At 53.6% G+C, this 1033299-nt stretch overlaps 298 protein-coding genes across 298 annotated transcripts; 152 read left to right on the forward strand and 146 right to left on the reverse strand.

Moving 5' to 3' along the window:
- Positions 1–795: 795 nt before the first annotated feature.
- Positions 796–1958, forward strand: JN550_001499 (uncharacterized protein; the record flags this gene model as incomplete). Its single annotated transcript, XM_049312690.1, has 2 exons — positions 796–1158; positions 1236–1958. The coding sequence occupies 2 exons, from the start codon at positions 796–798 to the stop codon at positions 1956–1958; spliced, it is 1086 nt and encodes a 361-aa protein (XP_049176350.1).
- Positions 1959–7751: 5793 nt separating this feature from the next.
- JN550_001500 (uncharacterized protein) lies at positions 7752–9739 on the forward strand (the record flags this gene model as incomplete). Its single annotated transcript, XM_049312691.1, has 2 exons — positions 7752–7811; positions 7874–9739. The coding sequence occupies 2 exons, from the start codon at positions 7752–7754 to the stop codon at positions 9737–9739; spliced, it is 1926 nt and encodes a 641-aa protein (XP_049176351.1).
- Positions 9740–10691: 952 nt separating this feature from the next.
- Positions 10692–12745, reverse strand: JN550_001501 (uncharacterized protein; the record flags this gene model as incomplete). The annotated part of the gene is made up of 2 exons (XM_049312692.1): positions 10692–12619; positions 12682–12745. The coding sequence occupies 2 exons, from the start codon at positions 12743–12745 to the stop codon at positions 10692–10694; spliced, it is 1992 nt and encodes a 663-aa protein (XP_049176352.1).
- Positions 12746–13190: 445 nt separating this feature from the next.
- JN550_001502 (uncharacterized protein) lies at positions 13191–15033 on the reverse strand (the record flags this gene model as incomplete). The annotated part of the gene is made up of 4 exons (XM_049312694.1): positions 13191–13772; positions 13828–14105; positions 14213–14466; positions 14522–15033. 4 exons carry the CDS (start codon positions 15031–15033, stop codon positions 13191–13193), a joined length of 1626 nt encoding a protein of 541 aa, XP_049176353.1.
- A 3002-nt stretch (positions 15034–18035) lies between these two features.
- Positions 18036–19814, forward strand: JN550_001503 (uncharacterized protein; the record flags this gene model as incomplete). Its single annotated transcript, XM_049312695.1, has 2 exons — positions 18036–18812; positions 18879–19814. 2 exons carry the CDS (start codon positions 18036–18038, stop codon positions 19812–19814), a joined length of 1713 nt encoding a protein of 570 aa, XP_049176354.1.
- A 2249-nt stretch (positions 19815–22063) lies between these two features.
- Positions 22064–23091, forward strand: JN550_001504 (uncharacterized protein; the record flags this gene model as incomplete). The annotated part of the gene is made up of 3 exons (XM_049312696.1): positions 22064–22603; positions 22663–22815; positions 22870–23091. The coding sequence occupies 3 exons, from the start codon at positions 22064–22066 to the stop codon at positions 23089–23091; spliced, it is 915 nt and encodes a 304-aa protein (XP_049176355.1).
- A 2741-nt stretch (positions 23092–25832) lies between these two features.
- On the reverse strand, positions 25833–27354 carry JN550_001505 (uncharacterized protein; the record flags this gene model as incomplete). The annotated part of the gene is made up of 5 exons (XM_049312697.1): positions 25833–26211; positions 26263–26570; positions 26654–27044; positions 27110–27185; positions 27267–27354. The coding sequence occupies 5 exons, from the start codon at positions 27352–27354 to the stop codon at positions 25833–25835; spliced, it is 1242 nt and encodes a 413-aa protein (XP_049176356.1).
- A 2261-nt stretch (positions 27355–29615) lies between these two features.
- JN550_001506 (uncharacterized protein) lies at positions 29616–30173 on the reverse strand (the record flags this gene model as incomplete). The annotated part of the gene is made up of 3 exons (XM_049312698.1): positions 29616–29648; positions 29733–29984; positions 30057–30173. The coding sequence occupies 3 exons, from the start codon at positions 30171–30173 to the stop codon at positions 29616–29618; spliced, it is 402 nt and encodes a 133-aa protein (XP_049176357.1).
- A 441-nt stretch (positions 30174–30614) lies between these two features.
- JN550_001507 (uncharacterized protein) lies at positions 30615–32104 on the reverse strand (the record flags this gene model as incomplete). The annotated part of the gene is made up of 4 exons (XM_049312699.1): positions 30615–30737; positions 30797–30898; positions 30949–31458; positions 31505–32104. The coding sequence occupies 4 exons, from the start codon at positions 32102–32104 to the stop codon at positions 30615–30617; spliced, it is 1335 nt and encodes a 444-aa protein (XP_049176358.1).
- Positions 32105–33048: 944 nt separating this feature from the next.
- JN550_001508 (uncharacterized protein) lies at positions 33049–34446 on the forward strand (the record flags this gene model as incomplete). The annotated part of the gene is made up of 3 exons (XM_049312700.1): positions 33049–33505; positions 33579–33799; positions 33865–34446. 3 exons carry the CDS (start codon positions 33049–33051, stop codon positions 34444–34446), a joined length of 1260 nt encoding a protein of 419 aa, XP_049176359.1.
- A 156-nt stretch (positions 34447–34602) lies between these two features.
- Positions 34603–36591, reverse strand: JN550_001509 (uncharacterized protein; the record flags this gene model as incomplete). The annotated part of the gene is made up of 1 exon (XM_049312701.1): positions 34603–36591. One exon carries the CDS (start codon positions 36589–36591, stop codon positions 34603–34605), a length of 1989 nt encoding a protein of 662 aa, XP_049176360.1.
- A 1162-nt stretch (positions 36592–37753) lies between these two features.
- On the reverse strand, positions 37754–39129 carry JN550_001510 (uncharacterized protein; the record flags this gene model as incomplete). The annotated part of the gene is made up of 2 exons (XM_049312702.1): positions 37754–38837; positions 38891–39129. The coding sequence occupies 2 exons, from the start codon at positions 39127–39129 to the stop codon at positions 37754–37756; spliced, it is 1323 nt and encodes a 440-aa protein (XP_049176361.1).
- Positions 39130–41369: 2240 nt separating this feature from the next.
- On the forward strand, positions 41370–42989 carry JN550_001511 (uncharacterized protein; the record flags this gene model as incomplete). Its single annotated transcript, XM_049312703.1, has 2 exons — positions 41370–41472; positions 41527–42989. The coding sequence occupies 2 exons, from the start codon at positions 41370–41372 to the stop codon at positions 42987–42989; spliced, it is 1566 nt and encodes a 521-aa protein (XP_049176362.1).
- Positions 42990–44038: 1049 nt separating this feature from the next.
- On the forward strand, positions 44039–45247 carry JN550_001512 (uncharacterized protein; the record flags this gene model as incomplete). The annotated part of the gene is made up of 1 exon (XM_049312705.1): positions 44039–45247. The coding sequence occupies one exon, from the start codon at positions 44039–44041 to the stop codon at positions 45245–45247; it is 1209 nt and encodes a 402-aa protein (XP_049176363.1).
- Positions 45248–46039: 792 nt separating this feature from the next.
- On the reverse strand, positions 46040–48603 carry JN550_001513 (uncharacterized protein; the record flags this gene model as incomplete). Its single annotated transcript, XM_049312706.1, has 3 exons — positions 46040–46818; positions 47013–47802; positions 47932–48603. The coding sequence occupies 3 exons, from the start codon at positions 48601–48603 to the stop codon at positions 46040–46042; spliced, it is 2241 nt and encodes a 746-aa protein (XP_049176364.1).
- A 2688-nt stretch (positions 48604–51291) lies between these two features.
- JN550_001514 (uncharacterized protein) lies at positions 51292–52056 on the forward strand (the record flags this gene model as incomplete). The annotated part of the gene is made up of 1 exon (XM_049312707.1): positions 51292–52056. The coding sequence occupies one exon, from the start codon at positions 51292–51294 to the stop codon at positions 52054–52056; it is 765 nt and encodes a 254-aa protein (XP_049176365.1).
- Positions 52057–55726: 3670 nt separating this feature from the next.
- JN550_001515 (uncharacterized protein) lies at positions 55727–58492 on the reverse strand (the record flags this gene model as incomplete). The annotated part of the gene is made up of 4 exons (XM_049312708.1): positions 55727–55875; positions 55933–56628; positions 57062–58165; positions 58240–58492. 4 exons carry the CDS (start codon positions 58490–58492, stop codon positions 55727–55729), a joined length of 2202 nt encoding a protein of 733 aa, XP_049176366.1.
- Positions 58493–73807: 15315 nt separating this feature from the next.
- Positions 73808–74149, reverse strand: JN550_001516 (uncharacterized protein; the record flags this gene model as incomplete). Its single annotated transcript, XM_049312709.1, has 1 exon — positions 73808–74149. One exon carries the CDS (start codon positions 74147–74149, stop codon positions 73808–73810), a length of 342 nt encoding a protein of 113 aa, XP_049176367.1.
- A 1950-nt stretch (positions 74150–76099) lies between these two features.
- On the reverse strand, positions 76100–78865 carry JN550_001517 (uncharacterized protein; the record flags this gene model as incomplete). Its single annotated transcript, XM_049312710.1, has 2 exons — positions 76100–76401; positions 76456–78865. 2 exons carry the CDS (start codon positions 78863–78865, stop codon positions 76100–76102), a joined length of 2712 nt encoding a protein of 903 aa, XP_049176368.1.
- A 9238-nt stretch (positions 78866–88103) lies between these two features.
- Positions 88104–89780, reverse strand: JN550_001518 (uncharacterized protein; the record flags this gene model as incomplete). Its single annotated transcript, XM_049312711.1, has 3 exons — positions 88104–88988; positions 89077–89488; positions 89554–89780. The coding sequence occupies 3 exons, from the start codon at positions 89778–89780 to the stop codon at positions 88104–88106; spliced, it is 1524 nt and encodes a 507-aa protein (XP_049176369.1).
- A 707-nt stretch (positions 89781–90487) lies between these two features.
- JN550_001519 (uncharacterized protein) lies at positions 90488–93969 on the reverse strand (the record flags this gene model as incomplete). The annotated part of the gene is made up of 6 exons (XM_049312712.1): positions 90488–91050; positions 91110–91447; positions 91845–92137; positions 92591–92756; positions 93151–93201; positions 93794–93969. 6 exons carry the CDS (start codon positions 93967–93969, stop codon positions 90488–90490), a joined length of 1587 nt encoding a protein of 528 aa, XP_049176370.1.
- A 1182-nt stretch (positions 93970–95151) lies between these two features.
- Positions 95152–96641, reverse strand: JN550_001520 (uncharacterized protein; the record flags this gene model as incomplete). Its single annotated transcript, XM_049312713.1, has 4 exons — positions 95152–95384; positions 95466–96307; positions 96374–96462; positions 96528–96641. The coding sequence occupies 4 exons, from the start codon at positions 96639–96641 to the stop codon at positions 95152–95154; spliced, it is 1278 nt and encodes a 425-aa protein (XP_049176371.1).
- A 954-nt stretch (positions 96642–97595) lies between these two features.
- Positions 97596–100907, forward strand: JN550_001521 (uncharacterized protein; the record flags this gene model as incomplete). The annotated part of the gene is made up of 2 exons (XM_049312714.1): positions 97596–97628; positions 97704–100907. 2 exons carry the CDS (start codon positions 97596–97598, stop codon positions 100905–100907), a joined length of 3237 nt encoding a protein of 1078 aa, XP_049176372.1.
- A 400-nt stretch (positions 100908–101307) lies between these two features.
- On the forward strand, positions 101308–101526 carry JN550_001522 (uncharacterized protein; the record flags this gene model as incomplete). The annotated part of the gene is made up of 1 exon (XM_049312716.1): positions 101308–101526. The coding sequence occupies one exon, from the start codon at positions 101308–101310 to the stop codon at positions 101524–101526; it is 219 nt and encodes a 72-aa protein (XP_049176373.1).
- Positions 101527–103462: 1936 nt separating this feature from the next.
- JN550_001523 (uncharacterized protein) lies at positions 103463–105648 on the reverse strand (the record flags this gene model as incomplete). The annotated part of the gene is made up of 3 exons (XM_049312717.1): positions 103463–104640; positions 104759–105204; positions 105263–105648. The coding sequence occupies 3 exons, from the start codon at positions 105646–105648 to the stop codon at positions 103463–103465; spliced, it is 2010 nt and encodes a 669-aa protein (XP_049176374.1).
- A 579-nt stretch (positions 105649–106227) lies between these two features.
- Positions 106228–108873, reverse strand: JN550_001524 (uncharacterized protein; the record flags this gene model as incomplete). The annotated part of the gene is made up of 3 exons (XM_049312718.1): positions 106228–108615; positions 108664–108732; positions 108817–108873. 3 exons carry the CDS (start codon positions 108871–108873, stop codon positions 106228–106230), a joined length of 2514 nt encoding a protein of 837 aa, XP_049176375.1.
- A 2127-nt stretch (positions 108874–111000) lies between these two features.
- JN550_001525 (uncharacterized protein) lies at positions 111001–112882 on the reverse strand (the record flags this gene model as incomplete). The annotated part of the gene is made up of 2 exons (XM_049312719.1): positions 111001–112759; positions 112821–112882. The coding sequence occupies 2 exons, from the start codon at positions 112880–112882 to the stop codon at positions 111001–111003; spliced, it is 1821 nt and encodes a 606-aa protein (XP_049176376.1).
- Positions 112883–114150: 1268 nt separating this feature from the next.
- Positions 114151–118996, reverse strand: JN550_001526 (uncharacterized protein; the record flags this gene model as incomplete). The annotated part of the gene is made up of 3 exons (XM_049312720.1): positions 114151–115117; positions 115174–118367; positions 118511–118996. The coding sequence occupies 3 exons, from the start codon at positions 118994–118996 to the stop codon at positions 114151–114153; spliced, it is 4647 nt and encodes a 1548-aa protein (XP_049176377.1).
- A 4255-nt stretch (positions 118997–123251) lies between these two features.
- Positions 123252–125338, forward strand: JN550_001527 (uncharacterized protein; the record flags this gene model as incomplete). Its single annotated transcript, XM_049312721.1, has 2 exons — positions 123252–124520; positions 124571–125338. 2 exons carry the CDS (start codon positions 123252–123254, stop codon positions 125336–125338), a joined length of 2037 nt encoding a protein of 678 aa, XP_049176378.1.
- A 398-nt stretch (positions 125339–125736) lies between these two features.
- JN550_001528 (uncharacterized protein) lies at positions 125737–126603 on the reverse strand (the record flags this gene model as incomplete). The annotated part of the gene is made up of 3 exons (XM_049312722.1): positions 125737–125887; positions 125958–126466; positions 126571–126603. The coding sequence occupies 3 exons, from the start codon at positions 126601–126603 to the stop codon at positions 125737–125739; spliced, it is 693 nt and encodes a 230-aa protein (XP_049176379.1).
- Positions 126604–128165: 1562 nt separating this feature from the next.
- On the forward strand, positions 128166–129931 carry JN550_001529 (uncharacterized protein; the record flags this gene model as incomplete). Its single annotated transcript, XM_049312723.1, has 2 exons — positions 128166–128207; positions 128270–129931. 2 exons carry the CDS (start codon positions 128166–128168, stop codon positions 129929–129931), a joined length of 1704 nt encoding a protein of 567 aa, XP_049176380.1.
- Positions 129932–131034: 1103 nt separating this feature from the next.
- On the reverse strand, positions 131035–132633 carry JN550_001530 (uncharacterized protein; the record flags this gene model as incomplete). The annotated part of the gene is made up of 7 exons (XM_049312724.1): positions 131035–131116; positions 131184–131412; positions 131519–131626; positions 131712–131999; positions 132077–132092; positions 132219–132344; positions 132403–132633. 7 exons carry the CDS (start codon positions 132631–132633, stop codon positions 131035–131037), a joined length of 1080 nt encoding a protein of 359 aa, XP_049176381.1.
- Positions 132634–134540: 1907 nt separating this feature from the next.
- Positions 134541–136246, reverse strand: JN550_001531 (uncharacterized protein; the record flags this gene model as incomplete). The annotated part of the gene is made up of 3 exons (XM_049312725.1): positions 134541–134946; positions 135008–135636; positions 135689–136246. 3 exons carry the CDS (start codon positions 136244–136246, stop codon positions 134541–134543), a joined length of 1593 nt encoding a protein of 530 aa, XP_049176382.1.
- Positions 136247–136928: 682 nt separating this feature from the next.
- On the forward strand, positions 136929–138029 carry JN550_001532 (uncharacterized protein; the record flags this gene model as incomplete). Its single annotated transcript, XM_049312727.1, has 2 exons — positions 136929–137327; positions 137379–138029. 2 exons carry the CDS (start codon positions 136929–136931, stop codon positions 138027–138029), a joined length of 1050 nt encoding a protein of 349 aa, XP_049176383.1.
- Positions 138030–138431: 402 nt separating this feature from the next.
- Positions 138432–139166, forward strand: JN550_001533 (uncharacterized protein; the record flags this gene model as incomplete). Its single annotated transcript, XM_049312728.1, has 1 exon — positions 138432–139166. One exon carries the CDS (start codon positions 138432–138434, stop codon positions 139164–139166), a length of 735 nt encoding a protein of 244 aa, XP_049176384.1.
- A 102-nt stretch (positions 139167–139268) lies between these two features.
- Positions 139269–141362, reverse strand: JN550_001534 (uncharacterized protein; the record flags this gene model as incomplete). Its single annotated transcript, XM_049312729.1, has 3 exons — positions 139269–140178; positions 140322–140672; positions 140719–141362. 3 exons carry the CDS (start codon positions 141360–141362, stop codon positions 139269–139271), a joined length of 1905 nt encoding a protein of 634 aa, XP_049176385.1.
- A 1071-nt stretch (positions 141363–142433) lies between these two features.
- On the reverse strand, positions 142434–145945 carry JN550_001535 (uncharacterized protein; the record flags this gene model as incomplete). The annotated part of the gene is made up of 4 exons (XM_049312730.1): positions 142434–142987; positions 143034–143537; positions 143585–145454; positions 145754–145945. 4 exons carry the CDS (start codon positions 145943–145945, stop codon positions 142434–142436), a joined length of 3120 nt encoding a protein of 1039 aa, XP_049176386.1.
- Positions 145946–148160: 2215 nt separating this feature from the next.
- On the reverse strand, positions 148161–148708 carry JN550_001536 (uncharacterized protein; the record flags this gene model as incomplete). The annotated part of the gene is made up of 3 exons (XM_049312731.1): positions 148161–148265; positions 148325–148633; positions 148691–148708. The coding sequence occupies 3 exons, from the start codon at positions 148706–148708 to the stop codon at positions 148161–148163; spliced, it is 432 nt and encodes a 143-aa protein (XP_049176387.1).
- A 362-nt stretch (positions 148709–149070) lies between these two features.
- Positions 149071–150217, forward strand: JN550_001537 (uncharacterized protein; the record flags this gene model as incomplete). Its single annotated transcript, XM_049312732.1, has 2 exons — positions 149071–149191; positions 149295–150217. The coding sequence occupies 2 exons, from the start codon at positions 149071–149073 to the stop codon at positions 150215–150217; spliced, it is 1044 nt and encodes a 347-aa protein (XP_049176388.1).
- A 2656-nt stretch (positions 150218–152873) lies between these two features.
- On the forward strand, positions 152874–155001 carry JN550_001538 (uncharacterized protein; the record flags this gene model as incomplete). The annotated part of the gene is made up of 5 exons (XM_049312733.1): positions 152874–153256; positions 153308–153501; positions 153563–154003; positions 154054–154545; positions 154595–155001. 5 exons carry the CDS (start codon positions 152874–152876, stop codon positions 154999–155001), a joined length of 1917 nt encoding a protein of 638 aa, XP_049176389.1.
- A 3655-nt stretch (positions 155002–158656) lies between these two features.
- JN550_001539 (uncharacterized protein) lies at positions 158657–160714 on the reverse strand (the record flags this gene model as incomplete). The annotated part of the gene is made up of 2 exons (XM_049312734.1): positions 158657–160257; positions 160315–160714. The coding sequence occupies 2 exons, from the start codon at positions 160712–160714 to the stop codon at positions 158657–158659; spliced, it is 2001 nt and encodes a 666-aa protein (XP_049176390.1).
- A 9515-nt stretch (positions 160715–170229) lies between these two features.
- JN550_001540 (uncharacterized protein) lies at positions 170230–173207 on the reverse strand (the record flags this gene model as incomplete). Its single annotated transcript, XM_049312735.1, has 7 exons — positions 170230–170278; positions 170333–170951; positions 171008–171418; positions 171730–172047; positions 172092–172301; positions 172375–172594; positions 173166–173207. The coding sequence occupies 7 exons, from the start codon at positions 173205–173207 to the stop codon at positions 170230–170232; spliced, it is 1869 nt and encodes a 622-aa protein (XP_049176391.1).
- Positions 173208–173233: 26 nt separating this feature from the next.
- JN550_001541 (uncharacterized protein) lies at positions 173234–173767 on the forward strand (the record flags this gene model as incomplete). Its single annotated transcript, XM_049312736.1, has 1 exon — positions 173234–173767. One exon carries the CDS (start codon positions 173234–173236, stop codon positions 173765–173767), a length of 534 nt encoding a protein of 177 aa, XP_049176392.1.
- A 1335-nt stretch (positions 173768–175102) lies between these two features.
- JN550_001542 (uncharacterized protein) lies at positions 175103–176983 on the forward strand (the record flags this gene model as incomplete). The annotated part of the gene is made up of 3 exons (XM_049312738.1): positions 175103–175334; positions 175455–175618; positions 176030–176983. The coding sequence occupies 3 exons, from the start codon at positions 175103–175105 to the stop codon at positions 176981–176983; spliced, it is 1350 nt and encodes a 449-aa protein (XP_049176393.1).
- A 126-nt stretch (positions 176984–177109) lies between these two features.
- JN550_001543 (uncharacterized protein) lies at positions 177110–177777 on the reverse strand (the record flags this gene model as incomplete). The annotated part of the gene is made up of 2 exons (XM_049312739.1): positions 177110–177240; positions 177363–177777. 2 exons carry the CDS (start codon positions 177775–177777, stop codon positions 177110–177112), a joined length of 546 nt encoding a protein of 181 aa, XP_049176394.1.
- Positions 177778–188937: 11160 nt separating this feature from the next.
- Positions 188938–191826, forward strand: JN550_001544 (uncharacterized protein; the record flags this gene model as incomplete). The annotated part of the gene is made up of 6 exons (XM_049312740.1): positions 188938–188974; positions 189019–189330; positions 189390–189510; positions 189563–189603; positions 189680–190109; positions 190185–191826. 6 exons carry the CDS (start codon positions 188938–188940, stop codon positions 191824–191826), a joined length of 2583 nt encoding a protein of 860 aa, XP_049176395.1.
- A 3082-nt stretch (positions 191827–194908) lies between these two features.
- On the forward strand, positions 194909–195349 carry JN550_001545 (uncharacterized protein; the record flags this gene model as incomplete). The annotated part of the gene is made up of 3 exons (XM_049312741.1): positions 194909–194992; positions 195087–195208; positions 195295–195349. The coding sequence occupies 3 exons, from the start codon at positions 194909–194911 to the stop codon at positions 195347–195349; spliced, it is 261 nt and encodes an 86-aa protein (XP_049176396.1).
- A 620-nt stretch (positions 195350–195969) lies between these two features.
- On the forward strand, positions 195970–196833 carry JN550_001546 (uncharacterized protein; the record flags this gene model as incomplete). Its single annotated transcript, XM_049312742.1, has 1 exon — positions 195970–196833. The coding sequence occupies one exon, from the start codon at positions 195970–195972 to the stop codon at positions 196831–196833; it is 864 nt and encodes a 287-aa protein (XP_049176397.1).
- Positions 196834–197105: 272 nt separating this feature from the next.
- JN550_001547 (uncharacterized protein) lies at positions 197106–198815 on the reverse strand (the record flags this gene model as incomplete). Its single annotated transcript, XM_049312743.1, has 1 exon — positions 197106–198815. The coding sequence occupies one exon, from the start codon at positions 198813–198815 to the stop codon at positions 197106–197108; it is 1710 nt and encodes a 569-aa protein (XP_049176398.1).
- Positions 198816–201691: 2876 nt separating this feature from the next.
- On the forward strand, positions 201692–202384 carry JN550_001548 (uncharacterized protein; the record flags this gene model as incomplete). Its single annotated transcript, XM_049312744.1, has 1 exon — positions 201692–202384. One exon carries the CDS (start codon positions 201692–201694, stop codon positions 202382–202384), a length of 693 nt encoding a protein of 230 aa, XP_049176399.1.
- Positions 202385–202508: 124 nt separating this feature from the next.
- Positions 202509–202804, forward strand: JN550_001549 (uncharacterized protein; the record flags this gene model as incomplete). The annotated part of the gene is made up of 2 exons (XM_049312745.1): positions 202509–202545; positions 202602–202804. 2 exons carry the CDS (start codon positions 202509–202511, stop codon positions 202802–202804), a joined length of 240 nt encoding a protein of 79 aa, XP_049176400.1.
- A 430-nt stretch (positions 202805–203234) lies between these two features.
- Positions 203235–209750, reverse strand: JN550_001550 (uncharacterized protein; the record flags this gene model as incomplete). Its single annotated transcript, XM_049312746.1, has 4 exons — positions 203235–208417; positions 208529–208804; positions 208865–209204; positions 209274–209750. 4 exons carry the CDS (start codon positions 209748–209750, stop codon positions 203235–203237), a joined length of 6276 nt encoding a protein of 2091 aa, XP_049176401.1.
- Positions 209751–211998: 2248 nt separating this feature from the next.
- Positions 211999–212733, forward strand: JN550_001551 (uncharacterized protein; the record flags this gene model as incomplete). Its single annotated transcript, XM_049312747.1, has 1 exon — positions 211999–212733. The coding sequence occupies one exon, from the start codon at positions 211999–212001 to the stop codon at positions 212731–212733; it is 735 nt and encodes a 244-aa protein (XP_049176402.1).
- A 631-nt stretch (positions 212734–213364) lies between these two features.
- On the forward strand, positions 213365–214318 carry JN550_001552 (uncharacterized protein; the record flags this gene model as incomplete). The annotated part of the gene is made up of 1 exon (XM_049312749.1): positions 213365–214318. One exon carries the CDS (start codon positions 213365–213367, stop codon positions 214316–214318), a length of 954 nt encoding a protein of 317 aa, XP_049176403.1.
- A 73-nt stretch (positions 214319–214391) lies between these two features.
- On the reverse strand, positions 214392–216136 carry JN550_001553 (uncharacterized protein; the record flags this gene model as incomplete). The annotated part of the gene is made up of 2 exons (XM_049312750.1): positions 214392–215848; positions 215899–216136. The coding sequence occupies 2 exons, from the start codon at positions 216134–216136 to the stop codon at positions 214392–214394; spliced, it is 1695 nt and encodes a 564-aa protein (XP_049176404.1).
- A 307-nt stretch (positions 216137–216443) lies between these two features.
- JN550_001554 (uncharacterized protein) lies at positions 216444–217385 on the reverse strand (the record flags this gene model as incomplete). The annotated part of the gene is made up of 2 exons (XM_049312751.1): positions 216444–217240; positions 217304–217385. The coding sequence occupies 2 exons, from the start codon at positions 217383–217385 to the stop codon at positions 216444–216446; spliced, it is 879 nt and encodes a 292-aa protein (XP_049176405.1).
- Positions 217386–218510: 1125 nt separating this feature from the next.
- JN550_001555 (uncharacterized protein) lies at positions 218511–220191 on the forward strand (the record flags this gene model as incomplete). The annotated part of the gene is made up of 2 exons (XM_049312752.1): positions 218511–219796; positions 219855–220191. 2 exons carry the CDS (start codon positions 218511–218513, stop codon positions 220189–220191), a joined length of 1623 nt encoding a protein of 540 aa, XP_049176406.1.
- A 2259-nt stretch (positions 220192–222450) lies between these two features.
- Positions 222451–223960, forward strand: JN550_001556 (uncharacterized protein; the record flags this gene model as incomplete). The annotated part of the gene is made up of 2 exons (XM_049312753.1): positions 222451–223134; positions 223205–223960. 2 exons carry the CDS (start codon positions 222451–222453, stop codon positions 223958–223960), a joined length of 1440 nt encoding a protein of 479 aa, XP_049176407.1.
- Positions 223961–224452: 492 nt separating this feature from the next.
- JN550_001557 (uncharacterized protein) lies at positions 224453–225922 on the reverse strand (the record flags this gene model as incomplete). The annotated part of the gene is made up of 2 exons (XM_049312754.1): positions 224453–225360; positions 225415–225922. The coding sequence occupies 2 exons, from the start codon at positions 225920–225922 to the stop codon at positions 224453–224455; spliced, it is 1416 nt and encodes a 471-aa protein (XP_049176408.1).
- Positions 225923–226729: 807 nt separating this feature from the next.
- Positions 226730–227604, reverse strand: JN550_001558 (uncharacterized protein; the record flags this gene model as incomplete). The annotated part of the gene is made up of 2 exons (XM_049312755.1): positions 226730–227478; positions 227532–227604. The coding sequence occupies 2 exons, from the start codon at positions 227602–227604 to the stop codon at positions 226730–226732; spliced, it is 822 nt and encodes a 273-aa protein (XP_049176409.1).
- Positions 227605–228697: 1093 nt separating this feature from the next.
- On the forward strand, positions 228698–230759 carry JN550_001559 (uncharacterized protein; the record flags this gene model as incomplete). Its single annotated transcript, XM_049312756.1, has 2 exons — positions 228698–230355; positions 230405–230759. 2 exons carry the CDS (start codon positions 228698–228700, stop codon positions 230757–230759), a joined length of 2013 nt encoding a protein of 670 aa, XP_049176410.1.
- Positions 230760–232642: 1883 nt separating this feature from the next.
- Positions 232643–233586, forward strand: JN550_001560 (uncharacterized protein; the record flags this gene model as incomplete). The annotated part of the gene is made up of 2 exons (XM_049312757.1): positions 232643–232723; positions 232783–233586. The coding sequence occupies 2 exons, from the start codon at positions 232643–232645 to the stop codon at positions 233584–233586; spliced, it is 885 nt and encodes a 294-aa protein (XP_049176411.1).
- Positions 233587–234991: 1405 nt separating this feature from the next.
- On the forward strand, positions 234992–236197 carry JN550_001561 (uncharacterized protein; the record flags this gene model as incomplete). The annotated part of the gene is made up of 1 exon (XM_049312758.1): positions 234992–236197. One exon carries the CDS (start codon positions 234992–234994, stop codon positions 236195–236197), a length of 1206 nt encoding a protein of 401 aa, XP_049176412.1.
- Positions 236198–237757: 1560 nt separating this feature from the next.
- Positions 237758–238895, reverse strand: JN550_001562 (uncharacterized protein; the record flags this gene model as incomplete). The annotated part of the gene is made up of 3 exons (XM_049312760.1): positions 237758–238131; positions 238457–238707; positions 238795–238895. The coding sequence occupies 3 exons, from the start codon at positions 238893–238895 to the stop codon at positions 237758–237760; spliced, it is 726 nt and encodes a 241-aa protein (XP_049176413.1).
- An 820-nt stretch (positions 238896–239715) lies between these two features.
- On the forward strand, positions 239716–241803 carry JN550_001563 (uncharacterized protein; the record flags this gene model as incomplete). Its single annotated transcript, XM_049312761.1, has 1 exon — positions 239716–241803. The coding sequence occupies one exon, from the start codon at positions 239716–239718 to the stop codon at positions 241801–241803; it is 2088 nt and encodes a 695-aa protein (XP_049176414.1).
- A 918-nt stretch (positions 241804–242721) lies between these two features.
- JN550_001564 (uncharacterized protein) lies at positions 242722–243283 on the forward strand (the record flags this gene model as incomplete). The annotated part of the gene is made up of 2 exons (XM_049312762.1): positions 242722–242833; positions 242922–243283. The coding sequence occupies 2 exons, from the start codon at positions 242722–242724 to the stop codon at positions 243281–243283; spliced, it is 474 nt and encodes a 157-aa protein (XP_049176415.1).
- A 423-nt stretch (positions 243284–243706) lies between these two features.
- JN550_001565 (uncharacterized protein) lies at positions 243707–244347 on the reverse strand (the record flags this gene model as incomplete). The annotated part of the gene is made up of 2 exons (XM_049312763.1): positions 243707–244146; positions 244293–244347. The coding sequence occupies 2 exons, from the start codon at positions 244345–244347 to the stop codon at positions 243707–243709; spliced, it is 495 nt and encodes a 164-aa protein (XP_049176416.1).
- An 853-nt stretch (positions 244348–245200) lies between these two features.
- Positions 245201–247429, forward strand: JN550_001566 (uncharacterized protein; the record flags this gene model as incomplete). The annotated part of the gene is made up of 1 exon (XM_049312764.1): positions 245201–247429. One exon carries the CDS (start codon positions 245201–245203, stop codon positions 247427–247429), a length of 2229 nt encoding a protein of 742 aa, XP_049176417.1.
- A 1082-nt stretch (positions 247430–248511) lies between these two features.
- JN550_001567 (uncharacterized protein) lies at positions 248512–252359 on the reverse strand (the record flags this gene model as incomplete). The annotated part of the gene is made up of 4 exons (XM_049312765.1): positions 248512–248723; positions 248836–249798; positions 249894–251543; positions 251597–252359. The coding sequence occupies 4 exons, from the start codon at positions 252357–252359 to the stop codon at positions 248512–248514; spliced, it is 3588 nt and encodes a 1195-aa protein (XP_049176418.1).
- A 1369-nt stretch (positions 252360–253728) lies between these two features.
- Positions 253729–261205, forward strand: JN550_001568 (uncharacterized protein; the record flags this gene model as incomplete). The annotated part of the gene is made up of 3 exons (XM_049312766.1): positions 253729–254178; positions 254246–260536; positions 260696–261205. 3 exons carry the CDS (start codon positions 253729–253731, stop codon positions 261203–261205), a joined length of 7251 nt encoding a protein of 2416 aa, XP_049176419.1.
- Positions 261206–262265: 1060 nt separating this feature from the next.
- Positions 262266–264392, forward strand: JN550_001569 (uncharacterized protein; the record flags this gene model as incomplete). The annotated part of the gene is made up of 4 exons (XM_049312767.1): positions 262266–262565; positions 262688–263570; positions 263667–263872; positions 263928–264392. 4 exons carry the CDS (start codon positions 262266–262268, stop codon positions 264390–264392), a joined length of 1854 nt encoding a protein of 617 aa, XP_049176420.1.
- An 825-nt stretch (positions 264393–265217) lies between these two features.
- Positions 265218–270304, reverse strand: JN550_001570 (uncharacterized protein; the record flags this gene model as incomplete). Its single annotated transcript, XM_049312768.1, has 2 exons — positions 265218–269963; positions 270260–270304. 2 exons carry the CDS (start codon positions 270302–270304, stop codon positions 265218–265220), a joined length of 4791 nt encoding a protein of 1596 aa, XP_049176421.1.
- A 2234-nt stretch (positions 270305–272538) lies between these two features.
- JN550_001571 (uncharacterized protein) lies at positions 272539–274641 on the reverse strand (the record flags this gene model as incomplete). Its single annotated transcript, XM_049312769.1, has 2 exons — positions 272539–273467; positions 273693–274641. 2 exons carry the CDS (start codon positions 274639–274641, stop codon positions 272539–272541), a joined length of 1878 nt encoding a protein of 625 aa, XP_049176422.1.
- A 2908-nt stretch (positions 274642–277549) lies between these two features.
- Positions 277550–279779, forward strand: JN550_001572 (uncharacterized protein; the record flags this gene model as incomplete). Its single annotated transcript, XM_049312771.1, has 2 exons — positions 277550–278166; positions 278471–279779. 2 exons carry the CDS (start codon positions 277550–277552, stop codon positions 279777–279779), a joined length of 1926 nt encoding a protein of 641 aa, XP_049176423.1.
- Positions 279780–280985: 1206 nt separating this feature from the next.
- On the reverse strand, positions 280986–282185 carry JN550_001573 (uncharacterized protein; the record flags this gene model as incomplete). Its single annotated transcript, XM_049312772.1, has 1 exon — positions 280986–282185. The coding sequence occupies one exon, from the start codon at positions 282183–282185 to the stop codon at positions 280986–280988; it is 1200 nt and encodes a 399-aa protein (XP_049176424.1).
- Positions 282186–283225: 1040 nt separating this feature from the next.
- On the forward strand, positions 283226–284330 carry JN550_001574 (uncharacterized protein; the record flags this gene model as incomplete). Its single annotated transcript, XM_049312773.1, has 3 exons — positions 283226–283280; positions 283367–283896; positions 284052–284330. 3 exons carry the CDS (start codon positions 283226–283228, stop codon positions 284328–284330), a joined length of 864 nt encoding a protein of 287 aa, XP_049176425.1.
- A 572-nt stretch (positions 284331–284902) lies between these two features.
- Positions 284903–287410, reverse strand: JN550_001575 (uncharacterized protein; the record flags this gene model as incomplete). Its single annotated transcript, XM_049312774.1, has 2 exons — positions 284903–286002; positions 286246–287410. The coding sequence occupies 2 exons, from the start codon at positions 287408–287410 to the stop codon at positions 284903–284905; spliced, it is 2265 nt and encodes a 754-aa protein (XP_049176426.1).
- Positions 287411–290261: 2851 nt separating this feature from the next.
- On the forward strand, positions 290262–291905 carry JN550_001576 (uncharacterized protein; the record flags this gene model as incomplete). The annotated part of the gene is made up of 1 exon (XM_049312775.1): positions 290262–291905. The coding sequence occupies one exon, from the start codon at positions 290262–290264 to the stop codon at positions 291903–291905; it is 1644 nt and encodes a 547-aa protein (XP_049176427.1).
- A 1880-nt stretch (positions 291906–293785) lies between these two features.
- On the forward strand, positions 293786–295651 carry JN550_001577 (uncharacterized protein; the record flags this gene model as incomplete). The annotated part of the gene is made up of 5 exons (XM_049312776.1): positions 293786–294146; positions 294222–294799; positions 294853–295010; positions 295065–295307; positions 295363–295651. The coding sequence occupies 5 exons, from the start codon at positions 293786–293788 to the stop codon at positions 295649–295651; spliced, it is 1629 nt and encodes a 542-aa protein (XP_049176428.1).
- Positions 295652–304887: 9236 nt separating this feature from the next.
- JN550_001578 (uncharacterized protein) lies at positions 304888–306245 on the forward strand (the record flags this gene model as incomplete). Its single annotated transcript, XM_049312777.1, has 3 exons — positions 304888–304987; positions 305118–306070; positions 306120–306245. 3 exons carry the CDS (start codon positions 304888–304890, stop codon positions 306243–306245), a joined length of 1179 nt encoding a protein of 392 aa, XP_049176429.1.
- A 7402-nt stretch (positions 306246–313647) lies between these two features.
- Positions 313648–314213, forward strand: JN550_001579 (uncharacterized protein; the record flags this gene model as incomplete). The annotated part of the gene is made up of 2 exons (XM_049312778.1): positions 313648–314045; positions 314105–314213. The coding sequence occupies 2 exons, from the start codon at positions 313648–313650 to the stop codon at positions 314211–314213; spliced, it is 507 nt and encodes a 168-aa protein (XP_049176430.1).
- Positions 314214–318598: 4385 nt separating this feature from the next.
- On the reverse strand, positions 318599–319583 carry JN550_001580 (uncharacterized protein; the record flags this gene model as incomplete). The annotated part of the gene is made up of 3 exons (XM_049312779.1): positions 318599–318877; positions 318953–319087; positions 319335–319583. The coding sequence occupies 3 exons, from the start codon at positions 319581–319583 to the stop codon at positions 318599–318601; spliced, it is 663 nt and encodes a 220-aa protein (XP_049176431.1).
- A 7328-nt stretch (positions 319584–326911) lies between these two features.
- On the forward strand, positions 326912–327711 carry JN550_001581 (uncharacterized protein; the record flags this gene model as incomplete). Its single annotated transcript, XM_049312780.1, has 3 exons — positions 326912–327080; positions 327152–327384; positions 327436–327711. The coding sequence occupies 3 exons, from the start codon at positions 326912–326914 to the stop codon at positions 327709–327711; spliced, it is 678 nt and encodes a 225-aa protein (XP_049176432.1).
- A 791-nt stretch (positions 327712–328502) lies between these two features.
- Positions 328503–329357, reverse strand: JN550_001582 (uncharacterized protein; the record flags this gene model as incomplete). The annotated part of the gene is made up of 1 exon (XM_049312782.1): positions 328503–329357. The coding sequence occupies one exon, from the start codon at positions 329355–329357 to the stop codon at positions 328503–328505; it is 855 nt and encodes a 284-aa protein (XP_049176433.1).
- Positions 329358–330975: 1618 nt separating this feature from the next.
- Positions 330976–332106, forward strand: JN550_001583 (uncharacterized protein; the record flags this gene model as incomplete). The annotated part of the gene is made up of 1 exon (XM_049312783.1): positions 330976–332106. The coding sequence occupies one exon, from the start codon at positions 330976–330978 to the stop codon at positions 332104–332106; it is 1131 nt and encodes a 376-aa protein (XP_049176434.1).
- A 581-nt stretch (positions 332107–332687) lies between these two features.
- Positions 332688–333845, reverse strand: JN550_001584 (uncharacterized protein; the record flags this gene model as incomplete). Its single annotated transcript, XM_049312784.1, has 1 exon — positions 332688–333845. The coding sequence occupies one exon, from the start codon at positions 333843–333845 to the stop codon at positions 332688–332690; it is 1158 nt and encodes a 385-aa protein (XP_049176435.1).
- A 6799-nt stretch (positions 333846–340644) lies between these two features.
- JN550_001585 (uncharacterized protein) lies at positions 340645–342434 on the reverse strand (the record flags this gene model as incomplete). The annotated part of the gene is made up of 3 exons (XM_049312785.1): positions 340645–341760; positions 341925–342086; positions 342252–342434. 3 exons carry the CDS (start codon positions 342432–342434, stop codon positions 340645–340647), a joined length of 1461 nt encoding a protein of 486 aa, XP_049176436.1.
- A 661-nt stretch (positions 342435–343095) lies between these two features.
- JN550_001586 (uncharacterized protein) lies at positions 343096–344907 on the forward strand (the record flags this gene model as incomplete). The annotated part of the gene is made up of 3 exons (XM_049312786.1): positions 343096–343495; positions 343625–344648; positions 344718–344907. 3 exons carry the CDS (start codon positions 343096–343098, stop codon positions 344905–344907), a joined length of 1614 nt encoding a protein of 537 aa, XP_049176437.1.
- Positions 344908–345355: 448 nt separating this feature from the next.
- Positions 345356–346351, reverse strand: JN550_001587 (uncharacterized protein; the record flags this gene model as incomplete). Its single annotated transcript, XM_049312787.1, has 1 exon — positions 345356–346351. The coding sequence occupies one exon, from the start codon at positions 346349–346351 to the stop codon at positions 345356–345358; it is 996 nt and encodes a 331-aa protein (XP_049176438.1).
- A 791-nt stretch (positions 346352–347142) lies between these two features.
- On the forward strand, positions 347143–347942 carry JN550_001588 (uncharacterized protein; the record flags this gene model as incomplete). The annotated part of the gene is made up of 3 exons (XM_049312788.1): positions 347143–347163; positions 347407–347485; positions 347578–347942. The coding sequence occupies 3 exons, from the start codon at positions 347143–347145 to the stop codon at positions 347940–347942; spliced, it is 465 nt and encodes a 154-aa protein (XP_049176439.1).
- A 1019-nt stretch (positions 347943–348961) lies between these two features.
- JN550_001589 (uncharacterized protein) lies at positions 348962–350937 on the reverse strand (the record flags this gene model as incomplete). The annotated part of the gene is made up of 3 exons (XM_049312789.1): positions 348962–348990; positions 349071–350652; positions 350728–350937. 3 exons carry the CDS (start codon positions 350935–350937, stop codon positions 348962–348964), a joined length of 1821 nt encoding a protein of 606 aa, XP_049176440.1.
- Positions 350938–352077: 1140 nt separating this feature from the next.
- Positions 352078–352377, reverse strand: JN550_001590 (uncharacterized protein; the record flags this gene model as incomplete). The annotated part of the gene is made up of 2 exons (XM_049312790.1): positions 352078–352254; positions 352345–352377. The coding sequence occupies 2 exons, from the start codon at positions 352375–352377 to the stop codon at positions 352078–352080; spliced, it is 210 nt and encodes a 69-aa protein (XP_049176441.1).
- A 556-nt stretch (positions 352378–352933) lies between these two features.
- On the forward strand, positions 352934–355792 carry JN550_001591 (uncharacterized protein; the record flags this gene model as incomplete). Its single annotated transcript, XM_049312791.1, has 2 exons — positions 352934–352981; positions 353033–355792. The coding sequence occupies 2 exons, from the start codon at positions 352934–352936 to the stop codon at positions 355790–355792; spliced, it is 2808 nt and encodes a 935-aa protein (XP_049176442.1).
- A 451-nt stretch (positions 355793–356243) lies between these two features.
- Positions 356244–356563, reverse strand: JN550_001592 (uncharacterized protein; the record flags this gene model as incomplete). Its single annotated transcript, XM_049312794.1, has 2 exons — positions 356244–356441; positions 356543–356563. 2 exons carry the CDS (start codon positions 356561–356563, stop codon positions 356244–356246), a joined length of 219 nt encoding a protein of 72 aa, XP_049176443.1.
- A 5313-nt stretch (positions 356564–361876) lies between these two features.
- Positions 361877–362487, reverse strand: JN550_001593 (uncharacterized protein; the record flags this gene model as incomplete). The annotated part of the gene is made up of 2 exons (XM_049312795.1): positions 361877–362176; positions 362239–362487. The coding sequence occupies 2 exons, from the start codon at positions 362485–362487 to the stop codon at positions 361877–361879; spliced, it is 549 nt and encodes a 182-aa protein (XP_049176444.1).
- Positions 362488–363369: 882 nt separating this feature from the next.
- Positions 363370–365223, forward strand: JN550_001594 (uncharacterized protein; the record flags this gene model as incomplete). The annotated part of the gene is made up of 4 exons (XM_049312796.1): positions 363370–363585; positions 363640–364518; positions 364593–364797; positions 364847–365223. 4 exons carry the CDS (start codon positions 363370–363372, stop codon positions 365221–365223), a joined length of 1677 nt encoding a protein of 558 aa, XP_049176445.1.
- A 640-nt stretch (positions 365224–365863) lies between these two features.
- JN550_001595 (uncharacterized protein) lies at positions 365864–367906 on the forward strand (the record flags this gene model as incomplete). The annotated part of the gene is made up of 1 exon (XM_049312797.1): positions 365864–367906. One exon carries the CDS (start codon positions 365864–365866, stop codon positions 367904–367906), a length of 2043 nt encoding a protein of 680 aa, XP_049176446.1.
- A 2-nt stretch (positions 367907–367908) lies between these two features.
- JN550_001596 (uncharacterized protein) lies at positions 367909–372922 on the reverse strand (the record flags this gene model as incomplete). The annotated part of the gene is made up of 4 exons (XM_049312798.1): positions 367909–370397; positions 370811–371045; positions 371100–372602; positions 372689–372922. 4 exons carry the CDS (start codon positions 372920–372922, stop codon positions 367909–367911), a joined length of 4461 nt encoding a protein of 1486 aa, XP_049176447.1.
- Positions 372923–373585: 663 nt separating this feature from the next.
- JN550_001597 (uncharacterized protein) lies at positions 373586–374718 on the forward strand (the record flags this gene model as incomplete). The annotated part of the gene is made up of 4 exons (XM_049312799.1): positions 373586–373864; positions 373919–374120; positions 374177–374502; positions 374563–374718. 4 exons carry the CDS (start codon positions 373586–373588, stop codon positions 374716–374718), a joined length of 963 nt encoding a protein of 320 aa, XP_049176448.1.
- Positions 374719–375513: 795 nt separating this feature from the next.
- JN550_001598 (uncharacterized protein) lies at positions 375514–376332 on the forward strand (the record flags this gene model as incomplete). The annotated part of the gene is made up of 2 exons (XM_049312800.1): positions 375514–375618; positions 375736–376332. 2 exons carry the CDS (start codon positions 375514–375516, stop codon positions 376330–376332), a joined length of 702 nt encoding a protein of 233 aa, XP_049176449.1.
- Positions 376333–376746: 414 nt separating this feature from the next.
- On the reverse strand, positions 376747–378477 carry JN550_001599 (uncharacterized protein; the record flags this gene model as incomplete). Its single annotated transcript, XM_049312801.1, has 2 exons — positions 376747–378316; positions 378368–378477. 2 exons carry the CDS (start codon positions 378475–378477, stop codon positions 376747–376749), a joined length of 1680 nt encoding a protein of 559 aa, XP_049176450.1.
- Positions 378478–383322: 4845 nt separating this feature from the next.
- On the reverse strand, positions 383323–384247 carry JN550_001600 (uncharacterized protein; the record flags this gene model as incomplete). The annotated part of the gene is made up of 3 exons (XM_049312802.1): positions 383323–383656; positions 383708–383874; positions 383936–384247. 3 exons carry the CDS (start codon positions 384245–384247, stop codon positions 383323–383325), a joined length of 813 nt encoding a protein of 270 aa, XP_049176451.1.
- A 1945-nt stretch (positions 384248–386192) lies between these two features.
- JN550_001601 (uncharacterized protein) lies at positions 386193–386797 on the forward strand (the record flags this gene model as incomplete). The annotated part of the gene is made up of 2 exons (XM_049312803.1): positions 386193–386385; positions 386433–386797. The coding sequence occupies 2 exons, from the start codon at positions 386193–386195 to the stop codon at positions 386795–386797; spliced, it is 558 nt and encodes a 185-aa protein (XP_049176452.1).
- A 2555-nt stretch (positions 386798–389352) lies between these two features.
- JN550_001602 (uncharacterized protein) lies at positions 389353–393081 on the forward strand (the record flags this gene model as incomplete). The annotated part of the gene is made up of 9 exons (XM_049312805.1): positions 389353–389537; positions 389603–389676; positions 389733–390004; positions 390063–390845; positions 390899–391314; positions 391373–391721; positions 391768–392363; positions 392417–392734; positions 392781–393081. 9 exons carry the CDS (start codon positions 389353–389355, stop codon positions 393079–393081), a joined length of 3294 nt encoding a protein of 1097 aa, XP_049176453.1.
- A 1086-nt stretch (positions 393082–394167) lies between these two features.
- JN550_001603 (uncharacterized protein) lies at positions 394168–395067 on the reverse strand (the record flags this gene model as incomplete). Its single annotated transcript, XM_049312806.1, has 1 exon — positions 394168–395067. One exon carries the CDS (start codon positions 395065–395067, stop codon positions 394168–394170), a length of 900 nt encoding a protein of 299 aa, XP_049176454.1.
- A 1303-nt stretch (positions 395068–396370) lies between these two features.
- Positions 396371–396968, reverse strand: JN550_001604 (uncharacterized protein; the record flags this gene model as incomplete). Its single annotated transcript, XM_049312807.1, has 3 exons — positions 396371–396509; positions 396604–396691; positions 396785–396968. The coding sequence occupies 3 exons, from the start codon at positions 396966–396968 to the stop codon at positions 396371–396373; spliced, it is 411 nt and encodes a 136-aa protein (XP_049176455.1).
- A 1299-nt stretch (positions 396969–398267) lies between these two features.
- Positions 398268–398911, forward strand: JN550_001605 (uncharacterized protein; the record flags this gene model as incomplete). The annotated part of the gene is made up of 3 exons (XM_049312808.1): positions 398268–398454; positions 398599–398686; positions 398767–398911. 3 exons carry the CDS (start codon positions 398268–398270, stop codon positions 398909–398911), a joined length of 420 nt encoding a protein of 139 aa, XP_049176456.1.
- Positions 398912–400084: 1173 nt separating this feature from the next.
- On the reverse strand, positions 400085–404986 carry JN550_001606 (uncharacterized protein; the record flags this gene model as incomplete). The annotated part of the gene is made up of 3 exons (XM_049312809.1): positions 400085–400310; positions 400370–403986; positions 404393–404986. 3 exons carry the CDS (start codon positions 404984–404986, stop codon positions 400085–400087), a joined length of 4437 nt encoding a protein of 1478 aa, XP_049176457.1.
- A 3877-nt stretch (positions 404987–408863) lies between these two features.
- Positions 408864–413398, forward strand: JN550_001607 (uncharacterized protein; the record flags this gene model as incomplete). Its single annotated transcript, XM_049312810.1, has 4 exons — positions 408864–409112; positions 409183–409582; positions 409651–409933; positions 409984–413398. 4 exons carry the CDS (start codon positions 408864–408866, stop codon positions 413396–413398), a joined length of 4347 nt encoding a protein of 1448 aa, XP_049176458.1.
- Positions 413399–414846: 1448 nt separating this feature from the next.
- On the reverse strand, positions 414847–417138 carry JN550_001608 (uncharacterized protein; the record flags this gene model as incomplete). Its single annotated transcript, XM_049312811.1, has 6 exons — positions 414847–415369; positions 415437–416353; positions 416415–416710; positions 416776–416871; positions 416935–417014; positions 417107–417138. The coding sequence occupies 6 exons, from the start codon at positions 417136–417138 to the stop codon at positions 414847–414849; spliced, it is 1944 nt and encodes a 647-aa protein (XP_049176459.1).
- Positions 417139–418065: 927 nt separating this feature from the next.
- Positions 418066–418558, forward strand: JN550_001609 (uncharacterized protein; the record flags this gene model as incomplete). Its single annotated transcript, XM_049312812.1, has 2 exons — positions 418066–418090; positions 418164–418558. 2 exons carry the CDS (start codon positions 418066–418068, stop codon positions 418556–418558), a joined length of 420 nt encoding a protein of 139 aa, XP_049176460.1.
- Positions 418559–420096: 1538 nt separating this feature from the next.
- Positions 420097–424470, forward strand: JN550_001610 (uncharacterized protein; the record flags this gene model as incomplete). Its single annotated transcript, XM_049312813.1, has 6 exons — positions 420097–421398; positions 421813–421888; positions 422125–422335; positions 422403–423060; positions 423187–424001; positions 424443–424470. The coding sequence occupies 6 exons, from the start codon at positions 420097–420099 to the stop codon at positions 424468–424470; spliced, it is 3090 nt and encodes a 1029-aa protein (XP_049176461.1).
- A 49-nt stretch (positions 424471–424519) lies between these two features.
- JN550_001611 (uncharacterized protein) lies at positions 424520–426525 on the reverse strand (the record flags this gene model as incomplete). Its single annotated transcript, XM_049312814.1, has 2 exons — positions 424520–426217; positions 426265–426525. The coding sequence occupies 2 exons, from the start codon at positions 426523–426525 to the stop codon at positions 424520–424522; spliced, it is 1959 nt and encodes a 652-aa protein (XP_049176462.1).
- A 440-nt stretch (positions 426526–426965) lies between these two features.
- JN550_001612 (uncharacterized protein) lies at positions 426966–427316 on the reverse strand (the record flags this gene model as incomplete). The annotated part of the gene is made up of 1 exon (XM_049312816.1): positions 426966–427316. One exon carries the CDS (start codon positions 427314–427316, stop codon positions 426966–426968), a length of 351 nt encoding a protein of 116 aa, XP_049176463.1.
- Positions 427317–427608: 292 nt separating this feature from the next.
- JN550_001613 (uncharacterized protein) lies at positions 427609–432039 on the forward strand (the record flags this gene model as incomplete). Its single annotated transcript, XM_049312817.1, has 4 exons — positions 427609–427648; positions 427798–428256; positions 428314–429893; positions 431101–432039. The coding sequence occupies 4 exons, from the start codon at positions 427609–427611 to the stop codon at positions 432037–432039; spliced, it is 3018 nt and encodes a 1005-aa protein (XP_049176464.1).
- Positions 432040–432321: 282 nt separating this feature from the next.
- JN550_001614 (uncharacterized protein) lies at positions 432322–434593 on the reverse strand (the record flags this gene model as incomplete). The annotated part of the gene is made up of 2 exons (XM_049312818.1): positions 432322–433771; positions 433875–434593. 2 exons carry the CDS (start codon positions 434591–434593, stop codon positions 432322–432324), a joined length of 2169 nt encoding a protein of 722 aa, XP_049176465.1.
- A 3578-nt stretch (positions 434594–438171) lies between these two features.
- Positions 438172–438713, forward strand: JN550_001615 (uncharacterized protein; the record flags this gene model as incomplete). The annotated part of the gene is made up of 2 exons (XM_049312819.1): positions 438172–438622; positions 438682–438713. The coding sequence occupies 2 exons, from the start codon at positions 438172–438174 to the stop codon at positions 438711–438713; spliced, it is 483 nt and encodes a 160-aa protein (XP_049176466.1).
- Positions 438714–440361: 1648 nt separating this feature from the next.
- Positions 440362–442154, forward strand: JN550_001616 (uncharacterized protein; the record flags this gene model as incomplete). Its single annotated transcript, XM_049312820.1, has 2 exons — positions 440362–440829; positions 441096–442154. 2 exons carry the CDS (start codon positions 440362–440364, stop codon positions 442152–442154), a joined length of 1527 nt encoding a protein of 508 aa, XP_049176467.1.
- A 539-nt stretch (positions 442155–442693) lies between these two features.
- On the reverse strand, positions 442694–444011 carry JN550_001617 (uncharacterized protein; the record flags this gene model as incomplete). The annotated part of the gene is made up of 4 exons (XM_049312821.1): positions 442694–443666; positions 443718–443727; positions 443784–443856; positions 443922–444011. 4 exons carry the CDS (start codon positions 444009–444011, stop codon positions 442694–442696), a joined length of 1146 nt encoding a protein of 381 aa, XP_049176468.1.
- Positions 444012–445005: 994 nt separating this feature from the next.
- Positions 445006–446260, forward strand: JN550_001618 (uncharacterized protein; the record flags this gene model as incomplete). Its single annotated transcript, XM_049312822.1, has 3 exons — positions 445006–445011; positions 445068–445581; positions 445638–446260. 3 exons carry the CDS (start codon positions 445006–445008, stop codon positions 446258–446260), a joined length of 1143 nt encoding a protein of 380 aa, XP_049176469.1.
- A 324-nt stretch (positions 446261–446584) lies between these two features.
- On the reverse strand, positions 446585–447166 carry JN550_001619 (uncharacterized protein; the record flags this gene model as incomplete). Its single annotated transcript, XM_049312823.1, has 2 exons — positions 446585–446929; positions 447041–447166. 2 exons carry the CDS (start codon positions 447164–447166, stop codon positions 446585–446587), a joined length of 471 nt encoding a protein of 156 aa, XP_049176470.1.
- Positions 447167–449168: 2002 nt separating this feature from the next.
- JN550_001620 (uncharacterized protein) lies at positions 449169–451172 on the reverse strand (the record flags this gene model as incomplete). Its single annotated transcript, XM_049312824.1, has 1 exon — positions 449169–451172. The coding sequence occupies one exon, from the start codon at positions 451170–451172 to the stop codon at positions 449169–449171; it is 2004 nt and encodes a 667-aa protein (XP_049176471.1).
- A 2571-nt stretch (positions 451173–453743) lies between these two features.
- Positions 453744–455127, forward strand: JN550_001621 (uncharacterized protein; the record flags this gene model as incomplete). The annotated part of the gene is made up of 2 exons (XM_049312825.1): positions 453744–454079; positions 454138–455127. The coding sequence occupies 2 exons, from the start codon at positions 453744–453746 to the stop codon at positions 455125–455127; spliced, it is 1326 nt and encodes a 441-aa protein (XP_049176472.1).
- Positions 455128–455844: 717 nt separating this feature from the next.
- Positions 455845–457939, forward strand: JN550_001622 (uncharacterized protein; the record flags this gene model as incomplete). Its single annotated transcript, XM_049312827.1, has 3 exons — positions 455845–457561; positions 457634–457835; positions 457891–457939. 3 exons carry the CDS (start codon positions 455845–455847, stop codon positions 457937–457939), a joined length of 1968 nt encoding a protein of 655 aa, XP_049176473.1.
- A 311-nt stretch (positions 457940–458250) lies between these two features.
- Positions 458251–459421, reverse strand: JN550_001623 (uncharacterized protein; the record flags this gene model as incomplete). Its single annotated transcript, XM_049312828.1, has 2 exons — positions 458251–459053; positions 459136–459421. The coding sequence occupies 2 exons, from the start codon at positions 459419–459421 to the stop codon at positions 458251–458253; spliced, it is 1089 nt and encodes a 362-aa protein (XP_049176474.1).
- A 658-nt stretch (positions 459422–460079) lies between these two features.
- Positions 460080–462843, reverse strand: JN550_001624 (uncharacterized protein; the record flags this gene model as incomplete). Its single annotated transcript, XM_049312829.1, has 2 exons — positions 460080–460138; positions 460218–462843. The coding sequence occupies 2 exons, from the start codon at positions 462841–462843 to the stop codon at positions 460080–460082; spliced, it is 2685 nt and encodes an 894-aa protein (XP_049176475.1).
- A 1646-nt stretch (positions 462844–464489) lies between these two features.
- JN550_001625 (uncharacterized protein) lies at positions 464490–465381 on the reverse strand (the record flags this gene model as incomplete). Its single annotated transcript, XM_049312830.1, has 3 exons — positions 464490–464512; positions 464582–464813; positions 465280–465381. The coding sequence occupies 3 exons, from the start codon at positions 465379–465381 to the stop codon at positions 464490–464492; spliced, it is 357 nt and encodes a 118-aa protein (XP_049176476.1).
- Positions 465382–468023: 2642 nt separating this feature from the next.
- On the forward strand, positions 468024–469934 carry JN550_001626 (uncharacterized protein; the record flags this gene model as incomplete). Its single annotated transcript, XM_049312831.1, has 3 exons — positions 468024–468123; positions 468182–468286; positions 468343–469934. The coding sequence occupies 3 exons, from the start codon at positions 468024–468026 to the stop codon at positions 469932–469934; spliced, it is 1797 nt and encodes a 598-aa protein (XP_049176477.1).
- A 521-nt stretch (positions 469935–470455) lies between these two features.
- Positions 470456–472183, reverse strand: JN550_001627 (uncharacterized protein; the record flags this gene model as incomplete). Its single annotated transcript, XM_049312832.1, has 1 exon — positions 470456–472183. One exon carries the CDS (start codon positions 472181–472183, stop codon positions 470456–470458), a length of 1728 nt encoding a protein of 575 aa, XP_049176478.1.
- A 1493-nt stretch (positions 472184–473676) lies between these two features.
- JN550_001628 (uncharacterized protein) lies at positions 473677–475761 on the forward strand (the record flags this gene model as incomplete). Its single annotated transcript, XM_049312833.1, has 6 exons — positions 473677–473943; positions 474001–474059; positions 474114–474696; positions 474751–474757; positions 474809–474841; positions 474893–475761. The coding sequence occupies 6 exons, from the start codon at positions 473677–473679 to the stop codon at positions 475759–475761; spliced, it is 1818 nt and encodes a 605-aa protein (XP_049176479.1).
- A 187-nt stretch (positions 475762–475948) lies between these two features.
- Positions 475949–478159, reverse strand: JN550_001629 (uncharacterized protein; the record flags this gene model as incomplete). The annotated part of the gene is made up of 2 exons (XM_049312834.1): positions 475949–476954; positions 477447–478159. 2 exons carry the CDS (start codon positions 478157–478159, stop codon positions 475949–475951), a joined length of 1719 nt encoding a protein of 572 aa, XP_049176480.1.
- A 736-nt stretch (positions 478160–478895) lies between these two features.
- Positions 478896–484234, forward strand: JN550_001630 (uncharacterized protein; the record flags this gene model as incomplete). The annotated part of the gene is made up of 4 exons (XM_049312835.1): positions 478896–479307; positions 479361–480111; positions 480159–481728; positions 481778–484234. The coding sequence occupies 4 exons, from the start codon at positions 478896–478898 to the stop codon at positions 484232–484234; spliced, it is 5190 nt and encodes a 1729-aa protein (XP_049176481.1).
- Positions 484235–485671: 1437 nt separating this feature from the next.
- On the reverse strand, positions 485672–486115 carry JN550_001631 (uncharacterized protein; the record flags this gene model as incomplete). The annotated part of the gene is made up of 1 exon (XM_049312836.1): positions 485672–486115. One exon carries the CDS (start codon positions 486113–486115, stop codon positions 485672–485674), a length of 444 nt encoding a protein of 147 aa, XP_049176482.1.
- Positions 486116–486711: 596 nt separating this feature from the next.
- JN550_001632 (uncharacterized protein) lies at positions 486712–487804 on the reverse strand (the record flags this gene model as incomplete). Its single annotated transcript, XM_049312838.1, has 6 exons — positions 486712–486803; positions 486876–486993; positions 487074–487127; positions 487183–487221; positions 487281–487467; positions 487743–487804. The coding sequence occupies 6 exons, from the start codon at positions 487802–487804 to the stop codon at positions 486712–486714; spliced, it is 552 nt and encodes a 183-aa protein (XP_049176483.1).
- An 815-nt stretch (positions 487805–488619) lies between these two features.
- On the reverse strand, positions 488620–489456 carry JN550_001633 (uncharacterized protein; the record flags this gene model as incomplete). Its single annotated transcript, XM_049312839.1, has 1 exon — positions 488620–489456. One exon carries the CDS (start codon positions 489454–489456, stop codon positions 488620–488622), a length of 837 nt encoding a protein of 278 aa, XP_049176484.1.
- Positions 489457–494385: 4929 nt separating this feature from the next.
- JN550_001634 (uncharacterized protein) lies at positions 494386–501867 on the forward strand (the record flags this gene model as incomplete). The annotated part of the gene is made up of 1 exon (XM_049312840.1): positions 494386–501867. The coding sequence occupies one exon, from the start codon at positions 494386–494388 to the stop codon at positions 501865–501867; it is 7482 nt and encodes a 2493-aa protein (XP_049176485.1).
- An 867-nt stretch (positions 501868–502734) lies between these two features.
- JN550_001635 (uncharacterized protein) lies at positions 502735–503793 on the forward strand (the record flags this gene model as incomplete). Its single annotated transcript, XM_049312841.1, has 1 exon — positions 502735–503793. The coding sequence occupies one exon, from the start codon at positions 502735–502737 to the stop codon at positions 503791–503793; it is 1059 nt and encodes a 352-aa protein (XP_049176486.1).
- A 1007-nt stretch (positions 503794–504800) lies between these two features.
- Positions 504801–506752, reverse strand: JN550_001636 (uncharacterized protein; the record flags this gene model as incomplete). The annotated part of the gene is made up of 4 exons (XM_049312842.1): positions 504801–505173; positions 505231–505489; positions 505595–506181; positions 506247–506752. 4 exons carry the CDS (start codon positions 506750–506752, stop codon positions 504801–504803), a joined length of 1725 nt encoding a protein of 574 aa, XP_049176487.1.
- A 1274-nt stretch (positions 506753–508026) lies between these two features.
- JN550_001637 (uncharacterized protein) lies at positions 508027–516014 on the reverse strand (the record flags this gene model as incomplete). The annotated part of the gene is made up of 6 exons (XM_049312843.1): positions 508027–514019; positions 514090–514805; positions 514865–515135; positions 515238–515473; positions 515571–515910; positions 515963–516014. The coding sequence occupies 6 exons, from the start codon at positions 516012–516014 to the stop codon at positions 508027–508029; spliced, it is 7608 nt and encodes a 2535-aa protein (XP_049176488.1).
- Positions 516015–518476: 2462 nt separating this feature from the next.
- On the forward strand, positions 518477–521186 carry JN550_001638 (uncharacterized protein; the record flags this gene model as incomplete). The annotated part of the gene is made up of 6 exons (XM_049312844.1): positions 518477–518605; positions 518800–518938; positions 519107–519315; positions 519393–519544; positions 519608–520081; positions 520142–521186. 6 exons carry the CDS (start codon positions 518477–518479, stop codon positions 521184–521186), a joined length of 2148 nt encoding a protein of 715 aa, XP_049176489.1.
- A 760-nt stretch (positions 521187–521946) lies between these two features.
- On the forward strand, positions 521947–523851 carry JN550_001639 (uncharacterized protein; the record flags this gene model as incomplete). Its single annotated transcript, XM_049312845.1, has 2 exons — positions 521947–523068; positions 523159–523851. The coding sequence occupies 2 exons, from the start codon at positions 521947–521949 to the stop codon at positions 523849–523851; spliced, it is 1815 nt and encodes a 604-aa protein (XP_049176490.1).
- A 1594-nt stretch (positions 523852–525445) lies between these two features.
- JN550_001640 (uncharacterized protein) lies at positions 525446–528363 on the forward strand (the record flags this gene model as incomplete). The annotated part of the gene is made up of 3 exons (XM_049312846.1): positions 525446–526048; positions 526102–527564; positions 528126–528363. 3 exons carry the CDS (start codon positions 525446–525448, stop codon positions 528361–528363), a joined length of 2304 nt encoding a protein of 767 aa, XP_049176491.1.
- Positions 528364–529637: 1274 nt separating this feature from the next.
- JN550_001641 (uncharacterized protein) lies at positions 529638–530948 on the forward strand (the record flags this gene model as incomplete). Its single annotated transcript, XM_049312847.1, has 2 exons — positions 529638–529815; positions 529873–530948. 2 exons carry the CDS (start codon positions 529638–529640, stop codon positions 530946–530948), a joined length of 1254 nt encoding a protein of 417 aa, XP_049176492.1.
- Positions 530949–533191: 2243 nt separating this feature from the next.
- JN550_001642 (uncharacterized protein) lies at positions 533192–537732 on the forward strand (the record flags this gene model as incomplete). Its single annotated transcript, XM_049312849.1, has 6 exons — positions 533192–535421; positions 535474–535703; positions 535755–536011; positions 536098–536166; positions 536213–536821; positions 536874–537732. 6 exons carry the CDS (start codon positions 533192–533194, stop codon positions 537730–537732), a joined length of 4254 nt encoding a protein of 1417 aa, XP_049176493.1.
- Positions 537733–538639: 907 nt separating this feature from the next.
- JN550_001643 (uncharacterized protein) lies at positions 538640–540760 on the forward strand (the record flags this gene model as incomplete). Its single annotated transcript, XM_049312850.1, has 2 exons — positions 538640–538941; positions 539002–540760. The coding sequence occupies 2 exons, from the start codon at positions 538640–538642 to the stop codon at positions 540758–540760; spliced, it is 2061 nt and encodes a 686-aa protein (XP_049176494.1).
- A 341-nt stretch (positions 540761–541101) lies between these two features.
- JN550_001644 (uncharacterized protein) lies at positions 541102–541567 on the reverse strand (the record flags this gene model as incomplete). Its single annotated transcript, XM_049312851.1, has 2 exons — positions 541102–541203; positions 541298–541567. The coding sequence occupies 2 exons, from the start codon at positions 541565–541567 to the stop codon at positions 541102–541104; spliced, it is 372 nt and encodes a 123-aa protein (XP_049176495.1).
- A 649-nt stretch (positions 541568–542216) lies between these two features.
- JN550_001645 (uncharacterized protein) lies at positions 542217–543729 on the forward strand (the record flags this gene model as incomplete). The annotated part of the gene is made up of 2 exons (XM_049312852.1): positions 542217–542737; positions 542802–543729. The coding sequence occupies 2 exons, from the start codon at positions 542217–542219 to the stop codon at positions 543727–543729; spliced, it is 1449 nt and encodes a 482-aa protein (XP_049176496.1).
- A 678-nt stretch (positions 543730–544407) lies between these two features.
- JN550_001646 (uncharacterized protein) lies at positions 544408–545574 on the forward strand (the record flags this gene model as incomplete). The annotated part of the gene is made up of 1 exon (XM_049312853.1): positions 544408–545574. The coding sequence occupies one exon, from the start codon at positions 544408–544410 to the stop codon at positions 545572–545574; it is 1167 nt and encodes a 388-aa protein (XP_049176497.1).
- Positions 545575–546014: 440 nt separating this feature from the next.
- Positions 546015–547090, reverse strand: JN550_001647 (uncharacterized protein; the record flags this gene model as incomplete). Its single annotated transcript, XM_049312854.1, has 2 exons — positions 546015–546707; positions 546833–547090. 2 exons carry the CDS (start codon positions 547088–547090, stop codon positions 546015–546017), a joined length of 951 nt encoding a protein of 316 aa, XP_049176498.1.
- Positions 547091–548795: 1705 nt separating this feature from the next.
- On the reverse strand, positions 548796–554323 carry JN550_001648 (uncharacterized protein; the record flags this gene model as incomplete). Its single annotated transcript, XM_049312855.1, has 3 exons — positions 548796–549352; positions 549407–551234; positions 551282–554323. The coding sequence occupies 3 exons, from the start codon at positions 554321–554323 to the stop codon at positions 548796–548798; spliced, it is 5427 nt and encodes a 1808-aa protein (XP_049176499.1).
- Positions 554324–555813: 1490 nt separating this feature from the next.
- JN550_001649 (uncharacterized protein) lies at positions 555814–557538 on the forward strand (the record flags this gene model as incomplete). Its single annotated transcript, XM_049312856.1, has 5 exons — positions 555814–555964; positions 556017–556091; positions 556146–556222; positions 556280–557382; positions 557433–557538. The coding sequence occupies 5 exons, from the start codon at positions 555814–555816 to the stop codon at positions 557536–557538; spliced, it is 1512 nt and encodes a 503-aa protein (XP_049176500.1).
- Positions 557539–558712: 1174 nt separating this feature from the next.
- Positions 558713–560022, forward strand: JN550_001650 (uncharacterized protein; the record flags this gene model as incomplete). The annotated part of the gene is made up of 4 exons (XM_049312857.1): positions 558713–558768; positions 558822–559060; positions 559132–559637; positions 559690–560022. The coding sequence occupies 4 exons, from the start codon at positions 558713–558715 to the stop codon at positions 560020–560022; spliced, it is 1134 nt and encodes a 377-aa protein (XP_049176501.1).
- An 830-nt stretch (positions 560023–560852) lies between these two features.
- On the forward strand, positions 560853–561852 carry JN550_001651 (uncharacterized protein; the record flags this gene model as incomplete). Its single annotated transcript, XM_049312858.1, has 2 exons — positions 560853–561458; positions 561589–561852. The coding sequence occupies 2 exons, from the start codon at positions 560853–560855 to the stop codon at positions 561850–561852; spliced, it is 870 nt and encodes a 289-aa protein (XP_049176502.1).
- A 1707-nt stretch (positions 561853–563559) lies between these two features.
- On the forward strand, positions 563560–565325 carry JN550_001652 (uncharacterized protein; the record flags this gene model as incomplete). Its single annotated transcript, XM_049312860.1, has 2 exons — positions 563560–565142; positions 565199–565325. 2 exons carry the CDS (start codon positions 563560–563562, stop codon positions 565323–565325), a joined length of 1710 nt encoding a protein of 569 aa, XP_049176503.1.
- Positions 565326–566016: 691 nt separating this feature from the next.
- Positions 566017–566977, forward strand: JN550_001653 (uncharacterized protein; the record flags this gene model as incomplete). The annotated part of the gene is made up of 2 exons (XM_049312861.1): positions 566017–566147; positions 566272–566977. 2 exons carry the CDS (start codon positions 566017–566019, stop codon positions 566975–566977), a joined length of 837 nt encoding a protein of 278 aa, XP_049176504.1.
- A 983-nt stretch (positions 566978–567960) lies between these two features.
- JN550_001654 (uncharacterized protein) lies at positions 567961–569073 on the forward strand (the record flags this gene model as incomplete). Its single annotated transcript, XM_049312862.1, has 1 exon — positions 567961–569073. One exon carries the CDS (start codon positions 567961–567963, stop codon positions 569071–569073), a length of 1113 nt encoding a protein of 370 aa, XP_049176505.1.
- A 607-nt stretch (positions 569074–569680) lies between these two features.
- On the forward strand, positions 569681–570085 carry JN550_001655 (uncharacterized protein; the record flags this gene model as incomplete). The annotated part of the gene is made up of 1 exon (XM_049312863.1): positions 569681–570085. The coding sequence occupies one exon, from the start codon at positions 569681–569683 to the stop codon at positions 570083–570085; it is 405 nt and encodes a 134-aa protein (XP_049176506.1).
- A 1882-nt stretch (positions 570086–571967) lies between these two features.
- On the forward strand, positions 571968–572388 carry JN550_001656 (uncharacterized protein; the record flags this gene model as incomplete). The annotated part of the gene is made up of 2 exons (XM_049312864.1): positions 571968–572094; positions 572165–572388. 2 exons carry the CDS (start codon positions 571968–571970, stop codon positions 572386–572388), a joined length of 351 nt encoding a protein of 116 aa, XP_049176507.1.
- Positions 572389–574798: 2410 nt separating this feature from the next.
- JN550_001657 (uncharacterized protein) lies at positions 574799–575922 on the reverse strand (the record flags this gene model as incomplete). Its single annotated transcript, XM_049312865.1, has 3 exons — positions 574799–575211; positions 575263–575745; positions 575802–575922. 3 exons carry the CDS (start codon positions 575920–575922, stop codon positions 574799–574801), a joined length of 1017 nt encoding a protein of 338 aa, XP_049176508.1.
- Positions 575923–577505: 1583 nt separating this feature from the next.
- JN550_001658 (uncharacterized protein) lies at positions 577506–578139 on the forward strand (the record flags this gene model as incomplete). Its single annotated transcript, XM_049312866.1, has 3 exons — positions 577506–577634; positions 577701–577850; positions 577909–578139. 3 exons carry the CDS (start codon positions 577506–577508, stop codon positions 578137–578139), a joined length of 510 nt encoding a protein of 169 aa, XP_049176509.1.
- Positions 578140–580142: 2003 nt separating this feature from the next.
- JN550_001659 (uncharacterized protein) lies at positions 580143–582112 on the forward strand (the record flags this gene model as incomplete). Its single annotated transcript, XM_049312867.1, has 4 exons — positions 580143–580369; positions 580473–580680; positions 580734–581461; positions 581512–582112. 4 exons carry the CDS (start codon positions 580143–580145, stop codon positions 582110–582112), a joined length of 1764 nt encoding a protein of 587 aa, XP_049176510.1.
- A 1644-nt stretch (positions 582113–583756) lies between these two features.
- JN550_001660 (uncharacterized protein) lies at positions 583757–585718 on the forward strand (the record flags this gene model as incomplete). The annotated part of the gene is made up of 1 exon (XM_049312868.1): positions 583757–585718. One exon carries the CDS (start codon positions 583757–583759, stop codon positions 585716–585718), a length of 1962 nt encoding a protein of 653 aa, XP_049176511.1.
- An 876-nt stretch (positions 585719–586594) lies between these two features.
- Positions 586595–588340, reverse strand: JN550_001661 (uncharacterized protein; the record flags this gene model as incomplete). The annotated part of the gene is made up of 2 exons (XM_049312869.1): positions 586595–588073; positions 588131–588340. The coding sequence occupies 2 exons, from the start codon at positions 588338–588340 to the stop codon at positions 586595–586597; spliced, it is 1689 nt and encodes a 562-aa protein (XP_049176512.1).
- A 2429-nt stretch (positions 588341–590769) lies between these two features.
- On the forward strand, positions 590770–594367 carry JN550_001662 (uncharacterized protein; the record flags this gene model as incomplete). The annotated part of the gene is made up of 2 exons (XM_049312871.1): positions 590770–593723; positions 593779–594367. 2 exons carry the CDS (start codon positions 590770–590772, stop codon positions 594365–594367), a joined length of 3543 nt encoding a protein of 1180 aa, XP_049176513.1.
- A 1131-nt stretch (positions 594368–595498) lies between these two features.
- On the forward strand, positions 595499–595786 carry JN550_001663 (uncharacterized protein; the record flags this gene model as incomplete). Its single annotated transcript, XM_049312872.1, has 1 exon — positions 595499–595786. The coding sequence occupies one exon, from the start codon at positions 595499–595501 to the stop codon at positions 595784–595786; it is 288 nt and encodes a 95-aa protein (XP_049176514.1).
- Positions 595787–595821: 35 nt separating this feature from the next.
- Positions 595822–596295, forward strand: JN550_001664 (uncharacterized protein; the record flags this gene model as incomplete). Its single annotated transcript, XM_049312873.1, has 1 exon — positions 595822–596295. The coding sequence occupies one exon, from the start codon at positions 595822–595824 to the stop codon at positions 596293–596295; it is 474 nt and encodes a 157-aa protein (XP_049176515.1).
- A 3947-nt stretch (positions 596296–600242) lies between these two features.
- Positions 600243–602053, forward strand: JN550_001665 (uncharacterized protein; the record flags this gene model as incomplete). Its single annotated transcript, XM_049312874.1, has 4 exons — positions 600243–600293; positions 600349–600607; positions 600673–601886; positions 601940–602053. 4 exons carry the CDS (start codon positions 600243–600245, stop codon positions 602051–602053), a joined length of 1638 nt encoding a protein of 545 aa, XP_049176516.1.
- A 734-nt stretch (positions 602054–602787) lies between these two features.
- Positions 602788–603696, forward strand: JN550_001666 (uncharacterized protein; the record flags this gene model as incomplete). Its single annotated transcript, XM_049312875.1, has 1 exon — positions 602788–603696. One exon carries the CDS (start codon positions 602788–602790, stop codon positions 603694–603696), a length of 909 nt encoding a protein of 302 aa, XP_049176517.1.
- Positions 603697–603947: 251 nt separating this feature from the next.
- Positions 603948–605780, reverse strand: JN550_001667 (uncharacterized protein; the record flags this gene model as incomplete). Its single annotated transcript, XM_049312876.1, has 6 exons — positions 603948–604191; positions 604241–604835; positions 604890–605020; positions 605073–605580; positions 605638–605694; positions 605759–605780. 6 exons carry the CDS (start codon positions 605778–605780, stop codon positions 603948–603950), a joined length of 1557 nt encoding a protein of 518 aa, XP_049176518.1.
- A 1607-nt stretch (positions 605781–607387) lies between these two features.
- On the reverse strand, positions 607388–609201 carry JN550_001668 (uncharacterized protein; the record flags this gene model as incomplete). The annotated part of the gene is made up of 3 exons (XM_049312877.1): positions 607388–608183; positions 608253–609021; positions 609075–609201. 3 exons carry the CDS (start codon positions 609199–609201, stop codon positions 607388–607390), a joined length of 1692 nt encoding a protein of 563 aa, XP_049176519.1.
- Positions 609202–609923: 722 nt separating this feature from the next.
- Positions 609924–611605, reverse strand: JN550_001669 (uncharacterized protein; the record flags this gene model as incomplete). The annotated part of the gene is made up of 3 exons (XM_049312878.1): positions 609924–610569; positions 610682–611187; positions 611255–611605. 3 exons carry the CDS (start codon positions 611603–611605, stop codon positions 609924–609926), a joined length of 1503 nt encoding a protein of 500 aa, XP_049176520.1.
- A 1745-nt stretch (positions 611606–613350) lies between these two features.
- On the forward strand, positions 613351–615491 carry JN550_001670 (uncharacterized protein; the record flags this gene model as incomplete). The annotated part of the gene is made up of 3 exons (XM_049312879.1): positions 613351–613497; positions 613560–615224; positions 615285–615491. 3 exons carry the CDS (start codon positions 613351–613353, stop codon positions 615489–615491), a joined length of 2019 nt encoding a protein of 672 aa, XP_049176521.1.
- Positions 615492–617033: 1542 nt separating this feature from the next.
- JN550_001671 (uncharacterized protein) lies at positions 617034–618562 on the forward strand (the record flags this gene model as incomplete). The annotated part of the gene is made up of 4 exons (XM_049312880.1): positions 617034–617443; positions 617751–618046; positions 618098–618361; positions 618411–618562. 4 exons carry the CDS (start codon positions 617034–617036, stop codon positions 618560–618562), a joined length of 1122 nt encoding a protein of 373 aa, XP_049176522.1.
- A 667-nt stretch (positions 618563–619229) lies between these two features.
- Positions 619230–621490, reverse strand: JN550_001672 (uncharacterized protein; the record flags this gene model as incomplete). Its single annotated transcript, XM_049312882.1, has 5 exons — positions 619230–620156; positions 620296–620414; positions 620476–620501; positions 620553–620612; positions 620829–621490. The coding sequence occupies 5 exons, from the start codon at positions 621488–621490 to the stop codon at positions 619230–619232; spliced, it is 1794 nt and encodes a 597-aa protein (XP_049176523.1).
- A 2543-nt stretch (positions 621491–624033) lies between these two features.
- Positions 624034–624872, reverse strand: JN550_001673 (uncharacterized protein; the record flags this gene model as incomplete). The annotated part of the gene is made up of 3 exons (XM_049312883.1): positions 624034–624305; positions 624374–624719; positions 624792–624872. 3 exons carry the CDS (start codon positions 624870–624872, stop codon positions 624034–624036), a joined length of 699 nt encoding a protein of 232 aa, XP_049176524.1.
- Positions 624873–626082: 1210 nt separating this feature from the next.
- Positions 626083–626962, reverse strand: JN550_001674 (uncharacterized protein; the record flags this gene model as incomplete). Its single annotated transcript, XM_049312884.1, has 2 exons — positions 626083–626850; positions 626909–626962. 2 exons carry the CDS (start codon positions 626960–626962, stop codon positions 626083–626085), a joined length of 822 nt encoding a protein of 273 aa, XP_049176525.1.
- A 1106-nt stretch (positions 626963–628068) lies between these two features.
- On the reverse strand, positions 628069–629142 carry JN550_001675 (uncharacterized protein; the record flags this gene model as incomplete). The annotated part of the gene is made up of 2 exons (XM_049312885.1): positions 628069–628949; positions 629034–629142. 2 exons carry the CDS (start codon positions 629140–629142, stop codon positions 628069–628071), a joined length of 990 nt encoding a protein of 329 aa, XP_049176526.1.
- A 1347-nt stretch (positions 629143–630489) lies between these two features.
- Positions 630490–631515, forward strand: JN550_001676 (uncharacterized protein; the record flags this gene model as incomplete). Its single annotated transcript, XM_049312886.1, has 1 exon — positions 630490–631515. One exon carries the CDS (start codon positions 630490–630492, stop codon positions 631513–631515), a length of 1026 nt encoding a protein of 341 aa, XP_049176527.1.
- Positions 631516–631832: 317 nt separating this feature from the next.
- On the reverse strand, positions 631833–633612 carry JN550_001677 (uncharacterized protein; the record flags this gene model as incomplete). Its single annotated transcript, XM_049312887.1, has 2 exons — positions 631833–633523; positions 633576–633612. The coding sequence occupies 2 exons, from the start codon at positions 633610–633612 to the stop codon at positions 631833–631835; spliced, it is 1728 nt and encodes a 575-aa protein (XP_049176528.1).
- A 938-nt stretch (positions 633613–634550) lies between these two features.
- Positions 634551–636473, reverse strand: JN550_001678 (uncharacterized protein; the record flags this gene model as incomplete). The annotated part of the gene is made up of 3 exons (XM_049312888.1): positions 634551–635406; positions 635458–636384; positions 636451–636473. 3 exons carry the CDS (start codon positions 636471–636473, stop codon positions 634551–634553), a joined length of 1806 nt encoding a protein of 601 aa, XP_049176529.1.
- Positions 636474–637387: 914 nt separating this feature from the next.
- Positions 637388–639471, reverse strand: JN550_001679 (uncharacterized protein; the record flags this gene model as incomplete). Its single annotated transcript, XM_049312889.1, has 2 exons — positions 637388–638912; positions 638966–639471. 2 exons carry the CDS (start codon positions 639469–639471, stop codon positions 637388–637390), a joined length of 2031 nt encoding a protein of 676 aa, XP_049176530.1.
- A 3130-nt stretch (positions 639472–642601) lies between these two features.
- On the reverse strand, positions 642602–643579 carry JN550_001680 (uncharacterized protein; the record flags this gene model as incomplete). The annotated part of the gene is made up of 1 exon (XM_049312890.1): positions 642602–643579. The coding sequence occupies one exon, from the start codon at positions 643577–643579 to the stop codon at positions 642602–642604; it is 978 nt and encodes a 325-aa protein (XP_049176531.1).
- Positions 643580–644792: 1213 nt separating this feature from the next.
- Positions 644793–646778, forward strand: JN550_001681 (uncharacterized protein; the record flags this gene model as incomplete). Its single annotated transcript, XM_049312891.1, has 1 exon — positions 644793–646778. The coding sequence occupies one exon, from the start codon at positions 644793–644795 to the stop codon at positions 646776–646778; it is 1986 nt and encodes a 661-aa protein (XP_049176532.1).
- A 1231-nt stretch (positions 646779–648009) lies between these two features.
- On the forward strand, positions 648010–650141 carry JN550_001682 (uncharacterized protein; the record flags this gene model as incomplete). The annotated part of the gene is made up of 6 exons (XM_049312893.1): positions 648010–648164; positions 648257–648584; positions 648648–648875; positions 648944–649143; positions 649212–649554; positions 649644–650141. 6 exons carry the CDS (start codon positions 648010–648012, stop codon positions 650139–650141), a joined length of 1752 nt encoding a protein of 583 aa, XP_049176533.1.
- Positions 650142–651103: 962 nt separating this feature from the next.
- JN550_001683 (uncharacterized protein) lies at positions 651104–652953 on the forward strand (the record flags this gene model as incomplete). The annotated part of the gene is made up of 2 exons (XM_049312894.1): positions 651104–651400; positions 651562–652953. The coding sequence occupies 2 exons, from the start codon at positions 651104–651106 to the stop codon at positions 652951–652953; spliced, it is 1689 nt and encodes a 562-aa protein (XP_049176534.1).
- A 222-nt stretch (positions 652954–653175) lies between these two features.
- Positions 653176–654266, reverse strand: JN550_001684 (uncharacterized protein; the record flags this gene model as incomplete). Its single annotated transcript, XM_049312895.1, has 2 exons — positions 653176–653983; positions 654052–654266. The coding sequence occupies 2 exons, from the start codon at positions 654264–654266 to the stop codon at positions 653176–653178; spliced, it is 1023 nt and encodes a 340-aa protein (XP_049176535.1).
- Positions 654267–655758: 1492 nt separating this feature from the next.
- JN550_001685 (uncharacterized protein) lies at positions 655759–656628 on the reverse strand (the record flags this gene model as incomplete). The annotated part of the gene is made up of 2 exons (XM_049312896.1): positions 655759–656320; positions 656375–656628. 2 exons carry the CDS (start codon positions 656626–656628, stop codon positions 655759–655761), a joined length of 816 nt encoding a protein of 271 aa, XP_049176536.1.
- Positions 656629–657408: 780 nt separating this feature from the next.
- On the reverse strand, positions 657409–658893 carry JN550_001686 (uncharacterized protein; the record flags this gene model as incomplete). Its single annotated transcript, XM_049312897.1, has 1 exon — positions 657409–658893. One exon carries the CDS (start codon positions 658891–658893, stop codon positions 657409–657411), a length of 1485 nt encoding a protein of 494 aa, XP_049176537.1.
- A 3920-nt stretch (positions 658894–662813) lies between these two features.
- On the forward strand, positions 662814–663631 carry JN550_001687 (uncharacterized protein; the record flags this gene model as incomplete). The annotated part of the gene is made up of 2 exons (XM_049312898.1): positions 662814–663400; positions 663466–663631. 2 exons carry the CDS (start codon positions 662814–662816, stop codon positions 663629–663631), a joined length of 753 nt encoding a protein of 250 aa, XP_049176538.1.
- A 4627-nt stretch (positions 663632–668258) lies between these two features.
- JN550_001688 (uncharacterized protein) lies at positions 668259–670437 on the forward strand (the record flags this gene model as incomplete). The annotated part of the gene is made up of 2 exons (XM_049312899.1): positions 668259–670061; positions 670114–670437. The coding sequence occupies 2 exons, from the start codon at positions 668259–668261 to the stop codon at positions 670435–670437; spliced, it is 2127 nt and encodes a 708-aa protein (XP_049176539.1).
- Positions 670438–671620: 1183 nt separating this feature from the next.
- JN550_001689 (uncharacterized protein) lies at positions 671621–672248 on the forward strand (the record flags this gene model as incomplete). The annotated part of the gene is made up of 2 exons (XM_049312900.1): positions 671621–671700; positions 671768–672248. 2 exons carry the CDS (start codon positions 671621–671623, stop codon positions 672246–672248), a joined length of 561 nt encoding a protein of 186 aa, XP_049176540.1.
- A 58-nt stretch (positions 672249–672306) lies between these two features.
- On the reverse strand, positions 672307–673134 carry JN550_001690 (uncharacterized protein; the record flags this gene model as incomplete). The annotated part of the gene is made up of 1 exon (XM_049312901.1): positions 672307–673134. One exon carries the CDS (start codon positions 673132–673134, stop codon positions 672307–672309), a length of 828 nt encoding a protein of 275 aa, XP_049176541.1.
- A 1554-nt stretch (positions 673135–674688) lies between these two features.
- On the reverse strand, positions 674689–675657 carry JN550_001691 (uncharacterized protein; the record flags this gene model as incomplete). The annotated part of the gene is made up of 1 exon (XM_049312902.1): positions 674689–675657. The coding sequence occupies one exon, from the start codon at positions 675655–675657 to the stop codon at positions 674689–674691; it is 969 nt and encodes a 322-aa protein (XP_049176542.1).
- A 645-nt stretch (positions 675658–676302) lies between these two features.
- Positions 676303–677223, forward strand: JN550_001692 (uncharacterized protein; the record flags this gene model as incomplete). Its single annotated transcript, XM_049312905.1, has 1 exon — positions 676303–677223. The coding sequence occupies one exon, from the start codon at positions 676303–676305 to the stop codon at positions 677221–677223; it is 921 nt and encodes a 306-aa protein (XP_049176543.1).
- A 1152-nt stretch (positions 677224–678375) lies between these two features.
- JN550_001693 (uncharacterized protein) lies at positions 678376–679149 on the forward strand (the record flags this gene model as incomplete). The annotated part of the gene is made up of 2 exons (XM_049312906.1): positions 678376–678450; positions 678610–679149. The coding sequence occupies 2 exons, from the start codon at positions 678376–678378 to the stop codon at positions 679147–679149; spliced, it is 615 nt and encodes a 204-aa protein (XP_049176544.1).
- A 992-nt stretch (positions 679150–680141) lies between these two features.
- JN550_001694 (uncharacterized protein) lies at positions 680142–681747 on the reverse strand (the record flags this gene model as incomplete). The annotated part of the gene is made up of 8 exons (XM_049312907.1): positions 680142–680480; positions 680536–680792; positions 680854–681004; positions 681067–681166; positions 681240–681357; positions 681410–681415; positions 681501–681568; positions 681638–681747. 8 exons carry the CDS (start codon positions 681745–681747, stop codon positions 680142–680144), a joined length of 1149 nt encoding a protein of 382 aa, XP_049176545.1.
- A 909-nt stretch (positions 681748–682656) lies between these two features.
- Positions 682657–683775, forward strand: JN550_001695 (uncharacterized protein; the record flags this gene model as incomplete). Its single annotated transcript, XM_049312908.1, has 3 exons — positions 682657–682729; positions 683179–683405; positions 683503–683775. 3 exons carry the CDS (start codon positions 682657–682659, stop codon positions 683773–683775), a joined length of 573 nt encoding a protein of 190 aa, XP_049176546.1.
- Positions 683776–684319: 544 nt separating this feature from the next.
- JN550_001696 (uncharacterized protein) lies at positions 684320–684835 on the reverse strand (the record flags this gene model as incomplete). Its single annotated transcript, XM_049312909.1, has 3 exons — positions 684320–684355; positions 684436–684725; positions 684826–684835. 3 exons carry the CDS (start codon positions 684833–684835, stop codon positions 684320–684322), a joined length of 336 nt encoding a protein of 111 aa, XP_049176547.1.
- A 745-nt stretch (positions 684836–685580) lies between these two features.
- On the forward strand, positions 685581–686403 carry JN550_001697 (uncharacterized protein; the record flags this gene model as incomplete). The annotated part of the gene is made up of 3 exons (XM_049312910.1): positions 685581–685604; positions 685664–685835; positions 685949–686403. 3 exons carry the CDS (start codon positions 685581–685583, stop codon positions 686401–686403), a joined length of 651 nt encoding a protein of 216 aa, XP_049176548.1.
- Positions 686404–687077: 674 nt separating this feature from the next.
- On the forward strand, positions 687078–688188 carry JN550_001698 (uncharacterized protein; the record flags this gene model as incomplete). Its single annotated transcript, XM_049312911.1, has 3 exons — positions 687078–687524; positions 687573–687998; positions 688060–688188. The coding sequence occupies 3 exons, from the start codon at positions 687078–687080 to the stop codon at positions 688186–688188; spliced, it is 1002 nt and encodes a 333-aa protein (XP_049176549.1).
- A 1704-nt stretch (positions 688189–689892) lies between these two features.
- JN550_001699 (uncharacterized protein) lies at positions 689893–690849 on the reverse strand (the record flags this gene model as incomplete). The annotated part of the gene is made up of 2 exons (XM_049312912.1): positions 689893–690696; positions 690772–690849. The coding sequence occupies 2 exons, from the start codon at positions 690847–690849 to the stop codon at positions 689893–689895; spliced, it is 882 nt and encodes a 293-aa protein (XP_049176550.1).
- A 625-nt stretch (positions 690850–691474) lies between these two features.
- Positions 691475–692785, reverse strand: JN550_001700 (uncharacterized protein; the record flags this gene model as incomplete). Its single annotated transcript, XM_049312913.1, has 2 exons — positions 691475–692266; positions 692321–692785. 2 exons carry the CDS (start codon positions 692783–692785, stop codon positions 691475–691477), a joined length of 1257 nt encoding a protein of 418 aa, XP_049176551.1.
- Positions 692786–694086: 1301 nt separating this feature from the next.
- Positions 694087–695805, reverse strand: JN550_001701 (uncharacterized protein; the record flags this gene model as incomplete). Its single annotated transcript, XM_049312914.1, has 3 exons — positions 694087–694384; positions 694452–695454; positions 695556–695805. 3 exons carry the CDS (start codon positions 695803–695805, stop codon positions 694087–694089), a joined length of 1551 nt encoding a protein of 516 aa, XP_049176552.1.
- A 1809-nt stretch (positions 695806–697614) lies between these two features.
- Positions 697615–698421, reverse strand: JN550_001702 (uncharacterized protein; the record flags this gene model as incomplete). The annotated part of the gene is made up of 1 exon (XM_049312916.1): positions 697615–698421. The coding sequence occupies one exon, from the start codon at positions 698419–698421 to the stop codon at positions 697615–697617; it is 807 nt and encodes a 268-aa protein (XP_049176553.1).
- A 1339-nt stretch (positions 698422–699760) lies between these two features.
- On the reverse strand, positions 699761–700576 carry JN550_001703 (uncharacterized protein; the record flags this gene model as incomplete). Its single annotated transcript, XM_049312917.1, has 1 exon — positions 699761–700576. The coding sequence occupies one exon, from the start codon at positions 700574–700576 to the stop codon at positions 699761–699763; it is 816 nt and encodes a 271-aa protein (XP_049176554.1).
- An 866-nt stretch (positions 700577–701442) lies between these two features.
- Positions 701443–702824, forward strand: JN550_001704 (uncharacterized protein; the record flags this gene model as incomplete). Its single annotated transcript, XM_049312918.1, has 4 exons — positions 701443–701818; positions 701880–702382; positions 702437–702664; positions 702741–702824. 4 exons carry the CDS (start codon positions 701443–701445, stop codon positions 702822–702824), a joined length of 1191 nt encoding a protein of 396 aa, XP_049176555.1.
- A 3647-nt stretch (positions 702825–706471) lies between these two features.
- On the forward strand, positions 706472–706741 carry JN550_001705 (uncharacterized protein; the record flags this gene model as incomplete). Its single annotated transcript, XM_049312919.1, has 1 exon — positions 706472–706741. One exon carries the CDS (start codon positions 706472–706474, stop codon positions 706739–706741), a length of 270 nt encoding a protein of 89 aa, XP_049176556.1.
- Positions 706742–708091: 1350 nt separating this feature from the next.
- On the forward strand, positions 708092–708854 carry JN550_001706 (uncharacterized protein; the record flags this gene model as incomplete). The annotated part of the gene is made up of 2 exons (XM_049312920.1): positions 708092–708196; positions 708267–708854. The coding sequence occupies 2 exons, from the start codon at positions 708092–708094 to the stop codon at positions 708852–708854; spliced, it is 693 nt and encodes a 230-aa protein (XP_049176557.1).
- A 6889-nt stretch (positions 708855–715743) lies between these two features.
- On the forward strand, positions 715744–716865 carry JN550_001707 (uncharacterized protein; the record flags this gene model as incomplete). Its single annotated transcript, XM_049312921.1, has 1 exon — positions 715744–716865. One exon carries the CDS (start codon positions 715744–715746, stop codon positions 716863–716865), a length of 1122 nt encoding a protein of 373 aa, XP_049176558.1.
- A 5224-nt stretch (positions 716866–722089) lies between these two features.
- Positions 722090–726208, forward strand: JN550_001708 (uncharacterized protein; the record flags this gene model as incomplete). Its single annotated transcript, XM_049312922.1, has 2 exons — positions 722090–725105; positions 725160–726208. The coding sequence occupies 2 exons, from the start codon at positions 722090–722092 to the stop codon at positions 726206–726208; spliced, it is 4065 nt and encodes a 1354-aa protein (XP_049176559.1).
- Positions 726209–727107: 899 nt separating this feature from the next.
- On the forward strand, positions 727108–728198 carry JN550_001709 (uncharacterized protein; the record flags this gene model as incomplete). The annotated part of the gene is made up of 2 exons (XM_049312923.1): positions 727108–727991; positions 728081–728198. The coding sequence occupies 2 exons, from the start codon at positions 727108–727110 to the stop codon at positions 728196–728198; spliced, it is 1002 nt and encodes a 333-aa protein (XP_049176560.1).
- Positions 728199–728832: 634 nt separating this feature from the next.
- JN550_001710 (uncharacterized protein) lies at positions 728833–730293 on the forward strand (the record flags this gene model as incomplete). Its single annotated transcript, XM_049312924.1, has 3 exons — positions 728833–729133; positions 729189–729350; positions 729407–730293. 3 exons carry the CDS (start codon positions 728833–728835, stop codon positions 730291–730293), a joined length of 1350 nt encoding a protein of 449 aa, XP_049176561.1.
- Positions 730294–735895: 5602 nt separating this feature from the next.
- On the reverse strand, positions 735896–736540 carry JN550_001711 (uncharacterized protein; the record flags this gene model as incomplete). Its single annotated transcript, XM_049312925.1, has 1 exon — positions 735896–736540. One exon carries the CDS (start codon positions 736538–736540, stop codon positions 735896–735898), a length of 645 nt encoding a protein of 214 aa, XP_049176562.1.
- A 525-nt stretch (positions 736541–737065) lies between these two features.
- JN550_001712 (uncharacterized protein) lies at positions 737066–740912 on the reverse strand (the record flags this gene model as incomplete). Its single annotated transcript, XM_049312927.1, has 3 exons — positions 737066–739458; positions 739566–740437; positions 740491–740912. 3 exons carry the CDS (start codon positions 740910–740912, stop codon positions 737066–737068), a joined length of 3687 nt encoding a protein of 1228 aa, XP_049176563.1.
- A 932-nt stretch (positions 740913–741844) lies between these two features.
- Positions 741845–742627, forward strand: JN550_001713 (uncharacterized protein; the record flags this gene model as incomplete). The annotated part of the gene is made up of 3 exons (XM_049312928.1): positions 741845–741895; positions 741951–742313; positions 742427–742627. 3 exons carry the CDS (start codon positions 741845–741847, stop codon positions 742625–742627), a joined length of 615 nt encoding a protein of 204 aa, XP_049176564.1.
- Positions 742628–743140: 513 nt separating this feature from the next.
- On the reverse strand, positions 743141–744628 carry JN550_001714 (uncharacterized protein; the record flags this gene model as incomplete). Its single annotated transcript, XM_049312929.1, has 3 exons — positions 743141–743239; positions 743299–744241; positions 744312–744628. The coding sequence occupies 3 exons, from the start codon at positions 744626–744628 to the stop codon at positions 743141–743143; spliced, it is 1359 nt and encodes a 452-aa protein (XP_049176565.1).
- Positions 744629–747486: 2858 nt separating this feature from the next.
- JN550_001715 (uncharacterized protein) lies at positions 747487–749706 on the reverse strand (the record flags this gene model as incomplete). Its single annotated transcript, XM_049312930.1, has 2 exons — positions 747487–748981; positions 749054–749706. The coding sequence occupies 2 exons, from the start codon at positions 749704–749706 to the stop codon at positions 747487–747489; spliced, it is 2148 nt and encodes a 715-aa protein (XP_049176566.1).
- A 4315-nt stretch (positions 749707–754021) lies between these two features.
- Positions 754022–756990, forward strand: JN550_001716 (uncharacterized protein; the record flags this gene model as incomplete). The annotated part of the gene is made up of 2 exons (XM_049312931.1): positions 754022–754141; positions 754333–756990. 2 exons carry the CDS (start codon positions 754022–754024, stop codon positions 756988–756990), a joined length of 2778 nt encoding a protein of 925 aa, XP_049176567.1.
- Positions 756991–757607: 617 nt separating this feature from the next.
- Positions 757608–759147, reverse strand: JN550_001717 (uncharacterized protein; the record flags this gene model as incomplete). The annotated part of the gene is made up of 2 exons (XM_049312932.1): positions 757608–757936; positions 758013–759147. 2 exons carry the CDS (start codon positions 759145–759147, stop codon positions 757608–757610), a joined length of 1464 nt encoding a protein of 487 aa, XP_049176568.1.
- A 1911-nt stretch (positions 759148–761058) lies between these two features.
- On the reverse strand, positions 761059–762363 carry JN550_001718 (uncharacterized protein; the record flags this gene model as incomplete). Its single annotated transcript, XM_049312933.1, has 3 exons — positions 761059–761528; positions 761605–762183; positions 762285–762363. 3 exons carry the CDS (start codon positions 762361–762363, stop codon positions 761059–761061), a joined length of 1128 nt encoding a protein of 375 aa, XP_049176569.1.
- Positions 762364–763639: 1276 nt separating this feature from the next.
- JN550_001719 (uncharacterized protein) lies at positions 763640–764781 on the forward strand (the record flags this gene model as incomplete). Its single annotated transcript, XM_049312934.1, has 2 exons — positions 763640–763675; positions 763744–764781. The coding sequence occupies 2 exons, from the start codon at positions 763640–763642 to the stop codon at positions 764779–764781; spliced, it is 1074 nt and encodes a 357-aa protein (XP_049176570.1).
- A 59-nt stretch (positions 764782–764840) lies between these two features.
- Positions 764841–765620, reverse strand: JN550_001720 (uncharacterized protein; the record flags this gene model as incomplete). The annotated part of the gene is made up of 1 exon (XM_049312935.1): positions 764841–765620. One exon carries the CDS (start codon positions 765618–765620, stop codon positions 764841–764843), a length of 780 nt encoding a protein of 259 aa, XP_049176571.1.
- Positions 765621–766650: 1030 nt separating this feature from the next.
- Positions 766651–768906, forward strand: JN550_001721 (uncharacterized protein; the record flags this gene model as incomplete). The annotated part of the gene is made up of 1 exon (XM_049312936.1): positions 766651–768906. One exon carries the CDS (start codon positions 766651–766653, stop codon positions 768904–768906), a length of 2256 nt encoding a protein of 751 aa, XP_049176572.1.
- Positions 768907–769837: 931 nt separating this feature from the next.
- Positions 769838–770799, forward strand: JN550_001722 (uncharacterized protein; the record flags this gene model as incomplete). The annotated part of the gene is made up of 3 exons (XM_049312938.1): positions 769838–769936; positions 769996–770469; positions 770551–770799. The coding sequence occupies 3 exons, from the start codon at positions 769838–769840 to the stop codon at positions 770797–770799; spliced, it is 822 nt and encodes a 273-aa protein (XP_049176573.1).
- Positions 770800–771424: 625 nt separating this feature from the next.
- On the forward strand, positions 771425–773249 carry JN550_001723 (uncharacterized protein; the record flags this gene model as incomplete). The annotated part of the gene is made up of 2 exons (XM_049312939.1): positions 771425–772273; positions 772329–773249. 2 exons carry the CDS (start codon positions 771425–771427, stop codon positions 773247–773249), a joined length of 1770 nt encoding a protein of 589 aa, XP_049176574.1.
- Positions 773250–774155: 906 nt separating this feature from the next.
- Positions 774156–774395, reverse strand: JN550_001724 (uncharacterized protein; the record flags this gene model as incomplete). Its single annotated transcript, XM_049312940.1, has 1 exon — positions 774156–774395. The coding sequence occupies one exon, from the start codon at positions 774393–774395 to the stop codon at positions 774156–774158; it is 240 nt and encodes a 79-aa protein (XP_049176575.1).
- Positions 774396–776362: 1967 nt separating this feature from the next.
- On the forward strand, positions 776363–778087 carry JN550_001725 (uncharacterized protein; the record flags this gene model as incomplete). Its single annotated transcript, XM_049312941.1, has 1 exon — positions 776363–778087. The coding sequence occupies one exon, from the start codon at positions 776363–776365 to the stop codon at positions 778085–778087; it is 1725 nt and encodes a 574-aa protein (XP_049176576.1).
- Positions 778088–778287: 200 nt separating this feature from the next.
- On the reverse strand, positions 778288–778986 carry JN550_001726 (uncharacterized protein; the record flags this gene model as incomplete). The annotated part of the gene is made up of 1 exon (XM_049312942.1): positions 778288–778986. One exon carries the CDS (start codon positions 778984–778986, stop codon positions 778288–778290), a length of 699 nt encoding a protein of 232 aa, XP_049176577.1.
- A 1579-nt stretch (positions 778987–780565) lies between these two features.
- JN550_001727 (uncharacterized protein) lies at positions 780566–781764 on the reverse strand (the record flags this gene model as incomplete). The annotated part of the gene is made up of 2 exons (XM_049312943.1): positions 780566–781332; positions 781413–781764. 2 exons carry the CDS (start codon positions 781762–781764, stop codon positions 780566–780568), a joined length of 1119 nt encoding a protein of 372 aa, XP_049176578.1.
- Positions 781765–783301: 1537 nt separating this feature from the next.
- Positions 783302–787114, reverse strand: JN550_001728 (uncharacterized protein; the record flags this gene model as incomplete). The annotated part of the gene is made up of 1 exon (XM_049312944.1): positions 783302–787114. The coding sequence occupies one exon, from the start codon at positions 787112–787114 to the stop codon at positions 783302–783304; it is 3813 nt and encodes a 1270-aa protein (XP_049176579.1).
- Positions 787115–792968: 5854 nt separating this feature from the next.
- On the reverse strand, positions 792969–794069 carry JN550_001729 (uncharacterized protein; the record flags this gene model as incomplete). Its single annotated transcript, XM_049312945.1, has 1 exon — positions 792969–794069. The coding sequence occupies one exon, from the start codon at positions 794067–794069 to the stop codon at positions 792969–792971; it is 1101 nt and encodes a 366-aa protein (XP_049176580.1).
- A 2690-nt stretch (positions 794070–796759) lies between these two features.
- JN550_001730 (uncharacterized protein) lies at positions 796760–797347 on the forward strand (the record flags this gene model as incomplete). Its single annotated transcript, XM_049312946.1, has 1 exon — positions 796760–797347. One exon carries the CDS (start codon positions 796760–796762, stop codon positions 797345–797347), a length of 588 nt encoding a protein of 195 aa, XP_049176581.1.
- A 546-nt stretch (positions 797348–797893) lies between these two features.
- On the reverse strand, positions 797894–799617 carry JN550_001731 (uncharacterized protein; the record flags this gene model as incomplete). Its single annotated transcript, XM_049312947.1, has 4 exons — positions 797894–798482; positions 798563–798795; positions 798888–799191; positions 799334–799617. 4 exons carry the CDS (start codon positions 799615–799617, stop codon positions 797894–797896), a joined length of 1410 nt encoding a protein of 469 aa, XP_049176582.1.
- A 1121-nt stretch (positions 799618–800738) lies between these two features.
- On the reverse strand, positions 800739–803615 carry JN550_001732 (uncharacterized protein; the record flags this gene model as incomplete). Its single annotated transcript, XM_049312949.1, has 3 exons — positions 800739–801097; positions 801162–803082; positions 803139–803615. The coding sequence occupies 3 exons, from the start codon at positions 803613–803615 to the stop codon at positions 800739–800741; spliced, it is 2757 nt and encodes a 918-aa protein (XP_049176583.1).
- A 5103-nt stretch (positions 803616–808718) lies between these two features.
- JN550_001733 (uncharacterized protein) lies at positions 808719–811135 on the forward strand (the record flags this gene model as incomplete). The annotated part of the gene is made up of 4 exons (XM_049312950.1): positions 808719–808883; positions 808947–809010; positions 809063–810929; positions 810988–811135. 4 exons carry the CDS (start codon positions 808719–808721, stop codon positions 811133–811135), a joined length of 2244 nt encoding a protein of 747 aa, XP_049176584.1.
- A 1528-nt stretch (positions 811136–812663) lies between these two features.
- JN550_001734 (uncharacterized protein) lies at positions 812664–814494 on the forward strand (the record flags this gene model as incomplete). Its single annotated transcript, XM_049312951.1, has 4 exons — positions 812664–812894; positions 812950–813105; positions 813160–814055; positions 814137–814494. The coding sequence occupies 4 exons, from the start codon at positions 812664–812666 to the stop codon at positions 814492–814494; spliced, it is 1641 nt and encodes a 546-aa protein (XP_049176585.1).
- A 1680-nt stretch (positions 814495–816174) lies between these two features.
- On the forward strand, positions 816175–817831 carry JN550_001735 (uncharacterized protein; the record flags this gene model as incomplete). Its single annotated transcript, XM_049312952.1, has 3 exons — positions 816175–816198; positions 816279–816950; positions 817016–817831. The coding sequence occupies 3 exons, from the start codon at positions 816175–816177 to the stop codon at positions 817829–817831; spliced, it is 1512 nt and encodes a 503-aa protein (XP_049176586.1).
- An 848-nt stretch (positions 817832–818679) lies between these two features.
- On the reverse strand, positions 818680–821478 carry JN550_001736 (uncharacterized protein; the record flags this gene model as incomplete). The annotated part of the gene is made up of 1 exon (XM_049312953.1): positions 818680–821478. The coding sequence occupies one exon, from the start codon at positions 821476–821478 to the stop codon at positions 818680–818682; it is 2799 nt and encodes a 932-aa protein (XP_049176587.1).
- A 2154-nt stretch (positions 821479–823632) lies between these two features.
- On the forward strand, positions 823633–824082 carry JN550_001737 (uncharacterized protein; the record flags this gene model as incomplete). The annotated part of the gene is made up of 1 exon (XM_049312954.1): positions 823633–824082. One exon carries the CDS (start codon positions 823633–823635, stop codon positions 824080–824082), a length of 450 nt encoding a protein of 149 aa, XP_049176588.1.
- Positions 824083–827783: 3701 nt separating this feature from the next.
- Positions 827784–829469, forward strand: JN550_001738 (uncharacterized protein; the record flags this gene model as incomplete). The annotated part of the gene is made up of 4 exons (XM_049312955.1): positions 827784–827810; positions 827914–828348; positions 828410–828888; positions 828959–829469. 4 exons carry the CDS (start codon positions 827784–827786, stop codon positions 829467–829469), a joined length of 1452 nt encoding a protein of 483 aa, XP_049176589.1.
- Positions 829470–829677: 208 nt separating this feature from the next.
- Positions 829678–833244, reverse strand: JN550_001739 (uncharacterized protein; the record flags this gene model as incomplete). The annotated part of the gene is made up of 1 exon (XM_049312956.1): positions 829678–833244. The coding sequence occupies one exon, from the start codon at positions 833242–833244 to the stop codon at positions 829678–829680; it is 3567 nt and encodes a 1188-aa protein (XP_049176590.1).
- A 2022-nt stretch (positions 833245–835266) lies between these two features.
- JN550_001740 (uncharacterized protein) lies at positions 835267–836191 on the reverse strand (the record flags this gene model as incomplete). The annotated part of the gene is made up of 5 exons (XM_049312957.1): positions 835267–835323; positions 835404–835522; positions 835599–835709; positions 835776–835793; positions 835870–836191. 5 exons carry the CDS (start codon positions 836189–836191, stop codon positions 835267–835269), a joined length of 627 nt encoding a protein of 208 aa, XP_049176591.1.
- A 66-nt stretch (positions 836192–836257) lies between these two features.
- On the reverse strand, positions 836258–837915 carry JN550_001741 (uncharacterized protein; the record flags this gene model as incomplete). The annotated part of the gene is made up of 4 exons (XM_049312958.1): positions 836258–836431; positions 836502–836565; positions 836927–837646; positions 837701–837915. 4 exons carry the CDS (start codon positions 837913–837915, stop codon positions 836258–836260), a joined length of 1173 nt encoding a protein of 390 aa, XP_049176592.1.
- A 731-nt stretch (positions 837916–838646) lies between these two features.
- JN550_001742 (uncharacterized protein) lies at positions 838647–839702 on the forward strand (the record flags this gene model as incomplete). The annotated part of the gene is made up of 1 exon (XM_049312960.1): positions 838647–839702. One exon carries the CDS (start codon positions 838647–838649, stop codon positions 839700–839702), a length of 1056 nt encoding a protein of 351 aa, XP_049176593.1.
- A 742-nt stretch (positions 839703–840444) lies between these two features.
- On the reverse strand, positions 840445–841163 carry JN550_001743 (uncharacterized protein; the record flags this gene model as incomplete). The annotated part of the gene is made up of 2 exons (XM_049312961.1): positions 840445–840876; positions 841128–841163. 2 exons carry the CDS (start codon positions 841161–841163, stop codon positions 840445–840447), a joined length of 468 nt encoding a protein of 155 aa, XP_049176594.1.
- Positions 841164–844431: 3268 nt separating this feature from the next.
- Positions 844432–844848, forward strand: JN550_001744 (uncharacterized protein; the record flags this gene model as incomplete). The annotated part of the gene is made up of 1 exon (XM_049312962.1): positions 844432–844848. The coding sequence occupies one exon, from the start codon at positions 844432–844434 to the stop codon at positions 844846–844848; it is 417 nt and encodes a 138-aa protein (XP_049176595.1).
- A 2191-nt stretch (positions 844849–847039) lies between these two features.
- On the forward strand, positions 847040–850606 carry JN550_001745 (uncharacterized protein; the record flags this gene model as incomplete). The annotated part of the gene is made up of 2 exons (XM_049312963.1): positions 847040–847324; positions 847382–850606. 2 exons carry the CDS (start codon positions 847040–847042, stop codon positions 850604–850606), a joined length of 3510 nt encoding a protein of 1169 aa, XP_049176596.1.
- A 1671-nt stretch (positions 850607–852277) lies between these two features.
- On the forward strand, positions 852278–852589 carry JN550_001746 (uncharacterized protein; the record flags this gene model as incomplete). The annotated part of the gene is made up of 1 exon (XM_049312964.1): positions 852278–852589. The coding sequence occupies one exon, from the start codon at positions 852278–852280 to the stop codon at positions 852587–852589; it is 312 nt and encodes a 103-aa protein (XP_049176597.1).
- Positions 852590–853255: 666 nt separating this feature from the next.
- Positions 853256–854805, forward strand: JN550_001747 (uncharacterized protein; the record flags this gene model as incomplete). Its single annotated transcript, XM_049312965.1, has 4 exons — positions 853256–853542; positions 853605–854220; positions 854272–854288; positions 854403–854805. 4 exons carry the CDS (start codon positions 853256–853258, stop codon positions 854803–854805), a joined length of 1323 nt encoding a protein of 440 aa, XP_049176598.1.
- A 1164-nt stretch (positions 854806–855969) lies between these two features.
- Positions 855970–856994, forward strand: JN550_001748 (uncharacterized protein; the record flags this gene model as incomplete). The annotated part of the gene is made up of 2 exons (XM_049312966.1): positions 855970–856270; positions 856321–856994. The coding sequence occupies 2 exons, from the start codon at positions 855970–855972 to the stop codon at positions 856992–856994; spliced, it is 975 nt and encodes a 324-aa protein (XP_049176599.1).
- A 3737-nt stretch (positions 856995–860731) lies between these two features.
- On the reverse strand, positions 860732–862378 carry JN550_001749 (uncharacterized protein; the record flags this gene model as incomplete). The annotated part of the gene is made up of 3 exons (XM_049312967.1): positions 860732–861156; positions 861217–861753; positions 861961–862378. The coding sequence occupies 3 exons, from the start codon at positions 862376–862378 to the stop codon at positions 860732–860734; spliced, it is 1380 nt and encodes a 459-aa protein (XP_049176600.1).
- Positions 862379–864768: 2390 nt separating this feature from the next.
- Positions 864769–865719, reverse strand: JN550_001750 (uncharacterized protein; the record flags this gene model as incomplete). The annotated part of the gene is made up of 2 exons (XM_049312968.1): positions 864769–865213; positions 865271–865719. The coding sequence occupies 2 exons, from the start codon at positions 865717–865719 to the stop codon at positions 864769–864771; spliced, it is 894 nt and encodes a 297-aa protein (XP_049176601.1).
- A 3720-nt stretch (positions 865720–869439) lies between these two features.
- On the reverse strand, positions 869440–870164 carry JN550_001751 (uncharacterized protein; the record flags this gene model as incomplete). Its single annotated transcript, XM_049312969.1, has 2 exons — positions 869440–869768; positions 869909–870164. The coding sequence occupies 2 exons, from the start codon at positions 870162–870164 to the stop codon at positions 869440–869442; spliced, it is 585 nt and encodes a 194-aa protein (XP_049176602.1).
- Positions 870165–872136: 1972 nt separating this feature from the next.
- JN550_001752 (uncharacterized protein) lies at positions 872137–872886 on the reverse strand (the record flags this gene model as incomplete). Its single annotated transcript, XM_049312971.1, has 1 exon — positions 872137–872886. One exon carries the CDS (start codon positions 872884–872886, stop codon positions 872137–872139), a length of 750 nt encoding a protein of 249 aa, XP_049176603.1.
- A 1368-nt stretch (positions 872887–874254) lies between these two features.
- JN550_001753 (uncharacterized protein) lies at positions 874255–875469 on the reverse strand (the record flags this gene model as incomplete). The annotated part of the gene is made up of 2 exons (XM_049312972.1): positions 874255–875298; positions 875350–875469. 2 exons carry the CDS (start codon positions 875467–875469, stop codon positions 874255–874257), a joined length of 1164 nt encoding a protein of 387 aa, XP_049176604.1.
- A 659-nt stretch (positions 875470–876128) lies between these two features.
- JN550_001754 (uncharacterized protein) lies at positions 876129–877760 on the forward strand (the record flags this gene model as incomplete). The annotated part of the gene is made up of 1 exon (XM_049312973.1): positions 876129–877760. The coding sequence occupies one exon, from the start codon at positions 876129–876131 to the stop codon at positions 877758–877760; it is 1632 nt and encodes a 543-aa protein (XP_049176605.1).
- Positions 877761–878511: 751 nt separating this feature from the next.
- On the reverse strand, positions 878512–879394 carry JN550_001755 (uncharacterized protein; the record flags this gene model as incomplete). The annotated part of the gene is made up of 3 exons (XM_049312974.1): positions 878512–878719; positions 878792–879244; positions 879291–879394. 3 exons carry the CDS (start codon positions 879392–879394, stop codon positions 878512–878514), a joined length of 765 nt encoding a protein of 254 aa, XP_049176606.1.
- Positions 879395–883252: 3858 nt separating this feature from the next.
- Positions 883253–884086, forward strand: JN550_001756 (uncharacterized protein; the record flags this gene model as incomplete). The annotated part of the gene is made up of 1 exon (XM_049312975.1): positions 883253–884086. The coding sequence occupies one exon, from the start codon at positions 883253–883255 to the stop codon at positions 884084–884086; it is 834 nt and encodes a 277-aa protein (XP_049176607.1).
- A 349-nt stretch (positions 884087–884435) lies between these two features.
- Positions 884436–885196, reverse strand: JN550_001757 (uncharacterized protein; the record flags this gene model as incomplete). Its single annotated transcript, XM_049312976.1, has 5 exons — positions 884436–884489; positions 884545–884738; positions 884796–884838; positions 884926–885104; positions 885190–885196. The coding sequence occupies 5 exons, from the start codon at positions 885194–885196 to the stop codon at positions 884436–884438; spliced, it is 477 nt and encodes a 158-aa protein (XP_049176608.1).
- A 1435-nt stretch (positions 885197–886631) lies between these two features.
- JN550_001758 (uncharacterized protein) lies at positions 886632–888780 on the forward strand (the record flags this gene model as incomplete). The annotated part of the gene is made up of 4 exons (XM_049312977.1): positions 886632–886886; positions 886969–888055; positions 888108–888624; positions 888720–888780. The coding sequence occupies 4 exons, from the start codon at positions 886632–886634 to the stop codon at positions 888778–888780; spliced, it is 1920 nt and encodes a 639-aa protein (XP_049176609.1).
- A 685-nt stretch (positions 888781–889465) lies between these two features.
- Positions 889466–890023, reverse strand: JN550_001759 (uncharacterized protein; the record flags this gene model as incomplete). Its single annotated transcript, XM_049312978.1, has 1 exon — positions 889466–890023. One exon carries the CDS (start codon positions 890021–890023, stop codon positions 889466–889468), a length of 558 nt encoding a protein of 185 aa, XP_049176610.1.
- A 2131-nt stretch (positions 890024–892154) lies between these two features.
- Positions 892155–893684, reverse strand: JN550_001760 (uncharacterized protein; the record flags this gene model as incomplete). Its single annotated transcript, XM_049312979.1, has 1 exon — positions 892155–893684. The coding sequence occupies one exon, from the start codon at positions 893682–893684 to the stop codon at positions 892155–892157; it is 1530 nt and encodes a 509-aa protein (XP_049176611.1).
- A 1174-nt stretch (positions 893685–894858) lies between these two features.
- Positions 894859–899541, forward strand: JN550_001761 (uncharacterized protein; the record flags this gene model as incomplete). Its single annotated transcript, XM_049312980.1, has 10 exons — positions 894859–895477; positions 895540–897641; positions 897693–897707; positions 897761–897934; positions 897987–898365; positions 898428–898678; positions 898740–899030; positions 899086–899217; positions 899267–899354; positions 899408–899541. The coding sequence occupies 10 exons, from the start codon at positions 894859–894861 to the stop codon at positions 899539–899541; spliced, it is 4185 nt and encodes a 1394-aa protein (XP_049176612.1).
- A 266-nt stretch (positions 899542–899807) lies between these two features.
- On the forward strand, positions 899808–901172 carry JN550_001762 (uncharacterized protein; the record flags this gene model as incomplete). The annotated part of the gene is made up of 3 exons (XM_049312982.1): positions 899808–900132; positions 900201–900407; positions 900466–901172. The coding sequence occupies 3 exons, from the start codon at positions 899808–899810 to the stop codon at positions 901170–901172; spliced, it is 1239 nt and encodes a 412-aa protein (XP_049176613.1).
- A 1842-nt stretch (positions 901173–903014) lies between these two features.
- On the forward strand, positions 903015–904466 carry JN550_001763 (uncharacterized protein; the record flags this gene model as incomplete). Its single annotated transcript, XM_049312983.1, has 3 exons — positions 903015–903321; positions 903391–903461; positions 903516–904466. The coding sequence occupies 3 exons, from the start codon at positions 903015–903017 to the stop codon at positions 904464–904466; spliced, it is 1329 nt and encodes a 442-aa protein (XP_049176614.1).
- Positions 904467–904928: 462 nt separating this feature from the next.
- On the reverse strand, positions 904929–905529 carry JN550_001764 (uncharacterized protein; the record flags this gene model as incomplete). Its single annotated transcript, XM_049312984.1, has 3 exons — positions 904929–905175; positions 905299–905438; positions 905494–905529. 3 exons carry the CDS (start codon positions 905527–905529, stop codon positions 904929–904931), a joined length of 423 nt encoding a protein of 140 aa, XP_049176615.1.
- A 2342-nt stretch (positions 905530–907871) lies between these two features.
- JN550_001765 (uncharacterized protein) lies at positions 907872–910562 on the forward strand (the record flags this gene model as incomplete). The annotated part of the gene is made up of 4 exons (XM_049312985.1): positions 907872–908134; positions 908284–908698; positions 909277–910198; positions 910255–910562. The coding sequence occupies 4 exons, from the start codon at positions 907872–907874 to the stop codon at positions 910560–910562; spliced, it is 1908 nt and encodes a 635-aa protein (XP_049176616.1).
- Positions 910563–910814: 252 nt separating this feature from the next.
- Positions 910815–911750, reverse strand: JN550_001766 (uncharacterized protein; the record flags this gene model as incomplete). The annotated part of the gene is made up of 2 exons (XM_049312986.1): positions 910815–911522; positions 911577–911750. 2 exons carry the CDS (start codon positions 911748–911750, stop codon positions 910815–910817), a joined length of 882 nt encoding a protein of 293 aa, XP_049176617.1.
- A 2343-nt stretch (positions 911751–914093) lies between these two features.
- On the reverse strand, positions 914094–915273 carry JN550_001767 (uncharacterized protein; the record flags this gene model as incomplete). Its single annotated transcript, XM_049312987.1, has 3 exons — positions 914094–914527; positions 914578–914752; positions 914809–915273. 3 exons carry the CDS (start codon positions 915271–915273, stop codon positions 914094–914096), a joined length of 1074 nt encoding a protein of 357 aa, XP_049176618.1.
- A 1887-nt stretch (positions 915274–917160) lies between these two features.
- JN550_001768 (uncharacterized protein) lies at positions 917161–918287 on the forward strand (the record flags this gene model as incomplete). Its single annotated transcript, XM_049312988.1, has 3 exons — positions 917161–917362; positions 917416–918160; positions 918227–918287. 3 exons carry the CDS (start codon positions 917161–917163, stop codon positions 918285–918287), a joined length of 1008 nt encoding a protein of 335 aa, XP_049176619.1.
- A 460-nt stretch (positions 918288–918747) lies between these two features.
- Positions 918748–919983, forward strand: JN550_001769 (uncharacterized protein; the record flags this gene model as incomplete). The annotated part of the gene is made up of 1 exon (XM_049312989.1): positions 918748–919983. The coding sequence occupies one exon, from the start codon at positions 918748–918750 to the stop codon at positions 919981–919983; it is 1236 nt and encodes a 411-aa protein (XP_049176620.1).
- A 375-nt stretch (positions 919984–920358) lies between these two features.
- On the forward strand, positions 920359–921942 carry JN550_001770 (uncharacterized protein; the record flags this gene model as incomplete). Its single annotated transcript, XM_049312990.1, has 1 exon — positions 920359–921942. One exon carries the CDS (start codon positions 920359–920361, stop codon positions 921940–921942), a length of 1584 nt encoding a protein of 527 aa, XP_049176621.1.
- Positions 921943–922590: 648 nt separating this feature from the next.
- JN550_001771 (uncharacterized protein) lies at positions 922591–926737 on the reverse strand (the record flags this gene model as incomplete). The annotated part of the gene is made up of 3 exons (XM_049312991.1): positions 922591–925397; positions 925594–926288; positions 926409–926737. 3 exons carry the CDS (start codon positions 926735–926737, stop codon positions 922591–922593), a joined length of 3831 nt encoding a protein of 1276 aa, XP_049176622.1.
- Positions 926738–930879: 4142 nt separating this feature from the next.
- JN550_001772 (uncharacterized protein) lies at positions 930880–934026 on the forward strand (the record flags this gene model as incomplete). Its single annotated transcript, XM_049312993.1, has 3 exons — positions 930880–930937; positions 931142–931285; positions 931361–934026. The coding sequence occupies 3 exons, from the start codon at positions 930880–930882 to the stop codon at positions 934024–934026; spliced, it is 2868 nt and encodes a 955-aa protein (XP_049176623.1).
- A 3896-nt stretch (positions 934027–937922) lies between these two features.
- On the forward strand, positions 937923–938465 carry JN550_001773 (uncharacterized protein; the record flags this gene model as incomplete). Its single annotated transcript, XM_049312994.1, has 1 exon — positions 937923–938465. The coding sequence occupies one exon, from the start codon at positions 937923–937925 to the stop codon at positions 938463–938465; it is 543 nt and encodes a 180-aa protein (XP_049176624.1).
- Positions 938466–940526: 2061 nt separating this feature from the next.
- JN550_001774 (uncharacterized protein) lies at positions 940527–942554 on the forward strand (the record flags this gene model as incomplete). Its single annotated transcript, XM_049312995.1, has 3 exons — positions 940527–940687; positions 940762–941128; positions 941193–942554. The coding sequence occupies 3 exons, from the start codon at positions 940527–940529 to the stop codon at positions 942552–942554; spliced, it is 1890 nt and encodes a 629-aa protein (XP_049176625.1).
- Positions 942555–943142: 588 nt separating this feature from the next.
- JN550_001775 (uncharacterized protein) lies at positions 943143–944633 on the forward strand (the record flags this gene model as incomplete). Its single annotated transcript, XM_049312996.1, has 1 exon — positions 943143–944633. One exon carries the CDS (start codon positions 943143–943145, stop codon positions 944631–944633), a length of 1491 nt encoding a protein of 496 aa, XP_049176626.1.
- Positions 944634–945253: 620 nt separating this feature from the next.
- Positions 945254–947224, forward strand: JN550_001776 (uncharacterized protein; the record flags this gene model as incomplete). The annotated part of the gene is made up of 1 exon (XM_049312997.1): positions 945254–947224. One exon carries the CDS (start codon positions 945254–945256, stop codon positions 947222–947224), a length of 1971 nt encoding a protein of 656 aa, XP_049176627.1.
- A 3284-nt stretch (positions 947225–950508) lies between these two features.
- JN550_001777 (uncharacterized protein) lies at positions 950509–952429 on the forward strand (the record flags this gene model as incomplete). Its single annotated transcript, XM_049312998.1, has 4 exons — positions 950509–950705; positions 950761–950913; positions 950967–951844; positions 951894–952429. The coding sequence occupies 4 exons, from the start codon at positions 950509–950511 to the stop codon at positions 952427–952429; spliced, it is 1764 nt and encodes a 587-aa protein (XP_049176628.1).
- Positions 952430–956685: 4256 nt separating this feature from the next.
- On the reverse strand, positions 956686–959634 carry JN550_001778 (uncharacterized protein; the record flags this gene model as incomplete). Its single annotated transcript, XM_049312999.1, has 5 exons — positions 956686–958514; positions 958572–958750; positions 958802–959261; positions 959369–959435; positions 959536–959634. The coding sequence occupies 5 exons, from the start codon at positions 959632–959634 to the stop codon at positions 956686–956688; spliced, it is 2634 nt and encodes an 877-aa protein (XP_049176629.1).
- Positions 959635–968108: 8474 nt separating this feature from the next.
- JN550_001779 (uncharacterized protein) lies at positions 968109–970379 on the reverse strand (the record flags this gene model as incomplete). Its single annotated transcript, XM_049313000.1, has 1 exon — positions 968109–970379. One exon carries the CDS (start codon positions 970377–970379, stop codon positions 968109–968111), a length of 2271 nt encoding a protein of 756 aa, XP_049176630.1.
- Positions 970380–973363: 2984 nt separating this feature from the next.
- JN550_001780 (uncharacterized protein) lies at positions 973364–974368 on the reverse strand (the record flags this gene model as incomplete). Its single annotated transcript, XM_049313001.1, has 1 exon — positions 973364–974368. The coding sequence occupies one exon, from the start codon at positions 974366–974368 to the stop codon at positions 973364–973366; it is 1005 nt and encodes a 334-aa protein (XP_049176631.1).
- A 502-nt stretch (positions 974369–974870) lies between these two features.
- JN550_001781 (uncharacterized protein) lies at positions 974871–976688 on the forward strand (the record flags this gene model as incomplete). The annotated part of the gene is made up of 1 exon (XM_049313002.1): positions 974871–976688. One exon carries the CDS (start codon positions 974871–974873, stop codon positions 976686–976688), a length of 1818 nt encoding a protein of 605 aa, XP_049176632.1.
- Positions 976689–978448: 1760 nt separating this feature from the next.
- On the reverse strand, positions 978449–980003 carry JN550_001782 (uncharacterized protein; the record flags this gene model as incomplete). The annotated part of the gene is made up of 5 exons (XM_049313004.1): positions 978449–978495; positions 978554–979338; positions 979397–979648; positions 979700–979913; positions 979967–980003. 5 exons carry the CDS (start codon positions 980001–980003, stop codon positions 978449–978451), a joined length of 1335 nt encoding a protein of 444 aa, XP_049176633.1.
- A 2232-nt stretch (positions 980004–982235) lies between these two features.
- Positions 982236–985160, reverse strand: JN550_001783 (uncharacterized protein; the record flags this gene model as incomplete). Its single annotated transcript, XM_049313005.1, has 4 exons — positions 982236–983182; positions 983236–983644; positions 984734–984869; positions 985138–985160. 4 exons carry the CDS (start codon positions 985158–985160, stop codon positions 982236–982238), a joined length of 1515 nt encoding a protein of 504 aa, XP_049176634.1.
- A 2811-nt stretch (positions 985161–987971) lies between these two features.
- JN550_001784 (uncharacterized protein) lies at positions 987972–991384 on the reverse strand (the record flags this gene model as incomplete). The annotated part of the gene is made up of 6 exons (XM_049313006.1): positions 987972–989201; positions 989265–989384; positions 989445–990582; positions 990644–990748; positions 990819–990844; positions 990899–991384. The coding sequence occupies 6 exons, from the start codon at positions 991382–991384 to the stop codon at positions 987972–987974; spliced, it is 3105 nt and encodes a 1034-aa protein (XP_049176635.1).
- Positions 991385–996901: 5517 nt separating this feature from the next.
- JN550_001785 (uncharacterized protein) lies at positions 996902–998407 on the reverse strand (the record flags this gene model as incomplete). The annotated part of the gene is made up of 3 exons (XM_049313007.1): positions 996902–997030; positions 997105–997498; positions 997569–998407. 3 exons carry the CDS (start codon positions 998405–998407, stop codon positions 996902–996904), a joined length of 1362 nt encoding a protein of 453 aa, XP_049176636.1.
- A 1985-nt stretch (positions 998408–1000392) lies between these two features.
- JN550_001786 (uncharacterized protein) lies at positions 1000393–1001355 on the reverse strand (the record flags this gene model as incomplete). Its single annotated transcript, XM_049313008.1, has 1 exon — positions 1000393–1001355. The coding sequence occupies one exon, from the start codon at positions 1001353–1001355 to the stop codon at positions 1000393–1000395; it is 963 nt and encodes a 320-aa protein (XP_049176637.1).
- Positions 1001356–1004489: 3134 nt separating this feature from the next.
- JN550_001787 (uncharacterized protein) lies at positions 1004490–1005546 on the reverse strand (the record flags this gene model as incomplete). Its single annotated transcript, XM_049313009.1, has 4 exons — positions 1004490–1004840; positions 1004949–1005023; positions 1005096–1005291; positions 1005404–1005546. The coding sequence occupies 4 exons, from the start codon at positions 1005544–1005546 to the stop codon at positions 1004490–1004492; spliced, it is 765 nt and encodes a 254-aa protein (XP_049176638.1).
- Positions 1005547–1006537: 991 nt separating this feature from the next.
- On the forward strand, positions 1006538–1007037 carry JN550_001788 (uncharacterized protein; the record flags this gene model as incomplete). Its single annotated transcript, XM_049313010.1, has 2 exons — positions 1006538–1006571; positions 1006676–1007037. The coding sequence occupies 2 exons, from the start codon at positions 1006538–1006540 to the stop codon at positions 1007035–1007037; spliced, it is 396 nt and encodes a 131-aa protein (XP_049176639.1).
- Positions 1007038–1007858: 821 nt separating this feature from the next.
- Positions 1007859–1008623, reverse strand: JN550_001789 (uncharacterized protein; the record flags this gene model as incomplete). The annotated part of the gene is made up of 1 exon (XM_049313011.1): positions 1007859–1008623. The coding sequence occupies one exon, from the start codon at positions 1008621–1008623 to the stop codon at positions 1007859–1007861; it is 765 nt and encodes a 254-aa protein (XP_049176640.1).
- A 1196-nt stretch (positions 1008624–1009819) lies between these two features.
- Positions 1009820–1010225, reverse strand: JN550_001790 (uncharacterized protein; the record flags this gene model as incomplete). The annotated part of the gene is made up of 2 exons (XM_049313012.1): positions 1009820–1009991; positions 1010065–1010225. The coding sequence occupies 2 exons, from the start codon at positions 1010223–1010225 to the stop codon at positions 1009820–1009822; spliced, it is 333 nt and encodes a 110-aa protein (XP_049176641.1).
- Positions 1010226–1012536: 2311 nt separating this feature from the next.
- On the forward strand, positions 1012537–1014489 carry JN550_001791 (uncharacterized protein; the record flags this gene model as incomplete). Its single annotated transcript, XM_049313013.1, has 1 exon — positions 1012537–1014489. The coding sequence occupies one exon, from the start codon at positions 1012537–1012539 to the stop codon at positions 1014487–1014489; it is 1953 nt and encodes a 650-aa protein (XP_049176642.1).
- Positions 1014490–1016210: 1721 nt separating this feature from the next.
- Positions 1016211–1019241, reverse strand: JN550_001792 (uncharacterized protein; the record flags this gene model as incomplete). The annotated part of the gene is made up of 6 exons (XM_049313016.1): positions 1016211–1016310; positions 1016382–1018380; positions 1018450–1018761; positions 1018916–1018954; positions 1019119–1019141; positions 1019207–1019241. The coding sequence occupies 6 exons, from the start codon at positions 1019239–1019241 to the stop codon at positions 1016211–1016213; spliced, it is 2508 nt and encodes an 835-aa protein (XP_049176643.1).
- A 3301-nt stretch (positions 1019242–1022542) lies between these two features.
- JN550_001793 (uncharacterized protein) lies at positions 1022543–1023157 on the reverse strand (the record flags this gene model as incomplete). Its single annotated transcript, XM_049313017.1, has 2 exons — positions 1022543–1022795; positions 1022865–1023157. 2 exons carry the CDS (start codon positions 1023155–1023157, stop codon positions 1022543–1022545), a joined length of 546 nt encoding a protein of 181 aa, XP_049176644.1.
- A 2189-nt stretch (positions 1023158–1025346) lies between these two features.
- JN550_001794 (uncharacterized protein) lies at positions 1025347–1026261 on the forward strand (the record flags this gene model as incomplete). Its single annotated transcript, XM_049313018.1, has 3 exons — positions 1025347–1025371; positions 1025613–1025916; positions 1025976–1026261. 3 exons carry the CDS (start codon positions 1025347–1025349, stop codon positions 1026259–1026261), a joined length of 615 nt encoding a protein of 204 aa, XP_049176645.1.
- A 50-nt stretch (positions 1026262–1026311) lies between these two features.
- Positions 1026312–1030785, reverse strand: JN550_001795 (uncharacterized protein; the record flags this gene model as incomplete). Its single annotated transcript, XM_049313019.1, has 2 exons — positions 1026312–1030659; positions 1030712–1030785. The coding sequence occupies 2 exons, from the start codon at positions 1030783–1030785 to the stop codon at positions 1026312–1026314; spliced, it is 4422 nt and encodes a 1473-aa protein (XP_049176646.1).
- Positions 1030786–1032433: 1648 nt separating this feature from the next.
- Positions 1032434–1033047, forward strand: JN550_001796 (uncharacterized protein; the record flags this gene model as incomplete). Its single annotated transcript, XM_049313020.1, has 2 exons — positions 1032434–1032702; positions 1032774–1033047. The coding sequence occupies 2 exons, from the start codon at positions 1032434–1032436 to the stop codon at positions 1033045–1033047; spliced, it is 543 nt and encodes a 180-aa protein (XP_049176647.1).
- Between the last annotated feature and the right edge of the window lie 252 nt (positions 1033048–1033299).

Genomic DNA, 1033299 nt, shown 5'->3' on the forward strand with positions numbered 1-1033299 from the left:
CTTGTGATGAAGGGCATAATTGTATAAAAAATTTCTTGAGATCCAACGGAACCTGAAAGTGCGATTTAAGAAAGGAGTTCGTGCCTAAAAAGAGAGTGATATAAGATATTAGAGTAATATCAAGATGACAAAGATAGAAAAGTCGTCTGGTTCCAATTTCAATATCGAATGTAATAAATACAGCTGATTGGTCACCTGTTTCCTATGCTCTTCTGCCAATCCAATACTAATCGTATTCAACCCTTTTGCAGGCAACTCCAGGTTCTCACTTAAATCTAATGATAAATGAGGGAGGTTGCGAATTGATATGAATGTGCTTTGCCGGACCCTAGAGCTGTGACTTCTAGCTGCGTCTATGGCGTATTTTACGCATCCATCTTGTACCTTCACAGAGCTGCCAACAAGAGTGGTGGCTGTGACGGCACCATAGTACTCAATCATAATGGAAATATAGGTGGCCAGTAGAAAGCATCGGAAATTGAATGAACCTAGCCTTTGGTTATTTATACCGTTGTCAGCGCTCTGGACTGACGGGACCTCCGACTTCCAGGTTTAGTGGAGCGGTGGACGGGCGTGCATCCGGCGACCCCTCTCCGGGTCCGGCTTATCAACCTTCCAATCTCAGCAAGACCAGCCTCCCGGGACAGGATCGACCAGCAATATGCGGGGTGCTTGGGACTATGAACACTGGCGTTGCAGGGTACTGTTTTCTCTCTTCATTCTTTTTCCGTCATTCTTGAGGGGTCCCCTTGACTGTACGGGACAGAGCTGCTCTTGGTACACGCTTCGGTCAAGATGGCGAGCCGCTATTACATGCTCCTTCAACTGCTCCTCGCGTCCCCGCTCCAGGCTTCTGAAGCGTCAGGACTGCCCTTCGTTATCAACACCTGGGGTGGCGTCTTCACAGCGGCCACAGACGCTGCGTACCTGGCATTGCGGGATCCAGCCACCTCAGCCCTGGACGCTGTCGAAATTGGCTGCGCGACATGTGAAGCCAATCAATGTGACGGCAGCGTGGGCTATGGCGGCTCTCCAGACGAAAACTGCGAGACCACGCTCGATGCAATGATCATGGACGGAGAGACGATGAAGTCTGGAGCAGTGGCGGCTCTGCGCCGTGTGAAGAACGCTATCGGCGTTGCGCGCCACGTGCTTGAAGTGAGTGTCTGACACATTCATAGCATCCCTCCCTATTTGTGCGATTTCGGAAGGACTGACTTTCGATATCAATCCAGTATACGTCACATACTCTGCTGGCAGGCGACCTCGCGACCCAGTTCGCGGTACAAAATGGATTTACCGAGGAAGAAACAAGCACGGAGGACTCGCTAGGTCGATGCGCTGAGTGGAAAGCCGCAAGTTGCCAACCCAACTACAGAATCAACGTCACCCCAAATGCCACTCAAACCTGCGGGCCATATACGCCCGTGCCTCTGAATTCTACAAGCCCATCCTACCCAAGTCTCATTGCACCAGATGCAGTTACTACTTCTCACGATACTATCTCCATGATCGCAATTCACTCTTCAGGGGTGATGGCGGCGGGCACTTCGACCAATGGGGCATCGCATAAAATCCCCGGTCGTGTAGGGGATGGACCGATTACCGGAAGTGGCTCGTATGTGGACAGCGAAGTCGGCGGGTGTGGTGCCACAGGGGACGGCGACATCATGATGAGGTTCTTGCCCTGCTACCAAGCAGTCGAGAGCTTGAGGCGTGGCCTGTCACCCCAGGAGGCAGCTGACGATGCTGTGAGGCGGATGGTGACCAAGTACCCGGCCATCTCCAGCGGCATTGTTGTGGTTAACAACCAGGGCGAGCATGCGGGAGCTGGGTCGGGCTGGACGTTCACTTATGCTTTCAGGGGTGGAAGCATGAATGAAACCACCGTGGTTACTGTGCCGCCCATTGATTCCATACAGTCTACACTTCGATATAGAGAGCAGCTCCAACTTTGAGCGAGACTTTATCTCAATCCTATATTCCAGGAATAATAATACTCAAGCAGATGATAAGTTACGATGACCCGGTGAAGCTTACATCGTACTGTTACCCTTCAGCTCAGAACAAGGCAATGAATGACGAAATCAACACGCACGACGAATTCACCCTCGTAAAGCTAAACGAGAATAACAATTTACTGTAAGCACTCTCAAACAAGCCAGTCATATGACGACAAAACATGGCAAGAGTCATCGTATAGGCTTGTCAGATCTAGCCACCTGTGTGCTGTAGCTGAAAGTTAATCCTAACAGCGAATGTCAAACTTTCTCTGATGAAAACGACTCTGTCACTCTTGTTGTTCTGCAGGAGAATCTGATGTGAGACAACACAGTCAACCCTGAAATAGACGGATCACTGGTACTTATCAAGAGAACTGGATGCTACAGCCAACGATTTACTTATCATCATGAGAGCACTGTGTAATACTTTCAATCTGTAGGCTCGGAGGGCAAGCTGACGAACTCGCGAAATTGGACGACTTCTTTCGAGTCCTCGACGGGCCGTACGTGACTGATCGACATTGCCATCTTCATCAGCAAAAAATATTCTACCCTCTGTGACTCTATGGATAATCAATTCACAGTCTGGAACATCTCCCTTTGCGCATAGTGCGAGAATTGAGATCACGCCATGTGAATGCGAGCGCTTGAGAAGAGGACAGAAACACAGGCTTGGATAGCTTTATAACTTGCAAGCTCTCCAAGATCAGGTCATAACGTACTTCTACACTATCACTCGAAGTGGTTGTACTATTTCAGTGTTTACGAAACGAAAATGAATCGCTCTTTGCGCAAACCCATTTCGAAGCGCCTCGAAAATTTCAAGGTCGTTTATTCTAGGCCCTTTAGAATTTGCCTATAGTCCCTTCTACTCAGCCGTTTCTCTACAGGCAAGGCTGCTTTTGAGCTCTTCCATGATATACTCGACGGATCTTTATCGTTGAACGAGATCGTATTTGCAGGTCATGCTCGGGAGACCTAAAATGTCGCTGTTAAACAGACTTGCAGTTAGTGGACTCGGAGCCTATATTCGTTCTTGGTACATCACGGCGGGGGACAGTGGGCTCCCTTTTTGATGTGTAGCGCCCTCCGGTAGTGGATGATAGACCTGCCGGTGAACCTTGAGGTTATACATATCAGTAGAGCCGGCTTGGTACAGGTACTACATCTGCTGGTTGTGAGCGGCCCCGAAGATGTGAGTCCGAATGCAGGTCTGGCAGCTGTCCACCAGCTGCTAGACTTTATCGCACGGAGAATGCCAGTGTCGGATGGCCACAACGGTTTGCCGATGCGCGATACGGGGGCTTCGGTCAACAATGCTCGCGTGTCTGTCTGTCTGTCGTTCAATTTTTCCGGAATTGGTCTGGGTAAAAGTCCGGAGCTATCGGGCGCCACCGTAGGACCGTCACGTCTCGTCGAAGGCGCTGTTCCTGCAGTAGCCTGGGCAGCTTGTGCAGGTACGCATACCTGAAACGGCACGCTCCTGTGGCCGGGTTACTGTGTACCTCTTGTCCCCAGTGGGCCAAATCTCCTGAAATGCTACCACACCCTGCTGGTCAAGGAAACCCCCCTTCGAACACAACGGGGGATGAGAAGAAAAGAGTTTTTTTTTTTCCTTTTTACTTTGCCACCTCCTGTCACGAATAAATGTGCGCATGCTGGAAAGGGGGGATCCAGTCATACGGGATCGGTGAATGCAGAACATCCGGGGTATGTTTGCTTTGGAAACGACTGCAAGCTGTTTGAATGGTCGGTGAGGAAAACGCATGACTTTATGCAGTGGCTGTGAGCCAGCCACCGGGATGCATAGCAGCCCACCTATGCCGGCACAAGGACAAGGCCCGAAGGATTGAGTTGACAGCTCTTCTGGCAACTTGGCGGGAGTGTCTTGGCTATTATAGCATTGCGATATAGATGTTTCCTTTTGTTTGCAGTTCATTGACTGACGTGTGCTATAGCGAGGCTGAGGGCACATATGCCTTGGGCGATCATAGCATCATCACCTCCGAGCGGACCGCTCCCAACTCAAATTGATGAAAGTTCCAAGCAAGACCAGTAGCGATTAGGCCGGGCTCTCTGTGAGATGAGACGCAAACGGACTGCATAGGTTCACCGGATGCCGGCATCCCGCAAGGAGCCATTCTGCAGTCTTAAATAGGTAATACATAGCACTCGCAAGAACGCACAGATGCCCATAGTTCCGGGTCCGATTCCTACTTGGGACTTCCTTGTAATTATGTATGTGACGATTCACACAAGCTTTCGATAGCAGCAGACTCCAGGGCACTGTCCACGTGTGAACCGGCCGGGCTAGAGCCGACAGCGACGGTGACATCGCTTCCCATACAACTCGACTGACTATTGTGGTTGAAGGCAACAGAGCGTAGCAAAAGATCCTACATGGTCAGTACCGTAGGGCATGGCACCCTCTTCAAGTTGGGGCAGCGGAAAAGGACTATGCGGAGGGTGGTCCATGATACTTGGAAAACCATTAACATTGACTTGGACCCTACACAGTTGTGCTCGCATGAAAACGGTATCATGGGCACTGCTCTGTACTGGATCCCAACGTGGTGTTGTTCGGTTATCGGTGGGTACCGGCGCGATGGGGATGCCGCTAGGAGGGTTCCAGGTGCAACGCACATGATTTGCAGGCCAGAAGCGGTAATACAGGGGTCCTGGTAGTTAGCCAGGAACGGTGAATCGACTACCTGGTTTACCTGACCATCCGGTCTAGACTGGCGTGACTGGTAGCCATCACATCGCCCAGCCCGAGTCCGACTTTCTCAACGCCCTCCAAAGTCAAATGACGCCTCTTTGTGCGCTTGCACTCAATGGTCGCTGACGGCGCCGTGTCAACAATCAGACTGAAATTAACAAACAGGTCGCTCCGGCTGTCACATTACAGGAGGCGTCTGGGGTAATAAAAAGAAATCTGCTATCGTTCTTCTTTTGGTGGATTTTGGTGCCAAAAGTAGAAACATGGCGTTGTTGTTATCAGCAGTGGGCGAATTTCTCTCCAGAGTTCGGTGCCATTCGTATTCTGAAATGGTGCCCAGGTAAATAGGTGAGGAGTCACTTAAAGGGAGAGACACCACATAGTGGGACGTAGCAAACCGTTCGCTTTTATCCTTGCAGGCTTAAACAGTGTGTCTAGCCGAGCTGTGGATCAAGGGTTCAATATCCCCTGAAGATGTTGGATAGTTGGCGACCTACTGTAGATTGGGGGTATGCAATCGGCAGCAATACTGTGTGTCGATAGGCGTTCACAGAGCGGAGCACTGGGCGTCGTGCGGCAGCGCATTCTCATCTCATGTGCGATCGCCACCGGACGCTAGAAGCAGCTGCGAATCACGCCTAATTCAAGCTTCTTGTTGAGCTTATCGCTCGCGAAGACCGCGCCGCGGCCTACTGTGAAGAAATGCACCGCTGGCAGCCGTATCTGCATCCAGCGTGCTTTGGCACCCCGACGGGCAAGAGCTGAAACTGATCTAAGCCGACTTTTGGCTGCCAGCGGTTGAATGGTGAAACAGGCTGAACGCCAAGCTTTGTGGTCTGAACGTCCCGCGGTGCTGTCGCGCTGGAGAGGTGGAAGCAGGCCCAGCGCCGGCGGCAAGGGGCTGCCAGTGCGTCTCAGGTCCAGCAAAAAACCAATTGGCAGCCAATCGCCTATTTTTTGCTGTCCAGCTGCGGATGGATGGCGAGGAAAGGCGTCTGTCCCTCCCTTCCACTCGAGTTGCCGCCGGATTTTCGGTCTTCCGCGCCAGCCCGTCTGCCGCTCCCATAACGAGATACCGATTTCAGGTGGCTTCTGATTACTGAGCGAAATGGCTTTAATTCCACACAAGAGCTGTCGGTGGTGCCAGCATATCCGGTGGTGGAGGCATACCTGAGCTGTCTTGCTTTCGGACTGTAGGCCGGATCGTCTCCAGAAGAGTGGTGCGGACAGCGGGCTTTACCTGGACGGGCAACGCCCGCTGTTGCTCTCACGATGGATCACAGGGGCCTTTCCCTTTTGGGCACCCATGCTCGTCTCCATTGGGGACACCTAGGGGCCCTAGCGGCTACCGCATCGATACGACTGCACCTTGGATCTCGAGGCCCTTCATTTCATCTCAAGTCTAAAGTCGTCCATGTATAAGCGTTGGAACTAGGTATAACCGTGCTCTAGCCGTCCCTAGATCTGGATGATCACAATCTCAGAAAAGAGATCTTGGGTCTCACTGCGGAACCTGCGGCACCCATTGAGAAAGGGCATCCAGTCTGCTGGAAAGAACCCAGGCTGAGGATCGCTAGGGATCTGAGGCTAGGATCTCCCAAAGGATGCACACAGGTTGCATAGGAAGACTAAAAACATTATGATCCTAGCTAGCTCAGCCGAACCAAGATCAGCGGGCGAGGAGGCTGCGCTGTCGGACAATAATACCCTCGTCTCCAACGATTGACCAACGGCATGACTGAATCGCTCTCGGGGTGCCGCTCAAGAGGAAAAGCGCCCCCTGATGGCAAGCCAGGGCCTGCCAGGCTCGCTCTTTTGGGATTGGTTGGCAACGGAGGGAGAGGGAAGATGGTACCTGCATAAGCCCGAAGCACATCACGACCCGTGAGTGGCTATGCTCGTTTCAAAGATGCTGCGGCCCTGCGGGAGGGTTCGGATGGAGGCCCATATCTTTCTTTTCTTTAACGATATGGCTACAGACCAGGTTGCTTGGAGTGGCGGCAGTTGGCTGTTGGCCCTTACGTCCGGTTGTCGGTGTTATTTTTCTCTCTCTCGTTGTGTTGGATTGAATTGCCTCTTCCGTCAGCAATCCTCATCCTCTTCGCTGATGAATGGGTATTTCTGGCACCCAGACACCAACAGTGGCGCCTGCGATGGAACGTTCTTTTTGTCGCAGCCGACCTTCTCACCTGAGGGCCATTAATAGACTGCATCTTGGGAGTCGCTCGAATTAACCCGCGGTGCTGCATAACTACGTACATGGCAGAAGTGGGAACAGAGGCATCTACACCGTAGGCGGGTATCCCATTGGCTCTCTAGCCTGTTTACTGTTGCAGTCGGCCTGTTCAACTGGCCATGAAGAACCCTTCGCTGGAAAGCCAGAAGCCATGCGCTGTGGAGCCGCACGCAGAAACCCCTGCAGGTACCTACCAGCTCCCCAAACCCCCGGCAGCCGCGCGCTCTGGGACCGGGCTTAATTTAGCGGGGCTTGGGTCCGCCCCTTGACGCCTCGTGGAGTCCAAGTCTTGCCCTCCTCAGGTACGACGGTACTTCCATCTCGACGACAACCCCCCGAAACCCACCAGTGGACTGCACTTTGGACGAGAAAGGAAGAGCAGTCATGCTGTCGACATGGGTACCAGGATGAGCGCCAATCCTGAATCCCTGGCCGGCTAGCGCTGTGCTGTGCTGTGCTCGGTTGGTGCAACCTCAGCAAGACTCCTTGCGCCGATGGATGGCCCAGACGTCCCCCATCGTGAGATGCAGCATGTAGGTATATATGTATGGCAGAGCCCTCCCTCCCTCTACACCTATCAGTCTGTTCCAACAACACTTTCGCTTCCTCTTGGGTATAACCAACTCCTCCATTTTTTCTTATTCTCGGAAAGTCAGGGTCATTCGCTTGCCTGCTTCCAACATCTATTCGTTTTCTCTTATTAAACCAACAATCGTTCCACGGAATACCACACAACAACAACTATTCTCTCGCTATACAGCATAAACCCGATTTCGTCGCTACAAGTGTCAAGATGAAGAATTCTTTGGCCCTCCTCACCTTGGCTGCTGGCCTCAGCCAGGTTACGGCTACTGTAAGTCTTGCCTTCACTTACACACGCATACATGAAGGACAGCCCTTGCTAACCTATCCCAGGGCTTCGGCTTCCACAACGCCCCTTCCTTCTCATGCCCAGATAACACCGACAACAAGTGCACAGACAAGCAGTCCAAGGGTTTCGACTTTGGCGATCTGAACCTTGGTGGCTTCTCCAACTATGGTGGCTTCAACTGGGCTGGCTTCAGCTGTGAGAGTGGCTTCGGCAAGCGTGACGGCCTGCAGCGACGCACTGTCAACTCCAAGTGCATTACTGGAAAGGCTTCGAGCTCGAAGCAGTCGTCGCCCTCGTTCGGTTGCGATACCAAGTCTGGTGTTGACAAGACCTCCGTCAAGGAGTTCCACGTCTACCCCGAGTTCGACTGCGACCTCGAGTTCCACTACGACATGCCTGACGGCTCCAGCTGCAAGCACCGATCTCCCTGCTCGTCCAAGGGTACGATTGTGAAGAACTCCCAGTGCGGTGGTGCCAAGAACGTCACCATCGTCTACCCAAGCCAGCCCAGCAAGCCCAAGCCCACTTGCTCGTTCGCTGTTCCCTCCATCTCCTTCGGCTGCAGCACCGCCTCTTCCACCAAGACCGTGAGCACTGTCAGCAGCACTTCCACCGCCAAGGTATCCACCACCTCGAGCAGCGCCGTTCAGACTACCTCGTCGTACCCTGCTGGCTCCCCCTCGACCTTTTCCGCCACCACCAGCGGCAAGGCCTCCACCTCCACCTCTGCCGTTGTCACCTCGTCTGCTCCCAGCAGCACCTACGCCGTCTCGACCAGCAAGGTTGAGTCGTCTAGCAGCAAAGTCGAGTCCTCCAGCACCAAGGTTGAGTCTTCGACCACCAAGGCTGAGTCCACCACCGTCGCTTCCTCCACCAAGGTTGAGTCTACTACTGAGGCTACTACGATCACTTCCGTCACCAGCTACATGACTACCTCGACTATCCTGTCGACCGTTGTCTCCACTATCACCAGCTGCGGTCCTTCCGTCCCCAACTGCCCTGCCAGCTCGACTGCCTTGACCACCCTGACCGTCTCCGTCGGCACCACCGTCTGCCCCGTCACCGAGACCTTCACTACTGTCACCAAGCCCACTGGAGTGCCTACCGAGAAGCCCAGCACTGAGAAGCCTACTGAGCAGCCCAGCACCGTTGTCACCAGCTCTGCTACTGCCCCTGTTGCTTCTTCCAGCACTTCGCCTGCCGGTCCCGTTGAGACTCTCCCCTGCCCCCAGGTCGTCCCCTCTTGCTTGAACACCTGGATGTTCAGCGTTGGCTGCAGCTCCAACACTGACACTGCCTGCTACTGCCCCGACGCCAAGTTCGTCCAGAACGTCTTCACCTGCCTGTACGCCTACGGTGAGACTGACGAGATCATCTCCGAGGCTGTTACCTACTTCCAGGGCATCTGCGGTGGCTTCATCCCCACCAACCCTGGCATTGCCACTGGCGCCGACAGCATCACCAGCGTTCTGACTGCTACTGCCACCACTGCTCCTTCTGCTGTCTACACCACCGTCATTGTCGACGTCACCACTGTTGTCCCTTGCACCACTGAGGGTGGCGCTACCATCCCCAGCTCCAGCAGCACCATCACCATCAGCACTCAGGTCACCGTTCCTCAGGTTGGATTCACCACCATCAGCGGTGGTGCCAGCGCGAGCTCCGTCGCTGTGGTTCCTGGCACTTACAGCGCCGTCATCCCCACTGCCACTGCCACCGGCACTGGCGCTGGTGCTGTTCCCCCTTACCCGACCGGTGCCAGCACTCTGGTCACCGCCAAGCCCAGCGGAACTGGCGCATTGAAGCCTTCCAGCACGACCGGAACCGCCTTTGCCACTGCTGGCGCCGCCCAGGTGGGCGCTGGCCTCGGCTTCTTCGGTTTCGCCGCCATCGCCGTTGCTGCTTTCTAAGCGGGCTGCGCTGCCTTACCCTGAGGGGGTGCTTTGTACCAAACAAAAAAGATTCTTACATTCACGACGATCCTTACGACACCAGCATTTTGAAGAAGAAACAGGTTATAGGCCATTGGAAGAGCGTTCAGGGTTCATATACCCCACACATACAACGAGCACTTGCGAGCTCGACAAAGCAGATCCTGCTTTATTGATTTTTCCTTTTACTTGTTAATCAGCCACATTCCGCGGGAGTGTGGGCAGGGCCACCCAAAAAACGCATATACATAGGCCAGACCATGGAGGAGCTTGTAGTAATATCTAATATACCCAGAGGAACAATTCAAAACAACAGCCTTGGAGCTAGTTTTAAAAACTTAAATCGTATCATCTCCAATTTGATCTGTGTGACTTTGCATGCCACTGGAACATTCATTACTTGACCTGATTTAGATTGCAACTAAACAGTTGGCCCATCACCTCCTCGAAAGTATTACGAAGTTCCGGACACTGTCAAACTGTACGTTCTCCCTCTTTAGCGAGATCGCTACCTGTACGGTCCCGGGCGGCTGCTAATATTATCCCAAGGAAGAGGCTGAGCCCTTACATGGCGTCCAGGCTTGCATGTACCGTCGCAACTGAGGATCAGTCTTGCATATGCAGAACAGCGACGTTTGTAACTTGATTTTTCGTATCTCGAAATAACAGACATTGAGATTAGAACGCTGATCAAGCTTCCTTCTGCTTTAGGTTCCACCAAACGGACTAGATCTGGGGTTCGACACAACCAACTGTCGTGTTGCCATTTGTGGCTCGCCCCCAACTTGGGTGGGCATGACGGAAAGTTATGTTAGCAAATATCCCTGGCGTTAAGACTAATGGTGAGGAGTGTCTCTAGTATCTTAAACGTGGAGTCTTTGCAGATCACCTAGTTTAATTGGTTATAGTTGGATCTCATAGATCTACAATTCTATCCCGACCCGGCCTGCATCCGGCGCAGGCGGTCCTCGGCGGCGCGGGCCCGGCGCTCGCGGTCCAGCTTCATGCGCTGCTCGGGGGTCAGGCCGCGGGCCTCGTCCTCGCGCTTCTCCTGGGCCGTCTTGGGCGGCGCGCCGCCCAGCACGCCCTTGGTCCGGGGCTTGCCGCCCGCCGCGCCGACCTGGGGCCCCTCGCGCTGCAGCCGCGCCTCCTCGGCCCGCCGGCGCTCGGCCTCCTTCTTGTCGCTCTCCTGGCGCTCGCGCTCGTCACGCCGCTCGGCTTCGTCCCGCTTCATGGCCGGCGGCACCCGCGCCGCCTCCCAGTCCCACTTGGCCTCGCCCAGCTCGTCGCGGGCCACCCGGAACGCATCCCGTGTCGCTCGGTCTCCGGCCAGATCGAACGCCGTCTTGCCGTCGCGGTTCTTGATTGTCGGGTCTGCACCCGCCTTCGCTAGTAGTCCAGACACTAGGGGTGCCGAGTTTTGGCTGGCAGAAAGATGGAGGCACGTAGGAGCGTGGTGGTTCTGCTGCGACTCTACGGGGTGGAATAGGAAATCGGCGGGCACGTCGTTGTTCTTGAGGTACGACAGGAGGGCTGGAAGTTTCGATCTTCGGATAAAGGCCTGTAGTTGTGATGTGTGAAGCAGTGCTGTTTCCTCCTCCTCGGACAGCTTTGGCGCGGCAGGTTTGACAGGCTTCGGCGTCGGAACTTTTGCCGGCGTCTCTGCCTGAGCCTTCTCGGCCTCCGGGTCGATCTCGCGGACTTTCAAGCGTGTGAGCTCGATGAAGGACCGCATTAGCTCGTTTTGGGTCGCCCGCCTGGTGCTGAAAGGGAACCCTCGTATCCTGGGGTCGTTAGCCCTGAGGACCTGGTCCTCGTACGGTCCGAAGAGTGTCCTCCGGTTGGTTGACCCTGTCGCTCTGATGAATAGTAGCTCAGATGTATCGAGCAACCCCTTCCACTCGTGTAGCAGCAACCGGACCTCGTCAATCAGGGCCTGCTCATTGTACCGACGGATGCTAGAACCTGCGGAATGTGCGTTCCCCTTTGCGTTGTCGTTCGCCGACTGAGAGCCACCCTGTTTCCTCCTCGTAGTATACCTGTGGAAAGTCTTGTGGGCCAGCACAGTGGCTTCTCTGTTCAGAGGTCCAGTAGATGCATGTTTGGTCTGGCGCGGGGCCAGGGACACCACCATAGCCGCAAAATGACCACCTCCGATCATGCACAGGAATATGTGCGGCCCTTTGTAGGCAGCCGGCGCGGCCTCTCCGTTTGCAGTGGGTTTGGGTGCGGCGATGGGCTCGAGCTGCTTCTTCTTGATAACTTCCACAAGCCCAGCTTCTTGATTTGCCTCCTCAGGTTTGAATATTGCGCGGTAGGCTCCAAAATAGGTGTTTACCGGTAGTACAGGCGAGTTGAACCAGATCAGCGGCGCCTTGCCGCCGCCCCTCTGCCTCCGGTTGGAAAGACCGTCTTGTTCTCCATCGCCCCCTGCGTTTCTGCTGTTCTTCTCTGCGAGCGTGGCCTGCTTCCTCAGTAGCGAGGTGAGCGTGCTGTCCCGCTTCTCGTCTTCGTCATCCTCGGACTCGTCGGAATCAGAGCCGGACAGACTCTCGTCCAGGTCCCCAATAAGCTTCTCAAACTCAACTTCGGAAACCGGCTTGTTCCCGCGTAGCTTCTGCTTGAGGTTGTAATGGTGAAGGTCGGACTTCAGGTGGCCACGCTGGTCGAGAACTGTCGGGAAGGAGAGGCCGCACAGCGAGCAGGCTTGCGACCCACCGGTCAGGTTTTCGGAGGGCGACGCGCGCGATAATGATTCCGAGGGTGCCGAGGAGCCATCTTCTGAGACTACGGGTAGGGAACCTCGGACGGTCGAGGCAAGCGTCAGGGTTTCCAACACTTGGGGAGGCAGATCGTAGACTGCGAGAGGCGCGTTAGTGGGGTTCTCTTGGAAAGGGATAGCGAAATGCGCCAGAACGAACTGTAGAGCGGGCGCCGGAGAGGGTCGTCGGCAGGCTTCTTTGCCTTGTTCTTTTCCTGGTCCATGGCGATAAGACAAAGATTCGCACCGCACTATGGGTATTTGCGCTTTTCTCGAAGTGACCCCGGTGACCTAGCTTTGCCGTTTGCGCGTGGAAACCTATCACAACGTGAGGTCACTGATGGCTGGCGCCAGCCTAACGCAGAAGGTTACATGATGGAGGGGCAGCTGGGAGCCCGGGAGCTCTTTAAAGCCTCCTCTAGTACTGGTCTAGGTCAACTGAAGGACCCGCCAACCTCAGGCCGAACAATGTCATTCACCACGATGACTCAGCCGGGGCTGGCGGTAGTCCACTTACTCAATCTTGAGTAGTCGCTTATAATGATGACTGCGTCAAAGACAACATACTTGCTGTGTTGCTACGCCTCTGAAATTAAAGGATTGATATTTATACTAAGTCATTAATACACGCGTTAGATACCCGTCAGCTCATCATCCGAGAACGAGGTTTCACTCCCACTGCTGTAGCAAGATATCTTCATTCAGTTGGTCCGGTGTCCAAACGTCGGTGGCGTTGGTCCACCTCTTTAGGAAGTCACCCATATCTCCAGCCGCATCTTGTTCCTTCTCGAAGTCGATTATATCAAGGTCTTCCTCCTCCTTCAAATTCGCTTCGGGCTCTCTTTCCCTCGAAGCGCTCCTGTTCGTCGAAGCGCCCAGTTTCCTCGAGCGCTTCGCCTTTGCCTCCAACTCTATATATCGAGGTGCTCTTCTTATATGCGAGACGAGCGCAGCACCTGGTGGTAGCGGCGGGCCCATTCTAGGTCTCGGTGGAGGTCCTTGCGGTCCCCGCCCCCGCCCCATAGGCACTCCCATCGGTGGCCGCCAATGTTCTGGTTGCTCTACACGATCATGATAGATTCGCCATGGGACCACTTTCACAACCCAACCTGGTTGAACAAGTTGGTCCCACGTTGGAGATAGTATCATGTTGCCGCCAGAATCCACCAGATCATAGTGTCCGTGTTCAATCAGAGCACTGAAAGCAGGGCTGTGGCGTCTGAAGGCACCCTTCACGAGACCATGCATTTCCTGGCAACGTCATATCGTGAGCCATGCATCATCTGGGAATTTCAGCCCGACATACCTGCCATGTGCGACATGATTCCAGTGGAAGGACATGCTTGTTTCCAACCTCGTCCATCAGCAATATCGTATTGAGAGAAGTGTCAGGAGTGGCGGCGGGTGCCTGCGTATCGTCTTTGGGTTTCAGCGTTTCGACACCGCCAGTTTCGTTGGGACCGGCTGTCTGGGCTCCAACAATGGGTGTTGTGCACGTTGGCGCGACGTTCATACCAGTCGTCGACAAATCACGAGTCTTCATTTGACTGGATACATTGTCCTCATTCTTGATACCGACTTCTCCTAACGCCGTAGAGGTGTAAGTACGTCACCGGCTGGCAAGTTTTGAAGATGGCGAAGGGAAGGATAACCCATACTTGCCAACAAGCCAACATGAACTGGATCCTTACCATCTGTAATTGACTGATCTGTGTCTAGACCACGGGCTGTTGGGGATGGAAGAGTCTCGGGACTGGATCCAGACGCCTCGCTATCACTCTCTGAGTATATCGAAGAGTTGGCCATAAATGTTGCTAGAGAACGTGGATTCTTCGTCTGCTTTGCTAGTCGTTTGGTAAGTTTCTCTCTCCGGGAGTGCAGGTTCTTGGCCAAGAGCTGCGAAGCCAGTTCCTCCTCGAACATGCCCGGCGATCTAGCGGATGACCTGGCATATCTGTCAGCCAAACACTACGGCTTCCGCGTTGGTAAGTGCTACTGACTGAAGTTGCATTCTGGCGACCTGTGCCAGTTGCAGCTGGAAAAGAAGCGTCACCTTGAGCCATCTGAGCTGATCTTGGCATTTCTTGATCCGAGGCTCCAGCCACGGCCACCTCAGCCTTCGGCACAGCGTTGCAGCTTTGAAGTCTTCCCATTTCGCTGTCACGGCTGGACCTCCTGACTGCCCATCGAACTTGGGGCGGGCCGCCTTGGCAATAAGGCCCATGGTGAGAGTGTAGACCTTCTCGCATTGGGCAGACAGCCGCAACACCTCTTCGACGCCTTTGCTGTTCAAGATGCGCGTCTCATTCCCGGTTGCTGCCTTGTCGGCCTCAATCAGGTCGTGCAGTTGCTTCAGCGCTGATGCCGTAGCGTTGATGTCGAAGGCAATGTCTTGCATACTCTCCTCAGCACCCGCGACTGCCTCGAGGTACGTTTGCAGGCTCGTCGCAAACTGCAAACCGAAGGAGACGATTCCAACGATGGAACCGGCGGCTCCCAGTGCTTCGGCCATGGTGATCGCTGGTAGCAAGTCGGCAGAGGTTTCAAGTATGAGGCTGAAAACCCAGGTTATCGTCAGCTTTTTATGGGACGGCTACCTATGCAACCAATTCCCGGCATCTGTGTAACATGGGTGCTGAGCCCCATTTGAAGCATCCGAAGGAACGCCACAGGTCACTCTGCTTCAACCTTGGCGCTGAAGGAGGATCGAGACGGCGCGAGATTGATTCTCCATGGATGAAACGCTACAAGATCTTCAATATGATGGTGTAATATACATGGCAGGACCACGTCTATGCTACTGCCAAGCATGTCCCCACTAGGTACAATCAGCAACAGCAGTAAACAATCTAGACATAGAGGCCAAACCTCGCACGCCTTGTGCTCCTTGCTGACCATGAGAACAGTCTTGTACTTCGATTGGTTGATGCGACGGCTGTCAGCGTTATTGCCCTTCGTCGAGGTCTCTAGCCCTTGGAAACAGTATGCTCTGCGCTACATGTGTTTCCATCTCACCCACGAGCCGTCAACCGGGAAATACCATGCTATCTTTGCGTAGCCTGAAACAGGCGGTAAGACCAAAAATTATATTCAAATGGTCTTGCTTTAAGAGCTCTGCCTCGCGTGACTAAACGTATATCGAGGCAAATATGTGAATTTGTCACGTGGTACGCCCTCTCCATGAGAATCCCGTCCTTTGGTAAGGCTTACGACATGGGATAAGATTGCGGTAATACTGACGCGTTACCCTCGGTGACACCGAGTACGATCCAGTTTTGGTGATGGCTTGGTCGAACTCCTTCGCTACTCCGGGGTTGCTATTACCAGCACGGTATGATGTCTCCATGTCCCGAGCAATGCAGCCCTCCCAGACGAATCTGAGGATGAGAAATAAGACAGCTTCCCTTTTCTCGGGGCCTCCAACGAACAATAGGGAGAATAAACCGACTTAAACTGCCCTTGAGCTTCAAGTGACAATGGGTCAGGTTCCTTTTATCTCCACACTTGAAGAAAATAATCTAGAAGATCGCTTTGCGGCAATGTAAAAACTTCATTGGTGTGTAGCTCTCCCGGATCACAGCTGGAATAATAGTCCCTGCGGCTGCAGACGTCCACCACCTGTGGAAACAATCTAGGAAGGTCGGTAATCATTGGTATTCAATCGTGTTCTGAACGATAACGACTATAATTATTGACTAAGTCATTGAGCTCCGTAACGACCGACTGAGCTCTAATATTGCTCCGACTCCTCTCCTCTCATAAGAGTCTTAGCTACCCTAAGTGTTCGCAACTGTCACAAGTTAACTTTGTCGCGAATAAAGGCCCAGTTACATTCTCGGTCTAATAAGACCCTAAAAACTATGCTGTTGACGTCTCAAAGTTGCCGCATGCTATCTGTGAGGTACCCGTAGGAAGTTCTTGTAGGATTGTTAGAATGGACGCTCATCATGACATATATTGCAAATGACTGTGGCTTACTCTGACCTGCTCAACGTTTCTACCTTCTATTTTGACTTTATAGACGTCTGCTCGAAGCTAATTCTACCAATAAGTATTGTGAGACTCTTCTCGGGCTCAAGTTGTAGCATACGCGAATCGAATATGAGCCCAGCCTATGATCGCCATCAAGCATTTGCTTGATCTCATGAGCCGACGCAGACGATGCAGGAACCGTGATTTGTGCTGCGCCATCCAGATCCTTCCATTTGATACCTTTGAAATGAGACATGTTATCGGCCACTGCGATGACAGTATCGGTTGAGAATGGTTGGGGTAGATTTGCCTGTACAGGAATTGTTATACCACGATATTCGTCTGGTCTGGATCTCCTTGTGACTCAAAGTGATGTATGACTGGCTTCAGCGGAATGGTGTACCAGCTGATAATATGATATGAACACAGACAATGCTTGATTCACTTGATAACAGAGGTGTAAATCTTTCATGTGGAAGTGGGCTTGGTGAACTGATATTTCTGCTAATTAGGGCTACTATCTGGGCCTCGTAGCTCGTACCAAAAAAAAGTACCTGTCTCCATACACTTCTGTTTTTGTGTTGGTCAAAATGTAAGCCTCGTTCGTTTGAAGAACCCTAATGATGGTACGGAGTACGAGGGGAGTCAAGTGCAAAGAGGACCAAAACCATCATTCGACAGCATCAATCCATTTGATGCAAAGGATCCAATGTAAAATGCGTCTTGGAAATGTAATATTTCACTCTAAGCAAATGATTCCACAGTAGTCGATCGTGTACGGCATTTTCACGCGGCTGCAGGCCGATTTGGGGACAGCCACGCCATCTTGCACTAGAGCTGGTCTGGCATTGCAGCCTGACAAATCATGATAATGTCGGCTGTAAAGTGGCTGATTCGACATGTCTAGTCCCAAGAAGGGAATAATAAGAGTTGAGGCTTCTAAATGCACCCCAAAGTTATAGGCATGGATCAGTTGCATGCGTGCGCTCGGCTAAAAGCTCTCACCCACTGCCAGGTCTTATTGGCAATAATGCAACCCGAGTGCAGCAACTGATGTTGGCATGGCTGCCTCGTTAGACGCCTTGTACGAAGCCTTGTCAGATCTAGCCTCTTGGCTATGCCTCACCAGGAGCCCAACGAACCTCTTTTTCCACTTACTCCCACTCAAGAACCGGTGGACAGCCTGGCGGACCATTTTTTCAAATCAGAACCTGCACCCACATCGCTGATACCCTCAGGATTCTCCAGAGCCTTGCGAAGTGAATGCGCCTGTGTAACCTAGTAATCGTAGAAACCAGTGATATAACTTGATTGTCAATCGCCCCGTGTCAGTCTGGTGTATGCCTTGCTGTTTCCCAAGTCTTTTGAGTGGTTCTGAAAGCTCAATTTTGGTCCTCCGTGCCACTTGCCACGACATTCTTTCCAGTACAGCATTATAGGAGAGACAACAGGGCTACCCACTTTTTTATTCAAGCCCAACAACCACTGCATTTCCTGCCTTTAGTCAACGTGGCACCTCTATCAGCACCAGTGTAAGACAAGATGATGGCGAAGGGCCTGCAGCAATACGGGTTCGTCGAGTGCAAGGACCGGGGCAATAAGGATCTCTGTCGCTTGCTGTGGCCTACCGTCTCGCGAAGTACTCCAGGCGGCAGTGCAACAGCAAAGGGTCTTCGCTGTTTGCTCAAGAAGTCAGAAGTCGACATTCCTTTATCTACAGGCTGCATTGACTACGTGCCACTGGATAAGCTCGGTGAAATCATCAATGAAAGCACAATGTTGGAGCTTTTGGGAAACCTCTGGTCCTGCAGAAATTGGTCACGCCAGGATAAAGTCAACCTAGCAAGGGAAATCTGTGGCAGAGAAGACAGTGATTCCTTTAGCTCGTTCAGAAGAGTTGTAGCCGCCTTGATTCGCATAAGAAAGGCAGAAGATATACCCCTTTTCATACACCAAGAGGTCACAGACGACTGGCTTCCACTGGTCAAGGTCCCCCATTCAGACCGTTACAGCGAGGATCCATATATCCTGAAACATTACGAAACCGGCCATGTATGCACTGCATTCCGCCAGTGGACTTCCGAGGAACGAAGAAAGTTCTTGAAGATCAGTGAGAAATATCTTGCCCCTTTCTTCGTTCAACCGAGACATGGAGTCAATCATTACATTTTGCACAAGGCGACGATCCTGCCCTTCACGTACATCAGGGTTCAGAACAATGAAGGTGACCAGGGGTCGGATGACCCAGATACCTCAGGCGGCTTTGGCGAGGTCCGATGCGTGGAGATCCATCCTAGCCACTACAGGTTTGACAGCATTGTATGAGGCCGCACTATTCTACTAATAAATATCATAGACGGATGAGTTTTTGCTAACTACCCGTAGGATACATCTGGCGAACAGCTCTTCGCCATCAAAAAACTCAACACCAAGGTCAGAAAGGACTTCGAAGACGAAGTTAGCCCGTTGCTTCGTTTTGCACACCGTCCTGAAAAACAACTGGTGAAACTACTAGCTACATTTGAGTTGCGAGAGGGAAACGATGTGACTTACTTCCTCATCTTTCCTTGGGCAGATGGGAGTGTTCGTGCCCATTGGAGAAATAATCCAAGGACCAAAGATCCGGGTTCAATTTTGTGGATCGCTCGGGAAGCTGTTGCCATCGCAGAGTCCTTAGCATTTCTGCATCTCGACTATGCGAGAGAACTGGATTCAACGGAAAGGGAGAAGTTTGGCAGGCACGGTGACCTCAAAGCGGGAAACCTTTTGGTCTACGAGCATTCAGCCCAGAAGCAGATTTTCATCTCGGATTTTGGCCTCTCGAGGTTTCACCGTCAGCATTCTCGTTCGATGGTACAGCCAAGAGCGACGTCCCCTTCGTATCGACCCCCTGAATTTGATCTTCCACAGGCAACTCTAAGTCGAAAGTCTGACATGTGGAGTCTCGGAGCTTTTTTCCTAGAGTTTGCAACGTGGTACTTGGAAGGTTGGGATTCGGTCAAAACTGCATTTCCAGTCGCTCGAGAAGAGGTTGATCACCAAAATATCACCTCCGACATATTCTTCCACCTGGATGGCAACTGTGCAATCGTCAAGCCCCAGGTTTTCAACTGGGTAAGACGGCTCCACCAAAACCAGAAATGTACACAGTACATTCATGAATTGTTGAATTTGGTCATGAATCGAATGATGTTGGCCGACAGGGACCTTCGTCTGGATGCTTCCGAGCTCTGGGATGAATTGTCCGCCATGTACTGGAAATGCCGGCAAAATATGAGGTATTACAATGCACCATGTCCACACCCACGGGATCCGGCTTGACTATTGACCAAAGTCCCCTGCATGAAGATTGTGCGGCGTCGAATAAGAGAGGGGAGGAATAAGTTTGCAAAGAGAGGTAAAGTTGGGAAGACTTTGCAAACGTGGTGGGTACATGCCAGAGGTGAGCCGCTTCTTTATCAGTCAGTTCGCTTTGTACTTTGACTGATCCCATTTGTGCATGAAGAAGCAATCCAAAGCATATTTCAACAAGAACCACTCCCTCCAAGAGTTCTCAGCAATCAGTGGCGTGAACTTACTCGTCGGACAACAGCTGATTGGATGGTGGACAGCACGGATAGATCTACTCTGAGCAGTCGAGTCAACAGCGCACGGTTCGGCGCGCCATCTCCATGATTCGAGCTCTTCGAAGCTCTGTCGAGGCTCGACAACGAGGGATATGTTGAAATTTGGATATGGTGATGCATCCACCTGTTTTCTATGGTTCATTTCGGTGGAGTCTTGTGTGGCAAAAAGTTGTGATACCCCTCTCTCCTTTGCCAATTGCTATTACAAGAGGATATCTGCAGACCAGTTACCGGAGGCGATGCAGTCAATACGAATCGTAATGTCGATACGCACATTCCTCCAGTGCCTCCATTTCAGTCTGTTGTTCAAGTAAGCGGACAGGCTGTTTGGAGCAACGGGGATACACGAACCTTGTCGAGCAGCTTTTGGCCACATATTATATATCGATTATTTCTCAGCTTTATAATATCAGCATTGTGGCCGTCAAAAGGTGCGTTGGGAATCGTGTTGAATAAGAAAAAATTGAAGTAAAATAACACACCTTCAAGCTATAGAGACCCTTTCCTAGAAGTCGATCAAGGCCCTCGCGGAGCTTTACCGGGTCCTTGTATCTCTTGCGCAGTACTTGCTCGGTCCCTGACCTCGAGATCGACGTGTGGGTGCTACTGCAGCTGCGGACTGTAGTGTCAGAACGATTCGATGACCGCCGCGAGATCATTCTTTCAGTCCGTCAAGAGGCCGCCTGATGGACGATGTGTTTTGACTGCACGTGAAATTCAAGATTGGACACCAGGCAAGGTCTTGGAACACATATTTGCTGCTTCCACTTTATGGGAGCAGGTATTACCCAATATCGACTGACTGTGTGCATCGGAGCCCAATACGTCTCCACAATTAGGTGACGGTTATTGCAGCAATCGAAAATTGCCTCGTCAGAACTGCTTCATCACGCACGCAGCTGGGGGGGCAGGGTCAGCTGCGAGCGGGCGATGATACGGTTGGGTGGTTGTTGATGATGCATATAGCGTGCATATTGGGCGAGTACCCGAGTCGGTTAGTTACTTGAGTACATACATGGTGGCTACACGGGAAGGCGAGGGCCCCGCATAATTGTAGTGCTCTTCTGTCTCAGCAACCCTTATCAGGTTCATTGTCTCATTGTCTCAGTACGAATCGTGTCTGGTGTCCATGGAGACGGCGCTTGTGGTTGTTGTGTGGAGAATCTGTTCAGCCTCTTTCCTGGACTCCGAAAATATTTTACTATGGACTGGACTAGCTCTGAATTCACATTCAGTGAGCACGACCTCGATTTATTCCGGTACCAGGAACGGGAAAGCACTGTAATACAGCGTTATTTCGCAGAAGATGTAAATGCTCCTGGATTGTTGCGTTCGCAAAGAGACTGTTCACACAAACTTAGGCATTGACTGTTAATACTTTAACCACTGGAGAGGGCTGGGAAGAATGGACAAATAATGTACTTCAGGGGTTTCCAAGACAAGGCGAATGAATAATTGGCACATGGAGTACTAAAGTTTACCAGAATTCATTTCTGAAGCGTCAGCCTGAAGCAGCCGGCCTATGCGTCATGTCAGTCCTAGGCTTGAACGAAGATAACTAGGAACCTAGTTGATATTTGAAGATAGCCTATGTGACCGAGCAAAGAGCATCTCAGACGATGAAGCATCACCAATCTCATACTTGCCATTCAGCCGTCCAGCATTCGAAGGAATCACCAGAAGACTGCGGCTTCATCGAACGATCTCACGAACGGTTGCTCGAGAGACGGCCTACTTCTCCCTAACGCAACTAATCGAACCGAGCTGCAAAACTCCCAGCATAGGTACATTGATCTTCGTCTTTGTTCATATTAAGTTATTTGGTCACTAGATGGGAAGACTTACAGTGTATTGTAAGTTATTACCTGCCGCATGTCTTCACAATGGCCAGACGATCTCGCGCTATCTACAACCTTCTTTCCTGACAGCGATCTCACCTGCGCCATGGTGTTCGGATGTAGCGTCAGTCAACGACGACAATTTGAGGCTAGGTTGGCCAAAGTATCGTCTGCGAGTCTGGCGCACCCTCTCCTGATCCCCGGCATATTCGCTGAGTTAGAGCGAAAACGCCTCTCAGAGCGCGTAGAAGATACACTCGATCGCTTCACGCTACGGACCAGTTCACTGTCCGACTCGCCGGACCGAGATCTGGTAATGCTGGACATGAACGAGGAGCAGATGAGTGATTATCTACAACTATGCTATGAAAGTCAGAGCCTTGCCAAAGAGTTGAAAACAGTGAAGAGACAACTCGCAAAAATGGTCCAGTTCTGTGACGACTTCAAGCCCTCAAGCTCAGCCAAGCACCAGACTGTCCTACGTTCTGTGGACCAGGAAGATATCCTTGCTAATGGGAACAGTATTGATGTAATTAATGTGAATAAAATGCTCAAGGCGAGGATACTTGAAATCATGGACGAATATGATGACAAGATTGAGGAGTGTAACATGATAATGGATAACATGTCTATCACAATGCAGACCGTGAGTCTATTTTGACCACCCTGCGTCGAGAAAGTTTACTTACTGTGAATGGTATGAAGGTCTGGAGTCACATTGCCAGGCGTGATGCCATCGTCAACACAAACATCGCTAGAGCTAATAATTCTATTGCACTCGATGCGAAGCAGGACAACGGACAGATGAAGTCGATAGCATTTCTTACAATGTTCTATCTGCCTGTCTCAGCTGTTGCCGTAAGTAAGGATACAGAAAAGCTCACACGCAACATGACTGACCAGAGTGACTAGTCTATATTCTCCATGTCCATGTTCGACTGGTCACCAAGTGAAGGGTCGGTTGTATCGGATTCTCTTTGGGTGTTCATTCTGGTAGCTACTGTACTTACTGCTTTGACACTGTTGGTCTGGCAGATCGTAACGTGCCGGCAAAAGAGGAAAGCTTCGTCCAGAGATCGGGATTTGGAAGTGGGATACGCTGCAGATCAGCTTGAGAGCAAGGATTTCATATAATCAGGTCAGAAATCTGTCATCCTAGAAGTTACTCCCTCAAGCTCCCCGTTCACCAAGGTACAGCTCCGGATCAATGAGCAGTGAGCTGCTAGAAATCGGTTGGAAAGCTATCAAGCAACCGAGCGACCCATGGCACCTCTAACAGAAAAGAGAATTTTGTTTCACCGTCCCTGTAGAAAGCTACTACGAGTCTGTTTCTAGGCGCCGTTCGAAAGCAGGCATTTGTTGGAAATGCGCCGCTTTTTATCAGGTCTGGCAATGTGCTATCCCTACCTCCCCTTGCCGTCTGAAGATCCTTTCATTCAATTATCCTCTTTGACAGATCGAAATGTGCCATGTAATATACGAATGACTGGAATGCACCTGGAAGTTTTGCTTGCGACGATACCTCGTTGTAATAACACAATCCTCCCTGTTCGGGTTTGGCTGGCTCGTACATGCTATGTTGCAAAAGTGGACCCGTCTAAACCCACTATAATTTACACGTATATATCTAAATAACTCGGAGATAATTCATCAGCACTAGTGGTTTAGTGGTAAAATCCATCGTTGCCATCGATGGGCCCCGCGTTCGATTCGCGGCTAGTGCAGTTATTCTTTTGCCAACGCTCTTCAAATTTTTGCACTTGTTGGTGTTAACTAATGGCTGGATGAAGTTCGACTTGACACAGAAGAATGAAGGAAGAAAAAAGTTAAAAGTTCTTCCTGTTGGGTCTTATTGTTATCAGCCGCCCTTTGGAGAAGCTCGAAAGGGAGCACAAACTTCTAATCTTAGTAGACAGTTGTGATTTTCATCAGCAATGCATAAGACACCATAGGGATGCTTGTTGGAGAAAGCCTTCGAGTTGGCGCACTACGTGCAGCAGCAATTGGTTGGAGTAGACTTCTCGGCATGAAAGAAAACATCGCACCGATGCAGCCTCTGCGACTTACGGAACTGTCAGTCATCAATCCCAGATTACAGAGCAGGTGACAAACCTGGAAATTCGTTCAGCTATCTCATATAGCCTTTAAATTCCCCCTGAGGGTCTGCAAGAAGCTATCTACATCGTGCTGTCAGCGGGTTCATCCCACGCATGGGTGCCAGGTTTGTGTTCGAGCACTGCAGATAGTCATGCAAGCATTTGCGATGTATATGCCTCAGCAGATACTGGGTTCATCGTCCTCCGATGGCCTCTTTCCTCGGTCCTATGAACACAGCCAAATGGCCGCCATCAGCCCAAAGTGGTGTCCTGACGAAATCCGTGCTGTTTATCCTTCGAAATAATATTCTGATCGAGTGAAGTAGTCATCGTTGTGGAATGGAGTTGCTCCCCAGCGAGACTACGTTCTGGCCACGGCTACTATGTTCAGCAGCAAGTAACATTTTTGGTTGACGTGTGTCTCACCAACAGCTCATAGCTCATGGTTCCCAGCTGGCCTGAAGAATGGCCGCGTTTCAGCGCTTACGCTTATTCCCCATATGACCTTGACCTCAAATCATAGGATCTTGCCCGCCTTAGTAAGGGATACCGGTCCTTCGATGAAGGGCTCGCTACATTTTTGGCGTCTCTTATGGCGGCCCGACCTATAGCAACAGCAGAGGATCCGTGGGAAAAGATAAAAGTGCCCTAGCTGCCAAAGCAAAGCAGCACGGAGCTCTTTGCGGGTCAGAATTCAACCCCTTGTCTCATGTTTACGGACTCTGGTCGGTCATGATAGCCTACCAACTGGTATGGCACTTGAACATAGTGTCATCGCACCACACTGCAGTTTCCCCAATATCAGCTGCGAACGATGTTCCGACCTGGTCCTGGATGAGCATTCCAGATGCGGTTGAATTCAAGTTCCTAGAAAGTTCCACCACTGGTTCGTTCACGTCGCGCATTTGGCAGCGTGCCACCTCTCCTCTGGCCACAGTCACATTTCAGCCGCCCAATCACCAGAGGACTCAACGCGAGATCTTCTGGCACATGGCAGATTACTACCGGCGCGTCCCAAACTCCCATCAGAACCTCGAGGCAGTGATCAACACTACTACACTGAAGTTGGTTCGGTGTGAGAAGTATTTGTGGTGGGAGATCACATCGAGGACTGTCAGGAACCCTACGAAAGTATGGCTTCACAATCCTTCGTGGCAGGGCCAACTTTGTGGTATGCCAAGATAGTTTCACAGAGGACACTAGAGGGTTGCTACTACGGCACAATGGCCAGAAAGGCGAATTTGCCCGGTACGGATGTTTCCAATACTTCGGAAAGGACAAGAAATACACTAAGTCGCCAGCCTTGGTGCAGACGGTGGCAGTGGACGAGTTATCGTTCAGTCGTTTCATTGTAGCGTGGGATACTTGACAAGATTGTATAGCCGGATGGCAAGAACAACGGGTTTAAGTAGGAAGAGAGAGTGTACTCCCCGGGGAATGGCGGACAGTTCAGAGTTGTCATGAAGAGCTTGCATTTAGCGTAATAGGTGGACGATCTTTCCCACCGGTACTGTGAAAGGGTCTCTTCTTGCTGAGTTGAGGTAAGGAGCAGCCTAGAACTTGACTGGTGACTTTATTGGTGATTATGATCTCTGTGGGCATTCCAGAACTGTGGCCCTTGAGTCTTCACCCCACCTCCCTCCTGAGGTTCTGGGTAGCGAGAATGGAGGTACATATGCCCAGGTATGATGTTGAAGAACAGAAGCTTGAGAGAGGGACTCAATGCGGTCTTTCTACATTGAGTATATTATGTTCTACCAAGTCCAAGTTCACCAGACTTCATATGGCTGGAGGAATGCAGTAACCATCAGACCCTGCAGTTGTGTCGGGATAGACGGAAACATCATCGAGAAGTACTTGCAAACCGTTGGCCTGTTGGTTGCAAAACATGTAAATCGCGAGCAGTGGACTATCAGAAGGGGCCGTGAACGAGATCTCGTGGGCGGCCCAAGTGTTAAGCGGGACAGCCGGAATTGGGAAGTCGCTGTAGACCACACCACCCCCTATTATCGTAGTAATGTAGCAGCCACGGTTACCGCTCCCGGCCACACCGGAGTTGATAGCCCACCAATATCGGATGCGATAGGGATTGCCCGATACCAGGTTGATTGTCTGAGTAACACGGTTTCTCTGTGCGAAAGTGGTGATGACGGACAACCTAAAAGCTATGAGCCTCAAATCTGAAGAGAACAACGATATTCTAACTTACGCAGCTTTGCCACCAGAGTGTGCTTTCGATGGATCTTCCAACCGTTGCATTCCAGAATCCACAAACGTCCACGGGGAGACTGTGGCGTCGTCGAAACCAGGGTTTTGGACGATATTAACACAAGTGGACACTGTGGCTGTAGCGGTCGCCACGGTTGTCGTTGTAGCACTGATGTAAGCTATCTGCGTGGTTGTAGTTGTGGCAGTTACCGGGACGGTGTCGATCTCGGTGGTCGAAACACTGATAGAAACGGGGATCGTGCGGGTTTCGGTGCTGAGAACACTTGACGTGACATTGGAATATTTAGTCTGTTACGAAGTGTCAGCTGAGACTGTTGGGGATAATAAACCCTTGTCATGGAACACCTGTGATAACGGAAATGCCGACCTACCTGGGTCTCGGTCACAGTGATGGTGGTAATGGGTGTAGGCGCTGTGATAGTACCCGGCGCGGCCCCGATACACGAGCATGCATCGGCATACTTGGGCCAAGATCCACAGACTGATGCGTATTGCGGGAGACCCAAGGTGTCGTTGGCGGCGCGGCGTGCCTTGACTGGGGTTGCAGTAACTGTTGTCAACACTGTTTGCGTTTCAGTCGATACTATTGTAGTCTCCGTCTGCGTTGCTGTGATAACATCGACGCTCTCCGTCACAGTAAGGCTGGATGTGGATACAATTGTCTCAGTGTAGACTGTGGTCGTGATGTCAGTCGTGTAGGCGGATGACACCACAAACGTCACGTTTTGGGCTTTACCCAAGGTGACAGTCGAAGTAATGGTGCTGACTATCGTCAGCTTTCTATCACGCGCGCAAATGGGCAGTGGACGAATCTCATGTCAACATACCTAGTCGCTGGCGTCACCGTCGTTGCAAGAAGCGACGAACAATCCGCAACGCCAAGTACAGAAGGAGAAACGATGGCTGTTCGGTTTACGAAGAACGACTCATTAGCAATCGAGCATCACCTTTTTGACTCAATCTGGAGATGAAAGAATGGCCTACCCCTTACGCATCGGTTGTTGCAGCAAGCCGAAGCAGCGGCAAGGCTGCCGAACAGGCCTGATACGGCCAGAATTGCAGAATGCTTCATGACGGTTCGATTTCAATTGACGGGCCAATTAATGAATGACTGGCACCAAAGTGCTGAATTGAGCAGGCTGACGACAAGAGAGGAATATCCATCGTCAACAAGCAGACAGAATGTTATATATCATGGTATGAGGAAATGCCCGGACCATCCATTCCTGGTAACGAGTCACGCGGGAGGCTCAAGCCATTCCGCTGGGCTAACCGGGGCCAACTTGAGCTGAGAACTTTTGTGAGACGGCGTGTTGTACCTTGAGCATTTTGGGCTAGAGTATACTACCATTAGCCTGTATAAAGTTAGCGCCTGCAAGGGGCCCTGGCCTCCGGTGCAATAGAACTAGACGTTAAAAAGATGTGGAAATATAAAGTGGAGAGGGATGAACAGCACCTAGCCATAGTCAACGAGATGGCTTACATAGTATCATCTGGGCGTCCCCGCAGTTCATCTGACGGTGCAGTCAGGGGATGGAGGGTCAACCTCGCGCGAGCCCTCAGATCTATCTAAGATCACGTAGTCCTAGCCTCAACTAGAGTCTACCCAAATTGCTTTTAAAGCCCTTTTCAACAGCACATCATGTTCTGATCATGTTTCGAATCATCCATCATCGATATTCCCGAACCCCCGCAGCAGTTTTGTGACCAAGTAATGTCTGCAGAGCTTCCTGTGTGAATTAGTCCATCACATGTCTATCGTCTAGGTGATGATAAAGGCTGAGGAATGGTTCATAGTTCACGTTGCAGTGATAATCGAAGCAGATTGTCAAACTTTGCACCTCTGCAGGCGCTGTTCAGTAAGTCATTGGCCTGAGCCCAGCAGATCTGATAGTAGAGTCGACAAAAGTTGGCGCAACCTCCAGCGTGAGAAGATGAAATCGGTCCTTCATGCCATGGCCAACTGTAGGTATCAGGAAGCTTCCTGACATCAGAGCTTTCCACGTCAAGCTTTGCCCAGTCGGGCGAGAAAAGAACACTCTCCATCTCTCGTCCCCCAGCCAGCATACGCCGATCATGTATAGTTTGAGAATGCATAGGGCGAAAATCATGTCCTGCATCTCCCCATACACTTACGCTGGTTCACCAAGAAGCTCGCGCAAAGTACATCTAGGTTCGACTGCTGGGCCAGAGTCTCTCCTATCATGTCGCCTTCATTCTCATCAAGAGCAATAGCGTCGCTGTCATTCTCCTCCCAATACACATGGTTAGGAACGGCAGAAACTGAAAGGGGTGAGCCAACACGCAAATGGCTGGGTTCGTAGTTTCCTGTATCTTGTTACTCGGATAAGATTCAAATGGCACATCATTCTCTTCTAGCGTTGAGTTCCGTTCATTGATTAAGCATTGCGCTGAATCAGACGTAGAAGCGGATCGAGATCAATCATACTGTGGAGTACGGTTTTTGTTTTTGGCCAAACCTAATGGACTCCGAAGATGTAGAGTCAGAGTTGACGAAATTCAGTCTTGTTACAGCTCATGCACACCTCACCCTACACCTTCGCAGTGTTACATGTATTTCATCGCGGCACAATCCAATTTCCCGCTGCCCCCAGTGCCCACCTGACGGCATCCCACTCAACATTGCTCTACGTGTATGTTGGCAGTGCGACGGCTGCAACAGCCCCAGACTCAATCGTAGCGGGCAGGCAGTATGTAGGTATAGCGGGCATCCTCTGATATTAAAAGTAGTCCATATGAATGATGCAGAAGCCGCTATAGGGCCAATAGTAACAACCACCATCCCCAGCAACTGAGCACCCAAACCCCTGCCAGCCATGGCGGCGCAGATACCCATCTGTACAATGGCATTAGAATGCATAGATCAACTGGAATAAAATGATAGAGTCAAACGTCCATAAGTTCATTGAGACCTCTATAAGGACGGTGAATGTGAAGTCGATTTTGAAGTGTGCAATACAAAGTTTCCAAAGCTATATATAGCCGCAGACAGAGGCGAAACCGACTTTAATGAATGATCACGTTTATTTTGATATTGAACCATCGCCACAAACGTGGTCTTGTTGGAAAAATCACACAACTCATGTGTGTGTCTCAACCTTTGCAGGAAACTTGTTTGAACTACCTGGCGTTTACGAGTTACTTTATTTAGTATTCTCCGATGAAACTAGCAATATTGCACCGGTCCAAATAAGCACAGAAGTGATGAACGCAGAATTGAAGATCAAGGCTATACATAAGGAGTGTACCCATGACAGAGCGATATACTGCATGCAGGCTCTCAGATTATTGGCACACCAACTTCACTGCTCTTTAACCACCTGCCATGCCTACCCACCCACCCATCTGTGATCCCCTTGATTTCGTTCTCGCCAAAGGCATTGTGGCCGGATTCGTTGAGCAGTGCAAAACCGTATTCATCGTTCTTACCCTTTTCCTCAACAAATACTCAGGGTCAACGCATCCAACGGCCAGCTCCAGATCCTCGGATGACTCGTCTTTCCAGTACAGGAAGCTGCCGCAATTCGTGCAGATCTCGCGCTGGTAGCCAGGCATGGCAGCATAGTTCTTAGGGCTTGAGGCAGGTGTCGTGCAGGTTATGATTTTGAGAGGAACTGTGTGAGAGAAGAAGATCACAGAGCCAGTGTTGCGCCGACATTGCGTGCATTGGCAACTGCCGCTCTGTGAGTTCCGTTAGCGATACAATCAGATCTAGTATAGATTTGCTCATCCTTTGGCTTGTACTCCACTTACCCACTTCAAAAAGTCATGGTCCGCAGGAAAATCCACCTTATGCCTGATGGATCCGCAGAGACAGCCACCGATGATGGACTTGGGCTTCGGGAAGTTCTCTGCAGTTGGTGTTGCCATGATCGTTACTCTATCGGTTGCAGTTTGATTGACAAGTGTCCTCAAGTTACGTTCTTGGCTGGTTGAAGCTGACCTCCGAGGTCTTCTGTGCCTTATAAGCAGTTGGAGTGAATCTTGTTACAAGGTATCGCGTCAGAGGAACCCATGTCAAGTGTGCCTTAACGCCAGTTCATTTTCAATGATGGACCCCTAAAACTCAGGTGGCGATTAAGCTGTCCAATAGGATATTACAACTCAATTTCCATATATAATTGGCCCACGAGACACCCTCTTGATTGCATTGTTATCTCCAAGAGGTCTTGTGACTCGTATGTCAGCTCTTGTGATCTTGGCTTGTGCACTGCTCGACCTTTCACAGTATGGCTCATGTGCGATACCCAAAATGAATAGTACTTTTCAGCTAATTGGCTTCATTGAAATGCGCGGTTCTAGGTAAGTTACTTAAGACGAGACACAGTCAAAACCTTCTAAGCCTGAGGTATCGAAACCACTGCAAACCCATTTCGGCGAGGCGCCACTAGGCCCCTTGATGGAAATGTTTCGCGCATTGATGTTTTGGCATTGCTTTTATGCAGTCAGTCCTCTTTTCTTAGATATTCCAAATGACGATGGTTGGGACTTACTTGAGGTGAAGAGCATACAAGTGTTCCGACTTTCGGGTCGTACTTCTTGGATGTTGTCCCCCAGAAATCGAGGAAGTAAATGTCAGAAATCGTCATGTTGGACTGTGCTGAGTTAGCATGAGCCGCCGCCCTATTGCTCCACGTCGACTCACAGGAAATAGCTGGCATAGGGTCTTGTTTGACTGCCCATAACACTGATTGACCTCGATCGCCCAGTCGTTGTTGTGATTATAGTACTTCTCGTATGTGATGTTCTTGACGTACCCAGCACCACCGCCGCCACTGAGGGTCGGCGCCTGGTACGAGTTAATCCCTGGCCAGACCTTGATACGGGCTCCATCGCTGGCATTGGACATGGAGTTGTTATAGACGTATATGTTCTCGACGATGTCGTATTGATCGACATATTGACCCAAAGAGCCTACGGAAATGCCATGGCTCCCGTTGCATTGCAGACCTTGGACGACAATGTTAGTGCTATTCGGTTTGAATGACACGCAGTCATCTCCATTGTTGATCACGGAGTTCTGAATTATAATCCCATCCGATCGATACGTATTCCATCCATCGGTGTTTTTAGCTGTGACCTTGCCGGTGCTGTGGACGTTGATGGTGATGTCACTGATCAAGACATCGGAGCTGTTTGCGATCAGGTTGAACCACTGGAATAGGTAAGCGGTGTGCTTTCAAAGACTCTGGAACTCTTACGTTGGGGGAGTTGATCATGTTGATCCCAGTAATACTGCCACCATGTAGGCCATCAGTCACGAACAGGATCGGCCTAAGCAATGTAGCGTTGACGGCAAACTCCTCCCACCATTTCTGACCAGCGCCATCTATTACTCCTACTCCACCACCATAAATGTTAACATCAGTCCCACCGAGCTTAAAAAATGATGTTGAGTTCTGGAAATCGTAGTGGAACTCGTTGTTGACCCAATACTCGATGTCGTCGGTAAAGGTGATTTTCCCCGTCAGTGCAATGTCCACACTATTCAAGAATGTCAAGTCGAGAACAGTGCCGATGGTGTACTCGGCGTCGAGGATAACCGTGCCGCCATTGTTGCAGTCGTGCAAAGCCTGCAGAATAGCCGCGGCGTCATCCCCTCCACTAGCTGCGACTGTACAATTCTTCGTCCGGACAGGGGATTCGGGCAGTGCGCGGCCCGCGTTGAATGGATACGCCTCAATGTCCGGCCTTCCAATAGAGGTTTGGCCGGTCTCGCTCCTGGTCGCTTTTGGCGACGCTGCCTGTGACGACGCTGCCAGCGCTGCAGAAACGAAAGCGGCAATACTCTTGCGCAACATTGTGGGAGATGCTAGAAATATGTTCATCCACAGCTTCAGGTTTCGGCCATGCTGCTTATATCGGCAACATCAATCAGCTCGCGGTCAACTATCTCGACCCGAGGCCCGTCTTGACCTCTGGCCTGCGAACCTCTTACGCTCCATTGTCGCCTTTGGGACGCGTTGACCGGTAAATTCGTACGGTACCGCACGTGCATATCACAAGGAGGATTTTCCGTCATTCACAAGGCGGTTTGAACGCCAAGCTCTTCGGTAATCAAGCCGACTTGCCTTGACCGGCCGTCGCATCCTGGTAGTGGATCTGTTCAACGCCCCTGCATCCCCAGGATGGTCAAGGGGTGCAGTTTGGAGAAGCTATCTCAGGAAGTTTAAGGGAGATTGGAGAAGCTCCCACATAGTTTCCCCGCAGATCTGCCCACACTTGGCAGATTACTGTGTGGTGTAGCTCTATCGGTTAAATGGGGAGACCTTGGGGAAGTGGGGGACAGGGATTATACTGTCCAGGGCACCAACTTGATCAGTATATTGACCCGTAAATCATTCCCCGAGGCTCCTTGGTGATCTCGGCGGTGCGTTCCTATGTCGGGTAAGGCTGCGGCTATTTGACATGCCCTCATATTACTTCACCTGATGAGAGACTGCCTGTAAGCCCTCTTGCCTTAGCTCAGGTTCCACCCCATGCGTCGGCATTTCTTTCGCGGAGAAATTGCCCAGATTTTCCCTCCACTCACTACGACAATGCTACTCATGCCGGAACACTGACGAGTCTTGGCTTGGAAAGCTTAGCTATGAGCTTATCCCTGCATGACTGGGATCCGCATGCTCGGGTACTTCCTATTATTGAGGCTTGTTATAAGACCCATCGAAGGCTCCTACGTAAGACAGGTGAGTGCTGATCATCAGCTTTCTGAGTGGTACTACTCATGAGGCGTTTTGTGCTCACAATGATCCCTCACCTCAGCCGCTTGGTGCTCCTCGTCGCGCCACTCTTGCCATTGGCAACATCGGCCGGCAAGACTTGTCCCTCTCAGACCTACGCTGCCTGTCAGAGAAAGACGTCTGATCCACTCTCAGGGTGCCCTGAAGGAACTCTCTACGTCAGTCAAAATGACACGCGCGCAGATTTTCAGAGCATTCAAGCAGCCATCTCCTCGATCCCAAACAATACAGACGCCTATACCATCCTGATCGCGCCGGGGATCTATACAGAGCAATTGAATGTGACAAGACAGGGACCTCTAACTCTTTTAGGCCAGTCTAATCGACCAGGACGCAAGGAGGCTTATTCTGATGTTTTCGGGCACAATACTACGGATAGAGCGCATGCCAATGAAGTCCAAGTTTATTGGAATGCCGCAAATCACGACAAAGTCTTTCCAGATAACGTATATACCGGCGTCCGTAGGTAGATCCCTGGCTTTCAGTCCAAGTGCTCGGCGTCTAGGAGCACGATAACTAAATTCTATATGTGCAGTAACGGTTGGACCGACTTTGAACGCGACTCTGACAGGGTCAGGCCCGACGGGCTTCGCAGTCCCTGATGACACCCCATTCGGATGCTCAGATTTCAGGGCGTATAACATTGATTTTCGGAACGAAGAGTTTCCATACTCAAACGGTCCTGCGCACGCGCTTGGCGTAAGCAGGGCAAATGCCGGGTTCTACTCTTGCGGGTTCTATAGTTGGCAGGACACAGTAAGCCTGAGCTTCCTGACTTCGTGAAACTTGGTTCCTCAGATTTCTCGCTGACATTTTGACAGATCTACATTGGGAAACTCGGAAATGCGTATTTCCACGATGCCATTGTGGCCGGACAGACCGACTTCCTCTACGGCTTTGGCACATTCTACATCGCGAACTCAACCTTGTCACTTAGGAGCTGCGGAGGTGGCATCACGGCGTGGAAAGGGACAAACACGACCTTTGTCAACAAATACGGAGTCTATATTGCTGACTCGCAGGTTCTTGCGGCCAACTCAAGCATAGCGCCGCTGATCCAAGACAAGTGCTCATTGGGACGGCCGTGGAATGCTCTGCATCGCAGTGTTTTCATGAACACCTACTTTGACCCGAGCATTCTTCCTGCTGGGTATACACAATGGTCTGGTCAGCCTAATGGTAATATTGGGGTAAATACCACAATGGCGGTGTACGATGTGTACGGACCAGGTTATGACACGGCAGCGGAAGAGGCCAGCAACATCACAATCGTCTTCGATCAGCAGCAGGTCGCACCGTTTCTTCGCCCGGAAGACGTCTTTATGACGGAGAAAGGAGACCAACCAAATACAGCCTGGATCGACCTGGGTCGCTCGTTTAGGTCGAGCATCCACAAGAGTTAGATTTCTTCTTTCACAGAGGGCGGGTCATCTCAAACTCTCTATCAGTTCAGAATTGTCGTCCCTATCTATAGTTTCTATGCCGAAGTCCCAAGCAAAGCAACCGACCCCTTGTGCATGTGCGCACCTTCTTATCTCCCCATATTCACTTTTGTGACCTTACAGGGGATCATCCCCCTCCACCACCATCAAGTCATCGTCATCATCGTTGTCCTCCTCGTCGTCCAGGTCTGCGACGACCTGATCCTCCTCCCGGAGGTGCGCCATTAGGTGCCGGTAAAGGTGCTCTACGGCGGCGCAAGGGAAGGCGTTCCCGATTTGCCGGCTCACATCCACGCGGTTTCCCTCGAAGCGGTGGTTCGAGGGGAACGTCTGCAAGGCGGCTATCTCCCGCAGAGTGAAGGGTCGCAGCCCGCTTGGGTGGTAGATGTATGACCGGTTTGTGTTGGTCAAGATAGTCTCTTTCAAGAGTCCCTCGCCGTTCCAGGCGGGCTTGGGAAAGTTGGGCCTGCCGAGCTCTGAGTTGACATCATGCAGTGTCGCTCGGCGCTTAATGCTCCGCAAAGCCTTATTAACCGACGTGTAGATGCGGGTGTCTGGCATCTTCGGGTGCGCCTCGCCGGGGCAGGAAGCGATGAAGATCACACGCTGTCTCGGCTGCGGGACTCCCCAGGTGTTCAGCCAGACATGGTGCCAAGTGACTGAGTATCCATGCATCGTGAAGCAGTTCAAGAAGTAGTGGAACATGTACTTGTGTTGCTCGCGAAGAATCCCGAAGGTTTGCTCCACTGTGACGATGCGAGGTCGAAACTTGTAAATGACAGCATGGGCGGAAAGGAGAATCGCCATGTTCTTATCATCGTCCTTGCCGGCTGTAGTATGTGCCGGTGAGTAGTACTGGCAAGGCGGGGATAGATGCAAGACATCGATTCGGTTCTCGTGGTTTTGAACCTGAAGTATCAGATCCGAGATGTCTCTCTCATGAAGATCGGCTTCGGGAAAGTTGGCACGGTAGGATTGGCAAGCTTTTGCGTCGAGATCGCACGCAAGTTTCACGTGGAAGCCTGCGTTCTTTGCACCCCGCGATGCTCCACCGCAACCGCTGAAGATGTCGGCGAAGGTATAGGTCTGGTCCTCCGTGAGGGCAATCGGGGAATCACGGACCTCAACGTTCTCGACGTCAACCACACCGCTGTCCTTGCTTCGCGGGTTATGCGATCCACCTCGAACCTTCGTACCGCGCCATGCGTTAAGCTGTGTATGGCTTGAAACTCGCTTGTCGGGATCAGGTATCTCATGTGCGGCCAAAGCCAGCAACGATCTACCAACGGGCTTTGGAGTGGCCTGTAAGCGCTTGGACGCAGTTGTGAAGTAGGTGACCATTCTCCATCGGATAGTGAGCTTGCCTTGCTCTTCAACCAAGTCAGCTGAGCCGCTAAAGTTGCGAATATCACAGCCGAACTCTGGCCAGTAGGTGTTTGTAAACTGGAATGACCGCTTGCAGATGATATCACCCGCAACGACCTCAATAGCGCCCTGGTGCTCGTCGGGGCGCTCGTCATCTAGATCAACATCTAGGACTTCGACCAGTTCGTTGCGCCTTGGATCGATCATTCCGGCAGTGTTGCGGGTTCTGGTGTAGGGGATGCCACGAAAAAAGGTGTTCCCAGAGCACTTGAAGATAAGTTTGATGATCAAGAACTGACAGCGGTGGGCCTGCTTCACTTCAACGATCTCGACCATATCTCCAGGTCGAAGAACCATCCCGTCTTTGTTGTACGAGTTCCGCTGCTCTCGCTGGGGGACAGGTCTATTGCGCGATATCAGTCTTGGACCGTGAACTGCTCTGCGTCTTACAGGTTCGCCACGAGCGATTAAGACCTGTGGCTCGGGAAAGTCTGGGGAGAGCTCGCGCTTGATGTCGAAGTGTTCGTCGACCTCATCTTCTATCTTCTGCATTGCCTCCGAGTCATTCTCATAGTCAAGTGCGTCTTCATCATCAGAATGGTCTTCGTCTTCATGTGGGATGATGATGGCAGCGGTTTCCGAGATACCGATGTTCGCATAGCGCTGAACGAATCGGACATGCTCCCGACTGAAAAGGGCAACTGCCTCATCATCGGAATCACTGATCTCCAAAGATGGCATTTTGAGAGATGCTAATTCAACACTGGTTGGGGTGTGTGTGTGAGAGAGAGAGAGGGATGTCTGTTGTCGAGAGACAAGAGCAGCACTCAACCGGGTCAATGACGCAGTAATTTTCAATGGCAGAGTGAAACAGTAACCGCGACGTATGAACACGACGATTAATAAACTCAACGACGTATAGGTCGACGGCGTTTGTGTCGACGGTGTATCAAGACGATGAACTATAAAGACGACGAATTATTAAGACCGTCGCCTATCAATCGAAATGATGTATGTCGGGCGAATGCTTATTACGATGAAGGCTGGAAGTGCTGCCATGAAAATGGTGAGTCTTTGTGAATCCAGAGCTGCATATATTCGAGTCGCTTGTCGAATGTGAAAACTGGCGTGTTCGAACTCAACTGCTCAGTGTGGTGAAACTTGGACGTGATTTTCACCAACACAAAGTGCCTTCCACTTCGAGACCAAAGCGATACTGACGCCAGATGAACTTTTGTGCGTGCTTGTGCTCTGTGCTCTGCTGAGCAAACGGCGCACCTTCTTCACGAGTTTGTGGTTGAGGAGGTATTTGGATCGAATCGGATCGGCTTAATGGTAACGGGTAAGGTAGGTAGCGAAGGAGCGTTGCGTTTGCTTCTAGCTCTACGAGCTCCTGTGAGGACGGAAAAATCAGAGACGACCAGTGGCTGTTGCCAAGTCGACGGGATTAATGTTGAGGCGAAGGATTGCTCTTGGGGAAGCAGAACGTCCAAAGGCGGGTGTGGTGCCCGTGTGACTGATGAACCGACCCTTACCTGTGACCCTTGGAGGAGCGGGAATATGAAGAAAATCATGAACGGGCTGCTTCATTTGCCTCAGGCGATGGGCGATCCAGGAATGCACACAACAAGGGAGAAGCCTGATGTAGAAGTTGTCTGAGAGGGCTTGTTCGCTTTCCCGTCTTCTGAGGATTACGAACAATGGGTTACAAAACGAATTTTAGGCAAGGGAAGCGGGTACCCTGGACAGAGATCAGCCTCCTCGAGTAGGCTCAGGCGATGGCCAGTTATGGTTGTTTGGCGTAATAGGTTGTGAATTCATCTGTACTTCGGCGACGGCGGAAGTATCTGCACTTGGCAAGTATGGTGAGGTCCGTCACAGGTAAATAGATTTGGTGCAGAGTTTATCTACCCAGGTCCCATGTATGATGGTTTTCGATCATGTTTACAGCAACACCGTTCTCCTTCCAGACTCTTCCATCTTTCATGACGAAACTTATCCTGCGGAGCGCATACTTGTCCATCCTCGGGTCGGACTCGAGGGCAATGATATCCGCGCGGTTGCCTTCCTCGAACCAGCCGAATCGGTAACCGCACTGGTCTTTGCCGCAGCTCTCCCAGCCTCCGATCATACAAGCTTCAAGGACATCTTCCAGAGGTATCCCGGCCTCAATCATCAACTCCATCTCCCTGGCGCCTTGCCCGTGTGGGAACACTCCAGTATCGCCACCTGCAGCGAGTCTCACACCCAAGTCGTGCGCTCGCTTGGTGTGGGCTAGGAGACTCTTGACCCCGGCTTTATTGAACCTTTCTGCGGCGGCCAGAGTAGGGACCCAGATACAGCCGTGCTGCTTCATCGCTTGTATGAATTCCTCAGTGGCCTCGAAGCCGTGTTCGATAGACGTAACCCCAGCTTTGACTGCCATCATCGCTGCCTTGTAGCCACCGGCGTGAGCCGCTACAGGGAGGTCCGCCAGCTTGGCCTCCTCGACTATCATGTTCATCTCTTCTTGACTGAAAAGGGGGACATTCGGATTTGGATCGGCCGGTGGGAACTCTATGCCTAATTTGTACGGATGCTGTTGGCTTGGAGGGAACCTCATAATCTTCCGACGATAGTCGGCGTAGAACTTGATGACATCACATCCCTCGGCAACTCTCCTCCGCAGGGCCTGTCTGACACCGTCTGGTCCATCCGCCGGGTCCGATGCTGGCGGAGCTCTGGTGCCCCCGTGGTAGTTCTCCGTCCTCACCTCAAAGCCACCGGTGCTGCCAAGGGGGTGTGTTGCGACGAAGAGCCGGGGTCCCGGAATGATTCCACGGTTGATACTGTCACGTAGATTCGCATCGAAGCTCTGCATAGCTTCGGAGCCCAGGTCTCGGTATGTCGTGTACCCTGCCAACAGAGCAGTCCGCACATGGTTCGTGGCGCGCACCACACGCTCAACAATGCTTTCGTCTCTGTGCTGCTCTGCAGCAGGGCGCTCGCTATAGGTTGTAAGTATATCGGTCGTCAGAAAAGGGACAGTGTGGTAGCTGACTTGTAATCGTGCAGAAAGATATGCGTGTGGGCGTCGACGAAGCCAGGCATAACGACCTTGCCGCGTAGATCAATATCATCCGGGCCAAACTCGTTGACATCAGGGCCTGATCGCTCCCATACCGAGACAATTGCCCCGGTCCTGGGGTTGACGACTACGGATACATTCTCAACAAAAGCTTTCTTTTTGGGATCGAACAAGGTCGATGTATGAACTGTAAAGTTTGGTCTTGAAATCATGATGAACATGGGTCGAGAAAGTCTTGTGTTGCTCAATTGAAGGAAGTACGATCGGGTCCGCCATCTTCACCTGCTGGGTGGACCCCGCGCGGTGGATGGGGCTGGGAGGTCTGATCGGGTGGCTTACAGGGGAGGTCGCCAGCTAAAGGCGCTAAAGCTTCCAGTCCTTCCTGGTTGGGAGACGAGCATAGCGCGCACGACTATAGATAGACAAGTATAGAGTCGCTGAGTTGCACCTGTAACTGGTAGTTTCGTTGCAACATGACGCCAATTCATTCTACGGCTTCTGCGGGACGAACTTGAACATAAGAGGCGGCAGAGTAGTGGCGAAGATTCCATCGCGCCTGTCAAACTCCTCACGTGTCGAGCCCGGTGCGAAACACACGTACAAAAATTCTGTCCTATTTTGGAGATGGCAATCCGCTGAGACATAATTGCCAGATTCTTGCTGATGCAAGCATGGAGGACTCAGATTATCCATATAGGGAAGGCATGTGCTTTTTTCTAGTCATTCGTACGCTAATTGCCGACTGGTGTGCTGAATCACTGCTCAAGACAGCCCAATCCGCCTCCTTTCATGCCCTCTTCTCTCTGAAGAAAACGGGCTGGGCCTGGTTTGCCACAAGGAACAAATTGCTCGGGAAATTGCGAGGTACATCCTTGCGCTCCTCCGAGTGCTTCGCTCAAGATTGATTGCTGAAGAATGTCAGTCGGTGCAGCCGGCTTGCCAACTAATGACCTAGTTTAATTTTGTTGCTGCTTGCCTTGTCTATGTATCGCCAGAAGCTGGGTTGACTTTCGAGAACCCACTTCTCTTTATCGAGATACTTGAGAGAGAGGATGATCAGTGGGTTCTTCTGATCATTGGGATTGCGTACGCAGAATGAAAAGCCGTTCTTGGTATACTGGAGCCACGTACGGATCCAGTGATTCTTCATACTCCCAACCGAGAATTAGGGTGGCTCGCTGGTTCGTAACCCCTGCTCGGAAGGCTGGAAGATGCCACTCTGTACCTGGCCGGCAAGTTATCACCAACAAACCCGAAGTTTTAGGAACTTCAATATTATCAAAACTGCGCCGCAGTCAAGTATGTACCGATTCCTTCATGCCCTACCAATCGCGTATGCAAATTGTCCGTATCGAAAACCCGACTTTCCTCACAATATACTGCAGGATTCCACCGGTTCCTGCCTCTCGAAAGTGTTCCTTGGTGTCTTCTGAAGCCCTAGCATAGAATGACGGCCCAACCAACAGTTGACTTCGCGAGTGGCCTCGAAATATTCTATAGACTCAAGTATCTGCCTTAAGTGGTGGTACTTTCCGTAGCCTCGAAGGTACGTGGTCCGATGGGAAGGTTCGCAGTATAAGCCTCTTCACTGAGGCTGTCATAGCTGGGGCGGATACGCACTTGGCGGAGCTCGAAGCTTCTGCATCATATCGCTAGTCTTAGCTCGGTAGGGAACTCTCGAAAGCGAGGAAAGGTGGCGAGCGTGACCTCTGTGGTCATTCCACCCGGTATATATGACATCGCAGGTACGAGTCTGACCTGCCACATGGAAGGTGTCAGCAAGATGCAGACGGCGACGAATCCGAGTGACTATAATGAATTGGTGTCTTCGCCAAGTACGCATCTCGGCGTAAGTGGGGTGCAACTGGATGTGGCGACGTCTCTCGCGACGAGAGGAAGAAGATGGTGAGAAAAAGAGTCGGGCTTTGGGTTGCAAGGTGGCTGACCGGGCAGTAAACACGACGGAAAAAATGTAAGTCAAAGTCTCAACAAACGACGACATGCGCATCAATTGTTCTGCCACAGTGGTTAGCCCTCTACTCTCCAGGGCTGTTGCTGATACTTGGCTGAGTGTTTACCCCAGTAGCCCGGAATGTCGAAGCATCAATAATGTGTGAGGTTACTACAGACACACTACTATAGAATGAAAACAGTGCGCCGATTGTCTGCCCTTTCAAAGTACAATCGAAATTTTCATTGAGCCCGTGGTAGGGCTCACAATCGCGTTCAAGCCTCCGCTGTTAAAAGCTTGATCTTCCGTTTGAATGCTGCCGTAGGTGAACTCTTCCTCCACCACAGCGATTCATATCACACACCCAGACCTCGTTCTGTGATTTGAGGTGAATCTCTACTCAACCACTCAGAGCTTCGTTACCAGAGTCTTCTGGAAGGAAATTCGTCACGCGCCTCTCGCGGCTCCGTTCGTCCATCGTTGGAACACAGCATAGCAGCCATGGATTTCTCACAGGCTCAGCCCAACACGCGCGCCGACACCGACGAGGTCAGTCAACGCTTCATCCCTGTCAAAAGATTGAAAATATTTCCGCCCCGTCCATGTGAGTCTCCTCCGCAGCTCTTGAGTGTTCAATATACTGATCAAAGCTACCCAGCCGCCAAGCGGCCATCGGCTCCCCCTGGTTCTCTGTTCGACCAACGTCCTGGCAGTAATGGCCAGTCGGCGACTTTTAGGAAGACTCGGTATAGCTTTCCCGTGCGCGACGTCGATGCCGTGTTCACGGTGATTGCCCCGCCGCCTCCCCGTTGGAAGGATGACTGGAGTGAGACCGTCGAGCGGCTGTCCGGCCCAGGCAAGTTCACCACCGTTCAGCACCTGGCCAGATTCACTCTGTTCAATCAACTGCCGCCTGAGCTTCGGCGACTCATTTGGCGTCAGAGTTGGGAGCACCGCGACGTCATAGTGAAGCGAGAGGTGGCGGATTGGAGCGAGCAGAGAAGCGGACGCACGTCGCGTACATTCGATTATCATCGCGAGCTCCAGCGAATCCGTGTTCAGGACGCCAAGCTCGCGTATGATCGGTGGGTCCGGGATGTCGATGCAGATGCCGACCAGTTCGAGGCAATTACCATAGATGGAATGCACTCTGAGTCCGAGGGCGAAGGCGAGGACGAGGACGAGGACGAGGACGGCTTTCGAGGCGGCTCTAGTTGCATGAAGAACACCGTCGTCACTCGTACCTGGACTGATACTCAGTCACCGCCTTCCATGTATGTCTGTCATGAGTCACGAAGCGAGACCCTGCAGTACTTTGAGGCAGGTGGCCTGAAACTCCGCCAGGGAATTTCCAAAGTCTGGGTCAATCTCAACCTCGACAACATCCGACTGTCCTTGCACACGCCACTTCACCTGGCCTTCACACAGGAGACCTGCGCCAGACTGGTCCGCATCTCAGTCCCAGAGTTGGCGCCCACACTGTCCAGATTCTCACGGTCCATCGGTCATTGGGACCCGGAGAAGCGCAACTCGTGGGCTGTCCCCAAGGTTTACGGAGTGGAGACACATGATGCCGATTTCAGATATGTCTGGTCTTTGCTGCGATGGAAGTTCCCCAACCTGCGAGAGATCAACCTGGAGCGCTTCACGGAATGCAATCGGTACGAGTCGACCAAGACTCTTCGCCAGAACCAGCCGCTCGATCTGGAGAACTTGTCCCACACGAACTTGGCCGCCCGCGAGGCCAACCTCCACTGCCACTCCTGCATGAACATTCAGCATACCATCAAGAACCGCTTCACCAGTATTGGTCAGACAGCTTACTGGGATCACCTAACTTCCGCCGAAGATCTCGAGCGCGTCTACGACGCGCACTGCATCATGCGTCCGATGTACAAGAAAGAGCGCATCGTCATCGGCGCTGTCAAGGCAGCTGGTACACAGAAGAAGGACGAGGAGGTCGTCGTCAACTACTGGGCCACCAGATGCAAAGAGCGCGGTGCTTTGGGTCACCCGGGCTTTATAGAGAAGGAACCACTCCGCCGGGAGATAGTCGCCAGATCACTGGAGATGTACCTCGGTTGTGCTGGTGACTTTGAGTATCTCCCTTACAAGATCTAGAATTCTTGAGTTGCAGATTCGGGGCATTAGAGGGACCACACGCTTTTCGGTCGTACGGAGAAGGGGAAGGAGATGAGGTCTCTCCAGAGAATTTCTACATGCTAGGTATAAGGGGAGTGCGCCCCTTGCTAGTGACCTGTGGGACATAGAGCTCGCTGGCGCCTCTGTCATTAGCGGCAGACTCTTGCAATGGATGTAGGGGCATTGTCTAATAGTCGTAACGGAAGGCGGAAAGGAAAACGTACCGGGAAACATACAGGGAAACGGAAAGGAAAGCTCGCATCTTGCTACACAGATCGTATAGACAAAGTCAATCAAGTCACTTTGCGCAACGTTGGCAACCCTACCGAGATATTTATTCCATGCCAGTGGTCATGGACTGCCACACATTAGACCAGCGCTAACTCTCGCAAGGGGTAATTAAGTAAGTAGCGTGATTTCCCTTTTCGGTTTTCAAACGGCCGCTGAGCCAATCATAAATCGCTTGCTTGTTGCAAAAAGCTTCTGTTCCTCGCGTGGATAGCAGACGCTTGAATAGATGCAAGCCACCCGCACAAACGAGAGTTGGAAGCTTGCGACTTGGTGGACTGAAGGCTCAGAACTCAGAGCCTGAGATTTCAGTGCTTGACAATCAGTGACAGAATCCTTTGCAACTATATACATACAACAGGTGTACTACGCAATCCAGTAGCTTGCTTAGGTTTCAGAAGTTCCATTCCGGGTCTACCATAGAACCATGGCACGTCAAGAATGCAAACCAACTTCCATCGGTAAACTAGCATACAATGTCCATTCCGTTGTCGCCGTCATGTTCGTCAATTGAAAAGACGTCCCTAGCATCGCAACCGGGCTTGGCGGTCAAAAGGGACGGCCGCTGGGAAATGGCCTACGGAGCGAGGTAATGTTAGCGCTATCCATGTCCGCTACGTCATGACCGAGCTCTGGCTAGGTCCGGGGATTTCTCTGGAGCTCCCAGAAACGACCCCTCAGGGCATCCCACTTCGCACAGCGCCGGGCAGAGCGGGAAAGACAGCAGCAGCCAGGCCACGATGGCGCCCAGCAGAGCACCGACGAAGCCCTTCGCGTACTGCGAGGGCGCCCCCAAGTGGGATCCCGAGGCCTACATCGCCGACCGGGACCTGCACGCCCGCGCCGCCGCCCACCTGGCCCGCGACGACTTTGCCTCGGCCGTCGCCGAGTCCTTCGCGCTGCCCGCCCGCGACGCCTACGTCTACCACGCCATCGTCTCCGTCACCCTGGCCCAGGTCCAGCACGTCGTCGGGCTCGGCCCCGCGAACCGCCTGCACGCCTGGTACCAGAGCCCGGCCCCTCCGGCCGACGACGGCGACGGCCAGCAGCCCTCGACGGCCGAGCCGCTCCCGCCCCCGCCCAAGGCCGACATCCAGACCTACCTGCAGATCTTCGACCCCAAGACGGCGACCCCCAACATCCTCAAGACGCTGTCGCTGAACGCCAAGAAGGGCTCGCTGCGGGCCAGCGTCGCCGCCCACCTGCTGTCCAAGCGGTACCTGCACCCGTCGGTGCCGGGCCTGCAGATCCCGCGCTCCAAGAGCGGCGCGCCCGTGCCGAACCCGTACCTGGACTTCCTGGCCTGGGCCTGCCTGAACCTCGAGTACGCGGGGCCCTGCCCGGAGAGCGAGGCCGTGCGCAGCAGCCACCACGTGCTGCCGGTACTGATGCACCACTTCGGGTGCGCGTGCCCGTCGCACGAGGCCCTGACCATCCTGAAGCACGTCGCGGCCGGCCGCGAGGTCTGGGACGTCGGCTCGGGCAACGGCTATTGGACCTTCATGCTGCGGGCGTACGGGGTGGGCGTGCGGGCCGTCGACAGCGCGCAGAGCAGCTGGCGCGCGACCTGGATCCGGGACACGGTGGTGGCGGACGGCGTCGCGTACCTGGGGCGCAACGGCGGCGGCCGCGACGCCGTGCTGCTGCTGGTGTACCCGATCGTCGGGGGCGGGCTGGCGGGCGGCGCCGAGGGCGGCTTCACGCGCGACCTGGTGCGCGCCTACGCCGGCGACACGCTGGCCGTCGTCGGCACCCAGAACCACAACGGCTACACGGGGTTCCGCGGCATGAGCATGGACGAGTACATGGCGCGCGAGCAGCCCGGCTGGACCAAGACGGCCCAGGTCCCGCTGCCGAGCTTCCCCGGCAAGGACGAGGCGCTGTTCGTCTTCCAGAGGGGCGAGAGGGCGCCGAAGCCTGCGCAGGGAGACGGCAGCGCGTCGGCGTGAAGATGAAGAGAGGGAGTCCTTTATTTTCACATAAATATGGCGAGTATAGCAGGCCAGCCCGTATCAAGTGAAGCCAAGAGACGCTCGAGTCCAAGGATCGACGAATGAGCCCTACGTTGCATGCGGCCGGACGACTCGATTCACGAGGGCCGGCTTCCAGATCTGCGAAGTGGCCGAGAGCGCCGAACATATGCAAAATTAGCAGAAGCCCGCCGATGATGATACAAAGCGCGGCCTTGGATTCTCAATCTTGTCTCTACTCACAATTGTATACTTGGCAATTGTGGAGGGTGCAACGTATCACGTCGCGAATCCAATGCCATCAGGTGGTCAGGTAGCATACTGATAAATGAAATCCTCAACTACCAAATAGTCACATCCAAGATTGTGGTAGAATCACTGTTTGCCCCTTTGCCTTCTGGTAAAGTTTGATTACAGTACGTGACGCGAGCTACATGTAGTCTACCTAGACAGGCTCGCTGCTTCTTATGCGAGAATAGCTATCAGGTCGTTTCGTTCCCTTGTGGAAAGTCCTGATCATCTCTAAAACATTCATTATTACCATTATCGTCATCCTGTCACGGTATTCACGATCCTCCCCAGAGTACGTCGACGTGCGGGACCAAATGCATGCAAAGTTCCTGTCCATATGTAACGCCAGCCGGAAACACCTTATGTCATCAACCGTTTGTCAATCCTTTTCACTCCCATTGCGTCAAGTCGTATCTTACACTCGCCCCTCCAGATCAACACCTGTATATATCAGGCTCAGGCTCTGTTGAAAGTCGCCTATCAGCGGTATTTGATGACAGGGGAGCTCTGTGTTGGAGCGCGTCGCAAGTGCGGCGGAAGATTGCGATGCTCCGTAGGAACATGGTGCTCACCTACGCGTGATCTCGGGGTCGATGGCGATTCGGAAACAGGGGCGACTGAGGCCGGTGCCTGTGCTGTGGTCTGATCAACAGTTGCATGAGCATGTCCAGTCCGCTCATGAGGTAAAGGCGAGTGGTTGCGGGCCGGTTCAAGGGCCTTGGGCACCAAGGGGCGAAGATGAGGAGGCACCCACGCCTCAGAGCTGCGATCCTCCACCTGCTTCGACAATTGTGGAACCGGAGCATTTGTGGCATGTTCAGTCTGTGACTGTAACGTCATAGGTACATTCTCCTTGGTTTCATCGGACGATTCGATCGACGTGGCGTGTTTGTTTGATTTCTCAACAGACAATCTGGCAGGACCCGCATGGCCAGCTACTGCATCCGCAAGTCTGTTCTTGTCTGTGGCAGATTCGTTTGGGATGGAGGGATTCGTCGCACTCTCGGTCAGTGGAACAAAGGGCATAGCCTCAGGTGACAGAACGGACTCGGTTGAGCGAATTCTGCTATGGACGGGACTTCCAACCTTATGAGCGGCTCTCTGGTCTGTCTGCTTCGGAGATAGTGTCTGGGTGTGCTTGGTGTTTGCGGTGAACATGCTGGCAATTCCGATGCTTTGAAACCATGCAGCTCCTGGAGCCTGGATATTGGTGTCCTTGAGTAAGAGGCCTGCTTGATGAACTCGGAGGTTCTGAATGACTATTGACGCGGTCAGCGCAAGCGAAAATGTTCGAAGAACAAGACAGGAAACTTGCAGTGCTTGGCTTCGGTGATGGCATATGCCAAGTGAGGATTGCCTTCCGGGTATCGCGATACCAAAGCGTGCGCGATGAATTGAGCCGCTTGATGCATCTGGATGTGAGCTTTGTTCATGTTATTGAGGTTGCGCCCACTGGGCATCTGGGTTGGGGGAAGCGCTTGCTTGATTTCCAGGAATGTCTGGTTGTATAGCGTCTTTTGGGATTTCACCATATCCTTGGACGACTTGGCCTCATCCCCATCTCGGCAGCGGGCACTAGAAGCACTTAAAATGCCAAGATTCTTCGTGACCATGTCTCCCAAGACGTTGAGGGTAAGTCGGTGTTCCATAATATTGAACATTTCATGCCAGTCAACGTTGTCATTGGAATCACGATGCATAAAGAGCTCCAGTCCTTTCCGAAGGTCTTCGCCGAAGGTGGTGGCGTAGTAACCGGGCCAGCATCTGAATGACTCCTTGATCAAATGCTTGATGTGATTCTTCTGAGACTTCTTGCTGCCTCCAAAGGCACCGCCTAAGAAAACCATGGCTTGATCGTGGAGCCCATCCGTTGCCACGTGGTTAGTACTGCGGATATCCTGAGCACTATCAGCACCAGCGGCGGTGCTCTTGCTGACCTTACCCCATTGCTCAGACATCTTGACAAGTTTCATACCTCTGCGGGGCCCAACTAGCATTTGCCATGGGTCGCTGTTATCATCAAAGCAGAAGACATGACTTCCACGATCCGGGAGCAGTCGACTGGCAGCCAAAGCGTGAATTTCGGCGGCGAAGTTATCGCCAGCTTTAGCCTGTCCCTCGTCCAAGCGGACAGGACCTACCCTATCGCTGTATCTCTTTGGGTCCGCCTCCGATTCAGGGATGAAGGGCGACCCGTGGTTGAAGAAATGCATCACAATCTCTCTCGCAAAAATTGCGCCACACTGCAATACGGGAGTTAGTCAATTGCTGGTCCAGTCCGTTTGCGTGCAACGTGTGGCTCTAGGGACACTGGTCCTTGGACCTCTCGACTGGGGGAAAGTCCGCGGGAGAGAGCTCTTGGCTGTACATACCTGTCGGGCTCTGAAGTCATACGCGTTGCCTGCGGCCTGGGTTTGGTCCTTAGATGAGAGGTTGCGCATGAAAGATGGGTTGATCTGCCAACCAGCCGACGTCAACGAGGGAGTGACGAAGATTACACGGATATCAGCATTGATGGCTCGTCGGATCTGAACGCTTGTAATGGCAATCTTGTAGTCACTGTCGCCAAAGTAGACGTCCTGCTCAAGTGAAGTAAGGCCACAGACAATGATGACGAGCGGGTCATCGTTCTCCTGGGCGAGCTTGGCCTTGGCTGCCAGCTGGCTGATGAAATCGATGGAGAGGTTGTCTGCAGAGGACTCGACGTGGATGGCAACATCATCCTTTTCGGCGTCCAAGCCGTCGCTGATGCTGCAGCCGCTGTGCTTATATCCGTGTTGCTCAGCTGCCTTGTTCGCGTCGACCAGCGAAAGCCATGCCTGGCTTCTGGGGTTGACGTACGGCGCGAACAGAGCCTTGAACGCCATGAAATCAGCGACGTGCCAGCCAAGATCATCGTGTCCCTCACGGCCAGGCGCTACGGTGCAGAGACCGACAACGGCAGCGTTTCTCTCGATATCGGGAGGGTGGCGCGAGACGAAGGTGGCGTCAAGAATATCAGACGTCACTACCAAAGGCTGGGGTGATTCCGAGGGGAAAGCCATCTTAACAGGACGCCACCGAGGTCTTGAGACCGAGAAGCGTTGATGATGTACTCAGGTGCTTAATGTACTCGAAGGAGGGACAGTTCCTACCGATAAACAGAGGGGAGGAAAGGAAGGCGCACTCCGAGATCAACTCGTGGTGCTGGGCGATGGGGATGCTACTTTGGGAAGAGTGGCGTTGAGACAACAACAGTCAAAGTTGCTGTGCGATCGTTGGTGTTAACCCCCACGAACACGATCAGAGATTTTTCTGGTGTTTTCACGGTGCTTTGAACAGGGCGGCGTTCGCAGAGCGGGTCTCATTGTGACGGCGACGGTCACTCTCATGTCGACGATGGTTGCCTGGTGCTCACTGTAGACGTACAATCAGCACCGCAGTTGTTGTCTTCAGCTCGCTTGATTGTAACTATATCTACCGGCAACATCGCATGATCCGTCTAAAACGGGGCAGCGGTCTAAGGCGTAGATACTTTGGCTACGATCCTGTTTCTCTGTAAGTTGCTCACCTAGCAACGTTTCACCAAGTACCATTGTCTTGAGAAGTAGATTCGTCGCCTTGCTTAATTTTCAGGATATATGGGTGCTTGAGTCCTTTCCTGGCACTTCCCACGCTGATACCTGCAGATCCGCTTATCAGTACTCCCAAGGTCTTGCTGACCTGGGGATTTTCATCTGAAGAATCCGTAGCTGTGGGTCTAGCCAAGCCGCACCATTTCCTCAATCCTTTACATTCAAACAGAGAAATGTTGGAAAGGAGTAGTGCTGGGCAGGATCCCTCACTCACCTTGTCCGTCGTGTGGACTCCCTTGACAAACCCATTGTGGCTCCAGCACCACCCAAATCATGCCGAATAACTGCCAATTCAGCCGGTCGCTAAATTGCACAATATCTTTGTCAAATGCCGTCCATTCTCACTCAGTCAGCCAGTGTGCATAGCGGCGACGAGAGTGGTCAAACCGAGTCGTACCGAACCCAGATAATCGCGCCCCAGCCGCCACAAAGCTTGTCAAAGTGAAAACAACTCGAGCGATCTCGTTGTTGCGTCTTGGCAACTCACGGATGCGTCGTTCCTTGTATATAGACTTGGCATTGCTGCATCTCGAGTGCCTCCAGAATGATAGAGTTTTATTGCTGCAAGTCCTTGTTCACTCCGAAAGCATAATGAGTCAGGTCAGAATGCTCTATAATTTCCCTCCAGTAATAAGGGGGGATGGGTTTCCTGTTCGAAGTAGAGAGCCAAGGGGCAATACGTAGGATAGTCGAACGCTTCAAGACTGGCGACAGCAGATAGGGGGCGGCTAGATTGCCAACATGCTGGCCAATTGAGTTGCAGACATTTACAGTACAGCGCCAATGGTCTCTGGAGCGGAAGAATTATGATAGAAGAACACGAAAGAACGTCTACCCTTTCCCGGTCCACCCTGGCCAGGCAAAAGTCCCAGGTTACGATGGTGGCTGGTCGTATGGAACAAGGTTTCCTTCTACGAGGCGGTCAGCCCAATCGTTCCACAGCAATCGACGTATATTGAGTAACGGCAATGTACCCCAGCTTTATTTCTACCGCCGCTGCAGCGCGACGGCGTGTCGCCCGGCAATGCAGGCGTCTGTCATCTGCCACTGAGGTGGAGCCCGGCATGGGTATACTCCTCCAGTCGACAAACACGAGTAAGGAGTTCAGATGGATCATGGACGACTCCATCTTTAATCTCTCTCTTTACACATTCAACGGCCTTCTGGCCCACCTTGTGGCCGTGGCCAGAGAAGTCGAATGCACGCAATGTATACTGCTTTGAGCAGTGGCATCGCGCTTGTGAAGGCGCTACCTTGCCTGGGGGCGGAATTAGCTGCGAGCGATGACAACATAGCTTGCATGGTCAACGCTGCGCAGTCGGGAGACGTTGATAATAGACTTAAGATTATGCATAGGCCCCAATCGAGTGAGGCGATCCCAGCAGGCATCTAGGGCCCAGTTCGGATGGTTGTTTCCGCAAGCAGACTGCCAAGCAGAGACCGTTGTCTGATACCAGGCCCGGGCCCCAGCAGGCGGAGAAATAAAACGAGCCAATGGGCACCGGGGCCGCCCCTGTTCCCAGCGTTCTGGAACCAGCCGGCTGAAGGGTTTTAGCACTCCCCAAGGCTCCCCAAGGCTCCCCAAGGCTGCCCGCTCGACTCGGCAGCGCCCGAAACAGCGCTAGCACACAGACGGGCCAGGAAACACCCACAAGGAGCATGGCGATGGGGTTGCCAAGTCCCGAACCTGTTTTCGACAGATGAAAGTTAAAATGAGCAGAGCCTCAGTCGCAGTGGGTTTCCCGGTCCAGCTGAGCCTCTGGCCGGGATCAGTCATGAGAGTGCCCGCAGTTCAACGGGGTATCCAACGGGGTATCCATCCCCTCCTGGCACGGAGATTGTAGTGTAGACAGGCCGTCAAGTCCTGCCAACCATCAGAACATTGCAAGATGCTCCATCGCCAGCAGAGATATAAAGACTCAGACCGCTCGGTTGGATATGCCACTCTCACTTACAACACCAGCTTCTAATCAGCATTCTCTCCTTCCTCGTCCAACTTCCTGACATTCTCTCTTGACCCGGGTGGTTATACATTCGCTTCCGCTTACCATACTCCAAACCTCTTACACAAGCTTCTTCAAGCCAACCTTTCCGGTCTAACACCAACCCTACCTCACAATGAAGTACTCCGTCGTCCTCGCTGCCCTCGGCGCCTCCGCCGTCATGGCCTCCCCGGCCGGCGACGTCACCCCCAACACCATGTTCGCCCTCGACAAGCGTGCCAGCTTCCCCATCCCCTCCTCCAAGGGCTCCGTCACCTACAAGTCGGCCCAGAAGATCTCCGGCACCTTCGACGGTGGCATGAAGACCTACGGCCGTGGCGTCAGCTGCACCGGTCAGGCTGAGGGCGGCGACTCGGACGCCGTCTTCATCCTCGCCAACGGCGCCACCCTCAAGAACGCCATCATCGGCAAGGACCAGATCGAGGGTGTCCACTGCGAGGGCTCCTGCACCGTCGAGAACGTCTGGTGGTCCGACGTCTGCGAGGACGCTCTGTCCCTCAAGGGCGACGGTAACGCCAAGATCGTTGGCGGTGGTGCCAGCGGCGCTGCTGACAAGGTCATCCAGCACAACGGCATGGGTACCGTGACCATCGACGGCTTCACCGCCGTCGACTTCGGCAAGCTGTACCGCAGCTGCGGTAACTGCAAGAAGATGGGCCTCCGCAACGTCGTCGTCAAGAACGTCAAGGCCTACAACGGCAAGTCCCTCGTCGGCATCAACTCCAACTACGGCGACAAGGCCACCATCACCGGCACCTGCGCCACCTCCGTCAAGGAGATCTGCGTCGAGTACCAGGGCACCAGCCCCGGCAACGAGCCCAAGAAGATCAGCTCCGGCCCCAGCGACCACTGCGTCTACAAGACCCTGAGCAGCTGCTAAGCAGTCAAACATCTCTACCGAGACACAACAAGCTTTGGAGGAGAGAAGCAGCGCTCTTGAGTCCAGCACCGAAGCATAGCCAGCCTTTTGGCCTGGTGGATAATTTCCTGTATATAATTCTTTAAGACCACATCGGTACATACAATATCAAGACAGCATTTTTGTCGAAACATCTTTAGTCCTGCATTTCCACCCACATTTGTGAACATGAAACAATGACATGCACTAACCAGGGTTACCAACCTTCTGCGCTGGAGTCGAACGAGACACTAAGGTCTTCAACGAACCAAATGGTTGGTTATAGAAACCCACATAATCACTAGTTGACCGCGATGGGAATGTTGGGGGCACAGAAATCCCGTACATAGATGAAAAGAGCGCGTTCATCTCGCAGCAAGTTGGAAGTACCTGTGTATTATCGTCTACTCAGATTTTTACAGCCAAGGCTAGAGCGAATCCGTCATTGTTTAGATAATTCATGGTCAAGTTCGAGTGTCGTAATCTATAGATGTGGATACGTATTCGGTGCATTTGCAGATATCTGGATGAGAGACTGTTTCACTCGGCATCCATACGCGACCTCCAGTTCAACTGACTTTAGTACCAGCAGGTTCACACTTCGTACATTTAGGGGAATCTGCAATGCAATGGCTTTGGATATTACGGTAGGCAATATTTAGCTGTTAAGTTGGTTTGAACGTCTTCCTAAGTAGCCTTGGCGTACTAAGAGGTGTTTCAGCATCCGTGACTGTACGATAATCGCCTTGGCCCCGAATCTCGATATATTATATTATCCACACAAGAGTTGGCAGCAAAAGTGATTCACTGATATCTTCAAACCCTACAAAATACCAACCCGTAGAAAGAACTTTGTGCTTTGCCGTATCAGGCACTGCTGAACAATTGACCAGCAGGGTGAAGACCTGGTAAAGCAGACTAAGGGTGGCTTGAAGAAATCATGAGCTGTATGATTAGTGATTCACCGTCAGGGGCTCAGCGGGCCCAGGACAACTCGACTTAAATCACTACTGCACTTGACTGCTGAGGGATATATAGTAACCTTAGTCCGAAGAGAAGAAGAACCCAGCTGGTTGTTAAATCTTTCGTACGTCTCCGTGTATGCAACATGCGACCAGAGTTCCAGGTCGAAGTGGTAAGCAATGGATCACCACACTCTCCTAGTAATACTTGATCTCCATGGGGCATCACATCACAGCCACATATTTGATTTCCAACTGCGGTGGTGAAACAGGAACTTATTGACAGGAAACTTGGAAGTATGAGGCTGGGTCTCCTTTTCTGGTGGGTCGATTATTCATCACTCTCTCGTCCCAATATATTGACTTCAGCAACCTCTTCCGTACTCGGACAATAATTTCACATACAACATAACTAATATCGAAGAGCAACAGTAGTGCCAGACATCGCCTCAATGATTCCTGCCACATTCCATCTGTCTCTAGAAGAAGTTGCTGCTCTCGCCCTCCTGCTAGCGTACCAACTGGGTGTCTTTGATCAGTATGGTCAGGAACCTCCCAAGACCAGTCCCCCAGCCTCCATCTCTCATCCGTTCGGCATAGTCCTCACCAAGTCTCTATCAATACCCACCAACCGACATAAGAAGGCGTGTATGCAGGACAACCCGCTGTCAACCCGATATTGCGACCCAGTCCCGCCGACTGAAAGTCCACAGACGCAACTCAACTAGACCGCAGCCCGTTTGCGTCAAGCAAACCTCGTGGACGGACGAACCTATTCGCAGCGATGGTGTCGCCTATAATCACACTCCCTGGGTAAACAAAGCCAAACCAAGGAATCCTTCTAGAGCGCCCGAGAAGCGCAAGAGGATCAATAGGCTCCTCCTGACAGCGCGCGACACGCATCCGAGCGCAGAACGGGGGCCCAAGCACGCGCCTCGCCTCGACAGCAAGCAACGCCGCAGCAACACCGTGACAGAGTCTATTCTCCGACTAGCGGGGCAAGCCTCCCAGGTTGCATGCTCCTATAGGATCAACAGCCTACCACACCCTACTTGGTCCCCTCCCCTTTCGGGCCTAGCACACGCCAACCGAAACCTAGAAACGACGTCCTCCCTCTCTCTGTTTGGTTTCTGCTCCCTTCGCCTGTTTCGCCCCGGGGCGGCTCTTGTCGTATTTGGGGTCGGCTTCCTCCTTCCCCCTTCGTGTCCCCGGCTGTTGACTGCAAGGCAACCCACCCCTCCTTTTCTCACCACCCCCCCGCCCCCGTCAGGGAGTCGGGAGGTTCGCTAAACGCTGCACGCAACCTCAGACACGTTTTCTGTTCGGGGTGTGGTGGGCCGGACGGATTAGACAAGACGATAAGACAAGGAGGAGATTATCGCTTGGGGGGTCGCGAGGCGAATCAGCGGCGCGAGTATGCAGTCCAACCCACGTGCTCCTGGAGGCATGCCGGGGCAGGCGGACAGGGGGCCTGCTGGACGGGCCTGCAGTTCGTTTCGACCGACTCTGCATGGCGCGGCCCGCGTATGGTGAGGCGTAGGGCAGGTATGGCGGGCGGTACCAGCGAATGGGGCCGGTTCAGCCAGCTCCCCAGGCCGGGCCTAGCCCGGGGGGATGGCGTTGGTTCCCGTGCTTGCATGAACGCCAGCATACACACATCCAATGGCGCCGCGCAACAAGAGACACATGGCAGCGCTGCAATTCTGCTGGCCCATGGATAATTGTGCGCTGGCCAGCAACACAGCCCCCGTTGTCTATGTAGGAGTCTGGGTTCTTTTATATTCATATTATATATATATATATTATTACTTGAAGACTGAATATAATTACTGTAGTAATGAACGTGACTTAACTTGCAATAGCTCGTGTCTTCGCCGCTCACATGCCACGGATTTCGGGAACGCAAGACATTTACTTTGACTCACTTGGGAGACTGTCTTAGTCAAACGCATATGTTGTGAAATTAAGTGAACCTAAGGTATAAAAACTCCTTTCCCCAATGATTTGACGCGATGCTATCCTTCTACTCAATCTCCCCTGGACGAAACGCGACCCAACATGAAATTCCCCTCACAAAAACATGGTGGTATCTCTCGGCAAGAGAACGAATCGCCCGTATGCGCAGCCTTGCTGAAGTGAAGAGTAAAACGATGAACACCAAGATCCATCTATGTACCAGTGCCAATTTTACCGCCCTGAGAGAAAATATGCGCGAAGAACAAGCTGGCGAATCGAATGACTTGTCAATGTGTGGAAACGAACAGAAATGATTGCAGTGTAAGCAAGATGCAGGTCAAACGACGCTGGCGTATTTGCCAGACTTGGCGAGAAATGAAGCCCGTTCGTAACCACCATGCTGAGCTGGAAAAAAAAAACATTCGACCCGGCTCGAACTGGACTTGGATCCTTCCGCATTGAAAACAGACGTTGAAAAGTCGCGTAAGTCGTCCAATCATCATATTGACAGTGACAACCAAAGGCTGCTCGTTGGCCGATTGGAGATATTATACATGCGCGCGGGCGCTTGGTCTAAGCCCCTGTACTGCATTGCGGTCCATGAACCGGCGTTGGGTTCACCAAGCCAAGGCCACAGCAATACAACCGCAGGATCGTGGTGAAACAGGTGAAACAGGTGACGTTCACAATAGAGTTTGCAGGGTCAATGACAATAGAAGCAGCAAGTGGCTACTCTACTCGTCATCGCGTTTGTCGGCACCCTGGCGCATACGCTCGCTCCACCTCCGCTTGCCCACTCGTGTTTCGTAATGAGGCGCCGCGGTCTTGACGTCCTGCATGATGGATTCGATGGCATTGCGAGTCTTGTTACGATAACAATCCACTATAAGATACAATTAGCGAACACAGGACTAGACAAGAAGGAATCACAACTACATACGAGCTCTTTGGAGGAAGATAGTCCTGCCCGAAAAGACACGGCTCTGTAGCCAAGCCATGCGATAACCGAGGTCGTTAAGGCGGACTTCTTTGCCGCGAGTGTGTCTACGGGTTCGTGGAATCGCAACTTCGCCTTCGGATCCATCGGACATAGGTACCTTGACCATGACCCGGTCTCGACCGGCGTGGCCTCGCGAGCGGCCGGTGCGCCCGCCGTCTACCTCGACGTCGTCGTCGCTGAGATCGTCCTGGAAGAAGCGACTGCCTGTTGCGCTGGGCGGCGGGCTCTGCATCTCCCGAGGGAAGTGGCTGCGAGGGTAGACCGACGAACTCTTGCGGAACGAGTCCGGAATCTCCTTGGTGTCGACAAGATCGAGAGCGACCCGAACTCGCAGGCGACAGCCGCGCTTGTTGTCGTCGACGAGGATAAACTTGCGCTTCTTAGCATCGGGAATGTCAGGGAACAAACCCTCAGGCTTGTCGTCGTCGTCCTCGTCCTTGGCCTGGTGGCGCGCCGCTATCGCGTTGTGGTGAGACGGGGGTGGGATGCCGGATGCGGAGCCGGCATTGCTGGGGTAGGGCTGGGGGTAGCCGGCAAAGACCTGGGCCTGGCGGACGTCGTCACCATGTCCGGAACCAGGGCCGGACGGGGCTTGGTGGTGGTGGTGGTGACCTTCGTCCATGTACTCTCCGTCCCCTGTAAGAAACAGTGGAGTTAGCTGCAGTCCAAGCGATTCAAGGCAATAGCAATGAGCATGAAGCAACAGAACGGTTTGCGATGGCAAAAAGACGATGTGTGGTGGAATGATATGTGCGCCAAAAAGGTTTTGTGTGTGCAGCGGGATGCGATGCAATGCCATGCAACTTTTGCCAGGAGACAGGCGGTCGAATCCGCCAAGCAAAGGACTAAAAGCGCAAAGCAACTAGGTAATGTACAGAGCAGTGCCAGAATACCCCTCCCAATATTTTACCAGAGACGCCTTCGCGGCGGTGGGCCGCTATATAACAAGACCGAAACAAGAAAGTACCAAACAGGTCCGAGGTATAATGTAAGAGGTATCAAGTAATCGCACAACGGCAACGACGACAACGACAACGACAATGCATCAATCACATCTGGTGAAACATACCGACTTCATCCCCTCCCTGAGAGTTCCCGTCTGAGTGAGCGTGGTGGTGGTGCATCTGCGGACCCATGTTGCTCATGCCAGGCTTCCCCATGGCCGTCCCACCGCCAGGGCCCATGGCGCCAGGGGTGGGCATCCCTGCCGGACCACTGGGGCCGGACATGTGTGCAGGATGGGGGGTCTGAACCGCCTTGCGATTGTTCATCTTGGCCATGCGGCGGACGCGACGGCTGCGCAGGCGCGGGTCCTGGTTGCTGTTTCGCCAGCTGTCGACGGCGCGCTGAATGAGACCGCGCTTCCCACGGAGCGAAGGGTTGAGCTGAGCCAGAGCCCACCCGACCGTGTTGCACTCCGTCTCGTACTGCAGGCGGTTGCCTCGGTACTGGTCCTTGGGGCAGCACGCGCGGGGGTAGACACAGTTCTCCGTCTTGAAATCGCTGGGCAGCTCGTCGGTGTTGACCGACTCCACGTCGCAGCGGATGGTGTACTCCATCTTGACGCGATCGCGCGAGTACTCAAAGGCAATCCACTGGACACCGTTATTATCCTGTCTGACTACCAGCGGGGTTGTGGCTGGGATGGGGCCGGGTGCCGCGTTGGAGTTCACGCCAGGAGAGGAGCCGCCCGGCGTCGACAAAGGTCCAGCTCCGTTCTGGGCGTGCTGCTGCTGCGGCGTGCCCATCGGTCCGGAGGCAGGTCTTTGGAGCTGGGGTGGCACTTGCGGCTCCATCTTGGCGTGGCGCGGGCTGCCCGTCATTCCCTGCTGCGCGTGTTGACTCGCATGCTGCGTCATCTGGTGCTGCGGACCAGCGTGGGACATCATCATGTTAGGCTGAGAGCCCATGGGCTGGTGTGGCTGCTGCGCATGTTGCTGGTAGGGAGAAGGCGCCGTCTGCGCAGGCATCGACGAGTACTGCGGCTGTTGCGCGCTGTAGTACATGGACTGCTGCTGCAGTTGCGAAGGAGCCGGCTGTCCATAGATGCTACGGTGCTGGTCGTGAGCAGACGGGGATGCCACCGAAGCTGGCGAATTCGACTGCGGCGTGTGGTAGGACATCGGCGGGTACGGTCTGGGCATCGGCGCGGCGGCCATCATGTCGGATGTGTCTGTACCACGATCAGTATGCGATTCGACGCGTCGGCCAGGCGCCGTGGGCGACGGGCGACGGGCTGCGACTTACCTGCGGCCGGGTAACCGCTGGTGGTTCCAGGAGTGCTGTACGGGCTGGGATGGGCGTAGTACGGGAGACCGTCCTGCGCGCTGTGGGCGCTCTGAGCCTGGCCTGCCGGCTGGTACGACGAGTAGGCCGAGGGATGCTGGGACTGCGGCGGAGGAGCCTGGTGGTGCTGCTGATGAACAATGCTCGAGGGTCGAGGATGTTGTAGATGTTGAGGAGCCGCCGGACCCTGCGAGTGGTGGGGGTGGTGCTGCATGGAGGAGACAACCATTAGTACGAACTTTGAGGTGTCAAAGCTAAATAATGATAACCGTGGAAAAGTCAAGATGTAGGACGCGTCGGTATTTTTATTTTTTCTGACACTGTCAAGGTCTGGGGAACCTTAAGCATGCTCCTCCCCTGGTGGACGAGGTTCAACGGCTGAGGCGTGCCTGGACGAGGGTGGTGTAGGTTCTGGGATTTGATGACCAGGGGCTTGACATGCATACACCGCGCTTCGGCATGAGATGAAGAGGGAAAGGACTGGAAAATAAGGAAGCGGTACCGGGAAATAAACACTACACACACAGTCACGCCCTCAAGGAGGAGTGGGTAGAAATCGGAAGCTGAACCCGATGATCGAAGGTTCACCAACTAGGTAACTCCTCCAAGCTTAATCGGGACGCGACGAGAGCAGTGCCTCGAGATCACCGGGAAAAGTATGAGGATGGGTCCAGACAGGGGACCTTGAGAAAAAACGCGACAAGAGATTTGGAGATCGGAGCGAGGATTCGAATGCGACAATGAAAGGGGCAGGGTCTGCGATATTTGAGAGAGGTACGGGATCCAAGGTGAAGGACAAGGTACGGGACAAGTCAGGTAGGGATTGTGTAGGGTGTAAAATGGAGCCCAGGTATGGGGTTTGCCGCGTATGATATGTGCTCGCGACCAGCCCTCTTCCCGGAGATATAGCAGGAGCGATATGACTGCTTGTTTGGTCCAGCAAAAGGACGTGCAATGCCTGCGGCAAAGCATAGGCTTGAGGGAATGGGGGAATTTTGGAGAAAAAATTCGTTGGCGAAAGGGGCGTGGCTCGATCAACGACCGACTGTGGGACGGCGCATGGAAGAAACGTGACAGGGGGCAGGGGGGAAGCCGCATTTTAGATGAAGTGGCCAATGGCGCCGGTCCTTGCAGAGCCGAGGAGGATTCCATGCCTAATAGAGTATCGAAGCTCCGGTGCTAGCCAGCAGCGAAGGGGGGGGCAAGGGGGGAGCAGGGCAGCAGGGGGAGCTTCCTCTGCGCGAGCTAGCAAGGACCAAGGCGGTGTGTGTGTGACAGGCGGCATTTAGGTACTTGAAGAACCGGTGCTCCCCGGGGCACTCGGATTAGTACCTCGAGGGCGACTTTTCCTCGAACGGTAAAGCTTCGTGTAGGGGGGAGGGATGGAGGAGAGGAGATTCGGGACCAGGCTGGTTGGCTGCGCTGGCCGACCGGTTTCGATCCGCTGGAAAGCTGACGGGAGGTATTCCCACAGTTCGAGACTCGGGGATGGGTAATTGTGCTCGTTGTACTGTATGAATGTGCGCTGTATGCAGTTGGCATTTTGGCTTTCGTGCGCAGCCACTGGACTGCGAAACGTCACCAGCAACAAGTCGTCTTGGGGGGGTCTCCTCCGTTCTGAATCAAGATGATATGGTGGGCTGACTGACGCGCTTGATTCGAAGCGACCTCACTTCGAGCAAAGTGGACCCGACCAAACGCCCAAGATCAATGCCGCTACTTCTGTCTCTCCACCACCGCACGCTTGTGAACGGACGGAAGCGAGCAGTACGCCGGACAGCTTCGCCTGGGTACATCTGACAGAACAGAATGCGCAAGCGTCAACCACCTGCCACGCTCGAGGTCACGCTCCCGTGGCGATTGATGCGATGATGTTGTACGGCTTGCGAGGCCAATCATCTCGCTTCGGAGATACGGCTGGCCCTCTGTCGCGATTGAGATTGGCAGCATCGCTGCCTTCTCTGCATTCGCTGCTCCATCCCCGGCCAACCGTTTCCATTGCCGGGCGTCTCATTTCCTCGCCGCCACGTCTGTTTCGCACTCGCGCCGTCCAGACTTGGTTCCTCAACTAGAGGGTTCCGAGCCATTGAAGATTACAGTGTGGCTAGTGCACCGGCGCGGGAGCGTTACGAATCACAGCATGCTGCGATGGTCCGCACTGCGCCGGTCCACTTGGGCTCGGACGTTGCAGACCAGGCACGTCAGCACCCAGTAAGGTGGTGGGGTCAAACATTCGCACCGCTGCCCTTGTCAGAGGAGGACCCGGGAAGAACGCTAACGAGCTGGCCCACACAAGCCCTGTTCCAGAAGACCGACCCCGGCAGCTTGTGAAACAAGAGATCGCCCCCCTGGCAGTCCCTTCATCGAGCCTCCCCCCCCCCCCCCCCCCCCCGACCCGGTCAGGCTTGCGACAGCCCCTGCCATCTTCTGGAAGCGTTGGAAACCCACACAGCCCGCTTCAGACCTAGAGACAGAAATGAAGCACAGTTGACCAGCCAGCATGGGTGGCCCTTTCTCCAGACGTCCCACATCACACTTGAGATAAGATGCTTTGGATGTTCGTGATCTTGAACCACGATTCGGAGCCGAAAACGTGGAGGGGGAGCAAATGCGCAACCGTACAGAGCATAATGAAAATCAGAATGACGAGACTGCAGAACCATCACTTACTGGGTCAGTCGGATGGTCATCCTTGACGTACGGGCCAGGAGCCTGTCGGTGCTGGGCCATTTTCAGAAGCATTTGTCCAAAGGACTCGTATGTGAATCGGTTCTCGGTCTATGAGACGCAGGTGTTAGCTGAGAGATCGTAGGTCTTCAACACAGCGATGATCCTAGAGTCCGTAGCTGCTTCTCCACGCGGCTGGCTTCGGTGCAGCCGTTGCCAATGCCACAAGCCCAAGGGGCATAGCTCTCAGTTTGGGGCTTGCCCGTCCAAATTGGCAGTCGTCGGTTCCCCGCAAGCTTAGGAGACCAGGCTGTCCATGTTCACATCGGTAGGCCTCGCGCCCATGCGCCAAGACTCTCAGGTGATAAGTGGAGAGAAACCCGACAACTTACTCACTCTGGCAAAACCCTTGAGATCCTCAGCAGTTTGTCAAGTCAAAAGCGAAAAGAGAATTGGTTGTGTCTTGGAAAGCCGATAGTGGTCTATAGGTCGTTCAGAGAGTAAAGTCTTGTTTGCTTCTGTTCCTTGAATTAGCGTCTGGGTGGACATGTGGAGTTCTATATCTCAATGCGGCCAAGTGTGCAGGCATTAGGCAGCGTTACAAAAATAGCAACATCCCACGGAGGAAATGAGTGATAAAAGCTGTGAAATGGGAATTCATGCAAACTTGCGTTTGGCGTAGGAACGAGGCATTGCCGAATATTGAAACCAGAAATGCGCATATTAACGGTGACTAGTCACCTGGAAATCCAGCGGCCAGTCCGTGGTTCTTTATGTGCGACCTCTCGATTCCAAGCAGGCGTTGGCGTTAAAGCACATGGTGGAATGCAGATGGCTTTGGGAAAATGGATGACGGTGCAAGGTAGGGAAATGCGCATACCTAGTCAATGAGAACAGATTGCCGGCGTATTCGGAAGACTTGGGTGCCTTGCTTGGCGCGTGGGAGCCAGATGGCTTAAGGTAGTGCAAGATCTGGTGTGCGAGGACTAGACGAACCCGATATGCTGGTTCTCTCCTTGTGCAGGCCTCCAGGTTTTGCCGGTGGCGTTCGCTGTCCTTGCGAGGTCGACCCCTTGAGGATCGGATGCGAGGGTTTGAGTCCCTTGCGTATGGCCGTGCGCAGGTCTTTTGGGGACGAAGGCGCAAGCTGTCGCTGTGGCTAGGGTCTGTATCGCGGTATTAGTTCATGCGAACTTGCATATGTCGTCAAGGGCCACTGAAGGGGTTTATGGAGGCGATCTTCAGCGAGGGGACATGATGCACCCCAACTCTACTGACAGGTAGCAGGTGGCCAGGGTACTATAGCACCACCACGTTGATGACGCAAGTATGCAGCGCCTTGGATGTGACCACAAACGAGTATAGTGATAAAGAAGCAAGGGCAATGCCATCAGGGCTTGGGTTGGGGGGCCTAGTCAGATATAGTGCTTGCTGCAGGCATTTGAGCGCAGACTGATTGGGGACGTAAGGGCGACGGGCCGCCCGTACAAAACCCTCGGTAAATCGCCAGGGTGGCTTATTTGGTAATCCACTCAATATGCTTGCTGTTGGAAAGAGGATCGATGGGATTGGGGTGGGCGGTGGGTGGCCAGGATGGAAGGGTGCCATGTCGGGATAAAAGTCCGGCTGAATGCTACCAGACAGGGGGGAGGCGAAGGGCTGGATCGGATGGCCATTGGTGAATGGGTATGAATGGAAACAACAGAGAGTCGCAGCACAAGCAAACCACGAATAGACATCGAACATCAAGATAGGAAGTGGCGGGCAGAAACATGCCGCGCAGGAAGATGAATAAAACTTACCAATCTTGAGCAGCAGAGGCGGAGTATGCGTTTGTACGGCCGTGGCGATCTGAGTATTTGGGCTATTTCTTACTGAAACTGCACGTAGCTTGGTTTGGTCAGTAGGTGCAGTCCATCAGCCGCGCGGAAAGACTCACCTGGATGATCCTACAGCGTTCGTATCGCCTATATCCCTTGAGCTAATGGGCCACCAACGGCTGGAGATGCCACCCTTTGACCAGTTCCAGTCCAGTGTAACGAACGGCACGACAGAGCTGTGACTCAGCGAACAGTCAGAATAATCGTTGCGCAAGAGTTCAGCGGGGTCACGGATAGCGTACCAGCGGCGCTACAGTGAATAGCACTCTAGACAGAGATCGGGTCTGCTGCTAGAGTTGATTGGATGTTGCCGGCGCTGTGCAATCTCGTCTTTCTCAGATATATAAGCATCTACCCGTCATGTGGTAGCGCCAAGGCGTAACTGATAGGAGACCGAGAATGAAGTCTGGCAGAGTATATCCGCCCGGCTGGTGCAGAGATGCAATGACGTCTTGGCTGTGTTACGTAGACCTTGCTCAGAAATATGCGATGGCGGTCTTGTCAGGGCAATTCGTGTTAGTCGATGTGGTCCGTCGCGGGGAAAGGAAAGAACCTCAGGGGTTCATTAACAACGGTGACGGGAAGCCTACAGGGATGACCGTAGTATTGGCGAGGGTCTGGATTTAAAGAACAGAACTGCATAGCACAGCCAATAGTTAGACCCTGGGAGCTTCAAGTGCCTGAGATAGTTCTCGAAGGAATCTAGGAGATAATGACGCGCCGCCTCAGCCTGTTGCTCTCAGGACCATCTTCTTCGCTTAGGAGTTGTGAAGATGGTGAAGCTCGCCATGTCTCAATGGAGCCAACGCTGGGGGAGATTCTTGCTGGGAACAGGGCATGCCCAACCGGGGAGCGGAGGCGACCTTGTGCGAAAAAGGCAAGACTCGAGAAGCCAAAAGCGCGTGGCTGGCGCGTGGCCGGCACGCGCCATGTTTAAGAAAAAGGACAATCCGAAAAGCTAAAACATACCTGCTCAACGCTTGAGTAGACGAGTGCTATAGTATGACGATCTCTCGCCAACACCCGATATAGAATTTGGTTGACGGGCTTGGTGCGAGTAGCAGCTGTTCCAACGCAGAGCCTGAGATCCTATGAGCATTTCATGTCAACATGAGCACACGGGATTCTGTATTTAGTGGTGTGAAAGTAGGGGGAGACGCCAGCAGCGCTAGAGCGAGTCAATAGCAGGGACCTGCTCCCAGCGGCCCCAGGGCACAGGGTCTCGTCGAGATCGCTAAAGATCTGAAAGCTGCCTAGCGATGCAGCAATGCAGCAATGCAGCGACCACGACACCCAGCCCATGTGATAATCAGCCGAGGCGAGGTGGCTGCAGCTGCGGAACGCCAGGGGTATTTCATGACGTTTATCAAGGGTCGCAACTCACAATGCACCTTGATTGACCCCGTTGAGGCGTTCAATTCAACGATGGTCCCTCTGCTTGGAGAAGCGGAATGGCGCTGTGCTGATGGCGTCCAACGTCGTGGCGCAGGGGGGTTTCTGCACTTGTTGCTGTTGAGGGGAGTGCGTGTTGAAATACTAAGACGGTTCTGCGGCTCGCTATGGTCGAGGATCCGGAAGCTCGGGGCCGTCGGCGGGCGGAGGGGCGGGCGGGCACAAAAGTCAGACGTCGGCGCGAGCGTTTGGTTCAGTTGCCATATGGCATAGAACTCGATGCAGAAACAAGTCTCACTCAACGCGGTCGTTTGATTTGTGCTGAAGTCCCCGGTAGCTATGGCCAAAACCCGTCTGTCTGGATATAGACTCTTCTGAAGGTGAAGTCAAAAGTCAACCAGGGTGATGGGAAGAAGGGACAAGGGACCGTGGTCGATGGGGGGCGCACCAACAGCCGTTCAAAAAGAGGAAGAAAAAATGTTCAAGGATGGGGGGCGGTGCGGCAAGCCAGGCTGCCAGGACAGCTTGCAAATGTCAGGGGGTTCCCTCGCTTCCCACGCTGCAAATGATGGGCAGACAGGGGAGAAATAACGGCTCCGTCCGGGTGCAGGAACCCATGCACGCAGGGAAGGCACCAGCTCCAACTTGTTCGCTTTTGACGCGAGTCCAGAGGCTTGGTTGATATGCTTAATACAGTAACTACCGTGCCTGAGTTGCTCGAAGGCCGTCCAGGCCCAAAGTCGCGGGATACTTGGCACAGTCGCATTCAGACGGCAACATGATAGCGCAATCATCCGAGACTCGTCTTAGCTTGAGGGGTTTTTCTGCACCCGGTCCAGAAGGCAACTTTTCCCATCAGGTCACCAGGCACGAATGTTGGCGAACACGCCTCGTCCCCAAAAAGCCGATGACAGTGGAGTCTAGACGGTGTTCGAGCTGACCCATGTCCCCGGGCAGGGGGGTTCTGGTAGTCGGGTCCAGTAGAAACGTCTCCAAGGGCAGCACTAGCTAGGGCAGCTTTGCGCCCACCTGCAGCCCAAATTGAAGCGCGATACGGCAGATACATACTTCGTGCCTAGGTGAGTTGCCCCCCCGGTACGGCGTGTACTATGTTGGCGTGGTCATTGTACGTATGGTAAACAGTGTGATGCATGCTTCGTTTTCGTAAAGCCAGGCCGGCTTGATGGCTCACTGTCCACTTCTCCCGAGAGCTGTGTGCATTGAACAACAAGCGGTCTGAAGCTTCCCCGCACATAGAACTGCTGTTATGCATGCTAGAGTAGCAGACAAGAGACATCCTTTGCCATCTGTAACTGCAGACAGTGTCGCGGGTGCCCGGGACGGAAAGTGGGCACACCGTGGGAGCTTGGGGTGAGAATGGAGGTGGACTAGGCCAAAAGGCGCCAGGAGTTTTATTGGTCTTACTAGCTCCTCCCCACGCTTCGCCGAGACCAAGCCAAACTCCCAGAGTTCCTGGCAGGCCCTGGGTCGCCACTGGATGGTAGTACAAGGCTTTCCCAAGCCTCCTCCGTAGCGTCAGAACGCAGTGCTCTTTGTGTGGCAGTCTCTATACATGTGTCTTCCACCGGATTGCTTTGGACATCCAAGGCCGCAGCTGGCAAATTTCTTGGTTGGAATACGCCCTCAGGGTTACTCAACGTTACAAGCTCCGTGCGGGAAGTCGAGCTGTACAACACTCCCACCCTGGTGGGATGTCTCCTCTCATTGTTACAATTTGGGGGCCAATAGACCATACATGCCACCTCGAGTCTTTTCTTTGGGCAGCGGTTTCTAAGCGTCGACGCAGTAGGCAGTGGCGTCTTGTGGCAACGGCCTCGCTGTAGTACACCGTCCAGACAGTTCCAGTTTCACGGAGAAATTACACGTGAGGATACCAACATCCTATGGTTTGTCTAGTCGTCCTTGGCTAAGACAACTCATCACGGATTGACAACCCGGGGCTTGAACTTTCAGTCACTACAGCAATAGCCTTCACAATTGCAATCTTGTCCAATTCACCACGAGCACATTAGCAGCAGGCAGGTTCACCAATTGCTCGTCTATTGTACGGCCATACGTATGCAGTACGAAGATTCGGCCTGGTTCGGTGGATTAGTTATTTTTAACTTGTTATCTTACACCGTAATAATGACTGCTGAGCTTAACAAGCTTGGCGTAGCCCTTGGCGTGAAGGTCAGTATTGTGGCGTCTCGTCAGTGCTGCAGACTGTTAGGAGCACAGGCGTACCAGTTTTGTCACGACTGAACAGGGTGACATGGCAGAAATTTGAATTGCACATTACTCGTAGTCACCAAAATTCCCGTCAATGATATTGCAGCGTTCGAGGAAACGAGCAGTCATGCAGCTGCGGAGATGAGGCATTCTGTTTTCATACCGGTCTCCGCATCCCTTTTCTGCGATGATGTCAAGTTGCCATCGGATAGATTCATGAACCGACTAGATGCTGTAAGTACATATTCTGATTAGACGGCTCCATGATGACTGAACCGCTTGGTCAGCGGACTGCGTAAGTAGTGATGCGCCATGACCCTCCATGTGTGACGCTCCCAGCACTTCGATGTTGCTTACCTCCGTGCTACATACAGTATGTACATACCTTGGGCGCTTGGCTGCGAGCACGCCGTCGCGTCCATTACTCCGTAGCCACCTTCCCCTTTTAGTTCTATCCTGCCCGTACTCCTCCACCATCCGCCCAGCAAAAGTACTGAATGCCACGAGGCAACTTACCAGATGTGGAGCTGGAACCATACATTTGGGATCTGTGCGGGCGTGAAGTCGCGGTTGCTAATTACGATACATCAGTCCTCTCCTGGGCAGCATTCCTGATGATATTGCTTCGGTAGGATTGCATATGCCGCCGCAAGCCAGGTTCTATGCACCCTTCCGGACACAAATGTCGTTTGATGACCATGATGCTATTAATACATGATTATCAACTTCTCGGTTATGACGCCAAAGGCTTCCCCGGTCTACAGTACATACGTACCTCTTGCACCTCTAGCCTCGATCAGTCTGTCTGCAAGTTTCTTTCATGATCTGATATCGCTCTGCTAATGCCAATACCCCTAGAGCGACACGTGCTTCTGAGACGCAGTCAGTGGGCGTATCCAGAGAGCCACGACACCACACCGTTGAGCTCCAGTCGCGAATACTTGACGTATCTACTCCCGGTACTTCCACAGATTATACTACCCTGGGCTGGCTGCACGCTGTATGGGCTGCATTGACCCTTGGCCGGCAGATCAGTCTCCCTGTCATGCCAGGTAACTAGAACGACAGCATCGTGAACCGTCGATTCACCTTGCCTGGGGCGCGTCACTAGGTCCATGACTGGGTGAATGCTTGACCATGGGCGGCCATTGCCGTCAGCCATAGCTTACCCTGTCGTTTATGGGCCGTGATCCAACAACTCGGAGATTTTGCCGACCTTGTAGGGGTAGCTCAGACGGACAGAAGGCGCAACGATGACGGCGTGCAGCGGTACCCCGTCGTGAGATCGTGGCCTCCACACCCAGAGCTCTGGAAAGCTATCCTCTCGCAGGCACGCCTAGCCCCCGTCACCCTAAAGTTTCCAGAACTTATCCTTACCTGCTTGCCTGCTACCACGTTTGCGCAGGGAGACTTGGGGCCCTAAACCATGTTCTATCGCTATGACGAATCTATTCCAGGCTGGCCCTACCGAGTGCGTCACGAAAAGTGTCGGACGATGGCTAGGCGCAAGCATGCCATCCATCTTGGTGCCAGTTTCTCCGTACATTCCATCACATAATGATAACGTGCATGCGGGCACGCCAGTGAACGGCTTTGCAGGTTTCCACCATTTGATTTTGGCGCCAATGGCAGCGCGGCGAGTCCAGCAGCTCGGTCTGAAATGCATCGAATGACACCACCACTCGTGTCCACCTGCATCATCTGTGCCGGCTCTCTCGCCAATGGCCACTGCCCTGTCTGTCGTTTGCACCCCACTGGCAAGTCGGTCAAGGATCAAGCAGAGTCCTGCATCATCCATGTTGCCACCCTGGCAAAGCTAGCTTGATACCATCAGGGATATTGATGGAGTCACGTCGAAAGGTGTGGTGGGCGCGGGCGGGCGGGCGTGCGGTGTGTTGAGAGGCAGGGCGTGTACGAGTAACGGCCGGCGCGCTACTTTTTTGGCATTGCATGGTCTTCAGGGTTACCATCTCGAAGCCTCATCCTAGGTCGAATTATGTTCCCAAACTCTAGCTTGATCCCTAACGAATTGCTAGCCGCAACCACCAGCTGTTCCAACGGCCGTTGGTAGAAGAGCCGTCTCAGCCCCTGTAACGCCAGCGACTCGGAAATTTCTCCCGCGCTCTCCATGTCCCGGGACTTTCTCAGTCATGCCCCCCTCAAAACGTGAGAAGAAAGACAAGACATGGTTCCATGCTAGCCGGAAGTCAAAAATAGCGCCGCGGGACTTCTAGTCTGAAGCTCCCAACGAGCGCGAAGAGTCTACGATCAGTGATCACGTATAAGTCCCGAACGAGTGATAGAACCGCATGGCCATTAGCCGAAGGGCCTGCACTAAGTTGGCACGAGCTCAAGAACCTCAGAGTTTTGAGGGCTTCGTGGGGATTACGTGTTCATTTCACCACATCGAATACGGTTGATTGCAACGACAGCCTCAGTCAGAGTCTTAATTGGAATAAGGCTTTCCAGGGATAGAAGCTCTTCACTAGACAGCTGGCATATGCTACTAAAGTGAAAACCGTTTAGGCCGCTGCGAAAGTGGTGTCATTGTTCTCGTGCCCAAGCCAATTGGGCCCCACAGCCTCCTACGGAGAGTATTCTCTGGCATGGATATCCCTATGACAGCTGTGCCTCGCTTAGAGACATCAGATGGGATTCTGTGATTTTAAACGACATAGTAAATGGCAGGTCCACTCGATACGGGTATGATCTTCTGCTTCAAGAAAAGCCTCGACTGCTTTGATATCGTACTTACGTCTTCTGCGTGTTCCAAGTCTCGGGCGTATTTCAGAAAGAGGCAATGTCTCCTGTCGTTCCAAGGAAATTCCTGCACCCCGCGGCAGCGTGCCGGTATTAGAGGCTGCCTCTAGCTCCTCTGTCCCTCTCCGACACGACACCACATGAGCCGATGAACCGATTTGGGAATTCGGGCTACAATCAGTCCGCTTTCATTTTTCAAATGTGGAACTGGAAGCCAAAAGCACTGGTCGGCACTGTCTTTCTCATGGCCACCCCACGTAATCTCCCGGCATGTGGACATGGACAATTTCGCGCGCCCTCAAAAATCGTATGCAGCCACGGAGATTTTGAGGCTGGTGGATCTCGTCAGCTTGTTCTAGACTACTGTACACCAACACTGTGGATGCTCGAAAGCCAGCGTACGTACATTGTAGATGTCGGTAATTGCGATCATTTACATTACTACAAACATCCCGCCTCTTCTTTGTTCCACCGATTGGTACCTGTTGTAGGTAGTTGGTCCTTCGTCTCTGTCATGTATTGGCATTATATAACAATTAGGTGCAGGCATCGATCAACATTTTGTTTCTGGATTGACCATTAACCCCTGCTATCGAACGGACCCAGCAGTCTGATTGGAAGAACACATTCCTGAGGCTCTGCAAGATCAACACTCGCGACTGACATTCAAGATCGACATCCGGTGTATAAAATGTGATTTGCGACGATTATCACGCTGTTGATACTGTCCAAAGGAGCACTTTAGTTATATCCTGACGCTTGGGAGATTTGGCTAGGTTGGCTATCCAGATAGATCTTGCAAACAGGGCCTACCCTGTGACAGACTGGGGTTTTGAGCTTAAACAGTCCAGGGATTCCCTATATCCATCTGCACCTCTGCCGTTCCAGCGATTTGGAGATAGACCTCAAGATATGGGTGAGTTGTGCTATGAGAACCGACGGCTCGACTGCGCTTAACGACCACGTCGACGCGCTTCGCGCCGCCAAAGCAAAGCCCCCAAAAGCAATGGGCCAAAAGCGGACGGGTACAACAGCCCTCACAATGCTGTCGTGCATCCAACCACCCCGGCGGATCTGACAGGGAAAAGCAAAGGCCGACTTCCACTCTTCTCGTTGAACATCCTTCACCGCAGGTTCAAGGATGCAATCCGATAAGTCGGGAGCGCCATGGCAGATGCAGTCGCCTAATTCAAGTGAGACTACGCGCAGATCGAGCAAGTTACCTGCATGTCGCTTGGGTAGGCTATCATGCGATTAACGGACACTGCCGTGGACCGGTGTTTTTGCCTACTTCACAGGATTGCAAGTCGTATATGACAATATCGACAGGGGATTGTATCCCCATCCATGACTCTTACCAGCTTAGAGGTCGTTGCTCTGAATCGCTAGACTCGTTAACAAATAAAGAAGAGAAAATATTGTGCTCATTTCCACAGCGCCTTCAACTTTAGGTCTGACAGTTGCAGTATTCTGTTGCACTAAAGTTTAATGCAGATGTCTTGGAAATAGACTTCGCTTGAAACATAGGGTTAGACAAGCAAACAGCCATCCATAACTATAGATTGTACGTTCGTTTTGATGAGTCTCTACTCTCCCTATCTTTCCACTTGGTAGTGACTTGAAGTGACAGAACAGCCGATCAAAGCGTGATCATGCCGGAGATTCGTCCGAAACCTGTTTTCAGATGATTTGAAACATTATCTCCGGTCTCAAGGCTCCGCTATTGAAGACGTGAGTTTTGCGGAAGTGTTCCTATCTCATCTCATGTGGCCATTTGTGATTCTAGACCTCTCTCTCAAAAATACCGTACCACTGAAAATGACACCCTTGCAATACCGTTGCGTGGGTCCCAAGGCTCGTTCTCCAAGAGGGTATGGAAACAAAGACTGGATATCAGAAATAATTCTCCGCCTCGCGTAACAAACTTAATGTCGGTTATCAGTTGGACATTATGCGCACGACACAGATTGGGAGTCTTCGAAACAGATCCACGAAACCACGGTAAGCTTAATGAATGACTCTCTTCGTGCATAGCCATAAAGATTTGGCATACTGCTACACGCCTCTCGTCGATTTATCTGATCATGAACCACCCACCCTGACATCTTGGTAAGAGGAACGAGGATGGTCGCACACGCTCCAGGCCAGGGCCGGGTGGCCCGGCCTCACATCCATAGCTCTGCCCTGACCAGCCCCCCTGCTCACAATCAAGAGCCGGGAGGAGGCGTGCGAAGAAAAGTACCTTGCCTGGGAAATCACACCATGGCAAATCGCAGGGGGGCCTGGCACCACGTCAGCGCGGGGAACCATCCCAGTGTTCCCATGAGAGATCCTCCTGAACCTTGCATCAAGCGAGCAAGGGAATCTTGTTTGCCCAGCAGGACGGGCTCGCCATCGTCAGCACTGCTACCGCGGGTTGCGCTTGCAGCGCTCGCTGCAGCAGCAGTACGACCCAAGCGCAGCAGAGGCGCAATATCCCTCCCTCGGCCGGGCTCCCCCCTGGGTCTTGCAGCTGCTTCTCCATCTATTTCCCAGTGGGGGAGAGGAGCTCCCTTGAATCTGGTGCTCAGCCCTTGCGACTTCTGACAGTCTTTGTTTCCAGTGTCGTTCCATTCGCTCGCGCGTTCTGGTGTGGACCAATCTATTCTCTAACAGGCGCTGCTTGCTTGATGGGGCACTGCCCTCTATTGCCTAGTGCTTCATATATACATCCGGATGCACCATGATACCTACGAAAAGCCAGGTACCTCCAAAGGATGCTAAGCTGTAAAAAGGAACGATACTCGTCGCGATAGCTCGACGCCCCTCCCGGGTCCAGCCTTCCGTGATCCCCTGTGGCACGACGCGTTGAACAATGGCTCTGCGCATGACGCGCTCGACTTGCACGTTTGGGATATAACCACGAGGTTGCATCGGGAGAAGAGCGTTCCTGCAGTAGAAATGAAGTCAGAACCTTGGGGCTGCTCTCAAACTCATGATGTTGCTTTTATCCCATGGAGACAGATGTGTAGTGCGTTGATGGTGCATATTTGTGCATGGATAAGCCCATGTCTGCCACGATGTTTGGATGCACAAGTCTGTGCAAGGCATGTCCACCTCTGGAGAATACCCTTGGCTTGATTATTTCGAACCATGGGGCCGGGCTTGCCAGCTTGTTGGGATCTTGTACTATGGTATGGCGTATGTGCAGGACTCAGGGGTGAGTGAGCTTAGGCCCGCCGTTGAGAAGTATGGGTACCGCATGGCAGGCTGGCAAGGGGCACAAGGGGTAGGGTAAATGACAAGGGCTAGATGCCCACACAGCAAGCAGGCATCTTTCTTCCGTTGTGGGGGTGAGAGGCTAAGTTTGGGCTTCAAGAGGAGCAGACAAAAAGGGTAAGTGATTGTAGTACGGAAGTTGCAAAGTGATGAGATGAAAATGTATCTTGAAATAGACCGCGATGTGAAACATGGCGATCGTGACATCGCAATGGTCCCAGTTCAAGACTGATGATTAATGAGATTGCAGAGTCGGGCGGAATATTACGCCGGCATGAATCGTAAAGAAATGGGGGTTTCTTTGACCGGTCTGCAATTCTAGTAGAGCTTGCATACTTCGGGCATGCCGAAAGTATACGACGAAACTGGACTCACGCCTGGAAACACCAGCCTCACCAACACTGTCACCGGGAACTACGCGGGTTGTAGAAGCAGATGGGTGTGCCCGCCAGCACGCTAGCCATCAAGTAGACAAGGCCAAGGCTCACTTGCATTCGGGAGACAGCCTTCCAAGCTTGATGCGACGGAGAGGAGAGATAGAAAGGTGGCGCAAGACGTATTCGGGATTAGAAATGTGAGTGTCTGGTCAGGCGGGTTCACCGCCCACGTTGCACGATGAGTGGTCTCTGTCTTTAGGGGTACGTAGTCGGCGTTAAAGCCTTGAACTGTGAAATGGGCGGAGACTGTATAAGTCGACTGAGTTACATCATCTGCTGAACTTGCTCATACACCACATCACAACACTCGTGAGCTTTCCTTTTCCCAGCTTATGACACCTGTCCGTAGGAACCAGCATGAACTCGCATATGTAGTTAGTTGCCTGCAATCCCATGTCCTGCCTTGCACGCGAGAGCGGTGTTTTCAAAAACAAATCAACAGGGTACACACACGCGTCAGACGCGGTTTTGGTTGGCAATCGCTAAAGGATAGCCAATTCTTTGAGACAGCCAGCATGAGGCAGGTCTCAGTCGCATCCCGCTTCCCGGAAATTTGGGCACGTTTCCACGAGGCAGAGAGACAGTTTGATCTATGCCATCCAATTTGAGACACTGTCTGGTTCTAGCTCCTGAGGCGTGAAAACCAGAACTCTAAATATTATAGACGCTATTGCCCCTCTCAACGTCGTCGCTCTCCGAGAAACCAAAGCTATCCTGCCATGTTGAAGTCGCCCTTCCCTTGTAAACGCGAAGCTGCCTACAACAATCCAATAGACCATCTTGAGATACAATGTTGTCAACCTGGACATATACGTCCATCTCGGTTCGCTGGGAAGAGTGCGAGTAGAGATAGATAACTTCTCCTTGATGGAGTGTTCCCTCGCCCAATACCCAGCACATCCCTCACAGGGTACCAAGCTCCCACTTCCCTAACCATTTCTGGCCTTTCCAAGCGTGAAGAATCACTGTTGTGTCGTTGACAGAGTTCTGAAATCTGGGCACATGTGCACCAGAAAGTTGTACGTGACGGAGTCCGTCCTCATTGATCACAACATCCCGCGCCGTAAGTCGTTCGGCGAACACTTCGTGCTCGCTATTCATGAACTCGAACTGCAAGGAAGTGGCAACATCGAGCGGCTTCTCTCGCGGTGGCAACTCCGAGGCTACACGGAAGGAGAAGGCTATATCGTTGTTCACAGATGAAGAAAAGGAGACGGGCTCCAGGGATAACGTAGTTGCTACCATTGCTGAAGATTCTTGTGGATAAGCAGTCTTGAGGTCGGTAATCCTGATGTGTGAAGAGCTGAGTAGATGAGTGCAGTGGTATGCACTTGCACATTTTCAAATGCTGTTCGCGGCATACTTATAGCACTTCAGTGTCCTTTGCTGATCCGTGATTACACCTGAGGTCGAAACCGTTGATTAGGCAACCACCGCTTGTCTATGGTCAAACTTGCAACAACCTGCCCCCAAATTGCCCAGGAGTACGTGAATATATCCATTCTGAGCCGCCCTTGACTTAATAAAGCGAAACACCTACCTAAATTGAGAGGGCCAAGTATCGCAAGTGCCCCAATAAGTGATCGCGTAAACACCGAATGGTGTTGTGGTGTGTTGACTTTGACGTATGAGTGCGGCACAGTCTCTGAATGATACACTGTTAGCAGGACAACCAGTTCAAGCGTCAGTTCTTGCCAGTTCCAGCCGGGAAGATAGAGTTTCACGGAGAGTCCCAACTTGACTTTCTATTGGGGAAACAAGTGGTCGTGCTGGTTACTTCCTCGACAGCGATTACCTATTTGGTACGGTTCCGTGCAATACGACCAATCAGGTTGCAGACTTAGCCGTCAGTATAGTGCTGGGGTCGATACAGGACACCTCCACGCCGGCGGCAATCGCGGTAGCAACGAGAAACCGAGAAACCGAGAAACCGAGGAATCTGTTGGGATCAGGTCAAAAGAAAGTAACGAAATATTCTGGAGATTTATGGCTTAGCCTAGCACAGTTCTCATGAGAACGTAGTCCGCCGGTCGCTTATACCAATGCAGCGGCAGATGCACCAAAAAAGCAGGCCTTGTGATGTGAATACTGCAAAAAACATACCCCCAGGTTATAACATTCAAGAGTGTGAACTTATGATAAGTCATGACTTTGTCCTGGCCACATATCAATACGGAAGCATCATCCGCGGAAGGGTGATTGTTCGGCTTGAGTCTGGATCTAGATGTCTCTCAATATCAAGACATCGTGGCAGCCAATATCATCTCAAGGCCAGATCTGCGTACCTCGGGACAATACCCATATCAAGATCATTGTGTAGCCAGAACACGTCCCTATCTCTTCACTACTGCCCTGTAGTCACGTATGGCTGTCAGTACGTCACGCGCTCAACGTCACCTGCTCCTTAGCAGGGTGAGCAATCGCTTGTTCCAGTTTACAAAAGCCTCATGTATCGCTAAATAGAAATGAATGGACAGCCCTGTGCTGGGTGAGCCTACACGTGGTCACCAGGAAACAACCAGAACAAGCCTTGCAACCTGCAAGAGAATGGCAAATGAGGCCGTGGGTCACATGCCAGGTAGCAAACACTCTGCTGCAGGTTGCACCGGCCACATGCAGAGAGCGCCCGCATGTTGAGTTCGTGGGCGAGTTCGTCCAGCCCCGGCTTGACGCGGGCTTGCTCACGGCAGCGGAATGCGCAGTATGGAAACATCAGGCCGGGAGAGCCAGAGGAGACTGCTGAGATGACACGCGCTGCCGCAAGGAAACGCAGTTTGCCCACCTTCGACGCTCGAGGTCAGGCCCTGGCTGGCGGTGTTCTCCAATGCACCAAGCGTCAGACCAGAAACCGACGAAAGGTTTACGATGCCCTGGCATCGTGCTGAAACTCTAATAATATCGATATCTCGACGCAACCAGCCCACCGTATTGAAGTCACAAGTGCACTGTTTCATAGATATAATCGTGTTTGAAAAGATTTTTTTTGCCGATATCATACAGAGACGAAAAACCCCTGTGACATGATTTACATGAAGTCCCGCCGAGCTCGCTCGCTTTCCAATGCTTTGCTATATAAACTCCCTCGTACATGCTTTGGTATCTCGGTCCGATAATTTGCCAACTCCTCTATATCACCGGAAACAACAACCCAAAATTTAAGGCTAAGACAAGAAAGGGTCAAATCAGGCCAACACCTCATCGCCTGTCATCGGTGCTGCTAGCGATTGTCTCCAAGTCCCTGTCGCGGTGCGAGCGATGGGGAAGATGGCGGCTGCCGTCATCGTACTCAATGGCTCGCGGACGGTCATTTTCTTGCGTGTCATCCTGGCGATGCCGACGGTGACGGTCCCGGTCAGCCTCCCGGTCACGGCGTTCCCGCTCCTCCTCATCGCGACGCCGGTGGCGACGACGTCGCTCCTCATCGTCACGGTCGCGCCCACGGTCCTCCTGTTCTCGATCACCACCATGTTCTTGCTCGAACTCCTTTCGCCGCATTTCTGCTGATGAATTAGTGTCCGCTCTCGATAATTATTCATAGCGACTGTGCTTACCTCGCAACTGAGCAGTAGCCGTGGCATATGCCTGAATCTCCTCCTTGCTCAAGACACGAAGGACAATCACGAAGTCATCTCTGACCTCAAATCTTTCTTTGCCAATGGTCAATGCCTCCGGGTTAATGACACGTCGGTTGATCTTGGTCCAGCGAGCACCAGAAGGCACATCCTTCTTGGTCTTGTCGTCCTTGTGAGGAGCAACGCCTTCGCGAACAGGATTCGTATCCTCAGGGAACTGAGAGGTGGGTTGCTTCAGTATACCCTTGATGGGTCTTGAGTCCCCCTTGTCCCGGGGTGGTGATACAACGCGAACCTGTTTTTGCTCAGCCTCGGCAGCCATTTCTCGACCTCTTGATTCGTCTCGCGCCCGGTCGAGGTCCCGCCTTGAAACGGCTTGCTTCTCAGAAGCAGACGACGCCGCAGTGGAAGCGTTGTTGGTAGCTTCTGTGCGATCCTTCGGTGTAGACCTGTCCTTTTCTCTTGGCTTGCCGTTATCATCCATGGCAGCTAGTAGAGCTTTGAGATCCATCAAACCCTTGGTATCATTCGGGTTGAACGCAGTCGAAGCACGACGGCGTCGCCGACTGGTGCCTCCGGCGGAGTCGTCTGAATGGTCAGAGTTATCTTTTCCGCCATCCTTGGGCCTGCTGGACTGAAGGTCTGCGTCTCGCCTATTGCGTTGCCTCTCGCGTTCCCGGTCATGGTCACGGTCTCGCTCCTTTGCCTTCTCCCTTTCTCTTTCACGTTCACGAGAGGTAGACTCGTCTCTTGGGCTGACCTTATCTCTCGGCGCGTCGCGTCGTGACTCTACAACAATTGGTTCCTCGCGTGGTGGTGACTTGCGCTCATTATCTGTCTCGCGTGGTTTGTAGCGTTCAGCAGCACGGGAGCCGAGAGCTTCATGTTCGAGATCAGAGTCTCTATGCCGCCGTGGGGAGATTTTCGCATCTCGATCCTCTTCCTTGTCTTTGGGAGCACCGAGGCCAATGGCGGCAGCCGCAACGCCAAGGCCGGCAACAACCTTGTCGCGCACCTTCTCTCCCTTGCTCTCTTTCCGGTCTCGGCTCTCCTCAACCCGAGCTGGCCGATCTCTAAGCTCAGACGGTCTTCGTTCATGACGGCCGCGAAGCTTATCCAGGTCCTCGTCCGATCTACGCTTTGGTTCGCGAGACTCGTCTCTGCGTGGACGACGATCCTCGAGATCCCGCCGCTCTGGTTCGACAGGCCGCCGGCTTTCTGCGTGGTCCATCAGTTCGGGACGCAGCCCGAAGCCGCGCGATGCAATGGTATCATCACGCGCAAACTCGTCACCGCGATCCCGTCGGTGGTCCCTGTGTATCCTTTCGTCATCCCGAGGACGGAACATATCATCCAATTGGCCCATGCGGGGAGGAGCATCCTGATAAAGTGATACAGGTCGCGGTCGCGAGCTCCGGCGGTCAATAGTTGGACTGGCCGGTACATCAAGAGTGCCTGACCGGCGGGCAGGGTCGATGGGCGGTGGTGGGATAGGCGCTGCAGGCAATGCAGGCATAGCAAGTGCAGGGCGATCATATATACCAGACGCGGCATGCTTGTTGTATCGGTCAAGAGCACCGGATGTTGGAGGGGCCCGTCTTCCATCAGGACGGCCACCAATATCGTTGCTCACAACGACAGATGGGCGGTAGTAATTCGCTCCACGGTCGAAACTATCGCGCCTGCTACGGCTTCGCGGCCGGTCGTGATCCAGATCATACCTTGCCAGATCGCTCGGTTTCGTGTACTCGTAATCGTCGACCGCAAAGTCGGCAATGCTACCCTTTGGAGTATTGACGTACATGGAGCCGCGACTATGCGGTCGGGCTGGTGCGCGGAGACGATCATCGCCTCCTAACCGTTCCCTCGCTCGGTAGAACTCGTCGTTGTCAATGCTCGCACTATGGTGTCTGTTGTGGCTCCGTGCCCGAATGGATGATGCCGGTTGGCTGTAGTATGTCTCCTCACTGGATCGGTAAGGATCTCTGTTTGGACTTTCCGGTCTGCGAGACCTGTGCGATGTCCCGGAATCATGAGGGCGGGAGTGGTTCGTAGTGACGATGATGGGCTTCACGGAGCCTGTATCGATGGTGGATGACCGATGTCGTGTCCGGCTCTGATCACGGGTGCTGGCGTTTCGAGTAAGAGGCTCTTTCGTGACGTTGTATGTCGTGATAGTCGTGGTAGTCGGCGCCCGGTGGTGACCCTCGCCCTGTCGCCGAGGAATAGTCGCATCGTAGCGAGCGGTCGGAACAGCATGGATATCTCCGGTATACGAAGCGCCGTACCCGACGCCGATAGGCAAGGAAGCCCTTGCCGGGTTGAACGTAGGGGAGCGACGCCCTGAGTTATACCGGTACCGAGGGTCAGACATTGGGTGCTCGTACATGTTGTGTGTGTTAACTGTAGAGGGGTCGTTGATGGGATGATACTCGGACGAGACTAGGAGGATTTTCGAGGTGTGACAATAAGCAGAGACTGGCTGGAGATCGGGTAGCTTGCCCGAGAGTGGGATATCCGGGATCTTTCGAGGGCGATAATACAGCCAAGTATGATTATATATGTGCGTAAGATGGAAGATTCTCCCAGTGGGGGCGAAAAGAAGACAGGCCGACCGAGCTTGAAAGCGCCGAGATGTCTACGTTCGCGTGGAGGCCTTGGGCTCGCAACTTGTCGCCGTGATGCAGCTCGGAGAGCTAGTTGTGTAATTGCACCGTAACGCGCTGGTGCCTTTTCCCGAGTTGTCCCAGGTCAAATATTCGGGTTGAGTACGAAATGCCCAATGAGGCGATAAGGGTCCTGGACAATCGTGGGGTAGAGTGGCCGCTTGCACGGCGCCCGCTGCGTATGCCAGCTGGGCCGCAGATCGCGGGATGGGCGAGCAGCTCCAATAGTGGCCACTAACCGGAAGCGCGACCTTGTCCAGAATGCTCAAGTGCAATTGGGAGTGGAGTCGAGATGTGTGCAGCCGCTGCTCCCGCCCGTCTGTTGACGAGAACAATGCAAGTCTCAGATCTCTGGGGGGATTTTCTGGTCAAATGACCCCTCACGACCGAGAGGCAAAGGGGGTGATGAGCGCGGGTGGTAGGCGAAAGACAAATTGATGGTGTTGTCGTGTCGGCCTGATGGCGTGTGCCCCGGGTCCGTGTCAACAAGATCGTCCAGTCAACTTAAATTGTCAACAAGAGGCTTCCAATGTAGTGACAGCGGGATTGGAGAGGCTGCTCTGGACAGCTTTCTGTGTCTCTTGCAGCGCCACGGCGGCGATCACAACGTTTGCTGGTTCTCGAGGTCCTGCCGGCACGGCACCCTGCGTCCCCTCCTCAGCTGCAGCTGTGTGTGTCGGCTCCTGGTCAGCAACGAGGGCCGATAAGAGCAGAAGCTAGCGAATGGCCAGAGAAGAGATGTGAGGGTGTGTTCGCGCTGCTTCCGACGCTGAGGCTCTGCATATAAGACGGGCTAGAAGCAGGCCTCTGGAGAAAAATCGCTGCAAGATACCGGCCGGCTTGGGCTTGGTAGAGATGCAGACGCGGAGCAGGTTAGGTCTCTCGTGCAGCCTGTAGGTATCATGCAAGTCAAAGAAAGTCTGCGAAGAGAGTGGGGGGAAGGGGGGCACGACGGGGTTTGTTTCGCCCAGGTTTACAAGGGCGGATTCACAACGACGATGCCAGACAGCCAGACAGCCAGACAGCCAGACAGGCCAGACAGGCCAGACGGGCACGACACAGGCCAGATGGTCGCACGGACAAGCTACCCGAGCCTCTGGGATGGAGGGGCGCCAGAGAAATTGGCGATGACGTCCGGGTCAGACGAAGTGCAATCCCCTGCCCGTGGAAGGTTGCGTCAGTCCGTTGCGCCGTCGTCCGTCAGGGGTGAGCCTGGGGCCTGGGCTGGAGCAGCGCGCGGCGGACCATCTTAGCGACAACGCCTCTTTCCCCCTTCGGGCTCTGTCGCGCCGCCTGCCAGCGACGATCAGCAGTAGTTAGTCGAAATACGGACTTGCAACTCTGGCTGTTGGCTCTTGCGGGTTGCCCTGCTTGCCCTGTCCAGCTGTCTTGGCCCTCTTGTGTGCCTGTCTGTCTGCGTAATTCCCGTAAAACTACTCGTGGTTCCTCTTCTGGATCATGATCATGCCAGCACCTCAGGCCGCGAGATGTCAATGCGTGCCTCGGGATGACTCTGCGGGTGTGGTTACCCAATTACGTGCAAGAGTGACCAGAGACGAGAGGCAAGGCCGCTGGCGGAGCGCTGGATATCTTTCTGGGACGTTTTCACTTACTACATACATACACACATACAGCCTCCTGACTACAATCCATAGTCAGCTTTCAACCTGGTCATATGAGAGCATCGGCTCTAGTTGATAGCTTGGTGCAATGAACTGCGAATGGTTCGCATTGTACTGTCTCGGACCACGTGGTTGGCTCGGCCCATCCCTTCTCTACTGCTGCTACGGATGGCATTCAACCTATTAATAACTCGCATACACGCAGCGGCCAATCCTCCAGGCACGAAGGGATCCGGTCATTGCCTCTTCTGTGGCATCAATTCCGTCACACCAGGGCGGGCGGTTTGCTGCCGTTTCTTGCGGTTGTGCATGGTGCTGTTATGTGTCCAAGCCCCCCACTCAATCGAAGTCCCCATCTTCCATCTGGTCGCGTGTAAAGAAGTGCAAGGATGAATGGGTTGGGATTGCCGCTGTTGCAAATCTATTCCCCCAGTCGCATTTTGGGCTTCGATGCTAGAGCCCAACCTAATCGCTAGTCGATCCGCTCTACTAACAAGCCAGCAAGCTCAGGGCTTCTTGTTGCTCTGGTAAAAGAACCTGCCCATGAATTGGTTACACAAGGAAAAGTGATGTTGTCAACCCCCATTTGGCAATGATGCTTGTCGTCCAGTTACATCGATCCACAACGAGACCCTGCCGACTCGCCAGCCGAAACTTTACTTCCGCATACTCGCTTTGTTGCCCAATTGATTGGCAATGGCCAAGGCATTGACAGCCTCCTCTATTCCCGCCGATCGACATGCGACATGCGTTCTTTCAGCACCGCCCAGTCAGGACCGCGCCCTGCTCGGCAGATCGCAGCTTCACTGGCGCGGGTTACCGCGGCCCGCGTCCACCGAAACTGCCACAGCAAGATTTCTAGAATTTTGCCTCACCCCACATAGGACATGGCCTGACGGCCTACTGCCGGCCTATTCACAAGCGTTCCTGTACTACGGCGAGACAAAACGTGGAGACTATGTATCAAGTTGCTCGTTGCCTACCGGTTTCGTACAGAACCGTTGAGACTATAATAATTTCCTCATCTGCTACGCTGGCTGCTAGGCTCTTCCCAGCCGGCCATGTGGACTATACTGAGGTGCCCTGCCTAGAAGCGGCAGCCAACCCAGAACGCAATAGTCACAAACAATAGTCTCGGTGGAAAAGGTTTTAGAAGCCTTTGTCGGCTGATTTACGCCCAGACCATGTTGGGTAGACTGGGTTGCCCTGCCTCGTGCCCGACCGGCTACTGTAATTGCCATGAACGTTGATCCCGGCAAACACCTACCAAAGACCAATTGCATTGGTCATCCTCCAAGGTACAGGCCATCCGCGAGATGATACCCAAGCCCAGCGCCATTCGGATTCGCGCGTGTGGCTCCGAGATACGATGGAAGAGAAGATATTTCAGGCCAAGCAAGATGCGGATCCTATGTATCTCAATCCACTCAGAAATCGCGTCTCAACTGTCTTTGACACTAGAAAATGTAGTTTTCTCGTAGTGAGACTTCTCGTTAATGCGGAGTTGTAGAGTCTTCATCATTTAGTTCCGGACCGGGGCGTACTCCCCTATAAACGAGGCGGCGGGTGTTCTGACCATTGGTAGCTGTTTCCCCTATACAGGAAACTTCAAGCTCGACAGGTGCAGTATGATCGACACAGAGAACATATGCGGCTCTGAGTTGTTGCCTTGGGTTCTATTGGGCACGAACATGACCCAAGCTATAAGTGTCTGAAGGTTTCATCAGGAAGACGTCGCCACCGTGGTCTGACCACCTTCTGCAGCACTTCGGTGCCGCGAGACGAGAGGATTCGATGAAGATGCAAGAGTGTTGCCGCCCGAAAGTACGGTGAAGACAAACTCCGTCGGACCTTGAAGATCATGTAGCGTACACAGTAGCCTGCGTCCCTACCTTTTCTGGAAGTTTGAAGATAAAAGACAGGGGCAGGGGCTGTAGACCCCAGCAACGCACCCTCTGACACCTATAGATCGCCGCTGACAGCCAGGACGTTGCCGTGACAGCTCACATGATGAACCAAAACTACGATGCGCCTTCTTCTGCCTGCGTGTGCATTGACGCCTCATGCCTATTCAGGGCGTAAGCACATGCGGCACCATCGTTACACGACTCGACGACTTGCAGCTGAGTCGAACCAACTCCTCACGCTCTACCATCAGAGGCTATGAGCCGTGCGATCTTTCCTCGGCATCTACAACCCTCACACCGCCTCGGACATAAGGCATGGCACCGTAGTGGCCGTCTGTGGCCAGATGGAGAGGAGTGCCAACATTTCGGGATGAGGGGATTTCGATGAAGACGCGCTGCCAAAAGGTCAACTCCCGATGCTGGCCACAAAAACAAAGAGACGCTCTCTCCTAGCCGCTGTTACATCATATGTGATTCAATTGTTGTCCAGAATCATTCTGGTGGCATGGGAAAAGATCACAACGGCGTTGGTTTACCCACCCCCTTTTCTGCTCGCACATTCCTCCTCATCTGACGTTAAGTAAGTGGCTTTATGAGTATGATTATCAGTACTATTATGATTTTATGTATTTTCGCACTTTTGAAGCACTCCCATCATCTATCCCATTCCAAACTAGAGTTGTATTGCCGTATACTCTCCAGTGCTCAACCCACATTGACATAGATACCCCTCCCTGTAATTGACCCTGTAAGCATCAGACACATCTTGACAATCTACACTTACTGCTAGTTTCTTAATAATGTTTGTAGCTGTCTGTACTATTACTCGAACAATGGTTTCTGGGCTTCAACGGTCTATCGGAGAATCCTGATACAATTTGGCCGTAGACCCACCATGTCTCTATGTGGCTATCATTACTATTTTGCCCATATTTCCACTATCAGTTGTTGTTAATAAGAGGAGACGGCTCTGAAGGTAACCATTGGAAGAGTGGTATTAGTTACGGATTGCCAGCGCAGATAAGCGTAATGGCGATGTCAGCGGGCAAATACACTACCATACTTACCATGGTCTCGAACGCGGAACCTATTAAGCGACCCTCTTTTCCGCTCTGCGAGAATTTCTGTGGTCGTACGGTTCCCTTGCAGAGGCTTGATTTCTGAAGTGCGAAGTGTCCTGCAGAATCTAGCTCTGTCGCAGCATTCTTCCCTTATCAATCCTCAAGTCAGCCCGTACACAATGCCAGGACTTGTACCTGACACGATAAGCATCCCTCGTAAATGCTGTTCTTGATCCTTCTTGAGCTAAATCAAGGGAGCGTCGACCACAAGAGGCCAACGGCAAGAACACCGCAAGAACTAGCAGCTCCAGCCTGTCATCACAATGATGTGGCACCTACCGTCCAAGAGCATAGCACAAAGAGCCAAACCAGGGGGGAATGAAGCTAAAAATCACTCTTGGATCGTATATGCTTCGCGCAAATTTTTATTTTTTTCCCCAAAAGTTTAGATGGACGAATTTCTTCTGTGCATCGACATGCCTAGTGAAAAAAGTGATGCGCGACCGGGCATGTAGTCAGCTCAAAGGGAAGTATTGGAAGAAAGAGAGCCTTTTTCCATGAGGTGCAAACTCAAACTAAGTCCGAAAACTCAAAGCTATCTGGCAATTCTCGAATGATATGTGCCAATCACCAAATCTTGACCTTAGAAAATAGGAGGCGTGGTTAATCTACAATGGCGGCTATGTGATCTGTGACGACATATGATTGTATTTGATGCTAAAAACTACTACTTAGCAAACTATTCACCGTTCCGCGGGCTACTTGATTCGATATGTCGACATGTTCCCTTTATTAATCAGCCTTTGCACAGCGTTTCGAAACGGGCTGTCTTTCTCCTTAGGAAAATCTTCTTTTACTACCAAGCAACCCGCGCGTTCAAAATATCCATCTTGAAGATGGCGTACAACCATAAGAGATCCGATTTGCCTTCCAGGTCTAATCTCGGCTCCGAGGAGTAACAGAGAATATCCACCATCTAGAAGGGTCGTCCTATCTACTTCATCAGAGTACCCCTCATGGGCGAGATAGCACTGATATGTGGTAGCTTCCGAAGGTCTGTTGATTTTCCAACGCTGAAACTTTGAACGGCAGTTATTGAGAAAAGGGGCGGTCAAAGGCATAAGATATGCATCGAAAATTAGTATGTTGGGGGGATTCATATTCTGAGTACCCTTTGTGAGCATCGTACTGGCATCTGCTGCATCTTCTGATACTTCCTGCTGGAAATAAACATTTGAAAAAGTCATGGTACAGTCGTAAAACTCTCCAAAACAAAACCAATCCCAATCCCAATCCCAATCCCAATGGTAGGGACGTTTAAAGGTCCATGCTGCCCAAGACCACGATGGTAGTTGATTATATCGTCGGATGCAGGTTATGTTTTTCCACATCAGCCCTTGTATAAGTGATCCGTAATGCAGCTTAGTCGGAGATGGATTTTCCAGTATGAAATATGGAATTCCCTGAGTGAAGCATATTGTCGGCGTGCTTATGCCGTTCAAACCATCCTTTGAAGACAGACAACCACATGACGCTGGGAGTTGAGGGTATGATGGACTGGCCTCACATCTGGTATCATAATTCCGATCTTGTGATGAATGGCCATTGATGAGGGCCCGTTGGAATTCTTCGAGCCGAGGGAATCTTTTCCATGACTTCTTCGATTCCTCGATCACTGCAGCAAACGCATCGAGTGCATCTTGAGGGAATGTAAAATCCCTGCCCAAAAAGTTGCTCACATGCGACCCATAGTCCTGAATTCCATTTAACTCCATTACGGAGGGGATACCGGTATGTTTGCAGTCAGGAGATGGGCCGAATCGATACGCGTATGGTGCCAATATCGGTGTGGGTTGATCTGCCTTCGTGGCCAGCCACGGCCATCTTCCAAGAGACTCAGTGTAGCAAAGCCCACGGCATTGATAAAGAGCCTGGCTGCCATGTAGAAATAGCAATCGGCGGGAGAGGAATGCCTCTTGGTAAGTCCAGCCTCTTTTTGCCCAGGCAGACTTATCAATTGCGTGTCCGATATCCCCTGACTGAAACGTAATTGTCCAGTCACCCAACTTTATGGAGGATTTCGTTAGCCTTGGTCGTGACAGGCCCCCATCAATGCCGTGGGTGGCGTCTGAGCCACCAATTGCGACAAGTGTCAACTCAGCATTGTTATAAACCTGTCCCATATCAAGAATTTGCTGGTGTCGTAGTGCAGAGTTATTCTGTTCAACGCAGTATTGGTCTATCCAAATATATCGGAACCCAAGTTGCTTTGTGATAACAATGGCGTCTCGAATAGTGTGAGGCAATTTGGAAGGCAATCTCCCCTGCGCGTCTGCCGAACAAATTGATACTCCGCCCCAGACATAGCTGAGAGCAAAGTATGATTGGGAAGGCTCTGCATCGCAGACTTTTAATTCTTGGCAATCCACCAATTTTGAAACCGATGACGGTGGTCTAGACTGTGTGCATTCATAGTGAGTTCGCTGACAGTCGTTCAAACACTGCAATATCTCTTCACACTGCAAAGTCGGTGGTACACTCCTGACGACCGTGCGATTAAGAGACTTAGCAGTGTCTAGATGAAAAACCAGATACCCAAGATTTGATAGACTAAGTTGGGCGCCCCAGAGATCGATATCTTTGGCTATAACAGCAACAATGATCATTTTTGAGGCGAGGGAACTCGGGGAAACCTGGCTTTTAGGCCATTCGTCGAAGAAAGGGAATGCCATGAGCTTATTTTCGACCTGTTGCCCCCTGGTTCGGCCATATTGTGGAACTCGGGTTTCGAAGAGCCGGGAGCAAAGCATGCAGCCATTGGTGGGAGGTTGTGTATATCTCATCCCTAAATCGGCCAAAACTACACTTCTTCCTTTTCCGAATTCTGTGTAGTAGAGACTTTCTGGATCGTTTCTTCGAGTCTTACTATTCTCATCAATGGCTTCGAGAGCATGTAATGCAGCATGAAAATCCAAAGCTCTACAGTCGGCGCAGAATCCAGTGTCTTGGTCTGGAGGTTGAGGAGAACTCATGATGACTTGACACTCCGTGTGGCACACTAGAGTGCCTGAGATTAGTATTACATACCCAAATCTCTATGAGCGTGGCTTACCAGTGCCAGTATGCTAGCGATCGAAGACGTGGATGTCATGAGGTATCATGACATTCGACACCAACAAACAAGGGAAGTGAGTTGGGCGAAATAAGGTATTTCTGCCCGTGCTTTCTACAACGATCGTATGAGTTGGCCTTCCCTAGTACTGAATTGATAGTGCCCTCAAACCAGAGAAGGGTTCGATATCTCGTAATTTACGCCCGCATTGTGCTAGCCAGATCTGTATGTTGGTTCTATCGAAATGTCTGCATGCTGCTGAATGATCTGAAGCTATGAAGAGACGCAGAGAGATGGCAGCAGATTATGACGGCGCGGGGTCAAGTAGTGGAATAAGAAAACATGCAATCACAGGTAGAGGACGGACCGAAGACTGGCTGCTGGCGATGCACTGCCACACATTAGATGACAGATCCATCATGTATGGTTGCTATGGTCGCGGCATCTGTAGATTGCTTAATTGTTACGGGGGAGGAGGGTGGCTGTGGCTGGAATTGTTGCTGTTGTGCAACAAGAGCCCGTCTTGTTATTCGCGGGGCCGAAAACCGCAGCAGGCTGCGGACGCCTTCGTTCTATTAGGCAGACATGCCTGAACATCGTGTATTATTGGCTTGGTCTCGGGCAGCTTGCTGCGATCAATGTTGAATGCTCGTGATGTCAGTGGAATTATCTATGACCCGAGCTCGTCGTTTGATTCGAGAAGATGAACGCGCAAAGGTAGCTTTGGCTAGCAAAGCATTGTAGAGTAGGTGCAGTTCTTCTGATGTATATTGACGTGGCTGGGAGCCTGAAATGCCATTGGGTTAATATGGCCGGCTCGAATTGTTTCATTATTTAAAGCTACACAGCCACGGGCTATGCCTCGAATACAGCGATGGGACGATCGTACGTGCGACTATACTGGATTGCTAGTGTTAAACTCTACGTTCGGTTGGCCTATGACAACCTCCTAGCTACACCCGCTAATGATATCTGGAACTTCTGCTTGAAACCTCTTGTGCTATTTCAAATCAAGATCGAGCTTCCTGGGACGAGCCGCGGGTACACGAAGCTGCAATCAAGGAGCCCAACAAGACTCATAGGTTAGGATGGACCAAAAGTGGCATGAACCTATCGAATGATTGCGAGAAAATACAAATTTGCCTACTGTAGGTAGGTCGTCTGTGGGACAGGGTGCTATTATAGTTGCTCATCATGGAATCAATATCATCAGAAATCGCCCCTCATAAGCTCATTCTGCGCCATCCCACATCTCCCCCTCAAGCCAACGAGCCCATCGGGTCCCAAAGGGGCAGGACGATGGGCTCCTTCTTGAGCACGTCGCGGACCTCCTTGAGCAGGAAGCGCGGGTCGACGACGGCCTGGTAGACGAACTCGTCCATCCAGCGGTCGCTCATGACGAACCAGCCCTTGTCGCCGGCGGCCTCGCCCCAGCTGTTCTGGACGCGCCAGCGCAGGGGGGCGCCGTGGGGGTCGACGTGGACGGCGGTGAGCACCATGGCGTGGGTCATGGCGCTCTCGCCGACCTGGAGGCGCTCGGCCTTGCCCAGGCCCAGCATGTCGACGTTGAAGCCCAGCTCGTAGTCGATCAGCGCCAGGTCCATGATGCCGGCCGCCGAGTTGCTGAACTTGCCCACGTCGGACCCGAAGAAGACGGGCACCCCGGCCTTGAGCATCGACACGCACGCCTGCTTGAGCACCGGCATCGCCACGTTGATGTACGTGACCCCGCGCCCGCCAACGATGTTGCCCAGCCGGTCCACCGTCATCAGGCTCAGCGGCGCGTGCCGCGGGTCGTGCACCAGCGACACCATGCCCGCGATGGCCGAGTTCGTGATGCGGAACTCCGGGGAGGAGATGTCGCGGGCGAACTCGAGCGGCGTCAGGGACACGCTGCGGGCCTTGCCGTTCTTGTCGAGGAAGTTCCAGTTGAACCTCTCCGTCGAGCTGGGTGGCGGCCCGAGGGTCAACGTTAGGATGAGGTGGATCTCGCGCATCATCTTCTGCTTCGCTCCCGAGAGGGTGGCCGCCGTGGTGGACGCCGACTTGAGCAGCTTGCGCAGCACGATGGCGTACTCGCGCAGCTTGGCCACTACGATGTAGTTGATTTTGCTGCTGTTCATGGCATTCCAGCTATCTGGGTACTATTATGGATACGTTAGCTACGTACATTGTATTTAACGCAATAATAATAATAATATTAATATAGCATGGGAATGGTATAGGACTTACTAGAGCCTGCGGAACAAGACCGTATTTCTCCACCAGGTTATAGACCATGTCCCACTGCCCGCCGTCGCTCACCGGGTCAGCAAGCACGCGCTGGACCAGCCTGCTGTCCAGATCCTCGTCGGCGGTCTCGATGATGGTCTCCAGGAAGTAGTTCGACTTCTCGAGCTTGTCCCAGAAGAAGAGGTAGGCCTGCGACAGCTCGAACGACGACAGGTTGTACTTGCGCATCAGGGCAACGCGGAAGACGTTGGTCGACGCGAAGAGCCAGCAGCGGCCCGACGAGCGCTGGTTCGTGATGGGCGCGCCCTCGAACGGGATCTGGATGTTGAAGACCTGCTGGTCGGCGATCTGCGTCGCCCGCTGGGACAGGACTTCCTGGGGGTTGGCCGAGCTGAGAGCCGAGAGGGCCAGCCTGGCGGACGAGAGCCGATGTGAGCATCGAATACCGCTTATGATGCGACACCGGGGGAAACCAACCTGTTCTTGGGGTCTTCGAGCAGCCTGCTCTGCCACGAGCTCATGAGCTGCACAGGCAAACCCTCAGCCTCGCGAGACAGACGCACATCGGGCCTCTTCTCGTCTTGGACGTGGACAAAGTCGTCCTCCGGAGACTCGTCGCTCATCTGGAAAGAGCGAAGTCTCTCGAGAACCGCCTTCTCATGCATGGCCGTCTCCGGCGACACAGTGGACTGAGAACCACCCATGGCTATAGTCAGTCGTAGCTTAATCAAGAGCGGAGACTGTTGATAGAGTATAGATAAGATGAAAAAGTCGCTATAGTATAGGGTTTAAGCAGACAGACGCCCAGCGAGCCACTATGTCTGCAGAACTATATGAAGATGCAAGAGCTATATATCAAGCAGTCAACTGGAAGGCCATGAGACTCGTGACTCCCCCCAAGTGTCCCAGTGCAGCAGGTAGATAAGCCCATGCTTCGGACTTATCAGATGCGCGTGAGTGGCGCCATCGACACTGGAGGCGGGGCGTCTTTGTCTTGATTGGCTGGCCATGGTACCAGGACGAGCGTCAAAGGCGGCTGGGTCTCAGCTCTGAGGACCTTGATGGAGCTATGGCCACGCGAGCGACACCGGATCTACGGTACCGGTATCAACCACCTCGGAGCTCTCTTCTCTGCAGCATCAACACACGGCGGCAGTCACAAAGCGAAATACGGAGTGCTAATCGTAAACAACCCAAAATCTCATTACCAGTCATCTACAGAGATACTATCTACTGAAAACCCGACATCGATTTTTCCAAGCTCGAGAGATCGATCGCGACACCCAGTCATGTGCGGCACCAAAGCTCACCCGCCCGGTTCATGTGCAAGATAAATGACCCTATGTGATAATGCAAAGTGATTTGACTCCGTTTATAATCCGTACATCGTAACTATAGGCGTATTGCACATTTAGAGGCTGGAAGCGTGGATGGTCTTGACATCGACGACAAGCTCGCGGCCACCGTCGTTGAGGACGAGGACACGGACGCTGCCGCGGCCAGACTCGAAGGACTTGGACAGGCGGCTCCAGAGGCCAGACTGGTCAGTGACGGGGACGCCGGTCTTGACGTCACCAGTCTCGGTCATGGCGACGACGGAGCCATCCTGGATGTCGAGGACACGGTACTGCTTGAAGACGGGGCCGAGCATGGTCTGGACGACGACGCTGGGGGCAGGGTTGGAGACGAAGGACGACTCCTCATGCAGCTGCTTGGTGAACAGGTCGACACCGAGGTAACGGTGCTGGCCGGTGGCAGCCGAGGTAGAGATGCGGATGACCTGGCAAGGGCGGCCCTGGAGCATCAGGATGTCGCCCATGCGGATGTGGTGGCAGGGGATGGTGACGGTGTTGGGGATAGCCGCCGGCTCCGACGACACAACACGGGGAGCACGAGTCTCGACGTGGTCGTGGTGGTGGTGGAAAACTTTGTCGGCCATCTTGTGAAGACCGTGGCGGAAACTGTGGTAGTGGCCTGGGACACGAGTTAGCTGACATGGGTCTCGGTAGGGGGGTCGCAGGCCATTGACATACCGTCTTCGTCGTAATATCCCATTCTAGACTTTTGAGCGCCGGAGTGGAATGAGCGAGGATACTCAACGGTTTCCTCAACAACCTTGGTCTCCTTGTGGTAGGAAGGCTGGGGCTTGGAGGCGTCGACGGTAGTCTCGGTGATACGGACTTGCTCGTCGTAGACGGGACGAGAAGCGTGCGAGCTGTGGGCGTCGACAGTAGTGCCTACGCGGACGTCCTCTTGGTAAGAGGGCTGGTAGCGGCTGCGGTATTGGCGCTCGATCTGATCAATGGCGCTGTACTGCGGGCGGTGCTGGCGGTCAACCTCGACGAAAGTCTCGGAGTAGGAAGTAGCAGGCCTGAGAAGTGATGTTGTTAGTCAAAGAGGAGTTCGAGAGACGGATTGGTACTGTGTCAACAAAATATTTGCCAATAGAGTCCAAGCTCTGCCCAGGGGGGGCTCGGAATAGGACTAGATTGGTTGCCATGATATACAGGCCTGCGCGGCTCCTGGTTTCCGGGTTGCATCGAGCTCCACTGTGACGCTTTTCCAGACCCAGACAAGCAGAGCCACAAGCTCCGGCTCGAACGAGCCCTTGGCGTAGACGCAATAATTGTACTCCTCCTGGTCTCCGTCTTGCGTGCTCAAAGCGGGCAAGGAAATCTCGTGGCGAGCGCAGCAGAGGGGTAGAAAGGGAATTGGCCGACAGGAGAGAGCCGGGAGAGAGAAAACAAAGAACGTCGGGTTGGACTTACTTGCGTTCCTCGTAGTACTCGCGGTGGACACCGGGACGGTGGTGACGTTCCTCTTCACGTGTGATACGGACCTCTTCTTCGCTGTAGCGTTGCTCTCCGCGAGGAGGGAGGTGGACAGAGGCAGAGGATGAAGAGTATTGACCTTCCCGTCCGGCTTTCTTGGCGGGAAGCTTGATCTCGACCTCTTCGTGGGTCTGGGTGGTGGTCTCGACGGCCTCAGCCTTGTCTTTGTAAGACGAAGGGAAGATGCTGAAGGGCACGGGAACTCGGGCTTCAAAGTCCAGATTGGCGACCTTTGGGGTGCAGGAGTCCTCTCCTCGACAACCTTTCGTAGCGAAAGGAAGACAAGAAGATTTCTCTTGCTCTTCTTTCTGAGTCTGAAAGAGAAGAAGGAGAGAGAAGCAGCGGACGGGGCGCGCTTCTTGACCAGTTTCCTTTCAGTTGGGGGAAGAGCGGAGGGGATGGGGTTGGATGAGGCGGTGATTGGGCTGGGACTGTGCAACGAAGCGGTCGGGCAGGGCGTCTGAGACTATTGGAGAGGAGGAGAAAGGGAGAAGACGCAGAGCCGGGGGAGGGCAGAAGTGGTCCTGCTTTTTCTATGGTTGAGCTGATGCGTGGCAGCGTGATGCAGGGTTCCTGTGGTCCAGCGTTGTTTACTCGCGGTGGAGCTCTGTTTATCCCAGCCCGCAACCGGCCAAGCGGCTGGGGGACTTGCAGCAAGTTTGGGGGGCCCAGAGGGCCCTCACCTGACGGAGGGTCCACTTGGGGTGAAATGAGCCCACTGAGCCCGCTGAGCCCGCTGTGACAGACCCGACAGAGCACACTAGCCCGCTCCCTCCGCGCTCGAGGTCAGCTCTCGCAAGAGCCCAGGTCGCGGATGTGCCCGGATGCGCGGCCTGGCCTGCCTGGGAGCTATGATCCCGTATTCCCAACCATCGCCTTTTTTTTCTGGGGGTGGAGGAGCCAGCAAGGTCAAGATGCACACGGGGCAATGCGTGGCCTCTGTTGCCATCTACAAAGCGTCCAGTGCGTCCGATGTGATGACGATCACTTTTCTGTGTCTGGCGCTGAGCTAGGTACAGCTTGGGTGTCTTGTTCCTGGAGCCAATTGATCCCGCAGCCGTCGCCGTAGCCGCTGGCCACTAAGAGAAAACCAACCTGTCCATCACACTGTACTACGTAGGGGGTGCACTGTAGCTCCTGGCAACTGCAGGTGTGCCTAGGCACCCTAGGCAAGCTGGGGTCGCCCATCGATGGGTCAATCTGTCGGTGACCGCGGAGCCTGGGATAACAGCCCGCCGCTAACTTATCTCGATCCAGCCATTCAGCTGCCTCGGATACCGCCACGAGCGAATAGCTACCATGAACACGAGCATGTCAACAACAAGATTGGCGCTGTCTATCGAACGCTTCGGCTGCACTTGTCGGCGCACTACTCTTCTGCATCAAGACTCTGCTCTTTATTCCGCCATTGCAACAGAGCTGAGGTCTCTACGAAGCCATTGGGGGTTGGGTTTAAGCGGAGCAGATGCTTCTCTTTCTTCTTTGGGAGGTTGGGTCATATATCTTCGGTAGCTCGTACGCTCGTCGGCGGGATGGCTGGGTAGCAGCGCTTGACGACAGCTAGAAATTGCACAAGCCCAATTGCGGCCCTCCAACAACGAAAAAGGTCGCCAATTCGACCGTTGATCACTCCCCAACCTCCACGTCGCGGGCGAGTTGCATGTGGCCAGGAAGCATCTTCCATGGCCGCGGCCAGCGTGGATCACTCCCATTGGGCCCATCTGGGGAACCCGCCCGCGCGACCTATGCAGGCCAGAGTGTACCACAGTAACTACAGGCCGAGAGCTGAGCCCCCAGAACACGACGCGGTTCCACCGATCTTACGTTTGTGCTGCCAGCTTAGCAGCTCGAAAGAAGAAAACGTCCCTACTCGAGTTCATGCGAACCTCCCAATCTCCATTGATGGGCCCATTGCAAGAGCCTGGAGACGCTCTTCAGGAAAGCTTTCCTGCTTTTTCGTTTCAGAGCCAGCCAGATGCCGGTACGTCCAGCGTAGGATCAGAGCCGAGACTCTGGCGGGTCCCGTTTTACCCCTGAAAGCCAAAGGCGACGGCGTTGCCATGGCGACCGGGTACTCTAGCGCGCTAGCGACGTGTCGGGGTCTGGCTTGTCTGTGACTGTGGATGTGCGGAGCGGCGGAGCCTCGGTTCTGTATCAGACTGATCAGTGCTCTGGAAGCCTCCCGACTAGCTAGCTGGACGTCAGAGCCGTTCACATGGCAGACCGCAAGTTCGGAGACATGATCGCCTCTCAAGGTGGATTTGTAGGATCAATGATTGTATGACGGCCACCAAAAAGTAGGTGAGCATGCCCTACGAGGGCGGCAAAGTTATGCGAAATAAGCGGTCGCTGCTTGCGACCAAATACCCTGTTGAACCCAAGTTGAGGACGTATATAATGCAGCTTCCTCCAGGCTCTAATTGTCAACGGTCTTCATCGATGCCTTAGTGCCTAGAGATGCCTCAAGACTGATCACGATTCAGCGTCTTGATCTGGTTCATTCTTGGTGGGAGTTTTCAATCAGAACCACTATGCTCGGGACACTCTGGTATAACTTACAATTAGCCCGCAAAACTCGTTGCTCGCTATCTTGTCGACGACAAGATTGGGCCAAGAGGATTACGGTACGGGGACCGACGAGGTGACTCGCGAGTGTCTGCAATTGCAATATCCCACTTGATCTTTCTGATCTCAAGCTAGACCTACCATTCTCTCTATATAATCCGGAGACACAGTATATGCAGCTGCTACGGCAGAATACTTGCCGTAAGGCTGATTGAATCCTGGGCCGTGTATAGCTATAACAATGAGCAAGCAGGACTGTCCCCGCGACAAGAGCTGCGACACCTGCAGCATATCGCACCCATTTCGAGAGATCAGACAATTGGCATGGATTAAGATGCTAGTGCAGTACACGGGCTTCGGTATTGGCACAGTAGAGTGGTAAGCACAACAGCCTGGCCGTATGATTATGACTCTGGCTGGAGACTCTGTTCCACTCTTAGGCTGGCATAAGAGGTGTATTTCAGTTCCTTCGACGGAACCTCGTTTACGGTAGACACGTTCCCTGGCCTGTGGTTTGCGCTGAGGTAACACGTGACTGCGTTATGGGATATGGCACGACACGTCACGATCCAGAAACCCCCCTTCATCCTTCGCAGTGAACAAAGACAACGGAAATGGCTGTCACACAAATTTTGTGGACTGGGTTGCAAGGTTGCAAGGTTGCCGAGGGCTCCACCTATTATATGGACGAGCATTGCCAGGTGACAGGCTCGCAGCCGGGTTCTACCGTCGACGACAGGTGCAGGAGTGAAAGGTTGTTATTATACGGGCATTTCGTGAATACATTTCGCGTGTTGTTGGTTGACGAGCAGAACATCCTTCCCGATGGAGGATCGTTTTCCAGCACACAGGAGAGCCTGTTGGATTCAGGGGCAGAGTCTCCCCCAATCACAATGCGGTCGTCGCCGTTGCCTTTCCAGAGATTAGTGGGTTAATAAGCGCCCGGGTATACAGCAGTAGAGAGGACGACCAATGAGGTCAATGAGCACTCACCTGGGACGCTGAGATACCCGCCGCCAAAGACACTATAAAGGTATCTATTATCCACCAAGGAGAAGACCGTGTCGAACGGACCTGGCACGTACAGACTAACAGTCCCGTTCACCGGCATATAGGCAACAAGCTGGCTGTTGACGAAGCAGATGAACTCGCGACTGCGCGTTGATGTCGTCGTCGCTTCGACTGTCTGAACCACAGTGGATGGAGGCTCCAAGGACGTTACGGTAGCCATTGTAGTGCTGGTGACAGTAATGGTGATCGTGACAACCGGGTTGAGCTCGAGGCTGCTCTGTACTGTCGTGGTCACCAGGGAAGTCACTGTCGTGGTGGCACGAACGCGAGTTGTCGTTGCGAGGGTGCTGGTGCGGATCAAGGTTTTCGTGGTTGTAGGCGTTGGGAGCGTCGTTGCCTTTCCTACCGCCCCGGCACAGATACACGCACTCGAGTACTGTAGAGGGCCATGGCAGGCAGAAGCATATGGCGGCACAGAGCTAGCCGAAGAGGTAGCTGGACAAGTAACGGGCCGGGAAGCTGCGATGCCTCTTTTGAGACTCAAGGGACTGAGTAATGCACTGGGTGGCGGTCCAGTGGAGGATACATCGCTGGAGAGTGAAACAGTGGCTATCTGGGTCAGTGTCGAAGTGAAGGTTACTGTGGACGCGGACTTAATTGTTGTCGTGACGTCGGATTTGGTAGAAGTATTGAAGACCGTGGATGTCCGTGCAACGGTGTTCACACTGAAATATGTCCGTGTCGAAGTCACGCTGACGGCCTGTACGTCAGTGACTGTTACACCTGGTGCATTCACAACTGTAGTAATGGTCGCGGTAGAAGTGCTAGAGGGTGCGATTAGTATAGTAGCAGGTTGCCGGTACATTGCACTCATTGGTATACAAACTTACGCCGGACATGGAGTCACGGTCCAGGAGAGAAAAGAGGAACAATCAGCCAGCCGTTTGGAAGCACTGGGCTGCTGGGCATTTGGTCGGACCTTGATGCCTGTGCATTAGCAACTGAAAGTCCTTTCGTCTATGAAGTGATTATTTCCTAGCTTACATCACGTAGACATGCATCGGGGTGGCACGCATGATAGTTGCGAATATCGTTGGGTTTTGCCACCGCAGATATAGCCCACAGCCCCACCAGATATAGGTCTCTAGGCAAATGCATGTTCATGTGCTGTGTGTAGGGAAACGAGAGAGGAGAACTGTCGCAAGGAGTGGCTACAAATCATTTTTGATAGCATGGCAGCTCCTCAATCTACGTCTGCTATATATACTTGTATGGTTAACAGCCACCTACATCTATTGCAAGCCACAGACTGCAAACATAACTAGAAACAACTTCGCATGATTTCTAGAGTTGATGACCTGATCTTCTAGGCAGCATTCGGATGTGGTGATAAGTTCAGATGCTCTGCTGGAGCGCCCAGCTGTCTTGGGCGGAGATTAACAGAGCGCCCTTGAATCAAAACTGTTGGAGCTTATTTTGGATCATAGTATAGGGGGCATGTTCTGCTCATCGACTGCAGGGCCAAGTTGTGTAGTAAATGGATGTGACTGGGGTGCGAGTATTGTGAGGAACTCCGTTCACGACTATATTCCGACCTCTTAGAATTGACAACTTTGAAGTTTGGACACCGGAACAAGATCCGCAATTGCAAAAATACGTTCCAATTCATGCTCGCAAGATGGGATATTCAATCCAGCGGCTCAACATAGTTTGCTTTGGAGCACCAGATTGTTTTTCCTTGGCCGCCGGGTAGCACACGTGGTAATATTGCTCCCCGTGTCTCACACGGATTTGAGACGTTGGCTTTCGCATTATTCTCAAGCCTTGACGCCTCGGCACCGACACAAGTCAGTTTGTCACTGTACATAGTGCTGTGTGAATGAGTAACAGGGCCGACTGTCGTCGTTTTGCTAACCTAGTGGCTTACCAAGATGACGTCGTCAGCTTCCGGTGGATGGCGGGGTGCCTCAAATCGCGACACACGGAAATTTGTGGGTAGGCACCGGCCAACCAAACAACCTTTGCGCCCTTGGATACCTCTGGCCTGCCGCTTTGCTGTCTGCTGTTGGAACCCGACCCAAGTCTCCAGCTCGGCAACAGGCGACCGTCAGGATGAAACAACGATTTTCCTCTCTGGATGTCAAGGTCAGTCAGTAGTGGCACATGCAGGAGGCGGGGAACTTTGGCTTGCTCCCGGTCCAAACAGCTGACAGCCACCAGGTCATCGCCCACGAGCTCTCGGCCAGCCTCGTTTCGTTGCGCGTATCCAACATCTACGACCTCTCCTCCAAGATCCTCCTCTTCAAGTTCGCCAAGCCCGACAACAAGAAGCAGCTGCTGATCGACTCCGGCTTCCGCTGCCATCTGACCGACTTTGCTCGAACCACTGCTGCCGCCCCTTCCGTCTTCGTCCAGAAGCTGCGCAAGGTCCTGAAGACGAGGCGCTTGACTGCCGTGTCGCAGATCGGGACCGACCGTATCATCGAGTTCCAGTTCAGCGATGGCCAGTACAGACTATATCTCGAGTTCTTCGCCAGCGGCAACGTCATCTTGACCGACAATGAGCTCAAGATTCTGACTCTGCTCCGCAATGTGCCCGAGGGAGAGGGCCAGGAGCCGCAACGGCCCGGCTTGACTTATTCTCTGGAGAACAGGCAGAACTATGGCGGAGTACCAGACCTCACAAAGGAGAGGGTGCGCGCTGCGCTGAAGACTGTTGTTGAGAGAAGTGCGTCCGCCGCAGCCGCCGGCAAGAAGATCAAGAAGAAGCCGGGCGACGAGCTGAGAAAGGGACTGGCAACCACCATCACCGAGCTACCCCCGATACTCGTCGACCACGCCATGAAGACCACCGGATTCGACTCCACGTCACAGCCCGCAGCCGTGCTAGAGAATGAGGACTCGCTCGATCACCTGTTGCGCGCTCTTGAGGAGGCACGCAAGATTGTTGGAGACGCCACTAGCTCAGAAACATGCAGAGGTTACATTTTCGCCAAGAAGAGGCCCAACGCCTCTGGCGAGAACGCAGAGAAAGAGGAAGGCCAGGGCCAGCATCGCGGAGTGTTGTACGAGGATTTCCACCCCTTCGTACCTCTGCAATTCAAGGAAGATAAGGACTACTCCATCCTGGACTTTGACAATTACAACAAGATGGTGGACGAGTTCTTCTCCTCGATTGAGGGGCAGAAGCTGGAGTCGAAGCTGTCGGAGAGGGAAGCAGCCGCAAAACGGAAACTCGAGGCTGCCAAGGCAGACCAAGCCAAGAGGATAGAAGGCTTGCAAGAAACCCAGCTCCTGAACATGAGGAAGGCAGGTGCCATAGAAGCAAATGTCGAGCGAGTTGAGGAGGCTATGGATGCGGTCAACGGCCTGTTGGCCCAGGGCATGGATTGGGTCGACATCAGCAAGCTCATCGACAGGGAGCGTCGGCGCAACAACCCCGTCGCTGCCATCATTGCATCACCTATGAAGCTGTCAGAGAACACCATCACCCTTCTCTTGGGAGAGGCCGAGGCTGATGAGGATGAGGACGAAGCCTACGAAACCGACGAGTCCGAGTCTGATGACGACGCAGCAGAGTCGGTGCTTTCGAAACAAAACACGACTGACAAGAGATTGAAAGTTGACATAGACCTCGGGATCTCGCCATGGGCCAACGCGAGGCAATATTACGGAGAGAGGAAAACGGCTGCAGTCAAGGAGCAGAAGACGGCAGCACAGGCTGAGGTCGCCTTGAAAAGCGCCGCTGAGAAGATAGCAGTCGAGCTCAAGAAAGGACTAAAACAGGAGAAGCCACTTCTACAACCCGTCAGGAGGCAGATGTGGTTCGAGAAGTTTGTCTGGTTCATCTCGTCAGACGGATACCTCGTACTCGGTGGCAAGGATGCTTCGCAGAACGAAATACTCTACCGGCGATACCTGAAAAAGGGCGACATCTACGTACACGCCGATCTTCATGGGGCACCCAGTGTCATCATCAAGAACAACCCTCAAACACCAGATGCGCCGATTCCACCGTCCACGTTGTCACAAGCAGGTCATCTGTCTGTATGCGCATCGTCCGCCTGGGACTCAAAAGCTGGCATGTCCGCGTACTGGGTAGATGCAGATCAAGTGTCCAAATCAGCACCGACCGGAGAGTTCCTGCCGACAGGAAGTTTCATGATCCGCGGCAAGAAGAATTTCCTTCCCCCAGCGCAGCTCATCCTCGGATTTGGTATCATGTTCAAGATCAGCGAAGAGAGCAAAGCCAAGCACGTGAAGCACAGACTGAATCTGGAGTCAGGAGAACCTGCACCACTGTCAGCCGGCGAATTGGGAGAGGCCACTGAGCGTGCTCATGAGGACGATGGTAGCGATGCTGGCCACGATTCTGACGGGGAAGAAGACATTGCTGATGAGCAAGATAAGGACCATCAACGGAGGGCAAATCCATTGCAATCGGCGTCACAAGACGACCAAGACTTGGATGGTAAGGAGGAGGAGGAAGAAGAAGAAGCAGCTGCTGCAGCAACAGAGAAAGTTGGCAAGCTTTCCGTGGACGACTCCGCTCCAGCTGACACCACTTCGACAAACGAATCCGGCAATGGCAACGACGATGCAGGCCCGGAAGATTCCGACGAAGAAGATGACGAAGAAGCTGCGGCCGGTAAGGCGAAAGCCGATGCATCGTCTTCCTCGGCTGCAGCTTCTGGAAAATCCACTCCCCAGCCCCAAGGCCAGAAGAAACAACAGCCAAAGCGTGGTCAGAGGGGCAAGGCAAAGAAGATAGCTGCCAAATACCGTGACCAGGATGACGATGACCGAGCTGCTATCGAAGCCTTAATCGGTGCAACTGCAGGCCAGAAGAAGGCGGAAGCAGAAGCGAAGGCGAAAGCTGAGCGTGAAGCTGCCCAGGCAGCTGCGAAGGAACGACGCAAAGCCCAGCACCAGAAGCAGCAACGTGAAACAGCCGAGCACGAAGAAGTTCGCAAGATGATGCTCGAGGAAGGTGTCGACATGCTCGATGCCGACGAAGCTGAGAAAACGACGCCGTTGGATAGCCTGGTCGGCACGCCAATGGTTGGGGACGAGATATTGGAGGCCATCGTGGTTTGCGGGCCTTACAGTGCCATAGGCAAACTGAAGTACAAAGTGAAGTTGCAGCCAGGCTCCCAAAAGAAGGGCAAGGCGGTCAAGGAGATTTTGGAGGCGTGGAAGTACGCCTCGACGAAAAAGGGGGTCATGGACGAGCAGAGCCAGCAGAAGGACCGAATGTGGCCGCGAGAGGTGGAGCTGATCAAGGCACTGAAGCCCGAGGAGATCAACAACGTAGTCCCCGTCAAGCAGCTGAGGGTCATGATGGGAGGTGGTGCTGCGGGTGGCAGCGGTGGAGGGAACAAGACCAAAGGAAAGGGGGGCGGTGGCAGGGGCAAGAAGAAGTAGACTAGGACTACAAGAACTCATTGGGTAAATTAAAGGCACCAGTCTCTGGCCACCCTCATCCAGTCTATTATCACAATTGTCTACCGTGCTAGCATGCGCCACAAGCTGCTAAGATGTGGTTTTACCTGTGATTTTGAACCCAGCCTAGAACCACTCCTAAAATATAAGCACTCGAGCTCGGTATGCAGCAACGACGTCCGCATTGTGTAGTACCACTCATCGCTCTTTGTATCCTCGACATGGGGAACTCAAAGAGCCCAACGAGCCTTGTAACAAGGGAGCCACATGATAATGAAAATGCTATTTCGGAAGGATAGCCGCGCCAGGGGTGGGCTGGAAGTCATCATTTCTGCCAAACATGTAGCCTCGCACGACACAAGCCGGACGACCCAGTCGAGCTATGGCAACACCTCAGACCAGCCAGCACTTCCGGCTGACCCAGTGCCAGAACTGCCTCTGCGTGTGTCCCGACGTCGAAGGGCGCCGGCCACTTTGCTCCGACTGCGCCGACGAGTTCCGCCGGCGCAAGGAGCGCGTCGTCGACCGGGTCCGGGGCACCAGCATGGACGCCCAGCGGCCTTCGAATTCTAGGACGTTGAGCTATGAGAGCGGCGTGTAGGTTATCTTTTGGTCATCTCCACTTTGTCGTTGTCCATCTGTTACAGCCTGAAGACAAGTGCAGATCTGTTTTGCTGACCCGTTCTCCCTTACGCCAGAGGCACACCGCGCCGGAAAAGAGCCGGTAGCTACGATATGTATAGGAAGGGCAAGTTGGACTCAGAAGACCATAGAAAGAGCTGGGACGCGAAGGAGGTCGATTACCTTAAGAAGGTTGGAGATAAGTCGAAGAGGTTGAGGGCAGGGTTTCTGGAGAGGTTACTGAGGAAGGCCTGGTGTAAATGAAGTGTTCGCTCAATAACGGGGCGAGTCGCGGAGACTCGAGGCATGTTCAGGCTAGCATATACGAGGGTGGATGCATACGAGGCCGGTTTATAGTTCATTATACATTAAGGTTCGGTCAATCGTTCAATCGCCAAGTTTCTGAGATGCAAGCTATTCCGATCTGACCAAAGCGTATTGATGTAAAAGAGCAAGCAGTAGAAAGTTTACTCATTCGCCCGAAAGCAAAATTTATTCACTCTCTATCATCACCTACTGGTGTACACAATGTGATTCAAAGCACATTTGAGAATGTCTCTGATTGATTCGTCATTCCACTCGGCTCCTTCAGCCCCTTCCAACAGAGGCCACATGTGTTGCTTTCAAGTTGCACATACGGCACAGAAGTAGGCATCTGTTGCACAGCCACAAGCTCAGACGTGCGATCCTTCAATACCTAGATATCGCTGGACCAGATTCCGGGCACATTCCCCTTCCAACTTTCCTTGATGACTATGTGATAAGTCTTGCACAAGATGAAGCCCACGGCAAACAGTTCAACTTGCCTCCTCTTGCTGCTTCTGCAGCTCTGTGTCGCGACGATAATCTTCCCGCCAACTTTCTCGGACGTAGTCTACTCACATGTGGTCCCAGCAGAGAATGCAACGCGCCATTCAATGAGACGCTACTCGGCATTAATGTCCCCTGAGTTCAGCCGCGAGAAAACGATTGAGTGGTACAGACGGTGGTACGCCCTAGACCCGCAGCAGGTGCGTTCGAGGCGTTCCGACGGGCTTACTGGCTTGTGGAATCTCACGAGTGGAACAGGAGCTCGCGCATATACTTCACCTTGTCAATTTCCGCCTATGTGTGTTAGTCAAGGGCCGGGATCCTGGGCAAGACGAAGGGCCGCATGTGAAGGATGACTTTCAGTTTCTAATCAGCATGGATGCGATACTGCACCACGCTGACATCGGGTTGTTGTATTACCAATTCCATGCGGCCACAGAAGTATACAGGCAGACCGTAATACTGGAAATGTTTTGGGACAGCATCGAATATGTGAGAGATTGGAACCCACTTGCATTTCCTCAGGGATTGACAAGCAAACTAGGGCAATCGGCGTTGCGAATTTTCGGCAGCGGATGGGTCAATCTTCCGGGGGTTGCTGCCCTCACGCTTCACACAACAAGCGAGCTACATGGACCTGCTTCATGAAAAGTACGGAAATAAAACAGATAAAGCTATGGAACAGACCGTGGTTCGACTTGGGAAGCGCATCTCTTGGAGACTACGAGGGTTGGTTCGTCGTATGCGCTGCCATCCGCTCAGGCAGCAGACGCTGCCCGATGCGATGGGAGTGTGTACTCGCGACACAACAGCCGTATGTCGAAACAGTGAGGCTTGGCCGGTGTTTTCATCGGTCAAAATGGTGTTCCGGTCTCATGCCAAGCCTCGGAGAATCAAAGAATGGATCGAGTTTGAACACAAGGTGGATCCGTATGACACTTGGGGTGGTGAATGAAAGGGGCGACTATATTCTCAAATGGCTGGCTTGACGCTAGGTCTGAATCCAATATATTCAACTGTAGGATGTTGTCCCCAAATAACTGCCATACTTCTGTGGAATATGAGAAAACGGAGACATTGGCCATGCCCCGTGATATAGTCCAAACCTAGCCGTCATCCTGATCTACATCCATTGTATCATTAGATGCATCACCTTCACCGTGCCCTCCATGACCCCCTCCATGACCCCCTCCATCATCCCCTCCATCATCCTCTCCATCGTCCTCTCCATCGTCCCCTCCGTCGTCGCCTCCATTATCATCTCCATCGTCCCCTTCCATGGGCACATAAGGCCAAGTCTCACGAGGGTCGTCGAAAGGATCGTCTCTTGGTGGGTCTTCGTCAGGGTACAGAGCGTCGACGATTTCTGCTATACTATGCCCGTCATCGGTCGAGTCAAGTGCATTCACAGGATCATCCCTCTTATCATCCGGCAGCTGGTTGTGCTGGCCGCGAGCCATCGCCCTGATGTTTTGCCGTTTCCTGTCGTAGTCGGAAGCAGCCTTGCCGAGTTTAGCGACAGCCATATTGAAGTGCCTTAACAGTCGATGCTTTTCGGTGTTCCTCCTGGGATCATAATTGAGAGGGGGATCCTCAAACCTCCGACCATGATCGGGCCCTTCGTCATCATCAGATGGAGGGTCGTCGCCATTGAGTCGTTGAGCTTCGTGGGCCGACAACCCTTGTAGAACATAGATCAGCTCGGTAGCTTTTCTTTCGAAATCACGTCTTGGGCGGGATGATACATTCAGCTTCCGATAATCAAACGAATCCATGGCTTCCACGGGCGTACCCAGAATGGCTGTTGCAGCTGTCGGGCCCCAGGCATTCAGTTCCGTTACGGCTCCTATCTCGGCCCTCCGGAGTTCATGTTTTGGCCGGAGATGTTCCCAGACGGCGAGACTGGCTAGCGAGTTGAAGTTGTCAATGCCTTCATTCGTCCTATGGTCGCACGTGAAAGGCATCAGAACTTTTGGCTTTGTCCATGACATGTCCAGACTCTCTGCAAGGGTTTCGCCCGGAGTCTCTGGGTTCATGAGCTTCCATCTTGCGACCTCTCGTCGGGCCAAGGGGACCAGTGTGTCGCAAACCCAGTCAATGCTTGGCACTCCATCACGCAGCTCCTGGCTGAAATCGACCCAATCATTTTCCTGGTTTGCATATTCAAAGCGTTGCAGCGTATTGATCAGGAGGTCAGAATAAGGAGTGCCATCCCCCATACCATTCACAGCTGCTAGCCTCAGGTTCTCAGGTTGATCGTGTTCATTATAGGCGTCTCGAGATACTGTTTAGGTAGTTGGAATGTCAGCGCAATCTGTCACGCCACTCTCAGTGGCTAATCGTGCTCTGGTTTGGCACAAAATAACGAAAGGCGCAACATATGTGCCGGTGCGAGAACTCACCATGAGCCATACATAATTTCCGCAGTACTTGGCTGTAGGGATAGACGTCTTCATACGGAGTAGGAACCTCTAGCTCGTCTCTGGCAGCCCAAATGCCATTACGAATTGTCGCAATGTCATCACCCTCTTGCGTCGAATCGCCAAAATCAATGAGCACAATTTGTGGGAAAGCATCAGTCAAACGACCCTTCCACTTGCTAACCCGGGTCTTTGAGTCTGGGTAGTGGACCATAACATTATTCGGGGCAATATCTCTGTGGTATATGCGAGTCCAGTTTGGACGGTTGCCGCGTGCGCCATGAACCCCTTTGCGCCGACCGAAGTACATATAGGCGAGCGCCTCGCCCAATTCGGCAGCTACATGCCATATGAAATGTTCCGGTATGCGAACACCATGGTAAGCATGCTGGTCGATTACGCTTCCCAGGTCGCCACCGTTGCAATGCCTTGAACAGTCAGTTGCAATAACTAAGTCGGATCGGAGCTTGAAAGGAGCAAACGTACTGAAAATACATTGAATAAGTGTCATCGTCCAGTTGCTGCCAGATGTCTAAGTGCACGAAATGTCGCTCGTGCCCAAGATATCCAGCTTGCGATACACCAGCTCTACGATTCCGTGGCCATGTAGAATTCCGGATATCTGGAGGATGGCCCTCGTTGTGGAAGTCCCCACCATTGTGCATCTCGCCCGAGCCACGTTGTACCAGCTTATTCACATAGAGTTGGCCGTCGTACAACGATTGTACTATGTATATACCATATTTGATAATCTTTACGAGCATGAAGCCATAGTCGTAAACCTTCTCGTTGACTGCCCATTGCGTCTCGGTCGAGGCCCACGGGAGGAAAACGCCAATTTGCGAATATGGGTTGTCTATCGGACCTGACATTGTAAGTCCAGTTTCGCGCAAGCGATCAATACTGTTCAATTCTGGTACCAATGCCCTGGATCCAATTCAGATTGACGACTCTGAAAGCCGAATTTGACCTCCCAGCGTCCATATACCCTTGATCAATGGGGGGCCGATGAGACAAAGTATGACCAAATGCGGAACGCGGCCAAAACCCGGCAGTCAGGGACAAAGCTAAGCGTTCCTCTTAACCCTTACTCGGTAGATACGACTTCAACTGTGATTCGTGCGCGGGGCCAGCAATATCATTGAAAGCCCACCAGCTGCCGCATTCATCAGCAAGACAAAGAATGCAACACAAAGGCATTCAGTTGCGCCGCTATCCACACAAATTTTAACATACTAGCGTGATAAATGATTAGCTTGATATCTCTGATAATCTTCTAGCCTGAATATAGGAGTTGTAGTTAATCGTTGGCTTGTCTATTTAATGCTATAGTTTGGAACTCGTCAGCGTCACACAACTAAAGGAACTGCCGTGGTGTGGAGTTTCGGGGTATGGATAGTACAGGGTATTTAATCTCGATTGAAAACTTCTAGTTAAAAATAGTGGTATAATTACGGAGCAAATGTGACTTCTTTATCCACCGTGATTCTCACAGTCTGTAACAAATCCATGGCCGACTTCCCGAGAGAGATATCGTACTGCCCAGCAGGGACAACCCACTGGCCCTTCGCCTCGTCGAAGAACCCAAGATCCCTCGTAGCAAACGAGAGACTCAGGGACTGTTTCTCACTGGGCTGCAGTCTAACCTTCTGGAAGGCGACAAGGCTCTTGACCGGGTGCTCTGGGCTAGTCTCTGACTTGCCGGCATACACTTGTACCAAGGTACCACCGTAAGCGCCTTCAGCATTGGAAACGTCAACGCTGACAGTATAATCAGTCTCTGAGCTCTTCGATACCCGCAGGTTGCCAGTCTCGAAAGAGGAGTACGACAAGCCGTAGCCGAAGGGGAAGTTGACCTTCCCGCGGCCGACTCTGTCGTAATGACGGTAGCCGACGAAGACCCCCTCCTTGTATTCTACCTTGAGCTTTCCGTTTACGTACTCGCCCGGGAAATTGCCATGGGCGGGTGCATCCTCGAGGGCTTTAGGGAAAGTCATTGGTAGACGGCCTTCAGGGTTCACGGCGCCGGTGAGGACATCGGCGATGGAGTTACCACATTCCTGCCCAGCGAAGCCGGCATGCAGCAAGCCTGCGACCTGATCCAGCCAGGGCAGGGCGATAGCCACACCAGTCGAGTTCACGACGATGGTGTTGGGGTTTGCAGCAGCGACGGCACTGACCAGAGCATCTTGGCTGCCCTTTCTCGGTAAGTTGAAAGAGGCCTGGTCTTGGCCTTCCGTCTCCCACTGAGGATCGTTGCCTGTGAAAACAATAGCGTAATCGGCATCCTTGGCGAGCGCAGCAGCCTCACCCTGTAGATCAGCATCATGCTCAGAAGCAAGCTGGAGACCAAGACGGACTCCCGTGTGGCCATTCAGGATCTCCAGACCGGGAATGTTGACAGGCGGCAAGCTGCGGACTTTGATGCGGTAGGTGGTGCCAGCAGTAAACGGATGAGTGAACTCTTCTTCGGAGATGGCTCCGAATAAGAATCCCATGGCATCAGGGGCGGGCTTCTTCTGATCGTAGACGAGCTGGTCATTGATATAAACCTGTGTCATCGAAAGACCAGTGCATCCCATATAGTGAGAGCCGGTCTCGGAGGGGGTGAAATCGCCAATGAACTCGGCAATCTTCATGACTGCTGACTCCATCACAGGCGACAGAGACGAACACGGGTGGCTGTTGATCGTCTCTTTCAGCTCCTTTGTCTCGTTGTCGTACAGATTCAAGGTGAAGCCTGGCTTGCCGTCCAGGCCGACGACAGACCCGGCGTTCTTATCCTCCCCGATAGGCGCCAGTATGCGTTGAGTATGGGCACCCTTAGCATAGACGAGTTCTGCAGAATCGCCTAGAGCCTCCTGCATGGCATCCCATGGTGAAATCTTGTAGTGTGCATTCAGGCTAGCGCTTCCGCCTCCATGCGCGAGGGGCATTTTGGCCAGGCCAACAAGCGCAATCTTTTTTCCCTTGGCCTTGTCTTTGGTCAAAGGAAGGACTTGCTTCTCGTTCTTGAGCAGCACGCAACCCCTGGCGCCAGCCTCACGAATGAGCTTCTGGTGTTCAGGCTTGTTGATAGCCTGCTCAGGGGGGATTGTGGGGTCTTCAAAGGCCTTCAGCTTGTCGATAAACTCAAGCACTGTACGGGCTCTGTCATTGATGGTGCTCTCAGACAGCTTGCCAGCCTTGATAGCAGCCAGAACGTCAGGGACTTTCCTCTTCAGCGTGGGGCCGGGCATTTCCAAGTCTAGTCCTGCGTTCAATGCTTCAGCAGTCGAGTTAGTGCCACCCCAATCACTCATGGCAAGACCCTTCCAGCCCCAGTCTTCCCTCAACACCTTGAATAGAAAAGAGTTGGAATCGCAGTGCTCGCCGTTGATTTGGTTATACGCAGTCATGACAGCCCACGGTTTCGCCTCCTTGATGGCAATCTCGAATGGACGCAGGTAGATTTCACGGAGAGCTCTTTCGCTGATGGTCTCATCGACAGACATTCGCTCCGTCTCCTGCTCATTCCCAGCAAAGTGCTTGATGGTGGCAGCAATACCTTTCGACTGGACACCCTGAATCACCTGAGACGCAAGCTTTCCTGCCAGCAGGGGATCCTCGCTAAAGCTTTCAAAGTTGCGGCCACCCAGTGGGTGGCGGTGGATACAAGTGGTAGGTGCCAACAGACAGCGAGCTCCTTTGGTTTGTGTCTCTTCGGCAAGTGCCTGACCGATGCGGTTGGCAATATCTAAGTCAAAGGTGGCGGCAACATTGCTTGCAGCGGGGAAACAAGCAGCCCTCGTGCCACCGGTGAAGTCAGCGCCTCGTGCACCATTAGGTCCATCCGATGTCTAGGATCCGATTAGCGTTGCGAACTTGACAACGGTATGGAAACATACCTTGATATGGGGTACTTTGCCAGGAATGGGCACAGTCTCCCAGAAGTTCTGACCTGCGAGGAGAGAGATCTGGTCGATGGTTAATTCAAGATCTCGTGCCTCATAATAAGAGGGCCTTGTCTGCGAGCTTCAGACAAAGGAGGTCGGACTCACCTTCTCTTCTAACGTCAAAGACTTGAGCACTGCTTCAATATCCGTCTTCATAGTCATGATTGCGGCTTTGGATTGAAAAAGGAGTGACTCGAGAGGACCGACTTTCCACAGCGAGGAGAACGAGCGATACTTATGCTCATCTTAATCCGAGCGCCCCTGGAGTCGCCAGGCCCGGCCGCATCTTCAAACAACCCCCCATCCGCCCTGTCCGCTGAACCGTGGTGGAGGCCCGACGTAACATGCATGTGGCTAGCGGACTGGGTGATCCACCGTAGCGCATCCTCACATGGCATCTTTACCCAAAACAGCCTTGCCCACCAATCAGAGCTGCCTCCTCGCCCGAGTATAACCCGTTAGCTTGCCGAAGATTTGGCGGTTTCCCCGGAGTTTCTACGACCCCAGGCTTTGGCGGGGCCGGCCGTGTTCACGATGTCCACCTGACCAATTTGTATGTTGAATACGATAGAGTTCATCTCTTCTACAGGATTCTATGTTATAGAATGGCATGACAAGCTGTGGTAACGTCGAACTCTCACACAGGATTTCTGCGCCGTACCATATCGACATATCGTCTTCCCAAATTCGATCGGCGCATGGACAGGCAGGTTCGCCTTTGAGTCTGATGACAGCTGCCTGCTTCTGAGGAGACTTGTGCCACCCGGAGTCTTCAACAGTCCTGGGGAAACGCGTATCTCTCCAAGCAGAGCTTGTGGTACCGTGGGCTCGAACAACAGACCTGCGCTGCCCGATATAACAAGCATGCATGTTACGCAACGTAGGAGGCTTAAGTACAGAACTTTCGGGAAGGAATCCATCCAGACAAAATTTGTGACTACAATCACGGAGTCGATGGTGCAACTCCGTCAGATTGTATGCTTCAATAGGAGTTAGACATCACACTATACCGCCGAATACCGGCGCATGGCTTTATTCGGTTGCTTATATTAGTTCTACAATGCTTACTGGAGGATCGACGACCTTCACATCTTATTGCATGGGAATCATGTCATCGGTATCGATTCAGCAAGAAAGTAACGGGATCTGTCGTCGCACGGAAGCCTTTGCGTGCATTTGCTATATGAAGTTCTTACGCGAATGATCAGCAAAATTCCAATTGAGGTTTCAACATTACATGTCTTGATGTCGTACCTGGCTCCATCGTCTCGCATTTCTTTGGTCAAGATGATGCAATCCAGCCCAGAAGACCAGGAGTGAGAAGCTCTACATACAATTCTCTATCATCCGACTTGTGACAGACATGCTGCCCTTGCAGGATATCGCTGATTGGAAGGTATGAAGCGCAGAATAGAGCGCGAAAAGCCACTTTCCATATTCGGCAGAATTCAGACACCATGATTCGTTCGATCACCTGCACGAAAATGCGTCCCGATGACTGCCCAGATCTGCACACTAATTTCCAACCCCATAAGGACATGTCGGCTCGCATTCCTTCAACACCGCGCCCAGCCTTCACCTAATGTTCGTAAGGCTCTGGGTGACCAACAAACCACGGTCGGGCTGCGCACCTGACATATGTCGCCGTTCACTGCAACTTTAACCCCCGCGGGAGCTGTGGTGTAACCAAATCCGGCCCGTTTTGCAATCTCACTTCCCCGAAGAACGCCGACGATTCGTCATCCAAGCTTCGGCTGCGGATAGCAGTGCTAGAATACATAGTAGACGTGTACCCCAAGAGAGGCTGAGAATCCAGTGGAAAGATTGAGAACAGAAAACGAAGAAAGATGTCAAGGTGAAGAATATGAAGTACTTGCCGTTTTGTCCAGGGTTTGATGTATGGGCGATGAAACCCAATGGGCTGGTTTTAATTCATCAAGCAATGCCTTACGCGGATGACAGCCAGAACGGAGCACACCATGCAGTGCCACCTTTGGCTTAAGTGAGTAAAGACTTCCCGTTAGGAGAGATATATCCCAAGGATCTCTTGGGGGACATGCCAAAGACTACGAGTTAGTGTATGTCAGTATAATCAACCAGATCTAGCGTATGTAACGGCATGATTAAAATCACTTACTTTACTTGCTTGCTCATTGGTAGACATTACATTATGATTTCGGATATACAATACAGCGCAGTCTATCTAGTTTGAGCTCTGCGTGATACATATACAGCTTCCTCTACATTTATTTGCCATGACCACAGCCGTGCTCAAGACCCACCACACATCTAACCATTCCTCACCACATCCACCAGACCCCCCAGCATGCCGCCGAGCCCAAGACTGTACCCGAGCCTGACGACGCCGCGGGCGAAGCGCCAGGCGCCGTCCTGGTCGCGCACGGGGTAGCGAGCGGGGGGCGGGATGGCGGTGCGGATGCCGAGCCAGGCCATGCGGTCCTCGCAGACGCTCTTCAGGTTGCACAGGCCGCGGAGGCCCTCCTCGCCGGCGAAGCGGCCGTAGCCCGAGCCGCCGACGCCGCCGAAGGGCAGCTGCACGGCGTAGAAGACGGCGAAGTCGTTGACGGCCACGCCGCCGGCGCGGATGCCCTTGACCACGGCCCGCAGGACCGGGTCCGCGTCCCGGCCGTACACGCTCGACCCGAGCCCGAACTCGGGCGCGTTGGCGAGCGCGAGCAGGTCCTCGGCGGAGCCCGAGGGCGCGCGCATCACGGTCATGATCGGCCCGAAGCACTCCTCCCGAGCGATGGCCATGTCCGGCGTCACGTCCACAAGCAGAGTCGGCGTGAAGTAGAAGCCCGACGGGTGATTCGGGTGTCGGTATCTCTTGCCACCGGCTAGGAGTCTCGCACCAGAATCGACAGCACTTTGAACCAGTTCCTCGAGGCGTGCAAATGAGTTATCCGAAACCATTGCTCCAACATCCTTGTCCAGCCCCAGTCTCAAAGCCTTGACGCGGGGGGCCAACATGTCAACGAGTTTATCGTACACACCGGGGGCGCAGATGATGCGCTCAATTCCGATACAGTTCTGCCCTGCGGCCTGGAAAGAGCCGCGCATCATGATGTCGGCGATACGCTTCAAGTCGCCCTTGGCAGAATCGCAGATGACGGCAGCGTCCTTTCCACCCAATTCCGCAACAACGGGTGTAAGGCTCTTGGCAGCGCTGGCGGCGACATGGTGGCACACAGGCCGACTGCCAATGAAGGTAACATGGCTGATGCCGGGATGGCTCGTCAGGTGGTTCGCCGTCTGAGGCCAGCAGACGGCGCTCTGGATCAAGGCAGGGTCATGGCCGTGCGCCACGAGAGCGCCGCGGGCTATGCTGGTGTAGTAGGCGGCGCTCCAGCACGTCTGCTCGCTAACCTTGACAATGATACCGTTCCCGGCGAAGATGGCGCTGATGATGGGGCCGATCAGGTTGTGGAAGGGGTAGTTCCAGCTGACGAGGGCCGAGACGACGCCGAGGGGCTCATAGACGACCCTGTTCTTCTTGTAGGTCATCAGCATGTTGGTGGGCCGCCGCTCGGGCCGCAGGGCCTTCTCGCCGTGCTTGAGGGTCCACTGCAGCTTCTCGGTGGTGACGAGGATCTCGCCCAGCTGGGCGTCCAGCATGGTCTTGCCCGAGTCGAGGCTGCTGACGCGGCAGATCTGCTCCTGGTTGTCCAGGACGTGCTGCAGGAGCGTGCGCAGCACGGCGCGGCGCTGGCGGAACGTCGTCTCCCGCCATGCCTGCTGGGCGGCGGCGGCGGACGCGATGGCGCGGTCGAGGCCGGCGGGCGTGGACGGGTTGACCAGCCCCAGCAGCTGGCCCGTCGCCGGCGCGTAGCACTGGATGGCGGTGCTGCCGGGGACCTTGATGGTCGGGTGTTCGAGGATCTGCGGCTCGCCTTCGGGCAGCTTGGGCGCGGGAACCGTGTACCGTCGAGGCGGCTCCTCAGACTGGAACTGCAGGAGGATGTAGAGAGCGAGAACGGCGGCGACGGACCAGATGGCAGGGGTGACGAATTGCCAGAAGTCTTGTAAGCTATCACAAGGTCAGTCTTTCTCTGAACACCTACAGAGCCGAGCTATTCGGTGAAACGTACGGAAAGTCCTGCAAAAGGACCTGGAACTGGCTGAGCCAGCTCTCGAGGTCTTCGAAGGCCATGCTGCGGTATGCGATGGTGGTAGCAGCGGAGGTTACGATTGAGCCGGCCCGCTGGATCTTTCACTCCTGACTGGGCTCTCTCGGATTGATCAGAGCGAACAGCCCGACAACTATATCCGCCACGGAGCTTTACCTGGTCGTGGTAGCACTCAATGGCTCAGCGCATTGCTTCGCCGACGTGAGGTTGTCGTACGTTCCTGTCCCAAAAAGCTGGGCCGGCGGGATGCGCCTTCAGGGTCCTAGGTGAAATTATGTGGGTCGGCCTTGAGCTCCGACATCCCTGCCCGCGTCTCTCAGCAGACCTGACGAATAACCTTGCCCCCTTTTCTGGCCCGACTTCGCAACGCAAAAGGCTTAAAATTGAACAAGACGTTGCCCTGTGCAAGTTTGTACGTCAGTTTATGAGATCCGTTGCTTGAGACAGCTCTGCTTGCACTGGGTCGTAGTATGGTCGGCATCATTGAGAACCAGGTTCGTGATTTCGATTAAGTAATATTGATTCCTTTCTTCTCCCTCCTACTCGTCTATATACAGAGGATAGAGCATGTTTTGCCCTCACTCCAGAGTAACCACCCCGCCCTCAGGCTCTGCTCTTCCTTTCTTTCCCCCCGCGGCATGCTGTTCCAACCGAATCCAGGCCAGAGTTCCCCCATCCTTTTCGCGAAAACGCCAGGAAGATGTCCCATTGCCCGGTTGAGGCAAGGAACGACTCGGAATACATGAATAACACAATGTAACAAGGAAAAGGGAGGGGAAAAAGGGACAAAGATCCGTCTTTGGATCGCATTACTCAATCGTCTCATACAGTGCATCTCCTCGCTGCCTTCCCAATGCTCCTGAACGCCGATTCCAAGGCTGTGCAAAAAAAGGGGGGCGGTGTATGAGTCGTAGGTGTTTATGACGTTTAAAAAAAATCGGGTGTTGCATCAGATGATGCCAGATGGTTGGGCATCCAGATCCAAAAAGGAGGATTCCGACAGTCGGTCTAAGGGAAAATTGGTATCTTACACGAGGCGTATGTAAAGCTGAATGCAAATGAAAATTAGAGGCGGGGGTATAGGTAGAACAGGTCGTATCGATGTTGGAGTTCAACTGGCTCCGTCTGCTGGACTTGTTCGCGGACTTGGTTGCATGGCTTTTAGCTTGGGCTGTGACATGCCTTGCGGTTTGGCTCGCTTTGACATGACAGGTTGGAGAAAGACCACCAAGACGCCGAGACGGTCGACAGGACTCTAGACAACATGGTTGACCGAAGAAGAATATGAATTCTATTCATTCTCGTGGATATGATTGTCCTTGTGGTGGAATGCGAATGGCGACTTGAACGATTTGCCACGCGTCCGTCTCCTGATCCGGCTGACTAGGCCTGCTCCTCCCTCGGTTTCCGCAGGTTCCGCGGGTGGGGGTCCCGACCGCGTCGACTCGTAGCGATTCAACATCGCGGCCGAAGTCAAGTCATTGCTTTGCTCGTAGCTAGGTCGCATCCGGTCCATCGATGCCCGCATACGATCATACGACGGCCGGACGCGGTCCAGGGATGGCCGCACCGTGATCTCCGTCGACGCCTCGTGTCTCGTGTAATTTGTGCCGTCGCTGCCGTTCTGGCTGCGGGCGTTGTGTGTTGTGGTTGAGTGGAGCGTCGGCGGATATATAGGCCGTCGATCCTCATCAACACTCGGGTACTGCTGGTGGCGCTTGACGTTGGACTTGGACGTTGCGGACGATGTTGATGTAGAAGAATCGGTCTTGACCGATTCATCTGCAGTGTCTACCTCATCGAGATGCTTGAATGCGCCCAACGTCACTTGCTCGCGGATGATATCGACGTCGTAAGGGAAATACACCTTCTGAATAGCCTTGATCGCGTAACGGGGGGCTATGCAGATGACGGGGGTGACGACGAAAACGGCCCAGAATGACGCCTGGGAGTAGATCTGGTTGGCGGCACCATAGAAGACGCCTGAGGAGACAATCGATGAGTAGAGGCCAGTCCAGAAGAATATGAACAGATCGCTGAGCACGACCACAAGCAGCATAATCCAATCCCACCGATAGGTGTTGATGAGGATGTACAAGTTGATCGTGAGCACGGCGGGATGTGCGACGTAACAGCCGAGACGGATACGGTCCTCAACGTCGAGTCCATTTCCGGTGACGAAACCCGCATTGATATACGTGAGGTAGGGAATGAAGAAAACCATGACACTTTGGTAAATACCATCCAGCATGTAGAGCCTGAGATATTTGTCAGTTATGTGCGATCACTCGCTGAGGGGTTAGACAAGACTTACCAGAACTTCTTCTGCGTCCACTCCAGACGCTCGATACCGCGACGATACAGCTCCGGTACGGCCAAGGAAACTGCATCCGAAACGTCTTGATCGAGAACGCCCATCAGGATGACAGGGACCGAGGTAAAGAAGAGGTTAAACATTAGAATGTATGTGTACTCCATCAGATAGGTGATATCGAAGTCGCAGAAGCACTGGTACCAGAAGATGGACCACGTCCAGATCATGTTCTTGTAAAAGAAGTTGGAAATGGTCTCGGCCAAACGTCTGTACGACCAGCGTCCATGAACGAGTACCAAGCGTTGCAGGAATCGGAACTGTCCTATGGCGTAATCCGAGGACATGACGGCCTGGCGACCTTCTTCTCCGGCAATACCGACGCCAACGTCGGCCTCTTGGATCATGGCCACGTCGTTGGCACCGTCGCCGATAGAAAGGGTCATGACATCAAGGCCAGTCTTGACCATTGCCACGACGGCAGCTTTCTGGGCCGGGCTGACTCGGCAGCACAGAACTGACTTGCATTGTTTGCAGAGGAGCAGGAACTTTTGCATCAGGCCCTCGTGGAGCACCCATTGGAGCGTAAATCCGTCGATGATGATGGCGTGGGTCGGTGCCGGTGCCTCATGGTTCTTCCTCGCCACCGCCAGATCTTCATCGCTGCCGCTGAGTCCGAAAATGTGCAACTGTTTGTCCAACTCCTTCTCGACGGTTGCCAAAAACTCCTCGTCTGGCGTAGCACCCGACTCATCTTCGTCAACTTTCAAGTGGATCAGCTCCATGTCGTTGTTCAGGAGGTTACAGGAGAATCCGATGTTGATCGCGGTTTCTACCTTGTCACCAGTCAGGACCCAGAGCTTGATACCAGCTTGACCCAGGAGAGCGATAGTGTCCGGAACACCGTCTTGCAGTCGGTCCTCGATGGCAGTACCTCCGAGCAGAGTCAACTCTCGCTCAATCTTGTCGGCCACTTCCTCCAGCTTCTCTTCTCGATCTTGAAGAGCCGTCGCGGCCTTGTCGTGTTCCTTGCGCCACTCGATATACTCTGACTCGGAAAGGATTCGCTCTGCAATACAGAGCGTTCGAAGACCCTCTCGAGCGAACATCTCGAGGTGCTCGGCGGTAGTCTTGCGAAGTTCTTTTTGCTCTCCTCGTTTTAACCGAGAGTAGATGACGCTGTCAGCACCCTTGCAGAGAAGCCTGATGGTACCGTCAGGAAATTTGACGATGGCGCTCATCCTCTTACGGCTCGAGTTGAACTCGATCGTGTTGAGCATAGGGTAATAGACCTCCTTGCCCATGACATTAACTTTGACGCCATCGTTTGTAGTACCGAGCGCAGTGAAGCCCATATCACGGGCCGTGGCGACGAGGGCGGCTTCATCGGGTGATTGTGCCTTAAAGATCATCTTCGGGGGGTCGCCTGGCACGAACTCGGAGATAACAGTGTGGCAGAGGGCGAGAGCAAGCATGAAATGCTCGTTAGCTTTAGCCTGCTCCTCTCCAAACTGGCCTTCGTTTGCCAGATCTTCAACGAAGTCAGGTGCAATGAACGTCAGATCATCCTCATGCAAGAACGGGTTGTCATGCATGCGGCGGAGACCTTCAATGGCGCGGATCTTTCCTTCGGCGATCTCTTTCCTGGCCTTTGCTCCCTCAGCAACCACATCGATGCCCATACGTTTTTGCATACCAGCCTGTGCTTCAGTGTATGCTTCTCCGTATGGCTGTCCGTTGATGGTGGCCTTCTTGAACTCCATGACGTTCTGCGTCAAGGTACCCGTCTTGTCAGAAAAGATGTATTCAATCTGGCCAACATCATCCGAGATGTTCCACGACTTGGGAACGCAAGGGTGGTCGATTCGCTCGTAGTACATCTCTACATCGCTATAGATGAAAATGGCTTGCAGCGTCCGCACAATTTCCAGCGAAATATAGAGGGAGATAGGGACCAAGTTCTGGAAGACAATGACGGCGGCCCAGAAGGTGATGAAACCAGTCAACCCGGCCGTACCGCCGATCGAGCCAAAGTCGAAATAGTATTGAGAGGCATCAGTCTTGCCCCATGCAATTCCGTTGACAATAGCCGAGACAAGACACATGACCAACAGGATACCAAAGTTGCAGATGACGTTGAAGTTCAGTTCCCTGGCAATGCGCGGGCGCTTGCTGGGGGTCACTCCGGCGTTCATCATAATCTTGGTGTCGTGTCCGGTGAAAACCACGATGCCCAGGACCCAGTCAGTGTTGCGCAGGTTGCATCCACGGAGGAGCACGTTGTCAATCGAGATGGGTTCGGACATCTCCCTGTTGGCACCGCCGACGTTTTGGGTCCAGTTAATGGCACCGTTGTACTTGTAGAGATTCGGCTGAGGTGCCTCGCTCTCGATCGAGAACTGGGCCCTCTCGCAGTCTCTGGCGTGCTTCAGAGTTCGGCCACATCGCAGGGCCTGGCGCACCTTCAGGTTGGTTTCACCGTCCAAGTTCTTGGTTTCGACGTAGCATGCTCCGTCATTGTCAGAAGTCGATAGAACAATGATATCGGCGGGCAGCTCGTCATCGTTGTAAAGACGGACAAAGTCCCCGACCTGAACGTTCTTCCAAGCGTCCTTGTGGAAACGGCCTCCGCCATTCGTCGGCGCGTTGTGGTTGATCAGATCTCCCTTAACGCGTTCGAGAGTCTCAGCTTGGTCCGCGCTGTAGGACAGGCGAGTATCCGGTCGCTGTCCAGCACCTCCGGGGACCTGCAGGGACTCCTGGTGGGGAAGGGGAGATGCCAGAGGGGTCATCAGAATCTCTTCCTGGGCGGATACGAAAGATGCCCGATCTGACCGTGGAGAGATGATCGACTCTCGCTGCGTCGCGTGCGTCTCGATGGAAGGGCGCGGGTCGGCGATGCTCTCCATGACGCTCTTATTCGGGTTCTTCTTCCACAGGCTCTCAATAGCGTGCCAGATGGCACCGAAAAACTTGGAACTGCCCTTCTTGATCCTGCGCCAGGTGGAAACGTTGTCTTCTTCGACGTTGACATTATTCCAACCCACCAGGCGATGCACAGGTGCGTTATTCAGCTCGATATCAAGGATTGTTCTCCTGTAATCTTCTATGGCGTCCTTTATGGAGGTGACTGTGATGATAAAGATCAGGGGCACCGCGTTCAACCCCGGGTTCGAACCGCCAAAAATGGGGAAAATCTATACTCGAGTGTTATAAAATGCCTATGAAAAAAAGTGGAATCTGAGCGGGAAAGGGTAGGGAGAGTCGCATGTCGATGCACGACACAAATCGATATGTGAATGCGTGTGCCTGCCAAAGACGGCTTCGAGAGTTTACTCACCACTAGGATAACCAGGAACAAGAAGAAAATGTTGGCAACATTGTGGAATTGGAACCACAAGTTCTTGGGTACGAAGGACAGAGGCGTATATTTGGCCGTTCGGATCTTGTTGCGCGTATACTGTTGTCGCGGATGGCCTTCTTCGTCCTTGAACTCGTCGGGCAAGGGCAGGTTGAAGAACAAGGTCCGGCCCTCGCTGTCGGAGCTCGACGCGGTGCTGTTGGTGTCATCTTGAGCGCCGTCCTGGTTCTGGTTGAAGGAATCGTTGTCGCCGCCCTCGCCCTCGCCATCGCCCTCCTGACGCAGTGAAGTGGACCCGCCCGACTGCCTCTTCTTCTCGGTCGAGTCCGTCCTCTTGTGTATCCTGTCTATTATGGAGACCCTCTTGCGGCCGCTGCTCTTCATGGTCAGCTTGCGCGTGGCCCATCTCGACCGCTTCGGCGGCTTGTCCGTGGCATGGCCGTTGGTGCCGTCGCCCTTGGCCATTCTGCTAGATCCGAGTTACGGGGCAGGGCCCGTTCAACCCGCTGGTTCCGCCAGAGTGGCCCGGATGGCCGCGCGCGATTGCTCGTCGTCCAGCGCTGGCGGTGCGTCCTCCTGTGTCCGATGGCCAATGCTCTCGCTCCCTCGCGGCGGGTGGTGGTGGAAGTGCGAGGCGGGTCGTTGTCGCCGGGCTGCACTGGCGTGCAAAAAGATGGCCGGCCGGGAGGTGACGCGATGTTCTGGATCCCGTCGCTCTGGCTATATGTCTGGCTGCCGTCGGTCCGCGGGGGTTGTCGTCGATGAGACTGGCACTCGGACAGCGTGGGTGGCTACTTTTTCTGCCGTGACGGCGTGGTTGATGACAGCGAGACCGAAAAGGAAAAGGGTCGGCGGGCTGCTTATTGGAAAGTTCGAGGGTTGCTGGATCGCTAATATCGGATGGGCCGGGGATAACGCAGCAAGCGGGACCTAGCGTACCATAGTACTGTATGCACCATTTAGTGAGATGGGAGACGCTGGGCTTGGCCTTGTTGGTCTCGGTGGCCTTCCAAGGTTCTCTTCTTTCTCCCCCCTTGGGGCCCTTGGGCCACCCTCTCCCTACCGAGTTACCCACCTTAGCCTCTCCCCTCCCCCCTACCTGCCTACCACAGTAGTTACCTAGCCTAGGTACCCCCCCCTACAGCACAGTACGTAGCAGGTTGCGTTACGAGACTACGAGACCACAGGTCGCAGCCGCAGGTCTCTCTTTGCTTTGCCCTTTCTTGGCTTTGGCTTCCCATCCACAATCCACATGCTCTCCACGCGCTCCAAGTTGGCGGTGGCCAAGTCTTGTGTGTGTAACTATGTGTGGGTGTGTGTGCGCCTCGGGCTTCGGTTTCTCGTGCACAATCTCTGGTATAAGCCTACATATGTTACCTAACACTGTGCTGGAAACGCTGTCCTGGCCTTCGCGTTTGCAACTCGACCCGTGGCGCCCGTGGACCCGACCGCCCGTCTCCTGCGCGCGCCTCACCCATCTATCCAACTTTATTCCCGTGCGCGGATGCAGCCCCTACGGACCATCCCTCTCCTCCTGACTTGTATCCGACTCTTTGTCACGCTCACTGAATCATTCACTCATGCCTCAGTTCCGCGGCCGGCCGAGCTGGCTTTGTCAGCCTGGTAAACGATCAAAGGCCAGCCCGCCGTTACCGAATGCATTACTGTACTTCGTGGGCCACCCAAGGCACAAGCGTTGTTATTACTGCGGCGCGGCGCGGGTTTCATTGTAAGGATCCTTCCTTCGCCAACCTAGGTACTATGTATTGGCCAGCAGCAGATTGGTAAGCCAACAATGCAGTCCGCAGCCCAACTCCGAAGCCACCTTGGTATGACTGGACCAGAGCTGCGCCTGGGCGCAATCTAACGACAGAAAGGGCTCCGTGTAACAGCCCGCCCACCTGCATTGCTGCTTGGCCTGATCTGGCGGCGGGATGGTAACCTGCCGCTTGGCAAGCACAGAATCCCTCCACCCACTCACTGCACATGCAGTGCCGCACTGTAGTAGTAGTAGTAGTAGTAGTAGTAGTGATCGAAGTCATGTTCCGGGAGGACAGCCTCGATCAAGTCAATTTCGCTCAGGCAACATGTCGACGCCACATTGGAGATGAGATTTCTTGCTCCAAGACACCTGGAATGCCACGAGGGAGCTCCTTGTTCCAGTGATCCACCCCTCCGTCACCACGAGGAGCTACCGAGTAAGGCGTGCGGCAACGGAGGGATGGCGGCCATTGCTTGCCTTTCAGCTTTTTTCTTTGCGGCTAGGGCCGTTACGAGGGCAAATCTCATTCAATCAATGCAGGCCATACAGGCAATGCACGCATTTCGACGAATCCCATGTGCCGGGCTCACAGGCTCATTCGATTGTAGCTGATTACATAGGTAGTACCACCGGAGTAGGGACAGGGCTGACGTTGGATTCAATGGAGTGTCTAGCATTGACCATTCAGGTTAATATACTGCACACATCGTCAGCTGGTGACTTCATCGGCCTGGCTTCTCGCCATTCGCTATTCGCCCTTGTCGTCACGTCCCAGATTGGCCAACCAGCTTGCCAGGAAGCCAGGTCAGGTTACCAGGTAACGAACCAGTCGGTCGGGGTGCCGTCGCTACCGCGATCGTCCGTAGGGCCCCGTCTGCAGACCAGGAAGGTCGGTAGGGGTTGCTCGAGTGGTGCCCGCCGCCTTCCATGTCAGCTTCGGACTCAGGCTTGCGGATCAACTCTATTGTGTCGGCAGTCTCTCTTTACTACGACTTTGACTATGCACCAAGGATTGGGAAACATAAGCCACAGCCTCGTGCACTGCCAACTGTCCTCAGCGCGGCCGGCGGATTTCTATAATTGAGTGCTTACTGAAGATGAGGAAAGAATAGGACTGCGCTTGTCAATCACTTGCCCGTCTTGCAAGGCCCGAGGGGCTGTGGTGATAAGATCTGTTGGAGCCACCTGCAAGTAACACAATCCTCCACCCTGAATCAGCAGCTCGCACGGTGCTCGTCCAGTCGGGGCAAGCTCGTTTCCAGTCGGCCAAGGTGTCAAACCAGTCGGCGTCTTCACAATTTTAGTCGACCGCCTCGAGATATGGAGTCCATGTGGAGGCGCTATGCTGCCCATCTCTCGGGTTCCTATTAAGACCGAGCTGCAGGTTTTGAGTTTAACAGCGCAACGTTGTGACGAGAAGCTCTTCTCGCTCCCCTGAGAGCTGCTGAGTCAAATGAGAAGCCAGATAGACAGGTACACAGGAATCCGCCAGCATATTCCTACAGGATTATCTAGAGTTTCTATATGCATGCCAGCTTGTTTCCACCGCATGACTGACCGTTTTTGGGTTACCAGCTCACGGTTGGACGTGATATCGAGACGTTTTGGATGGCAGTTGGTCCCTTTTTTACGAGTCGCACCTGAAGCAGCTTGGAGCCAGGCGATGGCTTGAGATTAGGCCATGGCTAAGACGCCGATGCCACCAACGTCTAGCGGCCGCTATTCTGGGTCACTAACCTGCTTACGGAGACAGTATTGCAGAGCGGTATCACAAGCTGCACGGATGAAGCGCAAAGAGCGCATCGTGAAAATCTTATGGATAACGCGTTCGCGTGGACATGGCCTTATATGCAGTGATGCTATAATTTTTTATCCCCAAATCCGGAAGCGGCATCTCCCTCTGCTGATCTGGGAAACAGGGGCTCACGGCAGCCAGGAAGCGCACCCAGGCGATCCGTGCTGCGAACCATGCCAGAGTCTCATCCGGGCGAGCCAGATTGGGTTGTTTCATGCATGAATCCGTTCGTCAAAGCTGTGCCCAGCCCATGGAACTGGCAACTGGAACTCTTGGCCAGACCTTCACCGTCTGATTTCCACCCGCGCAGACCAGTCCGATGGGAACCTGGCTCCGGTGTATTGCTATTCATGGAAAGAGGGTTCCATCGAGGGCATTGAGTGCCGCGAGTGCGATATTACGTATACGACGAGACTAGAAGCTGGAGACCCGCGGCGTGCGTGCAGCATGTTGATAGACCCTGTCACGGCTGCTCGATGTGTAAATTGCTGCCCCTTGACTGACGTGTCTGGGCGACGAATATACATCCACCGACTAATCCGCACACACTCATTGATCGGCGCGCGATCTGGAGGGTTGCGATGGGGAACCCCTGATGGGATGAAATGTTCCCCAAAGAGCGAAGAAACGCATTCTGCCATGGCATCCAATTGGACTAAGACATCAAAACTCTCTCCAAAAGGGGGGGACGGAGTGCACACTGCAGCTTCTGAGGTGCATAAAACGGACGGAGACGAGTTCTCTGCAGCCCCTTGACAGAGTACGGAGTATTCATCGATGGATCAGGGCATCCGGGGGATAATGATGAATGGGGGCCCGGAGGGGCTTAGATGGGGGTCTGACCCCGCCAAGCATCACCAAGATGGAGAGCCCCATTGAGATCTTGGAGACGAAAAGTTGGAGGAATGCCAACTTCTAATGCGACTTGGCTGCCAGCCGGGAAAGACCCGCCGTTCAATAGATGCCAGCTGCGCAACTACCAGACTGCACTTTAACTGACTACATGCTGCCTATGAGATGTCATGTGATTTTCGTGACACGAAAAGTCGCGGGTAGACAGTCGCATCGCGTTTGTTCCACATCCTTTGCCAGGACTGGCATACTGTGCTGGTAGCCGTCTTCCACAGAGATGGTGGCACGAGGATCCGGTCACAGCTGCAAAGATGTCTAAAAATGGAGACATCAGAGGGTTCTTCGCCAAGGGAGCGCCGTCCAGGGCTCCTCCCCCGAAGGCATCGTCTGCTAGCAGCGTATTGCCTGCCTCCCCGCCGGCGGCCGAGCGGGCCCATCAGCCAACACCTACACCTTCGTCACAGCTGTCGATAGATCTCCCGTCGTCGCCTTTCACACCACAGAAGCAGCCCGTCAAGACACCTCTGACAAGGGATGACGAGATCAGGGGCTCAGACGACGAAGACGATGACTCGGATAGTTCTCTCGAGTCGCTCGGGGAGCTCCTGGGACGTAGATCTGGCCCGGCCACATACCAGAGGCCTACGGCGTTGACGACTACTCCCAAGGCCAAGAGGATTGCACCCAACAGCTTTCACCGGTCTCCTCTGACGCTGCAGCAGCAGCCTACTCACAAGTTCGACCTCAAGTCTCTCATCAAGCATGCGAGACAGGACGATGCTACCGAGCAGAGTGCTCGACGAGCTGACGAGCTCAGGGTGAAGGCGGACCAAGAGGAGCTCGAAGCTGGGCGTGATATGGCCGACAAAGCCAGGGACGTTTTTGGCGGCGAGGATGGGGAGAAGGGCGACAAGCTGGCCAGGGCTATTGACCGCACAGTAGGCGACGAGTCTAGACCGCGCTGCTATTTCTTCGCTCTGGAGGATGAAGCAGCCGCCGCAGGCGCTGGTCCCAGGCGGCCGTTCCCCAAAAAGGCAGCCAAGGTCAAACCGTGGACCTTGTTGCAGGATAGCAAGACCCGAGACCAGATGTTCATACGCGGGATGGTCAGCGCTGTGGCTGCAAAAGGGAAGGAGCTGCCAGACGAAATCTACCGGTGGATCCTCGACGAGATATGTATCGAGGAGAACCTTCAGCTGCGGAACCAGTATATCAGGTCGGCCGCGCTGTGTTGTGATGACACACGGCGTCTGGTTGACGAGAGGCAGCTCTATAAGATGCTGGAGAAGATAGGGGGCCAGAAGCATGAAACCTCGAAGCAGAAGTTCGAGCTATCGCCTGGGCTGCAGGACCCCTATTCGAGGAGAGACTGGTCTCCTCTTCGTCATTTCTTGCAACTACTGGCGGAGATGGCGCCCAATCTGACATCAAAAAATGCAACGAGCGCAGTGCAACTGCTTTTACGCTTAAGCCTCGACCCTGTGGTCGACAGGGCGCCGGGCGTTCGTGCCGAATACGCCAAAGCCATGGTCGCTCTAGAGTCGGCTCTACCTGCTCCAGAGGACCAGTGGGATACATGTGTAAGCCATTTCCACGTTTCTCATAAACAGCACACGCTAACACCATGCAGTGCAAGAAGATATGCAATTATCTCCATCAAGGTGTAGACCAAGTGACGCAACGCCACATTGCCACCGTGATGCTGCCGACCTCTACGCCTCGACTGGCTGACTTGCAGCGTAGGCTGGCGACAGTAGCCCTCTTCGACGACCCGGGCCTGGGCGCCATACATCCCGACGAGTCCGTCACCATGCAGGACCTCTTCGCCCGCCTCGGGGCCAAGAATTTCCGCGTAAGACACTCGACCGACTTTGACGAGCTCAACGCGCTCCTCTCGCTGTTCGACATGGTGCTGGACCGCGGCTCGCAGTTCGGCCGGGCCTACCTGTCGACGACGCCTCTGCCGGCCCCCACGCCTCAGCCCAGGCTCGCACCGGCGCTGCCAACCCCGGCCTCGTCCACGTCAACCACGACGGCGGCGAGCACGGCCACGACGCCGTCGCCGCGGTCGGAGGCCGAGGCGGCGGCCCTGTTCGACGCCGACGTCGACCGGCTGCGCGCCCACCTCAAGGCGCTGCACGACAAGATCGCCGACAACAGCCTCGTGTCCAGCAAGGTGGCCAAGGCGTCGCTCGACGGCATGATGAAGCGGCTGGCGTTCACGGTGCGCAGCCGGCCGCCGCCCAAGAGCAGCATCTTCGACGAGGCCATCTACGGGAGGGAGAAGGAGGACGCGCATCTGCCGCGGCAGCGGGATTTCATGAAGAAGTGGAGCGCGGCGTCGAAGGGTGGCGGCGTAAAGAAGGATGAAGCTGACGATAACGAGGGCGCCGCCTGAGGATATGTCCTGCCGTGGAGCACACAGGCGATGGGGCAATAATGTCCATAAGTCGGCCTTCAGGTCCATTTAGCAATGGAACTCGCGGCATTGGAAGCAGTTACGATGGGATGATGTACTTGATTTGATGATACCAACCCCTTTCTTCTGCCCGTCATGGAAACGCAAACCCCTCTGTATGATACAGCTTCTTCTATCTAAACTAGCGTGCCCAGGAAAAGTCAGGAGCCCCAGAACCCAACAAATGCTAAACATGAAAACAACCAAATCCAATGTGTCGACTGCGCGGTATCGCGTAGCGTCGAGTCTGCAGCGCTGGCCCGAGGCCAGGTCTCTGAACCGTAGACAGGGCCAAAACGCAACACACGACCGTCTGTCTGTGTATGTCCACCGGTCCCTTAGTCGTGGAACTTGCGGTTGGGGTTCTCTCCGAAGAGGGCCTTCCGCACGGCGGGCAGGGCGGACGACTGTAGCAGGTTGAGGCGCTCCTCGAATGTGTTGTTGATGTCGATCTTGCCCTGGCCTCCGACAATGAAGATACCTCCTGCGCTGTATATAGGCATTAGCACGCCCGTGTTGGCTCTCTGATGGCCAGTCCTCTGGTGCGAAATAAACTCACCTTCCCTCGGGCAGGGCGTTGTCCTCGTCGATGACGACCTTGGTGTCCTTGCCCGTCTTCTCCTTGTACTCCTTCTCGGCGGCCTGGGCGGCCTTGCGCAGGACGCCGTAGTCCTTGGCGCGGGCGCGGGCCTGGACCTCGGGCTCGGCGAGGGCGTAGAGGCCCTCGAGCAGCAGGTTCTTGAGGACGGCCTGGTGCTTCTTGTCGTCGCCGGCGCCGCCGGGCAGCTTCTTGCCGGCGGCCTCGAAGATGTCGTCGAGCAGCTCCTGGCGGGCGCCCAGGACCTTGAGGCGGGTCTTGTTGGCGACGGTGGAGCGCGTGATCTGCTGCGTCATGGAGGCCTGCTTGAACTTCTTGGCGTAGGCGGCGTCGATGGCGTCCGTCTCCTCGCGCACCAGCTTGGACTTCTCGATGCTGAACTCCTCGTTGGCCTTGAGCTCGATCTCGCGCGCCTTCTCCAGCGCCTCCTGCTTGATGAAGGCCGTCATCTTCTTCAGCTCCTGGTCGACCTGTGAACCACCGCCGGGCGGGCGGGTCTCGGTTAGCTTCTCGGCTGCTGCTGGGGGCAGGCGGCTGCGTGTGCAGGCCGTATGCGTATGGCGTGGTCACTCACCTGAGCGTCCGACATGGCGTGGACTTGCGACATGTTGGCGGTGTTGTGATGACGATGGGGAGACACGGGGAGGGATAGAGAGAGGTCGAGCTATTAATCGGGGAGGGAGGAGTGTCGGCGAGCGGGAGGGCGTCTAAGCAGGCAGAGCAGCAGTCGTAGAGCTGGAAAAGGGACAGAGGATGACAGTAGAAGAAGAGGAGGCCAGTATGAAGCTCTCGCGCAGCTCCGGGTTCGATGTGACGAAAGGGTATCTAGGACGTCGGTCGGGTGTATGGTTGTATGGTTGTATGGCTGTATGGTTGTATGGGGTGCTTAGGTCGTCGGCTTGGTGGGTCCCCCTCCGTACGTACTTGGACAGCTCCCGTCCAGCCCAGCATACACGACTGACAACACTGACGACGTTCTGCAGCACTACCTGGGCACCTGAGCAGCCTGGCAGCCCAGTGGCCCCCGACTTTGGGCCCCCGACTTTGAGCCACATCCACAACAACCACCGACCCCCCAGCTGCGCCACGATTTTCCCCTCAAGGTGCATGTGTGCCACTAATGGCTTCAGGCAACTTACCTACAGCACTGTTTCTGTACCTTGAGGTGTAGGTCATAGCGGACGTTCCCTGAGGAACCCACCGCGGAAATCCCAAGGTACCGCTGGAGCGACTGGTCCGCTCTGCCCCCGTCCCACAACGCTGACTGGACAGCGCCCCAGCAGAGCAGCGGGCCGAGGAATGCTACAGGTCCACGGGCATCTCATGCTGCTGGTCCAGGACGACATGAGGGTAGACTAGGAGTAGCCAGTGGTCCCTGCAGCGACCGGCAGTGACTTGTGATGCGTGCTTCAATGCGCGGCCGTGACAGGTTGTTTCAATTTGATGCCCCGGGCCTTGTGGACGGAAATGCGCATCAAGTCCACCTTGCCACTCTTTATTAGCCATGCTCCTCGACGGTGATAAGAGACGATGAATCGCTGGAACGAGTGCTTCATATCTCGGTCCTCTGGCAGCTTTGTTGGGAGGAAACAGACCTACCTAGGTAGCCTCCAGTCATTCTGCAGCGTTTAGTTGACTTTTAGGTACTTGTCCGGCCCCCGTCCACGCCCAGTTCCCCCATCGAGCGCCCACCCAACCCGCCATCGCCTCTTTCGGCCAGACGTCCCAGGACCCCCCGGTCGGCTACAGCGTCATTGAGCGCACACCCCAATCATCCGCCGCCCATCACTTGATGCCTCGACGACACTCTGCACCGCATCTCCTGACTAGTTACGAGACCTGTACATGCGACCGACGACCACGACGACCACGACCGACGACAGAGACGCCTTATACCATCCCGCAGACATCCTCAGCTATATCCCTCGCACCAAACCCGAGGCGCCAAGTACATAGGGAGCTGCTGTAGCACACCGCTCGAGATACACCCGGCGCGAACGACGCCCGTCCAGACCCGGACCTCCAGAGCTACCGAGGACGAGACAGCCACGATATCTCCAAGGCCGTAGACAACCGCATCTGACGAGCGGCCTCGATGCGCAGCCCGTCTTGCACTTCATCGGCGACTCCCTTCGCTGGATGAGCTCCGCCCCATAAGATCCAGTCGCAATGGGATCGCTGGGCGGTCTCTCTCCGGGCGGCAGCATTGCGGTATGCCTCAACCAAACCCTCGCGGCCACAGAGCACCTTCTAACAGACCCCGTCGTGAACAGATCGGTGTCCTCGTCGGCCTGGTATCTACGAGCGTCCAGTCCCTCGGGCTCACCCTGCAGCGCAAATCGCACATCCTCGAGGACGAGAAGGGCCCGCACGATGTCCGCCGCCCACCCCACCGCAGGCGCCGCTGGCAGCTGGGCATGGGCATGTTCGTCATAGCCAACATACTCGGCAGCACCGTGCAGATATCGACCCTGCCCCTGCCCGTCCTGTCGACCCTGCAGGCGGCCGGCCTGGTCTTCAACTCGCTCTGCGCCACCCTGATCCTCAGCGAGCCCTTCACGCGATGGAGCCTCTGGGGCACGCTGCTCGTCAGCGGCGGCGCCGTGCTGATAGGCATCTTTGGCGCCATCCCCTCGCCCGCCCACAGCCTGCGCGAGCTGTTGGACCTCATGGGCCGCTGGCAGTTCATTCTCTGGATGGTCCTGCAGGCCGTGCTTGTCATTGGAGTCGCCATCGTCACGGAACTGGTCAGCCGTTTCAGCAACCTGACGCAGAACGCCCGGTTCCGCTTCATCCGGGGGTTGGCGTACGGATTCATAAGCGGCGTCCTGTCTGCCCACTCCCTGCTGTTCGCCAAGTCGGCCGTGGAGCTGGTCCTGAGGACCATCGCCGACAAGGACAACCAGTTCGTCCACTGGCAGTCGTGGATGATAGTGCTGGGCCTGGTCACTCTGGCTCTCAGCCAGCTGTACTACCTCCACAGGGGTTTAAAGCTTGTATCAACTTCAGTCCTGTATCCCCTTGTTTTCTGCATTTACAACATCATTGCGATCTTGGATGGACTCATATATTTCAACCAAACCAATTTAATATCCGCCTTACACGGCGGTCTCATTGCGCTTGGTACCGTCATCCTGCTCTCGGGCGTTTTGGCCTTGTCGTGGCGCCTGAGTGATGAGCAGCACCCGCCGGCCGTCGGGCAGTCAAGCCTCACGCCGGGACTCGGATTGGTGGAGGACACGGAAGGCGAGGAAGAATCGCTCATCGATTCCGACACCATCTCAGACGACGAGGCCGCCGTGCCACCAACATACAACACTTTTGCTCCCGAATCCCCGGAAACAACGCCCTTGGCTCCTGGCCGAAAGCCTTCGAAACGCTGGCACGAGCGGGCCGAGATATGGGACGAGCTTGAGGACCAGGAGATGCCGAGTCCGACGATGAATCCCCGCCGGTCTCTTACCCTCCCGGCCGGTGCAAGTGAGACGACCGCACTACTGAGCGGGTCTCGGAGGCATCCCTCCAACACCTCGGTCGGCTCCGTCTCCACCGCAGGCCCATCATCCGCGAACGAGACATCCCAGAGGAGATCGTTCCGGCGGAGAAGGAAGTCTACTGGGTTCCCCGGGTTCCAGGCCAGAAAGCAGCCGGGCCGCCGCAGAAGCACTAGCGGTGAAGATGCCACGGGCGGCATCTGGAAGATGAGGTGGTTCAAAGGCCGGGAACGCGGCGATAGTACCAGCGCCATCGAGGGCTCCACACCCAGGGGGACTCGGAATTGGAGCTGGGGCCGCCTCCCAAGGTTCAGGGATGAAGAGGAGGGTGGTGCGCGGCCGGGAGAGAGCGACCGGCAAACGACGGGCAGAGATACGGACCCCGAGTCCCGGGGCGGAGCGCCGGCGGGTGAACCAAGACGAGGCGACGATGCCGTATAGAAGAAGGAATAGTGGAATAAAGAGGGATACCCCGTCTACTATACTGCACTACACGTCCGCAGCTGTCAAGGGATGGCGCCCCAGGCCTATTACTGCCACCACCACCACCACTACCTATGCAGAGCACGGCGTCTGTAATTCGCTTTGTCCCCCTTTCGAGTCTCGAATCTTTCTTTCTGGTTTTGTTTTATTGGTCATTACCATCACCATTTTGTTAGCGATATTGATACCGCATTAGATATACCATCGTGGGCAGGTCCGGCTGGATAGCAAAAACCCTGTCGGGCTCGTCAGGAGTTCATGGAATACATTGGAGGGCTTTTGTGCCACCATATCTTTTGTTCTTTTCTGCGAAACTACATAAGTGATATGTTGCAGAGTTGATGGGTGCTCTGGTCCGGGTGTAATACAGCCTGGGCTGGTGGCTAGACTGGGCTGATGGCTATACTAGCACTTGTGGAGAACCGAATGAGTAGACTGTCCGTCGCGGGCCTTCTTGGTCGCATTCATCGTGTCTCGCGTTATTGAGGAATGGACATGGTCTTTTTGTGCAGACAAATCATACTGTTACGACATTGCCGCAGGCTGGCAAGGCTGGCTCTGGGGACAATGTGTCTCCGGGCCCTTCGGCGTGGGCTAAAATTGCTGTGCAAGAATGTGAAGCAGGAGGCCAAACCCGCGTTGGGGTAGATTGGTGGGGTCCAGAAATGGACTGGACCAACTGCACGCAAGGCGTCGACGATCAGCACATGGAACCCGGCCACCTGTTGTTTCTCACGCATGAGGAGTCGACACTTGCTGGATCTCATACCCTATCGACTGCCTCGAGTTTAGCTTAAGCGTTAAATACTAAAGGTATGATAGGGTGAAGATATCGGAGCCTTGGATGTGACTATATCGGCATCTTGAAACAGGATGAACTCGGCATCACAACCGCTGTCTCCCGCATGTCTATCCCACTGGCAAGATTGCCATCTTTGACCAAGTAAATGAGGAACAATAGGATGATGGGTCCAGGTATTGGAGGAGAGATCATCGTGGCGACTCCTCTTCGAATAGGCCTTCTCATACAGTCCTCCAGGTTGTGCCGCCTTCTGCTTTCCTTAGCTGGGCGTGGAGGCTGAGGAACTGGCAGGGCTCTGCCCAGTCTCGCCCTCCGCAGGTTTTCTTCCGTACACAATGTATCTGGAAACACAAGCATGAGTGACGAGCCGTGAAACCATCTCTCCTATCACCTCGCCTCGGGACTTACACGCCAAAGTACCATGCGTACTTGCGATTCAACAGGTCCTTCTTGCACTCGGCGACCAGGGTCTCGACCTCGTCGGCGCTGAGGCCCGCAGCCCTAAGGAACGCCCAGCTCAGGCCGCGGAACCCGTTCATCAGGCTGCGCAGTAGGAACCAGCCGGCCTTCTTGCGCCGGGCGTCGGCGGGCCAGGGGGCCATGGGCCACTCGATCTTGTGCTCCTTGACGTCGACGACTAAATCGGAAAAGCGAAACGGTGTAAGTAATCTTTTGTTCGAGTCGTACGACGGGGTGCCCTTGACACAAGTCGTGCTGTTCGGAAAGACGGCGGCATGACTTACACCCTGTTTCTTCCAGCCATTCTTTGTACCGGCTCGGCTTCTTGAAGTCTCGATTCAGGGCGGCGCCTCCGCTGTATGCGTACTGATTCCACCTCTCTATCGCAGTTCCTAGATAACCACAGGCCGTCGTTGAGAAATTACCCAATTTCACAGCAAAGCCCCCAGCTCCAACGCCCCCCGCAAAGAAACTCACCTTCCGCTTTACCATTAAAGTCCAGGATGGGCATGATGGAGTCCTGGAACTCGATCCAGCCGCCCGGGTTGAGGTGCTCGAAGGCGTTGGCCATGACGCGGCGGGGCTCGTCGAAGCAGGTGACCATGAAGCGCAGGTGCACGTAGTCGAAGCGGTTCTGGGGCACGGGGAACAGCCAGATCTCCTCCTCGGCGTCGTCCCGCTGGAAGCTGCAGTTGGAGATGGTCAGGCGCGGCTGGATGGCGCTGAGGTCCGTGCCGATGACCTGCGAGTCGAGATGCTCCTCGGCTGGGTACCAAGGAGAGAGGTGTCAGTTTGTCTCAACGTCTTTGTCCCGGAGCGGAATTCGGTTTTCCAATACATACCAAACTGGATTGCCCACTGTAATACTGGCAGTCAGTAGATGTCTCGTTGGCCAGCATGCAGGGCCGGTGCCATCTGAGCGTGTGCTCTTGGCATGTATTCTCCTGCTCAGAGGTGTGGATGAAACGACCTCGATTCACTCACGATGCCAGTGCCCGTTCCCACATCGAGAACGTACCGCGGCGGTTCTTGGAACGGAGCCAGGGCAAGCTTTCCTCCCAGGAGCAGCCGAAAGCTCACGTGCATGATGTCTAAGCGATCTTGTTCTGCCTATATCCTGGTCAGACCAATGGGGCGACTATTGGGGATTTGGTAGGATTCAACGCACTGCATCATTTGGGAGGTAATATTTCCCCGGCTTGTAGCCATGATATGAGATGCCCGACTCGGCCACCACTGAATCCGTATCGTAGACTGACTGGCCTGAAGAAGGGTTAGCCTCGATATCTTCCTCCTCGGGCTTATCGCTATCGTCTAGTTCCGACATATCCAGATCCCATTGGCCGGGAGAATCGCCATCATCTTCGCGTACATCCGATTTGGTGGTCGGGGCACTCATGGTGGCGGTTTGGAAGGGGGGTTATATAACGTTGGGCTATTTGCTATAATCCTCAGTTGCACGAGGGGGTTCCTTGACCAGTATATTCTTTGGTAAGCGCACATCTCCTGTGCCACGTACTAGTGAGGGGCTTGCTTTGATCCGCGTAAGTTGCGTTCTTTTCGGGCATGCATACATGCCTGCATGATATGATCTGGCGCGCCCACGACCCCCCCTGTCGTGGCTTCAGATCCCAGCAAGTCGGCCGTAGTGCCCGCACAAGTGTATACGGAGTTTCGGCAATAAAATGGGTCGGTCCGAGATTCTCATGACGCAAATATGCAATGATCATTTTTTGACCTTGATCGTGCCTCTGGATATGATATGCAATCTTGTCATAGACGTTGTGTAGTTATGCGCGGGATAATCAGGAGATTTATCGTCAAAGAAGACGTAGTCTCGTGGTGAACCGATGATCAAGCTTGATGATATTTCAACATGGTCACTTGAAACCTCTCAAGCCAGAAACTTATTGCTAGCTAATAGCCACCATCAACTTTTCAATTTAGCAGAATCCTGGGACAACAGTCTGAACATGGCGCTTCCAGAGCAAAGATATCTCACTGTCTCCTAACCTCCCTAGACCTCGCGAACCTCTCGGAATGGCTGCTGTATATGCCTAGATGTTGTCGACCATATCTTAACCCATGGCGGACCAAATACAAGCGAATTCTCATAATCAATCTGCTCTCGTCTGTTTAAAGATTAGCCACGTATGGCTTGCAGCGTTCGCTTCAATAATCACCTACAACAGTAATACCCGGCATCCCATCACTATTCGCCCGTTAATCATAAGCAGAGTAGTACTAGGAAGTTACGTACTTCGGCTGCAATATCTCCTGTATTTTTGTGCAGTTATTATTCCTGTTTCATAGAGTTAGCTAAGACCTGGCCGGAGCTGCTGGGCCAAATACCGCGGTGCCGACGATGTGGTTTCTTTTGCGCGTTTCTTACTACCTGTATCTCTAATCTCTACGGTCAGCTTCGAAACTACTGGCGTCGACAAGTAGCTCACTCTGGTAGCAGATGCTTCTGAGGTTTCTCTGAGCTTCCTTTCCTGTTTTATGCGATTGGTAAGTAGGATACCGGATTTGAGAAATTGCTCACCGCCCGGTGCGCTCTCCAGCGCTTTGCACGTTACCCATCGTTCTAGAAATGTTCAATAGAAGGCAAGTCTGGGTTGAGTAATCACAACTACTGAGTAAGAGTGTTGTATGAAACATACTACAATCGACGACGCCCTCTTTATAGTCCAAAAGGATTTTACCAACCACGCCGGAACGTGTTGGACCCCAGTCTTGAACGCCCTCTCAGACCGGCCCCGAGAGTATTTGGGCAGGTGATCATATCAATACGTTGGAATTGGCCGGAATAAGTGCAGATTATTGGATTCACGGTGGAGCGGTGTTACGCAGGACTGTGCTGCTCCTCATTGAATCCCAGAATGTGCCAAAGGTATGTGATCATCTGACGGACTTGAGATTCATGGCACGGAACGAGTGTCATGTTTCCCCAACCAGTTCTTTGTCTTGTGTGCGCTGGGGCTTTTTCAATTCGGAGCAAACAGGAAAGGTGTTGGCTCACGTCTTTGTCCTCAGCATGTTGGCTGTTTTCTGCCATACGCCCCCAATCCAACGACATGCTGGATGTTCACCGCTGGCATTGGATGTCATCTGTGCTCGATTGAGTGAAGTACACGTCTATATGATGGGGTATATTCTGACACAATAACCTACAGAGGAGGTGAGAACAATTCCGACAAACCACCAGAAATCTACAGGGTACACCGCCGTATATCAAAGCGCTCGGGAAAGCCCAAACCAAAACGCCGAGAACCATGCTATTATATTGTCAATGCCCCTCGGCACTCAGGGCCACCACCACCGACTCTTCTTGGGCGCGACCTGGTTCGCCTTCATCATATTGATGCGTCGCAGTTGCTCCCGGTTCCGCGGGTCGAGCAGGCCGGCGTGGCCCTCGTCCTGGAACCAGTGATATCCCGACTCCAGACTGCGGCGGTCAGTGCCCTGCATCTTGACCCGCTGGACTCTGTGCAGCTTCTTCAGGCCGTAGAGGCAGACCCAGATGGACATGATGATTGAAACGCCAGTGACAGCGCCCATGCCCCAGTTCGTCTCCTCGATGAAATTCTCCAAGTTCATTCCGTAAAGACCAGCAATGAATGTCCCCATGGCCAGGCCCAGTGTTCCGACACTAAACTTTAAATCAAGCAGCATAAGCGCGTTTCGATTCGCGTCCAGGATCGCGCGAATGCTAGGACGGGTATTAGTTCGGGATATCCCATGATATACAGGCAGATAGAATGTCAACTTACATTTCCTCGGTACTTCGAATACCGGACAATAAGTTGCCGGCTTCCTCGACGATTTCGTCGCAGAACTTTTGGTAGGATTCCAGGAGCAACTCAACCTCGGTATGGTCGTCCAGGGCACGGTGAAGATCGTGGGTTTTCTCGGTCAGGTACATGGCAGCCAAGTCATCGTCGGCCTCGAGCAGGTCTTCAATGGCATCGCGCACCAGCCTGGCCTTCTGCTCAAAGGTGCTAACTCTCTTGAACAAGACGAGCAGGACTCGCAGCTTGTGCCGGTCGATGTCGTCCTCCAGCTCGCTCAGGATGCGAAGGACTGGTGCGCGGACAGTTTCGAAATCAGCTTCGAGCTCTTGTGTCACCGACTGGAGGACGACTTCAAGGGCACGGAACTCGTAGGGGAGACCCCCGTTTGCCGCAGGAATCTTTTGCTTCAGCTTGTGTTGCAGCTCGTACATGAAGGACGATTGCGCGTGCGAACTCCGCGAGCCGTAGACGTCGAAGAGGAGAACCCGGTGGTGGTTTATGAGGACCCTCAGGTGGAGCAGGTTCAGCAGGATAGCTCTCTCGCGAACGAGGATGTGTGGAAGATTGGACGAATCGATCTTGCGCAAGTCTCGAGGCAACAGTCCAAACTGGGGCAAAGTTAGCTGGCTGTTAGACAATTCTGTGTGTAGTTGCTCTTACCCTGGCAATGAGCTCAGTCTTCTTGAACTCGCCGTCTACCAGGACAGCGTTGCCGCTCTCGTCGACCTCGGTGCAGCGCAGCCGGGGTTCCAGCGCAGCCTGCTGGGCCCGCTGCCTCCTGGTGTTGAACATGGAGTTGTTGTCGTGATCTTCGTCGGACTCGGGAAGATCATCTGGCTTCAGCTCCTTGGGCCCCTTCCTGGGCCGCGCGCCCCAGAGCCTCTCCTGCCACGTAGGCGTGCATGGCGAGTCGGTAGATGCGCATCGAGCGCCGAGGGCCGAGGGAATGGAGGCTAGTTGCTTGCTCCGCAGAGACCTGGCGGAACCCGAGGGGCGTTTCGAAAAGAAGGACCCGAAGTCGATCATGCCAGACTGCAGCTGAGTGCCATGGCCGGGAGTGCGCCTACAAGAGGCGATGGGTAGTTGTCTTTTGGCAGCGCAAAGGGCTCGGCACGGCGGCTGTACGTGGTTTGGGCTGAAGAAGCTCATGTTCTCGGACTGGGAGCGCAGGAAGCGGAGGAGCCCCAGGGAGGGCACGGGCGGGCGTGCGGAGGCCATCTTGATCATGGATCAAAGACTGTTGGGCCACGGCTTCGGTGCATCAGCTAATTCGGTATCGTGGCTTCACATCGGCAACCATGTTGTAGTCGACGGGGAGGACGGAGTAGAGCGCATGTCGTCACACGGTCCCCTGTCTCCAAAAATTTCCAGCTCAGGTGCAGCTAATCTAGCGGTTCGCGCTAAGCTTTTTGGCTGGCAGGCTCGAGGCCTCCCCGGCCTGGACCAATCATGTCTCGCGCGCGACAGGTCATCCTAGCAGCTGCACGGCGGTATACTATGTACTTGCACATCTCACGTAGGCTAATGACACAGTCCTGTGAGGGTCATGAGAGTGCTGTACATGGATGATCAGATGATGAGGGCGCTCTGATGTCCGGCCTTCTTGTCTGTCTGCATCACATACGATACAAACTCCGTACGTGTACGCATGGTGTAAAAGGTCTCTGTTGAATGGTCCGGTGGATTGTGGGTCTGTTCTGCCAATTGCAGATCCACAGAATCTGCGTTCGCTCGATAGTAACCTTGCCTGCTCCCCCTTGGGCGATACTTCAACACGACCGCCATGTAGTGAGCAGGATACCGCCGATGCTCAGTATTGCTGCAGTTCGACTGTTTGCCATGCGCTTGGGATTTTGAAGATGATTCATCCTGGCAGAGGGGTGCGAGGAGGACTATCATCATGGAGCTGACGCCTATCAGAATACCTGGCAAGCGCCGGCGGAAGGGCGAGCCACCGCTGGTCTTCAACGTGGCGCCTCGTAAAGACAAAGTGAAGGAAAAGAAGACCAAAAACCGCAAGGTCGTCAAGCCGAAAGCTTCCTATCTGGAGAAGGAGCTGCCCCTCGAGATCATGGAACGCATCTTCTGGGCGAGCGAGAACGTCAATTTTCCGCGATCAGGTCCTCGTGTAGGCCATCTTCTGTCAGGGGAACCGACTCGGCGCGAAACTTTTCTTCGAGCATTCGCTCCCACGTGGGAAGTCTGGTTCGGTGTCTTCAGGGACAGTCACACTGTTCTTAGGAGCTACCATGGCTGGCAAGACGATGTCGCACGCTTTGGAGGAAATCCAGACTTTCAGGTGAGCACGGTCCGCAATGGTAACAAGAGCGCCTCGCTTACAATCTCTTAGTCGGCACTACTGCAGTATTCCTGGGTCGGCATCTCCTTCATCTTGGACTGTATGGATTCGTGGATCCAGAGATACGCAAGGAGCCGATTCTTTCAGCAACGGAAACTCTGGGGTGATCCAGACACAGAACACAAAATTGAGGACGACAGTGGAGGCGTGGACAATTATAGGTCGGCCAGGGAGTATTTCCAACACGACTATGATGCCTTCTGCTCAAAGATAGGCGCCGAGCTTCCACCTGTGAACGATGAGACAAGCTGGGTTGAGGTTCATCGCGACACGCAAATTCCAGATGGCCTCTTGACGGGCCCGTGGGACGAGGCTGCCGTGCAGAAGCTCTTCTGGCTTGTGCGTGCCGGCGCGCGTTTATCGCCCGACCAAACCTGGGAAACCACGCTTGAGGGGTATCAGAATGCTATGGCCAGCGAGACGGAACCCCCGAGCGGCAACCTTAACCTGCCAGTCATACGCCTACTATTCATGCTGGGCGGCAATCACTGGCCGGAGCATGCTGCCAAGTCAGAGCTTTCACGACTTCACAAGCGAGAGAAGTCTCTGCGGAATGCATGCAGCGCCGATGTCTACCAGAAGTATGCGGTTGTTGCATCAATGATGGTGCAGCGTTACTCAACATCGGACACGAGGGGCTAAGACATTATGATATTTGCGAGAAGAGAGGTAGCCCGCAAAGTCTCGGGAAGGGAAGACTGCACTGATATCCCGTTAGCCGATTCACTTCTGGCAGCAGCTTCCCGTGCATATCGAAGTCAACGAATAAGGGGCAGCTCTACATGCCTGTCTTCCTGCTTGACTTCATATGTGCTCGGAGGCCATCACGATCCATGCATCGTGGCCTGTCCCAAGGGTCAACAGCTACATCTCCACTAAGGTTTACTTATTTCGCTACACTCACCCATTGCCCAACACGAAGTCCCAGAGCAGATTGCATCATTCACGTTCTATATTCAGCAGCATTTTCTCCTCCCTCAACATCCAGTTCCAGAGCAGAATTTGGGCGCACGAACCTCTACGAAACCATCATACCTTCCCAGCATGGCTCCACAGTACCCGCCGGCCCATCTCCTAGGTCTCCCCTCTGAGCTGCGGCAGATAATCTACAAACTGTATCTGCCCGTGGACCTAAAGTCAATTCCAACATGGGGTTATGCCAAACAGGAGCTCAAACACCAGTTGCGCCATCACTCTGGCAAGCTCCCGGCACTCGCGATAACCTGCAAAAGCGCCTACCGCGAGATGAGGCCGTTGATGCTCAATGATGCTACAGCCGTGTTCACCACCCACTACGGTGCTGGAGTCGATGCGATTGGGCTGCACGTGTATGGGCCCTTACGGTTGAAGGAGCTGCGGAAGCTCACCATCGTGACCCTGATGGGCACGCCTGAAACTCAGTACCCGCCCCGTCGCAAGCGCCGTCCCAGAAGGAAGAACTATCCCCACTGGATACAGTTCCTCTCCAAGATGCTGCACGAAACAAAGGTTTTGGAGGAGATAACCGTTGACTGGAATTCCGAGTTGAGGCAGAAAGACGACTACACAGCCATGGAGAAGATCCGTGACTTCTTCCATGCGCTGGTGCTAGATGCGCGGAATAGTCTGGACTTGCCCAGAGCGTCGAAGGAATATGCGTTAGATCAGTGGTTCCCGGACACCCTTGTCAAAATTCCCAAGGCCAAAGTAAAGAAGATCACATTGCTGGGCACATACCCAAGAATATGGCCTCAGGTCCTGTCCAAGAAGGCCCCCGGGACCGAAATTGTTGCCCTCTGACCCTTGATCAGTACTGGAAGCTCTGAACGGGATCGAACGTTGCATTACGCATTGGTAAATATAGCGATCATAGATATATACAAGCGACTTTGAATTACCCCTTCAGCGACTCTCATGCTTGATCTCCTCAGCTGGCCAGCTCTCCAAGGCGGGTGGGAGATAGAACTGGCCAAACTTTTTCAGGAAAGCCGGGTGCTGGCTGATCAGAACCTCCGCTCGCGTGAACGCGTCATGGCGGCTCGCAACCCCGTTCTGGTAGTCCCTGAGTATGTCCACAGCTTGGTGACAGGTTGGCCATGAGTCCCCGAATGCCGCGCGCATCAGGTTTCTGTAAGCTATACAGTCCTGATCGTCTTCGTCTGAAGAAGGATGGGCTTCTGGGCTGGGTATGGTGGACTGCTCGTCGGTCAACGTCGACTCCAGTTGTTGCAAGGTCTCGAGCCGGTCGATGACACCGTTCTCCATGTCTTCGACCACGTCTTCCAGATGTCCCCGGACTACGTCCGGCCCCAGCTCGCCGATGTTCGGGGCAGGGTGCGTATAACTAGCTCCGCATTCGATTAGGAGCAATTTCACGAAGCCTCTTGTCAGCGACGGATACTCGCACAGCAGCACGTCCATACGTTCAATGAGGTCATGTGGCGACAGCTTGCCTGCATTGAACAGGCTCAGCAGATCGACTACCTGGCGGTACGTCAGGGGTTCGTCAATCAGAGACAGTTTCACCGAATCCAAGTAGATCAGAGCAGGTCTCAGTCGGGGATCTTTATTCTCCATCGTAATGGCCCCAGGCTGCGCTGCCGACCGCTTAGAGTTCACCCAGGCCCAAGGGGCGCTCAGGTCGTGGGAATAGCGGACGTTCTTGAACGAGGTCGAGATCGTCTTGGTGGTTGGCCACTCGGGTACCCGCGGCTTCAGTAGCAATGGCCCGACCTGTTGAGGGTCGTTCAGCTCCTCGGCAATATTCCTGTTGCATACCATGCCCAACTCGACAGGCGACTGCCGCCTCTTGCTTGTTTGATTGAACCACGTTCCACATGTCCAGCTGAGCTCTTGTCAGTAATGGAGAACTGCAGAGTGTCCTATACTTACCACACATAGCCTCCACGGGGCTCTGGGTCTGCCCGCTCGCTAGCACATTGCGGCATCGGGCACCGTGTTGCAGCCGTGGCAAAGCTGAGCGTCTGCGGAATCACCACGACCATGGTTATCGAGCTGCCGGGCCGCAGAGCAGTTCCGCAAGACAGGGTCTTTTCTGAGCCCTCAGCGTAAAAGAGCTCGTAATCTCCGTTCGACACTTCGACGGACCCGGGCCCGCGGAGGAATCGGGTCGATATGATGGCTCTCAAGATGTCGAGATCGTACTCCGAGGGAACTGGTAACTTGCGACCCAGTGCGTCTTCCAGCATAGCCGGTGCTTGAAAGAAGGACCATTTTGTATCCGGCGCTATGAGCACGTTCGCACGTATCTCCTGAAGCAAGTTGTACATCTGCTGCGAGTATGTGCTGGGCCCTTGTTAGTCTAGGTTTACCGGAAGCCGTTGAGTCTTACCATATCTTAGCAACTGTTGTCGCAATAGAAGCCAAGGAAGACCGAATGTCGTGGCTGAGTACGCCGAGAAGTCGCCCTAGGACAGAACTAGCATTTTCGATGCAATCAATTTGAGAGAGTAGGCTCTGGTGAAGCCGTGAAGAGGTATGCCTTGCTTCATCAAGACTTTCCTTAATCATGTCCCGGGTGGCCGCGGTTTCGTTGGCGATGAAGTCCATCTTCTCAAACCCGTGCTCAGCCAGCATTACGTTGATCGTCCCAATGTGCACGCTGAGATAGCTCCTGAACTTCATGACCTCGTCCTTTTCCCAGAGCGCGAATTGCACCTTCCTGCCTGCGCTCCGGATATCCTCCAGTTTCGAAGACTGGCCGAGGGACCTCTGGTACTTCTGGAGCTTCTGCAAGAAGGTCTCAAGCGGACGCCGGCAGCTCAAGGCGGCACACCTGATGGAGTCCAGCTGTGGTGATCGCTGGCTTGCCTCCATGGTTTCCAGCCGATGGAGAGCTTGCTCGAGGCATTCTAGCTCGCAGGTCAGGAGCTGAAAATCGGACCGGGAACCGCCTACTTCGTGTAGACAAGAAATGGTGCTTGCAACCAATTTGCCGATGGCGATGCAGTCGCCGACCGAGAAACCGAATGCCATGGACGAATTTACGGAAGAGCTATTGAATAAGTGGAGCTTGCTATAGGGGAACCCACAATTGTGTAGATCGATGGAACATATGTGATGCACATTGGTGCTTTGATTATTTGCTCTGCTCTATAAGACAGGTATACGTCATTTCCCGAAACACGACGCTGACCCCGATACGGCAGCCTTTTCGGATCGTTGTAAGATCGTCTCTCCGCAGCGACCCCAAGAACAGCCTGCAGAGGCATCTCGAACGCAACATTGCCTGTCAAGCGAACCATAATTGTGACTGCATGTAGGGCGCGAATCATCGAGAAGAAAACGAAGCCCGCATCTCCTCTTGCATACGTGGATGACGAAACAACTGCAATTGTAGGCCATCATTCGCCAGCCTCTCAATGCAGATGCAAGGGAGATCCGATATGTCTCTGGTACCTTGAAATATTGGTTGCCTCTCCCCGCCAACATTGCTCAGTGAGCTTATTGGTTTACTTGGGAGGGCTTGTACGACGAACTTTCGGTGTTAGGCCAATGTTCTAGGAGCCTGTGACTGATGCTGGTTCTGCGTCTGCAGAGTATTTGTCAGTCTTACCTTCAGCAGGCTACTCGAAAAAATCTACACCGAAAGTACGTAGGTCAACCGGTCTGGACAGTCAAAATGCTGAGCCACTAGCCATCCTCCACGGCGTTGCGAAGCGTTCTCGTAGAACACAATCGATCTGTAGAGATTGGACCAATCCTTTCTGCCGGACCTTGTACACTGCATCTTGGGGTTCTCACTAGTTTACTGTCTAGGCCGAGCTGAGCAGCTGGTCTGCGCCATGAATATTTCCCATAATTGTGCTGTAAGAGGGGGGTTTTGTTATCTTGATCAAAGCAAGCTCGTATCGCTATCCGATTTCCGCGCTATGCCGTACTATAAAAGTTTTTTAAGTATTCGCTTTCCCTTGGGCTGTGTTCCCTATTGTAAATCCATGCTGGCAAATTCAGGCTAACTCCGACCATTTTGTGTATGCAACCCAACATAGCAAATCGAAAGTATTATCACATCAAGTATGGAATCTTTGGCCAAGTCGCGACACACTATTCCACACGAATAATGACCCTCCACCCAAGGGCGCCGGCCTCGCGAATCGCACAAGCCAGACAACCTCGCCTACGGCGACTGATCAATGCGTTCCAGCCCCTCTCAGCACAAATGGCACGGACAAGTATCTCCAGGTCCGATCCAAACTGCCTTCTTCGAGTTGGTAGTCTCATCTTAGAATCAGGACTTGGCGGGTCGATTCTTGAAATTTTGCTGCCAACCGAGGTGCTGGTATTAGGTCGCTCTCCTGAGTCCCTTGGTGGAGTGGGGAGCTGTAGTTGGACTGCGGTTGGTTCCAGCCCAAAGGAGGATGAAATCGAGCTCATTCGAGAAAGGGAAGCCATCTCAGGTGACCGTGGTGGTGCAAAGCCCGTGATACAGTCTATGACAAGTACACGAGCGGTCTTCGAGATCGACGACGACGACCCATTGTTATTTGTTGAAGTTGACGGACTCTTTCCAAGAAGCTCTTCAAGTGAGGCATCTGGCCTTTTGAGAAGGTTGGCCAGATGTACTGTCTTGTACGTGTAGTATTTGTGCAGTGGGTGTCCTGATCCAGTTAGTTGGGTCGCGCTCGACAACACGCAAAAACGCACCTGTGATGTGGGCTGCACTGGATGACTTTCCCATCCAGTCATTCCCTGCGACATCAATTTGTTGAATGGTAGGGCTCGTTGGAGACTTGAAATATTTAACATAGCTAGAAGGAGCACACGGATGTGCAGTGACGAAGTAAACGTCTTGAGCCAAGGACACATTGAAGGTTTGATCCTGCTCAACCCCATCATGTGTCATCGTGAAGGCCATGGATGGAGAATAGGTTTCGATGACAGTTGCATTGCTGTGTTCCGAGAAAGGAGTAAAGTCCCTCTCTAAAGCCGGCGTGGACACGGCGCTGTGGGCAATGGGAAGAAGGTTTAAGGAATTGAGGTCAATCCTGATGTTGGATGGCGGTGGCTCGGAGTGGTTATTCTCATGAGGAATAATGAAGTCGGCCGGGAGCACATTCGCAGAATCAGCATCACCCAACACATCTGACTCGCGCTCGATGATTGTCTTCCCCCACAAACGGGCCTTCTTGCCAGTTTGTGCTACATCATCTTGATATGATTAGCAGATGACAGTTTTCGGACGGCTCGATACGTACCTGCGATCTCAGCGACGTCGATATTGACCCATCCATCCTCTAACGCCTTGGGAATAACGTCGGCAGATATCCAACCCATACACTCTGCAGAACCCCGACCAGCGGCCAGCACTCGCCCTACAATACATGCAGTACTCCAGAAGCTCTTCCCACTGAAAACGAAACCGCCGCAGAGGTTTGCCATAGGGCCAAGTTTTGCCATAGCCTCTTGGTCGTTTTCGAGCAGAGTAGACATTAGAAAGTGGGATAGCCCTTCCCCAGGCAAAACCAAACCAGAAACGTAGGACTTAGATAACCAGCCGGAAGGGTGCAATGCGGCATCGATCTTGCGTCTTCTCGATGCTTTTCTTTGTAGCTCGGCGGGCTTCCTGTCTCCACCAAAGTATGAAGATCGCCGAGTATCGCTTGTCAGTAACGGGGTGTTGATGGGCGTAGCCTGCGCAATGGTTGGGGCGTTGATCGATACACGAGTGATGTAAGATTCAATCTCAGGCCAACGCAGCTTTCGAGCAAATTGAGTCAATCCAAAAACCTGCCTCTCGACATATCTCCCCTGTATTGCGTATTGGTACTCTGAGTGTCCATGATGTAGATGGTGCGCGTGGTCGACATGGTGAGATCCATGCATGTGATCATGCTTTAGAGTCATTTTGCTCGCCAAGGACGTGAGCCAACCCTTTGGCGTGGATGTCCCTGAAGAGGGAGCCTCGGTCTTGTTGATCACGATGTTCTCAAGCCACGAACGGGCGAGCAGGAGTGACCACCGTACCGACAGATTTGCTTCCTTCTCAAACCTATGTATCTCGGATGCTCGAAGATTTGCAGCGCCAAACTCGTCTCCGTCAGTGATGGCATCAAGTCGTATAAGAAGCTCGCAAGATAGCAGGATCTGCAGAAGTAGCCAATATCTCTCTTCACTTCGGTCATAGTCGTCGATCCCTTCGTTAATTGATGAGCCGTCTTCGACTTCGTCGTCCAGGGGAAACCCCCACAGAATCTGGCCTAGCCGAATCCTCCATTCCACTCTTGAGAAATCGACCCAGGCATTTGGTGCCGCCAATACCTTGACCAATGCATAAATCTGTACAGGCAGACTATACGGGTCATTGCGATCAATTATCCTGGTCGGAGGGTGCAACACTTTCTGGAACAGTTCGTTATGAAGTTCATGAGTGTTCAGTTGCTTCTTGCTGCAACCAGCCTGATACCGACCCTCACAGACCAGGAGTTGCTCCATAATCGCTCCGTCATCTAGTTGCCGCAGCCCGTCCTTGGACGTGATGAGCTTTTGGCGCTGCTCTATGACAACATGAGATTTCGATCCCAGACTATCAAAGCCATACTGCTCTTCTTGGAGAGCATCTGCCACGGAAATCTCAAGTGCCGCTTGGTAGCCCATCGTTCCCTTCTCTAGACCTTGCATGCTGAGCATGTTCGGCCGCTCCATGGCCTTGACATTGAAATGAGGGCCCTTCCGGCTGGACGGCGTGCTGGCTGACAAGGGATCACGCTGGATGAGCCTTGGAGCTGTAGTAACGCAGCCCCAAGCGTCATCTTCAATCTGGGTATGATCCGTCAAGTCCCGGATGCGCAAGTCCTCATCCCAGGGGAAGGCGACGGACGGGTGTGGAGCCCCGGTACCGTGTCCAAGCGAGCGGGCAAAGTACTGCGGAGCTCCCGAGAACAACTTCTCAATCTCGGCTTCACTCAAACTTGCCATGATGCGGTCCAACTTCAACACTGGTTTCCTAGGCTGTCCATCGACTTTGTCTACCGTCCCCGGAAGAGGCGGAGAAGGCAGAGGCTTGTTAGAATTGATGGTGGGCCTCAGGGAGTCAACTGTTTCTGAATCTCGCCGAGGAGTGGGTATCTGCCGGTGAAGCTGTCAGTATGGACCCCTCTGTCCATGGCTCCCGGGACGGGACGTTCAACACATGTGCCGAGACAGGGGAAATTCTCTCAATGCACAAATAAAGAGACTGCAGGTACAGTCCGTAGACGACCAACAATTGAGAAGTTCTGCAACGAATCGTTCGAGGTCATGAGACGGTGTCCCCTCACTTGAGTTGGGGCACCGGGGCATCGGGGCATCGGACCAGCTGCAAGGTCTCAGCGTACAGATGACAGGCAGCTGCCTTTAACAAATGGCGCCCACTGAGCTTTACTTACCGTGTTATTCGTCACTCCTCCCCTCTGCTGAGCATCTCTCGCTCGTCGAATCAAGCTCTTCAGGAGCTCGCGCTTCGATTGCCGGCTCTCAAGTTGCGCGTCGTTCTTGCCGGTCTTTGGGGACGACGTTCTCTCTTTCGCCTCATCAAGAAACTCTCGAGCTGAACGCTTCAGTGCTGATAGGGACTGCATGCTGGCGTCCCTCCCCATTTCTTTACCACGCAGATCAAGACTGCACTACTCCTGCAGCTGCATCCGGAAGAACTCAATTACTCGACGAGTAGCCTAGTTGACCGTAAAACATGGACGAAGGACCGGAGACTGAAGTTTGAATGACGATCATCACTCATCGGCAAGTTTGGACGGAATCAAGCTTGACTAAAATACCAGCCTCAAAGGACGGGGCTTTGGGCCGACACAATAGTTCCAAGAGATACAAGGGCTGAGGCAGTCTCGTTCATCAAGTCGATAAGTCGCTGGAAATGGATTGTATTGGAAGGGCATCAGCTGCAAGTAATGGCGCCGTTCCAGAGCAAGCCAACTGCGACGGAAAAAAGCAGGTTTACCAAGCTGGCATCGTTGTCAGCCGTCCTTCATCCGCCTAATCAGCAAGGTCAAGCAGCATATGACTGGTCTGCGTTGTTCGCACCAAAAGCTGCAGGTCAAGCAAGTTGGGCGGCACCACGCTTGCCACGGAGAGGGCTGCCTTGCAAGGTGTAGTCTCCTAGGCGTGGGATTATATACAGCCTCGGAACCACCCACAATCGCTGCAGCAGACATGGTCCTTGGTGTGTTTCAAATAACCTCCGGCACCTAGATATGAACGGGACCGTAAATGGCGTCGTTTTCTAGGCTCGGTAAGTAGTCCTCGAACCCGGCAATTACAACGGCTTGGGTATTAAAATCGCCAGCCCAATCCATGGACAGGCTAGAATCCGGTGCCAGTCATGTATACCGACGTTCTGCAGTCGCACACCTGAAGTGGGTAAGTTCTTCAAGGAAGAGGAGAGCAGAATCGAAGGACCGTAAATTGAGTCGACATTTCGCGATAGCAGACCAGGCCGGCCACACCCATCGCTTGAGGCCGACTACCATTAGCGGCCGTTCCAACGCGTGTCGCTCGATGTGGTGCATTTCCCAGCAGCGCGTCCCACACCCGAAAGCATGAACACTTGGCCCAAAGAACCGGTTTTTCCTGGCATCGCGACTGCGATGCCTGCATTAGCCGCGAAATCCATGACCTCAGGTTTCCTTGGCGCTCATCCAAGTCCAACACTACGGTATGTACTGAATTCCGTGTATGGTCGTTGGTAGTCTCTACCAAGTACTTTTCAATTCTGTATCCTACGCAAGAGACTCATGCGCATTCACATGCAAGCACAAGCAGCATGTGAGACCGCTTTGAAGCATCTCATAATCCTGCACTTGTTCCGAGAGCACATGGCTACGTACTTACGCGATCTTCGCCCAAATTTATAGCAAATAGAAAGTCTACAGATATACCCATTCCAATGTGGACTAGGACATCACAAAATACTACGTGTAGTTCTTTCATATAACCCCAATGTGACCCTGGACCCAGAACTGAGGTTTCCGTTCTCTCGGTTATCTCTGCTTCATCTATCCGTGGACCGGCTGAATCCCTACTCAGCCCTCGAAATCTCGGGTGTACAAAACGTCAACTTTGCATAAAACAGAACTTGTGCCTACCGTGCCGTCCCTCATCTATGCTGACCAGGGTGTTCACGAGAAGTCGCTCGGAATACTCCTATCTCAGTTCTTCAACAACTTAATCCAATTGACAGCGGCGGATTGACAATCATTATGGTGTTTCCGCACCGTCTGGGCCAGCATCTGCTCGAACGGAGGGTTCTTAACATGCCTTGCATCAAACGGTTGAACGGGTTAAATCGCGAGAAAGTTTTACCACACTGCGCATGCCGAGTTTCTTACTCAATGTGGACAGTCTGGATAGGTATTAAACTGTCGGGAATCCAATCTCGCTTCCATTCTATTCGCATGTTTGAAGTTTAACGAAGTAAACAACCTTCCTTAAACGAACGCCAGCATAAGATGTGGAGTATGGTGTCACTCAGCCTAGAGAGAAGACGTGTTTCTGGCTAGCAATCCCGATGTTGAATGCACTCCAGAAGACTACATGGGTACGTATTACCATTTGCCTACATTACATGTAAATTCAGGGTATCATTTACCAGTCCAAACACCGAACTCCAATAGAATGCCACCTGCATGGACCCGTCGTACAGAAGGACGCAGCGTCCTCCGTGGCGTCCAAGCCCCCTCAGAACCCCATAGCGCTCTTCTCCTGTAGGGATTCTAGGATGGTGGCCGAAGCCAGTATGTCCTCAACCACGCATGGCAACTATCTGTCATTGAAAACATGTATTCATGCTGGGGGCGTATCGTGAACAACAACCAGAATGTACTTTGGCTCAGGTACAATGACCAGTTCCTGCTTCTTCGTCCGCAAGCGCAATAGCTTGAGCTCATCCTAGGTGCCCTTTCGTTAGATACTTTTGAAAGTAAGCAGGATCCTGCGCCATCACTCACCTCTGTGTCTATCTCTTGTACCAGACTCCCAGCCGTGCTCATGAACCCCCAGACCATACTGCCGAGCTCCTGCGCCGCCTGCGACTCGTTGTCGGTGTTGGCGGTGACGTCGGTAGAGAAGGAGCCCCCCGTGGGAGTGGGAAGCGCCGTGTCGCTGTTTGCGGATTTCGCAGGTCGAATGGAAGATATCTGGCCGTTGGATTTGAGTACGGCGCCGGTCGAGCGGTCGAGCATGATCCAGGCCTTGACGCCGGGCTTCCTGGAGAGGCGGTGCAGGGCCTCGTCCATGGGGTCGGTGCCGTTCGATGGCTGTTTGTTGACTTAGATTAGCGACCCTTTCGTTAATGATCAGATACTCGCGCTTACTATGGTCTTGTCGGCCATCTTGAAGGGTCCAAAACTCTTATGCTTTGGGTGCAGTGACGATGGGTGGTGGTGGTGGTGCTGGAATGTTGACAACAGCCGGAGGCCTGATGTCTCCGTTTCGCGGGGCACAATGTTGACTTCCAGGGGAGCTTGAGCCCCATTCCGGGGGACCAGCGTCAACTGGCCCTAGTTCGACTATGGCGGCCGGGCGCTAAGATAAGCACCCGGAGCTTGCGGCGATAAGGATTTTTCTGAGGGCGGCAGAGCAACTTTGCGACGTCCAGGTCGCAGGCTGGTCGACATTTTCTGCAGCAACTGGACTCTCTTGAGCAGCTCGTGCCGGTCACAGCAGTTTTACCTGCCCCAATGATCGAGCCAAGATGGGTTCCAGCACCAAGAAAAAGAAGGAGAAGAAGAAGGACTTCCAGAAGCCCAAGTTGAAGGTCGGGAAGGCCAAGGCGAAGCCCGACAACTTTACCGATACCAGCTTCAAGTCCAAAGGTGAGCGCAGCTTTCCTTGAGTCCTGAAGAAGCCCTTTTGAATGACTCGGGTCTTGAATTTGCGTCTTCCTCTCATGAAGGGTGTGTACTGACCAGCCATTAGCCATCGTCTTGCAAAAGCAACTGAATGAAGATGCACCGGATTTGGACGACCGCTTCAAACACCATCTGTCACTGGTGTTGTCCAGATCGGACACCCAGCGACGAGATGCGCTGGCTTACCTTGCCGGCCAACTATCCACATCATATAATCCCGTCGGGACACCGACCTTGCTCAGCAAGGTCCTGGTTCTCATGACCGATTCGTCAGGACCAGTCCGATCACAGTTGCTGAAGCTGCTCAAGGCAATTCCCGCTCCTGAAGTCCCACCACACGTGGAACAGATTATGCGATACATCAGAGGTTCTATGACGCATATCTCACAGGAGATCAAGGACGACGGGCTCAACTACATGGAGTGGATCCTGGACGTTGCCGGAGACGAGGTCGTGGAAAGCGCCGGGTGCTGGGTCAAGCCACTGAAGGACTTCACCTCCATCTTGGGCTGGACTGTTAAGACCGTTGCACCAACCCCTGGAAAGGGCGGTTGGACGTCCGCTCCTCGCACAACATTTGGCGCAAAGAAGTACGGCGCCTCATATCCACGGCAAATGGCTGTGCTTGCCAGTTTTTTGGAGCACGGTTTCAGGAAACCAGACCCTACCCCTTGGAGCGCTGCCCAATGGGTTGGCAACTTCACTCAGTTGCCGACGACCCCTGACCCTTACGGCTACTTAGGCTTGTTTGCCCCACCGCGAGACGAGGACGGGAGAATGTACCGGGATCGGGAAGACAGACAGGCCGTTTTCAGTAGGAGGTTCGCCGAGGCGATCCGGAGAGGCGTGGACGATGCGAAGAAAGAGGGTGGCATGGCGGGGCGTTCGGCTGCCCAGCTAGACAAGGTGCTGAGGGACGGCATGGGCGATTATGAGGACACGAAACGATATGACTCGGAGGAAGGGCTCTGGGGCGGGTATATCATGTAAGGTTTCAATATGATGGTCAAATCTATGGAACAAACCTATTTATGCAAGACAAATGCTTGCCACTGCCCACCAATATCGGAGTATTTTACGCTGGGGGATTTTTCAAAGTCAAATGGGAGTGAACTGGCTGAGGGCATCCGGCCCTCAAGGGAATGACATGCGAGTCTAGTAGCGGAGTGCAATCCAATGGTTGCCCCGGTGTATGACCTCTAGAGCAACAGTGAGTCGGCAGAATTCCACGGCACCCAGTCCCAATTGCCCAACGGCTAACTTGGCTTAATGGGTCAAAGCTACGCGCTTGCTGGGTTCACCCTCTCCTCGTGAGTTGCAGATTCAAGGATCTTCATCAGCGAGATCAACAAACTCTTTGGGCCCCTTCTTTCCCCTTGCAACCAACGCCTCGAGCAAGCTCATTCACGAGCGACAGGTCTTCGTATCTATCTTCGGCTTTCTTGGTGTTCTACAACTCTGAAGAGCTTGTATCAAGTGATTGGCATACGGCGAGGGATGGATTTCACTGTTTGGCTCGCGAGGTGATTAACTAGTGCTCTGATCTGGATCCCACACTCTCAGTACGTACGATGATGACTTCGAGTCTATTCCATCCGGATGGTTTTAGGATGGCAGACTCTGAAATCCGACCCTTAAACCTAAGTCTTGAGATGGGAAACGTGACTTGGTGAGAGTTCCAGCATGCCCACTCTGCCGGTCCGCCACACAGTCCATAGCCTTTCTCACTAAAGAGCCTCATTGATACCGTGGAGGTATTGTGCAGTCCTGATAGAGCAAACAGTCTTGATTTACTGATATATTCCCTCGGCGGAATTTCCTCTCTCTGAATGCTGATAGATTATTGAGAGTCTCAAGGCTGGCTACGTGTCGGAGCCGCGCCCGAGATTATGGTGTCCTCCCGTATTCGAAAAGTGTAGCGGTTGGTTTCAGCCAGACGCCGAGTACAGTAGCAGTGATCTAGTACCATAGGAAGATTCGGTGCAAATCACAGGACAGTACATTTGTCTTCATCGACGAATGGCAAGCCTGGACCTTCGTAACATGTTGGGATCGCAGGATTATCATTTACGAGGTGTTTGGTCTCTTTCATCAGCCCATGGTTTGCCTTGATCTTAGCGTTGTGAAAACTTCCCACGACGCAAACGACTAGAACAAGCAGGGGGATTACCGCTGCGAGATTCTCTTTGTAGCCGTTGGTCGCTTTGGCATAGAGCCACCAAGGCCCTGGAAACAGTCCTTAGTCTGCGTACAGTGGTCTGAAGGGCTCGTTGAAACCCGTTTGGGAATCATCTGCATGAATCTTTTTAAAAAAAAAAAAAAAAGATTTGGTGAGGTGTGACTTCCCCGACAGAATCTGACCAGGTCGCCCCCCACGATGGTGCCTTCCCCGATATAGTTGTCGCCGAGTGTCACTATCAAAACAATCCAAAACAATCCACGCGGGTCTAAGGCCTCGAGAAAATTCCGCACCATTCTACAAGATCAACTTTCACTTGGTTGCCTACGGCTGATTTGGAGTTTTCCCACAATCCTCCATCTACCTCAAAAGGCCACTTCTTCTCTGGCGTTCTTCACCATCTCCTCTTCCCTTCCACAACACCCATCAGATTTCTCGATCCCGGGAGCAATCTGACATCTTCGAGGGCATCGAGCTCGGCCACGGTCTCGATATCCTGTTCTCAACGCGCAAAGGTACGTAAGCATCGATGCTAATATCGTTTGATTGATTCTCGCGTCATTACCATCATCTTCTTCTTCCTTGTCCATCGTTCATCTACACGCACGTCTCGCTTGCATCGCCACATCAAACGGCGGCTCATGCTGAGGCATCTGGAGGTCTGTCATCTTCACCATCAGGCAGCTTTTCCCTCAGGTCCGTTTGTTGCCTTGAAATATTTGTCCATCGTCTCCCTAACTGCCTTTGATTTGCATACCCAGCCTTCTGGTCGGGCCCAGTCCTTTCATATCAACAACAAGCATCCTTCTCTGATCCTTCCGCAACACTGTGCCCTGAATCCACTCCCTTCTCCCATCGGATAGCAATATTTTTTGTCCCTCTGAGCGACCCCGTTGTCCCTTGCCGCCGGCGAAATCTTGCGGCCTCGAGCCCAAGAGTCTTACGCGAGCGTGTCTCGGGGATCAATATTGCCTTCCCTTTTCAAATACGACCTTTCACTGTGGTGTACAACCCAACCACCCATACACTCATCAAGCGGCTTTCGTTTCTGAAGCAGGTCTCTCCCTTGGTAACCCACTAACTTCATATCAGGACTTCCTTGTCCGCATTCCGCTGCAACGCCGACACACTCTCCGGCAGAAACAGTAAGTTCATACGTTCGGTCTCCATCGTCTCGGTCTTAAGTCCCCTCCTTTCCTCCATATCTAGATTTCTATGCGCCCAAAAGACGGTTCTGCACGAGGCTCCTCCCCAATAAACTGCTACTACACGGCTTTCCACTTTGGTCATTGTCGGCCATTATTCTGCACCTTCCTCGTCTATCAGTGTCTGGTAGCCCATCGAAATCCCATCGAGGTGTTTCAATTCCTCTCTCATACTTATGTGTGTTCGGCTGATTGATTATCTCTTCTCTACAGATCCATCTAGTCTGTCCACGAACTGTTGACTCGATCGAAAGCCAACACAATGTCTGGCTGGGGTAATGATACTGCCCCCGAGCAGCCTGCTGCTGCAGGCTGGGGCAATGGCGCAGACACTCGCAGTGGTGACAACGGTGACGGTTTGGGCGCTTCTGAGGAGAAGCCCGCTCCTCCCCCGCTGCCTTGGGAGCACAGAGAAGCTCCTAAGAGTGATTGGGTCAAGAAGACCGCCTACAATTATGCCAATTACAACGATGACGGCGCTGGTGCTCCTGATGTTACCGTCACTACCGTTGACTGGGAGAGCAATGCCCAGGTGTATCACTATGACGGCGAAGAGGGCGATGTTGGTCCTGTCCACACTCAGCTAGAGACCATCCTCTTCGGCAACGAGGATGAGCGTGATCCCACCGGTATCGACTTCACGAAGTATGTTATATTTCCTCTCATTGTTTGCCACACCTGATCGTTAACACTTAGGATCTCAATCATTGATGTCTTGCAGGAGGGACTCACACGCATCAACCCAATCAACTCATTTGATACAGCCGGTCTCCACCCAATCATGCTGCGCAATGTCCAACTCTGCGGATACCAAACTCCGACCCCCATCCAGCGATACTGCATTCCTGCCGTCAAGATGGGCCATGACATTATCGCCATCGCTCAGACCGGTAAGATTTACTCACAAGTTTTCTGCAGTGTTGTCGACCAGAACTAATTAGACCGTTCCAGGCTCGGGCAAGACGGCTGCCTACCTCATTCCCATCTTGAACCAGCTGATGGGCAAAGCGAAGAAATTGGCCGCCCCTCGACCGAACCCCGTTGCCGTTGAGAGCGGCGCAGCACCCCCGGTGACTGCTGAGCCCTTGGTGGTCATTGTCTGTCCTGCTCGAGAGCTAGCAGTTCAGATCTTCAACGAGGCGCGCAAGTTCTGCTACAGAACCATGTTGCGACCTACTGTTATCTACGGTGGTAGTCCCATCAGAGAGCAGATCGGCCAGCTCCAGAAAGGTTGCGACGTCCTAGTTGCTACGCCTGGTCGCCTTATCGACATGATGGAACGACCCCACGTCCTCAGCCTGAGACGTGTCAGGTACATGGTCATCGACGAGGCTGATGAGATGCTTCACTCCGACTGGGAAGAGGAGTTCAACAAGATCCTATCCGGTGGTGGTAGGTCCTGTTTCTTTCCGGCTAGGAGTATTATCTAACATATGACACAGAGCAGGAAGAGGGCAATATCAAGTATATGCTCTTCTCAGCCACATTCCCTACACAAGTCCGCAAGCTTGCGAAAGACCACCTCGCGAACACCCATGTCCGCATTCGTGTTGGCCGCATTGGCAGCACCCATGTCAACATCGAGCAGAAAGTCATTTGGGTTGACCCTTTCATGAAGAAGACTGCTCTTCTAGACCTCCTGTACGACCTTGAACCGGGCCGCAGCATCATCTTCGTCAACAACAAGCGAGTCGCTGACGAGTTGGATGACTTCTTGTTCAACAAGGACCTGCCCTGCACCTCCATGCATTCTGACCGAACTCAGCGAGAGCGCGAGGATTCGATGCGCGCTTTCCGCAGTGGCACCACCCCTATTTTGATCACCACGGGCGTTTCTGCTCGTGGAATTGATGTCAAGAATGTGAAGCATGTCATCAACTATGACCTTCCCAGAATGGACCACGGTGGCATCACCGAATACACTCATCGCATTGGTAAGTATTTGTTTCACTACACGTGCCGCTGTGATACTAACCATGCTAGGTCGAACTGCTCGCATTGGTCACCGCGGTAAAGCCTTTTCGTTCTACAACGAACATGACGAGGCTATCGCGGAGGTTCTCACCAAGACGCTGCTTGAAACAAACCAAGATATCCCGGACTTCTTGCAGAAGTTTGTTCCTGAGGGTGAAGACCGTGAGCACTTGAAGTTTGAGCCTGGCTCCGACGAGGAGAGCGAGGCTGGCGATGCTGGCGGCGCCGGTGGCTGGGGAGGAGACTTGGCCACTGATGGTGGTGGCTGGAACACTGGTGGTGACTCCAAGCCCGCTGTCGCTGACGATTCTGGTGAATGGGGTGGAGCTGGTGCCAATCCTTCTGCTGGTGCCTCTGGTAACGACACCTGGGGCGGCGGCGGCGGCTTCGGCGGTGGCGAAAACTCAGCCTGGTAGTCGGACAGCTAATCTGTCCACGCTTTCTCTGGTGCGATACCTCATCGATGTCAGGCTGCAGGTTGATGATAACTATGTGCTCATTTCTGCACGTCAGCATCAAGTGGTTTATGACTGGCTATGGATGAGAGCATTTTGTGACGCGTGGCTACTCCATCTTGCGGATTTTCGATGCAACACGTTGTTTTCAGGTATTGATCACGTACGCTCTGGTGATTAGCATCTTGGAGGTTCGTTCGGATGCCACTTTTGTAATTCTGCCCCATAGATGAACCGAAGAAAGCACATGTCTCTCATAAACGTATTTTTTCAACGGGTAAGGGCGATATCGTCGCTCGCTAATGGACCCGAAGTAAGAGACTCAAGGCATGAGCCAGCAGCATGGTCAAATTTTCGACGCCAATCCCACTGCCAGTGCTTATGATAGGTTCGTGTGTAATGCAGCGCCGATGAAGAGATCGTGAGTGTCAGGGTACGGATAATTGGCGTTCTGTTTTTACCGTATGGTGGCTATCTAGCTAGTCTTGCTTCTGGACTATTTTCTCCGCTACGGAACCAAAATCTTTCATGACGGAAGAAAGTATAATGATAAGTGTTTCACCATCGTGGGAAGCCACTTATGGTTATCCTGGCTGGATGCGAGAACCAGTCTTCGATGGTCAGTTACCGTCAGTGGTTATTTGAAATATCATCTGTGGCTGAAGGAACATATACCCGACTACCTCTGATCCTTGTAAGACAAGAGAGCCGATCTGATAAGCACTGCAACACAATGTGTTCCTCATGCTCGTGCCACTTTCGATGTAGGGTCTGAAGGGACGGAATTCGGGCATAAGTGTAGAAGGTTAACCATACAAGTTGATGAGTTTATAGTGGACAAACCACTCCCTCGGCGGGGTATTGTGCCCGTTCGCCTTGGAAGCATGGAGTAATAATCTAGACGGGCCATCATGGGGTTGGGGGCCGAATGGAAACCCAGCCGGTATGACAAACAGCCAAGACAGCCAAGGATGTCGCGCATACTTACCTGCAGGGCGTGAATCCAGAGCTTGGCACAGCTCTAGTAACATGCTATCCGTCGAGACTGCTCAGCCCGAAGCAAGATGCTGGACGGTCTGAACACCTCGATATGCTCTGTACATTCTTGATTCAGTTGGCCATATGGCTCACGCACGCTCACTTGAGACAAAGTTCAGCAGGAGACCACCATATGCAGAAACCCTGATAACCTAACCTAGAGCAGATTTCTTGGCCTGCAGCAGTGACCACCGTTGGATTTGGCCAAAAGGTCCCATTCCTCTTCTTTGGTCCGACGTATCCGATGATATCGTCTCCACCAGCAACCTCCAGCCATGTATGGTTGGGAAGATGGACTTCAGCATTGCTCTGCTTGAACCTCACACCAACGTCTGTCGTCAGGCGCGGCTAGGCGGCGCCATACCGAATCCATCTCGCCGGAGCGGCCAGAACGGCAGCGTGCATGATCCCCTCTGCACCTCAGACTTCGCCGTCATGAGTAACACGGCCAGCTTGCAACCGCGTGTGCGGCAGGGCGCGTACCTGGCCTATTGATGTGGTTCTTTTCGGGGGGTGTCCGGATGACTGCAGCCCGGGGCGGGTAGGACGGGTGAGTGAATCATGATGAGTCAATCGACACCTGTGCGGCTGTTCCGAGTTCCTGAGGCACAGCCAGAGAATTACGAGTGGTGTCAGAGAACGGTGAAATACTGAGCACTTTCGTAAGAAGACGCCGCTGGCGTCCGAGGAGAAGGACCACTCATTGCTCACGAAATCCCCAAAGGTACCGGTGAGGGTTTTGGAGTTCCCTTGTATGGTGTTATATCTACCTATCATGCGAGCGGGCACAAGTGGTGCCCAATGCCACGGATCGGTATTGTATCGGGGATTATCAAGAACAATGGAAGGACATGAAAGACAGAGACGCAGACAGAGTAAACACATATATGGCATCTTACATTGGTACCTTTCCGACAATAACAGAGGTCTATCATGACACTTGGAGAGGGCCAGCTCGGAACATATCGTTTGCTTCTCGCACACATTTTCTCAGCAGCTTACAGGCCGCAGTACTATGTATGTCTGAATAGCCGACCCGATCTCCCATGAACTGCCAGTCGCGGAAATATGCATACATAAGTCGCAACGTAGATAATATAATGAAAGTGCACCTTGCACTTACATGCATCATATACCCATCCAGCGAGCAGTCAAACGAAGCTTGACTCCAGGCCTTCGCCTGCTGTAACAGACAGCGATCAGGCAGGAGCGGGAGGGAAAGGGATTCTCCAGGAGAAAGCCCTCGCCACCGCCAGGATGATTTGCTCCGGCCCTTTTCCTCCTTCTGAGCGTGTGTGGGCTGGGTTGTAAGCATCCGGCCGGCCGAGGGAACAAACATCGTGACACTTGTCGTCAGCCAGTCCTGCCTAGACCCACTCGACTCACTCCTCTCACCAACACACTCACAAGGTCCTTGACGACATCACTGGTGTGGTCCTGGAGGAGTTTGATGCTAGGGGCACCAAATCCGAACGGACGGGGTCGCGGGCATGTATCATCGTGAAAGTTCACTGCAGACTTGGCTCATCCGGTGAACAGGTCGACCCTGAGCGTACCTACATGCCTAAAGCGGCTATAATTAGCCCCTGCTCACTATAGAGTGGGGAACAGGGGACGAAGGGGGTGAGTGAGCGTCCTGGTGTCTGGATGTCACAGCTCCTCCAAATCCACCCGTCGTGAGTCATCCGGCCGTCGCCAAATTAGGGTGCTGGGGCAACCGAGCCGGCCGCTGTCCGCCAAACGAAGCGAAAATTCGACCCGAGGACTGGGCGCCTGTGGCGACGTGACCGTCTTCGGGGGAAAAGCACGTTTCAGATCGGGGTTGTTTCGAGATGCGACGGCATTCCATGCGACTTCTCGAACACTGCCAACAAAAGCAAAACATTAGCCACATCGACTCAGGGCTGACTTATCAAAGATCAGTTGTGGTGATGGAATACTGGCTTCCCAGCTCAAAGCCCGTTTTTTTCAGATTAAGTACTATCTGCGAGGTTGTGTTTCTGGTCTCAAGCATGACATGCTCAGCTTTCCTCGATCTAAGTAGCGCAACACCTTTTCAGGTCAGATAGGTAAAAAACCATGTGCTTTTGTGCCTTTGACAAGTCGCCGTCAGCGTGTTCCCACGATGGACTCGACGATTGAACTCATGCACAGCGTTGTTCGCTGGAAAGCAGAAACTCCGTGTTGATGCATAATGTTGCCCCCAGAAGACCGCGCATGGCCGATGATCGCCTCGAGTCCGGAGTACGTCACCTTTGTTGCGACCAGGTGTCCAAATATATCGCCCCGTCTCACAACTTGACGTTGGCCCAAAACACCGGATTCCGAATATCACTATGGCTTTGCTGACTCATCGTACACTTGTCTTTGTCATCCCCTAACCGCCAACCCAATGCAGATCCTGGAAATGCGAGAGAACACGCTTTTCGCCCGATCCCTGGCACTCTATTAACTAGACTTTCCAAGGTGGTATCATACCCCACACCATCTTCCGCTCGTGACAAAAGAAAATATTTAATTATCGACACATGGGGATTTAATGTAGTTGTTGGTCAAGCAAGGATGGCATGCCCAACACTTAGTTGAGAACGCCCTCCCACATGCCAGGTCCGCCAGAGCCTCCCATGGCTGGGTGCAAGGACGGAATAGTATACGCAGTGGAGGCGTCGTTTGAGTAGCAGACACGCTTGCTAGACCACTCACCGCTGGCGGCGTAGTGGCTGCTGAGCAAGTCTCGAACGTTCTCCTGCAGAGAATTGTTCATCGAGACTGGACGGCTCCTCTTGGAGCTAGTCCGGCTCGTTTGAGTTTCGTGGTAGTTGTGCAGTTCCTGTAGAGCACGCGCAGCATCGGCAGCGTCGTCGTTCTCACGTCCTCTGCAGTCCAGAGGAGTGTCCAATGACATCTCCATCAAGTCCTTACCCACCGGGCCGGTGTAGGACTCGGGCGAGGATGTGAGGCAATTCTCTTCGTAGTCTTCTGGAACAGAGGCGATGGCTGGTCTCAAGCTATACCTCTCACTGCAAAGCTTCGCGTAGCGGCATCGCGCCTGTACATCCAATTTGGTTGACGGCGCGCTGACCAGCGACGAAGCAGATGAGATTGAGGATGAGCGTGATGTGCGGGAGGTGTCCGAAATCATCGACTCTGGGGAAGACGCAGTAGAAACAGAATTGGCGAGTGACGAGCGACGCGCTGGCTGGTAGTAGCTCAGCGGTGAGGAAGACAAGGAACCGGGCCACCGATCCAAGTTCTGAGCGGCATTGACATGCGAGGCCTGGGCCATAGCAAAACCCATCGAGCCCTTGCCACTGAGCAGACAAGACGCAGCATTCGCGGCAGGAGTGCTGAAGCCCGGTGTCTGCGGAGTAAGGCGAGGTGTCGGTAGAAGCCCAAGAGCTGGGGCCAGTCGGCCGGGAGTATATACAGTGGCCGGGGAAGGCTCCATGATGGTGGGCGTGTTGTAGCTCTTGGGAGTTGGGGTTGCCTCATTAGATTCATATCCAAAGGCGCAAGGGCGCTCCTTTGACGTGGCCAATAGCGAGCGAGGCGAGATTGGAGTGAAATCTTTCAGGAGTGCCTTCGACGAAGGGCTCGTAGGAATCAAATCTTCCACGTTGTCCAATTCCGGATTCAACTTTAGGATAAGATTCTTCCAATCTTGGATCTCACGCTCATTGGCCGCGGTGCAAGCGGCTCCCGGAGACGGAGGCTGAGAAGGCGTATACTTCAGAACGATGTCTGCCCAACGACGAAAGACTTCGTCTGTGATATGTAACTTCCAGTTGACTGCCAGCAGAAAAGCCATTTCGTTCTGGTTGATTTCTTGCGTAGCGAGTCCGGAAATCTTGCTCCAAGCCCGTGCAGAGTAGTTGCGATCCTGCAGGTACTTGGATGCCAAGATCAAAGCAGCCAGGAACATACGACGCCCACACTGCAGCACTCTGCTGGCATGGATTTCGTCAGGCTGTTCCATAGTAAAGTCATGCTTGGGAACATGAGGCTTAATTAGTATAAGATAATAGAGTGCAACTTGCAGGGTGGAGTAGCTCGTGCGGGAGCGACGCAGCGTTTCCTGGATGAAAGTGCGCAGCGGAAGCACAGCCTTGTTGCCAAGTTCGACACGGTAAACCACCGACGAGAGAGGCCAAATCGCTTCCACGATCTGTGTTGACGAATCTAAAGGTGAGGTTGAGCGCGTGCCCCATGGCAAAGGATACATCTGTCAAAGCTTACCGACGAGGTTGTCGACAAAGTTGACCTTGCGGTCACTTTGGCGCGTCAAGGCAGGTGGGCAACCAGTCCTGGCAGTCACACTAGACGACGTGCGTCTTGGGTTTTGTCGAAGTTCCCGTGGAACCTCGACCGAGAGCTGAGGCGCTTGCTTTGCCCACGAGGTGGCCGAGGTCGACTGATCGCAAACCTCGGATCGCTGTGAGCGGAAGGAAGTGGCGCCGCATGGATCCGACGAGTCGGTAGTGAAGGCGGAAATAGAGGTATCGTCGGAATGTTGCGAAGAGGCATCAGACCAAACCGAGGCGGATGAGGATGATGCCGAGGAGGCTAATGAGGAGTTGTAGGGACCATTGTATTGTGACTTGATGAAGGCCAGCGAGTCATTATCGCTGCACATCATCTTGGAGTAGGTTTCGGAGGGTATATCCCAATAAGAATTACCTCCAGTCGCCGTCAAGCAGAGTCTACCGGTAGATCGTGAACGTTGAGCAGGTCGTGAATTCTAATCGTCGAGGAGAGCTTCGCAAAGGCGCGCAGGGCTTTTGCAAAACTGAAACAAGAGTCGAAGAGGCAAGCAGGTTTTATGCGAAAACCGACTTTTCACGAACGATCAGACCGGAGGACGAAGCAAGACGGGCGACTGGAGTGGTGAGTGGAGAGTTCGCAAGAATCATGATGTGGTGGTATGTTCCAATTAGAGAAACATGGGAGGAGTGACTGGAGTGGAGAGGCAGCTAGATGGGCATCGAGCTATACTCTACCAAACCATGTGCGTCACGGGTGAGGTGCAAGTGGCCGTGCAAGTGGTTGCGGAGTCGCGATATCTCGTGGTAGTGGTAGTGGTTGGCGGAGTCGGAGAGTCGGCGCACTGGGGTGAAGGGCAGCAGCGTCTAGGGTGAGGTCATGCAAGGTACGGGAAGACTGCAACCACTATGCTGCCTGTGCAAGCATATAAGCCGGCTAGGTGGTCGGGGGAGGGACCGGAGGAGGACTCTTATAACAGAGCCGGCGATGAGGCGAATGACTGAGCGGAGATGGGCCTGGGTGTGAGTCGTCGCGTGGTGGCCTGTACGTAGGGGGGCAACGCCAGGCAAGGTCCGAAATCGAAGTCGTGTGAGTATGGTGTGGCAGGGTGGCCTCTAGCTGTCCTGTGGATGACTATGACTCTTCGCTGGGTGGCGAAGGCTACCTAACCGACAAATCCCGCTGGGCTTGGGCTGAGGTTTAATGGGGCCAGGGGGGCCAGGTCCAGGTTGCCAGGCGGTCTTGGCTGGAGGGAGGCGAGAACGGAGAGCCAGAGAAGAGAGACGGAGAGACCGGGGACCGGGGGGAAGAAGACCAGACCAGGTGCCTACCAGGTGTCCACAGGAAATGACTGTCACACGCCGTGGAAGCCTGCGGAGTCGAGTTTCAAGCTGTGGCAAGTGAACAAAGGACGGAGAAGCGGAATGACTGATAATTAGAAGAGGTTCTAGGTAGAAACGGGCGGCGTAGACTCTCGAAGGCTTGGCCGGGAACGGGAAGACGTGGTGGTCCTTTGAGTAACACGGAGAGCCAGCGGCTGTTCGTGTTGGTGCTCGAAAGGAGGGCGGATGAGTCGACAGCGGCGCTGTGTCTTTGTCGCAAGAGAACAAGTGAATGCCACCGTAGACCAAAAGAGCACAGGCTGTGGTAGTAGCTGACACGGAGAGGAGGAACCTCCAACTAACAGTGCAGCAAACACACTAGGCGAAGGAGACGCTGTTGTGGACGAAGAGAGACGGTTCCGGGGAAGAAAAGATCAAGCAAAGCCAGAATACTGTACGTCGCACTCTAGTGAAGCAGACTTTGGACAAGTCGCCGTCTGCACTCTAGATCTTGAAATCGAACATCGCGGCGGCTTTGTTCGATAGAGAGGAGAAACGGGGGGGCGACACGGCTGGGGTACAAACGAGTTTTGAATAGCAGACACTTTCCGGCAACGATGGGACCGTCGATGGGCAGGATGGGGGGGGCATCGATGGGATTTGCTGGGCTGGGCGCGAGATCTGAGGGACGACAGACAGCGAAGCCAGAGCAGCAGGACTTGGCTTGGAGTAGCCACACGTTAGCGACGACCAGGGGGACACAGGTCCCAGCCTACCACAGAGCGCGCAAAAACGGGGTTGGGCCGCTGTGCAAGACTCGGGGGGGCGTGCGGCCAGCAGGCTGTCCAGCGTGGCCGGAACCTTGATTGGCCGCCGCCACGGCCAGGTGGGTGGGCGCCCAGGGAGTCGACCCCTAAGCACGGGGCTGGGGCGTCTCTAGAGCCACTTCCCCCAAAGGTACGAATCACCGTGCATGGGCAGCGCCGAGTTGGGCCTGGTGGCCGCGTCGTGGTCTCGCTGCCACTGGCTGCCGCGAGCCAACTGTGTCATCTTCAAGGGAGGGTCCCACTGCCACCGCGCAATCACCCTTGCCAGCGTGCTGCCAGAATGTGGCCTAGTGCCATGCAGAATGCTGCACTACCCAGCGGCCATTGCGACCACAAGCGCAGAATGGGGGAATGGCTGGCAGAATCGGTACACTTTGACTGGCACTGGGGGGGTTGCAGAAAGTGAGCGAAAAGAGTCATCGTTTCTGCACCCTTTTATTTGCGGTGAAGAAGAAGAAGCAGAAGAAGAAGGAAGCAGCAGCAGCAGTAATCAAATCATCAGCAATCAGGCAGGCAGGCGGGTACGTGCAAGAAAGCAAAAGCTGATTCAGAGAGTCCGTCTGTCGCTATACGATACGACAGGTCCACGGGTAGTTACTACTTACCCGTCCTCTGCGCGCGCCAAAAGTCGTATTGCCAAATTCAACTCTCATGAGCCGTGATCTAATTAATTTGCCAGCTGTCAAATGCCCCCCAAGATGTGCCGGTCCTGTTGTGTCGCCACAGCACAGGGAAAGGAACAGGCGGAGGGATTGGATGACTGTTCTCATCTTTTGGCCACACCACCAACCACATCTACTGACCGGCGCCAGCGCCACGGCCAAGTTGGCTTTGAGCTGGGTGGTCTGGACGCATCCAGATGGCGAATTTTCTGTGCTTCGATCTGCTCGTCCGTCTCGATCGTTTCTAATCAGCCGTGCCAAGCCAGCAGTATTCTCGTGTTGTCCAACGGCAAACTGTGAGGCTATCCCCGAACGCCTTGTCTGGGTCTGTTGAGTTGCATTGCCTGCCATTACACTACCATGCTGAGGGCTCCTCGTCTTACGGGATTTCGGCAGGCCTGTCTGCAGGCCTGCACGATTTGGCCATGCTGAGTTTGTTGATGAACACTGCCCAATGTCTCGCCCTCTACGTCCGCAGCCCATGCGTTGTTGAGAGTATCTCCTGGATGCATTGTTCAGGGTGAAGGGTCAAGCACTGCGTGTCGCAATCACCATCTACGCCCCAATCGTGGAGATGAACAGCCATAGCTACGGGATTGTACTGCGCGTCCCTAATCGGCAACGCACACAGCCCCAGCCAACGAGGCAATTGGACCAAAAGTACGCTATGGGTCCCATCTCCACAACCGTCCGCGGAGTAACCCACTATTTACGAATGCGCCCAGCATTGCGTCAGCTTGTCGTTGGGAGTGTACTGTACATTACTTACACAGCAGCTTATCGTTCTGGCCACGCCACGGAAGCAAGCAGACGCAATACACTTACTTCGCCATTAGTTAAAGCGCAATCTCTTTTCGGCAAATCATAGAAAGCAGCATGCCAGAAGTCGTGCTATTGCATCAAGGAGAGCAAAAAAGCGTAGATCCAATCCTTCTGGCTAACGTAATAGCTGCGCAGCTTCCGCGACTCGGAAGTGATGGGGTTGTTTCATGGCTTAAGCTGCCCGTTGCTAAATCTAGTAGTCGTAGGCATTGCGTGTTTTAGGGGTACTATTCTGGCAAGGACCGCAAACGCACGGCAATTTGCGCAGTCTGCGAACGATATATTTGGATATGACACTGTACCAAAAGTCGATCATGCTGTGATAAGCCCCTGGAGGACGCATTGATTGATTGAGTGCGCCCAAGTAGGTATCACTCCCCCATATGCTATTCAAAGCGCAAACTGCACGAGTCCCGATGGAGCATAGAATTTGGCCGTTCGGAATCGAGATGTGCGAAAAGTCGAGGGACAGAGTGAGTGATGCGACCTTGCTCACCGCATCACGATCGAGTAGCTTGTACAACAACAGCAAAGACTTCGGGTGGTTTGCAGAGAAACACTGCCATTCCCACTGGCTCTGCTTCCTAGAGCCCACTCGATCCCCGGCTGGGTACCGCTCTCATTCGCCGTAGCCTTCTGATAGCCTTGTCGTTAGCGATACCAGAACTGCACGTACCGACCCTACCGGTCGCCGTACTGCCTCAGAAGCCGGCAAACCCTTCCAGCGCCATTCGTCCCTTTCACCCTTCCCGGGCCGACGAATGAAGCGATCTTGCAACTCATCATTTCCAGCGAGACCATCTTCTTGCCTCCATGAGACGGATCATACATAGTATTGCAGTTGCGTGACGAATTGCCTCGCGCTTTGGTGTTAGGCGTTTGGCTAATGGTGCTAGCCACTGACCTGCCCGGTCGCCTCTCCTCAAGTTACTGTACTCTCACTCTACAGAACCATTAAGATGACAGCCAAATATCCCATTGCTTCTGGGTGCTGTGGAGGTTTCGTGCCTCGTTCATGGCAACTAAGTGATTGTGAAACTGCGTTGCTATGGTACTCTGCATGCAGGCTATAGACCGATGAACATGTCCGCCGCGGCAACCAGCCTCTGGGTATGTACATACGCATATATGTGTGTGAAGGAGAGGTACTCGACTAAATGGCTAGTTATCTTGATTTAACCATCATTCTACCATGATCCCACCTTTATGCAGAGTAACCCATATCGGGTTATTATTGAAGGTGTTGAGCAGTGCTGCCAGATAGAGTATCGCACCTTTTGTCTCGGCAAGGCGCTTGTCTTAGGCCCCCAAGACGAGCAATAAGCATCTAAGCAGCCTTCTGCAACCCCGCGTATCAGCCACGGCGATCACAGTTGAAGTCGACATCCTCTAAAACAGGGCATATTGCAAGCAACTGTACCAAGGCGGACTCTCATCGGTCCCCCAGGCAGGCTCATATCGCGGGCAGGCTGGCCTTCAGGGTTGCAGCCGTGGCTATGACCAATATGCGCTAACCTGTGCAAGCTAATCAAATGACAGCCAATCAACACCCGGCCTCTAATGATCACTGCCCAAAATCTTGCCTGTCCCCACGACTATGACTCAACGCCGCCCTCATCTCATGTTGAATTCGATACAACGGGAGGTTCAGCTATCACGCCTTGTCAAACACAGGCTGACCCTAGCGAAGCCGGAGTGTCTGCTGGAAGTAAGCCTTGGGTGTTGGCGTCAAGGAGCGTGACAAGCACCGGCGTCTAGGCATAAAGGCACTATGGCTCATTCATTCTGCCTGACGCAAGTAGTTGAGATGGTGGCATGCTTGTCAGACAGTGTCGAGGCGGTTCGGTATGATTGTGGCATGACAACTACCGTTCACGAGCTTGGTAGGAATTTTCTGCCAGCAAACATGACCCAGACGGCCAGCCTCGGTGGTCATCGACATCACGGGGAAGATTGACTCGTCCCTCTGTGACACTCACGGGTTGACGAGAGCATCCGGTCCATCAAACTTGTTGCCGCGCGGGTTTCTAGTATACAACCGTCCCCGGCGCTAGTGAGAGTGCACGCGCCAGTATTGCGGCCGCAGAAGAGTTACCTTACTGAGTCACTGCGCTCGACCGGCGGTTAGACCTCATAGGCTTCACAGCGCTGAACGCCATTACTGAACGCCAACCGAGGCCTTCAGCAGCGAAAAGCTCAGTAGTCGGGGGCCCTAAGATTCCAGAGAAGAATCCCTTTAGTAGACAGCACTAGCGAGCAGTGTAATGCAAAAGCCTCCCCGAAGAGCAGTCACGAGAGCTGATCATGGAACTCACCCAGTGTTCCCGGAACGAATTGCTTACACATTCCCCTTTCTAGCCCGCCAAGCCCGTCCCCAAACCCAGCCCCCATCCAATGAGGCAGCCGAGCTCAACCAGGTCAGCATGAGTAAGTGCAGCACAGCCAGCCATAGCGGGGTTGATGGTCAAACCACTTTATCACGCATGTCATTGGAGAAAGGGCCAGGAAAGTCCGAGACATTCTTACGAAGGTGTGAACTATCGTGAATGGTGCTGTCTAGAACGCAGATGGTCCTGGGTCGGTTCCGGGTCACACGCCTCGTTCGACTTGGGTTATGGCTAGGGGACGCGACACTTGCGACCAGTTGCCGAAGGGCTCGCGCGGTCTTTGCCATGACGGCGGCCCATATCGCTCTCGCCGTCGCCGTGAGCTAAATACGCAAAATAACTTTTCGAGCAAGCACTGCCATCAACATCATCATGCACCTGACTGACGATGCAGTGCGTTTCCCCGTTGCATTATGAACAAGGTCGTTCAATTCACACAAGTTTGTGGAGTCTTCTGTAACAGTGCCCGTGGTCGCCGACAGTATTGCAGTAGACCGGAACCAACGAACTTAGTGACGAATTATCGTCAGCTCCGTTGCACACGAGATGTGAACCACAAGACAGTACAAACTGTGGTAGCCCCTCTCACTCGGCGAGACCAAAGCTTCGTCCATAATGTTTTGGGAACACACATCTCCACCGGCCACTCACACCTGCCTCGATATTGATGACATATTCCAAACAAAGCATGTAGACCAACATCGGACTCCTCCTGGATTCGCAACATGATTCGGCCAGGTTTGGCGCCGGATGCGGCGGGTTGGCGATAGCGGCGACACCTGCCCACCAAAGCTCGGCAGGATCGCGGGCGACTTTCAGCGCGCCAGGCAGCACAGCACAGCACAGCAAGCAGCATGAACACAAGAAGCATTGCAGCCAGGCGATCCTTCGGCGTTGGCATCATTGCTTCCTCGGGCTGTGCCACAGGTGTGGATACTATCCGCGATCCTACGGAGATGAACGCACGGGGTTGCCAGTAGGTACTACAGTAGTAGAATAGAATCCTGCTCTCCGGTGCCCCTAAATTTGGGTTCAGGCAGATCCTCCTGCTCCCCTAGATCCTCTCAAGACCTTCTAGAAGCTTTTGATTTTCGCTTGACGAGGGAGATGGAGTTCGAATAGGCAGCCAACGCCTCGTGTAGATCCCTGGCCAAACTCTAGTCGCATCTGGTGTGATTAACCTTGCTTGCAGCACGTGTGTAAGTAAGGTGGTGCGGGCTAGGCAACAGAGCAACAGGCCTTGGCATATCAGAAACGAGGGTTGCTTTTTGCCGTGAATCCGCAAACATACACGAAAATTCCCTTGGAACACCTTGCACAGCTTTCTTACACCCTAATGACCAGGTCTATATTGGAAGGAAGAGTTACTATAGCGGGCCAAGGTTCGTCGTCCATCGGCACCATGGCCGTCTGACGTGAACAGCGGTGCCTCCCAGATAGGCGGTGGGTATTAGCCAGATAGTGCTCTATACCAAAAGTGCCTGTCCGCCCCCAGATGTGTCACTCTCAGCGGCGGATTGCACAAGTCGAATGCAATACTGCGATGACAAGCATCCACTTCCTCCAGGGCACCCAGGCAGGCGATTCCACACGCGCCACACCCGTTGCTTCGTACGGATGACTGCTTCCCCCGACCCACTACGTGACCATGCAGCGTCCAAGATGCACATGTAGCAGCGTGAAAATATGATGAATCACCTGCCTGCCTGCCTGTGTGCCTGGCTGGAAACACCATGGACACAGCTAGAAACGCATCGCCCACCCGGGATGGAACCCCTCACTCACGATGCTGACAGAGCCCGAAGCGCCCTGTCCCTCCCTTCCCTTGCTTAGCTCGGATGGCAGCCCAGGGATACATGTCAGAAGCGCGTCAGCTGACAACCCGTCTCATCCATTCCCCGCACTTCCGCGGCTGCTTGAGGCTACGGATGCTTTATGCCGGATGTGGCGGACGGGGTTGATGGCCACCTCCAGCGGTGGGAGAGAGAGTGGTGCTGCCGGGCTTGGGCAGATATCGTGACATTCAGCCGTACCTAGGGACCGGGAGGTGGCTGCTGGTCTCCAGCTTGCCTAGAGACTTGCCTAGAGACTCGGCACCCGACTGACTAATTGCTTGCTTGCTTGCCTGCCCGCCTGTCCGGGTAGCCAGCCATCTGAGCTGATGACTCCTCCAGAGGAAGATTCATCATCGATGAGGGATGAGCAGGACGGCAAGAGACGGCAAAGATGACCATGAAGGGGCGGCCTATGTGTCATTGCCCTGTCTTACGCTTTGGGTGTGACCATGTGAGTAAAGCTGGGAGGCGTGGTTGCCGAGAAACGGAGCTCGAAGGCGACTGATGACCAAGTTGAAACTTGAGTCTTTTCTTGGTGACGAAGGAAGAAGGGCCAAGCTGGAGTTACATCGTCACGATGTCTGCCTGTGATGGTGCGGGCAGGCTGGAAGTCATCTGGCGAGAGTGATGGTGGCAATGCCTGGCTCAAAGGGGACCCGAAAAAATGTCCCAAAGGTCAAGGGAATGGTCAAGATCAGATCAAAGGCCAAGGCCACAACAGGCCTTGGCGCTAACCTTGACTCTGTGAGTGATGAGTGATTCACATATCGGGTTGTTCTCAGGGGCGTTGCGAGCTGTGCTGGCCAAATGAGCAGCTATAGGGAACGGCCAAGGTCGTAGGCTGAACTTGTGCCATCATTTGATACATTGGGTAGACTAGAGGTTCGATGGTGGCAGAACACCGAGAACGAGCAGAGAGATATCAGTCGGGAAGCAGCATTTCCACCACGACAGGTCCACAAGTCGATAGAGGCTAGATATGAAGAACGTTAACGAACTGCCATCTTATCATGTACGTCTAAGTTTGATTCAAAAGATCCCAGACGATATCCACCCAGACGGCGACGATGTGTATTTGTCTAGAGCACACGGGTTTGATAGCCTCATGAGATTACATTGCACTACAGTCATGCTTCACATGCCCTCAGCCCAGACACCGGTCTGCACATCCCAGGTTGTAGCGAGAGTACAGCACGTGTATGCGGCGAAGAACAGAGAAGGAGAGACTTCTTCTGGTGGGATTTCATCGGCTCACGCAGTGAGCGGTACGAGCCGTACCAGGCAGACCATGAGACATCCTGGTTGACATCGTTCTTGAGAGCTGCAGGTGATTGTACACATCCGATGATATACACCCTTCTGGATTTCAACAGACCCCAAAGGACAGCCCGCAAAGAAAGCCCGGGGCTGGTTGCACTTGCGCCGTGTGGAGGAGTCTGTGTCTGTCTGACCTTGTCCCATGTGGGCGTGGTTCAATGGACTGTCGGAATACCTCCTTCGCCTATACTAGCAAGGATAACAAAGGTGAACTCGGCTGATGATCATGGCACACAATTAGAAAAGCTCGACTACAGACGCAGTCAAAAGACTACACTGCTTCAAGGCCGATTAACATGTAGAGCAGGCACGTAGAGGAAGACATACGAGCTGGGCAGGTTTTCGTCGCATTCCACTAGACGGCTAAATTCAGCAATGAATCAGAATTTGGTCTAGTCTGTAGGACAACAAGTGGTCAAAGTACGCATGAGTTGGCTTGAGACGGAACACATGAGGCATTAAGCAAAGCACGCGAGCTGGTCATGAGCGTTGAAGCCAAAAGATATTCATCCAGCGTGTCCTCTGTTGGTGCCTTGGAACGTACTCGCCTCCATATCGAAAGCAAAGCCTTTTTTATCATACAGAAACCGCAATATTCCCAGACCACCTTATTTTTTCGGAAAATTTTCTTTGCCTATAATCTAGGAAACCCATCCAGCCACATCCACATCCTAAGGTGGGTCTGATAGTGACATCGAGACACATTATACGCAGTCGGCTTACGAAGCCATATAGGTGCTGGCATCGATACCTTCCTTAGGGAACTCACTAGACATGGCATTAGTATTCGTTTCATATGCTGAAGATAATGAGTGAGCTTACGGAAGAGCGACTTCGAAACGCTTCTCAATCGCCTTGAGCACGTCCTGGTCCTGGTCGCTGCTGACGAAAGAGATGGCCAGACCCTTGGTTCCGAAACGACCGGCACGACCAACACGGTGAAGGTAGGAATCGGCATCGGCAGACAGATCGTAGTTGATGGCCAGGTTGATACGCTCAATATCAATACCACGGCCGAACACATCAGTTGCAACGCAGATACGCTTGTTGAACTCCTTGAACTCCTTGTAGCGCTTGATACGCTCCTCCTGGCTCACGCCAGAGTGGACGGCGATGGAGGGGAAGTTACACTCGCGCAGAAGCTTGTCAAGCTCGGTGGCACGCAGTGTGCTCTTGACGAAGATGATGACCTGGTTGAACTGAAGCTCATCGAGAAGCTCGTTGAGCTTGCGGTTCTTCTCAGCCTCACTGAGCTTGATGTAGTACTGCTGCAGACCGTGGAGGGTCAACTTGGTGTCTTCATCGACGTAGTGCTCAGTGGGGTTCTGCATGAACTTCTTGCAGATAGGCTTGACCTCATCCGAGAGAGTGGCGCTGAACATCATAACCTGCTTCTGCTGCGGGGTGGCGCGGAAGATCTCCTGAACGTCACGGCGCATGTCTGCCCACACGATTAGCTTGGGTCGTATGGCTGTTAGGACTGCTCTCTCGACTTACCAATCTGGTCCAACATCTTGTCACACTCGTCGAGGACGAAGATGCGGACGCTGCCGAGGCGCAGATACTTGTCCCTGATAAGGGCTTGCAGACGACCTGGGGTCCCGACAATGATGTGAGGGTGGGTGTCCTTGTTCTTGAGGATCTCGGCATCCTTGGCGATGGGAGTACCACCGTAGAAGACACCAGTCTTGATGTCGGGCATGTACTTGCTGAAGCGGTTGTACTCGTTGCGAATCTGGAAAGCCAACTCACGAGTGTGGCACATAACCAAGACAGAGCACTCGCCAGCGACGGGCTCGACTTGCTGCAAGGTGGTCAGGACGAAGACGGCCGTCTTTCCGAGACCAGACTTGGCCTGACAGATGATGTCACCTCCGAGCAAAGCCTGAGGGATACAAGTCTGTTGAACTGCAGGTAGCGACGTTTTGTTAGACAAAGGTTCCCAAGAGTTGGTAAGCGGAGGATGTGAACGGAATGGGACATCGACAAGGGTCCGCCCATCATCGCAGCATAGCCGTGGCAGGTGTTGTTCTTCAGTTATCATTCCACCCCGTGGCGGCCAGCCTCTCCACAAATGGCAATCCATGACGTTGCTTTGCATGTCAGGCCGCCTCTCCCCCATCCTCATAGATGCTTCCGAAGGCAGGGCTGCCAACGGACCAGGCGACGTCTATAGATCTAGACATGGCAGGGAGGGCCTTGGCGTATTCATGACAAACGCCATGACGGGGCAAGTGAGTAAATCACCGCCGCCGATGCCAGATCAGACGAGGAGTCGCGTATATCGCGGTCCCGCAAAGCTGACGATACTTGATTGTCTTGTGCAATGGCACGAAACAGTGCCGTCAGAGTGGCACGTTTTCCGTAGCGACCGGTAGGCCGGTCGGGTCCCCAAGCCTGGGTCGCGTTGCGCGCGCTTCCTTCTCCCATCGACTCTGAAATGGCTCTTTTTTTTTCTGGCTTGCGATGCGATGTGGTTTGCTTTGCTTGCGAGATGGACGGACGCTTGAAGAAGGAGGGAGGGATGGACATGTGGACTTGACCGGTGTAGCTTTGAAAGTGAGACTTGTGGTAGACTAACCCTCCGAAGGATGCTCGAAACCGCAGTCGGTGATAGCGCGCAGGATCTCGGGCTTCAGGAGGAAATCACGGAAACCAGTGGAGTGGATGCCGACGTAGGAGCCCTTCTTGTCGACGTTGTTGCCGGCAGCGGCGGCATCAGCCTTCTTGCCGTTGGCGGGGGCGGCATCGTTGGGTGCCAGCTCCTCGTCGGAGTAGTCGATGAGATCCTCTTCGGCAGACATGATGGCGGTGGTGGTTGTGGTGGCGACGGTGTTGTTGGTCGAGTGAGATTAGTAGCGGACTGGGTGTCGTGTCCAGAGAGTAAGCTGTGACGTCTGGCGCGTTTGCGACTTTGGCGTTCTCGATCAGGATGCCGCCGAGGTGCGCGACAACACGAACAAACAAGAAGGAAGATGGGAGGTAGAAGTGAGGGAGGCGATGCAGACAACCAGCGTCGAGTCGAGAGCTGTCCTCTGGCGAATTTAATCGATGGGACAAAGCAGGACGGACGGTCGGTCGAGGCTGAGGAGAAGAAATGTGTGACTGGATGTTGGGGGTTGCGGGCGGCTGACGGATTCAATCGAGCTGGACCTGGCAGGAGCAGGGGGGGGGGGGGGGTTTGGGGGGGGTTTAGCAGGGAAGGAAAGAGAGAAAGGTGGGCAGGCACACAGTGAGTGCACGGGCAGCGGGCAACGAGCAATGAGCACAGGTGGCAGAAGTGGTGGTGCGGCGCAGTCCCTCTGGAGAGACGTGCCAGACAGACAGCCCAGATAGCCCAGACAGCCACACAAAAAGACCACCAGCATGCAACGGGACAGCCAGAGCCAGCTGCGCTAGCCCCCAATGCGGACTGGCCGCGGATCTTGGGGGGCTGTGCACCGGCCGGCGCCACAATGTGAGTTAGCGGCTGAAGTCCGGCAGTGCTTCCCCAGATTTTCCACTTGGGCAACCAACCCAGGCCTGCCAGGCTGCCAGGACGAGATGGGATTGGTTTGGATCAAGCTCAAGCACAAGCTCCCACACAGACACGACTTACAGTGTGCAGTGAGTCTGAAGCTCAAACTAGAGTTCCCTTGACAGCTTCGTGTCTCACCTCCCCCACGTCAGACCGTCTGTTGGATATCCAAGACCCCATTGACACGGCCCATTCCGCCGGTCGCCATGGCCAAACCAAAGCAGGCGGGCAACGTCCCCAATCGGCCGCTCTATTCTCGCATATCCTACCTCTACCAGGCAGCCTCGTACTTGAGTGGTACACGCCAGGGCGAGCAGATTCAAGCTCCTGCACAGTGCACCGGCGCTGCCGACGGGCTCACCACTGGTCTACAGGAAGACAAGACCAAGTCGCCAGGAAATGCCATCCTCATGCAGTCCGCTTCCCGCCGTTTGCTCACGGATATGCGGTCCACTTCCCTCAAGGCCCAGATCCGCCTGACCTCTGCCGTGAAACAGAAGGTCTGCAGATATTGCGATACCCTCATGGTGGAAGGCGAGACTTGTACCTCGGTCGTTGAGAATAAGAGCAAGGGTGGCATGAAACCGTGGGCCGACGTCTTGGTCATCACCTGCAAGACATGTGGTGGACTGAAGCGGTTCCCCATCTACGCCCCGCGACAAGGAAGACGGTCATTACGAGCCGCTTCACACAAGAAGCCACAAGAGACACCCCCAGCCGATTGTCAAAGCACTGGCTGAATGTTGCAGACCAAAGAATGCTGAAAGCGACCACAGGGCGACTTGCGTTCGCTCTACCAACCCGGCTCTACCTGCACCGCTCGCCTTCATGTCGGTACCCATCTAGAAGAGTCTGCTGTGTTGATGCTCATCAACGAAGGCACGAAGCCGTTGAATTCCCCATACCGGCTTTGGATACGTCGTCAAAGCACGATATGACGCCGCTAAGTCGGGTTGGCGAGCAAAGCTGCGCCGGATGTTTCGAACATGCTCTTAGTTCCCCTTGAAGCGAAGGGCCCTGGTTCTAAATGTTGCATCCTTCTACGGCATGTTCCTAAGGATACAGGCTTCACCGAGAGGCACTCTTTGGGTGGATACAGCACAGTTAATCCCTGCTGTCAGTCAGAGAGGCGGCCGGCATCTTCGCGTTGACATTGGACATATCTTTTGATATCCTGCGTCAGATTACCAATGCAGACAGTTTGTACTCCGTGGGAAGGGAAAAGTGCCCATTCCATCCTTCCAAGACTCGGTGCTCTTCCAAGCAGACTTAAGAAAGCCAGAGCAGACATTCAAGCGCGCCGAGCTACACCAGTTTCTTCTCTGCGGAGACGCATCGTCCCCTGCAAATATCCCAACCACATATTGAGGTTGCTTAAGGGCAACTAAAGTCCAGCAATCACTTCGGTGGCGTTCGACTGTGATTTTCAAGACAATTGAGTTATGGATCAGATCCAATCAGAAGACAGTCCCTGACCGAGCTTTGGGTCCATTTTGGTTGGAGTGAATAGTAATTCAAGACGCTGCTCTGTGCGACCTCTCCATGCGTCGTTGATGATAGATTACGTATAGCAATTCGGTCCCTCGTGCAGCCGGTTGCTTGTGCAGTCGAGTCCCTGTGACTCAGCGGCGCGCGTTATGTGGTATAAGGCCGGGCTACAAAAACCACGATAACCAGAGTAAAAATTAAAAATATTGGATCTCGCGATCCGACCATAAACTGTCTATACCTAATCAGGAAGCGTGGGTTAGTCCCTTTTCCGATCCTGTCAGCAGTAGACAGAGCGAAGTGGATAACTACAAGACACTATAGTCACCGGTCCAATGACGATCCGCCACACCCCCATGCCTAGCTGTTGACCACACTGCATTTGTCAGTCACCATGACGAACCCACGATGAAAAGGAGTATAATCTACCCGGTGGACCGAGCTCGAGCTAGGCCCTTGTGCTTGCGGCTCGAATAAAGCTGCCGTAGATCTCGGCAATCTTGTAACTACCGTGGTCCACCAAGACTACCGATCTTCCTGAAACAAGACGTTCTACTCTTAACTTCACTTCGAAACCACGTTGCACCATGGCTGGCAAAGGACCATTGCTTGTGTTCGTGGCAGCGCCAGCTGCGGGTCATGTCAACCCGCTGCTGCGGGTTGCTTCTACCCTGATCAAGCAAGGCTTCGAGGCTCTGTTCCTTTCTTCGCCCGAGTTCCAAGATCAGATCACGCGAGCCGGCGCCGAATGGTCTCCGCTGGAGCCTTTCGATTTTTCATGTTTCAGTCCTGCTGTAATTGCTGCGCTTAATGTGAAGAGTGAGTCCCTTCAGCCTTTACCTCCTGCATTTTGCAAGGATTCTGCATTTTAGAGTTGTATGCCTTGCTAAACAGAACCTTGGGGGGATGAACATGGTTTGCTGACTCGTGATACTGCAGTGCCATGCCAACTGATGGCACACGCCTTCGAGCATATATTTGTCGCTAGCATTCCTAGGCACACGCAACAACTCCGGAAGGCCCTCGAGATGCTTCACCGCCGAGACCCCGCGAGGCAAGTTCTGGTGATACATGAGTTTGGAGCCATGGCAGTACATTCCTTTGTAAGTTGTTTTTGTACGCTCAGTACCTGGGTCGAAAGGCTATATCCAAAGTGCCTCTTATTCAATGCATGCCGGACAGCACTGTCTAGATCCCTCGAGCTCCCGTGCCATAAAGTGGATCGATGGAAAACTCAGCACATTATCTTCTACACCGTGATAACCCTTCGGGTCATGGAGTCCGGACCGGAGACTTGTATGACCAATTCTTCTTCCCGTGGTTCTCTGAGTGGGGGAAGTCTTGCAAAGCTTATGACTCTGGATTGCTCTTGCAGCCATGCCCAAGGCTTCATCATACCCATAGTTGACCTCATGCACGATATAGCGTGTACAGCACAGACGATGTTATCCGGGAGTTCTACGAGTTGCACTGATCAATATTTGCGGTTGACAAATTGCTGACTACTCCCACAGTATTTCGGATCACCCTTGCCAGAGGGCTATACATCCTTTCCCAAGACCATCTGTCTCGGTATAAACCCGATTCTATTCGACAGTGAGGTTACAGGTTACGCTGGACCCGGCCTGCCTTTCGATGACACGCCGACAGGGCGGGCCAGGAACAAGTACATCCTGGAACTTGTCCACAATTTCGCGTACCGGGCACTGGGCGACGCTCACATCCAGCGCCTCAAGGAGACAGGCTGCACCAGCTGGCCCGAAAACTTCCGCCTCGACGACTTCTGCCTGACCTCTGATATCTTCCTCCAGCTTTGCGGGCCCAGCTTCGAATATCCGGATCCGACTCGCAGCCCCAAGGTTCGGTTCATCGGCACGCTGCCGCCAAAGGGAGTAAGCCCCGATCTGGCGTACCCCTCCTGGTGGCCCGAAGTCACAGGCGCCGCCGGGGCCGGGAAGCAGGTCGTCTTTGTGGCGCAGGGGACGCTCGACCACGCGCCAGAGCGGACGCTGCTCCCGGCGATACGAGCCCATCAGCACCGCACTGATGTCATCGTCGTGGTCGCCGTCGGCCAGCGCGGCGGCAAACTTCCCGACGACTTCCCCGTCCCGGTGAACACACATGTCTTGGACTACTTCCCATACGACGCCGTGCTGCCCTACGCGGACGTGTTCATCTTCAACGCCGGCTACGGCGGCGCGAGCCATGCGGTCGGCAACGGGGTGCCGATGGTGGTGCTCGGCGAGCTGGGCCAGGAGAAGGCCGAGGTCGCGGCTCGCATCGAGTACTCTGGCCTCGGCCTGGTGATCCGCACTCCCGAGCCGGTGGTGGAGGAAGTCAAAGATGCTGTGGAGAGAGTGCTCGGGGATGAGAAATTCAAGAAGAAGGCACTCGAGCTGCAGAAGGAGTCGAGGGAGCTGGATCCAATGGCACAGATCGAGAGGCAGATCGAGGAGTTCACCGTGTAGGGGTAGAACTTCTCTAAGACAGCGGAAACCGGCCCGCCTCCTTGCATTAATAGTTGCTTAAAGATAGAAGTCTAGACGTATACATAGACGCACATACCGGCTGCATATAGAAGGGTTCATAATATACTATAGACGTCGAGCATCCTCAAGCATCCTCTCAGCAAGCCTGTCGGCTGCCTCGTTGATCCTCCGCCCCATCCCCTCGAAGATCCACCACTGCACACGAATCTCCTCCGCGGTCTCTGCCCTTGTCCATTCTGTCATTCATAGTGTAAGTGGGTTTCTTGATATATCCGCGTTATCGGGTCCGCAGTTCGCCGGCCGAGTTCATGGAACATTGACCAGAAGGGGACAACAAAGGCGAATACGTTCGACTCACCCTCTTCGCGCTCCAAGCTGAGCAGGAAACGCATCTGCTCCGGGATTGTCATGCTCCGAACGCAGACCTCGGCCCAGCGATCCAGCGACCTCTCTACGCCTGAACTGAGTCCCGGGCCCTTGTAGTCCGACAGCAGCGCATGCAGCGTGATGTTGAAGAACAACCCGCGGAGTTCTGCGTAGCCATAGCGATTCTTGGCGTCGGTCGAAGCCGAGAGTGCCGTGTTCAGCGCAAGATCAATGTACAACTGTTCAGGGTCGTTGGGGTCGTCCGTCTGGTGCTCATCGTAATCCGACAGATACGCGCTCAGTATGACTTCCAACACACTCAGGGGCTCCGGCTGGGCCGGCAGCTCGGGCAGGTACTGAAAATACAGCGCAGACGTGCGGCGGCCATTGTACATCTCGGTCGACATGGCGCTCGCTCGGACAGGCAACGAGCCAAGCTTGAGTGACGGCTCACCCTTTCTTGCCCGGATGTGTTAGTAGATGTTTTGACGGCTCGAGCACCACTGCATTCACATATTTCCTTGTTGTCAATTATCTCCTGACGGAGGATGGAGGGTGTTTCGTGGCACAATTTGAATTTACGCAACAGCGCGTAGTGTGTTGATATTGGCTCCTGACACCACGCTAGATATGGAACATCTGTCTCACTCGACCATGTCTCTAACCTAGGATTCGGATGACGTGTAAACCACATTGAATTGGACGGCATGATTGGCTACCCCAAATCTCCTTTGTGGTCGACTTGTTTCAATAGAGACCATGGTGTTCACCTCTCGTGCCGGCGTGGAGGCCGTGCAAGCCGGGCAAGCATAGGTATACGCAGATCGTCGGTCCGATATACTGGCTCTTCATCATCGAACCTTCAACAAAGATCTGCATAATCATGCTTTACATTGAACAACATGGGGGAAAACTTTCACAGCATACAGTGTTGCCTTTGTTGGGTCAAAGGGTTCTCTTGAGCCAACTTATGAATGACAAAGAATTCGGCGATTGCAACGCCTCAAGACACATAAAACGGCCTCAGGTGTATTCTCTGCCGCAGTCAACGGAGGAGCTTAGATACTTACACTGTTCTGACTTCCTCTGGCGAACTTTCCTGCCGAATCAGTTCCTTCAAAATAGCAGCTCGTCCAAACTCCATATCAACGCTCTCTTCCAACTTCGCAATTTCCCTAGGGGGTAGGTATCTAGCCGCAACCAAGAACCATCGATACCCGAACTCATATAACCGCGAGGAGTGTGGGTGCGACATCTCTAAGAGACGCATGCTTGTCAGCAGACTACAGAGCGCATCTGAATTCCAGCGTCGCCGCAATACAGGATGGTGTGACTCAAGGAGTGCCGCGTGCAGATCCGCGGCTATGAGCTGCTCCCGCAACTCAAGAAGAACATCGTCCCATTGTTCCATATGCTCACAGGCGGCTTGCGTTCCTTCATGGCTATCAGGCAGGTGGCGAATTGGCCGGTGACATTCACAGAGTTGATCGGCCGTATCATCCCTTGCGGGATCTGAGCGGTCAGTCATTTCTGCGGGCTGCACTTACCTGTCTGGTACTGAGCACTAAGTGGCGAGAGAAGATGCTCCGCGTGAGAACATCAGGAACTAATATACTCAAATGCCTGGGAATATGTAATACGGGATGCACAACCCAAGGTTCAAGTTATACTCTTATGCAGTCCACTCTGGCAAGATAACAAAGCCTTGGTGTCTTACATTACCATTGCAATGCTAACAATGCTATGTGAGGCATTGTCGACTTTCCGTAACTCGCCGTCTCTGTCATCAGTAGTATGCAACAAACAAGTGTTCATGTTTAGTCGCTGAATCAAGGAGGCAGGGGTGAATCCATATCAGTTACATATATCATAATTCGTCTCCAGAAATCGTCCAGATACAATCAACTTGCAAAGACAAGGTGCTCTACGCATCGAAGGGTAACTGAATATATGCCCCCCCCCCCCCCCCCCCCCCCTCATGAAGCCAAGCCAACTAAGTACCACAGAGAACTACCACATTTTGTTCATATCAAACATGAACAAACTTAGATGATGAAGTGTCTAGATCCAGATAAATACATTTGGCAGGAAGTAAGAACCCAGCTTGCGATACTACGTGTATGGACTGCAAAACCTTATGATGATCAACGCGCAACACTCTTGAATGGAGATTCCTCGTCTATGAACAACCCATCTCTTTAAAAACCTCGAGAGAAGATACTTCGTGTTTATGGTTGTCTTCCTCTAAGTAGTTCCATCAAAGGACAAATCCACAGTGCCACAATCCCTCGCCTGATCCGGATAATATGGCTTTATCCCACTGGTATAGCAACAAAGAACTCAGACCCAAGTCGCGTATGCTCAATTGTCGATGAAGAGACCCCTGAAGAGCCTAAGATCTGTCAAGTGTGCAGCGGTTCATCGTGCTTCGGTGGCCGGAAACCCAGTGGCGTCCGGACCGGGTAGGCAAAGGCGAGCTTCCTGAAACGGAACGGGTGTACTTTCGGTAAACATCAGCCAAGGAGCAACGTTGTATCACGGGTTCCAAATGTGATTGAGTGGATGTTCCCGACACTGCAGTCCGGTGCATGGAGCAGGAGAGCCTACTGTCCCGATAGCTTCAGGATCCATGCTTGCGTATAGTGCTGTCAGCATTCCGCGAGGACCCTGTTTCTTGATCTCACCAGATGGTCACCATGAAATCATTGTAGTTTAATCAAGTCCTGCAGGGACAACATGTACATGCATCGTATGTCGTATATTGCTTGTGGCACGCGCTTGGGCTCGTTATCCTGATACAAGCCCTCCGTGCCGAGCCAAGGCACATCGCGATGATGTGGCGTATATTGTGTAACTGATGTCAGCTTCAATCTCATCTACTCGAGACCGTGACGGTCCAACGAGCTGTGTGCGTTACCTAACTTATGACGGCATGCTGTGCTAAATAGATAACCAACCACATTAACCGGACGAGCCGCTTTGACCTGCAAATTCGTAAAGATGGGGAACACAGCTGGAAGTAATTCAATTGGTATTCTTTTATGATTACAACACGAGATAGTGCTGTGGCTCAAACTGAGGAATACCCCTTTCTCGACGAAGAAGAGACTCATGAACGAACCTCAATCTACTATTTCTCGGTATCGAGCCCAGGTGAGATTCCCAACTGAGACAATGAGATATGATCAAGGATTACCGGCTCTCTGCTGGATGCGTGCCGTGCCTGCCGCCGGAATTAAGGGCCCCCATTATCATAACGGCCGTTCAATATAGCATAGTAGATCGGGACCGGTTGGCGTGCGCCTTCCAGCTGACCCGAATGCACCCTCAAGCAGGAACGACGAGGCGGCTACAGTAGCATGAGAAAAGGGGTAGCGCTTGCGCGCATCCAGGCTCTTGGGTCAGGTTGCTCGGATCTCCAATGAGGAACCTTCTTTCGTCTCTTCCTCCGGAGTTCAAGGCGATGTTCGTTTGGTAGCATGACACTTTGATTTACCGCCTCGCATGGGCAGAGGCGGATTTCCTATTGACATAATGGACCTGGTTATACGCCGGCATGCCAGGGCAGCATTGGCTGCTCCCTTGGCTGTCATTACTCCGGAGTGAGGCCAGACCGGCATTAGTGGAGGATGATGGCGAGGAGAATCGTGTCGCTTCCTGGCCCTTACTGGTCGTCAACGTGGTCGATGTAAGGTGCCTGTCACGCTCTTACACCGCACACACGCCAGGGGATGAATGGATGGTTGGTATTTCCAGGGCAAGGACATCTAAGCAGATCTCATACTCCCACATCCCGAACCCTGCGTATGCAGCCGTCGGCGGGAAACACGAACACGAGTTGATCACCGTCTAGAGGTCAATGTAGGGTCGTCCTCTACCGAGAACTAGATATCATGCTGTTGCGTACCGCAGTCGGTTTCGCCTTCCACAGCCGCATACAAGGCTGTGGGGCAAATATCTGTGCCTGAAGGAGGCAGGCTCCAATACGGGGTGGCGGATCGACTGTCAACCTTCCCCGTTTTGCCAGATTATATTCTTAGAAATCAACTGCGACCTGATCTGCGAACGCAAATAGTCGCCGGCCCATAGGGGCTGAGAGGCTTTGCAAGGAATCAGGTTTTCTCACTGCAGCAAGAGCTCTCACTATCTCAAATCCGTAAGTGTAAGTCTTGGCAAGTTAGGAAAGTCGGAGGCGGTCAATAGTCGTGGCATGTCCAGGTAGGCCATCTTCCAGGTCTGGCGATGCGCTGGCTCTGTGCGAACCACAAAGGGGTTAGGTGGTCCCTCTATTGGTTGCGCATCCCGTCAGGATTTCCCATTCTGGTCAGGTAAAATGTCGCTGCTGAAATGCCTGTAACAATTTCGGAATGTCCCAGCGCTCTCGATCTCATCAAATGATATGTCAGAACGACAGTTTTGTGAGAATTCCTGGTACGGCTTCTCGATCTTCCGAGGTCAAGGCCAATTGCTTTAACTAAACCAGGGAAAGTTGTGACGCAGTTCATAGGAGGTTTGTAAGGGGTGAAGTCCTTAGTGTCACGCGTTCGCGACAAATATTGGGGCTCCGTGCCATGCCTTGCCCCGTAACGTCTGGAAGATTGTCCATCTTTCGAGTTCGGGTCCTGGCTCTAAGCGATGACAAGGCTAGCCGAGAGATTGCCACTACGACGAACGAATTGATCAAAGTGACTGCGAGTATCTGTGTAGTACATATCTCACAGGATGGGAATTGTCAAAATTGGGATGACGATCTCCCGGAAAGTAGGCAGACCGGCAACGTGGTCGATGGATCATGACCAGTCAAGTCTCCTGCTTCCATTGCCCAGGGACCGACCCCGTTGCGGAGGGTTGCATCGCGAGATTTGCGATTTGGAGCCGCGCGGAGAGTTTTCGCCGCCCCTGTCGGCAGTGTTGAAACACTTACGTGCATATGACATCTTGAGACTATTTGCCATGGGTTGCATTGGACCAAGATGAAGCGCTGCTGGGTTAATCATACCCCAACCATCTTTGAAGCTGTGATGGCTGAACTTGGCCATTGGGCACGGAGGCTTTCACCCGCATGATACTGGCCGTTAAGAGACGACCTGCATTATATGCTGGAGCCTCTAATGGATTGTATGAATTGCCTGATAGCCTGTTGGCCTTGTGAGCCTTGCTAACTGATGGTCTTGAAGGCGGTCTACAAGGACGTGGCGGAGGCGACCAAACAGTCCGAGTATCGAATCATACCAGCATTGTAGCGTATGCTTGAAGATCTCTGCGGCTATCAATAGACAGCCCGAATCCAGTGAAATGCCTATCCTAGGAAGATGGCAATCTCCTGATGGGAAACTAGAGTGGGCCCTCGGCGGTCGACACAACGCCAAAAGAGCATGGGTCTTAATTGTGTAGCCTGGTAGCCTAGTAGTGGGCTCTGAAGGGCACCGGAACTTTCCCGCGGAGCACCGCTTATGATTCGTCAATCGCGTTCATTTGAGCCCTCGTCATGCCAGGCATATCCAATCCCACAGACTTTGGTGACAGGGATGGGCGGAATATTGAATGATAAGATGCTTGGGCATCATCAGCAAGATAGGATGGGGTCAAAATGAACGGCCATATATGGCAAGGTGTCAGTAAAAGCTCGGGTTGGACAATAAATCATGAGGCATATCGAGAATATGCCTCGTGGGTTGAAGTGTGCTGTCTTCAACATTTAGAGCGCTCTGTTGGGAGACGTGTGCGGCAAGAACGAGGATGATGACTTTGACGCATGAAGTCTCACGGAAACTTCCTGTAGTAAAAGTTCCGTGCCACGAGCTTCAGAGGCACAATGAGAGCCGTCCTTGTTGAAGAATGATTTATACTACTGGGACAACAAGATGTGAAGCGGGAGGATCCCAAAATAGAAAGCATGTAGAGCCTCATAGCTAAAACACCACCGATATAGAACACTATGTAAGCAGTTGGGGTTTCCAGAACAGAACCTGTGAGCTATAGGGGGAACAGGTCATGGATTCCTCCCAACCGGTTGGTGGGGCGGGTGCTGCCTAGTCGAGCAGCCAATGTTGACCGTTATGAACTAGCCAGTGGTTTGTCATCTAGCCTTCCACGGAACCCGATCACGATCGTAATACGCAGATGGATGTCGCGTCCGCCACGCCAAGGCGCGACTTTAGTGGTGACCCGTACCAGACTACCACCGACTCCACCGTGTATCTTGGAGCTGTCATCTGAATTCGGTGTTTCAAACGTGGTCCGATAAAGAATTGAGCCTCGGGAAGAGATTTCAGATACTCTCGGAACGTGCAGGTTTCTGTACAAACATCAGGCCTCATCGTGTGGGTTTGCTAGTTGCGTCTTTCCGAGAGTTTGCTGGGAGAAACCAGATATCCTTTGATCTGGGCTCTCACGAAAGACAGCGGGACTCGTCTGAGACAACGTCATCGGCTGAAAAATTGACTTCCAAAAGACCGGCGCGGCGACCAGGGGACGAAGCACGGTTCACCCTTCGGAAGGTGACAGCTGACTCGAATACCCGCGACAGCTAACCTCTCCGACTTCTCATCCACCCAATTTGTCCAGTGTATCTTGGGACCAGGGTGCTTGCTTAAAAATCCTATTATATGAGATGACATAGAGAAAAAGACGGACCACTTTCCCGGAGCATTGCCCTGATTGACTCTGAAGTTGTCCAGCAAAGGCCTTATTCAACCACACACTACTGCCGGCGCGAAAGCTTCATCAGGATCCAGGGGGTGCTCAGGAACAGGCATTTGGGACAGGGATCGCAGCTTTAAACCAGAGAGAGCAGGGGGGTTAGGAAATCCTTGGAAAGACCTTGGCCTAGGCAAGCTAGGATATCTTTTGTACCAGAATACTTGCACGTCTGCAGTGCGGATGTTACAGAGAGGACGACCACGGGGGAGTTGGCCGATGGGTGCGCGCATTTGCAGCGGCACGGGCTTACGGTCTTTGCCATTCTCGAGGTTCAAAGTCCGTGAACAAACAAGCTGTCAAAAAGACGGTCTCGCTATCAGCCTGCTAATTTCCTCTTCCAAGTTTTGGGCCATGTGCACCCGTTTTAATTCCTGCTCCTGCTCCCAAGCCTTCAGCGCCACGGCTGCTGTTATTGGACTGCCCCTCGCGGACTTGCAGTGAGGTACCGGGTCCGTACGAGCAATGCAACCTCACCTGCATCCCAGGCATGCAGTTGATACGATAGGGATGGGAAACCCACCCGAGGACTTCAATCTTTGCCATACCGAAAGGAAATGCTGATGCCTACGACACGAGATGTTGGGCCTCTCTGCACCTTGTCCATCGAAAACCATTGAAGCGGCTCAAGACATGGCTGGAAATAGTCCCTTTCTTCCTTTGAGATTCAAGAGTCCTATTTCCACGTGAATACGCGTAAAAGGGAACGGCCTGACATGGTATTTGCGCTCCACCAAATCTGGGCCCGACACCATGGAAACGCCAAATCGAGGATTATCGAAGTCTTGGTCAGGGCTAGCAAACCTGAATTGACGGTTGCCCCATAACGAGAGGCGGAATTCTCAATTGCACATGAATCGTCCCGCAATCTATGGTCGTATAGTGATCAATGATTGCACAGCCCCGGAGCAGCACGCTGGATAGTACCCCGAAGCTTCTGTACGTTCCGTGTATGTAAGACGCAGGGGACTTCGAGATAGCAGGTCGGCAGCGGCTTGGCTGGCGAATGGATAGATTGGAGAGTAAGCTGTAGGGTCGGTCTCCCGTGTCACCGTGTTGAGCCCACGGAACGGGCGGAGATTAGTCGTTCCAACGGCCTTTACCGTCTCCTTGCCACCATGGCCGCACCTCTCGCCAGGATGCACCTGTAGGTGGCTGGCCGTTGTTGAGGATAATGTGTGATCTGACTTGCAGATTCACGTTGTTACTGCAACTATGTATGAGAGTCGACAGTTCGTACGCGTGTTACCCCTGATCACACCACCCTCGCTCTGAGTTCCTTGGGCCTGGGGCTCTCCACAGCCTAGACTGCATAAGTGATGCTGATCTTCCCGATCACGCCAGTCTGCACCAAAAGAGTCCCAGACTGGCCAGAGTCTCCCATTGCAGATCACCCGCCCTGGACTCCGTTGCCTTTTGGGAGTCTGGATTTTTTCCAACAGGCAGTGTCAGCTACTGTACCATAGTGCACTACCGATCTGTCTCTATGCACAGGTTTCCACTTGATGACCAGCCATCCGATCGACTGGAGGCGCTGCAAGTGCTAGCAACAACGCAGCTTATGGACACAACTTGATTATAGCAGTGATTTGAATGGAGTATTGATCGGTTCAATGGCACAATTTGTCGTCGTGGGTTTGCTGACGAATCATGGCGGAAGGGCTGGCCTACTATGGTATGCCCAACCTGTACGGTACGTGGGTTGGTGAGCGCTCTGTAGAGGTGCATAAGTCAAGTTGGCATATATACAAATGCTGCCGTGTAGGGAACACAGGGCGCGCACTACCTTCACACAACAATTGTCCATTGTGATGCGCGCCTTATTTCGATTGACTTTCGCTTCGATCAACCCTTGCACCACACAGCCAACATGCCCAGGCTCAAGCACGTCAACGGGCATACCCTCCTTCGCTCGTGACGTAAGGCAAAGCCATTTGCTCGTGTCTGCACACGTTTTCTATACTGAAGCTCGCACGAATTGGGTTGCCCCTTTATCAGCAGATTCTTCCTGTAGCTTTTCGGCTGCGCCGCTGAAGTCTCCCCAGGCGTCCCTCCTCTGATCATTCGGGTTCTAACCGAGAAACGCAATGCCCTTTGGGATGATTCCTAGTCCCGCACCGAGTGCGAAGTTATCGGTCGAGCTGGCCGGTCCGGCTGGGAAGACCAAGCAAGGTTGCAAGTTGCAAGACGACCCCCCTCCCCCCCCGTGATTTCGATGGCCTTGGTGATCGAGATTCTGGGAACCAAGGGAACTTCAGCCTTCATAACATCAATCAGGGCAGTGGACCTCGATGGGAATTGGGCGACGGTGCCTGCCAAGGCCTCCAATTCCGCGACTACTTTTCCATTTGGGGCAATTCCCTTTAGCCTCGAGGTGTTTTGTTGCTTGTGCACTATGGTACATAGCAATAAAGGTACGGTTTGAGCCTAGTCCTTCGGCGCAAGGCGGGCCTAAATGCCACCGTATGGGTCCACGGCCTGTACAGTACGCAGGTAACTTGGTGGAAGCATGCACATTATATTAGGGCAGGTTATTTTTGCTGCGCCCGAGACGCTATCGCGGCTCACCACCTGGGCGCCGTTGAGATTTTCATTGCAAGGGCGCGCGCTGTGCCAATGTCGCCGGGGGGCCACCGAGATGGATTCACTCTCACAGCCCGCCGCTTGAACTAGGAGAGGCCCCATACCGTAGTACGCAGTAGTTCCATCGCAACGCTCTGCTACGTAATCGAGAGCGAGAGCCCAGCCCAGAACGCAACTGGGCTGTCCGCTCACGCTCGGGTTTGCCCTCGACGTGGAGCGCGGCGGGTGCGTGTTCTGCTCTGTGCCCCGTGCTGCTGCGGCGCTGCCATGCTAGGCCCCCGATGGGCACCCCCTGTATTCCACCAACACCCCCTGGCCCATCCCAGCGCTCCCTAGCATGCATGTACTGGAGTAGCTCCCTGGACATCCTAGTTTGATGGTGCGTGTCTCGAAAGACGCCCCTCCCGCGGGCGTCCATCTGAGATGGCCTCTACAGTCTAGAGCCTACATACATGCCTGGCAGCAACAGTACTGTGTACAGGCAGCAGGCCGACAGCAGAGGGCCACAGGCAGACAGAGCAGGAGTTACCAAGGCCGCCCAGTGCCTGTCCGACCCCCAACTGTCTTGCTGTCCGATGAATTGTGCCCGCTTGGCTGCATTGGCTCACAGACTGCGTTGCGTGCGTGCGTGCCTGGTTGCGGGATGTTGATGACTGATGGATGATAGACGTGACTTGACTGCTCGTCCTGTGCCTCTTTTTGTTTTATTTTATTTTATTTTATTTTATTTTCCCCTCCCAGTGTTTCTGCTGCCGGGTGAACCTAGAGGCTGGCTGTCATCCTATCTCAGTGCGCTTCACGCACCCTGCTCTCCCTCGGTTTGAAATTTTCTGTTCTCTCTGCTTCCAGCCGGGACAGACGACTGATAGACGAACCGTTGCACAAAGCCCAACGCATCCGCATCTGATCCAACGAATCACCACCCCCTTGGCCGCGCAGGCCTCTTCCCCCCCTCCCTCCACACCCCCCCTGCTGGTTCTTGCTGGCGCTCCCACTTGCTTGCTCGGCCTCTTTGCCCTACGTACTGCCAGCTACGACGCTACCGTCGGACAGTACTTGGCTCATTACCTGGCTACCTGGCTACCTGCTTCTCACCGCGAGGCACTGTTCGCCCGCTACCGTGTCCCGCCGTTCCACCGACATAGCCGGCGACAGCTTCTGGAAACCAAACCCAACTCTCCACTTCTTTTCGCAACACGTCTGCCAAGCTCTGCCAGCCTGGCCCGCTCGCTACTGATCGCATTTCTGTTTTCCCTTGCTTGCTCTCCTTCTCTTCTCTCCCCTTTCCTGTCCAGTCGACGACGAGGTCGGACACAGCACAGAACCAGAAGCAGCGATCGCATCTCGTTGATTCAACTTCGGAACCTTCGCTAGTCCCATGCTGGATTGGAACGCCTAGCACCGGGAAATAACCCACGACCCGCTCCTAATCCGAAAGCAAATAGTTGGAGCGCAGTCAGTAGTGTGGTGTTACTACTGTACTGTACTGTACTGGCCCCCCCGAGAAGTCCCATCCAGCCAGCCGCCCGCCCAGCCAGCCAGCCAACCATCCATCCAACTACACGACTCGACCGATTCTTTCTGGGCCCTCCCACAAGGCCAAGAAGAACAACGCTCGTTACCCAGCTGGTCTCTGCCGGCTCGTCGCAATCTCCTGCGTCTGCATCGCGTGTGGAACTGCGGCCAAAGAAGCACCGCTAGCCGTTGGATGACGGAATTGTCCATTGTCGTCTAACGCCACCCGAAGCAAAGGCCTGCCTCACCACCACTCGTTTGACTGTCGAACCGACTCCAGAGGCGCCCGCTACATGTGCAGCTGCATTGCCCATCCCATCCCATCCCGGCAGCCCCTCAGCCGGCCTCCCACGATTGACGCCGTCCCAGCAGCAGCAGCAGCACCACTGCCAAACAACAATCGTTGTCCAACGTCTGTCGCGCTGCACACCCCCCCAACGGGACGACTCCAGATACGGCAGTGATCAAAGACCAGACCTGACCTTGCAGTGCCTACCCACGGACGGCTGCCATATCGCACTCGACGAAAACCTAGTTTTGGGACCAGCGCCCTGGAGTAAGACAGCCAGCCACTGAGAAGGCGCCGCAGCACTTCCGCCACTGTCGGTCGTGACCTCTGCCTGTGGCCGCTGCAAGCAGCACCAAGGGCTACATTGCATTGGCTCGTCCCGAACGCATCGTGAGAGCGTCCATCAACCCAGCTCAGCCCAGCTCCAGGCCATTCACAAGGCCTCCCACGCTCGCTATCCCAATTCTGGGCGACAGACATCATGGCACCGACGACACCGAGACTAAAGATCCTTTCAGGTAAGTGCAGTGCTCTTGGATACTTTTGCCGCGACTAGTCCCAGTCCTCCCAAGCGCCCTTCCCATCTCTGCCTGTCCTGTCGCTACATTCCACGGCCCAATCTTGTATACCATACCTGCCCTGCCCGTCGTACTTGAAGCGCGTCCTACCCCATCCCCGTCTGACCTGGCCGTTCTTGGTGCTACCGCTAGATGGAAACAGCGAAGAACCCTATCCCTAAGCCCCCAAGATCCTCTCGCTCAGTCCATTGCCTCACTCGCTACCCTCATTGCCGCGACGTGCCATCACTTTTTTCCCCTATCGTTCAACCTCCGCTCCACCCGGGAGCAGAGCCTGGCGCCGGCATATGCAGCTTGTCGACTGCCTTTTCTTACTTTGCCATGGACGACTCGGAGCTAATTCACATTTGTACAGTGGGAGGTAATGCCGTGTCTGCTTTCCTCTCGTGGAGGCTTCAGGCCACCAATGCTTGCGACGTAACGCTGGTGTGGAAGTCGAATTTCGAAGCAGTCCACCAATATGGTATCACATTCAAGTAGGTCCAATCGCGTGTGCCTCTTGAGGTCTTGCGGCTAACGGTCGAGCAGGTCTGCCTCATTTGGCAACGAGCGCTTCAAGCCTCGACAGGGTAAGTCTTCTGAGCGAAAGCTGGATTGCTGGTAGCGATCGAGGAACGGGCTGTTGCTGACTATATCGCGTCTTAGTTGTCAAAACACCAGAAGATGCCGCTCAGGGCAAAGCGACGTACGACTATGTCATTCTCTGTATAAAAGCACTCCCAGACGTATACGATCTCGCATCCGTCATAGACTCGGTGGTGACGCCGCAGCACACATGCATTTTGATCAATACCACACATACTTTGGGCATCGAAGCGCTCATCGAAGAGAGATTCCCCACCAACGTCGTTTTATCCCTCGTATCGAACGCCGAGATTTCGCAGCTTGGCCAGAGCGAGTTCGAGCACAAGGGATCGACAGAAATCTGGGTCGGGCCTGCGAACAAGAGCGGCAGTATTCCTGCGTCGATACAGGACGACATGGCTCAGGCTCTGGCTATGACCCTGAGCACTGGACGCGTCGATTGCAAGGTGTCGTCTAACATCCGACAACAGCAGTTCGAGCGCGTGATTGGGTAAGTGGTTTCCTGGGGCCCAACGACGGCCACAACCGCACCGGTGATAGTCTTACTAAATTATTGCCCTTGCAGTCCCATTGCCTTCCATCCAGCCAGCGTCATTTTCGAAACCTCGTCGCATACTGCGCTCCTGGAAAAGACCGGCGTCCGCCAGCTAGTCTCGGACGTTATTGACGAGCTTATCGAGCTTGCAACTACTCAGGGCTGCAAACTCGGCCCAGACTTCAAAGAGAATGCCATCAAAGAGCAGTGCCAGATACAAGAGCCGAGTATTATGTGGCAAGACTACATGGCAAGACGACCCATGGAGGTTGAGACTTTCCTCGGATCGCCCATCAAGCTCGCTCAGACATTGGGAGTCAAGTTGCCACGGATAGAAACGCTATATGCAGTCTTCCACCACTTGAACATGGTCAATCAGAGCCGGCCCAAGGAAACTAATGGTCTAGCAACCGTCCCTGGTTCGCCATCTGCACCGATGCCCGGGCCTAGAATGTCGTCCAATGGACCACCGCCTCGCAGTGTTTCTAATGGAATCCCGAACGGCAACGGCATGCGGCCACGGCCGAGGAATTCGTCTAACTTCAGCGGCCCGCCCCCTGGTATGCGACGACCCCCTCCTGGTGGTCCTCCGAACGGCTATCGCGGTCCTCCGGGCGGCGGTTACGCGCCCTCTTCGCGGCAGCCGTCGAGGCGTGGTTCCATGGAGGACGATCTGGGCGAGTTCAGCCACCTTGTCCTCTACGATGACATTCCTGAGGGTGGAGACGCTGGTTACCCCGGCGAGAACGGCGAGTTTCGCGACAGGGAAGTGGCACTCCGCCAACGCGACATGGCCCTCAAGGAACAAGAATTCCGCATGAGACGTGGTCCACCACCACCAGGACCCAGGCGGCGCCCACCTCCGCGGGCTGGCGGCGCCGGTATGTATGATGACGAAGACGAAGAGGGCGATTACTTTGACCCCAACGCTCTTATCGTCCCTTCAGTTGATCCTGACCAGGTCGATATGATGAGCATGACATCCAGGAAGAACCGGGCCAAAGCACCTAGTCAGAGCCAACTGAGACACGATCCTGAGATGGGAGGTGGTGCGCCTGCTCGCAACAGCAGATGGGGCCGGCCGAATTTTGGCAGAAACCGATCCAGCCAGCTCATGAACGCCTCCGTTCCCATGACGCATACCGACATACTCGACGACCCGTTGTTGGGATACTCTTCGAACCGATACGGCAACGTCGATCGCGGTCAGATGCACCAGGCCGTCGCCGGGTCTAGAGCCAACTCACTGACCGCACAGCATCTGGACCAACTCAACGGACCTGGAGGCATGGGCGGGCCGTACCCCAGGCGGGCTAGTCAGTCGCCCGGGCACCCCTACAGTCCATCCATCCGTGGAGGCAACGGGCGTCCGTCGCCGCCAAACGGCTTTGGAGGGCCCAACCCTCACGGACGGCCGTCACCTCCCAATGGCGTACGCCAGCCGGTCCCTCGGTATCCCCCGGGGCAGGGAAACTCGGTCGCTCCACAGCAGGTTGAACAACGTGTCGGGGTGAGCAATCTCCAACCACCCAGAGTCAAGAACGTACGCAGTCTGACCGGAAGTGCGAGCGCCAGCGCGGGGAGTGGTGACTCTGCCAACCTAGACTCGGAACCGTCTGCGCATAGTAGCCAGAGCAGCCTAGGCCCTCGAGCTCCCATCGGAGTTCAGTAAAGGGCACGCTGCACCTCGCCCCTGGACGTCTTGGACACTGACTGCGCAGGCTGAACACTGTCACTTCGACGACTGCCTTATCGCCCCGTCTTTTCCGTCGCCAAGATGTATTCTGTACCGAGAATCCGTACCGAGGCTTTGACAAGCCCAACAACGTTGTCTCCGACGCACTCGCATTTTTATTTTGGAGTGCCAATTCGACAGCCAAAACTGGCGAACAGGATGCCCCGAACCCCATTCAGAGCAGGAGCTTGGTTACTACTTTTTACGGCGCACACATAATTTCACTTGGACCCTGGCTAGGGTGCCTTCACGTACATAGCATTTGGAACGACGAAAACAGTTCTCATTCATTTCTGGTAATATTGCATTGGGTTGCGGGGTCCTTCGCCTTTTCCCGGCACACACACATACTCGAACTCTCCTTACATGAGCATCCCAACCCTCCGGCCAGAAGCACCTGCACTCAGAATCCCAGGGAAAATAATCTCTCGGTTGCGATGACAGACCTAGTGGAACCACGTTCCATCTGGATTTTCGCCGCCGGGGCGCGGCTAATGGATGGGATTCCTTCAGCGCAAGGTCACACAGCATTGGAGGCGTGTACAAAACTCTAATGATCAGTTTTCCTTTGGTTTTTGCGTTTGCTTTGTTTTGTAAACAGGATGTCCTTGATGTACTCAGCATCAAGACGGGAGTTGTTGCGTTCAGAAGGGTTGTATGGCTATGACTTAGACGAGGGGAGAGAAACCCGCAACGACCTTGCGATGGTGGTTTTTGCGTCGCACAGCCGGCCCAAGATTCGAAACATCGCAGGAAGCGGTCTACATAGAGGTATCGGTCCGTGGCGGGGCAGCTTGGTTTCATGAATATCGCACATACAGATCCCCCAGAAGGATCTTGTTTCCTCGTTACTTCACATCGATAATTGGGTTTGTGTCTTTTAATGTTCGAAAGGGCTGGCTGATATGACTGGTACCTGCCAGGAGGAGATAAAGCAGCAAGGACCCGACGTCTAAGAAAGGATCCTGCAACACATTCTGGCAACCGAACGAGAGGGCTGGACACAGATGGAACGAAGAGGAAACTACTTAGGTGCAGGCTTAATCAGAGGCCGCTCCCATGTGACGAGACGAAGGCAGCGGCAATACAATCAAGGAGTCGTGAACAAAAATATTTCGTTGTCCCAATCACGAGTCTTCTTTTTCCTACTTGCAGGCAGTGAATGAGACCAGCACAAGAACCTTGACGTGTGCTAGGTACGTATCTGAGCCTTCTCATTGTTTTTGAGCAGTCTCCACATTGTAAACGGGTTTCTCCCCAAAGTTCGTCTGAACGCGGCCGGCCTCATGCGAACTCGTTCGGATGAGGCTGACGGGCGTCGAGCTTCTCGGCAGGACACCCTGCAGGCCGCTCGCTAGTGAGGCGGGCCGCCTGCCACCAGCACCGGACGGGCTGTTTCATGCTGGGCGGAAGTGTGGCCGTGTTGGCTTGCACGCCCGCCTTGCTTGGAACAAAGGAAAAGCAAGGCAAGCGAAAGACAAGGCCAAGAAGGAAAAACCACGCGCTCGCATCCCGACGTCTGTCGGGAACAAGGGAGGTTAGGTTTGCCAAGGGAACGTGTGTGTGTGTGTGTGTATGTACTGCAGCGGGCATGACCGGGGGATAGTTGCCGAGCGATACGAGCTTGTTCTATATAGAAAAGCAACGAGGAGCGATGTTGCTCTTTTGCCACTGCGACTTTGCCGACGTCCTAGATCCTCTTGCGCTTTTCTCTGGAGCGCTTCCGTCACCTTTCCGTCCTTTATGTGGTTGCATGGCGTTGGGTGTAGTGCTCTACATATAGATACTATGCAGGAGCTTGGGAGCGGCTGTAGATGAGTGTCAGCAACAACAAAACCCAAGCCATCGGGCGAACCTGAGTCGTGAATGAGGGAAGATGGCACTGTGGAAGGGGCATCCGATCTCTCTGTTTGCTTGGCTTTGGGGAAATGGCCAGATTTATAGTTCGTCCGCATGCGGGTGGCCTGTAGATTTCAGCTCGCATAGACGTTGACTTGCAGGGTATCTGAGACATGCGTTGGGCCGAACCCGTGTGCCGTTGGTTTTTGTCGAGGCCGCCTTTTATGCTTATACGCCTGCCTCTGGAACGATCATACACTGAGTGCAGACAATCGCAGTAGTCTACTAGGGAATTGGCCATGAGCTAGCTAACAAGTCACGGTAGAGCACATCTCTTGCTCGATGGGAGTATATTCTCCTGATTCGTTCTCTCCTATTATGCAAATGTGTTTGTGGTACCTGTTCAACTCTGGGCTGCATAGCAACATAATAGCTACCTAAGTTGCTCCGAGGAGCATACCTGGACTGTCATACGGCTTTAGTCACCTCAAACATTTAGCAATTCAATGCTTAGATGCAAGCATGGCCACCTACGGTTTCTCCTTGCGCATATCGGAATGCTTGGTGTTGTATAGTGTTGTCTCAAAACGTAGTCCTCCCCAATATGATGTGTGTCTTCAGGGGAGACGCTGTAGTACGAAAGTTGGCTCTACATCCCATGTTCTGTCAACTTTCGAAAATACACCATTAGCCAGACATAAGGAAAAGTTGGTAAGTACTCGCGATTGATTTAGTTTGCCTGTATTACGATTCACAGGAAGACCGTATACAAAACACCATTGCTTGACGGCACTCTGATGCTGGCAGTTCATACAGATGGAGCTGCGGAGGAACGCGATTGGTGCTGGGCTGTTCCAACCCCACTCAAACAACAACTCTCCCTGCCCAATCGGGGCTACACCATGAACCATCGGCCATCTTTGTTGATGCATGACATTTAGAACAAACACGCATCAGTCAGCCCGACGAAAGAGAACTGCTTCGCTTGTGGCAGCGGACACAACGTGTGAGGACTATCGCATCATATCAACAAACCACTAGCCTCAGGAACGGTCAGCACAGGACGCGTCCTAAACCCCACACCCCGCCAACAGCTGGTTTGGGACTCGTCACTAGCAGCAGGCGCAAACTTGATAGCACACGACTTTCCACGGGGAGGATGGCTACCAGAAGCACCAACATGGACCGCTACACGTCCAGCGGTGCGCCGAGGCCGTCTATTGCGCCTCAGAGCTCCGGTGGAATCGTGAAGCAGCGGCAATTGGTGAGTCTGCGCACGTCGACGCGTGCTCACATTCGGTCAACTATGAGAAGGATCGCTCAGCACCGTACACATTTGCTAATTCCAAGTGTCATAGGCACATCTACACTCACAGCTGAGCCAACTGTCGTCAAACTTGGCAGACACTGAGAACTTGCTGCGCATGACGGCCGTCCAGGCCGAGGCTATGAGAGGTTTGGGAAGTTGGCATGGCGGCATGTAAGTTTCTGTGACCTATCTTTGGGGGTTGCGAACGACCGGCGCCACCTTGGAGAAGTCAGAGTCACTAATATTTTCCCGTCTAGGTTCATGGCGGCAAGTAAGGTCTTGGGAGAGGAGTCTGTCAAGGAGCAGAAGTGAGATGCGAAACCAATGCGACCAAACAATCCACACCGCCATTGGTCACGGCGGATGAGTGACTGTACGAGCGAGTCATATTTGGAGCTTCATAGAAGCCAGGAGCTCTTCAGTCCAACGAAAATCTCCCCTGGATGGCGACCGGCGCCGATTTGTGAGTTGGACGAGACGCGGCCGCATTGAATGTAGCCTATCTATAGCCAAAATCACAGGTGCTACACGGATATCGTTCTGGCGATAGATATACGTTAAAAATGAGGAACTACTACGCCAGTGTAGCAAAAGTTGTATCATCTCATTACATCTGGCATATTTCTAGACCCGAGATCACTATGGAGCCTTCCGTGTTTGCATTCTGAAGCCAACAAGAGCGCTTCCAGCTGCGACTCGTTTCAGGCTCATGTTACCATTGGCCATGGATGAACTGCGAACTGTGCACTTCGGCTTTTGCCAATTCTATCTTGGTCCCCGCACGTATATTAGCCTTCACGGCACATAGTCGGATTCACCGGTCAAAGCCCTCTTATAGCCCAGGCTACCCGCTTTTCATACAGAGGCCCTTGGGTTTTACGATGCTATAAGTTTTGTATTCCTAACGACAGCCAGAAACGGTATATCATAGCATGCGAGTTCAAACCCTTGGGTTGGCTGCTGTCCTTAGCAGTACTATACCGTTGGCTTCAGGACAATGCAGCCGGGATGCCCTCCAAGCGGCTGCCGATCACTACGTAGCGACGCGAAGCACTGGATTGATGAACCTGAGGCCTCTGCTTATTGAGAATGCTTCCTACATCGAGAACAACAACGCCACGGCTCTCACGGGGGGCGTCCTGAGCCAGACAATGATACCAGCCCATAATCGCAGTACCATTGATACTACAGCCTGTGCGACTTATACGGAGCTGATCGTGGTGGACGAGGCTAAGCCCTATGTCATCGGGACACAAATTAGGTACAAAGCCACCAACACGTCGTCCTCTCCCGACGGGCCAAGGTACGGCGGTCTCCGAGCCATCCTGATCGACTCAGTCGTCTCCACGACGGGGTCCTGGATGTTCAACGCCTCCCAGACACTCTCACATGTAATTGAGGAGAACTGGGGCCCCATCGTCGACGCTTCCAAGCGCGACACTCGCGCCACGCTGCAGCAGGCCGCCGACCGGTACCTGGACCTCTGGGGACCGAACGCGACGGCGGCGGCCGAGAAGGTGCCGTGGGGCACGCCGTGCCGGCGGCTCGAGGGCTCCATGTACACGGGGCAGGGGCGGCCGGACGACCGCTGCGACGTCGGGCTCCCGGAGGGCAGCAGCCCGCCCAACACGAACCGGCGCTACGTCATCGACGAGGAGGCGGGCAGCGTCAACGTGCTGTGCACGTTCCAGACCATGCAGGACGCGCCCGACAGCCACGAGTTCCGCGTCGAGGGCGGCAGGTTGAGGTACGTGCATACCATGACGGTGTGCGCCTGCGTGTTTGGGGGAAGATAGAGGGCATGAGAGGGAAAGGGCGGTGTTGAGACTTGTGCTGCCTCTCTAACAGCAAGGACTGCCTACAACTGATAAATCAGCACCTTGGGCTTTGTCGACTCTCAAGTTGGCGACATATATGTACTTTGAGAGCTTGTAATCAAATGTACGTTGGGAGTGTTGCACTCGATCTGATCAGGATATGGGAAAATGATGCTCAGCCGCTGTCCTCAGGGAATGGCGGAGATGGTCAATATATATGGATGCATTTAATTACAGACGTAATATTAGGTTTATAGTCTGATCGCCCGCTGCTCCTTTCCACCAGCTTGCCTTTTGCACACCACATCAGCCAACTCTGTCTTGGGCTCTATGTACGGTTTGATCGTATTTCTAACCAGGGTGCGCTGCTCGAAAGCGTACGCAAGCCCGATGAGCTTCTCCTCGCTAAAGTGCTCGCCGAGGAAAGAGATTCCGAACGGGATATTCGGTGCCGTGTCATTCAGGTTTCCGAAAGAGTTCGGGATGACCGTCTGGTTCTCCGGGTACTTGCCCAGTGGGACAGTCACGATGGGCGCGCCAATGACAGCCGGTAGCGTCGAAGAGAATGTGGTGGGCAGAATCAAAGCATCCAGCGAGAAGTTGGTCAGGGCACCCGTGACACCGAGGAGACCGCCGTAGTAGAGATCCGCAGTGTAGTTGGACCAGAACTCTGGGCTATCATTTGTGAATCCGAGATCCAGGGCGCGCTGCCAGATTCGTGTGTCGCGCTCTGGCCAGTCCTCGATGGGGAAACCCTGTGTGAACTCCTGCAGCTCCTCGAGCGTGGTGATATTATTAGGGTTGTAGCTCAGCTTCGCGAAGTAACTCGCAATGTTCGTAACGAAGTCCGCACCGAGTACCGTGAGTTCGTAGTTCGACCGGGCTAGCACCTCGTAGCCCTCGAGGAAGATGTCGTCGACGATTTCGGCCCCAGCAGCTCGGAATACCTCGAGAGACGCGTTGAAGGCGGCCACGATAGGGCCATACTGCTCCTCGGCCCCTGTAATATCGAAGACGTTACGCGGAATCCCGAGTCGTTTTCCTTTGAGAGCGTCGTGATCGCACGCGGCAGCGTAGTCTGGAATTGTATCGAAGGGAATGGCATCGGTATAGTTATCATTGGAGTCCTTTCCAGCGATAGCGGACAAGATGTATGCGGCATCTTTCACGGTTCTTGCCATTGGGCCGACTGTATCTTGGTGCTCTGAAATGGGGATTACCAGGAACCTCGAGGTCAGACCAACTGTCGGCTTGATACCAACCAGGTTGTTAACATTCGAAGGGGAGACTATTGAGCCATCTGTCTCGGTTCCAAGAGCTGCAAGTGCAAGACCGAGTGAGCTTGCCACGCCACTACCCGAGCTGGAACCAGATGGATCTTGCCCTGGATAGTATGCGCCCTCTGTCTGTCCACCATCGGCAGTCCAGCCATTGCTGGTATTATCGCTTCGCCAATTCGCCCACTGTGAAAGATTTGCCTTCCCTAGAATGATGGCGCCTGCTTTTCGGAGCTTGGCAGCCACGGTGCTGTCTTGAGGAACCTTTGCGCCGAGCAAAGCGTATGACCCTGCCGTATTGGGCTCGCTGTCGTTCGTGGCAATATTGTTCTTGATTAAAATGGGTATACCGTGCAGAGGACCAAGCACTGTTCCTTCTGCTCTCAGAGCATCTGCCTCGGCTGCGATCGACAGAGCGTCCGGGTTCAAGTACGTAACCATCTTGAGGGTTGAATTCACTTCCATAATGCGGGCGGTGTACGCGTTGACCAGGTCAACGCTGGTGAAGCGTCCATCCTCAAGTCCTGATATGAGATCTTCTAAGGTTGCCTCAATCAAGGGAGGGAACGGTTTGCCCCCAACTGCGGTGCTCGGGTTTGGACTCGGCTCTGCCAAAGAGAAGATGTTGTTGGGGCATGTGGCGAGGGACAGCGCCAAAGCGACGCAGAGCTTTTGAAACCACATCATGAAGTAAAGTCAGCTACGCAACACCTGACAAGTGACCTGGTGTAGCTTCGTAACGAACAAAGCAAACCGCTACTCTAACCGTCGACATTCGCAACAATTAAGTTGGCAGCGACAGCTTCAAGTTATATGCACCCCGCGAGTACTATAATCCCGCCTTTCATGATCCTGTTGACCCAGGGACGAAGACCAGGTTCTGTCCACGGCTTTGCGCAACCGGTCCCAGCATGAACATGGATCGCAGGTGCGCGATGAAGCTTACGAGAGACATTAATCGAATGTCAGCGTCATTGACCAATGAGCACTACTGTTGACCTGCCTATCTCGGGGCCGAGCACGTTCTCCAAGGGCTCTTATCACCAGGATCTCTGCTGGGAATGATGCTTGGCTCGAACTGCTCCCAATGATGGACGACGGCATTGGGAAACCCTTGCTGGCGGCGGCGCTGTTCCCAGCTCCGCATAGACTGGGGACTTGAGCGGGGTAGCAAGGGTAGGTATTTGGCTCCAGGCCTGCCAGGCACGATCAAAGGTACCGCATTGCAGATACTCGATACTCCATTGGGAACGTTGAACTTCAATTGGGTTGATAAGGTTGCCACCTGAAGCTCGGGATGAAGCGAGCTTCAATCGCACTTCACTTGGCCTACAAGTGCCGCAAAGGAACACAACTGAAGAGCAGCAAGGTCGAGAAGAACTTGAATATGTATCGAGACTAGACAGGCACGGCCAAGGGTTATCCCGCCTCCTCTCTTCGGCTCCTGTTGCGAGATTGCATCTTAGTCAAGGCACATGGAGGATTGCTTTCGCCATGCACCTGTAGGTATGTGATTGGCCCGGCCGACTCGGATCTGTTGAGCGGCATGCAAAGACATTTGTTAACGAAATCCTACCGCCAATTGATATGGAGAATTAGCATTGGGGAAACCTATGGCGTCGACCTGTTTCTGCATTCCACTAAGCCGGAATTGCCCTAGGGTGTATATCCGAGATGCTATAAAGCCCAGCCGGGTAGCCGTTGCCGCTGCAGCGCAGCGCATAGGGCTGACGGTGGCTCATCACTACTGAACGTCCTGGATGCCTTGTTAAGCTTGATGGCAGACACACATCTCTTTTGATCAGAACTGGTGAATGGCACCATAATAACAATATCATTTCGTGTTTCAACATGCCGCTGCGACTTTTTGCTAGTTGTGAAAATACCTTACACATACGCAACTCCTAGTGGGACTTTTCATCACCAGCTTACATTGAATTAATCATCACGTCATGTGAAGACACCTGCGACACTGACAAGATGATCCTCTTGAGCTGCGAATATCACTTACTCATACCCTGTTTAAATTAACATTCGAAGGCTAGCCTTCCTTCCACTGCTACGCATCGCACAGAGTATCGCACCGAATCAGGTCTTGGACATCGTTAGGCCCCAGATACCGACCAGTAGATATCAGATAGATCTGAAAATTCCCCATGAAGTATATGTCCGATCAAACTCTTCAAAGTTGATTTAAGGGTGCTATTACGGCATCCGATCAGCAGTACTGGTGTCCGATGGGAGCTATGAAATACCGTAGAGGGAGTGCGGTAAAGTTTTCCAATTTTGAAACACTCGACATTTACAGAATTTCGAGTTGAGTGCCCTGAAGTCTGAGTGCCTAGGCCTGGGTGAATTCATGCTGTCCAAAGCCGTGACGGATTGTTGAGTCAAGCAAGAACATGGGGAGTCTACCGCGCAAGTAGGAACGGGAAGGTACATGATCGGGCCCTGATGCAGCCTCGCCTTCCTCTCGTCTGAGAATTTGGCGTCCAGAGCAACCCAAACGAGCGGCCACGTGAGCAAGTCACTTCCCATTCAATCTCTCATCTGATCTAGGCAGACGTCGACGATGACGATAAGTCTCATCTGCGGATTTGCCATCAACAGCCCACGTGGGCAACATGTGTACAACGCCCCATTGGAGCAGTGGTTAGCTCTTTGGTTTCCGGCGCCAAGGGTCGCGGGTTCGAATCTCGCATGGGGTTGTTTACGTTTTTGCTGCCGGACTCTTAGAGTGGTAGCGAGGACTGCTCGTCTCCGGCCATACGGCTGTGTTTTTGTCAAGTTGCCTTCCATTCTGCAAAGCAGTCGTCCTGCTATTCTTCCTATACCATTAAGTTTCCTCGAGAGGCCCTTCTGTCTCTTTACTGTAAGGGTAAGTCAACCTCCTTGCTTCCAACATATGAAGTGCCTCTTCCCAGCTGTCCACATAAACTGTTAATGTCCGAAGGTGGTAATTACACAACCAAGACCAAACCATAATAGAGACGACTGGTACATATACACAGCAGCACAGGAAAGCTAGGCCGCTTGCTCTAACATGTAGTCTTTGCAACTGGATTCTTAGAATGGCATTGCCATATAACTTCGTGTAAAACCATGCCAAGTCTAACATCGCACCGCACCGTTAGGTTAGTGCAACTATGCTATTATTAGATTCCACACGACTGATACCGTTATTAGAGATGGTGCAAGTCCAGGCCTTGTGATCGTGTGCAGCCGGTAGTAACGGTATACTGCGCATTCTTCGTGTTCCGTGTTGGTGACTTGAAGGACGGATAAACATGGACCAAAATCACCTCAGCCGATCCCAACGGATATTTATCCACTTCTTGAGCACTAATGTAGTTCTTACATGCCATTTCTCGTAAATAATTGTTACATGTGAGGGACCAAGCCTGCAAACTCAGGAGTAATGAATACAGTGTCGTACACAGTATAATTTCACCGAACGAAGTAGACAACACTGTGTTGAGTCACCCCAAAAATTTCACTGGCGATCGTGCTCTCAATTCATACAATCATCAGAATCAGAGGGACAGACAGAGCAGGGCAAAATGCACATGGCACCGCGGGACTCCCGAGATGAAGATCTCATGATCCAAATGATTTCTACGGCAGACCCAGCGCCACCGGCCGATGATCCCCTAGATGATGTTTTCGGGTCAGACGCTGGTTCCCCCGCATTCGAGTCGGAGGACCGTCCGGAGGCCAGAGAGTCACACCCATCGGATGTACGACGACTGCAAACGGAACACGCCACTTCCGGGTATCGCGAAGGCATTGCTGCAGCCAAAGCTAAGAGCATCCAGGCGGGGTTCGATGAAGGCTTTAGCCTGGGAGCCAATGTTGGTCTGAAGGCAGGGCAGGTGATAGGTTTCCTGGAGGGGATAACCGATGCCTTGCGCGCCGGCAACGACGATGACTTCTTGCATGCCCAACAATTGCTTGAAGATGCTCGAAAGGACCTGAGCACGGAGGGGATCTTCAACGAGAGATATTGGGAAACCGATGGCACGTGGAAATATGAACTTCAAGCCCACCGGCCAGAAAGCGACATTCTCTTCGAAGACGTGGCAGCCGCCCACCCATTGATCGTAAAGTGGAATGGTATCATTGATATTCAACTTGCCAAGTGGGCTATTCATCGCCAAATTCTAGATCTTATTCCGGAAACACATACGCCTGCTGTATTGGAGAAAAAAGAGGTCAAGATTGAACAGCAGCCACGGGAGAAATTGGACTGGTGAAGTTGTCCCTGGAGAAAGAAGGCAATCTTGGTACCTTGCGATATGTGTATACCCTATACCTGTCAACTGCTGCAGGTCCCACTGCCTCCCGTCAACAGACTCGCTTCATGCTTCTGCAGCGACAATGGAAGGCGTCGAACGTCCAAATCAGGTCCATGCTAGTAAGTTCTGACTTGAACATTATCGCAGGCCTCGCAAAACTAACGGTACGGCGTAGCGCTTGAAGAAGCACGTCATCTCGAGACGGCGACCGTCTACATGATATACTATTTGCAGGCAACGCATAGCGTGCCACAAGAAGATAGCATTGTGCGTCTCGGACAGCGGTGGTCTATGCCGCGGTCACATCATATAGGGAGGTACTGCCAGGGTCGAGATGTTCTTAGCACCGGTAACCAGTACCACGGCACAGCACTGTAATACGTTCAAGAAAACACCTGAAGCACTTGGGTGCTCAGCGAACAGTTGCTCCGTTCATATCCCCGACGGCTTCCTTCATTGCAGGGTAGCATCATGCGCAAAGCTCGTATAATAATACAAATCGTGCAATTACAAGCACATGTCGTAATGAATGCCTCCTACGACGATAGGAGAAGTGATTCTGACGATGCGCTATCTTATGAATCTACAAAGCCTTGAAACACGCATCAGGGATCCAGCGGTAGCGAAAGGTGCATCAATAAATAAGGGAATGTCTTCGGGCGAACTGTCTAGAAAAAAGAAAGAGAAAACCACACTGTCCTATCCTACAGTAAAGTACACAAGAACAAAGGTCGCATCCGTCCTGCCAACCATGCGAAGCCCCAGACACCTTCACATCGGCCTGGCGACAGACCCATTGCAGACCCCCTTACAGTTCTTCCTCCTCCTGTGTGTGGCCGTTGGTAGACTGGCGTTCATCGATCAGTTCCCAATTCTGCAGATCTTCTGGCCTAAGAAGGTCAATATCTGCCTCGGCCTTGCTATCACCGAACGCTTTGAGGTCCCACTTCTCTACTCCCTCTACACCCTTCAAGTCATCGGTGTACTGTGCAAACACGTCTGCATTCAAACGTTCATATTCGGCATAGTCCTTAGGCCAACTGCCCAAGCGCTGGAGGGCCAGCTTGAGGAGTCGAAGGTGGCGACGGACACACTGCCCTTCGGACTCGACATGTCCGCGGACGGGACTGGTGCCGCGGATTGCATGCAGTGGCGTGATGGACCCGCCTTCGACGCTGGAAGCGCCGTCCATCCTATCCATCAAGGAGCCGCCGTCCATGCTTGCAAAGTCGGGGTCGCTGAAGCCGCGAAGGATATTCTCATGAAGAGTGGCGCTCTTCTTGTAGTAGCGGTTTGCCATCTCCTTAGCCCCTGTCGAGCCGCTCTTCTGCCCGTTGGTAGCGGCAGTTGCCTGCTGGTGGTGTCGTTGCGCAAGACCCGAGTATAGCTGTGACAGCAGGGTGGACATCTCCAGTGTAGAGGGATGGTAGAGGCCATGAACCCTACGGCAGTTGTAGACTATGTGTTCAGCGATGCGCAGGGCAGCGATTGTATCGCCGACCACATAGCGGGCCAAGATATAGCGCCGGGCCAGGGTAAATGTTACAGCAGGATCCCAGTCACGTTGTGCCTCGCGGCTGTTCCAAAGCATCGTCAGCAAGCTCGCAAGAGTCTCATGGTTCTCCTGCGCGCCCAAGAGGATGACAAGCTGGTTCAGGTGTACCAACTCCAGCTTCGCCAGGTTAATGTTCATTTCAGTCATCACACGGAGAACATCGGAGACGATAATCTCAGACGTTCGAAGGAGCGCCGCGCGCGCGGCATTGTTAACTCCCTTGTTTGACACGCGACTGCCGAGGGACATCCCCGAGGTCAGTACCAGCTTCACCATGATAGGTGTGCGATACGCCTCAGGCTTTGCGGCAATGAACTTGAAGCACGCGATCGCCAAGTCGCATGCGTCTTGGTAGCGTTTCTCATCCAAGAGCTTGGGAACCTTAGTGCTGCCGATGATGCCGACAGTGCGCACGACGTCTTTCGATTTGTGTGTGCTCAGATGGTCTAGAACAGCATGCAGGAAGGTCTTGGTCTGAATCGTGGACAGGTTGGCCTGCTTCACGTACTTCGACTTGGCATCGCTAACCCAGTGGAAGTATTGATCAAAGACCTGAGAAGCCACGGTGTCACGGGCGCACTTAATCAAGTACGCATGGAGGCGGGCAGTAGCCACGGACACGTCGAGGAACTTGCTGGACTTCGACCGTGTCATGGCCCTGAACTCGTCAAAGTATGCATACTGAGTAGTCAGTGTCGCCATGATCTCGGTCAAGGTAGACGAGCCCCGACGGAGACTGTACTCAAGCTGGGCTACAAAGACGAGGCTTTCGCGGCCCTTTGCCGTCAGGTCAAACTGGCATGTCTTGACGCTCGTGGTATCCTTAACCATAATCTGGCGATAAAGGCTCTCAGTGAGCTCAGTGACCTGACTCAACTGATTGCAAGCCACATAGCTCGAAGCAATAGTCGACGCGGCAGTGATCAGCTGAGTAGAGGTGGTCTTGGTAGAAAGGATCTTGACAGTCGCCTCCTTGAGTTCGCGTGATACTACCTCAGTCTCGCCTTGCTTGCTGTGGAAGCGAACGAGCTCTGTAAGCTGATGGAGGGACTCCTCATGGGCCCATCCGTGTGTTTCGCGAACTGTAGTAACACGCTTGTGCAGAACCTTGACAGCGCGATCAACCTGCGACGACGAGACAGTAGTCGAGCTCTTCGACATGACCATTGCAGTTTGCTTTTCGTACAAGATCTCCAAAGCTGCTGATATATCTTTACGATTGATTTCGTCAGATTTCAATGTCAAAAGTTCTTCGTACAGCGTAATGACCTGCGCTTCAGTGCTCTTGGAGTCCTGGCACACCTCAGCTAGGGTCAGGGTGGCGTGAATGGTGATGGATGCTGAAGTACCAAAGACCGTCTTACATTGAACCTGATACTCGGAAGCAATCTTGTAGACAGCCGTGAAAGTCGTCCGGGAATGTCGTAGGCAGGCCATGTAGCGATCGAAAGACTCTCGCACCAGTGGCGCATCCTGGAATAAGGGGCTCAGTTTCGGAGCCGCGACGAAGGTGTTGATAAGCGTTCTGTAGTAGGGCAACGCCTCGGATAGGGCTCCCTTGTTCCAGAGCTCAGCCGAGACAATCACGATAGGCTTGAGGGCCGCAGACTTGCTGACTTCGGTGTCCTTATTGAGATTGCGGATGATTCTCTGATAGTACTCGACAAATATGGGCCATGGGCGAGTGAACTCTGCCAACTCCCACAGTGCCTTGATGACGCTAGCATGCTGCTCACCATGACACTCTGTCAAGTCATCCAGCATCTCCTGGCGGATAGTGATGGCCGAGTCCTTTTGCGAAGTCTGGCTGTAAAGCGATAGCAGCTGACTGACGGCAGACTCTCGTAGCTTGTCGTCAACTTTGCGACCTGATCGCAAGGCACGATAAACACGGACCCGAATGTTTTCCTCTTTGTCCCGGCACCTTTGGGAATGATAGCACTCTGCAAGACGCACTGCGAGACCTACACAGCTGTCGACGTGCTCCTGAACAAGCGCAACATCCTGCACGTTAGGACTGAACAGCGAAGGCCAAATACCCTGAAGCACTTTCTCGATAAACTGGCTTGCGTCATGCCAGCGGTTCTGTGAGGCGAATAGCGAAACAAGGTTGTCGATAGATGCAAATGTGGATTGATCAACGGTGGTGATGGAACTGGTACGTTCATATATCATTTCCATCAAGGTCGTTTCAGATATGTCAGCCAGAGAGGAGCTAGCTGACTTTGCAATCTCTTGCGACGTGATCCGTATGGCTTGCTCGATCTCCTTGTACGCTGATGTATTGACACGGTTGGTGGCCTGGAAGTACTGCAAGCAGAACTTGAAGATGGTCAAAGACACTGACGCATGGCTCATCGACTTCAGACTGTGAGCAACTTGTACGAGCATTAGGACAGAACTTTCGGTTAACAGTCCTGTTGACTGCCTGTATTCTTCCCAGACACTGACAAGAATGGAAGATGCCTCCGACGATCTCTTCTGTGACAGCAAGAACTTGGAGTAGCTCAATTGCGCACTCAAGTTACGGTCCGCCCAGACCTCGGAGCGATGGATGCGATATTCGTGGCTGACATGCTGCCATGCCTCGATGTACAACCGCTCGGCCACTTCAATGCGGCCCTCTACCACGCATTCCTCGGCTCTTTGGATGGAGTATTCAAGCTCTTCGATGAGTTCGTCTCGCTCTTGGGTCCCTAAATGGAGAGCAACACCTTCAGTGGTGGTTGCAGACTTCTTCCTCTTGCTCAACGAGATTTGCAATTCATTATCAGTTTCCAATGTACCACTTTGTGACTTGGAGCCGGTGATGGAATGAACATATTCCATGATTGTCTGGCATTTCTTTTCTTCCTTGATGTACCGATAGTGCTCGACCAGGTGCCGGAGGGCAGTGACCACATACGTCGAGGTTTGACCGTATTTGGCCTTGTAACACTCGACCAAAACTGAGAACATAGTTTCCCGCCTGATCATGACTTCAGTCTTGGAATTTGTAACCTTAGACTCAGTCAACTCAAGATATTTATTGGCCAGTTCCAAAGTCAAAGTGTGGTTGGCAGGGTCCTGTTTGCTGCTCAGAGAAGCTGCCTCGAAGAAAAAGGCGGCGGATTCGTTAATCAGCTCAATTTGAGAATGAATTGTTGCCAAGTAGATGATGCACTGAAGTGTTAAAGGACTAGCGGTAGTGAAACACTCGCGGTAAATGTTGGTGATGGTTGTCAGGTATGTGAGCAACAATGGCTTTGGGTATTGCTCCCAGAGGCTGGCCTGCAAGAGCATAGATGTGACGGTGTGCGGGTACAATTTTGCAAATGCCTTCGCTGCCCCTTTATGGCCTCCACTTGTATAGACGGCCGACCGAGTAAGATGGACGGGCCAATAGCGCAGAGCAAACTCAAGCAAGGGATGTTTCTTCAGCAGTTGACTCTTGTCGTCATCTTCGAGAGGTTTGATAGATGGCGCACTCTGGTGAGTTAACGCAGTCTTGATGTACAAAAGAAGGCGGGTTGTGAGGTCTGCATGGGCATCAACAACTGCTGGCACCAATTCTCCCTTCGCAATCAACTCGTGTAAAGAGGTACGAATCAGGCCATGCCGGATGTACATAAGACCATCTTGCAAGAACACGAGGCCTTGCACATGCTTCATGACTGTCAGGACGTCAATCGCTTTGTCTGAGACGGTATTCTTCTCGACTTGGATGGATGCCAGCGTGGCAAGCTCTCTCAATGATAAGGGGCGCTCGGCAACGGCTAGCCACATCAGCATGAGCCGTGCATCATCAGTCACACTAGATGACTTGATGTTCCGCTGAACGAAATCGGTGATGGTGGGTTTCGTCTTAATCACATTGTCGATAGCTGCTTTGAACTTATCGACGCCGATCTCGCGGCGGAGACGCCTTGCCGCAAGCTTTGCCCAGAGAAACGATCCCGCAGAAGCCTCAGTGAGCCTGGTGACTATCGACTCTTGCTCAAACTCAGACATTTCAGTGAACTCATTGTCCGACTCCCATTGGCTTCGAATTACGGCCATGATGTCATCAAAGATCAACTCTTGGCCGACCTGGAGGTTTTTCTGGCCCTGAGCTGTGTGCTTTGTTTTCCCAAGGGTGATGAGACGGACATTAATGCCATGTTCTGTGGCATTAGCGAGGCGCCGGAACAACTTTTCCTCTTCCAATGAGGATTCATCGATGCCGTCCACAACAATGACGAGCTCTCGGGCACCGGGGAGTACAGCAGAAAGTGCACGCTCCAAGGCTTCCCATACGATGTTATCATACTCCTCCGAGGATATGGCTTGCTGACTCCGTTCAAAGGCGTCTACTAATATCTGAAGGAGCTGAATGTTACCGATGCGCTTTGAAAAAAGCTGGCTTAGAATGGCTTTCGCAATAGCTCGAGAAGAGGTTTCAGCGGAGACTCTGCTATCTGTAGAGTGCTGTTAGTCGAAGTGGAAAGGAAGATTGTGAAAAGTGTTGAGGAAGGATCCACGGTATGGCGAGCAGAACGCCATAAGATGTAAGTAACTAGGATGCTTACTTATCGGAATGAACAAAGCATTGTAGCGGACACCCGAAATTGGTCGTTGCAAGTAATCGACGATGACGGAAGATACAATCGTCTTTCCACTACCTGGCTTGCCACTGATGGACAATATCTTTTCTTGCCCTTTGAGGAACCGGGCAAGATGAGAGCCAACCCAGAGACAGGTCAGCTCTTCACGATCGTGAGCCAAGAGAGAAGATCCTGCAGCGGTCTTGGCCAAAGCACGATCTTCTGGAGTCAACCATTGCTTGATGGACTTGACATCGGACACTTTTCGCCTCACAATTAGTCAGATGTACAAAGAAAGCAGGAACAGTGCAGTATGCTTACCGGCCTCGGCATCTAGGTTATCAACCAGCAACTGATGGCGCCACATGGATTCGGCGATCTTCTCGCAGCGCTCCTCGAAAGCCCGGATCTGCCCCGAGAATTTGCTGTAGATGTTGATGGATATGGACTCATCTGAATCTCCACTAATAGCCTTGTGGAAGTGTGTTGCTACACTAGCGACAAGAGTGACCAGGTCCGCTAGGGCGAGCACCAGCTGCTCTCTGATGACTTGTGACACGCCAAACATCTCAGTACGCTCTAGAAGATTGACTAGAGACATAGAGATGCTGTAGAAGAATCCAAGTGAGGTCATGAGAGCCGGGGCATTCTCTTGGCCCAACTATAGTGTACCAGCATGTTAGCAATTCGATTCAAGGTTTACCAGTGGCTGCAACTGCTAGGGACTTACTTCGAGCAGAATGGCACAATAGCCATAAGCCAGGTGTGCGGCAACACCACTATCCGCGGCAAAGTCCTCAATGGCAATTTCGAAGGAATGGAGTCTCTCGACGAATAGTTGTGTCCACGCCAACACCTTGTCATAACTGCTGCCTTCAGGTGGCAGATGGCTCATACGCTGAGCACCAATCCAATCGAGGATTGAATCATGGGTCTCACCCATCAACCTAGCGGATACGTCGTGGCCCAACTCATTGTCACTGCGCCTCTTCAACGAATACACGACGCTGGTAATAGTCGAAGTGTCCATGGTCATTGACGCCTGGCGAAGGAGTTGTTTGCTCATGTCCCGGCGCGGACCGCCATTGGCACGCAGTAGTCTGCTCTCAAGCATCCCCGATACTTGTCTGGAGGTGACGCGCCGTTCGTGAAAGGAATGGGCGTGGCCCATTCCTTGTGAACCGGATAAGACTGAGGAAGGCGACATGGTTCTGATATGACGGCCTGAATCTGGAGCACCCGAACCATGTGAGCTGGGACGATGTTGTCATTCTTATAGCGGGCAATCGGTAGTCATGGGTTAGCATCGAGGAGCAACTTCTCCAGGTGCGAATGGGACTTCTCTTCGCTTGCCGATGCCTCACGATCTTGCGATTCACTGTTACTTCATGTGATTGGCGTAAACTAAGAGTATCCAGTGGATTCCCAACGGACGGGTAAGACAGGGAAAAAGCAATACATACGGCACGGCACGGATAGATGGCCAATGTCTCAGCCATAGCTCATTGTACATGCTGTATGGATGGGGACCCCGAATCTTCTCGACATCGTTATTGGCCAGTCTACTGTTGACGGAAGGATTACATGGCTTAGCGACTGATCGACGTTTGAACTGTCTATTTAATTACGCGCAATAGTTCTTCAGTTCAGCTCGCCGCCGAACAGTATGTGGGAGTGCATCCTGAGCTATTGAAGTATGCATAAGACGATTTGTCTCTAGAAGTCGCTAATGGCGTGATAACGCATGCATGACGCAAGCTCGCCGACCTGTTTGTCCAATGGTATGTCCACTTCGTTTTGCTTGTATAAACTGGCAGCTTATACTATTTTGCCTGTCGCTAAAGATTTTAGTGGCCTGATCTCCGTGCGTTGGTCTGCCAGACCAGTGGGATTTAGAAGCCGTGTGCTAATTCTGCTTCTTTGAGTGGACTGACGTACTTGACATCATATCGGGTCGCCGGAGTTACCGTATTATTTGCTTTGGTTCCTCAAATGTTTCACAGAGGTAGCATTGAGCGTACTTGCTTATCTAGAAAGTCACAGGTGGGGGTCCCCTTCATTTCTTCGGCTTTTGCCAATATTGTTCGTCCAGCGCGATGCAAGCAAAGCTTCAATTTCATTCCGCATTACACCGAACATACAGCTCCGTCTGATAGTGTGGCAGTGCGTAAAGGCCTCCTGGAAGGGGCTTAAACTGCACATGTGCTAGAAGAAAAGCGGGAGCCTACGCCGGCACTGGTGTCTGAAAAATGAGGTTTGACCGTTCGAACATGTTGTATGCGGTGAAAGCTTTTGGGCGAGTATGCCTACACAATGGTGCAGGCGAGGCCTGCGTCTTCGGTTGTTTCGATGGTCAACAGTATCCGAAGTACAAAATGCATGCTTCTGCTTGTGCAGATTTTGCTCACCAGACCGCGGTCAGTTTGTTAAGGAATGCTCAGCGCCAGCATGCTTGGTAATAATCCCGACCATTATTGGTCGTCCATTTTTGCCAGGCCTGGCGATAGTCGTGCCTCGGTAGTAGAACAGAGACGCTCTATACATAGCCAGTCTCGTACACAAGTGTAATGCGTGCGTGCACATGTTCACTTTTGTGCATAGCTCAGTTCAAGCTGAGGCTAGAAGTAGCGCGGCTCAGGTCTTGATAGGGCACCTGACTGGCGCTGACTGTCGACAGACTGCGTCTTCAGTGATTCCGTGAGTCGAAAAGCTAGCCAACACCGTTTGTCTGAAACGCGAGGACATGGCGGTGCCCTCCTCTTCATGGTGACAAAGAGGGGCAAAGACGTTTCGCTGCTACACTTGATTCGCCTTACACGTCGTAGTCTAGGACAAGTTGAAAGGCCAGCCCCTGGGTCAGATGCAGGAACGAGGTCGACAGTGCATTTGGTAGGGGTCTCTGCGTGTGGTGGGTGACATCAGTGGCCTTTCAGCCTCGGAAATATGTACATTTGGGGATAAATACAACCTTTTTCAGCATGAACCCCAAATTATGCTGGCCACCGTTGTCCCGCATGATGGGATAGTGTCTAGCCTATCAGAGGCGTCTAGTAGATGTATAGCCCGAGCTTGGACACCTTTTGCAGACATGGGTTGGCGTGACCTTACCCTTTTGGCATCATGGCCGGAGCCTTGGCCAACACCGTGTCAATGACTTGCCATTTGCAACCGGTCACTGGCAGATGCGAGGGTCACCGAACGAGTGTCCAATATGTCGTCAGTTTCTCGTACTATAAGGATCACTGCGAAACCCCGCTGGGGCCTTGCTACCTCGAGCCCTGCTCTTTAGGTTCCGTTCTACGATCCGGCATTGGTAGTAAGGTCACTGCCTTCACGCTCGTTGCCTTCCAAGTCATTCAAGTATCTTGAATACACCACATTCGCTTCTTGGAACTCTCGTTGCTCTTTGGACTTATCTCAATCATTCTTTTCTGAAGCTTTCTTGGATAGCGAAAATGAAGCTCGCATCAATCACCCTCGTTACTCTAGCGACTGTCGTCGCCGCTACAGGCGACCATGGTCATCCTCCTTTTCCAGGTCCACCCTCGCCGCCTGGTCATGGCGGACATGATGGTGACCATGGCTATCCACCTCTTCCGGGCCCTCCTGGACCTCCTGACTGCACGACGACTGACAAGCCCCCTAAGACTACTAAGTCGTGGGGCGACAAACCACCTCACTGGACGACCTCAACTGTCTACAGCGTCACAACTTCGACTACCGACTGTGATGAAGGCCCCACGACGACCATCATCTCCATCCCGGTAAGCACGACTTTATGCTCCGTGACCGAGTCAGAAGGTACGACCTACGTCACGACAAGTAGCAAGTCGCCTGTCACCACTTACCTCCCCTCTCCTACGGACACCGTTGTGGTGCCTCCAGGGCCGCCTAGTACCTACAGCGAGACTTATCCTGCCAACCCTACCCACTCCGAGAGCGTCCCAGGAGAGACCTCGTCTTCGGTCGAGGCCACCTCTTACCCTGCTGTCCCTCTACCCGTTCCCACCTCTGAGTCCTTCCCGACTACCAAGATTACCAAGCCTCCCACCGTCGGCACTACTAGCACGGCCAAGACATCTGCTACTGCAACAAGCACTCAGTCTCCTGTCACTGCTGCCGCCGTGGCAAATGCCAAGGGAGCCGGAGCTGCCTTGGCCGTTGCTGCTTTCGCAGTTGCCATAATCTAATTTGGCTCTTGTTGGGCGGGGTGGGTGCGGACTGCTATGGAGGGCAGTGACTTCGAGATCAATGTTTAATGGTTTTGGTATAGCGGAGGACATGTTCTACTTATCAGTTTTCTTTATTTTTAGGTAATTGGAGTCAGGGAACCCGAAAACTTGGACCTGGGTATTTGGACTAAATGATGTTAATATGGCAATATAATGGACTATCAACTACTATGGACTCTCGTACTCTTCCCGGCAACTTGATTTGGACCTTGCGCTATATATTACTACGTTGCATAGGTGTCTTATTCCGCAAGGATTTTCTTTAATCTACCTGCCAGCCGGAGAAATATATCCTTGGTCTAAGGTGCACTGAAGGACCGATTGTTACACAAGCCAAAGAAAGAGCAAAAGACTTTTCTTGATTTGGTCCTCAAGAACACCAATCCGCTGGATCTGACCTCATCCATTTGCAGTTCACGGCTCTTTACGACTCTGCTATTCCTAGAAAGTCTCATGTGGGATCGTAAAGGAGGGGGCTTCCCCGCAGGAAGTACCGAGTTGGACTGCATCAATACTCAATCTGCCAGAAACAATACTACTCGCAGTTATAGGTTTATATCGACATCCCAAACAATGATACCACTCGATCATGGCTTCTAAATGGCCAAAGCTCCCCGCAAAAGCGGCATATCTGACCCTCTCTAATCCCCAGAGCCGCAACGCCCTGTCGCTCTCTGTACTCCGGGATCTGCGGGACCAGCTCCACCAGTACAACACTTCGCCAGTGGACAACAAGGTCCGCCTACTGCCGCCTTTCGACCCCAATCTCCTCCATGGCTTTGAGGCAGCACAGGCGCAGACCGACCCCTCGGCGGTGCAGAAGTACGGCTGGCTACTGCACAGCGCGCAGTGGCACAGCGCGCGGGCCGGGCTGCCCACGGTCCTGGTGCTCCGCAGCGCCGGCCCGGTCTTCAGCGCCGGCCACGACCTGAAGGAGCTGAGCCGGCTCGGCCCCGCCGAGGTGCGCGAGACGTTTGCCCTCTGCGCCGAGGTCATGACGCTGATCCGTCGGTCGCCGGCCCCCGTCATCGGCGTCGTCCAGGGCCTGGCGACCGCGGCCGGTGCGCAGCTCGCGCTGACCACGGACTTGCCCGTCGCGCGGGTGGAGACCCCGTTCCGCCTGCCGGGTGCCGCGATCGGGCTGCCGTGCACCTCGCCGGCGACGGCGGTGGCCAGGCGGCTGGGGGCACCGCTGGCGTACAGGATGCTGGCGCTTGCGGAGCCGGTGCGGGCGGACCAGATGCCCGCTGGCGCAATCGAGACGGTGGTGGACGACGAAGCTTTGGAGAAGAGGGTTAAGGAGATGGTCGAGCGGCTGGCCGAGGACACGGCGGGGATGCCGCAGGCGCTGGGGAAGTGGGCTTTCTGGACACAGCTGGAAGCTCATCGGTTCCGCGATGAGGAGGCAGAGGATGGTGTGGATGGGTATGAAAAGGCAATGCGGTGGGCTGGAAGGGTTATGGCTTTGCATGCTCGGTCGGACGATGCTGCAGAGGGCATAGGGGCTTTCCTGGAGAAGAGGTCACCGGCATGGAAGACCTAGGAGCTTCGTGAAAGCATACTGTCAAGCATATAATGATTGCGGATCTATTGCTTGATTCAAGATTAAGCACTATTTACATTTGAAATGGCTTCTGACTGTTACCTGCAATTTTATCATGTCGAGCTGCAAGCTGACCCCCGGCTTCTAAATGAGATTTCATGATCCTGAAAATTGGATACTCATCCCCCTCGTTCACGGGAACCAGGTTGAAACTGGCATACGAGTCAAGCCCCTCGGGTTCGAGAGTAGCGAAAGCTAATGCGGCATTCTTCTGCCGTGTGCTGACCCAGAAACTGCCCTCGGGTAAGGTAATGTTCCGCTCAACTGGCTCAGTCTGTATAGTCACTCCAACGGCGCCTTCGTAGTAGTAGCCAGCGATCGAAGCCGAGGTGATCTTCAGAGCTTCCACGGTACCGCTGTAGACAGACTCAAGGGTCTGAACCTCAACGCCAGCATCGCGCAGTCGAGAGGCCAAGTCGGACCACGCGCGCGGTATGAGGTAAGCTTCTGGTCTGGACTTGGTCAAGTTGGCAAACGTAGGCGTCGTGCTCGCCCACCGGGTGGGCACCTGCACAACGTCGCCGTTGGTGGTGTCGATGAATGTGACATTTCGGTCAACGATGTCAGAATAGTCCGAAATCACGATGTCCTCATCGCTCTTGATGTATTTCTGTATAGCTCCCTCGACGGTTGCGTACACGAGATCTGCGTGATCGTGGGTTGTCTGCAGGATAGCCGACACCATGGTCAACGCGGTTGCAACGCGGCGCTGGAAATGTTGATCGGCGAGACCGATGCCTCGGAACTCGCAGAGGATCGTGATGCACTGATTCATGGCATAATTATTCCTTCCGCTCTTGGCGTCGCTTTCGGCCTCTTCTAGATTGATAGTGCCCGTGATGGAGTTGTAGGAACCGGTGAAGTACGGGTCCCATCTGAAGCCTTGTGAATCCAACGCTCGGCCAATATCGGCAACAAAGAGTCGCTCTGAGATATTCCGTATTTCGGCATGGATGTTGAGGTTCTTGCCTGCTGCTACCAACGCGTCCATGCCATGCCTATAATTTCCAAAGTTGCGTGGGGTGAACTCGTGCATGTCGACAGTGACATGTGGTGAGAATGCGCTGAACAGCTTCTTTATATCGCGAGTCTGCTGTCTGTTCAATTTTGTGTGCTCGCGGTTAGGGTCCAGGTTTGTCGCGAGAGCGCGCTGGAAATTCGCCACGCCGTCGGGATTATAACGCGGCCAGATGACTATATCCATCTTTTGCAGTAGTGATTGGGCCCAGGTCTGGTTGGCATCGAGTTTCCCAATCAGCGCCAACAACCCCTGATCGCCAGCGGGCTCGTTTCCGTGAACACCACCTTGAAGCCAAACGCGCAGCTTTGAAGTGTTCCCAGCCTGCTCGAAGTGTGACGATGATGTTGATAGATAAAGATAGGGGAATGGACGGCCTTCTTCAGACGTGAAGTCGGCTAGATTATAGTTCATCCAAGAATTTCTACTAGCGATAGACTGTACGAAACGGTCTACTTCGTTGTTAAATCTTATAGGTGTCATAGGTGACAATTTGACTTACCAAGTGTAGCATCGTCAGTCGGTCCTTCAGTCCCCTCCGCAATTCCTTCTGGTACACTGTCTGGAGCTCTGAAAGCTGGTGACAGCAAGTCAACAGCAACATCGGGGAAGTTTGCTGCCACCAGATCCTTGTCCCTTGATACGGCAACATGATTGTTGCCGTATTGGACTGCTTCGCTAAGACCCGCCAAAGCAAGTAGAGTAGTAGTCAGCATGCTCACTTCTCTAATGGACCTCATTTTGACCGTGTCTGAACCGCCCAAATTCCTGTGATTTCCGCGGGCCAACCTGAAAAATCGCGAGGAAATTGCAGTTGTAGGTACTGCGTGATTTCAATTGTAGGTGAGGTACCATTGATGATGCGGGGCGCGTACTGATAGGAAAAGGTATCCGCAAATGCCAAGGAACCGCTTCGGGGGATCAACTCGTTTTACCACCGTCGTAGGATAGTAATTGATACAGACACAGAGCGTTTAGAAATGGATTTAGGAATGGGTATAGTGTATTTGTTCTAGACGTGACTGGTTGGTCCAAACCCTTCTGCCCTCACGAATTGTCGAGCCGCCGAACCAGATCGTCAATACGGATACTGCCACCAAGCAACTGCCTGACGGCCTCCCGATCTCGTCCATTTTCTCCTTGGGCGACCATTTTCACCAATTTCCCATCGTCGTCCATGACTAGGCGGCCAGTACGTCCGTCTTCCCATTCCACACGTATTTGTTTGGCCTCTGCATCCGCCGCGCTGATCTCAGATATTGGAGCTTCGAGCTGCTTGCCTTTGCCTTTGCTGCTTCCAAGCCCGGCTGCTTTCCTCAGATCACCAATTGTGGCAATTCGGTTCTGGTACCGTACCAACTCTCTCCTGAGTGCACGCGCAAAATGCGAAAGATCCTGGCTACGCGCCGCAGCCTCGTCGTCGCTTGCTTTGGGCGCTGGTAGGTACCGAGCTGCGAGGCCGGAGAGAGGGATGCACGGCGGCACCGTATGTCGATGGACGCGTAGATGGCGTGAATTCGGATACGGCCTGTTCAGCATGACGTAGTAGGGTCTGATGAACCTGGATCTCGACATGACTTCGAAACGCAGTCCCAGTACGTTGCCGCCGTCGACAGCATTTGGGTCCGGATCGAGGATTTTGAGAGCGGTGATGGAGGCGCATGCTCTGTAGAGACCCTGCTGTTTATGCGCAGTCTGCTTCTCGGACTGCGCCAAGAGCCTTGTACTTGCGGCCGCATCATTTCGTGAGGCCTTCCTAGTCCGACTCTTGAGAATGCTGCGCGTCGAGTCCGCCACGAGTAGAGTCGTGGTTTGAATTTGCAGTTCACTCTTCAACGATTCCACTGGTGGTCGCATCAGTATAAGTCCCTCCCTTTTTGTTTACATCAGGGGAGCACGCGCGGTACCTTGAGCTCTCAGCTTGGCAATCTCATTGTCCAATAAATCGGCCACTGATAAGTCAGGCGATGGTGATCCTCTAGAGGCCATTATTGGCGGCGAGTTCCCTGGGCGCGCAGTATGTGTGGCGGTGATTCTTTTGTCATCTGGTCGCAGTCACGCTGCCGCTGAATCTCTGGACCGTGACTTTGTTTGACGCGCGATCTCAACTGGGACTCGGAGGATCCCGAGGCCTGCTCGCCCGCCGCCTGCACTGTCGACGCTAACTGCCTATTGTCTATCTTATCGGGAGTGGGGTTACCCAAAACTCTACAGTACTGTTCTCTACCGTATGCGTTTGCGTTAGGCTGTCCCGAGGCCTTTAGCGCTGACGGCCCCTGGTCGGACCGGATCTTTGGGTGGTCCGGGGTGCTGAATACGACGGCCGCCGAGCCGCCGCCTTTCCCTTGTCGATACCTGGAGGTATCCCAGCTAGCGAGTTGCAGCGCTGTCCTCTTTGTTCGTTTGAGGCAGGACGCAGTTTTGGGTCCACGATGGACTGAGGGGGACCGTATTCTTTATCCGCTGGGACTCTGATTCTCACGCACGACTTGCGATCCATTTTCTTGCCATCCCAGATAATTCCTATTCGGTCGAGGCTCCTCTTTGCCACTTCAAACTAGTCGCCAAAGTTCAAGAGGCCACAGTTGCTCTTTCTCTTCCCTAAACCGTGACGAGTCATTGGCAGACAGCCGTTGAAGATATCCTCAGCAGCCAATATCATTCAAGCGGCAAAAAATACCAGCGCATACCCGGCAGCCTTACTCGGGGCCCGATACCACAGGCAGAGGCTACTTTCCCCTGCAGGCGACCATTTGTCATTGTGCAGTGGTGCCTGACGCCTCGATCTGGTAATACTCTAATCTAGTGCAATCTGTTCTTCGTCTCTCGCTGCTCGTGTCTCGAGAGATTCTCAGACATACTCGTCCCTGCTCGATAAGACTCCCTTCCGCCCGCTTTGCAGTTTTGCTTTTTGCGACAGACACGTCGATAGCACTCGGACCGCACATTGTCCCTCGCCCGCGCCGCGCCGCACCGCACACCTTACCTTGGCCCGCATCCACACGCTCCCAAGAATAACCTATGGGTGTCAGAACCAGACGCTCGAAGTCGCCGAATCGAGACAAACTATCGGTCTCGACGGGTACCCGTTCGAACGGATCACTCGACGGCAGCATGGAAAACACCGAATATCGTCGGAAAACTGCCCAGAAGACCGACTCGAGCCAGGTCACCGGGAATCTGATGGCGCGCGAGTCCTTCACCCTGGACGACCCCGTCCCCAAGACGCCAACGGTTAATAACCATGGCTTCTGGGAGCTGCCGAAGCAGGACCAGAAGAACTTTGGTCTGCTCGTACTGCTCTACTTTCTGCAGGGTATCCCCATGGGGCTGGCGCATGGATCTGTGCCATTCCTCCTCAAGGAGCATCTGTCTTATGGCGAGATCGGAATCTTCAGCTTGGCCGGATACCCCTACTCGCTGAAGCTGCTCTGGAGTCCCATCGTGGACGCATGGTGGAGCCCCAAGGTTGGCAGGAGAAAGAGTTGGATCCTACCTATTCAGCTGATATCTGGGTTTGGCATGTTGATACTGGGGTCGGTGGTGGAGGACTGGATGTCAACTACCGGAAAGCCAGGTGGCCCGACCGTTTGGAACTTCACCGGCTGGTGGTTCTTCCTCGTGTTCATGTGCGCCACTCAGGATATTGCCGTGGATGGTTGGGCTCTCACCCTCCTGACGCCTGGCAATGTATCCTACGCCTCGACTGCGCAGACTGTCGGTCTCACCGCTGGACAGTTCTTGTCGTATACCGTTTTCCTGGCATTCAACTCGAAGGACTTTGCGAACAAATGGTTTAGATCCGAACCCCTCGAGACTGGTCTGTTGAGTCTAGGCGGGTATTTGACTTTCTGGGGTTGGGCCTACATCTTCGTCACTCTCGCGCTCGCGGTCCTGAAGAAGGAGGAGAAAACCCGCAACGAGGATGGTATCTGGGACGTCTACAAGATTATGTGGGGTGTCCTGAAGCTCAAGAATATTCAAACCATCATTGTCGTTCACTTGATTGCCAAGATTGGTTTCCAAGCTAACGACGGCGTCACCAACCTCAAGCTTTTGGACAAGGGTTTTGGTAAAGAAAACATGGCTCTTACGGTCTTGATCGATTTCCCCTTCGAGATTGGGTTGGGTTACTATGCCGGCAAGTGGTCTCAGGAGTATACCCCGATGAAGCTTTGGTGCTGGGGTTTTATGGGTCGCTTGGCTGCTGCCATCCTTGCGCAGTTCACCGTCATGATCTTCCCTGCCGGTGGCGTTACGCCTTGGTATATGCTGGTCGTTATTGGAGAGCACATCTTCTCTACTTTCACCAACACCATCATGTTTGTCGCCATTTCTGCTTTCCATGCGAGGGTTGCCGATCCTGTGATCGGTGGCACTTATATGACACTCCTTGCAACGTAAGTGCCCTCGCTCTCTTCTAAATAGTGGAGCCCCTTCAGCTAACTTGAAATTCAGCGTCTCCAACCTGGGTGGCACATTCCCCAAGTTCTTTGTCCTTCGCCTGGTTGATTACTTCACAGAGGCGACATGCTACCCACCAACGACCAAGGTTGACACTACAACCTTGAAGTCTCCGCTTGTCACCAAGCCCTTCTCTTGCGCGATGCAGCCCGACAAGGAGTTATGCATCAACGGCGGCGGGTCTTGCGAGATGCTCCGTGATGGATACTACATTGTCAACATCATCTGTGTCATTGTCGGCGTGGTCACCTTCACGATGTACATTCGACCCAAGGTTATGCATCTCCAAAGCCTGCCTCTGAGAGCTTGGAGACTCGCGCCTGGGCGATAATCACCACGGATAGGGCAGGTACTCAAGTAATGTATAGTACATAAATCACAATGAAATCCGTAGATGTGAATCAACCAGACTGGAACAACCGCATTGCATCTGTAATATGAGCTCATCGGGGAACGAGAGGTTATAGGACCTCTCGAATACGTGCAAACTACTGTTAATTGTATTTAAACGTCAGAAGAGAACACAATAAGAACAGTCCATATGAATGAAGTCGAATCAGCCGCTTTACTATTTCGGAAAGGGATTATGCCTTGTAGCGTAATAGCTCCGGGAAGGTCGTGTACGCTTCGATCTCATTGCGTTGTCCATGGACCTACCTGAAGCTGGACCTGGAGCTTTATAAACCGAAAGGTAAACATGGCTGGCACCTTCATTACTTGGACATCAGGAACCCATTCGAAGAATTTGAGATGAATACCTGTAGCCAAAGAACGCTACGACAGGAAGGCATGCGTTTTCTGAGCCTCACAACGGTGACTATCAGATTTTCTGGGATTTTCGGGGGGAGAGCTGCTCGGAGGACCAACACAAGCTTCTTCGATAATTATTACGACAAACCTTTCGTTACTCATGACGAACTCCCTCCCCTTCCCTTGTTCCTTCAGAGATAACACAGCATTGTCGCTCTTTGACGTATTTTTGGCCTAGTTTCGTTGAGCGACGATCATTACCAGGAATACAATGGCAATGAGATTGTCATTGATAGGATCGCAAGGTCAGCCCTAGTCTGGACTATCACAATAAATTCAGTGATCAATGACCTTGAGCCCGAAGAAACGCAAAGGAAAGCTTTAGCAGTGCATCGAGTTGTGCATGCTCCGGCCGTGGCTACTCCGTATGGAGTCAATCTTCATATCTTGCTCTGGTCTATGATTTGTTCCTTGATGTTTGCCGTATAGAAATAGTCATCGGGTAATTACTCAACTTATCGGCTGAACATGGCGCCTTCTATGGCACAGACTCTGGAAGATGTACCATGAATGCAGCTCGTGCATGGCAAACGTAGAAATCCGGTAACACGATGTCGAAGCGAATGCAACGCAACACCGCTCGGGCGAGAGCCGCGCAGGATAAGACAATGGATGTGAGGCTCCCTTGCAGAAACAACTGAGAAATGGGCCAAATGGCTTTTCAACTATTCCTAGGGACCTCTAGGATCTACTTTGCAATCTATGCAATCAATACACCTCGGATGAATGACCAAGCCGACTCACGTGAGGGCTCCTGAATACAAGTTGCTCTCCGCCTTCCCTCACCCAAGGATCCGGGAACATCCCTCGATCAGCGTTACTGAGTAACCATGTGTGCAATCAGCAGCCGTGGCCAAGTCCCCGGCCGCGTTCTCACGCTGTCGATGATGATAAATATTCCGCAGAGCTGGGATCATCACAGACTGTAAAGACTGCGGTGGGAAAGGCAAGATAAGTGTTCACATTGTTGCGATCCGATTTTGCGAAGACAGATCTCATATTGAATATGGCTGACCGCAAAACTTCAAGTATTGTGACCTCAAGGACCAAGCGGATTGCTTTCGTTACACAGCAGCACCACCTCCTTCTTCTTGCACGCAAGGATTAGGACAAGCAAACTCCCATTCATTTCGCCGAATGGTGTATCCCATGCTCTCAAAAGAGTCGATACCACACGTGTAATAGCCCCAAGGAGAAGCATTGGCATTCATGGAGAAATTCCTGCGCTCGGCTGTCCAATGGCCGCTCCAAAGCATGCCTCCAATCCTGATCGATGTCTGCATGAAACCATGGACAAATTGGTGATTATTCCATAGTGTTTCACTAGCTACTCCAGGACTCGGCTTGACATGATACTCATCAGCGGGCGACTTGTTTCAGTCATCAACCCCCGGGATCGTCCAGTTCACCTACCGACACTGGACATATTCATGATATATTATCTATGATCTTTTTTATCCAATTTGGGCTATTTGTCCGAACCGCAACAAGTGTTTGCCCTGAACCACTTCGACTGTCCGCCCTTGCGTCTAAGCACACTTCACGGCCACGCGTAAGGGGCAGTACTGATCCGACAGAAGAGATTTGGGGCAAACACCAAGGGCCATGGATCAAATCCGTTAAATCGCCTCTGGATCCCATTTGAGGCGCTGCGATTTCTGTGCAATGGGTTAGGATTTTTAAGGACGACAGTTGCATCCATGGCCAGTACGAGTCACCGATGTTCTTGCCCGTTTTCATTACCAACTTAGAGTCTATGTGTATTATTTGATCGATTATCATGGACGAAACCCCCAGATACGGGACGTTGGAACCAAGCAGCGACACTTTGGACCACTTGCCGGGTGCGCACCGGAGAGCCCTCACGGCCGTGGGAACTACGGCAATGATTTCATTCATCTCGACGACCACACTATTCTGCTTCCTGACATACAAGCTGCTGATGGGGCGATTCGAAAGATGGCAGGAATCTAAGAAAGAGCCCGGATCTCATGACCTTACCTTCGGCTTCCCCGACCGGCACTATCCTCCGCCGGGTTCCTCGTCTCACCCACCCAGCGTGGTATCCAAGCCGCCCGCCATGCAGTCACCGCGGACAGAGCAGCCCCGAAACCCGTTTCCCATCTTTATCTACAATTTACTACTGGCAGAGATGCAAACAGCGATGGGATATACGCTCAATATCCACTGGGTCGTACGTGACGGAATCTACGTGGGAACAAGCACCTGCTGGACCCAAGGCTGGCTCAACAACATCGGGATCCTAGCCGGTAGTATTTTCTTCGTATCGATATCTATCAACACTTATCTCGCCGTGGTCCGCGGTTGGAGGCCGCCCCAGTGGTTCACTCACAGCTGGATAGTGTTTTGTTGGTTGCTTGCACTCGTCCTGAGTTCAGCTGGCATAATTCAGACCGACAACGGAAAGGCTGAAGGTGGTTGGTTCGTCAGGGCTAACACCTGGGTGAGTGCAAATTGGGGCTCCTGAGCCTTATTATGATCAGCAAAGTAGTATACTGACAAACAAGATTTAGTGCTGGGTGAACTCGAGATACTTTGCCGCCCGATTATGGGGCGAATGGGCATGGGTGCTTGCCTCGATACCCGTAACTATCATCTTGTACTGTCTTGTGTTCTGGTCGCTATACCATGAGAAGAGATCCTCACGCCACTTACCCAGAGGGCACGACTCGTCCGCTCAAGGAAATCAGCCCTCGGGTCACCACCCGGCATTCCTGATCTATCCGTTCATCTACATCGCGTGTACCAGTCCCCTGGCTATCGCCCGACTAGTCACCATCAGCGGTGGCAATCCTTCTGTGACCTACTACTGCATCGCCGGGTTGATTCTGGCCTCCAACGGGTTATGGAACACGATTCTGTGGTCGACGACCATGCTGATTAGCACCCCAGAGGACATGCGAGACACTGGCCTCGACAAATTCGCCTTCATGCGAACGCCCTTCTCGCGACGCTACGGCAACATGATATGGATCGAGGGGCCGGCCAGTAGGCGCGACAAGCCCGCCAGCTCGCACAGTGGATGGTGGTGGTGGAGCATCGGGGGCGAGTCGCGGTGGAAAACCGGAGCCCTACCCCGTGGGCCCAGCCAGGAGTCCCTTAGGAGAGACGTGCCCGGCAACTGCATTCAGATGGACGTCATCACGACTGTGGTTGTCGAGGAGAATGTCGACACCTTGACGGAGACGATCCGTTCTGCCTATGCTAGCACCTCCGAGAAAGGCGATGAGGAGCAAGTAACTCCAAGGGGCTCCATCGGAAAGTTCTAGATCAACGTAAGTGAGGAGGACAAACGGTGTGATGTACTGTTCTATATGCAGTTTGTTTGGAGACTTGTCACAGGACACATGGTGGACGGTCGTTCCATACTACGTCCGATCCTAGGAGGAACTATGTGGTGGGTGTTAAGAGTCAGAAAGCGGAAGGCGTTCTCTGGCATCAAGGGGTTACTGTAACTTAGCATAAGTATCATGGAGAATTAGCTCGGATATCATTAGCATACTCTTCCTATAGAGGAAATACAGTCATTATACAAACCACATGAAACCTACATGCCAGGTACCCATGGCAAGCACAGTTATAGCATCACAATTCAAATGCCTTCGGTCGAGATGGAAGTAGAATCACCGAATCATTGAGTCACGCAATTACTTCGATAATTTCAATTTAAGTTCTCTTGGGTCATTATTCTTTCTATTCATGATCTATGACTGCTCTATCATGTATCTGAACTAAGCAAAGGACCCACGCCATCACCCAGCTTAAAACTTCACCCAAGGCTTCCAACCCACGCTCACCACCTTGGCCGCGATGAACGCAATCAGACTCAGCACCTCGACAAGCCCCGTGAGCAGAATCAAGCCCCAGTAGTCGCCGCCACAGGCCGACAGGACCGCGCCTCCGATCGGGATGCCGATCAAGCACGCAATGCTGACCACTGTGTAGCAAGTAGCATAATATCGACCGTAATTGCTGATGTGGCACAGGCGACTCACGCACACCGGGGTGATGGAGATGTTGTTGCCCGTGGCAAAGCCAAACAGGATGGCGAAGATGATGATCCCCGGCAGCGTGTGGCCGGCGGGCAGCCAGACGCCGAGGCAGGCGACGACGGTGATGAAGACCGAGATGATGTTCGAGTTGAAGGGCCCGATGACGTCGGCCAAGAGGCCGGGCAGGCAGCGGCCGAGGATGCTGGCGGCGTTGAGGATGGTGAGGATGGTGAAGGAGAAGGAGGGCGGGAAGCCGGCGGCGAGGGCGTAGCTCGAGATGTACGCCAGCGGGATGAAGAGGGCGAACTCGAGCAGGAAGACGCCCGCCGTGGTCAGCAGGAAGGCCCGGTCGCGGAAGATGCGGAAGTCCGGGTGCGGGCTCGCGTTCTGCGCCGGCGGCAGGCGCCGGTGCACCAGCAGGTTGCAGATGACGACGAGGAACAGGCAGATGAAGCCCAGGATCCGCACGCTCCAGCCCCAGCCCAGGCGCGGGAACAGCTGATTCAGCATCAGCGGGAAGATGACGCCGCCTACGCCGCCGCCGGTGCTGGCGAGCCCGGTGGCCGTTCCACGGCGCTCTTTGAAAAAGTGGCCGACGGTTGTGAAACAAGGAGTGAACAGCAAGGAGGTGCAAACTCCATTCAGGATCCCGAAGACGAGTAGGAAATGCCAGTATTCTAAGTTCTGTCAGTACATCATACCGTAGGATAGAAGGTGGAAAATGGGCTCACGGGTGCATATACTCATGAGCATCATGCTTATGATAATGCCAATACCACCCGGTAGGATCAGCCATCTAGGCCCGTACTTGTCGAATATAGGACCGATATAGATGCCACATCCGAATGCGAGGAAGGTGTATACTGAAAAGATCCAGCCTATCGTCCCCTCGCTATAATCAGATAGTTGATGCGCGGCAGTATAGGTCTGGAAAATCGCTATCATGTTCATGATGCCTAGAGACGCGAACAAGCCGCAGAACGACCCGAATACGACGGTCCATGCCTCTCGACCTCCTTCCGGGTAGGTTTCATTGCCGAGCAATGTCTGTGGGCTTGATGAGTCCGACGTATTCCCCTCCACCGGAGCAGTCTCCTTTTCGTCCTGAACTACAAACATTTGCGGATTGATGTTTGCCGGTACTGCAGCGTCTCCTTTCTCGAGGCTCGAGGCATCTCGAGCTTCTTCACTAATTGGGACCGACGGGGGCTGGGCAACGCCATGGTGCTTTTCGTCCATTATAGAGTTAAGCAAGCGGGCCAGGCCTTGTAAAGAGAGGGACGACAACTGACTCTGCTACGAGTTGTTGAATTGGCAGCGCTTCACCACAAACCATCGTGTAGGAGAGAGATCGCAGCATAGCCAAAGAGTCACAAAACTTTCTCAGTCATCGGAAAAGTGAACCGTCTGCCCGGGGTCGGACCCTCCAGGACGGCAGCGCTAAAGCACGCCCTTCGGCTTCCGTTTCGGCACCCCACTATAAAGACTATGGCCCACTCAGGAAGCTCTTTGCGATGACATGGGGAAGGAGGGGCTTGAGCCGAGTCAATAAAAGTTACCTAATTACCCACGCCATACGCCAAGAGATGAATGATGCGATGGTGACTCCGATACATTTGCGGCCTCGCTGTGGTTGTGCGTAATGAGTCTCGTGGTGTAGCCTGTCTGTACCGTCCTTTCTGGCCCGATGAGTGCTGCAACCCGAGAATGACCAGTATCCCGACTGGTACTTCAGAGTTCTTTGGCTCATCAGTTTTGACCGCGACCTGTCATCTCAATGCACGATGGCCAATCGTGGGTGAACATAAGGCTAGACTTGGCGGTCAACTTCACCCGCTCCTGGAAATAGACCCCAGGGCCGGTATGTCCACAGACACAGTGGAGGGTTGCGATTTGGATCTGGTCATCAAACATCGCGTGGGTTTGCTGACTTGTCTGATCCATCATGTTGTAAATTTTTAGGGGTATCATAGTCGAAAGCTTGTACAGTCTTAAACGCAAGATCTTGGCGTCGGTAGTCGACATTTGTGTTGCCAATGCAGGCCGTCAGTCCTCGTCATCCTCCACTTCTTCCATCGTAACAGCGTGCGATCGGGATGCAGAACCGGCTGTGTCGCCCCTGTCCTCTGTAGTCTTCAGGTAACCCTCCCGCTCCAAGCGGTCGGCCTCTTCTGGTTCCATAAGTGCGCCCTGACCCTTGCCTTTCTCGAGTTTCATCCTGACAGCGGTGGGCATGAAGGCGCTGACGGCTTCCTTCTTTAAATCGCGGATGACAGGCTTGGCTTCGTAGACGGTCTTTGCTTCCACCGGCGCAACTGGCTTCTCTGGCTTCTCTGGCTTCTCGGTCGTACCCGAACGTCCTCGCTTATCGCCAACAGGAGTTTCGTTGGCATTGGTTCTCCTCGCCCTCCGTTTCGCGTACCACTGGTCCATGATCTCCTTGGAAATCGGAGGTGGGGTGTCGCGCGGCATGGGTATGCTCTTTACGTCATCCGGGACGTCCTCATCGCTGCTCGAAACGTCCTCATTGTCGCGTCTCCTCTTGCCGAGCACACCATGACCGCCTGGCCGAGGACTGCTGCGGTCAAAGGTTGGGGCTTTGTCACCGAGGGCCTCGCGAGCCTTCTTGACCTGCTTCAAGTCTCGTTCGAGACTTTCGAGCACCGTCTCTTCATGCTTCGTGAGCTTGCCACCACTGGCGGTGATCTGCTTGAGGTCGTCGACTTGCTTTTGTAGGCGCTCTGGGTTGCGCTTTGCGAGCTTCTCGTTTCGCCGGGCGGCGGCGTCTGCCTTGCCTGCAGGTTTCTGTCAGTCGGTGTGAGCTGCAGACGGGAACGGGAGCTCTCACCCTTCTTGATCTCCTTGGCCTTGTCGGCCTTCCGCTGGGCCTGCACGGGATTGAAGTTACGTTCCTTTGGCATGTTGGCGGTTCAAGATGAATGGGGGCCAATCGGTGAGGCGCAGGATGCTGTGTCTCCAAGAGAATAGAATCGCCGGGTTGTAGCTACGGAGATAAGGTTGCACGATAAAGAAGATCGCATCACTCCACGCCGAGGCTGGCCAGGAAAAGTTCCCAGGATGTCACCCTGTCAGCCTCGCGCTGATCTGGCACTGACGCGCATGTTTACAGTCCGCCGCACTGTAAAGTGCACTGTATCCAGGTACTCTTTGGTGCTACTCCATGGCGGATTCTGGAGGCATTGGATACTACTGGAACGCTGGCAACAAACCATAACTACTACCTGGGCGGCTGTTTTGTTGGAAATGCATATGCAAATCAATGCAAATCCCAAGGGCCACCTAACACATCCACCACTTATCCATAGTTATGCCCTACGCGACCTGGAGAGCCCTCAATGGGGCCTGTGGAGGTAGCGGCGTGCCCGTCCGATCGAAGGGATCGGTCAAACAACAAACATCCATGGATGGAGAGACTGGGACACATCCAAGTCCAAGATCCAAGATCCAAGGCATCGCAAATTACCGCGGTGGTACCTAATTCGCCCGTGGGCGGCGCTAGATCTACTGTGCGATCCCAGTGAGACGGGAATGCTGCAGGGGACCACGGGGGGTCCGTGGTGAGGGGCTTACGGTGCTAGGGGGGGGCCCTAAGGTCTGGCCCGGTGCCCGCTGCCGGGGCGACGTTGTTGACTTGCGTGACGTTGGGCTTGGACACTACCTACTACCCCACCATATCACGACCATCACAACCACTCCATGCACTACTCCACCACCGTCTTCCTTAAATCCAGCATTGTTTTGGAGAAGATCGCTGCCTTTCGACCCAATCTGCCTTGGGAGCTCGGAGAGCCGCAGGTCACTACTCGGTTTCTTCCCTAGACTTGTATCTTGGCCGCTATCTGTTCGCATCAACAACTGCACCTCGATCGCATCGCTTGCGCACTCCCCGTCAAGCATCGTATCCATTAGAGCCTTGCGACGAGGTCTTGATCCCCTGCGCCCTCCGTCGCAGCATCCATCCATCGATCTAGACGCGTACTGCGAGCAGCAGTCATGGCCAGCTTCATTGCCAACATGTTCCCCGGCAGCCAGGCCAAGTCTGCCATGGGCGAGAGGCCGGCCACGCCAAACCGCAACAGCTTTATCGAGCCCGCCTCGACGCCGCAGGGCAGCCCCAGCAAGAGGACTATTCCTCCTGGTGCCAATGAGCTTCCTGTCGCCTTCGACAATGCCATGAAGCTTGGCAGCAACACCGGCCTTGACAGTCCCTTGAGACTCCGACCCCAGACCTCGGCCGGCGCCTCTCCCTTGTCACCTGTGAGAAGCAACCTTCAGCCCGCCGATGATGACTATTTCGGCACCGGCTCCCCTTCTACCGACGAGAGCATCATCCACAAGAACAAGGCAGGCATCTCCGCCGGCAGTCCTCTGAAGAGACATGGGCAAGAGAACACGCCGCCTTCGCGCATCCCGGTCGTGGATTCCAGCAGCAACTCGCCTTATACATACAATCAGGCCGCCGTCTCGAGGCAGGAGCTATATCAGCCCCGAGAGCCCAGGCCACTGACTCATTCGAACAAGAAGTTCAATACCTCCCGCGGCCTGACCCCCGAGGAGCTGGAAATACTGAAGAAGCCCAACGTCCGCCGCCTTGTCAATGTCACGCAGCTATACTTCCTCGACTACTACTTCGATCTGCTGACTTATGTCGGCTCGCGGCAAACCCGTCTGAACGCCTTCAAGGAGGAATTCCCGGCGCCGCCAGAGACGGATGATGAGACATACAAGCAGATGTGGCAGAAGTACACCGGTCGCGAGCGTGCCAACCTCAGAAAACGACGTGTTCGCCTTCGACACGGCGACTTCCAGATCCTCACACAGATTGGTCAGGGAGGCTACGGTCAAGTCTACCTTGCTCAGAAGAAGGACACTAAAGAGGTGTGCGCTCTGAAGGTCATGAGCAAGAAGCTTCTGTTCAAGCTCGATGAGGTCCGCCATGTCCTGACCGAACGAGACATCCTTACTTCGGCCAAGAGCGAGTGGCTAGTTCGCCTGCTGTACTCTTTCCAGGATGACAAGAGTATCTATCTTGCCATGGAATACGTACCAGGCGGAGACTTCCGGACGCTGCTCAACAACACGGGAGTTCTCTCCAATCGCCATGCCCGGTTCTACATTGCTGAGATGTTCTGCTCTGTCGACGCTCTGCACCAGTTGGGCTACATTCACAGAGATCTAAAGCCCGAGAACTTCTTGGTCGACTCCTCGGGCCACATCAAATTGACCGATTTTGGTCTGGCTGCTGGAATGTTGGCACCAGCAAGGGTCGAGTCGATGCGCATCAAGCTTGAGAAGGCTTCCGAGACCACCGTGCCCTTCGGCAAGCCCATGGATCAGCGCACCGTGGCAGAGCGCCGCGACGGGTACCGCTCGATGCGTGAGAAGGATGTGAATTATGCAAAGTCCATAGTTGGATCACCTGATTACATGGCTCCTGAGGTACTGAGGGGCGACGAGTATGACTCCACTGTCGACTACTGGAGTCTGGGCTGCATGCTGTTTGAAGCCCTCACTGGCTTCCCCCCTTTCGCCGGTTCGACGGCGGATGAGACGTGGCGAAACCTCAAGCATTGGAAGGAGGTGCTCAAGCGTCCTGTTTGGGAAGACCCCAACTACTTCCTCAGTAACAGAACTTGGAACTTCATCACAACGTAAGCATCGCAACCCTGTCCACCATAGCTGATTGCTAACCTCTCCCAGCTGTATCAACTCGCGATCCAAGCGCTTTTCCAGCTTCAAGGAGATCACAGAGCATCAATACTTTGCAGAGGTAGACTGGGAGACCCTTCGACAGACCAAGGCGCCGTTTGTTCCCGAGCTGGACTCGGAAATGGACGCGGGCTACTTCGATGACTTCACCAATGAAGCTGATATGGCCAAGTACAAGGAGGTCCATGACAAACAACAGGCCCTTGAGACAATGGCCGATCGCGACGACGAGATGGGCAAGGCACTCTTCGTCGGGTTCACCTTCCGCCATCGTAAACCAGCAACAGAGGATGGGTCTCCCCGCAAGCCCATACCTAGAGACGACGTGTTCGGCACAATGCTGTAGGGCAGAAGACGGCCGCTGTCTATGTTGAGAAAGCCATGAGTTGCAGTTGTAGGATTATTTTGAGTTTAAGCGTTCTGGGCTGGCAGCAATCACCGGTCCTTGGCCTGCGCCAGCCCAGTGCAACATTGGCATCTGGAACACGAGACGGACGCATTGCGGATCAGACCACCCGCTTTTCCTTTTGTTTGGTTTTATTTTTCTTCTTTCCGTTGCACGTCTCTAGGAGTGGACACGAGGTGCCTTTGTCGCAGCACCAATGATTTTGAGGAGTTCAGAGGATCCAGAGGGGTGGTTTAATGGTGGGTACATTTGGGGACGGCATGCGGATGGCACGTTCTGCCAGTGTGCAGACCCGACGGGCATGAAAGGCAACGGATTCACTAGAGCGATGGTGTCGAGCATGGATAGTGGACATTTCTGACGATGATCGTGTAAAACAGTGCGGCAATGGACTTGCATTTTCTCAGTCCTTCGATTCGTATCTTTGATACCATGGTATCTGACATGATGGTGTGACACAGATTGTGAGTGTTGTTACGATCGAGAGCATTCTCCAAAGACTTATAGCAAAGGCCTGTGTCTCTTGGATCAAGCACGTTGCCTGGCATATGTGGTGGGCTTCAATACTGCTTCATGTATTCTAAGTAGATTTCATTCCAGACCTGCCATCTCATATTATGTCTTTCTACTTTGCACAGCATGCATATACACACTTGGCCCTGTGTCATCTACATACAATTACTCGCAAGCGATGATTCGCCTGCACGTTGACTACCCTTGGTCAGTGCCATTCGTAAATGCCTACGACCCTTTGTGCTGACGTACAGAGCAGAAGCATCTTACCCTACGTGCATGCCAAACCTGGTCATGTAGTCAGAATAGACTGCGTTGTCTTGCCCCAGTTTCGGGGTAAGACCCCGACTAAAAGATCCTTCGGACAAGGACAAGTGCAGCTCTCGGCCTCGGCAGGGTTCCACAACGCCCCCGGACTACCCCAAACCCCCTGCGCCAGCTCAGTTTCTCAACTCTATCCGAACCTCTGGATGGCTGGCTGCTTCTGGATTCGTACAAGATGACTTGCACGGCAGCTCGCGCTTGCGTGGCCATGCAGCGTAATAGACGCCGGGCCTGCGAGGGCTGGCCGCCCCGAACAAGCTTCGCACCGACGCCAGACACAGACAGCAGGGGCGGCGTCGGTGCCAAACTCTACCGACTCTATGGCCGGCACGATGTCTGATCTTTCCTGTCACCCTTCCAGAACCCGAGCTTACTCTGCATTGCATCGACTTCTGCAGCGCCGTGGACAGCCGCTCACGTCCTATGGCTACAGCGAAGCTTATGACGCGCGGCGAGGCGGGATCAGCCAGAATCATCCCCGCCCAACACTCGGAGCCCGTGTGCCGCCCAAGGCCATCTTGCCTTTCCCCCCAGCCGTCTCTCATGTGACTGATCTTCACAGGAATAAGCATAACCTCGCCGTAACACGCGTAGGCGGGGATTTCCATGCAGGACTAGCCCGGTTTCCTTTCCCCAGCCTTGCGTTCCCGTTCGGACTCACTCACAGGTAGGGGGCGAAAGCTTGAGGATGTGTATTCGCAGCTCACTGAGGTGGCCTATGACGACGTCGCACTGAGTTCGGGGGCGAGCGTCCCATTTTTGGCTCATGTCTGGCTGCTGCGAAGCTAGTTCAGACATACATGTCGGCGTGCCGTTTCATGAGACCGATGCTTGACATATAAGTATATGTTAGACCTCCCGCTTGACCTCAACTCTCTTAACCCCATCTCCACTCTCGTCTATACACACACCCGCCCAAGGCCGTTCACTCTTCCGCAATACCCAACAGAACGACAAGACTCAGATCTAAGCGACGAAAGGCGAAAATGAAGACCTCAAGCATCGCCGCAGTCTTGGCACCTTCTGCTGCCTCAGCACAGTGGTGGGGAGGTGCCCCTGAGTGCGCTGTACGTTCACTACATCGGTCTTGCCAATCTACCATGATCTTGTACTAACATGGCAAAAGCAATCATGTCTCTCTTCCGCTTACTGGGGCTCCGCCTCGGCTACCACATCGGCCTACTGGCCCGCCCAGTCCGAATACTGCGCGTCCGACAAGGGCGACCAGGTGTCATCCTGTGTTAACGCCGGCTGCGCCTCTACTTCCACAGCCTGGGCATCATACTCTTCCCTGTCGTCCTCGCTCTGTTCGCAGTGGGAATCCTGCACCTCGGCTGGGTCCACCGGCGTCCAGACAATCACCTACCCCTCAGGTTCCGTAACCTGGGGCGCACCCGGCGGCTGGCCAACAGGCAAGGGTGGTCCCGGAAACTGGGGCGGCCCGTCCGGCCCCGGAGGCCCCGGCGGTGCTGGAGGCTGGGCTGGCGTCGAGGGCAACCAGGTGTGGTCGGAGTGGGCCGCGGCATATTCGGGCTCCAAGACCTGGTCCGGCGGCGTCGTGACGGTCACGGGCTGCGTCGGCAACGGCTCGCCCTGGTATGCCGGCCCTAATGGCGGCTGGAACGACCACGGCGGCTTCAACGGCTGGGTCGGCTGGGGCGCCGGCTGGAGCCAGGGCCCCACCGTCACCACCACGGTGACATACACCACCACCGATGCCCAGGGCAGCGAGTCCGTCTACACGGGTCTCGCGACCGTCGCTGCCGCCGTCAGCGGTGACATTACCACGACCCAGACCCTGGGCAGCCAGACCGCTGGCCCGACCGCCACGCATAACGCTGCCCCTGGCGGCAGGGCGGAAGGCAGCGCAGTCACTGGCATGATGGGAGTTGCACTTGGTGCCGTCGTTGCCGTCGCGGGCATGTTGTAAGAGGGGGTTTGGGCAATTGCGATCTTCCACCCAAAGCAACACTTTTGCTGCGATAGCAGCAGTATTGGAACAAGAACGGACTTCTGGCTTGTTCCTTTTTTATCACTTCACATTTCAGTGCTAGCATGGGTTGCTTTCAGGGTTTGACAATACTGTACATAAGAAAATTTGGACTTTGGGGTTGGAGGCTGTCTGAGAACACACTCGTTCATTCAATTGTGGCATAGTTAGCTCGGGGCTGTAAGATAGGATGTCAAAAGACTTAATTTCTCACGAACTTGAATCATGTGGTATACGACCACAGTGACTTGGCAGCCATCTTTGGCGTTCGTGCACAGCGCAAATGGTGATGGAACAGAGAAACACTCAATCTCAGAAGAGGGCGATTAGTTTTTCCTCACATCATCAAAACGATAATTACTTTTATCAGATGTACTCGCACGAACGAAATGTTGTTGATGCACATGCCTTTGAAAGTCATGCGTGTCACTTTGCACTCATGGGGTAACTATGCGAACCTAGTAACCCTCCAAGTAACTCAGAGAGCTCACCATTTTGCAAAACGAACACCATAAATCAACAGGAAAAGGCCAAAGAAAGAATCATATAGTGCCCAGAACTGATTAATTAACCGCGAAGCATCTCTGCGCAAAATGGCAACCATCGGGCGAAGCAAGTCGTGAGGCTCGTGATGGAAAATACATGCGTATTTATGCGCACCTCTCATGGGTCGCACGGGCCACAATATCACTAACTTCCCCTTCATCCGGCCAAAATGCGCAGACTCTTTGAGACTCTTTGATTGACCAAAACCTGACCGCCAAAGAAAAAGCCCGAGACATAATCAAGGATGAGTCAGACGAAATAGCTCTTCGTGGTATAATATAGACGTGCCTCGCATCAACCATACCGAAGGAAAAACACCCACGTAAGTAGACAAAACGTCACCTCGCTTCCCCTCCATCCTGAGCCCCTGTTATTCCCGCAAGGGCCAGCTGGACCCCTAGCTTCCGTCGCGAGCCGTCAAACGGCGCTTTCTCCGCACTTGAATCCCCCCGGCCGACGAAGCCGGGGACCGAGGTCTGACTACTTGGCGGCCGGAGCACCGGTAGCCATGAGCCATGCTCGGACGTCATCAGATTTATGCACAGCGCAGCTGGCCAGAATGGAGGGGTTATCTTATAGATACGCGGCCTCGAGACCCTGGAGCCAGATGCTTCACGGACCATAACCCACAAAACTTACGGGCCTGCACTTACACATGATGGATTCACAGATACACCCGGCGAATTTGCCGTCACGTGAGAGTCAATCAACTGCTCTCAGTCTCTCATTCAAACTTTCATCTTCATCACGAGCCTCATCTCGTTCTTCATCCATCTCATCTACAACAAGTCAGGACACCATGTCGAGCGCCTCAACGCAGGCGACGGCCGCCTCCGTCCAGGAGGAGAATGCCTATTTTTCGTCAAACCCGCCTCCCAAGGCGCTCGCAAATCATATGACACTGGCGCGAGAGTTCATCAACCACCAGGCCGAACTCAAGCGCCGCGTCGTTCTGATCACGTCCGGAGGCACCACAGTTCCCCTGGAGAAGCAGACCGTCCGCTTCATTGATAACTTCAGTGCCGGTACGCGAGGTGCGACATCAGCCGAATACTTCCTGGAGGCCGGCTATTCCGTCATCTTCCTGCACCGGCAGTTCTCCCTCCTGCCGTACAGCAGGCATTACAGCCACTCGACTGACTGTTTTCTGGATTTCATGTACGAGGATGCCAACGGCAGCGTGGTTGCCAACCCGGAGCACCAGGAAAAGATGATCCGGGTGTTGCGCAAGTACAACTCGGCCAAGAAGAACCGGATGCTGCTGATGATTCCCTTCACCACCATCACCGACTACTTGCACGAACTACGGGGCATTGCGCAGCTTATGCGACCGCTTGGGCCGGATGGCCTGCTCTACCTCGCGGCCGCGGTCTCTGATTTCTTTGTCCCGGCCGACCGCATGTCGGAGCACAAGATCCAGAGCACAGATGCAACAGACAGCTTGAAGCAGCAAGGGCCGACGACGATAGCGCCGGCGAGGCAGAAGACGGCCGAGGAGCCCGACGAGACCTTCGACAACTTCGACTCGTCGCCGGCCATCCCGCGCAGCAAGCGCCTGATCATCGACCTGGACCCGGTTCCCAAGTTCCTCAAGAACCTGGTCGACGGCTGGGCGCCCGAGGGCATGATCGTCTCGTTCAAGCTCGAGACGGACCCGGCCATCCTGGTGCACAAGGCCAAGTACTCGCTGAACCGGTACCAGCACCACCTGGTCATCGGCAACCTGCTGACGACGCGCAAGTGGGAGGTCGTCTTCGTGGCCCCCGGCCAGGAGAAGGACAAGTGGGTGCGCGTGCCGCGCGACCGCCGGCGCAAGTCCATGAGCGGCCGCGAGGGCCTCGTCGGCGCCGCCGACAAGGATTGGGTCCGCGACGCCCCCATGGACCCCGCCCTGCTGCCCGAGGGTGAGCCCGAGATGGAGATCGAGAGCCTGATCATCCCCGCCGTCAAGGAGTTCCATGATCAGCACGTGGAGAGGGTGCGAGCCAAGACAGCGGTGGAGTAGCGGAGAGAGCAGACGATGGCTTATTCGGTGTGTTGAGCGATGTGTATTGATTATATGAGAATAGAGACAATGGATGAAGCGCACAGGATATATGCACAGTGAGAAGATGTCAACCATTTCATGTTTCCCTAAGTCAGAGTAGATCATGTCTTCCAACGTTCTAGCAGTGCTCAACCCAAGCTGAACTCCCCAAAAGATAGCTAGTGGCAAGGACCTCCTTATCATGCAGTCTGTGACGCCGCTCTATGATATTCATAGCATCCAACCATGCTGCGAATAATAACCTGGTGTATTCTACTGGGAACTCCTCTGCCTCCATCACGAGTCCAAGCAAGCCGCATATCTTATCTCTGGTATCTTTGCGAAATGCGTTTCTTCTAAAGGCCTCCAAAAAATTCAGGCGGGTTGCACTGCGTGCAAAAGTTCTGCCTGCAATGATAGGGGTCCCAAAAAGAAAAAAAAAAAGAAAAAAGAAAAAGGGCAAAGACACCCGAATTTGAACCCGCGACCCTCGCCCCCATTCGCCCATTCCGACTTGACTGCCTTCGAAAACAGCAAAAATATATATTCGATCTTTTCGATATTCGATTTTTGATATATATATATATATATTGGATCGTGTTGGAACTTTGGAGAGAAGAGCTCCCTTTAACCATATCGAAGTTTCTAACCATTCGACCAACTTGGATCTTTTTCAATTGCCCGTAGGCGAAAATCTATTCACTTGTTGCACCCTTTAAGGTCTCCTAGGTTTCCAATTAGTCTGGTGCTAGGGGTTGCTGGGTGGTGATGGCGTGTTTGCTGGCGGTTGGTGTTGCCCGGCGCCCGAAGAAAAAGGGAAGAGGGAGGGGGTGGGGGAGGGGGGACAGCGAAGAACATCCTCGAGATTCTTCCCAACGGCCCTCTCAAATCCATTCAGTGCAATGGCACCTTGGATGCTGGCATCACTCCACCTATAAGATAGGGCGCCATACCGAGACCTATAGGAGAAGGTGACTTGGGCAAGGCTACATATCACGGGACCGCTACCATCATGTGCTGGAGCTGTTTCGAGCAGACGAATGTAGTCGATATCTTGCTGAAGTTATTCAGCATGTTGGAAAAAGAGAGCCTTCGCAATCATTAGACAGTCTGGTGCAGGGATGTGTTGGGTTTTCTACAGAATGGACTATCCATGCTGCAGTCACATTCTGCCCTGCTGCCTAAGCCTCGACAGCCAACGGCACGTCTAATTTGACGTGGGCTGCTAGCGGAAGGATGCCACGCGGGAGGTCGTAATGCTGCCGTAAACTGAGTGTGATCCTAGTCTTGATGCCAGACGTCTGAATTATGACTGGGGTCTTGGTGGCAGTGCTAAGCGATGCACTTGGTGCTCCGGATTGCCGTGCTGACCATCGGTGTCTTGTAAAAATTCAGTTTCTGCCGCGCCATTCATGACTGTGTGTCCTTCGATTCCTCCGGATGACTTGAGTTTCGACTTCCATGATTACAGCTCATAGTTAAGAGTCGGTACAAAGGTCTCTGGACCGGTGTTGATTCGCTGGGATCGTATAGATATACTCAAAGAGGGCCACGAGTATCTTCTGACTCCTCTGTGAACCAGGGATCGCTCAACAACTGCTCAGCTGTCGGTCGGTCACGAGGGTCCAGTTTCATAATCTTGAGTACAAAGTCTTTGTCTGCAGGGAGAATCTCTCGACGCGTGACTAGGTGATACGGTTTTGCAGGTGGCCCTGAGCTGTTGATGTAGTTGATGACAGCCGCAGCATTGTCGTCTGCAATATCCTGGTATGACTGAGGGAAAGGACCAAAGTATCGATACATGCGATGAAGGACAGTCAGCTCATACTCATCGTTGTCCGTTTTGATGCCCTCATTGGCCGGGTTGAAAAAGTGAAATCCACCACCGTACAAGAGGCTGAGAACCTGCAGTCCTGTCAGCAAGTGACAGTGAAAATGGTAAGGGAATAGAAGAAGCAAGTCAAGTCTCACAGCATTTCCAAAGGACCAGATATCAGTAGGCGTTCCCCACGGCAAATGCAGTTGTGCCTCCGGACTGCGGGTGAAACTGGCACCAATGAGATGACCCTCGTTGGCAAATTTGGAGTCTTGAGACAACGCCTCCGCAGTCCCCAAGCTGAATAGCAGAGAAGCGTTGGTCAGATTCACCAAAGTCAACGCATATGTTATCCAGTTTAATATCTGCCAGGTGATTAGGGCAGTCAGCGTCGGAATTCGAGTGTCAGATATCCTGCGTACCAGTGTGAACCATGCCATCTCTGTGAAGAATACGAAGTGCACTCAACACCTTTCTGGCTACCTGTTTGATCTCAAGACGCGACAGTCTCTTTCGGTTCGATTCTTCCAACAGGTCGCTGTCTCGGTATGCCAGTAGTATGGAAGGTGGATCATTCGGCTCCACAATCTCGTCAATTAGAGGACGGAAAAGGGGGCTTTCAGACTGGTAGCGCTTGAGAACGGCAACCTCATTCTCTAAGCGCCAATGGCCCCTGACGCTCTTAAGAATACATTTCTCTCCCCTACCATTACTACACCATGGATTAGGTGTAGTTCAAGTCTTGATGGTGGAGGCTTACAGGCTCAGATAAACACCGCCATTGTCGGCTGCCCAGTGCAGCTCCTTCACCACAGAGTATATTGAGAGACGGCCTTTGAGTGTCTGGCCGATGCTGATCATTGATGCAATAATGGGTGCCTAAAGACATTCTAGAGCGGCGCAGCTTGGCTGATCTCTGCGGTCATTAGGAAGTTCGGGGGAGGTTCGGTGAGATGCAGAGCATTTTTTGAACGCTTCAGCTTTCGCCCGCCCCATTTAATTGATCTTGTCCAATCAAAGCGCACCTACTTTAGCGCTCGCTCTCATTTCCAATTGATTAATCATTGATCAGTACTATGTTTACATTCTCACTTGAGACAAGACAATAACGAGGAGTCAAAGGACCAGTCCTGATTCCCGTAATGGCTTACTTCAAAATACACGTATGACATACATACCAATCGCAAATCGTGTACGGCGTAGGTATTCAATGTTAAACTATGCTTGCAAATGTTTTCTTCTTTTTTTCAATTTTTCTCTTTTGGTGAATGCATCATTACCCAAGCGTGAAAACGCAGCCATTTTTCGAATCTGACGAGCGCCCTGTCCCGAACGACCAAGATCAGCCTAACTGAGCGTCTTAGGAACCAATGGCATATGTTCGCTTCCCACCACACATATGACATGCCACCGACGTGCATTGTGACGAATGACCATGCTTTCACCACTCGCCGTCCCTCTGGGGGCCAGAAGTCGATAATAGACCTGGCGAGTAGTCCAGATATGCGTGGCTGCTTGCTTGTTTCAGCGACGTGGTAGGTCCTGTTTCATTCGCTCTCTAACTCTCAAACTCTCCCACCCAATACCAACCCTCCCCCAGTGATACCCTGTACGCTTTCGTTCCTCTTTGCCTTCTGCCGATGTTTGCAGCATAGCTGGCCCAACTTGACTGCTGCCCGAAATGCGTCTCATCAACGTCAGAACTCTAGTCATTCAAGAATTTGTACAGAATATCCCTCCCTATGCTATTCTGTCACACACATGGGAGGAAGGTGAGGTGTCGTATGAGGAGTTCCACAAGTTGGCAGCGAAGAAAAAGCCCGGGTACCTCAAAATAAGCCGCTTCTGCCACGAGGCCTGTCAGCAAGGTTACGACTATGGTTGGGTTGACACTTGTTGCATTGACAAGACGAGTAGTGCCGAACTATCGGAGGCAATCAACTCAATGTTTCGCTGGTATCAGAATGCCGAACTGTGTTTGGCATACCTGAGTGATTTTGTTCATGATGATGAGCAAACCATTCTTGCACAGTTGAATGGAAGTCGGTGGTTGACACGAGGCTGGACTTTGCAAGAACTGTTAGCACCACGTCAAGTGCTATTTTTCGGGGCCGAATGGGAGTTGATTGGTGACCGCGATCTGTTGGCATCAGCAATAAAGGCGTCTACCGGTATTGACGAGCGTTACCTTTTGCAGCACACAAGCAGGTTCTGCTGTGGCAAGAGCTCCCGCTTATTACGGGTTCAAAGTGCCACCATTGCAGAAAAGATGAGCTGGGCAGCTAAGCGTAAGACTACCAGAGAAGAAGATGTTGCCTACTCACTACTTGGTCTTTGTCGTGTCAGTATGCCGTTGCTATACGGCGAAGGATCTCACGCATTCTTGAGGCTACAGGAGGAAATAATACGCCGACACTTCGACCCAACATTGCTCGCCTGGGGTCTTCCGTGGCATGAGTTCCGCTCGAGACATCTCACACGTCCCTCGTCGCAAACAACAGGCTTTGCAAAGCCACATTGTGCCTGGCGTTCTGCAATCGCAATGCTCACAGCGCAAGAACATCCGTGGAGCGATCCGACGCCTGAAGAAGCGACCTGGGACTGGTCTTCGGGCGTACTGGCAAACAGCCCGACAAACTTCATGGGTAGTGAGTGTGTCATCGCTCACCAGGCCACGTTCGACTGGGAACTGACGAGCAAAGGGCTGCGTGTTAGTTTGCCAGCCTCTGAGGACGATAATCCCCACATGGTACTTCCTTGCCAAATCAGAGACGAACCTTGGTGCCTGCTTGCTATTCCGTTGAGCAGACTGGACAATGGGCTTTACGGGAGAGCCGACGCGCCAATCAAGTTGGTTGGAAAGCAGACATGGACTCGTTGGCGCACACAGTCCTTCCATCTCTCGACTACCGACTTGGATGATGACTTCATTCTTGAAGAGAGCCAGGAAGTCATGTGGCTTTCCATTGCACCCTCATTGGAATTACTGCGTGTGGTCCCGTCCGAAAATTGGTCGCCATCTAAATATGTGTTGTACTGGTCCCGATCCGGGCCGCCAGGAACTATAAAGCTCCATACGCTGTTCATTCGACGAATCAACACAGAGGATGTATTCGCTGCAAGTGTGCTGAGACACACACCAGCACACTCACCCTGGTTGCTGCGGAACACTTCCCCCAAGGTTGCTATTCAACTAGTTCCACTAGAAACCTTTCGACAATTCATTCAATCTACGGAGGCTGAGAATCTGCTTCAAGATATCTCGGGCGGAGTTTCCTATGGAGATGGAGTGCTCCTATTCACAAGCCGAACTAAAACGTTGGGGCGTGAAACCTTCTGCCTCAACGTCGAGGAGAGCACCCCCAGCAGAATCCCAAAGTACTCCTGGAGCTGGGCTGCAAGAATTTTCCTACAAGTCGCTGGCTTTGGCGAGCAGATAGCTCGGATCAGCACAATATTTCTCCCGGTCAATATGCACCACCTAAGTGCGACTATAAGAAACATGGGCCCACTTCCCTTCTTGTGTTACTCACTGGTAGTACTGGGTGTATACTATACGGCGGCTTGTACTTTATTGCCCGAAAGTGGTTTCTCCAACCGTCCACCAAATCTAGGCTCATGGACTTGTCTTGCTTGCACTGATGATTCAGCGTTTGCGGCGGCTATTAGTTGTGGATGCGTTACGATATCGACTACATACGAGATGCTGCCAATAATCACCTACTTCTCCCGAACAGCTCCGGTGCCGTCAGAACGTATAGGCTCCTGATTTCGGCTTCTTTATCCACCCCATTCCTATTTGTTTCATTCTTCAGTTCCTCAGTAACCCCGCCCACGGCCACGACCATCATGATGGGGTACACCCTTGTCTGGTCATCTCGGCCTCCAAATATCTTTTCCTGGGTTCAACTTGTCCTTGTGTTGTTTTGCGCGAGGTTCGCGGTAGAATTTCTCTTCTTAAGAGTTTCTACAGAGTTCGGTCTCACTCTATGCATAGTGGCTGTGAGCTCAACCTTCTTCCTCTTGGGCTACTGGATGGGTGACACACCATTGCCGCGTTTCTCCTCCAAAGTGGTCACGAATCGTTTGCTCATGGGTATCATTTATCTCGCGACCATTAGCGATCTCTATGCGTTATTTGTGTTATGGCTCAGGGATCACTAGTCTCCATGCTTTGAAGGACTTGACGATACAGATTATTACGACATGCAATCTACTTAGCGCGCACGCTGGTTCTCGCGGTGGCATTCAAGCCACATATTCGACAACCAGAACGGGTTTCGGTCACATAATTTATGGACATGGTATTGCTGAAACGTCACTTATAACCAGTGATGACACGAGACGGCGGCTCCATGATTACAATTCGATGGGATCAGCGACGAATCACGACATGGAGTCTAGAATGGAGACAATTGACAATTGCTATGCTCATACTCCTACGGGCACAAACATGACGGATTGACAATCAGTATTGGGCACGTTAATTAGGCGTGTGAGTTGGTGGCCGGACAGCTGCGACCAATCAGACATGACACCACGCAATGTTACGCTGGCCGAACACTCAATGCACCCCGCTCCATTCACATGCTTTCCGGAGGGTCTCAGTCCAAGACAACTCGCACCCGAACTCAAAGTTCGCATTCTAGTCTCATGCGCATAGTAATTTGACTACATAATAGGCACTATGTCAAAGAGACGTGAGGTGGCACTCCAGGCCATTCAGGCTTACAACGAGTGGAACATTGATGCCATCATGGCGTACCGCGACGAGTCCTGTACTCAGGAGGTTCTTCCAAGTGAGTAACCAATTTCCCTTTTTATCTCTGGCCTCAACTTTCCAATTTATATGCATCCTCGTCTACCTCTTCTTACTTATCCGCGTAGAATCGCTCAAGCGGCCGCCGATGGATAACGCCACGTACCGCGCGGCTTTCGGCTCCACGATGCCACTGTTCAAAAACTTCACAGTCATGATAGACGACGTGTTCGAGGACAAGGCCGGCAACAAGGTCGCCATGTGGGTCCGGTCGACCGCCGAGACGGCCGCTGGCCCGTACCGGAATGAGTACGTCATGATGTTCGACTTCACCGAGGACGGAAGCAAGGTCGTGCGCGTCCGTGAGTTTGTGGATAGCGCCATCAGCAAGGATTTCTTCAACAAACTGAATGACAAGGTGGAGGAGACTGGGGGCACGTGGGACGCCGCCGCTTGGGGCGTCGGCAAGAAGGCCAAGGGGAAACTCTGAGCTACGCTTGTAGTATTCATACGCGGCTATGGAATGACACAAGTCTTTTATGGTGGACCCTAGAAATTGAATCTCATGTGTATTTTCATGTTGTCCCCATCTCGATGGTCTCACCCGTGTGGTTGTAAAGTAGCACAAATGCCGAATATCTTGTTAGTGCGGACACGTTATGAGGCATTGGGCGAAACTGGCCTTGTCAAGGAAGATGTGACGTAGGAACCCATCCGTCGAGCTTACTTCTGCTGCGCTTAGAGTGTCGCAGAATGCTCTCGTTTGACAACTAGTGCTTAAAGCCTGTGGTAGTACTAAGTGGCCAGTAAAAGCTGAGGTTGTATTACAAGAAGGACCCAAAATTCATTATTCCTGATCAAGGCTGAACACTGTCCTGCTTAGACATTGATGCACCTATTAAACAGCCTCAGTTTAATCAAGCGTCTTATCCGGAGCCGCCTGCAGGTTCATCAGGCGTTGATCTTGCTCATTGACAAGGTCTTTCTTCAATTCCCCCAAAGCGAGAAACCAAGTGCCCGTGATGAACCAAATGCACATCAGTACCAACGTCGCGGTCTCCAAGTACGCCATGGGCCTCGGGGTAGCTGCTGTCTCCATAGCGGTGGCCTTAGTGGTGACCATCTTCTCGAGGGCAGTGGCGATGGCCTTGAGAGCCTCGGGTTCAGGATTATCATCCTGCAGCTGGTTAGCTCTACTAAAACATGGGAGACTCGAGAGTGTGGTACCATTGTATTGATAGTCGAGGTCGACGCAGACCGGTTCGAGGAACAATGCTTTCAAGCGTCGGCGGAGCCTGTTTGCGAGTAGAGCCCTAGACCGTGATAGATAGGTATCAATCAGGTCATTCGCTTCTGTTTGGCTAATCAGAGAACACCTGTATTAATCATGTGCTGGCGGAAGAAGAACCATGTCGGTGTGCGTGGTGTTGCGCGCGTGCTTAATGCGCTGTAAGGCGACTGCACCAACGCCACAGCTCTGTGACTGCAGTTGGACTGACTGAGACTCCAGCGCCATGCATCTACAACCTCGGGCAGCTGCGGCCGTGTTGCCATTCTTGTGAGCAGGAGCTAAACAGAACTGAGGAAACTGACTGCAAGACGACTTTCGAGATCGAGCGCAGATGAGGGGAAAGGGAAGTACATCAACCAGGCTAGGCGGAAATAAAACAACCTGCCTGCGATAGTCACGAAGTTACGACCGTTGAATAGTGTAGGAGAGCCAAGGGCAACACCACGATGCACAATGTAGAGTACATCAGCGAGATAGAACTTCTGGTCACAGTGCTTCCCCTGGTATGACGAGAAGGCGAGAACTCATGTGTAACAGCATTTCGTTATGCAGTTTGCGTGCTTGCGAAAGAGGAGCAACAGAGGGTGCTACCCCGAAGCGGGATGAGCTTAGAGTCTCCTCATTCTAGGTTTAGAGCTGTAGCAAGACTCACGGCAAAGTGGCAGTGAATCACTTGAATGCTCAATGATTTTGGATTTTAGGCCAATAGATAACAGCACATACATATTGACGAGAATACCTGTAATATTTCGGGTCAAATAGCCTCGTGAGCTGAAGGACTCTGGAGGACTCTAGACTCTAGTAAAGGGAGAGCTACAGCGGTTGAACCTCGCTGGCCGCACTACCTAATCAAGTAACTGAGCTACCCCTGCTAGCTGGGCTGTGGTAGGCTCTAGCTCCGTTGCACCCCCTGCCGGTTCCCACACGCTACGACGTCATCATGAGGCGTCTAACACGCCTGGCCCTCATTCCCGCAGCAGCTTGCGTCGCGCTCGACGTGTAAGTGACTGCGTTCAGTTGCCTGCACATGCTCTGGCCGCAAACAGAACCATACCATCGCATCACCACGATGCATCACTGAGGACGTGCAGTGAGAACCACTCTATCTCGGTCAGAATGCTGTCCTCTTGCTTCGGGTGGGGCAAGTCCCGCGACGAGGATCAGGAGCCGCTGCTGCCTCAGTATGAGCAAGACACTCATCTGCAGCGGGAGCTGTACCGCAAGCTCCACAGCTACCAGATGCTGAGAGCCCTCACCAAGGGATACATGCCGAGCACCGAGCAGGCCATCATCAACCTGCGCACTCTGCTTGCGAGCGACGTCCTCAATCCGGATAACCCAGATCTCTCCGACAGTGGAAGGCGTCTGGCCCGCCTCACCAAGCAATGGCTACACCAGTTCATCACGCTCCTCAAAAACAAGAACGACGAGGACCAACTCCAGGATCTCATATGGTTCTTGACAAAGAGCAGGATCTCGGTCGACGTGGACGACCTCCAACACCGCGCCAGCAAATCCAAGGCCAAGGCCGATGCTGCCGCTGCCTACAAGAGCCTGCAGACCGTCGGATCCTTGCTCTTCACCAACTCGGATTTCCGCGTTTTCCTCGGCGACTTGAATACAGTTGGCCGTGAGATATTCAAGGATTCCGCTTTTGCTCTGAGTTCCGCCGCCGAGGAAGCTGGCAAGCAGCTGGAGCCGTCGGCGGAGGAGCAGAAGCAGGTCGCTCATCCGGACGCTGGCACAAACGGCAAGGCCCCGACCGGCCAGGAGCTTGGCCAAGATGTTCAAGACGTCAGCAAGATCGTCGCGCACGAGGGCGCTGAAGTCGCCAGTGCTGCCCTCGAGAGCACCAAGGACAAGCTGTCAGGAGACGAAGGACAAACGCTTCTGAAACGTCTCCAGCAGGTTGTCCTGAATCTGCGCAAGCGTAAAGACTATTCAGACTCTGTCTCTACGCTTTCTCTTCTGATAAAGCGTTACGCGCTGGTGTATTCACGCGCCGCTGAAGAGATTGCGGAGGCGGCGCAAGATGATGTTCACGAAAATCGTGCGATGGACAAAGCTATGAAGAACATTTGGGAGTTCGTCTCGAGCTTCGGCGACAAGAAGGAGTGGGAGAGAAGTGAGACCCTGTTCAAGAAGGTCATAGCCCACAAGGAGAAGGACCCCGAGTTTGAGCACTTTATGCAGGAGGTGGGAGACAGCCTGCAGAAGCTCCTTACTGATCCCGATTTCTTTACCAACGCGGACGCAAAATTGCAAGAGCTTAGGGAGAAGAGCAAGAAGGTGGGAACAGAGAGCAGCCTCCGACAGGATGTGGATGAGCTGCTGCAGCAACTCTCCGTCACTTTCAAGAGTGTGCTCCACGATGAGGATATTCACAACCTTATCACCACAACACTACGTATCTTCGGGGTCTTATCTCCTACTAACGCAGTTACGAATCCCGATCTCGTCCAAGATGCCATCAATGTCTTTATTCCTCTTCTCATAAGCGCTATTCAGTACCTACCGATTCCGCGCCTGGAAGTCGGCACGCCCGCCATCGACCTTCTCCTGGAGAACCTCATCATCGAACCCGGCGTGACTGTCAACCACACGTCTTTCCTGCCGTACCGCTTCAAGGTAGAGACTTACAACGATCTGGAAATACGCAAGGCACGATACCGCACGACGACGACATCGAAGAACCTCATGCTCATCAAGATCGACGGTCTCTCGGCTCGCGCCGACGAAATCGGCTTCTGGCTGCGCGCCCACAGCGGGCTGTTCCGCCTGGCCGACGAGGGCATCGCCAGCTTCGCGCTGGACGAGCGCGGCGTCGACATCCACCTGGAGGTGGAGATCTGCCGCGAGCGCATGGAGCAGATCCTGACGCTGCGCGCCGTGCGCGTGCGCGTGCACAAGCTCGACTACACGCTGCGCAAGAGCCGGTTCGCCTGGCTCGGCTGGCTGTTCAAGCCCCTGCTGCGGCCCCTGCTCAAGGCCACCATGGAGGTGCAGCTGGCGGGCGCCATCGCGGGCCTCCTGCACGCCGGCAACCGCGAGCTGCTGTACGCGCGCGAGCGCCTCCGCGCCACGCGCATCGCCGACCCGGCCGACCTGTGGACCTTTGTCCGCGCCGTCGCCGCCCGCCTCGTCCCCGCCGAGGACCCGGACCTGTACACGCGCGTCGGCGTCGCCCAGCCCGGCGAGGGCGTCTTCAAGGGCGTCTACACGCCCGGCAGCGTCGTCAAGATCTGGAACGACGAGGCCGCCCGCGCCGGCGACCGCGTCGAGGAGTACGAGGTCGGCGGCTGGAGGAACGAGGTCTTCGACACGCATGTCAGTACCTTGACTTGATGATGATGATGGCGATGGTGGGCAGACCGCAAGGCGAGAGGTTTCCATTCTTAGGGGCTATGGGAATACTCCGGCGGCATGGTGTTCTGGTGTTATTATTGCCTTGACTTTGTGAGGAGGATTCGTGGGGTACAATGGAACATGTGTAGCATTACAACTTGGTGAATCAATGACTAACGGAGTGTGGTTGAAATTATGAAAATGTCTTTGATCCTTGCAACCCTGGCAGTGGCTCCTTCATATGTCGAGAAGGTAGAGAAAACTGACTCCATGAGATGTGTCTTAAGCTGATGATCTTGTCCCACGTTTTGCACTAATCGCTCGTATAATATCACGCAGGATCTCTTACAAGGCACCGTTGTTGAAGATAGAAGGGACTGCGCATTTCATGGATACAGTGTGTATTGATGTGCTTACTTGAAGCTATCTAGCAGGAAATCTTGCCTCTGCTCGCCACCATGTCGCATGGGTTGTTCCCACCACTGCCAGACATATATTGGTGGGAGGGAAACAGGCTCAGACCTCCTGGATTTTGCTGTGTTTCAAGCAGCAATCAGATTACGATTTTTCTCCGCTTCCGACTTTCCCTTCCGATTACGTGTTTGCTTTTATGGCCTCCTCGGCATCTTTCTTCTTCTTCTTCTTCTTCTCTTCTCCAGTTACTTTTCTTCTTTCTTATTCTTTCTGCTCATGTTCCAGGTTTTCCTCACTTCCATTTACCGACACTGGTTTGTCGGCTGATTATTGGGAGTGGTAAGGGGCGCCAACAGCGAACGAAAAGCAAAACGACAAGACAATGCAGGGTGGGGGTATCGATGCGGTGCCAAATGTTTCAACGCCTTCCGCCTCTTTCTACGTACAAGCGCATGTTGCACGGCACTGACGAGGCAGCGTTTCTTGCTGCCGATGGGGGATGGCAATATGGCACCAAGGCAATATCACTTCGGCGCCGGGGATGATGCTGAATGAGAATGCAGGCCTGGCGAGCACAAACCTGCATGTATACTACAAGGCGGCAGTGGAGGTTCGATGGGGGCCGCGTAGGGACTCTGCTGCGTGTATGTTAGAAGTACGAAGGCCGCTCAGAGAGCAACGTTCTTGAGTGGCAAGACTTTGCTCTTGTCCCCAAGGAACTCTCCTCGATACTGGACGATGGCTTTGGTGATGCTATCAAAATCCTTAACCTTTTTCGCCTTGAGATCTTGGAGGACCTTCTTAAGGCCTTCGATGAAGCGGCCTTTTTGTTCACCCTCGTACATGTCCGTAGAGCCAAGCTCTGCGATGATGGCCGTGTCTGAGTGGAGAGTCGTGAAACGTCAGCTTTCCAAGAGGGGGAAGAAACCACGAAAGACCAGCCTGATCCTGGGAGAGACCAGAAGAATGGTTCCAGAAAAGCAATTACTTACCCGAGAGAACCATATTTTCAAAGTGCTGAAACTCACAGCCAGAACCATAGGGGCACTGTCCACCGTCAACGACCGAGGGGCAAAGAGGACGCGAGGCATCAATCTTTGAGCTATAAGTCATCGACTTTAGCCCCCCCGAAACGTCATCCAGGTATTTTGGATGAAACCTGTAGGCATGAAAATATCGCAAGGGACTTTGATACGACAACAATTGCTTGGCAGAGAGTGAACTCGGGACTTGGGCCTGCTGATCGGTCAGTAAGCGAGGCTCCGGTGACGGGCGGAAATGTACTTCGGCAGGCGAGGTTTCCGGTTCTACTTCGGCACCTGGTTGCAGGCCCTGGGCTGGGTTTGGCTCATATGGCTCTTCGTCAGGCACCTGCTCGGTCATGAGTGAAGAACTTTCTAGGTGGAAATGTAGGTCTACCTCTCCATTTTCGAGGTTTGTGTCTTCTTTCATTTGACCGGCCTCGGAGATCGGGGCGGGTAACGGCTCATAATTGTCGCCGTCGTCGTCGTCGTCATCCGCGTCAGAGATCTGCATAGGAGTATCTGCTTCGGCTCGTGCGAGATCATCTGTTTGGGCCTCAGGGGAAACACGGCTTGATACGCTGTGTTGAGTGTTGTCGCCTGTCACCGTGTCTTGAACTTCGGTATCAGGCACTTGCTCAGTTGTAATGACATCCTCGGAGTCTGGTCGTGGAACATCCATATCGCTTTGGGGAAGATCCGATTGGGTCACAGCTTCAGTGTGAACAATCGTGGTAGAATCAGCAACGTCATCCGCATCGGAGTCCTCGGATTCAAGATCCATGTTGGCATTGTCGCTTAACGACTCCGTTTCTTCCTGATCCATCGTCGATTGTGGATCCTCTTGGGTAGCAGTATCCGTCGAAGGCCGTCTCGGCTCCGAGGCTGGCTCCTCAACCGCAAAACTTCCGCCTTGGCTGGCAGCAATATTTTCTAGGGAGGTATTAGTTCAATCGTTCTTGAGTGCACAAAGACACGGCGATGGAGACGGAGCGCGCGAGTCGTTGCAATGGATGTGTCAAACGTACCAGGAATAGAGGTTTGCTGCTGCTCGTCCGAGCCGTTCAGATGAGGAGGTTCTTGTTCCACGCTTGTGTCAAGACTGTCCATTTCGGCCGTCAGTCGTTCGCGTTCGGCTAGGCTGGCCTGCAGTTCAAGCTCGAGTTGCGCCGCCTCCAGTTGGAGGCATCTCAACTTTTCCTGCTTCTCTCTAAGAGCAGCTTCAACAACAGGTAAATGGTAGCTTGCGATCCTAACACGCCGCTCGTTATTGTTATGTTGCAAAGCCTCGGAAAGCTTGGGCAGCCTTAAGGAGTCCGCCTGTCCGGCACCATGGACCGGCGACCGTGACGGCGTCGAGGCGCTGCTGGGCTTCTTGGATGCCTTCTTGGCCTCTGCTTCGGCAATCCTTTTCTTGGCTTCTTCGATTTGCTGGGTCAAGAAATCCAGTTTGTGCCCATGGCCGGAGGGTGTCCCCGCAGCTGGTGTGGCAGGGCTTGATCTCTGGCCTCGCCACGTGCGAGAGTTGCTGAGAGGTGGATATGCCGCGAGAGAATTTTGGCGGACGAGCCCGGGGTTATTTGGAATTGCGCTTGACGGTGCCTCTGTAGGAGATCCAAGATCCATCTCCACATCTTCGTCGTCGCTGACATCAATGATCAGCGTTTCTTGTGTACGGGTGCGCTTGAGCCCACTGCTGCTTGTCGGGTACGAATCGAAATCGGCGGCCACCGGCCTTTTCAATGCGCGAGATTGTGGTGTGGGTTGGGGGGAGGAAGGCACAGAAAGTCCAGATGGACCTCGTGGCGCAGAGGGGGCTCGCGCCTGTTCTCCAAAAGACGGTGCTGACGCAGTGTCCTTGGTGGACAAAGGCTCCGAGGTGGTAGTCGGTATGGCCTTTTCACCCTCCGGCGTCTGTGTGCCCGATGGCTGTTCTGAAAGTTTGGATTTTTCCTCCTGCCGCTTCTTCAGCGCCGCCATTTTTTCCAGGATTTTCTGGTTCTTCTCGGCCCTCAACTTCGCCTTCAGCGCCTCACTCTGAGTTGATGCGGTTCCGTTGGAAGTTGCTGCCGCCGCAGGTGCCGGGGCGGTCGGAGGAGCCGCAGTCTTGTTCTTCTTCTCGGCAAGCATTCGTGCTATCTTGTCTTTGCGCTCTTCTTGTGCTGACTTCTTGTCTGCCATCTTGGGCTCACCACCGAGTGCTGGCTTGTCAGAACCCGTTTTTGAAGATTGTACCGCGACGGCTGGCTGGGGAGTAGACTTTGGCGAAGGCTGAACTGTAGACGTAACTTCTGACGGTTTTGTTGATGATGCCTTAGTAGAGGGGGTGGGTTGAGTAACAGCAGGTACACCGGACGAGGTGTCGAGGCCTAGCTCGGTGAAAAGAGAACTGACGACATGAGGATCTAGTCCTTCCTCCACATAATTTTGGTAGCGGACTTTCAGCGGCCAAAGCCCCAGAATCGCCTCTTGTGCCTTCTTTTTGGCCTCTGTAATTGACTTGTACGGGAGATCTGCAGGACTTGGTTCGGCCAGCTTCAGAGTGTCGGCAGACACATCAACCTTGGCAACCGCCGAGGCGATGTGTCCGTTTGGAGAAGGCACCGTAGCGGGTGACTGCGTAGTTGCTGCGCCAGGCACGGCAAACGGGGCCATGGGCTGGTGGGCCGACGCAGATTCTGCGTAGTAAGTCAGCTATGAATCTTAAGGAGCCAGAGGATGGCTGGCTTACGCTTGCTTTTGGGAGCGTCGCTCCTCGTTTCGACAGGTGAGAGGTGTGGTGAGTATGATCGCGAGTGCTCACGGGGGAAATACTCAGGTTCGTAATCTACGGGCTCATAATCCTCCTCGTCGTCCAGTGCGGGTTGGGAAGCTGAAGTGCTGTCGATGACAATCTCGTCCCTTCCAGAACCAGTATCGTAGATGGAAGAGCCATCCGCATCGCCAACACTTCCGGATAGATTCTCGACGGCATCGAGATGTGGGGCAGGCTTCTTCGTCCCCGTGGCAGCCGGGACGTTGGAGTCTCGGGGTTCGTATAGATCTTCAAGTTCACCTTCACTCAGCTCGCCTTCCTCTGATACGTCGTTGGATTGGGTGACGGGAGGCTTTGCAGGTGTATTCCCGGTGCCGTATGCAGGGTTGAGTGGCTGCAAGCCGATGATACCTGGCGGTTGCGCCCGCTGAGCGGACGGGCTTGAGGCATTCGCGAAGGCTTTTTGGGGCTGAGAAAGACTGTTATCGGCATGATAAGATGCGCGCTGCACCGGAGTGCCCACGGAAGAACTCAGGCCTAGGCCAGGAATCCTGCTGGCGTTCATCTCGAAGGAGCCATTGATGGAGGCGTAGTTGGCAGCGATGGCAGCCGGACTCGGGTCCTGAGGGGAAGCATAGAAGGAGGCGGCGGGTTGGATGATGGGCGGGGCGGCATATTGGTATGGCTGTTGGGGGTGTTGGCCCATGTAATGAGCGTATTCGTAGGGCGGTTGAGACATGTTCGGTGTTGGTGTCGTTGGTACAATGCGACTCGTCCCAGGATGGGGGTTGCGAGTCCGTCTTGTACGACGGCAGGTGAATTCTAGTTACAAAGTGATGTCAAGAAGGCCAGTAACATGGTGGCGGAAGCTTGGCCTCGAGGATGGACTCCTTTGTTTTCTTGGACGATCAAAGAAATGATGAGGCTTCCAGCCAGACAGCGGCAGCGGCAGCAAGTCGCGTTACACGGGAGGAGTGGCAAGCTACTGGACTCGCGCGGTCGAGGTGGTTGGCTGAGAGGAATGGACCAGCTGGACGGCAAGCAAACAACGTTGTCGAGCTGCCGGGGGCCGCCACTGTGCACAGCGCCCAGTTCTGATCAGCGCAAGACGGGGAGTATAGAATGCGACGAGCCGACACGGTAGCTCGCTTGCTCTATATGGACCGGACGGCGCGTGTGTGAGGGTGATGGCAATAGGTGCAGTACGAGCTTGAGAAGCTTCAGGACAATCTAGGTTCCATTTCAAAAAATGATCGACGTGCACACCGTTCCCAGCACAGATTCGCGACTAGCTCTCAACGACGACGACGTACCGGCGGGCGCGTGCGAGGAAGAAGAAGAAGGCGGAATGGCGCAAGAACGTATTTCCGCCCAACCCGGCGCTCGAGGTCCAGGACTGGAGACGGCTCGTTTCTAGTCTCGACCGCTCGATCATCGGGTTCCAGGGGGCACTAGGCCTATCATAGGCTAGACAGCCTCACCCGCGGTGTGCACTGGCGGGACTAGCTCTAGCTGAGACTGCCCACACACGTGCCAGACAGGGCACTTTGGGGCTTGCGCTCCAGGCCGCCGCTGCAGATGCCCCCCGCCCAAAGCCCCCAGACGAGCCACAGTTGCCAGGGACCACCTTGGGGGGCATTTGGGGGGAGCATCGAGACTCGACAGCCGCCCTCCGTCATCGATGGCCCGTGCACGCGTGTTTACAGCAACCAAAGTAAACAACAACCGCCGGTCGGTCTGGTCTGGTCTGCAGAAGGCGCATTCGCATGATTTTGCTTGCTCAAGTCACCTGTACTTCAAGACGACAGCGCCCTGGAGACAGCACACAACGGCCAAGGCCCTTTTCTTTGCATTCACGACGGAGACGATCATGATCACGATTCCCACGGCGTTGTAATATTGTCTTGGAAACGAAACCCCTGGTGATCTGGTGATTTTTCATGGCATGCATCTCGAAACCCGCGTCGCTCTGCATCTATCCCATCACGCCCCAGGCCGCTACATGACGGCTCCCCCTCGACGACGGACGGCACTCACACACTCTCGCTGAGCCGTCGTATACAGCAGACAGATCTACGTAACCCCCCATGGCCTCGAATGCGCACACCATGTCGCAGAGGCGCAATCCCTTCTCCCGCGCTGGCTCGCCCTCCACCGGCCCCGGCGCCCCGGCCATCGCGAGCCGCCCCAAGTCCGCAAACTTCTCGGCCGCCTCGCCCCTGTCCAGCGTCGCGAAGCCGCCTACACACCAGCGCAACAGCTCCTCCGTGGCATCCATTGCCGCCAGCTTCGCTCCCGCTTCGAGCACTGGCTCCCGCCATCACCGCAGCGACTCCAAGAGCAGCCCCCTGAACTCGTCCACCACATTTGCTCCCTCCTTCATCAAGACCGACGACCTGCGCCGGAGTATAGACGTCGTCAAGGGCATAGAAGGCGAGAATGACTTCTCCGGCAAGAGATACGTCTGGCTCAGAGACCCCCACGCCGCCTTCGTGAAGGGATGGGTCGTCGAGGAGCTCCCCGGCGGCAGCATCCTGGTCCAGTGTGACGATGGAAGCGTACGTAGCACCCGCCCAATGAGTCGCCTGGTGCGCACCCCATACGCAACTACTGACCCGAGGACAGCAACGTGAGGTCGACGCCGAGAGCGTAGACAAGGTCAATCCTGCCAAGTTCGACAAGGCCAACGACATGGCCGAGTTGACCCACCTCAACGAGGCCTCGGTCGTACACAATCTCCATATGCGATACCAGGCCGACCTGATCTACACCTACTCGGGTCTCTTCCTGGTCACCGTCAACCCCTATTGTCCGCTGCCGATATACAGCAATGAGTACGTTAACATGTACAAGGGCCGCAATCGCGAGGACACAAAGCCCCACATCTTTGCCATGGCCGACGAGGCTTTCCGAAATTTGGTCGACGAGGGAGAAAACCAGAGTATTTTGGTCACCGGCGAATCCGGTGCTGGAAAAACCGAAAACACCAAAAAGGTCATTCAGTACCTCGCCGCCGTTGCGCGCTCCGAGTCGCCCGTCAAGGGCCGCGGCCAGCACTCGAATCTTTCCCAGCAGATCCTCCGAGCCAATCCTATCCTAGAAGCTTTCGGCAACGCCCAGACCGTGCGGAATAACAACTCCTCTCGGTTTGGCAAGTTCATCAGGATCGAGTTCACGCGCACGGGCGCTATTGCGGGTGCCTTCATCGACTGGTATCTGCTCGAAAAGTCAAGGGTCGTGCACATCAATTCTCAAGAGCGCAACTACCACATCTTCTATCAGCTCCTGACTGGTGCAGATCGCGGCATGAGGCAAGACTATCTCCTGGGCAATATGGAGGTGGAGGACTTCGCATATACCCGGGATGGCCACCACACGATTACTGGCGTGTCCGACATGGATGAATGGAACTCGCTATTGGAGGCGTTCCATGTCATGGGCTTCTCTGACAAGGAGCAGAATGCCATTCTTCGGACGGTCGCCGCGGTGCTTCACCTCGGCAATATCTCTGTCGTCAAGGAGAGCCGGATGGCGGACCAGGCGCGACTGTCACCCGACGCCAAGGATGTAGCTGCCAAAGTGTGTGAACTGTTGGGCATACAACTGGAGCCTTTCTTGCAAGGCCTGCTGCATCCCAAGGTCAAGGCTGGCCGCGAATGGGTCACCAAGGAGCAGACGCCAGACCAGGTACGGCTCGGAATCGACGCTCTTGCCAAGGGTATCTATGAACGCGGCTTTGGAAACCTGGTTACCATGATCAATCGCCAGCTGGATCGGAACGGCATGGGCATGGACGACTCCAATTTCATCGGCGTTCTGGATATCGCTGGTTTTGAGATCTTCGAGGAGAACAGCTTCGAGCAGCTGTGCATCAACTACACCAACGAGAAGCTGCAGCAGTTCTTCAACCACCACATGTTTGTCCTGGAGCAGGAGGAATATGCCCGAGAGCAGATCGAGTGGCAATTTATCGACTTCGGTCGCGATTTGCAGCCGACTATCGATCTCATCGAGCTGCCAAATCCCATCGGTATCTTCTCGTGCCTTGATGAAGACAGTGTCATGCCGAAAGCTACCGATAAATCATTCACCGAGAAACTAAACTCTCTCTGGGATAAGAAGTCCAACAAGTACCGCCCGTCAAGACCAGGCCCTAAGCACGGCTTTATCTTGACGCATTACGCCGCCGACGTAGAATATTCAACTCAAGGTTGGCTAGAGAAGAACAAGGACCCACTGAACGACAACATCACCCGTCTCCTGGCTTCCTCCACAGACAAGCACGTCGCTGGTCTGTTTGCAGATTGCGCCGATCCTGACGATGATAATGGCGGCGCTCGTAGCAGAGTCAAGAAGGGGCTTTTCCGAACTGTCGCCCAGCGCCACAAGGAACAGCTCTCCAGCTTGATGGCCCAGCTGCACTCCACGCATCCTCACTTTGTCCGATGCATATTGCCCAATCACAAGAAGCGTCCTAAGCAATTCAACGCACTTCTCGTACTGGACCAGCTGCGGTGTAATGGTGTACTTGAAGGTATCCGTATTGCGCGAACGGGCTTCCCAAACAGACTGCCCTTCTCGGAATTCCGCCAGCGATACGAGGTCTTGTGCCGCGATATGCCCAAGGGCTACGTCGAAGGCCAGGCTGCCGCCGCGATTATTCTAGACAAATTGGGCTTGGACAAGTCTCTGTACCGTGTCGGTATCACGAAAGTGTTCTTCCGCGCTGGCGTTCTAGCCGAATTGGAAGAGCAGCGTGACGCCTTGATTGCCGAGATCATGTCTCGGTTTCAGTCTGTCGCTCGTGGTTACATCCAGAGACGCATTGCATTCAAAAGGTTGTATCGTGCAGAAGCAACTCGTGTCATTCAGCGGAACTTCAATGTTTACCTCGACCTATGCGACAATCCTTGGTGGCAACTCCTTATTAAGATGAAGCCGTTGTTGGGTGCCACTCGTACGGCCACTGAAGTGAAACGCCGCGATGAGAAGATACGGCAATTGAATGACCAGATGCGGTTGGAAAACGAGAACCGCCAGCGACTTGAGGAAGAGCGCCGTAACACCCATGCCGACCTCATGCGGATACAGCAGACTCTTGAGAGTGAAAGAGCCTTGGCCTTGGACAAGGAGGAGATCTTCAAGAGGCTGCAGCAGCGAGAAGCCGAGCTTGAGGAGAAACTGGCTGGGGCCATCGAGGACCAGGAAAGGCTTGAAGATCAACTAGACGACCTGCTTGACGCCAAGAAACGTGCTGAAGGGGAGGTTGATAAGCACCGAGCCCAACTAGAGCAAGCTGCAGCCTTGATTGGCCGACTCGAAGAAGAAAAGAAAGAGTTGGACTTGCGGGCCTCTGATCTCGAAGCAGAGCTCCACGAGATTTCTCAAAAACAAGCCGACCGTAGTGCTCAGGAAGCAGCACTCTCAGAAGATGTGCGGATGCTACAGAGTCAGCTGTCACTCAAGGATCGAAAAGTACGAGATCTTGAGGGCAAGCTGTTGAAGGTCGATCAAGATGCCGATATCAAACTAGCCGCGGCGCAAAAGGAACTGCAAACCCTAAGATCCCGTGAGCAGAATCTGAGTCGTGAGAACCGCGAGGTTCAGCAGCAGCTATCGCAATTATCCAAGACTTCTACGGACTACGAGGACCTGGTACGAAAGAAGGAAAGCGAGCTCATCGTTCTTCGTGGAGACAATAAGAAGTTCCAAATGGAGCAGCGGAGCTTTGATGATCAAAAGAAGGCTCTGCTCGCTGAGAAAGAGAAGGTCTCGGGGCGTCTGCGCGACGTTCAGGCGGAGATGGTTGCTATGAAATCCCAGCAGTCGCAACTTCAGCGGGAAGCTGAGGATGCAAAGCAACTGCTGGAGGCAAGACTTTCCGAAGATGCTCAAGCCAGCCAAAACCGCCAATTGCTTGAGTCGCAAATCAAAGACCTGAAAGATCAGCTCTTCAAGGTTCAGTCCGATCTGAGTCGGGAGCGTCAGTCTCGAGACGACGTTGCGCTGATTGCCGAGCACAAGTTCCAAGCCCTGCAGGACGAGCATGAAGAGCTTAAGGAGCTTAAAATCACCATCGAAAAGGAGCTCTATCTGCAGCAAGACACTTTGCGACGAACCAAGGAGGCTCGGGCAACGGCAGAGAAGGAACGAGACGAGGCACGCGAGGAGATCCGTAGGCTTCGAGTGGCAAAGACACAAGCTGAAGAAGCTCGTCTACAAGCCGAACAAGCCGGCGAACGCAATGCCACACGGGTAGCCCGTGAACGTGAGGCTAGTCTCGAGAGAGACTTGGATGCTACGCAGGAGCGGCTGAGGTGGTTCGAATCTGAATGTGAAAAGCTGAACCGCCAGGTCGAGGATCTCAACAAGTTCATGATCGAATCAGGCGAGTTTGGTCTCAAGAACGACCAAGCCAAAGAGCGTCTCGAACGCGAGCTTGTGACAGTCAAGGGTCGGTTGACCGCTTCCGAGAACGACAACCGCGCTCTGCTCAACAAACTCCAACAAAAGGGCCTCGAGATCGCCCGATCTAGCTCGAGGGTGAGCGAGGCCTCCAGAGGCCAAGTCGTCAGCCTCCAACGTGAGAAGGCACGACTTGAGGAGACGAACACGAAGCTCAACAAACAACTCGGAGAGTCCCAGTTGAATGTTGCCAGCTTGGAGAAGAGGTTGGAGAAGATGCAACTTAGCATCGAGGACCTCAACCATGAAGTTGCTCGTGAAGTCCAATCAAACAGGAATGCTGAGAAGCTTTCTTCTCAATCCACAGCCCAGCTTGCGGAAGCCAACCGAACTCTCGAGTCGGAGCGTCAAGCGCGAACACAAGCCCAGGCGACCGCCCGCACATTACAGGCTACTCTCGACTCGCGCGGGAAGGAGCTGGACGACCTCCGAGCACAGTTGCTTCGGGTACTGAAGGCTGTGGACCCTGAGGTGCCCGTGACAATCCAACCTAACGAGAGCCATGAGAAGATGATGAGCAAGAACTTTGAGATGATCAGAAAGATCGAGGAACTACAGCAGAACCTTCGCGTGCAGACTGCAGGGCGCACTAATGCTGAGGCCCAGCTGGCCGAACTCCGCGCCTCCAGGGTCGATTCACCTATGCGACCACGACTAGAAGAGATGAACCCTAACGAGGCCCCTTTCACCGGCTCACCTACACAGAGGCGAAGCAAGCTCAACGGGCGGTACAACTCGAACTCAACTACCCCGACGCGTCGTTTTGGGAATGAGAATGAGACTGTCCAGGACTCCGGTAAATCCGACAAGACTGCAGACATGCTCAGTTTCAACAACCGCCAGGATCTGAAAACTGAGGTTGAGGAACTCCAGAACCAGCTACAGCTGGCACAGATGCAGAATCGCCATCTCCAGAGCCAAGTTGAGAGGTCCACGCCCACGCGAGAGATCACACCCTTTGACGAGAGCCCCTCGATGCGCAGGATGCAAAAGTTGGAAAAGGCCAACAACCGCCTGCATGATATGCTGGATGATTCGTCCAAGAAGGTCTCGTACTTGGAAAAGTCCATGCGAGCTGGCGAGCTTTCACTGCGCGACATCCAGACAAAGTCGCATGAAGAGATTCTCGAGCTCCTCAACAGCCAAGAAGAGTCGCGAAGGTCGCTGCTGCATAGTCATAATGATGCTGTCGCTGAATTGACCGATGTCAAGGAATACTTCGAGAAGATGCGACGCGACCGTGCAAGCCTGGAGGTTGAGTTGCGTGATGCAAAGTCCGACCTACAGGAGATGACCGTTGCGAGAGAGCAGGAAGCTGGAAGTCGAAACCAGCTACTGCAAGAGTTCGCCGATCTCCAGATCCGACTGGATGCCGAAACTTCCAAGCTTGTCGACGTCTCTTCAAGCCTTGACCTCTACAAAACTCGAGCCGATGAGTACTTCAGCAAACTGGAGCAAGCTGAAATCTCTGTGCTCAAGGCAACCCGAGCTGAACAGTTCGCCAAGTCTCAGGCTGCGGAAGCCGAGGAACAGTTGGCCGAGATCATGGCTCATCGTAAGAGTGCCGATGGCGATCTAGAGGATCTCCAACGACAAAATCAGCGATTGGAAGAGAAGCTCGAGGATCTTTCCACTGACTTGGAAGCGGCGACGCAAGCCAAGAAGCGCCTGCACAATGAGCTCGAGGACTACAGAAACCAGAGAGCTATTGACATCGAAGACAAGGAGTCGAGCATGGAGCAAACGCGCAAGAAGTACCAGGCCGAGTTTGCCACTCTTACCAAGGAGCTTGACCTTGCTCGGGAAGAGAAGCTGTACAAGCAATCTGAGATCACCCGTTTGCGGGAAGAGCTCGACGACTTGCGCTCCAAGTGGGATGACGAGGTGCTCAACAGCTCTACGTGGTCAAAGGAGAAGGCTCGCCTTGAAAGTACCCTATCTGACGTCGTCGCCTCTCGCGACGACGCCGTCAATGCCCACAACGAGGCACAGACCAAGGTCGTATCACTGTTGTCGCAGGTCCGATCACTCCGCACCTCTGTCGACGACATCACCGCTGAGCGGGACGCCTTGATTCGCGAGAAGCGCAGTATCGAAGCAAGGCTTCAAGAAGCCAAGGCTGGTCTTGATGACTTGGCCAAGAGCGAGAGCCCAGCCTTGCGAAACGCCGCAAGCACCGACAAGCAGATTCTGGAGCTCAAGTCTGGTCTTGCCCAACAAGAAGATATTGCTGCGGCTGCAGTTGAGAAGATGAGACGGTCTGAGTCACTGGCAAACGAACTCCAGAAGGAGATGGTTGTCGAGCGCGAGATAGGTGCCGAGCTTTCTAAGCAAAAAGCTGCTCTTGAGAAGAGCCTGAACGAACTCCAAGTGCGTCTGGTCGATCTCGAGACGAAGGGCTATTCTAGCGCCAGCCAGGACGTCAAGTTCCTGCACAAACGAGTCCAGGAGGTCAGTATCCCTTATTCTACAATATCTGAGCCTGAGGATCAACCGACGGAAATCCGGCGCCGATCACTCTCACCATCCAAGTCACCTAGCCGCCCCTTTTCATCCCTCATTCGCAGACTCACGAAAAGAAATATCAATACTGACACCGCAAACCTACAGCTCGAATCACAACTGGAAGCACAAGAGACGGAGCGATCCAAGTCGCAGCGTAGTGTCCGCAATGTTGACCGCACCGTCAAAGACCTGCAGAGCCAGATCGATCGCAAAGACAAGCAGGCTGCTCAGCTTACCGAAGACGCCAACCGCCAGCGTGACAAGGTCGAGAAGCTCCTGAAGACGATCGAAGAGCTGCAGTCCTCGGAGGGCACCAACCAGCTCTCAGCAAGGCGAGCCGAGCGCGAGCTTGCCCAGGAGAAGGAGAAGACCGCCAGACTCGAACGCGAGCTCGAGGGCTGGAAGCACTTGCGGATGGAGAAGGGGAGCGTGACCGGTACTCTGCGGTTCGGCACCCCAGGCCTCGACGGAGGAAGCGTGCGAAGGTCTAGTGGGTGGCGAGCTATCGCGGATGGGGCGGACGAGACCAGCAGCCTCAGCGGCACCGGGATCGAGGTGCCGAAGCGCAAGAGCAGTCTTGGACGGGCGCCCAGCCTGACCAAGGGGTTCTTGTGAGCATGTTTTTCTCCCTTTCCCCCGCATGTCGCTTCACAAGGCGCGGCGCCCGACCGGAAGATGGGATGGCGTTTGGCAAAAAGATACCTTCGCATCGTTTGATACTGGTGTTTGCATTGCTTTTGTCACGGACTTGATAATTATTCGGTTAGCGGTGCGGCATGGTACGGAATCCTGGAACGGATGTGGACGATACGTGTAACATATTAGTAGTATTGAGGATTGAGGGAACCATAAGGAGCGTTATGGATAATGAATGCAATTTTTCGCGGTTGTTAACAGCACTGCCTCATTCCTGTCTTCTGTGCGATTGGTTCGTCTGATTCGATGCATGGCACATTACACAGCTATAGGCGAGATGTAGTGACACTATTAGAGAACTGACCTGGCAGCGAGGCCACACCTAGCCTTTCATCGAAAAGAGGGCATACTTCATATTCAGAAGTATGTAAAAAGCTCAACTCAGCTCATACACATACTGTGATCGCATTTGATGCCGTGCTCATAACATAGGGCAGACGAGTGGCCTCCAACCTGGTACGTTTGCGTTGCACAGATACGTTCGATAGGGCTTGCAAGCTCACCTTTCCCCAGGCAAACAGACTGTAGGGCGCTTTGCCAGCCTCGAGCCGTTCACCGCTCTACGAGGTTATAGATGACGCCGTCGAGAGTTCGGTATTCTCGTCAAGGCTAACGAGGCGATTGTGTAGTACGATCAAGGGCTAAGCACCATGCCCCTGCGGCTACCTCAAGAGCGGATCTATCCGTCGGTCACCCTGTAGTGAGGCTGTCTTTTTCAATAGGGGAAGGGCAGATGGTGATCAATCAGGGGCGTAATATTTCCTAGAGCCATCGGATCTGGAGAGAGAAGAATCCTTCTAAATATCCTGGATGGTAGCTGAGTCTTGCGTACACATAACCTCCGTTCGTGTCTGCGTCTGCCCACCAAGCCCCTTTCCAGCACGCATTTCGACTTCGTCCTTCCAACTCGACGTGACTATCCATACACCTCTTTGCCTGGATCTACTCAATACGCACCTCGCCTGACACCCGTCCGCCCATGTGCGTACGCAGAGACACCAGATCCGCGACTTTCCCGGTGCCCAAGGACGAGCAGAGCCTCTGCGACGGCGTCTGGGGCCGGTATTACACGTCCTACTCCGTCCCGCGACACCAGCACGGGCTCCACGGCTCAGACCCCGCGCCGTCCCGTTCTCGTGTCCGGGAACTTGGTTCCGCGTTCCATTGCTGTGGTAGGAAGAACCAGGGTAGTGCTGGTGCTGGTAGTGGCGCGATGAAGTCGAGGAAGAACCGCGGGTGGGGAGGCAGCATACGTGGTTATGTGCGACCGAAAGGCGTTGTTAGTGTTCTCCTGTTGTTTGCCTTCAAGTAATTCATGCTTCTGCGTTGATATGGTGCGACTAGGCAGCCATCACCGTTGCTAGTGAGATGCCTTATAGGAGCTGACATGAAAACATGAAGTGGGATCACGAATACTGGTCCTATGCCTACAGCCCCAATGTCGACATTGGGAAGCTACCCAAGCAGGCCTACGGAGTTCCAACAGCAATGAAGCGTCGATCTGGGCACAGTACGAAGAGACGTAATGGATCTAGGGTTTCTGCTCCGAGGTTGGCGGTGCCATCTTCAGACTATATGATGACATCGGCGTTGCACCGCAATCAACTTGGGGATGAGCAAAGGAGAACAAGGTTTGACGAGAAGGCTAGAGGGGTGAAACGAAAGGGGGAAACGAAACATGTCCGCTTCTCCGGTTCCTCAAGTGAGTCTGAACGACGACGGCGCGAGCGGCGGAGCAAGCTGGCCGCGGAATACCAGACACGCCACCGAGACCCATCAACGAAGACCGCCAGCTACCACGAGCAAAAGTCAAGAGGTCCAACCTCAAGCTATCAGAAGAAGAAAAAGAAGATGGAGAAGAGAACGAGCGCCCCGAACCCGCTCGCAGACGTAGACCGGTATCTGCGGGCCAAGGAACGCGAACGCCACGGCGGCGGCAGCACCACGAAGCACCACCCGCGGCCCGTGAAGCCGCGTCGGTCCTTTTTTTCCTTCTTCCTCAAGCCCGACGGCTTCCCCCGGGCCCTGGGCGCCTCAGCTCCGGAGTTGCTGACCCAGGGCAAGCGGCGGGGGCCGCCCCGCTACGTGGCACTGTCGTCGAGCTCGTCGAGTTCGTCGTCCTCGTCGTCCTCCTACTCCTCTTACTCCTCTTCTTCATCCTCGTCGCCATTCTCGAAAGCGCTGCCGCGTGCGAGGAAGGTGGCGAGCGGTCCTCGGTCGAGGGATGGGAGGTGGACGGCTCCGGATACGTCGGCGTTGTACATGACGAGTGCCAGGGGTCCGAGTAAACGTACTGAGCCCACCCCCTATTTCTCCTATTTCTCACAATCGTTGCTAGAATGAGAACTTGAAAAAAAAAATCAAGGAAATTCTCTTATAGGGGAAGACGCTGACTCGAATGGCAAAGACAGATCTCAGCAGCGGCGACGAGAGCGACGATTCAACGAACTCAACGACTACAACGACTTCGACAAGGTCCACGGAGTGAGGGAGCACCAACGGCCCGGTAGCGAACTCCGGAGCCCAGCAGCTCTGCACTACGACCACGAAGCCGCCGGGCGGCAGACACCGTATCAGCGCTCAGGGGTGCGTAGCTTCCCAGATCTTCGACTTCATCCTCCCTACTGTGCTGCTACTCCAGGTAGAAAAGATCAATACTGACACGCAAGCCCGTACCACTCAGCCCTGGCAGCCCAACTCCCCCATAAGCAGGTCCCTATGGCAGCGGCAACAGGAGCACCGCCGAGACAGAGCCTGCGACAGCAGCAGAGGCGGGCGTCGCGTCAGGAGCCCAGCTAGAAGGAGATCCCCATCTAAACGATGGCGGCGCGGCAGCGATGACGAGCGCAATACGAGCAGCAGCGAAGCCCGGCGCAAGAGATACGGCATGGCGGAGCACCACGAGGGGCGGTACGCGTACCCACCGCGGCGGCCGGGCCGGGGCAACGGGACGACATCTAAAGCCCGAGGAGAGCGGCAGCGGCAGCAGAAGCGAAGGAAGAGACGAAATCCGGGCGACGGTAAGGACAGGCGCAGAAGGAGGTACGAGAGGCAGCAGCGTGGCGGCGGGTTGGATGACGGTGATAGACGGGTGCATTTCCGGTGACGCAGGAGCATGGTCTACTATAGTCACACAAAAAGGAGTGAAAGGGTGAGGGCGACGACATAATCAGATAGGCTTGTTAGACTAGGCCAGCCCCTGAACACGATTTTTAGGATCTGCACGCAAGACAGGTCTAATGCAGTCAAAAGTGGTATTATTGCGACAGCAGTACTGTCATTAGCTAAGCCGCCCATTGTTCTTCAGCCAGCTGATTGACTGGCAAGCTTGACCATTCTGTATTGGCGCCCTTTCCAATCCTGTAACCAAGAGACCCTCTGGTGTACGCCGGGAAGCCTGCTTATGCCATGATGTTTTGCTTTCCGTGGTATCCTACTAAGAACAGCTGCCGAACGTATATGGGGAATAGAGAATAATTAAAGTAGAATAAAGAAGACATGGCCGTGGGTAGTGCCAGTCGGTCGTTAAGCTGTCCGCCTTGTGTGTGTATTCGCCACGACGCCGTTTCGTTTTATTCCAAAAGGTCGCCTCAACAAAAGAACCTGTTCCATCGTCGTCTCGATGCCGTGTTGCTCGGATTAAACCTCGTGAATCGGGTATCTTCCTGTGTGTAAAATGATTCACCCCTTCGCCTCCCAGTCCCCAATATGTATAGTCCTGTTTTTCCTCCCCTCATTACCTTATCCTGATCCAGCTCGGCGTTCAATGAACGCTCCACAGCATACCGTCTTGAACGTGGGCCGGTAATCCAGCAGGGCCACCAAGAATCCGTGGCCCAGAAAGCCTCTTGCGTACGAGGACCGTGCCTTTCGCCCTCTGCGCTACGATGCCGGAATCGCTGTCCCCGCCATACTGTCGTGAGGACAGACACTAGTCGTCCAGCCTGAACATTCGGCGGAGCGTGCCGAACTTCTTCTTCTTCTTGGTCACGTCTGCGCCGGCAGCACCGACACTCGGATCGAATTGACCAACACTGCCAACATCGACGCCGTTGACCTGGGTTTCCACTCCGGGCAAACCCAGGCTGACGCTCCGTCTGCCCGCAAACGGCGGTCTGACCACCTCGGCACCATTCACCCGTCCTCCAGCGGTGCTGGGCCGATCTGGGTTCTCGGCCGCTTCAGGCAATGGCCAGCTATCGCCTCTGTTGATACCGCCTCGTTTCTGCAACTTGGGACTGGTAGGTCGCTGGTCCCGGCGAATGCCCTTCAGCTCGTCGGTGCTACGCTCATACTTGGTATCGCGCCGAGCGGCGCTGTCCATGATCTCGGAGCGCGTAATCTTGCCAGCACCGTCGACTTTCTTGTTACGACGCAGAATGTTGCCCATGAACGATCCCCGGCGTTCCTTTGGAGGTGTCGTAATAACAGGCGCCGTAGCGGATGTCTGTAGGCTTCCGCGTCCCGAGCCCGACCGTTTCAGAGTGGAGGTTCCGATCCCGGAACTGAGGCGCTCCGTTATGGGTGGACGGAATGCGGTTGCGCGACTCGCTGGGCTTTGGAGAGGGCTCGGCATATGCATCGAAGGATCGTCGTCAGAGTCAGGCAAATCCGGCGATTCCTCGTCCTCTTCCGGCACGGGGGTTGTAGCCTTCTTGTAGACAGCAGGCGCAGTGGCGGACCCTCTTAGAGTGCCCTTGGAGAGAGGGCGAGAGGCCGTACTGGGCCGAGCATCTTCCTCGTCGCTGGAATTATCAAAGCGGCTGCGAAAGGTCGGGACAGGCTCATCCTCATCGCTCGAGTCGCCGAAGCGGCTTACACGAGGAGCTGCCTTTTGGCCGCTGGAGCGTCCGAAAGACGGGAAATGCACCGAGGAGGGCTTGGATTCCTTGCTGGACTCGCTACCTGAGCGCAGGGTTCGGCGCATCGACATACTCGCAGGAGGGCCGCTGCTTGCTGCAGTGGTAGAGGCGCGGCGGAAGGGCGAGCCAGAAGGCGACAAAGATCGCAGGCTGAAGCGACTTGACCCCTTCGTGGCTTCCGGGGAAGCAGTCTGCGCTGGTGCCGTGTCCTGTCTCATCGTCCGCCGGAAACCGAACCCATTCGTAGGAGCCGTACGAGCTCGCTTGAAGCTGCTGTCACTTGCATCAGAGTCACGTCGCTGGGGCGCGGGCCGACTGGTCCGTGAGAAAGCCGACGCAGCTGAGGCGGCAACATCGTTCGATACGGTGTTACTGCTGTATGAAGCTTGTGACTTTGAACCAGACTTTGGCCGGCCTGAAGACATCGGTGGAGATATCACGCGCTCCGGAGGCGCTGATACACGGCGCGAGGCATGCTCTTCATTGCCAGCATTGGATCTCATGGATCTCCGCATATGGACTTCACCAGGAGTAGTTTTAGTGAGAGTGCCAGTCCTCGCCGGTTGCTCCCCCCTCAATGAAGTCCGCATCCGTCCGGTTGGTGATTTAGGGCTGATCGGCCCGTGAGTAGCCTGGGATCCAGGCTGAATCATATAAATTCGTTCCGGATCAATAGGTTGTACCGCCTTAGACGTGGGCGCTGGCGCTGCTGCTTGAGCCTTTGCGGCCTGGGCGACCGAAGTTGACTGCCGCTGCTCGGCCGTCTTTTTGCTTCTGCTGCTCATACGTCGAACCGGAGTTTGCATCTCCTCTTCGTCGCCGTCAGCGCCAGCATCCTCCAGTGCCTCCTTCTCGAGCTGTCGTCTCTTCTCAGCAGTCAGACTACGCCAGAAAGACTTGGCCTGTTCCCAATCGCCTCCTGTTTTGGAAAATGCAACCAGCGGAACCGAATCAGCAGGTTCTTGCTGTACTGAAGGCTTCATCTCCTCAGTCCTAGCTTTCTCCCCGGCAGCGGTGTCAGCGAGCTGCCGTGGTGGTGATACTTTGGTAACCGGGCTCTCAACAACCGCATTCAGCGACTGGAAACCATCACCATCGAGATCGGATAGATCTTCGTAGGCATCGCTATAGATGGAGTCATTTGATTCATTGTCAGACTTCTCCTCTGGCAAAGGAAGTTGAGGGGTGGTAGCTAGTGTGGTCTGCGGCAGGGTGCGAGCCTGCGAAGGTGCAACAACAGCTTCCGGCTCCTTCATCGCATCTGCAGTTGACGATGGAAATGATGTGGCAGCCGCGGTTTGTTGCGAAGCGTTCGGGCTGTTGTCCGACGAATCGTCCTCAGGAAACATGCCAGGAACGTCAAAATACGGCCGTTGCTTTTCCTTTGCGAGAGATTCCTCCGGAATAGCAGGGCTTGGCTGAGTGATTGCTATCGCAGGCACCGCTTCGGTCTGCAGTTGAGCTGGTATTTGTGGGACAGCTTGCTGCTCGGGCTCAACAGGAATCTTCTCCAATATGGTTGAGCCGTTCTGGGAGTTGCTCTGGGACCCCTGCACTGTGGCGGCCGTCGTTTGCGAGTCCGGTATAGCTTCAGCGTCGCTGGCGAGGTCTGCGTCATCAAACAGCCCTTCCTCGTCATCCGTGCTCCTCATGCTATCGGAGAAATCCCCATGCCCTTCGACAGAGGTGACAACGGGCGGCAGTGGTTCTCTAAACCGTGAAATATTTGCTTCGTTTCGTAGAACCTGCTCTTGTGCAAGTACGGAGCCGATGGCGAAGTCGTTGGACGATCCGGGCTCCGCTTTTGTGGACTCGCTGGGGCTATACGGACGCACGACCGGGGAAGCGGGTGAGGGCGGAGAAGCCGAAGACTCGTGGGGTCGGATCAAAGGCCTCTCCGGCTCCTCGACTTCACGAATCTTCTTCTCGCGCACACTGCCGAAGCTTGGCAATGCCGGCCGCGGCTTCATCACCTCATCATCCTCCAGCGCCGTTTCCTTCTTCTTTCCGCGACCAATGTGACTATACCACGGGCGGCGTGTTTGTTGAGGGCTCGGTACCACTGGCGAGTCTACTTCATCGACTGCTGGTGTAGACTCACCGACAACAATCGGACTCCGATCGTCGAAGCTGACTCGGACCGCTTTCTTACGTGGTAGAGGTGCTTCGAGATCAGGCGTAGCTGCACTGGCTCTCGCTGCGTCGGCTGTTCCATTCTCTGCCGGGGATGTTTCTCTAGGAGAGGGACTGTGCTGCTTCAGGGCTGACTTTATGGGAGACGCAGATCTGGGTGGCGGTGCATGCCTGACAACGAGACCTTCGGCCGGTAGCGCGGCGAAGCGGGCCTGACGAACAGGACTCTGCGACATTGACCTTCTCGGTAGACTGCCTTCCCGTGCTAGGCCAGCTACCGTCTTATTCTCAGCGAAGGCCTGACCCTCTGTCGGTAGATCTTCAACAGCTGCCCCAGGATGGGCAGGCTGCGGCTTAGGTTTCAAGGAGATCTCTTCCCCTTCGTACAAAGTCTGCCGCGTAGGTATGTTGTCCAGGGCGTCTAAAACCGCCTTCGGGGGTAGGGGCACATCATCAACGTCCTCTACATCATCCTCGGCCTCCTCCCTTACAACGGATGGTTTCCTAGCCAATTGCCTGCCAGGCCGAGGGCTTGTGATGCGTTCCGACTCTTGCGGTGCCGGTGATGGCGTAGACAACCTCGAATCCTGCGGCTCCGGAGACCGGAGCCGTTGTTGTTCTGCTTCTCTCTTCTCTTGCTGAGGCTGCGGCGCCGTGATTAAGGTTCCTATCGCAGGGTCCTCCAGTGCTTGCCTTTCTGCCGTTGTCGGGTGCTGCGACTCGAGAACAGGTTGCTCGCGTTTAGCCAAGTCGCGCTGTTGCCCGTCGGCTTCTACCATAGTTCCCCTGACTCTGGCAATGGTGCCCTTTGCCAGCTGACTACCAGATCTCTGCACACCAACCTGACTCTTCTTCTTCTTAGGATTCTTTTCACTTGCTGCTCTAACCTGATACTCCACAGCCTCCAGATCGGCTTTAGGGACCATCCTCCTCGAGTTTGGATCATAGACCAAGCTTTGCGATGCTTTGTCGGAAGTAGAGGAGGTAGTTGAGAGTCGTTTTGATTTTGAAGATGCCTGCCTGGGGGGACTGCTCCATCGAGCATAGCTGTCGGCAACGGGCGACGCAGGTGGAGACTGCGCGCGCAAGCGACCTGGATATGAGAAGTTTACAGATGAACTCCTGCTGTCTGATCGTTGATGGTTAGATGTGATGCTCTCGGGCCGCTGCGGTTGTGCTGTGTAGTTCATCGGCGCATCAGAAGTGCGGACGTTGGTCGGGTCTCCGCTGGGTTTTGTGTACCACGAAGGCAGCCCCGTGTCCATCTTTTGCGATGCGGTCTTGAAGTTCTGCATGCCCACGCCGGCGGAGCTCGAGCTCTTGGTGGCCCGGTGGCCGGCAGGGATGGCGGGCACGGGCGGGTGGTCACCCGACATTGCTCGGCGCTCGCCATGGGGAGAGGGACTCCGAAAGGAGCGTTCTGACATGCTTCCCGAGCTGGCTTTCCTCTCGAGCCTGGGCGTCCGGGCGCCGCTCCCCGCGGACGACACCGAGGGGCTCCGGCGCATGGTCCGCTTCGTCTGGACGTCGGCGACATTGGTGGGCGTCGTCGGACGGGCGCGGAGGGCGGCGGCGGCAGCGGCGGACGAGAGGGCCCTGTTCGGGTTCTGGCTGCTGGACGCCATGAAAGCAGCGGCGGCGGCTGTCGAGGCGTTGGGGTTTGCAGTGATCCGAGTGAGCTGCTGCGAAGGGGGTGAAAAGGATAAGAGTCAGCTCGAGATGGCGGCCCAAGTTCGCGACGTGTGTGTGATGTGTGCGTGTGCCAGAGAGAGGAATGACAGACGGGAATTAATGCGGGTCACGACATCATCGTCAAAGTATGAAGAGGCTCGGCTTGGTATAGCTTCACGGCTAGTCGTCTAGCTTCGCCTGGCAGCGAGCCGGCCGGTGAAGGTACCGGCTCGCGAGCGCACTAACGAATAGGATGCGTGGGAAGACACAGGAACCTGAAAGGAAATGGAGAAGCTGATCAACATACCGGATGCGGCTGCTGCCGACTGTGTCGTCGCGACCCTCCAAACATGGTTGCTCAGTGCTGAGGTTTGCCTCCTGTCTTCACGTCCAAACTGCTCCTCTGGGCTCGTTCTCGTAGGTCTACCAGGCGCAAGGCCTCGATGCTCCTATACGGCCGTTCATACGGAGCAGAGTGTCGGGGAGGTGTCTGTAGAAGTACGGCGCAAGGTATTTGATACCAGGGCTGGTCTAGTCTAGGCGATGACTACCGGCGGATGAGGATACACTCTGGCGCAAGACCAGGCCGAAGGAGGATGGTTGACAAAGAGAGAGCTACCGTTGTTCGTCGCAACGGGTGGTGTGTGGTTGGCCCATCTGCATGGTCCCAGTCGCAAAGCAAAAGAAGTGCGTTGTGAGCATGAATGATGACGGTTGTGGGGCCACCGCCCCCAAGCCACGTTCCCGACTCCCTCAGATCCCATTTCTCATTCCACTCCGCGACGGCAACACGCATCTGGCATTGGATGACAGCCACCCCCAGGCAAGAGGCAAGCCAAGGGCAAAGCAGGCACCTGCAACTGCACCTTGTCGAGCTTGTCCTTTACCCAATGCCACGGCGGCCTCGGAGCCCTTGCTCTGCTGGCACAATGGCGCGCTACCGTGTGTACTTTGGGGCGGCCCCCCATCCCCACCCATGCACCCTGGCAATCGAAAAGCTCCCCCGGCCTGTCGATCTTCGCCAGATCACCGCCAACACCGTCCGCTCTTGTCTGCACTCTGAACTGAAACTAATCGTGATTTCACGGCACTTGCAAAGTACTTCTGCAGCGCTTCGCCTAAGTGTACCAGGCGCCTCCAGACAGCTCACCTCACGGCGTACTGCCAGCCTCGCACTACTAGGTTACGGGTGCGCAGGAACAAGCAAGGTTCTGTCAAAGCTGTCAAGTGCTTCTAGTGGCTTCAGACCAAATGCGTGGTTGCGTGTTGGCCTGGCCTTACTCAGACGCATATGCGGTCAGTACCTTACATATATCCACCGTCGCGACCCCTGAAATAGCAACACCTGAAGCGCCTCGAGTGCCTTCTACACAGTCTTAATTAGGTACCATAAATTCGCAGCGGAGGACATCGACTTTGGGGTCATAAGCCATGAGACATGCTATTGCTATATCGTCAACATAAATCTTCCGAAGAGCGTGTGGGTTGAGTTACATGTTACATAGCCCCCCGTTCCGCACCTGAGCCCGCTCTAGACTAAAACGCTCTAGGCCGGTGCTCATCATGAACAACACCAGCACGGTCGATGATGCACAATTTCGCTCCCGGAAGCCAAGGCTGCGCTGACGTCATAACCTGGGGGTCGATCCTAACAACAGAGTTTGCAGGACGTATCGCAATAGAACTATGGGATTCTGCGTATAGTGGGCTCACCGCAAGTAGTTGGGACACTATACGCTGTTTGCAAAGGTCTTGGTGAGAATCTCTTGTCTTCAAAGGCCACACATGGGTTCTAGAATCAACCGTCTCTCTACTTGACCAATCTCCAAGGGCTCGCTGACACTCAGGTCCTTTGCTTTGTTTCGGTTCTAGACCTCGTTAGTATAGTCTGCTCATTGCATTGTCTACTCTTCAATCTGCAGTAAGTGCTGAATCGAGTCTCTAGCCGTGATCGAAGCTATACACCAGTTGAGAGGAAATCAACCGTCAATAGCCGGCCAACAGACCTGTCGATTCAGATCATTTGTCTTGCAATATGCGGAGTGTGCTGGGTGACGGCCACATACAACACGGTCATAATGCACATACGATTTCATGAAAGGGGGGTTCTTGTGCATTGCCTATCTAGCCTAACAAACGCAGAGTGGAGGACAAAGTATGTTTTTATCCGCATACCATGTGAGTGCTGATACTCTGCACGTTGTATTTGCCATTTCCTGCGATACGCATCGTAGACCAACATTGTGCCTGACCTGGTAACAAGCTATAATCGTGCTGCCGCCAAGGCAAATTCACAACCCATGCTTGTTGTATCCAGTCGAGCTGTCAGTAAATGATTTGTGCCAAAGGTCCTGGATCGATGATCCCATGGGCTGTCGGGGATTGCTGAATAGACGGCAGGGGTTAGATCTGACGTAGGGGTTTGGGGAACAGTTGGGTCAACATCATTCCCACCAACGAGTTGACCACAAACTATTCTTTGGGGTTATGACCAAAGGGGTGAAGCCTTGGCCGTAGAAAAGAGTCCATACGAGATGCGTCCTGACAACAGTCAAGTATACCATCACATGGACGATTCAGGAGCCGCTAAGACACAGGCACGCGCGTATCATGGCCTCCGCCTTCAGGCCCGCCATGGTCGGCGTATCCTTCCACGGAAGATGCATGCGACTCGAAATCCAGACCGCGTGCAACAGCAGGGCAATTGTCATCGTGAACATCGTCCTCGTAGTAGTCGTCCTCCTCGAACTCCTCGCTGTGAATATCCTGGTTGGGGTCATGGTCCATAGGCGGGACTTGGTTGGCAGACGTAGCCGGGTTTCGATCCTGCGCCGGTGCGTTGTTCTTGGCGGGAAGCTTGCTGGGCTTCTTTCCCTTTCTCGACTTCATCTTGGCCTTCTCCAACAGCCGGCGGCGCTCAGCTTCCTCCCGTCGGCGACGGCGATCCTTGATCTCATATTGACGTATCAAGGCCTCGGGAGGTCGCCCAAAGATCCTCTCGTACTCGCAGAATTCGCAGATCCAGACATCTTCAGGCGACGGAGGATGGTGGTAGTTCTTATACTCCTGTTCTTGGCGGCGCTGTCTTGCGGCTTGGAGCAGTGGATTTCCACGTCGTTTCGCTTTCTTCGGCGGAGCATTGGCGGGTGAAGCCCCTTTGCCCACAGCGTCCAACTGCCCAGATGGCAGGGTCTGGGTACCCGCCGACCCGGTTTGAGGTACCTGGCCCGGCTGAGGTCGCGCACTACCCCCGTAGTAAACGTCTTTGGAGTCACCAGTCATGATCCCTTGCTGACTCTGGTTGTTTGCTGTCAAGTGAGAAGACGAAGATTCCGACCCGGGCCAAGAGACTGTCCCCGGTACTTGGGAGTCGAAAGTAAACGTGAATTGCGAGGAGTCTGGGCTGACTTTCGTGGAAGCTTGCTGATGTAGTAGACTTATGTTTTCCTGGCCCGGGGGCACTGGAAGCTTCTCAGCGCTGGCAATGGCGTTTGAGATGATACCTGCATTTTCTCCTAAGGTGTTCATGTCAGTTGATGATTGTTTGAAGAAAATATCAAGGATGCCGCCCCTTCTCTCCCAGACCAGAAAATTCTTGGTGGATTTCGGAATGAGAGCCGGGTTTCGCCGTACCAACAGCCAGCTGAGAGGGGAGAGAGAGAAGGGCAACCGCAGAAGCATTGCTTGGGTAGAATGGGCAGAAAGAACACCCCAGGAGGGGGATCACTTGTTCGACATACCTGTAGGGACGGGGTACTGGCCACCAGATCTTGGCTTAGAGTTCTTGACAGGCCAGTTGGAGTTCGGGTCAGGTACTTGTCTCAAGGGGCTACGGCCGCTGCGATTTCGCCCATAACGGCCTCGTCCCGGGCCCGAGATCCCTTGTCCATTGGTGGCAGTGCCCCCGGAATAAGCGTAAGGCGAGGGTGTGGCAGCCAAAGCATCGCCCGAACCCTCATCTCCGGTCATGGGCGGCGAAGGCACCCCCAAGATGCTCGCGTCGTTGAGCGCGTGAGCACCGTTCAAAATGCTCTCCCCGGCCGTCGGAATTTTTCTCTTCTTCTTGTTGTTGGTGTTCTCAAACGAGTCGTACCCGTCGGCGGAGGATGCTGTAGAAGGCGGTGGCTGCGGAATTTGGTGTCGGCCTTGACTCGCTCTCGGAGGTGTGCGCATTGCGTGAGCTGAAGACTCGTGAAGTGGCCGTGTGGCCAGTGACCTCCTATTCCGGTGAATATGACCTTCCTCGTCGATCTCCCCGCCTAGACCATGCCGACGGGGGCCAGGTTCCTGAGCCAGCTCTGCCCCGTTCTCCTTGTTGACCACGTTTCCCAGCTCGGCTCCGGCCGTCCCGGATTCTGACTTGAGGTTGTAAGGGTAGTAGAACAGCGGGGCGTTGTTCTGGGGCTCCGGAGGGTACTTGATGGTGTCGGCAACGTCGGGGGACAGGCGCTCACGCAGTCGGCGTTTGGGAAGAGGTCGTATCGGCCGGTCTGGAAAGAGCGAGGATACAGAATCTGGAGACATATTTTCACAAGAGTCTGCTGATCGACCACGTCGAGAAAAGGTTAGCCACAAGGCCGCAGGACCGAAAAGGCAGCCCATCATGGCAGCTGAAGGGTTTGAGGCCAAGAGAGACCAGACTTGCACACCCCAAAGCTTCCAGGTGGAGCGATCAGGAATCCACGACATGGTGAAAGGAAGAGAGGGCAAGACCAGGAAAACCCCCCACGATGCCAGCGACTTTGCAGGACATCGTGAGTGGCAGCAATTAAAACGCCGTGATCGTGGGTAACGCGGGGCACAACGCAGACATAATGCCCCGGCGGCCGGGAAGGCACAGGATCCTCGCAACGCATCGCCGAACGTGAACTCTTCTCAACGATGCATGAACAATAGAAGCGACATACCCATCACATATCGAAGCCAGGTCCTCTAGGTCTTCTGACAGCCAGCTGTCTGATGCAAGTGGCTTTCCTCCGTCCCCTTCCTGTTCGGGGGACGGTTCGCTCAGAAGAAGTCCAGCGGCTCGTCGACGGGCGGCCCTCAGTGGTGAGCGACGAGAGGGCTCGGCGGATGCCTCGATAAGCACCGCAGCGGTATAAGGGTGCTTCCAGGGGCTTTGGCCAGGAATCTATGTATGAGAAAGGTTACTAAAAAGGATCATGATCTTGCGTGCAGTCACTATGAAAGCTAGGAAACGGCGTCCTATGTGGAGAGACAGGTCGGGGTTCGCTGGAGGCGCTGCCCAACAACCTCACAGCAGGCGGCGGACTGGCTCCGTATGCAGGAGGAGCCACTGGGCCGGGCCCAGCTGCTTTTTCTCATGCAGGCTGGGCTGGTGGATGGGTGAGATGCGTGCAATGTACCTACAGGAGGGAGAGCGGAGAGCCAAGGGGGACCGATCAGGGCACCGAGGGGTGTGAGAGGGTGAAAGGCCAGCCAGAGGGGGAGGGAAGCAAAAGATGGACGTCGACGGCCAACGTGCAAGGTTGCAGTACGCCACGGGCGACGTTTTGTTCCCCTATCCAGGCGGCCCGGGCTAAGCTCTGGGTTTCGGCGGGCTGGAGTCTGGGGGCGGTGGGATGCTGGCGAAGGCGCCTGTCTTGTCGTCGATGCCGATCGTCTCCAGGGTCGCGAGCGGGACTTGCTCGGTTCGTCGTGCTTCCAACAACGAAGAGAGGGAGAGAGAGACAGAGAGAGTGTGTGTGTGTGTGTGTGATAGATATGGTGGGCAGGCTGGGTGTCGGGTCATTCACTCATTCAGTGCGTGCGTGCATGCATGGCAGGTCACGGAATGGATTGGACGGATGGTGGATTGTGCTGGCGATATGGATATGGACGGTGGACGGGTCGGCTTAGTGGGCCGTTTGGGGAGGTGCAAGGGCCGATAGCAGGTCTTTGACCCTGCTGTCGAATCTCATTAATCATCAGCCCGGGCGCCAGTGGGAGAGTGCCGAGTGTCGGGTGCACCTAGACATCTCTGGGACTCTGGGACTCTGGAACTCAGGGCTGTGTCTCTCTGCCTTGTGGGAGGCTTGGGAGGGGCCACCTGCAGGCGGACTCGACGACCCCCCCCCCCCGAGGTCCAGGGCTCCGTGTAAGACGGGAACAGCCCATACTGCCCCTCCACTGACAGCTGGAACCGTTGGAGCTGGCCCACCGGCTGAGGCACCGATTACTTGTCCTGGCCTGTGAATGGATGCACGCATGCTGCCTTGTGGGTTGGGCTCTGGTGTTTCTGAGATGGGAAACCTCAGGTTGGGAAGTGGGGGGGTTTCCAAGGTTGTCTTCTGCCGTTTGTCGTCGTCGTTTACAGACAAGCTGGCTGGCTCTCTTCGTTGCCCGTCGGTGCCGTCTGCCTGCCGGGAGGAAGGGGTCGCCGGCTCACAAGCCCATCTCGCATTCTTCTCGCAACGGCTGCCCTCTGGCGGGTTGCCATCTATCTACCTTTATTGGTGCAATCCTCCCCTCGCTCACAACAGGAACGTCGAGACAGCACATATCGTCATGGCCTCTGCCGACGCTGACACATCCAAGCGATCCAAGCCCAGGAGAATAGAGGGCGGCCATCCTCACCATCTTCTTCATAAGAGCGAGCAGTAGGCCAGCGTACTTTCTCATCGGCTTGACTACAGCACATACCACTACCTACCTTGCATGATTTACCCTCGAATCATGATCTGTCTTTGGGACGTCGACACATGCCGCCGACTTGACGGTTGACCCTCCGTGTGTGTCACACTGTCCCCTCCCCGCCGTGGATCATGGCTGGCAACACTTCTACTTACATGGGGCCCGCCCCAAAGCCCAAAGCGGGCGGAAGAGCAGCACGGAAGATCCATGGTCCGCTGGGTTTTTGTGGCCGGCTTTTGCGTCGACACTGGCGGCCATCTGCCAGAACAGGAGCCAGAAGAGGAGCACAGCATAGCACAGCACAGCACAGCACGGCACGGCACCCCTGCAGGTCAGGGTCAGAGGCCAAGGCCAAGGCCAGGAAGAGAGAGCTGCCCGCTCGCTCGGTGGTTGTGGTCAGCAGGCGCCGATGCCGTCCGTGGCCCTGTCTCCAAATCCAAAAATGTCCAAGGGCGAGAGCGAGAGTTTAGAGTTGGCGAGGAGCGAGACTGGCTGCAGTGGAAAAGTCCCCGCTTAGATCTGCTACCCGGCGCTCCAATCCCACGCCAATAGCCCGTACTGCCTACACAGTCCACCTACCACCTGCTCTACGATTCTTCTTCCTCGTCCGCCCTGCCCGCTCACCTCTCTCTCGTCACCGCGTGCCATTTGTCTTCCCAGCGCCCTGTACAGTCATGCCAGATCCCCGCCCGCGCCTCCAGAGTGCTCAATCTTTGTCGTCCTAGCCAGAGCATCCCTTCCAAGTTCAGACTCGGCCGCTCTCCTCCCGCGCGAGAGCTCTCACCCACCACGGCCCTGCCACGGTCGGCCGGTCCCCTTACCACCCTCGACCTGCCTCTGCCTCTCCCGGGCGCTCACCCGTCCGCCCTTGCCACAGACGACCGCGTGCTCCCGTTGACGTAGACGCGCGAATCCCCGCGGGCCGCCTTGAAACCCCCCCTTCGAGTCGCTCGCCCGCCGAGAAATGGCCGGCACCTCTCCCACTCGACGGTCTTCTCGGGCGCGAACGACTCAATCCCAATCCCAGCTCTCCTCTGCCACGTCCAGCTCGTCTGGCCGTGCCGAACGACCGACCAGAGCCCTCACCAAGGCCTCCTCCCCCCAGAAGTCCACCGGCAGCGCCTCGCTCTCCTCGGAGCCCCCCGAAGACTCGACCGCCGCCACGGCCAGCGGCGACGACAACCCCCTCCTCCGCCGCCGGAGCACCCGCGCCCGAGACGACGATCGCGACAAGCAGCCCAAGGTAGAGCTGCCCGAGATGGCCATCGCGAGCGACGACAACGAGATCCAGGAGGACGACGAGGCCGTCCGCTGCGTCTGCGGCTTCGACGACTACCCTGGCCTGCCGCCCCTCGACGACGACACCAAGCAGCATGCGCTCAAGGACGCAATTGACCTCGAGCCGCTCTTCACCATCGAACTGACCGACGACCTCGCCGGCTTTTTCGTCCAATGTGACGTGTGCAAGGTCTGGGAGCATGGGCTCTGCATGGGCATTGTCAACGAGGACCTGCTCCCGGACGACTACTACTGCGAACTCTGCCGAAAGGACCTGCACAAAATCTACACGGCCAGCAATGGGTGAGTACACACTCGATTCTGTCGCGCGCGCCCTTTTCCAGCGCTCCGTTGCGACCGTGCCGGCGCGGTCTGCTCCATTGGCTGTGCTGTCTTCTCTCAGCTCAGCCGTGGCGAAGCGCTGGCTGACAATCAATCGCCCGTCGATCACCCCCTCTCTGCTGCAGCTTCCACGTTCCAACTTCCAGCAACCCTGCCATGACCCCATTCCACCACGCCCACGGCCAGTCCCTCTGTGAAACCTGCCAAAAACACATGCTCGTTTCGCCCTGCAAGCTGAACATGCTGACACGATGCCGCCTCGCAGACAAAAATACTCCATTTACCTACCCCTCCACCGACCCTCGCGGGCGACCTCGAGGGCTACCTCGACCGCCAAAGAGGGTGCCCGCTCCCCCAGGAGCGGTGACCGCAAGAGCTCGCGGGCCTCAGCTGCAGCCGCTGCAGCCCAGAGCGCCTCGGCCAAGCGGCGGTCGACCATGAACAGCCGCGATGCGGCCTACGACGAGGAACAGCTCAGGCGCGCGCTGGAGATCAGCAAGGGGGATGCCATCACCGAGGAGCCCGAACTAGGCCCAAGGCGTCCCAAGAGGGGCAGAGACGACGATGAGGAGTACGTGCTGCTTGCGCTCGAGACTTCCGGCCCGGCTAACCGTGGTGCTTGCAGGCAACCCGAGATCAAGAGGCAAAGGACAACATCCAAGTCGCCCTCGCCTGGGGATCAGGCCCTTTCCGCCAGCCAGGAAGAGTCCGAGGACGAGTCGGGCCTCCGCAACGGGACCTCCAAGAAATCGTCCCGGCATGTAGTCCGCAGCCAGCGTGAGAAGGCCGAGCGAGACGAGCGCCGTGAGGAACAGGAGCGCAAACGAGCCGAGGCCGCTAACAAACGCAAAGGCCGAGCCGAACGCCGCAGAGCTGATGGTAAACCCGCCACTGCAACTACCATTGTCGTCAAGGTCTTTCAAGCTGATGTGGATGCCGATGCAGACTCTGATCCTTCCGAGGAAATGCCCCTGGCCACCCGTGCCTCCGTCAATCGGTCTACCGAATCCGTCCATCCGCCGGATCCTCCTGCATCCTCGCAGCCCGCCCCGGACACGCCGCCCGCCGACCAGGTCCCCGCCAGCTCCAATAAAAAGAAGCCTCTCCCGCTTCCGAAGAAGAAAGGAAGAAACCAGTACACCAAGGAGCGTGACTCGCATCTAAACGAAGGTTCACCCGCAAGATCCATGTCCCGAGACATAGCGCGTGACAAGGACGAGCACCACCCCAAGATTACCCACGAACCCGGCCCCAAGCCTAGCAGCAAGGCAAGGGGCGGCATGAACTCAAAGATCACCATGACTGACCTGAAGAGGCGCGCAAATAACCTGATGGAATTCATCGGCCGGACTCAGGTAGAACTGGCCAGCGAGCCGCTGTCTGAAAGGAATAGCCAGCCTGCAAGTGAAGAGGGAAGTCAAGTCAACGGAACAAACGGTGACAGGTTGGCCGGCGACGCCGCTGCCACCACCAACGGCACCTCCGCAAAAGACTTCAAGGATCTGAGCTGTGTGGAGATGATGGATGCGTTGACCAGGGATCTGGTCAAGTGGCAGCAGGAGTATATCACGTGAGATCCTCACCTGTGTTTCGCGGGGAGAATGAACCTGCCCGTCGTTGTATTTGTGTCCCGTCTCACGGGACGGATGGTGTCATTGGCGTTCGGAGGGTTGGATCTCGGTACCATGCCAGATCTTTTTGATTTTTTTTTCTCACTACCAACTATCATGTTGCATTTTCCTTGGCGTTATAGTGTACATCGGACGGGCCCGCCAGCACGGGTCGTGTGCGTCCCCATAGGTTCAAATGGGAAAAAAGGGAAATCCCCTCAGTTTGCTCAGCAGTTGCAAGTCAAGTCGTCCCAATTTTCAGAGGCGGCGGTCACAGGGTGTCCGCTGCGACGTAGCGGGTCTCGTGTGATGGGCCAGGGCTGTGAGGACCAGGCAGGCGCTGTATGCGGGTATGTTGTAGTTGCATGCCACGGTATACTACAGGAACCTGTATGCACGGGGACTAGAACAAGCACGCAATCGCGAAGCTGGTTGAGCTTTTTGAATATAGCATTCGAGAATCAGTACGGATCATGCCTGCTTTGCCAGATCCGAGTCCGTGATTATCTGGAAGTAAATGGCCTCTGGAAAGGCATTGTAATGAGTGCAGACGTCTTCCCACTACTTGCGCCAGAAAGTCGCCAGCGGTCGCCAGCAATATATGTAGCTGGGCGCTCAAGTCAGCCACGGTTGCAAGGCAGTGCTAGAATCGAGTTATTGTATTATTTGTTTCCGACTTGACTGTACAAGACGGTTGGGCCGTTGCTATATATATGCTACACACAGCCCTGAGCTGGGAGTCTCTCAAGCGTATCAATGAACACCTTATTAATGTACATGCGATGCTGAACATCAATGGTATCGGCTGTATCAATCTCTAATCCTCCCGGAGATGGCCACCAGGGCCCTGATTCTGCTCCGGACAGGCGTGTCGGGAGTCTGATAGATCAGCAGGAACCAAATCTGGCTAGCTTCGTCGAAGCTGCCCACTCGAGATGACCGACTGCCTATACTGAATGTCTTGTCCACCTTCAGTGCTACAACGAGCCGTAGGATTCGTTATGATGGTTGACGTCTCTGGCCGCTTTGCACCATTACCTGGGGCACATTTCCGTTTGTTCAAAAAGATACAACCGCACTGGTGCCCGTGTATCCGTCCCTCTCCCGGACAAGATACTCGAATTTCTCTGCTATCTGCCGTTCGCTTGTAGCCAAGCTCAATCATGAGCTTCATGGGCCACCGGCGGAAGCCTGCCTCTTGGCAAGTTTGTAGGCCTTCCTGGCCTCCTTCTCCCGCTTCCGGGCCTGATTCATGCTGATGGGCTCCTGGTCGCCCACACCGGCGCCCTGTCCCTTCCGCGCCCACTCGCGCAGCACCTCCTCGTTGACCTCGTCCAGGCCGAACTGGCCCAAGTTGCCCTTGCGCCACTGCTGCACGACCCAGGTGGCGGCAAGCTCGCGGCCGGGAGCGCCGCCCTTGAGGAGCTTGCCGGTGCGCACGGCGACACCGTCGAGGAAGGCGGCGACGTCGTTGGTGGGCGGGCAGAAGTCGGCGTAGGCGGCCGGGTCCTTAAGGTTGAGCCAGTACAGCAGGTAGTCGGCGACGGTCTCGACGGGGACGATGCCGTCCTTGACGCAGCCGACCAGGCTCAGCTTGAGCATGGACTCCAGGTCGCCGACGTAGGGCACGAAGACGCCCGGGGTGTCGAAGACGAAGACGCCCTGCTCGATGCCCGCCGCGCTGTCCTCGGGGATCACGCGCACGGGCGACGACAGCTTGCGCGTGATGCCCGGCTGCGCCCCGGTCCGCGCCGCCTTGCCCAGGTGCATGCCGACGCGGCGCATGGCGTTGAGCAGCGTGCTCTTGCCGGCGTTGGGCATGCCGACGACCAGCGCGCGCAGCCCCGTCAGCGAGTCGGCCGCCGCGGCGCGCTCCTTCATGGCGTCCAGCAGCTTCTGGATCGTCTTGGGCTGCCGCTCGTCCGTGAAGACGACCTCGGTGCGGCCCGGGCCGAAGATGCCCCCCGCGGCGCCCGCCTCCCCCGGCCGGTGCTCCGTGATGATGCCGTGGCGCTCGGCGTGCCACCGGCTGAGCAGGTTCTGCTGTGCCTGGCGGAAGCGGCCCGCGGACGGCGGGAAGCCGAGGTCGGACTTGGTGTAGACGATGATGCGGTCGCGGCCCGCGAGCGAGGACTCGAGCAGCGGGTTGGTCGAGGTCAGGGGCACGCGGCTGTCGCGACACTCGATGATCAGGCTGATGTTGGATAGAATGCGGCGCATCGACGTTAGGGCGCCCGCGTGGTGGCCCAGGAAATAGGACCGCGATATCTGGGACGAGACCTCGAAGGTGGTGCGCGGGACGAAGCCGGAGCCGGAGACGGCTGTCGCTGCTGTGGCGGCGGCGCCGGCCGCCTTGAGAGGTGCTGCCATTCTGGTAACGGCCTCTATATCAGGGAGGTTCTGTAAGTTGCGTCGAACAAGGGCTTGAGCTCATTTTGGAGGGAGCCGCGTCCCCTGGTTGTAGAGATGCACTCGGTCAGGTCACGATGCTGAAGGTATGTAAATTTCCAGAGCTAGCAGACGCGATAAGATAGAGTTGCGGTCCGAAGATCCCTGCTAGCTTGTGGTCCCTTGAATTTGCGTGACGCCGGTGACGCCGGTGACGCAGGGCCGACCAGGGTCCTGGACCGGATGCACTATAAAGAACCCTCTGCCTAGACTGTGTATTGAATGATGTTAGAATCACAGTCGACTGTACCACATGCAGCTATGTCATAAATACAAGCATCTGCGGCTCGATGTATTCATTGAGTGTCTCATTTACTATCGAGGATGTGGTTTCGTTCAGGTTTCATGGCAGATTGGTCTGGTTATCCAACCGCATGGAGCGTGTTTCTGCTCATTGCAGAGTGCTACAGAGATGACAGAGGACATCTTCTTCCCTTTCCCATCCAGACCCTCGTTGAGTCTATATGAGAGCATCAACATTCTTCGTAACGCACATGCTCGTTTCAGCATGAGAGGGATAGTTTCGCCAATGATTAGACATCGTGTGGGGATGGGCTGCTTCGCCAGGATTCCCCGCTGTCGACCCTCCCACCTTTCCAAGTGCTTCCCCTCATGTACCCCAACCTGATCCCCTTCTCCCCTTGGAACCCCAACAGAGATGATAATGGTCTCTGCGGGTGTGTATATCCGCTGATAAGTATTGAAGCTACTTGGCAGACCATTGTCGTATCTGCTGACATCAGTAGCCGGCCAGGCCGATAAGTGGTCAACCAGGTGCCTCGGCATGATAGAGGTGTAGGACTTTCACGAGGGCTCTTTTCTTACACTTATGAGATTGATCAGGTGACACTCTTGCTTTCTGCCCACCACTTGTTTACCCTTAATTAGTGCTTTGGGACTCTCTAGTTTCATCATCGTGAAGAACAGTGAAACGACGTCTAGCTTGAGAAACGCAGAGGACTATGGCGTCCTTGTCCGTAGCCGGGAAGTATGCAATTATCACTGGTGGAGGTTCAGGTATGAAAATCTGCCTCCTAAATCTATCCAGGACCACTCTTCATACTCCCGAGTCTTTTGTTTATAAGATTGACGCCATTGTTTAGGGATCAACCTGGCCTTTGCCCGCTTGCTCCTCTCTCGTGGCTGCTCAGTCCTGATTGGAGACTTGAATCTTCGCCCTGAGGCACAGCAGCTCCTATCAGAGTATCCTTACCCTCCAGCCTCCTCACGTCCTTCAGCCCTGTTCCATCCCACCGACGTGCGGTCCTGGCCCCAGCTATCGGCGCTCTTCGACAAGGGACTCTCCTCCTTCCCACGTCTTGACATTGTCTGCCCCGGCGCCGGGCTTTTCGAGCCCAGGTTCTCCAACTTCTGGCATCCGCCGCGCACGGCAACAAACCCTGACACGCCCTCTCGGGACATAGCAGCCGATGTGGGAGGCGACGGTTGCAATACGTACGCCACGCTCGACGTCAACCTGACGCACCCGATCCGGCTGAGCCAACTTGCCATCGGTTACTGGACGCAGCAGCGCGCGCCGGGATGTCTTGTGCACGTGAGCAGCATAGCCGGTCAAGCGGCGAGTATCGGCACACCGCTCTACTTTGCCAGCAAGCATGGGCTGAGTGGATTCGTGAGATCACTTGCGAGGTTGAGGGACGAACTTGGCATCCGGGTTGGAGCGGTCGCCCCTGGGGCTGTAAAGGCAAGTTAACTGCTACTTCTGACGTGGCCTATTCAAGCTACAAAACTTGCTCACAGATAATTGGTGCTGATATGTGTTTTCAGACACCTATGTGGGAAGAGGACCCCCACAAGGCAGCCATGTTGGATCAAAAGAACGACCTACTCATTGATCCTGAAGAGATCGCCGAGGCAATGCTGCAGTTGTGCGAGAATCCCGAGTACGGCGACGGCACCATACTTGAGGTCTTGATAGCTAAGCAGAGAGTGGTGCCAACATACAATGCCGATCGCCCCTCCGGAAAGGGTGTTACGGTGCCCGGGTACGCCAAGGCAGAGGAGGAGCTAATGGAGGGCATTAAGAATAATGGGCTGAAGACGTGATGTCTTTTGGTGCTTGGATCCACCTTCAAGAATTCCTCCTTGAAAGCTTAATTTTTAAGTGTAGCTGGTACAAAGGAGCTTGACCTAATTTGTTGACCTTTTTTTTCCCCCATCTGGATCGATCTCCCTTTGATGCAATGTTGATTGGAGAGTCTTTCTCTTGCTTAATCGATCACAATCCTTTCCGATTTCCCAATTGGAAAACCATAGGCATGTAGCTTAAACCTCGTCACCATCTGCTTATCAAACTCATGAAGCCAGTCACTTTCCACCCCGTCCATCTCCCTGTGCTGGTGTAGATCTTGCTCTTTGCCTCCCTCTTGGTGATCGTCTCCATTGTTTTCTTCATGCAGTTGCATTGTCTCTTCTCTTCCCCAGCCATCTTCATTAAGGGCCTTTACCCACCTACTTACGTGATCGCTTTCCATCAGAGAGCCAAATATTTCTTGCTGCTTAGCTAGATATCGATAGACGCTATTCCAATCCCATAAACAGCTATCCATCCTCGTTGTAAATTCGTGGCGAGAAGCTTCACTGGTCCTTGGTCCTGGTTCGTCCTCAGAATTATCGTTTTAGCTCTTCGAGAATAAGTCCAATATCAGCAAAGTAACGTCAAGACTTGTAATCTCGGCGTTGAGTCCGGCGGTGATGTTTTCTTCAAACAGTTCATAGCGAGCAGCCCACTCCGCCGGAATACTTGCTCCAGTAAGATCTCCAACCCAGCTTGAATTCATCATCGAAGTCCATCTGCTACACTCATCTATAACTTCCATGGTGACGCTAGCCCAGTTCATGAGCCTGTAAATAATATCGGAAGCATCCTGAATAGAACCATCCTCCGGAGGTTCAGATCCAGCATAGTGATGGCCCCATGATCCACCTGCAGGGATTAATGACCACAGAAGCTTGTTTAGTTGCTTCAAGTGTCCAACGTGCGAACGGCTTGGCGGGTGGTAGTAAGAAGCATCTCGTCCGCCAGGACGTACTGCTTCTAGCTCGATGAGGTATAGTGCAAAGTTCCGGCGGTGGCTATCACTCCTGAGATACCACTCCATTTCATCCCTTAATGTGAGCCACCTCTTCTGCAGACTATCTCCACGTGATTGATTCTCGAAGAATAGAGTGGCATCTGCCAATCTTTGCATGGTAGACATGAAGCTTCCAGAGGAAGTTGGCCGCGCCCACGATGTGGCTTGGTCTGCGGGTCTTAAGCTCTCATCCACTCCGCGTATCACTTCTTCCTCTGTTGTCGAGAAGTCTCGAACAGCAAAATAGCCTTCTTTGGTTCTCGGGGGATCATGGCTCATAGGCGCAAGACTGCACAAGGACACGAATGAATACCGGGACTGGTGAGACGAGCATTTCAGGATTGCGAAAGAGCTGATGCCATGTAACCAAAACACGACCTCGTAACCTGTAAGCGATTCCACAGGACAAAATAGATGAAATTCTCCTGGGCCGTAGTCTATCAAGTCGCTGATCAGTGGGGAGCTCAAACTTGCATATGATCCCTTGGCCGATTTCGACGTGCTGAAACGATCGCATATTCGACATATTCTCATTGCCGAAACCTGCAGGGAACCATCTTCCGAAGCAATCTCAACGCTTGAATTTTGAGGTGGCTCGAACAGGAAGATCTGATAAGGCCTAAGCCTTGATTCAACCATGGCGTCTGGAAGGTACTTGTAGTACGCAGGTGAACTGAAAGCTCTGTTGCTGACAGGGCGGACCTAAGTCCAGTCAGGGACCCAAGATGGAAGGTGACGATTTGTGGCTCCTGCATTTGCATATTTCAGGACGCTTATCCATTCATCGCAGCACTGCCCCATATAAGAAGCTGTGCCAATACAGATCCGTTCAAAACTTTGTGTGTAATCAGGAACGAGTGCCAGTTGTTTCCTGAAACGGATCAAACCTAGGATAGCGAAGACCTTGTCACGTGGATCCGAGCACAAGCAATCCCTCGTGTCAACGATGAGTTCAACAAAGTTCATCTCCGTGATATTACTTCGGAAATTTCTGTACCGAGTCCATCGTGGTATGTCGATGAGCGAGCGTAGACTTTCAAGGCCCCTCAATGGCCAGAGTGCTGATTGTGTGCCGCAACATATCACAGCGGATTTTGCCTGAATAAGCTCTTGAACAACCCAAAGCCTCTTGAAATAGGGTCGTCCGAATATGTCTTCCAGTTGTTGCTTTGTGTGTTCCGCTGCTGTACGCTGTTCTAAGTCATGCTTGAGCCGTGACGCTTCAAGATCGGAAAAGATGCTTGCACGATCCTGTAATACCAGGATTTCGAGAGCTGCACCGCTCTCCGGAGATTCCTCTCCAAGATACACCACGACGCTCTCTGCTTCTGCGTAAATTCTTGGTATTAGACTGACTTGTGCTGACCTCTCTGTATCGTCGTCCTGGTTGATGCAAATGGAATCAACCCAAATGTCTCGGGTCAACCTAGGTCTGCGTATATTGGACAGAGCTCTTTCGCAGTTCCTCGTTGCCACATAGATATCCCAGTACGGACCGATGAAGATAGGTCTGCATCTGGTTGCATCCCCCGACTCGTCAGCCCAGGTATAGGAGAGTGCTTCAAAGATTGGTGGACCTTGATCCAGCTGGATGTTGACAAAATTTGCGTGAACAGGATCACCTGGTGTACCAGGGCTCAGCCGAAGTAATCTGATCTCGTCTGACCAGATGAGGTTCGTATATCCTGGAGCACTCCTCTCGTTTGCGGTTTTCCGCCCGTCTTCTCCATGTGTCTCCTTGACCTGACGCTTGGCAACAATTGCCTCTGAGCCATCTTTCGATGAGTCTTCTTCGGACTGTACTTTGGAGTCCGTCGCAGACCCAGAATTCAAGCCCCGCGGGGCCGTTGCGCCAAGATATTTTACCGACTGCGGCCAGGAGAGATTCAATGGTAGCGAGCCAGAGTGTGAGGGGATCTGGGGACCGCGTAGCTGACTGTCCGGCTTAACGTCATCAACAGGAAATATCGCAAAACAGTGCGAACAGCAAGGAAGCCCGCCGATTACGCTTACATCTGGCAATCTGCAGTGAGACTCGTGCCAGCGCGACATCGTGTCGCCAATTGCCGAGTCATTCAGAGTAACTCCCAACGCGTTGCGTAAATGTTAGCTGGCCAACATGGGCATGCGAGAAGCCACATGACCCTTGTGCTGTGCCTCCACTCAGCAGGACTCCATAGGTCACCGCCAAGACACTGTCAAAAATGCAATTGGCTCGTACTATACTGATCCCCACCAGACTCCCAGGTATTTATAAGTGTATCTATCGATGAGCCGAAACCGATCAGGGGAAGAATTCTACTATTGTGCCAAAATAAATTCATCGCCTTGCTCAATTTCGCTTAAGATCTGACAGAACCAGTGTATTCAATAATCCATTCTGATCCGTTATGATAACTAAATGATGGAGCTGGTGGACATGTTGCGATATATCCTTAAGGCATTACTGACGTTACCAACGAGATTAACGTGCGATCTGAAGTCTGGAAAACATAGAAAATGTGCCGACACTGCTCCCTACGCGGTTTGTTGGTTCTCGAGAGACCGCTTTCAATTTGCTACCCTGATAAAGAAGAAGTCACATGCGAACGCTCCGTGACCACAGCGCAATGTTGGTAGAAGCGGACAAAGGACGCGTACATAGCGCAAGGTTTCAAGTTAAGCATTTTCGTGTTTCTTGTTTGAGTAACATAGATCCCATCGTTAAAGCTCCAGTAGCAAAAGAAAGTGGAATGACGCAGTGGGACTCAGCATGGGATTCCACTCGCGCACTGTATGTCACCTTTTGCCCTAAGTTCGCCCTCGAGGTCGTTAATGACGGACATGAGTCGCAGAAGTTTGCTGTAAACCTCCAGCTCAAGAGTCGAAATAACTAGATACGGGAGCAGTGGAAAACAAAGAGATGGATGCGCCGCCCACCTTTAGCAATACTCTATTCAAGTGATACCCTCATCCGGGGTTGCAAATATGTTGTGTTCCAGCCGAGAGCAGGTGCTTCATAGTCTTGGTTTGGTGCATAAATGCACAGTCATAGGTATTTCTTGGATGGCCATAGGTCAAACCCTCATCCACGGTTTGCTATGTGTGTGGATGTGTGTTTGCTTGGGGAGGGGGTTCTGAGTTCAGGTGACATCTAGAGAAATTTATCAACCATTGCGACTTGAAGGAGCTTCCCTCAATTATATGCCTCCCCTGGAATACTGTGAAATGCCACATGCATCTTTCAGAGTGTGCCCATTGGTAGTCTAAGGTAAGTATTCTTCCAATCAAGCCTCTGGTCTTGCTCGAAAACATCTTCTTCACTCGTCGTCGTGCATATTTCCAGAAAGCCATATGTCTCAATGTCGCATATGGAAGTTGCCGTTCACACCCTCCAGTAAGTGTAGGTCGGGCCGCAACCCCTGGCCGGATGTCGGCATTCCCCCAACGTCCCAACGGTCACAGCAACTGGAACTGGCAACAATTACAAGGTTATGTCAATTGAGTTATGGGGAGCTTTCCCCTCGTTCCGGAGAGCCCCTGGCTACCTTACGGCCCCGCAGTTAGTGTGAGACATACGAAAGCTGCTGGATGTATCTCCAGATGGTAATCCCTCGGAAACGAGCTTAGCGCGAGGGGTCGTAGTATAGAGTTGGACCCATCCGTTCCCCTGAAGGGGCAAACATCAGCGAGCTCTGGTATCTGAGCGGCAAAGCAGCAAGATGTGTAGATCCAGCCAAGCTCTTGGAGCCGGGCTCTGAACGTCATGCAAATCATGTTAGCAATACTGATGTCCGATCTGGAGTTTGGCTGTCGCCTGCCACCACAGCCACACAAATCGAACCTCCAGTAGGTTACGCTCAGACTCTGGTTCCGCCTAGATGGGCGTACCCAGTTTCTAGAAAATAAGCCCCTGTTAGAAGCTCAGGCGTGTAACACGTTTCCCCGCAAATTTAGCTGAGGCTCCTGAGCCGCATCGCTAGTATGAACTCTAAGAACTCAAGCAGGGTATAAGGGGGCTGGGCACATTACGTACTATCCGCCTGGCCTTCTGTAGGGAACCGCCTGAGGTTGAGCAATTCTACTTCGAATTCAAGTTACCATATGCTATGGAGATCGATCTATATCTTTGCAATTTCAAGCGGGCATGCAAATAATTATGTGACTCTAGTCAGCCTTGAAGAGCCAGCCAAAATCGAGCCAGAGTTGAGGGCTGGTGGTGATCCACTTGTATGTCATGTAAGGAAAGGGCATTCCCCTCTCCAGTACATATGTGATCCCAACCTTGATAGCCAGGCAACTATAACCGTATGGTTGGGTTGGATACATTTGCCAGGCAGTGGAGTTTGTCGTTCATGCAATGGACATCCGGGTAATAATGGCTCAACTCAGAAGTTGGGTCAGCAAACCTACAACATGGTGGAGGAGGGCACAATGTCATCCGTCTGAATTCAATACTCTCACTGAACTCGAGAGTTTGATGACACGGAGGCTCGCGCCTTTGTTGGTGCTTCTAGAGCTCAATAGACGCGACCTTTAGGGGGCCACCCTGTCAGCCTTAATGCAATCATACAGTGTCTGCCATGGTAGTTGCCCGAACTCAACCATAGCGAAGCGTGTGCAGTGTGCATGTGGAGAGCCTTCAAGGTGGCAAAGGAAAAGCTTCACAGGGTTTCGAGTGCATGTTGCAAGGTATACATGACGAGTCTTGGGTTTAGAAGCTACCAGTAGCATGCGTTGAGGTTGCAATATTGGTCTCCGGTGGCCGGCCGTTGAATCTCCTTCCTTTGAGTTCAATGAGCGTATTGGCTTTGATGTATAAGAGCAGTGATTCTCCCTCAGGATCTTCTTTCTTCTCTTTTATCATCAACTCAGAATTTCAGTCTCTTACTGGTAACTGACAAGAACTCACTTTGATCTGAAAATGTTCAACAACGCTGCTCCAGCCTCCACCCCATCGGGGAACATTGACGCCTACGCCCTCTTCGAGGCTCTGACGGGAAAGAAGATTGACAAGGACGCAATCTCCGAGTCCTCGTCCTCAAGAACTGCATCCGAGGAATATGACGACCTCCGTGACTTCAAGAACGACTCAACCCTCATCCGGGAGCCTCAGCCAGATCGCCCACCCAAGGACTCTGAGATGATGATCGGTGCCATCAACCCTTATGCCATGGTGGAAGCTATGCTCGGCCACAAGCTTGACCGCCGCTCCATGAATGTGGCACGTATCCTTTCAGATGTTCTGCAGACCGACTACGATGAGCTGTTTGACATGAGACACAAGTCTGTGCTCTACGCTGGTCTGCAGTTGAACGAGAAGGAACGCCGGGCCGAGCAGCTTCACGAGAAGGAGATGAAGATCCTTGATGAGCGTGACCTCATGACTCCCGATCTCTCCAGGATTGAGAAGCTGGGCGACCTTGAGCAGATTGGACTCAAGCAGCTTGAGCACACCCGAGTCAAGATGGCACGCATGCAGAATGGCAAGCTTCGCGTTGTGTTGGATGCTCACTCGATTGGACGAACTGTCACCAACCGAGAGCTCACCCGATCAATGAATGAGCTGGCCACTCCCTTCCGCCACAACGACCACGAGAAGGGCCGCTGGTCTCCCCCTAACAGCACATGGCGCAACATCGACGAGATTGTCTTCCAGCACTACAACCAGAGACTGATCATGGACCTGAACCGCGTCCGCCTGGGCAACCACAACTTCAACCACATCAGCATGGAGAACGAGTGCAACCACGCCAACCGGTTTGACGATCCCGTCCAGGGTGCAACCAGCAACTCCTGGTTGATTGCCGCCATCTTCTCCGTCTTCTGGGCCAACCCGTCGGTCATCCAGCGTGCGTCGCGCGTCATGCCCAACCACGAGATGATGCACGGAAACGACCAGGAGGGAGGCAACCGCCGCCGGCGCCACTTCATCCGCTTCCACGACAAGGGCGGCCGCAACAACTCCAAGACCGAGACCGTCGAGGTCGACTACGAGGTGCCCATCAACAACTCCAGCAACGACCCCATCTACTGCCGCGCCTCGGGCGAGAACGACATCTGGCCGGCGCTGTACGAGAAGGCCTTTGCCAAGTGGATCACCAGGTCCAACTCGGAGCGCCCCGACATCACGCAGACGGCCCACGGTGACCCCATCAAGGCCATGGCGCAGATCAACGGCCGGGAGCCGCACTACTACTTCACCGAGAAGCACGAGGCGGCTGCCCTCGTCGGCATCGTGCGTCGCTGCTCGGTCAACGAGAAGACCATCAACCCCATGGCCGCCTTCACCCACGCCTCGGGCCGCATGTACCGCGGGTCCAACCTGGTCGCCAACCACGCCTACTCGGTGCTGGGCTGGACCAACCACGGCGACCGCCAGTACATCATCATCCGCAACCCGTGGGGTGTCACGGAGCCCATGGGCCTGACCAGCTACCCGGGTCTCCTCGACCGCGTCGAGCCCGAGTTCTGGCGCCCGGCCTGCATGGTCGACCACGAGGGTCTGTTGGCCGTCGAGGCTCACGCTTTCCGCGAGTACTTTGCCTGCATCGGTGTTGCCAAATGAGGCAATGGCAGCAGGCTGGCGATGGATTCCGGGGCCGGCACTGGGGCCCCGGCGGCGCCCACTCTGAACGAGTCGACGAAGTTGATGATTGATGTCCACCTCACTCCCTTGTAACTTTCCTCTGTCTACGCGCAAATCCAGTCAGACGACAACGCAGGGAACGGGCAATTGATTTGGCCAGGATTGGCGCGAATCTCCTTGTATATAGTTGTTCACTCTCTCATAATGACACTTTTGTGCTTGATAAATGAGCTCGACGCCTTGATTAGCTCTGTTGTGATAATATGGAGTAAAAAGTCAGGTTACAGTGTATACCAAAACCCCCACACTTGGTCTTGGGCGACTTCTCCCCTACAACTGCGTCAGTTGTCTGGATAGTCGGATAGGTTGGACTGAGTCCGCCTCCGTAACTCGTCGTGCACTCGCAGGCACCGCCACGCCGGCCCCGGCTCTGTGTCTACTCACGCCGCAGCGTCCTCTATTCGGCCTGCAGGCTTTCTGCTTTGTGAGTCAGTCGTATAGCGTCTTCCTATAGTTGCGTCTTGGCCTCTGGCTGCCGAGTATGTCCAGTTAGCTCGGCAAATACCGGAAAGAGCCGGCAGCTGGCAGTGGCCCAAGAATTAGGTGGGTCCCCAGGGCTGGTAGCCTGCTAGGGGCCCTCATCCGACCTCGGCAAGGTTTTAGGCTCTGTTCGGTATCTCGGCGCCCGGCGTCATCGGTTTTGCAGGTGCTTTGGCTCGGTGCCTTTTTCTGTGTCATGGCAATCAATCATGTCAACAACAGTATGGGCTTCCGTGCTTTCGTTATCGCGACGAGACTGGCAGCACCAACGGTGTATGTAATTAGTGACAGAATCGCACCGAGCTCGGACGGGGCCCTGGTGCAATTGATCCAATTAGGGAACAGGAAGAAGGGCCAATTGGTTGATGACTGCTCAGCAAAGGGCTGTTCCGTCCGTTGCGTCATGGCCGCCGGCCGCCAGTGTCCCCCAAATATGTGAGGCGGCTTCCGTCCAAGCGGCCGGCCCCCGCCCAAGCTCTCACGCCTGGCCGCTGGCCGCTGGCCGCTGGCCGCTGGCCGCTGGGCAAACCACTATGGAGAAATGCAGATAAAGGAATTGAGGACCGGCTTGGGCTGGCCCGCCTGGGGAATGCTGCATCCATGATCTGCCTTCTCCAGTCCGACAACGACGTAATAAGTAGGCCAGGGTCGCCGCGCGAGGGGGAACATTGGAGCTGGGAAGCACATGCTTTAGCTTGCGGCACTGGACAGCTCGAGGCTAACTTCGGTATCCGATTCTCTGATCTGCTTTGGCTGGCTCGAGCTCCCCCACACTTTCACAAGCTCCAGACCTCCGTCGCATCGCCGGCTAGAAGGGAGCCACTCGTAACACCCCTCCGCCCGAGAAGCCCAGGGCGCCGAGCTTATTGTCCAGTACGTAGTCGCCCTTGGGCCAGTCACAGGGGGCGCAGGCCGCATGCTTGTCTGTCTCTCTTGCACGCATCTGGTCAACTGCCCCGGCAATAGCACCTCGACGTCTGCCAGCCAACCCCCAGGCTCCTCGAGTTAGACGAGAGTGATTGCCGAAGTTGGAGATCTGGAGTTCCGTCCCATCTTCGTCATCACCACAACCCAGCCGAGCCAGTTGCCATCCAGATCCGACTCACGCCGTTGGCGAGTTTCACTCTTCTCATAAGAAACTTTCTTCCCCTCATATCATCAACTTGCTCCTCTGCCTCTGTCCGCTTCTGGCCCCTTTCATACTCCCATTGATACCCCCATTGGCCTATCCTCGGCTATAAGACGCCCTATCCGACTTATACGCAAGCCCACCAACACCGAAAGCAGACTTGTACCCAACAACCCCGACTACAGCCACCATGGTCAGCGCCGATACCATCCTCCAGGGCGTCAACGTCCTCGGCGCTGTCGGTCCGGAACATAAGAAGATCTTGACCCCCGACGCCCTCGCCTTCCTGACCCTCCTGCACCGGTCCTTCAATGCCACACGGAAGCAGCTCTTGGAGCGACGCAAGATCCGCCAGGCCGAGCTGGACAAGGGCGTCCTGCCAGACTTTTTGCCCGAGACCAAGCACATCCGCGACAATGCGACGTGGAAGGGCGCGCCCCCGGCCCCGGGTCTCGTAGACCGCAGAGTGGAGATTACCGGCCCCACGGACCGGAAGATGGTCGTCAACGCCCTGAACTCGGATGTTTGGACTTACATGGCTGATTTTGAAGGTATGTAATACGAATCCTCACTGCTTCCACTCAAGTGTGGGGGCCGTCCTATGTATATAAATTAACACCTCTCAGATTCGAGCGCCCCGACGTGGGATAACATGATTAATGGCCAGGTTAACATGTACGATGCCGTGCGGCGTCAGCTGCAATTCAAGCAAGGCCCGAAGGAATACAAGATTAGAACGGACCGTACCCTGCCTACCCTCATTGTCCGTCCCCGTGGATGGCACCTGGAGGAGAAGCATGTCACCGTGGACGGCGAGCCCATCTCAGGATCACTCTTTGATTTTGGCCTGTACTTCTATCACAATGCATTCGAGGCCGTGAAGCGAGGATTCGGTCCTTACTTCTACCTTCCAAAGATGGAGTCGCATCTCGAGGCCCGTCTGTGGAACGACGTTTTCAACCTGGCTCAAGACTACATCGGCATGAGCCGCGGTACCATCCGTGGAACCGTGCTCATTGAGACCATCCTGGCCGCGTTTGAGATGGATGAAATCATCTACGAGCTCAGGGATCACAGTTCCGGCCTGAATTGCGGCCGTTGGGATTACATCTTCAGTGTAATCAAGAAGTTCCGCCAGAACAGCAACTTCGTCTTGCCAGATCGTAGCTCCGTTACCATGACGGTTCCTTTCATGGATGCATATGTAAGGCCACTTTCATAAGACAGGAACAGGAACCATTGCCTAACAGCGCACAGGTTAAACTGTTGATTCAAACATGTCACAAGCGTGGTGTTCACGCCATGGGTGGTATGGCAGCACAGATTCCTATCAAGGATGACAAGGCTGCGAACGACAAGGCGATGGAAGGTGTCCGAGCCGACAAGTTGCGCGAAGTTCGTGCTGGTCACGACGGGTAGGTTTCTGGATCATCCACTATCTTTGCATAAGTGAACTAACACAAGATCAGTACCTGGGTCGCCCACCCGGCCTTGGCCGCTATTGCCTCTGAGATCTTCAACAAGCACATGCCAACTCCCAACCAGTTGTTCATCCGTCGCGAGGATGTCTCCATTGGCCAAAACGACCTGCTGAACATGAACGTCCCTGGCAAGATCACCGAGGAGGGTATCCGCAAGAACCTCAACATCGGTCTGGGCTACATGGAGGCCTGGATCCGCGGTGTTGGATGTGTTCCCATCAACTACCTCATGTAGGCACTCCACTTCACGTCTTATATGTCCCATTTACTGATCTCTGTTGTACAGGGAGGACGCGGCTACCGCTGAAGTGTCTCGCTCGCAGCTGTGGCAATGGGTGAGGCACGGCGTTACAACTGCCGAGGGCAAGAAGGTCGACAAGGCCTACGCCCTCAAGCTGTTGAAGGAGCAGGCCGCCGAGCTCGCCAAGGGAGCACCCCAGGGCAACAAGTTCGGCCTCGCAGCACAATACTTCAGTGGCCAGGTTACGGGTGAGGACTACGCGGATTTCTTGACCTCGTTGTTGTATAACGAGATCACCGCTGTGGGTAGCGCCAGCCCTGCTAGCAAGTTGTAAGGGACTGGGACGCTGAGAAATATGTGTGGATCCGGATGTATTTTATGAGATGCTCTCTATGCCTTGACTCGAGGTTTCGTGGGTGGAATGATACTTGAATACACAAAAAAAAAATGAAGTAAACTTGATTGAGTCACCACAAGCCGTGCAGCTCCAAACATAATCGAGATCCACAACCTCCATACCATTGCTGCCTCGACAAGGATCATGAGTGCACTCGCCAGATACTGTAGAGGTCTCGATTCACGCCAGAACACAGAGTTGGGTGACGGCGGCGCACTTTTGTACCACCGAGCATGCCAATCACTGTTTAGCCGACCCAGACAACTGGGCCGCAAGGCCTATACAGGTGTCACAGTCTGCGGATATAGTGTAGCATCACACGGAGCATAGTCTGAGCAGTTTCAATCGTCGACAACTTGGATTGAGGTCGTATTCCACAGTCGTGAAACAAGACCGTAACAGGAATGACTTCCATTGAGCCGAAGATGCTATATGTTTGTGGTCGTGTTTCATGCTCCTAGAGAGGCACATATTGTTGCCTGGCGAGTCTGCGGTTCACTGAACTGTTCATGTTCTTAGCCACTCCTTTTTCCTCCTTGCCAACCATGGTGTGGATTCTTCTTCCTGGACAACCAGCAGCTGTTGGCAAACATAGAAGAGCTAGCCCCCTGGGTCTTCTCTTCATCACATGGTAGAGAGCAAGACTCATGGCAGTAAGCACGAGCCGCGTCTGAGTCGCTAGCTGGACAATTCTTCAGCCATTGTTCACTTACTACGGTGCTTCTACTAATGGAGAGAGACAAGAGCAACTCTAGCAGTTTAATACCAAGAACAGTGGTTGCACTCCCTCTTACCTTCAGGCTTATGACAAGGTAAAGCTGACAAGCCAGCTGCTCAAAAGCTAATGCTGCATATATAGCTTGGGAAAGGACCTCAAGGCCACATAAGAATTGTAGAATAAGGAATTAAGCAGGAAAGATTTGGCAACGTTCTCGCGCTCGATACACGTGTTCCAATGGGAACACGTACGGTGTCTGTATATGTGCCTTTGGTCCCATGTATATATAGATCAATACATGCATGGGTGCAGATGGGTTGGAGGACTGCTAATGCCAGGTGTTTTATGCCTGGGGCTGCAAACAATTCATTTTCAATTGATGTATGCACTTGTTCGGGGTGTAGCTGATTCCGCGCGGAACACATAGCCAGTGGTCTTCAAACACATGTTGGTAGCAGTTCCTCAGTTCGACGACGAGTCGCGGACTGTTTCTGATGCGAACTACAGAGGACTATACTACTATGGTCTAAGTGTACTTAGGAGTGTATAAAGCCCATGAGATTAAGCGAACGCCTGAAGTAGACTGGTCATTAAATGTATCCTTGGTCGAAGTGACGCAGGCTTTGTGGGTACGATTTGGATATTCATACAGAAGAAAAGCAGCTCTCCTCCTTACTGTAGTCATATTGCCCATGAGTCCGGCGAGTTGTTAGTATGAACGTGAATGGCGGCTGTTTCTCTTTGTAGTTCCTTGTTCCCCATCCGAGAGAGGCATAGAGCTCTGTCTTGTATCGTCTAGTTCCACATGGTATATCAAGCTCTCCTCAAAATGCCATTCATTGCTGGCTGACACTGAATGTAGTCGAGTATGACACTATATAGTGTGTCGAGTATGTTGACGTTGACGCTTGCAGGACGAACCAAGAATGGATGTCTTTCCTTGTATCTTGGTAGGTCTGGAGAGAGTTGAATCTGTACCTGCTATTGGGACCAGATCTTCTGCTTAACCCCATGATCAAAAACTCAAACACGTACGTAGCCTGAACAACGGAGATGGCGTTTGGCCCGTCCTACTTCTTCATGCAAACCTTTGTGGCAGGCTGCTCCAGGCGCCACGCAGTGTATCATACCTAAATGCGTCCATCCATAGCGCCCATAGCATATCCTGCAGAGGACAAAGGCGTGTCAACAACAGTAAATTTCACGTCACTCAACATCCTTGAGTTGGCAGACGACTTGACTTGGTCGTCAAGCAAGCACGACCAGGGCCTTGGCCATTATCTTCGAGGCATTGTAGCAGGTCACTTTCATTTGAGATTATTCAAGCACTTCCAGAAGACATTTATAAAAGGCGACATTTATAAAAGGCAGCATTCATAGTTTGCTATGGCAAGTCATGCCTGTCGCTCCCGTACCGATGCTGCATGCCTGTTGTCTTTCGTACCGAGTACAGCCATCCCCTGTCTCGCATAAAGAGTCGCATTTCAGGTAAGGGCAAATATACCAGGGGTTCGGATGAAAAGGATAACATGAAATTTGGCACCAGGAACAGAAGATCATATCAAACGAAGGGCGCAATATGGAGGATCACGAACCGTAATTACGGGCTGCAAGGACGAACGCGATCGGCACAGGGATTCGGGGCTTTACTCTGCACACGAGAATGGTGTTGATCGTCGCTGCAACACACGCAGAGATCGTCAGTTGATCCACACACGAGCGGGATAGGTGGACCTTTCTTCTCAGCCGCCCACGGACTACAAGCTGGAACCTGCCTTGCCTATCTATGATCGCACGGAAGAAGTTGCACAATGAATTGACCATGAGCGAGAATCTGAGCTGTGGATGTAGGTGAATGTCAGGTCATAGAGATGGTCTCCAGGTATGGGTACTGGAGACATTTCATGCAGGGTTGGGGATGGGATTTCCCGCCTTGACAAGCAATCAGATCAGCGACAGTCGCGAACCAAGCTATGCGTTGCTTGAAGAGACCGTGCAGGACTGTGTGCCAGGCCAGTGAATGAGGCTCTTCCAGGATGGCGCCTTTTGGTTCACCTCGCGTGACGCCAAGTGCAGGCATTGGCTGTTGACAGGACAAGTGGAGTCGCCCAGCGCGTGTTCGCGGTGCTCGGATGGCTCTACCGAAGCCGTGGCTATCCCTTCAGTTGGGAATCCAACGATTCGCCTTGGCTGGGGGGCCACATCGTGTCTCGGTCTGCAAGCCAGCCGCCCAATGAACGGGAACACAAGGGTTCCAAAGCCACGGCCGCGTGTTCAGCCTCCATTTCCCAACGAATGCATACTGGTACCGCGCAGAGGTAGATGTGCCAGCGAATGACGCGCCGTTTCCAGGCCATCACGTTGGTGAAAGGATCCTCGTCAGCAGCCGACCACGTGAAGCCATGACATCAGCTTGCACAGGCCAAGCTCGGGGGTTGCTGAGGTGGGTGAGGACGTCCCGCAGGCTGAAGGAAGGACGGAGCAAAGACGAGCATGAGTGCTTCTTCGTGATGCTGAACCATGTCCCGATTGGGCCAAGGCTGAATCCAGATGATCAGCTGAAAATACCGGAAAGGGAGAACGACAGGGCCAATCCCGAAGACTTGCAGACGGAATGTGCCCGCAATTTCGGATACTCAAGCGATCACGCTTCTCGGAGAGACATCGTCAGGCTCGAGATCAATTGCTTACAGCTGCGCTGTCGGCGCGAGATGTATGCACAATGCGAATCCCATCGCTCCTTCGAGAGAAAAGGTGTCCTCGCTGTCGGCTGTGCCTCCAAGGATCGGAGAGTAATCAATAGTTGCCCTACTGACGCTCATTCCGGAGACTAGCAACCTGGTGCTGGGGTCCGGGGTCCGTACCGCGTACCTAGAAGGAGCCTGACCCATGCCAGAGTCCAGACCAGCAGCACAGAGTGCGGTGTGCGGTGGACGCGGGCGCGGGATTGCCTTGGCTAGCCAGGTCCGTCTGTAACTCAGGCTGGCGGAGCGGGATACCGGTCACCTGTCAAGCGCGGAGAAGCTGGACTTGATCCAGTTCAGGCAAACAGCGCGTGTGCTAAACTTCACAAATGCATATGTACGGGACTGCACATCAGACATTTTCTGGTTTGGTGGTATTTCTGCTCAGACCCGTTCTGCTGAGATGCTGACAGCTCAGGGGGGCCCCCATGCTGGCGACAGCGAGCCCTGACATCAGATCCGTCAGGAGCTGCAACGTGGGCCACACCACCCCGCGAGCCCTCGGCCGTAGGCAGGGTAGGGCCCTGTCAGTTCAGGTTTTTGCGGTGAAAACATTATACTATGTATGGTACAGCACGCAGCCCACACCCTTCCACCTGTTCGTGGTTCAATATGCAGGCAAGGCCGGGTGTCCTATGCAACCAACTTGTGAATTGAATGCATCGTTGAATCTGACTCGATCTGCCTCGATCTGTCTCGTGGCAGGCGGTCTCAAGGCCCACCAACCATCTGAGCAGACAATAGAATGTAGATATGATGCCCACCGGGTTGATAGCTGTTGGATCGGCTGAGTGGACGCTATAGGTACCCGGCAACAAATTGCTTCGTGACCAGAGCTGGGTTGCCTTGCATCCAATAGTAGTAGAGAGCGCGGGTTGATTCGCGAACGAGCCAAGGGCAGCTCGACCAATGACTCGCCATCCCCGACGCTGTTCATTGTTAGTTCGGTCACGGCGTGGCACGGCACGCAGAGCGTGTTACAGTCACATAGGCAGTCAGTAACCTCTACGCAGCTTCGACTCGACATGGATATCTCACTGAGGATTCACGAATTACCACGTGGCCGGGCGTGTAGCTATGGTCGCATGCCGATTCCGCTTCAACAGGATGGAGGGAGTAAGATACGAGCAATATTGGTGATGAAGCAGCCAGGAGAGGCGACCCGCCATCATCCATCTATACGAGGAATGCCTACCCGCCGAACCGCGCAGGTGGTCGTGCTGCACGTTGCGGCTTGCATTGAATAGCCCAGGTTGTTGCAGGCGGTGCTGACATGGTGCCTGCCATCGAGGGCAGGAAGCGGATCCTGCCAACTCCCCGGAGACCCTTGAGATCCTAACGCCAGCAGGCCAAGTCTTTTGCGAAATAGACTTGGATCTCGCGAGAACCGAGAACCCCTACCCGTGGCCACATGTCGCTTCAACGTGGCTCTTTAACCTTCTTTGCGCCACGCAGAGATCTGGTCTGGAGAACAGAGATCGTGAAGCGTGGGTGCCGGTTCTAGACGCCTCTATCGCCGTCCTGGTGGCCCACCTGCCAATGTACGAATTAGAACCGCAGCTCCAGGACTCCAATTGCCTGTTATGGCCATGACGCCGGCCTGGCCCGTTGCCAGTCCCTCGGAGCCGAATTGCCAAAGGCCACATGACCAGAGTTCAATAGCATGTTCATCAAATTTGTCGCAATCAATTAATCAACCAAACAGCAAATAGGTCAGGCCGCTGGGCCTTCGCGGTTGGTCCATGGGCACAAACAGATCGAGCCGTGTCCGGTCAATGCCGGTACAGGAAGGCCCCCTGTAAGGCGCCCCAGCTGGGTTGGGGCAGACATTCAATGGGTGGTGCTGAAGCCTGGTAATCAGGAGCTGTCGGGTTACACAGAGCATGCGGTCAGTTACCAGTTAATGCAGCGGCGGAAGTTTATCACACATCATTGATGCCTCTCGAAATGAACGGGACTGGCCCGCCGTTGCAACGATACTAAAGATAGACATATTGAATGTGTACAAACGTGGTTCGACAACCTCTACGTCGTCACTGTGACGGAGTATACAGGAATAGCTATTGCAGATTGCGCTGTGAATGCAACTCGAGCGGCTCGAAATAATGAAGGCACGGGAGGCCTTCTTCCTGGGTCGCGCAAGCAGGCCCGCAGGCCATCATCTAGATCTAGGTAGACGCGGCGCGCAATCCACTTCTTGTGTCTTCTCCCCACCGGTCCACTTGGTGGGCTCGAAACCGGTTGACTGTCTTGTCTGTTGCAGCTTTCAGCCGTTGCGAATTCCGCTGCGAGGCAAATCTACGCTACTCGTCAAAAATTCCCAGAACGAGGCAAGCCTCCATCATGGTCATTTCCAGCACACCGGCACCCCAGTGTCATTCCGGGCGGGACCCGCGGGGGATGCTTGGTGATCTGCAATCATTGCATCTTGATCAATGTGTACGGAGCGTTAGATACCATACTACCGACATAGGTTTCGAGAAAAGCAAGCTCAGCAACTTAGTGTTACCTCATTTGACTCAACTGCAGAGATGTCAGTGGTGCGAGCTGATACACCAGCCTTGTTCGCACTTTGAATCTTTCCTTTGGCCCCTAACTAGTGGCCCGGAAGTCCCCCTGTCCATCTGGGAAGACATGAGACAGAGTTTGGCTCGACAGATCTGCTAGTTTTAGCTGAATGTTGAGATACCTCAGAAATCATTCCGATGTCTCATAGTCTGGACCCCCCACAACACCGATTGCCGCTACTGGAATATGCTCATATTGATCGAAGAATTGCTAGTTTGAGCAGCGAAAGAGAAAGAGACAGACAGGATGCGAGTCACCCAACCGTACATACATGGATGCTTCCGAGAAAGAGGGGCAGGCTACCCTGGTCGCCATATCAGCCTCCTAGCACATCCGCCTTGCAGCATCGCATCGCTAGCGCACTGCTGGAAGTGCTGAAAGTGGTCAAGTCCAAAACCAGTAGCAGTCCCGGGACCAGTACCCTACTCGCCGAGGCACGGTCTAGACCTCTGGCCTTCACAGCAACATGACGAGTTTTCACAGAGTTGAGAGTCGTACGATATGATTGCTTCATTACATTGTATAGAAGCGAGAACTCGGGCGCTCGTTGTTGACGAGAGGCAATGAAACATGGAGAGGCTTGGGTCAGTCCTTGTTAGGGTTGTATGCTCAGCATGAGTAAGAGAAGGAAAAGGGAACAAAGCTTACAGTGGTTATTCTTCTCGAATTAGAAGGTCGCGCGGCGAGCTGCCACTGACTCTAGTAATACCAATACGCGCTGAAACACAAAACGCATTAGGGGTGACAACAAGTATACGTGCATAATATTCAATATCCTCGCTTGCAATTTTGAGTATGGGAATCTTCTCATCAGGTTGGTCCCAGGGTTCAGACGCAATCCCATGGCACGAGATGATTGATGCAGTGATTGCCAAGTACGTAGTGTATGGCCATTCGCTATCGCTGCCGCACATGGCAGCGGGTCGCAAGACGCAAGCTACTAGACGAGCTGAAATGTCGATGCTGGAGCCGAGGGGACTAGCACGTATCGGACTGCCATCTGCGATCGTGTGTGCCAAGACAATAATGTTGCGAGTCGACCTGAGGTGCTAGCGGAACACATAACACGTATGGTGATTGTGCTGCTGGACCCTTCACGTACGCCGGTTAACTTACAGCGAATGTACAGACGGTATCGATTTCGCTCTCTCCGCCTAGTTAGGTGTACTCGTACGAGTAGTGATTAGGCGTCGATACGCATCGCGCTGGCCTAGCTTGGCCATGATTCGACCATCTGTGGACCACTCTGAACTTAACCACCTCCGTAGTCTATTCCATGGGTCGCGCCCGTGCAGCGGTACCCCCCTTGCCCATGTCAAATTGGAGCAGGGGGGCTGAACGCACCCTGGCAAGCCTGGGTGTAATAATCAACAACCCCCCGAACAGCTCGGGCACAAGAGAAGTGCACACGAGGCAAGGCCCAAGGATTTCAGCGAGGCAAACGTGGCCGGTTGCGCCGGGTATCTGGAAGCAGGCTGTCGAAACCCAAGAGCGATGCCAATACCTTGGACCATTTTTCTAGAAGGCCGACTGACCAGCTTTGCTATCGATGAGCAATCTGGTCGCTTCTGTTTATGATGCTTTTCTTCATCGATGACAAGCCTGGGATCCCTTGCATCCACATGTGGTCAGCGTGCCAATAGAGAGGGAACGGTGCAGGAGAAGGTCGTTAAGGCCATCCCGGAATCTTGGGTGCATGGGGGACTTGGAGGGTCGCCAAGCTCCAGGGTTCTAGCCTTCTTCTTACATATCCGAATTCCCTCTGACATCCCCCATTCTTCATTTGATAGATCCTCTTCTAGCCTGCCCGACGGACTGACATTGATCCTTGAGTGCATTGCGGAGAGAGCCCACACCCACTCGACGCTTTCCAGAGGAAGAGACAGCCAGGCCCTTCCTTTTCACACCGGCTTACAACTCCGCTCCTTTCACTTGAACATGATCCGACACTGCCTTTCACTAGATCTCGTCTAAGATTTGTTTGTATGTGTTCATCTCCGAATAGCTGCCAACTAGCGATATTCCCAAGAGCAAATGCGCGTGGAATTTGAAGCGCGTGGCTATTGGTCGTCCGAACTCATACCTTCACTCCTGGCACTCGTCAGCCTGCTTTTGACTTTTCTCCGTAGTCCCAGCATCTGTCTGAGGACTTCTTCACTCGCCCCCCAAAGTCTTGGACAGGGGAATGGTCTGAAACCCGGCGCAGTTTGTATAGACGACTTCGACCGAGTCGAAAAGGGGACCAGGTGACTACGGGCCAGATAGAGTTCCTTCGGTACTGGCTACCTATCCGGCCTGAATTACTCTCTCAGGTCTCCTCCCAGGTCTCGAACGCCATTCCGGCAGCCCTTCAGCCCACCGAAGCTAGACTAGGGCACTACCTGGTCTAGCTCGTCCCAGCTCGTCCCAAGGTCAAGAGATCCCGTCAGAAAAGCAAGCTAGGCAGTCCCAGCATAGCACAAGCCAGCCGAAAAGCAAAGTCACCCTATGCGCAGAGAGCCGGGGGCACACTCGCCCAATAGAGCCTCCCACATATATTCTCGACAGGCGCCTCCCGGCGCCATTCTGGTGATCGTCGTCCCCACTCCCCAATACCTGCCTTAAGACTGTCGAGCCCACCGAAGGATAACCTTCATCACGGTCCCTTAAGTCCACCATTCTCTAGTACGGTCCTGGGCCTCACTCAGCCATCGCCAGCAGTGGTTGCGGTAACGGCCAGCCCGATCTGCAAGCCATACCTCCACGGAACCAAAGAAAGAGGACGACGCCTCTGGTGTAGGAGCCACTGTTCTGGGACGATAATAACCACGACTATCACTCTTAGTATTGTTGCCAACAGGGTCTACCACACACCTACCAGCACTTATAACATTCAACCACAAGGCAGCCGCCGCCATACGCGAGACACGCTTCAGCGACAGCCATTGTATAAGGAACACAAGCACTCGCTCGTTAACGATCAACTCCAAAACGATAGGGTTCCTCGTAGACTATCTACGCCGTCTTGTTCGATATATCTTTCGAACTATTTACACGCATAGCTTCCTGGTTGGATTAACTACGCAGGGATCTCCTTTCCCTCGACTTCTGTCTCTCTCAAGCACAGGCTGCACCTGCCTTGGGGCTCACCTCCTACGATAAGTATGGAAACGACGAGTTTCGCATCGCGCAGACCAGCAGCTGGAGGCCTTCCACATTTCCAACTTCCTCCGCCAAATCCCATGGTGGATAGTCAAGTCCCAAGTATGATACCACCCCTTCTCCCATCTGCGCCGCCAAATCTTCCCCACGCGGTTGTGCGCTGCAAGAGCATCTACAGAGTCCAACTACTCAGAGGTATCTTCATGAATAGACTACTAACGAAGTATGACAGGGACGGACGGCCTGAGTCCTCTGTCTTCGGGTGTGAACAGTGGGAGCTCACAGAGTTCGCAAGCAGGCGGAATTGCACCATATAATCCGACTGGCAGCTGGCCATTACCAGGTGGCTCGTCTTATACGTATAGTTCTTTGAACCAAGGGCAGACCGGTCTTATGCAGCCAAATTACAACCGACAGCTGTACTCGCCGACCGGCGCTGCGTATCATGCAAGGAGCTCGAATTCGCCAGCGACAGGCGAATCCTTGGCCGCCCCCCCTTATGACTCTGTGTCTCCGCCATTTCCTCTCCCTACATCAGGGGGCGGGCCGGCCCATCACTCTATGCTCTCTCACCAGACTTCGCATCACCCGCCGCCTCTGCAGAACTCGATTCTGAGCTCCCAGGGAGCTGTCTCGCAGCCTCCCACACCATCGAGCGCAGCACCTGCTGATAGTTATGGTCGACACCCGCCTACGCCTGGCTATTACACGACGCCTTCATCAACGCCACAGCAATCGTCTTTCCCCGCCTTCTCTGCGTCAACTTTACCGTCCCCAACCCATCATTCCCCCACCACGACTGGGCCAATGTCGAGAGGGATTCCTTCTCTGAGTGGGCAGCATTCTCCCATGCAGCCGCCGCATTATCAGAGCCGCTCGTATGGATATCCCCTCCCGCCGGCAATGGGAGGTGCCGTACTCTCGAACATGACGAATCCTGGTGGACAGATGACCATAGTAGGCGGACTGAACCACATGTCGCATGGTTATCCAGGGCATATTGGACACATGTACCCCCACGGTCAAGCACCTCCTCAACAGGATCGTCCGTTCAAATGCGACGTTTGCCCCCAGAGTTTCAACCGAAACCACGATCTAAAGCGACACAAGAGGATCCACCTTGCAGTCAAGCCATTCCCTTGCAACCACTGCGATAAGAGCTTCTCACGAAAGGATGCCTTGAAGGTGAGTTATTCCAATACTGGTTCGCGACTGTATGCTAACCCGAGAAAAGCGACACCGACTGGTGAAAGGTTGCGGTAACGGCAAAACCTCACCGACTGACGATTCCTCTCCACAGGACGATGTGAAGCAAGATCCTGATCTCAGCTCGAATGATGATATCAAGGAAGAGATGTGAACAGTACCATCTGAATTCTTCAGGGCACGGATACCGATAACAACCATGTCGGCATGGACTTCAAATAGATCTGGAGGCGCGAGCCGTGAAACAAAGGGATATAAATCCGGGCCGCTTTTTACTACATTCAGTTTACACGTCACGGTTTAAGGCTGAGGAAAAACAGCAAAAACAGCACCATCGGAATGGGTGGGATTCGGAATATCGAAACAAAAGGGAGTTTTGGTGTTTTTGGGACCCGGCACAAGGCGAGTTACTGGGACCTCGGGGTTCACGGCCGCTATAGCATTTCTCCGGCACTCACGATGGCGTTCACTTGCAGAGGATCTACGAACGGCAGTTCTTGCGTCATCCACCGCTCTTGGTATTTTCTTTGGTGTCATTGGAGGCGATAGAATTGGCGAGCGTCATCTTTCGGAATTGTACTTGTACGAAGCAAGACTATCAGGGCCGGGGGATTGCATTGGTTTATGATGAGCTTGAAGTTAGGACAACTATGGTAATAGGAATTCGGCGATCGCCGTCTACCTAATATATTGGCAAACAAGATCAAACCATTGGGGGTTGGTATGATGCTCGGCGAACGCGAGCATCACAAACAAGGAGTAAACACTGAATAGGAAGACGGGTGGACGATGGCCATTGGCGTTCTAGGAGAGTCAGGCGTGTAAGATGACGAGGGTTTGTTGCTGGTCCTTTCTGGTATAAGCTCCGTTGGCTGGGGTTCAAACGGCAAGATGCTCTTTAATTTCTCAGCTTGTAGATACCCATACATTGGTCCAGATAATACCAGTCAAAGGCGCGAAAACAATGCAGTATTTCTTGTCTGCGTGTTATCCGCCATCACATTTGAGAGCAGTTATTGCCATGATGCCGACGGCCAACATTCTGGTGCTGTAGTCGAATGACTCGGGAAATCCCAATCAGGTTCATTCAGCGAACACCATGCAATGACACCTAACCACATAGGCACCAATGCCGAGGCTAGAAATAGCCGGGCTACAGGATGTCCAGACGAGACTTTGCTTCAAGCACAATACTTCAGGCTTAAATCATGCCTCATGTGGTGGGGATCAAGATGCTATGTAGACATGCCCAGGTGACTGAATCGATTGACGCAAGCCAAATGCCCTCAGGAACGCTGTCCATGGTCATTCTAAACTCTATCTTAGGGCGTGAACACTGTCGGCGACAGCGGTCAAACATGCTAGGAGCCTTGACGGCTTAGCTGGAGTAGTTCGCGCTCTCCACTGAATTTACTTCATGGTCTGTGTTGCAACCAGGATAATCTTTGGACAGTCATGGGGGAATCAGCCAGGTATCCTCAGGGGCAACTTGGCCAGAACTTCGTCGACGCTGGGCCATGAGGCCTAGCCTCCCACCTCGCAGACAAGCTTGACCAAGTAGACTCCCGGCGGTCGGACGGACCCGAGGGCCTACTAGGAAAATGCCGTCTCGAATTGCCTTCCGATCTAGTAGCTCTTCCTGCTACCTTTCAGCTCATTGATGTTAGCTCACTTGGATCGGGAGACAGGTCTGATCAACCCCATCACTAGTGCAAGATGCAACCCGTCAGCGTATGCGGCCTACGTTTCAAATCATGTCGATGCTATGAGCGACTCGTCTTTTCTCCTTACCGCTCGCCCTCGCTAGGTCGGCCCTCCTATTCGCTACGCGGAGTTCGCACACCCCTCTGGCGGACCTACCTCATGTATTGACATCCTTGCTAGGAACCCCCGTGGTATTGGGCACATGAGACGCATCGTCCACTTGAAATCCAGGACTGACATCCCACACGCTTCTGCGTGTTCCGTTCAGCCCATCCGAAAGAGGTAGCATTCCGGTCTGACCGGGAGTGTTTTCCCAGAAGCTGGGTGGCAATGTGATTTGTTCCTCGGCCATGCGTTCCAGCTGGTAGGAACCAGCCCTCGAGGCTTGTTGGCTTATGTCTAGCGGCCACCACATCTGGGGGTGGGATGGTGGGCTTGGTTGATGGAGAGAGGACCCTGATCCTCACCCACGCGATGCTTCTGCGCACTATCCCAGTGGAGACGAATTAATTCACAATTCGACGCCACAACATGAGGCTGAATACCGATAGCTTGGGCGGCTGGGGCGCCCCTGATATTCACCTTCCTTGATTACCCAGCCGAGGCATTCAAGCAAGCTCAGAAACATGACAAAGCGCCGTCCTCATCACCTTACTACAGCAGCCTGCAAGATACGTCAATCAACCTTCGGAACAGTGTTCGAATCTCAGGACAATGTCTGCCCGCCATTTCCCAAGCTGTCAGCTAAATCTCTCATTTGCTGACAAGCGCCCAACCATATGCTTGTGAAACCCCAGATGAAGGATCAAAAGCAATTCCAAGCCATCTGTGATTGCCCCAGCATTAGCTTACTGTCTTACAGTAGGGCTGATCTACAGGAATCTGTTGACCCAGCGCTGAGACATACGTCGAGCCAAAGCCTGGCAGAAAATATTGTCCGGAAATTCGCGTATACGAGCCTCGTTGAATCAATCCCATTTGATTTGTTCAGATGAGGATGGCCCTATTGAATCTTACGTGGGCCTAAGACGACATGTGAATAATTGAGTCATCTGCGCTTCCTGCGGATGCTTATTTTCTCATTGGGGGATCATGTTCACCAATACGAGGAGAATGCGAGTCTCACAGGAATCAGCCTGAGGACATCCCAGTCATCTCCCATCGTAAGCCGATTGCGAAAACGGAGGTAACTTGCTGAGGAGCTTACTCTCAGGCCAGCCAATACGGCCATGGCCGGCAAGTGCGGCCGGGTATCTGTTCTGTACCAGCTCAATCTTCCCGTTTATTTCTGAAACGGTATTTTTGCGCCGCCGATCATTATCAACTGTTCAGCATCCTTCGTTACACATTCTCAAAGATGGCCTGACGCGCCCTTGTTCTACTCGCAACATTGATGCTGACGAGGCAGATCCGCTAACTAAACCCCCAAAGGTCTCTTCAAGTATACGCAGATGCATAACCAATCAATGGACCGACACTTTCAATCAGCAACAGCATACCATCAATGTTGGTTGCTTCTTCGATCTAAAACAGATACTGCAGATATGATCAATCACTGAACCGGAAGACGGTCTCGATTCAACATGTATTCTGACCAGGGTGAAAGCAATACAGCTCAGACACCAGGATAGAGTCAGGACTAGGCTGGCTTCATGTCAATTCTTCCATATACTGGTTGCACGGCGCAGACGGGAAATTTTATAAGTGGTCCAAACATGCCTCTGTCCAACAACACAGGGCCAAGATTTTCCATGTCGTTAAATTAGGCTCGGTTGGTCCGTTCTCGCGCACCAGTGCCATCCCGGCTTTCGGGACCTATCGGTGCACATGGTAGTGTTGCACTGGACGCGCCAGGACACCCGGTCTAGCAATTGGGCAGTGCACTCCTCCACCATCCCTTCGGCGGCAAGGGGGCGGTGGTACTGAAGTCGGACCTGGTTCCCTGAACATGAGTTGCGGGGGGGGCATGGATATTTTCCCGGTTCGTGGGCACAGCGGGCAGCTGCAGACAAGAGAACATCGTGTACATCGACTGCGGCAGCGGTTAAATCCAACCGTGCCATTGTCTGCCCTCCCGATGGTAGCGTGTGGTCTGTGTGTGGAGATCGGTGCACAGCCAGCTGTGATACTGCAAGGGACTTCCAGCCGATCTTTGCTCCATTCGGCCTTGTGGGGGGATGGCAGAGGTAGTATCACGGCAACATGCACACAACAAATTGCAGTAAATGCCCATGAACAATGGCATATGGTGGGTGATACCAGGGCATCGACTTGGGCAGCAACTTTCGACTAGGCGCAGTGCACTGCACCCTCATCCCTGGTCAGCAAATAGTAAGGCTGCTTACGCACGCTCGTCCACAGGACGATAACACACCATACAGGGGCTATATTGTAGGCCGTACTTGTCGTTGGAGTCTCTGCTTAGCAATGCTCTGATATTGCGGAAACTGACTGATAAGAGCAATCTCTTGTGTATGTAATCGCAGCATAGTCTGAGATACGTGATAATTTCGGCCATGCATGGAAGTTGTATTATAGAATCGATCAGTAGCAGATATAGCGAAACAAGAGTTCATTGGCTTTACTTGATATCGCGCTGCGCTCTACACATATCGCGTATCCTGTTGGAGTCATCTAGGTCTTATTATCTTATGAGAGGCTATCACAGTCTATCAAGTCCATGGCAGTACCGTCAGAGTCTGTTGGTTCGACCTTCCAAGGCCAAGATCCCACGGTATGATCGAGTGGTTCATAGCTTGACTGATGTCATTTAGTTCTCTAGAGAGTCAGATTCTATTAGTCTCCGAAATTATTGATGAGTCGAAGCAGTTCTAACGGAAATAAAAGATATAAGAGGTATCCTGTTCATGGGTAAACCACCCTACGCTGCTGTACTCTTGAAGAGGAGGATAAAACAAAATAGAGGAAGCCACTGCATATATCGTAGTACTTCCATGCTTCAAGAGCGACCTCATCGAGCTCGTGCAACAATAATACGACCGTCTCATACACTGCAGGCCTGTCGGCTCCACGGACACTGCCACGCCAGTACTCATTTGTGGTGCGGATGATGTTGTTGAAACACCGAAATAATCTTCCTACATTGGGAGCAAGTCCCGTGTGTGGTTTCAGCACCGAGGAGTGATAGGGTATCTGGAAAGACAGGTCAGGACGTCCGTATGCTTAAAATGTTCTTCGAGGCAAGCTTAATCCTCTGATGAACCCTATCACTCCGTAGTCGGTTGTCCGCCTTCTTATTTGAATGCGCTCTCTCAGCTCGCTTTACTAATGGATGTATATATCTCCATCAGATAACAATTTTCGGTTGTTCTACGATATTCCGTTGTGTGAATAAAGCAAGCCACGCTGGTGTCCAGAAATATCTCGACCACGACTGAGAGGTGTTTGGTACCTTGCTTCAAAATGGTCACTTTGAGAAAGGAGGTGCCAGAAGTTCTCAGAACTGGTTTTCTACTAGGGCTACATCACTCTGGAGCTGTACCTTATGTGTAAGGGTTATGTCATCACCGAAACTCGAGTATCAGCACAGCTATTTATTGGACTATGACATACGAAGGCTATATGGTTAGCCAAACAGCCTTTCATGACCTAGTGAGCTGACACATCTGACCGTAGAACACACATACTAACGACATAGTATCACTAAATGTTTCGTTCATGCCTTGCAATCGTTTTGGAGACAACTAACCGATATACCCTCGACTGTGATACAGGTTATGTCTGGGCACTGCTTTGCTCAACTCAATAGAAACGAACATGATCTCGTACACTTGCGCAGATAGTTCTTGTCAGCCGTTTTTCCCTACTTGAACTTCTGCCAGTGTAAAACAGACCTCCAAGATTTGCTGCCTAACCTTATCATGACATTAGGGTAAACACACGGCATAGCGAAGCACGATTGCCCCTTTGCCTAACCTTCACATGTTATGAAGGTGGGGTGTCGGTGTGTATTCGGGGCGGAGAGTGAAATGAAGAGAAGTCGTAAGTTAATTTACATGTATATACATGGCGGCCTAAGAATAGACTCAGTTTTGTAACGTCAAGTTGAACCGTAAGATTCAATATCTTCAAGGGCATAGGCAGTTATAATTGGGCTGACGCATGATCTCACGGTAGCCACTTGCAGGCGGACAGTGCCAACAGCGAGACACCATGCTGCGTTTTCGAACTTCGTAAATTTTTGCTTTCGAGGTTGGCCTGCTCATCTTAAAGGCGACGTGTTGGTGAATGAGAATGAGTGGGGTCATATCTCCAAGTGATACTACTTCCATACCCGTCCAAATCGTAGTCGGTATTAACACTAGAAAGATGAACTTACACAGAATCAAGGCTGCGATATTTCACTTACCACCCGCGGCCACTAGATTGTGGTGCATATAGCCATATCTGCATTTTAGCCGACTTGAGAGACCTGAAGCGGCACGATTGTCGCCATTTGACACCATAAGCACATTGAATGGCCAAGATCAGTCAGCGTTTCCATATTTCTATTTTGATTACTCTATAACGCCGTGGGAAAACCTCACACAATACTCTGCGGCGTGGCTGTTGCGTCATTAGACCAGTCATACTCTGATAATGCAGGGCGGTGATGTTGCAAGTCTTCCTTGCGCTGCTGCTTGAACTGCTTCGAATATCCCCGATATCTCTGGCCTGTCCCCCGTTGAGCATGATAACAAGTGTTGCAATATGTTGCATGAGACAAAAAGTCGAGTAAGAAACGCCCTCGTGTAGGAGACGACATCCAGACGAGGGTCACCCAAGGAAGTGGTTCGGCAATAAGCCCACTGCGGCAGATGCTTAGCATATGCACGGGCCGGGTCTGGACCGTTGAATCGTCTGGAATGCCAACGACAGGGGGGCTCTCTGCCGAAGAATCCTAAACTCCCTCGCGCAGCTAGCGGCACCTTGAAAGTTTAGTTAAGTCAGCGGCCTCTTGTCGATCATGCTACGAAACCGGGCTTGGTGTGACTGAGACGTCGATTAGGCAAAGATCTGGCTTGGACAAAGGGACGGCGACCGCAACTTTGCCTTCAAACTCTGTATTGTCTGTTCTATTCTGGGACCCTTCTTTGTCACATTTAAACGGCCAAAGTCGGCAGGCACTATCTCGGGGCTGCAAGCTTCACAGAACCAATGGACAGGAAATCGGGGTGATGGCTGCAGGTGCCACGGTCTGGCGAACCCATTTAGGATGGTGGCTGCGGGAGGCAAGATCTACAACAATGCCCCGAGGAAGAGTGGCTCTGTCTCAAAACCCAGACCAGACTGCGCAATTGCGTTCCTCTCAAGTTCTTTACCAACTTGAATGGGCTGCTGGTGGATTCCGTGGACCATTCAGCTCGGCGCATTGTGAACCAGTGCAAGATAGTCAATGCTGTCGTTGTCGGGATCCGTCTCAGCCGTCTTGTGCGAGAACTGCCCTTGTTTGAAGAACACACTCACCCCCACACCCCGGCGTCCCTGCGCTTGGGTTTCCACGGCCAACCCCCAGTCTCATAAACTCTCGCAAAACCGCTCGGCATCTTGGTATAATACATTGTCCTATTCTTGCCCTGTTAGCAATTTCCTTAGGGCCGGCTCTCTCGTAAGACACATTAGCATCCGCTTGACCACAAACTCTATTGTTTACTTTCACAACACCCATTCAACAACTCCTCCAAATCAGCTCGGACCGGCGCCTTGCTGCACACTGCATTTACACATTCGAATTGACCGCTCACTTCCCACCACCAAAATACCGTTACAGTACCTTCGGCATCAAAATGGCTCCTCACACCGATGGCATGACCATGGATATGGACATGGACATGGACAGCTCAACTTCCAGCATGAGCATGATGATGGTCTTCCAGAACACCATGAGCTCGCCCTTGTTCACAGAAGCATGGACACCTAGCAACACTGGTGCCTACGCCGGCACCTGCATCTTCCTGATCGTCCTCGCCATCGTCCTCCGGGGCCTCCTGGCAGCCAAAGCGATCCAGGAGTCGCGGTGGCTCGACCGCGAACTCAACAGGAGGTTCATAGCCGTCGAAGGCAAGCTGCCAATCTCCGAGCAGATCTCGCGCGACAGCCTGGCCAAGAGGATGACCCTGACCGAGAATGGTGTCGAGGAGGATGTCATGGTTGTGAAGAAGAGGACCACCGCGGTCCGGCCCTGGAGACTATCCGTCGATCCCATTCGCGCTTTGATCGACACGGTCATTGCTGGTGTTAGCTACCTTCTGTAAGTCACCTACGCGCGCCGTCAGAACAGACCCGGGGCGGAACTAACTGGTCTGACAGCATGTTGGCGGTCATGACGATGAACGTCGGCTATTTCCTCTCGGTGCTTGCGGGTATCTTCGTCGGTAGCTTGCTAGTCGGCCGTTATGCTACCGGTTTCGAGCACTAGACGTGTCGCATCTCTCCACGTTTTATATCATATATTTCTACGACATTATGACCAAGAGGGCACTCCGAGCGCCTTGGGTGTTGCACCACAAGACTATGTGGCCGTATACCACCTCTCTTGTATTGGCACTGGATTACAGCAGGCGTTTGGTAGTTTTACAGGCGCGAGGGCACTATACTCAATATTCTTGAGACGACCCCTGTGGAGTTTTGGCAGATACTATATACTTGACTGCTAGATACGGATACTGGAACGCCGTGAGGCTCTCAGCTTAATTTCGACAAGAACAAATTAAACAAATGCTACAGGAGCCCAAGAGCTGACTTCCCACCGCTGCGGGCGACCACCCAGATCCCCCGAGGCACATGATTGTGTGAGCACTTATTAGTTACAAGGGAAGAAACTCTCTCAAATGCGCTCGTGTGGCTGAACCCTGCAATGCACGCGGCCATGCACTAGAACTGTTAAGGGATAGTGTCTGCGCAAGTTCAGGGTCCACTCAACATCATGCCCTACCCCTGCCTACAGGTTAGACTTCACTGGGCTGCTAACAGTCCACCTTAGCTAAGTGCAGTCTGGACTTTCGTATCTCAGCAGCTCGAGTTAGGTCTGTCTACTAGCAAGAACTATGCTGGCCAATGGATACATTCTTCATTGCAGTATAGGCGTGCATGAAGCGTATAGATCATGTCGCACCAACTTCTTTCATACCCTTCCACTCACTCGTAACAATTGAGATGGCTGGATTTCGTCTACCGCATGAACTGAGCAAATTCAAATGGGATCTAATGGATCATCTCTCACAAGACGCACTTTGTAGCCTTGGAAGACGGTGAGCTCTGATTTCGTTTAAGGAGAGAGCACTGAATGTAGGAGTGTTTGCCGTGGCTTTACTATGGCCTGAAGCTGGTGAAGAGTCTGAGTTAGATAATACCTTTAAAACTCAGGACGTTGGAACGCGTTGACACGGACTAATTTCCATACATAGGAGCAAAACGCACTGACCAGTACTTATTTGTATGGGAAAATAGAGATCAGTTTAGGGATTGTGAGAAGTTCTCTCCATTTGATTGGATATGTTGTAGCACTTGGTCCGTGTCAATGCGTTCCAATGTCCTGAGTTCCAACGGTAATATCCAACCTGAGGATATGTCAGAAGCAGGTTGGAGCACAGACCGCAGCTTGCAGGCCGGTCATGTGGGTGATTGGAGAGATGGCGCTCTGCCATTGAAAATGCAGTAGAACGGTTAGCCAGCGATACTTGGACCGGAAGTCTTTACACGTCAGTGGTTTTCTTTCTCGGTTTACGACCCGGCCACGCAAGGGTGTTACTGTTTTCAGCGACACTTCTGCACGCAGCCCGCTGGGCATATCGTTACCTTTTCAAGGAAGTTGTTCCCATGAGAGGAGACGGGTGATCTCACTAACATAAGGTCGTAGGTGCTTGGTGAGGAGTGCGGCTGCGCAGTACCGACGACAATGTTCATGATGATCGTGCCATGGCTCGATCAAGTTGGATTGATGAAGCTCTATGTAGAACCTTTGGGACTGATGAAGCTGCGAGGTGTCTACATGTTACACATGCGTTCCCTGTTTCGGGGTGCCACTGTATGCGTATACTTCGACTCGCACCTGGGAATAACCTGCCGCGCATGATTCCCCAATTGCCGTGGGTGACCATTCAGCGTCCCGAGACCCCCGGGGACCAGAGGCGACCCCACTCCCGAACCTACGAGGCTCCCGTCGACCCGAAAACAGTTGTAGGTTTCCGGGTGGGTGGCAGCCGGGCAGCGCAGCGACACGCAAACCCCCGTGTCCAAGGCGGCCAACGTATTTCCAACTGCTACCTTGATCGCAGACACGAGTCAATGAGAGGGGACCGAGCCCAGATATATCTGTATCCTGCGCTCTTTCCACTTCTGAGTGGAAAAGCGGCCTCTCCTCCCTCTCCTTGGCCCGAAGAGGCCGAGACGACGAAAAGGAGAAAAGAAAAAAAAAGGTTCCCACTTCCGCAGTTCCCGTGTGTCAAAAAAAGCCCCGGCCGGGGCGCGGGCCACGCGGCGCCATTCCGCATCGGCCCAAGCCCTGGGGCTTCTGGGGGCCCTTTGTTTCGACGCTCTTCCGCATCGAGTATCCGCGGGACAAAACTTGCCTATGTCGGTTGGTGCCAGTGTCGCTGCGAGGGGCTGTGTGTCGTCAACGAGTTCATGCGGGTGGGAACCCACGCTTCTGCTCTCTCTCTCTGAAGCGGGTTTAGTGAGAAAATGGAGGAGATTTTTCCCTGGCTGTCTTGGGTTTTCTCTTCCCTCCTTCCGTCATAGTTCTCTTGGTTTCTTCTCTTTTCATTGTGCCCCTGGAGGTGCGATGCGGGAAGATCCTGCTCTTCCTTTTCCTCGCATACCCGTCGTTGGGCTTCGTTGCCTTTCGTGGATACCAATACTTTTTCGCCTCTGCCTGCAACTTTTAAACCCATATACACGCACTTCTGAAAGTCTTCAAAGTACATGTGTATACAACGGATCCACTGGCAGCCTTCAGCCGCAACAGGCCTGTTTCGAGCTCGCTATGACCTGACCCCTCCCCAAGATAACGCAGTCTTGCGCTGCAACCGCGGCAATGGACCTTGGCCGAAAAGTTTTTGGTTCATTCCCACTATCGAGTTTTAAGGATCGACTGAGACTTGACGGGCAATTGCAATTTACAAGGGAGCACTTGCCCCGCGTCATCACCTGGGCCGCCGGGCATGGTGCTATCATAGGTCTTGACAATGAAGGTACCGCGGTTGAATGGGAATACGGCTGGAACGACCACACCAAAAGGACGAACGATGGGAATGGAATGAGCGAGATGGACCGGGAGAATCTCGCATGACTACTTGGGATACGCCCGGAGCCTCATGGTGTTATTCCGCGACGCCCCGACTGCTCCTAAACGTGGAATATCGGAGTGCCTGTTCCAGCAGAAACGCACGATACCCATTCCCTCTACCAGGAGGGAGCGGGCCTACGGTACACGCCTGCGCTGGAATCCGTGAAGGCAAACCCCCAGGATCGAGGGCATCTCACCCCTCGGAAGCGCAGTGCGGGCTCTCACGCCGAAGGACCGGGATACAAGGTGAGAGGCCCGAAATATGACGAACCGAGCGCCCTCAAAAGCCGGTGATCCGTGGCTGCTCTTCGAGGTCCACTCATCTTCGATCACGGATATTCCATTGCCCGAAAGCGAGAACGACGACGTTGGTGCCCGGATGCACCGGTAAAAGCCTTGAAGCACCGGCCATTGCCACCCACGGAAGATTAGTATGAAGGTAGGTGCTGGCTCGTACGCCTGTTGCGTATACGCGATGCATGCGCATTTGAATGGCAGCGCATCTATTATTGCCATGTTTTTCTTTAGCTGTGCCCTTCCGTCTTGGACACCTAGCTTCCGATATGTGAAGCTCCACTGCAGGTTATGTTTACCAAATATTTAGCATTACGGATAACGGGACGAAAATCATCGGACATGTGAAAATATCAAATGGGAACACATTTGGACCGAAACGCATGTCAATTTTGCATGCTGGAGTATCTATGTCCTATCATACAGATCGCATTCTCGAGTTGGCCGAGATATCCACCGGCTGCAAGTTTTATGCAGTGGCCCGAGATCATCGTGAGAAACGACGAGGGCAAGAATCTGGTGACAAGGGAATGTATGTCAAGATTCGATGGTGCGCAGGCTGGTCAACCGATTCGTGCCCGAAGCACGCTTCGGTCACCCATTTGACTCATGGAATCCATTTCCCGCGTCAAATCGTGGTCATTTCATCATGTGCCGTAGGAGTCGTACTGTGCATCGAGCCTTTCGTCCCCCAGATGAAAAGAGACGGTTCGCTCGGTGACACAGTGTAAGGGCCAGATCCTGTGCTCCCTGTCATTGAGAGGGGTAGAGGTGGGTTGTGTATCGAGAGGTCGTCCCACAAGGCCTGGGAAAGACCCAAGCCTATGAGGTACGTGTTCGCAGAAGATGACAAGCAATTAGCGACTTTGAGGCCAAACAGATCGTCCGATGCCAGAAGATCTGTTTGCGGTATATGCCGTGAAAGAGAAGCGGGTCGTCAAAAAACGGAAGAGGGAAGGGAACGCAGAATCGAGGTCGAAAGTCGAAAAGTGGAATCGCGGAGAGGGAAGAAAAAAAAAAAAGGCAGAATGGCCACACAACGCCGGGTCCACGGATGCTTCGTTGATTATGACAGAGGTCAAATCGAAACCATAGGCCTTGGTAAAAATGAGAGCCTCGTGAATGCATTATAGTCTGGGTATCAGGCAGGCGGGTGAAGGAGTCGCGACCAGCAATGTCATGTTCGTGTCATGTAGGGGTGGAGAGCTGACGTTCTCCTACTCCTATGACTGGTGCGAGGTGTGCTGAGGCATGCCCTGCTGCGGCGGCATGGCATACTGTGCACCTCGCTGCTGGACGTAGCTCTGGTACGCCATGGCCTGCTGGGGGTCCATGGGGACATTAGGCATGTAGCCACCGGGCATGTGCGAAGGCGGCATGCCCGGCCGGCCAGATGCCGGCGGCAGGTGAGCGTTCGCAGGTTCCTCGGGCGAATCAATCTGGTTTGAATCATCGGCACCGTTTTCGTTGCCCTGGCTGGGCTCAGGCGCGTTCAAGCAAGCCTAAAGAAAAGGCCTGTTAGTTTCCAGGAAGGGAGGGCGGCTCTCGGAAGCTCGTTTCCATCACTCTTGACTTACCTGAATAAGGTTCTTGCCCTCCGCCTTGGTCACCAGAGGCTGCAGCTTGGGGGTTGTGAAGGTGTAGACCAGACCCGTCTCGGAGACGACGAGCAGAAGGACTTGGGTGCCGGTGAGGACCGAAAGCTCGTAGGCCTGCAGTGGGCGCGTTCTTGTTAGCTAGAGTGTGACTTATTGGGGGATGATGTCGCTACTTCTGACAGTGGCCGCGGTCAAGATAGAGAGGATAGAGAGTCAAGCCAAGTGGAAAGGCGAGTGTAGTGAGATGAAGATGATGTACCACGGCGTCAGAGTTTCATCATGGTCGCAAAACCAGATGCGCGGATGGGATTGGGATGGGTAGGGAGCAGAGCAGCAGGTGGTGGTGGAAATTGACGCGTACCTTCTTCATGATACCAGCCTTGCGCTTGGAAAAGGTGATGTGACGACGCGACTTGTCGGTGATGAACTTGATCTCAATCTTGCGACGCTCACGGCCGCCCTTGTCGTCATCGTCATCATCGTCGTCGGCGATGCTGTTGCGCTGGCGCTTGACGCCGCGAGACTCGGCAGCGGTGCCGTTGCCGACGGCATGGGCGTCGTCGAGGTCGCCGGCCTGGGCCTGGTCGTGCTGGTCGGTGATGTCGGCCATTGCGGTGGTGTGGACTGTGCTGGGTCGCGACGATGCAATGCAATGCGAAGCGGTGCGCGATACGGTATAGGACCCGGTATCACAGAGAAAAGGCAAAAAATTGCTGGATTGAGAGTGGTGCCGGCAACCTAGGCTGGATCTGGCGTTGAAGCGTGGAGAGTTTCTGTAGCAGGTAACCGTTACTTTAACCTGTCTTGTTGTAGTAGGCGGTGGCCCAGACGAGTTTGGTTTGGGGTTTGGGGTTTGGGGGGGAGAGCCGAGAGCGAGGGAGTGGGAGGGGATTATTTTTTGCGGGCTGCGGGCTGCGGGTTGGCAGGCGGTTTGCGGGTTCAGGTTCAGGCCTGCCGCGGGTTGGGTTGCGGATGGCTTGCGCTTTTGCAGGAACAGATGACAGAATCGGGGATGGCGACTTACTGTATCGAGTCTGGTGTGTCTGCCCGGGACGAGACGAGAGCACGCGCGACGCCGTTCGCTCTTTTTTTTTCTTTTTGCTTCAACTACGCTGCGCTCTCGCTGACCGGCGGCCGTGTCTGCTGCTGCTGCCCAGTGGGTGCTTGCGCTTCCAGAGGACGCGAGGTGGCGATGAATTGGCGACTGGAGGGCGATGAGATGGGATGGGGGATGGGTGAGGAATTGGCAGCTGGGCTTCCTGATTAGGAATTTGCAGTGGGAGAGTTGACGGGTTGACGGGTCCAGCGTGGCAGAGAAAGGCTTGTGCTTTTGAGAGGGCGCAGGCGGGTCCCAGCTCCAGTGTCTCTGGGTCTCTCTGGGTCTTCGCTGGGTCTCACTGGGCGCTCCCAGGTCTTCCCTCAGATGCAGACGGGGCACGACGGGGGTCGGCTCCACTGGCTGGAAAATGGACGGCCGCGGGCTATGCCTAGAACCGTCTGGTCTGGCAGCAGGCTGGTCCACGCACGCGCTCAAAGCGTGATTAGTTCCCGTCTGTCGGGTTCTGTGCTTGGGGCTCGTTCGGGATCAGGAGGGCTTCAGGGCGCGAGGGAGAGAAAAGGGCAAGTTCCAGTGCCAAAAGTGGTATGTACTATGGTACTGCCAGCCTGGATCGGGCGTCTGGGGATCTAGTCTGGTAACAGGCAGGATTCCTGGACGTCAGCGGGCAAACTGCAGATCTGCGCGATACAGTCGCAAGGTGGTGAGTGCCTCGGGATCTTTCAGATGCCTCGAGATAGACGCAGGCCTAGTACTAGTACTGTAGGGTACGCTTTCGGCGGCTGGATTCCCCTGTAGGATGTACAGAAGCACCCGCTTGGTTGATCAGGGAAAGGCGAATGCGGGATGGGTGAAAAGAGGATAGCGAGGTGGTAGCACACGCGCGAGAGCGGCCACGGCTACCACAATCTTAAAAGGGCGAGGGCCGGGGGGGAATCGACTGGACAGACAAGCGGGCGAACGAGCAAACGAACGAACAGCGACGCTCATCTACTATGGTCCTATGGTACTATGGTACTATGGTACTCGTTCTCTCGTGAACCGGCACCAGCAACGTGCCAGCACCACCAGCAGATGGATGATGTCCTCTTGCTCATCAATCAGCGCCGACCAGGGGACCCGCGCAAGGGGGGGGTGGCCGGGGTGGGGATTGAGTGCCTGCGTCCGGCCTATCACAGCGCCTCGAGCGGCCCTAGCCTTGACAAAGTAGGGAAGGTGCTCTGCCACCGAACCGAGCGACAGGGTGAAGAATGTGGATGCAACTTCGTGGCCAGCAAGCCGTCCGCACTAGCAGCGCCGAGTCTCCCCAGCGCGCACAGGCAAACCCAGGCAGCTGTCGGGGGGGCGAAGGGCACGGGGGACTCTGCAGTGGTCGAAACGGAGAGACAGGGTCCCCGAGGTCAAGTGCATCCTCCACACACTCACACTCTCACTCACCCACATGCAGCTACAGTACCTTGGCTCCTCTGTACGTACTATGCCGCATAGTAGAAGCAACGGCCTCGACGCACCGTGGTCTCCTCCCCACCCCCCCATGGTCAAGGCATGGCATGGCATGGCTTGTCATGTCGCTGCGGATTGCTGAATGGCACCGCCCGAGTTGTGACCAACAAGGACACATAAGCGAAACCTATTTGGGCCGAAAGATTATATCCAATGAGTATACCAAACAACTCGCTTCATGACTCTACCGACCACCTCGTCCTGTCTGAACCAACGCGCGGGAGGTTGAACACGTCTTCCACGCCGTTGGCGGTAAGGTTTCTCCCCAGCGTTCGAGTCGTTTGAGGATGACTCGAGATGGAGGGGGTTGCTTGGAGCTGCACTCCACGCTCGCTGTCGGAACCCGAGGAGCCTTGGGCAGGAAACTGGCAGCCGACGGCCCAGGTCCTGGCGGCACAGCGCACGCATCGTTCACACAGCAGATTGCCGCAGTGTGACCACGGTTGTCTGGGCTCCTGAGAGGACTCTGCATTCTGAGTTTGCCCTGGGATAGTGACACGTCTTTCTCTTTCACCCATCGCGAAACTATTGCCGTTTCCCCTGTCGTTTGAGCTGATCTCCGCCATCTGCACGCTATGAGGACGTGCATCCCGTCACAGCTTCCAGCAGCAGCCATGGCCAACGGGGGGTCGGTACCTACCGTTTCTCCGCCGCTTAGCCCGCTTGCTTTTTGGCGAGATGAAGATTCCCACGGCCCGCACTGTCGAGAAACCCAGCACAAGGAGCAAAGAGCTGTCTCGACTCAGGGACGCACAGTGTCTGCTGATGGCCCAAGAGCCAGACACACAATGGCCGTAGCCCCACGATGTCGTCGGGGGTTGAGGAACGCCATGCATGCTGGCATGGATGCATAGGCAAACTAATTGACACTACTATAAGTCGGTGGGGCACTACTTTTCGCCCATGCGTGGGTAGGATGAGAGGCGCCCAGCGCAAGTTGCAATCCCAGGTTCCAAGCTGACAAGCATCAATCATAGCGCTGACGGGAGCCGGAAGAGGCAAGAAGCTCTTGATGCGGGCGTGCATGCATTCGGGGAACCTGGACGGAATACTCCCTCACCTCTTGGGTGATTCAACCCCCAAAGAGTGAGACCTGTCGTAGGCTTTCCGCCTCTGACAGCTGGGATCGGCGGAGCGTTCGCTTGCGACGAGAGGCACATGTGCACATGGCACATGGTAAGCAGGCTTGCTTCTGCGCGTAAAGCTTCCGGCACTGGTCCGCAGAAGGATTGAGCAATAGAAGGCTGAGGTCCAAGCAGGGGTTCGGCATCTTGCGCCAGTGTGGATGGTACTCCAAGGATGTGGTTGGAGGTTGGTCGGAGGGGTTCATCAGACTTTGAGGTTCTGGTCCAATATCACCTGCTGCAAAACGCACGGCTCGGAGTCTATGGCCCCCCGGAGCCACCAAACTGCAGCCGCAGTCGCCAGGTTGGCCCGGCCGTTTGAAAATAGCGCCATCTGCTTTTCTGGGCCAGGCAAGCCGGCTCGACAAGCAAGACAGTCTCTCATCTTCAGCAACTCGTGCGAAGACTATGAACACACCGGACACCACACAGCCATCCAACAAATGGCTCACGTCCTGGCTCATGGGCGAACCAACTCCCGGACGTTCCAATCCGTGGCTGGAATAGCAATGCTACGCGGCGAGACATTCGGAGGAGGATCATCCTATTGGGCAGTTGTCAATAGTGACGCTGCGGCGCTTGAGCTAAGGCGTTGGCAGATCGTCAACTGTCGATATGAAGCCCTGCAAGAAGCCCTGTCTACGATGCCTGCCTTGCATGGCGGAAGAATGGTACCCAGTCTGCCAGCATTGCGGATGGCCCCTGCCAGGCTCTACGATGCAACGCATGTTCAACCGGCTAGTTGAGAGAGACAGAGAGATTTCGTCTGGCCTTGTGATCTACCCTCAAGATTATTGAAGGGCCTTCCTCCACATGGGCCAAATGCACTGACCAGGGGCTCAAGATTAGGTCCGCCGCCATGGGGCGCGCGCCAGTATCGACAGGGGACGGAGGAAAAGCGGGGTGCGTAGCCAAGCGGGCGTCGAAGCGTGTGAGGGCTCTCGTCGAATGAGAGAAGACCTGATTGCCGAGAAGAGCAAAAAAGCTACCCTCGTCCCCTGGACACGGGTCGAGTTCGTGGATGAGGGGTTGGGAAGATTGACAGGCTGGACGTTGCTGGAGCTGTACGAAAGCGGGTTCGCCCCTCGATGGTGCTGCGCCTAACCCATCCTGCCCACCCTCGAAGGGGCTTGCTCCGTCGAATCATCGATTGAGCCACGAAATTGGGTGCAGCAATCTCAACGAGTCGGCCGCGCCTGAGAAAACAACCGCCCACTGTTCCGATCTCGTGGGTCCGTCACCGGGAGAAGAATTCAGAAATCATTGTGGAGTGGGTTGGGAAGGCGATGCCTGCTATTGCTTTCTTTGGATTTGCTGCCTATCCCTGAATATTCCTCTCCATGCACATAGGTGATACGATGCAGTAGCTGCAACTGGAAAGGAAGGAGTTGAACGAAGTGCTTTTTGGGGTTGGGTTGGCGGAAGTCACTATAACGCGTTGCCGGCAGAGATCCCGTCGCCGGCATAGATCAGGCCTCAACGACCCTGACGGACAAGGTGCAAGTACTTGATCCTAGCCAGATCACATGTGTGCAAAGCATCAATATTCACCAGAGAAATACAAATTAGTCAGATCCAGTGACAGCAAACGGCTCTGCCGTGTGGCGTCATACGCATCACGACACATACCGTCCTACCTACCTAGGCAGTTGACTAATAAGTCGTTGAGCAACTCCGCCGTTATTGGCTACATGTCTGAAAGGCATAGCTTCGGGCAACGAAGGTAGGTGAAGCCAAGACGTCAAGCAGTATTGGAGACATCAACGCGGTGTTGATGTTGCAGACCGCTAGTGCGCACCCAGCACTGGCAAACCCCATATCTCCTTAGACCTTGGTGAACAGATGCATGTCTTGAGATCATGTTCAGTGATCCGCCGACATGAAGAGACACGATACTCAAGGTCTCCTTAGTCCACGGGCCTACACCAGCCCTATTGCCGAATGGGTGTCGAGGACCACAAAGACATACATACATCAAACAGGTGATAGCTCGATGCTCCATTAGCCTTACCGTGGTTGACGGTGATACCAGAAGGCAACATTTTGTCGTCCTCTGATCCGACTAGAAACAAGCACGGCTAATTCCCTCGTCTGCGTCGAAAGTGCAAGTCACCAAGGCAATCCTACGCGATTCCGGCCTGTCTCTTATCTCGATCGCCTGAGGAGCACGCACTGCCGAGAATCTCCCACGAGGTGGCGCCGTGGCGCCCTGTTTGGCCATGCCGTAGCTTGAACTCTAGAAGCCATAATCGAAGCGCGGCGTGATGGGGATAGTCATCACGAATCACGTAGTCACTCGTGCTCCCACGCGGGTGCCCCAGGTCTCACCACGGCGGTTGTACATTGCACAGTACCGAGGCTCTGGAATGCTGCTGCAATGTGTCTTTGGCTCATCTCCCGATCGTATGCGCCTAACCGTCCTTGTTCGATTAGGGCTTCCGCTTTGTCCTTGTCCTGACTGGTGTTCACGTTTCACGCATGTTCAAGCAATCGAGGCAAGTACCCGTCGGCACTACGCTGCAGATGATAACAATCGCAAACAAGGTCTTTCAAATATAGCTTTGGAAATGTTTGGGGGGGATGGGGGTGATGAGCAAGCGTCGACCTTGATTGATGTATGAATCAAATTCGACGTCTACCCAAGGCCAGTCAAGGAAAGACTGAACCGGGGAAAGCCCGACTGCAGAGGCGTCACATACCTACTGTCCTGCATCAGCCCAGATGAGGCTCAACTCGGCACTACTTTCTTCATAGGATACAGCCATACACATTCCTCAAGTAGTCTAGCACATTTCCGCCAGACTGCAATCACTGAAATTGTTGCTATTTTAGCCGTGTATCCTTGCCGCACTGCGTGATGATCTCCGACATCCCATCTTTTATATTGCGGGTGATGTGCTGCAGAGACGGCAATGCGCATGGGTTCGTGTTTTAGTCCACGTAGTTCTCGCATCCTCGAATGCCGAATACCAAGAGTTTGGTTGAAGCCACTACTCTACCCAAGGAGGTGAGAACAACATTTGATGACATTTGCTTGTCTATAAGCTCCGCGACACACACAATTCGATGGAAACCTGACCGTTCAAGGACGACAGACGATGAATGTCCACGCCCAGCCGTTACCCGGACTCTAACCTGGCCCACTACTTGGCAACTCTTTTCACTGGAGCCGATGAGGCTCAGCATTGGGAGCATGTTGCGAGACAAGCCCACGCCAGAAGCTGCCCACGGCGGCTTGTGGGGGCCTCACAGAGAGACATCACGGACTCTGACAAGATAACCCATTAAGCCAGAAGGGCTGTAAGAGCCTCAAACCAAAATCATTCGATTCTGCTCGCCCAGCAAGGGGTGGCCCTGGGCGTGCCGATTGATTGGCTGTCCGGGCGCTATGCTGGGCTGCACGGCGCCAATGACGGCACGTGCGCGCGCGCAGGACGACGTCGCTTTGCCTCAGACCTGGCGAAGTCGAGTCCCCTTACAAGCGCTGAAACACCATGCGTCGGGGATCGCACATCCTCACCACCCTCGACCGCGCGCTGAAGCGGTGTCGCATCACGGCAGGTGGAGCCCGCGGCCGTTTCTGCTGTGTTTCTTGCCGGCCCAGTCAGGCCACAATCTGGACAGTATGGCTTGCGTGCGTGTCTCCAATCGATCCTGCCCTCTCCGTGCCTGGATCCCACCTGTCTCTTGTGCCTCTTGTGCCTCTTGTGCCCCCGCCGTTCGACCTCGTCCGTCGTACGTGATTAGGTAGCGTCGTAGTAGGAAACGTCAGTCTGGTCGCGGATTCGTAGGCCTGGCGCTTGTGTCTGTGTCGTACTGGGACCCCCCATCCACTGCCCCCCCTCGTGCATCATCTCTGTCCTCACTGCCCTCTCTCCATAATCATAACCTTCGTTTCACGCCCACTGCTCTTTTACACTTACCTTTCGGCTTTTTTCGGTCGAGGCGTGGGTTGTCAGTTCCTGGTGTTCGTTGACACGTCGATCGATTTCGACATTCCATTCATTCCTTTCCTTCTCTTCCACGTCCCAGCGGGTCTCCATGCCTGTGATATCTCCGACTACGCCTTTCCCGTAAACCTTTTCAGTATCGCCTAGTTGACGCCGGTCGTCGCATCATTTCGCCACTTCGTTGCATAGAGGGAGGACAGCTTCAGGGAAAGAGGTCGGCAGACCCAAGAGGTGGACTTTACCGAGTAGCCAAGTACTTCGAGACCAACCACCTCGGGGCCAACTGGCTACTCGATAAGCAAAGATGGTGAATAAGGTTCAGCTGGCCTTTGTGGCCATTGATGGATTGTTCGCGGTGATGGGTGCTATCATGCTGGGTTTCTCCGTCGTGGTCATCAACACTTGCTTCAACCCGCCGAACGAGGGAGAGGAGGCCGCCCGAGATCTACTATACCAGAGGTTCCCACTGACAGGTAGGTTGCGCCGCCAAGCATGGTTTTGCTTGGGACCCAAATCTCGCGCCGTGTCTGACGCTTTTCTCTAGCTGGTATCGCCAACGGCGCCTTGACATTGTTCATCTTCCTGGTGACCATTCCGGCACTGTTGACCCCGAGTCGAGGATGGTTGAAGTTTGCGGCATATCTCGTGGTGGTGGACGCGCTTTTCACTTTGATCATTGGACTGGACTTGTGGATCATCACGTTGAAGACGAAGCAAGAGTTCTTCGATATCTGGATGTCGCAGCCCGCTAGGGTTCAGGATCTCCTCCAGACCAAGGTAAGCCATTCGCCGTTGGTCCTTAGGTCGTGTTGCTAACACGGGTGTCAGTTCCAATGCTGTGGATATATCAACAGCACGACTCCTGCTTTCGTCACAGACGCTACCTGCCCGAGTCCGGCAGCCGCTGCTCTCATCAAGGGCTGTGCCGCACCATTGATATCGTTCACGAACGTCTTCGTCGACAATATCTTCACGGCGGCGTTCGGTATGGTTGGCGTTGATGTTGCTCTGATCATGGCCCTCGCCTGTCTCTCCAAGGATCGCAAGGAGCGCGAACGATTCCGATACATCGACCAGAAGAACGGTACCAAGGGGGGCTTCTAGGCCTGACCCCTCAGAACTCTGCTCTCTGTTGAATCGCCTGGGCGATATTTGACCGATACAGTACCGCCTCGCCATGCATTTGGCATAATATCACGAATGGCGGTTCAATTATACCAAATTTTTGAATATGTGGGGGTTAGAGACTCTTGCTTTTATCCGACGACTGAGACGGCCATGACCATCAAGGGGGTTGAAGGGACGAGATTGCGCAGCTGAGACCTCCAATGCCAGAATCGCTGCTGTGCACAACCCGACAAGCGCGTACCCTGATTTCCTCGAGATGGCAAGCTTCCAATGGCCTGAATGGAGGCGGAACCTAATATCAATTTGGGGCATTTGGTCCCCTTTTTTTTGCTTTGAAAGTATTCGCTTCTTACTCATTTGATGGATGTCGAGTGTATGACAGGGAGTCTAGTAGAAAGAATTATAGAGGAACAGTACAACATCAATCTACAAAAATGCTTTTAAAGCACCAGGACCTCTCAAGTGACTTGAAATATAGGAAACGCACTGGGGCGGGATGCCTCCGGTACGATACCAGAGAGATCACAGGTACTACAATGCAGATGTCTGGAACTCACGAGATGGAAGCTGGATAGCCCAAAGATCATATAAGACTCTCGCAGTAGAGCGCCTTACATTTGCTTAAACCCCTAGTTATCTGTCCCTCGCTGCTGTGGTAGGTCTTCCGTGCAGTTCTATAACGCCTATAGTCGACACGTTGCGGGTACAATTCCAAGCCCGGCAGAATATTGCAGACTCTTGTTCCTAGTTCTCAAACGCTTCGCTCATCAGGGCATGATCTCGCTGCCGTTCCAGTCCCAGATCCGGCCCCTGTGCTCCTGCTCTCTCGAGCAGACGACCTCGCACATCTTCTCGGCGGCGAACTCGGGGCTGAACAGCTTCTCCTCCTTCACGTTGGCCCAGAACTCCTGGCTCAGCCCCGTCTTGACTGTGCCCGGGTGGTACGCGACGGCCATGGCCTTGGCCCCGCTGCGGTTCTGCAGGTGCAGGTCGAACGTCCGCGTCAGCGAGTTGACCGCCGCCTTGGACGCCCGGTAGCTGTACCACCCGCCCAGCCGGTTGTCTGACACGGAGCCCACGCGCGCCGACATGTTGAGCCACGTCGCGTGCCGCGGCAGCGGCAGGAGCTTCCCCGGGCCTCCGCTGTCCGATCCACCGCCCCCAGGGATGGCCAACTCGTCCCGTTTCCGAGGCAGAAGCTCCCCAAAGTGCTTCATCAGCAGCAGCGGCCCCAGAGTGTTGACGTGGAACGTTTTCTCCGCGTCGGCAGCATCCACCTGCGCCGGGCTCTTCTCCGGGTGCAGGATCCCCGGCATCGCAAAACCTAGGTGCAGGTGGTGCGTCCGCGGCGGGAAGAGCTCCGCAGCATGCTCCGCAGCCTCTCGGATGCTGCCCTCGTCCGTCACATCCAGCGGGAACACGACAAGCCGAGAGGCCTGGTCCTCCTTGTCCTGGTGGTGCAGTGTTGGCAGTTGCTCCAGCAGCGAGGCCTTGGTTGCCGAGGTGTCCCGTGACCGGCACGTCGCTACGATGGGGAGCGTTGTCCTCTGGAGGAGATGCCGCGTCAGGGCATAGCCTATGCCCCGGCTGGACGGCGAGACCAGGATCCAGGGCTTCGACATGGAGGTGGATGAGATGAGAGTTGAAGCTGGTTGGTGGGATGGGGAGCTACGCGAATAGTTGACGCTGATTGGCTGATCAGCCAGGATTGGTCCGCGAACCCGACAGGGTGGTTGCTTATGCACGGCTGTCTAACACAGGCAGAGGACGAATTCCAGATAGTAGTATTTACGTTGTCCAAAGCGTACCAATCTTGAAAGTGTGCATGTGGTGCAATTTCGACCATAGCGAAGTTCAAGTTCAGACAATGGGATCGACTTTGGGCTGTGGGGCGTGATGATTCATGGAAACGCCAAGCTGAAGCCAAAGCTGTGATGGCCATTAAGACGGTATCAACCAGAGATCACCATCCCACTGCGATACCACGCAAAGTGCCAAACTTCTCGTATTTTTTAACTGTATTGATGCAAAACATCAAGAGAAATAATTGCAAGCAGCGCAGTCTCTGGCCGCCCAGCAGACTTATTGAGGTCACCTAGGCATCATGATTGTCACAGAGTGTCATACCTGTTTGTGATATCAGAGGATGGGCAATTGCTGGATCTACAACTTGCTCATATTTATATCCAAAGCCTGGCGCCTGGGACAAGAATTCAGCCCATCTATCCATCTTCAAGTTCATAAGCTTTTGCTTCACAAACCAGGGGCGTATCAAATTAGCAATGCCGACCTAGTAATCATGCAATGGTAAAACTTCCTTCATGAGACTCGCATACCGCTGCATGTGCCAGTGAACGTGAATTTTCTTAAAAATCGTATCAAGCATCGACATCCGGCTATTACATTGTCTCGTTGCGTTCGTGAACCAATGTTACTGCATCCTAATAGATATGATATTGATTTCACCATGTGATAAAGTTCAGAGCATTTCCAAACGCGTGTGCTCCAGCAGTTTAAGCCTTGTGGATGATTCTACCGAAGAAGGCATATGTAAACCCTGCGCTCCAGATGTGTGGAAAGATCACCACTGGACCTCCCTCACTCCTAATTGCTCATTATTCATCTGTAAACGATCAGATGAAGTGATTGTCAGTCGCTCGAATTAGAACATGGAGCAAAAAGTCAATGCGAAGTGAACGGGTTAGACACCTTCAACTGCCTCAACCTCCTTCCTGATCCATCGTCCCTAACAGATTTCATCGTGGGAATTGGGCAGCTTCGAGGCCATGGGGTTCTGATCGCCCTTGTGCGTGCAGCTCATTCATCAGAAGCCACTTGCAAACAAAACCGGCCAGGTCATCGAGGCTATCCTTTCAGAATTGAGAAACGCGATCGCATATCTCTGCAAGACCACTTCTCTTCATCAGATCCGTCACTCAAATAGCTCTTCCGGTTCTTGTTTGCCACCTTCTTTGCGTCACCTATGGTGATTTTGAAGCTTCCATCCTTGCTCCGCACCTCATCTCCGACTTTTGATGTGAGGTGAAATCCCCCGGGGTTCTACGCGCTGCACACTTCACCAGGAGCATTACCAAAAGCACTTCTGTGCTTGAGTACCAACTTGTTCCAGGAACCTTGAGTAATCACCTGCAAGCACCTCAACGAATACCTCCAAAGCCTTCATTCACTTTTACTGACGCTTTCCAGCGTGAAGAATACCTTGAAGCGCGATCGTTCGCCATGTCTCAAGAACGTGAGAACTGCGGCACAAATGGCCTCCTTCATGATGATGGTGAAGACCAAGCATGTCACTTCACCATATTTTCATTCCTCCCCACCGAGTTGCAGTTGAAGATTTGGCGAGAAACTTGGGAGGAGCGCGTTGTTACCATCTCAAGAAAATACCATGGACCCAACGTCAGCGTCACAGCCGACGCGACGGAAGAACAGCTGAAGGGGCGTCACTCGCGAGCAATTCGCGAGCAAGAACCTTTCGCGGACGGTGATAAGCTCCTGATCAATACCACGACATGTTCTAGAGCCACTCTATCTGTCACGCTATGGGTCAGCCGACAGTCTCGTTTGGAGACGCTGAGGCACTATGAGCTCTGCATGGGCTTACCCGGTGGTACGACAACCGTGTACTTCAACTTCTCACTGGATACTCTCCGTTTTCCGTACTCTCCTTTAGTCCCAGGCTCCGTGCAGCCTCGAGATCTCGCACGCGTGCAGAAACTGGCAATACCGGAACGTTGCCCATACACCAGCGATTTCGCGCAAGTTGTCGAGAAGCAACGAAAGCTCCTAGAGCAGGACTCTGATGTGGCCAAAGAGAACTTCCAACAGATTGGGGCTCGATCCTTCCGTGTACTTAACACAGTTGTGCCAAGTCTACGCGAGATCTGGCTGGATCACTTCTACGAGTCTCGCCGACAAACAATGCGCGCACTCATGGGCGAATTCACAAGGAGCCAATTTATTGACGGAATTCCTGCAGCCCGTATACCTGCAAACGGTGCATGCTTCTTCGAGAACCAGCCTTTCGAGCAAGAGCGACGTCTCGTTGTGCTCATGAAGACTTATGGTCGAGTTCCCGATCTGGTGAATATAGATCTAGAGTTTGTGGAACAGCACACCTTGATGAGTACGGTCATTTCAAAATCTGCCATTGGCTCTGCTACCGCCAACCGCAAAGAGGTGGAGGCTAAAGTGAGTATTCACAGCTGGGTTCTCAAGGTCGCGGGAGCGGAAATTGATCAAGTTCTGAGTTCTGAGCATCACTTTGCAGCGGTCTGTAATCTTGATTATCTGCTGATTGGTTTCGGTTCTCACTTTAAAGCAACGGAAGAGGTTATATACAGCATTCCATGAGGCTGGACTCCAGGAAGGGCGGCGAACAAGCAAAGCATTGGAGCTGAATGTGATGCGCTAGCAACAGCATAGATAGCTTGGCGGGCGACATGTCAAGCGGAGCTTAGGAACATTCCATCCCTAATTCTTGTAGACAATCTTCTCCTATGATTATGTGTCAACGTGCCCGCTGCCCAATCTTAAGGCAGCCTCGTAGACCTTGGCCCGAGGAATTCTCACCGCATCATCACATCCATATGACTAGTCAGCGGAGAAAAGAGGTCACTTTATATCTAAGACAACGTGATGGTACACGCTCAATGTGATCTTAGTCTATCCGGTCTCGGTGAAGTCGCACCTTGATGACGGACAGAGAAATCAAGACCATTGGTCGCAAATTACTGGCACGGAATGCTAACGGGATAATATCATCTGGGAGAGTGCGCTTATTCGTTCTCTTATTTACGTTGTGCTCTTAGCTGCCTATCCAAAAGGAGTAGGTTAAAAGAATATACATGAAACTCTATGAAGGAAATCTTCGGTCTAAATCAAGGACGACTTAATGGACCCAAGAGCGCCTTGAATCGAGGGTATTCCGTTACTTAAGGAAGTCTTCTAGCCTGTCTGGCCTTTCTCTTCTTGCTTTTGCATGGCTTCGCAGAGCTGCTGCTGGCGGGTGCTGTGGACGACGATGAAGCAGCCGAAGGGAGTGCACTTGTTGTCACTGGCAATGTCTCTGTAGTTACTGCGCTGGCGGCCGCGGAAGAGGTGACTTGAGTGGCAATAGAGGTGGGAGAAGCAACGGCGGTGGTTACGGCAGACTCAACAGCGCTAGAAGTACTGACAGCAGCTGAGGCGGTCGCCTTGGTTGAAGTGACCAAGGTCGTTGGGTTGCTTGCGACACTGCTTGCAGCGACCGTCGAAGTAGCCGCAACGGTGGATGACGGAGCAGCGCCAGAATTGCCAGAACCGGAGCTGCCAGAGAAAGTGGTTGTCAAGTCGCCGCTCTCAATGTAGACTCCGGAAAAGAAGAAGTCCTCGTCCGAGTCAGTATATCCATCACGGGGAAGCTCCAAGGCACCCAAGTGCCAATCAGCACCGTTGCTGGACACGCTGGCCGAGACTGGAGCGACGACCTGGGTCAAGGCGTCTGAGCCGGTCGAGTGCCAGAAACCGACGGTGTTGGCATCGAAGTTGATCTCATAGGCAATGTTGTGCCACACATCCGCCTCCCAGGTGACGTTCCACTGGCTCTGGCTGTTGGCAAACCACCTCAGCGAGGCATCGGAGTCTCCAGAAGCACCGCTAAGCCAGCCAGCCTTCAGCTCGGTGAAGTGGCTCTCGAAGAACGCGATCTGGTGTTCGCGGTTGACAGAGGGGGCATTGGTGTCGCTGCGCTTGATGCTGAAGTGGTAGTAGAGGGTGCCCGAACTGATGGCAGCAGTATCTTTCGTCTGGGGGATCAGCTCGGTTCGACGCATCGTCTGGCCGTTCCAGTATGCGGTATCAGTGAGGGAGATCTTGACGCCGAGGCCCGAGCCATCGGCCGGATTGGCGTACTCGGCGCCGATGTTCACATATTCAGCGACGTCTCCCGTGCCGTGGATGTAGTACTGGTAGGCGCCAACCTGGTTGGACCAGCTCCACTTGCTCAGGTCTGAGGCACTAGTATCGGTGAACCGGCCGTCCCAGACAACGGTGCCGGCAGAAGCAGCCTTTGCCAAGATGGCTGCAGCGGAAACTTGGGAAGAGAACTTCATGTTGGTAGTTTGAGAGAGACCTTGCTCTTAGAAAGAATGACAAAAGACGAGTCAATCGTCGGAAAAAGAATGTATGAATGGAGAACGAAAGAATATATCGCGAGACACAACAAGTGACAAGAAGTGGGAGCCCATCTGGACAAGATAGCTTGGGGAGTCCATCCTTTTGATGCGGCTCTACCACCCCTGCTGCATCGTCACGCCCTTAATATCGCCGCATTTCCAGGACGTGGAATCATCTCATCGTACCGTGGCTCCGTTTCAAACAAAGGCGATGGTCCTGCTCAATGACTGGAGGAATTGCACAAACGGTGGGTGTTGTTTGATTTAGATTGGAGATCTAGCTATTTTAGGGGTGCTGCGGGTATACTCATTGCGCTAGGCGTTGGCATTTTGACCAATCGGAGTTGAAGGCAACTTCAGACGACGGGGGGAGCTAGGGGTGGCTCACCCACGAGGTCGGTACGCAGTACAAAGTACAACGCCCGCTGTGCGTAGACACGCGCCAAGGCCTTTTAACTTTGGAAGCACCTAGGGACGCATGCTTGTGGCTAATTAGAGCGCAATCGCACGCTTCTCCCGCGCCAGATGCATGAACGGCTTGCGGCCCTGACTCCAGCACGGTCTTCAAATTCGCAGTGATATTTCGTCTAGGCATAGGTGGGGAGTAGTTACCAACGGGACAGCCTACTATGAATTATGTTCACTCAAGTTTGCGTAGAGCGCATCTCGACAGCAAATTATCCAAAATGACTTTCTAGGTAAAGGATTTGAGAGTCATATTAATAGCTTACTAAACGTCGCTATATACTCTGCAGCGTAAAGTTCCGCCTCTGCTTGATTTGCTTTTGGAACAGAAGTACCCCGGTTGTTAAAGTGGCTGTCTTGTCGCGGTACAGTACGACTCCTAATTTCCATTGATGCAGAGAAGATAATGCAGCTGGACGGCGTCCCAAATGTATCGTCGGACTGAAACCAAACACCTAAACATTCTCTAAAGTTTGTAAACAACCAAGATAGTTCTTGACTACTACATCATTAAATCGAATCCTTTGACTGGAAAACAATACGATTCGTAGCCATGATGTTTCAAAAAAAAAAAAAAAAAAAAAAAAAAAAAAAAAAAAAAAAAAAAAGAATGGAATTCTCTTACTTGCTTTATGACAATTCAGGTGCTATCAACTGGATTGCTTCAAAGTTGCACGGTGGTTTCATCGATATCGTGCAACTTGTGGTATTGAAAGCAACCCATAAGCTGAAGCAGAAACCTCGGTTGGTTGTAGTCGCGGCCAGGGCGATTGAAATCGGTTCGCATTGCTCTGAGTCCGTGCGGAACGTGAGTGAGTGTAAGCCAAGTATGTAATTCAAAGTGAGAGCAATCCGATGAGCAGCGACGTTAAGCCAACTGCAATTGCCACCACTGCTTCAGTGGATAGCGATTGGGTCGATGCCATGACAACACTTGTTCGAAGCGGCGAAGACGGAATGCAGAGTTTTATTCAAACTATACGTCAGTTGAAGGACGGTTAGCTAGGGCCGGGGAAATCGTGCTCAGCCTGGAAGATCCATACCACAAGGCAGAGGTGGTCTTCGTCGTTTTTGCTCCAATATCAACGATAAGCGCAGTCACATGGCTATATGTTCACCAGTATATCTTCACCCCCATCACTGTACCTTAAGAACAGATCATGTTCTCTTGATGGAGAGGTGGTAAATGGTTTCTAAAAGTGCAACGCGTGTACCAAGTCGTTTTGATGAACTGTAGACTGTCTTGACCATGGCAGTATATGCATCCAGCAATGTGGGATAATTGCTTAGATACTGTTCCTATACCGATTTTCTGCACTTTCAACCTGGGACTATATCAAAAAGTTTACGCATAAGCGTTCAGCTTTGACAATCGCGGGGCTCTCGGGACACACACGGTTACAAATTGATCTTGATTCGACGGCCTTTCGAAGCTTAGAATACTACTTAAGAGCTTCTAAAAATGGAAATATACTCTTGACAGCTCAGTCGTACATAAGCCAATTCTGAATGAACCATTTTGTGAGGATATTAACTGATTATATCAAGACGAATTCAAATGAGTCTTATCATCTACATCGATGAAGGCTGTAACTATTTCGTGACGGGCTGGGGGTCTGCGTGGCATTCACATGTGGAGCTACTACATTTGGGAGCCACCGGTAACAATTCATATTTATTTCAAAATGTCTGGCACGGACAGTTGGACAGCAAGAACTCACGAGGGATTCTTGATCAGACGTCACCAAAGCCCAAGGTGTCGGAAGAAAGTATTCGATTCTGTTCTGAAATAGCAGCGACATGAATAAATATGGCCCCACTACATTCATTTACACCGCTCAGTCAATGTTTTCTGACTGGGCATCGAATCATTTTTGTATTCAACTGGTAGTGAATGCCTAACTGTTTTAACTCGCCAATGCCTAACTAACAGGAAATAATGCCTCGTACCCGAAGCAGAGCGATCCCGAAACCGATGGTGTAATGAGCGTGGGTTCACTGAAAGTGGCAAGTTGTGTATGCATTCGATGCGGTGGAGAGCTAAGTCTTGCTTTGCAGCAACCCATGACCGATAGAGATTATAGTGCTAGGAAATCCTATTTCTCCTGGACTAATCCAGATAAAACGACGACCGCACAGGCAATGAATGTGTGTACCCGCAAACATCTCTATCATGAGCTTGTTTTAAACTCTTTGCGCCAACATTGGTTGCAACGTTCATGATTCGGGTCATGAACTGTGTAGGTGTCGATGTTGTAGTCGTAAGGGGCGAGACATTGGCAGACTACCCAGTCCTTGATAGTGGTACCTGGCATGATGGGAATAGCTTTCTTCAAGTCTGTCGTGTGGTTCGGTCGCAAAGCGTGATATAATAGCGGCATATTGCGATCTCGTGACAGTCGCGCAAAATGACAGGCTTTGTTTCTGGTCAGAGGCTGATGTTACCTAGTTGCATATGGAAATCATGTAGCTGAGGCTGTTGTGAGCATATAAGTACTGTTCTACCTCTCCAAAGCTAGACGGATACATTCCTTTGTCAACAAGCATGAATAGTCTGCTGAGAACCCTCATGACCATGGTGTTGAGCTTCATTATGGTGGCGAACTACATGATGGACAACTTATGGGCATTTTCAAAGCTATGTTTCGAGGCGTGATCATGGCAGCTGGGGATAGTACTGACCGCTCGGCTCTAATGAGCCATTTCAGTACATGTTTTCAGGAGTTTCGACTTGGATGCAAGCGCTTCTCTGGTGGCGCATGGTCGAGCAGCTCATGCCGTAGTCTCCAACACAAAGACAGGAAGCCCGCTGATTGTTACCAGTGACGACTGCAAGTCTCGCCTGCGTTAATGAGATCCGTCAAATGTGGGCTTGTTGGACTGATTCCGGAAGAGGCAATGCAGTCACGTGGTTAGTACATACAACGAACAGCCCGGTGTGGGATGCTCTACCATATCATGCTCGTGAGTTGTTGTCGGAGACGCACGCAAGGTGCCTGAGTGGGCAATGGAGGCCAGGAGCAAGGACATACAGATATGAGGCTACTGAAAGCTTCGCGACGGCATCGACATTGAACAGAACACATGTGTTTCGTAGTTGTTCACCGCGATGGGGGAGTACATGTGGTTTGAACAAATGTAACTGGTAGAGAATGAAGCCCTTGCAACGTGATCCGGTTTTTTACCGAGCCCATAAGCGATGTGCTAACCTACTCGCACTCCCACGCCCGGGGGTCACTGTCTATCAACAGTCGCGGTCTTGGGTATTACAAGCGTGCTACAGGCCAATATCTTCATGTTCGCAACCCGACTTCAGGGAGATGCGTCGACCCAGAACCGAGCCTGGCCATGCTCCCCCAAATTGTGTAGATGTTCATTCCTTCGTCGTTCAATAGAGGTATTGGACGAACCATGGATGTTGTTAATTTAGGCTGAGGATCTAGCTACTTCAGGTGTGGCGCGGGTACACTCATTGCACTAATTCAAGCGTTGAGAATTAACTTAAGTGGAGTTAAAGGCAACTTCAGACGGTAGCTAGGCGGGTCAGCCGAGAGCTCGGAATCTGATTACAGTGTTGAGATATGATTTGCATCATGCGTGGTCTCGATTTAAATAAGCACAAGGACTTAACAAAGTTGCTGTCCCTTCCAGTACTCGATTCGCAAAGGGAACATTTGCAGGAAAGCTCACGAAAATTTGGGTGTTAGGCCAGGGCCTCCTATCACGGAGCACCCTTTCAAGTCTCCAATCAAGTCTACCCATGGTAATCCCCCAGCATTTAGCTACAAACAGAGTGGACTGACAATTATCATGCTGTAATGTACAACAGCATCGCTGATGGGGCCTCGATTGTGCTTGGTCTTCTCGAGGTTTTAAGATCTCTGAGCGGCAACACTGTTACCGCTGATCAATACGTATATGCAAAAGGGCCCGGCGTTGTGACGAAGAGCTCTGCGCAGGTAAAATCAATTGATTGTAATGCTGTGCTGCTCAGTTCAATTGGACGTTGGTCCAACAAAAGGGCCCTAAGCATCTCTGATAGATCTAAAAAGGTCGTGGTTTATAGTCTGCAGTGCCCCCCCTTGAATGTATCCAATTTCCTCTACCAACTGACTTCGTTACCAGAAGTAAATGTGCCGGCCATTACAAAAGGTCCTATAAGTCGTTAGGAGATACTTTTTCTTTAATGAGTACATGGCAAGGTCAAGACAATGAGAAGTCTTACGTCTTTTGATGAACCCAAATACGGTACGGGATGAAGATCTGAAGGTCGTACCGCGAAGCCATCGGTGACACGCAACCTGCGGTCTTGAAAGTAGATCATACGCGAGTATGACGCCTCCATTGATGGCGGTTGGGGCCAAGGAGGTCGTGCTTGTGAGATGCGCGAATGGGTGAATGCCAAGCAAGTGATCCAGAGAGAGAGTAGCCCGATGATCAGTGACGCCAAGCCGATTGTGATGGCTACTATGGCTTCAGTGGACAGCGGCTTGGTGACTGACATGACAGGAGGTACTCGAAGTAAAGTAGCAAAATGTAAAGAATGCTTCAAAACACAGGAGGTAATGGGAAGGCGATGATATCCAAAACTTGAGACATACGGATACAAAATAACTTAAGGTGTTGACGAAGTGGAGTATATATATATAGATGGAGAAGAGTGCAACTGAAAAACTCAGGTTTCGAGGCTGAATATACTTGCACCACTCCCCTGCCTCTTCCAGTCAGTCCTTAAGTGGCCGAGCTCGTATGGTGCCGCCCCGGGTCATGAATTGGACACACACATATCGGACTGAGTGGCGTGGGACGGCGTACTCTCATTGGCGGTGCCATTCAGGACGGCATAATCCTCAGCTAACGCTACACGTGCTCTTCCCACTCCCACTTGATCCATCACGCCTCCAAGGCCTGGTACTCTTGCGCACTTCGGTGTAATGGTGTGCAGGGGATGCATACACCCACCCAAAGACCAGCGCTGATGTATCGTATGCCGTCTATGCAGGGCGACCTCTCCTTGGCCCGTGCTCGATGTTAAGGCAGAGAAGGCTCTTGATGCCATCCAATCGGCGGTGGAGCTTCATTTTCTTTGTCTCACAAAACCGAGGGGGCTGTGCAGCCGATAGCGCGTCGCGCGGGTTGGTTCCTACCTAGGGAGTACGACATGCAATACTACCTAGTTATGCAGGCCTTGCGACGATTTCGGTGCTGACGCTAACATCCTACTGTTCTGTGATGGGTCCGGGCCCAAGTCGGCTTGAGAGTCATGATGTAGATGTAGCACGTGCAAACGTCAATTTCACCCATGAGAGAGTTTGTGGCCCTATGTCTATGGTTGATTTGTTTCGAGCTAATCAACACTGTGTACTACGCTTCTCATCTTTGTCTAGAGGAGGCTTTCGTACTATTTCCCACCCCACTATTGTCTTAGTATTACCGGCATATGCACTGTTGACAGTATAGTGACCCATGTCTCCACTGTCCCCGTGCATCAGGTGATACAGGGAGTGGTACCAACAGCGAAAGGATCTCCTGCTTAATGGGGCAGAGGTCGAAGGTAGGCATCTGTAATATTTTGTTGTAGCAAGGTTTATAATGATGAGGTTACCGTTAAAGCGATATATCGGGCTCTATGAGAAGTATAAGGTTTGATGTAGCAATATCATTCTAAAGCAGGTTGAACAACACGAGGCCTGGGGTCCCTCTTGTTGGAGGCCGCTGCCTTGGGTATAACAGGAGGCTTGCGGGTCGGTGTTGTCTTGTTTGCAGCCTGTAATTTCTCGCAGGTGGACCGATTCAGGACGGATCCTGATTAACTTAGGTCGCGACGAAGCAGATAGTGGGTGAATCCTTCAGTGATCAAGAGGAGACAAAGGAATGGCAACCATATAAACCATCACCAGAGGGGTATAGCCAACGGTCACAGACTAGTAATAAATGTCAAACAAAATGGTCATTAGTATATTCTATACCCGACGTCTTGCAACGCCCACACCCGCGAAGAAGCGCTCGAACTTTTGCCCCTTTCTCTCGAAGGCCTCTCCCCTAGATGATACAGAATCCAGTCCAGTGTCACGTTTCCGTCGCCCTCAAAGTTCAAGTTCCAGGCTCAATAAGCAGAGCCCCACGACCCTCCTCACGAGAACTCCATGCTTAACACGCGAACACACACATGCAAAGACGAATGCCGACTCCCATTGTCCTGTGATCCCGGTCCTTCTAACCGTTCTATATTATTGGCTCTCCTTGCTGCCTTTTCCTGTCTCCCACCCCCTTATAGGGCGACGTCCTGGAAACTGGCCCCATCGCCCGGCGACGGCGCCGGCTGCTTCTCGTCTACGCCGCCGTCCTCGTCGTCGCCTTCCGTGCCATCCTCCTTGCCTGACGCCGCGGCCTGCCCCGGCCGTAGGGCGACCTTCTGGGTGTCTTTGTCCTCCAGCCTCATCTTCTGCTCCGCGTCCGCCGATTTGGCCTTTTCCTCGGCCTTTTCGCTATCTGCCGCGCCGCCGTCTTCGTTGTCGTCACTGTCGTCATCATCGTCGTCACTGCTCTCCTCTGCCTCCTTCTTTTCCTCCGTGGCTGCCGCGCCATTCCCGTTCTCCGCCGGCGGATCAGGGGGGAGGGACTTGGTCTGCTGCTGATCCGGTACCTGTGCCGATGCCTTGGGTGTCGTCTCCTCCGACTCCGGGGGCCCGGGCCTCAGCGCGTCGAGGTAGAACTTGGTGACGCCGAGGATGCGGCCGTTGGTCTCGCAGGCCTCGACCCACTCGGGGCGTACGACGGGGATGTTCATCTCGACGGCCTTCTCCCAGGCCATGCCGCGGCCCTCGGTGGTGACGAAGTGGGTGGTGTCGATGCGGACGCCGTCGACGATCTTGGCGCCGATGCGCTCTACGGCCTTGGCCAGGCCGTCCCGCTGGCCGGCGGGCAGGATGCCGGTGGTGATGGTGATGCCGCTCAGGTCGGTCATCTTGTGGGTGCGGACGACGACCTGGGGGCTGGCCATGGTGCCGGCGCTGGTGCGCAGCACGAGGTGGAAGGCGTACTCGGTGTCGACGGCCAGGCCCGAGATCTTGGTGCTGTGCATGTGCAGGGGCCGGGGGATGTTGCCGGCCTTCTGGCCGTTGCGGTACAGGCTCAGCGAGATCAGGTCGGCCGTGGCCAGCTCGATGGGGTCCCACTCGAGCACGACCGACGTCTGCGTGGCGTTGCGGCAGCGCAGCACGGGGGCGACGGGCTCCGAGGCGCCGAAGGCGTTGAAGATCTGGTCCTGCAGGGCGGCGAAGCGCTGGTCGGCCGTCTCTTCCGAGCCATGGTTGCGCGAGACGGTGATGTCGACTATGGAGCCCGAGGTGATGTTGGGCGGCAGCAGGATGGAGGGGAACTCGATCTGGAGGGGGAAGCCAGGTTAGCGGTCGGCACAATTGGCTCGAGGAGAGACCCGTGTAGGCGGCATGGGGCGAGAAGGAAGCCAGGGAGCCATGGCGAGGGTTTGCGACGAGGTTTCGAGGGGCGAGGTGGTGAGGATTCAGGAGCTCGGGAGAGGACACATACCAGGCGTTTGTCTGGCGTCAGGAGCACGGTGACGCCAGCGTCGACCTTGCCGACGGTGAGGGAAACTAGCATGCTGGCGTTCGCAGCGTAGGTCGAGGCGAGATCAGGCTCGGCGTGATGGGGTGCTGGGTGTTTTCCGGTGAGCGGGCTGGTCGAGTCGAGCTGGGGAGTTATACAGGATCAATGGCACGAAGTTGCGACGGTGGTTGCTTGCTTGCCTGCTTGCTGGTTGCGTGGTTGGTCAGGGTGTGCGCCGCTGGGCTGGCGGGCAGACAGGGGGCGGCCTGTGGTGTCGATCATTTCGAGCTTGGACGTCTGATAACTAACTTGCACAGTATGTGACTTGCCAGCCGTTCGTCCCTGTGCATGCACAGCAGCAATGCGAGTCTCATCAAAACACCTCCCTGCAAGCCCCAAAGCCACAGCGACTTTGAATTGACGATGCCAATGGACGACGCCAAACGGCTCATGAGGCGCAAAGCGTATGCACATGCGCAGCAAGAAGCGCATCTGTTACAAACTATTCCGATGCTGTGTTCCACTAGACCAAGATACAGATTGGGAAAGGAGGCTGTTCAAGGTTGGGATATCAGCCCACCGTCGTCCCGGCCCCGAGAGAGAAAGCACGCAACATTGTGACTATAGTTGTGAGTATACGTGTAAGTGGAGATACCTGACAAACAAGATACCTTGCAAATTATACAGTTATGGAAACAATAACCAAGTTGCATACAGAGCACTCTCCGTACTACCTACTACCTACATCACAGCATGATCCATTCAATGATGTCGGGAAATCCCGGTCCGATCTGGGACGGCTCCAGCACCCACACGGAGCCCACACAGAGCCCACACAGCGGTTCCTGTGGTGTGTAGGCACTAGCGACAGTGCCGACGTCCACGGTCCAGGGGGTGGAGGGAGCTTCCCTCCCAAGCCGAGAAGCTGGGCTGTCTCAGCGAGATTTATTTTGGTTCCGGGTCGGAGCGAGGTTTTATCTCTCTGCGCCATCGCGAGACGGAAACTTAGGCCTCAGCAAAAACCACCTGGTACGGACTTGCACCTTCATCTACTAGACCGTCTACTTACCAATTGGCTTCCTGCCAGGCTGCATAAGACTCACCCACGAGGTCCTTTTTAGGAAAGCGTCTCCTGTGTCCAAGGTTGCCCATCATGCTTCGATCGGTACGAGCTACTGCCGGCCTGCTGCCGAGGAGGACAGCTCCGAGAGTCGCCCTGGCTTGCACATGCAATTACTCCTCATCTGCGGCCTCGCCCGCCGCCTCGCCATATACTCCCTTCTCCAAGCCCGCCGCGCTGCCCTCCACCTACGCCCTCCGCGCCCAGAGAAACTTCCACGCAACCTCGTTAAGGATGGGCAACACCAGGACCGAGAGCGACGCCTTTGGCGAGATCCAGGTCCCCGCCGACAAGTACTGGGGCGCCCAGACGGAGCGCTCCCTCGAGAACTTCAAGATCAACCAGCCCCAGGACCGCATGCCCCCGCCCATCGTCAAGGCCTTCGGTATCCTGAAGGGCGCCGCTGCCACCGTCAACATGCGCTATGGCCTCGGTACGGACAAAATACCCTTCTCCCCACATGCACCACTTATACAATACACCACCACCCGCAAAAGCCAAAGAAAGTGAGAGAGAGTGAGAGAGAGCTCATGAACTGACACCTTCTTCTCCCCATGCGCAGATGAGAAGATCGGCCAGGCTATCCAGCAGGCCGCCAAGGAGGTCGCCGACCTCAAGCTGCTCGACCACTTCCCCCTCGTCGTCTGGCAGACGGGCTCCGGCACCCAGTCCAACATGAACGCCAACGAGGTCATCTCCAACCGCGCCATCGAGATCCTCGGCGGCACCATGGGCAGCAAGAAGCCCGTCCACCCCAACGACCACGTCAACCGCTCCGCCTCGTCCAACGACACCTTCCCCACCGTCATGCACATCGCCGCCGTGCTCGAGTTCGAGGACAGCCTCCTGCCCGCCATCCGCTCCCTCCGCGACGCCCTCCAGAAGAAGGTCGACGACTTCGAGGCCAAGAAGATCATCAAGATCGGCCGCACCCACCTGCAGGACGCCACCCCCCTGACCCTGGCCCAGGAGTTCTCGGGCTACGTCGCCCAGCTGGACATGGGCATCAAGCGCGTCGAGAGCTCGCTGCCCGACCTGCGCCTGCTGGCCCAGGGCGGCACCGCCGTCGGCACCGGCATCAACACCTTCCAGGGCTTCGCCGAGGGCATCGCCGAGGAGGTCAGCAAGATGACCGGCAAGGAGTTCTCGACGGCCCCCAACAAGTTCGAGGCCCTCGCCGCCCACGACGCCATCGTCCAGGCCCACGGCTCGCTCAACACCCTGGCCGCCTCGCTCACCAAGATCGCCCAGGACATCCGCTACCTCGGCAGCGGCCCCCGCTGCGGCCTCGGCGAGCTGAACCTGCCCGAGAACGAGCCCGGCTCCTCCATCATGCCCGGCAAGGTCAACCCCACCCAGTGCGAGGCCCTGACCATGGTCTGCGCCCAGGTCATGGGCAACCACGTCGCCACCACCATCGGCGGCATGAACGGCCAGTTCGAGCTCAACGTCTACAAGCCCCTGGTCATCCGCAACCTGCTGCACAGCAGTCGCCTGCTGGCCGACGGCATGACGTCCTTTGAGAAGAACCTCGTGGCCGGCCTGCAGGCCAACGAGGAGAAGATTGCCAACATCATGAAGGAGTCGTAAGTCTACCAGACAGATACTAAAATCCCCTACGCCAATACATGTATATACTGACTTTCGCTATCTAGCCTCATGCTGGTCACCTGCCTGAACCCCAAGATCGGCTACGACATGGCGAGCAAGGTCGCCAAGAACGCCCACAAGAAGGGCCTCACCCTCAAGGAGAGCGCCATGGAGCTGAACGCCCTCAGCGAGGCCGACTTTGACAGCCTCGTCAAGCCCGAGCTCATGGTTGGCCCGTCGGCCTACAAGGGCTAATTGTTTCAGCCTCGTCGTGTTGCCCCCGGATGAAAGTTGCCAACTGCGAGTCGGGATGACTTTGCAGATGTCGTGGCAGTGTAAATTCAGATACTTCTACAACCTTGTGGCGGCGATTCAGGGGAGAAGCTCTTGGTCGCTGGTCCAGCATGCTAGAGTGTATACAGTGTACCTACAATAGGCAGTTCAAAGAAATAAAAAAAGAATGATATCTACCTCTAGTCCCGATATCTGTTCTACTCCGGTCTGGTTTCAGAAAGCTGTCGAGCTTGGCGCTCCGTCAGTGAGTGTTTACGCCGAGGGAAGGTCGCATAATAGCGAGTTTTGTAGTCTGTATTTATGCTGACTCGACACACGCGATTACATGGCTGACTGACCGGCCACTTAAGGTATATCCATATTGTACATAGTATTCATTGTTTTTACACGCCACTCTGGAAGGTCCGCATTATTTGGCCCGATCTTTGGTTCCGCGCAAAATACTCCTCGAACCAGATGGCGGCCTGCCCGCGCTGCGGTTGGGTTGAGCGCTGTCCCGATGGCCATCTCGGGGGGCAGCCTTCTCGTTTCGCGCTTTCGAAGACCGATATTGCCCTCTCTCGGACCACTCGTCGGACGACATCCGCGGACTTCCTAGGCCTGCAGCACCTAGTGCTCTGCGTGCCTGTGGCATTTTCGTAGCTCCTTGGGCGTGGCGAGGCGCCGCCCGCTGCTGCGCTTGAAGATTGGCGATGGCGGCCTGGACGACGGCCACGCCGATGGGCGCGATCTCGGCCTCGAACTTCTTCTGGCAGAGGATGACGGGGTGGGCGCAGGTGACGCGCAGGGTGCCGTAGATATCGGGCTGCGCCGCGGGCCCGCGGCCGTCCAGGGCGCGGCCGTCGCGGTCGTAGCCGGCGGCCTCGAGGGCCAGGCGCACGGCGCGGCTCAGCAGGCGCTCGGCCGTGTTGATGACGAAGGGCGTGCCGTCGCCGAAGGCGTTGACGGACCACCAGAGCGGGGCCGTCTGGTGCGCGGCCGCGAACCGGTCCACGACCGACTGCGCGAACGGGTGCACCACGTCGTCCAGGTACTTGACGGCGCGCAGGTCGACGCAGTGCTGAGCGCTGGCGAACGCCGCCACGTTGCACGGGTTCGGCTTGAGGTCCACCCCGTGCAGCCGCTTCACGTGGGCCGGCAGGCCCAGGCCGAGCCGCAGGAGCTGCGCTTTCGGGCCCGGCGCCGCATCTCTGGGTGGTTTGGCAGCCGCGGCGGTGGACGGCAGGATACGCTCAGGCACGAGGCCGCGGTGCGGTCGGGGCTCGGGCCGTGGCTTCTTGCTTCTCAGGTCGGTCCATGAGCGCCGCGTCGCCGGATGGAGCTGAGCTGGGCGGAGGGCGAGGCGCGGTGCTGCAGGCGACACTCCCAGGCGAGGTAGGAGCCCGGACGGCAGGGCTCTGGTCATGGCCTCGAATGGGGCCGGTCTATGACTGGGCGGCCAGAGAGCTCATGGCGCCCGGGGCACGGGAACGGCGGGTCTGCTCGGGGAGGGAGAGCAGACGGGGACGCGGGAAGGGCAGCCGGAGGAAGTGGTGACGCAAGGCTGACCAGAAGCTGGAGGGTTGAATGAGCTGTATGGAAGCTGTACCTAGTTATCTCCGGAGGACTGGACATGCAATACTTCGGTAGTCCATACTAAACTCCAACGACAAGGAGGTACCTGCGCCAAAGCTGTCCAGGGCCTGAACAGGGATGGCTCCAATCCAGGACGGGAGTGCCATCGCCGCCGTTGGACTGACTTGACTGACTGACTGACTGACTTGGGAGCGAGAAAAGTGCGACAAAGCGGGCGCTAAGCCTCAAAGCAGGAGCCCGAGTCGCCCCCACTATTACTCATACTGACTGCAGCAAAGCACAAAGAGCCCGAGTTAACTTCAGAGGGGCAGTGGGTGGCTCATGGTGGTGGTAGTGGTGGTGGGCTGTGGGTGTGCGCCCAATGTTTGCCGCTTGATTTGCTGCGGCGCTCTGGTCTGCTCTGGTCTGCTGTGGTCTGCTCATAGGTAGTTAAGCCCATCCGCCCATCCACTCATCCACTCATCCACCCATCCACTCCCTCGTCGTCACCGCACAACCGCATTCCCCCCAAAGCATCTCTCACCACAACCCACGCCCTAAAAAAAAACATCGCTGTCTTGACAGTTTCACGACTGCCACCGTCTACACCTCGACACACAGCGACTCAACACAACCGCCAAGATGCCCAAGAACAAGGGAAAGGTCAGTCACTCCCAATTCAAAACACTCGAACCCACGCGCGCTGCCCGCACCATTCTGTTTTCCACGACCCCGCCATAATCCCTCCCTCCCTCTCTCTCTCTGTGTGTCCCACCCCTCCTACGGTAGTCCGTTTGTGGGTGGTGGGAGATAGACCAGCGAAACAGAGAAACCCCGTGGCAACGCCCTCAAAGAAAATAGCACCTCACAGAAGAACCAATATACTGACATGCATCGCCACAACAGGGAGGAAAGAACAGGCGTAGGGGTAAGAACGAGAACGACAACGAGAAGCGTGAACTCACCTTCAAGGAGGAGGGTCAAGGTACGTCGACTAATCCATCCACCCATCCGTCCATCCAACCTCCACCACAGAGTTAGAGCAGAGGTGATTAACGCGAGTGCCACTCCTTCCAGAATATGCCCAGGTCGTCAAGATGCTCGGCAACGGCCGCCTAGAGACGCTGTGCTTCGACGGCACCAAGCGCCTGGGCCACATCCGCGGCAAGCTGCGCAAGAAGGTCTGGATCAACCAGGGCGACATCATCCTGCTGTCGCTGCGCGACTACCAGGACGAGAAGGGCGACGTCATCCTCAAGTACACGGCCGACGAGGCCCGCTCCCTCAAGGCCTACGGCGAGCTGCCCGAGTCGGCCAAGATCAACGAGACCGACACCTACGGCCCTAACGAGGACGGCGAGTGCAACTTCGAGTTCGACGAGGACCGCGACTCGGACAGCGACGACGCCGCCGGCAAGGAGATCGAGATCGACGACATCTAAGATCGCCACCTGCGCGCGCGGCGGCCGCCGCCGCACCACCGGGGGTTATTCCTCGGGAACGAACAACAGAGCATCGTCCACCCGGGCCCGTCTTGTCCTCCTCTCATTCCTCCATCAACTTTCCTGCCTCCCCCTTTCTGTGCGTGGGTGTGTGCTCGGCATGTCTATTTTCTTCTTCCCTTTCGTGGCCGCAGAAAACGGAACGGACATGGCGCACACCCAGCACAACCGGCAGAGATGGGAAAAACGGGACGCCCCGGGGAAGGCTGTCTTCTCTCTCAAACCAGGCCCAATCAACCTTCCCAAAAAATTATTATTGACGGCCTGGTTCCGCGACAGTTGGACAATGTGGTGGAGCGAGGCCATGGTGGGAGAGACGTCATGGCTTTTTCTGGTTCTTCTTAGGTACCTTTCGGCTGGTAATGAATACACTTTGCATCCTTATACACTTTCGCACATGGAATTTGCCGACTTGACGAATGAATGATCGAATGCAGTGACTTGATAAATCAGACTTATATCTATGTGCTCATACCTGCAGTGCAGTGTCAACATACCTTTTCTCGCCATTGTGACATCATCTCTGAATAGCCTCCAGCAACAGAATGTGAACTTCAATCAGAAAAAACTACCTCTAGAAACATGGTCTCCATTTCCAAGTCTAGACTTGTATAATATGCACGTACACATCACGACTCTTTCATTGGCTAGACTTGTTATTTTAATACTGATAACTCGCCTCTGAACGTGTCCAAACCGCTTCCCTGACTAGGGTATAGTAGATGACACTTCTCTTGCAGAAAACCCCTATTCGCCACAACATCCTCAATCTCAATCGTGTGGTCTCCCAACAAATACTCTCTATTCCACTACTTCCACTACTCGACTCTAGACTGCTACAACTACGACCACTGCAACGTGTTCCTTCTCTTCCTATTTCTGTCCCGCCTCCCGCTTCAGGATACCGGTAGTCATCATCCCCCCAAAGTCGCAGTCCCAGCGGCCGCATACGATCCCGTTTACCAGTCGTCATCATCAGCTTCGTCGTCTGCCGCCATGTTAGCCTGCTGTTCTTGCTGCAATGGGAAATTGAGAATGTGAGGGGTGTGTGTGTCTTGAAATACGTACCACTATCGCCGACCTTCTGCTTCCGTTTCTGCAGCGCGGCCGCCAGGGCGTCGGCCATGTTGGGCGCGCCTCCAGCGGCGGGGGCCACGCCGGCGGGCGGCAGGCCGCTGCCGTGCGGGCCCGTGTCGGACCCGCCGGGCATGGCCGCGCTTCGGTCCCGGATCTGGCTCCTGTCCACCTTCTTGAGCGCCCCGATGCCGCCCGCCTTCTGGATGCTGTCCAGCACGGCGGAGCGGCTCGAGTCAACCGGCGGCACCGCAGCGGCCGGCACGCCAGACGCATAGCCACTGTCGCGGTTCGGCGGCGGCGGCGGCGGTGGCGGCGGAGGTGCACCCCCAGCTCCACCGGGCGGAGGAGGCGGCGGCGCTGGTGGTGGAGGAGCGCCTGACAGTGTTCCGGGCAGTGGAGGCGGAGGAGGTGCGTTTGATGATGGTAGAGGTGGTGGAGCAGGCACCCCTCTCGGCGGCGGAGCTGGAACCGGCCGCGATGATGAAGGGGGGAGAGGGGGCGCACTCGAAGCCGGTGCCTTTGGCGGCGCCGGTACGTCTCGAGGAGGAGGCAGCGGCACGTCCCGAGGCGGCGGTGGCGGCACGGGGCCTCTGGACGGCGGTGCCGGCGGTGCGTTGCTGACACGCTGGCCGGTGAAAGGAGGGGGCACGCCGAACCTGTGGCCGGCGTCGTCTCCGTCCATCGGCGTCTTGGGAGGTCTGGGAGGTGGAGGGGGACCTGGCGCTGGCGCTGCTGGCACGGGCCGAGCGGGCTCCGTGTGGGCGAACTTGCCAGCATCTGGCAACGGCGGAGGCGCATTGAATCTGGGCCGGGGCGGAGTGTTATCTTGCGGGGGTGTTGGTTCTCGGTGAGTCTCCGCCTTGCCGGAGCGTCTGGGGGCCGGGGGTGGTGGAGGGGCTCCGCGTCGTGATCCCGACGAGGCCACTAGCTCAGGCGCGGCTCGCCCTGCTGGCGGGGGAGGGGGGGGTGGTGCTCGACCGTGCCCGCCAGAGCTGCCGTTAACGGGAGGCGGCGGCGGCGGAGGGGGTGCAGTGGCCCTGGGTACAGCGTCTCCCTGCTCCTTCAAGAACTCGACAATAAAGTCCTGGTTATCTTTGATAAAGTCGTCTGTGAGCCCCTGTTCCGTGAGGAAGTTGCCAAAGTTATCCCGCCAGTTGGGGTCGTATGCCTCTAGCGTAGCGAACTCGGAACCTGGCTTGTGGAAGCCGTTCACGCCTCCGGGAGGTGACCTTGATTGTGACGGCGGCGGCGGGGGAAGTGGTGCGTTGTTCCGTGGAGATTCTGGTGGCGTGGGCGCCGAGGAGTGTCTATGTCCTCCGAAGATGCTGCCAAACAGGCCACCTGATTTCACGGGTTGACTGTGTCCGCCGAAGGGCGTGTTCCTCGTGGCCTTGCTTGCGTTCTTCTCCCGCTCGTCCATCTTCTTCCTGAACTGCTTCGCCTCCTTCTCGTCGACAAAGGACAGGCCGGCCAGGCATTCCTCGAGCTCGAATGTGTGGAAGAAGGTGCGGTCCTGGTTGTACTGCCATGTATCGAAGATCTCCTGATCCCATATCACTCCTCGACCGGCTGGCTGTACGGGGGCTGCCTGTCAGTAGCTGGGCCAAAGGCGCTGGATGCAGCAGAGCAGAGCACGTGCGGCACTTACCGATATGTCGACCAGCTTCAGCCAGTATGTGTGTCCGACCAGGTCATTGGCGAGCACGACGGCGCCCTGGAGCCCGGTGTAGGTCCATTTCGACTTGTTGGGGTATGCGACGTACAGTCTGGCGACGGCTACGGCGTGGATCTTGTTGGTCTGCTTCGGCACCATGCGCTTGACCGTCTCCTTGTCCTCTTCGTTCAGGATGGACGGCATGATGGCGGCGGCGGCTGCTGGGACGGCGAGCCTAAGCGGTCATGAAGGCGTAGGGAAAGGCCAGCTGCGTCGGCGCAGTCGGGGGAGGAGGTGGGAAAAACAATGCTGCCTTGGGGACCGGGGGTTGTGATCGTACGCGTGGTCGTGGCCGAGCCGGAGGCGTTGTGGTGTGTCGTAGTGGCGGGCGCTTACTTCTCTTTGGGAGGCAGTATCGAAGGCGGCCGCCGTTGGGTTGGTTGGTCAATGTGTGTGGTGGAAGGTCCGGGGCCTGGAGCTGGGTTGGGAAACCGTTCTTCCGTCACCGTGCAGTGTCTCTGACCCGCAGCGGATTCGAGCTTGGGACGATGGGACGACAAGGGTCCTATGTAGGCCTCCCCTCCCTATAGGTAGCTAGGTAGTTACTGTAGTTTAATTGACAAGCGACAGTAACAACTTGAGCAGGCAATTGACATGGAAAAGGCACGCTCTACCATACCATAATTGGCCAGTCTGCAAATAACTGCCTCTTCACAAACATCCCGCCGTGGCACGCTAAGATTTGCGTCGTCATTTTCGCCAACGCCTGCCTGCCACTCGGCTTTTGGGGGCCCTCAGCGCACAGCCACCACTCACTCCCTTAGATTTGGCTACCATGGCGAAAAGCCGCCCGCCTTGAGTTTCTGGAACCGGGTACGGAATGCCCCGCCTTCCATCTCGATTGCGCTACAGCATGGACATACCACTTCCGTCTTATCGTCAGTGATTGTGCTGTAGATATCACAAGATCACTCCTCTTGACATTGTGCTGCAGGATTTAATGTCGGTATTCTGTACTTCGCAGATTCAAATTGTTGATGTCCGCGCACTAAAGGACGCCCTCCACTTCGGGCATCAAATCTGATCTTGAGAAGCCGGAATCAGGCAGCCTGCACAGGCAAGAGCAGAACACGTAAAAGCAGCATGCCTGTGCTGAGGACTGATGGCAGGGGACGAAACATTATGGCACAAACTAAGCATTGCCCTATTGACGTGATATCATTGGCTCTCATTATCTCATCACTAATTAGTTACAAGGCCCCTGGAGCCCCGATGCGTACATTTCAGAGCCGTGCACTCGTATAGGCAACATGACTTCTCCCTCGCAATTCACCGGCCAGCCGCTTATTTGTTCAGCTCCTTGGCCTTGGCCTGGCGCTCCTCCTTGGTTCCCTCCTGCTCAGGCATCGATTGAGGAATGGCCGGGCCAGGGTGAGCTTTGTGCGCCTCGAAGGCCTTTCCTAGCGGCTCAGCAGCGGTGGAGGGGTCGTGGGGCTTGAAGTCGGCATCGACCTTACCAGTCTAATGTGATCAGCAATGGGATCTTTCCATTCGTACAAAAGGGGCTGCAAAAGGCGTGTCCGAGGGAAAGCCAGTTGCCGCAGTACTCACCTGAGGGGTGGGGAAAGTGTCCTTGCCAGGCATGTTGTGTTTTGGTTTGATGAGTGAGGTTAAGCGTTTGATTCTAATGTTGTGATGTGTGAATAACGGTATTATTCTTTAAAGGTAAGAACGAAAGCTTCCTAAGGACCTTGGGTTTTGTCGAGTCTTTATAAACCAGAACCCAGAGTTTGGATTACAGTCAACTTACACCTGACCCTTGGATGACGTATCTGGCACCTAGCGCCGCCGTGATTGGCCCCGTCCACTGGGCCGCGGGCGATCTAGCCGATGATTCGCAGCAGACGCAACCCCGGATTTCATGCTTTTGGGCCTCTGCAAGAAGCCGACGCGGGCCACGCTGCGACGACGCTTCTGACGCCTGTCCCCACGTCAAACTGCAGTCCAGGCAGCCAAACCAGGGCCGGTCGGCCTCGCCAATTACGCAGTTTCGTGCTCCGGCTGCATCCGCCGCTCCCGGATACTTCCCGAGACTTTGTCACAGGCCAAGGGCAACCATGCTCAAGGCGCGGATACACGGTTGAGAAGCCCATTTACGCGTCTGTTGTCTGTTAGCGAATCAAGGCGTGCCGTGCCCCGCATGTCTGCCAACAATGCACCGCAACCGGTGAAGCTCTCGCTGCCTCTTGTACGTCCTGCCAGCTCCTGTGTTGCGCCGCTCGCCTCTGATGCCTCGTAGGAATACCAGCAACACCTGTTTCAGGAGCTCCGTGGCGAGGATGAGCTTGTCGTACTCGCCAGGGGCCTCGGCCTCATGAGGCTGGTGACCAACCTGCTGCACAGCTATGATGCCGCTGGGAACAACCTCGTGATCGTAGTGGGTGCCGAGGACCGCGAGAATGCATGGATCGGCGAGGCTCTCGCTGAGCATGCTGCCATCAGCATGTCGCCCAAGGCGAGGGGCCTCACCGTCGTGAACACCGACTTCACCAGCGTCGCCGCCAGGGAGAAGATGTATGCTCGGGGCGGCATCTACAGTATCACGTCCCGCATCTTGGTCGTCGATCTCCTGACGACGCTGCTGAACCCCGAGACCATCACCGGCGTGATAGTGCTTCATGCGGACAAGGTTATTGCAACCTCACTCGAAGCATTCATCCTTCGTATATATCGGCAGAAAAACAAGGTCGGCTTTCTCAAGGCCTTCTCCGATAATCCAGACCCATTCACTATCGGCTTCTCGCCGTTATCTACCATGATGCGTAACTTGTTCCTGCGGAAAGCCTCTCTGTGGCCACGATTTCACGTGACCGTTGCGGGTTCGTTAGAAGGCAAGAAGAAGGCGGAAGTCATTGAGCTTGAAGTTCCCATGACAGACGCAATGAAGGAGATCCAGACCGCCATCATGGAGTGTGTAGAGGTCAGCATTCACGAATTGAAGAAGGGAAATACCGGTCTAGAGATGGAGGACTGGAACCTCGACAGCGCCCTCCTGAAAAACTTCGATGTCATGGTACGCAGGCAGCTGGATCCAAACTGGCACCGTGTCAGTTGGAAGACCAAGCAGATAGTTAGCGATCTGACAGTCCTCCGGAGTATGTTGCACTCGGTCTTAGCGTTCGACTCGGTGTCGTTTTTGCAGCATCTAGATACCATTCACGCAGCCCATTCTCCCCAGCCCGGATCAACCAGGCAAAACCAGTCTCCCTGGATGTTCCTCGACGCTGCCCATACCATCTTCAGCACTGCAAAGCAGCGAGTTTACTCCAGCAACATGAAACCTACCGAAAGGACGTCAATAGACTCTCTCCGCCCTGTGCTCGAAGAACAACCGAAGTGGGCCGTTCTCGCAGAGATCCTAGAGGAGATAGACCGCGATTTATATTTTGAGCCCGCTGTGAAGGATGACTCCAATGGGACCATTCTGATCATGTGCTCAGATACTTCCACTTGTCGTCAGCTTCGGGATTTCCTCCAGTTGATGCACATCAAGTCGAAAGCCGATGTTACGGGCGCCAAGCAGGATGATGACGAAGATACCAAGGCCTCTGGAACATTTATGATGAGGAGAAGGTTGCGAGAATACCTGAAGTGGAAAAGAGAGTTTGCACAAGTCAGCACAGCACTCTTCTCTGAAAATCAAAAAGCAATGGAGGGCGCCGCAGACCCACGACTTGGCCAAGGTAAAGGCCGGGTACCGGCCAACAAGCGAAGGAGGCAACGTGGAGGGGGCGCAACGGGTACAGCTCCTGGGAGGGCTGCTAACGGCAGTGTGGTACAGTACTTTGAGAAACCTGCTGAAGTAGCAGACCTTGAGACTGGCGTACAACCGACAGAGGAGGAGGCGAACCAGAAACCCGATATCATAGCCGATCCACTGGAGGATATGGACGACTTCTTTGAGCTGTACGAGATGCAAGATCTTGTCGTCGTTCATGCATACGAGGGCGACCAAGACGAGCACATTCTGGAAGAAATCAAACCTCGCTACATCATCATGTACGAGCCGGATGCTAGCTTCATCCGCCGCGTCGAGGTATACCGTTCTTCCCACAATGACAGGAATGTCAGGGTATATTTCATGTTCTACGGGGGCTCAGTTGAGGAACAACGGTATCTGGCCTCCGTCCGCCGAGAGAAGGATGCATTTACAAAGCTCATCAAGGAACGTGCTAGCATGACTGTTGTCGATACAACAGCGGGCAATGGAGTCGAGGACCCTCAAGAAGCCTTTCTTCGAACGGTGAACACCCGAATCGCGGGCGGTGGTAGACTCGCCGCAACGGCCCAACCTCCTCGCGTTGTTGTCGACGTTCGAGAGTTTGGATCCTCGCTCCCGTCACTCTTGCATGGGCGAAACATAATAATCGTGCCATGCATGTTGACCGTCGGCGATTATATCCTATCTCCCTCAATCTGCATTGAGCGGAAGTCGATCAATGATTTGATCAGCTCATTCAGGGACGGCCGTCTCTTCAACCAGGCAGAGACAATGTTCCAACACTACAAAAACCCGATGCTACTGATCGAATTTGATCAGAACAAATCCTTCACGCTGGAGCCTTTTGCCGACCTCTCGGGAAACCTGTCCTCTATCAACCCGGCCAACATGCCTTCGGACCTGCAGTCTAAGCTTGTCCTTCTTACGCTCGCCTTCCCGCGCCTGAAGATCATCTGGTCCAGCAGTCCCTATCAAACCGCTGAAATCTTCGAGAACCTGAAGACACAAGAGGAAGAGCCGGATCCTATCACGGCTGTGCGCGCCGGGTTGGACAAGAACATGAGGGTCGAGGACCAGAGCTTCAATCTGGAGCCGCAGGAGATGCTCAGCGCAGTGCCAGGCGTCACGCCCAAGAACATCAAGAACCTGACCTTGGAGTGTGAAAATGTCCGAGAAGTGGCAAACATGAGTTTAAGCGATCTCGAGCCACTGGTGGGCAAGGAATCTGGGCGCCAGATTGAGAATTTCTTTGCACGGAATCTGATTGATATCGACTAGGTGTCATTAAGTAGAATAAGAAACAGGATTACGCATACCGCCGCGAATGTTCAGTGGACGATGAAGTGTGCTAAGTTATGTGACCTTCACATGCTATAATCTCCCGAGCACATGATTGACTGTTCTACAATGACACCTTTTGTTGTTTAAGGACATGAACACGGAAGACCAAGCAACAAGCATATTTTCATAATCACTGGCAGTGTAAAACACAGAGTTTAGATGTGAAATGCAGGTGGTATTATGCTACAAAATGAAACCGCGAAGAGCGTCATGCCAAACGTCATATCTTCGTTCATGAAAACGGGGTATCGTGACTTCATGCTCTCTCCCTCCGTCCGACGCACAATGAAATACCAGTTACTCCAATTGTCCTCTTGCTCGCTGTCCTAAGGCTCTCATCTCTGTTTCCCTTCCCAGACTCATAGTGATGATGGGATGAGAGCCGCGTCTAGACTCGACTCGTCCTCGTGCCATGCGAGCGGCCGGCGCGCGCGCCTCGCTTGCGACCGCAGTAGCCGCAGGTCAGGAAGGAGATGAGGATGTTGAAGAAGGAGGCAATGCCGTGGATGATGGCCGTCAGGATGCCGGCGATGCCGTTGACAATGGCCATCAGGCAGCTGCCGATGGTGCGGAACATGTTCTGAATCTGTGGTAGGAGAAGGTAACGCGTTAGCCATGCGGTTCCCGAGTCATAGTAGAGTTTTCCGCTGGTGGAGCTGCGGGATGGCGTAGGGAGATGGAACTTACGCAAGAGACGACGGCACCCATTTTGGCGGTTGTGGTCTGGACTTGTAGGTTGTTTGGTGGAGATGGGTATTGGTGTAGAGAATTGAGTTCCTAGAGACTGTAGTAGTTCTCTGTTTGTGGTTGAGTGGATGGCTGATTGTTGATGTTGTTTGGAATGACGAGTTTTTTAGGTCACAGAATCCGCAGGTGAAAACCACTTCTTATATTCGTCCGTTTGCCGAGTCACAAAGAAAACTCATATCAATCTTCCCACCGCCCACCTTGCAATCAAGGCAAATACCACGAGTACATCGCCTAGCTCGTCCCAACCGGGGTAGGCTCACATGGGCTGCATGGCGACTCTTACTGCTTTCGGGGGTCCCCAGAGCACCTTCCAGCAAATTATCGACCAGCCTCGAGCTTGCGATGCTCTCATTTCGGTCACACTGCAATCCACGGGCCACAAATCTTAGGTCATAGACCGGAGCCCAGCCTAGCAATGACATACGGATTACATGAGGGACGAGTGCCGGAATAGGAAACGACGGGACGCCCCCAGGGGAGCTAGGCCCTAGAGCCCTGGGCGAAACCAATCACCGGGCCCAGGGATTCCCTATCTTGCAGCCCTCTCCCGTCTTGAAACCAGCCCGCCGAAAGCGCGTGATGGGCTGTTCTGCTGTGACGCGCGCGTGGCACGGTGGGTTTGCTTGGGCAGATCTGCGCCGCATATAGAATTGACGTCATGCTAAATTGGTTCGAGACGTTGCGTAGTGCCAAAGTGCAACCGAGCCAGAAGGCCCAGAGACCCCGCCCTAACGGCCATCGACGATTTGGCATGGCGATCCGGATGCACGGTGACATGGGGGACCCTGCCTGCCGTGTAGCCGCTATTTCCAGCGTCAGGCCTTTGGGGACTTTCCCAATCTTGGCTTTTGTGCCTGCTCGTCCCAAGGAAAAAAAAGGCTCTGACATGGTGAGACCCTTACGAACGCCCGGTCTAAAAGCTCCGGACTAGCGAACTGCACAGGGGGTTGGGAGGTCCAATCGCTGTCTCAAGATGGGATTGCTCATTTTGCATGCGATATTGCGGCTCTACACTTGCGGCAGCCTTGAACGTTAAAACCTGCTCTTATAAAGCTTGGCGCCGAATGACGTCGGCGGGGCTCCACGTCACCGTTCGGCCCGTGTAAACAGAAATTTGCATACTCATACTCGTCGTGGGGCATCATACACTAAGCGCCCTGCTCGCTTCAGAGACAGATTCCGTAGTATGTAGAGTATTGAAAACGACACATTCTTCAATTTAGCCGCCGTTGCTGTCATAAGACCTCCCCAAACGTAGCATGAAGGATGTGCCGTTGTAGGTGGGTTGAATTGTAGATGGACTCGGCCTTCTTCGATCTGAGAGCTGAGGTGGCATCTGTTCTCATGCAGCATCTCTATGCGCGCAGGGGCCAGTATATCAGGCCAATGACAGGGTCTAGACACCCACCTCCTCTATGCTCCTCGTCACATTCTGACGTACGGCTGCTGCAGAGTAGAGGGTACGCGAGAATATAAGCACGCATCTACAGCCGGTACTTTAATGTGGGTTTCTAGTCCTAGTATGCTAGTTGAGCTGTAGCATCTGATTGTTGCCGTTCTGTAAGGATGAATCACATTCGCGTGCTCCCTTATTGGGGTGAAGAGTCGAGCTCGCTCCTCTTCACACTTTTCAACTCGCTTCCCGTCTGACCACGGCTAAAGGTTACTGACCTCCATGTCGCCCACCAGCGCCATGGGAAGTCTCAGAGGCACCTGCTCTGGGGCAACCGGGAAACTATGTCCTCGATCAACCATCTTGCCTCGAGGCCGAGTCTCCTGCCCCTGACCTCCGACCTCACCAGCGCCAGAATCGCCACGACTCCTCCGATCGAGACTGATCTCGAAGCTTGCGCGCGCCGTCCAGCACATTCCAGGGGCCGAGCCGCCGGGAAAGCCGTCCTCGATCCTCCAGTCGAGTCTTGCTCCTGGACTGATTCGTTGTTGACCATCCCCCGGCTCGTGCTGCGTGAAGACCTTGTTCGACCCCGGCTACGATTGAGACGCCTCTCGGAGATGCTGTCACCGCCGTCGGTGCTGCTGTTGTTGGAAAGGGGGGATTCCCTGAAGTAGACGTGATCTAACGTTTACTTCTACTCGTCAACTCAGAACGAAACGAAATATGGACCACGCGCCAGAGTAATGTCCAAGCTACGTTGACTGCCAATCGAGCTTTGAGTAGCGCCAAAAACACACCACAAAGCGCTCTCATCCAGCTCTATACCATCACGACGAAACTACACCAGGCGTGGTGGATTTTATTCAACAGGGAGATTGGAAGAGTGACAGCTGGGTCTCGATTATCGATATGATTCGGTCATCTGATGGAAGCTTATTTCACTGCTCCATCCACTATACAGCCTCATGGTGTCCCGGAGGTAGGGTCTGGGATAGCATGAAAGCGCCAAGCAGTCAGTCCGGAGACGCGACAATGTTGGAATGGAACACTTGACATATGGAACCATTGGAAAACCGCGGTCATTCCTATCAAGTCCTCAACTCGACACTTCGACCAACCACTATATCTTGCCGACCTAGGCAAGCACCTGAAAATCTACCCACGACGCCGTATATCTGCACAGTGCTCATCTATGCGATCACCATGCAGAATTCGTCACTATATATCAAACAGGGGATGTCCAGCGAGGAGGTATTCAGATTGTCAACAAGCCCGAAACATATCAAAAAACCATGAAAGAGGCCATGCTTGGCCCTACCTTAAAAGAACAAAAACAAGACCCAAATATATTACGCTCTCTACTATTCCTTTTACGCCTTGGCCTAGTCTCTTCGAAATATTCGACTGAGAATTGGTCAGGAGCAGATGTCAATATTGTTGGAATCACATTCTCTGAGTAGTTGTATATAGTATTATTCAATTCGAGAGATGTTACATGACACTATATATATAATTGTCAGGTGGACAATGTGGAGTGACCAAAGCGTTGAAGCGTCTCCCAGGCGAGGCTCAGCAGTTCGTCTGTGACAAAACTAGACGGTTGTCGAGCTTTCTCTGAATATCATCATACAATGTGGCTTTAGGCCTACCCTTAACAGGGCAGCGTCAGAGGAGCCATCGTCGGTTTCATAACATCGCTGATGGAGGGGCATCCATGGACCAGACCCACGCGCTCTGGGGTTCAGCGCAAATAACTCGCACCATCCTACCACGTGAGTCTCTGAATAACACCAGCCTGTTTCATGGCTGGTGTTGTGATTTAGCCCCTTCATTGTGCACATCTGACGCTGGGACGGATCCGGCGACGTCTTGGCGCCACGATCAAAGATGCTCGGTGACACTCAACATGTCTGCTCGTCGTACGAACCAGACTTCTTTGTTTTCTCCAACGCAGCAAAACTCCAACAAACCATTATGAGAGGATCATTTGACGCTGGTAGGCCAATTATTCGTTGATGCCACTCAGGATATTCCACGTTATCAATCGAGAGCAGATCACGAGTTTCGAAAGTAGTAACACCTCACGGCGTCAAATGTAAATTTTAGCTGCTCAAATGAGAATTTACGGTTAAGCTATATATCTCCCACAAATGGGACTGAGACTCAATCAGTAGTGGGCAAGGTGCCTGCGAAGACACAACGAGCTACGAACGAGGACGGACGGTATTGAGTTAAGATATCCCGATGTGCACCCAGATGTACCACAAGACCGTCTGCCAAAGCTGCAACCGTGAATATGGAGATGACCAACCGGGTGGGAAACTGAAATGCAAGCTGGTGAAGACTGCAAACAGGGCGTTTGGAGAGTGTGGTGACATAGTCGAGAACTATGGACCACCGCTCTGGAGTGGACAATGCACGACGTGCTCAGAGGCTGAGCAACGACGACGGGAGAGAGAAGAGAAACGCGAAGATCGAAAGAAGGAGCGGGACGAGAATAAGCGTCGGGGCAGGCGAACTACCTTGCCAGGTTTATAAGGGAGAGTTCGGGAGCTCAAGGTCAAGTTAGTCTTTAGTAAGCCGGGTACCTATGGCTGGATGAAGAGGCTGCAGTGAACGGATCTCAAGGACAAAGTGAAAATAAATACGAAACATACACTGAACGACTCTATTTCGGAATTGAATCGCAAAAGTTTTGCGAAAAATCCTGTATCACAGCAGGCTGTACGGTAAACTCTCTCCGTTGCTGCTCAGCATGAAACCTCAGCAACTCACTAATTCTTGTTATAGTTTCTTCGTATACATCCACCTGAGATCTCCAATCTGGTACCGTATCTCTCGATTGAAAGTCCTGGCTGTTGGCTGCACCTTGCTGCTCATAAGCTTGGGTGATCATCTTGCGGCCATGTGAGCCCGTCGCTGGCTTGGTTGGTACTGAATGGAGTCTTCACAGGGTCTTGGCTGGCTTGGATTCGGCTTTGAGGTTTCAGGTCATATGAGGCACGCGGATTAGATTAAGTGATAAGCGCAGGCTTGCCGTTAGCAATCTTGATTTACTCCTGGTTTTATAGCAAGGTCTTAAAGCACTAGCCTTCACCAGCCCACGAACCTTGTTCACATCATAAAACACAGACCACGCATGCTTGACAGTTATGGTATTATATGAGTCAAAATTTTAAGCCTTCAGCCTGCAAGATAGCTTTTGAATATCTGGACATGCTTACACCAGCTATAGTGGATATGAGATGCGTTCTTGGCTAGAACTGGTCTCATCAAGCCGATCCCATTGCCCGCTGCTTCTTGGCTTTGGTGTCAGTATTCGTAGCTGTGTAGTTGAATATTTACTGAACGGTGTACCGCCAATAGTCTCAATAGCACCGGCTCGCTCAACTCGGCGAGGCATTTGATCTGTGTCCCCATAATAGCCAAAGAGTTTGCGTATTGGCGGCAAAGAGGCGGCGATTAATCCCACTCCATTCTCAACTGTGGACCAAAGGATAATGTTCGCAACGTGGACTAAACCCAAGGCGGCCATAATTAGTCTATTGAATGAAACATCAGAGGAAAGAGCCGACCAAGTCAAATAGCCATGTCTACCAACTGAAATCATTTTGCAACTTACAAAGCTGATCTTCGGTGGTACGGTAGTATTTTAGGTAGGGTAGTCGAACAATAGCAGCAGTGCTTGCAAAGCCACCCATAGTCAAGACGATAACAAGAGAAACCTTTACATATCGCCGCATCTCGAGCTTTCTTAGCAGAAGATATGGGATTATGGCACACGCCCAATCCAGAATAACAGTGAAAACGGTGAACAAGTAGCTTAGTTGGGCCATCAGGTCATGCGCCGGGCATGGACCCAGGTCTAGATCGAACTAGGCGCCTACTAGATGGCAAGTAGTCACGAGCACAATGACGACACCCAAGGTGAAGACAGGAGCAGAGACCAGTATGGCCCATATCGCATATCGGTATCGTCGTTGGATCGTGAGACACAGCAGAGCTACGGCAATACCAGCTTTGACGAGGTTGACTGACGCTGCATAGTGCATTTGCCAATAGCCCATGTACAAGGCGGCCCTTGCCTTGAGCGGTGCTGTCAGTCTATCATCTGGAGTACCGAGTCCGAATCGTGTTGCGAGAAGGATGAAGACGCAAGAAGGGAGGAATGTCAACTATTGGAGACGAGGCACACGTCAGCCAGCAAGGCACAGAGCCCACGTTTCAATTCACTTACATAGCTCAGAACGGATAGAGTGTCATCTAAACCCCACAGTCTGTCTCTTCGTAGAAGCCAGCCGCGGACGAAAACCCGTAGACTGACCGCTATAGTACTCAACGTAAGTAGAACTAGGACGACGACAGAAAGGACTCTGCCGAGCCCATCTGTTTCGATGGGTTGTTGCGTCCAAGCTAAGTCAATCAACTCTTGCCCGTAGAGGCTAGAGGAGGACGCACGAGCTTGAACCCCTCGTAGGTTAATCATAGTGTCTTATAGAATCATGCTGCGCAGATCACATTGTTGTGGAAGGGGCGCTGCATATTGGACAGATGGAGGCAAATAAAGGATGTCAGTTGAGCTATATAGGGCTTTATGTGGATTGCGAAAAGCCGAAATGCAGTACTCTGTGTTCGGTGAGTGCGACACTTGCCACTTGACGGATATTGGTTGTCAGGGAACAGCCATGGCCGCGGCAACAGGTAAGCACTTCCGGCCAGAGGAGAACTACACAGGTCACTTTTTCGATCATATGGTTCGATTCAAAAGAAACGATCCATAGTTTTACTAGGTACCATCGGGTCAATTGTGGCCTCGCGTTTGGAGTGCCATGTCCTCGGGTCACATAATTGGGACCTATTGGCTATTGGGCAGGCTATGTGGCACTGAAGAGGAGGTGTATGCAGGTAAACTGGCAAACGACATGTTATCCCTGACTGTTACCGAGCCCGTAATTTTAACTTACTGTCTTATCTCCATTGGACCCCAGTTTTCGGCCCGTCAAGGGTACCAAGATCCCGGCCCGTCAAGGGTGTTTTGACCGTACAAGTGTGCGATTTCTAAGCGAGCCGTGTTCTGAAGCGGAAGCCCGTCGTGGTAACATATGACGCTGCACCAACCAATATTGTAAGTAACCGCATGATCCTTGTTCGTTCATCGATAGAGGGGCTGCGATCCAAAAGTGAATTAGCGAAGGTAAGTAAGTCAGTCATGTATTTCAAAAGCTTTGGCTGTCAAATGATTCTGATTGTGAAGAAAGAGACTTCTTGTTCAATATCCCGCATTCTGGCCCCCGCACTCTTCGCAGCCGCGTCTCACGACAACACGGTCAATACGCGTCAGCAAAGTCGCTGGAGTTGAAGGCAGATCATGGATGTCACTATTTGTGGGGGTCTGGCTGTTGTCGAAACAAGTCTGATTCGATTACTTTGGCCGCACCATGAAGTTGGAGTGGACAGTCCCTATGGCATTTTCACGCGTCATGCCTGGACCATATTCCTAGCCCAGTATCTCGCATTGAAATACTACCGTATTTTTCTGTACCACAAGTACTTTTCACCCCTTCGCCACGTCCCAGGTCCCACGGTCAGTAAGAAAAAGGCACCCTAGGTCTTCATGTTATCTTACTATTGCGATCAGAACAACCATTTCTTCTTGGGGCAAACTATCAACCTTCTGAAAGCCGAGACGCCAACCACTCTGTACGTCCAGTGGATGAAGCAATTCCCTGATGCACCGTTCATTAGATACCTTTCAATTGCCAATACAGAGGTTCTGGTACCGAACAATATCAACGCTCACAAAGAAGTACTGCAGACACAATGTTACTCCTTCTCCAAATCCAAGTTCTTTCTGCGGATTGTGAGGGAGGTTGCCGGACATGGCCTAATTCTCATGGAGGGCGATGAGCATCGAGCTCACCGGAAAATGCTGGGCGGCTCCTTCTCACTGCAAAATATTCGCAAACTAGAGCCAATCTTCAAGGAAAAGGCCAAGGATATTTGCAGATTCTTCGAAGAGACCATAAAAAACAGTAATGGGATGACTGGCTCTTTTGATTGCACAAATACCTTTTCGAAGGCTATTCTTGACATAATGGGCTCTGCCATTTTGGGAGTTGATCTAAATTATGTCAAGCCCGGAGAAGTGCACGACCAAAGACAAGATGGTGTAGCCGGGCGAAAACAGAATGGACTGCGCGATAGATGCACATTTCACGAGGCATACGACCTCTTCTTCTCTCCAGGCACGGTCGGGAAATTGCTTCTATTCATGAACGGGTGGGTTCCGACCAGGTGGTTGCCACTTGAGGCTAACCGAGAGTTCCTCTCCGCTATGGATTGGCTAAACGAAGTGTTGACAACGATTATACGGGATCGCTATCGTGTTATTCGGGCTGCCATGCAAGATGGAACCTATGAACAGAAAGACTCAAGAGACTTTGTGACTTTCGTCGTTGAAGAAAGCATAAGGGGCGGCACAGCGCAAATGATTGGAGAAAAAGAATTCTTAGGCCATGTAAGTTCGGCTGCCAATACTATTTGACTGAATTCGGTTGGCAGTACCTGACGATGCTAATATCTCGGTAACAGATCCTAGAGTTCATGGCTGCAGGCCACGATACCTCGGCCAATATGCTGTCTTGGAGCTGCTACATCATGGTCACAAACCACAGCATACAAGATAGGCTCCGTGAGGAAATTGGCTCTCTGTCAGCTGAGCCGTCTTTCGTGGAGATGGATAAGCTGCCTTACCTAGAGAATTTTGTCAAAGAAGCGCTGCGCATGTACTCACCATGTGAGTACTCAAGTTGAGAACTTTACTGAACGTATCTGACAACAGCCAGCCACCACCTACCACCGAGAGGCTAACCACGACCTTACAATTGAGGGTATTCACATTCCCAAAGGCACGCCTTTAGACCTTTGTCCTTCTGTCACCCATTCCAACCCTACAATCTGGGGGGCTGACGCAGACAGCGCCGACCCCACTCGATGGGAGCATCTGAACGCTCAACAGGCATCACCGTATGCCTTTGAGGCATTCTCAAACGGGCCGCGTATATGCATCGGAAAGCAGTTCGCACAGTTTGAGATCAAGACCATATTGGTGGAGATGGTGCGCAATTATCGGTTTCTGACCGTTGAACACCCTTTCAAGGTGGAGAACCCTGGGTTCACGTTGAGGCCGGGCGGACTCGAAGTGAGGATAGAGAAGATCTAGACTGGAGCCCCGAAGGGGACACTCTCTTCCAATTGTCAAGTCATGGCGATAAGACGGGGTACGAAAACCACCACATCGAACAGCTACGCAAAGGATAGTATGACAAAGTGAGCCTTCAACTAGTGTGACTGCTCTAGAACCTCGATACATATGAAACGGCGGGTCGCGCAATATATGAGATAGCCCATTATTATGTTAGTGAAATTCAATCGAATTGCTTGAACGTCTCAGTCTGTCTAATCTGCTCTATTGTGTGTGATTGGCTCCAACAAGACATGAGTAAGAGGCGCTATGAGCGTATTGGTGCAATGCAGACTCCTAGACCACGTTGAAATAGAGTTCTTATAGCCAATCCCACTATTTTAGCTGCTGGCCTCAGGCTGTCGCGACCTAGACAATGTCCAGGGGCGATAGGTCCAAAAGAGCGGGGTAAACAACTGTGTAAGCCCTATATGCAGATCACTAAAATAGCAGGCATAGTGTTACCTCCCCCCTAGCGAGGCTGTGTCGCGACGCTAGGACTGCCGAAAATAGATTGCACATCTGCAGTCCTTGGTGGCCCTTTCTTGTCATTCAAAGTCCGAAAACCACCTTGCAATGAGCCAAGAGAGCTCTATTAGATCTGAGTCAGATACGCGCAATGACACAGCACCATGACGATAAGGATGAGACGTTGCAAGAGTTGGCCGAGGCCCACGGCATGCCAATTGTTGACCTCCTCCTCAGCATCGAGAAGAGCCAGGCCCGGCGAGGTAAGGACCTAAGCGTCATCCAGAACCTCAAATGTTTCACTCTAGAACGGTGTCGCAAGCGGAAGCGAAGTCCCTCCGATAGAGACCCAGAGCTAGAAGATTCAAAGTCCCGCTTTTCGCTGCGCAGGCCAGACGAAGATATCAACGCCTACAAAAACCACGAGTATGTTGCCGTGTCATGGGCCTGGCGGCTGCATGCTGGCGACAAGGAGGCCGGTAAAAGTCAAGTATACGAGGTACAGACCAGAGATCGTGCTCGATGTTGGCCTACGCGCATTCGGGACCGCGTTCTCGACCGCGTGCGAAGCTATATGGGCCATCATGGCGTCAAATCGCTGTGGATTGACAGACATAGCATCCCACAGAAGGCCTGCAAATTCTGGCGTCATTGCGACCACGACAGTTGCATCCAAAAGCAGGAGAGCCTCGAGGCCATGGACTTGGTGTACAAGTACAGCAATCACCCGGTGGGCTTGCTCGAGCTGCAGATCGAAACGCAGGGAGACCTGGACCACCTCGCTCTGCTAGTGGACCAGATGCTGGTCGATGAAACGCCATTGGGGCAGCACTTCCAATTATCAGACAGCGCACAGCTGCCTGCGGTCAGGAGAACACTGCATCTGGTGCATCGGATCATCAGCGACACGTGGTGGCGTCGAGCTTGGATATTCCAGGAAAACTACCGTGCCGGAACTGGGATGACCTTGCTGATAGGGCATAGTCCGGACTTGGAGGAAGCGAAATGGTCTCACGGCACTTTCGGCCGTGTTCGTGGCGAGCTGTGTCTCAACTCTGTAGATTTCTCCTACGAAGTGACCAAGCTCTGCCTGGCAATGCAGGGACTGGACCACTTGACAGAGAAGGACGGGGAAATCATCCAAGATATCCTCAGCGCGGCTGGGAAGTACACCATCATGTTGCCAGGGTCTCGTTCCATGTCATCCAGCATTATCGCCGACCTCGAGCAGAGAGACGTCGAAGATCCGTGGGACCGGCTCGCCATTACCGCTAATTGCTGCCAGTACTCAATTCGCCTCGACGAAGAGAGACTGAAAGATGAGGAACAAAGTCTTAGTCTGGCAATGCTGGCCATGTACTTGCTGAATGGAGAGATCCTGGACAACTCGGACCGTCGCCCATACCGCGGGCAAGTTCCGAACATGACAGTCTCCAGCTTCCTCAAGGCATTGTCTTTCGACGGATTCTATGCCCCCGGCGACAAATGCAGTCTCTCGTTCAATAAAGGGTGCCGCTTTACCGAGGTGGATCTCACGCCGGCCGGAATCCGGACGAAGGGCCACCTCTGGCGGCTTGGAGACATCATTGAGACTGCAGATTTCTCAGACGACCTTCGGCGAATCCAGCCTCCTCACGGCACCTTGGGACTGCATGAGCGAAAACGGCTGCAACAGCTGGCATCGCAGCTCAAAGCTTTATCTCACGATCACCTCGCCGGCCTGTTCGAGGAATATTTAGATCGCGATGCGCGAAGTGGAGGTGACGCCGAGTTCTGGCAAGAGACTTTTTCTCAAAGCTCCATGAGGACCATGGCTAAAGAACTTGTCAGAGCGATAGATCAAGGCAGGATACTCAGACTCGGGACCTTAGTTGGGCTTGAGGACGCAAGCGCAGTGTTCATCTGGGATGAGGAGGATGAGGACCAGAAGCCTACGCGCGACGGGGTTTCCTCTCCTTATGTCTTCACCGCCTCGTGGCCTCGCGACGAAAGCTCAGAGGACTACGATGCCAACGACCTCGACCGCCATGTCTCACTGGAAGTCGTCGTCTCCAGGACTAGCACAGAAAGAACAAAAGGGTTGCCTCAGCTGTTCACCAAACGCTGGCTCACTGGCTTGTGTTTCTTTGCGGGATGCTGGAGACAAAAGGTTATATTCCCGTGGCCTCGGGAATTAAAGAGCATAGCCCCCTGAGCTTAGCTACTCGAGACCCGAAGATATCGCTTCTCCTTGACAACCATCACACCTTCGCTCAGCTCCACGGCCTGGACCTCGACGCTGCCCGTGCGCTCCTCGACCAACACCAGATGCACGCAGCCTCCCGCCGCATACTCGTAGGCCTCGAATTGCCCTCGGGTATGATCCGGATCATACGCACCATCGCGGTCCTGCTGCTGCTGGTCGACGCCCCCTTTCCTGTCGTAAAAATACCGCCCATCAGCCGTGAATACCAACTCCTTAGTCTCTGCGTTGCTATCCACATCCTCCAGCTCGATCAACAGCGGCTCGTCCTCGAATCTCCACTTGCCCACAAGCTGGCCAGCAACAGACTTGGACACCGTCGAACGATCAATCCATTTGATTGACGAGAGCATGAACCTAGCGACCACCTTGGCAGCCGGCAGCTGCTGCACCGGCACGAAGAACGACACGGCAAGACCGTGGCCGTACGGCGACTGTACGATCGCCTTGTACATGGCCGGCATGGCGCCGTCCGCTTCGGCTTCTTTCATGGAGATGCCGCAGGTCAGGCTCACGCCGCCGGTCGGGATGCCGAAGTCAGCGACGGCGCAGGGCTCGAGTACGGTCGTATCCCCGTCCTTGGTGAGGTCCTGGGTCGTCGCTACATCCCTCAGTACCTGCGAGGCTGTGTAGAGCAGCCTGATCTCGAAGTGTCCCGACAGATTCGTCAGGTCTCCGACGAGGCAGTTGTATCCCGCGTCGCTTATGCCGTGGTCCGGGGGAAGATATATGTCCCCGAGCCCGAATATTGCGGCTTGGTAGTGAACCCAGGCGGCTGCTGCCGTATTTGTCGGGATGGCGACGGGTTGTGCTTGCGGGGGCAATGAAGTAGAACTGAACAGTGAGCTTGTAGGAGGAGGCTGCTGGGCCAGACCCTGTGGACCTGATTGTTGAGGGCTGTGTAGAGGGACAGTTGCCTCTCGAGGAATACTAGGGTTTGTTCCATTATAAAACGTATTTGCACCCGGCATGGCGCGCGAGTCAGCCTGAGCTGTTGCAGTATTATATGCAGGATTTGGAGATGCAGTCGCTGCCATCATTGCCGCCGCAGTAGCTACCGACTGTTCTTGCTGCTGCTGGATGATGGCGGCAATGAGCTGGGCTTGGTCGCCTTGCGCGTTGTTATTCATGTTTGCGAGCAAGGACGCCGTTGCAGCATTCGACTGCTGTTGAATGAGCGATGAAATCAAGAGTGTGTTTGGATCTGTACTGCCGTTCGCATACGTATTCCCATTCGTTGACTGTGTGAGTGCCGCCATCAGCGCATTGGTATCTGCACCACTGCCATACGGATTGTTCGCCGACTGCTCCAGAGCTGCGAGCAGTGGGTTTGCACCCGTCCCGCTGTTCTCCGAATTATCACCAGAAGATTGTATCAAAGCTGCCGCCAAGTGACCCATCGTATTCAACCCTCCACCAGCCTGATTTGGAGTGCCATTCGCCACGTTCTGCACGTTCTGAGCGTTCTGAGCGTTTTGCATCGCCTGACTAACTTGGATAGCCGAGGCGAGGTCGGGGTTAGTCACAGCGAGAACTGGCATCATGGGCTGCACCACCTTGTCCAGTTTGTCATTTGTCTTCACGAGGAAGTCGACGCTGTTCTTGTAGGCCTTCTTGGCCGTCTCCTTGTTCCAGTACTTTGTCGCTGCCTCCTTACTCCAAGTGGAGAGCCTCTTCGAGCTGGATCGTATAGGGGAGGCTACATTTGCAGGAAGAGATCCAGCGCCTGCCGTTGAGGTTGAACTTGGCGGAGGGTAGCCTGGCATCTGGAAAGTCGACCTGTCCATCTGCGCTGGATTATAAACTGGGTAAGGCGATTGCATTACCTGAGCTGGGTTATAGGACGGTACAGCTGCCGGTTGTGGAGTTGGAGGGGGGAAATAAGGCTGAGAGTTAGATGCCGTCGATGGTGGAGGAGTTGGAAGTCCATTCTGCACTATTGGAGGCGGAGAATATACGGTGTGGCTCTGTGGTTGCTGGTATGGCTGTACTGATGGAGTGCTAGATCCTGGAGGCGGTGGTGGAGGATAAGGATTACTTTGCGGTTGATATTGTGGAACCTGTGCAACCCCGGGGGCCTCGCTCGAAGGCTGAGGAGGAAAGTACTGGCTTGTCTTGCCAAACCCGTTCAATGGCGAAGAGATCCCACTCTGAGGAGAAATAGGTGACGGCAAGGAAGTCTGGTTCGTCGCCTGCTGGCGAGCCACTGACACAGGTCGACGGCGAATGGCCTGGCCTGCTCCTGGAGACATGGGTGTTGGGCCGTGGATCCGTGGGTTACCCTGGGATAATGGCTGCGCCTGCTCAGTAGCGACATTGTCTTGTTGGACAGAGTTCATCTTGAGAATTGCTGCAGTCGAATCTTGGTTCATGTTCTCCTGGCTCAGGTCTCTATAGGGTTTCAAGGAGAGGATTAGTTCGAATGCATGTGGTAGCTTCTTCACTATTTAACAGGCGTCTACCTTTGCTGTCAGTTCAATTGTAGAAACCCCATCCGGGTATGTGGCGTTCGTTCAAGCAATACCATGCCGAATTGCAGCAATGCGCTTGGACGAGGTTGATGTAGCCCTGCACTAGTTGCAGGAGCTGAAAACAACATGCCACGAGCGTTAACGCCGTGGGTTTGTCGGCTTGCCATGACCCCAGCCAGCAAGACCTCTTATGATTGGTCATGATTAAGAGTCGAGACATCAAATTCGGCAGGCTTGGACCACAGTCGGAATTAGTTCCGGCTTTCGCAAGAGTCACGTTGCGGTAATACACTTGTAATGTCTTCGGGTTGTTCGTACTGCATTTTGCTGTCGCAGTGCTGGTAAACTTACCAGCACATGGATACTTTATTTAATTAGTTATTACTTAACAACTTCTTGACAGCCCATTTGACTGAGAAGCTCCTGATATCTTCATAGTGCTGGCCGACACCAACAAAAAGAACGGGTACGTTGGTCGCATGTACGATACTGACGATGGTGCCAACCATGTCGCCTACGGTATCGCACTTGGATATGATGAAGCCGTCCAGAGTGCGTCCTTGACCGAAGGAAGCATTGAAGTTTTGTGCCTGTGCAACAGAGTCATTGCCAACAAGTGCCTATAAATACAATTAGTTTTCTGACTGGACTTCGGTTATAAGTGGTAAACTTACCTCTCCAACCATCAGAATCTTGTCTGGGTTGGCGAACTTAGCAAACTTTTCAAGGTTCGACATCAATCTCTGATCATTGTGCCGTCTTCCAGCTGTGTCAATCAAGACGACATCGAAGCCCTCATTGCTGGCCGTACGGACAGCGTCCCTTGCGACTGTAGCGGCATCCCCACCATACCCCTTTTCGAAGAGCTCAACCTTGCCACCTTCACGCTGCGTGAGCTCCTTCAGGTTTCTCACATGGACCTTCAACTGTTCTACAGCACCCGAACGGAAAGTGTCTCCTGCCACGACGAGAACCTTGTACTTGTTCTCCAGCAAAAAGAAACATATTTTGGACAAATTTGTCGACTTGCCGACGCCGTTGACACCGACAACAGAGATGACGTAAGGGCGCGGCTTGACGCTCGAGAAGGTCGAAGGTCTCGTCACAGCATCCACCTCGCGAAGTAGGTCCAGAGATGATGTAGGGGTGAGCATCTTGGTCAGGGATGCCTCCATAGCTTTTGCGATGCGTGCATCGATTGACTCGAAACTGCCCGTCTTCAAGCCGGTCAACTCGTGCTCAACACTGTCCCGCAGGCGCACCGCTGCCTCTGGGGCAACGTTCTTTTTGATCAGGTGTTCCTTCATGCCATCCATAGGCTTCTTTAGGTCTTCTTTCGTTAGGGTCTTGCCACCGACCACATTGCGGAAGAGGCCACTGATAGTGCTGAAACCCGAGTTGACTAGGCCACCGCTGCTAGAGGAGCCTGTCGACTTGGCTTGTGCTGATGCAAGAATGTCGTTGACTTCATCATCGAGATCTTTGAGGACGAATTGACCCTTGGAGGTCTTTGTACCCCACGTCGACGAATCAATACTTTCCATGGCGGTGGAACGGCCTTCGGCTTCGCTCTCGCTGGTGGCGGCATTGGCGGCGGCTGAGTAGTCAAGTTGCACATCGTCCTCCTCACTTGCATAACCGTCGGCATTCCACTTGCGCCCCTTCTTGGGCGCCTTCTTGGCCTTTCGTGCTGGCCCTTCGTCTCCGGATGAGGCCGGCGCCGAGGTATTCTGCATCTTTCGTGCCCGTCGCGACATCTTGGCCATGGGACCGCCCTTGCCTACTACCAAATGGCTTGTCCCCGGTGTAGAGGGCCGCGAATTAGACGGCGTCACGACCGGTGTCGACTCGGTGGTGGATGGAAGCTCTTGCGCCCCATTCTGTGCTATCGATCGGTGCTTCAAACCCGGGGGCAGAGGAGGTTCATCGCCGAGATTGCCTGAAACGGCTTCGTCGTCCGAGACCAGGGCAGCGGCTGAGGGTTGGCTGCCTTTGACCGCGGCGCTGGATTCGAGCTGCCTGACCTGCTGGTCGAAGTATTCGTCGAACTTGTGGCAGTGCACGAGGGTGGTGTTCGGCTTCTTGAGCTGGTCGCCGTACAGATCTACGAAGATGGTCTTGAGGTTGTCGACCAGTTTGTCGATCCAGGACAGGTGCAGCAGGGACCTATAGACAGCCTAGCGAGAGTGAGACAATTGGACTAGTGTGCAGAAAGTACAGGCTAGAGAGAGCAACGAGGAGTGAAAGAGCAGCAAGTACGTACAACAAAGATGACTCCTAGTTCTTTGGAGAAGGTCCATTTCAGGGTGTGCTGGTCTGCTCGGTAGGGAGGGTTGCTGGCGGTGGGCTGGTCGTCTTTGGCGCCGGCGATTGCGCCCTTCTCCTCGATAAAGACATCGGTGATGAAACTGTTGACTATAGAGGGGCTGACGGCGGCATAGGACCGCGACCACACGACGACGCCGGAGGTGGTCAGGATCTCGAACGTGTCCAACATGGCGGCTAGAGGAGAGCCGGCGCAGACTCGGGCGGATGCGACTGACGTTGAATTTGGAGACTTCTGCAGCTTTCCCTCACGAAATGCACGATGAGGTAGCAGCAGCAAAGATGTGCTCCCGTCCGTCTGGCTGGCGCGGCAGAGAAAGGTGGCAGCTCGCGAACGTTATCGGAGGCCGGTACGTACCGATTGCAGTGAGGGTTTCGGATCAGGTGTAATTGCGTCCCCGGTCCACAGCGGTTCACGGGTCCTTGGCGCAACCTGTTAGTGGGAGAACCCGCCTGGGCCAGTGCAACAGGGGCCCCTGAGGGCTTCGACCGTCCACTGTAAGCTCCATCGTTTAGCGCCAGCCACGATTACCTAAACCCTGGGTCCGTAGCGCGGCTTTCCAAGCTTCCAGCAGCGCCGTGGGCAGGGGGGGTCTGGAGGGCAACACTGGACAGGACAGCTCACTGCCGCCAGCGAATTGAAAACACATCACCGAATTCCAACATCCGGAGCTGCAGCCTTGAGCCCCGGCCTCTACCCACATCCGCAACCCTCTTGCACCGCTCGCTTGCGACAGCTGCGTCGCACTCGACCCTCACCTTAAGCCGCCATACTCCAGATCCCCCCAACTCTTCTCCGGACCCGCCCGTCTTGTCCAGAGCCGACATCGTCAAGATGCAGCGTCAGAACTACGGCCACTCGCCGCCCCTGCACCACCCTGTGCCCCAGCATGTCTCGACCGTACCGCAACTCAGATCTCCCCCGCCGCCGACGTCGTCGCAGCCACAGACACAGGGCGCCTACAGCAACCCATACCAGCAGGGCCAACCAGGCCAGCAAGGCGGCAACGCCTTTGGGCAATATGGCAACTTCATGAACGACCCCACCGCACAAATAGCCGCGTCCATGGGCCAGAATGCCTTCAAGCACGGCCAGGAATACTTGGAACAGAATGTACGGTCTTCGAACGCAGCCACAGGTCATGGACGACGCTGACGAGTTTATCAGGTCAACCGCTGGGTCAACTTCTCGGCGCTGAAGCACTACTTCAACGTCTCCAACTTCTACGTTGTCAACAAGCTGTTTCTCGTCCTCTTCCCCTGGCGCCACAAGCCCTGGTCGCGCAGGCAGGCTGTCGGTCCCAACGGCCAGGAGGGCTGGTACCAGCCCCCGAGAGACGACATTAACAGTCCCGACATGTATATTCCAGGTACGGCTCCCAAGCTTACCACCGGCACTGAATTTCTTTCTAACCCGACATACTAGTGATGGCATTTGTGACATACGTCCTTCTGTCGACTCTACTGGCAGGTATTCGCGGACAGTTCCAACCAGACCTCATTGGGGCTACGGCTTTCGTGGCCGGACTGGTGGTGGTCCTTGAAATTGCCTTTTTGCGACTCGGGTGCTACTTCCTCAGCATTTCCAATGAATCGCAGCTCTTCGACCTCATGGCCTACTCCGGATACAAGTTCGTAGGTGTCATTGTCACCGTGGCCACGGCCCAGCTTGTCAACGGGGGCAAGGGCACCGGCGGTATGATTGGCTGGTCTGTATTCTTTTACACGTTCTTGGCCAACTCGTTCTTCCTGGTAAGCAATGGAGAGAATTTGCTTCCAATTTTGGTATAAGGCCTTGCTAACACTTTACAGATGCGGTCTTTGAGATATGTGTTGCTTCCGGAGAACTCGACCGACCCTCGGATGCAAACAGAGTCAAGAACGAAGAGAAACCAGCGCACCCAGTTCTTGTTTGGCTACTCGTACTTGGTACAGTTTTTCTTGATGTGGGTTCTCACCAGGCCATGATCTGGGTATGGATCGTGCACTGTGAATTTGGGGCCTCTTGTGACGCCTCAACTGGCGTAGGAGGAAGGAGGATTTGTGCCTCGTAAGACGGATCACATGGCCGTCGCAGACAAAGATGCCATGTCTGGTGTGTACAATACAAGTAGGCAATCAGGCTTTGCATAGAGGTGGAATCTGTGAATAGATACCAAAAAAAATAAAAAGCTGAAAGACTTACGACTCACATACGTTTCCTGGCCACAAGCGGAAGGCCCAAGAACCATAGTAGCCAAGGGGTGTGGGCCCACTTTAGGCAGACCGTCGATGATTGGCCAATTCGCATCACCCCTTCAGACACTTGATGCGGCAGGCACCAACCCGTGCCACCTGTCCTTGGAAAATTGAGCTATAGCTGAATATATTCAGTACCCAATGCATACTCCGTCGTCTCCTAGATTAGAAAATAATAGATCGCCCTGATGAACAAAGAATTCCCTTGACCTTTTGGCCTGTTGATCACGCCGTCATTGAACCCCTTGGCCGCCTTTGACCCTAATCCGTACATCTAAAATCACCCGGCGGAAAAGGTATTTCTACAGGGTCCAAGCTCCGGGGACCGGTGCCGACTCTCCTTCTCCTGCGTAACCCAAAGTCATTTCGCATCTGCGCTGCGCCAACTACCTCACAATCGCGACATTACAGGACTATTGGTTCCAAATTTTGGTGTCGGCCATTAAGAGAATAATCTCATTTGAAAGAATCTCTGTGTTGGGACGTCACTCATCTACAACGAGGCCCCCCTCTGGATCTGCCACGATGGCTTTTGAGCTCCCGGGCATCACCGTCGCGTCCATCCAGTCCGCTGTCCTGGCCGCGACGTCGAATCTGCTGGCACAGATCATCACCGCTTACCGCCATGATGTAAGTAGCACCCGCCCGAGCCGTCGACTCGAGCCCAACAATGGGACTCGAGGCGTCTGGGGGGATTCCAATCTGTGAAGCCTTCTTTGTCTGGACGACGCTAACCTGAGCCACAAGACACCGCTTGTCATTGATTGGGTACCCGTGTTTCAGTTCACGCTGTTCAACTTCCTGAACACGCACCCCAACGTGCTGTGGCAGGAGTTCCTGGAGAGCACCTGGCCGGCGTACCACGCGTCGCCGACGCCGGAGGCGGTGGCGACGGCTTCCAAGGGCGACGACAAGGCGCTGGAGCGGTCGGCGCGCGAGGGCCGGCTGGTGGAGCCCAAGCTCAACATCGCCAACACGCTGATCAAGACGCTGCTGGACCAGACCGTTAGCGCCGCCTTCAACACCATCGTCTTCAGCCTCTTCATGCACAGCGCCAACCAGGCCATGGCCCGCCCCCTGGGCACCCCGCTCAGCACCCCGGACCAGAGCGTCAACTTCCTGCTAGCCAAGGGCAGCATCGACTACAGCAAGGTCGACTGGGCGAGCGTCCAGGCCAAGAGCTACGCCGAGTTCTGGCCCCTGGTCTACGCCGGCTGGAAGCTGTGGCCTTTCGTCAGCCTCGTCAACTTCGCCTTTGTCAAGACCGTCACTGGGCGCAACCTGGTTGGCAGTCTGGCCGGTGTGGGTTGGAACATCTACTTGAGTCTGTTCGGCGGCCAATAAGGATTCAATAACTCTGGCATAGTTACGGAGAAGACTTAGATTGGAGATGTCAAGTGGCTAATCTTTCTGGGCCTGGTAGATGAGATACGTGGGAGGCCATTTGTACTATTCTGTATCGTACCTCGCCAGCTGCTAAACTATAGAATTGCCTACACAATGAAAGGAGAAAAATTTTCGACGAGAAAACCAAGCGATGCTCTCATTTATCTCCACTATCACAACTATGTCCTAAACCTTCGACGAGTGGTCAAAGCCCAACAAAGTGGATGACGGTGAAGAAATCAGTGTGCTTCCTTGCTTTTGGTGTACTCTAGTCAATACTTTACTAGATAGTCCCGGTCGTCGGGTTTCTGTGTCACCATTAGATGCGACAATGTTCAAGAAAACATATGAAGCGTCCTACCTAAAATCGCCCTAGTTGTAATGGAATTCATTTCCAGAAAGAAGTGATGGCAAGGGGACCATGACAGAGGTGTTGGAGACTACATTCGGAAACCAGTGTCTGGGCATAGCTCCCTCTTCTGGTTGAAAACTTCCTGAAGCATGGCCCCAATCTCTCCCCACTGGCACCGGCAGATGTTTCTCTAAATGAGCAACCATTTCAGTATATCCCCGCTCTCGTGCAGCATCGCAAGGCGTGACGCCGTTTGAATTTGCAATACCAGCATCTGCACCATAGAAGATTAGAAGCTTCACTGCTTCCAAATGACCATACTTGGCAGCGTACCAAAGTCCTGTGGCCCCAATTGCATCTCTGGAATTGATGCTCTCTCGGCTGAACCTTGCGTCCCCGAGTATACAACCCATGATCGCGTCATGGCCGTGCTCGGATGCGATCGCAAGTGGTGAGTGCAGGGTACTCTCTGTCTTATTCACATCCAGCTGTGAAAAACTCAGCAACACCCGAATAATTTCGATACGTCCCGTCAGTATGCCAATATGGAACGAAGTATATCCGTTGTGGTCACCGGCATTGAGGAGATCAGGATTATGACGAACAAGCTCTCGGATGACTGTTTCATGTCCACTTTTCACAGCATAGTGTAAAGCGTTGCGACCACATGAATCCTTAGTACTTGAGTCGGCGTGAAATCGATTTAGAAGTATGCTGACAATCTGGTAATGCCCTTTAAATGCCGCATACATGAGAACCGTTGAATGCTTGTTATCCGTACGGTTCAGAATTGGGTCGAATACCGAACGAGGTAGGTCCTGAAGCTTCCGAAAGAAGCAGTTAATGCCTCGGCTTGCGGCGATGTGGAGGGATGTGCGGCCACCTTCATCACAATGTCCGATAAGCCTGACGAGATCTTCTTCACTTCTATGTGGGTTATCGATTATCGACGCGCAATCAGTTTCTGTGTCCAGCGCCACTTGCAGAAGGTTTCGTCCGAAATGATCTTTCCTTTCCGGGTGCGCCGTGTGCTGCATTCTGATTCTCAATAGTATCGGGTTTCCCATGAACGGCGAGGTGACATCCTTGGATGGCTGATGGAAAAATGTCCGATCATCGATCTGATTCAGTCGTTCTATGTACCTTTGAAAGGCCCTTTCGTAACCGTCCACTTCCTGATGAAGATTGACATCACCTCTGTCGCCGTTGTCCCAGTTACATAGGAGGTATTCCCGGACTAAAAGCTCAAGGTCGATCTTACCACTCACTTTGCAGCTTTCCACAAAACTTTTCAGTTCTTGTATAGTGGATTCAAAGAACGAATTTTCAGTTGAGTCAAGTGTTTGACTGGTCATAAGCTCAAATGCCACCGAATGGGCAGCTTCTTGGACGCCCCGGCTTTGGGAGCGAAGTAGTTTCGACGCCTGAATACAAATGTATTCTTTTCTGCTTGCGATGTCCAATAGCACATCATTCATTTCACATATTGAGAGTTGGCCAATGGCTTCGTAAGGCCCATGGTCTTGGGTCAAGTCGATCATTGAAGAAACCTCCTTTCCAAGTCGCCTGAGCCAAGATACCTCTAGCGCCCTGATTGGCCGTCAGTTATCATGAAAGCAAGCTGATACCTTATTTGCCTACATGTTTTGGCATTCGATCAGTTCTTGGTCGCTTTGGACGTTATCGAGGGGAGATTGACCGAGTATAGGTGGCTGGTTTACACTCGCTATTCGTGAGCTGGTTCCGTTCATCTTGGTACTCTCGTTCGCCGAACACTCAAGACCCATACTTTCGCACCGATCGCATCTTCGCGCTGGCCACTCGCGGTTCCGCGGCTCGCACTGTGAAAGCAGTAAGTACGGGTCAGCTATGGCAACTCAGGAGCTACTCGCTCTCTTCTTGTCCTTCCTACAGAAGGTACACTTAGAATAATTCAACCGCCGTCGCTTGGCACTGATTGGTTCCATGTTTCCGTAATATCAAGTCCAATCCGACGGCGGTGGTCCGTTCTCTTGGGCGGAAGTGCTGTATTTGTGTGTGTGGAGAGTCAACCAGGTACAGCAGATTTAGGGTGCGATGATTGTCGAGGGGAAGACTTCTTCCTGCCTATATTCTAAGCAAAAAATGCCTCCCAGCCAGGTTCGGGCCTTTCGTGGGAGCTCAGGGAGTGAACTGCACAAAGACTTGCAGTCGTCACAGTAGCCAGAGGACCTCAATGAGCTTTAGAGGTGCGAGTTGAATTGTGAAAAAGGGAAGTCAACGAAAGCTGCCCACAGCCTCGAGCCGTAGACCTGTTGCCTTCATACATTCGCCGCAATGCAGTCCAAGCGGCAGCATCTGATTGGCGTTCGCAATGTCGCAGTTGGCTCAGCCAAGCGGCCAAATTTTCTCCTGTAGAGCCCCCAGCTGCTCCTGATGCAACGGTTCAGCGGTGGCGGCCAATAGGCTGCCGTTCGCACTGTCGCAGACGCCGTGGAAAAGAGAGACCCTGGTCCCGCTCACGATCTGCATGATCGAGTGGACGAATATCGCACTGTCGCAGTCTCCACAACACCCATAGCTCACTAGTCTTGAGAGCTTGCCGTCAACCCTCGTGGCTTCTCTCTGTGGTTACATATTCAGTTGTCTTATGATGAGCTCGGGCGAACTTTCTGAAATCTGGCACCGACTGTCGCATTGTCGCAGTCGCAGTCTCGCAGTGTACATGCAAGTCCGTAGGATATGGGCAGTACCTTGAGGCCCAGATAGATTAATGAGCCTGCCCTCGTGATGAACAATCACAAATTCATCCCTTTTCCACTTTTCAACGGGCAAGTTTTCCTCGCTTTTGGATATTTACATCACCAGTTATCTTTCGAGGCGGCATTGACATCGCTCATTCACTCATAACCCCATTATATCAGATTCAACAGAGGTTCTGCAACAATTAAACCCATGTCGTCCGCCCAAGAAATCTCACCATCAGTAGTCATTGGCATCGCCATTGGCCTTGCCTCCCTACTTATCACATTGCTGTCCCTATGGATAGCATACTTGACTTTCTCGGCCTCCAGGAGACAAGCTCGGTCCTACCGAAATCAAACAGATTCGCCGCCTGGACAATCGCGTTGGCCCCATCACAGCACTGCACATTTACCTCCACAAGAGTATGAGCTGCCCTCTCCACCCCAACCAGCGCGCTTGAGATGACGCATGAGAACGAACCGAGATAACGCATCACGTCCACATGGGGGGTTCAAGTTTATGGAAAACGGCTGAAGAGACGAGGCAGCTAAAACCGGGATTGGTCTCGTTCACGAAAGGTGTTTCTTCATAGACGGCGTTTGGGAGAATGTACTTCAAAATGCACGCGTCTATGTTAAATTATATTGCGCGTGTATCTCCTGCGCACCATTCGGCAAACACAGCGCCTTTTCTTTGCAAATACGACTTATACCCAAGCCCCGGCCTTTGCTTCTCTTAAACTTCGAGCTTCCGCAACACTTCTGTCGTGTATCTTGATATGACAAGCGCCCCTATCGTACTCCTAACAGCACCATGCTGTGTCCAAAGTATCATGCGTAGTGGAAGCAGCAACCACCCCATTCAGGGGCAGATAATTACTTCCCTTGGTGGGAAGAACGGCTGCGCAAACCTTGAGCAGCCTTCTGGCACTCTCGTGGTGCTGACGCTTTTCAACACTAACCCTGAGGCTTAGGCTTGCAGTGCACTGAATAGTCTCTTGTGTTAAGAGATCTTCGTTGAGTTCTGATCACGGTGATTCTCTTAGATGTTGGAAGACCACCGGCCGCTTCCTATTAGATTATAACAGTAAGGAAAATATCTAGATGCATATCCTGGCATCTCGTCAAGTCCTTGAGGCATACATGGACATTATAACGATCATACATACCCACGAGCAATTTGCGGTTCTGTACCGACACATCTTGTTGCCGTTGATTCCAACTATGTCCCAATGGACGCGCCTCGTTCACTTGGAATCCAAATGATAATGGTCGCTTTCGTGATGAGCATGACGTGGCTACTAATACGGCTTCTGTTCCTTCGGGCCACTTACTTGACGTTTGCAAATTCGCTCTCAACTTGAATCCACCAACTGACCTTTCAACCTATCTATACAACAACTTTGGTCTTATTCAGCCCTTGTTCGAATCGCTACACCTGCACGTGAATTGCTAACACAAGCACACGTTACGTGACACTTGATAAACACAAATCAACACCTACACAGCTTCATCTTCCTTGCGGGCAGAAATCGAATCTCAGTCAACTTGAATAAAGTTTCTTCGAAATTGCCTTGAACAATGAATCGCATACTAACACTTGATGGTGCCAAACCGACGCGTGCTCTACGGTGCTCTCTATAATTCTTAGTTCATAGGAACTATCGAATCCTTTTATGTCGAAAAAAGACGAATGTAAGGGGGAAACTTGCCTAACGGCTACGTAATCGGTCTAGAAACCAGAGAAGGCGTCTACTTATGCAGCATACAATTTCCTGTCTACATGGCTTCGGCACCACGGTCTTTTGGTAACGTACAGTCAAAATTGATATTAACATCAGTACACTCACCGCACAATGGGAGAGCAGCATCTCATGAGGGCGCATCTCCATACAGGATTCCAGCCATACGAATTCGTAATATTGAGTGATAGCTTAGCGATCACACAGTCATAAGGGACTGTACGAAATTTACGACTATAGCTCTCACTAATGTATTTCGATTTTCACTCGAGACTAATATCATAGCGGGCAACTCCAAGTTCAACCTGAGCATGAATAATATGTACGTTAAGAGTTCATTCGGGCATGTGCTGGAGATCGTAATCCAGGCAATATGATGCATATCTGGCGACCGTAACTACTCAATTGTGCGATCGCTTTATTGGAAGATTTGTTATAGATTTCTGGGCATGCTTACTGCGTAGGCATCTCGAAGTATGAGCGGAACATCTCGCTGACATGGTGTGCGGTCATTCCAGAGATTAGATGGCCGGCTGTTCGTCACTTGAACGGGGGAAGAATAAACTTTTGACTCAATTCAGTCTTGGTGAGATCCACTCACACATTACTCTCTTCATTTGTAAGTGATTCTTAGCGGTACCCGCTGAACGTTGGTTCCCCAGCGTATATTAATGAGTCTCGGCAAGCCGAAATCTTTAATAGCCGCTCTACGCTACATTTTCAGACTTTGTTGGTAGGCTCAGCCAGTCATAATTGACAATTTCGCGATGCATCGATTGCGTATGGTCCATTTTATCGTCGTTATAGGCCTTCTGAAAGGCTTCGCGCTACAATATGGAAAAAATTTAGGCGTGCAAGCCAACGCCGGCGTATTCGAAACCCGTGGCGTGTTTCCGATCCGTACCACAGTCAAAACGATAGAAAGCTCAAATTGGGCTGGTGCGGTGATACTGGTACCCAACAGACAAAGCTTGTCACCAGCCGTTGCGGTGGCCATCGCAGAATGGCCCGTTCCTCATCTCTGTTTTAGACCAAGCGCGAAAGCTTCAGAGGAGGCATACCTCTCTTCGTGGATTGGAATAACTGGCCATGAGTGCTCTCCTGCAGGAGCGCTTCTCCAGGCCGGGGTTCTTAGTACGGTGAGTTCTTAAGTGGCAACAGTGGTGACACAGCTCGCTAACGTACCTGCCGCCTGAAGCTGAACCCAAACGGGAGCACAAGCGCAAAAGCGTGGTATGAGTGGTTTCCAGCAGGAGCTGCATTCATAGACAGCTTTATTGGTAGGTTATGTGGATTGGGATTCTTAACATTTCTAATGTTGCCGAAGTCGCCCCAGGAGATCATATAGCAGTCAGGTTAGAAGCCGAGAGTCCTACGACAGGCAGGGCGTAAGTAAATGTTGCCCCCACCCTGAACTCCACACAGTGTCTCATGGAGCTCTTACAAGGAGCAATAGGCATTTCAAAAACTTGAACTCAAGTGCGCAATACTCTGTCAACATCAAATCTCCAAACCCGACCAACCAGGATTTTCAAATTTGCCTGGAAGGAGGTGCAGCATGGGGAATGATTGAAAGGTCCGGGAACGACCCGAAACATGTACCTATATTCTCGAATTTGACGTTCAGTAACTTTAAAGCGGTATCAGCGTCGGATCTCCGAGAGCACACGCTTCAGCATAACAGTAGCGCCTCTTATTGGCAAATGACCGACCGCGGCATACATTTTGCGGCTAGTATACCATTGGGTGGCAGTCGATTCAAAGTTTACCCACCTAACGAGTCATGCTTTGTCAGGAGTACACGACTGGGGAAAGAGGACTGACTCCGAATGGCGAACTTGAGTATTGGTGTACAAGGGCTCAAGGACGCCCAAGGCCAGATGATGTAATGTATCCCAACAGGCTCCAAGCCTGGCCTGCTGTCGCACACTTCGTACCTTTATGCATGAGATATCAGGATGGATTGAACATATAGAAGCAATGGAACCAGTGTGTTCAGAGAATACGTTCTAGTTCTCCATTTCTATGGACTTAATCTGTCGATGCTGCACCATAGTCCAGTCGAAGAGCACCCACAAGCAGCGTCGAGTCCAGCCAGGAGCCATCCTTAATCTTTAATACGTGTTCATTTCTAGGCCAGGTAGTCGTGGGATGACTCGGGCCTGAACAGCAGAGTATGATCACGCAGCTCCACTTTGACAGTCGTGTGATAGCGGAGAAGTTCGTATAGACTAACGTTCTCGCTTTCCTCGAGGATATGCTTGCCTCCCTTCTGATCGATCACCGTGAGGTCCGTGAAGGAGATGTATTCGCTTCTGGGTCCCTCTGCGCCAGACAGAGAGGTGCCGACGATACAACCACCGGCACTCCAGGACTGCGAACCCACGCACATGGCCTTTGAGTTACCGGCACCGATGTCGATAGAGTGGCTGAAAGTAGCCGAGTTCTTGGCATTTTTGATCGTGCTGCCCAAGGTTCAGTAACATGTCTGGTATGACAAGTGTCTAGTTACTCACATATCGGCGCTATGGCCAGAAGTCAGTTCAACCTTGATCGCAAGGTTATCCCCAGCCTTGGGATCCAGGGCTTGCATCTCCTCATCGTCGGCTGTATACCAGTACTGATTGCCGGAACCCGCCCAGAGCACGAGAACCTCGTACTTGACGACGCTGTTCTCATCGACCTGATCCACGGAGAAGAGTGTCAGCATATCATGCTCGAAAACGTCAAGATTGAACGCCTACCGTGACGAGAAGGCCAACTCTGGGACCGGCATCTGAGCAGTCCTTGTTCTCCCTCGCATAGCCGCCGAACATCTCGCAACCCAAGGTGAAGCTCTCGTGCGGCTTGTCCAGGCCACGTTCCTTAGCCCACTCGACTCTCGGGATCGTAAGTGTCGCCTCGACAGACTTGGCGGCGAAGGATTTGTCGTCAGGTCCGGCAAGCTGGAGGCCACCATAGGCGTGGTCGTTCGTAGTGCCCTCGTTGATGATCGCACCCGAGGCGAAGCTCGCAAGAGCAACGGCAGCTACCAGCAGGGCGTTCAGAAGCATCATGGCGCTGATTGTTATCACTGGTTTAGCGACAAGAGAAATCAATCTCAGTTAACGATAACAAAATCAGTTTGATGGTAGATGCACAGTCGAAGCGGAAGGTGAGGATGGCAGAGAGGATCAAGGAATGCTGCGGTGAGAGACATGTTTTTGTGCTGCCACGCTTGAGGTGAATTCTCGAAGTAAATTAACTGCGAAAGTGGCTGCCTGGAAAGGTGAATACCATTCTTTACCGTAAGAATTCCTCACAGTAGTTACCAAGTGTCGCTTAGCAAACCTCAAGGTTGGGAGGATGATTATTCAAGGCTGTCGATGGGTTTCTAGCCAACCAACTCATATCCCTTTGGTAATAATCGAGTTTGATACGCCAAATAGCGACATGACTCTACTTATCTGTACATGCCTCATCTTTTTCTGACCTTCACCCTTGCAACCATGTTCACATTGTGAGTGATGAGTGTACCATGGTGATGTTTTGCGACATAGACACTTGGCGTTGATACGAATCTCATATGCCTGCTACGCAATAGAACTTATTTTATGACGCCTCTCGTGTCTGAAGCGCTTAAACGTAACAACCAGTTTCCGAGACTTGAGTAGAGACGCCTAAGAATATTGGAGTTATGATGTAGGATCTCGATTATGCCACTTGCTCGGGCTCTACTTCCCTCTTAGCGACTGAGGTACGTGCGGATGACAGCTTGATATTTCCGCCAAAGATCCTGCGGAAAAATAGAATTTGGGTTTTGCAGATTGCAGCTGCTAATGGCTCTGGCTACTCATCGAGGCGGGCGCCGATAGTGCTTTCCCAAGAGCCTACCCACTGACCAGGAAAGTGCCTTGATATTCTTCTCGATTACCAGTCAGCTCCAAATGCTGCCTTGGATAACATCAAAGTGGTATCAGTCTCGTAGCCACTTTTTGCAGAAACAGGCTGAGACGTCTGAACGAGGGTTCCAGAGAGTAGATAGTCGCTCTACGACCATCGCGGGGGAAAGTGGTCAAGCCATCCCCTTTCCCCGTTTGAGAGATGTGTACAGTTACTCGCTATGGAAGTATCGATGCAATGGAAAAGGAAGCGCTGGCCCAACCCCAAGACTGACAGCGACGGGCAGTGCAGCTCATGCGACCAGTTGAATGCACAGGTACTTCTTAAGTCATCTGATGATGATGCCAAGACTTTGACCAGAGCCTGCTACGTTCTCAATGGCGAGCTAGAAGGTCTGAGATGTTTGGCCGGTCGGAAAATTTAGAAATGGAGGTTTGAGCCTGCTTGCGATAATGGCCAGAGAATAACTACACTGCCAAGGGTTCTCACCAGCCATTCAGAGATGCCAAGACCAACCAGCCCTATAGTGGTCACACTAGTCCCAACCAGGAGTAGCATACCCGTCATGCTGGGTTGTGTAAGTTTGGTAGACACCGAGCCGCCGGCAGTTGTCAGCCTCATCCTCGCCTCTACTTACCTACACCTCATACTCCTTGGCAGGTTATTCTTGTCCTTGACCTGGTAATCGTCGGATCTCTAGCCAGGGATGGTCTCCACATGCTCTCTGCCATCCGAACCCGCCTCCAGGGACTTCCGCCCAGATTGCTTCGCTATGAAGTGCATCTGCGACAGGACAGGGGTGTGGTAAACGAATCAAGCGCCCAAGTGACGGTCTTGGCAGTTACACAGCACACGGTCTCGAGGATTGATCAACAGTTTCAAGATGCACGTCTCAAAACCCAAGCCTCGGCGTTTGCTGCCGAGGATTAACGATAGACATAATCAACTCTTGTCCTCCTAGATTCCTCTGAGATTGATACCTGTTTTCTAGTCCGCTCACTTACACCAAATCAACATATTCATTCGCTTTCGTGCTGGTCACTCTTCAATATCTTTCTTGGTGTGTTTCTGGATAATCGAATCGTTCACGGAATAGATCTTGGTTCCATCTTGTTCGAAATGCGGTCAGAAATTATCGTTGGCGCAGTGGCCGCTCTGGTCGGAGGCGCATCTGCTCACGGAAATATCACATCTCCTCCCGCACGCCTCCCTGGGCCGGCGATGCAAGCTGCATGCGGTGCGCAGGCTATCTCGAACGTCGAGTCAGATGCTACAATCCCACTTGAGGATGTATTTGGGACGACGGCGGCCTGTAAGTTGCCACTCATGATCGCTGACTGAGATACTAATGACGAATAGGCCAACTTGACCTGTGCCGCGGTGCAAAGTTCGAAGACAACGTTGACCTGGTGCAATCCTTCACACCTGGACAGGTCGTTCGGATGCAGGCTATCATCCCAATCCCCCACGAGGGACCCATGAACGTGTCCATCGTGGATACGGCAACAAACACCGTCGTCGGGGATCCGCTTATTGAATTTGAAAGCTATGCGGACGAGAGCCTGGCGGCATTGCCGGCAAACAACACAAATTTCTCTGTTACGATTCCCCAACTGGCTGCCGGACAGTGCACGCAAGCTGGTGATTGCGTGTTGCAATGGTTCTGGTTCGGCACTGCAGCGCAACAGACGTACGAAAGCTGCGTGGACTTCGTCTTGGAGTGAAGGCTAGGCGAGCGTCCTAGTTACAGCTTACCGAAGCTTAGCATTTAACAGAGATCCTAGGCTTGGTGGAGCGCTGCTGGTCGATGCGCTGCGAGCAGGCTCGAAATTTTGCGAAGACGGCAAGGGCCCAACGAGGCCAGTGCATGCACCGGGCTCCGTCTTCTCCCCTGTCCCACGTGAAAGATGCTGTCGAGCTCATGCTTTAGCGCCGGGAGAAGGTGGGTGACGAATGCGCCATATTAGAGCTGAGAAGAAACATAATCGAGTCAGATCCAAACACTGTCGTTTCGCGCTGCGTCTTATGGGGCCAGAGTCCAGGCGGCGCTCTAGTAGAATATTTGTCATGTTCCATTGTCCATATTGCAATCTGCTTTGAGGGAATTTATGAGCCCTGGACGATGCAACCTCTGCCCGTTACTTCTTTCTGCTGTTGCTCTGTACTGGTTTTAGTTCTTTAGCAGTGTGGCTCCAGAAAGGGGCAGAGATGTGGGTCCTTCTAGGTTATTACTTACAGAGTGGCCAGCGGCAGCCGATGCCCAACAACAAGCCGCATGGTTAGACCTGTTTGAACAAACCTATCCTAGGCTGCAAATTGCGGGTGGCTTACACAGACTGGAAACGTGCCGCTTCCGTACCCGATTGGTGCAATGGTCTCCACTGCCATATCGGTTTAGGGTTTCCGCAAGCCTCGAACTCTTTCAGAGGCGATTGGAAAATATTTCGGTAAGAAACGAGATTACTGTGTCTTTCTGGAATAGCCATTACTGCTATGTACATGAGGCACTTTTGGTGATGGGGTCGGAGTCTTTTTTCCAGGCATGTTTGTAATTTGTTTCCTGTAGCTCCGAGATAGCGCCTCGAGAACACGCTGCCTTCACCATCTTCCACGCCAGTCCGCAATGAATGGGAAGAGGAAAGTGAACAGCGAAAATTTTTCTATTGAGGAGGTAGTATATCCAGCGGCTGATGAAAGCTATCTTTTTCTCGTGTTTTTCTGCGCGGTGGAGTCGTTTCCTGTCAAGTGCTTTTCATTATTAGGCGACGACAAAGCAATAGCTGTACCACGGCCACCATCGCACAACCAGGATGGGCAGGCCAGTTTGTCAGCCATAGCAATAAGACCAAACGCAGAAATGGGCTGAACAAGGTGGCTAGGATGCCAGATTGGATACAGAACCTGCCACCATCACGTTAGACGGATCACTAATAACGGTCTTGCCCAGATCCGATTGCGATCACTCATAATCAATTAGAGGAGTGAGAAGACCATGTAACATGTACGACACGACATAACTCATATGGCTTCCGCGCAAGATGTGATTGGAAGCCTTAGGCGAACGTATCTGAACTTATAGGAGGCGACTGGATTTGAATCGCAATCAATCACTTTGGCAGTTCGAGCTATGATGCCGGACCAAGATCTCAGCCAGCCTTACCACCATTTTGCCCATGTTGTTTGGCAATGTCACACGAGATGGACATCACTCTATTTCCTGCACGACTTGGAATGAATGGTGCTATTGGTTCCCAGCTAGAACCAAACGAGCACCATGTTACGTGACACAGTAGTGCAGCGCGGGGGTGACACGAATCCTCCTCGGCGCATATTGATCCATGTTGCGATTCAAGTAGGCGAAGCCATTTGCTGTAGAGAGTCCCGGAAAGCTGTTGCGAGGTCAGTTTATCAACCTCGAGCACCTGCGTCGCAGTGGGAACTGGAGACATGCAGGATTACTGTATTCGGCAAGCCGTGTGAATAACTGGGGCTTCTCAACCAATCAAAACGACTGAGAATGCAACTTGCGCCCTTGGCGGTCGGTATATGCCGTTGCCCCAAAAGACCCTGAATGACTCCTCCAACTGCAACCGAAGCGGGCGTCAGCACCCTTGGTGCGAACCTTACTGGGGACAAGCCAACCTCGAAGGGAGGCCTCACAAATTTCCCGCAAGCGGCGAGCAGTCCCCTAGCAGGAGCCTCAGTCTCTCCCACAATGAACGGGCCGTCAAATCAGGATTTTTACCCCTCAGATCACCGTGGACCAGGCCTGCTCCCGCGACAAATTTAACTGATGTCAACAGAGCCTTGCCGGAACTGGTGCGCGATTTCCCAGCGCCCCGGATTCACCAGCTAAGGGAGCACTGCCTCCTCCGCCCTCATCCGCCAGGAGAGGAGCGCGCCTCTGAAGTAATCCGTGACTAGGCGGTGACCGCATGTGACAAGCCAGCCCTGCCAGCCCAGCGACCATCAGATGGCGTAACAAATACTGGCGCCGCACTGTGCTCTGAGCCAGACAGCCCAGACAACCAACAGTATGGCATCCTGTTTTCCATGTTGGTCCCAGGGAACTCTTGCAAAGCGGTGACCGGACTCCCAAATTTGTGTAGACTATATATAATATCGGAATGCTGTTTACATACGTGCCTTGCTGCAGTAGCATTCTTGCGTTCCCTTCTATCCTTCATTTCTCAAGCTTGCAGTACGCGCGTCGCAGTGAAATTACGCGGTCGCAAACTCAGTTCCTTGTAGATTCGTTTCTCTCTTATAAGAAGAGATAATGGACGAGCCAGACTTGAAGCAGGCGGCGGCCGAGCGCATCCGTTGGGACGATGAGGAAGCTGCTCGTTCAACTCGTGCCTTGCGCCGTACGCATTCCAATGCCAGCTCCATGTCAATCCGCAGTGTGCGATCGCGACGTGAAGTGAACCCGGCCATTGCGCTGCCCATCCAGTACCGAACTGTGTAAGTCGCGCTTAGTCTGTCTTAGCGAGTGTATCCCACCACTTACACTTACACCCGTGAACCAGTTCGTTCGCCATCGAGGAGTCCAAGAGCAAAGATGTCGCTGAACTCGCAAAAGCCAAGGACACGGCTGCCAAAGGTTCATACTTATAAAACATAATTTTAGGCCGCCCCTGACTGACATTGTTGCCACAGAACTATCGACCCTTGAGTGGCACACGATCTCAACCGAAGAGGCGCTCCGCCGCCTGAGTTCCTCGATCACGACCGGACTATCCCCAGACCAAGTTGCACGGAAGTTCAAGGAGTTTGGTCGCAATGCTCCAACTCCTCCCAAGTCGAATACCGTCCAGAAATACCTCGGATACCTTTTCAAGGGATTTGGTCCTGTACTACTTGTCGGTTCTATCCTCGTGTTCGTGTCATGGAAGCCCCTGGGCGAGCCCAACCCGGCAATTGCCAACCTGGTAAGAGATTCTACAATGACAGTCATCACGTAGAATAACAGCTGACTTGGCTGCAAAGGCGCTTGCTATCGTCCTCCTTGCTGTCTTCTTCATCCAGGCCGCTTTCAACATGTGGCAGGACTGGAGCTCGTCGCGCGTGATGAAGAGCATCAAGAACATGCTTCCCGAGGACTCTCTGGTAATCCGCGACGGCAAGCAGGCGTCGCTCCCAGCATCGGAACTTGTTCCCGGAGACATCATTTCCCTGAAGGCTGGCAACAAGTTGCCTGCAGATGTGCGATTCCTCCAGGTATCAGGCGACGCCAGATTTGACCGGTCGATTCTGACTGGCGAGTCTGTGCCCCTTGCTGGTACTGTGGACTCCACCGATGCCAACTATCTAGAGACCAAGAATATTGGCCTCCAGGGAACTCACTGTACCTCTGGCTCTGGTATCGGCCTGGTCGTCGCTACTGGTGATCGCACCGTCTTTGGCAGGATCGCAAACCTGACCAACGAGCCCAAAACCAAGCTGACAACGCTGGAACGCGAGGTTTTGTACTTTGTCATAATCATATGCTCAATCATGTTCACCATGATCTCAATCGTGCTGATTGTCTGGGGCTCTTGGCTCAGAACATCCCACCCGGATTGGATCAGTGTGCCAATGCTGATCGTCAGTTGTGTCAGTGTTGCCATTGCATTCATCCCAGAGGGCCTCCCTATTGCCGTGACAGCGGGTCTTACCATCACAGCGAACATTATGCAGAAGAACAAGGTCCTTTGCAAGTCGCTTAAGACTGTCGAAACTCTCGGTTCTGTATCTGTTATCTGCTCGGACAAGACCGGTACCCTCACTCAAGTATGTCCATGCTATAATTGTCTCCGTTGCGAAGCTGAACTGACACGATATAGAACCGAATGACCGTTACAGAAGTCTCCATTGGAACCCATACCATCACGGCAGACAAAGCTGAGGCTGAGCTCAACGCTAGTGAAACTCCTGATGTTGCCGGTATAGTTACGACTGGTGTCAGTCAGGTATGCGCCTTGTCTGCCCTGTGCAACGCCTCTGAGTTCGATGCTGCGACAAACAACTTGCCGATCGAAGAGAGACGTGTGTACGGTGACGCAACAGACCAGGCAATTCTGAGATTCTCCGAGCGCCTCGGTTCCGTCCAACATATGCGACAGTGTTGGCAAAAGACCTACGAGCTTGCCTTCAACTCGAAGAACAAGTTCATGATCCGGACCTTCTCCCTGTTCAAGAATGACTGCCTGTCGCAGACCCTCCCGCAAGCCGAGGCAGATGCTTTCAAGCAAGGCGACACGTAAGTCTCCCACAACGCCATGATGTACACACCCAGTACTGACCCGACATCCTTATAGTCTTCTAACCATCAAGGGCGCCCCTGATGTGCTGATCGGCCGTTGCTCGTACTACATCACCAACTCCGGAGACGCACACCCCTTCGACGCCGACATGCGAGCCACGATCGAACAAGTCAAGAACAACTACTCCAGCCAGGGAAAGCGTTGCATTCTCCTGGCACGCAAGGTCATACGCAGGGAGCATGTCAAGCACCAGACTGGCACCACGCAATTTGAAGATGAAATGGCGGATCAAGCCAAAACTGGCCTGACTCTGGTCGGCATGGTCGCGATCGTGGACCCGCTGCGTCCTGAGATCAAGGATGTCGTTTCGACTCTGCGCGGCGCTGGAATTCGTTTCTTCATGGTAAGCATCATGTTCCTTGGGTTCTGCTTATACTAATTCTCCTCAGGTCACTGGAGACTTTGCCCTCACTGCTTTGGCGATTGCGCAGGACGCTGGCATTGTCACGCTACCATCTTCCGCGGTCCACGGTCTGAGTGCACTTCCGCGGGACGACTTCTCCGACTCTGGCTCAGAATCAGAAAAGGCTCCCATACACAGGCAATCTATTGTCCTCAGCGGGCCAGACTTGGTTGGAATGAGTGCACACCAATGGAAGGTGCTCACCGAGTATGAAGAGGTTGTCTTTGCCCGTACCACACCCGAGCAGAAGCTGCGTATCGTCAAGGAGTTCCAGAACAGCGGTGTCGTGGCCATGACCGGAGACGGTGTAAATGATGCCCCATCTCTCAAGGCCGCCGACGTTGGTATCGCCATGGGAAGCGGTTCGGATATTGCCATTGAAGCTGCTGACATGGTGCTCCTCGAATCATTCTCCTCGGTCGTTGAGGCTGTTCAGTACGGTCGTGTGGTTTTCGACAACTTGAAAAAGGTCATCTGCTACCTGCTTCCCGCTGGTTCCTTCGCCGAGTTCTGGCCTGTCATGACCAACGTTCTGTTTGGCCTGCCGCAAATCCTGTCGTCTTTCCTTATGATCATTATCTGGTAGGTACAAGTCAGCGAGTATGTGACATTTACGCATGACTAACATTATACAGTTGCTTCACAGATTGCGCTGCTGCGACGGCTTTGTCGTACGAGAAGCCCGAGGCAGATGTTCTTCTGCGCAAGCCGCGCGATGTCAAGAAGGACCGCCTGGTCAACTGGCAGCTTATCTTCTACGCATATGGAGTTCTCGGCGTTCTAGAAACCCTCGCGTCGTTCTCGATGGCCTACTGGTACCTCCAAAAGAATGGCATCCCTTTCACCACTCTCTGGTTCGGCTTTACCACAGAGCCTGATGGAATCGACGCGGACTACTATTTGCAGAAGCTCAATGAGGCGTCGTCTATTTACTTCATCAACCTTGTAGTCATGTACGTTGCTTGCTATCAAATGGGGGGCTTTACTAATAGAATGCAGGCAATGGTTCAACCTGATGGCCGTTCGTACTAGGCGTTGGAGCATCTTCCAACATCCACCTGCGTTCAACAAGCTGACGCAGAACCTCTACCTGTTCCCTGCAATCATCTTCGCACTTCTTATGGCCATCTTCTGGTTATATGTGCCAGTGTTCCAGCAGGTCCTCGGCACCACCGTGGTTCCCGTTGAGCACTACTTCTTGCCTTTCGCCTTTGGTATAGGGATATTGTTGATCGATGAGGCTAGAAAGTACTTTGTTAGAAAGTACCCTGACGGAGCTATTGCAAAGACCGCCTGGTAGTACTTGCTTCAATGAAAGAGGTGACAGGCGGCCTATAGTATCGTTCGATAGATCGGTTCGTATAGGCTAGCGAACAAATTTACTAGATTCAGAGACCCCAAGCAGAAAAGCACTATATAACATCAAGTGTATCAAGGCCAATTCTGGGATGTTGTCCAATGGCGTTAGCATGAAGGTCCATGGGAGCTATCTTTAGCAGGTTACGCGACATGCAACAATTTCGTCATTCCTCATCAGGGAACCAATGACCTTGTATTCCGTCCTGAAACATTGGAGATCACCTCAAGGAAGTAGTAATCCGGGGCAGGCGATCTGATATCATGTGAGGGGTTGACCCCAACTCTAAGCAACCTTAAAGCGACCTAGGATATATACGGTCGACGTCCCACCTCAGATGTTTTTGGGTTTCCTCCTTCAAGAAAAGTTGTACATGACAAAATCATCAAGCAAACACATAAAGAACGATCAGTATGTCGAAAACATTCCAGACCGCCAAAGAGAAGTACGAGGCCGTGATCAATAATCCAGGCCGGCGTGACTCTTCAAGTAAGTGGACACACTCACTGCGTGGAGCTTACAAAAGCCCTCGCTGACCTTGCTAGGCTATAAAAATCGAACTATGGCCACCAGACATCCATCGGCCGGAGCTTGTGACATGGTTGGTTACGTCGATCACGCGAAGACTCGCCGCTCTAGCAGTGGAAGCATGAAGGACAGAGTGATGGATTGGATGAATCGACCCGCTTACTGAGGCGAAGTCACATCATGAAGAATGAAGCTACACAGTCGCAAGGTTGAATGATTCGCATTATCAATAATGATAAGATGTCACTTTGTTACGGCGCTGTACTATAACGGGTTTCCAAACAATAGGCCACCTATCCTGGTAAATTTACAATCTATTACGGGCAATATCCCTTACCTTCTATTCTAGCCATTTCTATCCAGATGAGTCTTATTTCCAAGGAGCACCAGATTCCCGGGACGCCTCTTACCTAAGTCTTAAACTGCCCTTCAACATTCGGTCGGTGTCTAGGGCAGACGTGCGGAGGACCTCACCTAATACCTCCTCCACCCTCAATTAATTCAGAAAAAGCTGGCACCAACGACAGCACTTTGCGCATCTCTCTCCAAGCACGTAAAGCATTTCGCATCCTTGAGCTTATCGCAGTGACAAAGAGGTTGTACGGCTGACTCGAATCGCGACTTCGGAATTTGGACTCTTACCAACATGGGCGGAGCAGACCGGCAACCACGTATCGTGTCTATCTCAGTTGGCTCACCGTGCTCCACGAAGATTCCGCGGCGGCAGCCGTGACAGCCAAAGGCGGGTCGAAAGTAGTGCTGTTCGCAGCCGGCGAACACTTTATGAAATCTCTGAGGTGGCGGAACAGGGACGGTAAGGGACTGACTTCGGACCTGGACGCGGCGAGCAAAGCCGGTGGGGGAATCCACCGATTTCTCGGCAGCTTGGAAATATTGTCTCTTCTTGCGTCGCCTAGGAGCGCTGTCCAGCTGGGGAACATCGCGACGGATGATAACTGCTGAAACCTGGAGAGTAGTAGTTTTGATGGGTGAATCCCCAGAATCTATGCTTAACAGGCTACGGCCACTAATTGTGCTTGGCTCTCTGTGTTTCTCATCCTCTTCCGGTGTTCTTATAACCATGGAGCTATCTGAACCAGCAGATAGGGGGCTCACCTCATCCTCATCTTTCGAATAGGCGCTCGAGCAGGGGCTCACGGGTCTGCTGTTTGAAGTATGTTTGGTCGGAACCGCGCCAACGGTCGCAAAGTCGAAGCTTCCGAAACTGAGACGGCAGTTTGGAATAGGTAGATCCACGAAAGGAGATATAATAATGCCGGGGGAATCAGGAGACCGCACGTCAACTATCGGAGCAATCATGCGCATCGGACTTTGTCGATGAATGCGAAACATGTCCTCTTCGTCAAGTACAGCATCTACTGGTATGCGATGTGGCCTCATCTTGTGGCTCTCCCAACCATGGTCTTTCTTGTACTCCAGGAATCTCTCTACGTACTTCTTGTCGTTGAAAGACGGAAGGACGAAATATCCCGTACATACCTTACAAAGACCGTACCTTTTCTTCTTGAGCTTCTTCGGAGTGCAACTCGACAGGAGTACCCCAAGACAGGGGTTACCTACCCTGAAATCAGCCTTCCAACAACGCACCTTCCTTCTCTCTGTGTGGAAACAGGAGTACTCGTACTTCTTCGCCAAGCAGCCGCAATTTCCCATCAGAAATGGTGGTATATGTATATAAGATAGAAGATGGCCCTAGGAAGGAGGAGAATAGAAAGGATGAGATGAATCACCTAGAAAATCTCAAGAGACTTTCCGGGCGTAAATAGCTGCACCCGTCGACTGTATATTATAATTATGATGGAGCATGCAGTTGCAACGGGTGCTGCACCGGGTATTTGTATGCCTATGGAACAAGTCCATTATCCAGCGACATGTGACTTTCTGACAAAGAGCTCGGGGTTACGTTGAAAAGCCAATATCTCTGAGAGCCTTTGATTCTCGATGTAAAGTCTTTGTAAAGCGCTTTGTCTCATTGGAGGACACTGTTGAAGGTTGTTCTTTACGACAACCGTCACCCCACCACTGGAATGGCCAGCTAAACTTCTGTACACATCGCGATGCCATCGACTTGACTTAGACTGCGACCTCATACTTCTTCAAACTCGCGGTACATAGTACAGAGCAACGTACTTTCTGCCATCTGAAAGGCCGCCAAGTGCTTTGAAGTATCGTGGTCAACTTAAAGGGCTTCGAAAGTCACCACAACAGGGAGATGCAGTCTGGTTTGATGGAAGACAGGTACCTAATATTCTGTATCTGACCTTCGTGGAGATACGGGGGTTATTCAAGGTGACACTGATCAGCTTTTTACGTAAGTTCCCGAGCATTTAGCTCACAAGAAAAACCGGAAAAGCTGGAAGCATACCAGGCCGCGATTTAATGGAGCTTCAAAGTATGTCACCTAGGTAATACAAGAGATCATGGCGTGTAATGTTTGGTTCTACCATTATGATGTTATGGCCGAAGAATCAAGGGCTGGTCGAGCTAGGGCTATTTGATTGTTTGAAGGATAAAGGGACAAGAAAGGGAAAAAGAGAATGGCGGCTATCATACGGAAGTACTGCGACTCTGAGATGAATCGAGGATTGCATCTTAGGTAGCACCAACCGCGCCGCTCGAGGCTCCACTAATCCAGAGCATCACGGGTAAAGCCAAGTGAAAGGAAGGCGATGATGAAGCACCACTAGCCGCTCATTCTTCTCTGGACGCGGCACGATACAGAGTTCAAAGCGTCGTGGTATGGGGCAGGGATACTCTTGGACTCGTGTCCAGGCATCTCCCAGGGTGGGATGTCGGCGAACTCGGAGTTGCAATCCATGGTTCTACAGAAGATGGTCAACGAGACTGAGATATTTTGGAAGGATAGGAGAAGGAATTGAAGATAAGTGGAGATAGTGTGTGTTGAAGGGAACTCACGTATGGAATGTGCAAGCGACCTCGTGGGTGAGGGGAACCCAGATCTTAACCGAGCTGGCGACATCGTTCCAGCCTAGAGGGAAGGGGCCTGTATGAAATTGCGCAAATCAGCTTATGTGCCCCAAACATTGCAAAATGCCAACATGGCCCCGGTTCTCGGGCTTAGTAAGAGTATACTCACTGCACTTCTCTGGCTCGGCGTGAGCATTGAAAACCTCGCATCTGCCCGTGAAGTTGCCATGCTCGCAGACTTTGACTCGAGGGAAATTCAACGTGCTACTCATTTCAGATACCTCTTCTGCGGGAGCCGCCAGTGCACTGGCAATACACTGGACAAAGACAAGAGTCTTCCACGTGACCTGCATGATGTATGTTGATCGGTCTGCTATGGGTTGGGAATGTGAATAGACGAGGAGTCTTAAGTCGAAGACGGATATAGTGAAATCCTGAGAAGCACCGGGCCATGACTTTATACGCGAACGAGGAATCATACACTACCTGTTGTTTCTTATGTCGGGTCTGCAGCTTGCAGCATTCTTACTTGCTCTATCGATCTAGAACAACATAACGGTATTAGAGCGCATTTCATTGAGCTGCTGCAGGTACTAGGTCATCAGAAATCTAGACCAAGCATCATCGCGTCCATGTTGGAGACTGATGCAACTCGCACATCACTCTTCTACAGTTAGAAGACTTTGAAGGGTCATGACAAACGAAAACATCGTAATAATTCAGATAAATACTAAAATGACGTCGAACACGCTTGTTATCTTCAAACTTCTCAGGGATCGGTCGACGAACCAGAATAAGGTATTAGCACCGTGCCACGCAACAATGCGCAAAATACCAGCTTGTGTTGTGAACGATCGAAATGGATGTACAACTCGCTCTTCACTCACCACAGTCTAGACAGCCAGAGATCTCCTGGGACTCCCCTAATTTTCCACAGGAGCAAGATTTCAGTCTTGGCTGGTGAGTGGTGCCAGTATATAATATCCGCAATGCCCAGCAAATGAACTCCATCCACTGCCAATATACTCAAAGACGTGAAAATATATTATAGTCACCACGATTCGACACCATTTGGAACCATGGTTATGGTTCGATCCCCTGTTTGCGCAAGTATAGAGCGGGGAACCCCTGAAGTAATGCAGATTGAATGAGTTCCAAAAGAGAAAGCCTACCATGTGGAAATTTTCCGTATGAAGCCCGAGAGTCATATATACACACACTGGTGATATCGGTTTCTTAGCCATATGCCTGGAATATCTGCTCGAACCGGAGCGGGAACGGCGCGCACTGCTAGTTCCCCATGTGAGAGAATTTGAGTCCATCCACTTAGCCAACCAAGATCGAGCCCCCATTTATGAGGCTTCAGAGTGATGAGAAGAGAAGAAAGACCCCCGAGATCGGGTTTCGCTCAAAGAAACAGCCGCTAATGGGAGTGGCATGCACATTGAGACTTTGCGCGGATCCACGAAAGCACCGTCATCTTCGGGCTCTCCCACTGCCCGAAGATATAAAAGGAGTACCCGCCTGCTTCGTCATCATGTTCTCTTCCTTCTCCTCTCAATACATCGTCCCTTGCGTTTTTTGTTGAGCGCCCTAAGCCACAGGATCCCTTATCAGTCCCTCCCGTCGTTTCCCACCCAGCCCTCGCCGACATGAAGATCACCTGGACTCTCGCGGTTCTCTCGCGCTGCGCTTCCCTTGCGCTGGCCGCTCCCACGGAGCTCGTCGCCGCCTCGGACGAGGTTTCAGCTCTCGAGGACATGCCCGCCCTCAGACTCTGCCACCAGACCAACTTCAACGGCGTTTGCGAGACCTTCACGATCCACGACAAGCAGTGCAGTAAGTCTTTTCCCTCGAACTCTGATTCTACTCAGGCCAACGCACCCGTCGTTACGTCTTAACTTCCGGTCGTCGTCGTCTTCATCATCAGAATCAAATCTACCGCACGATATCAGACTAACACGCACGTCTTCCCTAACCTAGGCGAGTTCCCCAACGGCTTCGAGGCCGGCGTGAAATCCGCGCGAGCCTTCCACGCCTCCCACAAGCCGGTCAAGTGCACCTTTTTCACGTAAGTAGACCTCCGAGGCCCCCCCTTCTCCCTTCGACTCAAAGCACCCTCGCTGACCGTGGCGTTACTCCCCCTTGCAGCCAATCCAACTGCCTGGGCGACTACTGGGACATGCCCGGCCAGGAGACGCGCAACTTCCCCAAGCAGTACCAGAACGCCACCCAGGCGATCCGCTGCGTCGTGGGCGAGCCAGGTCTCGGCCCTTCCCAGATCCTTGTGGACTAGACTTGCCGTGGCTGCGCGACACCAACCGGCTAGGGTGGACGAGGGCAACAACTTCCAGGTCATACTGGCTGATTTTGGCGTCGAGGTCCATGGAATGCCAACCACCACATTTTGCTACTGGTGCTGGTCCGCTACGGGATGGAACTAACCAGATTGTGCGATCACTCATTCATCTCCGTGACTTTCTTATATATTTAGGTCTCCAAATATAAACTTGTGTTGATCGATGGTAAACCCTCTCTATCTTCATTACTCTTGAGGAGCCCGGTGTTCGTGATGTGTTCCAGTCTTCAGACCGAGTGCGGGTTATTAAAAAAGATCCCAACATATACAAAATGGGCGTTGAACATTTGGGTCTCCAGCATTCGCCGGCTGGCGGAGCAGGTTCACGTAGATATCATAGAACTCAACAATATGCTCAACGCGTCGCCCTGGCACTAAATCCGACAGGCGCAAGGGCGGACCGCCTACAGTATCCTCTGGTCATCCTCGAACTAGGTTGGCTTGGACCAACACTCTACCACTGAGAGTGAGATAGGGTTCCTCGGTCCATGGATTATCATACTGTGCAAAGCGCCAGCACCTCTTCGGTCACGTAGTCACCCCACATCAAACGAAAGCCAAGAAGCCCATATCATATGCTCCTATTATCTACGATGCCAGCTATGAATTAATCGCGTGACGATGACACTATTATACTCTACATAACGCGACTCCGTGCTGTTCCCCCGTCTCTTCAGCACACAGGGGTTTAAAAATCCGCAAAAACGAAAAAATCAAGCGGCCGTGTCAAGTCATGAAGCAGAGAACGAGACCGATAGAATGTCCACCACATGGAGGCCTATAAATGCATGAACAGCGCAATAGCATCTTCATCCGTAACGATGAAAAGAGAAAAATCACACCCCTCCTGCTTGTCAAAGCTCATCCTGAACGCCTGAACACACTTGCCCCTTATCGAGAACCCGCCGTTCTGATGCAGCAGACAAACAAGATTTGTCTGTGTGATGAATGAGGCATGCAAAGCCTTAGAAAGGACCGCGTCGTAATTGAAAACTTCTTAGATCGTAATGTCTAACTTTTGATCCCATTCTTTACCGCTTTTCCAGTCGACGCCAATGGCACCCGCGAGTTTTGCGAAGAAGTTGAATCCATGGACAGCTGGGTAGGGACTTAGAGGGAGTTGAGGTATGCCTCAGGCTTTTCCTGAGCACACGTGAAGAGGTTGATATGATGATCCCCACGGGCAGCACACCCAAGGATCATACGATGAGGGTGGAAGGATGTGCTGGAGATTGGTGCGCCGCGATTCTGCTGCAAGAAGCTGGAGTATGGCTCCATGCGCGAGAGCTCGCGGCCATCGAAGTTGAAAACCTTGACCGTATGGGCCGAAGTACCACTAGGAAGAAGTTAGTTCGAAGGGGAGAGATAGTTGGTTCCTCGGGGGAAACGACTTACACAGAGAAGACAGGCAAGTGTTCATGAGTACTAGCTGTCCGAAGCCCATCTCGAGTTGTCTGGATCACTTTCAAAGGGCTATCCATTCGAATGTCCCAGAGCTTGACCTTGCCGTTTCGGCTGGCTGATACCAGTTCACGCTGGCCGCCTCGCTGCATGTGGACGCTCTTGATCCACTGACGGTCAGAATCGTCCTTCCACTTCTTGACCATAGACTCCTGAGGTCTCAGTCGGGTGTCAAAGCACCTGACTGCGCCGTCACCAAATCCAGCGACAAAGACATTACCAGTCATTTGATCCGATGTGAGCGACGTCACACAGGAGCCGGAACGGGCAGGAATATCCATGATACAGGTTTCATAGGCTGCGGCCCAGACCCGGATAACTCGTACGTCTCCAGCCACAAGGACCTTGCCAGTGACCTGCTGCCAGTCGAACACCATTCCAGAGTTTACATTACTCGGTACCATATGTGTCAGTGCTCTCCAAGCAGCTGCGAGCTCGGTGGACTTTTCGAATTCGTAGTTGCGGTAGACACGCAGCACACCATCGGAAGATCCGGTCATCAGGAATGCATTATCATCCTCGTTGATGAACTTCATGTCGCAGATGTTCGAGCCTGGTGGGTTCCCGTTGGAGAAACGACCTATACGATGCTGTTTCTTCCAGTCCCAAATATTGACGGTATTGCCGTCGTCTGCAACCGCAAGATGGTCCTCGAATTGGTGGAAAGTCATCTTGGACGGTTGAGCGCCATTGTTCATGATGCAAAGCTGGTTTGTCCACCTATGAGTGCCAGCGTAATGCTTCTGTGGCTGAGTCTCTCGCAAAATATTCTCGTTCCGTGATCTCCTCCAAAGACGCTCGTTGTACTCTGTACTTCCAGGTTCTTCTGACTCGGTTGGCTTCATCTGGGGCTCACGGAAATACTCCACCGACCAATCAAGGAATGTGCTCCTCAGTGGTAATGAGGGCAGTTTTTCATAGTTTCGCTCCTTGAATTCGCCAGAGACAGGCTCATCAACGACATGGTAATGCGAGGGAGCTGCAGCAAGATCGTTCTGCTCAGGTGGAGCGGCCCAATCCGCTGCCGATTTGACCCTCTGTGAACCAGTGCGAGTGAGTCCTGGTGAGGGCAAAGGCGTCCCGGGATTTGACTCTGTGCTCCAGATGGTGCTGGGTATTTGGAAGAGAAGACTTGCCGTCCGTTTGAGCAGACCTGGGGAAGGCTCTGGAGCTGTAGAGGCTGCAGCGGCAGGTCCGATCATGCTGTTACGTGACATTGAGACCTGTTTTTTGTGACCTCTAGTCTTTCTCGTGCGTCGCGTGATTTCTTCCATAAGTCCATGAGCATGGATGCCCGTGGGTGAGGTCAATAGTGCGTTGTGAACATAGTCAACAACCAGTGTGGCATCTCTTTGCACCTCAGGATGAGGATCCACCGTCAGGATCAAGACATGCTTCCAACAAGCCGCAAATACGGTGTTGTGCGATAATCCTTGAGCTGTCGCCTTGACTGTGCCATCGGGGTTGCGACTCTCAGGCTGAACATAATGTAAGCCCATCTTTTGGTCTGACCCGTCGTCATGCGGGGGGTGAATTAGGTATTCTTTCTCTTCTGCGAGCTGCTCGAACGCAGTCACTAGGAACTTGCTCTCATAACGTAGCACAAACTGCGACAGGAAGACAAGTAACTCCTTGCGCACAAGCGGACTACCGTCGTTTGCCATGTCGAGCAGCGTCCAAGCTACTGATTCCTCGATCCGAGCAACCTCGTCGGTGAGGTCGGGGATTCCTAAGAAAGTAGTCAAAGCATGAACGACTGCTGCGCGCACCTCACAGCATGGATCTTTGGCCAGAGATGCTAGTTTGAGGGGGGCGTTCTCTCTGATGCCTCTCCACTTCGCCTCGGGTAAGTCTTGCCATAATTGACTGATGCACAAGCAAGCCCATTGTCGCAAAAGGACATTATCTTCGTTTCTAAGATGGACCAGGCATGAAGACATGATATCAACCTGGTTGCACACAACCTGACCAGACTTATATCCTTTACACAGCATTGAAAGAACGAAGGCACACATTGCCTTGTGCTCATCGCTGTTGGCAACAGGAAGCGTCTCAGTTGGCCGCAGGATCTGAGCGAAGTAGTTGTACCCACTATCCTTAATTAGATCAGGTTGACAGGAGATGTCGACGGCCAGGATTCGGGTCCATATGAATACCATGACAGGCTTGAGCTCAGCAGCCGCAGACTGTAGAAGCTTGAGCACGTAAGGAAAGATCCCAATGCTGAGAGCAAGCTGGACAGCCCACGGTCCCAAGTCCAAGAATCTACCAAGGAGGATGAGGGCCCTGACTCTATGCTGCTGACTTAATAAGACTTGAAGCACGACAGGCAGTTGATCCGGCGGTTTCTGGAGGTTGGCGTCGCCCCGTGCAAGGTAGACTTCGAATGCCGTTAATTGCTCAGTGAAGAATGTCGAACTTTGATACTCATAATCGATGCCCTCGTTTTCTTTCTTCTCGAGCATCGGTAGTTGAGCCAGAGCTAGGTCTACCGCGAGATCCCAACTCTCCCACAATGGATGCTGGTGAGTGTCTGGCAGCGCTGGGTAGGACTGGGGATGGCAGCCATAGACGATCATGATTCTCTGTGCAAGAATGAAGTTGCGGAAGAGGGCGGCAACCATGAGATCTTGCCTGAAGAATTTTCTGAAGAGCTGCCGCGGTAGCGACGTCCACGCAATGGTGTCGGTGATGGCAGTGAAGATCCAGTTGAGCTCGCCAAGCGGTGTCCTTCTCTCTTGAAGTCGGCCAGGTAGCTTCTTGGCTCTCTCGGGGGTGAGACTGGTCTTCAAAGGGTTCTGCAAGACGAAGAACCACAGTGACATCTCCATGGGTGTGGTGAGGCAGGCGGTGAACAGATCCGCAGGCAGATTGGGGTTTGTCGGGAGATTCTCTTTCACCGCACAGGCTGCCAGATGAAGGTACGAGCGGTACTTGGTCTTTTCGTAATTGGGATCCGCCGCTGCCTGTGATGCCTCCTCATCCTCATGCTTGTCAACGAATCTATGGTAATTGTTGATAATATTGCCAGCCTCAGAGCAATCCCAGACGAATATCGTCGGGGCCTGTAACCAATGTTGCAGATCGTAGAGCGAGATGGGGATATACTGGGTGAAGTTCTTATTAAACACCCAGATTTCACCAGACGCAGTGGGTTTTGGGACGCCGTGGCCGTTGTAATGGAGCAGTACCCTTTCATCTTTCGCATTTCGTCTCAGGGACATGCAGAACTTCTTCGTCTCTTCGACGGAGGGATCCAAGTACTGCTTATACCTAGTACGCAGCGAGATGTTCTCATACTGCACCTGCAGGGATTTGCCGATGACTTCCAGTGCTTTGGGCCCGAAAGGATCTGTCCAAGCCTCAAGCTTTGCGCCTGGATTAGTCTTGAGTTGGTCGGGAGGCTCGACGCCGATATTTAAGCACACTGCTAGTGCTGCTGAGACCGTCTTCAGTCGATCTCTCATCCGCCAGTCCTCGATTTCGTAAAGGGGGGCTTTGGGCTGGCCGGTCGTCTCGTGGCGCTTGTCTGTATAGTACATGTACCAGTTCTGGCGGTTAAAGGTCAGCATAGGTCCAGAAAGGCTTCATGGTATAAAGAAATAATGGCATAACCCATTCATCTACCAAGGTGACTGTATAGTTGGCTGGCCAAGGATGATTCCCGCTTACGTCACCAACCCCATGGCTATTGTATCTCGAAGAAAAGGCAGTAGGTTTGGGAGTCATTGACGAAAGCGCTGACTTTGAGAGTCGTGAACATGCTTCCATACCATGTGCACTTCATGTCAGATGCTTGCGCTTGCACCATAGCTTTGGTCATTGGGGGCAAGGCATGGCAGAGCTACCCTAAACCCGACAATGACCGTACAGGCGCAACCAGAGGATCGTCGAGCAACAGACCGGATAGCGAAAGAATATAAATGCAGCTGGGGTGCATATAGAAAATGTACTCACGTTGGCCAACTGGGAAATGATGTCTTCGGACTGGTAATGGTCCTCGAAGCCGTGACGCGCACTCCAGTCGTCGTAAACCTCGTCATCTGTATGCTCAGGCTCTTCAAAGCGCATGATGTGCTCGCTCTTGGAGCGCAGCAACGGCGGCTTGGGTCGCCGCTTGATCTGCTCTCGATCGGAGTCGTCGAAGGATTGAAGGCGGGTGAGTTGCGGGTGCTGCTTGTTGCCGGGAGCGGTCGAGGGGCGGCGGTCAGCGCCGGAGAGCTCCTCGTCGCCATCCGTGACACGGTCGGAGTGGCCGTTGCCACTGCCACTGCCACTGCCGTTCGCCATGGCCGAGGCTCTGAGCGGTAGCACGCCGTTGGACACAGCGCTGGGCGGCATGGCAGCAGAGCTCCCGTTTGCGCTCACGGCAGCTGGCGCGGCACCGTCGCGTGCGGGTCTGGAGGATGTGTGGGGGGTGGGCGGTTGGGAAGCCTTTCGTGGCTGCTGGTGCGACGCAGAGGGCCCGGAGGAGACGAGTGTAGCGGCGGTCGAATTGTGGTGTTGCTGGCGCGCAGGATCCGCATTACGATGTACTGCGACCGCCGTCATGATGCATGACCTCTAATCCAGCATGGCCTACTGCTAATGCACCGTTGACTGCGCTCTGCGTTGTGCTGCCTGGAGTCTCCAATGGGAGCAGGGCCGAGTGATCGAGCGCCGGCGAAGTGCTGAAGAAGCGCTCACGGGGGGTTCGAGCCGAAGAGGATGTCAATGGCAGGGCAGGATGACGCGGTGGTGAATGGACGGTCGGTGGTCGGTGGCAGCGGCTCGAGGTTTGAGGTTGAGGTGCTGTCCGCTCTGGGCGCCCCGATCAGATCCTCTCAGTTGCAGGCGGTCGCCCAACTCGGCTTGACAGCTCGAAATGTGGGGCAGTCTGTATTCTAGCTCCCAACTCGCCGTCGGTGAGCTTCTTCTACCTTGCAGTAAGGGAACAATACCTGGCAAAACACACGGACAAGAGAATCGCTCCTAGGTTGAAGCTTATAATCGAGGTGATACGGGTCAAGAAGAACGATGCGTTATGGACTCATAAGGCTGTCATGTCCTTTCCAACCCATGCACTCTCAACGGCAGAATGCCTTCGCAAGGGTTAACTACAATACTGTACGAGCCATTCGCTCCTCTACTTATACTGAGCACCCTCTGCACTCGCAAGGTCGCCAGGCAATTAATTGCATTTGGGACCAGAGAGACGCATATCAAAAGTTCTTGAGTACGCTCGCTGCGGGGGTCTCTCTGCCTTTGGCGCGCAACTGTGTTCCCGTGATGATTCCGCGAATCCGATCCCCCCTGGGCCCCGTCTGCCCGTCCATTACCTCAGCCGCTCTCAAAAGTTCCGGGCAGGGGCATCGGGGGGTCGGCCACGGCGGTGGGGCTCTCGCCGAACCTCGGGTGCGCACTAAGCCCCCAAAGGTATGGTGACTCACGTGCCGGATAACTATGGGGCTGCGCAGTGCGCCTTCCCCAGTGTTTCAGCTGACCTCGGGGCCTTTTTTTTTCTCTTTGGAACTTATCGACGTCGGGTGGGCCAGGGTATCCAGATTGCCAGAGGCACGTTCAGCGACTTGACTGGCTCATGGCGGCCACCCAGTCAACGGGTCGTGTCGCGACTCAATTCGACGCCTCGCCTGCACATGTGCTGGCGCTTCAGCATGCATTCTTATTGCTTGGAAACGTTGTAAGGGCGTGTAGGTCCATCTGTGTAGCCACAATGAACATCGTCTGCAGTGCCATGGCTGCTCAAGTACTTTGGTCCCTATGGCCTGCCCTTCGTGGCTGATTTTCTAATGGACGAGGGGCGCCAGCATGTTCGTGTTTCCATGGGATGCGATAGCAATTCGAACGAACGCACTGAGAAAAGCTTTCATGTTGCTTAAGACCAGGCTGGTTGCTAGAAATGGTACCCCAGAATCCGTCAATCATTGTTTACGACGATCTCAGTGATTCACGAAAAGCGATTCCATTAGAGTTCAATGGCTCTTATCCCGAATTTCTCAAGACATTGCCCGGAAACACAGCCGCCTAAAGACCCTTTACCCGGAAATCCAGGTTGACTATGGTACTTCATTCAACTTTCCCTGAAGCGAGGGACCACGCTTCGGCTGAGGCAAGCCAGGTGCATGTCGTGAGATTCAGAAGCTCAGATGCGGTGTAGTTCACAAATCATACTGGAATCGCTCTGTTGAACCCACACACGAATGATTAAATGAGGGCCACAGGCACGATCAGCGACGCCGGGTCAAGAAGGTTGATGGCAATTAGACACGGGACTCTGGATGGCGATTGTTAGACACTTGTTAAACACTCAACAGTCGGGGTGGTGGACTGGGTTGTGAGTTGTGGACTTCCCAAGACGGCGCCACCCAGAACTCAATTGAAAGATGCAGGCATCCGACCGCAGAGCGACGGGCCGCATCTGACGTCGGGCCAGGTCAAGCAAGATCTTGGGCACCCCGTCGTCCAGTCGATAAGGAGGCCGAGCTTATGTAGCTGAGCCTCTCTGCTCCGGCCCTAGGCTCCCCTTTTGTGAATCTTGACACGGCGAGTTCCTGCATATTTAGGACGCCAGACCAATGTAAGGGGCTGCATTCGTATTTTCCATGTTTAGAATGCCCACCCGCGGACACTGGACATCGGACGAGTCGTGACCTTAGCTGCTACACATAGGCTCGAAAGGGGGTTCCTTGTATCACGCCAACGCCGCAGTTGGGGGCTCTTCCACAAATTCTCTGGTGCAGAACATGGAAATAGTCGGCGCAGCTCATGGTGTGACTTTGCGCCGAGCGAAAAACCTGACACTGGGTATCTATTGCCTACTTACGTCGTTGAGTGTGACGGGGTACGGGCTTGACGGGGGCGACACCCTTTGCACGTTGTTAAAAATTTCTATGGAGAACGCCTCGCACGTCTTGTTTAAGGAAGTCTGATGCCAATCCCACCGTGACAATTTAACTGGCAAACTCCATCGCGGACTGAGCCCCTGATTATATATCTTGCAAGGTGTAACTCGTACAGCGAGCGACCACAAATGCCGCCAACTTGGCCGGCACAAAGGGAAACGAAACGGGCGACAAATACTACCATCTGTGGCACCTGCATTTCGTAGCTATTTTGGGGTCCGTCAAGGCGTACCATAGGCACTGTAGTACAGAAAACACAGCCTGATGACGACAGTAGTGTGCAGATACCTCCCTTGGTACGGTGGTGGTACTACCGTTGGCCAACGGCAGAGACGGGCGCCCCCCCACAGATCACGGATGGGAGACTCATCAGTGCTCACTCCGACGCGCGCGTTGAAGCAATCTTAGACATACATGGCCCCCCAGCAATATAGCCCAAAGCGCTGCGCGAGGATTACCTGCAGAGCTGCAGCAAATCACGGCAGAGCGGAAAGCCAGGCCACGCACAGAGGAGGCACCGAGGACGTCGATGCCAAGTGCATCGTGCCCCGTGAATGACTTGACCCCCAGCAACCCAGGGCCGCCACGATATCCACTTCTGCTTGGGACTTGCACACCAGGAGCCCAGCCGTCTGCAGCGCTACCGCGCCAGCTCAAGGGTAAGGGGGGGGCCTACAGTACCTGACCTTATTGAAGGGGCACCCCTGGACGTACATTTTGGAAATTTGCATCCTATCCCGTCTGATTCTTGATCGCTGGCCGCTTCGCCCTTGACCGGCCGCCTTTCGTCCCTTTTCATTACTACACCTGCTCGCGAAGTCGCTTGCTCCCATCTGCTACTGTTCCCCGGTCGTTTGGGCAAGGAGCATCGCAACGCCGCGCAACCGACCACACCGAACACCGGCAGCACGCTTTGGATCGAATCGTACCGTCGCACAAGACCGGAGTCTTTGGCTGGAGTGCTCCTCGGTCGAGTCTGAGATAAGCATACAGGGAGCAACCCGAGCGCGGCTACTGCTCCGTAATAACCAACCCTCTCCTTCAACCCGCCGCGCTGGACCCTCCACCCGTTGAACGCAATTACCACGATACCAGATATCGTCACCCGACCTTTCTCACTCCTTAGACATCATTTTTCGCACTTGGATCAAATCATCCAGGCCGGACCAGCGAGCCTGCGCAGGACAGCGACGGCGCCCGACTTTTTTTTGTTTTAATTGCCGGATAGAGGTGGTCAACTTTCTGTGACCGGGACCCTGGAGAGCCAACCTGACCAACCGCCCGACCACCGCCAACCTCCATGCAATTCCCAGCCATCCCGACCCCCGACCCACATCGCGACGACAGCGTTTCTTTGTTCGCCAGCTCGACGACACCCTTCTCCCCCTGAATCCGAAGCGTCGCATCACGACAATCTGGTCGATTTGCGCCATCGTCGTCGGCGAGGCATCCCCCTCCAAACCACGCTGCCATCGCAATCGCAAGTCGCCCGTGTCTTCCCGAGAAGACTCTGGCTCTAACCCGCGATGGCGTTCCTATTCAAGTCCAAGAAGAGCCAGGACAGGTCCGTCCAGAGCCGTGAAGGCCCCCCCAGTGCAGGCGGCTCCATCCCAAGTGCCGCATCCAGAGCCGTACGGGATGAGAAGAATTCGCGGTCGACGCCGACGGGCAGCCTCAACTCGCTCGACGAGGGCAGCCCCATTCAAGATGTCGACAAGTACGCTGTGCGCCGAGGACCAGAGCAGGCGCAACAACAGCAGCCAAGTGATCTACCTGTAAGCAAGCTTCTATCTTATATGCGCCTTGTGTATGCGCTGCACACACTGACCATTACCCTCCTACCAGTTTCGCAACAGCCCGCAGACAAGCCCTCCAGGCGCAAACCCTCCGACAAACCCTAACGCATCGCTGTTTCCGTGGTCGCAGAGAAGGCTCAACTTCACTTCCTCGATACCGAGTCCCTTCCCTCGATATGGAGCCGCAGTCAATGGCTTGTCTTCGAAAGAAGGCGACATCTACTTGATGGGTGGATTGATCAACAGCTCGACCGTGAAGGGGGATCTGTGGTTAATTGAAGCCGGCGGCAACATGAGCTGCTACCCACTCTCCACTACTGCTGAGGGCCCGGGACCAAGAGTTGGCCATGCCTCCCTGTTGGTTGGCAATGCTTTCATTGTCTATGGCGGTGATACCAAGATCGACGAGGCTGATGTTTTGGACGAGACTCTATACCTCCTCAATACTTGTAGGTTACACTCTTGCCGTGAAGCTGGGCTAACGACTCCTGTACAACTTTGCTAATCCGCCATGCAGCCACAAGACAATGGTCCAGGGCATTACCGGCTGGACCCCGACCTTCTGGGCGTTATGGACATTCGCTCAATATCGTTGGGTCCAAGATATTCATCTTCGGTGGCCAAATCGAAGGCTATTTCATGAATGACCTGGCTGCCTTTGATTTGAACCAACTGCAACTGCCGACCAACCGCTGGGAAATTCTCTATGAGAATATCGACATCAACTCTTCGCCGAAAGGCAGGGTACCGCCCGCACGAACGAACCACACCATGATATCCTACAATGACAAGCTGTATCTGTGAGTAATGCTCGCGCTGTGCCTCGGCGGTCTGTGGCTAATTTTTGCAGGTTCGGTGGCACCAATGGTTTTCAGTGGTTCAACGATGTGTGGTGTTATGACCCGGCGACCAATCTTTGGGCTCAGCTGGACTGTATAGGGTACATTCCGCTTCCAAGAGAGGGCCATGCCGCGGCCTTGGTGGACGACGTGATGTATATCTTTGGAGGCCGTACCGAAGAGGGTGCGGATCTGGGCGACCTGGCTGCTTTCCGCATCAGCTCTCGGCGATGGTACACCTTCCAGAACATGGGTCCTACACCCTCTCCCCGTTCTGGTCACAGCATGACGGCAGTAGGCAAGTCGGTTGTGGTAGTGGGAGGAGAGCCCAGCTCTGCGACGAACCAGGTCAATGATCTGTCTATTGTCTACGTCCTGGATACCACCAAGATCCGTTACCCAAATGACGCGCAGATCCAGTCCAACACACAGAAAGTGCAACAGCAACGGCGGCCAAGCGGTGACGCCCCCGCGACGGGACCGCGAACGATGCCGCTTCGCGAGGGCTCGAATGGTCCTGATCAGAGGCGGATTCAGGCCCAGGAAAACGCTCGTGCAATGAGCCCGTCAAAACCGCCAAATGGAGCTCCTCCAAACGCGCCTGGTGCTGCGGTGTCCAAGATGCCCAGAGCTGCAGCGCCTCCAGGACCTTCGGGGCCTCCACCGCAGGGTCAGCCACCCCGACCTACCGTCAACACGAATACCACCAATGGAAGAGTCAGGAATGCTTCCATTGAGCGCATAGAACGCGAGGCGGCTGGGTCGGGGTCTGGTTCCTCCAGCCCCAACACCCGCACCCAATCGCCGTTGTCACAGGTCAAAGAGGAGGGCGCGACCACAAACGGGCGCCGCACTCCTAATCAGGGGCGAACTGCCGGAAAGCCGGAGAATGCTGCTGTCGATGCCATTAAGAAGGGATCAACAAGACAGACTCGTGGTCAAGGCTCGGTGGACAGTATTACAGAGCCGAATCTCAAGAATGTCACGAACCGCCCATCATCGCCGCCACCCCCTACCAGGCAGACCAGCAACCCTCTATCACGTAGAAGTTCCGGCAGAAACTCGCAGGCGGTGGTTTTGCTTAAGGAATTGGATGCCGCTAGGAACCGCAACGCATGGTATGCATCTGAGCTCGAATTGGCCCGCAAGGCAGGGTATAGTCCGAGTGCGGCTATGAGTCCGACGTTGGAGAGCCGAGCAGAAACCTTTGACGACGAGGACAAACCGTTGATTGAGGCACTCCTGGCAATGAGACAAGAGCTAGCTAACGTCCAGAGCTCTGTTGACAAGCAGGCAGTGTTGGCTGCAAAGCAAATTGCCGAGGCCGAACGACAGCGCGATGCCGCAGTCCAGGAGGCGATTTATGCCAAGGCCAAGATGGCAGCCCATACAGGCAGTGCTGCCAGCACTCCTCAGCTGGATAACGACCGCGACGAAGGAAACCGTAGTGCTGACAGCAGCCGAAAACTAGCCGCGGCACTCAACCTTCAGAGAGAGCTTCAAAACTCTCTTGAACGCGCAGAAGCCGAGCTTGGGGCTGAGAAGCGAGCACGCCAACTCGCAGACGACACCACCAGTGCTGCTCAAAAGCGAATGGCTGGACTGGAGTCCTACAAGCAGCAGACCTCGCTCGAACTTGAATCATTACGTGCCGAACTTCACATGGCCCAGCGCGATGCTCGCGAACAAGCGACTGCAAGTGCTGAAGCAACTGCGACCCTGAATGCACTCACCGTTGAGAAAGCCGATCTACAGAGAAGACATGAAGAGGCTAGTGGTGGCGTCAGGGATGGAGGTGCCGACCTAGATGCTCTCCGAGCCGCTGTAGCAGCGTCGGAAGACATGAGAACCCACCTCGAGCAGAAACTCGACGAGGAGCGTGCATCGCGCGAAAGAGTCGAATCAAAGTTGACGAATCTCAAAGCGGAACACGAGTCAAGCACAGCCGAACTTGTAGCTGTCAGCCAACGGCTCAGAGATGCAGAGGAACTTGCCGAACGGCACGCAAACGAAGCCAAGACACACCGCCTAGCTGTTCTCTCTGGCCTGGATAAGATCACCCAAAATGGCAACAAGTCCAAGCAGGTAGATGCAGACCGCATTGTTGCCCTCCAAGGTCAAGTCAACGCTGCCAATGCCCTGGTTAAGAAGTACCAACAGGAGGCTGATGCCGCATCCGACAAATTACGTAGTGCCGAGGAGCGCATCGCCGGGCTCGAGGCGTATCAAGAACAGTCCAGCAGAGAAGGCGTCACGATCCGAAGACAACTGCAAGCGGCGCTGAAGGACACGCAGACTCTCCAGGCCATGAACTCGGACTTGAAGCATCAACTTGCCAACCAGCAACTGGAAACGAACGCCATGAGTGTACAACACAATACCCTCAAAGATATCTTGACTGAGCGTGGAATCAGCCCAACAGGTCTTTCTCGTGTCAGAGGTATGGGTTCAAGAAACGAATCTCCAGCCAGCAACGACGTGGAGGCACAGCTCGCAGAAAGTCGCGCAGCCAACGAAGAGATGAAGCAAGCCTTTGAAATTCAGATTCAGCAGACGGAGCAAGCGTACAGAGAAAGAGTCACGCAGCTCGAGAGCGACTACCAGTCCGCGGTTCACTATGTCAAAGGCACCGAAAAGATGCTGAAGCGGATGAAGGAGGAGTTGGCCAAGTACAAGTCTGATAATGCACGTCTGAAGACCGAAAACCTTGAGCTCGAAGAGAAGTCCCTCGGTGCCGAAGCCAAGGCTGGCTCCGTGCCAGCTGACTGGGACAACCAGCGCTCCGCCTTGGAGCAAAAGATCCAGAGTCTACAGGAGCAACTCAAAACCTCAGCCGGGCAGCTGGAGAAGCAGCTTGCCGTTGTACGTCAAGAGCTCGAGGCTACCAAGATAGAGCGCGACAGCGCCAAGAAGACGAGCGGAGATGCAGCCTCTCGCCTTGCAGCTTTGGAGAAGGGCCTTGAACAGATGCATCAAGATAACGCCCAGCTCGAGAAGCGTGCCCAGGATGCTGAGCATAAGGTTGGCCTGCTTCTTGACCAAGTCGAGAACTCGGTTGACAACTACCGGAGACGGAGCCGACAGGTGCCGAGCATCGGTTCGGAACAGACTCCCAATCTGAGCAACCCAGGCCATCAACGCCAGGAAAGTTCAGAGGCGGAGAGCCTTTACGGCGGGCTAGGCGACGCTAGGAACAGCGCCGCGCTCGACAATCTGGCAGACGAACTCGATCAACTCCGGACGAAATGGGAGGCAACAAACGAGAACTATCGTCTGTCTACCGCTTTCGACTTTGAGAGCGGTCCGGCAAAGAAGGGCGATGATGCCGTTGGGCTCGGCCTCAGTGAGAGTTTAGCTGACTGGCGTAAGCGGCTCGATACTGACGATCACCAAGGTCCCAATGGCCAAAGTGCCAAGCATACCTAAGGCTGAGGCTATCTGGCCCTTTCGCAAAAAAAGCCTTTCCCACGAACGAAGCCGGCTGACCCCGAGAAGCTGAAGAAAACTCGTATATATTTTTGCTTTACGACACGCGGGGCAGGGCCTAGAGTGTACAGTGCACATATTACATGACGGAAAACCATGGGCGTCTTCGCGGCTCCAACACGAGGCCGCTGCTTGCGGTCCTGGCCTAGGCCTTGTTAGGTTTTTCTTTCCCCGCACGAGTCTCCGCGATGACCGCAACCGGCCTCTTTCGGTCTGGTATGGGGTTTACGACATCATTTGATCGCTTGCTTTCTTGCCTTGTTGTTTTTTCCCGCGGACCCGACGCCACGATCTGCGCTGCTTGAGAGTAATGAAAGAAAAACCGGCACACGATCACGCAAGATTCACGTGGGGCGTTCTTTTTTATCTCTTCCGGGTGGGGCTTCTGTGCGTCTTGCTCGGTCTTCAATTTCGTGGAACTTTTTATTTGTTTTTGCTTTTGTTTTCCGGTTTTCTTCCCCCTGTCCTCCGTCTCTGTATCTATGTGCTATATCTCGAGGGGAGGGGACAGGGAGCTGGGGAAGATGGAGGGGGCGAGACGAGGGAGAAGGATACAGAGAGAGAGAGAGAGGAAGGCCCCGGGCGGAACGACTCCATACGAAACCCCCAATGAAATTCGTAAAATATAATGTACAATATTGGAGCTCATGAAAAACGACGCAGGGGGGTTTTTTGTTTCAGTGGAATGAAATAAGTGGCGGACCGATGGATGAATGGACGGATGGATGGGATGTCTTTTATATCTTTTGGCTCTTTCCCCCTTCGGGGAAGAGGAATGGATGCGAGAGGACTCCGTTATTGTTCTGTGCAGATACCCACAATTCCCCCCCCTTTGCCGCTCCTGGCAGGGCCGTCTTGTCTTGTAGTGTCTTCAGAATCGAATACATGGCCATGAATGTTGCTCAACTGTATGCATGGAGAGTGACACGGGGGAGTAGAGAGGAGCTTGAGAAGTCGCGCCTGTAATCCTGCCCAGACTATACATATACTGTGTCTGTCCGCCGAAAGACCTGCCCGTAGTGATTGCTCTGCTGTTTTGTTGTACTTAGGCTGGAAGGTTGCGAGACGTCTGAACACGAGAAGCATAGGACCTCCTTGATCCCATTGTATCATGTTCTGCCTCTTCGCACCACGAGGGGTGGTCTGAGTTTGACACGTTATAGCTAAGATAGTTTCCAACATCATAGACTTTATTTAGACATCGACTTGATGACGTTCTATGTACAGGTGCAAAAAAGACACCATATTGTATGAACTCCGGACTCCGACCAAGACACCACTCCGACAGCGGCTGGCTTTAGAAAGCCTAGCCTGTCTATAACTTCTATAGCTGTGTTCCAATCTCGTGTACACATAGTTTAAAACGAAACCAAAGGGTTCTGGGGTGCCTAGCGCCCGTTCCTCTTTCGGCTCCCCTCGTCACTGCTGCCCGTCAGGTTGCTAGCACTCCCGCCCGTGACAACACCACCGACGGGTTTTGCCGCACCAACGCGGATACCGCCACTCCTGCCCTTTCTGTCCTTGGTAGAGTCAAAGCTCAGGTTGCTGGCCGCGCTTCCCCGTCGGTTGTAGACTCTCTTCGCACTGTCTGGCAGCCTTGTCGGTGAGGGTGTGGATGAATCGGGCTCTCGAGTCGCATGTTCTGCGACACCATCGGCCCCAGTCCAAGAGCCCGTCCGATCAGGGGTCTCCGGTGTTCTTGTCTCCACTTGCAACGAAGAGGCAACGCGACGGCCGCTCTCGGGCGCTTGTGAGGTCAAGGTCGTGCCTGAGGTATCTGTGGACGGCGACTCTGGGGTAACGAAGCCCTCACGGGCATGATGTGCCAGCGCCGGATCGCTTCTGTTGTCAAGCTGACCCATAGAAAGCATAGTTGCTGCGTCCGCGTCAACAGCATCACTACCCCGGTATCTATTGGTGTTTGTGTCAGCGCCTCTCATCTAGATCCTCGCATATAACTATTGATCTGAATACCTACTGGTGGCGGAAAGAAGCGGATGCACCCAAGCTTGCGTTGCGTGCGCGGCGGTAACTCTCATACTCCTCCCTCGTGTGTTCAGCGTCCGTGAAATTGTCCAGGGCATCAAAGACGTGCGGGAAGACCTGGGTGTCAACATCGGTAGCCCACAAGAAGTCCAGATGCTCGTATGGAGGAATCTCCGTGGCCACCGTCCGTTTCGGGAGCTCGCGCAGCATGACCTTGATGTCGACTAGAGAATCGCTGCCGCCGTAGACGAGGACGATGGGTGTCTTGATATTGCGTGTTGGATACTTGGCCACCTTGGTGTACTTGCTCGAGGTGGTCAATGGCGGGTGTACGTCGTCATCGTACATCTGGAAAGACTGATTGCGGATGATCTGGAACCAATGCACTACCGACTTGGTGCTCGTGAAAGAATAGAGATGCGGGTAGGCGGCCAGCTTCTGCGACATGGAAATGTTCTTCGCCTTCCAGCCAAAGAGGAAGTCAAGACCCATGTCGATAACGCGGACAAAGATGGGCGGGTAGAGAATGGACTGCCACATGGTTGCCGAGGCCAAGATCGAGCGGCGGCCAAACAGGAGAAACAGGACTTGGGGAGATGCTTTGATCAGAGCATCGACGATCCCATTCGACAAGCCAGCGGGCGACATGGCAGGCGCCAGCGCAATAAACACATTGACTTGTTCATTGAGCTTGGGATGTATAGCCAAGGTCGCAAACGACTGAGCCGTTCCTTGAGAGAAGCCGATATAGGACAGCGAGGGCTGCTTGGTGGACTCCAAGATGTAAGCGATCGAGTCTGGGATGTCGTGGAAAGCGAATTCATCGATGGAGAAGTTCCAGAAGTCGAGGCTGGAGGGCGAGTGCTTGACAGACTTTTTGGAATACTTGTTGCCTCTGTTGTTGCCCAGCTATATCCCCAGGTTAGCAAAGCAGAAAGGTTTGAAGACGGGACCTGCTTCGACAACTTACCCAGACATCGTAGCCTTGTTCAACCAAGACAAACGGCAGACATCGCTGGGCGTCTGTGAGGCAGACCCAAACCTCACTGTTCATCAGCAGCCCGTGGTGCATGTAGATGACTTTCTTCTTGAGGCTCTGCGGTCCACTGTTGACTTTCAAGTCCTCCTCGCCCTTGCGCCATGCCAGGCGATGAACGCCTAGCAGATAGCCATCCTTGGTTTGGACCACATGCTCCTCGGCGTAGTAGCCGAAAGTGGCGCACAGGTCGACAAAGTCGGACGCATTCCTAACGGACGTCGATATAGCTGCGAGACGATAGGTCAGTCTCCTGTATGCCGAGGCCAGTATCCCAAGCTACAGCTACGCTTACACTTTTGTTTTTCCTCTGCTTGTTTCGATTCAAGTGACGTCAAACGGTTAAAGAGGCGCCGGGAAGCTGCGTAGAAGAGTGACAGCAGCGAGGTTGCTGCGTCGTGTCGTCAGTATGAAGCGCGCAGATGGCTTGCGAGTCTAGGTGGTGGCTACATACGCAGGGCGAGGGTCAGGATGCGAATGATGGCCTCGAGGCCGACGAGGCAGAAGGAGCCGACGAGAGCGATATACTCGATCCTACGAGAGACATACGTGATCAGCATGCGCAGGTCGACTTTGGGGGGCGCGCCTGATGAGGGAACAAGAACAAGAACGAGGCGGCTACTCACGGGTTCAAGCGCCCGATAAAGGGTACCGGCATCTTTGCAGGACAGCTCAAATAGCTCTGGGAACGGAGGATGGCGTGCAAGTCATAGTCTACCGCACAATGGAGAACGGGATATCACAAGCGACAGACACTATCGATGTTGATTACGGAGGTACAGCTGCTGGACAAGCTCGTGGAGTTTCGGGTCCTGGTCTGGGTCCTGGTCTGGGTCCTGGTCTGGGTCTGGGTTCTGGCCTGGAACTGGGAGCACGTAGAAGTGGAGGGTGGGTCAGCAGCCCGTTGACGCGGGTCACGACCACCTGCAGCGCAGTGATGTCACATGCGAAAGTCGACGCAACTCAATTGCCCTTCTTGTCTTTTGGGCAGGCTGCAGGTTTTGGCAGCGACAGAGCTGATCGAGCGACCAGAAGCAAGGGAGAAGCTCAGAATAGAGAATTCAGTCACAGTAGAGGGATGGCAGAATCGCTGGCCGCAACACGCCCATGGACGACTTGACTTTTCGCAATGCTGGAAAATAAAGCCCATGATCAATAATGAGATGAGATGAGGCTAACCTGTTACTGGAGCCATCCGGCCATCATCCACTCGCTTCACTGTGGTACTGCAACAACAGAGCTCCCCCTTGCCCCCCACTAACTAATGAAAAGGGCGGCTCCATCCAAAGCTACCCCTGTCTCCTATCGTCTGGGCGGCAGGGCGGGCAATCTCTAGCAGCCCCATGGAAGCAGCCAAGCCCCCAAGGGGCCAAACGAGCCGCCCAAAAGGCGTGGAGAGCCCACTAAAGCCGACCCGCCAATCAGAGGCCCCGCGTTGCTTGCGCCGGAGGCTTGCGGCGATCGGCTGCGGCTTTGGGTTTTTCGTGCCCTGTGTCGGTGGCACCATCGGGATACCCTCAGATCGTTCGTTGCTGGAGCTGCTGCCAACCTTGTGTCGACGGCCTGTGAATCCAGACAAGATAAGATGCCGAGCTCATGTAAGGAGATACGTTCGTCACCCCGCAGCGCCCCCGTGCCCCAGTACCGAGGCGTCCGCTGATCAAAGTCTTTCCCGCAATCCAGGAGACGCCCTGGCGCAGTGCCTCCAGGAGTCCGAGTGCGTCATGGTCCAGCGGCACACGGCGGCCGAGTGCCTGCGCGAGCCCCTCTCCAGCACCCTGCCGACCAAGTGCATTCAGCTCAAGAAGGGCTTCGGCGACTGCAGGAGGGGCATGATCGACATGCGCAAGCGCTTCCGCGGCAACCAGCCCATCACCTTCAAGAACCTGTCCACCGCCGACTCGGGCGAGGGCTACCAGCTCTACGCCGGCCGCTCCGCGTTCGGCGGCGGCGTCAAGAAGACGGACGGCAACGAGCCCGAGCCCAGGGACTGGCGCGAGGTCGAGAACGAGAAGTACAGGCAGGAGCAGGAGAGGCAGGAGAGGCAGGAGAGGCAGGACAAGCAGGACAAGAAGTGAGGCCGTCGCGCCCCGGGCAGACGTGACGTGTAAGAGTACTGTAGACGGTTGCAAGCAGCATTGGGTGGCGTTTATGAGGTACTTCAACTCTTCGATTCGTTCGGATACCATCAAACCCCTTTACGTTGCGCTTGGAGCGCGCACACGCTACACAGGCCTGGATTACATCGGCATACCATTCAGATTGAATGTGACCAGGCTATTCCACCTGCAGTGCCATCTGGCATTGCAGATATGCGCAAAGCCGCGACACCACACAGTGCATCTGGAGGCAGCGACATGGCCGCATTCAGGGAGCTAGCTGGATGGTGCCATTTCTTTCTTCGTGCATATTTGAGGATCAGTGTACTGTAGTTCCAAGTCGGGAATAAGATAAATGAGATAAGCAGGCCATAAGACTGCGGCCGCAAACTTTAGAGCTCAAGTACCCGATAAGTCAATACGAACCTTGGAAGGGCGTGATGACAACGTTCCACAGTCTCCTAGCAGTGTCAAACCGCCGAGGTCGCCTCGAGTTGCCTGCCGACGATTGCACGTTCCACAGTACGCACACAGTTAGAACCAGAGATGAACACGGGGGATTGTCATCCTGGCTCTCTAGTTTATTGACATGGAGTTTCTGAAATCTTGGAATGTACAAGCTGTAGTCTGTGAGCCCATCAAGGTTGTCTTTAGCGAATTGTGGATGCCTCCCCGAGACAAAGCTAGGAAATAGGAGCTGGGAGAGCTGAGCCGCGCAATAAAGGAGACAAGGTTGATTGTCTACTACAGGAAAGACCCAGATGCGGTTATCTCGAAGGACGCATACTAAATTAGTAGTACGCTGTAAACATTGGCTCGGCCAATTCTAGCCCTGGCGGTTGAGGTGGACATCATTGGATCGTGGTAACGGGCAGACAGAAAGACAAGCATTTTGTCGCGTGCCAGTTTGCCGGCTTGGGCAAGGCTAAGCAGTGGCCCGCCAAGCAATGCATACCTATCACACACAGTTCTTTCTCCTTGGCCATTCCCTCGTGTTTTTCCCACAGCGCCCGGCTCAGCTCAGCGCCGGGAAAGACGGCAACTTCAACACCAATTGCCTGGCGCCAGTTGCAGCCTCCCTTTCCAGCTCTCTCGCGCCGAAGAGAGAGCGGCAGCTCGGCGCAGCGATGTATTCTTTACCAGGGGACACCTCCACAAGCTGCTGGATGACGACGCGTTCACGCTTATCACCTGTGCTATACTACCCAAACTCCACAGTTTCGACAAGCTATTACGGAACTACGTGAATCTAGCAGGGGAGTACCCGCACGCAATCGATGCCAAACAGGATCTTCGTAGATTCCAACTCTCTCCCCGGACAACCCGTTGCTGGTCGAGGGTGAGAGCCAGTTTGCCAGGGACGGCGAGGACAACCCTTTTGCAGATATACTTCCAGACACTCAGCAACGTTTCTTTGGTTCCTACTATTGGCCACCACCGCTTTCAATCTCCAAGCTCTGCGCCAGGACCCGTCCCGAACTGGGAGGATACCCCTTAGCTCCGAGTCAACTTCGAACATGGCCGTCTGTCCCACCCCACAGCTGCACCCGCGCTCGCTGCGACGCCGTCTCCTCTACGTCTGCGTCCTGGTGCTGGCCCTCAGCACCATCTTCCTGGGCTACACGCGCTTCGACAGCATGACCGAGGCTGCGCAGAAGCTGCAGCCTCTCAAGTCGTTTCTCGAAAACGGCGGTCACGCCAACCAGCAGCAGCAGCAGCAAAAGGGTTGGTCGGGCCAGAGCTTCGCCGACATCGCCGCTGCGCAGGAGCCCGTGCCGCCCATGGTCTACGGCACCTACGGCCGCCCGCCGCTGAAGGATGTGGTTCTCATCGGCACCCTCGCCGCCGACAAGCTCCCGACCACGTCGCCGTCGTCGCACCGCCTCATCATCATTGGCGATGTCCACGGGCAGCTCAACGAACTGAAGGCACTGCTTGCCGAAGTCAAGTACGACGCCGCGCGCGGGGACCATGTCGTGTTCACAGGGGACATGGTCAACAAGGGGCCCGACAGCGCGGGCGTCGTGGCCCTCGCCATGGAGATGGGCGCCAGCGGTGTGCGTGGGAACCACGAGGACCGTATCCTCCTGTCCTGGGAAAATTCGCAAACAAAATACGTCGTCGGGCAGGGCGCAGGGTCCATCAGCGACCTGAAGGGTACGACGGCCGAGCAGAAGGACGACATGACGGAGCCGGCGCTCGCAGCGCAGTCCGGCCTCCAGTCCGCCGAGGTCAGCGTCGCCGCGTCCCTGACGCCGGCGCAGCGCAAGTGGCTGAACGGCCTGCCCGCCATCCTGAAGCTGGGCAAAATTCCCAACTACGGCGAGACCGTCGTGGTCCACGCCGGTCTGGTCCCGGGCATTGAGCTGACCAGCCAAGACCCGTGGGCTGTGATGAACATGCGCACGCTGCTCTACCCAGCCGAGCAGGTGCGCCGAGAGCGCGTCAAAAAGTTGCTCGAAGAGGTGGCGTCCGAGAGGGCGCGGAAACACGTCCACGTCTCGGACAAGGAGGTCGACGAGGAGATGGTAGCATCGCGAGCGCGGGGCGAGGGCGAGAACGATTACGAAGTCGTGCTGCCCACTGCGGGTCGGGACGGTAGGCCCTGGAGCGAGGCATGGGACGAGAGCCAAGGGAACATTGCCCAGGAGGAGATGAGGACGACGGTGGTGTACGGCCACGATGCGAAGAAGGGGCTGACCATCGGCAAGTGGACGTACGGCCTCGACAGCAGCTGTGTCAAGGGCGGAAGCCTGACGGCGGTGGTATTCGGGCCTAGGAAGGATAAAGATGGCCACAATAGAGTGGGCCACAATATCGTGAGCGTGCCGTGCGAGAAAGCCCCGGGCGAGAAAGCCAAGGAGGACGAGGAGAGGAGAAAGAAGACACGAGAGGAGGGAAGATAGAACACGATATACCCGAGTTGGGACTCATTTGCATACAAGGGGCGTTTGGAGTTACCACGTCGAGATTCAAGCTTCTTGAATAAGGGATGCATTATCTGGGGTCTATATACCATTCTCAATACGCATTGCATCTTCTTCAACTCAAGCATGGAGACTCGCGCGTGTGCTATGCAAGTCCGCTCGACTACTCATTTTACATGCAAGATTCATTTTCGATCATATAGAGAAACAGCTACATATTTATCATACAGATGAGCATGGATCTAGCAACGTATACGGCATAGAAGGTATGCAAGGGTTTGTTTCGTCACGCTAACTGTTGCCCAGTTGAACTTCCTTGTAGCGCTGGTCTTTGTCTCAGCAAGACAAAAACGCGAGACAGCATCTTCCGGTTCAGTAATGTGTCTAGCAGAATGGGCCCATGTGGCAGGTCCTTTATTGACTACGAAAGCGGCAGATGACGCTAGAGGGTCTTTCTAACAGCAGAATCGCATCAGACTGCTCTCTATCGATTCTCACTTCTATACCTATCTTGCCCCAGAAGATTGGGCTGATAGAAAAGGCATACTTACACCCGATCTCACACCTCTCATACACAGACAGATCGATCGATATCGATATTGTTTTATACGATGACAGGCCGCCGCCTCCGCCAAAAGGACCGCAATGGGCGAAGCTTGGACTACGATGACCTGTGCGAGAGCGAGCTGATCCGCGCCGTGGCCTGGTTCGGCTGCCTGAGGGACCGCGAACCCAAATACCCCTACGGACGGGTGTCCAAGCGCCGCTGGCCCATCATCACCAGGTGGATGCAGCTCCGAGGATATGGGTTCAGCCAGGCCATGCTCCAGTGAGTCCCCCTATTGCCTCCTCCCTTAGGGGTAGGCACAGAGTCCTGACTGACACGACGCTTGCAGGTATATGTGGAGGAGCAGGGTGACGAGACGGCTCAACCTCAACAAGAACGACGCCATTCGCAGGGCGACAAGCGACAACTTGCCCCTGCAGATCGCCAGGCTGGTCGGGATCGAGGTCGACGGCGTCACGAACAACAACCCTATCCCGGACGCCCCGGACCCCTCCGCCGAGCTGCCCCCATGGCCAAAGGGCAAGGAAGCTGGCGGGATGCTGCCCCCTGCATTGATTCGAATGCCTCGGTCGCTGGGCATCTCCCAGGTGCCTCCGTCCACCTCCGCAGCGCAGGGCAAGGGAGCAAGCGGAGTGACTCAGAGCGGCACCCAGACTCAGGACACCATTAATCTGACGCAGACGGGAGCTCAGGGGGCTGTATATTCTCAAGCCGCCCCCGGCAGAACGACGATTATACTGCCGGCCACCAATGCCAACAACGCAAATCAGCCTAGTAGAATTCATATCAACAATAGCAACGGCGCCAACCCCTTTCTGCATTCCCAGTACGCGACGGTTCCGCCCTGGGACTTCAACGGAGCGCAAGGGCCTTCGGACTCTGCCCCTTTCCCTCCACCAGGTCCGCCGAATGCGGACGGCACCGGGTTTGCCGCAGGCTTTCCGGGGTTCCAGCCTCCGTTCCAGACGGCCAGCAAGCACTACGAAGTAAGTTCTCCCTTGATAGCCTTTCCTTCGTCTCTCCCTCTGTCTCTCAACATTATCCCTGTGTCTCGACAGCCCGCTCTCGTCAAAAACCCAAGGGCAGTCGCTTACTAACATACCATGACGCAGGAACTCCAGGACATCCAGCGCACGTTCCAGGACATGACCGAGGCCCAGCGCGACGCCGTGCGCATCTCGCTGCGGCTGGCGGGCCGCGCCATGGGCAACGTCTACGTGCGCGGCGGCTACGACGTGGCGACCTGGGCCATGATCGACGACCAGCTGCGCTGGCAGTACGTGATCCTGCGCATGGTGTCGGAGCAGCGCGGCGACAAGGCCGCCGCCGCCACTACCAGCAGCAATGACCATGACAACGACAACAGTGTCCCCAGCGCAGGCGCGGCCGCCACGGCTCCGGCTCCGGCCCCGACCGCGCCCGAGGCTGACCTGTCGGCGTGGAAGGCGAAGCCGTTCGACGAGTCGCGCCTGGGCGAGGGCGTCGGCACCGAGGACGACTCGGACATCAGCCTCGATGGACTGCCGACGCGGCACGCGGGGGCGGCGTCGTCGAACCCTTTCTTGGCGGCTGCCGGGAGGGGCGCGCCTGTGGTTGACGCTGACGAGCAGTACCGCCTGGATATAAGCTCCGACTCGGAGATCCGCGATGACTTTGTGGGCCTGGACGAGGAAGAGGAGGAGCAAGAAGAAGAGGAAGAGGAGGACGAAGACGAAGAGCCGCCGCCACAGCTGAAGAAGACGAAGAACCCCTATGCGGTGTCCAGCCACCACGAACCAACGGCCGAGAGCAAGAGGTCGAGACTCCGCGAGCTCTTCAGAATGACCCACATGCCGTCGAGGACGGATCTCTTCGGCAGGCCCCGGGGCCCGCTGCAGGGGACCGGGGACAGGGGCAAAGACGCGGCCAAGATCGGGCTTGTAAAGCGGTACCTCAGGACGACGGTTGAGGACGTGGATGATGAGGGTGAAGGCGAGGACGAGGACGAGGACATGCTGCTTGATGACCTGGATAACGAGGACGTCGAGGATGAGGAAGGCGAAGAGGAAGATGAAGGGGAAGACGAAGTGGACGAAGTAGAGGACGAAGAGGAAGACGAAGTAGATGAAGTAGAGGATGGAGAGGAAGAGGAAGACAAATTGGAGGACAAAGAAGAGGACGAAGACGTAGATGTGTAGGCGCCAGACTGGGGTTGCGTTCGGGCGTTGGACTTACTGTATCCACCGGTGTAAAATCTCCTAGCCACTTATTCAAAGAAACTTTCCGCCTTACTATATTCCCGCACGAGACTTTGGGTGGTTTTTTTTTTTTTTCATCCAGAACTGAGCTCAGGGAGAGCTGAGTTGTCAAATTACCCTTTGCCTGTTAGTTACAGCACAGGTGTTGTCCGCAGGTAGGATATCGAATACATGTTGGTATTTCTATGCCTCTAGTACTGCTCATCTCTTATGCGTCTAGCTTCAATTTGTCTAGCATGCCGTCAATCTTCTGCAGCAAAATCTGGTAATTGACCGCGTCCGAGGAGAACCCATCCTCGACCATTTCACCATCCAAGGTGCGGACGACCCCGTTGATACCTTCGGCCTCTGCTGGGGCTTCAACTGCAGGGTTAACATCTCCTTTGACCTCGGGCTTTTCTTCCGCGCCATTGATGTCCAGGCCCTCTGTGCCGGCTATTGCTTCCGCCAAGGCCGGGTCTATCTCGCCCTCCTCGTCCAGCATCTCATCCAGACCGGCATCCTCGAACCGCAGTCGGAATCGCTCGGAGAGATAGTACCGGATGTCATCGAGCAACTCGATGGTATCGGTTTCTTCTCTCCTCTTCAGCCTCGAGGCACTTTCTTGGATGAGCTCGGCGAACTCCTCCTCATCGATGTAGTCCTCGAGCCTGTAAGCGATATATCGGGCAGCAAACTCCTCAAGTCTCTGTACCCTCAGGTCCCATGCGGCATGGATCACGTCATACACATTGATGGGCTCAATTTCAACCTCCAGCTCCGCCTCGTCTTCCTGCGTATGCGTCCGATCAATAAGGACATTGTTGTTTCCGCTACCTAGTGTGCTGATGGCTATAGCAGCCTTTGTCTTGAGCTTGTCCAAGAACAGCATGTCTGCTGCATAGAGGACGTCGAGTCCCAGATCCAGCGGGCAGTCGGCTTTTTCCGTGTAGAGGAAAGCGAGGATGATCTCAAGCACCTCGGGGACACAATCTATCTTGATGATGTGCAGGTGCTCAGACTCCTGTGCTTCCATAAATTGGCTTGAAAACATTGTCTCAAAGTAAGGGCTTCGGATGAGCATCGCCTTGTGGACGGGATATAGGACAGATTTGGGACGCTTGCGCTCCCCGTTCTGCTTTTGCGATGGCTCGGCACCGGGGCCAATGGGAATCCCATTCGTATGCTCAGTTTCGTCCATCTCCTTCTCGTCGATCTCGGCTTCGTCGGCCCTGAGAAGGCAGTCGGCGAAAATCGAGTTGTCATGCCGCCACTTGACGTCTTGGACCTTCCTCGTGTCGACGACCATCTTGTGACTTAGAATCTTGTCTTCGAAGAAACTGCCGATCTGAGATGCGGCTCTCGATACTTCGTCTTGATGCCTTTGGCGGGCCAGCCGCCTGTCATTCCCTGATAAGATGGCCTCCCACAGCTGTGTCACTTCTAACTGCTTGCTGATCTTGTCAATACCGGTGAGGACTTCCTCTTCGGTAGCTGAGCTCCAGGGGCCTACGAGATCGCGTGGGAGATCGCCCAGGTAGAGATATCGCATTACCACTTGGAAAGACTCAACAGGTATGGAAGGGGGCAGCTTCCACGATGTGGTTTCAGGGGCGTCGGCCAACTTCCTCTGGAAGTAGGGCGTCCTTGCGGAGAGGACAAACTTGTGAAGTGAGAAGGACTCCGACGCAGCAATAGTGATGTCTGAGGTCTTGGGCGAGTCCCGGCCCAGCAGCGAGGTAATGTGGGCAGCCCATGGTTGAAGAGGGTCCGTGGACTTGGAGTAGTCGTATTGGAGTAAGAGGTTTCGTATCCTGTCGTTGAGCGCGTTGTAGATGCAGCGTTCTCCCTGGAACGTATCACGCTCTGCTAGTGCGCCAGACTCCAGTAGGTGTTGGACCAACTCGTAATGGCCACATAAACTTGCCTGGAGAAGACGTCAGCATGAGAGCTGTCTCTCTCAAGTCCGCTAACTCCGAAAAGAATTTGACGGGGATCATGGATCTGTCTCACGATAATGAGCGGCGTGTAGTCGAACTTGTCCTTGCCGTTGATGTTGACGCCGGTCGAGATGAGCTCCTGTACCCTTCTCAGATCGCCGCGTCGGCATGCCGCCAACAATTCGTTGAACTCCTCGCTCTGATCCAAGGGGTTGTCATCTCGCAGCACCCCGCTCTTGACAAGTTGGATGTCGTCTTTGAGCTTTGCCTCCAGCTCATGCTTCCTCAAAACCATGGTGAAAGGACAGCCAGCGCCTGAAATATGCAAAAATATATCTGGGTGAATGAGGGAAGTAAAGATGGATCAGTAACACGCATGTAATAAAAATGCACGACAAAATGTTGGCTGCAGAACAGCACCCCGGGATAGACACAAAGGACCAGTGAAGGCGCGGGTGGCGATATGACGTTAGTGGGGTAGCTTGATCAATTCGAGGCTCTCCCATCCACTGCTCTGGGTCGGCGTTGGTGCAAGAGCTGCCCGCTGACTCGCGCCATACCGTGTACGTGGGTAACTCATTGGCCTGCCGCCTCGCTATAGTCATGTGGCCGTCTAGTCAAGCCATGCACGGATACGGCACAAAAACCTTTTAACTAGTTGGGCTCTAACAAGTCAATCGTGCACAGAACACCGCTCGACGCTTGACGCTTGACGCTTGACGGCTCGACCCGATGTCACACTAAGGGGGTGGTCCAGGTGACGGAAGTGATGTTGTCATCCGTCAGACCCTGAAGGGACTTGGGCTTGGGTCGTTGCGCCAGTGTTCCGAGGGCCCCGGTCGACCAGCAGTCCGCACCGTCGCTGGCGTGCACCAGCGTCCACAGCACGTCCACAGCAAGTCCACAGCTTCCATAATGGCGGTGGTGGGAGCCGGGGATGGCCCGAGCGCCCGGCCGGCAGGGGGTCGGGGGGGATCGGCTAGGTGGTTTTTGGGGCTGGCCCGCGGGCTGCCCAGGGCTACGCGGGGCTGCTAGGCGGTCCACTAGTTGGTCTCCAGGGCCTGTTGCCGTGACAATGGCGCCCATGTTTATTCACGGGCGCTAGGCCGTTTTCACGGGCCCCATCGTGAGTGCGATTCACTCGGGCGGCCCTTTCGGTCACATCCAATACCTGACATTGTTGCACCTTTCCATGTGCAGCAGCTCTCCCGTCCTCCTGTTCATCTTAATCAACCCAACACCAAACCCCCAAAAACGAAATTGCGCTTGCTGCTCAGACACTCCCGACGACGCCCCTTGGCCCGGTAATGCTTCATATCCTCAGCCTATGGGACAGAAGTCGTAGTGCACCAAACGCCCGTTGTGAACACCATTCATCATGACGGAAGCCGACAAGTATGAGGTCCTGGAGAAGATCGGTAAGCAGACGCCTTGTGTTCCTCCCTGTTGAGCCACCCGTCCCCATGCCAAGCGCCACTGCCATCACCATCGCCGTCTCATTCACCATCTCATTCATCATCTCACCATCTCACACCATTCAATGGCTGACCTCTCGTCTGCGACACAGGCCATGGCTCCTTTGGAGTTATCCGGCGAGTGCGGAGAAAGGTCGACGGCATGGTCCTCTGCCGCAAGGAGATCAGCTACCTGAAGATGTCCCAGAAGGAGCGTGAGCAACTGCATGCAGAGTTCCAGATCCTCTCCGGCCTGCGACACCCCAACATTGTCGCCTACTACCACCGCGAGCACCTCAAGCTGTCGCAAGACCTGCACCTCTACATGGAATACTGTGGCAACGGCGACCTCGGGCGCGTCATCCGGGACCTGGCCACCAAGAACCAGTACGCCGAAGAGTCCTTTGTATGGAGCATATTCTCTCAGCTCGTCATGGCCCTGTACCGATGTCACTACGGTGTCGACCCGCCCGAGGTGGGCAAGCACGTCCTGGGGCTCGGCGCCAATGTGAAGCCAAAGGCACCCACCGGAGGCATGACCATCCTCCACAGAGATCTCAAGCCCGAGAATGGTAAGTGCACTGATGGCCCTTCGCTGTAGCGTGAACCGTGACGCTGACCTGGGCTAGTTTTCCTCAACGACGACAACTCTGTCAAGCTCGGCGACTTTGGCCTGTCCAAGATCATGTCGTCGCACGACTTTGCCTCGACTTACGTCGGCACCCCCTTCTACATGTCTCCGGAGATATGCGCCGCCGAGAGATACACACTCAAGTCCGACATCTGGTCGTTAGGCTGCATCATATACGAACTTTGCACCCGAGAGCCACCCTTCAACGCCAAGTCGCACTTTCAACTTGTCCAGAAGATCAAGGAGGGCAAGATTGCCCCCTTGCCCCAGGTCTACTCGTCAGAACTCTCGGCCGTCATCAAGGACTGTCTGCGCGTCAACCCAGATCGCCGACCTGACACGGCTCAACTCCTCAACATGCCGGTCGTCCGACTGATGCGCAAGGAGAGAGAGGTTGTCGATATGAGCAGGATGCTGAAGATCAAGGAGGAGACTGCCAACAAGAAGATGGCCGAGGTCGAGCGCAGACTGGCCAGCGCTGAATCTGACAAGGCCTTTATGCGCCAGGAGATCGAGTCGACGGTGCGGAGAGAATGGGAAGTCAAGGCACGTCTGGAAATTGACCGCCTTGTCAACGAGGAGATGGAGTCTCTTCGAGAGCGATTCGAGGCAGAAGTCGCAGCACGCGTCCAAGAAGAAATCCAGAAGAAGACCGTCTCATTCGGCGTAGTTGAGACCCAGGAGTTCACCTCCTCTCTCTCCAAGTCGGACTACCCGCAGTCGATCGGTGGACACAGCACAGATGCCGACGGGGATTTCCCATCGACGACCGATCTCACCGAGCTGTCCATCGACTCACCTGAGCAGATCCAGCCGCTCAAGAAGAGTGCGCGCACACCCTTTGGTCGAGCGCAGACCATGTTTGCCGGCGTTCTTGGCACCCCCATGGACATCGAGATGGCTTCACCTTCCCCCATGCCGCTCGCAGCTCTGTCCCTATCACCACGTCGCAACGCCGCTACTAAGGCGCCCACGTCCAACCCAGATATTTTTGCCGGCAGAAACGAAGAACGATTCAGGGAGCCTGAGCCGTTGCTATCGGAGTCGGAAGATGACGATGATGAGCCTCTCGTGCCATCCCCTACCCGCAATGTCCGGTCATCGAAGAACCCCTTCGGTACCCGACGACCAGCACTTACCACCACCAAAACCGCCCCCATGGGTCATGTCAGGACCAATACCATCACAAGCCTCAACAAGCCCATTCCATCATTGCCCCCCGTGTCGCAACTTCAGCACAAGCCTAGCAACGGCGCTCTCCGCGAACGCAACAACTCGCCCAACCGACGACTTAGCAAGATTCCGTCAGCGGCGAATCTGATGGCAGCCAGCGGAGAGAACGGTTTACAACGCAAGAACTCGACCAAGGATTCGGATAGTTCCGTCAGCAAGCTTTCGAACAAGAACGTCCGCGGACGAACCCTAGTGGAGCTACAGCAAGCACGTGCCGGTGGTCGCCAGGCCGAGAACTCCAACGTCAGCCCCAAGCGCACCTTCAAGGATCGTGCCGCTGATCGATACGCCGAGCCCGTCGCCGTCTGGGACCCTGAGAAAGACGAGATGCCCAGCCCATTTTTGGTGCGTAGGAAGCCGATGGTCCGAGCCTAATCTTTCTGCTTTCTGGACAAAGCTTCAGTCGAAGAGATGCGAAGACACAACGGGATGTATAAATAGAAGAGGCGAGGCGCATAGAGATACCACACCACCCACTACGATCTGACAGAGAATCACCACTGTCTCATTTCATTTGTCACCACATCGGGGCACACGAACACGAGAGGGGAAAGGAGGAGGGGCGTACAAGGCATTACTGGCGAGCGCATGGACGCGAATTCATTCTCCAACTGGATACACACAAGACCAAGGCCCGGCTTGCGGTCAAAAAGTTTTTCTTGACTGCTGCTGTGCACGCATCGCATAGGCGTTTTTTCTGATTGTTTTTTGGTTTGTTTTCCCTGGCTGGGGTTTCACCCACACAGGGCTGGCGGCGTATTCCCCCAATCGTTTACACGGGCTTCTCCTTTGTTTGGTTGCTCGATGCATTTGGACATGGATCGGAGGGGCCCCCGGAGTGTGTGGATCAGTACACTGATACCTTGTTTTTCGTCCCCCCGGTTTCTGTGGGACTATGCGTGTGGTTGATAGAGCGAGATAGGAGACAGGCGTGGTTTTGTGAATACATTGTTAATCAACATCTGCTGCGTGTGCTTGGACGAGTGAATAGGGCCAAGTGTTGTGCCGGCCTGTACGCAGGATGACTCCGTATTGCTTGCGAGCTGCCAGGAAAGATAAGGAGTATCAAGACACCAGCTCGAGTGTCCCCATTGCATTGGCTCCCCGCCCTCCTAGACCCTAAATGCTGAAATTGGTAAAAATAGTGCTCTTTTGCCAAGAGAGTCACTCTTATAATTGAGCGTACTGAGACAGAGGTTGGCAAGATACGCTACTTCACTATGGGCAGGGACCGATAGTTTGGCTTCAATTGTACTTGCCTCGTAATTGTTGACAGATGACCTTCTTGCCTTCCTGACTTCAGATGCTTCAAGTCTGGGCATCCAGCATCCGATTTCGTCCTAATATCTCCTCTCTGACGCAGACCAGCTCTCACCCTGAGTTCTTCTGGTCCTCAGTCAAGCCTCTGCAGAGCTTAGAGTATCAATCTATACCGTGAGCGTTCCTTCTGGGCAGACTTAACGCCGCTGTCACCTTACCGGAGACGACAAAGATCATGCCCGAAGACATTTGGACATTCGACCCTCGGGCATTGTCTACCCCTCGCTACTAGGAGACATCGTCACCCCGCGCTGCGCCCTTTCCCTTCACTAAACTGCCACCGGAACTTCGCAAGAAGACTCTCCGTAACGCCGTCTACAACAGCAGAGGCGTCGCCATAGGTTTCAAGCCATCCGCAGAGGACGGGAAGTACGGAGCGTACCGCCGTGGCGGTTACCTGAACCTGTTTCTTACAAGCTCCCAAATGAACCGTGAAGCTTCACAACTCTTCTTCGAGGTCAACACGTTCCACCTCAATGGCTACGGAGGCTCTGAAATCATTGAGTTTCTGCAATTGGAACGGTACAGATGGCCTCGCCTGAGAATCCGCGACCTTGTTGTCGACCTGCCCATTGTCCCTGACTTGCTGGGCAGGCAGTTCATTATTTACTATCATCGCATCATGGACATGATCGGTCACGGTACTCTGAAACGTCTTCACTTCCGGTTCCAAAAGACAGGCATCGACTTGTCTCTGGATAAGCACGTCCAATGCCCAAAAGAGTGGAGCTTGACCAAGTCAACTCCAGATATCCCTGATGTCGGAAAACTCCGCCTATTTGATCGTGTACCTGAGATGTACACAATGTTTCTACAGCGGTATCGACAAGAACATAATCCCTCAATCGAGTTCCTTGTCTATGATGACGTCGACGCCTTACCATTTCAGAAGTTCCTGGAGCTGCTTCAAACTACGGAGCAAAGAAGCCTGCACGTCCGCGTTTCTATACCGTGGCATCATCAACGGCTCTGGTGCGTCTTCCACAAACGGCCAAGAGGGTGCGGAATGGCCATTAGACCATGGGTCCAGAAGATTTGGGACGAGAGCGAGGCTTTTAAGCGCGAGGAAGTCAACATCCCGCGCTTCGTTCGGGTATTGAAAGATGTGAAAGCCGTCGAAACCGGCCCCTGGCGCGCAGGCATGGGAATGCTCGATGATGAGCGTGAGTAGGATTCAGATGAACCATGCCCAACGGAATTGTTGACGTCGACGCGCACTATCATCACTCCCTTCAAACCGATATTCTCTCCTGGCAAATGGAGGGAGGTAAGTAGATGGCAAACTTATGACACGTATGATTTCTCAGCCGAAGAGGAAGATAACTATTGAGCCGTGTTCAGACGTTAGCACTAGAGATGAAGTTAAGAGCCATGAAAATCCAAAAAGATATTGTCGCACACATGTCTGAAAGAAAGGACCAGGATATGCTATGAAGGCCATGGAGAAATGCACTTATATCAACACGACCTTGTGAACTCGACTAGCGAATGCGTCCATGATTTCATCCACACTTTTCCCACCTGTCCATTCAGCTCTCATCATGCCCAAGAAATGTGCTTTCCCGACTAGGCGCCGATAGATGTGAGGAAATCCAAGGTCAGGGCCTTGTTCAGGCGCCTTTCTGAGCACAACGGGCAAGGGACATCCAATGTGAACCATGATCTCGTCGCCTACGGCCGAGTATGGGGGCACCGTGCCCAGATATCCTTTGTCAGATATAGCAAGGCGAGACCCATTGGACTGGGAACGCGACAAGGCATCCCTGAAGCTGTCCCTCAGTCCGTGGTATCTTGGCTTCGTGGGAGGGCCCAGATCGGCCCATTCGCGGAATGCGCTGTCCACCAGATCTCTACAGAGGTGCTGCTCCCCATTCGACTCAACAAAGCCGGAAGCGAAGGCGTCGGTCTCCACCTCGCATGCCCTATCATAGCAGTTCACCTTCCGGGGTCTTCCGACCGCAGGCACGTCTAGCAATACCCGCCAGAGGACCTCGTGTTTCTCGATTGGGGGAAAGCTTGGAGTCCGGTAAGGGTACCCCTTGGGCACAAAGTGGTCTATGGCACCCCAGCAGCCGAGAAGCCAGCGGTTGGACTCGGGCGTGATTTGCGGACCCAGAAACACAATCTTGTCGAGCCGTATGAACTTGCCCAGGATCCTGTCGGGATCGATGATGGTGAAAGTGCTGTCCTCCGTCTCGTCTGGTTTGTTGCCCAATCCAGCCCAGTACTTGTCGAGTCTATCTTTGCCATGGTGAGTGTCACTATCCACGAAGATCTGAGGAGGGCGTGCCCAATTGACCATCCAAGACGGCATGTTGCGCTCCTCTTCATCCCATCCTATGCCACCGGCGAGAAGATGGGTGGTATAGTCACCTGCCTTGATGAGAGCAAGAGTCGTTTCTGTGTAGATTTCTTCCTTTGATTTATCGTAGTTTGGCATGATCATTGGGGCCCTTGACGTTGAAGTAGCGTGTTCCGGGGACACCAGGCCAAGTAAGGCGAACACCTTGTCTCGGGGGTTCGTCGCTTGAGAGTACGTAGTTCCGATGAGGATATCTTTCAGGGAGTGTTTTGGACTCCATCTAAGCTGGTCAATCTGCATCACAAGTTGAAGCATGCGCAAGTATGCCCTGCGATATCGGCTCTCAAAGACACTGTCCAATTGAGTACGGTCTTCAATAAGGTATTGGTACCCGGCGAGGAAGTTCTCGACGGAAACCGCCATACTCTCAACGCGGCCCTGTTCCCAGTCTTCACGGGGACGAGAGTTGTAGAGTTCTTTATCGAGCTCTTCGAGGCTATTTAGCATGCTCAAAAGCTGCTCCCAGCGGAGGAAAACACCGTGATGGTACACGGTGACCTTCTTCGCAAGTGCTAGTTCTTGTATAATCCACACACGCCTCCTATACGACAATCATGGGTCAGCATGTCTTATTGAAGACTCATTCCTCCTAAGACAGCACTCGTGATAAAGTAGGCAGAAGTGGAAACTTGAAATTCGCATACCAGTAGGGATGGCGGAGTATTTTCAATGCGGTAGAGTGAGTCTCAAGTTGGTGAAGTACGAACTGCGCACTGGACGATTCCGCAAAGAATCTACTAAAGATCGATTCTTCCGGATACGATCTTTCGCTAATTAGTCTTGTTTGCTCGTGGCGTCGATGCGGATTTGTAAGGGATGAATCTCGTTGAGAAGCCTCCTTTCGGCGCATGAAGCGATCGACGCCCCTGAGGTGCAGTGACGCCCTGTCGAGGATGTTACTAGAGTATAAGCCGCTCAGCGCAGTGGTTCTTCCCAGTATACCAACAACTTCGATTGCTTGGCTGTATATTTCGCCCATCATGCCAACATTCTGCGACTTCTCTACATGGTTGGTCTGATTGATACATATTGCGTCAATCCAGAGATGCTTGGCGTCAGAGAGGATGTCTAGGCACTCATGGGCACTGGCAGTGACTGGTAGCACATGTGCATCTCCAATAAGTATCGTGTCTGTGTGTTTAGGGGAACCCCACATGTAAGAAATCGCAATGAACGGCGGACTGTCGTGCAGGTCTACCGTGATCAGCTTATAAACAAGGCGACCATTTTGAAATAATGAGAGCCACCCGCTGCCGAGTCGGCCTTGAACTTCCAGCAGGCGTATTTTGCCCTTGGGTAAGGGGTCCAAGTACTCGTACGGAGTGCGGGGCACCGTCTCTGGCCTGCTCCAAAAGCTGCCCATGTTCTTAGGACAAGTACGAATGACTTAGCATACAGGAAACGACAATTATGAGGTTGACGATGGCGAAACAATGGGTCGGGCACTCGGCCTGGTTGGGTTGCCATCTGAATGTGCTTTACGACCCTGGTTGGGCGTAAGGCTGGGGAGAGGCTAACCACCCATAGGCACTAACAAATGCAACACTCTTTCTCCCACAGCCTCACTTGCACATGATTTGAGCTCCCTGGAAACATACTGCTCCAGGTATCCTGCTCCCAGTATTAACCACCTCATGCTTCACCCCCGCCTGATAAGTCTTTCATTCCTGTTCTGTGATCCGACTTCAGTTGAGCAACCCGCTATGCGGCTTATCAACGTCAATCTGATATAGCTTAGATTTATCTGCATTGCGGTAGACATTTATACTCCGCCATTGAACCTCACATATGAAAAGGCGGGGAATATAACGAGAGACATGCTAGGTAGGTACTTCACATTTAATACTTACCGAGGGAAGCGTCAAAGAGTCGTAACTCTTAAGTAAGAAGTACTCATCTATCCGATCCTTAGAAATGGTACAAATGTCTAAATAGTAAGTCAGCGCGTTAAGTGCACGTAGTAATTAATGTAGAAAGAGAGGGTTATAGTTTTTAAACAACGGATAGATAGTGTCTGGCAATTACCAGGCTTTAGTTAACCTAGCTGCAACCAGCTTAGCAGAACTTAAGATGGAATATTCGAAGTGAAACACACGTCGCAAGACACCTGGAAGACCTCACTCACTCAGTATTGTCAAACGGACCAAAAGCAATTCATCCCTCGTCCTCAAAAACGAGGAAAAGGCAAAAGAAAGGGTCTGGCCGGGGATCGAACCCGGGACCTCGCGCAACTTTGCTATAGGGTGAGCCCTAAGCGCGAATCATACCACTAGACCACCAGACCTGTTGATCGTTGAAAAACGGTCGCGTAATTTTAATTATATTGTGTTGATAAAGTTGCGTGGGGCCAGATTGCGCTTGTAAGCTGCACCCTGGTCTTCTTTTTAGGTAGTCAATTTTTATATGGGGCTGAGATAGCGCCCTCTTGCTAATCGATCGATAATTGCTCAGGATGGAAAGGACAATTATCTACTTTGTACAGATAAATCAAGTTCGCACGTTTGTGGCTATGTGCTTGACGGTCGTGTTATAAGATTCCACTGCTCGACTTCGGCCCTTGATTCTAAACATGCCTGCTTTAAATAATGTACAAGCTGAGGATGATAAGAGGGAGGCAGAAGATAATGGTTTATAAAGGCCCTGTAGTAAAGTCTCGCAAATTCGAGAGTGAAACATCTTTCCCAACACAACATGTTATAGACACGAACCCTGTTAGATATAGGATCGATCTGGTACATGGATATTATGTTGACATGGGTTTAATGTGTGGGTGTAGGATGTGTTACATACGCTATGGGAGCTGTCTGGAACCTATCTACGCAGTGCGTACGCATGTGCACAACTGTCAGTGCAATGCATAGTTGTTACGGTGTTGCGCAAAAGGGGCGGCCTGCTCAGTTCTCTATCCGTTCACTTTGATCCCTGAGCTAACCTTATTGACAGAGCGCAACTGTCACTGTTGACATCGCACGTCACACATATATATGTATACACTATCCAGAGTCAATCAGCGAGGTGTCAGACGAATGAATTGAGTATATCCATCTGAGCTCGCGTACCACTTTTCATTCCCCGAAAGAGACAACAAGGTGGATGACGTTGCTCTGATGTAGCCATCAACGTGCACCCTACTATACGTTATTGGCATGTGGATTCATGCATATCACGGAGTGTGATGCGAGAAGCATGCATCGTGTACGCTATAGACGCTGTCTGAAGACTATATACCTAGGTACGCGGTGCATACAGTCGAGCACAGGTGCCTGAACAGACCCAATAAATCAGCGCGTTACCTATTACTGCGCAACGGTCAAGGTCGTAGCTTATGTCAATGTGATCCCATTGGGTTGAAGTAAATAGAACATACGGTCTTATGAGAAGCTGTTATCATGAAAATTATAGTCTATTGGACTACATAGTTATACTATTAGAGTCTGGGTCTCTAGACAGTAGGATAAGCAAGATCCCAATGCAATCTCAATAAGAACTGCTAATACTGTGTAGGACCCCGGCAGAATACAAGGCTAAAGGAGATCCTCACGCTCCACTGCGACGAAGCTATAGTCAGGCCTTATGCTAATGCGAGCCATTTGCATCCGCGTGCGTCAAGGTGTAAAGAAGGCAGGAGCGCCCGAATGGAGTCTATAGTAAACAATATTCCGGTCATTCCTTCCGCACAAGCAGCTTGATCGCAAGACCAGATGATAAGTAGCAAAAGTCCCACTTCTGCTGTCCGAGACCACTTATTTCCGGAGTCTTGATCTTGTTCACAGTTGAATTGCCAGTGTTGCCTCGAGTGGTATTCCGTGGTGACAGGCGAAGGAGCCTAATTGAGTACTCGGAACGACCAGAATTCCTTCTTGATCAAAGGCTGCACCAGCGGCAACAGTTTCAAAGGGCCTCTTATAAGATCGCACCTGTGCCACTGCTGCAATTGGCACAAGATTGCGGTGCAGCCAGTGGTTGGATTGCCGGTTTCCTACGATGTTCCCGACCACCCGTCAATCGACTATAACGGCAAGCCGAGGAGTGACTTCTGACACACGCTGAACACTTCTGTGGCTTAAGATAGAAACTAATGCAAGAAGCCGCAAAGCACTTTTCATCACATGACCCTTGAGTTGAGGCCGGGAGTCGCGCCCTTCTTCGCGCTATTCGCACTCGATACAGTCTTGGCCGACCTGGACAAACGGATTACCGAGAGGCTCAAAAGGCTGTAATAAATCTGGGGCCTCGCGGAAGGAGAAGGTTTTCAATGAAATCATGATTTCGAATGCAGACTCTTCAGTGTATCACCACAAGATCAGCAGGGAGATCACTCGAAATCAGTGTAACAGACACGTCGCTCTTCGGCTGCACTGCGACGCTGAGAATGGCAAACATGTTCTCGAGACAGAGTACAAACTCGAGGAGATGAGAGATGCTTGCCAACAGCCCCGAAACATTTTGATTGAGGTCACGTTAGACCACCGGCTGTCCGGTTGCTGGTACGGATTACGACAATCGCTTGCACTGCCCGGAGCGAGCAGCGACCCCCCTCAAAAACTCTTCACGCGCCTTGCAAAATACACCCATTGTCTAGGTTCGGATTTGCATCTGTTTGTGACCGGCCGCCGCGTTCCTTCCTGAATGCCAGCACCAAAATTCACCTCCTTGTCGGTACTAAAGCCTGGACTCTGGGGCTCGGTGAGTTGAAATACATCTTACGGGGCAACTGAGGCTGTCGCCGACTTTTCACCTCCCTCCCTTCACATCACTCGTTTGTGAGATCCTTCGTGCTTCATCTTCCGAACACGTCGCCGACAACATCACAATCTTGAGACGGGTCCAGTACCAGGTTGCTGTGCAGTTGCCAGTCGCCGACTGAAACCTGCCCAGCCGATCCATCCACATAGCCAGGTACACTCAGAAACAGTAACAACGACCACAAACACCAGCACCATGGATCATGACCACGCAGGTGATTCCCAGCAGAATCCTCCTGCCGGGTCCGGGAGCCCCTACCAAGAAGGCCAGAACTCGGCCGACAAGGGCGGTGGTGCGGACGGCCTTCATACCACCTCGGGAGCCGAACTTGGCATCATCATTGGCGTAGTCGCAGTCGTCATCATCTTGATTGCTGGGTTGTTCGCTTGGCGCGTGCGCAAGAACAAGAAGGAGAAGATGAAGCAGCAGTGTGCCAAGGACCTTGAGACTGTCACAGATGCCAACGGCGACCCTTTCGCAGACTCCAACCGTCAAGCTCAGGCTCAGGCTCCTCTGGCGCAGCTTGACGACAAGCGTGGTGCTGATTCTCATGACACCAGACGCGCCACATCCCCGGATCACCCCGGCGACCAGCAACGGCCTGGAGATTGGCTTGGTAGACACCATCGGTCCCACCCAGGAGGTGGTAGGTTCCCTCTTATATTTTACGGTTGCCACGCGTCTACTGACCTATGTGGTGTCTAGTTGAGGAATACGAGATAACAAGTCGTGTCTGATCATCTTCCGATATGTTGACCTGAGGTCGTGATGCACCTCCAAGGCGGCATGTGAATGGAAAACCCGGTCTATGTCATTTGTTCACCAGAAGAGATGATCTTGGTGTCCCAAGAGGGCGCATAAACTTCAATGTTCATTGAAGACTACTTCGGCAGGGATCAGATGGCAGCACAACTAAATTTGAGGACAGGAATAGTACGCTGCTTTCTGGCATTTGCACGGTGTTGCTATGCACATTACTACACCACGAGGTCGTATCTGCTACAGATACTGTTTCACATCACCTGAGATATCTCTCCGGCATAGTGAGATTGTGGTGATGCCTGGAAAGAAACTTTGGAAGGCGAATCACAAAATGATTGTTTTGGTCTTGTACGACTAGAGACATGTCTAGTTCAAATGTCGGCTCCGTTCAACTAAACCTTCGATGTCTTGTTCCTTGTTCACCCTTGTCCCGTACGCATGGTTGTCATGACTCAGATTTGACATATTACCTCTTAGCAGTACATCTCAACCGAGTCGGTGGCTAAGTGCAAGAACGAGATTCGCTTGAGGGCACACCCGCCGTAACCACCCGAAGTACTTCTCTTCTACCAATTGATACGCACCAAGATCAACAAACTCTCTTCACGCCCCTCACGCCTACTTTTATACCCAGTATTTGCCCAAAGCTATCTTATTCTGGTAGTTCCAGAGCCTCGTCGACAGCAAATCAAGATAATCATTCTGGGCTACGTTTTAATCGGTGATTGAGTCACGGCATAGCCTGTTCATCCGTCACGCCACTGTACACTGACTTGCTCCAGTGCCTTCCCCTGGATTCACTCACAAGTCGAAGTCGCTGATCGTGCAGACACTTCAAGCACTTTCACCACACGCTTTTTTCCTCGCCTTTCTTGTCTCTTACCACAATGCCGCAGTATGGACTAGCAACCGGACAAGAGTGATTGAGGCTAGCCACGAATTACATAAGTTAAATGTCTTTACTGTACCGAAAGCTCTCAATACAAGATGGTGCTAAATAGCAGCTGATACATGGTAGTATCTGAACTTGGACGGAGGATGGGCCCGGTATAGTGACACATTAACGTAAAAGACAGAATTCCCAAAGCATACATTTTTTGACTAGCCTCAAAGTCATGTGAGAGTTTGTCAAGTTGGGCTCCGTCAATGCCTCCGGATGCAACGACGTTGATACACTATCGCCCTTACATCGTTGTCCATACCTCCTCGTCGTGGTCCAAACATCGCCGACGTCCATGCATCGTCATAGGACCCGCGGTGTTCGCACCACGGGGCATCCATTCACCTCAAAGTCAAAGATGCCTGATATCGACATGGATACTTACATCAAGGCCAGGGGATTGTCTGAAGAGAACAATCAAATTGATTTGATACCTGAATACTGCACTGCTGACCACAAAAGCAAAATACTTCTCATCCGCCCCGGCCAACTCCTCAACTCTCCTAGGGAAACACACCCCTTCCTTTCTGGTCCGTTGACTGGGCCGAAAATAATATTCACCTGGCATCCTCGCCCTTCATTTCCTTCTTTTCATCTTCTCAGTCGCCTTCATTGGCCACTGATCAAGTTTTCATCAATTTTCCGTTACTGTGTAGTCCACCTTCATCATAACAAACACCAAGATGTCTGGATACTCCTCTGCTGGAGACAAAGTGAAGTACGCCAAGGGTCACCTTCTGGCTTCGCTTTCAATACTGCACGACGCAGGTGAAATTGATGGAGAGCGGTACGCTGCGATCCTGAGCCTCCTCAATCACGATGAGGACCTCCATCCCACTGGTAGCACAGCCAGCAGTACTGCAGTCAATAGCCCGGCAAAGCAGCGCTGTACTCCTGGTAGCAGTATCGCCGGTTCTGTCGAGTCCTCCAAGCTGGACAAGAATAATGCCCAGCTCGAGAATCGAGAGTATTCGCCACTGATTTGGCCCGGATATGAGATTGCCACTTCGACGTCGACCCGCGAGAGAACACTGAGCGATATTCCGGCACTGACGCCTACACGTCTCTATGAGCAGTCGCCCGAGCATGAGCAGCGTTCCAGTTCCAGCTCTGCAAAAGCCAAGACACTGCAGTCGGCTAATTCTTTGCCAGTAAGTGATGAGTCTGTTTATGTTCTTTTTGTCTTCTGCCTCACCACTCAAAGTTCTACACTCTGGAACAGAAAAGCGGGTGGCTTGTTTTGTGGAGTTGGTATTTCCTAGTATTACCTAAGTACTAGCATAATCCGTACCATCCACTCTCCCGTCGCTGTATATCTTCATCCTCCCAGTTTATACTCCCTTTGTATGGCGCCACACGCTAGAACCTTGGGTTAGTTTTCGTCCCTACTATAAGTGGAAACTAACTTCAACCACAGTTGAGTACCAAGGGGACCCCCGAGTCGAGCCCTCGCAGCAGCCATGCCCTCAGCCTCGCCCTTCACGCGCACATCTCGCCTTCTGAGGGCATCGGCGGCAGCGTCTTGAGCAGCGCCCCAAGCACCATCCGCCGCAGCCATGCTCAGACGAATCTGCGCTACTCGATGACCGTGGCACAGGAGGACCCTTCTACTCCTGTTCATCAGCAAGATGCCCACGCGCCCTCGCCGACCCCCGCGAAGCACATTGACTCCACGCCCCGCGTGCGAGAGCAGTATTCGGACTTCCCGAAGCTCATCGCTATCAGCGACACCAGCGAGGGCCGGTACGACCAGCAGGCCGACTACCGCGCCATCCAGTACGAGCACGCTGCTACGGCACAGAATGACGTCTTTTACGACCCTCCGCCTACCGCCACCAGCATGACCTCCAGCATCGCCACGTCGATCATGTCTTGGAACCAGGCGGAGATCCAAGCCCGCCAGGCGGCCAAGGCAGAGGACCAGGCCTCGCGCAGCAACACCTCCATTCATAACCAGCACCAGCACCACCAGCATGGCTCGCTGCCGCCGCGCCAGCAGGAGCGGCAGCAGGAGGAGGCCGAGGGTCCCGCTGCAGCATCGACCTGGACCTCAGGCCCGGTGCGCGAGTCCCGCCCCCACAACAAGCTGCACCGCTCGCCCGCGGGCCACCAACGCCGCACGCCGTCGCCGGAGAGCCGGAGCGCGATGCTGTGGCCGCGATGGCCGTACCTGCCGCGGCCGCGGGCGGCGGAGCGGGCCAAGGTGGTGTGCCCGTTCTGGGTGGCGCGGCTGCCGTGCCGGTTCAGCGTGTGCCCGCTGCAGCACTGCTACCCGCCGGGCGCCATCGTGCAGCGCCTAATCTGCCCGGACTGGCTGGGCGTGCCCGGCCGGCGCGCCGGCGCGGGCTGCCGCTTCGCCTGGGACGAGTGCGAGTGGGCGCACTTTGACTGCCTGCACGGCCAGTGGGCCAAGGTGGACGTCGTGGAGAGGTTGAAGGAGCGCGCCAAGGAGAAGAGGGATGTGGATCGTCTCTGAGCGAGTTTGTTGTGGTGACCAAGGAGGGAATGTTCATACCGCATTTGATGTGTGGCTCTGGTTAATAATAGGTTGGACATTCGACTCAAGCAGGATGAAATCAAGTTGTGCTGGATGTGTTTTTTTGAGGAGCAACATGGGCTCCATAGCCATAATCAGCTTTGACATTCCGTCAAGTTATAGTGGCATCATTCAGATAGATGACCTGTAAGAGTACCAGACTGTATTTCATAATAGACGGACCCATTTCTCAGAGATTCCAACGCCGAACATAGCTCACGGAGTGGCCGATATACCCCAACGCCGGATGCCGCATTCCTCGTACCGGGCCAAATAGATGAACTAAACTCCCAAGTCCATTGATGGTCCTCTCTGGACTGACTCAAGGTTGGTTAGACTTTGGAAGATACCGACTCCTGAACACATTACTTATAGTGCTCATCCGGCTCCCAATCGTTCCCCCATCTTGCAGTTTGCTAGCTAGCGCCTCTTCAAGAGCTGATTGCGTCACCGACGCATCTGTGGCAGATTAGTATCCACTAGCGTTGCCTTTCAGCAAGGGAGAACATACCATCCAGATCACTGAAACTGCTTCCCATACTCGGGGTGCCGTCACTGTCCCGTGAATAACCCTTGCCCTTGCCTCTAGGGCTTCGGCCTGCGAGCTCCATTGTGCGGCGGGGCGAGAGCGGACCGCTTGGTGCGTTTTTCCCTCCCGAGGTCCCTCTCTTCGCAGGCGCCGCCGAGCTCGTGGATGAGTCGGAGGTCTGTGATAGATGTATCTTGCCGTGTTGTTTCGGTATCTTCCTTGGAGGGTCTCGGGGGTTACCTCGCAAGGTAGCGCTCAGGTCGTGCTGGCCACTTGTTGAGCCCTCATTTTGTGGTCTATAAGGCAGGAACGCGGGCTCGTCGTCTTCATCGTCCTCACCAAAGGGTGAGGCAGTATCGTGGGCCTGGAAGCGCGGAGGCCGGCGAATGATGCGCGACTGGGCTGGGCTGGATTCCTCGGACGATGAACCAGCCGAACTCGTATCAGCAGGACCGGGAGACGGAGGATCAGGCTCGACCTCATCAGCTGTCGTGGTGATGGGCAATGAGGAGAGCCTCCGTCTTTGAGTATCGCCAGATCTTGTAGCCCCCCTGCTGCTGCCGCCTAGGTTGCGGGTTGTGAACAGAGAAGCCGTGTTGGACGATGAATTGCGTGTGGATTGCGGTCGCGGTGTGCTTCTCATCGGCGTCCCGGGCACGCTGCCATCGTTCCGGGGCAGGGGAGAGTCTTTCCTCACAGACAAGGCCGATGGGGCCCTGGCTCGACTGGCTGCGGAACCCGTGCGCTGAATGCCTTCTCCGGCGACAGCACCTTCTGCGCCAGGTATGGGAGACGGCGCAGGGGAACTCTTGGCAGCGGCGGCGGCCTTCCGCAGCTGGGCGCGCACTTGTGAGGTATGTCGCTCGGTGAGGAAGGCGACCTGCTGTAGGAGAAAATCGACGGTGACTTCGAACCGGGTCGCGCTGTTCAAAGTGTTGGTTGGGGGGCGTCAGTTGGAGGCTCGCGGTACTTACATCTCGTTCCCTGTAGCAGCCTCGTCAGCATGTCGAGTCGTCTTTTGAAGATAACAATAAACTCACAGTCTAGATCTGTCTTGGAGACACCCGACACGATGTCCCAGAGGGCTTCATCTTTTGAGGAATCCCAGTTGACCTGGACACCTGTTAGTCTCTCGCAGTACACGGAGCTTCGGTTAGTGCAGAGTAGAGAGCACCTACGGGAGGAGGATCTGCGAAATCGCCCCGCGGGAATGGGAGTCGGATGAAGACGGTATAGGTGGGTTCTGTATGCGGCGACGCCATTGCCATATCGTGTCTGCTTCAGCTATACTTGCAACAACGCAGTAGAGTCAAGTCGAAGCATGTCGTCGATGAGGTGAGTGAGACCAGGACCCTGGGATGGGCGACCGATAAGGCTCCCCCATAGCTTTATCGCCTGGCCTGCGTGAGTGAGTCTTTACCTGATGCAGCGGTCGGCGTAACCCCGGATTCCGGGCCACTGTAAGGCTTGCGGGGGGCCTGAAGGGTGGGGAACCAAGGTTTATTCCCACTGCCCAGGTGCTCAGCTCAGTGGGAGCCCTGGTCCTGCTGCCTCCCACCTCTCCTCTTACACACAACAACATCGAATCGCCCTGACAGCCTGTGTGTTCTGCACAGTAGTAAACCTAGGTTAGAAATATATCTCGAGGCTTCGAAAAGCCACTGCTCAACCTATATTTTGTTCAATCTCACCTGACCCCGCTTGAGTAACAAGATCGCGTTCTGCTTGCCTCTGTCTTGAGAGCGTACTGTTGACTAGTTCGCCTGGGGAACCTCTCATGACGCAACATGGAGGCCTTGGTGAGGGTGGACCTGATGCGACGTTCTGCAATCTGACGCGCATAGCCAGTCCATACGTAGTGCAGACTGGTCATGTTTCCTGGCCACGCAAATTGCAGACTGCAGGCTGTGGGAGTACAGTTTCATTATCCTTCCAGTATCAGGGAGGCTCGTGATCAGTAAACCCTCTTTCATTGGCCGCGCCTATTGGTTGGTTGCTTCGACAACCCGGGCGATCGCAGGCACGAAGCCTCGGGCGGCCAGAGCCCTCCGCCAATGGGTTGCAACCATGACCAGAATGTACAAAGAAAGACTCACGCCTCTCTTATAAAGTAGTCAATACTGCATTTCTGGGTCGGTCTCCAAGACCGGCTTTGGAACTGAGCTTTACTGCAGGAATTTGCATCGAGCATCCAGAAGACTATCGTGAATGATTCGTGCAGAGATACTATACACCCGGTGAACCAATTACTGAGGGGCAGTGATGGAGGTGGGCTTGCTCCGTCCAATCTCATCATGTCTCACACGTACTGACCAACGCCACAGAGCCTTCTCAAGAGAGCAGCTGCTTTTCCACACTGGTCCAAAGTCCCGATACCCAATTTCACGCTCTCGGCCGGTGGTCTGATCGCCCTGGCAGATCTGGGTACCATTGCCCAGCGAACAGCCATCACCGGCGGATCATCATGGCTCGACAGCTTGCTGCTGGCGCCGGGACTCCATTACCAGCAAGCCGCAGATGCCCTGGCTGATGAGTCCGCAAGGTTCGATGCCGTGGAGCAGATCCAGGGCAAGACGTCCACGTATAGTATCGTCAACCCCGCCACGGTGCGGTATCTGCAGAAGGTCGGCAGGCAAGGCGAGATCGTCACGGTCGACGTGGGCATGCTGCCGCAGCGGCAGTACTTCAGGCGTGCGCGGCAGGGGCAACGCCGTGGGCAGCGTGCGACTATCTGGAGGGACTCGGGCTCGGACCTCGGCTGGTTCTCGCATCTGCTATACCTTGCTAGTCCCGTGCTCACGGTGACGGCAATCGTGTTTCTTGTCCTGCTGCAAGAGTGTAAGTTTCCATAACGGGGCCTATAATCTTTCTCAAGAGAGACTGACAGTATAAAGGGTGGGGTATAGCCCTCTTGGTGGCTCTGATGCTGTCACGCGTGTTGAATATCTGGGTCATCAAGCAGCGCTCCCAGCCTCCCAAGCCCCTGCCCCCAGACCCAGATGTCAGCCACATGCTGACCCAGTATCTCGTTGATCTGGGCAATGGCCGGTCTGTCTGTCTCCGCGGCATGGCAGACGACCTTCAAGCCATCACGACTTCTTCATGGCTCCGGACAAAGACCCACATTGACGGCTACCTGGAAGCGATGGCGAAGCTGATCGTCTACGTGGTCGCATCATTCAGCGGCAACATGTCTCAAGTCGGCAACATCATCTTCATGGGTCTGCTGCTTATCACAGCCGGTTTGCTCGGCCTGAGCAACGCTCATGCCAAAACTTTCCAGATGCACGGCCGGCTCGCCGCTCCCACTTCAGAGCGTTTGCCGTATCCTCCCGACAAGCCCCCGTACCCGCAGAGTAGGGAGAACTTTGGCAGCAGTGGAAGTGTCTCATTCCCTGCAACAACACCGCGAACGGACACGGGACTGACGGCGATGACGGATTGGGCCGAGAAGGGACAAGTCGGAGCTCCTCTTCGGGAAAGCTATCCATTCGGTCATCATGTTGATTACCAGTAGGATTGACAGAAGCCAACCATAAATCAAGTCTAGTGAGTATACAAGGAAGGTGTATGGTGCTGATAGAACAATGATACCCAAACGCGTTTCAAATCTGGCAGGCAATTATAATTATTACTCATTAGAAGGCACGTTCACGGGGTGCTTGATTTCAGTGATCATGTGGTCATGTGGATTTAGACACTCAGTTCAGTGAGAGACCCAGGTAGAAAAGTCCTCAAGGCTAAGTCTAGCCGTAACACGAATTCCATGATCGACGTTAGATGGGTGGATTCCTGCACGAAGCACCTTCACAGTCTCCCCTGCCCCAGATCCCGACTTGCTCTAGCAGCAGTCACTGTCCGCAACCCTGACGGACCAGTTCTCGCCGTCGACGTCCTGGCGGCCCTCAGCGTAGTGGAAGGCGTTGTGCTTGGGGTGGGTGTGGCACTGGTTGACGATGTCCTGGGCGAGGCCGGCGACGCGGCCACACGACGGGTTGATGTCGTAGTCGTTGTGGTTGCAGACGAAGATGGCCGAGCACCACTGGCAGGCGACGCGCCAGCACTCGGTGTGCTTGGGCGCCAGGCACTTGTTGTCCGTGTCGTTGTAGCCCCTCAGGCTCGCGATGTTGTCGTTGACGTAGTCCAGGAGCGTGCGCTTCTGGCCTGCCTCGTGGCATTGGATGTGCTGGCGGGGAATACGAGGTCAGCAAATCATTTCAGAGGCTCGCATCACTTAGTATATGGACTAGGAAAAAATGTTAAAAACAAAAAAAGAGGCTTCGGGGTAATATCTTACGTTGGAGTTCTCGACAGCGCTGCTATTGTTGGCGACCGAGACGTCGTCAACATTGCCACCGATCGGCGTGCCATTGCCCACAGCCACGAAGGCGAGAACGGCGAATACTACAAAGGAGAACTTCATGTTGTATGTCTGCTCTTGAGCGGTTTGTGGATGATGTCGGTGAGCAGTGGTTGATCAAGGTGGAGGATGAAGAAGTATGCCGTGATGTTTATGGGCAAGTTTCTTGATGGATTGCGAGGGAGAGATTCGGAAACACCAGAGCTTCACTTGAAATAGGAAATCAACCGCCAACAGGGTCCTCATATATATCTGCAAACACAGTGACATATCCTGTTGTTTGCAACCTTGATGGGTCTCGCAATCAGACGAAAGGCCGGACTGGGAAAAAGGCATTCGCTGGGGAGGCAGGAACGAAAGAACACCAACGAACTTATGGTTGACATAGACACAATTTGACGATCAATTCATCTCAGTCTATTTTCTCTGCGTCCATGTGTAGTTGATCCCCCTTTCTTCAGCAGTCACTACCCCCAACCATGACGTACCAGTTCTCATCATCTGTCTCCAGACCCTGAACGTGAGTTCTATCAAAATTAGGATCACAGAAGTTCAGGATATGCTCGGCGTAGTCCGCGACCTGGGAGCACGGCGGAGCAACATCAGTGCTCTTGTCGTTGCACACGTGGATGGCCGACTTCCACTGGCAGGCGACGCGGGTGCAGCCCGGAGGGGTGTGTCAGGTCTTGCCTTCTCTGCGCAGCGTGGCGATGTTGTCAAGGGTCCAGTAGAGGCTGGCCGATGGCTTGTTGGGAGAGTCGCAGTACGGAGGGGGTGTCTGGGGTCGGTATCAGTATCTTGCTGCCAGGGGGTATCATGGTGAGTAGGTCATGGGATTTACCTCAGCGCGTCCCTGGATGTCGCCCTGAGCGGCTTGGATGCCGGACAGTCCACCTAGGATGAGCGCAATGATGGTAATAGATGACTTCATGGTGCGATGATGTGGTCTCTTGTTGATTGTCGTGGACTGTTCCTAGGTCGATGGTATGAGGTGGTATCAAGCCCTAGAGAAAGGTCAATGGGTGGTCTAATAAGTAGTAGCCGGAGGGAGGGTGTTGGAATATTGCAAAGCGTTCGAAGGCTTATCTTAAGTGAATGGAAACCAGCTGATAGAAATCCACGTAAATTCACTACGTATTGGTAGGCCTGGATCGCGCCTGCCAGGTTTTGTATTTCCTTGCGGCTTGAATTGGAGGAAATAAGACGTCACACTTGTAATCCATGGTTTCGGTATGGAATAAATCCCAGCTTGAGCTCGAGACCTGAGACGCAAGGCCGCGGCACGTTGAGAGGACTACACAAGTACCCAAAGGTAGAACCGTTTGTGCGATGGCCCTACTCTCATTATGGACGCAATATCTCGTCTTTCCATATTTGGGCCAGACTACTGTGAAAACGCCGAAGCAACAACATTCCCTATTGATCAAGATTGCAGCGGATCATGTTATAAATACACTTAGAAGATGGAGCATATCGGCATTCCAAGTGTAAATCGTGCCGCTAAGTGCTATCACATCCGTATCCGACATCAGGATATCAGCCTGATCCAAAGGGCAGATGCTTATAATATCATCTCCTTGGCGTTCCAAGCTCAAGAGTAGCCCAATCTTCCATTGCCTCGAATCGATATGCAAGCATAACTTCACATTCTGTATCCGTTCGAGGACTGAGCCGATAGATCACGACATACGATCAAGGCAAAACAATAGTTGACAATTAAGGTAATGTCGCAGTCTGTAACTCCTCTAATGTACTACTGACAGCAACAAAGCAATGCAAAACGGCTTCTCAATGCAAAGGGTATATAGGACCGATGCCAATGCCACCAACGCCAGATGTCCATTCCGCTTTTGAGTCCACCGTTTGGAATCTTCTACCACGTACCCCCTGAAATATCAGTTCCACCGTGGCTTTTAGTAACAAAGGAGACTGTTGTACATTGTGATTAATCTTGAGACCTGGCAAAGATGTCAGGAACTGGACTGCCCGGACCCCACGGGCCGTATATAAACCGCGTCTTCTAACCCTCAGGCCCCGGCAGTGGCCAAATTTGCGACATCTGCGACTACGCTCGCTCCTCGCAAGAGCGGACAATTTCGCAGAGAGCGCGGATGAATAGGGGATCGACGTCCTTGATGTCCACCTGCTTGGTAACGCTGACTGCTTTGTTCTCGTGCGAGGTCAGGCGCAGCGTGCCCACCAATCTCGCGATACACTTCGCTAGCCCGAGTTGAAGCTCCTTCAGGGATTTGTCGTGATCGTCGGCCGATCGGCTGGCGCCGGTGCCAAACGTCTTGGAGTTCTCCCGGTGCCCTGCGAAGAAAGATGGCTTATTGCGTAGGGTGAGACTTCTCGGCGATTTCTGAGAGTCAACTCCTGGGCTACGTGGCATGACTGCTGGAGTGTCTTCAGAAAGCCCTAGCAACTTCGCCGCCTTGGGCTTGATCTGGGTGCTCTCTGAGCATTTGGATGCGGTTTCTGTAATGCTCTGAGCACTGGACTGGTTTGAACCGGGTCTCTGGATTGGGCTCAGAGGGACAGATCGAGGGCAGAGGGAAGATATGTAGTTGTAGGCAAGCAGATGGGCGTAGAGTGCGTCGCACAGGTAGTCAGTCCCGTTAGGAAAGACGTTCCTGATTGCCGACCAGTCTGGTTCATCTAGGCGCGGACCTGTGGAGAGAGTCGGCGGGTCCAGATAGGCTCTCTGTCTCGGCTGAAGCTTGGTTGGACTGGTGTCTTGAGGTCGCTTGGTGGTCAACCATTTCCACACGGATGGCTTTGGTGATCCATCACCAAGGTTCAGCGAAAGTTGCGATCCATTGTCAAGATCCTGCATGCGGTACTTGATCTTCCTAGAATGACTTCGGATCGTCTCTATTGAGAGACTAGAGCATAAGAGCATCGTCTCGGGAAAGCATGCTACTGAGATTCGCAGGGTGTCAAGCACCTCGGACCCGATGGGGATACGTGACACGGGATTCTCGTTTTTGGCTTGAGGATTGAATGAGAAACCAATATTGCTTGTATCTAGCCACTGCTCGACGTCAGTCGAAGGTGACACAATTCTCGGTGTCGCGACCTGCGTCCTCACAGGTGCTGGGGTGGGAACTGCCAAGGAATCATCATAGTCGTCGTCGGAGTCATCGTCGAGAGTCAATATGCTGCGTTCCTCTGCGTCCTTCAGAAACTTGCCGTTATTTTGGTCCAGCGGTGTCGGGCTTCTGGTAGGTGTGACATGTGTTACATTGCCGGGAATGACAATGTTTGGCGGTGGAGGTGAACGAGAAGATTTTCGATGACGCGGCGGGAGAGTGAGGAGGTCTTTATTCTGAGAGAGAGATGAGCGTCGAATGGGAAATTCTGTCGGTGGCCCTGCTCGCCCTTCGAAGAAATACGGTCTCTGAGGGCTCATCGCTGCAGTCGGAGTTTTGGCTGGAGAAGTGACAGTCGAGAATGAATCCATCTTCCCAGGACGCACAGTCTTGGTACCCATCGACATACTCCGCGAATCTGCAATGTTGCCTCGAGGTGAAGCTGGCGTCCGTCGGGAACTAATGTGGCCCATGGTGTAGCTTCTCTCTGACTTGAGGGCGTCCGCGAGATCCAAGTCCACCCAGCTGTAATGGGGGAGCTTGTCCACTGGCGAGGGGGATTTCTCGCTGGGTGAAAATCTGCCGGAGGTCACAGAAGTAGCCGTGGTAGTAACCGAAACATTACGGGTTGCAATGGACGGTGGCTCCATGCCACCAGACGAGTCGGTGGCAGAGGAGTCAGTCGTGTCACTACTTTTCCTGGGACTCTCGTTCACCTCGGCCATGGCTGGCGATTTGGCCGGCTTGAGTGATTGAAGCGATTTCATTCGCGACAGAGCCACCCGCGGTTGGGACGTTAAAAACTGTGAGGAGCTGTCCTGAAGTGAATAACGTCGCTTGCTCCCGTCATCCGCCAACGACGGTGCGGGCGCACCGGCAGTTAAATTCCTCGAGAGAAAAACATCTTCTGATCGCCCCAAGTCTCCCGCGAGGAACTCCGGGAAGTTGCAGTCCATGAGCGGCTCCGAGATCTCCATGTTGGCAGCTACGGGACGGCTGGGCCAGCCTCGCATATGCAGTGCTCTCGGTGCGTTTCGCAGCTGACATCGATGTCGGCCGCTCTGACTGGCCACGACGTGCCGAATGCTGCAGCTGTTGGCTTGTGTAGTTCGTTTCACGAATTCCACGCTTGATTCCAAAAGAAAAGTCGGGAACGCGGCCCACGCACGTCTGTCGACTTTGCGGCCAGGACAACCTTGTTTACGAGTTAACCAAAGCCTGGAGGATGTTGGAAACAAAGATTGAGGTCAGCCAGCAGCAGGTCAGCAGGGGTCACGAATTGAACAGAAAAGGAGCCCCGGTCAGCGGGCTGTTGCAGGGGGGTTTTCAGATAGTCGACATGATCGACCTCCAGCATTCCTAGGATGTCCAGGGGTTTATGAGGAATGGATGGACCACTGGTGGGGGCAGCGGGAATCCTTGGAAGGAAGAAGACACCCATCTTGAGACGGTTCTGCAATCTGGACCCAAGCGAGACACTCGTATGAGAAAGATGCTACCGTCTCAGATGCTACTCATGGTATCTGGACTGCCGCCGTCTTTTGTCTTTGCTTTTCTCTTTGCCGGTGCGCCGTGGCGATCTTAGGAAGAGAGACTGCGGTTAGCCTTTTTGGTAATCACTCATCTGATGTCTCCACGTTGCCAAGAGATCAGCTTGCCGGGGTCCTCGATTCCATTCAAATCAAAGGCCGCGGGGAACTGGTTCTTGGGCTCGTCTTTTAATTACGTTCCAGCGCGGCACCATGCATACCCAGGCGATGCTACGCTCATCGCATGTTTGTGTGATTGCCCAATGTCGCTTTCCCCGGCAGAAGACAACACTGATCTGAGAGCTGTGGAAAGCTCGAAAGCTTCCCTGGTAGTTTCTTGGACTACCGAACCGGTGGGGAAACTAAAGCGCATTCCAAGACAATAAAAGAAAATGCGAGACCCGCTGGAGCGTGGCTATCGAGGATGCGGGAATCCTACGACGATCTCACCAATGGGCTGCCATCTTCGGCGGCAAGCGGACGTCGAAAAAGCACTGGCTGACCGTTACCTAGTCGCACTCGCTCGCACAGCTCGTAATTACAAACAGGATGCTGAGTCTCGGTCGGAGCACCGCATGGTGTTTTGACTAGCTGCAGCTCAAGTAGAAACAAGTTGAAGACTACTGCGTACTAAGTTCTGTGTGGTAACTAGAGGAAATGTGTACCTACAACCCCCTGGCTGGTTGAGATGCAAGCTAATGCAACGAGAATGCGAGAACGGGTGGCCACGTTGTTGTAGTTTCCGGGGGCCTGGGCAAGTCGGGATTTGGTGGGCGAGCCTGTAAGCGAGTCGGGGATTTATTGAAGGCGTGCTCCTCGTGTCCCGTTCCTATTAGCCTCCCCATACGACATCAGCAGGCGGCTGAAGGCAAGAGAAAGTGAGCAGCACTGGGACCTGACAGACCAGATTGTCGGCAAGTCTGGGTCGGAAGGCTATTTATTTCCCTTGGGCCTAGACACGCATCTAGCCAAACGAGCAAGTTGCCTTTTCTGCAATGTGCTCCAGTTTCTGCGATGCAAGACATGCATAGCGCAAGGGAAATCAGTTGGAGGCGAAAGCGAAAAGCAACCTCCCACAGCGAGCTCACGCACTATGTAGCACAGCTTGCACAGGAGCTCCAATCTCACGCAGGATTTTGGTGGGTGCAGAGCTAGACTTTGATAAATGCAGTCAGGAACCACTAGCTGGCTGCTGACCTCGTCATCATGATGGGCGAGACGACCACCACGCCGGGGGATCTAACGCCCAGACAGCCAAGCTCTGTAACTCACAGTAGCACATCCAAGGTTGTCCGGGTTGTGCTCTCGCTCTCGGATGTGTCATTTGTGACAGCTGGAGGTCCGGATCGAAATACAGTGTTGTGGCCCTTTGAGAGTTGATCTATCACCGAACAAAACCGTCATCTCAGTCATTGAGAAATGCGACGGACATGTGAGGTTGATATTCGACACGATGATGCCCCTATCTCGGCCGGGATATCCTTGGTTACTCATTGCAACTATGGCCGTTCGGGGCAGAGCCTCAAAGGTTCCCAAAAGTTGGTTTGGCCTGCTGGCTGTAGGCTGGAGCCCGCATCCCAGTGCAGCTCCAGCCTCCAACCTGGGATGGGCCTCTTGGCGGGCGGCCGACGCGCGACGGCGGACGGGCACCACCGTTGCACGGGTTAGCTTGAGCTTGGTGGGGTAAGCGGAAGCCGGCCGCTGCTAGAGCACAAAATTTCGTTTGCGATAGCTTCAGGGTCCAGCTGCTGGCACTGCGTGCAAACGGCAAACCTGCCCTCGCAAGCTCTCGCCAAAGCCCAAGAAATCCCTTGCAGAACCCTATTGCATTGCAGTGGAATAGAGCTTCTTGAATACCGTATTCTCCAGACCGAGCCAGATTTGCCCTGATTGTGAAACCAGTTCGTGAGCAGCCTCCGAACAAGGCGACAAAATCCTTGGGTACACACATACGCCAGTGCTTCCGGATCTCCCACCGGCGCCCATCTGTTCGCGCGGACCGCGCGCGCAAGAGTCGCCATGCTGACCGAACGGTACTTCGCGTCCATTACCGGACCACCGCTTACGAACAACACCGCGATCGCCAAGGACGTCGGCATCTACGAGCATATCCTCCACCCGAGCCACTCGACCGCGGGCACTTTCAAGAAGAGCTCGGCTCCCCGACACTGCCTCGCCGTCAGCGACGCCCATGTCTTCTCCGCGCAGCATGAGAAGTCGACAGTCCATGTCTACTCCAGAGAAAAGGGAAACCAGGAGGCCACAGTCACATTTCAAGAAAGAATAAGGAGCATTGCTCTTCAGGGTGATGTGCTGGTGCTAGGCACGGATCAGGGCCGCATTATTGTATGGGAGGTATGTCATGCGAAATTCACGTCTTTTCCGAGCTCAGATCACTGACTTCGTTCCGTAGACATGTACAGGCCGGCAGGTGACAACCCCAGCGTGCCATGTCCAGGCCGTAACCTGCATCGCGTCCACTCCTTACCATTTGATCACCGGCTCCGATGACTCGAATATTCTGGTTTGGCAGCTTCCCCGGCTTCTGGAACGCGATACAACCATTGAGCACGAGCCGGAGCAGACCTTGTCGAATCACCGCGCTGCTATCACATCTTTGGCTGTGAGCCAAAGCATCAACCGTGATACAAACATCTGCGTTTCTGCCAGCAAAGACAAGTCTTGTATCATCTGGAACTATCAGACCGGGATGGCTTTGCGAACCTTGTTGCTCCCTACTTCCCCCATGAACCTGTGTCTCGATCCTTGCGCGCGTGCTTTCTATGCGTCAACTGACGATGGCTCCATGTTTGCTGTAGAGTTGTTTGCAGAAAAGTCCCTGATCGGGGCCCAGAGCGCAGAAGCAAGCTCAACTGCGGTACAAGTCTCGTCACCCTTTGGCTCAGTTACTCAAGAGACAGGACCAGCGTCCAGTCTTGGTCTCAGTTATGATGGTACTCTTCTCCTCTCTGGCCATCCAAATGGGCAGATCCTAAGGTGGGATCTGAGCACCAAAGCTGTTGCCACTGAAATAGCGAATCTGAACGCTATCGTGAGCAACATCCTCTTTACCTCACCGATTTCTACTTCTCGGGACACACAGCCTGTCAGCATTGTGAAGCCATTCCTAGGCAGTCGCAGTTACAACTTCACTGCCCAATTGGAGTCTGACCAAGCAGACGAAACACACTTCACCAAGATGCTGAACTCCAAGGGCTTTTCACAGGACGCTTTGGAGCAGGCAATCATTTCTTTGCAACAGCCTCAGCCTCAAGCTTCCGCAGCAGGGGATGACAAACTGCGCAAAGAAATCGAGAGCCTCCGAGAAATCAACAACGAGCTGAATGCTCTTCAGAAAAAGACCCTGCAACGGTACATCGAGGCCAAGTCGGCACAGAAGTGAGGCCAACTACCGCCAGATGCGTTCCATGCATACGCGTCAATGATCGGTTGCTAGGCTCTTCACTATCTTCACGGGCCGAGTCTGAAACACGCTCCCCTGGCAAAGGCAGATGGGGGGTCCCTGTGGGGGTCCTGGGGCTGGCCGCGGCGTTCGAAAAGATGTGGAACCGTGAATCGACAGAGCAGAGCCTCATCCATCCTGCACAATCATTGGTCTGGATCTCAAACTTCGTGCTCCACGTCGAGCCCATGGTTTGGAACGCCAATGCGGCAAGTGTGTTTGATATTCTCGGCAAAAGGCTTCTTTCGCCAAGGCTTGTCGATGCTCCGAACCCCCTTCGCGTATCTCATATTCACGCTCCATAGTCCTTTGTGCAGGTGGCGGGGATGTTATTGGATACCCAGGGATAGTTAGTTAGGGCTCGGACGACAATGGGTCCCTGGCCTGGTGTGCTTCCCGCTCATTGGAACCGGCAAGCTGAGCCTCCTATCTACTCAACCAGGCTGGCGTTCTCAATTACAGGTTGCTATCGAGGCAATGCTGCAATGTGAAACCATTTTCCTACAATGCGGCGATGGACTACGTGGGCAGTGGAATGACGCGAATCATCCATCGTGGTATAGCGACCTAATCGCTCTCAATATAGTCGCTTTGGCTCCATGTTTGACTGTTCTTTTGTGTTCGCTAGCTGGCTTGTGACGGTGCGGGCTTTGAAGAATGAGGCTTGTTGTGCTGGCTAGTCTGCTCGCTGCCCTGGCGGCAGCGGTAGAAGGAAAGCCTCTTACAAGGACAGTGAGCCATGTCGTTCACGAGGAACGCTTGGTTGCGAGGCGAGAATGGACCAAAGTTGGTCGCCTTCACAGGTTGCAGGCATTGCCCGTCCGAATCGGATTGTCACAATCAAACCTGCATCGGGCAGACGAGTTTATCAATGCCGTCTCTCATCCCAAGTCCGCCGGTTATGGGAAGCATTGGACTCCTGAGCAGGTTATCAAGACATTTGCTCCCAAGCAGGAAACAGTCGACGCTGTCAAGATATGGCTCGAGTCTGAAGGGATACATCCGAGTCGAGTCTCGCTCTCCAAGGGTCGTCACTGGTTAGAATTCAAGGCGACTGTAAACGAAGTCGAACAGCTCCTGAAGACCGAGTACCACGTCTATAGGCACAACCGACAGGGACACTCGCATGTAGCTTGTGACAAGTACCACGTCCCCGAGCACCTCGTTGAACATATCGACTTGATCACGCCGACAGTCCACTTCGATCGGCGCGTCGGACATGAGCGGGAGAACAAGAAAATAGGAGTCACCGAAGGGCAGACCCAGGAACTCAAGAAGAGGTCACTGTCGAAGCGACAACGCCCCGAGCACGGCATCCTGGGTTCAGGGGCCAACGATGGGTTCTCCCCGAAGCAGGGAGCTGTGATCGAGAGTGCTCTCGCGAGCTTGGCCAACTGCGATCAGATGCTGACGATCGACTGCATCCGCGCCTTGTATGCAGTGCCGCCGGGCTCTCTCGCAAAGTCAAACAATACTCTTGGGATCGTCGAATATACGCCTCAGGCTTTCCTGCAGGGCGACCTGGACCTGTTCTTTGATCAGTTCCAGCCGAAGCTTGTCGGGAAGCCCCCGATTCTCCAAGCCATTGACAACGGGGTCGTCCAGACGACAAATCGAAGCTTCAGTTTCAACGGCGAGTCGGCGCTGGACCTTGAGTTTGCCATGGGCCTGATTTTCCCCCAGCAGGCGACCCTGTTCCAGGTCGGCGATCTGGTCCAGGGCGCCAGCTTCGGCAACCTGCTGGACGCCCTGGACGGCAGCTTCTGCTCGTTCGAGGGCGGCGACTCCAAAGACCCCAACGTCGACGGCCAGTACTCGGACAAGGTGCGCTGCGGCACGGCGCAGGCCACCAACGTCATCTCGACCAGCTACGGGTCCAACGAGGGCGACCTGGGCGCGCGGTACGAGCAGCGCCAGTGCGCCGAGTACATGAAGCTGGCGCTGCAGGGCGTGACCATGGTCTTCTCGTCGGGCGACAACGGCGTGGCGGGCAACGGGGCGGCGTGCGTCGACCCGGCGACGGGCGCCTTCAACAGCGGGGGCTCGGGGCTCTTCACACCCTCCTTCCCGGGCACCTGCCCCTGGGTCACCAGCGTGGGCGCGACGCAGATCCTCAACGGCTCGTCGGTGCGCTCGCCCGAGAGCGCCTGCGAGGAGGTCATCCTGTCCGGCGGCGGCTTCTCCAACGTCTTCGCCGCCCCGACCTACCAGCGCGCCGCCGTCGGCACCTACTTCGCCGACTCGCGGCCCCCCTACGGCGCCGACCGCTTCAACAACTCTGGCACCGTCCGCGCGTACCCGGACGTCTCGGCCAACGGTGCGCGGTACCTGACTGCTGTGGACGGCAACTTTACGCTTTCCTTTGGGACATCCGGTATGTCGGCCTCCCCCGTTTCTAGATGGTATAATATGAGTATACCGGTGCGCTGGTCTGACAACGATTTAGCTTCGGCACCCGTCTTCGCCTCCCTGATCAACATGATCAACGAGAAGCGGCTCGCGGCGGGCAAGGGCCCCGTGGGCTTCGTCAACCCGGTGCTCTACGAGAACCCACAGGTGCTGAACGACATCACCAACGGCAAGAACCCCGGGTGCGGCACGGATGGCTTCTCGGCCGTCAAGGGGTGGGATCCGGTCACTGGACTTGGGTGAGTACTCCGGAAACACTGCGGAGGTAATATCATGCTAAGAACGGTCAAATAGCACGCCAAACTACCCGGCGATGGAGCAGCTCTTCCTGAGTTTGCCATAAGTTTGCAGGGAAAGGGTGCTTGATAAGGGGAACGAATCTATGGAGAGTCCGCCTAAGATATAAAATTGCGTAGACATGCATTATTATACTACCATGTATTGTGAAAAAGAGTATAGATCACATATCAGGGGGTTTCATATCACAATGGTCATAGCATAAGCTTGAGCTTCAACTGAGATTCCAATTTTGGACTTTTTCGAACCTTTTGTTCCCATTCCTCTATAAGCCTCCGGTCTACAGCCAATTGGTACCCGGTTAAATGCTCTGTCCCCGTCTCAACGCCAGAAAACACACATGCTTCTTTTCTTTTTTTAGATGTAGCCCTTCAGGACCGCGGCCTCGGCGTTCAGTATGGACGAACCGGCGGCGCCAATGACGGTGTTGTGGCTCAGGGCGACGAACTTGAGGTCGAAGATGCCGCTGTCGTCCTCGCGCACGCGGCCGACGCTGACGGTGTAGCCGCGGCCCAGGTCGCGGTCGAGGCGCGGCTGCGGGCGGTCGGCGTCGTCGAAGACCATGATGCTGGGCTGCGGGGCGCTGGGGCAGCCGAGGGCCTGGGCCTCGCTGACGTACTCGCGCAGCGCGGCCTTGACGTCGTCGATCTGGGGGGCGGGCCGGTTCTTGAAGCGCAGGCTGACGCAGGCCGTGTGGCCGTCCAGCACGGGCACGCGGTTGCAGGCGGCCGAGACGCGCAGGCCGTCCTGGTCGACGAGGGCGGTGCGGTCGTCCGAGATGGAGCCGAGGATCTTGCGCGCCTCGGTCTCGAGCTTGTCCTCCTCGCCCGAGATGAAGGGCACGACGTTGTCGATCATGTCCATGCTGCTGACGCCCGGGTAGCCGGCGCCCGAGACGGCCTGCATGGTGACGACCGAGACGGTGTCGACGGGGCCGAAGCGCGCCTGCAGCGCGGCGAACGGGATCACCAGCCCGATGACGGCGCAGTTGGAGTTGCACACCAGGAAGCCCTTCTCGAGCCCGTGGTGGCGGCGCTGGTGCGGGATCAGGTCCAGGTGCGGCAGGTTGACGGTCGGCACGACGAGCGGCACGAGGGGGTCGCGGCGGTAGTTCTTGGCGTTGGAGAAGACGGCGAGGTTGGCCTTGAGGAACTCCATCTCTGTAGGAAGGGGAGAGAGGAACTCGGTCAGCTATATCGATCTCTTTGGGCGGGCGGACTATACAAGGACAAAAGTACATACCGATGTCACCAGCGACGTCCGAGTCCAGGCCGGAGAAGACGACGTCGCAGTCGGCGAACTCGCTGGCCTTGCACTCGCGCACGACCAGGTCGCCGACGGCGCCGATGGGCGAGGCCTGCTTCCAGCGCACGGCGTCCTTGTACTTCTTGCCGGCGGACCGCGACGAGGCGCCGACGGCGTGGAGGACAAAGTGCGGGTGCTGCTGGAGCAGCAGGATGAAGCGCTGGCCGACCGAGCCCGTGCAGCCCAGGACGCCGCACTTCTTGGTTGGGAACGGAGGCGCCATGGTGGTTTCTTGGGGTGTCTCTTGGTTTCCGCGAGAGTTGCCGGGGACCGTCCAATTGTTGTCTGTAGAGTGATTGACTGTTGTCGCAGATCGGTCTGGAGATTTGCGCGGTGCTGGTATTATTACTGACGTAGTCCCGTCTTGTAAGTGGGATGTTTCTCGGGCCCCTGCCCCGCCAAAAATGTTGACTGGATGTGGCCCGCTATCGGAGGGCGGTTGACGGGAGTGTTCAATAGTGTGTGTAGCCAAGGTTGAAGGTTGGAGCAGGGGTCCTGCCAGGTAATGCTCCACGCCCGCATTGCCCATCGAGTTGTTACTACTAAGTAATTTTTTTAGTCAGATCTGTTTGACAGGACTATAAATGCACACTTGCTGTCAAAGGAACCTCATTTGCGATGCACTTGTATATATAGGGTCATATGGTTTATAATCGTCAGTGATCATTGCCACAAGTCATTGCTACGAGTCTTCACATCCAAGGCAAGAGGCGGCAACATGGCTTGGACAGCATAAGAAAAATCACCATCACGAGTATATGAACATTTTCTTCAATTGGCCTCGAGGTATATACACAAAATCAAGACCGAAAAAGATTAGCCGAAAACCCTAGAAACCCATTGAAATGACAAGAAGCAAGGAAAGATAGCCGTTTTAGTGTCTACTCCGACAGGGGGATACCCTCAAACTCCGCATAGCCGCGTGCCAGGTTCATGTTCTCTGTGTGGCAGAGTCAGCATACTATTCTTTCTAACGGGTCGTGGTCGTATAATAGTCCAGGTTCAGGGGTGTCACTTACGTAAGCATTGTGTAGCTGCTCCCTTGAGCAGGTTGTCGATGGTCGCGCAGACGACGACCCGCTTGCCTGAGCTGTGGACGGCGAACCCACCGATCTCGACGTGGTGCTTCTGGCTGATCGACTTGACCATGGGCGCCTCGCCAATAACCTTGACCAGCTTCTCACCGGCGTACCGGTCCTGGTAGATCTGACGGATCTCTCGCGACGTCATGGTCTTGTTGAGCGGGATGTGGATGGTGTGGTGGATGCCCTGGAACCACTGGGCGACGTGTGGCGAGAAGGAAACGGGGGTGTTGAGCTGAGTGCTGACCTCCCGCTCGTGGATGTGATCCGTCAAGCTGTAGGCGATCAAGTTGTCGCTGAGGAGCTCAACGTTGTTCTTGGGCGACGGCTTGGTGCCGGCCCCCGAGTAACCAGAGACACCGAAGATGCTGGGCTGGCCACCGAGGAACTCCAACAGGGGTGCGATACCCAGCTGAGCACCAGTCGCATAGCAGCCGGGGTTGGAGATTCTGTTGGCCTGGGCGATCTTGGAGCGCTTGACCAGCTCGGGAAGACCGTAGGTCCAGCCGTCGTCGAATCTGTAGTCCGCCGACAGATCCACAATCACGCTGGTGTCATCCCTGGCACCCGTCTTTGCGCGAGCTTGGTCGATCGCATCGACGTAAGGCTTGCAAACACCGTTGGGAAGGGCCATGACCCAGACGTCAATGTCGCCTCTCTCCTCCATCTGGCCAACTTCCTCGGCACTCAAGTTCTCGTAGGTGACCTCCTTCTTGTCGTAGCCCTGGAGCTTCTGTCCGGCGAGCTCACGAGAAGAAACGTGCTTCAGGACAAAGTTGGGGTGGGTGTTGAGGAGGGAGATCAGAGCCTGGCCGGTGTAGCCACGGGCACCAATCAAGGCCACCCTCGAGGGGACCTCGTTGGAAGCATGCTTCTTTCCGTAGGGAGGGTTGGGGTTGGTAGTGGTAGCAAACCCCCTCGACAGGCCCTTGGCAAAGCCACGGGCAGTTCCCAGCACAGGTCGGCGGGCAAGCGTAGAGTAGCCACGTGCCTGGTTTGCGACCGATCCGGAAGCAGCATGGGTCTTGAGGTTTTGCGAGGCGATCTGGGCAGCTCGGTGCAGTCTCGACTCCAAGTTGGACTCGCCGAGCATGGAACGGCCGTGGGTGGTGAATTCCTTCATGAGCTCGGTGAGGTCCTGACCCTCCTCAATTCCGTACCAGAACAGTACGTCGTTGCCTCGGATCAGACTGCCGTCTGCCTTCTCGAAGAACCAGGTGAGGTTCTCGTCGTCCGATTTGACGGTCCAGACAAGGCTCGGGTACTCGTTCTTGATGGCGGCAAAAATGTTGTCGGCGACATTGCTCAACCAGCCAGACTTGGTAATGGTCAAGGTTGCCAAGGTCGAGTAGGCCTTCTTCTGATCGGGCTGCAAGACCACGGCGAGGGCCTTCATGTCCTCATCGAAGAAGGCCTTGAACTCCCGTTGCTTCAAGAAGTCCACGTAGCGATCGACGGTGGCCCTTGCATCCGTCACATCACGGTCGCGCACGAGGACCTCCTTCAGCTGCTGCAGATCCGTGAACTCGTCAACACTAGTAGCGGTCATGAGCTTGGCACCACGGCGGATAAGGGTGCCGGCTCCCGAGTCGGTGAACAGCTCCTTCTGAAGCTCGGCCGGGTGGATGATGGCGACGCTGGAGGTTCGGGGGAGCCCGTCCAGGAGCTCCTTGATCTCCTTGATCTTTAAGCGGGTGCCGAACTTGCACCAGCTCTGTGACATGATGGAGTCGAACTCCTGGTCGAGGTTGATAGCCGAGATCTTCTGGCCATCGCCGTCGAACAGGCCGCCCTTCTCGCTCAGGTAGACAACCTTCAGGGGCTCGACGGCGTGGGCGAGCTCACTGGCGGCCACGTCGGCGTTGACGTTGAGGACCTGGCCCTCGGGGGTCTCGGCCATGGAGGTAAGGATAGGCAAGTATCCATTGGCAATGGCGCTCTCGATGGGCTCCTTGTTGACGTCCGTGATCTTGCCCACGAACTTCCACTTGTCCTTGTCGAGGTAATCAGCGGTGAAGACGCTCGAGGTGATGGGACGGGCGCGAACGCCCATGGCCTCCAAGCGCTGGACGAGCTTCAGGTTCTCCTGGAGGAACAGCTTGCGGGCAACGCCGAGGGTCTTGCCGTCGGTGATACGGATGCCCTCCTCGAACTGGGGCTCAACGCCCGCCTCCTCGAGGAGCTTGTTGAGCTGGGGCCCAGCGCCGTGGACGATGATGGGGAACAGGCCGACATGGTAGAGGAAGGCCAAGTTGCTGCAGAACTCGTCCAGGTGCTCGGTCAGGATGGCGCCGCCGACCTTGATGACGGCGAACTTCTGGGACGAGACGGAGGAGAAGTGGGAGAGGTACTGCTGGACCTCGCGCTTGGAGCCGATGCTGTTGAGGACCTGGATGACGGCGGTGCGGATGAACTTGGAGTTGTTCTCCTTGGACGAGTAGGCGGCCAATTGGGTCCTGCTCGCGAGCGCAGGGACGAAGCGTGCGGCGGTGCGAGGCGATGCCCTCCGAGCGCCAGCCCGGATGGTGGCCCGGACGGCGACTCGACTGGCCCGGGAAAGCATGGCGTTCGATCGTGCGGCGTGGCAGCAGACGAGAGGGTGGAACGGAGCGAGGCGTTGGGAGAGGAGAGTTGTCTATCCAAGGATGTATCCGATGTATCCTTGGAAGGGTTCGGGTCGAGTCGAAGCCCGGTTGACAAGCCTAGGGCTTTTCTTTCTCGGGTTGTGCCTGTGCACAAAAAGTCGGTCGCGGGATCCGACTCGAGTAGTTCGGCGTGGTCAACGGAGTAGGAGGGGCAGGAGCTCCCTTCCCAAGCTCTGGACAAGCAGAAGCACAGAGACCTGGATGCACGGGGGATCAATCAGACTATGTCGCGGTAGAACAAACGATTGCCGGAGTTCATGTATAACAAGACGTTGAGGCCAATTGGCTTACCTCAGAATAGAGAAATCGGCTGGAGAGGGTTGTTCAAAGACTCAAGGCTAGACCTCTGGAGTTGACTCGACAGTCATGGGCAGGCCCAGGTACACAATTGTCGGTAATAAATCTCTGTTTCCGAGGGGCAGCTGTCGGTCCTGGTCTGGGGCACGCACTACCAAAAGGGCTTGGGGGGAAAATTTGGGCGCCGAAAATCGCTGTCGTCGAGGGCGTCTCCCATGCCATTCCCCATGCGGGCCATGCAACCCCGTCAGCCCAGAGGCCAGGTCGGAGTCAGACACCTCAGACCCTCAACATCGGTGCCAACTAGCGTCGTCGACGGTAGCAGACCCGCCCGCTGCCCGTTTATGTAACCTCTCACCACATGCAGATCCAATATGTGACGACACGGCTCCGAGCCCCCGTGCTACCGCGAGTGGTCTATCGGTTTTGCTTGTAAGAGCCGTGATGAGTTGGCTACTCGTGACAGTCCGCAGAGGCCTCCCTCGTCCTGAGCTATATTTGAGCACACCTACCAGCCGACCTGAGTTGGTGCGTACATGGGAGGGAAAATGGCTCACGGCGTGATGATCTCGGGTTACTTGATTCAGTTGTCTGTACGGTGGCACGGCATTCACACAAGAATGCAGCCTAGACAGTTTTGGAGGATCCAGTGCTCTCACTATGGGGCTACCTATAGTATACGTCAGGTTGGCTACGAGTTACGAGTACTTAATCCGATGTAGTCTGCAGCAACCCCGATCCCTCCAAGACGGCAGTCATATCGGCTGCCTCGACCTAGGATATACAAGTAGTCGCATGCATGTGATGAAGATTCGAAGTTGGAACAGGGCTAATTTCCAGCCATCCTCTCGTGACAGTCTGAGGCCTGGCGTCTCGTATTCTCGTGTTCATCATCGGTGGTTCACCAAAAGGCTGCAACAGCCAGCAGGCACGGCGTCGTGGAAGGATGTCTCAATTAAGTCGGAAACGCCTTGCTTCGTCTCGTCTCGCCTCGCCATCATACATACATACGGAGGCATCTCATCCTGCGCAACTATCTCCAAAGGCCCGGCCGGCGTCGTCCGGCCCAGGTCGTGTGGTATTGGTGCGAGTCAAAGAGAAAAGAACCGGTCAAACCCATGACAATAACTCCTCTGTACTATAAATCCCATGTGCTTTGATCGTCTTGAACCACTTCAGGTCCTCGTAGCCTGCGAGTTCCACCATGTCATTCATGTCATGCCCCGTTGTCCACGTCTTGCGGCAATCAAATCGAATCGATGCTCTCTTATTTGTTCTTGGTCGCGACGACTGTGGAGGCCGTGTGTCAGCACGTACTGTGAGGGCGGACAATGCGAATCTTGTGGGTAGGACACTTACCAGCTGGAATGACAATGACGAGAATGAGGATGATGATACCTGCAATCAGGCACATTCGCATCTTCATGTCCTTCCACCACATCTGCTTGCGCACTCTGTTGGCGCCGCGGCGGAAGCCTTGTGCCGAGACGGCCAGGTTGTCCGTCTTATCTTGAAGGGCATCGAGCCGCTCGCCACGTTGAGAGACCTTGTTGATGTTCTCTCTCATGACACCGACGGTGTCATCGATTTGCTGTCATGGCTCACGTTAGCAGACTGTTTCTGTGAGTAGCCGCCTGACTTTGCCCCGAATTTGCGCAATACAGTCCTGCTGCAGACTGAAGAAAGAGTCTCGGAGTGCGATTTCTTGTCACAGAGGCGCGCATGCGCGCGCGATGTCGAAGAGGCGGGCCATCGCCGGTTGACTCTCACTTAAGTCGTGCGGTTGGCACCCTGGCCTATGCAGATGCTCATCAGATGCCACTGGCATCTTTCGAAATCATCTCAACGGCGCTCCTGGCAATCGAAGGATCGGCGGTGGTTGTTCGCAAGGTGCGCGCATGCCCCTTTATGACACCTACTCGCGTGATTCCATTGTGCTGGATTGACGACAGGTGTGGGATATGCCGTGGGCGCTTGTGGCGGACAGGGCCAGGATCACGAATCCGGGGCAACTCGTCTCGATCGGCATGGTAGAGGGTTTCTCAAAATCAACTTACAGCTTGCAGCGCCTGTGTCCTGGGGTTTCCTCCCTGCTGGGGAGCAGCGCCAGCCTGGCCGCTGGGGATGTAGGGGTCGTAGGGAGCGTCTTGGGAGGCCATTGTGACGGGAGAGCTTGGCTAGACGGCGGAGGGCGGATCAAACGAGCGGTGGATGCGACGTGCGTTAAAAGTTGCGTGGATTGATACTGAGCGTCGGTCGGCGATGGCGACGATGTTAATGGATGGATATGGCTGGCTGGCTTTCTCGCGAGAAGAGTGTGGATGTGGAATGAAGAGAGGTTGGCAGAGGAGAGGTTTGGCTGCTGACAAGGGAAGATGGACGGCAACGCCAGGTAGCAGCAGCAGCAGAGACGCCCAGACTCCAGTGGCCAGTCGCTGGGCAGGCGGCCAGAACGGGGATGGTAGGTATCCGTGCTCCCTAGCAGGCCCCAGGCCGAGTTGGCCTGGTGAAACGTTTTGGTACGGAGACTGGGACCGCAGGGCCCCGGCTGATCAGCAGACCCTGGACAGTGGCAGTGGCCAGTCGACAATCGACCAAACGGCAGCGGTTTGTCTAGCCTTGTCGCTCTGGTGAAGCACGGCTTTGTTCCTCGCTAGAGTCGCAGAATGGCCGGCCGTGTGTCAAAACCCCTTTGCTCGCTTTGATTGCATGCGACGTGGAGGACCCGAACCAGTTGTTTCGCTTCTTATCTTTTTTACCAGCGCGGAAGAAGCCTGTCCTGCGAGGGACATGTGAATTCAGTGAATCGCCGCCCGTCTACGAACCAGCATTCGCCAGCTACCTGACTGGCCCTACGTTACCAAGGTGTACCTGGAGGCGGCGTCCACGCAATCCGAGAGACATCCGCCTCAAAAGCCTCACGACTCGCAATCGCGGCTGTGGCAGTGCGCTGCTAGGCTGGCGGGCGAGGCAATGCGAGGGCTGGTAGGCCAAGCCAAGGCCTCGGGTCGCCCATGAGGAGTCCCTGGGTCCCTACAGTCCCCTCCTCCATAAGCTCCTCCGTGTGCACCTACGTCAGTCTTCTAATTAATGCAGCCACCCCGTATCCTGCTTTGGCCAGGACCAGAGTCCGCACGCGCGCAGGGGCCCGACAAGGAAGAGATTACTTGCTCAATCTTTTCCATGTTTGTAGAATTGAGGCCATCCCAAGCGTTCCTGGCGATCCATGTGGCGACCCTTTTTCAGTTGACAGTGTTACGGTAGTATGCCAAGCTTGCGGTCGAATCTTCAGAGCCCTCAAGCATGTTGCAGCTCCGTTTCATCGCCATGAAATGGGCAAAGAATGGATGGCTGGCCCGGCTGCCGCCGCGCGCCCCGAACTCTCTGGAGTGCAGTTGAAAAGACTAATTAGCCCCGTCTCGTCGTCGTCTTCTCCGCCCACCCTAGCCACTCTTTAGACTCAAGGTTGCTAGCGGGCGTGCAAGAGACTGTGGCAGCTAGCTAGCTACCTTAATGTATTGAATCGTATCCCATGTGTTCTGGAATAGGCAGTCAGTCGGCTTCGTCCTTCTGGGCAAGTGGAGCTCCAAGAACAGACTGGAGCCGTTCATCCACTGACATCCAGCCACCTGGGAACCTAACCGACCATCCGATTCAATCCATCTGATTCAATAATTACATGCGCCGACTTCCTGCCGCTTCGGCTCCGCGCAATCCCCGGAATCCAACCTCGTGAAGCCATCGTACGAGCGAGCCACCTACAACCACGCGAGGTTACGCCTGCGTATTCATCTGAACCAGACCACTGCTGCTGGGGACTCCTTCATTTTCGCTTGTCTTGGCAACATCACTTAACATTTGGCTGAAGTCTCATTCGAACATTCTGAGTCTCCTGGTGTCTTAGTTCAAGGCTCCTGCTGGAAGCCCGGGATAAGCCAGCCAGCCGTTGCCGAACGCTTAACTATGCCCTTCTCTTTCAGCTGCTTTCCCCGCTTTCTGCTCTCGTCATGGATGCAATACAACGCGGGATACTGCTCAGGTACTATTCGATCGTCAGCGCTGCCCGCAATCAGGCAGCGTCATTTTTGGGGTCGCGCTGTTTTGGGCGGGAGCCATGTACATTGGTTCGAGCCCCATCGCTCAACACGAGTGTATCTTCTGTGCCGCAGCCGGCCTGAACAGTACTCGGAGTTGCGTGTCAAATGATCGACTGCAGGTTCATCGGCCCGCCCTGAGGGCAACCCACCCCAGCACTTACATGTGTAGTAGTTTAGTCTACCCCAGATTTCTCGTATGAACATCACCGCGCAAAGCTTGCTTACCTCGGGGAAGCAAGGCTGGAAGGTAAGCTGTGCGTCACGCTTGTCCACGTCGGCTGGACATGCAGCTTGTCAAAAGGTAGGTGGCTGCCATCTAGACCTGCCCTTAGGTAGCCCTTCGTCCTTTCGCACTCACATAATCTGCCATGGTTGCCTTTTCCAAGTGCGACCCTTCCAGATTATCAATCATCTCTCGTATTAATTCGATCCTGACGCGGGGCTCACAAGTGCGACCCATGTCTTGACATTACCCCTGCCTGGTCAAACGCCTTTCACGATAGATGCGGACTGCAGTTGAATGGCCGTGTATGTATGCATGCCAACAGTCGCATGTTGAAAACAGGATTGACCGATTAAATTGCCGCTTCGAATCCTCTCTTTGACTCTTCAAAGCTCTATTCAAACTTGTAATTGCTTCTCATGACGACCTGGATGGATTCATAGATCTCTCCCAGGCCATACTTCGATCAACAACCACTATAATGCGGCTTTTATGGGCGCCAACCTTGTCAGCAGCACCTTTGCTGCTGATGAGCAGCCAGTTTAGTGCCAGTGCCTATGATCTCGACATAAACTCACAAGGTTAGCATCTGGCCAAGATGTCTTCGTATCAATGGCTCAACTGATAGCTCTCCCCCAGACTCTATACGGAGTGTCTCCAAACAGATGGTTGCTGATCTGATGACCTTCTATACGGGCGATCAACCGGGGCAGACTCCTGGTCTCCTACCACCACCATACTACTGTGAGCATCCTCCTCCGATTCGAGGTATTCCGAGTTGACTGATGGATTTCAATCAGGGTGGGAGGCGGGCGCCATGATGGGATCCCTGATCGACTATTGGTATTACACAGGAGACGCGACGTACAACCAGATTGCCCAGGATGCCCTGCTCTTCCAGGTTGGACCGTACAACGATTACATGCCGCCAAACCAGACTCTCACCGAGGGGAACGACGATCAAGGGTTTTGGGGCATGGCAGTCATGACCGCTGCAGAGTACAAATTTCCAGATCCGCCGAAAGGACAGCCGCATTGGCTGGCACTCGCACAAGCCGTATTCAACACGCAAGCAGCTCGATGGGACACTCAGTACTGCAACGGAGGTTTGCGGTGGCAGATATTCCAATGGAACAATGGCTACAACTACAAAAACTCCATCTCCCAGGGTTGCTTTTTCAACATCGCTGCGCGCCTGGCTCTTTATACCGGAAACAGTTCGTATGCTGACTGGGCCGTGAAAACCTGGGACTGGATGGTCAATGTCAAGTTCATGGACGACGACTATCGCGTGTACGATGGGTCGCATATCGAAATCAACTGCACGAACCCCGTGCCCTACCAGTTCTCGTATAACGCGGGGTCGTTTCTTCTCGGGGCCGCCGCAATGTACGCCTGGGCAGAGGCCGAAAATCGCGCCAGTGATCGCGATATGTGGCGTGAGAGGGTCGACGGCCTGCTAAATGGGACGGATGTGTTCTTCTTCAGCGACGAGAACAATAGTCCACCCGTGATGATCGAGATCGCTTGCGAGGGTGTTGGGCTCTGTAATCTAGATCAGCAATCGTTCAAAGCGTACTTGAGCCGCTGGATGGCGGCAACCACGAAATGGGCTCCCTGGACTTACAATCGCATCAAACCGCTCCTCGAAAATTCGGCCAAGGCCGCGGCCAACCAGTGCGTGGGGGGCAACAACGGTCGCATGTGTGGCATGAAGTGGGCGAACAATTCCGGCAAATGGGACGGGTCGACCGGAGTCGGGCAGCAGATGGCCGCCGCCGAGGTAGTACTCGCCAACATGATTCAAGATGCCGAGGCGCCTGTTACCGGCAGCACGGGCGGAACCAGCGTTGGCGATCCCGCCGGTGGTGGTTCTGATATTGGTCGGACCGATCCCTTGGGCGGCATCGTATTCGCGCCAGTCACCACCGGTGACCGAGCGGGCGCCGTCATCTGCACCATAATCTTCTGCTGTGGCCTAGTCGTCGCGGCCCTGTTCATGGTCACGGACGAGACCAAGTCACCAGCTCAGAACTGGGAGAGCTTCCAGTCGTCGTTGACCAAGGGAGCCGGCACTGCGGTGCTCGTAAAAGGCGGCGTAGGGAGCAGCGGGGTCGATGAAAAGGGAAAGGGGGTAATGAGCGAGAAGGACAGCTCCTTCGACAGCGGTGAGAAGATGTACCCAGACAATGCGGTTCTCCAATTACCGATACCACGAGCTCGAACGAGGGACCACCAGCAGATGATGAGAAGTGCGTTACCCAGGTCCGCCGCTGTCACTCCTGGAGAGGCAACCAGGACTGGGGCCACGAGGCAACGCCCGACCTCCATGTACAACTCCAAGCACACGCGTTCGTTGCAAAAGCGGGATAGAAGGCTTTCTTCGTTGTGATTTATCTTTTCCCCATTGGGCATAACTATCATCAAAGTGCATTGGGTGGCGTTTCGCAGGACTGGTTGCAAAAGGGGCCGATCACATCAGGAGTATTGGCACACTACCATCTTTAACATTGCTTGGGTTAGGCGAGCATAAGGGTCATTTCACGAAGGTTCCTGGTTTACGGGTTGGTCTGCCGGAAATGGCAACCTAGCTCTACCACGTTTGGATCCCGAAACACCCGTTGACGGTTGATAAATACTTCTCAATGACACATAGTACACTTAGCGCCTATATTGTGGGAGTGGCGTAGCTTCAAAACCTGGGATATAACGGCCTAAAAGCTGTGGAGTAAGGTGCGAAATGATATACTACAACTATGTTCAAGCTGAAGAAGTTAGGACACTTGTGATCATGAAATGCTCTTCCGTGAGGTGACAACCTAGCGTATTTACGCTCTCAGTACGATCTGAATCTTCTTAGTAGAACGAAAGAAAATACAGTGTGAGTAACTAGATCGCGGACTTTGGTGCGCGCTAATGGCCGGCATTGGCGCAGTTAGAGTCCACGTCGCTATTATCTTCTTCCACCGCGCGCCGTGCAACCCAGAGTTTTCCCTGCTGAGATCCGTGTAAGAGGACTGCTCTCGTGGTGTGAGATCGACTTGCCGTAAGAAAGGGCCCTATGGTCAACCTTAAAGGATCCTTTGCGGAACCCTTTACAGTCTTTTTGATGAAATCTGCCAAGATTTCACCGACCGGCCAGCGACCAGACCGTTTTCGCCTTGATAGACTGGCACGTGGGACTACATCGCAGGACCACGTCTTTTCGCCCCTCGCAGACGTTCTGGCTGCAAAGTAAAGAAAGTAGCCACTAGACGGTTCGCTTTCGTGGCGCAAGACTAACAAGCAAGCAGCAGTAGAGTCTTCCCCTTCATTGATTGCCGGCAGATACAAGAGACTTCGCTGAAAGTCAAACATACCTGGAGGGTATGTTTCAATGGTTGGTGTCTCCATGCACGCAACGTTGTAGCTGGAGTATCCTTCTGGACTGAGACCGATTGGTTCCGCTCCTTTGAAGAGTCTGGGATCAGTGGTCTGCATCAAAACAAGAACGCTGAGATCTTCCAGCATAGGTTGTGCGTATGGATTGGATATGAGGATGCCAGGTCTGGAGTTGACGAAGAACTCATGGCGATGCATGAGCTGCGGGTTAGACCAATGTATATTCAGTGGTTCATTGGGAAACCAGTGGCGTCTAAGAATCGGCGTGGTTCGAATGGCACGTGAAGAATATTGGTCTTGTCGCACTGCTAGACCAGCTCGCTCGCTCATGTCCTGCTGACTCAGCCCAGCATTCAAAATTACGAATGAGCTGGTGAGGGTATGGACGATGGGAAGTTGGATTGATAGCCCCAGGTTCGTTATCGTGTATGGGGTCAACGCTTGACGCAGTTCCTTGGGGACATAATTTGCAGACCTCTCGAAGGCTCCTGGGGTAGGGGCTAGGATGCTCACCCAGTCCAGAGGTACCTCCGCCGTGAACGTCCAGCAAAATAACGAATGGTCATGCGAAACTTTGATGATCTCCTCCTGGAGACGCAGGAATGCCTTGCTACCTTCTCCGTAGAGTAGAGGCATGTTGACCCCAAAAATCCCCAACATGCAATAGGCAATATCCTCGTCTCGGGTCGTCCGCCTCTTTGATAACCAAGACATCCTTTTCGCAACACTAGCCATGGTTACACTCCTATGCCCCGTTAAGTACATTGGCTCAATTGCGGTTGCTTTGGAGATTGAGAGTAGCAGGCGCGGGTGCGAGCGTTCTCCTATAGGAACCCATTCCCGAGTATAGAACACCAGATATTTTGGAGCTAGAAGCTCCTGGAGCGTCCAGCCACGAGTGAACCACAGGCTACGACGGAAAGTGCTATCCCGAGCAGAAAGATCAGCGATTGCAACGTCCGCCAAGTAGGCATAGCAAACTTTTGAGTCATTATACCACTTGAACATGGAGTTGATGGCTTCAGTCAGTTCCGCAGAGCTGGTTTTGTCGATGCAATTGGTATCGATCCATATCCAATCCAATCCATCCTCGCGGGCCTGTTGGGATGCCCTTATAATCTTCTGATAACCGCTTTTGCATGCTAGTGACCCTTCACTATCATCCCTGGCCATCCATTGCTGGTATGTTATCTCTTCCGTTCCCCAGGTGTGGCTCAGAATAGCAAAATCAGGAATGCTGCTTCCAAAGAAGTCATGCATGTCCAATGTCGATGTGTTGATTAATCTCATTTCCAAGAAGCTAGGACCAGTAGACTTTTTATATGATGGAGCTTCATAACAGTGAAATCGCTGTTGCATCAAAAGAAGTAAATAAGCATGCGGAGCCTCGTGAGGCTGAATCTCAAGCTGTGGAAACGGTCAGCGGCCCCGCAGGCCCTGACCTGTATTTCGCGCGGCTAGATTATTTGGGATGAACGCTCAAAATGACTATCTGGCTCATTGCTGCGGCGTAGCTTCGACGAGATTGAACCGGCTTTGATTCACGCGCAGTCATGATTGTCTATTCTTGTTCTTATCCGCTTCCTAATAAACGGCAAAATTCGCAGCGCTGGCCAAAATGCACCAGTCACGTGCTACTACTCTTGCATAAGACCACGAGATGTGTCTCACTTCTCGACAATACGGGCTTTACCCTTGCGAATTCCCCCCTAGGCGAAAATTTCGTTTTGGTCAACCTGGTCTTGAATTTTCGGAGCTGTTAAGTTTGGTAGAGCAGATAATCCGACGATAAGGCTGTATAATTCCTGAAAATTGGATAAAGAAGGAGGTCAACTAAAACAGGAAAGCCGCAAAAGTCAATTAATAGTTGAGCATTGATTGCTTCGGCTGTGGTTATCCGTATCACGTGCAGATGTCAACAGGTATAATAGAGGCGTGCTAACTTTGCGTCAGCCAGGTTTTAGTCCTGGCAGCCGGGTCCCATTCTCCGCAAACCGTAACAACACACCCGCAGCCTGATACATCCGACCAAAGTGGTATCTGCTCACAAACTTCCCCATGTTATGCACTACCGTGTCGTTGGGTCCTCCCCCGGATTTTTCTAAGAGCAGGGATCTCCTTGATTGACATGCATCTTGGCGCCAGTTCTGCATTAACAATGTCAAGTGAGAGGTCTGTACGTGGCGCATGGCTCTGCGACATTGTCGTGCCTAGGCCCTCCTAGAACACACATGTCATAGGTAGGCTAGTTCAGCTGGATGGATACGAATGTTGCACAGAGGGTACGCTGGTCTGGCCCTCTCTTGGGCCAGATCTTCATAGGACCTGGCAATCGTCAACCTGGAAGCCGGGCAAGTTCACCTTGAGTTTCTCCTCAAATTGATTTCAGCTCCCCAAGACCTGTGTCAAGTTTCCAGCGTAACTTTTCCGACTTTTTTGATCTGAGCCAGACCTGACTTCAGATCTTGTTTGCGTACAGTATCGGGCGAAAGGCAGCACAAAGCGGTCAGAAAGTAGACGCGCTAAGCTTACGGTCATCGCAGCTTATGGTTGCATGTATACTTCTACTATCATCTATCCCCACCCACAGTACTACCAATCTGTAAGCCCAGATATGAACGGAGACCCCTCTGTTACAGTTGACTAAAACCCCCGGACTAAGCTTTCTGCAATCCTTCAAGGGCCACTATCATTCATTATTTCACCCCTTTACATATCGCCTCCTAGTATTATCCTAACGCATGCCGCTCAGCATGTCTTCGGACGACAACTCTGCGTCAAACAATGAGCTGCAAGAAGCGAAGATTGCTCGCAGTGAGCACGTGGAAAGTGCTAGGGACCCCAAGGATAATCAGTTGAAAGAAGTCCATACCGAAACCTCGGAAGACAACAAGAACTACTTGAAGGTTGTTCACACTGATGGAACTGTTAATTACGTCGATCACAATGCCGTAGGAGGGGACGCAGCAGCCATGCCAGAGGGATATTTTAGAAGCGTCGAGTTCATAGGAACGGTAGTGGTACGCCTTCAACCTAACTCACTCCATTCCCTCAAAAACTGACCACTGTCCACATAGGCACAATGCTGCGCAAACATCTGTGCTTACCTCGGTTGGGTCTTGCCAGCGAACACATTGTAAGTGCTTCCTATGCCTCCAACTTTCCGAACGGAGACCTGACGAAATGTTAGAACTCTGATCAATGCCGATCTCGGAAACTCCCCTGACATCAACTGGGTTGCGACAGTCTGGACCCTCGGGAGTTGCATCGGATTCCTTCTCGTCGGCCGAATCAGCGATATCTTTGGCAGACGATACATGGTGCTCGGTACACAGGTCCTTGGTCTCATTGGATGTATCATAGGGTCCTGTGCCCAAAGCGTAGGCATGCTTATCGGTGCAAACCTCTGCAATGGTATTGCTGCAGCAGGACAGCTATCCTTTGGGATCGTCCTTGGCGAACTGGTGCCAAATACCATGAGGGGTCCCATCGTCACTCTCGTCTTCATCTCATCGGCACCCTTCGCCGTGTTCGGTCCGATCATAGCCAGGCTCTTCATCGAGAACACGGCCTCAAAGTGGCGATGGAGCTACTTCTTGGGCGACATCTTCAGTGTCATTGCTCTCGCGCTGTACTTCTTCCTCTACCACCCGCCGACGTATAACCAACTCCACGTCAACGGCAAGACCAAGCGGCAGCAAGTCAAGGAGCTAGATTTCATTGGAATATTCCTGTTTATTGCAGGGTGTGTTCTTTTCCTAGTTGGCCTCTCCGTAAGTGGTCCTTCGTCTTACAGCTATCTGGCAACGACTTCTAATCAGATATAGTGGGGAGGTACGACATACCCATGGGCTAGCGCGCATGTGCTGTGTACTATCATCATAGGTTTATTAACATTCATCTTCTTCATTGTATATGGTAAGTGGCAATTGAAGATATTTATGTAGGCTTGACTAATTTCGAATGCAGAGGCATATTTCTGCAAAGTGCAGCCGATCATGCCCCCTCGTCTGTTCAAAAACATTGGTTTTGTTGCGATCGTGGTCATTGCAGCCATTGGGGCGATGGTTTATTATTCGCTCACCGTCATCTGGCCAACCTTGATTCAGTCCATCTATACAACAGATTCTCGGGAGATTGGCATGCAGAGCTCAGTTGTTGGCGGCGGTATCCTTGCAGGTCAAGTACTAGGAGGTCTCTTTATCTCCTTCGTGCCCAAAGTCAAGATCCAGACTGTGATCGCCTCTTTGCTGTCCTTCACCTTCATCACAGCCCTCTTGTCTCTAGACAAGGATCGCTGGGCGGCAACTATCGCCCTCGCCACCTGCGGACTCGTTGCCATTGGGTTTATCGATAACATCTCCTTTCCGGGTGTGACTCTCGTTCTTGAACCTCAAGATATCGGACTTGCGACTGGAGTCATGGGCTCATTGCGCGCCCTGGCTGGGGCCGTTGCACAAGCCTTGTACGTCTCGGTGCTTTCGAACAAACTCAATGACTACGTGCCACAGTATGTCGCGCCAGCCGCCATAGATGCTGGATTACCGCCATCATCCCTTCCGCAGTTGTTCGCCGGAATAACTGCTGGGAGTTTTACGACTGTTCCTGGAATTAGCGACTCAATCATTGCGGCTGTTGGCAACGCCCTGAAGGCCGCTTACACGGATGCTTTCAAGGTTGTCTTCTATTGCACAATCCCATTTTCTGTTATCTTAATTGTTGCGTCCGCTTTCGTACCCAACATGGAGAAATATCTGGGCAACAATGTGGCAAGAAGGCTTCAGAACCAAGGTTCTCAGAAGGACCCTACTGAAAAGCCCCAAGAGATGAATGTATAGATAGGCAAGAGGACGTCATGAGAATCGAGATAGTCCAACCGTTTTGATCGCAATACTAGAATTTGAGGAGATATGCCAATATAAGACTGGAAAACATCAATTAACATTCAACCACGATGTTCTGTGATCGTACGACTAGGGCATCCATCTCATTCATAAGATGTCAGGTTCATATCACCTTTCACATTCAAGGTATTCCTCCAATCAATCTAGGGCCGATGCTTGGAAGCGAGCCATCACTGAACTCAACGTTCAGCATTGCCACGGTCCTGTCCAAGAACGTTTCAGTCTGGAGCGTAGCACAAACTCTCACACCACCAATTTCTATCGTGTTACCAGCCTCTTTCACGCGGTTAAACAAGCTGTCCAACTGTAATGATGGCGATTGAGGAATCCGGCGAACCAAGTAATTCGCCAGCTCATATTGTGTAGCTGGCACTTTGTCTGAGCCTTCGCTCTCGAATTCGTCCTGCGAACAGTAAGGCATGACGATAAGGGTTTCAAGGTCCTCCACACTGAGTAGCTTGGCCCACAGACAGTCTTCATTCCATCGGGTCCCAAATACGAGGATAAGTCCGAAGCCATCCTCATTGCCAAGTGCAGCGATACCGACAGACCACGACACGAAAGACTCGGCGATATCAGCCGTCATAAATAGGCCAGCGCCTGTGGCATGGGGAAATGTCTCCTGAATAGACCACTTTGATGAACTGAGGCAGAGTTTAATCACATCTGGAAGTGCATTAGGTACGCCGATATTGTCGTCTTGCATTTTGTCGATTATTGTGACCTTCCCCCGCTTCGTTTCGTTGGCCTCGATGAATTCGAATAGACGAAGATGTCCCTGACCAAGTTCGTAGATGCCGCCATTGGTTTGGAGAATGTATATATAGGGTGAACTTCGAAAGAAAGTAGGATCAAGACCAGGAACTTGGGCCAGGATAATGCAGGGTCGCCATAGAGGGTCAGTCCCTAAAAGACAGTCAAGAACCGCTACAAATCTAGCCCTTGAATGGTTTGATCTGGGGAGTTTGCCCATTAGTACTTCAAGTGTCAGTCTTCCCGGTGAGTAGTCTAAATGGAAAGTCTTGCGTTCTGCCAGCCAGTTGAAACTCGAAAATCCCTCCAAAGTTTCGGCCAGAACCTTGTATGTAGTGGTATCGTTACTATCGTGAAGCAGAATAGTGTGGTCACTATATGTGTAAGAAATATTAGCACTTGCTGTCTGGTATGAACTGCTGGCGAGAAATGTGCCACGAAGTTTCCTCACTGCAGTGCAACGCATTGTGAAACCGGCGACCAGCAGCATGCTATCTTCTGTCAAAGATTGAGGCCCTCGAAGATTCATCCCTGCACAGAATTTACAAATGAAAAAACTCACTAAGTAGACTTGATAACCTGCTCCTGCAGTCGTCGAAAAGCACGGTGGCCTTCCCCGTATAGAAGCGGCATGTTGACGTCGAAGATGCCCAATAGGCAATCTACAGCACGATACTGGGTTTTAGCAAATTATTTCGATGCCTTACAGCTCTTTCAGATTGCGGAAACCCGCAGCAAAGAGAAGCAGCTCTGATATTAGGGCACAATCGGGAAAACAGGTCGCTCACTATAGCAAATCCAAAATCAGTGAGCCAACTCTCGCCTAATATCGCCCTAAGGCCCGGGACAGTGGGATGATATCTTACCAATATAAATCTTCTGTTCGTGTTGTCTCCCGATGTGCCGCCCATCGGAACTTTGTAGATGTGCTGTACGAAGCAAGGATGGAACGGATACCAGTGACCTGCTGACAGGTAATACAGAACTCGTCGTTAATGTTGTGATAATCAATATTTGGTGGAATGGCCCAGTGGCCACTCCTCAGTACGCGTTCATCAATGCCGGTTTTATTTGCCAGTGCTGTCGCCATGGAAAACCGGTCTCCAAGACAAACCCAGTCTTTGTTGAAGAAGACAACGTTCGTGGGTGCTATGAGCTCTTGTAATGTCCAACCGCGAGAGAACCAGCGACAATGTTCCCAGGTGCCGAAATCTGAGCCAGAGGCTGTAAATGCATCCTCGAGGTAGACCAAACAGACATATGCCTTCAAATACCACGTGAACATCGAGTTGATAGCCTCGGACAGCTCTGCACTGCTTTCCTTATGGATGCAGCAAGTGTCGATCCAGATGTAGTTGAGTCCTAGCTTCTTTGCCTGGTCACAACTCCCTCGAACTTTATCGTTCGCTTTCTTGGTGGACCACTTTGCCGCGTGGTCCATGTCTTCGAACAGGACCTCGCCATCTCCCCAGGTATGCGACAAGATGGCGTACCGTGGTATTTCGCCGGTAAAATGATCATTGGAGAAGTCGCCCTGGAAGAACTCGAGCCTCATTGACGATACATTGAGGAGTCGCATCTTGCGGCAGCAGGGTGCCGGATTGTACGGCTCGAAATGCACGGGCCGTGAGTGTGATGAGGCAGAGGTGAGACATGGGTGCCCAGGTGTGCTGCTAGCCAATTAAATTAAGACAAGTCCTTTGGCCGCCGCACCCACGTTCATCCCAGCAACCCAATCATAAACATTCACTCGCGGCTAGTAGAGAGTCCCTTTCCTTGATACTTGATGGATCTAGTAATTCAAAGAAAGAATTTCTTACTAATGAAGTCCAACCAGAAGATGTGAAGGCTTCAAAGATGCGACCAATCGTCGAATAACCGTGAAGATGCATATCGCCTGAGGAGAATCTTCAGGCTACAAAGATAGTCACTCTACCTATACTAGGCTGGTTGAGTCTCTGCAACATTAACTGCTACTGTGAAGACGTAAAGGGTCACCGGTCCAACTTTGGCCCGCCCGTAGATACGCAGGTCTGAAGACTACTGTTATTGAATGTCTTGATCCTCTAGGCCGGCAGCTCTCCACCTGCCAGAGAACGAAGCCATACGGCCGCAGTAATGGTAACAATCACGCATGCAGGGTGATCGCCAGTCGCGCATGATTGGACCAACGCACGCTGACTGCCAGCGGCCTGCATGGCCACAGCCTCGTCAATCCCACATATTTAGGCATTCCTGATCTTCCTGGAAATATCGTAGGCGATGTCCCTTGAAAATCATCCATTTTCTTCAGCAGTGATCAGCTTGTGGACGCCATGGGGCTTTCGAAAGCCCTTCAACGCTTGAAGGTCTCAGTACGCCATGGTGGCAGCAACGTGGACAAGGACCACGCCAATGGTGGCCCATCCGCGCAGACACCAGTGCCACCCATCGATGACAGCTCCTCCATGACTGGGGCTTTCCCGAGCTCGGCCAATATCGCCGACCAGCGACTGTCGCAGTCTAATTCAGGCCCGCTCCAAGGTACAGAATCGGAATCTTCCTGCGTGTCCGGTCCAACTTGCATTTCAACGACTCAAGCCAACCCGGCGCTCTCTCAGACGACGCAGTTGCCATCGGAAACCATGCCGTCGCTATGGAACCGCGCCTACGAAGCTCTTCGCGAAAAGGAGGTGCAGCTCGTGGATCAATACGAGGCGCTTCTCTCCAGAGAATTGGTGGAGCATAGTATGTCTCCGTCGCGGGGCTGTGTCGTTCCTACAAGCTAACACTTGTGTAAGCCACCAGTATAGCCAGACTGCAGGATATACCTCACCACGAAGAGGACTTCAGTCATCCTGAGAATAGAATCAATACTCACCCTGACAAACGCCAGGCCCAACTCAAGAGCATCACCGACCGGGGCATGCAACGAGCGGACGAAAAGAAGACCAAATACACTATCTTCGGCCACGATTTTGTTCTGAGGGACCAGATCGCACAAGTAGCTCAATTCACACAGGCTATCAAAGGCCTCATCAATGAGGCTGTCAAGGTGTCCCCTGAGGCATCGCTCGCCTGGGCCGGCGTCTGTGTCCTCCTGCCGGTGTTGACGAACCCGAGTGCGGCAGAAGAAGCCAATCGTGACGGCTTGTCATATGTTACCTCTCGCATCCGCTACTATGTGGAGCTCGAACGTCTCCTATGGCCGGAAACCATACGCGGCTCGGCCCTGAAACCCGAATTTGACAGCCATATTGTGGACCTATATGAACGCATCCTCGAATTTCAAATCAAGAGCGTTCTGCGATTCTACCGGACATGGGTTGCCAATATAAGTCGGGATGTGATCCGCCACGATGAATGGGAGAAAATGGTGTCCAAGATAAAGGAACTAGAACAGATCGTGCGGGAAGAATCAAGTACTGTGAACACCATTGCTTCACAGAATACTCTAGAAGTCCTCAGCAAGGCGGCAGAACAGCAGTATGGAAACATGCGATCCTTGTTATCCATCGCGGAGGAGCAGCTGGCGGAGCAAAGGCACACAAAGTACGTCACGTCTTCTCACTTCTGAAACCGGACTAAAGATTAAGTAGCCGAATACTCGAGGATCGCCCTATAGACCTTCCAGTCGTCAACGAAGCGCGCTACGATAGCGCCGATGTTCAGGATAGCCCAAGATGTGTGCGCGGTACTCGAAGTCGCATTCAGGAAACAATCAGTCAGTGGGCAGACGAAGACTCCAGCGAACCTTTCTTCTGGCTTGTCGGCCCTGCAGGGACCGGCAAATCCACCATCGCACGCAGTGTTGTTGACTCTTTCTCCAGCGGGAAGCGATTAGTTGCTGGATACTTTTTCAAGAGAGGCGAGCAGAACCGCAATGACACCTCTCGACTGTTTCCCACTCTTGCTATGCAACTGGTTGACGCCATTACTCCCTTCAAAAGCTGTCTTCAGAAGTCCTTAGACGGTCTCGATAGGGACGCAGTGGAAAAGAAGGGGCTTGAATTTCAGTTCGACAAGCTCCTATGGCTCCCCTTGATAGAGCTTCCTCCAGCCGGAACAAACCAATTATCCAAGGCAGTTATAATCGACGCCTTGGACGAGTGTGAACGCCCTGAGCACTTCTCGCGGATCATGACCTTACTGTCCAAGCTTCATAAAATCTCTTCAATTCGCTTGCGAATACTTCTCACAAGCAGACCCGACCCAAAGATTATCGACGCTTTTGAGTCTCTACTCAAGAACAAAACTGCTCGCAGACTTGAGTTACATCGAGAATTCTCTGAAGACACCAAGACCGACATCCAAATTTTCTTGAGCACGAAATTCGCAGACATACGAAGGAAGTGTAGGGTCCAACAAGACCCGTGGCCAACTGCTGAGGACTTGGACTGCCTGCTTCGACTGGCTACAAGCCCCGAGCCCCTATTCATCTATGCTGCCACTCTTTGCCGATTTGTCTACGACGAACAGCGCCCGAGAAATCCAAAGAATCAATTGAAGCTGTGGCTCAAGCAGTGTGAAGACAACAAGTCTCAGCTTAATCAGATTTATGATCCTATTCTCAGCCAGATTTTCTATGGTAATGAGGATGTGGAATCTGGTCAGCAGCTGCAATTCCTGGGCTCTCTTGTTCTTCTCGCTACTCCACTGCCGGCTATGTCACTCGCTGGTCTCCTTGGCATTGACATAGACGATGTCAACTGGTGGCTTCCGGAGTTGCACGCAGTATTAGACATCCCTCCTGAACCCCAAAGCCCTATACGGCTGCTGCACAAGTCATTCAGCGACTTTCTCCTCTACGCCGACGATTCTCATGCCAGCGTGTATCGAGTGAACGCTTCAGAGACACACGCTCTGCTAGCGGCGAAATGCATTCAGCGTATGACGGGAGCATTGAAACGGGACATCTGTGATATCCGAAGACTAGACGCGACTCGAGACGAAATCGACAAGAACATTATAGATCTTTGTATACCTGCCGATCTCAAGTACGCTTGCCTTCACTGGGTTTATCACCTACAAGGCAGTGGACGATCTCTCAACAATTGTGTTTCCTCCTTCCTCTACGAACATTTCCTTCACTGGCTAGAAATCTTGTCACTTCTTGAACGCCTTGGAGACGCGATTACTGCCGTTATATCGCTTCTAGAATTAAGCAAGGTTCGTGATCGTTTCTCCTGATATGCCATACTGGGGCTCACTGATACAGCACTTCTCTAACACCCCTGTGGAATTTGTTGGGTTTGTGGAAGATGCCAGCAAGGTCATTTCAAAATTTGGGTCGATCATTGAGCGCGCACCTCTTCAAATTTACGGGACTCTGCTCCTATTCTCTCCGGCGGCAAGCAAAGTGCACCAAAAGCTTTGGAGTCAACGCATGCCGAGGCTTGGCCATGTTCAGGGTGTGAAATCTGACTGGGATGCACACCTGCAAACGCTTGAGGGCCATAGCGAACCCGTCACAGCAGTTGCGTTTTCGCCGGATGGCAAGCTTCTAGCATCAGCATCAAGAGACCATACGATCCGACTGTGGAATGCATATACTGGCACCCACCTGCAGACGCTTGAGGGCCACGACGATGATGTCAACACAATCACCTTCTCACCCAACAACCAGATCTTGGCGTCAGAATCTAGCGACCAGACAATCCGGATCTGGGATGTAACAACTGGTACGCGTGAGAAAACGTTTGACGTCGACGGGCAATCCGCCGAAGCGATTGCCTTTTCGCCAGATGGCCTGTTTCTAGCATTCGCATCATTAGGAGCTACTCAGATCCGACTGTGGAACACGAAGACTGGCGCAGTCCTGGAAAAGACGTTGGATGACTACGAAGCCTCCGTCTATTATGGTGCCTTCTCACCCGACTTCCAGCTTATAGCATTAGTCTTTACGGATGACACAATTAGGCTCTGGAAACTAGCAACTGGCGCGTACCATTGCACGCTTAGGGGTCATAGTGGCATAATATGGACAGTTGCCTTCTCGCCAGACGGCCAGTTAATAGCAGCAGAATCATCCGATTATACTATTGGGGTTTGGAACACAGCGAATGGTGAGCAGAAGCACATTCTTAAGGGGCACACCGAATCGGTCAACTCAGTTGCTTTCTCCCCAGATGGCCAGCTTTTAGCATCGTGTGGCGACAATACGGTTCGGCTTTGGAGCGCAACAACTGGGTCGCACCTGACAACATTTGCGGATCCCTACTCTTCTGCTGTTACTTTCTCAGCAAACAGCCAGGTTATTTCATCGGGGTCATATGACGGTAGTGTCCGAATGTGGGATGCAAGATTATCTACACACCAAGAATCTTTCGATCACCATAGCGAAAATGTCCGCGCAGTCGTCTTCTCACCTGACGGCAAGCTTGTAGCATCAGCGTCGCAGGACAAAACAGTCAAAGTCTGGGACGCAGTAACGGGGTTACACCTGAGGACCCTTGAGGGCCACAGGTATCCGGTTTTCAGCGTCACTTTCTCACCCGACAGCAAACTTTTAGCATCCGCGTCGATCAACGGTACGGTCCGGATTTGGAACGCGGGAAATGGCACACACCAACAAACACTCGACGATCAAAATGGTCTAATCCGGGCTGTCGCTTATTCAACAGATGGCCAATTAGTAGCAATGGTATCCCTTGGTAACACCATTCGGCTCCATAACGCGAGAACCGGGGCCCACATACATACGCTCAAGGGCCATAGCAGTCCAGTCGATGAGATCGTTTTCTCGCCTGATAGTCGGATCTTAGCGTCGCGGTCACGGGAGGAACCTATCCGGCTTTGGAGTATGAGAACAGGCACGTTCATGTGGATGCTCGAAGATCAAGAAGACCACGTTTTTCAAATCGCCTTCTCGCCCGACAGCCAGCTCATTGCGTTTATATCTGAGGGCCACATTGTTTACTGGAACGCGGTTACAGGTGCGCACCAGCAGACGCTGGAGGTGAGGGACGCCTGGCGAGTCGCCTTCTCTTACAATAATCAGCTTCTAGCGATATCAATAAATGACCTGGTCAAGGCAGAAAGGATCGATCTCTGGGACACAACGATAGGTGAACACAGGCACACACTCCAGGGCCACAGGGGCACTGCTACGGACATTGTCTTCTCACCCGACAGCCAGCTTGTCGCTGTAGTATCACAAGATAGGACTCTCCGGCTTTGGAACACAGTAACATATACCCACTTGCATACACTCGAGAGCCCAAATGATGTTATCACAACAATCAAGTTTTCACCGGATGGGCAAATGATAGCGTCAGCATCACGAGACAAGACGGTCCGTCTCTGGGATACAACAACGGGCTTACAACTACAGGTGATGCAGTACGACAAAGGCTTTGTTAGAGAGATCACCTTCTTTCCTAACGAGCTTGTACTGTCAGTATCAAGTGACGAGTTAGACCGGTTCTGGAATCTCTGGAACCCAATGACGCTCGAATTCCACAGATACCCTATCACAGCTGCTCATGAACAAAACACTCCTGATCCGCTCACCTATGGGGTCAATCTTAACGCGTATGGAAAGTGGATCATGAAAGATTCTGAAAAACTCGTGTGGCTTCCTCCGGAATACCGACCTTCAACATGGGCTAGAAGAGAGTCTACGATCTTCATTGGGTGTAGTTCAGGTCGACTTCTCAGATATGAAGCTGTTTGACTGTAATACTTCTGCAGCATTGGTCTATCTTTGAGAACCAATCACATTTCTCAACCACGATCTTGTGGACTGTCGTCCGACAGACCCGATCCCCCGATTCAGCCACGACACTGAAGCGCGCGGAGAAGCTGGTGCCACCGGCAAGTGAGCTGCCGGTATCCCACGATGCCGGTATTAGTCGTGATCTTATTGGGTTCGCAGACTGAACTGCCGCGGGCCTAGGTCAATCGTTGCTTGGCATTGGTCCTTTGGACACTTCAGTTGTCAGACAGTTCATCAGCTCTATTTCAGCGTAGTCACAGTAAGTCAAAGCGAGATAATTTTGAGATGTATTTCCATGTATCTGTTGTCTGATCTCGGTTGCTGTTCTTCTTGCAATGTCCAACCGCCAGAGAATTAGCGACATTGCTCAAAGTTGCGATATCTAAGCTTTAGCGTCCACAGCCATATTCTCTAGCTAGACCAAAGCAGGCTTCGGCCTTCGAGTACCACATCCAGATTGAGTGAATGGCCTTGCCCAGCACTGCTTTCCATGTGGGTAGAGCAGATATAGACTCCAGATTTGGTTGAATCTTAGCTTTCTTGCTCAGCTGAGTCGACTCACAATCCATGTCTTCGAACAAGACCTCGTCATCTCTCCAGGTATGCGACAAAAGAGCATATTGCGGTATCTCCAGGTGCTACCCTTTCTGAAGAAGAACCAAATGGAAGAGGAACCGCATGAGAAGAACCCCAGCTTCAATGGCGACACCTTGAGGAGCGGTGTCTTGGTCGAAACAGCATGTTGACGGATCAGAAAGCAGACATCGAAATGGAGGTGAAAGTTCAGTTGTGATACGGTGAAGACATGTGCGACCAGTCAATTGGAGTTTTGAATTGTCTTATCATCCTGGCGCGACACCCACGAAGGCTGGCGAGCCCATTTTGAAGACAGCCCGGTTGGATCCGCATCGCTCCGCGAGGTAGTTAATCATTACAAAGTCCTCACGACCTCGTGGGTATTTGGGTTCTTTCTATTATTATGGTTCTTTAAACAACATGCGATCATAAAGTGATGTTTACCAATGAATGCCTTCTCTTTTATTTCTGTAACGTGCCGGCCTAGGGTACTACTCCTCGTTTAGAGAGAGAGCACCGGAGCCATGGAGGAAGTCTCCTGTGTTCTAAGAATATTTAGATTTAGAGCCAATGGTTACACAGACAATGAAACCACAAGAAAGGATTGCTGGCTTCAGTGGTAGCAAGCTGATCGAGCGTATGGTATACAGCTAAGTGAAGAAATTAGAATGGGTATTATACAGGAGCCCTGCCGCCCTCCTTTTCACTTACGTAGTGAACAAACATAGCATATTGCCTAGCCGATAGTGTTGTACAACATCAGCCCAAAATTTCCAGATACCTAACTCCCTCCCCGGCCCTATTACCTGTCTTCCCAGATTAAGCCCTGTACACTACCCGCTTCTTTTCGAGACTCACCGGCGCCGCGGTGACCACCACGACCGCCGTGGACGTGACGTCGGGCTGGGCAACGACCTCGATCTTGCAGAAGCGGTCGGCCGGGCAGCCGTCCTCGCCGGGCTTCTTGCAGATGAAGCCCGGCGGGCAGGCCTCGGGCACGGGAAGCTCAGGCGCGCCGGCGCAGGGGGCCGGCTGGCCGACGTCCTGCAGGCAGTACCAGGTGCCGGCCCAGAGGTGGGCGCCGCAGTCGCCGGCCAGCGCCGGGTTCAGCGCCTGCAGCCGGGCCACGTCGCCGCACATGGCCCGCGCCACGGCCTCGCACGTGTCGCCCGCCTTGGCCGGGTACCAGTACGCGCAGTGCGCGTTGTGCGGCTCCTGGACGGGCGAGGGGACCGCGACGAGGGTGGAGGCTTGGTTGCCCATTTTTAGGGGGGGGGGGGGGGGGTTTTTTTGTCTGGGAGGTTTTGTGATTGGTGTATCGTCTATGGAATCAGTGTAGATCGGTGTTTAGTTGAGTCAGTCGTTTGTACGCTTGGGTTTAGTTTCTGCGTTTCTCTTCAGTCATCGTCAGGCTGTGACGGGCTATCATGTCTTTTTCACGATGCTTAGGTGTGACTGCTGCTTCTTTGTCACGAGAGCCCATTGTCTACGGGACACGAGGCGGCTTCACTCCCCTCTGTTCAAGGGGCAGTCACATGGCTGAAGATGGCAATGTCTATTGTCTGCTTTGCCACCCCTGTCTTTGACCGGTAAGGCACAGGGAATGTTGCGAAGGCAAAAATAATAAAATCGAATGAAATATCATTGAGTCTTTAAGATACACATGGTATAATGCATTTCGTCAACCTCATCCAGTAAAAATCAAACCAAGGTATTCTGTGGCCCGCCTGTTAGCCGCTAGCGTGGCGTTACTCGTATTCCTCTTCACACATCCCGAAATACTCATGAAGTGTGATGTGACCTCAACCAAATCATCTGCTCGCTTCGCTTGTTCCCCATTATATCCAACAAACGCCGTCTTACTCGCAGAAAATGTCAAAATCGGCAGTCGAGCTCGTCAGCGTAGCAAAGCTGGTCACCGTCGCGCTCGAGGCAGCTTGTTTGCATTGGTCTGTGAGAAGGAAACCCATAAAGTCAGCAAGACTGTCAAGCAAGGGCCTATCCGCCGAAGGCCTGGACTTACCATTCTGCTTATCACAGTCCCCTACTTCGAGAGAGCCGCCCTTGTTACTGTTTGCCTGGTTGGCGCAGAGGTTTTTCTGGTTGTCACATGCTCGGCCTGCCGCGGATTGGAAGTCCGTCTGCGTGGCACAAAGGCGCTTAGTTAGCCAGGATTGTCCGACTCGTAAGCGTATGCAGAGTAAGACCAGAACCGACATACAAAGGTATCACCGTCCACCTCAAATGGCCTTTCCGGGTTGCCCGAGTTTGTGATCTAGCATCTCCGTCAGTATGGTATCGACCTGTGGCGGCACCAACAGTGAGCTTACAGCCGGGGCAGCTTCGCCTCCCAGTTTCCCGCTAAATGCCTGAGCTACAGCGTGAGCATATCTCCATTGCAAGGCTTGGTTATTGGGCCGCCTCATACCTGGAGATTCGTCGCAAGCTGCCGCGGCAGCAGTGCCATCTTGAAATCTCTTTGCATCTCCTCGACGAAGTCGCCTGCAGCAGCACTGGCCACGAGCAGAGCGACCACCGACGTCAAGCTGAGCGCACTGCACTTCATGGCCGGTCGACAGTCGGGTTGATTAAAGTTATAAGCGGACGGGGTGAGACTATAGGTCAATGTTAGACTCCACAATCATTATTGAGCAACCACGGTGAGGCGCGTACTAAGGCGTCGAGCAACAGGTCTATGGCTGTTAATGCTCTTCTTTCCAGTGCAAAACAGTGCGCTCGGCGTCTCGAGTTGAGTGCGTGCTGGGTATTGAGCTTCCGCCGTGTATATGTGCAATGATTTCCAGGGGTAGCGAACAGTTCGAAGACAGATTACGGCGCGTACGAGCCTAGGTAGGTGAAAGGTAAATGAAATTGAATTCGAAGAACCTACGGTTTTGCCATCTCAGTCATGACAGCTCCAGATCGTCCGAGCCATTGGCGTTGAGGTCTCATCGTGGATGAAGGCTGAAACGGTGCTGAGACGCCTGCACCCCGGAAGAGGTGGTCCAACCAAACCCACGACACTCCCACTTTATAGAGTCGACCTTTCCGGGAGCCGAGACCCCCGCACCAAAAAATGTTGTTCAAACCGGGGTATCTGAACTGGTTGCAATGCCGACCAGAAAAAAGAAAAAAAGGTCAGCACCGTCGAGACATGTCGTCCTGGGTTCACGTGAGTCTACAACTTTGACAAGACGTCGCATCCATGTCTAGAAGACGGCGCCGGTGGCCCGCCGTCTGGGTTTTGACTCTGTACCTGCATACCGAGTCATGTTGCTCTTCCCAGTGCTCTGGGACCTAAGAGGTAGGGCGAAAATTTGAGTTTGGGACCACCACAGGTTGTCAGGGGCGAAGGGGTTCCTATATACGATCTATGAGAATGTAAAGGGGTTCAGTATTATTAAGCAGTATACATTTTCCGGCAATGCCTTCAATCGATCGATCAACCCATCCCTAGAGTTGGGACCGTGAAATCCTTATGCCTGAATGCTGCTACCAACAAACCCATCTGATTGCTCAAATCAAGCCTGCCTCGCAGTCGTATGCATACGCGCCGTGGTCGTCTTCTTTGAGAAGTTCCAGTCAGATGATCCGAGATTTTCTATCCATAAGACAGTTGCATCTTAGGGGACAAACTGATGCAAGTTCCCGCAACTCCTAGATACGCCGGTTGAAAAAATGACAGGCCAAATCGAGACGTGGAAATCGGGCCACGAGAGGTAGGTGGGGTGTTTTGTGTGTGTACATGCGTCGTGAATGGTCGGAGCTTAGAAGTTGGTACCAGTGTTGCTCTGGGTCGGGGCGTGATACGACTCCAGGGTGCTCTGGAACGGGCTGCGGCCAGACATACTACCGCTGGCCTCGCTCTTCTCCGGGCCACTGTTGAACTGCGAAGTACCGGCGCCGTAGTTGACCAAGTCCTCGCCATCCTGCGATCTTCTGCGGCGCAGGCGCCAGAACAGGACACCGGCGACAGCCAAGATGATGGCTCCACCGACACCAACGCAGACACCGATGATGGTGTTGCGAGTCTGGTTCGACATGGCGGCGTTGGCGTTCGAGTCTCCCGTCTGGGCCAGCGAGCCGGTGGGGGTGACAACGGCCGAACTAGAGATGGTGGACACCTGGCCGTCAGAGGCGGTTACGGTGGAAACAAAGGTGGTTGTGAAAGGCGAGGCAGCGGATGTAGTGGCGTCAGTGGCAGAGGCTGAGCCGTCCGACGTGGTTGTGGGCGCATCAGTGGTGGGTCCATTTCCGCTGCTCGTCGTGGCCGGGCCCTGTGTGGTAGTTGGAGCAGTGGTCGTGCCCTGAGAAGTCGTGGGCACGGTGGTGGTCGGCTTGGTGGTCGGCACACTTGTAGTCGTAGGGTCGGTAGTGGTAGGGTCCGCCTCGGAGGTAGTGGTGGGAGCGGTAGTAGTGGTGCGCCTGGTGGTGGTCTGGGGTGCTGACGACGAGGAGCCCGACGAGTCCTGTCTGGCGATGACGGCGTTGCCGACCTCGTTGGTGGCCTTGCCGATGAAGCCGAACTTGAGCCAGGTAGCCTCGGCGGCGCTGAAGACCGACAGGGCCACCAGCAGGAGGTGGATAAGGCGCGACGAGTACATGATGGCGGCGATGGATGAGGTCCAGCCGAGGGAAAGGTGTCGCGAGAAGGACGAGGATAGAGAAGTGGTCGAAGAGGGTCAGGTTAGATTATGCAAAGTCCACGCGCGGTGGCCCGTTGCCAATCACAGGCGGGCGGTGCGCAGTGACGGAGTCCCTAATCTGAAGCAGGCGGTGTCGAGCACGCGAATCTGTCGGAAACACGAGCGGCCCCTCTTGGCTTTGGACGTGAGAGTGCTTTTGGTTTGGCTTTGGTCGGATGGGACGAACACGTGTGGGTGTGCGGTGATGGAACGAGAGGAAGGAAAACAAGGTGGTGCGTCAACTGGTCGTGCGAACGATGGCGAGAAGGTCGGAAAAGGCGAGAACAAGTCGGAAACAAGGGAAAAGGGACGAAGTATTTTTCTTATGACTGTTCGTGTGTACTTTGGCTGAACGAAAGGAGAAACGAGTGTGGGTGTTCAACGAGCGGGCGTTGGCGGCGGGTTTGTATGTAGTAAACGAGCAGCAATGCAACGGGGGCCGCAGGGACAATGGGAAGGAGAGAGAAAGGGCGTGTGGACTGGTCGTGGTGGTGTGTGGTGTGAGAGAGCGAGGCCGAGAGAACCCCAGCAGGCCCAGTGAGACCCAGAGACCCAGAGACCCAGAGACCCTCTTGGGACCCCCGGGCAAATCCCCATCTCAGACCTCTCTGCCATTTGCCAGGCCTCGTCAAGCTCGTCTGCCCACCCCGACGAGATTATTTGATGGGTTCGTTACACGCAATGGGCTCGCTGGGGCCGCCCCCCCTTCTGGCCACTCACCGCGCCCCAATTGTGTGGGCCCAGCTCGTATTACGTTGCCCATCTGCATTTCTTTCACGGCGCCGGCATCCATGGATGATAGCCCGACCCCCAACACCCCCCCATAAGGGGTCCAGGGCCGTCTTGACAGGGCAACGCCGTCCACTAACCGGCCCACCCCGTTTGCTGCTAGCCCACACAGCGCAGCCAGTGCATTAGTTATGGGAGCGCTAAGGGCAAGTTAGTAACAGAGCGAGACCAGTGTCGTCGCGGCGAGCGCGTGTGCCGTTCGGCAGCCAGACGACCAGAGCAAAACGCTGCACACTAAACACTGGTCCTGCACTCCAGCCCGTCACATGCGACGCATTGCTTTGCGCAACTAGCGATGCATCCCCCGTTGTCTGACTGTGTAACGACTCAAGGCAGCATCGTGCTTTTCCAACGTGCTTGCAGTCTGTTTTTACACGAGCTGATGGGCTGACAAGGCGCATATCGCCCACCTGGGGCCACACCCCCCTTGCGCCAGTGCAGGAAACAAACTTCGCTGGTGCCATCCGACTGTCTGGAATCCCCCAGGATGGTCTCACCCGACCAAATATGGGTGGTTGTTGTCGACGACTAAGCCGCAACTCACACACATAACTTACATCCCTACCGTAGGTAGTCTTGACGACCAGTTTGTTGTCCACTCGAATATGACATGTACATAAACGTATCTTGCATTGTCGTACCGAGTCAACGACTGCTGCTCAGACAGAACATCACCATTTAAAGCGACTATTTCGGGTGTCCGGATATAGAGCAGATCCACCGCCGATGCCACCCGGGTCCCTGTGTCGTTCTTGGCTTCGGATAGAGTGCTTGATCAATAACTGCTTGTACTATTGGACCCCTCTGCAAAACCTGGTTTGACACTACCTTCGCACGTCACGGCACGGCATGCTTTGCTATACCTGGCGGCTTCTCGCGCTTCTTGTGCTTGCTTGGCAGGCTCGGGGTCTGGGGCAGAACATCGTCATTGCTCGCCCCGCGACCCTTCAGCCCTTTGTGATCGACCGACCGACCGACCGACTAGGGTTCGGCGGGTGGCGAAGAAGCAGGCGCAGGAGCCGGGTCGCTTCCATGCAATGCATCTCACAGTGCATCATAAACGTCTTTTTTCTTCGCTCTCGCGCTGCCCGGCGCTGTTCCTGCGCTGCTGACTGGCTGAGCCCCAGCCCGAATCCGGTAACCGACCAAGCCTTGCAGCGGCCTCAACCTTCCTCTTGCGGTCTCGAGCGTGCCATGACATCCTTCTGCTGGGAATCCAGCAGCACCTCAACACAAACCAGCCCCGTTGGCCCCCAAGCTTGCGTCTCGCATCGTTCCTATGTACTTGTCGACCCCGATACTGCGTTTTCAGTGGTTTCATCTTTGCACGCGTATTACATGGTGGTTTGCTAGACTTCTGCAGACCACTGACACTGACATGCTATGGATACACTGAGACGCCATTCGCGTTGACTCCACCCCGCGCTGATTAGTCATTCACAGAGTCTTAGTATAAAGTCCTCCTGTGTCACTTTGTGCAGCCATGTTGAAGATATAGGCCTCTTGATCATCCTCACCGAGATCCACCTAGGTCTTGAACTGAACTGCTCTCATGACGATACCGGATAGTTCTATATGGTGCTGATGCCCTGCAGGCGACAGACACCGTCGGCCAGCCTATTGCCTTGGTAATGAGCACGAGTCATGCTGTTCGAAGATGGGGGATACGTGCTTGATGTGACAGCAATGAATGAGTTCAGTGCATAAGCGGAAGGAGCCCACAAGCAGTTACCATCGTACAAGTTGTCATTCGAATTTGAACTCCATGTTAGTGAAGCTCAAGACTAGCGACTGTGTTTGTGCTGCCCGACACCGCGACACGTATGTCAGTTCATATTGTTCAAAAGTGGCTCAGGTCGTAAGCGATTACAACAAAACAGCTATTTGAAGGTCAACAGAAGTGTCTTATGGAATAGGCATCCGGTGATCCAGGGACTTGCCGCCTGATAACAAGAGTCATCTCGCGAGGGTTGAAACCTTCACGGGGCTCGACGATGAACAAAGACTCGAAAGGCTGGGTTCATGTACAGGCTTGACATAGCCAATGTTGACGGCAGGGTCAAGCTATCAACCCGACTTTCATAGGTTGCCGAGCTTGTGACGGTATTAGTCTGCCGGGACTCATATATTCCACTATGCAAGAAGCAATATGCACTCCCAAGAAGCAATATGGAGTTCACCAGAATCCACTGCCATGTCTGGTCCTTTGGTATTAATGGGTTGCCCGCAATGCGTAATGATATGTGACGCAGGATGCTATGTGGTAGAACTTCCTGCTCATTGAGCGGAGCGCACACCAAGTGGGAACAAATGGCTCTTGGAATTCTTCTAGGCGATAGATGATATCACCTTCTGAACCGCGTCACTCGCACTTTCGAATCGGACTTGCCAAGGCAGTCTGTTGAGAGAACAAGAGCAGGGTTGTGGTAGATATCTTGTTATCAGGACGAGTGACAAAATTTGGCACTTATATATATTCTGACTTGTTTCTGATTCGATGTTCCATGGCCTGGACGGGGCGGATCTTATCTTTTGAGCACAAAATCTAGCAGAATTCACCAACACCTTATTTGCAGCGATGCCGACGTCTCACTCGAGTCTAACGGTGAGATGGTTGTTTACATGTAAAGTAAAGCAAGTTGTAAAAAGGCATATGAAGACACTCGCGTTCAAAGGGCTCAATGCTGGTTCTTTAGCATCACCGCGGCCCAAACGGTTCGTTCTCACAGCACACATCACAGTTGAGCCCATCGCAAGAAGCCACGCGTATAAAGAAGGATAAGCACAGGCATGTGTGGGTGGACGGCTTGCACCTTTCCGAGCCCCGGAATAAGGTAGCAGCTAGCAGGTGTCCACTCTAATTTGAGCCGCAATTGTCTCGGGATCCGTGCAATTTCGCAGCGGCAAGAGGCCAGGCGGGCCCCCCTACTGTCACGGAGGAATACACCGCAGAATCTCTTGTTGTGAGCAGAGAAAGAGTCCATTATGACAGTATAGCAGAGTATCCCAAGTTGTTGCAGACAGCGCAATCGCGTCTTTGGCTGTGTTGGCAGAACATTTTGGAGGGAGACGAGCGAATCAAAAACGGCCAGACCTCATTAGAGAAATGGGTCAGGGTCTGCCCATGTGCTCATGGAGGGGCCCGCCTGTCAATTCTGAAATGGGCCGGGATAAAAGGGGGTTGTTGGGAAATACGCGGGCGGTGGGACAATCCCGCATTGTCCCCGGTGGGCGAGGCCCCGGCGCCCAGGTACCTCGCAACAGTCGACGCGCAGCTCATCACCAATGGGGCACCGGGGGGGCCAGAACAGGAAAGGCGGCATTTAATTTCGACAGCTCTTCCCAGCTCCTGGTCCTGCATTGGCGCACAGCAAGGCGTGGCAATCCCTGGCCAAATCATCGCGTCCAGTCCCGGCAGAAAGTCCAGTGTGCTGCACTCCTGTACGTCCAGTCCAGTGCTGCTAACAAGGTCTGACCTATGTGTGTGTCTCTCTCCGCGCTCTCCACACACGTCTCCCGCGTCTGGCCTACGTATCGTCGTTTGTTTGCTTGTCGTCCGTTGTCCGTCCGTCGACTCGAGTTCATCAGTTTCGACTGCCCAACCCGCCGACTCGACCCTCAGCTTCCAAGCCGACAAGCGACTGCGATCCGATGCATTCGACAATCGCTCAGAGTCGTGCTCCTTTCCCGCTCCTTTAATATTCTCTTCCGCCTCTTCTCCAGCGCTGCCTCTTTATTCTTTGGGCCACCCGGACCCCTGGGTCTCATACCACTCATTTTCCATCCAGCCCAAAGAAAAAAACGCGTCGCGAACGACACGTCCCGAGAAGCCCCCTGATAGCCTAGAGTTGTCCGCATGACTCTTGGGCTGCAGAGGTGTTGATTGGCGACGCCAGAGAAGAATTTTGAGACTCAGTAGCAGGCGATATTCCCTTCGTCTGCGCTGATCTCACATTGGTACGCTCCCGCCACAGGCAACATCCCGGCGACCCGCCTCACCTGGCCATCATCCAGAGCCTCCCGTCTCGGAGTGCCTAGTCGTGATGCGCGTCGCAGCCTATGAAGCATCTCGTCACTAACATCTCTTGTCGGCATGAAGGCGCCTTGAAGACGTCTCCCCCAAGGACCCCGAGCTCTCCTAGTGCTGCCGCACGGGACAGCATAGGAGCCTCGCCATCTCGAGCCCTACATTCGCCGAGATCTCCTGCCTTCTCCACCAGCTCGACCGTCGACGGCTCTGACGACGGCATCTCGTCCTCCCCCGTGCTACCGTCGCTGCCCGCCCCGAAACTGCCGGATCGAGCACGGGAGCATCTACGAAGAGTCGACTCGCCTCAGTCCGAATCCGAGCCCGAGGATCGCAGTGCTCAGTACGTGACCGCGAGCTGGGGTTCTCCGTATCCACCCAACGCCCGGCGTCATCTTCGACGGCAGAGCTTCAGTAGCGAGCCCTCGGACGATTCGCCAATCCATCAGCTCGAGATTGCGACTCCCTTCCTAAGAGCAGTCCCCGGAGTTTCGCCAACTGGTCAGGTCCAGTCGCAGCAATCTCGTCTGTCAGACAGCGCAGCCGTGCTTCTGAACCGTGCTCGAAGACCCCTTGGTGGCATCACTGAGGAGTGGATTCGTGCTCACACAACCAACGATCTCACCTCGGAGCACCGCCATTGGCTGAGCGACGGGGATTTCAGCGAGCACTCTTCATTGAGCGGCTCTGTTTCTGGCGACGACGCTGGTTGGTTTGAGGAGACCGACCCTCGCACGCCACGACCAAAGGCGATACAAGCCCAACGACTGCTTCAGCAGCCCCGCCGGACTTCACGTCGCCACCCCAGATCCCGTTCTAGCAGCGAGACCCTCAAGCAAGCAGTGTCGAATAGTGTCAACACTGCCACCGCAGCCATGGACAGTTTTACTCTAGAACTGGGCCATGCTGCCCAGGATGCCGCCAGCATTCACACTGTCGAATCTACGTCAGAAGCGGCCAAGGTGGAAACCCCCGGTTTTGAGCGGAAGGCGAGCGTGAATGGCTCGATTCAGCTTCCCGCTACTCCCACAAAACCTACCAAGCCAGTTTCGGCTCAGACGCCCCGGCTCAAGAAGAAGGTACCATGGAAGGGCAAGAACATTATGGTTCATCTTCCTCGGGATGAAGAGAGGGGCTATGGTACCCAGAGGCCCATCCCACTGACTGCGGAAAAGACCGCAGAAATGTTCCGTTCATGGGACGAGCTGGGCTACAACACGCGAGGCTTCGACTTGGATGCCGCCTTCGAGGTCGAAGACACGTCCCTCGACCCTTTGGAAGCTTACTCGCAGAGCCGAAATCTATGGCCAAATTTGGATGATATTGCTAGAGACCGGTCCAATGGCAAGTACAAGGTCACGTTACCGGATCTCAACGCCTGGAAGGACTACGTTAATGAGCTGAATGAGGCCAAGCTTAGGGCGCTTGGTGTGTCCTTTGGAGATGAAGAACCCGCAGAGCAGCCCTCAATCTCCCCTGCGCCTTTGAACATGATGCCGAACCAATATCCTCCATTACCGTTTTCGCCCCCTATTCCGACTGGGTCCGCAGCGAGCGCTGGCCCCCAAGGCTTCCCTTTTCCTGGCGCTTTCCACGGTACTTCCGCTACACAGAGCCCTACAGTTCCCTCGGTGGCTTCGCCGCTATCCTTCAACGGCTTGCCAGGCAAATTCAACCCACGTGCCTCTATCTCAATCTCGCCTAATGAGCTTCCATTCCACTTCTCTGGTCAACCGTCCCCGCACGGCTGGTCTCCCCAGTCGATGCTGCTGCAACAGCAGTTTGGCCGCAGTGGTTCTCCCTCAGCCATGAATCTGGGCTCGATCAAGTCCCCAACATCGCCCTTCCAGCACGAGGGGATACCTTCGCCACTTGGGCTGCACCAGCGACACCAGTCCTTACAATTCCCAATGCTTCCACACCAACAGCTCCAGCGCCAGGATTCCGCAAGGGCATCTCCGCGCTTGCAGGAACTGCGTGAGGTGGACGAAGAGACTCAGAGCAACCCATACGAGAACAAGAGCCCCTCCAAGACGCCCGAAGCTGGTCAATTCATCAAGCACAACGCCAGTGCTAGTCTGCAGAAAGAGATTGATGATGCCGAGTACCACTTGGAGGAGCAGTTCCGAGAGCAGCTGGAACATGAAGATTATAGTCCTCATCAAGAGAATGAGAAGACGGAAGCCGGCAACGCGCCTATAGACCCTGCTAACGTTCCCTTGCCGCTACACACGAGAGGCCCATCCGTTCATTTTGGAAACTTTGGTACGGATTCCGATGAAGGCCCTGTCCTGCACCACCCTCGACCGCACAGCCGTGGTCACTCTCTTACCCAGAAACCCTTCTTTGACAATGACGAGGTACGGGACAGCACCGACGAGGGTAGCATGAACAAGCCGCAAACCTTCAGCCAGCAGAAGAACGATGAATCTTACGAGATTGAGACCAACCCTAGCAACTTGGGAACACCAGTGTCCAACTTCGGCATGTCGAACGCTTTCCACGACCGCTCATTCTCGAACACTAGCAACCCGTGGGCCGAAGTTCAGTCCTTCAACGGTAGCAAACCACCTTCACGCCGCACCAGCCATGCCAGCAAGCCGTCTCTGTCGAAGCTGAATGCCAATGCTACCGAATTCAAGTTCAACCCCACCAGCTCATTCACGCCAGGTCAGTTTAGCTTTGGACAAAGCAGTTTCGAACCGACGGCCAGCAGTTTCCAGCCTGCTGCTTTCCAGACCTCTTTCTCGTCGATGCCACCTCAGTCAGCTACCTCGAGCCATTTTAGCGTTCCGTCGCTTTCCTCATCGAAGGGCAGGATTAACGCTGCGGCACCGGTGTTCTCTCCGAATCAAAGTGAATTCAGTTTCCCTCCCAAGAGCGACTTCAATGTTCCCGGGAAAAGCGACTTCAGCTTCTCGGCTTCCGGGCCCAAGTTCAACCCCGATGCGCCTACTTTCCAGCCACTCAGCTCCTTTTCTGCGTCCGTCACAAGCGCTGCGGCTTCCGGCAACGAAAGCGGAGACACCCGCCCGGGCTCCATCTTCGGCAGCATCAACCTCAATCTCGCAGATGTTGTTAAGCCAGCGAAGAAAAGCAAGGCCATCCCCATCGTCCGACCGGCTAGTCGCCACTCAAAGTCTCCTACACCTGGTCCAGCGCCGGCCCCTGAGGACGAAGTCGATAAGGATGGTCGTTTGACAGATGCAGCCCGCCGCGGTAAGAAGTTCCGCGAGGATGTCGACGATGGTGAGGATATTCCACTCTTTGCGGAGCCTACACCGGAACCCGAGCCTTTGATGGCCACGCAGACGAAAGCACCCGCAAAGGAGCCAGTCGTTGAAGAAAGTCAAGACGAGGAAGACGAGAACGCTGCAATTGGCGACACTACGCTGGCCTCGACTGTGCTGTCCGAATCTACTGATGGGAAGTTGCAGTCGGAATCCAACACTAAGGCTACAACCAGTCCGTCTGCGACGTCTCCCGACCAAGACAAGGCCAACTGGCTTCCATTCGAGTTCAAGAACGATGCCGAGGTTCACGACTTCAATAACGCTAGGCCCTTTGGTGATTTCGATCCTTTCCAGAAAGGCCACAAGAAGAGTCTTTCCGCAACTGCCAAGCCTTTTGTGCCTGTTGCTGGTTCGTTTACATTTGGTGCACCAAACCCTCTGGCTGCTCCCTTCGAGCCTATTCTGAAAACCCAGCCTCAGCAGATGGTTGATCCCAGTGAAAGCGAAGATGACAGAGCTGCCTCGCCAACTCCAGGCCCAGAGCCCCGGCCAGTGGCAGATGCTAAAGTACGCGAACCGTCTCCCGAGCCTCCCAAGCCAGCTCGATCCGGATTGGCTGCTTCTCGTTTCGCTGCACCGCGTCAAGGATTGGGTGCATCACGGTTTGCTCCATCGGAGCCTGAGCCGGAGCCGGAGCCTGTGAAGAGCTTCCCTAGCCCTAAATTTGCTGCTTCACCTTCTCCTGAAACAGATAGAGCGATTTCAGAGGGACATGGAACCGACGACGATAAGGCTCGCGAACCTTTGGCGCTTCACAGCTTCAATGAGTCAATCCCGATGCCTGTCAGCCCACCGTCTGTACCGGGTGATGACAAGACCGAGAAGACGGAACATGAACTCACTTTCGAGGAGATTGACGCAGTGATGCAACACCTGAACGAGAATGATCCGACCATGGGTGTTAACAGGACCCTGGAGTCTCCCAAATGGCGCCAAACCAGTCCTGCCAAACACATTTCTCTCGCTGCAGTTAAGGATTCATCACCTCTTTATCTACCACCGCACGACAAGCTCAGAAGCGACGGCCCCAGCCCCAGCCCACGCGAATACAGGACTTTGCCTCAAGAAATGGCACCGCCCATGTTATCGACTGAACTTGAGGATCCGTTCGTCGATCCTCCGCGAAGTGCACTCACTCAGTCGTTCGATGTTGAAGGTCCAGTGCATGACCTGGGCAGCGGCGATGCCACAGAAAGCGAGGAGTGGGATAAAGCCTTCAGTGCCGACGAGCAGGATAAACTTGAGCAGCGTGCTCACTACTTCGATGGCCATGTCCAAGGCTTGGTTGGAGATATCTTGGCTGATCGCCTCGATCCGCTTGAAAAGACCCTAGGAACTATTCAGCACGCCCTGCTTGCTATGTCTCGCCGAACACCGTCCAGCCGCCCAGAGAGACGCAGCGTCTCCGCTGAGGTCCAGGAAAGCGATGCAGATGACGAGGATGATGACATGCCCGTTGCTCGTCGGTCCATCAGCCCTCAAAGAAACAAGCGCATGGAACAGATGCGTTTCGCTGTGCTTGAGGCGCTTAACCAACACCACGCTAGCCGTGCATTGCAGAGCGTTGTCGAACAAACCGAGCCAGCTTCTGCACTTGACCACAGCTCCGTTCTGAAGGAGTTGCAGGAGATGAGAGAGCAATTCAGCCAATCGCTCCATCTCGACTTCCGCGCAGAAGATCTCCGCAATGTTGTTGAAGAAGCTGTGCAGAACCGCCTGCCTCCCACTCCGCCCCCGGTCGTCAAAGATGATGATGAGGCGACATTGAAGATGGCAGAAATGCAAGCAAGGATTCACGAGCTTGAGCAGCGACTCAAGGACCAGGAGGCACACGTCGAGAAGGAGACCACTACTCGACGAAGTGCTGAAGACCGCTCCTTTGAATTGCAGCGCCAACTCGACCAAGCAGAAACCAAAGTAGAGGTTGAGATTATGAACAGGAGCGTATATGATCAGCGCATCCATGATCTTGAAGAAAGACTCCAGCATCAAGAAGCAAAGACCGATGCTGAATTGCACGGTCGGAGAGAGGCTGAAGATAGACTTTCAGAGATCCAACGCCTTCTTCGTATCTCTTCGGAGGAAGAGGACCGCCTGCGCTCTGTTCTCGAAGAACGAGACCAGAAGGTCAAGGCCGTAGAACAAGCAGCTGGCAAGAGCACTATGCGACTCGCTCTGCTTGAGGCGGCTCAGTCCAATGCCGACAAGAACCAGATTGATCTTACCAACCGTCTCAATGCTACCGACGAGGAGCTGCGCGGAGCTAGGCAAGAAGCTCGCCACTGGCGATCTGAGGCTGAACATGCACGGGAGTCCAACCGACGACAGACCGATGATCTTGTCGGCGCTGTGGAGGAGGCTAAGCACCTCCGCAAGGTCATCGACACTCTCAGCACTCAACTATCCGAGACCGAGAGGATCCGGGAGAACTGGCGCGCCAAGTTTGTCTCCATGCAAGATGACATGGCCCATGCCGCCCGTGAGATCTCCGAAGAGAACAGCAGACGTACCAAGAAGGAACAAGCTCTCATCGCACGCCAAGAGGTTCTTGATGCTAGACTCCAAGCTGAATCGAGGACTCGTGAGCGCCTCGAGGCCGAACTCGAGAGGCTTGAAGGCGGCGAGCGAGCGGGTATGCGAGCTGTTGCTGAATGCAAGCGCCTGGAAGGACTGCTCGGAGAACTGCGCAGCGAGAACCACAAGATCCAGACCACAGCGCTTCACTTCCAACGCGAGGCCAAGGAGGCCAAGGAATCCGCAGCCACCGAGGTCCAGCGTACGCGCACGTCCGTGCAAAGCGAGCTTGATGCTGCCAATGAGCAGGTCAACATCGCTCGCGCCCAATTCGAGGAAGAGGCTGACAAGATCCGCGCTGAGCTTACTCAAGCCCACCTAGCCAACGAAGCTCTGAAGGAGGCCCACGAGGTAGCGCTTGAGGAGGAACTCAACAAGCTCCGCGCCCAGATCGAGCAGGTCAACATGGACGCTGATACTGCCAAGGCCCATCACGAGATGATGCTTGAGGAGGCGCAGACCACGCGCACAAAGGATCTTGACGAGGTCATTCAGAAGCACCAGAACGAACTCGAAGACCTGCAAACTCGCTTCGAGCGTGAGCTGAACAACAAGACGGAGGATGCCCAGCGCGCAGAGTCTCTGTTGCTTGAACGGTTGAGCCTATCTACATCTAAGACGGAACACCTACAGGATCGCGTAACACATCTGGAAGAGAGAGTGCAGATTGCACAAGAAGCTGCTAGAGCGGCGGCCCAGGCTGCTAAGGCAGCAGGCGCTTCCGAGTCAGTTGTGCAAGTTGCATCCACGGCTGCGAAGCCCGCAGTTACACAGGCGATGCAGCTGCCAGAGAAGATTTCGCCACAGGCCCTCCGGGAATCCATCATGGTTCTCCAAGAGCAACTTCAAGCTCGCGAGCAACACATTGAAGAACTTGAGCAGACCGTGTCCAAGCTTGACCCGGATGCTCCTACGAAGATCACCAAGCGTGACGACGAGATCACTTGGCTGCGTGAGCTATTGGCTGTCCGGCATAGCGATCTGCAGGATATCATCACTGCTTTGTCCTCCGACAGCTACAACAGAGAAGCTGTCAAGGATGCAACGATCCGCTTGAAAGCCAACCTCCAAATGGAGCAACAGGAAAGGGAGAGGGCGATGAATGGTGGCTCCGCCATTAACCTGCCCGAACTTGCTGCTGCTATCAAGGGTGCTGCTACTCCGCGAGTTGCTCAAGCTGTCGGTCCTCTCGCCGCAGCTTGGGGCAATTGGCGCAAAGCCAATCAACCAAGTCTCAACAACCTCTCGAGCGTTCTGTCGTCCCCCGGCGCCGGGAGGAACCAGACCCCTTCCAAGAGTAACCCAAGTCCTGCTTCGCAGAGCAGCTTTCTCTCGGGTCTCATGACTCCGCCAGCCTCAGGTCTGCGTAACACACCACCGGCGCTCGCTGAGCAGAGCCAGCCACAGCCAACAGCTTTCGGCAACACTGGACGTCGTTACACGGCGGAGCAGTTTGCCAACCGATCTCGTGGTCCTTCTGTGACCGCTCGACAAGCAGAGAAGATGCCTATGCCTGGAACGCCACCACGGCGGATATCTGACCAGAGGGGAGGACCTGTGACCCCTCCGATGGTGCGCTCCAGCGGATACGATTCCGATGCAAATCATATCGAAGACTTTGACGACGCTGGATTCTTCGACGACTAAACAGCACATCAGTGCGCGGTCGTCGGAAGTTTGACGAACCCTGGGCAACCCCTGGTTCTCAAACCTATTTCATTTGTACCGAATGATACCAAGGCTTCTGGGAGTTGAGGCGGGCGCTATATAGTGGCTGCCTCCTACCCGTTGCCTCAAAAATTTCCCATGGTTGGCTATATCTTTGCGACTCTAGATTGATACCCTGTACGCCACCTATACTTGCTTTTCACGCGCAACAAGAAGCAGAAATAATCACGCACATACGCACACACTCCTTTGCACCACTATCAACGCACAACAGATCGGCCACTCACGCTACTTCGAGAGTGATGATTTTCATGGGGGGTTGATAGTTCATTTTCCTTTGTTTTCTGTACTTTACGTAGCCGGGCATGAGGAAAGCGGCTTTCGTTATTTCAATTCGCGCGAAACAAGAGAAGCCAGGCTTCTTCCCAGCTTGGGGAGCAATAAGCTAGCTGATTTGGTGATGAACGGGGAAAATTAAGATGCGGAATTTACGGTGCAGTTTGTAAATAATTAATATTTTATCATTAAAACGTGTCCAGAACCGCGATGACTGTACCATAATGGCATCATGTTGTGATGATGTAGGTAACTAATTCACGGATCAGGGGTTGCTGCCTGCGCGAAGCCTCATTGGCCACCCACACAGGTGCCTGCGCCCCAGGCAGACATTGGCAGCGCTGGACTTTGACAAAGGAATTGTTTCACAACATAAACCAGCTTGGATAGTTGTTTCTATCCAGAGCTGACTAGAAGAGACTACGCGTGACATTCGATGAGGAGTTGCGACATATGAAGGCCATAAAAGCCTATATACTTAGAACGATACCTTCCAGAACAGAATACAACATGCCATTTTGGGACATTATCCAGAAGAGCAAGATAAGCATGACGACCCCGGCAGCATCTGTCTCTCCCCCTGAAACGGCGCGGCTGGACACCTACATCCAGAAAGCATGGAAAACAAACGAACAGCTGCATCCTTTCGGGGTCGCCAGTGATGAAAGCGCAGCGACAAACCCAGCCATCGCCCCGCCCACCTTGAGGAGAGGCAAGACAAACCGCATCATCTACTACATCGGCAGCTTCAACCCGCCACACCTCGGCCACCAGGCACTGATGGATCATGTCCTAGAGCACAGCCGGCACGAGGCTGACCCGGACTTCAACGCGGTGGCCATCATCGCCATCACGCACGGCGAGCGCTGGGTGCAGCGCAAGCTCGCCAGGGAGTCGAGGACGACGCCGGCCTCGCCGCAAGGTGGCGGCCTGCACCTGCCGTTCGACCAGCGCAAGGCCTTGCTGGAGCAAGGGCTGCCGGCGTCGCTGCGGCGCAGGGGCGTCTGGGTCTTCCCCCGGCCCCTGGACGACTGGTTCGGCTTCCTGTGGCGGCTGATGCAGGCGTGCCAGGACGACGGCTTCGCGCTCGAGATGCACGAGCTGCTGGGCCCGGACTACGTCGAGTGGTGGCGCCCGCAGAAATCCGGGCTCCACGGCGTCGTCACGTCCGACGTGTGCCGCGCCGCCGACTTCGTGGTGCCCGGGTCGCCGGAGCTGGAGGACATGGTCGGGTTCGCGCCGTGGGAGCGGGTGATAACTCGCGACGGTGGTGAGGGTGATGAGGATGGTGTTGGTAGTAGTTCTTCCCAGGGGCAGGGGCAAGAACAGACGGGAGAGCTAGAGGCTAAGAAGGGCGAAGTCTGGGTCTGTCGGGAGAGCGGACGGAGATCCTACACAATTCGGTTCGTCAAGTGCGAGGAGCGGGCGCTGGATCCCAACCTCAGCTCGACGAAATTACGGCAGATTATCGCGGGCGCCGACACGGATGAGCTCCTGGACAAGGTTCGCGGGGCGGCCATGAGTCCGGAGATGTTGGTTGAGATGGTGCGTGAGCGGAGGAAGAATTAATGAAAGGCATGTTCTTTGGTCCTTCGATAGTGAAGTGGGAACAGATTCAGAACTATCAAAACATATTAAACATATTGGAGTTAATCAAATACGATACCCTATGTATTATCACGTTTCTGTATTACATTAAATCTGTTGGAGCATCTGTTTTAATTACATGATTGAGCGCTGCGATTTCTATGGCAGGACACCTTTGCATTAGGCGTCCAAAAAGGAGAGTGCCCTAATCCTCCTGGAAACGAGTCGCTGCTCAAGCTTTCACCACACTTTCCTTCCTTGTGTCCTGTTCCACGGCAGACATGGTCATACACGATACGGAAGCAACTACACAACCCTGCAGCTTGTTATACTATTTGGGTTTGACGCGGATGATGGGAAAACCAGGCGTACACTTCACACCAGCATGGTGACACTCCTGGTCGAACACAGCGCTTGATCTCGATTTGAAATCACCTGGCTGCAGGACTAGCGCCCATATAATTGCCATCGCGAGCCCGTCAACGTTGGTGCAGACGATGATAAAATGGAATGCAGCTGCTTAGATTGCTGTCACGTCATGATGACTCCGCGCACGAGAATAATAGCGATGGCAATGCTTTGCTGTACCTTGCGGCGATGGTGGTCCCCAAGAAAGGCCGTTGTTTCTGGGACTCTTGACATTGGGCGCAGCAACCGACGTCCCAAACGAAATGGGGATACGTCGTTGCACGCGGCGGCGAACATGTCACCAGTGATCTGGAAACATGACCTTAGGCTCCGAGAAGCGATCGCAATGCAAGATGATGCGGTGTAGCTTATTGCTAGGCCGCTGGAAAGGATGGCAATATTCTCATAGAGCAGCACAGTGGCTCACACCAAACACTAAATCGGGATTAAAGGTTGGTCGAAGATCTACAAGGTCTATACCTAATGATAGCACATTGTACTTGATGAACGTAAGAGGGATTAAAATATCATATATATACACATATATCTATATTCATAATGCAAGAAAGGCTTGTAATTACTCAAAAAATCCTCTCTCTGTGCATGAAGAGGGCAGAAAAAGTGCTGACAATACCAGCGACAAGGGGTATAATGAAGGCCCTTTGCATGGCCGTGATGATGGCGTTGATGACTGCCTCACGCAGACCGAGATCAAGGGATTGGAACACCGTGCTCTGGTTCCCGGCGACAAGACTCTTGATCTCTGCCTCGCTAAAATCCAAGCCTGCTAAGACGCCATTGAGATTTCGAACAGCTGTCGACTGGAAGACCTGACCCGAGATGACGAGGGAGATGACGGTGGCCCCAATTTGCGCGATGTTCTGTAGGTTGATTGCATGAAAGACATCTGACGGTTGCGGGGCCTTCAAGCTCGCTACGGCGTATCCCAGTTGCCTAATTCCATCGATGTCAGTATAATCACCACAACTGGGTACCAGATTGGGGACTTACATGGTCGTGCCAGCACCAAAGCCCATCAAGATGCTGAAGCCATAGATTTGACTAGTCGGCGCCGAGGTCGATAGATAGGCAAAGAAGAGCGCCGAAGCCAGGGTCATGATGAGGCCCGAGACGAGGCACATCGCAAAATAATATTTGACCTTTGGCAGCGCCCAGCCTGAAGCGAGGTTGCAAGTGATGAGCACTATAACGAAAGGCAGCAGTCGAACCGCAGCTACAAGTGAGCTGTCGTTCTGTACGAACTGGAAGTCTGGGGATGATTTATGGGTTAGTAATTGTTTTCGTGAATGCTACACGGGTCATATTCAGGCTTTTGGGGGAATGACGCCTAGGTTGTCTCGCAGTGACCGCTTACAGATGGGTATGTAGAACATGGTGAAAAACATGCTGGCATTGGCGCATGTCGTCGTGATGTACATGAGGATTTGGGTGCGCGAGAGTAGCAGTTGGCCCGGGAAGGAGCGCGTCGTTCGGCTCGTGAAGAGGCAGAAATACTGTTGTATCGTGTAAAGAATTAAGCAGACACCAAAAAGCACGATCATGACGATAGTGCCGGCATCGTTCCACGCCCAGACCGCTCCAGTGAAGATGAAGCCCACTGTAAAGAAAACCCACATTGAGGCGGATAGCACGAAACCAACGTAATCCAGACTGACAATTCGTTCACGTAACGACTTGTCGGATGCTGGGTGAATAGCGGGCAGGCAGAATAAGTAGATAGGGGCACTGAGAGCACCGATAACGAGGTTGATATAGAAGCCCCAACGCCACGTCGCCGACGAGACCGAGAAGCCTCCACCCACAACAGGGCCAAGAATGCAGCCAACGCCCCAGATGAAGCCAATGCCGGTAAGGTAGGTGCCTCGCTCTTGTCTGGTGGTCAAGGCAGAGAAGTGGTTCAGGCCACCGAGGTAGATCCCTGTTCCGCCAGCGCCAGCGAACCTGTTTGGAACCTGAGGGTTAGCGATAATACTTGTGGTGGTGCGGACCGCGGGTTCCAATCGTACACTCGGCCCACGATGAGGGCATTCATAGTGGGTGCTGCACCACAGAGAGCAGAGCCGGCCTGAAACAACACAATGCCTGCGATGTATAACCACTTCATGTTAAATGCGGTATACAGGAAACCGTAAGGCAGGATGACGGCCACGGAGCCAAGGGGAAATCCGGCACCGATCCAGGACAGCTGGGGCACACTTCCAAACGTCTCAATGACGGCCCCTTGAATGTCGGCGGCGATGGTGGTGTCGAGGCCATACATTAGAGATGACAGATAGAGGGCGGCGCATATTAGGATCCAGCGCGTGCCAGTGATGTCGCGTTTGTCGCCATTCGCCGTTGCGTCAGCAGAGGGCGTATCCGTTGCGGCCATTTTCTCCTTGTCGTTGCTGCCCATCGTGTTGCCGGATATAGGAGTCGTCTCTTGCGGAGAGGTATGGTCGTCGCTATCTGTGCGATGGCTCTCCTCGTTGGCGATGCTCGTCTTCGGTTCTGTTGTATGTTCAGGTGACATGATGATTGGTTGATCCCTGCAGGGCACCCAGTAGGTGGCTTTGTCATTCGGCACGAAGAACCGTGACGCTATTTGTTATGGCCACTTTACAATGAGGAACCTGGGCTAGAGATGGTTTTGTGCTCTCGAACAACTTGTAGGGGAAGATGCCACTTCAACTTCGCGTTTGCAAACAACACAAGCCCCCAACATGGGCTTATGATTTCTTATGTCCGCTATCACCGCATATCAGCCAAATACTATGTACTAGACGCCACAAAACAGAATTTTAGGTTGGCTGCAGACCCTGGTATCATCAATGTGACTACGTACCATAGCCGACGCGGAAGGTTCCCCGGTGAGGGCAGGGGAGGGAGGGATTGGTGCACGCCCGCATTGAGCTTCGATGCTTGTTGGCTTACGGGAATAGACGGATATACATGTGAGAGCAACCTTAAAACCCAATGGAGTACCAGGGACGGCGGGGCGTATGCAGCATGTCGGCCGAAATTTTTCGGCCGCAACTGTGGCATGCACTCGGTTCGGCGCGGGCTACACCTTTCCTGTTCGACCTGTTCATGTTCTCTTGATTCAGGCGGTATTGACACAAGGTTCGGGTACCCTGTTAGGCCCACAAAATAGGCGGCTCAAAACGCACCGCTGCTTATTCCCCCGTTATTGCGGCATTGTCGCCAACTTGCGAGCTACAAAAGGCAATGCTCATGTATGGATGCAAGTTGATGCACTAGTAATAATAACCTTCGAACCTAATCTAACCCGGCACGGCGCGAGATCCGTGCTACTGCATGTCCTATGAAAGTGGAGTATTCTACCACCCATACCGACTAGTAACATCAACTGGGTATCCAGAAGTGCTGTAATTAATCGGGAGAGGATAGAAGTATTAAAAGTCTGGCTAACTCTGAAGGAGTGTGCCCCATTACGAAGTGTAGCGAAAAGTCAGAGTTAGAGTTGCAAGGCCGGCGTGAAAGGTGGCTCGTACTCAGCTATGACTACGTAAATGTGTAATTTTGTGTATAATGGAATTGGCTTAGTTTGAAAAAGACGCTAGACTACGCTAGATCGTAGTGAACTATTTATGCCTGGTGTTGCGAAGTTCCCATAAAGATAAGTCCTACTATATGCTTTCAGTTCGATGAAGCCCTATCACTGTCCCAAATAGGTGATGAGAAAAGAGCCCAACAGAAAAAATTATGTAGAAAAGCAGAGGAGTGGACACGGACGAAGAACCCAAAAAATCCAAGAATACCTTAAGAGACTTCTCCCAAACCAATCTACCTAGCAACTGCATTGTCAACAATGTCGAGTGCGAGTGCGTTGATCGTGTTCCTCGCATCCATAAGGTCGAGCATGCTAATGTTCTTAGCAAATGCCACCGTCAGCCAATTCCGAAACTCAGCAGCCAGCAAACTGTCAATGCCCTGCTCTGCTACTCCACTCGCCGCGTTGACGGCCGAAGGGTCCAGGAACAGCATCTCAGCCACAGACGCCTTGATGCCCTGTGTCACGAGCTCTACGAGTTCAGTGTGGAGCTCCTTGCTATCCCCCCCATCTGCGGCATTCAATCTGATCTTGCTGGTAGCAAGGTCGAACTGCCTCCGCAGCTGTGCTGCTGGCGACATGTCACTCGCGTCATCGTGCCCTTGGGCACCCCTGGCACCACCCTCCCCGCTCTGGTAGCGATATGCATCATCCGTCGCACGCATCATCATTGAAACCCGCGGATCGCGGTGCCAGCGAGGCACGTCGGTGGCCGACGCCTTTTTGGCCTGAACCTCATCCAGCTTTATCTTGGCTCCGACAGCAGGGTCGACACACGTGAAGATGTTTGCTTCGGACAGAGGATCTTCAGAGTACCCAAGCCAGTGTTTTTGCGACCTGTCACGGGCCCTCTTACTCTCAAAGGCCGGCTCCAATAGTCTCAAGAGCTGCGCTGCCGTGACTGTTTGACCCTTGGCACGCACAAACAGATTGGAAGTGATGGTGCCCTGTGTCAGCGGTCCCACGTCGCTGATCAGACCAATGGCCACCGTCGTGGCCGGCAGCCCCAGCCGGTGGCGGTACCGTGCAAAGTAATCCATGTAGTTATTGGCCGCCAGGTAAGTGCTCTGCGTAGGGAAAGCGAAGAAGGTACCGAAGGTTGAGATCATAACAAAGAAATCGAGGGGCAAAGACGCAGTTGCTTCGTGAAGGTGTTTGTTTCCGATGACCTTGGCTGCCATGCCCGCGTGAAATTGCTCTGCTGTCATCTTATCAAACGAGATATCGTGATACGCAACGGCAAAGTTGAAGACACCGCGTACCTCGCGGCCGTCGTTCGCTTCCTTCATAGCCTGGAGAACCTGTTCTCGATTGCTCACGTCACAGGAGATCGGTCGGACGCGTACACCTTTAGCGGCCAGTCCATCTATCAAAGCAATAGACTCCGCACTTAGGTTTTTGGCACCGCTTCTCGACCAGATCATTAAGTCTCGCGCGCCACGGTCACTCATCCACCTAACAATGGCTCGACCAAGCCCAGTTAGACCACCCACAAGCACATAGCGTGACTGAGGGTCAAATTTGGCAGCCGGCACCGATTGCTGCACTTTGACCATAGAATCGGGCCTCTGGTATGATATCACCATTTTCCCAATGTGCGTGCCTTTGGAGAACCGGAGCAATGCTTGGTCGAGTTGAGAAATGTCCATAACTGTATATGGCTTTATAGGATGGATGTGTCCAGCACGGCGATAATCATCCACCGCACGCATCAGCTCTCCACCAAGCGCAGGATTGCGGTCCACCACGATACTAAGATCGAACGACACAAATCCCGCGCTCTTTTGGAAGAGCTCTAGGGCTATAGTCTTAGAATTTGTAACATCCAAGCGGCCGACATCAACGAGAGTACCCATAGGTGCCAGCGCTCTTATAGATTCGAAGAGTAGGTCACCCTGAGACGTGCTGAGGATTACATCGAAACCATTGTTATTCGTGGCGGTAACCATGCGTGGCAGGTCTGCAATATCGCGGGATGAAAAGATACGGCTAGAAGGAACACCCAATTCCTCGGCCAGGAAACGGGCTTTATCTGCAGTGCCGACAGTAGCAAAGACGTCGGCACCCTTGGAGCGCGCAAGTTGGATGGCGGCAATACCAAGACCTCCAGACCCGGACTGGATCAGTACCCTCTGGCCCCTCTTCACTCGGGTGACATGTTCAAGGGCATAGACAGCCGTCATATAGACCAGAGGCATGGTAGCGGCCTCGATTGGGTCGATTTCTGGGCCAAGCTTCTGCGCGATGATTGCCGGAACACGCGTATAGTTTCCAAAGTGGCCCTTACCCATTCCGTAGACTCGATCGCCTACGGCGACATGGGCTACGTTCGGACCTTTCTGCGTGACGATGCCAACGTACTCATTTGAGAGGTTATTCTGATCAAAGCGGCCGGAACACAGACCAAGATCCTTCCAGTTGAGGCCCACTGCCTCTACCTTAATCTCGATCCAATCCTTTGGCAGAGGTTGCCAGAGCTCTGTATAGGTTCGGAAATACAGTGAAGTCTTTACATGTCTGGCTGTTAGCAATTGCTCTCTCAGTGAAAGGGGCCAGGGAAAAGTCGTTCCCTGTGGGTCATGGGTACGCACCAGAATGCCCGGTGTCCCAAATACTGCACGAACGGGCCCTTGGCTGTCCATTACCTTCAACTCCATATCTTTGTCGCTCGGCGTAAATGTTGGCTCTGCATACTCTTGTAGAGCCTCATCGGGCACGACCCGACTCACCCACAAGCAGCCATTTTGCCAGGCACAGTCGCGGTTCACCTCACACTCAACGCTGTCCCCAAGCCCTTGCAGTGCTGCCTCTTCATCAATGATGCAGCGGACCAGTTCATGAACTTCGTCATCGCCGACCTCAAAGTTATTGGCATCTAGGTCAACAGAAAGGAATTGAGCGGAGGGATTCTCGGTTCCCAGAGTCCGCAATAGTCCAGTGATGAATGCCCCATCGGGATTCACGGCCTTAGGCAGGCCGCACGACGTAACCCAGACCATTGTGGCAGTGTTCGCCGCGAGGTGTTGGAATAGGCTGATTCGGTTCTGATCGGCGTCGAGTAAGAGGTTTTCTCCTTCAAGAAATGCCACCACACGAGAGTTAGGAGCTACTGTCTCTCGCGCCTCGTCAAGTGGAAATGTTTTGGTGGAGAGACCGCGCTTCTCCAGGGCCTGAGCCAAGTGGGCGAGAAGCGTGGGTGCGCCGTTAGCACCGTGAAGGAGGTGTACAACTGGACTGCCTTTATTGACCTCCTTGTCCTTATCAATGGCGGTAGTGAGTATGACAGTGCCATGGTGGTTCGTATCAAGTGAGAACGTCTCTGCAAGCTCTGTACCGGCCTCGAATCCGGTTTGTTCCAACGCCGGATTCCATGACTTGGCATCCGAATCTGCTCCGCTGATATCCACTAGAACTAATGTGCCACCAGGTTTAAGAAGCGCCTTGCAGTGTTCCAAAGCTTCGTAACTACTCTCAGAGGCATCTACCGCATTTGGCCACAGAATAACGTCGTATGCACCTTGCTGCGCTCCCTGCTGTAGCGGGTCCTTCTGAATGTCTAGGGCAAAATAGTTTATATCTTGGTACTCGGACGTCAGCTCGCGTAGGGATGTAAATTCAACAGGGGAAGGGTCGGTTATGGCGTATTTTTGGTATGCTTTGATCCCATTAGGGCCTGTTAATGTCTTCAGAACCGCTGAAGACGCCCCTATGTCACTGCCACTATTGAGCTGCAGAACACGTATATTAGGGTTGGCGTGGCCAATGAGGCTAAATATCTTGGATAGTTGAGGGAACGGCTTGGTGACCTCTTCTGGGGTGGGAGGTAACAACACAAGGCGTTGGCCCTTGCTCATGGCACGGATATCTGGCCTCCAAGTAAGGCGAGTGAATGGGCTAGAATAAGCCTTGGCGGAAAGAGCCGCGTCGCCGAAATCGTTGTTCAAATTGGTGAACTTCATGTTTTGTACAGATAGAAATACGTTGCCGCTTTCGTCCATCATCTGTAGGTCGCCGTAGGCGCTGCGCAGTCCACGTTTCTCTGCCCTGGAGATGCCCCTTACCCAGTCACGACCATCCAGGAACCCATGCTTGAAGCGCATCTCATCCAAATGGATAGGGAGTTGCACACTGAGAGTATCAGCCTGGCCGCCATTACAGGCCATGAGCCCAAGGCGTACGAGGAGATCAAATGATGCTGGATGGATGGGATAGCTCGATTCGCCGCCAGGGAATAGCCCTGCAGTCGTATTCAAAGCCAACTTCGCCGATGCGACATTGATCGCTGGATCCGCACGAATGTCCGAGTAACCTTGGAACGATGGACCGAAATGGAGCCCCATGTTAGAGAAACGTGTGTACCAGGATTGGGCATTTACGGCCCGTCCATCCATGTTGGTCGAGTCTACTAGGGTGGGTAGCTCAAAAGAAGCAACCTCGACCTTCACGAGACCAGAGCAATGCTCCGTCCATTGATCTGTATCTCGAACTACAGAGGAAACAGAGAAGCTCGACCAACCTGGCGTCTTGGCTGTTGCACTGTCGTCAAGCTCCATGCTCATCACAATTTCGACACCATAATCGTCCTGGGGAACGACGAGCGTCTTTTTAATCGAGAGGTTGCGGAGGGTAAACCCTACAATAGGGAGAGCGTCGGGAAACTCTAAATAAGAATGCTCAGCAGCTACCATTGCCATGACAACATGCGCGGCTCCCGGGTGTAGGACGTGTGGTGGGACGCGGTGGTCATCAAGCCAAGGGAGATCCTTTATGCGTAGAAAGTTGCGCCATTGCGGACGAAGTCTTGTAGTTCCGGCCACCTTGCTACCCAGAAGATCGTGGCGAGGGACCTTGCGGAGACGGTATTCTTTGCTCAGTCGACTCTCAAGGTAATTGATAGGCCCATAGGTATACTTGTACGGAGGGAGATCGATGGCCATGCAACCATGTGCTAGTGCACCATCCTCATCAACGGAATTGACCGCAGCTAGATTCACATCGGTGTTGATGGAAAATAGTGTTCCCGCGAGTTCAACCATCGATCTGTGAGCATCTTCGCCCCTCTTTACGGATGCGACATATGGAATGTTCTTATTCAGTGCCTTGATGATCTGTCCCAGGGGGTTCTTGAGCGCCGTATGCGGACCAATTTCTATTACTGAGCCGATGTTCAAGTCCGCTGTGTCAAGTAACTTGGACGCAGCCTCAGAAAAGCATACCGGGGATTCCAAGTTTGCCCTCCAATAAGACTCTGCCACGTGATCTCCGGGCATCTTTTTGTTCGGCGTGACTGATGACACCCATGGAATCTGGTGGTATTTGCCAGCCGTAGATATAAGCTCTTTCAGGCTCATGAACCCATCATCAAGCAGCTTAGCGTAATAGTCACCCAATGCAAGCATGTGGTGAGAGTGATAGGCAAGACCACCTGTCTTCAGCAATCTGTTGAATATGCCTTCTGTAGTGAGCTTAGAGGCCAGTTTCTCGATAGCTTCAACATCCCCGGACATTGTAATGCTGTCTGGGGAGTTAATCGCTGCAACTTTGACTTGGCCATCCAAACCAGCACTTGTAATATACTCTTGCCCCTTTTTATGGCCAAGCCCTACCGCTATCATGGCTCCTTTCGCCGTGTTGGAAGAAACAGCATAACCACGGTAATATGCAGCCGTGATCGCTTCAGCAGCAGTCAGGCGGCCGGCTGCATACGCAGCGGCCATTTCTCCAGAGGAGTGTCCCACCACGCCGGCAGGACGAACCGACCACGAAGCGAGAAGGTCAACAAGACCAATCTGCAGTCCAGAACACACAGTCTGCGAGACGGCAGGTGTCTGAATAAACCGGTGGTCATACAGTTCAGATCCAGAGAGAATATCCGCAATCTTCCATTCAGGAGGTGTTGGCAAGAGAGAGAGGACGTAGTCCAGATATGAGATTGATTTGCGGAAAACGGCGTACTCAAAAAGCTGTGCTCCCATTCCATGCCACTGAGCACCCTGTCCGGTAAATACAAATGCGGTGCGGACATGTTGAGGTGAGGAAAAAATCCGCGGCTCCTCATTGAGGCTCAGACCTTTTTGAGCTACTTGGTCTCTGTCGACAATAGCAAAGGCTCGGTGGGTAAAGCGTGAACGCTTATTGGAGAGGGTGTAGGCCACGTCAGCAAGCGAATGCTGGTGGACTACGTTTGACAGTGCTTGCAGGTTCGCTTTAAGTGAAGCAGGATTGTCTGTGGTATCGTATCAGTATTGTAACTAATTCAAATTGTTCCATGCCTCGGCATGTTGAGCTTGACATACGTGCTGAGAAAGGAAGAACCACAAGCTGACGAGTGGCTGCATCAGACTTCCTGATCAAGGTCGGCTCATCAACTACAGGGAAATAGTGCGGGGTTTCAACTGCGAAGACATTTCCATTCATGCCGTGACCATTGCTTCCGTTGGTTCCGTTGACCCCATTGACCCCGTTGAGCCCGTTGAGCCCGTTGGTCCCGTTGATTCCGTTGGCGCCGTGGGCTCCATTGGTCCCATTGGTGCCTTTCGCCTCGTTGATGTGTTTTTTGATGACACCGGGCTTGATATAGTTGGGAAGAACATTGTTCACATGATCTATAACGCAGTGGCCGTTGGTTCCACCAAACCCGGCGGAAGTGACACTGGCGCGTTTCACTTTGGCTTGAGGCCATGGTTCAACATCAGTTACAACCCGGGCCTTGGCTGTGTCGAAATCGATGAGTGGATTTGGCGTCTTTATGTGAAGAGTAGGAGGGATCTCGCCATTTTCGAGAGCCGCCACAACCTTGAGAATACCTGGTAGTGCACATGCACCTTCCAAGTGGCCAACGTTTGTTTTGACCGATCCAACCATCAAGCGGTCGGCATAGTTGCTAGATCTTCCGGGCCCAAAGACATTGCCCGCAGCCTTCACCTCAGTTGGATCACCCACGCGCGTGCCGGTCCCATGGCATTCGAGAAGCATTGTTTCTGAAGGGTCTAGATCACCTGCATTCTTGTACCTGTTTTTAAGCCACAGTCAGTGATCTAGAGATAAAGTGAGGTTTCACAAGCAACCTACGCTGCCCGTATGACAATTTCCTGCGCGGGGCCGCTTGGGTTGGTAACTCCGTTGGTACGGCCATTGGCATTGACGGCGGTACCCATGATGACGCCGCGGACAGGAGACTTGTCTAGGACTGCACGGGAAACCGGCTTCAGATACAGAGCTGCGAAGCCCTCACCACGAGCGTAGCCGTCAGCAGAAGCATCAAAGGCATGACTCCGAGAACTTGCGGACAAGGCCCCTAGTTTACTCATTGAGAGGTGAATATTGGGGTCCATGATCCAGTCTTTTTATTTCATGCGTTAGTATGCAGTCATTCGAATATTTGTCTTGGTGGGCGGGGGAAAGGTTTGAAAGGAGGCAATTGCAAAGCTGGATATCAACGTACTGCACCCTGCGACAATAGCCGAGTCACAATCACCGTTTCTAATCGCCGTAACTGCCAAGTGCAGAGCATACATCGCAGAAGTGCATGCGCTATTCACTAGGAGGCTTGGACCCTTAAGGTTGAAGACGTAGTGAATCCTGTTGGCCAGCATGTTCGGAAAGGCACCGGTGGCCGAGTATTTGCCTCCGTAATCCCAGTCGCGCGTCTGAGATACGTAATTGTCCAGGTTAAGGTCACTTGTGTAGTTTTAGTGTTAGAATATAACGACAACTTAGAAGCAGAACCGTCTAGGGCCACGCAGGCAAAGCCGGGAAGTAAGCAATATAGACGTACCCTACGAAGACTCCCATGCGGGAACCGGACACAGTCTCCCAGGTGTCTCCAGCGTTTTCAAAAGCCTCGTACGTGACCTCGAGAAGTTTGCGTTGCGAGGCGTCCATGGTCTCTGCCTCGAGGTCTGTGATCCCAAAGAACGCCGGGTCAAACAGACGTGGATCCTCATCGAGGACGAAGCCACCACTGGCGACGGCAGTACCTGGCCGCTCGCGGTTTGGATGATAAAAACCTTTGGCGGGGAATCGTGGTTCCTCAAATTCACGGTGCACATCTTTTTGCTCTCTGAGGAACTCCCACAGGGCTGGAATATCCCGAACACCTCCCGGCATGTGGCACCCTGGTGCATGTCAATGAATGTTGTATTGACGCAAGGAGGTTCAACGACTGACCAATTCCAACAATTGCAATGGGCTCACCGGATCCACTGTCTTTGACCGTCATAGTTGCTGCTACTAAGACTTCAATAGACACAGGGATAGATTATGATAGGCAAGATGAAATTGTCGACCTCTATCGTCGTGAGAGCCGTTCGTGACACTTGAACTTCACTATGACACTTCTATGACCAGGATGAAACCGAGAGAATTAGACCATTAGATGGCTCTATCATTCAGTAAATTCACATTTAAATGCCACGAAACAGATGGTGACTTGTCTTCTATTTAGATAAATCTTGTCTCCACGCATTTGTACTCCCTTCACCATGCGATGTCGCCTCGACCGCGATGATAAATCGTATCTACATCAACTCTCCAGCCTCAGGTGCAAGGGCTTCAGGAATAACGGCTGAAGATCACCGACAGATCTCGGCCGTCGCCCACCATAGACGTGTTGGCAACAATTGGTATAATGACTACGTATAGTAGTATGAACCCACCCCAACCATATCCCAGTGGGCGGGCTTGAAATGTCCGACAGTATCGGCCGACTTCACGGCGCCTACATGCGTGGTCGGGAGACAAAGATAGACTATCCGGGCTGCACAGTAGTCAGTGAGAAGCGAACTGTCGATATAATCATGATCCGACGTCGTGGGGAGACGACGAGGGTCAAGAGACAGGTGCTACCCAAAAGTCCAAGCCCTGCGCGCCTGCTAAGCTCACCAAGCTTCTTGTGTGGAATGCTGTGATTGGTTGATTCATTTTCCTGGGCGGAGATGGGCTGATCTACCCGTAGACTGATCAATTGAGGCGCTGAAATCGACATGGATTCCCGCATCCCCGGTGCCCCGCATGCTGACTTGCATAAGTATATTTCAGCTTCCAACCCCGCAAGCGCCACGAGCGGCTGCGTTTGTGACTGATAGCGATTTAACGCCTAAAGCTACATGAGAGGAAGACGGCAACGGGGTTTGAAAACGAATTCCATTACTTGTACAGTCTAGTCTAATTAGAAATGCAATGCAAAGCGTTGTGAGTATTTTGCCACTTGTCGGCTTTGCTTGGCGCTTGCTGATCCTAGCCCCTGAGGATTGAGGGTGGTCGGAAGTCGAAATCAGCTTTGACAAGTAGTGGACTTCCCTGCTGAATGTACAGTGTCAAATCTAGGTAACACTCCGGTTTGAGGATCTAACCCGTCAAAGACGGCCACCAATTCAGTTGATCGATCATCCGTGCGTCACACAAGCGAGCTTTGCAGAAAAAAAAATTTGCTACGCGCGCAGATGTCCATCCCAACGCAACAGGGAGCTGTAAACACTTGAGTGCCTATCTCGACGAAGCCGTGCGCCTATGTGCTTCGGTGCCATCGAGCATCCCTCGTGTAGTATATCAGGCGTGCAAACATGGTTGTAGATGGTGAGGTCCCAGCCGGGCTCTGGGTATCGGTCCCTCACTTATAATTTTCCGTAACCCCAAATACCTCGACCGGCCGCATACCTTCATTTGGGGCGGTAAATAGTGGACAGAAACATCGGATACATTGAGGAAGACGATAAGAATCTCATATGACGTTTCAATCCATCTATCTAGGCTCAGACTCTTGAATGTGCGAAACTTGGCCTTGCAACAGGCGAGGTTCGCGTCGGCATGCATTTTCTCCCTCTTTGATGTAGAGCTGTCCCCAACAACGCCCCAACAACGGAGGTTGGATGAGCGATCTACCTGGCGTTGGCAGGAGAAGCAGCCATTTTTTCCACAGGAAATAGGAAGCTGAGTCGCAGATGTGGATCGGAGATGTAACTACAGAGCTTTTAGTCCCCATGCCATGTGCAATAAACTTCGATCTGCAGTAAGTCTTGCATAACCTCGCTTAGTAGAACCCGAACGGGTAGGATAGCGGCTGCAAGAGACTTTCAATCACAGGCCTCCTGCTGAGACCGGCAGAGCTTAACGACGTCGGTAACGGTTGGTTACGTGGTCCAATCAGGACGCTTTCTTTACTCTGATAAGTATTCTCTAGAAGAGATGTACGAGGTACAGGTTACACAGTCAGGAACGGAGGCACTTTCTGTTTCTTGATGACAAGGAAAGGCAATGATAGGGTCGAAAGTCAAAATAGTCGTAATAGCATCGCATAGTTCAATATTCAGGCGAATCAGCTTGCAAGCAGGCCCCCTGTCCACGACTGTTTACCCGCTGGACTAGCTCCTAAGATCCTTCCCGGCAAATCCTTTCCGCGATAAGTCTGGTCCTAGCCAATAGTGCCCTCGGTTTCAACTCCCCGCCAACCTGTTTTGAAGAAACGAACGTAACGGTACCGTTAAACTCGATATCCCGGAACGGGGTCTACAGGCACCAAATAATTCAGCATGTCCGATCGGATGGAGAAAATTGCCTACTATCCCTAAAATGGAACCTATTTCCCTCGCTTTTCCCGGACAACTCATACAAATAAGTACTGGTCAGTGATTTTATGTTCTGATCAACTATTTTGTGAGGAGAAGTTTTGAAGATATGCAGAACATGCGCATCCCTGCAAACGTTTCGACGGTTGAAGCCACATCGGATCCTCCCGAGATGGCGTACTTTGCATCATTTGCCTCCCGCTCGGTTTTTGGCCCTTTCTTGCTGCGGCTGAGGACCCTGATTGTGGTCAGTGAGCGCAATCTTGAACATCTGCCTGCCTGCCTCGGTACGGTGCTGGGGATCGTTCCGGTCTGACTCTTGGCCTGCATTTTCATGCTTATCTTTCGCGAAATTACGTGTTGCATACATAGATATATAAATAAGTGGCGCCCTTGAGAAAATATGTAAAGCAATCAATCTTCATGTGGATGGTTCTAAAGCTTCGGGCCCGATCCGTCCATATGCTGCTCCTATTGGGTCGATCATTTGGCCTGTCCCCTTCACCGTCACACAATGCATCGTGTCGGCCGGAAGCGTCAGATCTTGACATGTATGCCGTGCTACACACGGAAGCAGAAAGTAGGTTCCACGCTCGCGGCTACATTGCTGAGTCAGAAGGCAGGATTGTAACAAGTCTTCCAATATAGTGTAACCGTCAGTATCCATGTGATCATTGCACTCGACGGCGGCGGCCCGAAGAATGCTCTTACAATTTTGCATTGGATGATTCTCAATCTCATGATTTAGCGCAAAATTTGTCGTCGGACAAGACGGGAGATGCAATGACATCTGGCAGTCTCGAGAAGACTTATGGGTCATCGACCACCAACCTTGAGGCGCAAGAATTGCTCAAGGCTAGACCAGGGGGCATTATATCCCCTAACCGGCATTTGAAATTCGAATGTTTTGGCTACTTCGAGGATAGTAACTCCAATACAATGGCATTGCTGAAGAAGGTAATCATTTGACAACACCAATCTTAATATTCGGCTTCGAGCTTGTTCCATTTGCTGACTCGGACTGGACTGCCTAGTGGGGCTTGAGCGGCGACGGCAATGTCGTTGAGGCTCTTAGTGATGGACCATCGGCCAGCACCTCTAGTGTGGTCAAGCTTGTCCAGGAACGAATGCCACCGCCCGAAGTTATTGACTTCCTCGTACAGTACTTCGTCAGCGATTTGAATTGGTAGGTGTGCTTACGACCAGTTGTGCGATCTGCCCCATAGATAGCTGACGGTCAGTGGGTTAGGATGAAGCAGGTCGTCCATGGGCCTAGCTTTTTGACGCTCTATCACCAATGGCGGGCCAAAAGTGACGGATTATCGGCAACTGATTTGGAGCTTCTTGTACTAGTTTTACGAATGTGCTCCTACGCGGCTCAGTTCCTCCCGTCACCATCCTACACTATTGATAGTGTGCGCGGAGTGGCTCTTTCCGAGATACGGAGTACCTGTAGTGACCTTGCGGACGGCCTTGCCAAAGAATGTCTTACTATCGGCAAGAGAGGATCATTAATCCGCGTGCAGCATGTTATACTACATGCACTAAAGCTACAGTGCGAGGGGCGAACCGACAAATTTTGGGAAGGCATTGCTCATGCCAGCCACGCCGCTCAGAAGGCTGGTATTCACACCAATTCCACGAGTCCTGGGGACTATGGTGATACGATAGTGGAGAAAGAAATGCGCCAGAGAACTCTCTGCGTTCTCTATGCCATAGATAGGTGGGTCTTGGCAAGATTCATCCTCGAAAGCGCCTGGCTGACCAAACTTGAATTCAATAGCCAACTGTCCAGGCAGCTTGATCGGCTTCCATTCTTACCAGACAACTTACTCTCAGAGATATCGCCTCAACTAAACCTTGAAAGCCGCCTTGGAGGAATGGGCCTAGACCATGAAGCGCCCAATATATTTACGGAACGTCTAATGCAGGCACAATTAGGCAGGTTCTGGAGAAGCCTCCAGTTGACTTGGAGTTCACACGTGGTGTCTGACCCGGCTGATGCTGAGCGAAGATACGAGAAATTTTGCGCCGAATTTCTTTCTACCCTATCACCGGCTTTTGCCCTGCAACCAGACACCAAATGGGATCGCCACATTCCAGAATTGGCTATGCAGAGGCAATTGCTATACATTGCCATTTTCGATTCCATTTGCTGGAACTTCCGGCCTCTCATGATGCTCGATTCAAGTCATACCGCAACCTTTCCTCCCTATAAGAAAGTGTTGCATCAGTCGCAGAAAAGAAGGATGGCGATAGCGGCACTCAAGGTTTTAGAAGCTGTTTCGTCACTACACTCTCTGTTCTCTGGCTCTTACACACGCATGTCCGCCATTATCTTTAACACTTTTGAGCCTACTGTTCTTCTATTATGTCTGACTTTGGATGATGATTTTCCTTTCAATCAAGAAGATGACAGTTCGGACATCCTTGGCCTGAGGATGGATAGACTGACCCGGCATGAGACAATACAAGCGGCCGAGAAAGCTCTTCACCGCCTTCAGAAGCTCGCTGAGGTTAGCGAACAGGCTTCTACCGGAGCCCAGATTATCGCACAGCTCCTAGCTAAGGCAGCCAACGAGAATAAAGTTCTCGAATCACCATTTCCTCCAAATCCGACTCGCCGCTCTCAATGGTCACGCACGTTCTTAGGCCCGGGAGTCTATGACAATCCAGCAAGCTGGCAGTCGTCAAACCAGCCAAGTGAAGAGTCCAGCTCGATGAGTAGATCAAATGCTGAGATGATGCAGGAAGATTTGTCATACAACGGGCTACAGATAGACGAATTATTATTTCCCATTACTGATAGCGATGTTCATAATATTTAGAACGTGTAGTCAAAAGTTTCATTAGATCATGGACTGCTGAAAGGCAAAGAACACAGCTAGTCACGATGAGATCAGGTGGGGCGAAGGCAAAGCCAAATGCGTTAATCGCCGTGTAACGATAGAATAAAAGCAATGAGGAGCTGCCGTACTACCTACTGGTGACTTGAAGATCACGTTTCTACACACTTGTGTGGATGTCGGTATAGCACAAAGCAAGAGCTTTGAAGCTTTGAGTTTGTGAATTGTAATTCGGACTTAAGCCTGAGTAACTCCTTCAGGGATTGTAATCTCATGACGATATGGTAGATCTCTGATAAGTATAGACCAAAGGGGCATCGGAGTAGAAGGGGCATTCGGGTCAGCTCTGCAGAAAAGTGGCGCTGATAACGTAGGTGACAGTCTGCTTCAACTTAACAGATGCCCAGGGGCCGCTCGCGTCGACGACATCCTCGAAAAATATCCTATCGGTGATGTTAGAGAGCATGCGTGAGGGCCCTACATCTACTGGACATTTGTTTACTGGGCAACCTGCAGGTTGAGCCGCGATTAAAATCTGCATATGCATTCCATCGGCCGAAATTCGTCGGGCGAGGTGCTGCCACAGGTACATGACTTTCATGGAACACTGCGCCACGACACGAATGCGCACGAAACAGAATCAAGAACTATGCCACTTGCTTGTATTATTACTAACGTCTACTATTCGATTCTCACCTACTTAACGGTCATACAATCTCGATAGATGTGGCTCCCATGAACCATGAGGCCGAGGTTCTTTTGTCCTCAGGCATTGTCCCACCCTGCTCGTTTCTATGCTCCTACTCCTTCACACGAGACGTACACAGAATATACACAAGCCATGCCATACTTTGACATATTAGGGATTGTTGGCAATTTCCAACTACTTACGGTCTATTTTGCCTTCGGATCTTTTGTGGTATTGTATGGCTTGCACAGATGGCTACTTCCCAAACCTCTTCCAGACATCCCTTACAATGAGGACTCAGCCAAGTCCATCTTTGGCGACTGGCTGAATCTTCGCAATGACCCTGGTGGACTGGCGAAATGGAGCAGCAAACAACTTGAGAAGCATGGTTCTCCCATCTGCCAAGCGCTAATGGGGCCTCTTTCCAAACCTGTCGTTCTGGTCGGCGATCTTCGTGAAGTCCGTGAGGTGATGACTCGGAGCGACTACGACCGCTCCGCCTACATCATTGACCGTTTTCCGCTTCTGGGCGAGTTTCACCTGAATATGATGACAGACAACGACTGGAGAACATCTAGAAACTGGCTGAAAGACCTCCTAGATAAACCCCACATGCATAATGTGGTTGGGCCCTCTGTCCACACCTCGATGGTTAGGATCATAGATCTTTGGGAGCACAAAGCCCGCCTTGGCAATGGTAGATGCTTCAGCATGGTCGACGATTTGAAGTACCTGGCTCTTGACACGATCATGATCTTTCACTTCGGCGACGACTTTGCAGATTCAGCTCTAGCAAGGCAGGTAGAGTTCATAAAAGGGCTGAAAAAGACCGAAGTAAAGTTCGGAGCTCATGGCGAGGCTATTTTCCCCCAAGCTAAACTACACAGCTTTCAGGAGGCTCTGACCTATCTCGGTGACAGAGTCACAGCTATATATGCCACCAAATGGCCCGTTGCGCTTGTTTCCTGGTGGTTGCGCTGGGGGACATCGCACTGCAGGAAGCTTTTCAGTTACAAGGACAGCTTCATTCGCAGACACATTGATATAGGGGTCAAACGTTCAATCCATGATGAGGAGGCGAAGACCGGCATCGACTCTATGGTCTTCCGCGAGCAGAAGGCAGCCATGAAGGCTGGCCGGCCAACAGTGCTGGGCAAGTCTATATTTGTAGACGAGGTAAGACGAACATAATCCATGCCTATCCGTCTAATGACTATTTATATGTAAAAAGGAATGTTTCATTGACAACTGATCAAAATTTCCTAGGCCTGGGGAAACCTCGTTGCTGGGCAGCATACCACAAGCGCAGCCCTCGTCTGGATCCTGAAGCTGTTAGCCGACTATCCAGGCGTCCAGGAGACGCTTCTCAGCGAGTTGCAGTCGGCTCTTACTGAGGCGGTACAGGAGAATAGATTGCCAACCTGTGCCGAGATTATTAACACCAAAATCCCATACCTCGATGCCGTGCTCGAGGAGATGCTGAGGCTCCGTGCTGGCATGATCGTGCCTCGAGACACGGTCCGCGACACGGAGCTTCTCGGTCACCACATCCCTAAGGGTACGGTTGTACTTATGATCCTTCAGGGGCCGGACTTCTCCAAAGCACCGTCTACCAAATACTGGCGGGAATTGAAGACGGATGCGACGCGAGTAAAGCAGTACCCTGGTAATGGAAACGAGGACCTTGAGGTTTTCGATCCTGAGCGCTGGCTGGTGCGGGGTGAGAAGGGAGAGATTATCGAGTTTGATGGTTCAACGAACGCACAACTGGCCTTTGGCCTCGGCATCCGGGCATGCTGGGGCCGGCGGCTGGCAATGCTAGAAACGCGAATCATGACGGCTATGATGGTGTGGAAGTTCAACTTCGGGCAGGTACCAGAGGCTCTCGCTTCTCACGCAGCAACATACGATATTTCATACCGAGCGAAACAAGGATTTGTGAATATCGAAAGTCGCTAGGAATATGGTAATTCGAGAATGTTCACTCAGACTACCGAATACACCTTTCAACATTTCCTTTCGTTTAATGCAGCCAGTCAACATGTAGGATCGGTCAACAAAGACCCAGGACGTTAGACGAGTTGAACAGTTCAATATTTGATGTTGAGTAAGAGGAGACACATGATCTGGGAGGGTCGAGGTGGCTGTGACGGCTGCCAGCCGAACACACACACACACACACACACACACGACTACTAAAGCGATTGCAAAGAGGGAAATTCGATACAAACACGTAGAATCAAACACGGTTGCTATCATAATCCACGTCGAGCAAGTGAGGGTTCCCCAAAGTTGCAGTGGATCTTATTCGAGGGTAGCGAAAACACCTCATAGCAGCATGATCAAGTTCACCTCGATGCGAAAAATGAGCGCCAGCCTTGCCATGAACACTTAACTCTGGATATCTCCAGCAGGGCAAATTAAATGGGCCGAACTTTGCGTTGATTCTGTCATAACGCCATTCTGGAGAAAATAGAAACAGTAACATCTATCAGCATGAGAAGGTAAAGCCAGTAGAGAACATCATCATTTTGAATCCTCAATCTAGACTTCACCAATTTTTCTTGATGGCCTTGGGCCACCACCTCTTGCACATTAGTAGGTATCTCGCTTATCTTCTCTTCCCAAGAGCAGCCATCTTTGTCGGTAGCGATGATCCTGGAACGCCGTACACCCCCAAGCATATTCCAATCGGTACGGCGGGTCAGCATTTTCTTCATTTCCTGTTTGCAGCTTTTGCGTAAGCATAGCAAGAGCGTCACCAATAGCCAGAGCCTGGTCGACAGAGGGCTTAGTGAATGTCACTGCGTTGGGCGCCGCTCGTTCATTTCGGCGTATAGGTGTAGGTGTGCCATAGCGATGTATTTACTATCTATCTAAAAAGCTCGGCCTCTTTCCTGTATAGCTTATATACCAAATCCAACCTTCACTTACAGGCAAGACCTGCGAAAGATGACGATTGACTCAAGCTGACAGAGGTAGGCATCCACGACTAAATACAGCCTAGCCGGGTGTGCCCGCGGCGGCCATTCGTAGGATTGTTAGCAGCCTATCAGATTACAAGTGGTGCCTAGAATAACCGCAGATGCAGCTCAGTACCTATGTAGTCACGGCACAGCCCAGCATAGCCCCAGCCTTGCTGACCTTATTCGCATTCGCAAGCACGACCTCATGCAACACATGGATCATTCGATTTCTTAAAAGTTACGATAGGATTTTCGTCTGCCGAACGAAGCTCACTTGAGTTGGCAGTCTTTCCCACATGAAGCGGACTCAAAGCCTTGACCAAGATGGCGCTGCGGGCTAGGTCTACCAACACTATCATCCATCCGGTTGGGATGTCTATCGTCGAGAAGCCAGACAACCCACAGATAGAGCAAGTAGTCGAGACTCGGTAGATCTTCAGGCCACTGATTCGTGTAGCATCGTATTCGTGCACGGTTTTACGGGTCACCCAGAGCGCACATGGCTCCACAAGGATGGCCAGGAAAGGAAATCAAAGGAGACGCAAGGCAGTCTAGAAAACCCCACATCCCAATCTTCCAAAAGGAAGATGTCTACCGCGCTCTCAGACAAAGATAGTGGATTTGGAAACCAGGGCGTATACTGGCCCCGTGATCTTCTGCCCGGTTATGTTCCATCGGCCCGTATTTTAACATACGGGTACGATACTCGCATAAAGCACTGGCTCGGCGGCCCGAAGATCAAAACTACAATCTACGACATCTCGCACGACTTCCTGGTTTCCCTGGAAGCATATCGGCGTGAGTCCGACGGAGAAGACCCGCTGAGACCGATCGTCTTCATAGCACACAGCCTCGGTGGCATAGTAGTTAAGGAGTTGCTTCGGCAAAGCAAGGCATTCGAAGGACAGCAGATGCATCTCCACGACGTGTACCAGTCCACACAGGGCATCGTGTTCTTCGGAACACCTCACGGAGGAGCAGACCCGCGAGGCTTTGTCCACCACGTCGTAGAGAAAGTCCTCAAGTGTATGGGCTTCTCAGCAAATGCCAAGATCGTCGAATCATTACTCCCGACGTCAGAACGACTGAAAGAGCTACGGGATGAATTTGGGTCTATGGCAAGACTCCAGAAATGGAGCGTCCATTGTTTCCAAGAACAACTTGGCGTTGCAGCCCTTGGAGGACACAAGGTGAATACAACTGCATTTCATGTTGCCGACTCACATCATGCTAACCTAAACAGGTGGTCGAGGATGTCTCCTCGTGCCTGAATGACTCATCCATCGAAACAACGGAACACATCGGCCGAAACCATATGGACATGTGTCGTTTCAGCCGAGGAGGTATTATTGGTGATCCCGAATTTCTTAAGGTTGCCCGCGCAATCGAAAGAATTGTGGCTCCAATCGTATCTCAGGATCGCTTGAGATACATGGAGGGGTGTAGAGGGATTTTGTTGAAGTCGCTGGAATTCCCTCGTATGGACAGCCGGTATTTCTCCATCGAAGATCCAGAGACAAGGACATGTCGCTGGCTCCTTGAAACCCCAGAATACAGAAGCTGGCGCGACCCGAGCATGCTTGAAGACCATCACGGGTTTCTTTGGATTAGAGGGAAGCCCGGTGCCGGGAAGTCTACCCTTGCCAAGTTCGCGGCGGATCAAGCCAATAAAGAAGGAGGAAGGATGATTGCTAGATTCTTCTTCAACGCTCGGGGAAACGATTTGGAGAAATCCACTGCCGGCATGTATCGATCGCTGCTGCTTCAAATAATGGTAGCGGAGCCCAAACTCATGACGGCTCTCGATATTTTAGTACCAAAATACGATCGCACTGCCAGGGCGCCCTCTGACTTTGCCATCTACTGGAACATTCAAACCCTTAAAACAATTTTTGAGCGGGCTATCCTGAGACTCAACGGTCGGAGGCTCGAATGCTTCATCGATGCCCTCGACGAGTGCGACGAAGATCAGATTCGTGACATGGTGCATTTTCTGGAAGATATTGGGCATGGCACCCGACCTCGCCCTATTTTCTACGCCTGGTTCACCAGCCGGCATTACCCGCACATTTCCCTGCGTCATGGACTCAGTTTCACCCTGGAGCATCAGGGAGGCCATAGTCAGGACATAGCCACCTACCTCCAGCACCGACTACGGCTGGGACACAGCACCCTTGACGAAGACATCCGATCGCAAATTCTACACAAAGCCTCGGGGGTATTCATGTGGGTTGTGTTAGTAGTATCAATACTAAACACAGAGTACGACAGAGGCCGGATACACGCCCTGCAGAGACGTTTAAGCCAGTTGCCAGAAAACCTGCATACACTGTTCCGTGATATTCTCTCGAGAGACAAATGCAACCAGGACGAATTATTGCTCTGCATGCAGTGGACATTATTCTCTTCGAGGCCACTGACTCCCACTGAGGTTTACTTCGCGATTCTAGCTGGAGTGGAACCTGGCTTGTCGTTTGAATGGTTTTGGGGTGATCTTAACGAGCAAATCATTGAGAGATTCATTTCGGATTGTTCCAAAGGGCTTGTGGAGATAACTGGACAGCCTGGGCATAGGGTGGTACAGTTCATCCACGAGTCCGTAAGGACATTCTTTTTGAATGGCAATGGATTTCGCGAAGCGGGCTTGAATCAAGGCGAGAACTTCGAAGGATACAGCCACGAACAGCTGAAGCGCTGCTGTGAGCAGTACGTACAATCAGACGGCATCCCGATGGACCAGAGGTCTCGAAGGCATACCTTTCTACGATACTCCGTGGAAAACATCCTTTACCATTCCAATGAGGCCCAAAGATGTGGTGTTTCTCAGAGGGAATTCCTGTCCCGGTTTCGTTATGGGAATGGTGCCTGCTCCTGCATCTTTGGACCCGCTGAACCAATTCCAAACTTAGATCACTTCATCAGTGGTCAGTACTGTCATCTGATCGAGTGTAAAGTATGGCAGACATCTATATTTTCCCCTCTTAGGAGTGGAGTGGCCAGCCCCTTTCAACGGGCTATGGCAACGAGAAAATCAGACGTCATATGTGCAGTACTTATGATAGAAGCAGCTCGATATAGCCACCTACCAGGAGTCCAGGCTTCTTATGAGGCGTTTCGTCACGAGGCGACGAAACGCACTGTATATCGAATGGCGCACAACACATGCCACTATACCTTGCAATCTATGCTCTTTGATACAATGAGCGATCCCCGGCTGCTGAGATTTTTGCTTAGCACGAATCAATTTGACACATCCACAACAAATAGTGAGGGCTTCACTCCCTTGACTGCAGCGGTGCAGCAGCAGAGGACCGATTCCCTCGCCGTCCTACTAGACTCAGGGCGTGTCGACGTAAATCAGCGGGACGCTCTTGGGCGGATAGCTTTGCGCGAGGCTGCCCGCATGGGGTATGTTGCCGCTGTGAACCTCCTTTTAGCACGTGGAGCTTCTGATGCTCCTTCGACTTCGCCTACAAATTCCTCTCGCATGGTTACACTGCAATAAGATCCATCTGTTGGTTGGCTTCTGGGGCCTGGTCTGAATGTACATGACGGAAATGGGTCCACTCCTCTATCGTAGGCTTGCCGACACGGTCGTGTCCATGTTGTTTGTCTGCTGCTTGACTCTGCAATGGTAAATGTCAACTGTTGCGGACAGCGATGGACGCACAGCATTGTGATGGGCAGTAGCCGCGTCAGTGGTCGGTGGTCACGTGGCGAAGGATGGGGGAACTTGAGGTGGTAAGAGGTATATAGTTCCTTCGAACATTGAACTCCACTCTGTCCTTCTATTCGTACAGGGCGTGGGCGCTGCTTGATAGCCTATCTACTTGTGCCGACTACCAAATCGTCCTGTAATACTGACCATTGGGCATAATCTTCGAGCAGGCGAGTACTGAGCTGCGCGTGAAAAATAGGGCAATGAAATGGCCGACACAACAGGCTCCTTCGGAACGGGCGTATGTATCTACGAGTTATGATGTCGGATAGTATCGTCCGGGTGAAGGGCAAGCCGCCCTACGCTGAGGCGGATGGAGCTTCCATTATGCTGGACCCCCGCCACGAGTCCGCATCTACCGTGACCTGGAACAAGCCTTACATAATTGATCATTGTTCATCGTATTTTGGAACGTGATTGAATGGATGGATGGATGGGTGGAGTAAAATATCTAGGGAGCTGCGGCCTTCCTGTGGCACGGCATAAGCTGAGGTTAATTAGGCTCAGCCAAGCTGCAAGGCGGAGAATGTGTTACTTTGTACAACTTGCATACCTATACGCGACGCATATGAATTGTGTTTTTACGATGGTGTACGAATGCTAGGGATTAGAAGAGTGGTGTGTTAGAGGATGGATTATATTCCGACCAAGTTCTTGCACCGGGATCACCGAATAGGTCCCGCTCGCAGTTGGCTCCGTTGCCAGGTGCAACTCAGTAGCCCCAAATCCCGCTGTCAACTGCGTCGCCCCTCCTTATTAATCACGCTGGCGAGCGGACGAGGCAGCAACCACTTTACGCGTTTCTCCCAGTCAGGTGGCGTGCGCGTTTGGAGGCACCAATCGACTCTTGCAACCTCGAAGCCTGACGCCTTCGACCCAATGCCAGCTTATGTGATGACCTCGGGCGAGTCACTGGAATGCAGTCTTCGAGGTGACGGCTAGACTGGTGGTGGACTGCTAGCTTCGCCGTCTTCTATCCTTTTCTTTTCATTCACTCTCCCCAACGTTCAACCAAATCGTCGTCTTTTGGAGTTCAAACGAAGGCTCTGTCGTCAAGCATCATGGCAGAGCTAGATCCTCTTGTCCTTTCGTACTCCCATCTGAAGGACCTCCCCCGGGCCAAAGATGCGCTGCATACGCTGCAGAAGATCGCTTCGCTGGTGAAGCCTATCATGAGAGCCCGCGGGTGGAAAGTACGACAGATCACAGAATTCTATCCCAGCGAACAAAATCTTCTTGGTGCGCACCCCCAGAAACTCGCCTATTCTAGAAATCGACTTACATGTTAACTATTAGGTCTTAATGTGAACCGTGGGCAGAAGATCTGCCTCCGGCTGCGATACCCTTCTGACCGCAACCAGTTCCTCCCCATAGAACAAGTCGTGGACACTATGCTCCATGAGCTATCCCACATTGTGCATGGTCCGCACAACGCGAAGTTCCATGCTTTGTGGGATCAGCTCCGAGACGAGCACGAGGCGCTCCTAATGAAGGGATACACTGGTGAAGGGTTCTTGTCGGAAGGCCAGCGCCTTGGAGGGCGAGGAGGTGTTCCCATGCACGAGGCTCGGCGGCTCGCCCGAGCAGCGGCAGAGAAGCGTCGCACGCTCGCAGCTGGTTCCGGCCAACGATTAGGCGGCATGGCCCCCCGGCCAGGTCAAGACATACGCAAAGTCATCGTCGATGCCGTCGAGAGGCGGAACAAGACACTCCAAGGTTGTGCAAGCACTACACACAACGAGGCAGAGATCCAGGAGATTGCCGACACAGCCACGAGGAATGGCTTCAGCACCAAGGCCGAAGAGGATGCTGCGAACGAGGCTGCAATCGCCCAGGCCTTGTGGGAACTAGTCCAAGAAGATGAGAAAGCCAAGCACGGCGCATCGTACGCACCGCCTACTTCTGGTAATCCTGCTGGAAGCGCAAGTCAAGGACTGCACGTTTCGAGAGCGGATCACATGAAAGACAAGCCTAGCGCGCAACTAGGAAACAAGCGTGAAGGCTTGCCTGAGGTAGACAAGAACGACCCAGCATCGACATCGTGGACCTGCCACGTGTGCACCCTCGAGAATCCCCTGGAGTATCTCTGTTGTGATGCATGCGGAACGGAGAGAGCCGAGGAGGTGACCAAGGATCTGGCGGAGCGAGGAGTTAAGCGTCAGCGAATAGCCACCATTGACTTGACTACGAACTCCCCCAACGGCACCCGAAGCGTCCCGTCAGCGGGACAGTTCAACTCTAATTCGGCGACGTCAGCCCTGGGAGCGAAGCCCGTGGCGCCAAGAACTTGGACCTGCTCCGTGTGTGGACGGCTGAGGGACTGGAATTTCTGGAGCTGCGACCTCTGCGGAAAGATCAAGGAGACTTCATGAATATGCGTGCATACTTCCAAGGTTGAAGGTTGCATGTGAGAGCAGTGCAGCTGGCGTACTGTCAGGGCTGATGTAAGGCTTTGATGATAATGAATGTCACGATAAATCGGTACCCGCTCCTGCTTCGGCCTGGAACGCCGAACGTCTAATGGGGTGCCACTAGCAGGCCCGGCTGGGCGATAGTACAAGATACGTCCTGTTTGGTCGGTCTGTTGTTACTCATATGACATCATATCGCGTGGTGCGTGATATCCATAGTGCACCGAAAGTCTATTTACTGTAGAAGATGCGAGTATAGGTGTTCTGCGTCTCGGTTAATTTGACGAGCCGGGGCTGCATGCGATGCGCCACACTATAGACAGAGCCACCTGTGTATGTGTAAGTGGTTCAGGCGTGCTAACTACAGTACCTAGATATCCGAAGAACTCCCAGCGGATTGCGCCCGCGTCGCAACGGAAATCGCTGCTTGCTTCCTTGTGACAGGCAAGGAAAGCTCATAACGCGACCAAACGGGAGTGCAGTGTATAGGCAGAGACAGGCCAAAGGCTCAACTGTTGCTGATCTGCCAATTGCCTGTCCCGGCATCTAGCTATCGTATGGCTGAAAGTGGTGGTGGGCTTTCTGTCCCATGCAGACCCATTATTTGGGACCTTGGAGCGGCAGATGGGACCTGCAATACGTCATGATCCCACAGGGCCGGCTTGCCAGTGGCCACCTAGCTACGGAGGCAGAACCGCCTTGGGGACTAAGGTTTGCGGGCTGCCGCTAGAGCGCCTGGCCCCTGCGCAGGCTAGTCTAGACCCGCCTATCGACGATCGTCAGCGTCCACACCCAATTGCCCTTGCCCGAATGCCTGCACCATGCCCATGCTGCCAGTACCCCTCCAGGCCCTCCCAAGTCCCAATTGGCAATGAGACTCCTCTCTGTTGGTGTTGGCTCCTCCTGGGATGGGCTCTCAAAGGCGGAGAGCAGATTGCCCAATCCCAACACCGCATTCCGCCCATCCCATTCCTGATCTAGCATTCCATCTTGCCGGGTTCCACGAGCCCCGCCGACGCTTCGTCGGGATTTGGCCTTCCTTTCAGACAAGCGCAAAGCTAAAGATCCTCAACTGGACGCGCCCGACTGACAGAACTGGCCACCGACCCAGTGGCCACCTGCAGTGACTATGGAATCGGGGTCGTGCCTATCCAGCCTGGCTCCCTGCGTCACCACCGTCTGCCGAGGCGAAGACCTATCATCATCTCGAGCTCTTGCAGTTCCTGGCGAGACTCGCCCGTCTCCTTTGCTAGCCACCAGCAGGCGCTGCCATTGGCCACGTTCCCAACGTCTTCCTGAGACTGACGTCGGGAGGTCCCCTGGTGGCTTAAACTCTGTTTGAGTGAAAACTTCTTCAGGCGCTGATCTACATCCTCTAGGGTAAGGCAACCCGCCGCCCACTGTAGTGACACGCAGTAACTAGTCAACCGCAACACCAGCTTCTGCAGGCTGTCCGTCCCAGTTGCTCGGCCTGCCCACAACAACTGGCATATCCTTCCTCGGGTCTTTGCGGCGTTATCGTCGGCGCACGACACTGGACTTACTGTGGTGCTACTACTGCTACTCATCGCCAGGCACGGCGCTCTGGTGTGACGTGACAAGACCCCTAATTCTCCCAATACCCACCACCACCCTGGTCCATGTAGGTATGTACCGTGATGCAAGTGTGTTTCCCAAAGCAACCTGGAAGCAGTGGACGCTTCCCCGCCTCACTTGTGGACTCCGTCTGTGGGCTGGCAACTTGCAACTGCGCTGGGCTGCAACCCGCAGATTGCAGTGGGCAAAGCCGCTCAGCATGCGAGGCGGGAAACCCGACTCGCGTCCCATGCCATTTACACAATTCCATGGAAGCTCACCATGAGCTCGCTCCGACTGCTCTAGCTGACCAGGGTCCAGGACAGACTTCGGGCTCCCCAATCGCGACTTGACCACCCGCCCGCCACATTTGCACCCCATCGGCTTCGGGCCAATCCATCTGGTGTTGATCTCCACACCAACTACCTTAAGTTAGTCAGAACTGGATGCTGCCGCTGCTTTCCCTCGTCGACTTGGACGCCTGAGCTCCTGTGTCGTGCGCAAACTCAGTTTCCACGTCACAAGTCCTGCCCTGCTTCACTCAGCGAGCTCGTGCCAAATCAACCCATAACATTCTCGCGGTTCATGGGACGCCCTGACCTTGGTGTTGCGTGGTAGGGGCCGGCGCTATGGTGTCCTCATCATCTCCTGTTCCCATTACACGCAACGATGACCATACCCGATCTCACCGTGACTTACCCGCCATGCCCCCGGAAGCTCCCTCAGCTCTCGACAAACCTCCGCTCCCGAGCCGGACGGCCCCCGAAAACTCACCGCGATCGTGGCGGAACCCCGACTTGACGCTGAAACAGGATGGTCCTCTTTCTCAGTCAAGCCCCAACCGGATGCTCAGCGATCATGCTTCTGCCGTGTCCCCAAAGAGTAGGAGGTCGCAGTCGGCAAGCCCTTTTCGGCTCGCGATGCCCTATCTATCTCCGGGCCAGCTCGCCTTCTCCGCGATGCAGTTCTTGCCCGTCCCCGTTCTTGTCCTCAATAGCCTAAAAACAGTCGTGTTGGCAAACGAAGCCATGGGCCGCCTCCTAGGTCTTCCGGTCGACGCGCCTGCACACCAGAACGGCCTTACCGTGCTGGATCAGCTTCGAGGTCAGACCTTGTCTCAGGTCGGCGTTGACATGCTGCAAGACGGGCGACCCGTTTGGGTTTCGTGGGACGACCTACTGGATTCCTTGGTCACCGATGGCGCAGCCGATCAAGTAGGAGAGCCATCTCAACCACAGTCTACCAATGTCGCATCTGCTCAGGACGCGACACCGACGACCTCCGAGCCGCTAACACCCGTCGGTGCTCCATTATCTGACAACGATGGGACTGCAAGCAAGTCATGCAGCAACTCAGTTATCGAGGTCGTGGTCTCTCCTAAAATTTACAGGCCAGCCTCCAAGACGAAAAAGTTGGACAACCAGGTCCTAGCAAAAATGATAATCACCGTCTTCGAGGTCGAAGAGCATCAGACGTACTTCACTCTTACTTTCACCAATACAGAAACGCCGTCGGTGCCGATTGCTCCCAGAAGGTCGTTGCCAAGGTCTTCGACAACAATTCTCGAGGCTGCCGAGAAGAAGTCGATCTCCAGCTCCAACCCGCCCTCAGTCGGCTCAAGCCATGATTCTAATTCTCCATCATTCAGGATCAGCCCCAGCGCTGTGTCACTATCTTCAAGTCCCTTCCCACCCATGGGCCCGCCGTCACGTAGTACGACGTCGCAAACGCCGTCGCTTTTCCAGAAGATGACTAGAATCAAGGATGCGCTGTTGGATAACACACAAATGCCCATCTTGGCGATGTGGAAAGACGGCAGCAGTCCGGTCATGAATGCTGCTGCGCGGGATCTCTTCTTTGATCCCGAGGCCGCAGAAATTACTGATGTCCAGGGATTGGATCTTCTCAGCGAATGGATTGTTTACGATGAAGACTTCACCCGCCAATACGACTCCAGCGAGTTCCCCATCGCCGTGCTGCTGAGGACCGGCGTACCATTTACTGGTATGCGAATTGGCATGTTTCACAGGTCAGAGAAGACGAAGGTCATCTACGATGTGCTGGGAGAGATCATCAAAGACCCGCTGACGGGAGAGATGGTCGCCGGTGTCGTCACTTGTCGGGATGTCACACAGATGGCTCAGGAGATCACAACCATCAAGGAACAAGACGAAGAGAGGTTCAAACTCATCTGTGATACCATGCCACAGATGGTCTGGACCACCACACCTGACGGGATGCATGATTTCTTTAACTCCCGGTGGTACGACTACACGGGCTTGACCCCCGAGGAATCCCTCGGCCTCGGCTGGAAGAATCCATTTCACCCAGACGACATGCCCTCGACTGTACGGAAATGGAAGCACTGTCTGGCAACCGGAGACCCTTACTACACCGAGTATAGGTGTCTGAGCAAACATGGCGAGTGGAGGTGGATGCTGGGACGAGCACTGCCGTTGAGAAACAAGCACACTGGAAAGATTGAGAAGTGGTTCGGTACATGTACAGATGTGCATGAGAGTCTCGAGACAAAGGCTGCAGCTAGGAGAATGAGACAGCAGCTGCTCAGTGTCCTCTCTCACGCGCAGACGACAATTTTCTCCGTCGACAGGAATCGGAAGGTTACTATGCTCGAAGGGGCCATTATCTGGGATCGGAGGAAAGAGGCTCGAGGTCGTGAAGATGAGAGTAGCGACGACGATCTTTACGCACTGCACTATGTCGGGAGAGATGTAGATGAGGTTTTCAACGACCTGAACTCACGAATGCCACATGGCGAGATTCCTGCCTTTTTGGCTCCAATTCACGAAATGTTCCATGGTAAACGGAGGCGGGATATGGTTACGGAACACGAGTTGGGTAAGCCTCTTGCTTCAATGCGACAATCTGCGGCCGATTAACATGTCTTTAGATGATCACTTTTTCCGAACTCGGTTTATACCCACTTTTGGAAAGCAGTCTCGTGACGGCATTACGAGCGAATCCGTCGTTGATGGGGTCATAGGGGTCATCATGGATGTAACGGAGCTCAAGGAGAGAGAACTTGACCTGAAGGCGCAAGCGAAAGAAAAGAGACAACTGGTAGCGAACGAAGCGGCCGCGAAAGAGGCTAGCCGATTGAAGAGCCAGTTCCTGGCAAACGTGAGTCTCGCCCCAACTTGTGATAGAATTCTTGCTGACTATTCCGTCAAGATGTCTCACGAGATTAGGACGCCCATCACAGGTGTGATTGGCATGGCTGAATTGCTTCTCGACATGCCTCTGGGCGATGAGCAGAGGGAGTTTGCTCAAAATATTGTCAGATCGGCCAATGCTCTCCTGACCGTGATCAACGACATCCTTGATTTTTCCAAGGTTGAATCCGGGCGGCTGGACATAGAAGAGGTCCAATTTTCTCTCTCTGTCGTGGTACAGGACGTCTCCAAGATGTTGAGCTTTGCGGCGGAAAGGTAAGATCTGCAAACACGGCTGGTGTGGAAGCACGGCATGGCATGGCCTCCATTATCATTAGAGTGCTAACTCATATCTTCCACAGGAAAAATCTGGCCTTCCATGCCAATATATCTGCGGATATCGCCGAAGATCTTGTCGTGCTAGGGGATCCGTAAGTTCCCTGGTGTCCGCTTACCGAATATAACTAATTCCGTCAGCGGTCGTGTGAGGCAAATCATCACCAATTTGCTGACGAACAGTATAAAATTCACAAATACTGGATACGTCAAGTTCTCCGTATGGAAGGGAAAGGAAACCCATGACAGCATCGAAATCAAGTTCGTGATCGAAGATACCGGAATCGGTATAGAAGAAGAAGTGCGGAAGCGTCTATTCAAACCATTTAGCCAAGGTGACCCATCCACTGCGCGAAAATTTGGTGGCACTGGTCTTGGCTTGACAATATCGAAGAACCTTGTTGAGCTGATGCGAGGGAGGATATCCCTGGAGTCATCGATGGGTAACGGCACGACCGCCACCTTCTGGATTCCCTTCAACAAGCCGCAGAGCGTGCACAAGTCGTCGCTGGTGGAGATTGGTCCCATACCCGACCGCCTACAGTCGGAAATGAGCGTGTCTTGTAACAGCTCCGAATTTGAGCAAAGGATCAACACGCCCCCTGCCGACAAAACGCACAACCTCCTTGACGGCAGCCGATCACCCCGAAGGACACAATCCGTCAATATCCCGTCGTCTCTGATGTTCAGCGAGGAAGACCTGCCCATGTCGGAGCGAGCTAATATCTCCATTCTTGTGGTAGAGGACAAGTAAGGTTTATGTGTTCACATACCAATGATGATCACGCTAATGTGATTATAGTGCAATCAACCAGCAAATCGCCACGAAGACCATCAAGAAGCTTGGCTTCAAAGTGGATGCTGCATGGAACGGCAAGGAGGCTCTTGACTATCTCGAAGCCTCACAAGAGGGCAAATTGCCAAAGCCCGATATTATATTGATGGACGTCCAGATGCCAGTGATTGATGGTTACAAATGCACACACATACTCCGCCATCATGTTCCGTACCGGGCGTTCGTAAGGGATATTCCGATCGTGGCTATGACCGCCTCCGCAATCCAGGGCGACAGGGAAAAATGCACAAAAGCCGGTATGGACGATTACTTGGCCAAACCAGTCAAAGGCAAGGTATTGGAAAGGATGCTCATCAAGTGGGGGAAAACCAAAAGAAAAAGTCCGCCGCCAGCTGATCGTACAGACATGTCTGTGTCCGACTGCTCCGAATCAGGTGAGCACTGCCTCAGTGCAGACATACCAATGCTGGGACTCTCAGATATTGACGCCGAGACTGCCACGCCGGACGAGCGCTCAGTCATCGGCGACCAAGGAAAGGGGGAAGAGAACCGCAAAAGCGAACCGGACTCAAAGGGCGACGAGGATCGCGTCAACTTGCTGACGCCGAGACCGATGGTTCGTAAGGGGTCGCATTTCCCATTCGGATCATACGGCAGCACCGCGTCATCGCAGACAAGGCAGTTGGATTCGGACGAGCTGGCAATGCAGCTCAGGGACGACAAGCTCTTGGGGGCAGCAGGTGCAACGGATGCGCCAAAACCACATGGACTATCAAACAGCCTACCGGAAGGCGATTCGCTGACCGAAGAAAACGTCGAGAAACTCGAAAAGGAGGGATCGAAAGGACAGAAGAGGAAATCATAGATTGCGGTTTGGGTTTTTGAAGGCGTTTGAGGGATAGCAAAAACATGGACTTGGTCATTCTTGCACCGGACATTTGCAGCCACTCTGGCATTTTCGAGATTGCCAGTTGGATTTGACAGCATGGCGGAGAGAGGAAGGACGGGTGCAGACAGCCACATATCAAGCGACAGCGTCAGCGCGTGGAAGCTTGATAGGGCCCATGCCATGATATTGAACGGCGGTGGCATTGATTTCTCATTGGCGGCGTTCGTCAGGGAAAAGACCCCAGGAAGGAGAAGGGGGTGTTCGGGGATTCATGATCTCAATGAACCCTTATTAGAGGGAATTGAGTAGCATTGGGCAGGACTTTTTTACATACCCCTTTACGTACACGGTGTACTTATAGCATGGCCACAGGCGGTCTTCTGTGCATACATATATAGACATGACTGGTTTGACTTTGATTCAGCAGCACAAGGGCTGGCTCTATATAGGTCGACTTAATTAATACACGAACGAGTTGCGGCATTCATCCAAAAATATTGCCTTGAGCAACGTTAACTGATGATTTCTTTGCATTAAGCTAAAGGCGTGGTCTAGATGTTTTCAGGAAATTGTTGGCCGACACAACAAAGCCATGGTAACAAGTTACATCGCAAGGATGCCTATATATCTAAGAACTCGACAGACCACTCTCAGGTCATGGATTGGGAACCGTTGAATGGCCCGTGCTCTCCCAGGTTCCGCGCTTAGTTGCAGGGGGCCGCGTCACCAAGGGTCTCTCTTATCTCTCTGGGCAATCCGCAACGGGGCGATGCTGCATTGTCATTGAAGAACGTTCTCTTACTGTTAATAAAGTCCCTTCTCTGACCGTCCCAAAGCTTGCTGGGGGCCTCTTGACGAGGTTTAGCCCACCCAGTATGCAAAGATGCGCTTCGCGGTATACGGGGTTGCATCTGCAACTATAAACCTCGCACTGGGCGCATCCGAGCAGTACCCGCTCGGTGCCGCCGTCGAGGGACCACAGAGTTCGCTGTGGCAACTCAATTTCTCGTCACCCGCGCCCTATCTCTTCTCGTCCGCGTCTTCGTTCCTGCAGCAATGGGGCAACACTTTCTTCCCAAACGGGCACAGCATCGTCCCCTGCGAGATCCCCGCCTATACGCTCTTCTACCACGGCCGCCTCGACGATGAGGCGCCGCCGAGCCCGGAATGGTTGGCTTTCGACATGTGATTATAGCCACCCCATGAGGAGTATAACTACGTATGGTCTCTAACAGGTGATCCTAGCGAGATGTCGTACGGGATCATGGGAAGCACACGGAGCTCCCACATGCTCACGTACCAGACGACCAAGCCGATCAGGGCTCTCTACTTCGATGGGGAGTCGGCCACCTTGATGGGCCTGGGCCAGCTCGACACGCAGATGTTGCACGTGTTCGGCAACGTCACCGGTCCCGAGCACGATGGCTGGGGTCTTTGGGAGGAATACGCCCGCGCCTCCGGCCTGTGCGACTGGCTGGAGGCGGCCGGTCTCCGGGGCCGCGGCTGGGGTTACGAGGGCGTCGTCCGCATGAACGCCGGCTTCGAGATGATCTGGTGCGACTTCACGAGCCCCAGCCTCAAGCTGCTGAGCCGCCTCAACGTAACGGCTCCGCAGCTGCCAAAGGAGAAGGAGGATGAAGACAATGATCATGACGGTGGAAGGCGGGAGGCACCCGTGCAAGCTGAGCAGGAGAGTTCTTACTACTCGTTGCCGCCCGCGCCGACGCGGACAGATCACTCGACGGATCCGACGGACCCCCCGCGGCCGCCCAACTGGAGGTGGGAGATCGACCGGGAGCCCTTTCTCAGGTCGCAGGGCTGGGGCTGGTTCTCCAGCGCGACATATCACTATGGGGAATCGCGAAACAGCCCCGGTCTCGGCGAAGTCCGGGCGAAAGTCAGCAACTGCGGCATCCTGTCGTACTACTCTCCCAGGCTCGCAAACCTGACCAGAGTTAGGGCGGAGACGGAACGAGAGCTGTACAACCTCACCAGCGAGGGATTTTGGGAGGGCGAGGGACCAGAGGGAAACCGTACGGCCGCCCTAACGGAGATCGCCAGACGAAGACGGTACCATCACCTGGAGGATGTCACGGCTGAAGAGGCAGGCTTGATGCGCAACAACTCGGAGCGGGTCCTGAAGGAGTTATTGAGCGATGGCGCGGGCTGCTCAGGGGCAGACTGGGTGTACATGATGAACGAAATCACGCAGAATGCCGGCAGGAGCATGAAAGAGCTAGCACAGATCCTGAGCTCGTACGCGGACTACTCGCACAATGACACGGGGATCAAGAGCTGGATGTCCACCTTGCGATCGCAGGCCCATTCATTCTCCGTCGCGTTCCTGGAGTACCCGTCGAACTATCAACCGTCCGCCTGGAGGACGGACTCGCAACTGTATGCGGAGACGTATTCCCGATGCCGGTACCGCTACACGAGGCTGATGGCGCCCTCCGAGGGGCTCATTCTCAGCCCCGAAGAGCGTGACCTGCAGTGGGCGGTCGAGGAGACCTACGGCGCCATCTGCTCCGTCCTGCTGACCGTCGGGTTCCAGGTCGAGGCACGCTGGGCTGCGGATTTCAACGGGGCCGACTCGGGCGCAGATGGCAAGGCTGTCGGTCTCGAGCACTACGCGCGGCTGGCCGCTTCTTGGAGCGACGGTGTCCAGCAGCTGGTGGCCTGGCTGGGCTGGGAAGACAAGTTCACGGGGTGTGCCGAGGTGTGCGCCTGGGACGAGCGCTGCTACATCCCCATGTGGCCGCTGATGGCATGGGGGCCCCCGGGCGGCAGGCGGCCGCCGCGAGGGAACGGGACGCATGGGTACCCACCACCACCTCGTTATCCGCCGTACGGGTACGCGCCATACGGAGACGGGCCCCCTCGCCGGGGGCCGGGCGGACCCGGCGGGAAGCGTCCGCGAGGCCGGGGCTCCTGGTTCATGGGGGACGAGACGGAGCTGTGGGAGCCGCGATGTGCCAAGACGGCGCATTTCATGGGGTCCTAGATTAGACAGACTTGATAGGCGGGTAGATTTTTCTTGTCCAGTACACGCGTAGATACCCCTCAGAGTATATAGAGGAGACATAAGATACGATTTTCCCTCTTTGAATTGTTTCATTGCTCCTGAGAATGCTCTTTTCTGCCGTCTCTGTGTGGCATCTCTTTTCACAGTGCGTCTCCTGGGAGAACAGTATTTTGGGTATAGTCCAGAGAATTGCTGCTCGTTGCCCAACGCCACTGTCTGATGGTAATTATCCATCCTTCTATTCCCAGTAGTCTCCCGAATAGACAGACGCCGTAATCTATGCAGTTTCTTCTGAATCACATTTTCCTAGCCCTCCCTTCTCACGACACAGCAACGAAGGCCTTCATGGCCTGCACGGCATCGCCGTCATGCGTCTTCAAGAGCTCAGTCGCCTTGGGTTTCGAGAGCTCCAGCTCGTCGACCTAAAGCGGGTTTCTCCTTGTCAGTTCTGCGGCTTGCCACTCAATAGACACCGAGGATTGCTGGAAAGAGAACACCATGGGACAAGAAACTCACCAGCAGCGCGACGTCGGCGGCATCGATCTTGACCTTCTTGGCGTCGGCCTTCGCGGCCGCGGCGCCGGAGCCGCCCAGGCTCTGCATGGCCTTGTTGACGGCGTCCTGGTCGACCTGGGCGCCCGAGGCCTCGTCGTCGCGGGCGTCGAGGCGCGACATGGCGGCGGCGGCCTTGCGGTCCTCGGCCGACTTGGCCGTGGCCTGGACCTCATCCTCGACGTCGCCGGTGGTGGCGCCTTCGACGATGGTGGGGGGCTGGGGCTCGGCCATTATGTGTGCGTGTGTGTGTAAGTGTATGTATGTGCCTGCCGGGAGGGTGCTTTGGTTCGGTTGTCGCAGGGGCGTGGGTGGTGCCGTGACTTCGGAATTCCTTGACGTCGTCAGGATTTCTCGACCAAAGCTCCTGGCCGCGGCGGCGGCGGGCAGGGTGGGGTGGGAGGATGCTGTACCTAGCTCAGCTTCGGCGGGGCAGCCGGCCCCCAGCGGCGCGGGACAGGGGAGACAGGGGAGACAGGGGGCACAGGGTTGGTTCTGTAGTGTAAATGGCGGTAAAAACGGCCGTCAGCATCAGGGTCTGCAGGCGGCTGCTGACGGCATAGTCACCTACTGGAGGTAGCTTAGCGACTTGTGGCACGTCCATGGTTAGGTACATACTCCCAATATTCCAGGCCTTTGACTCATCTGTATGAGATGAGCATATTGCCCTCGCTTTCTCTGTAAGCTTTTGAGGAATTGTCCTTGGAAGTTTAAATATCACCTCCCCAATCCCACATATTTTACATGGACCGATAGGTGCGGTCCTTTTTTTTTACAAATCTTCGGCCTCTTCACGGTATACTCAGAGCGTCTAGAGCGAGCGCTACTCTATTTGCAGAATCCTCACCCACACAGCTTCCTGCCACATCACCACTACACAAGCATGGCTTCAGTCGACGCTGTGCCCAACGGCACAAACGGGGGCGCAAATGGTTCTGGCAACAGCTCGGCTGAGTGGACGCCCAGTTCCTGGAGGTCCAAGCCCATCAAGCAGTTCCCAGAGTATCCAGATCTGAAAGCCCTGAAGAAGGCGACCGGCGAATTGGACCATCTGCCTCCCATTGTGCATCCCTACGAGATCAACAAGTTGAAGGAGAACCTGAAGGAAGTCGCTCAGGGCAAGGCATTCCTGCTGCAAGGCGGTGACTGTGCCGAGCTCTTCTCCTACTGCCGCCAGGATGCCATTGAGTCCAAGCTCAAGCTTCTGCTGCAGATGAGTCTTGTCCTCATCCGCGGCACCAACAGAAAGGTCGTGAGAATCGGCCGCATGGCTGGCCAGTACGCCAAGCCGAGGTCGAGCCCCTTTGAGACGGTCAACGGCCAGCAGGTGCCCTCGTTCAGAGGTGACATCCTCAACGGCTTCGAACTGGAGGACAGAGCCCTCGATCCTCAGCGCCTGGTCAAGTAAGATCTGACGCCAGACCACCGGTTCTTGGGAAGTACATGACATGCTGACACGAGAATATAGGGCTTACAACTACTCTGCAGCAACACTTAACTACATCCGGGCCGCCATCTCATCCGGCATTGCCGACCTGCACCGGCCACTGAACTGGGAGCTCGGCCACGTCAAGGACTCGGAGCTCAAGGCCAAGTACTCCGAGACGGTCAAGTTCCTCCAGGAGTCGCTGCGCTTCATGCGCACCATCGGCGCCGACAAGAGCTCCCAGCTCGGAACTGTGGACGTCTTCACCAGCCACGAGGGCCTGCTGCTGGAGTACGAGGAGAGCCTCACGCGGCTGCTGGAGAATCCCGTGTACGCGGCCGAGGGCCAGACGTCGCGCCGCGAGTACTACGACACGTCGGCGCACTTCATCTGGATCGGCGACCGCACGCGGCAGATCGACCACGCCCATGTCGAGTTCTTCCGCGGCATCGCCAACCCCATCGGCATCAAGGTCGGCCCCACGACGCCCGTCTCGGACCTGCTGGAGCTGCTGCGCACGCTCAACCCGGACCGCGAGGTCGGCAAGATCACGCTGATCACGCGCTACGGCGCCGCCAAGGTGCGCGAGCTGCTGCCGGCGCACATCCGCGCCGTCGAGGGCAGCGAGTACCGCGGCTGCGTCATCTGGCAGTGCGACCCCATGCACGGCAACACGCGGTCGACGGGGTCGGGCATCAAGACGCGGCGCTTCGACGACATCTTCACCGAGCTCCAGGAGACGCTCAAGGTCCACAAGGAGGAGGGCAGCTACCTCGGCGGCATGCACCTCGAGCTGACGGGCGACGCCGTCACCGAGTGCATGGGCGGCAGCCAGGGGCTCGACGAGGAGGACCTGTCGACCAACTACACCAGCTTCTGCGACCCCCGCCTCAACGAGAAGCAAGCCCTGGAGATGGCCTTCCTTGTCGCTGACCACTACATTCAGGAGCGAGAAGACGCCAAGCCTTGAGAGACAGTGAGACACGGGCTGGGGAGTATCTAGGTAGGAATGAAGACGATGATCTACGACGGACGGGCATTCAGGGAAAGGCGCTCAAAATTTTCGCAGCATGAGGAAAAATCTCGTTCATCAATGTCTATATCAAACATGTACACCTGACCCTGTCCTCCAATTTGATCCCATTGTCGGTGTCTGGTTCTGGTATACTAGTCTCGAGTGAACCAGAGCGAGTCTCCACGACTTCAAAGGTTTCCCTGAATCGTTGCCAAGCCTAGTCTGCCCTTTCTACTGCACAATATCCTCCTCCGTCCTGGGCGGCTACACAGCGAGTGCCAAGCTTCTGCCCAAGAGGTGCTCTAGTACTGCACTGCCCTGAGCTGTATGCAGCCAGGCCCCTACCGTACACTAGTTTGTAGGCCGACTTCCCCATGACCTGCTCAGCCGCACGGCTCCACATCGCCGTCTTACACGCACCAAGTCAGTATGCCTTACCTTGACCGAGCCCAGATGCGGTTATTTTAACTGCACTCAGCTCAACTGTACGGTATTATAACTACTGCGCTCTTCATATCTCCATAACCATGAAGCGCTCGGCCGGATTCCTTCTCATGCCACCTTGAAGATATAGTTACCCAAGACGGGGACCAGGGCGAGTACTACAGCGGCGCTCCTGGTCCGACTTCAGCAATGGACATCCTCCGCCGCCTGGGCCGGCAGCTGGTCGGCGCAAACTCTTCGGCGCTGCCTCCGCCTCCGCCTCCGCCCCCGTCGTACGAAGACAGCCAGGAGGCGGCAATGCGCTCGATTGTGGACGGCTCTCTCTACCTTGCGAGCCTCGCGTTCCCGGATCTGTTCGAGACACCGCCCGGGCCGCCGGGTGCATCTGCGTCCTCTCCGGACATCGTGTTAAGAGCCGTGCTGATGGACCTGGCCGCGGCCCCTTGCCATGGCCGCACGTATCTGCACCGCATGCGCCAGCACATGGGCAGCGCCTCCATCTCACCCATGACCAAGTCTCAGATCCGACAAGCATTGAAATATGTGCAAAGCGAGAGGCAACTGGATATAGGGTCGACCCGGGAAGAAGGCAAGGGCAAGGGCAAAGGGAAGCGCAAACGGCGCTTGCAGGCGCCGGCCGTTGACACTCGTAGAGCCTATACCATTACGGAGGAGTCCATGGCTCTGCTCCTTTCGGCCCAGACGCTGCAGAGATACTACGCAAAGCAACAACACCGCGACCCCTCCGGCCGCTCCAAGACTCGCCTCACTGAACTCAGGGCCTGCAGCGAGAAGTGCGGCTGTTTCGACTACGACTCGGCTACCACACTTCGCCAGCGACCAGGGTCCACGGACCGAGACAGGGCGGAGGCGGACGAGAAGCACCAGCGCGAAACAGACGAAGACGGAAACGCCCTGGAGCTGTGCTACTGCCGGCACCCGGCGTCCTCGCACGCGAACGGCGGGCCCGCCGTCAGCAAGCTGCTGCTGCGGTACGTGAACTGGGACCAGAGGATGTACGCGGCGCTGGGCCACCGGGACGCGTCGCTGGTGCGCAAGAGGTACCTGAGCCAGGTGGCGCGGTGCCAGGGGGACGGGTGCGGGTGCGCCGACTACGACGGGCGGCAACTACCGGGGGCCGGGGCGAGGAGCAGCACGGCGGGCGCGGACCGGCGGTGCAACTGCGGGCACAGCGACGTCCTGCACGTGCCGGCCCGGGGTGCTGGAGGCCGGAAGGGGGCCGGTAGTCGGGGGAGGAGGGAGGCGGATGGGGATGGTGACGGGGCTTGGATCCTGGTCGAAGCCGCGTATCTGGGGTTTGATGAGGTCAGGGGGCGGACGGAGGCGTTTGGGTGAATGGACACGATCAATGGCCGTACCGAAACCCCTTATTGCATGGTCCTCCGGCCCGTTGGATCTATTCGACTTTGATACTTCTTGTTCAAGCGGTATACTATTGCTTCTCTGTCAAGCGGCAGACTATTGGTCAAGTGGCTTCATCGGATCTCGGACTGCGTACCTTATTTGTCAACGTTCTACTTCATGAGAAACAAGGAGGAAACGCAGAGTGCTTTGCAATGTTTCTCGTTGGTTGCGTGTGGTTTTATTGCTAGGGGGTATGGTCGAACTTGATGTCCTGTGTCTAGATACGCTTCTCTCCCGAGTATCTCTCATGACTAGACTCTTTCTGGCCTCATTCTTCTTATGACCTCGCTCTAAGTCATCTGTTCTTTGGCAACCCCTTACGTGAACCCCTGCGCCTAGAGCTTGCCTCTCTTGACTTCGGTGCCTTCCAGTCAGACCGAGATGACTTGGGCGCCCTCAAAGGCATCACCGGCCTCCAGCTTCTGCCATCCCTTGACTGCGCCGGCCTCGATGCAGATCATGTTCTTGTAGCCGTCCTTGGGCTCAAAGTCGCCCATACCGGCGGCCTTCTCAATCCAGGGGTTCCACACCACGACGTCGTCCAGGTTATCCCGCACCACGGTGAACGTGGCTGCGCCGCCCTCGGAGACGACGACGGGATGCGAGGGCCCCTTGGCCGGCGTGTAGACGCGGTCCGTCTCGCCCGAGATGGTGACGGTGCCCGACTGCTTCTTGGTCTTGGCGGCGTCCACCTTGTCGACGTAGTCAGACTCCTCGAGACCCGTCACCGAGACCTTGGTGATGTCCTTGACGCGCAGGTAGGTGTGCATGAGGAGCTGGGCCTCGAAGGGCTGGTCGCCCTGGTTCGTGATGACCATGCCGGTGCCCAGGCTGTCCGGGGTGAGGGTGACGCTGTACTGCAGCGAGAAGGGGTGCGGCCACAGCTTCTTGGACTCGTCGGTCAGGTTGGACTGGCTGAGACCAAAGTCCAGCTTGACTGAGTTGTCGGACTTGCCGGTGGATTCCGAGGTCGAGCTCCCCATGAACTCCCAGATCGACGTGCGCGCAAAGCCGTGCTGGGGGAGCTTGGATGTTGCGGCGTGGTCGGGTGCAGTGCCAAAGACCTAGGGAGGGGCATATAGAGTCAGCACATAAGTAGTCCCAAAGTGGCCGGTTCCGACTTTAGAGTAGAGATCCAAATCGTGGTATCTCTCTCGTGTGAGAGCCAGACGACAGATGATTATCTTACAGGGAAAACCAAGGGGATGCCACCCCGGACGGCCTTGCTGCCGTCGAGCTTGGCGGCATCAGACAACCACAGGCGCTCGTTGCCGGCGCGGTCCTTCCAGCTGGTGACGGTGGCGCCGTACAGAAGCACCTCAATGCTCTCTCCCGAGGGCAGGACGGCGTTCACGCGGCTGTTGTCGTGGGTGATGTTGACCTGGGCTTGCGGGGGCAGGCCGGGCGTGGTGGCCAGGGCGGCGGGCTTGTTGGGGCGGTCAACCATCTTTGCGTTCTTGTGGGTGGGATGGGCGGATGATGGCGGGACGGAGATGGAAGGGGATTGGCAAAGTGTGGTCGGGTCGCGGTGGGAATTAGGATTACGAGTCGGCGGTCGATCAGAAGGTGGGAATGAAGATAGAGGCACGGAGCTTGTTGCTTCTCTGTGTTGTTTCACGTCAGAAGGTCCGACGATGCGATAGCAGGCTCAAGTATGACGATGGCGGGGTTGTTTTGTATTTGGTGTTTGAGACGTTCGGCGGCGGGGTGCTGGAGCTGTTGTTCTTGTAGGTCACACTCCCTGTCCCTGTCCTCGTCTGTCTGTCTGTCTGTCTGTCTGTCTGGCTGGCTGGCCAGGGGGGTTGCAGAAGGTTGCAGGGCGTTGCTGGTGGCGATCTGGTGGAATGAGGAAACACAGCAATGGTGGAGTATCACCAAGGAAAACGGAACGTGGGAAATCTATCCTTTTCCCATCTCCCTGCAGACGATGGGCATTGCCTACTCAATATATACACCTAGGTATATTCTTGTCCAGTACGACCTTGGGTGCCCTATTTGTGAGCTAACTTGCCTAGTGAGGCGATCCGAGAGCTTACATAGATGTCCGTTTGATCAGCTCCACAGGCAAGCTCCCGGCTGGCCGCCCACACAATGGCGGGGTAAATCCAGACCGTTTATCAGCCCGCTGCTGGTCTCTGGTTTTGTCTGATCTACCCTTTCGGTATATCCCTGGGTTCGTATGTACCGGGCCTCAGGGTGCCTCGTCGATGGGGTTGCGTTGCCTACAGTATGTAGACGACCCTACCGTATAGTGGACAATACCCATGTCTTCATCGCATCGCCAATACGGTCCTGAACCCGTCGGGATCGACTCGAGTTGGAGGGGTCTACCTCTTCTTTCCACCGTCGCAGCATCTCAATGGCCAGATAGGCCCCCGTGGGACCTTGCCTGGTGACTGACGTGCATCAGCAGCAGCTCTCTACTTCCTTGCACATGTGGGCACTGCATAACCTGAAACACGCAGCAGACAGAAAACCTTTGCATCTTGTCCCTGTACATCTCACCTCATTCATGGCTTTACTTAGGCAGTCAGGCTGCTGCCCCGTTTGCTTGCTGTCGGCTGGTTCACCGAGGTTCGTGCCATCTGTTCGAACTAATGCCGAACTTAGGCACCTCCCTTCCAGCTACTGTAGGCAGACGTGGCAAGTTGAGCTAATGTAATGAAGGGCTGCACCACTTGGGGATTGGGAGCTGCATTGATTACCTGCCATGCAGTTCTGGGAGAAAGGTCGGGCTGGGTACCTAGGTAGCTAGGTAGCTCAGCATTAGTTTCAGGCCAAGTCTGTCCCAGGTCAAAAACCCTACATAAGCATATGTAGTATAAGCTTACCGGAGCGCCCGACTCAAGTACGGTCATAATAGTCACGATAAAACAGATTTGTATCTGTAGGGTCCCGATTCACAACCTTACAAGACAACGACGCAAGTGGGAAGTATAGGGTAAGGGTATCTTCGGGACACACGCCCTGCAGTAAACTCTCTATGCTGATTATCATTCATGTTTGTTTGCCATGTCGCCCAGAACTCCGCGCCAATGTGGTTTCTCGTCCGTTTCGTACAGATACACAATGCCTGCTTCATGAATCCAGTATGCCCACTCCAATGTGCCATCCAATAACAAATGTACATCGTCCCTGCCCTCCTCTATGCTCTAGCTGCGGCCTCGCGCTTCCGCCTCGTAAAGTTCTCGCTTGATATCCATGAACATGTCCTCCACCTGATAGACCTCCTGTCTGGACAGCGCTGCCGAGCGGAGCTCCGCCAAGCCACCTCTCAAGGCGTCCATGATCTTCTCCATCGACGACTTCTCAGGTGCAGCCTGCGGCAGCACAGCTTCCTCAGCTGTTTCAGGCGCAGCTGTAGCCTGTTGGTCGACTCCCTCGTCTTCCTGGTGTATTTCCTTCACCGCAACATCCACGCCTGTGGCGTGAGGCTCATCGACGCGAGGCTCCATTTCCTCGTCCACCGCATTCTCAATCGCAGGCTCGGCGACTGGGGCATCCCCTTCCTCCTCGGCGCTCTGCGATGCTTCCTGCACAATCTGTAGGTTCACCGCTTCTCGTTCATCCATGGGGCTGTAGGCAACAGCCACATCGGCGGTTTCAGTCGTCACTTCTTCGTTATTTTCCTGGCCCTCAATGGGGGACTCTTGCGAGAAGCTTGTCGGTTGCTCTTCGTCAGAGACGTGAGATTGCTCCACCAAAGCATCTGGGTAGACGATCAGTTGTGTTCTTCTCACTGCAGGTGGCAAAAGAGACTTACTGTCGTTGACCGGCAGAAGCTGGCTGTCAGGCACAGTCTCCACGTCTACGTCGTGCTCTTGACTGTGCCTGCGCTTCTTGCCGTTAGATTCCTGCGACTCCTGGGACCCCTGCTCTTGAGACTTGTCAGAAGTTCTCTTGCGCTTCTTCTTGGTTTGCCTGTTGGGTTCCTGTGAGTTGCTAGCGTCGGCAGGCGTCGATGGGATCACAGGTGAGGACGATCGCCCAGATTTGGACTTCCTCGACCTGCCTCGGCGTCTGCTGGAACCAGTATTGACTGTGATACAATCGAGGACTGGAGACTCGGGATTCTGGGACTCCCCAGATTGGGATTCCTCGATCTGACTTGGGCCCTCCTCTGCGGCAGCCTCTTCTGTGGTGTATGCTGAAAGAGGCTCGCATTTACGTGAATCGAGCTCAACAACTAGACGTAGTAAACTGCGCTCATCAACATCGGAAGCGTCAAAAGAGCGATCCTTGGGCTGAGACGCCTTCGTGGTCGTGATAGACGCTGCTTGTGAGGCTCTGGCGAGAGCTCGCTGGGCTCGTGGTGTACGGGGAGCTGGACTGGTAAGAGCATCGACGAAGACCTCAGTGTCCGATTTGGGTGTATCCTGCACCTTGAGGTCGCGGCCATGGGGAGGCGTGACTGGTTCTTTGACAGCAGGCGGCAAGATATCTTCAACCTTGTCTTGCGCCATGGGATGGCCTTGAACGTCGTCCTCAATATCAGCGCGGTCACCTTCATCCTCCGAAACCTCGGCTGCCTCGGGCGCCGTCTTGGTCGGCTCAGTTTCTGCTCTGCCCCCATCCTCGGATGATTCCTGTGGATGTTCGGGAGCAATGTTCCGGTCGATGGCGGCTGTTCGGTGGCCGAGCCGCGGCGAACCAGAGAGTGGCGAGGACAAGAACTGGTACTCGTCCAACACACTGCTGCTACTTGAGTGTGCCTTGTTGAGCTCGGGAACCAGCGGGTACCGGCGGGGATCAGGAGGTGAAGAGGGGATATCATCAGTCATCTCATGGTCATTGTCTTCGATCAGAGGTGCTTGGCCTCGTCGCGGAGTTGGTGTTGATGACACATAATCCTCAAAACTGCGATGTGACTTGGGTGTTGCCACCTTCTCCGGTCTGTCCTCGCCAGAAGACTCCCGAGGTTCCTCAGGCCTCGTATCGTTGGTATCAGCACTAGGTCGAATGTTGGGGAACAGGGTAGCGTTGTGCTGCTGTCTTTCTCGGACTTCTTTTTGGCGTTCGGTCAATACCTGGGATTCGAGACTTCCAATTGGCGATGACGAAGCAATCACAGCGAACTGGATTTGGGAATTATCATGTCGCAGTCGGGGTGTTGCGCTTCGGCGTGCCGATTTGGAACGGGGAACGTCTGGTGTGCTTTCTAAACGTCGTTTGCTTGGGATTGACACCTTCCCAGATCCTGGAGTGTTGGATCGCCGGGACGAGGATGGCCTCTCCGACTGCGGCGTGTTTCTCCGACTTGACTTGGTAGAGGGAACATCCAGGTCATCCTGGGATTCAACAAAGCTCGGCTGCGGTCTACTGGCCCCATAGCTGGAAATATCAAGACCTGGGAGGACGATGTATGCATACGACCGTACTGAGAGGAGTACAGACTTCAGTCTTGCCGGGTATTCGATCTTCTCGGCTTGGTCGAATGCGCTATTCCACAGAGACGCAAGGGTATTGACAGTGTGCCTATGCTTACTCTCGAACGCGGAGCATAACAGCGGCTCGATCATATCTAACTGTACCTGTTCCAGGTTATCGGCCTTGATGAAGATATTGCAAATCCGATCCCATAGCATTTTGACCTGCACTAATTAGTTATGAGTGTTAATCACTAGGCTTGAGAACTTACAGCTTCAGAAACAGAGGGAGACTGCCGGCTACCGTACCGCCCTTCAGTATCCTGGATCCAGATACCGATGCCATTCTGCAGGTGAACCAAGGTCTTGAACACCAAAAGTTGGTTACATCTTGTTAGAAAGCCGGCAACCTCGGTAATCAAGGGAACAATGATTCCACCGGTTTCGTATTCGTTGAAGTGGTTGTATGAGGTATGGAGAAGTTGATCGATAAGTCGGTAGAGATTGTCAAAAGTGTCAAATGATGCCGACCTTGATCCTGAGATGGAGGTGCCCCAGAGACGAAGACGGGCGGCGTCCACGGCGTGGCGATCTCGCGGCTGCCTGGAGTTGGAGATCAATTCAATGCCAGATCGGAACAGGTTGATGCTGTTCTTGGCCTCCGAGTCACTGGCAATGATATCCAGTATCGTCTTCGCCAACGGCTCGATTATGGCAATAGCGCAACCCGCAGCCCCTGTCTCATCGCTTGCTCGCGTGGCTAGAGCCTGGAATAGCGATTGCCAATGCTTCCACGGTAGTTTTGGTGTTGACCTCAGTCCTCTGTCGAGATGCTTAACGATCTCTCTGTATTCGTGACCGACAGGAGGCAGGCTGCCAGACCCAGTGGAAGAATGGGTCAACTGGCTGCTTTCCAGAGACTCAGAAAGAACCTCCGAAACTACCAGCCAAGGTCCGTATGGCGCCAAAGTATCCATCGGCAAAGACTGCATAAGCTCATGCACAAGGTCAACCTTGGTTCGAGGAGACTTGGGGGTGAGAAAGGGAGACAGAACAGATCGTAGCAGTCCTGCTAACCACTCATTGTCATCGGCACCAGGAGGCAAGGACGACAGAATCGAAAACAGATGGTGTAGAGGCGTCCGGGTGACGCCTTGACCCTTTCCTGGCCGGTGAGAAGGCGTCGCCACGGGCAAGAAAGTGTTTTGTTTACCCATGGAAAGCTGCTTCTCGGTGAAAGGAAGGAGGCCGACTGAGTCAATTACCATTGTGAGAAATACGCGGGTGGCCTCGAATAATCTGCGAGAACCCTCTTCGCCACCACCAGTCTCGCTGAGGCCTCGGGACCAGACACGGAAGAGAAAGGTGAAAATGTGTGCCATGAACACGGCTGTATCTGTCGATACCTTGATCTCCTTACTCGCAGCAGAGGCAACAGCAGTAATCAGGGCCTTCCACAGTTTAGCAACGGGAGATCCGGGGTTACTGATATCCAAGTAAGTCTTCATGAGGATTGGCTCGATGACGGCAAAGATCTTGGCAGCGTTTCGCCGAACCCATTTTGGGTCCAGAGCCGGCAGCTCGTCTGGTCTCGCTATTGGAGAATCTGCAATATGATCCTCTTTCCATATTCTCGGCGTTGTCGAGTTGAACAGACTCGTCAAGATTAGGATGGCTTGGTGGGTGTGGTCAGGCGGGCCAGCGACTGGTTGTTCTGCACCTTTTGGGTTCATTTCAGGGGCGACCATGGCTTGAATTATCTGAGGAATGCAAGAGTCCCAGAAGTTGTCCGTGTGACTCGGGCTGGTATTGGGTCGGAAAGCGTAGTAGTACAGGTTGCATACACTCCCAAAGCACACCTTGCGCAGCTCTTCATTCAATTTCCTCCGTTTGAGCTGGGTGAGGAATGGCTGACATACAACGCCGATGGTCTTGGGCGAAGATTGTTCATTGAGTTGTAGACAGTAGACCAAGCGGTTCCAGGCATAGTTGGCCTCGAACTTTGTCTGTAGATCACCGCTGTTGAAGCATAGCTGAATAATCTCAAGCCAAGGACCGAAGAACTCCCACCTGTCCACAGGGCATCTCAGAAGCAGAATGACAACACTCCATATCTGGGGTACAGCTGAGGATTCGTGCTTGTCTTTCGATAAGGCCATAGCCTTCAAGCGCTCGACGTAATACTCAATGTACTTCCTCTCCTCGGCCACCAAGTCGAGGATCTCCATGACCCGCCTTGACAGTTGTTTCTCTTTGCCAATGCCGAAACTCGCCTCAAGACCCAAGGCGATGGCCGTCGCCCGAATCTCCTTGACGCTGCTCAGCATATCCGAGAAGAGGTCAAGCAGCCAATCCGAGTGGGTGGTCATGTGAGGCTTTGATTGCTTGATCAACCGGCGGTAGATTAGGATACGAGACATGACAATGCTCTTTCCGGTCAGGTGCTCCTCAATCCTGTGCAGCGAAGCCACCAACCGCCCGACCCTGTCGGCCGTCATGACCTTTGGAGGGAAATTTTGCGAGGCAACGACTTGCATAAGGTGCCTCACGACATCCTTAGGAATGGTGGCGTCCTCAAACGACCGAATGCAGTGGTCAATCATGAAGACGCCGAAGTCATTGGGAAGTGTTGATGCAATGGCGGGGAAGTTTAGGAAGGTGATGAGCAGCGTCGAGGCATGATTGCTCAAAGACATGTCGAGGTCCCCGGCGGCGTTCTTGGTTGTGATATCCCGCTGTATGAATTGCGTGAACAGGCTCATTTTGTCCTGCAGAGCAATCCGGTCGGGCAGATTGTTTGACGTCTTCAAGGCGCGTACGAGCATCATGTAAGCGTCCAGCTTGGAAGCCCGATCGGCCCCAGCCAGTTGCTTGGTCGTCGATTCCAACATTGTGGCGATGTTGGCATGTCTGGTCTCCTCGTCGGCACCCTCGCACGGATCCAACGGGTTGGCAATGGCAGGAGGCGAGGGCTTGAGGATTGACTTGAGCGGTTTCGGGAGACTCGCAGTCGAAGAGGCCGAGACTGGCGTTGGCTGTCTGGTGACACTCTCAAGCAGGGACGGAGCGTCGCGGTACTCGGCTTGAGTCGAAAACCCAACCTTCTTTCGGGTCCTACGCGATGAGGGATCGGACAGGTCGGATGAGTCGGGTGAGTAGCCTGGCGGCGTGCTGAGGCTCCGTCTTGGGCCGAGCGACTTGCGGGCCAGGAGCTGCTTCTGGTTCGTAACGTCAACCGTCTTCTCTCGCGGGGGTGTCGGCGGTCGGGCAGGTAGTGTCTCCAGACCTCTGGAAACAGTTATCTGCGGCACCATGACGGCAAGTCAACCGCTCCAGGACTTGCAAGCCCACCGCTCGAGGGTCCTCAGGAGGGACCAAGGCTCATGTGACGTTGAGGGGGCAGTACTCGGCGTCGCAAGCAGCAGACTGTGTTGGGGTGATCGATAGCAACGACAAAACGTGAAAACAAACGAACGCAAAAGAGTCGTCTCCTGGTGGTCATACAAGCATGGCGAGTAGAGGACAAGTGCAGTGGCTCGAAGAAGCCCGAGATGCGTTGGATTAGGCCCCCCCTGTCAAATGAGAAAACCCGGTGCTACGCGTTCAGCGCGTCTCTCAATTACCAGACCGCGCCTTTTGGCCGACTACCTTAATAGCTAAATCCCTGTCGCGATCCACGGGGCGACCGCTTGGCACCCTCCCAACCCCAGAGAAACCCCCCAGGGCCGTGCGCCACGCGATTCTAGCGGGGCAAGGGCTCTGAAGATGCAATAGGTACAGAGTCAAGTTCGCTGCAACTTACAGATTGCCCTATGTCTGTAGACTGGCCCAGGGTTGTAAGCAGACGAAGCTCAGATTCGGGAGCTCCTACATTGTTCTGCAAGCATATGCCATGCGAAGGGCCACTGTGTAGCATATATATCCGGTATGATGGTTGTCAACTTCCGACGGTCGCATCGCATCGCATCTACCCATCCATTGCCTGCCAGGGCCGAATCGTCGCGCGCTACCGAACAGCTTAATTCGCGTCTGCACAGCCACAGCCCGCAGCCCACATCTCCCGGCGCCACAATGCGGAGAAAGAAAGTCTGCCCGAGAGACGTCGTCCTGCTGGATTACCGAAACGAGCCAACGAAACGTGAGGGGGGGCCGCTTTTGATGAGGAGTCCCAGCTGCAAGGTGCTGTCAGACTCGAACAGACGGCTTGTGTCACGCTTGCATTGGTGCTGCATGCTTCATGTTGCCGCATCTGGTTAACCGCTCCTGCGTCCCAAGTACTTCGCCAACCTCATCTCCAGCATCCCGCTGTGTTAGTTCGCCATATTCGGCCGGAATTGTCTTGTACCAGCACCTGTACAGGCTCGTCAGCTTTTACTTCATCAACGTGACACAGCCCTCATTCCAGCTCCGCGGCTGCTCACCCCCTATTTGCTGAGATCCATCTCCCGGCGAGGTACGGAATTTTTTTGGCCAACAAGGGTACGTCAACACCTTCCAAGGTTGAACCACTTTACCGCTTGATGCCATTTTAGCCTCTTCAAGGCCCTGGGCGAATCACCACCACTTCGGTCATCGTGGCTTGGAAATGGCAGCACCCAAGATGACTACATGGCTCTGTTGCTGAGCTTGTTCCCTTCTCGTCTTCTCCACCTCAACTCCAGTCGTTCCTCTTCCCTTGATTTGATCACCTTGCCTGCAATCGTGGCCGTCATTTGCCATCTGCTTCTTGCCTCGCGCCCACCATCAGCTTACTCCATGTCCCACGAAAACCGTCCCCTCGTTTCTGTTGTGGCTCTTTCTCACAATGCCTCACCAGAACTGTCGCGAGAGGCCATCCGGCCTCAAGAGGTTGTTTTCCTCTTCTTCGTCAAACGTCCGCCGGACTAGCTTCGACGAAAAACCCCACGTTGTACACGTCGAAATGTCCCAGACGATGGGCACTCTTCGGGGGCCAGGTATTCTGCAATGCCCTGCAGTCCACTTGTTCACAGCTAAAGGCAAATATAGAAAAGCTAGCTGCCGTGACCGAGCTCATGCGCAAGTTGACGAAAGACTTGGAAACTATCAGTCTGCTACCTCATCGTGGGTATTCTTGCCTTAAAGTTCTGTGCCCAGTATAACTAACCCCCGTGGCAGAAAGAGATGCTGCCCTAGAGGAGTTAAAGATCTACGGAAGAGACCCTCAAAATGCGGATCCCATATTTGCCAAGGAGGTATGCGTCGAACCCAAAGACTGTCGGCACTCACAAGCTTACTCATCGACCCCATAGGGAATCGAGACTTTGACACGGCATGCTTTCAATAGCCCTTCCAGTACAACATCCAGAAATGCCCTGCGCTGTCTCTGCAATGCACTTTTGCTCAAGCCTGAAAGCCGGCAGATATTTGTTGACCTGGGATATGAGTCCAAAGCTTGCCAGCAACTCAAGAACGACAATCGTGATGACGAATTCCTTGTCTCTAGGATCATTTTTCTTACAACTTATGCTGAGGCGAATTTGGAGGAGCTCATTGACAAGCACCAAGTGGCTGATACCATCTGCAAAAACCTGGAGCGGCATGCAAAACACGCAGGTGTGCCCAAGCCGGTGACCGACCCAATGGAGGGAATGGCATTGATCGAAACCTTGAAACTACTCTTCAACCTGTCTCATCACTGCAAGACCAAGACGTCTGCATTCACTCCAGCTATTCCTCACATCATCACACTGTTGTGTAGAGGAACTTATAACACAAGCAAGCCCCTTGACCCCCCTGTCGTCTCCTTAGTCAACGCCCTGTTGAATTTGGATCTTGGCGCCAAGGATATTCAGGGCTCCTTGTATCCCCAAACGGAGCCAACCGCACTTTCCGAGCGGCTCATTGATATACTTCGCCGCTCCAGCAAGTCATATAGTAACGAGGATTTGGAGAACACCGTCACAGCCTTGATCGGAGTCATCCGTGCTGTTTATGAGTACGGCTCGGAGGATGTTAGAGAGTCTGTTCGATCGCAGCTTCTGCCGACCGAGAACGACCGCAAGGAGGTCCTTGGGCAGAGTGTCACCTTAGCATCTTGGCTCCTGCGAAACTCGACAAATCCGGTAACGCCACAGCTACGTGAAGCCATCTCGGAACTTCTTTTTGATATGTCAGACAAGGACGCATCCAAGTTCGTTGACAATGTTGGCTATGGATTTGCGTCTGGCTTTCTCTTCAACAGAAATCTGCCTATACCTCAAAACGCCCAAGAGGCGTTCGCCAATGCCGGCAGCCGGCCGGTCAATCCTGTCACAGGCCAGTTCCTAGATTCAGAAAGGCATCCGGCCGCTCCTGAGATGACCGACGAAGAGAAGGAGAGAGAGGCCGAGAGGCTCTTCGTGTTGTTCGAGAGGTAAGTTGAAAGCCCCAAAACTCAAGGGATTGAATCTAATATTCTTTCAGGCTGCGAGCCAATGGAATAATATCTGCGGAAAACCCAGTACGGGTTGCGCAGCAGTCTGGTCGGTTCGAGGAGCTTCCCGATGACTACGAGGACGACGTCGACTAGATTCTACTTACTTGGTTAATCTATTGCAAGCCATGATGCGTTGGACAATGTTTGCTTAGATCTTGGATAGGCGCAGGACAAACAAACGTCGGGAAGCTTCGACACATTCATGTGTATGGCGCCGACCCCACTGCCCATGGCCGGCTTCTACATCGAGGAAGACACAAGCGACAGCTGCATAGGCAAATACATGAATGCAAAGATTTTCCAACAACCAAGCCGTATGTTGCAGAAAGTATATTCTGCGTTGGACCCTAAAGTAGACTCTAGAGAGCCAGCGGATTTTGATGACCGTGATCTGTGAATTGACGATGGCTTCTCACATTGCCATTCATAAATGAACAAGCAGATGAAGTACATAAGCCTCCTGATCCCCAGCGAGCTTGCGGCTTCCTTTGAAGCCAGCCTTCAATACCACATTCAAGCCAGTTAAGAGACGATCAAGGGCACCAGGAGGGTGAGCAGTGGAGGTCGAACCACGTCGCCCAGGACAAGAGCGTTTCTAGTCGAGCTACGTTCAGGCCCGTCCGCAAACCGACCATCGAAGACGGTCGCCCACAGGAACATTGCCTTGGCGATCTCACAAGTCCTCCTGCGGTCCACGCTCCATTTTCACCTCTGGTAACATCATAGAATCATAAGGATAACCTCGACAAGCTCTTGCGCTGTTGATCATCTTACTTGTTGCCCCACCTTGTCCAGGGGAGTTGATTGTTTTCTCGGTGATTGTCCGTAGCGCGACCTCCACGTCTCAAGCATCTAAATAGAGGGTGGGCACGTCCCGGGACGGTCTTTCCTTCACCCAACAACAAAAGTCAGCAAAGGAATCTCCACGTCAAATACAAACCGTTGTTCAACGCGCTCCAGAGCTGGCTGATTCATCCCAGGAGATGCACATTACGAGCCCACTTGTTGAAACTGATCTCATCCTTTGGCAACTACCTCTTTGCCCGACGCAAAAACACTCTGTTGCGGAACCTTTCGACCCTCTCTGTGACCTAATCCGTCACCTTGTCACCAATCTGACGAGTCGTCACAGCATATAACGTACGTGTTTCCTTGTCCTAAGCTCAAAGTGACCAAACTGTGAACATCACCGTATCGATCTGAAGCTCACAATGATTTCAGCTTCATCTCGGCAATCAACAACAAGGCAAGCAGCACTTTCGATACAATGTCATCGCCGTGGGAGTCCTTCAGCCAGACCGAAATCCTTCCATTGGGATCGGAGTGAGTTTCCGGCTGTAGCATTTTCGCTTCCAGAGGCTAACATTCGGCGACAGCCCCTTAGACAACCTCTTGAATGATGGGTTCGAGGGAAACGATAATGAGGAGGTAGACGCGCATCAAGAGAGCACGACAGAGGAAGACTCGGATGAAGATCTTCAGCCCAAGGTTGGATCAGCCAAGAAATTCGACAAGGTCAAGGCCGCTTCTGTCAGCGTCCAGCGAGGCCCAGATCGTGATCAACTTCCCGAGCCCGAGTCTAGCAAGAAGTCTAAGAAGAGCAAAGCTACTGATCGTACGAGAGGTCCTTTTCCTAGAGGTATCCATCCACACCGCCGGACACGATGTGTTGCTAACGGAAGCTAGGATCCAAGCCCAAGGTTGAGTCTAAGAAGGACAAAATGCGGCGTACAGTTGTCCGCATGGACAGTCTTGGCGAGTCCGATGATGACGGCAACGACTTTTTCCAAGGCAACGTGGGCGGTGATTTGGGTACACCCAAAGCCCTCAAAGCCGCCTCAAAGAAGCGTGGCCGCCTTTCCATCGCCGATGACGGCGATGAAGTCGATACTCCAAAGAAGAAAAAACATCGGGGTCGCCTTTCTCTCAAGAACAAGGCTGCCGAAGATCCTAAGCCAGAGGACGCTGTCCTTCAGTCTGGTCGTAGGGGCCGGGGTCGCCCTTCCAAGTCTGCACAGAAAACCACAGATAGTGCCAATGTCCCTGTCACCGAAGCATCAACGCCAGCGAAGAGAAAGAAGCAGAAGCGAAGCACTACGGCGGAAATTTCGGAGACGGCCGTGGAGAACGCAACACCGTCGCGACCGGTACGAGCCGCAGCTGAATCCGCCAAGGCAGGGATCCTTGCGACTGTATGTCTTCACCTCCATATCCCACGCGAGCAAAGAACTGACAAAGACCTAGAACAAGCCACAACGCTATGCCGAAGAGCCACCAACATCGGCTCAGGGCAAAAGGGGCATTTCTCGGCGCGTAAGCAACAATGGACGTGGCAGGAAAAAGTTTGTTTACGACGTTGAAAAACTGGTCGATTCCAAGGTCGAGGACGATGGCCGAAAGTTGTACCATGTGAAATGGATCAACTACCCTGATTCTGAGAACACCTGGGAGCCCCTGGAACACCTGAAGGGTTGCCTAGATCTTGTTCAAGCCTTTGATGCTGCCGAGCTCAAGAAGAGTCCACAGAAAAGCCCGAAGAAGGGAAGAAAGGTCAAGGGCAGGAAGGCCAAGGTTTGAGTACATCCACACAGGCACCTTGCCTACCCTGGAACCCAGGCCAACGGGTCGTTCTCAATAGGCTCGTCACTTCCGAGGTGATATACTGCGATCTGCCCAAGAATGTTCTCCAATACGTGGGCCTGGACTTTGGAACGATTTGGCTTAACCGACTGGCAGTGCATGATCGCATACGATCTCAAATATTGAGCATTTTGGGCTTTACTGATGAGCGCGTCTGTTAATCACCTCCGTATACACACTTCCGTGGAGTGTTCAGAAGGGATTGCGCAGGACTGACAAATGGTATTTCTCTTCGGGTTTCGCCAAGCCAGGAGCGTGATGTACATTGCGGAATGGAACAGATACCTAGCTACTGATGAATCTGCATTGCGACGGGCCGCGTAATGGCCATCAAGATAAAAAAATTTGGCACCACATAAGGACTTGTGACATGGAAGTGAAAGTGCAGTATCTATGCTTGTGGCCAAGACTGGATATATTTCACGAACCTCAAGGCACCGAGTGTATGGATGGCCTCGAAGTTGGGGCCTGGTCAGTGCGCCGTGCAACCTTACACAGTACCCACGGTAGGTGGTCGTGTCCCGAATGCTTGGCGCGAACCCCTAAAGTCAGGATTCCCATAGCGACTCCATGATCCCTGCAAATCACGTCCAATAATTTTCTGGGCCAGCTCTCGGTCTCCATCTTCACGCTAGCTTCAAGCCTCGCTGGCCATTACTGATCTTGCGTCGTCGACCCGGAGCTCAGCTTGCGCTACAGCATACCGTTGTCGTATTTCTTGCTGGTACTCCAGGCCCGCTCAACTCCGACGACACAGCAGCTTCACCATGGACGCTCTCAAGTCTGCCCTGCAGCCGCTGCAGCCCATAACCAACAACCTTCCCGCGCCGATCCGCGACCTCGGTGTCTCCATCATCGGCGAGACCTGCTACAAGACGCTGATCCTCGACCTCGACCCGACCGCCACCGAGTGCGTCAAGCTGGCCATCTCCAAGGGCCTGGGCATCGGCATCATCGGCGCCTCCTCCATCGTCAAGGTGCCCCAGATCATCAAGCTCGTGCAGTCGCGCTCCGCCTCGGGCATCAGCTTCCTGTCCTACCTGCTCGAGACCTCGTCCTACCTCATCAGCCTGGCCTACAATGTGCGCAACGGCTTCCCCTTCAGCACCTTTGGCGAGACCGCCCTCATCATGGGCCAGAACGTCGTCATCACCGTTCTCGTCCTGAACTACTCCGGCAAGGCGAGCGCCGCCGCCCTCTTCGTCGCCGCTCTTGCCGCCGCTGCCTTTAGCTTGTTCACCGAGAACGTGGTCGATATGAAGACGATGAGCTTGCTGCAGGCTGGTGCTGGAGTGCTGGGAGTTGGCAGCAAGATCCCTCAGATCCTCGCCATCTGGCAAGAAGGCGGAACTGGCCAGCTGAGTGCATTCACGGTAAGTCCTGGCAGTAGATTCCCAGTGAGAACTTGCGCCTGTAGTCCCCGGCTCCATCTGGGTGAATACATGGGGCCAATCTTGGGAGTCTAGATTGATTACCAAATACGGTGCGCTAACAAAGTTGCAGGTCTTCAACTACCTTGCCGGCTCGCTCTCCCGCATCTTCACGACACTGCAAGAGGTGGATGACAAGCTAATCTTGTACGGCTTCATTGCTGGCTTCGCGTTGAACCTAGTCCTGGCTGCGCAGATGGTATACTACTGGAATGCGCCCTCAGCCAAGGCTCGGGGCAAGATGAAGGAAGCACCATTGGCCGCGGGCCCCGCGAGCTCCGGCACATCTACCGCGACGCCAAAGAGTAAAGGCCCTACTACCCGCCGTCGGGGTTAAGCTGGAACCTTGGGCTCTTGATTGTCTCGGTGGGACGGCAGGAACACACTTCCATCTTTTGATATAGACACACAGGACCATGTCCCTACGGCGACATGGCAACTTTAATACAGTGATTATGCGTGGGACTTGGCTCAAGTTGATGAGGGACAACTTCACACGGCACGTTCGTAATCAGATGATCAGATTGAGTACTGGAAAGGGACGGGAGTTCAAGCAACGGTTAGCGACGTGCACTCTGATTCGAATCCGGCTCGTCCGGGACGAGCTTGTAGAACCATCAACGCCTCACCCAATGGGAACCCTAGGCATAACCTCCCAGGGCTACGAATATGCCGGGGTTACATGTCAGAATCACGGCTTACATAGTCGGCAGCGCGGAACTAGGGGGCAGCCCCATTTCATGCACAGACGTTGAAACGTCGGAAGGCTGAAATCTCCGAATGTTTTCAGGCTGTCCCGGGGCCGCCTGGGCTGTAGTTACCACCTGCTGTGTGCCTCGGAACGGCTTCAGCTGAACGCAACATTCCTCTTTCAACTATCACCCACGCCCTAACGCAGTGAAGCCCAAACCTACAGCTCAGTAGCGATAACGAGGTTACTTTCCACACGGTTTTCCTCATTATGACTTTACAATCTAGGCACGCCTGCCGTCTACGGTGAAACTCACCGACGTCCGAACTGTCTAGGGCAGAGCCCCCCAGGACGCCCTAAAAATTGCGACATCCCCAACTTGTCTGTCGTCATCCGGGAAAACTGGGGTTACACACGAGCTACCCGTCATCGACGCAGGGGCTTCCCCAGATTTCGTGATGCCTTAGCCTCATTGCATCAGCTCAATTCAGGCTAGAGCTGTGCAATCGAGTGCGATCGATGCGGACGAGGGAGCGGCTCGACATTCCAGGCCTGCCAGGCCAGGGAAGCTTTTCACGACGGGTCGAGTTCCCCCCTCTGCCTTGCTGTCACTGCAAATGGGCTGCGTGTCGCAACAATTCGCCCTCGTGCCAGCTGAAGGATGGGGATCAGCATTCCGTCACGGCTCTGACAGTAGGGGTCCTCTACCTGAAGCCCGACTTTCCTATTCGGACCCTGGGGTCACGTTGAGTGGCCCAGGGAACGGACCCTCCAGGGTCATGATCTCCGTTCATCGGCTTTTTCATGCAAGGGGAGCACGAGAGCAGGGCCTCGATTGGGCCCATTGGCCTTCTAAATTCGTTCCATAGTCCCAAGGGTCCAATGGCGCTTAGCGGAATCGAGTAAAGCCGCAGACCTTACATAGCAAGTGAGTCGCTGTCGACGGGGTCGTGTTATCAAAATTGGCACGACTGACAGATTGGAGCTAATGAATAAGCGGTGTCCATGAGAGCTAACGTGATATTTCGCCATTTCCCTCCCCTCTCGCGCCAGACTGATCTGCTCTTCCCTCCTGCCTCAGTTCGCCTGATAGCGTGAATACACGGTCCCTCCCGAGGCCCGTCTCAAGGTAATCCGTCCGGTAAGCCGTCATCTGGTTTGTCATAGCTGTTATCTACGTCTCCCAAGGTAGACACGCGAACACTCCTTGGGTCATCGTTGCGTGTGTTGTCGAGTCATAAAACCTCCGGGTCCCTCGATATCTATTACCCAGCCTCTAGCTCCTACACCCATTCCAGTTCTCTACCTCTCTCTCTCTCCGTCTACGCTCTGCCTGTTTGATACCCTCTCATCATGGCGCCCGATTTGAACTCGATGCCTTCGTCGCCGCATGTCACTCCGGTCAACAGCACCCGCCAGACGGCGGGTGCCCCGTCCCTGGTGCCATCCGCAGACCCCAACCAGCCCAACATCCTCTTCATCATGGCAGATCAGCTAGCAGCCCCGCTGCTGAAGATGTACAACCCAGAGTCCCAGATCAAGACCCCGAACCTCGATGCCCTGGCGGCCAAGTCCGTCCAGTTTGACTCTGCCTACTGCCCCTCACCCCTCTGTGCTCCCTCGCGCATGAGCTTGATAACGGGGTTACTGCCCATGAAGATCGGCGCGTACGATAACGCCTCGCAGATCTCAAGTGACTGGCCGACGTATGCGCACTATCTGAGAGCCAAGGGCTACCACACATCATTGGCCGGCAAGATGCACTTTGTGGGAGACCAGCTCCACGGTTACGAGACTCGTCTCACGGCAGACATCTACCCTGGAGATTTTGGCTGGGCAGTCAACTGGGACGAGCCGGACAGGCGCCTGGAGTGGTACCACAATGCCAGCTCTATCCTGCAGGCCGGCACATGTGTCAGGAGCAACCAGCTTGACTACGATGAGGAGGTCATGTACAAGTCGACACAGTTCCTGTATGATCAGGTCCGCGAAGGCCCCAACAAGCGGCCATTCGCCTTGACTGTCTCCCTCACACACCCTCACGACCCGTATACGATTGAGGAGAAATACTGGGATCTCTACGAGGGCGTCGACATTGATCTGCCCAAGGTGTCCATCCCCAAGGAAGAGCAGGATGCACACAGCAAGCGCCTGATGAAGGTTTGCGACCTGTGGGACGAGAACTTCACAGACGAGCAGATCAAGCGCGCGCGACGGGCTTACTACGGTGCCGTCAGTTATGTCGATGACTGCATTGGCCGGTTGCTGCAGACCCTGAAGCAGTGCCGTCTGGACAAGAACACGATTATCGTCTTCAGCGGTGATCACGGTGATATGCTGGGCGAGCGAGGGCTTTGGTACAAGATGAACTACTTTGAGGGCTCGGCGCGAGTGCCGCTCCTGATCTCGGACCCCAGCCGGTTCGAGCCTCACCGCGTTAAGCAGAATGTCTCGACCTTGGACATCCTGCCGACACTCTGCGACCTGGTTGGCACGAAGCCAGCACCTGGTTTGCCCATGGATGGAATCTCTATGCTGCCACACCTGGAAGGTCGTGAGGGACACGATACCGTGATTGCCGAGTACACAGGCGAGGGTACCAACAGCCCTCTCATGATGATCCGCCGCGGACCATGGAAGTACATCACCTGTCCCAAGGACGAGCCACAGCTGTTCAACTTGGAACAGGACCCCCTTGAACTGGTCAACCTCGCGAAGCTGGCCAACCAGGAGGACTTGACTCCCGAGGAGGAAGAGGCGAAGCTCAAGTTCATCAAGTTCGAGACGGAGGCCAAGGCCCGGTGGGACTTCCAGGCCATCACGGACGAGGTTCTTCTGTCTCAGCGTAAGCGCAGAGTCGTATGGGACGCGTTGAAGATTGGCCGGTTTGACAGCTGGGATTTCAACCCGGCAACCCATGAAGATGGAACAGCAAAGTAAGTCCCTAGGCGCTCCCTGATTGATTGACCGATGTGTACTAATTGCATGATAGATACATCCGCTCCTTCTTGCCACTGGATGACCTCGAGCGCAAGGCTCGCTTCCCGGCCGTTGATAAATACGGCCGTGAGACTGGCAACGTCATCACGTACGACCAGGCCGGTTCGCACAACCAATAAACCGAGCCTTGGGATTTGAATACTTATAACGAACCGCATTTACATTGGAGTTTTCACAAGGGGGGATATGTTTCTAAGCTTCGATGACGGGCTGGCTGTTTTACTAGGAGTCTTGAGAATGATCTGGTGTCTGGCGATTTATTTGGCATTGCTGAGCGTACACGTTGAAGATACCTTGGCAGCCTATTTGGCTACTAGCAAGAATGATTATGATTAGGTAGCCTGAGACTGAATTGACAAAACTCAAACATATCGTATTGGCGCAGTAATTTAGAAGAAGAATGTTGCATTGAGACAATCGACATACCCATGTTGCGTTGTGAGCTTGATGCAATGAAACCCCCAACTATGGGACCCCCTGGCGAAGAGATGCAGATGGGCAATAGTATCGTGGTTAGGCGTACGGTAAGAGCGCGTGCTAACGGCCGACCCCGAAGTCCACGGCCCCCACCCTGGGCTTCATTGGACGTCGATCCCTTTTCCTGTAGCTGAACGTCGCAACTCGAACGACAAATAATTGGCACTCATACCAACTTCATTCCAGAAGCCGCGCAAGTCCACGACGCACGTTATTCACGCCCAGCCGGCCGCTGTTCTTCGTACAGCTCTCTGAAGCTGCCTGCAGCTCAACGCCATCAGCCGCGCCAAATCCACCGCTCGACTCTGGCCCTCGATTACGACGAAACGCACGATGGCGTCGCTGAGCTTGACCCAAGAGGAGCTCAAGGCCGTCGAGCAGACGCGCCAGCGCCTGTTCCAGCTCTCCAACAGCATCGGGAGCCTGAAGTCCGACGTGATCAACAGCAATCCGTTACCGAACCTGTAAGCACCACCCCGCATGATGCAGACGCTCTTAGGTCAAGGCTGCCTGCCTCCCTCGATGCGCGGCACCATGCAACTCACCTCGTGCTCGACCCGATGGCTAACGACATGCACAAACAATTAGCGAGTCTCTACAAGCCTCGGCCGACATCCTGCAGCAGAACATGCGCTCGCTGCTCACCATCACGACGCAGCACAACGAGCTGTTCACGCGGCTCGCCGTGCACCCCTCGACCAACTTCCCGGGCCGCACCCAGGAGAACATCCTTCTGCAGCTGCTGCGCAAGAAGCCCGAGCCCGACGTCGCCAACGCCATGGACGAGGGCCGCAGGACGTACCTCGAGAACAAGGACGACCTGATCACCGTGGACGGGGTCACGCAGAGCACGGGGGACGACGCCGACGACGACGACGAGAACACGCTGCCCATGAACCTGCGCTGGGAGGCCATTGACGCGTGGATCGGCAGGCGCGCCGGCAAGTTCATCGAGGAGGAGTTTCCCGAGGACTTCACGGCCGAGGAGCTCGACCTGGGCATCGAGAACGTGCGCACTGGCCTGCGACGCAAATTTGAGGAGTACGAGGATGACGATGAGGAAGATGAAGACGAGGAACAGGAGGGCAGCGGCGCCGCCAAGGCCGCCGAGACTGCCAAACAGGAGGACGAAGACGACATCGTCATGCTGGATCGGCCCCCGCCACCTCCCCCGGCTGTGCCATCTCTTCAGACCCAAGCCAGTCATCCGGGTGGCGTTGAACATACCGAGGGCTTGAACTTGGACAATATACTAAGAGTGGCTACGTTGGGGCAACTTCCATCGAGGGCATAGCTATGGAGGCAACAAGATCATTCAAAGATAGCCTCCTATATGGTGCAGTTGCCTAAGAGTCTCTATCTTGCATTTTATTCACAACAAAGTCGCACTTCATGCGTAAAAACTCGCGTGTTTGGTCCAATTTCTGTGCAGTCATCTCCAGTTTTGCCTACCCCTGACTGCAGCCCATCAAGTGCCCACATCTCAGTGCGGAAGCCGGCCGCAGGGCTAATCAAGAATGCCACCCGCCTCAAGATTTAGAGGCTCGCTCGATAGAAGCTTTCCGACTCAGGTGCCGGGCGGGATTGCTGGATCGATCCTAGTCCAAGTGATGGAGCTGTTGGCTTGAGTCAGTCATTTGGTGTCTGGAGGACTTTCCCAAAACTACAGCGCTTGAAGATATAGCAGCCGATCATGGAAACTTGATTTAAAAAAGCATGTTGGTCCTGGAGAGCGCATGGTTTGTTAGACAGGTTGACGGTGTCAGATCGGCGTATTTGTCTGCTTGCCAAGTCATTGATTACTCCAACACGGTGCTTTGGTTGCGTCCGCTAGCGTCTCTATACACAGAGTCAAGGAAATGATTTGGGAGATAGAGATGCACCGTCAGCTGACATGATCCGCCTTTCGCACGATAGTAGTTACGGGACCCATGTGGATGGGCGCCGCTTGGTCGCCAAGTCAGCGCGATGTGCCGCACCCTGCATTCGCCGGTCGACTCATAAGACTGGGGAGGGTGTGTGGTTCGGCTTCATTGGCTCGGTGGTTGTGCCGAAGTCCCCTAACTCACCTCTAGAGGCTGACAGGAGATATATGTGACCGCCGACCGTTCATCTGCGGCGCTCATGTACGAGGACTTGCTACTCTCTTACTTTTATTATTTTGCTTTGCTTCTTCTCTGTTTCCCCTGCTTCTGGGGTTTGTATTCAGCCCTTGCGAAACAAGTCTTGTTTACTCCGCCGTGCTTACGGTGCACGTTATGACTCGAGTCTCTCACTATGTTTGAAGAAGACCCTTTCGACGATGACTACTTTTGCGATGGAAATGTGGTACCGTGGTGCCAAAATGATACCAACCACCAGCAGGTCACTATGTCAATGACTGATGCATTCAAGCCAAAACACCTGGATCCGAAAGACCTTTTCGACGTCAAGACGGTCTTGCAGACGGATGTTTTATTGTGCGATGGGTGGTCAGATTACGAAACAGATGCGATCAGCCTAGATGAGCCGGTCGAAAGCCACAAGCAGAGAAACACTGGGATGTTTCCCATTCTGCACCTCCCTTTAGAGATACGACTGGAGATATACGGCTGGGTTTATCGAGAGCACCCAGTGAAGCAAACACAACTGATGCCGTCGTATCCTGTACCTAGGTACGACAGCTACTTCTTGAAAGTTGTCCGTCCAGAACCGACGGCTAGCGAGGAATATTGCGGTGGAGTTGATGTAGAGCCGAAGGAGCATATCATTAGCACCGAGGTCAGCCAGGGGGCGGTGGTACCTTTGCTGTCTCCGCATCGCCCCTTTGCGGGTGTTCCATCGGCGCTCCTGAGGGCAAACAAGCAGATCTACCACGAGATCCGCGAGCTGCCCTTGGCAACCAACGAGTTCGTGTTTGTCAACTGGTTCACCTCGGGTCTCTGGGCAGCCCGGTCCTTCATCAAAGGCCTGCGGCCGTGGCAGCGGGACGCCATGCGGTATGCCAGGCTGGAATTGCTCGCCCGGGATCTCTCTGCCTCCTATGCAGTAGAGTGGCAGGAGTTATGCGCGTTCTGGGCCAGGGGGCTGCACGGCCTCAGGCTGAAGATCCTGGGCAGCAACAGCGGTGGCGGCGATTCCTCTAAACAACGGTCCACGATACCCGGGAAAGTCACGGTGGTCCCGGAGGCCAGAGATGGCGATGGCGAGCTACAGCCGTGGGTGCAGGACGGGTTGCGGTCTATGAGCAAGCTGCGGCGCCTGGAGGTTGAGCTGGTGGCACCGGACTGGGATAATGCGCGGAAGATCGCGTGGTGCGCCGGCCTGGAGGAAGCTCTAAATGAGAACCCGGAAGCAGCGGCACGGATCAGGGTCATTTGTGTTGAGCGAGATGCGACTAAGCAAGCGTGAATATTGGGATTTTGTTGGGTGAATATAGAGGGTATGGATCTGGACCTGGATCTAGATTTTATAAAATGGGCGTGGCCTGCGGCACGGGGCAACTCAAGGCAACATCTCATTCCCATCTCGTCGAACCGAAACGCTCGAAACGCTCGAGTCGGATGAACCTTCCTTTCTCGCGCCTGTTCTTAATTCCGTAGCAATTTCTTTCACCTTCTCTGCCATACGTCAATGGGGGTTGTTTCCAGGCATCTGAGGACTTTTTGCGAATCGGTGCCGTCCGAACTCACACCCGCCTCTTCCACCGATTACTATCCTGATCGAAGTTTGAGAATCATACCGGACCACTCGGTAATTCATCATCGAAACCAGCTTGTGTCACCGTGACACGTCGACGGCGGGGGACGGTGACCATTGATCTTCATCTTGAGCGTTGTACCCTGCGGCGCACAGCAACACTAGCCACGACAGGACATGCCGGCTTCAGCTTCGACGACGCCACCAAAAGATCGAGATTCACTGACACTTCAAACAAGAACCCGAAACCAAGTGAATATTTTGGCAGCCTACGTGTCAGAGGTGCAACCCACCTGCTTGATATAACAGCATTCGCAACATGGCGCCGGAGACTCTCGTCGACACCATGGAGTACTTCGCCTGCTCGCTCCTGCTCACGCTCATCGGCCTCTTCGCCGTCGTGACTCTCTCCACCGCCCAGGTCCGAGACGTGGCGCGCATGACGCTGCTCTCCTTCCTCCGCGTCTCGGCCTCGGCCTTCGGCTTCATCCTCATCGGCATCATTTACGTCCCCATCCTCCTGCTGGATCGAGCCGACGAAAACTTCATACAGCCCAGGTTCGCGGGGAATATCTCGTCGACCCTCGGCCAACGGCGTGTCCGCCATCGCAGGCATAACAACAGTGACGTGAGCGAACTCGAGCTGGGCTCGCCATTCATCTCTCCCAAGCCACCTCTGCGCGGTGGCTCATCTTGTGCGTTGGACGCTTCGGATCTTTGCTGACTTCTAGGTCTCGATGAGGCGAGTTCATTCGGCGTGGGTGCATGGGTAATGAAGACTAGGGAATGACTTCGGCGTTAAAAAGACCCATGGAGGGAAAAATTTGGACGATCTGAACAGCATGGTCTCATGTTTACGGCAGTCAGCCAAGGTAAATGCCAGGTAAAATTGCAACAGGTATCACAAAGAGGAAAGCAAGTTTGCCGTAACTTATACCTTTCTTGTGACACCTATACCAGAAGAGAAACCACGCAAGAGATATTGTGCCCTTACATTACACCTATGTAGACGTGTTTCCCATCATCGCTGGTGTCCACAGGTTGCACCGTGTGGACATCGGACAAATTTCAATTATTCCTTCCAATGAGGCCCAGTTCTGCATGAATCCATGACCGAATCAGTGGCGTTCATGTGAGTATATGCCATTTCTTCCATTGATTGAACATCAGATGCGAGTGATTACTGACTTCCAACCAATGGGAAATGCAAGCGCTCACAATTCCACACCCTGCAGCCTTGCCAATCCAGCGATGCTGATGTCAGACCCATATAGAACTAAATAGCGAGCACCATGCCAAGGGTATAATTGGTACTACGTATTTTCGTAGCCAAGAATGGCAACGCGGCCGCGCTGGTCAGGCGATACAGGCATGTTGCCCCAGCACACAGTCCATCACCTGACCGAGCCCCTATGCAGGCATGATGTACCAAAGACTTGGATAGTTCCAGGCAGATAAATTCGGAAAACAAGATACAACTGCACTGCATTTGACGATTCTCCGAATACGGTAGCCCTGCTTCGTGATCGAGACCCAAGATTTATGGGGGACAATGGCAGAAGCAACTCCTACGCCTTAATGTGTCACCCTCCGCATGCCGTCTCATAGCGAAACAAAGAACAGTTTCCTGCTCTTCGCCTGTTCCTTTGCCAAGGAGTGTTCAGTCAGTATTACCACACGGCCGAACGCCGCCACCAAAGCCACCAAGCAACAAGTTTACGTAAAACTATCCAGGTATCTCTGAGATTCACTCCTGATTGCGGTTATAAGATGATTGTACTCTCGGCCGATGCGCCGAAACTCCGGTCCGTGGTATAGGACCAATCGGGTCGGCTCTAAGTTGACTGTGGAGGACAGCCTCTAGAATCATTCTAGAAGGCTGAGCGGACAACACGCTGTCGAGTCCACGCAGGGCTTTTCTTGGCGGTGAGAAAAAGGCTGAACGTAAGAGAGGTGTGGTAAGTCGCTAAACTCTGGCTGTCACAACAGTGGCACATGTTTCAGTCTTTTACCTGATGTCATACAAAGATCTCTTGTGTTGTGGAAATCAGGAAGTCCAAGTGATTTGTACCAGCTAGTGAGATCTCCTTCGAGGGTGAGATTTACAACAAGAGTTTCGACGACTATCTTTAGCTTCTCTATTACTTGCCTATAGGTACAAATCTTCATTTTGACTGTCCTTATATACAGAAGGTGTAGTGGCTCGAGGCCCTTTCGCAGCACTAGCAAGCTTACATTGCGTAAACAACATCCGACTGAGATATCACAAACTGAATAGCAACACTCTGCGAACGGAACCATGGTTGCTGTTTGAAAAGGGGCACAGTGCGTACGCAGCTGACCTTGAGCCTGTGTTGGTGGTGGTCAGAAATGCGAATTCAGTCCTGAAAACCCATCACATTCATGTAGCACTCACAATGATAGTCTGACCGGTTTCGTACTCTGCTTCTTGGGACGGAGGTAAACATTGCCGTACTTGTATATAAAGGGGGTGAGTGTTCCCCTTTCCAGCTTTCACGATACTATTGTGTCACAACAGAAATATCTTGCAGAACAAAGTCACTTGTTCCAACGCCTACCATTGTATCTCATTATCACCCGTCAACATGGTTCAAATCAACGCATTCGCCGTCGGTCTCGCCGCTCTTCTTCTGGGGCAGGCCACAGCATTCCCGAACGAATGTAAGAACGGGATGAGATACTGCGGATATAACCTCCTTAATGGAGGCCCATGTATGTGGTCCATCCATACTGTTTTCCACCTGACACGGAGGTCTAACACGTCTTTCTTTTGTGTTACCAGTCCAGCAGGTCTGGGAGCAGCGCCTTAATGCTGCACTCCCGCCGAATCAGCAAGGGCATCAATTTGGTTCTACCTTTATCTGCAACAGCGACCAGGTCTCCGTCAGATTCGAAGATTACTGCCCCGACAAGGGGGCTGGCTGGGTCTGCAAGAACGGAAACAACAACTTGTGTGTGGTGGATCCATTGTTCCCCGGACAAGACTGCTGCAGCAACGTCAATTAAACTCAATACGACGATTTCACCGCTGTGTGGATTGGCGATTTAGGAGCGACGTTCCTTCACCTCTCATACCGAACCCCGCCATGCTGGTAACTGGTTTGATTTGGGGCGTACCGAGAACATGGTGCTGAGAGCTGGAGTGGATCTCCCTACATTACCTCCATTTCAGGCCTCTTCGTTTCCTTCCGCGTACTTTCTTTGAATTGGTCGACCAATATTCGCTCCTTTGTATGAGATGTTTTATTACTCCCTTCGTTAGAAACTGTTAAATTGATACGTGCCCATCGGAGCATTCAGCCACACTGCTAGTCTGACTCTAAGAGTGGTGCACCGTTATAAGTCCGTTTTGACTGTTTTGCTCTTGTATCCACATCTATCTAATAGTGTACACGGACCCGATATCCCCACGCCAGATGGAAATATTCCCACATCGCAGGATCCTGCGGAATTCGACCACGACTTCAGATTGTTTTATCGCCCCTTGAGACTGCCGGCCCGAGGGGAAAGGTTTGGTATCTACGAATGCTATCCAACTATGATTGCCACAAACCGTGCGCACTTCAGCGCGTGACAGAGGCATCCCCATTATTGGTAAGCCGAATGCCTAAGTGTTAGAGGTGAACTATCATGACTTTGAGCTATCGTAGGATCTACGACATCGGAGTGCTGCCTCCTTGAATTTTATATACCTTGACGTCACGCTCCGGTCGTAGGCTCGGCGTACATATACAACTCATTCCAATCAATTGGCTGTTGCTATTGATATGCAACACGTACATATAACTGCCGTCGGCTTCCAGCGGTGTACAACCAAAAGGCTGGCTAGCTGAAAAATGTAGAAGAAGACGAATGATTGGTTGCTACCCTTTAGTCACCACCAAAAGCAACTCAACTTTTAAAGCCCCAGCAGCCCTACGGCGCTGCTCATTTCTCCCATAGGTATCTACAAGCGAGTCGAGGGTTTCCATGGCGCCAACTCTGCAGCAGGCTCCTGGTGCGGAATTGCTTGGCCAGGCAAATCCGAAATGTGTCCGACCCGACTCGGGGTAACAAGATAGCGTCCCTTTCTTCAGCTCGGTGCACAAACTCTCCTTCGGGCACCATTTCGCGTCAAGATTACGTCGCGTCCTGACTAAAAAGGGCTTGCATGAATGAGATAACCGCATATTGCAGTTGGGAAGCAGGGGTGACGCCAGTGCATGTGACTTCGCGCTGCCGGTGACTCAGGCGCGGGTCCCTGTTTCACACGCTTTTTGCGATTGCGGAGAACCGACCTTGCATAGGCTGACGTCTGGAAGAGGCATAGCCTCCCCTGGGCAGTTGAGCAAGCTTGGGATAGGTTGAGCGCTACCCGGTATTTAAAAGTTCGATGATCTGATCTTGTAGAATAGGAATACTTGGCCTCTGCATTCCTTTCCCTAGATTTTGGGATATACAGCAATTGGTGTTGTCGCTTATACACTCGCCACCATGGAAGCTCGTTGTCAATGCGGGGCAGTCAAGTTTCTGACGCCGTCACCAAAGCCGCTTGCTCTGTCAGTTAATATACTATCTCCAGTTGTGTGATTATCAATGGCTGACACGCTCAATGTTGGATAGGTACATCTGCCACTGTGCAGAGTGTAGGAGGCAGACGAGCTCTGCCTTTGGAACTTCAGCCATATTTCCCAAATTCCCCTTGCCAAAGCACCCGGATCTGGCCTGCTATTCGCAAGTTGCCCTTTCCCAAGCGCATTAAACACTCAACCGCTGACGAACAATACCAGCCGCCCAACTCCGAGTGGCCATAATCTGAACTGGTGGGTACACAAGCTGCCCAACTTCGTTATACGTATAACTAATCTCTTGAAGCTACTTTTGTCGGATATGCGGAACCAGATTGCTGCATACCACTGCTGTGAGCGAACTGTGGTCTCATGATGTACACAGCTAACGCCAAGCAGGAGAAAAATGTAGTATCAGTGAAGGGGGGCTGCATCGATGGCCTGGATTGGAAGGGCGCGATTCACATCTGGACGAAATCAGCCATGGTCCCCATTCCCGAGGGATCGGAGACCTATTCCGAGGAGCCCACAGATTCCGAATATTCAAGCACGCAAGAGACATTGGATCAACCGATGGATCACGATCAGCCAGGTGTCTTGACAGGTAGTGGAGGGTTTCCTGCGCCGAAGCCTGTCAGTGAGGTGGCTCAACTAGGGTCTGTCAGAGGTGCGTGTGAATTGAGTGGGCCAGTATAACGAGGAGTCATCTAGTTGGAAGGGGCGTCGTGGACACTACAGGACTTCTGAGATTGGTATTTAAAAAGACGTCCGTGCATTCTTCAAGAAACGATAGTTGTGTCGAGTTTAAAGGAACTATTCACATTAATTAGAGTTGAGCCTTGGTGTATGTCTCTGATTCCAACCCCGTATCAGTGGGCTCCGGTCAGTTGCTCCCCACTTTGTCGAGCACCACCCGCGCCCTGGCCTTCCTCAGCGGAACGCTGTCCTGTTGCGCCATCCGCATGTTTCGCAGGATCAAATACATACATAGGAAACTCGAGGAATAGGGTTCTTTTGAGAATTACCGGCAACCGCCCATAAATTTGGGGAGGGAACGGAATCAGGATGCTCGTCCTCTCCAGGTACTTCTTGTAACCCTCCCAGTTCATGCCTTTCTCATACCGCTTCTTGGCTCCGGGTCTCTCGGACAATGGGAGCCCAGAGACAAACATCAGGAGGATGGTCAGAAAAAATGGGCCGAATATCGTGGCATAAAGTGCTTTGAAAGCTTGGCCCCCAACATACCCGTCTGCGGCGGCAGAAACCGCTATCATGTAGATCGCTACATTGGTGAGCATTTATGATTCCTCATTAGATCTTGGACTTGACTTACCGAACTGGATAATGATCTCGCCGAAATAATTTGGATGCCGCGAGAAGTAAAAGAATCCCTTGTCACAAATGGCAGTCTTGTCATTCCGCTGGCGGAAAATGAACTTCTGCACGTCGCTCACACTCTCCATGATGAAGCCGATGGCGAACAGTATGATGCCCGCAATGTCCCGACCCGTGCCAAAGGGAACCTGCGGATACCGCTGCACATTGGGTGAGTTCAGCACCGTGACAGGTAACGATACGGTCCAGACCCAGATCATCTGGAACACCCAGAACCCGAGGAAGGGGAAGAACTTGTCGCGCTTGTCGTCAAATCGGTCGTCCTTCCCTGTCTTCAGGATCCGGAAGAGGAGGAAGCCCGACAAGCGGATGCCCCAGACCATGATGAAGAGGGACGCGACGATCTGACGCGCGCCATGGTGTCCACTGAAGGCAAGTGTGATGATTGCTAATACAACGAAATTGGTGCCTCCCGCAAAATCTTCTCGCAATTGTCAGTGTTGACCTCGGGAGCGTGGACCTGCTGATACAACCCACCTGTGAGCTTGTCGAACTTGAATGTAAAGGCCACCGAGAAGAAGATCAGCTGATAGGCAACAGTGATGAGCAGCGTTATCGCCAGGTAATAGTCGTCGAGCACGTAGACGGTGCCCGCCATCTTGGTCGAAGGTTCAATGATGCTGGATTTAAGTCTGCTAGAGCTGCTTGTCTTTGTAACGCCTGTGATCTTCAGTTTGAAACACGGGACACCGGAACGGGCTCAGTTTGGCAACCAATCGTCAGTCATTCAAGGGCGGCACCTTGGTTTATTGAAAACGGAAGACCGGCGCCGGCTTAAAAAGAAATGTTCAATGGATTCCTTTTACTGTAGTTCCGAGAACGACAACCACTTGACCTTGGCGGTCGCTTTGGAATCGAAAAATCAGCGCGGACATCTCAATAGATCCTACGATCCGGGTCACTCTAGTCCCGGCCGCCAGCGCGCTTCGCATTCGGCTAGGACCCCGAGCAGCCCTACGCGCTTCATCTGACGTCATTGATTTGGCGCAACGTTTGTCAAACACATTTACGACAGGTTCAATGTCAGAAATCAACTAATGGGCATTATAGACATGGCCGATGATCTTTTTGGTTTTTTACTGTGAGTAGGAAGGCCAGCTGAAGTTGGCCCACTGGCCACAACATCTAGGCAGCCAAATCCACCGCCGGTGGCTTGCTGAGCAGCGTGGTACATCACGAGACTACCGCAGGTTCGAATTGTTGCTTCGTTGGTTGCAATTCATTGAACAGCAATTACTAGACTTCTCAGCCAAGTACAAGAGTGGAAGGGTCCTCGTTGGCTGGCGCTCGCTGTCAGAAACACTTATAGGCAATCAGAAGGACCGCAAGCCTCTCTTCTGACGGGTTCCATGGCCCACAATGGTACGGCGCAACCTATGGGCATGTGCTGCACCACTGTTGTAGGCTGAGAGTAACCTATTCGTTCCTCGATAGTTAATTCAATTTCACCCATGCGCATGGTTGAGAATGACTCAGAAAAATAAGAGACAAAATCGTGTAGAACCAGTTTGAGTGCTATTTGGTGCAGAACATTTCGAATACGACTAATCTACACCGCAAGGGCAAGACCGTTGAAATGCCTTCGCATTCTTACCCTGCCATGCTCTTTAGAGAAATCATTACACTTCTCTTGCGAGAAAGCTAGGAGGTCTGTTCGGATGAGAACACTGTACTTGTCACTGCTCCTTAGTTTTTCGGGTTTGGTACTGTTTGCGACGTAAATGCTGTCTACACAAGCTAGATACTCTGCATGAAAATTGCCCATTCAGCTGAGAGAGGTCTAAGTGTGATGTGTGTGTCAAGTCTGGGACATGCTTATCGCTCAAGAGACCTACACAATGTCTCATACACCCGTGCTAGGGACGTTGCCAATCCAGCACTAACCACTCAAATGATCCACTAAACCATCGTGTTGGATTTTCCTTACCACCACCCAGGTATCAGCCACATGCGTGAATTGCGGCATATGCCGCTTCTTGTCTCAAACGGGCTCTTTCTGACTGGAATGTTTAGAAAAAGCAGCTATATATAGTTTCGATGCAGTGACAATTGCAAGGCCGCTCGCTATATATAAGGGAAGCTACAGGTCCCGTACTTGCACATCGTTGGTGCGTCATCTTTTCGATATATACGATTGAGCCAATACTCTTTTATAAGTCTTTCAAAGTTGACACCTTCATTATGACAGCTGGCCAGGCTCTCCAGGCGGGCGAGATTGCTACCAGCATCGACAAGGTGACAGATATCTCTTCCAAGACCAATAACATAGCAACCGGTATCAGCATGTTTAACCTCCAACAAACCACACCAGTAAGCCCAGACTGCCAATCGGGAAAGTCTTGACTTGATGACTTACTCTACATGCCTGGATAATAGCAAGTCGTCGGTAACTTCGGCCAGATCATCGACCAGCTCAGCGCACTTGTCAGCGGCCTCAACGCCATGGAGAGCCCCAAGGGTCAAAGCTCCGGGTCCTCACCTTTCTCAGAGGCCGACCAGCAGAAGATCTACGAAGCGTTGACGACCGTAAGTTCCCCTTCTTATGGAGCCAGACCACACAGACAAACTGAATCAAACGATCTAGTTTGTTAAAGTTCACCAGCAATCTTTGAGCACCCTAATTGGCAAACAGGGCATCATATCCATGACCCCGTACAGCGTCACTATCTCAGCGGCGTTGCGGAGTTCTGAGAGTGTCATTGATTCGCTAGCATATGCCATCATTGGTCTTGTTCCTACCTATGCTGATAAGGCCAAGACGGAAAAGAGCTCTCTAGAAGCAACACTCGCGCAGTCTATTAGCGCTTATAATTAGACATAGTCCCAGATATCCTTCAAATCCAGGTGTTTAGACCCCTCAAGGTACAAACATGGAAAAGATGCAGGACGCCAAGTATAAAACGACGCGAGGCCGCGAGAGCTCATCAGCGGCATCTAGGGTGGTAAATAACGCAGCGGCTACCGAACAGTCTAGGGAAGATGCTGGTGAGAAAAGACCCTGCTTGTGATCCTGATGGGCGACGTGTCAGCCGCATGACTCGCTCGAGACTGTGATGGACTATATGTTGCACAAGGAAGGTAAACGTTGACACGAACGAAACACGTATGTCTGACTAGGGCCTCTTATGTCCAACGACAATACTCCTCGGGCGGGCATAGATCAACAAAAACCCTCGGGCATCCAGTCCCTCGCGTGGGTATGCAGAGCGCGTGACATCTTCGCACCATGGCAACAAAATCCATTGGCTGAAAGTGCCTGCGCCTATGAAGTGTGCAGGCGAGTTTGGGTGAACGTACCACACAATGACACCTCGCGTATGGGGAAGTCCCTCCTACAAGCGCCTAAATCTTACGTATGAGAGCCCAACGATCTGCGCATAGTCACTCAACTTGAGAGAAGAGTTGCTGTAGACTATGTTATAGTTGATGACTGGGCTCTGCCCAAAAGGCCCCAATCTAAAAGTGACGCTTGGCATCGAGCTGTGTGGAACTTGGAAATGCTGGCCTCTTTCTACGTTTCCCCCTGTAACAACTTGCTGTCTTGACAACGGTGTTCCTGAATGGGAATTCGGTGTAGACAAGCGCTAAAGATGTTCACCTCGGGCCGAGTTGCCATGCAATAATTGGACCGCTGGCTGGGACACCTCGCAACCAGGACGCACAACCCCCACAGGCAGGTGGTAGGCAAATAGGCGAGTCTTCTTTCTCGGCACTACGTTGCAGTGGTCGTTGGAATTGGACACGGACTTGCCGCGGTTCCACCTTTCCACCGAGAAGGACTAGAGTCATGCAGCTCCAAGTGAACATGTTCACCGGGACAGGTCTCGTACCGATCTTTACCGAGCCCGAAAACCGCTCAGACAGAAAACGCGGCATTGCAGCCCAGGCCTAGTTGAGAGAGGATTGGGGGGGCTGAGCATTGACACGGGGGCCGCAGGTAAGGCATCGATTTGCTTCAAAAGAAAGCATCATGGCCTGTGTCGAGACGGGATGCTGCATTAAACTGTGACCACGGATGGCCCGATCTGTCGAACCGGGGCGGATCCAGCGCGTCCTTTGTCGTCGGCGGGGGCTACGTGCACAGAGGCAAAACTCTTCCTGTCCGGAGGAATAGGGACACAGCGGAAAGATTGATTATTCTGAGGCTGTCGCGCGCATCAAGCCGGATTGACCTAGACCTAGGTACCTCACCTGGGCTGGCGAGCGACAGTGATTGGCGCCCGGGGTGGGTGGCAGACGGAAGGGGGGTGGTCTACAATACATGCATACAGTTCTTCCCTATCGTTTTGGAAATGAGCAACATAGTTGATACGCCCACGTGGCGAACCGCCGTAGCCTTGGACAAAAAATTAAGCGATCAGGTCTGGAGGTGCCAGACTCTTAAGTCCCGGCCATCTTGTTGATTATCCTCAGGCCTAGACCCCAGACCTCGTGTGAAAGATCGTAGTTGAGACGAATTCCACCAGTCTGGCTGTCCCCGTTTGCCCCGGAAGTTCCTCGGTTACCCGTCTCCTTGGGTCGTCCTCGGGACCCTGCAAAGCACCTGGACTGCGGGACGGTACTTTTGCGGCGTTACGCGCTACATTTCCATCGAGACCTCCGCGCCGAGGACCTTGATAACCTGAGCTGAGGGCATTTCCGGAAGGCCAGAGAGTCCCGTCGTGTGCAATCCGGCAGCGGTCGCACGCAGAATCGGCGTTCTCCCGCTACGAGGCCCGCCGGACGTCCAGTGCCAATTTTTTTTTGGGCGAAGAGAAATTCGTTACCTCTCCTATGATGTAGCGAGGTCGTCTCCCAGCACCAGCACCGGAAAGAAAAATGCACCCTGCTCCCACTCTAGCAGAGCTCTTGAAGTCGGATGATCCCCGCGCCCAGCAGCAGGTACCTCAACAACACCAACTACAACCGCAACAGGAGGAGCACCCGCGACAGCACGGCCACCTGCAAGATCAGCAGTTGGCCCAACCGCCGGACGGGCAGATTGAACATGGTCAGCCACCCGGCACTCACTCGCCGGCGCCGCTTGGTTCCCCGCAACCCATCAGGTAAGGCCCGGCCCCATGGATGTGCCCTACGGTACCTTCACTGTATACCAATTTAGGTGTACGTATACTCGCGTGCCCCGTGCTTCAGTCTAACATCTCCAAGAAAGGACACTGCCTCGTCAACCTCCACGACCGGCACTGATGCCACGGTCACGACGGCGGCGACCAGCGACAGCAGCTCAACGGCTTACAGCGTAGAGTCGTCACAGTCCATCTTCTCGGTCCGAGATGGCGCTGAAGTCTCGTCCAACCGCCGCGCCAGCCGCCGCCGCACCGGGCCCCTCTCGGCTGCGCAGCGAGAGAAAGCTGCCGTAAGACACTGCAAGGCTGTCTTGTTGTGCGATTTTGCTAATCTGAGCTGCAGCTGATTCGAAAACTGGGTGCTTGTGCGGACTGTCGCAGAAGGCGAGTAGCTTGCCACCCGAACCATCACAACATGACTTGGGAAGATGCCATCAAGAAGTATCAAAGGGCTCATAGTCCCATGCAGGAGCTTGCACCCCTGTTAGGCCGCCCCATCAGCCCGGCCTCGAACCACCTACGGCACAGCTATACTCAGGATCCCCAGGAGATGGATATCGACTCAACCCCAACGCCTCCGGTTCACCAGACCACACCGGGGCGCCCGCCTCTCGGTGACTCCCGAATCCGGACTCCCTTACCGTCGGGACCGCGCCCAGACAGGACCATGTCGATACCTTCGTTGGCGGCTGCTCCGATTATGCCTACAGCCCTGCCTAATATCGACTTTGTCAGGTCTGAATTAGAGACTGCTGCCTCGAGACTACTCTCCGGGCCGCACAGTGGGAGATACAGCACCGTGCTGGCACTTCTCATTTGCTGGCAAGATGACGATACCTCTGGTGTTTTCAGTGCAGTGGAAGACCTAGCCGCCGTGTTTCGCGACTATCTCTTTACTCTGGAGATCATCAAGATTCCTCCGTCTTCGTCAGACGGCTGCAAAAACTCGGCAAGGTGGCTGTCGCGAACACTGAACGACTTCACGGAGAACAACGATACGAGAGACGTCTTGAAGATCGTGTACTACAATGGCTGTACCTACTTGGACGATGGTGAGATGGTCCTCGCTAGGTGAGTTAGAGCAAACCATGTCTAAGAGGCGAATCATGCTGACTGATTAGCCCGAACGACCGCGAGAAAGCTTCGATCATCAAGTGGAGTGGCATCCAGGATTTCTTGGAAGGGGCATGCTCCGATACACTGGTTATCTTTGATGCAGCATATCATCCCTCTTCGAAGATGACTCGGCAACAGGGGGTTCTAGAGTTGATTGCTGCTTCTGCCTCCGAAGAGCATCTACATCAACTCGGCAGGAATACCTTCTCAAGGGCCTTGGCCCAGCAATTGCGGACCCGAGCAAGCCAACGATCCCCCAACGTTCTCTCCGCAGCGGAGCTATACTCGAAACTTTTGCCCGCGTACACCAAAATAGTGCAGGAGCATAATTCCGATGGCCGTGCTGCGAGTGTCCCCATGCCATTGCATCTGCAGATGTCAGGGAACCCTAAATTACCATCTATTACGTTATACCCTTTGCAGGGGGCTCGGCCAAGAACTCCGGGGTTCAACTCGGAGGTTGCTAGCGGGCCCCAGCTGACCCTATCGATCAGGCTGACTGACGACAACCTCAACATTGAAAACTGGGCCGAATGGCTCCGCATGATGCCCGACGGGATCAAAGATGTCAGGGTGGTAGAAGGCCCATTCCGTACGTTTCGGTGACGTCTGTTCACCACTATACTTTACGTTTCACCCTATGGCCATGGTAGGGTACTGTCATGAGATCACGACCACCGAACACGACAGGGCCTCTGGGCTCCAGTCGTTGCTCTTCACGTTTTTATGTCTTACGCCACACGAATTTCTCATCTGTCAGAATGACTCTTCTATTTAGCCGTCTGGGCAGAAATGTTGGATCGCTGAAGTAAACCTGGCTATACTATCAGCACACTCATAACCAAATCTCCAGCACCTGGACATGGTTTCGGAAAAGTTTGTGCATGGACACGACCATATAATGTACTTACTATACTCGATGATACCCATGAATTGAGGACGAGGTGGATCTCATTTCACAGTCTACACTATCTGCCTAAAGACGGAATAATCCATAGCTCATATTTCTCTGTACTCTTCAAGGTTCACTCACCCGAATGTGTGGCTCGGTAAAAGTCGCCTTATCTGGACCGCCCATGAGACAGTACGAACGGTGCATACGAGAAGTCCGAGGATCTCCAGGCTGACAAAAACCACCGATCTCAGCGCTAAGCCATCTCTGATAAAAACGTCAGCAAAGTCGACTTTTAGTCCCGTACTATTTGTTCTCGGGACCCTGTTTTTCTCTTCTTGACTCTGCTCTGTAGTCTTATGTATTCGATGCTCGTGAACTGCGCATGCATCCATACTCAAACTGTCTCCAACTTTTGCGAGGCTTGCCTAAAACGACGTCATCTCAGCCGCGGGGTTACATGCACTGATGCTGGAACCCGGCTGGGCGTTGGAGGCCGTTTTACATATACCGTGGTACTTGGGCAGATTACACGCCATACCTAGCCTACTTATGGACACAGCAACCGTTTCACGCATCCGTGCTCGAGCATTTGGAATAGGCTATGTCGAGTGCCGGTGCCGTTCTGGAGCTAGTTGAATCAGACATCAAACTCCAGCTACAGTATAGCTACAGTACAGTACATAGGGGCCGGCACGCGACGAACACAGCCCTGTTGGTCCCTCGGGGTTTCCATGCGGCCGCCAGCCCGTAGTTAGTGCCCGATCTGCGGCCAGGAATAGCCCCGGGAAGCTGGCGATGGGACCTACTGCAGGCACGGAACAGGGAGCCTACAGGGCTCCCATCCTTGCTAGTCCGGGCTGAGAAGCAGGGCGTAGCCACCACCAACGGACTCGACTTTGCATCATTCGCTGACGTTCACTTGAGGTGCACGAGCGGCGCAACCATCTTGGGATCTTACGTGGGCTTAGGAAATACGGCTGTACGGTTTGACGGTTGTCCAAGGCAGGGAAACTCTTTTTTGAACTGTATAAGAAGCCCAGGCGCTGTAATTCGCAGATCCCATGCTTTTGGTTCTTGGCTGTTTAGTACTGAAATTAGGTTTGGCCCCTTCGTGTTGTCAACTCCAGTTTTCGACACCCAAGTTTGCGCGCGTTGGCCGAACGATCCGATCTGCCATTGACCAAGCCGGGATCCGGCTCCTGGCTGTGCGACTGTGACGCAAGAGCTGGAACCTCTGTCAAAATAAAGAACAGAGAGCCTGCCTGCTGTCTGTCCTGAACTTTCCACCTGCCTCAATTACGATCCCGCCCGCTCGAAACCTTGTGTCGGCTACGTTCGACACGGAATCCCTGGCGATGCATCTCTCACTTTCCACATCCCTATTTTCGGTATTAACCTCACTGGCCCTCGCCGCACCGGATGCCAGCGCAGCAGCACTGGAGCATGCTGCCGTGAGCGCCGGACGCAGGGCCTTTGCCAACTCCCCGACCAAGGGGTATGCGCCTGGCACCGTTGACTGCCCTTCGACGCGCCCGTCCATCCGCAACGCCGCGACGGTGTCGTCGCAGGAGTCGGACTGGCTCAAGATCCGGAGGCAAAATACCCTGTCGCCACTGGCTGAGTTTCTGAGCGCATCCAATATTGCAGGGTTCGACGCCCAGTCGTACATCGACTCTCACAAAAGCAACCTGACCAACATTCCAAATGTCGGCATCGCTGTGTCCGGGGGTGGGTACCGTGCTCTGATGAATGGGGCCGGCTTTGTCGCAGCTGCCGACAGTCGGGTTCCCGGGTCGTCGGATGCTCACGGTATCGGAGGCTTGCTGCAGTCAAGCACCTACCTGGCCGGACTCTCGGGTGGCGGGTGGCTTGTGGGTTCGATATACGCCAATAACTTCTCGACCGTGGTGCAGCTCCGGGATGGCAGCCCGAGCTCCTCGCTTTGGGCGTTCGACAGGTCCATCTTCCAGGGACCCGAGGAGAGCGGCATTTCCATCCTGAACACGGCAGACTACTGGAACACCATCGCCGATGACGTTGAGCGCAAGGGCAGCATGGGTTTCGATACCTCGATCACTGACTACTGGGGCCGGGCTCTGTCATACCAGCTGATAAATGCGACGGACGGTGGCCCAGCCTTCACATTCTCGTCCATAGCCCAGACCCAGGACTTCAAGGACGCAAATCAGCCCATGCCTATTCTCGTGGCTGATGGACGCCAGCCTGATACCACCATCGTCTCGTTGAATGCGACTGTCTACGAATTCAACCCCTGGGAGATGGGTTCCTTTGACCCGACTGTATTCGGCTTCGCACCGCTGGAGTATCTGGGCTCCAACTTCTCCAAGGGCAGCCTCCCGGACAACGCGCAGTGCTACAGGGGCTTCGATCAGTACGGTTTCGTCATGGGCACGAGCAGCTCGCTGTTCAACCAGTTCATCCTGCAGAACCTGTCATCATCTGGCATTCCGGAATTCCTGCAGACCGTGATCCAGGATGTCCTGAAGGATCTCGGCAGTGCCAATGACGATATCGCGGACTACTCGCCTAACCCCTTCTTCGGGTACAATGCCGACACCAACTACAACGCTGCGGAGACGAGGCTCACGTTGGTGGATGGCGGAGAGGATCTGCAGAACATCCCTCTGCACCCCCTCATCCAGCCTGAGCGTGCAGTAGATGTCATCTTCTCTGTCGACTCCTCCGCGGACACGACATACAACTGGCCCAACGGCACGGCCCTGCGGGCTACCTGGGAGCGCAGCTTGGAGAAGATCTCGAACGGGACCCAGTTCCCGGCCGTGCCGGACGCCGAGACGTTCATCAACCTCGGGCTGAACAGGAAGCCGACCTTTTTCGGGTGCGATGTGAACAACTTCACCTCGGGATCCCACATCCCGCCCCTGATCGTCTACGTCCCCAACACCCCCTACACGGCCATGAGCAACGTGTCCACGTTCGACCCGAGCTACACGGACAGCGAGCGCAACAACATCATCCAGAACGGCTTCAACGCCGGCACCATGGGCAACGGGACGCTGTCCGGGAACGAGAACTGGAGGACCTGCGCCGCCTGCGCCGTGATCCAGCGCAGCCTGATCAAGACGGGCACCGACATCCCCTCGGCCTGCCAGGACTGCTTCAAGCAGTACTGCTGGAACGGCACCGTCGACAGCAGGGCCGTGTCGTCTTTCGAACCGCAGCCGTTCCTGGCGCTTGCCGCTACCGCCGACAGTGGTGCGATGCCGACCGGGGCCCGGCCGGATCTTCTCTTGTCGTGCCTGCTGGCCGTGGCATTCTTGGTGCTTGCGATGTAAAAAGGAGGACGGGCGGGAAATGTTTCGGATTTTAATGAGATACCACCACCAGTTTGGCTTTGGGTTAAAATGGCATTAGCTTGGCGTAGGGAGGGATCATTTGGCAACGTCTCAATTGAGGATCTTGTGTTATCTACTGCCGATTGGCGTTCTCGTCTCGTGATATCCCATCGATGCACTCACTGTACGCTTCTCGTGCCTGTGGTAGCTGTTCGTTTGTCAGCTGAAAGCAATCCCCGGCAACCACCTCAGTGACTTGATTTGATGACATAGGAGGACTCTGCCCCATCGATAGCAGGAGGGATAGGTCGAGCCAACTTCCCGAAGTCTGGGCCCGAACGTGTACCGGGGAATCTTTTTGTTTCGAAAGCGCATCAAGCGACTGGCTTTGGGGGTTTCTATACGTGGCGACACGCCAACTAATCAGGTAGTTGCGGTTTCAGGGGTAGTTATCATTGAGAGGGGGGATCACAGAGTATATAGCGATGCGACGCAAGGTGTCAAACCTATTAGTCGACCAAATCGGCCAATCTAGACAAGATCTCAAGACCTTTAGAGTAACATCGAAGACCGAATTGACAGGGGGAACGCTACTGTTGAATTTCAACTGACTCGCTACCATCCATCACTATAAGAGTACAACGTGCCCGCTCTAGCTTTTACACTCCGAAGCAAGATGCGCCCCCGTCCTCCCTCTACACGTAGACGTCTCGACGAAGAACAAATGAGATAGCCGCCCAATGCAATGCCCGCCAAACTCTACTCTCCAAACGCCTATTGGATGGGAAGTGGTGGATCTCGTGCTACAGCGCTTCATCTGAAGACGCTGATAGAGGTCCGTGAAAATACAGATGTATGAACGAAGGAACGATTATATTAGTGATGACCGTGGTCGTTGCCGTGATCATGGTCGTGGTCATGGTTGTGGGCCGAGTGACTAGAACGCCTAGAACCGTCACCGTTGGCGGAACCCGGGACCGAGCAGCACCCCTGCTCCTCGCAGTCGTCGGTGCAGTCAAGGAGGCAGTTCGTCCCGTTGCCGCAGATTGGCGCGGATTGTCCATCCAACTGCAACGAGGCATCGTCGTGGTTGCATCTCTCGTCGACGCAGAACTCTGGCTGGATAGTTGCGCTGTGGATCCCATAGGCATGCAGGCACTTCCTGGCCTGCTTGGCGAGCGCCATGTACTTCTCGCCCCCCTCTTGCGTGCTGGGGAAAGAAACCTGAACGTGCATAGAAGCCACGATCTTGGTGTCGGATAGCCGCCACACATGGACATGGTGACAACTGATCACGCCGTCTAGTGCTTGAATATCCTCTTTGATCTCTCGAATGTTGATGTTGTCTGGAGTTGCCTGAAGTAGTACCTTGGCAGTCGCTCGTGTGAGCGGCAGAGCTGTGTGCAGAATGATAGCCGTGATGAACAAGGAAACAGCGGGATCGGTGTAGTATTTGCCGGGTAAGTCAGTAAGCCAGATGATCAAAGCGGTGATGATGACGCCGACGTTGCCAAGCGCATCTCCCAGGACGTGTAGGATCATGGCATTCATGCCCATGTCCGCATGGTTGTGGCCGTGTCCTCCAGAACCAGTGGAAGTCCGGGGTTTGTTGTGGTGGTGCTCCTTATGCACACCCGAGCCGCGCCTGGTCCGGTGCGAAGCGCCGTGGGCGATAGCACCGTTGTTGTTGACGCCGTTGCCATGGTGAAGTAGGGAACTATTCTCATCCACAGATGTGTCGCCCTCGGTCGAGCTCTCGTCAGACTCCTCGGCGTTGGACCTGCTCTGATCGATGATGTTCTGTCTGAAACTAGCAGGGTGGAAGCTGTGGTCCTCGATGCTTTGCAGGCGGCTATGCTTAAGGCTGCCCGCGCGACGTCGCTCACGGCCCCTTGTTGATCGGCTGGCGCTCCGTTCCGACTTATGGCCGCCATCGGAGCTGTTGAACTGGATGCGGCGGACAGTCTCGGGTGAGCTGCCTCCAGCATTTGCCCGCGCCAAAGCCACTTCGGGGAATATATCTGTAGCCGGGCCGCTCTCGTCGTCCATTCCCCCAGTGTTGGAGCTGGCTCTACCTTCCTCCGCAATAGCAGCCTCATTATGGTCGTGGGCGTGGTCATGACCATGTTCGCCGTCGTCATGGGAGTGGCCGTGATCATGCCCACCGTGGCCCAGCACGACGAATCCTACCAAGTTGGATGCCAGGCCACAGCAGCCGACGATGAGGATGAGCTGAGGGTTGGAGATCTCGGGCGGGTCGAAGAAGCGGGTAATGGACTCAATGATAATGGAGACGCATAGGGCGATGAGAAACACGGCGTTGAAGAAGCCGCCGAGGATTTCAGCTCGAACCCACTGGGACATATGTTAGCAAACAAGGCCAAAGCGGTAGTAGGAAGGGGCAGAGCGTACGCCATAGGAGAACTTGTCGGTGCTCTGTCTCTTGGAGATTCTAACCGCCCAGAGACCGACGAGCAAGGAGATGATGTCGTTTAACATGTGAAAGGCATCGGCAGTCAGCGCCAGGGATTTGACCATAAGCCCCGAGATCAATTCGACCAGGAAGAAGACGGTGCTTATAGCAACCATGATGCTGATGCGTTGGGATTTGGAAAGCGCCATGATGAGAGACTGGGTGGCGATGTTGTCTAAGAAAATCTAGTAGGCGAAAGGACGTAGCCGCTGGTCCTTGCGACGATAATACCCCTCCCAGCAATCCAATGACCCAGACTGAAGCGACACAGAAAGGGTCATGAGACGATGCGACCAGTCGAGCAGTGTTGAGAGGAGTAGAATGCAGGCGAGGTGCGTCTGCCGATGGGATCGCGCAATCGGAGTGTCGATGGACGATGGACGCTGGTCGATGGACTGGGGAAGGCGATGATCGGCTGCGCTCGGAGTCGCCGCTGTGAGTCGGGTCAAGTCGACATTCTACTACCGTACCCGGCAAGCAAATGCAGAGAAGGCAGGAAAGAGTTGCTTCTGGTCGAGTTGCGAATTCCCGGGGGGGCTGACTGATCTTATCAATCAACAAGCAAACCAGAGCCAGGTATGTATGTATGATCCTGTAAGGTTTTTCTCTCTCTAGTGAGTTATGGCATGCGGGCAAGATTGCTAGTTGCCGCTCCAGGTCATCAGCCCACTGCGTCGGGGTGAGGGACTGACTGGGCAAGCTGCGCGGGTGGCGGGCAACTCGGGCATCGGAACAGCAAGGGTTCCTAGCTACCTAGCAGGCCTAGTAGTTTTTTTCCTCCCTCGGAGTTGTTTTGCTGCAGCTGTAGGTTAACTTGGTGGAGATGCGTCGGGGAGGAATGCTCAAATGCCCCCCTTCCCCCCCCAGTGAACACAGCCAGTCCCATAGTACAGCACGAGGTGGGGTTACGTCAGACCAGACCGCGCTCATTGGACCGACTTGCGGGCGCTCCAACTTCATGGACCATGGGTCCTTTGAAATTCGCTTCTCTCAGTTCGATCTCCCGCACTTGGCATATGACATCTGGCACGGGGCCAGTTGGGCCAGTGGCTGGCTGCACGCTTCTTTTTGCACGCGGCGCGTCTTGCATGCTGTGTCTTCAGCAGGCCATCACGTACATGAAAAGGGCCTCAGGTCTCAGCCATGAAGACGAGACCACGAGCCGTTGAGAAACGGCACTGTCCTGCCGTCGAGCGACTGCCGAAAAGCCCAGCAGCGGTGGTCCTGGATGTCCTCAAAGCCAGTCACCCGTAGCACAACTCTAAAGTGAGCTAGCTTCATTCCAGATAAAGCTTGCCCGGCCTGGGCGTATTGGGACCAAGCACTAGTCGCCTCGCCGTAGCCCAACTCGGGGAAGATGGGGTTTGTAATTTTACTGCATGTAGATGTTGACATATCCAGAACTCTAGAGATAGCTACGAGTAACACTGCAATCATTCCTGACATGACACCAGACGATGGCGCCAGTTTGCACGGAGCGAGCGAAGGATCCGATTACAGATCCTATGCTAGCTATTGCAGGTTTACCTGCAGCTTGAGCAAACAATAGCTGCCCTGGGATGTTCCTGACTTGTCTACCCGGGTAGTCCTGATGCTCTGCGATATGCTCCCTCCTCGAGCTGTCGTGTTGCGCCGTGGCCCAGGCCAACGTAAGTTAGTATGCTGCACGGAAATGAACCATGGGCTTCTGAAAAGGAACTCGGCAGCAACTGGCCCATCTCTGTCTCTCCAACAGATCCTGGCAGATGGAAGCAGCCATAATGCCTAGATGTCCAAGAATGAATGCACTTGCAACACAATTTAATTATAGCATTATCGTTCACTGTCCAAGAACAGGCACGAATAAGCCCAGTATGCCAACACTGTCACGTGGTCGGGAGCGATCGATAACGAGATACTGTAGTACGTTGAGGTCGATGTGGGAGGAGCACCTACCGTGATGGAATGCACGGGCAGACAGATGCTGCCAACTACCAGGCTGCAGTCTTCAAATGTTACCGCGCATCATTTGCGAGAAGATTGGATCTCTCTGCGAGCCAAGTGGTTGCAAAGCTTGTTTCCGCGTCAACTTTGTGTAAAATCATTGGCTGCCAACGCCTTGTCGTCTTGCCGTCGTCACGTCAGGAGGCTCGGTCGGGCAATCGGGGGTCCAATACTGTGGTGTGGGGCCCAACTTGACAGGTGGTTGCCGGGTTAACAGCGCCCCGCCAAGACGGCCGGCTAGGGTCACGCCTCACACGCGTGGTGGAGCAGTGTAAACACGGACTCAATTTATTTTCATGGCCATCCCCATCCCTATCCCCATCCCAGCAAAAGCCCGTCCCTTTTGGCCGTCTTCCACGCCGACATCCATGTCGCACTCTGCCCGCCACGAAACACGGTAAGCCCTCCTGTCGACATCCACGACAGCCTCTTGCCGACCACCCACACCATGGACGTCGAAACGCCCCCGAAGCGCATGACCCGCGCGAGGGCTGCTGCGAAGGCCGGCACCAGCTCGGCCACCACCAGCACCATCGCCTCCGCCGCGAGGACCACCAAGGCCGCCGTCGCCACCACCACCCGCACCGCCGCCTCCATGAAACGCAAGACCAGGCCCGACGACACCGAGAACGACCACGAGACCGATGAGGAATCCCACAAGCCTGCTGCACCACCCGCCGCAGAGGCCGTCAAGCCCACCCGGGGCAGAGGCCGGCCCAGAAAGGTGGTCGAGCCCGAGCCGCAGCCCGCTGCCCCCGCTGAGACTGCGGCGTCCGCACCGAAGCCCACCCGCGGACGGGCAAAGAAGACCGCAGAGGAGCCGCCCAAGCCGGAGCCCTCCAAGCCCACGCGCACCCGCGCCAAAAAGACACAGACCGATGAGGACAAGGCAGCCGCCGCCCCCGTGCCCGTCAAGAAGACGGCTCGCGGCCGCGCTGCCTCGGGCGCCGCCAAACAGCCCGGCGTCATCTGCACAGAGGCCACCACGGAGCCCACTCCCGGCCTGAGATCTGCCGTCTCCAGACCTGCATCTAGGATTGGTGCCGTTAAGAAATCGGTGACTTTCCAGGAACCAGAGAAAGAGAACATGGTCCCGCCTGCTAACACCAAGGCAAAGGCCAAGACAGAGCCGGCCACGGGCCTGCGCGCCAAACCCGTCCGCAAGACTGCCACCGCCGCCCGAGCCACCCGTGCCAGCGCAAGGACGGCTCCCACTGCCGACAAGAAGGACAAGCCCACGCCCCTGAGCCCCAAGAAGGACGGCCAGAACCGCCCGCTCTCTCGAGCTAGCAACTCGGACGATGAACTGGCCACGTATGAGATGACGCCGTACAAGCCCTTGATGAAGAGCCCTGTGAAGCCCCCCAACCCGAGGAAGCTGGAAGCCAGCGCCCCCGTGGTTCACGATACCGCTGACGACTTCGCCGACCACGATGACCAGGCCGATGAGCTGGCTGGGTCCTCCATCTTTGGAAGCCCCGTCCGAAGGCCACCCCCGAGCCCCTTCAAGGACTCCTTGAAGTCCCCAGCAAAGAGGGCCGAGGGTGTCCCCACATTGCTCTTCTCATCCAAGAAGAGCGAGTCCGAGGCAACCCAGAACCCGCTCAAGGCCTCCATACTGCAGTCACCTGCAAAGCGACCTCAGGTACCCATCATGGCACTACAGGCGCCATCATCATCACACAATTCGGAACAACCTCGATCACCCTCGAAACTGTCATTCCTGCAATCCCCGGCAAAGCGCCCGATGTCTCCGTTCAAGGTTCTTGGTTCGGTCTCTCGATCGTCAGAGAAGGAGACCTCGACTAGCGAGGAGCACGCTAAGACGCCCGCGGAGGCAGAGCCAGCAGCGTTCCAGCCCATCGCCCCCGAGCAAGATCCAGAGCCTCTGGCAGAGCCAGTGGCGGACGAAAACTGCGACAATGACATTGAAATGTCACAAAGTGATGATGAGGACCTGGAGTCGCCTGCACAGTTGGAGTTTCCAGGACGTTTGTCAGCTGTGCTCCCTCGTCACGCGGACCCAGCTCTCCAGGACAAGCCCTCGCCGACAAAAGCTTTGTCAACCGAGCAGCTGCAGCCAGTTGAGGTTGACGAGGCTGTGTCTGCGCCAGAGCCCGTAGCCGTGGAAGCTGCGCACGGAGACCCTATGGAAGTTGATGGTGCGTCTGCAGAAGAACCGATGCCTTCAAGCCCTCCTACCAAGCACACTCCTCAACCCGCCGTCCAAGCAGCGAACCCCATGTTTGGTCTACGCCAGAAGGATCTTGTTCCGCAAGATATCTACGACTCAGAGGATGAGTTGGCGTTGAGTGGCAAGTCCGTGCCCAAATTCCGGGAAGATACCACCCTGAGCTTCTCGGGTGTTCCAGCTACACCAACACCAGGATCTTCCAGGACATCCCGAAATGCGCTACCCTCAAGCGCAATTAAGAATGCCGGCCGTGCCATCAGATCCGTCTCGCGTGGACCCAAGTTAGGTTTCACACCCCTCGCAAGACAACTCGGCGATTGGCGGGCAAGTAGTCCATCAAAGACCGAAGGTGATGAGGCTATGACCGCAGATGCGGAGGAGTATTCTCTCCTTGAGAATGACATCCCTGCGACGGCTGATCGGTCGCCCTCTAAAGGCACCTTTTTCGAAGATGAGATGAAGATCCGTGCTGAGATGGAGCTTGACCTGGAGGCTGATGCCGAGGCTGAAATGATGGCTGCCCTTGAGGCAGACCTCGCTGCAAACTATGAGGACCCAGTATTTGACGACGTACCCATCACCAGCGAGGATGTTGAGCTTGCTGCTGAGGCAGACGAGATGTCGCTTCTGGAGCCCAACCAAGCGGAAGCTGTCTTCGAGGTTCAAGCTCATGATGACTCCATCTCCGAGGCCAGCCAGGAGTACGGTGACGAAAATGCCATGCCCATTGATCCGGCCCTGCTCGGCCCTGCTGGGCAGCCTGCCGTCCCCCCTGTTACTCCCATGCGACCCTCGACAATGCGTACATTCAACACAACAACAAAGGTCCCCCTGAAGCCTGCCGATGACTCTACTCCCATGACCTTGAAGAAGAGAAGTGCAAGCGTTTCTCGCGTGCCCATGAAACGACCTGCCGGCCCTTCTAGAAACGCGACCGTCATCTCTTACTCTCCCGAAAAGGAGTCATCCAAGACCATCATGGAAGAGGACGAGCAGTATCAGCCTCCTGTGACGCCAGCAAAGTCGGACATTTGGTCCTCAATCGGCACTCCCGCCCGCACGCCTCGGCGGGATGTAAACCCATCTCTGCTTCGAGGTGCTGTTGTCTTTGTTGATGTCCACACTAGCGAGGGTGCAGATGCCAGCCCCGTCTTTGTCGAGCTCCTTTCCCAGATGGGTGCTCGCTGTGTCAAGAGCTGGACCTGGAATCCAACCACGCCCGCAAATGGCGATCTCTCCACTGCAAAAGTCGGCATCACCCACGTGGTCTACAAGGACGGCGGCAAGAGAACCATGGAAAAGGTACGGGAGACTGGCGGCGTAGTCCAGTGTGTAGGTGTGGGCTGGGTTTTAGAGTGAGTACATTTATCGCCACATTCGATTGACCATTGAAAAGCTGACACTGAACAGCTGTGAACGCGAGAATGAGTGGCTTGATGAAGCGCAGTACTACATTGACACATCGCTCGTCCCTCGTGGAGGCGCTCGTCGTCGCAAGAGCATGGAGCCCAGGGCCCTCGCCAACATGAACGGCACGCTCGTGACCCCGATGAAGCAGACAGCTGCTCCAGCTCGCGATTGTCAGACCGTGCCTAACAACCATGTCAGCCGAAGGGACAGTACTGCCTGGGTGCGCTCTCCATCCAATCCTGACGATGATGAGGAGATGGGGTATGCGGACGAGGACCAGTGGGACGGAAGTATGCTTACGCCCGTCCCGAAGACTCCTGCCCCCGAGGCCATCCACCGCTATGTCACGGAGATGGATGTCACGCCTGAGACACCATCCGCAGACTGGTCTCAGGACAATACGCCAGAGCAGCAGCAGATGCTCACACGTACTGCACCGCCGAAGCCGAGCATTTATGCCGACCTAGGCAGCGGCGTGCTGAGCCCGCAGAAGGATCAGAATGTCATGATGCGCCTGATGGCTGCCCGCCGCAAGAGTTTGCAATTCGCACCCAAGATCGCTAGCCCATTGAGCAAGGCGTGGAACTAGACTTGTAGCACTTGTGCTTGATGCAATCACATTGCATGTCGTTTTACTGGAGTTCGTGGAGTTTACAAAGGGAGGCTTCGTCTTACACGATACCTAAACAACGCTCGCATAGAATTTGGCTGGCTGAAAGGGATTCCCACTCGCTTTAGACCGCGCCTGCCCCGCCCGGCTTGTAAGTCGCCGGTGTACTTAATCGCTCTTTACAGGGCGGACGAGATGGACGGAGTTGGTGGCATGGTTGTCCTTATGAATATTGTTGGACTAGTCAGCTTGCAGTGTATGGAAATGCAAGTGAGAAAGAGCACCGGTGAACCATCATCATCGGATACGACTCTATTACCATAAGTATCTGAAATTCTATTGCAAGAAGATGTGATTTGTAGCGCCACAGTTTCATCATCCAAAATCCCGTTCGTTGCCGTCGCGGGCGAGGTACACTGTGACGAGCGCGTTGTAATTGCGATGTGATAAGCATCATTCAAGATGGCCTGGATTCCACCGTGCAACAAGGTATGGTGTACCGCAATCGGGTGTAGGCTCAAGTGTCTTGAGCTGGCAACGACTACAATCGAGAGCTGTATATAATTGAGCGCGCTAAACATACACATTCAAGCCAAATTACTGCGTCGAGCTCAGACTTCTGATTTCTCTATTACGCTTGCGAGATGTGGCCAATTCACCGTGTACGTACTAGGAGAAGACCAAGTGATACTCTCAATGAAACTCGACGCGACGTGAAGCAAGTTGGTCAACCCCTATGCGGAACTTGATAGGGAGCTATAGAAACCATTCAAGGCTCCCTACATTCTCAATTAGGGAAGCTCAATCCTGTGGATGCTCCGTGCCTTTCCCAGGGTGCTTAGCCACTTTATCGACCGATGACTGTGGGTTGCAATGCCTTACCACAACTTATCACATGGCTATAACGAGAAGGGCGCGTACGCTTCTAGAAATAATGACGTAGATTTGCGGCATCGAGATAAGGGACGACCATTTTTAGAGCAGAAACCAGTTCTCTTGACGGGCCAAGTCCATTTTATTGACTAGGTCGCAACCTCCACACATCGCACCCTCTTCGCTGAGAAACCGTCAACGACATTAGGACTTTATCCAACTCCGCACGCTGTCATCATGCCGAAACTACATGAGATTAGCTACTCGCGCGACCGCACCATCGCGGCCGCCAATGACTATTACGAGTTTCTCATGGGAATGTATCTTTCCGAGTCCGAAGTCTTGCAATCACCGGCCTCCGGCTGGCCGAGCATCAACGCGGAGGACTTCGGTCCCTTGGGCAAGACTCCGGAGGTACTCGATCTGCTACGCCATCTGCCCTATTCCGTGACCAATATGACGATGCGCAGCCCGAAGCAGCGCCAGGTGCACGCTTCGTGGACTACCAGACAGACATCCTCGTAGAGGCGCTGCGCAGAGGCGAAGTCGAGCGTACATAAATGCACACAGACGGCGCCGACACTTGGGGCCATACCCTGTCGCATGTGGTTGGTCTCTGCTCGTCGCCGCACGGCGGGTACTGTTTCCTCTTGGATACCGAGCTCGGCGTCGTCTACTGGATCCACTGCCCGAGTTATATCCATGCAAACCCCTCTCGCGAGCCTCTTGCGGGGGAAGCGGAGGTATCTGAGGATGAAGCCTGGAGATCGAATCCCGCCTGGGCAGTAGAGGACTCTTTTGAGCTTCTGAAGGGCCAGTTTCGGTCATTGAACTTCGCACCGACCACGGAGAGTGTCGTAGTAGAGACCCAGGCAGTCGTGATGGAGGAGGAACAGGATGTCCTGCTCGTTGTCAAGGGCATCTGGAAAGATCATTGCTGGCCAGACATGGGCGCATACAAGAAGCAGGAATGTCTAGAGGCGGCTGAAGGGTATATCGAAGAGGACGCTCCATTGCTTCAGTATTCGGGATAGTTGCTGCTAGCCTCGCTTACTCGTATGAGACGCCTGCTCGGATGTCGTAGCAAAGGCTCTGCAAGCCGGATTTCCGAAACTCTGCAACAGTGAGGATCTCTGGATTTGTGAGAGATCAAAGGAAAGTAAATGCCAAAAATATGTCTCCCGGGAGAACGGTCTCGTCTTCGGACAACTGAGCAAAGCGCCGGCTTGCTGGAGTACTGTTTGAAGGGAGGCGGCAGATGTTCTAACGTAGATGGCATAAGCTATGGGTTATTGTTGAATCAAGTTACTGCCAGAGTCAGATTAATACAACAAGGGAACGTCTTAACCCATTGTCAAGTTCCCTGCCAAAGTTTCGTCACTGAAAACTTGCAAGTTCTCACTAAAATTCAGGCTGTAATGCTCGGCCTCCGATTAGGGCCGGATTTTGTCAAGAATCTCTCGTATCAGGGGTCATATTTTGTCTCTTCTCCTATTCCTGGTCAGAAGAACAAAGCCAACAGTTGAAGGTTTCGTCTCCCAGAAGGACGAGTCGAACTGAAACAGTTTGGCTTCGATATCACTGTATACGGTCTGAACCATTCCAACCACCAGTTTGCGTGCGCATTATTGGTGAGTACAAGAAAAGGGTTTATTGAACATTCATATCGGCTCTCGGGTGCTTCGGGAGAAACATGAGCTCTAGCAACGCTCTCTCTATATACATATGCACTCAGCTTCCGTACATTCGAGACGCACAATACATTGAAAGGCCACCGGGAAGCCCCTGTATCTCAACGAAAACCGGGCCGGTTCAATAAGGTGGTCTCACCTCCGTATCTCCGAGTGGCTGCCCTACCACATGCAGCGAGAGATATTAAATTGATACCTTGCCCTAGGAGGCGGCGAACTACTGTTGCAGCGTACCTTTAGATACTGGCTAGTCGGGTAAGTGGTCTCAGTGGCTGTGCTAGGACACCAACAGCCAATCTCGGGAGCACGACCACTTTCTCCATCTAGAAGACGACCCCAGCTATTCAGCTCAAGTGTGTTTAATTTCGGTACCGAGCCTCGCAGGATTAAAGGCAGCACGCACGAGTAATCTGAGCATATGCCAGTCAAACGAGTGAGTTATGCAGGGAAGGGAACGTCTAAACCGCAACCACTCGCGTGCCTATGTATATTTAGACGCAGGAAGTCTCAAGAGCGCCGGAGGAGCAAAGAAAGACGGTTAAGAAGGGACAGCTATTCTCACAGATGAGTTTGCGTCCAATCGAAGGCTAAGAAAAAAACGAACTGGATTCTCTGACTTATTTGTTCCCGGCAGGCAGTCGTTCAACGTATCGATGATATGGATGGGTAATAGCAAAGATCCAATATCTGTGGACAAGGCCGATCTGGGTCCCTGCTGCTCGGTCGCGATAGGTCAGGACCATAATCGCGAAACTGAGAAGGAAACGGGAGAAGTACGATCGCGTGATTTCATCAGGTAATTTAGTGTGTCAGACTTTACATGCTGTGTGTCGCCCTGAACTTTATCTCTCTGGCTGCATCCTGATAGTGCATGTTCAAGTTGTACCTAGAGACGAGAGCATCGATAGCACGCGAGATTGCCCTGCTGCATTTCATTTTGGCAAGAATCAGCTGTTAGGGGGACTGTGCATGATATTCTCTGCAGCGGCATGATACCCATGTCACTTCCATTCACAGTGTGGTCTTCTCAGCAAGCAAAAGACCTACATATCCTACATATTCTGGGACGGCCGGAAGAACGAGGACGTCCTGAAGTCTGGCGAATCGGCTTGGCCGTGCCGTCTCATGAGTATGCATACATAAAGTGAGAGATCTGTCTTTCAGATGGGCCTATCATTGGTTGACCTGACCCGTGCATCTATTGCTGACGTGCCATGCAATCGTTAAGACGGGACGATCCAGACTTCTGGGATAAGGAGTTTACGGGAGCCTCATCGGGCTAAATCACCTGGCCTGCCAGGTCCATACACATTCAGTGACGGGCGGCGTTGACCTCGGATTATACTTTGTCTTTCCTCTCCTATTTGTGTCGCGCTCACGCGTAGTCATTGAGCGTGACAAACTCTGAGTTCCGGTAATACCATGAAAACTAAGGCCTTCTTGGCACGAACATCGGACCATGCCTAGGCGGTATCTTCGTGACTGAATTCCCGAGTAACAAGCTAGGTAAGGCTGTTTCTCGGTCTCCTGTCAACTCTGCACCATGGGATTCATATATTGGTTCGGCCAGGTCAACCGTAAGGTCGTGGTAGATGCAGGCAAGCGAAACGCCAAGCCTGGACGCGGCAGGGGCTGCCGCTGTGCAATGGGATGGCCTCGGCTACACTCTGTTTAGTTTGACGCAGAGAAGGTTCACCTATGGAGACCGGCCCGCTCAGCAACTGTGGAATCCGACCAGTTTACTGATGGTGACCTAGTTCGTTTTGCTGTCGCTCACGAGTTTCACTGGGCTGTGGGACGAGTCACTTTGATAATAACGTACCGGGTTAAGCGTGCGGCCAGCTTTCCATGCAGCCTACCCGTGGGTGTTTGTCCACCAGTCGCAGGCCAAGCTCTGTTGATAGTCCTCTTACTAAGTAGACCGACTAGGTTGTCCATGTGCACTGTTTGTATGTAGCTAACTGATATCGAGCTAATCGTGAAAGGCCCCGTTTATAACTCAATTGCGATCCCAATGCATGCATGTAATCCCCCAATTCTCGGGTCTCATAGGCTTGCCCTGACTATCCCCTGTTCAGCAGGATTCACGGCGGAGGGACGATGCCCGTGGACGGAACAGGTCAAGCGCAGAGAGCTGGAATGGTGTCAGATGGCCTATCACAAGAGCCTCACGATCTTCTTGCTTCGCTCTTTCGCCTTTCTAGCCTTCGCGCCCGGCCTCGTTGGGCTGTTCCGAGACGCATGATCGCCTTGATTGCGACAATGAATGGAGGAGCCATTCCCCATTGTCTAGAGAAAAGTCGTTCCCGAGGCAAGGGCACCGCCTACTCCAGCGCGTCTCCAACCGACCGCACGTTCGGTGCCAGGGTCTATTGCGCCGCTCGTGACCGCCTGGAACTGAGGGCCGGAACCCGTCTGGCTTCTTCCTATGGGGGCCACAGCCCAGGCGCGCCCTCCCGCTGGAGGAACCTGAATCAAGCGAGCTGGATTCCATGAGCGCCACACCGGACGCTGTTTCGCGTCTGACCAACATCTCGCATGGCCATGAGGGCCGAAAGTTTCTTGTTGTGCGGACACCGCAAAGCCTACGGGCACCATCATGAGCGTTGAACGCCGCCCTTGACTCCTCTAGTCACTCCACAGTGGACCTTTGGGGGAAAATGCGGAGGCGGTCGACCCGCAGATCCGGGGAAATACTCCAACTAGCTGGGTCCAGCTGTAACAAAATACCAGAGTCAATGCCAAACCTGGAGCCTACTCCGATACCTGCCAACATTTCACATGCAGTTAACTCCTGATTGCATTGAAGAGAGACACGAAAAACGCCCCCCGGTCGGAACCTGGTGTCGATGCGCCGGTCCATTGTTGGCCAGTGATCAACGCCCTTGGCGAAGCGAGACGTTCTGGCCGCGGGCAGCCAAGTCCCTCGATCGCCCCTGTCAGCCAATTTTCTCGCCAGGCCGACATGGGTGTGACCACGCGGTTTGCGGGTAGGGTGGCAGCCATCAAAGTGGTGGTGCTACCCTTGTACGTTCATCTCAGCGACATTGCATGCATGTCGTGAGGAAGATCCTGGGAAGGGTCTGCCCCATGGGTGCTACATGGCAACCCTTTCGTATAAGAGCAAGCGCTTACCGCATGCCTGGTTCTTAGATTTTGTGCCATCAGTTGTCCGTCTACGACAGGCTCTCTTCTCCTGTTACTCACAGTTAGTCTGAGGGTTTCGTTATCCCTCTTGATCGAGTCATTCTATATTGTAGAATAAGGAGGCAGATCTACCGACCGCAAACATGTCTGTGGAAGAGAAGAATGGTGTCGACATCAGCACCGCTCCCGAGAAGGTAATCTTGCTTATGCCAACCGTGCCCACAAAGCAAATCATTAACGCCTCTGTAGGAGCAGGTCCAGACCAAGGTCGTGAAGGGCAATGAGGCCTTCGCAGAGGCCATGACCAAGGAGCCCCCGAGCGCGTGGACCGGAGCCCAAATCATGATCTACTCCTTTTCGATCGTTGGATTCTTTTGCTCCACGATGAACGGCTATGATGGTTCCCTGATCAACAACCTGCTCCAGAATCAATGGTTTAAGGAGTATTACAACGTTCAGAGCTCTGGTATCTGGGCCGGTATTGTGTCTTCCATGTACCAAATTGGAGGTAGGTATCCTACTTATAACAAATGTCTCTGCTTTGATAACGGTTTCTGACTTGTATTCGTGCAGGTGTCGTCGCGCTTCCCTTCGTCGGTCCTGCCATCGACACCTGGGGTCGAAGAGTCGGCATGTTGATCGGTGCACTCCTGATCATTCTCGGTACTATCATCCAGGGTACATCCCACGCCGCTGAAGCCTTCATGGGCGGTCGTTTCTTGCTCGGTTTCGGTGTCTCGATCGCTGCTGCTGCAGGACCTATGTACGTCGTCGAGATCAACCACCCTGCATTCCGCGGAGTGGTTGGAGCCATGTACAACACCCTCTGGTTCTCCGGTGCCATCATTGCGTCCGGCGCTGCCCGCGGTGCCCTTAACACTGGTGGAGACTATTCCTGGCGCTTGATCACCTGGCTTCAGGCCCTCTTCTCTGGACTCATCTGTCTCTTTGTCTTCTTCCTCCCCGAATCGCCAAGGTGGCTGTATGTCAACAACAAGAAGGAGGCAGCTAAGCAAATGCTCACCAAGTACCACGGAAATGGCAACCCCGAAAGCGCCTGGGTGTCCCTCCAGATGCACGAATACGAAGAACTACTCAACATGGACGGTGCCGACAAGCGATGGTGGGACTACCGCGCTCTGTTCCGCAACCGATCGTCGGTCTACCGTCTTTGCTGCAACCTGGCTGTATCCATCTTTGGACAGTGGGCTGGCAATGCTGTGCTCTCCTACTTCTTGGGCGCGGTGCTAGAGTCCGCTGGCTACATCAACAGCATTGAACAGGCCAACATCACCCTCATCAACTCCTGCCAGCAGTTCCTATTCGCCATCTTCGGTGCTTTCCTTGTTGATCGCGTCGGTCGTCGCCCGCTGCTTCTGTTCTCATTCACCGGTTGCTGCGTTGTCTGGCTCGGCATGACTATTGCGGCTTCAGAATTCGCCAAGTCCGGTGGCGGTATCAACCCTGACGGAACCGCCCGGCAGGGTACCAACAAGGCTGCCTCTCAGGCTTCTCTTGCTATGATCTTCATCTTTGGGTCCATCTACTCCGTTGGTATTACCCCTCTCCAGGCTCTTTACCCGGTCGAGGTCCTTTCCTTCGAGATGCGCGCGAAGGGTATGGCTTTCTCGTCGCTGGCCGTCAACGCCGCTGGTCTCCTCAACCAGTTTGCGTGGCCAGTATCCATGCAGCAGATTGGCTGGATTACATACGTGATCTTTACGGTTCAGGATGCCGTCCAGGCATTCATCATCTGGATGTACCTGCCCGAGACCAAGGGCCGCACTGTAAGTTTTCTAAGATATGTACGCATATGTGCAAACGCTAATTCTGCCTGCAGCTTGAGGAACTAGACGAGATCTTTGCCGCCAAGAACCCTGTCAAGGCTTCCATTAAGAAGAAGGAGATCGGACTCAACCAGTACGGTGATGTCGTCAATGTTCATGAGGTTTAAGTCTGCGTATCGCAATAAGGCCAGGCGCTTGATGTGTCGCGAGCGCTGAATGAATAATCCCTTATCTGTATCTGTCATCTAATAGGGCGACCAATTACCCCATATCTTCGTTTCTTTGAATTGATACCTCACCATGTGGAGAAAACCATTCCTGGTGTTTCCGTCGAGTGTGCTTGCACGTAGTTCCCCATGTCCGTTGTCATGCTCGATGCGGCGCTATGTCGGCCCCTGTATCGGCTATATAGTAGTGTTATGCATACTAATGCGTCGCGATATTACTTGCATTTAGCACTGCATCTTAATTGTGAAACGAAGAGCAGGCACGTGAACCAATTGGAGTACATTGCTCCTATTTTTATACTTGGAGGGAGGTGTCAATGTTGGTTCACACAATTTATCGGACCAACGTAGCAATGGAACATGTTAGATAATTACCGAAGTATTTGGATGGTCTCCTCGATCCGTTTGCCCCTCAGTTCAAGGTAGCATGGGGCCTTTTTATGCTGTCGCATTGGCAGCTCACTAAGACAAAAAGTCTCACACGTAACTACGCGGACTTAGAACAGGAGAAACGCACTCCCACATGTAGTTCCCCCGCGATACTCTTGGCGGAGTCCGGGTTGGAGTATATAATAGCAAGCGCCACATTTTGCGGGGTCATAGGTACTGGTCCCGTTGAGCTGACAGAATAATCCAAATAGATACAGTAGTCTTTGATCTTCGCTACGCCCACAATGCAGCTCGATATTGTACTCCTTGGAATTTTGCTTCTCGCTGCGGACGCCGTGATGGCCCAGACTCTTCCCTACCGTCTCGCCACGTTTAATATCCGATATGCGGCAACTTCTCGGGAACAGAATGAGAAACCGTGGTCTACACGAGGGCCACTAGTTGTCAATCAACTCAAAGACGCAATAGCGGGGGCTCCTGATGGCGCAGAAACCATTATCGGATTGCAAGAGGTTCTGCACCAGCAATTGATAGATATCAAGACCGGCTTAGGAGACTCGTGGGCGCACATTGGGGTAGGCCGCGATGACGGTAAGCAGTCCGGTGAATACAATCCAATCCTGTATCGCCCATCGGCCCTGCGATTACTCTCCAACGTGACAAAATGGTTATCGCTCACACCGGATGAGCCCTCCAAGAGCTGGAATGCCGGCAGCCGTCGGCTGGTGAACATAGGGATCTTCGAGCACATCCGCAGCGGCAAGCGTTTCATTGCCGCGAACACTCACCTAGACAATGCCAGCTCCGAGGCAAGGACCAAAGGGATCAAGGTGGCGCTGCAGGTGATCAAGGATGTGCAGAAGACTTGGGGCCCTTTGGCCGTCTCCCTGACGGGCGATTTCAATTCAGAGCCAGGGGCCGACGCCTACACAACCGTTATTAACGATGGCTATTTCGCTGAGGTGTACACAACGGCGAATGCTTCTCAAAGATTCGGGGAATATGACACCTATACTAGCTTCGATCCTAGCAGGATAGGCCAAGACGGTACACGCATCGACTTCGTATGGCTTGGACCCAAAGCGGATCAGAGGTGGGAAATCAATCGATACGAGGTATTGTCAAACGTGAAGGACAGCGTCTACTTGAGCGACCATCGAGCAGTAATTGCAGATGTGAGAATAGTGGTCTGAGTAGAGAGTTGGCAGTGAGAAACCCCTCCGAGTATATCATACCGATCTCTCCTGCACCAAATGCGTATCGTGATTGTACAGTTTGTCAGGATAACAATATGATGAGTGCCTTGTCACGGGCAAACGAACACTCACGGCTTTGGCCGATTCCAGGGTGCAAACTGATCTCATTCTTAACGACACCAACTTATTCCTTATTCAACAATGCTTTGAACGACGAAGTCGAAAATTTTCTGGCGTAGCAAGACATGCTAAACCTTCTCCCCGTTCAACATCCCTCTATCCGCCGTCTCGCGAATCTTTCCATTGCCCCAAGCCCGCCACTGTTTTCCTCTGAAATAGATCACCATACCGAAGACCGCGATAGCGAGAAATATGCTGCTGTAGATGGAGAATAGTCTTATGAACCCAACAGACTTTATCCAATCCGTTGCTCGGAAATTGAGGAGGAAGCCGACTAGATGGCGAAGAGAAGATACGGTGACCAGTACGGATCTGCGTAGCGTTAGATCAGATTCTACAACGGAGACATCGCAGTACTTACGCAGCGATGTCTGGGTGACTCTCAATAAGGTAAGACGTCAGGATTGTGCTTGCTGTGCCGCCCCCATAGGTCATGAGGAAGAACGCCGTGAGGATGACGATGCTCGATACTGTGGCGATGTTCGCAGCACCGTAGCTATAGACCACGAAACCAACGATGGATATGATTACGGGAACAAGCAAGGTTGGAAGGAGGAACTCAGGTTCCCTTTGGCCTCCATTCCGCCTCGCCATCCAACTACCGACCATGTCAACTGCATGCGCAGACAGAAGGATGAACGGAGTAGCAGCGATCATCGTTAGGCCGGCGAGACCGAGGGTTTTGAAATCCCAACCGGCGGCGAGAAGTACTGCAGCTTGAGTCTGTGAGAATGCTCCAAAGGCGCCGGACGCGACTGAGCTAAGTGCGATGATCCAAATGATGTTGGGGAATATGATGCATCTGACAGAATTCCATAGTGTGCTAACAGCAGATGACCATCGCAATGGTATGTTGAAGATTCCGAAGTCGGTCCATCTGGTCCGGCGGCCATACATTTCGTGATCGAGATGAGGACGATCCTTGCCAGGACGAAGTGGATAAACTTCATTGCCGGCTGACGATGGTATCAGACTAGAACTTTACAGATGGGATACTTCTTCTAACTTACCGAGTTCTTCTTTTGATCTTTCCCATCTGCTTTCCGGTACGAGTAATATGATGGCCAGCCAAGCACAGGCAGCAATACCCGAGTAGATCCAGTAGAGATGCCTCCAGCTGAGCTGTGCCACAATGAAGGGGCTTAACACAGTGAGTAATTGGCTTAATTGTCAAATTATGGAAGAAAACTCACCTTGAAATGCCTAGGCAGATAATAAGTATACCCTGGCTGGACCATAGAGTTGCGAGTGCCTTGTTCCGCTTGTGAATGAACATAAGGTCCTGTATCATCAGGGGAATTAGGGCCTCGACTGTGCCTACGCCAAATCCTTGTAGACATCGGGCAGCCAGGTGACTCCCTAGGCTTGTGCTAAAGCCGGCCCAGAGGCCACCTATCCATGGGAGAATGCCCGCGATCAAAATAACAGGTCTCCGTCCGATGGCAGCAGATATAGGGACAAGAAAAAACGATGCTATGCCATTGATAGCCAGGGGCAACGTCGAAAGCAGGGTCACCTGAGATATCGAAGGGCCGCCAAGATTGGAAAGACTGTCAAGGCCGTTCATATTGTCGGTCGGCGACGTCGATACATTTCTCGGATGGTCTATGATGGTCTTTGGGTCGATGCCAGAGTATTCCAACACGAATATAGGTATCAGCCCTCCAACGACGTGTTCGATGGTGAGCGCTAGAGCTCCGACTAATATCTCTGGTCAGTACGCGAGACTAGGACGGTACGACGATTAGGTAGACTTACAAAAGCACAGTGCACCAACTGCGAGCCATTTACGCCACTCTGGAAGATTCAGAGGATCTGGAATGAAAAACAGGAAATGTTAGCAAGTCGTCACGAGGACCTTCGGTGGTCAGGCACATACCTTTTGGGTCTGGAGTAGGCATCGGAACACACCGCCTCTGCCCATCTTTGTAGAGCTGAGAGCTTCCCACTATCAGTTTTTTTGAAGAAGAGGGTACATCTGCACAAGATGCACCCTCGAAAGAGGTACTTGCTATGTTCTCCACGTCCATCACAGTGCGTTACGATGGAGGATATGGTTTGGGATGGATTTTGAACGGGGTGCTCAAGGTAGAGCCAAAGAAATGAATAAACCCGGGTTTTGGTCTTGCAATCGAATGGAGGCAAAGGTCGAATTTCAAGTCTACAGCTCGATAAATATCCACCAGGTCTGAGGGGCTTTCTCCGATCCATGGGTTGACGAAACTTAATATGGCTCGAAGGCGAGAAGGGTACGCTGATTCACCCCCATCAAAGTTCTCATAGCGAACAATTTACGACTATTATGCTCTTCAGCTTTCATGTGTTTGAAGAAATAGACCTAATTACTTGAGGTTCTTGCGCAATTCGGACTAATGTGTTGTCCGATATGAGTTACGGTAGTGTTGCCACGTGTTGATTGAGTAGCCATGTTGGGCAAGTCCATCGTGTTTACCAAGCTAAATAAGTAAGTCGTTAAAATAACAGGTACTGATCGAAGTTTTACGACTTATCGCGCTGCTATTTTCCTGAACAATTTAGAAAGACTTTGATACGTGGATTATAGGGTCATGAAAAGTGATGTGTAGAAAGCTACCCTGACCAATTATACAGGGGAGCAGAATGAACCTTAAATGGATTATCTATATTCTTACCTTATATGCGATAAGCTATTTTGGTGCGCCCCTAGGCGCATGCATCAGATTTCTTAAGGATAGACCTGGTACTCCAAATCTTGCACTATTGCGATTCTTGTTCCGTATATTGCTTAACGGAAGAGCCTAAGGTAGCATCAGCCGTTATAGGAACGAATATTCGGTGGCTGCTTAGGTTATTTTAAGGCTATTCGACGGAGTGCAGGGGAGGAGGTTCGATGTTAATTTTTATCAACCATGTTTATATATATCAAACGTTTTGGTTGAAAGACGCCTAAACATGCTAGTCTCGTGTCCTCAAGGCTGCTTGTATGTTGTGAGATACACAAACATGCGGCAGAGGAAGCGATGAAATGATTCACCGTCCAGTAATCACGTTGCAGAGCAGTTTCACAAGTTCAACATGAATTGTGTTAGAGCTTGCTAGTCTAGGTTTGATAATAACTGCGAAGCTTGCGTCTGTTGGATTTTTTGGACCCTTGAAGTGAGACCACATTAAGAGTTCGGTTGAATGTGGCCGAGTTTCTGAATCGCAAATTCACACGGTTCGTGCGTGTTGGTGAAGAGTGTCGGACTAAAAGCCAGTAAGGAGAATTCGGTAGCTGGGAGGCCGCGGGAAAAAAAGGCGTGGCGGGTTTCCGTTAGGCTTGAAAAGTAATATGATTGGGGCTATAAACTGAGCTTGGATACAAAGTAGAAGTGAGAAACGAGGGTGATTAGTGGATGTTATAGTAGAGTTATGCGACCACCCAAAAATATAGGGCAATAGGCGAAGAACAGCATAGGGATGGTGCGAAGAGCGTACATTCCAATTGACGTAGTAATTTGACGTAGTAAGAAACCGATCTCGGAGCTGTCTAGCGAACGACCACAGTCTGGGCCGGGGACTTCAGATCGAGAAACTTGCCCTTCATGCGGCCCACACCGACTCTCTCATACCTCTGCCTTCCGTCTTCCGCGTAGGACAACCCCTGAGACAAAGCGATGACCAAAACATAGTGCACCATGTCCTCCTCGATAGAACCCTTGTTCCTTGCGCTGCCAACCACGACGCACATAAGATCCCCGTCCTCCCTGTTCATCATATTTGGGTTGTCATAAACTATCATGATCTCATCATGGGTGGTCAGCCCCCGGCTGCCGGGCGCTGCTGCAAAGGGCCTTGCACATGCCTCCAACTCGACGGATTCTTTCCCATCATCAGTATGCCATGTATCGGTGCCTTCAGAAGCCCACGGGCTCTGTATGGCCTCGGTGGACGGCAGCCAATGGACCCCTCCAAGTGGCAGGTCAAGGTAATCCACCCCGCCGTCGTAGGCCATCCACGACCAGGTGGGCACGGAGACAGAAGAGGGATCCGGGTCGATTCTTGTAAGTGCCGTAACTTCCCGTCCGCGCCGCCACAGGAGGCTGCGCTGCAAGAGGCTGCGGCCGTCGTCAAAAACGCCAAAGCCACCGTGTGCCTTGAGGTCGCGGATGAGCCTCTTCTCGAGCCCGGCAATGGCAATAGGTCTGTCTGATATGCGTGTGAACTCGAGGCGCGTGTAGAGGCTATAGAGACCCTCGTAAAAGAGTATCTTTTCGCCGCGCGAGGTTGATTCGTTGGACAGCTTAGACGGGAAGTGGGCATCGCCAAGGAACGATACAAGTTTACTACGGTGAGGCAAGGTGAGCTAGCCATGTAGGCAACCAAGATGACAAACGAAGGTATATATAACTCACTTGTCCATTCTGGTCAGTGTCTCGCACCTGACTGTTTTTCCACATTCCCAATATGTTTGGCTGTCGGTGAAATAGATAGTTCTTCGTGCCAGCGCTCTCTCCTGTAGTACCCACCCGCGCCTGCTCAGCGGTGCTTCCAGCACATCTTGGTTGAAATTGTCCATAAAAGGGCCCAAGAAGAACTTGGGCAGCCCCCCGATGCGGTCGAAAGTCAAGTGCTGACGTGCGTGGGATCGCGGATTCAAGAAGCCATCGTTCTGCCCGCGCGCACTGCTTGCAGCAAGCACGCAGAATGCCGAACTGAAAACATCTTCCATGCGCTTGGCTTCCTGGTTAAAGTCCCCCCCTTCTCCTTGGATTATGCAGACCGAGTCGATCCAGAGGTAGTCAATGCCAAGCTCACGGGAAACAACGACAGCGTGTCGAAATGTGGCCGGTAGCGCCTCGAACCCAATGCCCTTCCGGTGTGCTTCAACGTTGGCCAGAGTGGTCCGAAAATGTGGCCCTTTGCCCCACGGGTGAGACAAAGCAATATACTCGAAGGCGTCTGTAGGTTGGGTTTCGTAGAGACTGATAGTACTACGCCCCTGGCCTTTGAGATGCATGAGTCTTGTGGGCAAGTGGGTGGGTTTCTGACGTGAACATTCGAGGTGCTCTGCATCGCAGTCCTTCAGCCACTGCCGTAGGACATCATATTGTGTCTGACTCGCAGTTGGGGGAAGCTGAGGCCATCCAATTTGAATGTGGCTCATGTTGCCTGTCGATGCCTCTATGACTAAACTCAGTAGTTGCCTAGCAGGTCGGTAATGTGGATCAACGCACCTGGATCCCGACGTATAGTCAATACGGGTGGATATGCCTCGTTCAACTTGAGCATGGATTGGTCGAGTTTGAATTGGGCAACAGGAAACTTTTCTCGGTCCAGATGATGGCAGAGCTCCCATCGCATTTTGCAGAAGTCACACGTATGGATTTTACGCTCCAATTCTTCCAAACTGTCGACAAAGCTGCAATTTGGCGTCCAGGATTCAAGATGTTGGCATTTCGCACAATACCCTGTTGAGCCTATGTGTTTCGGGGACAAGCCCGCTTTTCCGATGGTGTGGACGAGTTTCATTGCAAAAGTGTTATCAACTGAAAAATTCCAAATGTTGCTCAGCTACAGGAGATATTGTTCATAGGTCAGGCTCTCCATTTGGTCATGATCGAAACGCTTGGTCGAGAAACATACCTGGGTCTAAAGTAGCGCGAATATGAAGCAAGTCAGCTCAATCCTACCTATCATTGCTTATACTATTATGGGGAGAGTTACGTTCTGGAGTCCTCCATTATCAACTTGCACATTCGGTATAATCAAGCTGATAGGAAACCTACACGCTGCAGGTGAAGGGGTACTTAGCTGAATACTGGGCTGTGACGAAGCAGTAATTCAAGGTGCCACTTACATACTATCATCAGTGTCAATCATACCCGGTCTGTTCAGAACTCCGCTAGAGGGTGTACTCACTTCCTATTTAGACATACGAAGCTATTATCAGCAGCAGCAAAGACTTGAGCAAGGGTACAGTAAGGTCATAATCTAAAGACACATACAGTCTATATCAAACATGAACTATTAGCTGTCGACAGCGACGTCGGACGGTGAAGACGGTTTGATTGAGGGTTCAGAGCTCAACCTACTCTTAGGCTTCCTGTCAGCAAGGGGACAATGGGGGACGATCTTTCGGTCGTGACCAGGCCTTTGGCATTTTCAACATGGCTCTCGCTAGCCGCAGGAGTGACCGCCGTTTCTGGGTGTAGATTCGGAACATTCTCGAAGGTCTTACCTTTCAACCAGTAGGCTTGGTTCATTTTTCCTCTTCTCACGATTTCGTCAAGTTCCGCTTTAAGGGTGCTAGAATCTGCACGTACTTGGACCCGTGTCCTATCGTGGGGGATTTTACCTTTTACAGAGGCCGGTGCGTCCAGAGTCACTACCAGCAGTCTGTCTCTGACTAACTTGAGAAGGTCTCCCAGCGCAGTTTTACTTTGTTCGCACCAGGGATGCGATGACAACGATTTCATCTTGTGTTCCACTGCTGTGTGCACCTTGGACGTAGTCTGTCCATTCTCCTTTTTCAACTCAAAGTAATGGCATTCTTTACGGAACTCATCCACAATCTTGTCGTTGAAGTCTTTCAGTCCTTTGGGCCCTTCGAGCAGCCATATGATGAACTCGAGTATGACACAGCCGGCAGACCAAATGTCGTATCGTCGCGACCAGGGCTGATCTTTATTGGATGCCTCTGGCGGCTCGTATCTCCAGGTCGCGTATTTGCTGTACAATTCTGTCAGAGTTTGCGGTGTTGCAGGTCATGCGTCGACCAGGTGTTATGCTGGTGCAACATGATAAGAAATCCTGATAGATGATGACTAGAACCAAAACTCACGTGGTCGTTGCCAGGTTTCGAAACCGGGTAGCCATGCTGTGATACTTGGTCAAGCCCATGTCCAAAATTTTCAGGTGGCCAACGTCAACCTGTGAGGAAACCGAGTTTCGTGACGGAGTCTTGAGTCGAACGATGTTCTCTGGTTTTAGGTCGCCGTGCCGGTATTTTCTGTCATGAATGACCTTCAATGCGCCGGCTATCCCTTGGATTTGACAAATGACATCTTTGACCATGGTCCTGGTGAGAGGCCGGCTATTGTTCTTGGTCCAAAACTCGCGCAGGTTCCCTCCACTAGCCCACTCGCACACGAGGTAGCGGTCCTGTGCTCTGGTGATGCCCGCTATGAACTTGATGATGTTGGGGTGCCCACATGTGGTGAGCTCTTCATGTGCCTGTATTTCTTTCTTCCACTCTTTCTCAAGCTCTTGAACCTGGGCTTCGTCTTGGACCTCGGGGCGATGAAGTTTCTTGACGGCGACGCGAGCACCGGCCTCGCGATCACCGGCCTCTCATATGTAAGCTCCTGAGAGATATCGAAGATATAACTTGAATGAATATGGTTCAAAGGCTTACAGAGACAATGCCCTCCAGATGGGCGGGATGAATGATGACTTCGTACACGTTGCCAAAGTTTCCGGAACCTTTAGGAGCAAGATGCCCAGTCGCACTTGTAAATGGAAGTACGCTTTTAGGATGCAGTATGTAAGAGCTTGGAGCGTGGTCGAAGACTGGTGCAATGAAGTTCCATTGAGAACCACAAAAGTCTTTTGCTCGAAAAGCTGACCATGGTTCTCTGTAATAGTCAGAGTCACAAAAGATCTGGGATTTCAAATCTTCAGAAGTCAAAGGTAACTGAGAATCATCAAAATTGACGCGCTGGAAATGAATCATTGCTTGAAAGATCTCCTGTGGCCTGAAGGACATCTTGAGGAGAAGAGCAAATATTATCTTGTTCTTCAGAATAAAGTCCACAGGGCTTTTCGGGCTAGATCCGGATCTGACCTCCAGCCCCAATTGGGCATAAACTGCTTCTGGTTTGAAGATGTCATGAAGGCAGCCACGGGGCCAGAATGTGTTTTTGTCAAACGAGCTCTCTACCTGTATGTTGTACAGTCGATCTGCAAGACGTGGGCCAGGGACGTTATGGGTAGAAGCCATGCTCTCAAAACGGAAGTATTCCTGTGTGTGTAATGTTGCTGTACAACATGGATCCGTGGAAAAAGCCTTGTGGGCAAACCGCAATATAAGTATAAGAAAGTTTTATGGAATGGGATGGGGTGGCGGTCGCCTTACCGAGCAGAGCCGCATCGAGGAATGGGCCGCTCAGAGAGAGCAGCCTGATCGTTGCCGGGCTTTGGGCTCGGTGAAGTTTCTACAACTCTTTAATATTATCCAGACGCGAGTCTAATAGGCTGGTAGTTCTTGAAAAGGTGTGGACGGGGGTTTCACAGCGCCGGCCCGAAGGTCCTCGGTGGGGTTAGTGCTGATTATGCCCACCTACCTGGTGTGCATGAAGATGCTTCGCCAATTATGCTGCGTGTTGGCTACTACCCTACTTCGTATGTCATTGGCAAGCCTTCCAAAGACGGCACGCTGTGGTGGTTGCGACGTTCACCGGTTTTATGTGCATGTTACAAGTGGGTGTCGGCATCGAGTGGCATTACTTGCTGTGCTACGTGGTATCGAGATCCAAGTGGTAAGGCTCTTTTTGCTTGGTCGGACCACTCAATGGAAGAGCCTTGCACGGCCAGTTTCCTACTCAAACAGTGATTGCATACCAGGACTGATATCTCAGCCTGGTCACAGCGATCAAGTCTAAAGGGATAAGCGGTATGTCCCTGGGTGGGAGAGCCTTGCATGCCACGCATTCAACATTATCCACATACGGACACTAGATGTCCACGGGTGTCAATAATTGCTGGTCGAGCAAGAAGTCAGACAAGTCTGCTGCGGATAGAGCGCAGAGGTGCTCGCCCGCTCGATTCCTCGTGTTTTTGGGTCCCGACACGCCACAATCCGTACCGAGCGGCCTATTGCAATAATAATAATAATAATATACGGAAAGTGGCGTGCTGCTAGACAGCAGGACAAATCTCAGAAATACCGGAGTGCCGGGTAATAATGCTAAGAATAAGCAGAGCAAAGTGGAAATTGGGGTCAGTACTATGCTACCTTTTCAGGGCGGTCTGACAACCGTCAGCCTCAAGCAGCCTTGTGTAAAGGGCTGGCCTCAGCCCTGTACAATGCCCTATTCAGGGTCGCGCCACGTCGCAACCACCTTTAGTGTCTGATGTACAAGTGGCCCTTTTCCCAGTGTCTGTGGCTCGCGTTCCCCTTCGCAGCGACGTGGTCCCTTACACCGCGCCTCCAGCCCCTCTTACACCACTTCGTGCCACCCAACCGCTACGCAGCAAGCCGCAAGTCCCCAAACAACGCGCCTAGTGGCACGCAGCCTCAACTAAGACGTGGATATAAAAGCTGACTCTTGGATGCCGTTGCCCTTTGCCTCTGAGTTTCTCGTTCTATCCCTCATTGTTTTCAATATTCTCAAAGGCTCAAACGACACGTTACGCAGTTAATCAATGCCGCAGCAGGCTTCATGTGAAAACACATATAACAGACGGCCAGTTCAAGACGGGTCCTTTTCATGGACACGGCCAGACGCCAGCATGGTTAAGAGTCGACAATCAAATGCTTCGCCCAGCAACTTGGCCAGTCTCACGGCGGAATATACAGCAGAGTACAATGTGAACCTTGTTTCTGAAAACCGTCTGGATGGCAATATGGACATAGACGAAGCGGCCTCTGATTTAGCGGTATGTCATTATATGCCAACAAGGGTATGCTGTCCGTGTTTTTAATTCACACTCTCTGTTAGAGCAAGCCCTCGTCCATTTTCGACCAATCTTTTCCCAGCGACGATCAGGTCCTGGACGACGACGCCCTTACGGCACCGAGTAAAGACAGCGTTCTAATCGCGGACACTAGTTGGCAGAGAACAGGGTTTCACTTCCAGTCCTACGACGACTCAGGGTTTCAACTGGATAGAGACAATCATAACCCCGAATTCTCAGTCAAAGTGACATCTGCGCTACCCAACCGGCCAACGAGATGTTTACAAGATGAGCTTTTCGCAGCCCTTACATCTACCCAACAGGAGACGCGTGGGTTTTTCGCTAAGGGACAACTGTCCAAAATCTTGACTGAAGAGCAGGTTCAACATGAGCTAGCTACATACTTTGAGGATTCTCTCGCTGAAGACACAATTGCAGAATACGCAAAGACAATATGCCACGGGACTGGGACACAGGAGGGAAGTCCAGGCCACGACCAACAAAACAATAACAAGTCCTACATCAAAATTTTGGCTGTTCTAATTCTTATCCAGAAGACCAGGGCCATTGTCAAACTCTTGGCGGATCCCTCAGGTGTTAACGACTCGGACTTGCCGTTAATCAAAACCCCACAACCCGATAATAAAGGTTTTTATGATCTGAGGGCTCGTAGGCAGCCAGATAAGATCTTAAAGTGCTTCCACACCAAGTGGTGGAACCAGTTTGAGATATGCAACTTCAATGAATGGCAGTGGACGACGCTGCCTTTCACCTTTGGTCGACCGTTAAGCCATACAAACGACATACATTATGAACTGGAAAAGCAGAGGATATTACCATTTATTGGGAACAACCAGACAGAGCTGGAAGGTGGCTTTGCCAGAGTTTTCAAGGTCTCTATACACCCTGAGCACCACAGCTTCCACATAAACCCAGGCGAACTCAACAATGCATACTTTGCAGTCAAACGTCTCCACTCTCAGAGCAAAATCGCCTTCGGAAAGGAAGTAGAGATTCTCAAAAAGTTCAGTGGCGATAAGCACCCTCACTTGATCAGCCTTCTAGCCACCTATGAGCAATCTAACCAGTTCTTCCTGCTCTTCGATTGGGCCGAGACAGATCTTCAGACATATTGGACAAGGCAGAACCCTTCATTTGACATGGAAACTGTCTTGTGGATGGCCAGGCAATGCAAGGGTATTGCACATGGCATTACCAAAATCCACGAGCATGTCACCACCCACAAGCAGCCCGGTTCCAGTCAAGCAGGGAATCTGGATGTGGTATTTGGTCATCATGGCGATATCAAACCGGAGAACGTTTTGTGGTTTGCTGAACTAAACCGGGAGAATCACAAGGCTGCAGGGACACTCAAACTGTCTGACTTTGGCCTCGCGGAGTTCAGCGTCCATCAGACGCTGTCCATGACCGAAAGGAGCAAATGGGGCGTGTCTTTGGGATACCGCGCACCCGAAACCGATCTCAAGCCGGAAGCGGCCATCGGTCGCTCATATGACATGTGGACCCTGGGGTGCCTCTATCTTGAATTCATCACCTGGATGCTTGGGGGGCGCAAACTACTCGATGATTTTGTGAAGCAGCGAAGAAGTTCCGACCCCATGTGGCACTACATGGAGACAACTACCTTTTTTGAACTAGAGGTCTGCAATGGAAAAACGACGGCGGTCATCAAACCAACGGTGAAAGAGGTGATCCCTTCCTCTCGGTTAATTTGTCATAGGAACTTACTAACATGATTTTGCCTCAAGTTCATCCGAGAATTGCATAAACAACCGAACTGTTCCCAGTTCTTTCATGAATTTCTTGATATGGTGGAAAACGACCTTCTGGTCGTTAAGAAGAACGATCGCCAGAAGCTTGATAGAATAAGCATACAACAGGTTTATCAAATGTTTGGAAACATGGTTAAGCGGTGTGAAAACGATCAGACCTACGCTATCGGGCCGTTTCTTTAAATATTTAGATATTTATAATAAACTATTTTAATAAAAGCTCAAAATATATGTATTAACAAGCATTGAGCTTATTATTTTAAACCATTGTTTTTAATACATATTTTAATAGAAATAATAAAAAGGATTTTAAAATGGATGAGCAAAAACATACAACACCGGGTATTCGCTGGTGGTCACCCACCCAACTACTAATCCAGCGATCGCCAGTTTATCTACGGGGAGAGCGGACGGGATCCCGAGTTTTCTAGCGCCTATGGTCGTATGTGCTGGAGCTTGAGTGAACTGCAAATTATATAGATGATCATGCTTTTCTATCTATCACTCATGAAAGTTTGCCATAGTAACATTGGAACGCTTGGCTTGCGCAAGCCCAAGATTATTGATCTCATCCCTAAGTGTGGTTACCAATCTACAGCCTCGCACAAATGTTTCGTCAGCAGAGCTCTAGGCTCAATATCGGTTGCGTCTGGCATGGGCGTTCCGTAGGTAGTAGAAGCTGGATGATATTTGTGGGATCTGTGGTCCATCGGCAGGTTACTCGAAGTGTCAGGGTTCCGACTTTGGCAGGTAAGTTCCCACCTCGTGTTGAGCGGTCGTAGCGGCCTAGACAGGTTTCCACAAGATTCTTGTTGTTGAAAGTTGTTGTTCAAGAAGCGGCTACTGTGGGGACGGTTCGGGCTACATAGTACTGTGACCACGATTTCTGCTATCCAGGAAACTGCACCGCCGCCGTGGATATTTCCAGACATGGAACCTGTGGCCCAGATTATGGCAACATTATCTGCGCAGGATATGGCTTCGGAGAGTAAGTCACCTTGAACAGCATCAGGCCCCGGCCTACTCACCAAGTGCAAATTAACAACACTACACGATATACGATGTTCGGTCTACCGTTATCGCGGATCGGGTGGCGACTACTGCAAAGTGCGCAAGTTTTACTCGGGAGCGTGTCAGGACAGCAACGTGTCGAGTGATGGTTCATGTGGTCCTCCTTTCTCGGGTGACAAGACATATGTTGGCACAGACTTTAGGAACTATTGCTCCAACTACAGCTACTGCGGCAGCACCAGCGGCTACTTTGGCCCAAGTAACTACTATTCTGGGCATGCGAGACCTAGGAAATACATACATATACATACCTACCGCCCATCCCACGGAACTGCTCTGGTGCCGAGGCCCAGGTTGGCGCCAAGACAGATGAGGTATTCATCATGTAGAAAAGAGACCAAGCAGATCTGCGCGGCCTAATTTAATATGACTCAGGCTTCATGCCTGGCCAGTCCTGGCTCAAATACTGGAAGAACGACCACTTTGCATGTCTAGTTCCAGTCACGTGGGTTACTCAGGGTCATGTCCAGCTTGCTCTTGTTAGTTAAGGGCCCACCCCTGCAACTAGTCAACTAGCACTATTCAAATAACTCAGATCGACTGTTCTTCCTGCGTGTCCCATGCTGCAAGAACTCATTGAATATATCTACTGTCACGTCCTAAAGCCAGTACCGCGTTGTCCTCGAATTGCTCCACCGTCCTTTGAAACTCATCATGGGCACAGTTTGCAGCCCCGCTGTCGCTTTTGATCCCCGTCTAAGCGCATCTCTTTGCAATGAGATACTGCGCCGCGGTTGGGACGGCGCGACACATCGCCTAGGCCTCCCCTTTGAGGAGAGTACTGGAAAATGGTGGGATACTTACGGCCTGGAATGCAATGCAACGGGTGTGGCTGGGAGGCTTGCCCCAGATCTTGTCGACTTTCACTCTGCTAGGGTTATACACCCCGAATTGGAGAGCCAGGCCAATCCGCTCTTCGGAAATTTCTTTTATTATTTGATGGCTATCGCACTTCCGGAAGACTTCTTCGGGTTACCTTCACTCTTTGTTGAAGAGCCGGATCCAAACCGCTATCTGTTGCTGTGTCACGCGGCCGATGTTATGAGCCATCCGCTGGGCCTCATGTTAGTGATTTCCGCTCAGCCTGTTTTGAGAGTCGTACCAAGCTGATCAAAGAAACGCCTAGATTCGATGAATACACACTAAAAGCTCGGATCGATTTGTCTTTAACAATGGACGACACAGTTGTCGGGCGGGACCAACGTCCATGGATACCTTTACAGGATACCTTAGCTGAATACCTCGAGATGATCGACTTAGCCAAAGTCATCGTCGACGGTGGGGAGTCGGACTCTGAGGACGAATAATCTGTCGAGGTTTCGAACCACGGTACCGGCGGAACAATAGACCCTGGCTCTTGATACCTCATAGCGAAGTGATTCTGGAAAGGACCGTGACGGCCTTTCGCAGCCTCCTGAAAGCTATTGAGGAGCGTATGCCTCAATCAACAGGCATGGCAAGCGCAACCCGAAACAAGAGGACGATATTCGATATAGCTCAACTTGCTGAAAAACTTGTTACATCCGAGCAGGTTTCTGGAAACAACTTCGTGGTCAAAATTCTGCGTGAAATCGACCGCTCCATCAAATCTACCGTACCAAGCCTTCAATTTATCGCGCCCGATCTCCGCATACCCGGAGTGCACCTCATGGATCAGCTGTTTGAGGGTATCGATTATTATACAAGCCCAAATAACAACCCTATCCTTCGTTTTTGAGGCGACCGGAGTGATGGCACAATCTTGCTCGCCACCTTTCCGGATGGTATTTGGAACCCATTCCCCTCGCCTTATACCCGACCGGCCTCGGGTTTCTCCAGCGGCGTTTGGATTGCCGAGAACAAATTCGAATCGCCCGCTTTCGACGATACGTGCCGGCTTCTGCTATCGGACCATTTCCTGGCTAGAGCCCAGCATTATGCCAAGTCGACAGATGGGTTTCTCCTAAAGCAGTCTATGAATCAAGGCGAGGGACTATCGGCGGGTCTGTTCCAGAAGAGTTGTAACGGTTTCTGGTTCGACATGAAGTCCAGCTGTTCCGGGTTTTAGAGCACTGGATCCGAATGATTGGAATGGCACGTGGACGGTGGACGAGCATGGTGTCACAGGCGGCATGGAGAAATGGGCAGAGGCCGACCAGAGTAATGATATGGCAGAAAAGTACCGGTTGCAGTACATGTGCTAATTTGAAATTATCTGATAAAATAAGGGATTGACATACGTAAGCCATACAGGAGAATGTCCCTTCCTTGACGTTGCTTACGGATGCAATCTAAGAACTCCTTTTATCTACGTATTAGTTTCACGTTCACCAAGTAAGATAGAAACATCAACGGATCAAGGTTGAGCTATAGCAGTGAAGGTTTATGTCTGCGCCGTGCCTAAACCACCCTCCTGGTGATTATAGAGGCTAATGAATTGTTTCGCTGCATTGAATCACATATTTCCGGTGGAGTCTTAGAATGTAGTAATAGTTAAAGACAATGGGCGATGCTATTGAGATTGCCCATACGCGTGCCCGCCCACTATTTGTCTCAAAAAGCCCCCTATATGCCAATTGCCAGAAAATGCCTTCCTCTTCTTGCCAAAAATGGCTGGGTATATCGCCATGCTCTTCATTGCAGCAATTTCCAGTGAATCTAGCATGGCATTGTGATGCGGAATGCAAGCCCGAGTCGAAATGCTTTCCGAAATGTATAAAAACCCCCAAACTCCGTAACGACGTCTTCTTGGTATATCCAAACCTGAAATATGATCTGAAGGAAATGCAGCAAATGACCAGCCAATAGACAAAGAAAGATCGATGCTTCGGATCGCGTGCGCTTCGTTAATGAGGTGAGAGGCTGGCAGCATCATTCTTCCACGGCTGAGAGATTATCGTCAACCGACTCCTTCTGCTGAGGCCATTCCGGCAGCCCCAAAGTGGAGTACCGGACCCCTTTCTCTGCTTCCAAGTCTTTCTGTAATATTCGCAACGACAGCTCCCAACGCTTTTCTAGAATACGCTTTCGTCGTTGAAACGTGGTGGCGAGGACATCATCCTCGTCGGCGAAAGAAAGTTCGAGATCTTCGATTTCAGCCGCGTTCTTTTCTAACAAGCTCTCCAGCTCGCTCTCCTGTCGCTGCAAGAGCTCCTCCAATGCTTTGGCTTGGCGATCGCGCATAACATTGATTTTGGCCTGGTGCAATTGCTTCATGTTCTTCTCGACGTTGTATTGTTGGCCAAGCTCCCGCAAATCCCGCTCCGTCACCGTACGCTTGGGCATGTCTTCGAGCGTGTTCTGTCCCAGGCCGTCGCAATAGGCCTCCATGTGCTTTAATCGAATGCGCACATTCCGTTCACTCTGCTCCAGGGTGCTCCGTAGCTCAAGTTCGGCCTGTACCTGGCGGTCTTCCAGGGTTGCCGACGTCTTCAAGTGCCTATCTTTCATCCTTTCAATTGCCCCCGAATGTTTCTCGACCAGGGCCAGCTTTTCCTCTGAATGCCTAGTCCACATCAGCCACTTCGTCTTCCGCTCGAAGGTGTGATATCTCTCCATCTCCTGTATCTGACTTTCTTGTAGGGCCTGGAACTCGGGGGATTCCTGGGTTCGCTTTTCGGCCTCCAACCTTTCTGCTGCTTCCTTTTCTGCCACCTCTTTCTTCAGAGCCTCCTCTGCCTCTCTCGCGGCTAGGCGTTCTGCCTCCTCGATACGCCTGCGCTCGAGCACCTCTTCACCATTGCAATAATTCGCACAACCCACTGTACCGTCCCAAACACCACCACACACGTAGCAGAACTATAAAGTTAAGTAAGTCGGCGGACTTCAAAAATTGCATATCAAACAAGAGAAATGAGGGCGATTTGCGGATCGATAAAACCACCGTCGTGGCGTCACCCCTGCTGTGTTTTGCAGGGAATGACTTATGAGCACTCACCTGTGCCTTACAGCGACATGTCATGTGGCTGCAGCCCTGCGTGAGCTCAACCAGTGTCCGGCATTTGTAACACCGCCTCCAACCCGAGGCTTCCCCAATCTTCAGTACGGCCTCGAGTTCTGTGTCGGAAGGACAATCGTGGCCGACAGGATGCGCATCCCTCTTACACATTATGCATACCTTCGTTTGGCATTTGCGGCATGTTACTTGGAAAGGGTGTCGTGGGTCGATCTTGATCCTAGGTGGAATGAACTCACCGCAGGAAGGGTTCGAGCAAAATATGCGGGCCTCCCATGGCGTTGAAAATTGTTGAACCGCTTTAAGAAACACATTTTGCTCCTCGCGGGTCAAGATGGATCTGATCATCGAGCCTGGAATTGGTTGAGTGCAACACCTCGGAGGCATCTTGGCTTCGTCTTTACAGGCTTGGTTGATCATTATTCGGAGACATTTGGTGCAATAGCTATGCCCACAGGGAAGTCTTTCTAGTGTTTGGTCTGGTTTGAAGTCTTCGCGGCAAGCACTACACGAACTGAAGCCAAGTCAGCCAAATTTCAACAGTGTGGAGGGGCACGCGGGTGGGGGCATACATGATGATGGCTTCGGGAAAGGGCGAAGACTTCCGTCTCCTGCTAATCTTGAAGAGGCCATGCCTTAACCCCGCCAGATAACTTTTTCGCGAACTGACGCTGAACAGACTGGGCGTTGAGTTGTGCCGCTCAGTTGGCGGGAAACTTATAAACTTGGACTGGTGGAGATGAGGGTTGACTTGAGCGAGGTACTTGTCATAGTAACTGAAGGTCAAGTTTCGAGATCGCTTGCGCGTCACTGTGTTGGCGGCCGGTTCGGGAATGCCATCATCGGAGAAGGCAGAAGTTAATGTGGTACTAACCGACGCCTTGGACCCAGTGGAGGCCGTCCGGGCGTGGCTTGTCTCTAGCGTCACACTCGGATCCGCTGTGCTGGAAGTATTGGGTTGGCCTGCCGTCGAGAGCGCAGTCGACGGTCGTGATGCCGCAATGCCCAGGCTTGCGGCTCGGGCCATCAAGCTGTCAAGAATCGCGCTGGCGTCACCCGGCGAGATCTGTAAGACCTCGGTGAAGAAGCTAGACTCTGCCAACTCGGGAGGGGCAGTCACATCCATGGCGATAGCATCACCATCTGTGAGGGGCGGCCTGAGGGCGGATATCGCCATTGCTGGCTGGCGGAGGACGAAAAGGGAGGAGGAAGAGAATGGGCGGCGGCTGTCGAGATTGCCCAAATCTCGGAGCGGCGGCAGTGGGGAGATCGCGGTGGTTGATCACTTGCCATCCATAGTTCGGTGCAACTATTCGGCGGGTCGAGGGGAGCAGCGATCCAGCCAACCGCGACTGAGCTGAGGAGACTAACAAGTCCAAAACACGATCCTGCCTGCTGGGAATGGTCTCTGTAAGGCGGGACAGCAATGTGGAGAAATCGTACTATTCGATCTATTCCCGGCGCTTCGCTTTCGTCGCGGATAGACTCGTAACTCAGAGACCGAGGGTGCAATCATCCAATGTTGCGCCGTGAGCAAACAGCCACGAGGACGAAAACGGTCGGCCTGCTGTGGAACTGGGTTGCGCAAATAGCAGTACAAGCTGGTGTTAAGATTGTGATGCGGTCATTCTATATCGCAAGTTGAATGACTGTCGCGATTGGCGATAAGGATGAGAACATGGGGTAACTCAGGGTCCTGGCTTCTTGGCCTGCTTTGACTGGCGCTCGTGACACCAGCGCCGTTGACCGCCAGATGGTAGCGGAAACGTCGCAAAGGGTCGACAGGTCCAAACCCTGGCAATGCAATGCAGGCGGAGGCCAGTCGGGGTGGGAGCCGCTGCGGGCAGGCAACGAAAACAAGGCTGAGGGCGAGCTGAGGGAAAGGGATAGTTGGATAGTTGGAGTCCAGTGACCTCGGTCTCGTGGAGGACTGCGAACGGTCACCCGGGAAGGAAGAATCTCGACGGCGTAGCTCCCGTTACCGAGCGTCGGGTTGGCACACGGACTTCTGATGACAGGAGGGCAAGGAGGCCGATTCCCCTGCGAACCTAAACGACGGGAAGGGGGACAGAGCCACGACGAAAGGAGCAGGCGCGTGATATGGTCCGAGGAAGCGAAGCGCACACCTGATTAAGCAGCAAGGCAAGCAAGCTACGGACATACAGTACGTGTAAGTCAGATCGTCCGATCCCAGCAAGGGAGGGGTGGTCGTGGCTGGCTACGGGTGGTGGTGTAGTGCTTCTTCAAGAGAGCCCAGGCCGGGCCGTTGGGGAAGCCAGCTGCTGAGCGTCGGTGTGCCGCCCACGAAGTCCTGAGACCAGAATGAGCAATGCTTCCCGTTGCTAGCAGCACATCTCGCGCGCCGGAGCTGAGGATAGTCGATGGAGCAAATGCGATGATTCTGGCCGCATTGTATCATCGAGCCCACTTTCGGGTCGATATGTGACAGCAGGTGGCCGGGGGGTTCCCTGGACAGGCGGGAGTCTTTCGGGTGGGGCGCACGACTAGCGTCGCCGATGCTGGCTTGGGCCGCCTGCCAACGATGCTTGGTGTTGGTGTCTCGATGCTTTTTCTTGGCTGGCTATCAGTCGAATGTCAACCGTCCGTTCGGGTGCCCGCGGCGCCAGAGCAGGGGAAAATGAAATATAGAAAAATAAAACAGAATTTCCGTGCATGCGATCAAAGCAAGCAGACTCGGCTGCGTCCCCAGAGACAATCCCGCATTGGTCAGGGGCACGGCCGACTTGTTCGCTTAGCCTAAAAGCAAGCTTAAGGTTCTCCATAGTCCAAAGTAAAACAGGATGAAATCTAAGATCCGAACGTTTTGGGGGTCCCGGAATGGGATCAATTGATACAAGTCGAGGATTGGGTTGGCCTGTTACGGTCTCTACTGCGTAGTGGTTGCAATGCATCTTGCCCTTTACCTACCTGGTGCTAATTCACCACCAAGGAGACAAAACCACGCATTGCGATTGGACCTTCAGTGGTTTGCGGGTGTCCTGCCCGCACGCTGCCAACTGCTTTCTTTTTCCTCAAGTCTGCATCTCCCTAATTCCGCGCTACATACTCAAAGGAGCAAGGTATTGCTTTGGGCTAGAGGAGTGTGAGTTGTTTTTGCTTCAATCACCCGGTTATACGCGAAAGGCGTTACTGGAAACGACAAGGTAGATGCAGCGGCACGTCGGGAACTCCTGCAAAGGCGATCTGATACTTACATACATATATACATACATACGATGCTTTGTGGATATAGTCTCATGTTACACCAGATCTCCTGCATGGCACCGGCACCCCTTAGCAATGACCCCCTTGGCATGGGTTGTGCGCTTGAAACTGGTGGTTCCTTTTTGAGGTGAATCGGCTGCTTGTCGCTTTGGGAAAGTGTCTCGATTCGTAATGCTCTAAATTTGCAACCGTTCTTGAGTATTGGCACCGACGAGCTTCGTTTCGTTCAAACTTGGGGCGTAGATCTTGGCAGTGGCTTGGTTAAGTTTTTGGTCTTCACATCTATACACCTGCCGCCCGCGTTGTGAGGCCAAACTCACAATCCTGTCAAAAACTGGCAGTTACTTTTCTTATTTTACGGACTTGCATGCCGCGTCTCGAGTTCGCGTTCAAGTCCCAACCATGAGGTAGCTTGGTGGAGGACTAGGATCAATGACAGTACACCCCTATTCAAGCTGGGCAGAGTACCTCTCGAGTCCTTCTCAGTACAACCCATCAGATGGCCGAGTCACACAGCTCATCGACGTTTGAAGCACCGTCAATCTTGATCCCAAAGGTCTTAGTGATCTCCAAGGCCAACTCATTGGCGGCATGTGCCATCTCCTTTGTTCCTCCCACCCTAATGAGCGCGCGATAGTGCGATTGAGCCCACCAACCCACGTTCTGGGCCATGAGCGCCAGAAGTATAAGTCGCTCCGTCTCCACCATGTCAAGCACGCGTTCGTCGGTCATGACGTGGCCGTTAGATAGCGTAATCAGATAATGGGCTGCAGCAGGTTTTGTGAGAAACACGTTTGTCTTGGGCCGACTGCTTTGCAGGAGCGTGGGCACTTACAGAGATCTGGGCACCGTTCATCTGCCAAGGTGACAAAGCGATCAGCGAACTCGGTGCCGGAGAGCGTGGTGAGCCAATCCACGGCTTTCATTTTGCCGTGCTCGTCGTCCTTCCAGTCTCGTTGTGGTGTCTCCTGGTCGACATCCTCAAGCTTCAGGACTTCGAAGAGCGCGAGCTCTGCTGCGAGCAGCCTAGCTTGTCCAAGATATACCATGGCCTTGAGAATAGCCTCGCGGATGCGGCTCCATATCTCCTTCTTCTCTACATCATCAACCGCATTCTGGAGGGCCTTCTGATAGACCAGGCCGGCCAGCTCGCCATGGTTGCAAGCTGCAAAACCGATGATCTGACAGCGGCTTGTTAGCGATGAATCCTCGAGAGCTTGCCCCAGTTCCGTTGCTCATCGGAAGACGCTTACTAGCTCACAGTACCAGAGATCATCCCCCTTTCGCCTCTCAGCAACTCTGTCAATCAGGTCACGGACAACTTGAGACGCCATGACAGAGCGTTACCGATTGATCAATGCGGGGATGGAGACACACAAGTTGTCACAAAAAGCTCGAACGTCGTCCCGAGGAGTTGATTGACGTTGGGGTACCCCTCAAACCCTAATGCCCGTTGATGTCAGTCACGCAGCGCCGCATCATTGGGGTCACCTAGGCAAAACTGTATTGTCTTTGCCGATCTGTGAGCTTGGCTGACCTCAACCTACCTGCTTAGCTAATAGCCAAGGTAAAAAGGACCACCGTTCATGGGCAGAGTTCAGTGAAAGAAGGTGCGTGATGACTGGCGTATGGTGGGTTTACCAAGAATAATTACTCTTTAACCACGACCAGACTTCAAATTACGCATTTGATTTCGTCAGGTCTATCCCTTACGGAGTTAACAGCAGTGAAAGGGGGTTTGTAGACCTTATTACACTGCCGATGGTACAGCTGCCCACTGAGTTCGATTGATATGATCTATCAATAAGTGAATCCTTCGAGTTTCCAAGGACGTGCCTAATCTTTGACTCGGCAGAACCATAACTGAACTTTGGAGCTGTCATAGCTCCAACATCGGGTTATACGTGCATTCCTACCTTGACTCTTGGGGCAAAGACGTGGAAAGGGAAAGGTCAGCATGAAGGCAGGTAAGAGGCACGAGGGCATGCCATCAAGGCTGGATTCGATTCCACGTAATAGCAGCATCCTCCATTTCAACCCGTTTTGGAGCTTCTTTCTTTTGTCCACTTTGTCCCCTTTTATCCATCCTATACCTTCTAGACGACTCTTTGGTCGCCCAGCTCCTAGACTAAACCTCGAGAGGCACCCAGAATTGCTGGACATGATGCGACAAGTGAGAATATCCTACCTCACGATTTCTAAAAGGCGAACTACAGGCCGAAATATAAATGCAACCCGACGTATATCAGTCCAAGGTTATGAAATCTCGGGAATATCATTTCATGACATTGTGAGTATAGAACATTCACTAGTGCCAGTACCAGAAACATACTTAATGATAAAATGTACGATTCAAGTCATAACGCCGACTGCAATCCTAGCCCAGGAAACATCATTAATGCCAATATTCTACGGGCTGTTCCTGGGGCGTCCCCAGTTTTTGCCTTCGAGATCATCTCACCAAGCCCATCTGCAGGAGCTAGGAGACCTTGCTTCATGCAAGAAAGCCAACATATAAAGAAAAACAACATCTTCTCACGCCCTCTAGAAGATACTGTTGACCAAGTTTCCACCCAGCGTCGCGCCGGCGCCGAAGATAGCGGCGTTTCCGAGCTTCTTGCCAAACTTCTTGCCCATCTCCCCGCCCTTTCCGCCGGCGGATGCCTGCTGGCCGTTGCTGCCCTCGGCGACGGCCATGGGCGGGACATTTGCGTTGTAGGGGTTCTGCTGGGGCGGCGGCGCCGGGTATCCGCCGGGTGCCGGGCTGGCGTAGGTGGGCTGGCTGGGGGCGTAGAAGCCGGCCTTCTCGCCGGGGAAGCCACCGGCGCCGGCCGAGTGGTCGATCTCGACGTAGTTCTTGGGGAAGATGCCCTCGAGCCCCGTGCGCTGGTTCTTGCCCATCCACCAGTCGTCGTTCATGTACTCGAAGACGGCGACGCGGTCGTCGCGCTCGAAGCTGAGGTCGCGGTCATCGGCCGCCGTGTACTTGTAAAGCGCCTTGGCGTGTGCGATGACGGGCTTGGACGGCGGAGGCGGCGGCGGGCCGTTGCGCTGGGGTAGCGATGGCGGGCCTGTGGAGTTGTACGCCGGCGGTGCCGGGGACGGGGACGGGTTCTGCGAGATGGCCAGGTTCGCCAGGCCGGAGGTGGGCGGCGGCGAGATGGGGTTGGCAGAGGGCACCGGAGACGCAACGGAGGGCTGGCGAGACGAGGGTGTTGCGCCGGATAGGGAGGACTCGGCGGGCAGAATGCGCATGATGTTGTCGAAGACGTCGTCATTCACAATGCCCTTCTCCAAGAGGTGCTCGAGTTCCTGGGGGACAGTCAGTATCCATAGACCAAGACATCAAGGCAATCGCGGGAGGTCTCACATTCTTGATCAAGCGCAGCGACTTGTTCGTCGCGATGATTTCTTGTCGGTCCATGGCGAATGATGTACTAGCGTATCTTGAAGACAGAATTATTCAATACACCTGGAAAGACTCTCGAAGCTGCGATGTCGGTTTCGTCGGCAGGCTTGAAGCACCAAGGGCGAGCTGGCCGTGACGATACTCCCGGAAGTTGAGTAGCGAGAGCCGCGGAGAAGATGCAAATAGGAAGCGAGTGTGTTCTCAATAGACCTGCTGGCAGGTCAGAGTCAGATGTTGTTTCTCGTATCGATTGTTGGTGGATTGAAACTGAGGCGGTCGTTTGGGGAGTGGCGTAGCAGGGTAGCAGTGAAACGAGCCCCCGCTTTAAGGCCCGTAGCCCCGCTGGCAACCTTGGGAACGGGCTTGCTCTTAGTTCCTCTTGGCGATCCAGAGAACCCCCAGGGCCCCTGGCCTGCCTGGTGGCATGGCCGCCTTTCAGGGACTGCGCTATGCCGCCTTATCCATTTTGCCAGCCCTTTCCAGCCCTGGTCGTCCAAAACTCTATCCGTACGCAGCATGTGATACTCGCCCGTCTACTGGACTGGACTGGGCTCTGGCTCCTGGGCTCAGTGGTTGTGTGCCCATCGCCGACACTCCCGTAGCTACCTACGATTATGGGCATCAAGGCCGCAGTAGGCAAACTTGTGGTAGTGACGATGCTAACAAGATTATGGTATGCTGCACTACTTCAAGTCGAGCATCACGCCAGATCTTCCATTCGCGTAACTGCTGGCTTGTAGAGAAACAGTGATAAATTGACGAGGAAGACATATCGTGAAAGTAGTCAATGTCCTATAGCCGTACTTGGGTAAGCCACCAATAACTGGCTGCCCTCTCACTCGCCGTGGTACGCGACTGATGATGGTATATATGATCCAAAGCGCCAAACCTATGAAGCGCCTGCCCACCCCAACTACTACCAAAGGTAATCGCAATGACATGCCAAAACTCCGTGCCAAAAGGTGGGAAACAAAATTGGAGAAATCCTCAATCAACATCACGCACTGTCTTTCCATAGTTGTCTGGCTCTGGCATTTGAGGTCGCGGGGCTGGCTCGTTATGCCCGCGCTGTCGTCCTCTTGCCTTGCTGCAATTCCGCTGGGCCACATTCGGTTGCTTCACTAGTCCTCCTCACTGACGTCGCTCTCGGATTGCGCTCCGAATTCAGCTGCCAGTTCTGCCTCAAGCTCATCTACGTCCATGTCGTCTTGTTCCAGCTCTTCTGCTGGTTCGGCTTCTTGTTGCGGCTGGGGTGGTGGCTGCGGCTCCTCATCCTCCTCTGATTCCGAGTCATCGTCGAACGTCAGGGAGATGGTTTGGTTCTGTATGTCATTTATTGGTTCTGGCGCCTTGGTTGTTGTGGCCTGGTAGTTCAAGGGCGACGGCAGCTTGAAGTGCTCCTCGCTCATGTCATCGTCGTCGTCCTCGCCATCGGCGTCGTCATCCTCCCCATCCGCCTGCGCCACGAACTCGGAGAAGCGCCTCGGTGGGAAGGCAGGAGAGAAGTCCCGATTTGCGCCCGACGGATCGCCGCCGGGGAACTCGATGTCCAGACCCCCATCGTCGTCGCTGCTCTCCTCCACGTCCGATGCCGGAGTGCGCTTCTTCGATACCGGCGCCGGTGGGGACTCCTCCTTCTTCTTCCTCGATGTCTTGGACTCTTTGGCACCTTGCGACTTGGCGTTGCTCTTGGGTTTGCCAGTGGAGGACTCGGTGCCGCTGTTCTTGAGGTGCGGGTATTCTCGTTTCAAGCTCTCGGCATCCTTGTTGTCTGGCGTCTGGGTGAGGTTCATATTGAACGTCGAGTCGACCTTGTGCAGCACGAAGGCCTCTCTCCGCGGGTCGAAAATGAGGACATATTTGCCGTTGTCGCTTGTCCGGCTGCCCCGGTACTTGTAAGCGCCGTTGCCACCTTGTTCCTGATATGTGAGGTCGAATGCCCTGGACGATGCACTCGGCTTTAATCTCGCATGCTCGGGCGGTGTATCCGGCTTGTGATTATCTGTGCAGCAGCACCGTCAGCGCAGATTCGCGTGGCCAGAAACGTGGCAGGCAGCCATCGCGAGACGGCTCCAGGATGGCTTACATCTGACGCCCGTGTAGACCTCGCTCGACTTCTTGCCCAATAGCGCATCGCTAAGTATGACGGGATACCTGCCGACCTTTGTGGGATCGACCATGCCCGCGGCGGCCATGATGCTGTGGGCGCTGTTCTAGGTATACTCTGCTATTCGTGCTCGATCGCTGAAGCAAAGGGCAAAGATGGGGAACCAGGAGCGATGTCTTAGCAAGAGAAGAGGAATGTTCCTGGAAGTTAAAGGGCCAGGCGCAGCTGGACTGGAAGGCTAAAGTGCTGCGGAACATCAACGCCGATCCGCTCTTTGTGGTTGGGTTGGGGCACTTGGGGCGGGCCAGGCGGGCGGACTGGGATTGACCTTCCCTGCTGCAGGGTGCCCGGCGCTCACTAACCAGGCTAACTAGAACCCCGGAATCTGAGTGGGTGGTGGCCCCAAAAATAGCTCCAGAACGCCCAACAGTCTACCCTCATATTCCCCGCCGCCGCCGTTGATGCCGGAATTCCGATGTTGATGGGATTCAAAATTGCCCATCAAGCAAAGTTGCGAGGTGCGCTGATTTGTTCCTTGTGGGTTCTGCGTGGCCTTCAGATCAGAGTACCTGCGGCGTCTCTTCCTTGTATGCAATGGTTGTGTCGTACGAATCAGGTACGGCAACATATTTGACCATTCCTTTGTTCATGCCGGGTTGCGCGATTTGCTGCAAGGCCTGGTTGGACATGTCTGTCATGGCCCGTCCCATTGATTGCAGGTGCCAAGACCTCACAGTCTGCTGTGAATGGCCTGCCATGATCCTGTGTCCTAGACAAACAGACAGCAAAGAAATGGATCACAGCATTATTGCACACCTAAAATGCTTGCATTGATGCAGCATCTCATAACCACCAGCAGTGAATTCTCAGGCATTATGAACATGAACATGTAACACGAAGGTGCTTACACAATGGATGATATGTCAAGCCTCTCATATTCTCAGCATGAGGCAACCATGGCAGGAGGGTCCAATTTTCACAACAAAAAAGACATCAACAGACCTATGTAATTTCCACTTTGAAGTATTTTGTGATACAACCACGTAATATGGGCAAGTCCTTCGTTGTGTATTGTCAAGGTAGGCTCAGTGTCTCTGATTACATCCCCCCAAGTGTCTTTCAGGGCAGCCGCGACAAAGAGAGACTCACAGTCTACAAATTTTATTTTCTTGGAAGGGACCAGGAGGACGCTGCAACTCCAATTCTAAATAGGAGCCATGAACGAGCTGGATTTACATAGGTTCCTATGTCTTGCCATTCTCCGACAATTCGCAATTTACCGTTTCAAGCATCAGCCATAACGATTAGGGGTCCTCGAAATGAAAGTTGGGTTACTGAGAAACGATTGGAAATCAAATACAATTCGTTGTATTCTATCAAGCCTAGAGCCAGCCAATAACCGGGGCAGAACAGTACCCTCAGACGAGTCTGCAGCATGGAGGCTATCACCGCCAGCATCGCCGCACACAGAGGGTTCCAACGATTTTCTGACCTGCCAAAGGAGTTACGAGAGCGGATATGGGACTCTGTAATACGGACAGACAAGCCTTCAGTCCAAATTTTCCAGCTGAATTCGTGCCTGTCGAGCAAGCAGCGAGTGCGCGGCTATCCGTTTCTCAGAGCCTGGTCCTATCAACTATACGTCCCGCGCCATCAGGAGCGCTGCGACCCATTGTGTGAGGATCCGCTCCCCCTTTGCAATCATTCATCCTACCTGGTCGACTCTGGACTATGGACGGCCTGCAAGGAGTCTCGAGGGCGCATGATGTGGCACTATCATCAAACTGACAAGGACACGAAAATCCAGAGGAGCAGTCGACGCAACATTGCGGTAAGCAGGCATCGTCATACGACGGCAAACTACCGTTTCGAACGGGATGGCAAACCACAATTCTTTGTTATCCGGCCACACACGGACCTGGTGCTGGTCACAGTTCCCAAAGGTTTCTTCGAGTCCTGGATCAGCCGCATTCTCTTCCGAACTTTGATGGTTACAAATCACCTCTCTTGCGATAGTTTCTTTTGCATTCCCATAAAGCACCTGGCTATCGAATACCAGTCCAGTTGGACCTTAAGCACCTACGTCGATACCGTTTTGGATAAGTTAACCACCATCGTCGCTGCATTGTGCAAACCTCCACGGCATATAGAGCGCTTCTGGCTGGTAGCGCCGTTGACGGCCCCGAAGAAGTCACAACATGTCTTCCAAGGCGTTGGGTGCATGTACGTTGGAGTCAGTGATTCCGACTACGTTCCTGCATACATGTTTGCGCGCACCTGGGACGAGTTCTACAGGGAGTCTATCCTGAACATACATCCTATCAGATTTACTAGATTATTGCGCGAACGTGTCAACCGCGAACTTGCTCCATCACGGAGTACCTCGGTGTACAGCACGACAATGGCAATATCAGCTACATGCGTACCAATAGGGGTTCTGACTTGTGTCTACGATGGTTAGGTCAATATTCTCAGGAAGTTATCAATAACGAGACAGATGTTTTGCCACCTACCATCCGTGGTCTGGAGCTTCCTACTGGCTTAGGGTTGCAGGGGAAGAAACTACACGAGGGAGGCTGTAAGCTTGGCATTTTGCAAATTCTGAAGCGTCTAGCGTTGCATTTCTTCAGCATAGCCTTGTGCCAGCGCGCTTAGTCTTTTCTAACTGCTATGGTATATAACAGAGAAGACGGACTGCCAATGAACCAATACTTGGCTATTACAATGTGACTAAATCAGAATGAAGATTTCTGTATCTACAAATTTCAATTCAACGTCCTAGAAGCCAGTAGGCCGCCAAAAGTACATGAAGAACACCAGCCAGATGGACAAAGATATCATATATAAGATCGTCCCTGACACGGGGGCATGAACCTTGTCTAGTTGGCTCGTTGATTTCGTCTGCGGGACCCCTTGGTCCTTGAGTTTCGAGGGATGTGTCTGCCAGGTGACCGGCATGCCGAAATCCTCTAGGATCTGCTCCGTCGTGATTTTCGCACCCGCCAGTACAATCGGCACGCCGGTGCCGGGGTGCGTACTGGCGCCCACAAAGTATGCGTTATCAAGCCCCCTGGCCTTGGTACTCGGACGGAACTTGAGCACGTTAAAGAAGCTGTGGCTCAGGCCGAGGATCGACCCCTTGTCGAGGTTGAACTTGGACTCCCAAGTAAACGGGTCGTTGATGATTTCGTTGGTGATCAGGTTGCCCAATGATTCGCAGCCCGTCCGCGCCGAGATCGTGGACAAAACGGTCCGGCGCGCCTGGTTAACCAATGTCGGCCAGTCTTGGTCCCTGGGGATGCCGGCGTCCGACTTCATGAAACCTTTTGATTGCAACAAGTGGCCAGTGGGTACTAGAGCAATGACAGCGTCACAGCCGTTCGGTGCCGCAGCTTCGTCCATGCGGCTCGGTACATTAATATAGAAGCTGGGTTCTTTAGGTAGCGACTGGCGATCGAAGATGGCATCGAACGACTCCCTGTATTCTTCTGCCAGGAAGATGTTGTGGGTTTTAAGCTCTGGTACCTTCCGGTTCAGACTCCAGTAGAATGATATAGAACTGCACGAACCGTCCCTTTCTCTTAACGACCTGCTGTAACTTTCCATGCTCGGCGTCTGGGGAAACAAGTTGCTGTAAGCGTAAACCAGATCGGCATTCACCACAACAACATCGGCCTCGAGCCTCTCTCCTGACTCTAGTAAGACGCCATTGGCTGTCTTTCCGTCTGGTGAGGTCAAGACTTGCTTCACCGGCGTGCTCAGGCGGTACTCTACGCCGAGTCTCTTTCCGACATCGACTAGAGCTTGCAAGACCACATGAAAACCGCCTCTTGGGTACCAGATACCCTCCGCCAACTCCGTATACTGTAGTAACGAGTAGGTTGCCGGCGCATCAAACGGACTCATGCCCATGTACATGGTCGCAAAGGTGAACACCCTCCTGAGTCTCTCGGTCCAGAAATATTTGCTCGCCCGGCTCCATATACTATGCAGCGGGTGTAGCTTCAGCCCTGTCCGTATGAACCCGGGGTTTGCGAGGTCCCACCATTTGGTGAAGTTCTTGTGCAGCACATCGCTGACGCTGAGCTCGTAATGCTGGTGCGCCTCTCGCAACCACGCCAGGTACCGTTCGAACCCGTCCTTACCTTCCCAGCGCTCAATCTGCGTCTTCATGCGCGACAGATCCGTTGACAGCTCGAAGGACTCCCCATCCGAAAACCAGACATTGTAGTTAGACGGACACTGTAATAGCTCCACACCTTCGGCCTCGAGGGATGTGTCCAGGTCGTAAAATGCCTCCTTAAAGAGTTTGGGGAGCAATAGTAAGGATGGCCCCTGGTCAAATCGATATCCCTCGTGATGAATGAGAGAGCAGCGACCACCCGTGAAGGAGTTCTTCTCTAATACCGTTACTTGGAAGCCCAACTTGGCAAGCCGCGCTGCGGTTGCAATGCCACCGGCGCCGGCGCCTGATATTATAGTCAGTATGATCGCATAGGATGAGGGTCCTTTCGGTCTGACCAATGACAATGGCTTTCTTTTGCCGTATTTTCTCCATCTCTATGGCTCGGCCGGGAAAGAATTGGAGTGTACTGCGCGGGCAACGTAGGCTTGATGTGCAACGCTGGCTAGGAGAGACACGTATTCAGTGAAAGCGACGGCTCTAGTGTAACCGACTTCGAGAGGACACCATATGCCGACAGTCGAGGCGATGGCCTGTTGATATCTACGGGCCGATGTCCGGTTGTCGTGACAGGGTACTAGACTCAATAGCCCGGACCCATTGCGGACTTACACGACGGGCAGATCTCGACTAGTGTGCTCGGCCGCCATGCAAGAGCAAACCTTCTTGGACAGCGCAAGGGAAAGCCCACGTGCAAGCCAATCAAATGATGATGACACATGCGTGGACTACATACAATTCCAAGTAACCTGGAAAGTCTTGATTCATCATTGTTAGCGACAATTTGGGACAGCAATCCAAGGGGCAGTTCGGAAGGATTGCGCTGTTGCTAAGTTGTCCGAGTCCGAGACTCAATGAATCATCACTCCAGGGACGGTGGGTTACAGGCCAAGACCGAAGGAACCAGTGTGCTGGAACGGTGGTACTGCGCCACGTCGAATGATCAATATTGGCGTAATTACGGTGTCACGACCATAGGACGTGTAAAATTGAAATCCAGTTGACTAATACCCTGAAATTGTCACTTGGTCGTTGACTGCACGATATAGAGAGTGCGACTGTCTGTGGATGGGGTACTAGACCCAATAAAACAGTAGCAAGTACGAACGTCTCTATACCAGAGGTACAATATGCACTCTTCTCTGCACAGACGGAACAATTATCCTACATGTCGTACATGGGGTTCGATAATTCAGTACAATTTTGGGATGATCATTCAGTAACTGAGTCGAGAGCTGATCTGCCTTGAAAGTCTAATAAGGTAAAGAAATAATTAGAAAAAGCTGAAATGAAATGCAATGCAATGCAACGCCTTATTGAGATGCAAGATTCTTCCACGCAACCCAGATCCTCCTGGACCGAGAGACTGTGGCTCTTTTCGGGTTCTTCGAGGATCGTACTCCTTTATTTTCTCGTAGGACACGGCCAATCTCCATGTAGCTCTCAACTGCCACAATGAGCGGCCCGCGCACATCACTAGGTAGCATCTCCATGGGAGCGCGTGATCGCTCGTACTCAGCAAAAGCGACCTTCAGAAGCCGTTCCCTGAGCCTTTGCACCACGGCTTGTCTCGGTGCTTTGATGATGTCCCGAGGAGTGACGCCTTCCTCCTTTAACCAGTTTGTGGGGAGGTAGACGCGCTCCATGTCCGCATCGACGGCAATGTCGCGGGCTATGTTGACATACTGTAGTGCATGTCCCATAGTCTGTGCTGCTTGTATCAAGCTGTCCTCCTTGTCCTTTGACAGCCGGCGGTGGCCATGCTCGAAAACTAGCCACAGGCAGAGCTCTCCAACTGTACTTGCAACACGGTGCGCATACAACTCAAGGTCCTGCTCATTTCGAATTGGGAAGTTTGCTGGTAAGTGCGGCTCCCCTTTGCCGCCTGTATGCGAGAAGGCCAGATCCATCTTGAAGCCTTCCAGCAGCTCATATAAGGGTTCGCGGGGTAATAGATTAGTTGGAAGAAGTTGGAGAGCCGACTGATCCGACTTGGGGAAGTTGTCTCTGATAAATGTCTGAACCGCCGTATTCTCCGAAGGTGACACTGTAAACGTCGTCGAGTAAACCAGGTCAAGATAGCCAGTCAGCTTCTGGATCCAATCCAGTGCTTCCGCCTCAGTTTTGGCATCGTCTATCAGGTCATCTGCCACCCGACAGAAGGAGTACCTGGGTCTGTCAGCTCCAATACACCACGGCGAGGGCTTGGTCTGGACTCACAGAAGGACAAGGTCGATACGCACCCGGCCGGGGAAGACAGAACTCGCAAGGTAGAAACTCCGGCTTTTTCGCCTCAATCTCTGAACCGCTTCCCGAATGCCGTGTACACGCTTCATATCGTACTTCGAGGGGTCTGTAAGGACCCCTTTCAAGAGTAATAGAGGAGATGGCGTTGCTGGCACTTTTGGGAAAAGGTGAGGGAACGTATTCAAGACCGCCATCCCGCGGTCAAATGCCACGAGCCCAAAGACGATGAGAGCGTTGGTCATCAGGAAAAAGATGGCCTCCTCGAGCTCTAAGCTTCCCCATAGGCACCACCCCAACTTTGTCCCGGACTCTATCGACCAAGTGCCCCTTCCCAATGCCAACTCATCCACAACCCATAGGTAAAGTGTGGGCAACAGTATCGGGGCTGCAACACATACCAACGGGAGTTGAATTAAAAAGTACCCAGAGAACGTCCAGGTAAGCAGGGCGAATGGGCATGCCCACACTAGGATTAGTCCCAGGTAGAATCCATCGCCTCCTTTCTTGACTAGAAGTGCCCCAACAGCGGTACAGCCACCTAGAAAAGCCTGTCCGAGTGTCCTTATCGACCTTGCGGCAGGAGCAGAATCTTCTTTAGTAGTCAGATACTGGGCATGCAAGATCGGCTTATTGAACAGGATGTAGAGCATGGATGTAATATAAGTTTGAATCACGAAGAAGAATAACTCTTCCGCTGGGACCAGGAACAACCGCGGACCTGCAATCGCGTCCGGGGGATACGTCCAGACGCCATTGTGAATGAGAAAGGAATCCCATGGCAGAGTTGCTGTGAATGCGATGACTATCAGGGCCAAGGTCTTGTATAGATCCAGCCTGGTGAGGAGCGGCCTCAGTATAAAGGTCAAGACGCCAGCCAATGGGATGGTGAACTTCAGGTGCCTGTAGCCAATGTTAGCACTGGGCGCAATCAAGCCTATTCAGGAATTTCGAAAAGCAGCGACTGACACAAGCGCATAGTCGTAGGCCATTGCTACGACTTATCCCAGAGGGGGAGATCCTAGCAGATCAATGGCGCCTCGGCAGGTTGCAACCTTAACAGACGGCTAACAGGAGAGCACCGGTGCGGGATGTGTGCGTTTGCATGTGTATGCCACACGACTTATAACTTAATGTGATCCGGCGTGGTCGTTTCATATCGCTGTCCGAAAAAGTCCGGCCACGAAATGCATGACAGCTCGGAGTGACTTGGCTTCGGGAGGCCAGGCGCGCCGTCAAGGGGAGTATGCAGGCAGCCCTAGCGTGTTGGGGGAGCCCAACGGTGGCTTTGGTTGCCATTCCGCCAAAATGATGAGATCATAGACTTCAATAGTCCGCCCGCGAACTTTAGTGGACAGCAGCTGCCAGCAAAATCGGGTAAGCTGTCATCTTGGTGCAACAGTGCAGGATGGCATTCAATTCACGAAGAAAAGTAATATTATGGACAGTAATGTATTGTAAAACTCGGACTTTCGATCTAGGGAACCACTATACTACCTCGTGCGTGCAATTGCAGTACCCTGCAGTCTACTACTCGTTTCACTTTTCCAAGACCATAGAATTTGAAGACAGTGTAGCTATTCAACCTAGCGAAGCCAACTGACCATTGACGTTTGAAGCTTACCACCATATTCAGTCTTGTAATACATGTTCACGTCAGATCGGCATGTTCAAGCTGTGCACGTTCAGGTCTGCTTAAGCACGCCAGCGGAGTAGACACCATGTAATACAAGCAAAATATACATAGTTAACATATCGATGCTGATTCCAAAGACATCCGTTGACTTGGGTTCCAGTCCGCTTGATATCCCACGGCGGTCTTGTCTATGACATATTCTTTGAAGCGCTGATATGACCAATGCTTCTGATGCAAGTCGCACCGTCTATGATAGACACCGTAGACACGCTATACACCTGACTGTTGCGTTGGAGGCCATGCCCCAAAACCACCTGGAACAGTTCCATAGGCCTGAAAGTTACCCCGTCCGCCTCGATATCCTCCACCCCTTGGCGGACCATAACCTCGTCCTCGATAACCACCTCGGGGACCACCGCGCCCACCCCCTCGGCCTCCTCTGAAATCACCGCGCGGATACCTCGGGGCATCGAACTGGGGGTATTGGCCTCTCTGCTCACCGCCAGCGTAGCTGTTCTCTTGCGCATTCCCGTTGGCGACGTGATGATTTGATAGATTTGCGCTGCTACGGATTCTTCCATCCTTCCGGCGTCGGTCAAACGGTCGTTTGACATGTTTGTTAGGTTTTCCTTCGACGGAGAAATCAATCCGCTTAATAGGGTCCTCTACCATAGCGAGGCCTGTAAGGCCAAAGCGTTCCCAGTCCTCCTTCGGCGTGGTACAGGCTTGGAAGATATTCTCGAGCTTTTCGACGGCCCGAAGTTCTGGCACCCACATCTTGACGTATTCGCCCTCCTTGTCGTAGTCGAAAGCTTGCTTGACTGGGTTGAAAATTCGGGCTTCTCCCCGGGGATCGTTACCAACGCCAGACACGTACTGCCAATTCGACCAGTTGGAAGAAACATCATAATCGACGAGTATCATCTCATACCACTCGGCGCCGTAACGCCAGTCTATGCCAAGGTGTTTGGCTAAGAAACTGGCAACGTTTTGACGAGCTCGATTTGAAGTGTACCCCGTATGCAGCAGCTCGCGTTGGGACGCATCAATGAGCCCCATGCCCGTTGTTCCAGCGAATATGCGGGCCAGTATCCTGTCAATCTCTTCCGATTGCGAGTCGTCAGTGGGGGCTTCTTCCTTCTTAGGTGACTTCCACTTGATACTGCTATCATCCCGAAATCCTTCGCGGCGGAACAACCTGTAGGTGAACTTCCTCGTACAAAGCCTCATATAATCGCGCCACAAGAGCTCGAATCGAACACCCTTTGAACCCTCATTTTCACCCTCACCATAACCTGGAGCTTCCTTATATGCCTCATCTGTACCATCCTCGTATCTCAGTAAAGCGTCATGTACCTGGCGTGCCGTAATGGAACCGAGTGCGAGGTATGCTGACAACTTCGTGCTAAAACCGGCCCCGATCAGACCATTACGAGAACTCTTATAGCTGTACACGGTACCGTTGTTGATGATCGTGTCAAGACGTGTCCGAGCACGTGTTTCACCCCCTTCAAAGGGATGAGCCGATACGGCATCCTCAGGAAATGGGGGCGCATCTGACAAAATCGTCTTGATCGGACTTAGAACAGCTTCTTTAAGATCCTCGAGTGTCGCGGAAATTTCAAAGGGTCGTGCTTGTGGTGAGATGCTTGACGTTGAAGGAAGTTGGGGTAGAGAAGACTTGGATGGCCTTGGAAGGGCAGCCCTAGGTCTTTCTCGGAGTGGCTCCATCATCTTGCGGTAGGTTGTGAAAACATCTGGAAGCTCCTGGGGGGAAGCAAGCTTCAAATCTCGACTGTCCATTCGTCAGCCAGACAGCAAGGAACCTCAAGAAAGGAGTGAACATACTCATCAATGAAGTACTTCTCATCCACCCACGCTTTAAAGTCGACACCGGAACTAGAACATATGGATGCCAGCTTTCGTTCGTCACGCCTTTCTTCGACACCCTCATCGGACGTTATCCATACAGCTCCGACATTTTGATCTTTTTCTTTGAAGCCTTCCAAGAGGGACTTTAGCGTATCGTCATATTGACCAACGCGAATGATCAGATCGCTGCCCAAACTCTGCAAAGACTCTTTCATATCCCACACGGAGGCAGCAATGATTTTAGCCCTGTGTGGACCGCATCTCCAGAACCCGGCAACTTGGCTCTTGGCTTCTGGATATGGGGACTTGCTGCCATCTTTGATGAACCCTGATACCTCTATCTGATTAGACACGAACACGTAGACCGGCAGGATATGTGTAAAGCCATGATCGGAGGACGAAGCGAGGTGATGGAGGATTGGGTTGTCTGAGACCCTCAGATCCCGGCGGACAAAATATATCAGAACATTACTCGCCGACATCGTGGTCGGGAGACGTGACAACAAATAAACGTCTGTGGTACGTTCCTGAGGGTTTAGGCCAGCGAACCAGACATAAGCTCTGTTGGGACACGTCGGTTACTGGTTCGAGAGTCTGTGGAGCGAGACACGGTACGTGGCCCAACTTCTTGTTGTTGGATGTGTGCAGAGAAAGAGAAACGATAGTCCAGAAACCGACTTCCGCGAGTGATTTGAGATTTTACGTCTGGTAAGTGACGAGGGGACAATAGAAATCGAAGCTATGTGTATTGCGCTGCTAGTGTCGGAGGCATGGAGGAAGAGGCTCGAGGAAATTACAACCGTACACGGGCCTGGCTATCGTGGTGTATCGTTGAAGGTCGTAATAAGGGACAGCCGCAGTCTATGATGAACTCAAAGGGTAATGGAAAACCAAGGGGCAATCCCAGCTCTCTCTGAGGGAACCTGAAGTATGCCGCTAGAGCAGGGTAGAGTTTCCGCCACGCCTGGCCGAGATGTGCAGTGACACCTTGCCCGACTGCCAGTAATGGATGGCTAGACAGTCCATGGTGAGCGAGAAAAGACAACTAGAGCCAACGGCCATCATGGGGTCTTTGGGGTCAAATTGCAAAGTCGATTTGGAAAGCTGCCAAACCGGCGATGCTGAAGTTCCAGATCGGAGACGACCATCGAGAAATCCCATATGCGGTTTACGCGGTGCCCCACAACTATCCGCACTAATGACGCACTTGCCGGGGGGACGATCCCAACTGGTCCATGGCCGGAGCCAGCACCGTACCACCGGCGACCAATCGCACGTGTTTGGACGCCTCAAGAGATGGGCAGCATGCCGTGGTTATAGATCCGACTTCTGTTCTGGCTGCATGACATGTTTCACTGCAGAAACCGCACGTTATCAAGTGCAGTGGAGTATAAGCAATTCATCGCCCTCATGGTTCTTGCGTTAGGAATGAAGCACACGAGAGTGCACCGTGCTCCAAAGATCGTGTGCTCCAAGAGCTGTGTACCTAGTTGGGCAACCTCTGACCCCTGCGATCTGTATGGCCCTTTCCAATGCCGTGAGCATCGAGCTCGCCTGTTCAATACGGAGGCGCGGTTTGGGTACAACAACCTGGCAAGTACGGAACAGTATTTGGCCAACAGGTATCTTGCCCTTATAGACCAATCCAACGCCACAGTACTCTTAAAAGAAGAAAAAGGAACAACAAGACGGCAGCGTTCAAGGAGGAAAGCTGGAACGCGATCATTACGATGCACCAGATAGTAACGATGGGATAAGAAGGCAGCGAAAGTAGAACCGGATCATGATAGGCTCTCGTACAACTGACTATACCACAAAGTGCAGCTAAACAAACCCCAAAGTACGCTCGGTACGACGATCCGGGTACGACTCCGATATGCCGCTGCACATAGAGGGCTTCTAAGATCTCGTTGGGGAGCGAGATTTCGCATCTGCAAGTCAATCAGATCCTCGGCGCCATCAGGGGCAAGGTTCGCACCATCTACCCGAGCTGACACCTTGCCGGATTGGGCATGCTACTGAACCCTGGATTTTCCTAAGACCCCAATGCTGCGTCACCGAATTCTAGATGGCATTTCCGGTACTCCAACGAGTCATGAGGTGATGTTTACTGGCTTCTCGTCATCCAGTCGCTGAGCTCTTCATCCGCACACGCAACGGCGAGAAAGCCCAACATGACTTGCCTCCAGCCTCGTAGCTTGCATCACTTCGTGATCCACTGGCCGCCCCCAGTGAGACACAGATCTTCCCAAGGTCTTGAACCCCGAGCATTACGTAGCCTCTCCAATCTGGCGGCTGATTCAAATCCCGACAATCGATCTACGCCGTGGTCTTGAAGAATTCCCATCGACAACCCCGGACAGGACAGGGTCTTTGCACTAAGACCATCAATGATGCGGTGTGTTTCCGTCCCATCTCCGGAGCGCCGAAGCGCCCTTATGCAGGCCGACTAATCAGACAGGCGGCTGGATCTACAGTAACTAGTCACACAACCCTATCTAGCCTACCTCATCTGAAAGAAAATAATCCTTGCTCCATCCAGTTCCGAAATCGTGAAAAAAAAAAAAAAAAAAAAAAAACCATGGCGACTAGTTACTTATCGAAGCATGATGGAAGGTTCACCTTAGTCATTGGCGCTACAGATTGAATTGATTTGCAAATATTTCTCTTTGGCGTCATGCAAGGTTGTTGATAGGCACACCTCGACTACCGGCAGCCCAGGCCTTCTGCACTGAGCTGCAAAGCTACGAGCGGACACAATGTTTCGAGATTGCAAACCCATTAGACTAGTAGGCGAATACAAGGTTACCAATCACAGGTGAATTATAACAGAGTATCCTAATGAACCAGGGCCCACGTAGCCATAGAGTTAGTTGCATTGGGTAAACCCGCAACCATGAAGCATAAGGTCACGAGTCGTACACCAGCTTTCAGCTGAACCAGGATTCGACGGAACAGAGATAATTCGCCCTCCAGAATATGACAGCTGCTGGCCACGACTGCAAGGTCCAGCAAAGAGGTACGTGAAATGGTTTCCAACCCCAGGTTTTCCCGCATGCCCGCAAGCCAGCAAGCCACTGGCGCTGCGACGTTGGTGTCTCAGTGGTCCTGATCTCGTCAGATCGCTTCAGTGTCTCAGATGAGTGCCGGTCGATATCAACTCATTGGCCCGTTACCGGGGGCCAAGGGAAAGTAAGAATTGGCCACCTCGGTCTAGAACTAGAGGCGTGTCCCGGGGCTGTGATACGTATATTAAGCTCGACATAACAGTGTTGAGGATATGGCTTTGTCGGACTAGTGTTGACTTCGCCGGCCGGCACACGATGGTGCTAGTAATAACAATGTCAACATGTGGGATGTTTTGGCAAGATCCCGCAGAATATATGTAGCATCTAAGACGCTCGATGAGCGCTGATCACGTAACTATATCCAAATCAAAGTGGCCCCTTAAAAGATTGTATGTTCTCTTGCGAGTAATATCTATTGTCTCACATCAACGTCAGTTCTCCATAATACAATGGAGTCTATCTCTCCAGGTGACAAACCATGCTTCAAACATTCAGCGCTCGCATGTTCGTAGCATTCTAAGAAATCTACAGTTCGCTTTCCCATTCACCATTTACCACTGATGGGGCCGGGCTTGACCCCCTTGGGCACCACAAACAGAGCCTTGGCTTCGACGCAGACCTTCCCGTCCAACGTCTGTATGTTGCCCTCAACCCATAGTTTCCGGTCGCTCTTCTTTGCCCCATCTTTGCCAACCACTTCGTCTGCCTCTAGCACAACAGGCCTGGTCTTGATCACATAGAAAGCATTGGTCAAGGTGGGCTTCCTATAGGTAAGATCAAGCGTCGCGGTGACGCCGGTCCTCGCGGGAAACCTCACGATGGCACAGCGTCCGAGAGTCTCGTCCAGAACTGTCGCCAGCGCGCCGCCGTGGACGACACCGGGGAAGCCACTGAGGGCGCCACCAAAGTAGATGACGCTCGTCATCTCGCCAGTCTCCTGCTTGTAGAATATGCGCTGGTAGGCAAGACCTCTAGAGCCGGACATGGGCCCCGAGGTTATGCTGGGGCTCCGCTCGCTCCTGCTTTCGTAGGCACTCCATGACTCCCACGACGGGTCGGACGAGAGGAGCTGGACGATGGGCAGCTTGGCGGCCTTGTCGTGGATCGAGGGCAGCAGCAGCTCGTCTTCCCTCGTTCCCGGCGCTGGCAGAGGCGGCGGCGAGACGGAGAGTCGGAACAAGGAGCCTATGCCGGTGCCAACGAACAGAAAAACGAGGGCTGCGACGACGCCCCGCCGCCGGCGCTTCGGCGTCTTGGACGGGGGGAGCTGTGGTTGCGGCGCCGATGGCGCCTCAGTGGCTGCTTCTGGCGCATCGTGCGCACCCACGGGCTGCTTGTCTTGGAGAGTTGGCGCTGTCGCGAAGGCTCTCGTCGTCAGTGGCCGTGGTGGTGAGGCCCGCCTCGCAAAGCTACCGGAGCAGCAGCATCTCGGTTCCGCAAGCGACGAGAGCCGGGAGGGACTCGGTCCTGCTGCAACGAGCCTGGAGAGCTGGCGCTGCGGTCGAAACATGGCCCCTCGCATGGTGAGTCTAGATCTCGACTCCTGGAGAGCCGACTGCTGGTGGTTGTTGGTTTTGCTGGTAGCTTGCTCATGCCACCCGGAATGGCCGCGTCTCAGAACAGTGGCAGCTGGAATTGATATCGCGCCCGCCGAGGGCCCGTCAAATCATGATCGAGAGTGCCCCTGGCTACGGGACCGGCGTAGAGGCGCGAAAAGCTTAAAGGCGCGCCGAAGGTCGATAGCGGGCAGGCGGGCGGTGCCAACCCACTCTGCAATGGTGTGTAGTGGTGCACTAATCAAACGACCCCCGTAGCACCTTTAGGGTAACGCTCCCATGTCTTGCGTCTAGCCGCAGCGCCTTGCGGACCTTTGGGGTGGTCTGCTCGTGGCGCAGTACTGTGGTACGGCAGGGGGAGACTCGGCGCTGGTGATCCCATTGGCGCCATTGGCCGCGGATGCGGTGCGACCAGGAGGGGACCTCGAGCAACTGAGCACCGGGAGGCCCCACGTGTTAGGCGGCTAGTACAGGATTCCTCAGTTTCGCGTGTTTTCCCATGGCAAAGGGCTGCGGTCGGGATGGTGCGCTAGCTGACGAAGTTCTTGCGTCTCAGCGTGCCCTCTGCCTCCCTCAGTGAGGCCCTGCCCACGGCTCCCCACCCCTCATGTCCACCTCCCTGTGGGGTCACCGTTGGTCTACCGTCTACCGTCTACCTGCAAACTCGGGAGGACTCCAACCAGCAGCCAAAACGTCCAGGGTCCTTTCTACTCGCTCACCCACCACTTGGCAGCCAACCAGCCAACGTCCTCTCTCGGGGCCTTTTCTGGCTGGCGTCTTCCCATGTCGATGAGGCTGAACACCTTCCTTGGAAAACAGGGTCGCCTTTGACGTCCTCTCGTCCGCCGCGCTTTCAAATATGCTGGGGGAACGCATCAATTGCCCATCCATCTCAGTCGACGCCATTTGCTAACATCGGCTTCCCGAGGCCGCCTTCTCGGGCAGCTCGTGCTGACCCTCCCGCTGGCCTACAAGTCTCGACCACCCCGTCTCACCACCGCCCTCATCTCACCGGCGTACCACGTCTCGCAGGCGCCAACCCCATCTGCCCGCCCAGCCAATTCGCGCCTTGCCGGACCTTGCCTGTTGCTCATGTCTGTGGGCTACAAGGAATAGCACCCGGACAGTTCTTTCTACCATCCATCCCGTCGCGCGCCTGACGGCTCAAACCCAGGAACCATGGCCTTGCATCTCATCTCCACGCGTGCCCTTGTGGCACGCTCATCCATGAGCCCAGGCGGTATTGCCGGCGCTGTTGTGGGCTCCATCGTCGGCGTCTTTCTCATCTCCCTTGTATTAGGCTTCGTCTATTTCCGCTACCGGCGAAGGGCCCGGCGCCTGGAAGAAAGCGACCTGACCAAGCCTCCGGAAGCTGAACGCAGGTTGTCCTTTCCCGGCCCGGACCAGGCCGCCAGCAGCCAGCAGACGTCCCAATCGCAGTATTATTCGACATACACGGGAGACGGCCAGATCTCGCAGGGAGGTCCTGCTGCTCATGACAGAGCCGCCTTCCAGCAGTATCCCATCTCGACCAACGAGCCCAACTTTGCTGGTGCTCCCGATAACTTCGCCCCTCCACAGCAGCAGAACTTTGGGCAGAACTTCGATTTCCAGTCTTATCCGCCGCCTTGGCCGAAGGACGCCCAGGACGGGGTTGTGTCTGACCAGTATGCCGCAGCTCCTGTGATGGACGTTGGTGGTGGTGCAGCCAGCTACTACGATACCAATATTGCTATGGACTCGGAGCCAGAACAGGCCCCGGTACCCCCGACCAGACAAATGACCGAGTTGTACGAGGAGCAACTCCGGAGAGCCCGTGCAAGCCGGAAGAACAGCAAGGGCTCGACCTGGAGTCGCCTCACGGACAGGTTCATCAAGAGAAAACGTTCAACTCGTCTCTCAGAAATCACCATGGAGGAAGGTCAACCCCAACCATCACTGTCTCATGGTAACCAAGACGTTCCCATGCCCTCCGTAGAAAGATCCAGTGACAGGGCGCCGGGACAGCCTCGTGGATACCCCCCAGACATGCAGCTGTTCGACGAACCTCAGGAGATGAGCGACGGAAGCCGCACAGATCTTCATGCCAGCAAGAAAGCAAAGCGGCATGGTCCCGCGAGCGACGCGAACGGAGATTTACCTCACAGGCTCGACTCGATGCCCATGGGATCACCGCTTGACCCTCAGCTTCCTTCGGCAGTGTTCCGTCAAAAACAAGGTCCCGGCGACACGACTGCAGCGCGGCAAATGACGAGGTTCAAGAGCCCTGAACTGCCAGAACCGATGGAGATAGAAACAGCCGATTACACCAGTGAAGGCAGTCCCACCATGATCCGAGGCTCTCACTCTCCGCCCTTAGAGCCTCCACAGGGCTTTGCCGACCCAAAGGACCTCATGAAGCCTACGAATCCTGCGGAGAAGGCAGCTTTCAACGATGCAGAGCTTATACGAATAGCGTCTGCTTCTCCGCCAACCTCGCCGCCCAATACATATTCTCCTCCCCCCATGGCCCCCTCGCAGGAAGGGCAAACGAATCCAGAGGACGACGAAGACGAAGCTGACGAGTCCGAATTGGAGGAAGAAGAAGAAGAAGAGGAACCCAGCGAGAGCCACTTCGACGCAGGAATCCCAGATATTACGGAGCCATCCTATAACAGGCCTTCGTTTGACGGACCATCGGACTGGTCCACTCCAGCGGGCCAGACCTCGACAAACCCTTCCAGTGGAAGAACCCCAGACACGAGAATAACCCCCTCACCATCGCCGGCACCTTTTAGCAATGGAGTGCCCTTGAATGATGGAATGCTGAGACCGGACAACAGCTTGTCTCCTGCGAACTCGGCAGGGTCGCCCAAACTTGCCTTGACTTGCGAGGAGTGCGGTCGTACTTTTGACCAGATTCACAAGTTGAATCATCACAAGAGATATCACGATCGCAAGCACGTCTGTCCTTACGACGACTGTGGGAAGAAATTTGGTACCAAGACACATCTCGACCGACACATCAACGACAAGCATGAGAAGAAGAAGGGCTTCCACTGCACCCAAGAGGGTTGTCAGTACTTCAAGGGCGGCAAGGCCTTCCCCCGAAAGGACAACTGGAGACGACATATGCAAAACAAGCATGGCATTGTCCCCACATTTGAGCCAGAAGCAGCAGAATAAGTGCGGGCTGTGAAAACAGGCTATTGAGAAGACTGGGATTCATCGACTCTCACGACGCCGATGTGCTCAGGTATGCTGGCCCAGGTGATTCGGGTTCATGCGCGCCTTCGCGATCTTTCAAAAGTTATATCGGCATCGCAGGAGGTCTGTCACGTTCAATCCGTGTCATTGTCAGGACCCTGTGCGATGAAAGGATCGCAGTATCGCGGCAACAACGGGAATATTGAGCCACCACCGTGTGTTCAAACTCAAAATAAACCCTCGAAGAGATCGGTTGTTTGGCCATGAGCACGAATTGCTCGGATACTGCTCGCATAGAGCTGAGTTCCTGTATATATTTAGCATCGAGCCATGGGCAATAGGTGGGTGGCGTTGGTGTGCGGAGGCTACATACGGCAGCACCGTCGAGAATTTGTTTTATTGTACTTTATCGTGCGTTCACTCTTTTGGGGTTGGATCGCCTTGGGTAGAAAAATCTTGGTCCCGGGGAAGGGATTCGGGCGCAGGCAAAACAGCGCAATTTGCAATACTATCTTCAGATTTTACTCGCGGCGCCAGATACCCCCTGTTCTGTCTTCGATCGCGAGAGAGACTATGTCTAAGTTTTGGTACGTATAAGTACGTATTGTTTATCATACAGTCGCGAGCGTTGAGTCCCCGTGAGGCGTTGTATGATGGATGGTTTGTTACCTGCACGGCAATCCCCCTCTTTTTTTAGGCGCCCTGCTTATAATAGAAAATAGAAATCTGACCAGACTCTGGTCATTTGTTACCACCTCCGCACGCCCGTGTATTCCAAACGAGGGCAGCGAGAATTGCCTTTTCGGATTAAGTTGCGAGAGGGCATCCCTTAACTACTTAGCCTCATTTCCATCGCACAAGGCCCTACCACGTTTCTACCCGAGGGTTGGGGAATGTTGCATCAGAGCCTCAATCTGGATGCAACCCCTGCTTTGGCCCGCACTGGAACCTGGCACGATCACTAACACCCGCGGGCACCGATATTATCGCACTTCATTAATGATGCAATGCGGAAGCCCCGGGGGTAACCCTCCAGCGGCACGATTATGAAGCCTTCAGGCTTATGGCTTTTCTCCATGACGTGGCCACATATCTAGGTGAGCTGCCGCCGGTCAATTCGGTCGGTCTATTACACCCATTAGATTAGGCTGCCCACCACGTTCGTTTCCTCGTCATTCGTTTGAAGCAAGGCAGAAAGAAGCAGTTCACCATGTTGTCGCGGTCCCTGGCCGTCGCCGGCGCGTTCGTCGTGTCAATCGCTAGCAGGGTCTCCCCAGCCAGCGCAAGCGCCCTCCAGGCCGATCTAGACTATGCTGTATACGAAGGCTATACTAACGCCACCTCCGGGCTGAACGAGTGGAGAGGGTACGTACAGACCGACCTATAGGGCACCACGTGCCATTGCATCGTCGTCGTCCAGTCATGTGAAGGAGCCGGCACTGACACACCGCCGAAAGGATCCGCTACGCCGCCGCTCCCGTCGGCGCCCTGCGCTGGCAGGCGCCCAAAGCACCACCGACAAACCGCACCGCAGTCGTCTCGGCCGCCGAGTCGGGACCCCAGTGCCCGCAGGCCTATCCAGCCGGCTCGCCGTTTCCCTTCACGGCGGGCGACGAGGACTGCCTGTTCCTCGATGTCTACGCGCCGCAGAACGCCTCGGGTCTGCCGGTGCTGGTGTGGATCCACGGCGGCGGATATGGCTTCGGGAACGGGTATCAGTATGACCTGGGTCCCTTCGTCAATGCCAACAACAACAGCCTGGTGGCTGTCAGTGTCCAGTATAGAGTGCGTAAACCCGACGTTCCGATGAACAATCAGACGTATGCTGATCATGCCTCACGAGGGTAGCTGGGCGTCTTCGGATTCCTCTCATCGCAAGAGATCAAGGACAGGGGCGTCCTGAACGCCGGCCTGCTCGACCAGGCATTCGCTCTGGAATGGGTACAGAAGAACATCAAGCAATTCGGTGGCGACCCGAGCCGAGTCACGATCTCGGGAGAGTCGGCGGGCGGGGGGAGTGTCATGCTCCACGCCATGGCGGCCAATGCCAGCGTGGGAACCAAGCTCTTTCAAAACGTAGGTCAACAGCTCCCCGTGGATGAAGTGAAACCTTGGAGCCTTCGATGTATTGAAACAGCTTATAGGCGATTGCTGCTTCCCCTTATCTGCCAACGCAATGGAAGTTCAATGACAACGTACCAACACAGAAGTATTACAACTTCTCCGTGGAAGTTGGCTGCCCAAACAACGGGTCCGTCTTTGATTGTTTGCTCACGAAGAACACGACCACGTTGCAAGTGGCCAATAATGACATGTCCCAAGTAAGGGCCACATATGGCGAATGGTAGGTAGCGTCAGACTGCATACTATCTGTTAGTCAAGTCGAACGACTTGAAACTGACACTGGCGTAGGGCATTCCTCCCGGTCACAGACGGGTCTTACGTGACCCAGCTCCCAAGCCAACAGCTGCAGAACAAGCAGGTCAATGGGGTTCGCATGCTGAGCGGCAACAACGCCAACGAAGGAGGGCTGTTCGCCCATAATCCAGGGGCTCCCATCACCACCGAGAGCGGCGTCCGGGCATTCGTCGCCGAGCGCTTCCCTAACCTCTCGCAGCAGGACATTGACGAGATCGTTGCCGCATACCCCGGTTCGGAAAATCAGACAGACTTCAAGCAGGAGACGGACGGGCTGCGCGGTCCGTACGCAACCAACGTGAGCCAGGATGCCGTCGGCCCGCAGCAGCAGGCCAATGTAAGTGCCCTCCACCACACCACATTCACCCCGAGTCGTAGATCACAATGCGAAGACTGGAAAACTCACAAAACGTCCCACGATGACAGGCCATCTACGCCGAGTCGACCTTCGTGTGCCCGGCCTACTGGCTCGCGTCAGCCTTCACCGGCGCCGGCGCCAGCTCGGCCGCGTACCACTACCAGTACAGCGTGCCGTTTGCGCAGCACCAGGCCGACATCAGCGCGTACTGGGGCCCGGCGACGCCGAACCTGAGCGCGGGCTTCGTGGCGGCGTTCCAGCAGATGTGGGGAAGCTTCGTCGCGCAGGGCCGGCCGGCCATCGTCACCACCAGCAGCAACGGCTCCGCCGCCGCGCCGCCGCCCAGCTTCCTGGCCTGGACCGACCAGGCCCCGCGTCTGCTCAACCTCAACCAGACCGGCGGCGTGCCCTACTCGGCGCTCTCCAACTGGGGCACCCCCGTCACCCAGTACGCGGACCCCGGGCTGGTCAGCGTGTTTCAGACCGCGGATGCGCACCAGTGGGAGGCCGGGCGGGGCCAGCGGTGTGAGCTGTGGAGGAGCCTGGGCCCCAAGATCTTGAAGTAGGAGAAAGAGGCATGGAGGGCACTTGAGTAGTTGGGTACACTGTGGGAGTGATTGCGGGTGGGTTCTATGGAGTAGCCTCAAGCGCAAGTTTGTCCCTTGCCAGCGAGGAGTTGCTTCCGTTCGTATACGTGTATATTTCTCCAGGTATATATGGCAGACTTGGTATATACTCTGCAAGTATCAGTTTCATGAGATGATTACTCACGGTTCATTTAACGTGTGTCTGAAGAAGAACACCACTAGCCGGCAGTACATGATAACATCGACTTCCATCGAATTTTGATATTGTGGACAGGAGACCATGTGATGAGCCACTATTTTTTTTGTCTTAGACCGCGACCTCACCGCCGTCACCTAGTTATAGCCGGATACAACCGAGTCAGGAGATTTTGGCACAGAACCACACGCTGATCCCAATACGACAAACCATCACAGCGATCATCTGTGCTTTCTACAGCCACGATTCTGCCTGCTCGGATTTAGACGGCGGATTTGATGTCGGCGTCGGCGTCGGCGTTGGCACTGTCACGAGTTGTGAGGGTCTTGGGTAGCATCAGGGTGTCCCCTTTTAAGCCGAGGATCAAAAAGGTGGGCAGCCGGGGTTGGTGCGGGCTAGCGGTGGCTAGCACTGGCTGGAGCCCCAGGAAAACGAGCTCCCCTCCCCATCGTGAGAGGGCGGAACCCGAGGCTTGCGATGGCTAGAGGTTGTTGGGGTAGAGAAAAGCCCCCCAGGGCCCCCCAGATCTCAGGGCCCCGTCCGGCTTAAAACCGTCTCCAAGCTGTTACCATAGTACATAACCCACTAAAGGTACGGAACGGCCTTTTGACAGCTAGTTGCATGCAGCTCTCGCTCAATTGAACCACTCACACCTCGCATCTTCTGGCCAACTTGGGTCCTTACTCCCTCCTTTCTTAATCTTCTCCCTCTCTCCCCCAGAAGACTCGTGAAGGGCGAACCCAAGATGTCTGCTGTCAACCGCAGCCTGCGAACTGCCTCGAGATCACTGCGCCTGCAACCGACCACCAAGCTCCAGTCGACCGCTCCCCTAGCTCTCTCGTCGTCCTCCAAGCTCCGAGCCACCACCGCCGCCCCTCGACTGTCGGCCGCGGGCACACGCCTCAGTTCCAGCGCCTTCTCCACCATAGCTTCTCGCCAGTCCGCCGCGCCCGCCATGCCGACCGAGGGCAGGGAGTACGATCCCGAGATCAAGGACATTGCCAGCTACGTCCACAACACCCCGATTGACTCCGAATTGGCTGTAAGTCTCTTTCCTGCACGTTTGTTTTGGCGTTTTGGATTCGAGTCCCCGGACCGCTACCCGCTGCTCCTCGACTCCGGATTCCCACTACCCCGCGCCCCCCCGTCCGACGTTCCGCTAGCAACAGCCGCGGCTAACCGTCCGCTCTCTCAACACCACAGTTTGACACGGCGCGATGGGTCTTCCTCGACACATTGGGCTGCGGTCTTGAGGGCCTGCGCTTCAAGGAGTGCACGAAGCTGCTGGGGCCCATTGTGCCCGGCACCGTCGTGCCCAATGGCCCCAAGGTCCCCGGTACCGACTTCCAGCTGGACCCCGTCAACGCCGCCTTCAACATCGGTGCCATGATCCGCTGGCTCGACTACAACGACTGCTGGCTGGCCGCCGAATGGGGACACCCTTCGGACAACCTCGGCGCCATCCTCGCCGTCGCTGATTGGATCACGAGAACCAACAAGGCCGGCGGCAACATTGCCGGGGGCAAGCAGTTCACCATCCGCGACGTCCTGGAGGCCATGATCAAGGCACACGAGATCCAGGGCTGCTTGGCTCTGCTCAACTCGTACAACAAGGTCGGCCTCGACCACGTTGTCCTCGTCAAGGTTGCCAGCACGGCTGTCATCTCCAAGATGCTCGGCTTGACCGAGAGGCAGACCGCCGACGCTGTCACCCAGGCCTGGGTTGACGGCCAGAGCTTGCGAACCTACCGCCACTCGCCCAACACCATGTCCCGAAAGTCCTGGGCTGCCGGTGACGCTTGCCAGCGTGCCGTCAACCTGGCCCTCAAGGTTCTGAAGGGAGAGCCTGGCATCCCTACCGTCCTGTCCGCCCCCGTCTGGGGCTTCTACGATGTCCTGTTCAAGGGCAACAAGTTTGAGTTCCAGCGCCCCTACGGCAGCTACGTCATGGAGAACGTCCTGTTCAAGGTGTCCTACCCTGCTGAGTTCCACTCGCAAACGGCTGTCGAGGCATCGCAGAAGATCCACAACATCCTCAAGGAGCAGGGCAAGTCGGCTGCTGACATCAAGGCTGTCACCTGCCGAACCCACGAGGCTTGCATCCGCATCATTGACAAGCAGTTCAAACCCATGGACAACTTTGCCGATCGTGACCACTGCATCCAGTACATGTGCTCCGTGATGCTTGTCTTTGGCCGTCTCGAGGCCACAGACTACACCGATGGCGGCGAGGCAGCCACCTCTGAGCTGGTCGAGTCTCTTCGCAAGAAGATCAAGTGCGTCGAGGACCCCCAGTTCACTCAGGACTACCACGACCCGTCGCTCCGAACCATCTCCAACGCCCTGACTGTCGAGCTCAACGACGGTACCGTCCTGGAGGAGGTCGTCGTCGAGGCTCCTCTGGGCCACAGGCTGCGAAGAGAAGAGGCCAAGCCCCACATTCTGGCCAAGTACCAGAGACACCTCGGACCTCACTTCCCCGAGGCCAAGGTTAAGGAGCTCGTTGAGCTCGGCATGGATGGCAAGAAGCTCGAGTCTACGCCGGTCGACGAGTACGTTGACCTGTATGTTGTCAAGGACAGCAAGTTTGTCTAGATGATTGATTTGAAAGGCGTTTGCTAGCCCGGGGATATCATTTTAGATTGTAGAAAGCTGAATGCGAAATATTTAGATGATATATGTTGCCCCAAAGTTTTAATTCTTTATAAGTAGGACCCTAGTCTTGTGAGGATCCGCGGTGATATAGCCCACCGTGGGACAGGTTTTCTTATGGAGGACGGCCCTGTATAGGATACGCTGTTTTCATCCGACGCCCATTCACCTGGTGGCGCCGCTGAACTTCAAGTTCTCATTGCCTACCACGGGGTTCAAGACATTCACCCCGTTGACCTGGCCGTTTCCACCCTGCATGATCGCCGAGAAGCTGTCGGCCATCAACTGCACGCCACTCACGAAATCCTTCTCGTCGAACTCGCAGTGTCCGCCGTTGGGCGAGTTGTCCACCGTCTGCAGCGCTCCGATCTGGTTGGCGTTCAGCCCGGCGTCGGCCGCCGTCTGCTCGAACGCGGCCACGCTCTCCGGGATGCTCTGCTGCAGGTCGGCCAGCTCCTGCTGCGTGCTCTGGAAGTGGATCTTGGTGCTGGCCATGACGGCGGCGGCGTCGACAAAGTCGACCTGGGGCGCCAGCGCGCCGCAGTTGAGCAGCACGCCGGTGCCCTGGAAGTTGGTCATGTGGGCCGGGATGAAGAAGCCGCTGAGCATCAGCGACCCGCCCGACACCCCCGTGAAGAAGACGTTGGACGCGTTGAACGCCATGACCTGCGGCAGCACCGTCTGCACCAGGTCGTTGACCGCCTGCGCGTGCGCCACGCCGTCCGTCCGCTGCAGGCCCGCCCCGCCGCCCCAGAACAGGTTCGGGTCCGGCGCCAGCACCGCTACGCCCGCCAGGTTCTGCTGCACCGCCTGGTTCGGGAAGTCGAAGAACGACTGGCCCCCGTCGCCGTGCAGCAGCACGTTGAGCCCCAGCGCGCCCTGCGCCCCGGCCTGCTGCGTCGCCCCGTCCACGCCCGAGTCCGCGGTGAACTGGTCCGCGGGGCCGGAGATCTTGAAGCGGAGAGGGAGGCCGCTGTGGGTGATCTCGTTAGTTTTGCTCATTAGGAGGCCACTGGAGGCATGAAGCGGTTAAGCACTTACTTGACCTGGGCGGTCATGTCCAAGATGGTCGACCCATCCGTGGCCGTCGAGACCCCTTGCGGGATCTGCTGGGCCTGCTGGAAGGCCGTCTGCTGCTTCTGCCTGCCTCCGCCGCTGCTGGCCCTGTTCCTCGCGCGAGGGTTGAGCTGCGGACCGGGGAACGCCTCGACGGTGCAGAGGAGGCCGAGGGCCAGGAGAGATCGAATGGTCAACATTCTAAGGGTTTTAATAGATTATAAACGAGACGTAGAAAAAGAGACGAGCCAGCCGCGAGCAAGAAAAAGAAAGAAAGGGCAGAGAGGAAAGCAGGAGACGAGCAGGTCCAGAAACAGAGACCAACTTCGACCTCTGGGACAAGCTTTCTTCAGGCGTGGAGTCTGGGGAAAACAGTAAATATAGAAGCAGAAGAGAAACGAAAAGGAGACGAAGCAAAGTTCAAGACTCTGCCTTCCCTTCCCGCACCAAGCCAATGCGGATCGCCAATCCAGAAACACATTCTGGAAGGATGATGCGCCGCGACCCCAGCATCACATCGTGGTGTTCCCCTTCCTTCTCACTCACGTTCTCGTAATGCCCATATCACAAGCTCGCACCCGTCTGTGTCAAGCTCCGCCAAGCAGTCTCATCGCCTTGCGCTTCGTCCATGGGTGGTAGCATGGGGGCCAGGTTGGAAGAGGCGAGGAGCAGAAACGCCAAGGAACGGCAACCCAGCGTTCCACCGTGAGCCTATGGGGGCTGTCATGGCTTGATATAATCCAGCCAACCCGTACAAGGCACGACCAGGCGCCGTGGGCGGGCTGGCTGGCTGATTGTCAGCACTTCTTTCGTCCGAATGTTGTCTGCTCAGACTGCAATCGTCAGAGGTCTCGGCGGGCTCGGCGTTCTGATACACGGGGTGCTGGCCATTGGTCGGTCTTGGCGTTTGAGGCCCACCCCTGCTCCTACAGGCGCGCCCCATACTAAGTATGGTTATAGTCAGACCATCTGCTGTTACAATGCCGTTTCCACAAAACGAAGCCTCCTCTCCACTTTTGACGGATATAAATGGACATCAGGCCAAGGATGGTGCATAGTCATGTATAACCTTAATCGATAAGCTTCTTTGACTGTAGCGGCTCCCCTCGTTGGCTCCCGGCGGATTCACAGTGGTGGGCTTAGACTTCAGCGCGCCTCTGTGAATGAGGATTAAGGATAAAAACAAGAAGAAATGGCCTCAGTGGGTCACTGTGTGCGCAGCGAATCAAGGGGTTGACTGAAAGAAGAGACTTGCGTTTACGCTGGTAAAAGCGTGCCAATACTTTGGACGAAACCGTGTGGGTTAGTGTGTCCTTCATGTCGTCCCACCTCCAGCGTAACAAACATGGGAGCAAATTCTCTGCGGTATAGTCAGAAGATTTGCCTGCATCCCTCAATGGCCCCCATGGATACACATTCAGAAGTGGCAGTCATCGTGATTCAGTCTTTACCTCTACAATCAAAAAGTCGCTATGGCTTGGTCGGGTACAAGTCACAAAAATATCCAGTCGGTGAGTGCTTGTTTCGTCCGCAAGCTGTCATGAATTGCAAGTGTACTTTGGCCAGTCGAGTTCCCCCTGCTAGCTCGATTATGATATTTATTTGAGAAACTTGACTGGATAGCACTCGGTCACGCGAGAAGGAATCATGCTACTCGAATGGCCTGTAGTTGTACTAGATCAAGATGGCACCTCATGCATCCAACGTAACCGTCCGACCTCTGATTCGGTTCCAAGCCGACTTAATCATATCCCAAAGCCAACAGCACCCGGCTTCGGGCTCCAAGTTGGGGAAATAATAGTACAGCCCTTGGTCCTCCTCGTCGTGTTCCTCTGACTCTTGATCTCCGAAAAGACTTTCCAATTCCGGCGAGATTATACTCGATGAAGCAGGATACAGCGAGCTGCTATCATCCTCATCATGAGTCCAGCTAGCGTTGTCTTCCTCTGTCTCGCGGCTTTGTGAGAACCTTTCCGCACATGACAAGAATAAACCCGACCGCTCAAAGTCGGGGGAGCTGCGGTCGTCTTCGTAAAGACTACTGCTGTCGTTACGTTCCTCTGCTTCCGGCTTTTTCGAGACGATTTTCGCTTTTACTGTCAACGTGGCAGGTGGCTCCGCCTCTTTCAGCCCATCTTTGCCCTTGTCGATGTCCCAGATGGTGTCGTCCAAATCTTCTTCGATGGGGGGTAATCTGCTCGTCACTATTTCGTCAAATTTTTGCTTGCGACGTTCGTGAGCTGAAGGTTCCCTACTATGGGTACCATGGGACCCCAGTAAACCGATACATTTCGTACTCCCCCAATACCTATACTGCGGGTTTCCAAGAGCATTAGCCGATAGGCCATCCAGATCGGTAACGGGTTGTTGGCATTGCGGTTGCATAAAGGGACATCTCTGTGCCAACGGCGAGCCGGTGGGCAGTTCTCCGCCGCTGCAAAGCAGAGGCATAAATATAACCCTATCGGGATCCCAACATCTGAGGTGTTGTTCTATTGTGTCCGAGAGGTCGCATATTTTATCCATGCCATCTCCAACTTGGCCGGTCCAAGGGGCCTCCATCCGTCCAAGATGAACAAGACAACGCGCTTGTCGAGACTTGGGGTAGTCGCAACCTAGAGACGATCAACTGGATCTGTAAGATCTCCAGCACAGCATGTATCTCTTGGCATTGCCCTGAGCTAGCATAATACACCCAATTAGGTATGTATGAGCAAAATCCAGGATGCTCGAATGTAATATACCGAGTTACTTGATAGTCAGCTTTTCAGATCGCGTGGATCATCCAATGACACAATGGGCAGAAGTGTGGCGAGAGAGCTTCACCCGTGACTGCTCCTGTACTCGTGGACTGCCCACATGCTACTACATACGGACGACGTCCAGGCCATGGTCCTCTCAACAAGGAACCCCCCCTGGCTACGAGGCCGGTGTTGGAAAGGTGCTGAATGAAGAGTGATTAGCCAGGTCAAATGATGAGATTGGCCAGTGTACTTGATGGTATCACCAAAAAAGGGTCGACTGATCACTCGGCTGCTTGTTAGGTCTCGAAACAAAGGAATACGTATGTGTTGGTCAGGTTCTCGACAATTCAGGTCTTTGTTCTATGCCAGTCCTCTACACCCATGACCTTGAGCAAGAAACCGCCAAATTGCGCCGAAAACCCTTGCCATGACACAGTAATCGACAAGCAAGCTCTCGATAAACTTCACAGCACAGTACACTGAGGGTACGTTTTACGCTACAGTAGTATCAGGTCCCGGGTTGCACGTCGAATCATTCACGTAATCAGCCTCTCGTGTCCTCTATATCGTTTTATATTCATTATTGTGCCTAAACGCGTCAGCCATCGTCCCACTGCCTCCGACTCATGATGATTGGCCTTGCAGCATCCCATGGCCCATTCATGGCATTCTTGTACTTCTGCAGTCCTATGAGCCACCAACTCGATGCGCCCATGGCCATGACGGCGATCAGGACACCGACCAGTACCCCTAGGAGCCCACTTCGCCAGGGGAACGTGCCGTCTTTCCTGTCGCTCAGGATCAACCCTACACCGCCTCCGGCACCGATGACTAATAACACGGACAGCGCAACGTGGTACTGCCAGCTCCGGTGTCTAGCATACCGCCTGAAGACCGGAAACAATCCGAATACCTCAATGCTGAACAGGGTCAGGCTGAAGACCTGCCCGGTCGATGGAAGACGGGAGGCGAGCACCGTCGACGCCATGAGTGCGGCGTTCGTAGATAGAGACGCCGGGAACTTGACTCCCACACCTCCCGAATAGTCGTAGAAGAAGATGTTGATAGCCAAAAGCCAGAACGACATGGCCCAGATACTGTCAGGTGACGTAGATCGGGTAAGCGACTTGAGTATGGGTGAAAGGCCCAGGATGGTGAAGTAGATGAGGATGGCGGATTTGATGGTGCTCAGCCGGAGGCCAAGCCGACCACCTCGGAGGGGGGAAGATGGACGGTGACTCGGTCCGTCCTGGGGTTCGCCATGGCGCCCTTGGTGGCTGTTGTGCGAGGTGCTGGACTGCAACGACGTCGCAGAGCCGCCATGGTGCTGGCGCATGGCGACGAGGTTGCCCTGCGATTGAGTCCGCTCGGTGCTCCCAAGATTGGTCACCGAGCTCGCCGCCGAGGGCGTCGTGGTCGCCGTCGAATTCCGCGCATTCTCCTGCCGGGCCTGCCGCGCGCTCCGGCTGCGCAGGCTGTTCTGCCTCTGCAGCACCTCGTCCTCGCCCTCCTGGCCTATCCACCAGTCCCACAGGAGCCAGCCCAGGAAGGTCGCAAAGCTGCTCCATCCCACAATGGTGACAGGCGAGACCCTCTCGGTGAAGATGCCGACGAAGCAGACGACGAAGATGGTGACGGAGCACACCTGCTGCACGATGACGGTAGTGTCGGCGACCAGGGGCCAGAACTCGTAGGGCTGGAGGCGAGGGTTGCGCTGCAGGCTGTCCAGGAAGGTCGTGGCGTCGGTGTAGTTGTCCGGGAAGGACTGCTTGACCCAGAGGATCTTCTTCCAGGTGCGCCTCCGGCGCCTGTGGCGGCTCCGGCTCCTGCTGCCCAGCTTGGAGCGCAGGCGGCGGAGGCGGGACTCGGCGCCGGAGTCGTGGGACGCCGCGTTGCTCTCGAAGCCGTTCAGCTGGCGGGGCGGCGAGGCGGCGAGGAAGGCATCCTCGGGGGCCAGGTGGGAGCGCGAGGTGCGAGGCGAGGAGCTGATGTCGGGCAGGGTGGCCGAGCGCGTCAAAGGGGGGAACGAAGCCTCGCGCTGGGTCGGGTTGGCTGCCGGCTGTGGTCCCGTACGGGATGCCATCGGTGGGAGCCGAGGCTGGGCCTTGTCGTCGAGAGTCAAGATGCGTGCGCGGATGATCTCAGCATCTCAGGCCGCGTTGGGGGGTCTCTGGGCAGCCCGTTGGTGTTTGCTGGAATGACGCCGAACACAGCGCCCCCAACTGGCCAACTGAGTCGAAGCACTTTACGCGCCTCCACTGGCTTGAATGAGGTTCCTTGCAGTGCCAAGACGTCCATCCAATGGGCTCCCGTCGGACACCAACTGGAGCCAAAGCCGGCGTGCACGGCCCATGGCCACAGTTCCAGATCCTCCTGCTATGTATTTGAGGCTGGTGGGTTGATGGGTCATGACACCCTGAATTCAAAGGACTTGGATTCCTATGGTATGTCGGTAGCAGCAAAAGGTAGCTGTGCGCGAGGTCCTGTGGTTTGGCAATCCCAAGCTACAGTTCTCGGAGACAGAGAGTTGCTCTAGCAGTGCATGGCGAATCCCAGAGTTCGGTGATCGGAATCAGGTAGAGCTATCTGCATACCTAGGTACCTACCTAACTAGGACCTCAGAGTATGCTGCATACAGGTCCGGCCGCGCGCCAATCAACGCTCACCTCGGCTCGCCATGCCTGGCAGTTGTCTTCCTTGTCTTCCTATAAAGGTCGAAACGTGTTCGAGAAGTGTCGGGTGCCGTTACAAAAACCACTGTTCTGCGCATGGCTCCTGTGGAGTTTTGGGTGGGATCCCAGAGACGAGAACATTACTAGCGGCTAATGCGATGCTTACCTTGCTTCTCTCGTTCGTGGGTCCAAGGTGGTCTGGAATGAAACTCTGGGAATGGTGGCAGAATTGAGACTGATGGGTTCCCAAGTAGTCAATAGTCCATCCATCATGCATACGCCCGGCCGGCTTTTCTCAATCTTTTCCTAGTTAGACAGACTATGCCGTGCCGAAAGTCGCGCGAAGGCGTAACGCTCATTACTAACACAAGCTAACCATTGGTCCAGGCGCGGGCGATGCGTGCGCTACGTTCACTTGTACCGTATAGTCGAGTAGTGTCGTCGTCGGCATATGGCCGCCTGAGCATGATGCTTCAATTTAAATACGTATTCCAGGCATCTCTTCCCACCCCGGCGGCGTCTGATGGAACCGAGCGCCAGCCGGCAGACCGCTCTGATCCGCCGGATAGATGCCCAGCCTTGTCGTGCTTGTCACATTACCCAGCGGTCTGTTCCTGCGGAGGAAAGGTTTGGCGACCTCGGTATACCTTGCATTGTCGGTCTACCGTGGAGAAGAAGATGTGTCAAATGCCTGTCGAAGATCTAGTGACGGTCGGTGCTTTCAGCGGGCCCGCGTGTGATCCCATTTTTGCTTGTCGCGACTGAAACACACATGTCCCCCGGCACGGACATGGGCCAAGAGCCTTTATCTTTCTATCTTAGTTGCTTCATCTGGTCCGCTTTTGTGGGCATGTCGAGCGTTGCATGCAGGGCCCGATTTTTTCGATAGGATTGCACGCTCATTGTCACCTTAATGTCATCGGGCCAGGAACAGCTATCGCTTTCGGATCCGTGTATGCAGATTACCTGCGTATTACAGGAGCCTCTCAGGGGAATAGACTTACAGCCGCGGGTCAGCTCGTGGAGAGACCCAATCAGCTGCCGACCTGTAAAACCCCCCCTGCGCAGATCTGAGCCGAGTATGGCCACGTCTGGGTTAAGACTTGACCTCCCTCTGCATCCCTCCCCGCAACTGCATGCACGTTAAATAACTTCCTGTCAAGTCTTGTGTCGAGTGCGTTTGGCAAAGTGTTTGGACCAAGAGAGGGCTCGGCGAACCACCCGGCAGCTCATGCCTCATCTTGGGCACCCTGGCAGAACTGTCAAACATGACAGAAACCTGCTAACCTAACTTACTGTATAACCGTGCTTCGTCCTCTGGGCTACCTGGAGGTCAAGTCGAGACGAGGTCGATCCGCATACGGCATTGAGAGATTTAATGCCGCCGAAACACTGCGAATGCTGAGGTCGGCGGCGTTGCGCTATATCATGTATTATGCTGGCAAGCTGGGCAAATGGGCTTGGCTTCACCATTGGAGGCTTGAGTGTCGTGATCTAAATCCCCACGTGCCAAGCATCGTTCGACACCGACGTCTGCGTGTTGTAGCTGGGCAAGCTGGGGAGCTGCTGTCGGGACTAGAAAACAGCGCCACCAATCTTAGGAGGGATGCACGTCCTGGCGCCGGGCCTGGCATTCCTGGGCTGTCGGTCATGCCCGATCTGGTGCGACGCTAAACTACCGAGAGGCTATGCTGAGCTTATTCGAGGATGGGCTCCCGGAAGGATGCGCTGGAAGGAATCAAAAAACTTGACTCTGGCCTGAGCCGCAGCTCGGCCTGACGTATTCCCAAGCTGGGAGCCAGCGGGATCCATGGCGGCCGCAAAGTCTAAAATCATGGTGTGGTGATGCACCTCCCAGTGCACATGGCTCCGTGGTATAATTTGACATGCCAATCTCCTGCAAAACGAAATGCGCAGTCTGCCCCGAAGACACCAGATCGACGTGACCTGAAGCAAGCGCCGAAAGGGCCAGCCAGCCTTAGCAGCACTGTAGCGCGGCCCCTGGCAAAGCCTGGGCGAGAAGGCAGACGCCTCTCCGACGCAAAGAAAGCTGCAAAAGCCGAAAAGGGCCCACTGACTAACTGCTTTGGTAGCTGTGGTGCTACCGCTGTACCATAGTAGTGGCACCACTGCGGTCCAGTGCCCCTAGTGGTCGTTACCATGTTAGTAGGCACTGGACGCTTGGACTGTCAGAATAAGTTAGCGGGCAGAGGTTGAGAGGCACAAACAAAGAAAACTGCCGCTAGGTTGTCAGGCTTGTATCATGAGTGGGTAGCTTTGATGACTTTCCTGGCCCAGTTCCATTGCACTATGGAACTGCCAGGCAGCCCAGACAGGCCGGGCGACCTGGGTACGATGTGTGGGAGGGGACCCTTGGACCTGCATCCATGCCTGCATGTCAAAGCCATGGCGACCCTGGGATAGTTCTGTATATTCTGGCGCCTGTGTCGAGACGAGATACTGCGTCGAACCCACTCTGGACGTAGATGGCCAAGGTGCGGACCAGCGCCCCGACGGCACAGCACAGTCGCTGCAGGACCATTCCCAATGTTACGATCTACGCGAGAGGTCTCCATCTTTTGGGATTATTATTATCACTGATCTGCTGCCACATCTTCAGCATTGTGATCCTGCCGAGATTCTTCTTTGTAGCCTTCACAGCCTCCCAGCTTGGCGCTCGTCACCCAAAGCCAAGCAGCACCCCACTAGGATTCGTACTTCATTTACTCAACTTGGGAGGAGCCGCGCATGACAGCACGTTGGCAGTGGGAAATACCGGCAGCTCTCTCATTAATAACCTGAGGCCTGTCGACTCCCGCGAATATTCACTACTCCCCGCCTACCTCTACAGGACCCGCCATCAAGCCATCGTCGTCGGCTGTCAGCTTTTTGGCGAGATTAACAAGACGCTCCTGTCTCCCCCTTCCGCCGGCCGCCCCACGCGCCTGGCCAGCCCGCTTTTGTCTTCCGGCTGGCGTTCAGCTTACTTCAATCAGCCCAGCTGCACCTCGACTTTCGACCCTTGGGCTTGCCAAGACCACCGGGCTTCATTCCCATTCCACCATTCAAGGCCATCCAGGAACATTGCGTGTTTCCCCGCGTCGTGACGGGGCCTAGACCATTGGCAAGACTAGATTAATTGCCAGAGGCACCAGACCCCTCCATCTCCTTATTAGGGTCCAAACTGTTCCGGTTCGTCCAGGCACTTATATTGACCAGCTCGTCCTTGCGGCCCCTGCTTGCAGTCCGTCCGCCTGTCGACCTGGGTCTTGAAGGACTTTTTGGAAACAACAAAACAACCACAATACTGAATCGCCCACCTAATTACAAGATGAAGGCCTCGATCGCGCTCTGTGCGCTCTCGGCCTCGTCGTGGGCTTTTGCCGCACCACTACTTGTCCTCTTGCAGCACGCGCCTCCCAAGTCGACAGTTATCGCATCGAGCACAGCACCGCATGATTCGTCCTTCCTCATCAAGCCAGAGATCGCCGTGGTGGAGGATGCCGGGGTTCAGGATGTATTGGAGACGCGGCCTGACAACCGCCCATATAGCCCCTCGGACGATGAGACTCCGTCAAAGGCACTCGCATCACCTCGGCCCTTAAAGACGGCCTACTTGCTTTCACTGCAAGACTCCTCGGACCACGTTGCGGAGAAGGAGCAGCCACCCAGCCAGGCCGTCGTCCCCGACTCCAGCATTATCAGAGAAGAGACAGGCAAGGCAGCACGGATTCATCTCACCACCGTCGAGCTGGAGACCGAGGGAAACAAGCCCTTGTACGACCGCGTCCCCTGCAAGATGCACGCGGGTCATTTCTATCTCGTTAGACGCTACGCCGACATGACACTAGTCACTACTGTGTTGATATTCATCGCCATTGTGGCCCTCATCGAGATCTGGAGCCCGATGTGCAGAACGTGAGTTTTCCTGCCCGGGATTTTACGGCAAACACGATGGAGTTTGAAGCTGACTTTTGGCTTAGAATCCGCAGAGTCTGGTACGGCGAGGGCAGAATACGCCTGGAGGATGAAGAGTGCGAGAAGGAACAGCTCAAACGAAGGCATCCGAATTTCGTCTTATTACCAGCACCTAAGGCTTGCAAGAAGTCGAAACTCAGCCCCATCGCTGAGAAATTCGAGGAGTTATGATGCTGGTGGCTCCGTTTCCTTTGTTGATTTGGCATGATATCATCGAGCAAGGCGTTGAGGGTTGGAATTTGCACTTCTGGTTATGGAAGGTAGCTTGGGGCCTACCGGCAGTCACTACGGTTCTACGGATGGATGCATGCAAGACTGGTTTGATCATTGCGATGAGGCGTTCTTGCGAGGAATGCAAGCGGCAATGCCTTCTGGAAGGCCACAAGTAAGGTCAGCTGCAATGAGTTCGTAGCTAGATGTCCGTCAAAGCTGGACATGCCAGCAAGCGTCGGTCCGTTGTCTGATCATTCGGGCAGCTGAAATGAAGCTTATGTTGCCCAAGCCCGAAAGGTACCTACCATTTCATCTGAAGTCGTTCGCTGCGTAGCTCAAGAAGTTTGCCCATGACGGTAGTGTTCCAACTGCATACACGGTACATTGAACATGGAAACACGGAAGCACGGAAACGCGGCACGCAGGTTTCCCCCATGGCCGACGGTCGATCCCAGTCACTTTCGGAAGCTGACACGTTAGAGTTGGTGGTCTAAACAACCCCGGCTTTCCTTTACGAGTTATCCAGCGCAAATCTTCGAGAAGACCTCCGTATGGAACAGAGCAAGCAGGACCTCCCTGAGTACACCCACCACCACGACCCGAGCCTGGTCCTCGTAAATTTCTAGAATTGCCAGGGGTTTCCCTATGGTACATGAGCATGCACAGTGACATCGCGGCGGCGTAGGCCAGAGCTCATTCGATAGATCCGTGGGGCCACTTATATACTAAATTAGCCTGACCTACGCAGGCGAAAAGCTTGATTTAATGTCAACCGGCGCTAGGTTGGGCCTAGGTTTCCGTTGTCCAGGTACGCCTCGTTCCCAAGACCGCACAGCACAAGGCCTGCGTACACTAGGTTCCCATCGCCTCTTCCCTTCCGCTCGATCCCGTAGGTGCCGCTGTTCCGTGCCCAGTGCCGGCCGATCCTATCTGCGTCCTGGTGTGCTGTCTCCGCGGACAGCGCGCGTGACATATTCCCTACACGGGGAACCATGCGCTTTGGAATAAGTCGGAGAATGGCTGGGCCAGCTCGGGTGCCGGATATGCGATTCGTCGATGTGGTGCTTTGGTGTTGTGGTATCGAAGGCAAGAACCACTGTGCCGGTGATCCGAAATGCGACTCTGCATACCCACCACACGGCTCGGCTTTTCTTTTGTGTATATACGCAAGCCTTTGGTACATGACGACTTCAGATGTCGAATTCTCCTGTCATCTGATGGCGGCTACACTTGCGTGTCGACATGCTAGGAAGGCATTCAGGCGGTAACGCTCGCTGAGCAACGTTGCAAAGACTCATTGGCCATGGCATGTCGGTGGGAGATAGCAGTCCCTTTCGAGTTGGTAAGGCCGGTGCTGTCTTATCACAAGCAAAATTGCCTCACAGAGGCCCGGTGCCCACCTTGTGCCACACGAACCCTCCCTTTATACCCCGGCAAGCATCATAATGATATTACGCCGATACCGTAAGGTAATACTTACTGAAGCTGATATGCTTCGAGGGTTTGTAGCAACACCCAGAGCTGGCTTTATTGACAAGGAGTAGATGCATTCTATTCTCTCACCCCAGGCTATCAGAAACAGGTCAAACCAGTGGAAGGTGACAAAAGATCCCAGCTTCAAGCTTCAATGATCGTTGGGTTTATACGAAAATGCTTCACTGCACCACATGTTCGTGTCTTCTGAATGATTTAGATCATGAGACGAGAAGACAGGGCATCTGAGTCGCCATCAAACGGTCCAATCGACTTGGCTATCTATCATACCGCTCCGAGCCTCTGTTGGACTTGGACATACACCGGGCACGATGAGCTCATTGAGTTCCCGTGTTATGCAGAACCGCGTGTGGCCAAGGTGCAGCCCATGCAACTCATCATGAGAGGTTTCGCCAGCGAGCCCTGGAAAGCAAAACAGGCAGCTTTATTTGACAACGTAAGGACGATGATGATGTTCAATTGCCAATCAAGATGCAATATAGATCTGTGAAAGGCCCAGCAGGATGCGGGTATCCCTTTATTTATGCGAATGTGTTGAGTGCTTATCTTTATAGACGGCAAAGTAGAAGATGCGCAACAAAAGACCAACTCACTCTTGGCTCGTAGTCAGTTGACGAAGACTAGACACAATCCTAAAGTGTAGGTTTCTTAGTTGTATATCAGGGGCGTGCTCCAGACTGTACTACCCGGACGCTGCGCTCAGCCGAAAGGTCAGGTCCAAGAACATCACTGTTTGAATTTGGAGTGGACTGACCAGGTAATATTGACTACAGTGAGGCTGTGGGGAATGCTAAATGGTCCATATTCTGACTTTGTATTCACTTTTGGGTTGGCGCTGCTCACCCTGACATCAGCGTTGCTAAAGACGGCAGTTATTCCGCGGTTTCAAGCGCTCCAGGTCAGTCAGTGATAGGCCAGCAGCCGTAAATTCTTTACTAATGTGCTCTAGAGTTATGCATGTTAGTACTTTCTTGGGCTTAGAAATGAGGACAGATTGGAAAACTCTCAGAAGCGTGCAACTCCGCTCGCATAGATGGCTGCCATTGGAGGTATCTTGTGATGTGACTTGTTTTCAGGACGACCTATGTGAAAAGGACACCAAAACGTACTTATCATAATGAAGACAGTTGATAGATGGAGTCGCAAGCTTTCTCGTTCTGATCCAACAGGGAAGAGCTGTGTCATTTACATCCACAAGCTGGCTTGGATGAGCATTGCTCTCGATCATGCTTCAAAAGTCTTTCCGAATACGTGTACTCCCGGATGGCTTTGAGCTCATTTGAGGTTCAAGATACACTGGTTGAAACCTCCTTCTTCTCTTTTGTGCTTCAGAGATCGAATAATTAGGTGACACACTTGAACCGAACCATCTTCGAATTCGCTGCGGGTCCCCGTTGCGTTAAGCCCTACGTGCAGCCAGACCTACCGAACTGGACTATGTGGCTGTGATCTGCGCAGTGACATAATAGTGCGCTCGTATACTAGTGCTAGGCATGGTATTGTGGATGGAACAGGAGCCTCACGAAGAGGTTCTCTGATGCTGGGTTTAAACATCCCGGTAGCACAACAGCAGTGGGTACCAGAATGCTGGTGTGGCTCCAGTCATACCCAATTGGTCCAAGACTTGGGTAGACATATATCTCGACCATGGTCAATTTCCCTGAACTAACGGTCTAGAACATTATTGATTACCTAAGTGGTGAGAGCCATCCTTGAGGATTGGACATCTGACATCAAGCACAATGGGTATTCACATCTGGTTCAAGTCTCAGTCAGCAGGCAACATACGACCTCGGCAGTTGATAACAAAGGTAACGATACCATCGTTGACCGCAACTCCGAACCAAGCCGACGTTGTCAGTCCATCTACTTGGTGGACAAACGCATTTCGTCTCGGTGTGAAGCATCTACGTGCTTGACTCCGTATACACTCGGTCCGTATGCCTACCAGATGCAGCTACGGACCACATTCGACCTTCTTCGACGCGGTGAAGAAGTTGACTCACAGTTCCAAGCCTCATGGAGTGTCGAGATATGGACCTTTTTGTATGGGGCACTTGGGCGTCAGCATTGGATACGACCCACCAAGCACGAGGTCAAGACCGCTAGAGCCGCCACAAGCTGACTGGCGTTAAGGATACCTCTCTTAGCGCCTTTGGTTTAGGGCATCCCATTCATCGCTTTTACGACAGCCTCCCTGGCGCCCACTAGTTGGTCCCGAAACTCCTGTGAAGGATCCAATTGTTGCTTTGAGCGACAAGCAATATTGTGTATGTGCAGGTGTAAATGTCGGTGTCCGTGAACACGGCGTCTGCCAGTTGTTGCTGCAGCTTTGACAAGACGACGAGTTGGCAATGCCCCAATAAACCGCAGGCAGAGCCCGCATGTCGGCTGTCTCCGCACGTCTTTGGTCCTGTCATCGGCCGCCTGCAGCACGGTTCTGCGATGTAATACTGCAGAATCACCTGGGTTGGGAGGCTGTGAGGCTATCCACGCTGGGCCTTCCGGCCTGCATATACCCCACTCCGTGGCATCGTGACTTGCAGCACCCGAGCACTGCCCCGACTGCCTGTTTATCCCCAAGCATTCCCAAGCATCGCACGCTCCGGCAGAGGCAAAGGCGAAGCAGCTCCACGGCGGCGGCAGGGACGCCACGGGGAGAGCGATGCATAGGCATGGGATCCCATTGGTGTCCTTACAGCCCCCAAATGAAGCCATGCATGAGAGGGGTCTAGCCGGCCGCGTTTCATTTGCAGTCAAAACCCCAGCCCCTCTCCAGCTGCATCCCTAGTGGGGATGTTCAAAGCAGTGCTTCGGACCTCACATTCGTTTTTGTTCTGTTGAAAACAAAATCGCAACTCGTCGGACGCTCATATAAGTCTCTCCGTTGTTCTCTCGGGAGAGCCCAGAGCTCCATTGAACGGCGCTCGAGTACAGGCCTGGCACTCTGCTCCCGTTCATCAGCCAGCCCTACCGGGACAAGTCTAATCTAAGCATCGTGATACCCCGCAGCGCTACTGGCCGAGGAGCCTTGGAAATATCACTAGCACAAACCCTGATTGGATTTCCGGGTTTTCAGAAAGCTCAGGATATGTCTCTTCGCGTTGACGACAGTGGACGGCGCGCCCGGTCGCGCTCACCCGGCCGCGGCGCAGAGGATCGCGACCGCAGCCGTGGTCGCGTGCCCGAGCCGGACCCGTATATCATGGACGCGGTGCGCATGCCTTCTCCGCCAGCCGGCTTCAGCTACGACGATGACCGCGATGCGCCGCCTCGGAGGTCTGTGTACGACTATGAAGACCATTCTGGACCGTACCGCGTGACTTCGCCCACTGACGAGTCGTCATATCGACGCAGCCGGGAGAAGTTCGATGACGACGACGGCCATGGCAAGTATGCCAGGCATAATGAGGACAGGAAGTACAAGAGAGACTCCACGCGGGGGAATGAACGTGACTCAGAAAAGGACCGTCTTGCAAATGCTCTGGGTGGTGCGGCAGCTTACCTCCCCGCAAAGTATGCCTCGAAAGTCATGGACAAGGCGCTGGCATCCGATGGCGAGAAGGACAAGAAGAAGAGCGAGAAGAAGGCCCGTCTGGAGGAGGACCTCGCGTACGGAAATACCGCGGCTCTACCCGGCAGATTCCCAAGAGACGATTCACCACCATCTGAATTCAAATACGCGAGCGCACCGCAATGGCAGTATGGCCAACCCGATGACAACCTCCATTATAACATCAGGAATGCCGAGTATAATGGCCCCTCCCTGAGCCCACCAAGAGGCGACCGACGCTCCCGCAGAGAACCGAGTCCAGGTCCTCACCGAACTTCCAGCAAGAAGCACCGTGATGATGACCCGCGATCTTCCAAGTCAAGCGGCTTGACTGTTGAATCGGGCAGCAGGCGCCGCGATCGATCGCGTTCGCCTCAGCCTCCTGTCAAGGGCATGTCCTCTCTCAGTGTCAGTACAGGACACCCAAGTGGCTCTCATCTCTCACTAGCGAACGCGCCTGGCTCCCCGCTACTCGAGTCCTACCATGGGACCTACCAGTCTATGTCGCCTATGCCATCACCACTCCTTCTTGCTTCCAACGGGCCTCTTTCGCCTATTGAGCCATTGTCCCCAGGGGTTTCGGACGACGAGCGCGGCGACAAGAAAAAGCGTCGCGCGCGCTTTAGCGATCCAGTCGATGATGCTGCTCGTCTTGCGAAGGCGCTCAAGGGAGAGAAGCGTGCCCCTGACATTGAGCCTCTAATCGAGATCCTTCCCGGTTTGACCCATGAACAGATCATGGATCTGCGCCAGGAGTACAAACGACTTGTGAAAACCGGCAGTGAACGCAAGGGCGTAAACATTGCAAAGCATATCCGCGCGCGGCTAAAGGACGAACACCCGTTGTTGATGAAAGCAGCGTACTCTGTTGCACTTGGCAAGTGGGAAGGAGAAGCATACTGGGCGAACTTCTGGTACCAGGGTGATAAGACCAGGCGCGAGCTGCTGATCGAATCTATCATGGGTCGGACCAATGACGAGATTCGAAGGATCAAGGACGGCTTCAGTGATAAGAAGTACCGCGACAGCCTCTCACAATGCATGAAGACAGAGCTCAAGGAGGACAAGTTCAAGAAGGCTGTTCTCATGGTGTTGGAGGAGAGGAGGATGGAAGAGACGGACGAGTACGGCCGACTTCTCCGCATCGATCAAAGGCTGGTTGAGGACGATGCTCATGATCTCTACAAGTCCGTCAGGAGCGAGAAGGGTGGTGAAACAGCCATGATTCAGATTGTTGTCATGCGAAGCGACTCCCACCTCAGGGAAGTGTTGAAGCTCTACGAGAGGACCTATAGGTCCAACTTCGCCAGAGACGCCCTCAAGAAGAGTGGAAACCTTGTCGTAAGTACTCATTGCTCTACTTGTACTTCTCGTCCAAGCTAACAAACCAAAGGGCGAACTTCTCGCGCACATTTTGAACGGAGTGATCAATAAGGCTGTCCGTGACGCCTTGCTCCTGAACCACGCGCTCACGGCGTCCAAGAAGGACAACCTGCGTCGTGAGTTGCTGATTAGTCGCTTGGTCCGCTATCACTGGGATCGCCACCACATGGCTGCTATCAAGAAGGCGTACAAGGAGCGGTACGGCCACGACCTGTCGCAAGCGGTCAAGGAGGGCACGAGTGGAGAATGGGGCCTCTTCTGCGAGCAGCTATGCGTTACACGCATGCCCGATGAAGTCAAGAGGTTTTCCAACGTTGAGATTATCAACAGGTAGACCAATGTTGGATACCGAGATGTGTCAAATAGCTGTGCGATGCAGAACCGGCGTCTTGTCTCAGTAGGTTATGGCTTTTAGGATATGGAGCAACGACCAGGATGATACCAATAGTGTCCTGAGACGCAGAGTATATGTAAGGCCGAGAACTTGGCCATAAATACGAGTAACCCCAGAGCATATTGTATAATCATTTACAAGGCCATGAGATCGTGAAGTTGTTAAATTGAGGCCCTTAGTCCCGGTTAGACCACATCCCCTGTATAACGATCCATTATGTCTGTAATTGGCTCTGAACAGGTGGAGGCTCATTAAGAAGCCAGGCACAGTCCACATTGCCCTCACGGTTTCCTTTCTAACGTATCTTTGGGAGTAAGAGCAGGGAGTATACCTATCTAGCAATGTTACTGCACGAGGACACACATGTGTGTGTGAGCTTTTGGGTCCCATCCTCGCATGATTCGTACAGTTCTCATATCAGATAATTTGCGCCAAGAGTTGAATTTGGCGTATGTCGGGCAGTGATGATCACCAGCTTCATGAAGAAAGCACCTACGTGTATATTGTCGCGGCCGGTCAATGAACTGAGTGCAAGAATCTGACCTACTTCGATGCACAAGGTATAGATGATTCAAGGCGCTGCGTCCAGTAGACAGGCCAAATTCCTCTCAGGGCTCGCTAGAGCCGATTGTACGTAGTTGATGCCGATGGTGCAGAGAGATAAAAGAGGGACCCGAAGGATCACTCAACGCCCTGGCGCCATTGAGAATCGAACTCAATATCTAACCCTTCTCTCACCTGCTGAGAGTTGTTTACACCCTCAACGTTAGTTGGCACGCACTAGGCTGCTGCAGCCTTGGGTCTCAGGGGTGGCCGGCGCTAATCGAAAAACCCTCTCGAGACAGTCGATTGGCTCAGCTACATAGATTCAATACGCATATCCAAGAACACAGGCCAACGTATGCGGGCAAGTTATGCTCGAACCAACAATGAAGTTAATCGGAGGCGCAGCTCTGCCAAAACCCCATAGTGCAGTCGCGGTAGACTGGTATTTAAAGTCTGTTGACGCTTGAGACCGTGGTGTGCTTCCATATAGATTGAACCATTTGAATATCTCGTTAACAGCTCGATAACATATCATCGCCATTGATATCAGTAATTTTGTGGATAGATTTCTACAGCCATGCCTTCTGATAAAGATCGCCTGTATGTTGCACTTTATGCTAGAGCAGGGATGCCTACCATGCCTAGAGGCGAAGATAAGTCAGTCAATGACAGTATCCGGAACATGCACGTTCTTCGTCCATCAGCTTATATTAGGACTTTGCAGATATCATTGGGCCTTACTAACTGGCCCCAAGACGGAAAGAGATGAACCGACGGGAAAGCGTTACCACGCCAAGGAGCAAATGATCTCTATCCGGGGTCATATTCAGTCCCAATGGCAGTTCGATGAACGAGATGTGAGCATGCTGGCGACTTCAATGATTCTAGTGCGTATCGTGGTTGGCAAAATCAAGGACCGGAAGCGAGTCGCGTCGATTCTCAGGTCCATACCAATTCGAGGTGATCAGCCGGGATGGAACTGTGTTGGGTGGGTGAAAGAAGCCCTGGTGGCCTTAGGCAAAGATGGCAAAGCGCTGGGTACTTCTGTTATTGACTGGCGGACTATACGTGATGCTGCACTGTCGTATGTTCGACATAAAGAAGCGCAGCACAGGTTCGATGGCAGAGCCCAGGCCGGCATCTTCAATGCGAGGCAAGTGCCCACTTACGACTTGATCGAGACAAAGCAAGAGACTATTCCATGATGCTTTAGAGTAGCAATGCTGTAAGTCGTACGTACGAGCAGCCCCCACTAAAAAAATTCTAAAAGTCTCCAAAGTACTTCCGTCGGATCTGCTCCATCTTCAGCTCGTAAGGCATGGGCTCCAGGAACCTGTCGACCTCTTCCTGCCAGAACATGTTCTGAGGATTGACATGCCATGCCGAAGTGTATTCCCAATAGGGAGGCATCCATGCGGCGGTTTCCCAGTCGACGATCCCAACGATGTCATCGCCACGTGCTAAGATATTGAGACTGCTCAAATCACCATGTGTGAACACGGGAGCTGGCCAAGGCTGGTTATGAAACGAGGCCAGTTCACGTAGTTCCTCTGCTAATGAAGGATCCTGGAAAGCTTCAGCTTCAATGCCGTTCCGGAGCTCTCTGTGGAAATCCTTGATCGTTTTGAATGGCCCCCAGTTCGACTGTTTCGGCAGCCGTTGGTCGTACATCGGGCCCCCATTGACGTTTGCGACGCCAACATCCTGTGGCGGTGGAATAGCGCGCAGTTGGGCAATCATGGACCTCAGTTGCTCAAGAATGCGCGCTTTGGAAGCTTCAGGCCGTTGTACCCATCCTAGGCCCAGGTACTGGCCAGCTATCTTCTCCATAACGATGTATGTCCGGCCAGCGTGCTCGAAAGCGCAGTGGATCTTTGGGACGGGGATAGACGTATGGCTCGACACGAACTGCATATTATTTGCCTCAGTCAACGTGGTGACTGACGTTGACTTGATGCAGTACTTGGAGACAAATACCACGCCGCCCGAACTGTGGAATATCCGCCGGACATATTTCTGAGTCGCGAGCTTAAACGCGCAAAGCGTGAGAATGCGATTTAATGCACCGTCGTTGACGGATTTGGGCTCCATGAGCGCATGTCGACAATCACGGCGCCTCTCCCTTCAAAGCCAGGGTCGCAAATAATTGCAGATGACAGACCTGAGAAGCTCCTCTGATCAGAGAGAAAGCGCGACGAGTGATCAAGTGCCACGGGTGGTAATAGCGGCACGTGCGTTAGCGCCACCTTTTCTGGCAGCCAAGACATTTCGTTTCATGCCGAGTACATATACGCACTGTCAACTCATTATGGCACATAGCCAGGTCGCCGTCGTTTCAGCGCCTGCTCCAAAGAAGAACACGGATGCTATCTAGACTTCACTGTCCTTAAGGCACTGACGGTCAACGTTCATTTGATCAGTAATGAAGAACGCTCGCTGCTGCATAAAGCTTCTGCCTCTGGGCGCACCGAAGCTATCCGACAGCTCAAGGAACTCGGTGCTGATATTTCATATTCAATCTAAACATGTAAAGACAGCATTGGATGAAGCTTTGCTGCAGGATGATGAAGAAGGTATAGGACCATGGAAAGAACTTGGCATTAAAGTTGCTGTTCCAAGTAAAACGGACGCTTTGCGTTGGCTTTCGCGATAATCAAAGAGTAGGAAGAGACTATACACGAGTACCTCGTAGAGTACCTAGGTGAAAACCGAAACATTGCCGCCAAGTCTCGTATATGGCGAATTCTGCAAAGAACGTCATGCGAGGAGAAATGTTTGTTATTTCTAGAATCATCGGCTAATAAGGCAGACTGCTAAGAATATGTTGCCTAATATATAGACAGCTCCATCAGTCATAACTTCTGGAGAGTATAACGCAGGGCTCAATGCTGTAGAGAACCCACTACGGTATCCAATTGCTTCAGCAATCGCCGAACTCACACGGCCTGAAATTGTCGCCTTCCCGTTGCATTCTTCGTGAGATGCGTGTAAACGATTCATAGAACAAGCAAGCAAATAATATAAACCGTAATGCGCTGTTTCAAAGCATTTCATATGCGATAGAAAGGGGTCGCTGGCGGCCGTTTTTCCTGATGGACACGGAGATATCGACATGTGGAAGAAGTCAGAGATTATCTGATCCGAGTCTTGCCGCTTTCACGGCATCGACAAGGTTTCGGAGAGGAAGTGGCAGGAAGAGAAAGATGTGTTTATGATACTCTTAGTTGATAACAAGTGCCACTTTGGGGTGGTTCTATTTGTTGATAGAACAGAGTGCGCTAAGTGGGTTTCGGGATGTCGATGTCCAGGAATGGTAATACAAGCCTAGCGAGGAAGAGCAAGAGCGGATGGTAAGAACGTTAATTGGTGTCAGTCTTCAAGATCAATGTGAGGTACAGATGCAAGCAAGGAAGAACCGATCTATCTCCTTCCGCTGTGATAAGATTTAGTTCAGCTACGATCAATTGGTACTCCCCGCCCTAACATGTTTACCATTGTACATGGGATCGTATACAATCGCCTTGATGTGCCTCGTAGTTCTTCGAGACGCTTAGGCTATCGTTTCAAGCCTTGCCCTGGTCTATACATACATATACACTTTGACAGATAGGAATCCAGTTTCATAGCTCCAGGACACATTGGATTTTAGTTGCCGCATCTTCGCAAATCGAGATCAACGATCCAAGCTGGTTGATATGGCAAAGCATCATGTGTCCCCTCGATGGCTGCATTGACAAAGAGCGTCTGGTGTCCAACCTGCAGTGCATGTTCATCTCCCTTGCAATGTCTGATCGTGGCACCTCCATCGCGTAGGTACGCCCTCGCTTTGAGTTCCTTCTCTAATGATGACTCTGCATCGTCGAAGCGGCTTGGTAAGATATTCGTCAGCTTCTCAACGACTACTGACCGGCTGTTGTCGATGTCTGTAAAATGAGACGGCTTTTCGCTGACTTTGTCCCTCCAGGTGACCAGTTTGGCTCCCCAACCCTCGTGAATGTGTCCGAAGCAGTGCATCCGGGGTCGAGCACGGGCAACTGCGCCGAATAGGTCAGGGCACCCGCCTCTGACCCTGGAGTCCGTCAAGTCCATCACACCGAGCGGTGGGCCATGAGTTATGACAACATCCACTCCCTGGTCGATAGAAAACTGGTGTCCAGTCTCTGGCGCATACTGAAACCCCCAGCCGCCCTTGGACGGCGTAAATGGGCTGGCGTAGATCTTGAGTTGGGCCCCGTTGGCCAAGGTAAACTCGTGATTGCCTTCGTCTAAAAAGATGATTCCATCCTTCCTTGTTTCCTCGAATAAGCTCCGCGCCTCTCCATAATCGCCGAATTCTTTGCTGACCAATTCTGGCTCGAGTGGTTGCGCTGCTTCAGCGACCCTCCTCCTGAAAGTGGGTACGTCGAGGGTGAAGTCGTGGTTGCCGGGAATCACGAGCTTCAGGGGCGCATCGAGCTCTGCGAGAAAGCGCAGAGTTGTGCGGAGTTCAGAAATTTTAGACTCTTCCGTTAGGTCACCGCAGTGTATGGCGACATCTGCCTTTTGGCCTTTGTGTACTCCGAACGAATCTCCATGCGTGTCGGAGACGATCAGGAATCGGGTTCGTACCTCCATAGCTGCAGTTGGGGTTTCTGGTGATTTGGTGGGTGATAGATGGCACTCACATGGGAATTGTACAGATGAATGTATAAACAGTTTGAACGGGGCTTGCCAATATACGTTGGATTATTTACTAGTTGCATTATCTATATCAAGGCCATTCTCAGCATCTTTCTCAACCAGTCAACATTCTCCGAACTCTTTGGAAAGCACGTGGAGCCAGACCCTCACCAGATCAAACCTTCCTAGTCATCCGTATTTAGAAGCAGGGCATGAGCACTTTTTGACAAAGCACTGTGAGTATGTTATAGTTTAGGATTCAGGATAGCTCCCCCCCATGGACCTGCCTAACTAGATCCACATTGTATACTCATCGTGATATTCTACCCTAGCTTCTGGTCATCAGGAAGTGTTCACACTCACCGAAATGGGGTTTTGAGACCATTATGAGAAATGAATTCTGGCGAGTTCCCAAGTCATTGTCTGATGCATTTGGGCTCAGCGGTCGTTGGCCTTCATTGGGCCCTGAGAGCCAATCAGGCACCAAAGTCAATTTCCCCATCATAAGCAAGCATCCTTGCACAATGAGCGAGCTACATGGTATTTGAGAACCTAAACAGCTTCAAACGCCCTGGATGCCGCAGGATAGACTATATTACCATGTCTTCGATTATCTCCACACGCGATCTCCCTCAGTCCCTCCTGTCTGCGGCTCGATTGGTCGGATACACTCCACACTTGGCCAGCACTTACGATGCCCGGGTCTCGTATGCTCTCTATATCCCCCCAAGTCACTATACGAATGATGCGTCTCTGCCCGTGGTCGTCGCCGTCCATGGGACAACTCGCCAGACAACGCCATTACTGTCAGCTTTCCAGGAAGTGGCGGATACTTGCCGCTGTGCCATCCTAGCCCCGCTCTTTCCGGCCGGTCTCAACGGACCGAACGACTGGGACAATTACCGAGTGCTACGACCATCGAAACAGGATGCGTGGCTGGGAGACACACAAGCCGACACGGCGCTCCTAAATATTCTAGACACGGATGTGCCAGCACGTTGGCCTGGCTTAGATACTGGTAAGGTGGTGCTGGCAGGCTTCAGCGGGGGTGCGTCCATGGTGCAACGCTTCTGTCTCCTGTATAGCGAGCGTGTGATAGCAGCAAGCATCGCCGCGCCTGGCTCAACAACGAAGCTAAGAACGAGCCAAGAGTGGCCAGAGGGAACCGCAGACATGGCAGACATCTTCGACGGGCGTGCAACCGGGGATCTTACCAGCATTGCCGCTTGGCAGCTTGTGGTCGGCAGTGATGACACGGCTCTAGAAGGTAGCCTGGAGAGCATCGTGGCAGCTGCGCAAGGATGGCAAGAGCGCAAGGACGAGGTCGACTGGGAGCAACTTTTAAGAAGCCGCATGGTGAGCAGGAGGGAGTTGCTGGAAACGTTTGCGGATGACCTTGCGAAGGAAGGCGTCAAAAAGCCGTCCGTTGAGATAGTGCCAGGCGGCAAGCATGCGTTGAAGGACGTGGCCCCGGCGATGGCGCAGTTCCTCAAAGATGTCATTGGGGATATAGCAAGATAAACCTACGTGCCATCTGATTAACAGATCTCTCTTGTATGCAACGGACCAACGTGTGGTTGTTGTCGGCTGTATTACATCGAGTGTCCACAGCAGCTTTGATCAAGTGATCCCGATAACTTGACACTACAGTAGACTAATCTACTCTAAGGAGTTGGCCCCTTGCTAATTTGAGTGGAGAAGCACTATAATACACTCAAAGAAGCTTACAGTTCATTTGAATCCCTTAGGGTCTTATCAGGATTTGCATACCGAGCCTTGTAGCTATTCGAAAAGAGTCCCGTGTTATCTGATATCGCTTCGGCTTACCAGCACCCACAATTGTTGGGCATCCAAAGCCAGCAAACGAAGGGGACACCGCCTGACGGCCAGCATTCATGCTCTCCATCATGCCATCAACCGCAGAAGACTAAACCACGATGTAACGTGGACGAATTATAGACCGTCCACGTCAAAATGCCGTTTGGCCCGCCTCAGGTAGCCACAGGCTACAGAAAGCAACGAGATACAGTGCGTAGACGGTGCTGTCAAGCCGAGCTAATTCTTCGTGTTAGCGCACTGCGACGCTCCCCGCACCAACATGCAGCCCGCGGGCCCTGCACAACCCCTGCGTCGACCCCGAGATCGAGAGCCGAGCTAACCACGAGCTGGGCGGACCAAGCTTTCGCTGACAGGGGGACGCTAGACGCCAGCACTGTGCGCCCAAGACCAATAGAAGCACCCTTTAAGTCAGTGGCGCGCAGTCCCGAACAGGCGATTCCAGTCGTCCATCACGACGGACGGGCTCCCGCGGGCGTCGCTGGAAGCCGCTCCCCCCTGCCAATTGGGAATGGCAAATGAAACCAGAAAGCTAAAAGGGACATGCGCTTGCCCGGCAAAGGCATCGGCGCGTTGGCAGTTTCCCCAATGGGGGCCCAGCAGGGCAGCAGCTGAGATGCCCGTTCGACACGAGAGACGAGGCCGGGACGGGAAATATATCTGGCTGAGCTTCCCGTTTCCCCCCTCCTACTCCTCCTCCTCGCCCTTCTCTTGATTGCCCGCCCCCGTCTCCCACTACGTGCCAAGCAAAGAACAGCTGAGATACTCTGTAAACTCGAGGACGTGACGATCGCAGTACACACCAATTCAGGCCAACCCCCCTCCCGATCGTTCATCATGAAGGCATCGCTCATCCTCGCCGGCGCGTCTCTCGTCGCTGCCCAGTACTTCCCCGGAGAGCCCGACTGTGCTGTAAGTGGCCGTCTCTCCCCCTGGAGTTTCGTCCTTAGTTCAGGATATCCTCCGTCTTCCCCCTCCTCAAGAAGAAGTGCAATGAAGACCTCTTGACCGCGCCTGGCCAATGGGCTACACTCGAACCAAGAACCTAACATGGGCCGATCCACCCCACAGATCCCCTGCCTCACCTCGGCCATCACCAAGGCCGGCTGCGACCTCAACGACGTGCAGTGCCAGTGCGGGCCCAAGCAGACGGCCATCGCCGGCAACGCCGCGGCCTGCCTGATCGGGGGCTGCAGCCCGGCGGACCTGGCGCAGGCGCAGTCGGCCGGCCTGGCCGTGTGCTCGAGCCTGTCGGAGGGCAAGCTGACGATCCCGGCGACGGCCACGACCACGGGCGACGCCGCCACGACCACGGACTCGGACGCCAGCACCACCATCACGGGCGCCCCCGGCAGCTCCGGCGCCAGCAGCGGCGCCGCGTCGACCACCGGGACCGCCACCGAGACCACCGAGGCTGCTAGCACCACCGGGACCACCAGCGAGAGCGCCGGCAAGACCATCACCAACCCGGTCGTCAGCTCGACGGCGGTCCCCTCGGCTATCAGCGGCAGCAGCACGTCGAGGACGACCAACGCCGCCCCCACGCAGGGCGCCGCCAAGGTTATCGGAGGCGTGTTGGCCGGTGTTTTGGGCGTTGCTGCTGTCTTGTGAAGGGGAGGTTGACGTCGAGATGTGATATGGTAATGGGAAGTGAAAAGTGTACGCGACTGTCATTATAGTTTGACGTGCGCCCGTCATTAATACTCCGGGGATTGGGGCCCGGTCGAAACGATGGGGCAAACCAAAAGCCAACTCTATATCGATAATAACCAGAAGGGCGATGTACAGATAATGTCTGCTTACTCACACGAATACTATGCCAATGGCCCCCACTCGTCACCAATGCCCTCAATCCCGGGTTGTCCTGAACCGTGCCATGAACAATGATGCGAAGTGGACCCATGTATCTGTATCGACGAACTTAGTTCAGCCAGCTTTCCTGTGCATGGGGTGTTTTATCCGATACACAAACACGTCATATGCGCCCGTGGGCTACACAGCATGAGTTGCACCGATCGACCTATAGATGGCTAAGAGCCTAGTGCTTACATTCCTGAGAAGTGGAGAAAACAGGGGACGCAGGTATAGGACTTGCGAATTGGCCAATCCGAGGCCGAGTCCCGTATACCAAGACCCATCTGTATAGAGTTGAGGGATTGTGGGCCCAGCCAGTGGAAAGACATTCACCAACTCCATGTGCAACCCATATTTCCGGGTGAGAGTGTTGTTGTTTCATGGTCTTTTGATTGGCTTGATCTGACTGACACAAGAGTTCTATACAGCTTCGTGCCAAGCAGCCTCAAAAAATGGCCGTTACGGCCACCACGCACGCCTACGCGTGTTCTATATGCCCCCACACCGTCCTTCACCGGCTCGGGGCCAAGTTTCATACAATAGACAAACAAAATCCCCCACTTTGTACAACGCCTGTTCCGCTTGGCTCCCTTTCCCAGATTCTATACACAAAAGTACAATGTACGAGCCCTGTTTTATGTACAGCCTCGATATTTCATAATACATTGAGAATGGTCTCGTCCGTGACACAGATCGCATTCTCGTGGCTCCTCATCCCAATTCGATGGCCTCGATCCTCAACGAGAGGTTTACTCTTGCGGGATGGGCATGGTCGCGCCAGGGGTGTTTCTCCACCAGCCGAGAACGACAATGGTCATGAAACCGAGCAGGGCGCAGAGAATGACCATCTTGACCTTGCCAGGCTGGTTGCGGCGAGCATCTTCGACGTAGAGCTTGGCGTCGGTGTACATGGCGTTCATCTTCTCGGCTCCCAGCTTGTAGTATGTAAGTCCGGCAAGAGCGATACCGTATCCGAAGTACTGCTGGCCTGTGACCGGGTCACCGAAGATAACCATGGAGGCAACGACGAGCAGGATGTCCTTCAAGACACCGGCCATGGTCAAGACAACAGCGGAGGTCTTGCCGATCTGCAGAAAAATGTCAGAACTGGCTTTATATCCGGTTGGGAGCTATAGCACATACCAAGAGCACAACGGAAACGTTCAAGCAGAATGCAATGAAGGCGTTGGCGATCAGAGTAAAGATTCCGAGAGTGTAGATGTCGTTCATGGTGATGCGCGAGCCCTCAACGAACAGGGTGAAGACACCGTTGATGACAGCGCAGGCCGGGGCGTAGTAGTAGACAGACACCAGGGGGTCCATCTTGAACTCGGATCCGCTGAGAAGGCGCTGGACCATGACGAGGCGCATGGCCTCGGCCACAATACCGGCAATCTGGACTGTAGGCACACACACAAGTTAGGAAACGGCCTGCGGGTGCTGGAGTAGACGCGCACGTACCGAGGAAACCGAACATCTCGAACTTGAGCTCGCCGAATGACGCAATGGCGACACCAACGACAATGATCAGAACGTTGAAGAGGACCTTCATGTTAGGGGCAGCCATGCCAAAGGCCCAAGTGGCAATCAAGGTTGCGGCGGCGTTGGTGGCCTGAACACTGTTAGATACGCGGGGTCCGGGGCTTGCAGAGCAGGACACCTCTCGGGTCTTACCTTGAGCATCTGAATGAAGGAAACACTCAGGTACAGGTAGGCCAAGTTGCCGAGAATCAGACTCAAGCTGAACATGATGCCAATGGGGACAATTGCGCGCCTGATTTCGCAGTTTTAGCACCGTCCGCCTGTCTCGCCGTCCCGGTAGAGGGCAGAGAGCTGAGGGCACTTACATGTAGGTAGCAGTGTCCATGGGCACCTTCTTGCGCGAGTCGAGCGTCGTGGAGAACCGGGCCATGAGCTGGGTCATTCCGGTCGCGAACACCATGTGCCATGTCGTCAAGAAGAGGGCTGCGAACAGTCAATAAGGCGCCTCACGTCGTGCCGTATTCGTGCCACTCACGGAAGTCTGGATTTTGAGATGATTAGCCTATTTTGTTCCACTTGTAGGTTGTTCCCCCCGGGGGACTGGTGGGGTCCAGGAGTATACATACCGAAATGGGCTGCTGCCAGAACCCACTTGTTGAAGAGGATAACACTGGAACTCATGGCAATCCACAGTCTGGAGAGCGATTGCGATCATTAGCGGCCATCCCTCAAGGGTCGGATCGATCGTGGGCGGGCGGCATACGCGATGTAGAGAGCAGGGTGAGGGCCGCTGCTCGGCGCGGGGGTTGCGACCCCTCCGGCCTCGAGCTTGCGCTCGTCCTGGGCATTCTTATCCTGTGCGACGGAAGACATGGTGAAGCTGGCGCTGGTGGAGGCGACGTTCACGATGGGGAGATGGGGGGCGGGCGGGCTGGAGTTGAGGAGAGAGTCTGGAGTCGAAGGAGAGGAAGAAAAAGTTGGACCAGCTTGGACGGCCGGGAGGACCAAAAATTAAAAGGCGAGTGATTACGACACAGGGGGGGCTCCAGACAAGCAGACGGACGGTCGATTGCTCGACTATCTGTCGGGTGGGCCGTGGGGGGCCCAGTCCAATTTTAAACTGCGGATATGCCCCATGCAACACTGGTATTGGATATACTTAATCAAAGTGATTCCGGCCAAGGAAAGGGTAAGGATTTGCGCGCTGAGGTTGCACTGCCCATTGGACGAGTTGGCGACGGGCAAACAGAGATGTCGTCTGGTTAAGTGGTCGTCTAGCTACGGGCATGGTGGAAACGGGAAGGTGGGCAGCCGTCGCGAGCAAAGCAAGCAACGCCAATGGGTGAACCACCTGCGCGAGCAGAGCGCAGAGCGACCAGACGCTGTTCAAGGAAGCGGATGCTCGATAACACAGGGCGCACACGTACTGTAACTGGACAGTATTATTATGGAGACCAGCAGCCCCCCTATTTGCCCATCCCCCTTACAGTCTCCCCATCCATGCCCATCTCACATGTACGGATCGCTGCCGCCCGTCGTTTCGAATAGTGAGGCTGTGAGATCTTGATCGTACCTTACACGTGGAAGATTGAGGCTCTCCAGTGGCCGCCCGCCCGGAGCCTTGTACTCGATAGAGTTGCCAACGCCCTAAAAATAGGAGGCTTTTTCATGCGCTGCTGTCCGCACGGGACTGGGGACCTGGGAAGTGGGAAGTGGGAAGTGGGAAGCGGGCAGAACTCGAGCGGTCGTGTCCACCGCAAGGTGTGTGCAATGTAATGCGAAATGGGAGGCGGCGAGGACGCAGCGCAAGCCGCAAAGCCTAGCATCGCCATCAGGGAGATCGGTAGCGAACGGCGTACGGTACTTGGATTTCACATGTGCGACCCCGGGCCCACGTTTGGCGATCTAGATTCTTCAATGGCGTGCGCAGCGGCAGACAAAAGGGGGCCAGCAGCGGCGCGCGCGCAGGGGTCGCCTCCGTGCTCGCTCGCTCTCTCTCTCTCTAGTGTCCAGTAGGACTGGCTCTGTGGCTCTGGCTCTGTGCCTGGACGCGCGCGCGCCCACAGCTGAATTAGGGGTTACCTAGGTAGCTAGTTAGCTGTTGGATGGCGCGCGGTGCACCTGCTTTGCCTGGCACCTGCACCTGCAAGCAAAAAAACGGCCGCGCTAGGGGGGCTAAGCTTTCGGTGCTCCGTAATGGGCGCCAAGACCCAACCCGTCGCCCCCGTGCTCGCGAGCCCTGGGGATAATTCATCAACATCCTTGTCTCACCTACGGCACTCCAGCCTTAACATCAAACACCAGGCCGCAAGGCTCACTCTATTCCACGTCATCGTCGGTCGACACTCGCCAGACCCCACGCCTTGTTTCTCGACTTCTCCGGACAGCAACCTTCTCCTTCTGCCGCGCGCTTTTTTGCGTCCTTGCCGCCCGCCCGCGGCCGTCGCCCAATGTCTCAGTCTCCTCCCAACCCGCCGGCCGAGGCGGAGCCGCTGTATGGCGGCTTCACGCGGTTCGAAATCGAGCTCGAGGTATGTACCGCTGCTCTTGGGCCCACTTCTCCGCCATGACAAGGGGGAAGGGCCTCTCCTACCGCCAGTGGGCAGCAGCATACTGACGTGCCCGCAGTTCGTACAATCCCTGGCGAACCCCTTCTACCTGAACCACCTCGCCTCCCAGAAGCTGCTCTCGGAGCCGGCCTTCGTCGAATACCTCAAGTATCTGCAATACTGGAGCAAGCCACCGTATCTCAAGTACCTGACCTACCCCGGACCGACCCTCAAGCACCTCGAACTACTGCAGCAGGAGCGGTTCCGGCAAGAGATCATCTCGCCCGAGCTTGTGCATCTCCTAGCGGCGGAGAACCAGAAGGCGAGCATCGACTGGCACAAGGAAGAGTGAATTGGCGACACTCGGAAGCAAAGCACCACCAGCTTTCTGGAGCCCCCCGATGAAGATGGGCTGTCTGCTATGAACTAGGGCGGCTTTGCAGATATAAGGTGGACAGCGTGGGAGCTGCACACAACGCCACTACGCGAAGGCCACACACGAGAGTAGCACCTTTCTCGCCCGAACAGAGAGGGGATTCAAGGTACAGACACCTAAAGTGTACATGGGAAAGCACGCGTCTTCGAAACCCACAGCATCAGGATCAGTCCTGCCTGCATGCCATTATCACTTGCTGAGACCACTTTGCAAGTCACGAGCAACATGAGAGGCGACGCGCCGAGGCCACACAGGTCCATGTTGCCCGAGAGCGGGATGGAAGAGGTCAAGCAGGAACAGGAAAAGCCTGGCATCTATTGGTATCTTGAATAGAAAGTAAACCAATCCTCCACGGTTAGGACCTGTATCCTAGGACCGTAATCACCATGATTTAAACGCCGTACTCCGTGCCATGCCGCACAATTCGCAGAATCTGTCTCCAGGGGACTCCAACACGGGTCTAGTTTTCTCTCCATCGTCCACCACAGGTCATGCACTGCAGAGGGTGGTCAGTCTCGTCTCTCGTCCCGTCCCTCTTCGCTCTCGAGCGGCCAGCACCGGCCAGCAGGCACTCACCTTGTAGAAACTGGTCATGGGCTCGTCGGCACTGCGGATCTGGACCTGGAAGAAGGCGGCCTCGTTGCCGTTGCAGCCGTCCTTGGGACACTGGACCGGGGTCTTGTCGGCGTTGTCCCAGGCGCCGGGCCCGCCAAAGACGTCCTCTCTCTCCTTGCGCACAAACTCGCGTCGACTAAACATGGACGTCGTGATCAGATGCTGGTACGGACACGTGCGGCACTCGAGGCGGTTGCGCCCCGTCTCGGGCGACGGGCTGACCGTCAGGATGTTGGAGCAGTGGGGGCAGACTGCAGGCGGGCGGGCAAGCGGAATTAGTCGGTTGCATTCTTTTCTTTCTTCTCTCTCGTGTGCGGGGGGAGGGGAGCAGATTTACGGAAGACGACTTACATAGAAGCATCTTGCCCAGTGCTTAGACCCCAAGGCCTGGCTTTGTGGAGGTGTGGAAAATAACTGTTGGCAGACCGGTCGTACGTAGCACGTTCACGACATGGAAGCTTTTCGCATCTGAAATCCGATGAGATGGGTTGACTCTTATCGATTGCTCGCGCGGCCCAAAAATTCAGTGGAGCCCCTTTGGCTGCGCAGGCGATCCCGTCTGCTCTGCGCCGCGGTCGTCTCCCCGCCGGAAGCCGCTGAAACAGTTGGGCCGTGTGCGGCAGCCCCAGAAGCCTCAGAAGCCTCAGCAGCCTCAGCAGCGGGCCTCGAGGTCCCAAGCAAGCCAAGGATTGCCCCGCCAGGCACCAGACGTCAGAGCCACACACATACACACACACACCACACAGAGCCCCGCGCCCGCAAGGGGGGAAAGTCCAGTCCAAGTTACCACAGTAGTTACTAGTTCAGCCCAGCCCAGCCCAGCCCAGCGACGACGCGGCCGTTGTGGTCACCGTCTGACCGGCCCTCGTATCACTGCCACCTCCTGCCGGCCCCTGTCGATACGCAACTGCATCGACAGCTGAACAAAGAGCGATCATCTCACACGTAGACCAGCAATACGTAATCACCAGCTTCCAGCCTCAGGGGACCGATTCCGCTGTTGTTACCGTGCGATCCGACTGAACCTCACCACGTACTACTCCTGTCCAGTGCCTCCCACCGCCCAAGACTCAACACCCAGATCGTGGGACGACGGCTAGCCCAACATGGCGGACGACCAGGTGCACGAGGTGCGTTGCCCTCGACAAAGGATGCGCCGTCCGCGCTGCTGACTTGGTTCTGTGTCCAGGGTGCATCAGTCAAGGAGCAGCTCGTTGAGGCCTGCCGACGGAACAACGTCGAACTCCTGACCGAGATCATCAACAACTGCAAGAGCGAGGACGAGATCTCGAGTCTGATGAACAACACCACCAGCGTCATGGGCAACCACTTATACCACGAGGCCGCGCTACAAGGGCACTGTACGTTCTGCTTCCCCAGGTTGCTCATGCACTATGCGTCTGGCATGGACTGCCCCGTGCCTATACGTCTATCGCATCGAAGCTAACACGAGCCTCTGCGCTTCTTCTTACAGACGAGGTGATCGACCTCCTCCTCGACCAGCCCAACTTCGAGTGCGACCCCGTCAACCGGGTCGAGGGCGACACGCCCCTGCACAGCGCCATCCGCTGGATCAACAGCGAACCGCCGGCGCAGCGCGAGTTCGGCAACGCCCTGGTCGAGATGATGCTCGAGGCCGGCTCCAACCCGCGCGTCAAGAACAAGGCCAAGCTGACAGCCGTCCAGCTTGTCGACCCCCGCAACCAGGGCCTCAAGGATCTGATACAGAAGCACGAGTACGCCAGCCTGAACCAGGGCGACTTTGTCGACGCCAGCGAGATCAAGGGCGGCGCCGGCGCATCCAACCAGAACGCCTTCGTGGACGCCCAGCAGGACGAGGAGAGCGACGACGATGCCGAGTTCAGCGGCAGTGACGACGAGGAGAGGGCCGAGTTCGAGAGGAGGAGAGCGGCCAGGAAGGCGCGGTAGAAGTAGGAGACCGGGTCATTTGTGTTCTCACGAACCAACGGTCCTTGTCCAGTGCTCTGGTAAAAGCCCCTGACAAGGTCGGCTTGCGTAGTTTTTCAGTGGCATCATGCTTACATGTGTACTACGCGGAGATGCTGGTGTCTCATGATGACGATGGACCGATAGAAGAGACTCCGCCAATGTCGCTGAAGACGCTCACCAAGGAGCTGCACCATGCAGACGCGGGGACTATACTGGAAGGCCCTGTAGGAGCAAATTTCCTCGGGTCTTCCTCAACAATAAGACTGATAGATTCAAGGCCTCGCGCATTTAAACCCCATCTCATCTGCATATATGGTGTTGAGGGTGCACGTACCGGACGGCTGCTGACTCAGTCGCTATAACCAGGTGACTGCGCATGTTTCTGCCTAGCCCGTGCTTTCCAGAATTGTTTGCCTGTCTACTGCGATGAGTTTAAGTGTTTGGGTGATACTTGGAAATCAATGCTCATTGGTAAAATCCTGCATTTTGACAAGGTCCTGATGCATGCGACCGCATTCTGATTACCTCGCCCCCAACAGGAGATGGAGGTTTCGTACCGGGGTTCCCAGATAGGGGAGTGGGACTGGTGGGAATTCATCTGCTCCTCCCTCACTCTTCGAAAGCAGAAGCTGTTGGATTAACTCTCCAAGACTATGAGCAGTAACACGAGCAAAGGCGAAGACCAAATCATCGCACTGTTATCGAAGCTCGTCGAGAAGGGTAAGGATGACGACGCGGACAGGTATGCTGCCACGGCAAATAGCCTGTCCACCGCCGCCATGGCCGTCTCGATCGCGGCGCTCGTCATTGCCCTGATGCAGGCAGTCCTCCAATACGCAAATTCTAACGAGAACCACCGAGAGAAATGCAACATCGGCGCCATTGGACGTGCTGCCATGCTCCCAGGTACTTCTGCGTGGTCGTGGCGCCACTGGCGCCGCAGATATACCTATCCACTGCTGTCTCTACATCATGACTTGGTCATTCGGAGCATTTCAACGACCGCTCCCAACAGTATGATGGGCGTCCTCTCGCCTTCTGTTACGTTGCTCGGCGTGGGCGCGGATTCTCAAGGAACCCCTGAAACACCATATGTGTGGGTGCGGATGCCCTATCGAAATGACCCATGCAAAGATTCTATCCGGTAGGCTGCATCGAACATCTACGATGAGAATATACAGGCATCTAATACCGCACCGGAGGGAGCTTGGGTACTACACAAACACACACGTTCCCGGGGAACGCACCCCGCCTCACTTTGGGACTTGTCGTTGGCACATATTATTCGATGGAAGTGGCGTACCATCACATACGACAACCCCAAGAGACTGAGGCCCCGGGCCACGTGGGCACAACTTCTCGACACACTAAATGTGTGTGATCTTACGCCGCTCGTCGAGGATCGTGTAGATGCAGAGTGTATCCCATCGTCTGTGGATGTGCCCACACAAAAGGTGGACTTGGTCAGCATGGGTGTCGTCGCCTTCCATCTGGGCTTCCACTCCGTCGACATCAACGTGACTGATAGAAGCATCCTCGCCACTGGAAGAGCGGGGTCCATCTCAACCGAAGATGTGCCAGGATTTGGCAAAGTCGTTAGATTTCAAAGTCATGGATTGTTCGATACTCTCAAAGGTTCTAGCGGCTTTCTTCGCTTTCATGGCCCCCAACTTTTCGGCTCTCTTTGCTTTGGAATACCCTACAAGCGGGGTTATCCGCCTTCTCGACAACCACGTTATTTCGATATCACTACTGATACGCTAATGACACAGTTCTGGCATGGGATAATAGACTTAGACGTCTTACAACAGCCCGGAAAAACAATCCTTTTAGGAGCGAAGCCTGAGGCAGAATTGATGCGGGACATAGCGCAGTTGAAATTATATGTGCGTCTCTTTCTAAAACTACATGATGACAGTGGGAAACATGTATTGTGAGCTTCTGTTGACCTAAACAAAACTCTCTCAGGGAGATTCCGACTTCGCATCATATTTGATAGCATGGCGAGAAGATCGGAGACTCAACGCAGAGCAATCAGGCCACAGCCATCTTCCTTATATGTGGCCTATGATATTCCTTGCGGCGAGCTTTGCCTGCCTTCCCGGGATGACTTTTGGTTTCCCAGCTGATATCATGATCAAGCCTTTCATCGAAATACTTAAAGACTGGGCAAGTCATCTGGTAGACAATTCGGGAAGTAATTTCGAGTTCATCCTTTCTACTGATGCAGTCGATAAAAACCGTGGCACAACGTTGCTTCGCCTGTTGCAGCACGACGTATCGACAGTCAGCAATCTCCGCAAGCTGAGACTGATGGGCGTTGCGGAACGATCCTCCTGGGCCTTTGGACTGCGCAATCACGACGAAATTCAAGAAATTGAAGCGGAGGTGTTGGATTTCAACCCAAAACCTGACCTTCGAAACCAGGCGGAGGCTCTACATACTCGCCCCGGTCAACTGAGTGGGTATATGTTGCCATGGACACAGTACTTGCTCAGAGGCTTTGATGTGGCATCCTGGGACGCGTCCACGCGCTTGACTTCTCATTTCAATATCAGGGGGCTTGAGCCTCTGCAATCAAGCAACGTTCTTTGGACACAAGTATTCATCCTGGATATCTATATTAGGAACTTGGTGCTTGTATGTGAGGTGGAATCCAATTCGAGTGTGGAAACTCCTTCCGAACCAGACGGAATGGGCAAGGAACAAGGTCGTCAACGTGCCCGGCCAACTACCCAACGTCCTATGTGGAGTCTGAGAGCCACCCACGCCATATTACATTCCTGGTACGACCAAGATGCAGACTGGCCGTGGCAGAATCTTCACCTCGCTCTCATGAAGGAGTTCGGCTGCGACAGGGAACAACCCGGGGTGTGCGAGAGAATGATCAAGCTTTCAACATTGATTCAGCTGCGAGCTTTGTTTTTCATCGCTCACCTGATGGTGATACCGGACTCATCCAGCTTAGTGCGGGCATCAGGGCAAGAAAAAGTCTTGCTGCCCATGATCTAGTCGGCTTAGTGGTGATTGAGGTGCGATTTTTGCTATGTCGATACGGGGGCTGCCCATCGGCAGCAATGTGAACCAGCTCATAATGATTTACAGACGGGGTAGTCAGTTGAAGTTTTTCGGTCCTTCGGCAAGCCTCAAAACACTTCGGGCTGATGCAACAATCACCTGAAGAAAGCGATGAGATGATACTTAGGGGGGTTGGGTTGCTAACAGAGCAATTGACGAGTTATTATAACAAGCGAGACGCTCTTAGAATTCTCTTTTAGTCGAACCCGTTCAAATCGTGTAGAGCAAAGTCGTAGACTCTTCATACACGACGATCGGATTTGAGGGTGAATCAGGCCATCTTTGCATGAACTTGTAATTCTACATACTTGGCCCACAATACTATATCAGCTTCGCAGCCCAACATACAAGTTCGCAGCCACAATAAACCCAAATATCTCTCTTAACTGTTTAATGCCGAATGGCATGCACTGTAAGACGCCTCTCGCTGTATGTGTCTCGGCATTCCACCCCTTCACAGCCCCTGGAAGGCCGAAGGTTATGCGTCTCCCTCACTCTACCCGGGGCACCTGAGCCGAGGCCTCGGCCAAAGCAACTAGGGCCGACTGGCCAGCTGGGCCCTTCGGTCTGCGTCGTCTGGTTCACCCCGTCGACCCTCGGGTCAGATCGATCGCGGGAGCTAGAAATCCGCAGCCGTATGTGCAATCGGTACACCAGGTAGGTGGTGACTATCACGGATACAGGAACCATGGTGCCGATAATGATCTGGTACTTCTTGGCGAGACCTGGAGTGCCGCTGTCACCAGTGCCTGCGGGCTGCGAAGGCTGAGCTGGAGATGTTGTGGCGAGCCTAGTGTACGTATCCGTAAACGGGGTTGCTGGAGACAGTACACTGGAAGTCACACTGTCAGTCAATGGAGGTTCCAATCCGACCGTCTCTGTGACTGTCTTCGTCTCAGCGTGCCCAGTTGAACCGTCGGTGACTACAACGGTTGTGATGAATGTAGTCCGGGCCTGGGTAGGAACAGGGCTTGCCGCCCGGGACGAAGTTTTTCGCCGATGAAACGAGGAACAGACCGCCGAGAACGAGGAAAGAACCTGATCCCGGAGCTGAACAGGGCTAGGTCCGCACTGAGCATCGATACAGTTCCCGGCCCTCGCACCTATGTCGTCCTCGTTGGGGCCGCATTGGCAATCCAGCTGGTCGACGGCGCAGAACGGGAAGGAAGTGATCGCCCCCGAAAGACAAGTCCGCTGCAGGAAGAACCCTATTAACAACACATCGAGAGAGGCATAACAAGTCTAGGCGGAAAACATGGCGCCACTTACACCACAGTCTAGGTTACCAACCGCGGCTCGAGCTGCCACCGCCATGAGACACCACACCAAAGCAACACTTCCATTCATGGCCAAGTCTCGTCGGCCAGCGAGCCAGCCCTTTGCAAACCTTGTCTATTGCGACATGCTTTGCGTAGCGTACAGGTGCAGCTTTGCGGCAAGATCTGGAAGAGAATAGAGAAAATCGTACGTACAGATCACAAAGAAATAGCTAATGCAGGATTTTGACATGGTTCGTTTTATGATACACGGCACAAAGGAGCCACATTGAGACATGCGACTATAGTTGATCCAACTACTAGCTAGTTAATTGCTCAATGGGGTGTTAGCACTCTCCTGTAAAACACCGCCATTTGAATCTTTGTAAACGATGCATAACAATGGATCTCAAGACTGGTAGGACGCAGTGCTGGAGACATTCTGTGTACTGAATATCAAAGGTGTATGTATGCATGAAGGGTATCTGATGCTGTGCTATATCTACGTCTCAACAGACAGTCTGTCTTTCCTCAATGCAGAACGCCAGAAAGCTCGGGACAGCCCAGCTGTCATTCGGCTCCTAGAACGAATATGAGTCTCCTAGCCCAATGTATCTCCTCCAAAGTCAATAATTCGTATGTGCCTATGGCGTGTTGTTGTCCAAACTTCGTGTCCTCGTACAATCTATGGCTCATTTCCGATGAGGTGCGGTTGGTTAGAGTGAGAGTAGACCCGTGACCACAATGGTCACTACGAGCGCAAGTCCCGATACCCTGTGACCTGGCGGGGCGCTGCTACCGGGAACAGACTCGATGTAACTAACGTTCATAGCGAGTTTCCGCATCTCCTCCGTCACCACTCCACCAGATGCGAGTGCCGACAACTGTGTGCCGTATGTCGCTAGTATGTTTGTGCTGCGCCCGGCGGGGCAAAAGACGACTTCCCAGCCCCCTCCACTTGGGATAATGAAGGTGGAAGTCTGATCATCGTAGGCAAAGCTGTACGCATCAGGACATACAACCTTGGCGCTCTCCGAGTACTCGCTCCGCTTGCAGACATTCGGGTCGTTGTAGTCTCCCGTGCAGCAGTCAGCCGCAGAGTTGCTGGCGGCACATGCGCTTTTGCAGGGATCGAAGACGGGCCGCTCCACGTTGTCGTCGGGGTAAGGATAGATGCCATCTCCGGGCTTGTCTGGGATGAAAGCCTGAAGATCCCATGGACACCAGTTGGAAATGCCCGAATTGGTCTGGGAATCTTCGTAGGGCATGGGAAAGCTGGAGTTGGTGTAGGCAATGCCGGTTCTATTGGGTGCCATCAGATACCCAGGCGTCGCGATGCAGGCAGCGTTGACAAAGTTTGGCGGGATATTGCTGGTATTGGCTGCCGGGTGGTACACAATGCCCAATGGCAGGTTGTACCCATCAACAAGGGATATATCATAGAAGGTCTGCCTCCTAGTGTCACCTCCTGCTAAGTTGAATTCGGCGAGTGTGACTGGAACGGCCCCCTATGCCAGTGTCAGCTGTCGCTTGTACGAGACGATTGCAAAATTGCGGCTTACACTATATTCACATTCCAGCAAGCCGAAGCAGTCTCCCGTCACGCATGTAGCCGTCTCGTTACTAACGGTACAATTCGTCCGGCCCCAAACACGGCCCGCCCAGGTCGGTCCCACGGTCATGTTCCTCGTCTCACCGGAGGCCAGTTCAAACCCACTCGACTCCGGACCCTCGCCATCCTGCGTTGCAACTCCAGGCCACAGGGTATCGCCACAGTTGTTGGTAACGATCAGCGGGATGGGGTTTTCACGCTTGGATAGTGTGCGCTTGGCCTCTCCATTTATTGGATCCAGTCTCGGACTGCGACGAAGATAATCGAACTTGTACGATGAATGGGTGCTCGGGAATATGACCGATAATGCGCATTGTATTTGCGACGATAGCAAAAGAGCTAGAGCAAGTTGGTGGAATCCCCTCCCCGAGGAGGAGCCCATTCGACTATGCGGCGGCTCTGAATTCCGCGACATTGCGGCTTCTCAGCAGTGGGTCCAACAGACGGACCTACTTAGATGCTGTGTTCCAGGAATTGTATGCGGTGCTAACAGACGAAGGCGGCTGATCCAAATCGGAATGCTCCAGGTGTACAAAACAGCATGTTACACTACAAGATATAAGAAAGCGGGATGCAGAGCCTTCTTGAATGATTGCCAAGGGTGAAGCTTTGTTGAGCGCCTGTCGGTCCAGCCCAGATCTTGGTTCTCGCTGCGGGTCCAGGTAAGCCACTTGACAGGCGCGTCGAGCAACGAACGACTCAGCGCCAATGAGAGCACCTCAGCATCTAGAATGCCGGGAAACACGACCAGTGACGTAGGAACCTCGAAGCGAGGGAGAGATAGCCAGGTCGCGGAGATGGGGGTTGCTTGGGTAGATCCTGGTCCACCCCTCAAGAACCCTGGTGGGAAAACCGAATCACGTTGCTGAGATGCAGGGCAGCCGATGAAACCAGGAACCGGGCAGGAAACGCAGGGAGGCTAATGCCTTTAGGACGGGTGGCTAGATAGCCCGAGTCTTATAACGATGCGATATAGAGGGAGCGGACAGAAATGTCCAGGTCAGATAGCGAAGGCTAAGGAGAGTCGGCGTCGAAGCCATGGCAAATGCTCGAGTCGTCTCGCCAGGTCGCCAGGACCAAGACGCCAGGGCCGACAGCACATTCACGTTTGGCGCCGGTGAAGTTGGAGGAATGGGCGATGACGTACGGGCCACTGGCTGCAATTGCCTTGTTTTACCAGGGTTGCGGTTAGAGTTCAGGGCTCCCGTCCAGTGCAGCCCACTGGTGGCTGATTACTTAAGTAGCGCGCCAAGATCCCAGCCCCTATCACTGTCCGATGCGGAGCACTGCACCGCTATAGGGTTCGACTAGGCCGGGATCGTCGCAACTCGTAAGGAAAGATGGACGGCCTCAGTGACAGATAAGACATGAACGAGCCTTCTGTGCTGGTTGGTGTCCAGGTCTGTCATGATCGCTCGGCTGGTAGTTGCATGCCAGGATCATCTCGACTCTCTTGACTACACAGTTGTAGAGTCTTCGCAACACGCTCTTCTCCTGCCGAGATATCGACTTTGGCAACAGAGATCAATGCCTATCCGGCAGTTTGTACAGCTATCGAGGCACCATTTCAATGATTTTTATTGCGACTCATCGATAACCCCTCGGCTTGCCAAAATCACTCAATAAGCGGGAAACAATGACCCATAACAAGCTTGCCCCAAGGTCTAGACTGAATATGGTGGTCTATATCCTGATACATTACACCTCCAGCTCGATCTAGTGCTTTTGATGAGGCACTTCTACTTCCTCCAGGTCCGCGGCTCTCGACTCTTCTAGCTTCGACCCCACAGGCATGAGGTTGCTGGCGTCGAAAGTGCCAAACTTGCGTAGCGGTACCTTTTCTAGGAACATGCGATCAATTTGCTCCAAGGATTTCCCCTTGCATTCTGGGACGCAGAAGAAAATAAAAACGACGGCAAGAGCTGCTATCGAGCCGAAGACGAACCCGGTCTTAGACCCAAGGTTGGCGTAAGGTTCATATAGGAGATACGGCAGCGAGAAGTTGGACAGGAAGCTGAGGTCGTCGTTAGATAAAGTCTGCTCTTGGCCTTTGGTGAACCAGTTACATTCAATTCACTTACTTGAACAATACATTGACAAAGAAGCCCAGCCTCAGAGTGGCATCTCGGAGGCGCAGGGCGGGCAGTTCGGTCGCCACAACATATGTCAGTGGAGCGAGGCCGATACTGAAGCCGCAAGCCATAAGGCTCAGCATACTGACAATTCCGATCTTGAGACTGGTTGTCAAGACGGCTGGCGTGCCAAGGCCTCCCATGGCAATGAGACTGGCACACATGATTGATGCGCTCAGCAAGAGCGGCCCGCGACGGCCCACCTTGTCGTTGATCAACAGCGAAACACCAGTAGCCAAGGTGTTGATGACTGCGACGATGGCGGTAAACACAAACGGATTGACGGTCCCTAGACTTTTGGCATATACAGTGCCGTACTGGCTGGCGAATTGTTGGCCAGTGGCTTGCTGAAATATGTTGATACCCACAACTAAGGCCGTCCGCTTGAGGTTCCTAGGCCGGAAGATCTCCCAGAACTTTCCCTTCTCTTTCTCAATTTCGAGTTGATACTGTGTCTCGCGGAGCTCGGCCTCCATCTCATCCTCTGAGAATGCACCAGACCGAAGCCGCAACAGGTTTGCCCGGGCCTCATCGACGCGTCCCTGGGACAACAGCCAGCGAGGAGACTCTGGAATCAACCACACGAGGGATGCAATGACTGTCGGGACAATATAGAAGAGGCCGATCGGGATCCGCCAGGCTCGGTTATCAGGCAGATGTGCAGTGCCCAGACAGATGCAGTTGATGACGAGGCCACCAATTATCAAGGAGAGCTGATAAGTCCCAACGATAAGGCCACGGACCGGCGCTGGAACAATCTCGGACTGGAAGGCGGGCACGACAGCAAGCTCCATTCCGACGTACACGTAGTTAAGTATGCGAGCGGCCATGATCTGTTCCTTACTGTGCGACGTCACGGCGATTGTGGCTGTGGCAAGGGCATAGATGGACATGACGAACATACACATTCGGCGTCCGTAATGGCCAGATATCCAGGAACCAGTAAGTACACCTAGGGAGTCGGATCAGTCAACACGTGCACACTCGCCGACTTCTGCTCTATCTCATCACAGCCCAAAGTTGTAAGGAGGTTTAGTAGCAGTCATTACGTACCGGCAGCGAACCCGATGTAATTGAGCGAGTTGAAAAGCGACAGCCACGAGGTTGGTAGCCCATACTTGCCAGTTGATCCATTGTAATCTCCGAACTGCTTCGTAAAGGCGTCCATGGCCTGGGTGGTGGCGAAAGCTTGGTTGTCAAATCCATAGTTGAAGGTAGACAAGGCGATGAGACTACAGCATAGAACTAGCTGACGGTTGAAGTAGTGGGCTTTCGACTGCAAATCATCGGCAATGTGACGCATGGTGTTATGAGCGAGACAGCTCAAACATAACAATAGAGATTAAGAAACACTTGAGTGCTTTTCTGCATTGGCAGCGAGCTCATTGCTTTCGTGCAGGAGGTCACATATGCCTATTATTCCATTCGCTCCTCGGCTTCTGGAGTATGGCCGGGGCCGTGTCGTGCTCTCCAAACTCTCATGTAAGACAGGCATCGGCATGTCCACATGCAACTCTGATTGGGTCTGCCACCCGTGGTCCAGGGTCTGGTGCCAGCACCCGGTTAGCGTTGAGAATGTCCGACCCGGAGGTGGATACTATTTCCGACTCGCTCCCAAGGACGGTCCGTACCTAGGCAGTTGGTTATTCATCTTGCACATGAGAGGGTAGGGCTTAAATCATTCTTATTTTGTCCTCTTCAACAGGCATTATCCCTTATAATTGGTCTCAAGACTGTAAAAACAGAAGCAATCTAAGTTCTGGAACTTCAAAAGTACACTTCAAGGCTTGCTCAGGTAAGGGATGTTAACGCCGATTTTACTTACACGTGCAGGTCGAGGTTGTCCTCGTAGCTCACCCTCACATTACTAAGATTGTAAAGCTCTATGAACATGTACTTGTCTGATGCTGAAAGTGAAAGCTTTGACTGTGTACGTGTGAAATATCTTTCGCTGCAGCTGTACTCATTGGTGAAGCACGGAGTACATACTCGTAAATCAGTTTGCAGTATTATTCTACTCTGCTCAGCTGGCTGAATAACCCACGGGAGTCTACCTCGAGTGTGTAGTACAATAGAAACTGATTCCGGGTCTGGGTCATGCATAACAGACTGTCCGATCTCATGATTGCAGTCTACTCAGAAGTCTTCCTGAGCGGGGTACGGATCGGTTCCGGGTCGGCGCTACCAACTCAGATAAATCGCTTATTAGTACGCCGAGATTGGAAACTATCGGGATTATTGTCCTTTCTGCAGTTGATATAGTGAGCTTGCGTGCGATATCGCGATTCTCGCTTATCCTACATCAGTGGCAATGACGGTTCTCTTGTCACCTCCTCTTCTCTCTGGTCCACGTTCTTCCTGTTGACTAGGGTTTTAAGATGAAGCATAGGACACTCGAACATTTTCGTAGTCTGCCAACAACAGCTCTTGGGCACCTGAAAAATATCTATGGACTTTAAGGGTCATAAGTATCGTCGACTTCTTTTAGCACAAATGCTACGAATGGGTGCTTCAGTACGTTGGCACAGCCGAAGATGCACAACTCGAGCACTTATAGCGTCGTGGTAGGTGGTAGGTATGGATCTAAGAAGGACAGCCCTCAGGCCAATTATACGCTTACATTTGAGACATCAAACGTCGTACAAATGGCAAGGGCATCAGCGGTTTCCATTCCAGCTGATTATTGTCGCTACAGTGCGCTCAGGCAGATTCTTCAGATCTACGATATTTCTTCTTCAGATGCCGTATCAAGACATCTCGAACTTCTCTACGTGTCTCTGGTCGCTGTTGGATTATCGAGTCGTGAGAATTTCTGCTCAACCCGTAGACCACTGGCCCGGTGGTCTTTTGGAAGTCAACCCAAGGCCTGAAGCCTTACGCAGTTGGCTACTTGAATGGCAACACACCATGACACTGAAACTCGACCCAGAGTGATTATGGAAAGCAATGTAGTTTTCCGAGCACACAAACACTCCGGACCTTCTAAGTCGCTATCCGCAACTGCCCTACTGAAAACCCATTTATTATTCTATGTTCTACGAAGCCCGGCTTTCAAACAGCGTAGCTCACATGCCCGAGATTACAGCTCGGTCCTAAACTGCTTGGTGACCCTCTAGACCTGGATCACCCTAGTGGCATCAAAGCCAGCAGCCTGACTGAAATAATAGCCTCGCTGGTTTGTGTACAGTCGCTTTCCCAGGTCGTCCTCGAAGTCGCAGTTGTAATGCGTGTGACCAAAAGCCCATAACTTGACTGTTTCGTTTTGCCACATTGGAGAGTCGTGCAGATCCGTCGCAAACGCGGCTTCGATCGGGCTTTTACTGTGCCGAGGATCTTTCGCCCGACTGTCGGTAGTCGGGCTGTAGTGTGTAAGCACGACAACCTTCCTTGCAGATCCTCTGAGCTCTTCTAACTGTGAACTCAACCATTGCACATCACGCTGGTGTTCCTCGTTATGCTTCTCGACCTCCCATTTTTCAATGTAATAGAAGTCGTTTAACCGGAGACTTACATGATCGTGCGACTCAGGGGGTATGTTGGAAAATAACGTACACCCCAGTATTGTCACTTGATCATCTCCCACATCAATATCAAATCTTGTTCGGTCAAGCAAGACAAATTCACCGAGAGTTTCACCGGTCTCCCGTCTCGCTTTGACGTTCTCCTGGAACCTGGCCATTGATTCGTTTACTGTTGACCAGCTCGAGTGATATGGCTCGTGGTTGCCAAGAAGGAGGAACACTGTCTTGAACTGGCCTAGTTGGACAAGGAGGAAGTTGGTGTAGTCGTCGAAATCCCGAGTGAGACAGCCGATATCACCTAAAAGAGCTAAATATGGCGCCTTGGGTGCAATCTGAAAGACGTCGTATGCCTTGGGTGCTTCCAGGTGCAGGTCTGAAATAATTTGGAGAAAAACCATGGTGAGGTGAAGCAACGCTCTGCGATATTTTTGGTGGAAAATCGGTGTCATGCAATTCGTGGGTTGAGTGACATCAAAGACTGTCGAGAGGCGTTGTCCAAGTTAGCCTTTCGATATCCCTTCCGGCCGGAAGGTTGGTTATAACACGACTTTTGAGATCACTGCGATTGCCGCCTGGTTGGAAAAGGCAGCTTCGATACGCCATGACTTACGTTAGGTCGCGGACCCGCATGGAGGGACCAGGATGGACTGTGCTGGCTCGAGGTGGAGTGGCAGCTGCCTAGCCCTGCAACTGCACCAGCTGGGGCTGGTCCATATATATGTACGTACTCCGTACTAACGTCCCCCGGGGCCATTGTTCATGAGATATTCCAACCACCTACGGATCGTGCCGTGGCAGGCGGGCTGCCGGGACCCGCGCGTGGGTTGGGGGCCTCGGACTCGACGAACAACAGTATGCGGGTGCACTCTAAGACACCGGAGTTGCGGACCAACAAAGCGAAGCTGCGGAAACTATTCTCCGAGAACAAGTGGACAACGTGCCCCATCATCTATCTATACGACTTCGGAGACCACTGGGATCACCACATCGAGATGGTGGGCGAGCCGCGCCGTCGGGCAGGTTCACTTGCCAGGCCGGCGGTGGCCACGTTGCCGGTGAAGACGCTGGCAGTGAGGAGGGCTGGAACACGCTGCTCAAGGCCCATAAATCCAACAACTCCAGTGCCGAACAGTGGGAAAAGATGAGATGGTACGAGAACTGTTGCTTCAATGGTAAAACTACAGGCTTGAGGGGCAAGAAAAATGAGTGTGATATTGAGAAAGTCAACGGCAAATTAAGCAAAATCAGCGTTGGCTTATAAGTTCTCTTGGTTGAGGTATTGATTCATACCTCATGAGGCTGCTTACTGGCACTTGTCTTTCTCTTAAATAATGGAAAAAATCCATATCCGACACCAAGTGTCAGCATCTACTATAGCAAGCAGAACTCCGCATTACATGCGCTTAGTGCCGAGATCTCATAAGTGTATACCGTGATATGAGACGTATGAACGCTCCGCGAAATCAGCCATTGTCACGAACTGCCACCACATCGACTTGCAAGTGCTTGACGACTGAAATCAAACACCAGGTCAAGGTCAAAGGCTTGGTGTCTTGAACGAGATCAAATTGATGTGGCCTTGTACTGATACAATCCTTCGGGTAAGCCGAACCCTGCACGTCTCTGATGCTAGGCAATCATCATTGATGGCATGGTAGGTTAGAGATAGTCAGTCTCGTTGCAGGAGATGATGGAAGTTCTACATCCGATCGAATATCGATCAACTATGAAACTATGTCAATTGGATATCCCAAGTCGCCGCGCCACCTCAACAAAGCCACCTTCACCCTCCGCAACCCACAAGTCCACCCAGCCTCTTGCCTCCTCCACCTCTTGCGGCGAGAAGGCCTCCTCCCGCGACCGCTCGACATAGATAGCCCCGAACCCATGGCTCTTTGCCGCCTGGAGATCGCCCAGGTGCGCAGCCACGAGCGCGCACTCATCAGGCCTGAGACCCAGCTTTGCCGCTGCCCCGAGATACGTCTTCGGATGCGGCTTGTACGCGCCGAAGTCTGCCGACGATATCAGGTGTTGGAACCCGAGCTGCCCGGTCTCGTCAAGGTCTCGCAGCAGCGCCTGGTTGCCGTTCGACAGGGTCGCTGTCGTGTACGCGGTGCCCAGCTTGGCGAGGCCCGCAGACGAGTCCGGCCACGGCGCCAGGTAATGCCAGATCAGACTGAGACTCCGTACCTCGGTCTCTGTGTACGCGGCACGGATACTCCAGGCCTCCAGCAGCTCCAGTAGACTATCGTGGTGGTGCGTATCAATGTCCTTCCAGGGCGTCTGCCCGGGCACGAAGGTCCGCGTGAACTTGCCGTAGCTATTCCGCCATTCCTGCGCGAACCTCGCCCAGTCGTCGTCGTCGGTGATCTTCTGCAGGCGGGCACGTAGTGGTTCCGGGAGACTGCCGGGCGACGAGAGCTTCTCGCGTGCTCGCTTGACGAGCTCTGCGTGGACCGTCGAGCGCCAGTTGACTACGGTGCCAAAGACATCGAAGAGCAACGCCTTGACGTTTATCAATGAAGGCGGGATAGATGCTTCGGCTGTGGACATCCTGACCCTGGCTCAATGGCTAAAGCGTTTGGCACCGCTTTCGTAGATCGACGTTTGAGGGAGTTACTGGCTTGGGCCAAGTTGAGAGTTGCAAGATTGTGTATTAAAGAGTCGCTGTCGTATCTAATTGTAGAAAAAGAAAATTAGGCTTCATTTTTAAAATAGAAGAATAACATCACAAACTGGAAGTTGGTTCCCCATTGTGGCACAGTTCATGTCGTTCACGCCCTGTCATGAGTGAATCGCATCATAACCTCGGAAGTGATGCGGGGTTAGGACGCTATATACATGTCTCCTGTGTCACCATCATACTGCGTCTTGGTCATGTCGAATGCAAAGTCATGTCGCACAAAGTGAGCTCAGATTTTCTTCATAGCATCAACAGATCGAAAAGCACTTGGAAGTCAAGATCGTCCGCTGCCGGCTTATGTCCAGAGTTTCGCGGCCAAATGATCTCTGGTAATCAACTCGGGTCACGTATGACTATAATGATAATGCAGTGATACGACGCTTGCCCTAGAATTATCAATAATGCTGATCAATCTCACGGGACGCTCGCAATTTCATAGTTGCGAAGTAGCGGACCGAGCTGCCTGTTCTCGGGATTGAAGACGCGGAAACACGGAAACCTGGAAACACGAGACCCCTGACGAGCATGGGACTCCAACTTGCTGGCCGACTCATCGTAGCACTTGGAAAGACGCGCTGTCACGCTTACTTGTCATGATTTTCTTCAAGCCCCCCTCCCCAGACCGCGTATGAAAGCCAAAGAATATCATCCTGCAAAGGCGTCCACACGTGTGGTCCCTTGTCGTGAAACCGCATTTGACGTCATCAACCAACCAACGGGCATGAGTCCGGGCACGATGCCGCGACTGAATGCCAAGCGGCACCCGACAGCGGCGCAGCGCATCAGGGGACCCGTCCGCTCACTTAATCCAACCAACGCTCTCGTGGCTCCAGAGAGGAGGAGCAGCCCGACGGCACCGTCGCCACCGGGCGCCGCCGGCTTGGCATCTCGGGGCGCGGCCGACCCGGGCGTCTACCACCTCTGGCGGTCCCGGGACAACCGAAAGGGCCGGCACGCCGTGATCGTCTCCCAGGAGACCGCAGCAAAGCATGGCGTGTCACATCCCAATGCGACGAACTCGCTGAGCCAGAGCATGCAGGGGATTGCCAAGATGGCCTTCCGATACCCGGTGTGGGACGTGAGCTACGACGTCGCGATATTATTCACCATTGGTGAGTTTACTCTATGTGCATGGGGGATAATAGGAGTTGTTGCATTGACGCATCGTGGCAGGCTCCGTGATATGGGTCATCAATGGGTTCTTCGTGTGGCTTCCGGCTCAGGATCCCTGGACCGAGTTCAGCGGCGAGGTCGAGGTGGGAGGCGGCATCACTGCCTTCATTGGCGCAACGGTCTTCGAGATCGGCTCCGTGCTGCTCATGCTGGAGGCCGTCAACGAGAATCGGACCCAATGCTTCGGCTGGGCGCTCGAAGACGCCCTGGAGAGCCACAGCCTGGTGCTCCGGCCTGACCCCGAGGAATGCTTACACCATCATCCACAGCGGCGTTCCCTGCTCGCGACTCAGGGTTCGAAAGAACGGACGGGAAGAACTTGGCAGTGGTGGCCTTCATGGTCGGAGTTGAAGACGCATTACTTCCACGAGATCGGCTTCCTTGCATGCTTCTTTCAGTTGATCGGCGCCACTGTGTTCTGGATATCTGGCTTCACCGGCCTGATGCCTATCTACGATAGCTTGTCTGTTCCAGTCGCCAATGGAATATTCTGGCTGCCTCAAGTTAGTCGTCGCCTCTGGACACTAGTTATCTTCGCCGTCGCTGACTCTGTATAGGTTGTGGGCGGTACAGGGTTCATCATCTCAAGCTGGCTTTTCATGCTGGAAACACAGACTAAATGGTACAAGCCTGCTCAGGATGTGTTAGGTTGGCACCTAGGGTTTTGGAACCTTGTCGGGGCCCTGGGGTTTACCATATGTGGTGCACTCGGCTTCGCGAGCGAGAACGAGTCGGCTGCTTATGCATCGTCATTAGCTACGTTCATTGGTTCGTGGGCTTTTCTGGTAAGTAAAAGAAAAAGCTTTCCAACTTCTCCCGAGGGGCAAATCTACCCAATACATACTTATCAGTGCCGATCAGATTGGGAGTGCAATTCAATGGTTTGAAAGTTTGGATAAGTACCCCATAACAGTTGAGAAGACCAGCAACAAGTCTCTCACTTGATGTTTCGGGCGACGTATGTTGTCTATACTAGCTACCCAGCGTCTTGTCACTTAGATATTGCGCAGCTTATTGCGCTCATGAATACAAATGGTTGTAGATATATACCCACTGCCTACTATGTATAATACATTGTATAAGCTCACGGCCAATGTCCTTCCTTTCTGCATTGGAATGATGGAACCGTCTTCATATCTCAGATAGCACTCATTAAATGGGTGATTTTCTGACAACTTGCCAAAATGTGCTGAATTGTTTCATACGTGGTCAAGATTATCTCACACCAACGACGAGAGCAGACGGTGGAGCCTTGGGTGTGGGTAGGACTACCTGTATGGAACATATCTTCGGTTGTTATTGTCCAGGGGGGGTCAGGGTTCCTCTATAGGTCACTGAGCACATGCGCTTGAAATTCGACGCAGTTGAGAACGTGCCGAAAATCGTCCAGACAGGCGTGGCCCGACACGGGTCGGCTAGAGTCTTCACCGACGTCTTTAATGGGCAGAACGGCCACACCATTGACAATTATGACATCGACTTCAGGAGGTTACATATGCATGTAACTCACGGCAGTTTCCTTCGGCAGATTGGATGAGCGGTGACGCGAGTAATCAAGGCTGCTTGTCAGGATATTTCAAAGATTACGGGCTGCAGCTGTCAGGCCTAGGTTACTTCGCACTCCAGGATCCCAGCACACCCAGAAAGTCGCGTCGCAGGAGGTACACAGAGGCTTGGCAAAATACGAGAGAGGAGAGGAGACGAGCCTTGCTGGTAACAAGCTGGGCTCGTAAATGGAGACAAGACGAACGTCATCGTATACCACAGTAGTGAGCAGATGCGAATGGCTGAAGAATTGGGCGTGGAGCCTCCAAACGTGGGAAGTAAGCCCCAGCGTGTGATTCGCGAGAACGGTCTGAAAGTGCACACCTAGCCGTCCCCTTTCGGACATATTACCAATCCGGCACGAACAATGGTTCATGGCCCATGGATGCATGTAAGACGGCCCTCACCGCGGGAAGCGGCCCGGGGTCTTGCGTACACAGCATGATACGACGTGATCTGACGAATTCAGGGTTCATACAACCAGTGCTGGCCCAAGGAATGCTGTGCAAAATGCACACCCCCCGTAGAGAGGCTGCGTCATTGGGGGCTTGGCTCATCACATATTTCTACCACGACCGGACGGTTGGGTGCAACGTGGAAGCTGCCGTGGGTTCCACGCCCCTGGTGAAGCCACCAAATGGACTGGCGACAGCCGACTGTCCAAGGGGGAGTTTCTAGGAGTTCGCTGCTTTATAAGTATGCTTGCCCTCCTCCGGGTCGACTGGCCTAAGGGAAAGCTTTCCGGGGGCGCTTTCTAGGACAAACAGAGATGGCGCCGCCGACTGGTCGGAACGCTTCGGGGCCGCTGATTCGTCAGGTCGAATGCTACCCCTACCAGGCATACGTCTCCTACCCATGACCTCGGGTCGGAGTCGACTGAGCCCTGCCACCACCACCAGCGCCATCATCCGGCGGAGAAGCTTGCGAAGCTCCAACGAAACCCGCAAGGAAAAGAATGCGAGGCAAACACGTTTTTCCGCCAAATGGGAGAGGCCCTGTGTCATCACAGGACGGATCGGCAGGCAAGGTAGCAGGGCGCCGTTGGCAGGTCCCCTTCTTCACGGCTTCTGTGACGTTTCCTAGCATGCTTACGTGACTCGGGGGGTCGCTATGTTCCCGCTCTAGCACTAGTTAGTGCGCTGGTGTAGAAGCACTGGTTTCCTTCCATCAGGACTGTCACCGTGACGCGCAACGTCATCTATGCGTCGCAGGTCTGACTTGACTCGGGACTTATCGAGGACGTCGGAAGCTAGTGGAGTCTATAGATCTACCTTGCTCATAGTCGTTGGGCTCTGCTCACATGCGAAGACAGATGGTAGTTACCGTACCGTAGGTGCAGCCCGTCAATCAGTCTGCCCCCTGATGCTATGTGGGTGTGTTCGAAATTTTAGCCACAAGGGGGTGAGGGGATCAAGCGGCGCAGTGCAAAGTGGGCATGGCAGTGGACTCTGGAAGCCTTCCCCGCCCACGCCATGCTTTTCGTTCCCTTTCTTTGCTGCATTCGTTGCCGGGCCCAAGTTGCATTTGGAACGGGGTTCATCAAGGTACCAAGCGCGGCACATGGTTACTCTCCTGGGTACCGGGGGCCACTTTGATGCCCTCGCCTGGCCAGAACTCGCTTGAACTCGAGGGTGGAAATGGCGACAAGTCCCCGTCTCCTGAAAACTGGCCCAACGCCGTCAGAAGGCCGGGTACATGGAGGATAAAGTACAGACACGGCCGTATAGTTGGGAGCAGAGAAAGAGGAGGGTAGAAACGATCTTCCCGCAGAGGCATAAGCGCTTTGTGGAACAGGAAACCTAAGAGGCCTTATGTATGCAAAGACGGTAGGAGGTCCGAGGTAACAAAGTATATATATGCAGTGACCCAGCTTGCATGGCATGTCGATAGACTGGTGGGACATGCATATGCAGATGAGATAGATAGCGCCATCCAAAAGTCCCTACGAGACATCCTGCTGCGCTATGCAGGTTGAAATTGGTGTAGTAATCATTCCGCACTCTCTTGCCTCGTCAAATCTTTTCCCTTTGTTTAACATAATTGCAAGCAACACTTGGAGACAGTCCACATCGCGCGGCCGGGGGAAAAGCCAGGAAAGCCACCGGGGGGAGGCGGCAGGAATTAAGGTTGGCTTGCTTGGACCCTATCAGAAGATACGTGGTAGATACCTGTAGGTGATTCTGCCCAGGTGTAGGTGTCGGGGCGTGTTGTACGTACGTTGGATACTACCGTGTAGTTCGCACACTTCCCCAACCCTCCCTCCCAGTCTTGCACTCTCACAGGCCCGCGCGTTACGCGCTACCGGCCATCTGCACCGGCCCATTAGTTTGTGACTTGCGAGCGAGTTACCGGTACCCTCAAGATAGGAATGAATGGAGCGGCATGTGCTGCGCCGAGTTGTAAGTGCTTGCATTGATCGAGTACAGAAGACCTGTTTTTTTATTAGGCAAGTATATGGGGCTGCTCTTGTTTTACTTTTCCCCTTTCCTTTTCATTGGCTTGCCTATTTTCTTGGTGCGCCGTCGCGGTCGTCACAAGCGAGATACCGAGGAGGAGTTGATATCTACAGCAGACGATGACCTTGTGTAGCCATGGCGGGCGGCTAGGCATATTGGATCACATTGCATATGTACCTGCAACACACCTCTCTAGACAGGGCGATCCTTTTTCATATGCTACCGAGCAACGTTGAAGGTTCATGCATTACAGCAGCTGCCATGATGCAACCTGAGCTTTCCCACGTCGATATTGAACGGAGCCGGCTCCTGGCCTCACCCGAGGTACTTCCAATGCGTGTAAAGCCCTCCTTTTCTTTCGTTTCGTTTCGATCCCCGGTAGCATCGTGCGAGCCAGCCAGCTACCTAGGTAGCTATCCTCATCCCAACCCTGCAAGGCCTGCGGAATCCAGTAGAATAGTCTATCTACCCAGCCCAGCTGCAGGCGGTGCTGCTAGCAGTTTGCCGGTGGTGCCAGTGTGCTGAGCCCTGCCAACCTGGGGCCGTTGATTGACCCAAGAGCGTGCTACGCCTATTTGCTGAAGGCTTCCAATGCTGGGCCCGCCAGGCTCGGTATGGAAAGGTAAAGTACTGGGCATGGCTCCGCTCCACCTCGACACACGGGCTCTAGCCGTCGATGACCGTCCATCCACATCCGTCCATCGCATCCTGCTCCGGTCGTGGGCCCTGTCCCAGTCCTGGCCCCCGTCCCGCCTGCGCTCGCACCCTGCTCCTGGCACCGCTCCCTGGCTCCTGGATGTCTGGCTGGCTGCCCGCTGGCAGTCCGCCAATGGCTGGTGCGTCTTCTTCCAACCTAACTAACTGCCTCCAGTCCTGTGCCTGTACTATGGTACGCACACATAGGGCCGACGTCTACGCCTGCGCCCGCGCCCACGCCTACGCCTACGCCTACGCCTACGCCTACGCCTACGCCTACGCCTACGCTTGTTGTGTCCACTGCGCGCGTCCAGTACTGCCCACTAAACTGCTTGCTGCCCACTGCCCGCTGCCCACTGCCCTCCCGCGGCGGTCGATTATCCTGGGGGGAGGACCCAATTGCCCACTTGGACTGGACTCTCTCTTCACCACTCACCACTCACCACTCACCACTCGCCCGCTCCATTTCGTCGCGCCTAACATCCCTAGGTAGATGAGCTAGGTACTTTTGCTTGGCCCTACCCGCCGGAAACCCAGGCCAAGGCCCAAGGCCCTTCTTCTTCTTCTCCAAGTCCAAGGCAAGCACAGCAACCCGGACCCAGGCAAGCAACCTAGTTAACTTAGCAAGCAAAGAGCAACCAAGCAATCAATCGCGAGCCGGGCGCACCCAGGACCCAAGACCCAAGACCCAAGACCCAGGACCCAGGACCCAGGCAAAGGCCAACCACCCCCCTCCTCCTCACAAAAAGTCCCAGACCACGTCTTAGCTGGCGTCTTCCACTCACCTCACCACCACTCCTCCCGTCCCGTCCGCCAACAAAGTCCACCCCCGGGGTCTTTTTGCTCTTGATTTCCTCCTCGAGCGCCTGCGAACAACATCCCCCCTCCTCCCCTAACCCCTCCTATCCCAGTGCGCTGCGCTCCCCTCCCCAGGACACTGGACACTGGACATCGGACGCTCGACATTCGACACTCGACACTCGACACTCAGAGTTCCTGCCCGTGACAGCCAACTGCCTCTCTGCCTCTGGCCCTGGGCCGAATCAGCCAGACGGACCGCCTCTGCCGCGCATAGCATCACCTCGCAGCGCTCCACCACGCACTTAACCGCGGAGCACAAGCACAAACGTGAGAGTGATTGATCCTCTGCTGGTTACTGTCACCTGCTCGTGAAGCACACGGACGAACTCGGACCTCACTACCCGAGCGTCAACTCAACGGCATCAACGCTGACTGTCAATCGCTGTCACTGCCTCCAACCCGGCGCAAGTCCGTCGCCCGTTGCCTCCAATCCACGTCTCCCTCCCACCTTCCCCCCCTGCTCGCCTGATTGATTGGTATCCATCTACCTTCGCGGGCTTTCTCCTCGCTGCATCATCAGCCGCCAACGTGCTAAGCTCGCATCGCAACTCATCGCCGCGTCCCCCTTCCCTACCCCGCGACTGCTGGTCCTCGTCAATATCCTCTGGTCCCGGTCTCTCACCCTGAGCTGCTGGGTCGACACCACTTTCCATCATGGCGGGCAAGATGGTACTATACAAGCTGGTGGTGCTTGGAGACGGCGGTGTCGGAAAGACTGCGTTAACAATTCAACTGTGCTTACAACATTTCGTCGAGACAGTAAGTTGCCCTCTCTCCCTCTCCGTTGCCAGCTTGCGCCGTCGTCAGTGGCTGACCCGAACCTTAACAGTACGATCCCACAATTGAAGACTCCTATCGGAAACAAGTCGTCATCGATGGCCAAGCATGCATGCTGGAGGTACTGGACACCGCAGGCCAAGAAGAGTACACAGCGCTACGGGACCAATGGATCAGAGACGGCGAGGGATTCGTGCTTGTATACAGCATCTCATCACGGTCGTCCTTCTCCCGCATCAAGAGATTCCATCATCAGATCCAAAGGGTCAAGGAGTCCGTCAACTCGTCGCCGACGTATCCTGGCTCGCCGATAACTGCCGCGAGCAGCTCGCCCAACGTGCCCATCATGCTCGTAGGCAACAAGAGCGACCGCGTGACGGAACGAGAGGTGTCGACACAGGAAGGCCACGCACTGGCCCGCGAACTCGGCTGTGAGTTCGTTGAGGCGTCGGCCAAGAATTGCATAAACGTCGAGAAGGCCTTCTACGACGTCGTGAGAATATTGCGCCGACAGCGCCAGGCTGCGGCAAGGCCGATGCAACAATCGGGTCCCCGAAGGGAAAATGGCGGCACCCATGGGGGTCGAGCGAATAAGAGAGGCGGCCATAAGGAGCGCGGCGGCCGCTGTGTCATATTATAATCGCCACGTCCCAGCACTAGCCATCACATCCAGACGAGGATGAGCCAAAGGCCCCAGACAGCCTGACGAGGTCATTTCGAAAGACGCTGTCTGCCGAACCAACTTCAACGTTCACGACACGGGCCGGACCTACCACAGCGATGGTGGCCGCGCCCCTGGGCCATTCTACCTCCGATCTTGATCGAAATTTCTTTTCATGTGTATACGCAAAGATGAAGTCGTCACGCCCGTTGCAGCATATTCCATACCTCCCCGACCCAGCTTTTTTGGTCTGGCGAATGGCGTACCAATCGAGAAAAAGAGAAAACCGCAGGCATCTTAGGGCGTAGGGTCTGGTTACCAAGGCGAGACTGGTGTTTTCCACGATGACAACGAGCAGAGAGATGCAAGGAAGAATGAAGGCGTTCGGAGTCATTGGGAGTTTCTTGTTACTCCAGGCGAAAAAAAAACTTTTGTTCCCACCCGTCTCGTGGCCCTTATTCCCCCAACGATGCCCGTAACTCATTGACCTTGGGTTTGTTTGGATCTCGTCGCACGCTCGAGCCCGGAAGTCTTTGACAGCATGCGCATGGATTTGTTGCATATTAGCATTTAGGGGCTGGCATGTCTACAGTCGATAGTACTCAAGATGGGCTCAGAAGCTCAGGCTCACAAGACGAATCAAACTATTCATACGTTTCAGCAGTACACGGATGTGTTCTAGAATTTGCCCTGCGTTCAAGTGCCATGATCTTGCGTTTCAATCCCATCGTTTCTACGTGAGGCTCTCCAACTCCGCCGTCGCCAACAAGCAATACCATGGTAGTACTGATGATGACAATGGGGAGGATCTACAGTCCGGAGTCCCTTGGGACATCTTATCTGACTGTCGGAAATTCGTGTGAGGCCCGTCCCTCTCGACCCCACATGGGAGGTGACGGATCATATGCTTTGGCTAGGGTTTCCTGGAGATCGTCGTCTGAATCGCAAGGCGTTCGTTCAAGCTTCTTTGTCCTCGAGGGTGCAAGCCAGCATGGCATCCCGGTCTTCCACGCCGGGAACGGGCATTGCTGGCATTGACAGCACAGGACGGTTTATGATGATCGTTGGTGTGGCCGAGATGTATCACCGAAGGATGTTAGGCTAGTTCTGGCAGAATATCCCCTCCCCGCCCTCACTGGTTTATGGTCTTTTTTTTTTCTGTTCTCCTTTTGGTGTAGCGCATGCAAGGGAAAAGTGAGGGATGCCACTTCCGCATGTTTAGTAAACCCCATCATACGAAGTATTTTTCTCTCCCAACTTCCACGTCTGCATAAGGGGGACTCTGGTCTGCTGCCCTGCTACACGCTCACAGTGGGTGCTACGGTACATCCTGAGTTGTTAAGCTTCACCAACCCTTTCCCAACCCTACAGGCACCGGAGTTTAGTTACGGGTTCCTCGCCCCCACCACCACCGACCCCCACAACCATGAGAGCTGCCAACCACAGGCCCCGAAACGTCACGGCCAAGGTTCCCCTTATGAATATACATACATAGTAGTGCGTGCCAGCCACCACAACCATTCGCCAGCGCTACCGAGTACAGCACTCAAGTACAATGCATAGTTAGGGATGGTTGCTCGAGCCGACGGACCTTGCAGCCCTGCTGTTTCCTTGCCTGGTGTCAAACAGGGTCCTTGACTCAAGATGGCCGTCCCCATTACGACGTGGGTATTGTCCTGGGAGGGGTTTGATATGTCCAGACTGCTCTGTGAACTAGATAGCCCTGTCTCCTCTGGCGGCTGGTCCTCGGGGAACCGTTGCACGGTTGTGGAGCTCATTGGGCAGCAAGAGCTCCCTCCAGGCTCGAGCAGCAATGCATCAATTTCGCGTCTGGGCTAGGTATTAGTCAACTGCGTGCTACTGCACATGGCAACGAACTGCAGCGCCGTGCCGGTAATGCGGAACCTCGACGACGCGGCATTGCTTCAAAGCCCTTGGAAGCTACAGAGCAACTCTCATGTCTCGCTTTGGACGGCCGCCGAACGGCCAATAGCTCGCGCATTTATATCGAATCGGATGATGCTCCCCCGCTCTTTTCTCTGCCCAGGCGCTTCTGCTCAAAGTCAAAATCGCATTGCGGCTGGCTGTCGAGGTAGGTAGCCCGCACCGCTTCCAAGGCCCCCGCTGGGCTGGTTGCTGCCGCCCGTTTGGAGACGACTCTCGGGCCCATTCTCACCGAGCCACACCTGGGATGCCTCTTTCGGCCAATGCAGATTTTTGCCATGCCCATGCCAGCATGCCAATGGCATGTCAATGCCCAGGCCCAGGCCCAGACCCAGGCCGCAACTATACCACCATGGCCCATTGGACAAAGTGCCCTGCACGCTCGACCATCCGGATATGTAACCCCGGGAATGCATAGTGAGCTGATACGAGAGGGCTTTCCGTCTCGTCTCGCTCGCGCTGTGTATCCTCCCGCCGTCTGCCAGTATGCAGTGGCACCCAGCACACAGCTGTCGTGCTCGTGGCTTGTCTACATGGAGAGGATAAAAATAAAGAATCGGCCTCGCACCCGCTCGCTTAATTGCCCGGTTTTGCGAGGTATGCTGCAACCTGGGCTGTCAATACTTTGCGGCTGATGTCATAACTATCCGTCGGACTATATCGATTGGTATACCACAAAGCATAAAAGCTCTCCAAGTTAGCTGACTACACCTTTCCCGTCACCGCCCCCATTGCACGGCTGGCTCGCCCGGCCCTAGGGCTGGGGCTTGCTCCCTCCGATATTCAATGAGCTTGTGCGCAACCTCTGCCATGCCATGTCATGGGCGACTTGAATCGTCATCTTGCGTGCCCCCCGCTTGAGCACTTATGTACGACTCTTATCCCTATCCTTGCTGGCGACGCAAGCAACAGCTGCCGGCGTCGCTAGTCGGCGTTCTACTCCCGTGATGTTGTATTTCGACGTAAGATATCTATCATCTCGAAGGGCTGCCGATCCACGGCACATGATGAGAGCTGCATGCGAAGCATTCCGGTTCTCGAGTGCGAATACCACGCGGGCCAAGGAGCCAGCAGGGGACAGCTCCAATTGCAACCTTGGTTAGTCTCTCCAAAATGGGCCCCTCCCCCCCAGCTTGCCCTAACCATTGGAGATGCTGCGCTGTCTCCCTTAGCTGTCTCCAACCGACCGCAGGCTGCTGGGGGCGTCCATGTTGGAGATCAGCTTCTTGCTGTGGCACGCACTGGGGCGGAGACGGATGGAGATCGCGTAACCATGCCGGGGACAGGCGGCGTCCCACGCTGGGTCCAATGGGTTCGGTGCCTCAATCAGGGGAACGCGGGAGTTGAGTCCGGGGATCGCCCGTGCAGCTGCTCTTGCGTTTCAGGGGATTGGTCCGTGCCAGGCGAGCCGTTGCCGAAAAAGACTAGTTACCACTGTCGACATTTCAATAGCGTGCCTCCAACTGCTCGAGTCCCGACACGGTCGTGGCCCTTGTAGCCATTGCAGAGCCACTCTCACACTCTTCCGGCCCCCAGCTTCTGTGAAGCCATCGTCTGCCCTTGGGCTTGGCCGGGGCTCTTTCTCTGGCGACCTTGCGCCTTCTCTTCCCCCTTCCAATTCCAGCTCTAGAACGCTCCGCTTGCCTTAGGCTTGCCTCGTCGCGGGTGGGGGTGGTGGACCGTCGACGGTCGGACACTGTTGTGGGCATGCGTTGACCACAAGATAGGCAAGCATTGCCTCTATCGGTTTGCTTTGGCGAAGAGACCCAAGAGGGAAGGACGGTAAGGCTATCGGCAGGGGATTAATAGTGGCCCCCACGGTCAACTTCGACGTCGCCGCGAGAAGTCTGAATAGCTCCTGGTGGAACTCCTTCCCCGGCTATATAGCAGGTAGTCATGATCTCGACGGGCTAGACACATGCTACCTATTCCTACCTAAGGGCATATACTTGAACTAGAAGAAAGTGTTTGCCTAGATCCTTGCTGTGACAGTAGTGTATCTCACAGTATCCTCAGTGTCTTTCGGTTCAAACCAGCAAGCAAGTCGCTCGTGCGTCACCTAGTGATTTCAATGATTTGACAACGCGAAGGTGTGAGATAGTATCTCTAGTTTACATAATGCATATGCTGCACGATATCCGTTAATGTAGCTAAGATGCAATGGAGACCTTCTGGAACATAATGCCAAGCTTTGCGATACATACCTAGTTGTAATATCAGATCAGCAACTAATAAGAAGGAGGGAATGCATTGCTCAGAAAGGGTTACCGATGATCCTGCATGGTCCTTTGCCTTCTACTCGTACTCCAATTAGCCACCCCTGCATTCCTCGTCTGTTGCTTGTGTCGTATTCGTACCCTGCCAGCTATAGTTTGGGGGTTCACTGCCTTAATAGCTCGATAACCGCGTTGAACCCAAAACCCCCACGGGTGTGGTTGAGTTATACCTCGCGGCCATACCAATCCCACGCACCATGCGCAAAGCATTACAGGAATGGGCTCAATGGCTACGTCAGCGCTCCTAGAGATATGGCTATGGTTGAGAGAATTGGTGTATCTTCTGCTGGCTCACAAAGCCGCCTGATCTCGTGGGGGGGCAGTCTATCCTCCCTGGATCCTGCCTGGGTTGTCAACTCTTTGTATCCTGAGTCAGGCACTTGATTCTCTCTGTTTCACCCCATATCACCTTGCCGATATACCCTATCATATTAGTTTATTACATCCTGGTGTTACTATTATAGAACACAAGTTCATTGCTGCGGCGGGAACTCAAGATCTGAAATCGCCACCGATACCATGTGTGCTAGCTCCAAAGTAGAGTCGCTCGTATACCAGTCAATACTGTGTCCATCGAGGTGGACTTGATCCTCGATCTCCGACAAGCATACCGCAGACGCAAGTTAGGAATAGTTCTCGGCTCTTATGTGACTTCATAAGCTGTCTGCCTGTAGAGCGCACACGGATGTCACCGTGGTTGGACACTGCGACCGATGCATCGCATCCTTCTGAACCGAAGCTACTCATGCAAGGAAAGAGTTGAGACCGGTGTGATCTTCGGACTGGGAGAGTTCAGTCACCGACTGGAATACGTCTGCATGCAATGCGACTTATCACCAACAAGTGCAGAGCCGGTCTGTAGACTATTCGCTATAGCCAATGCTGCTGGCGCGTCGCAGCGCGTGCTGCGGCTCCCTGACTGGTGGACAAAGAGGCGTCCTTGATTCGGTAGCCGACGTATGCGAGCTTGTTCTCTTGCTGCGGCACGAGCGCACACGTTTTTTTGGTATGCGTCTCCCCCGCGAGCCACCGACCACTTGAATGGGTAGGATCTCTGCGCATTGTCCCGTTAGCCCTGCCTAAGGATTCGTTCAGTGCGACTGATCATGGCAAGCCAGACAGCACATTACGACGCTGACTACCGTGTATACCCATGCTGCCTGAGCTTAGCAACGGGTTTTGGCGAGCATGCCCCTCATGAGGTAGGTAGTTCTTTTTTGGACGTTGTCTAGATTCGGCCATCCTTGCAACTACGGATCAAGGGCTGCTGCGATGTCCAACTCTAATGCTATATGAGCTGTATGAGATCATATCGATGTCCTTCCACGGACCACCCGATAGGAATCGGAAGCGATGGGATGACTAAAAGTATCCCCCCATGCGTCCTTGGTCGGATTACTTCCGATCAGCCGCAGCTCTCGAGCGCGATCCTGAGGCAATTGAAGGATTAAGGTTCGGAACTTCCGTCGGCCGCTTGGGTTTGACATTGCGGATAGTGGTTGGAAACAGGTAGATAAGGTTTGTTCTGGAAGCCTGGGGGAAGGCTTGGCGAGGGGCAAGCAGTCCTGTGGCTGTCAGGGTGTGAATGGCACACCGGACAGGGTAGCTGACTCAAGAGTAGATATGCCGAGGTTCGAAGGCGCAATAGAAAGCGACTCCGACAAAGCCAGTCTACTTTACATGATGAATTCGAGATATCAAGAATAGGAAGAGTAGTCAAGATCTACGGAGACTTCAAGGCGACAACCTATTCCTGTCCACGCTGGGATAGATTAGAACCTTGTGATAGAGGCGTACACCCAACAAGTCTTTATATATATATATATATATATGTAAAGTGCGCAGACATGAACTCTCCGGCTGAAGGTATCGAGTAACAGTCAAGGTGAGAAAGAGAAAATGAAACAAAGCGGACAAGCCAGCCAGTCTCAAACCGCGTACCATGCATTGATTACTTGAATGAGAGACTTGACCGATATATTGCATATTATGATAAGCCAATTATGAGGTACATCGGTATTGGCTCACCTCCTATAGAGTCCTCATTCGCCGTATAGAATAGGCATTGCAGGAAATATCAAGGCTGAAGTCTCTCCGTCGCCAAATCTTTGGAGACACTACCTCCACCGACAATAGGCGTACTGTTACTTGAACGCCACAATATTGGTGGCTCGTCGTTTTGACAACTTCAACTTCTGATGCCCCAATTCGCAACGAGGATCGCAAAGCTTTCTCTTTCGGGTGCCAGCACATGGTAAACACGGTATACTCAAGCGCGCAGGCCAGTCGTGGACACGATATCATGGGTGACCAGCAGAGTAATATTCGCCATGCTCCCAACGCTGCTCTGCTACATCCGTACTTCGCCGCCGGAAGAGTCTCTCCGACGACGATAAAGAAAATAGTGCTGATGAAACAACGCTTATTGTGCTATGGAATGTCTCTTGTACCCTCTACAAGCCCATTGTATTGGAATCCCGAACAATGCCTTTGGTGGAAGTTGAGGAGCCGTCAGATAAAGCTGCCATGCGTCCGCCCAAGCCCAAGGGTGTTCTTCGCTCGGCAGTTCGCGATCTTACATAGTGATCACTCTGGCAAACATACAGTTCTTGCCACCCGGTTCATTTCTAACTCATCCCTATTGAACGATGTCGCATCAGAAACAGGAAGTTATCGATAAGCTGAAGGCAAGAGGAGCTCTTTGGAATACCCATTGGCATCTTGCCGGACGCAACTGGTGGAAGTACAAAGGTGAAGAGAGCTACAACCTGAAAGCTGTGGATGTTTTCAATGTTAGCAAGTATCACTCCTTAGCAGGAGGCACTCCTGACGGGGTCGAAACAGAGAACTTCACTAGAAAGCTCAGGGACGACTTGAAGCTGAACTTCGAGTCCATGACGTACAACAGAAGGTCGATAGTGTTAGCATCATACCTCGCTGCGCTGGATCGATTGTTCTTCTTCGGTATCATTACCGTGCCACAGCCTGACCCGTCTCTCATGGCACCGGGACAGCCGTGGCGACCGGACCCGCAGAAGATGGTCATCACGTTGCGGTATCTCTCGCAGCAACCCACCGTCGAGGGCATAACGTATGGCAGATGGTGGCCTGATCTCAACACCATCGACGTATATTCCGCCCGCAGGGACGGTACGTTATTCGAACTCCCTCAACTGGTACTGACACTGGGTCATGAGATGACCCACGCGTGGCTGGGCATATTTGCGTACGAAGACGCGCGGGATCGTCTGCTGCGGCGAGTTCTGGAAGTTGAGGTCGACGGCGGGCACGGCCGCTATTTCTACGAGCAGTGGTACTTTATCACGAGAACTCTCGTAAAGCTCTTGCCAGAGGTGAGTAGATTCAGAGAAGTACTTGCTGACCTGTACGGGGACCTGCAGACAGCGCGTACCGTCGACGAACACGTCCTTCAGCTAGAGAAGGAAGAGCAAGAGCAAAAGGAAAGAGATGCGGCAGCAGGATCGCCAACAACCCCAGGACATCCTTCGAACGTCACCATGGAGAACGTTGCTTGGTTCGACTTCACCTACTTCATGATCATTATAGGTGCCCTGTATATTGTTGGTGGGATTTGGTCGGACCTACGGCTGCCTCCATTTAATTGCGTGATGAACGATGAACCCGATGATTATGACTCCATATACGGCCAGGCTCTCACGCCCACCCAGTTGGCGAGGAAGGGAGTCATTAGGATGATCAAGTGGCTTCTAGTCTTGTATGTACTGGGTTATTTCTTTGGTTTCTGGTAAGTCCAAGGTAGCAACAGATATTAACCGAGGTGTTTCTCTGTTTCAAGTCCAATCACACTTCTCAATGTCTAGCATATCAAGTTTGGCCATGAATTATAGCTGAATGGATGATGTGAGCACCTATACTGTGACACCTCGACTTGTCTCTGTCCAATTCTTGAAGCTGCAAATTAGTATCAATTGGTGGAAGAAATGCCGAAATATCTCCTCCAGAGTATTGCTGCTTTGACAAACCGACAGATCCAAATTGCGCATCGGGCGCTCATTTCACTTGGCAACAAGGGAGCATATTAGTTTGTGGACCGAACCTTCAGCACTTCGACAGCGGTTGTGCCGATGAAAGTATTTGATGATGCATGCGCCAGGCTTGAATACTAAATGACCGGAATCTAGAAGACGGTTGTGTTTCCGCTGACCAAGCTATACTAGGCTACGGAAATATAACCTAGAGATGTTCTGCGAAACCCGGCTTTGATATCCGTCAAGCTAATGTGCCCCAGCTGCGCGCTGCATGTACCGCACCTTTATAAATGACGGGCATGAGTGAGAATTGTCCACAGCGGCTTAATGCAGACCATATAGCGCAGTGACACTCGAGGCTGTTTAGCAGCACCCGAAGTCTGCAGCGCGAGTCGTGGAGTTGCAGCAGTGTGGCACCATGATCGACATGGTCCGACTTTCGCCCCAGAATCCTTTCCCACAGACACATAGGTAGCTCTATTCCGCGCTGGTCCCACGGCGCACCAAGGCGAAGCCAAAGACGGCACTTGAACAATTTCAAGCTCGGTTCTTGTTGCCTCCTGCTATGGACTGTTGGGCACCAAGATCTCGGACGATTTCACGGAAATAAGACATACGGTTGCATCGGGATGAACTCTTCTGAGCAGGGGGGCCACCGGATCGTTTGTTTGGCTCATCACTCATGGAGTTTCTGATCAGGACCAAACTACATGGCATCATGGACCTTTGAAGGGACAATGGAGTGTCACGGTTCCCAGTAGCAGGCCCGTAAGCGCCTTTGTTGGTCACTGGATGAAAGCCGTTCCAGACCGGCGCGACTCTAGCAGGGCGGGCCGCCACGGCACGTCCATTGGTGCAACTCTAGTGGAAATCTGATTCAGGATGGAGCCTGTTCAATGGCCAGATGAATAGCGAGACGAATCAAGATGTGAAGTCTCTATAGCATTGCACCAGGCCTACAAAATCTAGAGCACTGGCTCGATTGGAAATAGAAGTAGGAGAGATGAGTAGACTATCTTGAGTATTTGACGATAAGAAGCTAGCAGGGTCAGGATCCAGGTACGATCGAGAGCCCTGCGCGCAAGCGTGGAACCCCCTGGGTTTTCTACCGAACGATTCCGGCCGCCGGATGGTAGTTCGCCAGGCCAGGTTGCGATACCCGAAATTGACATGAAGATGAGATGCGACCTCAACGGAGTATTGTATCGTCAATGTCACTTCGAATCATGATAACCAAGGCAGACACAAGCCGGGTTTTCCGCCTGTTGGAAATAAAGGCTGTGAGAATTGACGAGTCGCAAGGCGGAAACGGAACACGAAGCCTGCTCGTCAATCGTCCTCAAGGTGTAACGGCTCAGCAAATGATCCATATCCATTCTCATCAGGCTCGATCGATAGCGCGGCCTTGTTCAGATTACAAGGCCCAGAAGCCCCCGTACTTCCCGTCAAGCTGGGACGGTGGGTCCCAGGGGCCCGGAGGCTCAGGGATCATGTGCTGTCAGGGCTTATGACTGGACCACTTGCGAATCAAACTTTAGAAGATTGGGCGAAGATCTGATTGACTCAAGTTGGTGATCTTGGCGAGGCACGGGATGATATAATTGCGACGAAGCTCATCAATCACACTTGCGGTAGGTAACAGTGTCTGCTCTCGACTGCTTGGTCCTCGCAAGTCCCTGCTGTTACAACAGGAAAGACTGCATGGGGCTGGGTGACAGTGGGTGTATTGCGAAGACTCTTGAGGCAGTCGATATGTTTAGGCACATTCGCTTCCTTCGCTTCGGAAGCTGTCGTCCTCTGGATGCGACTTGAGCAAAGCCTGGCGAGCACCGACAAGGGGTGTTGTGACGGACCTGCAAGGCGTTACGAGTGTCACCGTAGATGTGATGAGGTTAAATTGGATGGCTCATCGGCCAGGGGGGGCAATCACGGACTGGGAAAGGAAACCTGGAGAGGTCCAACATGCCTGCGTGGCCTGCAGGCCCGGAAGCTGCCGCTATGACATTCATATCGACGGCATATGCAAGACCAGAAGCTTTCTTTAGTTAACCATTCCCAGGCCAATCGTAGGCGAGGTGAATGCACGGCCGGCCAGTTATAGTTGTTCGGGCTATTAGTACTGCAGAAATCACACGTGCAATCCCGTTACTGAACAACCCGGCTCCCTGCTCAACGGAGCAGGCTAACAATTCCGCTTGTTGGTCCATTGTGTGCTTCGGATGATTTATGAAACAGACCCAATGCAGCCACCGCTGTATGAAAAAACGGTTTGGAAATTACTCGCGCAGGTCAAGAAAGTATGTGATGTCCTAGGTGAACGGCTAGAGAACCGGTCGTCTGGGCCATTTTAGGGTGCGGCTTAGCCTCCCGCCAGCGTGACCGAAGCCCGAAGTCTGGCTTCCGCGATGTAACCTCGCTCGAGTCCTATGTATAAGCCCCCCAACAAGGAGACGCGAATCAGACCTGCTGCATGCAAGCAGCAGCCCACTAAGCCCTACTCGTAACAAACTCGAAGAAGGCCAGTTTCTTACGACAGGACCCGGAATCCAGACCGATCCGGGTATTCTTTCTAATCGTCGAAGAACCCCAGGAGGGCGGGCTGACCTTTGAAGCGGGGATGGATTTCAGCTGCCCGCCGAACCCATTGAGGACTACGATCGGCGCAAGAGAGATTGCGCTTCACGACGACTACTACAGTGTACATGGTTCAACCCGAGGTGCCATTCGTTTCTACACAGTCCCGTACATACCGCGCCTTAGTTCAGCAAGACCACAGCCACGGCGCTGTTACCCGACGCTGGCGCTCCCCTCTTCTTGATTACTGATGAGCCGTCCCCTCGGTTGTACGATCCCAAACCCCTGGGTTACAGTAGCGTGCTGGTTCAGTGATCTGAAGATCCCAAGCCTGGCTGCGCCCTGAGACGCCACCAGGAAGCGTTAACTTGGGCCGTTGCGTCCGCCGCGGCTGATGGAGAGCGGTCGTTGCTCTGCTAGAGCTGGTCGAGCGGCCTTTGGCCGGCACTAAGTTCGTTAATCGCCCAAGGGTCGCTGGTCAGCCAGCCAGGAGTAGAGCTGCCGGTGATCTTGTCCAAGCTCGTCTCGTCTGCGCTAAACTAAGTAATTGCCTAAGTTACTTGCTTGATAGACCCAGCGGGCCAACTCAACAGACCGTCCGGAGCAGTGGGCGCCACCGTCGAGCTTTGGCAGGTGAACCGCCGCTCAATTTGATCGAAGCTCGAAGCTCGAAGCTTGAAGCTTGGTCTCCTTTTCCCGCTTCCGCTCTCACTTAAGTAACTAATTGGACGCTTGTACCTGCGTCTGCCACCAATCCGGAACCGTTTCACCCTGCCAATTCTCTCACTGGTTGGCATGAGTGCGGGCGGGATGCTGTAGACTGCTCTGATAGACGCCCAGCGGTTGGCCTGCCTCCCCGATTCGTACGACTAACCCAGGGAACGACGCGACTCCTTTCCACTTGGATACAGTCCCTTGGTCCCCATCGGCGCTGCGGCGGGGATACTGCGTGAGACCTCCAGGGATCCAATGCAGGGCACAGTGACACCTGCACATTCGCAAACCCCACGCTCGCCGAGAATCGTGGCTACTGGCTAGTGTCCTGCGGAGCCCTTGTCCCCCGTGCTCGCGCTCCTCGTAGGTGCATGCCTGTCACCCTCGCATCCCGGTTCTCTGATGCCAGTCGAAGTGGGTATTCGTTATTACTTGTAGCGGCGCCGCGCATGTCCTTTTCTGCTTTGACCACAGCTTGAAGTTGCGAGATCCGTCCTCGTTCCTTTTTCCCCTGCCGTCAAGCTTTCGACCCGTGGTCTACCTCTTTATTGACGTTGCGCGAGTTTCCTCGCGACGTGACTTGGGAATTCTGATCCGGGGAACTCTTTTCCCAGTATCTGAGGTTTCTGCTACTTACCCGATGCTGAGGTTTTAGCCATTGGGCTCAGATCAATTCGATAAATTGATCATTTCGTCTCCTTTGTCTTCGTCAGACATTCTCCACTGTCGTTGGTAAGTTAACTCTTTGCTTTTTTCGTGTCTGAGTATTCTATTGCGGGCGCTGTTCGGGAAGCTCATTGGAGCTTCACCTTTGGAGCTTCACCTTGTACGACCAGGCATACAATTCCGGTGCAACACTAACTCGAACGCTCCCATGACGCAGATACGTTATACAATCCTCTCTTGCGATTCGCTCCTGATATAAATACCTATCACATTGCGCGCAGCTCCCTCCTGGTCATCGCGAGGGCTCGAGCACTTCCAAGTTTCGAAAGTCAACGGATGCCTGCCGGCGCATGAACCCACACCCATAGCGACCTCCCCCGCGACCACGATGCGTCAAAGCTGTGTTTACTCACGGCATCGTTGATAGTGCACGGATTGACTCTGGCAACAATCGAGATTTAAGGTGCCCCAAAGAATACGCCTCGGGCGAGCTGCTTTCGCGGTGTCCATACCGAATTCCAATAATCTGCCGAGCCTGGTTTAGGGACTCTTGACGATCCCTGCAATATTGCAGTCTGAGAGCCCGCTGGTTTGAGGTTGCATTACTGATCTGGGATCCCCCTTTTTCAAGGTGGCACTGCTTGCACTACGCCGCAGCACCCTATAATCTTCCACGTCGTAAGTTGTATTAAGTTCAAGCGCATCCCCTGCATCTTTCTACAGCTTCGCAATCCTCATACGTTGTCCAAGGTGGCCAATGCTAACGGTGGGGCTAGGCGTGCTATACGCAGGGGCAGTCGCCGCGGACGGCAGCTATACCGTGATCTTGCACCCCGGATCACGCAGCGCAGGGGTATACACGACCTATGTTAAGCACCGGTCTCCATCTTTTCCTTAGATAAGGTTGAAAGGGGCCCTAAGTAGCAGCATTCTCCTGGACTTCAGTGGGATACTCTGCTTTCATGTACAGCTGAGGTCAACCTAGCTGTCTCCAAGGTGTAGGCAACGGGAGTGCGTCTGATCAGGAGCCATGGCTGCTTGGGAGACTGAAGACGAGTTGAGCGGCGCCGCAGCGGCGGCGCTCCCCACGCCGTCCGCCACGCCCTACAGGACGCCATCAAGAGGATCGAGGAGATCGCGGGGGTCGGTCACGCCTCCTGGAATCAAATCATCTCCTCCCCCGCCCCTGCCCTCAGAGCGAAACGAGAGACACTCGAAGCGCTCTTCGAAGGACGTGACAATCGACGAATCGATCAGCATCCTGGATCCGCGTCGGTTCACGCCTACTCTCCATGCAAACTTGGTTGCGGAAATCTTGAATTTACGAAGGGACCAGGAAGACAAGCTCAAGTTCATAGACAGCCTTGAGGCAACCCTACATGCTACGCGCGAGGAGCAGGAGTCTCTCCAGGCCACTCTAGTCAACACTGCAAAGGAAAGCAGATCTCTGAAACGTCAATTGGCTTTGCTGGAGGGTGGAACGTCGTCGGCTCTCAGCGAGCTGGCCCGGGAGCGTGATGAGGCTGTTGACGGCATCACAGAGACAAAGAAACGTCTTGAGGTGTCTCAGAAGAAGGTTCGCAGCCAAGAGGAAGACTCCCAAAGGGTCCACGCCTTGTGGGCAAAGGAAAAAGATGATTGGGAAGAAGAGCGCCGGAAATATGAAAGGAAGCTGCACGTTGCGGATACTCGGTTGAAGGCCATTCTTGATGAGGTGTCCACTTTCCAGGCTGCACAAGCCAAGGGCCAACAGACGGGTGTAGATTCGGAACTCGAGGATGCCACAAAGGACAATGATGCCGCTAGCATGAGGTCAATGAGTATCACGAATAGCGTACGATATTCGGTGGCTCCAACCAAGGCGAATGGTCACAGTCTTGCGGACGAGCTTAACTTCGACGACGACGATGAGTACGAGACAGACCCGGACGGGCGGCAGAGTGCTCTATCATACTTTGGTCACGGACGTACCCAAAGTCGAGACAGCACAATGTCCAAAACGGCGCCTCATGCTCATCGACGTAACATGAGCAGTGACAGTCAGATACGGCCCGGAAGCGTCGCTCGCGGACGCCTGTTCATGAACCAGTCTGTTCTGGACAGACTCGAGGGCGGCATCCGGGAAGACGACGAGAACCCGCCCGCACCCAAGCCGACGTATACGGATACGGGTATTCAGTTCTCACCACCTCCTTCGCCCAAGCTGGTTCCAGTGAAACCATCAACGCCTGAACCAATCGTCAAGACAGATAAGCCACAAGAATTCGAAAGCCCGCATCGTGGTGAATGGGAGGCGAACCAAAGCCGCAAGCGGGTTCATATCAACAAACTGCCGCCTATTGAACCACCTAACGTATCGAAGTTGATGGTTTCTGCTGGGTCACAGACGCTAGAAGCACCACTCAGCCCGCCTCGAACACCCGTGACGCCACTTCAGGTTGTCTCGTTGCCATCTGTTGAGGTTAAGCCTAATGCAGCTCAAATGGTAACCTCCGGTACACAAACGGAGAACACGCCCGCTGAGAGGCCCCGTTCTGTCGAGCAGTTGACAATTCCTAGCATCAGTATACACCCACCGACCAGTCGGCCCCCATCCCCACATGCCCATCGACTGCCTCAGTATGTTAAAGACTTTGGCTGCCAGGTTTCCATTCTCCAAGCAGTTCCAACGATGTCCACCGGTGTCCAGACTGATGAAATCCGGGTCGATACGCGGCTCGATAAACTGCCCCCTCATCTCCATCCATCTGCCATTCGATCTCGCCCGGCATCGCCAAATATCGCTGCGCCTACTGTGGGTGGGAATGGGAATAGTTTTACGCCTCTTCCAGGGAACCTACCGGCGCGGAATCCCCGACGTTTGGCTACAAAACGAAGTTTGACTAACGACATACCTTCGTCGCCCCCGACGTCACCAGGATATAACGATATCGAAACCCACGATGCGTACCCTGGTAACAACGATGATGGACCTTTGTCGAGCCATCGGGCCCCAATGAGACGGCCACATCGCATCAGCAGTCTGTTTGCTGGATTTGATGCGGGGAGTTCGGATGATGCCGACGATCTGGCGGATGGTGACGGCAGCGATTCGGAGTTTCGAACAGCATTATCTGCGCCGATGTCGAAAGCTGGCCGCCATAGGCAGCGAGGATCTGCAGGGACGACGTCGACTATCGACCCAGCCCCTTCAGTTCCTCGTGAACCTCGAAGCTCTATGAGGCAGATGGGCAGCTCTGAGATTTACAGCAGCTTCAATCTCGCTCAGGGGCGCGACACGGTGACCCGTAAGCCTTCCATCAGCAAGCCAATGGCATCTCGGCCAGGAGCAATGCGGAAGTCTGCAATGATCCAGAGCGGCATCGCGTCTCACCAGGGACGCTCTCGAAGCCCTAGCCTACCGGACCAACGAGACCCGCCGTTTCCGATTCCTACCAGGGCAAGCTCGCGCAAACCGCCTTTCAGTTCTAGCAATCCCAGTGACGGTCAGCACAGCCCGACTAGAGTTGGAGAGAGTTGGCACCGCCGCATGAGATCTGGGCCATATGGGCCGCATAGATCAAATAGCATTCGCAAATCCCGCTCTGCCGCAGCTATACCTCGCCAGCAGAGATTGCGCCGCCAAAGCCGTTCTCCGCCTCCAATGTCGCCGTCCGACGAAGCACCTAGGAGTCCTGGCCTGCCACCTTTGCCGAACAACGACATTACCACACCGAGACGCGATTACAGAGCGCCACGGTACCGAGGTCATCGGTCTCAGCCCTCGACGACCACGGCCAACACTGAAAACACAAACATGAACTCAGTTGCCAGCTCCCAACCCGCCTCGAGCGTCGTAGATGCGATCGCTCAAACCATGGTGGGAGAATGGATGTTCAAGTATGTAAGGAGACGGAAATCATTCGGCATGGCCGACACGAAAGCCGAAGAGAGCAATGACCGTCACAAGCGATGGGTATGGTTGGCGCCATATGAGCGCTCTATCTTGTGGAGCAGCAAGCAGCCAGTGTCTGGAAGCGCCTTGATGGGCAAGTCTGGACGTAAGCGTAAGTTTTGAGCAGCTTAATTGACGACTTAGAACGATGACTGACTTTTCATAGTAACAATCCAGTCGGTGCTGGATGTCAAGGACGACAACCCGCCCCCCAAGGGGATCACTCAGATCTTCAACCGCTCCATTCTTATTTTAACACCGCAGCGAGCGCTCAAATTCACTGCCACCTCGTCAGAGAGACACTACTTGTGGCTGACATCTTTGGCATTCTTGGCCCATTCTCAACAGGCAGTTCCAGACATGATCTCGCCCGCCGCACCCCCTCCGTTGGGGCCAACGGCAGCGAAACTGGCACCCACTCCTGATTTCGGGCCGCTGCCCAGCAAGTCGAGGAAGCCTGGCATACGTGACTCCATAATGCTGAAGAAGGGCAAGGGTACGGCGGCAGTACGACCGGAGGCTCCTGCCCATGGCAACCAACTGGAAGAAGCGCCGACATTCAGACCCGAATCGTTTGCTCCTGTTCTAGGCCACGTGCGGGACCTGTCACGGGATGTGGCAGAGCCGCCACTCGTCCCTCGATACCAAGAGCGGACCATGGAACGGGTTCACGAACGTGCCAACCAGGTGGTTCTTCATGGACGTAAGAGGAGCAACACGGGCGGTCACATCCCACCACCGATTTCCTTCCGTGGCTTCTCTTCACCAATTCAAAGCTCATATCACACATCTACCAACAGCAATGCCAGCAACAGTGTAGGCACAGCTGGAATATCTGACATATACACTCAAGGGTCGAGCAACGGCCACTCGGGGCAATCCACCTGGGCCATGAGTACAGTCGGTTCTCAGCGGACGTCAGAGGCGTCATCACGGCCCGGAAACAACTTCTTTGAGGCCATCGGCACGGTCCGCATGGAAGCGTTCATTAGCCCACTAGCTTTTCCGAGCGTCAATGAGTACCCGGACGAGCATGAGGAGCTTCGGTATAGAGCGAGGAGACGGAGCAAAGAGATCCGTCGTCGCCGAAGCCGCAGCAGGCACCGGGATAGCTACAACTCGCGGACCACGCGCGGCACGGACGACTGGCATGGAGGAAGCAGGACCGGAGGTGAGGAGGACTACTTCCGTGATGACCCTTTCAAGGGTTTCTAGGTTTGAGATGGCTGAGGCACAAAGCCAAGTTTGAACTGAAGGAGGAAACAAAAAAACACTTTGCGCGCGCGAGAGATACCCCGATACCCCTAGTGCGAGCATTTCCTGCGAGCCTGCGAGGATTCTGCACGTTTTGAAATTTGAGGCGATTTGTTTATCATTGGGCACGGAGTTCAGGAGCACAAAACCATTGTGGCCCATGGTATCTGAGACAACTATGGAGTCTTACACATACTGCTCGAGTCAGTCACTTTCACACTGTTTACTTGCGTCGCATTCTAGGCTACCCCATTCTCGAGGAGATGAGGGTCTCGCCGTCTTTCCCCTCCGATTGACGAGGGTCAGCGCCCGAGCGATGTAGGATTAGGGGCGAGGGTTGGGTAGAATATCAAGGAATCTGGTCTCGAGGCCAGTGTCGGTACATCATTCTCAGGTCAAGAGAAGACTTTACATGTATATAGAGTAATCTTCAACTTCTTAGGTAGCTCAACTGAAGCATCCAATGATCTTCGTCACAACACTCGGAATCTTCTGCTCTAAAGCCCTTATCAAATGCCTCTGATTTCCTTCCAAGACTAAAGGTAACCTTCCCATCAACCCCTGTGAAGGTCACACAGGCTCCATGCATCTGCAGTCTTGACGGGGCCAGCGGGTCCTCCCGAACCCCTGTAACCCGTGGACTTTTGGTGTGCAATTACCCCGCCAAGCGCCACTTGGGCGCCCTGAGCCCCTCCATCCATCAGGAAGAATCGCCGTCTGCCAGGAAAATTGCCAGAGACCTAACGCTCGGAGACAATACCCGAATCAGATTTTCTTAGCTTTTCCAGCATACGAGCCTTGGAGCCTTGTCAAGGCTCTGAAAAGAAGGCAGGGAGCCTTGGTTTGCATCACGACACATAATGGAAACGTTAGAAGCCCTGCAAGCGCGGCATCGCAAGGAGCAGCGGGATCTGCAGGGGCGCATAACGAGCAAGAAGAAGAATGCGACAAAGAAGACGCGCAAGGGCGTGAACGACGAGTGCGCCGAGCTCGAGCGCCGGCTGAAGGAGCAACAAGAGCAGGAGCTGGCAGCCCTCAGCGGGGAGCCCATTGGCGACGATGCAGCGTCCGACGGCGAGATCAATGGCTCGACACAAGACCAAGCGGCCGAGGCGACCACGCCAGCCGTGAATGGCGTGGCGGAACAGCTCGAGAACACATCGATATCGAACGCAGAGACACCGCCGAGCCACGACCAACAACAGCAAGCCGGGAAGAAACGGAACCGCCAGAAGGAGCGCATGGCCCGCCGCGCCGCTGAACAAGAGGCTGCCGCCGTAGCGGCCGAGGAAGAGGCTAAAGGCATGACGGACCACCGTGCGATCGAGAAGACGTACCTGCTCAAGGAGTTCAAGGCCAACGGGCTCGTCGAGAAGGAGATCCAGCCCGACGGGCACTGCCTATTCTCGGCCGTCGCGGACCAGCTGACGCAGCAGGGCACCGCGCTGGCGCCGGAGGCCGAGGCCAAGGGCCAGCTGCCCTACAAGGTCGTGCGCCGGCGGGCCACGGACTACATGCGCGGCCACCGTGACGACTTTGCGCCCTTCATGGAGGAGGACTTCGACGCCTACATCGCCAAGATCAGGGACACGGCTGAGTGGGGCGGTCAGCTCGAGCTCATGGCGCTGGCGAACGTGTACGGGGTCGAGATCAAGGTGCTGCAGGACGGCCGGACAGAGACCATCGAGCCGTCGAGTACACCGTCCGACAGGGGCCGGATATGGCTGGCGTATTACCGCCACGGGTACGGGCTTGGGGAACACTATAACTCACTGAGGAAAGCTGGCTGAGCATTTACACGAGCATCTTGCCAGATTGAAATACCCTGCATAGCTCGTTCGGAGACTTGTGGATACGGCGCATCATGGCCGCCTCGGTTGTCAGGGAGCTCGTAGGATATTACGGTGACTTCTTGAGGAGCACCGAGGCGGGTCACTGGGGTTTCTACTGAGATGGACGATAAAGACGCTGGTATATAAATAAAATGAACAAAACCGCCTTGCGCAGGCCAACGAAAAGACGCCTGGGCTGCAGATCTTTTTCAATCCCAGATTTCGAAGACGACCTCAGGCACAATTGCGACCAGTTTAGCTGTGCAAATTGCCCGAATCATTGTACTTATATGATAAGAAACAATAATACATATAACAAAGGCATCTATTCATGATCAAGTCGTGCTCTGGGAAAGTTCTCGAAAGCCTTTACGCCGTAAAGGTGGGATTCCTATACTGCGTACATAAGCAGGTGGGTCTTGCCGGGCTTGTACTACTCCATCGCGGCGCTCGAACCCCGCGAGTAACGCTCCCTGAACCGGCGTTTATACAAGTGAAGAGTGAAAGTCCAGGTCGGAGATCTGTCTTGACTTAGAGACAAAGACTCAAATCTCCTGATTTACCAGCTTGGCGGCGGTGGGAAGTATTTGCCCAAGGTGACCCTCCGGCCTAGTCTTTGTAACTAAGAAGCTGAGTGAGTAATTGCGGTTCTCGGAGCCAACACCAAAATTTTAGGGCGGGAGTCAACTTTGGCCATCACCAAAAAGTCTTGCTCAACTGCCACCTCTTTGCGCTCTACCCAAACCGCCCGAGATGTCGCTGACCAATGCTTCGCCCGCCGATGCGGCCAAGGCGGCCAAGAGCGCCTCCCACATCCTGGCGACACTGCCGGCATCGGCGCGGAATGACGCTCTCACGGCCATCCACGCCGGGCTCACAGCGGCGCGCGACGAGATCCTGGCCGCCAACGCCCGGGACCTGGAGCTCGCGCGGAAGGCTGCGTCCAGCGGCGAGCTGAGCCAGAGCCTGGTGGCGCGCCTGGATCTGAACAAGAAGGGCAAGTGGGAGGACATGCTGAAGGGCATACTGGACGTCCAGGACCTCGATGACCCTGGTGAGTCATATGCGCCGACGTTGGCTGTACCACCGCCTCACTGACTACGTTTAAGTCGGCAAGGTCACGCTCCGGACAAAGCTGGATGACAACCTGGAATTGGAACGAGTCACTTGTCCCATTGGCGTTCTGTTGATCATTTTCGAGGCGCGGCCAGAAGTCATTGCCAACATTGCCTCATTGGCCGTCAAGTCGGGCAATGCGGCAATCTTGAAGGGTAAATTCTTTCTTTACTTCAATGCTTGTTTGACCGGGATACTAACTACAAGACAGGTGGAAAAGAGTCGACAGAGTCCTTCGTTGCCATTTCCAAGGTCATCTCAGAAGCGCTGGACAAGACGCAAGTACCAAATGGCGCCGTCCAGCTCGTCACGACCAGGGATGTTATCCCGCAACTGCTTGACCTAGACAAGTACATTGATCTTGTCATTCCTCGGGGAGGAAACGAGCTGGTGCGGTACATCAAGTCATCGACCAAGATTCCCGTCCTGGGTCACGCCGATGGCCTCTGCTCGATCTTTTTGGAGCAATCTGCCAAGCCAAAGCTGGCGGCAGATGTCATCGTTGACTCAAAGACCAGCTACCCTGCCGCTTGCAACAGTCTGGAGACCCTGTTGGTTCAGGAGTCTGCCCTAGAAACACTACTGCCCGTTGCCGCCGAGGCTCTTATCGCGAAGGGTGTCACGTTGCGATGTGACGCGAAGAGCAAGGCAGCGCTGGCAAACAAGCTCTCAGCCTCCAGCTCTGAGAAGTTGGTAGATGCTCAAGATGCCGACTTCGACACCGAGTTCCTCTCGCTGGATCTTGCCGTCAAGACCGTGAGCGACATCGACGAGGCCATCGTGCACATCAACACCCACGGGTCCAAGCACACAGACGCCATCATGACGTCGTCATCCGAGCTCGCCGAGCGCTTCATGGCCAGCGTTGACGCAGCCGGTGTTTACTGGAACGCACCGACTCGCCTGGCCGACGGTATGCGCTACGGCTTTGGCACCGAGGTCGGCATCAGCACCAACAAGATCCACTCGCGTGGCCCCGTTGGCCTGGAGGGCCTGATGATCTACAAGTACAAGATCCGGGGCGCTGGTCAGGTGACGGCCGCGTATGGTGAGGGTGAGGGCCAGAAGAGGTTCAAGCATGAGAGGCTCCCTCTCTAAGGCTCTATACGGGGCCGGACATGAATATAACAGGGAAAACCATACGAAAATTGGAGTTTGGCGTCATTTATCAGCCTCGCGTGGGGCGGCTAGAGAAAAGAGTGACCGTAGTTGCTTATATATATCAAATGAAGCCGGTCTCCGTTATCCTAAGAAAACGCGTCAGCCAACGGTCTCGATGTTGTGGCCGCATCTTCCATTCTTTGTCGCCACGTTACGCAGGCTGTTCCGTTGCTACGTGCTTGACGACTTCCTCTTCACACAGTGAACTTTTTCTTCGAAGTGCAAGCGCTGCTCACTGGAAATCTTTCGTGGAATACAAAAGACATGATTACGGTGATGACAGGCTCTGCGAATAGCGGCCTCACTAAGCCATGAATTATGATCTGTACTATACATTTGAAGAAGGGCGAATAAGTTTATAACGTCAACTATTAGCCCTTTGACCCTCAGGACAATCAACGAGTATCAAAAATCAACGTAAGTAAACCTAGTGCATACATCTAGGACTCCTGACCAGGCTAGTCATAAATCTTCGTATTGATTAACTTGTCCACGTTTTCCTTGAACTAGTTCTTTCACCCACCCATGATTGTTAGGTTAGATCGATGCTAAAGTCTAGTCCCTCATCTCATACACTGCTCAGAAGGTAGCGCTCAGCGGCAGGATTGGAATTCACGGACGATCTTAAGAAGAGATGAAGACCAAACTGGTAAGGTTCGGAAATCATAATCTATGTTGCTGAAACAGGCAACCTGAAGGTGTAGGCCAATCACCGAGTGATACGTTGGACGAATAATTTCAGCTAACCTGCCAAAATATTTGAAACAGACCCCACGACTACGGATGTCAAGAAAACTTTACAGGTGATGGGCGATAGAATCCGCCCAAAAATCTCAGCCGCAATGGTGTCGAAGGTCCATGCCACTGTACTTTAAGCCAAATCATGTCTGTCGTAGTCAACGATAAGATCCGGCTGCCTATGGGCTTGGCCGTTTTAACCCCATTCGATCAGCCCGATAACAGAACGGCGCTCTATCCTGGGAAGGCTTGTCTACGATTTCTTGTACAAAAATAATTTACAATGTTCGATACTATGAATCATGAGCGCTAATCATGGCCTGTAGATTGGATGGGACACAGAAGAGTATCGAACTGCAGAGAAGTTGGAGGTATCACAGCCCCAACCTTGTTCGCCCAGGGGGTCGGGGTCGCCGGGGAAGGGGCACGCTGTGATATTTCACTTGCTGCGTGTTGGGGCCTTATTATCGCAACCTGCAATCGTCGCTCCAATAGAGTCGAACCCGCGTGGTGTCAAGTGGAAACGTAATCTCCAACAGGATATCCTTTTGCGTTCTATTGCATTGGAAACCAAACACGTTTGCCTACGTTCAAGGATCTCAAGGTAAAAAGAGTGGGCAACCAACAGCTCTAGGCCACTCGCGAATTCGCTACGGAGGCAGATTCAATGCGGGTTGCTCAGATCAAGCGCAAACTTCAAACTAATAATAATTGCTTAATAACAGACACTGAGGCAAGTTTTGGAATGAGCGAGTTGCAAATAAAAGCCAGTCTATCTTGTTACCATTACTACACACTTCAAACCCACGCGTGAGGCCGCATTGCGCTTGGCAGCTAAGACAAAGGCTAGCTCTGTCTTTTGCCCATGGCTCATCTATGACCCAGTTTCGACAGAGACCCACGCTCCGTTTCTCAAATGCAGACGTCTGTTAGCCTTCCACTACCATTGACATCAGTTCAAGAAACTGTATTGGTCTCCTTATAACCAACGACCCTTAAGCCTTTTTTTTTTTTTTTAATCTCTTTTCTTTTAGGATGAAATGAAGAAGTTTTCAATGTGGAGGGAAATCAATGACGCCTCATCTGAAAGCATGTTGTTCATTCTGTGATGGGAAACCTCTACACTCGTTGCCTTTACGGAGACCGAGAAGCTGGGTCCCGGTCGGGCGTTTTTAAATGCCATGTAGTCAAACGGGACTGATGGCAGCTAAACTCTTGCGATCATATTTTTGACTTGCAACCCAGTGCGGTTACTTGATGGAAGCGACGAGCATCGCATCATTCAGAGGCCATCAAAGGGCGTGGTGTATAGAAATACTTAGATCTCTTCTCCCGTTGTCCTTCGTATTCGACCCAAAAGCCTGCATCGGCAATGATCAGTTCAAGTTGCAAGTACGAGTTATGAAGGGATGCTGACGATCAATGTCACTACCAGGTTTATATGGGTATGCACAGACGGGGCCTGACATAGCTGCTTGTTGACTTATCGGCTGCATCTGTCGTGGTGCAGGTGGTGCGACTGCTGGCTCTCGGTTCGCAGATAACTGAGTCCCTGGGGCGGGGGTCGAGGCTCGTAAGGACTGTAGCTGAGCTAGCGCAAGCAGTCAGTATATCTGAACGAGATCGCGTACCTTCTTCGGAAACCTCACCTAGCATTCCGGTGCTAAAGAGTGTGATGCAGGACATGAAAACGTAGGAAACAACTTTGCAAGAAACAACAATGACAGCTATCGCAAGGCATAACTGAAGTGTTGACGGTGTGGCCATGATAGATGCACCAAGAATAAGAGGCAGTCGTTGGTCCATCTTGCTTGGGATTGGAGTCAATGGGCTACTCGCTTGAAAGTTGTAGTGCGCAGAAGCAGGAGAATAGAGGGTGAATGGGGTGGATGGGGGTGGGAACCGTGAAGGTCAACCAACAGGGCACGTCTGGCTTTTATAGGTGCGGATGGACAGGGGTCAGGCAGCCTTGAATACCTCAAAGTAATCGAACTTGGTAGGAGCCCATGGAGAATAGAAGAGGATCATGAAATGAAGGGTGTTTAATGATTTAGAAGTGGGCGACGACATTGATGCGGGCGAAGTAAGCAAATGCTGTTGTTGGTGCTGGTTCTTCTCCAAGATGAGCGCTGGAAGCCATATGATTTTTAAGTGTGCATACAGTCAAGATAAAGCCAAGACAGGATATGACGGGAATGCTTCACTTAATGAGCCCACGATGCCTGGTGCTCGCTCTTTCAAACCAGATCTATCTATCAAGCCAAGACTCCTGCTTTGTCGAACGGTTCGACTTCACCTCTACGGAGTCCGCTAACCAGTGAACAGATGCAGATGTAGCTTACCGTGGTATTCGGTCTCTCTATGTTTCAAAGGGGCATTTCAGCGACCTTGGTGCTAGAGCCTAGTTGTAAAGTAGCTTTGGAGGAAGCAAGCGTCTAGAAGCGTTAAATTTTGCTTTGCAAAGTTATGTTTCAGATAGAGTAAAATTTTGCAGTTACACCATAGTGCAAAATAAATGAGTCTCTCTCAAGTATTGCCAAGCCATTCGCTGGACAGACAACAGAGAAGCTAGTACTGTAACGTCTGGACCCCAGAATCGGACCAGCACGTGAACCGGGCCACCCGTATTAAACAGCGTGATTGTCGATAGGAAAAGCTCATACTTAACCAGAACGAGGGATGAAAATTCAAATCAAGATTCTAATAATTCTATAATGCTTGCGGTAACCAACAGGTCACAGTATTGATTTCTTTGAATAAGTTTTGATTGAAAAGAGTGCAGTTTTGAGTTCCAAGCCACAAAGCTCCAGAAATTGATGCTCTCGAGCCTCCGGTCAAGGCCTCGGAGAAGTGGCTTAGATAAGGGGCTGATCCGGGTCACAAATACTAGTGAACGCACTCTGGCGAGCATGAGGGTTAGCTATCATCTCTAACTTTGATACATCCCTCATTTAACCTCTATACAGACGTACTAGAGAACAGTGCACTTTAACGTGAACCTCGCGGTTTCTCTGCCAGGTGGAAGTGAGTTTACAACGAAGATATGCTCCTAAAATAGGCGGCAGCGAGATGTACTAGAAAACCGGACATGTTGGATGTACTACTTCAAGTGAAGCACTAGGTACGAGGATTGCTCGGGCACCGGTACAAAGATACCTGCTTCGTCAACATAGTGCAGTACTGAATAACACAATACAAGTTACTGTACCTCATAACTCCACATGACACAGCCATATCTGGTTGCAGCTTGTGGCCCAGAGTACGTCTGATTTCGCTGTGTCCGGTTTTCTAATGCGTTTGTCTGGATTGCTTTCTAATAGGCTGCAGATTTTATAAGGTTTGTGTCTGCCTTAAACTGTAAGAAGTACTATCGTTACTACTAAGGGATAAGTATGTCTTGGCGATACATGACAGGGACGCAAATCTTTTTCGTCTAATGTAACTAAGTAACGGTGCAGCAAGATTGCCATAGGTAACAGAAGGGACCCAGTTGACGCTGGTATTTAAATCAACCTAGCAACAACCATATATATGGATTCCTATGGGTATTCTGGCCTTCTCATGTTTTCAATATGTCTAGTAAGAGCTACACGGCATTTATCACTGTGACAAAAGCGCGCACAAGTCTTGGTTTTGTGAACGGCATCTTATTCAAATGGCACTAAAACATACAGGCCACTTGAAAGGACTTTACTAGCTAATCCTCACACTCATGTTTGAATCCCAACATCGTGCATCGGGCGACTCTAATCTCTGAAATTACGTCCACATCTCTCCTGTCCGAGGTTATCTCCAATCGTTCGAGCCTCAAACGTCCGCCTCACCTTCTTTTTACCAATCTACCAGCCGCCGCCCCCCCTCTTTGTCTATTCTTGACTCATGCTTTCTCTTGTTCGAAGATCACAAACACCCCGTGTTGATCTCTTCTTTTGATGCGTCCTATGTAGTCGGAGCGACAGTCATGGCCACAATAACTCAGGCAATTCCCCACTATTAGCCACCTCTCTTTAGCCTCTCTACTTCGTCCCTCAACTTGGTCTCATGCTCGTGATCGTTCGGCTTGCAACGCTTAATAAGGTGCATTCACTTCACGACATTCCAAGACTAAGATACCTGACTGGTCTTTAAAGAAGTCAAATGAGCAAATGGACGAGAACATGACCCTATCCTATAAATGGAACAACATTTCAACGGTTCTCCCACCAACGTTTGCACATTTGTGTCCTTAGTGCAGTGCACATACTGGAGAAAGTTGCATTACGGATTGATCTTTGCTTGTGACTCCATAGTTTGGTTGTAGAAAACAGGCACGCTCCCTGGTGTGGAGGTGCCGGCGTGCGGGTTGACTGTTAGCCCGTTGCTGCGGCCGCCGCCCCCTACACCAACCCACCTACCTTGGAAACGAGATAGCCCGACCGAAGATGGACAGTAGCTGGCAACTGGTCTACTTCGAAGCACCAAGCTTGCCCTCACTTGCGATAGATAGCCTAAGTTCCTGCGTATATTCGACAAGCTTTCCGATAGTGGTGCAAGTTACGCGTCGTGATTGTCACTTTCAAAGTGCCAGGGTATAGAGCATAATCAATTAATTTGGATCATGAACTGATAAAGTTCCACATGGGTTAGGTCTTCCAAGTGATCACACGGTCACTGGTACCAAATTGAATTTGGTATATCGATGCACGTCTGTTATCTTTAGGAATAGCACATTCCATAAATCGTGATCACCCTAATAACGGCTTATCTGAGAAGCCTCTCTGTACATGCCGAGCCACGGGGGTCCCTTGTATACACAAGGTACCTATAGACGTATCCTAGGCGTGTAAGTCCTCCAATAACCATCGTCATCATCATCCTCATCCTCATCGCACCATTGGTCCAAACCACTGGTATACCATACAATTTTATCAAAGGCTGCTTCGTCCTTGGTTATCTGGTATTCCTTGGCTATCTCCTCCTCTGCCAGCTCAAAATCTCCGTCTTGGAAGGATCGAACCTGCTCCTTCAAATCATCATCGACCTTTCGCTTAGCACTCTTGGCCCTTTTCGTCACATAAGCCTTGCAACATTGGGAGCGAAAAGGCACGTCAAGGCAGATAGCCTCGCAAACCGAACCGTTTAAAATGGCACCGGTCCGGCTTGGAGCGTGGTTTCGATGCTTGTCAAACAGCTCGCGGCGGCCTACGGGAGCGCCGCGCTTCTGCTTCTTGTAAGGGACCATGACAGGTGGCGGGACTACGAAGGGCTCTTGCACAGGCTTGTAGAGCTCCTCATCACAAGCGTTGGGGTTATACCCGGGCTCTTCAGAGTCGCATTCGCACACGTAGTTGTCATCCGGCACCTGGTCTGCGCCCTGCATACCATCATGAGGAAAGTATAACCTGGTCCAACCAAGGTGGTGACCCTTCCGGTCTCCAAGCCAATTTTTCGATTGAAGGGGTGACATTGCGCTTGAGTGTCTGATCTGTGGCAGTTTCTGTGGATTGATGATGAAGTAGAGAATAGGGTTTTATATAGCTGAGCAAGCCATTCAACAACCATATTGTTGAAAAAAAGGCCTTTGCACAGCAGACATCAGGATAGGAACAAAGTTCTTGTTTACTCAATAAATGGGGTAAAGCAAACCACAAAGAAGCTGCCGTTACAAAGGCACATGAAGTTATTGGGGTGCAACAATCCGTTGTTCCGTTCCCTTTCCGAGCAGCGTCAGTGGGAATGCGGCCGAATTTTATAGTGTTACATGGCATTGAAACAGACACGATTCGACTCCTCCATCACTTTGAATGATGATAACTTCAAGCTGGCCCAATTTATATAGCTACAGCATAACAGCACCGAACACGAGGAGAAGAGTCGTTAAGAGTGATACGTTAAAGTGGGTGTATATTCTCTCCAACCCAACCCAAACCAACCCCATCACTCAAGCGTCAGAAACAACCAGGCTAATATGAGATCGAGTTACTCTCAAGTTTCAAGCGAGAGCCACCCAAAAGTCACCAACGAAGCTCTCGGTACTTGATACTACACCATGTAGGATCCAATCATTCCTGTACTGATTCACATCAGCGCGCGGGTAGTTTCTTCTCGCCTCACCGGCGAGACTACTCGACGTATTTTTCCGCGTGATCATCCACTCTGGAACCCCTCTCCATAATTTCACCAAATTCGAACGCCAATAGCCTTGCATCGACGCCACCAGGTGGTCTCTTAGGAAGTTGATGTCCGCTGTACCGTCCTCCTCGTCGTTCTCGTCGTTGCCTACTACCCAGAGATCTATTACTTGTTCGAGGTCTATATAATGTATATTCTTCGACTCGTTCGCAGTTTGAATACCTTCTCTTGCGCTGGTCCCAGTGTTCGACCGGCTCGGTGGTGGTATTGCTTCATCAGCTGCTATGGCTCCATTCGAGTTTTCACTACCAGGCGTAGTAGGTCTGGTATCAGCGTCGATCGCGAGAAGTACGACAATGTCGGTGTCAACCTTATCGCCATGGCGCAGAGCATAAGCCAAGATAGCGGCCATTCTGTCCACGGGTCGGCCCCATCCGCCGTAATTGAATGGGGCGTTGAGATAGCAGATTCGGAGCATGAGAACCCTCAACATAACCAACCAGAGTGACACGCTCTGAATTGTCTTGCGATATTTCTCGCCGCTCTCGGCATCTTCACCTGGGTGGTATAGCCTGACGTTGACTTGAGCATTGAGGCTGGCACCCTTGTCGATGGCTTTACAAGCTACGTCAACGTGGGACTCGTAAAAGGCAGTTAGGAGCAAACTCCTATCGGCGGAATCAACTTCGCTGATATGTCGGCAGATGTCGACCTGGCGCAACGCATACCCTGGGTGTTCTTCATGGCAAGCTAGATGCACCAACGACGGCCCGATCGTCGAGCTGAACAGGCGGTGATGATCATCACCGAGAGACACGTGTCCTGCGGTCGGAAGGGCAGGAAAATGCCCCTGTCCATTTCTATCAAGCAAGCTCTGGTAAGCCTGTATTACCTGCTCGAATTGCTCGATAAGATTATCGTTGACCTGTGTTGTTTTCTCGGTTCCACGGGGTCCTCGGGAGGAGCCTGCTAAGGAAGAAAACTCGTCAATATACCTGTTGTAGAAGTGCGTAAAGCACGGACTAGGCTCAAGGTCTTCAGGACTAGTATTCCAGTACTCCATCGAGACTGTCGCTTTTAACTCAGCTAATGTGAGCTTGAAGTAGACTTCTCGAGTGATAGGTTGCATAGCAGCCGTGTGCGTCTCTCCTCCAAACCAGTCTTGGACCAAGAAGTCCTTCACTGTGCGATGAAAAGGTTCCACGCTGTACTTGTAGAAGAGGAACTTGGGTTTCTCAAGATCGCGCTGAAACCTTTGGGGATATTCCCTCATCTCTAAGAGCCCGGCAGTCAGATCGCTGAGCTCACGTCGAACAGTATCCAGGCGAGTCTGTATCTCAGTTTGACTTATTCCATAAGGCTCCATAGAGAAAGGAAACGTCGGATCGTCAAGTTCATCCAACCAGGAGTACGTCATTGCATTCAGAGGTTTGTCGAGGGGATTATGAAGCGTTAGCATCAGCATTTTATCCCCTTTGCGTCTTCCTGACTGGTCCGCCTTCATTAACATCTCTTCGTAGAGTTTGTGCAATTGCCGAGGAGTCTGCGCAACAAGGTTCAACAATTTTTCCTTTTCGTAGATACCCATTTTCGTAGCTAGTAAACGCACAACCAAGCAAGCCCAGAGGAAGACACCTTCTGCAAGGTCAACAACCACGTGGGAAAGGTCCGATAGGTCGGTGTTCGATAGCTTCAGCGGACCTGGTCGTAACTGATTTTCTTCCTGGAGAGTTTTGAATGCAAACTCGTAGATATCGTGTCTCGTGAAATTTTGGATTTGAATAGTTTTGCCAGACTGACTAAAGGTATCCAGAAACTCTGCATGAGGTCTTCCGCTGCACAAAATCTTTACGTTGGGGTGCTGAGACCAGGCACGCAGGTATCGGGCTAGGTACAAGTGGTCCATTACGTCGCCTTCATATTCATCGACGCCGTCGATGAGAAAGCATATACGATACCCGGGTAGGTATCTCATTGCGCTTAGTTCCGAAATTGCTTGCTTCAGTTCAGAAAGTCTGAACGGGTGGTTTCCCAAAGGTGACGAAGGAATAGCTGTAGATAGTAAGTAGTGGGCGAGCTCCGGACATTGGCCAAGGACTTGAGAGAGAAGTGATCGGTAGAAGCCCTCTAAGCTTCTCTGAAGTCTTGAGCCAGCACTCCAGAAAAATAGTGAGACGAATACTAATTTGCGGTCGCTAGCCCACAGCTGCAGAGAATCGCGAACGACAGCATTTTCTGGGGAGCCAAGAAATTCTAAATGCTCATTCACAGTCAGTTAGAGCAGCCCCTAACGTCCGAAACCACTGTTGTTGGACATATCATAAAGACAAGCATACAACACACAAGAGAAGGAAACTTACTCATCAATGTTGACTTCCCTGAACCGGCCTTCCCACTGATGAAGAACGTTCCGTTATCCTCACGAAGGAATTTCAAGAAATCTTGAGATAATTGTCCACGTCGACTTTCTTCCTCGGCCCTTTCCGGCGAGTCGTGGATGGAGATTGAATTATCCAACCCTGCGCCAGAAGCCGGTTGCGGGGACGGTGGGCGAGAGGTTGCGGTGGCTACCTGAGATGAACCGTCCGTGAATTGTTGAGTATCATCGATTTTCCCGCTCTCAGGTAACGACGTCCCAAGTGCTCTGTCATTTGGGGTTTCCGAATGAGGCTCGTCTACTGCCAAGTGGTTGATCGCAGGCATGCTGATATCGTCATGGTCGTGTTTTTCCAACCCCGTTTGAGGATTATCACTGGAGATGTCATTGGCTCCAACAGTATCACTTATCTGCTCCATTGCCTTGTTTTCTTCATGGCCGTCACCTCCTCTCACGTGAGCATCATTTTGTTTCTCGGTGTCACCATCGATGCTCGTTGTTTCAGCCGCCGAATTAATGTCCAGGGCTTGTCCAAGGATCCAGTGAAAAGTATGCTCGCTTGGGTCGGCCACTGCGTCTTCGCGGGAGTATAGATCGGCGAAGTAAAGTCGTTCCAATACACTGTTCTCTTGAACAGCCGACTCTGACATGTCCTTTAGATTCTTCAGCTCGTCGCGAATCTGTGCGAGCGCATCGTTCTGCTCTAATTGTGAATCGCTACCAGCCTTTAACTGAGTGAGGACCTCTTCCAAAGTTTCTTGTGTTTCCTTGAGCCTTTTTGATGTCAAGTTTTTTAGTGATTCTCCCTCTTTGCTTATCCTGTCGAGATGAGCCTTGACTGGGGAGTTTTGGTCCCTATGACCTGTTAACTTGTCAAGTTCGAGGTCGTTTGGCGCAGTAGCACTTACACAAGTAGAACCTGAAGTCTAAGTATCAACTCGCTCCGATACATACTAATCCTCTTCTCCAGGCTCTGGATCTTGTCCTTCCGGGTGACCGACTTCCAGGCCGCCTTGATAGTCTGCCAGGACGCATTGCCATGCTTGACCTTGATGGACTTCAATATTTTCTGCAAATCGCGCGACAGGGCGGCACACTTATTTGCAAGCTTAACCAACTCTTTCTCATGCTTGGAAGATCCCTTGAAATCGACCTCTATAGCATCAGTCACGTTTTCTAGATCCTGGATGACAGTGGCGATGTGGACATTGTCTTCAGTGGTGCCATCTGCCGAACCAGCCACCTCGTAGATGCCATTGATCAGCTTAGATGAGAACTCCACGAACGTCAAGATGCTTGACGCAACGCCGATGGCGCTGATGGGATCCATGATCGTCAGCGTAAAGAGAGGCCGCGGCCCTGCAGTTCGGCAATTTGTGACGCCTTTCCCGGCCTCAGGGACGGTTGTCAGCTTTAGAAAGACTCTCAACTCACAGCGACGACCTCCGGGTCAGTAGGCAAACATGCTTCATTGTGAAATAATGTACAGTTCCCACGAGGCTGGCGCGATCCTGAGGTGAGGTCAGACGGGTCAGCTCTGGGTGCGAGCCCCACTTCCACCCTTGCCCGGCGGCGGAAACGCCTGAGGGTACAGGAGCCAATCCGAACTGCATGTACTCCGTAATAATAGTCTTATCTTCTTTGAGCCTTCAGCTGCCACGTATTACGACCATGGCGTTGCCTTAAGTTACAATCTTGGTGGGCAAGCTTGCGTGGAATTTGCGAGGGTTTGCCAGCTGCCAAGCGCTTCTCGAATACTTCGCACCAGAACCTCCTGCACTTTCATCCCAGACGAAAAGTTTTGGGAAGCATCTATTTCCAGGGGCAAAAGCATCCCATGTATGTTCAGGATACAGACGGCGCATTGCACATCAAACACAACGGTCGTGGACGACAGGTAGACCTTCAGATTGTCAAAGTTCCGAACAAGGTATAGCCAATCATGGCGTTGTTGGTGAACTAGGCACGAATATACGTGGTCCTGTTTGTAGTTGGGCTTAGTTACGTATTAAATCTCATAATCCAAGCTGGTTTACACTATACTCAGGTCTCCCAATTAAAGTCTCGGCGGTCGATACGATCGTTCTCCAGTGCCTGGTGGGTCCGGGATTACTACTCCATAGCCCGGAGGAACCCCACGGCTTTGCCTGCTGCGCCTAGAGCTTCCACATTCAACATTCAATTGACAACCGCACCAGTCAATAACTCAGTCCGAGGCTATCAATTGGTTCGGTATCTATAAACCCGCTCCATCCAAATACCATGGCTTCGGCGCGCGCCATGCAAGGTCTGCGCAGATTCACATCGTGTGATGTAAGTCGCCTGCCCAATACGTAGACCTGAGCCAGGAGCCCTGATAGCCAGCTAGATCGGCGATGCTCTGGTCAAGCTCAAGTATCCCTACGGCGGCTTTCTCGACGGGATCAAGATGTTCTCGCCGGGCGCCAGCGGCCGTGTATTCGGCCCCGCGGTGACTGTGCAGATGGTCGCGATGAGCGATACCTCTGCACCCAAGCTCGACAAGCACTTCGTTGACCACAACGAGGACGGGTCGGTCATGTACATTCAGCAGCCAAAGGACGTTCCCTCGGCCTGCTGGGGCGGCCTGATGTCAACTAGGGCTAAGTGGCTCGGTGCCCAGGGCGTGGTCATCGATGGACGGATGAGAGATATCAGCGAACACCGGGAGATGGAATTTCCGGCAAGTTGGATCCCACTGGCCACCAATTGTGTGAGGGTTGAATTATTGAGCTGATGCCGAATTACCAGGTATTCGCGAGGGGGAACTCCATTCTGGGATCCAACACATTCACCCGCGCATCTCGTGTGAACGTGCCATTGCAGTTCAAGAACGACCTGTGGATCAACCCCGGAGACATCATGGTTGCAGACGAGGATGGCGTTGTCGTGACGCCGCCGTCTCTGGTAGAACAAGTAGTCGCCTTGTGCCAGGAGCGTGCGGAGATCGACGAGAAAATGTTTACTGAACTAAGGAAGGGGGCCGCGATGGGTCCATTGATCAAATCGCTTCGGAATGAGAAGTAATGGTTGAAACCCTCTGGAAGGTGTCCCAATATTTATGCCCCAATGAGCACAAGCTTGCCGGTCTTGACCTTCCAAGGCTAAGGAAAACTTATTACAGTAATGTCCAGTGGTCGAACACGCGCAAGCTGTCTGTTCAGTCGTCTCGCCTGTATTACTATCGACTTGACCGGTATCGGTGCCAAAGGGAGACTAGCCAGAGCTCTCTTGGATTTACGGTTTGGTCATGCCAGTTAGACAGTCAATGGCAAATATGTGATCGACATCGTACAGCAGCACATAATTGCTTGAAGTGAGACACAAGACATGCAATGGTGTTACCGTCAGCTGGGGATGTGTTTATAGTCCATGGTCAGATAATCCAAATTACTAAAACGAAAACCTCGTAGCTCATAAGGATGTGAACAGTCTCAATCTGTCTAGCGAGAAGCACAGGGACGTCCGTTTCAACTCTTATTCAAGTTGTCGTCCCTTCTGTTGGACCCTGAACTTACGATTTGTGTCGTAACCAAGAGCCTACTGGCCAGCTGCCCCAGAGTCAGCCGGAACGTCCAGGTTCTGAGTCGCCTCAATCTTCGGCACGACACCGAAGCGCTTGTTGCCTTGGTCCCAGATCTGTCGAGAAGGTATTAGAGTCGGTACAGAGCGAAGGGATACAGGCAGGGGTTACTCACAGCGTATACGCTCTTCAGAAAGCTGTCACCCAGGATGTCGAAGTCCATAGTGCCACGGCTTTGCACTCCACCATACCAGTAACCACTACCGGCGGCGGCAAATGCTAGATCCTCCTTCTGGATTACAAACTCCTTGTCACCGACTGCCACGCTAAAGTCGGGCAGGTCGCTAGCCTTGACAGTAGTTGGGAAGACCCATCCCTGGTTAGCTGAATCGTACTTGGCCCCCTCGATGCTCCCGTACAGTGCCTTACACACATCGTCCGAAACAAGAGCAAGAGTCGTGCCAGTATCAGCAATGGCGGTATTGCCGTTAACCTCTGTGGATTTGCCGTTGACTGAGTAAGATGCAGATGGGAACTGCCAGAAGCCCTGGGAGTTGTCGATGTCCGTCCAGTGGATATCCTCACCAGATGCCTTGACAAGGTCTTGGTCAATGTAGCCGAAGGTATAGAAAGAGTCGTTCTTCTCGTCCCTTTCACTGTAGAAGGCCGACGTGAAGAGCTCAGCATCCTTAGGAATGTCCTCTTGAGTGATCATATTTTCCACGGGTGAGGGCTGGGGGTCTGATTCACCCCCTGAGGTGACAGTGTTGATGGTGCTGAAGGCAAGTCCCAAGAGCCCGTCGCCAGAACCCTGGGCAAACTGGTCGGACATGGTCTTGGCAAGCTCGACGGCCTGATTCTCGATTGCGAGGCCGCCAACAGTCACGGTATCGGTGCCAACGTCACCTGAGGCACTCGAGCCATCGCCATAAGAGATTTTCCAGGCCTTGCCGGAGAGCTTCTTCCACGTCGAGGACTTCTTGGGATCAAACACATTGTGTCCCTTTTGAGTGGCTTTGGTCTGTTCCGTGGAAAAGACCCAGAGGTCGGCTGATCCGGTGTCAAAGTCGAGCTTAACGGTCTGAGCAGGACTGCCGATTCCAACTTCACAAAGGTACCTGAACTTGATTTAGTACCGTAACGGTGCATGAAGTTACTGCAACGGGGTGACTTAAGTGACACACTTACATGGAGTCGTTCTGCTGGTCCTCGGCAGTAACCTCGCCAGTCTGATCACCGTCGCCAACCTTTTTCACAAGTACTCGATCGTGGCGGACGCGACCACCAATTGCCTTGGTGAAAGACTGTGGGACCAGCCCACGCTGGACAACCTTATTCTGGTGGAAGTAAGGCCCGGGCTGTGTGGGCTCGAAACCGAACCGGTTGAGCAGGTAAACATAGGACTTGGTGCCATGTGCTTTGTAGTTCTTGTTGCGGATGGCCCTGACCTTCTGCAAGCCAAGGTTCTGACGGAGGGTGTTCTGAGCAGCGAAGATAGACTCCATGTTGGCTTCGGGTTCAATCCTGGAGTGCGTCGTAAGAGAAATGAGAGTTTTGAAATATAGTCAAATAATACTGGTATCAAGCAAGAATGGGGGGAGGGGGGAGATCGCGGTTTGGGGGAATATGGAGGGTTCAAGAAGAGCAACGCAGGTGGGAGAGATCATGCTTTTGAATGGAATGGCCGGATGGTCAAAGACCTGCTCCATGGTGGAACATGAGGAAAGCACCATCCACCAGCCTATCCACAACATCTTGTTCCTGCAGTCGCCTCCTTGGAATAACTTGTTTTGATCAGAAGCTGCGGCAAGTATGGTGCGACGAGCAGAACATGGGGAGAACGAGTTGACCAGGGTAGCCGGCGCGTGCTATGGTACATGCCACTAGACAACTGGTTCATTCTACATGTGATGTGATGATTGTTGTGCCTGTGGGTGGTGCTGCCCAATAGTTGCGAGCAGGGTTCCACCAATACCCGATCGCCGATAGCTTCATGTTAGTTTGCTATACAGTCGATGGGAACACAAGCTCCAGAGCTGAGCTATGCCGAGAGCAACCGTTTGCGTACAATTCATCTAGTTGATTCAGGAGGGGAATGGCATCCCCGCGACATCTTTACTCTGAGACTGCTTCGTACCCAAACAACTCATTGGAGTCGTCTGAGCCCTGTTCAACACGAAAGACAAGCCTTGCTTGCTTGCATGAATTGAGATATCACGGACCGCAAAGGTTGTCATCCAGGAAACGGTTATGACGACACATCTGCCCACTCGTACCACGTTGCTCCCCTGCCGGCTTTGTACTGTACATAGTCGCTGCCTCTCTGAGCTTCGTCATCTTGCCTCACCAGAAACTACACCAATGCACACGCCATCCAATAGTTCAGATTGAGGGCTCCCACTTCCGGGAACCCCGGGGCTCCAGGACCCCGGAACAGATGATGGTTCAGTGTTGGTTGGATGGCGGAGAGAGTGGGAATCCTGGGTTGATTAGTCGACATGGATGGACAGCGCAGCGGCAGATCGAGTCTGTCAACGCATCCCCCCGTCGTGGGTGGGCCCGGCAGCTATCTGCTTGACCCAGATAAACGCATGGAATAGAAGCTTGACCTGAATGGAGCCCGGCAAGCGGCTACTGCCTATCGCTCCATGCATTGGCCCTAGCCGGGAGAACGCTTGGATCCTTGCCGATCATGGACCGTCGAAGGTGCTTGATAAAGGAGGGCTAGTTCCTGGAAGTCACCCAGGAGTGTGACGTGCCTTGGCAGAAGAGCTTGTTTTGACGATTGTCCGCAATCGTGTTGCGCGTTCGTGGTTGTCCCACCTGTGTTACGGGAACCCTGCTTGCCCAATCGGGCGCTGGACACAACGTCATTGGGCGACCCGGGGCTATGCCAAGGCAAGTCCTCCCAGACCTGCATGAGGAACCCTTGGATCCCATCAAACAAGCAACGAGGTAATATGCAGAGAATGGCAAAGACGTTTGGTGTCAATGTAGTATCTGGAACCAAGAAGAGCGAGTAGAGGTGCTAACCCATGTTGGAAACCGCCGCTCCCTTTCCTCGTGCTTCATCTAACCGCGCGTTTGATGTCAAATGATTACCTATGCTTCGTGTAGCCTCGCCGTCGGCCCCAGCCTATGTGATACAGAATGGGATGCGAGCTTCCGTCTCGCAAATGGATATCTCCAGAGGGCCCCCGCAGAATACACAGGAGGCGCAAATCAGACTCAACAAACCTGGATGCTCGATGTGTTGGAGGGTAGAAACCCGTGTCGGAAAGCGATGCGGCATGGCAATACGAGTCTGAGGACGACACGTCGAAATCAGATGAATCAGACCTTGAGCGTTTCCCATGTAAGTGAACATAGTACAATTATGCACTGCTGGCGGAGAATACGGTCCACATAGATGTATTGGAAGCTAGAAGCTACAAGCCGGTCTATATTGCATACAAGACCCTGCCAATATCGACGGGAACTAGCATTAAGCACAGCCCTGACATAAATCCTAGCACGTTATGCTTGACAAGGCCTCGAGCTGTTTGTAATTACAACATTTTCATCAGGTCCAACATGCACGGAGCAACGCCCAACGTCATGCTCTCCTATTCATTACTTCCCAAAGAATCAAATCAAGTGCTCAACAGCTCACCCGAAACAGAACTCGATATCAACTTTCCTTTTGTTGTTTACTTCATTCTCATGGTGGTTCTCCCTTTCACCGCGAGTCCTTTAATATTCAGCCTATGTTTGGTTCATCGCGGATCCATCTTATGCAGCTGCACATCCAAAACCCGGGAATCGAGAGAACGTTGCCCCTTCACAGGTTGCTCAAAGTCAAAGGAACCCAGATGAAGATGGAATGCATAAGGTTAATATTCTAGGTCACCTCCTACTCCAAGGATTACCTAAACTATCCGTCCGTCTGCTATCCGCCTCCTCTTTAACCAATGTATGACATCCGCCGATCCACTGCTCCTCAACAGCCATGTGTCTTAAAAATTAGACAGTGCGCCACCGAGCTCCTCTCCCGCAATAATCCTACGACTGATGTCGCCTCTGCCACTCCGCCGCATATGATGTGAAAAAGCAGATGTAAACAGAAACTCCACCAAACGCCAGTACAATGGCCCATTTTGAAACAGTCAGCAGAAGACAAGAGTAAAATCCAAGAAGGCGGGCAGTAGCTGAGTATTGGATCTGAGCAAGCGAGCGATGGAGTCTTGTGCTCTTCAGCTAATGCAACATGCCAATGGAAGGCTTTTTTAGGAGTTGGAGTAAAGCAATAACATGTTGGACCCGCATTAAGCAAGTGATTAGAGGGTAGGTAATGCAATTGCAGCGGCTATCGGTTGCAGCGGATCTACTGAGGATAGTAGACAGTGTTGGGTTGCGGGTAGTAAAACCCGTCTGGGCTGGGCGTGACCACCCCATTGAGGCTCATGACCCCGTTGTTCCCCGGATACCCTTGGGGAGCTGAGTAAGGCGGGTAGGTAGGAACTTGGGGCACCTGCGGTACCTGTGGGACCTGTGGTAGTTGCGAAGCGTCGTAGTAGTATACCATGCCGTTGACCTCTTGTGCAACTAGATTGGCACTAGGTGCCATCTGCCCGTTTGGCTGTGCACCATCACCTTGCGGTGGGCCCTGCTGATTACCAGGAACAAAGGCAGGCGCTGCAGCAGAGTAAGGGGTTGCGCCTGGATAATAGTAACCTTGATGAGGCGGCTGCTGCATCATCTGGTAAGGAGGATAGTAGCCTTGTTGCGAAAAGTGCGTGGGCTGGAATGGAGCTGCGTGGATGGCACGTTCCGGAATCTGGGACAAGGGGGTGCCTGTCGAGTGCTGTGAAGGGTACGACGGGCGGCGAGCGTGGGAGTCGTGAGCAAAGCCATTTGACACCTGCACAGGTACCTGGTGGTGGAAAGCCTGCTGATACGACTGTGACTGTTGTTGCTGGAAGGTTGGTGATTCAATATTCTGGACCGACACCGTCTTCTGCGGCCGTGGTTGGTGCATAGGAATAGCAGCGGGCTGGTTCTCTTGCATCGGTTTCTGCGGGAGAGGGTAAGTCTGCGGCTGGGGCAGGTCGTTAATAGCCGTCTGGCCAACAGCAGAAGCCCGATCTCCATATGTACCATCAACACTGGGCCCCTGTGGCTCTGCGCGTGGTGGCAGCCTTACCACAGGCCGAGAGGCGTCCATGGCCATGGGAGGGCGCGAGATCGCTGAGCCGGTTGGCGACACGAGGAAGTCCCGCCCCATATCCGGCGCAATCGAAGAACGCCTGCTGAGAGCAACACTGGGGGAATACTGGCTGCCGTTGTAATGGCTTCCATTGTAATAGCTTCCGCCAAACACGCTCGTTCTCCGCGAGAAGCCCCCAATGGAACCGAGCCCAGATCTTGGTTTGCCACGCAGACGCTGCTGATTCGGCCGCAAGGCTCGCGGGATGAAGATGAACGACCGGTCCGTAGCCGGGAAGATGTAGCGAGGTGGGAAGTTGGGTAGAGAGATCCGCACAGGCTTGTCTCGTCGCAGGGGTGGGCGGTGATCGGGCAATTTGGTGTATTGCTTGACCGGGATTGCCGAAAACACGACGGGCGTCTTTAGCGGTGGGATAAACACCCTGATCTGTACGTTGCCGATCCGCTTCTCCGTAGACAATGTTCGGTTGATGGGCGTCGAGCTCATGTCACACGTAGGAATGTAGCCGTCGCCGTTGGGCGGGCCATCATCAACCGTGGGACGATGGTGGATTGGCTGCCGTGGTGGCCGAGCAGGTTCCGCAACAGTCTCGTGCATGTCGTGAGCCCATGGTGCACTAACTGTTGGATCTGATGGGTTGAAAAATTGATGGCTGTCGAAAGGGTTAGCACACTCCCCGTCCACACTATGGGGGGAACACCACGGCCGCGAGGAAGAAACTCACCTTGCCGGGGCAAAGGGCCCTCCGATAGCACCACCACGGCCTCTGCCGCGTCCTCCTCTGCCGAACGGCCGGAAGCCATTGGTAGATGGACCAGCGTGTCTGTGGTCATGCATGAAGAAGGCCCCTCTGTTGGGCACGAAGGCCGGATCCTCATCCCGTTTCCGCCTGTACTCATCGTGCTCCTTGCGTCGTCGATCGTGGGGGTGATCCTGTGGCTGGTCCATGGCTGCCGAGCTGGAGCTCACGATGACAGGAGCCGCCGCTTGCGTGGAAGGCTGGGCCTGGGTCTCCGTGGTGGCATCCTCAAAGTTCATCTCCTGAACCGTCTCCGTCCTGTCCGAGATGGTCAGGCCGTTTAACATGAACTCGGTGTCCGAAACGGCTGTCTGAGCTGCCTTGCCAGCCTTGCCCCTGGGCTCGTTGCCAGAGCTGCCGGATGCTTTTGCGGTGCCCGACCTCGCGTGGCCATTAGCGGCACGAGCATGTGCCTTGCGCACGGCAGGGGAGGTGGGGGATGTCTCGTCGACATTGCTAGTATCGCTATCATCTGCCAAGTCATTGTCGTCCGAGGCTACGGAGCCTTCGGTGAGCGAGTCGTCGTCGAGGTCGAAGTCATCCTCGCCGTCATCATCAACCCTGCGGCGGGCAACCATCTTTCTTCGTCGAGGGGCCGCCATAGCTCTGTGTGTGTGTGCGTGCGTGTGTGTGTATATGTAAGCGCGTGCGTGTGCGGCTCTACAGGCCGTGGGTAGCACCAGGGCCGAGTGGAATGGCTTCGCTTGACAGGAGCGAATGGCCGATGCACGTAGATGGCGACGAGGGAGGTCAGTTGATGGCAGAATCGCGCGCCGTCGGCGTCGTGATGGATGTGGAGAGGCAGTTCATGCGTGACGGTGCCGTCTCTGCAGGAAGCCGGGCGTGGAGGGTCGTGGGCAATGCGTGCAGCGGGTGCCTCGATAAGAACAGCTGCTCGGGATGGCGGGCGTGCGTGGAACCGCCCGCGGTGCTCGAACGAAGGGAAGAATAAGTCGAGGGAGAAGCTTGACGCAACCCAATTAAGCCAGAAAAGAAAACAAAGTGCCTGTTCTGTGCCTGTTCCCAATGCCCAGTGTCCAGAGCCTCTCTGCCTCTGTTTGTGCTCCTACAAGTTTCCCCCAAAAGAGCCGTGGACAGGCTAGATTACGGCCCAAGGCAGGACGGAAGGGAGGGTCTGGAAGCGAAAGGAACAACAGGTTCTAGAGATATACCTCCGTGCCCGATGACGCCAACCTTGACCTCGAACCCACGAGGCGGTGGTTTCGACGGGAATAGTGTCCTAGGTGATGGAGGGGGCTGTTGGATTTTTTTTGAAGCTGTAGAGAGTTGGAGGTCTGAAAATCATCAGGCGGAGGCGGAGACGGCCAGCAGCTTTAGGCCCGGTCCAGACACGCAGGAGAGCAAGTGTCAGCCGAGAAAAAAACGACGCCAGTCCAAGGCGCTCTGTTGCAAATGGGGATCGCGGGCGCGCCACTGGCCCCGGCCGCTTGCAAGGGCTGCTTGAGGTAGTTTAGCTGGCTGGCTGGCTGGCTGGCTGCTCATGGCCTGGCAAGCCTGGGCAATGGGGGTCTGCCCAGGGTGTGTCGAGCAAAGTGTTGACATTTCGCCCGTCCAGGGTGGCCTGCATCCAGAACCAGAGCCTGCCAATTGGGCCAGCGCAGGAATGGCCAGTGCATTTGGATGTTGCCATCACTCTGTTGTGGAATGGAGTTGTTTACTTTTCTGGATCACCATCCATCCCCAACGTCTCTGTCGCATCCAGGCGCCCAGCTCGGCTCGCGACGATGCCGTCGAGAGACGAGTTACCTCCCACAATGCAGCGCCAGCCAGTTTCCGACTCTCGCTCGCGCATGCATTGACCGAATCCGAACCCGTACATGCAATCAAATCGTCGATGCCTGGCTTCCTTGCCTTTATGCCTGCGCTGTCGTGCGTTGCAGCGCGGCCAATTGTGTCCGAGGCGCTAGCTGGCATTGGCAGCGAGCAATCGTCGCCGAAACAAACAATGCACAAGCCGAGTTCACCTGCGATTGCTGGACGCGCCTTGCCTTGCATCGGCAATCCCCTAAGAGGCACTCTACGGATTCACGTATAACTGCCCTCCATAGCCGGTTCCTCGAGCACAGCGTCCCTCGCGGTCTTCTCCTGCCGGTGCCGACACCCCCCCGCCTTCCAAGTCTGGTTGACCGAACCACATCTGCCCAGACGACCACGCACTGGCTGCTCGCTACTGGAGTGCGGCATCAGAGCCATCTTGACATGGGTTGGCACACGGCCGCCCGCCTTGTATACATATACGCAGAGCGGAACAGAACATATTCGCACGATGCTTCCTGCTCCTGTGCTTGAACTCCCGTAATCGTGGGCTTGCCGTGGGCATCTCTTTAAAGCCGAAGTATGGAGAGCTCAATTGCTCTAGTGCAGGCTAAGACGAAACTACAACCTCGAGCCGCATCAGCCAGTGGCCTAGCGGCTCCAACACGAAGCCATCCGGTTTTCGGGGAAGGGGGAGCAGAATAACCGGCCGAGCCCCCGCATTCCAATTCGTTTGTAATCCGTCAACTATGATACACGTAACCGTTCACCCGTGACATGTTAGACTTCTACTGTGGTAACCGTCATCAGTAAGCCAGAGTGGAAGCTGAACAGGCGAGTTCCATGGCGTCAGCACTGATCGGGCTGAAGCCTGTGAGATAAATGTGAACGAGAGACCTCGGAATTGCACACACTCGAGGGGCCCTATGGTTGCATCTAGGTAAACGACTTCCATGCCGCGAGAACATGGTCGAGGAGAAATAGGTCAGAGATGATCGGGATTCATTTCTTGCAACTCCTGGAGCCATTTCTTTTGGTTCTTCCCTCTTCATATTCATGCGAGCTGAGGATGGGATTATTTCCTGAACGTAACTACTGGTAGACTTGCGTTGGGTGTATGTAAAAGTCATGGCGAGATTGCTGAGGAGAGCATGCTCACACTTACCATGTTCAACAAGGCTTGTTCTCGCAAGGCTCCCTTGAAATATTAAAGAGCCTGAGCAACACTACGATGGGTAGGGTCAGGTCCCGTCTCCTTCTCCCCTCAGGGGACTGGGTGAACTACCCGTCTATGCTTGACACTGCGCATGTGAGTCCGGTATCTCCAGGGCATCAGTGTCTCATGACGCCATCTCTGCCAGTTCGGAGGAGGCATGCGAGGGAATCTGCTTCTGCAGCTGGTCGCTTTGCGTGAATCGTCACGTCGTACGAGTCTCCGGCGCCCACGGTTAGACGTGGGCGACAGCCTATCAAGCTTCAGGACCGACATCACCCATACCACTGCTGTTTGAGATCGGGTAGCTAAGGTTACTCTGACTGACGTGCCTCGAGCCAATCCGTGTGCGGCGTGGTATGAGCCAGTCAAGCACGACATCATGCCTGGAGAGCAGGCAGCTATGGAGCTTATTTTTTTTTGCCTCGCGCCGTACTCTGGCTTTCTCCTGATCTATCAATTTGCTTGCAATCCCTGCTGAGGATGACCTATGGATTCAAGAAAGCGGTTAGAGCAAGACAGGAGAAGAGGTCTTCAACCGCTGAGTATGGTAATGCAAGCTCGACGCGATCTCGGTAAGGCTGCCGAGATGGCCACTCGCCGCCGCCACTCGCGCCCCAGTAAAAATGCCACCGTGAGCTGAGGAAACAAATGTAGATAGATTACTTTGATTCAACGTAGAACTGTGTTGTGTAAGCTGTGTTTGCCTTGCGGTCAAAAGAGACAAGGACAGGACGGGAGACATCCATTGCCTCCGCCCTTCCACCGTCTTCTTTTGCCTCGTGGTCGCCATAGGTTTATGAATCGAATCGAGGCATCCCGGCCTACGTAACTAGACACATGCGCGCTTGACATGTCCTCTCGCGTGTGAGCAGCTCCGCCCGGTGTTAGTGGCACATGGGATCAACTGCCTGGGGACGCGGTACAGCGGTTAGAGCCTTAACGAAGACACCCGCGGACTTTGGGGCCCCCCTGGCGCCGCTCTTGTCGTAGGTAACTCTTGTGTCCCCCGCTTCGTCTCACCCACGCCTTCCTTGTCCCGCCGCCACCGACGAATGGATTGCGAGGGTTGACTTCTGCCTGCAGGTCGCATTCAAAAGGGTACGTACATCCCATCAACCTGAAGCCCGTTGCCCTGCTAGGAAAGCCTTCCTGTCCCCCCTCACCCCTCCCCGTGCCCCATTGACTCGGAGTGTCCTGAGAGCCCTGCCCTTAGCCACCGACCGACCGGCTGGCCACTCAGTGACGTTCACCCAGACACCAGACACCAGACAGCCCCAACCCACTTGACCAGACTGCAACTCAGGCAACGCAACCTTGACCTGGACCTGGACCTGAACCTGGGCCTGGCGCTGGACCGTGACCACCTGCTTGCTCTTTTCCCCTCCTTCTCCCTCACTCATCAACTGCGGCGAGAGCCTCGGGAAGCTCAATCCTCCCTCTTCCTCCTCTTCCACTTTATTGTCGTCGTCATCATCTCCTGCTGCATCAACACTCCCACCCCATCCGCCAGCATTTACACATCGACGGTACAGTAAGTAGACGCCTCTTTTCCCCAGACCGAGCCGAGATAAGGCGCGCTCCGCATTCACCGCCAGCTGCACGATCGACCCACTGATAAGCACCAGCTTTGGTTGGCTGCTGCTCCCTCCACTTCACCTGACTACTTTAGCATTCACTACGTACGTCCTACCTTGGTTGCCTTCGTCGCCCGCGGCGCTGAAACGCAACGCTACACTGCCTCCCTTCTGCCACTTCCTCCCGTCACCTCCAACACAACGCCCGCAACACATCCATCGTTGCCACTCTCCAGAGCAGCGCTCTGTCCATCAGCTACACGCGCACATTCTCTGCCGGACTTCTGATTACTGACGGGACACATTTGCAGCCAGAAAGTCGACAACATGGCGTCGTCGGCTGCCACCCCCGACACTCCGATTACGCTGAAGGTCAGCTACGATGGCGTAACCCGCCGCTTCAAGCTGCCTCTGCGTGAGCTGGGTGCCATCACACTGGAGACCAAGGTCAGTACCAAACAAACCTGGACACCCTCTTTGTCCAACGAAAAGCGCCATCTGTGCCTTTTCGCGTTCCTTGAGTCGACCTAGGCCGGCTCCCCCAAGACGTACCCAGATAAGATCCATATATCAGCGTCTCGTCGTCGACTTTGCCATATCATAGTGAAGCATGCAATGCTGACGCAGGTACCAAACAGCTCCGAGGTTTCCTACACATCCCCGCCGGGACCAAGACCATCATCGAGCGCTACTCCGACTCCGCCGCTTCATACGTCATGTTGGAACCCGGCAACCTGTCGGTCTACAAGCAACTATTCCGAGCCGCCAAGGCTAAGCAGAAGCTCAAGCTGCGTGTCTCTACCCCCGTCCCGACCGAGACCGAGCCCGAGGAGGACAAAGGCCCCAAGCCTGTCACTGTCGAGGACGAGCCTGAATCCTCTCAGGAGAAATTCACTGAAGCCTCAACCCCCGAGGAGGCATCGCAGATCTCCGAACCCTCGACTTCCACACCTGCACCTGCCGAGTCGTCTGAGACGATCGTTGCACCCCAGACCCCCGACGAGTTCCCCGAGTTCATCAAGCAGTGGCGTGCCAAAGGCATGCCCAGGATCCACCTTCGCCGTGACACCAACGGCGTCGAGGTTATTGACTTCCTGGGCCAGGGATCTCCGGCTGAGCCGCTTGTGACTGTGGACCCTGTCGCCGAGCAATCCTCCTCGTTGGACAAGTCCTTACCCATGGACCGACCTCGCTACCGATTCTCACAAACCGCTTCCACCCTTTCCTTTGCTGACCTCCTTCGCGAGGCACGTGGAACTGAGCGCCAAACTCAGGCACGAACACCGGTTCAAGTTGCACCAGCAGCAACTGTAACTCCTCACGAGGCCAAGGCACCACAGTGCCCGGCATTTTCCAGTCGCTTCAGGCGGCCCTTCACTGTTTGCTGCAACAGCTGTGACAAGGCGGTTCCCGATGCCCACTTCCACTGCTCCACCTGCGATGACGGCGACTTTGACCTGTGCCAGGACTGTGTGAACCAAGGTATCTCATGCTACAACGATCAGCACTGGCTTATCAAGAGAACTATCCAGGATGGTCAGATCAACTACAGCACGACTCACATCGCGCCCAAGACCAGCCGTTCTTCGAGTGAGAAGAAGCCCATCGAGACTGTGAAGAGCACGCCTGCGCTGGCCGAAGTCAGCCTGCCGATTAGGTCTGCGGAGAGGGTCGCGGCTGCCGTTCACGCATGGAGCCCCGTGTTCATGGCACGGACGTGCAACTGCTGCGTCCAAGAGTTCCCCGAGAAGGAGTTCTTGCATTGCGATGTTTGTGAGGATTTCGACCTGTGCAAGACTTGCTTTTCCAAGGACCAGCACGGCCACCACCCCAAGCACAGCTTTGCCCCTGCTGTGGCGGGCACCGTATTTGACAGCTCCATCACGGCGCGTCTAACCCCTGGCCGCAACGCTACCCACAACGCCATCTGCGATGGTTGTGACAACTACATTAGAGGCGTCCGCCACAAGTGTCTGGACTGCCCCGACTGGGACTACTGCTCCGATTGTGTTCAGAACGCGGGCTTCATCCACGCGAACCACCGATTTGCCCCGATCTACGAGCCTCTTTCAGATCCCGTCCATAGGTCAGTATCGTCTCGATCGATCCACACGGGTATCTGCTGCGATGGTCCTCTCTGCACAAGTACGCAGTCCGGATCGAGGTACATCGTTGGTGTTCGTTACAAGTGTGCCGTCTGTCACGACCTGGATTTCTGTGCTGGCTGCGAGGCTAGCCCCGCCAACACTCACAACAAGACTCACCCCTTGATCAAGTTCAAGACACCGGTCCGCCACGTGAGTGTGAGTACGACTGGAGAGCACGAGAACGGACAACGTCTACCCACCATGGGAGACCGCAACTTCGGTGGATACCCCTCACTCCCTCAACGTACTAGCACTCGTTCCACAGAGACAGTTCCCTCTCCCAATGAGAACATCGCTGTGAACCCCGTCCAGACTGTGGTTGATGTCAAGCCTGTTGAGGTTCAGCCCGCGATGGAGCCGACGCAGCAAGAGCTTTCTGAGAAGGAGGTCATGGAGCCTGAGCTGGCCACTCCGACCCAAGAGAAGGAGCAAGCTGCGGAGCCCGATCTTGTCGCCATGTTCAAGCATGACACCGTGGAGGATGGCACTGTCATGCCTCCTAACCACACTTTCGAGCAGACCTGGGTCCTCCGCAATGAGGGTAAGGTTGCATGGCCCGCTGGGTGCTCTGTGAAGTTTGTAGGTGGCGACTACATGGGTGCCGTTGACCCCACGCGTCCTACTGGTGTTCGCGAGCTCATCTCCGCCTCCGAGTCGACCATCTGCTACAACCAGCTCCAACCCGGTCAGGAATTCCCTTTCACTGTCTTGATGCGAACCCCCGAGCGTGAAGGCAAGGTGATCTCGTATTGGCGTCTTACCACCCGCGACGGCGTCAAGTTTGGCCACAAGCTGTGGTGTGACGTCGCCGTAGAAGCCCCGCAGCAGGTCAAGGACGAATTCAACCAGGAAGAGTCACTACTGGATTCCGAGGTCCCCGCAATGGGCAAGAGCCACATGATCATCCCCAAGCTCGACCACGAGTCGCCAGCTTCCAGCATCCTTGTTCCCAAGTCCGAGAGCGAGCTCGAGGTCGCTACCGAGACTGATACTTTGGCTCCTTCGGTCCAGGAGAATGCCAATGACTTCGAGGACTGCGCTGAGGATGAGGACTGGGCCGAAGAATCCGACGATGGCTTCATGACTGACGAAGAGTACGATATCCTTGATGCATCTGATGAGGAATACGTCTTTGAGGACAAGAAATAGACCTTCTTGTGACAAGACTGGCTCTCTTACGAAGCGCTGGTATGCGAACTAACTTCTTCCGGATTTGAGACTGCTGGACATTGGGGCAAATATCTCGCGACGTGTGTTACTATGTGTTGCTATTTCTTTCTGTCATTGTGGCGTCATGGGTTTCTTCTTTGCCGCTGTTTGGCAAACTCTGGTCAGATTCTGACCCTGATTCACTCACTTATGAGACACCCCTCCAGATTGGTCGCCATGGGTATATTTGATTGCTTCGCCAGGTAGTTCAGGTAGCTCAATTTGATCTTTCATGAACAATCTTTCAGTTAGTGAGGTCAGAGAGATTTGTGATTTGTGATGTGTTCTGCAACCCCGTATCTCTCATACAGCAATAAAGCGTCCTCATTGCGATCTTTCATGAATTCTACATTATACGGGCAGTGCGTGGCTCGCAGTTTAGAACGGCTTGCGAATTATCCATGTCGACGAGATTCCATCGACAATGAAGTGAGCCATGTCTATCCCCTGCTCGCTCAGACACCCGAGGGGTATATATCACGGTGACGCTACAAAATTCAATACCAACCAATCTATGCAACCTTGACTCCTGATTGATGCAAATCGCTGCCCTAGACCTAGGGGTACACCCTCCCAACATAATGCAACGTCGCCGCATCCGAGCTATCCACCGAATACTCGTGTACCTCGTCGCCCATAATGCCGTAAAACATGGCATCCAGGGTAGCCGCTATGGCGCTGAAGTTGGCCGTCGCCGGGCCCCCGTCGAACCGGATACTCGACAGTGCGTTCACCGTAGACCCTTGAGGGCCGTCCCACCAGCTCCCCTTCACCGTCCCGTCCGCCATCGACGTGTACGACAGCGTCTTGGACCAACTCCCCCACTTCGTCACGGCCACGTGCTGCGACTCGGCCGGGAGCGGGAGGTCCGGGATGATCTCGGCCGCTATAGCAAGTGCAAGTCAGTTTGGAAACGTTTCTCCATGCGTTGGTCCCCCTCCCCGCCCAGGAAAATAACTCACTCTTCTTGGTCCACGTCTTGTTGTCATACGCCGTGACCTGCAGACTCCCCATCGTCCCCGAGCTGTAGCTCTGGCTGAGCAGGCCCATGTTGTCCTGCGTGCCCCGGTACTGCGGCACCAGCGCCAGCGCCGTGTTGCCCGTGACCACGTTGGAGTCGAGCACGACGGTCGACGTCGTCCAGTCGGTGTAGTTGGCGACGTTGATGGCGCCCTTGGGACCCTGGTACGCCACGGTCCACACGCCGACGCAGTTCTTGTCGGCGCAGCGCTCCCAGGCCGCCGCCAGCCGCGACGCGTGGATCGTCTGCAGCTTGGCGTCCTTCATGGTGTCGTTCTTCCAGCGGTCGGGCCAGTTGACGGGGTCGTCGGCGAAGGTCGTGCGCACCAGGTCCGACCGGTCCAGGAAGTGCACGCGCACCTGGTACGCGTTGGGCCAGTCGAGCGCGGCGCTCGCCAGCGCCGTCCCGGGCGCCGGGTCCAGGTGCGTCGCCGAGTTGGCCATGACGGCCGTCACGTTGGTCGTCGCCCACGTCCGGTTCTGCGAGTCCCACCGCCGCCCGATCAGCGCGTTGGCCGGGTCCTGGAAGAAGACGGCCCGGTGCGTGAACCCCTTGGAGTCGGTCCAGTTGGACGCCGTCAGCGACGACACGTCCATCACGTTCACGTTTGTGGACGACGGGGGCGAGTCGGGGTTGTCCGGTCCCGAGGCGGACTTCTGCCGCGAGGTCAGGACCCCGGCCACGGCTCCTACGACGACGCCGATGACGACCACGATGGCGACGGCGAGTGCTATGAAGAAAGTACGCCGCCGTAGGCCACATATCCTCCGCTCCGGTGCGGCTGCTGCCGCGTGGCCATCTGTGTTTTGCCAGGCGGCTTCATTTTGGGGGACTGAATTATAGTATTGATGTTGATGTGAAGCGACGACCTCGGGCGCGAGGTTCGCCGCTGGTATATACTCCTTCTGGGACTGACCCTGGGGGTCCGGAGTCACGGCCGCCTCCTTATGCTGGTCCGCCGCCGGCACGACCTCTGGGAAGCTCGAGTGATCCGGGGACGGATGTTGTGATTGTGGGTTGGCGGCGTTGTTCGGGTCCTGGTTGTAGTGGACCTCGAGGTTGCTGTAGCGGTCCATGTCGCCCGTCCTCGCCCTCGCTCAGGCAGGACCTGGGTAGGTGCGCAAAGGTAGTTTTGATGGAGTCGGGCCTATAGTCTGCAAAGCCACACAAGCTACAGCACTCACGTCACTGATACATGCGCCAGACACATACCAGCCCGACCGAAGTAAACAAAAACTGACGGGTTAGAACACAGATTTCCAAAAAGAGTCGGCAAGTCGGAAGCAGTCGAAAGGACAGATAGAAAGCTGGGGTGGGATCTGCGCTCTTGATCAAGTCCCCATCCCGTCCCCCCGTTAAGACCCGCCATAGTGGTTGCCAGCATGGTGATCCTTCCGCTGTGGCGGGGCCTGAAAAGCATCTACGATTGGCATCGTCTGTTCCCTCTCGGCAGTGGATAATGCCAGGCATTGTTTCGGGGCTAAACATGCGACTGGTTGGGGAGATCGTCGCTGCATCTTACGCCTATCGCTGGAGCGCCCAGTAAAAGGCTGCTGGGCCCTGCTGGGCTGCGGCCTATCTGGAGGCGAAGCAAAAGCGAAAGCACCACTAATCATGTCCGGTAGTGTTATTAGCTTCATCTTAAGGCTGAGTAAGCTTAAATATAGCCTGTGGCTCTCCTATTCACGTTGGCGGTGTACATTGCGAGCGAACCACGACTAGGACTCCAAATCGCGGCCTTGGGGCGTTCGATAATTGGATTGGGGTTATACGAGCTATTGGTTGAAATGATAAACAAACTCATCTCTGTAGATGAATGGGCGAGAAAATCTTTTGCAGGGGAAGTCCTAGACTGCAACCGCCTAGGACTGCTGCTGGTAGTGTGCTGTCAGCGCTGGCATGGGTTAAGCTGCGGATTCCGGATCTTGGACCATCCACAAGCGGCCGCTTGATGGAGACGTTTAATATGACTGCGCTCGCTGCACATGACTCGATACTGTGGTAGACGCAGCAACATCCGAGCCGCGCATTTGGTCCTGGCCGTCGACAGTCCTCTGGGCAGCAATTAGGGAGGACGTGGCTGCGCTGTGATCCGAAAGGCTTATGTGCTGTGGCGGCTCCGTCCACGTGATGGAGCGAGCCAGTCTCCGTTGACTCCTTGGTGAGTCGCGTATAGAGGCTCGGCTGAGACGCCCCTGTGGAAGGCCTCATATGTTGTTGAACCAGAGGACGGCTATGTGCTGTGCTCCAAGTCTCCTACTGAGGCAAGTAGAAAGGGTGAAGAGGGGGTGGGGTGGGGGAACAAAAATTAAAGTTTTCCGAAATTTTGTATACTGCTTGCCAACGTCGCAAGTATTCACATGAGGCAAAAGATAAACACATCAAAGGATGCCCAATATCGGAGTTGAACCGATCGCCTCCTCATTACTAGTGAGGCGCTCTACCGCTGAGCCAATCGGGCCACGATCGGAAAGATGCGAATTGCTTCTCCTTGTGTGGTGATGGTGAATTTTGGCTCAGGGGGGAATTATATTGTAAAAGAAAATTGAGATTGCGGAATGGAGTTGTGGTGGAGACGAGGGCTTCACCATGGCGTCTTGCTGGTAGCTAGCGTGGTCTCTGGTGGTATCGATAAGTCGCTAATGCTGGGGTCTCATTACTCAAGCGCAATGGTCGGGTTCGGGGAGGTGGATCTGGACTACGACGTGGAGTGTATCGGGGCAAGGTCTGGGTGCAATGGGTCGAGGGTTGCATATTGTCTAATGGCTAGTAGGACCGTAAGTTACTTGAAGTGCGTCTCTGCTGAGCAGCGGCTATAATCATTTGGATATGAAAGCTTCCGTGCGAATATTCAGGGGTAGAAATGGGGGAATCAACTGCAATTCAGTCACTATTTACCAGATACGCAACCCCAACTCCGATTAACCCAGGAATCAACGATTCAAAGAAACCCGCCCGCCTTTGACTCTATGCATACTGCTCCCATATCAGTCGTGATACGAGCCCTTCTCGTTGCCAATCATGCCCTGGCTCTGTTGTCTCCTCCTACGGCCAATGACCTCCTTGACCCAGTCGCTGAGCGTGAAGCCCCAGTGGCCGGCAACCAGCACTCCTGAGAGCACGTTGATGACCTTGATCAAGAAGGTCAGATAACCGTCGCGGCTCTCCTCGACCGTGAGAAGTATAGGCTCAATGTCGTACTTGAAGAAGATGCCGGGGACCATGCGCTCGTTGATCTGGTGGCTCTGTTCTGTCACGGCATACTGGTTCGTGAAGATGGTCCGGGAGGCGGAATGCGAGTGGCCGACCGTGTAGACGGTGGGCACGACGGACATGAAGTACTGGAACTTGTGAAAGTGGTTTTCTGCCACGTTGACGGTGCGGTCGAGAGGGTTGACGAGCGAGGGGTAGAATGGCCCGAAGGACAGCTCGTTGACAATGTGGGAGAAATTGAATGCTACCAAGATGCGTTAGTCTTCTGAGCCTTAAGTATTGGGGAACACCCCGGTGCCAATGGGAACTCGTGGACTTACCGTTGTGGTCCAGATGTTCGCCGAACTCAGCATATCCGTGACCTCTGGCCGTGATATGGAAATCACCCTGCACCTTGTTGAGATCCAAGCTGCCGTAGATGCGGCAACTGTCAGCAGGGCCGCGGCCCCAGATCCGGGGGGTCTTGCTCCACTTGGGCTTCTTCTTGCCCAGGGCAACAATGTCGTGGACGTGCTCCTCGCCGAAGCCCTCGTCGTGGAAGCCGGCGCCGGTGACAACCTTGCCGTGGGTGTCCCTGCCCAGCTTGTGGACGCCCTTGTTGTCCACCCACTGGGCCCAGTTGGTGGCGTCCTCCTGCAGCCTCGAGGCGGCGAGGATGCGGTCGCCCGAGGCGTCCTGGACGTTGACGTGCAGGTCCTTGCACTGCATGCGCAGCACGATGTCGAGGTTGATCTGCATGCTGTGGCCGACGCCCTTCTCGACGGCAAAGGTGTGGTTCTCGGTGCCCCGCCACCAGGTGCCCAGCTCGGCCCAGACGAGGACGAGGGAGACGAGGGCCATGGCGACGGTCCACTTGCCGCCGCCAGCGGTGCGCGTTACATACTGAGGTTTCGACTTGGCTGTGAAGCAGAGGAGAGCGGTTAGTGACTGCCTAGGTACGGTGCACACGGAGCTGTGTAGGCATGCGACAGAGCTGGAGGGAGGATCGTGGGCGGCTTACGAAAGGCATCGAAGGCCTTGACAAAGCTGCCGGGTTCGGGCTCGTCGTCAAAGCTGTGTTTCTCGTAGCCGTTCATCATGGCGTGCCGGTCCTGGTGTAGGATACCCCTCGATGTCTAGGTAGATACTGTACCGCCAGCCCGTCGCGGAATGCGTCGCTCGGGTTCAGTGCTGCGAACCCCGAAGCGCCTCGAACGCACTGCAGGCACCCGAGAAGTTAGGCCGCGTGGCCGGCTACCGCATCGAGTGAATTGCGTCGGTCAAGGGTTCCTCTGCTGTCGCGGTTGTCAGAGGCCGGAAATCGCTGCAACGTCGAATCGATCGCACTCAATTGATCCGCGGGTCATCAGAGGGCCCCGTGCTGTCGTCGTGGGTTTGTCGTCGAACTGGGGCGCCGTCGCGGGTTAGAGGACAGCTTGCAAAGAAATTCCCCAAGCCGCTGGCGCTCCCCTGGTTCAGGGTCCTGAAGAAACCGCTCTGATTGGCTCGTGCGAGCCGGATAGAGGCTGAATTTGGAGAAACGGCAGTGCTAACCATCAACTAGGTGGGGTCCACAAGTCAACGGCGCAAGTCGGCTCTGAGTCCGGAGCTCGACCTTCCACTTCTTCTCCTGCAGGTTCTATGCACCTAGAACTCTGTATCAGTTCTGCATCAGCATGTTTGAAACCTTTCTGTCTTGGCCTATCCATTTTCCTAAATTCATTTGATTTTCTTCCAGTTAACTGCTTTGCATGCAAGGGCACTGCTTACAGCCTTCCATAGACGGGCAGGTTCAGGACAGATGTACAAGCCATGTCCATGCATTGTTTAGCAACACTTACGACCGGGAGCACTTACAATCTCCCAGTCTATTGTAAGGGTAAAAGGAGCAGATAGCGGTCCGCTTCTGTCCGGTATGGAAGATGCGCTCGTTCTGGACCGCAATGCCGTCAATTCTATGTTATCATTCTAAGTTTATCTTACAAGAATGCGTGTACAGCAAGTGACCTAGCGACACACACAACCCTCCAAGTTACGAGCACCCGCGCTATGCGGCCGTATCTTCCTGTACGGTGGTAGAAACTCTGTGTCGGCCTAGAACAGGCACACGCGTGCGTCATCTAGCTTCCAGACGCAGCTGGCCTCCGTGCCCCAGATATGGTTGATCACGTACTATGTCGTCAGCGCCGGCACCGCGGCCGGAGAAGTGCGGGGCATTCGGGGCTCCCGACGGTAGTCCCGATCTTATATGCTTCCAAGGAAGCCCGAAAGCAGGCTGGAAACTCTAGCTGACTCTATCGCGATGCTATAATTCGGTCGAGACTTTTACATCCGTCCAAAACTGAATTCTATCTACTTCATGAGATTCCGCTAAACATGCTCGAAGTTCGTTGCTCGGGAACCCCCCGTGAAGTAAGCCGACGACACCAGATAGCTCCTGACTTACCAAGCAGTAGCCAGCAGCTGACACTGTGTTCAAGATCGGGGAGACCCATGGCCGACTCGCCAAGGAGCAAATTCGCGGGTCCATCGCCTTCTACGCCGCACTCTTCCAAAAGACCTGCGCCCTGGACTGGCCCGACGTGCTGCAAGAAGCGCAGCGTTACGTCGCGCCCCTGGAGACGCTGGCGCCCCGCTACCTGGATGAGATCCGAGGCATCGCGTCGGGTGCAGGGCTCGGGTTCCTGGACGTCCTTGCGCTAAATGTGCGCACCGAGATCAACTTCGGCCTGTTCACCGACGGCAGCGCGGCCGGCAAGAAGGTCGACGATATCCCCAGTGATGGCTGCACGAGCCTGGCCTGGCTGACGGGAGACAAGACAAAGTCATGGCTGGCGCAGAACTGGGACTGGATGATCGAGCAGGGCCATAACCTGATTATCTGCTACATTTCGCAGCCCGGTACAGGGACGCCAGACATTGCCATGGTGACGGAGGCCGGTATTATTGGCAAAATTGGGCTCAACTCCCAGGGGGTGGGGTGCTGCTTGAATGCAATTCGGTGTCGCGGTGTCGACCGATCCAAGTTGCCTATACACTTCGCCCTGAGGACGGTGCTCGAGTCGAACTCGCGGGACGAGGCGGTAGCTCGCATCAAGGGCCCCGGTGTAGCCGGAAGCGGGCACATCCTGATCGCGGACGCGACCGGCTCGGTCGGCCTCGAGTGCACCAGCAAGTGGGTGAAGGAACTGCCGATGCAAGACGGCAGGGTGTGCCACACGAATCATCTCGTGCTCGAGCACGGCGATGTGGAAGAGCCCCCTTGGCTGGCAGACTCTCCACTCCGGCTGGCGAGGATCCAGGGGACTACATCAACGCTGGCTCAGCCAACGTCGGACACCATCTTCGACCTCTTCAAGGACACCGAAGGGTATCCGTCATCGATCAATCGACGGCAGATTGACGGGACCTTGACGCAGACTCTGTTCAATATTGTCATGGATCTGGGAGACAGGAATGCGCAGGTTACTTTTGGGCGGCCTACCGAGTTTACCGAGCAGACGACGTTGGCTTTTTGAAATTTGGCATAATCCTTCTTTATTATAAACTGTTTATCTTAGTGGATCCTTAGTATATACTATTCTCCGACGGGCTCTTGGATACTCAGTCGCCTGAAGTTATCGGTTTCTTCAGCCCGAGAGGAACTCCCACCTGTGCTTGTGCCGGCAGCTCTATTCATCTTGAGCCAGTGTACCTCCCTAGACACCTGTTTAGGCTGGCTTAGCCTGCTGAAGAACGCGGTGAGCATCGGTTTCCAGCAAAATGACACCTCTCGTCTCTTGTGATCCACAACCACCCTCATTGTCTTGTCCGATCCTGGTTTCAGCCAAACGTGTCGTAGCTGGTCCCGATACCCATCCGACCAGCTGTAATAACTTGTCGGCCCACGACAGACCGAGATATATATCTTTGAGGCCCATTCGATCAACATTGGCGGATTCCCAAAGTCACTACTAGTGTTTTCTGTTTCGGCCAATGGCTCATGGTCGATTGATGATGGTGGACTGCGTGGCAGGGCAGTCTTTGCTGCACCGGGTTCTCCATAATGAACACGGTTGCCGTCCTCCGAGAAGCACTTGAACTCAAGTCGTGCCACCTCAGCATAGTTCCGACCAAAGCTTCCGATGAGAGAGAGGTTGATTTCGATCTCGGGCAGGGCTTCGCCCAGAAAGGCGAGTTCAATTGCCCTCTTTAGAGTACGCGATGCCCTTCGACAAGCAAACCAAGCATCGGGGAAGTCTTTGTTGTTGACCAGGTGGCCCATCACTAGAACCCATATCTCACAAGGGAGCCATGGTATCCTGACCTGGAGGGTACTCTTGGAGCTTGTCGGCGCCAAGGTAGTTGTGCAACTCATATCGATCTTACAGACGCAATACAGAACAATACAATGCAGTGAAGAACGAGGACTATTCACTATCCCACGTCTTTGTGCGCGTGAGACATTGGAATTAAATAAATAAAAGTCCGGAGATGGGGCCGTGTTCTCGTCAGTTGGCCATCAGTAGACAAGGACCCCTTTGTCCAGGTTATGGGCAGAGCCAACCGACGACATTCCTTTGTGCTTAAATAAGGCCGAAAACGGTCAGCCCGAACATCTCAAGGGGCGCATCGTGGCTTCCCGAAGTCCAGCGCGGGAGGTCCGGGAAAGTGTAAAATAGATGCAAAACCATACGAGAGAGCCCCGAAGGTTGGGTTGCTAGGCCGGACTCCGGTGCGCCACATGGTGTCTATGACCCTACAGTACAAGACAACCAGGAAAAGGAAAAACGAGTGTCACGAGAAGCCACTCAGATCCGGGGAGACCCTACTTCAGCCATCAAAACAGTATTCTTGTTGCCATCCCAATCGATGGTCACGGGCCGATAGAAATTTAAAGTCATCGTCGCTGCTGGATACTGAAGGGCAGACAGTCTGGTGAGGCTGACCGGATCGTCTCCACCAAGGTGCAGACAGGGCCGAGCCGCACTGCATTGGTTCGCCGCGACTCCAAGGGATGCCTCCTTGGGGGATAATTGAGGGCTTTAGACTCATCTTAAACCCCTTAGCAACCGAGATGGACACTGGGCCGGTGGGAACGGGTTCAAGGATGTTCGAGGCGACGATGACGTCCGTTGGCTGGGCAGGACAGGGACTGGTAACGAGCTGACTTCGAGCCAGCCTGCCGGCCTGCAACTTGGGTCACAGGAAGCCCACGTCGCTGGGGGTGGGGCGCCGCGTTGCCCAGCAACCACCCAATAACATGTTCGTGATATCGACTCGCAGCGACAAGGTCACAGCTCTTGACATTCATATCAATCACATCGCTCGAACGAACATGCCAATCTGTTCTTCCAATTGAGCACCAGAAGCCAGTCTCATTGTCGTTGCGAATGCGAATGCCGACCATGGCATCACCACTGTCTCCTACGCCAAGCGCCATGCTAAATATCGCTACGCCGACCGCGACCCACCGCGTCGATAACGGCGACGCCAACCACTCCACCGAGCAAAACGAGAATGTCACAGAATCATCCGACGCCAACGACCCCCAGAGCTCTCCCTTTGTATCAGACACGCAAGAGCCCAAGGTCGACAGTTCCGTCAAGGAGAATGTGTCACCGTCCAAGATCCGACACTCGAGAATCCTGTCTGGCAACGAGATTGCACCCCTGCGCATCTTGAGTCCGAGAGACGAGAACTTTGACGCAGAGTCAAGACCGAGGTCCCCAACGCGGCAAGACAGCGTCCACAAGAGCCCGCGCAAGATGTCTCCCGACAAGCGCTTCCCTGTCAAGATCGCGTCCGGCAGTTCATCCCCTGAGAGGCCACCGCCAAAATCCCCCGAGAAGTCTCCCGAAAAGTCTCCCGAGAAGTTGCCTGAAAAGCCCGTCGTGATTGAGCAGGAGATTTCACTGGAAGAGGCCCTGAAGGCCAACGAGGGACTGAAGAAGGCCATCCAGATCTTCGAGGATGAATCCTCCATGCTGGAGAATGGGGAAGACGACGTCGACGCCACATCCATGACCATCGACCATCAACACATGGACGTCGACGACGAGCCTGCCGACCACAACACATCTTTGGTCAGCACCTTCAGCACCTTCTCTGCTGTTCCCAACATGACCATGTTCGCGCGCATTGGCCACAGCCCTACCAGATTTGCCAACACTGGCTCGACTCCTTCAACCAAGCGAGCCAGACCTGACCCGTCGCCTTCACGTACACCGCGGGCCTTGGCCATGCAAGATGCTGGGAACACAACGAGTCTGATGGATTTCACTGATCAACTCTCTGGCTTTACATCAAACTCCCACGGCCCGCCATCACCCTCGAGAAGGGCACGTTTATCCCCGGCCAAGACTACTGGCCACAGACCCAGCAATACACCCCAGCGCCACGGCAACCTACTTGACTTTGACATTCCTCCTTTGCCTACCCCACGCAGCGTCCCCACTGTAACCGCACGCGAGGTTGAAACCCTCAAGTCACAATTCTTGTCCGAGATTAGTGGCCTCAAGGCCTCGCTCCTGGGTAAGGAGGCCGAGGTCAACTCCCTGAAGACAGCTGTCACCGATGCCGAAAAGCGTGTCGCTCAGTCTGCGGAGCAGCTTCGCGAGACTCAATGTGCCAAGGACAGCTTGGCAGAGGAGAAGGAGTCGTGGGAGAAACGTTGTCAAGATATGGAGGGCGTGCTTCGTAGAGTGAAGAGCGAGATCCATGTCGGACGGCGGGAACGGGAGGAGCTTGAATCGAAGCTCGACGAGAGTGAGAAGCGCCGCGAGGCTGCTGAGATCATGGCGCAGGAGGCTGAGTCCAAGATGGCCGGTATGCGTGCTGGTAAGAATAGTTCGGACGCCGCTGCCGAGGGAGGTAACTCCCAGTCACCCAGCAAGGACGGCAAGGCCCCCGGCTCGCGCGAGGTCGAGATCGCTGTGGAGAGAGTTGCCAGAGAACTCCACGCCGCGTACAAGAGCAAGCATGAGACCAAGGTCACAGCACTCAAGCAAAGCTACCAGAACCGATGGGAGAAGAGGGTTCGAGCTCTGGAGGCCAAGATCGAGGAACTCAATGAAGACAACGAAAAGCTGAAGCTCGGCCGCGACGCTACCATTACAAAGGTCGATCCCGCTCAGATTGAAGCCAACGAGGCGCTCCAGGCACAGGGCGCGAAGGACTCCGCCCACATCAAGCAATTGGACGCTGAGGTCCAGAAGCTCGGCGCTGTGATCAACAGTGTCAAGCAAGACAATCAGGAGTTGATCCAGCTGCTAGAGAAGGAGCGTATCGAGAAGGGAGAGCTAGTTCAGCTGGCTGAAGAGATGATGTCGATGCAGCACAGCTTTGTTCAGCAGCCGGACCCGCCAGCTCGGTCGCCTACCCGGTCGCCCGCCCGGTCGCCTGCGCGGCCTAGTACAACGCCCAAGAAGACCCCCGGGCCCACCACCACCACCTTCCGAAGCAGCATCAGTCGGCCGGCCGTATCCGGACTTCGCGCACCTGGCTCCATGAAGAAGCCAAACACCGAAAGTCGGATCGGCGGCTTGGGCCACCAGCGTACCAAGAGCGGAGGCCTCGCCCGGCCTGTAGCTGGCTTGGGAGCGCGGAGTGGTATCATGTCCTCGATTGAGAAGATGGGGAGCTATAGGGGCCGAGGAGAGTAGCCATATCACGTCACGCCACTCTCTGTGTTGGATTTTGAAGCGGGGTATGAAAGCGATACGACATGATGACGACTAGCAATGTGCATTCTGGTGTCGGAGTTCAATCAATCTGTGTTTTCTATGTATGATTATTCAGGATGATCCCCAGGAAAACTTTGCTTCTTCCAGTTCAGGGGAGTTCCCGGGCTAGGGCTACGAGTTCTATGAACTGCATATAATTGACTAGAATATAAGACCACGGCGCCCAGGTGCTTTACACTATAAATGAATTACGATCTGGATCTGAGAGAGCGAAAATGAAAACCTGGATCAGCCTAATCCATCCCATGACCAGCAGTGTTGTTCAAAAACCATTCCGATTAGTCAGGTTTGTATTTGGTTTCGCCATCATCCAATGACACAAGCTCACTCTGCCTTTGGACTTCTTCTATAGTGCAATGGAAGGTCATCGTAGCACACCTGGCTGTGGTTTGTGGGAATTTCTGGGCAAATGCTACGGTTCATGTCGACATTTACCCAGATTACATAAAAAGAGGAGATCTCTCCAAGAGTATAGATGCTAAATGTTCCTTCCCCACTCAGAATCCCGTTGACTCCCACTCTATCCGCAACGGCACGTCCGCAACTATTACTGCAAGTGGAAACTATGACCAATAGGACAGCATGCTGTCCAACCTGTCGCTGGTCGGCCCGTCGTCTTTGCAGCCTTGGCGGTATAATACCCAGCCTAGCCGCATGCAACCCCGATCTCTGGAAATGGGAATCTCTGGAAACAAGATCTTCGATCGACGGGCTCGATCTTCGGGAGCCAGATCTGCCAATGAAAGGGCTTCTAATGCCGAGAGGATGACCACTATATAAGAAGCCGGAGGCGGACCCACTGGCTATGCGCCGTCGATCGGTTGAGTTAGTACATATCAAAAAAAACATCATGAAGTGTTCCGGCTATCTGCTCACGGTCCTGTCCGGGGCCTCTGTGGCTCTTGCGGCCCCCTTAGCCGACGATGTCGGTACCGGGCCATACCCAGCTGTGCGTCGAGTAGTCATCGCCAATCAATAGAGGACGTATACTAACAATGGGTATCCCAGGCTTACTTCACAGAGACCAGCCTCCCTAAGCATACTATCTACAGGCCCATCAACCCACCTGCCAACGTCAGTCTGCCGGTGTTGGTATGGGGACAGGGAGGATGCGCCGCCGATGGCCTCCAAGAGCGCAGCTACTTGATTGAGATCGCCTCCCACGGCTTCATCGCCATAGCATCCGGCGCCCCGGGCGGCACTGGTAGCACGACCTCGGCCCTGATGACCGAATCCATTACCTGGGTGGGAACACAGGCCGGCACGTCAGGCCCGTACGGCAACGTCGACGCGAAGAAGATCGCGGCCGCCGGTGGGAGCTGCGGTGGTCTCGAGGCCTACGACGTCATCGGCAACGCCGCCGTCGACATCATCGGCATCTTCAGCTCCGGGTACATAGGCAACAACGCGGCGCAGGCCAGCAAGCTCAAGAAGCCCGTCTTCTACTTCCTGGGGAACACGGGGGACATTGCGTACGCCAATGTAAGATCGCTCACAAAGAGGGCTTTCTGTCCTTCTCCAATACGTCGGTGATTCGGTGTACTGATTGAACAACACACACAGGGCCTGGCGGACTATGGCAACATCACCGCTACCCCGAAGTGGTTCGGCAGCTACAACGTCGGGCACATGGGCACGCTCACTGCCCTGCACGGCGGCGCCTGGGGCACGGCGACGGTGCAGTGGCTGGAATGGGGCCTCAAGGGCAACCTGACGGCGGCCAAGTTCTTCACGGACGGCGGAGCCCAGACGGCCGGATGGTCCAAGGTCCAGAGTGCGGATCTGGACAGCTTTTTGTCGTATGTCAAGTAGTAGGCAGTCCTCTTGGTGCATTTGTCTGCCTGGGTGGACCATGGGAAGTGCTTGGGTGGGTTATTAGCTTCGTGTATATATCACTTCAATTCCACAGAAGGATGTTGATGAATGAACTTTACCGCTATCCTCTTAGGTTTATCGGTCCCTTTGACTTCCAAGTTGCTATATGGACGGCTCTGACTTGCTACCGGAGCCAGGTTCTAGCCTACACTTAAGTGGCAGAATCATGCCATAGCAGCCCTGTAGCCCTTTCAAACAGCCTAGCCTGTAGAATAGGGCGGCCTATCGAGTTGCATTATTGGTGGGCTAGCGCGAACCCCGATATTTTCGGGGTTCGGAATGGCATAGCATACATAGTACTGGCCCACCTAGGTAGTTGCAGGCAGCACAGTGAGACGAATCGTCAGCGCTGATTCGGGTAGAGTTACCGGTAGCGTGCTATATAACACCCACTTAATTGACCTCATTGAATTTGGAATAGCTGAGGTGGGACCGCACTATTCACAACTTAATATACTGCACCACTCTATTACAACGAGAGACATAACTTGGTGGCTGTCCCGGAGGCTGAAGGAGAGAGTTGAAGCAATTAACAACTGCGCCCATTGAGAGCACCAGAGATATGGCTATGAGATCTTTCTCGCTTCTTGGCCTGCTCGGCTTGTCGGGCTTCGCAGCCGCAGCAGCAGGTATCAATGACTTCGACTGGGATTCAATCACGCCCAGCCGTAAGCTGGAATACCACCCGTGCTACGAGGAGCTCCAGTGCGCGAGACTGGTCGTGCCGCTGGACTGGCTCGACGACACCAATCTGCACACCGTCGCCGTCGCCATCGCGAAGCTGCCGGCTAAGGTCCCGGACGACGACCCCGCCTTCGGCGGCACCATCTTCACCAACCCGGGTGGCCCTGGCGGCTCCGGCATTGGCTTCTTGTTGCGCGAGGGCCACATCCTCCAGGACGTCGCCGATGGCAACCGCTCCTATGAGATCCTGAGCTGGGACCCGCGTGGCGTCGGCTTCACCAGCCCCAAGGCCGACTGCTACGGCGACATCGCAACCCGGGACGTCGCCGAGCTGCAGGAGAAGGCCATTGGGCCCCTGGACGCGAGCGAGGATGCACTGAAGAGGCACTGGGCGAGGACCCAGGCCTATGGTAAGTTGTGCGCCGACAGCGCAGTGAACGGCTCCATCCTGCCGTTCCTGACCACGCCATCGGTGGTAAGAGATATGGTGGCAATCCTGGACGAGATCCATGAGCTGCGCGACACAGAAAGCCGGTCGGCGGAGGCGACTGATGGTGGTGACGGACAGAAGCGCTTGGAGCTGAGGAAAGCCGATGTTCCTCGGATCCAATACTGGGGCTTTTCATATGGCAGTATATTGGGAAACACGTTCGCGTCGATGGAGCCAGGTCGCGTCGGTCGACTAATTATTGATGGAATTTCCAATGCCAATGACTACATGGCTGGTGTAAGTACTTCCAGTGCAGATCTGCCAACGCCGAAGCCAACTAACAGTCGAATAGACTTGGCTGAAGAATCTCCAAGATACAGAGAAGATCGTGGAGTACTTTTATGAATCGTGCTTTGAGGCAGGTGACAAGTGCGCACTGAGGAAGCCATCTGACTCCAAATGGGAGGATCTCAGGACGCGAGTCGATGATTTCAAAGCCCAGGTGGCTGACGTACCAATCTCGGTCTTCAACGACAAGCGAATCGTTGTGATCTCTGCGACCGAGATCTTGACCGCCTTCCGCCGGCCTGTGTACGACCCCCTGAAATCCTTCGCTCGCCTGGGCCAAGTCCTCAGTGATGCTCTCGAAGGCAACTATACCCTCCTTCTCGAGGACATCGACTCAGTGGGACCCAAGCTCCACGATGTCTGTTCGCTGCAAAACAGCTCTACCATCGCCACCATCAGCGACAAGGACGCCAGCCACAACATCATGTGCGGCGACGGCGAGGATGCCACCAAGCTGGGTCTGCCATACTTCAGGGACTACATCCAGGAGCTCAAGGGCCAGTCTGAGACCCTGGGCTGGTACTGGGCCACGATCCGGTTTGCATGCTCGGGCCTGGCCATCCGGCCCAAGTGGCGCTTCACGGGCCCGTTCACGACGCCTGAGCACGACGCCTCCATCGTCGAGGGCCGGCCCGCAGCGCCGCTGCTCTTCTTCTCGACTCGGCTCGACCCTGTCACGCCGCTGCGCAACGCCGTAGCCATGGCCGAAAACCACCCGGGCGCCGCCTGGGTCGTCCAGGAGTCGACTGGCCATTGCGCCCTCTCGACTCCCAGCGAGTGCTCCAAGAAGATCGTGCAGGAGTACCTGGAGTTTGGCACCGTTCCTGAGAGCGGAACCTCTTGCCAGCCTGACTGCGATCCCTGGAACCCGTGCGAAGAGGACAAATTGGCAATGAAAGTTAATATTGCGGAGCATATTGCGTGACCTGGGATGGCTGTGCTAGGCACGATATCAATGCAGCTTGCAAGTGGCGGATATTCAAAAGCTTCTTGGAGGTGAGATATTACGACATGTGTGTTGGAGAGTTTTCTGCTATGTCGAGGTCTTCATATTACCCAAAGGAGAAGGCTATGCAATGCACAAGACCATCACCAGTGGAATGGCTCCCTCGAGCGAATTTTCACAGATACTCCATAGCCACAATGACGGTCAATCCTGATTCCTGTAAAGCCCTTGATGAAATGAAGCCATCAATTCAATCCAGGAGAATGTTTGTATAAGACCCTTACGCCAAGTATAAACCTTGTCGTTCCTGGCCAATCCATGATGGCAGCCGCTGCCTGAGCGAGAAGATACCCATATACTAGTCCGGTAAACCATACCGTAATTGCCCACGAAGTGTTATGCTTGATTTTTAGTGATTATTCTACGCCAATGCCCTTTGAAAGAAAAGGGGAAAATAAAAAAAATTGACTGCTGTATTCGACCACGCCAGCGATCTCCAGTCCGGTGCTCCATTTTCGACTTAGTTCCGCCTGGGGCATAACAAAGAACTAAGAAATACCAACGCCGTAGCCGAGCCAATTTTTGTATGTAGCGGCTGGTAACTGTTTTGAGTGTTTGTCGACGGGGGCCTGCATTAGTGCGGCAGATAGAGTCGACTACGATGAAGCCGTGCTCGCTGGACGTGTCAAGGTGGTGACAATATCTGAAGATTGTTCTGATATCTTTCATGATAATCATGGTGGCACTATGTTGATTTGTGATGTGCTTGGTTATATGTAGGCTTAGAAGGAAGTCGCAGTGCGTCCGAGATGGGAGTAGAAAGATTGATGGCAGCCGAATTATATAGCCACTTGCTTAGGGGCCGTTGGGTAAGAGTACGCACTCTCATATCGTGGGCGGGTAGTCGTTGGGTCTAAGGACAATCCTAGGGGCATAGAAGCTTGTAGGAATGTGTATGGTGCTGGAACGTTTAGATTTTGCCAGTAGACCCGGTATAGGCAGCTGAAAGCCGAGAGGTGGAGCTAGGAGGCTGGCTAGAGACGATGGCGTGCGTGTCCTGGCAAAGCCGGTAACTGGTGGTCTGATACCGCCGGTATAGTCGTGGATCGATCCAGCAAAGGCCATGATGGGATACGCTCCGAAGTGGGTGATCTTGATTTATAAGGCGTCTGGTGAGACGTTTTGTACGTGAGGTATGCAACCCAAAGCGCCAATATGCCTACCAGCAAAGCTGGGAGGCCCAAGGCTATGGCAACAATGACTTCGTCTGACAGCATAATCGCAGAGCTTGAAAAGTATGATTGAGTTTACGGGGAGACTTGAACTTTGTAGAGTCAATGATGTAGTAAAGCTTGAGGGTTGATCCTTCTTTAATACTCTAGGTAGTTAGGACTCGGCGATAGTTGACTGTTTCAATGCTTCTCTTTGCAAGGGGCAATCTGGGCGCAACTCAGCATGTGATTGGTTAGGATGGCGTAAATCCAGGCTGAGTCCGAAAATTGCAAGATGATAATGTAGAATAGGTGCGAGTGAGGAGGTAATCCTTGCCTGCCTTCGCATCAAGGACATGCCGAACGTCTCTTGCGAATCGCTAAGCCTTAATTGACCACGCACAGCCTTATGTTACTTCTCAGAAATTTGGGAATAGATCTCGCCAGCGCGCTCCTCGCGATCCCCTCTAGTGCGAAAGGTGCGCTATTGGCTAAACACTTCAGTAGTTCTTATGTTACCCCATGATAGGTGCTTGTCGCGCGTGCTTGTACCACCAGTCTAAAATACCTAGGTAGATACTGGAAATACGTCTGACCTAATTTGAATGAACTAAGAAATATAGTCTTGGTCTGTTTTTTCATAGACTGAAATTGACTACAATTCCTAGCAGAGTAAGAGATCACCGCTTTTGCTTCGGGACATCAATTACTCGAAACCAGGAAGTTATGCGGTAACTGGGAGCGGGGCTTTGTCCTGGTTGTAGATGCGAAGGTGCGCAGGCGTGCTCGGCAGACCATTAGGTGCGCCATCGGCTACCCGTGAATTGGGTGGCCAACGATGAACTTCATGTAGGGGTAGTGCAGTAACGCCATGTGCGCTGCCTGTTTCGATTCAGGGTCGACCCAGGTTCGACCAAGCTCATAGCACCACCAATCATCGCACTTTCGCACGCTTGCTGGTGCCAGCGCATCGGCAATAGCCCATCGGCCGGGCGTAGGATCCTAGCTCGTTACCGGTTAGCCAAGGACGTTGCCATTGGCTTTATCTATGGTCCCAGCGGGCTTCTCCTCAGGGGGGTTGTTGTAAGGAAGGGGGGGGGGTAAAGGAAGGTGGGTAAGGAAGGGGGGGGGTTGTAAGGGTGTGGTGATTTGGCGGACGCCAGTGGTCAATCGATTTGGAACCGATTGTAAGAGACCGCTCCCTGCTATCCGTGTAGGACGTAATAATCCTTTACTAGTTCAAAGAAGTGTATGTGCAAGGCATGAGGAAGTCCCATCGAGGGGCGTGCTGATTAAGGGTGGCCTTTCAGCCGCAGCTGCGGATCTTTCAGCTTCAAACTGCGTTAGAATCTTCTTTGATACTTAGAAGTCCACCATGACATGTGTCGGCGAACTCTCATGAACCAGATCAAAGTACTTCATGGAGCCAGTGAACAAGCGCAGAAAGCTTGACTTTGAGAAATGCTCGCAATGTAGAAGAGACAAGCAAAAGGTGAGTAACACTGAATAAAGTTTTACAAGCCCCTTCTGGCGGCGCGCGAACCTCGTGTGGGTCTTGTTCCTTCTGGAAGTAAGGCTCTTGTTGACTTGTAGATACAACCGACAGTGTCTGCCAACCCAGCGCGAATGGCCGCAGAAATGCGATCGTTGTATAGAGAAGAAGTACAAATGCTCGGAAAACAAAAGTGTCAAGGAAATTCGAAATTTGCCTTCATCCGAACCAGTCTCTGCACACCCGAGAGATGGCACCGCACAGCATCGGGAAAAGCAGTCTGTTGTTGCATTTGCCCCCATCAGCCGGCTGCAGCCAGGGAATGAGGCCGCAAATGCAGAGAGTCTTTATGAAGATATGTAAGAGGCCGCATTCGTACTGAATCCATCATGCAGATCTTTAACACGAACCTTAGAATGCTTCGACTCACTTGGACGAACATGATCTACGAAACAATTTTGACCCACCGCACATTTGAAGGCCGATTCTACAAAACGATGAATTTATACCGACGCAAGATATGCAGCCCGTTTTCCACCCTGGAGAGCGCCCTCGCCGACGAAAGAGCATTGATAATATCCAAGATACATACACTAATGATATCGAAAACGAAGATCAGCATCGAGCATGCTCTGTTAGCCCTTTTGGGACATATCGGGTCTCCCTTGGGAAAAGGACAGGATACTTCTGAGTACTCAACCCTTTTAGCGAGCTTCGAAAATGGTGTCTTGCTTATCAAAGCCTTGGAGATGAAAGGCCCGAGCAGGTTGACCCAAGAGGATGCCCAACGATACGTCCAATGCTGCTCAGAGCTGAAGGTTAAGCTTAGTTCTATCTACACGGAGCCACATCTCAGGCCCCTCGATCCAGGATTCGATGAGTTGCTTCCTTCCCCGAATTTCATGATGGAGGCGAAGACTATCGAGAAAAAGCCGAGAGCAAGGGACGTCCTACGCCGCACTCCATTACACATTCAGCTCTATCGCAACGATACTTCCAAGTTCCCGTTATACCTCGGACAAGGGACGTTGAAAACGCCCGACTATTTTGGACGCTCACTTCTTCACATTGCTTCTTACAATGGGGATAAGGGAGCCGTCAGATCTTGCCTGAATCACAATTATGATGCCACCCTTCAGGACAAGGAAGGATTGACATCGTTACACTGTGCGAGTGGAGCAGGGCATTCAGAAGTTGTAGGCATGTTGATCGACCACGAATCCAGGAGAGCAAATGCTAGTCTGTTACTATGTCGCGAGGACACCTATCGAAGAACACCGCTTCTAATTGCATCTTTTCAAGGCCATACGGAGGCTGTGAAAACCCTCATGAGCCGTAGTCCGGACCAATCTTACATGAATCGACAGGATTGCAGAAACTGGGCGGCATTACACTATGCAGTGTGGCGTGGTCACCTCGGAGTAGTGAAAGAACTGCTATCGAGTCGAGATGTGGATGTAAATCTGCAGAATGGGGAGGGAAGGACCCCTTTACACCTGGCCATCATTCAACTCTCCGACAACAATGAGTCATGGGGCATATTGAGTTCATTACGTGAACATGTTGGTACCAACCCAAATGTCCGCGATGAAAAAGACAGAACTCCGCTCCACCTCGCGCTGCTATGTGGCAACCATAGTGCGGCCGGCAGTCTTTTGGAGATGTCGAGCATCAATACAGGCGGCCACGACCTTGAAGGTAACAGCGTCCTGCATTTCGCAGCACGACTTGGATATGCTGATTTATTCGCAACACTGCTGCAAACCCGGCCCCTGTCGTTCAATGACATGAACACTGCAATGGAGACGCCACTTCACATAGCAGTGAGAAGTAAGAGCAGGGATATTGTGAAGATTCTTTTGAATATTATTGGCATACAAGTCAACACCACAGCAGTCGGCGGGGAAACCCCTTTGATGGTGGCTGTAAGCCATACCGACCGGACCACTACGGGACTATTGCTGCAAACAGGCATGGTGGATGCAAAGTTGATACGACAATCAATCGAAAGAGCCCAGCAAATGGGGTCCCGTCATAGACTTACAATGCTCGAAGAGGAGCTCGCTGAGGCAGGACTCGGTTCCATGAATTCTTACTTTACGCAGGCTAGATAGTGCTGTTGTTATTTTAGCCCTAGATACACATCTCTTAAGTTAATTGAGGAGGGCTTAGTGTTTAGGATAGTATGGCGTTAATGAAATCTGTACAACTGAGGTTAAGCTTTACTTCTTGAAAGACGATCGGCCTTTGAGTACCTGGATCTCATTTGCTCATAGCCCCTGGAAATGTATCCTCATCTTGTCATCCATGTCAACTATGCAAGTTCTCCATCAAACAGTTCCTTCAGTCTCTCCTGTGTGGTGTCCTTATCAGGATACTTCGCAAGCGCGTTGCAAGCCCTCCACCAGCGACTACCGGCCTCATTCATCTCATCGTGATCTCTCATGTACTTGCGTAACAGGTCTTTCCACTGCCTATCTTCTTCACTGAACCACATGGCATGCCGGGCATACTCCCACCAGCGCGGGTAATAACCGCTATACTCAAAGTCGATGAAGCCAGAAAGATTTCCGTCCTTGACCATGATATTCACACTTGTCAGGTCCCCATGAGTCAGTGTGTAAGGCTTGGATCGGGGCATTTTAGCTCGCAGCTTGTCCTTGAGGACTGCATCCACATGGCTAAGGGATCCGGAAATAGCAGACCACAGCTCATCATCTGAAGCCAAAGGACCCACGAGTCCTGTACTCTTCGGTACGAGACCATTGTTGCGACACCCAGCCCCTTTGGCATTCTGTAGCTTATCTGACGTCACTGAGCGAAGTTCAAAGATATGTCTCGCTGCTTGCTTCGCAATGCGCTCGTGGTCCTCCAACGTAAGATCGTTCCAGACTTCTTGGAGCGGAAGCCCTTCGATCTTCTCTTGCAACAGAATGTAACGACCATCTTCTTCCTTCCAGTCGTGGAAGACGGCTGGCACGGGAATAGTGGTCTTCAGCTTAAAGAACCTCATATTGTCCGCCTCGATGTTGTCGGCTTCGAAAGGTCGATCTTTTATAATCACCTAAGATCCCAGCGACCAGACTCCTATATCTTGGCATACATAGAAGAGTTTGTGATTGCTGCGGTATTTGTCGTAGAAGTGAGCTTGAAATGGAGTCCGGCTACAACCAGCACAGGGTACATACGGATCGCCTGCAAACCAATCGTACACTTCAGACTCAGCCGCTTTTGACAGACCGTTAAGCTTTGGGACTGTGCCGCCTGGTACTGACTTATCTTCCCTGTCATGATTCCGATGAGCATCTAGGGCGTTTTTGTTATCATCTGAAGGAGGTGCTTCATCAACTTCCTCATGTACCTCGTTTAGTGGTTCGGCGAGGGATTGCATATCCATGATGGTCTATATGGTAACCTTAATCCGTCTTCTTTATTTTGAGAGTGTCTCTGCTGACTTCTATGAAGAGGAAGGAAATGTTATAGAATCTGTAGAAGTCTAGGAGTCTAGGAGGAGACTCGTCTTTGTCGGCAAATCGCCTCCAAGCTTGACGTCTCAAAGGCGTTCCCGATAAGTCATCAGCAACGCCCAGATGGGTCCTTTGAAACATGCGTAGAAGGCTATCTTGCGCGACTTCAACAAAGAGAATATGCCATAGTCGACCCTATAACTTTTCCATGATATTGCTTTATAGCGCCTGTGTGCGGAAGAAACTAGTGACATAATGTACCTTTCATGAATAACACCTGAGTGGAATTTCCAGACATTGTCGTATCTGTCCGGGCGGCCTTGCGTAGTTACAAACGAAGTCTAGATCTTGGGATTACAAGGAAGTTTTCGACCAACATACCAATAGCAACTAGAGAACCTGGAATCAATTGGGTTGGGGGTCTACATTGTACCTCTCTCGTCAAAAGTATTTTGCAACGGGAGGGATTTTGCAAGAACGCATTTAGGGGGCTGTAAGATGAAGCCCCCCCTGAACCAGTTCATCTTGTAATGCGGCAGCTAGTAAGCCTTCTGGAAATACGCATCATAATGGTCTGTCCTAAATCCAAGTTCAACAATATTAGGACCCGCGAGGATGGGACGCCAACTAACCTTGAGCGCTATAATGCCCTCCTCCCCCAATCTGTGAGTGGCTACTTTCATTAGGAACCCTCAAATACATATTGCAGGTAAACGCTAACACTTGAACAAAGCAGGGTCAGACACGGGGCTTTATTATGAGGAGTTATGGTAGACTTTAGCATCACGAGCATTCCAACTAAATCGTCCTGTGGTAAACGCTCTAGAATAGAGTTCAGATGAGGGATTTTGAAAATGGAAAGACTCAATTTTAAACACGTTGAATTGTCACGGCGGAAAAGTGCAATAGGGGCTCGTGTCCTCAGTGGTTTTGTTTTAACATGTTTTGATTGTTTTCCCTACATGGTTGCCACGGGCCCTAGTTCAGATCTACCACACCTGTTTTCACGTGAACATATGCCTTGCACGAAACGGCGACGCTTCTCTTGAGATGCCCTTTCCCTGAACTCCAAAATGAAACTAGCCACAAAGGCCCTCACCGAGTGTCACTACACCAATCCATCGCTTACGCAAAGAACTTCTTGTACTGGGACTTCTCCTTGGCCACCCGGGCGGCGGCGACCTTCTTGACAGCCTCCAGCTCCCTGCTGATGGCGGCATCGCCGGGCACGTGCTTCTTGGCCTCCTCGAACGCCTTGATGGCGCCGTCCTCGTCCTTGAGCTTGACGAGGGCCTGGCCCTTTCTGAAGTAGGCCTTGCCCTTCTCGGCGTCGGTGGTGCCCTTGACGGCCAGGGCGTTGGTGGCGGCGCGCTCGGCGTCCTCCCAGGACTCCAGCTTCAGGTTCATCATGGCGGAGTTGTTGTTGAGCACGAAGCGCAGCGAGTCGAGGGTCTTCTTGACCTCGTCGGACGCGTCGTCAAGATCGGGCTCCTCGTTAAGGTATCGCAGACCCTTCTGGTACTTGTCCAGGGCCAAGGCGGCATCGCCGCTCTTGAAGGCCTTGTTGCCGAACTCCTTGCAGTCGGAGGCAATCTTGGCAACCTTCTGGGCGTCGAGCTTGTCATCCGAGTCCTCAGGGAAGTCCTCGTAGGCATCGCCCAGGGCATCGGCAGTCTTGGAGTCCGAGTCCAGAGCCTCGGCAGCGGCGCCGGTCAGCTCACCGCAGTCCTCGATGATGCAGTCGCGGGTGGGCTTGTCGCCGCCCTGAGTAGGGGTGTTCTCGATCTGTCGGATGATGGACTTGCCGGTGCGGACCTCGCCGAAGACGACGTGCTTGCCGTCCAGGTGTGGGGTTGCGACGGTGGTGACAAAGAACTGCGAGCCGTTGGTGCCTGAATTGGACGGAACGTATCAGTGTCTATCGTTATGAAGGCATGGAAATTGGGTGAAAGCCCGGAACCAGAAGACTTACCAGGTCCAGCGTTGGCCATGCTCAGCAAGAAAGGGCGGTCGTGCTTCTCCTCGAAGTTCTCGTCGGCAAACTTCTCGCCGTAGATGCTCTCGCCGCCGGTGCCATTGCCCTCGGTGAAGTCACCACCCTGGATCATGAACTGCTTGATGACACGGTGGAAGATGCTGCCCTTGTAGTGGAGGGGCTTGCCGCTCTTGCCCAGGCCCTTCTCGCCGGTGCAGAGGGCGCGGAAGTTGTCAGCCGTCTTGGGCACGATGTCATCGTACAGCTCGAAGGTGACGCGACCAGCCGACTTGGGGCCGATCTTGACGTCGAAGAAGACCTTGCTGCGCTTGGGAGTCTCGGCGGCCATGTTGAAGATACGTGCGTACTATGTGTTGGCGTGCTTCGCGAGCTCAATTGGAACCTAGTCTGGGAGAGAGATTGGTGATGCTTAAAGCTGCCGCAGGATCGCGATGTGGTTGGCGGGGTGATTTAGTGAAAGAAGGGCGCCCAGTCTTGTGGATTGAAGGGCTAGGTTGTGAGACAAGAAATGAATGGCAACTCTAGGAATAGCCTCCGAGTAGTGCCCAGAAGATTCCAGTCTGACAATCTCCAGGTAGCAGTAGCAGTTATTTGATGGAGATGCCAACACCCGGGAGCTGGGGGCTGAATGAAGCCTCGTCTGCATAGAAACTTCTAGGGGTCCCCCGCCGTGGGGCGCAGAAACGAGGGGTACTTGTTACCCAATCACGACTGAAGTTCGACCCGGTACGAGTTGCCCCCTGCACATAACTTCTAGTTGTTCTTCTAGTTGCCTTGGGTAGCGAGGAGACAACAGTGGCCTGGTGACAATTTCCAACGATATCTTGAATGTTTCGATGGCAGTGGATTCGCAGCAATGCCTTGCAAGAAAAGACATAGGATAGAAGATCGACCCTGAGTGTATCAAGGTTTCGGGGGCGTCTGTCAGCGCCCATAACGGTATAGTTAACCTGTAATCACCCGAGCTCAAGAAGACTATACTGACCGAGCCCGCGTAATCAACGAATCCCGGAGGCGTCAATCGTGAAAGCACGAAGCATAAGATGTAGCTACAACGAACAAGGCTCCATCTACAACTCCAATACTGCTTTGCTCGATACCTGGCTGGCACTTTAGTCCGAGCCGGTTCTTCGAGAGTCGTCACGATCTTAGCTGGTAAGACTGCCACTAGTCTTCAAGGCCACATATATTCATTTCAATGAAATCAAGCTCGGCATGCACCACGTTTGAAGGCAGGGCTTCGTGTTACTATCTGGATATCGCCGCATCTCCAAGAAAGCAACCTCCGTCGTCCAGAGGAGGAGAGTCAGTATACCGTCCCGTCACGTCGCATTCATCCAAAAAGGTCTGCAGAAGTATCAAAGGGTATTCGATTGTATGTATAAAATGCATATTTTCCGCGATGCCAGCACGCTGCATCGGCTTCATGAAGTATAAAGGACTCTTTGCCACCCCACGCCGGACCCTCCCGGTTCATCGTACACTATGATACTCGTCCAATGCTCTTTCTATTGTCGTAAAATAGCCGTTCCCACATCATATACCGAGCTGGGCGAGTCCAAAGAAACACCCCGCAAATGCAACTCGCTGAAGTAACTCCTGCCATCTATGTCGAAAAGGGTTTGCCTCCGGCGCCTTTTGGATGCTGTGTCCAGAAAACAGAGGGCAATGCAAAACGATGCTGCATCAAGAAGCCATGTCCGCCTCCGTCCCGTTTGCCTTTTCTGTGTGTCCCATCATCAAGCCCTCCTGTAAGCAAGGGCCAATTATACTATGACACCTCGCCGCTTCTTCAAAACATTTCTCTTCGCGTGCCGCCTAGGTGATGCAGGCTGGTTCGCCTGAATTTCCAACCCAAAGAAGTACTAGTGCTTCGAGTTTTCACTGCTCGGCCAGCCATCGGCTAGACCGCCGAGGAAGCCTTTCCTCTCTCTATCCTCCTTGTCCTTCCTTTCGCGAACTGTCGATGAGCCTGAGTGGTGCGAATCTCCTTTGCCATGCTTGTCCTTCTTGCCGCCTATGAGCCCGCTAAGAAAAGCGCGCGGCTTCTTGCCATTGCGGCGTAGCGTGCCACCAATGTTCGAGATATCGGAGCTGTCAGAAACTTGCCGGTGCGGATTGCCATCCCGGCCTCCAACGAATTTGAGTTCGCGGAAGATGGACCGATCATTGCCTTCAATGTCAGAGCCAGATGATCCAGGGGCGCGATAGGGATCGTTGTCCACCCAAATTGACGGACTGCCGTAGGCAAGATGGACAGAATCCATTATAGACGCCTTCTCTAGACTGTCAGCGACATCGTCGGTCGCCACCGATGCGCTCTCTGCCATACGCACAGCCTCAACTTTAGCCATGCATTCATCTGAACGTTTCTGGAGCTTGACGCAGAGATGGTGGAAATCGGCAAGTTCTCCCTCAAAGGTGTGCGAGTCGGCAGCGGCGGCATGATGGCATTCCAACCACAGCTTGATGAGAGCAGCAAAGTTCCTGGCATGGTCAATGAGGTAAGGTAGCGCGGGAAAGCCTTCTCTCGATGCTGGAGATAGACGACCGAGAATAGTGATGGGAGTCGTATAGGTAGCAGGCAGCAGGGTGGCAGCGCGCTCTGCAGGAATTGAACAGATTTGGTCGACAAAGTCCTTGAAGGGCTGTCTCTGGATGTTGAGAAATCTGTTCATCGGCTCCATCCAACTTTCCTTCTTGCCAAACGTTGACAGGTTTGCCAGCGCTTGTAGACCCTTGGCGATCAGTGTGAGTGTACGCTGGGCTCTTGGGCGGGGGTTGTCGCGTAGTAGGCCGAACAACTTCGGATTGAGGATTGCTGGACAGATGAAACGCAGGAATAAGAAGCCCGAGACGCTTGTGTATGTGACAGTTCTGAGAAAGTCGCCGTAACGATCTTCAGCGACAGCGCGGATATACTTGAGTATCTGCCGAAGCTCCGCGGGTAGTTTTGTTGCCGACGCTGCAATACATTCCCATACTTCTGTCGTAAGCTGCATTAACTGCACCCAATGCTGGTTGATATCATCGTGGTGTTGTATCCTGCTGGGATCAACCTCACAGTCTGGATTGAGCTCGTTGATCTCAAAGATCTTGTCGCTGAGTATCTCCTCCAAGTACTCCTTGCCCAGGCGTCGCATGTGAAACTCCAAGGCTTGGGTCAGCAGGGTGTTGCCACGGAAAAGAAGATTGGCCTCGCCAGCCAATGATTTGCCCATATCACGAACAAGCAGCTCCCTGTCGCTGGCCGAGTTGTTCGAGTCATTCGACTTCAACCTTCGGCTGAACCGCATTTTCTTCATGCTATTCTGCCCGCTGATACCATCGATCTCTTCTTCAACCAAGACCAACAACCACTGAACGGAGCTGTTGGATACTTGGAAGATGTTGATGAACATTTCCGCGAGCCTCCGCAGTTGCTGTGGCATAGCCGCTGCGATCTGGCTGGTCAGGCCAAGACTGAACTTGTGCAAGAGATCAGAGATCGGACGGTAATCCTGAGACATGAGTACGACAAGCTCCTCATGGTTGACCTTAACAAACATGCTTCCAATCGACTCATTCTTCTCGTCATGTATCTGATGCCACTGCTCATGGTCTTTACCTCGCTCAAGTTTGTCCAACGGAATGTCAACTGCACCACACATGATCTCGGTCAGATTGCCAGTCTTGGACAACCCTAGCGAGGCCTGAAGCTGATGGCTGAAACTATCAAGATTTCCGTCAACCCTTTTGAGCACAACGGATAAGTATGGGAGCGAGGTGGAAAGCTCAGTGAACTGCGCAGCTTCTCTCCAGAAAGGTTTGTTGGTGTCAGTTTGGGTGGTGGTGCGTGCGCGAACTTCGCCGTCCAAGATGACTTCAGCCAGATAGTTTCCAATAAGGGGGTCGCGCTCGTTCTTGTGATGCTTGTCATGTTGCTCGAACCTTTGATCGAGGCGTCGAAGTTTCGCCTCCGTGACCCTGACCTGTATCGTCTTTTCAAGTCTGAACATCTGTCCCTCGAATTCTTTGTCGTAATTGGTGACTTCTACGGCTTGCTCCGTAGCCGACTCTATCCCGTAAAGGTCTGGTACTGCGAATGCTCGAAGTAGAACGAACCAAACCTCGAAGAGAACTCTCGAATCGAGCGCTATATAGACAGGTCTGAAGATGGACAATTGTCTTGATGTGGACGAGTAGGTTGGGAAAATGGCAATGCAGTAGTCCTCATCGAGGACGGATTTGTCGAGTTGCTGTATAGCGCAGCGAGAGAGCTGGGAGAGCTCTATAATGGAAAGCACTGTCACGTCGTTTTCCGACATGAGCTTAAACTCGCCATTATCTTGCAATATACAGGAGACCCTGACCCAAGCAGTTGTTGCACCACGCAAATCTCGCGTGGATGGCCGCTTCACTATGGCGCGTGGCGATGTCGCGGTTCCCTTATCCCACAACATGACCTTGCCAACCTTTATGATATTGGCGTCTTTCGAAGCCGCAGCGCCAGCGACTGACGATCCTCGTCTTCGCATATCAGCTCGGCTGGTGGTTGGCGGCGGGTTGCCTCCCTTTGCGCTGGGCAGCCGAACTCCTGTTGGCCGGACTTGTTGCCAGCAAAGCAGGGCAGCAAGCCAAAGGTTAAATTCCTCGGCAACCAGTGGCTTGAGCAGCAGCTCGATGCCCATTTTCTGGTTCAATAATTCCAAACATTGACCACCATGTTCCGGGTAGTTGGCGGGCAGCACCCTGCAGCCTCGCAGGTCTCCTACAAGAGGGATATGGAAAGGCCCATTCTGGCCGGAATCAAACAGTAGGCTGCCTCGCTCTTCATCAATATAGCAAATGCCAGAATACCACGGCCCATTGGGCTCCCCCTGATACTCAACTTCTCCCTTCATTCGGCCACAAAGCGTCCTCATGAGCAGAAGCACCTGATTGGCATCGTCGGTAGGTATGGGGAGGGGAAGCGAGTCGACGGAGGGAGGAGGAGAAACTAGAGGAGATGTAGGGCGGGAGGACGCGCGCTTTATCAGACGTCGATTCGAGGATCTCTTGTCGTGCTTGGACGTAGACGTAGAAGTGGAGGTGGAGGATACGGTGACCTTTAGGTCCGGAGCTGGACCTCGTGAGGTGGCAGCAGGCTGGTACGCCACGGATTCCAGCGCGGCGGCGCGAGGGCGAACATCAATGTCGTTGAATGGCGTGGAACCTGACGAGGAAAACGACCCCACCCTGTGCCGATTGTCGACGGTCGAAGCAGTTGTTTGCTGGCGTAACGCGAGCGCCCCGTCCATTGTGTGCGTGCGAGGTCTCACGGCTGACCTTTGTTGTTGGGGCGGACTCGACTCGGAGCTGTCGCCTGAGCCCTCAAAGGCATCATTAAATACAACGCCCTGCCGCCGTCGCTCTCCGCCAGGTATGGAACGGGGGGAGGTCTGGGGCGACGTGGTGCCATAACCTCGGGACGGCTGTGAGGCTTGTGTCGTGCTTGTGTCCATGGGGCCGCGACCATTGTCGGAGGACTCGGGTGTAACAGTCCGGATAGTGCTCTGCACGTTGGCGGCGGGCCTAGAATTGGTCGTGGTCGTGGCCGCACCGGTGCGAGCGTCCCTGTCTCTGTCCTTGCCTCGACCTGCGTCGACGCTTCGGCGCTCCTGGCCGCTGGCGCCGTTTGTGGCTCTCCCGTCCATCATCTTTCGATTTGCTGACTTTCACACCGATGGCAGGGACTTAAGCTGCGCATTGGGCGTGCGCGGGTTCGTACAGGTCGGAGGAAGCTCTAGCTCTATGTCGTGCTCGCTGTTAGGTATACAGTATATGTGCGCCGCGGCCATCCACTTTTGCAACAGTGGGATCCCGACAAGCCAGATTTGCGAGTCTGCTCACGAGGTGTGGATATGCGTCGTCATGAACCACTGTAGTCTTCCTTCTGTGTCGTTCTTGGGGTCGAGAACTGCTGCCATCGGGAGACTACCAGCATACTAGGAGCTCGTCGAGTGTGGCCCACGGCCGCGATGTGGTCAGGTAGCTTGCTGTCAGCGTCGGCGTCGGATGCGCATCGGTTGGCCCTTGGGGGCTAAGAATGGGTCTTGGTAGGTCGGCAGGAAAAGCAAGTTGTAGTAGAATTGGTAACGGTAAATCCTGACTCTATACCCGAACAGCTGCCACCATGACACTGGCTGCGCTGCGTAACTCGGGCGGTCGTCTCCAGCACGTGGAACAGCACAGGGCCAAGTTCACTTGAGCAAGAGGGCGCCTCGGAAGCCGTCGGACGGGGCAGGACTCCAAGAAGTTTTGGTTTTGTGCAGAGGTGTCCAGGGAAATGCCTGTTTGTCGGGACGGGATCGCTTAGGCAGAGAGAGGGGGAGGATGCGCGGGGGCCCTGGTTCTGGCCGTTGACTCGCGGGCGCGGATGCAGAGGTCGGAGTTTTACTTTGCTGCTGGGAGTCGAGGCTGGACGATGAATGGACACAATAGCTTGCTGTGTGACACCCGGAGCCGTTCGAACTTGTTCCTGGCGTCTGCAACAAAGAACTGGGACGGCGGACGGGGACTGGCCGAAGGTCTACCCAACGTTTAGATGTTACCGTGTGCTTCTGGGCCTGGCACGGAAAGCTGCTGGGAGCAAATTTCGCCCGAGAGCAAAAGTAGGGCGACCGAAACGGACGACGGCCCAGATCCAGGTCGAGGTCCTAGTTAGCCTGCCGCAGGACAGGACAGCTTATTTCGCACCTGGGGCAGATGGAGATGACCTTGTCTCAATAATGGGATCGCAGTAGGGCACTTGCAGGGGGGCTCTGGTCGACGCCAAGAGTCTACCACGGTTGCAACAGCAGCACCGTCCTGGTTGTCTGGCATTTGCATCTGCGTCTGCGTCTGCGTCTGCGCTGCGCTCCTCGTCGTCTACATGGAACGTTGGCTGGCTGACACGGGACAGGACAGGTCAGGGCAGGGCAGGGCAGGGCAGGGGAGGGGAGGGTAGGCAAATAGTTGGAAAGCAAGAGAGGTATGTATGTAAGTTGAGGCGGATCCGGAGGCCCAAATCAACCACATGCGGCCGCAGCGCCCATATGTACTGACGCAAAGCGGACAGGACAGATACAGGGCAAGCAGGGACAGCTAGGAATGGATGGGACTAATCAAGAAGAGAAGACACTAAAGTTACCCTGCTACATGTAGGTTAGACCGTGAGACGAGCATCAGGTTGGGAGTTTGGGGCAGAGCTACGGTCTACTGTGTACTATGGCACTACCCATGGTACTATGGTACTATGGTACCGCAGTCGACAGGGTATCGCCTGACGGGCGACAGGGGCCCACCGGGTTTTGGGTCTTGGGGGAGCCCTGGGGGGGCGTCGCCTGGCGGCTTCCGTACTGTGCTGATCACCCGCCCTCGCCGTCCTGGAGTATACTCACTCCCAGGTCGCCGTCGTCCCATTGCGGGTGCCCAGAGGCCCAGATCCCGTGCACCTCCAATTGGCACAAGAGAAAAAGTTTCTTTGTCGGTTGTTAGAACGCGGTGCGCTGCAAATCTCGGCATCTGCAGACGCCCGTGCCAAACCTCATCCGGATGCTACTCAATAGTGTTGGAAGACGGCTGAGCAGCCCTGGAATCCCATGTGATGCTTTCTTGGCCGGCCTCAGGAAAGCTCCAAGCAACGGCACTCCTTACCTACCAAGTGCTTGCCACGAGCCCTCCTGCTCTATATTATGCCCGTGCTATCAGGCCTATGTACAGTACAGTACACATGGACAGTAACGGCAGACGAAATGGATATTGGGGGGAAGATATAGGACAAGAAGTAGCCAAAGCTAGCAGTCAGCATGTCCCGAGTTACTGGTGCCGTTCTTCCCAACTAGAACATTTCGGATGAGATCCGCTGTTACATTCATGACCCAATAACCCGAACGTTTGGTAAGCCGGCAAAGGATAGACGAAACAACCAACGTACAACAGACCACCTTGTGTCCCGTACGGAGATAAGCCAGGCTTGTGTTCATTTCCAGAATCAAAGCTTACTACTGTACACCGAAGCAAAAAAACAGAACCAAATCATCAGATCATGCAGCTCCTAGGGCTTTTACGAACACGTCAACGACCCCCAGGTACGCCTACCACAGGTTTCTTACACACGCGGTCTTGCGGAACCACTCAAGCACCGACACCGACGAGATGTTCGGTCCCGTCTGGCTTGTGTACATAGTCGCCGCTGCTGGACACGCAACCTGGCGTAATGCCCAGGGGCGGACAACCTGGTCCTCGTACCTCATGCGCAGCGGTGCACTGGCATCCATGGGCCTTGCAACCTTGTACGCCCCAGAGATTTGGACGACGTTCGTCTTCTGTTCGGCCGTTTGATGGGTGTACCTGCGCTGGCGGCGCATTCGGCACTCTTGACTGTACCTTGCATGAGGATCATCGACGTTGGTAGGTTGGTAGGGCCGCCAGCGCGCTGTGAGTTGACCACCCTGCATCTCCAAACTCAATTGGGAGATCAGTTCGGACGACAACTACCGTACCCTGCCTCGGTGCCCGGGCCAGGCCCAGAACCAGTACTACTTGTTTGCTTTCTCATCTCACAATCGTGCCATGACATTCTTCGCAACCCGGGCCTTTGGCTCCTTTGTCAGCAATGTCAAACTTTCCTGTTATCTCCATTGCCTGCCGAAACCCCAGACCTTGATATGTATCCATTCGATATTCCCGAGACCACAAGTCCCAGGCCCAAACCCCTGTCCTGCTCTCTGCGTTCCACAGTACAAGGAATCTTGGGTCAGACATCGTGGGAAGATCACCCCCTTTCATCTGTGCCGTCTTGTCAATGCCCTGATGTCAACCAACGACGACGACCACCACCATCAGACATCGTGCCCGCGTAGCGAGCTAGCGACGAAAGTACCTGGCGAGAAGGTGCACGAGCTTTAGCAACACGGACTGTGTTGATGTTGGAGTCAGAGCTTGCTTACCCAGAACCTGGCAAGCTCCATAAATGCCCTAGATAGTAGATCACGCATACCCATTCCTGCAGGGACTCGAGACCCCGAAGGATCACTAATGCTACCTACTGCAAGCACGATTTCCCACGATCGAAGCCCACCAAGGCAAGTGTTGCGTACCAAAAATTCCCAGAGTCCGGGTCCCCGTCTTGCGCCAGCCTGTGCGCAGCTGTTCACTCGAGACAAGATTGACATAGAACAAGATAGCTCCAGCCAACTACAGATCGCAGCAGCGAAGATGGCTTTATTTTCCGGGAATTAAACGAAACATACATATTCCCCAGCCAGGCCAGCGTCCCTAGGTGCATGGGCAGGTCGACCTTAGTTTCCAGTCGCCAGCCAATCAGGTGCGTCAAGGTCCCTGCATATTGCGACGAGTCTCACACGAAACGTGACTTCTGCTACCTGCGATCTCTTGCATGGCTAGAAGCTCTGAGGAACCAGGTGGCCGGTACTGCAATCACGCACCGTGTCAGCATGGCGTCCAAGGGTAAGTACAGAAGGCAGTTCACGATGCTTTCTTCTGCAACCAACATAACCGACTATTGTCCACCCCCGTTGCACGGGCCATGTAAGCAGTAAGTCAGCGCTCGGAAGATTGCGCCTGGCACGGCGAGATTACGCCGTCCCCAGTCCTGGGGATCGCTAGTCGTGTCTAGTAGAAATCGTGAGTCCGGGGGAGAGAAACCAGTTGCTTTTTGGTCCTTGATTCTCCAAGGCCAATGTCGCGTAAACTAGTTGCTCGACATGCGCCTGGTTAGACGAGGCGCGCCGCCGCTTCGACTCCAGAAAGTCGGCCCCGGCAACACGCAGAGAAAACGACATCTAGGGCTAGGTGGCTCTTGCTTTTGTCTGGCCGTAGAACGCAAGTGAATTTTTTTTTCTTTTCTTCTTCTTGACCGGTTCTGAACCAATGCATTTCCCAGATATGTGCAGCCAGCCGAGGAGCCAGTGAAAAACTGACAGACCGCTACATTGCTTCCACCTAATCTGATACGCAGGCCAGGAGAAATGAATTAAAGACCGCTCATTAGGGGGACCCTTATCAATGGGAATACCGCATATATACAGCTTAGAAGCCGGTTCCCCTGTGAATCAACTATAAGCACCCCCTCTCCTCAATATAACATTCCATTTACAGAGTCCAACCATTGGCCAGCTTACGGGCTCCATGCTCAATATGTGAATAGACTGCTAGTCGTCGTCAGGGCTGAGATTGTCAACCGGCTGAAGTCGAACTATGGGAGGCCCGGAATTTCCGGGTCTGCTAGACGAAGAATTCTGGAGACGAACGGATCACGGCTCCGGATGGTGTACGCACGTATACTCACTCACACAGTGCGTACCAGCAATGCTAGATAACCAACCTAGCTCGATGACGCATTACGCAATTCGTCGCTATTTCCTAGAGGTCCGCTCTGCCCATCAGCTCCATCCATACATAGTGGCTGTGTATGAATCAGGAACCCAAGCCCTAGCCGCCGTTAGAGAGTCAGCTATGTGGGCAGATAGTCGTGTCTTGGCTGGCAGCCCGGGTCAATCCTTCAGCTCTGCGTTCGCGAACCCGAGGCCACCTATCAGCAGCATTCTGGCTAGCTTCATCTTTTAGCACGCATGTGAAGGGTGATAGCTTCAAAGATGGTGGCGGTGGCTAAGGGTGGGCTGCTAGTTAGTCCAAAAGGCCGGGCAAAACCTTAGGCTCGCAAGAACGCGCGCTCAACCAGCTAGCCAGTAGTGTCCGAGGTTTGATGGATTCGGACCGTCCCCTGGAAGAGCTGCTTGTGGAGGCGCGTCGATCCCTTATCTATGTGCACTATGTGTGAATGGATATCTGAAGAGGGCGCCACTGGCAGCATCCGGGAATAGCTCACCAGCGGTCTGGCAGAAGGGATCTCGATGCCCTCTCGCTAGCAATGACTATCGAAAAAAGTCCATGGGAGGTGTTTGGTTTGCAATGACCCATGGGATTTTGGCTTTTCCCATCCTAGGATGGGAAAACCAGTCGGTCGAATGACCCCTGAGCAGCTCATCTAATTCCACCGTGGTCAAGATGCCAATAGTGCGAACATGCAGCACCAGGGATCAATCATGAGTTGCGTCACTGAAGTTTTCCATTTAGATTGCATGCAGAAATACTCTTTCTTGTCCTACTTTCTGCTTTGCTGGCAGGCTGTACCACATATACAACATGATTCTCCTCTCCAACCTATCGCATCACCCTCGCTCCGTCTCGGCCGTCCGGTCTTGCGCTCAATGGGGAATATAGTAGTCGCTATCCTCTGCTCCTTGCGGGAAATGAAGAAAAAAAAGAGAGAAAAGGTTCAAATCAAACGTCCCAAAAAGCCCAAAAATATTCGAGAAGTGAAAATTCGACCCTGTCGGGTCCTGTAAAATAGCATATCCTGGACGCCCATGTCCTGTCGACTCCTATTTGCCCAAGTTCGAGCTCCCTGTAATTCAGTCTTCAAAATTGTACGTTTTGGGTTCTGCAGCCAAAGACGTTGCACTGTGACAAATTCTTGATGTGCCACAGAACGTGTGTTTGTTATCTTCACTGGGGACCCTCGATAGGGCTGATGGGTAAACTCCGTGCAGCGCTGAGATCGGTACTGCCAGTGCGTCGCAATGCCTGTGACATAGTCTCGATGTTCAATTCACTGCCACTGCCAGCTCCGAGGGTGTGTTGAGCAGAGATCGGACTGCCAAGCGGCTTTCGGCTGGGGGACATATCCAGCCCCTTGATGGACCCCGACTTGCTCGTGGGCGGAGACGTCTCGGGGCCCTGAGATGAGATGGGTGATCTGACCGGCGAAGGAGAGCGGTTGATGCCGCTTGAAGACAGTGACGTCAAACCGGCAAGCTGCATTGAATCCCGGCTGCTTGCCGCAACACCGTGTGCACCTTGCTCTGCCTGGACCACATCTGCAAATGAGATGAAACTCAACCGCCGAACATCGGCCGAGTCCAAGGAGCCGTAGTTGGACGCAGCTTCTTCCTTTTCAGCCAGTGACTGCAACTCATCGACCCAGGATGCGCTCGACTGCGTTTCGTAGGTGGAAGCGCCAGTGACCGTCACGGAAGCAGGCTGGTGCGAGGCGTGGGTGACAATCTCGACACTGTCAGGGCTGAGGTGGTCGTTGGTGATGGCTTCCGAGGTCGCATCAAGGGCCGGCGGGATGTGGTTCTCGACCTGGATATGAGAGGGAATGGCCGGAGAATTGGGCATGACAGCCGCGCTTTCTTGGACATCTCGCTCGAAAATCTGCGAGCCGGCAGGCGAGGCAAGGCGTGGGGAGGTGGAAGAATAGCGCCCTCGGCCCGGAGACGACGGCATCCTCTGTGATGCGTCCATGGGTCCGGGCGACGTCTGTGTCGATCGCCTCGACGATAGCTGGGAAGTGTCCTGTGTGTGCGGAGGACTGGGAAGACTCGACTCGGCTTTGGAGGCGAGGTGTGTCCCAGCAGAAGCTGTACTGGGCTTGTCCTCAGTCTTCTTCTTTCCGAACCCGAAAAGACTCCGCTTCTTGCCCTTCGTATCGGTGTCGGTCCCCTTCTCGTTGAGGGTCGGTGTGGATCCCGAGGTTGAAGTCTTCTCGCTCAGGCTCGGCGCTGAGCTCTGCTTCTGTATATCTGCTGCCGGCGCGAGGCTCATTGTGTCGGCTGTTCTAGAGAATATCGCAGATATGTCTTGAGAGAGGAAGAGGCTTGTTTTCGCCGCTGGAATCCTGACAGATACCTGGATGCCTGGTTAGATCCCGACGGAGGTCTTTAAAGGAGCTTAGCAGTAGCTGGGGGTCGGAGTTCCACTATTGGGACGGTGAGCGAGCAAATGTGGGGGAACGAGACGGCGTTGTGCGCGGCAACTCGTATGGAGGGGGGGGAGCGAGAAACGGGCAAATGGGCGTGTGTAACGTAAATGAAGAACAGCAGTCTGTCGTACGGGTGCACGGCGTCGCTATTATTCCTCTCTCTCTATCTTTCTCATGCTGGTGCGTTCAAACTAACGCCAGAGAAGACGTACCTTGCTACTGAATGTGCTCAAGATGGCGACCGCTCAACTGGGACGCTAAATGCGGAAGCTCTGCAAGCTGCAGGTGCCAGGCTGCTGGGAGGCTTCTGTCTTGAGAAGGATGGATGCGACTGATGTATTCTCGAGGCTCCAGGCGTGGTGAGTGCGCTCGGCAGGGAGCGTTTCGTGAGCACTCGTAAACTGCAGAGCCGTAGGGGAAGGTCCGCGACGTCCAATTGCACCCAGGTAGGCCCAGGCACGCAGGCGTATTGTGGGCTGGGAGAATGACGAAGATATAGGTTGTTTGGGGGGAAATCGCAGGAGCTTAATAGAACCACCGCCGTGAGATTGACGCCCCTTCCAAGAGTTCCGGAACCGCGAGCGAACAAGCTACCAATGGGAAGGATCTGGAACGTAAATTTGTCTTTTCTGGCGTGCGGCAACGGGTAGCGTTGGCTGTTCGGATACTCCGCGAAGCTTGGTGCACGAGACCACCAATCCTGGGAGGTGATTTCAAGCCTGCCCGTCGGGAGATTTCGCTGCTGAGGGGATACGAGACAGAACGCAATCACGAGTTATGAAGATGGTTGATGTTTTCCCACGTTTGCTGTGCTATAGCGGACGGCCAAGAGGACAGTCCAAACGATGATATTTGGGTATGGGTATGGGTATGGGTATGGGCAAAGCAAAGTAAGCGGAAGCAGTGCAGTACGAAGGCGATGGAGCAAACGCTTGGCGGGATTGTTTCTCAAGTCTCGTGAGCTTGGGTCGGGGGCGCGGCAGCGTAATGTCGTCTCACGTAGATGACGGGAAGATATTCCTTATGAGCCACCTAGTTACCTTGGGGGGTTGCCGGGGCTATTTAGAGACATGTGTATCGCGCGGTGCAGGCCAGATGACGGTGGCCTCGAGGCATTTGGGACGAGATTCCTGTTTGCTGCGTCCAATAATGCCCACCGGCGGCCCCTCGTCCCTGGACATGGACGGACGGCCGTTTCCAAGTCCAGGACCCTTTAATGTTGGTCACGGCTATCAGTGGGAAACAAGACCACCCGGCCCAATTGGCAACCCTTGACAGAGGCTAATGATTGGGTCAGGCCCGGCACGGCGCATCGCATAAATCAATGCAATCAATCTGCTGTTGCTGAAAATAAGAATAGGGTGGCAGAGAATGCCTTACACAGCCTGTTTTAAGCCTCCCCGCGCAGCGGCCACTGGCCAACTTTGGGCTGCTCCTGGCGACCTGGGCGTCTTGTTCACGGCACGCGAGCCAGGAGCCACGATCGTCAACTGATGAGTGAGGAGGATCCCACTTTGAACCCTGACGATCGGATTCGAGACTAGACGATAATGCAAAACCGCCTGATTACGCAGCAGTCCTTACCATGGCAACCTAAATAAGGAGCATGGTCCATGCCATGCCTCTCCTGTGGTCGGGTACCCTAAGAAGCGCAAATACTTACACGGTACCTGACAGGCCAACCAGACTTGGTGCTGGACGTCGTCTTGGGGGGGTTTGCTGGGACGACGCTGGAGCTCGGCACTACCGAGAAAGTCGCCCAGACGGGACAGATTGGCATCCATCGTCGTCGCCGCCAGCGTCGCGATCACAGCAATCCCCCATCAACGAGGAAGAGCAGTCGGAACTTGGGCTGCATTGGGAGCTGACAACTCCTTCAAGGAGGAGTGTGTTTCTGATTCCATCATCCCACTGGAACCCAACGGTCGAGTATACCAAGGGGGTACGTCACAGGGAGGGGCACTCGCTCGTTGTTGAGCCTGACGGTCGGGGGTCGCACTGCTGTCGATCCCGACCGCTTGCTGCCTTTGCCTGAACTGGCAGTCTCCTGACTCGGTGCCCCGGTCGGGGGGTTGCTTTGGGGGACGGACGCCGGAAGTGGACTGGGGCTGGAGAGCTGGAGAGAGAGCGAGCTGAAGCTGATGGCTGACGTAAGGTACTACTAACCTATGGTACCGTAGTCCAAGGAAGAAGTTAGCGTGGAACTGGACAACGAGCAGCTATCATGACACGTGACCCAGCGAGCGCCGGGCCGTCAATGCTTCCGCAGAAATTTGTATGGGCCGATGGAACGGGAAGCTATCATGGCCAGGAAAAGCTCCTGAGACGCCGTGAAAATCACTTTCGATTCGAGCCACCCTTGCTGCGCGACCGTCAACGTCCGGCAATTGGGTCAATCCGACATTCTGTCCTTGTCTTTCGTATTTCCGCCCCATCGTTCTTTTCGACCTGCCGGACTTGATGAACTGAGCACCGAGGCGTCGACCCTACCCAAAGGCTGAACACCCGTGCATACATACATCCCCATCCCAGGATGGAGCGACCCGTCCTCCAGCCTCTCCGGAGGCTCACAGCTTCCGTCAACCTCACGAGCATACGGTCACAATCGACGACGCGCCGGACAAAAAAGGCCCTCAAAATCGCCCCCCACCCGTCCTTTCTGGACAACGGAACCGACGACCACATAGTCTTCAACCCGCCCTCGTCCGCGCCCTCCGTCTACCACACCCCCTTCAAGTTCCTGCCCAAGACCGACCCGCGGCGGCAAGCGAACCTGACCCAGCTGCTGCGCGCCTCGGCCCCGGCCTCATCCCCGTCCGCCCCCGAGGTCGGCGGCACGCCGTCCTTCGTGGCCCCCAAGCACAACGTGACGGCCGAGCAGATCGAGGAGATGCGGGCGCTGCGTAGCAGCGATCCCGCAACGTGGAGCGTCCTCGCGCTGGCCAAAAAGTTCCAGTGCAGCAACTATTTCGTGCTCATGTGCTGCAGGGCCAACCCCCAGCACCGACAAAGCGAAAAGGAGCGGCTCGAGGCCATCAAGGCCCGGTGGGGTCCGATTCGGACTAAGGCGCGCGAGGACAGGCAGAAGCGGAAGGTCATGCTCGGCAGGGGCGAGTTATAGTCTCGCGAACGTCGCGACCGCCATGGCTAGGATGCGCACGCCATCTCCAGGAAGCGGGCCCACGGCTGTTCGAGATGAAGCGACTCGACGACAAAACGAGAGACCGGAGGGAGGAGACGGAGGAAGACGACTTGTACGAGACGTGTTTCATGTGTGTGTATAACAGAGTTCTCGACTGCGAGACGAGAACAGAGCAAGGCCGATGGGTATCCAAAAAGCATCTGGCTTATGCCATACTTGGCGTTGGGAGATACATTTAGACAAGGCATAGCAAAAAAGGCACGGCATCTGCTGTCGGGTACCACAATCCCCCTTCACTGTACATCACCAGATATTGTTGTACCTGGCTTGCCAGCAACCGGCAGGCCAAAGACCTTTGTATAATCAAATCAAATTTCAAACCAGTCCGTGGTATTACTCCTATACTCCGTGAGTGCCCTGCATGATACTCCCTCCCTGATGTGGGCATGTGCCCACGAGCCTACCGGGTCCACGATATAAAGTGGCACGGTGTGCCTGCCCAACTAATTTTTACCATTTCTCGTTTCATGCCTTGACGGTAGGAAGACTACTCCTCCCCTTGCCCGGCTCCCCGGTCTCGTAGTCCTTCTTGCCGGGGATGGCCCTCCAGCACCACCCACACCAGCTCCTCGCCCGCCCGCTGATCTCGCGGCCCAGGATCTCGCCCTTGTTCTTCTCGTCCTCCCACTCGGGCACGCAGGCGCCGACGCGGATCATGCTGAGCCGCTTGGTCTTGACGACGCCGCCGATGCCCTCGATCTCGTGCCGCGTGTAGCCCGGGCCCAGCTGCGTCGGCGACGGCGTGTGGCCGCGCTCGTGGTGGTGCTCCGGGGGCGACGACGGCGGCGACGGCGTTGCGACGCTGCTACTGCTGCTGCTGCTACTTGCCGTCGCCCACGACTGGAACGGGTGCGGGTTGGAGGGCGGCGGCGTGCCCGGGTTCGACAGCACATGCTCGCGCGCGTCGGCGGCGTCGCAGTCCGTCTCGTGCTCGCGCTCCTTGGCCGCGCAGCACTCGGCGTCCCGCCCGCAGATGACGCCGCGGTCGCCGTCGCCGATGCCCGTGCCCAGCCCGCCGATCACGTCGCCGTACTGGTTGCGCCAGCGCCATATCCTATTTTGGGGCTTCTCGTCAGCCTCCAGTCGCAGTCTGATACCAAACATGGCCACTAAATATGTCTGGGAATCACTCACGTCTGGTACTCATGGTCTGCGCCGCGTATACTCCTCCCGCAGGGCTGGCAGAGCCAGACACCCTCGCTCTGGCATGTGCAGATCGCACGCTTCATCAAGTCCGCATCAATAGGCGTATCTGGCTTGAGTCGCGGCTTGGCGAGAGCCCCAAGCGGTGCTTTAGTGCAGCGGATGCAGAGACGGCGGTGTCTATCGCGGAGCACAATTGGTGCTGGCGGTTTGATGGCACAGTTCTGGCGAGGTACAGGTTAGCGGCGGATACCTTGACCGACTCCCTCACGAGAGCTCTACAGCGCCCAAAGGGCAAGACGGCGGGGAGACGAACCCGACAAACGACCCTCGCACACCTCCGACACTCGGCGACCATGTCGCGGGCACACTGGCCGCTCTTGCCGTTGTAGTTTCCGCCGGCCCGGCCGATATCCTCCATGTAGAACCAGTTGCCGGCGCGGGCGCGGTACCGGAGCGTGTCGTCGGGGTCGAGGGCGACGTCCTCGTTGACGCAGTGCAGGGTGTGGGTGATGAGCGAGCCGCGGTACTGGAGCAGGGCCCCGTGGGCGCGCCGGCACGTGCGCGACAGGTTGTCGAGCGAGATGAGGTCGAGGGACGAGGCGATCGCCATGACGACTCTGCGGGTTACCCTCGTGTTAGTACTCCAGCTCCGGACGGGCTTTGCCAGAAAACCCGCGCGAGCTTTCGTTTTGAGTCGGGACAATTGGCAGAACGAGAAGGACAGAAGGGGGCAAAGGGGGGGGATGGGTGCCAGCCTACGGATAGCATCCGAGAGCCTCCGTCATCGCGGTCTTGTTGAGAGGTTCCGAGCCATTGCTGTCCGTCGTTGTGCTGCTGGAGAGCTCAGGATGTTGGGCTTCATTGTCCTTGTCCTCCTCCCGGTGCCCGCCCTTATCTGCGCCATTGGCCGGCTGGGCATGTTGCAGCGTCTGGCCATTCCACTCGGGCTTCGCGCCGAAATGATGATAATGGTTGTACGCTTGCCTCTGCTGCTGGGCGGTTGGCGGTTCTTCCTCCTCGTCGAGATCGACGAAGACGGCCATTGCGGTTTGATGTGTGTTGTTGTTACGGCACAATACGTAGCTCGAAAGAGGTGACGTAAGATAAGATAGATAAACAGGTAGATGGAACGGCTTGAAGCGACAGACAAAGAATCGGAGGTTTGAACCAAAGGAGGCCAGAAGTTATGAACACATCTGGAAATGCCGCGCCGCTTCCACCGCTGCTGCAATCCCCTTCCTGAAAAGACCTCGTGGTCGACGGGAAATACAAGGAGCACGGTTCCTCTGTCTCTCCTAAACCGGAGCGTGCCTGTGTGAGGTAGGTCGCAGGTTGGCGTGTAAGTGGGAATCTCGGGCCAGGTGGATTGGAGGCTTGGAGGCTTGCTGGGATGGCTACGACCCCTCTAACGTTATCAGATCCAAAGAAAGCTCCGCTGCAACCCGCCAGCGCCCTCTAGGCTCTGGGCATAATTGACACTTATATTGGGAGTGGGGAAACGCTGGAGAGCCAGCCCTGGTTGGCATCGCCTTTTACTTGCTGGAGTGCTATTTTGCTATGGCAGGTGACGCGGGACATAGCGCCTCTGGATGATGCTGAGACTGGAGGGGCGTTTTCCCGGTGTCAATAGCTGCAGCTTATTATGTAGGTGTGACTCGGCTTTGCGACTATTTACATAACAGTTTCTACGCCGCGCTGCATCTGGCTCCTTTGGGTTTCGTAGCACGCACTCAATCGTAACCTCACTGTGGGAAGGCTCGACGGGTTGTGCAATCGGCCGCGTCAACTATCGCTGCTCTGGCCAACCCATGGAGATCACAATACTCTAATAATACTACAAGACTGGTCCTCACCATCTTATAGCTCGATACAGCACCCTCCGATATCCGGCGTGAAGCTTTCATTACTCGTGAATTGTATTCATGTTTCTAACCAAGCATATGAGAATTGTAGCTGCAAATGGAACATCCCATCCAAGGGTAATCATAATCTCTCTCGGATGCCTCGGATTGTAAAAGCTAAAGTCTATAGTTGAGCTCCAAATCTATACCAACACCAAAGTTCATTAAGACATTAGATATATGCGTGCGTGTACTTGGTCTCCCTGTTACCAGCACCTTCTCAAAGAGCGAGCGCAACTTTGTTTCCAGCCCGGTATATTGAATTACCATGCAAACACCATCAGCGCCGGGTTCAGCGCTACCGGCAGGAGGAAATGGTTGACGGTACACGCGGCGAGAGGCCAGATGGCAGCAAAATCTGTAATGCGCCATTGCCAGGGGAACACAAAATTGCCGCAGACCATGAGGGCGGTCATGAGGGTGCAGAACACGAAGGTGCCCTTGAAGCGTTTGAACAGGCGTGGGATCTCCTCGACAAAGTTAACCTCCTCCAGCTCCTTGGCTGTAGCGCCCCAGTTCATGTCAATGGAGAAGAAGTGCGAGAGGAGGGCCTGCGAGATGTGCAACTGGATGCCTCCCAGGAAGATCGACATCATGGGGATCCATTTTATGTTGTTCCAGACTGAAAGGGGTATGTGTCAGTCCTGGCGTACGTTATCAATATGGGAGGCGAAGAAAGGACTTACTAGCTTCCACAAGGCCCTGTTGGTTGAGACGGTATCGAAGAATTGCCAGGGCAAAGTTGCCAAAAGCAGTGAAAACAACAATGATTGAGATGTAGATAGCAAACGAGTCGAGGTAGTATTTGTCGAGAAGACCGAAGAACCAGCCAGAGAGGAAGTAGTTCGCGACAGTCAGGGGCCAGGCAGCGCCGATTGCATAGTAAGTACCAATGTACGCCATGATAGTCACCTTCTTTGGCAGAGGGATGGAGGAGAAAAGGAACTTGCGGAACAACGGTGTCAGCGGACCACGAGTGATCCAGTATCGGAGGGGGTTAAACAAAAGCTCGTTGCAGCCGTACGCATACTTCTCCCACCGAGCCAGTTCATCGTACACCGTCAAGGAGACACCCTCCTGGAAGCCATCGCCGGTGTAAGATGCGAACCGCAGAGTGTAACCCTTGACTTGCAGTTGCAGCGAGATTTCGAAGTCCTCCGACACGTGAGATTCGGACCAGAACTTCTCGTAGCCATCCTCGTCCTGGTACACGACCGCGTCCTGCAGTGCCGACCACCGCAGCATGGCGTTGTGGCCTACAAAGGGGCAAGCATCTCCGTGGGCAACGGCGAATGTGATGGCGGAGTAGATGAGCTGGGTAAACCAGGTGACACCCTTCTCGAAGAACGATGTTGTGACTTGCATAACACCAGAAGAGAACTGCAAGATAGCAACTTCCGGGGACTGCTCCATTTCGCTGACGGCGTCCAGTAAGCAGTCTGCTGGCACACGAGTATCTGAGTCGATGATGAGGATGTAATCACCAACTCGGATGTTACCCTCTGCCCAGGTGCGCCCTTCATCCTGTTGGATGACCTCCTCGAGACATTGCTGGTAAGCAGTATTTTCATCGTCCTGAGTCCAAGTCGGGCCTCGCTGCAGTTCCAACAGTTTGTCCTCCACACGGTTGCTAACCATTAGCGCGTAGTTCATGTTGGAGGCCTTCTTGAACTTTCCACGGCGCAAGAAGACTTGCTCTCCTTCGGCCGGCTTGGGGTTGTGCTTAGGGCGCGCGACCCATCCAATGTTGTTCTCTTCATAAAACTCCCGCCGGGCTTCGGCTTGCTCCTCAGAGATCAGCTGCATACCATCGTCGTTGACGAAGATGTTCGCGGAGCCGCCTTGCATTTCGTACGTGGATATCGCCTGCTTCAGCGAGCTGATGGTCGGCCGGATGACTCCGTTCAGACCCTCCTTGTAAACTGGCATTTGTACAGTGACATGGGGTAGCGTGCAGTAGTTTCGGTCCAGGCGTTTTGGAGCCTCCCCGGAGTAAAATCGTGAGTTCGTGTCGATGGCAGATATCGGACCAAAGATTTGGAATATGTTGGTGACAATGGTCTGGAAGAAGAAAAGGGAGATGAAGAATTGTGCCGGGATGGCGGCTACTAGTGCCAGTCGAATATAGGACCCGTCGATGGCGAGTTGGTAGGCGAGATTTCGGATACCCAAACCTAGGCAGGCGATGGTTAACATTATGGTCAAGGCGACGGTGATTGGACTGGTAAGCTTCAGTTTTCGGACTCCTTTCTCGAGAGCAGCCTCGAGGTCAACAGCAGACACGCCAACTTCAACCGCGTTCTTCTCGGCCGCCTTCTCGTCTTCCTCTTCGTCTTCATCACCACCAGTACCCCAAATCATTGTCATCAACTGTCGTTCCAAGGCCTCAGCTCTGAGTAGCAACTTCTTGGGTTCGTCGTCCCAAACGACGAGGATCTGGGCGTCTTGAATGAAGGCGGCAAAGTGGTGCTTCTGGCACCTTGGAAGATCGCGCATAGACGGGAGCACTTGCAAATGCAGTCCGTCTGGCAGGGGGATATAGTCATAAGTTGATCGCTTCGAGCTCAGAATGACATTAATGACTCGAGTGTTCACGGTCATGGCGCACTGCAGAATCATGTTAGACAATGGCGTGCAGCTCTCACTCGGCAGTCATAACACACCCTGACATTGAGTTCCATAGCCATCTCAAAAAGACTCCCTTGCATGTTCCGAAGCAATGGTGGGCAGCAGGCGTAGTCGTTTCTACCTTTCTTGATGACTGCCCCTTCGCCGGGCAGCATGCCAGTTGCATACTGCTTCTCAAGCTGTTGCTGGTAAAGCCAATTGCACATGACATCGGCCTTCACGTCCAGCAAGCTGTCTCGAGCCGAGTTCCGGAAGTCACCTTGTGGGTACAGAGATGTGCGGCGTGAGTATACCGACGCTGGACGAGAGCCGTATTGGCTTGAAGGTGTTATCACGCCCGGTGTCGAGCCCGCGACAGGAGTGCCTCTTGAGTATTGTGCAGTCTTCTTCGACGCGGAAGTCATGTCTTTCATATTCGTTTCATCCTGGGCGCCCGAATTCTTTTTATGGCCTTGCTTCTCCTCTTCTTTCTTCGCCCGCCCGGGCGCAAGATAGGACTTGAGGAATCCCATGGCGATAAGTGCTGGAAATCTGAACGAGTGACAAAAGCACTTATCAACAACAGCGAACGATGCCCCTCATGGAAGGGGAATTGAGATGGAAGATGGTTCACCTTGTGAACATAAGAGTAAGTGAGATCAAAAATGGGCTGTAAGAAAAATTTAGGATCAGAGGCATGGAATCCTAACTGGTAAGACCGACTACTCCAGTTCTATTATCGGAACACCATAACATCGGGCTGGGATCTAGCCACTGGACCAGTCTATTGGCGCCCTGCAGTGTGGTCCGGGTCCAGACACGCATTGTACATGATGACACAGGTTGGCATTCTTTTGAGGAGATCCGAGCTGATTTCAGGCCAACAGGCCGATTGGTAGTTGGTGAGAAATGGAGCTATGACATGCATCGATACCAAGCCAGGATGGCGGTTAAGCTGTATCACGCCTGATAGTCTTTCAGCTCCCCCCACTGTCAATAAAGAAGTCGAGTTGCGAAGGGCCATCCTGGTACTCTGCAGATGCGGTACCAACTCTATGAGCCCTGAGCCACCAGATACAAGAGCAACGCCTGAGAAGGAATTTGCAGACTGGCTTAGGCTGCACTGATACCTTGCTCGACGAATCCAGAACTTGAGGCTGCCTACCCCTGGCTATCAATTTTGCCGAATACGGGAGGAGTACTGATAACGCACTAGGCATGCAGATGAGCTGTACGTCCGGGTATACGGGCACCTCACAATGGAATAACTGCTCTACAGCTCTAGATAGCGTACTATGTATCCATAAAAGCCGAACAGTATTTCAACGGAAGCATGAAATCATGTCAGTTCACGACTTGATCAAGGGCAACAATCAGTCTGGAGCAATCAATCTGACATTCCACGGGAGAGGAGTTTCAGAGTGTTGGATAAAGGTGTGCACATTCCTTGATACCGGGGCTGTAGCTGCATCATGCAGGTGCGGTAGGCTTGGCCGAACAATAGCGGAATCGCCCCCCAGCAACCATGGCCACAACGGGTGACCCAGCCTTTCAACAGTTTAACCACGCACAAAAGAATCAGACAAGGGAACTCGAGGCTAACTTCTAGCAAAGGAGAGCTGTCTAAAGCCGGAACCGATCCGGGACTGTTCGAGCCTTGAACTGGCGCCACGTTTTCGGGTCTTGGTCAGTAAGTATATAACGGAGTGATTCCTAATTCCAGAGACTACCGTTACTTGTCGTGGGCTTTGCCCAGATAGGGTAAAAGAGATTGGCAAGGCAGAAGACAAACATATTGTTCAGCATGGGGCGCTCGAACAGATTGCGGTCTGCCTGAGACAGACGGCCTGTTGAAGACTTGCCGTTTCTTTTCGGATGGCTTGACCTGAGAATACGAGGTTGGTTGCGCCGTGGTCGTGGTGCGGATGTGATAAGCTTACAGGAATCCGGTTAGAGCCCGCCGATACGGTGGGTGCTGCCCCGTCACTAGCGTTAGCACAACTGTCGGTGGCTTTCCGGATCTTCCAGGCTAGTTGATCTACGGGCGCTTTCTTTTATTAGAGTTTAGTCGCCCTCTTCGCATCGATTGCTTGTTGAAGATCAACACTGTCTCCTGAGCCTCATGGTTGTCCCCGACCGCACTGTCAAGGTTTCTGAAGAGCAGACGATGGCGACGGCAGTTGTTCAACATCCAGGCTTTCTAGAGCGGCCAACTAATTTGCCTCGCAAATCCTCTCTGGATCCCTCCAAAGTCACCCTCCAGTGCAGGAGCCCTAAGCGAAGGGACCCCATACCTGTTTTTAGAGCTCTCAAAACTGCTGGTGTTCAGTCGTGTCAGCGCGAGATAGAGCCAGCCGCATTGAGCAGAATTCCACGTCTAGGCGTCGCTTCGACGTGGCCGACCCAGCAGACAAACCGAGAGGGAAATTACTTCAGAACGGAGCCTGCGGAAGTAACCATCACTGAGCCAAGGGTGACATTCTGCGAACAATTAGGTTTTAGGTTATGTAGCAAGGGATGACGTTCTCGATCAGTCGATTGATCTCAGTCTGCATTGGAAAGGTCGTGCAGCACATTATCTGCAGGCTTTATTTGTTCGCACAGCGTTGGAATGCTGCAACGGCAGGGATGCGCATGCAGCCATTCAGTCAATATTATGTCCTAATAGGCCCGCCTCCGAGAATTCTCCTCGGTATCTACCCATGGATGACTCCCCATGGCTGTCATCGCCTGGGCAAGGGCTTATCTTCTCAACCACTCCAGCCACTCTACTTTGCCATTTAGTCATTGGCGGTCGCTTCTGGGCCAGGTCTCTAGAAACGCACGAGTTTCCCAAGTTTGCCACGCACCCTACGTGTCAAGCCGTACTTGATGTATGCAGCACTCATGCAATATACACATTTAGTAGGCAGTTCGCATCCACAATCTGTTGTGATATTAATAGCTCTGAGCGAGATACCAAACACTGCGAGTATGTCTCAAAAGGCGGCGAATTAGGATTGATAAAGCCATGGACTGGAGTCGTCGTGTGTCGCGTAATAGCATATACCCCAGCAGTAACTTACACCTGCCCATGTGGTGATATGCACTCTTCACTCCAAGGCAAGCCCTCCAAGAAGGGAATCGTCCCGTGTGAGCGCTTTTTGCCATAACAGATTTGGGCTCGACCATTATTCGGGTATAGATCTCGACAAGGTCTGGCACTTTGTAGGGAGAGTTGGCAGTGTGAAGTCTTACAGCACTATCCATTGATGTGGAGAGCTCTGTATCTAAAGCCTTCGCACGGGCTCAGGTAACTCCACAATTGCGCCGAGAGCATCGAGTTCTTCTTTCCCCTCTTGCAGCGTCAGGGCATGCGAGCAAACTTTGAACATACAGGCAGGGCAAACCCTCTATCATGTACCTCATCTTGTGTGAACAACCACTGGCTTATGAAACCGAGCATATGTTCAGTTGTGCCAGTTACTGTTCGTTGCGGATCTGCGAATCTAGAAGGCTGTGTTCCAGTTTCGTTATTTCGTACTTGGTAAGGCATATCAAGTATAGGAATGTACTATCTGGGTAGTGTTTAGAAGCTATCAACAAAGTCTAGTATAATATCGAGCAACAACGTTCACATTAGATTTCAATTTCTAAGGTTACGAAACGGGTTGATTGATCTCTATAGAGCGCATAACAGTATATGCACCATTGTCATACTATCAACTTCGCTGTGCCCGATTATACATACATACCAAGGCCGTGATAACTACGCTAGCAGCAACAATGTCGACTGCACCATCTCGTCGCTGTTTCGCTATAGCAGCTTCTCTTCTGACTAGGTCTGCCTTGTCTCTACGAGATGCGAGCAAGTCTAAGAACAGCACAGAGATGGCCAATTTGATTGGATAACGCGACACGGCAGGGTCAATTGCGGCTCTTGGTGGCTTGTACCAATTTGACTCAGGCCTTCATATACGTTCCGCAGATAGACTTTGCAGCTTGGAACCCCACGTGGACTCCTGGCCCGAATGTGACATGTCTTAGAGCCAATCTAGTTGGTTTAACACAACTCGGCCGCAATGCCGACAGGTCATCGTAGCGCAAAATCCCACGTACCGTGTTTCACGGTGAACCTTCAGCAGATTGTACATGTCCGCTCATGGTCCGCAGATACGGGTCGGTCTGGGACCGGCGCCAGAACGCGTTCTCGGCTACCAGATGTCGTGGGGAGGCTACCGGAATCGGTACCAACAATGAGTGCCTGCATTCCAGGAAGCAAGCAAAGCTGACCCGATTTGCTCTTCTCAGCAGCCGCACAGTCAACATGGACCAGTAAAGCTCCTGGCTGGGGAATTGAGGGTGCCCCAACGCGGGATGAGGATGATACCATTGGCTCGAGGGACATGGTGGGGGTTGCACACTCTCAAGTGCTTGCATTAGGGCCGAAACAACGGCTTGGGAAAAGGGGACCACGAGATATAGAAATGACGCGAAGGGGATCTTCGTTGCTGGATTGGAAAGGGACATCTCATCATCATGGGCTCCGTGGTGGAGCGAGTCATTTGTACAAGCTTGCCCGCAGCCCCACGTTCAACGGTCCGTTGTGCTGGCCGGACTCGCACGATGTGAGAGATGCTGTCCACGCTCACCAGGCGCTGTGGCCAGAGATCCAATACATTTTTTTCATTGTCGCCGACGCGAAAGTCTTTCGCCCTGAGCCTCAGCTGCATGATACGAGCTCACTCTCAGCATTCGTACACACAGCTGTGGGCTCCACAGATCAGTCCCAAACAATTGCCGGCCGACTTACCTGGGTACTGTGTCTTAATCCACCGCTGATGGACTAGGGTGTCGAGAGTGGAGTGTTCAATGGGCAGCCGCATCGCCTCTGCAGATGCAATCGTCAACTTTTGCCTATGATATCATTCCTGCCGCCGCAGCTGCTCTTCCACGTCGTGATCGCGTGCAGCCGGATCATCGATATGTAAACCATCGTGAAGCAGCCGAATTTCGTAGAGCACATACTTCCACTAGCACCCGTTCACACGCGTCGTGCTGCCCGAACCCTCCACAAGCCCGAGCCCGAGCCAGTACCGTTTTCCAAGCCGTTCTTTATTCCCCAGGGACCCCGTTTCTGCCCCTCCTCCAGCACCCGTATCTCGTCACGCGGTGCAGGTGGCGGTCAGCTTTGTCTTCGCAAGGTCCTAACCATTAGACGACCAAGATCCGTTGACCTGACAAAAACATCGTCGCGTGACACCTACGGCTTCCCGCGGCAACGTGCGACACACGACGAGCTCCCAACCCCAATCCCTTCTCCGAGACTGGGCGGCAGAGACATGATAGCTGTCGTGCAAGTAGCTTCGACCTCTCTACTCCCGCCCTGAACCTGGACCCGAATCCGAATCCCCCGCTACTTTATTTTCCCCAAAGTAACTCCGTGTCCGACCACGACGAGCCGAGAAGCGATTGAGCCGCAAGACTACTTCCTCCCGTAGCGAATAGCTGTGCGGGCACCAAGTGGCCGGCTATCTTGATCCCTATCGCAAGAGCCGCCCGCAATCCTGAGACGCCGAATCCTGGAGCTACCGTAAGCTGCAGTAATCCCATCCACCAACCGCCTGGTAGGGATTCTGTCTAGGAAACGCATCCGCATGGCCGCGCAACCCTCTGCCGCCGCGGCGAGGTCTCGTCACCAGCAGGGTGGCAGTGTCAGCTCCAACGAAGATTTCGGCGTGTTCGACGATGCGAAGACTTACTACAACTCCGATGCGAGACATACCAACCGCTACCACGCCCGAAGCCGCACCTACTCCCAGGTAAGCCTGGTCTTAACGAGCCAACTGTTTCAAGGAGGAACTTGTCGACTAATATGGCATCAGAATGGTCTAGTACAACAATTCGAGCGTCTGGGCTTAGTAGAGCCGCATAGGCGAGGAAGTCACGGTATGTGTAACGCGGCACCGGCTATCAATACGTTCTAACCCAACCCTGCCAGATGAGTCAAGCAGACCGCATTCGCGTCAATTCCTCGTCAACGTGGACCACACGCTGGAGATGCTGCAGGAACAGGAGGATACCGACAGGAACATGCAGATCACCATCGAAGACACCGGCCCGAAGGTCATCTCCTTGCGCACGGCGCAGTCCGGAGGGCTCAACCGCTTCGAAATCCGAGGCACATACATGCTGTCCAACCTTTTGCAGGAGCTATCCATGGCCAAGGAGTTTGGCCGTACTGAAGTGATTCTGGACATTGGCAGGCTCAATGAGAATCCCGTCAGCAGACTGTCTCGCTTGATCAAGGACCAGTTCTGGGATGGCTTGACCCGACGAATTGATGCCTCCACCATCGAGGTTGCAGCCAAAGATCCGAAGGACTGGACAGATGATCCCCGCCCAAGAATCTATGTACCCCACGCAGCCCCCGAACAGCTTGAGTTCTATCAAAAGGTAGCACGAGATCGTCCCAAGATTCGACTGGACGTTGTGCAGCTGCCCGAGATCATCACTCCCCACTTGGTTCGAGATATGAACGATAAGCCAGGACTGCTAGCTGTCGAAATGGAGAGCATCACCGACCCCGTGACAGGCGAGAAGACACTCCGTGGCCTCCCGTTCGTTGTTCCTGGAGGACGGTTCAACGAGCTGTACGGCTGGGACAGCTACATGGAATCCCTCGGATTGCTTGTAAACGACAGGGTAGACCTGGCCAAGTCTATGGTGCAGAATTTCTGTTTCTGCATCAGGCATTACGGCAAGATCCTCAACGCAACTCGGTCATACTACCTCTGTCGATCTCAGCCACCTTTCCTGACTGATATGGCATTGCGGGTCTACGAGAAAATCAAGCATGAGCCTGGTGCTATCGACTTTCTTCGTACTGCCTTCCTTGCAGCGATCAAAGAGTATTACTGTGTGTGGATGGCCGAGCCTAGACTGGATCGCCAGACAGGACTATCGAGATACCGCCCCGAGGGATGGGGCGTGCCTCCTGAGACCGAGGCCTCTCACTTCGTCCATATTCTGGAACCTTATGCCAAAAAGCACAACATGACGTTTGAGCAGTTCATTAGAGCCTACAACTACGGTGAGGTCAAGGAACCGGAGCTTGATGACTACTTCCTCCATGATCGGGCTGTTCGAGAGTCCGGCCACGATACGTCCTATCGCCTTGAGAAGATATGCGCAGACCTTGCCACTGTTGATCTCAACTCTCTCATCTACAAGTACGAAATGGACATTGCCCGAACCATCCGAAGTGTCTTTGGAGACAAGTTGACTATTCCTGCCGAATGGTGCGGTGGGTCTATGCAGCCAGGCCAGGTTGAAACCTCAGCGATCTGGGATCGGCGCTGGAAGAGACGCCGAGCAGCGATTCATAAATACATGTGGAGCGAGGAGCAAGGCATGTATTTCGACTACGACACGAAGAAGCAGGAGCGAACCAACTATGAAAGCTGCACCACATTCTGGCCGCTGTGGGCTGGAGTTCCGGACCCGGAGAAGGCTGCCAAAGTGGTGAAAAATGCTGTGCCAAAGTTTGAGGCACAGGGTGGTCTTCTGTCCGGTACGGAGGAATCTCGAGGCCCCATCAGCCTGGAACGGCCCAACCGACAGTGGGACTATCCATATGGCTGGGCACCGCAACAAATGCTTGCTTGGACCGGTCTTTACCGATACGGCTATCACGACCTGGCTCAGAGATTAGCCTACAAGTGGCTTTACATGATAACCAAGGCATTTTTCGACTTCAACGGCGTCGTCGTAGAGAAGTACGACGTGACCCGACCTGTCGATCCTCATCGAGTGGACGCCGAGTATGGAAATCAAGGACTCGACTTCAAGGGTGTTGCGAAGGAAGGGTAGGCTGCTCCGATCACCGGACTGTGTCCAACGCTTTTTGCTAACGCGCTCTTTTAGCTTTGGCTGGGTCAATGCCAGTTATGTATACGGCCTTCAGTTCGTCACCACCGAGGAGAGACGAGCACTAGGAACCTTGACGCCTTGGGAGTCCTTCGAAAGAGCTCAGCAGCTCAAAGAAGAGAAGTTACTTGAGGCTCTCCCGTAGATATGCACGGGCCCCGTTTGGGATTAAGCCTTGTACCATAGTGTGCTTTGGTATCGTGTGGAGGGGTGGTGTAAAATTGCTGGTCACCAGTCGCGAGGCTGTCAAGCTGCTTTTATTTGCTTGAGTGCAACGGTTCGCAGCCAAGGGAGGCCTGCCTCTCAAATGATACTTCTAGGGCACCTGTAGAATACCAACTGAAGCATGTGTTGATACTCTCATATAAGGAGCTTATCAACGCGTGACTAGGGATTATGGACCTTTAGGCAGGACAATTATGGAGCCCAGGGCAGACAGCCACATTATAATGCACATCATGGTTCCCAATATGTCATGCCCCATAACCAACGTCAAGGGTCTTGATTGAACACAGAATCGCGTACATGTGACAAGTGCTCCAGCTCAGAGGCTGCACCGAGTACGGATGACTGTTCTGGTGGAAGCACGGTGACGACACTACCGACCATAGAGCCGAGGCTCAAAATTGACCAATAGCAGAGCCTCCTGTTAACCCCTTCGGGCAATTGTCGATCCAGCCAGGCCCAGCCCTGTGCGCGTCCTCATTGCCGCGCTGACTGGTAGGTACCTCTGAGGACAAGCGTGAGACACTCGGCTCGTTTTCACATGTCCACATTTTCAGTGGAAGTGGTACAAGCTTCGAGTCAGGCACGGGGAATAAGACTGCTGTGTCGATACACTGGGAGCTGACAATGCCACTGGGGTCCTCTTGAAACCGCTGGACCTGTCACACTGCCACTGCCTTTCTTTCCAGGTTGACCAGAACCTCATTACGAACATGCCATCTCAAAATGCCATTGGCCACGAAATTCACCATAGCAGGGGCCGTAGGCATGACATACAATAGTTGCAGTATGCGTCACTGTCAAGTGCCAGATGCCCGACCGTTCTTGTTGCGCTGCCCCGGCTCGTTCCCCAATAATGCGGGGTGGGCGGCGCTCCAATCGGCGCTCCAATGGCATGTAACTCTCTCGGCATCTCGGCCAATGACGGCAAACTGCTAGCCCTGGCTTTGCCTGACTAACAAGCCTTTGAGCCGGATCCGGTCTTGTCCAGACGCGGTGATGCCATTGCCACGGCTGCACGCCGAGGTGCCAATCCACTGCGAAACTCAAATGGCCGTGAACTACTGGCCTGGCACATGGGATTGGATTGTCACACTAGGTGGCACACACCCCTGGCGGCAGTGGGAAGCATGGGCCTTGGACCGTGATCAATACCCGCTCGACCGATCTTTCCCGATACTTGGACCGTCAGCTGCCACGGCCGAAGCATTGGAAGTTGACTATGACTATTCTCGTTTCCTAGTAAAGAAATAGGTTTCTTGATTCCTAGTTCTCACGATTGTTGTGGTTTTCTTCTTACTCGACACATACTCCCACACCTGAGCTGCTTCGTCCAGTGGATAGATAAGCATACTCTACATTTTATAGCTCTACCTCACGGTCTTTCCTCCTCTACCCCTCGCCTCCTTGTATATACAACCGTATACTGGTTTGCCCTTCCTTCCATCATGGCTTCCAACAACATGATCAACCCTGGGATCGACCCCAACATTGAAGACGAGCTGTTCACAAAGGAGGTCGAAGCTGTCAAGAAGTGGTGGACCGACTCGCGATGGAGATACACCAAGAGGCCGTTTACTGCGGAGCAGATTGTCTCCAAGAGGGGTCACCTGAAGATTGAGTATGCCAGCAACACGCAATCTAAGAAATTATGGAATATCCTGGAAGGTCGCTTCAAGGTATGTACTCTCACCAATTGCTTCAAGCAAAGGCCCTCGACACTAATGGTACTAGAACCGTGATGCCAGTTATACTTACGGCTGCTTGGAACCTACCATGGTCACCCAAATGGCGAAGTACTTGGATACTGTCTACGTTTCCGGTTGGCAATCATCATCAACCGCCTCCTCGTCGGATGAGCCTGGTCCTGATTTGGCTGATTACCCATATGTAAGTCAGAATGATACCATTGGCTATTACGACTCGCTCATTAATACGTGTTAGACTACCGTCCCGAACAAGGTCAAGCACCTCTTCATGGCACAGCTCTTCCACGACCGAAAACAAAGAAACGAACGAGTCAGCGTGCCCAAGGCTGCGCGAACGAAGCTACAAAATATCGACTACCTCCGGCCGATCATTGCCGATGCCGATACTGGTCATGGTGGCCTCACAGCCGTGATGAAGCTTACCAAGCTCTTCATCGAGAGTGGTGCTGCCGGTATTCACATAGAAGATCAAGCACCCGGTACAAAAAAGTGTGGTCACATGGCTGGTAAGGTCTTGGTGCCCATCAGCGAGCACATCAACCGTCTGGTGGCCATCCGTGCTCAAGCCGATATCATGGGCTCCGACTTGCTCGCCGTTGCCCGGACTGATGCCGAAGCTGCCACGTTGATCACGACGACAATCGACCCTCGAGATCATGCCTTCATCATGGGTTCTACGAACCCCAACCTCCAACCCCTGAACGACCTCATCTTCGCCGCCGAGCAGGCCGGTAAGAACGGAGAACAGCTCTCGCAGATCGAGGAGGCCTGGCTGGAGAAGGCCGGCCTGCAGCGCTTCGATGAGGCCGTCGTTGAGACGATCAATGCCGGTGCGTACCCGAACAAGAAGGAGCTGGTGCAGCAATACCTCTCCCAGGCCAAGGGCAAGAGCCACGCCGAGGCCCGCGCCATTGCCCACGGCATCACCAACGTCGACATCTACTTCAACTGGGACGCCCCGCGGACGCGCGAGGGTTACTACCGCCTGAAGGGCGGCTGCGACTGCGCCATCAACCGTGCCGTTGCCTATGCGCCGTACTGCGACGCCATCTGGATGGAGAGCAAGCTGCCCGACTTCAAGCAGGCGCAAGAGTTTGCCAACGGCGTACACGCCGTCTGGCCCGAACAGAAGTGAGTCCTTCCCCCTCTCCCGCGGGCATATAGCCAAGCTTCGACCTCTCAATCGACTAACACATATGCGTGCTTTCTCAGGCTGGCGTACAACCTCTCGCCCTCGTTCAACTGGAAGACGGCCATGCCGCGGGCGGAGCAGGAGACGTACATCCGGCGGCTGGCCAAGCTGGGGTACTGCTGGCAGTTCATCACGCTGGCGGGCCTGCACACGACGGCGCTGATCAGCGACCAGTTCGCGCGGGCGTACGCGGCCAGCGGCATGCGCGCGTACGGCGAGCTGGTCCAGGAGCCCGAGATGGACGGCGGCGTCGACGTCGTCAAGCACCAGAAGTGGAGCGGCGCCAACTACAGCGACGAGATGCTCAAGATGGTCACCGGCGGCATCAGCTCCACCAGCGCCATGGGCAAGGGCGTCACCGAGGACCAGTTCCACTAGATGCGAGACACCGGGGGGACATGTGCTGCGTGGTGGATTCGGGATAGATGACCATATGTACATGAGCAGGAACAAAGCATGGTGACTGCTAGCGGCAACCTGGAAATGGCCCTAGACCAAAGTCTTGATTTAGTGGAGTCTTCGTCAATAGTATAGCTTGCAATTGGGAATGGAAATGTCTATCAAATGAGGTACCTCAGAGACTGCCTATCGTGTATGGTGACATCGGATTCAATCACCACCATAACCTCAGCCTGATATCTTGTCCCGTCAGTATCATCATACTGTTTGGATTCGATATTGGCCGATGTTGAACTACAACCTGAAGTTTCGGTCTTGTCCCTGGATCCGGCACATGCCAAAGCAACGGTGTGAGATCGGTGTCCACTGCCGTTCAACTCACAGCTTGAGCATACCTCTCATCTGGCACCTACGTTTAGGTAGAGTTTCTGGCTGAATTGTAGAATGCAGTTAAGAAAAGCACCCTCCGCTTGTCTCAAAAGTACGTTGGAAGCCCTTACACGAGCTATAGCACTAGTTTTGTCTCAAGGCTGCGTTCTCTAGTATCGATTATTCGACTCTGTTTCCCAAGTGCGTGTAAGGGTTCTTCAAGGCCAGACGTTGTCTCTCGGGAGGCAATGTGCTCATCGAATCTTGTCACGGTTCCGAGGCCTGACAGCTTTCAGGACCAAGTCGACCACCGCTCAACATGGTTCAGCTTCAAGGCCTTGTCTTGGCTGGGACGGGAACGCTGGATATACCCACCCACTCACTCCGTTTTACACCGTTCTGACATCGACAGGGACACATCCACGCTGGAGATTTGAACTATTTGTTGGACTGGTTGGCTTGGCGAGGTGAACAGTAACTCGAACAGGGCGACTCTTGTACTAAACAGTATCTCGCCCGAAGTTGGGACGAAAATAAATGTCTAGGGACGTAACCGGGCGAATGAGCAGATCATATGATCGTGACAGGCTGCTGAGCAAGCACTTTGGGTCCATAATATAGAGCAAGTGGCTTGACTATGTTTGCCTGGGCTCCCTCGTCTCCACCCCGTCGCATCTCATCACATGAACTGACATCCGTAAACTTACCAACACGTCTTACGAACAACATGCCATGCCGGCTCCAATCCCCAGAAAAATCTCGCTTCGCTCCGTCTCCAAGGCTGATGTGGAGAAAGGCTCCATACCGGCTCCCCACAGCGCAAAATCCCCAGACTGGGGTTCCCCTAGGGCATCGCTATAGTCAGCGATTGGCGCGCCTGTAGCGACCCCTGCGTAGCGTCCGGGGCGAGCCCGCAGATTCCACCAACTGCGTGCGTCCCGGCGCAAGACCTCGCCTTGCATACCGTGCAATCGCAGAGTTTCACGAACCGAGCGGCTGGGCTGCCCAGTGTCGTCGCAATGGGACCCTCTTCCCCAACGGCAGCACGTGTGCGACGATGCGGAGAAACCCAAGTCCAACTGGGAGAACAAGGCAGAGCACCTCGGCGGCCCGTGGCCCCGGGGTCTGGTCGTTGGGGTCAATATATAGAGTGACATGGCCGCTGAAGACGACGTCGCGGCTTCTTGTCTCGCTCGTCGCTTTGGCTCTCCTAGTTGCTCACCCCCGAGCCTTTCTCCCCATTGTTCGAACTTCGGGCAGTAGGATTGCTACTTGGCAGCAGCAGTCAAGATGTTGTCGCCACATACTTACCAGGTGAGTGGCTTACAGCGGTGGATACCTGGCACCCGTGTCTCGAGAATAGCCGGGCGTTGCTAACCCCATTGCTCCCCCAGTTCCTGGTCGGCATCTTTGCCTCCATGGGCTCTGCCCTGTACGGTTATGATCTCGGTGTCATCGCCGGCGTGGTGGGCAGCACACACTTCAATGAGCTCTTCGCCCCGAACACGGCCCAAAGCGGCGCCGTCGTGTCGCTCTTCACGGGCGGTGCCTTCTTCGGCGCCGGCTTCGCGGGTCCCGCCGGCGATCTCCTCGGGCGTCGGTGGACCATCTTCCTCGGCGCTGTCATCTTCATCCTCGGTGGAGCCGTGCAGACGGCAGCTCAGTCGCTCAGCTACCTGTACGCCGGCCGCGCCTTCGCCGGCCTGGGCGTTGGCTTCCTGACCATGATCATCCCCGTCTACCAGGGTGAGATTGCCCACCCGTCGATCCGCGGAAGAGTCACGGCGCTGCAGCAGTTCATGTTGGGCATCGGCGCTCTCATGGCCGGATGGATCACCTGGGGAACGAACCACAACCTGTTGGACGACCGCCAGTGGCGCATTCCCTTGGGCATCCAGGTGGTGCCTGCCGTGATCCTCGCCGCCCTGATTCTCCTGTTCCCCGAGTCCCCTCGCTGGCTTATCGACCACAACCAGGCCGAGAAGGGCCTGGCGACGTTGGCCAAGCTGCACTCTCACGGCGATACCAGTGACCCCTGGGTGCAGGCCGAGTTTGCTCAGATCCAGGTAAGTCGATATATCGCCCGGACCCACCGTTGTTGTTTCAACCTCTGACCATTTTGCAACTGTAGGAAGCCATTTCCTTTGACCGCGAGCACGAGGCCAAGAGCTACAAGGAGCTCTTCGTCCACCGATCCTCGTTCCGGCGGCTCTTCCTGGCCTGCGCCCTGCAGGCGTCCGTCCAGATGACAGGCGTGTCGGCGATCCAGTACTTCTCGGTCAACATCTTCAAGCAGATCGGCATCAGCACGGACGAGGCGCTCAAGTACCAGGCCATCAACAGTATCCTGGCGCTCCTGGCCCAGGCCGCCTGTATCATGACCATCGACCGCTTCGGGCGCCGCTGGCCGCTGATCATCGGCAACCTGGTCAACTGCCTCATGTTCCTAATCGCCGCGATTCTGCTGGCCGTATTCCCGCCGACCAACGGAAGCGGGTCGGGCAGCGCCGGCTGGGGCTTCATCATCGTGACGTGGCTGTACAACATCTCGTTCAGCTACTCGTGTGGCCCGCTGTCGTGGATCATCCCGGCCGAGATTTTCGACACGCACACGCGGTCCAAGGGCGTGTCGATCGCGACCATGACGTCGTTCGCCTTCAACACCATGATCGGGCAGGTGACGGACATTGCCATTGCCAACATCGGCGGCTGGCGCTACTTCATCCTCTTCATCGTCTGCAACTTCACCAACGCCGTCTTCTTCTGGCTCGTCCTCCCCGAGACGCGCCGCGTGCCCCTCGAGGAGATGAACTACCTGTTCACCAACGCGCCCTGGATCGTGCCGGGCTCCGACCGGAGCACGTACTCGGCGGATTTGGCGGCCGACCTCGAAAGACGCGCCGAGGAAGTCAGGGAGAAGGGTGCGCTGGAGGTACACCACAATTGAGGATCGCTCCGTAATATGTGAATCATTTTTAACTTTGGAAAAAAAAAATGTAACCTGCATAAAGTGAGCTGGGTTTGGATATACCCTTGATTTGCTGTAGGGAAAGGTGTCCGAAGGCAGTTGCTAGTTGAAATATGCACACATCATCAGATGAGCAAGACGGAAGTCGACTTGAAAGCCATTTTTGATCATTTATCCACTAAGACGACTGCGTTTCGTCCAGACCGTTGTCTACCAGTACAAGTTGCTTCCCGAGTATAATTGCGGGTTTGTGACGCGTATAGTCTTGTCAGGATGTCACCTCCAGTCCCCCATCAAACGGTTGCTCTTTTGACTATTGTAGTCTTCTTCAGCCACGTATCACTATCTTGGTCTTCCAAGCTTGTTTAATCATTACTTTTCTGCCTTGCTATGCGTTTTGTGACCCTTATCCCTATGCAAATGCGGTGACGGTTCGTCCAGTCCAGCCCGCTCGTAAAGTAGCCATCTCCATGGAATGTCTAGCTGAGTATCCCACTCTTTTTGAATCAATGATATCGTAACATGACAGCCGCCGGATGCGAGTGGCAGGAGTAAGGCAGATTCGTGAATGTTGTGTTGTGGTGGCCGTGTGGTCCATCGGAAGTCCTGTATCCCCAGTATTCCATATCTTTGCGCCGCGCCTTCCAGTGTGATGTTACGGGGTAGTCCCGCTTCCTTTTTCAATGCAAAAGCTAGTTTGTTGTCCAACGCCCCAGGCTCCTGAAAATGCCAGTTGCTCGCTCAATATACAAATCGTAAAAAGTGAAAAGAAAAATGACATCATGAATGGGCCACATAGGGAAGACGGGTCAGAGTCACCCGCCAGACTACGATATGCCGATTTCAAAATTCGTCCCGTTCGGCTTCAGGACTGGGTCGTTTGCGGAATTGGGCTTCACCGTCGTCTTGCCCGATATCGTAACGCTCCTTATCTTCTGACTAAGAGGTAGGGTGTATTTGAGTACCCCCTTCAGGATTAGGGTGAACTCATCGTTCAGGATACGCTCCCAGCGTTCGGTGCCGCCATCTGTCTGGTTTCCGGGTCGAACTAGACGTAACTCGCCGGAAGACATGGAGTTGCCCGTCTGGAAGAAGGATCCCTCAAAACTCAGGGGACTGTCGAGCTCAAGAATGTTGCCAAGTCGCATATTTGGTGATTTCCCGTCATCAGGTGAATCATCAGGTTGGTCATCTGGAGGGTCGTCCAGGATGTCCAGCTCTCCGTCGTGGGGATGACGCCACCACTCCGAGTCCGTACCAGCGTGTGGTGATTTCGCGAAGACCTCCAGGTCTGCAGAATCTATCGAAACGACAACAATGTTTGGATTGTGGGCCTTGACCGTAATGTCCATCATCAGCTCCTGTTCGCTTGCAAGCACACTCCCAATCTTTACGAGCTTGATGTCCGTCAGGGGTTGTGAAGTCGCAAACATGAAGCCAACAGCCCCCATGATAACCAGGAGTAGCATTATTGTGAGAACCAAACAGCTGGCAAAGCGGTTCAAGAAGGATGGTCTGGAACGGTAATCATGCGATTCCACATCAATGCGCCCCCCTCGAAGCATGTTGCGTCTGCTCCGGTTCGACCTGGTTGATCGGTTGCCGTTCATGTGCAGCAATGGAGTCCGCTCGTCGTCTGCTCCGGTAGTAGTGGTGGTATCGTCCATATCATAACCAGCCATGGCCATTTGACGCTTACTATTATGTAGCCCACCCCGTGCTGGAGGGAATCTCGGGCTGGGGGGATTAGAAGATTGCCTGGATGTGTTTCCAGGCAGCTTGGAGCGTGCCGCAGCAGGGAAAGGGGACTCGTTGTCGAAAAGTGATAGGTGGTTGTTGCTGTTGTTGCGACCCCAGCGGCCAGCGTGGTGATGGTGCCGTGCTGTGCCGCGTCCCGAGCCTGCATTACTACGACCGCCAGAACCTTTGCCATCATCATCACCTGCGAGGCTTTCAGCTCCGTTGCTGTTATAAGGGTTCACGAACTTCATGTTCTTCTTGATAGCCGGGTTGACAGGGCCACTATCAAGGACGCTGTGAATTGAACGCAAGCCGTTGCGGTCCACCTGACTGACCATGGACGTCGCGCTCGGCGTACGAGAGTGGTACCGTCGTGGCCTGTCATTAGCATCTGGCGGGTTGGAGTCATAGACGAAGGTCTCGTCCGAGTCGGACGAGTTGTTCTCCTCGACAGCGCTGGCGACTTTCGCTTCAAAGATATCTGCTTTTGAAGATGCTACACGTGGTCCTCCAGTTAGCAAATTGGTCACATGGGCGGTGATACTTGGGGTGCGCGACAACTTGGAGGGCGCCCGTGGTATCATGAATTCCTCAACGTACGACCCTTGGCCGCTCTGCAACTTCCTCGGCGAACGACAAGATGTCGATGATGAGATCGATCTTATCGAACGGCTATGACGAAGTCGCGACGTTGGTCTCGCTGCAAGTAGGGTTGAGTTCTCACCAGTACCAGAAGTAGCCGGCACCGCCTTTCGGGCCGTCTTCTTCTTTTCCTTCCGGGGGCGTATCGTCTCGGAACTTGGTTTCGTCTTCAGGCTATTCCCTGCCCCTCCCTGCGCGGCTGGGTTCAGTCCCAGTGCCGCGCGCGGTACCGAGTTGACCTCCTCTTCCTCGACTGTGATATGTTTCGATGCATCTCCAGAAGTATGGCCTTTGCCTCCATAGCGTAAGGCCGAGCTGGACTGCCTGTTTTGCAATGTAGGAGGGGGTCCAGCAGCACTGGACCTCCTCGTGCGCGTCTTGATGCTTCCGCTATCGCTTCCGCTCTCGCTATTATTTTCCGACTTGAGTATTTTGTTGACGGCACCGTCAGACTTTGATGGCTGGCCTCCTGCGGCTCCCGACTGCGCCAGCTTTTCCGAGGCCAGATCCAAATTGGGCCCAGGGGTGTTCGGTTGGCTGACTTCTTGGACCGTCTCCAGCTGCGATGTGGATGAGCCGGCGCTGGGTCCTCTTCCTGGTGTCCTCATGCCAGTAGAAAGCGTCTCGTCTCCCTCGGTATCCGAAGGTACCAGCAAGGGAGACTCCGACGGTGGTGGATGCGGTGATGGGGTAGCCCGGAGCACATTTATCATCGGCGGCTCTTGATCATTCTTGCGCGGTGGGGGTGCACTTGGGCGGTTGAGTGCTGGTGGTGGTGACTTGAGCCGGGGGGACACTGGCCACCGCGGCGCGTCCTTCGAAGCTTCAGTTGCAAGGGAGGGCTTCTGGGGCTGAGGCGCGCGCAGTACGGGTTCCGAGGTGGGCGGGGGAGGCAAGGTAGGTGTTGTTGCTGCGGATAATTGTTGTCGTGGAGTGGACACTTGCGGGTGCACTCGTGTTCGTGAAGGGCTGGGTTCCTGGAAGCTGTTCTTGCGCGATCTCGTCGTCGACGACCGGCTGGTTCGTCCGGATTTAGGGTAAGACCGTGTGGGTGAGTTTTCTCTCGAGACCAGAGGCGAGGCGGTCAACGATGTCGCCGTGGAAGTCCACCGGGACGGTTGAGTGTCGACGTTTGCGCTGGAGGTTGCCGACGTCTCTTGGTCGACAGAGTTCAGACTCGAGATGCTAGCTTCCAGTCCGGCGCTGCCATGGCGAGGCAGAGTCTCGGCCTCTGCCCTCTCCATGGTGACGGGAAATGCGGAACCCTGGCGAAGAAAGCAGCCACGTCTAGTCGCAAAAGCTCATGCCACGGGTTCACGGGGAATGTTTTAGTTTGGAAGACTGGTCCGCGTTGGACAGCGGTTGACCATATTGGCACGGCGGGTGCTGCAGCATGCGACGTGGAAGCCACAGGTGGACCGGCGACGTGGGATGTGCGTGTCGAAGTGCTCGCGACAGCGTGGGATTGGGTGTTTCCTCCGCTCTTGTCCCACGGCTCTCTGCCCGCGGTTCCCTGCTGTGCGACCAGATGGATGGCTCGGGCTGGGTAGTTTTTCCCCAAGGGAGAGGAAGAGACGCAAAGAAGTCCGGGGGAGATGCAGGACCGGGGGTGTGTTGGGTAAGGGTTGGAACAGCTGTCAATAGTGCCAGAAAATGTGGTTCGAGGGCGCGTTGACGCAGATGGAACAAGATGTCGGTGTCGGGGGGTGTTGGCGGTAGGCGTGTACTGTGGTAGTGTCGTGTCGTGTCGCTGTGTGGTTGACTGGTGGATGACGTTCAAGTGTGGAGTTTGTTTTTTTGGCCGTTCGGGGTTGGTGTTGTTGAGAAGCAAGCAACACGCGGGCGGCAGCGGCAGCAGCGAAGCAGCGACTACCTTGACTAGCCCGGGCTGGGTGTATGTATGGATATGGATGGATGTAGGTATGTGTGTCGGTCTCCGGAAGTACAGTATGTATGTACGTCAATCAGCTAGCTCTGCAGACTGGATGCAGTCCCAGTCCAAAACACACGGCGGATCCACGGGCCACTCGACTTGACTGGGGGTTTATGGGAAGGGCCAGCCGAAAAGTCATAACAACAATAACCAAATGCCAGGGGGAGGAAAATTGGGCAGTGTAGGTAATAATTCGGGACCTGGCTTGTCCCGTCCTGTCCCTGGGGGCTATGATGTATTTAGGTGATTTTTTAGTACGGGGACGGTGGGGAGAGAGTGGTGTGCCAGAGTGCGTGCAGAAAGAGGAAGCGTGGATGCCATCTGACGGGTGAAAGACCACAGCGGACCACCTGGGCAGCGTCTGTAAAACGCCGACGGGGCTGTTGAGAGAGAGAGACACACACACACAGAGCGCCTTTCTTCTCGAATCCCAGCTTGCCAGCCACTGTGGACCGTGGATGGGTTATGGAAGCACGGCAAGTTGGGCAAGGAACAAGGCAAGGGTCGCGGCCAGCGCTGCTGGGATCAGTCGGACCTTGGATGTTCTGGGTAACGGGCCATTCTCACTTTTGACAGTCACAGTCAGTCAGCCAGTCAGTCATGGGCACGTTGCTTTGTGGGCGCCTCCCGCCTGTGGTCTGTGGCTGTCAAGCCTGTGTACCAAGGTACCTCTCCCATTAAACTTACAGTTGCCGCGGATGCCATTTCTTTACGGCTGCGCTACGAGAAAGAGACCCAGGCCCGAGGACCTCGCTGCCGGAGATGCAATGTAAGAAATGAGATGCAGTGTAAGCAATGGGATCAAGGGGACTCCCGTCATCTGCCTGGCCTGGCATGACATGGTCTATTCACGGCCCACACAATGCGGATTTGGGGGTTTGCTGCGTTGGCAGTCCTTCATCAGCCTGTTCAATCAAAGCCACACCAGGTGATGCGTGATGGGCTCTGAGGTGGGTTTGGTCAATGCCGCGCTCTAGCCCCAAAGAAGCCATCGTGGGCTTGTCACCAGCCAGCCGGATCCAAGCCGCGAGGAAGTCCAAAGAAGAGTCTGTTAGTAACCGCTGATCTCGTCATTGTCATCAACAGGAGCCAGTCACGCACGCTTCTCACGGCCAAAAAGCCCCTTCTCCCAGGTTGTTCCTGGGCCATTACAATTCTAGACGTCCTGAATGCCCCAGAGCTCTAGCCACATTCGGCATACGGTCGAAGTCGTTCGCGGAGAACTCCAGAAATCAACATGCCTCGCTTCCCTTCCTTCCCTGCTTGCTTGCCTTCCTTCAGGTGCCGTTTCACGCGCCAGGTGCGCTGTGCGTTGTGCGCTGCCCACCTTGTCCATGGGCAATATCTTCCCAACCTTTGGTTCTGCTAAGGCGTGCAACCACTGGGGGCACAGGGGGCCATAACGAGATTGCGAGAGCACGAAAGAAAAACGGTACGCTCCTGATGAGTAAGTGCGCCCTTCGCCATGGCCGGATTGCCGGAAAGTCTTGCGTCTCCACGATGCTACTGTACGTATCCTCGCGGCACATACTATGGTACTATACTATCGTGCTGTCACACGGTTGGCAACGAGCAGCTTCCGATCCCCCGAGGTGCGAAGCAGAGGAGCATGCAACATGGCCGGCTCCAACCTCGGGACGCTGCAAGGCAGCGATCCATCCGTCGATTTGCTATGCACTCGGATCGCCACCACCTGTCATCGACGCATCGTGAAGACGATGAGGACGCTTGCTGGGGCACGCATGAGGACCAGAGAAGGATCCTGTGTACCTGGACTAGTCAGAAGCGACTTGCCGGCTACGAAAACGGCGCGCAGCCGCTGTACCGTGTCAGGTGTCTCACCGCGGTACCTCTTATTGACCGCAAGTTGCCTCGGACGGACTATTTCCTCCACGGAGGCACTAAAACTCAGTAAGGCTTAGTGGACTGTTACCCATGCTGCTCCAACTGCCTTACCGTTGCTTCCAAAACATTCTTCGCCGACTTCCTCCCCACTTTGGCACCCATCACCGGCAGCCTTCGTCAGTGCCCAGAGGCCTGGCATTGTCCCGACCGCCTTGAGTATGGAACACCTCCCACATGGGGAGTCTTGGGAGTGGGCCACGGCCGCGGTACCTGCTTAAGGGAGTCATCTAGGCTGCCGAACATACCCAGACCCAGCATTGTTCTCGTTGCTATGTCTGCCTCAGGTTTCAGCTTGACTGTTGAGACGTTGGTACCCGACACGGCTGGACTAGGCTAGAGCAGACAGGTCAGATCTTCATAGGTTTGCGTCGGGAGGGAAACGAGACAAGACAGATTCCTCGTGGCCCGTGAGGGATTACGTTGTTCCCATAAGGGACAACTCCAATACTCAGCATGCAGCTTCATTAAAATATATGCAAGCACTGCCGACCTGTAACCTAATCGGGAGGAAATCTAGCCCGCTCAGCCTTGTACCGAGTTGCCCGCTGCAGCAAAGCATCGTCCACTGGCGGTCATGTCTCTCCAAAAGAGACAAGTCGGAAACGTGGCACGCTCCCGTGCACCCCAAGACGTTTATCGCTTCAGCTACATACAGGATATTGCACGGCTGTGCTCCAGGTTATATGGTCGGTATCTCTAATCGCCTACTTTAGAATACCACCAGAATGCTCCGTAAGAGCATGGCGTAGTACTGGATTTCTATTCTAAGATGCCAGATGCGTTCTTGACAGGGCTTATTTGCTGCTTCACGAGGCTGACTTCCAGAATTGTAGACTCCTTCCGAGCCATAGGAGCTTGTCGCTCCCCCACGTTTCTCAAAGGAGTCCTTTTAAGGAGCCAAGCCAGGCTGACACGTGGATCTGTTTCCATCTATGGCAATCTGGACCCAGCTTCCCTATGACCAAAGGACGAAAGCGACAGCGGACGGCCGGGAGGAGCCGACCGTGCTGTACTTCGGCTGTACAATACTCTCGGACACCGGTCGCACCACGTCTGCCTGTCCACAACCTTGGAAACAGAGTATCACTTGGCGTCTAGTCGTGTCGATTTCTGACCAGACCCGTCTGACATAAGCCGCGGGCCGCAGATGGGAACGATTATCGCTCGCAAGGCTCGCTTCCATCTTAGGTATCTTGTCGAGGATTCCAGGTGATAGGTTTTGACATGTCAGAGAGATCACTTGGGAGACCCGGTGGTCATCTGCGCAGGAACCCGCGATTTCCATAGGCTGGCGCCGCGCGAAGGAGTACGGGGGCAAGACGTGAGTGGGCAGGTCTTCTGGTCCTTGCAATAACCATCCCACCCTCCCGCGTCCCAATCGGCCAAGTTACTCCGGATGGAACCGATGCATATGGGATGAGGACGGCACCCTCTTCGAGACTCGTCGAGCCCGTTTCCCCCATACCCAGCTGCTCGGTGTGAGATGCTAGTGCGGGGGGTGTGGTGCGGTCTCACAGCATCCACTGCAGACTTGTCCATTTGCGCAACTCCAATCGCGACGGAACAACGTTGCGCTATTTAAGCCGGAACCTGATTTTCTCTTGGTCTTCTTCCATACAGAAGACGGTCACGCGACTGAAATCGTTGACGTGGCGAGTGCACATCCCGGTTCTGGAAGGTCGGCTGGGCGTTGGATCACAACCATTGGAGGACGCCGCCACACCGAGGCTCCCACGGTATATGCGTTGACCGGCTCACAAGTGGCTTGACCAAAGTCGGACCTCACTGGCAAACTCCATCTGGATGGAAAGTTTAAGTGCCAGAGGCAGTGTGACTCATGATTAATAACGCCTGCTTGTCTTGCCTTTGGTACTGCCGGCATTTGGCCAACTGGGTGTTATAACCCATGGAGCGGGGTACTATCCCGCGATTTGTTGGTATAGTCAGCATCCGTTGACTACACTTTTGTCCACTGCGGCACACGTGGACCTGCACTGTGATCTCATCATCTAGTACGATACTTTGTGAAAGGATTCGAATCGGTCGCGAAGTTTCGGGTGTTCTTCCGAATTATCTTCGCTCCTCAGATCAGTTTTATCCCTTGCGACTAAACTATGGCCTGAACCAACTTGATCCCTTTAGACTTGCCACAAATATCTTTAGTGAGCTCCTGTAGGGGCACTTCCTGAGATGGCGAACCCTTTATACCGATTACATTTGTGTCAACTGGATGGACCAAAAGTCTCGGTGATCAAGATGAAGTTGTTCTGTGGCATAGCCTCGCCTATCGACGATGACATGTGTACCTATGAAGCCGGTCTAGTGTAGCGCCAAGAACCATGAGCTTCAACCTGACTGCTCTGTTCCAAAGCTGTCTCATCTCAATATCAATGTGCTACCTGTGTGTGTTCCAGCAAGTACTTGGCGGCCAGAAGCTGAGCGAGCAACGCCCCATAACAACGCACCTAGAACTGTTCCATGTGTACTATAGTCACATAGTCCGGCATATTTACTGTACGATAGATACCCTATGGATGAGTAAAATAAAGTCGGGGCTATACTGTCCGTGATAACACGCATAATACCGTTTGGGAAAAACCACGCAGAGCAGTAATTCGCTACCGTGTAAGGGGCACATGAACAGCCAAGAGTAGGAATCGTTATCGCTTTGATACTTAGCTTGTACGCCATCGTTTGAAATCGCTTCACGGACTACATTTCTATTAACATGTCGATCTCTACTGATTGTATCTCATTGGCGTAGCGACAGTTTGGCACGGCCATGTCGTTTGCATATTCACTGGGCCTACAGGTAACAGAGGTACGAGAACAGAGGTACGAGAACAGATTAGATCAAAGAGGGTAATGGACAAAACCTAATAACAGATGTGCATTTGAATGGGGAGATTAGCTGTCGCTGGCTTATCATATGGGCGACTTTCGATGCGTATCAAGTTCGTCCTGGGGCTAATATTGCACGTATTTGCAGTCTCGCTGTCACAAAATCACCGTCTGCTGGGTAGATCCCCCTCTGTGAATTCTCGAATTCAAGAAAAATCTCGGTGATATAGGCAAACATGATCACCTCACTATCTGGATGTGCTTCACTCCCCATAGCGGACACTAGCGTATCAACGGCTATGGTGTAAGTGAGTCCGCTACTGAGCGTAGGCATACATCTAGAAAACAAAAATAGATAGTTTGGAGGCTGCTCTAGCGATGGAACAACATACTCCATTGGTGATATCAACACTGGCAGAACTCCAATTACATATAGAAATTTCTCAAAAACCACACTACGAGGTGTTGGGTGGTCTTTGTTGCCTGCCCAATAACACGGCCTCGGGAGATCATGATACCGTACTTGCCTGGTTTGATCGCGCTCCAAGTATCGAAAAATAGGCCGCGCTTGTTATTTCTCATGATATTCCTCCAAGGAGCCTATGAAAGACTCTTAGGTTATTGGAAGAAATGAGTTTAGTACGAGCAGTTTGATGCTGCGGCAGGCTTGAAAGCAAGATGAGGGACCCACATTGACCCCTGAGCCACCATCGTCTTATCCTCTTAGGGATGTGAGGGGAAGTCCAACAGCACACAAACCATGCAACAGGCAACAGGCAGCAAAGACCATATCCATCGGTCAAGTTCATTATGTAGATAAAAGTTTAGCACCGAAAGATCAGTTTGAAGTCTTATTGAATTACGTCAAAAATGTCTTTAGACGCAAGATTAGATGCAGTGAGTCTGACCATACGTTCTCCTCGAGCGCCCTTGTTTCTTTTCTTGATTCGGACTACAGGTTGAATCTAAGAGAAGCCGTTAATGTAACAACCATATATAGATTGAAAAGCTCACTGATGCTGGCCTCGGGAGCCTCATTGTGCATCCAGGCGACACTCTGTATGATGAGCGGATCGCAAGTTACTGGTCTAAGAGCCAGCACGTCCGTCCATGGTTCATAGTCCGGCCAAAGACTTCGGACGAGGTGTCCAGGCTTTTGACAACTCTTATTAGTTGCCCAGACTGTAAATTCGCTGTCCGCAGCGGCGGTCATACTGTCTGGACAGGTGGCAGCAATATTGCCGATGGTGTGACGGTTGATCTCGGTGCCATGAATGAGATCGTCTACAACCAAGATACGAAGATAGCTTCAATTCAACCGGGAGCGCGATGGATTCAAGTATATGAAGAACTCGATAAGCATGGTGTTGTAGTAGCAGGTGGCCGGGATGGCAACGTCGGTGTCGGGGGCTACCTAACCGGTGGCGGCATATCTGTAGGTCAAGACTGTGCATTACCTTTGTTGCAAGAAGCTGGCTGACTTCTAAATTTCGCAGTGGTTTCTTCCACGCTTTGGATTCTCTTGTAATCAAGTCGTCAACTTCGAAGTCGTGCTTGCTGATGGAGGGATTGTACAAGCCAACAGGGAGGAGAACCCGGATCTCTATCAAGTCCTCAAAGGGGCATCTGGCAACTTCGGTATCGTGACGAGGGTTGACTTGCTCACCTTTGTCGAGCCACTCATTTGGGGCGGCACGCGTCTCACGAACAAGTCAACTACGGCTATCCATATAAAGGCTCTGATAGACTTCACAGCCAATCTCCAACGCCAACCCGAAAATCACTGTGGCGTAGGGTGGTCTTATCAACCAGACTTTAATGATATTGTCTGCCTTCAATTCATGTCTAACACTAAGGGAGTCGAGAGGCCGGCGGCATTCGAGCAATGGCTCCGATTGCCCGCCATGGTAGACACGACCGAGAGGGTTACAGTAGCCGTCCGTGCTAAACATGCAGAAGAACCTGATGGATATTAGTATGTAATCATGATTCCTCCCCGTTATCCCAAAATTTCCACTCCCAATACTTGCTAATTCGAGCGGTAGCACTACTTGGCTGACTTCGCTTATCAAGAATAACGAGGCCACAGTTGCAGAAATAGTAGTAAAGCACAATGAGATGGTGGAAAAGCTCAAGTCAAAATTCCCCAGCAGCAGCGACTTTTGGACACTGGCGCTCTTCCAACCTATGCCTGGCTTCATCGGCAAACTTGGTCGCGAGCTTGGAGGTAACATCATGGGTCTCGACCGGATCGAGGACGACGCGCTGCTCGTTTTGACCGGTGTTCATGTGAAAGAAGCATCAATGTTTGAGATTGGAGATGCGCTATGCAAGGAATTGCATTACCAGATTGACTCTTTGACTCGGAAGAACGGTACGAACCTCGACTGGGTATACGTCAACTACGCAGATGCCAGCCAGGACCCTTTCAGATATGCAGGTCAAGAGAATGTGGCAAAGATCAAGGCTGCTGCACAAAAGTACGACCCCTCCGGTGTTTTCCAGACCCGCTGCTTGGGGGGCTTCAAGATATCGCAATCGAAAGCTTCGGGGTAGCAAGACTCAGGGCAATACCAGGTTGTTCGGTGTGGATGGAAATGGGGGCTTGACGAGGTAGTTATGTACTTCTTGAGTATTGCGTTGATTCATATTTCATGGCTTTTGGAATATCAATACTTAAGATGCTTATGTACATCCTCAAATTTATATAGACCCTGTTCAATGATACTATGTACGGCAGCGCACCGCAGCCAGAAATATCCCATCATCCTTTAAAGATCTTCACCTCAGAGTCAATGTTCAAATCTCTAAACACGGGGCATTGAGTTCCATCATCTAGCGTTTCCTGTCCGGGAAATGTCACAGCGCCTTCGAAAAAAGTCGTCTGGTCTGTCAATTTCCTGGTCTGCGCATATACGAAGCCAGGCGCACATGCGTTCTGTGCCGATGAGGTCTCGTGTGCTTTCGCAGCAAAGAAGAACAGGGCGGCAAGCAGCGCGCACATGGCCGTGGAAGCCGCAAATCCTACGAATAACAGTTTGATCATATTGGTAGTTTGAACTGCAGGCAAGTCGTCCGCAGATTTTGGGTCGGGCGTGAGGGATTGTCCCGTCTCCTTCGCGTGCAAAGTACCCTTCGAGCCTCTGATCCCTTGTTGGACTTGGTGCCCGGATGTTGAGATACTGGTTGCTTTTATCGCCGGCACTTTCTCCGAATGCGGGCCTTCTACTTGATTGATAGACTGCTCTACGATAGACCTGTTCTCAACAGGCGAAGGCCTAACTCGTAGCGTGTTGTGGATATCGATCCCTCTAAACAAATCGTGTCGAATAACCCCGTCTATCGTTAACCTTTCATCCGGGTCATATCTCAGCACTTTGCTGCAAAGATTTGCGAACATGAGAACTTCGTCCCGAGATAATCTGTCAGCTACCTCTCCTTCGCTGATCTTCGCTGCAAAGGAGTCGATGTACCCGCTCTCCTCGGCGAAGTTTTCCTTGTATTGAACCAGTTGTCGATATGAACACGACAGTGGCCGCACCTCCCCCTCCGGCAACGTTTCATCTTCTCTGCAAAGATGGCGCCATGCTGACTGTAGATCAACATCGGTTCTCCACTTCTTTAGACACTCTCTCCGGTACGGGTGAGGTAGGGGCCCTAAAGCTACCTCCAACGAAAGCACGTATGACGCGAAGTCTTCAAATGTCAGCGTATCAGCCAACATATCCCCGAAAGTACATATCAGTGCCCACACATCGCTGCTGAGGCCCGGATAACACCCGAGAATGGCTTCCGGGGCTGCAATCTTGAAGGGGATATCTAAGTACTTGCGGGGCTGTTTGGCGTGGTACGACAACTCGAAGCCGACTATTGCAATCTCATTCTTAACAGGTAGCTTGGATAAGTCTACTGGTTCAACAAGGAATGCTGGAGCGCGCGGTCCCGGGGGTGCACCGTCAAGTCTCCTAACATCTTCTGTGTTGAGTAGACCGAGTAGATCTTGCATTTGGTCCATACTGAGGCTGCTTGTATCTTCAAGGTGTAGAAGGAGATTATCAGCTCTGAAGTCTCCGTGGCCGACCCCATGGTGGTGTAGAAATTGAAGTCCAAGTGAAGCCTGGAGAAGTAGCTTCTTAATAGTCGCCGGCTCTGCAGTTCTGATGGTACTGAGTCTTGGACCGAAAAGGGGGAGAACGAGGGCCAGGTGGCGGCCGTTGATCCCTTCGATCCAGAAATGTTCCCTCGGCAATTGTAAATGTGATGCTTCCCAGTCTGTAGGTTGGGCACCAGCATCCTCGAGCCACTCTCTTATCCTGATATCTGCAGTGCCTTCCATGGAATACCGTGCGGCTAGGACTTTGATTGCTCTCCATATAATTTTCTCTGTATTTATGCAAAGCCAAACGGTGCCGAATCGGCCATGCCCGAGCTTCGCAATGACTTCGAAACGGTTACCAAGTACGTCATTAGGACGGATCGGATGAAAACCACCCTCCCGATACTCTTCTACGTCCTCGAATCTCGGTCGATTATCCGCTGCGTCTCTTTCTCGCTCCTCTGTGGTTATAAAATGATAAATGCTTTCTCTATCAGCCGCAGACGTCTCTTCAGTCTCTGTCCCCTTGTCATAGGAAAAAGTTTCGTCAAGACTGGCGATGGTTGGGGCCAACTCAACATCTGCCGTGTAGCGGCTAGAAGGGAATGACTCTTGATTGTCAGGACCATCTGAAGCCATGGATCCCAACGTAGCACCAAAGCCCCCGACATCAGCTCCTAGTGGGGTATCCTCATACTCATCACTGATTTTCTCTTGTTCCGACATGGGGAATTTGTTGACCGCAATGTTCTCGGAATCGGAATCGTTCAGCTGTGCATCATTGAACTTGAACCACTCGTGTTGCATAATCTCATCAATCCCAATCCTCTGTTCGGGAGCGTATCTAAAGACTTTCCTGGCAAGGTCTGCCAGGATGATGACTTCTTCACGGTCGATGGTATCGGGCACCCAGACTGAGTTAGAAAAATCCAGGTCACCGTCCTCAGTCTCTGCGATAACATGTCGGCCTTTGTCCTTTCCGATGTGGACCATCAGTGGCTCTGAATACTGACTATCCTTAGCTTCATAGTCCCTAGAATATTGCAATTTTTCGAGAGAATCAAATAACAAAGGTTCGATTCCGTCAACTTGTATGCTGGGATCAGTGCCGTCGAAGAGGCGTGGTTTTTGTTGGCGAAATATCGCATCATTTTCCCATCTTGTTCTGCAGCAAGTTCGAAACGGTTCGGGCAAGGGGCCAAGAATGCGCTCCAAGTTTTGCAGATATTCCCATATGTAGAGACCTCCAAAGAACGTCAAGCTTCGCCGCATGTCCAGTATTGTGCAAGCATAAGCCCACAAGTCGGTCCCTATTCCTGGGGGATGACCGAGGGACGCCTCTGGAGATGCATATGTCGAGGGTATCCCAACGCATTTGGGAGGATTGTCAACGTGGAAAGATATACCAAAATCCACGATGGCTACCTCGTTCTTGTGTGGAAGAGACGAAAGATCAGCAGGCTCAACAAGATACTCTGGAGCGTAAGGGCCTGGCAGTTCATCTATGCGCCTACCAACTTCCTCTACGCTAGGTGTCCCGATGATTTGAATCATCTCCTCTTTGCTGATTTCACCAGTGTCCTCTAGTTGTAGAAGGATGTTATCAGGTCGGAGGTCGCCGTGCACGATATTGCTTCGGTGCAGGAACTGCAGACTTTTAGCGACTTGAAGAAGCAGATCTTTGACGATATCAAGAGCAGCACCTGACAGACCAAGCTCCTTCCTGCATTTAATAGGCCGGCCAAGAAGGGGCAGGACAAGACATAAATGCCGACCATTTGGGCCTTGTAACCAGAAGTGCTCCTTTGGAAGCTGAATATGGGCCATTTCCCAATCGGCAGGCTGAGCACCACTTTTTTCAAGTAATTCCACGATCTTCAGGTCTGGTGCATTTTCGTTTGAAAAGCGGCTTGCCAGAATCTTCACGGCTCTCCAAGCGTGAGTTTGTGTGTCTAAGCAGAGCCACACGGTACTGAACCCTCCTTGGCCCAGCTTAGTGATGACCTCAAAGCGACCACCGAGAATGTCACCCAAGTGTATCGGATGGAGACCTCCTGGTTTGTATTGCTCTGTGTCCTCAAAATTAGTCCCTTCCATCTCATAATACATTGGACCTCTCAAAAAGTCATGTTCATCAGACTCAGGTTCCTCAAGCGTTTTTGATGTGGGATGTTCCTCCCACGGGCCCTCCGCAGAGTCCGTCGATTTCGGTGAAGATTCTCTCAAGTCCTGCATCTCTAATGTTGTGTTCAGTCGCGGCTTAGAGGAATCTAACAGATCTCAGGGCTGAAATATATAAAACATGTAAAATCGGATGATATGGCTCTATGCGATTGTTGTTACGACCCCAGCCAACCATTCCAATATCAGGAAGTTCAGTAGGTAATCGCTTAAGTAGCAGAATCACGAGGGAAAAGACCACAGCCACTGGGAACTGAACGGACAAAGGAACTGTTTACGGTATTGATAGCCTTAGAAACGGTTGTCTAGAAATGTTGACAAAGAAAGCAGGGTATTGCTTGGCATCAGTGTGATACACCCTCTGCCGCAACTCGATTGAACAAAGGAATAAGCCTGGCATGGCTGCCAGTATGGCTAATAGAAAGATCCCAGAGATGGTACTACAATTTGTTGCTGATGGACCTTTGATATCAGGTATAATGCAATCTAGGATGAATCCAACATAATGATTTCCAAAAAGATACTCATGTGCTTGCCAGCGTTGACATATGGAGCATAATTATTACAAAGTTCATATTGTCCCCAATGACGAGTTCCAGATGAGATATCAGCGGCACGCCCTTGTGCTCAAATAACAGCCACCGCTACGACGATGGCGCGACTCATCAATAAGATGCAAAGTTGTCTTTCACGCGGAAAAAAGGGAAGAATGACCGCCCCCATTAAAGGAGCTTATTTCAGTGAAAGAATCTCCTTGAGATACACGTAGGCTTTGCTCTATATGGAAGAAAGAGCTTTGACTGGAAGAGTGCGTGAATGAAGCCCGAACGAGCTACAACAGTATTATATAGACCTATATACTCTGTAAGTTTGACTAGTAAAAACAGTCAATGTTAGATCAACTTTGGACGAAACCCCAGCTGAAGCTTTGCAATATGATTCGGAAAACCGTGAAGGATAAGAGGCCCAGGGATACCCTGCGGCTGCTCCCAGGGATGGACTTCCCGTGGGGGGGACCCGTGAGCGAAGGTATGAAATCTGGAGCACGCCAATCCAAGAGGGTCATCGGGGATGGATCTATCCAGAATCCTAAGGTGTGCAGATCATGTAGCTGATATCTTGGGTAAATTATTGGCGCTTACAGCTCTACGTAGATTATTTGGCTTTGGGACTTCGGAGACTGGACTGTGCAGCAACTCGAGGCTATCGAGGAACGGGCGAAGTCGGTTGCTCGTGACTACGAATGCGGTTATATCTGGATAATGTAAGTTGCATGCATATTTTCTGGGGAATAGGGGAAACCAGGCTGAACTGAATCAGGGCTCCCGTCCACATCCTTGGTCGTACATTTACTTGGACTGGGGAAAAGTTGGAAACAATATCGCACCCACATATTACTTTCCGTCTCGGAAGAAAGATGATGACGATCAATGTTTCAGTCCACCTGTACATGTCCGGTGACGAATTAACAGACGTTTCTACGCTCCCAGATGTACCTACCAATCCAGAGTTATTTATATGGGGCAATTATCCGCTACAAAAGGCCCGGGAGGCTGGCGCAGTAACGACATACGAAGAACGGCCTGAAAATAGGTATCAAGTCGAGTTTAAGCAGAAATTGTCTCAATCCGAGAAGAAGAAAGCCTTAAAGGCATCGGCTGAATCCTCTTCCCAAATCTGAAACTCAGGCCCGATTCAGCTTCATAGTGGCTGCTCGAGGCGGCTGATACGCCAACTAGTCTTGAACAAACAAAAGGCCTTCGACTCCCTGCACGACAAAGGCCTATGTTGGACTCGAGTGGTGTCGAAAGTTCTCGATCACTTCTTTCCTAATAAATTAAATGAATAAATGAAATCAAATCCTGAAACCTCACAAAGTGACTCAGGCCATAGCCATGAACTGTGTCGGCTCTAACCGCGAACCAGCTTTACTGCATATGCACCGCAGAACATCTTTGACTAATCTTATCATCCCCATTAACGACTGGCTCTAGACTTTTCCTGAGGGAGTTGGTACATGTCACAATTCGCAGCTGACATATTATAAACGCTACCAGTCTGATATAGGTACGGCAACTAAAACAAATCATCAATGCTCTTATCCGCGTCCTTCTTGATGAGATCCACCATGCCCTGTTTATGACTATCAGCACCTTCACCATTCCAGAGCATGCACATTGTTGAAATGAGGGGGCCCAAGACACAACACATACCTCAGGCATAATTGGCTTCCCGTCCTTGTCCGTCACATACCGGAACGGCATCTGCGTGCTCTCGTGCTCGCTAAACTTGAGATCCGGGTGGTCGACGAAGGGGACCTTGCTCAGAGTATCTGGGAGACCAGATCAGCATGCGCAGCACTTTACTGAGGGTACAAGGGGCAGAATGATGGCAAGAATAAAACTCACACTGCTCTTCGATAACCATGCGTGTCACGCGGACGGCGGTATCGGTCGTCATTTGCACCGGGCCCAGTCTGCGGCCGGTGAAGCCCTTCTTGCGGAGTTCCGAGGTGCGATCTGCCAGCGGTCACACTTAGTATAAGAGTCAACGTCTTCAGACACTATAGACTGAAAGCTACGCACCACGAGGCGGGTCATCTCCTGTATATTCGTTAGCTACATGATCCTTCTCCCATTACCCCCCGCCCCCAAGGTCGGGCTGGGGACTTTCACTCACCGAGGATGCCACCGAACAGAAAGACGTCGAACTCGGCGCGGTCGTCCGGGTTGAGGTCCTTCTCGGCGGCCGGGTCGAGCAGGCAGACGCGCTCCTTGCCGTTGCCAGCGGGGTACATCTCCTCGACGCCGCGGTGCTCGGCCTTGAAGGCGGGCTGGGCGGCCAGCTGGTCGGGGACCTGGAAGTCGGCGGGCAGCGACGACAGCACGAAGGTGCTCTTGGCCTCGCCCGTCTCCTTGGCGATGGCGATGTACTCCAGCTCGGACCACGGGCCCAGCTCCGGGTCCAGGTGCTCGACTATGTAGGTCTTGGAGATGGGCATTGTGGCTGGCTAGCTATATCTAGACGGATGAGGCTTGTAATGGCGAAGCGTGATCCAAAGTCTGCCTCAGATGTTCCTGAGTTTGTAGGGTGAGCCTTTTGAGTTGGGTTGAATTGCCAGCTGAACGGTGCGTTCACGAGAGGGCTTCTGGCTAGGTGCGTCAGTCTCCAGTGACGTCTTGTTGCAGGTGAAGCTGGACGAACTATATCGAGAGCCAACAGGGGATACTGGGGTCAAAATCTGAATGTGTTGTGAGTATGGAGCTTTCTTATAAGATGGATTGAGTGAGATGTCAATCACGTTGACTCACCAATTCTGTGTTCTCGGTGGGCAGCAAGGTAGGTGTTGGGAGGTTGAGAATTTTGAGGTCGTCGCTACATTTTTAGCGCGGCTTGTGGATGTGCTATCGAGGTGAAGCTCTACGTATGCGTGTCCGTATGTATCCAAGGTCGTGCACAACACCAACAGCGGCCAGGACTAGGTGTTTTTTATTTTTATTTTTTTTATCTAGTCACGAGAAATAGTCATTACGAAATCAAATGGGCGAGAAGACCGAGTAGGCTTCTTCTGAATGCTGAAACCAGGTCCATCGCACTGAAATAATGGTGGCCACACGCCAATGATTACATGCTGCTCGATGTGTTTTACAGACTTCTCTAGCCGTGAACGCCGTACGCCCCTTGCCCTGCCGATATTGGAGCCCAAATCTTACATATTCCATTGCCGTCAACTCACGGGCCTGACTTGCGCGCCCTTCTCTTCGTTGGGCGACTTGAGCCCCCCTTGGGGCGGTAGCCGCCGTCATCGTCACGCTTCCTCTTGCCTCTGACACTGCCGAAAGGCTGGTCGTCGTAGTTGGCCTCCTCCTCCCAGTCCATAGACTCGCCAGCCTCCCTACGGCTCGCAGCAGACTGTCTCTTGTTGCCGCGTGTGGCACCGCTCTTGCGTTTGTGGCCGCCGCCGCCCTCCTTGTCGTCGTGATCACGGTCCTTGTCCTTATCCTTGTCCTTTTCCTTCTCAAGATCTTGAAGGAATGTCTTGGGCGCATGTCTGCGCAGCCAATTGTAGACGCTGGTCGGGTTGCGCAGAGCAAAGTTGGCCGCGGCCTTCTGTGGGGTCGGGGCTGGCAGGATGGCAGGTTTGGCCTTCAGACCAAGGCGCATGTCGACTTCGGCAAGGTAGTTGTCGATGTCATCGGCGCTGAGAAAGGCTGTTGGGTACAGATCTGGGTCCTGGGGCTGGAGCTGTTCCAGGGTCTCGGGGTAGCGCTCGGCTGTCTCGGCGAAAGACTGGTGAGGAACCTCCTTCAGGAGGCGCTTCAGGGACTTGGACGGCTTCTCTGAAGCGTCTGCCTCATCTTCGGTGTCATCGTCGTTGTCCGCATCCAGCACCACCCGTCGTTCCGGGGGGATCTGGGGCGATTCGTTGATGTCCAGCAGGACCTCCATCAAACGACTAGCTCTCGATCAGTAATGGGCTTTTGGTATCCGATCGCGGGTGTCTACGTACTCATTCTCGATGGCAAGACGCTTGATGGTGCGCATGGCCTTCTGTTCCATCTTGTGCAGGTCCTCGCCCTCTCCGACCCTCTGGTCGAACTGAAGGCGCATCTTCCGGTACTTCTTCTTGTAGGACTTGTAGGGCGGCTTCGACTCTGCGACGCGTGCATCCTCATTGCTGTGGTCCCGCAGACCGGGCTCTGCCTTGATCTGCCGGTCATCCATTGCGATGGAGGGCGTGTTGCGCGTGCGCGTGCGTGCTGAGGCGAGCTTGCTGCGTCCGTGTTGGGGCAACTGGCGCAAGTCGGCGATGTGCAGCTCAACAGTGCAGAAACGAGGTCGCGGTCATTTATCGCTGACGTGTGCTTGGTCAATGGATGATGAAAACCCAAGAAAGCTGGGAGGAATATGGAAAGATTGCGCCGGCCGTTGGAAAACTACAAAAGACAGGTGAGCGGGTTGATGAAGAGCCTTGTTGCCGCGTTCACTTTTCGAGGCCATTCGCTGCTGGCGGTGGCTCTGACTATGGCCAGGCTGACCTGACCTGACCCAAGCCAATGCCCAGCCATGGCCGCCAACCTGCACTGTAGTCACCGCAGGCGTCGCGTTCCAGAGACCTGGCCCCCAAGTCCAGCGTCATGGTCGGCCGGGCACGACGCTAACCACACGCCGACACCCCCTAAGGAAACCCCCTAAGCTGCCGTTTTGGGGCTCTGGCTCCCAGGAACCAATCAACCCCGCGGCGAATGGATTGACCGAAAGAAGAGAAATCAGATAGCGATAGCCTCATGTTATAATCAACCTAGACCCGTAGCCTACTTTACAAGCCTGCCCACCTCAGCCCCTCCGACGGAACAGAACTGAACAACACAATCGGCCTGGTATACATAGCCAGACCCTTCGCAGCCTCCCCCCCGACCCTGTTCCCACATCGCATGCTGCGCACCCTGACCAGAATGGCCGAAAGCGCGTCCAAACGCCTCAAGACCGACGGCGGCATCACCATCGGCACGCACAACGGCCACTTCCACGCCGACGAGGCCCTGGCCGTCTACATGCTGCGCCAGCTGCCCACCTACGCCGACGCCGCCCTGGTGCGCACCCGCGACCCGGCCCTGCTGGCCACCTGCCACACCGTCGTCGACGTCGGCGGCGAGTACGACGCCGCCGCCAACCGCTACGACCACCACCAGCGCACCTTTGCCACCACCTTCCCCGGCCGCCCCACCAAGCTGAGCAGCGCCGGCCTGGTCTACCTGCACTTCGGCCGCAGCCTGGTCGCCCAGAAGCTGCAGAAGCCCGAGGACAGCGACGAGGTCGGGCTCCTGTGGAACAAGATCTACGAGTCCTTCGTCGAGGCCCTCGACGCCCACGACAACGGCATCTCGGCCTACGACGCCAAGGGCCTCGAGGCCGCCGGCCTGGAGAAGCGCTTCAGCGAGGGCGGCTTCACCCTGGGCGCCATGGTCGGCCGCCTGAACCCCAACTGGAACGACCCCGTCCCCAGCGACCCCCAGGAGGCCCAGGCCGCCGAGGACGAGCGCTTCGTCGCCGCCAGCGCCCGCATCGGCGAGGAGTTCACCCGCGACCTCGAGTACTACGCCCAGGCCTGGCTGCCGGCGCGCGAGATCGTGCGCCAGGCGTACCAGAAGCGGCTCGAGTACGACCCGGAGGGCCGCATCATGGTGCTCGAGGGCCAGAGCGTGCCGTGGAAGGACCACCTGTACACGCTGGAGGAGCAGGAGGGCACCGACAAGAAGGTGCTGTACGTGCTCTACGCCGAGAAGCCCGTGCCCGACGCCAAGTGGAGGATACAGGCCGTCCCCGTCACCAAGGACTCGTTCCAGAGCCGGAAGCCGCTGCCGGAGCCGTGGAGGGGCGCCCGTGACGAGCAGCTCGACGGCATCACCGGCATCCCCGGCGGTGTCTTCATCCACGCCTCGGGCTTCATTGGGGGCAACAAGACCTTCGAGGGTGCCAAGGCCATGGCCGTCAAGGCCTTGACTCTGTAGATCGACTCTGTATAGAGAAGGGTACAAGCAAGCCGACAACCTGGCAGAGCCAAGTTGATACACTGGGCCTGGGTATATATGGTTTAGACAAAAAAGGGGAATGAATGACACGAGATCAATCATGAGCACATCACATCACTTGTCGCATACTTTGGAGAATCCCAAGCTGTGACTTTGAACGGTATATCATATCCTCACTCTAGCAATCTGGCTAGCAGGTAGTAAACATGTACGACGAAAGTAGATCCCCGCAAGTCAAAAAATAAAAAAAAATAAAAAGCGACTCGGTTGGAAAAGTCGACAGAATAGCCGGAACAGACGCGATGACGAGGGACAGGGGGTGTTTGATAGAGGACAACTACCCCCGTCTCCTGGTTCCCAGGCAACAACAGAAAGCCACCTTTAAAACGCCGTGAACAACTGATCCCTTCATAGTCATCATCGTAAGAAACCACCGCAAACGTGCCACCCCGGAAGCCGTCGTCTACAGCACCGCTGCGGCACAACGTTTCCCCATGGCGAGCGACAAGCGTTACAGACCCCGGGAGCTGGCTGGATATAGAGCACATAGATTCGGCGTCCAGCCATGTTTCCTGGCCTATGCGCTCGGCTTGACTTGATTTGCTTCCTGGTCCTCCCTTTCCAAAGGCTTTGTTCACTAAACCACGCAACCAATTCGTTTCGTTCATTCATTCCATTTGGCCATGACGCAATCCTTTGCGTCCGGCGACGTGGCCGCCTTTTATCTGCGGATGGGGATGGCCTGGCCCTCGGCGGCCTGGCCGTCCGCAGCGGGGGCGGCGTTGTTCTCCGTCTTCTCCTCGGCGTCGTCGGCGCTCGTCTCGCGGTTGAGGAAGCTGCTCTCCTTGACGGGGGAGCCGGCGGGGCCGACGCCGACGCCGCTGGCGGCCGAGATGCTGCCGTGGTGGCCGCCGTTGAGACCCGAGGTGGACGAGGCGCCGTTGGGGGAGGACAGGTGGGGGATGTTCTCGGGGACCGGGTGCTGGGAGCCGACGGAGCCCGTGTCGACGCTGTCGCCCTTGCCGGCCTTGGACATGGCGTAGTCGCCGCTGTCAAAGTACTTGCGGTCCTTCAGGTGCTTGGCGAAGTGGTCCGACTTGCTGGGCAGCTTGCCGTACAGGCGGAAGAGGCGCTGCTCGTCCGGGCTGAGGGACTGGAGGTTGAGGTTTAGCTTCAGCATGACGGTGATGGTGGTGTGCTTGGAATTGTGCCAATGGTTTCTGGGGGGCAGGAATATGGGGCAAGAGAGAAGGGGTTCTAATCTCTCCTCTGTTTGAGCCCTAGGAGAGGGCCTGTACATGTATGTGTATATAGATACAGCAATGCTCGGGGGGAGGGAAGCGACGTGGGGCAGGCCATATGCGGCATGCAGTGAACAAGCGGCAGTGAGGAAGGACAACCAACCTTGACATCGATCTTGTTCTTCTGGTGAGGGTTCATGTTGGCTGCGGCGGGGACTCTCGCACGAGTCTGACGGAGTTGGCCGAGGCGAGTTGGAGCGGCTGTCGTTGTCGTCGCTGTGCAAGTCGGGGGTTGGCTCTGTGTGTCGTGTGGTTGTCAGGCGATTTCGCGAGGTCAGAAAAAGGGCCAGTCGTGGTGGTGGTCAGTCGGGGGGGTGTTGGAGAGGTGCTGCCCGTTTGGCTTGGAGGAGGGCGGGGAATGGGATGGGCAACTTGAGGTCAGTCAGTTCCAGGTTCAGTCTAGAAGGGGTGGCCCTGGGTGCAGTGTGGTGCAGCGTGGTGCAGCGCGGTGCCCAAGTCCCTGGAGGGGACCAATGGCGCAGCTAGCTGATAAGTAGGTACTGCGGAAGCAGTAGCTAGCGAGCCAGGGAGCATGTGGGTAACTAAGTGCCAGTGACTACCTGGGTAAAAGAGAGGTACCTACTGCAGGCAAGGTCGAGTAGACGGCTTGTACCGCTCTTGGATTGCCGGGCAAGCTGGGGGCCACGATCGGGGCTTGATTGGCTCCTTTGATCGACAGACACTTGATCGACCTTGTGAAATTCTTAGCTCTCCAAGTGACCTGCTTATCCCGCCTGACTCAAAGGGAGGTGAATGTGAATGTGAGGGACGAGCGAGCTTCGATGTCCTTTGGACAATGCGTGAGTTTGTTTCGGTCTACTTGTGAACAGAGGGGGAGAGGGAACAAAAACATATTATTGCTCGAAACCAAGGCTTCTCCCTGCTTATTAAAAGCTGGCAATACGGAAGATTATCAGGGTCCTCCATCAGGTGGCCCCAGTAATCTCTCGCTGCTGCCGAGATCTGCCAAAGGCAAAATGCACTTGCATGTTGATGTTATGCCGTTGGTGGGGAAGCTGGGCAGCGATGACTCTTCTCCCTCGCTCTCCTTGTCCCTTGTCCTTGTTGCCATGGCCGCCCGTGAAGTTTTGATAATCAGCCCAGGGCCTACGGACCAGCTGGGCCAGTCGTTGATGCCCATCCCTCGTCCTTAACGCCCGTCTTAAGCATTGTCGCCGTGGGTACGGGCCTCCCTCCCCTGTCAGGCCTGCCTGCTCTTCGGCCTGCCTTGGCTTGGGTCGGGTTTGGATTGACGGGCCCGACGAACAATGGAAGCTTTGGAGAAGTTCGTAGCGTCACGCGCTAGCATTGAAACACCAACTGCGCACTCTCGCTCCGTGTACGAACCCCCAGCATGCTCCACGCCGTCTGTTCGTTTCCACAGCATCACAGCATGGATCAATCCCGAGGAAGAGACTCCCACGCCTACGTCAATGCAAGTCCATCGATGGCAATTTCGGACTGAGAACCATGAGACTGCCCATTGTAGGTGTGTGCGCCCGAGTTTGATACCGGTGCAGCGTCCCTTCGTTGGTCCCACACAAATCTAGCATTGTGTAGCAGCAGTGCATGGAACTATGGCATTGGGATGAATAATCATCCAAGGGATGGCTCAAGGAAGTCCCTTGGCTTTCCTGGCCTTTGCTGTGCTATCCTCGGTCGAAAGCAGCAAACGGGTCCTACGTTCCACGCCCCCCAAGTCAGGAAGCGATTTACACTAGATTCGAGACATTGAATACCTCTGGGGTACCAAGACAATCTCGATATGTGCTGTGATCTGCCAAAGTTTGGAGTATGCGTCTTTGACCTGGGGGGCCCTGGCGATCCTTGCTGTCGGTATCGAAACAACTCACCTTGAAACGGGAGGTATCCCGAGAGGTCACGCCCCGGGTGCTGGCAGGGATTTGTGACGTCGTCCTACGCCATTGCCCAACCCAACGTCGGCGACGGCTATCTGCTGGGAGCTGCCAGCACTCGACAACGCACATTCTAGGTTCCTCAAATGGGCTGATACGAAGAAGAAGATCAGATAGCTATCTAATGACGATGCACCGGCAGCCTCCAAGGAGCTGGTGGTGCTGCTATCAGCGCCCAGTCAAAGTCAATTGAAGCCTCCAGTTACACCTTGGGTCCTGTCTGGTAGATATCCCTCTTGGCTGCCATCCACCGACGAAGCCTACCGCCCTACTGCAGGAGGGTAGCGCGTTGCTAAGAGACACGGCAGATGGCAACACGCAGCTATCCGACAGAACGACTGGTCGGGACGCATTCCTTTATTCCCGGGGCATCGTAAGTGTGTCATCATTGGACGACCATCCCCAACCACATCTGCGTCCGCAAACCTTTCGTCTCAAACGGGGTTGGAGACGACCGGACGACCTAACGGAGCTCAGTCCGTGTCCACTAGCTCGATGGCCGGATAGTCTGCTTCACCTGCTCAGCTGATCATATGTTTGGGGAGAGGCTTGATAACTGGCTTTGGCCAGCTTCGTCGTGTGGGGTAGAGTTCAGATCTATACTAGTCCTGTTAGTATAGTCTCACCTTAGCCAGCTCCAGGAAGACAGTGGTTCTACAGGCACCCATACTCTGGCAGAATCCATACACCACGTGACACTACCGTCAATGAAGCTAGAGGATTCACAGGCGTGATGCTACACGACGCCTAGATGAACTGGGCGTACCGTGGAGAGCAAGCCTGGTAAGCTAACAGCCTACCATGCGGCTTCTCACCTTCGTGGATTCGTCAGTCTTGCTATCTGCTTGGTAAAATTGCGAGTCAGGCGTATACAGTGGTAGCCAATTGTGCTCCATGTCTACTTCTAGCTAGAGGCATTCACTCGACCAAGCGGGGCCATACTGGCTCCTGTCCATTTCTGCATATCAGACCTCCGCGATGCTGGCCCGCTAGGCTCACCCATAACAACAAATGGACAGGTATGCTGTGTATGACTTGAAAACTAAAAGCAGAAAGTATTACTCAGAGTTCACATACATTATCCGCTAATTATGCTGCTTATCCCATTTCCTCGCAGACCAGGGAGAAGAAGAACCAATGTTGCCTATGTTGAGCCTGAAGTGGTATCACTTGCAAGCGACCTGGATATTATGTGTTCTTGAGCCGGAATGTTGTCCATCAATTGTTCTATATACGGCCAGGAAGCGCCTTGGGCTAGCAGTCACATCTCTGTAGCCGTACCACTGACATCATAGCTAGATGCCCAGTACCCAATCATGTCTGACCTGCTGTTTCCCTGAAGAGAGGTATCCTGGAGCTATCACCACGAACATACATGAATGCATATAGAAACACGGATTCCACAGCTCGAAACTGTATACCCGCAGCAGTTGTATCCAATCAGGCGTGCACCTATACTCAACCCCCTTTCTTAACCACCGCCCTTCGATAATGCCTTCCTCACACCCAGAGCCATCCCAGCCCGTCCGCCTCGCCAAGGGCAGCTCGCTGACCGTATCCGGCGGCCAGACAGAGGGCATGCAGCGCGCCAACGCCATCGCCGGCGTCTGCGACGGTATCTGCGCCAGCCGCATGGTGGCTGCCCCTCACACGGCGTCTGCGGTCCACCACCATGGCGCCCAGGACACGGTCGTCTTCTGCGCGGCCGGCTCTGGCGGCGCCATCGTGTCCGAGGGCGGCCGGCGGAGGGCCGGCCTCGAGCCCGGCGACTTCTGCCTCATCCCTGCTTACATGGAGCACCAGGAGGTCAACGACGGCGACGATGAGCTGGTGCTTTGTGTGGTGAGGAGTGGGAGGTCGCCGTGTGTGGTTAATCTGGATGGGTGGGATGGTGATGTGGTTGAGTGATCGAGCGAGTGAACGTGGCGGTTCGGGTTTAGCGATATCATCATACAACAATTGGGTTTCTTGGGAGAGAGACTGGCGAGGATATGATCATGCCAGTGCGACAATTGCAAGAATTCCCCATACAGGTGACCGAAGAAGAGGCCCATCTTTCTCAAGACATCTTGTAGTCTCGAAAGCCTCAAAAATCTCGAGAGCCTCGAATCCCAGGGCATAGCAAAATATCAGTTGCAATAATTCGGAAGGACTGGTTCGAGCCTGTGTCCAGTTGTGCAATGTTTAATTCTCATGCAGGTCTATATTATGACATATTACAAGCATGAGCAACCTGGTAAAGCAGGGCAGTCGATCCCATCTGTGATAATCCATCCACTACGAATGATATTATTAAAATCACACTCTCCCTAGATGTTGATCACCTTGTTGCGTTATAGCTGAAGATAGCCTGCGGCGACATATCATCAAGCCGAGATATCACGCACAGCAGATGCCAGCTGTAATTATTGTGAGTATGGTTATCAATACGCATGAAGATGGAGTCACCTCTGAGGAGGCATGCCTCCAGACCGTCGTCTGGACGGCGGCGATCCCAACGAAGACGTTCCCACTGCAACTCTGTAGAACACTATATTCGAGGCCGACAATGCTGCTCCAAGGCTGAGAATAATCAATACTATGAAGGGCTTCTTAGGCGGTTGATGCAGTCACCATAGACTCCCGAGGTCGTTGCAGTGCCCTATGCCGGGTTCGGGCCGTACTTAGCTCCGGACCGTCACCTATCAAACCTGGGGCACCAGTATTAACCGAAAGACCTAAGGTGCGCTCAGGCTCCCCTAAAAGCTCATCATACCGAAGGTTCCCGGCGACAAGAACTTTTTAGCGACCCAAACTGCTTTCGATGCAACAGGAGTATTGTTAGCATTTCAATATGAAACCAAGATCATGTGAAAAAGAAATAATTCGCGAACTATTGCACTTGCCACCAGCTGAAAGAGCGTCGGGAGCTATGAGGAGCTGGAAAGTGGCGCGGCGGTTTTTATTGTTTTACAAATTCCTGAGTTCCATTAACAATAATGCCACATACAGCGATGATGTCGAGGAGGTCATCTGGAATAGTCTAACGCAACGATTGGAGGTTCATTTGTCGCCTGTCTGGGAGTTTATTGCACAAGGCTGGGTGTCCGATCGAGCGAGAAATTATATATCCAATGGATGCTCGACTACATCACTGGCATCAGAAGCGGAAAGCCTGTAATCGACATTGATTGGGGAGAAAGGCAATTCAACGGGGGCACAGAGAAGTCGTTCGTGTGCTCTTAGATATGGCGCGACGCATCGATTGAGTGGTCGTCGCCACCCCTATTGCAGATTTGCCTATGATCTGGCAGCCTATGCTGGGCGGATCGATATAATGGAGGAAATGTGGAACAGCTCCCCTCACACACCTAAAAAATAGGGATCGCACAAAGAGCGGAAGAAATCAGCGGCCCCCACGACTCCTCTCCCTGGTTCCAGCGTCTTCGTTGAAGTTGCAAAGACATACGCTCTCTACTTACTTGGTTATTCCGGGTCTCATATATTCATAATAGTGACAATGGCTCTGCCTTATCGTCGTATAGCTAAGTGAATCGGGTACATTTATAGTGGACTCGAAACATACGCGTGGCACCTAGTTCCTTTGGCCGGGGGCATCGTGAACCTAACGTCAAACCTCACAAATTGAAGTGGCTTCTTCTTGGATCCTGAAAACATGACACGTGTAATTGAAGAGTCAGGATCATGGATGGCCGTGGTTTGGAGGATCAACGGCGTGCGTCGGAGGAAGTGTCGGAGCGTTTGAATACTTAAGGCAGGGAAAGTATAGCCCCAGGTATGTCGTCCTCTGTAAGCTGATTAAGTGATCCGCTGTGGCTAAGTTCGGTAACCTGTTAACTACATAGTTAGACTGCAGCCCCTGCTCCGATGCAGTCTTTTTTTGGAACCCGACCTGCCGACCTATTATTCTATAGTGTGCCCCGCCCCCACTACCGAGTTCCTCCTGGAAGAGAAGAGTCACTCTCGGCCCCCGCTGTCGGAGCTCCAAAATTTCGTCATGCACCAAATCTGTTGGTCGTGATTCTTCTAACACCACAACACACGATCTTCTGCCTCCTTGTTCCAATTGAGAGGCAGGAAGTGTCACACAGATCTCGCAATGGCTCAATTACCCGACCCGACTGCCGACCTTAACTGGTCTGGCTACGCTGGAGCGATTCACGAGATTTTCCGCCGACAAGCGGAGGCCAACCCTGACCGCATCTGCGTCGTCGAGACCAAGTCGTCCACCACGCCCGAGAGGCGCTTCACCTACCGCGAGGTCTCCGAGGCTGTCAACACGCTCGCTCACTACCTCCACGATGCGGGTATTACGAACGGGGACGTGGTCATGATCTGGGCGCATCGCTCGGTCGACCTCGTCGTCAGCTTGATGGGAACCCTGGTAAGGCAGCTTACACAATGGTTGGCACCGCAGAGAACTAATTGACCTTGCTTGTAGGCGGCTGGAGCTACCATGACCGTCCTCGACCCTGCATATCCTCCAGCAAGACAAAAGATCTACCTCGAGGTGTCGCAACCTCGCGCGCTGATCCGAATCGGCCGAGCAACCGACGAGAACGGCACGCTCGCCCCGTTGGTGCAGAAGTACATCGACGAGGAACTACAGCTCAAGGCCGAAGTCCCCGAGCTACGTCTTCATGACGGAGGCTTGCTCACGGGAGGCGAAGTCGACGGCAAGGATGTGTTCGAGAAGGCCAGACAGTCCGCGACCACTGCACCGCCCGTCATTGTCGGTCCTGATTCGAACCCCACTCTCTCTTTCACTTCCGGAAGCGAAGGTCGACCCAAGGGCGTCTTAGGCCGCCACGACAGCTTGGCGAGATACTTCCCTTGGATGTCCAAGCGCTTCAACCTCACGTCGGAAAGCAGGTTCACCATGCTTTCCGGACTGGCACACGACCCCATCCAGAGAGATATCTTTACGCCTCTCTTCCTCGGTGCTAGGTTGCTAGTTCCTGCCAAGGAGGATATCCAACACGAGAAGCTTGCTGAGTGGTTCCGCGAGTTTGAGCCGACTGTTACTCACTTGACCCCTGCCATGGGTCAAATCCTCGTCGGCGGTGCCACCGCTGAGTTCCCAAGTCTGGAGCAAGTTTTCTTCGTCGGCGATGTTCTTACAACCAGAGACTGTCGAACTCTTAGGCGGCTTGCTATCAATGCCACGATCCAGAACATGTTTGGCTCGACCGAGACGCAGAGAGCCGTCAGTTACTTCGAAGTCCCCAGCAGAGCAAAGGATGCCGACTTCCTGGACAGACTGGGTAAGGATGCGATCCCAGCTGGTCAGGGTATGGAGGGTGCTCAGATTCTGATCGTCAACCGCGAGGATCCGACCAAGCTGTGTGGCGTTGGCGAGACGGGAGAGATCTATGTCCGTGCTGCTGGCCTCGCTGAAGGGTACTTGGGGGATCCCACTTTGAACGAGAAGAAGTTCGTTACGAACTGGTTCGTCGACGCGAACAAGTGGGTGGAAGCGGACAAGCAGAGCGCCAAGGATGAACCGTGGAGAAAGTACTACAAGGGACCTAGAGATCGAATGTACCGCACAGGAGATCTTGGACGGTACCTGGAGTCTGGAGATGCCGAGTGCACTGGGAGGGCCGACGACCAAGTCAAGATTCGTGGCTTCAGAATCGAGCTCAATGAGATCGACAGCAACCTGAGCCAAAACGCGCTCATCAGAGACTGTAAGACTCTTGTCCGGAGAGATCGTAACGAAGAGCAGACACTGGTGAGCTACATTGTCCCCGAGGCAGCCGAATGGCGCCGTTATCTCGCCGCCAAAGGCCTCGAGGATATCGAAGATGAGGGCATGGAAATGGGCTCCGTGACCATCTACCTGAAGAAGTACAGAATGGTGCAGAAGGAGGTGCGAGACCATCTGAAGACCCGTCTTCCGGCCTACGCTGTCCCAACGATTTATATCGTACTCAACAAGCTGCCACTCAATCCCAATGGCAAGGTCGACAAGCCAAACCTTCCTTTCCCTGATGTTGCTGAGCGTGTCGAGGATGCTTCAGAGGAAGACCTGAAGAACTGGGAGTCCTTTACCGATACAGAGCGAGCTGTGGCACAGAAATGGGCCGATATTGTGCCTGGTTTGAACCCCAAGACTATCCGATCACAGGACAACTTCTTCGATCTCGGTGGCCACAGTCTTCTGGCGCAGCAATTATTGTTGAATGTCCGAAAGGAGTTGGGCGCGGATATTACTATCAACAAGCTCTACGAGGCCTCGACACTGGGTGGTTTCAGTGCCGAGATCGAGAAGCGCAAGCAGCAGGCCAATGGCGTTGAGGTCAAGGACGTCGAAGAGGGTGACCCGGCTTACGCCAAATCGCTAGATGAATTGACTGGCCGCCTAGCTGCGAAATACCAGACAGCAGACTTGGAGGCGATCTCTGCTTCGGAGCAGCTCACCATCTTCTTGACTGGCGCCACTGGTTTCCTGGGTTCGTATCTTGTCAAGGATATCTTGGACCGTACACGCCGCGGCGTCAAGGTCATTGCACACGTGCGAGGTGCAAAGGACTCGACAGCTGCGCTTGACCGTCTCAAGCGCTCCCTCGCAGCATATGGCCTATGGAAGGATGAGTGGTCGTCGAGACTGAGCTGTGTTATTGGTGATCTAGCCAAGCCCAAGCTCGGCCTCGATGACGAGACTTGGAAGACTCTGAGCAAGGAAGCAGATGCGGTCATTCACAACGGTGCTACTGTGCATTGGGTCAAGAGATACCAGGATATGATGACTGCCAACGTTATCTCAACCCTCGATGCTATGGAGCTCTGTAACGAAGGAAAGCCCAAGACTTTCACGTTTGTCAGCTCCACAAGTGCATTGGATACGGATCACTACATCAAATTGTCCGATGAGCAGACCAGCACTGGTCAGGGTGCCGTCTACGAGAGTGATGACATGCAAGGAAGCCGCAGAGGGCTTGGAACGGGCTACGGCCAAACCAAGTGGGTATCAGAACAGCTTGTTCGGGAAGCAGGCAAGCGAGGTCTTATCGGATCCGTTGTGCGACCCGGATACATTCTTGGCGACATGCTCACTGGTGTCTGCAACACCGATGATTTCCTGATCCGAATTCTGAAGGGTTGCGTGCAACTGTCGGCACGCCCACGCATCATCAACACAGTGAACTCTGTTCCGGTTAACCACGTCGCTCGTGTTGTTGTCGCCGCTGCTCTGAACCCTATTCCCAACGGCGTTCATGTCGTCCACGTGACTGCGCACCCCCGGCTTCGCATGAACGAATACTTGTCCATTCTGGAGTTCTATGGCTTCAAGGCCCCTGAAATCAGCTACGATGCCTGGAAGTCCGAGCTGGAGAAGTTTGTTTCTGCCGGTGCCGTGGAGAAGGATCAAGAACAGCATGCTCTCATGCCACTGTTCCATTTCTGCATGAATGACCTGCCAGCAAACACTCGCGCTCCCGAGCTGGACGACAGAAACGCCGCGGCGGTGTTGAAGGCCGATGCCGAGAAGTGGACCGGGTTAGACGAAAGCTTCGGTTACGGTATCAGCAGGGAGGATGTAGGAAAGTATCTGGGCTACTTGACCAAGATCAAGTTCATCCCCCCACCTACGGAGAAGGGAAGGCCCCTGCCCGAGATCACGGTCAATGCACAGGCAGCTGGTGGACGAGGTGCCGCTTAAAAAGAGGGGTTTAGATCATTTCTTTTGGGTAGTAACGGTCTATAAAAAGGTGCGCCAGGGTTCTTTATTATACTTTCGAGGATTTTGTTTGGCACTTGTCCGTGAGAGGCTCCACTTATAGGTAGATGCGGAGTCAAGAAAAAACAGAATAGGTTTCTAGAAAAAAAAAGGAGACGAGAGAGAATTGAAATATCGGGTATATTACTTCCGTTAATTATAGTGCTACATTGCTATTTAAAGAGTTGGGTTCGGTAGATTATTCGTCGTTCATAACGTCAACGAAGGTGAGCGGTAGCTAATAAGACTTGGGCTCATGAAAATAACTGAGCCCGCTTTGCCCAGACTTGTGTCCATTCTCAATTCGTGGATCGATCCAGTCTTATTGGACACTAATATACGCGTTTCCGTTTCTTGTTGTTTCATACCGGCCCGTACTTCATGGGATACACTTACCAAAATCTCCTCTTAGAACGCCGACTGCTTGTATTAGGTCTAATTGCCACAAAGAGAGTACCGAGATTGGCCTTATGGCATGATCCTCATCTCCCTGTGGTTCGAGAAAACCTTACTGACATTGCCAGTGACGTGGGGCCACCATGATGCATCGTACCAGGTGTAACACAAACTACAAATGTCAGGCCATTGCAGAATCTTGCGCACTGTGCCTTGTAACGTTGTGACACGCCCTTGAAGGTCAAAAAAGGACAACCCGACACCAAAGCACCGACCAGGGTTGGGCAAATGCGGGTGGCTATAGCCACGTCAAAACGAGGTCGGGCCAATAGTGTGTAAAGCTTTTGCGGCATCGGTTACGGCATCTATCACGTCTTCTCCAAGAATGCTCATGCATATCCCCGCATTCTTCGTGCATCTCTAGGTAGGCAATGGACCACACGGTACTGAACCAGCCGCCGTAACCCTGGATCCCCAATCAAGTTGTACTCCGCACCACAGCCCAGGCCGCCCGGTGGACGATGCCCAACCCGCGGCATGATATTTGAACTGCATGGATGGCACCTCGCCCGATGCATTGGAGACACGACTGGCAGATGTGGCCCGGCTGCGGCGCCTCGACCGACAGCTTCGGTATGTAACGTCGACGTGCAGAGCTCTGGCCCAATAAGAGCCTCGGGCCAGCTCTCATTGGCCAGCCAGGCTATGGCCAGCTTCACCGTAACGCGGGAATTTCTTTCGACGTCAAAGTCATGGCCATTGACCGCGAGGTCTCAAGGGAGGGGACATGACGTATCCCCGGCAAGCCCAATAGCGATCGAAGCCCCCGTTGATGTTTGGACCGGTCAGAGGCGCGTCCAACCGAGTCGTCTCTCAAGGCATCATGTATTAGAAGAGATGTTTCGCGCCCAGGAGCTGCGTATAGATGGTTGCAAACATGAGAGCCGCAGTGAAGATGAGTACGGGTGCGATATACCTGCCAATTAGGCTTCCCTGCTTTGCCTTACACTAGCAGTGCACTTACATAACAACATACCTTAAAGGCGAGTTGCGCAGTATACATCACATCCACAGATCTGCGCTTACGTTTGTCAACACGACCCTGGCTGCCTACTACGGCATCCCCGCACATCCCTCCCTGGCTGTACAGATACGCATCCGGGTTGGTTGGCTGCTGGGATAAAACCCCAGGCAGTGGGTGTCGTTGGTGCTGGTGCCATGTCGACAAGCTCGCTGCCCTACTACCAGCGTGTCTTCTACAAGAACGCCGAGGATCTCAAGGCCAAGGAGCCGTCGTGCGACTTCGACAAGTGCTGCTTCTACATGCTCAACGTGTGCGAGGTGTGCGGGCATTCCCTCGACGGCCAGCCGCTCCCGGCCAAAAGCGGTAAGGCCAAATTCAGCATCGCGACCGCCACCACCGAGTACACACGCCATGATGCCCGCAACTGCGACAAGCGCTTCTGCAAGAAGTACATTGTTGGGGCTTATGCCCACTACGGCATGCGGTGTTGCTACTGCGGGGTGTAGATGTTCTTACAGGCAGCGGAATACCTTTGAAGTGACAGCGTCCTGTGAGTAGTTGCGTAGCCGAAGGGGAGAGATGGCGCCGGAGTTATCTAGTACATGACTTCTGCCATTGCTGAGTGTGCTTGATCCCAGTCCGTATTGGGTGCGGAGGTAAAATGACACGGTGAGGTATTCACAGAGGTTTACAAACAATCAATGGACAGATCCACTCACACGTAACAAAGTGTCAATTCGCGATAGTAACTGCAACTGGAAGTGTGAACCTGCAAGGGCTTGAGGTACTAGCTGCGGTGCTTCCAATCTCTATGGTTATCAGCTTTTCGACACAGCATTTGCATGCCTTGGGGATCCCCAGGTTTTGCGATGCAGACTCAATGACAAGTTTAGGAACGAAGCGTAGAATAGAGTTTGTTAGACAACTCAATCTGACTTGTATATAGCATCTTGCCGAGGCCGTACTCAACCCCGGCTAATAGCGGGTACTCACCGGTAAACTCCGCAGTCAACAACTCGCTAATTGCCAACACGATTAGCGCTCACATGTTCAGCCGCATGGCTCGTGAGCATAGAAGCAGACTCTCCCTTTGAGATCCTTTCTACCTAGTATGTGCAGAACTTGATATTCTATTAACGCACCGTGGGAACGAGATTCAAGGCTTGAACAGCATGGCGAAGTTCAAGGCCATCATCATCGGCGGAGGGCCCGTGGGCTTGGTCATGGCGCATGCGTTGGCTTTGGCGGACATTGACTACACCCTCTACGAGCGTCGTCAATCTATAGTCGACAGGGAAGGTGCAGGAATTGCTGTCATGCCTCATGTTGTGCGTATCCTGCATCAGCTCGGAGTACTTGAGGAAGCATGCAAGATTGGGGAACCAATGCTGGGCACTGCGCATGTGGTAGGCGGAAACAAGGGCTGGCGCGACAATGCAAGCGAAATCTTGTCCCAAAAGTGAGTCCAAGGTACTGACCTGCCTGTACTGACCCAAATACTGATACAAATGCCTGTCGTAGGTTTGGATATAATATACTGCTCTTTGAGCGATTCCGCTTGATGAAGCTCTTGCTAGACTCGATCCCTGATCGTGAAGAACATATTCGCACTGGAATGACATTGAAGTCAATCAAGGAGCACGATCAAGGGGTGTCAGTGGCCTTTGAAGATGGTACCGTCGACGAGGGTTCAATTGTCATTGGAGCCGATGGTGTGCACAGCACTGTCCGACACCTCCTTAGTGATATGAGCGCCGGAGAAGTAGAGGCAATGCCCTTCACGACAATCATCCAGGGTCTGTACGGCCATGGCCCACGGATCGACGGGATGAGAAATGGAGAAGTTGTTGAGAACCACCATGACGGATGGGCCGTTCAGACCCTCACAGGTCGAGACAGGACGTTCTACTTCATATATGCCAAACTAAAACAGCCAACAAAAGACCGGCGACGTTTCACGACTGCCGATACTCAAGAGTTCATGCAGCTGTACTCACACGAGAAGGTCTTTGGCGAGGTCACCTTTGCGGATCTTTGGGAGCGTCGCGACCTGGGTGAGCTACGATATCTTGAACAAGGTGTTGCGAAGACTTGGAGCAGAGGTCGGGTTGTTCTCGTTGGAGACTCCGTGCATAAGGTGAGTTGAAAGAGCCTGTACTGTTATCTGATTCATTGCTCACATGTCTAGGTTACACCGAATCTAGGGTAAGATTTTGCATACACCACCTATGCCAAGACAACATGGTACATTAAGTAGACAATGTCTAGTTTTGTATGATGCTGCCATTTATGGGCCGCCGCTAACGTTATTCCTCACAGCATTGGGGGCAATATTGGCATCGAATCGGCTGCAAGTCTTGCCAATCATCTACATGCCCTTCTGAAACAAGAATCAGCTCCAGACTCCATAGCTCTAGGCGAGGCGTTTGCAGCATATCGAAACCAACGTTTTGACGTTGTTGAATCTTGGTACCGTCGAGGTTATTGGCATGTCAAGTTCCTGACGTTTGAGACAAAACGACATAGAGAGATGTTTGAGAAGCAAGCACTCAAGTCAGGACTGGATCACATTAGTAAGTTCAAGTTCGCAAAGGACTATCTTGACACTGTCAGTCAAGGTATCAAACTTGATTATGTTCCGATTGAGTCCGAGTTGAGCGGCACATATCCGTGGGCCACCAGCACGTCCGTCCTGGAATCGGAATTACACCCAAAGTTGTGAAGTGGGATATAGAGGTCTATCCAGAGTATTTTGTCATAGCGCAAGAGTTTACACCTGGTGCAAACCATATAGTCATGAGAGTTAACTACAGCATTTGAGGACTAGACATGACATGGTCTGCTGCTCCTGGTTAACACGAATTGTTCCGGGGCTCATGAAGATCGGCCGGTGCGTGATATTCCACCTGTCTTCGTCGAGAACGCCTGCAGCACGTATTCGGAATAGATCATCGAGAGGGTTCAGAAGGCTGGCTTGACTGGGAATCACTATTGTAGATCCACCAAGAGTTCACAGTAAGATGAAACCAGAACTTCCCAGACCAGCACCTAACTTAAACGCCATCCAACTTGAGGCTTAACTCCATTTTTTTTTTGTTCGCCATCGTCCGAACTTTCAGCACGGCAAACTCGGATCGCACCGACGTACCTATTGACGGAGACTAATGAGAATGGTTTCAGAAACATCCCCCTACCCGTTATAATGGGTCCATATTCCACAATGTTGTCTGCATGCAGGTAAGGCAGGGGTCTCAGCTCACTAAGACTGGATGCCAAGACTCTAAATCCTAGACTTCTCGGCAGACTTTCCTGACATTTCACCCAAAAACCTGGTAAGCTCATCTACCTGAAGACGCTATTTCCATCAAGTGGCCCGGCAGTCTACACATATTTCCGCGCGCATCAGCCGCAAAGGGGGTGCATTCGTACACCTGGCCGGCGCTAAGGTGAATCACTGCATGGTCACTCGTCAACAGGTCATCCGTTTCGAGCTTTTTACTGGCGCATGTTTCCACATCATGCTGTTTTAGTGAGCCTTGCCTTTTGCGGACGTTATAAGTATATCTCTGAGATCTTGGCAGATCCACTTTATACCCTTACGCTCATCAAAGATGGTGAGGGCCCTGCTGTGATCCCCGCAAACGTCCTGAGTGGTGGAACAATGTGCCTAAAATGGCGGATTTTCTGGGGCTAGAGCCTCTCGGCTATGGATCAATGTCATCTTCATGATATCTATAAGACGTTCTTGACCGGCCACCTACTGTATGTGGTTTCTTGGACTAACTCACAGTTGACCTTCATTCCTTCTTTTTGCTTTTTCCAAGTCATTAATCACATTCCTTAACACTCAGCGCAAGTCGCGAGTTATTTGACCAAGCTTTTCAAAATGAAGTTTACCGCCGCTGCTGCGCTTCTGGCAACCCTTGCCGCCGCCTCTCCTACCAACATTCGCAATGCCATCGCCAGCCGTGCTGCCACCGATGCCTGCTCCATTGGATACTGCACTCAAAACGGCGGTACTACTGGTGGTGCAGCCGGTGAGACCGTCACCGTCAAGGATCTCGCCAGCTTAACGAAGTACGCCGAGAGCAAGGACCCTTACACCATCATTGTCTCCGGCGCTATCTCTGGTGCCGCCAAGATCCGTGTTGGCTCTGACAAGACCATCTACGGTGAATCTGGCAGCTGTAAGTTTACGGATGATATTAAAGTAGGGACCAAATCTAACATGGAAAAGCTATCGAGGGTGTCGGTCTCTACGTTAAGGGTGTTAACAACGTCATCCTCCGTAACCTGAAGTTGACGAAGGTCCTCGCTGAGAACGGTGACGCTATTGGTATCCAAGCCGCCAAGAACGTTTGGGTCGACCACTGCGACCTGTCCTCAGACCTTGACCACGACAAGGACTACTACGACGGTCTCCTGGATGTCACTCACGCTGCTGAGTGGGTAACCATCTCTAACACCCACCTGCACGACCACTTCAAGGCCTCCCTGGTCGGCCACTCCGACAGCAACGCGGATGAGGACACCGGCACCCTGCACGTTACCTACGCCAACAACTACTTCTCCAACATCAACAGCCGTCAGCCCTCTGTCCGCTTCGGAAACGTCCACATCATCAACCAGCTCTGGGAGGGTGCCAAGGGCACCGGTGTCAACACCCGCATGGGCGCCCAGGTCTTCATCCAGAGCTCTGCCTTCGTCAACTGCGCCACCAAGGCCGTGGAGTCTGCCGACTCTGACACCACCGGCTACGCTGTCCTTGACGATGTCGACCTCGGCAGTTCTGAGAACTCGGCCCCCAAGGGTACCCTGTCCGCCAGCTCGTTCCCTTACGACACCATTAAGGCTCTCGGCTCTGGCTCCATTGCCAGCACCATCCCCAAGACCGCTGGTCAGACTCTCTAAGCGATCCCGCCACTTGGCACTTCTTGTAAATATCTTTGTTAGGAGGCTCAGGCCTCTCTCGCGGAAGCTTATTGGCTGCGAAGGCCGTAGTGCGATGCTGTGCGGTCGAAGGGCAACTTCATATTGTATATAAGCCGGACCTTATCCACATAAATTCAGCTTGCTCATGAATGTTTAGAACGTCTCCCTTCAACAGGTTAACTGCGGCCGTCATTGACATTGGAAAAGCTCTTGATGTTTGGCTTCCATTAGTTGGCCATTTGTACCCAGTGCCGTGACAAGCGACAAGCAAGCTCATCTGAGGATGGTGGTTTCTTTTGATTGTAGCAATTTTCACGCCTTCGAAGGCCCTGTAATTGCGGGTGAGATGAGCTAGAATTGACGAGTTGTCTGGCGTACAGCATATCATGCGGCTGCGCCCGCGGCGGGAGGTGGATCGCGCACTCATCTCAGTGGCCGACGGCACGAGGACACTCGTTGCAGCCCAAATGTTGATAGTTGCCCTTTGAGTTGTTGCCACGGCCGCAAAAGAAGTCAAGACCAGGATGGCGGGGATCCTTGGTCTGAGACAGGTTGTCCTAGACGTCGAAGTAAGGGAGACTCTGCGATTCGAATGAGTTCGTGACACACACATGGATAGTCTCGATCGATGTTATACATCATCGCGTATTACTTGTCGAGCATTTGAGATATACTCAATGTCAAGATTGAACAGGCCAAGAACGACTACTACATGTGCACAAATTTCTGAAAGCAACCATTGAGGTGTGACGGCACACAGGTTTCTATGGAGTTAAACAGCCAGCGACCCTTGAGTGCCTCTTTTCAAGACGAAGCTCATATTCCATAGCCTTTAAGTAGTCTTGCTGACGGCCAATCGACACCCCTTTCCCATGGTGTACGTTTATTATAAGTAACTTTCAGGTCAGGTCGCCGTTTTCTCTACTTCTTGTCCGGTCAGCCAATTATGCGTGCCTGATGTCGTCGGCAGTGATTGAGAATTTGTGGGGAACTCTTCGACTTTCAGAAAGAGCTCTGCTATAACGTCTGCAAATGTCGGATCAATTGTGCACGGAGGTGCAGGGTCAGATGTGTTGTTCGATTTCCCGTCTTCGTAGAGGTGTGCATGCTGTTGGGCCAACGGCATATTGATGAGGGGTCACCTCCTCGTAGCGAGACTCGCCCAGTCGACAGACATCGAGCGTTACCGAGCTCTCCTGCTTGCCTAGCGATGGAAAGAAATATCCTGTGAGGTCTAAATCTGAAGTCACTCAAGAGACTCTCGTAATTTTCTTGCTCTTGGGGTCGCTTCCCATCCCTATGACACTGTGGTAGAGTGGGGTGCCTTGCTATCATGCGCCTGCACGACGCGGAAAGCCTTATATTCGAATAACTCTTCGGAAAACGAGCACGGAATTATGTTATACTTTCTCTCCTCGAAGACCAAATATGTGACTAGGTCAATACGTGTTACACTGGCAAGAAGAGCAGCACAGAACTCCAGGAAAGCTATTAATTCCATGTGCAGATGATGCGAAGAAGCAATTGTATGCTTCTCTTTCCTCTCCGATGTCCCGAGAACAGAGAATCCGCAGCTTCCGTCATCTTCATTTGCTATGGCAGGAAATCGGGATCGCTTCGGTGAGGGTGGACATTGCAGACGGTCAGGGGCGGCAGAAACCACGCCTAAACGCGGATCAGCGCGTCGCGTCCAGTACCCTTGGTCGTCTATCTACTCCTGACCCTCCGCTTTGCTGCTGCGAATTTCAAGCTTTCAATTCATGAATTACCAAACAACAGCCGAGCTCGCAGTGTCGCTGGCTTCTCTGTTCATCAGTCCAAGGCGAGTCCTGACTGTGGAGACAAGCTAAATGCAGCGCCGCCTAGAGAGAGTGTTGCATTGAATATCCATATCTCGGACAGCCGCTGCCGTTGCCGAGTTCGACGAGTTGTGCGCATCATAATGCAAGAGCCGATAAAATTCGACAATGGCTGACCTTATGCGTCGCGGAAGTCGTTCCGTGACCGAACACCATTATCGCGAGGAAGAGGCCGAAGCCATTGTTCGGACCGCTGCCTACCATCGGAAAGACTACTGTCGCTCCGTGGTGTGGTTCTCGCCTCGCAAACACGTTGACATGCGTCCTTCAACAGCGACCTCCTGGAGAATTTCCATTGCGGGACTCGGCCCCCTCGATCGCCTACCACTCGAGCTCTTGCATGGCGTATTGTTACGTCTAGATATGCGTTCTTTATTCAACTTTCGACAAACAAATGTTCTATCACGACAAACGGTTGATTCTCTCAAGCAATATCAGATGGCCGTCTCATATGGTCTGAACCTCTTCTGCGCCTTGCTACGAACACGACTTGCTATTGGCGTTTCTTTGTTCGATTTCTACGACGCACTATGTACCAAGGCTTGCACTCTTTGCGGCGACTTCGGTGGGTTTATATCCCTTCTTACCTGGAATCGGTGCTGTTTTTTATGCCTCCAAGGCGCTCCGGAAACTCAAGTGCGAACTCTTGCCGCTGTCCGAAAGCAATTCCATTTGATCAAGGCCGAATCAAACCAACTGAGGTCATTTAAGACTTTACCTGGAATATATTCGATGAACGAATCTGCATGCAAATCTCGCGTTACCGTCGTTTCTCTTCATCAGGCCCAATTGCTTTTCGGACAGCAACCAGATACACTAGCGCAGGCCCAGCCAGTGAACTCGGATCGAGATAAAAAGTATAACTTTATGGGGTCGTGCGCGCTTCCATATCACGATAAACGAACCGGCAGAGTTGAATACGGCATATCGTGTGCTGGGTGTCAACTTGCTCTCGAAAAGGAGATCATCAGCTCTAGGTGCGACGACTGGGCATTCGAGGCTCGCGACAAAGTATATGCGCGGGATGGTTTTCTAAAACATTTTCGCTGGTGTGAACAGGCACAGCTCCTGTGGAAATCGAGCGGCGAAGGTAAGAACCGGCCAACCGAACTACCGGAGGCTGCCCGGAGAGGAGGCTTTTTCAATAATAGAGAACAACGATGATATGGAAACTTTCTACCATATGCGATAGTTATGCTGTCTAAAGTGTCTAAGTAAATAACCTACACAAAGCGGACAGGTTTCTAGCCTTTCCACCATACGCATCGCAACCTCGACACACCACAGTTTACAAGCCATGCTTTATTCTTCAACTACCGCTCCATTTTGTCTGTATACTTCACTAGCGCGTCTGGTGTAGCCAAGTGCTTTGCACAGTACAGCTCCCAATATCAGAGCTATTCGAGGTTGGGAAATGGGACAACGATCAGATCGTACACAAAGGTCCAGCAGCCTGTTCAGATAGACCAGTTCATAATTGTTCTTGGATTTTTGCCAATACTGGAATCATGTCAATGACTGAAGCACGCCAGTGACTATCTTAAATTCAAACTAGGGACAAGTCAGAGTTGCAAGGTTTCAGTGCGTGTTAAAACCCCGCTTTGAGCCTTCAACAAACCGCACAAAATTTGCATCGCGCCAAGTTCATGGAATGCGTAGAGTTTAGGGCTCATATTTGCCAATGTAAGGGATCTATCTACAGTTCTTGGAGTCAACCGAGAATGCAACGTTTTACGAGGTTATGCAGAGACCAGTCAGACAATGAACTACCCAAAATAGACCAAGGACTTTCCCTTTCTCTTCTCCCGCTCTACATCACTCTACGCATGGTATCATCGTACAACTACGTTCTCTCTCTTACAACTTCTCCTTCAGGATGCTCTTCATCCGCCTCTCGACGGCATTCAGGTACTCGGTGGTGGTGACGTAGTCCTCACGGCCGCTCTTGCCGCAGGCGAGGGCCAGATCCTTGGTCATGATGCCGTCCTGGTCCACAGTGTCGATACAGGCCTGCTCGAGGCTCTCGGCGAAGGCAACCAGCTCGGGGGTCTCGTCGAGCTTGCCACGCTGGATCAGACCGCGGGTCCAGGCGAAGATGGAAGCGATGGGGTTGGTCGAGGTCTCGTTGCCCTTCTGGTGCTCACGGAAGTGGCGGGTGACGGTTCCGTGGGCGGCCTCGGACTCGAAGGTCTTGCCGTCAGGAGTAATGAGGACCGAGGTCATGAGACCAAGAGAACCGAAACCTTGAGCGACAATGTCGGACTGGACATCACCGTCGTAGTCTTTGGGGGCGAGGTGTTAGCATTTTCAGGGATTTCTTCTGTGAGATGAGCACAACTTACTCTTGAGAGCCATGATGTAACCACCGCTGCTCTTGATCATCTGGGCAACCATATCATCGATGAGGCGGTGCTCGTACCAGATGTTCTTGGCCTCGAACTCCTTCTTGTAGGTGGTGTCGTAGAGCTCCTGGAAGATGTCCTTGAAGCGGCCATCGTACTTCTTAAGGATGGTGTTCTTGGTGCTCATGTACAGGGGCAGGCTCTTGTCGAGAGCCAGCTTGAAGCTGGCGTGGGCGAAACCCTCGATGCTCTCGTCGGTGTTGTACTGGGTCTGGGCGACACCGCCGCCGTTCTTGAACTGGAAGACCTCGATCTCCTCGGGCTTGCCACCCTCGGGGGTGTAGACCATGGACAGCTTGCCGGGGCCGGGGATGACCTTGTCCTTGGCACGGTACTGGTCACCAAAGGCGTGTCTGCCGATGATGATGGGCTTCTTCCATCCCTGTACCAGACGAGGGATGCGGGGAATGACGATCGGCTCGCGGAACACAGTGCCGCCCAGGGCGTTACGGATGGTGCCGTTGGGAGACAACCACACTATGCAGGAGGGAGAGGCGTCAGTCAAGTTGTAGGCCGAAAAGCAATGCGACGCCGTGGGTTCGGGACTGCATGAGCTACACGCGGGACTACTGCAAGGCGCTTTGGGCCATTGGGCGAGGCGCAGGAACACGGATGCACGTAAGACGGCAACGCATGAAAGAAGATGGCTATACGCTGTGAGATAGAACAAAAAGGACTGCTTACTCTGCTTCAGTTTGAACTCCTCCACACGCGCCTCGTCAGGGGTGATGGTGGCGCACTTGACACCTACGGAGTACTTCTTGATGGCCTCGGCAGCGTCGAGGGTGACCTGGTCGTTGGTCTCGTCACGGTAGGGCAGGCCGAGATCATAGTACTTGAGGTCGATGTCGAGGTAGGGGGTGATGAACTTGTCCTTGATGTCCTGCCAGATGACACGGGTCATCTCATCGCCGTCGAGCTCCACGACGGGATTCTTGACCTTGATCTTCTGCGCCATGTTCTGTCTGGTGTGGTGGAAGAATGCGACCGGGGCGGCAGGTCTAGTAGCGGCGCTGAAGGCAGGACGGAGGGCTGGCCGTGCAGATCGTGAGAAAGTCGTTGGCCGAATGGAGCGGGCGGCGGAGGCGGCAAAGGTGTTCATGTTGGGCGGTACGGGTCGGGAAGGGCACCGGGGCTCTCTTATACCGAAAGGAAGCTAAAAAGGTATACTCGGGGCAGACGACAGCCTGAGTGCCGAGGGAGAAACCGGGTAGCTAGTTTCGGGGTATGTATGCAGATTGGGCGCGGAGAGCTGCCTATTAGATAAGCGGCTCACCACTTCGGTAAGCTGTGACGGGACTTGAGGAGCTGTCGGAGGGCAGCTCGAGTGCGGCGCGATGAAACCAATTGACGACTCCAGTTATGCGGACAAAAAAATGACGCTGCGTCCCAAGGGATCGTGGAAAAGGAAGTGTTCAGGACACTGGCGGCAAGTGAGATCAGGGTAACACAAGGTCCCTTTTGGCGCGCCCGTGTGGCTTTCCCCAGACGGTTATATGGTTATATGGCAGGACAGGAACTGCGTCACACGAGGGTCTGAGGGGGTGATGCAGGCGTTCAAGGGTCGACAGTCACAGTCAATGCAAGCAAGACCTGGCGATGAGTCCGTCCTCGCGGTTAGAAATGGCAGAATCTTCGAGGCTAAAAGAGGGGAGCAGCACGCGCCGCCAGGGATCTCTATCTCCCCACATTCTGCCGATTTGCGGAGAGCAGAAGGCCCGGATGATGCGAGCCAGCCAAGCTGCTGTTAGCGAGAGGCCAGGAGGATGGCATGCCAATGGGATGGGTGGCCAGTCCAAGGGTCTGACGGGGGAATTCGAGAGCGAGTCGCAGAGCACGACGACAATGGCATGACGGCTTGTGGGGTTGTGGTCTAGCCGGAACGGGTGCTCGGCCGAAGCCTCGGTGACACTGTCGACCCCCGAGAAGACTGTCGCTGGAACTTATTCCGCTCAGTCGCCCGTGATTAGTTACGGGACATGCTTTTATGACAGCTCGATGACTTCAGGTGATTCTTCAGCGGAAGCATGTACTGTGCCTGAATCATGCCAAGCATGTGACAGGTGCGTCAAAGATTCATACGTCGGTCTCGTGTTAGAAGAAGCAAAAAATGCCGCCTCCAAGGTTGGCGCCAGTGAATGCGCGGTGGACGTGCTTCAACGGCCCGAGCCCACGCTGTCACAAGCGCTGGGTTTGGGAATGGGAAACTCTGTGGAGTACACAGTAATTACCTAGTGAGTCCCTGCTGGGTGGATTGCCGACTATGCAGTCCGCATTCCGGAAGCTAATCGGCTCTGTGGGTGCTCCAGTGGGTATTCAGTTGCGAACGCTCTTAATTATGTAAGAGCCGGGCACAGTCTGACTATAAGTTTGACGTGATTTGATTTCTAAACTGGCAAGCAAATCAGCTGTGAGCTATCTGAATCATTCTAACAGAAAACCTCCCAACTTTTGCTCAACTGAACTCTGGCGCGCGGCAAAGCCCCCAACTTGGCCTGCAGGCGCTCAGTTGCATCCCATCATACGAGGATGCGAGGAGCGTTACCTCCTGTCAACAATAATTCTTACAAAAGTAGAGCAGTGCAGCAGCATGCATTAGTCTCTCTCTCTTCCCCCCTTCATCCCCAGCCATTTCCGCTCAGGCCATTGGGCCTGCCAGTCGCGGGTCCGTCTTGTCCATCCACGCCCACGTACGCGCAATGCAGCGTAGGAGCTCAACCAACGTAGCGGCACCTCCAAGGAAGAGAACGAGCGACGATGCACTCCCTCGAATCGCGCGGTGCCGGCTTCCTCTGTGAGTACTCGATATATCGCCAATGCGCAGTCCTAGCCGTAGGCGTATAGCAGTGCGCTTTGGCGAATCAGAGGGATTTTGCCAGGGGGTTGGGGTTGGGGTTTTTCCAGATTATTAGAATGCCTGCCGCTTGCTGAACGACCGTCTAGCCCTGCGCCACCTTTCCCCAAAAATCATGCGTGCAGAGTGTAACCTTTCCAGAATCCAAAGCGTCGTTGAACATGCACACAGCCCCTAGGGAAGGCTGGTAATCAAAATACGCCAAGAAGCACCTGAGCGGGCCTCACTGTGGTGTGACCCAAGGTGCAGAGTTGCACAGAATCGTGCGGACCAACGGACAACCAACCAACCATTTACACCAAAAAACTCCACGTGAAATAATGAGATAGCCTGCGAGAGCTGAACAGAAGAACAGAAGGGCTGTGATCTTTTTTTTTGCTGGGGCCGGAGCCTCGTCTCTGTCATGGGGATGGGCGGTGAAAGGCGATGAACGAAATGAAATATCATAGCAATCAACACCGATGATGGCAATAGATTTCCAGTGCTTCTGGAGCCCTGGGAGGTAAGAGAAAGGGGGGGAAGAGGGCCCGGAGAGTAGACAAGGCCTGACGGTTGTGGCCCTCGAGCGTCATGCATGCTGGCCTGGACCCCAAATGACGTGTAAGAGCCGAGTGCATCGTCAATCCCCAAAGGTCGGCTTAAGCGTATCCTCGAATGTTTCGTCTTGCAGTGTCGCAGTGCGAGTTGCAAGAGGTGCAGTCCCATCCGTGCTCATCGATGCGGATGCGGCGTAGGCACTTGGTACATCGCCACCAGTTCTTGGAGACCTTGCCTTTGCGGTTCTGATACCAATCCGACTTCTCGCCGTTCTTGCGGGGCAGGTCCTCGTTGTGGAAATCACGGTAGTGATCCCGGAAATGGTCCATCCGGTGGAAAGCCTCGCTGCTGCGTTGGCATTTGGAATAGTCACAAAAGAATTGGTCTTTCTGATTGTCCGGTTTGTGCTTGTGCTCGTAGTGCCGCTGTAGGTCTGCTTTGCGCTTAAACATGATCTGGGTGTCGCATCCAGATACAAGACATACATGGTATCCGCTCGGGGGCTCGTAACCGGTGGCAAGGCCAGATGTTGTTGGGGTTCGAGGCCTAGAGGGAGGCTGTTAGGATCATCTGTGGTTGCCGGGCATCTTCTAAGATACTCACACTTCGTCACCCGCGGTTACATAAGTCATGGTTGCGGGATCGGATGAAACAACATAGCTGGTGCTCTGGTCTTGATAGTTGCAATCCTGGCTGTAATATCCAGTCGGCGTGGCGAAGTCGTTTGTAGCGCACCAGGTATTGGAACCCTCAGGGGATTGATATTCTGAGTATTCGCCAGAGTATTCAGAAGACTCCAGGTAGTAACTGTCCTCTGCACTCATATTGGTATTTCCGTATGAGGAGGAGTAGTAACTCGACATGCCTTCCGTTAGTCCAGGGGTTGCGGGCGACACGTTTCCGTACGTTGATGCCGAGCTGTGCGAATCACTGGAAAAGCCCCGGCTCATGCCCTGGCCTTGACTTGAGCACGGTGGCGACCTTTGGTTGCTGGAGCTATCTTCTGCAGAGTAGAAGTAAGCCTCATAAGAAGAAGCCTCAGTGGGATGCATGTCTAATGATTGACCGGATGGCTAGCCCGACTGGGACGGGCTGAGCTGTTCAGTTCGACTGGCGTATTGCGCACCGGTGTTGGTAACCCGGTTTTATCGTGAAAGAAGGTGAACACGCACAGTTATAGAGCTGATTATGCTGCTAGGAGCAGCCTATCTTTTGCCCGATGCCCGGTGTAGTACTAAGCAGGACGTGTATGAGAAGCAAACCGCCCTTTCGGACAGGAACATATATGTCCACTCGCGTGGGTTGACGTGGTTGCGGTGTGGTAGGACAAAATAGCAGTGAAGCCCGGTGACTGACAGTTCTTGCAGAATCTAAAAGCAACTTCCTTGCTTCGAGAAGGGGGTCATCCAGAGTCAAACAAACAGGGCTTGGAGATGCTGTTATAAGTGTCACTCCGGCATTTAGCTCCGTACAGATAAGGAAAAGCAAGGCTGAAAGTGCAATTTTCTCTTTAAACGAGGCGGAGATGCATCAGAGGCGTTTACATGTTTTTCTGATATGGCATGGCTGATTATAAGATATGATCAACAAGAACCTTGCTGAGGCGGGTATGCTGATGCAGGAAGCCCGTCAGTTTCAGACGAGCCGAGCCTGTGTGGACGTTTATTGAAACGTGCGTCCAGGGTTCAAGCATCCACGAGTTACAAAAGGCTCCAGACTAGTAGCGTACACCGAGATGCTTGGGCTTTTAGGGTAGACTATAACACTGCCTCACCGAGACCACCTATCAGATCCGAGATCGAGCGCCAGACCATGCCGATTGCGATTAGGGGCTCAAAATGCCTACATACGTATTCAGGCGCATGCCAGAGCTCCGGTTCGCCAGATTAGGCCTGTTCGGTGAGCCTCGAGCGCTCGGAGTAGGATAACAAAAAACTCGAAAACATGGCGTCGAGACGCACCGTCTTTTTTCGCCTGCCTTAGAAGAGTCCTGTCACAACCAGGAAGACGCACATGCCAGAGGGAGGTCTCATGGGTCCCGGCTCATCGGTTGGAAAATAGGGCTGGCTTACTGTTGGTAGGTTAACGACAGGTTGCGGAGGACAGTAAGCTTGAGAGGGTGGAGGGACTATGCGCCTCCGCATTGGCGAGCTGCCGTTGGATAACCTTGATGTCGCTCCGAGTGCGGGATCCTCCCGGCAAAAGGTCTCAGCAGATAGCCACCCGGGATGCTGCGCCTTATTGCAAGACGTCACGGCTGTGAGACCCAGTCGCGAGTGCATGCAAGGGATTTTGAGGCAGATATGCATAGGCAGCGTCTTGGGACGTCCAAATGCGCCGGTTCCGCACTGCCAGCTTCGCGATACTACTCGTCATGACCCAGGCCGTGCACACGCATGGTACGCTGTGATTGGGTCGCTGCCTAAACACAGCGCTCTCAGCCCCCCCCTGCGCTGTGCTGTGCGGTGCGGCAGCTCTCTGGCCAGCCCCAGTCCTGGCATCGTCAAATCGCACGACAAAGTCACATCGCGGCAAGAGACGTCTGTCATTCCCTGGAGCGGAGTCTGTGCTCCAGGTGTTCGGACGGGCAAACCAGTTCGCCCCGCGAGACGCCTTGCCAGCACACCACGTGTTTGCCTGTTTGTTGCTTACGCTCGAGAACGCGGAAGGAAGGAAACCTTGATCCGCCTCGATGCAGGAGTTCCAAAGGTTATTTGCGACATGTGGTGCCCTCCACTTTTTGTAATACGATGAGGATGCATGCGGCTCGTCCCGGCACTGGTCTTCGACGACTTGGGTACCATAGTAATCACAGCCCTTCAGCGGCCTCTCTTTGGCGGAAATCCGCCCTGCGGCGCGGATTCATCCCCAGGAACATCCCCAGGAACTGGTGTGACCACTCGCTGGGAACGTAATAAATGTGCTTAGTTTCCACAGTCTGATTCCATCTGCCGCGTGGTCTCAGTCTGAGCACGATCGCTCGATTGCGTGGAAACCCACCGGCCCACCTTTGAAAGTAGACGAGCTCGAGGCTGCCAAGATCATGGCTGTGTAAGACTGAGCTTGCAAAGCCGCAACGCCGACAACCGCCAAGTAAGAGGATGACTCAATAGACCTGCGGATATGATGTAGATCTGGAGATTCGGTGAGATTTAAACGCTATCTCACGTTTTGGCGACTCAGTATACAGCCAATACATATACTCTTGACGTCGCTCGTTGGGCAGCCATGCAGCCGCTTCATATATATTCATTGGCCAGGAACAACCACATGAGACTGGTGCCACGTTTTCTTAGGCATGCAATTTCATGGTGCAAGGAAGACAAGATGCAGCTGCTGCATAGTGATTGTCTATATCTTAGGGTGGGGGCCAAATAGTCGTAGTCGCTTTACATACTTGCGCAGTTACACGATCCTAGCAAAGTCTCTCTCAAACCAATCACGGTCGCTGCTAATTGGTTTGTCTTCATCCAATCGTCTTAAAGCTTGGATACTCTTCTCGGGGTTGGCCGCCCCCCAAACCCAGGTCCAGAAAACGCTCCGGTTGTACCTATCACCAGTAAGCCCCTTTGTGCTCCATTCCTGTCCAAGTACTGCCTTTGGATACATTTGAGTTGTTATGGCGGTTTCTCCCGTGAGAAACTGCCTTGAACATGGGGGCAGGGAAGTGATTAAGCCTGAAAAGGAGCCTTGCGAAGGAGGCGTGCATTCTTTCGATTCCAGTCCACTCAATGCCGAATATCCCAAAGATACACGAGAACCAGTTTGGGGCTCTCTGACTTGCAGTCTGTGTACTGAACCCTCAGTTATCAAAACACATCACACGTACTATCGCGCTCGTATCTTAAATTGTATCTCGCACGTGATCAGTTCACAACTTCATGAAAGCCCCTAATTCATACCACAGAAATCACGTAGTGAGGGGTGCTTTCCCGCGTTGGTGTGTTTTCTGGAAGTTAGGAGCTGTATAATGTTTACGGACAGTGCTTGAGCCAAGTATTGCCTCGTCGTTGCCTGGGAGCCGGATCTGTGTGCTCAACGGTGGAGTCGAGATGCCCTGATTGCGACGATGGGAAAATGCGGGATCCCAACAGACTGATTCATCCTCCTAGCAGAGAGAACTAGCCTTTATTATTCATAAGAGACGCTTCACTGGAGTGTCTGTGAGCATGGACGTCCAGAAGGATTGTAGACTGTCCGCAGCGTAAAGCCTCTTGTGCCACTGTGGAACGGTAAACGGGGATTAACCTTTCTCTTCTTCTCTATTCCTATTATTTGATGACCTCCAAGACTCGTGAGGTAGCAGATCCAATCCAGAGAGATATGTTTCATCAATTCGGTTCAGTTCCCAGTTTCCTCCTAATCCAGTGCGTTGGACAGACTTGGTAGGACCCCGATTCCCCTCCTTGATATTGTTTCCCTTTGGCAATAAAGCGAAATGCCCTCCCGTCATCCCCGACCGACGTAAACACCAGGCTTCGCTTGTGTGGACTGCTTGTCTTGACTGCGCGTGGCCCGTAGCAGGTGAAGTCTCCAGGTCGCTGGCACCTAACTCGGTGAGACGTCTTTTGAACCTGAACATGTAGAACAACAGTAAGGTCGCCACGACGACCAACGCGAAATAGCCCCACATTGAGCTCAAATCAACTATCTATTATAGAATTGAAAGTTTGGTCCAATATCGTTCCATTATTAAGAGTTAGAACTGGCTTGTCTTGGGTTATCCTTCACTGACACCCACCCACCATGTCTATAAGGGAAATATCATTGAGTTACATCAACATGGCTGCGGCGGCAACTCCTCCAACAAGTCCGAGAGCAGCCCTATATGTTGGGACTGCACCGGCGGTGGAGACAGAAGTCACCGCCGTTCGGGAGGTGGAGGCGCCGCCGGTTGGTGCCGAAGTTGTTGGGGAGGTGTTGTAGGTAGCCCCCGTGCTGCCAGTAGTTGCGGTTGGGGCTACAGTAGTACCGGTGGCAGAGGTGGTATAACTGATGACCGTGCTGCCGACTGCCGTCGAAGGCGTTGATGTTGCTGTCGTAACGGCGCCCTTGGTGTCCGTGGTGGTGGCAACAACGATGCCCGAGGCGCAGGCACAGACTGCACGACGGAGTTAGTAAGTGATGTGCCTAGCAATGATGTAGAAACAGGCAGCTGGTCTCAATTTCTTCGAAATGGCATGATGTTTGACCAAGTACCACCCCTCCATCTCCTTCCGTGCCAGGTTGAAAGTCACCTACCCGATGAAGCACCATCGATCACGGCTTGGAAACTTGGTTCTGGACACCCTGATGACACGCATCCTTCGACAGCAGCGTATAAAGCAGCTTCTTTGTCGCACTGACAGGCGAAGTCTGTGCCGCCGCACCCAATTGACGGCGCACCGCTCAAGAAACAGCTTTGGGCACAAGCCGGAATCGCCGTGATGGCCACTGCAGCGCAGTTTTGAGCAACAGCGGCGCCAACGAAGGCACCGAGTGCTACTATCGACTTCATTGTAACGCTTGCTGTTGCCTTCTTGAATCGAAACTGTGAGACTTCCTCAATAGTCACTGCAGACCTGCCACGTGTAGGTCTTCCTTTGATGCTAAGAGAGCCGCACAGAGCAGAATGGTCCACACGGAACGGTTGATAAAGCTTGATACAACAGCACACGGAGAGAGAGGACAGAACCGGGGAGTAACAACAGCGGAGACGTCAGCTCGCTGGGATGACAGGGCCTGATGCAAGTGTTTTATTACCCTCCATTCCCAGCCGAGAAGGGCTTTCACATGTGTACGGTTCTCGGGATGAGATCACCTTAATACCCCAGACTTGTGGCTCTCCCCGCATAGATATCCTTGAGGCCCCCCGGGACGCCCGTTAACGAAAGCGTCGTGCTCTGATTGGAGCGTGGGAAGGATGGTAACATGGCGCCCCTAAAGAAGCAATCGTTCCTGGCCATTTAAGAATATGATTGGCTGACAATGTGTCGATCTTGTGGGGACCCGGCTGCTGTTACCCCAGGCCAAGAGGGTGGGTCGCACGCTATGCCATCCTGGAAAGCTAAAATCGATGCAGAAGTACTTCGTATTTATCACAACAGGGACTGTGTGACTAGATCCCTGTAATTCACCCGAGGCAATGTCGAAATTTCAGGTTCTTGATTGCTCCAGTCGCTAGGTGTGCTCCTTCGAGAGCCCCCAATCACACGCTTCATCCCAAGACTTGCCTGGTCACTTCACCTGGGATTTCAAGGCACCGAGTAGTGGTTCTCGCGTGTAGCTATTCTCAAAGTATACTATGAGTTATAATATGTCAATCTGTGCTCTCGTCTTCCAGCTCTCCCTCCATAACTAGCTTCCTCGGCTGCAACGCTTCTATAAAAACTAATAGCAGATCCGTCGTACGGCGTGGCGAATTGCTTCATACTCATGCGATCGGCGCGGGCTTCAGGAGGCATGTGTGCGTGACCTAAAGCTAAAGGCAATGTCCGAGCGTACTATGTAGTAATATGGTATATCTTTGATTACGTAGCTTGCTTAGCGAATGGAGACTAGTTCTTACCAGGGGACGTGAGCATTCCATGTCTCAATTTGAAATGTGTATTTTGAGGAACCAGCTGAGCAACGCAACGCACTGTGGCAGCCCATGGCAGAGCCACCCGGCCATGGCCGTTTACAACGTCGATTTCAACGCCACTCTCGATAGAGAATTCGGCTGCGTTACTGTGTCTATAACGTGAACTACAATAGAGTGGACCCGGCTCGGGTGTTATCAATCAGTACTCACTCTGCTTCCTACCCCAGAAGCAGCTTGGCCACCTCAATGTACACATAATACCAAGCAGTTCCAAGCGGTGTCGTTTCTTCATGTCTTGGCCTGTGTAGCTTTGACCCATTTGCAATCCTCTATCTTCTTCAAGGTAAGTAGCAGATTGCCTAATAGCCTTATTTCTAGTCAGCATCATGGACGCACACACTCCATGCCTGCTGCGTTCGAATTACTTAACGTATCTGGCGGTCAACACTTACAATCGTAGCAGTCGCAGTGGACTGGCCACCTATTCTAAGGCAGTAGTCACCTTCGTCGTCTCACCCGAGGTGCACAGTGCTCGTGTGCTCGATTAACCAGAGTAGACACAGGGCAATGGCGACATCGCACAACTTGACCGTCGGGTGAATCCCTGTCATAATGGTACCTGCTGTGTACCCCCCTACTTTGACAAGTCTAGCTTGTCGCCGAGATACGAGAATGTGGTACATATAAGGGAATGATTTCCTCAGGGTTTGGCTCTAAAAGATACTCTGCTGAGTCTACATATGTGCCATGATCTATTCGCCAGTCTTTTTGATGCCACACAATGACGTACTCTGCTGGGCGTCAGAAGTCGAAGCCCAAACATGACGGTGATTTCCTCTATAATATCTACTTCCAGTGATATTTTGCCACTAAGAAACCAAGTTCAAGAAATGGATACGCGGCGGCTCTATGAAAGGCACGCAACAATGCCAGCAATAGCGGCCAGTGTCCCGTTGGGGTCCTTGACACGCACCGTCTTCAAGCCGAGCTCCTTGGCAGGGTAGTCGTTGCCGCCTGGGAAGATAGCGTCGCCAATAAACAGCATCTGCTCAAGAGGAATACTGCTTGCGTCGCGGAGCTTTTTGAGCCCATACCCCTTGTCGACACCCTTCTGGGTGATATCAATCGAGGTGGCGCCGCCCATGTTAATGGAGAGATCTGGCAAACGTTTCTTGAGATCTGCCTGGATGACCTTGCGCTTTGCAAAGTCGGGGTCCCAGACGTGCTTCTCGGCAGGGGGAGCTTGCTGGCCCAGGGCGGAGAAGGTGATCTGGCTACCGCGGTCTTCGATGCGCTCGCCCCATGTCTTTTCGGGCGTGAAGCCGGTTGCCTCGAGGGAGGCATCAAAGGCGGTCAAAATCTGCTTCTTTGCCTCGTCGCTGAACAGCTCGGCATAGACGACATTCCATTTCCCGTCACGGTGGGTGTAGAGTTTAGTACCAGTGGTTGGCATGAGCCACAGCTTCGGGATGTCGGCGCGCGGCGGTAGGCGGCTGGCCACCTGCTTCTCGAACTGCGGCCAATCACCGCCGGATATCACAGCGACGTGAGCGACGTCTAGCAAATCGGCCAACGCCTCGCCCATGGAGTCCAGCAAGGGCTGCTTGCTCTCGGCCAGCGTGCCGTCAAGGTCAAAGGCAACGAGGGTGATAGGCATCTTGCATCCAATGCCTCGGGGTGATGTGGGTGGCGACCTCAAAGAAATTCAGGACAGAACAATTCAAATGGTGCGGTGAGGTGGCTGCAAGCCAGAGTTAACACGAGGTTACAAGGGATGCGGATCGTCGCCCGGGTACGAAGTATGCACATGTGTCTTTAAGCTTGCACCGCCCACCTGGAGCGGCAGGGGCCGAAGGCTTTAACTCCTTGAAGTAAGAACATGGCCTATACCTAGGGACACCATGGCACAGAAGGAACCCCACAGCACCAAAGTCGCTGAAGACCCTAACATCTCAAGGTGTTGGCGACATTTTCGATTCATCGCTAAATTGCAGTGGTCTTTCAGTTTAACTTCCTAAAGTGTTGCTTTCCTCGGACTTTCAAGATAAAAACCTAAATGAGGGTGGATCAACTTGATAGGAACGCCATTGCGCTTCCCAGTGTTACTGTAAGCTCGGAAGTTTGTGATGCTATCCGAAGCATCACCACAGTCAATCCAAAGGCGTTCAATCCAGACGAGGCTTTGTTAACCATGCTTACAGAGCCTTTTGCAAATCAGGGGCCACCAAAGCTGAGATCATTCGTCTCATTATAACCAACCCGAGCGACAGAGACTGGTGAACGTATTGTAAGTGCAGCGTGAGGGCCTCCATTTATTATCGAACACCCGTTGCTACAAGGGTCATATAAGGCATTACCATTTGCGCCAGGTCGTGCTGCTATACGATCCTCTTACATGGAAGCCAATACTCAGCTTTATCCTTTTAGCTTTGTAGACGAGGGGGTTGTTACTTCTTTGCCCATCCGGTGCCTCAGTCCAATGGAAGCTGCCACATGCGAGATAGCCCATGACAAAGGTCAAATTACCGGGGCTGTCTTTCCGATCCTACTGGGCAACAATCTCATACTTGCCCTTGCAAATTAGGTTCGCGGACTTGTTGAGACCAGTCCTGTATCAAGTCCATCACTCGCTCATCTGTCCATTCTGGATCCTCGGACGACAAAGTACCGTGGCATCTTTTTCGGTAAACCTACAGTTTGTTTGCCTCTAATCTCATATGTTATTGTTATCGTAGGTTGGGTCTAGGTCATATTTAAATAAGTCGTACACAGCATGCGATGCTGCTAGGTGTAGGCTGCTGTCATCGTATTAAGTATCCGCTTGGAAACTCAGCTAGGGCGGCCCTGTTGCGCATATCAAGTCAGTCTACATGGGTTAGACAAGACGCCACTCCAACGTTGCCGAGTGAAAACACTTACAAGGCAGGCTCAAATGAGGCGGATATTGCCTGTGTGCGACGCGGGTTTTGATACAACGATATCTTCAGTTGTGATCAAAATCTTGGCAAGCATAGTGTTGCCAACCTCAATCCACATCCATCTCATCTCCAGACCCCTCGTCTACGTAGCTCGCTTGGCTGTCCTCGGATTCCTCTGACTCTACACCGTCGTCGTCTCTCCGATCATCACCCTTGGCTCGTACGTTCGTGACCCCTTCGTCGCCAGCCCATGTGCGTGGAGTTGACTGAGATTCATCAGCATCCTCGGTAGCGACGTCAGGTGTAAGCCTGTCCTCTGAGCCTGCAAGACGCTGGCCACGTGATCGACGTGCCGCGCCCCTTGCTCGACCACGAGCACGAGCACGCCCACGCGCTCGGGCTCGTCCGTTACCTCCTCCTCGAGCCGGTCTCTCCGCAGTCTCGTCTTCAGACGCTTTCCGTTTGGATGTCTTTGGCTTCGGTTTGCTAGGCCGCTTGTCCGCATCATTCAGGCGCGCGACGACCGTCACGTCGTCGGTTTCTCCCTTGCGCTTCTTAAGGGCTATCAGCTTGGCCAAGAAATCTCCTTGCGCATATCTCTCTGCTGATGCTCCGGGATCAGGCTCGGGTACAACAGCGTTCCGGTCTCCAGAGAACGATTCATCGTCATCAAGTCTTCCGCCCGTCACAAGTTCGCCGGGATGGCCGTTTGTAGGCTTGACGCTTTTCTCCGTAAGCATAATCCGGGCTGAGCTGGCCGCAAGCAGGTCAATGCCATCCTCGAGATGTCGCAAGACGGGCAGCGGGCGCTTCTCGTCGTGCTGCGTGAACAGCAGCTCGGTTCCAACATTCCTTGACCATTGGCCCTCGTAAACACGTCCCCGAAAGGAGATCAACGGATGGCTCGAATGCAACTCTAAAATTTGAAACTCGTCAAGCCCGTAGGGATCAGGCTGGGATGACCCGTCGTGCCTCTGCTCGTTTTCGCCTTCACCATCATCGGAGGCTCCCATGTCGTCGTCTGCATTTCTGGTCTGAGTAAAGACGTCCCCAAGTACCTGTTCCTTGTAGCCGCCACGTCCACTGGGAACCGAAGCCTGATGACGCGTGATGAAATCTGCTTTGGAGATATCCAAAGTCACATAATACGTCTGCAAAAGGTAAGCCATGAACTAGTCAAATCCAGCGCCACGACCAAGTACCTCAGTCTCCGTAGTGGAATACTCATACTCCCAATCCGAATCACCGTCGTCGTCGTGCTGGCCGTGCTTGCTTGCATGCACCATGGCAGAGCTGGCTGGCGGCGCCCGAGAGCTAGCCATTCTGACGGTGAAAGACGAATGAAGCCGCAGAGTAGGCCGTGGTGAGCAGTTTTATTGAGTATACGGCGATGGCGTCCTCATCAAATGAGGGTGCAGCTGCTCACATTTCACCAGAGGGGTTGACGGAATGTGGCCGGATATCGCGCGTGGTCCGTTGGGATATACATCGACGTCCACGGAACAGCTTCATACAGCTTAGTTAACTACCTGCGAAGTTGAGCTGCAGTCCATCCGGTAGCTTGGCGGCGGACATCAGTTCGCCAAGGCCCTGGGGCTCAGGCTGTCCCCCAAGGGTCCCGGGCGGTCACTAGCGGCAGAACGCCCCAAGTTAACTGAACGGCAGCTGGAGGCGTTGGCCGTGGGTCCCCAGATCGGCCTGCCAGATTTCTTGCGGTAGCGGGGCAGTTCAGTGACTGACTACCCCTCCAACTCGCAAAATCCCAGCGCGATTGACTCACAGCAGCAGCTCAAGACGTCGACCTGCAGACCAGGGCCCGGCTATAAATAATCATCGCGAACCTCGTACACTGGACGAAACCGGAACCTATCCTACCTTCCATACAACCAAATACCATTGGACTCTTCATTCACTTCAGGCGATCGGCCTGCCTCTCCCAGTTCCCCACCTAGCACAAGGGCAAGCCCCGCCAGCCGCCGCCATGTCAACCGTCTACCTCCTCGACTACGTCGCCGGCAACGTGCGCTCCCTGGTCAACGCGATCGAGAAGTGCGGCTACACAGTCTCCTGGGTGCGGACGCCGGCCGAGGTCGCCAATGCCGACAAGCTGATCCTGCCGGGCGTCGGCCACTTCGGCCACTGCCTCTCACAGCTCTCGTCCGCCGGCTTCCTGCCCGCCATCCAAGCGCACATCGCCGCCGGCAAGCCGTTCATGGGCATATGCGTGGGCCTCCAAGCCATATTTGCCGGCTCGGTGGAGGACCCGGGGATTCCGGGCCTTGGGCTGATCAAGGGCAACCTCGACCGCTTCGACGACTCGCAAAAGGCCGTCCCGCACATCGGCTGGAACAGCGCCAATTCGAGCAGCAAGAGCCTATACGATCTGAGGTCGGAGAGCAAATATTACTACGTCCACAGCTACAAGTATCCGTATGTGCCAGGGGAGCTGGAGGGCCAGGGCTGGACAGTCGCGACGGGCACCTACGGAGGCGAGACTTTTGTCGGCGCTGTTGCCAAGGATAACGTGTTAGCGACGCAATTCCACCCGGAAAAGAGTGGTGTTGCTGGCCTGCGGTTGCTCAAGTCGTTCCTGACTGGGGATGGTGCCAAGACGTTGGGACAGACGGTGGCCAGTTCGGCACCCACGGGGGGCCTGACAAGACGTGTGATCGCATGTCTGGATGTGCGGACAAACGACCAGGGAGACCTCGTCGTCACGAAGGGCGACCAATACGATGTGCGTGACAAGTCTTCGGATCGCAACGTCCGGAACCTTGGCAAGCCCGTGGAACTTGCAAAGCGGTACTACGAGCAAGGCGCCGACGAGGTGACGTTCCTGAACATTACGTCTTTCCGAGACTGCCCACTGGCCGATGTGCCCATGCTCGAGATTCTGCGCCGCACATCCGAGACCGTCTTCGTGCCCCTGACGATCGGCGGCGGCATCCGCGACACGGTGGACACGGACGGCACCAAGGTCTCGGCGCTCGAGATTGCGACCATGTACTTCAAGTCCGGCGCGGACAAGGTGTCGATCGGGTCGGACGCCGTGCTGGCGGCGGAGGAGTACCAGGCCGTCGGCAAGAAGCTGTTCGGCAACACGGCCATCGAGCAGATCAGCCGGGCGTACGGCAACCAGGCCGTCGTGGTCTCGGTCGACCCCAAGCGCGTCTACGTGCCCAAGCTCGACGCCACGCGCCACGCCTGCGTCAAGACGGCCTTCCCGGGCCCCAAGGGCGAGGAGTACTGCTGGTACGCGTGCACGATCAAGGGCGGCCGCGAGACGCGCGACATGGACGTGGTCGAGCTGGCCCAGGCCGTCGAGGCCATGGGCGCCGGCGAGCTCCTGCTCAACTGCATCGACAAGGACGGCACCAACAGCGGCTTCGACCTCGAGCTCGTCACCCAGGTCAAGGACGCCGTGCGCATCCCCGTCATCGCCTCCAGCGGCGCCGGCAACCCGGCCCACTTCGAGGAGGTCTTTGCCAAGACCCGCACCGACGCCGCCCTGGGCGCCGGCATCTTCCACCGCGAGGAGTACACGGTCAAGCAGGTCAAGGACTACCTGCAGGAGAAGGGCCTGGAGGTGAGGCAGTTCGAGGGAGACCTGTAGGAGGGTCTTGTAGGGTGACGGAACTCTGGGCTATCTGGAGTACAAGTCTCAGGTAAAAAGGGATGGACTCCCTCCCTAGGTGCGTGCCTAGATAGGGAGAGGGGGGGGGGACCGGGTTCGCAGTCTACTAATGCCAGGATTAGAGGTAGAAAAGGGGGTTTGGCGATCTAGGTCACATTTGCGGTATCACATGGCTGGGATAGAGGCGTTGAATTTGAGAGAACCCATGTGTATTTCATGACCACATTTAGAGCTTTTTCTTCTCAGACCGAATTTCTCCCCAAAAACCCCCTAAAAGCAATGAAACGTTTTCCGAACAAGAAACTAGATGTGGTTTTGCAACCTACGTGTCTCGAAATGGCAATGCAGAAAAACAGGAGACTGATTTTGAGAACACTCAACTTTTCCCATCTCCCGTGTCCGCTTTCCCAATGATACGCTCGGAATGCTTTGCCCAAATGCAGCCGTTTGGAATCGAGTAAGAAAACGCCGTGCTCAGAAACAATTTGGACCATGCAGCCGTGCCCCTTATGCCATGCGATCCAGGCGCCGGTAAGCTGCTGCGAACAGAAGCTGAGCATTCCCTCCTTACTCCGGGAACGAAAGAACTGACAAATGGGACGAACTGAACTGAGAAAAAGACGCAGACGCGAAATACGTAAAGCAGGCAGGACAGTGAAGACGTCGGATCGTGTGTGAAACCGCAACTCCCGGAACTCCCGAACGAAGCAGAACAGAAATCGATTTTTGTTTAGACGTCCATGGCCATGAACAACCACTTATCGCTGGTTACGTCGAATCCCTTGGCCCAGTGATCCAATGTGGTCAGTTCGAAGCCGACCCATTGGAAGCTGCGCATCAGGGCTTTTGCGTCATCTTTGGGAATCAGTCTGTCCAGGCAGATGACCACTTGAGAGCAATCAAGGGGACCTTCGGCGAGTTCAATGAAGGCAATCAAGCTATCTCTGGCGGTTAGTTCGTGTCTTTCGGGCAGGCATGATGACAACAATGGCAATGGCAATGGCACTCACGCTTGCTTCAGATCTCGGCCAAGCAGTCCCACGTCAAAGAAGGCAAAGAGTGTCCTCTCGGCGTCTTCCTCAGACACAAAGGCTCGGAAACTTGCACCTCCCGCGTAATCCCAGAACTCCATCCACTGGTTGGCGGCGATGGCGGGCTTCATGAAGCCATCGGCGCTCGAGAAAGAGGACGGCGGCGTGGGATAGTCGGTAGGTGGTGGTGTGTTGTAGTAAACACCCGTCAGGCTGGAGCCACTACCGGCCATGTTCCCCTCAACCTGGAACACGGCTTTCATGGTGTCACAAAAGAATCTCTCACATTCTTCCCTGATCTGGAGTGTTGCCCCCCCTCGGCGGCTGCGGCGGTTATTGTTGTTGTTGGCGCTGCTGTTGGCGGCGGAGCTGCGCTTCTTCTTGGGCGTCAGAGCGAGCTCGTTGTCTTGGGTGATGGCCGCGAGGGGGGGACTTGACGGAGGGGATGGTAGTCCTGAGATAGGAACCTCAGGAATACCACTCTGCCCCTGCAGCGAGGGTAGTGCAGTAGTGGAAGCCCTTCAGGGCGGCGGTAGGGTCGACAACGTAGCAGCTGGCGAGGACATTGGCCTGGCGAACCATGGCCTCGCCATAGCTACTACTATTTAAATTATTACTACTGTTTTTCATTGGCGCCATGACTAGCGATGAACTCCAGGGTTGTTGTCGTCGGGGAAGTGATTCGGTAAGGATGGCTGAGGCTGAGGCTAGTCCGAGGACTCGACGGTGAGGTGGCAAGAAATGCGTGCGTTCGACAGAATTGCGGTTTGAGAGGCGATTGACGGGTCGAGCAGTCCAAAGACTGGTGAAGAGGCAGGCAGTTGGTGTTCTTTGGATTGATGCGCGCGCAGGGAGTCTTGAGAGTGTCGGAGCCTTGACGGGTGGGTGTTCGTGGCAGGACGGTGAGAGGAGGAGTCAGAAGTCAGCCCGACAGTCGAACGAGCGAGATGAGGAGAAATTTCTAGTGACTTTTGGCATGGGCCACAAAGGCCCGTGGGTCTGGAAACGGGCGGGGCTAACGGTGGGCTTTGGGGGGCAACAGGGCCATTCCCTAGGTGGCGTTGGTGTGTGCCTTAGCGCCTCCTTCACGTGTGACCCCACCTGAAACCTGCAACCCGCCGCTGCCGAGTGCCACATGCCCAATTCTCCAGTGTCCCATTCGCTGCATTTCTTCAATTGAGTATGGTTGGAGCACATTGGGACATGCCGATAACTTGGAAAATAATCAATTGGATTCCTCTATTGGCTCATGTCCAGTAGGAATAGGATGCGCTGCCCGAATAGAGATGGAGATACTACATGCAGCAAGGCCTGCTCGGGTGCTGACACATGCTGCACTACTGAAGCTTCGATGCCAGAATGTCGTGAGCTTTAAAAGGCCCAATAACTTGCATGCTTCCTCTTCACTTGCGAAACAGCCAACTTGGGGCATTTTCAAGCAACCTTCCTCACGAAGCATCTGTGCATGCTTTCACATCTGGAGTTCCCAAGTCTACAGGGTCTTCACATCCCGAAAAGCGATTAGTTCCTCACTTTGATTGGAAGGAACATTGGCGTGGCTTTTACTACTTCCAAACTTCATCAGCTTGCTTGACTGGGTGGTGCCGTTCTCAGTTTGAGAGGCTATGTCGAAAGGCTGGGGGAAAAAAAAAAAAAACCCTCCCCCCGCAAATCACCTTGAAACTATAATCAACGAGACAACACGTAGTGACTCAGCCCGGACCTTAATAGGACGAAGCGTTGAGAGGTGAGACAAAGGTCGCGAGAGCTGTTAGTGTCCCCTGGATGCCATATAGAGAGAATGATGTCTACTTGATGCTGAGCGTCTCGTATCCCTGATACCGATGTCCCACGACGATGGGTTACCTCACAACACTGCGGCACAGTGCTGAGTTGGGGAATTGTCCCAACTGTAGGAACGATCGGCAAGGCAAGTCTGATGCAATTTTGTTTCGGGTTTCCATTGGCGTTGATGAAAGTCTGTATGCCTATAACAGGCCAACCACGGCGAGTGAACGCCTGAAAAGTGTCCACATTACCGCAGTAATGGTCTTCGAACACGTTTGGATTTAGATTTGAAATATGCGGACTGAATCACCTACAGTCAAGCATTCACGCTCTATAATAGCAGTTACACATCTTTTCGTACGTAAACCGTGTAGATGCCACACTCTTAGCCAACATATCAGCTGTATCTGCACGTTTGCAAGGGTGTTCAAAGAAATCTTGGTGGTGAGCAACTGAGATACCTCATGAATACAGATTGGGTAAAGTCTAGGTTGTCAATCTAGTATGATATCCGAAGTGCGAACATGGCCACAGCCAAGTCTGAAATTACTACCATGCACTCGGTGGCCAGTCAACCTATACTGATCATACCACAATGTATATAATAATCTTCTAGTATACTTTCTTATGAAGACGCAGCATATATACATATAATTTCGTACCTAGTGAAAGGTACCTCGGCTGTACAACTTCAAGGGCCAAACGCTGTAGCATCTGATGTGGGGAGTGGCAGCTTTCACAGCGGCACATTGCGTTTCACTGCCTACATTTTCATTTATTTATCCTCTTTTCCTTCAGATCAAGTGATTAATTAGCTCGCTGCGAGGCTCAGCTCGCAGTGGCTGCCTCGAATGATCCTCAGTCAGCAGAAATAGACTTGTGTGAGCCGCTTGGGTAAGTATACTATCACAATATATTTTTGCAGAGTCACAATATAAGTTATTCCATAAATTCTCAAGCTCGCCCATCTGGGACTTACACGACATGTTGGACTCTTCACTCTGCGTCTCATTGTGCCGTCTATCTTATTATTCTTCCTCGCTCTTCAGTCTCGCAATTTGATCCATCCCCGGACCTTTTTTATATCATATTTTTTTTTTTTTTTGGAAACATTCCTCATCTGAAATCTCTGTAAATGATACAGCAAGGCTTATGACATAATGGTTCGTGCTGTGATCCGTGGTGGCGATTGTCCCGGCCACTGGGAGGATATTGTTGCAAGTTTCCCTAGACGGCCAGAAGAGCAGGGCCTATGCGCATTTCAAACCGTTTAAGGATGCTTCATTAGTATATACGTTGGCGTTGGTGGAATCAAGACATAATGGAAATCCGTTGAGAGAGCGCTTTAGGATGGAACGCGATTTGACTTCGCCCTCGTCGCATTTTCTGCTCTCGAAGCACAGAACCATGTATTCGAACGTAATGAAGTCAAGGCTTACGGCATACATTTAATTCTCACCATTATAATAAGTTATGGTTCAAAAGAGGCCTTCGCCCCGTGCATTTATATGCGGCATGGTTGTGTCTTGAGCTACTATAGGGTTGGGAAGTCAGCTGTAATGAGTGCGATGGCAAGGTGTTTGATATCTGCCAGAATCCCAATACGAGAGATTAATCTTCTCTTTGCCTGCTGTGTAACACCGATGACACAGCCCGGCAAATCAGAGTCTTCGAATCAGTCCACATCTGCGAATTCTACCTCAGGTAGTATAAAGTATCCAGTAAAACCTAACTTTGCGTCCGGACGCACTGCGGCTGCCGACAACAGGACCGCGATCGCAGCATGCGCGTTTCGGGAAACAACGCGTATAACGCAGAGATCTTGCTCATGGCGAAAAGATTTATATCCTTCTGAACACTACTAATACTCAGGCATACTCTTCGTTTGATTCAGCACGGAGAACTGTTCGCAATAGCGGCCAGTTATCCCCTATCAGCACAAACGGGGGCGGAATGACTCGATAGGATTAAAGCCGAGCGATCCCGCCCCACGGCATGCTCGGTAGTGCGTCTCGCTGGAGAGCCGGCACTCACGGCGTTCTGCAGGGTGACGGCTAGTGGGCAGCCCCGCCAGCCCGCTGTCACATCCATGCAGGGTTTCCCCATTTCCCGCTTGGGTCGGGTATCGATAAAAGCTTATGGGCTCTTGCTGTCAGTGGAACTGTGCCATGGGGGCCCGCGGTGGCAGGTGGGCAGATGGGCAGATGGGCAGGCGGGCAGATGGGGGGTGGATGGGCTGATAAGCCACCCGCACCTACACGGACTAGCTGGGCTGGCAGCATGATGCGATGTCCACGGGAACAGTATGCAGAGGCGTTGATCACTCGACTATTCCCTTCAAATACCCGCCGGTCCTGCATGTGCTTCCCGGTATAGCGGAAAGATGTGACTGCGATGCATCCTTCCTCCTTTCCCTTCCACGCCGCTGACGACTCTGTACCTTAATCCATGACTTCCTTCTGATGCCCTCGTCAGTCTGCATATATTATAAGCACACTGGCACACCGACCGTGTTACCCGAGATTCGGCTTGGAGTCGGGCAGCATCTGTGACAGCCGCCCTTGAATGATTCCGGAAGAGGGCCTTTATTAACCCTACACTTGCACACGGAGTACTACTCTATTCAACCTGCCATAACCTGATCCAGCTGCCATGGCCAGCGAGAGCACCACCGCCGGCGGCCCGGCGCCGAGATTCCCCGTCTACCTACTACCGAGCTTCAACATCCCCTTTGGAAGGCGAAGACAGAGCTCTCTCTCGTCGGAGAGCTTTGGAAGCCTGCCGAACGAAAATGCCGTTCCCTCCCTGAGCACATCACCGAGCGACTCGCCGCGGTCGAGCCTCGCCGAGTGCCCGCCGTCACCCTCCTACCTCCCCTCCCGTTTCTCCTTCTCGAAGGACAAACACCGGGCCTCCAAGCAGGGTCTAGAGACTACCAAGCTCGCACGGACACAGCCCGATACCATCCGCTGCTCCACGTGCTCGTCAGACCTCGCCTTCGCGTCCCAGATCGTCAGCAAAGGCTTCACGGGCCGATACGGAAGGGCATATCTGGTCTCGGCGCCAGATCACTTCCCCCGGGGCAAGAATACGGGGGATCTGGTCAACATCAGAGTAGGGAAGCCCGAGACTCGGTTGCTTGTGACCGGATCCCACGTCGTGGCCGACATAACGTGTGCGGTCTGCCACGCCAAGGTGGGCTGGAAGTACGTCGACGCCAAGGAGGAGGCGCAGAAATACAAGGTGGGCAAGTTCATCCTCGAGACGCAGCGGGTCGTCGACTACAGGACGTGGGAGGACGTCGCCGTCTCCGAGATGCCCGAGTTCGGGCTCGAGTCCGAGCAGCTGCACGCGTCCGCGGACAAGGACGTCATCGTCTTCGATTCCGAGGACGAGGACGAATGCGAGGACCTCTTCTCGGGAACGTGGGACCCCGAGGTCGTTGCCAAGAGGCGCAGCCGCAAGGTGAATCAGAGAACGAAGTGAAGGAAAGCAGCATTTTATGGGATGGCGCATTTTGAGAGAACCCGCAGATTGACAGCAGAGGTCATTCATACGAGTGGAGTTGGTAGAGGACTGCCCCCTTTTCGTTCCTTTAGCATTACGTATACCCGACCGAGACGGTCTCGCCATGGGCATGAGGAGTTTTATTTGCATTTTGAAATCTAGGAGCACAGGGCGCTCTAATGGGTTATTAGTGGTTGATTCGATAAGCATCTAGATTTTCCTGTCGATACCCTCCCTCTCATTCAATAATAGTCGTACTACTGAACTGATCCATGTCTATACGTTAGTCTACATCTAATGTCAGGTCTAAGAAAACTGTTCACTTCCATTATGAAGCAGGTGCCTTTGGCGGTGGCGGCGTGGCATTCAACTCGAGAGTGACCTGAGACATGGTCAGTCAGTTCGAAGCCTGAATATTGTCCAGATGGGTGACCTACCGGACCGTCGTTCACGAGCGCGACCTCCATCATGGCCTGGAAGACGCCGTTCTTGACCTTTTCAGGATTATAACCCGTTTGCACCTTGTCAAAGAAGTACTGGTATAATCTCTTGGCTTCTTCCCCACCCATGGCACCGTGGAAATCCGGCTTTGCTCCCTTCTTGGTAGATGCCAGGAGGGTGAACTGCGAGACTGGATAAGATCGTCAGGCTGCGATCCACTGGATGACAGATATCAGATGCAGCTTACCGCATAGAACTTCACCGCCGATATCCTGCACGCTCTTCTTCCACTAGGATTACAATCTGTCAGATATCATCTCCCCTGAATTGTGACGGAGGCAAACGCAAACTCAGGGAGCCAGGAATGGACGCCGTACTCTACCACCAGCATCGTCGTCCCACAACTTCATCTTGAGGACCTTGGCGGCCAGGGAATCAATCTCCTTCTCCGTGTCGCCGGGCGCCACGGCAGCAAAGACCAGTACGCCTTTGCCGATGGAGGAGACGACCTCCTTGTCCACCGTGACAGAAGCCGACAGCACGCGCTGAAGTATCGCTATATAATGCAGCACGAATGAATAAACAGACTAAACTTAAACGGGTGGGGAGGGGGGGCCTGAGGGGATATGGACATCACTCACCTTTCATTTTGGCGGTTGTTCCCTAAGCATTCGCTATGTTGCAAAGGCTATGCGCTGAACAGGACAGGGCGGCTGCTTGGGCTGCATGAGCTGCAAAATTAGGCGATAGATAGGCGGCTGGCCGTGGTGGAGGCGCCGGCGTGGGCAGAGGACCCAGTCATCCTATGACACGACAGACGGATGAATCAACCAACCGCCTGTCGACCTACCACGGCTCATAACCATGCGATCGGGCAGGCTATCACGACCCCGATGCCTTGCTGGCCTTTGGTAAGGGACCGACGACGAATCAACCGTATAGGAAAGGGGTCATGTGATGCCGATCCATGCAGTTCGCAATTGGGAGCAGCGTGCCCGTTTGAGTGCTTTACTGTACCAATTTGGCAACTTGCAGTACCTACGTACATTAGGTAGCAGTGCTGGCGGCTGGAGGTGCCGAAGTATCTTGTGTGGATGTGGGTTAGGGGACTAAGTTTCGCGATTACACAGCCGCACAGGGCCCATGAGTAAGGGATCTACGGCTTCTTTCTGTAAGGCACCAGATAGAATACCGACGGATTCCCATAAGTGTAATGTGAGTCGAGCAACGGGAGATGCGATAGCCGGGTCGTACACGGAAGCACTTTATCATCCAACTCGGGCCGGTACACACCAGCCAGAGCCTCCAGCCAAGCCAGCCCCATACCATACCTAGGTAGGTAGCCCAGCCCACAGTCCACAGCCTCAGCCGTGCAGTGTGCCCCGGCAGCCGCCCTTTGGCCCCCATCGCCCCCAGCCGGTCGCCTAGCCTGCCAGCCTGCCGGCCTGCCCACTGTAGCAGCCGCTACCACGCCAGAGCAGCAGCAGCAGCAGCCGTCGCGGAGCTTCGCCTTCATTCTCTGACCAGCTAAGCCTTCAGCCTTCAGCCTTCCGCCTTCTGCAGTCGACTGGCCATGCCCGTCCGGGATGTATGATTTCGATTTCCACCACCATTGAGAACGCAACCCGCCCACCACAACCACCACCACCTATCCAGAGATCCGGAGCACCCACCGCGTGCTCTCGTCCCAGCGGAAGCAACATTTTTCCACCCTCGGCCTGCGCACACGGATGAGCGACCGAGCCTTGGCCTCATTCGTCCCTCGAGCAAACGAAGGGAGGCGCGATCCATCCCATCCATCCCCAGATTTGACGTCTCCGGACAGCCCACGCACCTGAATCAAGCAGGCCCCCAGCTGCCTCTCAAAGGTCGCCGGCGCCCTTCGATCGCACCCGACAATCGACATCATCACCACCGCATCCTTCCTTCGACCGACATCTGATCGACGTCGCCGTCACCATCGCCGCCGCCATCGCGATCCCGATTTCCTCTCTCCCTCTCGCGCCTGGCCTGCGAGAACACGCCCGCATCCTCTGATAGATACCCTTCACACCACCCGTCCAACCCATCACAGCTTTCCATCATGGCGCAACGGAAGCTCCAACAAGAAGTCGACAAGTGCTTCAAGAAGGTCGCCGAGGGCATGGCCGAGTTCGACGCCATCTACGAGAAGATAGAGCAGTCGAATAACCCGGCCCAGAAGGAGAAGCTCGAGGACAACCTCAAGCGCGAGATCAAGAAGCTCCAGCGCCTGCGCGATCAGATCAAGACCTGGGCCGCTAGCAATGACATCAAGGACAAAGCACCGCTCATAGAGCAGCGGAAACTGATCGAGACGGTTTGTGACCATCCATGAATTGGCGGGCATGCAGTCACCCATGTCCTCTTCCCCCTGCTGACCTGTTGATTTTCTCCTGTAGCAAATGGAGCGCTTCAAGGCCGTCGAGAAGGCCATGAAGACAAAGGCCTACTCCAAGGAGGGCTTATCCGCCCAGGCCAAGTTAGATCCCAAGGAGCAGGCAAAGGTGGAGGCCAGCGATTTCCTGTCCACACAGGTCGAGGAGCTAGAGCTGCAGATCGAGACCCTGGAGGCCGAGGCCGAGGGCATACAAGCCACCATGAAGAAGGGAAAGAACCAGCGGGACAAGGCGGAGCGCATCGCCTCCCTCGAACACGTCATCGAGCGGCATAAGTGGCATATATCGAAAATGGAGCTTATCAGGCGGTCCCTCGAGAACGGAGGTGTTGAGGCAGACGACGTCATGGCCCTCGACGAGAGCATCCGGTACTACGTGACGGACGGCCAGAACGACGACTTCATGGAGGACGAGGAGATGTACGATGAGCTGGATCTGCAAGAGGACGAGGAGGTCTTCGGCATGAACCACGAGGGCGACCGCGTATCGTCACAAGATACTCAATCCATACAGGAGGAGGCCGCCGAGGTGGAGAGACCGGCAAGTTTGCCCCCCAAGGCGAAACCCGCTGCCGAACCAACACCGCCCGCCGCACGAAGACCATCCGCGCAACTCAAGTCACCGCTGCCGACTCTCGCGACCCTGAACAACCCTCTGGCCACTACACCAAATGGCAGCACGGCGAGTGCTGCCTCGATGAAGCCTGCCTCATTACCGTCACGTCCCGCCGGGGAAGGCCTCAAGTATGCCTCCGCCGCTGCCGCAGCAGCAGCCAGCGAAAAGAACAACCTCGGCATCGCCCCCTTACCTCCGCCGCCTGGATCGCAACCTGTGGCGCCGCCTCCTGGTATCTCACCCTTGCCCACTTCGCAAACCTCGCGGACGAGTGCGACAAGCTCGCCCAGTATTGCCTCCATACAACCGGCACCCTCAGAACCTAAATCTGCCGCCTCTGGTACCGTCGAGACCAAGGCCCCCGAGCCGGCTCCGAGCGCGACGCCTGGCCCGATATCAAAGAAGGCAGAGAAGGCGGCAGCAAAGGCAGCAGCAAAGGCCGCAAGGGAGGCCGAGGCTGCCGAGTCTTCAAAAGGTACTTGTTTCTAACTACCCACATTAGCCCCAAAGCTAACAATGATTCACAGCACCGCAAACGAATGGTATTGCCAACGGCGTCAAGTCGGCGACTGGCACAGATGAGAAGGAGGAGGAGTGCGTGTACCATCTACCAGCATCCCTGCAGGATCTTGTAGAATCCTTCGAAGTCACAAAGAAGCGCTCATTACCAGTGAACTCGCCGTCACATCTAAGAATGATGGAGGTGTCGCAGAGCCAAACGCCGGCTATTGCAGACGCAGAGGCACCGAGGAAATACAAGCCAGATCAGAGGTATTCTTCCGCATCCCAGTATCCCCAGGAGCCATTGGCGATCTTTGACGACCCGCGGTTGTACTCCCGCATCGATCCCGACACGCTATTCTATGTCTTTTACTATAAGCAAGGGACATACCAACAGTACCTGGCGGCCAAGGCACTGAAGGATCAGAGCTGGAGATTCCACAAGCAGTATCAAACCTGGTTCCAGAGACACGAAGAGCCCAAGTCAATTACGGAAGAGTTCGAGCAGGGCACCTACCGCTTCTTTGACTACGAATCGACCTGGTAAGTTTACTCTTCATCCCGTTGATGGACCAGCTGCAATCCGCACCTGCGATCCTTCTCTTCTGGTGTCGACGTATGCTAACAAGCGATGGCAGGATGAACCGAAGAAAGGCGGATTTCAAGTTCGCCTACCGGTTCCTCGAGGACGAGGTCTAAGCTCGTGTTCTCCACTCATCCGCAGGGGCGCTGGTGGGGCATTGAACTACACATTCGAAGTCCTTCCAGCGTCCCATCTATCGTAATCAGTGTCTGGCCCCAATGGCACTTGTGTGTGGTATTTCTTGTTGGGATTTTTTCACGGAGTGCAACGGACAGTTTGACCAGGGGGGAGCCTGGTCGGTGGCGTCACATCATCTACTCCCATAGTTGCCCTACGGTGGGGGGTTCCCCCAAATGTGGCCGGCGTAAACGATCCATCTTTCGGTCAGGCTGTTCTGATAGCTGTATGTCAATATGATAAGAAAGGCATTGCCTTTCTTCGTGGTTACTGCAACATACTCTGAGTATCATGCATTGTGATGGCATTTGATGTGAGGTGATTGAACGTCGAAGCGATCTTTCATTCTTACTGTTATGAGTGCGATAATAAGCTTCGTCCCGATCCCTCGAGACGTGCCCCTTCCAAGTGTCCATCGCTATTTGCCAGTGTTCTAATCATATAGGAGTCTGTGAAGGACGTTATAATATTGACTCTTCATCTATCTCCACACCGAATCCCAGGATTTGGCCCGAATCCCCTCTGGCCTAGGTATTATTGCCGAACTGAAGAAAAACAACGAGAACAGCCGCATAGCTTCAAGAGATCATCAACCAACTTCCTGAATATGTTAATAGGTGTGACTTACCCAGCCGTGGCCCCGATTCTCCCCAACGAATTTCCCACCGCTGCCACACTGAGAAAAGCAAGGCATACGACGATGAACACAGTGATAACCACTAGCTTCCATTTTAACTGTGTTAGGGCCTGCAAGATCCACAGGGGCATTATCAGCATCACGGCAACAGCCAGGAAGATGGTTGCCGCCGCAAAGACGTCGATGGCATCATTACTCGTGAGGTGGACGTCGAGGTGGGCTTCTGGGCGTAAACTCGGATGGGGCGTCTTTCGAAACCAAGCCAAGGACTTGCGGGTCGGGAACAGGACGTAGGCCTCAAACCACCGGCGAAGAGGCGATTTCGAGGGCGTAATGGCCACCAGTTCGTATTGATGCTCGATAAAGCTCGCCTCCCGCTTGACAATCGCCCCGGGATTCTCCTGTAGCCAGACCTTGATGTTTTGAACATTCCTAGACGGCGCCGACCCCAGGGCAAGAACGGAGGCGTAGTCTAACAAGGCTCGATCTGGCCCGGCAATAATCACCTTCAAATCTCGCTGAAGATACTCAGGGGTACTTACCATATTCTGCCAATTTCAAAGTGATCGATTTGACCAGACTGGCTCTTTCAGGAATGTCAACCCTAACGCTGCCATTGTTTATATCAACCAAAGTCTCGCCAGCGTCATCCGATACACTTGAGTTATTGGTCGTTTCCACAACTTCTTGAAATTCGCCGTTCACTACTCTGACCTTGCAACTCTTCGCACTGTATCTCTTGTCAAGTTCATCGAGTTTACACTCAAGCTCCACAAGTTGTGCTTGGAGTGTCAAGATCGCTCGCGCATGTAAGCGATCGAATCTTCGTACCGCAAAGAAGTCAGGGTCAATAGCGAAAGCGGAGGCGAAGCTCTTGTAGCCTAGATATTTCCTGTTCATACATCGAGTCAGCACCGTCTCTATACCACCGCTGTTCACTGCCCTACCAAGGATAGAGGCGGGCTTCTAGTCGTGTCGGAGTCTCTTCAGCAACTCCACTGTCCCCAACGACTTGCTGCAACTCAACAGGCATCAGGCAGCTCGCTCTTCCACGCCCAATGACTTTTAGTAATCAGGGAGTTGATTATTGCCGCAAGATTAGGCTTCAGATCCACTCTTTTTTTTTTTTGGGAAGGGAGGGCCGGGGGGGGGGAAGAAGTTCCCTCCCTTTCTGCCTTGTCCTCTCGAAACATGATGAACCTGCAAACTTGGGAAAGCCCAAGGCCAGTATCAGTCAGAGTCGTGTGGTGCACTCTCTTCTGCACCTTTTTCTTTTCTTTCTCATCACTGAAAAAGGAAGCGCCCCGCTGGAGGACATCTTGGTAAGTGCAACCTCAGCCAATGAAAGACCGGAAAACATGCCACATCATCATGCAGAGGAGACGTAGCAGTCGAGGCTGACCTTCGTCCATATTCTGCCTTGGCTGTAGTGCAGCCTCGTAGTGATCCCTGTGGCCGAGCATGTTGGGCAGCGCTGCCAGACAGACGGAGAGAGCAACAAAGATAGTTATAGAGATAAGGATTTGCAATCGAGAGAGAAACCCTTAGCTTTCTGGATCAAATAAACGTAACTGAGAGACGCTCAAGCTGTCTCCTCCTTGATTCAATCTATTAATAAGTGTCCAACAGGTCGATGAGTCTTGTGGGACAATGGTTCCGAGATATATGTCCGGGGACGGAAGGTGCACCAGGACTATCACCGACGACGGTTACTCACGCAGCTGTAAGGGAACATATTGAAGCGCACTCTATGTCGGGACTAACGGACGCTTAGGCGACGAAGCTGCACAACCTCGGGGATTGATAATCAAATTAAATCCAGAACCGCATCCGCCGAGGAAGCCGAAGGGGAGGCTGCCGACGAAGCCGAATGGAAGGCCGCCGACGAAGCCGAAGCGGGGGCTGCCCGGTCCAGTAGAACCCCCTGAATATGTTATACCATCATCGAGCCGTAAATATTCATTGAAAAACCATAACGCATTATCGCGTTATTAATAGCATTTAACGAATTATAATATATATTCGTTGGACTGTTATGGACAATCATCGAGCTATCATGGACCATGATCAGCCTAACACAACCAAGACAGGGCCTCGACAGAAGTCTATGTATCTAAGCAAGACTGCCAGGCTTGGGAGCCTTCGGGTTGGCCTACTATGCCCTGTGGGCGATGCGAGCTTCTTGTATGGACAAGCGAACAAATTCCTGTTGGTATCCGCTTGGTGGGTGGGAACAACTTGTTTAGGGTTTTGTGCTTCATGTCAATTAGTAGTCCTCCCCTCTGAAGTACCCTTAGAAACAAGTGCTCAGACAAGTTACGAAGAGCTTTCTCTTATCAATTTTTGTACGTAATTGCGTCCTGCTCGCTTGAGACTTGATAACGCTTGGATACATTGACGACAACTAACCTCTCCATGTCATAAGCCAGCCTTGTTTAGACAGGGGGCGCTGTGATCCACCAGCATCCCTACCAGCATGAGCAATACTCGAAGAACCGTTTGCATAAGGTATATCTATTTGAAACTTGGAGAATGTAAATCAAAGTAAAAGGGTATCCTCTATCGTTTCCAAACTCCACAGTGCCTGGGAGCATATTGCACCTTTAAGATGCATTCCTACCAAAACCCAATACCGTCAATGGGGTAGACATTCCTTGCCTTTCCCGCGAACTATCTCTAGTGTAACCCAGACTTCTCAGGAGGCACTATGCTAGGATCATTCTCAGCCGTCACGCCGCTATAGGCCGGTCTCTCCTGAGGTGCGGTGATGTCTTGTGCCATGGCCTCGTCGTAGCTGGGAGGTGCATCGTCGGGTTGCGGAGCATTTGTAGGTCCTAGTTGTGGCGGGTAGAGGGGGTCAGACGGCGGTGCAGTGGAAGAAGCAGTGGCTGTCCGCGGTGGAAGAGGCGGAGCCTGCGGCCTTTTCCTTGCGGGCTGCAGTAATTCTTTGGGAGGATGAATGCCGGAGAAGATCTCGACCTTGGACATTTTCAGGGGTAGAAATATAACTTGCGGATAAGGTGCGCTGGCCTTGCCGCTTTTGTTTGGAAGCCCCCAGCTTAGACTGAGTCGGACTTCAAGCTCATAACTGCGAGAGAGGTTGCAGGCCGTGAACGACGGAGCGACAGTGTTTGGTAATGGTTGGTGCGCCCACAGGTGGTCTGGAAGCACGGTTTCCGTGTCCACAGCATCTGCAGGGTTTCCCACAGGTATTGCCAGGTTGTTGGCGGAGCTTACGATCCATCGAGTCACTTCGGCATGCTGATGATCGTACACCCGGATATTTGTATATCCTATGAGGGCGACCTCGATGGAGGTCAAGTAGACCTGCTCCTGCGACGCAGCGAGTTTCTTGGCTATTAAGCGTAACGGCATAGGCTTATTGCAGGTCAGAATGGTAGGATGTGGGAGTCGTGCCGAAACCTCGAACGAAGGGGGGACCTGATTCTCTGTGTCTGTCTGATTGCTTTTTGAACCAAAGAAGGAGCTTTTCCTTTTCATAGTCCCGGGAGTTCTAGGTTTGAAGAGAAAGGGCCGCCTGGCAAATGCCTCTTGCCCGGTCAGAGTCGGACGAGGGGGCTCGACTGGAAGAAATTTTAGACCGATCTGATATCTCCAATTCTCCTTGAAAAAGCCTGGTCTTTGAATGGTGACCTTGATGTAATAACGGACTTCTGCTTTTCTTGGAAACCCTGTCACCGATGGTGGGAGTGTGGTTCGCACGTGCTGCAGCATCAACTGCTTGCTGCCATCCATGGTGCGGAATCCACCAAAGCCAAGAAACCCCGAGTTGCCAGCCCCTCCAACACCGCCGATGCCGTTGAGCGCCGCCATCGCATTCGGATTCCCGCAGATATTGTTCAGAGGCACCTTGAACTTGAAGCGAAATTCGTGCTGGCCGGGAAACAGCACGCCAGGCATGGCGCCAACGGCCATGGAGGCTGCAGACCGCGCATCGGGGTACACCTGCTCAACGAGGTAGAGCAGCTTGTGTGTTTCCGTAACAAAATCGTGTGCCCCCGGAGCGCGAGGAAGATTCGGGTCTCTCTCGCTAAGTGTGACGGCGGTCTTGCACTCGCCCTCGAGTTTGACAACAATATTGCCGATATTCTCTGGCCTGTTTAGGCCCAGGATGACGCGCCCCTCCACGAAGTCCAGGTTCGTATAAAACTCGGGGGCGGCATCAAGTGCGATCCGTATCGACATGATGCCGTCTGGAGAGATGGTCTGCTTTGACCGCGACGCTGAACGGATGGATATCGACGTCAAATTACTTCGGTATGTGTAACGAGAGAAATCTTGTACCCAAAACTCAGAATAGCTGCCCTATGTCACTTGGCGTTCGTGAGGTGAATTAGGTCGCGGCTAGTTCGGCGGGCTTACTGCCGACTTTGTTGGCCGGAAGGGCTCTTCAGGCTTCCAACTTGCAGTATCAGTGAGGGCTGGAATTCATGTTTGACTTGAAACAGCACATCCGGCTTATTTCAGTATGGAAGCGCCGGGAGGCAAACGCAGTTCGACGGTGGCCAGTTTTCCTTGGATTCTGCTAAGCCCCGTTATCCCACGCGTCGTTGCCGTCGCTGTCGCAGGTTGCGGGACATGCAGGAACGATGTCATCGGGCCTTATCGCTTATCGCTGCCGAGCTTCGGTACAGCAACTTCGCTGAAATAGCGGCACCGCTTTACTGCATTCACTGTCCGCGCGTTAAGCTTATTTGATCCACTACGTGAAACTACTTACGCACTTGCTTCACCAGTAGAGAGAGCACTGAGAGATGCCCCCAGAAGATTTCGACCACCTTGAAAACTCTTCCAATTAACTAATGTATACTATGCCACGATGATCTTTGATGCACAATCTCAACGCTCTAGACTGGCTAGGGCGGGTATCTTCACCCTATGTCCGCCACTCTGACCACTCTGACCACGTCGAAACCGCCTGCCTGCTTTTGCTGCAGGAACTGATCTTGGACTGCCTGGTGAACGGACGTATACACAACAAGATTCGCATCGGAATCGATACACACGTGGATAACGCTGGCCAATGATCCCTGTAGCAACGAGTTAACTGCGCATAAACTATTGACCGAGTTATGCGACAGGTTGTCATTTGTGTGAAGTAGGACAGTCTTGGCATAGCCCTAGCCCTTCAAACAAGTACTTATAGTTGTAGTTGCACCGCTTCAGCTGACCCAGCATGGCTTTCAGCCTCACTCTTCCTTCGCTGTGTGATAAGTTACCTCCTCTCAAGAAATCTAAATCGCATCATATTTCAACCCAATAGTTAGTAGCGCATCTGCTACTAACCGTGACTAGGTTATAACGTACTCGCTGTCTGAGTCACCTCAGTATCATTCCAAGAGTAGAATATCGAGCAATCATGGCTGGGAGCAACCCCGCAATCTATGAGGTTCGAAGAGCTTCAGCCGCTTCAATCAGTGGCTACGAAGTTGGTCCTAGCCTCGATCGAGTATTGCATCTAGAACAGCCAGAAAATCGAGTCGATGTACGCTCCGTCAGCTGGAAAATGCATTCAATCCTCCATGGCCGAATAGGTTCCGGCAGCCGTGACCTCGCTTCGCTCCTCATGATGGAGGTACATGCACCTCCAGAGGGAATTCAACATGTGCAGTTCAGCATGCGGTTCACTGCTATTGACTCTGTCGAACCTTGCCCTGAAGTTGTGGATATTCTGCACGATCGGACACATTTTGGCCACATTCATGGCTCCACACAGTCATCTCACAAAGCTGGCAGATCGAAAGGTCTTGTTATGTGGGAGACTGACGGCGATGCTGTACCACGACTGTTCAGACCTGCGGTGCTTATACGAAGACAGAACAATACACCCTTTCAAGCAATATGCGACGTTACAATAACAGTGGCCAAAGGGTTTACTGGCAAGAGCTTCACGGATGATCCAATAATTTTTGATCCAGCTACAGCCGCGCCTGTTGAGTGGTCTGTTGCTGCTGAAAATCTACAAGAGTTCATGAAAGGTAACTCTTATTCCGATTGACCTCAAAATTTTAGTTGTCGAAAGAAGCACTAAGTAAATCAGATTTGAAATTGGCCGGGCAGAGTTCTGCTGCCGCTCTGATGAGCATGAGTGAAGAGGGCCGGCACTGTCTTGTTTCGCTCTCCGCTTTCCAGCAGCAGAACTTGTATCTATATAATCTCACAAGGGATTTGACTCCAGAAGCCATCCAAGCGGCCCAGGCTGATATCACAAAATGGCTTGACGAGCAGGATCAGCCGCGTGTTCTCTGGATACACGGCCCACCTGGAAGTGGCAAAACGACACTCGTGGCGTCCCTTGTGCAGAAAATGCAAAACGCAGTAAAAGATGAGGAAACGCAGAAGATCAAGTCATTGGCGTACCACTTTCCCAGCTTTCAGGAACATGGCACTAAACGCGCATCAGTAGTTCTCGGGTCCCTGATCCATCAAATTGTGTTACAGCAGCCTGACCTAGTGAAGCACGTGATACAATGGTATCAAGAATCCGGGGCGAATGACAAATTCTTCAACGACCACAACCTGCTCTGGCGCTCAGTCCAGCAGATTATAGAGGATCCAGAGGTTGAGCCAATACTGTTCATCATAGATGCACTAGATGAGTGTGATGAGGCACTACTTGACATTACAAGAAGTCTCAACTCTTCGCAAACTCTCGGCGAAACGGAATCTCACAAGATATCATCTCGGAGGGACAAGTGGATGATCATAAGTCGCGACCAGCAAGCCATAGAAGATGCGCTCTCTGGTTGCTTCGATTTGGATATTAGCACCAGATCGCAAAGCGACATCGAAGTGTTTATCGCTAGACGTGTTCGTCGTTTACACCTGGATGAGGATACGAAAGTCTCTTTGGTAAGGAATCTAGTTCAAAGAGCAAATGGATCTTTCATATTGCCCAGCCTTACTCTCAACTCTTTGGAGAATGCTACAACTTCACAAGTTCGCGGGATGCTAGACACTGCACCATTGAGCCGCTCGACCATTGTTGACCAACTGCTGGGCCAGTTGTTGGGTAGTCCGCAAGCAGATCTTCAGAAGATGGTGCAATACATCCTGACATTAGTAGCGATATCCTTTTCTCCCTTGACGCTATCGACATTGTCAATCCTCCTCGAAGACATCTATGAGCTGAAAATCAGTCAAGACAGGTACAAGTCGATGATGGATGAAGCATGTCAGCTCCTCGTTGAACGCTCCTTAGTTCGACTCGACCATGGCATTGTCCTTGTTAACCAAAACATCCGAGAACCACTGTTTTCGTCCGTGAACATGGCTAATATCCACCAAGGAAACACACCCGACATGCACAAGAGTATTTCTACTCGATGTCTCGCCTATATTTGTCACACCTTGGCAGAGGAGAGCAAGACCCCCAGTGGAAACTCAGATCTTCTACAGTACCCAACATTGTATTGGATGAGACACGGCAGCGTTTCGTCACAAACCGTACAGGATGTCCACGATATATTTGCTGAAAACCCTTTCTTCAAGAAGAATAGTACAATCAGGAGCATGTGGTTCACAAAGTATTGGATGATCAAATATGGCTTGGCAGAAACACAGCCTGACAATTTCACGATGATGCACATGGCTGCAGAAGCAGGGTATCTTCAGCTTGTTAAAGTACTTATTGAAACCGGATACAAACCCGATGTTAATGCCAGGGATGGATCAGAAAGAACTCCCCTGCACTGGGCGGCAACCCACGGATACTGTGAGGTTGCACGACTCCTCCTCGATAATGGGGCAGATGTCAATGTTAGATCGGCTGATCAATCGTCTGTTCTACATCTTGCTATCCAGGCTGGATGGAGGGATATGGTACAATTGCTTCTGGAAAAGGGCGCCTCTTTCGAGACAGAAATGCTAAGGGGAGCTCGCCCGGAATTAAAGCAGCTCTTGCAGAGTCACGTGCAACTTATGTACAAGCCTTTACCAGAGAGCAAGCGAGTTGACAACAGATTTTGGGGAAGAATCGTCGAGATTGGACCATCTCAAAAATGCCATTCAAAAGCCGTACGGGTTGATGGCATACTGAGCCCAGATATCAGCTTCGACGAACTTATGCTGGACGGTAGACCTCAAGGTATTTCGAAGGGTGGAGACAAGTTGCTGAGATGGATCCACCTTCCGGAAAACAATGTGAGTGTTCAAGCTCCCTGGAGCATCACTGACTCACTAACTGAGGAACAGATGGAATGGGTCGAGGTTTGACTCAAGTTTGGATATCCAGAGGAATGCAGAACTAATTTCAAGTCTAGGCCTTAATGACCAAGTGCCTTGGGTCATCAGAAGCTACGGCGAACCTGCTGAGGTCGAAACTCTGGGGTGATCGAGTCCGAAATTCGGAGAAACACTTCTACAGCCGGTGCCTCCGACCAGTTTGCAGGAACTTCCCCCCCACAGTATCACAACAAGGCAAAGTAATGCTTGTCGTGAGTAATCCATACTCTAAACTTTACATTGCACTTTCTCAAGAAACGCTAGATACCATACCTGCACTGGGGAATGGATAAAGAACGCTTGATGTTGAAAAATACCATTCATTTGATCAAGAATGGTGACAACAGTTTACCAAAGTCCGAAAGTCTGATATATCCCAGCGGAGACAAATATAGAGAACTTCTCCGAAACTATCTGGACCGTGAGCATCCGCTGCATATCAGAAGGACTTTGGATCAATTCTATTACTTCAATCTAAGTGCGGAAGATATGGAGCTTCGAGACAAGGACCAGACCATATCCAAATATTTCCTAGGCCATGGCAAAATTCACAGCCCACGCAACATCTCGATGGGAACAGCCCAGAGTTGCGACTATCCCATGTTGATGGTTGATCAACTATGGTTATGGGTTCTTAAAGATGGTAAGTTAAGACCTTATTGAATATTTCGGATAAGATTAGATTGTAATGATTGATGTGAATAGATACGGTTATTACAAGCTTCCCCCACAGGTGGGTCAACGATGGCAGCATCGACACGTATAACATGACCGACGTAGTAGCTGCGATCGAGAGAAGGATCATGTCAAAGGCTTGGGATATCGAGATAGATAACGGTATACATCTTGCGGAGCTCATTGCAAACGAATGTTCCGGTATCATATTCGATCCGGCAAAACACAAAGACAAGTGGACCCAGACACAGGAAATATACGAGGATGCGATAGGAAACCTTGTAAGATGATTGACTGCCACGAGCTTCCACATATCTGGTGCGCTAACGATCCATCTGGTAGGCTAATCGAGAGTCATCTCTATTTCGGAATTTCTCCGATTCCCTGACGAAAGCTAGAGACCGGGGTGCTGGTGGTGGTGAAAGTGAGAGGTATGCAATCAATGAGGAGATAAAGCTCCTTGATGATATCAAAGACATTCGTGACGAGCTGAACATGATTCGGACGATCTTTGAAACCCAAATAGCTGCGGCGAGAGATCCCTACATGTTTCGCATCTTTTCAATGCTTGTTACCAACCGTCTGGGGGATATCGCCAGGCTTGATCAATTTGCATCACGGACGCAAGAAGCAGTAAGTGTTCCTTAAGTGAATCCGGTGTAACAAAATCCAGAGCTAACCCGTGCAGCTCTCCCATATTCTCGACCTCAAGCAGAAACAGACCAATGCCGAAGAAGCGCACTTTCTGAGCGTCCAGAATATTGAATCCGGCAAGCAAAGCCGAGCCATCATGACTTTCACCGTCGTCACAATCATCTTCGTATGATAGCCCTAGAAGTATTAGAATGCTTATACTGATGAAGCCTTAGGCACCGCTGTCGTTTCTCACGTCATTCTTTGCAATACAAATTGTGGACTTTCCAACACTGACATTGGGTTTTGTTCTCCAATATCTCTGTAAGTCTCTCCCGGCACGTATACATGCTAGTGGAAACTCAGTCTTTCAATAGTTCCTCTCGGGTTCGCGGTTGTTTTCATTTGCTGCATACTTGCCTTCCTGAATATCCTCAAGGAATGGTTTACCAAGCTGCGCGGTGCAAGGAACAAGAAACGAGTCAGCACTGACAAGGAAAAGGCTGTATAGCATCGAAGGTTTGATTGAATGCCCTCCCTTCGTAAAAAGTACTGATGCAGTTACTAACCAATAATCGTCTTAGGTTCGCCTGTCTTTGAAGCGGTTACCAGGGTTGTCAAGAAAGGGAGAGGAGCCACAGAATCGAAATGCGGGGATGGAAACACACACCACAGGGACAGTGCACCGCTCTGCACCGCTTCATAGTAGCCAGCCACCATTGCTTGCACTCATTTTATCAGATAATTCTTGACAATACATTCTTGCAATTCACAGCGATGAGCTCGAACGTTGAACCATACCACGTTGCCATCCCCGATTCGGCAATCGAACGGTTGAAGGCAAAGCTTTCACTGGCGACATTTCCAAGCGAAACGTCAAACGCCAACAATTGGGAGTATGGCGTGCCGCTTGAGGATATTAAGCGGCTAGCCAGCTTCTGGACGAGTTACGATTGGCGGCAGGCTGAAGCCAAGATCAACAAGCTACCTCAATTCACCACGACCATATCGGTAGATGGTCATGAAGATGCCTTGAAAATTCACTTCGTCCATCAAAAAGCCGAGAACCCGAACAGCATTCCTCTACTCTTCTGCCATGGCTGTAATGATACCTTTCCTGCGGGATGTCGCTGTTCCAAATGTGTAACTAATGCAAATTCTCCGAATCAGGGCCAGGAAGCTTCCTTGAGGTTATCAAGATCTTGCCTCTACTGACGTCCTCCAAAGCGGGCGATAGCAATCTGGCTTTCCACGTCGTCGCTCCCTCCTTGCCCAACTACGGTTTCTCGCAGCGGACCTCGAAGCCAGGGTTCGGAATCTCTCAGCATGCGGAGGTGTGCCATAAGTTGATGCTACAACTTGGTTACAATAGCTATGGTGTGTAGCCAGTGAGAGCTTCCTATTAATCATTGAAGCTGATCTTCTGGACTATTAGTCACTCAAGGCGGCGACGTGGGATTCTTCATCACTCGTGCGATGGGTTTCCTTTACCCGGAGCACGTCCTGGCGTCCCATGTCAACTTTGTACTCGCTGCGCCTCCGTCTCCGCTCAAGACCCCGATGTTGATCTTACAGTACCTGATCGGGAATTATACGGCGGCCGAGAAGGCCGGTCTCGAACGTACGCAGTGGTTCCGCAAAGAAGGCTCTGGTTACAACCAGGTCCAAAGCACGAAGCCTCATACTCTGGGCTTTGCCCTGGCTGATAGCCCCATCGCCCTACTCGCCTGGATCTACGAGAAGCTCCGCGACTGGTCCGATGACTATCCGTGGACTGACGAGGAGATCATCACTTGGATCAGCATCTACTACTTCAGCGAGGCGGGCGCTGATGCAAGTGTTGACCTTTACTATGAAATCGTGCACCCCGAAGCCGCCACCAACGGACAAGGTGGCAGCCTGTTGAACCGTCCTATAGGCGACTACCTGAAGTGGAATCGCATTCCCATGGGCTTGTCGTACTTCCCCCAGGACGTAGTCGTGATGCCCAGCTCGTGGGGCCGGACATTGGGCCCTGTAGTATTTGAAAAGAGGCACGAGGAAGGTGGCCATTTTGCCTCAGTTGAGAAGCCAGAGTTGCTAGTGAACGATGTCAAGAACTTTGTCAAGAAAGCTGGCATTTCTCAGCATCAGCGGAGCTAAGATGGTGGCTAGATACGTAGGTTCGGAGTTTGTTCTACATGGTTTTCTTAATCATACTGGCACAGCCGAACATCAAAAGGTATCTGTGGGTATGGATACATACGTCACTCTAGCGAGGCGCCGTCCGCCTTCGATAGCTACGGACATGTCGCCCAAGACTTGTCTTGACTTATCGAATCGCCTCACTTCTAGAAACTTGACGTTGTTCGACTGAGAAGCGTGAACCCCTCGAAGCTTGAGCTGGCCAAAGCGAAGAGTACGTATAAAGTGGTGAGTCTCGTAGACCCATTCAACATTTGTTATAGAGAGTTTGATTTAGTGCGCTTGTTAGAATTTCTAACTTCCGACGTTCAAAAGATACCTGGTCAGTAAGACGTCGAAGGACGGATATTGACAGTGCCAATTACTACATGAGCCAATCATACTTGTCACCCGAGCCGTAAGGTGCTTCTACTGTCTCATTCTAGTATAGCACAGTCTTCTTTGAACCGGTTTCCAAGAATCCTACGGCTCAGTTCAACAAGCCCACGTGACTGAAATCTGACGTAAATGCGACAAGGGCGCTAGGCATGGTGTGGCGGAGCAACTGTGCTACTTACTGGATATCCATCCCACTTCGAAACAAATAGTTTCTGCCTCACAGCTCTAACAACTTGCAAATACACCTCGCTATCTTTCCCTTGATCATCATGCGTGTATTGACGCTCCTTGCCCTCTGCCTTGCCGCCCCGATGGGGAGTGCTGCTTCTTACAGCTATGTAGGCTGCTTCCTGGACTCACTGGGTTTTACAGACATGGGTCCTTATATATTTCAGTCCCGCGGACGATGTCTTCACTTATGTGACAACATGGGTCTGTGGGTTTTGGGGCTGACAAATGGGACGCATTGTCTTTGTGGCAATCGCATACCGCCGCATGAGAGCCTGGTGGATGACTCCGAATGCAACGTGCGCTGCAGTGGCTATGCCCCCGAGATGTGTACATCATTCCTTCCAATATGGATACCACAACATTGCTGACGTCGTAGACAGGTGGCGGCCAAGGTCCTATCTCTGTCTTGGTGAAAGAACCTTCAGTCGAAGAGGCGCCAGCTGTTGCCGTGACACACGAAATGGTTAGCCAGTAACTGAGTCGGGTCAGATCGCTTCTAGGAGTAGTACTATATGAGTCGTCTGTCTCATTGACGACCGGAAGGGGTTGCTTGTATTCCTAGACGGAGTACATCATGGATGGCAATTAGGCAGCTATGCATCTGATTGCTAGCAGGACTTGAGGCTTACCATAACGGCTGTGGACAATCCAGAAGAGGACGCCATGCCATCGGGGGGAAACATCTCGCAACAACGTTCGAAAGAAAAGTCAAACCATCGAATATCTTGCTGCAGGCAATAACTCCAATCGCGGTATTAGTCCTTACCTCACACACCTGCTAGAAGGTCGTATGCAGTAGGCGGGGCTCTAGCTACCCTGTCTTAGATGGGGCCATCGCTGTAACCGGGCCAGTTTACACTTGATATAAACTTGCATTAACGCAGGTGATGTGTAGCTAGGTAACTAAACAAGTAGGAAATCTGCTCCACGACTTTACGGGCTTGTTCTGATAAATGTGAAGATGATTTGAGATCAAATCCGCGTGAAACTTTCAACTCATTTCAGCGAGGAGTGTTCAATCTCGAATCCACCAAGATACCGAAGCGGGGGCTACAAGGATTCCATCACTTTTTGAGCTTCACCCGAGGCGCGTCAGTCGCGCCAAACAGATTCCACGACCACACACCAAGCTGGAGTGGTCTGGCGCCGGTAACATGGGTCATTCGTGAGGAGGCCATAATTCTAGGAACGATGAAGCTCAAGCTCAAGCCGTTGCTCTCAGCAGTCCGTCCACGGACGGAGCACACAAACATCCAGAGGTGGCTTTTACCTCTATTTAGGGACCGGTCAATTGCCAAGCGCTTCAAGTCCAACGCCAGCCCGCCGAAGGCTTCGGATCCGCTCCGTATACTCTTCTGCGGGTCAGACGAGTTCAGCTGCGCCAATCTCAGAGCCCTGCACGCCGAACACGTGAGGAATCCGAGCCTGGTCGAGTCCATCGATGTGGTGGTGCGTCCGGGCAAGCGTGTGGGCAGGGGCTACAAGAAGATCCAACATCGTGAGTCCTGGCCCTCAATCCTCACCTGCAAGCAGTATGTGTAGAACTTCCACTGATAGATCCCTGCAGCATTGCTCCGGGACGTAGCCACTGAGCTCGGTCTTCCCATCCATGAGCGTGATACGTTCACAGGCTGGGACGTAAGTACTGCTCCGTCCGCTTAAGATGGCATTCCCGTACTGAACCGCTGTTAGATGCCAGCCGCCACCAATCTAATAATAGCCGTCTCCTTCGGGCTCTTCGTGCCGCGCCGCCTGCTCGGAGCGGCCAAGTACGGCGGACTCAACATGCACCCGTCGCTGCTACCAGATCTCCGGGGCCCCGCGCCGCTACACCACACGCTGCTGCGGCAGCGCCCGTTCACGGGCGTGACGCTGCAGACTCTCGACCACCACAACTTTGACGCCGGTACCGTCTTGGCACAGACCCATCTGCGGAATGCGTACCGGATACCGGACGCTTGCACGGTGCCCCAGCTGCAGGATGCCCTGGCGCCTCTGGCCGCCGAGATGCTGGTCGATGGTCTGCGCCGGGGTCTGCATGTCCCGCCTCACGCCGACGCCGGATGGTTACCCAGGGCCGAGTCACCGGGACCCGGACCGGACGACGTGCTGGCACTGGAGCTGGATAAGGACGCGATGGCGCCCAAGATCACGCCGAGGCTGCGCCAGCTCCTGCCCGTGTGGGAGCCTGACTTCACCAGGCAAGGGGTCGGGCTCCCCTGGTCTGCGGACATGGCGGCACTGACACAGCGGACCATCGGACCGTTGTGGTTCAAGGCCAAGGATCATGCGGGCCACCTGAAGAGGGTCATCGTGCCTGGGGACGTGGAGTCTATTACCTTGGGCGCGTTCGACGAGGATTTGGTCAGGTACCGCACCGACCTGTATGGCGTGACGGTGTCGGACGAAGAGGAGACGTTCCGGACCTCTGCGGTCATCTTCTACCTACCCAATGACGACGCAATGTACCTTCTTGAGTCCGTCAAGTCGGACAAGACGCGTCAGGGAGGCCTCAGGATACGGGCCCTGAAGATACTCACGCTCAAGGTGGAAGGCGAGCGGGAGAGGCCGGCGAGATTGGCGTTCGAACAATTCCCGAAAGTCGAGCAAAAGCCTCTGAAGTCCTACAAGCTCTGTATCTAGCAGTGCTGCACCAACTTTGATGCAGTCGCCAGACAGCTAAACGACTGGCAGCACTTTAGTGACTGCATTTTGATATCAGAAAATGTATTAGTATAACATGTATTAATACACTCGAGCTTGTGCATGCTTGCTTCGGGTCATTGCACGAGAAGTTTCAGATATCTTGTCACAGCGGTCATAGAAATCTTGATTGTGGTACACGGTCAATTGGGTCTCATTCATCCAGAGCCATTGCCTATTCGATGATGTTACAAAAGGTGATGCCCCCGGATCACCGTGAACATGAGTGCTCGTCAAATCCTCAACGCTAGGGAGACCGTCATCGTTTCTCATAACAATGCCAAACCTGACTGCCGTCACAGCATGCCTTCCATATAGGGCAGCTTCCCAGAGCAAAAATTCAGTCGTTCCTATGTCACAGATATTGGGGGACTTATGTTATGCCTCGTTGCGAGGCTATGTTTACATGTTCTTGTTCTTCTCGTCCATGGAGCTGCCGGCGCTGGACGAAGTCTCGGTCTTGGTGAGGTTCTCGTCATCCTCAGCCTCAGGGCCGTGGACGCTCTCCTCAAAGACGGGCTCGGGCTCATTGATCTCGAACTTGGTCTTGAAGTCATGGAGATGGTTGGAGTAGCCGCTGCTGTTGGACCGACGACGCTCGTTGGTGAACTTGAATTGCTCATCAACGATTTCCTCGCCAGGATTGCCCCTGACGGCAAGTTAGCACACAGTTGCATAGTTATATGAGATGGGAACACGTGGCACATGGGCCAGTTCAAGCGTCGGCAATGACAGCAAGCACTAGCATGTAACACAGTGACGGGTTGCTCACCAGTTGCCTCTACCACCACCGTTCTTCTTGGTCTTCTTGGGATCAACACCAGCGAAGCCGTTCTGGGCAAAGAACTTGGGAAGGTTGTCCGTGGGAAAGGCGGTGCCTTCGGCAATGCCGGCGTGGTCCTTCTCGTTGTACTTGTGAGATCGAGTCACTGTGGCGTAGGATATAGTGTTAGCCAAAAGAGCTTACACGTGTGACCTGGGTTGAAGCTGGCAACCCAAGCATATTGCAAAGATGGGATGGCATCAAGGTTGACCATGGACAGGACGGAGCCAATCACGTGGGTCTGGTGTGAGATAGGGAGAGGAAGGGGAGAAAGGACGTCACAAGGTGATCATGCGGGGCAGCTGGTGAGGACGGGGGAGTATTGGAGCTAGTCTGACTTACTGTTGATGGATTGGTGGATGGTACGTGTAACGAGGTGGTTGTTGGTGATGGACGTGACTCAAGATTGATGTAAGAAGAGAAGATGGTTGATGAATTGGAGATTGGGAGGGATGTGTTTGGGTTGGAGATGTAGAACGGAGGGATGTCGACCAGGCGTTTGAGGTGGTTGATGATGGGGGGGAGGGAGGTTAAGTCAATGGACGGATGGGGGAAGTGGGGTCTGGGATTGGTAGGCAAGTAGGCACTTGGAGGGAGGAGGTAGGTATCAAGTGAGTCCAGCTGCAGCTCCTCCAGCAGTCTAATAAGTAACTAGAGAAGTACTCAAGTAGTTACTTGGTGTTAGTCGGAGGTGGTGGGCTTGTGTGTTTGGGGTAGCATGCATCAGTATGGTGAGAATCATGGGAGATGACATGGCGAGACCGGTCTGCATTTAAAGCATCCATCAGGCTGACCACATGCTGCCACGCCTGGTAGCAACCTGCTGCCACGGGCCTGCATGCAATACTTCCAAGTCGCATCTGCAGCGGCAGCCGGCCGTGATGCCTCGTGGAACCCCAGCGGGTTGATTGGCCTTCCAAGGGATCAGTCATTGCATGATCCCGAAATCGTAAGTTTGGGGGTTGCGCGGGCGGGCCCCCAGTCGCGTGACCTCAGGCAATCTCGTCTCAGAGCTCGCGTGAGAGGCCTACCCGCCTACGGCTGCACCGGGCGCCTGGATGGCGACTTCGGCGGAAGCTACGAGAAAACCTTGGTCCCCAAGAGAGGCTGGAATCACGGGATTCGAGCTCCCCAATGGCCGCCCGGCTGGGGATCCGGGCCTGAGACTCGCAACTCAGAGCTGCTGGAATAGTCCGTCAAGGGTGCGTTCGCCTTCGCAGCCATGGCCACCCCTGCAAGGATCACCTCAAGTGTTCATAAGCCGCCAATGGGCCAATTCAGCCATTCGTCCCGCAGGTTGACGACTGCATCGTTCTATCCTGTGTGGTTACGTCCCCACGAGGAATCCAATTGACTGCACGGATTCCAACGGATGGTTTACGGCGTACGTCAGCTGGGGCAGCATCGGTGTTTGTTGTCTCGCAGACAGCTTCTATGCCTGGAAACTCCAAGCCGCTGGATTATGTCACAGTGGGTCCCGTCGCTGTCGGCCAGCTTCAGGTACCGCTCGAGACCGCCAAGAAAAGCCGTGAGAATGCGGGGAAGAATCCACTTCTGCTCACGCGCTGCCTGCAGGCCGCCGCTCACTGCCCATGCGAGCTGATGGGGACTTGAGGACGGCTGGACGGTTGAGAGTATTCATCAGACCTAGTCCCGTTGCCCCCGTTCTGGTGCCAGCTGAAGGGTGCACAGCGGTTGGCCACTGTTGCGCAGTGGGTTCAAGATTTGTTGAAGCCCCTGACTCGGCACTAGACGAACGCTGGATCGGTCTGTGCTATCAGACAGTCAGGTGGATGGTCGTTCACAGTGACCTAGCTGGTGCGTAATTGATTGGAGGTGTCTTGTTAACTGTGTATTGCATTGTCCGTCGTACTGTGTATGTAGTTGTGTGTATCCCTCCCCTCCCCACCTCCCAGTCGTGGTATTTCCAAATACCTAGGAAATCCCGTAGTGCATGTGGGAAGTCCCTTACCCACGTGACCACCTCCATTCATTGTCCTGTAGACTAACCACCTCGTAAAGACCTCGTTCAACAACATCGAGTGTCGACTTTCCCATTTCTTGTTAGGCCATTGGGCACACAATGTGCACATAATGTGGGTGGCCACAACGTACCCATAACGCAGCCACATAATGGCACCATTGCGGGCCCCACGTATATAGCCTTCGTCCACATTGCGGGTAGTAAGTACGAGTGTGCTTCTCACAACCGTCGTCATTGGCCTCACATTTCCGGGATTTCCGGTGTAGCAGTAAGCCTCCGGTTAGTTTCGAGAACGCGCAGCATGATACTCGCGAAACGCGAGTATCCTGACTTTTCGCGGGCTATGATGTCGGGCCAACCAACTCTACGAGTAAAGTGTCGAAAGGAAACACATACATACACACAGAGATAGAATGCTATCTTCTACATTTTTCAAAGCACAGTCAGTCCAACATTCGTCACGGCACACTCTTGCTCGTAGTGTTATCATATTCTTTAACTTTTAACATATATAATCGTCTTAATCCACACTATCAAAATGTTTGGAAAGATCGCTCTTAAAAAGGCTTATGAGATTGCTGGCATGGAGGAGAAGTCCAAGCATGAAGCCCTTCTTTATATCAATTCGTCAGACCGAGAGCGGTATATGCGTCAAATCAGCGACATCAGCAACGAGCGCATCCCTCTCTCTGATACATATGGTATTGGGTACACCATCGTCTCGTTGACAGTCCCTGGCATTCAGGGTATCTACAACGCTAAAGAAGCCGAACGTCGTGCGACCGAAGCCAATGATTGGGCGTATGCCTAGATTCGGGATCACCTAAACAAGCTAGGGGCATTCGCGGCGTTGTCTATGCACGATCCTGTGCAAGCAGGCCAAGAGCTGCATCGCTGCGTTAAGCAACTGGGACTCCATGAGGCATCATCAGCAACGGGGTTTTCGACAGATTTCCTGACTTGAAAATCATTGTCGGGCACCTTGGTGAGCATCTGCCATATGACTTTTGGCGTATCAATCACTGGTTCGAGGATGTCAAGAAATCTATCGCGAAAGAACAAGGTGGTGTCACGTGCAAGAAGACGATCTATGATTACTCTAAGCAGAACATCTGGGTAACCACAAGTGGCCATTTCTGTACAGAGACGCTACGGTTCGTGGTGAAGCAGATTGGCGCCGACCGTGTGTTGTTCAGCGTCGATTATCCGTACGAGACAATCGAAGGCTGTTCCGCATGGTGGGATGGGCATGCCGAAGAGATCATCCGGGCCGTGGGCGGAGTGGAGAACTATCGAAAGATTGGGCGGGACAATGCGAAGGCTCAGATGCCTCAGTTTCGTAAAGCACGGCTATTATACCGTGCCGTAAACTGTTATACTGTAGTTTGAATAAGTCGTGATAAGATTTTAAATGTATAGTAGTTTATGCCTCGAACTCCCCGGCACTATCCGTCCGTCAGTGAAAGAAGGGTCCCGGACCCACCCAAGCCACCCCGGCCTGCGTCAGTGATCGCCTCCAATTGCACTGCGGGAATGGACAGGGCCTGCCTGGTTCAGATGGCGTGTACATAAAGCTACTTGCTGTAGACTTGGCCAGCGGCAACGTGCTAGTTCAAAAAAGCATGACTCTCTCAACACTGTACATTGCTCTGGGCCAAGGGACCAGTCTGGAATCGAGTCGCCAGCCCGAAGCAACACACGTCACTGCAGCGAGCGGCGACGCTCCCGCCGACAGAGCAGGCTGCCCTCCGCGATCGGATCTGATAAGGCCTGGCCGGAGAACGACGCTTCACGCTCCCACGCATATGTAATCAACCGCCTTAGTAGACGAATTTTTTTTCTATCTGCCCTTGCAGCCCAACAGCCGCATCTTGACTAATCCAGACATCTCCGCTCGTGAATTGTCCGTTGCCTTATTTGTAATCCACCTCATTCGCTGCCAGCTCCACGACTTCTTTCGTATCCCCCTGTTGGAAGTTCGCGATCCTGTTGCGCCTCGAGCGTTGAATTTGCCCCTCCATCTACCGACTCTGCCCCGCCATCAGTCACTCAAAGCCAACTTTGCGACAACAGCGAACAAGGTCACGGTCGCCACCCATCATCATCGACGACCACCTTATTGGGAGAAATTCCTGCAGCTGCATACCATGTCGCCCTCTGCAGTGACCATCGACACCAGCGACGACTTCGTCTCGCCGTTCGCCAAGTCGGTCCAGAATGGCTCTTCGGCGGCCCGCACCCTCGTCCTGGCCCCGCCATCGATCGCAAGCCACGAGGAGAAACTGCGCGATGTCCTCGCCGCCCACGACAGATCCGTCACAGATCTCCAGATGCTCGACAGACTATCCGCCGGCCTCGTGTCTCTCCCCCAAGCCACATACGATCTGATCCTCGTCCTGACAGATGCCGACGGCACTCGCTCCGAGTCGTCCCTCCTGCTGAACCGAGATGTCTTTGGAAGGATCGTGCCGAGTCTGAAGGTCGGAGGCAAGCTGCAGGCACAGGACGGCACGTTGGGACAAGCGAGTGAGGGCGCCGACGCACGCGAGGCTGTCCTTGCTGGTCTTGTAGCCGGCCCGGACGGGTTCACCAAGGCCGAGGACGAGGAGGCGGTCGTCCCTCTCAAGTTGTCGTTTGGGAAGAACAAGAAGAAGAGTGCAGCAGGCCCCGCGGTTTCGAGTGTGACGGTGAACCAGTCAAATGGTGCAGATGCCAAGCTGAGCATGGCGCCGCCTGTTTCAAAGCCGGCAGGCGTTGGCTTTGTGGATTTTAGCGATGATTTTGATGTGGACGACGACGACGACGATATTATTGATGAAGATACCCTTTTGACGGAGGAGGACTTGAACAAGCCCCTCGCAATCCGTAAGTCGCATTCCGCGGACAACTCACATTGAACCATCCACTGACTGATCGTCCAGCTGCTGAGTGTGTGCCGAAGGTGGGCAAGAGGCGGCGCGCTTGCAAGGACTGTACATGTGGTCTGGCCGAGAAGATTGCTGCCGAAGACGCCGCGAAGAGAGAGGATGCAGACGCCAAGCTCAAGTCGCTAAAGCTTGGTGCTGATGATTTAAATGAGGTTGATTTCACAGTACAGGGTAAAGTTGGGTCGTGCGGCAACTGCTCTCTAGGAGACGCTTTCAGATGCGACGGATGTCCGTATCTGGGAATGCCTGCCTTCAAACCTGGAGAGGAGGTCAGATTGCTGAATAACGATATTCAGTTGTAAGGGTAAATTATTGCAACCGGGGGAAACATGTGCACACAGCGTATAGATTCATACTAAACCATAGCATGGTCAGAAGAGGCCCTGCTGCTATCTGACTACATCTACAAGCAAGTGAAATGAAATGAAATGAAAAACACTACATCATGACCGCGCTCGGCTTTTTTCTGACTTCTTCTCTGACGTTGCTCTCCAGACTTGTCCCTCGCTCATCCAACCGAGATAGGATTCTCATGTCCAACTCCGCGTCCGTGGTCATCGGCGACCACCCCTATCTCTTCTGTCATATGGAGACAGTAAATGCTGCAACTCCCGGTGCAGCTCCTCCATTTCTTCATCCATACGGGTCAAGGTGTCGGATGCCGGGGCCATGAGACGATCTGCATTGCGTCGATGAGCTCTTCCGAGCGCTTTGTAATCCTCGCGCAAGAGCCTGTTGTGCCACTCGGCATCCCGGAGACGGTCTCTATATCTCTGGTTCTTCAGGACCTCCGCTTGGTGCTTCTCGGACAGCGCCTCGAGCTGGCCCTCCTTCTCGGCCAGGGCTATCTCGCGCTCCTGGCCGCGCTGCTCCATCTCCTGGGTCTTGGCCGCCAGCTGCTCGTTGAGCTTGGTCTGCATCGACGTGCTGCGCACCTCCAGCCACTGCTCGTAGATGCGGCAATTCAGATCCTCCCGCGCCTTGTGCTCTGTCACCTGTCGATTCAAGGCGAGCCTCAGCGACACCACCGTCTGCGTCAGCCCGCCGTTCTGGGCCGCGAGTCTCTTGACCTCGGCATCGGCCTCCTCGTCTGGGTCGCCGTCAGGAGAGCGATCCGGCTGCTCGGCTTTGACGACGAGCTCTTCGGATACGGTAAGTCCTTGGAGTCGTGATATGAGCTTGGCGTTCTCGTATTTCAATTCTTCGTTCTCTGTAGACAATTCCTTGCAGTAGGAACAAGCAGCACGTGTGCTTTGATTAGCCTAACGGGGTAGTTGGTCTATGATCAGGACGTTGACGTGGGTGGATTTTCTTACCGAAGGTGCTTGCACATTTACGTCGCCCTTCAGCTCAGATTTGATCTCTTCAACCGGCAATATCGCGATGTTCCGGGCATTGCCCATGCCCTCTATCTCTTCGTCGGAAGTCTTGGCCCTGACGATACGCTCGTAAGGTGCAGGCGAATGCACACGCTTCGTTCCTTGCGGCATGATGTTTGTCATGAGGAGCACACTCAGAAACAACCAAGATTTGTGATTCTAGAGGGTCAACCATACGTATTAAATCGAATTAAAGCGACTGTGCTGCCAGGTACTGAGCTTCGGCGAGGCGATTGCTACGAGCAGCCACGCGAGCAGGTTGAAGTACGCGTCTGGATACCGACAAAGCAAGGTTGACGTGGTGCCTAGGGCCACCCGTAGAAGAACCTCGTTGCCTGGTGAAGTAGAACAGACGTTTACAAATGGAACATATATTTGCCTCAGGAATATACTGTCCCTTTGTCCTCGGCCACTCGCCCCTGAAACGCCCCTGAAAGGTTCTCTGGAGACCACAGATGTCCTGTATCCAGAAGGCGGCACCCCGTGTAGTGCATCTACGGAGTCAAAACATGAATGGATAGTGTAACTTCCCATGGACCTATCTATATATCTGACGGTCAATGTCTCGTTCCTGGCCCATAATCCCATAGATTCACCTCCTTTCATGGAAACTACCGTTCAAAGTTAACAATGGCCAAATAGAACCGAGTCGCTGTTCAGATGTTGTCGGTTCAAGGTCTACTTGCCAGACAACAAGATCCGGCCCTCGGCTAGCCCGGTAAATGCTAGCCCAGTAAATTGCGACAGATGAACTGTGAACACTGAGGCCCAATGTGAGATCTTGAGCCCCAGGACGGCGACATGTGGTATCGATGGTCAAAGAACACAAGGGAATATGAACCGGTATATTGAAATTTGGCAGATTTGTAACAATTGATGTATGAAGCCTTGGACTCTTCATGGCGAGGAAGGAAGATTCGGTGCTTGTCAAAGGCCGCTCTACACAGTATACCTGTTTACGAAATGCTAAGATTTACAGTCCCGGGGTTGATCCTGTATAGAGAAGCCACAGTAGCATGCAAAATCTACGATAGATGCATGAGGTGGTCAATCGTAGACTAGTCTATGAGAATCAACTGCATCGTGAATGAGTGGAAACCAAGACCGATCGTTATCTCGGTTGCCGTTAAAGTAAATGGCCATATGAGTCAATGTAGGGCACACGTCAATTACTCAGGCAGTCCTAATCAGGTACTTCTACTGATACGACCTGCAAGGTGAACACCAAAGCATGCTGAACAGGGAAACAACAAAGTATCTTGTGGACATCCTGGTGGGTGTCTGGTCTGGACTACAGTCCATGCCTAGTCTGATGTTCCGGTTTGCTGTTGGTACGTTACTGCCTGTTGGGTATCAGAGAATGCCGAAGTCTGCACTTCCCCTACGCGCCAACCCAATATCAGCAGGGGATAGGTGCAATAATGGTTGGTCTTTGGCCACGACGTAGAAACTAGCAGAGGAAACGTCATCCCTAGATATCTGATTGGTCTTGATTTCTCATAGATAGACAAGGTACAGTCGTCCAATCCAATGTCCAAGTCCAAGTCTAAATAGCGATCTGCCCTCCCTTACTTCAACGATAACCCCTGGCCACCCACCCGTACGGCACAGGGACCCCCCTGAGTTGAGAACGGAGGCACTGGCTTCTTTTGTGGTAAGGAAGCAGTCCTCGAGCAGACCTTTTGACGTGGAATTATGGCGGCTCTTGGTTCCTGTGGCCATATGACGGTGGCCCTCACGAACCCCATTCCACTATAGGTGCTGCATATCAGCCCTGATCTGGGGGAGATAGGTCCATGGCAACTGAGAGCGATCTTGGATCAAGTTCGGTAGATGTACCCGGAAGTGGATATGCAACTGATGGTTAGGGGGCGGCCTGCTCTTGCGATGCCATAAACACCGTGGAGGAGCGCGCTTAAATCGGCATTTCAAACCAGTGGCAACGCGTAAAACTTGCAAAAGGCATTCTTTGTTTTACCCTCACCGCTCCTTTGCTGGATTGACTCGTAGCGTATCAACGGCCAGAAACACCGTATTCTCATGGGCACAACGTAACCAGACATCTTCCAACTTTTGTCGTGAAAGGAGATCAACAAGCAACTCGGTGTATGTATACGCTGGTCATGTGGCTTCGAGAGTACTATGGAAAGGATACGAGCAAGTGATAGTGGAAATATATCAATCTGCCTTGGCTCCCCAAGCATTCTGATGTCTTGTCTATAATGAGCGACTAACGGACATGATCGTAACACCAGTACTCGCTGTAAAAAATCAAAGTAACCTTCAACACCTAAAGATGAAGCGAAGCCAGAAATACAAGTAACGCCTCCCAAGTAAACAACCTTGAACGCCGCGCAGAAGAAGCAATCAAACCTTCCACCCCCTTACTCCTCATCATCAATCTAAAAGGGTATATTGTCCTGCAGAAATTACCCTGCGGGGGCTGCGAATGAACTACCACAAGGCATTACTGTCCACCAGGTTTGCGTTTCTCTGGGGTACGACAGCCTTTCTCGGTGAGTGCCGTGGCGAGTAGCGTGGAGAGTACCTCGGAGACACATTGTTGCTCGATTTGAGACTGACGCGTCTGTATTTCGGACTGTAGGACGCCCGATATTGTTGGCCTTGCTGGAGTTGAATGGGCGCAGGTCTGTTCACAGTCTTCTGTGACATCTTGCGCTTATGGGTCAAGGGTTCCCGCCAGGAGCCTCCGAGCATGCGCCCGGGGAATAGTGCTATGATAAGAGCCGAGGCGATGAACACAAGCACTCCATCGAGGACAAGGAATAGGATCTCATTCTGTGCGAGGGCACTTGATAGCCCCTCAGAGATAGCGATCATGCGATAGAATGTGCGTGTCGAGAGGAGTAGCGTGGCGATGCCCAAACCTGTCTGTATTAGCACAATGTCACTTGCAGGCTAGCAGTTCCATACGTACCAAAAAGAAAGGCACTGAATCGTTTTTTGTTGTATACTGCAACACCACTTGTATCAAGGCCCCCTTTCCTCTCTCGAACAGCCAGGGCGAAGCGAAATCCAAGAAGTGTAAAGATAAGAAGGCTCGATATGTGAACTGCAAAGCCGGCTACAAGGACTCGAACCCCGGTGTCATTCTATCGACAAACGTGTTAGTGACTTCATGAATACATTGCTGAAGGTTGGCTCTCACCAAAGCGCGATCATTTGGAACTGTCGAAAGGACTCCTCCAACTGCCTGCAACACCACACAGATGGCTGTTAATGCATAGAAGACGACGTTGTGCCAACTTGGTCTCCAAGCGCGGAACTGTTCGCCGTACGCGGCCACAACTGGCGGCATAAGCCGGAAGATGGCGAGTGATATGATTGTAGGGGCCAGAATAGTCGCAATGTAGGAGAGGACGAATTCGGTTTTGTCGCCATCTTCATGGGTCGCAAGTAGTAGGCGACTGGCATACGCGATGACCTCAAGGCAGAGGCCAGTGGCGACTATCGTCGAGAAGACGCTGCTGTGGTATCGATGGCACAAAATGCAGGCGATCGGCAGTAGAACTGCAAATAGTGCGAGCAATAGAGCATTGCCGGCCAGCGAAGGTTCATACTGAAGGTAGCCGTAGTAACAACCGTCCTTGCTGCAATCTCCTGAGCTGGCCATTTTTGCTGGACTGTTTACATGAATGATCAAGGGCAGATCCCTCGAGAAGCAGTGAAGGTCTTGGGAATGAATCGTGCGGCCTTCGCGTTTATACGATAGTATATGTGTAGGCAGGGCCCGAAAATCCGGGTGCAAAACCCCGCGGCGCTTCGTCCTCCAGCGACACATCCCGAATAGAAAGACTGGTCCGGTCCGAGTTATTTACCCATGACCAGATCAACCGATGGTTCTGTCTATCTCCATTCTACAACTGGTCGGATGGCTGAGCAGTATCCCTGTGGTCTGCATATGCAGTGTTACCTGTTGGTTGTTGCCTTCCCTGTTCACCTTGCTTATAGTAAAGGATCGGCTTTGAGTGGAGCTTTGGGCTCAAGCTACCGCATGTGAGCAAACAAAGTATAGTGCAACCCGGTCTTGGACACGGCCTCAAGGGCCACTCTCGAAAACTACTCTGAGAGGATGACACTGCCCCACAGGCTATGGGGCACCTGCTGTTATGCTTTTGGTAGTCATCTGCTCAAGAGGTAGCTGTCCAATGAGGGACGGGCATTGGTGAGTAGTCGTCCCAGTGCTCCGGGTCGACCAGTAGACCCCTGCTTTTCACCACCAATCACTTTGACAATTGCAAATTTACGCGCCTAACTGTAGAGTCTGTTTGGTCAAAGTCAAGAAGCCTGTTTGACGTGCATACATCATAAACGCGGTTCCTTGTTGATCCACAGAGCCAGTGTCGATGATATGGCACGAGAAATGCGGTAGATCTTGACCTCTTCAGTCAATGATACATTATCACAATCATAGCCTTGTCTGTCATGTTGGTTGCAATGGTCCAGATGCCTATCACTTAATACGTGTATAATCAGACTCAATATGGATATGGAAGACTTCCTTGCAAGGCGCCAGAGAGGGACAGACGAGATCGATATTGCTTGCCCAATACCGGAGGAGAAGTCCCACTTCGTCGCGGCAGGCCTGTGTAAGTAGTTAGCTCGGTTGGCAGCAAGGCATGTGAACAGTGCTGCTACCTTCACGCAAGTCTCGAACGACTAAAGTGGAGCATATGAGCAATGCTGCAAGAACCCTGGCGTTCACGAGAGCATCGCGCTTAATCCTACGACCAGAGCTGCCGGCCCAGAATGCAGTTAGCTGCCGGCGCTTGACTGCGCATCGCGGACGACTGGCAACCTTGCAATAGCGCAGTGGGCAGCGATGAGCTGTCTTGATCAAAAGAGACTAGACTTGTGAGGATGATTGCGGCCCTGCAAGAAGCGGCAACGGTGATAAGCTGGGCTTGGGGACGAAGGGTGGGCAACGTGGACATCGTCTGCGGCCTCGAATGCGGCCGTGGACAGGTTGAGGTCTACCTAGGTAACCGAGCAAGAAGTGCCAGACAAGCCAGGTTCAGCCCAGGCGCGGATGGCTGGGCGGAACCTCCCACGGGCGCAGCACCCGGGGTTCCGCCCCCAGGTACCCCTGTCTGCCCCCCCAAAATCACCAACGGTCAAAGACACCGCAGTGCTGCAGCCATTCACGTCACGGACGATCCCTGATAGTTTAGATCAGCAACATTTCGAGGCACACTGTCGCGTCTGGGGCGCAGAAGGCTCAGAGAGGCCGTATCACGACGACCCGATTCTGGCTATAAGAGCACAACGCTCAAATTCGAGCTCTCTTGCTACCAGTTGGTTGCAGGCTCGTGGGCTTCGACGGCTGCTCGTGACGTCAGGCTGAAATCCCGAAAGCGAGAGCGGGTGGAATTTCCCAGGCTGTGTTCTTCGTCACCGCACCGAGTGACACGACCACCAAGACTGCACGCCAGGGTAACGTGCATGTTATAGAATCCGAGTCCCCTGCAGTCCGACGCCTTCGGGCTAGACTGAGGTTGCAATGATCCTGATCAAGCGTATACCGCATCACTGCCGAGTTCATCCCACCCATGCTCAGCCACTCATCCATGTGCCCAAGGCGTACAGGGCAGACTACCACCTTAGGGTCAGATGGTACTCCGATAAGTCAGAGAGCGATCCCCGATTAAGAGATTTGGGTCGGCAGATACAGGATGATTATGCCCAAATCAGAGAGAATTATGGTTCGCAACGTCAACAACCCGCCTGAGTACCTAGCATCCTAACATCATCACAGACACCCCAAAGAACCCAATCGTTTTGGCTCACGGCCTTCTGGGGTTTGCAGAACTTCAGGTAGCCGGAGGCTGGTTGCCCTCAGTCCATTACTGGCGTGGGATATCAGACGCTCTCAAGGCAAATGGTGTCGAGGTCATCACTGCCGCTGTGCCGCCCTCGGGGAGCATCGAGGAGCGGGCCGAAAAGCTAGGGCAACACATCGCCGAAGCAGCCCAGGGCAAGAGCGTCAATATCATCGCTCACAGTATGGGCGGCTTGGATGCCAGACACATGATATCCCACCTGCAACCGAAGGACGTTGATGTGTGCTCTCTTGTCACGGTTGCAACGCCTCACCATGGAAGCGCCTTTGCAGACTTCGTTTTCAATGAAATTGGTGCCGAGCGGTTGCCAAGCGTTTATAAGATCCTGGAGGGTGTTGGGTTCTCAACCGGCGCATTCTCTCAACTAACACGGGAGTATGCCACAAAGGAGTTCAATCCCAAGACAGTCGATGACGCCAACGTACGATATTTCTCTTACGGAGCCATGATGGACCAGCCATCATTACTGAGTCCCTTTCGTCAATCACACAGCATTCTGCAAGACGCCGAAGGACCCAATGATGGGCTGGTGAGCGTCAACTCCAGCAGATGGGGCGAATACAAAGGGACCCTCGTCGGTGTAAGCCACCTCGACCTGATCAACTGGACAAACCGGCTAAGATGGACGATGCGAAAACTTTGGCTGGGGAAGGATCCTACGTAAGTTACACTATTTACACTTCTGAGGTCTGCTCAAGGAAGTTTTGAGAACTGACAATCATCAAGATTCAATGCGATTGCTTTTTATCTGGATATAGCAGACATGCTCGCAAAAGAAGGTCTATAGACGTCAACTACGCGCAAGCCATTGGGCGTAATCCTGCATCTGCGGACGAGATATAGAACAGCCCCACCATGTACACAACAGACAAGACATACGATTAATATGTAGATATTCCCATGAAGACTTAAAGAAAGAGATACCGGTGAACGTCTTCTGTCCTATGATATGGATATCTGTCGCAAGTTGTCCTGACATCTCAGCGACCTCACATGGGCCAATAGGTGCCTGAGATTGCCTGTGGCGTTCCCTACAGCGAAGCTAGGGTTTTCAAAAGCCTTGAGCCCCACTACAGATTAGGTGCCCAACCAGGCGCCTTCTTCACCAGTGGGGTTCAGGTGCGCCTCATCCCGCCGGCAGGGCATAATCGTCTTGGAGCGAAGCTGTACGTACTGTACTCCCATCGTACCGTGACTTCGAACGTCGCTACACTCACTCTATCGAGGGCTTGAGATCAAGGCCCACAATGTATCCATCCAGAGAGAGGTTTCGGGGCAGCAGCCCGCCACCAGATATCGAGCTAGCCGAACCGAAGGTAACGGTGGAATATCTCGAAGGCCAAGTCTCTGGATTGAGCCTCCAAGGCAAGGACTTCCACCAGTTCGCACTTCTTCCCGTGGAGCTTCAGCTCAAGATCTGGAAGCACACCTTGCCCAGCACCACCATGATACGAACATCTACGTGGGAAGGGAGTACCACTCTCTGGCCAGTCCTTGAATTTCCCAAGCCCCCGGAGCCAGGCAAAGTCTACGGGAGGATACCCACTATACCTCCTTTTCCTGACCCAGAAGACCACCCTGCTGCACTACACGTCTGTCGTCTCAGCCGCACTATAGCTCTGGAAAACTTATTTCCCCTGAACGACGCCATCTCCAAGCAGAAGAAGGGCAGATGGCATGATTACATATCAAGGAATGACATTGTGGACCTTGAGATTGGCAGGCGTGTGATCCGTAGTCTTGGAGGACCGCGGAAACCTTTTCAGACGCTCAATGAAGCCTTGAGGAAGGTGGAGGATGAGAACCCTGGTCAGGGCATACAATTCCCTGAATGTGTCATCTACGATGATCTTCCTGTCTTTCCAAATCCCTTCTTTGAGTTCAGCAGCCGCAAGTACTGCGTCTTAGTTGCCCTGCCCGAGATTTCAGAAGGGTACCGTCAGGGTTCCGAATTCACGTCGGTTCCATCGGACTACCCAATAAGAAAAGGCTACGTCGCGGTGCGCCTCTCCGATATTGAGGAACATATTCTTGGGTCCAAGATCAGTCTCGGAGCCGTCCCTCCTAGTCTGTGGTATCAAAAGCCTCGGGATCCTTGGTCAAGATATTCCCAGGAAACTGGAAAGGGCAAATTCCGACCCTTCAACCTATACCCCTCGCATATCCTATATATCTACTCGCACGTATTACATGAACTTGCCTTTGGTTACCACAGCGACTGTGTCACTGCCAGAAGATATACTCCGACAAACACGCCCTCGAAATATCTCTCAGTATTCCAGGCACTGATCAATGGCAACGACTGTCCAGCTTGCGGAGAGGCCGTGTTGCCCCGGATTAAAGAGTTATATGGCGACGCTATCGATTTCGAGAAGATTGAGATATTCGTCTTATCGTCAAGGAGCTGGGTAGAGTCTCGTGAAGGGCACTGGGAAACAGTGGACGTGGAAATACCGGACATTCCGGGGTGCGAGAACATGTAAATAAACAGCAGTCTTTAGTTGCGTCTCTTGCGCTGTCCTTGAGGCGCGTTGTCAGAGCGTTGGCGGGCCTCGGCACTATCTACTTGCTGTGCCGCAAGCTTACTCTATGCACCACACAGAACAATGCCTGACTAGACCATGGACCAGACAGTAATCAGACGCTGCTAGACGACAGTTTCTAGCCAGGGAGCCTTGTACTTCTTCACCATCGTTGATATGCCATCTCTGTTGTACAATGTGTCTTTTTTACTGTTGTGCGGCCTCTGTATCGCTGCGCACGTACAGCAGGCGCATCTGACCAGCGCGGGGCTTGCTGACAGGCCCGTTGTTAAATATGGCTTAGACCAGGAGACGCGTGGATATATCCAAGATCTCATGGATCGCTTCCATGTCCCAAGCATTTCTGTGGCAGTATTGAAAGGAAACGAGACGTACCTTGATGTGAGTGTAGCCCTCGAAATCTTGACCGCAGTGGTATCTCACAATGAAGAACAGTCCTTTGGCTATGCTGTCCTACCGGATACACCAGCTACACCTGACACGCTCTATTACCTGGCATCATGCACCAAATCTTTCACCGCAGCCTCGCTGCTTTACACGCTGGACAACTACACCAAGGCCCATCCTGGAGACCGCCGCTGGAGTATCGACTCAACCCTCAGAGAGATATTGGGCGAAGATTTCGCCCTGCCCTCTGACTACGCAACACACCACGCAACGCCGAAGGACGCTCTGGCGCACCGTCTAGGCCTACCGCGCTGCGATCTGTCATACGGCGGCGAGGGCTATGGCATGCGGGACCTGATCAGAAGCCTGAGACACTTGCCCGCTTTCGCCGAGTTGCGCCAGGAGTGGCGCTACTTCAACCAGGGATACATGCTCATCCAGGCGGTGATACAGAAGCTGAGCGGGCGCTGGATCGGCGACGTGCACCGCGAGGCGATTTGGGGGCCCCTTGGCATGGACTCGACCGTCATCAACCTGACCGAGGCTCTGGACACGGACAGGCAAGGGACCGCGAGGCTGGCGTATGGGTACTCGTATAACCCTTTTACGGCCAGCGTGGACCACCAGCCCTGGACGGACACCGAGCTGGTCGGCGGAGGCGGGATCATCAGCAGCGTGTCGGACGTGGCGAAGTGGGTTCGGGCTTTCATGGAAGGCGGCAAGGGCCTGCCGTTGGAGAAGAAGGATTTCGAGGCACTCACTAGGCCGTTGATGCTCACGACCAGCCCAGGTCCGTTCGAGCACATGAGCCCGCTCCTCTATGCCATGGGCTGGGAGGAGACATACTACCGTGGCCACAAATTCGTAACGCACAGTGGGGCGGTGAACGGCTACAGCACGAGAATGGCCTTCATGCCCGAGGAACAGTGGGGAGTTGTGCTCTTGTCCAACTCGTTTATATACGGCACGATGGCAGAAGACGCGGTGTATATGAAGCTCATGGACGACTTTCTAGGGGTTGAGGACGGCCAGAGAGAGGATGTCGCTGGGAAGGGGGAGAGGCAACTTCAGTCCATGGCCCAGGCTTGGAAAACCTCCAGAGATAGGGTGTTCCCGAACGTCTCGGATATCCCGCGGAGCCTCCCGCTCAAGGCTTACGCGGGCAGGTATTGGAACGATGGATTCAGAGGACTAGAGCTTCGCTTAGAGTCGCCGCGGGAGTTCACATTTGTCAAGAACCGCGAGGATCCGGTGTTGAGGGCGGACTGGAGGAGGCTGGAAAATATTACGATCGAGCTGGAATGGGTGTCTGGAGAACAATTTCTGGCTTGGGGTGCCTCGGAGGTCTTTGCTCTGCTCGGCGTAGCTGTCCCGGCTGAGTTCAGGATTGGGGATGACGGTCGAGTGAAGAGCTTAGGAATATATATCGAGCCTAGTATCATTGACCAGAAGGTCATGGTATGGTTTGATAGGGTAGGCGATGAAGTTCAGGACATGTTGGGAGAGCTGTAGATGCAACATCTGTAGAGATACCGCGAAAGCTTACAGGGACCTTACCCATATATAGCCCGGTTTGTCACACGCTTTAAGAACGGGAAATGGTTCATTTTAAATTTTCGAGTTGGTGGCTATGTAATGCGGGCCATTTGTGCCACAAAATGCTTTGTGTACCCGATTGCCTCAAGAAGTTCCTCGTGAGCTCCTGATGCTTCATATCCATCGTTACAGCCATCTCTACCTCGTTCTACGCTCACAGCCATCGCTATTAACAGTTCCGTGTGCAATTCTGATGCATATGAAAAGGAAAGAGCAACCGACTTGGCCATCCATTGTCAAAGAAGAAAGGGTGAAAAAAAAAGCTCCGTTTTCTCTTTAGTCATTTCCCTGTATCCATCGCACATGCCAAGCTGAAGTGAGGAATAGAAAGCCACATAGATGCCTTGCGAACGCCTTGCTTGCTCCCAGAAAATCATGGGTTAGAAATAATTAAATCAAACGATTCTGGGGTATCTCGCTTCGAAACGAATGTCTCATAGAATGTCACGCGCTATGCATTTCTTCTCCGAAATGATGACGCAAATAACTTGACACACCGTGCCAGATATAAGCTGCGCATGCAAAGGTGTGGTGTCTCCTGGGTGTTTTATTTGCCGGGTCGAATCAGTCATCGTCGAGATAGATAACCTCAACTGCGGAGCTCTGGTGAGTGAGCTGATGACCAGGTCTCTTGGCTGCTGTCCCGTTGGGTCTGGTATCATCGTCACTGTCAAAGTCACTATCGTCGTCAGGAATGACCGGCTGCCAGGATCCATCGGCTGAGACTTTGATCTCTTTGACCTTCTGCAGGTTCCTCGCCAATAACTGCTCCCTGACCTCTGAAAGATAACCATCGATACGCAAGCTATAGGGACGAGCGTCGGCCTGACATAGGGGACACTTCCACTTATCGATCATCGACGGCTCTTTCGGGCATCGGCTGCAGTCTGAAGACTTCTTCGCTCCACAGATACAAGATTTCTTTCTCGGGCGGGTTTCGAGCCATGTTTCGAGGTCAAAGCACTCCAAATGCGTGCAGTCTTTACCCCGGACCGGAATTGCCCAGAGAGTGTAGCTAAAGGGGTCAGCCAGGTTGATGCTGAGATCGCTTACAACCATTGCGATCTCGTCGTCGCCCGGGTCCGAAGATCCGCCAAGGCGTTTCTGAATCTTGGCTCGTGTTTCCTCCGTGGGTACCATCGAGGCCGTCCCAAGGTTAGAAAGTGCGTAAATCGAGCTTTGGCTCAAGGTCTCGATAACCTCAACAGCTATGAATGGCGTCTTGTTCTTTTCTACAGCCCTCAGGGCGGGGTCTTTAGGAACAGGAACGGAGATCTTGAGCTCATTGATGCCTCGTCGAATGAAAGAACCTATCTCAATTGGCTGGTCCTTAGCATGATGCTGTTTTCGCTTGACGGTCAGGACGTTTGTGTTGAGCTGCATATAGATATGCTCCGGCCAGCTAGTTTCACTGAGTACCCACTCGTTCTCCGGGACATCCGTAGTACTGCTCCTCATGAGACAAGTCCGTAATCGCATACGGATTGACCCATCCCAGAAAAAGTTGATTGGCAGAGAGTCTCCTTGCACCTGCTTGTTGCGCGAAATACTCATGTGCTCCGTATCAGGAATGTAGAATTGCAAAGAGTAAAGGCGCTGTTGTTGAGGGATCGGAGTGGCTGGTAGCGCAAGGCGTTTCACAGCCTGGTAGTATCTCTCCGTCGGCTCATTAAGTTTTCTCGGCAGCCTCCTTGGACTTCGTAAGTGTGCTTGGTGAAGAGACATCTCAAGAGACTTCCTGTCATAAGCGTCACCGGGATACTGTGACTGCGCAATTCGGTTGTCAGCCCGTATCAAATTTGCCATGGAGCTGCCATTAGTGCTACTTTGGTGAGCTTGACGATTGATAGGAGGCTGCCGTATGCCCTGTCGCATTTGACTCATTTGATACAAGAGCTGCTGATTAGCTAACCTCTGTTGGTTTCGCATCTGCTGTCCGGCTGAAGCCTGTCCATTTGCGATGTTAGCCGAGAGAGGAGTCCCGAACATCGACATGCCATTGGCTGGGCTCTGAGCAGTGGTCAGGGAGTTCGATATCGGATTGCGACCCGGCTGAGCTTGAGGCGGCGCTTGGAAGGCCATCTCAGCTGGCAGGACAGGAGAAGCTTGGCCTGGTGTTCGTGTCTGCGGCACCTGGTTTGCTGTATTCAGAAGATTCTGAGAATTCTGAGCTGGAGAACCCGACCCGTGCCGTTGGGTTGGAACACTGTTGAAGGTTTGCATTTGTGGTGAACGTGTGCTAGGGACTGAAACAAACTGTTGGGACGCGCGTCGACCCAGGTGCTGCATATAACCTGGAGCATTCACGGGAGATTGTACGAACTGGCCGCCGTTAGGAGTGTTGGTTACTCGCATTTGATTGGGCTGGCCTTGGCTTGCGTTTGGCGATTGAATTGGCGAGTTGCTCGGGAGATATGGATGTGTAGGCGAGCTTGCATGGCCCGAAGTTGTTGTTGGCACATGCGTCGAGGGATGCTGGTATTGAGCAGGTACAAAGCTGCCGCCAGTTGTGAACGTATTCCCATTGGAAACTACAGGAGAGTACGGATTTACAGGAGAGTGGGTTTCCTGTCCTGTGCTGGGAAGCGTAGGCACAGATCCCGGGTAGGTCGTGGTGGGTGAGGATTGGTGTGAAGGCGGCGCGGAAACCCCCTGTGAACCCACCTGGCGCACGTTAGGACGGGGTTGTTGCCTGTGCTGTTGCTGGTGGACTTGCTGATATTGCTGGTGAGGGGCTTGTTGATGTTGGTGCTGAATAGTTTGTTGATATTGCTGCTGCTGAGTTTGATACTGTTGCTGGGGGGTTTGCTGCGGCTGCTGTTGGGAGGCGAGTGTGGCCTGGCTTGCTGTTCTTGTCTGAGCGATGAGCGTCTGGAAACGCGATATCAAAAGCCGGTTGGTAGGGTCCTTATGAAAATCTTGGGTCATTCTTGGAACGAAGTTACCATTCCCGTCCAGGTGTGTCATTTGATCCTGCCTGAAGAGTTCGTCCATCTCAGCGCCAACCATGCCGTCCATAACCCCCAAGGCCCTACGCGACGCTCTAAATACGATGGACTGAAGTATCTTGGAGAGGAGCCCAAATGTGCTCAACAGTTCGTCCATAAGCAGGGGATACCCAAGCCTCCTGTGTTCGTGACTCGCCACCATCCAGTGCTGCGACAGCCTCACTAGGAAGTTGAGGACCTGGTGGATAGTGCTGGCATAGACGTCGTGTTCTTGGAGTATTTCATCCAGCGGCCCAGGGAAATTAATGAAAAAAGCAGCATGCTGAGACCGCAGTTTGTTGTTGCTCTTCAGGATTGTGCCCATCAGTCCAAAAGCATTGTCTATGAGGTTTGTGTCATGAAACCCTTCTACACAAAGGTTATCTAGAACCTCACGTTAGCAATTATGTCTTGGAGGAAGACATCAAGGACAAAGAAAAGAATCAGATACGAGGCCAGGCGAGACGCGCGCCCACGTGCTCTTGTGCTCTTGTGCTCGGTTGCCCCCCTTGCTCCCTCGACCTGAGCAGCCGTCTACATGTCACAAAGCCAGATAAAGGACGAAACTTTGGTAACTTACGAACTATTCTGTTGCTGCTAGACCACGCGCAGAAGACCTGGTGTAGAGCGACGAAGAAGAGGTCCCCAGCAAAACATGCATCGCGAAGCAGCTGATACCGAGGCCTTTCCACACTGATCTCCAAGGCGTCCTCGCCTCCCTGTGTTCTAACATGATTATCGATGACCTCTGCAGCATGGAGATGCTGCAAAAAAGCTGCACTCATGTTCCGTCCGACGCGACGCCGCTTTGCAGGCGGTTCCGGATCCACGTGTGGCGCCTGCGGCAGAGCTGCCGTCATGGGAATGGGAGAGGGGGCGTTCGGATGCGGAGGACCATGCGGCGCAAAAGATGCTGGTGATGCTGGTGAGAATGCGCTCGATATGCGACTGCCAGCATCAGCCTCCGGGGGATTTACTGTTCCATCCGCTACTGCCGTATCCCTCGGTGCCGGAGCCCGAGCTGCAGGCTCGGTGTAGTCTCCGTCTGTATAGTGTGCGTCCGTATAAGTCGCCCCTGCTCCGTCTACTGGTAAGAAATGCGCTTCAGTGACTGGAGCATATGTTGCTGCCGCTGCCGCGGTCGTTGTCGCCCCGGGCGCAGGCCGATTATTCCTGCTAAAATCGTTTGGGCCCACGCCTGCACTCGGGTTGTAGGCTGCCGGGCTCGGTTCGTCGCTGGGGGCTGGAGAGGGCAGCACAGCCGATGCCGAAGGTCTGCAGGATCTTTTCAAGTCAGCGAGAGTTCAATCCCATGTGGCGTGAGACGGCCAAGCGGCGGAGATTAGACATCGCGTGCGCGGCGCAACAGTGATGAAGCAAGGGAGGATTTCCTACGCTGAGGCTGACGGCGCTCCGACAGAGAGCAGATCCGATGGGGCGGGCAATTGAGGCCACAGTAGATGTGTTGACAAGGCTGAGTGCTGCTGCTGAGGAGGTCGTTGACCGTTGGGCCTGAAGGCTTGCGGTTCTGGCAGGGATTCTCTCGGTGGTCGGTTCGGTGGGCGAGGGGTGGGCTTGACCGGCTTCGCAGTTGTCATCCACGAGCGCTGGCGGCCGCCCAGGAAGCGGTTGACCGTGTCGTTGGTCGTCTGGAGCTGGTGTTCGTCAGACGAGGCGGCCCTCGTCGAAGAAGTGCGATGGCCTCCCGTTCCCGCTGGCGCCATCCCACTCAACCGCGCCGCATCGCACCCTCTGCAGGATCAAGGATCAACGGAGGGGGTGGGATCTCGCGGCGTTTTGCTGAGGCGCCGACGACTGTCGTGCATCCCAGGCTGGAGACAGGCCGGTCAAATAACGCATGTGCAGCTCGTAAGTCGCGGCCGCTAGTGAGCAGTATAGTCCGGTGAGATCCTTAGCAAGTCTGTCCGGCTTACCTTGGACTGAGGCTCAAAGAGGCAATAATCTTGCCAAGGCGGAGAAAGAAGAAAGTCGGACAAGGCGCAACATGAGCGAATAACCACATGCATCCGAGAAGGCGGCTGGACGTGCTGCCCTCTTCTGCTGAACTCGCTCTCTCACTCTCTCACTTGCTCGCTTGTTTATTCGCTTGGATGTTTGTCTCTCGTCTCGTTGGGCTTGTTGACGCTGGTGATGCTCCGAGTCACATCTGAGCTGACCAAAAGCTCGGTGGAGGAGTGTGTTTGAAACGGGCGACATGCAGACTGCGAGTCTACGACAGTGCGGCAAACTCAGCACGGCACCTTCAGGTCGTGGCACGCATGGACGGCGAGGGCCAACACGAGAGAAGGTACAAGCGGGGGGCGAACCGTTTCCCCTTGTCTCTCATCAGAAATGTATCAGAAATGGATAATCGTCTCAAGCCTGCCTCTTGGACTGATCTCAACTATACAATACATCCAAATTCTCTGGGCACTTGCAACCTGGCTGAACGGGCCTTCGGGATCTGGCACTATAATTGCCTGGGCACCTAACTTACATGCGGCCAGTGTCCAATTTTAGGCACGAATCTTCTCTTCCACTCCCCTTTCAGTACAGCAGCCTTGGGCGACGGGACTGCAGAATGTAGACGATGAACTTGCCAAGCGCAACATTGATCACTACATTCTTTCCCGACGGAAACAAATTGCCTCCAAAGCCCCGCCAGTATAAACGGCGAGACTGCGTGGTGACTTCCTCCGCCGCAAGTAATATATCCATGATTTTCTTGCCTTATTGCGCCCTGGTCTGGCTCTGGTCCGTTCACTTGGAAGTGGGGGCCACTCGCATTCATTCGAATATGTACCATGTCAAAGTACATTGCCATACACGGTAGACATCTACTGGCCACAGCAACTGCTCTTTGGAGTTCTCATTTAGGAGAGCAAGATGCAGCGCGGAGTCAATTGTGAACCATCGGCATGTGAAGAAGTGTGTGAAAGCACGGAGGGGCTTTCACTACATGCGCAAGGAGGTCTCGTGACCTCAAGTATTTGGCTCCCAGCGACCCGACAGACTGCCAACGATATATACCACGGTAGGGTTTGCAAGACAACAATAATGACGATTTGCTGTGTGCTATTCGCACAATCTTCGTGGGCGTGGAGAGAACGTCGCTCACAGGGCCAGCTGCACCGGTAATTGTATCCAAGACCGCTTATGTTGGCCACCTTCCCTACAGGCCTGCCTGGCTCGGTGCGTGCATATGGCAATGGGAGGATTACGCAAGTTGCCACGGAGATAGCAGCAGGGCTGGTGAGACCTTTGTGAAGAAGCTTGCCATTCAAGGTTTTGATTTCGCTCCTCGTCTCGCTCCAGGTTGTGTCAAACTCGAACCTTGAGCGGCTGACGAGACACGGGCTTGGGTAGCTGGATCCGTTCCTTGGCACTGAAATTCTGGAATCTGAAATCCCATGTCTTTTTCTCGATAAGGTCTTTCGCCAGGGACTGATAGGTGCAGGGCAGCCAGGGTCCTTGTGGACTCCTGACCCCCAGAGTGCGTGCTTGAGTGGAAAGAGGCTTCTGGATTTCTTGGGCTGGTTTGAATGGTTGACTATTCGCATTTTTAGTGGGTTGCGAGATTCATAGCAACCAAACCATAGTGAACTACACAGCAGTACAGTTCCCCGAATCAGTCGGAACAAGTTTCGATTTCGGGTGACCCGAGTAAAAGACTGACAGAACCCCAAGATGACCGGCCACCGGCGTAGGCGGGTAACGCCCTGCCGGACTCGGTACCCAAACGTTGCCTGGGGACAAACTTGCAGGTGAGTACAGCAGGACAGGTACGTAACTACATGGGCCGATTGGTTCCAACCTATAGTCATGCTGTGCGACTGAGGGGGGCGCTGAGAGCCTTCCGTTGTAATCCCATTTCGTCAACGGCTGCATTACCTGCATTTCTGGCTCGCCAGATTTACATGCACACCCACATATACGAACACACACTTCGAGCTGCTATTCTTGTCGAACTTTGGACGATTGTCATTGTGCCAACAACGGTCCTCGAATCTTCGAATCTTCGAATCTGCGTATGACCCAGTAGACAACCATCTGTCAAGAGTGAGTGAGTCGGATGGAAGGCTAGGAAAGGGTTACGCTATCTGGCTCCTGTGGTGAGCACGGCCACACCCAATCGCTGGCGTCCACGCCGACAAGGTACGTTAGATTGGCTGGGGCCGCCCCCCAAGGATCAAGTATATCCGCCCGGCTAGATCAGCGGAGAGTTCCACAGGGTGGGAAGTTTTATCGAATGCCGCCGCGCGAGAGATGGCACTCCGAGGCACTCTCTGGGGTCTGGGCTGCAAAGACGGACCAGGGCTCGGCAGCTCTGGACACAATAAATGGGGACGGAGCTGCACGACGCAGGACGGCCGGCGCTATTTGCTAGGCCCTTGCTGGGCCAAGTATCGTATCTGAGTTAGTTGGGCGAGGCGAGCGATCTCCGTCGTCACCCATCTCCCGTGCGACCTCCCCAAGCAGAACCAAGGGCCAAAGAGGACCCAGAGGCCCAAACCCTCACCCACCTGAAGTGAATGAAGCGGGCTACGGGGCTGCATATGTTAAGTACCCTTCCAATCACCTGGTGGACCCGCAGGCGCAGGCACTGGACAGGCACAGCCGTCGTTGTTCATCTACGGTTTAGTTACGCAGTACTATGGTAAGGTGTGTACTGTAGTTAGTTAGCCTGATCGCCAGCGCCAGTGACGCCGGTGCCAGTCAAGCCCAGTGCCAGTGCCAGTGCCAGTGCCCCTCCCTGCCCCAGGCCCAACGCCCACGCCGGCGCCTCTCCGTTCTCCGTCTAGGACTGGGGCTTGATTTGACTTGACTTGACTTGACTTTGACTGTCGCTTCTGCCCCCTTCGAAGCCAGTGCAGCGGTGCCAATCTTTTCCGCCTACTATTCAGTCACTCCCACGCCAAACGGTGCTCACCACGTCGCTCGTAGCATTGCTTGTGAGCAGCGTCTTGCCGTGCGCGCCCAAACAGTAACCGCCCCTGCGAGCACGCTGCAACACCCTCCCCAGCCAGCCAGCCAGCCAGCCAGCCGGCGGCGTACCGTACGAGGCAGGTGTTCGTGTACCGCAGAAAAAGGTGTCCTGTGTGACAGCTCTGCAACCGGAGGGGAAAGGGGAGCATCAAGTGCCGCCGCCGCCGCCCGCCCGCCTAGTGGCCGCATCTAAAACCTCAGCCAGAGACATCACAACAAAACAAGTCGGAAATTGGATCCGACCACCTGCCTGCTGGAGCTGGAGGACGTGTCGAACCTGTCCACGACAACCGACCTCCCACCCGCGCATTCACACAAGACATCAGGCCCGCCGACTGCCACGGCCGCCCCCCGACGGCTGCCACTGAACCTTAGCCCACTACCGCCGGCAGCAAAGCGCGAACCCGTCTGTCTTCTCGCGTCCAGGACAACATCGATTTACTTCGATATATATACCAACTTGCAAATCCCCGCACCCACCCTCGGCATCCCGCGCGGTCGCATCCTTCGCTACTTCCGGCCTCGATGCCTTCTGCGTGCCCGATGAAACATTGACCGAATCAGAGACGTAGACTCTCACCCGAACTAGCGACTCAGCCCGCGAGTGCGCTGCGTCGGCCAGCAGCGTTTGGGACCCCCCCAAAGGGTAAAAAAAAAACTACACCCCCGTCTCTGCTCCTTCGAGAGCTGCGCACGCGCATCCCCGTCTGTCGAACCCCCCGATTTGGATCTTGGGGCGACTTCCGTTGACAGATTCATGCGATCCTCGGCACCAGTTTTTTTTTATTTTGGGAGCCGCAACCACGTGAATATTGGACGACCGTCGGATTTTCCTGCCTGGAGTCCCTCGAGTTACTTCTTCTTTCGAATGATTTGAGCCATGGCGTCTGCAAGTTTTCAACCCAAGCCCGAGGTGGGCGACATTCTCGTCGTGATCCGTGAGTAAACTCCGACCGATCCCATGCACTATGGTGTCCCGGTAGTGCCGTGATGACGCGATGGCGTTTGCTGCGAAAACGGCAAGTTGGCCATGACATCCTCGAAGCAGGCGCCATCACGGCTCGCAGCCAATGTCATCCCAGCGCTGCTCTACAACATGGCGCCGAAGAAAGAAGTGCGTTAACAAAGGTGGCTACTTGCAGATGACTTCACAGCCCGAAGCTCCGATGAGCTCAGCCTCTCCAAAGGTGATCGGGTAGAACTGATCGAGCGCGACGACGAGTTCGGCGATGGCTGGTTTCTGGGTCGTCACATGGTGAATGGGAACAGCGGATTGTTTCCTGAAGGTAGGCGGGCGATAAACCACACACTGCGTCGATAGCCGAAAGAACCGGGTGTCTAACATGTATGTGCCATTACAGTCTACACACGACCAGCCCCAAGGGGCATCCAACCGACGGCAGGAGCGCCGCCGCCCCCTCCGAAACCAGTATCCCAAGAAGCTGCAGCAACCAACGGATCATCAACCGACCTAAGCAAGGTCCCCTCGATAGCAGCAAGTAGCACAGACGGACGGCCGAGCACCTCACACACGACTACCTCTTCCAAGGCCGAGTCCGCACCCATTCTTCCTCTCAATGCTGTCAAGCCAGAACCGTCACCCATCTCTCCGTCTGCGCCCCTGGTGAGCAAGACACCTAGCGGTCCAGCTGCGTACAATGGAATTCGCCGTATGAGTGGCGCTGGCCAGGATAGCGCAGTCTTACACGAGACTTTGACCGTCATCGACGAGCATATGAATGATCTGCAGTCCACCCCAAGTACCGGAGCCCTGCATCATGCCACGGATTCAAGTAGCGAGTACAGTGCGCATCTGCACGACCGGCTATCCTACATTCAAGGCGAGGAGACCGATGAGGAGGAGGAAGACGCGCACACCCGGGAGCAAGTAGTTGCATGGACTGCTGATGACGTGGCTGAATTTCTGTTCACCTCAGGCGTGGAGAAAAAGCACTGTGAGGTGTTTCGAGACCAGGAAATCTCAGGCGAGGTGCTCTTGGGCATGGACCAGTCATCCCTGTTCCTCAAGGCATTTGACCTGGGTTCTGTGGGGAGGAGGCTCAAAACCTGGCAGAAAATCAAGTCGCTTCAGGATGAGGTGAATGGTGTCGGCCAATCTGGGCGGCGGACAACACAGACCTACGGCAGCGAGGCGGGAAGTGAGGGCAGGATGCGAAGTCGGACGAATACCTTGACGAAACTGCCAACGGTCAGAGATGGCAGGCGACTGTCACAGACCACACCCAAGATGGATCCTGTTTCCCCCATCACCCCCGTTTCACCCAAAAATCTGAATGACAGCCCGAGTCGACCTAGCCATGTGAAACGGCCGTCGGCTGCCTCGGTTAGAGACCTGCACCATTCACGCCGCCATTCGTCAACAGATCACCGGTACACTGGCACTACTTTGGTGAATAACACTCCCAAGCTCGCGGCCTCTGGCACGTTTCCCCAATCCGGCCCTGTATCTCACAAGAAGCAGCCCTCATTTGATCGCAATTGGACTATGAACAATGCGTCTGGTTCATTTTCCCAGCGCCCTCTTTCGTCCTCTGGCTTCGCCGGTCTCAACAATTCCGAGGAAGTCGTAGGGGCCGATTTGGGACTCGACTTCGACCGTGGCTATTTTTCTGGCACAGAAGTAGAAGGGCGAAAGCGGAACACGCTTAAGAAGCGCGACACCATCTCTGGCCACTCACAGAAGTCGAGCTACACCGATGAGCAGCGTATGAGGAGCGCGACTGCGCTGTCGAGACACTCGAGATTCGGCAGCATGGACTCGGTATCCGGAGGTGGCGCTGCACAGAAGTATTACGGTGCCCATAGGAGGACGACTTCAGCTGCTACAACCGAGTCTGTACGGCCAGTCCCGCCGTCCAAGGACTACCCGCCGCCCACCGTGACGAAGCTGGATGATGCGGCCGCACCCCCCGTGAGACCGGCAACTCGAAACGGTGATTGGCTCGCCAAACCGGCCAAGATGTCTGGTTTCGGTGGTCTGCGAGCCATATCTGATGCTGTGACGGGCAACGAGCGAGCCAAGTTCGCAGGGGCCGGCTTCAAGGACTCCCCGATCCAGTCGCCCGCCTCCAGGACTGGATCCAGCACACCATCTGGTGGTCCCAGCTTTGAGCTGGACTCACCGGATACCAAAAGCCCTGTATCGTCAACTACCATCAGCAGTCAAGCCGCTCGGAAAGCGCCAAAGAAGGGCAAAAAGGAAACCAGCGCCTACACCCGGGGACTTACCAACGTAGGGCCTAAGGAGGCCATCAAGGACGCCGATTTCCACGGCTGGATGCGAAAGAGGAATGCCAACATCATGTCAACGTGGAAGCCGAGGTTCTTCGTGCTGAGGGGACGTCGCCTTGCCTACTACTACTCAGAGGACGACACAGAGGAGAAGGGCATCATCGACATTTCGTTTCACCGGGTATTGCCCGCCAACGATGAGAAACTCACAGGATTGCACGCCACTCTCACGGGCGCTAGCAATGCTCCGATGGCGCCTGCGGACACGAGTCTTCCGTCGGCCGGTGACGCCGAAGGCCTTCAGAAGGGGGATGACTCCATGTTCATCTTCAAGCTGCAACCACCACGTGCTGGCCTGTCTAAGGCAGTCACCTTCACAAAGCCCGTGGTCCACTATTTCGCAGTGCCCAACCTTCAACAAGGACGCGCATGGATGGCTGCACTGATGAAAGCGACCATTGATCGTGATGATACTGTGCCTATGACCTCCACATACCAGCAAAAGACCATCTCTCTTTCAAAGGCCAGGCAACAGCGCCAGCGGCCACCTGCGCTCATGAACCTTGACGAGAATGCCGAGGATGGACCTGAGAAGGACGGTGACGGAGAGAAGAAAAATGGTCTTGGCATCTCTTTCGGTGAAGTCGACAGTGCTATCTCTGGTCTGGAGAAATTGGGCCTTTCCCGGGTTGAGAGTGCATCTGCACGCAAGCCAAACTTTGACCCTGAGAAAAGTCCTGGTATGACGCTCCTCTCGACACCGCAGAGCGCCTAGAAAACGCCCGCGGATCCGAACGGCACTGGAAGATCCAGCTCCAAGAAACTGGGCTCTAAGCCTAAGGCATCCGCAATAGCGAGCATTGTTTCGGCTCTTCGACCGCCGCAAAACCGTCGCCGCAATGAGGAAATTCGACACGGCAGCGTGGATGCCGACGAATTATGAAGGCAGGCTTTGTGGCACATGTTGAAAAGCAGCAATCGTGTTGCACACCTGAAGACAAGGGCCGTACTAACTGCCTGCAGCCTTGAGGTTGTGTATTCTCTGCATATGGATGCTACATTTTGTCCTCGTGGGGTTCATTGTCAATCTGCTCATTGCCATAGTCGTTGGTGGCCTTCCTCAACTATACCCGGCCATCACGCCCTACATTCGACATCAACTTCACAACACTTTTTGTGTCATAAATCTCATTTCATTGTGTCATATAATCAGAAGGGGTCTTACGAGCAGCAGGCATAAGGGGCGTCTTCGGAAGCAACCCTGATTAGGGTGCAAAAATTCAGTTCTTGCCATCGAGCAGCGCACGACAGCGAGCTGTTGTCCTACCTTTTTTTTTTTTCCCCTCACCCCGCCCGCCTAGCATTCTCTTAGTTTTGACATCCCTACGTGCAAAGCCCCCGGACGACTCCATAGTAGTAGAAGTTCGCGTGGCCTGGGGTTACGGGGAGTCGAGTTTTTCATGAGAGAAGAGATAGCGGGCATGACTACCGAATATGACTGAACGTCGAAACCCGTCGATGCAGCCCAGATACAAAGTTGGGAGGCTGTGTTTTGTAATGTAAACGAGGAGAACGGAGATTGGGACGCGGAGGTACGGAAAGGCCCGAAGGCCCGGATGATTACTACAAATACATCCCACAATAGATAAGTTCTAATGCATGTACTATTTCAATCTTGACTGCCACATCTTTGCGACTAGTGATAATTGAGTCTCACGATTTGTGGCGTACTCTCTTATCATGCGATCAATTGTCATGTCAAACGGAACGGGGGAAGAAGTGTTCGGTGCTATGTTATTTTAGTAGTCCCCCTCGCGTTAATCAAGCTCGTGAAGGACCCGGAGTTGGTGGGTTCGCGTTTCAAGTTAGTCGTCTAATGAGTTGCTATAGAACGACGTCAAAGTGATGTCCGCAAGTGAGCGTACCCGTTATACCCAAAGCGAAACTAAAGGAAAAAGGCATAGCGTAGGAATTGATGTGCTTAGGCAGTGGGTGTTCTTCTGGAGAAACAGAATATTTCCATGCCCTGAAACCCCAATCAGGACGTGAGCGAAGACCCGTGTGGACGCAAATGGGAATCTCTTGGGGATTGAGCGTCTACCTGCAATATATGTATGCCGGACGACGCTGGCAGTTACCCGCGCCACATGGCAGGGGCTCGACTAACAAAAAGGGCTTTTGAATCGGAATTTTCGCGATGGTCTTGTCGACGCGCACATTCATGCTTGCCATCTATCCTTGTAAGGAACGGAGTGGTTGTGAAGAATGCAGTTGGATAGCGACCTTTGGTGGCCATAGTTGCTGGGCGATCTGTCCTGGCAGAAAGAAGCAAGCAAATATTGACTCGATAGTCCACCGCGGATATATGTCTGCCTGAAGGCGGCATCGTGCAAATCAAGGGAGCATCCCTGCTGAACGAGCCGTCCTGCGCCGACTACTTGGGGATCTGCAAGTACGAGTCACCGTTTTCAATACTGCCAGACCTGGCGCATTGCTCTATAGAAGTCCATCTGCAGCTTTAATCCCTGGCCACGCTCATCCAGTCTGGGTTGATAGTTCTCCTCGGTGCCTGTACCGATTGGGTCGTCCGCATCATGGGTTAGATGTGTTTGCCAAGTCGAGGGAGGAGGGGTGCCTTAGCTGTTGTTCTCGTACGGCATCAGAATTGGAGCAAACCACTCCATCTTAACAATAGGACTCAAGGACATCCGTTCTCTCTGCATATTTGTTATAACCGGCCACAGCATTGATAGACGTCGTATCTGTACGTCTGTGACTTCTCTAACTGTTTCGAGCTGTCGGGGTTTGCTTTCTAAGCTGCTGACCAGTCTTGCCAACCCCTTTCAGGTGACCGTCCCTTGATGAGCTGCCGCTGTAATCCATCAAGGTCAAACCGGAGTGGCTTGGTACTGTTTTACGGACAGGTATGAACGTCTCTGGAACTGGACCGGACCACGCAATGTCTGTTCATTCCAGCTATGGCCTTGACGGTAGTTTCCACCCTGGAAAAGGGCTTGAACTTTTGGAATGTCAGCTGATCATCTTCTCATGGAAGAGTAAGGGTCTCCGAGCGCAACAGGTTTCGACGTACAAAATCCACTGCGGTCATCCCAGCGTAACCCTAGACATCATGATAGCGTAGTAGGGTACGGCTGCTTCAGATTGGCTGCTGCGTCGCGTCGGCATGATCAGTGATACAATAAGGTTTCCAAACCCTCGGACTGCAGTAAAGCGAGACTCAGTGACTTGCAAAGGTACCAATTGGACTGGTTTAGGTTCCATCCTTCAAAACATTGCTTATGGCTTTCCTGTCAGCCTCAATGTCCAATATAATGTCTTGGCCAATGGGCGTTAAGAGTCGCGAGCCGTGTTCGGAGCTACTAGAGATCTGCAATGTTGCCGGATGGTTACACATTTGGGCAGTGGGCATGTGCAAGCCTCGTTGAGAACGACGGCTCTTATGGTTGTGGTTACGCCTAGCAAGCCAGGCTCCGTGCAGTCACGTGTAATGCTCTTAACAGTAATTGACTTAAATATACTCCCTATATTGTCACTGATTTGCAGGCCCATGACCAATTGTTGTCTCTGAGTTCAGAATCCTGTCCCAGAAAGGCCAAGGAAAGGTAAATACGAGGTGGCCTGCGATCGACACAGCCTCCGCCGAGAACCGAGGAGCCAACCCCATTCGATATATGAAAATGTGACAGGTTCATGGGTTCTGTACTATGGTACGTGCCGGATGTTTCATACCGGCTGCCAGTAAGCCTCAAAATCAGACCACGACCGAAACCCCAGTCAAATGCCCGTCAAAGGAGCCACGACTTCTGACACGTCCATAGAAGAAGACAAAAGATGTGATCGTGTCCGCAATCCAAGATAGGCAGTTTTCATGTAGCTCACCCGTTGTGCGCCCCAATCGTCGAACTATGATAGTGGTCTAGACCGGTCCACCCAAGCCTCGGCTACCAGGGTCATGCATGCATGAAATGCAGATGGACGCCTTAGAGCAATGTTTGTTCCCCTGCCAGGCGGCAGGGTGGAGGGAAATACGCCTGACAGGTTCGTCTGACTTCTCTAAGGGTTCTTCAGGGCGTCGACAGGTACGGTGATTGCGGGCGAGAGGCCCGGAAGCTCGCCGGATAGGCTTGTGGGGGAGCCAGCAGTTCCTTCTGTAGTTACAGGGTCTCATGTAGATCAGTTGCATATCCCGAGGGCCTATAGCAGAGGCCGCCTAGTCGATGCCCGAGGAGGGCGGATGGTATGACTTTTCCCTTAAGGCTCGGCCTGCGGTTTCGGGGTACAATTATGCAGTTGACGGCTAGAGTTGACTGTGCATATGTTTGAAAGCGATCGACGTCCTCGGTGCGCCCACCACCACTACCACCACCACAGTTAAACCCCCATTCTAGTCCCCAATATTGCCGAGCATGCCGGATTGACATTCAAAACCAATACACCCCAGCCGCGGCGATCTTTCACCTTGTACACCAAATGCGACTTTACTTCTGTGTACCCGAGCAATCTTTCGAGGGAGGTATAGCGTTTAGACCGGCAGCGAGGCTACAGCCCGAACGCGAGATCCGACGGTGGTCGGGGCAGGAGAGATCCTTGATTTGCCACTCATGATTCCGGTGCTGTGTTTGTATACATACTGCCTCCAGTTGAAGACCAATGGGGACCAGCTCGACAACGGTTGGAAGTGTACGAACCACGCAACACCATATCGGCGGCGAGCCTCGCCTTGACAGTAATGGCGTAGCCGAGAGTGCAACCTATACCCAGACCCTCACGGTCCTGATTTTCAGAGGATACCCCCGAGACACTGAGGACTCGCGAATGATCGAGTTCTACCTGGCTGCGGATGACAGCGCCACCACGAGCACTGCGTTCCGGCTCGAGGGCCACACGGGCATGTATTGGGTCAAGGTGACCCCAAGCCCGGGGGTTCCCCATTCGCGACCTCATTATCTCCGCCAGTTCTTTGTCGCAGCTGTGCCCGTGGCCTCGGCTAGTGATTCACGACTTCGGAATGCCATCATGGGGACCCTAGTCAACAACGAGGACCCAGAATTCACCCGCTTCAGCTGGATCGCAGATGTGATCAGCAGCTTGTCGGCGGGCGGTTTTATAACCTCGGAGGAGGGAGACGAAGTGGTTGATCAAACGATAAACGCGATATACGACGCCCCTTACGGCAGCGAGCCTGTCCTCTGAAGGGGTACTAGTCGACGAGTAACGAACAGGATTCCCGGCTTTGGTTTGGACGATCCCCTACGCTCCGGTTTATGCAGGTCTGCCCAGGGGTAGTGTGTAATGCGATGTCAGTGCCCACCCTCGGGAGGCATGGGGAGTTACAAATACTGCTGCGACCTTGGGATACAGAACACGACGTTCATGGGCGTCTTGTTGGGGCCACGGGCAATTACGACTACGACAAAACATTGTATAGGAGTCTGGAGTTTGGAAGACCATTGACCGACGAGATCAGCACTGGGGGTGGGGGGAACCTCGTTTTCATCGCCAACCGTGCGCCCAGCATGTTTACAGGTGTATTCTATCAGCTCCCCAGTCGGAAAGGCGAGACTATAGGCGAGGACAGACAGGTTTCCCGGTACTTAGGCGTTGGCGGAGAAATCAAGCTGGTCGGTTGCTCCAGGCCCTCGAGTGATGAGGACAATCGTCGACCCCGATCACCCAAGACTACCTAATATGTCCCACTCAACCATATTCCAGATCAGGTCCCAACCGCCAGCCCCCAAATGTTATTAAATAAGCCGCCTATTCCTGAATGGAGATACTCAGTGCTGATTTCGGCTGGGAAGGGCTTTTTGGTGTGGCAAGCCTCGAGATGAGTCTGGCGATGATCCTCTTCCTACGACATATGTATCTAGGCTCCTTCCCACCCCGTGGTTGTCCCGGTAGCCAAGGGGAAAAGGGTGGAGTTGCGCGTCGCAAAAGTCCGGACGAGAGGGCATTTTCAAGGGGAGTGTCATATTGTCATTTTTTCATCTTTCATGGCCCGTAATCGGAGATCAGGGAACGGAAACGACGCCATGTACCAGGTTCGTTCGCATCGGCATTGCTCTATTTTAGATCTCGAGGTGGATTTCACGACAAACGGTCAGGAAATATCTCATAGACGCTAATATGTAATCTATCATGTCCTCAATAAGCTTCAAATTGCGGCAATGCCTTGGAAGACAGGATTCCATCCGTGCAAATACTGGAACATACTCCAGAGTACCTTTTCATCTCACCCCCTTCCGTTGAGTTTGGCTTCAGCATGTGGAACGCTGTAGTGCGTGCGCTATCTGCCTACATTGGATGCGGGTGTAGACTCTGGACTTGGAGAGGCCGTTTGCCCATAAATCCATATGCTCGCCAAAGCCTAATCTATGCTTCCCGGCGAATCGACAGAATTTGGTCTTGCTGAAATAGGTACAGTAAGGTAGTCACCCAGCACTTCTCGCTGCTCTACATAACGAAGACACTTGGGATTGACAGATTGAACGCTGGTCGTCTTCCAAGACGAACAAAAGACGACAAGTCATTCGTCCCGGAGCGTTCAACTCTCGCTGAGGAGTTGACCTCTATGGATGTTTGGTCGAACTAGAAACAGCTCGTGCTCCACGATACTAGAACGGGTCATGCATTATCTATCGAGATCTATCGATCGATGTTATGCGGCGTCAGGCATGGATGGGGACCGAACCCCCATCCCCACAAAGCACTGCGCTACTGTTAGCGATAGACTTGGGTGGGTTTAGGGGGTCAACGTTGAACAGCACCCAAGGCACCTAACCTGGAAGCGTCCCCGTATCCTGGGGGCAAGGGGCTGTTTAGCTGGAGCTGGGCAATGCTCCAGCTGCGTCGTGGCCTGGCAGGCAAAGACGTAAGCCCCGATGGGCCGGCTCGCTCCAGGGTCCAGCGTACCGATTTAGCAGGCCAATCAGCAACGGGGGGGCTCGTGTGGCCCTGTGCCAATTGTGGGGCCTACCCGCTTTGAGCTGCGGCCGAGAGGCCACTTCTGCCACTTCACGCTTGATGAACGAGAACGTCCTTTATCGAATCCTCCGTCAGCAGCTGTCGTCCTGTACATTATTGCCTGCTGCTTGTTTTCTCCTTGTTCTTTTTATTCTTTCTCCTACCCCCTTCAACAGTCGTGCCAACCCGCCGAGGACCACGCTGTAGCCAGACCATCGCTCTCCTTGGGCCTGCGGGTACTCACTCGTCCTCGTCGCCCCCTTCTCTCATTGCTGTCACACCCGCGTCGCCATGGCTCCCCCATGGAGCTCGGTGCGCATCGCCGCCTCCGGGCTGGCCATGTTGGCATCGTGGACCTCGACTGCGAATGCCGTCGACATGACGGCTGCCGACTACTTTGTCCACTCGTTGCCTGGCGCTCCGGCTGGTCCGCTGGTCAAGATGCATGCTGGGTAAGTCGCGGCCAGCTCTCCACGTTTCAGATCTCGGATCGCGTCGCTAACCGTTTGTCTCTCCCGCCCGACAGACACGTAGAGGTCACCCCAGCAGGCAGCGGCAACGGCAACCTGTTCTTCTGGCATTTCGAGAATCAGCACATCGCCGACCGACAACGCACCGTCATCTGGCTCAACGGTGGCCCCGGCTGCAGCTCCGAGGATGGTGCGTTGATGGAGATTGGCCCCTACCGATTGAAGGACGAGAATAATCTCGAGTACAACAATGGCTCGTGGCATGAGTTTGCGAACCTTCTATTCGTCGACAACCCCGTCGGCACCGGCTTCAGCTACGTCGACACCAACAAGTACGTCTCGGAGCTCGACGAGATGGCCAACCAGTTCACTACGTTCCTCGAGAAGTGGTTCAAGCTCTTCCCTCAGTATGAGCATGACGACGTAAGGCGCCCTTATCTTTTCCCCCCTGCAATGAAACCGCACGCTCACACAACACTTCATCTAGATCTACATCGCGGGCGAGTCCTTTGCTGGCCAGCACATTCCCTACATCGCCAAGGCTATTCTCGAGCGCAACAAGCAGCCCGCCACCAAACACACCTGGAACTTGAAGGGTCTCTTGATTGGAAACGGCTGGATATCTCCCCCGGAGCAGTACGACGCCTACTTGCAATTTGCTTACGAGAAGGGTTTGGTGAAGAAGGGCTCCACCGAGGGCAACAAAATCGAGGCCCAGAAAGCTGTCTGCCACCAGAAGATTGCCGCCTCCGCCAAGGACGCCGTCGATGTCTCGGATTGTGAAGAGATTCTGCAAGAGATCCTTCGGTTGACTGCTGAAACCCTTCCCAAAGATTCCAGGGGCAAGAACCAGTGTGTAAACATGTACGACGTTCGCCTGACCGACACCTACCCGAGCTGTGGAATGAACTGGCCTCCGGACTTGACAAGTGTTACTCCGTACCTCCGCAAGAGCGAAGTCACTGCAGCCTTGCACATCAACTCGGCAAAGAGCACAGGCTGGCAGGAGTGCAACGGTGCTGTAGGCGCTGCATTCAAGGCACAGAACTCTGTGCCTTCAGTTCGCCTGCTACCCGATATCCTGAAAGAAGTCGACGTGCTGCTCTTCTCGGGAGCTGAGGATCTCATTTGCAACCACCTTGGCACTGAAGCCTTCATCAGCAACATGCAGTGGAATGGCGGCAAGGGATTTGAGGTTTCTCCCGGCAACTGGGCTCCGCGCCAGGACTGGACCTTTGAGGGCGAGTCTGCTGGTTTCTGGCAGCAGGCCAGAAACCTGACCTACGTGCTATTCTACAACTCGTCCCACATGGTGCCATTTGACTATCCTCGCCGCACTCGGGACATGCTCGACAGGTTCCTGGGCGTGGATATTAGCGGCATCGGTGGTGTACCGGGCCAGAGTCTGCTTGACGGCGAGAAGCTCCCAGATACCACCGTTGGAGGTGCTACCAACAACACGGCATCCGACCAGGCCCAAAAGGACAAGGCGCTCGAAGACGCCAAATGGGCTGCGTATCAGAAGTCTGGAGAACTTGTCTTGGCCATCGTGGCTATTGGGGCTGCCGTCTGGGGCTTCTGCATGTGGAGAAGCCGGAGACGTACTCAGGGCTACCAAGGACTAGCAGCAGCTGCCGAGAGAGTTCGCGGCAACACCGGCCTCGAGAGCTTCCGCAACAAGAGGTCGGGCCGTGATGTGGAGGCAGGCGACTTCGACGAGAGCGAGCTGGACGACCTCAACGTGGCAACGCCTACAGAAATGAACAAGGAGCGGTACAGCATCGGCGATGACAGTGACGAGGAGCACCCCAGCGAGAAGCGCAAAGAGGGTCAGTCAAGCTCACACTAGATTGTTCCCAATAAGCATTGATCCCGGCGTTCTGGATGGAGTTCAGCAACAACTACGTACAATCGGAGATATTATTATCTATTATTTTTTTATTCTTTTGAATACACATGATGAAACTAACCGAATAATTTGGCTCTGCATCGTACCTGAACCGTATCGGAATATGCAATCTTTTGAGACGATGGGGCAACTGTTCAGATTACCCGAACCCTTTTTCGGACGCCGAAACCTTGGGGTACGCGGGCAAAACCTTATGTGCCGAGGCTTATTGTAGACAAAATGCTGAGTATTCGTGACTTCGGACGGCGAGCTTCAGTCGTCAAGTGAGACTTTCTGTCAGCCCCTAGTGGCTACCAATTCAGGGCTATGTCATGGTACACACACGTCCACCAGGTCTGCGTTGTACGTGGCTCGCATATTAACCTTCCTAAGGGCTGACTGTCATTGATGCTGACATGGGAAATCGTAGTTCTAAATGTAGTACCACGCTCCAAACGACTTTGCTTCGTTGGCATAGACTGTCTTAACGCCTGATGGATCTTCGTTTCATTCAGCCTCGATAAACAGTCATTTGAAATATCTGTCAGGATGGGAGACATTGGTCACTCCACTATCACAGTGGCCATCGCTGGTGGCGGTATAGCAGGCCTAGCACTTGCCACCGGCCTGGTGAAGCAAACTCACATCAGTGTCCGCGTCTACGAGTCCATCCCTTCATACCAAGATGTCGGGGCTGGCCTGGCTCTACACCGCAATGCCATCGCGGCGATGTCACTGATTGGACCCGAACTCAGGGATGCCTACTTCGAGAAAGCGTTGTCCATGGCTGCAGATGCCGATATCGAGATGGCCACTGAGATCATACTGGCGCAAGGCAAGAACAAAGGCCAGAAGGTAGCAGAGCTGGGCCGCGCAAAGGGCAGGATGAGCGTCGCAAGAAGCGATCTGCTGGAGGGCTTCTTCGCGTGTCTGCCGAAGGAAACAGTAGTCTTCGGCAAGAGACTCACCTCTATCAGAGAAATGGACGGCGGACAGAAAATCAGCATCGGCTTCCAGGACGGCACAAGCGCTGAGGCCGACGTGCTCATCGGTGCCGATGGCGTCCACAGCTTCACAAGGAGTTATCTCTTGGGACCAGATCATCCGGCAACGGCGCCGAAGAACCACGATGCCTGGACTATTTACCGGACCATGGTGTCTATGGATGAGGCACGGAAGCATATCGACTCCAGGTGGTGCAGTACCGTACCCATCCTTCTCGGACCCAGGGGCCACGTCAACGTGATACCGCTGAACAAGGGCACCCGTCTCAGCGCCGGCGTTGCAGTCCGAGGGGCGTCCAACCCGGACCTCGTCTCGCGTGACGCTTCTGAGCCGCCGAAACTCAACCCGGACAAATACACCGACTACTCGGATGAGGCGCAGCAGATCATCCGGCTGGTGGTCCGCGACCCGTCGGCGTCCTGGAAGCCCGCGGACCACGACCACGCGCCGTTCTACGCGCGCGGCCGCATCGCCGTCGTCGGCGACGCCGCCCACGCCTCCCTGCCATTCGCCGGCAACGGCGCCGCCCAGGCGCTCGAGGACGCCGCGGCCCTCACGGCCGTGTTCGCGCGCGTGCGGTCCCCCGCCGGGCAGGCCGACATGGCGCTGCGGGCCTACGACGTCGTCCGGCGCGCGCGCAGCCAGCGCGTCGTCGACTTGGCGAGGCGGCTCGGCCGCATCTACGCGTACGCGGAGAAAACGGGAAAGCCGGAGCATGATGGAGGGGAAGAAGAAGAAGGAGAAGAAGAAGAAGAGGGCAGGTGGCTACATGAGAGCCCGGAGGTCCTCGGCCGGTCCATTGCGGAGATGGGGCGGTTTACTAATGAGTTTGATGTCGCAGGACAGAACCGCGAGGCCGTTGAGTTATTTGATTTGTTGGTCTGGCTCGATGAGGAAGAGAGGAGGGAGAGAGATAGTGTCGGCCTAACTCGGTTTGGGGGTGCTTCAAGGACAGAGTCGGTGGATGGGCTTCGTAGAGTCAATGGTGCTATTAGTTTTGGACTTGTAAATGAAGTTCAGGGTCATCAGTCGTAGTGTATTGGTCATTATAAAGTACACGTTCTATAACTAGTCAAGATCTGAGTAGAAGGTCAATCATGGACAGGTAATTGGCACCGAATAGCCATTAAGATTAGAGTGAGATTGATGGCTGACTTCGAAACAATATACTCAAAATATGTAACCATTATGAAGCGCCAGTCAATTCCCGTTGTTGTTCATGAAAATACCAGAGCGACCAGGCAGGTTTGAGACACAACCAGTTTTCTGACTTGTAGCTTAGCTATTCATTGGTATTTGCAATATTTCTCTTTAGGCAGCTCGTCTGAAATGCCCAGATCTTTGTAGTGAAGGTTTCGGCTAGGCACTTTGTGCTAGATCGCTTGCGTTCGGCCTTTGTCCTAGAGATCCTTGAGACAATAATGAATATTCCTGTAAAGTCTTTGTTTGGACGCCGTAAGACCTAAACCCTACAAGATACACACTTAACTTTCTTTCATTCTTTTCGCCATTTCATCAATTCTGTATGTGATCAGCACCAGCTCAAGAAAGATTTTGGGTTCTCAAGTTGTTAATGAGGCCTCGAGGACTTTTGCTTGTACGAAGACTATCCATTCTCTGACGAAATCAGTGCGCCTCCTGCAATATAGATCGCCATGGCAGGGCCCCCTAAAAGTATCTTCGCGAGGCCCGAAGAGGGATTCGATCCCAATGACAGGTCCGTTATCGACCGATACAATGCACAAATGGCGTCGCTTGAACATCCGCTACACCGGCATGGACAACGAGCAGATCCAATTGAGGAGCGTGTCAAAAATGCGCTGGAGCAGTATGAGCGTGTTGTCGGGCGGCCAGCTACCGACAAGGAACGGCAACGCATCGAGGAAACCCACTTTAAGCTTAGCGGCTGGCTGGAAGGACTCAAGATTGATATGGCTGGGAAGACTGAGGTTCCTGTGGCGGCTTTCAACCGCCTTGTTGCAGAGCATGAGGATACTATCCAGTGGGTAGCTCGCGATCGGGTGAACCACGATGCCCAGATGACCGAGAAGTTGCTTCGGCGCGACGACAGGATCACTGAGCTGGAGAAACAGCTGGCTACCGCTCAGAGCACTCCAGTCGAACTACAAGATCTGCAACGTCAGCTTCAGGAAAGCCAGAAAAAGCTGGATGAAATCACGAAGGAGCGACAAGATCTGGAAACCAAGGTCAAGGAGGAGGAAATGAAGCTAGGGGCCGGTCATGGGTCTGACGATCAGCTTCAGAGCAGAAGAGAGGAACTAAAAGCAACTATAAAGAAGTTGACGGAGTACGATATCGAAGTCAAGGCCAAGAGCGATGAGCTGCAGGAAGCGCGGACCAAACTAGATGGAGATTCGTCGGGCAAGAGCGACGAGACTGAGCACTGGAAGGAGATGTTAACTGATGCCAACAAGGAACTCGCAACATTAAGGGCGGCAGAGAGTCAGAGAAAAGAGGACATTTCCAGTCTTCAGAATGAGCTCGAGGCACAAAAGGCGGAACTACTCGACGCGACAAACAAGCTCACCGAGCTCGAGAAGTCTGACTCAGACACCATCACTGAGTCAGAAATCAGTTCTTTAAAAGCGCTGCTCAAGGACAAGGATGATCAACTAGCAGCAGCGGAAACGCAAATCGACGAGCTGAAGAGAGACCCCCCGGGACAAGACACGGTTGATTTGCAGGAGAGTCTCCAGGAGACACAGGAAGAACTAGTAGCAGGTGAGGCTTTAGTCAAGGAGCTCGAAGATCAGCTTCGCGAGGTGATGTCCGAGAATGAAGCTCTCGAAGAACGCGTTAAGAAAATTGAGGAAACCAAAACATCGACACAGGCCACAAAAGACACGGAGATCAACAAACTTAAGAAGCAGGTCCAGGAACTCGAGTCACAGAAAAAGGAGCTTGAGAAGGGCTCAGAGGAGCAGATGCGCTCGAATGCCCGTCTCGCAGCTGAACATCAATCCAAATGCCATGAGCTAGAGATGGTCCAGAGTGAAAAGGATGAAGACGGTCAGATGGCAAACGAGACGCTCATCAGGTACAAAGAGGAACAAATCACCCAACGACAGAAGATCAGCGACCTCGAGGACAAGTTGCGTGCGTGCAAAGAAAACCAGAGAGACGCAGGTGGGAAAGCGGGACGCAAGCCAGGACTAGAGCAGACGGCAAAGTTGCTCTTCGAGACATACGATGAGATGCTAACCAGTGGGGTCATTGACCCTGAAGCATACCAGACTTTAGCACAGCGAGACATGGGCAAGGAGTATCGGGACGACGACGGCGGGCCTCTCTTCACAAGGGACGACCTATTCTTCATCCAGCGGCAGTTGGAGAAGAAATGGGCGCGGCTACGGGCCGAGATGAACAAGCGAGCTGAGTCTAAACCAAAAATCGACGTCTTGGAGGACTCACTCCGAGACGCCAAACAGGAGCTCTACAGGGTCATGGGGGAGCTGGACGACCGCCGCAGGCACGAGCCCCAGGAGCCTGAAGATGTCGAGCGCCATCGCCAGAGGGTGGTCGAGATGGCGAACCGTGGAATCGCTTCTGCCGAGCTAATCAACGAGCGTCTTGCTAGGGCATTGATTATGCAGGTCGAAGGCTAGTGTTTAGATAGTTCGTTCGTTCAGTGTTGGAGATAGACATAAGAGCATTTTCAAAATCAATGCGATAGTTTGACATGGAAATCTTGCCCTCTGTCCACATGGTCAAACGAGGCTGTGAACTGGTTCCCGAGAATATTATCACGTAGAGTCGGTTTTTGACTACGTACTCGTTGTAAAATCGAGGTTCGTGTTAGGGCCAATGTCGGACCTGGGTTTAGACAGAGAGGCCAACTTCCATTTCTCCTTTGCAAGGACCTGTATAATTCCCAAAACTACATCTTAAATCCAGGTTATAATAGAATTATCCAGCTCTCGGCAATGGAATAGACACATTCGTCGGCAAGTTGTCTTGGACTGACTTGGGGTGTTCGGCTCTTGGTTGGAAGATGAAAGAATTCGTGGACACGCACGTTACATCTGGGATCGAAGGAGCCAAAAACCTGACAACTCTGGGTATGCTTGGCACACCGTTGTCTATAGGCAGTTGCGGTCGGGCATTTAAGAAATGCCTTCAGCCTCGACCACGGCACAGCTCAAGCCTCGCTCCAAGCGGATGCAGCACTGCAAGGCGTTTCGCGAATGGAGCCCACCTGCACCGTTTCGAAAACAACATAAGCGACAGCCGGCATGCTGCTGCATGCGCTTGGATTGCCGATGTTATGTGAGGTCAGAAGCCACTGCAGTTAATATGCGAGATGCGGGGAATTTATGTCGCAGTCCTACCAGTCTGTGGTAAACGAGGTTTCGGCTTGTACTGAAGCAGATTGGCAAGCGCAAAAAAAGGAGACAGGTTATTTATATTAAACCATACTCGGCTCCAGGATGTGAGGTGTGTAGCCGTTAGGGTCGTCCAATCTCGTGCGTCTTAGCGCGGCCGTCGATTTCAGACAAAGTCAGCTGGACGATCAATACTCTCCAATCTTCCCACGAATCGCACGCGTTGATGTGTTGGCGGCTTCTCGTGAGCGTTGTGAGATGCACTTGTACCAAGAGTCATCGCGATCGGAGGGCATGTAATTACCACGAATAAATCCCGTTGCTCGTGATCTTACTGTGGTCTGGCCTATAACCCAGGGTTTTGGTTGTCGGATTTCACTGGGGCTTGATGAGGCATGCTGATCGCAGACCCTGTTACGACGTTACGGTAGAGAAATGCGACTCATTCCATGTCATTAACCCTGCAAGAGATTGTGCATTGCCGTCGATACAAGCTGAATGTCGCTGGTTTCCTGATGGGTCGATCCCGAGTATCAAAACTTCACGGTTGAACGGTGGCGAAGAGATGTGATGCTGAGCTGAACACGAGTTGACAATCACTGAGGCTTACAAAGTTTCCGTGACAATTCTGGATACGATGCAGCCAAGAAAAACCTTAACTCTCTGAAAGTGTGGCCTGTAGGGGTGCGGTGGTGAGTGCCGTTGGGTGACCCGAGAGATGCTAGCCGAACCCCGGATTTGGCAGGTTAAGAAGCCACCCTGTTAGAAGGGTCCCGTCTCCTACCCAGGCCGAGACTCGTCAGCCGGCACTCCCCATTCCCAGTGCGACGTATCTATCATGAGCTCCAAGCATGCTCATTGCGTTTTCTGCAGTGGCCTAATGATCAATTTCTCTCAAAATGGACAATGACATTATTCCTAGTCGCGGGCAGAGCGGAGCGATCTTAAACTCGCGGCTCCTTTCGGCACCTAGCCTTACCTGAGCAGGTGCTCACGGCAGCTTGCGTAGCGATAGTCGGGCTCTGAATGTTCATTGGCCCGTTCCACTCGACGGCCAGGATTGACCTGGTTGTTGCGACAAATCGGGTTCCGCTATAGCACGACACTAAGTTTTGACAGGCCGGCGATCCGGCTGATGAGGGCCACCAAGATCTACCATGGTATGTAGGAACCGACCGCGAGGAACATGCACACGCCTATCGCATCCCTGAACTTGGCGAATGGCAGTGGCATGGGCCTAGAACGTCCACGTTCACCGTCACACGTGCGGCTGCGGATTCCACCTTGTCTGACGTGCTATAGCGACAATCCTGAGCCATGCAGACTCGTGCGAAGATATCCTCGGACGCCCGCAGTCGGCCGAGTGTTTTGATGTGACGCTGGTGTTGGCAGGCCTCGTCGGTACGCCCCCGAGATGCCTCGGTGGACGTCGAGATAAACTCATGTGGCCTGCCACGTCTGCATTGCGTGAAGCAGAGCCGAGGAGTGGCAGATGCAGACAATCTATTCATTCAGGTTGTCCCAGTTCGAATTCGGGACCCCCGCATCCAGACGTCTCCCAGATTGAGACACAGAGCTTGTACTTGGTCAGCTGGCGGGCCAGGGCTAAATGGCCTCCGATTTTATCCAAAGTGGTTTCTACCGGTTTCAGTCCGTCTTGGGTAGCGGACCCAGGTTACACCCTCGTTACATGGTTTCCGCATCCCGTCTGCCTTGACGCATACCAAGTAACCGCGGTTCCAAGTGACTGCCAGGCTGGCGCAAGCAATATCGTTACCATGCTTTGTCAGTATGACAAACATGTTAGTCTGGGGAACCCATGCTCTCGTTGCCATAAGACGTGCTGCTCGGCGCATCTTGCTTGAAGAACGAAAAAATCGGCCTCTATCACCGCATTAGGTAAGTGGCATTATAGATATGCAATGATAACGGGTCACTATTCTAACTTTTACTTTGCCACGTTCTCTCATTACCGGCGAATATCTGAGACGTGTTATGGTCTTGAATCACTCATGTGGGTTGCCGCCGTGGAGGGCTTGCAAAAAATACATTGCTCAGGTCTCATCCATAGTGGATTGTAAAATCGTGAAAGCTTGGTCCCGAATACCAGATATGCCGGTGGAGATCCCCATATCGAGCATGGGAGTCCATATCAGGCTTTCGCTTCAACAGCGGCTGGCGTCTCAATACAACTTTGGATGCAACATCCTCGCTCGCCTGCCTCCGAGATAACCATGCAGTAGTAGAACCTGAACGCCTCACTATGCACAAGAAGACCTGAAAGGATGGTCGTGGGCCCTCTTATTAAGCGTTTGGTCATTACGCCACTAATTTTATACACCTGTTGATATTGGTCTCACACCTCACACCTACCTGGTAGTTATTTCACAATATTCACTGGCGAGGCCCTGCTTCCATTGCCTGTTTCGTACTTAACGACGCCTATCTGCCAACTCCTGCAGTACAATCCATGCCACGACTTCTCGGCCAACCATCACTGCATACTCTCTGAAATCAACATCGTTGCCTTGAACTGTGACACATTCTGGTGTCAAGCTGTACAGACGATGGCACCCAAAAGCTCTAACCCATTCTTCGCGGCAAGACAACAGGCCAGTGAGCTAGCGACGGAATACTATGCAGCTGCGCTCTGTGGGCTCATAGCGATCTTCATCATCACTCACTGGGTACGCTTGTTCGCTATCAAGAATAAGCTGCCAAAGACATTGGTCAATGTCTTATCACCTCTGGCAGGCATATCAAGGTAAGACGTCTGCGGTCCAGGCCATTCGGTCGAGATACTAAAAGCAAGCAAACAGACAAGCGCGACGAGTCTTCATTAGGAAACTACCTGGTTTCACCTCGATGGGACATGGAATTCTTGTCTTTCTCTACGTGGCTATTAACGTAGTGCTTTCTTTTGTCGGAATTGACGTCAGCGGTCCAACCAACTTCGCGGCTAGATTCGGATGGTATGTGGAATTTGATTAGCTGTCTGAGAGAAGTCTACTAACGATGTCTTTAGGATGGCAGCCGCCAACTTTACCTTCGTTGTGTTCTTGGCACTCAAGAATACACCGTTGGCTATCCTGACCTCCTACTCATACGAACGTCTCAACCCTTTGCACCAGATAGCGGGGTATACCACCATTGTATACATGATCCTGCATTCCGTGATATATTGTGTTTACTTCATTCAGAAACAGAGATGGGACATTTTGCACGAAGACTTCACCACCGCTGGGATTGTGCTGGGATTTGCGATGTTCGCTAGCGGCGTTGAGGCTCTAGTATTACGCAGGCTACAGTACGAGCTGTTCTACGTTTTCCACATCGTCCTATTCATGATGATGGTTGTAACCTTGGCATTGCATCGCCCCGAGCTGGAGGCAGAAAAGGTTGGGATGGTTGCCTGCATAGCTGCAGGCATCTGGGCATTGGACCGACTCATTCGCTTTTCTCGACTGCTTTACAACGGAATCAACAACGAGGCCACAGTTCACCCGCTCCCCAACGGTGGAACCCAGATACTTTTACGCAAGCCCCTGCCTAGGTCCAGGCCTGGTGCTCATTGTTTTGTCTGGCTTCCCAAGGTCCGGCTCTTCGAAACGCATCCGTTCACCATTGTGGCGACATCTCCGACCGAACTGATCGTCAACACGTATAGTGGCTTCACAAGGGACCTCCACAAATACGCATTGAAGAATCCCGGTGCTAGCCTACGAGTATCCCTTGAGGGCCCTTACGGAACTTTCCCCGACCCTATCGACTTCGACAAGGTGGTGCTGGTCGCGGGTGGTTCAGGAGCCAGCTTCACCTTTGGCTTGGCATCAAACATGCTTTCGAAGATGACAGAAACCTCAGATAAACAGATCGACTTTATTTGGACTGTTAAGGAGAGAGGTATGATACGCATAACCACGGCTTGGGCAAACATGCTAACTACCTATAGATAATCTATCGTGGTTTGCTGATCATCTGAATGCGATACGCACGCATACGCATGCCCCGAAGGTTGCTCTGAAAGTACACGCCACGAGGTCTGCACCAAGTACCCCGGCCGTCACAGAGAAACCCTCCACGCAATCATTGCAGCCCACCGTGGGTTCGATGTCATCTGCAGACCTAGCGCCCATGACACCGGTATCTGAATTGGAAAAGGAGGGCAGGCTTGTCCATCCCGAGGACCTACCAGCTATTGTTCCTCCGGGTGAAGATCCCGAGAAGGATGGCCTTAGAGCGGTCATGTGCCACATGGGTCGTCGAACTATCACAACGGGCTCTATCGATATGCCGGTTGAGGAGGGACGACCAGACGTGGTGGCGCTGCTTCAAGAAGCAGTCAAGTCTTCCGGACGGGATAAACGGATCCTGATCGCTGCATGTGGTCCCGATGGGCTCATGAAGGCCGTGAGAAATACAGCTGCAGGCCTCATCACGAAGGACGGTCCATCTATCGAGCTTCATTGCGAGCAGTTCGGATGGTAGTTGTGTGTCTTGTTTGCAGGAGTTACGGGGCCTAGATATCGATATTTCATCCAGGAAGATTGACTGGAGGGACTTCGACATGACGTGCACAAGAAGACAGGTTGGCGTTACAAAGGTGTCACGGCTATAAACAAAGTATGGTAATGGGGTTGCTTTTCCAATTAAGTCCTTTTATCTCTCGTCATTCCTAGATACAACTCGCCGGACGCAATTAGTTATGAATACATAGGGGTTCCCCAACGAACTTATCAATGGCATGCTCGCGAGTTAATAGACCTGAATACTACAGAACAAGTCACATATTTACGACATTAACCAATACAATGTGTTACTCAAACCACCTTTCCGAGTACCTCCTGTGTCATTCTGACTTGCATTTCGTGCTTTGAGACACAACTCGAAGTTTCAAACAACACTCCCCGGCTACCACTGACAAGCGAGCTTCTTGTGCGTATGTGGCCCGTTATCTAGTGATTAATTTCACACTGGTTCTATATACAACTAGATAACGCAGATACTAGCAGTCATTGACATTTCGTTGGTTCAGAGGACGAGAAGACGACACTGCAGAAGGTTATCGAGTCTATGTTTCGCTGCATAAGCAAGAAGCCAGCGAAGCAGGTCTCCAGGTTGGAAACTAAGTGGTTAATTCAATACACCTTCCCGTAAAAGATTTGCTAATATACTGTGGTTACATGTTCTTGCATGCTGTTCATATTCCTACAACTTGACGATGACAGCAGACCTAGAGATTGCAGTCCGCCAGCTCAACCCCCACGCGACTGAAACATGAAGACAGAGTCTAAGCAGGTTTATAAGCATCTGTAAGCCTCTCGCCAAACAATCATCTACCTTGGGCGAATGATACGTGATAATGGTCGCCGAGCACGTTTCCCGTGTTCAGTCTAGGGATAAGACATCCCGAGGCCACGGGCCGGATGCCACCTGCCGTTTCCGGTACAATTCATCTCTCCCTCAATACTCAGCCTTCCACGCTCATGAAACTGGGGCAAGTCCCCTGTTGATGCTTTTCTTCTGGCCATATGTGAGTCAATCATGCAGCTAAACTGGTGTTTCAGTTGAGCAGGGTGGTGTGCCTGCACATATCAGTCGTGAAGGCCTGGATTCGGGCTATCACAGTGACGACAGGTGCATTTTATCTAACACAAATACAGTGGCTCATGATTTCACCGCCATCTGTAGATATCTGCATCCATGTTGGCAGATCGAATCGCGCTTGGTTAGAATGCTGTCGCCATAACGGAGATGTACAGATCGTGGGGGTTTGGTAAGCCCCTTTCTGCCAAGATCACAATATTCGAAACTCCTGCTCAGCAGCGTACGTGTGCTCAACCATTTTGAAGTTGAGAGAGGGAACGATATCACTTGCTTCAAATCATGCCTATCATCTTCTTGATTTGGAGCTACTTTCGTTGTGCACTCCGGTGAAGCAGCACTCAGCTGTAACGTTATCCTAGTAAATGGATTTGGCGTTGTCCGCGACACGTTGCTTCAAAGGTTGAACCGTGAAGTCCTGATACTGGACACCTTCTGGAGTGATTGCTGCCTACGAACGTCACACTCTTGGCTTCGATATCGCTTCGAATCATTGATCTCGCCGCAACATGGTGGGCTCTGTCCCACGCGCGCAATAATTGTCAGAACATATACACTGTCCAAGTTTCCTGTAGACGATGGTCATAGATACCACATGCAACACGATATCGATAGCGGAACGAACGGCACCCTAGCTGACGGCAAATGGACTCTAGGCATTCAACTTGTAACTAAGCGATGGCTCTGTTACATCACATGCGTGCCAGAATGCGGCGTCGAAGGCTGATAGGGTATGCCTCAGACCCGCGTGGCAACCTATTGGCGCCGATATGACTGATAACGTAGTAAGTTGGCTGAGCGTAAACTTGCTTCTTGCGTACCCAGCGGCTTCGCTTTGACTGCTTATCATCTGACACCCAAGCATTGGGACGCGAGGTGCTAATCTGTGTAACTTGAGGTTGGTGCCCTGGCTGATCACTTGCCGTACACCTACATAGGCTACAGGGCAATTGGGCACGGGAGAACGATTGTGCAGGCTCCGTCTAGCTCGTATTGAAGGGCTACAGGCGATGGTTGTCTTTCGTACGTCCCCGTCTACCGAAGCTTGTCGATGTACTCTACAGGAACCAGCTTAAACAAGACTGGTTTGCATTCAGGAAAACAACAGGCGTGTCAACCTGCCCCCCCCTCCCCTGTCCGCTGCGCGGAAGCTCTTCTGGTGATACGGCCATACTGCTGCCAAAAGGGATGGCCTTTGCCCAAACATGGGATTGATATGCATTCTTGATCCAGATGTCTCGGGAACAATTATCATTTGATCTGATTGCAACACAAGCTTTAAGAAAAACCTGTTTCGCTATAGGAATGGGGCAACGTAACAATATAAATTGTTGACGAAGATACTGGAGTATCACTTTCAACCCTCAGGTTCTATCATAGCTTATAATAAGATCTGCTAATGCTATAGTCAGCGCTAACAGGAGAAAGCTGGTCCATGCAGCCTAAGGTAACACAACAGCGTCTTTGAGGCTCAAAAACAGGCCAGTGAGTAACATCGTTATCATTGGCGAATCGAGAGTTGCAGCGCCTCATCGCAAGGTGGACCTTTCTCAGTCCTAGTTCCGAGGCTGGGGGTTGCAAGTCGGAACGAGCTCACGGCGGCCGAAAGTGACTGATCACACGAGCAAGCCACCCGCATCGCATGTACTAACTTTCTTCGCAGAGCCTTGCAGGGTCCCAGCAAGCCACGCAGCTGTCTCTAGCAAAGCCACGCCCATCCCGTGCACTCAACTGCCGAACCTCTCCAAACACCTACTCGGACGTGGACGACAAGATTTGGCAAAGCGGCCGTACGGGAAGGGTTTGGGGGAACGAAGGACCACTTACGTACAGTAGTCAGCCTCAAACCCCTACCTAGCTAGGTACTGGGAGAAAAGTACCCAATCACCCTCCGGCCCACCCAAGAAACTTCGTTTTCCCAAGCGCCTCTCCAACACGTCTCGTCCCAACTTCTGACAGGGGGCTGATCTACACCAAGGGCCGTTGCGTTTCCCCAACTCGCCATGTACCTACCCCAAAAAAGACTTTCGGACGCACTGCCCGCAGGCGGCCCGCCCAGCCGACTTGCTTTTGGTTCCTGGGGAGCTAACCCGGATACTGGGCATTAATACACCCTCATATTCCCCTTCTGAGTGGCTAGTCAGCTTGCCATCTGGTTTGCTTTCGCGTTTGATTGCCTCTGTCGTCACACATGACAGAGAATGAAAGGGTCGTCGTCTTCACGAAGAGTGTTTTGGGACTGGGGGCCCCGGCGCCCCAAGTACAGTAGCGAGCAAAAGCACAGAATACGCTATGCCGCGTGCGCGGCTTGCGCCGATGTGCTAAGTTAGACCCGCTCTCACCGCTACCGGACGTTTGTGTAAGTCGGTCTTCTGCTGGGTACCGAGGCTCGCTCCCTGGGACCCGGGACTTGGTCCAAAGCCCTGTCTCGTCTGACTGTTGATTTTCCCCGTACCTTGAAAGCCGGAACCGTGGTTTAGTCGAATTAGCAAGACCGGGGACGTGCTTTTGTCGGTTCAAAGGTTTTTTTTGCCTTTCTAAGTGATGAGGTCACATCATATCCACCTAGATGAAGTAGATGCGGTTTCCTGGTAAATGGGTAACTATCCGTGTCCGCACGTCACTTTCCAGTGCTCCGCTGGTGTCCGTTGGATATAATTTAGTACGAGCTCCAGTCGCTTGATCCTTGACCTTGACGACAACCGAGGGCATTCTACCAAGGCCGCCGTTGATTCAATCTCTGTTTCACATCAGTAAAGGATACCAGAATCACAGATGATCTTCAGCTTTGGCAGCAATCCTCTAATGGATTTTCATTGTAGTTCCCCTTTTGTTGCCCGTGGCTATCTGGATTCTCAGCTAGAACCCGTAGGGTACATGTCGTACATGTCCGTTCATAGCCTCAGATTCCGAGAAATTGCAAGTTAACGCTCCCAATATGAACACCGCGCTAAATAGATCAGATGCTTTCCTCCCGATGACACCCATTACCCATGCAATGCTCCCCGGAAACTTGTGCTGCCCAGATCTCCCAGCTGATGTCAACGCCGAACCGCTAAAAATAAAGTATGCAAGAATCAGTGACCCACAGGTCACTCGGTGAGAAGTGAAGTTACATCCAAGGCGCGCGCTACCGTATCTCAACCTTGCGCTCCGGCAAGGAAGAAATCCAAGTCAATCCCCTGCCCCTGAGCATTCTCACTCTCCGCTAGTTGCTCCAGAAGGCCCAAGAATGGATCCTTCTCCTCGCCAGGACCAGTTCCGGCACTTCCACTATGACTGGCAGCTCCCGGACTTGGCGCAATAGGAGGCAGTCTCCGCTCTTCATCTCCATGCCACGCCGCCGGAGAGGAGAAGGCGTTGGTTGGGATGGTGCCGAACATTGGGTCGAACCCAATATTCATGTCTCCACTGTGCCCGCTTGGCCTCGGAGTGTTCCCAGATAGTGTCGCGAAATTATATTGTGGAGAGAAGGGTGTGGCTGGCATATTTGACATCTGATGTGCAGGTTGCGGAGGCGTAATTGAGAACCCTGCTGCCGCCGCCGCGGCAGCAGCAGCCTTGGCTGCGGCGTCTTCCACCGCGTCGTGAGCATTTGAGTGTAGTTGTTGGCCGTGGTGATGTCCTAGCTGCTCGCCATTGGAGGGCAGAGATCTCGGGCTCTGGAGCATCATGCCCGTATTATGGCCCGTAGCATACGAGTGATGTGCTGGCGTAGGTAATCCAGGAGCCGGCGGGTGCATCGGCTTGAGGATGGGTGCAAGGCTCCGCATATCCGGTCTCTTGCGGCCCAGACTAGTTGCGGTATTCTTGCGCTTCAACATTGGTCTCTCGGTCCCTTGGTCGAGAGTATTTCTAGGTGCATATAGATCATGGCCAGTGTATGTGTCTGTTGCAAAGTCGACGATGACATCCGACAGGCTCAAATTCGCAGGGTCGAAAGTGAAGCATTGCCCACCTGGGCCGCCAATGTTGGAGTATCTGTCGAAGAAATCTTCTAGGTGAAAGACTGGCGAGTGCCGCATAGGGTTGTTTGCCACGCTCTTGACCAATTCCGCATGGGCGTTATAGATGCCCTGTAGAGTCTCGCGTTGGTGTTGGACACTAGCCCAGGCGTAGCGAAGCTCGCTCAACTGTTGCATCTCCCGTGACAAGAAGTCTGCCGAAGATGCAAATGCTGTCATCTCGTTTGCGCCGATCTTATTGTAGTGGGCACCGTGGATGTGTACCGTCCCCGCTGTGCAGATGCAATATCCAACAAAGGCTGGCCATTCAACAGTCGCCGTCTGTTTTCCGAGTTCCACCAGTTCAGCAATAGCATTGGCGTGTAAGAAGCACATGTTGGTTGCTTCGATCTGCCAAGATTGATGCTGGCCTGTGCCAGCCAGTTCCGCTAGGTCGATTGGTATGAATGGTCTATACACCAGACAATGGATGAGGTGATAGATTAGCTTGCTAATGACCAGTACTGTTGAGTCGGGTTGTCCGAACAGTGCGTCGACACTCGAGAAGACGTCATCAGTACCTGAAGCCCAGACATCGAGATGCTGACGAATTTTTGAGAGGTTGGATAGGGAGTGCCAGGGAAAGTGGGAGTCGCCCTTGACGCCACCAGCTGCCAGATATCGATTCGTTATGCCCAATATGCGGCTGATGTCGATGAGCATACCGCTGCTTCCCTGACACTTTCTACCGCTGCCTTGAAAATTCTGGAGGTTCGAATCGCTTTGGAAGAACTCGCCCTCGATAGGCAAAGCTGCTGGGCTGGGGGACCAATATGGCAAACGTAGCAGGATTGTCTTGTCGCCAACAAGAGATGGACGTTTGGATCCGCACGCCATGAACCTGTCAAGTAAGTAACAAGTCCAGAAAAGACGGCGTCTCATCTCGCGTTCCACTGGTGTGATGCGGGCGTTTTGCTCTACCTCACGATGTAGTTCCAGCGCCATCGCCATTCCGACCGCGTTTGCTGTGACGCGTTAGTGAGAATGTCATTCAAAGTGAGGAAAATGGGACCGTAACGTACTGAGCAGCATGTAGGCCTTCTTGCCCTTGCCCGCTGCGGTGAAAGCAGTGACGAGCAAGAGCAAGGCTTGAAGGGCGTCAACGGACGGCTCATCCGTATCTATCTCCCTCCTTGATTGCGAGGCATATTCCTCACTCAGTTGCACGGCGGATTGGTAACCACTTGGATGAGGAGTATACCTGTAGAATGTTAGTGAGTGCGGTATGAGCCATATGCAGAATTGATCGTACCTGGCGGCAACGGCGTAGATGGCATGCACCAGATAAGGAGGTAGTTGACTCAATTGCAGCCTTTGGCGGACAGTGGACTCGTCGAGAATATGGTATGGTTTGGCGTGAAACCGGCTGAAGTAGGTGTCAAGCAGAGCTTCCACTTGAACACCAGGAGACGGCTCGCTGGCAACGGTCGGAGAATAAACGGCAGTCTCTTCGGCCACGTCGTTGACGCGCGGGCCCTCCAAGAGCGGACGTTTGGCCTTTGATTCGGCCGTTGCTTGGGCTCCTTCCTCTTGTTCCGGTGCTATGCCATTTGGCGACTCGCTTTCCGTAGTTGCAGACAGCGGAGGAGCCTCCTCAGTTGTCGGTGATGCATCAGATTTCTTCTCCTTCAGCTTTTGCTCCAATCCGTCAACCCTCTTCAGCAAGGCCTCCAGCACGTCGGTTTTGGGTCCTCGTTTCTTCGGCACGGCATCTGTATGGATGAGAAAAAGGCAACAAATCAGCTCCTGCCACCCCACGTAACCACTCCATTTCGAATGGTTGCAGTATAAGTCAAAGCATTCAGACAGTTTAACATACCATAAATGCAAGCGCATTGGAAAACTTGACAGGCCTCGCACGACGGCCGTAATCTATTGCATTTAATCTACAGTTCAAACGTTAATTTCTGCAGGGCAGACCGACAGCGATGGACCGGGTAATTGGGACTCGGGGGCGGGAACGGGATCTCGAGGTTAACTACGAACCTTCCGCTTCCGACACGATTTGCAGTTCATAGACTCGCGAGGCTCATTGCTCATGCGGCGGGTGGGCAGTCGTTCTATGCCCACCTGCGGCCGCGACATGGCGACTGGATGGACTCCAGGAAGAGGCGCTACACTCATGCTCATCGGTTCATAAGTCGAAACAAGCATTCCTAAGTCGGCGTGGCTGCTGTCGCTGCTGGCGGATGCAGTCTAAGCAGTGTCTGGATAACACTGGACGAAATCGGCAGGTGAGCCTTGCTCGGTGACGCGGACCTCTCAGCAATACGTTAGAGGCTGTTCAGCTGTCGTCGGCTCGGGCATCATCGGCCACACTCGATCGCTTGTTGAATAGTATATCTTGAAGACTTGCATGTACCTGAGCTGGTCTGGGTTGACAGGCAACTGGATGGACGTTCAAGGTACTAATAGTATGACATGGCCTAGAGTCCAGAGGAGACGGAAGTAACGTGGGTGAGGGTCGCCCTGGACAGACATCGTGCAGTATTTGTGGTCCCCTACCCTTCCAAGCCGCCGAGGATGATCTCTGCAATTGGAACGGGTGTGGAGGTGGCTAGTGAGCGACTGGGGTTACCAGGCGCTGAAGGTACATGCGTCCCTGGCCTCTCTTCCCCTTCGGCTCAGATTACGAAGTGGGACCTGTTGTCTCTCGCGGGGGAGAGAGGAAAATGGGGTAAGCATTGGAAATGGAGACAGTGGTCCACATGGTCCAGCGAGGGAGAAAGAAGGGGACAGGGGGACGGCGCATGGGTGCCAAGCAGATGGCCGGGCTGGGGACTGCAACAAGTCGCAGAATCCCGGCAGGCCTGCGAAATGGAGGATGGTATTGTGCCCAGGATAGACCAGGGCATGGCAAAAGGGGCCGAATGCCGCCATGGGCTCGGTGATGAATCCCCAAAAGCCACCAGGCCTCGAGGTCCTCGACGCCGGCTGCAAGGTTGAGGTTACTTTGCTCTCCTGCCCAATTGCAGCTAGGCACTTGAGCACTAATTGGCAACGCTAGGCCACTTGTGTCATGGACGTCTACTATGATGTTCCCTATGGCTGCCGGACGCCATCTTCTCACTCACGAAGGTATCTGCCTGCATCTAGCCCAGGTAGCGAGAAGGTGTCCGTCTTGCTTTCATGATCGTGGGCTTCGTCTGTGGGCCTTACACCGGCGGTTTGGACCCCTATTACTGTGTTTTCTACGTCGCTTAGGTGTCGTCTCTGATCTGTATCTTAGTCTTGTGTCAGGCAAAGCAAGTAATGAAACTTGTGACTCGACTAACACGTCAAGTTATCAAAGCTCCGTAGGTTTGCTTTGTGTATAGACTTTTCTGGTTCTTCAACCAGGCACAGTGGAGCACTGTCCTGGCTTCCGTAGGTCCCGTCTGGAAGGGACGAGAGCCGAGATTGAGGTCCCCTTCCTTTCGATTCACGGGGTTTTAACGGCGGTCAAGCTGCCGTAACTATCGTTCTAGAACACCAGCATCTTGAATCGTGTAAGGTTCCCTGTTTGAGGCTGACCACTGGTACAATAGCATCCCGTCATTATAGGCTCCATCATATAAGGACAATCCAGAGCTGTCAACTCCCGTGCAAGGGGGAAGGGCTTGCCCGTTGTACAGGCAATCAATATGCCGTTTGTCAAGTATCAAATAGGCAGGGCAGTCCCTGGGTGACTGGACCTGTCAGTACTGAGTCCTCTTGCGCGCTGCAAGGGAGTATTTGCGACAGGCGTGGCCTTGATGCCTTCAGCCGGTCTACAGAGCTGTCGTGGTCCGATTCACATTTACAGGCGGTGATGTCAAGGTCGCGGTCTTGAAGCCGTTTCCCCCTTTCCCCATCGTGCCCTCATCGTACCTTGCAAGTCGTGAGAGATGAGCAAGGAGTCAGCGATGTTTTCAAGCTTGCATCCCATTGGTGCGGAACCAGGGACCCAGGTCAGGCCAAAAATTCTAAATCAGCTGTCGTATTTGCGCTAGTTCAGCGTTCTCGAACGGCGCTAGTCCCCTGCACACAAACTCGTGCAGCGAGGAGGAATCGTGCATCATTAGTCGTGGGGGCTGTGAGCAGTGCAGAACAATGATGACTCGACTCTGTCCCGCGCCCTCAGTATAGTGATGACGGAAGCGTCACAGAGGGCTGCCACAGACGTCGGTCCCCATGCGTGTAACGCCGAATCAAGAAACATAATCGTGTGCTACCACCTCCAGTGTGATTCATTTTTGTCCATCTGGAGCTGCCTCTCGCAAAGCGGCCCAAGACCAGCAAGGCCAAGCTACTGTGTACCCACCTATGTAGTATGTGGGCAGAGGTGAGGTGAGCGCATCGTGCCTTGTGGGCTTAGAAAAGCAAACTCTCTTCAACGGCCTCGTGATGGTATTATAGCCAACCCCCGGTATAGTTGCAGTCTAGAAGCAAGGCAGAATCAACCGTTCGCAGGTTGGGGTCGGTCTGTATAGTCAAGTTACCATGTAGATCGGAGATCCCGCCGAATCAGACATGTCAGGGTGCCGAGATGTGAATCAGCCAGCTGCCGGCTAGGCACGTTGTGTGGCGTTTTGCGGGCGTCCCTAGGCTAGATTCAAGACATCCGTAGCAGAAGCAAACAGGGCTACAATTGCGTATTCGTTTGAAAAGCAGGTGAGTACCGGCAGCAGGCACTACACTCTGGTGGTTCTGCGCTATGTGGCTCGTGAGCATTTCCCTATCCGAGCAGTTCAGAGCTGAAGCCCAATCATTAAGCCGCTTCACCTGAAGCCGCCTCGGCCTGTGCGCTTCCCCAGCGGTTTGGGTTGCCGGCAAAGTATAATATCAGACGATCCACAGCGCTCATGCTTGTAATGCCAAAGATCTTCGCCAAGCACCTGCGTCTTGGGGGCTTCACGCCCTCTCTGGGTCTTTCGTCCCAGGCTAGGGCACGTTAGAGCGTGCTAGAGCCTCGTGGAGCAGGTAATAGACAGAAGAAATGCGCTCCCATTGCCGCCAGCTTCGCCGTGCATACAACGCAGCCGTGCACAAGTCCTTTTCATTCCTGTATTGCGACTAACTAGGCCGCTTCCAGTCCAAAAGCCGAACTGCAGATCTCGCGAAGTGATCGCCGTTTGACCGCTGGACAAAAACCTGGGGTAATCATGCGCCCCTCCTCCCAGCACTCAGCGTAGACATGTCCGGCCGCGTTACATGCCCCTTTGCTATGTATTCCGATGCTCCGGGGTCCGAAAGGGAAGGAAACCGGACTTCACAGGTATGAGAGACCCAATCCGTATTCAGAAGTGCTAGATGCGCGTCATTTGTCGGCCCGCAAGGCTGGCATTCGAAGGCTTCTTGGGGGCGTTCTGGAAGGCCCAGAGAGGGACACCTTTGCAACATCGCTACCTTCTTGTCGATGGTGTGTGGGCGGTTCAGGACGACCCAGCTTGCCAGCAAGAGGGGCCGGACAGCGATCACCCGAGGGTTGGAGATGGCTGGGTCAAGCTAGACTCACCCCGAATGACAGGTCACAGCGGCGCTTCCCTACTATGCGGTGATCCGCAACCACGTTGCTCGATTGAAGTTGGCACCGGCCTTGCAAACCATAACAGTAGCTCGATAGCCGCCCATAGCTACCTGTGCTTCGGCTACAGCCATCCTAGAGGTTGATCTGCAAGAGGATTATGGAGAGGATTCGATCCTACCAGTGTCTTGTCGAGGGTTGCAGTGCTTGTCAAACACAGGTTCCGGGCTGCTGTACTGGAAGAACACTAGCTCTCGGCCCCAAGAACCGACTAATGCAAAGAACTGCCCGCCAGCATCCTGTGTGTATGCCTCATGTGTCACCAGGCCACTTGCGGGGTCGTTGAAAAGGCCGGTTCCCACGTCCAAACATACGATTCACATTGGCTATTCACCGCATAACTACTTGCAGCGGATGAGGGATGTGGAAGTAAATCTGTCTGCAGAACTACCACACGCTTGACTCGTGTTGGTGGCAACTAAGTTCGGCACTCGATATTGAGTACTATGTGCTAAGCGCCGTGCAACGTGCACGCACCATGCGCCATGCAACTTGTAACAAGACAGACCAGAAGTGGCCTTGCAGGCCCATCCAGGCATGTCGACAGGTATAACTATTTCTGCCTATTCCTCGTGGGGAAGTATTTCCTTCAAGCCTGGCAATCGGGCTCTAATTCATGCTGTTCTGTGAGATTGAGTAAACGCGACAGCGACAAACCAAGGCTACTATGGTACGTACACACACACATCAAGATCCCTGTAACCCGGTTGCAAGTCTTCTACTAGCTGATGCCCGCCTCGCTTATGCACCAAGGGCCAACAGGGCATGTCACTGATTGTATACGCCGGATGCTTGTTCTTCTTTTGTAGGTACTGCCAATAGTAGTCACATCCCGTTCATCCGATACTTAGGGAAACGCAGCGCTGTTCCCAGCTCGCCTGGTTCGTGACTTGGGCAATACGAATACCGTGGTAGTGATGACTTAGAAATCTTACAACCTCTCAGACCGCTACAACGTAAAGAAAACCCCGGGTCACGTATGCGCCTGCCTGCATGTTCCCCTGAGGCGGCATGACATTGACGGGCGGCAGAGTAAAGTAGATACTTTATCGTACATGATAAACGCTATCAACAGCCCGCTTTCGAGGGAGATTTGAGGAGCCTCAATCCCCGTTTACGATTTATTTATAAACCCCTAACATCGATTCCCTTTCTTCATCGATGCATGCACGTGGGGGGCGGGGATCTTATCATTTTCAAACGTACCATGTGGTGAGCCTGGCGAGAAACTCGTCTCTTTTTCTTTCGCGTGGTGCCAGTATGCGACCAGAGGACTATGCACGAACACGCGTCTTGAAACTCAAACTTCGGCTTTGACAACCGGCATCGTGACCACGGGTGTAGTCTTGGCCCCGAACGTCAATGTAGTTTCCGGAACGACAGCTCCCCTGAGAACGTTATATCTGGAAGGTCAAAGAGAAAATTTATGCCCAAGTCTCAGCGCTTCTTAGACTCCCATTTCCAGTGACATGTTGCAGGATGCCTAATCAAGCCTTCTGATTTCGCAGAAATCTTACAGTATCTCCCCGCGTGGTTGAAAGACGGTGCCAAGCTTGCAGGGTTGCGGAACTTCCAGGGCCTTACATCGGTCATGCCACTACGAAACACATGCAATTTGACCTGCTCGATTTCAAGGCTCCTTGATCGCAGATCTTTGGACCCTAGATGCTTCCGGAGCATGATCTCAGCAATCAAGATTCAGTGTGCCGACTTCCTAATGTGTGGAGAAGCGGGGATGTCGCCTATTGGGCATTCTTCTTTGAGCCATGCTCCTGAGGTGCGTGAGACTGATTCCAGCTTCAATCCTCCATGCTTCACCATGTGACTCTTTACTTGGAGCGCAGTGTTATGATGAATAGACTCGTAGACAGTTGCTCGTTAGCCCTATTACCACCGTGGTTAGGTCTCGGAATTTGTTGCTTACGGATCGACCAGTGAGTGTATCAAAACGATCGGCACTGGAGCATATGGCAACATGGGGATACAATGGCCTGTCAAAAGCCCAGCCCGTCTGGCAAGTCAAGTTTTATCTAGCCGATGCCAGTGTCCGCAGAGAGATGCAGGTTTCCTTCCGGGCCACTACTTACAGCGAGGCCATCAGTAATAAATCAATGCGTAACCAAGCAAAACACTGTATGCCGATAAGCTTAAAATTGAGCATGCAACAGGATATGTGAAACCTGGGGAAAGATGTCCCTTGCAGCTGTCTGCACTCCACGATATTGGGTGCGCCTCGCGACTCGCTTGAACCATCGTCCCCAGGTCTTGTGGTACTACTAGCCATTCTCGCAGATGCACCTTGGCAGTTTCTCGAAGGTCATTCATGCAACGCAAAACCTGGAATAACCGTGGTTCGGTACGCGTTACCGTTAATCCGGGGGCCTGCTCCAAAACGACGACATCCGAGAAATTTCTGGACTTCTATTCGTGCGGGTAACCCACACGCCTGAGTTCTCACATGTATAAGTGACGTGTTATCGACCTCCCGCAGCGTATCGCTAGGCTACGTAGTATCATCGAAGTAAGACTCGTAATAAGCTCCCAAACCTACACTCAGAAGTACTACCTCCTTCGGGCAGTTGTCAAAGTTGAACATACCAAAATGACGAACGCAATCCGTTCTGCCACGCTCCCGACACTTGATTGTGTCAGAACCTCTTGTTGCATAACACTCGTCTTCGTTACAGGAAGCCTATCCCTTCATTTCATTAATATCCAGTGAAATTGCTGATTATCCATGTATACTGGCTCCAAAATGATGGCAATAGCCGTAGCATGTTTGACTGGAAAATGCCGTTAACACATAGACTCACTCCATTATGCCATCATCCGCCCCCCGCCACCTCCGCGTACTACAAACCTCTTACTGCCGCAAGTGTGCCTGCCTTAGAGTCTTCGGAAGCTGTGCCTCCACTATCCGCGGGCTGACCGACGGTTCTGGCTCACCCAGGACCCAGGTTTGCCTCAGTAGTACAATAGACACGTAGGGTGGCTGCCAAACCTTAGTCTGACGCAAGGCAGCACCATTCCAGCTAGGTAGCCAGGTACCCATACGTAAGCATCCTGGCGAGACCCCTTGTTACCCCAGATCAGCCTCATTTCCAAGTGACTCGATGTGGGTTACCTTGCGGGAGAGGAGTTCCCGGGGGGGTGACATCGCTGTCGAGGTCGCTTTCAGGCATAGCCAGCTGGGACTCACACGAACACATCGAACTGGGCAATGCGTGTGTCAGGCATTGCCGGGACACCAGCCGACGTGGTGTCTCGAGCCTCGCCCTCCTGAGTCGCTCGTCATCTCGGAGAGGTCTACTCCGTGTTGGTCCCCCGACATATACAGTCCTTAGTCTCCTATACCGACTCTCAACATGAGGGTAGTGCAAACGTCGAGACTCAACCGACTGTGGCTGGAATTCGCCAAGGATGCGTCGTTTTGTGACGCCATACTCGTTTTTAATCACAATTGAAGTCGCCGCATGACTGCCTCATCCGCATCACTTCGTTTCGGCCCACCCGACCATTATCGAATGCCGGAATAGTTTGCTTACAGACATTAATATAAACACATACATACAAGACAACGTCACGATCAGTTCGACCAATGCCGTGCCCCCAGCTTACATTATGACACAAGTGGCAAAGCCATGGTCGTAGGCGTGCACACACAATACGAAGTACCAGTCCAAGTTCCGAGGCAAGATGTCTTTGACTGCAATGCCATTGATGAAGGTATCTGCCGACATTACAATGATCTACCCTGCAAGAACTATGTTCTTCTGTCTTTAACGAAAAGTATGGCCCAGGAAATGCGATTCTATGTGGCTCGCCAAAGAATCAGTACGTGAGTGGCAAGATAAGACCCCTGGCAGTCCAGCAGGTGACGTTGACCAGTTACGCTTGTCCCTGTTGCATACATCAAAGTGCTTCCTAGCCAATACTGCTTCTGCCAGTACTTGCCACAGGTGGAAATACTTTGGCTCAGTCTCACTGGCCAAAACCAATAGCGGCAGGTACCTGATCGAACACAAGTTGCTCGGCATCCAATCCAATTGCTAGTAGCACCACCATGGCTCGAGTGAAAATGATATGTTTGGAGGGCCCATCGCAGTCGTCCTACCCAGAAGTTTCCAATTCTGTTGTGCTATGGGTGTTAATACTCTTGGTAATGAGATCTTTAAGACGAGATGGAAATTATTTGATCATTGATCATGTTAAGAACCGATAACCTGTGCTCAAGTTCGCGAGGATAACCCCTCGAAACACTACTAGAACGAAATACACTCTCAGGTTCGCGTCAGATTCATATGCTGGCGTTCGGCTGCCGTCGAACTTCTCAGGCTCGAGGGGCGTACCCCGGCTTCGCCCTTCCACAACATACAAGAGTGGCATGATCATGATTTCACCAGCTTTGGCGAGAGGTCGAGAGTTCAATGCAGTAAATCTTCCACTATATACACTCCAAAACTGCACACACCATGTGAGCCTCAAAAACACCCTAAAGTAACAAAGAGACTAATGAAAGTTGTAAATGTTGAGGAAGTAACATCGGCAAGCATACACGATGAATGAAGTATCCCCAGAACTCGAACAAACTGTGCTTCGAAAGAGCACCTGTAAACGCCACTAATTCTGAACTCCACGTCTTTGCGTTCTCCCGTCCCTATGCAAATGATGCCACATCCATGCCATTTAGTTCAAGTGCCATGAACGCTGAAATCCGAATGAGAGGAGCATCGTGTAGGTGAGTTTCCGCCCGATTGGAGCGTGATGTCGAGCTGTGTGATATATGGTGAATGTTGCGCTCTCCCCGGAGATGGTTAAGGTTAGGATAATTGAAGATAGGATTAGAGAACAGTGTCTCTGGACTAATAAACGATACATGTTGGCACACGACAGTATGTCCTAATGAACATTTCAGACGCTGCTTGAATGGACTGTGGCTTTGCCATAATGGCCTGAAGTATCGGAACTCTTCCTGATGCACGAGTGTAGACAAGTAGGCAAAACGCCAACCGTTCTAGAACACGCCTCTCCCGCTCGCCAGCCGCACAAAACTGTACGGGACATTCTGGCCGACGAGAAGCCGTAAAGTTTCGACCGTAGTGAAGGCTGCGACATCTGCAACACCATAGGCTGCGAAGCCGCTTTGCTCAGCAACGATTCCGGGGTCGCCTTTGCGCGGCCCATCTGCCAAATCTAAGAAGATCTTCCTAGTATTTGACGCTGAGGGACCTCTTGTGCCGCCAAACACGCGAAGCAGCATGCCGACTATGTTGCTCTTTTCAGGGCCCAAGGCGGAAACAATGACGAATGGACTTGCCTCGTCTCCCACCATCCGCGCTCTTTGGAGGCTCTCGAGACTGTTGAACGGCTCGATGACCATGCCTCGTGAAAGAGCCAGTGGAGTTTTAAAGCCTACAGTGTACACCTTTCCAACCTGCAGCGCTTTGAGAGCAAATATGACGGATACGGCATCGTCCGAGCTCGATGCCAGGACTAATGCTGTTCGTCCCAAGTAGGCTGAAGGGGCCAAGTCTCGAGTCAGCGTACTCAGGATCCCGCGCCAAGTCGCATTATCAAGAATGAGGGAGGAGCTAGGTGGCAGGCCAGCGTTGGAGTTCGCCAGTCCACGAGGCGACATTTCACCATGTCGAGAAGGGCTGGAAGGAATGGAAGCAGGGGCAGATTCGGGGGTTGAGTTCGAACTTGGCCGAACGACAATAGTATCGACCATGCCAATAAGCCTGGCTGCCTCGGTGACTATAGGACCAGCGCCGTTTCTGTGTCGAGAAAAGAACGTGTTGTTATGCATCAAGCTGGAGAAAGCCATTGGAGGACTGAGGTAGGCGCCGCCAAAGGCCTTCTGATTGCACCAAGCTTCCACAGCTCCAGAGCCTCTTGACGGGCGTTCGACGACGGCAAATTGGTGCGGTAGTCCAAGTTCATTGAAACATTTCTCATAGAATGGTGCCTGTGGCGTGGCGATGCGAGATGCCGGGGTACTGATTCCGTAGATATTCTTCTTGGGCAGTTGACCAAGTAGGGAGAGGGCGGCGTTGATCTCGGCAGCACTCATCTGGCCAGGTGCGGCTATGATAGGTAGTAGTGGATGAGTAATAGGCGTGAAGACCTTGTTCAGAGTTCGAGAGAATTGTCCTGTTTCGCCCATGTTGATCAAGGACAATGGTGGTGCGTCTGGATATTCTGCCCGGATCTTAGATCGGAAATACTCAAGCTCAAAGTTCTCGTTATGCTCATTGATGAAAGCGATCATCTTGACGATATCGGCATATTTGCGTGACTCGAGGAATATAGACTGTGCCTGGATTGAAGGCCACTTAAATGTGAATGAAAAATCGTGAAAGGCAGACATTATGCGGCTGCTCCCTCTTTGCTCGTACAATCTCTGTCGAATCTCCTCCGGCAACCACACCTCAACATCGATGTACTCAACGCCCCACTGAATGGCCCTATACAGATACTCGTAGTAAATATCCGGGTTGTCCATAGGAAAGCGGCCGTTCTCCTTCGTACACCGCGTCGTGAATATTAACGGTAGTTCCGTGCGCTGGCGGAGCAGCATGACCTGCTCTCCAATGTAGCTGAGGCTGGGTATCGGGGCAAATGTCCCGTCACTAAGGGGTTCCTTCAATAAATCGACTCGCAGCTCTACTGCGTCAGCACCGACTGTCAGGATATCTATGTTTGGTAGGGCGGCATGAACATCGGGGAAAGTTGTCGAGATGAAGTACGTCCGTGGTTTTGCCATCAAGGCCTCGTGATGGTTGATCTGACCAAGGACGAATGACGTAAAGCGAGTTAGATCTCTCCGGAAGAAGTGTGTTTCTGAGTATAGAAATTCGTAGTCACATTCGGCCGACAGCTTCACGTCCGGCGGCATCCCCAGGTTGACGCAGTGGGCGTTGATGGCCACTACGAGGTTTTTGGCTCGACTCGATACGTCCTCCTGAGCCTTCTCCGCTGCCACTCCAACGACAACATCTTGATCCGCAGAGGTGATACTCTCAAAATTGGCGGCTACTCGGTAGGGCTTGCCCAAAACATCCGCAAAGATTGATACAATATTTTCCTGGCCCTGCCCATACACAATAACGACGATGCGTGTGTCGCCCCTTTTCGGGCCACTGCCAAACTTGACCCCGTTGGTGGCCGGTGATAGTGAACGCCGGTCAATGTCCATATCCATGCCGACCAAAGCTGCGCCGTTCACACTCAAGGGCCGTACGGGCGTTGGCCCACCACCAACCTGTTGGACCGCAGTCGTCATTTCACTGGTACTGCCAGGTGTTTTCGCCAAATGGACGGCAGGTTCAGAAGACTTTCAAGTCGATTCTTATCAAAGAATCGGAAATAAGGGCCGGACGGCGGTGGAGAGGACGAGTCGACTTGGCGCATATGCCTTCTCCCCCTTCTAAGAAAACGTAGAATTGAGGCAACAGTGTCGCATGACAAGACTGTCAAATACCGCACTGAAGTCAAGCGCAATGCTGTGAGGCACGGGTCTCTCTCTTAAGAGTTCGCAAGAGCGGGCTGCAAGAGGAATCCTGCGCAGCTGGATGACCGTAAATCTGGCGATCCGAGGCAGCGTCTAGCCTAGATGCGTCTTTGTGGACAGCTCATTGGTGGTGTTAAAAAGCTTGAGTATAAAGCTAGGATCCTTATAAGCTGTGAGGTGTCTGGAGATAGACCGGTGAGTAGCACTTCAGACGAAGTGCTTTCTAATCACGACAGGACAGACTCAGAGTTGTAGTGAGCAAATGCAGTTGCGACTTGATGAGGTCGCGAGATGGCAGGGCTCGCCGTGCCGCGCTAGCTCTGCCGTAGACGAATGAGATATGGCGGAATAATATCGAGTCTTGGCCCTGGCCGGTTGTGATCGATTTCTATTAGTCGCCTATAATTATTCCAGCCATCAGATGGCAGAGAATTCTCCAGGCCGGGCCTCGGCGTAGCCAGGTCGTAGCAACCAGATCGTCGGATGAGCCGCAGAGTACAGCTAGGCAGGATGCGGGTGATGGGGGCGCTGACTGGTCGGTCTGGTGCTCCCTGGGGCTACCGTAGCTGTCTGTTATGTAACCACCACCCAAGCAGTTGACAGCTTGGATATGCAGCAGGTGCGAGGATTTTCTCCGAGGAGAAGAGAGCTGGTTCCCGAGATCTGTTGGGACAGAGTGCTACAGATCTGGAGCAGATTTGGCTGGCTTAAAGTCGCATTCGAGAAGAGAGATCTGCATCGTCCTGGGTGGGACTGTATTGGCCTAGCCGCAATGCCTTGAACTCCTTGAAGGCTCCGTCAAGTCGACCAGCATGGATAAAATGAAACCAGCAGCTGAATGAATGAGAATGCGGGTTGAAAGGGGATCATGGTCGTGGGGAATCTACCCACATACGACCCGCCAAGCCTGCCTAGCCAACGAATTTCCCCGACATCCAGTAACCATGGCCACTAGTTGCAGGCCGACAGGGTTCTGCGACTGGGGCCCCAGGTGCCCCATTCCACCGTTTCGTGGGTTTAAGCAATGCTGTGTGTGTGTGAGCTTCTGGGCTTTATCAGGTGCGTGGTGGATGGCCGTCGCAGCGTCACTTCGTCAGCATGGCTTCCATATGCCTCCAGGTCCGCATGCGTGACCTTCTACTACACGCCTGTGTGATATCTCCTGTCCGCTTCCCACGACACGGAAGGAAGAGTCTCCTCGGCAGTTGGCACGGGAATGGCTTGCTGGGCTCCTTCGCAGCCATTTCCCCTATCATCGTCGACCTTGCCGATCTAGATCCATCACGTAACGTATGTATCTAGGTATCTCGTTAGAAAGAGATAGTCAAACGGCCTTCCAGGATAGTGGGCCGATGTTTCGCAACGGCAATATAAGATGCTAATAAGAAAAAACCAACCAGGCCCCAGAAATGCCCCATACGCCCGAATGAGACGGGACAGTGCCTGCCCCTTGTCAACATCCAATATCTGTTGCGACAGGAGCCGCCAACGAAGCCTCATTGAGGCTCTTTCTGACTATACGAGAGGCGACCATGCGAACTAATTGACGGCACCAGACTGAGACTCTACAAAGACTCCCTGACGTAGAGCCTGGGGTTCAGCAGCAACTTGACATGTCTCGTGCTCAGTCCCTAACGGTCAACGTTGGTGCACTCAAATGCCTATCTAGGCAAGGCAGTGTGCCAGGTATGAACATGCACCCCAAAATCAGCCCCTAATCCTGAGTTGGAGAAGCTCGATGGAGGGGCTGGATGGTGTGCGGGGGGCAGGCGAAGCCGGGGCGCCGTTTCGTGGGCCTAGGAGACAGGTTTTACCGGACGCTCCCCATTACTGGATCTTCAGCACCAAGATTCTCCACGAATCACACGGCCTAGCCCGCAACGACGAGCTCATGCTCTCGGCGTTGTTCCCGACAAACCATTTCCCGCCTTGGCGCTGCGTCCTGGAATGCTGCACATTAATAAGTTGCTGCGTTGCAGGACTGCGTTGGGGGCTCTTGGCAGATCCCGCGTGGCATCCAGAGACTCTGGAACCCTAAAGAAAGCTTGCACTAGTCAAGACAGCATTCTGCAGAGGGAGAAAAACACGTACCCACGCCGGACCTCGAAAATCGAGTCTTACGCCTTCAAGCAAGCCCGGGATGCCTCTTTTGAGTTAGCTTCCTGTCCTCGAATCACAAGGTTTACAAAGTGACATTCCGCCCACCCGTTGTATACGGCTATATGTGAATGGCGTTCGAAGATATCATCTGTTCTGTACAATTGATACGAATGAAGCTAAGTTGTGAGATCACTGGCGACTTTAGGCTAGCTAGGCCGGCCGAGGCTCGAAATCTTGAACCATGGGCAAGTCAGATAGATTAGAAAGCTGTAAGCTGCTTGGTCTAAGTGGCTTTAGTCGTTGTAGAACTAATTTGGCGAGACGACGCTCGGCTTGCGATATAGGCACTTAGAGTACGAACAACCAGAGATTTGGGAATGAGCTACAATACGTAACAGCGTTTTGCAGGACCATACTGTCATCTTGCGTCTTCCGAGCTACGGTGTTAGAAACATTAAATTCCCGTATCACTCAGCGCATTTACTTAGATCGCACGAGACAGAGTTGATGACTTGCTCGGACTTCAGGTAGATCTCAACACAGATAGACACGCCACTGGAAACCTCGTTCGCCGCACTTTGCGCGAAAATCTAATTCATTATTCGTGCTGAGACATGTGCTATTTACCAAAACCAGTTTTCACATGGATTTATACTTCACCACGGTCCTCCTGCGAGGTCTTCTTCAATCTCCTTGAATACTGCAGTGCCTTTTCTTCCCAATGCTGTGCCTACACCTACCACGGCTGCACCAACACCTCTCATCCGACGATATCCAGAAACGTCTTCCACGCCTCCTATGCCGATGAGCTTGATGTGTCTCGTTTTGTCATCCTGGTCGAGTAATCTCCTTAGAGTTGCCACATTGCCCAAAGCCAACGGATGTAGCGATGCCCCTGCCATGCCTCCAATACCAAATCCAGGCAATTTGGGCTTGCCGGTGTGACACTCGCCATCAGAGAGAATGAGACATGACCCGAGCGTGTTGGTCGCAGTCAGGAAGCTCACTGGGCACTGGCTTCCAGCAGTCCGCAGGGCCGAGATGAGCGTCTCAAACTGACCAGCATGAGTGTAAGGCGGCGTTTTTAAGCCGACTGGAAGTCGTGGCAGTTCTGCGTCAGATATAGGCCCTTGTAGAGCCACCATGTATCGGCCCAGTGACTCTCCTGAGTAGGCTGGCGGTGGCGCATTGGGTATGTTGGGGCAGCTGAGGTTGATCTCGACTGCCAACGGCATCTTGACTCGCCTGCTGTGCTCTGCAATGAGGCGATAACATTCCGCAACTTCTTCTGGGGTGCCTGTGACTGACACGATCACCAGCTTCTCCGAGATGGCCGAGAGGCCATCTGAGATGGTTTGGATGTACGACAGATAGTCCTTCAGAGGAATAGGGCTGTAGCCAAGATTGTTCAGGCTCGATTGTCCAGGACCATTCCCAACATCATCATGGGTACCAGACACATGTGTAGCGGGATCGAAGAAGATGTACTGATGGACCGCAGGATCGTGCCTGAAGCCATTGACTAGAGACGTTCTGGTGGTGATACCCCCTAAAGAAGGGCAGTTGAATAGTGCAGAGAGGTCTTCAAGCGAAGTCGCCCAGGGGTTCGCTGAATTGATCAGCGGGGGGTTGACTTCAAGAACTGGTACGCTTCGCTCCATTCTGGCCCCCAGGATTTCAAAATGTGAGGCTCAATTACCAAGACATGCGATGTTCTTTAGTAAAGATCTTGCTCCGTACATGGCATCTCTTCAGCATTTCATTACTGGTAGATGCATCGCGGGGCGGTGGAGATAAGATAAGCGGCAGCCCGGCCGGGCCAAGACTTTCGGCGGCTCCGCTTCGGACTTCATGCAGCCACGGCCGCCCAATGTAACATGCACCTGTGGTCTCTTTTATTCAAGTGATCTTCTACATGATGTTCTTCGCTTGACTCTTGGAAAAGCTACTTTCTATCAGCTATGAAGCATCTTGATTCGAAGTGGCAACGGAGAATTTCTCAGTCTCCGTCTGAAAACCCCGTCGGGCCGCCGCATTGACAGAAGCCTCGGCTCATGACGACACTATGGGGCGCCGACACGCTACGCCGTCGTATATAATGTGTTCTGCCGGCCAAGCCGAAAGTTTGGGTCACAATCTGTTCCCCCATAAACAATACTCACAATGCCTTGGACTGCGCCTTCGACACTCGACAGACCCGTTACCGTTCTCGGCGCTGGCGTCCTCGGACGACGGATCGCCGCCGCCTGGGCAGCCGGCGGGTACGCCGTCAACATCCGGGATCCTAACCCAGAGCAACTGACCGCAGCTTCGGAGTACGTCAAATCAAACTTATGGCGATATCCCGGGCACTCCGCCAACCAAATTCCAAGCGTCCGAACATTTCAGGACCTCGAGCCGGCAGTCCAGGGCGCGTTCCTAGTAATCGAGTGCGCGCCTGAGAAACTCGAGATCAAGCAGCAGACGTTTGGCGAGCTAGAGAATTTGGCGCCCAGCGATGCTATCTTGGCATCGAACTCGTCCTCCTACAAGTCCCGGGAGACAGCGAGCGAATTGCAGGTGGAGACCCGCCGCCGAGTTCTCAACATGCATTATATGATGCCGCCAGTTAACAAGATCGTTGAGCTGATGACGTGCGGTGATACTCAAGAGGAAATCTTCCCGTTTCTCGTCGAAAAGCTCAAGGACATCGGTATGCTGCCCGTGGTCGCTCACAAGGAGTCAACGGGCTTCGTCATCAACCGGGTTTGGGCCGCAATCAAGCGAGAGTGTCTCACGGTCTTGGCCGAGGGCGTCTCCACTCCGGAGGAATTGGATGCGGTCTGGACAGAGATGTTTGTAAAGACGGGCGCTACCCCGTGCGCCTCCATGGATGCGGTTGGTCTTGATACGGTGTCATTCATTGAGAAGCATTACATCGAAGAACGAGGACTCAAAGACCCTGGCGTCATTCCCTACTTGCAAAAATACATCGACGAGGGCAAGCTGGGTGCCAAGAGCTCACTTGGTGGCCTGTACCCTCCCGGCTACACGACAAAGACAGCGGGTCAGCAGCAAGGGGATCACGACAACGTGCACGCCCCTGAGCTATATTTCCTAGACGTCGGTCTGGCCAACAAGCCAGAAGATGTTTTCAGTTCTGGCCGCATACTCGTTGGTAGTGCTGATGGCAAGTCCCCTCTTCGCACTATCGTTGAGCACCAGAATCTCCCTGATGGCATAGCCCTCAGTCGTTCAGAAGGCTTGATATTCTGGACAAATATGGCTGTTCCAGACAAGAATGACGGCCATGTCATGTCTTGCAATATGGATGGCAGCCATGTCAAGACCATTGTGCCGCATGGTGCTGTGCATACGCCGAAGCAGATGGCTCTGGATGAAGTCAACAAAAAGGTGTATATCGCCGATCGCGAAGGCATGAGGATCCTGCGGTGCAACTTCGATGGCTCTGCATTGGAAACATTGATCCAAACCGGAGACTGGACCCAAGGGTTTGAGGATCAGACAAAGTGGTGCGTCGGTATCGCCGTAGCACCTGAACGAGGTACTTTCTACTGGACCCAGAAAGGGCCCTCGAAGGCTTCGAAGGGCCAAATCTTCAGAGCATCGATCGAATTTCCCACTGGAACCGACGCCAGTAGTCGCACCGATATCGAGCGCCTCTTCAACAATCTGCCGGAACCAATAGACCTTGAAGTGGATGAGGAAGGCGGTTTTCTCTATTGGACAGATCGCGGCGAAATGCCGTTGGGAAATAGTCTTAACCGAGCTCCCTTAGAAACTGTGGGAACTGGAAAGTACGATATCCTGGCAAGGAACTTACACGAGGCCATTGGTCTCGCCCTTGACAAGAAGAACCAACACATATATGCTACAGATCTTGGCGGGTCTGTGTACAGGTTCAATATGGATGGGAGCAACAAAAGGAGGTTCTACGATGATCAAGGATCCTTCACGGGTATCGCATTGAGTCATGTATAAAGGGGTATAGATAAGATGTACAGCAATTCTGGGTCCTTTGAAGTGTCACGAGCTCCATGGGTGTATGGTATTTTGTTTCAAAGCTTAGACAGTCTTTCACGACAGAACCTGCGTCATAACTAGGAAAAGGCAATAAGATACATAGACGGATATAGAAATAGAATACTGGAGATCTCAATCTAGTTCGACATGCTTGTAAGCCCAGAACGAACACCAGGTGAACACTGTCGCCGAGAGTGAGCTTCCCGCCAAGTATAGAATTGCAGTCTAATGAGCCAATCAGCCAAATGAAAACACAGGGGCGATTCCAGCGACTTACGCGTCTTCCGCCCAGTTCATCTTCGTCTGAATACAAAGGTGTAATGACATAGATGGACATCCCCATGATGAAACCGATGACTGAATAGGCTAGGAGCACGGTTGGAGCTTGCCATGTGAAGACCATATTCCATCGGATTTGTACCCGTGGTGTACGAGACACTGTTGACTTGCCCTTCTCCCTATCACTATTTTGACTGAACTCGGGACGGCCTTCAATGCGACAGATTAAAGACAGTTCCTCCATCAGTGGGACAGGCCGAGATCGAGATTTCATTGTAGAAAATATGAAAGCCTGGGACGAAGATAACAGAATTGCAAATAATGCCATGATAAGGCTTAAATACCACGAGGCCGGTCCAAGCTACCAAGAGTGAGCTTCTCTCTTCAGCGGTAAAACGTAGTGCTGCTATGCTTGAGACATAAAATTATGTAGAAGGCCGTGAACGGATCGGTATAAAAGAGAACCTCTCCCACCGAGACTGCCTTCCGGAAAGTTGAACACTTACCCAATGCTCATTTTCCCGAGTTGGCCAAGAGAAGCACCCTATTACTCCAGCAGCCAACAGAGTTCCCTAAGATAATTGTAAGAGATATTCTGATGGAGAAATTAGGTTCAGCTCACGGATATCTGTACGGAATGCAATTCGTGCAGCTTACGGTCTCGCCAACTGTAGAGCATGCCTTGAATCTCTTCATCATTCTGTCCCACTTCAGTAGCTTTAACCATAGAAACAATGGGAATCAGTGTGTTCTGACGAAAAAACCGGTAGTAGGGAAGGGTAATCAAGTGCATCAGCGCGCTACCCAGCCCATTCACAAATCGTACCGAGATGGACTGAGGGATGTGTAAGCAGAATTAATCCCTAGGTAATCGTGCTTCATTACGACCTCACCTTGCATGATTCCAGAGTGTCCATTGCTATACTGCAAGTCTTATATTCCAGGTCAGGTGCTGACGGAAGTTCAGCTCGTATCCATTGAGGACGAGGCTGAATGGTAGACGGTAAAAGAGAGCAGAGCAGCCGGGCAACACCGCTGAAACGCCCCGCGAAGGCGATATAAATGACTGGCTGCTGATATTCTCACATGACACTGTGAGTCTGAGGTTACCAAGGCAAAATTATGGCATTTCAAAGGATCGCCATTATCGCCTGAGATGGCACGGCAAGTGGAAAATAATGCACGGTTGGTCTTGCTGGCCGTGACTAACATATCTAGCACATAATGCGCATTTCATTTCTTAGCATGCTGCGGAATGAAGTGAAAACAAGTTGCCCCTGGTTTATTTACAAGTTCAATGATCTAAGAGCAGTTTCCTGTCCTACGAGTACCTATGTAGCAAGGAAAGCTATGGATATATTATTGGAAGATTAACTTGGCCCACTGTATTCCCATTTTTTTTTCACATTCAGACCATTTCGATCCTACCTCCTCTCTTGTCATGCCATGGTCTCGTTGCAGATGCCCAATGAAGCGATCTTCATTACTCCATACTTCAGAGCGATCCTCGTTACACCCTTCTAGCCTGCAGACAAAGTACGCACCTAGGGCATAGCGTTTCCACAATTTATGGCAAGCTCTCGCCCGCCTCAGGTCAACCAACCTTTCGGCACATGCTCGAAAGCTAGTTCGTACGCCAGGATTCTCCCGCCATTCCTGAAAGACATCATCCATTCTCCTCAAAGTCTCTCTCCCGTCTTTGCTTGGCTTCCATTCATCCATCTCTATGTTTAGACCATACTCGTCGTTAAACCGATGATACAAACATTTGCCGTCACGTTCGTACTTCAGCATAATGCTGTGCACATCTTCAGTATTTCCAGCATTGTAGAAACTCTTCTTGATGATGCTGCGCACCGTTTCTTTTCTGTTGGAATATCCGGGTCTCGCTGTTCCAATGCTTACAACGATTGGTCTGTTTGATTTCCTATCGCCGCGTTTCTTTGCTCCTTGTTGGTATTCGATTTCGTCCAGAATCTCCGCACTTGGATTATTTGCCGAAGTGAAACCTGCATCTTCAAATGTCTTCATGGAATTCGGCTCAGGCTGACGCGTGGTCAATCTTTCCACAAATGTTGTCCTGCTCCGTAAATCCTGACGCGAACCAACTACTTGATCAGGAGTTAAGCTGACGCGGTAACGTCCAAAAAAGAGAGGTGCAGCAGTGGCGGCACGGGCAACTGTCAACATTGCTAACTTTATGCCCTCGTCATGGTTCTTCATACCGATGGTTTGGTCTATGGGCTTGCCGAGCTCCGAGAACGGCATGTAGGACCTGAATAGGAACCTTGTGTTTGATATATTGCTAATATCTGTCGCAAGAGCTATTCTGCACGTGATGCCGGTTGTCAGCACAATGGATTACACAGAAATTGATGTACACTCACCCTCGACAAGTTTTGCTGTCCGTCTCGAAGAGTATCTCTGACTTGTTTGAGCCTCTTTCCTTTCGTCTATTGGAGACTTGGTTAATGGCATCGTCCAGACTCTTTGCGTAGTATTTGGGTTTTGGATAGATGAAGGTGTTAAGGGCGTGAAGCACTCGACGACGGCCGAATATCGTCCCAGCCATTGTTCTATACTCGGTTATGCAGTCTTCTACCGTCATCCTGAAGCGGCTGAGAAGAATCGTGATCAACCTTGTGATCGCAAATCAGAGAGTTTCTCAATCAGCTGACCAGAATACATACGCTCCAGTAGATGTTCCCCCAATGTAGTCAAAATAATGACACGGGAGAAAGTGTGTATATTCCTCTGACCGCAAGTGGGAAACTCTCTCAGGCTCGGCACACGGCGCAAAGCTCGAGTGGGTTCCTTCGTCTCTCTCCTTTTCGACCTTTTGAACCTCTTCCATGAGCGCTTTGAGGGCGAGCAAACTCCAGTATCCTCGAATGCCACCCCCGTCTGTTAATTCATCTTAGTGAAAGGGTGTGATGTGCTCTTGATAGAATTCATACCAAAACTCAATGCAGCTTTCTTCAGCCACGGATCCATTGTTTCGTCCTTCAAATGTGACGTGAGCACCATCACCCTTGTTCTGGAAGCTTCCGCCATCCTTCAGACACTGGCGTTTCAAATCCTCGACTATGACCGCAGACTTTAGGCTGGAGACGCCGCGTGCTATCTAAGCCTCCTGACTTGTGTCTCATATGATGGCGAATGCGCCTTACTTAAGTACCGTTTAGTATTGGAAGAGACGGCAAACGTGAATAAATTTTTGTCAGGCTACGCAAGTATTTCTGGGCAGCACAAAGCTGACCAGGCGGCAGAAACAGAGCCTCAGCTACCAGGGACTTTTGAGCGCGACATGCAAGCCATACGGTGCTGGCTCACCGGTTGACAATGGGTAGGAAACTGCAATTCATATTGGATGGCGTTTCCATTGCTTTCAGTGGGGGTGCATTCATGACGAGTTGAAATCCTCCAAAATCATATTCGCCTCCAGTGTGGTTGCTAGAACACGAATTAGAGATTTCTTGAGTAACCACACCCTGCTTGTTTGGCTAATAGCACGGGGAGACATAGTTTCTAGGGCATGATTTGAAGCAGGCTGGCTATGTGGTACCACACCGTCAGCGTGGCTGCTCAGATGACTAGGGCACAAATGTCAACAGACAGTCCTATCTGTACGCCAGCTCCTTGGGGTCTTTAGCGGGGCGTATTATATCACGTAATTTCGGTCGGAAGGACGCCTGCTGACCCTTATATTACTGTAGCCTTGTGTCTCCTTGTAGAAGGTCAAATACCCCATCGCCGGGCCAACAATAAAACCCAGTATTCCTCACGAATAAGTTATTGAGATTCAGCGAATATATATACAGCAGTATAACAGTTGCTCGGTAGATGATACGCACGGTCGGCTGAGTGTATCATGTCCAGAACTAATGAAGCCCAAAATCTGCTGCGTTGCTTGCGACCGCGCGCGTTGGTCTACGACTCGAAATCGCATTCCTACGAGATAAAAGTAGACAAGAACGTCAAACGAGAAGGTAGAATAATCTCATACTAAGATTACTGAGCTTAAGTCTGATGATGTGGCCGTATTAGATTACCGCGCAGTCTGGGAATTTGATATAGGTCCCTGCTCACACAAAAGGAGCGATAGCTGGGACCTCTTCCTCGATAAAAACAAACAACATGCGCGTACCGTACGGCCAGACGAGCCTCCACCCAAAGATGGAATCCATGTCACAGGACTGAGACTAGACAAGCTGGGGAGATGGCATAGATTTTTGCGCAGGACAGGGACGTTGCAGCGCGGTTATTTGACCTTGATCAAGGCTTGAGTAGACGGTATTGTGTTTGGTCTTCTGTAACCGCTGGGAGAGCGGAAAGGTTTTTATTTTATGTTATTTTTGGAGGGGGGGTTCGTATCTTTCTCCTTGAATACACTTCTTTCTCATCACGATTCGTAAAGCGGGAATTATACCAGTTGCCATGAAAGGGCTCCTGCAGTATGAGGAACTCGGATCAACTGGGACAAATACGTCGATGTGTGTGTATCCAATCCGAAATTTAGCTTCGGATTTGGCCATATACCGGCCCTCTTTCGGTATGGAATGCCAGACAGACCCATTGTATCGTTCCGTCGTCATGGCCCTATGTTCTTATCTTTAAGGCCTTTCGCAGTCTATAAGCTAATCAGACATAACGACGCGTCCAAAGATGGACATTAGTTCATGTCTCGAGGCAAGGGGTATGCTGAGCTATATTAGATCGACTACCGTATCTACGGACTCCCACTGAGAATTCCCGTCCTCTCTCATAGTTTGGAAAGCCCTCCCCGTCATGTCCAACTGATTACGACCCCCATCTCGCATTCTGTCTAAGAGGGGTGAACGACTCCAATTCGGCATCCGTTATATCCTCCAAAAATAGACAACTAGTAACGATGCAACTCAATATCTACCCGGCGATGCTAAGTATCACCACTGGGGGCCTCTTTAGCACTACAAGACCTGGTAACGCAAAGTCTCTTTCGCATGCCCGATGTCAGCTTATTAGACCATCCCCGAAAGGCGATTGATTAGACGCAGAAGTATGCTGAAGTAAGACGGGTATTATTTTACAATTAGATGCTGAGAGGATCCACTATGAAACTCGTGCACGCGCACACCGAAAGCAGCTTTGTCGAAACGAGACGGGGAATCATGAGCTTGAAACGACCAAGAACAGGAATTCGACAACGAAGTGGCTCAGAAAGCAAAGAGCAGAGACCTCCGTCCCTTACTCCTTTGACTTCTTGCCCTTCAGCTTGCCAAAGAAAGCGCTGAGCCTGTTCTTCTTCTTCTTCTCTCCCGTGGCCGGGCTCTCCGTCGGCTTGCTAGGGCTAGCTGCGTCCTTTGCGGGTGTAACGGGTTCAGCAACTGTCGTCTGAGCGCCGTTGGCGGCGGCAGGAGTAGGCTCAGTCTCGGTCGTTGGCGCGCCCACGGTCTTCTCAACATTCCCGACAGCTTTGTCGACAGCAGCGGAGGCGTCAGCCTTGACGGCCTCAACCTTGGACTCTGGCTTGGCTTCCTCACCAACAGCGGCAACGGGCTTGACCTCCTTTAACAACTCGTTCTCCATTACCTTCTTGTCTTCGACAGCGGCCGTGCTGGCAGCAGCTTCCGGGCTCTGTCCGGACTCGGCAATGGATTCCTTGACCTCGGTGGGGACGGCGGGTGCGGTCTCCTCGATCTTGGTCTCCTTGGCGGTAGTGCCGATGGCACTCTGAACCGACTCGGGAAGCTTCTCCTTGACGGAATCAGGGAGGTTGGTCGCAGCCTGAGTGGCGCTGGCCTGGGCAGCAGAAGCGGCAGCAGTTGCCTGCTCAGCGACAGTGTCCTTTGCGGCAACAGCACCAACCACAGCAGCACCACCGAGGGCGGTAGCAGCGGCGGCGACAGATGCAGCAGCTTCACCTGCGGTGACGGTGCCCTCAGTCTTCTCGGTACCCTTGCCGGCGGTGCCCTCAGCAGTCGAGGGGGCTTCCTTAACCCGGTCGAGAAGCTCGCTCTCGACTGCGGCCTTGTCCTTCACTTCCTCAGGAACTGCGCTGGCCTCGGGGTCAACGTGAGCCTTTTCTTGGCTCTCTTTCACAACCTCGGGAACCTTGGTCTCAATGGGTGCTCCAGCAGCCAGGCCAACAGTGGTTGCATCAGGGGCGACGGATGAGAAGGTAGCAACCCCACCTGTCTGCAGTTAGCCCTGCGTTTCAACGGGATCGGGATTTTCGATGACTTACCAGGCAGAGTGTCGCTCTTCTCGTACGACTCAGGGTCCAGCTTGACATTGCTGGTAGTGCTTTCAGCAGCGAGGGTGTCGGGGATCTTCTCGCCAGGCGCAAGCTGGACGGGGTTGACGGCGCCAGGGGCGGCGGGCAGCGGGTTGATGCTGAACTCCTTGTTCAAGTCGGCGGCGGGGGTCTCGGGGAAAGTGCCCGGAAGCCCCTCGGGCTTCTTCTCCTTTTCTAAGGGTGCACCAGCAGCCAGGGCGACGGTGGTGGAATCGGGGCCGACGGAGTTCATGATGGCGGACGTGGCGGGCGCTTCCTTGACTATGCGCTCGGGGGTGAGGACGTTGTTTTCGTTGCCGCTCTCGTCGGTTTCTTTAGGAGCAGTGTGGTCGGTGACCCAATTTCCGTCGACGACGAACTAGCAGAGGAGCGAAGGGTTAGCGTGTGCGAGCTGACGATGTTTGTGCGGGCACGTGAGACAGTGGGCGCGCGCGTTGTAGAAGACCAGAGGAAAAGATCCGGGTCCTGTTTCTCCTGGGGAATCCGGGGAGCAGAGCGAGCAGCAGTAGAGTCTTGTTGTGTGCGAACAGGAAGCAGCAGGGCGCCTGGCGAGGCGGCGGAATAAAAAGGCACACACGAACTGGCAGCCCCTCGAGTTCAGTCCTGTCAGCAATGACGATTGTTGGTTCCGCTTTCCATGGGCGCCAGGCGTTGCTCCACCGCAACCCGGACCTGGACCTGGCAAACCTTGGCCGTGGGCACGAGCCTTGAACCTGGTCCTCTGGTCCCAGTCCTGGTCCCAGTCCTGGTCCTGCTGGAAGACGGCCCTAACCACCCCCCAGGCCCCCCAACCCCAACCCCTGCCATTTGCTCACCTCGCCAAGCGGCTACACGGATTCGGGTTTGATGCGACGCCATTGACCTATCAGCAGCTGCGCCTCGTCGCTTGCCCAAGAAAATTCGTCCAGCGCGGTATACGGGCAATTGCGTTTCTCGGCTCCGCTGCGTCATGCGAGGTCGTGAGGAATGCCCGACTGCTCGTTTGGTCGCGCTTGGGTGATATTGATCGGTATTGGTCGTCGTCGTTCCTGTCGAGTCCCAGGTCCCAGGTCCCAGGTCCCAGGCCGCGGCGTTTAGTGATGGTGGAGGCTCTTATCATGGTCCCTTGTATCTTTGCGCAGCGGCCGTTGGTTGGCCTTTGCGAGAGATTTCCCCCACAAGGATCGTGTTACCCCTCTATCGAGGAGGACCATTCATACGATATCGTCCAAGGCCAGGTGGTAAGAGTAAGTCACAGGGGGGCCCGAGTTCCCCGGAGCTGAGGATCGTGGAAACTGGAACGTCGAGCCTCCGGGGAGCTCGCGTACGCCGAAACCACCTCTCCCGCGGTGGACCGGGGATAATCCAGGGAGCGGCGCTGTCGAATTCGTTGGGCGCCGGCGGTCTTATTCCAAATCCACGGCGGTACAGGTAACGGGATAAACAGACTGAGAAAGGGCTACAATACCTTATAGTAGATCTTCTTGGAGGCGTCCTCGAGCTGGACCAGCTTCTCAAAGTGTTGGTCGACCTTTTCCAGCTTTTCCGTCTTTTTCCAGCCGTCGAAGGTGCCAGTTACGTAGACCTCGGAGGCCGGGTGCTCCCTAGAAGACAGAGACACAAGAGTCAGCAACGTGTGCTTACTTCCACTGCCCTGAACATCATGCCTTGACATGATCTTTTGTGAAAGAGTGTGCGTTCGCGGAGCTGCGCAAAAGAGCCATCGTCAAGAGCCTTTGAGTCGTCTATGCGCGCAGTGTGCGCGCGGAGGTCAAGATGGCTGCATTCGGTTGGGGATTATGGCCCAGGTTCCATTTGCGCCGGCGGGATTGAGAAGGAATTGAGAACTGGCTGAGGGCTGATGAGACTTACCACTTGAAGACAAAGCTTCCCATGTTGCAGGCGGGTGGGTTAGGGAATTAGATCTGGTGGTATAAGAAGTCGGTCGGCGACAGCAACAAGGTGCGGGCAAAGAATAAAATAATAAAAAAATCCACGGGCCAGTATTAAGGTGCAGGAATTGGAGAGATGGGGGTGTGGAGTGGTGGTGGTTGAGGGTTTTGCGGTTCAGGAAGCAGGCAAAAAAATAGCAGCGACTGAGTGAGCAACTGGACGTCTGGAGCTCCCTCTCCACCCGTGGGCCTTACCTAGCCTGGGTAGGCACTTAGTCAACCACCTGGGCACCCGGAGGCCAATCCCCAGGGCCTCCCAGTCCAGTGACGTTTGGGGGACCACGCGCACAGCGATCAAAAACTCAGATGGGATTGCTTCCGGTGTCTCCCCAAGCCTCCCAGCTGCACAGAAGCTTCTCGGAGCTCTTTAGCTCTGAGCTCTTAGCTCTGCTACTGCGTACAGCCGGGGTATCCTGGGCGGTCTTCTGCTTAGCGATCTGACTAGCATCCATGGATGTCTTGTGGAGAGCTGAGGTCGGGCGTGGGTCGCCGGCGGCTATTTTAGGCTGCCCTCAATCGCTGACGTATGTATGCAGTACATACTGCAGATATTGGTCGGTGTAGATACTCCAGTGCTACCATTTCACCGCTCACTCGCCAACTTACCAAATGGCCTGACTCAAGGTCGAATTTGTTCAGCAACTGATCTCAGATGCTCATGCTAAACGTACATATGTATTTGTCAAGAGCGAGCTCCAGTATATTCCGAGCGACAGCATAAAAGTTAGAACAGTACAGGAGAAGAAGGGGGGAGGGGAGGGAAAAACGAAGAGGCTGGGAGACGCTATCGGGCACGCAATCTCGTAACCACACAACCAAATCACCTCTGCATTCTGTCGTATGTAGTTCACGCCCGAGGACATGCCGGGAGGGCTGGCTCTTGGAGGCACCCCATTAAACCCGGGCATGTCCGCATTCAGCCAGGCGAATCCTCTTGAAGTGCAGCGAGATTGTTGGCGTGGTCCGCCAGCCTCGGTTCTCGATGCGTTGTGCGCCATACTTTCAGGTACGAATACCTGACTTAAGTTGCCGACGGGTGTCTGTGCCTGAACTTCTCTCATCTCCCCAGACGCCGCTCCAGGGGAGCTGGCCAATTAGCCTTGGCCTCGAGACAACCGTGTGTTATACATTGAGACACTTCTCACGTCGGTGTCCAATCCGGTCTGTGCCCTCAAGATAGATAAGAGACTTGCCTGCATGCGATCTTTCTCAGGAGCCAAAACATGATCCGACATATAACAGCCACTTGCACCTTATCCCAGGCCTCTGAATCAGCATTTTCAGACGAATGCTGACTTGGGCAATTGAACAGCCACCACATAAGACTTTGTCGATGTCACACTCTACCCATCCTAGCATGGCTGGAGCTAGACTCGAGTACGCGGTTCTGTCAAGAATTAACCCGGATGCATTCTTTCGCAACAGTCGCGTTCTCATTTCGTCTTCTTCATATGAGTCGGTTCGTGGTGTGATGGCCAGTGACGACCAACGACAAGTAGTATAGTGGACCTAGAGCCACAGCTGGCCTCCCATATACGGATATATGCAAGGTATTCACGAGGCAGCTAGCTTGCGTCCCATTGTAAATAGGCATGATCGCATCACAGCTAAAGTATATGTCTGGGATACAGCGATCCACGTATGCATATATGTAGCTCAACGTGCTTCGGAACGAACCTCGCTTTTGACGTGGCTACAATTTGTAATCACAACTTGTATTTACCACGCTATTATGGATGAAAGGGAACGAGGTTTTTCATTGAAGAGTTGGACAATGGGACATCATTCAATGCAGTGTCAAGGAACTGCCAAGCCACCACCACCTACGAAGTTCGCGAAGTTGATGCGAAGTTTGAGTACGCGATATAATCAGGTCACTCAGGGAATGAAACCATGGCCATGGACAAAAGTCAATCGATTAGCGGTTCCCTCCACGGAACCTTGTCTAGTGAAAACACACCGTCTATTATCTCGTTGTGTCAGCAAGAATAGACAGTCCGGTTCCCTCCCCTCCCGCCTTTGGTCCCCCTCATTGCTCCTCTCCCATCTGATGCTCTCGTCTCATCGTGACGCACACCAAAAGACACACATAAAGAAGGAAAGTAAAAGGACAAGGTCCCATCATGATCTTTAGATCCAACGCTCATGAGTGTATGCATTCAAAACACCATCCAAACGTCCCAACGCCCTCGCTGTGCTGTTTTGTTACCATCCAAGATGCCTAGATGTCATGACCTCGGGCGCGTGTTGGTCTGCACCCATGCAGTAAATAGAGAAAGAGAGGGGAGAAGCAAGGCTAGTAGAAGTCGAAGAAAAGAGAGAGATAGAAAAACGGACGTATAGAAATAGTATAGGGAAGTGAAAGGAAGGAATAAAAGGAAAGGTAAGAGAAATTCTAATAGTACATGTGTATCCGTTCCGTCTCGTTCCGTCCCGTTCCGCCTCGTTTCGTGTCATTCCATGCGTCTATCTGGAGCAGAGATAAGAAGAGCAGGCCCGAAGTATGATGATGAAGATGATGACAATGCGGGATGCAAGAAGTGAGATACAGATCATGAAAGTGAGAAGGAATGATGAAAGAAGAACAGCAGCAGAAAACCTCCCGAGATGAAAGCAGAAACGAGAAGATATAGAGACGGAAAGCGTGAAGACGGAAGCGACTGTCATAAAAACCCCCCCCAATATCCATCCATTACGCCACATTAAAAAGAAGAAGAAAACTGGGAAGAAAAAGGGAAGAAAGCCGGCCACAACTCAGAACCATTTCCAGTTGACGCCCTCCTCGAGCTTTCTGAGGACCCCGAGCGCGTCGACAAGCAGCCGGCTCCGGCCACCGATGGCTTCGACCTCCAGCCGGCGCTTGACCATGGCCACGACGGCGATGATGACGCGGCGGCCGCCGAGGTTGACGCTGGCCAGGATGTCGGCGGCTGTCTCGAACCCGGCCACCATGTGCAGCCAGCGGAGCGCTTCGGCCTCGCTCTCGGCCGTCGCCGCCGCCTCATTAACATTACTACTATCGTGTTGGGCCGCCGCCGTTCCGTTGCCGCTGTTGTTCTTGCTGCTGGTGTTGGTGCCCCTGGTCGCCTGGTAGCCGAGCGCCCAGCAGATCAGGGCACAGACGTAGACAGCCCAGTAGTCCGAGATGTCATTCTTGTTCCACGCCCTGCTGTTGTGGTGCGACTCATTCGCGTTGACGTTCAGGAAGGCGAGGAGCGCCCGGGAGGCAAACTTGGCCGCCACGGCAGCGCGAGGGCTGCTGCTCCATTGCTTGAGCTGCTTCTGGTGTTGCTGGAAACTCTGGCTGGGCAGCACCTTTTGCGTGAAAAGCCAGCTGTCGCCTGATACCGCGAGCAAGTCGTGCAGGGGGGTGTAGTGCAGCGCCGCGTACGTGTTGGCAACCGCGGATCCGGGGAAGAGCATGAGGAGTCGCTCCACGGTAGACAGGTCTGGGGACCTGGAGAAATCCACGGCCGGGGCTCCGGACGTCTTGGGGAGTCGTAGTGCCTCGGATGCCAGGAAAACGGCCTGATCCAGGGGTGGCGCATTGGCTATCCTCTCCGGGGTGATTATGTCCTCTGTCAGCACCGCTGGCTCCGGTGCTTGGTACCTGGCAGTCCGGAGGGTTTCCCACTCCCCCGGCGTCGAGGCGGTCCAGAGAGCCTGGCCGGCTGCGGTCAAGGGAATAGGAGGGCACGGGTTGGTGAAAGGTTGCATTAGAGGTAATTCATAGTACACGGATGTATGGACATCCAATACGAAGCACGCGGCCAGGAGCCGCCGGCGGGCCTCTGCTTCGATCCATTCGGCCCAGCGTCCTTGTAGAGTGGTAGCGTGCGATCCTCCAGTGGAAGTGGTGCTGGTGCTGGCTGTAGATCCAAAAGAAGATTCGGGGTCTTGAGTTGTGTCGACCTGTGAGGGAGACGTTGAGTACGGGTGCCATTGGGAGAACGGAGAAGACAGAACAAGGCTAAAGAGATGATCCTGATAAAGAGAGTATGTAACGAAATCAAAAGCAACGCAAATAGGAGAAGACAGGGAACTCACTCTCGAGTATAGCGACTGGAAGGGCGACGACGGTCGGATCACTGCTTTCCTCCCCCGGAACCGGGCAAAGAACTCGCACAGAAGGATCGCCTGCATGGTCTGGACGTTCCATTGGGGGATCTATATCAGCTGGTCAGCTAATCGTGATTACTCGCAAGGGCGTTTTTTTGTCAAACTTACACGTCTCACTTCTTGCCAAGCCCACTCATGCAGCTGGTTGCCCTTAAGGCGATCCTCCTTGCCGTCGAGGAACTGCGTGGCCACGGCAGCCATAGCACAGCGCAGCACCTCGTTCGGCGCGGCTTCAAAGGTCCGGCGGTGGACTAGGGGGAAGAGAGTGTCGAAGCGCCTCCAGTACACTTCGAGAAAGTCGGGGACGGCATTGCGGACGGGTCGCGGCAGAGTGACCGCCGTCAGGAAGGCGGCCCCAGAGAGAGTCCCCAAGAGGGCCGCCTGGTCCTTGTAGCGCCCTGCTACTGCCTGCGCGTCCGGAAACGGGGCGAGGGTGACTAAAGATTCAGCCGATTGAACGGACGAGGTTATGATCGGTGGGGTCGGACTACGAACAGAAGAAAATGGGGGGTAGGTGTGATCGAGGATGGTAGAGTCCTCTTGATAAATAGACAAAACTGGATCCATCATCGCCGTAGAATACGGCGGCGACGACCAAGGGTTGGAAAAGTACGGAGCGGCGGAGGTCATGACCTCTAGGTCTTGGGAGCTAGGAGGGTAACTTGGAACAAAGGAACCGACATGATATTCTGACGCAGAGGTAGGTGTCTCATAACCCGGCAGGATACTCCTCCTGTAGCTCTCGTTAGACGGCGTGGAGAAGTTGCTGTCCGAGTTGGACTCCCACGGAGAGCCGTTGGGATGCAGGAGGCCAGGGTTGTTGTCCGGGATCGGGAGGCCCTGGGTCACCACCTGGAGGTTTCGAAACTCCGTTCGCGGTGTGTGATAGTAGTGGTACACTTCACCATTGGGGGAGCCTTCCAGGCTGGGCTGTTGGATGGTGGGGATCTGTGTTGATAACGTATATCCTGGAGCGCCGCTTGAATTTGTAGATTGGTAGCTGTCCTGCCGGCCACGCGCTTGTGGAGGAGACATTGGCGTGGACCCGCCCCCGGATGTGTTATAATGGTACGACGGCGTACCGTAGCTAGAACCCGGATCCTGCTGCATGGCAGGTGCCTGCGGTGCCATTGGACCTTGAGACGGCTGTCTTGGGTGAGGCATGCCATAGCCATCGCTCATCGAGGGGGTGGACGGCCGTCGACTGCCGCCCGTTGAGGAGCCTCTGTCCCCCACATCTTGTTCACTATAATACCGTCAGCATGCCAGAATGGAATTAATGTCGTTCTTTTGCCGGGCCAACATACTGTCGTGTTGCGTGACGGGCCAGTAGGTCTGCTCTGTGGAAAGCTCGATCGCAGCCGGGATATGTGCACGGATAGCCAGGTGTCTGATGACTGAGTTGATGACGCCTATACGATTTCCTCAGTTTAGTTGGTGGACTATATATGTCATATCATCTAGGTCGGTATAGTCCCTCACCTGAGATGTTCTGCTCTAGTAAACGTCTGTGCTCGTTAGCCATGTAGCCAGCTAGCCATACCGATATAATCGAGACTCACCTTGGGCGGTCTACAGATATCGCACGTGTGAACCGGCACTCCCTTTTTCGCCCTGCTCACGCGACCAGTGATGGGTGTTAACTTTATGGGGATCTCGGCCCCAGGAGGGTTCCCCATGGGCCGGTTTGGTTGTTGTCCTCCTGACCCGGACCCTGAAGTGTGTGCATACATCTCTTCGTCGTCGTCGTCGTGATCGTCGTTGCTAGTGTTGCTATGTCGACGAGCGGGAGCGGGCCGAGCAGTGGAGCTCGACGACGCCGTTGACGAGGACGCTGCCGCTGTTGAAGACTTGGTATGCCGTCCTGAGGTACCACGCCGTTGTTTTGGGGCTGTAGTGAGTCTGTCGCGATGGTCTCCAGGATTCGCATGATCTGAGGCTAGGTCTCGATCCCGTCTGGAACCGGGAATTGAAGAGGCGCCATCCTTTTTATTGCCCTTCGGCTCCTCGTCAACATCCATGTCCATGATAAACTCTAGGCTGGTCATGGTTGCAGGAGAGGCTCAAAATGGAACGCAGATGCAAAGTTAGTAATCGCTCAGCCCTGCTGAAGTGACCCCCTCCAGAATAATTTTAAAGAGGTAACGATGTAAATAACATGTAGACGCGGTAAGACTGGGGTTACAGGGGCGTGTCCCTGGAAAAAAAAGAAGGCTACAGGGAGAAAGAGACCTCAGCCTTCCAACAGATATGGAGATCAAGTCGGTATCTGTTGTAAGGTTTTTGGGGGGTGGTACGAGTAGTCCTAGATGGTGAAGGGGGAGGTACCAAGTAGGAAAGTCTTAGGCAGGCTGAGCAGGTATTGCTATATTCAGACAGCCTAAGGCCACGAGGGTGCGGGTAACTGGGCAGTAGAGTGTGATCGGGATACAAATCAAAAAGGTAGAGACAAGAAACCTTTCTAATGTGACTGGGCAGAAGAGAGAGGGAAAGGTCGTCGATGGCCATGTGTATACGTACCCCTGTCAGCTGGAAACCAGGGTGGTGCAGACCTGCAGGTACTCCTTCAGAGAAAAGGCGGCCAAAAGGTGGCTCATCTCTTGAGATGCTATTTAGGGGGGTTACGGGTACATGATGGTCTCATACGCTCCCAATTAGGAATAACTGTATTGTCTACCTCATCCTGAACCCTTCCCTGCCGCGATAGCGCAGTGGAGAGTTGCCAGGATGTGGTTGCGAACAACCTGTTGAAGCCCGTCTCTGTGCCTCTCTCACTCACTTTCTCTCTGTCTGTGTGGATGCTCAACTCCACCCAAGAGTCTGACAGGGACTAAGCTTCGGGGAGGGAGTTGAGCAATATACAGTAGTGCCATCCCGCAACACCGGTGGACCGGGTCGCATGCTACCATATTTAGAAAGGACAAACCCTAAAAGTCAAGAGGCGCCTTGAGCCGGCACAGTACTCTGGACGTTTTGTAGCAACGCTCGTCGCGATGAATTTCAGGCTTGGCGTGACTTTCAGCACAGTTGCAATGCATACATTCAAGGTGTCAAGTGAATGAGAAGGATCATGCGCGCGAGATGGAGAGTGCGCGAACCTCGGGGCCGACCTGGCGACCAAGCGTTGGCTGCCTTATTGTGACCGCCCTTGGTGAGCGAGTCCCCGAAAAATGAGACGAACGTCGAGTTGGCGAGTTGTATGAACGGAGCGTGAGAGGCAATCTGACAGGCCAGAGGGGCGCAGCCTTCCTGAGGACCCCTGTCCCTGGCCTTAGACGGGCTGCTTATTGTCAGGCCTTGCACTGCCAACTAGCGCAAGCATGCATGAGGTAACACAACTTGACAGGCTGACTTTCCTGCCTCCCTTCTGCAATGGAACGCAACGGCCAGAGGATCTTCTGCAGATGTTTCCTAGTTATCCAGCGGGCGACGCTGCTGCTACACACGGGACCGAAGATACATATGCCCGTCATCCGGTGCGGGAGTGCTCTGACACGCGCAAGCAAGATGCATAGAAGGTTCTAAACACAACGGTTCTACTGTAGATCCCCGGGAGAAGCAACGAGAGACATAGACGCAAGGAAAAGACACAGAGTCACGTCGATTGCCGTAGGAGGGACGGGAAATAGACCTGCCAAGACAGGACTAGCAGGCCTATCTCTTCGCTAGAGCTGTAGATAATGGGGTAATACTATTCCCGGTTGAAACAATCATGAAAAAGTTGTCACCAACACGCCGTTCTAGTTAGTTCAGGGTATACGTAACCGAAAGCGGAGCTCCGAGTTGCCTTTCATTGGCAACCCCCTCGCTCAGCTGCCCAAGCTGTTGGTATAGGGCTGCATTTCGTCGGCAGAGTCGAAGGAGATTGTAAGGAGTCGCCGGGGGACCCCAAGGCGCATCCTTCCCGTTGTGATTGCGAAAGGTTTCAGGAGATGCCATGCAGTTTCTCCAGAGACCACGGCCGGCAGATGGCTCGCGGGAATCCTGGTGACGAGATTCAACGACGGGCATTGGAACGGCTGGCGAAGGATTCACCGGCACCCACGAGACCCATTGAAAAGGACAAACCACACGACCAGCGATGGAAAGCACCTTGCAAAAGAGCACGGCCCGCTGCTACTTGGCCAGGGCACCCCATGCTGGCGCGAATCCTTCAGGTTCGGTAACTACTCTGCGCGGGCGGGTCTCACCAACCGTTGGAGCGGGACACCTCGTGCATGGGTTGCAGCGAGTGAGCAGCACCTGGTGCCTTTTCTTCGCTGGCCGTGACAGGGTCCCCCAGGCTGGCCAGTCAGCGGCAGGCTGGCAGGGTCCCTCTCACAGAAACGGCGGGGAGGGGGGGAAGGGCAATAGTCGCGCAGCGAGTCGCGTCTAAGCCTCGCTCCCTGCGAGCATCGCCATTGGACGCAAGTCGGTCTGCCAACCGAGTGAGCAGAAGGATCCTATTAATAAAACAGGCATTGTGTGTTGCGACGTGCGGCGGTACTTTTGGGAGATGTGCTTTCCATTCTGCGCGAGAGTGTGGAAAGTCGTCCGGGTCTCTCTCGCAGATACCATCTCGATCGATCGCCTCGGTAGAGAGTGTGTGTTTCCCTTCACTCCAGGGGATCGAACCGATCAATCTCAGGCCTTCTTCCTGCCAATCTTCGCGCTTGCGGCAACGCAACCCGACGGTTTTGGCGCCGTCAGGCGCGAGCCGAAGCACGATGCACTTTGGGGTCCAAACCGGCGGGATGGATTAGGCTTTCTTCTTCTCTGGCGATCAGGCTGGGCTACGGGAAGCACCCGTCGCCCGCGAGTGACATTCAAGGGCCCTTTGAAACCCCTTTTGGGGGCTGAACCGTAATGTCAAAGAAGTGTCGTGCATGCAGGACCCATCACGGCAGTCGAGTTCTGTTCACCCCGATAGTTGATTTGCCCACCGCTCGATCGCCAGGAGCGCGAATCTGAATCTGGAGATCCAGGCAGCTGGCCTTGACATTGGCCGCCCCCCTCAGCTGCGGGAGCGGTTTCACCCAGCGGCGTAATTCACCATCTCCAGTTTTCCAAATCCTACGGGACCGACCCTTTCTCCACGCCTCTGGAGAACCTGCTTCCAATGACCTTGGAGAAAAGCCGGTGTATGCCGGAATTGTAATATCGTCACCGTGTTCTGTCCGGATTTGGTATCTGTGTCGCAGTCTAATGCCTTCTGCATCAAGGCTTGGTGCAAAAAGGTGGTCAGCGCTTAATTTCCAATTATAGGCCAATGCCCTCTCTCTCTCTGCGCCCGGATGAGAGCTGCTGTGCCGGACAGCCAGCTGCTCGCCGGTTCAGATGCGGGCACCCGGCAAGAGTGTACTATGAAGGCTTGTCTCTCGCGTCCGGCTGTCTTACTGGAATGCGAGGCGCCGAAAGTGTTCAAGTGTTCCAAATGCGGCTGTGGCTCAGGCCGTTGTTCCTGAAAATACTCGACTACCGATAGGGTGGGAAGGAAGCCACAGAGACGTCGCTGATATGTACAGTAAGTGCTTCATGTACCACCACCTGTTGCGTCATCACTTTGGGTCCCGGATACCTACCCGCAACCGCAAATGCACATGCATGTCCCCTTTAAGCGCGGGAGAAGCACGGAATCCTAGGTCGTCGCGTGGCACTCTCGAGGCGATGTGCTTTACTACAACACGGCCATGGGGTGTGCTTACCTGTCCACCTGAGACAGCCAGGCTTGTGCGCATCGGCGGCCGGAGTCAATGTGTTGTAACCTTGGGGCTCGCCCCCAAAGGTAGGAGGAGTGTCTCCAGGTGGAGAGAGAGAGAGTGTGTGAGCGAGAGACATACGCATACCTTGGAGTCGAGGTCGGCGTGGACTCAGCCATCAGGCCATCGATCCATCACTTGTGCGGCACAGATGTGACAAGCCAGGCTGTGGGGGATAACGCACGCCAGACCGCGAGCATGGAGAAAGGATCTCTGTGCAGGTGAAATGTAGTACATGACAGTCTTACTTTCGGCTCCCGCATCGGCAACCATCTGGTACCTTGCGTTGGCGGCCGCCCTACGAGAATCGCGCATGCTGTCCGGTATGCTTTTAGATATCTGTACCACTCAGCCTCTCTGCGCCTGCTCTTGAAGGAACTGCTCTGCGCCCATCTGCGCACTTCTAAAGCTGTTATCAGTCGGACCGACCTTTCATGCAGGTTCGTGAAGACAGTGTGTTATCTGCATTCGGCGACTGTTGCGAGTGATGGCGCCCAGGTTGGCTATGCTTCATCGAACATATGTCTCCTTTGGGAGAGCTGATAGATCCAACGTGGTACCTGCGGCAATGCCCTTCATTATCCCAATTGAGTTGTGCTAGATTCAGCAAGCCAGAAGAACAGCCTGCAGCATGCAAAGCTCTGTGGCCCATTATATTGGGGGCGTCGTGGTTCTTCCTACAAGCATCATATACCGATTCCTCTATAACGCTAATGAAGTGCTATACTGCGGGTAGGCGAACGGGAGTTCATGACAATCCCCAGAGAGCGGGACGGACGCCGGAGGCTAGGGATGGGGATTGGCCCGATCCGGGACACACCCTCAGCTTCGCCACGGTTGCAACGGCTCCTCCAAGGCGTTCTGTGCCGTATTCCTGAGCGCCGGTCTTTGGCACAGCACAGTAGAACAGTAAGGACGAGATCCACATGACCCCCAAATACAACAAGATATCTGCATGTCGCTCGGCGGCGGTGCTCTCCCTCACCATGATCCCCCGCGAGCTGCGGTGGCCCTTTTATTGGGACGAGTGCAGCATCTGGCACTGGATTTCGTCTCTTGGGCATAGAATAGGCGTGATCGTCAAGAGGCGCCAGAGACCGCTACTAGGCAAGGCTGCTTTTGTGATAAGAGGCTCGTATCTGCAGACACTCTTCCTTCTCCTGCACCTGCAGGTTACACAGAGACAATAGAATCCGTCATGGGCCTGGCAGTAGTCACACAAGCAGTAGACGAACGCAACGGCCTTGCTACAACTTGCCGGCCCGTCTCACCCCCCTCAGCACTAAGTAGACGAGAAGCACAAGGACCTGGCATGTCACCACGTGCCTAGGCGCGCGGAAACCGCAACGCTGGAGATGAAGTGGTGGTCAGATTACGCCGTCAGCCGAACCCCACGGCGACACGTTATGTAGTAGCAGTACTAACGACAAAATCATGCAGCTGACGAGATAATCACAATCCAGTTCGACGGCTTTGATAAGCTGTCAGCATGATGACAGCTCGCAGTAGTCGCCCATTAAACAAAAAATACAGTAAGATTCTCAGATGTGATCTGTCTATATTCGTGCCCGAAGCACACATGCTCGCGGGCGACCGACAACCGTCTCGGTGCACAGTTTCCATTCTCATCTCTGCTCGCCCGAGCGATCACGTTCCCAGATGTTTCTAGCCCAGAGACTTGTCGATCAACTGTAATACATTTCAACAACCGTCGACAACTTTTGTGTATCCCGTCTTCTTAGGTCGTCCGACTGCCACCGTAGGAAACCGGATACCATTAACACTGGAAAATAAGTTTGCCGTGAGCCTGCCCAAATTCTAAACCATTTAAGCTAAACTCGAACTTGAAGCCGCTGGCTTTCTGCCGCGTTCCTGTCCATTACCATCGCTTCCTTCCGACTCATCGTCGCTGGGTGGACGGCTGCTGTCCGGCACAGTTCTGCGGTTCTTCGTCATCTAGCACCGGGGAATTAGTTCAAGTGAAACCACACAAGACGTAGAAAACAGAGCGGCCCAGGCGTTTAACTTACCCAAGACTTGACACCACCGATCAATCCCAGCGTGTAGCCGCTGATGAATTCGTTAGCAACCCGCTCGCCAGGGGTTGTAGGCGACTTGGCAGCATTGGCCATCGCGGCCGCCTCGCGCAAGTTAAGCTCGCCATTGGGACCAGGTGTAGTAGGAGGAGCGAGTCGGAGGCTAGGAGCCGGGCTCTGTGGCCTGCTTGCGGGCCAGTACTGGCGCAGCTCCTTGCTCAGTTCTTGGCCGGTAGTGGTCCAGTTCGAGCGGATGTTATCGCGAAGATCCTGGACGTGCCGCTTCAGGTCCAGCTCGTTCTTCTTCAGCCAGCTGACGTTGAGTTCTTGACGCGAAGCGCCACGCTTGAACTGGCGGGCAATGTACTTCTCGTAGTCACGCACGACCCTGGAAGACAGCTGTTAGGGAAGAATTCTCACACAGACGGTACAATCCTAGATCCATAGATACCACTTACTTTGTGATGATGCCCGTGGTGCTGACACCCTCGGTCCGCTGAGTGACCAAGAACTTTCCAGCCTCCTTGATGGGCTTGTAGATGTCGTCACCCTCGTCGGCACCGTAGGGAAGATCATCGTGCGCAACGTAGTCGATCTGGTGCTTCTCGAGGAACTCGGGCGTGACGATCCAAGGGCAGTTCTCAATGACCTCGTCCACCCACTTGCAGTGCCGGACGGTCTCGGCTCGCTCCATGCCAGACAGCACTGTCAGGCCCTTGCGTCTGTGTGTCTCCTCGTCGCCCGTGACACCGACAAGCAGATACACGTCGGGGAAGGCCTTCTTGGCCTGCTCGAGCTGGCGCATGTGTCCCAGATGGAACAAGTCGAACACACCGTCGGCATAGACTCTCACGGGCCGCCCAGCAGGGGGGTCGTTTGTCTTGTAGCCAACTGGATGTGTCAGCTTGCCAATGGGCGGCGGCGCCATGGTGGCATCTTCAGCCTCATCCCTGAAGGCGGCCGTCTTCTTGCTCTTCCTGCCGACGCGGTTGGCGATGTCGACGCTGGCTTCGGTGGTGTCGCTGGGCTCGCCGGGGTCGACGGTCTGGTCGACGGATTCCGGTGCAGCAGTCCGGTCTGAATTGGCGCGTTGTCTCTTAGAAGGGTTCGCGTTGGCAGTCGAGTCCGTCTTTCGGTGGGTTAGCCTGCCGGACTCCGGAGCGGTGGTGTCGCCCTCCTCGCCCGAAGCGTCGCGCGACGAGTTCTGGAGAAGCTGGTTCTCGTCCATCTGCGTCGAGGCCGCCGTGGTGGGGCGCTTGCGCTTCCCGGCATGGGAAGAGCTCGAAGGAGACGACATTATGGATGGGGAGGGTGGTGGAGGTGAAGATAAGTCGTTGGTCAGCCCCTGATGTTGGAAGCTGGCGTTGGTGTCGTAATTCGCGCGCGTTGGCTTTCTTGATAGCGCCCAATTGTCCAGCTTCCAGGTTCTCGGTTGCTAGACGGGTGAAGACTGACGCTTTCCAAAATTATTGCAGCTCTTGGAGAGAGGCAGACAGGGATGTGGGAAGGGGATTGCAGATGCGAGAGTGCGAGTGGTCGACAGAGGTGCAGCAATGACGATTCGGGAAGTGCGTCTGGTCGGGCAGTTCCTTGGCCACGCGACTGCAACACTCCAGCCTTGACCTTCCTTGTTTTCGTCTCGCAACCAAGCAGCCGGAGAGATTGGGTGCAGGAGAAGTAGTGGGCGAGGCCGTGTGTGTTGAATGGTCGTTGGCTGGCGTTCGTGCCGGGCTACAGTAGCTCTCCTCCCTCTCTGAAACCCCCGGGACGGCAAGGTCGTTGTGTCCTTTAACAAGTGGAACGCAAGCTGGGGCGGAGGCCAATCGACGGCGGCCAATTATTCGCTGGAGCTGGACAAGATGACGTTTCTACGACTTTCTGTGTCCTCAAGTGCTATCGGGCCAATCGTCTCAGAGGAGCTGCGAACGGCGCCCGGATAGTGTCTGCCACGCGCAAGCTGGGCTGGCCAAGAGAAAGTGATCCGTCTCTTGAGCAACAGACAGGCCTCCGTGCATACAAGCAAGCAGCAGTTTTGCAGACGTGCAGCCGAGTCCGGTGGGGATGAGCTTCAGGTCCTCACGATAAGGTGCATAGGCCCAGAGCGAAGGGCGGCTGGCTACGTGTTTCTTAAAATGTTGACTACTCGCCTTACCGATAGCAGATCCCCCCTTGCTTATCGGACGGACAAAGGGGGTACTGTGCCTTCGTGAGCCGCAGACTCTTCTGTTTTTAAAATTGCGTTATCGAGAACATCCGATGTACAGGAGCACGGTCAAATCTCGCATCCATGGCCCGCCAAATTTCCTGCGCGTCTAAACCCCTGCAGGCTGGGGGAATCTCGCGTTTTCATTACAGTTGGCCCAAGGGGGCATGGCGTCATGGTGACTATTGCGGAGCCCAACCCGCGAGAAATGACCCCGTCTCATTGTGTGATACTGTAATAGTCTGTCACTATCGCCAGCCCCAAGTTCCAAACTAGAGTGCGCCTGGAACTTCAAGCGTTATAACTTCTCGTAGAATCATCCATCGCTACAGGTTCTCGGAACCAGTCGGTCTAGAGGCTCACGAGCCAGCCGCATGTAGCCAACCCTATAGCCCCAAGGCGTGCACCACATACCTCGTATTGCCACGATTTGCCAGCGTGCAGCTATCTCGTATCAACAGTATATTTACACCCAGGAAGACATTGGCTCACTTGATGCTCAGCGTCAGGGGATTCCAAGAAGCCCCGAAGCTGAAAGGTATATAACATACAAATACGTTCATTGCTTGTAGCAATTGGCTCTGTGCATACGTTCTGGTACGGCATTGAGCCGACACGAGCGTCAACAAACTTGCTCACACATCTCAGACGACTGAGAGTAACAAGACATATAACAGGTGAAACTCTGCACAGTAATGATTCTGAGGTATCTCTCGCGGTATCGAAGAAGAAGAAAACGACTCTATGCGTACAACCCAAAAATGTGAGTCTCTCCAGAACCCATGCTTCATCCGATCTCCAAAATAACATCATGCCATTTGCCATGGATGATTCGATGCTCCTCAAAACGCCACATTGCATACCCAATCCGATCCCATGCTCATTCCATGTCGTTAAAAAAGAAACAACAGCCCTAAACCCCGCCTTTCCTTGCCTGCCTGCCTGCCTGCATGTTTTGCTTGCTTGCTTTTTCTTATTTCTGGTTCGCATTCCCTTCAAGACCGACGGCGCCCCGCGGTTTGCCCTCTCGCTTTCCCCCGGACAACACCGCCGCCGCTGCTCTTCCGCCTCATGAGATCCTAGACCAGTCTGACGGTGCGCTGCTGGCGCGTGTGCCGGCCGCAGCGGTGCGGGTGCCGGGGCGAGCTGCGGTAGCACGTCTTGCGGGCGCCCTGGGCGGCGGGCGGGCCGAACTTCTGGCGCACGTCGCAGTACTCGTAGCCGTCGCCCATCCAGTCCTGGATGTGCTTGTGCAGCTCGCAGCGCGTGATGCCGCACTTGCGGCAGTAGACCTGCCCGCGCGGCAGCACCTGCGCCATGGCCTTCTCGTGGCTCTGCCCGGCGGCGATGAGCGGGCCCGCCAGCCGCCACGCCCACTCCATGTCGTTGGGGCCCTCGCGCCGCGCCGACAGGGCCACGCTGCCGCGCATGCGCCGGTGGATGGCGTAGAAGTTCTTGCTGGTCAGCCCCAGGCACGTGCTGTCGATGTCGTCGAGCCAGTCAAAGATGGCAAAGTGCAGCTCGGGCGGCAGGTGGACGAGGCGGAGCTTCTCGCCCGGCCGCTGCAGGATGGGCACCGGAACGTAGTCCATGACCGAGTACGACCGCTGCGGCGAGGGGAGCGCGGGCCGCATGTTCCTCTGGGCGGCATATCCGGGTTGTACCGCCAAAGCCACGCTGGGGGAATGTGCTGGTTCCGTAGGCGTTCCTGGTATGGATGAGAGTAGGGTAGGTTGAAGCGAGAAATAGGAGCTAGGTTCGGAGGGTCTGGAGGCGGGAGATTGGAGTTCGGATCTCGAGATGGAGCCAGCTGGGGAGGGCAGATGGTAGTCGTTGGAGGAATAGGCACGTCGCGGCGCCCGGGAGGGACCCTTCTTCCAGCTGCCATTGCTGGTCTCTTTCCTTGTGTCCTGGGCCGCACTCTCCTCCGTTTCGTGGATTGCCGACAACTTCACATCCGAAAACCGGCTCGACACCTCCGTCATGTCGATCGGGCCCGTTAAGCTTCCGCCGAAAGTTGGCGCCCGCATAACCTCAACCATTGCGATTGGTTTTGAGACGGTCCACGGGTCACAGTAAAGATAAAATTATCAGCCGACTGACTCGGAATGCTGTGTTGCTGAGTGTTCCAGTAATTGCGTCGTCGATTACCGGTACAGTGTGTCGTAGGGCGGGTTATGAGTTTGGAGTTTTTGTGTATACAGTCAGGCCGCTGGCTGGAGCGGTGGGAGACCAATGCGACTTATAAGGTCCACGACGATTTCGGCGTCAGGGGACCTCGGCCAGATCCAAGAGCGCGAAGAACGGGGCGTTAGGGCTCTTAGTTCGAGATGTGTCGAGCAACTAGGACTATTTGTGGATGAAGTCCCGGCCGTAATTAGAAACACGGAGATGCTAAGCGTCGGGAGGCTTCAAGATCTTTGGGAAGAAGGCAGTTCGATGAGTTCTACACGAGTCAAGATGGGAGCAACTGACACGATCCCCCAGAGGATGCCCAGCTATAAATGACGGAATAGCAGGCCCAGCCAAGGGTCTGCAACAGAGGCAAATCGCATCTTTCACGAAGTGGGGGTCGTGTTATCCACTTATTCCATTTCAAGATCTGCTCCGAGGCGGCACGATGGAGCAACGAATCTGGAGATGCACAGAGACTATGGGGAGAGATGGTGTGACTGGCTTGTGACCAGTCTACCGGCCTCTCAGCCAGACTGAAGCAGGCCGATCTCGAAATAGAAGGATGTGCTCACAATACGGGGAAAGGACCGGCGTCGTGAGTGCATCCTGGCGAGTCCCGCCTTGCAACGGCTCGACGTCGAACGTGACCAACACAGTCCCATGGGGGCACTTGGCGTTCACGATGGGTCCCTTCCTCTACAGCCCCAGTGTTTTCCAAAGGCGAGGCCGATAGACCCGCTTTGAGCCCTTCGCGATGGGCGGACAGTGCGCATAAAGGATCTGGTGACTGGCCTGGGAGCCTCTCTTGTATCGCGCGCCTAGAATGTTTCATGCCTTCTTCGTGGATACCGACGTATGCAATGTGACGTTCTTCCTGCCTGCCAACGCTCTAGGCCCAATGACAGAAACTTCCGGGCTCCATAGGTTTACATTGAAGTATCGTGGACTGCTTAATTGCCTTCACCGCTAATGGCCGCATATATAGTTTGTGTCAAGGTAGGATAGAAAGTTGGTGCCGTCGGCGGGTGATCCCACTTGGGCCCATGGCAATGACGCCTGTCAAGCCGACTAGCTGCCAAGAGACATCTGACAGGAATGAGTCGCTGCATTTCAAAAAGTTCCTGGCAACTTGGAGAGCTCAGGATGACTGCTCACAAATCTTTTCGAGTCTAGAAGACGGGGAAACGCAAGAGTGTCAAATGCCGCAATACTAGACTTTTGTTGACACTGTGAACGAAGACTAGCCGGGAAATCTCGAAGCGAGAAGTGACCTGTGGCTTCGGGTTTCCAGAACTGGCTGTGCTGGGAGACCTGGCCAATGGACTGGCAACGACACGACGTCGGTGTTATGCAGGGTCCAGCTGCTTTATCGGTCACTCCTATCGCACCTTGTCATTCGTCAACCCCTCCTCCCACCATCGTTGATCGCTGCTCGCCGTCAGTAAGAGCCTTCCATAGCCTTGAAAATCCGGGACAGTAGGCGATCGCAATCGTCAACGCCTAGCTGAACGGATGCGATTTGCGTAAATGGGGCCCTCTAATCATGGGGAGACTCCGCTGTTGCAATGGGGGTGGCAAATGTTAGTGGAAAAGACTTGCAAGGCAGCGCTGACAGGCGGGAAACAGACGAGTCATGCTGGTAACAACGAGGTTGTTACTCAGCGACTGCTGGTTCTTCTTTGCCCCAGCAGTCAAGCTTTTTCAGCTCGCCTGTCGGATTTCAAGTTCACCAGCCAGAAGCCCGTAGCTACTGCCAAGTTAATGGCGAGGCTTCTTTCGAACGGTGTCAACGGTGAGAGCCGTCTTCCGCATCTGCACGTTGTGTATTGAGATCCTGCATGTGTCTGGCCATCATCAGCAGCTTTCAACTGCTTCACAAAATACCAACCCCAAGGTTGCATTGCCCTGTTACCCGGCCCAATCGCGGGTCGTATGGAAGACTGAAGTCTTCTAGAACGCTGCAGTAATACCTGAGTGACAACCAGATCTTAGGAGGTGCGCCTGGCCGAGCAATTCCGAGGCGGATCCGAGCATCGGCCGGGAGATGATTGATCACATTCTTCAAGGAGCGAGAGCGGCCACCGGGACGGCCCATCGTCCCATTGTCGACCTGTTTGGTCGATTTGCTACTGTGAAATATAGACCATGGAATGCCTGCTTAATCAGCCAAATCGTTTATGGATGGTGAGGGTAGTGGCAGCGCGGTATAGAAGATAAGATCAAGCAGGTTCAATAATGCCAACACGGCACGGCCACAGCGTGCATTCGGATCATGTGAAACGATGGTAAGTTGCCAGGACCAACAGCTGGTGTTAGGCATGTCATTCACACTCAACAAATGTAGAACAGTAAACATCGTCCATGATAAGATGGATGGAGGGACCACAGTTTATCCGCATATATGTAGTTGAGCCATGGTGCCATGTGCCCATAGGAATCTAGGGATCATTGCAACCGGCGCGCTTGTATTCTTTGTGTGACCATCAAGATGCATGAGAACCCGTGTGTCGTCAGTAGGAGGCATAGGTCACGGTGCACCTAGCGCTTCTTGGGAGTTTAATAATGGATTTCAAGGCTATTTAAATCCTGCTTTTGCCGGCCAATGAACTCATGGTATCCTTCCGATGCTTCGCTTCTCCGTACTCTGTACAGTAGAGATACACAGCTTACAATGCCATTCTGCACTCTTTCTGGGTATAAACAACGAAAATGCACTGTCCAGACTCCCCACCTTCCTCGCCATGCCACAACGCCCCCCTCCGACAGCACTTCCCCTTCCACCAAGGCGTGCCCCCAGGGAGCTCCTGCGTCTTGTCCGTTGTGGGTGACTGCTCCGTGAAGAGCATATCTGGTCCAGGTGTCGACCACGGAGAAAGTCCCGTCGTAGCCCCATCCGCATTGTACCGGCGACGACTGCAGGATTCCGTTTTCCATTCCATCTTGACATCAGCTACAACTGAGACGTGTTGTCCGGATCTGTCGGCCGAACAGCGTATGCCCCCTAGACAGATATCCAGATGACGCTGATGACGACGTCCATGCCCTTGCCCTCGCCGCCGTCATACTTGAAGCTCCACATACCATCCGACTTCTCGTTCCAGAAGGCCTGGGTGGCCGAGTGCATGCCGCGGCGGCCGACGTGGGGCTTGCCGTCGGTGCCGGTGGCGGCGCCGCCGTCGCTGGTGCTGATGTGCGGCTCATCGTGCTTGGTGTCGGTGCCGCCCTTGGGCTTGTTCAGGGCCGAGGTGGGCACCAGGTGCTGAACGATGGTCGAGTTGACGACGAACTTGTGAGCGGGTCCTTGCGAGTTGGAGGGGGTAGACTCCGAGATGACGGCCTTGAGAATCGAGTTCTATATTTCATGAGTCCCTGATGTAAGCGCCGGGTTTTCTGCGTCCCCCTCTTTATCGCAGGGGGGGCCTAGGAGACGGGGGTGAAGAAAGGAGACGGGGCGGCGTACGATGATGGACGAGTTCCAGCCCTCGACCTTGGAGTGCTCGTAGAAATCAGAACTGCCAATGGCGCTCTGGCAAGCCTGTTTGTGGGAACGCGAGTTTTAGCATTGGATGGATCACGGCGGACACGGGGGCGGGCGAGAGAGGCTCACGTCGGCGGCAATCTGCCGTAGTCTGGTAGAGCTGATGGGCTGCGAAGACATGTTGGGCGGAGGTTTGACTTGAGCGCGCGTGGCGGGTGTATCACGGATAGATGTAGGAGCAGAGCGGTGCGACTTGAGGGTGGTGTCCTTGGGAGATCTAGGGCGCAACTTTGGGACAGCCGTCTTGGTGTTTTTCCGCGGTAGCCTTGTATTTGCGATTGCGGAGGCGAAAGCCAATTCCTCCCTACAACCTTGTCGCGCCGCCAGCGGGTGGGGAAATCAGGAGTCGATAGCGCCAACGTCGCGCCAGACCTCACCACAAGTGATGTAATCGCAAGGACTTGACTGTCGAGTAGGTGTCTAGCACGGTAAGGTATGTATAACCAATAGTGCTCGAGGTGACGGTGATTTGCTTGCTCTGTTCTCTTGGTCGTGGTGGAGGAATAATTCCGACATTCATTTGTCAGACGAGGTGCCCTGGCCCGCCTCTGCCAGCCTCCAGCCTTCGACCCCGGGGCCGGCCGCTGAGCGGAATATTGGGGGGTTCCAGCACTCTCTCGCTGCTGCAACGTTGCCAACGGCCTACGAAGTAGTTGCTGGCGGACATGGCTTTCTTCCAGCCGTACGCCGTACTGGCCGGAAACAAACTTATAGGATTGTTCTATCATTTGCTGTGTACCCCAATCCAGCCAATCTGTATCATCCCTGGCCTATACTCGCCTATACGCGGTGCTATACATGGCATTACTCTGAATAGATGTCCTATTATGTCATCTCCCCAGGTCAGCTCTGGTCGCCGGCGGGGCTTGCTGGGCCTGAATCACGTGGCCCTGCTGGGAAAGCAAAGACGGCCGTTGAGCTGAAGAAACAGGAAAAGCCAACCGTGGCCCTTGAAGCCAGAACGTGCCGGCTGCCTTTGTTTTGATTTGTCCGAGCTCCTGTGGAGTGCAACGGCACGTCGGTACGTGCGCTACCCCCACCACCGACCCTCGTGCACCAATCTTTTCGCTCTGCATCGTCACCGGGCAGCGAAGCAGCAGCCCGTCGCAGCCCGTAGCGCAGCAGCAAGCAGCCCCAGGCTCTCTTGCCCCATAGATTCTTTGCAATTGAGTTGAGAAGCTTTTCACTAGCCGAGTTTGTTTCTCTTCAGACTGACATTCCGCCGTTGTCGTTCGTTCCTCGCCCGTGCTCAGCATTTTTCTTCGAGTCTCCTCTCTGGAGTTTGGTCTGTTAGGAAGAAGAGTAGCCTTTCCAGAAAAACCAATCCGTCGCGACCCGTTGTGAGACAGGCCTCGGCTAGGTATACTCAACCGGATATTGTCAACACCAACCATCACAGCCTCGTCTCGTTAGCCAGACGTCACTCTACCGCCAGTGCCCCGCCATCGTAACACGGTACGACCAACGAGTCTCCCATACGCCAGAAGCAGCTTCGAGGCCTATCAACAAACATGTCTAGCCAGCCTCTTCTCCAAACCGCTCCAGGTTAGACATACCCGTTCCTCCTCTTCTGTTCCGCTTGGTTCAAGGGGCCGCCTACAGCACCTGAACAAACAAAACATATATTGACCCATTGTCCTCTCCCCCAGGCAAGCGCATCGCGCTCCCGACCCGTGTCGAGCCCAAGGTCTTCTTCGCCAACGAGCGAACCTTCCTGTCATGGCTGAACTTCACCGTCATCCTCGGCGCCCTGGCCATCGGCATGCTGAACTTTGGTGACCGGCCCGCCTTCATCTCGGCGTTCCTGTTCACCGGTGTCGCCATGCTCACCATGATCTACGCCCTCTTCACCTACCATTGGCGCGCCAAGAGCATACGGACGAGGGGCCAGTCGGGCTTCGACGACCGCTTTGGCCCCACCCTCCTCGCCATTGTGCTGCTGTTGGCCGTCGTCGTCAACTTTGTCCTCAGAATCGTCTACTCCAGCGGTGAGGGTGGCAAGAAGCACTAAGGATCCCGCCGAAGAAGTTGGTTGCGTCACGGGAAAGCTAGGATGCATGTAGATCGGATAAGAGTCTTCTGGAAGTGATCTGGACCAACGGTGCTGCGTCAAGTCTGGTATGAGCATAAGGTGCAAGCCCCGCTCTCGATCCTTTTTATCAGACTGTCAATTGGAAATATTGGGCTTCGCTCATAGCTCATGGTCATCTGCCGTCGAGATATAAGGGAGACAGTCGCTGCACTATACTGGGACTCACATCGAATGGAGGAGTTAGGAATAAAGCCGACACTTGAGAGGGGCGGGGGATGACAGGTTATGAGGGCTGCATTGGCATTGGCATTGGCATTGGCTCTGCTTGCATGATTTGTTACATAAGATATAAGGGATTGCTGTACATATCAATGGGTATCATATAATAACTAGACGCATTCCTAACCCCATAATGGGTCTGTCCATACTCTCTAGGGTCCAAACGGCGAGCGTGTTGACTCCAGTTACTCTGTGCCAGCATCGACTCCCACCCATACTCCTATGGCTTTTCCAACAACACCCTAGGTCTGCACAGCTATGCTTGACTCTGGTGGAGAATGCTACCAACAAGCGAGGTATAATGACATCTATACGTCCAACATGGACGAGCTGATAGGTGCCTTAGAGCAGGGGGAATACACTATTGTGCTCTGGAAGAATATCGTCGCGTGCTTCTTGTGCCCATAGAAGGCATCTCATGGTCGTTCGGAAGCGGTCAAGTAGAACCACAGCAAAGCGTGCTCACATGCGGCACCGCCAGGCTCCTTTGGTCCTGAATTCAAGGGCCAGGATGACAACTCTCAGGTCTTGTCCTTGGCGGTCTTTGCGCCCGCATCTTCGTTTGTCTGGCCACCATACCGTCTCTTCAGCTCCTCGACTGGGACACGCGCGAGGAACAGGCTCATGATGGCGACCCTCTGCTTCTGGGGCCGGCCCTCGATGGCCCGCTCGAACGGCGTCTTCATGTATTCAAAGTCGTCTTCGTCGTCTTCGTCACTTTCCTCCTCCTCGTTGGTTCCCTTTCCGCCTAAGACCGTATCTTGGACGATGGTCTTGTCCCTTTTCTTCTCCTTCGGCGTCTCCTTAACCTCCCCGCCGAGCCCGATGTACTGGAACCACGTACCCTGGCCGTCCTCCAGCTGCGCTATCTCGCGCTTCGCGATCTCGGCGATGCTGATGAGCTTGCCCGCGTCGGCGGCCTTGGCGCGCAGGACTGAGACTCGAGGCTTGCCCGTCGCCGTCGGCGGAGCATCGTCGGCGGCCTTGGCGCGCGGCGTGAGATGCCGCAGGACCGACGTGACCTTCTTCTGGATCTTGGACGACGAGATGACCGAGTGAATCTGCACGTCGTACTTGGCTTCGACGGCCTCGAGCGCCCGGGTGTCCTCGGCGGCGGGGAGGCTCAGGTCCGCAGCCAAACGGGCCTTCTTGCTGGGAGGGTGCGCGATGGTCTCGGTCGAAGCAACGTGTTTGCGCTTTGCCGTCGGGTCGTCATCGTCGGCTCCCCGTGCGGTTTGCTGTCTGGCCTCTGGCCCCTGGGACCTGGCGTCCCTCTCCTTTCCCATTGCTTGTGAGTATGAGAGCCCAGATCTCCACGGGGGTGCGTCGACGTTGTTGTGTTCGCGGGGTGGGCGATTGGCAGAGTATTGGATGGGTTAATTTTCGACGATCAAGTCTTATCGGGCTTATCGATAGGGACGTCATTTCACTACGAGTTACATACATACGCGTATACTGTACATAGGTACATGCAGCCCTTTAGATACTCAAGGTCTCGACACATGCAGAAAAGGCGTTCTGTTCCTACTGCAGTATTTTCATCATATCCAACTTGGGCAGAACCATGCTCGCATAGTGGTTTGGCTCATCTACTATCACATTGCGCTCAAGATATTCGGGCGTAATGCTGAACTAGATAGAGGCTTCGGGTAGCGGGAGAAGAACCAAAGGGCCTACCCGACCCCTGAACGGAGGGATTCTGGAGATCCAGATAAGAATCCGCAAAAAAGCCCAGATCAGAGATCGCCCCTGGGTTTGTATCCCAGAGCTGAAAGCCAGAAATCCACTATTTCCCACCTCTGAACCTAATGCCCACCAAATGTACATCCTTATAATGTAGCCTAACTACAGTAGGTCACGTCTGTTATCAGTATCGGGTCTCGCCAGGCTCACATTTCTCTATCGGGATCGTTATCGTTTCACCTATCCGTGCCGAGCACACCTCGGTTTCTGTCCTGGCCGTGCGGCAGCTTGACGTCTGGATTCCAGAACAGCCGAAAGCTGGATGCGACGGCACGGATGGCCCGTGTTGCGCGCATGTGGCCCTGTGATTGGCCTGACACTTAACTTAATGCTTGAGGCCACCCCTACCCTTCCATGCAGCCACGTTCGTCGCGTTCATGCCAAGATCTTAGAGGGTCAGACTGGTACCTTGGTATTCTTTTGGCGTCTCGCAGACGTGGTCATGATGAGCTTCAGGAGAGCTCGGAGAGCTAAGGGGGCTAAGAGAGCTAAGAGAGCTTGCAATGTCCGGCTTTGAGGACGGGTTTTCTTGCGTCAGATCCGGAACTTGTTGGACACAACAAAAGCTTGTCGGCGTTCAAGATACTGTTTGTTGCCAGAGTGCGGAGGGTGGTGGTCTTAGACACGCGATACATGAGGATAAAGCTGTGAAACATTCATGGTGGAGAGCGATTTCCACAGCACACAAAGCAAGGAAAGCTGTTTGGATGCGATTCTGGCGCATCAAAGCACAAGCAAGTCAAGGTCGGATGGCTTCATCAGCTCCCCACAATTTCCATGCAAGTCTCAACCCAAACCTGCGCCATAGCTCGGCCGTGGATTCGAGGAAGCTCGGGTAGCGCCCTCGATAGGCTTGCCTAGTTGTTGCATAGCTCGATGGGGAAGCATTCCACCTGCGTAAAGCATTGCGCCTGTTTGTTTTATATTAGTTAGTAGCCTGTCGGCGCTGCGCTAACAACCATGGGCAGCTTCGAAACTGCGTACAGCACTATGTTTGCATGTAAGCCCTTCTGCGACGGCGCTGGCGGCAGCAGCAGCACATCGTAATAGTAGTCCTCCCAGGTCAACACCGCTTCATCCTCCAGCGTTTGCTCCTGGCCTTGCATGACAAGGTCGTCAAGCCCGGTCCTCCGTGCGGCCTGCATACAGTCGGCCTTCGTTTATCAGCAACAACCAAGCACAAACGGGACTCATCACATTCCTTAGGAAATGTCTAGCCGGGGCTGATGCTGCACTCTCATACAGGTAGACCGCCCGTCGTACCCCGGACTACTACGGACTACTAGCTACCAGTTAGGTACAGTATGTACCTATCTGCCTGCTTGTGAATTCATAGTAAGCTTGGGAGCCTGATAAGTTACGGGGAGCCGTCCTCTTGTCCGAGGATCAGTTCAAGATTTATTCATGCGCATCGCCGGCGACATAAGCACAGAGCTGTTACTTTGCTCACCTGGTGGTGAGTCTCATTATTCGCTCACTGCATCGTCACATACCATAGTACATTTCTGGGACCAATACGCAGCACGGCACAAGCACCCCACGGGCCTTGTCGCATCGCTCGCATTCCACCTAAATCGCCCACACCTGCTGCAGTCTTCCTTATCCTAAAGAGGCAATATAATACCGTCAGCAGGAAATTACACCATTTCCAACACCCTCTACCCAACAGCCCGCCGTGTTCTCGATCAGCGCAGCGCTTCCTTGGTTTAGGTACCTATCATTTCTCTTGCACTACTTATGAGAGTTGCAAGTGCTGCGCGTGTTCTGTGCAATCCTGATCCGTCTGCTTTCGGGAAGATCGCAATTAGCATCCGGGTACTGCAGCACCTCTGCGTGTACGCGCATAAGTGACCCGAAGGCCGTACGCAACTCTCTAATACGAGAATAGCATACGGTGCCCACGGACGGGCCACGCGGGCCCCAGAAAAGTCAACCTTGGAAGTCTGACAGCTCTATTCCGCCCGCTGCTGACCCGCTTTCGAGCCAGCTACTGCTGGGGCACTCGGTCCAGTCAGTTATCCGTCGTCCACGGCACCACCCCTGGCGCCCAGCCATCTCGAGCCAGTGGAAAGCCAGTCAAGCCAGGCCACCGATCAAACAAATCAGATCACAGAGAGGCGCACTCTGCCACCGGGGCACCTGCTGGCGTTGCCTGCTGCTTCACACCATCAACCCGACGAACCATCTGGGACCCCTGCCTCCCTCACCAACTCGCGGCCTAGTCACCAAGGTACTCGCAGGGAAGGATCGCCCCCAGAAGGTCCCAAACCCAAGACGCAACGCAACGCAACGCAACGCATCGCATCGCATCGCAGTCCCAGTCCCAGTCCCAGTCCCAGTCCCAGTCGTCCGCGGAAAGGTGGACAAAAACAAGCAAGCAATCAAGGGCCGCCCGCCGCCCATTTTACCTTTCGCAACCTCTCGCACCCTCGCCGACCATCCCCCATCCCCATCCCCCCCCGAAAGCCGACTGACGGTCGCAAAACAGAGAAAACGCAGCAAAACAGATTCCAGCTTTTCCAAATCTTCTTCGCGCATTCCTTTGGTCGACCTGGTATTTTCCGTGTCGCTGCGACTTTGGGATTTCGAGTCCGGCTCCTGTGACGCTTTTCTCCACTAATCGCGCATCTATCGCCCCCTAATACCTTCCGGTCGATCTACGTCTCCGTACGCCTGTTCTAATCGCCTTTCGTTGCCTGTGATTGAGGCCCATTGCCGCCGGTCGCATTGCGCTCACCACGCTCACTCACTCACGCACTCACTCACTCATTCACGCACCCTCACGTCGACTGCGGCCTGTACGCATCCCATCGCATCACACCCAGCGATCTTCAAATTCTACTGGCACGGAATCCACCGGGGCTGCCTCTCCCTTTTTTTTTCCTGTTTATTTTTGCCTGCTGCATCGCATCGCATCGTATCTGCCTGCACGTTGGGGCATTTCCACGCAACGCACTTGCACTGCCACCCTGGCCTGTCCAGTCGCGCCGCCTCTCGCATTCCTTTGGGTTCCAGGGCGCCACCCACTTGGCCTGACTCAAACTGAGTTTCGTTGGGTTTGACGGAGGCCACATCAGCAGTCCGCTGGAGCATCAACAGTCCACAATCTGCTGCTTCTCGGGGGCACCAATCAATCCTTGAGCTTGGTTCTACGCTCTAAGGGGAGACCCAGCCAGCCCGCACGCACTCTCTCTCGCTCGACCTGCGAGTCGCTAGCGCAAGCGTCGCAGGCTTACTTCTGGGCCCGATTCTCCGATCACTCCCCTTCCCACCTGCAGAATTCGGGGGTCGTTACGTCAGCCCTGCCTGCTACTTCGGGTCTGCACCTCATCCCTTCCCCCTTTCGCGTCAGCCTGGCTACAGCTACCAACCTGGAATCTCGCTGCCGCCTAATCCTGGGAACCTCAGCCTGCACCACCTAGACAGTCTTACTTCCCGCCAACGCTGGGTATGCTCATGTTTCGTTTCTGGGGCTCAGACTCGAGGGGAAGCGATAAGACCGTGCAGATTGATCGGCCCATGTTCGATCTTGGCAAACCGCCCGTGCAACCGTTCGTGTCAGAGACCGCAGTCACGACTCCGTCCCGCTCTCCCAAGCGCCGGAGGACAAGCAACGTCGCGATAGCGTCGCTCACCGCTGCTGCCGACTCCCCGGTGGTGAAGCGCCTGAAGCTGGAGGATGGTAGTTTCCCGGAGGTCGAGGTAGCAATGGCGGGCGTGGAGGAACAGGGTGCCGCGCAACCGGAGCCTGAGATGGTCAGCATGGACGGAGTCAAGGAAGTGATCGAGCGCGAGTTTGGCCAGGAGATCCTACTCAAGCACCAGGAGCTGCGTCTCATCAACCAGGAACTGGCAAAGTGCCAAGTCGCTTTGGAACAGCTGCGCCGGTGCCACCTGATCCCGTACCCCGTCAACGTCCCGACGCCTGAGCAGATGTTGAACATCTCTTCCGGTCTAGGGCCAGCGCTGCAAGCGAAGATGGGCGCGCAGGTGCCTCAGTGGGCACCGCCGTTCGGTGTTACTGACGGACCGTACGCCCGCCATCTCGCCAAGTGGCTCATACCTGATCCCAAGTTCGACGGCATATATCCCGTGCCGACTCACGCTGAATATACTCGCTCTAGGGCTCTTGTGGATGGTAGATCAACAAGAAATGGCGCCAACGAGGTAGGAAGCGCTCTGAGCAAGGGCCGACGCGGCCGCGAGCCACCCGGCCAGAAGCTGCAAGCTCTGCCAAGCGGGTACTCGCAACCCAAGGGCAAGTCGGGACCCTGCATCTTGAAGCGTATCGCCGATGGCAAGACTGTCAAACTGGTATGCGTGAAGTGCAACAGGGAGGATTTCTCGAGCACTCAAGGCTTCATCAACCACTGCCGTATAGCTCACAAGCTTGAGTATAAGAGTCATGAGGAAGCCGCAATAGGCTGCGGTCATCCCATCGACGTCAGCGAGGCCGCCCCTGGCATAGTGAGTGATGAAAGACCCGCACCGCCTGTGGTCAGTCACACGCCTACCTCTGGGCCTGTGCATTCTTACGTTGACTCTGAGTCTTTCTTTGCTGCTGCGCGTCGCATTAACGAGACCATGGCCAAGTACAAGAAGGGTGAGCTTAAGGGTCCCATCCCAGGTGTCAAGATATCGTCAACGCCGGCTGCCACGAGCGCCCAGCGACCCTCGGCGTTCAAGCCGTCGGCAGAGACACCTAACTTGTCTCTTTTTGCCAAACTTCAAGACAAGGGCTTGGATCTTGAGGAGCTGGTTCGCGATGCCACGACCAAGGTTGACTTGAACGAGATGTTTACCCCTGAGGATGAGTCAGAGGAAAGTGAGGTCGATTCTGTGGAGGCCAAGGTCGCTCAGGGCGACCAAGCCTCATCTGCAGTAGCCGGAATGCGTATGCCCGCGCCTGCCCGGAAGCCAATGTCTCCCATTCCTCCCCCTATCCTCCCCATCAGCATTCGCCCGACCAGCAGCAAAGGTCATACCGCGCCCATGGCCTACGCGACTCCCGTTCCCACTCCCGCCCCTCGCCTCTCTGATCGCGAATCCGAGTGTCCTCTCGATGATGAGATGGACATTGACTTGAGCCCCAACACAGCCGTCAGCAACGTTGCTCCATCACTCGTAAGCGACGATGATGAGTATGACGACTCTGTGGATGGCTCTTGTGACGAGTCTGAAGTGAATGACACGCTCGACACCGAGTCCATGTCCGATGTTGCCGAGATTCACTTGGACGACGAAGGGCCACGATCCCTCGGTCACCGTGGTTCTACGAGTGCAGGTGCGGATCCTCTGCAGCTCCGCAAGGAAGATGACAAGCACGTCACCTTCATGACTCCTGTCAGGGATAGCCCGGTGCCCACCACGCAGGCCCACGGTGGACTGAAGCGTAAGAACAGGATCTGAACAACTCCGCCACTCTATGCTCTCTATATTTCCGGGCGAGACCCATATTCTACTCTTCTCCCTTGTATACCGACTTCTTGGGATGAGCAATGTTACCCGTACAACTTTTTATTACACGCCCTTTCTATTTCCAAACACAACTGTACTGCCGATACGAATCTAGGGGCTGGATGACCCTTCGCAAGAGGAGACGGAGGAATGTCTCTATTGCTGGGGTCGATGATATACGACTGCGTGGGTAGCGCAGAAATGAGGCTTGGAGACCGAGCTTGAACCTTTTTATGTAGAATCTAGATTTTCAAAGGGGGGTTGGGGGGCGTATTTCTCACCAAGCTTCAATACCCCAGGGAGCTGGGAAGGAGGAAATCCGCAGCATCAAAAAGGGGAAGGCTCTCTCATCATGGCAGCAGTTACAGGGCTTCGGGTTTCTCTTTTTCTCTCCTCTCACTTCTGACGAGAAGGAAAGGAAAGGAAAACGGATGGATTGGCTTAGCCCTCTTGAGATTGATCGCGCCTTCTCTTGTATTCATACGTCCCGAGACATTGTACATACACACAAATACGACGAAACACGAAGTTGAAACTCGATGACAACTCGCCTCGGTCATGAATATATTATCTGTGTGCAATGTATGGTTATGGACAACACTCGATGGCTGTTGTAGTCTGTGTAATGCTCCAATCTGCTTTTTATATCGAGTTCCATCTTCCATATATATATGTGCACGTCTGCGTATTCACGCAGTAAATATACCCAAGTAGGAGCAACGATGTGATACAGCCAAACGGTCCTCCAGGACCTCACTATGTGGTCTTTTTATTTTTTTTCAAGCTTCTTCCTTATCTCTCCTGAATGATAATAACCACATGATACACTGCATGCTGGTCAGGAACATTGACAATAACACAATAAGACGTTATTTATATATGTAGGTCCTGCGTGTCTGCCATCCATCCATCCATCCATCCATTTCATTTCATTCGTCTCCACGGGGTCGGTATTGCCTTTTCCGGGAAAAGGGACAAACAACAACAGCATCAGTCAGTGTGCACGCAACCAACGCTTTGTCATCTCCGCCAACCGCAACGCCAAGATCCGGGAAAAGATTATCGGAAATATTATGAGCAAGAGAGAGAGAGAGAGAGAGAGAGAAAGACATGATCAAGAAAAGCTCCCTGGGGCAGACGAATAAAGACATGGGATGGGGTAAATGAAGTATTCCAAAAATTATCAATGCAGATAAGTGCTGCTTGCTTTGTCTTTTTGCGTCAGGCGTGCCAGTCCCCCCATCTCCCTTCCTCTCCATCCACCCTACCAATCCCCCCTCCTTATTCCGGACCATGTAACTCGGGATGATGATTTGTTGTGGTGTTTGTTTTCTTACTATCCGTCCTCGCTACACTGCAAAAGTCGCACAGGGGGCCATTGCTCACGACTTTGCCGAATGTCTACACCGACTGGAGATGCTACTACCACCCCATCACACCCGCTCTTGGGTCGACTGACCACGCGGACGCTGTGTGCGGGTCCAAATATCAAAACCAAAACTTGCATCCGTACGTGCCGCCTCGCTGGGGAAAGGAGAGAATCATGCAGCTCCCGTCCATGATGAGCCCTCTTGGCTTGAGGACAAAGACGCTGTCTATATACACAAGGCGAGTCAAGAAACTCGCAAAACCAGGAAGGAAGCCGCAAATAATAGACAAAATTTCATGAGCCTCTACTCTTGGCCGAAACCCATTGTTTCCTCGACTGCGATCGTCAGCTTCTGCTGCAACGCCTCCAATGACTTGTACGGCGGGAGATCGAGACGGTTGAAACTGTTCCCTGGTGTTAGCAAAATGCGCCGATTCAATTATCTCGAAACGCCCCGAGCGAGAGCAAAACGTACCAAGTATGTGCCTTCGGCAAGTTGCCCGGTTCTCCAGCCTTCTCAATAGTAAACCTCCTCGGACCATCACTACCCTGCAGATCCTTAAAACCGTTGACTGGAATACGCGAGGTACCCGTCGTAAACTGCAGCAATCTGCTCTTCTGCTCACCGTCCCAACCGCGAACCGTCTGCCAGAAGAACTGAATGACCTCGTCGCTTTCGGTGTATCCACGGTAATCAGTGTGCTTCTTCCAGTCGTCGACGTCGATCTCAGCAATACCACCAATCAATAGCTCGAGTTCTCGCTCGTCGAAGACGTTGATGAGGTCCTGAGGGATAAGTTCTTGGAATCCGTCCTTGAACGCCTGGAACTGCTCGGCGATACGTTTCTCGATTCGCCACTTGACCATCAACTCGACGTACTCCTTCTTGTTGTCGTTGGTGACATCGATGTTGCGCCCGTCCGGAATCAGGTCCTCCACGGTCAAGACACCAAAGCGCTCGTCTTCCGTCGAGAAAGTCTGTTCCAGAATACCACCCGAGATGTCGTTATCCAGCATCCACTGCAGACTGCGGTGGAAGTCTGCATCCACACCCTCCATGTCGGCCAGGTTGACCGGCTTCCCTAGCACCATCTTGTACAAGGCTCCAATGAAAAAGGCGTCCAGGAACCGTCGGTGGAAAATGGCCAATCCGACAACGCGGCCGATGAACTTGAAGTAGTTCAAATGCTCGGGGTTAATGCCAGAGTGGGGGTTGATCTGGAGCGTGTAGTTGTCGTGGGCCGAGTACTCAAAGAGACAGTAAAAGGGGTTGAACATCTCGTGGGACAAGAGGAAGAAGAATTCACGGGAAAGACCACCGTAGTCCAGACCGTCCTCGCCGTCGAACTTGATCATCAAACGCTTCTTCAGGTCTGTAGCAGACTGCCGCGAAATCTCGGCGAACGAATCCTCGAAAATGTGGGATCTCCGCACCTTGATGTGGCACTGTCCCGACAGGATGCGCATCGCCGGCTGGGACCGGAAGTAGATGAGCTTCCTCCTAAAGTCTCGCTTGTACTGGGGTACATTCTGGTCGAGCGACGACGGGAGACGGGGGTCGTCCCAGGTGGTGGTCTTGGTGTTGTGATCCACAAAGTAGACACGGGCAGTGTTAGTGAGCCGCATCTCCCAACCGCTCGGCAGGGGGCCCAGCTGCGAGACGGGCTGCTGCTGGATGGTGCCGTTGGCGTTGTTCTGACCACCATACATTCTGATGTACTGCTGTCGGCGCGGGTCGACCCAGGTGGTGGTCCGCGTGTTATGGTCCACAAAGTACGGGCGGCCCTCGGGCGTCCACCGCTGTTCCCAACCAGGAGGCAGCTCACCAGTGCCGGGGGTAGTAGCTCCCGTATGCATCATGGTCGCGGCATTGGCACTCTGGGCGGCGCTCTGTTGCTGCTGCTGCTGTTGCTGCTGAAGCGTGGGAGAGCTGGATCCCGTGCGATCCTCGGGCAGGGTTCGGTTCTGATGGCGCTGACGTTCGACCTGAGTAGCAGCCTCTCTCTCCCCTCGAGTTTCGCCGCTGCTCGCCTGCGTTGGTCGGTTCCAGCTCGTGGTCCGGGTGTTGTGGTCGACATAATACGTCCTGCCCAAGTTGTCCTCGCGGCGCTCCCAGCCGGCGGGCAGACGACCTTGGGAATCTTCAAAGGGACTCATCTGGTTATTCGACCTGGGTGGCTGGTTGGCAGCACCGGCTGTCGCAGGAGGAGGAGCAGTCATGCTGTTGGGACGCAGAGGCAAGGTCGCCTGGGAGCCCGAAGCGATGCCGTTGGGTCCTGGAGTCGCCGATGTTGGGCGCTCGCCGATGGTCGAGGACTGGGGCGTTGCCAGTGAGGGTCTGCTGGAGCTTGCTGAGGGAGGCTGCTGCTGCGGGCGTGCCGGGGACGACAAGTTGGTCGAGAGGTTGATGATCAGCTTACCGTGGACGACCAGGTTGTCCGTGGACTTCTTGAGGTCTCGCGTAAGCATCTGGTCTGTGGGATGCAATCAGTTCCAGGTCTTCAGTTTGGTGAACTGGTCAGGGGGGTCAGGGGGTTACAAACCGTCGGCACCATCAGCAAGCTCAATCACGTCTCCGATGCGGATGTTGATGACACCCAGGAAGCCCTGGTCCTTCTTCTTGAACTTCTTCTGGTCAAAGACCTGAACGGCGAGGATGCCGTCCTCGTTTGCGCGGCTGTAAAGGAAATGATGAGCGTCCTGGTCGTGAGGAGGAGACGGGGACGGGCCCGGGAATGGAGACACGTACAAGTCAAAGCTCTCGTTCCAATAGGGATTCAGGGTCCGCTTGGAGACGGTGGTAGTCTTTGTTTGCTCGCCATTGATGGTAGCAACGGCAAACGGGTCGGGGAAGCCTGTAGGTGTCTTGCATCAACAAACTGTGCTCATGTGTGTAGGCACATATGTCCATAGCAACTGGCACCGCCCGTCGTGCAGAAGCCAGACAGGCAGGCAGGCAATCCATGGCGACATCGGGACGTAACTGGAAGCAAGTGGGGAGAAACGTACGGAAGACATCTCGCTTGTAGAGACCATCGGCGGCGATGACTAGAGGTTTGTCGACATTAGCGGAAAGCATTCGACCATGTTTGGAGGACAATGACACTCGGTGTGCGGATTTGTGGCATGGCATACGGCATATGCCATCGTCGTCGATGGATGGAGGGGTAACGAGGTGGGAAGGGGAGGGGGGCACATGGAATGGAACGCACTCGTGACCCGCAGGTTCGCCTGGCTGGAAAGTTGGCATCTGTCAGCACGAGGTCTTTGGAGGGGAAGCATAGGCGACGGAGGACTCACGATGGCAGACCCGACTCTGGGCGACTGGAGGCCATGGCTGGGGCGGCGGCGTCGACGGCGACGGCGACAGCAGCGGGCGGGTTTGGTCGTGTGTGGTGGTGACGGTGGGAGGTCGGCGGTGACGGTGACGGTGACGGTGACGAGGGAATCACACTCGTCGGCCGTGTGAAGCTGCTGACCAGCGGGCGCCCAGCGGCCGTCCTAGGGCCCTGCGTCTCGGGGCGCTATCCTGTACGACGAGACAGGGGAGCCGGGAGCGGGCAAGCGGGAGCAGGAGTCGGAGGGAGGCGAGGGGGAAAGAGGGCGGATCGGCCGTACGAAAACAATGCTTGGGGGCGCGCGTGGGAAGATGGAGAAAAGAAAGATTGATGTCGTGTGTTCCGGGGCGGGAGGGACGAGCGAGGGAAAGCTGGAGGGGGAAAACGACGGGATGGATGACCTTGACGGTGGCTACCTAGTCTGTCTGTAGGGACCACACCGTAACCGTAACCGCAGGCGCAGGCGCAGGCGCAAGTAAACTCGGGGAGCAATAACTAGTAGTGGGATGGGATGGGATGGATTGCATCCAATGCAATGCAGTGCAGCAAGCAGGATTTGGATCAAGTTAGTACCCAGCAGAAGGGCGGTTCAAATGGCGAATGGTGAATGGCGATCCCTGGGCAGTGAGACAGAGAGAGAGAGAGAGAGAGAGTCCCCTGTTGCCCCGGGCCCGGGCAGTCGTCTGCGCAGGTGGTCGTCTGGAGAGCTGCCTGGCTGTCCACTGCTGCTGGCCGCTGGAAAGGCACTATGACTGACTGCAGGTGTCCATGATGTTTGGATGGCCTGGATGGTAGTACTGCTGAGGGGGGAGGGGGGGAGGGGCACGTTCGGCTGGGTGGAGCAAGGCGAAGGAGGGCCCTGGGCCCTGGAAACCCATGCCCCCCAGCAGCCCAGCAGGCCCGGCAAGCTCCAGGGGAGAGGAAGAGAGAGCCCACGCCCAGCCATTGGCCCGCATTGGCGACGACCGCAGCACCCTGTCGCTAAGTTAGGTGCAGGTGAGGTGAGAGCCACCCATTCCATGATGCAGCTTTGGGGCCCGGCCGTCCACCGTCAGCGTCAACGGTGCGTGTGCGGGTGGTCGAGGCTCCAGGGGTCTCTCTGGGTGGTCCAGTGGCAGGGCTCCTGAGCTCCTCGCTGAGGCTGTGCAGGGTGAGCCAGTGACGCCAACGCTACGCTGGCCGGCCGAAGGGGGGCAAGACTCGAGAGCGAGAGCGGGAGACAGAAAAGAGCTCGTCGCCGAATGTGATTGTCGCCGTTGTAGGATTCCGTATCTCTCTGGCCGTGTGATCCATTGTGAGCGTCAACGGGTGTCCGGCACCCGCCTCCCAGCCATGCCACTGCGGCCGCCTGCGTCCGTGATACTCGTACTTGGCCACGGGTTTCAGGGGATTCCCAGTGCATCATCAACGATGACATTGATACACTACGACTGCTACATACACCAACCACTGCGGGACCAACCCAGGTCTGCCTTGACATCTGGATCCGAATAGTATAGCTCCTCCAGGCGTCGCAAACACAGCAGGGCTCAGGCACCGTCCGGGTCACTGAACGCGCGGACGCGAGGCTGAATCTTGCTGGTCGACGTAAACCGATCGAGCGGGCTGCCCGCAAAAGCCTCCCCGATTGCGCACGCACGCTCTATAGCGCACCCATCTGCACTCATCATCCGTTTCTCGCCTTCAGCTCTGCAGGGTCCGCCGTGGAGCGGCTAGAGAAACTCGCAATCGCAATGGAGATGCGTAGCTAGATATAGATCTACTAACAGGTACGTACTGTGGGTTTTGGACCGGGGATGGATGGCTGGCCAGAGTCTCCTGTGGGGGCGTTTCCCACTGTGAGAGGTGATCACACAATACCCAAGTTAGCACTGCTGCGAAACACCGTCTCTGAAACGACCGTAAACATGCAGGCCGAATCTCGCTATTGCTCTGTACGGTTTCAAGGGGACGAGGGCATGGCCCGGGAGGTCTCCAACGATCACGTACCTGGGCAGACAACCGCGTGGGTACGACACCGTAGTTCTGGTAAGCAAGGCAATGGAAGTTGGCTAGGTGTCTGGTTACATACCGGTAGGTCGGTAGGGGACCGAGCTTTCAATGCGCCCAGTGGAGGGGCACGGCGGCTACCCGCATGAGCTCGGAAACACCAGACCTGCCCGCCCGCACGCCCCGATTCGATGCTAGCGCCGACCACACTCGATCCACGATCGTCATCTTAGGGAGCCCGATGCTCGTGCAATGCCAGTATAAGGCTATCTGTTACACCAACCTAGGTATCTGCTGTCAATCCATAGATTACCCGTGTATAATATGTCGCCCATCTATGGAAACAACATCAGCACCCTGCCAGATATGTGCTTGCCGCGCTACTAAATATAGAGCATCACGACCAGAATACACAGAACAGACCCAGATCCTCCTCCGGGCTGCAAAGAGGATGACCTAGGTCGAGGTCTTCGTGAATGCTGATGCAGGGCTTACTCCTGATAGTCCAGCGCGTCAGCTTTGGTCCATCGTGAAACATCAAGGGCGGCACAAAGTCGAGCAGGTGTCATCATCAAGCAGGCAATCATGTCTTTTCAGAACGGTTTCTCGGGTTTCCCTCGCTCCTATTAATTATTTTCGGCTCTATGCGAGGTCTTGAGCACATTCCACATGCGACCTCCCCTCGCGCACGACGTACGTTACATGTCCCCTGAGATCGACCCTTTGCATATGTAGCAGACCCGTCCGCTTTCCGAGCCCCTAACAAGGTTTCTCATCTTTTGTGAATTTTTCTCTTCTTTCTTCTCTTTCGTCTCCTAAAAGTTGATGGTGCTGTTGTGTCGAAGCTGGCCGACGTGGAAGAGGGGCCAGCGGGAATCCCGTGGTATATCTGTGCGGTCGAGGTTGCAGCCCATGCTTCCCGGCTGTTTGAATTAAAGAAGGCGCTGCGTTCCCCTCCAACATGAACAATGCCTCCGCCAGAAAAGAGAGGAGAGAAGACGCCCAGCCCACCAATGCCCTCATCTTTTCTCTGATCTCATAGCCCTGTACAGTATGTTACACGCGCAACCCAGCATCAAAGTCGTCGGGGCTGCGCAGGACAGCGCTCGCGCATAGCCCGAGGCTCGCGAGGCGCGTTCGCGGGCGCCAGGTTCGCAGTAGAGAGGTGGTCACGGCCGACGTGAGGGTTGGGGTGGTGACAGGTGTCGTTGACTGGGTAGGTGCAGCCAGGGTCGCTGTCGCGTCCGCATTCATTCCAACCGCGGCCACCGAGGTACTGCGACGACTGAGATGCCTGGTCGGATGTCTCCTAGTAGGGGTTGAAGCCCCGTCCACGGCCGCGGTAGCCACCGCGATAGCCGCCCCGGGGCGCAAAGCCGCCTCTTCCACCATAGGACCCTCTTCCAAAGCCCCCGCGACCACGTCCTCCTCGCCCTCTAGACATGCCCGGGATGTTGGTTCGCTTGGGGGTGACCTTGATGTTGCGGCCCTTGAGGACCGTGTCGTTCAGCACGAGGGCCTGTGCGACCAGGCTGGGTTCTGTGAACTCGACGTAGGCATAGCTGTCATTTTGGGGGTATCTCGTCAGTCCTCATCTACTCGTATCATCTGTTTGGCCGTGGCCTTCTTACCCCTTTGGCTGTCCGGTGAACTTGTCAAGCAGGATGGTGACGCGGTTGATGGAGCCGCACTGCTGGAAGTGGGCCTGTATCTCCTCGGGCGAGACCGAGTAGTCGACGTTGCCGACAAAGATGCTGCGGCTGTCGACGTCGTTCTTGTCGTCGGCGGCGAGGTCGTTGCCCTTCTCCTCGAGGCTGGCCTGCATCTCGCGCAGCTTGGCGGCCTCCTGCTCCATCTCGGCGACTCGGCGCTTCATGGCGACGATCTCCTCCTGTTTGCGCACCGAGTGCTTGTTAGCGGCCATGATGCGATCAACCTCATGCTCGGTTCGGGTGATGGGCCGGACCATGTATAGGCAGCCGGCTGCAGTGGTAGGGTAGTAAAGGTAGATGTTGGAGCGCACCTCTTCATTGTTCTCTTCCTGGCCGCCTGCCTGAGGTTCCTGCTCCTCGGTAGCCACATCGGGCTCGTCGTGTTTGACGTCCGCCATGATATGTGTATGTCTGTATGTGTATGTATGAGTGTATGCCGTGGGTGCTCTGTGTGTATGGTCTTGAGCCGGGCTGGACTGCGAATCCTCAAGGCAGGGTTGCCGTCGCACGGAGTTTTTGTTGCGAGTGCGCGAGTTGCTGAACTGAGCTGGCCGCTGTCACAGAGAGGTTCTCAGGCTCCGGCAAAGAATCTGCGGTAGGGCTGTCAGCTGGGCTGCGGTGTATCAATGGACGCCGAGAGGCTGAGTGAGGACGGCGAAAGAAAAGAAGAGAAGACGGCAAGGCAAGGCTGTGGCTACAGGGATGGGATGGGATGGGATGGGCTGGGCTGGGCAAATAGCGTACCTGCGGACCCCCCACTTTGCGCGTCGCGTCTATAGAGCAGCTCCCGCCGGGTTTTCTGGGTGGGTATCAAGAGAAAAGGGAGATCAAGAAGGACAGTGGTGGGAGAAGACGTGGAGACCCCGAGGAAGGCGCCCGTGACAAGAGACCGAATGCGTGCGAGGCTGTTGGTTGCGCTGTCGCGACGTTGGACTGAAGCAGTGAAGTTGAGCCACGTGAAAAGCTGCTGCCCGCGCGGTGGAAACCGCTCCAAAAATTCCCCAGCACAATGACCTCAATGGCAACCGACTACCTGAAGCTTAGCGCCCTCAAAGGAGGCTCGGGTCGAGGTCCCAGCAGCTGGAGCCTGGGGAGAAGGTGGGCCCCCGAAGGATCTCCCGCACCCAGGGGTGGATGGGCTGAATGTATACTACAGAACTACGTATACTTACCTTAACCAATTACCTAGGTACGGTACCTTTGCAGAGTTCAGATCAGTTGATGATCAGGCAGCGTATCGACTACATATACCTTACGAAAACATGCGGGGTATCAACGTCAATGGATTGAATTCATCTGTCTGCCACGGGCAATATCATGCTGGAACCACGGGTTAGAGTGCGCCACATCCTTGGTTTTCTTTCCTCGTGGCCGTCTTGAAGTTGAATAAGCCACCGGCGGTTTTGTGGTTCAGCTCGATCGTGTACATAGGCACTCCTCGACGTCACGGCTCTGGGCAGGGCTGGACCAGACGTGCCTTTCTCAATTCTCAATCTCGACGAGGGGTGTCACTTACAGAGTAGGTAGGAGAACGCCAAGTTGCATTCCACTTCAAAATATTGCGCAGTTCCAATTACCACTTGTGATGCTTCCTGCGTCAACGACCTTGAGGCCGTTTTACGAGCTCAATTTGCAATCTGGCCATTGAACGCAGCAGCATCTCACGAGCTAGGACTACGAAAGTCCTGCCGTAGATCGGAGTCGCGGTGCATTGCTTACTTACACGGCACAGGTGAGCCAATGGCTCGAGGCCAAAAGAGGGATTTCATCCTTTGGACCACTGCAATCCTACGCCGCTTCGTGTAAGATACGATGCTTGCGTGTGATATTGCGGGCATGGGTTACTTGGGCAATGGCAATCCATGGGGGCCGAGATGTGTCCGGCAGCAAAGCGGGCTGGTTCCGCCCGCCTTGTAGCAACTGTGCTTGGTGGGTGTCGTTTCGACTTTCCAGATGCTGAGGATGGATAAATAAGCATGCGTGTAAGTGGGAACCCCAGAAAGTCAGAGGGCGAGCCAGAGCGCTCTGACAGCATATATCATGCGACGAGGCCCAAAGCAATTCTGTCACGCCTCCATCTATCACTACCCTGAAGCCACTGCATAAGTTTTGCCTCCAGAATTTGTAATTTGAAGATACAGGGTGGCACGGCATGGTATTTATGTCACACACTCACTGCTCACCGACTGGCCAGACGCGCGTTGGACGATCTGGTTGCAAGTCGCCGAACTAACGCCGAAAGAGGAAACCCGAGCAGGGAGGTAACCTGCCCAGCAGGCGAGCTCTCACCTTCAAATCGAACGTGAGCTATCACTTCGTCTTCCACCAAGGTCGTAGGGGCGACTGTCTCTTCTCTCCGTTGAGAGCGGGCTTGCGAGAAGCCGTCGCTTTGGTTGCCATCATGACTGACCGCACCCCATTGCTTGGTAAGTTTTCTTTTCTAGTCTCCTTCTTTGACTGCGCCCGGGCGAAGTCTTTGGCTTTGGGCGCACGCGCGTGTGCTGTGTAAGCCGGACGCCGCCGATCCAGCATGATTCCCCGCAGATACCTTGCCTTACAGCGCATGTTTCTAGAGATAAGCAGTGTCTCGTGCCGGACGGAGCATGTATCCTGTGCCCTCATCAGGAGCCGGTCTGTTGGGAAGTTAACGATGCGAATGATGAATAGTCCAATTCCCCGCCAGCGGCCACCAAGGAGATACGTTGGGCCTGAACAGATATCGTAAGGCCCGCCGGGACGTCCAGAGGTTCCTATCGTCCCGGGCCAAGCACTGGGTCATCCTCACCCTCATCGTGCTTGATGTTGCCGGTATCCTGACGGATATCTTCATTGCCTTGATCACGTGTGAGCTAGACCGACGGGATGAGGCTTGGGTCCAGCCGACGAGGGATGGCCTGAAGAACTTCTCCCTGGTACTTAGCTGCTTATTCCTGATCGAGTTGCTATTATCACTCTGGGCTGAGGGTCCTAGGTAAGGACTGCCTACTCTCTGCTTGCTACCGCTTGTTTATTTGCTGACTTTCACCACAGGAGGTATTTGTCTAGTTGGGTTTCGTGCTTTGATGCGTTTGTCATTGTCGTCAGCTTTGCCATCGATATCATGGAACATGGGCTGGCCGAGGAGATTGCCTCTCTGGTCGTCATCCTACGTCTGTGGAGGTTTGTCAAGATTGTGAATGAGTTCAATGTGGAAGCATCAGAGCAAACGGAAGAGATTCGGCAGAGGCTTGAGGAATTAGAGAAGGAAAATTCAGATCTCAAGGACGAGCTACGACGCTACAAGCGGCAGCAGGACGAAGAAGGTCTGCCATCTTGAACTCTGACGTAAACGATCTTCTCACACTGAAAGATACCCTAATGGACTTGCTATATGCTTGCCCCGAGGCCAGAAGTTGTCAGATTAGACCCGTGCCCCGGAGAATCGCAGCCCAGGTCCACCAGCAGATCCATAGCCTCACTGAAATTGAAATGTTTCGCAATGTGAAACGCGTTATACCCTTCATTGTTCGCAATCGTCCAGCCCTTGGCGCCCTTGCCCAACAATGTCCGGATAATACCTAGGCCCCTACCTTCCCTATTTGCCTTGGAAGCAGGATGGCAGGCCAGCTGCAGCGGTGTACAGCCACACGCGTCCTGAGAATCGACAGACTGCGCCATATGTCTCAGAAGCTCTTCGACGACTTCGGGTGAGGAAGACCACGAGGCATTGTGCACAGGCTGTCGTCCTTCGCAGTCTTTCGCCAAGACGTTTGCACCTTGGTGAAGTAGGTGTCTCACCACATCTATGTCCTGCCAGAATGATGCCATGTGAAGGGGTGTCTCGCTTCGATACGAGATTGAGTTGATGTGTGCGCCTCTATCTAATAATGCCGCAACAACATGTAGCTTACTTCTGCATTCATCAGTATGCAACACGTCACTGTCGCGACAAGGAGACTGTCCATCTCTGTTCTGTGCAGCGGCATTGGTGGAGGCCTGGGCGAGCTGGCAGCTAAACTCCTTCGTACCCGAAGGCCTCTCACCTGGATGCACGTTGTCTTCCTGTCCAGGCCAGAATGGCCCGTAACAAGCCCCGTAAAGCGGCGTCCGGCCCATGTTATCAAGACTATTGACAGAGGCTCCGTTACGGATAAGGAGTGCGACTATTGCACAATGGGGCCCTTGAGGCTCAAGCTTCCTGCATGACGGATCTAGCCTCCAGCCCGGCTTATTGAAACAGGCAATATGTAAAGCTGTGCGTTTTTCGGTGTCGATAGCGTTCACATTGGCGCCGTGTTGTAGCAGTATCGAAACTGCATCGAGGTTGCACTTCATGACAGCGGTTTGCAAAGGTGTCTGACCTTCCAGGTTCGATTCGTCAACCAGGGAATAGGAATTAGTTGGCAGCCAGCCCTCTCTCCATCTGCTGGCATGGCCCAAAAAGATCCGCAGAGAGTAGCAATCGCCCTGTTCGATGATCCAGGGTAGAATTTCCCTCTTCTGTATGTAAGTTAGTGAAAAGGCGCGATGAGTGTGCTCCAAAAGGAAATCGAGAGCCTGGTAGTGTTTTCTACAGACAGCTTCCTGCATAGCTTGCGTAGCGCTTCCCCATAGTTGGCTTTGCCAAGAAGAGAGGCCTTGGTCAGCTGCATAGTAAAGTAGGCCCGTTTGATGTGATATGTCTTCCTTCAGTGCTTTCCAACGAGGCCAAAGCTTGGAAAGACGCTGCACAAGGAAGGTAGGATCAGCGCCGGAATCTTCGGCCTGCCGAGCATGGACAAACATTGCGGACATTGCATAAGAAAGAAGCGCTGGGAAGTCCTCTAATACTTGAGATACGCCTGAAAAAAGACTTGCGGGGGACAAGGCGGTGGACTGAGAGGGTGATACTTCCCGAAAAGCCTGACTTGCGCGAACCCAAAGCTCAACATTCATTTCGGTGTTACGACTTGGTCCATATGAGTTCTGCCCCCGCTCACGAGGGAAATCGCTCTCGATAACCCTTATATTGGGAATAGGATTTTGCTCTCCGTCATGAAAAACTGGAGTAGCAGGAGAGTCTGCGCCGAACCCATGACTACTTGCAGAACCGAAGCTGGCAACGCTAGCTCTCCTCTTAACACCACGAGGCGAAGAGCGACCCAACTGAGAATTGAGGGTTGTTTGTTCCTGATAGTATGATGTAAACAGATCATGGACGGCTGGAACTGTTGGACTGTTCTTTCGAAGGTTCAAGTCCTGACCGTTTCCAGTGTGGTCGTCTAACCTAGCTTGAACAAGAGCATCCAACTCCGTAATGTTGAGATAATCGAGGCAGGTATTCATAATTGAAAGATGACCCTGTCCAATTGCGTGACGCGTGTGTGTTATAAGTCCGAGAGCTGAGAACCCTCTGCCGCGTAAGAAGTAATCCCGGACGGATTCGTGGATGACTTGGACGACCCGTGTCTGCCCATGTTCTAGGTCGAGGGACCCAGCACCAGCACGAACGGATAACTTTTCAGACTCGTCATCCTTGTAGTCGGCGACTGTGCATACCTCGATTAGGCCACACGAGATTGCTCTCAATCGTCTTATTAACTGGTCATCGTCATCGGTAAAGTTTTCAGAGGTTTTCCAGCTGCTGAGGGAAGAAGGTGCTGGTTTCTGTATGAACGCCAATATATGGTGCCATTCGTGGATGCGGAGAGGCGTAATTGCAAGGGTTGCCCATTGGAAAAGACGAAGAGCCAGAGGTTTTGAAGCAGCGTCTAGGCCATTCAGTATCTGCGTGTAGAGATCATCCAGTTCCTCAGGTAAGCAGTTCAAATGGTTGTGCAGATATTGAAGGCTGCGACCTCGATCGTGCTGTTTGAGCAAGTCATCAAGGACCAAAGATGCCCAAAGAAATACCCCTCCAGCCTTGCTAATGATTCCTTCTCTGATGAGAGATCTTCCTTTGGCCTCCTGTTCGAGCCTCAAAGACAGTTTCCAGTCAACATAGGCAGCAATGTCCTGACCATTGTGGTCAGTCACATCAAGTTCTAGGCAATTGCTTACGCCGACGTGGGGATACTTTCGGCTGGATATACAGACGTTGAGAATAGCCATATTGCAATGCTCTTTTGATACGAGATATCTCCAGAACTCAACATGATACCCCAAGCTGTAGGAGTCACACTCATCGAGAGCGTCAATGAATATGATGATTCGTTTGCGGTTGAGTTTCGCGATGACCGATTCAAATAGTATTTGTAAGTCGGCCTCCCGCCAGGAGTTGGTGTTTGATGCGGATTGATCGTTCAAGAATTGAAGGAACGGTACCTTCTCGTCAGAACAATACGGAAGCAGCTGAAGTAGCAATGATCTAAAGAGACCAGTAGCAGAGTGATCTAGGGTTTCGCCCTTGGCGTTGAAGAAGAAAGCCGCTGTCAAGTAATCCGAGTTTGGTTGCTCACGTGCAGCACGAGAGAAAGCTTCCTTCATGAGAGTGGACTTTCCTGTTCCCGGACTTCCTTTAAGCCATAGCAGGCCATTTTGAAGGTTCTCGGTCGGGCGGTGTCCTACGGTTCCTTGGCCGCAATTGAACCACTTCTCGTAGCTGTTGTGTCGGAAAAGCCATTCACACGTATTGCTGGCCGGCCGCTCAATATTTTGGTACCGTAGATCTACGCTAGGGAATCCTATCTTCTCCTTGAAGGCCTCAATCGAAACCTCTTGATCTTGGGGAATGCTGTGAGGCAACTCTGAAAGCTTAGTATTCACGAGCGCCGGTGAGGACTGCGACACCAGCTGATGGCTCATAGCCGCCCCAGATGCGGAGCTGACGAGTTCGTTATAGGTACTTCGAAGCTCTCCGGTAAGTTTCCTATAGCCGGTATCTTCTCTCCCGATGAACCGACACATGTCCATATGATTTCCTTGTATAGTCTCGGCACGCTCACGGGAGTCTCCAAGCAACGAGGAAGAGTTTGGAACTACTTTGTTTCCCAAGACTCCCAGGTCAATGCCGGTAAGACCGAGACTTTCTTGAAATGTCTTGACGCGGAAGCCGTGCTTATTCCACAGCTGTGAGAATGCATCTTGGGCCCTCTCAAGATCTGCTGTTCGGAGTCCCAACGCGTCTAAGATGGCTGAGTTTGTTTCCCGCCCAGACAGGCTTAGAACACTTCGAGCCCATTCTCCAAGCGCAGCCAAATCGGGGCTACCTCGGTGAGGTGTACCCAGGAAAAGAACAGCCTTTGTGCTCCCAACGATGTCTTGAAGTTCAGAGTCGCTAGAGGCAGATGACTGCGCAAGCATGTCTTTGACAACAATGCCCCCAAGGCTATGAGCAATGAAGACGATCGGGCGCCCAGGCACTCTCTCGCGGGCGATGGCAAACAGCAAGTCTTTAGCATGCTGATACACTCCATTTTTGTTCGTTGACTTCTTAATATTGTACTGTGTCACCTGGGTGTCGTACCCATAGACCATGATGCGAGAACTTGGGAAATCCTCAGGCAAAAGATCTTCTGGCCAGAACACGGAGAGGGCCTGCAGAGCAGGGCTACTCTCTGCTTGGGCCTGGTATCCGGGGTGACCACTGTTGGACTGCCTCTTGGTGAACAGCGGGATGATACGCCGAAATGATTTGCTACGACCGCCCTTGTCTGGCTTTGGAGTTTCAACAAAACGGCGAGCATTGTCTGCAGGCAACAGCTTCCGAGCCCAGGTTTTATATGGATGCCCCTGAAGACCATGGATGACCAATATGCTGAATCGTCAGCTCAGACCCGCCTGCGGCGACAACGGATGTTCCTGCTCACTCGACTACAGCGTTACCAATCGCCGGCTGGTAAATGATAGAAATGCCATGATCCTGAATCGCTGACGGAGGCATGCTAGGCGTTCTTCCCCCGAAAATGGCATGTTCACTAAAGAGGCGCGAAGCAAAGTGACAAGACGCAGGTGTGAGGGGGGGCTGGTGGCAAGTTGACCTGTGAGGCTGGCCAAGTCTGCCTGAGAGGTAGGCAGCCCATCGCGGTTTTGAACGCCCAATCGGAAGCATTTGCCATTCTACCAGTAACACCCGCTGTACAAGGACGCTCTATTCACGCCGGCCACCATGGATTGCCTCCACCCCTGGATTCGCCAAGCGTTACATTATCGAAATGGTCTTTAGTCGCTCCTTTGGCCAGCCGTCTCGTTGTAGAATCGCCTGCTATGTACTCTGTGTGTGCTAAGGCCTTTGGGTAACGGAGCCTAACGTCCAGGTAAGTTGACCAGTCATACATCGGTCTTTGTTTGGAGTCGAGTGGTCTCAAGTTCTCTTCAAAGCCAGAAGAAATACTACAGACGTTAAGAGCTGGATAAGCCTAAGACCGCACACAGCCTTTCTCGAGCCATGCTTTTGCGGGCACTCGAACAGGGAGCCGTGCACATTCGAAAAGAAGTAGAACATGCTGCAACTTTGGATGCGCGCATCGACTTCTGCTGAAAAGCCGCAACTTTCCGGACTTGCATGCGCACCTCCGTCGTCGGATCTCAGGGTTCAAAGCAACGAGACACGAAGCGAAGCTTCAACAACACCTTGCCTACACCTAAAGCTTGGCAATCTAGCGGAAGCTTCGTGGTGAGGCGCCGTCCTGATTTGTTGACAACACCCATTCGTCTGGGCCAACTCTGCACCTGCTCAGCTTCCCGCGGTTTACATATGCAGGACACGCGGCGACCTGGCATACAAAAGCAAGACGTGGATGACAAGGCAAGATCTCGGATTCCGGAGCTGTGTCCCCTGCAAGCGCGAGAGCCCACGAGATCGCGGTCCCTTGCTGCAGAACAATTAGCATGAGATCCGGGGCCTCTTAGCGTCGTGCAGCTTGGACTTGGCTTTGGTGCAGCCAATTTCTAAACCGCCATTGCCCAATCAGCGGCGGGCGGCCCCTTTGAAAAGGCAGTACGCCAAAATTAAACCCCAGCGCTGCTCATCTCAAACTACACGACATCTCGTCTCCCGCCCTTCCCTGCTCAGAGTTGAGAGGTAAACCTGCCCCGGCCCAACGCGTCACGCAGCATGCTTGCCGACATGCACGACGGCTACGACGGCCCCAGGTCCAGCCCGTCGGCACACGCAATGCAGGAGTATGCCGTGGATTTCGCAGAACATGCAGACGAAGCCGTCTGACGAAGCTTCGTCGTCTTGGCCGAGTGGCTCACATGCCCGGCCCAATAGCGCCAGGCCCTCGTCCGGATAGACTCGAGCTTGTGGACTAGGTTTGAGAGCGTTTCCCATATTGTTGGTCGTACGCAAAGCGGGCCTCGAAACGGCCTGGTCAACACAGACCTTGAGGGCCTTTTCATAAGACCATCTTGTGTCCCGACTCGAGCTCAACTTTCTCTCCTTCCTCTTGCTAAGCTCTCTAACAAGATCGCCCAGACTATCTCTTCGATTCCAACGTCTACTTTCGCTTCGGACACTATCTAGCTTCTTTATTAATCAAGCACTCACTTCCTGTACTCGTACTCTGTTCACTTCTCTACTTGCCAAAATGAAGTCCTTCCTCGTCCCCGTTGCAGTTCTTGCTGCCACTGTCTCCGCACAGACTACTACCACTTCGGCCGCTGCTGGCACTTCCACCTGCGCCGCCCAGAACATCCTTGAGCAGTGTCTCCAAACCACCGAGGCCTACCTGGCCCTCTGTGATTCCAATGACTACAGCTGCCTGTGCGACAAGTACATTGCCATCATGACTTGCTTCACCAACTGCCCCAATGACCCGAGGGCTTCGAGCTACGGATCAACAAAGCAACAGTACTGGTAAGGGATCTACTCGCCACGCAGTGGCTGCTCCGTGTATTGCATGTTGAGAAGACTTACAATAATGCCAGCATGAACGCCTCCCTGTACGGAAGCACCACTACCCTCAAGGCAACCGGTTCAAAGAGCGCGAGCGCTGCCGACGCCACAGCGACAGCAGAGTCCACCGGCTCCAGCTCATCGGGAGACTCGGGAGACTCTTCGGACAGCTCATCGGGCAGCAGCGCCACCAGCAAGGGCTCAACCACCAAGTCATCCACCGCATCCATCCAGACCGGCGGTGCTGCCGAGTACGCCCCAGGCATGATGGCCGCTGTCGCTGGTGTCTTTGCTGCCCTGCTGTAAGCGAACGCTTTTGTCAACGGAGTTGGAATGTAGGCCTGCGGTTTTTATTCGAAAGGGAGAACGAGAGAAGAATGTATACTACGGTCGTTAATAGCTTGGATAGGGTTTCTGGAAACACCATCGAAGTGGGACGCATTCGTTATGGTGCAAGCAAGCAAATATCACACATTCCATAATAGTTAGCTAATATATTAATATCACACAATAGTTTGGTCAAAGCTGCTATCCTTTCTCTCCCCCTCTCTCTCTCCC

The sequence above is a fragment of the Neoarthrinium moseri genome (genome assembly GCF_022829205.1).
Source record: "Neoarthrinium moseri strain CBS 164.80 chromosome Unknown scaffold3_Wmoseri_CBS_16480, whole genome shotgun sequence".
Classification (NCBI taxonomy): Eukaryota; Fungi; Ascomycota; class Sordariomycetes; order Amphisphaeriales; family Apiosporaceae; genus Neoarthrinium; species Neoarthrinium moseri.